This window comes from Ambystoma mexicanum, chromosome 5p (assembly GCF_040938575.1).
Source record: "Ambystoma mexicanum isolate Mex_15411 chromosome 5p, UKY_AmexF1_1, whole genome shotgun sequence".
Taxonomy (NCBI): Eukaryota; Metazoa; Chordata; class Amphibia; order Caudata; family Ambystomatidae; genus Ambystoma; species Ambystoma mexicanum.
The window spans coordinates 27,961,837-28,911,512 of NC_090930.1; the positions used below are offsets into that span (position 1 = coordinate 27,961,837).

The 949,676-nt window shown below is 47.3% G+C and overlaps 2 protein-coding genes and 1 long non-coding RNA gene across 4 annotated transcripts; 2 read left to right on the forward strand and 1 right to left on the reverse strand.

Annotated features, from left to right (window-relative positions):
• The first annotated feature begins 68,439 nt into the window (after window positions 1-68,439).
• LOC138481617 (uncharacterized) lies at window positions 68,440-69,580 on the forward strand. The gene is made up of 2 exons (XR_011274287.1): window positions 68,440-68,551; window positions 68,947-69,580. It is a non-coding gene; the product is annotated as an uncharacterized lncRNA (long non-coding RNA).
• Window positions 69,581-118,238: 48,658 nt separating this feature from the next.
• On the reverse strand, window positions 118,239-744,663 carry LOC138480686 (mitochondrial ornithine transporter 1-like). Its single transcript, XM_069612363.1, has 7 exons — window positions 744,565-744,663; window positions 547,682-547,806; window positions 436,211-436,469; window positions 354,936-355,076; window positions 269,939-270,111; window positions 193,311-193,469; window positions 118,239-119,072 (listed from the first exon to the last, which is right to left on the reverse strand). The coding sequence occupies exons 2-7, from the start codon at window positions 547,749-547,751 to the stop codon at window positions 118,900-118,902; spliced, it is 975 nt and encodes a 324-aa protein (XP_069468464.1). The 5' UTR covers window positions 547,752-547,806; window positions 744,565-744,663; the 3' UTR covers window positions 118,239-118,899.
• An 86-nt stretch (window positions 744,664-744,749) lies between these two features.
• On the forward strand, window positions 744,750-887,316 carry LOC138480687 (uncharacterized). Of its 2 annotated transcripts, none has more exons than XM_069612364.1 (6): window positions 744,750-744,946; window positions 755,857-756,667; window positions 770,687-770,785; window positions 771,460-771,530; window positions 814,033-814,163; window positions 886,152-887,316. In XM_069612364.1, the coding sequence occupies exons 2-6, from the start codon at window positions 756,286-756,288 to the stop codon at window positions 886,390-886,392; spliced, it is 924 nt and encodes a 307-aa protein (XP_069468465.1). In that variant the 5' UTR covers window positions 744,750-744,946; window positions 755,857-756,285; the 3' UTR covers window positions 886,393-887,316. The 2 variants fall into 2 exon arrangements, with proteins under 2 accessions (XP_069468465.1, XP_069468466.1); XM_069612365.1 differs by lacking the exon at window positions 744,750-744,946 and adding an exon at window positions 745,010-745,550.
• The last annotated feature ends 62,360 nt before the right edge of the window (window positions 887,317-949,676 follow it).

A 949,676-nucleotide genomic window follows, 5' to 3' on the forward strand; every position in this document is an offset into this window, starting at 1 on the left:
CGCGACATCTCGACAACCTTTACGAAGCCAACTTCCCTCAGCTCCTCGAAGCCCTCAAGACTGATCTCAAAAAATGGAAACCGTTGACAATCTCCTGGATGGGACGCCTAAACGCAATCAAAATAGTGACCCTCCCACGGTTCCTGTACCCCTTTCAGGTCTTGCCCATCACAATCCCGGAGCATTTCTTCAGACAAGTCAGAAAGGCCATACTAGAATTTTTGTGGAACGATAAGAAACCCAGAATCCCCTACGAGGTTTTAATATTACCAAAGGACCTAGGAGGAGTGGGCCTGCCGGACATAGAATGCTATTATCAGGCCACGCAGCTCAGAATTTTAATCCCGCATCTGCGAGACAGGAAGGACCTCCAATGGGTCCAACTGGACAACAACATTTTCTTCAACGTAACGCTAGCAGAATGGTTATGGGTCCCCAGACAGAAATTATCGAGAAAGTTGCGCAACCACCTGATACTGAGCACACTCTGGAACATATGGAGGAAGGGGAAGGCGATGTTAGGAGTCACCACGTGGCCTTCGCCACTGAGCAATCTCTGGTCCCCCGGGATCAGAGAAGAAATCCCAGAACACGCTAGATACCAATCTTGGTTTGATGCCGGTCTCGAGAGAGTCGGTCAGCTGTGGAGAAAAGGGAAATTCATCTCAATAATGGAACTGGAAGAAGCCCTCCAAATTCACCCGATACCAGTCTTCCGGTAACTCCGATTGAAAGGCGTCATAGCCAGAAAGGAGTGGAAAGCCACCACACAAAGAGAACTCACGCCCTTTGAGACGATCCTGGATACAACTACCGCCTCCAAAGGCCTCATAGCGCGAATGTACAGGGCTCTAATTACCAAAGATGACGCACCAAACCACCGTCTTAAAGCAAGATGGGAACGAGACTTTGCCAGGGAGTTTGATCAGCAGGCCTGGGACAAAATTTGTGAGATGCCATCTAAAATATCAATCGCAGCCCAGTATAAAATACACGCCATAAAATTACTCCACAGATGGCAGTACGATCCATACAGGCTGTCCAAAATGTTCCACACCTCCAACACAAGATGCTGGCGACAATGCGGCATGAATGCCGACTACTGGCACATGTGGTGGGCCTGGCCCAAAGTCCGCATTTACTGGCAAGAAGTCCTGGGATGGATCAAACAGCTGGGCGGCATAGAGAGGGAAATGTCACCCCTCCTGATTCTTTTTGGCCTCGAAGAAGAAGATGACGAAATGGGCAGGGTAAAAGGTCTAACATCCTCCCTTTTAGTCGCAGCGAGAGCAGCCCTCGTGATAAAATGGAAAGCCCCACGCCTTCCTAATGAAAAGGACTGGATACAGATCGCCACGAAAATCTACACAATGGAAAAAAATAACGGCAATACTGCATGACAAAGCCGCACAACAAGAAGAAGCCTGGTATGACTTCACTGTACAATACATCTCGCGTTCAACCACGGATTACCCAACACAGCAAGAAGACTAGCACTTAACCCGCGCCACCGCTGGTGGAAAGCTGAAAGGCCCATTTCCAACAACCCTTGCCTGTCACAGACCATAATGGAGATTTATAACTTTAAGACGATTAATCATGAACGTCACGCAGCCAACTACGATTCAGAGTGGCAATGCCTCGAAGAACGTGGACTTGAAAGTTGGGGGAGTGGGAGGAGGGAGGGGGGGTGGGGCGTTTCTACTTTTTCTTTCTCCCTTTCCCCTGTTTTCTTTTTTCCTACTCTTTTTTTGGGATAATGAACAATAATGTTGATAAATGCTGTTAAGGTGGTCTGGAATACCTTCGCGAAATAACTCGCAATGCATAACATGTACCCACCTGTATGGTCACATCCAATGTTAAAATTAATAAAAGTCAAGTTAAAAAAAAAAATCCATGGTCCAGAGAAAACACTAAGTGGTCAACTGAGATGGTATTAGCAGTAAAAGTTAAAAAAAACTTAGTGGAATTCCCTCACTTATTGGTAATTAATGTATATAATCCACCAAATGGAACTGATGACAAAACAAATATAGCCACTGTGTCCAAAATTTTGCATGAAAATAGCCAAGATATCCCCATACTCTTAGTAGGAGACTTTAATGCTAAGATTCTGCTACCTGACAATCAAATTGCTACTGAATACAGATCTGGACCCATTGCGCATGGAATGTTTAACAGTAGTGGAAGACTATGAGCAAATATGCTTCTAAAACATCAGATGAGGATGCTCAATGGAAACACCGCGTTGTGCTACGCGGGTGGGATATGGTAGTGTTTCTACAATAGACTATGGGCCTCATTACACGGATGGCGGTAAGGGATTACCGGCACCGGTAAGGGCACCGGTGCCGGTAATCCCTTACCGCCCTACTACGAGGTCCCTTTGCTGGTCCCTACCTTAACGGCTGGTTTTACCAGCCGTTAAGGTAGGGACCCGCAAAGGGACCTTGGAGGCAATTACGGTACCGCAATTTGCGGTACCGTAATTGCCGCCTTCCCCATTCGCATTGAGCCCTATGCGGGCTGAAATGGGAATGGGGAAGGGCCAATGGTGAATGGGGAATTACCACCCCACCAATCTTGGAATGGGGCGGTAATTCTGCCATTCAACATGGCGGGATCGGTAAGTTACCGGCGGCAACCATGGTGCTAATAGCGCCATGGTTACCGCCTTCCATGTAATGAGGCCCTATATGTTTGTAAATAAATGTGCTGACACATTGGCTATAGATATGGCTGTAGGGGTAAGAGAGGAAAGCGACCATCTATCACTATCTACTGACGAAATTCCCTAGAAAAGAGAATGTGTACCAACTGAATGGTAATATAGAAATTAATGCAGCGGCAAACAGGATAATCTGGAATCCTACAAAATTAGCAAAAGCGAAGGAGATTGCACAATACGAGTTAGAGAACTTTTTAGAACAACAAGCAACTGAACAACGCCCGAATGAAACTATAAGGGCATTTGAGAAAATTGTTAATAAAATAAAATTAGTTACTGCAAAGAAACGGAAATATGTCAGTGTTGGAGAAAGATGGAACCTTTCACATAACAAAAATAAGACTTTTGACTGTGAAATCCATAAGGCAAAACAAAGGCTCAGACATATTTGCAAAGGTTCTGCTTTTTGAATTAAATGAGTGGATAAATGAAAATAATATACTTTAAAAAAATCAAGCAGGTTTCAGAGCCGAATCCTCTACCACCCATAATGTCATCAACTTAGTGTCCGCTGTGGAATATTCTTGGGAGGTGAGGAAACTACCAGTATATGCAGTCTTCATAGACTTCACTGCAGGATTTGACACCATTATAAGGGAAAATTGATGGTGTAAATTATGGAGGTGGGGGATACCTACTGGTTTGCTATATATGATTCAACAACTTTACCCAGACACGTCGGTACGTATAAAACTTGACGCAGAAGGTAGATTATCTGAACCTATACCTACAGGGATGCACACTTGCAGTGACACTTTTTAATTTATACTTGGCAGACTGTCAGAATGATATATGTGAAGGGAATGCTGATATGATCAAGATTGCTAAATTGCAGCTGTGTTGGTTGGGATATGCAGACGACTTAGTTGTATTGGATTATACTCCCCATGGATTACAAAATAGGCTTAATAGCCTGGTAAAATGTGCAAAAGAAAATGGGCTGGAAATAAATATCAGCAAAACTAAGGTGATGGCCTTTTTAGATAAAAGAAAACAATCTAGATCTAATAGATACAAATAGTATATTGAAAAAACACAAATTGAGCATGTAAACTGCGATAAGTACCTAGGGGTGATTATTGACGATAAACTAAGTTGGAAGCAACATTGGCAAGAGATTAAAATGAAATGTATGAAAATAACTGGAGCCATTAGTGATTTTATCGGCAGACAAGGTGGTTTCTCTGTCAATACAGTTCTATTATTATATTCAACGAAAATTATTTCTTGTCTATGGTGCTGAGATTTGGGGGAAAAAGTTTTGCAATTAAATACGTATGTTTGAAGGAAAGATTTTAAGATGGCTTTTTAGACTTCCTAAAGCTGTTTCTTGTGAATATATTTTACTTGAAGGTAATTTTAGATATGCAAGTGATATTTTAGAATATAAAGTTGCCATGATATTTGTGCAATTATGCACTTTAAATAACCACACTTTTGAAGTTGATCTGATGAAGATGTTTAATGAAGGAGAAAACCCTCAAAGTCTAAAAAGAATCTATTTCCTATTTCCTATATACGACTTACGAAATATGCGAAATGGGCAAAACAAAATGCATATAGCTGGCTATATAATTCTCATGCAAAGGTTAAAAGCCTGTTGAAAGAAACAATATACACCTTAGCAAAGGAAAGAGATATGGTAAATTTAGCTGCCAAATCTAATAGTGGCATGTTCCTTGGGCACTGGAAAACCTAAATATTTATATGCATAGGACCGGAAAACCTAAATATGTATATGCATATCCACGTGCTGATATAGTTAGATCCTACATGCTATTTAAATATAACAAATGTGATACCATGGAAATTATTGGCACTAAATTGGGCATAGCAAGAAATTTAAGACTGTGTAGACTATGTGGCTGTGCAATTATAGAATCTGCTAAACATTTTATATGCGAGTGTGAAAGCTTAAAGAATCTGAGAAATATATACTTGAAACGATATAATAATGCTTATACACTAGCTGAAATGGAAAAAATATGGCAATGCCTACTAGAAGGCAATGATATTAACTTGATCTACCATATGATGACATTTTATAATCTGATTTGAAGGGTTTTAAAACATTTGTCATTAGGAATTTTATATGTTTGAGTGGATATTTTAAATCTTTTTTAAATTGTGTTTAGTGATTCATGGATGTATTGATGTTTTATATATATGTATGTAATATTTAAAGCCAATTGTGCTAAATGCATATTTAAATAAATAAATAAATAAATAAATAAATAAAGAATTGTCCCCTCTGGGTAGGTGCCTAAGTGTAGAGGGAGCTGGTATCTTGAATTGCCCCCCCCGGGAGGCGCCTCAGCGCAGAGGCAGAACGTATCTTGGAATGCCCCCCACACCCCAGGTAAGCGCCTCAGTGTAGAGGGGACAGGTATCTTGAATTCCCATCCCCCCACCGGGTAGGCGCCTCAGTGCAGAGGGAGAAGGTATCTTGAATTGTCCCCCTATGGGTAGGCGCCTCAGTGCTGACGAGGCAGGTATCTTGAATTGCCCCTGCACCCCCTGGGTAAGCGCCTCAGTGCAGAGGGAGCAGGTATCTTCAATTGCCCCCCTGCCCCTCTAGGTAGGTGCCTCAGTGTAGAGGGAACAGGTATCTTGAATTGCCCCCCCCCTGGTTAGGTGCCTCAGTGTGGAGAGAACAGGTATTTTGAATTACCCCCCACTGGGTGGGCGCCTCAGTGCAGAGGCAGCACATATCTTGGATTGCCCCCCCACGCCCTAGGTAAGCGCCTCCGTGCAGAGGGAGCAGGTATCTAGAATTGCCCCCCACACTCCAGGTAAGCACCTCAGTGCATAGAGAGCAGGTATCTTTGTTAGGCAGAATCACATGCAGTACCCTTTGGGAACACTACACACAATTAAGACTACAAGTGTAAGTACAATTTCACCTTTGACACAAGCCTGTACTACACAGTAAAGTGGTAGCGATGGCTGAGCAGCCAGACTTATCTCAAGAGTAAAGGTGAGCAGTACAGGAGGTTACACAAAGGGGCAGGAATTACAGTGGTTCAAACAAACACTTACTCAATGTATCTTGGTAAAAGAATATACATTTATTTACACAGTCAGTTGGAAAACATTTCCATAGTAAGAGCAGCTCAATATCACAATCTAATATACTACAATACATAACCAATCAGTTTCCGAACAAGCTCAGCTCCCCTGAAGTGGGGGGAAAAATGGCACTTAAATTACTTTAAAAAGGGGTAAAAGACAAGGTTAAAAGAATGAAAGCACAAATACTTTCAGAGGTAAGGCACATAGTTTCAGTTCACTACAAACAGCAATTCAATTCAATAGGCCTCGGCCAAAGTCAATGGTTCAGAGTCTTGGATAGGATAGCACAGTTCTGGTAGTAAACAGTTAAGTCTTTGCCACGGTTTTTAGAAGTAGTTGGTCAGACGAAAAGTTATATGTCGGTTTAGAGAAGGACAAGCCTTCAAAGTTGGGAAAGTTTCACAAACTTTCTCCGTGGCAGAAAGGATTTATTAACCGCACTTGCACAGTACCTTTTAAATGAAGAAGAGCTGTAGCTGAGGCAGTTGTTCCTGGCAGTTCCTGCAGATCTCGCTGTTCCTGAGCTTCAGTCGTGGGGACAAGAAGGAGCACGTCGGGAGGTTCCTGCACTGCCCAGGGAAGAGGCCACAAGCTTTGCAAAATGTCGGTTTAAGGTGTAAGTACCTTAAAGACCACAAACTGGTATCCTTCTCACTGGCTATCCGGTTGTCAACAGCACTCTGAAGAAAATTAGACCAGTATAGAGACGGTGTCCAGGTGACTTGCGAGTTGGTTGTTCTCACCAAACTCAAGGGAAAAAGTTAACCTTGAAGGGCTTCTCTGCCGATAGAGTTTCAGGCAATTCGGACCTGCAGCAGGGCTTCCCCGGTGGACCAGGAGTTGCAGCAGTCGTCTTCCTTCAGCTCGTCTTTGGTACTTTGGTAAGGGACCAAATCCGGTTTGGCGTGCTGAGTTAAACACAAGAAGGACCTTTCCTAAAAGAAACAGGGGAAAAAAGTTGACAGGAGTCTATTTTTACAGATAGGTCTTGGGCGCCATATTGAAAAACATGGCTGCCCTGATTTTTAGCTACCGGTGTTCGCGGTCGGGAAAAATCATGGTAGTTTGTTCTAAACCACTGCCACCAGTCATTGCAAGAGGGAAAGGGTAACATTTGACTGTTACATGAGTGTTTAGACTCAGGGGATGCTAGGCACCCCCTCCAGCACTCTATAGGAAGATAGTGTGTGCTGGGTCTGTACATTTCAAAAGACTAGTAAAGTCAATTTAACTTGACATGCTCTCGGAGACGGTAGTCAGTCCCAGAGAAGGTATTTAAACCTTGGGAAGTCTGAAAGACATCCCTGTGCCAATGCACTGAAGGTGCTGTGTGACACACAAGAAAAAGATGATGCCTATGGAGTTGTTTTGAAACTCCATATCCAAAGAACACAAAAGTAAAACACACATCAAAATACATGAAAGAGTGGGAAAAAAGGCCCACACTCTTTCCAGGTAAACATTAAAATCCTAGAAATCCAGCAAAGTTGCTCGGAGTCTCAAAAGGTAAGGGAAATTAGCACATTCTTGAGAATTTTCCCTAACAATTGAATTGCCCCTCCCCTCTGCGTAGATGCCTCAGTGCAGAGGAAGCAGGTACCCTGAATTGCCCCCCCCCGGGTAGGTGCCTCAATGCAGAGAGAGCAGGTATCTTGAATTGCCCCCAACTGGGTAGGCAGCTCAGTGCAGAGGGAGCAGGTATCTTTAATTAGCCCCCCCTGGGTATGCACCTCAGTGCAGCGTGAGCAGGTATCTTGAATTGCACCCCCTGCGTAGGCGTCGCAGTGCAGAGGGAGCAGGTATCTTGATTTGCTCCCCCCTGGGCAGGGAGCCTTAGTGCAGAGGGGGCAGATATCTTGAATTGACCCCCCCGGGTTAAGCGCCTCAGGGCAGAGGGAGCAGGTATCTTGAATTGTGCCCCCTCCGTGTAGGAGCTTCAGCGCAGGCATAGCAGGTATCTTGAATTGGGACCCCCTGCGTAGGTGCCTCAGTGCTGAGGGAGCAGGTAACATGAATTGGGACCCCCTGGGTAGGCGCCTCAGTGCAGAGGGAGCAGGTATCTTGCATCGCCCCCCTGTCCCTTGATAGGCGCCTCAGTGCAGAGGGAGCAGGTATCTTAAATTGGGCCCCCTGGGTAAGTACCACAATGCATAGGGAGCAGGTATCTTGAATTCTCCCCCCCCAACCCCCTTGGGAAGGCGCCTCCGTGCAGAGGGAGCAGGTAACTTCAATTGCCTCCACTGGGTAGGCGCTTCAGTGCAGAGGGAGAAGTTATCTTGAATTGTCCCCCTCTGGGTAGACGCTTCAGTGCAGAGGGAGAAGTTATCTTGAATTGTCCCCCTCTCGGTAGGCGCTTTAGTGCAGAGGGAGAAGTTATCTTGAATTGTCCCCCTCTGGGTAGGCGCCTCAGTGCAGAGGAAGCAGGCATCTTGAATTGCCCCATTGGTTAGACGCCTCAGTTTAGGGGGAGAAGGTATCTTAAATTGGGCCCCCTGGGTAAGTACCACAGTGCGAAGGGAGCAGGTATCTTGAATTGCCTCCCTGGGTAGGCGCCTCAGTGCAGAGGGCACAGGTATCTTGAATTGCCCCCTGGGTAAGTGCCTCAGTGCAGATGGAGCAGGTATCTTGAATTGCCCCCCCCTGGATAGGCGCCTCAGTGAAGAGGGAGCAGGTATCTTGAATTGGCCCCCCTTGGTGGGTGCCTCAGTGCAGAGGGAGCAGGTATCTTGAATTGCCCCACCCCGGGTAGACGTCTCACTTCAGAGGGAGCAGGTATCTTGAATTCCCCTCCACCCCATGGGTAAGCGCCTCAGTGCAGGGAGCTGGTACCTTGAATTGGGCCCCGTGGGTGGGCACCTCAGTGCAGAGGGAGCCGGTATCTTGAATTGGCCCCCCTGGGTGGGCGCCTCAGTGCAGAGGGAGCAGGTATCTTGAATTGACCCACCTCGCCCCCCCGAGTAGGCGTCTCAGTACAGAGGGAGTAGGTATCTTGAATAAGGCCTCCCGGGTAAGCATCTCAATGCAGACGGAGCAGGTATCTTGAATTTCCCCCCCCCCCCCCGGGTTGGCGCCTAAGTGCAGAAGGAGCTGGTACCTTGAATTGGGCCCCCTGGTTAGGCACCTCAGTGCACAACGAGCAGGTATGTTGAACCAGAACCCCTGGGTAGGCCCCTCAGTGCAGTGGGAGCAGAAATCTTGAATTGTACCCTTCCCCCATGTAGGCGCCTCAGTGCAGGGGGAGCAGGTATCTTGAATTGGCCCCCTGAGTAGACGTCTTAGTACAGAGAGAGCAGATATATTGAATTGGTACACCTGTGTAGGCGTCTCAGTGCAGAGGGCACCCTTACCTTGAATAGCCCCGCCTATGTAGGCGCCTCAGTTCAGAGGGAGCGGATACCTTGAATAGGGCCCCCTGGATAGGCGCCTCAGTGTATAAGGAGCAGGTATTTTGAATTGCGATCCCCCTCCCCGCCCTGGGTGGGTGTCTCAGTGCAGAGGGAGCAGGTACCTTGGATTGGGCCCCCACACACTGGGGTAGGCGCCTCAGTGCAGAGGGAGCTGGTACCTTGAATTGGGCCCCCTGGGTTGGCGCCTCCGTGCAGAGGGAGAAGGTATCTTGAAGGTATCTGGGTAGGCACATCAGTGTAATGGGAGCAGGTATCTTGAATTGCCCCCCCCCCGGGTAAACACTTCAGTGCAGAGGGAGCAGGTATCTTGAATTGCCCCCCACACCCTGGGGTAGGGGCCTCAGTGCAGAGGGAGCTGGTACCTTGAATACGGCCCCCTAGCTATGTGCCTTGGTTCACAAGGAGCAGGTACTTTGAATTGGGCCCCCTGAGCGGCACCTCAGTGCATAGGGAGCAGGTATCTTGAATTCTCCCCCGGAGTAGGTGCCTCAGTGTAGAGCAGTGGTCTTCAAACTTTTTGGGCCTCAGCCCTCTCTGAGCAAAACTTGGGCAGCCCGGGACCCGCCAAAATGCCAAATGGGCAGTATATACAAATGGCTATGAACTATTGCACGCCGTCACCGAACCCTACTCCCATCACAGTCGCTGGGCTCCCTCCTCCCACTCCTACCCAGTCCATGGGCTCTGCCCACCCCATCACCCACCCTGGGCTCTCCCCACCCTGCTCATACCACTATCCCATAGTAATCACCCATCCTGCTCCCACCCCAGTCCCTGGGCACCCCCACCCCGTTCCCAACACAGTCTGAGGGCCAGTGGTGGCTGGTGAATTTTTTAAGTGGAGGGGCATAACTATTTCCCCCAAAATTGCCATAGCGACTGTTAGGCAGAATCCTGTGCAGTGCCCTTAGGGACCACTACACACAATTAAGACTACAAGTGGTAATACAAGTTCACCTTTGGTACAAGCCTGTACTACTAAGTTATAGTGGTAGCAGTAGCGGAGCAGCCAGACTTATCTCAAGAGTATATGAGCAGTAGCAGAGATCACACAAAGGACCACAATTACTGTGACTCAAGCAAACACTGACTCAAGGTTTCAGGTAAAAAATATAAGTACATTTATTTTTAAACCGTTTGTTATAAACACAACACTTCTATTCATTCAAAACCACACGTAAAATACACTACAAACAACCAATTCACTTGGTACAGTATAACTCAAGGTAAGTACCCTATGTATTAACGGACCAGTGCTGTGAAACAAAAGACGTTCCCGGGAATACATATGCGATCACTTTTTGACAGTAATGACAGTTCGGTCTTACTAAAGATATGCGTATCCGCGGCAAGAAATGTTACCAGGGCAAAAACACACTTAGCACCTGAGATACCCAGAGTGAGTTGGGGGCAAAAATCATAGGCAATACTTTTGTCAGGGCAGACAGAATCAGAGAACACTCTTAGACAGAAATTCAAAAGTCAATATGCCGGAGCCAGTGTCAAGTGGAACCGGGTTCCTGTTGTCGAGGATCACACAGTTGGACAGTTCAAGATTCAACGTTGTCAGGAGTACTTAGATATTGTCAACGGAGAAAGCAAAAGTTATAAAAAGGAGGGAAGATAAGGGCAAGACTTGGAGGAGGAAAGGGATTCACCCTAGCTCCTCAAAACAGAACACAGTACCTTATTTAAGGAAGAAGCTGGTGCCACGGCAGTTGTTCCTGGTAGTTTCCTGCAGACCCACGGTTCCTGGAGCTTCGCAAGAAGGAGGACGTCTGGAGGGGTCTGCACCACACAGGGAGGAAGCCAGCAGCAGCGACGGTGAATAAAAGGTGCGCTCCTTAAAAACAGGAGAGGCTCTTCAGACGGCTATCCTTACCACTACAGCAGTGTGCAGCGATTTTGACCACGAAGAGGATCCTCTGGCTGTGGAAGATGAGCTGGTTGACCCCACCAGGCTCAAGGGAAGGAGACTCCGGACTGGATCTTCTCTGGTCGTCGAAGGGCAGATAGCTCAGGACAGCAGCAGGGCTTCACCGGGACGGTATAGTTGCAGCAGCCGTCTTCTTCTCCGCTTCTCTTCGGTTCCTTGTAGTTCCAGTGGCGACTCTGACTTCCAGCCCAAGAGTCCTGCCATTTATGCGAAAATCCCCCATTCACACAGCCTGGCTGTCAATCACGCAGCAGGGGGGTTGTCCAGCCCAGACAACCACCTCAGCCAATCATGGCAAAGTGCGACTTGGGTTTCCTAGGATACCCTGTGCAGGGGGTGACTACACCCCTCCCTCACATTCAGCCCACCTAGACACCCAGGCGCCTAGAGGAGGGCTTCTTGGCAGAAGCCCACCAAAAGACAATGAACAAAGAAGGCAAACCTGGTTTGCCGCGCAAACTAAAACACAAAAAGGACTTTAACAAAAAGAAATGGCGAATAAACCCGACCAGAGCCAAAAGAAAAAGTATTTGGTCAAGCAGGTTTATGTTCAAGGCTAATATAACAGCCTAAAACAATACCACGTTTATATAGTATAAACGCGGTAGAAAAGTTAGGGTAGATACCACTGCCACCAGCCAAGTCTAAATGTTAAAAGAGCAAAACAATGCTCTAGGAGGTACAGATAAAAGGGCTAAGAAGTAACCCTTTCCAATACTCCATGTAAGATGGGGTGTACTGGATCTGTGGTTAAATGACTAAGTAAAGTTAATGGCAACTTTACCCTTTTCTGGGGGACAGTAGTCAGCCTCAGAAATGGAGTCAGTGGGAAGTCTAAAAGACAACCCTGTCTCACTTCACTGAAGGTGCTGTGTAACACACAAAAGAAGGGGGCTACCGAAGTGGTGTACTCCAGTGCCCACAACCACAAAAACAGATGAAATACACATGGCAAAACATGGGTAAGAGTGGGGGAAAAGCTCACACTCTTACCAAGTGAAAAACAATAAATCCAGAAATCCAGCAAAGCTGCTGAGGGACTCACTAGGTAAGGGACATTAGCCGTTGAATGAGAATTCTCCCTAACACTCACCCCCCCCCCCCCCAGACTAAGGGACAGGAGGATTTAATCCACTCCTGGATGGTTCTCATGCCTCTAGTCGGTTATAAACATCTTGGAGAGACCATCAGCATTTTGGTGGTGAATTCCTGCTCTGTGTTTAATGGAAAAATCAAATCCTTGCAAGCAGATTGACCATCTGAGTAACTTTGGGTTTTCCCCTTTCATTTGCATCAGCCATCTCAAGGGTTGGTGGTCAGTCTGAATAATGAAGGTAGATCCATAAAGTAAGGTCTAAACCTCTTGAGTAACCACACAATAGCAAAACATTCAAGTTCTATTGTTGCCCACCTTGTCTCAGGATCCTTTAACTTCCTGCTGATGAAACAAATGGGGTGTTCCCTACCTTTCTCATCCAGTTGACTAAGGACTGCACCTATACCTACATTAGAAGCATCAGTTTGTACAATGAAGGGTTGGTGGTAGTCAGGAGCTCTTAGGACTGGAGCTTGACAAAGGGCTTTCCTCAGACCTTCAAAGGCTTGATTGCACTCCTCATTCCACCTGACATTTTTAGGGAATCTGGGAGAGGAGATGACATTCAAGGGAGAAGCTATGGTCCCATAGTTCTCTGTGAAGTTCCTGTAATACCCAGTGAGACCTAAGAAGGCTCTCACTTGGGTTTGAGTAGCAGGGGTAGCCCAGTTTTGTACAGCTTGTACTTTGCTAGGCAATGGCCTTATTTCACCTCCTCCTACCTCATGTCCAAGGTAGACCACTGTCCTCTGACCAATTTGACATTTGCTTGCCTTTATGGTCAGATGGGCCTGTTCCAGAGCCTGCAATACATATCCTAGGTGTTCAATACGTTCTTTCCATGTAGGGCCGAACACTGCAATGTCATCCAAGTATGCCATGCAGCAGTCCTCCATCCCATTCAGAACTTGATTGACCGTCCTCTGAAATGTAGCAGGTGCATTCTTTAGTCCAAAAGGCATTACCTTGAATTGGTAGAGGCCAGCTGGGGTGGAGAATGCAGTTTTCTCCTTGGCATGGTCTGTCAGGGCTATTTGCCAATAGCCTGATGTTAGGCCAAATGTGCTGAGGTACTTGGCTGCACCAAGTTTGTCCACTAGCTCATCTGTCCTAGGCAAAGGATGGGCATCCGTCTTTGTGACTGCAGTTAGAGCTCTATAGTCCACGCAGAATCTCAACTCCTTGGATCCTGCCTTTGGTAAAAGCACAACTGGGCTAGACCATGGGCTAGTAGAGGGCTCTATAACCCCGAGATCAAGCATCTTGTTAACCACATTCCTTATTTGGGTTCTTACATTGTCTGACATTCTGTACCCCCTGCTTTTGACAGGCAAACAGTCACCAGTGAGTATATCATGCTGGCCCCAAGGGGTCAAGCCTGGGGAAAGTGAGAACAGGGAGGCAAACTGATTTAACAGTAATTTGCACTCATCCTGCTGGTCAGATGTGAGACTGGAAGAGAGATTAATTCCTTCCACTTGCTCATATTAAGGTAAGCCTCTGAGGAGGTCGGGCAGAGGTTCACTCTCCTCCTCCTCCTGAGCTGACGCTAGAAGCAAAGCTCCTATGTCAGGTCTCGAGACATAAGCCTTCAAACGGTTGGTGTGAAAGACTCTGGGAGCCTCCTTAGGATTGCCTAAGTCCACCAGATAGTTCACCTCTCCACGTTTACCCACAACTTTGAAGGGTCCTATCCATTTGTCCTGTAAGGCCCTCTGCCTTATGGGGACCATAACAAGAACAAGCTGGTCTTGAGTAAACTCAACCATGTTAGCCTTCTGGTCATGCCAATGTTTGACCAGAGCTTGGCCAGCCTTCAAGTTATCACTTGCCTCTGCCATCATGTGTGACATTCTCCTCCGGAGACCTATCACATAGTCAGTCACTCTGACTGGCTTGGGGGAAGGAGCACTCTCCAACCCCTCATTAATCAGGGCCAATTGACCTCTGACTGGATGGCCATAGAGAAGTTTGAAGGGACTGAATCCTACTCCCTCCTGAGGGACTTCTCTATATGCAAAGAGAAGGCATGGCAGTAGAAGATCCCACTTTCTTCTAAGGGGTTCCTCTAAAGCACCTATCATGCTCTTCATAGTTCTGTTAAACCTCTCCACCAACCTATTGGTTTGGGGATGGTAGGCAGTTGAGAACTTGTAGGTGACTCCACAGGTTTTCCACATAGCTTGCATGTAGTGGGACATAAAATGTGATCCTTTGTCAGATATCACCTCCTTAGGAAAACCTACTCTGGTAAAAATACCAAGTAGGGGCTCAGCCACAGCCAGAGCTGTAACAGTCCTCATAGGTATGGCTTCAGGAAACCTAGTGGCATGATCCACTACAACCAGGATACACCTGTTGCCTGAAGATGTGGGAGGGTCAGGGGACCAACAATGTCAATCCCAACCCTCTCAAAAGGAATTCCCACCACTGGGAGAGGCACCAAGGTTGACACATTCTTGGCTCCACTCTTGCCAGAGGTCTGGCAAGAGTGGCAGCTCCTGCAGAATTTGTCTACTTCTGAACCCACTTTAGGCCAGTAGAAGTAAAGAGAGAGCCTTTCCCTGGTCTTCTTAAAACTTAAGTGACAAGCCAAAGGTATCTTGTGGGCTAACTGTAGGAACTGGAGTCGGTTCACTAGAGGTACTACAAGTTGTTTGCAGTCTCCAGGGGTTGACTCAGTCGGTTCACTGTAGAAGAGGCCATCTTCCCTGTGCAACCTATACTTCCCAGGTTAAGTCCCATTGAGCTGAGAAGCTGCCTGTAGGCGAAGACCTTCAAGGGTAGGACACTCTCTTTGTCCTTTGCTGATATCTGCCCTGTTGGGCCCACCTTCTGCCAGTAAAGACTGCAGCTCAGGATGGTCAACAGGGTCAAGATCTCCTACCAGGGTAAGATCCTCTTCTAGATCGGATTCCTCAGTATCTAGCTGAACCATACAGGGTTGAACCTCACACTCAGCCTCAGCTGGTGGAGGAGTCACAGTTGTGACTTTGGACAGTCTTGGAGATGTCCTTCTGGGCACAGGAGTGCTTGCTGGTTTCTTGCTGGCAGACTTGGGTTTCCCCTTTGTCTCTTTCTGACCTGCAATAGCAGTAAGTAAGTCCTGTGGACTTGGGGTGATAGTTTCCTCTATCATGTCCCCAGGAGAGCCTCTCAAGGGTCTCTCCCTTGCAGACCATGTGAGCTCCTGCTTCCTTCTGCTGGGGAGTCTGGGGGTACTAGACACAAATCCAAGAGTTTTAAGGTCATTACCCAGCAGGACCCTCCCAGGTACGTTATTTTGCACACTTACAGGTATTCTGACAGTCATGTCATTACCCTGGATGAGAGCTGGTAACTGGGGAACCATTTGCATAGGGCCTCCAGCTAACTTGGTTAGGTGTTTGGGTGCCTTAGCAACATCCTCCACCTTGAAAAAACATTCATCAACCACAGTTATGCTTGGTCCAGTGCCTCTGATGTTAGGGGTTTCCTGACCATTCACAAGAACACTATCTTTGTAATAATCTTTAGTATTATCTGGGATTGAGTTATAGACATCCAAGTTCTGTTGTTCCCAAAGACCCAAGGACACTAAAGAAAAACTAGCTGAGACTCTCATGCGCTCATCAGCTAGTAACTGAAAGTTTCCACTGGCTATAGGTATTTAATCCACCTGGGAGAAGGCTAAGGAGACAGTGTGGACCCCTGAAGGTTTACCCTTACATCTGGGATCTCCTTTCACATGGTCAGTTAACACACAAACAAAGCATTGCCCGAATGCTCTCTGGAATGGGGGCTTGTTCTGACATCCATCTGGTTTGGGACCAGATGGTACACTAGCCAGATTTGGTTTCCCTTGGTTATGTTATGTTTGGGGCCCTCTTTTGGATTGGAATTATTGGAATTCTCTTTGTTGTCTTTCTTTGGTTGCTTTCCCTCATCCTTCTTCTGAGTTGCCCCAGAATACTTGTGAGTAGCCCTGTTGGCAACCTACAAGTCAGCAGCCTTAGCTAACTTCTTAGGATCTATCTCCTTTGAATCAGCCAAGTGCTGTCTAAGCTCAGGAGAGCAGACATCAAAAATAGACTCCAACATGACAAGATCCCTCAAACCTTCATAAGTGTTCACTTTGTAACCGTAACCCAACCATCTAAGTTTTTCAAACATTCACACACCCAGGTAGCCCAAGGGGTACCATCATGCTTTTTGAGGGTTCTAAACCTCTTAAAATACTGGGAAGGGTTCTTCCCAAATCTAGCTATTAATGCTAGTTTCACACCCTCATAATCCCGTTTATCCTCCTCCCCCCAACTCCATTACAGCATCACTTGCAACAGGGGGAAGCCTAGAGAAAAGCCATGGAATCAGCTGATTCCCTGAGATACCTTGAATCCCATGATTGTAATCAAACATTGCTAACCAATCCAAAACATCAAGTTTATTCTCATACATACCAATCATTTCCTTTGGCATCCGGGGTCTCTTAGGACTGGAAGACCTAGAAGACTCTGGGAGAGAAGCATTTTCTACAGACAATTTCTTCATTTCTAGTTCATGATTCAGCTCCATTTCTCTGAGCCTTAAATCTTGATGTTTCACGGCACTTCGTGCATCAATACGTTTCACTTCCAATGCAAGTTTCATTTTCTTAAGTGCAATACACTCAGGAGTAAGTGTAGGACCTTTGGGGGTCCCTGTGGACAGAGGTTATGCTTTCTGAGCAGGCAAAGGAGTTGTAGGGTTTCATAACAAGGACTCATCTACTTCTTCTAAATTAACACTCTCATAATCAGAAACATCAGTATCCACATTTGCTGGAGGGGTAGGCCCTTCTGACCCACTCCCCAGACTTTGTTTTCCCATTAACTTTGCAATCAATTCAGATTTCTTTCCTTTACCAGAGAGACTCCTCTCTCTACACATGGTTCTCAAAACCCCAGCAGTCTAGTTTAAGAGACCCTCTTCAGTATATCTTTCCATATTTGACATGATTTCTCAGTTAAATAGAGTTAGTGGTGTTTAGTCTGGTGGTTAGTTGAATCCAAGCAATAGCAGCACTCTAAGTGTAATCACTCTACTTCCAAATCCTCACCGCAGTACACCAGTGTTAGGCAGAATCCTGTGCAGTGCCCTTAGGGACCACTACACACAATTAAGACTACAAGTTGTAATACAAGTTCACCTTTGGTACAAGCCTGTACTACACTGTTAAAGTGGTAGCAGTAGCGGAGCAGCCAAGCTTATCTCAAGAGTATATGAGCAGTAGCAGAGATTACACAAAGGACTACAATTACTGTGACTCAAGCAAACACTGACTCAAGGTTTCAGGTAAAAAATATAAGAACATTTATTTTTAAACCTTTTGTTATAAACACAACACTTCTATTCATTCAAAACCACATGTAAAATACACTACAACCAACCAATTCACTTGGTACAGTATAACTCAAGGTAAGTACCCCATGTTTTAACGGACCGGTGTTGTGAAACAAAAGACGTTACCGGGAATACATATGCTATCACTTTTTGACAGTAATGACAGTAATGACAGCTCGGTCTTACCAAAGATACGCGTATCCGCGTCAAGAAATGTTACCGGGGCAAAAACACACTTAGCACCTGAGTGTCATGCATGCTGGACGCTACGCTCGTAGAACAGCTAGACCGTTCTATTCCAAATGGAGGTTATTCGATACGTTACCGGGAAAACGACGTTTGCACTTTTCACGTCGCTAACTTCACGTGACTTTGCTTCGTCACGTGTACTACGGTATTACGTATTTAAGCAGCGTAGAAACTTCACTCGCTGCTTCTGATCGAATCTATTGGCGTTGTGTAGCTGAACCTCTGATCTGCATCCTGGCAAATTTCTACAGCTACTTTTGGGCCTTCTATAGCGTGTGTTCCACCACACGCTGATTCCTGGAGCTATTCCTTCGCGTGATAATTCACACGCTGTTAGGCAGAAACCTGTGCAGTTCCCTTGGGGAACACTGCAAAAGATTTAAGACTGCAGGTATAGCAGTAAACCCACTTGGTAGCAGTCTGCACCACCCAGATTTACCTGGTAGCTGTGGCTGAGCAGTCAGACCTCCCTCAAGAAGAGTTAGGCAGTATGTAAAGTATACACAATAGGTACTCAAATACAATAGCACAAGCAAACACTGACCAGAGCTTGGTTTCAAAAGTATATAGTTATTTATTTATTAAACACACATAAGTTGAAATCACTCTAGCAAAATATAGTAAAAACACTTCAAACACAGTTATAATGAAAGCAGTTTCAACCCTTACTCCTATCTAGACAACTCTAGGTTAACACCACATAATTCGAACAGAGGTGAGTGCTTAACGTTAGATGACACTCTAGTAGATTCAAGAAAGGGATAAAAAGAAACAGAAATGGGTTAAACACACCACTCTAAGGTCCAGAACCCTTGCAATAGGCTCAAAGAAGTACAAAGTCACAGGTGAGCAAAAGTCACTAGGCAGGGCCCACTCTTAGAGTAGCCGGAGCGAAAATGTGCCCAAGATCACACTGTTATTAGGGATTCAAAGTCTTGCAAAGAGTTAGAAAGAGTTTAGAGTGGCTTAGAAAGTTTAGCCAGGGTGTCCCAGGCACTCCCAGGTTCGAAAGCCGGGGGCTAAATCTACCCCGTACAGTCGGTGGCAAGGGAAGCCAGGCGGAACACGGTACCTTAAGCGGAAAGGATCCTCCAGCGGTGGCAGTTGTTCCAGGCAGTGGCAGCAAGGCTCGACGTCAGTCAGGGGAGAAGAAGTTCTCGCTGAAGAGCAGAAGAAGAAGGTCGTTGCACTGCCCGGGAAGAAACCAGCCGCGGAGTCCTCCGGTTAAAGGGTTGTACCGACTTTCGCGGTTAGGGGTAAAAGTGTGGTATTCCGGTTGCCGGGGTGCTTGGCACGGGCAAGGCGGCCACGAGATACCTCGAGAAGCGGAAAGAAGGTGAAAACTGGTTGTCCCCACCAGTCAAGGGAAGGAGCCACTCCGTTAAGAGTTCTCCTCGGTCGTTGGAAAAAGTGGTGAGACGGTTCAGCAGGGCTCCACCGGGTGGTGTCGTCGAAGCAGGTCGGCTCAGCTCTTCCCTCGTCGGATTCTTGGTCCTGTGGCGACTTCTGAAGTTCCAGTCCCCAAAGCCCTGCTTTTATGCAGCAAACCCCCATTCACCCAGCCTAGCTGTCACTCAAACATGCTAAGTGGTGAGCCGGCCGGCTCACCACTTGGGCCAATCAGGACGGAGTGCGACTTGAGTTACCAAGGTAACTCAGTCCAGGGTGCCTAAATCCCCCTCCACCCCTCCTAAGTACCCCAGACAGAGTGGCACCACTTTGGAGGGCTTCTGTGGAGAAGCCCGCCAAAAGTGGAACAAAGGGCTCCACTTTGGGTCAGAGTTACAGAGGCGAACGCCAACGCCATTTTTGAATCAAGTTTTGGCAAAAAGTCCCAACCGGAGTTATAATAATAAATATATAAACCGGCGGTATGTTTAAGGCTACCGTAAATAAATAATTAAATGTGTTAGCCTAAAACAATGGGAAATCCCATAGGGAAATATTTGCGGTCGAATATAAAAAGTAGTTTCCACTGCCACCAGCCAAAACTCGATCAGGGGGGACGGAGACGTGCCCCCTCGACTAACAGACCCTGGGGCAATCGAATTGCCCCAGCCAGTACGTCCACAATATGATGGTTTGTACTGGTTCTGTTCAGGATTCAAGACTAGCAAAGTCTTTGGTGACTTTACATGCCCTGGGAGACAGTAGTCAGTCCCAGGGTATGGAGTCTATGTTGGGGAGTCCCTAGGACACCCCTGGGTCACGGCACAGAGGGTGCTGTGTAACCCACATCACAAAAATACATCAGGCCCTATGGAGTAAAAGACCCCATAGCCCATTCAACACAAGGTTTAACCAAGAAAACACACTTCAACATGCCCAAGAGTGAGGGTAAAAGAGTCTCACTCTTGGCAGGAGAAAAAAAGAAACCCCAGAAATCCAGCAAAGCTGCTGGGGGACTCACTAGGTAGGGAAATTCAGCCTAAACAGAGAATTCTCCCTAACACTCGCCCCCCCAGACTAAGGGACAGGAGGATTTAATCCACTCCTGGATGAACCTCATACCTCTAGTCGATGATATACATCCTAGAGAGTCCATCAGCATTTTGATGGTGACACCCTGACCTGTGCTCAATGGTGAAATCAAACCCTTGCAGGCAGATGGACCATCTCAATAGTTTTGGATTTTCCCCTTTCATTTGCATTAACCATCTCAAGGGTTGGTGGTCAGTCTGAATAACAAAAGTAGAACCATACAAGTATGGCCTAAACTTCTTCAGCGCCCACACAATAGCAAAGCATTCTCTTTCGATTGTTGCCCACCTTGTCTCAGGATCCTTCAGTTTTCTACTGATGAAGCAAATGGGGTGCTCCCTACCCTTCTCATCCAGTTGGCTTAGAACTGCACCTATACCTACATTGGAAGCATCAGTTTGTACAATGAAAGTTTGGTGGTAGTCAGGAGCTCTCAATACTGGAGCTTGGCAAAGAGCTCTCTTCAGTTTTTCAAAGGCCTGATTGCACTCCTCATTCCATTTTACCTTTTTAGGGAATTTAGGGGAGGAGATTACATTCAGTGGAGAAGCTATGGTCCCATAGTTCTCAATGAAATTCCTGTAATACCCAGTGAGGCCTAGGAAGGCTCTCACTTGGGTTTGAGTAGTTGGTGTTGTCCAACTTTGCACAGCTTCAATCTTGCTGAGCAAAGGCCTTATTTCTCCACCTCCTACCTCATGCCCAAGGTAGACCACTTTACTTTGACCAATCTGGCACTTACTGGCTTTGATTGTCAAATGGGCCTGTTCCAGAGCCTGCAACACATGTCCTAGGTGGTTCACATGTTCCTCCCAGGAGTGGCTGAAGACTGCAATGTCATCCAAGTATGCCATGCAGAAATCTTCCATCCCAGCCAGAACTTGGTTCACCATCCTTTGGAATGTGGCAGGTGCATTTTTTAATCCAAAAGGCATGACCTTAAACTGGTACAAGCCAACTGGGGTTGAAAATGCAGTCTTCTCCTTGGCATGGTCTGTCAGGGCTATTTGCCAATAGCCTGACGTAAGGTCAAATGTGCTGAGGTACTTGGCTGCACCAAGTTTATCCACCAACTCATCTGTCCTGGGCAAAGGGTGGGCATCAGTCTTGGTGACTGCATTTAGAGCTCTATAGTCCACACAGAATCTCAAGTCTTTGGATCCTGCCTTTGGTACCAACACAACTGGGCTAGACCATGGACTAGTAGAGGGTTCTATTACCCCGAGATCAAGCATCTTCTTGACCTCTCCTTTGATGTGGGTTCTGATATGTTCTGACATTCTGTACCCTCTGCTTTTGACTGGCAGACAGTCACCAGTGAGTATCACATGCTGGCCCCAAGGGGTCAAGCCTGGTGACAGTGAGAACAGGGAGGCAAACTGATTTAACATAGATTTGCACTCCTCTTGTTGCTCAGGTGTCAGGTCTGAAGAGAGATTAACTCCTTCGACTTTTTCATCTAAAGGCACCCCTCTGAGGAGATCAGGGAGAGATTCACTCTCTTCCTCCTCTGCAGCTGAAGCTAGAAACAAGGCTCCTACGTCAGGTCTGGAGATGTATGCTTTTAGTCTGTTGGTGTGGAAGACTCTAGGAGCTTCCCTGGGTCTGCCCAGATCCACCAGATAGTTGACCTCTCCAAGCTTTCCTACAATCTTGAAGGGTCCCATCCACTTGTCTTGCAAGGCCCTCTGCCTTGTTGGGAGCATAACTAGAACTAGCTGGTCTTGAGTAAACTCAACCATGTTAGCCTTCTGGTCATGCCAATGTTTGACCAGAGCTTGACCAGCTTTCAAGTTGTCACTTGCTTCTGCCCTCATGTGTGACATTCTCCTCCGGAGACCTATCACATAGTCAGTCACTCTGACTGGCTTGAGGGGAGGAGCACCTTCCAACCCCTCCTTAATCAGGGCCAATGGACCTCTGACCGGATGGCCATAGAGAAGCTCAAAGGGAGAATAACCTACTCCCTCCTGAGGGACTTCTCTATAAGCAAAGAGCAGGCATGGCAGTAGAAGGTCCCATTTTTTCTTAAGGGGTTCCTCTAAAGCACCTATCATGCTCTTCATGGTTCTGTTAAACCTTTCAACCAACCCGTTTGTCTGAGGGTGGTATGCTGTTGAGAACTTGTAAGTAACTCCACAGGTTTTCCACATGGCTTTCATGTAGTGGGACATAAAGTTTGATCCCCTGTCAGAGATTACTTCCTTAGGAAACCCAACCCTGGTGAAAATACCAAGGAGGGCCTTAGCCACAGCCGGAGCTGTAACAGTCCTCATAGGAATTGCCTCAGGGTACCTAGTAGCATGGTCTACTACAACAAGTATAAACCTGTTGCCTGAGGAGGTTGGAGGATCAAGGGGACCAACAATGTCAATCCCTACCCTCTCAAATGGGACTCCCACAACTGGGAGAGGCACTAAAGGTGCCACATTCTTGGAACCAACCTTACCAGAAGTCTGGCAGGTATGGCAGCTCTTACAATATCTATCTACTTCAGCCCCCATCTTTGGCCAATAAAAGTAGAGTGAGAGCCTTTCCTTGGTCTTCTTGAAACTCAAGTGACCAGCCAAAGGTATCTCATGGGCTAGTTGTAAGAACTGTTGTCTGTTCTCTTGTGGGACTACAAGGCGTTTGTAGTCTCCAGGTTCAGACTCAGTGGGTTCACTGTAGAAGAGGCCACCTTCCCAGTGCAACCTATACTTCCCAGGCTCTTGCCCATCAGCTTGAGAAGCTGCCTGGTGGCGGAGACCTTCCAGAGTTGGACATTCTCTTTGCCCCTTACGGAAAGCAGCCCTGCTAGGCCCACCTTCTGCCAGTAAAGACTGCAGCTCAGGATGGTCCTCAGGGTCCAAATCTCCAATAAGGTTTTGGCCTCCCTCTAGCTCTTCCTCAGAGTCTAGCTCAACCACACAGGGTTGTACCTCCCTCTCAGCCTCAGCTGGAGGTGGAGTTACAGGTGTAACTTTGGACAACCTAGGGGAAGTCCTTGTTGGAAGCACTGGAGTGCTTGCTGCTGGCTTTTTCCTAGGAGTCTTGGGTTGCCCCTTTGCTCCTGATCTGGTTGTTACTGCAGTAAGTTGTTCCAGTGGGAGAGGAGTGATTTCTGTCATCATCTCCTGAGATAACCCTCTCAGGGTTTTCTCTCTTGCAGGTTTTGTGAGCTCCTGTAACCTTTTGCTAGGGGGTCTGGGGGTATGAGATACAACTCCAAGAGCTTTGAGGTCATTACCCAACAGAACCCTACCTGGCACTTCACATTGTACACTGACAGGTATTTTTACAGCCATATCATTACATTGGATGAGAACTGGTAACTGGGGACACATCTGCACAGGCCCACCAGCTAACTTGGTGAGGCATTTGGGTGCCTTAGCAACATCCTCTGCCTTGAAAAATGATTCATCCACCACAGTTATGCTGGCCCCAGTGTCCCTAATGGCAGGAGTCTCCTGGCCATTCACCTGGACACTGTCCTTATAATACTCTTTAGTATTATCTGGGATAGAGTTATATACATCTAAATTCTGTTGTTCCCACAACCCCAGAGAGACTAAAGAAACACTAGCTGAGACTCCAGTGGGTTCATCAGCCAGTAATAGAAAGTTTCCACTTGCCATATGTACTTCCTCTTCTGGAGCGAAGGCTAAGGAGGCAAGTTGGACCCCTGAAGGTTTACCCTTACATCTGGGATCTCCTTTCACATGGTCAGTAGCCTTACAAACAAAGCATGAGCCAAAGGCTCGCTGGAATGGAGGCTTGTTCTGACCTCCTTCTGGTCTGGGACCAGAAGGTACACTAGCCTGATTCGGTTTCCCTTGTGGCTTACCCTTATAGTTTTGTTTGGGGCCCTCTTTGGAATTTGTAGTATTTGAATTCTCTTTGGAGTCCTTTTTAGGCTGTCTCTCCCCATCCTTTTTTCTGAGTTACCCCAGAATCCTTGTGAGTGGCCCTGTTGGCAACCCACAAGTCAGCAGCCTTAGCTAGTTTCCGGGAATCTAATTCCTTGGAATCAGCCAAGTGTTGTCTGAGCTCAGGAGAGCAGGCATCATAAATAGTCTCCAACATAAACAAATTCTTCATACCTTCATAAGTGTTCACCTTGTAACCCTTAATCCATCCCTCTAAGTTTTTCAACCCTTCACTCACCCAGGTAGCCCAAGGGGTACCATCATGCTTTTTGAGGCTCCTAAACCTCTTAAGATACTGGGAAGGGGTCTTCCCAAACCTAGCTATCAAAGCTAGTTTCACACATTCATAGTCCTTCTTATCCTCCTCCCCCATCTCCATTACCACATCAGTTGCAACAGGGGGAAGCCTAGAGAACAACCAGGTGAGTAAGTCATTTCCTGTGATGTTCTGGAGCCCATGATTATATTCAAACAGAGACAACCAATCCAACACATCCAACTTAGGCTCATACATACCAACCAATTCTTTAGGCATCCGGGGTCTTTTAGGACTGGAACTTCTAGAGGAGCCAGAGAGAGAAGCATTCTCAACAGATAATTTCTTCATTTCTAGCTCATACTTGAGCTCCATTTCCCTTAGCCTTAGTTCCTTGTCAGTTTGAGCATTCAGTTTCTTATACTCCAATTCTAGTTTCATTTTCTCCAGTTCAAAGTACTGAGGACTAAATGTGGGACCTGGTAAAGGCCCAGTAGGTACAGCAGGTAGAGCAGGCAGAGGCCTAGGGGGGACAGTCACAACAGCCTCACCCTCCTCTTCTGACTCTTCCTCAGAATCATCAACATTTTGCTCCATGTTAATTTCAATACTGTCATCTACAGTTGCTGGAGTGGTAGGTTCCTCTGAACCCTCACCCAGACTTTGGTTAGCTAACAATCTTTCAATCAGCTCCATTTTCTTGCCCTTAGTCAGGAGATCCTTATGTTGACAGAGCACTCTTAAACAATCAGCAGTTTTGGCTGCAAGGGACTCTTGACTATAGCTTTCTATAACTGACATGTTAGAGGATTACTTTTACAGTGCTAAGCTTTGTGGTTAGTTGCACTAAGGTATCTAGAGCACAATAAAATGTATACTCAATACAAATCCCACCGCTGTACACCAGTGTTAGGCAGAAACCTGTGCAGTTCCCTTGGGGAACACTGCAAAAGATTTAAGACTACAGGTATAGCAGTAAACCCACTTGGTAGCAGTCTGCACCACCCAGATTTACCTGGTAGCTGTGGCTGAGCAGTCAGACCTCCCTCAAGAAGAGTTAGGCAGTATGTAAAGTATACACAATATGTACCCAGACACAATAGCACAAGCAAACACTGACCAGAGCTTGGTTTCAAAAGTATATAGTTATTTATTTATTAAACACACATAAGTTGAAATCACTCTAGCAAAATATAGTAAAAACACTTCAAACACAGTTATAATGAAAGCAGTTTCAACCCTTACTCCTATCTAGACAACTCTAGGTTAACACCACATAATTCGAACAGAGGTGAGTGCTTAACGTTAGATGACACTCTAGTAGATTCAAGAAAGGGATAAAAAGAAACAGAAATGGGTTAAACACACCACTCTAAGGTCCAGAACACTTGCAATAGGCTCAAAGAAGTACAAAGTCACAGGTGAGCAAAAGTCACTAGGCAGGGCCCACTCTTAGAGTAGCCGGAGCGAAAATGTGCCCAAGATCACACTGTTATTAGGGATTCAAAGTCTTGCAAAGAGTTAGAAAGAGTTTAGAGTGGCTTAGAAAGTTTAGCCAGGGTGTCCCAGGCACTCCCAGGTTCGAAAGCCGGGGGCTAAATCTACCCCGTACAGTCGGTGGCAAGGGAAGCCAGGCGGAACACGGTACCTTAAGCGGAAAGGATCCTCCAGCGGTGGCAGTTGTTCCAGGCAGTGGCAGCAAAGCTCGACGTCGGTCAGGGGAGAAGAAGTTCTCGCTGAAGAGCAGAAGAAGAAGGTCGTTGCACTGCCCGGGAAGAAACCAGCCGCGGAGTCCTCCGGTTAAAGGGTTGTACCGACTTTCGCGGTTAAGGGTAAAAGTGTGGTATTCCGGTTGCCGGGGTGCTTGGCACGGGCAAGGCAGCCACGAGATACCTCGAGAAGCGGAAAGAAGGTGAAAACTGGTTGTCCCCACCAGTCAAGGGAAGGAGCCACTCCGTTAAGAGTTCTCCTCGGTCGTTGGAAAAAGTGGTGAGACGGTTCAGCAGGGCTCCACCGGGTGGTGTCGTCGAAGCAGGTCGGCTCAGCTCTTCCCTCGTCGGATTCTTGGTCCTGTGGCGACTTCTGAAGTTCCAGTCCCCAAAGCCCTGCTTTTATGCAGCAAACCCCCATTCACCCAGCCTAGCTGTCACTCAAACATGCTAAGTGGTGAGCCGGCCGGCTCACCACTTGGGCCAATCAGGACGGAGTGCGACTTGAGTTACCAAGGTAACTCAGTCCAGGGTGCCTAAATCCCCCTCCACCCCTCCTAAGTACCCCAGACAGAGTGGCTGGCACCACTTTGGAGGGCTTCTGTGGAGAAGCCCGCCAAAAGTGGAACAAAGGGCTCCACTTTGGGTCAGAGTTACAGAGGCGAACGCCAATGCCATTTTTGAATCAAGTTTTGGCAAAAAGTCCCAACCGGAGTTATAATAATAAATATATAAACCGGCGGTATGTTTAAGGCTACCGTAAATAAATAATTAAATGTGTTAGCCTAAAACAATGGGAAATCCCATAGGGAAATATTCGCGGTCGAATATAAAAAGTAGTTTCCACTGCCACCAGCCAAAACTCGATCAGGGGGGACGGAGACGTGCCCCCTCGACTAACAGACCCTGGGGCAATCGAATTGCCCCAGCCAGTACGTCCACAATATGATGGTTTGTACTGGTTCTGTTCAGGATTCAAGACTAGCAAAGTCTTTGGTGACTTTACATGCCCTGGGAGACAGTAGTCAGTCCCAGGGTATGGAGTCTATGTTGGGGAGTCCCTAGGACACCCCTGGGTCACGGCACAGAGGGTGCTGTGTAACCCACATCACAAAAATACATCAGGCCCTATGGAGTAAAAGACCCCTTAGCCCATTCAACACAAGGTTTAACCAAGAAAACACACTTCAACATGCCCAAGAGTGAGGGTAAAAGAGTCTCACTCTTGGCAGGAGAAAAAAAGAAACCCCAGAAATCCAGCAAAGCTGCTGGGGGACTCACTAGGTAGGGAAATTCAGCCTAAACAGAGAATTCTCCCTAACACACGCGTTCTCTGTTTTCAAGCGTGGCTGGCCCAGACTGCGTGAATCCTGCCCGCGTGTAATCCCACACGCGCACGTTGTCTTTAACCGTGGCTGTTCCGGACTGCGGGAACACCGCCCGCGTGTAATTCCACACGCGCACTCTGTCTTCAAGTGCGGCTGGCCAAGACTGCGTAAATCCTGCCCGCGTGTAAAATCCACACGCGCACGTTGTCTTCAAACGCGGCTGGCCCAGACTGCGTAAATCCTGCCCGCGTGTAAAATCCACACGCGCACGTTGTCTTCAAACGCGGCTGGCCCAGACTGCGTGAATCCTGCCCGCGTGTAAAATCCACACGTGCACTCTGTCTTCAAGTGCGGCTGGCCAAGACTGCGTAAATCCTGCCCGCGTGTAAAATCCACACACGCACGTTGTCTTCAAACTCGGCTGGCCCAGACTGCGTGAATCCTGCCCGCGTGTAAAATCCACACGCGCACTCTGTCTTCAAGCGCGGCTGGCCAAGACTGCGTAAATCCTGCCCGCGTGTAAAATCCACACGCGCACGTTGTCTTCAAACGCGGCTGGCCCAGACTGCATGAATCCTGCCCGCGTGTAAAACCACACGCGCACGTTATTTTCTTCGCGGCTGTTTATAACCGCGTGTACGTTGTTTTTCCTTAAAAAAGAGCGCTATTTCCAACTCCTGCATCTGTGAGATTAACAGAAGGATTGATCCCTATATATAGACATTACTTTATGTGGGAAGGAAGCTTTTCAAGGATTATTGGAAGGTGACATTGAACTGAACTTTTGGACGCTATCCTGTGGTGAATTCAACCCGTATCTAGCGTGAGCCTCGTTCCGTTCGGGATAAGTCTCCCTTACCAATTTTCCCTTCCTTGTCGTTTGGTTCTACCTTCAATTTCCTCAAGAGACTTCTGGATTCTTCTACTCTAAACTAAAGGTCAGTGTGAACATTCCTGTCATTATCTATTTCATCATACTCAGGTTGGAGCAGTTATTCATGATACTTTAATTTGTTCTAGGCTGGCTTTCTATACCTTACCCACGCCCTTTCCAGTGATCCATCGCTCTGCCTGTTTTATCAGCCAGAGGGTTGTATCATTTGGAAGGTCTTCTATTGACTTCACAACTATCAAATCGTGTGAACAGGGATCCGGAAGACCCTACCTCCTGTATCCTTTTGAGTATTGTATCCTTTTCAGTTAATACTTTGGTACATTCTGACAGAATCAGAAGCCATGGAGGGTACGGATCCTTTAGCTGTTTTGACACAGTTGATCAGCGATTTGAGAACCGAAATGGTTACGGCACAGGACATGTTACGGCACCGTATGGACGTTATGCAGGACGCCCTGCATGGTAGTCCTCAGGGAGCACAGGTGCCAATGGCTACGGCATCTGGATCTGGGACTACGGCACCCCCACAGGAAACTATTAATGTGGTTATGCCCACTCAGTTTCCCTTGGCCCCTCCGGAACGGTTCACGGGTGATCCCAAAACCTATAGAACCTTTGTAAATCAGTGCCGACTCCATTTCCTTTGCCGTCCTACATCTTTTCCTGATCTAACCACAAAAGCAGCCTTCGTGCTTTCCCATTTAGGGGGCACAGCTGCTGCTTGGGCTAACCCTTTGTTGGAAACAAATAGCCCTTTGTTGTACGATTGTGACGATCTCTTGACTGCTATGAGTAAAGTCTTTGACATGCGTTATTCTACTCAAGCCACAGATTTAGAGTTGCTTAATCTACAACAAGGCAACCAACCCCTTATGTCTTACGTTGCCCGGTTCAATCAACTGACGGCGGAAACCCAATGGCCTGACAGCAAGAAAACGGCTGTTTTCTACAAGGGTCTTTCTGAAGAACTGAAAGATGCCTTATCTACAGTTCCTGTGGTTCCTACGGGTTTTCCAGAGTTGCTCGATTTGGTTCTACAAATCGACGCCCGAAGGAATGCTCGGAAGGGAGAGAAAAAGCCCTTCATGCAAGTCTCGGGGCGTTTAGAGACACCAGCAGTCATCTCTAACGACCCTGAACCCATGCAGATTGGCGCCGTGAGAGGCCGATTGTCCAATGCAGAACGGGAGAACCGAAGAAAAAACCACTTATGTATGTACTGTGGTTCTTCCGAGCATTTATTGGCGACATGTCCTAAAAAAAAAACCCATCAAGCGTTCGGGAAACGCCAAAACTCGACAATAGCAGGAGTCCCTATGTCGAGTGTTTCATCGGACTCCAGTACCATTCCTAAACATGCACCTGTAATAGTTCAGGTGACGTTACGTTGTGATGAGCGAGAAGTGGTTTCCAAGGCCATGGTTGATTCTGGAGCCACCAACAATTACATAGACATCACTTATGCCAAGAACTGTTCCTTACCCCTTGTAAACAAAAAAAGACCTGAAACGGTTAACACCGTGGACGGATCTGTTTTGACTTCTGGTTTGGTAACCCAGGAGACGGTACCTGTTCAGATGACATTATCGAATAATCATTCAGAAGAAATCATCTTCGATGTCATTGCTGCTCCACAGTACGAAATCATACTTGGTCTTGCATGGTTAACCCTTCACAATCCTGCTGTTGACTGGGTTTCAGGATCGCTCCAATATCCTTCGATTCATTGCAATGAACATTGCTTTACCAGTCAGGAGGTGTTAAATAAACAACACATATTGGCCTCTATGGTGGGAGATTCAACTATCAGCGTAGTACATCAATGCGACAATACCATACCATGCGAATACGCTGATTATGCTGATGTCTTTGATAAAGGCCAGGCAGAACAATTACCTCCCCATCGACAGTACGACTGTCCTATCGAACTGATTCCTGGTGCCAAAATTCCTACAGGCCGTGTTTATTCACTAACACCTAAAGAAGATGTTGTGTTAAAAGAATACATTGATAAAGCGCTAGCAATGGGCTTTATACGGCCATCACAATCACCTGCTGCATCTCCTCTATTCTTTGTTCCTAAGAAAGAGGGAGATCTCAGGCCTTGCATCGATTACAGGGCACTTAATGATATCACCATCAAAAACCAATATCCCTTACCACTGATAAACGTTCTATTGGATCAATTAGGCACTTCCAGTTATTTCACCAAATTGGACTTGCGAGGAGCATACAATTTGGTTCGCATTCGTGAAGGCGACGAATGGAAGACCGCTTTTAAGACACGGTATGGTCTTTACGAGTATTTGGTGATGCCTTTTGGTCTGTGCAATGCTCCCGCCACGTTTCAATTCTTCATGAATGATATATTCAGAGACATAATGGACCAATTTGTGGTGATCTATCTGGATGACATTCTGATCTACTCATCATCTTTATCGGAACACGTCAAACATGTTTCTACAGTCCTACAAAGACTCAGGGAGAACCATCTTTATGTGAAAGCTGAAAAATGCGTCTTTCATTCACAAGAAGTGGAATTCCTTGGTTACGACATTACCAATCTAGGTGCTCGAATGAGTCGTTCCAAGGTGAAGGCCGTCTTGAATTGGCCGATTCCGCATAATGTCAAGTCACTACAGTCTTTCTTAGGCTTTGCGAATTTCTATCGCAGATTTATTCATTCCTTCTCTAAAACAGTAGCTCCTTTGACGGCTTTAACTAGTTCTAAAGTTCCTTTCTGTTGGAACCAACATGCCCAAGCAGCATTCGAAAAGCTGAAGGAAGCATTTACCACTGCACCCGTGCTTCAACATCCGGATCCAGATCGCCAGTTTATCGTTGAAGCGGATGCGTCCAGTGTCGCTATTGGTGCAGTACTCTCACAAGTTTGCACAGAAACCAAGGAGGAACACCCAGTGGCTTTCTTCTCTCGCAAACTTACCTCATATGAACGAAACTACACCGTCACTGAGCGGGAACTACTGGCTATCAAGGATGCTTTCCGAGAATGGCGTCATCATCTTCTTGGGGCCAAACATCAGGTGTTGGTGTACTCTGACCATAGAAATCTTCAAGCATTCAAATCCATGAAATGCCTTACGGCCCGTCAGGCCAGATGGCATGTCTTTTTTGCCCAATACGATTTCCAGGTCACCTATCGTCCTGCCCGAGAACATGTTAAGTCGGACGCTTTGTCCCGTATGAGTGAAGAGGCGCAGGAAGAAAAACAAGTACAGATTCAGCTGTTGGCAGAACATGTAATATGTAGTTGTTCTGTTCAACCATCCTTAAAAACCGAAGTACAAGAGTGGGTAAAAAATCATCTACAAATTGTCCAGGATATGAATCTGGACGTACATAACGGTTTACCATTCACACAAGGAGTACTATATCTACCAACACCTTCAATGCGGAATAAAGCCCTCAAATGGAATCATGATTCCTTGATTGCAGCCCATCCTGGACGGAAGAAAACACTGGAGCTGCTCAAAAGGTGGTGCTGGTGCCCATCCATGGCAAAAGATGTTATAGACTATGTATCTTCTTGTTCTGTATGCATCCAATGTAAAAATACTCCTGGTAAACCAGTGGGCTTACTCCAGTCCCTGCCTGTCCCTAACAAACCATGGGACATGATATCTATGGACTTTGTGGTAGAACTTCCCCCGAATCAGGGATATGATACCATATGGGTCGTAGTGGATTATTTCACTAAATTGGCTCTTTTTATCCCCTGTATTGGTTTACCGACAGCTGCTGTTCTGGCTGAACTATTCATCCAACATATATTTCGTTTCTTTGGTCTACCATCAGTAATCATTACAGACAGGGGCTCACAGTTTGCATCACGCTTTTGGCGAGCTTTAACATCTGCATTACTGATTGATGATAGAATGTCCAGTGCTTATCACCCTCAAACTGACGGACAGACTGAAAGGGTCAATTGCACTATGGAACAATATCTGCGGTGTCTGTGTTTGCAATACCAATCGGATTGGCTCACGGTACTGCCGGCGGCTGAATTCGCCTATAACAACTCTTATCATAGTGCCATAGGCACTTCACCGTTCTATGCTCTCTATGGACAACACCCCCGATCAATACCTCTGGATTCCGGTCGATCCTTGGACACGCCTGCCGCAGGCCGTACTTTTCGTGATCTGAAGAGATTACAGAGGAAAGTGAAGCAGCAATTGGAGCAGGCTAAACAACGTGACAAGTTCTATGCCGATGCTCATAGAGTACCCGCACCTGTCTATAAGGCTGGTATGAAAGTCTGGCTGTCCACTAAGAACTTAAGAATTCCAGGCAAAAAGAAATTGTTGCCTAAATACATTGGTCCGTATGTAGTGCTCCAAGTACTTAATCCTGCTGCTGTATGTCTGGCTTTGCCACAACGATGGCGAGTGCATCCTGTATTCCACGTGTCACTCAATAAGCCATTTTCTGAAGCTACTAGACTGCCTGTACGGCCTGTTGCTATTTCTGTGCGGGGTTCAGATGAATACGAGGTACAAGACATACTGGATATGAAACTACGTTCTGGTAGGCCATATTATCTGGTGGATTGGAAGGGCTATGGTCCCGAAGATAGGTCCTGGGAACCTCTTTCTAATATTCATGCTCCTGCTTTATTGAAGCGCTTTCACACAAGAAGGGGAGAGGTTGCCCCTTTGAGGGATGGCACTGTCATGCATGCTGGACGCTACGCTCGTAGAACAGCTAGACCGTTCTATTCCAAATGGAGGTTATTCGATACGTTACCGGGAAAACGACGTTTGCACTTTTCACGTCGCTAACTTCACGTGACTTTGCTTCATCACGTGTACTACGGTATTACGTATTTAAGCAGCGTAGAAACTTCACTCGCTGCTTCTGATCGAATCTATTGGCGTTGTGTAGCTGAACCTCTGATCTGCATCCTGGCAAATTTCTACAGCTACTTTTAGGCCTTCTATAGCGTGTGTTCCGCCACACGCTGATTCCTGGAGCTATTCCTTCGCGTGATAATTCACACGCGTTCTCTGTTTTCAAGCGTGGCTGGCCCAGACTGCGTGAATCCTGCCCGCGTGTAATCCCACACGCGCACATTGTCTTTAACCGCGGCTGTTCCGGACTGCGGGAACACCGCCCGCGTGTAATTCCACACGCGCACTCTGTCTTCAAGTGCGGCTGGCCAAGACTGCGTAAATCCTGCCCGCGTGTAAAATCCACACGCGCATGTTGTCTTCAAACGCGGCTGGCCCAGACTGCGTAAATCCTGCCCGCGTGTAAAATCCACACGCGCACGTTGTCTTCAAACGCGGCTGGCCCAGACTGCGTGAATCCTGCCCGCGTGTAAAATCCACACGCGCACTCTGTCTTCAAGTGCGGCTGGCCAAGACTGCGTAAATCCTGCCCGCGTGTAAAATCCACACACGCACGTTGTCTTCAAACTCGGCTGGCCCAGACTGCGTGAATCCTGCCCGCGTGTAAAATCCACACGCGCACACTGTCTTAGTTTAGTTTAGTTTAGTTTAGTTTATTATTTGTATAGCGCGCCAAACCCTGGAGCAAACAGACAAGGATATGCTCAACTTGGTTGCAGGTACATAGAAATCAGATGAAGGTGCAGAGATGCGCTGAGCTTGGTTACAGATATGCTCGGCTAATTGCAAGTACAGGAAAAGGCAGGAAGTGTAGACATAGACATCAGCAATATTACAGCAAGCAGATATGAACAAGGGGAGATCAAGGACAGGGGAGCAAGGAGCATGCTCCTGTTCGCGTAATATAAAGTTATATACAGTAATGTACAATGTGACATGTGGACTAGTTAGCTGTCGTTAGGGAGAGATCAAGGACAGGGGAGCAAGGAGAGATCAGGACAGGGGAGCGAGGAGCATGCTCCTGTTCACGTAATATATAGTTATATACAGTAATGTACAATGTGACAAGTGGACTAGTTAGCTGTCGTTGGCTCTCAGCCACCTAGTGAGGTTTTGTCTAAATTTTGCGAAAGGCTGAGGTTCTCTGACATCATGCGGGAGGGAGTTCCATAACTGCGCAGCCTTGACCGGGAAGCTATTTCCTCCTATAGTGGCAAGTTTGAAACGCGGGACTTGGAGGCAGTTTGCGTTGGCTATTCTGGTAGGTCTGGAAGAAGTCCTTTTGCGTAATCTATCCATGAGGTAAGGTGGAGCTTTGTTGTTGATACATTTGTGGGTGAGGGAAGCGATTTTGAGATGAATTTTGTCTATGGTGGCGAGCCATTTGTATTCTCTTCTTGTCGAGGATATATGCTCGTTTCTATTAATCTTGAGTGCTGCTCTCAAGGCATTATTCTGGAGCACTTGAATTTTGTGGATGGTCTGTTTATTAGCTCCAATGTAAAGTCCATTACAATAGTCTAATTTGGACAGTATCAAGGCTCTGGCAAGTGTAATGCAACTATCTGTGGAGAGGAATTGTTTGCTCGCTCTGATAAGTTTGCATGTATATGCGGTGGCAGAAGCTAGAGAGTTAACTTGTTTGGTAAAGTTCATGGTGGCGTCTAGGTAGAATCCTAAGGTTTTTACTTCATGAGCTACTTTTATGTTGTTCCCATCAATAATGAAGTTGTCGTAATCGGGGCTGAGTTTGGATATATAGGTAGTGGTGCCCAGGATGATAAGCTCAGTTTTATCATCGTTCAGGCATAGGCCGTGTGTGGCCATCCATGCCTGAACGATGCTATAGATCCTGTTCACTAGGGCCAGGTCCTTGGCGTAGTCTCCTGAGAGCGGGAGGAGGATCTGGGTATCGTCTGCGTAGTTAGTGTAGGCGATACCCAGATGATCCATTTCATCAAAGAGAGGCTTTGTGAAGACATTGTAGAGGGTGGGTGACACACAAGACCCTTGTGGAACACCGCATGTTATAGGGATTGGATCTGCTGAGGCTGATGGAGCGAAGACTCTCGTGGTCCGATTACTCAGGAATGATTTGATCCAAATTATGGCCTCTTTTGAGAAGTGGGCTGCCGAGTCGAGGTGACTACAGAGGACTGTGTGGTCCACTAAGTCGAATGCCGCTGATAGGTCCAGGAGGAGAAGTAGGGCCGCTTGGCCATTGTCTCTGCAATCGTCTATTTGGGCCTTAAGATCTATTAACGCTGTCTCGGTCCCATGTTGCGGGCGGAATCCTGATTGACGGATTCCAAGTAGGTGGTTAGACTCTAGGAAGCTTTGAATTTGCAAGTAAGCCACTTTATCTAAATTTTTTAGGAGAAAGGGCACAGTCGTGATGGGCCTGAAGTTAGTCGGAATGGTAGGGTCAAGGGTTTGCTTCTTTAGTAGTGGCAGTACCCAGGACTCTTTTAGGTTGATCGGTACTGAACCTGAGGTGAAGGAAGAGTTGATTAGTTTGGTTATAAATGGCGACAGTTCTCTCGCAGCATCCTTGATGAGTTGTGCTGGGCATTGGTCGCCTTTGCAGTTAGACGGTTTGAGTCCCAGGATGACCTTTTCTACCTCTATGGGCGATACCTTAGAGAAGCAGAAACGGGTTCCCAACTTGGGCTGTGGCGGTGGCGCTGAGCTCTGAGGGATGTGTGGTGTTAGTGATGCCTTCTTGATGGCAATTTTGGTTTGTAGGTTTGCTACCTTGTTTGTTAAAGCAAGTTGTATGCTAGAGCACCATTTTTTATCCTTGGTGCAGTTTTCTTGGGGTACAATGGGTGTTTCCAATTCTTTCAGAATGCTGCACAGTTCTTTGACACTAGATTTTGAGTTGGATATTCTAGTATTGTAGGTTTCTTGTTTGGCTAATAATATTTCTTTCTTGTATTGGGAGGAGGCTTTGGAGAGGTTGAGTTTATTTTTGATTGATGGGGAAAGTCTCCAAATAGTTTCAAGTTTTCTTTTGGCCAGCCTAAGATTTTTTAGGTGGGGCGTGAACCAAGAATTGAGGTGTTTTTTAGGTTTGCTATTTCTTAGTTTGAGCGGGGCTATGTGATCCAGGGCTGAGGACATGGCTGCATTATAATGTTCGACTAACAGATTGGGGTCCATGCAGTCGGGTAGTGAGTTTAATTTAGGTATTATAACGGGCATTAGATTTTCTACTGTCATTAGTTTTTTATTTCTCGTTGGCAAGGGTGGGGCAAGTGAGGACGGGGCAGTGACCCGGTGGGTTGTCACTGAGAATAATAGCAGGTGGTGGTCAGTCCAGATCTGCGGTACAGAATCCGTAATATTTACTTTGCAATTATGTTCTGCTATCCAATCAAGGATGCGACCTTTGTTGTGGGTGGGTAGTTCAACTTTTTGGATGAATCCCAGCTCTTTCAAGGTCAGAGCAATCGCTGACGATTGGGTGTCCTTATTGTCGTTATAGCCTAGATTAAAGTCTCCTAGCACTATTGTTTGGGATGTATTTTTTAGGTTATTGGACAGGGATGTCGAGATGTCCTCAGAGAAGGTTCCGATAGGACCTGGTGGTCTGTAGATGAGGATGATGTTTAGGGTTTGGGAGTTGGCGATGGTTATTTTGACCGTGAGGCATTCACAGGATTGCATATTGGTAGTAGTGATGATCCTCGTGTCCAGGCTAGTTTTAGCTATGATTGCTAGACCTCCACCTCGGGAGGTAAGTCTGTCCGCACGTAGGATTGTATAGTTGTCTGGGACTGCTAGTGATAAGGCTGGGCCAGCCGCATCATGTAGCCAGGATTCTGAGATGGCCAAAAAGTCTAAGTTGTCTGTAGCAATGATATCTGAGATCTCTGTGGCGTGTGCGACTAGCGACCTGGCGTTTATAAGTGCACCTTTGAGATATGATTTGTGGTCAGCTAAGTTAGGGCTGGTGGTGTTCTGACTACCTTTAGTTGCCTGTTTGGAGTTATTTATTTTGGGTCTGTTGGGCTTAGGCTGTTTCCTAGTAGGTTCCGCAATACCCTTCAAGGGTAACTGTATTTTGTTTCGGGATTTTGATAGTTCAGCCTTCTTGGCTGGTAGCTCATGCAGTTTGGACAGGCGAGCACGTAGTCTAAGGTTTCTGTCTACAGTGTTGCATGGCCTTTGTAGGGTGGTGCTATCTGGATAGTGGGTCATTTTAAGTCCAGTATTGGGTTGTTGTGTGTTGAGCATGAAATGGCAGGTGCAATGGGTGGAATAGGACGTGGTGCAAGGACTCAGAGTGTTAACTTTGGTGCTTATTTTAGGTGGATGTATTCCTAATGTGATGAGGAGGGCGATATACAATGGTAGCCAGGGTGACCTGTAGGCAAGACCCAGGGAGTACATGCTAAGTGACTGGATAATAATCCGATAGGAGTAGTTTCGGTGGCAATTGAGGTGGCTAAGACTAGGCAGGCTAGATGCAGCTATCAGGCTAGGTGCAGTTTCAGTAGCAATTTGAGAAGGCCAAGAACAGGCGGGCTAGATGCAGCTGTCATGCTGGGTACAGTGTCAAGGCACAAGGGCACAATACAAGTCAAGTGTGGTCTATTACCGATCATGGGGCACAATGCAGATCAAATGTGGACAATTAGCGACCATAGGGCACAGTACAGAGCAAATGTGGTCTATTAGCGACCATAGGGTACAATGTAAGTCAAATATGGTGACCATAGGGCACAATGCAAGTCAAATGTGGTCTATTAGCGACCATGGGGCACAATGCAGATAAAATGTGGTCTATTAGCGACCATAAGGCACAGTACAGATCAAGTGTGGTCTATTAGCGACCATGGGGCACAATAGGGCACAGTACAGGGCAAGTGTGGTCTATTAGCGACCATAGGGTACAATGTAAGTCAAATATGGTGACCATAGGGCACAATGCAAGTCAAATGTGGTCTATTAGCGACCATGGGGCACAATGCAGATAAAATGTGGTCTATTAGTGACCATAGGGCACAGTGCAGAGCAGGTGTGGTCTATTAGCGACCAGGGGCACAAAGCAGATCAAATGTGGTCTATTAGCGACCATAAGGCACAGTACAGATCAAGTGTGGTCTATTAGCGACCATGGGGCACAATGCAGATAAAATGTGGTCTATTAGTGACCATAGGGCACAGTACAGAGCAGGTGTGGTCTATTAGCGACCATGGGGCACAATGCAGAGCAGGTGTGGTCTATTAGCGACCAAGGGGCACAATACAGATCAAATGTGGTCTATTAGCGACCATGGTCTATTAGCGACCATAGGGTACAATGTAAGTCAAATATGGCGACCATGGGGCACAATGCAAGTCAAGTGTGGTCTATTAGCGACCATAGGGCACAATGTAGAAGTTGAGATACATGTACTGTTTCTACATGTGGCAATGGTAAACAGGCTGGATGCCGTATGCTAGAGAGGGCCCATATGGGTGCCCAAGCGATCTAGGAAAGAGAAAAAAACAGGCAAGTGGGCTGGCCAAGACTGCGTAAATCCTGCCCGCGTGTAAAATCCACACGCGCACGTTGTCTTCAAACGCGGCTGGCCCAGACTGCATGAATCCTGCCCGCGTGTAAAACCACACGCGCACGTTATTTTCTTCGCGGCTGTTTATAACCGCGTGTACGTTGTTTTTCCTTAAAAAAGAGCGCTATTTCCAACTCCTGCATCTGTGAGATTAACAGAAGGATTGATCCCTATATATAGACATTACTTTATGTGGGAAGGAAGCTTTTCAAGGATTATTGGAAGGTGACATTGAACTGAACTTTTGGACGCTATCCTGTGGTGAATTCAACCCGTATCTAGCGTGAGCCTCGTTCCGTTCGGGATAAGTCTCCCTTACCAATTTTCCCTTCCTTGTCGTTTGGTTCTACCTTCAATTTCCTCAAGAGACTTCTGGATTCTTCTACTCTAAACTAAAGGTCAGTGTGAACATTCCTGTCATTATCTATTTCATCATACTCAGGTTGGAGCAGTTATTCATGATACTTTAATTTGTTCTAGGCTGGCTTTCTATACCTTACCCACGCCCTTTCCAGTGATCCATCGCTCTGCCTGTTTTATCAGCCAGAGGGTTGTATCATTTGGAAGGTCTTCTATTGACTTCACAACTATCAAATCGCGTGAACAGGGATCCGGAAGACCCTACCTCCTGTATCCTTTTGAGTATTGTATCCTTTTCAGTTAATACTTTGGTACATTCTGACACTGAGTTAACTTGAGAGAGTTGGGGGTAAAAATCATAGGCAATACTTTTGTCAGGGCAGACAGAATCAGAGAACACTTGTTGACAGAAATTCAAGAGTCAGTAGGCCGGAGCCAGTGTCAAGTGGAACCGGGTTCCTGTTGTCGAGGATCACACAGTCGGACAGTTCAAGATTCAACATTGCCAGGAGTACTTAGATATTGTCAACCGAGGAAGCAAAAGTTATAAGAAGAAGGGAAGATAAGGGCAAGCCTTGGCGGAGGAAAGGGATTCCCCCTAGCTCCTCGAAACAGAACACAGTACATTATTCAAGGAAGAAGCTGGTGCCACAGCAGTTGTTCCTGGTAGTTTCCTGCAGACCCACGGTTCATGGAGCTACGCAAGAAGGAGGACGTCTGGAGGGGTCTGCACCACACAGGGATGAAGTCGGTCGCAGCGACAGTGAATAAAAGGTGCGCTCCTTAAAAACAGGAGAGGCTCTTCAGATGGCTATCCTTACCACTACAGCAGTGTGCAGCGATTTCGACCACGAAGAGGATCCTCTGGCTGTGGAAGATGAGCTGGTTGACCCCACCAGGCTCAAGGGAAGGAGACTCCGGACTGGATCTTCTCTGGTCGTCGAAGGGCAGATAGCTCAGGACTGCAGCAGGGCTCACCCCTCCCTCACATTCAGCCCACCTAGACACCCAGGCGCCTAGAGGAGGGCTTCTTAGCAGAAGCCCACCAAAAGATAGTGAACAAAGAAGGCAAACCTGATTTGCCGCGCAAAGTAAAACACAAAAAGGACTTTAACAAAAAGAAATGGCGAATAAACCCGACCGGAGCCAAAAGAAAAAGTATTTGGTCAAGTGGGTTTATGTTCGAGGCTACTATAATAGCCTAAAACAATACCACGTTTATATAGTATAAACACGGTATAAAAGTTAGGGTAGATACCACTGCCACCAGCCAAGTCTAAAAGTAAAAGAGCAAAACAATGCTCTAGGAGGTACAGATAAAAAGGGCTAAGAAGTAACCCTTTCCAATGTTCCATGTAAGATAGGGTGTGCTGGATCTGTGGTTAAAGGACTATGTAAAGTTAATGGTAACTTTACCCTTTTCTGGGGGACCGTAGTGAGCCTCAGAAATGGAGTCGGTGGGAAGTCTAAAAGACAACCCTGTGTCACTGCACTGAAGGTGCTGTGTAACTCACAAAAGAAGGGGGCTACTGAAGTGGTGTACTCCAGTGCCCACAATCACAAAAACAGATGAAATACACATGGAAAAACATGGGTAAGAGTGGGGGAATAGCTCACACTCTTACCAAGTGAAAACAAATAACTCCAGAAATCCAGCAAAGCTGCTGAGGGACTCACTAGGTAAGGGAAATTAGCCATTGAATGAGAATTCTCCCTAACAGCGACCGAGCGCAGTGAGGGAGCCGAACCAATCAAGGGGAGTTCAGGGAGTTTTCCTCCCATTAATTTTTTTTTAAATAATGGCTTAAAATGTTGCATTGTAGAGCATAATAAAAAATAAAAAATGGGTAAATAGCCAAACAGTTTGCAATTGGTGCTGGGGGGCTCAGGGGGCAGGCATGACATTTTTTACTGGACATCTAGGATAGATGTCCAGTAAAAAGATACCATCCCTGTCCCCTGGGCCCCACTGGGCCTAACACAATCAACATGATTATGTGTGTATACAAGGCGCTAGGGCGCCAAGGGGGAAAGCATGGTATTCTTGACTGGACATCTATGATAGAAATCCAGTAAACAAAAAATACCATCCCTGTCCCCTGGGCTCCACAGCGCCTCAAAAGGAGAGCTAATTTTGGCAGGTGGGTAGGGGAATTGTGCAACAAAGGCATTTAGGCATTTTTTAAATGCCTTTGCTGTACAACCCTTCTTCCCCCCTCTATCCACCACTTGCCAAAATCAGCTCAATGGACCAAAACAAACTAACACACACACACATTCATACAGCAATCACTCTATCAGTCACACGAGCATCCACCACCATACACTCACTCATAACACAAGCATACACACATCCATACACATAATGTTTAAATAAAAAAACAATTAACATAAACGTACCTTCTGCATTGGCCTGCATGTGGGTGCTGAAATGCCCTGCTCCAGGCTGTTCTGTCCGTATGTGCGAGGAGGCGCAGGAGCTCCCCCTTGCACATACAAACACGCAGTGCCCCAGCCAGCATTTCCAATGAGCTATACAATGCTGGCGAAGCAAAACGCCACAGCACTTGCATGGCTCAGTGAGCATGTGCGGCTGGGGAACTAAACTGAACTGTCAAAGGGAAATAGTGTTTCCCTTTGACAGTTCAGCCAGCCCAGGAACATTCCCTCCGCTGGAAAAAGCAGCTGAGGGAGTGCTCATTGTTTGACTGGGCTGGCTCCTTAGCTCCTCCATAATGGGTGAGGGGGCCACAGCGTGGGCGCCTCCTCGCCATTATGGATGAGCCACCAGGCTCGGACTGGCCTATAGGGCAATGCCTGTACCAAAAATGCAAAATGCTAGTGTGGGCCAGTCAAAATGGGCCACCTTTTTTGGCCAATGTGGGCCAGTTTGATGAGTTACTTCACTATGCAGTTAGTAATTTTGACCATTGTTGCTGAATATTCTTTAAGTACTTACATTTGAACACAAAGCACCCCCTTGGGTACTATTCGAACAGTCTGTGACTAAAGCAATGAATATCCATTTACAACTGTGGGCCACTTTTTCATTGGTGCGCGAGACAGTTCCATGCTTCAGCCCGACCATGTGGTCCGCCCCTGCCCATTTCTTCCAATCTAAAAAATAAATCAAGATCATTTTTTTTAATTACTTTTCATGCTGGGCTCTTACAGCCCCCCAGAGATGCAGCCCCCTGCGGGGGTGCACCCCACAGTTTGAATACCCCTGGTGTAGAGGGAGCAGGTATCTTGAATTGCCCACCACCCCCTGGGTAAGCGCCTCAGTGCAGAAGGAGCAGCTATCTTTTTTTTAAATTTATTTATAGTGCAGTAGCCAAAATTTGACTTTTAACACGTTTGAATACACAGTATATTAACATAAGACAATGAAAACAAAAAATAGTATTAAACAGTTTACAAAATTTGAATAAAACATACATCATGGTAAAAAAAGAAAGAGAATAAAAGAGAATCTAACCAACGTTTGAATACACAGTATATTAACATAAGACAATGAAAACAAAAAATAGTATTAAACAGTTTACAAAATTTGAATAAAACATACATCATGGTAAAAAAAGAAGAAAGAGAATAAAAGAGAATCTAACCAACGCAAATTAACAGAAAATCAGATTGTTACTAACCTCAGTTACTTTAGAACTCTTCCCACCTCAATTGATAAAACCATCTCATTGCCAGAAGATAATCTTGCCCAAAAATCGTTGGTATTCAAATAAGACTCATCATGGACAAATCTACCAAAAAAACTTGCCCTGATGCTCTAGGTCCCAGGACAGTTAGAAAGTAGATACTTAGTGGTCTGGACTTCAGTACTTGAGCACCTATCACATATTGGAACAGTATCCCCTTCTTTATCCCTGATAGCTAATCATTCCAGGGTAGGGAGTAAATTTAAACGAAATCTCAAAAAAGCAGATCTAAACCAAGGACTAGGGGACTTCTTTAAATAAGCCGGTATAAACGATAGACGTTTATCTAACAATGTCAAAGAGGCTGATCTTTTAGTTCTTCGCATATCGTCAATCGCATGAATCCAATCAGCCAATTTCATTTTTTCTTTCACTTTTAGAGGGTTCTGTAAAAGCAACTCAACATCAGAGTCACAGCCAGACAATAATTCCAAACATGTTAGTTCTAGCCTACACAGAAAAACATTATTTCCTTGTTGATGCTCTACAGCAGCTTCCTCAAAGAGTGAGTGTTTGGGGGGATCTAGAATTGGCCTATAAAGAGTAAGCCACTTCCATGCTAGCCATGATCTAAGTGATGACAAGCCAAGCTCGTAGCGTAAGCAAACGATTGGAACACAATCTGGCAGACCCAACGTACGTTTCCAAATCTTGGATTCGATCACATCCCAATCTAATTCGAAAGCTACAAAGTTGTAATCCAAGCCATATAGAATTATGGGAACTACCTTCCCGATATAAAATCTTATAAGGGGGAGGATAGTGAATCTGCCAAACTTAGAGTGGATTTTTTTCATCGGAGCACCCAATTTGATCAATATTAACTCAATAGAGGACAACAAACTATTCTTAGATGGAAAGGATCTTAATTCGGCTCCCAAAGTTAATCCCGAGACAACCTCTACCTGAGAATGATCTAACTTCCAAACTAAATTCTTCACTATTTTATTAGGCCTCCTAAATACGAGAATCTTAGATTTTAAAGGCTTTATTCTTAGTTTATTGATCCTGGCAAAAGATTCTAAGGCGGATAACAGACGCTGCAGCCCCACTTGTGAATAGTCCAGGACTACTACGTCATCATCGTACGCTAGCCAATTGATTTTTGCATTACCAATGGAAGCAGATATTAACCCAATATCCTGTAACCAAACAGCTAGATCTGCCATAAAGAGGATGAAAAGCAAGGGAGCTAATAAACAACCTTGGCGTACCCCTCTAGTTATCCTGATTGGATCAGAAAGCAAACCGGACCTACCAAGTCTAACCCGCATATAGTCATTAGAATGCAGCTCTCTTAGAATAGAAAGTAAGCGAGGAGGAATTCCCCAGGCATCCAATTTTTCCCATAATAGGTTCCTATCAACCATATCAAATTCCTGGGATAGGTCAATCCAGGCTCCAAAGAGAGCAGGGCCACCCTTGGTAAAAGACTTTGCAGCAAGGCAACTCAAGACCAGCCCATTCAGTGAGGTGGAAAGACACTTTCTAAAACCAGATTGCTGCTTCGGAATAATTTCCTTTATTTTTGCTCAAGATTCCAATTCCCCTAGAATAACGCCAGAGAAGATTTTACTATCGGCGTCTAGGAGAGAAATAGGACGATAATTAGAAGGAGCAGCTATCTTGAATTGGCCCATTGGGTATGCGCCTCAGTGCAGAGGGAGCAGGTATCTTGAATTGCCCCCACACTCTGGGTTAGGTGCCTCAGTGCAGTGGGAGCTGGTACCTTGAATAGGGCCCCCTGGTTAGGTGCCTTGGTTCACAAGGAGCAGGTACTTTGAATTGGGCCCCCTGAGCGGCACCTCAGTGCAGAGGGAGCAGGTATCTTGAATTGCTCCCCCCCTGGGTAGGCACATCAGTGCAGAGGGAGCACGTATCTTGAATTGCCCCCATCCCCCTGGGTAGGAACCTCAGTGCAAAGGATGCAGAGTCTTGAATTGCTTCCCGTGGATAGGCTCCTCAGTGCAGAAACAGCAGGTATCTTGAATTGCCCCTCTGTGTAGGCGCCTCAGTGCAGACTGTAAGGAAGGCATGGTATCAAACAGTGAAGACAGACAAGTGATCACAGTTCAAAGGTGTTTATTGAACTTCAATTGGGTCTGTAAAACGCATAATCTAAACCTAAATCTAAGATGGGAGCAATCTACGACCATCAAATAATAACGCAGTCATAGCAGAATCTGGTCAAAATAAAAAGCCTTATACTAATAAACCTATTGTCAATCCTTACTTCTAAATACAAATGGTGTGGGAAACAATGTTACACAAAAGAAAAGTGTTCAAGAAATGAAATGTCAGGATAGTTGAGCCGTTAGCTTCCCTTCTGCATGTTTTCAGCATGGAACAAGGCAGCACCCTCGAGCTTAGCCCATACTCAGGCTTGTACTCTGGCTTTTCATGAGGATGCAGTTCAAAATCTCAGTATCAGGACCTTCTGTGCCAAAGTCTCTTTGACATTTAAAGTCTCTTATTTCAGAGGGCTTGATATGACAAACACACATTCAAAGTTCCTTTCTCCTCAGGATTCTCTGGTGATTCACTGTTCACCCCGGGTCCCCCTCCACCGGGCTCAGACCCACTTTATCACAAAATCTTCAATTGGTCTCCCTCTGCTAGGCTCGGACCAAATATATCTAATTTTCCAAGCTTTCTTTACTTTATCAAAATCGAAGACTTTCGACTGTGAGCAGGATTTTGCTTGGCCCATTGCAGGTCCACTTGGATTAACACTTCTTTGTTCTCGTCTTAATATAAACCTTTAACTTTCACTTCTGCCACTTCTTAGATGGATTAAAACTAAAATAAATGATGGGTGTAAGGTTTCGAATTCATCTGAACCACTGGCATTGCTCTGTGCAACTTTCTACACCACCGTTTTTTAGCCTGTCTGCGCCATTGCAAAAGGGGTGCAGCCAAATGCAAATCAGTCAGGTACTGCCCGGACTGCTAGGCCAGGTCCCCACTGCACGGAAACACAAGCAACCCCAGACATGTTTCGGCCTTGTTGGGTATCCTCAGTGAGGTGCAGCTTGGTTCCCTATGGCGCAGCAAGGGACCCACGTCTGGGCATACCGTCTCTCAAATAGGGAGACATGCTAAAACCAAAAAAGTGATGGGTGGAAGGTTTCGAATTCATCTGAACCACTGGAATTGCTCTGGGCAACCTTCTTCACCACTGTTTTTTAGCCCGTCTGTGCCATTGCAAAAGGGGTCTCAGCTGAATACCTTGCAGAGACCTTCGATTGAGCACCCACGCGAGTCCGGACAACTCTGTCAAAGGTATTGTATTAAAGTCTCTTCAAAGTTCAAACGCTCATCAGCAGTTCAACTTTACTTGCGTATTTTATCACACGCGTTGTAACAAAGTTCGTTCCAGCGATTGCCATACAATGTTGCTGCATGCAACCTAGGCTTCAGCACAGACCGGTCTTGTATCAGTCTCCCCAACTCACCGGCTGTGTTGATTTCACTGACACTGCTTTGTTCTTGGAGTCAAGGATGGTACCACGGCAGCTGCAGCTTCTCCCCGTAATGATTTGTGATGCGGGAGGGCTCCTGGTTTGTCCGACACACAATACAGGATTCTTCTGCCTGGTTTCCTGGTCTTACACTTTCTAATCTCGAAGGCTCTTGAAAGTAATGTTTTTTTGTCGGAAAGGTCAAGGGAGCTTCCCTCCTTGCGATCCTCTCCTGTTTTGCCGTCTTTCTTCTCTCATTCAGCTGCCGTCTCGAAACCGCTGTTTTTCCTTGTGTGCTTTGCCTCGCTCAGAGTGTGCTTTCGTGCTCCGGCTTTTATCCACGTGGGAAAGTTTAATGGGAGTCAGATGTGAGTGTTGGTCAGTGGTCAGTAATTGCCTGACCCCGCCTGACCATTGTATTGGGACGCGTCAGGTATACTGCTTTGGTGTTAGTCTGTTTTTTCCCAGAGCGGGCTGTCTGTGTGAAAGTGTTTGTGTAGGAAAAAGGGGGGTGCGGGGTAGAGTTCCTGCGTATCCTATCTGATAGGATGGGGCAAAGGTGTTACAGGGAAGGGGATACAGCATCTCGCCATCCAGTGTCGCACTCCCACTCCCCGAAGATCCCTCACCCAGGTGATCCTCCCTCACTGGTCCAACCCCAGGAACTGGATCCAAAAGTGATGGTCGTGCACTGGCCACCTGGATGACAGATCCCCGGAGACAAGTTGGTTGGGCACATTCTGGTATCTTGAATTGAGACCCCTGATTAGGCGCCTTGGTGCAGAGAGAGCAGGTATCATGAATTGCCCCCCCACACCCTGGGTAGCCACCTTAGTGCAGAGGGACCTGGTACCTTGAATAGGGCCCCTTGGTTAGGCACCTCAGTGCAAAAGGAGCAGGTACTTTGAATTGGGCCACCTGGGTAGGCGCCTCAGTACAGAGGGAACAGGTAGTTTGAATTGCCCTCCCTGGATGGGCACCTCAGTGCAGAGAGAGAAGGTATCTTGAATTGTCCCCCCCTGGGTAGGTGCCTCAGTGCAGAGGGGGCAGGCTTTTTCCTCTCTGGACCCTCTTCCTGCTCCTTCCTGTGAGGCTAAGAACCTTGGTGTCATCTTCGACTTCACCCTCTCCTTCACGCCTCACATCTCTGACATCTCTAAGAAGTCAAACTATCAGCTGCACCTCCTCAGAGGTTTTCTTCCTTTTCTCACTTTCCCACAGAAGCTCATTGTCTCCAGAGCTCTGGTCCGCTCTAGGCTAGACTATTGCAACAGCCTCTTTCTAAATCTTCCTGCCTCTTTGACCTTTACAACTTACCCAGAACAGGACTGCAAGACTTGTCCTTGGCCTCCAACCCAGGGATCGTACCTCTGCGGCGCTGAAATCTCTTCACTGGCTCCCCATGGCTGCAAGGATCAACTTCAAGACCCTCTGCATTGTCCACAAGGCTTTCTGGGGTCTGGGACCGCTCTGCCTCCAAGATTCTCTTCCAAAACCTCTTCCTTCTCGAGCTCTCCGTTCATCCACCTCCAACTCTCTGAGGGTCAGACGCTTCTCCAAGCAGAGAGTTGGGGGCAGATCTATCTCCTCGGCTGGGGCCTCCCTCTGGAACAGCCTCCCTGCCTCTCTCAAACTTGAGAACCACCACCTCCGGTTACGGAAGCAACTCAAGACCTTCCTTTTCCCTTCCGCTTTCTCTCTTCCTCTCCCCTGCTGATGCACCCGGCTGCTCCGCGCACTGGTGCCCTCTGAACTCGGGCCCAGGCTCCTGCATGTCCAGTTGCCCTGGCACTGCCTCCGGACTCCCCAGCACTTAAGGGTTTGTATCCGCAACCCTACAGTCCCTTCTCTCTGCACTTATGAGCCACCCGCTAGCTGCACTTGTGGGTTAACTGCACTTTCCTGATGCCCTCCCACCTGGCACTTCTCCCCTTCCTTCTTCCCCGTGCTTGTGCAATCTGAATGACAAAAGGCCTAGTAAGAGCGTTATTTTGTTCTCCCTTGTTTCCCCCTTCTTGTCTTGTCGTGCCTAGAAACACTTGTGTACAGGCGTGTTATAAACGCCCCATCATATCATATCATTTCCCCTATCGAGTAGGCGCCTCAGTGCAGAGGGAGCACGTATCTTGAATTGAACCCTATGGGTAGGCACCTTGCATCCTGGGTAGGTGCTTCATGCAGAGGGAGCAGGTATCTTGAATTACCCCCAAACCCTGGGTAGGTGCCTCAGTGCAGTGGGAGCAGGAATCTTGAATTGAACCCTCCCCCCAGGTAGGCGCCTCAGTGCAGAGGGAGCAGGTATCTTGAATTGGGCCCCTTGACTAAGCGCCTCAGTGAAGAGGGATCAGGTATCTTGAATTGGGCCCCCTGGGTAGGCGCCTCAGTGCAGGCAGAGCAGGTATCTTGAATTGGGCCCGCTTACTAGGCGCTTCAGTGCAGACGGAGCAGGTATCTTGAATTGGGCCCCCTAGGTAGGCGCCTCAGTGCAGACGGAGCAGGTACCTTAAATTGGGCCCCCTTACTAGGCGCCTCAGTGCAGACGGAGCAGGTATCTTGAATTGGGCCCCCTGGGTAAGTGCCTCAGGGCAGCAGGAGCAGGTATTTTGAATTTGGTCCCCTTACTAGGTGCCTCAGTGCAGACGGAGAAGGTATCTTGAATTGGGCCCCCTGGGTAGGCGCCTCAGTGCAGGCAGAGCAGGTATCTTGAATTGGGCCCCCCTACTAGGTGCCTCAGTACAGACGGAGCAGGTATCTTGAATTGGGCCCCATGGGTAGGCGCCTCAGTGCAGGCGGAGCAGGTATCCTGAATTGGTCCCCCTTACTAGGCACCTCAGTGCAGACGGACCAGTATCTTGAATTGGGCCCCCTGGGTAGGCGCCTCAGTGAAGAGGGATCAGGTATCTTGATTTGGGCCCCCTGGGTAGGCGCCTCAGTGCAGGCAGAGCAGGTATCTTGAATTGGGCCCCCTTACTAGGCGCCTCAGTGCAGACAGAGCAGGTATCTTGAATTGGGCCCCCTAGGTAGGTGCCTCAGTGCAAACGGAGCAGGTATCTTGAATTGGGCCCCCTTACTAGGCGCCTCAGTGCAGACGGAGAAGATATCTTGAATTGGGCCTTCCGGGTAGGCGCCTCAGTGCAGGCAGAGCAGGTATCTTGAAGTGGGCCTCCTTACTAGGCGCCTCAGTGCAGACAGAGCAGCTATCTTGAATTGGGCCCCCGAGATAGGTGCCTCAGTGCAGACAGAGAGGTATCTTGAATTGGGCCCCCTTACTAGGCGCCTCAGTGCAGACGGAGCAGGTATCTTGAATTGGGCCTTCCGGGTAGGTGCCTCAGTGCAGGCAGAGGAGGTATCTTGAAGTGGGCCTCCTTACTAGGCGCCTCAGTGCAGACAGAGCAGGTATCTTGAATTGGGCCCCCGAGATAGGTGCCTCAGTGCAGACAGAGAGGTATCTTGAATTGGGCCCCCTGGATAGGCACCAAAGAGATACTGACAGCAACCCAAGATGGTGAACCATGAGAAGTGAGAAGGTGTGGCCACATGTTCATTTGCATGACCCCGATATTGCACCTGTGGATTTATGAGGGTGAAAGGATCAACATCTTCGGTTATGTGGTTGCAAATTGTGCAAACCGTGGTAGATCTGCAATGACTAAAGTATACTGTGCAGAGAAAGGAATGTCCATTATTGGTCGGCTTTTACAAGGCGTTTTAAACAGGAGCTTGCATTCAGGTGACGCCCGAGTGCTGTCCACAGGTGTGTCTACTGTGGAGGATGTTGTGTCCCAATTTTCCAGTGTCTTCTTTGGATGATTAGGCTGTATTAATGGTTTTCTGCACAGAATTGCCCTGATAAAGGGTGCTCTATCTATTTCTCATAAATTGCAGATGGTGCGAGTAATTAACCAGCCGAAGCACAGGAAAATGTGCCTAAGATGTGATTGGACCCATTGGCTCTACTGAATGCTGTCCTCAATTTTTGTCACACAATGCCAATGGTAGGTTGTGTCTACCTCTGCAGTTTGGACAAGTGCATCACTATGGACTGTCACAAACTCCAAGTTCTATTCTTATTTAGATATGACTGTAGCTATCATCCACCCTTATGGGGCGTACAAGACCGGTAACAGCCTTGTACACCCCCCCAAGCAACGGTGTTTGCTAGTGTCACCGCAGGGTTCATCCAAGGAGCAGCTGACTTAATTATTTTACTGCAAGTGTTGGCTATGCGCATATTGTGCAAGGCCAATCTCACATAAAAATAAGAGGGCCACCGCCATAGGAAATAGAAAAGGCACAGAGTCCCTTTTCTATTTCTATGGCAGCCACAGGAGGGAACGCCTGGACCAGAGCACAATGCTCTGGTCCAGGAGGTAAGTGGAGAGGGGGAGGGTGCAGAATATCTTGGAAGGGTGGGGGTGTGGGGAAGCAACAGGGAGAGGCACCCTGTTGCCTCCCACAATCAAGATGGCACCACCCAGGGAAGGGTCTTGGATGGCTGGAAAAACAGTGGCAGTTCACTCTGTGTTCGCTCCTGCATTGTCAGCCACCTTATTGGCCGACCACCCCTTCCCCGAGTGTGAATAATGCATACTAGGAAGTACCTTTGTTTACAGATTCTTGTAGCTTAACCGCTTTCCTTGCACCAAATGGATTCTACCAGTTCAAGTGAATGCCATTTGGTCTAGCAAGTGCTTTTTCCATTTCCCAAAAATGTATGTTGAGGGTGTTTAGTGAGTTAACATGTGTCATTGCATTTCAGGATGACGTCCTCATTTATTCCAGGACACAGCTTTATAATATCTTAGCGCATGCCCAAAGTATTTTAAATTTACAAAGAAATAAGTGTTTTGCAAAAAATGAAGTGGAGTACTTGAGGTCCACAGTATCTGGGGAGCGAGTAAGGCCACAGAAAATGTTCATGGACGCCGTATTGACAGCGCAACACGCAGAAAACAAGTAATAACGTATGTCCTTCCTAGTTCTGGTGGAATTCTAGTCCAAATTTGTATCCAATTTTTTAGGAAAGACAGAATATGAAAGCTTCGATAAGTTAGTATCAACATTTTAACTGGTACAATTCTGTTAATTACTATTTTGAGGGGATTAAAAGAGAAATCGTTAATGTCCCAGCACTGGGGCATTTTGGTGTAAAGAAAGAGCGGGCCATTAATGTGGATGGGCCTTTGCTTCGCTTTCCCTGACCACAACACATCTTTTAAACTCTTTCATCCAGCAGGAAACATTGGCATGCTCATGGACAGCTATCCGCTTTCACAAGTTTGTTTGGAACACTTTGCACTCAAAACCTTTGGTGAACGTTGTGGGGTTGTGCAAAGTGAAGAACCACTCCCAAGGCTGGAAAGACATGCAACCAAGCTGTAACCCTACCAGTGCAACATACGTTATGTTACTGGCAAAACCAAAGTGCAACACGTCATCGACTAGAGGGGAGGGTGAAGAGGATGATGTATGTGACATTGCATGGATCGATTACTAGGTGCTACCTATTCAGGATGTAGAGTGGTGGAATGGAAGCGTGATGAATGAAGAAACATTGGTGTCATAACCTGAGAGTTGTGAGGTTTTGCAGCGTGTGCGCCATTTCTGTATTAATGGTTGCCTGTCAAAGAAATCTCTGTCCCCTCCTTTACAAAGCTCCTGGAAGGTAAGAGACGATTTGTTCGTCAGGAATGAGAATTTGTTGTGCAATAACAAGTTCGTTGACCAAGACGATAATGGAAAACAGGCACATTCTCCACTCTGGAATGTCTGCAATGAAGTGAAAATGATATGAGGTTATTTGGTGGCCTGGTATGGACCGTGATGTTGAAGTGCATGTTAGGAATTTCAGTGCATGTGTCCAGAGTGATATTATCTCATGTTCCATTGCCTCCTGTAGAATTTACAGAAAAGCCTTGGTCCAAGATTGTTATGGACATCATTGGCCCATTTGAAACGTTGGAACGCGATGACCGCTATCTGCTTGTAGTTATCGCATGTCCTAGATCACCAGGAGAGATGTTATCCAGTACTTCATAGAAGTCGCGGTTTGATTTGGAAAGTTAACCGACAATTGTGACAGATAATGGCATGCCATTTGGTCCAGGTGAAATGCACAATAAAATAAAAATAAAATAAATGTGGGACTTCCTGGAGGAAAGGGGGGACCAAACATACCCACACCTTATTTTATCATCCCCAGGGCAACAGGTTGTGTGAGCGTTTTAATAGATGATCCAAGACAACGTGAAGATGGCTGTCGCCAATAAATGGGAACGGACGTAAGTCTTGCAGAGAGTATTTATATCGTGTCATGTGACACCTCAACTAGTAACCGGCCGTTCGCAGAGAGGTTAGCTTTTTATGATTTAGTTCCCGTTGGTTGTGGGATAAGGGACAGGATTAAGAGTTTCTATCCCAAAATCAGTGTTGCATGAAGGAAGGTGTAATAAGTAATCAATGAGCTATGAAGTACTATGCTGATTGCAACTGAAAGGTAGCCTAACCTTCAGGGGTACCCCTTAAATATATTGGGTACCACTAATCTCGCTCACACCAGAATGAATGCACCCCTCTTGGGAATTAAGGCCAAGAGTCTATCTTGTAAGGATAACCAACGTTAATCTTTACAGAAAATGAGGCTAGGAGCAAAGAACTCTGCTCCTCAACGGTCTGTTCTGTTCCCCCAACCGCTGCAAGCTCCTGAAGACTGATGCCAAGCAAGGGCCTTATATACTGTTTGACTTGGTCATTGGATACCCACATGGCTCATCAAAAACTGTCCTTCTTGCCTTTCAAGAGATTCTGCAGTCTTCCTTCTTGCCTGGCCGGGTTCCATTTGGGACAGGCTACTTAATGCTAGCCTATACAAAAATATATTGTCGCTACATTTTTCATCATTTTGCTATATTATAAACATTTATATATAAACACTCCTTCCCGCTATACTCCACTCAATATAATTATATTGTATCTGGCCCAGTAATCGCTCCTTAATTTAGTGGCTGGCCATTCCTGTGTGTGATTATTTATGCATGAAAAAAGATTTTTCCGTGCTATATAGTGCTTTAGAAATAAACAACAGAAGTCTTGCCTAATTGTAAAGCGCCTGGGAATGAAGAAAAGGTGCTAGCTCCTTCCCAACACAAGCGGGGAGTGGGGCTGGATAAACAAAATCAAAGTGGGTGAACTTGTGAGAGTGAGGCTTCAGCGCAAGGCCAAGAAGGATGTTGCTGTATGCCAGAGGAATTGGGAATTCGCGATGACAATGTCCCAAATTAGTCAAAGAATAATTATAACCTGAACACAATCTTTATAGCGAGCTCTTAATGTTGGCTGTAGGTCCTATTGGTATGCGTGTCTGTGGCTGCAGGGTAATAATATAATTGAGGTTGCCCAATGGGTGCAAAGTATGAAAAGCGAAAAAAGTATATATTACCTAATGCGCCATCAGACTCAAAGTAATCAAAAGGTATACAAAACAAACAAAAGATTGGACGTTTTTACAAAAAAATGTCTTTATTGATAATTCAATCTTAAAGAAAAAGTAGGACTTTGTTAAGGAGTAACTGTTTGGTTAGGATCCCTAGTGTTAATTCACAGAAGGGAAGAAGTCTCAAATTGGGGATCAGAAAGTTTGGTTGCCCTTAGTGTTGATTTCACAGTAAGGGAAGTAAACCCTAATGTTTATTCACAAAAGGGGAAAAAGGTTTCAAAGTAGGGTTTGAACGTATATGTTGCCCTTAATGTTAGTTGCACGATAAGGGTGTTGTTTGGATCCTTATACATTTCTTATGATGAGTTTTGCGCCACTTGGTTAGGAATGTTTTTCATGATTTCCTTATCCGTTGATATTGTGTGTACACTAAGAGCTTTGTCTTTAAAGTCCATAAGGTCCTGAATAATTTGGATCCATGTACATTTCTTATGGTGAGTTTTGTGCTACTCCGTGGTTTCCACAGTTTGATATCCTTGAGTATTGAACATTTTTGTATATTCTGGGGTCCGTGGTTTGTTTTTCGTAATGAGCTGTGTGGTGTACAAAGTTGGCTTATGTACACTTTCCCTCGACACGTTTCTCCAATATGTTGATATTGGTTCCTCAGGAGGGTTGTCTGTTTGATAGAGCTGTGTAGGATTGGCAAGAGAGAGGTTGAGTTAGTCAGAGTGAGGTTTGGTTGTGTTGTAAAGAGACAATTTGATAAGAGAACAGATTTTACATGCTCATGCTTAGGAGGTCAGGGATGAAAATACATGAGGTTGCTTGAGTTTTTAAACTAGGGTGTTAGCTGGAGAGAGGCTGGTTAATAGTGAGAGAGGATTGAAATACATTACAGATCGTGCTAATGTGCAGTGTTAGTAGCACGATTGTTGTATGACAAATTTGCTAGAAGGGTCAATAGATAAAGCAGTTGCTGGTGTGGCATGCTTTATGGTAGAGGCAGTGATTAAAATTCGAATTGAGCTTTGGGTGCCAGAGTGTGCTAGTGCATGTTTGGGGTATAGGTGGCCCATGTCACGGTCACACACACCTTTAGGGTAACAACAGGGTTAATAATCCTGTTAGCTCGAAAATCTCCTCGGTTTTTATCATTTGGATATTGGTGTGGATGGGGTAATGTAGCTTCTGCTTACGGAAGGGCAAGCGTAAAGCAGGCTGTATAAATATGAAAAAAGAGAAACACCGTAATTAGGTCATTCCTACTAGTAAATACGATACAAGGTGAAGGTCCATAGGCTAATAACAAAGCTTACCTTTAAACTTATTTTCAAGTTGTGCTAGAGTCCAATTTCGTCACGGTGTGATAGCCGAGCACTAGTTAGAATCCGGGATTGGATGGCATTAGACTGAATGAATGGTATATAACGTGATGAAGAGGCAAGGCGTGCCGTGATCACGTGCAGGCTCACTTACTCGTGCGTCGAAGGCATGATTACAGCCATTTTGGAACGGGAAAGGTTTATTTTAGTTGATACAGTTGATTATAGCCGAAAGGCATACTAGTCCTTTGACAGTGTATGGGCTAGCTTATAAATCTGGGCGGATGCATTTTTTGACTTGGTATGATAGCCAAGCATATATATATTTCCAAAGTCCTTGTTATGAGTAAGTGATTCATTGATGTCACGAACTAACGCGAAGGCGTGCCGTGGTCACGTGCAAATTACCTCCCTTTTATGTGGTGGCTGCCATTTTGGAACGGTAAATATTTTATAATTTAAAATATTGTTGCAGTTGAATTAAACTGCAAGGAATCTAACTAATTGGAAGCTGGGTCGACAAACTTCATTCATATGTGGGTTTGTAAGAGAATTTATAGAATTTCTTTTACAAATGTTTAGTTAAACAATAACACCAAACAACAAGATTGTTTTACTGGGAAGATAGGAAGTTATTTTTGAAATTGGAGGGTGCCTTGTGGTTGAAAAATTGGATGGGAATGTATATGTAAGTGGGGATGTGTGGTGGGATTATGGCACAATGTGAGTTTGTGTGTAAAGTGTTGGACATGGAGGCTATGCTCCTTATGTTGACTGCTACTGTGGAGTACATTGGTTGGTTTATAGAAAGTGGGCCATCTCATGGTCAGAGTTGAGCCCTGAGTGGCAGCAGTCCATGAGGCAGATCCATTTAGCCTCTTGTTGCCTCAATAGTGTCATGAACCGCTGATTACGTCCATTCTGGACATCGTGGTCCCTGACCCATAGAGGATTGAATTCCGTGATCCTTCTAACATGGCCGCTTGGTGCGGAACGCAGCTTGCCAGCATTTACGCACTACGTTCAACTTCCTACAAAACAGTGACGCTCCCGCGGCTCTGCACGTCTGAACGCTACCGCTCTGTGTAGTCAGACGTGGGTCGCGGGAGTTCGCTCGAGGCTTCCTTCTGAATCCTGTTTTCCAATTCCTTGAATCCTTCTCCTCTTCTATTCCCTTCCTCGAACTTACCCTCTCAGGCTTTCCTCCTGGATCTTTTCCTGTGCTCGAGTCACAACGTTCCGTGCCCCCGAGTTCGGACATTGTTTCCTTCCTGGTTCCCGGTCCTGGATACCTGAATGCTACTTGGCGTAGGACTGCTATGCTCACGCTAGAATCCGAAGACCTGCACACAGGCCTGTACAAATCCCAGACCGTGCGAAAGAAAACATCCAAGAAAGTCGCAAGCAAGGAGAAACAGATGAGAAGGGGGGAGACTTGTGACAGATTGAGACGCCTTAAAACCGATACAAATTCAGAGATAGAAGCCGCGGTTCAAGACCTCATGCGAGGTATGCAGGAATTAACCACCGAAGTCCAGAACCTTAAGGCAGAGAACGCTGCTTTAAAGCAGCTAGTCTTGTCTCGTGACTCTGCAGCCAAAGAAAGTGTTCGGTTGGGAGGAGTAGTGGACAAATACGATGGCTCTTCAAAGACCCTCCGTGCCTTCCTTGATTCGTGTTTGGTGCATTTTACCTTCAAGCCCTACTACTTTTCCACCCCAAGAGCAAAGGTGGGATTCATGATCTCACACCTCACTGGTAACGCCCTGACTTGGGCAACCCCTCTAATCAATTCGGGCGACGCACTCCTGGATGATTATGATGGGTTCGTGGAAGCCCTAAAAGCCATGTTTGACCGGCCAGAGCTTGTTTACAGCGCCCAAGAAAGACTTCTTGAATTTCAACAAGGATCCCAGGATATGCTTACTTATGTGAACCGCTTTAAACAATTAGTAAAAGAGGCTGATTGGTCCCAAGAAGCCATCTTCACCCTCTTCCAAAGAGGCCTAAATGAAGAAATAAAGGACGAGTTAGCAAGTGTAGCTCTCCCAAGCTCCTTCCAAGCCCTCATGGACCTTTCCCTACAAATCGACTTTCGGATCCAGGAAAGAAAGGCAGAGAAAAGAAAGTCTAAGTCAACATCCCAAAAGGCTGCCACAGACCACCCATACAAACCAGAGCCCGCTGCATCTCCAACCTCGGACCCAGAACCCATGCAACTAGGGGCCTTCCGTGGACCCATTACCCCACAAGAAAGGATGCGTCGAATTCACACTGGACGATGCATGTACTGCGCCTCCGATAAACACCTTGTCAGAGAGTGCCCTATCGCTCCAGCACGGCGTTCGGGAAACGCCAGCTCCCGATCCTAAGTGGGGCACAGTTTCGGGAGAAAGGTGTCTGCTCCTCATCAATTCCTTCCTTGAACTCCCCTGGACAAAATGATCTTGTGATTCTACAGGCATTCCTATCACCCTCTAAGAAAGAATCCTACCCCATCCTGGCATTAGTGGACTGCGGAGCCAGGGGCATATTCATAGATCATGATTGGGTCACTAGTCATAATATTCCCCATGAAACACGAGAGACTATGCAACCTGTTGAAGCCATTGATGGGAGACCCTTATCTTCGGGACCCATAACCCTTCAAACCAAAGAGATTCTTCTTTCAATAAACCACCACCAAGAGAGAATTAAATTTGATATCATAAGATCTGCCCACTATCCAATGGTTCTAGGCATGCCCTGGCTACAGAAGCAATACCCCTACATCAATTGGGCAGCAGGCTCCTTGTTTCATGGTTGAGAACATTGTATGTCCCATTGTTTGTCCCCTACCACCTTACCAAGTTCCTTCGAAGACTCCCAAGAAACCCAGCAATTTCCGATCACGGTCTCTAACATTATCCGGATTCCCCAGGCCTACCAGGCATACTCAGATGTATTCTCAATGGCAATTGTTCAAGCTCTACCACCCCACAGACCTGAGGATTGTGCCTTTGACACTGAGCCTTCAGCAGTGATTCCCTTTGGAAGACATCCTGGAAGCAGTGAGAGGTGCAGTCATCTTCACAAAACTAGATGAGGGGCGTGGCTACGAGGGCCATGTAGGAGGACGCGATCTGGAGGAGCTCCCGAGATCCTGAAATGATCCTGGCGAAATAGTGCATAACAACGTGCCTATGACTGCTGAAACCACACATGCCGGTGTGTGAACGGTCTGACTGCGCTTGGTGAACTTTTGGAAGGCGTGGGAGGAACGGTGGTGGAGTTTTGTGCGAAAAAGATAAGGAGCGCCGGAGACGAAAGACGAAACAAAATGGCCAATCAACGACCGAAACAAAGGAAGGAGCAGGCCGCATGGTGGTTGGGCGATAGAAGCGTACTGTGTGCGCATTTGTAACTTGTGCAGAGCGCAGTTCCTCTGGGTCATGTCTAATAGAACAGTGAGACCGAAGGCGAAGCAGCCCACCTTGGACGACTTCGCCAAGACGTCCCCTGGTCCGGAAAATTCCAAGAGTAAGGATAAGTCGCCTACAGGCGGCATGCCTGCGACGGGTACTAACCAAGAGGTCCTGGCTGCGATTGCAGACTTGAAGGCGACCTGGGAAGCAAAGCTTGAACTGGCCGTAACTGAGCTGAAAATGGCATTGGATCTTAAGGTCGGTGAGGTGCAGGAGGAGGTGAATTTACTCCGGCAGGACGTCAGGTCCTTGGCGGAGCGCACTGAGACCCTCGAGAAAGAGGTGAGCCCGAACACCATGGATTGTGCCTCCCATAAGGCTGAATTGCATGCCCTGGTGCAGAGTGGGCAACTTGAAGAACAGGGCGGAGAAGGCAGAAGGACACGCCCGACGTAACAACATTCGCATCGTGGGCTTGCCAGAAGGATCGGAGGGCCACGATCCTACGGAGTTCATCGAATCTATGCTGTTGCAGGAGATACCCGGAGGAGCCTTATCTCAAGGATTCGCGGTGGAACGTGCGCATAGAGCTCTAACAAGGAGGCCGCCGCCGGGAAACCCGCCTAGGCCAGTAATTGCCAAAATCCTTAATTACCGGGAGAGGATACTAGAACACTTCCGCAAGGGAGGAACGATTACACGAGGAGCGGCAAACATAACGGCCTACCTGGACTATACCCTGACTGTGCAGCGTAGCCGCATGAACTTTGGGACGGTAAAGCGGAGATTGAGAGAGGCGGGCCATAAATACATGTTGCTGTATCCAGCGAAATTGAAAGTTTTTCATAAACACAAAACATTGTTTTTTGAGACTCCGGAGGACGCCATGGGATGGCTCGACGCGCAGGGATGTCCCCAGGAGCCTGACATTCGGGCGGGAAGAGGAGATGGAGGAGATAAGTAGTGCATGAGGAGGGTGCTACAAGATGGCGCGGAATAGATCTCTGGTACTTGATTATAGTCATTTGCGCAGCCTTAGGCAGAGAAGGTCAGACTGCTGCACAAGATATTATGAGCACTGTGACTATTGCTGTATTTAGGGGAGCCTTGCAGAGCGGATCTCTTTACCCCACTTAGTAACTGTAGTTAAGCGGCCATTAGGGCGACTTCACTCTACTGAGCTCTGGGCATGGTTTGGTGCCTGAGTTCCGAGGATGGAGCTGGGCAGCAGTTGGGGTGTGTGGTGTTGGGGAAGGGATGGGTAGAGGGTGGGGAGGGAAGTGGGGAGTTTGGGGTGTGTATAGTTATGGGGAGTTCAAGTTTGTACAAGAGGCTACAAGAAAAAGCCAGAGGGCTGTATCTGTATCGCGTGGGCAGGTGGGATTTGCTGCACGGAAGGGGGGAGGATACTTATGAGCTATGGGGGATCTTAAGATCGTAACGTGGAATGTCAGGGGACTCAATAGTTACCTAAAGAGGAACAAGGTTATGATGTATTTGAAAAGACAGAAGATTGATATTGCACTGTTGCAAGAGACGCATCTGACTCGGCAGAAGTTGGAACTGGTGGGGAAGAAGTGGAGAGGTAATGTAGTGGGCTCTCCGTATTCTGCCTACGCTAGGGGAGTGTTGGTCTGGGTGGCACTGCACGTTCCGCTCCAACTTACACAAGAGGTGGTGGATACGGAGGGGAGGATGGTCATATTGAAGGCACTGGTGGAGAATAGGGAGGTGTGCATTGTAAATACGTATGCCCCCAATCAAAATACGGCGGCATATTTTAGGACTCTGTGTACCAACCTGGGTGCGTGTGTGGGTGGAGTGGTTATTTGGGGAGGGGATTTTAATTGCGTGCTGAACCCCAGGGTAGACAGATCCGATGATAAGATTGATAGGCCCACCCCAGCGGGCAGGGCATTGCAGACACTGCTCGATGACTTCGGGCTGGCAGATGTTTGGAGGCTGAAACATCCTAATGAGGAACAATACTCGCATTACTCAGCCCCGCAACAACTGCATACAAGACTTGATTATTTTTTTGCCACGCCAGATGTGGTGATAGAGACCACCCAAATAGACTACAAAGCGAGGGTCCTGTCAGACCACTCGCCTCTGGTCCTGGGTTGGCAGTACTGCCGCCCCAGAGCGCGGATACCGACGTGGCGCCTCCGGGCTGAGGCACTCAAGGATCTGGTCTTTAGAGAGGATATCAGGGATGAGATCACACATTATTTCGAGGAGAACGCTGGCAGTGTGGATTCGGCGGGCACGCTCTGGGAAGCCTTTAAGCCTGCAGGGTGGGGTCCTAATGGAGCTAGGGGAAGCTGAGGATGAACAGCGGTGTGCAGAACTTTGGGAAAGGCTCTGCAACCTTAACTATAAGAAGTATGTTGAGAGACAGCATGCAGGTGGGGAGAAAACGGGCCGTCTCTTGGCGTGGGTATACAAGAGCGAAACCCCTAGGCCCCCGATTAGGACGATAACCAGAGAGGATGGAGAGGTAGCAGACACCCAAGAAGGAGTCAATGAGGCATTCTTAGACTATTACAGGGCACTATATGAGGACAAAGGGGGTGCAACCTAGAGGAGATAAGAGAAACTTTAAGAGATATGGGATTACCTAAGATTAGTGCTGAAGAAAGAGAGGGGCTGGATGCACCGATTACTTTAGAGGAATTGGAGGAGGTGGTGAAGCAGCTGCCCACCAGTAAAACCCCGGGTGCAGATGGACTCCCTAGCGAATTTTATAAAGCATATAGAGAGGAGGTACTCCCCCCATGCTAGAAATGCTCAATAAATCGTTTGAGGTGGGCCGGCTGCCGGAATCGCTTAGAGAAGCGATAATAATACTGCTCCCTAAGCCCAACAAACCAGGGCATAGCTGCGGATCCTAAAGGCCCTTGTCAATGTTGAACCAGGACGGCAAGATATTGACGGCGGTCCTGGGCAATAGGTTGCGTAGAGTTATTAGTAAATTGATACATCCGGACCAGACAGGTTATGTCCCCAACAGAAATATAACCCACAACCATAGGGGACTCCACCGGGTAATTGAAAGGGGGAGCAAGAACGAGGGTGAAATGGCGGTTGTGCCCCTAGATGCAGTCAAAGCTGAGGTGGCCGGGGTTGCTGGAGGCCCTGAGAGAATACGGGATGGGGGCCGGCTATGTCAGGTGAGCGAAGTTGCTGTACAGTGAGCCGCTGGCTAGGGTACGTACAGGAGCGGTGATATCCGAGAGGTGGCAACTTAGCAGAGGCACCAGACAAGGGTGCCCCTGGTCCCCGATGTTATATATTCTGGCCCTGGAGCCCCTGGCAGTGTACCTTCGACAACAGCATGACATGATAAGCATTGAGGTATGGCGAGAGAAACACCTAATATCCCTGTATGCTGACGATTTGCTATTATATCTGAAATATCCGGAGGAAAATCTTTAATATATTCTGGAGGTAATGGAAAGGTATGCAGAATGGTCTGGCATAGCGGTGAACCCCCAAAAATCGAGCATGTTCCCATTGGGTAGCTACAGAGGAACCCCTCCGGAGCGGTTGCCAGTATTGTCGATACCATGGGCAGTTGGCTCCTTCCGCTACCTCGGAGTAGATGTGTATCACACGGTAGAGGAGGAACATTTGCATAACACTGAGGTGGCTGTGGAAAAAATCCGTATAAGTATGAAGTTTTGGAGAAGTTGCCGTTGGCGATGATGGGACGGGGGGCGATGCTCAAAATGGTGGTCCTACCTAGGCTCTTACATTTTTTCAGCAATATTCCGTACATGATACCTAAGAAGTTTTTTGCCAAGCTGAATAGTATGTGCAGAGACTTCCTATGGCATGGCACTCGGAATGGAGTGGCGCTATGGAAGTTGCAGAATTTCTATGAAAAAGGGGGCATTGAGCTGCCTAATTTTGAGGCCTATTATGTAGCTGGCCAGTTGCAATATGTGGTCAAATGGCTCTCTGATGAGGTAACTCCCGAATCTAGGCTGTTTGGACAGGACTGCACTCCATTTTACCTGAAGGAAATTATTTGGTTGCCTAGGTCTGAAATGAAGGAGCGCCTGGGTATGATGTTGCTTGGGTGGAAGATGTGGCGTAGAGTATGTCGAATGATGGCGGACCCGTACCCGTGTTCCCCGCAGGTGCCGCTAGTGGCCTTGGCACGGGAAGACAAATAACTAAGGATAATAATCAGGACCTATTGGGAGTTGGTCGGGCTGGTTACATTGGGGGATGTCTGGCAAGAGGGGGCCATTAAGGATTTTGAAGGACTAAGGGAAGAGGTGGGCTTGCATAGGGGCCAGTATGTCACATATCTAAGGCTGGTGCAGAATATTCGTAAAATCTGGCCTGAGACTGTATTGGCGGAGGAGCCAGACGCCACTATGGGGACAATATATGACATATCAGAAGGAGGGCATGAGATCTCTAGACTGTATGAGGTGGTGATGGCCCGGGTAGGGAAGGAATTGACACATTTGAGGCTGGATTGGGAAACAGAGGTGGGAGCACAGATGGAAGATGGGATGTGGGAGCGTGCTATGGGATACCACAAGAAGGTGTCCATAATGCCAGATTACAACAAATACAGTTGTACATAACGCACAGAGCTTACATGACCCCGATGAGAATATCGAAGTTTGTAAATGCGGGACGACAAGCGTGCCCAAAATGCGATAAGGAAGATGCTGATATGACACACGTTTTGGTCTTGCCCAGTGATTGAGATTTTCTGGGGAGAAGTGGCGCAAAAACTAGCGGACAAAGGGGTCAAGCTCACTATAGATACGGCCTGCCTCTTGGGGGGGGTTCCCAGACCACGGAAACTTAAACATGTTGGGAAATTGAAGGACTTGGCATATGTGCTCGCAAAACGAATGATTGCCATGGGCTGGAAGCAGTGCCATAAGCCATGGGTGGAGGTATGGTGGCGGGATTTGCAAAAATGGGCGGAGGCTGAAACGGTGGTATGGCAGGAGGCATGTAGCAAGTGTGGGGAAGAAGAAGTGAGTACCCTGCTAGCATGGAGAGTATTAATAGCAGGACTGTTTGGAACAATAACGGATTCTGCAGTCTCAGAAGAAGGTGATACCCTGCCACACGCAGCAGATACGGATTGAGAAGGACAAACAAGCTCTTGAGGGGGGAGGGATTGGGGGAGCAGTGGTCTTGACTAATTGATGTTCATGTGTTTTGTTGCAAATAACGCTGCTAGTTTGGTTTGTATTGTTTGTTTGTTTTAAAAATAATAAAAGCCGTTTAAAAAAAAATAACTAGATCTCTGGGGTGCTTAGCATCTTATTCGGATAAAAGAAGGTGATGAATGGAAAACAACCTTTAGAACACCCTTTGGCCATTTTGAATACTTGGTCATGCCCTTTGGACTTGCTAATGCCCCTGCAATTTTACAACGTTTCATGGATCAGGTTTTTTCTAACATGTAGTTCCTCTTCGTCATTGTATGCCTAGACGACATACTGATTTACTCCAAGGACCATCGGAAACACGAAGAACACGTAAGGGCAGTTTTACAACGTTTACGAGAACATAAGTTCCTGGCCAAATCTGAGAAATGTGTTTTCCATGTATCAACTGTTCACTACCTCGCATTCGTTCTTAGCCCAAAGGGGATCAGAATGGATTCTTCCAAGGTCGACTCCATTCTATCCTGGCCTGTTCCAACCACTGTAAAACAATACAAAGAATTTTGGTGGCCAAGAATGAAGGATGATATAAAGACCCATGTCCAGACTTGTGCAATCTGTAACCAGAATAAACATGATAATAAAAGACCAGCAGGTCTCCTCCACCAACCAGCACTACCATCAAGACCCTGGGAAATCATTGCCACGGATTTTATTGTGGAACTACCTTCTTCCAGAGGCCACGCAACTATAATGGTTCCAATTGATTTATTCACATATATGGCTCATTTTACACCTCTATACAAACTACCATCCTCATCTGAACTTGCTGGAATCTTCCAAGAACACATGTTCCGGCTTCATGGACTACCTTCCAAAATCATTTCTGACAGAGGGCCCCAGTACATATCCCAGTTTTGGAAACAGCTATGTCGGATATTAGGAATTCAATGTGCATTGTCTTCGGGCTATCATCCACAGACCAATGGAGCTACTGAACGAGTAAACCAAACCCTGGAACGGTATCTTCCCTGCATCGCCAGCAAAATCCAGGATGATTGGTCACTCTGGATACCTGTGGCCGAATTTGCATACAACAATTTGGATCATTCTGCTATCAAGACCAGCCCTTTCTTCTGTAGCCAAGGATTTCATCCTTCAGTCCTACCATCCGTTCTTCCACATCCTACCCCAGTTCCTGTGGTTGATTCCTGCATTGAAACACTAATCAATGTACACAAAGAAGCAAAGGAACACCTAGAAAAGGCCCAAAGAGACGTTAAACAATATGAAATAAGGGCTGGTCCTTCCTATTCAATAGGCGATAAGGTCTGGTCCTCAAAACTCCTTCCTCATCACCTATGACCAAATAAATTGGCTCCCAGATATTACGGACCTTTTTCTATAAAAGAAATAGTTAACCCAGTGCCTTTCGACTCCAACTACCAGAATCATTGAAAAGGATTAATCCGGTCTTCCACACTTCTCTGTTAAAACCATATATGCAGCCCTCTCGAACTGCTCCAAGATCTACCCCAGTGATTGTCGGTAACCAACTTGAATATGAGGTCTCTAGAATTCGTGACTCTAGGTACCGGCGTGGTCAACTGCAGTATTTGGTCGAGTGGAAAGGGTATCCTCCCAGTGAGCGCACTTGGGAACCCGTCTCAAACATGAATGCCCCCCGGCTGATACGAAGATATCACCTCATCCACCCAGGCAAACCTGGAGGTGCCGGGTTCCAGAGGAGGTAGACTGTCATGAACTGCTGATTACGTCCATTCTGGACATCGTGGTCCCTGACCCATAGAGGACTGAATTCCGTGATCCTTCCAACATGGCTGTTTGGTGCAGAACGCAGCTTGCCAGCATTTACGTGCTACGTTCAACTTCTCACAAAACAGTCACGCCCCTGCGGCTCTGCGTGTCTCAATGTTACCGCTCTGTGTAGTCAGACGTGTGTCGCCGGAGTTTGCTCGGGGCTTCCTTCTAAGTCCCGTTTTCCAATTCCTTGAATCCACCTCCTCTTCTATTCCCTTCCTCAAACTTACCCTCTCGGGCTTTCCTCCTGGATCTTTTCCTGTGCTCGGGTCACGACTTTCCATGCACCCGAGTTCGGACATTGTTTCCTTCCTGGTTCCCAGTCCTGGATACCTGAACGCTACTTGGCATAGGACTGCTATCCTCACACTGGAATCCGAAGACCTGCACACAGGCCTGTACAAATCCCGGACCATGCGAAAGAAAACGTCCAAGAAAGTCGCAAGCAAGGAGAAACAGGTGAGAAGGGAGGAGACTTGTGACAAATAGGCGCTCCCAGTTCCCCCCTCTCGAGGGTTTATTGATTTTTTCAATACCAAAAAAATTTGATGGAGTCAATTAGTTCTTCTGAATGCATGCTAAAGAAGTGGTGTGCCAGTGGCGAGGTCATGTCTTGATTTTTCACAGCACGAATATATTCTGTTATTCTCTGTTTCAATTTTCTGATAGTGCTTCTGACAAAGTTTCTGGCAAGAACAGGTTATGCCATACACTATAAATTTCGAGTTGCAATTAATGAAGTCATGGATGGTGTGATTTTTGCCATTTGGTAATTTTATGGTTTTCTTGTTATCAGAGGAAAATTGACATATGTTGCATGCCCCACATTTAAAGTTGCCTTTGAGCTTTTCTGTGTTCCAAAGTTGAGGTAGGCCTTGTTCTTTGGTATTTTGTTGAAAATGAGAGGGACAGAGAATGTTCTTCAGGTTGGGTGCTCTCCTGAATGTAAGGTTGGGTTTTTCTGTTAGGTAATATAATAGGTCTTCTTCGGCTTTAAGGATATCCCAATGTCGTGAGAGAATTTTCCTTAGGGAGGCGGCTTCACTACTGAAGGTTGTTATAAATCTTGGCTGAGAGGATTTAGGTTCCTGATTGAATGGCTTGATGAGGAGTAAATTGGGTCTGGATCTGTAGGAGGTTTTGACATGAGCCTTTGAGTAGTTGTTTCTTGAACCTCTTATTTTGAATGTGTGTTCCGCCTCTGAGGCATGTTTAGTGAATTCAGATTCAAGCGTGCAGTTTCTTTTGATTCTGAGAAATTCTCCAAATGGTATATTGTTGATAATGTGTGACGGGTGGTTGCCGTTGGCATGAAGAATGATGTTTCCAGCAGTGGGTTTGACGAATAAGGTTGTATAGATTTGATTGTTTTGTATATAGAGCTCCAAGTCCAAGAATTGAATTTTGGTAGTACTTTCATTCATTGTCAGTTTCAAGTTATAGTTTTTGTTGAGATATTGATGGTATTCCTCCAGTTGATCACGTGTACCATTCCATATTACCAAAATATCGTCAATGTAGCATCCCCAGTATACTACACAATTGTGGTGAGTAAAGAGGTTATGTTTCCAGGCATAGTAGATTTCATAGTGTCCCATGTAGATAATTGCATATAAGTGCAAATTTGGCCCCCATTGCTGTGCCCTGGGTCTGCCTTTAAATTTGATTGTTGAAGGTGAAGATATTGTTATTCAAAGTAAAATTAAGCATTACATTCTGTTGGTGGTATGAGATTGATCTGGTTTTGAGGAAATGAGTTGTTTCCATTCCTTTGTTGTGGAGTATACTGGTGTACAGAGATGTGACATCAAAGGTTACCAAGTGAAAGTTTGGTTCCCAGTTGACTGATGTGAGCTGTTGGATCACAAGTTTTGTGTCTTGGATGAATGATGCCATGCTCTTAGCCAGTGGTTGTAGATGTGTGTCTATGAATGCTGAGATTGGTTCAGTTAGTGAGCCGATTCCATTGATTATAGGCCTGGTTGGTGGTAATTTTTTGAAAGGCTTGTGAATTTTAGGAATAAAGTAGATGGCACCCAGTACTGGAAATGGTGTAGTCATGAACTCATTATCGTCCTCTGTTAGCAGGCCCATCTCTAGCCATTGGTTGTTAAGGGTTTGCCATTCTTTTCCGAGGTCCGGTAGTGGGTTGCTGATTAGTTTTGTGTAACATTGAGTATCTGATAGGTGAATTGATACCATTTGTAAGTAGTCTTCTGTATTGATCAGAACAATTTTGCCCCCTTTGTCTGCTTGTTTGATTGTTATGCCAGGGTTATTTTTTAAATGTCCGATTGCCTTGTTTTCCTTAAGAGACAAGTTCAGGTGTTCTTTGGATGGTCTGAAACCTTGGAAATAGTTCTTTCGGAGGTCATTTGTCACTAGTTGTTGGAAGATATCTATTACATTGTCTGCGGAGAAGAAGGGATTGAATTTTGATTTAGGTTTGAGATGGGTGGGTGGAGTAAGGTACAGTGAAATATTCATTTCTTAAACAAATGTGGGTATGATATGAATATCCTTGGTCTCTTCAATGTTCATGAGACTGATGGTGCTTTCTACAAGTTGTTCTGAAAGTAGTGAGGGTATTTCTTTTACTGGGGTTTCTCGTTTCTTAAATGGTTAATTGAAGTATTTTTTCATTTTAAGCACTCTACACAATTTGTAGAGATGCAGATTGACTTCAAATAAATCCAGTTGGTTAGTCGGGCAAAAGGCAAGTCCTTTGTTCAAGGCTGTGATATGATCATTTAAGAGTAGAATATTACTGAGATTAACCACTAGGTCTTCCTGTTTAAGTTTAAAGGTAATCTTTGTTATTAGCCTATGGACCATCACCTTGTATCGTATTTACTAGTAGAAACGACCTAATTACAGTGTTTCTCTTTTTTCGTATTTATACAGCCTGCGCTACGCTTACCCTTCCGTAAGCAGAAGCTACATTACCCCATCCACACCAATATCCAAATGATAAAAACCAAGGAGATTTTTCAAGCCAACAGGATTATTAACCCTGTTACCCTATAGGTAAGTGTGACCGTGACATGGGCCACCTATAACCGAAACATGAACTAGCACACTCTGGCACCCAAAGCTCAATTTGAATTTTAATCACTGCCTCTACCATAAAGCATGCCACACCAGCAACCGCTTTATCTATTGACCCTTCTAGCAACTTTGTCATACAACTATTGTGCTACTAACACTGCATGTTAGCACTATCTGTAATGTATTTTAATCCTCTCTCACTATTAACCAGCCTCTCTCCAGCTAACACCCTAGTTTAAAAACTCAAGCAACCTCATGTATTTTCATTCCTGACTCACAAGCATGAGTATGTAAAATCTGTTCTCTTATCAAATTGCCTCTTAACAACACAACCAAACCTCACTCTAACAACCTCTCTCTTGCCAATCCTACAGACAAACCTCCTGAGGAACCAATATCAACATATCGGAGAAACACGTGGCGAGGGAAAGTGTACATAAGCCAACTTTGTACACCACACAGCTCATTAAGAAAAACAAACCACGGACCCCAGAATATACACACATTTTCAATACTCAAGGATATCAAACTGTGGAAACCACGAAGTAGCACAAAACTCACCATAAGAAATGTACATGGACCGAAAGGATCCAAATTATTCAGGAACTTATGGACTTTAAAGATGAAGCCCTTAGTGTACAAGCAATACCAAGGGATAAGGAAATCATGAAAAACATTACTAACCAAGTGGCACAAAACTCATCATAAGAAATTTACAGGGACCCAAAGGATCCAAACAACACCCTTATTGTGCAACTAACATAAAGGGCAACTTATACGTTCAAACCCTACTTTGAAACCTTTTTCCCTTCTGTGAATAAACATTAGGGTTCACTTCCCTTACTGTGAAATCAACACTAAGGGCAACCGAACTTTCTAATCCCCAATTTGAGACTTCTTCCCTTCTGTGAATTAACACTGGTGATCCTAACCAAACTGTTACTCCTTAACAAAGTCCTACTTTTTCTTTAATATTGAATTATCAATAAAGACATTTTTTTGTAAGAACTTCCATGCTTTTGTTTTATATACCTTTTGATTACTTTGAGTCTGATGGCGCATTAGGTAATGTCCCAAGTTAGCAGAGTATCTCAGGCCCATCAAAACTCCAGAGTGCACAAACGAAAGACTCAGCCATGTGGTAAAATGTACTGGGCCTCATTACGACCCTGGCGGAAATCGAAAAACGATGGCGGAAATGCAATACCGCCATCGAATAGCGCTCGGTGCGACTATGACCCGTCACCGCAAAGTACGAAGCCATTAGCGACACCGTAGTGAACGCCAACGCTAATTGCACCAAGTACGCGCGCGCGCGCCATGCCAAACCGTAAATACCACCATGGCGCAAGGGTACGCGAATTCCGACCCTAGCGGACATGTACCTAACGCCATCAAGCACGGCGGAAAGTACCATTCCGCCATGGTGAGAAGTACGGCATCGCGAATCAACCGTAAACGGCCCCACTGAGTGCCTGCACACCGCTCCCTGCCCACAAAGTACAACTCCCCGTAGGTGCAATGAAGTCACAATGCAACCAGTGAAATGCACAAGTCACCCATGCATGCCAACGAACAAAAGATACACAAGAGGGGCCAATGGGAGCTGCAGGGCACAGATGGCACGAATACAGAAGCCATTCCAATGGACATGACCACAGTCCCCCCCCCAAGAAACGCACGCAAACACAGGCACCTGTGACCAGCAATATTCCGAAAATCACATCATTCCACCAGTCCACCTGGCTGACCGGCATCTGTCACACAAAACCCAATCCCCCGCCCCTGAGCATGACAACATTCAAACAGTCATATTGGCAGCCCCCATCCCTGACCTCACTGGGCTACGTAGGCAAACGCGCCCAGCACAGTACCACGCAACTAAACTCCGAAGCTGGAACCCAATGCAGGTCTCCTCACAAAACATCGCTCCCCAAATAGGAATATGCCACATCACTCGCAAAGAAGAACGCTACACGGCCCATATCAGAATAGAAATTTAATGCACACCAAAATCACCAAGCCCATACAGCCATTAGGCCATGAACTCCAAAACACATTTCACCATTGTGGGCTGCATCCGCAAGAAATGACCAGCTACTACTTGTGTGACGCCCTGTTCCATCATGGTACACAGAGCCACATTCACGTACGAAAAGGCAACATGGAAGCGCACAGAACCGCAGGGCCGTCCCAATGGGGAGGCACTAGTCCAGCTGAAAGGCCGAAATGTTGCTCCGAGCCACTAGTACTGCGTAAGGGCATGTGGCCCATTGGCGATCGTCCCATAAGATCGTAATGCTGCTCCACTGATTAACACGAAGCAGCAGGTGTCGGGAGTAAAAGCCATCTGCAGGAGTGGCATACAGATGGCAGTGGCAAAAGGGGAGGAGATACCGGTCAACCAAAAGAAAAGAAAAAGAACAGAATGGCCATCAGAACTACATTCCAACAACTCACTCCAATGATCACACTAAATCCACAGCCATATGCATGCTAGCCCACTCCAAAGGATCATCACCACCCCAAAACCACTTGCGACTCATAACCATCTATATCGAGGTGCAAGCACCATCACAAACGAGTGTACCCGTGCATGCGTCTGTTAAAACAGAATCCATCAGATGGGATTGGTAACGTGCATGGACACAAGTGTCTGAAGGCGCGTCGAGACAGGGAGGGCTCAACAAGGCCAGATAGACGATGGTCCCACTATGGCAGCCCTGCATCACATAGCGCAGGGCAGGCGGATAGATTCCAAGAAGCCCTGTACATGGCAAACTCTGTATCAAATCATCTGCCCATGCATCCATTCATCATTCCCTCATCCCGGGATAAAAACGCCTGGATATTTACTCACATAACATTAGACATATCCATTGAGTCTGTGCGTTATGCAGCCTGCAAAATCCACAGTGCCCCAGCCCGTAATTCCAGTGTTGTGAAGTAACATGTATTTGGGAACGTCCGGCCTCATCGCCCACGTCGCTATTGCGCATCCCAAACTATTCATATCAATCATTGCATCCTCGCCATGGCCCCTGTCTCAAGGACATTGAACAATAGAACGTTATATTTGCAGTCAGACCTGTGGGCATCTCCTCGCCGCTAGCTGAAAACCGAAAGCGCCGCCCTTCGAATTCCTCATTTGCAACATCACGTCGAAAAGGCATCTGTGGCCGTTTGAAATCACAAATTAATCCATCTAGTGCGGCTGTGTGTGAAAATGGCAACTGCCTTCACCCACAAATGGGACGCCCCGCCCGTCGTTGCAACTCGGTACAGTGATGCATGAGGGCCCACCGTTACTCGAGTACTACGTTCCACTGACCCTTCACAAGTCTGTTCGCGACTGCAAAGATTGTATGTGAAACAATGGGACCACAGCCGAATGTACATATCAACAAATGTTACACGGCCATCGGGTACAAATACATGATTGCTATAGCAAGATGCCATTACTCGAATTGCAGCGTTGTGTGCGGGACGTGCTCGGCCAAAGGGGAGAGCAGCTTGCACAGGTGGAATGAATCACCACAGGTGGAGGCCATACAGCCTGAAGACACATAAATTGCACACCCAGTCTCCTCCCACAACCACACCCACTCCGAAATGCTACCGGCAGGACTCGCGATGTTGGCCCTGGGGGACCTGATAGCACTGCAAGTACTCCAACTCCAAGAAGAAGACGAACACCAACTACAACCGGCCGCACGGAGGGGACGCAGGAGGAGGAGGAGGCCAAGGCAGGGCCAGCAAGGGCCGCCAGCACAGCCACTACCACCACGCAGGCAGCCCGCAATCCCACGCCTCCGAGCTCATCCGTTCAACCTCACTGATGAGCAGATCCACACCCTCTACCGTTTGGACCGGGACACCATAACCGCCATTGTGGACATGACACAGGCTGACCTTGTCAGCATGATAGATAGCCCAACCGCCATCCCACCCCTACTGAAGGTGGTGTCTGTACTACACTTCCTGGCCACAGGCACCTACCAGCACACAGTCGGACAGTTGCATGGCATTTCTCAGCCACTGTTCTCACGGACACTATTGCAAGTGCTCGATGCCCTCCTGCAGCACGCAGACGACTACATCTCTCTACCACGCTCGGAGCAGGAAATTACCAACACAAAAGTGGGATTCCATGCACTTGCCGGCATACCGGGTTGCATTGGTGCCATCGACTGCACCCATGTGGAATTGGTCGTCCCACATGCCATGGAGGCCCAGTACCGCAACCGAAAACAATTTCATTCCCTGAATGTACAAATGGTGTGTGACTCCAACAGGATCATTACACATTGTTGTGCCCGATTCCCTGGATCAACCCATGATTCTATGGTCTTGAGGAACTCTACAATACCACGCTACATGGAGCGACACGCAGGGAACAGATCCTGGCTAATCGGTGAGTCTCATTACATGCATGATAATGTGGGGTATGTGATTCGGCAATGACCTGGCAGGAAGGGGGTGGGGGGGTGCGTACGTAGCAATGGCATTCCACATCATACGTTTATCGTCCACATACAGGTGATGCTGGATATCCACTGAAGAGATGGCTCCTCACACCAGTCCGGAACCCACGGGACCAGCATGAGGAGGACTACAACCATGCCCACTCACGTACCCGTGTAGTCATTGAACAGGCATTCGGCCTACTGAAGACTTGTTTCCGCTGCCTCAGCAGGTCTGGCGGGGCACTCCTGTACCGCCATGTGAAGGTTGCAAAGATGGTCATGGCATGTGTCATGCTCCACAACATGTGCGTACGTAGAAATGTGCCCATGCCCCCTGACGCAGAACTGCAAGCACCTGATGATGGTCATGATGAGGGTGGGGATGTGGCAGCACCTCAAGGAGTCTGCGAGGCACAGGAGGGCCGTGACATTCGTCAGCATCTCATTGATGCATGCTTCTAGCACTCACGCCTGGTGGCTGATACATGGACACGGTACTCGTGGCACTGTGTGTGTCTGGTACATGCACAATATGGACTGTACGCCTATGATGGCCTACTACACAAAGATAATTGTCCACACATCTCATTGGTTGTTCGTGCACTGTTTATGGCATATGTGATATCATGTTGAACACCCTATCGACCCGCCACCCAAGTGAGCCCAAAACACCCCCTCCACCCTCCTACCTCCCCCCCGAACACCAGTGTCCAGAGATGCTCATTGTCAGTGGGCAGTCGCTATTGCAAGCCCCCTCTGCGGGTATCAGGGGCACCCCTGCCTGTGGAGCGCAGGTTCCTCCCGGATCTACGTTGGGGGCTGCCCTGGACGGAACTTGCAATGGATGATGTCTCTGCCTGCTCACGTCCATGCATGTCCCTAAGGGTTTGTGAGAGCTCAGTGAGCACACGGCGCACTGCGGCAAGTTCGGCACATACGTCTTTGGACGTCGCATGCAGTTCCCCCCTCAGGCTCTCGGTGCTTCTCTCCATTTGGACTCTCAGGCTCTCGGTGCTACTCTCCATTTGGACTCTCAGGCTATCGGTGCTACTCTCCATTTGGACTCTCAGGCTCTCGGTGCTACTCTCCATTTGTGCCCTTAGTGTCTCTGTACTCCTCTCCATTTCTGCCCTAAGTGTCTCAGTTGATGGTTCTATGTCTGCCTTAGTGCCCCCACATTCATCGGCATGGTCCTTGAGGAGCGTGGCCAGTTGCTGCTGTTGCACGATTAACTGGTCGAGGGACTGTTGCCTCTGCTGGGCCATGGCCATTTGCGGGGGTGTCACAGAGGGGCTGGTGACCTCATGTTGCCTTGCCACAGGGCTTGTGGGGGATGGCCAGTCGTCGTCTTGTGGGTGCCCCTGCGTGGTATCCTCATGTTGTACGGGATGGGACAGACAGGGGGATTGGGACAGGTCATGGATGGATCTGACTTCGACATTCCCGTCTTCTGTGTCGGAGCATGCTGCCATCAATGGGGTGTCACCTATGGTGCTGCTGCCACCAGAGGCAGTGCCTTCTGTGGCATCCGTTGGGGGGACCTGTGGTGGTGGTGTTGTGGGCATGCTGGCTGCTGGGGTGCCTGTTGATGTTCCCTCCTCTGTGCTGCCACCTGATTTGTGCTGCTGCCGTGTCTTGATGCGTGCAGCTGAGGTGGAGGGTCTTTGGCCGTTGGTCTTGGCCCTCTTTGCAGGTGTGCTGGTAGGGGTGTCCTGATGCTCGTCGTTTGGATCGGACCCTGTGGTGGAGTAAAGGAGGGCGAGGGTTAATAATGGGTCTGTGGGAATTGGAATGGCATTGTATCACATGCATTGGGGTGGTACCTGAGGGTGATTTGGGTCGGGGCCTTGGAGGTGCTTTCATTTGTGTGTGGAGTGAGGGTGCAGTTGTTTGGCAGCCTGCAGTTAGGGTGTGCCTGCTGCACGTGTAGTGGGTGTTTTAGGGGTTTTTAATTATTTATGTATTTATTGTGAGTTTTAAAGTGCGCTATCAGGCCGATGTGTGTGGACGTTCTCCTGGACATGTGTTTCTGTTGCACTATGTGGACACATGGTACTTCACATGATTGGACATTGTGGATTTAGCATTGTTTTATTTGGCCCACCTACCTGAATCTTCGGATGTCTGCACTCCTTTCTCCATCCCTCCGACTCCCTCTATGGTCTCCATTCCAATGGTGGAGGCACAGATTTCTTCCCAGGGGGTCAACTTGATGGGTGATTCAGGACCTCCCCCGGTGGCTGTGGCAATGTTGCGGTTGGCAGACAGTATGCTACGGACGCGTATCCGCAGGTCGTCCCATCGCTTTCTGCATTGCTGTGGGTTGCGGTCCCCACCGCACTTACCCGCTGTGCCACCAGGGCCCATATGGCCTTCTTGTTCGCAAGTGCCGTCCTGGTCATTTGCGTGGAGAAGACGACGGCAGCATTCTCCTGGAGGGTCTCTGTTAGCACGGTGAGTTCCTCACGGGAGAAGTGGACCCGCCGCTTGCGGTCGCACGCTTTCTTCGCTACTTTTCCCATTTTTCTCGGTTTCGCTAGGGTGGATGACGGGTTGGGGTGTGTCTCGGGGTAGTGTTTTTAGTGGTTGTGTGGATTTTGTGGTTTTATAGGTGTACGGCGGGATGTTTCCCGTTCCGGGCCCATGTTTTTACTTCCGTTTCCGTATATTTACGGTCACCGTACTTTCCGGTTGGCGCTCACTGCGGTGTCCGCTGAGATGGGTGGCGGTATTGCACCTAGGGCGCCGTACGGTGGCGGCCGTTTTGGGGTCATTTCCGCCATCGCGGACTTTGCACTTCCGCCATGGCGTGGTGCTCGTGCCCGATGGGTCGGAATGGGCCGCACTTTGCTCCTTCGTGCAATGGCGGAAACGCTATTTACGCTGTGGCGGTCCGGTCAGTCGCTTTCCGCCAGGGTCGTAATGAGGGCCACTGTCTTTATTTTTCCATCAGTAAGGGATCATATAGGAAAAGACAATTCTTCAGTAACCTCAGCTTCTGAATTTGCATCACACATATTCATGTCTGAGTGACATCACGAAATCCAATCCACCCAAAAACCTATGAGGTATCCCTGTTGGTCAGTTCAGGTCGACCACCTATATATGTGCTATATGCTATTGATCTGATTGCCATTTCAGGTAGCTCCACCTGAGACTATTCCCGAAAATTGCAAACTACATTGTTGTAGGAAGACCATTGGCCGGTGCAACATTTTATACCACCTTACAAATGGAACTTCGGTATTGGCTAGAGCGGGTTATCCCAGGCCTGGGACACTTTCTGGTCACAGAGCCCAGCATACCTTTATAAGGTGTTTGGAGGGCCTGTGGAGTGCTGTGTGCTCCATATTGCTGCTACTGGTCTGATCACCTAGCCTGAGAGAGTGCCTGCAGGTTGCAGTTTTGTTGGGCAACACCTCTATCATTTCATTTTGCTTCGTTGGGAACAGCTTCTCTTCCCACCATGAGTAAATGGGCATTGTCTTGTTCTGCTGGGTCACGCGGGAAGGACCGCAAAACAGAACTCTTCTGTCTGCAATTATGAGGATTTTATGAATTTTTGCAGGTGGCTTGCTGCCTCAGTAACGAGGAATTTTCCACCTGCCCTTGTCCTTGGCTGGGAACACCAGCTTTGCACCTCGTGCTGCAAGGACCGTGTCTCTCCTTCCATGCATACGAGGCCTGTGTTTCCAGACTCATTCACTCCAGTCACCCAATAGATTCCCTATGTGTTTTCATGGCTTCTTATGGTTAGCTGCAATAAAGCATATGCAAGCTTGGCCCACGTAGATTCTGCGTTTTGCAGTTTCGTGTTGGAGAAAGAGAAGAAAGGTTCTTAGCATTATGTGAATGTATCAGTCTTCTACCTACAGGAGTCACAAGCATGTTTTTCATGTCAACAAGCAATAAACTAGTGTATGTCTGTAACTTCATCCACAAGTGCAGATTTTCTTCATGACTAATGCTGCTATAGTGGAATGTCTCTAATGACATCATCAATGCTTGGCTTTTCTGTCAGTCGACCTGGTCCATTGATGAGGCCTCTGCCCCTTCAAAACCATCAACTAGATACGGTTTAAATGGCTGTCTAGAAAATATCTCTCATATCTGTGATACATTGGTGCATTTGATGACTGGCCAAACGAGTTACACCATTCATTCTTCGGGTTGACAGTCGCATGGGGGCATCAGGGCCATTCCCAGGACCCTCTCTTCAATCCCCCCTCTGGTGGACCTGTCGACCACTCCTCCAACCTTGTTCACCTTCAACTTCGGGAGCCATATCTTTGTCACTCCCCCTAGGTGTCCATAGAATCTTGCATGATCATCCAAACTCCATGTCACTTAACTGCAGTCTCTTCCAGGGTTGCACCAAACCCATTTCCCCAATAATCTTTGGTGTCATAGGGATACTCGAACAATACTCCGGCTGGAAACATAGGAGTCTGTTATCTGGGCCCTCAGTGTATCTCGAGCTTTTATTATCTTGTCTTCCGAGTCTATGTCTACCAATACCTTCATCCCTACAGTTGTTTCAGTTGTCTTTCTGCATTGTGTGATGAATATCCTGATGACACAAAGCTGCAGCACTAGTATTAGTATTGCTGACTAACACCTTCAGCCCTTTGGCCATCCATGTTGGTATCCATGAGAAGATGTCAGCCAACTTTCATTCTTTCCTGCAGCAGTTGTATCTGCCTGCATTTTAGCATGCATCTCTGATAACCTGGTAACCGCCTCAGTGAGTGTCCCATTGTCTTCGTCATTTGGTGGAACGAATATACAGCAAGAGGAATCGATCATGGCGCAAACTCCTCTCTCTATTACTGTTTGTAAATCTAAACCATATCTATTCTGTAGCGCCATTAACCTCACTGCTCGGAGCTCTTTTTTGATTGCATTGAACACCTTGATGGTCGAATGTATTGTCTACATCAGCTCCCACCTCGTGATCTGGAGCCATTTTGCATTTGTGCTGGCCTGTACTGCTGGAATGATGGATGCAACAAATATTTCTGTTCTGCTAAACAGTCTCAGGTGGTTTTGCATCCAGTGACTCTTACATTTTCGATGATGCATAATTTCGCCTCTTCACTTTGTTCAGTTCTGCAGACCTCTATTTTCTCCTGCTAGAGTCCATCTTGGGGAATCCATCTACTTTGATAATTCTGGGGTACTACCAGTGCTGGTGTGTTGAGGTGCATCAGTGAGCATGTCCCTCCCCAGTTGGGTGGCAGTTTCACGTATGCCTTTGATCCGCAGGCCCAATATTGATCCAATGCAGCTGTTACAATCTTCATACCTGGAACTTTTACTGTCTGCTTACATTCCTTGTTTTCTCCAACCTTTAATGGACCATCATTCTGGAAACATAATGCTGCTCCTTTGATCGTTATTATGGCCATTGGTCCAGCTTCATTCTCTAGCCATGTCAGTAACTTTGCACTTGCTTCCCTTTCTTTTAGACATTTGTTGTTTTCTTCTTGTACCATTCAACTGGAACTGTTAGGAGCGCATGTGCCTTGCTCCCAATCCACTCCTTATTTCCATCCGTCAGCTGTCTATACTTGTCCATACACCAGCATCTGTGGTCTTTCCCAGCATCCCAATTCTCCCATCTCCACTGATCCTGGGACATCGTAACTCCTTTAGTGTCACTGCCCTTTTTCTACCTTTTGTGGACCTTTGGTTATGTATTCTATGGCCTGATCTTTTTTCCAGTAATCATCCATCATGTCTAGGGTCTTTATATAGTTGTCTTCATATGGAAAAGTATTTTTGGAGATCTATCTTAAGGTAGCTCTTTTCCTTTGAAATCTTCCCCTTGTGCTGCACAACGATAAATACATGAGGCATTGGGCCCTTGCTGCTGGGATTTCAGTTTCCGCCAACGTTCTGGAGGCACTCATGGCGTAGGGGATGAGAGAGCAGACATAACTCTCTCAAGTGGTTTGTTAACTTACTTTGGTCATGTGCTTATACCACATGGTAATAGATACCCGGCCCAAATCAGTTAGATATGACTCAACCCCTCCTAAATCTATGTCTGCACTGTGCATACTTCTTATTACTGGTTTGGCAGCGCTTATTGCCTGACCTGATATGGTGGCCATACCTGCTTGAATTGGGGTTATGTTAGTAGGGGTCAACACTTGTGCATCTACAAAAAATAGTCTCCGTAAAAGAATGTGAGTAAAGAGGTAGAGACAACAGAAGGCACAAAATATCAGGATTACACTTTTAATATTGGTACCCATCACTTACACCTCTTAGGACTGTTGTGTAGCTCCAAAGGTGATGAAGATTGCACCTGAAATTAATCTAAAATGCATAATTACATTGTTAATATAAGTTAGTTCAAGCTCCATGGGTGTAGTATTGTGCGAGTAAATGAAGCACTTCCAAGACAGATGGATTTCCATTACAAAGTCGTGGGTATGTTTGGGACAAATAACAAAAAGCATGAAAAAATAAACTAAGAGGCAGTCTTCTCTCTTGTTCAGACCGTACGATGAATTGGACGAAGTGATCCTGAAAAGTTGAGGGCCTAGGATACTGGGAAATCATGGGACAAAGAAACACCAGTCGCCACTTTCACAATGAATAGCTATGTGTAAGAAAAAAGACAGTGTGCCTAGTCTGGATGTATGGAAAGTCCTTGTCCTATTTCTTTTGCTTTACAGCACATTATTCTTGGTTGAAAGTCTTCTGCCTGGTTTTGTCTTGGTCTGGTATTTTGTTCTTGTTTGAATCACCCCCTTCTTATTCACAGCTGGAAGAGACCTCTACCCGACAGGTTTTCACGTCTCCGATGTAGTTCCAGGCTGTTTCCCCCCTCTGATCTTTACTGCACGATCGTTTTTTTTCTTCAGGGTATAGTGGCTACTAAACATGGTCTTAAACTAGGTACGTGTGAAGTTCCTCAACAGCACAGAATCCCCCGGGTAAAGCTGGGGTGGTTTTAGGCGATCTTCGTTCTTCTTTGACCTCTCATGCCTTGCCTGCAGTTGGCAAGAACTAAAAGACACAATAGCCATCAAAGAAGCTGGATAATCATACATTTCTTTTCCAAGTGCATCAGATACAGGAATGGCATCCGTTGATGCCCTAGTGGGAGGAGCCAGGGGTAGTCGCATGCACCATTTGGCCACCACCTTGTGTGGCATTAAATGGTGGTCGGACCCAGGCTGGTTGCCAAATGCGAATAATGCTAAGGGCAGACAATGTAACCAACTTTTTTTCAACCTTGATTTTATTTTGGCTGCTTTTTCCTTTAGCAGCTTTTTGAGGCTTTCACACAGCCCATTCACTTGTGGGTGATAAGCACAGGAAAACTTCTGCTGGATCCCCAGTAAAGTCGTTATGTGCTGAAATACTTCTTTTACAAAGTGCGGGCCATTGTCAGACCGCAGGACCTCCCACTCGCCCCAGGATTGGAAAACATCCCTAACCAGGAATTTCACTGCTCTAAGGGCATCAGGGTGTTGTAAGGAAGGCATAGTATTAAACAGTTCGAGCTTCACACACACTCAGGCTTTGGCAGAAGGCCACGACACTTATGCTTTGAACTGTATCTTCATGGCAGAGAAGCCAATTTCCCAATAACAGTCTCTTACTGAAGGGGCCCTGTTGTAACAAACAAGCAACAAAATTCCTTTCTTATCAGGATTTTTACATGCACAAGTTCTCACTTCCAGTGTTCACCATGGATCTCCCTCGTTCAGGCGCAGATCCCTTTATCACAATGTTCACAACTCGTTCGGGCTTCGACCAGGGATCTCCCACGTTCGGACTCGCATCCCTTTATCATTCGGGCTCAGACCATGTAATCTCACTTTCTACGTTTTCCTCTCGATATCAAAAATCCAAGACTTTCGAATGTGCGATGGGTTTTGCTTAAACCATTGCAGGACCACTTTAGATTCACTTCAGACAATATTCTTGCCAATCTTCTACTTTCGTTTCTGACAATTCTTGGCTGGATATCATAGGTTATTTATAACGCCTTTCATACCCAGAGGTTTCTAAGCGCAGACCCAGGGATCGAACCGGTGGTACTCCATGTCGTCTTGCTTCCAAGGAGAGCATGTTGCCCCTGAGCTATCCTCCCGAGACAAGATACCTAAAAGATCTTCGATTGAGCAGCCTTGTGGTGCCGGACCACTATCACTGGTATTGTATCTTTCTCCTTTAATGTTCAAACATTCATCAGCAATTAAGCTTTCCTCGTGTCTTTCATCACACGAGTTTCAATCGTCATTCTTGCGCTCTTTATATAATGTGGCTGCTTGAAACCTTGACTTCAACACAGACCGGTCTTTCATCTGTCTCCCCAACTCACCGGCTGTGTTGATCTCTCTGGCACTGCACAGAACCTGAAAAATATCATTCACATGCGTCAGGATTAAAAAGCAGACTCACGCAGAGAGGTTACCCCAGAAAAGCAATCAAAGATGCCAAGAAGAGAGTGGCCAACACCCCACGAAAAATAAGCTTAGAAACAAAAACCACGGAAAATATGGACCGTGTGGTATGTGTAACCACTTTCAGTCCTCTAAGCATCCTAATTCAAAAGACTCAAAAAACATTGGCACCTAGTGAAGCATCCAGGAACTCTGGACAAAATGCCATGTATCGCCATTAAAAAGAATAAGAACTTAAAATAATCTTTGGTGCATACCTTCACAGAACCAGTGGCATCTACCAACATCCTCTGGGGGCTACCTTCTATTCAGGGTCATTTTAAATGTGGCCATTGTGTAGCATGTGACCTTACAGTACAAACACGTACCTTTGAACTCAACAACATTAAGTGGAAATTCTAGGATCACACTAACTGCAACACCAAAATGGTCATCTACATCATTGAGTGCCAATGTGGGTTACTATATGTAGGGAAGACCATGAGAGCAGTGAAAACCAGGATTTCAGAACATTGTTCCTGCATCCGGAACATGGTACCGGATAAACCACTGGTGGACCACTTTACCTTGAAACAACACACTGATATAGACTTAAAATGGTTCGTCATACAAAAACTAAAACCCACCATAAGAGGGGGAGATATGGAACAAGTTACTTACCTGTAACTGTTGTTCTCCAGCATGGGTCTGGCATGGATTCACATGCTCATGAATATCCCCCGTCGTCAGGCGGCTGGGAATCCTCGGTAAAGAAAAATCAGTAGTAGTTTCGTTTCTGATCTGTCTTTCGTAGTAGTAACCAATCACTGATATCTGCGTCATACTGACCACAGCCAATGACTGCCATCTCCCTAAGCCCCGCCTCTGGCAGCCATCTTCAGATTTGGTAGCACGTGAAGTGGCAGTATGACCAAGTGAAGAGCCGCAGAGGGGTAGGCGGGAGGGTTCGCATGTGAATCCATGCCAGACCCATGCTGGAGAACAACAGTTAAAGGTAAGTAACTTGTTCCTTCTCCAGCATGGGGTCTGGCCTGGATTCACATGCTCATGAATAAAAGAATACATAGCAGTACACACATGCACAACCACGGGAGGTGGAAAAGGCTCAACATTAAGCATTACATCCAAAACTCAACATTAAGCATTCTTACCTCCTCACCTTAGGTGAACAGGTTGCGCTGCTTGGCCGACCCTGGACTCCTCCCTGGAATCCCGATCGACGCAGTAGAATTTCGTGAAGGTGTGCGTCGACCTCCACGTAGCAGCCCTGCAGATGTCCAGCAAGGGCAAATCAGATAGGAACGCCGTGGTAGCTGCGATCGCTCTGGTGGAATGGGCTCTCGGACGGCCAGGCAGCGGTCGGTTTGCCAACCGATGACAGTACATGATACAGCCGGAGAGCCATCTGGAAATGGAAGCCTTCGAGAGAGCCTTCCCCTGATTGACAGGTCCAAAGTTCACAAAAAGTTGTGACGTCTTCCGAAAACTCTTTGTGCGGTCCACGTAGAACTTCAGCGCTCTAGCCACATCCAGCGAGTGCAAAGTCCTTTCAGCCGGCGATGAAGGCGACGGGAAGAAAACAGGTAACACCAAGGTTTCGTTGAGGTGGAAGTCGGACGGCACCTTGGGCATTAAGGAGGGGTGCGTCTTGAGCACTACCTTCGTGTTGTGAAAAGTCAAGTACGGGGGCGTGCAGGAAAGGGCCTGGATCTCTCCCACCCATCGTGCGGAGGTGATGGCCACAAGAAACGCTGTTTTTCACGACAAGAACTTCAACGGAGCTGAGTGCAGAGGCTCGAACGGAGGTCCCATGAGCTTGGTCAGCACCACGTTGAGCTCCCACGCCGGGGCCGGGGCCTTCACCGGCGGGAACCATCTGAACAGTCCCTTCATGAATTCTTTCACCAGACGATGAGACCACAAAGACGTCCGTCCCGTGGTTCTGGTATATCGGGAGATCGCAGCAAGATGAATCTTGATGGAAGCGTGCGCCAGCCCAGCCTTGGCCAGCATCAGCAGGTACGGCAGTACTTGAGGAGCCGTAATCCGTAGAGGGTTAATCTTCTGTGCGTGGCACCAGACAGAGAACCTCTTCCATTTGTGTCTGTAGCATTTAAGAGTTGAGGACGCCCTGGCCTTTGCAAGAACCTCTCTGCAGTCGGCCGGTATGTCGTAACCTCCAAACTCTAACGCTGCAGGAGCCAGGCCTGCAAGTTCAGCGACTTCGGGTCGTGGTGGAGGATGGCGCCTCCTTCCCTGGAGAGAAGATCCACGTCCACTGGCAGCTTGATTGGCGGGGACTCTGACAATTCCAGAAGGTCCGGGAACCATATCTGCCTCGGCCACGCAGGTGCGACGAGGATCATCCTGCACCGTGACCTCTTGAGCTGATTTATGAGCCGGATCAGCAGCGGCAATGGAGGGAACGCATATAGGAACAGGCCCTCCCAGGGGAACGAGAAAGCATCGCCCATGCTCCTCGGCTGGGGAAACCTGCTGGCGAACCTCCGGAACTTGGAGTTTGTCGCCGTCGCGAACAGATCGATCTGGGGTGTGCCCCACCGTCGGAAGAGGCGGTCCACTAGATCCTGTCGCAGTTCCCACTCGTGGCACGAGCGCAGGTGTTTTTTTATCCCTGCCAGATGAAACGGCACCAGAAACATCCCTTTGGCGACGGCCCAATGCCACAGATCCTGAGCCTCCTTGGACAGGGCTGGGGATCTGGTATCGCCCTGCTTTCTGATGTAGAACATGGTGGTGGTGTTGTCGGTGAAGATCCTCATCACCTTGCCCTTGAGGGACGGAAGAAAGGACCTGAGGGCCCAAAACACTGCACGGAGTTCCAGGACGTTGATATGGAGGGACTTCTCCGTCAGCAGCCAAAGGCCCCTCGCGTGCAGATTTTCAGTGTGCGCTCCCCACCCTTCCAAGGAGGCATCCGTGGTCACTGTCTTCTGGTGGTCCGGGGTCTGGAAGTCCATGCCCGCCGTCAGATGCGCGCGGGTGACCCACCACCGGATCGCTCGTCAGTAGCTCTCGTCGAGTGTGATCCTGCCCTCAAAGCTGCCCGTCGTCTGGATCCAGCGAGCGTCCAGGAACTCCTTTAACGGGCGCATCCGAAGCCTGCACAGGCAGATGAGATAAATGCAAGAAGACATCATTCCGAGGAGGGACTTGATGGACCTCACCCTGGCCGCGTCCGCAACCAGCATCCGCTGCACCTTGCCCAAGATGGCCCTCGTCCTTTCCTCCGACGGAGAGGCCAGAAGTGCCACTGTGTCGAGCTTCGCTCCCAGAAACAGTGCGTCTTGAGCGGGCACCAGGTGGGACTTGGCGTAGTTTATGGAGAATCCCAGGTCCGTGAGTAGTTGGACGGTCCTCGCCGTGTGCTCCGCGGCGAGCTCCTTTGTCTTTGCTCGGATGAGCCAGTCGTCCAGGTAGGGGTAGACGTGGATCCCCTCCAGGCGCAGCCGCGCCGCCACCGGTGCGAGGCACTTGGTGAACACCCTAGGTGCCGACCTCAATCCGAAGGGAATGGCTCTGAACTGGTAGTGACGCCCTTGGACCACGAATCTGAGAAACTTTCAGTGTCCCTTTGGGATGGGGATATGGAAGTAGGCATCCTCCAAATCCAACGACAGGAAATCGCCCTCCTCCAGTTGACCCAGGACGTGCTGGAGGGTGACCATTTGGAACTTCTGTGCCTTGATGAATTTGTTCAGTCGTCGTAGGTCCAGGATGGGACGCCATCCTCCCGTCGTCTTCTTCACGAGGAAGTATCTTGAGTAAACTCCGGAGCCCCGAAGCCTCTTTGGGACGAGCTCGATTGCGCCTTTCTTGAGCATCGCCTTTACCTCCAAGAGAAGTTGAGGGACGTGATGTTCCTTCCTGGCCACGGGGGGGGGGGGACGTGCGGGCACTTCTTTAGAAACTCGAGCGCATGACCCTGGGCCAGGGCGTCCAGCACCCAACGGTCGGTGGAGATGGACTGCCACACGCTGATGAAGCTCGCCAGCCGGCCTCCCACTGGGGTGCTTCGGTGAGGGCCCGACCCCACGGCCGGTTCAGTCCTGCTTCGACGAGGCTTTGCCGCCTTGTCCTCCTTGGCAACGACGGCAGGGTCTGCCTGACTTGCCTCGTCCCCTGTAGGCTTCCTGTGACGACGAACGGGCCGCTTGACGATAGGTGGAAAATCCGCTGCCGGAACCTTTGGAGGCACCCTGCTTGCCTCCGCCGCTCCGAAAGGGCGGCCGTTGTTGCTGGAGGACACCAAGAGTCCGGGCAGTCTCCGTGTCCATCTTGATGGCTTGTAGGGAATCGTCCACTGTTTTCCCAAACAGGTTGCTCCCGTCGAACGGCATGTCCAAGACTCTGGTCTGCACGTCCTGACAGACGTCAGTTGCCTTGAGCCATCCACGCCGTCTAAGGCACACGCCGTTGCGAAATCCAGTGTCAGCGATGTCCGTCGCTATCGTAATGGCGTGGTCCGACGCCACTTCTCCTTCCTGCAAGATCTCTAGGGCCTCCGCCCTCTTGTCTGGTAGGAAATCCAGCAGGGGGGCGATTTTGTACCACAACTCCCTGTCGAAGAGGGCTACGATAGCCAAGGCATTAGCAGCCTTAATCGCCATCGCTGCCGATGAGATGACTCTGCGTCCCATCGTGTCCAACTTCTTTCCCTCGCCGTCCAGCGGGGAGGTTGACGTAGAGGCCGAGGCCCCCCCCGCTTTCTTCCTGGCCGCCGCGGAGACGACCGAGTCCGGGGTCGGCTGTGCCCGAAGGCACAAGGGGGCCGCGTCCGGGACCCGGTACTTCTTCTCGTACCGATCCCTTCTCGCAGGCGTTGTGGATGGGTTCTTGAGGAGGGCGAGACCCTCATCCCAGATATCGTCCAGTAGAGGTACAGCGAGGACCGTCTTCCTCTTGGTCTCGTGCCGTTGATAAAGCAAACCTTCCTTCTTCTCTTCCGGGCAGAGCTGGAAAAGCTCAGATGCCCTGGCGATCATGGCATGAAACGATCCAATCTCGTCGGGCAGGGAAGCCCGGGGAGGAGGTGACGACAGGAGATCCTCGTCGTAAACCTCGTCGTCTGTGCCCGTCGTGGCCGTGTCAGTCCCCGTATCATCCCCACGGGTCGTGGACGGGGAGGAGGGCTGAGCAGGGCACGATGGTTGAAAAGGATGAATCCTTCTTCTCTTAGGAGGAGGGCTCCCAGAAGGGCCTGGCTCCGGGTCCCCCGTCCGGAGAGGTTCCTCTGTTGGTGGTAACGGCAATCTCGTCCTTATCTCCGAGCATAAGGACTATATAGCCAACAAAATGGCCGCCAAGTTGTCTTGCGGCACTGGTTGAGGTGAGTCCGATGGGCGGTAAGGAGCCCCGTCGGCACCCTCGACGTTCTCGTCGTCTCCTACGTCGGGGTCCCTCCCGACGGGCTGGTCTTCTTCCACACCAATGCCGTGGCTTAAGACTTCGATCAGCTCCTCCTCAGAGGTTGAGGCCGAATCCACGACGACCTCCTGCCCCCCCTTTTTCTTCTCCGTCGGAGGTTTCACGGGGGTCCTGTCGATGGGCATGAAAGGAAATGGGCTCCGCAGTGGCAGGGAGACCCTGGGCCCGGGGGTCACCACCACTGGTGTAGCATCCACAGGCTGAGCCAGGGCCGCCGCGACTGTCTCGATAGAGGCCTTGGCCGGATGGATTAAGGCTTTCACCACCTTAGGTGCGCTCACCGCCTTCTCCTTGGGGGGAGGGTCACCGCCTCGCTCCCCATCCGATGGGGCCTTCGAACTCGACCGGGGTCTCTCCAGGAGCTTCGCCGGGTGCTCGGTCTTCCTCTTGCCCGAGCCAGAGCGTTGGCTCGTGGTTGATGGCACCGGGGAGGATGCGCCCTGCCTGGCGCCCGTAGAGCCCGACCGTTTGGCGCTCCGGGTGCCAGCGGACTGGCGGTGCTTGGCCTTCTGTTGGACCCCTGTCGCCGGGGCACCCTCAAAGGTCTTAGAAGACCGCTCGGACTTCATCGTCTTCTTCTCACCTGACGGGCTCTTCCCTTCCAGCCATTTGGCGAGACGCAGATGGCGGTCCTTCATGATCCGCTCCGACATATTGCCGCAAAACGCACAGTCCTTCTCCACGTGCGTCTTGTCCTCATGCAGGCAGTAGAGGCAAAGGGAGTGTTCGTCCTCCTTAAAGACATTCTGAAGCTGGCATCCAGGGCAGACCCTGAACAGCTTTCCGGGCGTCGAGCTTCCCTTCTCCTGGGCCATGATCGAGATGGGCCTGAGAAACTTCTGGAGTCCTCCAAAAGCGTGGCTCGACGAAGTCTTCACCCTTGAGGGGCGTAGAAGAATCCGACACGGGTCCCCGTTGATCGGATAAAGAAACAGTGGAGCTTGAGGCTCTTTTGACCGAAAAAGAGAACATTTTCCAACACTTGAACGTGCAGTAAAAATCTGAAGATGGCCGCCAGAGGCGGGGTTTAGGGAGATGGCAGTCATTGGCTGTGGTCAGTATGAAGCAGAGATCAGTGATTGGTTACTACTACGAAAGACAGATCAGAAACGAAACTGATACTGATTTTTCTTTACCGAGGATTCCCAGCCGCCTGACGACGGGGAATATTCATGAGCATGTGAATCCATGCCAGACCCAATGCTGGAGAACAACAAAGTCCTAACGCAACTTGAACAAAGATGGGTCCACAAGCTAAATATTGTAAATGAGGGCCTTAATCTCTCTGTTGAATGGAAGTCTTTCCTCTGATTATGTATGCCATACGGAAAATAGCAACGTAGTAATGCTGTCGTGTTGCCTTCTTGCCCCCGTGTGGCCTCGTGTGCACCTGAATCACCAAGTGTGGTTGTTTTGGATTTCGTATGGCAAACGTATAGACACATGTATTTACCTTGGACAACACAGTCACCAAATTGATATGGCTTTGTTCTAAGTATTTAATTGATATGGCATTGTTTAATTCAATCCATATGCATATATATGACTTTGTCCAGATCAATTAAACTCGCTCTAGCATGCATATCATATACATTCATACACGATACACCCTTTGTCTAAGTAGGCACACGTAGACTTCACTGCATAGTAGCAGACAGTAATGCTTCAAGATTAACAATTAAATACAGGAATCAATGGCTTGTCTTTAACAAGCATAGCACTGTGGGAGCATAGATCGGAATGACACAGCATACTCATACAGTGTTTTATAGACACCACTTCCAGAAGACCCGCACCTTAATTGCGGAAATTGAATTTGATGAGACCACCAGCACGCCAACGTACGTGCATTCCATCTTCCATGATCCACAGTCTTGGTTTATTTTACATGCACCATTCATTGGGAGCAATCAAAGGCATACGTTTAGGATTTACCGAGCCTTGTAACCATGGCTTGAACAGTTACCATGGCAACCTTTAATTGAATGTTTGCTTGTATCACAACTTTCTAAGCCACCTTTTATACACCAACTATAATTAGGCAGCCACCATTTTAAAGGCACAGTGAAGAATATTATTGTTCCTTAACAGGATTGTGCCACGTACGCGTCCCAAAATGGCAGACCGATACAAGCGGTCGCCATGACGATTTCCATGCAGCCAGACCGCCGCGTGGCTGAGCCTCCAGTATCACAATGCTATAGGTAAGAGATCGCCCGGGGGGCACGATCTGGGGCTATCATACGATCCACCCACTGTAACACTGCACTGTTGATCGTCCGTTACAGATACCCACAAGATGGGATCCAAATGAGGTTGTAGGACTTTGCTGCCCATAACCGGCGTTCAAGCATGGTGCTGTCCACCTCCTGTAAACACAGATTAGTGTTACCAAGGTAATCACGCTACCATGAAGCTACGCATGGCACTCTTATTGGATTATGTTTGGCACAACTATGATGCATGCACCCTTTTTTAAACTTTTTTAAATACAATAAAAAAAGTTTTAAAATAAAAATAATGTATAAAATATATGTGTGCATGCATAGCTACAGATTACATCCAAACCTTGTGGTGGCTCCCAGATATCTCAAATTAATTCCCTCAAAACTTACAGACACCCTGATTGGGCTCCAGCCCGTTAATCATAGACGGGTCCCCGACCATCAGCGGCAGCAACCAGTGTGGACACACTGCCAAGCCATTGCAGACTCACAAACACGCTGTGGCTTACACAGGTAAGCCTTTTTTGATACACAACATGGTATGGTAAAACTATGACACCATCCGACATAGGCTGTTGATCTTATAGATTGGACTTCAACATTTGAAAGCACGAAGTCCAGCAAAAAGGACATATAATACGCAGTAGATTTCGTCCCCTCCATTTCCAATTCTTGAACCGTGCAGTTATTCATTACAGCACGGTAAGATAAATCAAACATTAATTGATTATAAAAGAAATAATTATACATGATTACCTATTCAACAACTTTGAAATACTGAAACTACCCCTTGTTTTTCATTTTGTAGGCAGCACATACACTGAACAGGCTTTTTCCACAAGTTGTTTCGCCCTGATGAAGGCCCGTGCAAGATAGGCCCATACAGTAGCCTGTGAGGGCCGAAACACACCTGTGTAGACTTTTCATACTCCACCACCTGTGTCATTTGTCAACGTGTCATTTGTCAACACTGTTCACCATTGTTCCAACACCATGTCCAGAAATTGTATTAATTGTTGGGACCCCTGTTGTTGTCTCCTTTTACAACAGTAGGTACCTTATTATTTAATGTCAATATGTACTAAAAATTTGAGTCACCTTTCTCAAATATGTATGTTTTACAACTCCATGCATTTGGTTCATGTTCAGCCATCAATTAAATGCTCTGTGTAAAGTGTGTGCTATTAGACCAGTAGGTCTCCACCTTTTGAATATAAACATTTATTGAAAAATGGTTAGTCTACGATGTCATATTAATGATACACTTGGGATAATCGAATAGGCAAGATTGACCCTGTTCATTTGTTTGACTATAGAGCCCTCCTGGGCAGAATAGGGTCCCAACCAGAGCCCTTGCATGTTTAATTCTTTAGAAGGGAGCAAAGATGCAACACTTAAATATACTTCACAAATGAACACACTCAGTTTCACTAGGTCAATAGATACCCATGTGGGATAGCACACAGACACTTCCTACACCCTGAGGTGACTTAAGTAACTAGGACATTGTGGACACTGATATATCGCTGGCACATTTAGAGCAATAGTGAGGTAGGTGTCAAGAGAAAAGGTTAGAGGCGGAAACAATGGTTAACAAGCTTCTCAAGCAGGTAAGCACTTTTAAACCCCCCAATGCAATGTAGATTAACCCTTTCCCAGCTACACAAGTAATGAATGTGTGACTTTTTGGAGGGGCAGATCAAAACACAAAGTCAGATGTTAGAATAGTATCAGGAAGCCATGACAGCCAATGTCACTTGAGCAAAGTCTAGGGGAGCTGAAAGTCTTCTTGAAGGGAAGTAAAAAGTCTTGCACAACGTTAGAGAGTTTTTGTTGAAAAGAAATCACTCGCGGTTTCAGCGTCTTGTGAATAGCACCACTGCGGTTCTTGGACACAGTGGATGTTCCTTGCTTCTGGGGTCCAGCACTCTGATTAGGTGGCTCAGGCTTGGTTAGTCCTGTTTCACGGGAGTCCGGAATACACTCGATTCTGGTGTTACTCTCCCTGGCACTCGGTTCCTGCAGCAGCAAATGCAAGTACAGCCAGATTCGAGAGGATTTCCAGATAAGTTTGTCTTTGGGTCGATTGGTCCCACCAACCCAAGGGGAGGAGTCTTCCTTTGCAGGTCTCATCTAGTCAAAACGAATTCAGAGCTTCAGTACTGCAGCAGGGCTTCACCGGGCAAACCAATGGTCCAGGAGTTGCAGTAGGTGTTGCGTCCAAGTTCTTCTTCGGATTCCTTTGTCAACTGGTTGACGCTGCCTTCCAAGCAAAAGACCTCGCCTTTTATATAGGTTTCTCCCATTCTTTCGGAGCCTAGCTGTCCATCATACAGCAGGGTGGCTGTCCTCCAAGGACAGCCAGCCAGCCAATCACCTTTGGGTGCATTCCTGTACCCATGGAGACTAAGCACAGGGAGTTTTGGGAACCTCCCTCATTTCCTGCCCTGCCAGACACGCTGGAGCCAGAGGCGGGCTTCACCAGTGAATCCCACCAAAGACAAAACGAACAACGGGTCCAAACCTGGTTTGGCGGGCAGAGTAAATCTCAAGAAGGACCTTTCGAACAAGAAATGGGGGAAAAAAGAAGACCGGAGCCATTTTGGCAAAATGGGCACCCATGGGTGCTTTACTGCAGCTGAAATTGCAGCCCGCAGTAGAAACACAGAATGGTAGCAAAAAGTAAACAACTGCAACCATCCATGAATTGTAGAAAGGGTTACATATGAAATTTTACGTGATAAACTAGACAAAGAGGATACCAAGTAACCCCTCCAGCACCCTATTGTAAGATAGTGTGTGCTGGGTCTAGAAAGTTACAAATGCAAGTAAAGTCAATTTCACTTCACTGCTCTTGGAAACAGTTTAACCAAGGGAAGGTATTTAAACCTTGCGGAAATCTGAAAGACTTCCCTGTGCCACTGCACTGAGGGTGCGGTGTGTCAAAGTGTAAAAAATGATACCTATGGAGTTTGTCAGACTCCAAAAACAAAAGAAACACAGAGTTCAAATTAAACAAAAATGCATGCGAGAGTGGGAAAAAGGTCTCACTCTCTCCAGGATAAAAATGAAAAGTCCTACAGTCCAGCAAAAAGAGCTGGGGGTCTCTAAGGTAGAAGAGAATTAGCACATTTCTGAGAATTCTCCCTACGAAGAGTAAAGTACCCGATACTGCAGATCTCAAAACGAATACACATGGACTAGAACCTGTAGTGTTTGAAACCATACATCTTTACCACGAATAGGATGCTACCATGTCAACAGTGACCCTCTGCAATCCAAATACGACTTAAAGAGTCTGAAGAGGCTACTTGTATGGTAATTGTTAATGACAAAGTTATACAACTTTATTGGGAGCTATGCCATTGCAACATAAGGCAATGATAATTTTAAATGATGGTCTTACAACATTTACTTAAAACTCTTTGGGTCTTAACCTGGTAATGATAATTGAAAAGAACATGCAAGGTACAAGCACCACAGCGGTTTCTTGGGGTTCTTTCTCCTCCAACATACATGCTGTTCTACTACCTTCCAATGAGCCGAAAAGCGTGGTAATATTGAGCCGGACAGTCAGCCTCCACTGTGAAAATTGGTGGTACAGAAAGGTCAATAGATGGCGATCTCAGAAAACAAGAAAACATACACTCTAATCCTTTAGTTGGAAGCAACATAGAACTAGAAGTAAGCCATTCTGGGAAAACTAGAAATGCTGGGTCATCATGAGCAACAGGCCAAGGATAGAACAGAAGGAAAGAACAAACAAATGACCTTTAGAATCAGGGGGCAACCTTAGAGGACTGCACCCATTGGAGCACCTTGAAGAGTGGAGACTACTGTGACCGGACAATCCAGAAGCGGCAGCAGCAAAGGAGAAATCCACCAGGTACACCTGGAAATGTTGAAGGACTGGGGAAAGCTACTCATCCAAAGAAACCAGAAAGACCTCAATGTCCAAAGAAACCAGAAAGACCTCACTGGCCAAAGAAACCAAAAACACCCTAATGTCCAGAGAAACCCTTAAGCTGGGGTGACCCATCATGGTCTCATCAGGTCACCAACCTACCCAGACAAGCAAACTAGGACAAAGCAAGAGCAACCCACCCAGTGAACTCTAGGCTACCTCAGAGCCAAGAAGCTTGGACCGATAGAAGCGAACCAGCGATTGAGGAAAGAAAGTAGACCGGGGATCCCTTAAACCCAAACCAAATCCAGGTGGGCACAGAAATACTCCAGCAGTTTGAAGACTTAGAATCCATTCAATCCTACCAACCATCAAAGGCAGACCTAGAACGATGATTGAGGCAGAAAAAACCTCTCCAGGTCAGCCGCAGTAAAACTCAGACAGGGGTATAAAACATGCAAATTATGGATTCCGAAAAAGCTTCACCCTAGATGCAGATCCCACTTACAGATATCCCAGGAAGACACAATCCTCACTGGGAGGGTACCTCCTAAAACCACTCAACATCAAAAATAAAGATTTCTGATACGTACCTATCAACTGGAGAGCCTAGGGCGATGTGAATATTGAGCCCCATTTCTATCCAAAGCCTGAGGATTCATCAACCTGCATATACATGGAAACAGAGGCACTGCCATTAGGCACAGATTTCCTATGGTTTCATCTCCTGTTCAATCGGACAAGGAAGAGCCGCCAGAGACACACTAAGCTTAGGAGATACTCTTGCAGACATCCAAACCATGTTGTCCTATTCTGTCCTGTGTATTGATGAAAAGAAAAGGGGGAAGCTTCAGAGAAACAGTGAGTATGTGATGGAGTACGTACCTTGGCACTGTCCCAAAGTATCTCCAAACGTCCCCATAGTGAGAAACGGGGCGAAGGGAAGATGGGAAAATATAGAAGTTGGGGATCTTTCTTGGTTAATCCTGGTTATAGTAATACAAGGGGTGCAGTGTGAGATCGCTGTCGATGAGGACTCCAAAGTTGCAAGTCTTGGGGCATCAGGAAGGCAGGTCAGAGGGAAATGAGAGGGGGGACTGGAGAGCAGCAGATAGAGGACTGTAGTCTTTGTGTTGTCCCTTAAGGGCATGTGAAAGCTCCCTGGAGGGAGTATGGAATGCAGAAAATATGTCTACTTACTTTGTGGGTGAGCTAGATCTGCTGTACTGCAGGCCAAAGAGTCCATCATGGGAACAATTCCTGACCGAGATTGCATGGCAGCCAACCTGAAGAAAACTGACTCTAGATTTGCTATGCTGAAAGATTATGGTCCGCGCTGGCAACACTTCTGTTCCTCAAGAAGTTGCAGAGGAAGATAATCCTTTACACTCCATAATGCAAGTATCATGAAAGGAGGAGGATCTCCCTTGCTCTTCCTGGACACCGGCGGTGAATGAACCCGCACCAGCTGCACAGGAGACCTCACCAGTTCTTTTTATTCCTGTGGGAAATGTGCATGACCAAAGGGTGGATGTGCCATTATTGTGGACCTTGGCTAATATGAACAGCATGACCATGTACCGTGTCAGAGGGGTTCAAAGGGATTTTGGTGTGATGTGTCCTTTGGAGGCACCACACTCTGCCACTTGATGCAACATTATCAATTCAAAGAGGGAACATATAAAACAAGCTCTACAGAGATGGAGGTAGTCTTTACCCCCCACAGTACAAAAATGTGAGCAATCGCTGATCCCAGACAGAGGCCTGGTCTGCCGTTGACTGCAAAGAAAGTCGCTCTCTCCTGAAGGGTATTCTCCTTTTAAGCATTTCACGACTTTCTGATGGAAGAAGCTGGCTGGTGATTTCTAAGACCCTGCCTGGTTTCGAAGACCCTACCCTTTAACTTCTGACCCTTTAGTTCATTTCTACCAAGAGAAGGGTCATGAGCCTTATACACAAGTGTTAGGCCGTTCTTCAGTATCCTGATTGGTATGGCGGTCATGGACTGGGCAGCTGTTCCCCTGGCTGGACCTGCAGATTGTGTTGCAAGATAGCAAGAACGCTCAGAATGAGATACCTGCATCCCATGTGTGTGGAAACTGCAAACACAAGCTTGAAGCCAGTCAGGTCTGACTTGGCACTTCATCCAGTGGCGGCTGCTATGATAGGGCGGCCGGGCGCCGCCCCCCCAGAAAAAAAGAGAGAAGCTAAGAGATTCAATCAGAGAACTTCTCTGATTGAATCTCTTTTAGCCTAAGATGCTGCTGCATATCCTTTGCCAACAGTGCGGGGGCGCTGTGGCAAGGAAACAATAGCCACTAGTGTACTATGGCCGGCCCGGCAGCGGGGCGCGTCCCAATTTAGTATAATTTATTTTATAGTAGAGTGCGTGGAGCTCGTAACTCCACGCACTCTACGTAGCCCCTTTTATTAGAAGCCTGGCGGGGCGCTTCAGGGCTGGCCCCGCCAGTATTAAAATGTGCGCAAACAGCGCACTTATATTCCCTCCCCTGCCATAGATACAGTAATGTCATTGGCTGGCAAACAGCCAATGACATTACTGTATCTATGTGTATGACTGGCGGCGCAGGGTGTGTGCGTGCGCCTGCGCCGCCTTCACACCCGTCTTTCTTTCAGCCGGAGTCAACAACACACACGAGTCGACGAGTGCTGCAGCTGCACCAGGCCACCAGCCCAGCGGCGCCACGGTAAGTACCCCAGCATTGTGCGTTGTTTAACTTTCTTCTTGGGCCCGGGGACTCGGGAGTGTTGTTACACTTACTCCCCTCCCCGGGCCCAAACTATGTGGTCCACCACGCGGCCCAGGCCCAGTCAACACTGAACGACGTGTAGGCCAGGGGGCCTACACGTCGTTCAGTGTTGCTGCCGAGCCTGCTGTCAACTTGGGGCGAGCCGCCTTGGCCTGCTTTGTTTAGCCCCGGTCCGTGCTGTGGCCCAAGGGCCTTGCCTTGGGCCACGCCGGACCGGTACGCAAGGCCCAGGGCACTGGCAGGCGTGCGCTGGCGCTGCTAGGCCCATACTGGGCAGCGCTAGCGCACGCCTGCCTGCCAGTGCCCTGGCCTGGGCCTTGAGTACCGTCCGGCGTGGCCCAAGGCAAGACCCTTGGGCCACGGCACGGACCGGGATGTTCATCCTTGCATGAGGATGATGGCTGGAACTAGTAAGCTAGGAAAGTTTTGCGAAATGTCGCAAAGTTGTGTTTTGGAAAATGTTGGTACTGGCGGCAAACGTCTGTCTTGTCTGTGCTCTGAAGGGCTCGTCGTTATTGCTGTGGATTGGCTGCACGGCTCGTTACCGACAAACGTGTAATATAGTGGGGTTGTTTTTCTGAGCAGATGAATTATTCTAAGTACTGGCTTGGTTCTATACAGAATGTTATGGGTGGCACTGTTCTCACAGCTTCATCCATAAGCGGCTTGCTGCAGCAGTTGCCAGATAGTGTGCCATGATTTGGGGTTGGAGTTCCTTGAGACACCCCTGCACGGGCACAGAGGGGTGCCAATTTGCATGGTAACATAACCTTTCCCTCCCCTGTGAAAAGAAATGCCTCTACCAATTAATTAGCAGCATCGACTCATTCCCAGGCGCTCAAGCTGGGAATGTTCACAGACTCTCCTTCTGCGGCAGCATTGTAAGAGGAGTAACATTCTCCTCAAATGTGTGCCGATGCCGAATTCCTGTAGCAGCACAGGCTGGTCAGAGAGTGCTTGGAATATGTCCGTCTGCTCACTGGGAAGTACTGGTGAAACGCAGCCGCGGCCCGCGAGTCCCGACCCTCCCGCATCATGCTAATTGTGCCGTTTTATATTTTCGGCATTTTTTGTCGAAAAATGCCGAAAATATAAAACGGCACAATTAGCATGATGCGGGAGTGGTCGGCCGCGGCTTAGCATCACCATGGTCTCTGAATTAGCATCATTTTCACCGTCAGAGGAATCAAATGAAGGGGAAAGACGAGCTATCTGCAGGGGAGGAGGTGTGACTGGGCTGCCTGAGGTTTCAAAAATGAGATAATTTTCCCCTGAACAGGCGAGCGGAGACCTTTCTTCTCCTTAATACTATTAGCAATAACCTCGGTCACATGTTTTATTTGCAATTTCTTTTTTTTTTCTTAATTAAATTGCTGGTTGCCATAGCACATTTGCTAGCCATTCGGTCAGAACTGCATAATTGATATTTCGTACTTATGGATGGCATTTTGAATGACTTTCAGCAAAAACAAGTAATAGGCATTTACTTGCTGTAGATCGAAAAGGAAAAAGTTCCAGCATCAGGAACAGCTTCCCAATTTAGATTATTTATAAATGAAGGTGCTCCCCCCCTACCACCACCGGCCCCAGCAGACCACAGTAAACCACTTTACTGCCACTTGCCGTGCTAGAATGATGCTAAGTAGTGGTAGTCTGCAGTTCAGTTTAGAAAGGGCTCGCCTCTAACAATAGAAACAATGAAAATCCCTTGTGCCTGGGATGCCGTTATCTCCCCACACTAAACAACTTTACTGAAAGGGATTATAAAGATACAAGCAGTTTTAGCAGCACGGGCCACGTGGTATGGTCTCTATCCAATCTTTCTTCAGTTTGTAAATCAACCAACCACTTTAAGCCAGAAGAATGAAAATATAATAGTGGAGGGGCAGCAGGAACGTACAAAGGTATTCTTACTAGGCTGATCGCAGGGAGCCATTCCATAAATTAGTCTAGGGCCCCATTTGCATCTGAGATATAAGAACACAATACCATCTTTATCCATGTGAGCACCTCCCAAATTAACTTCAGGTATACCATTTGCAGCATCCTTTGTCGGTTCAAATAACTCACCACATGCTTTCGCCCCAAAGGCAATTCAATGTCCATGCTTAGAAACCTCTGGTATTCAGCACTTTATAAATAACCAATTACAATTACGCAGTCTGAAAAACAATATCGCATTATGTTATTAGTGGGGATTTATAGCGAACTTACTGGTCTATTTCGCCCACTCAATGCGCTGGATTCGGGGATCGAACCCATATTGCATTGTTGAATCACTTTTTACACCTGGGAAGACTTGTTTGCTAGGTATCTCTTTGTCTGCTGTTTGGAGCAAGAATGTGGAACACTGGATGGGCCTTTCCATTTATTGGGCAGCTTTAACTTGTAGTCCAATTGGCTGATATGTTTGATTATAACAAAAGGAAATAGGAACCGAGGAGACAACTTTTGGGAGGTTTTATCTATCGATCTATCTTTATGCATACACCATAGTACCAGCTATTCCCAATACAAGCTGCTGTAAAATACACCATCACACTTGCACACGTAAGAATAGTGTACCACCATTAATATGTAAAACCGAATGCTTTTTTCATATTTCGGTGGGTTTTTTGGACAGTAAATTGCACATTTTGTAGGCCATTTTTCCAAACATTTCGCAGGGGGAGAGCCCACCTGCACCCCCCTTGGGGGAGTGGGCTCACGCGCTGCACGCGCTCGCTACTATATTCGCCCGGGGAAATTTACGCCCCACCAGCTTTCAAACTCACCAGCCGCCACTGACTTCATCCTACTGATGTCGATTTAAAATGACAACTTTTAAATTGGGTAATAAAACATACTATTACAGTACTTCAAAGCAGACGGAATATGGCATGATTCAATATATAAAACCATAGTATTATGTGGGGGTGCTACATTTGCCAAGCCATGTGGTTTAAACTGAGAATGATAAAACAGCAGTTTCCACCTGGATGAACAACTCACTGAATTTTAACACAGAAGACAGTTTCTGGTGGTTGGTGGCTCATTCTCACTTTGGGGCCCTTCCTTTTGGCCGCTGGTTTGAGGTTGTACTCTCTAACCCCCTCCTACCCGCCCAAGGTGTCTGGGATTTGGTTTGGATAATTTAGTCCCAAAGATTGAGCAAGTTGCTCCTTTGTGATTTTTTTTCATTAGAGTGTTCAGTCAAATTCTCCCTCATCTGCCCCACTCTTCTTGCAGCTCTGTTGTTGTAGATATTGTCCAATCAGACTGGAACGTCCAAATGGCAACTTGCGGAAGCATATTCAGAATGCAGCTAGATTTGTTACCAACGCCCCCTTGCAGTCTCCCACTGAGCAGGTTTATTGATCCATTCAGTCTGTCGGTCAAACAATATTACACCATTGCTGCTACAAACAGGACCCTTATGTTGCATCATCCCATTTTCTTTGCCTGAAACCTACGATCTGCTAACAGATTTATATGACACTCCCAGAATCTATTTTTCTAATTAAGGTGGTCGAGATTTTTTAACCATCGACACTATGGAATGGAACTCTTCTTCAACTCCAAACCATTAGTGACCATCTCCCACTTCGACAACTCTTGAAACAAAGACCATTTACTATAGGGTTTGAATGAACCCCGCTTTCTTCTCCATATTATGTGCTCAGAGCCAAAAAGTCACATTGTGAAGAACGCTCCTTATGCGATGGAAATAGAAGTGGGGCTGAATTGGCGGCCCAACCTAGGAAGCAAATGAAAAAGAGTAGTATTCTACCCCCAAGACAGAAGGCTGGACAGGGCCAGGAAATGAGAATAGGAGAAGCAGGGCCCAGTCCACTAGAGAATTGCTGGAGGTGCCACCCAGCCAAAAAAGGGGCTATGCAGACAATGTGAGCTTGTGCAGTGACTGGTTATGCAAACCTTTCATCAACAGGGGTACCGGCATGTTGAGATTAGAAAAGCCCAGGACGCATACATACAGTGTGTTCAAGGATAACGATCAAGCTTAAACAGGCCACATTGTAACCAATTTAAATACTACCAAAATCTATGCACAGCATTGCCAGATTATCCCATCTTATTTATTTTTACATTTATATTGCGCACTAAACCCGAAGGCATCTAGGCGCTGTTACACGAACAAGAATACATGGCAGATAGACAGATGTAGAAGGTAATAGATATGGAAGGTAAGGGGGGTTGCTCTAATTAAAGAGCCAAGTTTTCAGCAATTTACAGAAGGTCCAGTATGATTGTTCCGCTCTCAAAGTGGGGAATAGAGTATTCCATAATTTTGCTGCGATGACTGGAAACTGCAATCACCCACTCTGTTCAGTCTAAATGTAGGCATTGATAAGTCGGTTGGCATAGAGGGTTCAGGTCGGTCTTGAATACTGTGCTTTAATGAACTTCTGAGCAAGATTAGAGTGGTGGGTGGGTGTGTTAGAAAGCCATCTGTGTGTGATTTGCATCATTTTTTATGTGATCCGCTCTTGAATAGGGAGCCAGCGAGTCATTCTCCTGGCGTTGGTGATGTGTTCTCGTTCGGGAATGTTCAGAGAACATTGTTCTGGATCACTTGCAGTTTGTGGATAATGCGCTTAATGGTGCCGGCGAACAAAGCGTTGCAGTAATCTAGCCTAGTCCCTCGGCAATGGTGAGGCAACCGTCAGAAGACAGGAAGGTTCTGCAGCCATTGATGAGTTTGACGGTGTGGCCAGCGGTACTAGAAATGACATTGACTTGGTGTATGAGAAAAAGGAAGGCATCTAGGTAGACTCCCAGGGTGTTCACTGACTGAGATAAAGGGATGGCTATTCCGTTGATGGAGAATGAGATGTATTGGTGGTTGAGGTTTTTGAGTACCAATGGCAGGCCGACGAGTAAGAGTTCAGTCTTTTTGTCATTAAGACAAAGCGAGTTAGTGGCCATCCAGGCTTGGATCATCTGGTAAACAGCGTTTAGCTTTTCAGAGTCTCAGAATTAATTGCTAGGGAGGGGGAGAAGGATATGGGCATCATCGGCATAGTTGGTCTAGGATATGCCAATTGAGTCTACGGGGTCGAATAGCAGCTTTGTTAAAATGTAGTAGCGTAGGGGGAATACAAGAACCTTGGGGAACACCACATGAGATGTGTGCGGGGGGGTGGGCGATTGCATTTTCCGCCAAGACTCATAGTTCAGTCCTTCAGGAAGGAGGAGACACAGCTGGATGCTTCTGGTGAGGAACAGGAGAGCTGGTATCCATGCATCCTTAATCTCATCTAGCTGGTTCTTCAGACCAAGCAGGGCTGATTCTGTGCTGTGACGTGGGCAGAATCCCGACTGTCGGCTGCCTAGGATGTGGTTAGTCTCAAGGTAAAGCTGAATTAGGAGGGACGCAGCCCTATCCAGGATCTTTAGGAGGAAGGGGACTGTCGTATTGGATCAGTAGTTTGTGGGGGTCGTAGGGTCCAGTGAAGTTTAGCAATGGCAGTACCCAAGCTTCCTTGAGGCTGGTGGGGACACAGCATGAGGAGGAGGAATTAATGAACTTTGTGATGAAATGGACCAGGGCTTCCGCGCAGTCTTTAATAGTGGCTGGGCAGGCGTCTACTTTACATCTGGAGGGTTTCAAGCCTTTTAGTATAGAGCTGCCCTCGTCTTCAGTGAACGTCTTGAAGCAGAAGGGGTGGTGTGTCCATGATGTGTGCCCCCAAAAATCTCCTCTGCCCATATGCCAAACCTGTAAAAAAGGCATACACAACTACAAGGGAATTTTAGGCTTATTTTCCAGTCTAAGAAATGTGGTTGTTTTGCCAGACTTTTTGTTAATCTATATTCAGGCCAGCCGAGAGTAGCGACTGATCATCTGGAAAAGTGTTGGGTGGATACTGAAAATGTTTTCGTCACTCTTCTTATGACCAAGCACTACTGGTGGTCTCCACTGGCTTTTGTCCTAGAGGGATCACAAAGCATAATTTTCAAAGCAGGCTCTTGGCTGTCTTTCACCAGTACTAACTCTAAAACACTCCATTTATGTTGAAGACAGAGCTCTGTTGATACAGATAGAGAGGTGGAGAATGGGTCCGTTAACACCATGTCAGGTACTATTTCGTAAAGCTTAACCAAAGGGTCCCCCCCTTACCCTCCTCCCGACTGGAAAATTAGTAATACAAGTCTGGCAAAATCTGCTTGACAAAATGGGATCGGGGTGGTGGAGGGTCAACCCCAAGTGGGGTATACACTTTTGCTGGAGCTATATAGTAGCAAGGGGAATGCAGAGATGGCCTGAAAAATGAGGAAGTTGGAGGGGCAATGTGGCGAATGCAGAGGGTATGTTCCCACATGTAAGGCATGCATTGTGTAGACAGCTGGGGGGGGGAGGGAAGAATGAGGGTTTGGGGGGTGAAATTGATATCCCACCAGAAACACAATTACTGAGCAGCGGTTTACAGATGAACCGATTTCAAATGTGTATAGGTTGCTTGCAGGAGTCAATGCCAAAACGCTGGACAAGCTTGGACTAGGATGGGAAAGGGATCTAGGTCCACTGGTTGATGGTGAATGGGACAGTGCATCGAGCTCAGCGCGAGAAATATCCATTAAGGTTAAGCACTGGATGGTACAGTATAAAATCTTAAACTGTTAGGGGGGGGAATCCCATAGGGTCCACCGTAGTGGAAGCTCTACCTTATAATGGGTAATGGAAGATTATATAAACAAGAGGTAGTTAGCTCCTATCAACAGTCACAACCAAAACAGTATAAAATCTTCCATGGGGTCTACTACATCTCCTAGGTGCTGCAGAAAATGGCAAGGAGATGATATCCATTTTAAATGCAAATGTGAGAGGGGAACCTTCATAAACAAAGGTATGCAGTGTGAACATGTACAAAGATATGGGGGGGTCTGCAAAGTTTAGTATCCCTAACAGGAGACGAGATCGAAGCGGACCGAAAGGTATATTTGCTAGGGGTATGGGTACATACTGCCCTTTCATCATGGGACCAAAAGGTAGTTGGCCCGGCGTTTGTCCTTGCAAAGAGGGGCATTGCAAGGGTCTGGATGTCAGAGGAAAACCCTTCAATAGCTGGGCGGGAGCACAGCATCGACGGCAATATGAAAATGGGAAATCTGGTACACAAGAATAGAGTGCGCCCAGGTAAACATGACAAGGTGTGGGGGAAAGGGACACAATGCAGTCAGAATGATTGAGGGACAAAGTGCATCCAATAATGATGGGCTGCAGATGGGGAGGGAAAACTTCATACAGGGTATTAAGGGGGGCAAAAAGGTTAGGGGAACAGGATAGGAAGGGGCTAGGGGATGTTTTGTTCTTGTTTAACATTTGATTTTGAACTGATTGTTAATAAAGATTACAATATGTTATTTAATTGATTTTACAATGATTAAAAAAACACTCAAATTAATTTTAAAAACTAATAAATTAAGCACTACCTTACATAGCCATCACACCTCTCTTCACTTTCATTACCCACCCTCACCTTCCATTTAAGAGATTGGGGTAGATTTGAGAGCACTGAATAATCCATCACATCGACAGCTGAAAGATGAATTGTCAGAGCCCTATGGGCAGGGAAACGAGAAAGTTATTTGCATTGGAGGATCTCTGGCAAGGGGGAGTGGGTGCGAGGATCCAATCTCAAGGTCGCACAAAACTGCACTTACAATGTCCCTCAGGCTAAGGTCTAAAATTAGAAAAGACTGTGGGAATCTACAAGTTACAGCCTTAAAGCACTTTTGATGGACTAAGACTGGGGAGGGTGAGCGAGTCGGACATTCCTCAATTGCTGCCCAACATTCTGATTGGTGATTCAAGATATTGCATAAATGGTATGTTACACAACTACACTTACAAAATGATAACACATCAGACAATGACGAAGGATGTGTGCAGAAGGAGGAGACTTCAGTCATATATAGTTGCCCTGCTCTCAAATATAGATCTTCTGGAAGGCAGTTATTGGTGGGATTAAGGAGATGGCGGAAGTCGCTATATCCTACTTGCTGAAGTTCATCTACTGAATTCTCCCCTTTTAAACAATGATCTCCCTTCAACATCCCCTGTGATGAATTGCCTACTCAACATAGCACAATACGCACAACGAGATAGGAATGGATTTGCAAGGAATTGTACGTCTTTCTGCCATTATTTCAGGCCTGTCATTCCTGCTTAAATTCCCACTGCGAGGAGTGTGTAAGGTGTTGGGAGACTCGCTGCCTGCGATTGAAGCTGTGAAGTCTTTTTTTCATCTTTATTGCTGCTGGATGGGAGGAACACACTCTGCTCCGCTACATATACTTCATTAAAAGTGGAGTGTGAGGAGTGCGTTTAAGGTGTTGGGAGGTTCACCACCTGCGTTTGAAGCTGTGAAGTCTTTTTTTTTCATCTTTATTGCTGCTGGATTGGGGGAGCCTGCTCTGCTTTGCTACATATACTTCATTAAGAGCGGAGGGCGAGGAGTGTAAGGTGTTTGGGGTGAGGTGGGTGTGGTTTGCTTGGCCAGGCAAGTTTGCTTCTTAGGACCGGCTGTGCCTTCGGTTATAATTCTACCCCCGCCCCCTCACCTTATTGACATTGAATCCCGCAAACCACACTAACAGCGAACTCCCTGCCTCCGCTATTTGGAGTCAGTCTAAGTGACTGGAAACTGTAGTGGCAGCTGTGCAGTACGGGAGTCGCCGAGTCTGCACAATATTCTAACATTACACAGTGATTTCTACGTGTATATAATCCTGCGACTGTGGGTTTACAGTTTCTACTTTCTGACGTTGTTTAGAAAGACTTGTTGTGATCACGTGCTTTGTCCCCCTTTAACACTAGTGGTCCTTGGCACACTGTGTATACCTTTGGGACTTTACATTGGGACTTTACATAATAGCGATACAATGCCAGTGGCCCTGCGAAGTAAATCCCAGGTGGCTGATCGCACAAACTGTAGTGATACACAAAATTGCAAATTTGCCAATCAGGGCTTTAGATGACAGCATTAGCCGCTGAAAGCCAATAGTTTATTCAAAGTATGTGCCAAAAATGCTGACAGTAGTCTGTTGTAGCACTTCCATTATGCAGTAGTGAGCTACAAGGAATATGCAGGCCTAGTAGGGGTGATAGGTCACATTATGCATTGTAGATAAACAGGCAGGGCGAAGGCCCCAGCTCTGTAGCTAATAGACATTATTGGAGTGTTTGGAACATTATGGCACCTATATAGCGCTTAGATAGCCAATTTTAAGCGCTATGAACACTAAGCTATGAGTGCATGCCTTTTAGAGCTTGCTCACATGGGGTTAATTCATCTCGGCTTCTCTTAGAATATTCTGCCTTTCTAACTGTAGCCCTGCATGGCTTCGTAAACTAATCTTCCTTTCTCTGGGAAGGCACTGATAAGACATTCCTGAGCTTTCACGCAGATGGGCTCCAAGCAGGGAGGGGCACAGAAAAGGAGCACAGTGGAAATTCACAGAGTTGGGTTTTTCCACGAGCAAGCCTATATTTTGCACAGGGAAAGTTCTGGAACTGTGCGTCATGGACTGACAGCACGAGATTATAAAAATGCATGCCCACATGACTCAGGTGGGAGATCGATCTGTGGACTTGGTTCGAGCAAGATCAAGTGTCTGGAATTTGTGGCTCTGTCGGCACCCTACAGCGCTGTCCTCTGAGCGGGGCTTGTTACAGCTAGCTTATGAGGGCCAGGGTCTCCCAGTGCTGATTGAAGGGGCGTAAGACTGTGTTTCTCTAAGTTCTATGTTTCTCTATATCTTGCATTGCTCTAAGTTTTGTGCTTTGTAATCTTCTCTTACTTGAATCCCAAGATGTTGCTGAAATTCACTGTTTAGAATAAATACTAAAACTTTTTGAAGGTGTCATTTGTCACTAGCATGAGTTCACTGCTCTGCACAATAGAACCTGTATTTTGGGCTGAATTGGGTATTTTTTACTCCCAAGGGCTGGTCCCGAGGAAGATTTGCCCAATATCAAGACATTTGGTGGCAGCGGTGGGATTTGTGCAGGGCAGTGCCTTGCTGTGACAAATTGTGTGAGAGAACACAGTGCAGAGTGATGAGCAGGCTGTCGCATTTCCTTGGTGGTCTCACTGCAGCTCTGAGACACAAAAGACAGCAAAGTTGTGTCGGCTTGCCGTGGCCGATAGCTTGTGTGGTTAAGACTCCCTTCAGTAAATCAGTCGTGGCTGACTTATTGCTTGGGAATGGAGCCAGGGAGCACATGGCGATAAACAAGCGGGAAATGGCTTTGTTTAAAGCGCTCCGATGAATGGTCAAGAAAGATTTATGTTCAATTAGGAAAGAATTTTATCATGCGGTTTCCCCAGTTTAAAGTTGTAATTTGAAATGCAAAGTGAGACAGAGTTCTCAACTCTATTCTGTCATGAGGGCAGGAAAATAGTTGCGAGGATTTGACATGCAAATTGTGAATAGTAATTCAACCATTGATTCAGCCCCAGTGTGCTAGCGAGTGGGGGGTTATAATGTACGGAGGTGAAGGTTCGCTTTTTTAAATGTATGCTTTTGAAGTGTTGACATTCCTGAAGATAGCGTGGGAATGAGCCGTGTTTAGGAGAAAGAGTAACATCTATGTTGAGAGCCTAAAGGGTTTGTTTTTCTTTTGGCAACCTTAAATTCCATGTGCTGGTGGTGCATTCTGTTTAAGGAAAGACACTAAAATGGCTACATTGCATTTTAGCTGTGCCATGCTTACAATGGGTGAGAGACTCAGGAAAAAAGGAAGTGAGTGAATGGTATTTGGATTTTCGATTTTTGTGTATTGATTTGAAATTGCAGAATCAGTTTGTCTTTTCCCCCCAAACCATTGCAATTTATATTTTTCTAAATTGCCCCTGGAGTATTTTTTGACTGTTCCCACGCTATGCCATGGATTTGTACTGTTGCGTTATAAGTGATGTATGTTTTGGAAATAGTGACCTGTTGATTGAGGTACATAGTGAAGAATGTTGTTGACACATTAACAGCCCACAAGCAATATAGAGTGTGGGTTGCTCTTGCAGAGAAAAAAAACGTGCAGGGAACTGCACTACACATGGGATGTTTTAAATGCACTGAAATAAGTGGTTATATTCTGGCAATGGTACAACAGAATGAAAAATCTGTGTGAGATAAGACAGCACAAAGATTTAGTGGGTTGCGGGTTCTTTTTAAAGATCGCACATTGCATTGGAGTGAGTTTGTGAAGCTAAACTACAAGGTTACGAGGAAAAAGAAAAAAAATGTATGCCTTTAAATGGAACATTGATCAGTTCAAAACAGGCTAAAAGACGCTTTGACATTTTGGCAAAATTACATGGAGTAGAATCTGTTGACAAGAAAGTGCCTCTTTTGAAAATAAGAGTCTTGCTGTGTGTGCAGAGCTTGTGCCTTGAAGATAACTTGCAATGTCTTGGGCGAGGTGCGCGAAGAAAAATAAAACTGTTGTAGGAAGGCAGAAAAGCAGAATACTGCGCTCCTGTTCAGTGAAATGGTGTTTACAGAAGCTGGCAGATATGGGAGCTTTTCTGAGTTGCTGAAAACAGTTAATCTGGATGAACTGTCTGAAACAAGTGCCTTCCATTGAAGCCGCCCCAGTTTATGAGTTATAGGCAAAGAGATAAGTTTGCTGCGTGCTCATGGCGCTGCCATGTGCACATGAAAGATAAACAATGACATTCCTGCATTCCATCCCCTGTGAGAGACACCGTCAGTGTGAGCAAAAACTCAGGAGGGGGGTGCAAAGACAGAATGCTGAAACAGAACTGAAGGCAATAATTGCTGTGAGTGAGAAATTGAAAAAAGAGTGCAATCTACCTTACATGTTGATGTACGTATGCTTTCTAACACCGGCATGCAATAACGGAGCTGATCAGAAGTAAAGAATTGGCCCAGTATCAACACTGGAAGGAAAACAAATGCTGCATGCAGGATGCCAGACGGGCACACCACATCTGAATATTTGGGGAACCTGTGGATCTGTGAATGGGCTAAGAAAAGACAGCTGCCCATTTCAAGAGACATTGCCGTGCAAGCTGCATCCCCATGTGATGTGATGTGAAGCGACATTGCCGTGCAAGCTGCATCCCAGTGCTCCATGTGATATGAACTGAAGTAAAGCGCTGTGCACTGGAGAAGAAACCTCTAGGCGCTTTGAGAAGTGAAAATACACAGCTGGCAAAAATGCAAGCTACATTGCCAGGGCTGGAGTAACTGACAAAGACATTATGGCGTTCCAGATGGAAGCAAAACTGACAAAGGTAGCCGTTTTGCAAGAAACAACATGCAGAGCGGGGCTTTGGAGTATAACATGAACACTGCACATTAGCCATGATCCAGAAGCCTCACGGCTTAGTGCAAGAATGAATGATTTGTTGAAGTAACAAAAGGAACTGATTCAGACTATCGCGCTCAAAGGGGTGGCCCAAGAAATCAGCAGACACCCTTTGGGAAAATGACAAGTGGAAAACCAGAGGCTTGAAAGACACTAGCTGTCTGGAGAAAAATAAACAAAGCTGCTTGTGCAACTGCAGGCAGTATGGGACTGAAAGACTTTACCTTTGAAATATGGAGTGATGCAAGCAGGGCAACCTAAATCAAGATCATGAGACACTGGAAGCAAGTTGGCGCCTGGCATTCGTGATCGCTCTGGTGACAAAGAAAAGCATTGATCTATTGAGAAGTGCGACCTGGGTACTTATTATATGGCTTTTGTAAAATCACAGATCAGTCTGAAGTACCATTGACCAACTAGGATCGCATTGCACAAATGAGCTTGTGATTAGGCAATTACACCCCGTATGGTTGAGTGCAAATAAGCCCCCAGTAACATACAGAAGGGTGACAAATAATTGCAGTAGCAATGATAAAAGTGTGTAGTTACCTGATGAGACTTCTGAAGGCGGGGGTGGTGTTAAGGGAAGGGGTGGATAACGCTGATATTGTAATTTTGATGACATCTTAATGTGAAGAACAATGACATTGTACTTTTGATGAAATCCTAACATTTCTGTTTGTATTTTGCCTAGGCAAAAAACCAAGACAGTTGCGTGCCATGATTGGGGTAGATGTGTGCAATTTGCGGGTGACACTGATCAGTCAAGCAGACGCATTCTCAGAGAAAGCGAGTCACTGCGAGATGATATGTGAACTTTGAACCTGTCCTGCACCGCACTCAATGCTGCTAACATGCATGACGTATGAGGACATTTGTTCTGCAATCTGCGAGAAGTGTCCAACAGAGTAATAACTTTTGCTGAACTGGCACGGTGCAGACTTGGCTAGTTATCAAACATTTGATGCTGCACATTCAAATGATTCAGTTGCTGGAAATAACCTGGTTGATATGTTTTGCCTTTCTTGTTTAAAGGACTGTGGACAATGGGTTGTGGACTGTGACATCATGCACCACAAACAGCTGTGTGACACAGCACTTGAATGCTAACACATTGAAAAATGGTTTTTAAATGCATTTTTGAGATGAAACTGAAAAAACGAAATGTTTTGCTCTTCCAACTGAATTGCTTTAACCAGAGATGTTTTGCCTTTTCTAAAACTTCTACGTTGCACGTAGGCAGGAAAATGATTTATGAATTGTTGGGGCAGCAGGATTATGCAAGCAGGAGCGTAATTTATTTTGAGATAAAATGAGTGCACACATCAAAGTCAGCTGTGCGTTGGTTAAGGTCCTTAATTTGAAGTAATGCTGCCAAGTGTGTGAGCTCTAATTTGAGATGGTAACCTTTGAAACACTGGATACTTTTACAGCCAGCCTTAAGGCGGGTAAATGAAACCATGACTGACTTGATGTTTGATTTCATGACACATAGTGTGACACGGTTTTTGTTAAACCAACCAGTTTCATGTTTCTGTGGGGACAGCTGTCTCCAGCACACTAATGCAAAGAGTCATCTTTTGATTGTAGACATTTAGAATAATTCTTTGGAAAAGCGCTACAAATGAGTATCCACATGGAATTGCTAGCGTACTGGCCTGGCACATTGTCGGGCATCTTTTGTCACTAACTCATATGATTGGTGCCTATGAAATCCTAGGCCCAAATGTTTCAGTGAATGGATCCAACAATTTGTTTGTTTTATGTTTTTTCTGACCAAGAACTGCAGCGAGTGTTCTCGCCAAGATTTTATGGTCTATAATTTGACTAAATGTATTTCACACAATGGTGTGATGAAACAGCCACTGCTGGATGGTAGTATGGTGTTTGTAGCTAAAACTAATTTTGTATATGGTAGGCATCCCACTTGGAGAAGGGTATTCTCCAAGCCACACAAGGTAGAAACTGTGAACATGTTAGATTTTCCAGTAGTAAGGCAACAATTAAATTGTAGGCTGGTAATGCACACCTCTATTATTACAGTGATACACTTAGACATAGATTTATCACGAGGCAATGTTTCCTTAGTACTACCAAGCTGCTACAAATGGAGTCCATTTCTATGGCCCATCACCAAGGTGCGCGTAGCTAGGGAGCTAGATTCATTAATTGCGGGTGCAGCGGGGGGTAACAGGAGCTTTATACGCTTTTGACATAGAAACTGTGCGCAATAAGCTAGCCACTATGGGTTCTGATGCCAGCTCTGCTATAAAACTTCTGGCCTAGTGGGGCCCATTGATATGCCCAACACTGCTGCAAGTATTGTCAACCACTGGAGATGGCAGAATTTTAGGTATGAAGACATTTTTTCTGCCATAGGGCAAGTCAACAAGACTGCTAAATACAAACGATGCATTTTATGGTAAACATTGTTAAATCAGCAGGTGTTGGCTTTTCACTCTGAGTGGGGGCGACCATCCTCAACCCACTGGCACACAGAGCTACAGTTACCAGCAAACATATGGATCAAACCGCTTGCTTTTGATTGCATGAATAACACATGCCATGCTTTAATGCAAATTAGTAGAATTGTTTTTATTTTGATAACCTGGTGCCCATGGGTTCACCTTGCTCATGAAATTAGATGTTTTTTGGTTGGGTTCCACATACATGGGGGAAGTGTCTAATCACACAGCCCATAGTCACGTTTGAATGCCCTGGGATCAGGGGGAGGGTAGGCCCTTAGAGTGAAAGGCTGCCAGGTTTAGAATTGGTAACCATACATAAATGCAATAGTGCATTGTAGATTAGACTACACCGGATTGCCTTGACATTCTAACTGCATGCTGCTTTTTAACTGACAATCAGTTATACAATAATTATTTAGGTATTTTTGTGTAGGCCAGGTTTTGGCAAGGGTATATGTCACTGTTCATTTTGTGTACATTTTTGTTTAGGTAGTGTTTTTACTAACCTTGCATGCCACGCTGACTAACCGCTAGAAGATAGTTTGCTTAAACCTCTTGCAAAGCCCCAAGATCTTTATCACTGCACTACATACTATGTTGATGGGTATTAGTCAGCATTGTCGCACACACTTTGAATAGGGGTGGAGTGTAGTGATACACAAAATTGGAAATTTGCCAATCGGGGCTTTAGATGACAGCATTAGCCACTGAAAGCCAATAGTTTATTCAAAGTATGTGCCAAAAATGCTGACAGTAGTCTGTTGTAGCACTTCCATTACGCAGTAGTGAGCTACAAGGAATATGCAGGCCTAGTAGGGGTGGTAGGTCACATTATGCATTGTCGATAAACAGGCAGGGCGAAGGCCCCAGCTCTGTAGCTAATAGACATTATTGGAGTGTTTGGAACATTATGGCACCTATATAGCGCTTAGATAGCCAATCTTAAGCGCTATGAACACTAAGCTACGAGTGCATGCCTTTTAGAGCTTGCTCACATGGGGTTAATTCATCTCGGCTTCTCTTAGAATATTCTGCCTTTCTAACTGTAGCCCTGCATGGCTTCGTAAACTAATCTTCCTTTCTCTGGGAAGGCACTGATAAGACATTCTTGAGCTTTCGCGCAGATGGGCTCCAAGCAGGGAGGGGCACAGAAAAGGAGCACAGTGGAAATTCAAAGAGTTGGGTTTTTCCATGAGCAAGCCTATATTTTGCACAGGGAAAGTTCTGGAACTGTGCGTCATGGACTGACAGCACGAGATTATAAAAATGCATGCCCACATGACTCAGGTGGGAGATCGATCTGTGGACTTGGTTCGAGCAAGATCAAGTGTCCGGAATTTGTGGCTCTGTCGGCACCCTACAGCGCTGTCCTCTGAGCGGGGCTTGTTACAGCTAGTTATGAGGGCCAGGGTCTCCCAGTGCTGATTGAAGGGGCGTAAGACTGTGTTTCTCTATGTTTCTCTAAGTTCTATGTTTTGCATTTCTCTAGGTTTTGTGCTTTGTAATCTTCTCCAACTTGAATCCCAAGATGTTGCTGAAATTCACTGTTTAGAATAAATACTAAAACCTTTTGAAGGTGTCATTTGTCACTAGCATGAGTTCACTGCTCGGCACAATAGAACCTGTATTTTGGGCTGAATTGGGTATTTTTTATCCCAAGGGCTGGTCCCGAGGAAGATTTGCCCAATATCAAGACACAAACCTGGAGAATTTGGGCATTACACTTCTCCCGTTTGAACCGTCATTGATCGATTCAGGTGACACCAGATTCCCTCGGCACAACATCAACGTCACAGCCTGAAATTGGGACACCCAGACATCCCCCGCAACAAAATTCCCTCAATCACTCTCTTCCCCTTGTCTGGAGGATTCTGTTATTTTGGACAAATCATATCCAAGATTATGCCGGGACATGGAAGTTTCCCAAATGGGGATTTGCCTACCCTGTTACCCATTTCTTCAGCGAGGAGTAACCAAGGCCTGGAGCAGGTTGCTTCCCAGGACTGGTCTCATCAGAATGGGAATTTTCAAACGCTAAAGAATATTTACTTGAGTGAACAATCGTATACAACATCTAAGATTAATTTGCTTGCTCCAGTTTCCATTTGAACTTTACATTTGGTCTTAGAATCTTTTCTAAGGCTTTATGATAATATAAAAGACATTGTTGCCGCCAATGCAGACAAGCTTACAGTACTAGATAAACATGTCCCGTCCCTTCTTTCTGTCCCGAAAGCAGAGCTCTTTCCTCAACCTGTTTTTGTGCCTTTAGAGGCGGATATCAGGGCAATTGACAAAAATAATATGGTGATCTTGGAGACAGTACAGAATGAGTCGCAGGACTTTTATCAACAGGGAGAGAGTTTGAGTCCCAAAACACCTACACCTCTTGTTGAATGCATTACACGTTTGAGCGTCTCACCAGCATTATTTGATTCACCTAAAGCTCTTATAAGAATTGAAGACTAATCTGAGAATGTGGAAGAGTCTCTTCTTGCCCAAGACTCTCCCTAAAAAAGAAAATCTAAAAAAACCCCAAAAAAAACACAACTACGTCAATGCCAAGAGGAAGAAAGAAACTAAATCAATCTGACCCACCATCATTGATCTAAATACGGAGCATTCAGCACCAAGGGAGGCGGTGATAGAGAATCTGAAAAGGAGAAGGGGGGAAACTCGAAAGAATGGAAGCATAGCTTCAGATTACATTTTTGGAGCTGCTTATTACTTACCTATTATAAGGCCTACGACTACTGACGTGGGCAGTGATCCTCACATTAATGTTAATTTAATCCAGGATCAGCGCGCTACTATTAGGAAAGAGCACCGTCCTATACATGTTGTTCATTCCTCTTTTAGACAGCTTTCAACCCTATTAAGGGCTCAGCAATCAAAAATAACGTCCTTTCTACATCCCGCCCACAAACAATCCCAACTTGCTACGCCAATTACTACTGATATGCATGTTCAATAGAAGGGGACAAAAAAACAGACCAACTATCGGAGAGACAGGTAATCCAACAGGCGACTTGAATACTGGTCTCCCCAGACAAATAATTTTGGAACAGTCTCCCAGTATGACTCAGACTATTGTATGTCAGCAAAGATTGGAGCAAGTGGAATCCGGTCCCTCAAAGCTTATAGGATGGGAAACATACTGACAAACTCATGGCCTGATAAGACTGAATAGGTCGAAGGTTCTGGACATAATTAAACAGATTCTGCCATTGAGACCTTTACATTCGGAGGATATAGATTTTATCTCATTACCTTAAGAGAATAACAATCGTATGGTATCCCTTTTTAATTCGGAAATCAACCTGCCCTTTCTGCGATAGGATATTTTTAAAGTAAAATAAAAGCCTACACATTCGACTATCTCCAGGGACTTGGGCTCTTTGACTTCCATTGCGCCTAATGTGCAATCCAGTTCCCTTCTCAATGAAGGGCAGGACTGGTCTTGGATAGAGTCTGCTCTCAAAACCTTTACAGCTTTGAGACAGAGCTTGATCCAACCCTAACCTTAGAGTAATCAAGTACTTCTCATGGTATGTGTGCGGGTTTACTAACTTGAAGAGAATGTTGGAGGATTCTATGTATCTGAGGAAGTTTAATATAGTTTCCTGAAAAAGAAGGATGTTAACAGAGTATTGATTTAAGGGGCTATGTAACTTATACCTCACCGCCTACTCGGGCAGATGTGTGCCACCCGAGTGGAGGTCTGGTCATAGCCATTGATATTACACTCATTATACTCTCTGAGCTCTGGTCGGCTGAAGATGGTCTCTTGGCGGTGAGACTTTGCTCTTCTGGAACAAAACATGAATTTTTACTTGTCAATGTATATTGGAACCCAGCAAAGCAGTTTATTACCTCGCATCATCTTGCTTTCAAGAACTTATTTGAGTCCTGGTTACTGGATGCGCATGACCATGCGATAATTGTGGGAGGTGATTTTAAAGCCAACTGTGCTGAAGGCCACAAGCGCAATAATGATACATGCATATCCCATTCCATTTAATCTAGTGATAGGAGGGGTCTCATTTGGGATTCCTTTATGACTAACTGGGATCTGTTCCAACTTATCCATCTGCCTGCAATTCACTTCAAACCTATACATTGCGGAGGGGCATGACTTCATCTTGGATCGACTACTTCTTTGTCTCTCCGCGTTTTAAAATTTGTGAGTGGGAATATGGGGCTTTATGATCCAAGTATGGGGGACCATGCACGGATTTATTTCCATCTTCAAATTAGTCTCTCTTCCCATTGTGTCCAGTTTTGGTTCCAGTAGTTTTGACAAGAAATTGACTACTTGCAGATGGAAATAACTACATGTATAAAAGGTTTTTGAATACTTTGTTGGACAGCGTGGGTCCCCGGCGTGAGCTAGATTACACTGGTGAGATATGCAATATGGGAAGGGGCACTCACGGAGATTTGTTGATCCGCTCGATGGGACTATAGTTAAAAGTATCAGGGGCTTGCTTTCTCAACAAACCACGTTTACTAACAAGATATTTCCACATTACTTTGATGCTAGAGTGGCCCAGTCAAAGCGGGATAAACATAAAAGTATCAGGAATGTAAGAGAAAGGGGGGTCTTCAGTCTGTTGACTATCAAAATGCAAAACAACGTATCTGTCAACACTACAAATAATTTGCGAAATCTATCAAATATGATCAGTTTAGAACAGATAACCAAACAATGCTGAGTCTTCTGATCAATTCCGATTCTAGACAATTTTGGGCCTGCATTAACATCATCTCGGGTTCTATGGTACATAGTAGCGGAGACGTGATACCAGAAACTACGTGGGTCAAATATTTTACTAAGAAAGTTACCCACAGATTTTATTGCTCTCTAGGATCCCTCAAGAGCCCCGATTATTCCAGGTGATTGCCCTTGGAACGTTGTAGATCTTACATGGGCCATTACAAAACTGAAACCATCAAGAGCCGCTGGCCCCACCGGACTCCTCCCTTTTATATTGAAAAAAGACCCCGATATGTGGTCAAGAATATTAAAGCCATATTTTGAGATCTATGAAACTCATTTTGAACTCGGGCTGCAATCATACCAATTTATAAAGAGGGGGACCAAATGGATCCCATTAATTAGAGGCCGATTGCCTTGATTGACTGTGAGCAAGGTCTTTGCTTTACTTCTCTTAGGGGACCTCAATACATTTGCCACCTTCTCAGGCATCTAAGTGGGTTTCAGGAAGAATACGGGCACCCCTCGTAATGCTAGCATTTTAGAACATCTGCTACATAATCTCAAGCACAGTCAAGCTAGCACTATCTACATGGCTTCTTTGGACATGTAGTCAGCTTTTGGAATAAATAACCTCTGTTTCTCCCAAATTGGTACAATTGATAGCACTTCTACATGAGAATGTGACTATACAGATTAGTTTGAATAAGGATGGGGAAGGTTGAGATCTTTTCCCATTAATCTGGGCATAAGACAGGGATGCATCTTGGCCCCAACACTCTTTAATGTCTAGCTCAGTGACACTGAGCATCTGATCCAGGCCAATTACATTTTCCCTGTGCGACTTGGACAGTTGAGGATGCAGTGGCTTGTCTTTGCGGACAATCTTATATTGTTTGATAGGACTCTAACTGGATATCTTATTTTCCTATGCCTTACAGTACAATTTGCAGGCCAATGGAACTAAATCCATTGTCATTTTTTCCAATACTAGGAAGCGTGGTGGTCCCGGTCCCTGAGGGGGAACGGGGGGTGGGAGTTGGCTGCTTTGATGGGCTATCTGGGTTATGATCTTTCTAACAGTGACTCTATTGATGAGGGGAAGATGATTTTGAAAGCATTACGTTCTCCTTTAATATCCCACATGAAAAAACTGTATGGGAAATTATGTAAATTTTCCATCTTATTTATTTTAAAACCTAATCTTTCTAAAATTGAGCAAATTCTACTTTATGGTTTAGACATCTCCTTGGTAGACATTGGTAAGTACCTTGATTCCCTACAGGGACAGATCTGGAAAAAAGTAATGGGACTCGCTCAATCTTTACCCAACTCAATTATTCGGCATGAATTTAATCTATTTTCTCTCCAGTCTCGCTATCACTGGAGACAATTATCAAACTATGCTGAATTCCTCTCTTCCCCCGGATAACTCACTATATATATAGAACTACATATTTTAATGGAAGAGTCCTCACTGAACTTCAAAAACCGGATGGAGAATCTCCTTCAGTGTATTGGCTCGTGTGACGAGGAGTCACTAAATCACCCAAACGCTGTTAACGCCAAATTATTCAGGGAGGATTGGAGACTTATTTTGAAAAATATTTACTCATACTCCTCCTTCTTCAGAAAAAAAAATCTCTTCACATGAAATGTTTTCCATATAACAAACTACGTCCACTAAATCCACTTTTTAGGTTCAATCAACTTTATATGAGAGAAAGGTCTAAAAATTGTGCTACAGATTCAATTAATGAGATTTCTCCTTTATGCAGTTTTTGTCAACTAATGGATGTAACAGAAACCATACACCATTGGGTGTTAGCGTGTCAGGCATTATTTGACATAAGAGCATCCGCTTTCTCTAAATAATTGGACAGCTTCCACTCTGAACACTCAAGGAAGCAGTTCTGGTCTAGATTAATGTGGGGCGAAAACGTGTCTTTAATAATTGCCTTAGCTGTTTTCTTAATAATGTTTTAGCCTTAATCGTTTGAATTTAGGTTTCATTTCCATGTGTATTTATTTAGCATCACGAATTTGACTAACATTGTGTTTAAGTTTTTTTTCATGCTTTTCTTTTTTCGTTTTTGTATTTTTATCTGATTTGGTTAAGGTTTTATGTAAACCGTGTCACAATAAAACAGAAAAAAAATCCCCCTAATATTGGAGGGGGAAAGGAGTATTGATTGGGGGTAAGGAACAAGATGGGTATGGAAGGGAGGAAATTCCCAGCAAAACAAATTGCAACACTGGAACACTGTGGCAGACGCTTTTGCCAGCAATATTACAAAAATAAGTCGGTTTCACATCGAACAATTGGAAAAGCTTACTATACACGGAGATAAAGCTTTACACCTAAAAATATTTTGGTTTTCTTATACATCAGACCCTTCTTTGGCCCTTACACGTGTAGCGATGCATGAAACACCTGCATCTTTCCAAGGGATATCTTTGCGAGTTCCATGCTCTGCGATGGGAAAGTCCCCTTTATAATGTATTTCCACTCGGGGTCCTTTTATTGAGAATGATGACTGCACTTGGCGGGGGCACGAGGGAGGGCATTCAGGTGGTTAATGTAACCCTTCAATCGGAACAGAATAGTGGGAGTCATTTTACGATGTTATTCTGATGACGTTACTATATTAGGGTCATTTGATTTCATTTTCAGAATTACTTGCGGTGCCCATGATGATGAATGATTCAAGTTTTTGCATCTCAAGCTAATGATGTATTTTCCCCTCAGCTCATCACGTGGTCCGTATGCAAGATATATTAATTTCACCATCATACTTGTTGGATCTTCAATTTCGGTACTAATACTTTTAAAGGAGGAATTTTACTTGTGACCTTTCTGTGACACAAAAGTGCCAAAAAACAATGTTTTTTTTAAAAAAGTGTGCAAAACAAAAACAATAGGAATGTTTTATTGTCTGAACAATAATGAAAACATATTTTAAAGGTGCAGAAAATTAACTCCGGTTTCAAAGCCTGTGTCCGAGCTAGAACAGGTTCTCCACACACTGCAATCCCACCTGCATTCAAAAGGAGCACTAACACTTTCCATCCTCCAGCACCACCAGGGGCTCAGAGACACTGTTCGGGACCTTACACTCACTCTCCAATGGCCATTTGCAGACTCCAGTCCCTATGACCATCCCATAGCCATGAAAACCTGCCCGAGTTGCACTGCCTAAAGAGGGCAAAAACACTCCTGTCTACATGCACAGAAGAAAAGAGCCCTACAGAGAGGCCACCGCCGCATTCCTCTGAAACATGAGTGGCACACGGGCAAAGTAAATTGAATCCATGCAGCCAGGCACAGGAAACCCACATAGAAGTCTGCAGTCTTCCAGGTAAAGATGGCATTACTCTGCTGCACTCTTCCAGAGAATCCATCACCATGCTGCTTCTAGTATGAAAACAGACACATGAAATGCTTCTAAAACGAGATGTGAAGGGCACCACCTTGAGTGTCCCTGGTGCTTGGGCAAGGAAAAGTGTATCAGGTTGAAGCATTCTCCAGTGCAGAGGTCCATAATTTCCAGACCCAAGCCCTTCCTCAACGCTTCACTACGGGCTCATTGGGTCCTTCAGACGTCAGAACTGTGCTGGATTTGGTGGCTTGCTTGATTAGTGCTTTCCTGGTCATTTCGTAGGCCAGGAAGAGTGCACCATTGGAAGGAAATGCACGGATCACAGTAGGTGCCAGTCCGCTATAGAGTGCCAGGAAACCTGTAGAAATATGAGGAACAGTGTTAAGCAAAGTAGCACTATATTATAACATCATACAACAGCTGGTAGTTGGCATACCATTAGTGGAGGAGAGCCAATGGCATTCTCAGATAATAGGAAGGACCAACAAGTAAGTCAATGACTACTGGGCCATCTCTTTTCATAGACACAATGGAGACAAGGGTATTGGCTAATCTGTAACAAAGGACTAGGATGTTGAGATCCCAAAATGGTATCAGAAGGGCTCACGAGGCAATCAGAATTGGAGTCAGCCAATGTTAAGGATCTAGGACCCAGTTCCCACAAAATTCATTATAATACCACTGCAACAAAGTGAGGCGCACACAGCTGACAATTCAGCCAGTGAACAGGTACAAGTAGGAGGGCTCATAAAGATCTGTGCTGCAGGTAAGATCTCAGAGCTGAAGGGATCTCACCAAGGTGTTAAAAACGGTGACAGTTTATAGGCAAAACCAAAGGGGTTTATGCATGACTGGATGTCTGGCAGCAGACATTGCACTGGAGCAGGCTCTACTCGGATGCAAATACCAGACCAGGACAAGCAGTCCAATCTAGTCTACTTGCTACAGAATCTATTTGGACTCCATCTCTGTATTACCTCTCATAATAACATGTTCCCGATGGAAAGTGGCTCCGTGCTTTTACCACTCTCCGATGAATCTCGAGAAACCCTCTCAAGTCTTATTGCAAAAACTCCTTGTTCCAGACGACACCCCTTGAAGAAAAGGCTCAGCTTCGATAGGCAGTGTTAAAGTGTATCTCATAACGCTCCTATCACCTGTATTTATATCTCTGCAGCATTCACATGTCATCCTCATCTCTCTTACTCCAGGACTTCTTTGAATGCATTGCTTATATCTCCCCTGTCCTACATGTACATCCCTGCAATATTTCCACATCACATTCTCTACTGTATTTATCCCCCCCACCCTTTTGGATTTTAAATTCTACTCTCATTTCCCTCATTGTACAGACTACGCAGATTTTCTTCTGATCGTTTCAGATGCAGGACTTGTGCTGTGTGTGCAGCTCTTCCACTGTCCCATTCTATAGTTATCCTTTTGGAGATGTAATCTGTAGACTCAGCACACCACAAACCCAAATTCTCCACAGTGTACCCAATGATTCTGGTTAGGAAAGTTTGGTTTGCCACCTCTCATAGCCATTCTGGGACACCACTGGCATGCTTTCTGGCTGTTTTGTGTTCCTAACCTCTTTTGGGGTAATTGAGGCTCTTTCATCCAGACTCGTGACTGAAACTTGTTTCTTTGCCGGTCAAGGCGCTTTGGCTGCGAGTGTAGATAGAACCTCTCTCTCTCTCGATTCCCAACTCTGGGTTGTACTGCAGTTCCTATGGTTACCCATACAGTGGAACCTGTTTGCCAATGTCCCCCGACCCTTCCAACCAAGAGATTTTTCTTTCCCAGGCAGTTTGTTCTAGACAGCCTGGTGGGCACAAACCTTTGACACAGTTCACTACTGTGCCCCTTTATTTTTCCCCATAAGGTTGCCATTTAGTACTATAAGGTTACCTCATTTTAAACCCATATTTTGGAATCACTGGTTTGTTGGCCATCTTCCTTTCATTCTAAAGCAGGAATTGTGGTAATCCCCTGTTGTGGACTCTGTGCATAGCTCAAAAGATATAGGGCCTCATTCCGAGTATGGCGGTAAGGGATAGCGGCCACCGGTAACGAGACCGGTGGCGGTAATCCCTTACCGCCATACTCCGAGTTCCCTTTGCGCCCTCGCCCTTAACGCCTGCTTTGAGCAGGTGTTAAAGTCGAGGGCGCAAAGGGGCCTCCAAGCCAATAACGGTGACCGTAATGAACGGTCACCGTTATTTGCATCTTCCGCATTCCCATTGAGCCCTATGGGGGCTCATTTGGGAATGGGGAAGAGCCTTGGTGAATGGGGAATTACCGCCCCGCCAACCTTGGAATGGGGCGGTAATTCCGCCATCCACCAAGGCGCTGCCGGTCCGGGTACGGCGTCAACCAAGGCGTTAATAGCGCCATTGGTTAGCGCCGAACTCGGAATGAGGCCCATAGTCTGGATAAACTGGAACTGCTTTCAGATGGGTTAAGGATCTTCCAGACACACTTATCGACATCCTTTCTGGAGTGAGGTGTGAGAAACCGGAAGATGTCTCAGCCGATAGTCCCCAGGCATCCAGGTGGCCAGGACACAGTTACTGCTTTTGGATCCAATTCCTGGGGTGGACCAGTGGTCTTCGGGGAGTGGAAGTGGGACACCCGATGGCGAGACGCAGTTTCCCCTTCCCCAACTCATTGACCCCCTCCTACCAGGTAGAATACTTAGGAACTCATACCTCCCTCCCCCCTTCCCAACAGAAACATTTCCTCACAGACTGCTCACTACAAAAGAAAACGAAATAACACAGAGGCGTGTACCCGACATGTCCCAATACAGTGGTCAGGCAATTACTGACCATTACACACAGCTGACTTCATTACACTTCCCCACATGGATAAAAGGCAGAGCAGGAGAGCACACTCTGAGCAAGGCAAAGCACATGAGGAAACAGCAGTTTCAAGATGGCAGTTTAATACAAGGCGGAAGACGGCAAAACCGAAGAGGATTGCAGGGCGGGAAGTGCCCTTGACCTTTTCAACAAAAGGCCATCCCTTTCATGAGCCTTCGAGAATAGGAAACATATGGCCAGGAATCTAGGCTGAAGAATCCTGCATTGTGTCGGAGGTAACCAGGGCTCTCCCGCGTCGATAGACAAGGCGGGGAGAATCGTTTGCCGCTGTGGTACTGTCCTTGGCTCCTACAACAAAGCAGCGCCAGTGAAGTCAGCACAGCCAGTGAGTTGGGGAGACGGATACCAGACTGGTCTGTGTTGAAGCCAAGGTTGCAAGCAGCAACATTGTATAGTGAAAGCTGAAGAGAACAGTGTATGAAGGGTATGTGGCAAGCGACGCAAACACAATCAAAGAGCAGATGAGTGATTTAACTTTGAAGCCAAGGTACTATACCTTAAACAGAGTTGTCCGGCACCACGTGGGTGCTCATTCGAAAGTGTATGTTAGGTATCCAACTGAAAGGTGGCAAATGTGAAGAGTGATAAAGAATTGTGAAATCGAAGTGGTCCTGCAACGGGTCAAGCAAAACCCTGTGCACATTCGAAAGCCTTCGGTAGTAATAACAAAGAAAGTTGATGACAAAGTAGATCAAGTTGGTCCGAGCCCGGCGCAGGGAGATCAGCTGAAAGCTTTTGGTTGAAGCAAGTTTGTGTAAAATTATATTGGAAATTGGAATTAGTCCAAACCCGGCAGAGGGAGAATAATAGAAAAGGATCTAAGCCCGGCTAAGGGGGATCCGGGACCCGAGCCGAGCTGAGGGGGATCCGGGGTGAACCGTGAGTCACCCGACAAATGTCCTACGAGAAATTGGATGCATAAATACATCTCAACACAATGTTCGTAGAGGATCGATGCCCGGCTGAGGGGGATCCGAGGTGAATAGTGAATCGCCTGAGAAATCGAGAACTTGTGAAAATCTGAAAGAGGACAGGGAAGCTAGTATGCCTCCAGGAAGCTACTATCCCTCTAGAGAAAAGAGGAATAATTTCCACAGACTTAGTTTTGATACCCCCCCCCTCCTGGGTATTATACAAGACTGGCCTCAGAATCTGGCCTGGAAGTTCGGTCTAGATGTTCTAGCAGGCGTCATAGATCCCGATCTTCCAGGGAAACAAAGGTTCTCTTACAGAACCATGGCAAAATTCCATTGGAAGTACATAGTGGTGACAAAATTGCACAAGGAATTCTAGAAAAGGCTCCATTTCCTCATTTTAGAGAGTGAATCGGAAGATACTGAGAGGAGTACCTTAGGCTTTGGGGAAACTGATGAACCATCTACCACGGAAGAGAAAAGGGAAGGAGAACTTATCTTTCCTGACGTTGCCTTCACCCAGCGAAATGATCCAGCCCTCGCTGAGGCTTTCTTGCAGGCAATTCCCGAAGGGGAGAGAGTAGAGAAAGGAAGGCCTTTTTTCTTCATAAAGGATTTCTGTATAGAAAGGAAACATCCATAGAAGGCCTAAATAGAACTCAATAAACCCCAAAACCCATCGGAAGATCATCCTAGAGATTACACATTCTCATCTGGCAGGGAGACACGTAGGACAATCTAAGACCCAGGCACACATATGTGGGAAGTTATATTGGCCAGGATCCATGCTGATATAAAAAACTTTATTCAGACATGTGAAATATGTCAAAGTAAGTACTCGCATTCCCTTGCCTGCCCCTCTGAATCCTTTATCAATAATAGAAGTTCCTTTCTCAAGGATTGGGATGGATATCATTGGAGTTTTGGAATCCTCAAGACTGGGTAACAAATATGTCCTTGTTATTGTCCATTATGCGGCCAGATACCCAGAGGCAATCCCAATGCGGAACACCACCACCCAGCAGATTTTAAAACACCTATTACCATATTTTTTCAGGGTTGTCTTTCCTAAGGAAATCCTGAGGGATCAAGAATCCAATTTCATGAGCAACCTCATGGGTCAAGTCAAAGAGCTGCTCCACATTACCACCTTAAGAACTTCAGTTTACCATCTCTAAACAGATGGGTTGGTAGAAAGATTCAATAAAACACTCAAAATGTTATTAAGAAAGTTGGTAGATGAGGTGAGGAAGGACTGGGACCTTATGATCCCCTGGGTAATGTTTGCAGTAAGAAAAACCCCTTAGGCATCCACTGGATTCTCTCCTTTTGAACTAACTTCTTCAAAATCTAGTCTATACTCATATGGAAAAAGCACAAGAGTCAACTTATGACAAAAAAGTAAACCGAAGATTGTTTTCTGTAGGACAAAAAGTATTGGTCCTCTTGCCTACTTCAGAAAACAAACTTGTCTCTAAGTTGCATGGGCCATAGGAACTATTGGAACGAACAGGAACCTGTACTCGGGAGGATAGCTCAGCGGCAACGTGCTCGCCTTGGAAGCAAGACAACACAGAGCAGCACAGGTCCGATCCCCGGGTCCGTGCTTAGAAACCTCTGGGTATTAAGCGCGTTATAAATATCCTATCATATATCTACTTATAAGGTAGCACAACCTGACAGGAAACAAAGGGTCCTTCTATACCACGCAAATCTTTTAAAAGAGTGAAAGGAAAATCCTTCTGCCGCCAATGCCACAATACTATCTTGTTTGGCACCAGAAGAAATAGATAACTTTGAATTCATTCCTCAAGAGTCAGCTAGTAAACAACAAGATTTAAACATTTCCTGATGTATTCTCAGAGAAACCAGGAAGAGTAAAAGATACTCACCACTATATTAGAACACCCAAAGGAAATGTAGTTCATCTGAAGCCATATGGACCACTGGACTGGAAGCCCGTAGACAGATAGTGGTTGAGGGAGTAAATAACATGCTAAGAGCGAATATTATCGAACCCTCTTCAAGCCCTTGGTCCTCCCCTATAGTATTGGTCACAAAACCAGACCATTCCTCGAGGTTTTGCATAGACGTCCGCCAAGTTAAGGCCATATCCGGCTTCGATGCCTATCCCATGCCAGACAAAATTGATTGATAAACTCGGAAATGCCACCTTTCTATCAACCCCAGACTTAACCAAAGGGTACTGGCAGGTCTCAGTTCATGCATCCGATAAGGAAAGACCGCTTTTTCAACACCCCTGGGACTAATCCAGTTCGAAGTCCTCCCTTTTTGACTTACACAGGGCCCACGCCACTTTCCAAGGACTAATGGGCAAAATATTACAGCCCTACTCTGATTTGTGTGGAGCCTATATTGACAATATAGTCATTTATAGTAAAACCTGGGAAGACCATTTCTTCTGGAGTCCTGATGCACTGCCTGCAGCTAAAACCGGGGAAACTCAGTCTCTCTGCAACGATTGACAGAAAACACTCGGCAGTGGTTTGACCATGGGACCAACCAGTCTGGACCACTGAACAAAGATCCTGCTGCCAGAATCCTTCAGAAGTGTCCCAGAACCATCATGCGGGCTGATCAGCATCACCTGTGCTTCAGTCCCCATTCCGAGTTACAACTTGGAACTCTGCAGGCTGATTTGTGGCGGAAGTTCAGTTCTCCAGCAGCTGATGCTCTTCTACATGAAGAGAAGCCTTTCTGGGAGCCAGGTCTTCTTCACCAGGGTTGCCTGCTGCCACCGGATTGTGAGAATCTTCACAGCCGGCCATCTCAGTCTTGTCCTGAGGGTCTCCTGACATTGTGGGACCTGCTATGCTGTGACTGCTATCGTGAGGTGACTGGTCTGTTAAGCTTGTAGACATGTGGAACCATCTCGCCCGAGTGTAACCAAAGTCTAGCTGGACGCAATCCTGAAGCCAAAATCAGTGTCTGCACCCGCAATACCCAGAACCCTTTCCCTGAAACCGGACCAATAACAGAAGTGGGCCTAGCGATTCTGAGGTCCATAGGGGTAGCCCCCAGAAAATCAGAGTTCAGGGTGGGAGCGTTCCACCCCAACTTGCATGAGCGTAATGACCATTCCTGAACTTTCCCTTGCCTGCTATTGATCAATAGTGCTCTGGCCAAGGATCCCATCAAGGTAACCCATTAGTGTAGTAGGATTGGGAAGTGTACCCCATAAACAGATTTTTCCTACCCATGAAGAGTATTTCTTCTAGAACATCTGTGCCGGGAGGATAGCTCTGGGGCAACGTGCTGGTCTTGAAAGCAAGACAACACTGAGCAGCATGGGTTAGATACCCGGTCCTGCGCTCGGAGGTGGAACTCTGGAGATGAAGCACGATTAAAAAAATGTAATAAACTGGGCTTTTAACAGTTAACTTACTTGTTAGCTCTGCCAGTACTTGTTATGTGAATCTTAAGCCACCCAACTACCCCCATGAGCATATTACTTGAACATTTACTCTTTCAGAGGCAATACACCTACTTACCTGACAGTGAAGGACATTTTAGCTGTATGTTCCTGTGTATAGTGCGAAACGCATTGTGTTGCAGGTCGTGCACCACAGCATCCTGCCTCTGTCTCTCTTTATGTTGTTGCCTGCTGTACTTAATATTTTTTGTACAACTTCGCTTTTTTAAATATTAAAAAAAAACATCTGTATCCACTACACGGTGTTGCCTTGTTTTTTTCTGCAATTTTTGGAGCTTGTTATTTGCAATTGGCCCGCGGGAGTGCGGTTTGCCGCCTTCTTTTTCCGGATATATAATGCCGGAGGGCTGTGATAAGCGTTATACCACAGCTTTTTCTATTTTCTGCCTGACATGGAATAACGTTTTTTTCCAATCTGTCGATTTGTCCGTATCAGTGATTGCTTTGTGTGGATTGGACAGGCATTTTGGAGCACTCTTGGAGTGCAGTCCTTGTATCAGTTTAGAGACTTTGAGAGCTATTCAAATGGTATTTTTGTACTCCTGTGTTGCTTGGGTCATTAGAGTACTCTATGTAAGTGTCAATTCCCTGGTTCGTCAACCAGGCTTGCCACTCAAACTGCTCCCACAGGGTCAGTTATGAAAATACATTTTAACACATGGGATTGGATTAAAGTTAGGGTAAGGGCCACAGAGTCTGAAGGGTTGAAGTTAGTCACTTCATGGTCTATTTTTTGGTGTTTTGTATAATGCCACATGCAAGAAAGATGCTTTGGCACACTGAAGGGTTAGGAAAAGCCTAATGATCAGGGTTAGAATGAGGGCTAGGGCTTAGGATGATTGTGGAGGGCTGATGGTTGCCTGGTTTAAGTAGGGGGGTTTGGATCAGCATTAGGGTTACAGCCTAGTACTTTTGTGCATTTAGAAATCGCGCTTTTTGGTGATCTTACCACTGGCAACAATGTCATACTTTATGAATGAGATGACTACATTTTATTAAATACATTTTACTGATGACTTTTTCACATGACATTTTCCAAGCAACATTTTCACATAAAATCACCATAAGTGCGAGTAGGCTCCCCCAGGTCCTCTGACCTACATTGAGTCAAATGGTCTTTGTTTGGACCTGTGGTGCTCGCCTGCATACTTATTTTCGTGCACCCCCTCCAGACTGTTACATTCCTTCCGTGGGTTGAAGTTCTTGCTCTGCAGCCACCTCTCCTCTTGCCTTTTATTGTTGGACATCGGTCTTAAACCCGTCTGTGTGGTCCCAAATCCCTGATCTTGCCATGACGACCTGCAAGTACATACTTACCTATGGTGACACCATAACTGAAAACAAACTATTGTCTTGATCCCATTGTTGGGATGAATTTTCTGTTTAAACCCTTAAAGTAACTTGAAAAATTACTTAACTTTGAACACTGAGGGACCATTGGTAAAGGGAGATTTTAGGATTGGTTGGACTTTTAAGTTTTTGCCTTACATGTGTAGAGCAGCACTGGCACTTAAAATGGTTTTATTCCCCACCTGAAAATGCAACTGTTTAGATAATGGATCCCGTGTTGCTGTAGTTTAAATTAGGTTTTGAGTTCCTGGCCAGCCACTTTGACTGTTTTTGATCTATACTTAAGTACTTACTTACCGCTAGTAGATATAGACTTGCTATGAACATACTTTAAATAGAGTATGAGCTATTATATATATGACTAACATTACATACCAGTAATCGTCTTTGTGTGGCTTGGATATGCTTAGAAACACAGGCTATGCATAGCTGCTGCTTAGTGATGGGTGCAGTGTATTAAATATTTTTTTCAAATTTGAAAGGGGGCGGGGTTTGACAGGGGCTTTATATCCCCTTCTGACGTGTACAAGGACCCATCCCCTTCTGACGTGTACAAGGACCCATGATACTTCTTGCACCAACGCACTTATATTGTATGCTTTTCTGATGATTGGATACTGCATGTGTGTCTGTAGATATGGTTTTGTTTTGCTTGTCTGCTCCCAAGTGGTGAGGATGGGTGGCCACATATGATTCTAAGCAGAAACAAGCCCCAGAAAGACGATTACTGGGTAAGTAATGTTGGTCTTCTGAGTCATGGGAATCTGCTTAGATTCATGTGCTTTGCATAGACTAGCCAGCAGGGCCTGTAGAAGGTGCTGGGTGAGCAGAAGGACCGGAAGTGCTGAAGCATTGGTTTTCCAATATTCCGAGGTAGGAGTCCTTTTTTCCTGCCTGAATACAGTCATGTTAAGTGAACATAGAGCGTATTGGTGCTTAATGCTTATACTCAAAGGCAGGACCCATCAGTCTCCCAATGACTAAATTAAGATACCAACCAAGTGGTAGATGCGCGACTGGTGGATACCTGAGCTTGAAGCTCTCCATAAAAGCTACATAGACCTTCCATCATGATACCTTGTGCCGAGACCTGGTGTATGCTACCCGCTAATGCTGCTGATATTTAAGCGAGTAGTAAGCTAACCCAAAGTCAATAAGAAACAGAAGGTAAGTTAGAATGTCTGCCAGATTGCAGTTGATTGTCATTTGGTGCCCATAGGAAAAGATCAATACAAACTGCTTCCACTGGTTATAGTAGCAGTGTCTAGAGTTAGTTTTTTTTGTTTCAAGCAAGATATCCATGCATAGTGGTGGCAAGTTCAGATGTCCAAACTATCACCTCAGGAGCCAAGCTGCCAATTCCTTAGTGTGTGGACTGGGGCGATGCATTTTCTGTCACTGCTGTATGAGCAGATTGTGTACTGGTTGAATCTTGATGGGTGGGCACATTGATATGATATTTGGCATTTATAACGCACCTATACACAAGTGTTGACAACAGTTGGAGGGGAGGCTACCACGTCTGCATCGCCCACACTGGTGCAATAAGGATTTGGGTCATGTTTTCCCTGCAGCAATTTGTGCATTACCTTGCGAATCGATGGGGTCAGGGGAAAAGTATAGCAAATATCCCACAAGTTCATCCACAGTGTATTGCTTATTGCCCTCACCCGTTGATACTTTGGACACATAGGCTACGCCTTTGGCAAGCTGTGCCGTTTCAAAAAGGTCTATTGGTGGGTACGCCTTACTGTGAAAATATGTTCTAGTATCTTTATGTTGATTTCCCATTCATGTTCTTGCACTAAGGTTCTACTCCAATCATCTGCCAAGCAATTTTGCACTCCCAATACATGTTGAGCCTAGATGAACATGTGTGTGCCGAAGCACCGATGAAAATATGCTCTGCAAGAAGAGACTGTGTTTTTGAATGTGTGCCACCCAGGTTGTATAGCCTGTTTACAAGCAGAAGGTGTGACCGGAAAGATTACAGTGCCATTTTGACTGCAAGCAGTTCCAGAACATGTATGTGCAGAACTGCTCGTTTGGTCCACTTGCCCCGAAAGCTTTGCATTCTTGACAGTGCGCCCCACACGCATCCTGAGAGGGTTTTGTGGTGATAGCGATTCAGATTAGTGTATTGACAAGTTATTCTATTTTAATATATTCTCCTCTGCCTACCACAGTAGTTCTTTTACCACCTTTTGCGACAGCGCCACCAGACCGTCCCAGCGTCAGTTTGTGATCATTGGTTTGCCATCCATTGCTGTTTTGGGCGCATAATGAGACGTGCACAAGGGATTATGAAAATGCATGATGCCATTATTCGTAGCACCTCCATGTCAACCCTGACTTAACGGATGACCAACCTTGTAATGGGCGAGCTGTGCAAACAGGGCTTGCACTCTTTCTTGCGTGAGATAAGGTAGCCCCTTGTCTTAATGTAAAACAGAAATTGTTTGCATGGACTTGTGGACTGGCTAGAGTTTTGCTTGTTGGTTGAAAAACCTATTTGATGAAGAAGGTTTGTGTCTTGGATACTCAGAGTACATTGCGCATTTATCCGTCAGCTGTCCAAATAATGGTATACAGGAATATTCTTGTGGTGCAGATGTGTTGCTACCTCTACAAAAGTTGCTGATGCAATTCCAAAAGGAAGAACCTTGAATTGCTTTTCTTCTTTAAACAGCAGACATTGTCAGTGCCCTGTGTGGCGGGTCATAAGGACGCAGACACATGGAGATTTCAAAGACGGGTTTAATAAAGAATAAGGCCTACCTTTCCCTATTGCTAATGGGCATTACCTACCTATCAAACTAAGGTGCCCGTCAGACATCGGTGATGGTCCCAAGGAATAAGTCCACAGTCCAAAACTAACCCTAACTGACCCTACTGCTATTCTAATAACTAAAGACAAGAGAATGACTCCCTTCTCGTGGGCTTTACTTCTTGCAAATTTCTTGTTCCTGGTTTTTCCTAATAGGTGATTTTTAAATAGTCTGTTGTGACTTCCTTATTCAGTTTGTGTAGCTCAAGATTTTGTTAAGACTTGGGTTCCTTCTCAGGAAGTGGCTTCTTTGATCTTGGACGAATGCTTTGATCCGTATTAATGGGTTTTGTGTAACTTCCATTCCTGGCTGGATTTGACCTTCCGGGTGATTATTATTAATTTCTTGCCTGAATAATCCTTCTCGTCTTCTTCTAACCCTAGGGGTTTCTTTATATTCCAACTCATTGCATTCTCTTTCATTTGCATTCTCCTCTTTCCTTTTCCAATAAAGGGGTACTTCCCCCTTTTCCCGGGGTAGTGATATCCAGACTCTACAATTCTCCCTCTTGGGGTTTTCTTCTCTTCTTAATTCATAGTATTCCTGTCTTTTGACATGTATAGTACTCTGCCTTTCTCCCCAGGCATTTGTCTCTTAGTTTTAGTTTCTCTTTCAATATTTATTGCATTCAGGTTTCTCTTAGCATTATTCCACTTTCTTACTTTTCATGTTATGCTCTTGTTGATTCGACTGGCACGAGTATGAGCAGTTCCCATGATTCCTTGGTGGCCTCCCAGATCTCCTGTTCTCCCTGTTACCTTTGATTCTCTAGGACGTTGTCTCCAGCGCTTCCATTCCCTCTGGGTTCATTGTCTGCTTCGCTTACTCGGCTTGTCTGGTGTCCTGCATCAAATGCTCTCCTTCTGGACGGATTGGCAGTCCTGCGAGTATCCGGATGGTATGCAGTTTTGACTGCTTAGTGGTTTCAGCGTTGTTTTGTGGACCGCCAGTTGCACCTCAAAGTCTCCATGGTCACGCTGCCACCATCAGATTCTCGCTCTCTCCTTCTCGAAGGATGCTGCGTGTCGTGCTCTGCTTTGTTGCTCTAGAGCAGTTTCCAAACTTGCAGACTCTGCAGGTTGCAGAGTCTCCTCCCCTCTCAGGTGTTATGTCACCCTGGGCCTTCCCTGGCTGAAGTGCACGTCTCTCGCTCCTCCAATTGTGGCGGCCTCTCTGCCTGCTCAGCCTCCTCATCCCAGTTAAATGGGGATTTCCATTTAAAGTGATATGCTCTCTCTCTTGTTGGCAATAACATTAGTTGTCTCTTCATACAAACCTCTGTATTGCACATTCTTTTGTAGGCCTATTATTCCCAAGTATGCCACTTCAGGTATTCTTTAGGGAGTCTTTGTCCCCATAGGAGGAGTCTCTTCCGGTGAAGTCCGACTTGCGTCGACACCTAGGAAGGGTGTTACAGAGCAGGCTCACCTACCTAGCCTCACATGGGGGCAAGAAGGGATGAATTCCCTCTATTCATACCACCTGGTAACACACTATTAAAGCATGCATCTTTCATATCCAAGTTTGCCAAGTAATCCCCTTTTTTTAAGAAGTGGAATGACTTCTTGACGTGTTGGCATACTGAACTGTTGCTGTTCTTTATATTATGGCCGTAGGACGAGTATGCGTCTCTTGGTTTTGTTCTTTTTAGAACAAAGAAAATACAGAGAGTAAATCCCTGTGTGTAGCTGGCTTGTTGGTACAGGCTGTATTGGTCCTTTTTGCTGGCGTGCCAGGAGTGGCAGGTGTTCCTGTGACACCTTTATTTCTCTCGATGGCAGATTGTGTGGGGGTTGCCTGTTGTTACAGGCTGTATTGGTCCTTTTTGCTGGCGTTCCAGGAGTGGCAGTTGTTCCTGTGACACCTTTCTTTCTCTCAATTGCCGATTGTGTGGGGTTTGCCTTTTGATACAGGCTGTATTGGTCCTTTTTGCTGGCATGGCAGGTGTTCCTGTGACAACTTTCTTTCTCCCGATGGCAGATTGTGTGGGGTTTGCCTGTTGGTACAGGCTGTATTGGTCCTTTTTGCTGGCATGGCAGGAGTGGCAGGTGTTCCTATGACACCTCTATTTCTCTCGATGGCAGATTTTCTGGGGTTTGCCTGTTGGCACAGGCTGCATTGGTCCTTTTTGCTGGCATGGCAGGAGTGGCAGGTGTTCCTGTGACACCTTTCTTTCTCTCGATGACAGATGGTGGGTCATCGAGAGCACATTGACAGCAGTTCCTCACATTACTGAACACCCACTTGTCAGAGGTGATCCCTCCCATGTATGAGGTTTCCCTACTCGCTACCAGGTGATGTGGCAGGATTGTTATGCGATGCTGTGTTATGCTAGGCATGATGAATTAAAAGCATTGTCCAACCTTTACACTTTAAACTCCAGGCCAGGACAACTTGCCAGGCAAGATAGTCAATTGTCACATTCATCTATTGCGGAGCCACCCTCACTACACACTATGGATGTCTCAACGCCCTCTGCTGCTGCCACCACCCTTATCCCTATGCGCACCTACCCTCAGGCCAAGACCGAGGCTGAACCTATGAGAATTCACACCCCATGAGCTCCACTGACTTATACCATATGGCACAACGTTCCCCACATTGCCCGACAACCCTACTGCTTTCATGGAACATTTGAACATAGTGATTGCCTGTTATGATCCCACCATTGGGGACCTTAAACAATTCCTACGAGCAGTGCTCAGAGACACACTATACAAATAAATGATGGACAAACTACAATCGCTTGACACACTGGTAGAAGGTGAAGCTATTGCTGCTAATATTACAACACTTCCTGCCTGCATCAAAGAGAAATACTCTTGTCAAAGCTGACGGGTCAAAGATCGCCACTTGCAAACAAAACCAGTCGGAATCTCCTGACTACCTGCATAGACTGACTGTTTCACTAAATACTCTGGTATTGCAAACGCCGGGGAACAAGCCAAGCCTGCACTAATTTCTCATTTTGTGAATGGTCTTCCTGAAATTTCAAACAATATTCAAAATGTTCAGATTGGGTGGCAAGCTGAATCTATTGAGAAAGCACTGCAAGCAGCCCAACATTTCTATGACAAACTCAATTACCAGGTGCAAGATGGGGCTACCCGCCTCATGGCTTTGCAGATCCAGCATGCTCAACAAAAGAATGCCTTCCGGGGTCTGGGGTTGCCCGGGTACCTCACGCCAGCCCTATGCCCAACTGTTCTGCCGCCTTTTCACCAGGGACACCAGCCACAACAGACTTTTGAACACCCATTTTTGCCTACCTAGCAACCTTTCTGCATATATTGTAAGCAGACAGGCCATTGCATCCAGCAATGTCTTACCAAACCTGTCAGACTAAGGCAATATGGTCCCATTACTCCACGCAATGATTTCATTCATCCTAATAGTAATTGCTACCCTACAACCCCACCGCCACCCCCTCCTACTCCTAACAGGGGCTACCAGGACATGCACATCTCCAATGGTCCACAAAGATATTGCCAGAGGGACCCTGCCATGCTGTCTTCTGATTTGCTCCCGCTAGACTGGTCTGGTCCCCATCTCAAATGTAACATTCAAGGGAGAAGGGTTAATTGTTTGACACTGGTGTCAGGCGCTCCACGCTGCGAGTGGCTGAATTTCCAAATGTGGATGTCTCAAAGGAAATTGTTAATGCTGTGGAATATCTGCCAATGCTATTTCACAGTGGGTGTCAAATAAATTGTCCGTTTCTATTGGTCACATCACTGAACATCATGCCTTTCTGTTGAGCCCTTGCTCACCTGCAAATTTGTTGGTTATTGCTCTGCTATGAAATATGGATTGTACCATTTATTGTTCTCCTGACAGTATTTATCTAGAGGTTCCACAATCTAGGCACGCTGAATGTTTGTTTCTCCAACAGCCCACTCACCCCAAGCCTCCTACAGAGCCTCCTTCACGCCTCATACCCACACAAGCTACACAGGTACAATACCTTATGGACTCAGTGCCAGTAGCCCTCTGGGCAGCACATGCCAATGAGGTAGGCCACATTCTCTCTGATAAGCCTGTTCGCATCACTCTCAATCCGGAAGTTCCTCTTCCACTTGTGCCTCAGTACAGAATATCGGAAATGGCCCAAAATGTTACCCTCAATTGCGACGTCCGAAATGCCCGACTTCTATTTTTTTTAAACACCCCCTTTACACCACATATATATGTGTGGGGGGTATGGGATACTATAGTAATATGAGGGGTGTTGCAGGGGGTCTCCCACCGCATATTTATGTGGTGTAAAGGGGGTTTAATTAAAAAAGAAAGTCTGCATTTTCAGCAGTCACAATTATATTTGGTCGCAGTGATCACATAGATCCCATAAAATCCACTCGACCAGAGGAAGGCATCACATCTGCCATCTCTTCCCTAACTAATCAGGGCATCCTCTACTACACAACTAGCTCGTGCAATACTCCAGTGCTGCCGATCCGGAGGTCTCTCTCCCACATGTACAGACTATCCCCTCGACAGAGGAAGGTGTCAAGCCTGCCATCTCTTCCCTAACTGATCAGGGCATCCTCTACTACACCACTAGCCCTTGCAATACTCTAGTGCTCCCAACTGAGAAAAAGGGCACAGGCAAATTCAGTTTTGCTCACGATTTGCATGCTCTTATTAAGGCGGTAATACCCTTACGCCCGGTGGTTCCAGATCCCCTGACCATTCTCTCCTGTACCCCGCCCTACAGCCAGCTTTTCACTTGCATTGACCTTGCCTCTTCTTTCCTCTCCGTCCCCGTCCACCATGGCTCAGTATACAAGGGACATCAGCTCACCTACAGGTCCCTTCCAATGGGCTTTATTGACTCCCCATCTGTCTTCTCCCAGATTCTGCAGGAAGACCCTGGGGATGTCACCTTCATGTTGGGCTCCACTATGATCCAATACATACATGGATGACCTACTGTTAGCATCACATTCCTTTCAGGTCTCCCTCACCAACTCCAAAGTGCTCCTCACTGCCCTGGCAGCAAAAGGTCACAAAGTCAACAAAGCAAAATTGCAGCTCTGCCTATCTACAATCTGCTACCTAGGAAGCAACATTTCACAGTGTGCTAGGCGTCTTACCCCCTCTCGAGTGTCCTGCATCGTACAATGTCCCATGGCCACCACGAAAAGGCAGAATCGCTCCTTTTTAGGAATGAGCAATTTTTGTCGCCCCTGCATCCTTGATTATGCCTCTACCGTAGCACCTTTGCAGACGGTGCCCGACAAGCTCACATGGTCTCCTGATGCTTCCACATCTTTTGCCAAGATCAATATTGCACTCTCCATTGCCCCTGCCCTCGCTCTTCCCGACTACTCTAAATCATTCAAACTGTTCTGTGATGAGAGAGGGGTATGCCTTATGTGTACTCACACAGAAGCACATGGACCTAAAACGCCCGGTAGCCTATTTTAGCTCACAGACCCTGTCGCTTCCACATTTCCCAAATGTGTCAGAGCTGTAACTGCCGCTGCTCTTCTCCTTACAAAAGCTGACAAAAATCGCCCTAGCACACCACATAAACTCTGTATTAGCAATCCTCCTCAGGGGTAAAACAACACCCATCTGCTGCACGGCTCACCAAATATGAAAAACTGCTCTCCTCCGTCACCAACTTCACTCTCATCAGATGCGCCCCACTCACCCCTGCCTACATCTGACGATTGCCTTGCTGCAGTTGATGTTGTATCATCACCAAGAACAGACCTCAAGGATATCCCCCTGCCCAATCCAGACCTCATTCTCTGTGTTGATAGGTCTTGTCTTCGAGATTCAACAGAGTATATACAGGCAGGTTTTGCCATTTGCACCTCCTTTGAAGTAGTATTAGAAACTTTTCAGCTCCCATCAGTATGATCAGCACAAGTTGCTGAACTCACTGCCCTGACATGGTCTTGCACAATCGCAGCACAGCCACTATATACACTGATTCACTTTACACTTTTTATCTCACATGACTACGGGACCTTCTGGAAAAAGAGGCTACCTAACTGAACAAAGTACTCCAATTCTCAATGCACCCTATGTTGAAGCCCTGCTTAATTAAATTCTGCTACCTACCGAGTGGGCCATTGTGAAGTGCAAGGCCCACACTAGACTGACAGCACCTTGCAGGGTAACGCGCTGGCTGTTGGCCAATGCAATAAATTAAGCCCTCAATACCCCATGCTCCCAATTATGTGCTGATGTTTCTCCTACCATTTGAGGATCCCCTAGCATTTCTTTCCGTCCTGGGAGACCTCCAAGATGCACCCCCTTAGACCAAGAAACAGGGCTGGAAAAATCACAAATGTGTTTGTTACCCTGATTGCCTATGGCGTGATAACACATACCGATTAGTGCCCCACTAGCTCTCTTACCATATCCCACACGTGTTGCTCACACTATGTCCCATTCAAGCAAGGAACAGATTACCTCAGTGGTCCAGAGATATTGGTTTGCCACCAAGTTTCACTCCATTGCTCAAAAATACTGTGCTCACTGTTCAACATATTTCACGTTCAACCCAGGAAAGCCTGTGAAAACCACTACTGGGGCACACAAAGTCCCTAATTTCCCCTTTGTGAATCTTCAAATAGACTTCATTAGTTTACCAAAGTGCACCTCCTTCGAGTACATCCTGGTCATCATTTGCAATTTCTGTGGATGGACTGAGTCCTAACCCTATAAATATGCCGATTACATTACAGTGGCCAAGAAACTGCTCAAAGAGTTCATCCGACGTTTTGGCCTTGCAGTTTCCAGAAACTCTGACAGAGGCACCCATGACACTGGACAAATAGTAAAGAACATTTGCAGTGCCTTGGGTATCTATCCTCCAGCACATCCACATTATCGCTTCCACCCACAATCGGTAGGGGCAGTGGAACGCCGAAAATTCAACATGATGCTCTGCCATGCCAAGGTCTGTCAGGAAACCGGCCTAAAATGGCCTGACGTCCTCCCTCTTGTCCTTATGGACCTAAGAAACTCTTAATAGAGTACACAGCCTCTCCCCCCCCACGTGATACTCATGGGGGGGGCCCCATGAGAATGCCAGTTACTCCGCCACTTCCCCTGAACTCTGACTTACAGCTGAATGATCTTGTTGTGTCATATTGCAAAAGACTAATGCTCGTGGTCAGTTCTTGTAACGCTCACCTGATTCCCGCAGAGGCGCCGGTCTTGACTGGGCGAATACCGTATCTTCAAAGGTGATGTGTAACACACGGTTGGCTCTTTGGGCTGGACCTCTGTGCACTGTATGTCTGGCTCGAAGAGTAAGATGTCTTAGGTAAGTGAACGCCGAGCTCTCCATCTGCCTCGGGGCAGGGTGCCGTAACCAGTTTCTTCACTGGATAAGGGTGCAGGCCTCTTGACCTCAGAGGACTGCTGTCCGTCGTTTACTGCACGAACGGTGAGTTCCGAGTATTTCAAATGTCTTTAAAAGTCTTTTGTAATGATGTCTCTTGTTTTGCAGGGTTCCGGCGACGGCGGATGACGTGTTGAAGTGAGTTGTGGATGGAACCCGTGTGAGGAATAGAAGCGCCTGGAAGCACGTAAGTAAGCGCTTGTTGCCTGCTTCACGATGCGCACTAACTGTCCTTTTATCTTGCAGGTACAAGTTCGGAGCTGCTAAAGGGTGCCGGAATACCCACTGGGTTTGGCGTGGGAAGGAGTAATGGCACGTGAGTAATAAAGTTACCCAATGTCTTTAAACGCACCTTCTTTTGTCTTTCAGATGCGGGATGCAGCGCCAAAGGCCTCCGGAGCGTGCAAAGAGTTGGTAAGCTTTTGTCTTTCAGATGCCGGAATGCAGTGCGAAGACCTCCGGAGCACGCAAAGAGTAGGTAAGCCTTTGTCTTTCAGATGCCGGAATGCAGCGCGAGGCGTTGGTGACAGCCGATGGACCAGGTAAGAGAAGCGCTGTCACTGAAGACCGTAATGCTAACCTGTTCTTTCTTGTCTTTATAGGTGTTGCTGAAGACTGGATTCAGGATGGTAAGCCTTTTTCCCTTAGGCCCAGGATCAGGTGCAGAAGACACGATGAGCGTTCTGCTGCAGAGGATGCAGAATAACGCAAAGCAAGATTCATCCATCGGGTGTGGTTTAAATAGCCTCCTGTAGTGCTTAGGTGTCTCCTTCCACAGCCTCGCCTAGGTAAGAAAAGAGTTCCTGCTTTCCAGAAGAGTTCCAGTGTTCTGAACCTAGGGAGTGACTCCTGCCCCACCCAACAGGAAAAGTAGTCCCAAACAGAAGAGGATTAGAGGCTCAACTGGCAGGTAAGTAAGCAGCATGGTCTGCTGCAGGTAAGTCCACCCAAGCATTATGAGCCCGGCGCTTCCAGGGCTGGGACTGGGCATATTTATGAGCCTGGTGCCACTGGCGCCAGGACAGGGTCCAAAAGGTCCCAATTGGGACTGGTTGGCACTCGGAACCTGGGTTATGGGTCTGCTTCCAAGGGAGTTGGGTAAGTCCTGACCTTTTGGAAGCAGAGATCATGACAGCTCTCCCTTCCAGCAAATCCAAGAAGCTCTGCCTCGACCGTCGGATACGCTGTGCCACAGCCTCCTGCCGGGGGACTGGTTGGTCCTGAAAATTCATCTGCGAAAATCCTCCCTGCATCCTCACTGGAAAGGTCCTTTCCAGATCCTGCTGACAACCCACACCACAGTATGCTGTAGAGACCATGACTCCTAGGGTCCACGCAAGCCAGTGTGTGAAAACCGCACCTCCACTTGATGACGAAAAACAGCAAGAGATCCAGGACAAAGACAACCCGCCGTCTGCCGGCACCAAAGACAGAGCAAAGCTGCAATCTGCAGGGGTACAGGAGAAAGAGACCCCTCTTCAGCTGCCCACTTTGGCCACAGCAGCTAAATCCCTGGTGACTCCACATCCAGAACACCTCAAAGACGAAGTTCCTCCATCGGTCACGAGGTACAACTTGCAGAGTGCGGCCACCATCTCACCCGACATCAGCAGGTGAACCATCGCTATCAAAACTTTACAACATGTTGTTGTTCCTTACCATGGTGTTTGCTCTGCCTCTCCCTACATCCATCATCCTACACCCAGACACTAACACCTTCCTCAACTTCTCTTGGGCCTACGCTGCCCTAATGAATGCCTCAGATTGCTATATATGCTCCTACACTCCTATGTACGCTATTGGGGGGATTCCCTTCATCCCCGTCACGTTCAATCTTGCTGAATAGTGTTATGATCTCCTGATCAATTAATCTTCTTGTCCCAATATGACCCATTCCTTTCCCCGGGGATTCTTTTATCCCAGCTACGCCAATACTTTACCTCCCAAGATACTGACTGCATTTGTTTCACACGCTATGATCTCTTTCACCGTGATCGGCACGCTGTCTTCTATGGGTAGGACACGAGCAACCGATGCTACTAGTCCACCTGTAACGACACAGCTGTCAGCAATATAGGACAATTTCATAGTAACAGCACCAACATGGCACTCTACACTCACAGAGGGTTACATTTCCTTTGTGGGGATAGCGCCTACCAATTGCTACCAGGACTGGTCAGTGCACCATTGGGTTCATTCACCCAGTAATCCGCCATGTGTCCCTTTTTTCCAGAAGCTCACTACATAACCAGGCAGTCCAAACGCGACGCCTGGACATGGTTCCACGGCCTCATGGGCTCCTTGATCCCCAGCATTGGCACGACCACCAACAGGTCAGTTCTTCATGCCCTGTTACTCTTCCTCGAAAAGGTAGCCAACAACACAGCCTAAGGAATACAGATACTTAAGAGAACAATTTGCACTCCTAGGTACTGGATAACTCCACCCCGGTTGAGGACGTCATAAAACACCTCCAAGGGGTTGGTACCACCTTACATGGTATAAACTAAGGTTATGCCGGCTTACTGTTAACTTGGATTGAAAACACTTTCGGTTCACTGGGCTCTTCCATTTTACATGGTGTTTTTTAAGCATAACTTTTTATTTGTATTTTTTAAACACCACATAGAAATTCAGCCCTGCCTCTCCCGTCCCCTTAGTCCGGCAAATGTCCAAGTTACTTTACATTACCCCTGTTTGAACCGTCTCTCCCTCCACCACAAGGTCATGCCGCCAGTTCCAGCTCCTTTCATCCCCTGGCCCCCCTACATCCTGTTGTGGTAGCTACCAAAGTTCATACCACCCACAATAGGTGCATTCTCTTTGGGCACAATAAGCCTCTGTGCCCCTCCTGTACCTGTTAGAACTCCAGCTTCCTAGACCAGTCTACCTGGAAGCTTTTGTGGTCTCCTTGCAGGGAGTAGGTTAGCCATTTGAGCGGCGCAAAGTTCATATTTTTCCTACCCACTCGTGCTCCATCGGGGGGAGGGGATCCTTGGATTTCCATTTATGTGCCAATGCCAAAGTGGCCGCCATCATCAAGATGACAAACCTTGCACTCCAATTTCGAAGTAAAATTTTCTAGTACCTAGTCTAGTCCCATCAGAGCAAGGCCTCTGATCTCTGGGTTCCATCCCTAGCGTTCTCTGTATTGCGTCCTGAAGCACCCCCCCAGTATTCCTGTATACGCGGGCACTCACACCATTTATGGCTCCATGCTTCCTCCATCCCACATCGCCTCCCGCAATGCTTAGAAGCCCCTGGAGACATTTTATGGAGTCTTACAGGGGTTAAATGCCAATGTATAACCAGTTTAAGCCCCATTTCCTGAATCTGGAGGGATCTGGTCAGCTTCTGAATGTTCGACCATATCTTTGCCCAGTCGGTTTCCTCTATGGACTGGTCCGACGTTGCTTCCCATCGGGTCACGTACCTCCTTTGGGCCGGGTCCTCCCCCATTTTTATGGGCGCGTATATTGCAGCTGCAACTCGCCTTTCTCCCGGGTCTGTAGTTAGATACTTCTCGAAGGGGGTTAATTTGCAGGTTGCTGCCTCTTTCATGAGTGGGCGTTTCGACCCAATGCCTTATTTGTGCATATCGAAACCTTTCTGCTTCTCCCATCCCAAAGTCTGCCTTACACTGGATTAAAGATTTCACCTGCGCCCGTTCAAACATATCTCTGATCCTTTGACACCCTCGCGCCTGCCATTTGTCAAATTGAGAGCCCATCAGGCCGGGGGTGAAATGTGCGTTACCGAATATTGGTGTCAGCGGGGATGGAAAAGAGGTGATGTGGGCGCTTTTAATAGATTTGTCCCAGGATTCTCCTACCAGGGATAGTATTGAGCTGCTATACATCTTAGCCGGTCTCTCTGCTTTGGGCTTCCATAGTAGACCCTGCAGGTTCTCGCCACCACAGCTCGATCCATGGGGTCCAGATCTTGCCTCAATCGTCCTTTTGCCAATCCCTAATCACTCTGATTTGCACTGCCAAATAGGCTTGAAGATCTGGTTTCCCCCAAGCGCCCTCTAGCCCTAGGCATCATCATGACCTTTTTAGCTACCCTCGTTCTTCTATTATTCCAGACAAACCTACTTGTGAGATTTTGAATTGCCCTAAACAGGGATGCAGGTACATACGTTGGAAGAGCCGAGAAATAGTATAACACCTGGGGGGATTATAACCATCTTTAGCACATTTATCCTTCCAAACCAACATACAGTCAGAGGACCCCAGTCGATCAGTTTACTCGTAATCACTTTTAGCAGTGGCGGATAGTTTGCCTCGTACAGCCCTCCTGTTGATTTAGCAAATTTAATACCTAGGTACGCGATAGTGTTCTCAGCCCATTTGTAGCTAGAACCCCTTTTGAGATCCCACACTTCCTCCTAGATTTAATATTTCCGATTTGTGTGGGTTTATTTTTAGCCCGGCCACTTCTCCAAATTGCTGCATCTCTTTCCATTGCTCTCAGGGAAGTCTCAGGGCGAGTCACTGAGAGTATCAGATCGTCCGCAAATGCAGCAATTTTGTGTTCCCTTCCCCCGAACCTCATCCCGCTATACTTTCACAAGCTCTTACCGAGGCCAGAAGAGGCTCCAAGTGTACGGCATAAAGCAGAGGTGACAAAGGGCAGCCTTGCTTTGTACCCTGTTGAACTATGACTGGTTCTGTCAGTTGACAGTTTACGGCTAGTCTGAGCCGAGGGTGTTGATAGTTAGCTTTAACCCTAGTTAGAAACTTGTTCCCATAGACCATCTTTTCCATGGTTGCGAACAGAACCCCCTACTCCACCTGATCAATAGCTTTCTCCGCGTCCAATGCTACGAGGATGGTTGGTATTTCTTTCTTGTTAGCTTTTTCTATGAGATGTGCAGGTCTTGTGGTATTCTTGCTGGTTTGTCAGCCCATAACAAAGCCCGACTGGTCTGTTTGAACCATACGTGGGAGCATAGGGTTGAGTCTGGTTGCCAGTATCTTCGTACAGATCTTGGCATCTACATTAATTAGGGCAATGGGTCGGTATGAGCCACATTCTGTTGGGTCTTTACCCTTTTTGGGAATGAGTACTACCTTTGCTTCTTCCATACACTGTGTAATGGCCCTTCCTGCCCCTATCTGGTTATACAGAGCTGTCAGGTGTGGTATTAATGGTTCCCTGGGCCTCCTATAAAATTCGTTGGTGAACCCGTCAGGCCCTGGGGATTTATTGGCAAGAAGAGCTTTTATCGCGCCTCAAACTTCTCCTCACTGGTTTTTGTCCTGTTCCAGGGAATCCCTCTCTTGTTGGGTAAAGACAGATCGGCTTATGCCTTGTAGGTACCTCTCCTGTGCTTGTGGCAAAAGATTGTTAAATATTACACTGAGCTATATAGCTCAGACAAACTCTTTTGTCATATCTTCTGTGCTAGTGCTAGCTTTGTCCCCTCCGGTTTACATTTTTAATATAGTCGTCCCCTTCTCCTCTCACCTTATCAGTCTGGCCAACAGCCTATCTGACTTATTTGTTTTATATAGTACTTCTGTTTCAGGGATAGTAGGGTGCGCTCTGCCGCTCTAGTCTTATAAGGTCTATTTGCCCCCTTACTGCCCTATACTCCCCCCTGGTCTCCCCCTTGCGCCCATCCCCCTCCTAGTCATCATCTCTTTAAGCTTTGCTTCGAAAGTTTGCTTCCTCTAGTCTCAGTTCCCTGTCCCTCCTAGCCTTGATGGCTCTGATTTTCCCCCTTATTCCTGCCTTAAGCACATCCCACCTTATTTGAGTGTTTGTGTCCTCTGCTTTATGGAGTTAAAAAAAACTCCCCATCTCTTCCGTGTCAATCCCTCGTCCTTGAACAGGAACGCTGTGTATCACCATCTCCATAGACCCGAGGGCCCTCCGATGTCTTGTCAGCGTTACTCTTATGGGGGCACGTTACTCTTATGGGGCGTGATCAGACCGCACCATTGCTCACACAACTATCCCCCCATACGCCCAAGAAGAGCCCTGAGGCCCACACATAGTAGATTGTGGAAAGTGTACGGTGGACGTGAGAATAGAAAGTGTAGTCTTCTCGATCTCCCTCCAACTCTCTCCATACATCTATTAGGGCTAGACTCTGTATTTTCTCCATGAGCTCCTCCGAGGGTTTCCCTTGCATGTTTAGGGCCCTTGTTAGTTCTGTCCCTTGTGGGGTCCAACACTATATTGAAATCCCCCGTTAGAATAATGGGGTCCTTTGCAAACTTTTCTAATCTGCGCAGGGCTTTTTGGATAAACGCATCTTGGCCTGAGTTGGGGGGCATATATCGTGGCAACTGCGTAGCTTTCCCCTTTCCCCCCTCAGGGATATCCTCGGTATCTACCCTGATCATCTCCATCGGTTTCCATGGGAGTAAGATCAAGGTCGTTCCTCAAAGTAATTAGGACCCCCCTGCCCCTTTCTTGCTATTGTGTGTGGAGTGGTAGATTTGATTAAAGAGCCAGAACCTTATCCTGCCTTGGTTCCTGGAGTGAACATGGGTTTCCTGGAGGGCTATTATATCAGGGCGTTCCTCTACCAAAACCTTTTGATTATTTTCTTTTTAACTGGCGAGTTCAGTCTGTCGACGTTAAGAGATAGGAATATGATTTTGTTGTGCCTAGCCATTGTCCCTTGGGAGTTTCCGTGTTTGCTGTTTCCTCGAGGACCCCCGTGCAGAGCCCTTCCCAGCCCCCCCAGGTCTCCTCCCCACACCCAGTCTTTCCCTGCCCCCCTCGTCCCCGTCTGGGTGGCTTCAACTGGCTTCTAGAACCCCCCTCGAATCAGTGTTTCGAGGATTGCACCCCCTTCTTCTCCCAGACCAAGCCACTGCAGGTATCATGGACAAGTACAGTAACCAGAGAGAATCTTCTACAGGAGAAACCCAGGAAGGAAACAAGACTCATCCATACCCTGAAATATTCAAGCCAAAGCTATCAAGTGAAAAGAATTATCAACAAAAACTGGGATTTCATTAAATCGGATCCAAACTTGAACAGATTTCCAAATCCACCAATGCTAGCCTACAAGAGGGGCAACAATTTTAAAGATAGCCTTATTAAGGCAGAAACCTACACAAACACTGAGGAAACAAAAAACAGGCACTTACGCCTGTCTCAATTGCCAACATTGTTCAAACTTGATCAAAGGAGATCATATAAGACATCCCAACAGTGGTAAGAAAATTATGCTAAGAGACTTTGGAACCTGCGAAAGCAAAAATGTAATCTACGCCCTAAAATGTCCATGTGGGAAATACTACATGGGGAAAACAATACGCAAGGTCCGGGAAAGATGGACTGAGCATAAGTCCAATATACGAACAGGAAACATCAAATCCCCAGTGGCAAGACACTTCAAAGAAAATGGACACAACACATCCCAAATACGAATGGTGGTTCTTGAAGTTATTCGAACTGCACCCAGAGGAGGAGACATAGCCAAAAGATTGACTCAAAGAGAGTTATATTGGATACAGAAATTGGATGCCATGACCCCATTGGGTCTAAACGAAGACTTCTACTTGGGACCCTTTCTCTAGAAATCCCATCTGGGACGTAGCTAAATAAAATCTAAACAAAACCAGCCCTTTCTACAATTTACCATCATGGTCATATAGTTTAGGATACAGACACTGAACACTAACCTGGAATATAGTACCAGGTAGATGAACAAGTTACTTTCTTACCTGGTAACGTTCTTTCGACGGGATGTTCCTCCGACGTATTCCTTATCTTTGATATACGTTTCCAGCTTGCTGGCCTCGGAAATCTTTTCTCTGTAGAGGGCGCTGCGCGTCGACGTCCGGCGAGTCGATGTCCCTCGACGGCCACCGTATCGGCGCCGACGTCACCATGCCCATAAATAGACACGCGCTGCGTCCGTTGCTCAGTTCCGTTTTGTAGTATAAGAAAGACATGCCTGAATTGGCTAATAACCTTGAAGGAGCGAAAGGTGCAACCACAAGGGAAGTTATCACTGCGGGATGGATGGGAGGGGCAATAAGGAATACGTCGGAGGAACATCCCGTCGAAAGAACGTTACCAGGTAAGAAAGTAATTTGTTCTTCGAAGGGATTGTGTCCTCCGACGTATTCCTTATCTTTGATAGACTCCCATAGCAGTGGTATGTAATTGGAGGAGGGAGTGATAGTGTTATATATCCCTTTAGGGATGGACCGAGTGTAATACGGCTTTGCCAAATCTGGTCTCTTAAGCAGTGGAGGAATCCAGGTTGTAAAATTTTGTGAATGTATGTGCGGACGACCATGTGGCAGCCACACATGTCCCGCACCGGTACCCCTCTCTGGAGAGCCGAAGAAGCTGCGATACCCCTGGTTGAATGAGCCCTGAGGTTTTGGGGTGGCTCTTTCCCTGCTAGTCTATAACATTCCAGGATGGCCAAGATCATCCACCTGGAGATGGTTTGTTTTGTTATGGGTAGTCCCAACTTGTGACCTGAGTATCCTACAAACAGCTGGTCTGCTTGCCCGATTCTAGCCATTCTGCTGATGTAAGAGCTGAGAGCCCGCCTAGGGTCCAGCCTGTGTAGCCTTTCCTCCTCTTTCCCCGGATGGGGAGGAGGGTAGAATGAAGGCAAGGTAATTTTCTGAGTAATATGGAATTCAGAAACTACCTTTGGGAGAAAATTTGGCTTCACCTGGAGGACAACCTTGTCCTTGTGGAAGATTGCATGTGGGGGTTTACAGGAGAGAGCTTGAAGCTCACTCACCCTTCTAGCCGATGTTAGTGCTACAAGTAGGACAGTTTTAAGTGTGAGAAATCTTAATGCGCAAGAGTGAAGTGGCTCGAATGTAGTGCCCATGAAGAAGTTTAAGACTAAATTTAAGTCCCATAATGGTTTTGGGGGGTAAACATTAGTCAGACCCTTGAGAAATTGTATCACTAGAGGAATTTTGAAATACGATGTTTCCTCTGCAGTGCGCTTGAAGATAGAAAGCGCTGCGAGATAGCCTTTTACAGTGCCAACTTGAAGGCCCAAGTTTGCCAAGTAGAGTAGAAACGATAGTACCGTTGGTGTACCGCATGAAAAAGGGTCGATATTCTCTTCCCTACACCAGCTGCAAAACTTGTTCCAACGGCAGCAGTATAAAGACTTTGTTGCTAGTCTTCTGGCCGAAAGCAACACCTCCATGACATCATCAGGGAGATCCCAATCCTTGTACCTCAACCTTTCAGAAGCCAAGCGTAAAGGTTGAGGGTTCTGATGTCTGGATGGAGAACCTGACCTCCCTTCTGCGAGAGAAGATTCTCTTTGAGTGGAAGACGGATTGGAGGACAGATGGACATATCTAGAAGGTCCGGGTACCACGTTCTCCTGGCCCAGTCCGGGGCAATTAGGATCATGGTTTTCCAGAATCTTCTCAACCTCCTGATCATTTGAGGAATAACAGGGACTGGTGTAAACGCATAGAGGAGTGGAAACTCCCAGTCCACTACGAACGCGTCTCCCAGAGCTCCTCTCGGGGGAAATTCCCTTGAACAGAACAGATCGCACTTCCTGTTGGTGCTTGTGGCGAACAAGCCGGTCAAGTGGCACAGCGAGTAGAGCGCTCGCTTTGACATCCGTGCAGAGCCTGCTAACGCAGGTTCGAATCCCGGCGGGGCCAAACTCAGCCTTTCACTCTTCCGAGGTCGATAAATGAGCACCACACACCGTGGGTAATAATAAGCAGCGCTCAGATACCTGAGGGTTTGTAGCGCTATATAAGTGCCAAATTATTATTATTTATTATTATTATTATCCACCTGAGGGGTTCCCCAAAGGGCGAAGATCTCTTGAAGGACTTCCTGAGCTAGCTCCCATTCGTGGGAGACTGTGCTCTGCCTGCTCAGAGCGTCCGCTGTCAAATTCTTCTCTCCTGCTAGATGGACTGCCGATAGAGAGATTCCTTCCCGAATTGCCCAAAACCAGAGCTGCATTGCCTCTCTGCACAGTGGTAGTGAACCTACGCCTCCTCTTTTGTTGAGGTAGTGCATGGCCACCGTGTTGTCCGTCATTATCAGGACATTTCTCTCCCCTGTTCTGATGGCAGGAAAGCTTTCAGCGCTAGTCTGATCGCTCTCAGCTCTAATAGGTTGATATGTAGTCTGGGCTCCGATGGAGACCAATGACCGCTGATGGTCAAGTCGTTGGCATATGCTCCTCACCCTGTGAGCTAGGCGTCTGTGACTACGGTTATCTCCGGCCATGGTTGCCAAAACAGTTCTCCTTTCAAGATGTTCTCTGAACAGGCCCACCACTGAAGGCCGTGGGCTACCTTGTCCGGAATCCAGAGGAGGTCTGACATTCTCCCTGGGAATTGTGACCACTGACTTCTCAGTGCCCACTGAAGAGATCTCATTCTCAGGCGAGCCTCTGGCACAAGGAAGATGCAGGATGCCATGAGGCCTAGTAACCTCAAAAAGTCGAAGGCTGGGAGACGTTGGGCATTTTGAAACTTGGTGACCATCTGTAGAATATCTTGAGCCCTCACCTCTGGTGGTGAGGCTTTTCCCAGGGAAGTGTCCAGGACCGCTCCAATGAACTGGAGTCTCTGAGATGGTATCATCTGTGACTTCTTTAAATTGAGGGAGAAGCCCAGTCTGTGAAGGAAGAGGCAGAAAATCTAGCTGGGTCCGGGCCTGTTCCGAAGATACGGCCCTGATCAGCCAATCGTCCAGGTAGGGATAGACGTGGATCCCTTCCCTCCTTAGACTCGCCGCCACTACCGACATCAGCTTGGTGAAGACCCTCGGGGCAGAGGTCAGCCCAAATGGCAGAACTCGAAATTGATAATAAGAGTTGCCAATTGCGAACCTCAGGTATTTCCTGTGCTTGAGATGGATTGGCACATGGAAATAAGCATCCTGAAGGTCCAGAGATACCAGCCAGTCCTGGAGCTGGAGGGCCGGAAGGATCTGAGAGAGAGTTACCATCTTGAACTTGTCCTTCCTGAGGAACTTGTTCAATTCTCTTAAGTCCAGGATTGGTCTCAGTCCTCCGTCCTTCTTTGGTATGAGAAAGTAGGGGGGAGTACCAGCCCTTGTTCCTGTATGCTACAGGTACCGGTTCTATGGCACCTTTCTCTAGCAGGTCCATAATTTCCTGCAAGAGGAGCGGATCTGGAACTTTCCGAGAGCTGTTCCCCGGTGGATGACTGAGGGATGTGTAGAAAGGGTAGGCAGTAACCTTGGGCAACTGTCTCCAACGCCCAAGCATCTGACGTTATAGCCTGCCATTCCGTCAGTTGGTGAGTTAACCTGCCCCCTACAGGTGTCTTGTGTGCAAAGGCCTCAGAGTGGTTTGGGGGCGGCTGATGCAGATGCCGAGGGTAAAGAGGCACCTGCTTCTGCTGCGGTCTTAGTACCTTTGACCCGTCCACATCAGGTGGATCTTCTTTGGCCCCTTTGAGCCGGCTGTCCTCTGCCTTTTCCGAATGCGGAATAATAGCGAAAGGACTTTCCTCTCCCAGAGGTTCCTGAGGGGCGAAAAGAAGTTTGGCGGATAGCAGCTCCTAAGGATTTTGCTGCTGCTTTAGAAGTCTGTAACCTTTCCAGACTGTCATCAGCCTTTTTTCCGAATAACGAAGAGCCGTCAAAGGGCATATTCAAAAGCCTGGCCTGTACATCTGGAGCAAAGCCAGACTTTCGCAACCACGCATGCCTGCGGATTGTTGTACTAGCCACCATGGCCCTGCTGATACTGTCAGCGGAATCAATGCCAGTTTGAAGAGACTCGCTCATGGCATCTTTGCCATCTTGAATGATGTTAAGGAAGGCTTCCTTCTCCTCTCCATCGGGTATGCAGTCAGCCACTGATGAAGCACACTCCCATATAATGTGTGACTGAACCTGGCGAGCGTACAGGTGGCGTTGATGGACTTCAACGCCATACTACAGGCAGAGAAGACTTTCTTTGCCATAGAGTCGTACCTCTTGTCATCCCTGTCCTGTGGGTCAGTAGGGTAAGCAGTCCTACTGCTGGATGAAGTTGCTGCTTGAACTACCAGGCTCTCTGGGGTCGGGTGTTTTGACAGGTATTCAGGGTCAGCAGCCGCTACCCTATACTTTGTCGACAGTCTTTTATTGGCTGCTGGGATGACTTCGGGAGTCTCCCAATTGGAAGCAATTTTTCTTTGTAGGGCTGCATGGAAGGGGACCACCGGGTCCTCCTGTGGGCCTTTGTCCAATATATCCGTTAGATCATCCTGTTGGAAAACAGGTGAAGGCGCAGACCAACCCATAAACTCAATTATTCTTGCCATCAGGGTTCTATATGGTGTTTCTGCATGTTCCCCTAGGTCTGGCTTTACAAATTCCACTTCTGGGGATGTGTCAAGTCCACTGGCCTCATGAAATGAGTCCTGTAGTTCCTTCAGCCTCCTTTCTTCAGAGGTGAAATCCTCTGCAGCAGGCAGTGAGGATCTCTGTAAACCAAAAGCTTCTTGGTCAGAGTCTTCTCTTTCTTCATAAATTGAAGAAAGAGCAGGGTATTCTCTCTGAAATGGAGTAAAGCCCATCTCTAGGGCTGAAGGAGCCAAACTCCTCGTTATCGGACGAGAAAATGTCGACGTCGTCGATGCCGATGTAACCGGCCTCGAAGGCGCCGAAAATGGCGTCGAAAAAACTGGAAGGGACCTCGAAGATTTCAAGAGGATCGGGATCCTGCTCGAGGGCATCGACAAGGGTCTCGGCGTCGTGCCGGAGGCCCTTGAAAACACTGTTGGCTATGGAGCCTTGGTCCTCTTTCATCGGCGTCGAGTCGATCGACCGATGCGTCAAGGAACCCTTCTATAACGGCGTTGATGGCGCCGACCCGTGCTTCGAGGGAATCTTCGACGACGGCGTCAAAGGAACCCTTGACGACGAAGACAGTGCCTTCTTACCCGATGGCTCATGGCGCTCTCAGGTTCAATATTTCGCCGGGTGCTGCGACTCGCGGCGTTTTTATTTTTTGGGTTTTTCACCCAGGGTATTACCCTCAGCTGTCTTCGAGGGGGTCGAGGCCGCGTTCTCGAAGACGCTTAACATTTTCTTTCTGAATTCCTCCCACTCGGTTTGAGAACTGTGTTTGGTGGGACAGCAAACTCTTTCTTGGGACACCGAAGACGACGAGGAATGGGACTTCGAAGTCTCTTTTTTGAGTGTCTAGATCTCGACGAATGGTGGGAGCTGCTTCGAGATCTAGAATGGGAGTGTTTGACGGCGAGGAGACGAAGGCCTCAACTCGGCTGACGAAAACCATCGAGGAGGTTTTGGCTGACTTACCTCTCTCGAGCTTCCCCTTTCGCTCCTTCAGGGCTTTCGCCGTCATGGACATACAGTCCTCACACTCCGAACAATGGTGCTCGGACCCCAAGCACCATAAACAGACCCTGTGTGGATCCGTTATTGACATTTTTTTACCGCAGTCTCGACATTTCTTGAATCCGGATCGCGGCGTCGTCGGTTCTGATGAAGAAGCCATCGAGAACGATAAGGAATACTCGTCAAATTGGATATAAACTGACTGAACTGAGCAACGATGTTCCGAGGCCCCACGAAGCGCGGAAAAACGGAACTGAGCAACGGACGCAGCATGTGTCTATTTATGGGCATGGTGACGTCGGCGCCGATACGGTGGCCGTCGAGGGACATGGACTCAGCGGACGTCGATGCGCAGCGCCCTCTACAGAGAAAAAAATTCCGAGGCCAGCAAGCTGGAAACGTATATCAAAGAGAAGGAATACGTCGGAGGACACAATTCCTTCGAAAGCACACCGTATAATTGAATGACAAAACACAAGAATTATAGATCTCTTTGACTATGCATTCTGAATATTGTTATACTTCTATTTTTTGATGATACATTTTAATTTTGTGTGATAGGATGTAATTACTGGACTTTGCTTTGAAATCTAGGACCTAGTAGACTAAGTCTCATTATTGAGAGACAGTATAATAAATAACCATTTACTCTTGAATTCTATTGTGAACTGGACAAAGTTATGCCTCATTGGGGTACCAAATAATACCAATGATCGAACGATCTTACAAATCATACATCTCCTGTATGCATCATGAGGAATACCTGTCCCATTAAGATATTTTATCAACCTAAGCCCTATACATTGCCCACAGTGTCACATAAGTAGGCAAACATTTACTAGTTTGTGTCATCCATCTTAACATTTAGCAAAGGAACGGGTTGATATCTAGAATTCACATGTTTACCCTTTTTTCAATATTCACTGCAATAAGGGACGTTTGGTCATACGACGTTCTCAACATCAGGTTCATGCACTGTTTTTCTTTACGATCGCTTTTTTTTCCCATTAACCATATAACAATGAGAGGTACTTTACCTCCTCTGAACCACATTGTAGATGTGACCATATAAGTATTCTTTACCATTCAGCTACACGCAACCTTAAGAATAGAAATTGGCCCTCTTGTCCGTAATAGTATCTAGATGAGCTTTACCACTTGCTCTAACCCAACAATTATTTATTTTTATTACCTTTTGCGCTAATGCGCGCACCCATGATGTCACCATGTTTACATGAGTGACGTCATGTTACGTTAAAACGTCATGATGTCATAGCGCAGCGCCGCTATTTTAATGGCCATTTTTGTTAGCCATATCCACAGACGGATACGGCGGCAAGAGGATCTCCTACTTTACTCTTCTCCCATAGGTAAGCTACTATCCACTAAGGACTCGGGACTATCACATCATGCCCTTGTTCCATTTGGGTAACAAGTCAATTGTATTTATTAGATTGTGTAACATACTTTTACATACGTTCGCCTTTTAAAAGCTACTATTCTTGATTATCTTAGATGACTATTGACCGAGCGGACAGCTACAGAACACAAGATAATTCTGCCTATTCTATCCGTCATTTCAGACGATCGCTTATGTTTGTTTGTTTGTTTATTTGTATTGCGCGCCAGACCCAAGGGTAACCGGGCGCAGTGAATAGAATATACGAAGCTTACAATGTTGCATATCAATTACAGTGTTACAGCAAAGTACAATGTTGCGTAATTAAAATTTACAATAGTGATAAATCTTTGATGGTACATATATATATTCAGATAAGTAACGTAACGCAAATTAAGTCTTTCAAACCTTACATGTTGTTGTCATTGAAGTGTTTGATAAGATTTGTTCTAAAGTGAGGGAAAGGTTGGTCTGATCCAAGGTTGTGTGGCAGGGCATTCCACCATTTAGCGGCTAGCAAAGGGAAGCTTGTGCCGCCAATTTTGGCAAGTTTAAATCTTGGAATTTCCAGACAGTTGGAGTTGGGAGTTCTTGTAGGTCTGCTAGAGATTTTTCTTCTTATTTTGACCATCAGGTAAGTGGGGGCAGCGTTATTGAGGGCTTTGTGCGTCAAGGAGAGCATTTTTAGGTGAATTTTATTGTCGGTGGAGAGCCATTTGTATTGTTGTCTAGTGGAGGAGATATGTTCCCTTTTGTTTATGCCTAAGGCAGCTCTAAAGGCGTTGTTTTGTAGGATTTGTAGCCTTTTGGTGATAGTTTTGTTAGCGCCACTGTAAAGGGCATTGCAATAATCGAGTCGTGATAGTATTAAGGCTCTTGCTAGGATCATGCAGCTGTTATTAGAGAAGAAAGGTTTACCTGCTCTTATTAATTTGCAGGTATAGGCTGTCAAGGAAGCTAAGGAGTTAACTTGTTTTGCAAAAGACATGGAGTCGAGATAGAAGTCTAGAGTTTTTACTTGACTCGAAACCTTGATGCTATTGCCATCCATGTTAAACGTGGAGTAGTCCTTGCCTAGTTTGTCAATATTGGCCTGCGTGCCCAGAATGATCAGCTCAGTCTTATCATCATTCAAGCAGAGGCCATGTGTTGCCATCCATGCCTGAATAATGAGGTACACCCTATTCACCAGGTACACCCTTGTTGTGATCCCCAGAAAGCGGGAGGAGAATCTGTGTATCATCTGCATAGTTAGTGTAGGTGATACAAAAAAGGTAGCAGGCGCCCCTCTCTCGAAAGAACAAGGCATGATAACCTGTTCAGTGGTTATTAACCACATTGAGAATTCGCAGTCATTGCTTTTTGCTCACTGTACCTTCACAGATGGGAAATATCCATTTGCATATCAGTCTTTGTCCCGCCCACAAGGGCAGTCCAGCACCGAAATGCTATGGCAATTCCTCTCTGAACAAGAGTACCATCAGCGGCCCCATACACGTGTTTCAGCCTTGTTGGGCATCACCAGTGAGGTGAAGCTGAGCCTCTCTAAGCACAGTGAGCAGGGAGTCCACGTCTGGTTGCCCCCAGGTAACCTAGGGTGACCAACCCCAAGTTCCTTTCAAAAATACAAAAAAAGGTAGCAGGCGCCCCTCTCTCGAAAGAACAAGGCATGATAACCTGTTCAGTGGTTATTAACCACATTGAGAGTTCGCAACCATTGCTTTTTGCTCACTGTACCTTCACAGATGGGAAATAACCATTTGCATATCAGTCTTTATCCCGCCCACAAGGGCAGTCCAGCACTCCCGGTCCTTGTTGTGATCCCCAGAAAGCAGGAGGAGAATCTGTGTATCATCTGCATAGTTAGTGTAGGTGATACCTAGAAGGTCCAGATCATCAAAGAGGGGTTCAGTGAATATGCTGTACAGGGTTGGTGAAACACAGGAGCCTTGAGGGACGCCGCACGTGATTGGAAGAGGGTCGGCTGCTGCCGAGGGGAAGAAGACTCATTGTTCTCTCACTCAGAAAGGATTCAATCCATTTGGTGGCATGCGTGGAGAAGTGTGCAGCAGTGTCCAAGTGTTTGCAGAGGACCCTGTGATCCACCAGTTCGAAAGCAGCTGAGAGATCAAGTAAGAGGAGGAGTGCCGTCTTACCTTGATCTCTCAGTTTGTCTATTTGGTTCTTTAGATCAATGAGTGCAGTTTCAGTACCGTGGAGTGGACGGAAACCAGATTGTCTGGCTCCCAGTAGATTGTTTAATTAAAGGTGTCTTTGAATTTGTGTATAGGCAACCTTGTCTAGTATCTTCAGTAGGAAAGGTACGGTAGTGATGGGCCGATAATTAGTGGGGATGAGGGGGGTCAAGAGTCTGTTTCTTGAGAAGTGGGAACACCCATGATTGTTTTAGGTTCACCGGGATATTACCTGTGGCGAAGGAGGTGTTGATCAATTTTGAAATGAACGGTGAAAGGTCGCTGGCAGCATCTTTTATTAGTTGTGCTGGGCAGATGTCACCTTTACAGTTCGACAGTTTGAGGGAAAGGATGATTTTCTCTACCTCTAAGATGGTAGTTTTTGTGAAGGAGAATTTGTTGGTTGGGTCATTAATGGTGTTGTTAAGTGGCGGCTTTATTTGTAAGGTTTAGGGAATCTTTTTTTAGTTGGATTTTGTTTTGCAGTGTGGTGATTTTTTTTGCTAGGGCTGTTTGGATATCTGTGCACCAGGTCTGGTCTTTGATGCAGGTATCAGGTGTGGCAATGGGGGACTCAAGTTCTTTCAAGATGGAGAAGAGTTCCTTCATACTTGAGTTGGCATTGGCAATGCGAACATTGTAGGAATTGCGTTTCGCTAGACAGATTTCATTTTTATACTGCCGAGAGATATTAGTTAAGTTAGCTTTATTCTCTTCGGATGGACATAGTTTCCAGTTGGATTCGCATTTTCTTTTGTTTAGGCGCAAGGCCTTAAGTTCTAGCATGAACCACTTGTTTAAATGTGCCTTGGGTTTGCTTGTTCGCATTTTGAGAGGGGCGACTTTGTCCATAGTGGTGCGCATGATGTTGTTGAATTCGTTGACCAATGCACTAGGGTCGAGGTTGTCTGGCAGTGCATTTAAGGCAGGAAGGATCAGGGGAATAATATCCGCTGTAATATTCTTTTTGTTTCTTGTAGGCATGGCGGAGCTGCCTGTGGGGCAGGGCAGGGTAGTTTGGTGGTTAGTAAATTAAATGACACCAAGGAGTGGTCTGTCCAGGAGAGGGGCGTAATAGAGGATACTGTGGCTGAGCAGTTGGAATCAGCGATCCAGTCACGTATTCTACCCTTTGCATGTGTAGGGGTGCTAACATTTTGGGTGAGTCCCAAGGTGTGAAGGATATTGGCAATAGTGGAAGCATGGGCATCTGCTTGGTCATTGAAGCCAAGGTTAAAGTCCCCTAATATCAGCAATTGGGAAGTAGTTTTGGTGTTGTTGGCCAGGAGGCTGTGCAGGTCCTCCTCCAAGGTTCCAAGTGGGCCCGGTGGTCTGTAAATTAGATGAATTGAAAGAGTTTGGGTGGTGTTTATGGGAATTTTGGCAGTGAGAGTTTCACAGGATTGCATAGTTGTGGTAGGGGCTAGTCGTAGTGATAGGTTTATTTTGGATATAATGGCGATTCCACCTCCTCGGGAGCCTTCTCGGTCCTGCCTAGATATGGTGTAACCGTCAGGAATGGCCAACATGAGCGATGGGCCTGCCGCATTGTGTAGCCAGGTCTCAGTTATAGCAATAAAGTCTAGATTGGCTTCTGTGATTAAGTCAGCTAGGTCGATGGCGTGTGCCACTAGGGATCTTACATTAAGGAGTGCTCCCTTGACGGAGCGTCCTTTAGGGTCCATTTTGGTTATGGCCGAGTTGGATGAGTTGGTATTTGTCTTAAGCATGTTTGTATTCACTGCTGGGGGGGATTTAGTGGGTGCAGTGCATAATCTAATGTGTTGGTCTTTCGTTGTGCGTTTTATAGTGGGGAGGGATCTTCTAAGAGGTTCATAGAGTTTATTAAGTCTGGCGCGTAATTTAAGGTTTCTCTCGTGAGTTGGGGTAGGATGAGAGGTGTAGACTAGTTGGCCTGGCATGGCCTGGTGCGCGGGGCTGATGTGGCCAGGGTAGTTGGGTGTCTTGGGTGTGGTGAGTAAGAGAGGAGGCACGAAAGCTGGCTTGCAAGGGGGAACTTCAGTGTGGCTGTTCTTGGGGGGAGGCGTGCAGTGTGGCAATAATCATTAGAAAGTAAATGTTGAGTGAGCTAGACATAGTGCGAAGCTATTCCTGTTAGCTAGCGATGCAACTTGGTGTGTGTGGGCTAGGATAACTGGTCGTCAAGGTACTAAATGTCGGTGACTATCTGTAAGGCTGTGTGGCTAGATCTGTAAGGTCTAGGCACCATTCACTAGTAGGGGCACAAGTATATGAGGCATGAATGGGCAGTGTCTAGGGTGCATAGCATGGGAGGCACCTAAATACGCCTGTTCCAACAGGGCTAAGATATAGAGACTGAGGGCACCTAGATGTGGCAATCAAACAGTGACTATGATACATAGCATGGTGGGCTAAAATACAGAGGCTAAGGGCACCTAGATAAGGCAATCAAACGGTGACTATAATGCATAGCGTGTGAGGCTAGGACATAGCACAAATCAAAGTGGTCTACTAGCGACCATACGGCACAACACAAATCAGATGTAGTCTTATTGGCGACCCTAGGGCACAACACAAATCAAATGAGGTCTATTAGCGACCATAAGGCACAACACAAATCAAAGTGGTCTACTAGCGACCATAAGGCACAACACAAATCATATGTGGTCTATTAGTGACCATGAGGCACAACACATCAAATGTGGTCTATTGGCGACCCTAAGGCACAACACAGATCAGATGTGGTCTATTAGTGACCATGAGGCACAACACATCAAATGTGGTCTATTGGCGACCCTACGGCACAACACAAATCAATGTGGTCTGATAGCGACCATAAGGCACAACACAGATCATATGTGGTCTATTAGTGACCATGAGGCACAACACATCAAATGTGGTCTATTGACGACCCTACGGCACAACACAAATTAATGTGGTCTGTTAGCGACCATAAGGCACAACACAGATCAGATGTGTTGTATTAGTGACCATGAGGCACAACACTTCAAATGTGGTCTATTGGCGACCGTAGGGCACAACACAAATCAATGTGGTCTGTTATCGACCATAAGGCACAACACAGATCAGATGTGGTCTATTAGTGACCATGAGGCACAACACATCAAATGTGGTCTATTGGCGACCGTGGGCACAACAGTAGGGCATAACTTGAGGAGACAGTATTGTTTGCTATCTTTTGTGGCAAGTGTGGTGATACAGCCGGGAAAAAGTAAGGGAGAGAGCCTGTCAGGTGGGCCGTGAGTAGCAAGTAAATATGGCATCCTAGGTGTATAATAGTAGTGGAGTGCTGATAGAGCGTGAGGAAGGTTCAGTGAGGTGCCATGAGGCGAGTGAAACAGAGTCACAGTTCATACAGGAGAAAAGGATTTTTCTGTTACTCACAGTTCGAATGCCAGATGTCGAATGACTCAGTAGGAGGCAAGGTTCCGTGTTTGCAGCGGGAGAGTGCGAGCAGCGCTCGAGGTGAATAGGGCGCCCGGGCTGCGCAGGGATTTAGGGCCAGGGCTCTGGCAGCCTCTGGTCAGGCTCAGGTCAGGAGCCTTAGTGGGAGCCTTCGATGGGGCCGGCTCACACCTGCCGGATCCCCACGATAGGCTAAGGAGGGTGACTGCCCAATCAGAAGGCAGACTCACGAGCAAATCAGGAAGTGCTCCTGATTCAGAGACAAAATGAAATCCGATCGTAGGCGGGAGGCCATCTTGGAGATGTGCAACCATGCGGTTTTCAGTGCTGCATATTGTAGAGATTGCAACTATAAAGACGAAACTGCTGTGGCAAGGGATGCAGTTTCAAAGAACATTGCTCGATGTAATTGTAGTTGTAGTTGCGGCGGTCAGCGTTGCGTTCGCTGAAAAGAAGGTGCGGGGGTTGATTGAGCCGGATAGCTTACCTCACTATCTTTGGGATGGCAGGGCTGCTCAACGGAGGATGATGCACTGAGGGGGCTCAGGTCAGGAGCCTTAGTGGGAGCCTTCGATGGGGCCGGCTCACGCCTGCCGGATCCCCACGATAGGCTAAGGAGGGTGACTGCCCAATCAGAAGGCAGACTCATGACCATCAATCACCGTCTTGGTGCCTTACTAGCCATCTTAAAGGGTAAGACTCGATACTTACAAACAGACCCCCCCCGTTGTTTTAAAATATAAAGCCATCACTTTAAAGATGTGATTTTATTGAAGAGCAAGGAGCTGTGTGGACAGCAATAATAAGGGCTCTTACCTCCCATACATTTATACCCAATACATCGGGGATACTGAACAGAGACTGAGTTATCATACATCTAATTAAGGACTCTCACAACAATGTACATTCTAGAGCTAGGAGTTTGGAAGCATTCAATTTGGTATAACATAACAGTGACCACATTGCAGTACCCCAAAATCTTCTGCCATACTTGATGACATAGGCCATGGTTAAATGCACATGAAATAGGTGTATACATTGAGGTTACATTGTTTGTTTATTTAGGAAATCTATCCATTATTTTAATTGAGTAAACCAAGGTCCTTAAAAATACTGTAACCTATAAGATTGATATGTCTTACCTTATGAAATATATATATAATTGGGACACGCCACCACATTATGAGTAATTATATGTTTTTCTGTAAACTTTCTTTAGAAGTGATAAACTGAAAAATTGAATATGCCCCTGAAGAGATGTTTTTCTCGAAACGTGTTGGGCCCTTTGCAAAATAAAAACTACACTTGAAGAAATATTCCTTTTTAAAGAAGAATTATTTCCTAAAAATTATGTATTGATGTTTACCATTTATGATCATAATCTGTCTGCTTGAACAAAAAAGACTACATACCTAAAGTATGTTCATTAGTTAACCTTAACTGTTTGGCTCACCTATTGAGCTTGTGAAAGTGTGCAGGGAACGGGAGTTCCTTTATTTAGGAACTTATTTCGTTTTGCATTTATCCCCCATCCCATATGCCAGGGTTGACTGTTATCTCCCTTGCACCTTAAGTTTATTAAAAGCAATCTTTTGCTATTTAAAATCAGAATGTTTTGAAATTCTCGAAATAGGAGTGCATGGTGGACACAACTGTGGATACTGTTGCTCTTGCTCCCACCTTTGTTTGCCCTCCCTAGGCCCCATATGTTCTTGTTCCCCTATACCCTTTATGATGATGATGATCCTCCGGCAGACTTTGCTGGGTCTTTTTCCATCTCTGGCAATTTTCCTGGCCTCAGGCCTTTTAGGTTTGGGTGGCATCCCCCTTCCTGGCGTGTTTAGGTTTCACTGTAGACCACTCCCATGGTTTGCGACTGCTTTGGTGGTCATCCATGGCTCGCCCTGTGTGATGATTTTCCTATTCTATCCCGAGAAGACTTGCGCCCTCTCCGTACGTTGTAATTCTACGTTGTTTGCCCTGCCATCCGAAGGTTAAGCCAAATGGGAACGTCCATATGTAGCGCACATCTTTGCTCTGTAAAACTGATAGGATCTGAGCCATTTGTCTCCTCTTGATGAGGGTCGACTGGGCTAGAGATAGATTTCTACTCCGTTGTAGGTTATCTGCTTTGATTTTCTTGCCTTAAACAGTATGTTTTACTTCACTGTGAAATCATGGATGGCTACCAATACCTCTCTCAGCCTCTCCCCCGGCTCTTGCCTGCAGGGTCCCACCCTGTCAAGCCCATCGAATTTTATGTCCGGGGGTCTTCCATCTCCAGGAGGTCAATGAAAATGCTTTTGACCACTGCTGCGAGTTCCTTATCCTGAACCTCCTCGGGGAGGCATTTGATTTGAATATTGGGCCTTCTGGATCTATTCTGAAGGTCTTCGGCCTGGATTTCTAGATTATGAGTGGCCATTGTCAGACTCTCCAGCAGGATATCACATCTCCTTGCGTCTTCAGTCATCTCCTGGATGGCCCTTTCATTAGTGTTCACCCTTTCTTCAATCTTATTTATGTCCAGCTTTATTTCCAGTAGCCCCTCCGCTAAGTCCTCTCGCAACATGTCCATCTGCTTTTGGACAGTGTTTGCTATCTTGTCGCTGAAGTCGTTCAAGCACTGTCTTAGCAGCTTTTGAGTCACTGGTTGTTCTTGCTTCGCGTGCAGGTGTTCCCCTTCTCCCCCTGGTTGGTCTTCTGCATCTTGAGGGTCTCCTGATGTGCCACTCTCCTTGGCCCAGATCTTAGGGAGTACGCCTTCCTTAGATTTCTTGACGGCCTTCATTAGGGTTGATGATTCCTTCCCCCTAGACCTCCACATGTCTGGGCAGCCGTGCAGGCCTGCTCCTCCGTTTCCTTCGTTAGGCCTTGTCAGGGATGTTATTCGTGGGATTCCGTATTCTGCCTCAGAGTAGAGTTAACCTTCCTTAGGTCTGCTCCGGCCTTCCCCTTTCGGTGGTGGCACTGGGTCCTTTGTTACAGCGTACCCAGTGGGTACCGGCAGCCTACAGGCACAGGGTTATCAGCGGACTCCTCTCATGGAGGTCTCCCTCTGTTGGTGCCCACTTCTCGCGGCCACGTTAGAGGATCCACTGTTGGTGCTAGCAGTGGTTGTAGTGGGCATACCTCACTGGGCGGGTGGGGGGTCTCCTTCCTTTCTCCCCCTTGGTCGGCTCAGGAGTCTGTTGCTCAGTCGGTGCAAACTCACCAGTGCGCCTACAGGATGGGACTCCAGCCTCCTGGCAGCCTCTTCCTGTCACAGCGGCGCCTGGGGAGGGCGTTAGGTGCTGCTTTTCAGCATCTTCATCTGCTACGGTACGTACCAATTGGAATTGCCTTCTACATGGTATTTTAATCGCTGTTTTTATAATTGACACCTTTACAATGATAGCGTTTCTTATTCATTGCCTTCTATCATGCTGTGCTAAACGGGTGTCTCCCTTGACGTCGAGGCCAGGCTGCTGCCACTCGATATAGAGACACCTCTACTTAAGGAGGATGCCTCAAAAGACATCTCCGATGACCAGGAAACGAGAGATCTGTTAGGACATATGTCCGACACCGAATTGTATGAATTTTTGAATTAGGACCTTCGAAACGGATGATCTAGGTCTATGAAGCAGAATCCTTTCTGTGACAATCCCTGTACCTAGCCACCCTATCCCTATATCACTTGTGTACCTGGGCGTCTTTGATTGATGCTATACCACAAACCGGCTCCCTGTTGTCTACACCCCGTCTCAGGGATGACCAAACGGGGGGTTGACGTGGCAGGATTGCTATGCAACGCTATTTGATGCTAGGATTGTTATGCTATTCTATGATATACTACATTAGACTATCATACATTTAGGCCTCAAATCTTCCCTCTGCACGCAGCACCCCGGACATGCCCAAACCCTCCATGTGCAGATGAAAGGTCAGACCTTCTCTTCCACTTATTCTCTAGATATATAGCATTAGCACCATATATGGGAGATAACAGTAGGGTTTCTGCGAATGCCGCTTATCCACCGCTTTGGGCCCATTTTTAAATATTTACTCAGACCCAGCTGCCCGCGTGTAGCCATGTCCCCTCTTCCCCTCTCGACCAGCTTCCCGTGTTTTCACTCCTCCTACCGCCTCCCAACCTGCCCCCCCGTGATTGGCTACCGCCTCACAGCGAGTGTAGGCCAGCCACCAGCCGCCTCGCCATTCTCAGAAATAAAGACCAGGTGAGTGGGAGACCCTGGGACCGCTTTGGGCCCATTTTTAAATATTTACTCAGCCCCAGCTGCCCGCGTGCAGCCTTGTCCCCACCCCCCCGACCAGCTTCCCGTGTTTTCACGCCTCATCCCGCCTCCCAACCCGCCCACCCCCCCTTTGATTGGTCACCGGATGGACAAATCTGAAAACCCCAAGGCAGCCCCCTGGCCGGCAGCCCCTGCGGCGAAGGGCCACAAGTCCAAGGGCGGCTCCGATATTGGTGGCTCCAAGATGTGTCTGCCGGTGTCAGCAGGAGAAGCCAAGGAAGCCAAAAGACGCCAACAGAACTGAGTGTTGCATGGGTGGGGTGTAGAGCAATTACTCTACTCCAGAAAGCCCCCGTCACTATACCTTACCGTCATAGCGTAGACTGCCATAGACTTAACCAATACATACTTAGGAAGACTTGTGACCACTATAAATGGATTGTAAATGTTGCCTTGTGCTGCATATTAACTTACTTGCCAATTTTAGCTAGTGCCACACATGTAAGGAACTGAACTTTAGCTTGCACCGCATATACATAGAAATGTTATCCTCAACATGCACCACACTTCGAACTCTGAACTCTAGCTTGGTCGCATCTAGATAGAAATGTGATTGTTAGCATGTGCCACACTCGTATGGAATCCTGAACTTTAGCTTATGTTGCATCTAGATAGAAATGGGATTCTTAATATGCTCCACACTTAGAATTTTGAACTCTAGCTTGGCCCGCATCTAGATAGAAATGCGATTCTTAATATGCTCCCCACTTAGAATTTGAACTCTAGCTTGCGTCGCAGCTACATAGAAATGTTATCCTTAACATGCACCTCACTTCGAACTCTGAACTCTAGCTTGCGTCGCATCTAGATAGAAATGTGATTGGAAGCATGTGCCACACATGGAATCCTGAACTTTGGCTTGTGTCGCATCTAGATAGAAATGTGATTGTTAGCATGTACCACACTCATATAGAACTCTGAACTCTAGCTTGCGTTGCATCTAGATAGAAATGTGATTATTAGCATGTGCCACACTTAGAATTCTGAACCCTAGCTTGCGTTGCATCTAGATAGAAATGTGATTGTTAGCATGTACCACACTCATATAGAATTCTGAACCCTAGCTTGCGTTGCATCTAGATAGAAATGTGATTGTTAGCATGTACCACACTCATATAGAACTCTGAACTCTAGCTTGCGTCGCATCTAGATAGAAATGTGATTGTAAGCATGTGCCACACATGGAATCCTGAACTTTGGCTTGTGTCGCATCTAGATAGAAATGTGATTATTAGCATGTGCCACACTCGTATGGAGTCCCGAACTTTAGCTTGCGCTGCATCTAGATAGAAGTGTGATTGTCAACACACCAACACACACCAAACTTTTCTGAACTTTAGCTTGTGTCGCATCTAGATAGAAATATGAATGTCAGCATGTACTGCACCTAGATGGAATCCCATAATTGTAATGGACAGCAATGCCAACTAACCAACCAACTAACAATTTCATCCCTCTGCATACACCTCTCAAACTCTAACCAAACACAACTACAACCCTAAAACGCAACAATCTGCACAAACTTCACAACAATGCAACAACAAAACAAACCACACAGACTTGCACAACAGCACACGACGACTACCAACCGTAAAACACACCAAGCCCAGCCAACGGACCCACCGGGCTGAGGCTGCCAACAGCACATCACTGCTCGATTGCACTTTTCCAGCTTATTCCCACTAACCCAACCCCTCTCCTCCCCTTTGTCAGAGCCGCCAGAGCGCCAGGGGACCACTTCGGTGGTGATAGTGAGTGGTACCTATGTCCTTTAACATTAACATAATACAACAGGATGTCCCTGCAAGGCTGAGTCACAAGGTCACAAGTGAGATGTCGACAGTTCTTGCCAAATGTCTGCAATATCATGCCAAGTAACAGCCACCATTGTGAAAGTGCTATAATACATCAGTGATTTGCTTATGATACGCTATATAACCTGCACTCTAGGGGTGGTCCCAAGAGAGCTGTGTGTGCCGACTGCCTGGACACTTGTCCTGCTGTGCGTCCTGCGGATCAGCCTATCACTCTGTATGCTGTGTATTTGCCATCTAATACAAAAAGCTTGGTTTACCACCAGTCTGAGTCTGAGTCTGATCTCCTCATTTGCTGCAAACTGTGGCTGATGCCGATCTTGGCCACCCCACAGGGAAGCACAATGGCGAGATGCACCATTTGGGGTGTCAACGTTGACACAGAGTTGTAGTGTAGTTGAAGGGATGCATGCTTGTTCCTTTGAACCACTACTTCCCGATCTCTGACTGTACTGTCCAATGTTCTGGCTATAAGGCTGGGGACAAGGTACAATGTACATTTTTTCCAGTCATTTTTTCGATGGGTTTTTTGCCGATTTCTTTTCTTTGAAAAAACCCTTCGAAAAACATAGGGGTCTATATAAGGGATGGGGGAATACAGTTACATTATTAGGGGAACAGGGGGCTTGGAGGGGGGAACCCCCCCAAAAAAACCCACTTTCAATGGGATTTCTTGAAAATAATATTCAGGCAAAAACCCAATCAAAAAAACGGCAGCCGAAAAATGAACATTGAACTGTCCACTAAAGGAATAGCGTTTTGAGGCACTGCCCTCCCTGTTGGTATGGCCTACGCATGCTCTCTCCTAGTGCCTTCAATGTATCATGCTCCTTTTTTGCACAGTATTCCCAAAAAGGTTGGTGTTCTCCACAGGCATATCAAACAATTGGCCCGAGTTTCAGGCCTAAACCCTGTGCACCTAAGCCATTCATGTCTTTTGAACATGACTGCTCCTGCTACCAAATGGCCCTCTGTTTCTACCGCTTCATGGGAGATTTTGATTACAGAATTAGCTGCCTGCCTGCCTGCCCGCCCTCCTGTAGTATTTTATATGAAATTAGTTGAAGAGACTCCAAAATGTCTTTTGCTTTGTTTTCCATTTCTTCTCACTGTGCCCCATTATAACGTCTCGTTAAGGCTGTGGCGTTTGCTATACACACAATATATGCTGCAATATATGTAAACTTTTTTACTTTCCCTATTCTGAGGAAGTTCATTGGTGTAAAGGGGTTCATTAGCTCACTTCTGGGCTGTAGTTGCCACCAGAAAGTCAGGAATTAGATGTTCCTGACCATTACAAGGAGTGCACCGTGAGTGCTGTGCTGCTGGCTACTTTGTTGATCCTTCTTCTGGTCCTTGCAATGCTGCGAAATTGCTTTTTTCTTGTCATCTGCTTCGATTTGTCCTTGGAAGTTACTGTTGTGTGCTGTACTTTAAAACTATACTGCTGATTTTAATAATACTGGCAGGCCTGCTGCTTATCACTTAACAGAGAAGACTAACGCCCACTACCACCTGTGCTCTATAAAAACACTGGGCAGCGCGCACAGGTCGAGTGTACTGTGAGTGCTGTTTGGCGGGCCAGCAGTGGAGCACTTGTTGGTGTGAACGTTTAAGGTATTGTGTCTATTCATTACCACCTCAAAGGATAAGAAGAACTACTACCTAATTTTGACTTTTACGTGTCTTCATGATGTCCTATGCTATGCCTACACTTTAAAAACAAAGATGCCAAAGTCATTGCATCAGGGATCGGAATTACTCACCCATCCAAACACCCTCTGCCCCCTCAGGATAAGGGAGTTTTAAAGTCAAAAGCGGGGGTAGCACAGGAATGTAGATCCAGTTTATCAGCAGAAATCCAGGGTTATTGAAAATTCCCCTGCATGACCCATTGACAAATGAGAGTAAAGCAATGAGTCCTGTCCCTCTGTCCAATTTGCACATTGGTGTAAGGGAAGATTTATTGAACCACTGATTGTTTTTAATGACATTCCAGATTCTGCCCTCCTGGAGTGTGCTACATTGGTGGACCGAGGCGTGGGGGAGGGAACTCTCGATCCCTCTGAGCAATTACTCACCGTGGCCGCCCCTGTGATGGAAGCGGGAAGCTCCCTAGAGGCTGGCGAACAGAGGGCGATTGGGCTCATCCCGCCTCAGGTTCCCACCACCCAACGTTGGCCCAGGTTCACTTTGGGAAAGTGAATGTTAATTGCTTTATTCAGTCTAGGAAGGACTCTATTGCTGAGCCTCGACGATTGAATCTGTTTTTGGCAAATGATGTGATCTCACCTGACGTTAATTCCTTTATTTTAGGGAAGACGGGGAATAGCAACTCCCCACACCCAGGCGTGTCTCCTTTGATGGGGAGAAGGAGATGATTTTAGCCCGGGACAAACAGAGGAAGGATTTAAAAGGGACAAAGCAATTACATTTTTCAGGCTTGCGGATACTGTATGTCGAATCATTAGACTCCTCTTCGAGCTCCTAGGTTTCTTTTGTCCATCCAACACCAAGAACGTCCTTTGATTTAACCCCTGAAGTGACCCCTTTGTTGGAGATCACTTTAATGGCCATGAACAACAAGCTATTATCCATGGCTAAATTGTATGAGTCTGACTGATAACATTTCGGACCAAGTGAGCCTGTTAACTTTGTTGAATACTAAGGTATCCTATATTGAGGGCCGTTTAACAACACTGGTGCCTGTAACGTACAACCCTTTAAGCAGACCTTGATGTTAGACTCAATGAGGGATTTTCCCCCTATTATAGATCCTGTTCAGGGTGAGTCGGAAAAACCTTTACTATTTTTTTTCTTCGGAATTACCTCAGCCTGAGGAGTCTTGTAGTGCAGAAACACCTGTGGACCAAGACACAAAGTAGTTTAGACCCTTCCCTTTGCCGTCAAGCCCTGTGTAATGCGTACCTTTGCAGACAGTTTTCACAATATTTAAGGAAAGGGCGATGAAGAATTCTACTAAAAAAGAAGAAAAAAAAATTATTGGCCAGACCATCAAATTCTGGCTCCAGAAAATTCTTACAAGTCTGATCTACTCTCCCCAGAAATCACATCAAAATCAAGGGTAAAGTGAAGAAGCTCATTAAGAAACAACAACAAAAAGAATTCAAAATCTGTAACTATTAGTAGTCCATCTACCTCGCAAGTCAGGTTGTTCCAATCGCCCCAGACAGAGAGGAAACCCCCAGTCTCCTACAGACAGAACGTTTCCACTCATTCCATCATGGACGCAACCACTGGAGCTGACCCTGTTGTATTACAGAGAGAAATCCCACCCGCGAATCATTTTGTATTTGATCATCCCATTTCAATATTTCAATAACGCAGTTCCGGCAACCTACTCAAAGGTTCAATGTAAGTGATAATCAGGCGAGCTCCTAATCGCTGGGGTTTTGAACCTTAGAACATAAGAGACTTGCAGCTAACAAACCAAAATGTTGTTCTTTAGACTATGGGAACATACATTATTTGTCACATCAATCAACTCTGGAGAAAGAATATAGTAAGAGGATGGTAGCCTCATCATATTTTGATTCAAACAAGGCGAGACAAGTGGCAACTTTGGACCCTATAGAAGGAACGAAAACCCATCCTCCTAGTCTATCTTTGTTGGTGGAAATACCAAGGCAGTAAAAGTCCGCGTCATCGGCTACATTCGGTCTCCTTCTAGAAAGGGTTGAATCCGTAGCAGAGTATCTAATTTTGACTAGATCTAATGTTCCAAGTCTTTTTTGTGTCTATTCCATGTTTAAGGGCGATCCATCCAAATGACATATCCCAAATTGAATGTATTAATGACTACGACCTTCATAGAGTGTCTTGAATGTTCCATCCCAATTAGCGCTGGAAGTATTAATCTCGGCAAGAAATCAGTTTTGAGCTCTGGTATATGAAATTGGGGAGGTGAATAGACCCCAGTATCGATTCTGGAAGTCAACCCAAACCACTCCCTGCTTTTAAGGCAAGGTTGTCACCATATTTGCCTCTGAGGGTAACATGTTCCCAGACTAATTCCAAAGGGGCCCGTGAGACAGAATTTGTTAAATCTATCCCTCAGAGGTAAGCAGTGGAGGACTGGTCTTGGCTGCCTGATGCACTTATTCCAGGGGCACAAATCCATAAACTACGCAGAGAATCCACCACCCCAAATTGATGGGGTCGTGGAATACTAGAGGGTTTAAAGATTTATTAACCAAACAAGATGATAATCATCTACCTTCGATGGACACGACCTTCAGGGCTGCCAACTGCCTGTCGTAATGGCCTGGGACTTAGTCTTGAATCTTGGGTAACACCTAACCCGTTTTCGCAACTGACAAAGCTTCACTGGGTAAATATAGAGGGGGGGGGGGACAAGGTCACTTTGCATGGTTCAACCTTTATTCGAACTCGAGCAGAATCCATACACATTTCTTTTTAGAGGGGGTAGCAAATTTACTGAACATGGTTGCTGCGGACTCTAAAACCTTGGCTGTTATCATTACCGGTGATCTGGCTGTAGCGCGTTTACAGTCGCAGGCTCTCCCTTTATCTCAGAGAGCAAAAATGTGGGTGGCATTTGGATGAGAGCGGTTTTTGCATGTTGAATGGGTTTGTAAAGGGGGACATCCCTCCTCGCCCTACTTGGCGCAGAGATGCTCACTTGGTTCAATTGATTATATCTTTGTTTCAAGGGATCTCTTTATGGGGATTGATGATTTGATAGTCGCCCGACAGTTTTGGTAGTGATCACGAACTGTAGAGGGTTAAGTGGAATTTCTCACCTTTGGTCCATAAGAGGGATACGTTCCAAGCAAAGGTGGAACCGTCTGGTGGTCGAAACAGATTTAAGTGGAATGAGTGCTCTTTGCTAAGTTTTCATAATCATTTATCAAAGTAAAAAAACGGGGGCCTTGACTATATATCAGTTCTTAATCTATTAGTTCAGAAATCTACATCATGTAAACGTTATTTTTTTGTTCAAAGGCATATCTTTGATGAAGAGATCAGACTTAGGAAAAAACTATTGGAGGGGGAAGATTCGGAATCTGGGGGCATTAAAGGGGTAAGGAGAGCAAGTGGAACATTTTTGAAGCAGAGGCATAGGAACTGGCTTTGTGGCCGTAAAGTCTTTATTGGCCCAGCGGAATGCTGAATGTATGTTGCCAGCACGGACTTCGAAAAGCGGTTTGGAAATGTGGTCTGTTAGAACTCCATAATACTTTTCACCAATTGGCTCTCCAGGTTAACCCCATTGCAGAAAAATCCTTGGTGACTTATTTTACTGATTTGTCTGCTTTTCCAGCGCATTCAGGGGTTAAAAGGGGACCTATGGGAAATCATGAATGGAGCCTATCCTTCGACCTAGATGATATTCTGAGTTTTTATTTATTTATTTTTTTATTTAAAAGGCTGGCAATTCAAGGGCTCCTGGCCCTGTTGGTTTATCAGACCAGATGTTTAAGCAACACCCGGAGGAGTGGGCTACAATTTTGGAGCCCTTGTTTAAACAAATAGTCAGAATTAAAATTATCCCTACATCTTGGATAAAGTTAGTAGTGATTCCGATCTTTACGAAAGGAGATGGAGGTGTCAGAATTACCGTCCCATAGCTCTCCTGGATGCACCTGGTAAGATATTTGCACGTTCATCATTGATGGACTTACCGAAATGGGTTAAGAAGGTTGTTTCGGGGGGCGCTGTTGCGCTCAGAGAAGATGGCCGCCTGATTCTCAGCTCCGTTCCGTGAGGCGCCTTCCCTCCGAAATTCTCCTGTTTGCCCCGACATTACGAACAACCAACCCATTATTGGGATTGCTGGTGGGGCCGGGCGTCTGCTGTTAGAGTGCCGCCCGCTGAGCCGCTCCTGCTGCGGAGCTACAGCCCATTGCGAACAGGGCGGGAACGGGTGCTTTTCCGGCCCCGCTCTTAGTTCCAAGTGATCACGCCAGTGTCCCGCAGCTTGTGGCCTGCTGTGGGGGAGGGGCGCTCTCCTCGCCCTGCGCTGCAGCGCTCTCCCGCCTTACACCAGAAAGGCTGACATGCGCTGCGGCCTCTTCCTCCGCCTTGTGGGCTGGGACCCACACTGGATTCCAGAGCGACCCGCTCCGCTGCCCCGTCCTGGGCAGTGTGCTGACCACGATCGACACTCCATTGATCCGGCTCCGGGCGGTGGGTTGTCCCGGGCCCCGATCTCCTCTGCGCCCACTTCACTACGGCGGACCCTGTCCTGCGTCTCCCTGATTCCGGAAGCCTTGGGGGATGCTTGGACCCCCCCCGATACACGGTGGGTCCTGTGGTGCCCCACGAGCTGCACTGGGCCCCTGCCCTCGTGGCTGGTTGCGGGCGCTACGCGGAGAACTGGCTGGTCACGGCGACCCTATTCTCTCTCCCCTGGAACCCTCTGGCGCTGGTGTGCCAGCTCGAAGTTGCCCCTCGGTGGGTCTCTCCCCCGGCCACGGCACCAACCAGCTCCTTTTTGACGCCAACGGGGGATCCCCCCCTGGGGCCCTGTAGCCAGTTCCCCCCCCCTAAACCTTCTGGTTGTGGTTGGTGGTTCATCTGCTTTATCAATTGATAAGGGGACAACCTGAGATGTCTACCCTTGCCGAACCACCCATCTGCTTGTCCTTCTGCTATGCCTGTTCCAGGGCTCCGGGCCCCTCCACCTGCCCTTGACGACCTCCACCTACTAGTCTGAGTGCCGACCACCTTACTGCCTCATGCAGTGGTGTACCCCTGCACTACCTCACTACATCAACACCCAAGACTCCGGCTCCTCCTGCCTCTCCTGCTGGACATTGCTTCTTGGGCCCTGACCCCCTACAGAATTTCTTGGGGCCGCTTACTGCTCACTGGCTCCTACACACATTAGTTGGCAGAGGAGGCCCTTTTGTCCCGGGATCTGCAGTCTGGCATTGACTGGTCTCCCCATCTGGAAAGGAGTCGCCATACTCTGTCCTGGTGTTCGGCCCTGCCTCCACTCACACGGCTCCCGAGACGATCCGGGTGCCTTCCCTTGGGGCCCTATCCATTCCCCTGTCTGGTCTTCTAGACTTAAACTCATCCTCTCATCAGCATCATGTCGACGCGAACTGGCAAGAAGCAATCCTCTATCAATATGTTCACAACGCCCTCGGGGGGGCCCTGGGGCGGAGACATCTCCACAGGCACCTTCCACTTCACTGGCGCTGGAACCATCCGATTCCCAGAAAATGATGGAGTACATCCGGGAGGGGTTCACCACAATTCATAGTAAATTGGATGACATGAATGGCACGATATCCTCTATTAAGGCACATATGGAGAGAACTGATGGGCGTGTGGCCGAGATCGAGACGCGGGTGAGCACCGCCGAGGACGGCCTAGGTTCCCTCCGTGCGGAGGTCTCCACACTATCTGCCCGCGTTACTGAGGTGGAGAAGAAAAACGAGGACCTCGAGTCTTGCTTGAGGTGCAACAACCTCCGCATTATCGGGGTACCGGAGGATGGTATACAAGAACCTATGGAGGATTACGTGGAGGGCATGCTACTCCAACTTCTGGACTCCCCAAAACTCTCCCCACAGTTTGCCATCGAGAGAGCCCACCGTGCACTCACAGCAAAGCCCAGACCTGGCACGCCTCCACGTCCTATTATAGCCAGAGACCTGAATTTTCGCGACCGTGATGCCCTCCTCAGGGCGGCGAGAATCAAGGGAGACCTTCTCTTAGGCGCAGCCAGGATCCATCTATATCCGGACTTTTGGGTAGCGGTCCAGCGTGAGCGCAAGACCTTCCTGACGGTGAAGAGGAGACTACGCGAATTCCAGGTTAAATATGCCATGCTATATCCCGCCAAACTGCGAATCGAGCATGCAAATCGAGTGTACTTCTTCACGCTACCTGAGGAGGCCTCCAGGTTCATAGATGAACACTTCCCCGGCTGAACTTCACTCGCAACAAGCACTGTTAGGGTCTTATCCCTTATTGCATCAGTCTACACGATGAGACATTGGCTGGCCACAACATAGACTTATTGTTGAGTGGATGCCGTTGTGACCTGTTCCAGAACTTATCTAGTCTTGTAACATACTGTCATTACTTGTTGCGGCGCCCACGGGGCGTCATGGGCCGAGAGAGTCACCATTCATCCCGACTTGGTCTCATCTGTAACATACAATGTTAATGTCTTTGCTGTTTCTCTCTGTTGTTTTTGGCTACTGACTCACTGACATACCACAATGTGGTCGGGCTGCTGGGCGGTCGATGGTGCGGTCTCTCCCCCATCGATGCGTCCCAGGTACTCGCCACATGCATTCTCTGATCTCTTGATTGCCCGGGAATCCCGGGGAAGCCCCTTGGTCCCAGTGTTGTCTGTTTCTCGCCACTATTATATTGGTTGAGATATTGACGTTACAAGCGATCACCTCTCATTGAGAGACCCTACTGGACAACTATAACCCACTAGCCGATTGTGCACCTTGGAGGCCTCTCCGGGCATCTGCAGTGTACACTCGACAATCTCGTGCTGGGTTGTATGACCTCTTGCTGGGCTCCCCCGCTCGCTTCTGGGCCTTCCTTGGATCTGCCTCCCCTTCCTGATGCTCCTTTGTCATTATGACACTTTCTCAGTATCTGTGGCTGAGCCCATACATCATCTCGATCCAGTTGATCGGGAATTTACTTCCTACAATCCCGTTATATTGGTTCATTATTTGGTGTCCATGCCCGCCCCCCCCCCATGGGACCAGCCCCGGGTGGGAATGGATCTCATTGTCGGGCATCATGCTTATCCTAAAATTGCCTCATGGTTCGGAGCATCGTCGCCAGGCCAGTTCGCAGGCCCCCCAAGCGTTGATGCCATTGTTTTGGATTTGATTGTTTGGCTATGGGGTGTTCATCCCTCTGTTTGGGGGAGGGATGTGGGATGGGGTGGGGGGAATGGGGTTATACATTAAAAAAAGCTTGGTATTCGCAGAAAAGGTAGGGTTCAGGACCCCATGGACCCGATGGCGTTACAGATCTGACTGCATTGGGCACCGTCCATGGGGGGCACATTTCCATCCGTATTCCTCTATGGCTACCTCGGGAGTGTTGAGTGAGGAAACTGACATTTATGAGCTGGAATGTAGGGGGGCTGGGTAACTACAAGAAAATGAGACTACTACAGCTCCAGGCCGAGAGACATGGGACTAAAATCCTGTTCCTTCAGGAGACGCATGCATGCGCTGAGTATTGTGAAAAGTTTGCTAAAATATAGGGTCCTCAAAGATACTTTACCACCTACTCTACCCAGAGCCGTGGGGTTATGACCCTTATTCACAGGAGCCTTAGATTCAACCCCATTGCTACCTCAATTGATCCCCTGGGCAAATATGTGCTACTCCATGGTACCCTCCAGAATAAGGAAATATCTACGGTCCCAACATCGACGATACCGAATTTTATACACACCTTTTGACTCTCTTAGATGGCTTCCCGCTGGTACCGATTCTCTGGGGAGGCGATTTTAATACGATATTCGATGTGGACCTGGACAGATCTGGTTCCAGACCCCGTCAACTCTCCAGAGCTGCATAGACTATACTCTCCTCCCTTCCCCGCTTGTCCTTGATTGACGCATGGAGGCTCCTCTACCCTGACTCCTGCTCTTACTCCTTTTATTCCTCGGTTCACGATTCCTTTTCCCGGATTTACAGATGGCTAGTGTCGGATATACTGATAAGGAGCGTTTCAGGCTTGGCAATCCTCCCTAGGACCCTCTCTGACCACTCGCCAGTGACTGTCACCCTTTGCTGGGGCCCAGACCGTGACCGAACCAGACACTGGAGAATGAAACCGCTCTCCCTCCTCGATCCGGCCTTCAGCTCAGAGATGGAGTCGGCAATCGAGGAGTTCTTCGAGATCAATACCAACTCTGTGTCTTCGCAGGCCACTCTCTGGGAGTCTTTTAAGGCCTACATCAGAGGCATTGCCCTTTCCAAGGAAAACGGTATCCTCAAAACTATTCGTAGGGAGATCGCCGAGAGCGAGGCCACATTATCCGCGTTAGAGGCCCAATATACCCTAGACCAAACCCCTGAAATCCTTGCATTAATTGGCACAGAGTTGGATACCTTCCGCACGCTCGCGGACCGCGAGCTGAGGTTTCTTGATAACCCTGGTCATGCGAGGAAATATGGTGAGGGTGAACGCCCAAGTCGTCTCCTAGCTAGACTTCTCCGCCGTGAGTTTGGTGCCCCTCCCAGACCGGACGGATCCCTGGCCACTTCACCTGGAGATATCAATGCCGAATTCCTCTCCTTCTATCAATCCCTATATGCTCACTCAGACAACGCCACTACGTCAGAAATTGACGCCTATCTCAATAAACTTCCCCTCTCGGTCCCCCCCTCCCCAAACACCATTGGATCTCTTGAGAACCCATTCACTCCTGAGGAGTTCTCGGAGGCCATAGACTCCCTCTCATCAGGCAAATCCCCAGGATCGGACGGTATTCTGGTCGAGTTCTATAAGCATTTCAAATCACTCCTACTCCCTCGTCTAGTTGCTCTCTGGGAGGAGTCGGTGGAGGTAGGCCAGTACCCCCTCCCCCCCCCCCTCGCTCGCTCTGCGAAGCCACCATAACAGTCTTACTAAAACCCAACAAACCCCCCACTCAGTGCGGCTCTTACCGCCCACTCTCATTAATCAATTGTGACGTCAAGATTTATGCAAAATTACTCGCTCTACAACTTGTCCCTTTCATGCCACATATCATCCACCCAGACCAGGCGGGGTTTATCCCGGGACGCTCCACCTCCTTGAATTTGAGACGTCTTTTCAACATTATAAGTAGAGTGAGCCCATGTTACTCACCGGACGGGGAGTATACCAAATCGGTGGCCGGAAGGCGCAGGACTGAACTATTGATTGAAGAGCTAGGTCGGGGCCTCCAACCTAGCCTCCTCTCTGTGAGGGCACAAGACCTTTTTAACGATATGACTCTCTGCTGGGTAGGACCAGGCAGAGAGACTGATCGCTCAAAAGGGCGGGGAGGACATGCCGCCACGAACCCAGCTGTAAAGGAAAAACAAGAGGTGAGCAATTGGGAATAAAGAAAGATCCCTTTCCCTCGATACTTCTTTTTAGTAGTACCTGAACTATGCCCTCCCCTTGTTTCAAGGCAACCGGAAGCCACCTACAAGTAAGAGAGGAGAATGTAACCTGTCCTGACTATAGTTGTCAATTAGCTAAGGAAAATGGATAACTATACAAAAGAAAACCCTTACCACTAATGTGCTGTTGAATCTGTAATGTCCAAAGAGTTCATGACAATGGAAGTGCAAAATAACAAATAGGTGGGTTAGTTAGGGAAACTGAACCCGGGCGGAACGAGGGCCGCACTAGAGTCGGGTAGGTGCACTATCCGCAAAGCGTCCCTGTGCACTACTGAACAATGTCCAATGGAAGTCTGATTGTGGAAAGAGGATGGTAACAGCAACAGCAAAGGACATAATTGAGTTGGAGTGTTGCAGGTGATATAGTTCAGCGACAAGGTACAATGAGTACAGGAGATGTGCTTGTTAGCAAGTGGTGAAAAGAAGAGTCTTACCGATGCCGTGATCACAAGGTTCCAAAAGCAGCAGGCAAAAGCAGTCCATGAAAGAAGAAACAGGTCTGGTACACGGGTAAGTAGTTTTCCAAAAGCGTCAGGCAAAAGCAGTCCGTGAATGAGGAAACAGGTCTGGTACACGGGTAAGTAGTTTTCCGAAAGCGGCAGGCAAAAGCAGTCTGTGAATGAGGAAACAGGTCTGGTACACGGGTAAGTAGTTTTCCAAAAGCGGCAGGCAAAAGCAGTCAGTGAATGAAGAAACGGGTCTGGTACACGAGTAATTAACGTAGGATTGAAGACGGAACTTCTAAATACCGGGATGCAACTTTAATCAGAAGCAGCGTTTCTCCCGGTTCCGAGGTTTAAATCGGGAAGGAGAAGGCGGAACCGGACGAAACCGAGGCTCACGCATCATCGCCTCTGAGCTGACAGCGGGAGGCGGAAAGCTGGGAATTGTAGTCCAAAATTGCAGCGGAGTGCTGCGGAGTGAGCCGAAGCCACTATTCTACAGGGCAGTTGCCAGTGGGTATAGAATGGGTTTGCACAATGACGCATACCCTTACGGAGGGCAATAACCTTCCTGCGGGCCTGCAGAGGCGTAACAGCCCAGGTGTACACGCGGTGGCTGCGACACTTGATATGCAGAAAGCTTTTGACTCAGTCTCGTGGAGGTATCTCTGGCAGGTACTCGACAAATGCAAATTCGGCCCTGCCTTTCTCTCCTGGGTTAGGCTACTCTACTCCAACCCTGTTGCCAGAGTCCGCACTGAGGACCGTTGCTCCCCCCCTCTGCCATATAGCTAGGGGCACTCGACAGGGCTGCCCCTTCTCTCTCTTAATCTTCGCTGTGGCAATGGAGCCGTTTGCGGACATGCTTCGCCAAAACCACGCACAAAGGGGTCTACGTACCGCCGGTTCTTCGGATATAGTCTCCCTGTATGCTGATGATGCTCTCCTCTTCATTCGCTCCCCCGAAATTAACCTGGCTCCAATACTAGAGGATATTGTTCTCTTTGGTTGCATCTCTGGTCTCACGGTGAACTGCTCTAAATCAACCCTTTTTCCGCTCACTCCCAGCACACTCCCCCCCCCCTCCCGATACCATGGGATTCACATGGGCCCAGTCTAAATGTACTTATCTAGGCATAGTGGTGTTGCGTCACACTGAATGGGTCTTGGAGGAGAATTATCAAGCATACCTTACAAACCTTATGATACAAATACAGGGCTGGAACAGACTTCCGATTTCACTGGCGGGTAGGACAAGGGTACTGAAGATGGTGGTGCTTCCCCAACTCTTGTATAGATTTGCTAATGTCCCGCAGTGGCAGGGAGCCGACTTCTTTCAGGCATTGACACGCACCCTTAATACCTTCCTCTGGCACTCGGGTGCGGTCCGTCTTAAGCTCAAGACCCTTGCCGCCCCGATGGAGGTTGGCGGCTTTGGGGCACCTGACTTCCTCAAGTACTGGCTGGCGGCACAACTTCAAAACATTGCGCACTGGTTTAATATATTAGACCCCCCTCCCCATGTCAAACTGGAAAAGCTATCCGTCAGTGACCGCGACATCCGGTCTCTGGTGATCACACCCATGCCGATGGTATTAGCCTCACTGGATCCAGTTACGTGCACGTCCTTGGCTTTATCCAAATCGTGGCAAATATTGTGCACCGCCCAGCCTTTTCATGATAACCTCTCAATCTGGAATTTTCTCCCAGAGGTCCCACAAGTCCCTCCCTCGGTTGTTCATACATGGGCTGAGGCGGGTTATGAATTGCTACTTGACATATTCGAACAGGGTAATTTCATAGAATGGCCTGACCTCCCACTGCCCCTTAGGCGGAGACCCTCCGTTTGGCATCAATATTCATCCCTCCGTAGAGTATTCAAACACAAGTATACGTGCTTCCCAGCACTGCCACCTGATGAGCCTGCAATCACTGAACTATCCTCACCTTCCCCTATGAGGAGCAAAATTTCCAGGCTATACACCTTGCTTCAAACCAGATCACCCCCTGCATTCTCCAAACTAAAGCGCTCCTGGGAGACAGATCCCGGCCTGGAAATGACCGACGATCGTTGGACCCATATGTGCGCACGTATCCAGGGGGTCTCCTTCAACTCCCGATTCAAATTAATTCAATTTAAGTTGCTCCACAGGTACCACTATACCCCGACTAGGCTACATCGCATCTCGAATGACTCCTCCCATAGGTGCCCTAGATGTGACTATGAGGATGCTGACTATATCCACATGATCTGGTCTTGTCCCCGTCTCACTCAATTCTGGAGCGCAGTGTGTTCCACCGGGTCGTCCATCCTCGAATACCCTATCTCCCCATCCCCAATGAAGTGCCTATTTCACGATTTCCCCGAGCTCCACCGTGATTCCAGGAAACTAGCTGGCCTATGTCTGCTGCTAGCTGTGCGTACAATTTTACTTTGCTGGCTTCGGCCTACCACTCATACTCACGCACAGTGGCTCAAGGCAGTTACGTGGGCTTCCGACACCGAAGAATCCTGGGCGATACAACAGCCCGCCCGCTCCAGACCTAGAGATATTTGGTTGAAGTTTTGCTCATTTATGTCCCCCACTGACACCGATTCAGATCCTACATCCCCAGCTCTTTCTCCTCGCTCATCCCCAGTTGGTCCTTGATTTATTTCCCACCTACCCTTGTGCTGACCTATGTGTCCCCCATGTGCATATGATGATCCTTTTTCCCTTATTTATTTCTTTTGTATTTACCATATGAATCTGTGACGTTTCCATTGTTTTGATTCTATATGCCTTGTTACTCACCTGCATGTGTGCTACCAAGCTGAATAAATAAAAGTTAAAAAAAAATTAAAAAAGAAGGTTGTTTCGATCCTGCCCAATTAGGGTTCGTCTCTGGATTCGGCATGTCAATTAAACTGCTTGCCCTCAGTCCAGTAAAGAGGAAAGTAGACAGAACAGCCGGATTAGCTGGCATTTATAGATTTTAAGTTGGCTTTCGACTGTATCGATCATAACATTTTAGTTTAGTTTATTTGCTTATATTTCGTTCCGAACCCAAAGGGATCTGGGCACTTTTGCTTGAGGTTACAACAACAACAAAGAAAAGCAATTATCAGTACATACAAGAAAACGTATAATGAACGTGCAGTGCAGTCCCAACATGGAAGGCAGCTGGACACGAATGGTGAGAAAAAAGTGCAAAAATAGAAGTGGAAGGCAGCTGTCCTGTGTTCCAGATCAGGACGCGTGACTTACGAAAACGTAAATTCTTAAGGGCATTCGGTCTAGTGTTGTTACAGATCTAGGCATAAGTCCTGTTGAAAGCGGTTGAGTAAGCAATCATGCAGAGTCAATAGTGTTGGGGACATTAGATCAGCTGAGAGAATAGCCAGGATTTTACCTTGTTTCTGAAGGACTGGAAAGAAAATTCAATTCTGAGAGTAGGGGGTAGAGAATTCCAGGTCTTGGCTGCCAAAACGGGAAAACTGGATCCGCCGGCTTTGTGCGGTTTGAATTTGGGGATGTTTAGGCAGTGAGAGTAGTTGGTTCTGGTCGGTCTGGAAGATTGTTTTTTAGAGAATCTGTCGACTACGTACTTAGGGGCCAACTTTGCCAGGAACTTGTGGGTGATCACCAGGGTTCTGAAGGTGATCCTATCTTGTATAGGAAACCAGTTGGTATCACGTCTGGCTTGTGAGATATGGTTTGAACGAGGGATGTTTAAGGTCGATCTAAGGGCATTATTTTGCAGCACTTGTAGCTTATTTAGGTTACACTTGCTAGTGCCCAAGTACAGAGTGTTGCAGTTGTCCAATTTAGAAAGTATGAGCGATCTTGCCACTGTGATGCAGCAGCTAGTGGACAAGAGGGTCTGCATTCGTTTATTAGTTTAGCGGTGTAGGCTGTTGCTGAAGCTGGAGCATTCGCCTGTCTGGAGAGGAAGAGGGTGGAATCCAGGTAGACTCCTAATGTTTTGGCGTCCTTGGCAACTTTGATAGTATTCCCAGTAAATGTTGAAGGAGGTGTATTGGGCGTCTGGTTTATTGAGTTGATGCCTGGAGCCGATGAGCAGGAGCTCAGTCTTATCATTGAGACAAAGACTGTTTTTAGCCATATATGCTTGGATTCTAGAGTATATTTAGTTTAAGAGTGCAGTCTTTGTCGTATGAACCTGATAGAGTAAAGAGAATTTGCATATCATCCACATAATTTGTGTAGGATACGCCCAGGTCATCTAGGTGGTCGAAAAGGAGCTTTGTGAAGAGGCTGTAGAGGGTAGGAGAGACACAGGAATCCTGCGGGACTCTGCATGTGATAGGGGAAAGTTCTGCTGAAGCTGATGGAGTATAGACTCTCATGGTTCTATCTGAGACAAAAGAATGGACCCAGGCCACAGCTTTTGTGGAAAAGGAGGCAGATGTGGTTAGATGAGATGTTAAGATGTTTTGATCAACTAAGTCGAAAGCTGCTGATAAGTCGAGCAGGAGGAGTAAGGCCAGATTTCCATTGCCTTTAGCATCATCCATCTGGGTTTTTAAGTCCAAGAGGGCTGTTTCTGTTCCATGCCTGGGTCTGAACAAGGATTGCCGTAGGCCCAGCAGATTATTAGCTTCGAGGTAGTTCTGTATTTGAATGTAGGCTGCTTTGTCTAAGATTTTCAAAAGAAAAGGCATGGTTGTTATAGGTCTGTAGTTGGTGGGAACGCTAGGGTCAAGATTACGTTTTTTGATGAGGCATGACCCAAGCACCTGAGACTTTTAGGGACAGAGCATGAGGCGAATGAAGTGTTAATGAATGAGGTGATAAAAAGAGCAAATTCCTTAGCTCCTTCCTTTATAATAGTGGCAGGGCAGATGTCGCCATGGCATCTAGTTGGGTTAAGGCTTGCTATGATATTTTCTACCTCCTTGATGGTGACTGAGGGGGAAGTTAAATAGGCCGCAAGGTTTTGGAGGAGGGGAGTGGAATTCGCTTTGTTTGGCCAAGGATGCAAGGCTCCTTTTTTTGCTTCTATTTTGGCTTGAAGAAAAGCAATTTTATCTAATGGTGCTTTCTGAATGTTGGCACACCAAAGGGCATCTTTGTTGCAAGAGTTCGGAGGGGATCTAGGAGACTCAAGTTCCTTGAGGATGGTAAAGAGTTCTTTAGAACTGGATTTGGCATTTTGAATTCTGTGATTGAAGGTATTGCTCTGAGTTTTTTTTAATAGCAGTTTTTTAAACAGAGGAGGCAACGTTGAAGCTTTCCTTAGTCTGGACCGAGGGATTTTTTTATCCAACTATTTCTTTATTTTATTTATTTATATTTGTAAAGTGCTCTACAGCCCATGGGCATCGAGGCGCTGAGGAGTAAGAAGGCTTACTTAAAGGGTTACAGTTAAGCCGCCCAGGACACTTGAAAGTTACGGTACATGAATGCTGAGGACTTTGTGGAATAAGAAGGCTACTTAGTGGGTTACAGTTAAGCCGCCCAAGGACACTTGAAAATTACGGTACATGAACATTACACAGATAGATAGATCGATATATAGCCACACACACACATAAGAGTGACTATAGGTAGAGGCAAGTTACACGAACAGGCATGTTTTGATGGCTTTGCGGAAAGAAGCATGGGAGTCAATTAGTCTAATGTGTGGTGGAAGGGCATTCCAAGTGGTGGCAGCCACAGCAGGGAAGCTAGAGCCACCTGCGCGAACTCTACGTCTCCTCGGTACAATTAACGTGTTGGAGTAAGCGAACCTGGAAGGTCTGGCCGCAGAAGGTTTGGAGAACCTGTTGGCAAGGTAGGGGGGAGCTAAGTCATTAAGGTACTTGTGAGTTTAACGGGTAGCCAGTGGACCTGTCTTCTGAGCCCAGATATGTGGTCCCTACAAGATACGCCTGTGGCTGCCCTGGGAGCATTGTTTTGGACCAACTGGAGTTTAGCAAGACTTTTACTGGAGGGGTCTATGAGAAGGGCGTTGCAAAAGTCCAGTTTAGAGCCTATTATTGCTCCGGCGATGGTGAGGCAATTTTGTTGGGATAGGAAGGGTCTTACTGCGTTAAGGAGTTTGGAGTGGTAGGCTGAGGTTGATGCAATGGCATTGACCTGCTTAGTCATGGTAAGATCGGGATCAAGGTAGACAACCAGGGTCTTGACTGCTGTTGAGACAATAATGGGGATGTTGTCTACGATGAATGAGCTGTAGCACTTACCCAGGGTAGAGGGGGATCCAATCAGCAGAAGTTCGGTTTTCTCACTGTTGAGACATAACCAGTTTTCTGCCATCCATGATTGGATCGTAGAGTAGATGGGGCCGAGGGTGTTCAGATCAGACAAGTAATCTCCCGTGAGGGGGATAAGCACTTGGGTGTCATCAGCATAGTTGGTGTATGAGATGCCCAATGCGTCAAGTATTTTGAACAGTGGCCTCGTGAAGAGGTTGTAGAAGGTGGGTGCGATGCACAAACCCTGTGGGACCCCACATTGGATGATGCTTGGGTCAGCTGAGGCAAGATCGGAGAAGACCTTCATTGCTCTTCCTTCCAGGAAGGAGGTGATCCATTAACAAGCACTGGGGGAGAAGTTTGCTGTAGTGGAGAGGTGGTGGCAGAGGGTCTTGTGGTCAACCAGATCAAAGGCAGGGGAGAGGTCTAGAAGGAGAAGTAGTGCCGGTTTGCCAGCATCTCTTATGTCATCCATCTGGTTTTTGAGATCGAGGAGGGCTGTTTCGGTGCCATGCCTTGGGCGGAACCCTGATTGCCGGAGACCCAGAAGGTGGTTGTCCTCAAGGAATTTTTTAACTTGAATGTAAGCTGCCTTATCAAGTATTTTTAGAAGAAATGGGACAGTGGTGATGGGCCTGTAGCTGCCCGGGATGAGGGGGTCTAGGGACAGCTTTTTTTTAGGAGCAGGTGAACCCAGGCTTCCTTAAGGCCAGTAGGCACATGGCCAGATTGGAATGAGGCGTTAATGAAGGCAGTAATGAAGGGGGCAAGGGAGGGGGCACAGTCCTTGATGATCTGAGCTGGGCAGGCGTCCCCTTTGCAGTTGGAAGGTTTAATGGAGTTAAGCAGGGTGGTGACTTCTGCTACAGTCATGTCTTTGAAGTCAAAGATGGGGGAAGGTGAGGTGTTGGTGGGTGAACAGTGATGGTTGTTTGCTATAAGGTTGGATATGGCCCGTTGGTGCGCAAGGCTCTTCCCTTGTAGTGTGTCAAGCTTAGTCAGCATGGCAGATTGAATAGAGTTGCACCAAGCTGTGTCCTTTAATAAGGTGGGCGGTGGGGAGGCAGGAGTCTCTAGTTCTCTGAAAATGGAGAAGATTTCTTTGGTGCAGGACTTAGCATTAATTATTCTGGAGTTGAAGGAGGAGGCTTTGGCTTTGATGATTGCAGTTTTGTATTCAATGGACATGCGCCGAAACTAGTGCCAAAGCTGCATTCAAGGCCATCTTTTAGCTTTCCGTAGGGTCTTAAGTTCTGGTGAAAACCATTTGTTAAGGCCTGCTAGAGGCTTGGCTTTTCTAGATTTAAAGGGAGCTATAGGGTCAAGGGCTTGGAGAATATTCCGGTTGTATGAGTCCACCAGATTGGATGGATCTGTTTCTAAGATCACGGCAGGGTTCGTGATGGGCTGGAGAAGAGGGAGTATATTCTCCAAGGTGATCACCCGGGTTATTTCCTGTTAAGGGGAGCTCTTTGGATGTTAGGAAGAGTTTGGCAAATGTCATGGATCTCGAAAGAGATGACATGGTGATCTGACCAGGCACAAGGCGTGTTTTAGAGGATTTTTATATTGCAATTTAGATCTGCTACCCAGTCTAGGGTTCTGCCTTTGCCATGTGTTGGGTCGGAAATGCAGTGTAAGAAGCCTAGTTCTGAAAGTGAATTTTCTAGGGCTGTGGCATTAACGTCTAATGTGTCATGTAGGCCGGGATTCAGGTCACCCAGTAGCATGATTTGGGAGTGGGTTTGGTATTTAGGGTAAGGATATATGTGACGTCTTCTTCGAACGAGGACATGAGGCCAGGTGGTCTATAGAGTAGGTGGATAAGTGTGCGTGTGGTAGATAGTGGGAGTTGGATATGCAGCGTAGACTGGTCTTAATGGAGGGCCGTGAACCTAGTCTAGTGTTTCTATAGGCTGTGGAGCAAGGTATATTAGGAGTAGGCCTAGTGGCTTACCTCAGTAGCCATTGACTGGGGGTGAGGGAGAGGTCTCTCGTAACGTCTGCAGTGTTAGGTCTAGGTTGTTAGCTAGTAGTGCAATAGGGAAGGTAGTTCAAGGTTGCAATGGAGTAAAGGAGTGGTAGGAACGTAGCCATAATAAGAGAGATAGCTCGCAGGTTGGCCATAAGGTCTGAAGTGGAGGACTGTTTAATGCAAAGGTTCTAATCACCAAGCGTAGGTGTGGGAGATGCTATGATAGGTGGATGGCGGAAGGGACTGGAAACACAATCACAGAACCAGGTCATAAAGCAATAATGCGTGACAAATTGTTAAGACAGGATACAATTAAAAAAGGTACCAAGTGGAAACATTCAACGTTAAGGTCGTTCAGTTGGGGAGTAAATTTAAACTGAAAGCAGGTCTCCTAATGATATAAGGTGACAGAATACAAGTGGGCTAAGCTATAACAGTAGTTTAACAGGTATAATTGCTTATCTTTTGACCTTAAAGGTGATCAGGTAGTAAATGAGACAATATTAATAATCCTAGAAAGTATGCACACGACAGTGGCGATCAGGTAGAGTAGTAGGTTAGCAGTGATACACGGTACACCTTAGGAAGGCAAGACATATCACAATATGGCAGCATGCAGCATTATGACATAGTGGTACGCAAAGTTAGATTTCTTGGGCATATGCGCTCAGGCGTATCACACTATTTCCACAGAGTTTATTGTGATCAGCAGCAGTGTGGGTGGGCTGAACATTCGGTTTATTTCTACTGATAAGCATGCAGTACACCCGCCAGAACGTGGCGGTGCTCAAGGCGAGCAATAAGGATCAGGTGTCAGAGTGGATACGCTGAGAAGACATTATTAGGCTGTAGGCGACCTTGGTGATTAGGAGTCACACTATGTCCGGGAAGGACGCGGGAGGAGAGCACTGGATCGTGCGGTCATGGATGTGATATCCTTCGCATCTGGAGTGATTGTAGGTGAAAAGGGAGGCGTCGGCAGATATTATGATCATGAAGAAGATAGTGTGAAAAAATGAACACTTCTTACCAGAGGGTATGAGCGCAGTAAAAGTGTCAGACTGTCAAAGGCACCAGCAATGTTCGAGCGAAGTGAAGGGAGGGATCATAGGCAGTTCAAAGTTCTATGTTGGCGCAGTACATACAGCAGTCCTCGGGTCCTCCCTGCTCCGACAGGCTCGGGACAGGGTCTTGCACTGGCGGGCCGTATGCGTGGTGGGCCGGCTTCTGCCTGCCAGTTCGGCCTATTGGCTGAAACAGCTGCAACGTAGCTGGTTGCTTAGCAACCCCGTAACAGGTGGTGGCAGCCGACTTAGGATCAGCTGAGATGCCAGCGGTCTGCGTGGCGGTCTCCAGGGCAGAATACCAAGATCCAAACTGCACGAAATTTCGGGAGGTGCAACAAGTTGGATTGTGAGGTATGGCTCTGAGTTGAGGCAAGACCTGGGAGCAATTGAAGAACAATTTGGTAACTTAAACTGGGAATGCCCGTCTATCTCGACTATAATTCATGAACTATATTCTCAGACTTTTATGCAAGTTAGATTAAACCATCAGGGCCTTTTATAGAAAATGATCCCCAGTTTAGGGGGTTAAAGCAGGGGTGTATTTTAGCCCCTGCTTTATTTAACCTTTTTATAGCAGCTTTGGGGTTGCACGTGTCCAAGGTGGCCTCTTTCCCGCCAAAATGAGGCAGTCTACTGGTGCCATGGCTTCTATATACAGATGTTTTGGTCTTCTTAGACCAAACGCTGGTGGGGCTTCAGAGGCTATGGTCTATGTTGGATGATTCTCATTCGCATAAACCTCTAACAATTAACATGACGAAATCGAATGTAATGATTCCAACTTCAAAGACAACTAGAAGAAAAAGCTTCTTTGAGATGGCATTTGTATAAAGCCCCCTTAGCAATTGTGACTGATTATAGGTACTTCAGAGTCTGAATGAACAACAATGCTGTAGAGACCCCTTATAGACAGGAAGTAATGCAAAAGGCCAGGACAGCCACATCCCAGGGGTTGAGGATTAATAAAATGTTTGCAAGGTTTTCATACCTTCCGGGGATAAATTATAAACACAACGTTGTTCCAACCATGGTTTATGGGGCTGAAACTAAACTACTTCATAAAGATTTGTAATGGAGTAGGATAGAGGGCCTTATTTGGAAAAGGATTTTAGCCCTTCCAAATGCAAATAATCTGTTTTGAATTGGGGCTGTTGTCCCTCAAGATTATGGTACAGAGGAGAGCTTTGGCCCCATTGAGAAGGTGTCTTTTAGGCCATAAAACATCTATTATCCCAGCTTTTGGCAATTTGTAGGAGGTTCAGATCGATTGCTCCCACCAAAAACGGAAGGACAATTGTCTGGAATTGCTAACAGCTGTGAATATATTTTTTGGGTTCCCCGTTACTGACCCGGGATAAGGCCAAAAAGAAATGATGGTGGTTTCGATTGGATCAGGACTAATGAACAATGTAAACAATAGCGTGTTCAGATTTTCAAAATGAAATAAAGCCTTTGAATAGTATCACAAACTACCTAAAAAAAAGTTTCCATCTTGTAGATACTGGATGGATTTTTTGCGTTTGCGCTTTAATTTTTGGCTCACAAGGGAAGTAATAGTTGTCTGCTGTGTCCCCCACCCCACCTCCAATGCCCCGTGTTGTCTGCTGTGTCCTCCACTCCCCTACGATGCCCCGTTCAGTGTCCTTGCGCCCCCCACTCCCCTCCGATGCCCTGTGTTGTCTGCTGTGTCCCCCACCTCCCTCTGATGCCCTGTTTTGTCTGATGTGTCCCCCACCCACCACTGATGCCCCGTTCAGTGTCTGTGCCCCCCCCCCTGTTGCCCAGTCTGGTGTCCTTGTGTCCCCCTCCCCCTAAGATGCCCCATGTGGATTTCCGCGCACCCCCCTGCCCTGTGCGGTGTCCCTGCGCCCCTCTGCCCCACTCCAATGCCCCGTGCAGTTTCCTTGTGTCCCCCTGCCCCAAGATACCCCTTGCGGTTTTCCTTGCACTCCCCTGCCCTGTCTGGTGTCCTTTGTCCCCCACCCCCCCTCTGATGCCCCGTGTGGTGTTCTTGCGTCCCCCCACCAACCCCCCTTTGTTGCCCCGTGTGTCCTTTTTTTCCCCCTTCCAATAACTAAATTGCCCACCTCCCTGACCCCTGTGTGTCTGAAAGTTCCTCCCTCCCCCCGCGTGTCTAAGTGGCCCCCTCCCTGTCCCCTTTGCGGCTGAATGTATCCACCTTTCTACCCCCTGTGGGACCGTTATCCCCCCCCCTGCCCCCTTCGGTCTGAATGTTATCTACCCACCCTCCCTACCCCTGCTTGTCTGAGTCCCCCCCTCCCACCTCTTGCTCCCTTTTCGACTGACTTGTTGTCCCCCTTACCTCCCACCTCTGTCCTCATGCATCCCTAACCCCGCCAGTTGTGTCTTGTGCCCCCTTACACAATAGCCATTCATCATTATCCCCCTTACTTCTGCCAGTGTCCATGTCACCCCTCGACCACCCCCTCCATTGTCTTCATGGCCGCCCTACCCAGTCAGTTGTCCATATCCTCCTCCCCCCTGCCCCCACTACCATTCTGTCCATGTCTACAGGTATCCCCCGACACCCCTGTGTGTCCACCTACCTCCCCCTTAACCTCCCTACTTTTTCCTGTCTCACCCCTCACTCCTTATCCCTCAGCTTCATCTCCTTCCCCCCCCCCCTCAATCACTTCCTGCCTTTCTCCTCCACCCCTTCCTCATCTATCAAATTCAGGCACTACTCCAATTGCCGTTCGGCATAGTAAGCCGTAGCCGCCTGTCTTAGCTGCCAGACATGATAACACTCATCAATTGTTGAAAATCAATGATCCTGTAAGGTCGCTGTTCCGATTTTCTTATCACTTGATGTTCTTTGCACCCTGAAGTAAACTGCAATTAAAACAGGCGTGTGTGGCTGGCTGCCATACCCCAGACGTTGGTGGAAGTCGAGAGTTGGTGTGCTGGGACCTTCTGTGCGCTCTCGCCACCTGTCGCCTCACCCTGGCGTGGTGCATTTCGCTGCACTGCATTGCAGTGCAAATATCTCAGAAACCGTGTATCCTAGGGCTTTGAAACGTGGACCTCGTGTTTTGTTCCTCGTGTCAGGACCGGGCCTTCTACGACCACACTGATGCTTTGCCGATTTCAGGCAACCGTCTCATGTGTGAATTCGGGGAAAAGGCTGGGGTATCCAAATGCCATGTAGCCAGTAATGTCCGGAGGGTCCCAACAGGTTACATGCAGAATTTGGTGCAGACTGGTGAAACGGTGTGAAATTGTATAAAGAACAACGCTTCGCCAATGCCACAAACAAATGTGGACTTTTGCTGAAATCCGGGGAAAGCAGCGGGGTGTCCAAATGGCATGTAGCCAATAATGTCTGGAGGATCCTAACAGATTACTATGCAAAATGTGGTACTGTCATGCCACGCTCACCTGTCATGCCTCGCTTACCTTGTTTGGGTGTCAAGAATCCGTATGCTGTTAGATCAGCAGCAAAGCCATTCTACACGAAGTGGACACTCTAACAGACTCCCTGCAAAACGGCATTGATTTCTAGCATCAGGATCACGTGATTTCCTTTGGGTTTTGCCTAAATCACGTGATCTCGGAACGTATTTAGGTGCCTTCCTCTAATCATTTGGTGCTTCTGATTGTTGATTTCCTTATGTTTCTGCTCGCAGTGAGTACCAGTCTTCCTTCAAAGCCCTTCGTGACTCATATTACGAGTCGAGCCCCTGTGGTCTTCGCTTACGTCCAGTTTCCAAACTGTGACGTTCCCGAGAAGGCAGTTACCCGCGAGACCGCCTTGTTCCTCACCACGTCCAGTTCCAAACTGCGGTGTTCCTGAGAAGGCATTAACAGCGGAATCGCCTTGTTCCTCGCCAATTTCCAAACTGTGGCATTTCCTGGAAGCCGTCCATCCTGAGACGCACGGAGGCTTCCTGTTCTCACCAAACCAGGTGAATGTTTCAAATCGCGTCATTGGAGACGCACGTTTTGTTTTCTCCTCAACGGTGATTCGAAATTGTTTATAACAGCCCAGAAGGGAATATCTTAATTTTCCAATAGCATCTCAAATTTAGTCCTTAATTCTGGTGTTAAGAAAGGACTAGTCTAATTATTGAACACACGTCCCAGTATTTCCAGGATCATTTATTGGGTGAAAATAAACCCATTTCTGGGAGAAGAACTTTTGATTATGAACATTTATGAAGATGCCAAAGACATGTTGTGTTTACCTTAGTGCACAGAACTAGAGGACGCCTTCCAGAGTGCACCTACCCGACACTAGTGCGACCCTTGTTCCGTTTGGGTTTAGTTTCCTACTAACTCCCCCTTTCCTTGTCGTTGTGTTCTATTTGGTGATACATACCTGGATTCTATTGAACTTGGAACTTCCTGGAACAACTTCTATTCAGGTTAGTGGGGAAATAACTAGTGAGATAGTTTATGTTAAATGTCATTAGATTGTATAATAGAAACAACCAGGTAAGAACAGAGAGTGTTCTTTATTCACCCTTTCAATTGATTCCTCGCTCTGGCCGTATTTTATAGCGGACAGTGGGTGTAATCCATGGAAAGGGTTTTACCTTGAGGATTCATTATTGAAGTTAGGAAGAAGACATCATCAGGATACTGTATCCTTTTTTGTTGCACCTGTATCCTTTATTGGTATATAAACAAGTTTGTCAAATTTGTCGATCCTTAGGGCGGCATGTCAGGTACAGATTGGTGAAACTGTGTGGAATTGTATAAGGAAGACCGCTTTGCCACAAACAGCCACCCACAAATGTTCACTTTTATAAATATAGATTTAAAATATTTAAATTCATTAATTTGGGTAACTAAATAAAATTGACTAGAATCCACTTAAATTTTAATATTTGATAACATGACACAAAAATCTCTCATGTGATATGCCTTATCTCGTATTATCTAATTGTTTTATATTATATTTGTATGTATTCATTTTTGTCACCCATATCATTCAAATTAATGAAATTACAAGGATCTCTTGGGCATGTTTGCATTTTATTTTATATTCTGGGTTTAATTGCTTTACAAGCCACAGACCTATGCAGTGATGGAAATGAGGTACAATGCCAACTTGTTTTTCTACTTCAAAACGTCCTCAGTGAAGTCAGAGTCTTTGTCAGACTCTTGGGCCTTAATGCTGAATCCGCTTGCAGCTCTCTTTAGCATAGTACCATTGATACGCTCACCTGGTATCCACGGGGACGCCCTTATGCCCTGGTTGCCGGATTCACTCTGAACCCTTCTGGATTTCTGGATGGTGCCTTCATGGAGGTCGGGCCTGAAAACACAGGAGGACTGGACTTGGGAACAGATTTCGTTTCCTCCCACCTGCCCCCTGGACTCGATCTGATAGCTCACTCCTCACCTTGTTGTGATGTCTGGCGTGCTCTCCGTCCTGCCTTCTGTGCAGGGGCGCGTAGTTTTCTGCGGGTTTGAGCGACCGAGTTAACTTCACTGGTGCCAACCCATTCAAGTGTCTTTAAAGAGGCAAGTCTAGTTATAGCAGTCTTAAAATGTCCTTGCTTTCCTTTCTTGTGATTAATGTCTTTTCCTTATTTATTCCCACTTAGGTGCACGGAGGTTCGGTGGATGCGTGACTTGGGTCGGGCTCCTACCAGGATGATGGACGCAGGAGCGTATGACAGATGGTAGGTCAAGCGCGAAGTGCAGCGCGGTAACGTCTTCTTTTGCTAACCTGTATTCTTTATTCCATTTCAGGTCGCAATGGTCTTTATGGGCGTGTGAAGGTTTCCGGAGCGGCGCCGGCCAAGAAATGCCCAGCCAGGTGAGGTTCTCTCGATTACTGCCGTAAATGCCGTGAGGAACCTGTTTTAACGTTGTCCTTCTTTCTTTCTCCGTCCAGGTGCTTCGTTCCGGTGAGTGCGTGGTGTCCCGATGATGCTGCCGACTGGATGGAAGATCGCGAGCAGCAGGAAGACGGACAATCGATGGAAGGAAGGTTGCAGGTAAGCAGCGCCTGCTAATGATGTTCTTTTGTCTCCTCTGCAGGTCTGCTGTTCAAGGATCGCCGGTTTCTGGTCTCTGGGCACGATGAGCGTCACGCTGCTGGCTGCAGAATAATGCAAAGCACGTTCTGTAACTTGGGTGTGCTTTATATAGCCCTCTAGTAAAGTAGTCCAGATAAAGTAGTCTGGGCTACCACACCCAAAACACTGCACCGCACAGCTTGGTTCTAGGAACTAGGCTGTGTGGGTGCCTCCATGTTGGCTGCAGGCCTCCAATGAAAAAGTAATCCCTTCAAGACAGTGTTCGACCCTGAACATGAGCCTGGCGCAAAAGGCTCTCATGGAGAGTCCATGAGGATAGTGCAAGGCCCTTGGGGCCCCTAGTGAACCTTGAGCCTTAACCCCACCTGGCATGTGACCATGCCAGAGGGGTTTTGGATCACGGTCGTGACAACCATATGGTGCAAAATCGTCTTCAACTGGAAAAGATGTTACTGGGGGATCCTCATCGGGGAGGCCATTTTATAGTCCTCAGGGTCGCCCATTCATTCCTCACCAATTTCTCTTCTTGGTCATCATCCAGGTCGCTTGTGTCGCAATAAACCCAGTTATGATACCCAGAAACTGGTTCTGTTTAAATTCTGGCTTCTTAAAAATGTGGGTCTGCCCTTAACGACTCACTCTGCCCCTTGAGATCTGTGCTCGTTTGTCACAATAAACGTCAGGACCTTAACCTCGTGGCATTGTAATCCTCCATATTTAAGATATTCTTGCTCCCAGTTTTAGACTAAGAAACAATGAGGGCTGCCGTGAGAGACCATGACCCCTTCCTCCTAAACCCCCCCCATCTTCTGACTAGAGAATTCAAGTAGGCCTTTATTTTTTTTAAACCGATTGTAGGTCTATTCCCCCCACGTTGTAAGAATTCCCTGGTAATTAGGGTGTTTGTTGGGTGGCTGTCTTCCCTTTTGAATTGTTTTAACCTCTCTTTTGGGTTTCTCATTATTCTTATCAGACCATGGATTTTTGTGTGTTGGAGCCTTGGCATGGATTGCACTCGACCTTTTCGGCATCAACCCAACTGCTCGGCACTCTCTTTAGGGCGGATCCCAAACAGACCTTGCACCGTGTTTTGAGCAGTCCAGTGGGAACCAGTTTCCCCTTACCATAAAAGCTGGAGGCAGATGCAAAGTTTCTCTGACTGGTACCTAATCATCAGTGCTCGTTGTTTTGTCTTGCCCCAATCCGATTCGGTCTGCACTGCATATGCCACTCAGCGCTCATTAAGGGTCTTGGGTTTGAATTTTAGCCACGTCCTACAGCGATACTCAGCATGGTCTCTTGGAAGACAGTTGTTACACACTAGGTGTGTCTTTACAAGGAAACAGAGTAACACGCGACAAAACTTAAAGGGGGTGTCATCCAGGGGAATCAGTGGTAAACTAGCAAGCCCACGTTTTTTCGTGGAGGGGTTAGAGGCATTCTAAAAAAGCCTACTGAATAAAAAAAACACTGACACACTGTTCTGAACGCCTGGATGGCAGATGTCTAGCAGCTTCAATGCTTTCTTCTCCACACTCGTCATTCGTTCAATGTCATGTATTCATTGAAAGTCAGTCTGATGAGGCATCGAAATGGCGAAGACACACATTTTTTTCCACTTTGTGTACTTGTAGCCAACCAATGGTGGAAAAAAGTCCAACACAAGGAGGGTGACCTGTGAAGGATCACAGTTGCAGCACACGCAGGGTAGGGATAGTGTGACAGGAACACCCCTCTTAATGCCCCTTTTTCGAATCCGAAAAAGACAACATGTAACACTCTGAACTAACAGCTAGATGGAGACCTATGAAAAGTGGGTCATTTGACTAAGCAGATTCCCAGCCTCATTAATGTATATATGCATATACACACACACACACACGTTTCAGTATACTGTGTATGCACAATCGTTTGCTTGCCACGTTTGTGCATGTGATCTGTGACTTACACTAGTTCCACATCTCCCATGTGTAAAGTCCAGCTGCTCAGTCATGCTTACGGGAAATACCTGCACAATATTACATTTGGCAACTTTGAAAGCCACACTAGTGGTGTCCAGAAGGAAATAAAAATCTAACAACGCCCATGTTCTCTGAACTCCACCCAGACATGCCCCTGGCTTCCCAAGACCCTTCTCATTGCAATTACTTTCTCTATCAAATCTCATACTCCTACTTAGGTCCTGTCGACCCCAAATGCTTGTTTTTACACTAGATATTAGGTGAACTCTATAGCCCAAATCTAAGAGTGTAACTAAGCAGCCCATCGGATGGTCAAATGGTCTTGCAGGTACTGTGGTTGCATCAATGGTGAATGCTATGCAGCCATGGCCTAATCCCACAGGGCTGTTAATCAATTGACTACCAGGAAGAAGGAGAGGTTAAGGAGAGGGTGCAGAGGAAGGTCAAGTAAAATTATTTAACAGCAGCAACTACAACAAGAAAGGGGTACAAAAAAGAATCTAACATTCAGGGTGAAGGAGCTTTCTGGACGCTGAAGGTGTGTGAAAAAAAGACAATCTTTCTGCGTTCCACCTACCTTCATGTCGGATGATGTGCAGCAAGGTTTGAAAGAATCCCTTCTGCTTTCCTGCCATGGACAGCACCTGGATGCGTGATTTCACAGAGTCAATCGGATACACAGCCAGCCAAAAGCAGCCCCCACCAATGCCACCGCTCACGGTTAAAGGAACAGCACCTAACAAGCAAGAGAACAGCATTAAAGATCTGCAGGGACAAACAGGACCCTAGCCTCAGACGCCCCCCAACTCCCACCTTTATCTCATAGCGTGGTTTCTCGGGTCATCCTCCCCTCCCCTGCATCCACTTCCTTGCTCCGTATCCCTCCCGCCTCTCAGCCGACCCTCCTCCCCTGATTGGCGGTTGATTGAACTGTGTTGTGGCTAGTTGCCTGCTGTGTGCCTCTCGCCATTTCTGGCGTCGTGCAGCGAGGCAAGCATTGCATTTGACCCTCCTGGGCATCATTGTCAAACATTTTTTACGTGCTATACTAGCATCGGCGTAATTTTAGGGGGGGACAGGGGTGTTTGTCCCCCCCCCCCAACTTTCATGGCACACCATTTTGTCCTCATTCATTTGGCTGGGGCACCTTTTCTTCAGATGTTATGTCCCCCCCAATATTTTCAGCAAAGTTACTCCACTGTATACTAGCGCTCTCAGCGTTGTTTCTCTGTTCCCCCTCCCCTCGGCGGCATCCACCTCCTTGCTGCAGATCCCTCCCACCTCCCCCTCCTTCCCTGATTGGTGGTTTTGCTGGCCATCATTCACCTTCCCAGGGCAGTCCCCTGCCCGGCAGCCCCCGCGGCTAAAGGCGTCTCCCTCAGAGGCGGCTCCAGCTTGTGTCTGCAGGTGTCAGCAGGGGAAGCCAGTGGCCAGCAGTCAACCAGAAGCAACTAAGGAAGGTAGGAGTGGGCCGGGTTAGGGATAGAGCCTCTCTCTAACCAACCTAGCCATATAGATTCTCAAACTTAGGTGCGTTTTCTCCTGTTTTTAAAATTGCACTGTGGAAGTATTTACAATTGCATTGTGAAACCTAGGCCTTCAGCAAAGTACTCATCTAGCAAACCTTTCCACCACTATCTAAGCGCCTGTCGTCTTGTTCAATTGTCAACTTTCTCGTCTCCCTATCGGTTTCATCTGCTTGCTACCTGCCATGTGTCCTTCCCTAGTGTTCTCCCCTACCCCTTCGCACTCTTTCCACTTCCTCCCCTCTCGCTACCTACTCTATGGTGCTCTCTGTCTCTCCTATCTTTTCTAACTGCTTTTCTATCGACTATCCTGCTCTCCTCACTAAATCTGGTAGGAAGAAGTTTAAAAAGGACATCCTGGCATCCAACCGAGGCCTCCCTATTGCCGACACCTATACCGGTGCTTTCTCCAAGCAAGCTTTCAATGACATCCTCTGTCGTGACCTCGCCAGACCTATGGACTCTCCATATGGTCTCTGTGCTCTCTCCCTTCTATTCCTCTCCTATTAATGGTGGCACCCGGTGGGAGGCCCTCCAGGCCTCCTTCCACTCCTCCAAGGTCATCATTAATGCTTACTTGAATGGTACCATCTTGGTCCAAGGCCCTCAAGCCAACCTCCTCTTTAATAGACGCTTCGCGTGACTCATCAATTTCCTTTATTCTCCTGCTGTCCCCCCTCTCCCCTCCATGGCTTCCTTGCCTCCCCCTGCTTTCTCCTCCTTGGCTACCTTGCCCTCTCCTCCTTCCTCTTCTGCCTCCCCTCGGGGTTCTTCTACACCTCTACAGGGCGTACCTCTGATTTGTACCCCTCCCCGGAAGTCTTTCAAGGATGGCAACCTTTTCCATATTTCCACTGTAAACTCTCGCTCAGATGTCAAACACTCCTCTAACATCTATCACCTCCTGAAGGAACTTGACCTCAATGTCCTTGACCTCACAGACATGGATCACGGCCAGCTCTGTCATGAGATTTGACACACTCCACCCTGATGGCTACAAGACACTCTCCACGCCCAGATCCAACCGTTCTGGAGGGGGTGTAGCCCTGATCTTCCCTGAGTGGATTCCTGCCTCTGTCATTCCTACGCAGACCTACTCCTCTTTTGAATGCCTCGTCTGCAGGCCCTCTCGCTCTCCTTGCCATTCCCTTACTGTGGCTACCATCTATCGGCCACCTGGTCAGATCTCCTCCTTCCTCTGACTGGGCGGACCTCTCCTCTTCCATCCTGATCTCAACCACTCAACTCCTCCTTCTTGGAGACTTCAACATCCACCAGGATGCTTCCTGTCCTTCCAATGGACTCTTGTGATCTCTGCGACTCTCACTCTCTATTCTCCCCTCTGGCCAGACTCACTCTGCAGGGCACACTCTAGATGTTCTGATCTCTTCAGACCTTCCCCTTTCGATCCCTCTCACCACCACTCTCTCCTGGAGCAATCACTTTCTTCTTTCCTCTCAGCTCACCCACTCTACCCCTCAGGCCAAGTCAACTCCAGCGCTGCCACCTACCGTCTTGGTTATCCGACCCGTGTAGTGTGTGTCAGTTGAGGCTTTTGACGCCACATTCTCACCCCCCACCCTCCCGTGGCTGACTCACATCCTGACACAGCCCTTTCCATGCCCCACTCTGCTATATCTGATACTCTCAATGTTCTTGCCCCTGTCATGAGGATCAGCTTGAAGCCCAAAGCCAAGTGCAACTCTTGGTACGACTCAGACCTCATCACCCTTAAACGCAAGTGCAGGGTGGCTGAGAGGAAATGGCGTGCTTCCCGTACATCCTCTGACAAACTGGCCTGCCGCCTGCTCCAAAGGCAATATCGGCTCTCCGTCTGCACCAAGAAGAGAGCCCACATCCAAGCCTGCAACTCCGCAACATCTAACAACTCAGCTGAACTCCTGCTGCAGTCTCTACCTCTCCTGTCCCCTCCCAGGCCCTCTGCACAGCCATAGCTTCTCATTTCATCTCTAAAACTCAGGACATCCTGTCCTCTCTCTCTTCCTCCCCCCCTCCTTCCTCTACTCCCTGCTCTTCCTCGGGCCCTTCTTCGGACACTTCTCCTCGCTCCTTCCCTGCCTTTCCCCTGTTATCCGCAGATGTTTCTAGACAAGTCCGATCTATGAAAGTCTTGTCGAAACAGGTTCACCTCTGTTCATCCAAAACAATCAAGAACCACATTGGCACCCTGGCTCCTGCTCTGGCTGATTTCTGCAACCACTCCTTCCCCTCCTCCCTCAAGCACTCCCTTGTGCACCCTCTTATAAAAAAAAAATACAAAAATAAAAATAAATCTGCCGAACCTTCCTGCCCGGCTAACTATCGCCCAATCGCCATCACTCCTTTCCTGGGCAAACACCTGGAAAAGCTGGCCATCTCCCAGCTTCATCTTCACTCTGAATCTGTTGGCTGTCTCCATGACCATCAGTCTGGCTTTAGAGCTGCCAGAAGCACGGACACTGCTCTCCTGAACATCCGTGAACACCTGCTCTCCAACCTCGATTCCAACACCCCCTGTGTCTTCATCTTACTCGATCTCTTCTGCCTTGGACATAGTCAACCATGCCATCCTGCTGAACCGTCTGTGATAACCTGGGTACAACCGATCAGGCTCTGGCTTGGCTGACCTCCTTCCTCTCTGATCGACCCTCCATGGTCCAACTTGGGTCCTTCCTCTCCTCTCTCTTGCTCTACCAGTGGTGTTTCCCAGGGGTCTAACCTCTCTCCGTGGCTGTTCAACCAATACCTGGCACTTCTTGCCCACCGCATTGCCGCTCTCTGCCCCACCTTTCAGTGCTATGCGGATGACACACAACTCATTATCAGGCTCCTTTGTGCCACCTCTTCTTCTCTCATCTCCAACTGTCTTTCCGCCATCCAGGAGTGGTGTGCCACCAATGAGCTCTGCCTCAATGCCAGTAAGACCGAGATTCTCCTCATCAGCACACCTGCTCCCTCCTTTCCTGTCACTCTCTGGCCGGCCTCTCTTGGCCCTCTTCCTTCTCCCACCTGTGAGGCTAGAAACCTCAGGGTCATCTTCGACTCCACACTTTCCTTCTCTCCTCACATCTCGGACGTCTCTAAGAAGGCACACTACCAGTTGCACCTCCTCAGAGGTATTCTTCCTTCCCTCTCCTTCCCCCAAAAGCTCACTATCTCCAGAGCTCTGGTTCTCTCCAGGCTGGACTACTGCAGCCGCCTCTTTATAAATCTGCCTGCCTCTACTCTCTGCAACCCATTCAAAACAGGACTCCGAGACTTATCCTTGGCCTCAAGCCCAGGGATCGTTTCTCTCCAGGACTTAAATCTCTGCACTGGCTCCCAGTGGCTGAAAGGATTAAGTTCAAAACCCTCTGCATTGTCCACAAGGCCTTCTGGAGCCTGGGACCTCAATACCTTCAACTCTCTTCCTAAATATCTTCCTTCTCGAGCTCTTCGCTCATCCACCTCCAACTCCCTCAGGGATAGTCGCTTCTCCAAGCAGCGAGTTGGTGGGAGATCTTCCGCTGGGGCCTCCCTCTGGAACAGCCTCTCTGAAACTTGAGGAGAACCATCTCCGGTTCTGGAAGCACCTCAAGACCTTTCTCTTTGTTTCTGCTCTCTCCCCTCCTCTCCCCTGCTGTTCTCTTGGCTGAATCTTTTACTGCACTAGCTACCTGGCTGCCCTCTGATCTGGGGCCCAGGTCCCCTCCCCGCCAGTTGCACACCTGCACTGCCCCCTCTGGCAACCCTTGCACCCGGGGACTGTTCTGTATCCCTACAGCCCTTGCTAGCACTTGACACCCGATGTCTGCACTTACCCTTCCACTTGTCACCAGCTGGCCGTACTTCTATTTATTGCCTTTACTTATTTTACTGTTATCCTTTGTACTGCACTGCCCCCCTTCCCTTTCCCCGCACACTTTCCCCCTCCTCCCCCCTGCCCTGCCCTGCACTTGCACAATCTCAATATCACCTGGCCTAGTAGGATCTTTGTCTCGGTCTTCCTTCTGGTTCGTCTTCCTTCTGTTTCCCCGCCCTTGCCACGTCGCGCCTTGAAACACTTGTGTATAGGCGCGTTATAAATGCCATATCGTAGCTTTCCAAGTGAGACACCAATGCTGTCCTCATTCGTTCTTCCCAGCAGTGCACCATGGTCAACAATACCAACCTACTTGCCATTCTAGCTAGAAGATTGAAACTTCGATGAAAGGTATCAATCAATCAGAGGATTGGGCACAAAGGCCACACCCAGATTCAGCAGATGCTCCGGTTGGTAGCTGGCTTCTCTCTCCCATCTGCTAGACTAAATGGAACAGAGTCTTACCAATGAGACATGAACAGGGGCAGTGGCCAAGATGAACTATCCCATTATTATTAAACCCAGACGGTCAGACATTTGCCAAACAAGCAAGGCAAATTAAGGTTATTCCAAAATTCAACTTGAAAAAGGTATTTGATTAAATTAGTAAAATCATACACCGTGCTCCAGGTAAGATTTTCAAGTGGCAGTTAATTGGAAAATAAGAGAGTATGACATAAGTTCATTATGGCCTCGTTTATAATTGCGATTCACATTGTGCGACTAACCCAACATCAACTCACACCTGAACCTAGTGTTCCGAACTCCCCTCCATGAGGCTGTTGCATAACCCTCAGTCCTGGTGTCTATGACAGGTAATGTCCACAGCTGTGCTGCTCCGGAAAATCTTTGGCGCCTGCGTCCTGCGTCGATAACGTCGATGTGCCGTCCCCGAGGACCACCTCCGACGGCCGACGTCACCCGATGTGATAAGTGGGACGCATGACGCCCATAGCCTCAGTTATAGTTTTTTCCCAGAACGTGTGTCACCAGTTTTCTGCCAGTCAGACACACAAGGCCTTGCAATCGCAAAAGAAATTCTGCAGTGGGGAAGGCAGGGAGGGAGCGATATGGAATACGTCGTCGGACCATCCCATCGAAAGAACGTTACCAGGTAAGAAAGTAACTTGTTCTTCGAGGGGATTGGGTCCTCCGACATATTCCATATCTATGACAGACCCCAAAGCAGTACCAAACAAGGAGGTGGGAAAGAATTTAGAATACAAATTTAGCATGCCCAATCAAATTGCGGAATAGAGAACTGCCTTGCCAAAGGCCAGTTCTTGCCCTCTGATGGAATTGAGGGAGTAGTGACGTACTAAAGTATGTACTGAAGCCCAGGTGGCTGCATCACAGATGTGACGAATAGGAACCCCCCCTCTGCAGGGCAGTAGACGCAGCCACTCCCCTGGTAGAAAGGGCCCGCAAGCCAGCCGGAGGATCCAAGCCAGCCGGAGGATCCTTACCCGCCAAGTGGTAACACTCGGAGATAGCTAAAATAATTCAACGATACAAAGTCTGTTTCGTCACAGCTTGTCCCAAACGCTTTCCAGCGTAACCAATGAAAAGTTGATCTTCCACTCTGACCCGGGACATGCGCGAAATATAAAAGCTCAACGCTCTCCTAGGATGAAGCCTATGGAGCCGCTCCTCTTCCTTACCAGGATGTGGAGGAGGATAGAACGCCGGAAGAACCACCTTCTGGCTCAAATGAAATTCCAAAACCACCTTCGGAAGAAAAGAAGGACGATCTCTAAGGACAACCCTGTCCTTATGAAACACAGTGAAGGGTGGCTTAACTGAAAGTGCCTGTAACTCACTCACTCTGCGAGCGGAAGTAACCACAACCAAAAACACAGTTTTCAGAGTTAACAACCTCAAAGGGCAAGAATGTAAAGGCTCAAACGGAGCACCCATAAGAAACTTAAGAACAAGGTTCAAATCCCAACCGGGCACCAGAAAAGGTGATGGAGGGAACACATTAGTGAGCCCTTTCAAAAACTGTGAAATTAAAGGAATCTTAAAATAGGAACACTCTTCAGACGAGCGCTTAAATATGGACAGCGCCGCCAGGTAACCTTTAATGGACCCCACTTGAAAGCCCCTGTGGGCCAAGGAAAGCAAAAAAGACAGAACCATGGGAATGTCACATTCAAAAGGATCCACATTCTTAACTCTGCACCAGTCGCAATAACTTTCTCCGACGGCAACGGTACAGAGACTTTGTTGCCGGCCGCCTGGCCGAGAGCAACACCTCCATCACGTCTTCAGGGAGGTCCCAATCCTTATACCTCAACCTTTCAGAAGCCAAGCGTGAAGGTTGAGGGATCTGACCTCTGGATGGAGAACCTGACCCCCCTCCCGTGAGAGCAGATCGTCTTGGTAGGGAAGACGACATGGAGGGCAGATGGACAAGTCGAGAAGGTCCGGGTACCACGTCCTCCGGGCCCACGCCGGAGCAATAAGGATCATCCAGGAACCCCGAACCTCCGTAACCTCCGCAGCACTTGCGTTTCCTCCAGTCCCCGTCATCCCGCATACAGCAGTGGGAATGACCACTCCACCACAAACGCGTCTCCTAAGGCTCCTTTTGGAGGAAATTCCCGCGAGCAGAACTTTTCGCACTTCCGGTTGACACTGGAGGCGAAGAGATCCACTTGAGGGGTCCCCCAAAGGGCGAAGATCTCCAGGAGAATCTCCTGAGCCAGCTCCCACTCGTGAGAGATCGTGCTCTGCCTGCTTAGAGCGTCCGCCGTCTCGTTGTCGTCTCCGGCCAGATGAACAGCCTAGATCGAAACTGCAAGCTGGATGGGCCAGAGCTCGAGCTGCATCGCCTCCCTGCCAGCAGAAGTGACCCTGCCCCCCCCTCCCCTTTTTGTTGAGGTAGTGCATGGCCACCGTGTTGTCCGTTAGACTCAGGACACTCTTTCCACACACAGTCGGCAGAAAAACCTTCAGGGTTAGCCTGACGGCCCTCAGCTCCAACAGATTGATATGGAGTCTGGACTCCGACAGACCAACGACCGCTGTCTGTCAACTCATTGGCATGAGCTCCCCATCCCATGGGGGATGCGTCCGTCACGATCGTCACCTCCGGGCAGGGCAGCCAAAATGGGGCCCCCTTCATCAGATTGCCCTCGACGGCCCACCACAGAAGGTCCCGGGCTACTGAGGGCGGCACCTGAACAGGGTCCGACAGCCTGCCGGAGGACTGAGACCACTGGAGCTTGAGTGCCCACTGCAAAGATCTCATCCGCAGACGAGCCTCTGGCACCAGAAGAATGCAGGATGCTATAAGGCCGAGCAGTCTCAAGAACTCGGACGCTGGGAGATCCAGGGGCAAATTGAAACTTGTTCACCATCTGCTGAATGTGAAGAGCCCTCACCTGAGGTAAACACTGCCCCAGGGATGTGTCAATCACTGCTCCGATGTACTGGAGCTGCTGCGTTGATGTCAAATGGGACTTCTTTAAATTGAGGGAGAAGCCCAGCCTGTGAAAGGAGTGGCAGGTGACGGACAGATGATCCAGAACTTGCTCGGGAGATTTCCCCCTGATCAACCAATCTTCCAGGTAGGGGTAGACGTGAATCCCCCCTTTCCTGAGATGCGCTGCCACCACCACCATGAGCTTGGTGAAAACCCTTGGGGCGGAGGTCAATCCGAACGGCAGGACCCGAAACTGAAAGTGCGAGTCGCCAACCGCAAACCTCAGATACTTCTTGTGCTTGGGATGGATCGGCACATGGAAGTAAGCATCCTTGAGGTCGAGAGACACCAACCAGTCCTGAAGTTGAAGGGCCTGGAGGACTTGAGAAAGTCTCCATCTTGAACTTGTCCTTCCTGAGGAGTTTGTTCAAACCGCACAAGTCCATGATGGGTCTCAATTCCCCCATCTTTCTTCGAAATAAAAAAAATAAGGGGAATACCATCCCTTGTTCCTCTCCGCTACAGGCACCAGTTCTATGGCGCCTTTCTCCAGCAGGGCTTGAATTTCCTGCGCAAGGAGCGGATCCGGACACTTCAAAGAGAGGTTCCCTGGTGGATTGTCGTGAGGCCTCTGCCGAATAGGAAGACAGTAGCCGTGGGTTATGATCTCCAGAACCCACACATCCGAAGTAATGGGTTGCCACTCTACAAGATGCTGTGCCAGCCTTCCCCCAACCGGTGAACCATGGGACCTGGCCTCATGACTGAGCGGTAGCGGCTGCGGCGTTGCCTGAGGGCAAAGAGGCAACTGCCCGAGCGGCCTTGGCACCTCGAGTACCTTTGTTTCCACCTCTGGCACTCTTACGATGGCCTCTGACTGCTAGCTCCCCTCGCTTAATGAAGGACGAGTAATAGCGAAAGGAACCTCCCCTCCATCGCTGTCCCCTAGGATGAAAAGGCGGAGGTTGGCGAACTGCAGCGCCCAACGACTTCGCTGCAGCTTTGGAGGTCTGCAACCTCTCAAGGCTCTCGTCAGCCTTGCTGCCAAAAAGGTGTTCACCGTCAAAGGGCATGTTGAGGAGCCGGGACTGCACATCAGGAGCGAACCCAGACTTCCGCAACCACGCAAAACTGCGCATTACGGTGCTCGCCGCCATGGACCGGCTGACACAATCTGCCAAGTCCAAACCCGACTGAACGGCCTCACACATGGCATCCTTGCCATCCTGAACCATAGCAAGGAAACCATCCTGTTCGTCCCTTTCGGAATATGTTCAGCCGCTAATGCAACACAGTTCCACAGAGTGTGTGTGAAACGAGACAAAGTACATATGGAGTTGGCCGCCTGAAGCGCCATACCTCCCCCCCGAAGAAAACACTTTCTTCGCCTAGCCGTCAAAACGTTTGTCGTCCCTATCCGGAGGGATGGTAGGATACAACGCCTGCTTTGCCGGGGCCATAGCCGCCTGCACCACCAAACTCTCCGGAGTGGGGTGCCTGGACAAGTAGCAGGGGTCGCTACTGGCTGGACGGTATTTTCGCGACAAAGACTTGCCCACTGCCGGGAGACTCTCCGGAGCAGTCCAAGCCGCTGCCACCCTTCTCTGCAGAGCCATATGAAACGGCAAAACCGGGTCAGTGGGGGGACCGAGATCAAGGATGTCCGTGAGATCATCCTGAACAAACTCCCCTGGGGGAGCTGACCAACCCAAATACTTGGTGACCCGAGACATAAGGCGCCGATATGAAGAATCGGCATGAGTGCCAGGCTCCGGCCTACAAAACTCCACCTCCTGAGAGGTGTCCAATCCACTGGCCTCATGCAGTGACTGCCTCAGGTCATCAAACTGCTATGGCCCGAGATAAGCTCATCTGGAACCGGAACCAAGCCGACATCAGAGCCTTTATCACCCTCTGAAATGTACTCCAGGCATGGAGAGGAAGACCTCTGGGGACCAAAGCAGTGCCTGACCCTAGCCAGAGCCTTTCTAGGGGCAAACCCCGTGCCACAGGGCCCATCCGACACCACCGCCTCGAAAGGCGTCAAGGGCGCCGAACGAGTCAGCGCCGGCAGAAAAGGCGTCGCCGTCGAGCGAATCGGCGTTGACGTCAGCTGCAGCGCCGCCAGCATCGGCGGCGTCGACACAGGACTTGAAGCCGGTGCTCCAAGCGTGTCTCCCGACGACCTAGGCGCCGAAGACCCCCTCGGAGGCGGAGCCTTGAGAGAAATCGTCGACCTCGGCGCCACAGGCTTCGACGTCTTCTTCGAAGACGGCACAGGATCACACGGTCTCGAGCGCGTCGAGGACCGGGACCTGGAACGGGCATGGCGAGAACGGCTACCCTTGTCCGAGCGGGATCTCTCCCGCGAGCCATGCCTATCACCCGAGCCCGAAGACGTACGAGCGGTGTCTCTCGACCGGTGCCGACCGACCCCACTCGGAGGCACGGACGGACCGGTGCCCTGCGATTCAAGAATCGCTAGCATCTGCTTCCCGAAGGAAGCCCATTCCTCCGTTGTCGCAAGCATGGAGGGATAAGCGACCCGCCGACGGGCGGCGTCCTCGGAAGAGCACGGGGAAGGCGACCTATGCCGGCGCTTCGGGGAATGCCTCGAAGAGGCAGAGGAGTGGTGAGACCGACTCCTGGAAGGAGAACCACTGGACTTCTGACGATGACGCAGAGAGTCGTCCCTCGAGTCATCCGTCGAAAGCCCTGCAGACCTCGACTTCCGGGGCTTAGACACTCGGCCTACCGACAGCTTCTTCTTGCGTTCCTGCAAGGCCTTTGCCGTGAGCAACTGGCAGTCGACACAGTCGTCCGTATCGTGGGCATCCCCGAGGCACCAGAGGCAGGCGTCGTGCGAGTCCGTGACAGACATCTTGGACCCACAGTCCCTGCATTTCTTGAAGCCCGGACGCGGGGGTTGAAGACGAAGTAGACATCGCCACAAACAGGTCTTCACAAAAAACCGAACAGGTTCCACGAACCGAGAATTCGAAAACAGCAAACTCCAACGAGTTGAGGCGTACCGAGATTCACGAAGCGAACACGTTCGTGGAAAAAACGGAACTGAGGCTATGGGCGTCGTGCGTCCTACTTATCACATCGGGTGACGTCAGCCGTTGGAGGAGGTCCTCGGGGACGGCGCATCGACGTCATTGACGCAGGACGCAGACGCCAAAGATTTTCCGGAGCACCACAGCTGTGGACATTACCTGTCATAGATCTGGAATACGTCGGAGGACCCAATCCCCTCGAAATACAGGTTTCCGAGCTTACCAATGAACGGCCATTTTGATGTAACAAGGATCGCCATTTTGTTTTCTAACAATTGCTCATTGCTTTCTGTTCAAATTGCTTCGCAGCACATTTTCTGATTATACTGCTCGACTGTTAACATTGTTGTCTGAACGTAAAAGGACAAGGCCGCAGGGCCGCGAGGCAAATGAGTTCGTTGAAACACAACGTAGGCAGCTCCAGGGAGGAATGCCCGGCTCCCTCCCGAATGTAGCCTTGAAGCAGAGCCGCAGGGCATTTAATCATTATACAGCTGCCAGCCAGTCTCGTTATATGGTAGAATATGTTAGAATAAAGCACCTAAGGCTTAAATTATGCTCTTCTTACGGCCCCTCTTTACCGAGTCCTGTAGAGCGTGTCGGCTCCCAGGACACGAATAGCACCTCATAGATAACAAGGTCTGGAATGTGACTCTTCCCCCGTATGTAGTTTGCTTCCAAGAACAGAAGCACTGTGTTCTGTTCAACAAAGAAAAGATGTCTCCGCACTTGAAAAGTTGTATATAGTTACTAAAATAGACATTTGAAGGTGTCATATTCGTCGAAAGTGTCCATCATCAAACCGAGTTCAAAGAAACCCAATAAAAGGGGGTGTTAAACATGTCACAGCTGATTGTATGATATGCATTTTGTATATATGTAACTGATGTACGTAATTCGCTCTCTTGCGTCCCTCGAGGTCTAGAGTTACACGTTGCAGGGCGTGAGACCGAGTTGGCCAACTGAGACTATTTGCTTTGCAATAAACCCTAGCTTTGGGAATAGAACCTCATGTCTGGCGTATCTATCGTGTGTGGTGACTTGCCTTGTTTTCATAGACGTGAGGGACCCCTAGGGCCCCTTTCAGGACTGGAAGGGGGCATGGCCTCCTGGGACAGATCCGTTGTGAGATCAGCTAGAACGGCACTAGGAATATACACGCAGAGGCAGATATGCCCTGCACCGGGGGAGCCAAGGGTAAATCTATCACAATAGGTCCTTTACTCTTCTTACAGATTACCATTTCGTTAGAATGTTCACTCTGTATTTTTTTATTCAGTGATATTTCTCTACTCAATATATACTACTTGCAGCGTTGTTAATGTATTCTCTGTTTTCTAGTCATTTTTTATTTTTTCGATATTTTTTATTTAGTAAAATCACAAAGATCCCTTTTATTTGAGGTAGGGCAACCCCTCTTCTAGTTAAGAAAAGTTAGGGTTTCTCTTTATTTTCATTACTAATAAAAGTTCATGCCACTTGTGTGTCAGTCTCTCAATCTGCACCCGTACAACAGCGAGATGCTCAGTGATCCCTTCTCCAGATGTGCCCCCAGGATTTGTCTTGTAAAAGGTGCAGTCCCCCTAGTAGTCCAAGAAATAATCCAAAAGTAGTCAAAAATTGAGTATACAAGTTGCAAGAAAAAACAAGTTTGTATTACAAAGAAACAGTTGGGAGAAAGACGGACAGCTCTGTGGAACTGAAATGGAAACCATTTCTCAAAATTGTACTTCGTGCTACACCTTTTTAAAATGGAAAAATCACAACAATTAGTATACTTCTAACAATGTTGATTGGTCGCTCGAAATCAGGCCCCTAAAGAAAGCTATACATTGGCAAATCCAACTGGTGGTTTACTTTCTCATGGCAAATAAACATACCGCCCCTGGAACATTAGCTAATGCAATAGTCCACGCAAAACATGGCACTCTGATTGGTTGGTATAGTTCGTAGCGCAAGTTGATAAAATGCTGGGTGCTGATTGGGCAGTATGTTGGAGACGGCTTCAAACAATAGCATCTCACCGAGAAGGACCAATGACCTTATGAGTGGAAATTAGTGAGGGCACAACTGTGTTGCTTTCCCCAGAACACTGCAATCCCCTAGACCTGATTAGATCCATTAGCCCCTTGCCCCCTTGCACCTGCTTGCTACCCACCTCTCGTGTCACTACACGTGTCGCTACCTGTGGCCCAACTCTGGCCCCAATCTTCTAGTTATTTTTACATAAACCGCTGCATGGAAAATGTGTGTGCTGCGCTGCGGTTACAAATGAATTCCATCTATTTATTCGTTCTACCACACACTTATTTCTGATCCAACTGCCCTGTGGTCAGTTGGGGCGCTGTTGCTTCCACCCTAGTTCTATATTTTGCCAGTGCTGCGATCTGACTGAGCCCTCTTGTGCATCATACTGTGTCCTTTTCGATCACTGTGTATTCATTAGTTTATCATCTGGGAAGGCACCAGCTGTCCGTAGAGAAACTTCATGCCCAGGAGAAAATACTCCCTTGCAACAATTAGGTGGACTCTGTTTGGCACCCATTGCCATCCTGACCTTCACTCCATGAGCTTTTCTGCCCAACAGTAAGAATTAAATTAAACGAAGACCATTGCCTTAAGCTAAACCATAATACTCTGCAACTTTCAACACTGGCTGGCTCTAATATGGGCATCCTCTTGCTTGCTGGAGCAACAATTCGACTTAATACAGTTCAACCTAGATAATAAAACCATGCTCCACCTAACTGTCCTTTCACCTAACAATACAAGTGTGCTAACCAAAGGTCCCTCTAAAAACTACCCCTCTGCACGTGTTTTTTTCTGCAAAAGCCCCAGCCTGACAACTCCCTGATGTGTGGCACAACTATATATATTGCAAGGAACCTGAGGGTGTCTTCACATCCTGCTCCCCAACATCCTCTGCTCAGGTGGCCAGGGAAGGGCCACCACTCTTGGATCCCGACCCTCGGAGTGGATATGCGAGGGAGGATCACCTGGGCAGGTGAGACTTGGGGAATGGGAGGGTGTCGTGATAAGCTTCTAGGCGCTTGCAGTAACCTGCACTTGCACTAACCTACTGAGCTATCTTGAGTATATTAGAGCTTATTCAAAGCGTGGAGGAAAATGCTGAAATCAGCCAGGCCTCTCGAACTGGGTGAGCCCACATGCTTGTAAGGGGTTAACTGCGAAGGCCCTTCATGAAGACAAACATCTAGCTTTTGCAAGAAGCTCTACGCAGCCCTTGGGAGCCAAGCACAGCTTTGCACAGCTATGCTAGTCTTCGCTCTGCGAGTCAGGTGCACTGATAATGCAGAAATGCCAGACCTTCCCCAAAACAACGTGCACGAAGCCTGGGTGCCAAGACTGGCTGTTTCCAGTCTTGTAACTTTACAGGCGAAAACATGTTTACTGCCCGGAAGGATGAGCCCAGAAGCTTCTCGAAAAGCTGGTACGTCATAGTGATTGACGTGCAGCCCCTAATAGGAGAACTATACCTGGGCCATAAGGGGGGGGGGGGGGGGACTCATCCTGGGCTGTTTGGTGAAACGCACGCACAAAGAGGAACAGCGCCTGGACGACCTGCCGCGCACTATCTGGGCCGAGACTCCTAGCATCACATCCCCGCTCTGGTGTAGGACTGTGGGTCATCCCCTCCTCTCTCGAGGAGTGCCGGGCACCTGTAGAGGCGAGTGTCCCGGCTGTGATCTGACCTGATCATCTACATTTTCTAGGAGCGCAAGATAAATAATTGCATATTCAACTGTGACTCATAATTGGCATTATTCAGCTTGCACTTTTATTCCTATATTATTGTAAATTGCTGCTTAGTTCTCACTAAACTTTATAGAAGTAAATGCAAGCATCGTATATTCTGTGTGATTGGGTTTCTTCCAGACGGAGTTCATCGTGCTTCGAATAAACTTACTTGTGTGGGAAGGTGATTAGGAGTGAATATAGCACCAAGGGCTGGCCCCAAGGGAGGGTGCGGGATTCCTCTTTTCACTACATTTGGCATAGTTGATTGCAGGATTTACAAGCATGATGCCTTTCTGGAAAAAACAAGCAAAAGATGAATGCAATGTGGGAGATAGTGCACTCTGTCACATTCCAGGATGGCCGGCATCAAATGCTTGGTCGGGCTCGGCAGACATTTTGCATCGGTACTCCGCACCAAGGGCATGGGACATGCTTGAAAATGATGTTTCCCTGGCGGTAATTAGTGAGTTCTTGGAGAGTTCGCCACTTGGGCAAGACGGGAGCTAAAAGCAGCAGGAAACATGGGCTGGTTATTCCTGCAGGCGCTCAGGAAGTTGCATGAGAATGAATTGCTTAAGGATGCGCAGATTCGAAAATTAACTGATGAGATTTCCCTGCTCCAGGAGCGACAATTATGAGAGAGACCCTTGAATCGTCCGTTAAGGGGGCTGATCAGAGGGAGGTCAGGTGTGCCTCTTTAGCTGTGCGTGTAGCCACGCACAAGCGCAGACAGCGGCGGGGCAATCCGTCAAAGATAAGGATTCGCGTACTAATTAGGAAAGATAACTAGGACCCAAATTTATGGTCGGGTGAAGTCAGTAACAGCGAATCTGAACAAACATTTGACTGGGATGAATCTATTGAAGTCAGGCTTGCAGAGTTAGACTGCTTTGACGAAGAGCAGCTGGAATGTGCTCCAAAGAAATGTGTTTATCCAGCGCGGTCGTTAATCATCAACAAGTCAAAAGGCCAAGATGGCGGTGCAAACATTCAGAATACTAGAATTGTCCGCAATTATACACAGACTGAACTTTTAGATGTTGCCAAATTATTCAGACAGAAGACAGGTGAAGCACTTCTGAAGTGGTATCTTCGTTTGTGGGATACGGGTGCCGATGCGATTTTCTTAACTCCAGAAGAACTGTTAAAAATGGGTTCACTCACTACTAATGTAATGTTAGGGCAGATAGTGCGCGGTGCACTCGAGCAGCAAGGCTTGCATTGTTTAATTGGCTTCAGACGGCCCTATTGAATTTGTATGGGAGTCCGATGGATATGGAAGAGAATTGGGGCATTTGGGGATCAATAACAGAAGCAACAGATCAACTTAGAGAGATGGTTTTACAGTGTCCACTGTACAGTGCAAATTTTGCAGGGCCCGACGGAGTTATTTACAGCTGGAATGCGCACTAGCTTGCTGAGAAACGCTCCGAGCCATATGAAGGGAGCATTGCTTTCATTGCTGGGTCCAGCGCAAGGCAAACCCATTGGTGAAGTGGCACTTCTGTAAGGGCAATTAGAAGGGCTGGATGGGCGCAAAGCGGCGCGCATTGTGGCTGCGAGTAATGACTCAGAGAAAAAGCGTGGCAAAAATGTAAAGTGCAGAGAGAAAACTGATACTATCGAGGTCACACGCAGACAAATGTGGGTGGACCTGCTAAAAGCGGGAATTCCAAGGCAAGAGAGACGGTAAACCCACACCTGTGCTGCTTGAGAGATGGAAGAAATTGAGAAAACAGGGATCAGGAAAAACTAAGCCCTCTGCACCCTCTTAAGAAGAGGTGTTGAAGCCCAAAGTGCGAGCAAAAGGTTACCCTGATTTAGCAAAGGACAAGTGGAAGGTCTCAGACCCCATTTTTGATTGAAGGGCTGGCTCTGTCTTTGAGGTACGGTTAATAAAGAGAACCAGTCCCAGAGACAGACGCCCTTTTGTGCCACTTACATTGTATTTGGATGAGAAAGTAAAACACGCCTTGGCTCTATTAGACACGGGAGCGGAGGTAACCATTTTGAATGGCAATCCCAGTAAATTATCTGGTCCCACAGTTCTAGTCAATGGTTATGGGGGGAGCAGAAACTGTTGCAAAAGCGTTTAATGTAAAAATGTCAATTGGGGAGGGATTGCCTTTCACAGCAAATGTCTTGATTGCAGATATACCGGAATACATCCTTGGCATGGATGTGTTGTTGGGCAAAAGTGTGACTACAGATTTAGGTGAATTTGTTTTTGGCAATCAGAAAATCCATGTGAGAGTTGTTAACCCCCTGGTGGTCGGGCATGCCAAATGGTCCCCCTTGCATTTACCTCCTCCTGCTGAGCCAGTGTGCGTGAAACAGTACAGGTTGCCAGGGGGATATAAAGAGATCGGTGAAACTATTGAATCATTGGTAAAAGCTGGCATAATGAGGCCGGCAGTCAGTCCATTCAACTCGCCTATATGGCCTGTCCGCCGCCCTGATGGGGTGTAGCGTCTGACAATTGATTACCGCATTTTGAATAAGAAGGTGCCGCTCTTAGCTGCGGCGGTGCCAGACATCATTACTCTGATTGAAAACCTTACGAAAGAAGTGGGTGAATGGCATGTGGTCCTTGACCTGGCCAATGCATTTTTCTCCATTGATATTGACACTGAATCACAAGACCAATTTGCTATCACTTGTGGAGACAATTTAACTTTACTAAATTGCCCCAGGGGTATTTGCATAGTCCCACTCTGTGTCATGGCCTGATTGCCAGAGACTTAAAGATGGTGCAGTTGGATGATGTGTATGTTGCTCATTACATTGATGACATCATGCTGACCAGTGCTGAGAAAGAACATGTAGAAAAAGCTGCTGAAAAGTTGATCACACACATGCAAGACCGGGGGTGGGCCATAAATTCCAAAAAGGTACAGGGGCCTGCTCAAGAGGTGACATTTTTAGGTGCAAGCTGGTCTGGGTCAGTAAAGAAAATTCCCAACCCTGTAATTGACATGGTTCAGCAGATGGCTCCACCAGCAGATAAAAAAGTGGTACAAAGATTTATTGGGTTAATGGGTTTTTGGAGAAATCACATACCTCACTGAAGCCTGATACTGAAGCCCATCTACAAAGTCACCAGAAAGAAACATGATTTTACATGGGGCCTAGAGCAACAGTCTGTCTTTCAGCAGGCTAAGGACGCTTTGGAGACTTACATCACACTGGGCCCCATGACAAAAACTGATCCGTTTGAACTGGAAATTCTTGTCTACAATGATATTGCTGTGTGGAGCTTGTGGCAAAAGCAAGGACAGAAAAGAGTGCCGCAAGGTTTCTGGTCAAGAAAGCTCACAGATCCTATGACAAGATACACTCGCTTGAGAAACAAGTTGCTGCAGTGTACTGGGCTCTAGTCGAGACTGAAAGAATCACAGGCGAGCAACCAGTGACAATTTGCACAGAAATTCCAATCATGGGCTGGGTGCGCGACACTGCTGCAAGCGGGAAAAGTGCCAGAGCGCAAGACGCCACTCATGTCAAATGGAAATGGTATTTACAGCAACGTGCAAAAGCTGGCCGCACAGGGGTTTCCAGACTGCAGGAACAAATGCTGGAGGCAGTGAACTTGGAAGCGATGCCTGAACCGAACACCCCGGTGGCACTGCCAGACTCTCCTTTCAAAGCCGCACCCGCCTATGATACATTGACGGAGGAAGAACAAAAGTCTGCATGGTTCACGGTCGGCACCGCAAAATATGATAAAGGGCAAAGACACTGGCAAGCTGTTGCATTCCAGCCCCACCGAGAAACACTGCTAATGAGAGAAGGTGTGGGAAGATCCAGTCAATATGCTGAACTGCAGGCGGTGGCCTCCGTGATTGAACAGGTGAAAGAGACAGACTGCATACATATCCACGGACAGTTGGGCCACGTATCAAGGCCTGATGCATTGGGCACCGACATGGAGAAGAGACAGCTGGCAGATCAAGAACACTCCGATCTGGGGAGGGCCGGACATCTGGGAAGAGATGTGGTGCAAAGGTGAGAGGTGCAAAATCTGCATTGGGCATGTCGATGCACACATGCCCCCCGACACCTCACTGTCCGCCCTGTTCAACAAAAAAGTGGATCAAATGGCAAAGATTCGCCCAGTGACAACACCTGAAAGAAGCTGAAGTATTGCAAGGAATGGCAGACTGGGCACACTAAACCTCAGGGCATCTAGGGCAAACAGGAACATATCAATGGGCTAAAAGGAGACAATTGCCCATTACCATGGATCAAGCCAGACAAGCTGCCTCCCAATGTTCTGTGTGCTGTGAAGTGAAGCACTACCCTCTGGAGAGGAAGCCTCAAGGCCCTTTGAGAAGAGGTGAAAGAGCTGCTAGCGTATGGCAAGTTGACTACATTGGCCCTTTACCGCCGGAGAATGGAAAGCACTATGTGTTGACCATAGTAGACACATACTCTGGACTACTGTTCGCTTATCCAGTCGCCCATGCAGATCAACGGGCTACCTTGCAAGGAATGGAATACCTCATCAGGCACTATGGCATCCCGGATGAAATCCAATCAGACCAAGGCAGCCATTTTGCTGGACACAATGTGCAAGACTGGGCGTTAGAACAAGGCATCAAATGGACACTGCACAACAGCCGGTACCCAGAATCCTCTGCTTTGGTGGAACGCAGCAACGGGCTGCTCAAGCAACAAATCAAGAAGCTGACTAAGACTCACACTCTCAAGGGGTGGTTCAAACACCTGCCACAAGCGCTGTTTGAACTGAACAATCGTCCACTGGGAAACCGCCAGACACCCTTTGTGAGACTGACAAGTGAGAAAGTGGAATCCACAAAGACTCTTGTTGTGTGGAAAACCGACAAAGAAGCAAAGCTGCCTGTGCAAGCCACTGCAGGCAGCACTGGGCTTGATCTATCTATCTGTGAGGATGATGTTATACCAACAGGGCAAACCAAATCCATATCACTGGGTATTGGCATCAAATTGCCGGCTGGCACTTATGGACGCATTGCTGCACGTTCCAGCCTGGTGAAAAAAGGCATGGACATTTTCGGAGGTGTGATTGATCCTGACTATAAAGGGACTGTTTCGGTACTCTTACATAACACTGGTGCATCTGCAGTACCATTAACCAAATTTGACCGAATTGAACAATTGATTTGTGAGCAAGCAGTTGTTCCCCTAGTGGTTGAAAGTAAGCAAGCCCCAGACACTACACTGAGGGGGGGAAGGAGGCTTCAGTAGCACGGGGAAAAAGGTGTGGGTTCACCATCCAAACAAAAAACCTGAGGCTGGGGAAGTGTTAAGTCAAGGTGTTGGAAGTACTTATGTTGTACTTTTGCAAGATTCTGACATGCCTGTTTATATTCACGCTACTAGGCTCACACCACGAACGTAGAGCAGTATGCAGGGGATGAGATTTACCTTGCCGTGGGTCCCCCTGGCCTGCCAAGCAAACGCTTTCTCTGTAAAGAATGGGTTGATGCAAGACGCTACATGGACTCTGAGAATAGCATGCACTACACCTGATGCTCCAGTCCTGCGTGATAACTACAACCGCACCGTAACCTGTGAGAAAAGCGCTACAAATGAGTATCCACATGGAACTGCGAAAGTGATAAATTGGCATATTGTCTGACACCTCTTGTCACTGACTCATATGACTGGTGCTTATGAAATCTTAGGCCCAAACGTTTCAGTGAATGGATCCAATAATTTGTTTGATGTTTGATGTTTCTTCTGTCCAAAGAACAGCAGCGAGTATACTCGCCAAGATTTTTTGGACTATAACTTTTAGCTATAAAGACATTTGTTCTGCCATAGGGCAGGTCACCAAGACTGCTAAAGACAATACTCGCAATACTACAGAGACCTGTATGCGGAGCAGAAGAGGAAATAAGCCGCCCGGAGGAGCCGCCAGCGACCAGTGAGTGAACAAAAGGGAACACTCATACCGGGGCGCTCCTGGGGGTTACTACAGGGTAAAAGTTATTGCTGAATAAACTAAATGAGATGTACAAGCTAATATGAACCCAAAATGAAGGGTTGCAGTGAACAATACAAGCAAGTTGAACTGCAAGTGAAAGAATATGAACTAAGAACTATTGAATACTGAATTAAAAGAAAGCATTGATAAACCTAGGAATGGAATCCAAGCTTGTGTGAAGCACACGTAACATATATTGAAGGGCAAAGAACAAATCTTATGGAATACAATGAAAAGCCAGTAACGAACATTACGGAAGAGTGTAAAAGTAACATGGTGAAGAAAAGAGCACCACGGAGTAGACTGTATGAAAGAGAACATTGTGGCAAACACCCACGAATAGCATGGTACCCGTAAGGAACGACGAGACTGAATCTGATTAACATTGGAAATGGATAGTTGGATTACTAGCCACAAAACTGAATCAAGCATAGATTCAGCCGCTTTGTAATAATCTTCCCTTAACGTTGGCAAGCTGGAACACACAGGGGTTCTCCCATCTCTTGCTTTGTGAGGATCTATCAATTAAGAAACATGATATCTGCTTACAGGAGACCTGGTTGAGGAGCCCGCTAATTATAGAGGGATTTAATGTTCATCTGAATCCGACACTTAAAGGTGCAAAAGGAAGACCCACGTCGGGTCTATTAATTGCAATTAAGAATTGTTTAGGCTTTGAACTTCTCGAATCTACCATCCAAACAACTTTATGCAATCAGGAAGTGGGTGAAAGACAGTGCAGGAAGTGGTGAAAGTGGTCCTTCGTGGTCTACAGTCTATCTACAGTTGCTACTAACGAGGAGGAGCCTGTGGACTGAGCATTCAGCAGTGTGTATTTAATCACCATTACAGCGCAGAGGGCACACGGTGCAGGAAGTGGTGAAAGTGGTCCTTCATGGGCAGGAGTGACTGAGGAGATCAAATCAACCTGTAGCAGCCCGCCCCCAACGCTAAGAAAACGGAGGGCCGACCAAGAAAGGTTAAGCTGACCAAACGCAAATTGTCTAATAAGAGTGAGCGGAAGACTGCGGGGGACTATCCCCTTTGATCCCGCTCTACTGATAGCATATTGACTTAACAGTGAGTGCCGAGTCAGCCGTGAACATTAATTTCTGACTCTGTGCCAACATACCCAAGGTATAACCTGTTAACACCTAGTCTCCCAATTACAAAGAGAGTCGTGCACTAAGAAACCCAGTTGGAGTGGGCGGTAGCACCAGGGGCGGTAATCGGACTTGGGACTAATTGGCAGACAAATATACTGCAAGAAAGTATTGTGTCCTACATATCTAAAACGCAGCACAAGTCGCCAACTTAATAAGTCTAGCAATGCTAAAATATGCCTCTGAAAGTAAAATCACAGACATCTCGATAAGGAAACAACAGTGGCTTCATTAAAGAACAGAGGGGCTAATCCAGCAGAGGTGCCGAATGATAGATGCGATCTTTTGAAATAGTGCCTGGATGGTTCCTCTAAGGACAAAAGTAGCGCCCCTGTTGAAGGAGCACCAACACCTACTCACAATGGTGGTCACCCTCTTGGCATTACGAAATACGGGGTTATTGATAACAATTTCCTTTTGAATCGCTGCCTGTCAATACAGTGATCAATGGTCGCCGTGACAAGCAATGTTGTATCCCAAGAGGGTGAGGCCATTACCGTCGAAGCTCGGATACAATAGCCAGCTGACAGCCCGTTGACAGGGACCGAGTCGGCGCGTTATCAGCATCACCTAATCTACAAATAGATATTGAAGACACTAGACGTACGGAAGAGTCCAGACTGAACGAAGCTTCCCTCTCCAATGCTACAGCAATAGCAGACTTGCAGGCTTCTATGTCATCTTTACACTTTGCTCTGAGGATCCTCTTAAAGCTATGCGGGAGAATTCATGTAAACACTATACTTCATCTTAATTTACCTGACCCGAGGATAGCTCAAGCAGATGAGGAGTTGGCAAATAAACCAATTGAAATTGTGCAAAATGCCCATGAACCTACATCCAAGGAGGAGGATAATCCAGCGACCATTGAAAATTTGGTCACCTTTTTCTCTAGGAAGCAGCGACGGATGGCAAGGAGGGCTGCGGCAAAGAAAATCCCCTCCGTAGTGACCTTTCCACTAGCCGATACGGCCTTCCACCTTTAGAAATCAAAATAAGCACGTAAAAATGCGCTCAGAGCCATAAAACATCAGGAGAAAGGACCAGGAACATTAACAAGCTGGATTATTCCAGTAAAATCTCACGAGATATCATTAGTAAGCAGCGACAGCCAGGACTCGGACCTATCCCAATGCACTAACCAGAAAGAAAATAAAACTCCACACCTTGCAGGAAGGTAAAGGCAGGTGATTGCGAAATAGCCTTCTAGAGTAAGAAACCATAATGTCCCCTAGGGACAGTAAGCCTGTTGAAAACAAAATCTACACTATAAAGAACTTAAATCAAAAAGTGAGAGGCAAAAGGATGGCAAGAACGGCCGTGCTCGCTAAAATGCACTCAATAGCACAATTTCGAGTAATTGTGTCAGAGGACTTTACATTTGTTGAACTCTTACAGACAATGAACCCCAACGTGACGGCGCTGCACTGTAAAGTTCTGGCTATAGCCCAGCTGATCAGGAAACATAAGAGGAGCTTGGCACAAGTTGGACTGGAAGTGGACGCCAATCCAGAGGAAGTAGACCGCACACTGCCAGAAAAGAGCAATTTGCAAAGAAACAACAAGAGCAACAAACCTGATCTACCGTGGGGAAAGACATCCAAATGAGTGACATTCAAAACATGCTAAAGTGGGTAGCAGAATCACTACCACTTGTAATACAGAAACCCTGAGGTTGCTCCTTACTAACATGGAACACCTGGGGATTTAAGCACCTACTATCAGAGACAGGGTCCCTTCCTCTGATTACGAATCACACCTTCCTATTACAAGAGACATGGTTAGTCTCACCAATCATGATAGATGGATATACCATATTCCAATCGTTCGCAAGAAAGGGTCAACGTGGGAGACTATATGGGTGGCTACTTATTGGGGTTGCAATGGCGATGACAGCCAGCAAGATCATCACTGCACTTGAAGATAACATCAATGCTATTGAGGTAATGAACATGGTGAATGAGAACTAGGAAAAATTGTTGTTAGTAAATCTGTGCAACCCACCAGGGGCCCACTCTAGGAGAATTGATTCAGGATGCATTGCATGATTTACTCAGCCAATGGAAGCATGTGGCCAAAAGTAATTATATTATTGTTGCAGGAGACCTTAATTGTCATTGTAAAGGGGGAAGTGGCATTGCCTCCAATGTACAATTGCAACCTCGCAGTTATATGGAACATAATATTGATGATATGGAGGGGGATTGCTGGAGCTCGAAATAATAAATGGGCGTACACATAGTGACTATCCGGGGAAAAACACCTGGAAAGGTGGCTCAGCCCAGAGCACACTGGATTATATCTTTACTAGCCATGTGGCAACCCTCAGTATCTGAAAATGAGTGGAGTGATCATGAGGCATTGATCATGTATTGGATGCCATGAATAATTCTCCCAAGATTGACAAAATGGGTAACCTGCTAGTAAACCATTCACCCACGCAGATAGTATGGTCTGAAAACAACATCTGAAAATCAGGACGGGCTACTAGCGACTTTGATGTGAACAAACTACCCCTGTTTAACTCCATGGCAATAGAGGAAAGAGAATTGGATCCACTCTTTCTCTGGCGAACACGCCACGACTAGATCGTTGTTGCCGATTAAAGATTCACTAACGGAGGGTCCCTTCGATAAAGAAGAACAAGTTACTTTCTTAACTGGTAACGTTCTTTCGATGGGATGGTCCGACGACGTATTCCATATCTATGACAGGTAATGTCCACAGCTGTGCTGCTTCGGAAAATCTCAGCGTCTGCGTCCTGCGTCGATGACGTTGATGCGCCGTCCCCGACGACCTCCGACGACGGCACCCGATGTGATAAGTAGGACGCACGACGCCCATCGTCTCAGTTATAGTTTTTTCCTCGAGAACGTGTGCCACCAGTTTTCTGCCAGTCAGACACACAAGGCCTTGCGGAACGCAAGCTGCAATCGCAAAAGAAATTCTCCAGCGGGAAGGCAGGGAGGGAGTGATATGGAATACGTCGTCGGACCATCCCATCGAAAGAACGTTACCAGGTAAGAAAGTAACTTGTTCTTCGAGGGGATTGGGTCCTCCGACGTATTACATATCAATGACAGACTCCCAAAGCAGTACCAAGCAAGGATGCGGGAAAAGAAGTTAGAACAGAAATTTAGCATGCCCAATCAAATTGCGGAATATAGGACTGCCTTGCCAAAGGCCAGATCCTGCCCTCTGATGGAATCGAGGGAGTAGTGACGTACAAAAGTATGTACTGAAGCCCAGGTGGCTGCATCACAGATGTGAGCAATCGGAAATCCCCTCTGCAGGGCAGTAGATGCAGCCATTCCCCTGGTAGAATGGGCCCGCAAGCCAGCCGGAGGGTCCTTACCCGCCAAGCGGTAACACTCGGAGATAGCTAAAATAATCCAACGAGACAGTCTGTTTCGTCAGAGCTTGCCCCAAACGCTTTCCAGCGTAACCAATGAAAAGTTGATCGTCCACTCTGACCTGGGACATGCGCGAAATATAAAAGCTCAACGCTCTCCTAGGATCAAGCCTATGTAGCCTCTCCTCTTCCTTACCAGGATGTGGAGGATGATAGAACGCCGGAAGAACAACCTTCTGGCTCAAATGAAATTCCGAAACCACCTTCGGAAGAAAAGAAGGACAAACTCTAAGGACAACCCTATCTTTATGAAACACAGTGAAGGGTGGCTTAACTGAAAGTGCCTCTAACTCGCTCACTCTGCGAGCGGAAGTAACCGCAACCAAAAACAGTTTTAAGAGTTAGCAGTCTCAAAGGGCAAGAATGTAAAGGCTCAAACGGAGCACCCAGAAGAAACTTAAGAACAAGGTTCAAATCCCAACCGGGCACCAGAAAAGGTGACGGAGGCAACACATTACTGAGCCCTTTCAGAAACTGAGAAATTAAAGGAATCTTAAAATAGGAACACTTCAGACGAGCGCTTAAATATGGACAGCGCCGCCAGGTAACCTTTTTAATGGTCCCCACTTAAAAGCCCCTGTGGGCCAAAGAAAGCAAAAAAGACAGAATCATGGGAATGTCACATTCAAAAGGATCCACATTCTTAACTCTGCACCAGTCGCAGAACTTTCTCCAATGGCAACGGTACAGAGACTTTGTTGCCGGCCGCCTGGCCGAGAGCAACACCTTCATCACGTCTTCAGGGAGGTCCCAATCCTTATACCTCAACCTTTCAGAAGCCAAGCGTGAAGGTTGAGGGATCTGACCTCTGGATGGAGAACCTGACCCCCCCCCTCTCGTGAGAGCAGATCGTCTCGGTAGGGAAGACGACGTGGAGGGCAGATGGACAAGTCGAGAAGGTCCGGGTACCACGCCCTCCGGGCCAACGCCGGAGCAATGAGGATCATCCGGGAGCCGAATCTCCGTAACCTCTGCAGTACTTGCGGGATGACGGGGACTGGAGGAAACGCGTATAGCAGTGGGAATGACCACTCCACCACAAACGCGTCTCCTAAGGCTCCTTTTGGAGGAAATTCCCACAAGCAAAACCTTTCCCACTTCCAGTTGACATTGGAGGCGAAGAGATCTACTTGAGGGGTCCTCCAAAGGGTGAAGATCTCCAGGAGAATCTCCTGAGCCAGCTCCCACTCGTGAGAGATCGTGCTCTGCCTGCTCAGAGAGTCCGCCGTCTTGTTGTCGTCTCCGGCCAGATGAACAGCTGAGATCGAAACTTCCTGCTGGATGGCCCAGAACTCGAGCTGCATCACCTCCCTGCACAGAGGAAGTGACCCTGCCCCCCCCCCTTTTTGTTGAGGTAGTGCATGGCCACCGTGTTGTCCGTTAGAATCAGGACACTCTTTCCTCGCACAGTCGGCAGAAAAGCCTTCAGGGCAAGCCTGACGGCCCTCAGCTCCAACAGATTGATATGAAGTCTGGAACCCGACGGAGACCAACGACTGCGGACTGTCAACTCGTTGGCATGAGCTCCCCATCCCATGAGGGATGCGTCCGTCATGATCGTCACTTGCGGCCAGGGCAGCCAAACCGGGGCCCCCTTCATCAGATTGCCTTCGACGGCCCACCATAGAAGGTCCTGGGCGCACAAGGGCAGCACCTGAACAGGGTCCGACAGCCTGCCGGAGGACTGAGACCACTGGAGCTTGAGTGCCCACTGCAAACATCTCATCCGCAGACGAGCCTCTGGCACCAGAAGAATGCAGGATGCCATGAGGCCCGAAACTCAGACGCTGGGAGATTCTGGGCAAGTTGAAACTTGTGCACCCTCTGCTGAATGTGAAGAGCACTCACCTGGGAAGGGAAACACTGCCCCAGGGACGTATCGAGCACTGCTCTGATGTACTGGAACCGCTGTGTTGCGGTCAAATGCGACTTCTTTAAATTGAGGGAGAAGCCCAGCTTGTGAAGGGAGTGGCAGGTGACAGACAGATGATCCAGGACTTGCTCGGGAGAGCTCCCCCTAATCAACCAATCGTCCAGGTAGGGGTAGACGTGAATCCCCCCACCCCCTTTCCTGAGATGCGCTGCCACCACCACCATGAGCTTGGTGAAAACCCTCGGGGCAGAGGTCAATCCGAACAGCAGGAACCGAAACTGAAAGTGCGAGTCGCCAACCGCGAACCTCAGGTACTTCTTGTGCTTGGGTTGGAACGGCACAAGGAAGTGAGCATCCTTGTGGTCGAGAGACACCAACCAGTCCTGAAGTTGAAGGGCTTGGAGGACTTGAGAGAGTGTAACCATCTTGAACTTGTCCTTCCTGAGGAGTTTGTTCAAACCGCGCAAGTCCATGATGGTTCTCAATCCCCCGTCTTTCTTCGAAATCAAAAAATAAGGGGAATACCATCCCTTGTCCCTCTCTGCTGCAGGCACCAGTTCTATGGCGCCTTTCTCCAGCAGGGCTTGAATTTCCTGCGCAAGGAGCGGATCCGGACTCTTCAAAGAGAGGTTCCCAGGTGGATTGTCGTGAGGCCTCTGCCGAAAAGGAAGACAGTAGCCGTGGGTTATGATCTCCAGAACCCACACATCTCAAGTAATGGCTCGCCACTCTACAAGATGCTGCGCCCAACCGGCGAACCATAGGACCTGGCCTCATGACTGAGTGGTAGCGGCTGCGGCATTGCCTGAGGGCAAAGAGGCAACTGCCCGAGCGGGCTTGGCACCTCGAGTACCCTTGTTTCCACCTCTGGCACTCTTACGATGGCCTCTTTGACTGCTAGCTCCTCTCGCTTTACTGAAGGACGAGTAATAGCGAAAGGAACCTCCCCTCCATTGCCGTCCCCTAGGACGAAAAGGCGGAGGTTGGCGAACTGCAGCGCCCAACGACTTCGCTGCAGCTTTGGAGATCTGCAACCTCTCAAGGCTCTCGTCAGCCTTGCTGCCAAAAAGGTGTTCACCGTCAAAGGGCATGAGGAGCCGGGACTGCACATCAGGAGCGAACCCAGACTTCCGCAACCACGCAAACCTGCATATTACGGTGCTCGCCGCCATGGACCGGCTGACACAATCTGCCATGTCCAAACCCGACTGAACGGCCTCACACATGGGGTCCTTGCCATCCTGAACCATAGCAAGGAAACCATCCCGTTCGTCCCCTTCGGGAATACGTTCAGCCGCTAATGCAACACAGTTCCACAGAGTGTGTGTGAAACGAGACAAGGCACATATGGAGTTGGCCGCCTGAAGCGCCATACCCCCTGAAGAAAACACTTTCTTCGCCCAGCCGTCAAAACGTTTGTCGTCCCTATCCGGAGGGATGGTAGGATACGACGCCGGCTTCGCAAGGGCCGTAGCCGCCTGCACCACCAAACTCTCCGGAGTGGGGTGCCTGGACAAGTAGCAGGAGTCGCTACTGGCTGGACGGTATTTTCGCAACAAAGACTTGCCCACTGCCGGGAGACTCTCCGGAGCAGTCCAAGCCGCCGCCACCCTTCTCTGCAGAGCCATATGAAACGGCAAAACCGGGTCAGTGGGGGGACCAAGAACAAGAATGTCCGTGAGATCATCCTGAACGAACTCCCCTGGGGGAGCTGACCAACCCAAGTACTCGGTGACCCGAGACATAAGGCGCCGATATGAAGAATCGGCATGAGTGCCAGGCTCCGGCCTACAAAACTCCACCTCCGGAGAGGTGTCCAATCCACTGGCATCATGCAGTGACTGCCTCAGGTCATCAAACTGGCTATGGGCCGAGAAGTTCATCTGGTACCGTAACCGGAACCAAGCCGTCAGAGTCTTCATCACCCTCTGAAATGTACTCGGGGAGAGTAAGACATCTGGGGACCAAAGCAGTGCCTGACCTTAGCCAGAGCCTTTCTAGGGGCTAGCCCCGTGCCATGGGGCCCGTCCGACACCACTGCCTCGAAAGGCGTCGAGGGTGCCGAACGAGTCGGCGCTGGCATCGACAGAAACGGCGTTGAGCGAATCGGCGTCCATGTCAGCTGCAGCGCCGCCAGCATCGACGGCGTCGACACAGGCCTCGAAGCCGGAGCTCCGAGCGTGTCTCGACGACCTAGGTGCCGACAGCGTCGACGACCCCTTCGGAGGCGGAGCCTCGAGAGAAATCATTGACGACCTCGGCGCCACAGGCGTCGACGTCTTCTTCGAAGACGGCACAGGATCACGCGGTCTTGAGCGCGTCGAGGACCGGGACCTGGAACGGGCATGGCGAGAACGGCTACCCTTGTCCGAGCGGGACCTCTCCCGCGAGCCGTGCCGACCACCCGAGCCCGAAGGCGTGCGAGCGGTGTCTCTCGACCAGTGCCGACCGACCCCGCTCGGAGGCGCTGACGGACCGGTGCCCTGCGATTCAAGAATCGCAGAGAACCGCCCCTCGAGTCATCGGCCGAAAGCCCCGCAGACCTCGACTTCCGGGGCTTAGACACCCGACCTACCGACAGCTTCTTGCGTTTCCGCAAGGCCTTTGCCTTGAGCGACTGGCAGTCGACACAGTCGCCCGTATCGTGGGTCTCCCCGAGGCACCAGAGGCAGGCGTTGTGCGAGTCCGTGACCGACATCTTGGAACCACAGACCCTGCATTTCATCGCCACGAACAGTTCTTCACAAAAAAACCGAACAGGTTCAACGAACCGAGAAGAAAACAGCAAACTCCAAAGAGTCGAGTCGTACCGTTCGCGGAAAAAACGGACCTGAGGCTATGGGCGTCGTGCATCCTACTTATCACATCGGGTGATGTCGGCCGTCGGAGGAGGTCCTCGGGGACGGCGCATCGTCGTCATCGACACAGGAGCCAAAGATTTTCCAAAGCAGCACATTACCTGTCATAGATATGGAATACGTCAGAGGACCCAATCCCCTCGAAATCAGAGACACTAAACGCAAGCCATGAAGGGACATCCGTAAAGCCAGAATGACCGGTTGATCATTGATCACAATACACAAAGCCATTAGAAAACTAAAAAAACAAGTACCGCCTTTGGCTAAAAGTACGGAAAATGTCTAAACAATTCGAGTCCTGGCAATGTACGGTTAAAGTACTGTGCACTAGGAACACCCGTAACATTTAGGCCCTGTTGGGGGGAGGCTAGAGGAAGTAGGATAACACCTCTTGTCAATCCCATAAGTGCTCAAGATTGGGTGGAATTCATTGAGAACCGCAATGATCTGAATAAATAGGTCCTGATGGTATTAAACCGATCCAGACATGCACTCCTTCCTTTTGTGGTCACAGTAGAAGACCTACAAAATAAAGTCAGTACCCTAAAAGCATCAAGTGCTACTGGACCTAACGGTCTCTCAAATATAGTCATGGAAAACAATGCATATTTTTGGGCGTTTTTATTAAAAATATTATTTGAGAAGGTAATAATGGAGAGAAGAATCCCTTGCTCATGGCAGACAGCCATTTTAGTACCAGTGTTCAAGAAAGGAAGCAAAACTGATCCTGGAAACTATAGACTGTTGTCTATGGTCGACTCCACAGGAAAGATGTTTGCCGCTCTATTATTACAAGAGCTGCAGTTCTGGGTAGACAAAGCAGAGATATTAGACCGTTTCCAGAGTGGTTTCAGAGCTGGATACTCTACGACCCATAACATACTGGTAATGGACATTTTAAGAAGTAGAGCACAGCAACCCAATAGTTCTCAGTTATATGCCCTCTACATCGAATTTAAGGCGGCATTCGATGTAGTGTGCAGGGAGACACTCTGGCTCAAACTAAATGACCTTGGATTTCCCAAGGGTATACTCTATTACCTACAGCTCCTCCACTGTAACACAACAGTCAAGCTTAAACCTGACAGTAAAGGTACTATGACAAGGCCAATTGGACAAAATAGGGGTGTTAAGCAGGAATACGTCACTGCTCCCTTGCTCTATAATCTTTTTGTCTCCGACATTCCTGATTATATCCAAGGAGCCCATAATTGTCCTAAAAAAATTGGCACCAGGCACTGCTCTGCACTAGCGTATGCAGATGACCTTGTGATCCTTGATCACACATTCAGTGGGTTACTTAGATCAGCCGAGAGGTTATGGGAATATGGTGAAATTAATGGATTGGTAATTAACCGCGATAAGACTCAACCTATCCTTTATAGTAGCGGTAAGATCGCCCGACCTCAAATGTACGCAAGGACATGAAATACAATATGCCCCATCGTATGAGTACCTGGGAGTCGAATTCAACAAAAGGAACAAGTTACTTACCTGTAACTGTTGTTCTCCAGCATGGGTCTGGCATGGATTCACATGCTCATGAATATTCCCCGTCGCCAGGCTGGGAATCCTCGGTAAAGAAAAAACCAGTATCAGTTTCATTTCTGATCTGTCTTTTGTAGTAGTAACCAATCACTGGTCTCTGCGTCATACTGACCACAGCCAATGACTGCCCTCTACCTAAGCCCCGCCTCTGGCAGCCATCTTCAGATTTGGAAGCACGTGAAGTGGCAGGATGACCAAGTGAAGAGCCGCAGAGGGGTAGGCGGGAGGGTTCGCATGTGAATCCATGCCAGACCCATGCTGGAGAACAACAGTTACAGGTAAGTAACTTGTTACTTCTCCAGCATGGGGTCTGGCATGGATTCACATGCTCATGAATAAAGAATACATAGCAGTACACACATGCACAACCACGGGAGGTGGCAAAGGCTCAACATTAAGCATTACATCAAACTCAACATTAAGCAATCTTACCTCCTCACCAGGCTCACCTCAGGCGAACAGGTTGCGCAGCACTGCTTGGCCGACCCTGGACTCCTCCCTGGAATCCCGATCGACGCAGTACAATTTCGTGAAGGTGTGCGTCGACCTCCACGTAGCAGCCCTGCATATGTCCAGCAGGGGCACACCAGATAGGAACGCCGTGGTAGCTGCGATCGCTCTGGTGGAATGGGCTCTCGGACGGCCAGGCAGCGATCGGTTTGCCAACCGATGACAGTACATGATACAGCCGGAGAGACATCTGGAAATGGAAGCCTTTGAGAGAGCCTTCCCCTGAATGACAGGTCCAAAGTTCTCAAAGAGTTGTGACGTCTTCCGAAAACACTTTGTGCGGTCCACGTAGAACTTCAGCGCTCTAGCCACATCCAGCGAGTGCAAAGTCCTCTCAGCCGGCGACGAAGGCGACGGGAAAAACACAGGCAACACCAAGGGTTCGTTGAGGTGCAAGTCCGACGGCACCTTGGGCATGAAGGAGGGGTGCGTCCTGAGCACCACCCTCGTGTCGTGAAAAGTCAAGTATGGTGGCTTGCAAGATAGGGCCTGGATCTCTCCCACTCGTCGTGCGGAGGTGATGGCCACAAGAAACGCTGTTTTCCACGACAGGAACTTCAACGGGGCCGAGTGCAGAGGCTCGAACGGAGGTCCCATGAGCTTGGCCAGCACCATGTTGAACTCCCACACCGGGGCCAGAGCCTTCACCGGCGGGAACGATCTGAACAGTCCCTTCATGAACTCTTTCACCAGGCGATTAGACCACAAGGACGTCCGCCCCGTGGTTCTGGTGTATCGGGAGATCGCAGCAAGATGAATCTTGATGGACGCGTGTGCCAGTCCAGCCTTGGCCAGCGTCAACAGGTACGGCAGTACTTGGGGAGCCGTAATCCTTAGAGGGTTAATCTTCTGTGCGTGGCACCAGACAGAGAACCTCTTCCATTTGTGTCCGTAGCGTTTCAGAGTCGAGGACGCCCGGCCTTTGCAAGAACCTCTCTGCAGTCGGCCGGTATGTCGTATCCTCCAAACTCTAACGCTGCAGGAGCCAGGCCTGTAAGTTCAGTGACTTTGGGTCGTGGTGGAGGAGGATGGCGCCTCCTTCCCTGGAGAGCAGATCCCGGTCCACTGGCAGCTTGATTGACGGGGACGCTGACAAGTCCAGAAGGTCCGGGAACCATATCTGCCTCGGCCACGCAGGTCCGAAGAGGATCATCCTGCACCGTGACCTCTTGAGCTGGTTGATGAGCTGGATCAGCAGTGGCAGTGGAGGGAACGCGTATAGGAACAGGCCTTCCCAGGGGAACGAGAAAGCATCGCCCATTGTAACGCTCACCTGATTCCCGTAGAGGCGCCGGTCTTGACTGGGCGTATACCCTATCTTCAAAGGTGATGTGTAACTCGAAGGGTAAGATGTCTGCAGATTGAAAATATGGGATTAAGGGAACTGGGTTATTGAATGTCTCTCTTCTTCCCTTTCTCATCTCCTGTAGAACCCCAAAGGTTAACGCTCTCACCTTAGGTAAGTGAACGCCGTGCTCTCCATCTGCCTCGGGGCAGGGTGCTGTAACCAGTTTCTTCACTGGATAAGGGGAGCAGGCCTCTTGACTTCAGAGGACTGCTGTCCGTCGTTTACTGCACGAACGGTAAGTTTCGAGTAATTCTAATGTCTTTAAAGTCTTTAGTAATGATGTTTCTTGTTTTGCAGGGTTCCGGCGATGGCGGATGACAGGCTGAAGTGAGTTGAAGATGGAGCCCGTGTGATGAATAGAAGCGCCTGGAAGCACGTAAGTAAGCGCTTGTTGCCTGCTTCACGATGCGCTCTAACTGTCTTTTTATTTTGCAGGTATAAGTTTGGAGCGGCTGCAGGGTGCCGGAATACCCACTGGGTTAGATGTGGAAAGGAGTAATGGCACGTGAGTATTAAAGTTCCCCAATGTCTTTAAACGCACCTTGTTTTGTCTTTCAGATGTGGGATGCAGCGTCAAAGGCCTCCGGAGCGTGCGAAGAGTTGGTAAGCTTTTGTCTTTCAGATGCCGGAATGCAGTGTGAAGACCTCCGGAGCGCACGAAGAGTAGGTAAGCCTTTGTCTTTCAGATGCCGGAATGCAGCGCGAGGCGTTGGTGACAGCCGATGGACCAGGTAAGTGAAGAGCTGTCACTGAAGACCGTAATGCTAACCTGTTCTTTCTTGTCTTTATAGGTGTTGCTGAAGACTGGATTCAGGATGGTAAGCCTTTTTCCTTAGGCCCAGGATCAGATGTAGAAGACACGATGAGCGTTCTGCTGCAGAGGATGCAGAATAACGCAAAGCAAGATTCATCCATCGGGTGTGGTTTAAATAGCCTCCTGTAGTGCTTAGGTGTCTCCTTCCACAGCCACGCCTAGATAAGAAAAGAGTTCCTGCTTTCCAGAAGAGTTCCAGTGTTCTGAATCTAGGGAGTGGCTCCTGCCCCACCCAACAGGAAAAGTAGTTCCAAACAGAAGAGGATCAGAGGCTCAACTGGCAGGCAAGTAAGCAGCATGGTCTGCTGCAGGTAAGTCCACCCAAGCATTATGAGCCCGGCGCTTCCAGTGCTGGGACTGGGCATATTTATGAGCCTGGTGCCACTGGCGCCAGGACTGGGTCCAAAAGGTCCCAATTGGGACTGGTTGGCACTCGGAACCTGGGTTATGGATCTGCTTCCAAGGGAGTTGGGAAAACCCTGACCTTTTGGAAGCAGAGATCATGACACCCATGCTCCTCGGCTGGGGAAACCTGCTGGCGAACCTCCGGCACTTGGAGTTCGTCGCCGTCGCGAACAGGTCGATCTGGGGTGTGCCCCACCGTCGGAAGAGGCGATCCACTAGATCCTGCTGTAGTTCCCACTCGTGGCACGAGCGCAGCTCCCTGCTGAGTGAGTCGGCGATGGTGTTTATCCCCGCCAGATGAAACGGCACCAGAAACATCATTTGGGCGACGGCCCAATGCCACAGGTCCTGCGCCTCCTTGGACAGTGCTGGGGACCTGGTTCTGCCCTGTTTCCTGATGTAAAACACGGTGGTGGTGTTGTCAGTGAAGATCCTCACCACCTTGCCCTTGAGGGACGGAAGGAAGGACCTGAGGGCCCAAAACACTGCACGGAGCTCCAGGACGTTGATATGGAGGGACTTCTCCGTCGGGAGCCAAAGGCCTCTCACGTGCAGATTTTCGGTGTGCGCTCCCCACCCTTCCAGGGAAGCATCTGTGGTCACTGTCTCCTGGTGGCCTGGGGTCTGGAAGTCCATGCCCGCCGTCAGATGCGGGCGGGTGCCCCACCACCAGATCGCTCGTCGGAAACTCTCGTCGAGTGTGATCCTCTCCTCGAAGCTGCCCGTCGTTTGGATCCAGCGCGCGTCCAGGAACTCCTGCAACGGGCGCATCCGGAGCCTGCACATGGGAATGAGGTAGATGCAAGAAGACATCATTCCGAGGAGGGATTTGATGGACCTCACCTTGGCCGCGTCGGCAACCAACATCCGCTGTACCTTGCCCAGGATGGCCCTGGTCCTTTCCTCCAACGGGGAGGCCAGAAGGGACACTGTGTCGAGCTTCGCTCCCAGAAACAGTGCGTCTTGCACGGGTACCAGGTGGGACTTGGCGTAGTTCACGGAGAATCCCAGGTCTGTGAGAAGTTGGACGGTCCTTGCCGTGTGCTCCACGGCAAGCTCCCTCGTCTTGGCTCGGATGAGCCAGTCGTCCAGGTAGGGGTAGACGTGGATCCCCTCTCGGCGCAGCAGCGCCGCCACTGGTGCAAGTCACTTGGTGAATACCCTGGGTGCCGACCGTAGACCGAAGGGAAGGGCTCTGAACTGATAGTGACGCCCTTGGACCACGAACCTGAGAAATTTTCGGTGCCCCTTTAGGATGGGAATATGGAAGTAGGCATCCTCCAAATCCAACGACGACAGGAAGTCGCCCTCCTCCAGCTGACCCAGGACGTGCTGGAGGGTGACCATCCGGAACTTCTGTGCCTTGATGAACTTGTTCAGCCGTCGTAGGTCTAGGATGGGGCGCCATCCTCCTGACTTCTTCTTCACGAGGAAGTATCTTGAGTAAACTCCGGAGCTCCGAAGCCTCTTTGGGACGAGTTCGATGGCGCCCTTCCTGAGCATCGCCTTTACCTCCCAGAGAAGCTGAGGGACGTGAAGCTCTTTCCTAGCCACAGGGGGGACGCGCGGGCACCTTCTTTGAAACTCGAGCGCGTGGCCCTGGGCTAGGGCGTCCAGCACCCAACGGTCGGTGGAGATGGACTCCCACACGCTGACGAAGCTCGCCAGCCGGCCTCCCACCGGGGTGCTTCGGTGGGGGCCCGACCCCACGGCCGGTTCAATCCTGCTTAGACGAGGCTTTGCCGCCTTGACCTCCTTGGCGACGACGGCGGGGTCCGCCTGACTTGCCTCGTCCCCTGTAAGCTTCCTGAGACGACGAACGGGCCGCTTGACGGTAGGTGGAAAATCTGCCGCCGGAACCTTTGGAGGCGCCCTTGCCTCCGCCGCTCCGAAAGGGCGGCCGCCGTTGCTGGAGAACCCCGAGAGCCCGGCCCGTCTCCGTGTCCGCTTTAATGGCTTGAAGGGAATCGTTCACTGTTTTCCCAAACAGGTTGTTCCCATCGAACGGCATGTCCAGGACTCTGGTCTGTACGTCTTGACGGAAGTCAGTAGCCTTGAGCCATCCACGCCGCCTAAGGCACACGCCGTTGCCCAACTGGCGAAATCCAGTGTCGGCGATGTCCGTCGCAATCGTGATGGCGTGGTCCGACGCCACCTCACCTTCCTCTCAAGATCTCCAGGGCATCCGCCCTCTTGTCGCCCGGTAGGAAGTCCAGCAGGGGAGCCAGTTTGTACCACAGCTCCCTCTCGTAGCGGGCTACGATAGCCAAGGCGTTGGCCACCTTAATAGTCGTCGCTGCAGACGAGATGACCCTGCGCCCCATCGTGTCCAATTTCTTTCCCTCGCCGTCCGGCAGGGAAGTCGACGTGGAGGCCGCACCCCCCCTGCTTTCTTCCTGGCCGCCGCGGAGACGACTGAGTCCGGGGTAGGCTGTGCCCGGAGGCTCAAGGGGGCCGCGTCCGGGACCCGGTACTTCTTCTCGTACCGGTCTCTTCTAGCCGGCGTCGTGGATGGGTTCTTGAGGAGGGCGAGGCCCTCATCCCAAATATCGTCCAGTAGAGGTACCGCGAGGACCGTCTTCCTCTTGGCCTTGCGCCGCTGATAAAGGAAACCTTCCTTCTTCTTCTCCTCTGGGCAGAGCTGGAAGAGCTCGGATGCCCTGGCGATCATGGAGTGAAAAGATCCAATCTCGTCGGGCGGGGAAGCCCGGGTGGGAGGAGACGACAGCAGATCCTCGTCGTACACCTCGTCGTCCGTACCCGTCGCGGCCGTGTCAGTCCCCGTATCATCCCCTCGAGTCGTGGACAGGGAGGAGGGCTGAACGGGGCGTGACGGCTGAAAAGGAGGTGGAGGGTGAATCATTTTCTTAGGGGGGGGGGCTGCCCGAAGGGCCTGGTTCCGGGTCCCCCGACGGGAGTGGTTCCTCCACTGGTAACGGCAGTCTCGTCCTTATCTCTGAGCATAAGGACTGTATAGCCAACAAAATGGCCGCCGAGTTGTCTTGCGGCACTGGCAGAGGGGAATCCGACGGGCGGTCAGGGGACCCGTCGGTACCCTCGACGATGTCGTCGTCTCCTGCGTCGGGATCCCTCCCGACGGGCTGGTCTTCTTCCACGCCAACGCCGTGGCTTAAGACCTCGATCAGTTCTTCCTCAGAGGTTGAGGCCGAATCCACGACGACCTCCTGCACCCCCTTTTTCTTCTCCGTCGTGGGTTTCACGGGGGTCCTGTCGATGGGCATAAAAGAGGACTCCCTCCACGGTGGCAGGGAGACTCTGAGCCCCGAGGTCGCCACCACTGGTGTAGCCTCCACAGGCTGAGCCAGGGCCGCCGCGACTGTCTCGATAGAGGCCTTGGCCGGATGGATTAAGGCTTTCACCACCTTAGGTGTGCTCACCGCCTTCTCCTTGAGGGGGGACACTGCCTCGCTCCCCCTCCGCCTTCGAGCTCGACCGGGGTCTCTCCAGGAGCTTCGCCAGGTGCTCGGCCTTCCTCTTACCCGACCCAGAGCTTTGGCTCGTGGTTGATGGTGCCGGGGAGGGTGCGCCCTGCCTGGCGACCGTAGAGCCCGACCGTTCGGCGCTCCCGGTGCCAGCGGACTCCCGGTGCTTGGCCTTATGTTGGACCCCCGTCGCCGGGGCGTCCTCAAAGGTCTTAGAAGACCGCTCGGATTTCTTCCTCTTCTTCTCGCCGGACGGGCTCTTCCCTTCCAGCCAGTTGGCGAGACGTTGATGGCGGTCCTTCATGGTCCGCTCCGACATGTTGCCGCAAAACGCACAGTCCTTCTCCACGTGCGTCTTGTCCTCATGTAGGCAGTAAAGACAAAAGGAGTGTTCGTCTTCCTTAAAGACATTCTGCAGCTGGCATCCAGGGCAGACCCTGAACAGCTTTCCGGGCGTCGAGCTTCCCTTCTCCTGGGCCATGACCGAGATGGGCCTGAGAAACTTCTGGAGTCCTCCAAAAGCGTAGCTCGACGAATCTTCACCCTTGAGGGGCGTTAACGAATCCGACACGGGTCCCTGTTGATCGGATGGAGAGTCGGTGGAGCTTGAGGCTCTTTTGACCGAAAAAAAAAAACGAAGGTTTTGAGAAAAAACGTGAAAAAATAGCACTAACGCTCGAGAGCAATAGCACGAGGATCCCAACACATGAACGTGCGGTAAAAATCTGAAGATGGCTGCCAGAGGCGGGGTTTAGGTAGAGGGCAGTCATTGGCTGTGGTCAGTATGACGCAGAGACCAGTGATTGGTTACTACTACGAAAGACAGATCAGAAACGAAACTGGTTTTTTCTTTACCGAGGATTCCCAGCCTGACGACGGGGAATATTCATGAGCATGTGAATCCATGCCAGACCCCATGCTGGAGAAAGGGGAATTACCATTCCTCTAAGCAAGTGTGCAAAATCAAGGCCGCCCAACTAACAGCCAATACCCATCAATTTATGCGCTATCAAATGGGTAATCCTTGTGGGGGGGCACGCCAATTGTATATTCAGTGCCTGTTCCCAATGATAATTTATGGACTTGAAGCTTTGACCAATATGGATCTTAAGTGGCTCCAGGTGATGGAGGGTAAATATTGGAAGAAGTTGTTGGGTCTCCCCCAATGTATCCCTATGGCAATTTTAAGGCTTGAGCTGGGAATACTTTCACTCAAATCACTGGTTATGAAAGAGAGGGCAGAACTATACATCAAAATTCTTAACAAACACACTAATCCCCTATTGGTATGCATGGGTAAAGATATTCAAGGTAATAAACAACCTAAATTAGTTGTGGATATGAATTCACTGTTTTGAAGAAATAGGTTGGTCGCCGCAATGGGGAGAAGATCATTAATAGCTGAAACATTTCCTGGGTATTGGCAAAATCACTTTGTGCATCTCGAGACCCTAAAAAGCAGTAAGCCTGTGTTATACACATTATATATGTTTAAGTATTTAAACCTATGTCCTTGGAATAATATAAGAAGATTTATTCTGCTGCTACAAATTAACCATCTATCAACATTGGCAGTGATGGGCCAACAAAGGAAATTATCCAAATCCGAAAGATTTGTCAGAATATGTCAAAATAGTCTGTTTGAAATGGCTATGCATATACTAACGCCGTGCCCATTAATGGGTCCCGAGTATATTAAGAATTATGGTAGATTTGTACATCATCTAGATCACATCAAAGATACTGAGTTCTGGTACCAAAGCCTCAACAAGCTCAATGCTATCTGTCCTTGTATAGAGTATGGTGCTCTGCTGAGATCATGAACCCTTAACTAACTACAGGGCAGTAAAAACGAATATAAGTGAACACGGCTCAGTTTTGTGAGCGATATCTAAGGCAGAGATATACAGAGACATTTGAGGGATATTGACATCACCTATGATTTTTTTTGGAGTCAAGTGGTTGTTGATCCATCCTTCTAAGCCAGGTATGCTTTTCCATTTAAGTCCACTTATCCTGGTGATATTGATATATGATTCGATTGGTGAGGTGTAGACCTCATGAAATTAAATGTGAATGGACTGTGTAATTAGAGGAATTGTATCTTATTTAATTTTCTGCTTTTCTTTTTACATGTTTATCAGTTAGCTTTTTGTTTTCTTTTATTCTCATATGAATTTGTATGTATATAGTTCTTGGTTTTATTAATTTGATTGTATTGATTCATGTTTAAGGTTTTTATATAAAAAATGGTATCATATTCAATAAATAATAATGTATGCAATCAGTAGTTGGTAGGATCTCGATGGGGTCCAAACAAAGAATCAAAAATTGTTGCGATCACAAACTTAGATTGAAACCCGGCAATCAAATCACTGAACAATTTATCAGACCAGGTTATGGAATAGGTGGATTATCAGAGAGAAAAATGGGGTGACCCGCATTTAATTCTGTGTGTTCTGAATGCTTATTGTGAGAATAATGATGGATATGGTACAGATGACGACCCTCTCATAACATCAGCACCAAGAACACGGGGCAAGCAATTGAGAAGTGTGGTTGCATCAAGAAGCATCCACATTTTGTTAGATAAAGGCAGCAACACCCCTGGAGTACCCACTTGGAGAGGGGAAAGGGGGGGGAAGGGGAGTTACATCCTGGATTATATTTGTGTATCGCAGAATGTCCTAAATGATTTCACCACAATGACTGTTGAAGAGAAAATTCAAAGTGACCACAATCTACAAAGTATGACCTGGGCATGCCAATTACCGTAATTAACTCAGAAACACTCAATAGATCGCGAGGTGACCCTGGGACTTAATAGGTTGAGAATTAGACAGGCCCAATTAAAAAACTTTGAGAACAGCCTTAAGTCTGCAATAAGGTTAGGATCTGAATCAAAAAGTACAACAGTTGACTTTCCGGCACTCCTAAATGTCTTTGAAACTAAGGAGGGCGGTAAAATAAACCAGGATTCACGCATCGACATACTTTAGATCTGGCCACAAGGGAACAAAAGAAACTCATGAGATACCAAATTTGTATATTAAAGAATGAACCAGCAGTGCAAAGAGCTATTAAAATAAATAAGCTAAAGCAGAAATATAGCAATTGGTGAAAACTTCAACAAAAAAACAATCCTATATCAAGATGCAGCACGAATGTTGCATAACATCAGAATGAAAAACACTGGTGAAATCTGGACTATGATCAATAACATGGATGCTCCGCAGGAGACTCTCAGCCAATTCCATCACATCTGCAAGTTGAACTTCCCATTTTACTAAATGCTTTGACCCAGAGGTCTATGAACCACGTAACGAGAGATACACTCAAGGAACCTGGAATCAGTTGAACATCTCGTTCGAGACATTTGAAGAAGCAATAAACAAACTGAATAATACAAGAGCTCCGGGCCCGGATGGGCTTACAAACGCAATGTTAAAAGTAAATCTGAGTGAATGGGCTAAGATTCTGACAATCTTATTCAACCACATAACTGACAAATAGGTGATCCCAGCGTCCTGGAAGAGTGAAGCGATCATACCAATGTTTAAAAAGGGGCAGAGATCGAATCCAAGTAATTACCACCCCACAGCCTGGCTGGACGCTGTGGAAAAGGGGTTTGCTTCTTTTACCTTTAAAGCACTAGGTAAGTAGAGTGTAGAAACGAACCATCGAGACGAGTGGCAAAGCGGATTCATTAAGGGTGTAGGAACCACCTTAAACATTTTTCTGATAAACATCTTTAAGGCTCAGGTGGACCGAACGAAAGGAAAGAAAATGTAGTTTGCATTCATCGAGCTCACCGAAGCCTTTGATACAGTGAATAGGACTCGATTGTGGTCGAAAATCGAACAGTGGGGCTGTCCAACTGCCACTCGAGAAATCATTTAAGATCTATATTCTGATACCTCCACACTAATAAGGCTGGACAGATCGGACTTGCTTTCAAACTAAATAAAAACAAACAAAGGGCTAAAACAAGGCTGCCAACTAGTGCCAGAGCTTTTCAACCTGTTCACTTCGGACGTTGCCTACGCATTCATCAACATCAGATGCTTTCCACCGACCAGTGGGTGATGTGGTCCTGCTGGACCAAACTCCAGTAGGACTGCAAAAGCAATTGGAGGCCTTACAGAATTACATAGATCGGAACGGTTTAAAGATAAATCTGTTCAAATCAAGGATCATGTCCTTCGGAGCACAAGCAGTCATTAAACGTAAAAAAACAAACCATTGGCAACTAAGTGGACAGAAGATACAAGTCTCTTTGTTCCCATAACTAGGGATGTGCCTCAGCACGAGAAGAGCAGACACCCCTAGACTAGCCCTCCTGAAATAGCCCTCCTGAAATTAAAAGCAAAACATTTGGCAAGCCAGGGCAGATTGCTTCTGAAGAGATGACGGTTACTCACCGAGACCCATTATTCCTTTCTACAGAATAAAAGCACTACCAATTCTGACCTATTTGTATTCTCTTTTCATGCCGAAAACTGGACCCTCATCGAGGGAATATTTTGGAAAAGAGTTCTACAGATGCCGAGGAGCACACCCATGCAAGCACTCAGAATGGAGCTGGGCCTGATGGCCATGAAAACTGTAGTAGTTTGGAAATCACTAGCACTTTATCAGAAATGTCTAGAAACACCTGAAAAAGGTGGTTTTGCAGTGCTTAAAAAAGCCATAGCTCAAAACAGCGAAGTGACTTTGATGGATTGGAAACAAATATGTCAGGCCATTCTTGTGGATTTGGGTGAAGATGACAATTCCAGATAAAATCAAAAGTACACTGTATATGCAGGACTGGACTGAGACACAAGATGAAAGACAGGGCTTGAAAGTATATTGGAAACCGTTTCTGGAGGCAAGAAAACTAAATTCGCTACATAGGCACCTCGCTCAATTTCCAAACTGGTACTTTAGGGATAATCTGATGCGATTCAGATTGAACTTGTTCCGAACAGGTGAGTTACTTAGATGCCAAAAAAAACTTGATTCCAGTTTACCGCAGACTATGTAAGGAAGAGTCCTCTGTTGAGTCACTAAAGCACTTGGTTCTATTTTGCACAACTATGAAGGATGAGAGTAAATTCTTCCATGAGATTGTTTCTAAGAATCATAATTGGAGAACTACTGAGGACTGCTGGCTAGAGCTCCTTAGAGGAAATCTAATCTCGCTTTCTTTAGCGTTGGTGAAGTTACTGCTAAAAAATGTTGAAAAATTAAGCGAGATGAAAATTTGACTGGAAGCAAGAATATACCAAATTATGTGAATTTTCAGTGTTTAATGCAAATAACATGCAATTTTATGAACCATTGTGGCTAAAGGTTTGTTTATATTCTAAACCAAATAAAGCCTAAATAGATAAATATAATTGTGGCAAATACAAGAGACTGGCAAAGAGGAAAACACATTGCGGCAAAGCCAAAAGACTTGCAAGAAGAAAGCAAAAAAATGTGAATCAGAACACAGGTGCAGGGATAGAAGAACCTGTGTGGGCAAAACAGCCTTGGGTTACCAGTTGCGTGACTTGCAATGGGTGGACCGTGTGATTCGACAACTGTGCCTAGACAGAGGATACCCTATCTGTGAGAGTCAAAGAAACATACAGATAAGCAATCTCTTTCATACATGCGGATTACTTAAGTGAAGCAGAAGAAAGCAATCTGCATAAGCGGTCAAAGAAACAGAAGGGGAGTAGTTTCTTACCTGTAACTCCATCTCTCCAGCATTGGTATCTTTCATGGATTCACATGCTGTGAATATTAGCCGTCAGGCTGGGAAACACCAGTTACTTTGACTTAGTAATTTTCCTATGGAAAAACCGACACATTAAGTGTCCCATCAACGTCGTTGTGGGTGCTTTTGGTACCCACCAATGGGATGTCGAGTGTATAGCTCCGCCCCAGCCGCTTCCCCTCAGGTTTTAACCACTCCAGCTGGAGGATATCCATTCAAAAGAGGATGTTTGCCTGTAGGGGGTAGGCTGGAGGGCGCATGTGAATCCATACAGCCAATCGTGGTGGCCGGTAGGCGGAAGCCGGCACAATCCCCCAAAGGCACCATCCACCAAGGCAGTGCACTGTTTGTGCCTGTCCGTGCCGCCGATACCCCGGGCCCAGTTATACTGCTCGCCGCCACCCTTGCTGCTGAAATCACCACAGCATAATCAACAATGCTGAACTGCGACCATCTACATCATAAGTAAGAACGTCTTTCACGCACGCACTGCCGAAAAATACTCGCCATGCATCAGCATCTGCCATTCCAGATACATCCCGCTGTCAGTCCAAACAACATTTGACTTCAGCAACCACCTCCAAAACGCAAACTTTTATCTTTACATGCTATTGTCAGTTCACCGTCACGTACCGTAATTATTGCCTGCCGGATATTGTTCCCCATCTCGATCCCACACTCCTGATTACTAACAGACTGCCTCAACGCTCTGCCAGTGCTAGTGCATCCTGATCAGCGCTAACACATTTTTGTACCTTGCTACACTAATATCACTCAGTTAAAACCAATATGCCGCCCCGAGCACGCCTGCCTTCTAACTGCACTAAAACCCATTACTGTGCTCCACCTATAATGCTCATCACCTACTGTTGCATTTATTCGATATGCATAACAACTGCTGCTTACATTGTGCTGATTTACAGCTGCTTACATATTGTTGCCTTATTTGATCATCGATATTGAAATACCTCACAATTAGCGAGTCAGCTGAACATCGCTTTAGAGTGCCATTGCATTTCACTCTTTGACCATATTCTTGAGCCTTCTCAGCCAGATGTTTGTATTTTGTATTAGTGTACAATACACCGTATCCACCACCACCACCACACTTACCTTGCTATATACCTACTCTATAGGCACTGCACCTTTCCTGCTACTCTTACTCTGCGGCCAGCCTACTACCACCTCCCGCATCATCAAGCAGCCAGACAAGAGAATGACACCTCTTGCCTTGTGGTATTTTACCGCTTTCTGCGCCATACCCCTCCACCACACAATCCTCAGCACGTATTATACCTGCAACCTACCCAGTGAAAGTCATTACATCACCACTTTCACCACTATGCCTAAGCTTATATTCTCTGACAACATAGCTCCAACTCGATTTTTACCAGCCCAGATCCTTCCTAACCTAGGTCATCAGATCACTACAAGTACTATATTGCCAAACCCCATACTCCCCGATAACATAGCCCCAACCTGGTTTCTACCACCCAGCCTTTCTAATCAGCGCAACTTGGCCCACAAACACCCATGCCAACATCTACACACACCACCCAAGCCACATGCGCTCAGTCTGCCCACCACCCTACCTAGCACAACCACAAACAGAAACTGTAGACTAGGCTCTAGGACGCACCAAATTCACACTGCACCGCGGAAACCTAACCACGCCATTCCTTCCACACACACTGCATTATCTCCAGACAACACGCATAACCCCACCCCATCACCACTCAACAGCAAACCACAGCCCATCACCCAAACTATCAAAGGTTAATGCAAGATCCTTAACCGCACATGCTCTCGACATAGCTGACATTATCACATGCAATGACCTTTACTTCATAGCTATCACAGAGACAGGGCTCCACGCTGCATCAGGACCAGCCCTTGCGCTAGCCATCCCTAAGGAATACTCCATATTCCGTCAGGACAGACAAACAACTAAAGGCGGAGGTCTTGCCTTCATAGCTAAGACCTCTCTCAATATCAGACACAGTCAACAAAACATTCCCCTCTGCTGAACTGATAACCATAAAACTAGCCTCAACCAACACAAATACCACCACCATCCATCTCCTCTACAGACCACCTGGTCCCATCTCCTTCAACGACAACATCGCCCTCCTGCTCTCCAACAACACAAAACCCAATTCACAGCTACTCATACTAGGTGACTTCAATCTTGGCTATGACGACAAAGCCAACCTGATCGCCAACACCATCTCAGAATTAGGATTCTCCCATCACATCCTACAACCCACGCACAATAAAGGGAGAACCCTTGACTGGTTAGCAGACCTCAACTATGACACCACCATTCTATCCAACACACCCTGTGCATGGACTGACCACCATTTAATCACATTTACCATTAACAAAAACAAATATGCATCACCACCCATACCTAATGCCCCGCCTCCATTTACTAGAAATAGCAAACATATTACAGCTGAGAAACTAATCCCACTACTCCAACCCATCATTGACACACCAACCATTGCCAACCCCACGGATCTAGTTGATCTTTACAACTCAACTATCCTCAAAGCCATCAACACCATTGCGCCACTCAAATTACGTAAAGCCACACCACGCGCTCACCTTAACCCTTGGTTCACCCATGAATTAAAAATGCTTTGAAAAATCAAGAGACATGCCGAATCAGTATGGAGACACTCCCCCCTCAATCAACAACAAGCTGTCATATACCTCAGCCTCCAACAACTACAAGCAAGCCATCATCCAAACTAAAAATAATATGAACGACGAAAGAATCAGTAAGGCCGAATCTAACACAAAAGAGCTCTTCAATATCCTAAGAGAACTTGAATCACCATCTCCCATACCTGACACATGCACCAAAGATACCTTGTGGTGCACAAATATACAAGAAGCCCTCCTTGGCAAAATTGCTATGCTCCAAGCTAAAATTGAAGTTAAGAAAGCAAGCCTCATGACTGCCAACAACCTCACACCATCCCCTCCCACCAAACAGATTACAGCACCCCTTTCAAATTATCTACCATCACCACCAAAGAGGTCGAAGGCATCATATCCACCCTGAAACCATCCAAATTCCAAGGTGACACCTGCTCAGCCCCAGTAATCAAAGACACGGCCAAACAGTTAGCCCCATTCATTACCTCACTCATAAACTCCTCATTCACTTCAAGCATAGTACCCGACAACCTTAAGGACTTTTGGGTCTTACCACTGATCAAGACACCCATTTGGACCCCAGCATTCCCACCAACTACAGACCCATCACAACAGTGCCTTTTCTCTTAATAATTCTAGACAGAGCAGCCTATTTGCAGATCCAGCGCAACCTAGAGAAAAACAATATACTTGGACTAAGACAATCTGGCTTCCGCCCTAAAACATGGAACAGAGACCGCCCTGATCGACCTCAAGACTCAAACTTGCCCTCCTACTCCTTCTTGACCCATCAGCCGCTTTCGACTTAGTAAATCATGACATTCTATGCAAACACCTAGCCTCTGCAGCCAACTTTTCTGACAAAGCGAACGCCTGGATTCAATCCTTCTTGAATAGATCCATGAGGCTCTTCGCACCCACCGCTGCTGTTGAACCAGCCCCGTTACATGTGGCGTCCGACAGGGATCCTGCGTCTCGTCCACACTATACAACATGTTTACTAAACCCCTATTTGACATACTGGATCATTTGGGTGTCATCTACACAAATTACGCAGATGACACCCAAATACTCATCCCTCTAACAGGCGACTACTCCTCTGACAGTAAAGTCCTCAACAACATCTACTCGAACATCCAAGAATGGATGGCCAAGCATGGACTATGCCTCAATGACGACAAGACCGAGCTTCTTCTCCTAGGTTCCCAATCCAGACTGAACAACATTGACAAACTTTACCAATCATTCACCATCGACGGTAACATCATGTCTGTACCCAACCATGTAAAAACCTTAGGAATATACCTCAACTCTTCCCTTACCCTGACTAGACAAATCAACGCCATCTCATCCTCCACCGCTTACAATTGCAAGCTTATTAACGCCTGCAGACCCTACCTATCCACAGCCAACTGCACAACCCTTGCCAGAGCGTTCGTACTCTCGAAAGTAGACTATTGTAACGCACTCGGCACCAGCCAAAAGAACATTGATAAGCTTCAAGTAGTTGAAAATAACGCTCGCAGAGCAGCCCTGAATATACCTAAATCGGAACAGATCTCAGACGAACCACCCACTGGCCATTGATACCCCAGAGAATCAAGTACAAAACACTGTCTCTCACCCATAAGTGCCTGACCAATGAAGCCCCCAAATGCCTGGCTGACAACTTCACCAGCAACATCTCATCGAGGCCTACCAGCGCAAGTTTCCCAGTCCTTGCCTCGAAACTCTGGAATTCCTTACCACTTGCTCTTAGAACTGAACCCTCCTACCACCGATTCAGACAAAATTCCAAAACCTGGCTCATCGCCAAAGACTAAACCCATACCTTCACTCACCTGAGTCACTTGTACATATATCTATTGACATACCTTGCCAACACAAACCACTTTTTGTAATCATACTATAAATTGTCCTACCTGCCTTTCTCTGTATTGTATATCCATGTTCCTCAAGGGACTGTGCTAATTGTGAATAACATGCACTACCAGAAGTACGAATTGGCAAAATGTCTCCGATGGGTACCCCAGACCAGAGAGATGCCGAGGCAGCCGTCGCTCTAGTGGAGTGCACTCTAGGGGCCTTAGAGTGGCATAAGGAGATTGTGGATGAAACCCATCTTGAAATGCCCAGTATTTATATGGATTTTCCCTTGTTGGATGGACCAAAGGCGATAAACAGCTGCTTAGTCGATTTAAAGATTTTGTGCGAACCAAATAATAGGTCAATGGCTTTTTGAGATCCAGAGAGTACAGGGCCCTCTCTGCTGGTGAAGTGGCATTTTGAAAGAAAGTGGATAGAGTTATGGTAGCATTTATATGAAACTCGGAAGGTACTTTTGGGATGAAATGAGGATTAGTGGAAAGAACCACTTTGTCTCATGAACCGTAGATCCGGAGGGTCTACAACCAAGGCTTGGAGCTCCAAAATGCGTCTAGAAGACCGGCCACTAAAAAAAAGCCACCTTCCAAGTTAGAACTTTTTGTCGACAACCAACATCAAGGTATAATGGAGGCTTCATAAGCCCTGCGAAGACCAGGTTCAGGCTCCATACAGGTGGAATGCTTTTCTTTGGCGGGAAGGTACGAAAAATGCCTTTTAATAAGTGTTCGATTACCCTGTCACTGTAGAGAGGAGAAGATCTTCTTTTCCGTGTAAACCTGGAGATTGCCGAGAAGTGCACTTTGATGGGAGAGATCGCTAGACTCTATGTAGCCAACTTTAGCAGATAAGGAAGGATCTGATGAGGTGTTATAGCTAGCGGCTGCAGGTTAGGCTGCTATGCACACCAAGCACAGAATCATTTCCATTTTTGGCTATAGGAAATGTTGGTAGAAGGAGCTCTAGCTGCTGCTAGAATGCACCGGCAGTCCTGAGGGATATTCCAATGACCGAATGCGGAGTGGTCATGAGCCATGCTGTTAACAAGAGAGCCTGGGTCGTGATGAAAGATCATGCCGTGGTTTTAAAATAGAAGATTAGCATGAGAGCCTAAATGAATTGGATTGTCTGCTTCCAATTGAAGAAGATCCGAGAACCAGGTCTGTCTGGGCCAGTATGGGGCTATCAAAATGATTCTGCAACAACCTTTAAGTATCATCTGTATCGTTTTTGTAACGCTCACCTGATTCCCGCAGAGGCGCCGGTCTTGACTGGGTGAATGCCGTATCTTCAAAGGTGGTGTGTAACACACGGTTGGCTCTTTGGGCTGGACCTCTGTGCACTGTATGTCTGGCTCGAAGAGTAAGATGTCTTAGGTAAGTGAACGCCAAGCTCTCCATCTGCCTCGGGGCAGGGTGCCGTAACCAGTTTCTTCACTGGATAAGGGTGCAGGCCTCTTGACCTCAGAGGACTGCTGTCCGTCGTTAACTGCACGAACGGTAGGTTCTGGGCACTTCAAATGTCTTAAAAGTCTTTTGTAATGATATCATTTGTTTTGCAGGGTTCCGGCGATGGCGGATGGCGGGCTGATGAGAGTTGAGGATCGAACCCGCGTGAGGAATAGAAGCGCCTGGAAGCACGCAAGTAAGCGCTTGTAGCCTGCTTCAAGATGCACACTAACTGTCCCTTTTATCTTGCAGGTACCAGTTCGGAGCTTTAGAGAAGCTGAAGGGTGCTGGAATACCCACTGGATTCGGCGTGGGAAGGAGTAATGGCACGTGAGTAATAAAGTTGCCCAATGTCTTTAAACGCACCTTCTTTTGTCTTTCAGATGCGGGATGCAGCGCCGAAGGCCTCCGGAGCGTGCGAAGAGCTGGTAAGCTTTTGTCTTTCAGATGCCGGAATGCAGTGCGAAGACCTCCAGAGCATGCGAAGAGTAGGTAAGCCTTTGTCTTTCAGATGCCGGAATGCAGCGCGAGGCGTTGGTGACAGCCGATGGACCAGGTAAGAGATGCGCTGCCACTGAAGACCGTAGTGCTAACCTGTTCTTTCTTTGTCTTTACAGGTGCTGCTGAAGACTGGATTCCAGGATGGTAAGCCTTTGTTCCCTTAGGCCCAGGATCAGAAGCACAAGACACGATGAGCGTTCTGCTGCAGAGAATGCAGAATAACACAAAGCAAGATTCATCCATCGGGTGTGGTTTAAATAGCCTCCTGTAGTGCTTAGATGTCTCCTTCCACAGCCACGCCTAGGTAAGAAAAGAGTTCCTGCTTTCCAGAAGTGTTCCAGTGTTCTGAACCTAGGGAGTGGCTCCTGCCCCACCCAACAGGAAAAGTAGTCCCAAACAGAAGAGGATCAGGGGTTCAACTGGCAGGTAAGTAAGCAGCATGGTCTGTTGCAGGTAAGTCCACCCAAGCATTATGAGCCCGGCGCTTCCAGCGCTGGGACTGGGCATCTTTATGAGCCTGGTGCCACTGGCGACAGGACAGGGTCCAAAAGGTCCCAATTGGGACTGGCTGGCACTCGGAACCGGGGTTATGGGTCTGCTTCCAAGGGAGTCAGGCAAGTCCTGATCTTTTGGAAGCAGAGATCATGACAGCACCCCCCCTCAAGGCTCCTCCCAAACCGGGCTTCTCCGGGGGTTTGGGCTTGTTAGGAAATGTTCGATGAAATCTTTTGATTAGACGAGACGCGTGGACATATTCTGCAGGTTCCCAGGATTTTTTTTGGGGACCGTAGCCTTTCCAGTCAATCAGGTAAAATAGTTTAGATTTGGAGATCTTGGAATCCAGGATGCTTTTGACTTCAAACTCGAGTTCTCCATCAACTAGAATAGGTTTTGGAGATGTAGTTAGTCGGGTTTGAGGTTGCATGGGTTTTAATAGAGAGACGTGGAAGACCGGATGTATCTTCATGTGAGGGGGCAAGTCCAACTTGACCGCTACTGGATTTACTATGGTAGTGATGGAATAGGGACCAAGGTATCTTGGGTTGAATGTGCGTGGTCCTTTTAGAGGTAGATATTTGGTGGATAACCAGACTTGATCTCCTACTTGATATTGGGGGCTTCCTTCCGATGTTGGTCTGCTCCTTTCTTGTATTGTTCTTTAGCCCTTTGAAGGTGAGAAACGGCTTCCTTAAAGGCTTGGGTGATTGTAGAATGCAGATGGTCTACTGCTGGTGTTCCAAGATCTTGTAGTGGATCCAACTCCGAGGTTCGAGGGTGACTACCGTATAAAAGAAAAAACGGGGTCTTCCCAGTTCCCGAGTGGACAGAGTTATTGTAGGCATATTCGGCTATCCAAAGGTTATCTTTCCAAGTTTTTTCAGTTTGTTGTAGCACGCAGCGCAAATACTGTTCCAGAGTTTGATTGGTCCTCTCGGTTTGTCCGTCGGTTTGAGGGTGGTGGCTGGTCGAAAGTCTCACATCAATTTGAGCCGACCGACAGCAACTTTGCCAAAAATGAGAAATAAATTGACTACCTCGATCCGAAATTAGAACTGAAGGAAAACCGTGCAGTCGGACGATGTTTTCGAGAAATTCTCGGGCCAGAGTTGCTGCTGTTGGTAAACCTTTGAGTGGAATGAAATGCGCCATCTTGGAGAATAGGTCCACGATTACTAGGATCGTATTGTATCCGGAGCATGGAGGTAGATCAGTGATGAAGTCCATAGAAAGCGTATGCCAAGGGCGAGGCGGGATGTCAATAGGGCATAAGAGGCCGGCTGGTTTTTCCTTTTGACTCTGTTTTGGGCGCATACTCCACAGGACATTATAAAGTCTCTGATATCTTTTTTCCAAGACGGCCACCAGAAGTAGCGCTTGATCTTTTCCGAGGTCTTGGTCATACCGGGATGTCCTTCCATTAAAGAATCGTGATAACAAGAGATTACCTTCTTCTGTAAATCTGTGCTGGGCAGGTATAACCGTTCTTGGAAATATAATAGGTTGTCCTTCACCGTAAAGTCCTTTCCCTGCAGATGCCAATTCTGTATGTCTGCTGGAGTTACCAGTAGCCTGGCTTTATCCTTAACTTCCTCTATGGATTGTGTGGCGATTACACCTAGAATTCTTTGCTCGGGAATGATAGGTACAGGTTTAGGATTGATCAAATGTTCTTCCACTCCCATCCGAGAAAGGGCATCAGCTTTACCGTTTTTTGTACCAGGTCGATAGGTAATTATGAAGTCAAACTCGGCAAAGAATAGTGCCCAACGGAGTTGCCTAGAGGATTGAGCTTTTGCGGTTTTCAAATATTGCAGGTTTCGGTGATCTGTAATCACAGTAACGGTGTGTCGGGCCCCCAGAAGATAATGCCGCCAAGCCTTAAAGGAGGACTTGATAGCTAGAAGTTCCTTATCAGTAATAGTGTAATTGATTTCAGGAGGCGAGAATTTGCGGGACCAAAATGCCACGGGATGCAACTGATTGGTTACTGGGTCCTTTTGTGATAGAACTGCCCCCATTGCAAGGCTCGAAGCATCAGTTTCAACGATGTAGGGGAGTTCTGGGCGAGGATGTTTTAAGATTGGTGCAGAGATAAATCTAGTCTTCAAATTCTGGAAAGCTTGTTCCGCCTCAGTAGACCATTCAAAACGTTTGTTTTTCTTTAACAAGGCGGTGATGGGCTGGACTATTCGAGAGAATTCGGGGATAAACCTGCGGTAAAAGTTAGCGAAGCCTAACATGCTTTGAACACCTTTACGGAGGATGGTGATGGCCATTTGAGAATTGCATCAACCTTCTTTGAATCCATACGCACTCCGCTAGGTGATAATATGAATCCCAAGAATTCAACTTCAGTCACGTTGAAAACACATTTTTCCAATTTAGCGAAAAGTTTGTGTTGACGCAATCTCTCGAGGACCATTTTCACGTGTTTCCGATGTTCAGTTTCCGATGAAGAATAAACGAGGATGTCGTCAATGTAAACAACAACACACACATCTATGAGCTCTCTGAGGACATCGTTCATAAAATATTGAAAGGCGGCCGGGGCATTGCAAAGTCCGAAGGGCATGACCTGATATTCAAATAGCCCATACTTGGTGCGGAAGGCCGTCTTCCATTCATCGCCCTCTTTCACTCGTACCAAGTGGTAGGCTCCTCCAAGATCCAGCTTTGTATATATGCATGCTTTTCTGACTTGGTCCAGGAGTTCAGGGATCAAAGGTTAACGGATATCTATTCTTAACGGTGATCTGGTTCAGGGCGCGATAATCTATACAAGTTCTAAGGTCCCCTTCTTTTTTTTGGAACGAAGAACAAAGCTGAGGAAGCAGGGGACTTGGAAGGACGAATAAACCCATTCGCTAGGTATTGATCCAGATATTGTCGGAGGTGAAGATTCTCAGGCTCGGTGAGGGCATAAATTCTACTACAAGGAGGAGTAGATCCAGGTATCAGGTCTATCTGGCAGTCATAAGACCTATGAGGAGGTAGAGAGTTAGCCTGATCCTTCCGGAAAACACCTTGGAATTCTAGGTATTCAGGAGGTAACTGGGGAGCCTCCGAGGAAATTGCTGCCAGTGCAACACCAGGTCGAGGGTGACAAGTAGAGACACATTCTGGAAACTGAACCGTTCTTGCTCGCCAATCGATCGGAGGATTGTGCTTCTCTAACCAAGGAATTCCTAGAATAATCTGGAACTGAGGGGCCTTGATCACATCGAACACGATCTTCTCATGGTGTCCATCTTGACTTACTAGCGTCACTTCTTGGGTGGTATGCGTTACTGGTCCGGAGGCTATCTCCGTACCATCCACCGTAGTAATGACGTCCTTTACAGCCTTTGGACAAAGTCAGATTCATCCTCAAAACCATTTCATGATCCACATAATTGCCGATGGCACCGCTGTCGACGTAAGCTTCAATCGCATGTAATCGATCCGGATGTTCAGGGCTAATGAGGACCATAGGTATCACGAAATGCGAGGTCACGGAACTGGTTTTAACGCTCGGCAAGAGGACCTCTATTCTTGTCGGGCGAGGTCATTTCCCTGCTCAGAGTTTGTGACCCTGGTAACTGCAGCTCCTACTGCCTTCTTGGCTGGTTTCACCGGACAGTCTCGAAGAAAGTGCCCCGAGTTTCCGCAATAGAGGCATAATTGCAGCTGTTTTCTCCTTTCACGCTCCTTTTGTGTTAGTGGTCCTTTCAGGCCCCCTATTTGCATGGGTTCCCCGGAGTCTACTCCTTTGGTAGGAGTTGGTGGTTTGGAAAATACTCGAGCATCAAACTTGGAACGATCGGCCTTCCTGTTCTGCAGTCTGTGGTCAATTTGAACGACTAAGTCAATATAGTCCGAACAGTCTTGCGGGGGATTCACTACTTGGGCTAACACATCTTTGAGCTCTCCACGTAGACCTCTATAAAACAGCGTAATCCTTTTGTCCTCAGGCCATCGAGTTTCTACTATCAATCTGTTGAAAGACGCAATATAAGCCAAAAGGTCTTGATTACCCTGTCGCAATGAAAGGAGCTCATTGTCCAAGGCCTGCCCCTGTGAATGTCTTGCAAACAGTTTTTCCATACTGAGCTGAAAAGCTTGAAAATCATGGAGAACCGGATCATCTTGATTAACTAGAGGGATCGACCAGTCTGCCGCATTGCCACTAAGGTACGAAAGCACGAAAGCTACCTTAGCTTGATCAGTTGGAAAGGCTGCTGGCCGGCATAAGAAGTGCAACCTGCACTGATTAATAAATACTGCAAACCTCTTTGGGTCACCAGAAAATCGTTCGGGCAGAGCCAGAGGTACATTCCCAGGTAGGTTGATCTGCACTGGGTTCGTAGAGGATGTTGAAGGAAGATTTGCCCCTGATGCGGGTAACGGAGTTTGTCCGGCTTGTGACTGTAGCAATTGTCTAGCGAGATCGTCTGTTCGCTCCTTGGAAATAATCAGTTCCCTTCTTAGAGCATTTGTTTCCTGACGGGCTGCATGCACTTCTGCTCTTAGTTCCCCAAGTAACTGGGCTAGCTGGTCGGTATCCAAGGTTTCCATAGCGCCTGGGTGGGAGTTTTGCGGTAGGCTTTGTGTTCTGTAACGCTCACCTGATTCCCGCAGAGGCGCCGGTCTTGACTGGGTGAATGCCGTATCTTCAAAGGTGGTGTGTAACACACGGTTGGCTCTTTGGGCTGGACCTCTGTGCACTGTATGTCTGACTCGAAGAGTAAGATGTCTTAGGTAAGTGAACGCCGAGCTCTCCATCTGCCTCGGGGCAGGGTGCCGTAACCAGTTTCTTCACTGGATAAGGGTGCAGGCCTCTTGACCTCAGAGGACTGCTGTCCGTCGTTAACTGCACGAACGGTAAGTTCTGGGCACTTCAAAGGTCTTAAAAGTCTTTTGTAATGATATCTCTTGTTTTGCAGGGTTCCGGCGATGGCGGATGGCGGGCTGATGAGAGTTGAGGATCGAACCCGCGTGAGGAATAGAAGCGCCTGGAAGCACGCAAGTAAGCGCTTGTAGCCTGCTTCACGATGCGCACTAACTGTCCCTTTTATCTTGCAGGTACCAGTTTGGAGCTTTAGAGAAGCTGAAGGGTGCTGGAATACCCACTGGATTCGGCGTGGGAAGGAGTAATGGCACGTGAGTAATAAAGTTGCCCAATGTCTTTAAATGCACCTTCTTTTGTCTTTCGGATGCGGGATGCAGCGCCGAAGGCCTCCGGAGCGTGCGAAGAGCTGGTAAGCTTTTGTCTTTCAGATGCCTGAACGCAGTGCGAAGACCTCCGGAGCATGCAAAGAGTAGGTAAGCCTTTGTCTTTCAGATGCCGGAATGCAGCGCGAGGCGTTGGTGACAGCCGATGGACAAGGTAAGAGATGCGCTGCCACTGAAGACCGTAGTGCTAACCTGTTCTTTCTTTGTCTTTACAGGTGCTGCTGAAGACTGGATTCCAGGATGGTAAGCCTTTGTTCCCTTAGGCCCAGGATCAGAAGCAGAAGACACGATGAGCGTTCTGCTGCAGAGAATGCAGAATAACACAAAGCAAGATTCATCCATCGGGTGTGGTTTAAATAGCCTCCTGTAGTGCTTAGGTGTCTCCTTCCACAGCCTCGCCTAGGTAAGAAAAGAGTTCCTGCTTTCCAGAAGAGTTCCAGTGTTCTGAACCTAGGGAGTGGCTCCTGCCCCACCCAACAGGAAAAGTAGTCCCAAACAGAAGAGGATCAGGGGTTCAACTGGCAGGTAAGTAAGCAGCATGGTCTGCTGCAGGTAAGTCCACCCAAGCATTATGAGCCCGGCGCTTCCAGCGCTGGGACTGGGCATCTTTATGAGCCTGGTGCCACTGGCGCCAGGACAGGGTCCAAAAGGTCCCAATTGGGACTGGCTGGCACTCGGAACCGGGGTTATGGGTCTGCTTCCAAGGGAGTCGGGCAAGTCCTGATCTTTTGGAAGCAGAGATCATGACAGTTTTCCTGATGAGAGGAAACGGAGGGAACGTGTAAGCAAACATGCCGTTCCAAGGGAAAGAAAGCGTGCCCCCCCTGAGTGTTGGGATGCTGAATCCTGCTGGCAAAATTCTGGCACAGCTTGTTGGGTCTGGCGAATATGTCTATAGGTGACCTCACCTTGAGAACATTTTGGATATCTGGATGCTGTGCAGTTGCCACTTGTGTGCCTGCAAGGAGTCCCTGCTTAGGGTGTCTGCTTGCTTGTTCTGCATCCCCGGTAAGTGAAGATCTGAAGTAGAATGTTGTGTGGGATGGCCCAATGCCAGATGGTCTGTGCTTCCTGGGAAAAGGCGTTTGATTGCGTTCCGCCTTGCTTCCGTAGATGAAACATTGTGATTGTGCTGTCGGTGAGGACGCACACCACCGAATTCTTGATTAGAGGAAGAAACGATTTTAGAGCCCAGTGCACTGCCTGTAATTCCAGTACATTGATATGTAGGACGGCTTCCTCGGGGAACAAGAGGCCTTTGACTTGGTGCTTGTCCAAATGAATGCCCTATCGCGCCTGGAAGGCATCAGTTACAATGGTAAGATGGTAATTTGGCTACATCAGTGCCATTCCTTTCGCGATGTTGCAGGGGTATGTCCACCATTTCATTGTGTTTGACCGGGAGATGGTTACTTTGTCTGACCAGGAACCCCGGGTATGAGACCATATGGAAGCCAGAAACGTTTCCACTGGTTGCAGTGGGAGAATAAGCAGAATGCAAAAGGACATGGTCCCAAGAAGAGCCATGTATGCGCGGACTGTGACTAGCTTGTTTGGCATGAATACGTTCGCTAGAATTATCAATATTTAGATTATTTTCACAGAAGCCTTGATTGTGGCCTGTAAGGAATTGAGCACCCAGGAAAACCAAACTCCTTCAGGGAACTGTACAAGATTTTGTATAATTGATTGTAAAGCCCAAATGTTGGAGCAGCGTCTGTTTGGTTGAGAGAAGATAAGGCTTGTTGATACGTTGAATATCGAATTAGCCAATCGTCCAAGTATGGGTAGAAGTGGTGGCCTGCTTTCCGGAGGAAGGCCGCTACCGGTGCCAGGCACTTCGCAAATGTTCTTGGTGTCGATTTCAGGCTGAACGGCAGTACCCGAAATTGATAATGGCTTTCACTGGCTATGAATCTGAAGTACTTTTAGTGCCTTGGATGTATTGGCACATGGAAGTATGCATCTTTGAGATCTAAAGGCTGTGATGAATTCCTGGGGGTGAACGGCTTTTATGACCTCCTGGAGCGATAACATTTTGAATTTTTGTTTCTGATGTTCTTGTTTAGTCTTCCTGGATTCCTAGATCCAGAATACAACTTCCCGTCTGGTTCTTTGATGAAGCAGTACCTGGAGTATACTCCCTTTCCTCTTGCTGAGGGAGGAACTTTTTCAATGGCTCGTTTGCTTAGCATTTGATGATCTCATGCTGTAAAACCTGATGATGCGGGAGAGATACCTTTTTATGGGGTATCAGGATTTGTGGGTGCTTGAACTCCAAAAAGTGGCTGTACTGGATTGCATCTAGCACCCACCTGTCATTTGGTGTTGTTCGACACTCGTCGAGATAGAATGCAACATTTCCCCCCCACCTGACTGCCCCTGTTGCAGTCATTGATGCACCCTATTTTGCCTACCTCTCTGGGAGGAGGAAGATCCGCGCTTTCTTGCGCTGAGAGGATTGATAATTCTGATTATAGCCCCGAGAGTAATATCCGGCCCTACCATAGTTCTTGTTGACTCTGGAGGCTGAGACTCTTGCATTGCCCGATGCTCCTCGAAAGGAGCGAAAGGACCTCCTGCTTTGAAGGGCTGTGAGAGACCTAGTCGTGTCCGAGTCAGTCTTCATGGCTGTAAGGGCCTCAACAATTTTGTCTCCAAACAGATTTTCCCCTTCACATAGCATAGCAATGACCTTGTGTTGTACTTCTTAGGAGAAATTAGTGCAACGTAGGCATGCCTGGCGTCTAAGGACCACGCCATTGCTGATCTGCTTGAATCCTGTTTCACCAAGGTCTACAGCGATGTTGATGCTGTGATTCAAGGCTTCCTCTCCTTCGCGCACCAGCATCATGGCCTCTTTTCTCTGCTGTTCCGGAACGTGTTACAATAAAAAGAGCCAGACGGTGCCACATCTCTCGATCATATCAAGCGACTATCGCCAGGGCAGTGGCTGCTTTAACAGTTGTCGCCCCAATGGTGAGAACCTTCTGTCCAAAAGGCATCAATTTTCCGGTTTTCGTGGTCTAGCAGAGGGGCACACTTATGCAGTGTTCGAGCCTTGCGGCTTGCAGCCACTGCGACAACTGACTCTGGAGCAGGCTGCGAAGTGAGGTATTTTGGCATAGTATCTGGAGCCTTAAACTTCTTCTCCAACCTTCCTTTAGCCGCCCGCTCTGTAAATGGATGTTTCATAGTACGCAGGTCCTGCCTGCCACACATGATCCAGAATGGGTATGCAAAAGACTGCCTTCCTGCGTTTACCCATATGGTCGAAGAAGAAACAATCTTTATTCTCCTCATCTGGAATCAGACCAAACTCCTGGAATGCCTTAGACATCATGGAGTGAAATGCCCCCATATCGTCCGGAGGCAAAGGCTGAGCCGGGCTACCTGGTGCATCTTGGTCGAGGAGGCGATGGAACTGTATCCCTCGGACCAGAGTCCTGGTCTGTGTCGATCAATTCCCCTTCTTCTTGGTCTCTATGTGGACTGAATGTATGTGGAGGTGGAGGTCTAGGTGGTGTTTGAATCCTAGGGAGTATGCCCAGGTCTCTACAGAGATAGGTTGGATCCCTTCATTGAGGGGTAACTTAAGGTTCGCCATAAGATTGAATTGCTTGAGCAAGCGGAAGCCTGGCATCAAGCCGACCTAACAGAGTGTAGTTAGGACCTGCAGGGAAAAGCAGGGATTGTCGGTTTATAAGGGGTTATTGTGTCTGCATATCGCCTATTCCTGCAGATGTTGATGGCAGAGTAGGTGTTTCAGACCTTGGAGGTGTGTTTTCCTCTCTAGATGGTCCCTTGAAAGCAGGATCCGAAGTTCCTTCTTCCGGATTGGATTCAAAGACACCTTGACATTCGTATGGCGGAGGCTCAAAATTAGATGTAATCTCATGCTGCAGAATATCTTCTGGTATAATAACTGGGTACTACATAGAAGACATTCCCAGGGGAGCCTGGTCATGCTGCATAGTGGTCCCAGTTGGGTTTTTAATATACCCTTAAGGTACAATATATTGCCTTCTATCGGTAATTCCGAAATCTCTGACGTGGAGGTTGCCGGGAGCGTAGGCTTTTCAGAAGAAGACTTCTTCTTGGTCATCGACTTGGTGGTCGCCGAAGTGGTTGTCGACGAGAGACAAGCCATAGACCCTGACAAAGATGTCGCTGTTGGCGACATTTGGCCGTTGACTGGTGTCTCGATGAAGACTCATGATCGGAGGAGAATCTTCGAGATTGAGACAATGAGCAGTGTTTTATGCCACTCGTCGAGGTAGAGTTTTTCAATGACGAGGAGGATGTAGTAACGGATTTGGCTGTGTTTGTCCGTCGACAGAGGAGATTTCCTGGACAGTTCCACGAATTTTGACTATGGGTGCAAGCTCTTCTCCCTTGGTTTGTCCGGCAGTGACTTCGACAAAGGACCCTTGAAAGAGTGTTTGGACCCGGAATGGGCCTTTTCACCACTAGGCGGTGGTTTCTTTGCAGGTAACGAGTGTTTGGCTTTATCATGCTATGAGGACGATTTTTGCCTCACCTGTCCTTTGCTTCTTTTCCACCAGCTCCTTTTAGACCTGTTTTGACGGTGACCTCCAGTCAGAGGGAGTGGTTACTCTCACACTGTGAAGAGCCAACCTCAGACGCCGGATAGGCTGCTTCATTGAATCAGCAGATTAGGCGTTTGTTCCTGTCATTAAGGGCCTTTTGTGAGAAACCCTGGCAGATGTCGCAGCCGTCAGCGGAATGGTTCGGGTATAGGCAGCAAAGTCACTATGTGCTTGTCCCCCTCAAACGTTTTTTAGGCCGCAGGTGTCGCAGAGCCTAAATAAGGAATCTTAGGTCCTGAAGTTTCCATGGTTGGAACTGGAAAGAAATATATTTTGACTTTGGTTGTAACGTAAGTTGAAATTTGAAGAAAAAGTAAATTTTCGAAGAAATGTAATTTTCTCTCAGGAGAGAAACACGAGGAATCCCAACAGCTCGGAAGACGGTAGAAATCTGAGGGGAAGCTGCTGCGGCAGAGCTATACACTCGACGTTTCATTGGTGGGTACCAAAAGCACCCATCGACGTTGATGGGACACTCAAGGTTTGAAGTTTTGTCCATAGGAAAATTACTAAGTCAAAGTAACCAGGGTTTCCCAGCCTGACAACGGGGAATATTCACAGCATGTGAATCCATTAAAGATCCATTAAAGATCCAATGCAGGAGAAGAGTGTAAAGTTGACCTGGAACTGGTTTTGAATATTAAAATACTGAAATTAAGTGTGAATTGGCAAGCTGAACAAGCTGAAGTCTTGGGGAAGGGAATCCCAAGACCTTGTAAGTTTTGGTGTTGCAGTAGGAAAAGATAACCCAAGGCCTTTACAGAAGAATGTTGCCGCCTTGGGGGAGGGAACCCTGAGGCCATTTTGGAACGGTGTTGTCTTCTAGGGGAACCGAACCCCAAGACTATGTGGAGCTTTTTTGACATCGGGGAAGGGGGGCTGGAAGGCAAGAGAAGATCTGGGAGACGCTCTGAACTTTATTTTGGAATACTATTTGAGTTGTTTGACATCCCTATACATTGTTTAGCTTTAGTTGTGAGGGCAAGTTTTCTTTTTTTGGACACAGACTTAAGTTGAACTCCCCGACTAGCCTTAGCTTCTTTAGGTAGGGAAATCCCACCTTAGCATAGGACAAGTTAGGCCTTCAACCATCCTGACATTTAAGTTAATAAAAACTATTTTGTTTGAATCTGTTGTCTGTGTCTTGCTTCATGATGCCTTCACAATATATATATATATTATAATGATCCTGTGATGTTACAAAACTACATGCCCACTGCATCACTACTCAGGCCTAAGGCCTTGGTAAAATATTTTTTTATAGCCTGTACTTGCGCCCCCCCCCCTTTGGGATACAGGATTTGCACCTTTACAGTCTCCAATCTGATGCCCCAGATCTTGCTCCCATTTTAACATGAGACGGCCCTTAATGGGTGTCAAAATGTTCAAGAAGTTTATAAAGAGTTGCTGCTTTTGCTTTGGGAAGGCCAGAAATATATGCGAGTTCCAGAGCACATATGGCCCTCGTACCCCACCGTTTATTCTCAGGGTTGGAGGCCCATTGGCATAACTGAATAGCTAAACCTTTCGTTTTCATCCAAGGCAAATTCCCTTTTACACTACTGAAACGATTGTGGGCCTCCTCCTACATATAACTGTCAACACTTTGAGGCCACCAAACACCTGTTTATCAAAACCTGGATTGCAAACCGCTGGCATAAAGTCTGGGTTATTAAAAATGGGAGATAGAGATCATAAGCCTGTTACCCCATTTCACAAACAATTTATTCCAACATGATAGCTTGGGTCGCGTTATTGACAGGAGGGGAAAATCATTGGATATTGGATAGCGTTAGGGAGCTAAAGCTGCCCAAGAGAGAGTTGTGATAGATCCTGCTCAATCTGAAGCCATCTGGGGCCCGGAAGCAATTGACCCCATGAGAATAACATGATAGATGCTCTGACAGATAGTAACAATATGTGTCTTGGACTCCCACGCCCCCCACCCCTCCCTGACCTGGGATTCCTCAACAGGACCATCCTCGAGATTCAAGCTCTTCACCCTTCCAAATGAAGGAGCGCATCTTACTCTGGAAGATATGTAAACTGCCAACCCGGACCAGACTACTCCCCATTTTTAAACTTCTAGAGTAATTGTGATTTCAAGGGAGTAAAACATAAAAAGAGTTTTCTCCTTCACAAGAGCATAAAAAGAATGACATTCTGCTGATGCATGCAAAAAGTTAAAGTTATGGAAATCATTATCTTTTGGCAGCTGCCCACATGACAGAAAAGCAGGATTATCTCACAATTAACTAGGTACAGTGTGCAGTAGAACAAAATACCCTTACACAAATGGAACAGATGAGCACTGCAAAGAATAGGTACAACAGCAGCAGAAGCTGTTTATCCCTTCGATCACACAGAACGGAACAGGTCAGCTTGATTAGGAGCCGTTCAGGGGTCCCTCACACAAACAGAAAAGGCGAATCAAGGCAGCAGTAATACAAGCTTTCATCATGAAGAACAGGTGGAGTGGATCAGTGCAAAGTAAAGCAAGGTTAGAAGATACCCACACAGAGAACACATAAGGAATGGTTCTCTGCAGGAGAAGATCCCCCTCTCATAGAACAGACTTCAGGAGTGTACACACCCCTCCTAATATAGAAAAGGAATGTCATGGACTTCAGTAGATCATTCTTTCCTCACATGGAACAGGAATGTAGTGGGTCTCAACAGTAGACTATGACCACAGAGAAGTTGTCGGTAATGGCAGTATAGGTTCTACTTACAGAAGGAACTGCATTGGAACGTTGCAGTGCAAGCACCCCCACACTGAACAGGTAAACGAACGGCCTCAGCAATACAAGCTACACCCACATAGAAAGGTAAGAGCATATGCTTCAGCATTCTATTCCCATCACAAAGAGCATGCACAGCAGGGGGTAAGCTATGCAAGCTCACCCTCTCATAGAATAGGGGTGGCATAACAGCAGTGGGGGCACTACCCACATAGAGCAGGAACTGCAATTGCCTCTGCAGTGCCAGCTCTTCACTTATAGAGCTAATCTAGCATTGATAGCCACTTGTTCAAATATGTAGGCGAACCATGCTTCCAGAGTCCGAAATCTCCACATCATAGAAATTTAGTAAACCATAATTAGAAGGAATTGAACCTTGGAAGAACAAATTATTTGTGTACCGATTCCCAGTCACTCTAAGCATGTTCCAGAAGGGGATGTTGATATTACAGGAGGATAAGTCACTCAATGCACCTTTCATTATTCCAACTGCCTGCACACTTAGACACAAACACACCTGGCAATTACACAGTGACGTAAGCATGATTTATTATACAGGTTTGTTAGAAGAAGTGCGTTTTTATGATTAGCCAAAGTAATTATTCCCTCTAACTAGTACTACATAATTATACGCTAGTGTTATGATACGATAGCGCAGAAAGGCAAGTACTAAATGTTAAAATATATATATAATCTCATGGTCAAAAGTTGGCTGGCCCTAGTTAGCCTTACATCTGTCAGGGATCACTTAACCGACTATCGACTGAGATAACAATAATCGGTGCTTAGAAGCTGGAGGAATCCTTCATGAAGCGCTATATACAATTTTAAATACCTTTGGGGCTTACCACAACAGGGACATGTTTTGCTGACTTTCTATTTCATTTGCAAATGCAACCATTTAATTTAAATTCATTTCGTAACAGTGATTGCGTTGGGTGAAGAGTCAAGTTTTAAATGTTTTCAAGAGTAGTCCTGGAGATTTGAAAGAGGTTGTGACCACTGCCTGCTGTAATCATAACGCTCAGCAAGGGCTCTGCTGTCGCTGGTCTTTTATACCACATGGACTCCAATTTAAGGTGCAATAGTGGTTTAAACTAGACACTGCATACTCATACATGCCCCAGAGAAGGTTTTGAGGTGGGATCATTTTACTCTGTTTTTATACTTACAACATGAATTAAATTGTAAGAGTAAAAATGATTTGCCTCGGCAAGAGTAAAGATTATGCGACAGGCAACCCAAACATGACTAAACTTGAAACTTAATTGAACATGCTATAACCAAAACAGTTGTGAAGCAAAGAGGTTTGGCTTCAAACAATTTATTACTTTTGTGGAAAAGGTTCAGGTTCTCCTACACATTACTGGTTATGAACACACCACTTAGAAGTATAGTGTTAGGGAGAATTCTCATTCTATGGCTAATTTCCCTCACCTGGTGAGTCCCCCAGCAGCTTTGCTGGATTTCTGGAGTTTATTTTTTCCACCTGGTAAGAGTGTGAGCCTTTTTCCACTCTTACATGTGTTTTGCCATGTGTATTTTTACTGTTTGTGTGATTGTGGGCTCTGGAGTACACCACTTCATGAGCCCCACTTTTTATGTGTTACACAGCACCTTCAGTGCAGTGACACAGGGTTGTCTCTAAGACTTCCCACTGACCCCATTTTCTGAGACCGACTAATGTCCCCCAGAAAAGGTAAAGTTGCCATTAACTTTACATAGTCACTTTAACCACAGATCCAGTACACCCCATCTTGTATGGAGTATTGAAAAGGGTTAAATCCTAGCCCTTCTCATCTGTGTCTCCTGGAGCTTTGTTTCGCTCCCTTAACAACGAGACTTGGCTGGTGGCAGTGGTATCTACCTGAACTTTTCTACCGCGATTATATTCCATAACGGGGTAATGTTTTTGGCTATTTTAGTAGCTTCAAACTCTAAACATGCTTGCCCAAATACTTTTTATTTTGGCTCCGGTTGGGTTTAATCGCCATTTCTTTTTGTTAAAGTCCTTCTTGTGTTTTCCTTTGCGGGGCAAACTAGGTTTGTCTTCTTTGTTCACCGTCTTTTGGTTGGCTTCTCCCAAGAAGCGCTCCTTTCAACGCCTGGGTGTCTAGGTGGGCTGAATGTGAGGGAGGGGTGTGGTCACCCCCTGCACAGGGTCTCCTTGGAAACCCAAGTCGCACTTTGGCATGATTGGCTAAGGTGGTTGTCCGGGCCGGACAACCCCCCTGCTGGGTGATTGACAGCCAGGCTGTGTGAATGGGGGATTTTTGCATAAAAGGCAGGACTCTTGGGCTGGAAGTCAAAGTCGCCACTGGAACTGCAAGGAACCAAAGAGAAGCCGAGAAGACGACGGCTGCTGCAACTACCAAGTCCTGGGGAAGCCCTGCTGCAGTCCTGAGCCATCTACCCTTCGACGACAAGAGAAGATCCAGTCCAAAGTCTTCTTCCCTTGAGCTTGGTGGGATTAACCAGCTCATCTTCCACAGGCAGAGGATCCTCTTTTTGGTCGAAATCGCTACACACCTGTAGTGGTCCGGATAGCCATCTGAAGAGCCCCTCCTGTTTTAAAGGAGCGCATCTTTTATTCACCGTTGCTTTTGCTGCTGCTGGCCTCATCCCTGGGTAGTGCAGATCACTCCAGCCGTCCTTGTCCCCACGACTGAAGTCACGGGAACCGTGAGTCTGCAGGAACTACCAGGAACAACTGCCTTGGCACCAGCTCTTCTTCACTTGAACAAGATACTGTTTCCGACCTCGAGGAACTAGGGTGAATCCCCTTTCTCCTCTTGTCAAGGCTTTCAAGGCTTGTCCTCATCTTCCTTAACTCTTATAACTTTTGCTTCCTCTTGTGACAATATCCAAGTACTCCTGGCAACCTTGAATCTTGAACCATCTAACCATGTGATCCTCAACAACAGGAACCCTGTTCCACTTGACACTGGCGCAGGCCTATTGACTTTTATTCACTTGTTGGAAAGTGTTCTCCGATTCTGTCTGCCTTGACAAAAGTATTGTCTATGATTTTTGCCCCCCAACGCTCTTTTGTTAACTCAGGTGCTAAGTGTGTTTTTACTCCAGTAACATTTCTTCCTGCGGGTACGCGTATCTTTAGTAAGACCGAACTGTCATTAATGTCAAAAGTGATTGCATACGTATTCCCGGTAACGCTGTTTGTTTCACAACACCGGTCCGTCAAAGCATAAGGTACTTACCTTGAGTTGTTCTGCACAAAGAATTGGTTGTGTGTAGTGTATTTTACGTGTGGTTTTAATTTAATAGAAGTGAAGTGTTTAGTGAACAGCTGGTTTAAAATAAATGTACTTTTACTTTTCAACCAAAAACCTTGAGTCAGTGTTTGCTTGCGTCATAGTAATTGTGGTCCTTTGTGTAATCTCTGCTACTGCTCATATACTCTTGAGATAAGTCTGGCTGCTCTGCTACTGCTACCACTTTAACATAGTAGTACAGGCTTGTACCAAAGGTAAAACTTGTATTAGCATCTGTAGTCTTAATTGTGTGTAGTGGTCCCCAAGGGCACTGCACAGGATTCTGATTAACACTGATTTATGATTTTATGATGAATAAACACAGGACCACCGAAAAATACTCTTGTGCATTGCATCCATTCACAGAAAAAGCAAACGGATACTTCCACTCTTATTTCTGCCAAGATCTTAATAATGCTAGGAAAATAGACATGCAAGTGTAATGCTCCTCTCCATGAGCATCTAGAGACAAAAAACACAGCCGAAATTGAACAGGAAAAAAAACATCGCACTGTGTTCTGTTTGACAGGCGCAGTGCACACTGAGAAATTTGAAGGCGTCTCCCTATCTATTCGCCGGGGAGCTGTCATCCAGGTGGCCAGCACACTGCCATCGCTATTGGATCCCGTTCCTGGGGGTGGACCAGTGAGGAAGGATATCCTGGGGGGGGGGGGGTCTTTGGGGAGTGGGACACCGACTGGTGAGAGGTTAGGGCAAGTCAGGCAACTGACCAGAATCACACACACCAGTTTAAGAAAAGGAGAACGGCAGCGGGTCCCGAGAGTGTAAGGAGTGAAGTAACCTTGCCCTTTCGGTCCCAAACCCGCAAAGCCTTCGTAAGAGGAAACATAAGACCGCGAACAATAGCCCAAGTGTGTTGCCACAGATGTCAGAGGTACCTGGAGCGTGCCGACGCCGATATGCCAGAGCGAGGGTGACTCCTGCTGCCGTGGTACCGGCCTGGACTCCAGAGACAAGAAAAGCCAGGCGTTTTATCACAGCCGGTGAGTCAAAGGGGAAACCGATAAGAAATCGTACTGTATTGATTGAAACCTGCAAAGTGGCAGCTTGAGAAGTGTTTAAATAACTGAATAGTAAAGGGAAAACCAGCCGCATAGTGGACCAGCACCAAGTGGGTGTTGACTCGAGAAACTCTAGTTGTTTCTGTGTTGAAAAATAACTGATACCAGAAGGCCGTAGGAGAGCCGCCGAAAAAGGTCAAAGTGGTCATAAAGAAGGTCTAGCAAAATCGCTGTACAATCGAAAATCTTTGACTGACAAACTGTTAGGAAAGCAAGGCAAGTGTATCTTGCAACAAAGAGAAAACCTTTGAGAACATAAAGGTGAGTGAATCCGGCTAAAGTGAAAAGTGGCAAGAGTGAACCGGAAGGAGGGATGCCGATAAAGAGGGTTGAAGTCTAAAGTCCCAAGAAACAGTGTGTTAACAAACGTGAACCCGGCAGAGGGATTTCCATGAGAAGAGTTTAAAAGGACATTAGATTGTGTGAAGTAGAGGAAAGCCAAAGTGAACCCAGCGAAGGGAGGCGGCAATTCTAGAAGGGTCTGCACCCGGAAGAGGTGAAGAACCATCATCTCAAGTGCAGTCGGAAAGGAACTTTTTGTTTTGTTTTAAAAAGCTATCAGGTTCTCGGAAGCAGGAGATCGAAGCACCGAAGGTCCTGATATCACGAGAAACTGTTAGTGGATCTGTGCCCGGAAGAGGGGAATCCAGGGGTGAGCCCATCATCTTAAATTCATAGAGGAAAAGGAACTTTGTGGGAAGGGTCTGCGTCTGGAAGTGTGGGACCCAGGGTTGAAGCCATCACCTAAAGTATACGTGGAACAGAACTTTGTTGATTTGTTTAAGACATCAAGCCTCAAAGGCAAGAGACTTTGTGAAAGAGACTTGACCATAGAAGAGCCAGATAGCTGATACCCAACTGTCAGCTCGTGTTGGGGAAAGTGGGGAAAGCCTGAGCATGTGCTGTGCTGAGGTTCTCCACCTTGTCCCGTGCTCAAAACGTGGGTAGGAGACCCCTGGCAATCACATCTTCACATATTATTTGTGAACACTTCCTTCTTTGGAAAACCCTATTCCACGCTCTTTCTATAATTAGTTAAGGATTTGGCCATGTTTATTTTTTAGTATAGGCCATTTTATTTGACACAACGCCACTAGGACTGCCTTATTTTTCATTTGATTGTCGACACTTGCTCTCATCTTAGCGTTTTTCCACCATGCATTCATTGTTCAATAAACAACCTTGAACTGTGATCACTTGCGTCTGTCTTTACTGTTGCCACCATGAGTTCCATACAACACTGTTTTCAGACTACTCATTCGGACCTGCAATGTCACTGTTGCAAATATGAATCAAAAGGTATTTTCTGATTTCTGTCAAGTGACCCCCCCTTTGCTTTCAATTGGTGCATAAATGGTGTGCATAGAAACATAAAAAGTGTTGTATTTACAAGATTTTAATGCGCAACACTTATCTGGAGGCTTAATCATACAAAATTCTGGTTTTGATATCTTTTATTTGACCAAGTGAAAATAGTAAACTGAGATGGTATAGGTTTCAAAGTCCTGTAGACTTTAAATGGTAGTCACAAAGCTAATTAGGATAATAAATGTGTTTTTTAAAAACACATACGCTGGATAAACTTCTTTGGTTGAAGCAAGAGTAGGGAACAAGTTACTTACCTGTAACTATTGTTCTCCAGCATGGGTCTGGCATGGATTCACATGCTCATTAATATTCCCCGACGTCGGCTGGGAATCCTCAGTAAAAGAAAAACAGTTTCACCTTCAAACTGTATTTCTCCCATAAACCAATCACTGTCTTCTGGGTCATACTGCCCCCATCCAATGATAGTCCTCTCCCTAAGCCCTTCCTCTGGGAGCAATTTTTTTTTTTGGTAAGCATGTAAAGTGGCAGTATGACCAAGAAGAGCCGCAGAGGGGACGGAGGGAGGGTTCACATGTGAATCCATGCCAGACCCATGCTGGAGGACAATAGATACAGGTAGGTAAATTGTTCCATCTCAACCATGGGGTCTTGCCTGGATTCACATGCTCATGAATACCAAATACACATAAGTACAACATTACACAACCATGGGATGTGGTAAGGCTCAACAGAAGGAAATACTCTTACCTCTGGAACAGACTCACCTCAAGTGAACAGGTTGCTTAGCACTGCTTGGCCGACTCCGGAATCCTCCCTGGAATCTCTGCCGATGCAGTAGAACTTCGTGAAGGTGTTGGTGGACCTCCACATAGCAGCCCTGCAGATGTCCATCAGGGGCACACCAGCCAGAACACTGTCGTCGCAGCGATCGCTCTGGTGGAGTGGGCTCTCGGTTGTCCAGGCAGCAGTGAGTTCACCAACCGATGACCGTGCATGATGCAGCCGGAGAGCCACCTTGAGATGGAAGCCTTGGACAAGGCCTTCCCATGGATCACAAGACCAAAATTCACAAACAGCTCTTAAGTCTTTCAAAAACCCTTTGTGCGTGCCACGTAAAACTTCAGGGCACGAGCAACGTCTAGCGAGTGCAAGGCCCTTTCAGCCGGCGACGAAGGTTTTGGGAAAAAAAACAGTTTGCATCAAAAGTTCATTGAGGTGACACTCCGACTGAACCTTCGGCATGAAAGAGGGGTGCGACGGCAGCACCACCTTCGATTCGTAGAAAGTCCGGCTGTTTGCAGAATAGGGCCTGTATCTCACCCAGCCTCCTGACAGAGGTGATGGCCACAAGTAAAGCCATTTTCCACGAGAGGAACTGGAGGGGCGGATGCATAGGCTCAAAGGCCCCCCACCCCCAATGAGCCTTGTCAGAATATGAGCCTTGTCAGAACCACGCTGAGTTCCCACGTCGGAGCAGGGGCCTTCACTGGCGAGAAAGATGAAAAAAGTTCTTTGAGGAACTCCTTGACAAGTCAAGACCAAAGTGAAGACCTTCCTGGAGACCTGGTGTAGAGTGAGATAGCCGCCAGATGTACTTTGATCGAGTCGTGCACCAGCCGGCCTTGCCTAAGGTCAGCAAGAACAGATGAGGGGTAATTTTCTGCGACCCGCACCACGTAGCAAAACGCTTCCACTTGTGACCGTAGCACCAAAGTCGGTGACACCCTGGCCTTGGCGAGGTCCTTCCTGCAGTCCTCAGGCCACCGATATCCTCAAACTAGGACTGCAGGAGCCAAGCCCTCAGGTTGAGCGATCATGGGTCTTGATGCAGGATTGCACCTCCTTCTCTGGTGAGAAGATCCGGGACTGCTGGTAGCTTGACCGGAAGCGAGGCTGACAGGCTGAGAAGGTACGGGTACCAAATCTGCCTTGGCCACGCCAGGGCGATGAGTATCTTCCTGCACTGACACTGTCTGAGTGTGTTGACTCATAGCAGGAGAGGCAATGGAGGAAACGCGTACAGAAACATCCCTTCGCACAGGAAGGCGAACGCGTCCGCCAGGCTTCTTGGTTGGTGGAACCTGATACCGAACCTCTGGCATTTGGAGTTCACTGCCGTCGTAAACAGAACGATCAGGGGCCTGCCCCACTTGGAAAAGATGCGGTCCGCCTGGTCCTGCCGAAGTTCCCACTCATGGCAGGAGCGCAATTCCCTGCTGAGGAGTCCAAGATAGTGTTCTTGACTCCCGCTAGGTGAAGTGGGGCGAGGAAAATTTCTTGTACAGCGGCCCAGCCCCACAAGTCCTGCGCTTTCCTGGTGAGCACCGGGGATCGAGTGCCCCCCTGTTTCCTGATGTAGAACATTGTGGTGGTGTTGCCATGAAGATCCTTACCACCTTGCCCTTCAGAGACGGAAGAAATGACTTGAGGGCCCAGAACACTGCCCGTAGCTCCAGGATGTTGATATGGAGATCCTTTTCGTCCGGCAGCCACAGACCTCTGGCGTGCAGATGCCCGATGTGGGCTCCCCAGGCTTCCAGGTAAGCGTCCTTGGTGACGGTTTCCTGGAATGGGGGGGGTTCTGAAATCCTGTGCCCTGGCGATGTTGGAACGGACGCCCCACCACCTTATCGCCCGCCGGAATGCGTCATCCAGAGTGATCTTGTCTGAAAAGTTTCCGGACAGTTGTATCCAGCGAGCGTCCAGGAACTCCTGAAGAGGTTGCATCTGTAACCTGCAGAGCCGCATGAGGTAGATGCAAGACTACATCATGCCGAGCAAGGACTTGATGGTTCACACTGTGGCCGTCTTCGACAACAGCCGCTGAACCTTCACTTGAACGGCCGCTACCCTCTCCTCCGAGGGTGATGCCAGGCAGGACACTATTGAGCCATCTCCCAGGAACAGCGTGTTCTGCAATGGTGTCAAGCAGAACTTTGGATAATGGATGCAGAATCCAAGATCTATCAGTAGCTTGATGGCCGCCTCTGTATGTCAGACGGTAAACTCTTGCGAGCGGGTCCGGATGAACAAGTCACCACCGGTGCCAGGAACTTTGTGAACACTCTGGAGGCCGACTTCAAGCCAGAGCGTAGGACCTTGAACCAGTAGTGCTGTCCCTGCACCCTGAAACATAGAATCTGTTGGCGTTTCCTGTGAATGGGGATGTGGAAGTAGGCGTCCTCCAGGTCTAGCGACTTAAGAAATCCCCCCTTTCCAGTTGGCCGAGCACATGTTGCAACGTGACAAATCCTGAACTTCTGGGACTTGAGGTACTTGTTCAAACATTGTAGGTCTAGAATGGGCCTCCAGCCTCAGTCTTCTTTCTGAGCACGAAATATCTGGAATAGACTCCGGAGCCCTGGAGTCGCTGAGGAACCAGCTCCATCTTCCCTTTTCGTATCATGGCCCGTACCTCCTCTAAAAGCTGAGGGATGTACTGCTCCTGACGTGCCAGCAGAGGGATCCGCGGACACCTGTGCTGAATCCAGGGGATATTTCCTTGGGCGAGAGCATCCAGCACCCATCTGTCGGTGGTGATCTTTTCCCACTCGCTGACGAACCTAGTCAGCCGGCCTCCCACCGGGGTGCACGGGTGGGGGCCTGTGATGTCGGTTCAGGGTTGCTTCAGTGCTGGCCCACTGCCCTGCGGCAATGCTGACTTCCGCTACTGTGGTTCTGGGACCAGCCTCTGTAGGCTTCCCGAGTCGTGGATCTGGAAGGCTAACGGTACAATGAGAAGAACTCTTTCGATGACCTACCCGACTTTCCTATAGAGGAGTGAAAAGAAGAGCAGTGCTGCTGTTGGGTGCCCAAGGAACGGGCCATCTCCGTATCCACCTTAATGGCCTGTAGGGGACACGTCGACGACCTTCCCGAAAAGTTTACCTCCGTCGAAAGGCATGTCCAGTACCTTTGCCTGAACTTCCTGGCGGAGATTCATGGCCTTCATCCAGCCTTGTCGACGAAGGCAGACACTGTTCCCCATGTGCCGGAACCATTGACGAGGACGGGTAAGCCGACAGCTTCTTTGCGGCTGGTGAAACCATTGAATCCGGTGATGGTTGAGACCTCGGGCACTTGGGTGCGGATTTGTCCACCGGGTACTTCTACAGCCTATCCCGTTTGGCTGGAGCTGTGCAAGCCTTCCTCAAGAGGGCCAGTACCTTCGCCCACACATGGTCCAGGAGGTGCACCGCCATGATTGTTTTCTCTTGGCCTCCCGCCTCTGGTACAGGCGATCATGGAATGAAACAACCCCACCTCTTCCGGTGGGGACGCCCTAGGCTGCGGGGACCCACAGCAACAATATCGTCGTGTCTGGGTCTGCTGGGGGAAAGGGGCCCAACTCGGGTGTGGAGGTTGAAATGAGGGTGTCGGATGATGCTACCTCTTCTTGGCTGGCGGCTGATCTGGGGACTGGGGGACCATTGGAACCGGCCTTTGCGGCATCCTCTTCTGGATCTCTGACACCAGGGTGTGGAGGGTCGATATGATGTCCAGACACACATCCCTCGGCAGAGCTGGCGTGATCGGAACACTAGGCCCTGCGCCATCGCCGCTCTCCTCTACCACATCCTCATGGACCATGCCTAAGGTCTCCAGGTCCACGTTGTCTTTGGACAAAATTTCCATGGCTTGGGCCATGGCCTGGGACTGACCCGGGGCCTCCTTGCCCCCTCCCTTTTTTCCCCCCACACTGAGGGGCTGGAACCGGGTTCTTTGACGTTATCCCGTTCTCCGGCGTGGCGGCAGACCTTGTCAAAGTCACTATAGCGGCCTCGGTTCTCAGAGGGAGGGATACCTTCAGCGAAGTAGGGGCTACCTTCTCAGGGTCAGCCCCCTTAGCTGTCGAGAGAGCCGCTGCAACTAACTCCATCGTCAACGATTTATCCTGTGCCGCCAGGTTCTTCTTGGGCGATTCAGCCTTCTCCATCCGCGGCTTCTCAGGCTTCTCCCACAGTTTAGCCGGGTTGGACGATTTCCTCTTAGAGGAGGGGCTCTATTGCCGGCTGGCAATGGCAGCGGAGGGAGATGTTGATCGCGCTCTGCCTGCCGCGGACCCAGACTTGTGGTCATCTTGGGCCCTCACGGATGAGGCGCCCTCACAGGACTTAGAAGACCACTCCTCAGACCGGCTGGCCCTGGGTGAGAAATTACCCTGCTCTGAGCATGGGGCAGAGGCCTTGGCATTCAGCCACGCCGCCAGTCTACTGTGCCTGTCCTTTGTCGTGTTCTTGAAGAAGATGCAGCATATCCCACAATCTCCTTCCTTGTGGTCCAAATGCAGGCAGTAAAGGCATTGCAGGTGCGTGTCCTCCACAAACACATTTGAAGTCCGCATTTGGTGCAGGAATTGGAGAGGGACCTTCCTTCCTTCCTTCTCCTCTGTCATGGTTGGAAGGGCGCGAGGTAGGCCAGATTGGCCTGCTGGAAACTTTGACGATCTTTGCCCTTGAGGGATGCTGAAATTCACAGACAACCGATCCCCGCTGTTGGCAGATGGAGAGAAAAGCACACAGGCTCTTTCGGAACAAAATTAAAACCTTTTTCTGTGAAAAAACACGAAGATACGTAGCTCACAGAGCAAACTTGAGGACTCCCAATGCTGAAGCGTGCAGTAAGAATCTAAAGATGGCTGCCAGAGGAGGGGTTTACGGAGAGGACGGTCATTGGCTGGGGGCAGTATGACCCAGAGGACAGTGATTGGTTTATGGGCGAAATATAGTTTGTAAGTGAAAGGGAAACTTGTTTCTTTCAGCGAGGATTCCCAGCCTGACGACGGGGAATATTGATGAGCATGTGAATGTAGGCCAGAGTATGAAATGCAGGCATTTCATCTGGCTACACAAATACCATTGAAACCAATTAAAAACGCTAGCAGTGCTGAAGATGCTGGAAGTATTCTTTTACATGCAAGCATCGCATATGTCTGACACATTATATGTAAGCCATTATGAAGCTCACCGAGATACAACTGGCCATAGAGAACAGATGGAGTAGGGATCCCACTGTATACAACCAGTAATCTTCAGGAGCTCCATTAAAGTCACTGTACAACCCTGACACTGCATGGAGGCAGCAGAACACATGCTTAGGCCTGGCTCCTAGGGCACAATATGAAATGGACAAGGATCAGTCACTCTGAAACTACTACAGTGATGACTTGGTGCAGTAAGCCAACACAATAGTGTTGCTACGTGCTCTCAAATTTGATTGGACATGGAAGTTGATGCAGGTGGTTTTCTTGGTGGGAAGCCAGGATGATGCAAACCGATATTTTATTAAGCACTGAACGTTAGCTACCGTGATGAGGTAAGTATACCTGTAGAACCTCTTTCGGTTGTGGGGTAGATGAAAGCAGCACAAACGGCTTTAAATTGTTGTTTTAATCCTTACCTTAATTTCAATGTGTTTGAGTAACATGGGTCTTTTTCTGAACTTACTGGATTTCACTTTTGGATTTCCTTTGCCTTATAATGAACATATTTATTACATGCAACCGTGTTGTATGTATAATGTGTGCCTTCTTAAAGTGTGATCCCTAGCACTACTAGAACAGTGACTCTGTTCAATGTGTGCCAACCCAGGCTACATTGCCTACATACTCTTGCTTCATTCATCCAAGAGAGTTTAAAGTAAAAGGCCTCTTTTGCATAAGAGAATTAATTCTCCACTGCACATTTTTTTTTATTTCGTAGAAGCTCTGCGATTGCAATATTTTGAAGTCATTATGGGACTTCAAAAGCGAATGCATACGTATTAAGTCAAGGCTACTAGATTAGAAGTAAATAACAAAGACAACACCTGTCAATTTCACCTACATATAGGAAATGGCCTGGTCTTATACAAGCTTTCTCCACCCCACTTGCTCAAAAGTATCCATACTCCGCTCCTCGGGAAAGGGGCCAAACTTAGACCAGAGGGCAGAGACCATTCACACAAAGTTACAGTACTTACCAAGCAGTCCCTTTTTTACAACTTTGGTCCTCGTGTATTAGCATCACTCTGGCAAGCCATTACTATGGGTCTGAGAGAAGAACTCGCCCTCTGAGAGGATGAGATCTTGTAGCAGGGCAGGAGCGATGCCTGGATCATGCACGTGTCTCTGTGGTACACCGCTTAGTACGAAGGAAAGGTTAACTTGCACGACAGGGCAGACTGCAACGTCCCCCATGGTGCAAGCACATTTAGCAGTGTCTCTTGTGCATAGCGCTTTCCACCCCCCTTCCCTCGTGCATCGCCCCTTCTAGACTTACCAAGGTTTTCTTTTGTTTGGCCAGTTCTGGTGAAGAGGGTCCTGCTCACCTCATATCCTCCGAAAAAGAAGAAATATCCAGGCACCTCTCGCAGCCACGTGCTGGTCATTCCCTGGAAAAAGCCTGGCACGCCTTCACTTTTGAATATCGAACGCACAACAGACCATGTGGAGCTGAAAAGGAAAGCAAAGACTCTATACAATAGCAATTCCAGATGGCCAATTCCAAAAAAGTTACCTCGTGTCATTAGAGAAGGGTGGGCGATGGCCTTTGTTCAAGGGAACCAAATGGAGATTATCTGAAAAAGAAACTACCGCTGTACCTTTCATTGCAAAAAACAAGAAGCTCCATAACCTTTATTAGAAGGGAACGGAGTTCTGGAACTTGTTCTACAAAACAAGCCTGCTCTGCGCCCACCGCCCTGACCTGCCCCTCCCCCGACAAAGATTGGTCTTTCAGAGTCTTTCACTGTACAAGAAGCAAGCTCTGCGACATTCACTGCAAGGGAAGAAGTCTAGATTACTCTTGCTACATGTGAAGCAAGCAATGCAACCTTTGCTGCAAAGGAAGCCTGTACGGGGTCCTGTGCTGAAAGAAAGCAAGCCCTGGGACGGTCATTGCAAGCAGCAGCAGCATTGTAATTATCGCTGCAAGACAAGCAAGCTGTGGGACATTCACTGCAAGGGAAGCAAGCTCTGCGACATTCACTGCAAGGGAAGCAAGCTCTGCGACATTCACTGCAAGGGAAGCAAGCTCTGCGACATTCACTGCAAGGGAAGCAAGCTCTGCGACATTCACTGCAAGGGAAGCAAGCTCTGCGACATTCACTGCAAGGGAAGCAAGCTCTGCGACATTCATTTCAAGGGAAGCAAGCTCTGCGACATTCACTGCAAGGGAAGCAAGCTCTGCGACATTCACTGCAAGGGAAGCAAGCTCTTTCCGACATTCACTGCAAGGGAAGAAAGTGGTTCCATTTCCTATGCAAGTCAAGCAATTTCTGATGCTGTACATGTGAAGCAGGAACCCCTCATATGCATCACAAGGAAAGGATGCATTGTTTGCACATTAGCCTGGATCACACCTTTACTCCCAACATAGAAGGAAATCCAGGGCGACATTAGATGATGTGCCTCATCACTGAGGATGGAGAAGCAATGTGTGTTAAATGTTAGGTTTCTAATGAGAACAACACTGTACTTTTCTATATGGCTTTTATTGTACATTTGAAAACAGAAATAAAGATATAAAAAAAAAGAATGTGTTGTCATTAAGAGTTTTCAATAGGCAGGCGTGTGCCGAGTCTCATCTCATACTACCCTCCCGCTAGCACCCCTTCTGGTCCAATTCATTAGCTTTCTGCGCTATTCCCAAATCTTGGGCTATAACATATGTTCATGGGGAAAGAGGGGTTGGTGCTGTGACCAAGAGAGCAATAACTAAGATGATCATAATCGCCATGAAGGTAATTCTTCCTTACTCCAGCGTTGTGCTCTCCCTCCTACCCAAATGGCAGGGAACCAAATAGCCAGGCTCAAAGCACAGTGAGGAGGTGACAAAAGATGGCAAGCAAATTAAGCAAAAAGATTGTGCAGAACCTCCTAGAAAGCAAATGTTCGTGCGCGTGGTATTAGTACAGTGCATAGCTAGCTAGGAAGCAGCCTAATGCTGTGCAAAGGTAAATACCTGCTTACAAGATTAATGACACATCATGGCAGTCTTCTAGGGAGGACAGTAGGGTGCCTGGCTCTACAAGAGGCACACATCTGAACAGCGGGTCATCAGTCCTGACCTAAACATAAATGAAGATGTTCAGTTTGATGTTCTCGCGAGGCATTGGTGCATAACAGGAGAAGTCTTGCTCCACGGTCTTCGCTTTCTTGCATTTATTAGGAGTATTGAGATGTTGTGGGATCTGGAATCGCATCATGAAAGCTGGCACCAAAAATGACGTAGGGGTCAAGGAAAGAACAATTCTTAGAACCACTTTATCCCTACACAAAAACCGAATGTTCTTTTGAAGAAATTGTTTAGCCCACTAATTCTTCTGGTAACCAGGAAAAGTCATTCCAAGAAGGATTGCATAGGTCACAACCATAGGTGCGAACAGTTTGCATATTACGAGCCTTACAAAAATGATGAGGAAGTTCTCTAATAGGAGGCTACAAATAAAGGCAACAGCTAAAAAGACATTGTATTGCTTCCATCTTCAAAGAAAACATTAATTGCGAATCCAGTAATGCAGTGATCACCCACGAGGGACGTTTGTAAGAATTAAAAGTATTCTTGTGGAGGCCAGATACAACATGAAAGACCAGGTGCTGTGTAAGTGGCAAGGACAATATTGATCTTTCGACCCAAAGTCCAATAACAAAACCAAAGCCGTTTTCCTCACGTGCTCTCAGGTGGATGCTCAATGCCGCACTCATGATTTAGAAATGTTTTCAAAACGCCGCGATGGGAGGAGACCAACTGCCCAGGTGCAAAGCTCTCAAGTTTAGCAACTGAAGAAGGCCACTGTGAGAAACCAAAGGGTGTCTCACCTACTAGTCCCGGGAATCTCACGGCCATATCCTTTGGATCCAGTCCCTGGGGGTGGACCAGTGGGGAGGATCAACTGGGTAAGGGGTCTTCGGGGAGTCGGGGTGAGGCAACCAATGGCGAGACACGGTATTCCCTCTCTTTCCCATACCCATGCCCAATCTATGTTATAGGATTCTCTAATGTCCCAACTCTCCCCCCACCCCCTCCCTTCTGCACAAACACTTGGCCGAGGAAGAGGGTGACAGAGTAAAGAGGCGAACCCTTACATTGCTCATTGGACATGTGCCGCTAATCGGGTCAGGCACTTCACTTTAATCACATGAACGGAGGATAGCATAGGGACAACGCGGTGGTCTTGGAAAGAAGACAACACAGAGCAACAGAGGTTTGAATCCGGGATCCGCGCTTAGAAAAAAAACTGAAATACGATATTAAGCGAGTTATAAAAAAAAAAACAATTAAATTAAATCTGATACTCATTAGCTCTCCCGACAAAAGGGATCAAAGGCGGAACATAGAGATACACTATGAGCAAGGTGGAACACGAGAAAGAGCAGATCTTCTGCTTCTGGGGCAAAGGCGAACCTACTGGAACAGGACGACCAATCGAGGGACTAGAGCAATGGGTAGAGAAACCCTGAAGTTCCCTACAAGAGGTTGTCTCCAGGAAGCCGTGAACGAGACGTGGAGAAAGACAAATAGTCAAGAAGAAACCTGCATTGTGTTTCAAGGACGCCAGCGGCTCTCCCAGGTGACCGACAGAGTTGGGGAGACGAGCTTGTGAATCAAAGCCGCAGAGACAAGAAAGGAACTTGCACAACCGTTGAATTAGTTAAAGACATGAAAGGCCGGTTTGTGTCAAGGAAAGATTGAAGCTGCAACAGTATCTCACAAGTGAAGGTTTCACACATGCTGATGAGACCCGAAACAAAGCTAACCAGTGACTACCTTTGAAGTGGCTGATAACTGTGAAGCCAGTGATACAGAGTAGCAGAGTGGTCCAGCGCAAGGAAGTATCCCACTCGAAAGTTTCTGCAAAATGTGAAATGTTTTGTTATAAAGCGGCAAAGTGAACAAACTCTGAAATGCGTAATGGTCAAGATTAACCACAGCAAAAGAGGAAGTGAGAAGGTGAATGCTTAAGAGAAATATTTCTTTGAACATTTTGTGCTTATGATACTGCACTACCAAGAAGAGACACTGGGGCAAATAACATGAGAGTGTGAGCTGAAGAGAAAGTTGAAGTGATCCTGCGGTGGTCTATAATAAAAGCCTCACACATTTGAATGTCTTAAACATCTGTGAAAGATTCAACCCTGATTGAGGGAGACCAGAAGTGTGATAAGTTAGGGTAAGGGAACCCCTAATGAATGAATTAAGCTTGGGGGAAGGGAACCCCTGCAAGTGCTGTAATTGAGAGGTCCAAGCCCGGCTGAGGGAGACCTAAGTGAACTTTTTGTTGAACTGTGAAAGACATTTTGGAATGCTGGAATAAGTGACTTTAACGTGGAAGGCCAGGAAGGCCTCAATCCACGTTTTGAACTGCCTTTTGTTTTGAGAACCTGAGCCAGAGTGTGTTATCCGGTCTACGGGGGCCGCCTTACTCCGTGCTGTCCAATGTGGGGACCGTTTCCAAAACACAAAGTTCAGGTTGGTCTCTATCAGTCTGGCTCCGACCTTTCAAAGTACAAAGTTCACGTGGATCCCCCTCTGTCGGCCTCATACCTGTCACAGTCCAACAAAACTTGCCGGGGCTCCCTTACCCAAGCTTTTTACACTTCGGGTCTCCCTCAGTCGGGCTCAGACCGCTTTTCGGATGTCGAAGACTTTCGAATGTGCGTGGCTCCTTTACAGACCACCACAGGACCACTTTGATTCAGAATTCAATGTTCAGCTATTCCTCACCCTTCTCTCAGGGTTAACTTTGTTCATTATCACTTTTACAGTTCATTCCCTTTTATCGCCTCAAACAATGCACCTTTCACAGAGACTTTCGAGTGGCCTAATCCTTTTTGTCCGGACCACTCTGCTACTCGGTATCGCCGATTTCATAGCTGTCATTATCGTAAAGTTCATTCCCAGGTCTGCCTTTCCTCGTGTCTCATCCAGACGCCTGCAGCCACCACTTGCGATATATTTTTGCAAACTTCAATCTTACTTAACACACACCGGTCTCGGGTCGCTTGCCAACTCACAAGCTATGTGCATCTTACTTCTTGTTTCTGCAGTTTTTCTCAAGTCAAGATAATACCACAGGCTTGGCCTCACCTCCCAACTCTGCCATTCAACCGTGAGGGTCGCTGGCATCCTTTAAGCACAATTCAGTTTCCTTGTTTTCTCAAGGGGTCTCCCACGATCAGGCTCGGACCCCCTCCTTAAAGCTCACACACTGGTCTCCTTCAGTCAGGTTTGGACCCCTTCAGAAGTGCACAGATGGGTCTCCCTCAGCCGGGCTGGGACACCCTCTTAAAGTTCCCAAAATAAATGTCCTTGGACTTCCAGTCCCAGAATCCTTCATTCCAGTTTTGCTCACACTTCACTAGCTCCCCCTTTTGGCACTCTGGCGGTTATGGGAGCTGCAGAAGTTTATGGGGATTCTTGTTGAAGTCAGGGTCTCGCCATCTAACCCTCAAAGGCCTGAACTTGCCTGTTTTGCCCAGGTATGAGCTCTGGTGTGGGCACCGCCAGGTAACCCCAGCTGCTCCTGGTTTGGCTCCCCGGAGGTGCAGTTCCCTTTCCACACTGCAGCCTCCACTATACTCACAGGTCAAGCAATCAAGTAGTCTTTCTTCCTTCAGGCCTTCCAGGATCTCTCCAGATCAAGTTTTCTCCCTCTGGCTTCTGTGCACCATCCAGCATCCCCAGCTCACTCAGAGTGTGCCTGTCTGCTCTGCCTTTTTTAGTGAGGGGGAGGCTTAATAGGTCTCAGGTGAGACGGATTGTCAAGGGAGGCCAGACCGTGCCTGTCCTTATTATGGGGACAGTCTATTGTTAAAAGGGAAGTGTCTGCCTTCTGTGTCAGAGTGTGTTTCTTCTCAGTGATCTTCTATACAAATACTGAGACGAAGAGAGGAATTGAGAGCATGAAAAGGTGGAGGAGTTGAGAATCATAGTGTTTTCTGGTAATTATGGGAAATTGGGTTCAACATATCCCATGTATACTGAGGGAGTATCAGGTAGGGGTGTGTTGGAAAGGGGGGAATACTGCTTCCCTCCCGAGGGCATTCCTCCCGCAGGTCCCAAGGACTCCCTGAACAGGTGATCCTCCCGCACTGGTCCACTCCCAAGGTCTGGTTGCAAAGGCGATGGCCATGCCCTGGCCACCTGAACAAAAGGTCCTCTGGGTCTATCCGTGAGAATGGGTTTTTTCACATTACCCAACACATAACGAGTGCCATTTCTGACAAACTCTTCATGATACTGGATTAATACAAGGTATTGTGAATTGGTGTACACGTAATTATGTTACCTAACGGAATTATTTATATGAGTAGTCAAGCTGTGTAAATATTTGATGTTACATGTCTGGTGTTCTGAGAACAATTTGTATGTAGGAAAAATTGGTCTGGATTAGTAGAAGTGGCAGAATATTTGGTTTTTGGATAAAATGGTATTCCTTCCATAGTTCACACAAGATGTGGGGATATAATAACTCCCCATTTAAATATGGCTGACTATTCAGGACTTTGCTGTAGTTGAACTAACAGTCTAGTGTTTAATACTATACGGGTGCAGAAGAAGGAGGGTGACGCAAATGTGGCATGTTTTGAGCAAAAGAATTGTATTATTCAAGAAAGCTAGCAACAACCTATCTGCCCCGATTACTAAAAGAAGTTGTCTGTCAACTCAAAAGTGTCCCCCGTCCTGTGTCAAGAAAACCTTACTTCTGTCCCTTACACTAGAAACTAAAGAATAAGGCAGTACTTTTCGGGTCCCAGGAGAATGACTCCCTTATCCTGGGTTATGGTTCATGGTTTGTTGAAATAGTTTCCAAATCTTAGTCATTTTAGGCCCCCACCTTTGATCCAAACACCCCTAACTCACACCGAACACCTGTTTCTAATGTGCCTTTATGTGAAAATCCATGAGAAAAACCACCTAAGAGTAAAAAGTCCAAAGACAACAATAGACTAACTCCCATAACCACCCAGGTACTGAAACGAGGAGGACAAGGGAGTTTGTGCTAAGTGACAGGAGCTCGAAGTACAACATGCAGACTAGTTGTTTTTCCAAGTCTTCAGTGTGTGGGATATTTGAAGATGGAAACCGCACTAGGGAGTCGTGCAGGAGGAGACGTTGCCAGCCATGCCAAGGATCACAAACGTGAGGCACATGGATGGAGCTGGCGAAACTGAGAAGACCGCTGGGACAGGAGGAGAAACGCCATGTGTGATCAGGAAGGGTCGTGGAGATGCCGAGAGCCACCCAGGAGTTCCTGGAGGTTGGGCTGCTCGACAAAACAGTTCTCCAGCCCAGGGCGAGAAAAAAACCTGGCGTGTGACCACATAGCTGCGCAGGATGTTGGAAGCATGTCCGCACACTCCAGCTGGTGAAGGAAACCAGCATCAGTGATGCTGGAAGGTACCAGTCAGTCTGCCAAAAGCAGCTGGGGAACCCGGGTCGTTCCGACAAGCGCGCCAACAAGTGTTTGAGTGGTACGAGATTACTGATGCAGAAAATGTGGCGAGTTTGTTGGAATGCAGTCAAGGCAAAGTACACATTCAGAAGCCAATAAGAAGAAAAAATGCAGACAAGGCAAAGTACAAAGGCAAACCCCAATCATAGATGCAAGAGATGCCAATGTGGGGAATGGTTTGCGTAAATGTTACCATAGATTGTGAAACGCATAAGTCCTGTCAGGCAAGAACACCGGCAGCTGAAATTGTATCAGGATTCCTGGCAGGGGAGTATACCAGAGAACCTGAGAAACCCTAAAGAGAAGTCCTGGCAGATGAGTACACCAGGCAGATGAAATTGTATAAACATTTCTGGCAGGTGAGTATACTAGGTGATCTGCAAAGCTATAAGATTCTCCAGAAATACTATTGCAGTACATTGTGCTTGAACAACAAATTTGTGAAGACACAAAGGAAGGATTAGTTAAAGAGACATTGTTGCGATCCTGTTTAAGAATCATGGCGAAGGGGATCACCCTCTGGATCCTAGAGTCTTTACCTAGGAGAACATTTTCATTGGAGTTTATCTTGTACTTTTGGTTTGGAACAGTTTTTCCCCAACATCAAGTTAAAGACATTTCCTTGCACCCTTTGTTGTTTTGTTTATAGTGTGATGGTCAGGATAGGAAGTTTTGGACACAAGGATGGCTTTTCAGTTACTGACATCCCGACACAGATAGATCCTTAGTTTTAGTTTCTAGGTAGGGAAGTTCCTCTATAGATAGGGCGAGAGAGTTTTCCCAACCCATTTGTGTTTCATAAAATGTCTTATATTGAGAACATGACAACTTTTTGTCGGGCTTTCATTTCTGACCCCTCACAACTGGCCTACTTGGTTCACTTCCCTGCCAAGTACTGCCACAAGGAAAAGGACTAATTACCGTCGGTTTTGGTCCCAGCCCCTAGTTTGGCGCTCAGTGGGTCTATCCCCTTCACTGTTGTGAGGGACTCTTCCCCTCCCAAGTTCTCGTTATGGTACTTAGGCTGCTCAACCGTTCCCTAATGGTCAACAGGCTCTGTTCCACCACTGCGATGAGGAGGAGAACATTTACAGGCTTTCTGCGCCTGCTGCGTCACCCAAGCATTGTGGTTGCAAATGGGCCTAGGGGCAACTGCATGCACCCTCTTGGTATGATGCCCCGAACCCCTTTGGGCCTACCGTGCCACCCTTTAAATTGTTGGAGTTTTCGGCACGTTGCCTGTGCTTTCTGGGATGGTGGGCATTCGGCTTCTCCGGCCTCTTGCTTTCCCTGTGGCTGTGCAATGGCATTCCTGGCTGCCGTCTGTATTCTGGCCTCCTGTCAACACTGCTGGGCACCTGTCTGCTCCTGAAGACCTTCCGATAATCAGTTGCGGTGGACTGTCAGTGACCTTGGCAGTACTCTCCCTCCGGATCAGCGTTGCAGATTTGTATGTTCCGCATTGGGTGCGCAGCACACCTGAAGTCTTCTGCAGTGATATGAGACCAAGTGTTTAGTCCACGGTCGATTTTTATACAATGTTACCAGCAGAGTCTGGGTCTATTGTGTAAGTTCCTCGTCTCTTACACAGGTTTCATCTTCATTGCTCTGTGGGGCCAACTTGTCTTAGAACTTTAATTAACTAGGTTCCTGTTCTTCGTCGTCTCAGTATTTTCAAGGTACTCTACCTTATAACAGTACATAGGTCTACTGTTTACAAAATGGTTAGAATAGGATGGAGAGGCTAGAGAATGTGGGGTTGTGATGTTCGCATGAAGGCTGTACCTTAGATGGTCATCCTTAGCCCCGAGAGGGGAGTCCCTCCCCATGAGATCTTCCCCATTATACCACCCCCATGGGGACTATTGGGTAGCGGCCTCATGAGGAAGGGCTCCCCCTTGGGGCAAAGTGACGACATCTAGTGATTTGTACCATAACATAAGAACCACAATAGAATGCTTTTCAATATATGTTGAAGGCGGATTTACCCACAGTTTTGATCTTGCTGATGTTCAAGTCAGAAGCAGCTTTGGAAGATTTCCTTTGATTTCAGGTCAGCAATGACACATCCAATTGTCCTTTCAAAACTGCTTCACTGGCACGCATATCCATTATAGCCTACAGACTATCTTATGTTTCAGATTTCTTATAAAGTTTGTCCACATTGGAGGATAGAAGGTAGTGTTTTGTTGTAAATCGTTGGGAGATGTGTAGTTTTGTTTAGGTAAATATTAATGCACTTTCTTTTTTTTGTCCATTTTGGATCTTAGTAATGCAATACTGTGGATTGTACATTAAGAAGTGCAAAAGAATTAATTCTACACAACCAAAAAAAAAAAAAAAAGAAAAAAAAGACACTTGAGGGAGGTTGTGGAATCTACCACTGCCAAGGAGGTTAGTAACTTTTCTCTTTTTAAGGATTTCGATTTGAGTTTTTGAAAGTATTATTTTAAAATATTTCTGTTTCATATTGGTTTAGAAATTGCAAGAAGCTAGAACCCGCCACTCCTGAAAAAGGGTATAGGAACGCCAAAATGCATTGAGACTGTACATGAACATAAATGTAAAATTTGAAATTGCGCATATTAGGTTTTGTTACAAACCAGTTTTATAAATGTATATGCCATCTGTAATAGATTGACACCAGATATATGAAGAATAACTTTTTTCGTTAAATAAGTTGGCCATTTGGCACGGAATTTGAAGTTCATTTTTTAGATACTAAAGTGCCAAATGTGTGAATAATTAATAGTTATATTGTGTGGATTCATTTCCTAGTAAAACTGTAGGTGTAACATTTGAGGTGTAACATTTGATTATATTTGAGGGAGGCCCCACTGGGCAAAGATCATTGTAGGCAGATTTGGCAATTAAATGTAACATAAGTGGTTTTGTATAGTACCCTTCTGCCACTTTTGTTTGGCAGATGCAATGCCTGTGGTGTCGGCCGGTGAAGGGTGGAATGACCCTGTTCCTGTGTGCCAGCAGAGTGCACTTTTTTAATGAGGGGTTGTTATGCTTGAGCTAAAACATGACGCTGGTGCGCAGTGCATTCTGGGGGCACTCAGAGCCATAATGGATATTTATTCCATGCCTCAGTGAAAAGCTGTACTTACTTTGCTGAGAGCTGAATTTGCTTTGCTGAAAAAACATGCTTTCCAAACCTGGTATGCAGCCAGTCAAGGACATTCTGCTGGGAAATGTCTTGCTATGAGTTATGGAACTGTTTTCCGTGGCGTTTGTTCTTAGGAGAGGAGGGAAGCGCTTTGTTCCTTGAGGTTACTGTCGGTTGACCCAGCTGGCAACCAACGGTCACTTATCAATGCGCAAGCGCATTGCTAGAAGGTTCGAGAAATTGCCACCCCTGTTTGAGGAGTGCATATATGCGGAACCCCTCAGCGCTCAGACGAGATAAGCACAAAGACCGCAGTCAGAAGGGGGACACCTTTGTCCGACATACCTGTGGGCTGTTGTGCTCTCGGCCTGGCTGTTACCGGGGTCTTCCAGCCGCTTCTGGCGAGATGAGGGATTCAGTTACACCCACGGTGATGTATTTTCTTTTGAATTCTATGGGCCTCATTACAACCTTGGTGCTAAGTGCACCAACTTTACCACCATGGTGTAAACTCCGTTTACACCATGGTGGATGGCGGATTTACCGCCCCATTCCAAGGTGAGTGGGGCGGTAAATCCCCATTTCCCATTCCCCATTCCCATTTTTGCCCCATAGGGCATAATGGGAGTGGGGAAGGCGCTAATTACGCCGCCGTAAATTACGGCGGCGTAATTAGCACCATGGCAGGTAAGCGCCATGGATTTTAACGCCTGCTAAAAGCAGGCGTTAAAATCAGAATCAGGCGTTAAGGGTTAACGGTGGCGTTAACCCTTAACGCCTGAGTTGTAATGAGGCCCTCTGTCTTTTCTGTGATTTATTTCTGTGTTATCACTTGTTGCTTCCAAGCTATGAATAAATCGCCGTGTAAGTGCTTATTATTTCACTAACTGCGTATTTGGCTGCGAGTTATTGCTTCGCCTACCTGCGTTCAAATTATTTTTCTTTGCTCTACACATGTACTGGTGATGAAGTGTCCGTGCACATTTGGAGAGCAAAACAGGGGTGTGGCTCAAAACAAGGCATAGGGCGTTCCCTCCTCCCCCAACTACTCTGGCTGTGTCTCCACACATCAGCCACTCACACCTGGCCTTCTGCCAGGTGTGACCCCCTCCTATCTACTCAGGCTGCGTCAAAACACACATCAGCCACTCACTAGTCGGAAGGCGTCCCCCCTTTCTGCTCAACCTTCATCTCTTCCATCATTCACTGAAATCTCACTCATGCTAGTCCGCAAACTCACCCATGTCCATATGCACCAGTAACCACCCTCACACCAGAGAAGTCCCATACCTTACCATACACACAACGTGTGAAGAGCGCAGTGTCACTCAAAACCACTAACCACCCCTCACAACGCAGGAGAGGTCCCATACTAAAACCATACAAGCATTACATTCTAAAAGTGAGGTGGAACTCCACTAATAGCATCAGGTGCAAACACAGAGCCACTCTGACAGTACATGTCACGCTCACATACCTCTTAGAGAGCCACTCTTATATCTGCCAACTCTTCTCCTCGTCAGGGAGTGCCTGCCCAGTTGATAGGTGAATCCCTGCTCTCTTCCTGGTTGTTGTTACTACCAGTGAATCCGGAGTAGCATTTTTATTTTTTTATTTTTTTTTCATTTGTTACACGCCCAGACCCTGGGGTATCACGGCGTGGTTACAGACATCTTGGTAATTAGTCATACAATTGATGGAAGAGCATATTAGACAATATTTACAAGCAGATAAACAGGCATGGGTAAGCAATGTGTGCAGAGGTAAACATGGATGCGCTAGTGTCCAGACTACAGTGTGCTAGTATTGATTAAACAACCATGTCTTTAGTTGCTTTTTGAATTGGGGGAAGGAAGTCTATAATTTGAGGTTGATGGGGAGGGCGTTCCAATGTTTAGGGGCCAGGACCTGGAAGCTCCTACCCCCTGCTCTGGTATTATTGTAGCGGGGTAACACTAGGAGTTGACTGTCATCAGATCTCAGAGTTCTGACATTTTCTTTTTTCTGAAGGGTGTTATTCAGGTATAGGGGGGCTTTTTTGGCTAGGCACTTGTGCACGATGCATAGCATTTTAAAGATGATTCTGGCTTTAATGGGTAGCCAATGGGCATCCTTTCTAATCTTAGAGATGTGATCGTATTTTCTTATCCCTAATGCTGCCCTAAGGGCTTTATTTTGCAAGAGTTGCATTTTACAGAGGTTGGTGTTGGAGGTCCCTAGTAATAGCACATTGCAATAGTCCAACTTAGAAAATACCAGGCTCTGGCCAAGGTAAGGCAGTTGGTTGGTGTCAGGAATTGTCGACTTAGTGCGATCAATTTGGATGTGTACGCCGTGGATGATGACAGGGAGCTGATATGTTTGGTCAAATTGAGGTTAGCGTCTAGGTAAATGCCTAATGTTTTTACCTGCTTCAATACTGTGATCAGAGAACCATCTATATTGATGGAGTTGTGGTCTGTATGGAGGGTTGCCATTTTAGTTGGTGATCCTACAATGAGGACTTCTGTCTTCTCGTCATTAAGACAGACTGTTTAATGCCATCCAATTCTGGATGATAGCATATATTTTGTTAATGGTAGCGGTATCCTGGGCGTAAATCCCTCTATCCAGGGTTGGAAGCTGTGCTGGAGATATGCCTGGAGAAAATTCAGGGTTGTTCCAGGTGGGAGTTAGGGGACCCAGAGATCCGCGGATGCCCCATTTCCAGGCTGCTGCCTTCTAGCAGCGGACTGTTATCGTTGCCAGTAGGGGGCCGCTGTTTGCTTGTGGTTTTATGGTTGGCAGGTTAGGGAGTGCTGAGGGCGCTACCGGACACCAAGCTTCTTCGAGATGTGTCCATTTCGGTGCGTCTGTCTCTTGAGCCCATGAGAATGCGTGGGACAGTTGCGCTGCTAGGGTGTATCTGGCCAGATCAGGAACTCCCAAACCGCCCTGTGTTATCCCCCTCATCATTATTTGTTTGCCGATGTGAGGTTCTCCCCCCCCCATACGAATTCTTGAATTTTCTTTTGTAGGGCTGCCAGGGCTGGACCCGGGATATGAATTGGTAATGCTGTGCATTGGTACAGCCATCTGGGGATTAGATTCATCTTGATGGCGGTAATCCGACCGAACCAGGAAATGTCCTGGGGCTTCCACCTTTTAAGATAATTTTGGAGCTCTCTAATCAATTGTGGGAAGTTGCTTGAATACAAGCGTAATGGGTCCTTGGGGATATGTACCCCGAGATAATCAATTGCACCTGTCGACCACGGGATCGTCATTAGGGGGCTGAGGGAGTCTTTTTCTTGTTTAGAGAGATTAACTGCTAAAGCCGCGGATTTGGTTAGATTCACCTTGTACCCTGATAGGGCCCCGAATTCTGCGATCTTCTCCCAACAGGGCGCCCAAGGACATTGCCAGGTTTGATGGAGTTATTAGGACATCGTCCGCATATAGCGCTATTTTATATTCGTAGCCTCCCACGGATAACCCACTTATTCTAGTGTTTTGCCTGATTTTTGCTGCGAAAGGCTCCATGGATAGAGCAAAGATTAGGGGTGAGAGTGGACATCCCTGTCTAGTGCCCCTGGATATGTGGATTGTCCCGGACCTGGTGCCATTGACCCGCAGCTGTGTGGTGGGTGATTGATAGTTAACCATTACCCATGTGATAAAATTTGGGCCGAAGCCAAAGTGCTCGAGGACTGCCCGGATATACCCCAGTCGACCAGATCAAAGGCTTTGTGTGCATCTAGATATATAACAGCCATTCCTACCTTCAGTTTGTGAGCGCTTTCAATGTTTATTGTCTTCCTGATATTATCGTGGGTCCCTATCCCTGGGATGAATCCCGTCTGATCATGGTCAATTAGGGTTGGTAGGATCGGACCCAGCCTTCTGGCCAATACTTTGGCAAAAATCTTACCATCATTGTTCAGGAGTGAGATTGGGCGGTAGGAGGCAGCTAGCTTGGGGTCTTTCCCGGGTTCATGCAGCAGTACTGTGAGCGATTCTGCCATTGATCCGGTGACGGACCTTGAAGATAGGAAGGAGTTAAACAGGGCTGCCATTTGGGGAGCTAGGATTCTGGCGTATTTTTTACAAAAGTTTGCGGATAGACCGTCAGGGCCCGGGGCAGCAAGTTTGAGAGTTTTTATAGCTTCCATGATTTCTTCGATAGAGATGGGAGATTCTACGGCTTCCAGCTGGGATGTGCCACGGGATGGTATGGCGCGCAGATAGTCTGGCAGATTGTCTAGTGCAGTGGGTTTTCCGGACATTATAGATTTATGGTGTTTCATCAGTTCTTCGATTTTCTCTGCCTCGGAGTAGTGCAATTTTCCGTCTTCCCCCCTTAGTTTGAGAATATTGTTTCGGCTGCAGATCTTTCAGTTTTTGCGCTAGCACTTTGTTTGCCTAATTCCCTTTACTGTAATAGAACTGCCTTGTGAAGGCTAAGGATTTGGCTGTGCGATCGGCACAATGCATTTCGAGCGCCGTTTTAGCTTTCCTCAGGGGGCTCGCCATTTTTCTGGAGCTTTGTGATTTCAATTCGTCCCCTAACTGCTTTACCTTTTCTTCCAACTTGGCTGACATGATATTCGAGACTCTTCTCTGTTCCGCTACAGCACTAATTAGTGTGCCTCTGCCAACTGCTTTCATGGCGTCCCAGATGATGCTGATGGGGGAATTCTCTGCCGTGTTTTCCTTAAAATAGTTGGAGATTGTTTCTTCGGTTTCCCATCTGATGCATTCATCTAATAGCAATGAGTCATTCATTTGCCAGTGTCTTTGGACAGGATGCTTTTGGCCTGAAATGGCTAGAGTAACAGATACTGGGGCGTGATCAGATGATATGCAGGTGTGGATTTCTGCGTTATTAAGACAGGGGAACAAGACTCCAGATATTAGTATGAGGTCTATTCTTGAGAATCCTTTATGCACACAGGAGTAGTGAGTGTAGCCTCTTGAGGTGCCATTGAATAACCTCCATGCGTCGACAGATTTGGTTTCTCTGAGCAGTTTGGCTATTGATTGTGCTTGTGCAAAGTCTGCGTTTGTGGGGGGCAGAGTTTTATCCAATTGTGGGTTTGGCATGCAATTAAAATCCCCACTCATGATCAGGTGGCCTTTGCGGAAAGGTAGGATGGTTGGTATTAGGTTTGAGATGAAGTTGGCTTGAGACGTGTTGGGGCCATAAATTGAAACAATGGTGATAGGGAGTTGAAAAAGCCCTTTAGAAGGAGGAAGCACCCTTCCGGGTCTCTCTTTAAGGTGATCTTTGACAGTGGGACTATCACTTAGTAGAATTGCCACCACTCATTTCTTCTTTCCGGAGGAGGCGAAGGATGCTCTTTTACACCTGCTGAATCTCACCCGGTGTTCATCTTCTTGCAGTATGAGGTCTCTCGATAATTGTCCCAATCTGTGTTCCTCTGATTTGCGCTTTGGGGGCGAGTTCAGGCCTTGGACATTCCATGTGAGGATTACTATCTCACTCGAGTCTGACATTGTCTTTTTGCTTTTGCGTTAGGTGTGCATCGATCCGTGTCCCCCCACCAGGGCCGAGAGTCAGCTAGAAAAGAGCTTGCTGCAATGGTCTCGTAAAAAACATAGTTGCTGTTGCATCATGCTGCAGTATTGAATGTGAGGCCGGGATCTGGTGGAACCGGTGCTCCCATCTATGGGCTGATCCCACTGTTAATACTTTCGACCCCCCGCCTCACCCCCCCAACTTGAACTGGTAGCACCAAAGTGCTTGATGTTGGCCAACTGGGCCACTGAGATGGAGTATGTTGGAGCTCGAACATTGCTCCCACACTGTTGAAGTGTTTACAAGTAGGATTCTCCGAGGACTTCATCCTTGTGAGGAACTTGAACCATTGTGAGCTGAGTGATGCGCATCACCTTTAGATTGTCGACCAGAGAAGAATGTTAGCCCGGGACTCGAGGGCCAGGACTCTCTAAAGTTGTTGCCGATTGGTAATCCCGGATTGTTGACTTTCTTAGGGGGAGCCCGGAATTTGCACCGCCTGCCAGCTTATGACCACTCTCCTATAGAAGGCTTACCCCGCCGGGCGGGGGAGGGGGGCGTGTTTGGTTCTTCTGATTCCAACTCTCCATCCAATCCTCCGACGCCCATGAATTTCACTGCCTCTTTTGGTGAGTTAATTTGCTTCTGAGCCCCTTCCCACTTGAATCTGACCGAGGTCGGGAATCCCCATTGATATGGGATCTTCCTTTCGCGTAAGCACTCCGTTAATGGTCGCATGGTTTTTCGTTTCTGGAGAATGGAGGTAGCTAAGTCTTGATAGAGCGAAATTGTGGACCCCTGAAAGGTGATCAGGAGCATTTGACTCACCTTGCGCATGATTTCCTCTTTCATTTTGAAAAAGTGGATTCTAACCACGACACCCGGGGGGGGGGGGCGGATTCCCGTCTCGGGGAGGTTCTATGTACCCGGTCCAGCTCCAGGGGCGAGTCGTCCGGGAGTGTGATTATGAATCTGAATAGATCCGAGACATAGCATTTTAGTTCTGCGTCTGTGATGGATGATGGGATCCCTCGTAGGCGGAGGTTATTCCTCAGAGTGATTCTCTGCATCCTCCTGTTTTTCTTCTAGGAGATTGCATCTCGCCTCTAAGGCTGTGATCCTGTCCCTGTCCTGTTCGCCTTCAAATCTTTAGTCACAGACCTCGGATTCAAGTTCGGCAGTTCGGTGTTCTACTTCTCCCACCCGCTTATCCATGAAGTTGATTTTCTTCTTGACCTCTTCTGTGCTTTTTTGGATTTCTTTGGTCAAAGCTGACAGAACATCTTGTAAATCGGCTTTGGTGACCATTTGGGAGGGGCATTGGGCTGATGCGGGTGCCGTGGACATGGGGTATTGGAAGAGTCTTCCGGCGGGTCCCCCTTTCTGGATCTTTCGGCAGATGAGTTAGACATTAAGGAGACGATATCCACTTGTTTGGATGCCTTGCTGCTTTTTGACATTTTGACACTACTGGGTCTCTTTGGCAGAACTTTCTGCGTGGAGTCTCTGGTTTCACTCTGCAAGGGGAGAGCTCAGGAGCCCTCGTTGAGTTCCTGCCCCGCCAGGTTCAGCCCAGGGAGCTCAGCCGTAGGAAGGGGACTGTGGTTATACATTTCTCTGCCCTTAGCTGATTCTCGTGGGCCTCGGCGGATCGTTTGGTGGACCCCGGTGGGAGGGGGAGGTGAGGCGGAGTGCCAGGTGGGTAAGGCTTGGTGGTGCAACTGAGACCGGGGAGGTGGCCCGGTAGCACCCGATGATGTGAGATTCAGAAGCCCATATGGGCCAAGGCCTCAAAACCTGTTGGACTCAAGTGGGCCTCCCCCCGCACCCTCCACTCCTCACCTCAAGGGGCCTGCTCTGGTGTGCTTTCCAGGGGGCGTAGGGACATCAAGCTGCCCCAAGAGACCTCGGATAATTAGGCCCGATGTGTTGAGAGCTGGAGATGCTGAAGATAATGAGTAGGCAGTCCGGTGGGGGTCCCCCATCCCGGCCGCCCCACCGGGACGCAAACCCGGCTGAATTCCTGAGGGGCAATCCGCTCGCAGTTGGCGCTTGGGCGGACCGGCGAACCAGAGCAGCCGGACGGCAGCAGGAGAAGCGAGGCCGGGAAGCCCCCGGCGGGAGCCTGCGATGCGCACCTCCCTCTGCTCACGGCCCCGCCCGGTGGAACAGACCCAGCCAGCCCACCTCCAGGGGGAGCAGCAGATGATCAGACCCCCGCGTGGCCGGGGAAATGGAGGTGCGCGAGGCTCAGGTGGAGAGGCTGGGCCGGAGGGGCCCCCGGAGCTGGAGATCGTCGTCGGCTCTGAAGCAGTCTCAGTCGGAGGCAGCACAGTCCACCGACGCCACACTGCCTCCACTTGTCCACGAATGCCTTATGAGTCGTCGGAGAGAGGCTGCAGGTACTGGCTTCAGGGCGACTTTCCGGGTAAGCTGTGCCAGTGCGGGATGGCGAGCTGGGAGCGTTAGGCAGCTTCGGATGCTTTAACGCAGCTGCCCCTTCCCCTCATGGAGGAACTTCGCCGTATCGTCTCGCGCCTGCCATCTTGATAACGAGCGGGTCCCGGCTTGAAAAACACCCCGAATCATGACAAATTAACAACGGAGCGGGGAACCGCTCGGCCGACAGCTGCAGCGCAGATTCATACACGATACATTTCGGTTGCACTTAATAACGGGGTCTGGAAGCGGCAGTGGTGGTAGCTGCACAATGGGCCATACAGGAGCTCCCAGGAAGCCATGGCACTCGTGGCAGCTCCGAGCCACGCCCCCGCAGCGACAATGTTTTTATCAACTAGGGCCAGTCTTTTGCCAGAGATTTTGTTTTGTAACAGGACAATTTTAGCAGACAGTGCGTCTTGAATGGTAGTGCACCATTCTTTGCTGGGGGTCGTATTTGGGGTGAGACTTTCTAGTTCTGAGAATGGAGAAAAGTTCTTTAGAGTCTGATGAGGCATTGCTGATGCGAGTGTTGAATCCATTGGCTTTATGGGTGATGATGGCCGTTTCATCATTTTTGGTAGCGTCCTTGAACGCTTTAGCGGTTTCGGGAGTAGGATGTTTAGTGTGGGCATGTTCAAGAGAACGTTTAGTTTTTCTTAGGGAGGCTAGTTCTTCATCAAACCAGAAGTGGTTCTTTTTGTCCATTTGGTGCGTTTTAGTTGACAGAGGTGTAACTTCATCTATGGTGAGGGTAAGGCACTTGTGGTAATAGTCTGCAATGATGCTGGGGTCATTGCTGGTGACTAGGTTAGATTCAAGAGTTTTGTTAAGGATTGGGGCAGAATTTTCCACCGTGAGTTTGCAGGTATTTCTGGCTTAAATGGTGTCCATAGTGATGGTCTTGGGAGGAAGGAGTTCCTCGCTCATCACAGTGAATTCTTTGCAGTGGTGGTCAGTCCAATTAAGGGGGATGATCAAGTCGATAATTAGATTTGTCTTAAGTGACAATATCCAATCCAGGGTTCTACCCTTAATATGTGTGGGTCCATTCACCAGTTGGGTGAAGTTCATATCTTTGAGAGCTAGGAGTAGTGAAGCAGCTATATGGTCGTTGTCATCATTGAATCCTAGGTTGAAGTCTCCAAGGATAATACATTTAGTATTGGGTTTAATAAGAGGTGTAAGCAGTAATGGTATGTCTATTTCAGGATGGCTGTTGGACCTAGGTGTTCTGTATATCACTACGAAGTTAATAGTGGTTTGGTCATTCATGGCGAGTTTAACCAGCAAGAGTTCATAGCCTGAGATGTCTTCGATGGAGCTGGGTCTAAGTTGTAGGTGGTTCCGTGCTAGGATAGCAACACCACCTCCTGTAGTGTGGGTTCTGTCTGATATGTTATAATCAGGCAGTATGGCAGGCGCGAGTGGAGGTCCTGAAGCTTGGTGAAGACAAGATTCTGTGATTATCAGTAAATCAAGGTTTTGTTCAATGATCAAATCATGAATTTCAATAGCGTGGGCTCCTAGTGATTGGGTATTGGTAAGGGCTAGTCGGAGGCTTAGAGGTGGCTGTATTGACGCTCTTGGGTGTCTGGGGCGAGTATGTATTTTTATTGTTGATCGGAGGAAAAGGTGGATAATATTTTTTGTTTTGACGTGGGTCGTTGTGAGTGGGTAATTTGGATGTTCTGGGTGTGAGGGAGAGGTGAACATGAAGAGGCTTGGTGCGTGATCAAAGGTGAATAGTTTTGTTGAAATCAGTGATAGGGATAGTATCTGTGAAGAGCTTATTGGTGAGAGTGAGGTCTGTTTGGTTTCAGAGTGTACGCTCACTAGGAGGGGAATATGTGGTAAAGCTGGTGTTATGAGCTAGTTCGAGGCTAGTTGGAAATGGTGGCATGGGAGACAGGAATGGCGTTGGACATGGTATGGGATTGTGTCTGGAGCAGGCCTGTCTAGAGAGACCATTTTTGAAAATCAGAAAGTGGCTACCTGAGCATGGCGTATTATTGGATACAGCGCAAAAGGGGAACACGGCAAGGAGTAGCCACGCTAGCATAGTTGTATACAGAACTCGGTGGGACTGAATAGAGGCATGCCTAGGTTGGGATTAGTAAACTTGTACCAGGAATGGGTCTAATGCTCGGTAGATGGATAGAGAGTGATCTGATCAGAAGCACTAGGCTACGTAAGTGATCTAGGTTAATTGGACTAAGTGCAAGATGTTGCAAGTAACGTTCAGTCAGTGGCATAACAGGGCATGGCAGACAACAGCACAGTGGACCAGATTAAGTCCCAATTGGCTTGGTGTGTGCAAAACAGAATACTTCAGGATGGCTGTGTTAGCGGATGTGTCATGGGCTGCTAGTAACACAGATTAGCTTAAAGTGCTAAATTGCCAATGAGCAGTTATGCCAAATGTGTGAAACTTGAAATACTTAGCAGTAACACAGGGGCATAGTGGGCTAGATGCAGTAGAATGCTAGTATAGCGAGTTGGCTAGGAATGCTAAACTATCAGCGGTACAGTTCTGTTAAGTCAGTTAAGCAGGAGAGCTTTACAGTAGTACTTATCAACAGCATAGGCCAAATATGATGGAATGCTGCTCGCACAGAATAGAATCGTGCACTAATGTGCTGACCACAGCTTAGGCTGTTCTTACATGAGACTGCTAGCAGTGCGACAGTAATGTATACAAATTGTGGAATCCAGAAGCAGGATAAGAATCATAATGCTAGAAACAGCAAAGTTTGCATGTATAGCGAGGCCAAACATTAGTTCATGATCGCAGTCTTACGGTGCGTGCAGATCAACATAAAATCAGTACAAAGAAGGCATTTTAGTAATGTTCGGTATGTGTGACCTGCGATCCATCCATGCGGATGTAGTTGCTGCAAATCGTCAAATGTACGCCTGAAAGTCTGTTGTACACAACGTTGTGTGAGGGCAGATTGAGGGATGTACAGTGCTAGTCTGAATTAAGTTACTGCAGGCTTTATATGTAGCAATGGAATGCTTCACAAGAGTGTACTCACGGAGATGTAAACACAGGGTGCCACTCGGCGTTGTGCAGTCGGTCGCAGACATGCGCAGACAGGCCGTTAAGCTCGCCCTTCGGCTGTCGCCTCACGGTGATGTCGAAGGGTGGGTGAGGCTTACGCCAGCCAATCAGCGGCTGTGGGAGGCTGCTGAAGGAAATGCTGATCCGGCGACGTCGGGCAGGCGGCCATTAACCACATTGGTTATAATGACGTCTGCATGTGTAGGCGATGTGAAAATCAGATTTATCAGAAAGTAAGTTGCACAACCACGATTTCAGTGGGTTTCTGTGTAAATATGGCAAATTGTTGAGGCAAAATCCTGCACGGAGATGTGGGACCCACCTTACTTTTCAAGAGTGCGGGAGCACAGAAGGGTCATCTCTTCTCCGGCAGGCTGCTGGGGGTGGAGGGAAGGCATGGCCCCTGATGTAAAAGGGGTCAGTGGGGGGGAAGGTCGAAACCATTTTTCTACCCTAGGATTTACTGCGCTAGTTAGGGCAGGCATCAAAGAAGGGGCCAACCGCTTTTCGATCGAATTTAACAGAGGAATACCTTGGCTGGCCGGTGGTTTTTCTTTTAGGATGTCCTCCACAAAATCAGCTTCTGGAACAGCTTCCTGGGTAGCAATGTGGAAATGTTCTGCTGCTTTCCTTAATATGGCGTTGAACGCCATTTGGTCGTCAACCGGGGAGGCTTGTCGAGTGGGAGTGGTTGTGGAGGAATCCAAGCACAAGGCGTCAGGTTACGGTGTTGGATTAGGCAACTGCCAAGGCTGAAGATCAACTGGGTCGGGGCTGTCGTCCCCCCCCCAACCCTCTGTGGAGTCCAAATGAACATCCTCAGTGTCAGAAAAGGTATATTCGTCCTGATTGTATAGGTCCACAGGAACCTAATCCTCAGTGAGGTTATATATATACTCTTCTTCCTCTTGAAAAGGAAGAAAGACTTTTTGAAGCTTAGCCACAGGGAGAGGGGGATTCTCCTCTCTAGGCCTTTTGGGCTTGGATTTCTCAGCGTTCTACACATCTCTCTAGCCTCTTCATACATCCCTCAAATTTCTCCCTGGTCCAAATAGATGAACCAGAGGAGTCCAGGGGTGTAAAGGGCTCCTTTAATGGATCTTTCATCGCAAAACATCGAGATTTTTCCTTTACCGTCGAAGAAATCCCTCCAGTGCCTTGCGGAAAGTCCTTTCAGGGGACCGATGGTTGATGCGTGTCCTTCCGTTTGTCCTTCTACCTCTCTGTGGGTTCCGACGAATCCTTGGGTTTGTCTTTGGGTCTCGATGAATCCTTGGACCGTTGCTTCGGACCATCCGCCGAAATAATCCTAGTCGGGAAGTTGTGAAGTTCGGGCCTGCGGTTGCGCAGTTACTTTCGGCAGAACCGGGGCCTTCTCGACCGTGGACGCTTTCTTCCGATATGTCTCGATGGACCCCCGAATATTGGGGACAGCGCCCTTCAATTTAAAGGGCCCAGTCGCAAGGCGCACCTGCAGTTGCGGGGAGGGCTGCCGATCCTGACGTACAGCGGGCACGGCCAAAATTTCCAGTGTGCCCGTTGGCGCTATGGACCGCTTCGACTGCTTCGTCGAAGACATCCCTAGTGTTGTGTTCTTAGTGTGTGAAGCGTGTGCGTCTGTCACCAGGGTGTACAGTCCCCATAGTCTTGCCTAGCGCGCCCGGGGACAGACGACGTGGAGTGGGAATGCTCCGCCGAGAGGTCAATCGCCTCTGAATCGGAGGCCTGTTCGTCACTCAGCCCCTCATTGCAATCAGCGGTTGTTGCATCTGGAGAACTAGACTCTGCCTGCAACATTCCATAGGCCGCCCACCACTTAACATGGCGCTCCTTTAGTGTCTTTCGGACACAGGAGCTTGCAAGTCGCACAAACTGTCTCGTCATGATTAAGGGGCAGACACCGATTACACTTACAGTGTTTATCCTTCCAGGGAAATTTGGCCTTACAAGAAGGTCAAAACCTAAACAGAGTCCTCTCCATAGCTGAGGAAATATATAGTGACGAAATGACCCAGAGGAGAAAGGAAAGGAAAAGGCATTCTTAGAAAAGGAAATGTCCACCCCGACCCTACTCTCCCTACTGTGTAGGCCGGCCAGAAGGGCCGACCAGAAGGCCCGACCACGTGGACGACAGCGCCGACCGGAACACTGTCCGCCGAAGATCAGTGGAACCGGATTCGGCGGAGATCTGGAAACAGCCGTCGATGGAAGCACGGTAGGATAATATTCAATAACTAATAATATACAACTAAAGGTCGAAGGATAACAATAGCAATGTCTCTGGACAAGCTCTGCATAATGCGACCAGTATGCTGGGCGAAAAAATAAATAATTGGAGGGACCTCGACGCGTGAGGGATTTTGGGTACACTACATGTCAGGTAGGGATAGTGTTACAGGCACGCCCATGTCGACGTCTCCTTTCGATTCTCGAAAGACAAGATGCAATTCTCTGCGGTTACCACTGGAAGTCGGACAATATGCACAGCATGTGATCCTAAGCAGATTAACAAGCATCAGAAACATATTTTCTATTTTCATATGGACTGATTGGTCTATTGACTACAGAACACTCCCCATGAATAAATCTAGGACTGAAAACCTGTAATATGTTTTGTAAAGAGGTAGAACTTTCTCCTGAAGAAGGATCTAGGATCCGAAAAGCATTGAGACAAACAATTTGATAGATAAATAGTCTATTGAATCTTCCATCCCTTTTTTAGTTATTTACATAAAAACAAGAAAGTATTATGAATATTGTTCAGATACATATGTTGGATATGTTCTCGAAAAGTACTGTATTACATTTTATTTCTGAATACTAAATAAAAATAATATAAATTAAAAGATTACTGTAATGATTTACGTTTGTTACCAACTTTATTTTGATGGAAAAAAACAGTTTTGAGTAAATTAAATACATTCACTATACAAAGGTTGTGCACGGGAAGTGACCTTTGAAGGTTTCCAAGGCAAAATATTTGTATAGAATTACCACCACTTTCACCACACTGATGATTTATTATGCCCCGTTGCCATAGTGTGAGGAGTGTGTCGTCATATATACCCATGTCTGCTTCATGCCTAGAAACACTTATGTCATTTATAACGTGCCTGTACACATCTCATAATATGAGAGTCAGTATTGTTTAACCTGGGGCAGCAGCCCCTTCCTTCAATTTTATACGGACCGCCCCAGCTCCTTTTAGCAATCCTACATCATAGGGCGCAGTGGCCCACAGTAATTCCGGTACTTTTTCCAAATGATTGCGCAAGTGAGCTGATGTCATGTTCACTATTTGCATCCTCTGGGGGACCTGTCTCTCTTCTATATTTAGTTAACATGGGATGCATATATGAAATACCATTTCCCTCTCCTCTTCGTCCTCTGAAAATAACTGTTTGTCCGTCAAGTCAGTTAGCCTTATTGTCGGGTAAATACAAGGGACCATGCGCCACTCTGTACCCTCTTCATCTGCCCCATACAAAATTACCATGTCCTTCCTTGTGAGTGCTGCTTCTAAATGTATTTTGAGTGTTATTCCTGGTACAATATCTTTGTGGATCGCTGGTCTGAACAGGAATTCTGTGGGCAATCTGAATACCTTGGACGAAGTTTAGCCTGGAAACCTTGCGCTCAAAGAATTAATATTCAAATTCTGGTTTCCAGTGGGTTTCTTTTTTTTATTTGCATACGCACAGGTGGTCAGCCAACACATGTTTTGACCCCTCAGGAGCTTTATCCAGGCTATTGGTGGGTTCTCACTGACCGGTTGGTGGATCTTTACAAGTTAGCATCATTCTGTATAGGGTCTGGTTGGTGGGTTGTCTTCTGTTCTTATTGGCTTACTTGGAAACGAGAATATGAATAGCAATTCTTGGAGCGCAAGGTATCCAGGCTAAACTGCGTCCAAGTCTATGCACGAGTTGGTGGTAACATCTCCTTTTCCCGTGACCTTGCTGCAACAATATATAAACACACCAGAAGTATTTCAGTGATGCACAAGTTGAGTCAAAACATAGTGGCCAACCCAGTCTACTTACAATCGGAATACCTTGCCTTACATTCTGGATGCCCACTTTAACAATAGTTGTACCCCATAAAGGAATACCTCGGGTGGCGTGGTGACTGACGCAACGTGCTGTGCACGCAGAATGCTTGTATAATTGCTCCAACCCACTCATAAAAGATGCAGTGTGGCTAACGTGCTATGCCCTTCTCCAAAAATGAAATGGTCATATTTGACTCCTTATAGTCTCCCCAATGGGATGATGGGCATGGCTTTTGAATAGAACATGGGCACCACTATTTGCTTTGTGCCTATTGTGAGTGGCATTACTTCTGTGATAGGAACCGTAACAGCCCCAGAAAATCTGTGTGTGTGCATTACTTTGTCCAAAAGGGGAAGATACCCTCCTTAAATGCAGGATTTGGTGAAGCTTGTGTCGATCAAAAATGAGTAATCTTTTTGACCAATCTTCACTGCTACCTCGGGTTCCTAGTCAGGGTCTTCAGTTACTGAAAGGATAGGGCACATACGTGTCGTCTGTGGGATGTCCTATTGGGTATTTGGGCCTTGTCCTGGAAATGGGAACAAATTACCTACGAATACGGTCACCCCCGTATAGTGCGATAATGTGCTGTCCTCCTGGGTATATATCTGTGCCTGTAAGGCTTTCTGTGGTACGGTCACCTGCTGTTGTGTAATCGTCTGTAGTAATCTAGGCCACTACGGGACCCGTAGGTTGCATTGCCTGTGCAACAGGCACCTGCTGTGGTGTTATTTGTGCTTGCAGTAGCTACATCTACTGTTCTATAGGTTGCATCTGGGGCTGCATGGGGTCCGCATATACCTGGGATCCCCCTCGGCCATACTGCTGTTGTGCATGTAGGCACATCCATGCAATGAATTCTCTCTGCCCACATAGAAAACATGATCCTCCGAATCTTGGTCCTGCTCCCCCAGATCCCCTCCCTCTCTGAATATCCTCTGCCCTATTGGTAATATTCCACCTGCGAGTAGTAACCCCCATTGTTGGTAATATCCCTGTTAATGATACACTCCCTGTTGGGGAAACCCTCCCTGTTGCTGTGGAAACACTCCTCCCTGTGGCATTACCACTGCAGGAACCCCCTCCCCAACCCCCTCTGTTGGGCGGGGGCTACAGTGAAGGCGTCATGAGTCAGACACAAATAGGTTAAAGTTTTCTTAAACAAGTTTTATTCAACTCAAAAGGCCGGGTGGATGAATGCCTATCTTACTCATTGCTAAGGTGGGATTTCCCTACCTATCAAATATTAAGAATAGTCTATGTCCGGAAGTCCAAACTAAAACAGCTGTCCATGTCCAAAACCTATACATGCCCTCACAACTATCTGCATACAATGTGTAGGGATGTCAACAACCAAAAAGGAATAGTGTTCAAAGTAAAGTTCTGAGCTTTTCCTAGCACTGTTTTGTACTCAGCTTTCCTACCCCAAGTTCGAGATAGTTCAGCAAATACATGGATTCCATTCCCCAAGTTCAAATCCTCTGGCCTTTAAACAGTAACAACCGAGGGAGGTTCCTTTTCCCAAGAGTTCAAATCTTTCAGCTTTGAAAACAACACTTGTCTTAAATAGCATAACAAAGTCTTTGCACAACACAAGCTTCTTGATCAGTGTTTTCAGTGGCATTCAGGGACACCCGGTCTAGGTGCAGTTGTCGGACCACACGGTCCATCCCATTACACGTCATTTAACCGGTACCCTTCCTTGACTGCTTTTCCTCCAACACCAGTCCACTGCTTCTCTTCAGGAGTGAAGTTTGCCTCCGTCACACATATCACACTTTCCTGACACAGTATTGTGGCTTGGGTAACCACCTTGCACTTGTTACATCTCCTTATATTTCCTTGGCTCTTGCCAATGCGCGTTTCTTTATAATACACAACTACAACTTTGCCTCCATTGTATGTGTCGCACTTTCCCGACACTGTATGGTGGCTGGTTTGACCACCTGGCGTTTGCCCCACTTTGTGTTTCCTTGTCAAGGTTTCCTTCCTTAAAATATGCAGTTCTTTGCACCAGTATTGGATTTCTTACATCCTGTATTCAACTCTCCTTGTGCTCTCTTGGCTTTGCTAGTCACTTAATGCAGTTCATTATCTCCATGTGGTTTCAAACTTTTTGTTACACTTCAGACATCCGCGGGCAAATACAACTTCTTTACAGGCTCCTCTATGGTCCAGGTACAAGCTACCATGGCGTCGGTACAAACGTCGATGCACTCCAGGTCACCTGACAAGTCTTGTACGTGGAAGACGTACAGCAAGCCACGCCCCTATTACGACTTTAAAACCACCGTCTTCCAAGGGGCTCGTTGCTGCTAATAAGCGTTACCAGCTACACACGGTTTTTGTACCGTTTCCTCTTTGTGTTTCCCTACACAAATCCTTATCTGAACTCCTGGTTTTGACCTTTTGCCTGACTTTTGGATTGCCTCGTCTCATCCTTTATTCCTGTCGTGCTCATCTGGTTGTTGGACTCGGAACGCTAATGGATACGGCTCTCTTCTTTGGTGGTTCTTCCCAGCTGCCGCTCTGCTCTTCAATTGCCGTCTTCTATCCGGATCTTCTCAACAGCTACTCAGCTATACTCGTGTACTCAGGTACATACCTATTGCCTTCCTTGGATATTGTCTTCTGTTGGATTCTGGGACATAGAGTGACTTTTCTTGTGATTGCTCTTAAGTGCACATGAACGCCCTCCTGAACTGCACCAACCCGGCACTAGTGCGTCCCTCGTGCCGTTCGGGGTTACTTACCTGTACTAACTTCCCTGTTTGTTATTTTCTCCTGTCGTTGTCTTCAGAATCCTGGACTCCTCTTACTCTACTATCTTATTTCAGGTCAGTGGTTATCAATCCTATAGCTATAGTGGGAACCGATACTGAATTAGTTCAATTCCACTCATTTGTGTTATTCTTTATTTAGATCATTCCCGGGGAAATTCAACTCCTCTCCAATATCTATATAGGTAGTTGTCCCATCATTTCATCTGTTCTAATTACTTGCATAATATCAACATTGTCTAATATCTTGGTATTCTTTTGCAGCATTGGTATTGGCGGTGTGTTCTCCCCGCTCTTTTATTCAATCGACATCTCTGTCTGTTCTAACTAAAACAGCAGAGAGGTACATTGTGGAAAAGAGCCCCTCTTTGAGGAAGCCTGAGTCTTGTACTCAGGGGAGCTGGGATGGAAGGCTGAGTTTGGAATCTTATACCACCAACATTTCCAAGGTCATTATCTCTGTATCTTCGGCCTACTCGGAGTGGTCAGTAACACTTTTCTTTCATTAAAGATCCCAGTTTTTCTTTCACTCCTTTCAATATGCTCATGTATTTCCAACTTGCTTTCAATTCGTTCAGTATTCAAAATGTGCTTTTCACTTGTTTTCGGTTCTTTCAGTATTCAAAATGTACTTTAACGTGCTTTGGTCCATTCAACATCACCGTCTGCCAGCCCAGTGTTCCCTTTCTCTCGTTTCACTCAACGGTCAGTGTTACGGCTCCTCGCGAGTCCTTCTGCCACCACGGGTTCCTGGTTCTCCGTGCGGTCGCTTGAATCTTCTCCTGGCGGTCTTCTTGTATTTTTATTTATTTTAATGTATATAGCACTTTAATCCAAAGCGCTTTACACGAGGAACAAGTGAATACAACAAGCAATACATGACAATGAATCTAAACCAGAAAACAGTACAATGAACAATTTACATTTATGATGTGGTTAAGTACTAATAGAGGGACAGACGGTAGGAGGAGAGGGTGGAGGTGGGTTAAGTAGTGAGAGAGGAAACAATGGGTGCTAGGGGGGAGAGTGGAAGAGATAGGATTTTAGAGAAGTGCGAAATAAGGGGTAGGAGGTGATGGAGAGGACGGGAAGAGGAAGGCGGTTCCAGTTGAAAGGAGCAAGAAGTTGGAAGGAGCGAAACGGGAGGGGGCACAGGGGAGAGGTGGAGTAGAGAGAAGGAAGAGATCCGCAGAACGGAGAAAACAAGGAGTATAGAAAGTGAGAAGGGAGGATAGGTAAAGAGGGGCAAGACCAAAGAGGGCTTTGACGACAAGGCAGAGGAAGTTAAATTTGAGGTGGGAGTGAAATGGGAGCCAGCCTAGTGAGTTAAGAGAAGAGGAGATGGAGTTGTGAGGTGAGAGGAGGCAGAGGGAGTGAATGGCAGAGTGGCTTGTGTCCACCTAGCATTGCTTTCACAGCAAAGCAGGGTACGTAGGATCGCTTCCTTCGGTATGACCGGCCTTCTCACGGCTTGCCACCGGCCTCCTGCTTTTTCTGCCACTGCTTCCTGCTGCTTACACGTCACACTGCTTTACAGGCATCCAGCGCTCCTGCCACACTACCTCAGCGGAGAGACTCCCTTCATGCAGCCGACTGTGCTCTCGCAGCTGACCGCATTTGTGACGGGCTTCCAGCTTTTAAAGCTCCTGCCTTCATTTCCATTACAAAAAGGACTAGAAGCTCACCAGCAAAGCGGAAGCCCTGCCTTGCTCTGGTCGTCCTCCTCGTCGTCCCAGTACTTAATTGGGGCTGATAAGTGATTGTGTTTACGAAATGAGGATGTGTTCGTCCATTGTCCTCTACTTCGTCCCAGTATCATATAGATGACATTTTGGGGATACTTTAGGGGAGTCACAATAAAAGGACTGACAAACGCCTATGAAGGCTTGAGGGATGGTGGGTTCATGGTCAAAGGGAAATGGGGGATGCCATGTCTCACCCAAGGATGTCCTCTCCCCACTCCCAAGTCTCCTCCACCCAGGTGACCCTCCCTCGCATATCCACCCCCAGGGTCAGCATCCAAAAGTGATGGCCTTTCTGTGGCCACCTGAGTGGAGGATCTAGTGAGAAAATAAGTGAGGACACCCTCAGCTTCCTCACACTACCTCAAGCTGCCCTGGAACAATATTTGTAAGCACAGCCCCTTCCATAGACATTCTCTAATTTCACCAATTTTTCCTCTGCCTTAACTGCATTGTCTGCTGTGTCCTCCACTCTTTCCAGTTTCCTTTTACAGAAGTGTACTATTGTGGTCTGTATTTCTGGCCAACCCTTCACCTTAAACCAAACCACCTTCTCCAGGGGTGTTTGCACATATGATGGAGGCCCCTGACTAGTATGTGGTAAAATATTGGTATGCTCATGTCCCATAATTATCACGTCTCGAATGTCCACATTTCCTGTATCTGTTGTATGTATTCTGCGGGATCTTCCTCTGGTTTCATTTTGCATGCCAAAATGGCACCCATGTCTGATATGTCTCGGTATATAGTCTAATACTTTCCACACGTGTGTGCAAAAGTTGTTAAAGGGTGCATCGTCTTCCCATATTTTGTCCCCTAGTTCACCCAATATGGTTGCATATCTTCATATCGCCAATCCCTGCTGCCTTTTCCCAAGGGTATATATTCATTTACCTATCCATGCTGCGAGGGATGGCAGGCTATACACCACATTGTCTCTATCCATGCTCTGTCGTGGTATATACTGCGCTCATCCCCTGCCTTTCTGTAATAAAGGCAGCCGTGTTCACGGCACAGCAGTAGCCCCGAGCTTTGCAGTGCCGGCTACCACCATACATCCTGTACTGCTTCAGAGGGTCTGGGACCAGTTTACTGCTCCCCCACTCCATGTCCTCTCTTCCCCGTTCTCCCTTAGGCCTGCTCTCTTCCTCCCTTTCCTTTTCTCCATCTTCGTCCAATTCCCCTTCATCCCACATGCTCCCTTTAGCAAGCCCTGTTCCTCCATCCTCATCAGTGTCCTTGGGGTCCACTTCAGATGCCGCAGAACCCTTCTCCTCCAGAGTGTTTTTATCGAATTTAAAAATAATTGTTGCAGATGACCAGCCACCTGGCGTTCCCAGCGCCCCTTGCTCCTCCTCCTTATTCCAGACCACCTTCTTTATTTTGTCCTCTGCTGCTTTGAACACAGTTTCTAACTGCCGGCACACACTTTATTCTCGGTCAGCTAAGTCTACTTACTTGCTGCTGTTCTCTCTGTAGTAGTGCTTCTAGCCTCTGGCTTTCCCTTCCCTATTTCTGTCTTGTCCCTACTTGGGGACACCTGTCGTGGGTTTGTGTACCCGGCTGCAGGCTTCAGCTTAAAGTACAACCCATAGGGAGGGGGCGGGGCGATGCAGTGGGCGGAACCACCCAGTACCTACCTCTCCTGACCGCCATGGCCGTTTACTCTTTTTCTCTTCATAAGGTTTCCATCGGCCCAAGATATTTTGTCTAATCTTTAATTTGGCGCCTTTATATGTCGCCAATAAATAGGAGAATATGTCCCCTATAGTGTTGTTATTGTTTCTCCTGGACATTCTCAAAAGCACTGCCCTGCAGTCTCCTTCACCCATGGAAAGTGGTATTTTAAAATTGTATCTCGATATTGTGGCAATTTATTACATAAGTGGTCCAGGAGTGTGTCCATAAGCCCACTAAGCCCCATCTTCCTCCCCCCTTCTCACTCCGACTCACTTACCACATTCTAGAGTTCCTCCCTTCTGCAATTTAGCTTCCCTCATATTTGTGTATAAAAAAAGCCAGTCGCAATTGTTTCACTTGTACAAGTCTCAATAAATATTCATAAAACCATAACCATTACACACACCTTGAGGCAATACTTTTAAAAAAAAAGTTTTATTTGGTTTAGTTGCAACGCAACCTTTCAAATATTTATACACGTAAAAAAAACCTCCACCATATATAACATAAAATATGCTTAAGATAAAACAAAATTATCACTCGTACTGATAATAACACTTGGGTACAGATTAACTTCACCGGTTTAGTAACCTAAACTAAACAAATACTAACAATACATAATTACAATATGAAACCTTCCTTCACACATATATACATACCCATCCATCTTAAAAACAATAAAAAAACAAAAAGAATATGACCACGTAAGTAGATACCATCACACGGCATGCGTAACCCTCGACTTAGTCCACATTATAGATGGATAAATACACCACCGATCTATAATATTAGCCTTAGCTCCCAGTGTCTTTTTGGGTTTCTTCTACTCGTGGTAATACCATTTTTTAAACTTGGACTATCGCTATCTGTACCATCGCCCTTGGATTTGAGAACAACATTTGCCATATTTGATCATTTGCAACCTAAGTATGGATAGCAAACACATTATCAAAGTGTCTTGCGCGAACATTCTTTAGAGCACAACATTCCACCAATAAGGGTTGTAGGGTTTCCCTTTGTTCCGCTGCTAAACAGTATCTGCAATAATTTAATTCCATAGGAATCAGTTTCCACCTACACAGGACCTCACGGGTGCCACATAGGTTGAGTTTGAACCTTACGTATTCAGCCCGAATCATGGGCGACAGACATTTCACTAGATAGGGTGCGATCATTCCATGACACTTTACTCCAAAAGACCAGATATTAAAATCTTTACATTGCGTGCACTTAGATAGATTCCTAGCCCAGTCCGCTTGAAAGATTCTCTTTTTCGCACGCTCAGGGTTCGAAATCAGCAATTCAAGGGTCACATCAGCCTCAACCAAATAATCCAACACAATTCAGCCATGACTTAGGGAATGCATTTCTAGATGTTAACAGGTTATGACCAATCACCTCTAAGATGGTTCCACTTTTTACGGCCAGCATTTGCGTAAGAAGATGCATTGTCTCCACAGAGCCTGTGAGTAGAGGGATAGCAACCCAAATTCATAGCGTATAAGCGCGATCGGGACAGTATTGGGTAGGGCTAAAATCTGCTTCCAATACCTTGATTCCAGTGCCTCCCAGCACTAGTGTTTATCGAGCAGCCAGCCCTCGACACCATATAGCATAATCGCCAACACTTTAATTTTATAGAAGGACACAATGTGCTTCAGGGAGAATTTCCCAAATTTGTTCATTAAAATTTGAGACTGGGAAATTAAGTGCTGTAGTTTATTCCGGCCTGATGCAGCCTCATCGCACCTGATTTGTCTATTGGTGATGTCAACCCCCAAATATTTATATTTGGACACCCTTAATAATTTAATATCTTGAAGCGTCCATGATAACGAGGGGAGGAGTCTCCTAGGCCCCAAGGTGACGCTACAACTTATTATTTGGGATTTGGTGCCATTAATCATGAGTTTATTTGCTTGGACATAATCCCCCAACCGTACCAACATACGTTGCAGACCTTGCAGGGTTTGGGATAATAACACAAGGTTGTCCGCATATAGCAGATATGGAATTTGCTGATCACCAATCCTCGGGGCATCACCCTTGCAGTTCACAAATTAGTGTCCCAGATCTATAATTAAAAAAATTGAAAAAAAACACTGCTAATGCACAACCCTGTTTTAGACCACGCTGGGTCTCAATTTTGGGTGATAGCTTCCAGTCTAGACTGATACGCACTCTCATTGATGTTTTTGAGTGGAACAGAATTATTAATGACAGGAGGGAGGCGGGGCAATCATACAATTCAAGTTTTTGGAACAACAAGGCTCTATCAACTGAGTCGAAAGCAGCTCTAAAGTCGATAAACCCCATATACAGGGGTTGCCTTCGTTCAGACTGCTGGGCTTTAATCATATTCAATGTTATTATATTTGGAATAGTTCCCAGGCCCTTTACAAAACCTGTTTGCAGAGGATCTGTTAGTTTTTTACTCTTTACCCATCCCATGTCTAATTTTCTCAAGATTAGCCGACAGTACATTTTCCCAGGTACATCGAGCAGAGAGATGGGCCTATAACTGCTCGGGTCTTGTCTACCTCCCTTCTTATATATTGGGATTTTAATCGCCTGTGTCCATGAACTGGGAAGCGTCTGCGTTGCATTTACCAACAAAAGGATTTTATACAATATAGATGGCCATAATTCAGGATATTTTTTTAAGATCAAAGTTAGAGAGGCCATCGGGGCCCCTCGCCTTTGAGTTACTGGCGGTGTTGATCAGAAATAGGATATCAGCTAGGTCAAAGTCCAAATGAAAAGCCAGCGAGGGGCTGACATTCAGATGTCTCACTGGAGACCGGACGGGCATACAATCGAGTAAAGTAGGCTACCCAAGTCTGTGTTTGCACTGCACTCGCCTGCAGGACAATTAGTGGCACAACAGAATCATTTATAGCAGACCACATTTTCACAATATTCTTGCCCGCTAAGATTTTCAGCGTTAGCTCCAGCCTCTTGCTACAATGCAGCACAATGGCCTCTTACCCAATTTCTATAGGAGGTTCTCAGCCTAGTGGTGAGAGATTTTCTGACATACACAGGTTCTTTTTGAACAGATCTAAGTTCAGCGCGACGTCTCGCTTTCATTTCTTTCACCTCCTTGTCATAAGTATGGAGATGTGGTGTTATTTGATTTCTTTTGCAAGTTTGTTGCTGAAACACCTGGATTAGGTCAGATTGTACATAACTAATATTCCCAACCAGCAAGCCATAATCAGGCAGACGTAGTCTCAACAGTCCCTCCAAATTAATTACTTCTTTCTCGGACCATTAGAGTCTATTCCCTCCGGTATTCACTACACACGCACCTGTCATGTGCATTTGGTCATGTCTGTCTACTGTTGGTCCCACCAGCCATTTTGCTTTCAGAATATTGTGGTCACTTGCATCAGAATTGAACACACAAAAGTTTGTAACTTCCGGCCACAAGGCCTCATTCACATAGAGATAATCAATGGACTATTTACTTTCGCCCTTTTGCCAAGTCGGAGCTGGAGGGATATCTGTTTCGAACGCCCCATTAAGAGCCATCAGAACTCTAGATTTCATTAAAGAGGACCACCTTCTAGATCTTGCTTTATTTTTATTGCCAAGTTCACTCAGGCAATTTAAAATCAGATCACCCGCCACTACTAATGCCCTTACATTTTGATCCAGTACTACCAGATCCAAGGTTGAATTTAGATCATGAAAAAAAGTACCGTCAGACATGGCAATCGGGTTCCAGTAAATATTCAAAATTGTATATCCTTGAACGCCAGCCATTACTTTCAGCAGAAGCATATATTTATTTGGCATAGCCCACAATTCCGAGGTCAGCCCTCTACCCATTTTTATCGCTGTTAAGATCCCTGACATTGGCCGACCTACCACAGGTTTAATTGCAGGATTCAGGTGGAGTTCATGGTTATCGCAAATAGGGACAGCGGTAAGCCACGTTTTTTGAAAAAGAACGATATCGCAATTACTCAGTTCACTATGATCATCGTTTATGAGATGACTAAATCCCCTGGTATTCCAACTTATTAGGGATATCGGATTCGCCCCCACCCCCACCTCACATTACTTCTGCATTCCCACGCTGATACTCATACCAGAAGTAAAACGGGGCTATGATATCTGTTATTTCATAGTTCCCACTACACCACCCCTCTGCATACTCGTGAAATGTCTTGGAGTGGTCGGACTTGGCATTCAGTCTTGCACTGTGATAGAACAAAACCCAGAGCATATAGATCTTCTTTGGTCTGCCAGATTACATTTTGCACAACTCTAGATTTAAACCACAAGTGTACTGAGTTTAGCTGGCCTTTCACAGAGAATTAAACTAATACCATATCAGAAGACACAACATCATGTAATTGTGGGATCTCAGAGAAGATTGCCATCACAGCCCACCTATTTAGATCATATTGTTTACATGATGGCCTCCTACATGCCAGGACTGTTGCTGGCATGCTCCTAGCAGGGAGCTTATGGGATCTTCCTTCATTGTAAAGGATGGTGTCAGCCGGGGCTAAAAGCTCTGTTTGTTGATTGTGTCCTTGCATCTTATTCAGGGCACTCTCGATTAGGGACATAATAGTCCCGAACATATGTGAGAGATCTCCATTATTTCCTTTTTGTAACGGATGATCTTGGGATTGGAGGGGAACACCACAACCCAGAGGTGCTGCGGCACCAGAATCTTCTTGGGCTCCATGGTCCCTTCTCTTACTTGAAGTATTTTATCGGGTGTAATTTTACCCGGGCCCACCATTACCGCCCCCTCCGCTCTCTCTGACAGCGGTCCACTAACGGCCGTATGATGGCTATTTACGCCTCCAATTAACTCATTTGGGGAGGAGGGATTAGTAAGGCTGGAGTCACTTCTGCCATATAAGCATCAACAGCTTTCCGAATTTCAGACCGCTGTACAGCGAGAGTGGAGTCTTTTACCCCGAGATCACAATTCAATTCAGCCGCTGCTTTTACACTTTGGGTCACCTCCATTTGTTCTTTTGCCCGCATCGCTATCTTTTTTTGATAACACCTCCATGAGGTTGTCCAATGGGGGATACTCCAATGCAGGGGCTGGGTGAAAATTCAAGGACTCATTTCTTCTCTCCAGGGCAAGTGCCTGATATTTTTGCTTAATGGCCTGCAAAGCTGCTATGGTGGTACGCTTGGGACTGAAATCACTTTAAAGAACTGTTTTACCGAAGATTTCCCTATATTTTCTGGAATTTGTTGGTTCTTTGGAAGTTTTTTAGAGGTTTATTTCTCAACCACTTTACCTTTTTTTATTTACTTGACTGACAGGGGGCTCTGCCATTACCGCCTTTTTACCATTTACTTTCTCGCATTGCGCCACCTCACTGGCAGAGGGCACTGTTTGCGGTCTATTTTCCCCCGCAGCTGCCAGTCCTAGCCCTCCCATTGAATTTTCATAAATGTCATCAAAACATGGAATTACCGATTTAACCACATTGGCGTTTTTGTTAGCATAGGGGTCATTTCCAAAGATTTGACTGTTAACTACATTACTTTCTGTTTGAGAAGCCACTGAGTTCATAGAGGACTTCAACTCCCTTGTTGACGCACTCTTATCTGATACTTTAACAGTTTGACATGTATTCCTCTCTTGCCACGCCATCATTTTTTCCATGCATTCACTCTGCACATTTAATTTCTGTTCACATGCATTCAGGGATCGGGACATAGAGGCTAACGCAAGATTCATAGACTATAACGCAATCCCCCATACATTATCAGGCTGCTGTATAATCACAGAGGTATTCATACTGTGATTATTCGTTATCGATACAGGGGCATCCTTCACTGTGAGCGAGTCACTTATGCTGCTCTCAGAAAACATTACTGGTGAGGCTGATTGTTTTTTCTGATAATCTGCTTCCTGAAAACCTGTGTCATTAGCATCCAAATCTATTACCAAGAGATCCCCTCCTTCCTCTACCTGTTCCTGGGGCACATCTGAGCCCAGCTGCGGCATCCTCGTTACAGGGACTGAGTCTAGTAGTGCCGTATCTGATATTGAGCACTCCATCGGACAGCCGCCCGTTGTTTTGCTCAAATGTTCTTGGTTTATCAGGGGCGGCATCATGTTTCATTGACACAGGCAATTTTTCCATACCTATCGCTCCCGTCTCACAGCTGCCCTGTGGGGTATTTGCAGCTTGAGCACGGAACGCAGACAGAGAAACATTACAAAGTTTACGAATGTTCGTGTTTCCCGCTGCATTATCCTTTGAACCACCACTTCTTGGAGTGGAGCCTAGGAGGGCAGCCTCACTGGGTTTGGCTGCACGCGGGCATACCTGTTTTCAAAGATAGACGGATCATGTTCTCACAACCGCTTACTTACACCAAACACTTGTTACTGACGCACCTAGACAGCCCGGCAGCCGCGGCAAAGCGGGACTCTCTGGGACTCACTCGGGTGCGCACGCGCACACACCGTGTGCGTGAACCGTTTTAACTGTTTATTGGCAACTCCCACAACGTGAGGCACAAAGCCTAAACAAAGAGAAAAGGGGTATGAATAATCATTAAGTATGATAAATGTCAAACTATTATGTCCTTGTGTTGATCTTCACCTTGTGGGGAACGTAGTCTTTAAATAATTGAAGCGCCCCCGAGACCCACCACCAGCACGCACGCAATGGGGTAGGGACCTAGGCGAGGAAATCGATGACGAGAGATGGACAGAGATGTGTAGACGGGCTAATCGGTCCACATCCTCCCTCCAATATCGCCATCAGGCCCTCAAGATATTACACAGATGGCACTACCCCCCGCAAAGGATAGCTAGAATGCGGCCAGGATATGACCCACACTGTTGGAAATGCAAGACAGAAAGAGGTGACTATATCCACATGTGGTGGGGATGCCCAGTGGTTCAGAAATACTGGGACAAGGTGCGGGCCTGGATTAAAGGGGTGGATGGGATCGAACGAGCTTCCTGCCCTTGGCTCCTCCTTTTCGGGATTAGCAACGGGGAGGACCAGGATAGCACTCAAGACCACATGCTCCAGGTGATGCTGGTAGCAGCTAGATGCTGCCTGGCACAGAAATGGAAACACCCGAAAATGTCGGGGGAAAAAACTTGGGTGACTAAAGTAAGAGCCATCTACGACATGGAGTTCCTCACACACCTGCTTGATGAGTCCAAGTCCAACATCGAGGAAATCTGGCTCCCCTTTTTTGACAAATACGGCCGAGTGGTCTAGGACCTGGTGGCTGAGCTGAGGGATCCCCCTCCTCCCCAAGGACATGGGACCATGGCCCAAGGACCCGGTTGTGAACTGAACCCGTTTGATCCGCATGACTTTGACGTGCCACACGCACAATGCACTGCCGCCTCTATCACTAAAAGAGCCCGTTACGCAAGTAACTACCTATGCTATGAACGCTCGAACTGAAGGGGGGTGGGGGGAGGGAAAAGGAGGGAGGGGTAAGGGGTGTGTTACGTTTGGTTTTTTCTAGATGTTAACTCACATTAATAAATGCAATGTAATAATGTAATCTCGTAATGCACAAAGGAAACCTAATAAAATCGATTTTCAAAAAAAATAATTGAAGCGCTGTGGTCCATGTTTTGTAAACAATCCAGGAACTCCAAAACAGTGTAGCTACGTCTGCGGCAAAGCAGGACTCTCTGGGACTCACTCGGGTGCGCACCAATACTTCACTTCTCCCAAAAACACCCACTATTCATCCCACTTACCTCATACCCACTCCAACGCTCCTCACATTCACACCTTCCATCCACATCAATTGCACAAAAACAAAAACACAATGGCCCTTTACAGGCCCACACAGTTATTTTCATTAAAACATAATAGCCCTCTCCACAGGAGCACACAATTCTATCTACCAACTAATATTGTTTATTATATAACCACTTGGCTGCTCCTCCTGGGACCACCAAACTACTTAAACAATCCCTAAGCAGTACCATTTAAAACACTCTTCCATCAGCCCTTCCACCTCATCAAATGCAATATACCAAATAGTTCTAGTCTACCACACCCCCCAACAATAATCAGCACTTACTTCAATCCAATAAAAATGACGCACCTACACAATCGCCTGCACTACGCATCACTCCATCTAAAGGAAGTCTGCCACCATCTACAGACACACCTCTTCTACTACAGATGTGCCCGCCGCACATCTCCCTACCTGAGGGGTGGAACTTATAACTACGACAGCCAATTGTTGTCTCCCCCTGTAGGATGCATCCTATACACTATTTTTAAAAACGCAGCGTGCGTGCACGCACAGGTTCACTCAAGTGCTCTAGAGATCCAAGAGTCTTCTTGACACCAAGTCTTCCTCCACGGCCTACAACTCACTATTAGCACGTGCTGCACTCGGCACCAGGCAGACCTTTGCAAACTTGCCATCTGCAGGGCCTCCTCGATAGTGCACTTCAAACTAGTCTAAGCCAGCCTGCACCGCGCCTCCAGGAGTGCGGCAGAATACCCTCAGATCGGCGAGGATCTCGCTGGGGCCTCCACAATGTATCAGGGGATCTCAGCCAAAAGGTAACCCCAGGGAAGAAAAAGTAATCCACAAAATGAAGCGTACACCAAGTATGAAGCGACGCAAATTTATTGGATGCAAACAGATTGGAAGCAGGATTCAGAGAGTCCCCTCGAACGGAACTGAATGAAATGAGCCCTCAAAGCCCCCCAATTCGGTTAAACATTTTATACACTAATTACAGAATTATCATACATTTTAGTTACATTTTTATGGCAGGTCACAGGAGCTGATTGGTGGAGCTACGTCAGTCCCTGTCAGGATGCCTACCCCCGTGGACCCAGACCAAGTCCAGCAACCCCGGAAGCAGGCATCAAGTTATCCTAAGCAGGCCCAACAACCCCTACTAGGGGCTATTTGGGTCCATTCCTGGCGCCTATGGCACCATGCTCATATGGAGAGTCAGTCCTGGCGCCATAGGCGCCAGGCTCATAGATTAAAACTAACCTGATGCAGACCATGCTGCAAACTTACCTGATGCAGACGATGCTGCAAGAGCTCCAAGCCAAACGAGGCTTGGAAGGGACTACTTTACTTAGGGACTATTTTTTTGCTGGGGAGGAATACTTACCTGGGACTACTTTGGAAGGCTATTTAAACCACGCCGAAGAGCAGCACACGCTTTGCGTTTTTCTGCATCCAGCAGCGTAACGCTCACCATGCCTGCAAGTCTGCATCCAGCCTTCTGCCACGCCCGCCTCGAGTTTGGAGCTCCTGGAAAAAGGGAGAAAGAAGGAGAAAAGGTTAGAACAAGAGCAATACCTTTGATCCTTACCTGAATTCCAGATCCATCGTGCCTTCAAGCTGGAAGAAAGAAGCTATTTATGCGCGTCGCCTCGCCTGCTGCAGCGCCGCACTGAACTCACCGGCCTTCGCAGCATCTTCACATTCCACTGCATCCTCCTGCATGTTCCTGCCGGACTCCGGCACCTAAGGAGAAGACAGGAACAGCAAGGTGAGCCCAGGGAATACACAGAGGAATATTAGTTACCCCCCATATACTTACCTGATTTTACCACCGGGGGTACTATTCCTCTTCACGGGTTGGCGCAGCTTCCACTGCATCTTTGCCAAACCCCGGCCCCTAAGGGGAAAGAAAAGGACAGCAAGGTGAAACAAAGGGACTAACAAGAGGAACCCTCCTCACCACAATAGACTTACCTGATTTTACCGCCGGAGGTATTATTCCCCGAGACTTCATACTTTCTCTCAGCGCCTGAATAAGGGAGAAAGCAACTGGTTACATATTGACATTATTTTATCGAACTGTGTTGGAAAATACAAATCCTTACCAGAATACTACCGGTTGCCACGAGGAACTCTTCATTAGGGTCAAGCTGCAACCTGCAAGGAATCGGACAAGAGTGAAAGTCAGGCATTTGAACTCTTACGAACTTTATACTTGCAGCGTTTTGCCAGGAATCTCGGAGTCAATATTGTTCTGGAACTCACCAATTCCTTCGAGCCAGTGAAGCAACTGGTTATCAACGTGCCCCTGCGCTCAATGCAGGATGGAGAGCTCATCTTTTCAAACCATCAGGTGAGACTATAAGAGGGGACATTAAAGGTGATCTGTGGGGAGAACAGCGGGGGTGGAGGGATTTACGCTCAACTCCACAGGTGGTTAATTCCCTTTCTCCATTTGCAGAAGAATATTCCTATGGGCCAAGCAAACGAAACTAGGTGGGCGCATCCAAGTGTTGCCAAGTGTGCGGTTTGGCGTTTGGGAGAGACTCTGCCGGACTTGGTACTGGACTCTGCCTGGATTTTCCATTTGCTTCTGAAGGCTGTATGCGCAAGAGGAAGCCTGGATTCTGCAATTGCGGCAAAACGCGGCTATTGGGACTCGTGCTAATGGACTTCTAATCCCACAGTAATTATATTTACAAACAGCGTTTGAGTGGATGTTGTTACGTGTCTGAGGGCTGGGCTGGGCTCTAGTAGTGCTTTTGCAAGGCTGGGCTGGGCTGAAGTCTCCTCCATTGTATTAACTTCCCGCCTGCAAGCCCTTCAGTGCTTAAACACCTGCACTCTGACATGTTTTTTTTTCGTAGATTCACAGCGTGTCATAGACACACCCCCTTCCAGAATCTGCTCCCACAATTCCCTATAAAACTTGAATGCATGCGCATCCTGCGCGCGCATCCAAGTGTTGCCAAGTGTGCTGTTTGGCTGTTCGGGTGGGCGGGTGAGGAGTGGTGAGTCCGACATACATTTTTTTCCCTGTTGTGTGTGCTCCTAGCCCATGCCTTGATAGAGCCACCTTCTAAATTTGGAGGGGTGGCTGGTTGGCGGATTGTTTGTGTGAAGGTAAGGTAGGGCACCGCTTTGGAAAAAAGAAAAGGAAAAGCCAGGGCTGCTACCGTAGTCTGCTACCGGGCTAGTACTTGACATTTTTGTTAACTGATTACTGTGTGCAGAGAGCAGCGACCGCCTGCATTGGGACGATTTCTTGCTGGTTTTTGTTTAATCTCTACTGTCCACAGCGCTTAAGGCTTTAAGTAAGTACTTAAAATGGTGAATGGGCTACGCAGTGGACGTAAGTTACACGATTCCGATGAGGAAATGAGAAATGCTATTGAAAATAACCATTTAACTATGGAAAATTGAGCTTATTGATTAATAATCAAACAAATGTTTCGAATGTTGTAGGTACATCGATATGTGTTGAACTGCAAGGGGGATCGAGTAGGCATGAGGGAGTTTCTTTAAAGGACTCCAACTTTCCAATTTTAAATAACCAAACCCCTGGGCAAATTGACCCAGCAATTGTATTGTGTACCTATAAATTGAAAGAGATGAATCAGGATGAAGGTGTCAGTGCGGGGAGTAGGCAGGGGGAGTTGCCAGTTGGCGAAGATTTGCTAACACAGATGGGGATTACTACAACTGTTCCAAGATTTTTCAGATGCATCGATTATAGCCCCTGCAATAGAGGCATTAGATAAAAGGATGCGTTTCTCGAAAGGACCATCAACCCCTATTAAAGCAAACAGATACGCCATGGAAGATGTGCATGTGCATACTGCTCCAGGGAACTTGATCACTAGCCGCGCTCAGGTATACACATATTTTGAGGAGTGCCCCAACGTTGAGAAGGCCACTAGACAATGTTGAGACCAGCTCCCCTTCCAAAATTAGAAATAGCACTGATTCTGGTGATGGGCAGACTGGGAATGAACCAGAGAATTCCAATATGCCTGTGAAACAACGAGCGACTCTCTATGAATTACAGGAAGAAGTTGAACGTAATTTATTGGGGACCTCGTCTATAGGTGCAGATTTTCCAGTACTGTCTAGAATTTTAAATCTCTTAGACAAAGGTCACGAACATACACATGCACAAATTACTTACTCAGACTATTTTTAATGGAGGTCATATCAAAAGTTAACAGGATTGAAGGGCTTCTATTCACCTGTGATGCGGTGGCTGCTTTAACAGGGGGTAGGCAACATTTTCCAACTCAGATGAGTGATAAAGCTGCCCAAACTCAAGTCGATTCGACATTGGGGATAAAATCGATTCCCACATTTGCCGCAGTCATTGCCAATACTGACAAAAAAGAGGAATCTAATTTATCAGCTAAACAATTGGATCAGTTGATAATGATGGCATCAGCAAATGCGGTAGCTGTTCAACAGATCCTTCTAGGAACTATAACCAATCCCCAAAATGTACAGTCAGCTCAAGAAACACTGCCTGCTGGACAAGATAGGATCGAGCTAGTCCCACATCCAATTGCTGTAGGCATAGAAGAACATCTGGATAGTCCCTCGGCATTAACCAATTTAATTGATCTTGATGACGAATCTCAGAAGATGCATGGTATGACAGGCTTACAGAAGGTAGTGAAAGTGGAGGATCAAGCTTACGAACCAGTTCTAACCAGAAAACAAAAGAGATTCTTGCTAAGAGAAGCAAAACGTAAGGTTCAGCATGCAAAAAACATAAAAATGATGAAAAAAAAAAACAAGTGCAGTCATAGATGCGAAACAGTTGCTTAAAGTTGACGCCAAAAATATGTCAATGGAAGAAGAGAAGATTCATCGCCAACAATTAAACCAAGAGTCCAGAGCGTTATTAAACATAGACGCTAGTCAGGACTTGGCAGGTAAGATGAAAGTGGGCGAGAAACAACTGAATGAGAAACACAAAAGAGAACCACTCCATGATGAAATTAGGGTGGGTGCCAAACAAAAACAATCTGACCTGCTAAATTTCTTCCCTGCCTTGTATATAAAAAAAGCGCTGAAGAAAATTAAAGTAGCTGGGCCGGCCAAACTGCCAAATAATGCTGCTCTTAGTAAAAGCAAACAAGGCAGTCTTAACAACAATGGTCCACAATAACAACCTACCCAGGATGGTGAGCCAACAAAAATAACTTCCCCCAAGCAAAGGCGATTGAATAATAAGAGTAAAGGACCTGAATTACCCTGGCCGAATGATGATGGTGTAATGGGTGATTTACAAGAGAGTATGCCGTGTAAAAAAAGTGTTAGAGAGATCAGTGGATAGATCTATTGTAGAGCCCCAGGTCCGTGTACATAAACTGAATGCAAGTATGTATGAGCTTATGCTATGACTGTAACTGCGGACATTCCAGCTATAATAGGTTGGGAATCCAAAAATTTTACTAGTGGAAAAATGAGTTTGAATCGCTCGGCGATGCTGAAGGCTTTTCAAGCCATACCGGCACTGCGCACTATCAGAAGCGATGATATTGATTGGGTAAGATTATCACATAACAATCCAACACAAATGATTTGTGGCTACCATTCCCATATTATTACGAGATTAATCTGGGAACAACGGGATGATTTGGAATCATTGGGCCTATCTCCATGTCTGTTTCGCTCTGACGAGCTAGCTGAAATTTTTATTGATACCCTCCCAGAACCTCCTGCAATCCCAAATGGGGGTGGAATCCTCCCATTGATGAATGAGGACCTTATGAAACAATTTATGAACTTCGCAGCCTCCTTTTCGGGTATGATGGGTATGGGTGCCACTAATCCAACTGCTGTACCTAAAACAATGGATAGACAGTAGGATCAAACAAAGGCGCTATCGTTTGTGTCATGGAACTCTTGTGGGAATTCAAATTTGAAGGCATGGATTGCATCACTTGACATTTATACCAGGCCAGGGATATGTTTGATCCAGGAAACCATGGCAGTAGGAGTATTGGATTTGGATGGATATTATACCCATCAACAACCAGCTATTAGAGGTGTCTTGGGTCGTCCTGCAGGGGGCCTTGCGCTCCTAATTGATAAAAAGCAGAGGTTAGAGTCCGCGTTAAAGTGGGCTGATGATTCACTCTTGGCAGTGGAATTTAATTACAAGGATGGGTTAGATCAGGTCTTCCTTATAATTAATCTTTATTGGAATCCAGCCAAGTCCTTGTTTGCTACAATTACCACACAACTTGACTTGATCTTGGAACAGGCCTTCTCAGATAATCCAAGTGTAAAGGTCATTATTGGTGGAGATTTCAACTCCTCATGCCTAGGGCTAAATAACGACGGAAAACCTGGGCATAATGACCATAATAAAAAAATCGATAATGAATGGCAAAAAGTGAGCAGAATATCTGTTGACTTGGGATCTTCAAATGGTGCCATTTAAATTAGGAACGCATAACTACACTTGTACTAGAAGTTCATGGTTTTCCTTGATCGATTATGTCTTTGCCTCTTCAATGTGGATGCAGTCCATAGAGCCGATTACGATTATTAATCTATGTAGAAGTGATCATTTAGCATTGAGCTCAAAAATTGGTGTTAAAATAGGTAGTCATGAACTTAATTCTGGACTATCTACCATTGAATTTAATCGTAACCGGTTATCGGTTAAATGGACCTCAAAGAGATGTCAAAAAGTTATAGAGAATATGTAGGATGACCAGTTACTGATACTGGGGACGATTGTAGACCAACAGGCCTGTGTGATTGCTGAGATACTGAATCTAATAAGAATTGCTATACATGTGGCATATATTACTAGTACTCAGGAAACAAATGCTTGCTCAAACCATCGTTACCTTTATAATCAGAGGGTGGTAAACTTGCGTAAAGAGAAACGATACAAACTTCGACAACTTGTCTTGTGTGCATATACAGAAAATGAGTATCGTATCTTGAAAGCACAGATCAATTTGACATATAGAACACAAGTAAAAAGCATGAGATATGAATTGATAAACACTGATAACCAGAATCTTAGTATTATTACTAAAGAACAAAACCAGACAGGTGTGGGGCACTTTGCGGACTTTGATTGGAAGGTCTGAAATCCTCGAAAAACCATCTATTTCCGCAACTACATGGGTTAGTTATATTAAAGCGAAGTATGCTATGCCACAAGGGTTTCAAGCTTCCCTAGATATGAACTGGCCTGAGCCCAGAATCGGTGTCTGTAGTTGGACTAAACAGGATATATGTATGGCGATTGTAAAATCAAATGGTTCAAGAGCAGCTGGCCCTGACGGGATTCCACCATGCTTAATTAAACTTCCTCCAGAGATGTGGGCATCGATTTTTAAGATTAAATTCGATGCTATTCATCTTTTAGGTGAAATTCCGAGGTCTTGGCGCTCTGCAATTATTATCCCAGTATACAAGAAGGGGCCTATGAATGAGCCAGCTAATTTTAGGCCCATCGCTCTAATGGACTTGTCTGCAAAATTTTTTACCAGTTTAATATTGCTATCCATTCAACATCATATTTGTACTAATAATCTCTTGTCTAAATTCCAAATTGGTTTTCGCCGTTATATGGGATGCCAATTAAATGCTACTGTCATTGCCCATGTGTATCAGTTGACTAGGTCCATCTAGTTCGGGGCCGATCTATATGGCAGCACTTGATTTAAGTGCAGCATTTGATTCAGTCATTAGAGGGTTGTTATGGGCAAAGATGATTAAATTTGGATTTGCACCCCAATTGGTTGCTTTAATTGCCGCTTTACACAAACGAATTATAGGATCCGATTAACAAAAGCTGGTGTCTTAACTGATTTCATCCCCACAGAAATAGGCCTTAAGCAAGGCTGCAATCTTGCGGCGGTATTGTTTAATTTGTACTTATTGGACCTAGATGAAGAATGGAAGAGGCTTGTATTTATCCCATAAAAATGGGTAATCTATCACTGAATTGGGTGAGCTTTGCCGATGACTTATTGTTCTTCGATCAGGCACCCTTCGGGCTTCAGACTAAATTGGCGTTATTCTGTGAATTTGCTAATAAGCATAATTTACAGGTTAACCCTGATGAGTCTTATATCGTTGTCTTTACAGGGGGACGCAAAAGGGAGGCGAGATTCACATGGTCCCTTAATGGGATTGCGATTCCCAAGTCATCTTCCATTCGTTATCTGGGTTATCAGTTATCGAGTACATACTCACTGGCAGGCTGGAAAATGCTTTTTGAGAACAAAATGCAATCACTAACGGCTCAGGTGAAATTAATTCATAATAGATTAGGTAAATTTTCTATGCTCCCAATTCTTAAATTTTACCTACAGAAGGTTGAGCCGACTATTCTTTATGCCTTGGATATATGCCTCCACGATATTGAGGGGATACTTGATATAAGCCAAGGCAAAATGTGGAAGAAAGTATTAGGGTTGGCCATGTCAACACCCAATGTAATCATCTGTCATGAGCTAGGCCTACTGCCTTTATCTGTTTAATGGCATTTGAGAACCCTTGTGAATTATGCTAAAATGTTATCACCCCCGAAAAACTCATTATATATTGACTTAGGGTTGATGATTATCCAAGGTTACCCACCTTCGATCCTGAAATTTAGAAATACAATGGAGGGGATACTTGCCTCTACCCTGATTACTCATGAGGATCTAATACTACGACGACCCTTGTGCAAAATGAAATATTGTCGCTACTATGGTGTCTGTTAATAGACAAAATAAACACTTATAAATCGTACTCTGAATATGCAAAATTCCCCAAACAATGGGGTGATTGTCCGCGGTACCAAGGAATTTTTCCATGTAGTTTAGCATGGTCAATATATATGAGATTTCGGATGAATCTATTACCAACAAATGAAAAAATTATAAATTGGAAAAAGTACAAAGATAAGAGTGTGAATGGGCTGTGTCGATTCTGTAATAACAACACTATAGAATCACTTAAACATCTAACGGTATACTTTCAGTACTTTGAATCTAAGAGAAAACTTATGTTGGGTGAGTACCTCTGTTCAGACTTCATCATAAGCAGGGAGAATCTTTGGCAAAGATGTATGTGGGGCAGGTCTCAAAGCCTTATTTTGAGTGTAACCAACTTCGTGATGGTTGTAGAAAGAAAGTTATGTGAAAAGTTAGCACTTATTCCAAGGGATGAGTTGGTGGAATTGACTAAATGATCACGAAAAGATGTATTGTGTTGGTTCTTTGATTGAGAATATGGGTTATCTTGTTTAGTGGAAAAAAAAAAGATTTATTGTTATGTTTATTTTTAGGCGACCGAATATTTGGTGACTATTAAGAGTATTTTAGCTATCAATGTAAAAATTAAAGTTTTATTTGTTAATTGGTCAAATAGTTTGAGGAATTCATGAAATGTGTATATGAATTGGTGAAGTTGTTGTTATGAAATTGATATGTGGTTAGTTAATTGATTTGTTCTTGTTTTGTTAATTGTGAATTTATATGAATTTTTAACTGTAAAGGTTTATTTTTAACCATAAACAATAAAAACAAAACTAGGTGGGCCAGTCCAGTCCGTCATCTCGGCCCTACGCGTCACATTGGTGGAGACCGCAGCTGTCCAGTTCCGATCGACGCCTCTGTGGGAGCCAGGTGAGTAACAGTCCTCCTATAGGCAAAAGTGACCCCGACTGGGTACGTTTCTTGGCCAAAGTCACATACACTCCTCATGATGTCACAAACCTTCCCACACCACAATTACGTGACTGTGCTGATCTGTCAAAGATACTTGCCATTGGTTGGCATTGCCCAATATACAAATTGGGAAACTGCTGCATTCTGTTGGGGAACAACATCTTGAGATTGAAAGGGGCAACACATTCACACCAAGTCTGACCAATGATGTGCCCCGTGGACATTAGCAAGGACACTTTACAATGTTGCACCCTAGGGACACTGAAACCTCTCTTCCCTGATCGGCTCCCTGTCACGCCCATAACCCCTACCCCATTGCTCTGGCCCTGCAGCTCACCTCATGCCTTGCTGCCAAGTATAGTCTGAAAAAACGGTACCACACTGTGGCTGGATTTTAATTAACTGTATTCAAATTTTATTTCGTCAACTCTCCTCGTGAAACCAGGTACCTAGCTCATTGGCCTCAAAAGTATCTTATAGCATCTTCGATGGGACTGCGTTCGCCTGGGAAACTTCAGTCTTGCAACATTTCTGCGCACTGTTTCAGCGGAGTATTGAAAAAGCTTTCCTAATGTGGGCCTACAAGAAAATTGCTCCTCTACTGTTCACATATTGCTCAAAGCCCCCTATGAAGTTACCCCCTAAAACACCCTGCATCCCCCCCACCCTGTGCCAAAAGAGTCTTTCCAAGATGGTCCCTTTTCGCCCCCTTCTTGACCAACTATTTAACTCCTCAGAGTATGGCTGGGCAGACCATTTTCTTCATCTGCAGACTAGCTCTCTACGGCATCACACAAATTGATAAACAATCACATTACCCTTCAAGTGTTGTAAGGCTATTTTCTGGTATTGTATTCATCTTTCCTCAACTTCAGCAGATCGTGCAAGTTATCACAGACACCAAGACCGCTATGTTTGTCAGTTATGTTTGCAAGTTTGTGATGGAGGTTTGATGCCCAGGGCCTGCTGACTATTCATTTGCAATATGAGAGTGCGACGGAAGGACTTATCCACCCACCAGGGCCCCTCGCGCCGGGAGGCGAACTGAACTCTGCAGGCGGCACGGCCTGGCACGGCGAAGCGAACCGGCGCACCCCCAAAGCGATTGCCGCAGGCCCAGTGCGAGGGAACCAAGGGCCCGCACCGAGTTATGCGACGGGGCCGCTTCCACACACAGCTCCCCATCCCTGCCGGTGCAACCCAGCAAGAAAATGTACTGCCGCACTTGAGGACACAGCCCCCCATCGGCACCCCTATCCGGAGCCATATCTGCCGACCCGGACATTCAGGATTCTCAGGAACACGGGCCAAGCTCACCATCCCTGCAGACCTCATTTGATCCAAACTCCTCTGCACCCCTGCGCCGCCCGCTCACGTTGCTCCCCGAATAGACCTACACTGTTGAGGTCACGCTGCAAACCACAGGCCCACAGCTTGTCGCTTACTGTTCAGGCACCTGTTAACCACAGGGATACCAACCAACACAAAGCCGCCTAGACCTTCTCGGTCAAAGATCACACTGCCGAGATCGAAGCAGACCATGACCCGCAAAAAAAGGTGCATGGCGCCCTAACTGCTCCCGGAAAGGAGACGGGCAGGCCGAGCCTGAACCAACTATCATCTTGCACCACGCCGGCTGCCGCTGCTACCAGGACCAGTTCTCACTCCCATAGAGCATGGAACTCATTGCAGAGCGCCCTGGTCCACAAAGGACTGATTCACACATACGGTCCCTCCTGTCCAGCATCAACCTGAACCGGCTGCGCGCTGCCCCCTCCCTGGTAGCAAACCCATTCCAACCAAGAAGACTGCTCCGACCCTAGCACACGATACGGACCCCCCCACACGTTAGTGCTGGACTTGTGGGTTGTTCCGATCGGGTCACCTGAGCCTGTAATATGTAGTGATAAGGGGGGGGCAGAGATAGCACTACATGAACGCTTATACAACCCCACTTGAAGTGTGCAAATGAGACCCCCTATGTGCAACGAGGGAACCGTAGGCTTCTCCATATATTATATCCACTGACAGAGGACCGCAAGCTGGGGTCTGCACCTCCATATATCACTATTGATTGACCTGAGAGACACAACCGCTCCACACTTCATATACCTGTCCAAGGTTAGAATCGGGCGTCGTGTGGGAGCGGCCCCCTCATATTGGCGACCGAAGTGAAGGCAACCTACCCACCCACGACCAAGGGCGGCTCTGCTGAGTACCTACCGCACATCTTCGCACGCATTGCATCACAACGGTGCTGGAACCTGCCCGAAGCCACCGTAACAAAGCAGGCAACCCAAATAAGGATGTCCCCCTCCAAGAACAACCCTAAATCATCCATCATGGACTTCTTCGCAACCGCTAGGCCTAAACAGCAATCACATGAGGCCGCCACAGACGTTGAACCACCCGCCTCTGATGACAATCCCAAGGACACACAAGTACTGCAAGCTATTGCAGCACTTCGAACATTCATTGATACCAAAGTTGAGGAGGTCAAGTCAGACATGCAGCCTATGTGCCAAGATGCTCGAAACCTGGCTGAAAGGGTGACTACGGCGGAGGCTGGCCTACAGGATACTGCCGAGACCGCCTCAGACCTGAAAGCTAGGGTCCAAGAACTGGAGATGAAGGTGGCATGGTTCGAGGCATGATCGGAAGATGCGGAAGGGCATGCCCGCCGCAACCATATATGCATACAAGGAGTTCCGGAAGATATGGAAGGATCAAACCCAAATGAATTTGTGGAGTCCATGCTACAACAGGAAATTGGTGCCAGCAAACTCTCCCAAGGATTCTCAGTGGAATGGGCCCACAGGGCCCTACAAAAAACGGCCCCCCACCAGGGTCATACCCACGCCCGATGATCGCAAAGATTTTAAACTTCCGCGACAGAGAAACAATACTAAAATTCTCGAGAGAACGAGGAGAGATCAAGAGAAATGACTCCAGGTTTACACCCCTGCAGTACAACATGCAAGGAATTCCTTTGTACCAGTGAAAGCGAGGCTACAAAAACTTAACCTCAAATACATGTTGCTCTACCCTTCACGCTTCAAGGTGCTCTACAAAGAAAAAGCAACCCCAGCCGCAGCAAACATGTGGCTAGAACACAACAACCTAGCCGGCGACAAGGATCCAGTAACATGATCTGAAACTAAATGAGAAGACGACAAGGTCCACAAGAAGTGGCAGGAGGCACTGTAAAGACGTAAGACGCTAAACAACTAACAACTAAGGCCGCCCATTGCTGCAATATCATCAGTTGCAACCATGGACCGAAGCCCACGAAACCACACATGCAACTTGCTACCACCCACCCTCTTGGAACTTGTGCAGGCCGGTTGCCAGCATACCACCCGCGTCAAATGACCTGGATGGGCCTTGACGGCGCAGGAGACCCCCAAGAGCTACCTGTTGGAAGCGGATGTTGGGGGCAGTTTAAGGCTGTTCAGTTCTGTTTTCTCGGCCACTAGATCGAAGGTTAATGGAGTTACGATGTCTCCATACTACAATGCTTTGAATCTGGGTGGACTGGGGTGGGTTGGTCGGGCTTGGGTCTCCGGTCGACGAGATATCCCCATTGCCTGTACACTGCTGCGGTTACCCGCGGTGAGATGCAGATAGCTTTGAAACTTCCCCCTAAACTGCTATGGCTACACAAATCAATGTGAAGACATGGAATGTGCGGGGGTTAGGCACTTACCTCCGCAGAAATAGAATTAAATCCTACCTACTCAAGAAGGTCGGTATAGCTTTACTCCAGGAGACCCACTGCACGGGGAGTCCTTAGCCAAATTGCAAGAACACTGGGGTGGACAGGGGTTTGGGGCTGTCTACTCTAGATACGCCAGAGGGGTGTTCACCTGGATCAACCCCCAGCTCTCTTTCCAATGAACAAAGTCCGGAACCGACCCAGAAGGCAGATTTGTGATACTATGGGGCTGTGTTGCGAAAACAGAAATATACATTGTGAACTCATATCTCCCTAATAGCAATATCCCAGCTCACCTGAACTCAATTTACATTAGAATAGCTCAATATAGGAGCAGCCTCTATCTGGGGAGGAGACTTTAATTGCATGATCAACTCAGAAATGGATAGGTCAACACCCCCCCAAATGGTCCGATGATGGCCACATCTGCGCTTAACACCATGGCAGACCGTTTAGACCTCACAGATATCTGGCGGGAACTCAAGCCCTGGAGAAAGGGGATATTCCTACTTCTCATCCCCACACAGCCTTTACACCAGGTTAGATTATATCTTCATTGATAGGGAACACCTACCCCAGATGGGAAAAGCGCAATACTCAGGGAGATCCATCTCAGACCATTCTCCCATGGTAGTTGAGTGGAGCATCTATGGCCCCAGACCCCCTATTCCAATGTGGAGAATGCCCATAGAAGCCCTGAAAGATCCAGCATTCCGAAACGATCTACAAGACTCCCTAGAGAATTATATTGAGGTAAACGTGGGCAGTGTAGACCACATAAGCACAATATGGGACGCCCTGAAAGTGGTGATACGGGGAGAAATCATAGCGAAAGCAGGAGGCATCACAAAGCTACTACAGACAGAACTGGAACACCGGGAGAAAGAAATTGAAAGGCTAGAGTCCACTATTCAGGGCACACAGCAAGGGGAAGACAAACTCAGACTAATTAGAGATGACTGTAAAGAGGCTTGGAACAGGCTTTCTAAATTCGACTACACCACTAGAACCCTTAGGGCACATACGGAAGCAGACAGACCCAGCCGCCTACTAGCTTGGCTCTGCAAGAAAAATCACCCTTATCACCTAACCACTGAATTGAAGGATGAAGATTACAACCTACACCGGTCTCAACAAGACATTAATGACACCTTTAGACATTTCTATGCCCAACTATACTCTCGCGACTCTTTGGTTCCCGCAGAAACTAGGCAAAATAGGGCTACACAGACTATCTCCAGCACACAGAGAAATCCTAGACGCAGACATCAGCACAGAGGACATAACAGAGGCCATCAAATCCCTGGCCACCTCTAAAGCTCCCGGCAGTGACGGGCTACCCCCATAATTCTACAAAGCCTATGAGCTATCTCTGACACCGATCCTACATAAGGTCTTCCAGGAGGCGTATTACCGAGGGGTCTTGCCTGACAGCATGCGAGAAACTCTCGTGGTACCGATGCGTAAACCCAATAAGCCAGCGGACCAATGTGATCCCTACCGCCCTTTCGCAATGCTTAATTATGATGTTAAAATATTAACTACAATCCTAGCCAAGAGGCTCACCAGACTAATAGGCGTGGTAGTACACACGGATCAGTGCGGCTTTGTACCAAGACGCAACACCACCACGAACCTCCGCAGGCTCCAGTACGTCATAGATCAGACTAACCTAAAAGGAGGCTCCTATGCGCTGCTATCCTTAGATGTCATAAAAGGCATTTGATTCCATTTATTGGGAATGGTTGATAGCCGTCCTTGAGCGTTTTGGCTTCGGGCAGAGGTTCGTCAGATGGGTCAAAGTTCTCTAGGCTAGGCCAAGAGCACGAGTGAAGTCCGGGAGGTATATATCTGAAACGTGGGACATACGTAGGGGCACCAGGCAGGGCTGCCCGTTATCTCCCATGCTTTACATATTAGGACTAGAACCAATCGCCATCTACTTTAGGAAACAGTTCTTTGATGCAGACATACAACTGGAAAGGGTAAACCACATAATCTCCCTATATGCAGATGACGTCCTCCTATATGTCAGAGACCCACACCTTAATGTGCCAACCATGCTAGAAGTCCTAGATAATTATGCTAAGGTCTCCGGAATACAGTTCAGCAGGAAAAAGTCCTGCCTGTTCCCATTGGCAGACCTGAGGGGCAAGAATAAGAAAGACTTACACTTGGTGGGAATACAGTGACACCTAACCTCGTTCCAATACCTCTGGGTTAATATAATGCACACCCCGGAATTGATGCACGAATATAATACTAAGGCAGCGCTTCCTGCCCTGCGTAAGTCAATGGGCTTTTGGTCTAGGCTCCCCCTATCAATGATGGGCAGAGCATCAATCATTAAAATGATTGTCCTCCCCAGATTCCTCTATGGGTTCCAAAATATACACTACTATATCAATACTCCCTTTTTCCGCTTGCTCGAGACCTTATTCCGAGAGTGCTTGTGGGGGAAGGGCAGACACAAGATGGCACTATCCACGCTAACCCTTCCATACAGAGTAGGAGGAATCCAACTCCCAAACTTCGAGAAGTACTACTTAGCAGCTCAACTTAGCTTCGTGGCTAAGTGGTTGGCTGGCGAAGTCTCGTCCGAAACTGCTCTGCTCCAACACACGATCGCTCCAATATGACTAAAAGAACTCATCTAGACACCCCAACACCTATTGGGCAGAGCACCCTTACTCGCAACCCTGGGAAGAAGAATATGGCATAGGTCTATGATACTCTTACACTTCGAACATTCATACTCCCCAGAAATTCCATTAGTTTCCGACTTATACAAGACCAACACTGCCCTAGCGACCATCAGGCTCTGGGAAAGGAAGGGAGTTTACACTTGGGGAAACTTATACACAGATGGCACTTTCCGTGAATTCACCTCGTTACAAGCCGAAGATGGCATACCCAACGGTCAATTTTTGTGGTATCAGAAAATTTGCATGGTGGCAAGGGCCAAATGGGGATCCTGGCCCAAAGAACTCGAACCATGCCCCCTACTCACATTGCTATATAATCTAGGGGAGGGTTGGAAACCAGTGTCCCAAATATATGGTCACCCAAGTGACGTGCCTAACCCCTGCAAATCCGAATTGAAATCCAGCTGGGAAAGAGATCTTGGGATAGTAATAACTGATAAGGAGTGGGATAGAGCCCTCGCATTTCCCAAGGAAGTGTCCAGGAACTCTAGGTTCCAACTAATTCAACTAAATGTACTTTAATCGCTCATCTCTAACTCCACACAGGATGGCGAAGTTCAATATACAAACCCGCCCTAATTGTATATGGTGCAACTCTGACAAGGCAGATCTTATACATATGTTCTGGGAATGCACAAAGGCACAACAACCTTGGACAGAAGTTGAACGGATCTGCAGGAGGGCAGGTGTGTCCCGATATGCCTGGTCCCCCATTGAGTGCCTCTTGGGAACTTATCCCAGACTAGCTAAATCCAAACACACAGCGAAACTCATGTACATGCGTCTCTGTTAACCAAAAGGACCATTGCAATGGACTGGAAACAACCTAACGGCCCACAATATAACATGGTACGGAGAGATGGAACGCTGGGTGGATGCCGAAACTAAAGCTTCGGAGGACAGTGTCGCTAAATCTGCAGATGAATCCAGTGTGACACTCAATGCCTGTAAGGAGTTTACATGGAGTAGGTTTCACCCCTCTGATGATAAACCCCCATGAACACAACCGCAAAACTGTTACTGGAACTCATCACCCGCAGTGTCTCCTATAGAGGGGCACCCCTTGAGTCCTAATTGAGGCCTCCCTCCCCCTCTGCTCCACTTCTTGCCCTCTTTTTGCCCATCTCACCTTCCTCTACATGTGAAATGCTCACACCAAATCAACTGACTAAGCACAAGGAGACAGTTAATGTTTTTCTTTCTTTGTTGTATGTTTTTGTCTCTCTTATTCAGCATCTGTAATCTTAGTATCACTGGTAAACCAATTGTCAAATACTACTGATGTAACCTTGAAGAAATGCCAATAAAGACATTTGAAGAAAAAAAACAACAAAAAAAAACAGAGGGGAATAGTCGAGCAGCCAGCCAGGACTGTGTGGACTCATTAATGGAGGCAGCCATAAGCAAAGCGAAGCACTGAGAAATGCAGTCGTCCCAGGATAGGGTTGGAAGAGGATGTGGATGCAGCAGAGGGGGGCAATCAAGTAAGGAAAGGGGTGGGTCAGGGCAAGCATGGGCAATGCACTAAGCCAATGCGAGGGCTCGGAATGCAGCCAATGCCAGTGTGCAAGTTCATCTGGATTTATTATCCAGGTCATTTGGCGTTTCCTGAACTGATGCAGCGAAGGGACTTTAAGGCTGCCTCATAATCACAAATCACAATACAAATGCATGTCTATCCCAGAATCCACTGTGCCTCACTTAGGCAGACTGCATGTCCCATAATGCACCACACAAGGCAAGAATCTATGGGAAAACAGATTAAACAATAACCTTTGCGCTCCTACCTAGAAGGTCAACCGTGCAGATGTTCATTGGATGAAGACATTGGGGTGACGCTAGGTAGAGACACTGCATAGCTACCAAAGAGCTGACTCATTCAGAGGAGGTAGCAGAATTCCATTTTAAAAGGGTCTGATCGTCTTCCTACCTCCACACAGGGACGCATACACACTGGTGACCAGACGTCGCTGAATTGGGTCCTCTGTTCCGCCCCACTGCAACCCCCAGTGTTTAATGGATTTGGGGAAATGGAGGGTGGCAACATGAAATCTATAACAATTATAAACTTCATACAATTATCAGAATTTTGTCAACACTGGATTGTGTACCAGCCACATTCATTAACAGATGTGCCAGAGAGACTGGCTGGGAAACAGGTACCAAGGCCTGTAACATCAATAAGAGCAGAAGCTCCTGTGTTATTAACATGCTTTCATCCCAGGTAAAAAACAGACACAATTTATAAGATCTGTTGGGGGCAGGCAGGGGTTGGAGTGAGGAATTGGGGGCACAGAGGGGAAAGCCCTTTTATGTTGTTGGCCGCCCTGTTTTTTTTGTCTTGAATACTATAGCGCCTTCTGTTGACATCATGGAACTGCTTTTTGGTATAGCAGATCTCCTTGCTTTTCTTCATCTAATACAATAGCTCTAGTTGATTTCAGTCAGATAAACACTGCACCTCGCTCGTGGCATCTACCCCCTCACCACCATTGTATCGCTGATGCAAGAGACATTACTCCGAGGCATCCCTACAGACCCTACCTAGACGACGTCACTGAGGCAGTAAACCTGCAAGCAATGAGGTAACTAGATGAGCTGTAATCATGAAGGAGACAAACAACATCATGGCGTAAGCCAGCACATGTAGGTGCATTAGACATGAAGCACATCCAACACAAAGATACACAAACAGTAGGTCAAATTGCACCTAGACAACAAGAACATCCAATTATGCTAGAAAACATACGTTCTTTTCTATGCTGGAACGCAAGGCACATACGAGTATACATAAAAGCTTGCTTAACGCAGAACGCAACTAAAATGAGTGGTCATGTAAACCAAGATGGATGACGCAGCCAAACCTGAACAATTCAGACAGCAAACACACAGTTTACCAAGGTTATCAGGAAAAGGCAGGTTTGGACCAGTATTCAAAAAGTACAGACGATAAACAGGTGCCAGCGTGAGAGACAATCTTTGCAGGAGAAGCAAAGAAACACATTTTGCTGGAAGGTCAGATTCCCACAGACTCAGACCCAAAATTGAGGGAAAGGTAGCTCAAACAAGTCTCTAGAGGCCGTGAAGGTAATAATACGAATAGTAGAAAGGGCAAAAATCCTCAAATTACTGAGCAGAATAATTCGAAATACAGTCCCTAAACACGTGACTTGCAGCTGGCAGAGAATGCCTACTCATAGCCCAACATGGGTAGACAGAGACCTTCATTCCCATCCACCTCTTTGGGACGAAAGATGCAATACAGTATGAAGTTGAAAGCAAAATATCCTAACTTGAGGCCTAGAAAATCGAAGAATGGTAACCTTACTTGGACAAGGACCACTGTGGGGCCGTTCTCATCACCTTCATTTGTTGCTCATGTGCTGCTAACTGTCCAGGATGCTAAAGCTGAGAAAGCCAGCCCTGACCAATCCCTAACCACCTTTAACACTCACTTCAACCGTGGTGCAGCCACCACTCAAAGTACCCTTGTGACATGATTTCCCCATGTATCTTTCTGTAGATGGGCTCAGGCAGAGCTACCAGATACGACCTGACCAATTAGACTACTAACCCCATATAGAAAACATACTTCGCCACATTACTCACCCAATCCCATCCCCCACCCTAGGTTTGTGCAATGTACCATCTGTTTGTGACACCATATTTGCTTACAACCCAATGGCAAGCCTGCACCAAGCTGAGCGAGATTTGGAAATCAATGTTATATCCATTGGTATCCCCGTTTTATCCATTTTTTGTGAAATAAAACAGTACTTTTTTTATAAGGGGACACTTCGCTCTCCTAACCAATCTGTAGGTTCCCTTATTATATTCAATAATTATGTTGTACTTCTACATGGAACTTAACCCGCAGAATCAGTAATCTGGAGGTTGTAACACTTCAAGGCAAATGAAGTATTGAAAGTAAAAAATCCAGACAGTATTTATTATTTCATTTATAAAGCGCACAGTAGCCCAAAGGCATATTGGCACGGTTACATGCAGAGAAAACAAAACAGGTATATGGTGAACCATGGAACAGTTGCGGGTGATTAAGGGGGTGTGGGGAGCAGGTAGGGATGGAGGGAACCATATCTGGGGGGCTTCAGCTTAATCAAACATCCAAGTTTTGAGGGCTCTGCGGAAGACCCCGTAGGTGGGTTCCACGTTTAGTGAGTATGGGAGGGATTGTCACCGTTTGGCAGCGATGGCGGGGGAGCTAGAGCCTCTGGCTTTAGTGCATCTAACTTTGGGTGGGCAAAGTCAATGTGCATAGGTGGCCCTGGTCTGTCTCAAGGAGGGTGCTTTGGTGATTCTCTTCGAGAGGTATGGGGTATTGGTGTTGGTGTCGGACAAGCATTTATGGGTGATGGCGAGAGTTTTGAAGGTGATTCTTTCGAGGATAGGCAGCCAGTGTACGGCTCTCCTGGCGGCGGAGTTGTGATCCCGCTTGGGGTGCTAGCCACTGCTTGCAGGGCATTATTGTGGATGGTAGTTTCTATAGGTTCTGGGAGGAGAACATTGCAGTAGTAAGGCCTGGAACCGAAGACTGCACGTGGAATGATCAGGCAGTTGTCTTGGGATAAAAAGGGTTTTGAGGCATTTATCAACTTAGTTGTGTATGCAGCAGATGATGCAATAGCGTTTACCTGGCATGTCATTGACAGAGAAGCATCGAGGTAGACACCTAGAGTCTTGACTTAGGTGGAGATGGGGGGGGGGGGGAGGGGAAGGTCAGGCTGTCATCAATTTTGAATGCTGTGTATTGGGGGCTCAGTTTAAGCGTAGCTGGGGCCATACCAGAAGGATTTCGGTTTTGTCCCCTTTGAGGCAGAGGTGGTTGGTAGCTATCCAAGGCTGGATGGTTGTGTAGGCGGTGTCGAGAGTCCTGGAGTCTTCTTTGTAGTTGCTGGAGAGGAGGAGGAGGAGGATTTGTTTGTCATTGGCATAGTTGGTATAGGCTATGCCGAGGGAGTTGAGAATGTCGAAGAGGGGTCTGGTGAAGATGTTGTAGAGGGTGGGGGATATGCAGGAGTCTTGTGGTACCCAGCACCATAGATGCGCTGTAGTTCAAGATTATATTTGTGTTTTTAAACTAAAGCTAATAAGCTCCAGCATCGGAGCACAAAAACCTTAATGACCAGATGAACAAGTTACTTCTTACCTTGTAACGTTCTTTCGACGGGATGTTCCTCCGACGTATTCCTCATCTTAGATATCTCCTTCAAGCTCTGCTGGCCTCGGAAAATTTTTTCTCTCTAGAGGGCGCTGCGCGTCGACGTCCTCCGAGTCAATGTCCCTCGACAGCCGCCGTATCGACGTCATCCTGCCTATAAAGGCCGCGCGCAGCGTCCGTTGCTCAGTTCCGTTTTGTAGCCCACAATAATACTTTCTGGACTAAACTAATCACCCTGAAGGAGCGTAAGCTGCAACAACAAGGGAAGTAGAACTGCGGGGATGGATGGGAGGGTCGATGAGGAATACGTCGGAGGAACATCCCGTCGAAAGAACGTTACAAGGTAAGAAGTAACTTGTTCTTCGAAGGGATTGTCTCCTCCGACGTATTCCTCATCTTAGATAGGCTCCCATAGCAGTATTCTATTAGGGGAGGAGGGAGTACTGACTTCACGCTGTCTTCTATTGATGAATAGAATGCAGTACAGCCCTTCCAAACCTAGTCTCTTGACTGGAGGAGGAATCCAAATTGTAAAAACGTGTAAAGGTATGGACAGACGACCATGTAGCGGCCGCACAGATGTCTTTAAGCGGCACGCCTCTTTTGAGGGCCGATGAAGCTGCAATACCTCTGGTCGAATGAGCCCTAAAGGTTTTGAGGGGGCTCTTTCCCTGCCAGTTTATAACATTCCAGAATGGCTAGAATGATCCATCTGGAAATGGTCTGCTTAGTTATTGGTAACCCCATCTTGTGACCTGCGTAACCCACAAACAGCTGGTCTGCCTGTCTTATCCTGGCTAGTCTACTGATGTAAAAACTTAAAGCCCTCCTAGGGTCTAGCCTGTGTAACCTCTCTTCCTCTTTCCCCGGGTGAGGAGGAGGCTAGAAAGATGGTAGGGTAATCTTCTGAGTGATATGGAATTCAGAAACCACCTTTGGGAGGAAATTAGGCTTCACTTGCAGGACAACTTTGTCTTTGTGAAATATTGTGTGAGGGGGTTTACAAGAAAGAGCTTGTAATTCGCTCACCCTTCTAGCAGATGTAAGTGCTATTAATAAAACAGTTTTAAGGGTAAGGAATCTTAACGAACAAGAATGGAGAGGTTCGAAAGGTGTGCCCATCAGGAAAGTTAGTACTAAGTTTAAATCCCATAGGGGAACTTGGAATGGTCTTGGGGATAAACATTGGTTAACCCCTTTAGAAACTGTATTACCAAGGGTAATTTGAAATAGGATGGTTCTTCCGCAGTACGCTTAAAGATGGATAGCGCTGCGAGATAGCCCTTAATGGTGCCAACTTGAAGGCCTGAATTTGCCAAATATAGTAGGAAGGACAAAACCATTGGTGTACCACATGAAAAAGGGTCGATATTCTGTTCTCTACACCAGCTGCAAAATCTGTTCCAACGGCAGCGGTATAAAGACTTTGTTGCTGGCCTCCTTGCCGAAAGCAACACCTCCATAACATCATCAGGGAGGTCCCAATCTTTGTATCTCAGCCTTTCAGAAGCCAAGCGTGAAGGTTGAGGGTTTTGATGTCTGGATGGAGAACCTGACCTCCCTTCTGTGAGAGTAGGTTCTCTCTGAGTGGAAGTCGAATTGGAGGGCAGATGGACAAGTCTAGAAGGTCCGGGTACCACGTTCTCCTGGCCCAATCCGGGGCAATTAGGATCATGGTTCGCCGGAATCTTCTCAACCTCCTGATCATTTGAGGAATGACAGGGACCGGTGGGAACGCGTACAGAAGCGGAAACTCCCAGTCCACTATGAACGCGTTTCCCAGAGCTCCTCTCGGGGGAAATTCCCTTGAGCAGAACAGGTCGCATTTCCTGTTTAGGCTGGTGGCGAACAGATCTACCTGAGGGGTTCCCCAAAGGGCGAGGATCTCTTGAAGGACTTCCTGAGCTAGCTCCCACTCGTGGGAGATTGTGTTCTGCCTGCTCAGAGCGTCCGCTGTCAAGTTCTTCTCTCCGGCTAGGTGAACTGCCGATAGAGAGATTCCTTCTTGGATTGCCCAAAACCAGAGCTGCATCGCCTCTCTGCACAGGGGTAGTGATCCTACGCCTCCTCTTTTGTTGAGGTAATGCATGGCCACCGTGTTGTCCGTCATTATCAGGACATTCTTCCCTTGTACAGCTGGCAGGAACGCCTTCAGCGCAAGTCTGATGGCTCTCAGCTCTAACAGGTTGATATGTAGTTTGGACTCCGATGGAGACCAACGACCGCTGATGGTCAAGTCGTTGGCGTGGGCTCCCCACCCCGTGAGTGAGGCATCCGTGACTGCTGTTATCTCCGGCCAGGGTTGCCAAAACTGTTCTCCTTTCAGAATGTTCTCCTGACATGCTCACCACTGAAGGTCTCGAGCCACCCTGCCAGGAACCTGAAGAAGATCTGTCATTCTCCCTGAGAATTGTGACCACTGAGTCCTCAGTGCCCACTGGAGGGATCTCATTCTCAGGCGAGCCTCTGGCACTAGGAAAATGCAGGATGCCATGAGGCCTAGCAACCTCAAAAAGTCGAAGTCTGGGAGACGTTGGGCATGTTGGAACTTGGTAACCATCTGTAGAATATCTTGAGCCCTCACCTCTGGTGGCGAGGCTTTTCCCAGGGAAGTGTCCAGGATCGCTCCTATGAACTGGAGTCTCTGCGATGGTATCATTTGTGACTTCTTTAAATTGAGGGAGAAGCCCAGTCTGTGAAGGAAGTGGCACATGTGATTTAGCTGGATCTGAGCTTGTTCCGAAGAAACAGCCCTGATCAACCAATCGTCCAGGTAGGGGTAGACGTGAATCCCTTCCCTCCTTAGACTTGCAGCCACTACCGACATTAACTTGGTGAAGACCCTCGGGGCGGAGGTCAGCCCAAATGGCAGCACTCGAAATTGATAGTGAGAGTTGCCAATTGCGAACCTCAGGTATTTCCTGTGTTTGAGATGGATAGGCACATGGAAATAAGCGTCCTTAAGGTCCAGAGATACCAACCAGTCCTGGAACTGAAGGGCCTGGAGGATCTGAGAAAGAGTGACCACCTTGAATTTGTCTTTTCTGAGGAATTTGTTCAATTCTCGCAAGTCCAAGATGGGTCTCAGTCCTCCGTCTTTCTTTGGAATGAGAAAGTAAGGGGAGTACCAGCCCTTGTTCCTCTCCGCTACAGGTACCAGTTCTATGGCACCTTTCTCTAGCAGGTCCAAAATTTCCTGCAAGAGGAGCGGATCTGGAGCTTTCTGAGAGCTGATCCCCGGTGGATGACTCTGAGGTATACGTAGGAAAGGCAGGCAGTAACCTTGGGCAACTGTTTCCAATGCCCAAGCATCTGACGTGATAGCCTGCCATACCGCCAGATGTTGAGTCAACCTGCCCCCTACAGGTGTCCTGTGAGGGAAGTCCTCAGAGTGGTTTTGGGGCGGCTGATGCAGATGCCGATGGTAAAGAGGCACCTGCTGTTGCTGCGGCTTTTGAATATCTACCCCGTCCACCTCGGGTAGTTCTCCTTTGTCCCCTTTGAGCCGGTCGTCCTCTACCTCTTCCGAATGCGGAGTAGAAGCGAAAGGACTTGCCCCTCGCAGAGGTTCCTGTGGGACGAAAGGGAGTCTGACGGATTGCAGCTCCTAGGGATTTTGCTGCTGCTTTTGAAGTTTGCAGTTTCTCTAAACTGTCATCCGCCTTTTTCCCGAACAAAGAAGAGCCATCGAATGGCATGTTCAAGAGCCTGGCTTGCACATCTGGGGCAAAACCAGACTTTCTCAACCAAGCGAATCTCCTGGTTGATGTACTTGCCGCCATTGCTCTGCTGATACTGTCAGCCGAATCAATGCCCGTCTGGAGGGATTCGCACATAGCGTCTTTACCGTCCTGTATAATATTCAGGAACGCATCCCTTTCTTCTCCCTCCGGGATGCAGTCAGCCGCTGTAGAAGCACACTCCCAAAGTGTATGGCTGAACCGAGCAAGGGTGCAAGTAGCATTAACAGATTTTAACGCCATGCTACATGCTGAAAAGACTTTCTTTGCCATAGCATCATATTTTTTATCGTCCCTGTCCTGTGGGACGGTAGGATAAGCCGTCTTGACATCGGTAGTGGATGCTGCCTGTACCACCAGACTTTCTGGGGATGGGCGTTTAGACAAAAACTCCGGGTCTGTAGAAGATACCCTGTACTTTGTAGACAGTTTTTTATTTACTGCTGGTACGACATCTGGGGTTTCCCAGTTTGTCATGATCTTCCTCTGAAGAGCTTTATGAAAAGGCACCACAGGATCCTCCTGTGGGCCTTTGTCAAGAATATCCGTGAGGTCATCTTGTTGGAAAGATTGTGAAGGTGCAGACCACCCCATGAACTCTGTGATCCTGGCCATTAAGGCTCTATAGGGGGTTTCAGCATGCTCCCCCGGGTCTGGCCTAGCAAACTCCACCTCAGGGGAAGTGTCTAACCCACTTGCCTCATGTAAGGAATCATGAAGATCCTTTAACCTGCGTTCTTCAGAGGAAAATTCCTTCAACTCAAATGTGTCTTCCTGTTCACACAATTCACCCTCTTCCAAAATTGAGGACATAGTTCTCAATTGTTCTGAACTCATAAAGGGAGTAAATCCCATTTCCAAGGCAGAGGGTGCCGAACTTGTCATTATCGGCCTCGAAAACGTCGATGTCGTTGACGCCGAAGGCTTCGAACGTGTCGTCGAAAACAAAGGCGGAGGCCTCGAAGACCTCGACAGAATTGGAATTCTACTCGACAATCTCAAAGCCATCGACGTCGAGGACCTGGGGATAGTCACTGGGTGTGTCGTAACTGTGACTTTTCTTGGCGTCGACGCCGGTGTCGAAGCTGGCGTCGAGGCGACAGACCCGTGTGTCGAAGGTCCCTTCGACAACGGCGTCGAAGACATCGACCTCGGCGTCGACGGAACCCTCGTCGACGGAACCTTCGAGGAAGGTTTGGAGGTCATAGTCCTACTCGAGGGTTCGAGGCGCGCTCGAGAGGTTTCCTTCGCCGGGTACTGCGACTTGCTGCGTTTTTGACCTTCGGGTCTTTCGACCAGAGCATCGCTCTCGGCAGTCTTCGAGGGGGTCGAGGCCGCTTTCTCGAAGACGCTCATCATATTTTTGCGGAATTCCTCCCATTCAGCCCGGGAACTATGTTTCTTGGGGCAAGGGATTCTTTTTGGCGAAACAGAGGAAGAGGAAGACGGAGAAGGGGATCTTCGACGTCTCCTCTTCGAGTGCTTCGATCTCGAGGAGTGATGAGACCCACTCCGAGACCTGGAGCGCGAATGGTGACGAGGAGACGAGTGTCTCGACTTCGTCGACGAAGAAGCTTTAAAAGTCTTAACTTTCTCCAGCTTCCCCCTACGCTCCTTCAGTGCCTTAGCTGTCATGGACATACAGTCCTTGCTTTCCGAACAATGGTGTTCAGCTCCCAAACACCACAGACAAACTCTGTGAGGGTCAGTCAGCGACATCTTTTTCCCACAATCTCGGCATTTTTTGAAGCCGGATCGAGGAGTTGTCGTTTCCGACGAGGAAGCCATAGAGTACGGATCGAATGACTCGAGGTAAATAGGATTAATCTGACAAGAACTGAGCAACGGTATTCCGAGGCACTGAGTAAGCGCGGAAAAACGGAACTGAGCAACGGACGCTGCGCGCGGCCTTTATAGGCAGGATGACGTAGACGTCGATACAGCGGCTGTCGAGGGACATCGACTCGGAGGACGCGCAGCGCCCTCTAGAGAGAAAAAATTTTCCGAGGCCAGCAGAGCTGGAAGGAGATATCTAAGATGAGGAATACGTCGGAGGACACAATCCCTTCGAAACACATTTTCACTACAACTTAAAACTTTCTATATTAGCACAATACATACTCTCAACAACAATGTTTATATCTAAACCAAAGTAATTCACTCATACATCTGAAAAATAGCACAAAAGACCTACATTAACTCATTAAAGCGCGTGCTAATGTTTTGGCCGTCAGGGCGTTATCCAGGTAGTATTTGTATCAGCCCATCAGTGAAACCAAAAAGCAAACCACAGTATTAATACAATCCCATCAAGAAGGAATGATCTTTAGGTTTCTCTGATCGTACATTTCTCAAAATCATACATAGATAGGATTATAAACAATACAGTTGTAGATTGTGCCCTTTCTCAAATCACAGTCCTCTTACGCATATTATATCTAAAGAGAGTGGGAGAAAATAACAAATAGTTTTATGAGAAAGAGAAGGAGAGGGGGTATGCAAACGACATTTTCAGCAATCCACTCCAATTTGAGACAATTGTTAGTATCCATCAAAACTAATTAAATTAGTCTGTAATTAAATACTCATTGGAGGACCCAATCCCACACTACTTCCCTGCCCCCACCCCCAAACAGCTGACACCAGAATTCATTAAAGCTTCAGTTTAAGCTAAATCGCATTAATATTCAAATATAACATATCTCAATGGACACAGTGCTGAACTCCAGCTGTTAGTTCCCACAGTTCCTATGCATCCCTCTTACCTAGCTACCAATTGGTCTTTGGGTGTCTTGAACAGGATCCGGAATAGAGATCCATTCCACTCACTCAATGTGAAACATGGGCTGGGAAGCAAATACTAATTATCCAGAAAACATAAGGAATATCTCTATTAGTAAAGTGTTGCTAGGCTTTGGGTTAAGATTTTTAGTAAGAGTGAACATCGGAGGTTTCCTATAAAGTACCGTCTATAAAACATTTGTGTATACCCAATTGGTATAAAAAGGTATGTACCGGAAGTTAGTCAATTCTTAATGGCATTCTTAATATGTATCATTCAAAACACCAGGTATGATCAGCATCTCCAGTTACCAGGAAATAACATGTTTATATAATGGACTCAATTATTGGACTGAATCACATTGAGCCAATCACATTGAGCCATATAAAGCACAGCATCTCCATAAGCTAAATAATGAATATGATGCACTTCAACAGTTGTGTTGTATAGCAAGAATAGTTATAAAGTACCTTATATCCATTGAGTCATCATAATACTTGTGAATTTGGTTCAGTCATATCTTCATTTTCACTTCTGTGCCAAATATTGGGTATAAAAATAATGTAGACCATCTTTAATGCCCTCAAATAACAATGAAATGGAAAAAATCCAAGATTGGCTGTTCCAAAAAGTATTTACACATGCTGTGACACTCGCCATATTTCAGAACATGGTTTCACAAGAGGTGGCGGCGTCCCGTGTGTAGGATCGCTGGTGCCATCCTGTGAACAATGTTTATAGCGTTGCGGCGTGTTCTAGCGCAGTGAGATCATCCGTTACAGGACGTCACTGCGCCATTACGTTATGCAGCCATTTTAACCATCCCAGCTCATATTGTTTGGCATGAGCAATCGGTCACTACCATATTAAGTAGATAGCCATAATAGTTTTAAGAAGATGACTATCAAATGACCATTTTTAAAATGGTGTATATCAAGGTGTATTGTTATCACCTTGCTTCATCTTATATATGGCCAGGAACAAGACACAGTACAAATAAATGTACATAACAGATCAGTTAGAAGGGTATTAATACCCGATTGTCATCTTGTATGTTGCACAACAGTGCAAATAGTAACAGTTGGTGTTACTTAGAAAAGGAGTGCATATAGAGATACAGCATTGGTTGAGCTTATATTCCCCTTTTTATCTTAAGTGCCTTCATTAAACTCAAATGCATTAAACTCTTTCCTCTGTGCTACGAATTAGACCTCTTCCAGACCTTTTTCTGTAACTATGCAGATGATTTCCAGCTGGTCCTTAACATCACTGGCGATTATGACAAAGATCAATGTGCAGTAAACGCAGCTTATCAACTGATCAAGCAGTGGATGTCCACCAACTGGTTATGTCTGAACGCTACAAAGACAGAGCTCATGATCTTTGGCCCACGCCAGGCACAACTCAAGCTGGGGCAGGAATATACTGGGTTCACGATAGATGGTGGCTTCATCAACACTGTGCAGAAAGTAAAAACCTTGGGCACATACATGGACAGCAGTGTAGACTGCGAAGCACATGTTGCAGCCATTACTGTCAGCACAAATTACCACCTCAAAGTGCTTAGGCAAGTTGCGCCTCTAGTTTCGGTCGACAACCGCATCAAGCTCGTGAGAGCTGTTATCTTGCCTCGTATTGATTACTGCAATGCACTCTTAGGTGGTGCAAGTAAAGCAGAAACCCAAGAGCTACAAAAAATTCAAAATAAAGCTATTCGCATTATTTTTCAAATGAAGCACTCAGAACCTACCACTGCAGCTAGAAAAAAATTGCATTGGCTTCCTGTGGAACGCAGAATTCATTTTAAATTGTTAACTATTTGCCATAAATGTATCTTTGGCAGTGTTCCTGCTTACCTCAAGGACGTCATTGGCATCTACCAGCCCAAGAGAAACCTCAGGTCAGCTGAAGGCCATCTTTTGGTTCAGCACCGAGTTAAACGCTCTCGAGGCTCTGGAAGGGCCTTTTACACCCAGGGAGCTAAGGCATGGAATGCATTGCCCATATCCCTGCGCAAGACAACAGATCTTCTTGCGTTTCGAAAGCAACTGAAAACGCATCTCTTCTATTAGTGTAATCCCCTGCGGTAGTCTCTGTTCTCTGTACTCAGCTCTCTCGGCGCCTGGATGCCTACGGGCTTTGGCGCGGTATAAGCACAATAACATAACATAACATGCAAATGTCTTGTAACTCAGTCTAATCAAAAGGTAAGACAACCTATATTAGCAACCTATTGATTCGGTTTGGCTTAGTCAGGTCACAAACCATCTTAAACACCATATTATTAATGAATCTAATTATTTTACATGTAGTATGTGCGGGGTTATTGTAGGTTACTACCTAACATTACTGATGTTCTTTGGGCGATACATTCTAGCATGTGTCGGGATGAGTCACTCAAGTGACGCAAGTGGAAGCTGCGGAGTATTACAGGACGTCGACAGGGTGTGCCAGCAATACTATCCCTAGCGTGACGTCCACTGTATCCCTGGCCCGTCACGCGTCGAGGTCCCTCAGATTGTTTTGTTTCTGACATGAGGTTGCATGAAGTGGTGCGAGTAGAGGTGTAGTAAAGCGGATATGTATCAGATAAAGCCCAGATAAATATCTATGCACCTTCTACTCCAAGGGGAGGAAGGGTGGGCACATGTGAATCTAAGCAGATACAAGCATCAGAAATATGATTACAGCCAGAAATGTGTTCCTTCTGAGGCTTGTGGAATCTGCTTATATAACATGCTATGCATAGATTAGCGAGCAGTGTTTGGAGAAGGTGATGGGTTGTGAGAAGGTACAGCGGCAAATAGATGTTTTTGAACCACTTGTCCCACCTGGGAATCTGCTTTAGCGTGTGTGTCAATGCAGTAGTGCCGATTGAAAGTACGCACTGAGCTCCATGTAGCTGCTTTGCAAAAGGCGTTCAGCAGGACATTAGCGATAAAAGCCAGAGTAGCTCCTGTACCCCCTGTGGAGTGAGCTCTTGGTGTGAAAGACAGTGTTTTGCTTGATAAACACTAACAGAGCTGTATGCATCCGAGTATCCATCTGGAGATAGCATTTCCAAAAATGCCGTCTCCTTCACTGCCTGGTGCTACAGAGGCTAATAGTTGGTCCGTTTTTCTTAGCGGTCTGGTATGGTCTACATAGTAGGACCGCCCTCCTTACATGGACGTGTATGGAGTTTCCCCTCAGCTGAGCTTGTTGGGTTCTGAAAGAAGGCAGGTAGCTCAATGGATTGGTTTACATGGAATTTTGAAATTAACTTTGGGTGCGTTCTTAATACCAATTTGTCTTTGTGGATAACAAAGAAAGGGTCTTGCACTGACGATGCTTGAAGTTCACTGACTTCTTGTGGAGGTGATAGCCACCAAGAAAGCCGTTTTATATGTGAGGTGTTTAAGGCTCGACTTATGCGTAGGCTCAAAGGGGGTCTCATGAGCTTTACAAGTACCACATTGAGGTCCCAGCCTGGCGGTGGGTTTGATATAGGAAGGTGGAGTCTCTTTCCACCCTCCATGAATGCCTAAATGACAGGAACCTTCCACCATGATACTTTACTGTGAGAGGTGGTGTATGCAGATAGAGCCGCCAGGTGAACCGAGTTAAAGACTAACCCAGAGTCTAATAAGTGGAGCATGTAATGCAGAATGTGAGTTGGAGTACATTCTAGTTGATTTGTAATTTGGTGCCAGTCAAAACAAATAAACCCATCTCCACTTGTCAAAATAACAGTGTCTGGGGTTTGTTTTACGTGCCTCCTTGAGGATATCCATACACCTCTGAGGTAAATTAAGATGTCCAAACTCTATGACCTCTCGAGCCATGCTGCCAAGTTCATTGAGTGAGGTTGAGGGTGTAATGTTGTCCCCCCCGTGCTGGGTCAGCAAGTTGGGCGGGCACGGGAGCTTGATCGGATCACACATCGCCAGTTTGCGCAGATGAGGATACCAGGGTTGTCTCGCCCACATGGGAGCAACTAGGATTACTGTCATGTTTTCCCTGTGAATCTTGTTCACCACTTTGCTCATTATTGGTGCTGGGGGAAAAGCGTAGGCAAATTTCCCTGACCAACTCATCCAAAGGGCGTTCCCCCTTAGAGTCTGGTTGGGGGAACCTGGACGTGAAGTCTGGGAATTGCTTGTTTTCTTTTGTAGCTAACAAGTCTAGTGTGGGTTAGCCCTGCTGGGTGAAGATGTGATCTATGACATTTCTGTTGAGTTGCCAGTTGTGGTCTTCTGGTAGTGGATCTCGGCTTAGCGAGTCCGCTAGGGTGTCGAGTTCCCCTGGAACACATTGGGAAGTCAGGAATATCCCCCGCGAGTCCACAGACCATGAGCTGGGAGATGAAGGTGATGGTGCCCCCCATCCGGAGAGTGACACGTCTGTTGTAACCATCGCTTGCACCGCCAGGTCGTGGAAAGGTTTTCCCCTTCAACAGATTCTCCTTTGTCCTCCAGCGTAGAGCTTGGACTAGTGTTGGCGAAACGACCACTAGATCTTCCCACTGACCGCTTGCCTGAGACCACCGTTTCACCAACCGCTCCTGTATCGGACGCAATGCGCATTTGTGCATGTGTGGGACCAGGTAAATGCAAGATGCCTTCATGCCGAGCAAACACATAGCTTTGTGTATGGTTATCTGGCGACCGGCTTGATACTGAGGTATTTGCAGCAGTAGGTTTTGTATTCTTTGCTTTGACGGAAAGACTAGACCTTCCTCTGTCTTTACGACAGCTCCTAAGAACTGTTCGGTCTTGTTTGGTACAAGGGTTGCCTTTTTCTCATTGATCGAGAAACCCAATTGAAAAACAAATTTGATCGTTCATTGAGTATTTTGCATGCAAATTTGGGGTGTTTCCCCTGTGACCAGCCAGTCGTCCAGGTAAGGGTACACTGGTATTGCTTCCCTGGCAGGTGCACTGCCACCACTGCCAATACCTTGGTGAAAACCCTTGGAGCGGATGCTATGCCGAAGGGTAGCACCTTGAATTGGTAGTGCTGGTTTGCCATCTTGAAACGCAAGAATTGTCTGTGTGCTGGGAACATTGAAATATGAAAATAGGCATCTTTCATATGCAAGTTTGCCATGTAGTCCCCTTGCTTTAGTAGTGGGATTACTTCCTGTTGCATTGTCATGCAGAATTTTTGTGGATGGACATAGGTGTTTGCAGGGCACGGATCTAACACAGGGTGCATTGTTATATCTTTTTTGGGCACAAGGCAGTACGTTTAAAAGATACCCTCCTTTACCTAGTTCGCCGGGACGATTTCAACTGCATCCTTTAACAGCAGCATTTTCACCTCTTCCAGGAGTATGCTCTGTTCTCCCTTTGTGGTGGTTCTTCGTCGCAGAGAATGGTGGGAGGGTCGTTGTAGCACCTCTATGCAATAACCGCCCGCCACTGTTGAAAGCATCCTCTTGTGCCAGGTGATTCCCTCCCATGCGTGGATGAAGTGTGTTATGCATACTCCTACTGGAGTGACACGGGAGGGGACCTGAAGCAGGTGGTCATTGCTTTGGGGGTGTGGATCCACCTCTGGAAGAGGAGGATCTGCCTCCGCCACAAGATTTTCTTTAGAACCCCAGGACAAACCCTGTCCCTTGTTGTATGCAGACCCACTTTGCGAATCTTGGCCCTGAAGCCACGAAATTATAGACTCCCCTTTGCACTGAGGGTTTGGTTTATGAGCTGGCATAGGGATTTTAGAGTATCATACTCTTCTTTTGCAGATTTGAGGACATCCTCTACTGCCGTGCCAAACAGAATATTTGGCTCTATCAGCATGTTGAGAAGAGTCGCTTGTGTTTCCAGCTTAAAGCGCGACTGGCGTGGCGCTTGATAAGAGTGTCCTCACCAATAATTATCCCCGCATTATCAGCTGCATCTAAATATCTAAATTGTTTTTCAGAATGCAGCTTGAAACAGCTTTTCCTTCTGCCACGGTGAGGGAAGAGTTGGGATTTTAATGGTAATGGGGCTGAGGCCATTATTGCGGCTATTTCGTGGCACTTGTTGTATGTTGTATGTATGAAGTGTTGCGTCCCTTTGAGCATTCTCTTCAATCAGTGCTTTAAATGGAGAACAAAAATCAGTGCAGATCTGCTGATATTGACTTTAAAACACATTGGCTACGCCCCTTCTGTGACACTGGTTAGAATTGTGCACGCGCACCAGGCGGAAGTACCTGGGAAGGACCGCTTTGCTGCTTCACTCTCGTCGACCCTGCTGTGAATTTAACCATTATCAATTGATATGCTATGTTTGTGTAATCCCATGCTCTTGTGTAGAGAGACCATGCTAATCTCACTTTAATATAGTAATTAACACAATATTTGTATATTGTTTTACTCAGATCTGCTGATATTCACCTTTAAACACATTGGCTCCACCCCTTCTGTGAGGCCAGCTATAATTGTGAATTCTGCGCGCACTCCATGCAGACGTACCGCTTTGCCGCGCAGTAAGCAGAGAGCGGCGGGTTGCTTCCCTGTACTTGGTGTTTGATTCCGGCAGTAACAGAGACCAGGTTAGTTGTTTGTTCCATCACTAATTTGTACCTTGTTCACTCCCACCCCCAACCTCTGTTACATGCTGACCAACGTGTACAACTTAAAATCTAACATGCCGTTGCATATTGAGTCATTGAAAATAGTTGCAATGCTCAGTCCATCTAACTGTAGGCGGGTCTCTAAGAAAGCGATTGCATTGACACCGGTCTCTCTTCAATCACTTAACTCTGCTACAGCGGATATTCAAAGCTTTAGTTGTGCACCTCTTCCCAGACCACTGGATATTCACAACAACCTGAAAATAACATCAAGCACACAGATTATTGACTTAGTCACGCAAACGGCAGTGGTAGTGGCTTGTGGAATAATGTTCCTTCTTTGGAAATGCAGCATACCGCAAGTCGCTTGCACCAGCCAACTTCAATGAACAACCAGCTGACGAACGCCCCTAGATTCAGTGCCGACTCTATAACAACGATCCGGAATTGAAGTCTATCTTTCCCGTTATACCTACATTGTCAAAAGCATTACAGCAGATTATAACTGATCACACCATAATAGCTACCAGCCAAAACAACATAGCACTAAGCAATGAAAACCAGACACCTGGGAAACAGTCAGCTAACATTCATGATGTTGTCTCACTGCCAGATATATCTTTACATGCTAGTTTCCAAGACTCCGATATTGCTCCAAATCTATCGCAATCCCCAGATTTGTTCAATCATGATCACCTGATATCTCCAATCTGTCTGAATCTTACGTTAAGCCCACTCCACGAAGACCAACCACGCCAACAAAAATAAAACTGTACAATATCGAGCAATATGGTAGAAATGGCTCTAACTGCCATGAACATTGTTAGTCTAACTAAATTATTCGAAATGTTAGATGCTAAAATTACTCAGTCGTCTGACGCAGCAAATAGTGGATTGGATAAATAGCGATCGAAATAAGACATCTAATCAACTCCCATGCAAAGATCAAAGATAAACATCCCGAACATCCTGTTAACTGTATTGAACAGTCTAAACAGGATGTCTTCAAGATTACTGTTTTACCCACCTTTGATAAATGTAATTTGCCCAGACGATATTGAACAAGTTGATTTGTATATAGAGGAGTTTCCCGATTCCCAAACCATCAACTCTGAGTGTAAAAACAAACGAAATCTCCGACATACCGCAGACTTGACATTTTTACTATTAATAAAACGCACACAAAAGAAGTTGCAAAACCAAAACCAAATTAGCCTTCACAACTGACCCACCAGAAAAAGTCAAAACATTTCAAATCATGTCCTTTGAACACAAAAACTAGCTCTAAGGTCCCTGGGTAACAGAAGGCATTAGGTACCGTCAGGTCTCTGGGCAACAGAAGGCATTAGGTGAGACTATAATGGTTTGGTTGGGTTAATTGCATAAAAGATATTTCCTTAATCTAATCATCACTATCCAGCCAACAACCTCTGTCCCAGCTCAAGATGGGCGAGAACCTCCTGGTCAGCAGTGATTGGATAATGACAACTGTGATGCAGTTTGGAACCTAAAGAAAGGTTCTAAACTGCCTTTCATTCAAGATCAGCATGAAAGCGGTCACAGCGAACTAGAGCTCCTGAGAAAAACCGAAGAAACTACATAAAGAAACTTCATTTTTTTCTGAAGATAATTCTATGAAGTGACTGATACAACTTTACAGATAAGTGACAGAGAAAACGTATTGTAAACAATTGTTAAGTTAAAAAGGAACTCCAAGTACAGATTAATCTGAATAAGTATCCGTTTTTTTGAATTTAGAAAGAAGTTGCAGTTTGCTGTTACGTTTCAAGTTCAGTGTTGGAAGGTTTTTACTTGTTCATAGACTTGGATATTTAACGTGCGCGCGAACAGTAAAAGTGTTTATCCAACGTTGTGCCGGCTCACACGTGTTGTTGTTTAGCATTGCAATGCTTGAATAGAACCACTGCTGCTGCGCGCTTAACTTATGCATATTAGAAAACTGGAACGTTAGTGTATGCGTGTTCGTGTCCTTTTGTAAACACTAAAGGAAAGTACCTAAAGGCGTCCTGCGACGTGTCCAGGAAGCACTAACGGTCGTAGCGTAGTTTGTATTTAGTTATGAGGAAAGATTAGTTTAGGGTGAAGACGTGCAGCTGAATTAATCGCGTGTGCGCACGAAAAGATGCTTTAGGGAGAAGACGTGCAGCTGAATCGATCGCGTCGTGTATGCGTGTAATCTTAAATTCAAGTAAGTCGCGTTCTGTCAGCTGAAATTCCAGAAGTATCTATTGCGTGAGCACGAACATTTAACTCAAGAAAGTTGCGCTCCATCAGAAGAAATAAAAGTAAACAGCACCTGACAATCACAAGAAACATTATATTGTGGCAATTCAGTTAAAGAATAAATAGTAAGCAGTTCCTTATCAGTAGTCATTAAATTAGCACAACTCTGGAAACAGTGTTTACATGCAGAAAGTGAGCATTTTAATTTCACAAGAAGAAACTAGTTTCAGAGAAGACCCGAGAGAACTATAATAAAAGATTGTAATATAAGAAGATAAATCCTTCAAGAGTCTCTTAGTAAATAAACAGAGACTTTCAGGTAATTAAGGAGTTTTGGGAAGAATAATTGTATATCCTATAATTGGAAAAAAGTAGTGAAGTTTAACCCAGAGTTTATTGTTATATCATTGCAGGTATCCTGAGTTCCGAGGTGTTTAGCAGTTAAGGACTCCAGTGTTTTCCTGACCATTTATTATTATCTCCAATTTCTCTCTTTCCCCCATTCAGGTCAATCCAATAATTGTTAATCAGATTGTTGGTTATACTGGTTTGAGGGATTGGGTGGGCTATTCATCTGCTCCTGCAGGAGACATCGCTGGGACCTGATAGTTTGTTCGATCTATCATCTCTGCTCAAAAACACACAGCAAATATCTCTTTGGCAATCACTAAGAAATATAAACACCTTCTTAAAGATTTTTTTTTTTTTAAACACAGATTCACAGAGATTGAATGCCTCTACATTATCCACTACTTGACGACTTGATATCAGTGCTAGCTGAACACTCAGCTACAAAGGAGCTGCTTCTACCCAGAAATAAGGAAACTAGGCAAAAGAATAAACTGCCCAAAAACACACCTCCCTTACCAACAGACATTAGGTCTTTAGAACAGCGCTGCACTGAAATAAGAAAGGCAGTAGATGTTTATCCGTCAGGACAAGTCCATCAAAAAACTGACTCCAGTTGTAAAACCTGACATAATATCACTTGCTCCTGAACTAACTATAGCTCGTTGTGACTGCGATAAAAACCATGATAGGCTGCGAATACAAGGCTACTGTCCCAATTTGCATCCACCAACAGCAATGGGAAATAACATGAAAGAATTCTCAATATTGAGCAATAAATCTCCCACTGTCAATATCGATCGCGGGAGCCAGGTGACTACACAAGTCAACAAGCATAAGATGAATCGTCTACACCATTCTTTTATAATGAAATGTCTTCATCCGTATGGATCTTATGATCCAAGTAGATCCAGAATTATGAACATCTTTTGAGACATACCCCTACTAGAAGACCTTACATCTTTAGACCTAGATCAAGTTGATTTATCCATTTTAAGGTTATGGATTCCGTCGGGAGTAGTATTAAACACTCTGGAAAGCAAAAATGGAGCTGTTTACACTTGGCTTTATCATTGTCCAAGATTAGTTCAAGAATGACGGTAAACCAGAATGTCCACTCATGCCACCGGTTACTTGTCTTAAATGCGTTAAAAAACGGAGAGCAGTAAATAAATCTTCAGCCAACTGCCAGAACATAATCAGATAACGCCCACCATACAAAAATTAGTTTAGCCACTTGGAACCCCCGTGGCCACACCCATGTACAAATCTCCAATTATAATCAAATAGGTAGATTCAATATTCTAACATTCCAAGAAACCAAAGGCCTCACAGAAAGGGCGTCCCAGGTCAGGCCTGTTGGTAGCCGTCAAAACCAGTGCAGGTCTAACTATTCAGTCATGGGTGGCCCCAAACATCTATATGCAGCTAGTAAAAATGATAGGACATGACCATGTGATAGCCCTGATAAACGTTTACAGAAATCCAGCTGGTATTAATGACCAACTTTTTTGTAAAGACTTATACCATCTATTAGACATCATTATGTGTGACTCTAGTATAACGAACAACATAATCACTGGTGACCTCAATTTGAGATGTCTACAGGTAAATTGTCACCCCAGCCACCATGCAACAACTAAATAGCTGAACTTGATGAAGGAAAAACAACTTGATATGGCTAATGGATCTCTACCAGGAGATCTCCCTTCTCAAAAGACGTGGTCTAGAGGAACCACATCATCATTAACTACACCTTTATAGACAAAGATGTGTATGCCAATGCTGAATCGTTTACGATAATCAAACAAGATCATAGTGATCATCACATGCTGGCCTTACAGTGGAATTGGGCTGCTCAACGACCTAAAAGTAGCAAATCAATGGCTCAAAACCATGCCATTATTTAACAATACTAAAAACTGATTCAGCTGGAATGATAACAATCTGACATATTTGAATGACTTGATCTTGCAGAATGAACTCACTAATCTTAATCCTTATACAGCATCTCTCATTATTCCACCTACATCTGGAGAATTAGCTTCACATAAAAACACACATTTTGTACCCTGAGATTAAACAGAAAAAACGCCTTTCGTAGATTCAAGAGATTGATAAAACTCCCAATTACAGAAAGAATGACGGCCCTAAAAAAAAGCAAACTGTAAGTACAGAAACTGGCTACGCAGTAGACAGGCTTTAATGTTTCAACATGACGGAGAGATCATGTTTCAAACCATGTTAGGCAAAAACTCTGCCCAAATCTGAACCCTTCGAAATTCGGCTAGTCATGGCACACAATCGATTATACAAATCAACGGGGTACAATGAAACTGTGTGGTTGTTCTTAACACATGGTTTGTACAGGGGAGAGGTGTGAAAGCTAGGTAGGCCATCTGTAAGTGGTGGACATGTGTACATAGCCCCCTAATGTGACCCCTATGTATATGAAGAGAGATCTGGTGTATCTATTAATTCATGCCATAAGGAGGCTATAGATACATACACTTGTAAAAATAAGAAAGTGTGTCTGCATCAAAGGCAATTTGGGCATGAATCAGTCAGGGAGAATCCCCAACATGGCCCTTCTGTCTTGGAGGAAATTGTTCATCCAATCCTTTTTCCAAAGAATCCAATCTATGGATTCACCTGTTCTCCATGTTCAATAATTTATTCTGTATGTTTAGGCCCACTTGTATTTTCTCCAAAACCCACCACAGCATATCGTCGGTTGTTGGTTATGAAATGTGTTACCAAGGGCGCTGTTGTATTTTTACTTCAGATTCTGGACCGATGTTCCGAGATTCGAGTTCCGACATTGCGCATCGTTTGGCCCACATAGAGAGGGCCACATGGGCACTCGATGCAGTAAACCACTTGGCTGCTCTTGCAGTTCGACTGATGTTTAAGAACCCGTTGTTTTTCACCAATTCCAAATATTTAAATTTTCTTTGTGAATTTACACACACAACATGAACCACATGGGTTGTGTGACCTGTGACTTTCCGAAGGTTCCAAAGTCCCGTTCGGGGTGGATCACGAGTGAAGGAAGAATGAACCAGATGCTACATGATATTCCTAGCTCTCTTGAAGGCCAACCTTGGTATCGGTTCATCTGGAAGGTGTAGCCCGACTATAGGCCAGTGTTTTCGAATCGCTTTCTTCAGGTTGAAAGAATTGGGGTCATGAGTGATCACGCAGGTCACCCCATCTTCTTTGGGCTGGGTAGTACTTGCCTGTGGTGTCAAAAGTAGCTCTCAGTTAGAAAAAACCTAGCTCTTGCTTGCAGTGGTCACCAGCCTCTTTGGATAACCGTAGTCTTGTTCCCAATGCGGTCGCATTTTCATAGAAGTCTTCCAGGGAGGAACAATTCCTCCGAACCTTCAAGAATTGACCATATGGAAGATTGTTTGATATGCTGTGGATGGTCGCTTAGATAGTGCAAGAGTGATTAGTTGTTTTCCTAAACAGATTACAGATAAGTTTATCTTCTTGACACAAGATTTGCAGGTGCAGGAAATGTATATGGGTATTGCTGTATTCCAACGTAAACTGGATTTTGTTATTGCATGTATTGAGCCACTCCCAAAACATTTTGAGAGAAGTCTCATCCCCTGCCCAAATGAAAATAATGTCATCAATGTATCGATGCCATTTAAGGATTTTGGAGCTCCACTGGTTAATTTGGCTGTATATGAACTGCTCTTCAAAAGATGCCATAAAGAGGATTGCTAAACTTGGGGCGAACGTGGCACCCATTGCCGTCCCCCTTATTTGCAAGTAAAACTGATTGTCGAATGTAAAGACATTATTACAAAGAGCCAAGCTAGCTAGTTCGATAATAAATTCCGAGGGGACCAGTGGCTGAGCATTCTCACGAGTCAAGTGTTCGTATACGCAGTCTATTGCTGCTTCTTGTAGAATGGATGTATATAACGTTTTAATGTCCATGGTTACTAGGAAGAAATCAATGAAGCAGCCAATGGATTCCAGGATAGACCCGCATCCAGAGATGGGTCTCCCTGGTGGATCCTGCAAGTTTTTATGAATTTTAGGAAGAGCGTATAGACATGGGGTACGATCTTGTGATGTCATAAGGAAAGCAGGTTCCTTTTCAGTGATCCAATTTCTCTCTAAAGCAAAGGTGACCATCTCTGAGATCTCTAATTTGATTTATTTGGTCGAGTCTTATTTGAGAATGCGGTAGCTAGCACCGTCATTAAGTAAAGACATGACCCTATGTATATATTGGTCATTCGTCATTATAACAATGCCGCCCCCTTATCTGCCGGTTTGATTACCAAGTCCCGGTTGTCAGATAAGTCCTTCAGAGCTTTTCTTTCGCCCGTGGTCAAATTCTGATGTATTTTCTTTCTTTTTCTCTCATCTGTTTGATGTCTTTAAGGACACATCTCTCAAAGGTAAGTAAGTCATCAGGGATCGGATTATCTGATGGTGTCAAGGACGGCTGTGGGTGTAGGCCTGTGTCTAGGTCCTCATCTTGTTCATTTTGGTCCATAAAAATATGTGGAGTCGTAAGCCCCGAAAGAAGCGTCGTATCTCAGTTTCCGTTCCATACCAATCTGTGTCGGTTGTTGGCACAAAGGAGAGACCTTTGACCAGAATCGAAATTTGGCATGGTGTTAGGTCAAACTTAGCCAGATTAAAAATTGGCAGCTGATTTGTATCTGATATTACATCTAGCGCCTGCACTGTCTCGGTCGCCTGCATTGTCCCTGATACGGGATGTTCCAAAACGGGGGCCCCCTTCCTCCTCCTTGGCCTCCTCTGCCTAAAAAAGGGAATGCCGGAGGTGGAGGACCTTGGAATTGTGGTTGTCCAAACTGGTAAAATTGATACAGTTGGAAATTATAGTTAGAGCTGTTCCCTGATGAACCTGAGCTACTGGATCCTGAGAAGTTTACCCTCCTCTGTCTGCCACATGTCGTAGAGTGTGATGCGCAGTCCTGTTTCTTCAGAGAGTCGATATACCCTTCAGCTGTATATGGATACATGACTTCAGTTTTGAAGTCTAATATCTTTATTAAGCTTGTTTGTCTTTTTGGTGAGTGTATTAGCTTTAAATACTTCAAATTGTGTGTTTATGTCATTGAGTTTTTCTTGTATTTTAGTAAGTAAAGTATTTGTTTTAAATTTAGATTCTTCTGCCTCCAGCATTTTTTGAAATTCTGTGCTGATACGTTGAGCAGTAGTGATCGTTAAGACCATAAGGTCTCTGCTACACTTTGTTGCAATGAAACTGAAATTGGTGGTATACTCTATCTTCTTACAAGAGACGTGGTGCGTTACGCACTACCAGGCCACTTGGTATAATGCTAGCTTTGAGATATTCTCGGAGAAAATGACCATGGAGCTCATTGCAAAATTTCTTCTTCTTGAGTTTTATTAAGTCATCGGCAGTATTGGATGAAATGGTTGGTTGACTAGGATCTGCAGGGTCAAGAAAAGATGGACCACGGGTCAGCTCTATAGTTTCCTCCTCTGAATAGCTTAGAGTTGCACTTTCAGCCATTTCTATCTTTCTTTTACAAACGGGGTAATGATCGGGTATAGACAATGGAATCCATGTGAGATCACATATAAGGGGAGGACATTGTCAGTAGAGGGGAAGAAAGAAGAAAAGAATTCCTTTCCTGTGAGCCTTAATTTGGCTAGAACTATTAAATCAATAAGCCCTTTATAGTAGGGGGTTCCCAAACCGAACAACCGTGGTTGGAAAAAACTGAATTCACAAAAAGAGGCCACTCTATAATTGCGTTGGTCTGACCATAGGGAAAAGTAACTGTCTGGGGCATGTATATATTGTATCCAAACAAGAAAAGGTGCTGTTACGCAGATGTTTGGTTACTAGGTAAAATTATTCAAACAAAGTTTCGTTACCCAACCTGTATTCAGAGAAATCTGTACATTCACTCACGAGAAAAAAAGAGAAAGAAAACACCATATCAGCCTCCAATGTGAAAAAATATAACATTTTTTTGGAGCAACAAATAATGTTGGAATATTCAATATAATAATCAATGAAGAAAAAACAACATGTGAGGCCCAACTCATAAGGGCACAAATATATATATAAAGATGTATACAATTCGCACAGAAATTTCTTTGAAGAAATGAGTGAAAAGTAATTAATTGAAAAAGATCATAATTACATAAAATACTGAAACATAGTTAGCATCAGACACAGGGAAATAACCGGCTCTAATTATCCGTTATATGTAAAGAACACACATAGCCTGTGATATATGCACACTAAGGCTATTAACCTCCTATTTAATAAGAGAGCTGTCTTAAACCCAGTCACTGTTGTTGGTTAAAAAAAAAAGCTGGTTTTAGGATTAAGAAAGGAAGCAGATCCTTATTAGTGTTGAATATCCATGTTGAATAACATCTATAAGGAGGTCATCAAAACATGCACTATACCCCTGACACGGAAATGTTCGGTCATTGTACCAATTTACAAGAAGGGAGATTGTTCCCTTCCCACCAACTACAGGCCAATAGCCTTGCTAGACGCGCCGGGCAAGATCTTCGTGCGCCTATTGCTCTGCAAATTTAATGACTGGACTGCATCACACCAACAAAGCGATTCTAATCAAATAGGCTTTGTTGCTGGGTTGGGGACGGTCATAAACTTGACAACACTTAAAGCTATTAAAACTCAGGCTGTGGCAACTAAACAACCAATCTACTTCGCATTTGTCGATTTCCATACAGCCTTTGACTAAGTATCAAGGAGTCTCCTCATGAACAAATTACGCAAAGCAGCTTGTCCTTCTACTTTGAATGCAGAGCACCAATTATTTCTATCAAACACCTTGGTACAAATTAAACTGACTAATCAGCCCCTATCCAGACAACTAGAGGCCTAAAGCAAAGCTGTATACTTGCTTTAGCCATCTTTAATTACTTTATTCACCATATCAAACATGTGTTTGCTAACGTCATTGCTGACGCTCCAAAACTTGGCTCCAAAGCTGTTTCTGCATTACTTTATGCAGATGACTTAGTCTTAATCTCCAAGACTCCTATAGGCCTAAAGAAACTAATAGAAGCTCTAGCACAGTACATAACCACAATCAATTTACAAAAAACCAAGATTCGGTCATGCGCGAGTAGGCGACCTCTGTGGAGCAAACCAAGATGGTCTCTGCACAACACCAATATAGAATTAGTCCCCTAGTACACCTATTTGGGCATGATTATAGACAGTCAACCGCATAATAATTCGCACATGTCAATGCTTGAAACTAAACTTGTTACATCTATAACACAAACCAAAATCATCTTAGCCAAATATGGCAAATTTTCCTTAAAACCGCCCATCACCTACTATATGCAAGAAACCTCTCTAGTCCTTATGTACGGTTTAGAAACGCAAGAAATAATATCAGATTGTCTTTAACAAGATGGGGGGTAAATACTGGAGGCAAATACTGAAATTGCCACGGTGCATACCGGTGCCATGGGTTGGATCAAGATGGGATCCATTTTGTTGCATGATTTGTCCAAATAGCATCACTGTGCACTGCTCAGGAAGGGTCTCTGAGCCACGCACTCTAGCACACTGCTCAAAACACCATCTGAATATATGCTTGGCTCAGATGATACATTTGCTAATAAATGTAGAAGAGCAGCCTTTGACATTTTAGGGGGGGCTGATATCGCAATTGAGGTCCTCATCCCAGGCCCCAACAGAGCAAAAACAAACTTTACTTGGCGGACTGGATAGAGACGAGGAGAATATGCACTCGATAAGGATTTCAAAGAGAATCCATTTGAAGAAAAGAAATTACGCACAGTTGAACCATACTTGTTGAAATATCCCTCGCCTCTGCTCAGATCATCAACCTTGCATTTAAGGTTTAATCTGTGGCCCACCAGAGATATCATTGGCTAGACATTCACTGATTGACAAAGAAAGTAATTACTGTCGGTTTTGCCTACTCAAAGAACAGCATGAGACTTTACAACATTTCATCACACAATGTCCAGCGGTGGACTCACTTAGAATTAATCACTTTTTGAAATATCTTGAGTATTTCAAAAATAATTATCCTGAAACTGTATGGCACATAATTCTATGTACTTCAAGTCTCTCGCTCAGAATAGCCACAATTAACTTTTTAACTGTCTTACTAACAGAAACTTAGCACCACTATAAAACATGATCATAGGTGTTCACTTCAATAAATCAGTTCCATGAACATAATAGCAATGTCATTTGATTAAGATTCATTGACTATATGATGAGATCTGTCAACTAATGTACAACAACTGAATAGCTGCAAATGTAATCTCTCATGAACTTTATCTTATGAATTCTTTTTAATTACTTTAATGAGATCAGTGAAACATTTGCAGAACCACTTACATTTTCAATATTGATTTCGATCATTGTTAATTACTGTGATGCTTCCGACTTCATTTGTTAACATATTAGTATTCCTTATAATGCTGTTCAGTTTTGTCTTAAATGTACATTTTGAATGCATCTTTTATCAGAAAGTAACTTGTTTTATCTAAAATGTACTAAGTAGCTGAAGTGAATTTTTAGATTTTTGTTCCATTAGCATTTTGTATGATGATTTATTTGTATAAAAAATATAATTGTAAAGTTGATTTTCTTCACCTATAACAAACAAAAAGAAAAAGTCCACAGCACTCCCTTACCCCGCACAAATCTGTATCTGTATCATGACACAGAGCTTGGGGAATGCTCACCTCTCGGTGTCCATTGAGGCTTTGCCTGTGAGCTTCATCTCATGCAAAGCCTGCATGCGGCATTTCACCAGCTCGGTCGGGCACAGGACCACAGAGGAGAAGATGGAGGAGATGGAGCCCGCGGTGGCTTTTTGCAAGTCACTGAAAAGGAAGAGGGCACATTTCAATGACCATAAGCAAGCATACCTGGACCTTAGCATTCATCAGCAAGTGCATAGAAGCATGGGAGGGACGGATGACTATGGAGTGCTCCCAATCATGCGCTCCTAAATGGTCAACGATACATAAAGTAGAGTAATTAGAGAAGAAAAGGATAGCAGTGCAGGTTATACGTCTGGAAATGATGTACTTACAATCTCCTAAAACACAACTGCTTCTGTGCTCAGTACTTTCAGCCTATCGTGTATATATCCATTTAAATGAAGTCAGTAAAAATCCCGAGATCCTGCCAACTCATCTAAAAATGTGTGAGGCCCCTCAAGCTCAACTGAAGAAGCAGGACCGTCCTCGAACCCCAATGGGGTAGGTAACAGATGTCAGGGCTATTATCTATTCACATCGAAATCTTGAGGCTGTCCGAGTCTGTATGAATGTATAGGATTTATGGTTACAAAGACCTTAATGTTTGGGTGAGTTTTGTGAAAATTTAAAAGGAGCACCAAGCCCAGTGTACATTATGTAGTTGATGGCCACCCTTTCATCAGAAATATGTGACCAAACATTTGGTAATTATTTGCTTTTATACAAAGCAGCAAGGAACTTTTATTGGCACTGTTTGTACCCTTACCCTTTTCTCATAGGGATATTTTGAAAAAGATTACTTTAAGAGTAACAGATTGTCCAACTTGGAATGATAATATCAAGAAGGTGGCAATTCTAGGTTTTGAAAATATGCTTTGCCCAGTAAGACAAATGTAATAATAGGACTACAAACCATTAGAACTGAAGATTGTACACTTTTAATGAGGCGCTGATAATGTTAGGACAATTAAATGTGCTTTTTTGGAGAGCTTCTTTTGCCATGATTACATACCATTTTGTCTCTCAAAATGTTCCTTCTTGGAAAGGTCGCACTCAGATTAATGATTGGTTTCTTCTTGAAGCACAGAGAAATAGTTAATTTCGGGTGCTGGCCCTTGATTGGTTGGTAGCGCTGCTGAACGCGTACATTGGTTACAGTTTGCAAAAGAACACATTAATAAAGAAAATATAAAATAACAATGTGATTGTAGACGCTGGAGGCTGGTTCCATACGAGGTCTTGTAACCACAAAGGAGAGTTAAAAGGCAGTTCCCTCCCGTTAATGCCCATTAATGGCAACACTTAGAAAACAGAAGGCTAAGTAATTATAAAGTTATTCCTATGGCCGAGTCCCTAGCCAGCCATTTAGATGACCTTATCTGTAAATGATCTTGTGCCAAATGGATGTGGGTCCTAGATGGTGCAGCTGGGCCGACTGCAAAGGGTATCGAGATCCTGTCCCTATTCTCTCTAAAACACTTTCCTGGTGTCGAATAAGTGCACACAGAAAGGAGGTCGGTATGTTGCGTTTTAATTTGTCGCCCCCATGGTGCGTGTCTTATTAAAACAAAACAACTATTTCTATGGATTGAAGTCTGGGTTATCAACCAGAACTATTAAACAGTTAGTTTCTATATTGATCATTATTCATAGTAATAGTTGTTAGGATGTCCTGAGTTTTTGAAATGAAGTGAGGCCAGTGTTGTGCAGAGGGCCTGGGAGGGGACAGGAGAGGTAGATACTGCAGCAGGGTTGGCCAGCTCCTTGCAGATTGTAAAGAGTTCGGCCGAATTGTTAGATGCCGCAGAGATGCAAGCTTGGATGAGGGCTCTCTTCTTGGAGAGAACAGAGAACCGGTATTGCCTTTGGAGCAGGCGACAGGCCAGTTTGTCAGAGGATGAACATGAAGCCCGCCATTTCCTCTCTGCCACCCTGCACTTGCGTTTAAGGGTGACGAGATCCGAGTCATACCAGGAGTTGCATTTGGCTTTGGGCTTCATGCGGATTCTCATGACAGGGGCAAGGATATCAAGAGTATCAGATATAGCAGAGTGGAGAGGGCTGTGGCAGGTTGGGAGTCAGCTGAAGGGAGAGGAGGGGGGCGAGAAGGTGGCAGTGAAAGCCTCAACTGAAGGTAGGTGGCAGTGAAGATTGTGGCTTTGCCTGTGGGGTAGGGAGGGTGAGGTGGGAGGATAGGAGAAAGTGATCACTCCAAGAGAGGAGTGGAGAGAGGGACAGAGACTGGAAGGTCAGAGGAAATCAGAGCATCAAGAGTGTGCCCTGCAGAATGAGTCATCCCAGACGGGAGGATAGAAATTGAGAGAGTCGCAGACTTCGCGAAAGAGTCCAGAGGGGGGACAGGACGCATCCAGGTGGATGTTGAAGTCTCCAAGAAGGAGGAGTTGAGTGGTTGAGGACAGGAGTGAGGAGGAGAGGTCCGCCCACTCGGAGAGGAAGGAGGAGATTTGACCAGGTGGCCGATAGATAGTAGCCACAGTAAGGGAATGGCTAGGAGAGAGAGAGAGTCAGCAGACAAGACATTCAAAAGAGGAGTAGATCTGCGTGGGAGTAACAGTGGCAGGAATCCACTCAGGGAAGATAAGGGCCACACCGCCCCCCCCCCGGAGAGGATCTTGTAACCGTCAGGTAAGAGTGTGTCAAAGCTGGTGACAGAGCTGGCCGTGAACCATGTCTCAGTGAGATCGAGCACATCAAGGTCCAGTTCCTCAAGGCGGCGGCAGATATCAGAGGAATGTTTGACAGCAGAGCGAGAATTAAGTGTGGCAATGTGGAGAAGGTTGCCATTTTTGAAGGACTTCCGGGGAGGGGTACTGGTCAGGAGGTACGCCCTGCGGAGGTGAAGAGGGAGAGAGAGAGGGGGGGCAGGGAGGGAGGGTGAAGGCATGGTAGCCGAGGATAGAGGAGGGGGGACAGCAGGAGAGGAAAGGAAGTTGATGAGGCGCGGGAAACGTCTATCAAAGAGGTGAAGGTTGGCCTGAGGGCCTTGGACCAAGACGGTTCCATTAGCATAGACATTAATGATGGCCTTAGAGGAGTGGAAGGAGGCCTAGAGGACATCCCAACGGGTGCCACCATTAATGGGAGAAGAGGAGAAAGGAGAGAGCACAGGGATCATATGAAGGGTCCATAGGTCAGGTGAAGGCACGAAAAAGGGGAGGTCAGTGAGAGTTTCCTTGGGGGAGGCACTAGTGTAGGTGTCGGCGATAGGGAAGCCTGGGCTGGAGACCAGGATCTCCTTTTTAAACTTTTTTTTTTTACCAGATTTAGTGAGGAGAGCAGGATAGTCAATGGAGAAGCAAATGGAGAAGCAGTTAGAAAAGATAGGTGAGATAGAGAGCACCATGGAATAGAAGGGAGTGGGGTGGGAAGACAGGGCAAGGGCAGCGGACAGGACGAGAGCGACAGGCCCTAGTTTACCACAGTTCGGAAACACAAGTGAACACAGTGGAGAGGCCACCTAAGTGTGAAAAACCTGCGAGGGGAGAAAACCCTAGTTTACAATGATTATCAACAATGAGGTATAGACACCCGGCGAGGAGGTGAACGGTACGGGTGGGGGGAGCAGGGGAAGCAGGAGGAGCTCACAGGAAGGAGCAGTGGAAAGGTCGTTCTTGAAACTATTTAAACCACACCTGACTTGGATTACACGCTTTGCGTTACTTTGCAATCTTGCAACGTGACGTTCACAGTGTCCAGCTATACCCACGAACCTCGGAGGAACAGCACCTGTAAAGAGACAAAAGGAACATTGTTAGCAGCAGCTTCTTACCTGCAATTTTCATCGTTAGCTGCCCACAGCTCCTGCGAACAGCTTCCTAGGATCAGCACGTCTCCCGGACCGACAGATCTGAAAAAAGGAAAGAAACAAGGTATTAGAGACATTACAACATTACGAACGGTGCCGAAAGGCTTACCTAGCAGGTCGCCCCTCGACCAGCATCGCTTCGGAATTCCACACCCTGGGTGAACACTGCGACCTATGGGAAAAGAAAAGAAAACAGGTTAGCAAAGGCAAGGCATCACTGTGCTGCGCATAGCGCTTACTTACCGCATCATAGCGCTCATTACATGCCATAATTTACCGGCGAAATCCAATTTAGCCAAGGCACTACACTGGACTTCTGCACATCTAAGGAAGAGACAGACATTATTAAACCAAGAAAGGCATGCTGGAATAACAGCACTATACAACAGCAATAAGACCTACCTGAAAGACTTCAAACGGGCCGGCATCAGTGAAGTAACTAGATCGCATCCGCCCACAAAGGACATCGTGCCCCTGCCAAGAAGGCATGACGTAGAGCACACCTGAATTAACAACAAGGTGAGAAGAGGTCCAGAGGGGCTGCGGGCATACAGGGTGGTGGGAAGCCAATTACCCCAGATGGCCAGTCTTGAACATAGTCATCCTGTATTACAGGCAGAACCTCCCCCACTGGCCACATCTGGGAACCGCAGAGAAGGATACCAGTGTCCATACGGCTGGGTGGCGTCCCCGTGGATACCAGGTGCACTTAACAGTGAGGTTGTGAGCCCTGAGGGGAAGAACATGAGACTGTTGCACTGTGGGAAATTACAGTCCATGTTCTCAATGCCTCTGAAGGAAAAGGTGCACGTTGTGAAATGAGAAACGTGAAAGTCTATTGCATTGTGGGAACTGAAGTCCACATTCCCAGTACCTCTGAAGGAGAGGGTACCAGACCAGAAGCAAGGACAGGTGCAGATTTGAAATCCGCTGCTAGTAAACAAGCCTTCTCGGCCTACACCCCAAGACTATGGAACATACTACCAGTCAGTATCAAACGCGCCCCTGCGCTCCCATAACTTAGAAAAGAACTCCAGACCCACCTCTTCAAGGTGTCTTTCCTCCTCAGCACCTAGGCCATCACGTCGCCCCCTGAACCACCTGACTTGCTAGACGCCAGCCACCCCTCTCCTCCCAGATACATCTGTGCCCTCTATATCCTACACCGCTGTATGTCTGTTCTGTTACCTCTGAAAAGTGCTCCATTATGCATCTGTACTGTTGTACACCCATGTAATTTTTAGCACAAAAAAACGGGTTAAGGAGTACGTTTTTTCACACAAGGTCGCATTCTCATCCGTACTGATATCAGAAAACACACAGGCTGTCCCTCGCAGGAAGCCCACCCTGACCTTGTCCGGGCAAGCTCTCCCTAGGCGGCCGGTGGTGCGCTATCTAATAGGGACAGCGGGAGAAAACTGTCCCTCATCAACAATTATTCACACTCAATGAATCATATTGAATTAAGAATCCAGAGGAACGAGTGTTAAGTCGAGACAGATCGGGGTGGGTGCCCTGATTCTATTAGATCTGGCAGTGGCTTTGACACCGTTGACCACCCAATCTTGCTTGACCGCCTGGTCCAAGTCGGAATTTCGGGCCAGGTTCATACCTGGTTCACCTCATTCCTGGCTGAGGGAACTCAGACACTCACTTCCCCCATTTCTCTCCTCTATGTTTTCACTCCTCTGTGGTGTCCCCCAAAGCTCTGCCTTGTCCCCTATTCTCTTCAACACTTACATCTGTCCTCTTGTGGGTCTCATCTGCTCCTTCAGCGTCAGGTGCTACTCGTATGCCGACGACACTCCGATCCTGATCTGTTTAGATCTTGATCAGGCTGAGATGTCGTTGTGCCTACGGGGGTGGCTGGCGTCCGTGGGAAACTGGATGAACTGCAACTGGCTGAATTTGAACGGGGATAAGACGAGGTGCTGGGGTCTCCTCCCGATGCCTCACTTTGGGTGTCTTCTTTTTGGCCTTCTTTGGGTCCCCTTCCTGTTCCGGCCGACAAGGTGAGGAATTTGGGGGTAACAGCCTCGGCTTCACTTTCTATGGAGTCAAAGGTTGCCGCTGTCTGTAAAGCAGGGCATTCTCATCTTCGAATTCGGAGGAAGGTCCTTACTTTGATACTCCCTCATTTACATTCTCCGATAGTGGCAGCCCTTTTGCTCAGTCGCCTAGACTACTGTAATTCTCTGTCTATCACAACCAAAGGGACTTATACAGCGGCTTCAGCGTCTGCAGAACATGGCTGCTCGGGTCGCCACTGGCTCCCCTTATGGTGCCCATTTATCCCTTGTGCTACGTGCCTTGCAGTGGTTGCCGGTTGCCCAGCGCATGCTCCTTAAAGCCCTTTGCCTGGTGCACCATGCCCTGCATGCCCAAGGTGCTGAATATCTCTGTGATAAGTTCTCCCGCTACCATCCTTCGCGGCCCCCGCATTCTGCTACAGCTGACTTACTTGTTCCTCTGTTTCGACGCTACCGTATTGGTGGGTGTGCTTTTTCTGATGCCGCAGCTTGGCTTTGTAATAGCCTTTTGCTGTTTTTGAGAAACTTGGTAAATCATCTTACCTTTGGAAAGGCACTGAAAAAGCATCTGTTTTAGGATTATGACTGTAGGCAGTGTTGCTCTCTCTCCTTTTTGAGTGCCATGATGCCCTTGGGTGAACGAGTGCTTAACAAATTACCATAACATAACAGATCTTCTTGGATCATGCCTCGTCATCGTTCATAAGAGGCGTGCAGCCCCAAGGAATTTCCTTTAGTCTTTTATTCACCAACTGGGTAGCAAGCTCTAGGCACGTCAATCGTCGCTCCTGGATAGTAAAATAGCCCACAATACAGGGATAGCCTAAAAGAAGTACTCACTAAAGGAGAATATATATGATTTGTTGACATATCCTAGCTTCATTTAGCGAACATCGTCATGATCATGATAGGCCTCATGATCTATAGGGTCGACCGGTTTCGATGACCATAGCTAGTAAGGTCATCTTCAGGACCAATTTATTCTGGGATTGGCATGGCTCCAGCAACTGTCCAATTTTGCGGGTTGGGCAGTCACCTCTGTCCCCTGTAGGGGGACAAATGGGGAAGCAATGGGACACTCCCGACTGCTTAGCACTGTCACCATAGCTATATTAACAAAGTGCAGCCATGTTTATTTCGAGCAAATTAATTGCTAGTGCCTTGTTCCCAAAACATTAAGTATGCCATGTTCTTAGGGCAACAAAGGAGAGGAGGGGTGAGGGGAAGTGAAGAGGGGGGGGTTTGTGTTGGGGAGAAGATCAGAGTGTGTGCAAACTCCCCTTCGGTGCGTGTGAACCGATTTCATCACCTGGACCAATATGGTGTAACCACATCACAGTGAGCCAGTGGGTAACACAAAATGCATAGTCAAAAAACTGCTTGCTTGTACACCTACCTCCACCAGCTGATTGTGAATTCTAAGTGGCTGGGAGATGGCTGTGTTCAAGAGACACGGTCAAGTGGTGCTTGTCCGTGTAGGCGAGATTCCCCCCCCCTCCCCAATCTGGAAAAACTGGGAATATCCTTTATCACGATTACCGCTCCGTTCTGTATCGGTATTGGAGTATACCTCTTAAGGGCTCCATTACTTCTCAAAGCCAGGTCTGTACTCAATAATAACAAAGGCTGTGAATCCTGAAGCAAAGCAAGAGACCATTACACTGTGGGATCTAGCCTCAATGTAGCTCATGCCTCAGAAAGACGTTTGGTACAGTGAAGCAAAGCCAGCAACTGCCCATTGCATTGTGGGAACAGAAGACAAGATTCCCAAAAGCAAAGAGAAAAAAATACATCTCTCATAGAAAGTGTGTGCTGTATATTTGAAGCTTTCAATAGGGCCAACGTGGCTTCACTCTCTGGCCCTGTTGCCTTGCTTCATACATTTATACCTGTATACCCAAATGTAAGGGTATGGTGACAGCTCATGGGGAGGGAAAAGTGGATCTTGTCAAAAAGGGGAAGCAAGAACTAAGATGACCAGAATCACAATGAAGAACATTTTGCTTACACTGGCATTCTGCTCAGACTCCTGAACAGGTTCAGAACCAGACTGCCCATCTCAAAGCCCTGCAAGAGTCTGACAGCACATGGCAGCCAAGTTTGAGAATAACCATTGTGCAGAACATCTTGGCCTAAAGATGCATATTTTCTGGAGGAAGCATTTATTTATTGGTTTATAGCATGCTGTAGCCCACAGGCATCAGGGTGCAACAAAGAACGAGCACAAAACAATATGAGACAATTAATGGGCAACTAATCTAGGCTTCGTCTACCGGTCTGAGAGTTTTCTCTAAGGCTGAATTAACTGGTTCACTTAAATAAGTGAGTCTTCAGCTTTTTTCGGAAGCTGTTGTATTTCCTTTCCCGTCATAGCTCAATTGGGAGTGTGTTCCATATTTGGGCTACTCTGACTGGGAACGCTCTTCCCAAGCTCTGTGAGCATTTGAACAGGGTGCTTTTTATCTGGTTCGTGCCTTCTGATCTTAGGGATCTTAAAGGTGTCTATAGAGTGATCCTTTCGTGGAGGTACCTCGGAGCCTGTCCAAATAAGCACTTGTGTGCCAGTGTCATGCTCTTAAAGATTATTCTTTCGTCCACTGCAAGCCAATGGAGATCCCTTCGGTCTTTTGTAATATGTTCTCTCCATGGCCTCTTTTTTATTATTCTAACCAAATTGTTTAGAATAATTTGGCACTTGGTCAGGCATCTTTTACTAGCGCCAAGCAATAATGCATTTCCATAGTGTAGCCGTGATAGAATAATAGCTCTTGAATTGGTTGCTGTGTTCTCTTGACTTAGGTAAAGTCTAATGGACCGGAGTAAGCGTGTGTAGTATTGGCAATTCTTTTGTAGATACATGACTTGTGCCTCGGCCCCCAGCGATGCTTCCAAGGTCATGCCTATTGTTTTCACTTCCTCTCCGACTGGAATGGCTGAGTCCTTCATGGAAAAAGACTTGTACTGAGGACCGAGTTTATTTCTAGCTTGGGTGGAGCCGAAAATCATCAGCTCTGTCTTCTTCGCATTCAAGCACATCCAGTTCTTCAACATCCACGCCTCAATGGTGTTCTACATGTCTCCTAGCTTGGCGCATTCCCGAATGTAGCTCCCGCTTAGTTCAACTACCACCTGGGTGTTGTCTGCATGGTTGGTAAAATATGATCCTATGCTCTCGAACACAATACAGAGACACCTCAGGTATAAGTTGAACAATAGCGGGGAGAGACTAGCGCCTTGAGGGACACCACATTCGATCGGCGCTTCTGTGGAGAATTTATCTCCCCTGTGGATCTTGGATTTTCTGCCTGAAATGAATGAGATCAGCCATTTGGTGGCTTCCGAGAACAGTTTGCTACCTTTTCTAGGACCCACTCGAGCTGCTCGTGGTCCAGCAAGTCGAATGCGGCACTTAAGTCAAGCAGAACCAGTAGACCCGTTTTGCCTCCGTCCCTGATGTTCAGCATATGGGTCTGCAGGTCTATCATAGCTATTTCTGTGCGGATCTAAGTGATTTTTCCATCGCGGAAAAGTCAGTGACGGAAAAGTTTGCATGAGAAATGTACGCACCACAAACGGTGCGTACATTTCCCATGCAAACATAATTTTAAAAACCCTACAAAACCCACACCCCTGCAGGGTTAAAAAAAATAATAATGTTTAATGCATGCCACCAAACGTTCAAACTTTTGGTGTTCGAACCTTTGGTGGCATGCATTTACGACCTTTGTGCATAGGTTGAACCTTTTTTTTCGGTAATTTCTACCGATTGCTTCTGTGCTATGGGCCGATATGAAACCGGACGGTTTATGCAGGATTTCATTCTCTTCTACACATTTTTGTAACTGGGCTGTCGCAATCTTGTCCATGATCATAAGAATAAAATTAGTTTGTTATTGGCTGCAAGTTATTGTGGTCCTTAGGATCTGGTCCTGTTTTTTTTTTTTTCATCAGGGGGGTGGTATTAACGGTCTTGATCTTCTCAGGAATTATTCCTTCTTTAAACAAGGCATTCACCAGCTTAGTTAGTAATGGTGCAAAAATCTCTTTATTATCCAGGATGATCTTTGGAGAGAGGATGTTCTCTGCACAGTCAGTCAGTTTCATGAGTGTCAGTATTTGAAACATCTCTTACAGACTTATCGGATGGAGATCAAATTTATCCCGGATCTCTGCTGACTTAGTCAAGGTGGGGGACTTCGACTGGGATGATGGTAATGTTTGTGCAATTTGTATACTTTCTCTTGCCTGGTTTATTTTATTGCCAAATAGTTCTTGCACTTTGTCAGTTTTCCTGTGATGGGGCAATAGGTGGGGATTCTGCCTTAGGTTTTTCAATATTTGAAATTGTTTTTTTTAAACTTTATTTATTAAATGATTCACATCTCGTCAACACAGGCCAAACATGGTTACACTGCATTTCGACGTTGAGTATCGGGTGATTGCATCATAGACATTCTTTCTCATCTCCCCCACATTACAATTTGGAGTGTACAGACAGTCGGTAGATCCACAAAGAGACATGCATTGTTTGACATGGGAAACCGGGGGAGTCGGGCTTGTTTCCCCCTGCCCTAACCTCCTCTTACAACCTCCCAGGGTGAATTATTTGTTGTCGACGATCAATCCGGGGAGGATTATCCTGGGATAGTAGGTACGCAGTAAAGGGGTACCATATATTCTTTGGCTGATTCTGTGGCCCGCAGAGATTTGCATATTCTTTATCTGTGTCGTTTAGCCATACCAGATCTTTCAGCCATACTTTCAAACTCGGAGGGGATGCACTCGTCCATTTCATCAGGATACACCTCTTAGGTCGATGGGAGTCTCTGGTACTGTGTTGGACGTCCGGGAAGCCACCCAAACATACAGCACAGCAAATTGCATGGCACCGCCTGCCCCAACATCTCTGTTATAGTTTCAACCACTTGGCCCCAAAATGAGCGCAATTCCGTGGAGGCCCACAACATGTGTGTCAGGTCAGCTGAGTCGATTTTGCATCTCGGGCAGTTAGCTGGTTTGGTTTTGTCACATTGGTGTGTGCGAGCTGGGGAGATATATGCTCTGTGCAGTGTCTTGAGCTGGATTAGTTGTCCCATCGGGGTACATGTCCTCCAGGCGAGTGATGCCTGCTTCCCTCCACTCTTGAATAATAGTTTCATTGCAAGTCGGCGTCAGGGCCTCGATATTCCAGAGTGAGATGCACATGTTGAATGGGTGATCTACCCAGAGTCTTTTCAGAGCTCTCTTCCATGCGTGCATTGTACATGCTACTGTGTCAAATCTACATTTGTCGGCTACCTTGCCTGAGATTAGCACTCCCTGGAAGGAGAACGCGTATATTGAGCACCGCTCTATGCGCACATGAATGAGGGGAGGCACGGGCTCCCGGCATCCAGAACGTTACTTAGAACAATTGTGCTGCCAGAAAATACAACAATGTCTGGTGCACCAACCCTCCCCCCCTTTCTTCCCATGGCAGGGACAACGCTTCCCAGCTAATGCAGGGGTTTTTAGGGCACCAAGCAAGTTGAATCAGCAGGGATCGCACCTCCTTGAAGTAACCAACCCCCGGCCACACTGGGATGTTCTGGAAGATGTAAAGTAGCTTGGGGACCACTATCATTTTGGCGATCGCTATTCTGCACATAAGGGAGAGGGGGAGCCTGCACCACCTATCCACACTAGTCTTCAAGGTCTGCAAGTATTTGATGTGGTTGTCATTTAGCAGTGTATTGGCGTCCCTGCTTACATGCACCGCCAGGTACCTGACTGCTCGCTGTTCGCAACCGTAACCCTCGGTGTTTGGTGGCCGCACTGTACTCTCACTTAGGGGAAATAAAGAGTCCATGGCCTTGTTGATCATGAGACCAGAGGCCTCACCAAACACTGCAACTTTCTGTATCAGTGGGGCTAGTCTATTTGCGGGGGTCCCTGAGGTATATGATCTCATCGCCCGCATAGAGTGACACAAGTTCCCTAACCACCCCCCCATCCCCAATCGCAAGCCACTGTGACCGTGGAGTCTGCACAATCTAGGTTTATGTTTATTGATTTTATATAGCGCTTTACGCCAAAGCGCTTTACAGAATAACAGTACATGAACAGAAGCAAATTTACAAAATTGAAACAAACCAGTGGTACAGTATATGGAACAATTAACTTGGTAGGAGGCGGGGGATAGGGGGGCGGGGCAGTGAGTTCACGGGAGAGTATAACACCCTTAAGTGGTTACAGCTTCCTGTATGAGGTCATCGGGATGAGGAGGGAGGAGGAAGGTGGGAGGGAAAGGGATGGGTAGAGAAGGAGTCAGGGGGGATTGATGAGGAAGGGCTTACATTCAGCATTTGATAAGAGGTCATCGGGATGTAGGGGAAGGAAGGAGGTGAAGGTATGGGAAGGGATAGGGAAGCGGGAGGGAAGGAGGGAAGGAGATTCAGGGGGATAGTGGAGAAGGGCTTTCAGAGAGGAGCAGAAAGATGGGTAGGAGGGGGAGGAGCGGATAGAGAGTTCCAGTGGAGGGGGGGCCAAGAGTTGGAAGGAGCGTAAACATTGCAAAGAGTAAAGGTGTGAGCGGACAACCTTGTCTGGTGCCCCGCCCCAGCTTAAAGATACAAGATCGTGTGCCTTCGATGCTAATCTGGGCGCTGGACCCTGCATACAGGAGTCGCACCACAGATAGGTAGTATTCTGGGACTCCAAACTGGCGCAGCACTTCAAAGAGGTAACTCCACTCCACAGAGTCAAAAGTCTTTTCCATGTACAGCAGCACTGCCACTGCTTGTATATTTGGGTCAATCTGGCCCAATATTGCAAACAAACGGCAAAGGGTTAAGCATGTCGACCTCTCTTGAATGAGCCCAAACTGGTCCATATGAATGATTTGTGAGACATGGGGAAGTAGTCGGTCCGCCAGTACCTTAGCAATTATTTTGGTATCTAGATTCAGCAAAGAGATCGGGCGATATGAAGAACAGTCTAAGGGGTCCTCACCTGCCTTTGGTATTAGTGTTCTCACCGTCTCACGTATTGTGGCGGGGAGGTGGCCCACTGACAACCCTTTTTCCCATACCCCTAGAAGATGCTGTGCCACCAGCGAGCCCCATTCCATGTAGAATTCAGAAGTTATTCCGTCTGTGCCTGGCGCCTTAGAGGGGAGGGCGCGCACAGCACTAAGGATCTCGTCAACCATAAGGGGAGCAGCGAGAGCTTCCCTCGCCTCCTTGCTGAGTTTCGGGAGATTTGCTTCGCTAATATACTCCCCCAGGGATGCCTCCGGCAGTGTCCACCGTGTAGCATACAAGGACTCACAAAAGCAGCGGAATGCATCGGCGATCTCGCTCGGCTTCACCACCACCACCACCACCACCTCCCCCTCTGCCGTTCTCACTGCCGTAATCTCCCTGTAGCCCCTTGCATGTCTCACCATTGCCGCCCAGTCTTCCATCCTCGCCATATGTCCGAGCCAATGCTGGTCGCGGTAGGTATTGGACCTCCTGCTCTGCTAAGACATTGAAGCGGTCCAGCACTCCCCTTCGCTTAGCCAGCCAACCCGGCGTGTCTCCCCCATCCACCGCCCCTTCCCACTTTTTTACCTCATCCTTGCACTCATTTTGTTGCCTCTGAATTAACTTTAACACTCCTAGTTCATGGGACAGACAACCTCCTCGAAGCACCACCTTAAACGCCTCCCATATAGAGCTCATCTTGGATACTGACCCCAGATTCTCCTGAAAGTAATTCTTGACCATATCGTGGACCTCCCTATTAAACACCACATCGTTTAGTGCCACCGGCTTGAGCCTCCAGTGGGGGAGAGGCATCTCCAGTTCTGGGCACAGGGACCACAACACTGGGGAATGGTCAGAGAGTAATCTATCCGGGATGAGGTGTTGTGGGCCCTTGATGGTGAGAGAATTCCCTTCCCTCCAGCCTTAACAACCTCCAAACATCCTCCAGTTCACCCATACCGCTCAGGCCTGCCTCCACTGCTCTGGAGCACCATTTCTCCACCCCGGTTTTATCTTTTTTTGGGTCCTGTGTGACATTGAGGTCCACCGCCCACACAATGTTTGTGTGTGTGTACTTATGGCATATCCTCACCAGGGTGTTAAACTCAGGGTTGTTTGCATTTGAACCGTATATGTTTACCAGTGTGATCAAAGCACCCAGCACCTTGCGACAATGACATATCTCCCGTGGGGGTCGATAACGGCGTCTGTTGTGCGAAATCCTAGCAATTTATGCACCAGTGTCATCACCCCAGCTGAATAAACCGAATATGAGGTGTAATATTTGCAGTCCCACTAGCTCCTGGCGACCCCTGCATTTCCCTTCCCCATCAAGTGTGTCTCTTGTAGCATGATTAATCTGGCCCTGTGTCGCTCACAGTACTGTACTACTTTACAGGCTTTGCGCGGATCATTGGGTCCCCGCACATTCCAGCTTATTACTTTACTCGTCGTGACTGGGATGAGGGCTGTGAAGAAAGGTGATTACACCCCTCTGACCCAACCATTCTGAGGACTGACTTTTGGCCCATTCCTTGAGATGCAAATCTTTTTGAATAAAACGAAACCAACTGCTCCCACAACTACCCGCATCCCCCCTTATCGTGCTAACCAAATTTGACCCATCCTCCCCAACCTGCAGTGACTGGACCCACCCACCCATAACTCTTCAACAACCTCGTTACCATGGGCAAAAGCCCGGGGGGTGCTGGACACTGCCTCCAAAACGACCACTGCCACTTCAGACCTCGAGGGGAGCACCTCGAAGATCATTTACTCACGCAACAGGACCTTTTCATTACATTTTCCTAAAATTGTTTACAAAAACCTTCGGGGATGCCTTGCAGTCTGCATCCTTTTTTCATAGTGACTCAACTGACCATATTTTCCGAAAAAACTCAGGAACATCTCCCCTCCCTCATTTCAAACAGTTAACGTAGGTTGCTGCTGCGGGTCACTTCGGAAGGGATTCGAGGAATTCCTGTATCGCCCCAGGATCTGTGAAGAAGTGGGTCTGTCTCCTGTGCTGGACTCGCAGTTTGAGGGATATTACATTGAGTATTCGGTCACGGAGCACTCTCTTCGTCACCAGAAAGGACAGGGTGGGCTTTCTGGAGTGCTGGGGTGAAGTATGGGTATAAGGACACTCTGGTGTTCTCGTATGTGAGGTCGCCGAGTTCCCTTCCTCTGCGGAGGATGGTATCACGGTCCAGATAATTCAGAACCTGTGCAATTATCGGACAAGGGTTCTGGCCTGGCATAGGAGTGATCTGTGACAACTGGAGCGCCCTTTCCACCAGGAATTGGGCGGACAGTGATGGACCCTGTAGCAGGTCCTTGATAAAGTCCTCCATGAAGACCTCCATGTTTCTTTGCTAAACGGACTCCGGAACTCCTACCACTGGGATAATATTCCTACGTGACCGTGCCTCCAAATCTTCGTTCTTGTCTCTGCGTAGTTCCCAGATCGCTTGTGTCGCCTCAATGCTGGTGTCCTCTAGTGCACTAACCCGGAGCTCGACCTCAGATGTCCTGCCACTTTCCTTGTCGATGGGCTCCTGCATTCTTGCATTCTGAAGACTTTATAAGCCATTCCGTCCAACTTCGTATTAATGGAGACAAAGCCCAATCTCATTTTGGCCAATACCTGTCCTAGCTCTGACATTGTGATGCTTACACGAGGACCCTCCGGTGATTTCGCCTGTGGCTCCGCAGTCGACACATGGGGGGCGGGGGGTGACTTGGGACTCATTATCTGGTTGCCTTCTCTCTGCAGAACTTTTTGGTTAAACGGCAAGCGGGACTGCCGCTGGTTTCCTTTTGCCTTATAGCTTTAGGTAGGGTCTGGGACTGCCACTGGTTTCCTTTTGCCTTATGCTTTAGGTAGGGTCCATCTGTTATCCCCGGTGTTGGGAGCGTGTAACGCGTGGGTGCACCCAGGACAGCCTCCCGTTGTGATGCAGATCTCTCTCTGGAGCCCCCTGGTCAGCTCCCAGACCGTTCTCTGATGTTTGAGGCGTGTGGTTCTGTGCTCGTCTGCTAGCCTGGGGACAGCGTTGGCCCCGGTCTGCTGTCCGTACTTTGGTTGCGTTGCCGCCTCAGGGGCTGTCTTGTGACCCACAGGGAGCCAACCACATGTCTCACTTCCATCTCACCATTTCCAACCCTGCAGGGCTGTGTTTGTTGCCCGCTTTGTGCCTAGAATGAATGGTTTCCTCTGCAGCACTAGTTGGTGACAGCTGGGTTGGCGTTGGGCAGCTCACCCTGCGTGGTGGGAACAACGGCCCCAGCCGCAGTAGCCCACCGGCAGTCCAGAGGATCGTCCCCTCGTCCTACATACTTGCTGCTGTCCGTTTTCTGCCTAAGTAGGTAGGAGGGCGAGCTCGAACATCGCAGAGATTGGCTGTGAAGTCCGGGGGACTGGGGAACGTTGCTCCCCCAGGGCCCTGTGAGACCAAGAGCGTTGCTGTGATATTCCAATCTCAGAGGGGCCCGGGGCAGAGTTGTTTATCGGGGCAGGTACGCCGTCCCCAGCCTCCTGCTGTGTGGCCTCCAGACGTGGAGGCAGGCTGCAGTACTCCTGCTCAGGTTGGGTGTTTCACTGCTGTCCCGTGTTGGATTGGGAGGTGGGGGGGCTGTGTGTGAAGAAGTATTAAGGCGCACCACCAGCTCGCACCAGCCCTACTGCCGGCCTTGGCAATCTCCTCTGTCTCGCCAATGTTCCCTGCGGGGGAATCTCAGCCCCTGAAGCAGGCCTTCCGCGTCCTCACCCCAGCTCCTAAGGGTTGCCCACACCAGTGCACCCAGTGGGTGGGCGAGGGGGGTATCACTGAGGCCAATGGAGCTCACGCGACACCATCCTCATTTTGTCAGCGCAGTGCCATGGGGCTGGGTCCAACACACTCCCTCCGCTCACCTCGGTCACTGAGACACTGTCCCCCACGCCTTGGCTGGATGTCTTGGGTCGGCCACCTTCAGGACCTCCTGGGCTCTGCCGCACACGTCAGGCGTCTTCCTTCTCCTGAGCCGACGCTTTCCGCTGTAGGGTAGCCTTCCCTACAAGGCTATTACGGTGTACCGGGAGTTGCCTCGGTTTTGCCGGCTGTCTGCACAGTGTTAGTGCGGCTCGCTGGGGTTTGCTCGCACACTATTGACCTCCCGCTGGGCTTATTTGTGGGTTGCAGATTCCTTGAGTTGCTCTGTGCTGCGCACAGGCACTCACGTGCAACACGCACTGAGCCATGCACCCGGGCTGGCTGGGGTTCGCTCACACACTCCTGGCCTCACGCCAAGCTCATTTGCAGGTTGCAACTTCCTTGAGTTGCTCCGGGCTGCGCACAGGCACTCACGTGCAACATGCACCGAGCCGTGCACCCAGGCCACCCGCTTCCAGGGCCTAGTTTCTGCAATTCAGTGCTTCCAGTGCACCAAAAGTCACCAAGTTCGGGGCATCTGTTGTCGAACTGCTCCAAAAGCTTTCCTCCGCATATGGGCTCCCATGAACCCCGATGGGTCTCAGATCTTCCTCCCCTCGTTGCGGGTCTGGCACGGAGCTCAAAGAGAGACAGCCATCTTGGCTCCTGGCTCTCTAGCGCCCCCCAATATTTGAACTAGTTTACTAAATGAATTAGAGGCTCAAGAGATCTCTTCTTTAAAGAAATTATTTTTGGCCTCCGTAATGCTGTTTTTATAGTGTCTTTAACTCTTTCCAATTGCCATCATTAGTTTCTGATGGGAATTTGTCAGATGTCTTTCCTCCTTTTTCAACTTCTCTAGTTCTGGGTTAAACCATTTGATTGTTTTTGTTTGCTCTGACCAACTTGTAATAAATAAAGGCCCACATGGCTGTCCCATAGATTTCCACGGCACCGCCTTCGCTCTGGTGGAACGTGTATGAAGTTTGGGATACAGGGAGGCTAGGTGGCTCATACGATTGAGAAACCGGACAGAAAGGTGAGCCAATGCATATGAATGGCTTATCGCGCTTAAAATCAGATTATGGCAAACCTCCTCTGTGAAGGATGTCTCAGGTCTAGGTTGAACAGCCTGACGGGCCATCTCTGTGAAGTTGAAATTCAGATACATATAGTAGATAAAGAAAGGAACCATTCTCAGAAACTATCACTGTGAAAAACCAAGCAAGGTTCTTCAGAGGAATGAGCTTGCAGCACTCCTAGTCTGGTGACTGAGTTTATGGTAACCGGAGGTCATAAGGGGGCCCATAGATTCAAAGAGGCTGTATATTCTGGACCCCAGGGAACACAGAATTTCCCCAGTGAGGATCGGGTTCTCCGATAGGATACGGATGAAGAAGACCATTGAAATGAGGTCTCATTGCTTAATGCTTTAAAGAAAGGGTTTACTCAGTCTTTTCAGGTGTGCTACGGTTATGGAGATTCCTTTCTGCAGAAGGCACGGAAAGGGATTAGCCAAAGACTAGCCACTTTCTCTGAGGTAATTCCGACTCCCCTAGTGGGAAACGTGGCTGGGAACTCCAGGGTCTTGGTCAGGAAAGGAGCAACATCATTATATACATTATAACATATACCAAGGGAATGTCCATACAATATATTCCTCCAGCTATTTGCTGTGTAAAGAAAAGGAAACTCTGTGTGACAGGTAAATAGCTCTGTATAACAGCTTGCCAAATCAAGTTTTCACGGTCAGGTTAAGATGAACTAAGTGATGGGGAGCTGTTGCGGGAGAATGGATGCAAGCACCCGTGTGAGCTCTGGTGGTGCGCTGGGGTTCCCTTGAGCATTCTTAACCAAAATAATGTCCGGTTTTGCACCATAATGCAGACACGGTGATATGAAGTGGCTGGGCTTGAGAAATCGGCCTGGAGAATCCAGAGATGCAGCCCGGTCTGGAAGTGGGCCTGGCCATCTCCCCTGCGTGAAGACACAGAGAAAAGGCGCGAGGGAATCTGCTGCACAGGGACTGCGCAGCCTGGGGGAGACACCCAAGTGAGACCCGATGGTGGCACCGACAGTGCGCCGCCAGATTAGGCTCCTATATTGGGGAGAGCTGCTACTCGTCCCGAGCACTGGGGGGGGAACAAGCAGCCCGCACCGTCACACCGGGGGACCACACGCTCTCCCTAACCTGAGCCTGACACAGAGGAGGCCCCAGCACGCGTCCCGGACGGCGGGAGGGAGGGAGAGGAGAGAGAAGGCACGACCCGGGCCTGGAGCGGGGATCCACCATGCATACAAAGAGGTTGGACCGCCAAGGCCCCGCACATATGTGCCAACCCAGCTGAGGCCACCACAGGGCTCGATATCCAGGAGCACGGACATTAAGCCCAGTGGATCCCATTTCTCGTTGGCTCTGAGCGGACGATACTACAGGGGCAGCACGGATATGGACGGGTATGGATTCGGAGGGCACAGAATCACACAGGCACTGCGTAGAGAAGCACAAATGGAAGTCAGCACGCACTGGGAACGCTCCATAGGACAGACACGTATGGTCTGCCTCACGGTGAGGCCCCCCGCACCCCCAGGCGAGGAAGCATCGCACTGCTGAGCCCGCACATTTCGCCCCCCAGAGTGAGAAGCCTGGTGTTCCCTGACCCACGCGAGTGAGTGCCTGCTCTCTCCCTCCCATAAAGACAGTCTTACAGGGCAGAAGCTCTGCACCGGTCCCCCTGGCAGCCAACCACAATAACATACAACGGCAACAGGAAAGCAGGGGCCAAGTGTGAACCCGAATAAACGCCTGCGTGCCCAAGCAAGACTATTATTGCGCAGGAGCGCGGTAGTTACACTTTAAGGGCAGAACACAGGGGAGAACAGTGAGCAGCGACTGTACACGCTTTGGCAGCGAGGGGAAGGAGACAGCGAGAGGAGACTTGTGGACACATGAACCAGGTGATCAGCATGCCAGGTCGAATCAGGTTTAACCAAAGGTACATCAAAAAGAGAGGGCGTACAGTGTGGGCAATGCTGGAGCGGGACACACTGGCCAACATTGACCACAATCGACGGTGCCACACCCCAACTGGAACCCACAAATATAATCCAGTCCCGACTGCATTACAGAACGTCTGCAGCCACGCACAGTGCATATAATGCCTAAGGGGGCAGCATCCAAGAAGAGCGGCGCAATGGATAATTGAACAGCACGAGCAATGAGAAGAACGACAGTCCGGCACCCATGACATCAACATCACCTTCAACTTCAGGCGCTACAGAATACTGTGATGTGCATGGCTAAAGATTCTGGCACTGTCAAATTAAAGTGCAACGATTTTGAGGCAAGATCACACCAGAATAATATATGTATTATAGGAGTGCCAGGACACGCCTTGAAGGGGCCCATGGAATTAGCCGTTGAGGTGCTGCTTAAAGAACTATTGGGGGACCCAGGCTGGTCTTCACTGTTTTTGGTTGAACGTGCACACAGGCCCCTGGCAGCGAGACACAAGCCGGGTGCCTTCCCCCGCCCGATAATAGCACGGCTTATGAACTATAGAGACAGGGACATGATATTAAGGGCCACGAGGGAGAAACAAGACCTGAAAACAGGATCCAATGTAATCCTCATCTTCCCGGACTACACCCTGGCAGTTCAACGGGAGAGACGAACATTCATCAAAGTGAAGAAACTGCTGAGAGCATAAGAAACCTATGCAATGCTTTATCCAGCCAGGCTACGCATGCAATGTTGCGGACCCCCGAGGTTGGCCCGCAACAAACAAGGATAGGGAGCAGAATGCAGACTTGGTTACTGTAGAGCATTTGGGCAGCGCAGCCACTGCAATGGTCCTAAGTGAATGGCAGGATGCGCCAGACAGGGGCAACTACAACCCTGGGACCCCCAGAACACCACAAGAGTCTTTAATATAGAACGGCTAGTGCTGCTTCCTTAAATAAACTAGTGACTGGACTTTGGCCTATAAACATGCAAGGCGATTACCAGGCAGTGCTGCCAGCAGATATGGAGGAATGGGACAGACTGCAACCGTCATGCAGACCGAAGTAATTCATTATGTGTGTTAGTAATTTTGTAACACGGTCTACACAATGGGCTTCATCACAAGTTGTGCGGGAACGCTGGCGGTATTACAGCCAGCGCTATTCGCCCTACCGCCAAACCCCCCGGCGCTATTAGCAGTTAGTGCCCATTCCCCATTGGGCCCAATAGGGAATTTCCAATTCCCCATTGGGACCAATAGGGAATTTTCGCACTATTCCCACCGGCGGTATTAGCGCCGAAAATCAGCAAAATTGCTGCAGATTTGCCCCCAGCTCACAGCTGGGGGAAATACGCCAAGGCCGTGATTTGGCAGACCGTTAAATGCAGCGGTAATAGCGTTAGCGCCGCATTTAAGGGTTACCGTCAAGCTGGTGATGAGGCCCAATGTCTTTGCGCTTCATTTACTGCAAACTGTTTTTCCGACCTCATTGTAACCGTTCGTCTAACTCTCGCTCTTCATCTTTTCTACTGTTTCTGTAACATTTGTACCATGTTTAAAGCGCCCAGATACCTCAGGGTTAGGTTGCGCTATACAAATAATAAACTAAACTACAGTGTGATGTAGGAAATGCGAGTGCATAGTTTAGTTATAACAGGGAGGGTTGGGGGAACGGGGAAGGGCAAAGGGATATGCATAGTTGAAGTTCTGGGAACCATGAGGGTGGGGGAGGGGGTTAATGAGGGGATCTGGGGTGAAAATGTTTTTTTTTAATAAAACGCACAGATTGACTGCAGCAGGTTATTGCAATGCTGGCAGAATACACAGGATTGTAAAGGCAATACAAAAGCGTATGAGAGACGATGGCTGACAGAGGGTTGACGGGGATAAAGTTGCTTAGCTGGAACGTAAGGGGCCATGGAATGCCTGTGAAGATGAGAAAGGTAATGGCGTATGTGAATAGACAAAGTGCCCAGATATTGTTTCTGCAAGAGAAGCATTTGCTAGACCACCAGGCACGCATGTTTGCCCCCGGTTGGGGGGAAGCATCGTTTCTATACCTCCTACTCTACAAGGGCCAGAGGAGTCATGATCGCGATTCATAGATTGTTATCGTTTACCTTATACACAGCAGAGAGTGACTCCTGCGGTAGGTACGTGGTAGTGCACAAGAAGCTAGGCAGCGCTGAAGTATTACTTATTTTTGTATTTGTAGACCGCTCTACAGCCCGCAGGCATCGAGGCACTGTGAGGGAGCATAAGAAGGCTTAATTCAGGGTTACAAGAATGCGGCCCAACAATAAATCTTAGTACAGGTTACTCAGTGGCATAAACAGACAAATAGAGGAACAAGTGCAGTGTCATACAAAGAGCTTGGTTTTGATGGCTTTCCGGAATGCTGAGTGAGAGTCAATTGCTCTAATGTGAGAAGGGAGGGCATTCCAGAAAGTGGCGGCCTTTGGCAGGAAGCTGGTCCCTCCCGCATGGACTCTGCAGGTTTTAGGTACAGTGATCCTGTTGGTGTAGGCCGCCCTGGTTGCTCTGGCGGGACTAGGGCTGGAAATTATTTGGACCAGGTAGGGTGGGGGAGCCAAGACATGGATGCATTTATGCGTTAGGGCAAGGATTTTTAACACAATCCTTTCCTTAACTGGGAGCCAGTGGACCTGCCTCCTGACTTCTGAGATGTGGTCCCTTTGTTAGATGCCAGTAGCAGCCCTAAGGGCGTTTTGTACTAGTTTGAGTTTGGCAAGATTCTTGCTAGAGGTCCCAACAAAGAGGGCATTACAGTCGTCCAGTCTAGACCCAATTATTGCCCTAGCAATGGTGAAGCAGTTTTGTTGGGATAGGAGCTGCATTGAGAAGTTTAGAGTGGTAGGCTGAGGAAGATGCTATGGCATTAACCTGCCTATTCATCGCCAAGCTCGGATCTAGGTAGACGCCCAAATTCTTAACAGATTAGGAGACAGCTATGGGGACGTGGTCAACAATGAAGGAACTGTATTGTTTGCCCAATTTGCCCAAGGTGGACGGAGATCCAATTAACAGAAGTTTGGTCTTACCGCTGTTGAGACATAGCCAGTTTTCCTGCAATCCAAGATTGGATCGTTGAGTAGATGGAGTTGAGGGGGTTCTGGTCTGCCAGATAATCTCCCGAGAGGGGGGGATGAAACCCTGGGTGTCATCAGCATAGTTGGTGTACGAGATGCCCAGGGCGCCCAGCATTTTGAACAGAAGCCTTGTGGAGAGATTATAGCGGGTGGGAGCTATGCATGAACCCAGTGGGACCACACATTTGATGAGACTAGGGTTAGCACATGAGTCGGAGAAGACCTTCATAGCTCTTTCCTGTAGGAACAAAGTTATCCAGGCACAGGGACTCAGGGAGAAATTAGCAGCAGTAGAGAGGTGATGGCACAGGGTCTTGTGATCCACCAGATCAAAGGCAGCGGATAGATCCAGGAGAAGGAGTGCAGATTTGCCTGCGTCCCTAAGGTCATCATTTGTTTTGTTGAGGTCCAGCAAGGCAATCAGGACTGCCGCAAACCAAGAAGATGATTATCCTCAAGGAATTTATGAACTTGCAGGCAGGCTGCTTTGTCGAGGATTATTAAAAGAAAGGGGACGTTGGTAATAGGCCTGTAGTTCCCTAGAGCCAATGGGGGTCAAGGGAGGGCTTGTTTTAAAGGAGCGGACGTACCCACGCTCCCTTGAGTCCCATAGGGACATATTCAGACTGGAACGAGGAGTTGATGAAGGCAGTGAGGAATGGGGTGAGGGAAGGAGCACAGTGTTCAATAAGCTGGGCAGACACCCCCTTTACAGTTGGAGGGTTTGATGGATTTGAGGAGGGCAGTGACCTCAGGTTCACTCATATCCTTAAAATCAAACATAGGGAATTGGCTTGTGTGAGTATTAGGGGACGGGTTTTTGTCATAGTTAGCTACCAAGTGGGAGAGAGCCTGTTGGTGGGCTAAGATTTTGGTGTGCAAAGTGTCCATCTTATCAAGCATGGCAGATTGAATTTTGTTACACCAGGTCTCGTCCTTCAGGAGGGTAGGAGGAGGTGAGGAAGGGTTTTCCAACTCTCTAAAGATAAAGATTTTTCGTCCCGGATTTTGCATTTTCAATCCTAGTATTGAAGGATGTGGCTTTGGCCTTAATGACGGCTGTTTTGTAATCTTTGAAAATGGCATTGAAAGCTGCTTTAGAGGAATTATTGAGGTTGTTTTTCCAGGTAGCAAGCGCAGCCCTTTTTTTGGAGCCAAACTCCAAGAGCTCCGGGGTGAACCAAGCATTGGAATGCTTAGCTTTCTTGGCTTTCTTGAGGGTAAGTGGAGCAACTTCGTCGACAGCTTGAGCAAAGACCCTTTTGAAAGCGTTCGCCAAGAGCTCAGGATCCTTGGCGAACGGGGGCTGGAGGGCAGGAACAGTTAGATAAAGTTAGATAAGGGTTGATGTTCTCCTTGGTGAGCTTCTGCAAGCTTCTGGAGAGTGCAGCAGGGAGAGGGAAGGTAGGCTTAGGATGGTCTTTAGCAGTGTTGAGGTCAAATTTAATACAATGGTGGTCAGACCAAGGATTGTGAGAAAGCTCAGTGACCAAGAGGGAACAGCTGTGGTGGGACACCCAGTCAAGTGTGCGACCTTGAATGTGGGTGGGCTTAGAAATAGCTTGGGTTAACCCTATGGTGGATAAGGCTTTGTGCAAGGCAGCAGCGTGGGCATCGTTAGGGTAATTTAGCCCTATGTTGAAGTCGCCCAAGAGCATGACTTTGGAAGACGTTTTAATATTGCCTGACAAAGCGTGGATTAAGGCCTCATGGAAATCAATGGTAGGACCAGGAGGGCAGTAAACGAGATGGAGGGCGATGGTTCAATTCGGGGGGAGAGCTTCAATTTAAGCAGAAGGTAGTCTGAGTTCTGACAAAGTTCACCTTGAGTCTTTCTGATGGAGAGGGACGCCCTTGTGATAACAGCCACCCCCCGGCTCAGAGAGGAACAGTCCTGCCTAAATATGGTGTAGCCATCGAGAATGGCGAGGGTGAGGGCAGGGCCAGGGGTCTCATTCAGCCAGGTCTCACTGAGAAATAGTAGGTCAAGGTTGTTTCGGGTGATAAGGTCTTGCACATCTAGGGCATGTGCTGGTAGTGAAAGGGAGTTGACCAGTGCACACTTGAGTCAGGCATCCTGTGAGGAGGACAAGGTAGCAGTATTGAGAGATATAGTATCCAAGGGGTCAGGTGAAGTGGTCATGGGCAGGAGAGGTGCGTCATGGCTGGCATTGGGTGCCGTACCCGCAGTGGTGATAGATGGCAGACCCAGAATTTGGGCAGTGTGCACAGTTGCAGGTACAGTGGTATCGTCATAACATGGCAGTGGTGGCGAGTGGGGGCCAAGCAATGGAGCAGTAGCAGTATAGGTAACACAAGGCAACGGTTGTAAGGTGGCAAGCATAGATGCAGGTACATTAGTATCATTGTCATCACATGGCAGTGGTGGTGAGTGGGGGGCCAAGCAATGAAACGGGAGCAGAAACAATGTTGGTCATACATGGCAGTGGATGTAGGTTGGCGGCAAGCATAGATGCAGGATCAATAGCAGTATTGGTATCACATGGCAGTGGTGGTAAGTGAGCAGCAGGTGTGGATACAGAAGCAGCATTAATAACATATGGCAATAGTGGTGGGTGGGCGGTGGGCAGTAGGCATAGAGACAGGTACAGTAGCATGATAAATATTGGGTGGCAGTTGTGGCATAGGTACAGTAGGGGAGAGCGCACTTACAATACATCGAGGAGATGCTTCCAGTGGCACATGCCTTGCAGCTAGATGGGCAGTGGGCGAGTGCCGATACATGCTCGCAGTTGAGAGTCTAGGTGCGTCGAGGCAGAGCATTTAGGTGCAGGACAAGTTCCGAGGGCCTAGTCAAAGTTTGTGCAGACTGCTTGCTGTTATGATGCGTTGCAGAAGTCCGGGAGTATGCTGCCCCGGATGACATTGTTGCATGGCCATTTGCAGCAGAGGCAAATGGAGGCGGTGCCTTTCCCAACGTAAGGGGCGGTGGCAAAGATGTCGGGCCAAGCAGCGGCACATCAGAGGCCAGTGTGACGGATCTGAGGGCGGTCTGCGGGTCCTCAGTGGGGGAGCGGGACCGAACTCCTTCGAGGGAACGTGGAGGCAAGGTAGGTACCTGTATGGTACAGACGGGAGGTGAGGACGTTGGCTCCGTCGTGAGCGGCGGACAGGAGGGAGGCCGATTTGTGAAGGGGCGCGTATTTCTCATTCCCAGTCGAGCATTTCTGGAGGGCAAGTTGAGAATGATAGTAGTGGAAGGGGAGAACATGGTGTGCGATCAGAGGCGCACGTTTCTATGATGGACTGGGCATGTTGCTGACACTCTTAGGATAAGGGTGTCTGCATGACCCTTACCTTGGGCAAAGGGGCCGCCAGCGACGTCAAGCAGTGGAGAGCCACAGAGAGGGAGCGCAGCCTTTTCTCCCAGCCTTCCCTCATCGGATTCGCCTCCCGGCGCACCTCCCCTCCATTTAAAGCAGGAGGGGAGGGCCGGGCAGGCTGAGCTGACGAATCCTGATGCGGTAGCACCTCCTTGTTGATTGTTGTCACGGCAACCATGGCGACAGCCATTTATTTCATGGCCTGTAATGGTGGCGGGCAGCCCAGTCGGGCACTCCTGTGCCTTCAGAGTTGCTAGATGTGTGTGGGGCATATGAAATCTCCCTCACAGCAGAGCGGGAGTGCAGCCTTTTCTCCTGGCCTTCCCTCAACTGACGTGGCCCCTAGGGGAACTTCGTGAATGGAAACAAGGCACAATCACCACACACGAACTGATACTCCAGACACGAGGTTCAATTCCCAAAATCTAGGATTTATTGCAAAGCAAATAGTCTCAGTCTGCCGACTGGGTCTCACGTCCCGCAACGTATGTCACCCAGAACTCGTGGGACGCAAGAGAGCGAACATTTTACATCAGTTACATATATACAAAATGACCACCATATTATCAGTAGTGACACACTCAAAACCGCCCATAATGTATCTTCCTTTGTAATGGTGCGATGATTGACAATTATGACGAATACGATACCTTCAAAGACAGTTATTCAGCAACAGTTGCAATCTGTGAAAGTGCAGACACGATTCTTTGTTACCATGAACATAGTGCTCTTGTTCTGCAAGCAAGCTGTGTTCGTAGGAGGGACACATTCCAAGCCTTACTATCTTTCTTGGTTTCTATTTGCGAGCTAGAGGTCGGCTCGATCTAATGGGGCCCAGGAAAGGGGGGGCCTTGAAAGGGAGTATAATTCAAGCCATTACCGGTCTATTTCTACAGTTTCTGCCGCTGACACCTGCATAGTGATTAAATGCCTTTCTGCTTACTTCCAAAGACTTGAGGGAGGAAACCGGTGCACTGCTGTCTGGGCTGTCTTTCAACATGTAACTTGAGGCCTTGCTCTGTGCATGTGTAGAACGAAATTGAATTCACTTACAGCAAAGCATTTTGAAATGAAAAGCAAGGAAAGCGAAAATTACTAAAATGGCGAATTCTATTACTACAAGCAAAGAAAAATAGAGTGAAGTTACTCTATTATCACTGGTGCTCTCAGTTGACCCTAAGACGAGGGCTGTACGCTATAGCTATATTGCTTCTGAATGTCCACTGCAATTAAATTTAAATCATCCAATACTTGTTGAATTTCTCCAAAAAATATATTTATTCCATATTTATTGGTTGTACTTCTTTCAAAGAATATTCTATTTCATATTCCATGAGGACAAGCATAAAATACTGGCCGTAATTGTATGTACATAGTGCCAATGCATTTCGGTAATTAAACCTTCGTCAGGGCTTTTTCAACAATTTGAATGTGCCCAATATTACTCTATTACATTTATCAATCAACAATCGAAGAAACAATTTTTCACAGTGGTGTAATACATAAATGTAAATACCGTCAAAATGATCCAGCAATTGCAGTGGTAGAAATGTTGAAAAGACAGAAAAGAAACAAGAATGGAAAACATTGTTTTATGTCAGTAAAGCTAATTTTTCAATCAACTTGTAAACGTCAACCAAATAGTTCAAATGTACCTTCAAATCCAATGAATTACATTCGCAACTGAAGTCTCCAATCTGAATAAATATTCCTGTAAGTATTACGTAAAATCTTGTTACTAAACAGTAATGGGTTCAACCACTAATCACTACAAGCGTGTTTTAATTACCTACCGTTACGCAGCAGAACGGCACTCTGCAGGACATTACTCCGTGCAAGTCAGACGCATTTTGTGAAGCCGCGAACGCGACCCCGAGAAGAAAGGGAGTATTTATCTGTTGTCATGGAAACCCAACGGCGTCGCGTGGATACACATATGCCTTGGGTCCCGCCTCCGCACTCTGGGTTGCCATTTTTTGACATCCCCGTGTCCTGCACCCCTGTGGCAATGAGACCGAGCGTGTACCTGTTCACACACAATATCCCTGGGTCCCATTGACAATTATCTCAACATTGCCGTGTTCCATCAGCTTTGTATTAAAGTATATTGTTTTTGTTTATCTCACACATGTGTTTTACCTGACCATTGAGCATTCAGAGTTGCCATGGTAACATTCCCGCCTTCCGTGCTCGCACGGAGGCCGGACCCAAGGCGTACGTGTATCCACGCGACACCGTTGGGATTCCATGACAACAGATAAATATTACCTTTCTTCTCGGAGTCGCGTTCGCGGCTTCACAAATGCGTCAGACTTGCACGGAGTAATGTCCTGCAGAGCGCCGTTCTGCTGAGTAACGGTAGGTAATTAACACACACTTATAGTGATTAGTGGTTGAAACCATTACTGTTTAGTAACGCGATTTTACGTAATACTTACAGGAATATTTATTCAGATTGGAGACTTCAGTGGCAAATTTAATTCATTGGATTTGAAGGTACATTTGACCTATTTGGTTGACGTTTACATTCAAATATTAGCTTTACTGACATAAAATGAACAATGGTTTTCATTCTCGTTTCTTTTCTGCCTTTTCAACATTTCTACCACTGCAATTGCTGGATCATTTTGACGGTATGTGCATTTACATTTACGTATTGCACCACTGAAAAATTATGTTTCTTCGAATGTTGATTGATAAATGTAATAGAGTAATATATTGGGCACATTCAAATTGTTGTACGGCCCTGACAAAGGTTTAATTACTGAATGCATTGGCACTATGTACATACAATTATGGCCAGTATTTTATGCTTGTCCTCATGGAATATCAAATAGAATATTCTTTGAAAGAAGTACAACCAATAAATATATTTTTTGGAGAAATTCAACAAGTATTGGATGATTTAAATTGAATTGCAGTGGACATTCAGAAGCAATATAGCTATAGTGTACAGCCTTCGTCGTAGGGCCAACTGAGAGCACCAGTCATAATAGAGTAACTTCACTCTATTTTTCTTTGCTTACGATTATTTGATCCTCATGCCAGAGGACCTTTATTGACTGGTAGCTCCAGGCTAAAACTTCATTAATGAATACAAGCTAACTGAGTTTGATCAGTATTAAAGCTACTTCTATTACTACAAAATGGACGCTCTCTGCTAATGCGGATGATTCTGTACTGACGATGCTAGATATATGATGCGGTTGGTTTTAGGCCAACATAATATACCGTCTATGCTATGGAAGGGTATTTTCTAGACTCTCAAACCCTCCTCTTGGCTGTAAGTCAAGCGCATCAGCCATTTATTGCGTCTTCCTCTGACCATGTATCTGATTCTGAACTTTGCATACTGCTACAATCGTCATCATTATCATTGATATTAATAGACATGAATTATTTTACTGTCTTCATTTCGTGATTCGTGTTTGTATTCAATCTGGAGTTCTTTTCTGTGTCACCATGCGTATGCATTCATCACTTACTTCAGTGCAAATTATTGGTAGACAGTGTATGCAACAACATGTTAGGAAAACTCTGAGCAATGCTGCTAGAATTGCAACCAATTTCCATCCCCATGAGCGTAATAATTCCAAAAACCAGGAGCTTATGTCTAATTCCCTACTACCTACTGGGGGATGGAGGTCAGAGCTCAGGACGTGTAACTTTTTTATTGCCTCAAAAATCATAGGGGAGGAGTCACTTATAAGTACGCAACCCGATGACCCCACGATTTTGCAAACTCCTCCACGATCAGCCAAAACTATGTCAAGAGCCATCCTATTTTGAAGTGTCATTAATCTGATTGATTTGTCCTCGAGAGTCATATTATACAATATATCCGTTGTTCCATTAATTGTTTTCTCTAAAATTCTGGACAGTGATCTTATATTATATGAATTTATTGCTTGACCCCAAAATGGTATAAAATGATTTTGCTCCATCTTCTGCGATTAATCCTCCTTCCTCATCTCGTCGCGGCCTTGATCTAGATAATTTTGCTATGTCTGACATTTTTAAAAGAAATACCCCCGGAAATAGAATCCCTAAGTAACAAGTACCTCCCCAATTTCTAGGCAATCGGGGATAAGCTTTTTCCCCACATATGAAATAGACAGGATCACCTACATATAGTGGTTCTTGCTCTCTCTCTCAAGGATTGCAATGTTCATGCACCTAGTGAATGTCCCAACTGAATAGGAGCCTTTCTCCCTCAAACAAAAAGGAACAGCGCAAGGATTGTAATTTATTGTATATGAGGGGGGGGGGCACTGTATCTTTATTCCCTTCTGGGTTCATGTGAAATGGGATTACAGATGATTTATATGGCACATATAATCTATCTTGTAGCATTACTACTGGTGGTATTGTTCTTGCTTTGCGAAATATAGAGCAACCTACAGGTTTCATTACTACCTCTTCAAATTCGTCCATGTTTGTCCCATCTAAATCGACCCGTTTCACTCTTATTCCATTTCCCATAATATAGTGCACTTAAGGACGCGTAACATGCAGAACTTAACGGCAATGGCTGCACATACCAACCTATTCCCTTACCACCATGTTGTGGTATATGGGTACACACGCAACAATTGTTTTTTCTCAGAATTGAGTGCGTCATGTTCATTATCAAAAGTAACGTGTTATTCCCATACCCATCCCTAGGTCTTTCCTCCATCGGGGACAAAGTATAAGAAATTACATGGACCGGGCTTTCGGTGACAAACATTTCTAATGGGCGAAAACACTCCTAATGGATGTATCTCTTCTAAATACCATAATACCAGGACTATTGATATCGGTGCTAGTATACTCATAACGCACATGATTATCGTGATGATTAGTATACATCTTTTACGGCAATTGTTTTTTGGCAATTGTACAGTCTCTATATTCACTACATTATCAGCATTGGTGCAGGAGGAGGCAGAAGCAGGTACAGGCATCTTCTTGATTCTTCTTCTCCAACAATGTTCATCGTGAATAGCTCTCACCGCTGCACTCGTTGAAATACCAGTAAGTTTGGAAATGTTAAAGTGTTTAGCCCAGTTCTCGGCAGCCTGGATTGCTAAACGTTAGGCAAGATAATCGTGCTTCTGCACATTGCTCAACGGACTCCAGAGCAATCATCAATTGCCTTTGTAACATGTGACCCCCGCTCGTTCACACGGGGTAATGAACACATGGATTTTTGTTTTCGAAGGTAGCACCGGGAAGCCGCGTTGCAGAGCTGTCAGATTTGCACAACCCCCACACTTCTCTTCCCTAGGCATCCGATTCCCACTTCATCCGTGATGGGAAATAGAGGCAACAAAGAAAATGTGAAACGAAGATCTGATCACTTCCGATTTTGAGAGCGTAGGTTATACCGTATTGCTCCAGGTACTGAGTGATTGACAAATAGTGCTTGTGCACTTCCAGATTCAGGCTCAGAGTCAGCCTGCGGTGCAGCGAGAGATGGTGGGTGCCAAAGTGATGATGCAGGTTTCGTGTCAACCTGCAGCGATGCAGGTTCTGCTGGGCAATGTTGGGGCACTCTTGGCCCTTTCTCCTTTGTAGCAATCTTTCCAGGCTTTGTCTCGGGCTCAAGCAGAATTGGTGGCAGAGAACTGGCAATGATGTCCTTCGAGTTGGAAGCAGCTGCCTCTTCCTTGTCGTCTGGATCAGGCAGTTCTTTCAATGGCGATGGAATTCTTTTAGTATGAGTGGCATGTATCCATGCCTTTCTACCATCCACACGGACTGCAGTTTGGGTTGCCAGAAGAACTTTATAGGGCCCACGCCATCTTGGTGCAAGCGATGACTTTCTTTCAAAGTTCTTGATCAGGATCGAGTTTCCTGGTTGCAGAGAATGCCCCGGACCAGTATATCTGACAGGAAGAGCCTCCTGCACCTGCTGATGAATCAAACTAAGCTTCTGTATTAAAATGTTACAGTATGTACTAAGCACAGGATATTCTACTTCACTCAACCGCCTTGGTTGTGGCGCACACCAAACATTAGCGGGCCTCCCCATCACGATTTCGTATGGGGAGAGTCCTATCCTTGCTTGCACAGATGTGCGCATGCACAACAAAGCTAAAGGCAATGCATCCGTCCATCTCAACTTGTTCCCTGCGCAAATTTTACTGATCTTACTCTTCAATATGCATTTTTAGCACTCCACAAGACCCACACTTATCGGATGTCTGGCGCAATGGAATAGTTTATCAATCTGAAGACCTGCGCAAATCTGTAATATCACGGCGGTAACAAAATGCGGGCCGTTGTTTGACCATATGACCCGTGGCAGGCTGAATCGGGAAAAATACTCTTTTAGCATCACTTTAGCAGTGCTCATGGCTGTACAATCCTTCAGCGGATATGCTTCCACCCATTTACTGAACGCGCACAATACCACCAGAATGTATTTTAGGTTCTGACACCTTTCCATTTCTATGAAATCAAAATGGATCACCTCAAAAGGCCTAGAGGGGGGGCCAAAACTACCTGTTGGAGTAGCTGTTCCTGTTCCAACATTGTGTTGCAAACAAGTTATACAATTCTGTACTAGTCTTTCCGCATTTTTACTTATGTGCGTGTTCTGCCATACTGTAGCCAAATGTTGAACCATTTTCTTCGCACAAATGTGCGTGGGACTGTGGGCCATGGTGACCATTGCAGTTACATAGGAGTTGGGCAGCATCCATTTTCTACTCTTTTTGTCCACCCAGCAACCTTCCAAGTCTAATTCTGCAGAGCCCTCAGCACACCCTTTTATTTCGTCAGCAGTTGCGTCAGCCTGCATCTCTTTGACTGTAGCAATCCCATTTTCTATCATGCAGGACACTTCCTCTGACTGTACTATCAACATTTTTGTGCTTAAGTCGGTGGCAGTTTGTTTTGCAATTTTGTCTGCAAATGTGTTTCCTTCTCCCACTTTACTCGTTACTTTTTTATGTGCCTCGCATTTCATTATCGGCAGTCGCTTCGGACACGTAAGTGCAGACAGCAATCGCACTATCAAAGGGCCATGTTGGATCCTAGTTCCATGTGATGTTAGGAAACCCCTCTCAGTCCAGAGTCGACCAAAATTATGTACCACCCCAAAGGCATACTGACTGTCAGTATATATGTTTACATTCAAATTTTCAGAAATTTCACATGCTCTTGTTAATGCCATTATCTGCGCTGCTTGTGCGGAATTGTAGGGGATTCCTTTGCTTTCTACTATGTTTTTTAGGGTCGTAATGGCATAGGCAGCCGTTGATGTGCCGTCAGGTAATTTAAAACAACAGGAGGCATAACAAAACAGTTCTCCATCTGGCTCTTTCTGTGGGGTGTCTGTTAAATCAACTCTAACTTTCGTTTCTTCTTCAGTAACCATTAAACAATCATAGGGAGGTGATTCATTCTCACCTATTTGTTCCCTGGGCAGTGGCATTAATTCTGCAGGATTCAAAGCGCAACACCTCAAAACTTGAATGTTTGGTGCGAACAGGACAATTTCATATCTAGTCAATCTAGCGGATGTTAGGTGTTGCGTCTGCGTTCTGTTTAAGAGAACGTCTATTGCATGTGGCACCATCAAAATTAAGGTGTGCCCCAGCACCATTCCTTCAGTTTGTTACACTGACGCAGGAGCCGCAGCAACAGCTCGCAACAACGCGGCAAAGCGCATGCTACAGGGTCCAGCATGGAAGAAAAAAAACTGCATGGCTCATTTCTTCCTCCTTTTTCCGGTGTTAAAACAGCCAGCGCACAGCCTTCATTCTCATGCACAAATAATCTAAAAAGTTTTGATAATTTGGTGTGCCCAGAACTGGGGCGGGGCACAACGCAGTTTTGAGCAGATCAAATGCATTCTGGCATTCCTTACTCCCTGGCAAAGGCAACACAACATCCTTCTTTGTCAATGCCACCATTGACAATCATTACAATCATTGCGAAATTTGCTATTCATTGGCAGCAATAGGAAGCCATGCCAATTATGGCTCTAACTCCTTTCTGCGTTTTTGGAATAGGCATACCAGAGATACTCTCTATCCTTTCCGGTGTCAGTCTTCTCCCCTCTTTGGAAAGTAGGTAGCCCAAATAAGCCATCTCCTTTCGACAATATTGGAATTTTTTCAAACTAGCTTTATGGCCATGTTCTGCTAAATGTGACAACAACAAAACGGTACTCTTTTTACAAATCTCTTCTGTATCAGCAGCAATTAACAGGTCATCTATGTATTGCAATAGTACACAACCCGCTGGTAGTTCTAGCATGTCGAACTGTTCTTTTAATGCTCTGCTGTAAATACTTGGGCTTTGAGTGTAACCTTGTGGAATTCGTGTGAATGTGAATGACCGTCCTCCCAACGTGAAAGCAAATAAGTAGCTGCTATCCTGGTGTACTGGAATGCTAAAAAATGCATTTTTAAAGGTCAACTACACTAAAATATGCAGCCGGAGCAGGTATCATTGTCAAAATTGTAGTGAAGTCTGGGACCAACGGGAACTGGGGATCAACTACTTTATTCAATGCGCGTAAATCAATTATGAAACGGAACAGTATTTCATTACCTCCTTTTTTATAAACTGGGAGAATGGGACTGTTACAAGTACTACCAGTAATCTCTTCAATTACATTTCTTTTAACCAAATCTGAGACAATACATTTTAATGCTTTTTTGCCTTCAACCGAAATCTTATACTGGGGAATACCTAGCAATGTTACTCCTTCTTTCAAAACAATTTTCACCAGCTCTATTTTCAAACACCCAACATCATTATCATTCATTGCACATATACAAGACGGTACTTTACTTAACTCTTTCAGCAGGGGTTTGGACAGGAACTCTGACACTGGTATATTCTGTGGTGATATTGTCAAAAACACTCCATCAGGAGTACAATGGATAATCGCACTTAGTTTTTTCAACAAGTTTAAACCCAATAGATTTTCTCCACAATTCTGGGTCATCAAAAACGGACACTATTCAGTGAATGGCCCTAGTGTTATTGGTACTGATTGGGACTCGGGACTAATTACTGGGGTGCCTGCGAACCCTACTGAAACATTCTTTTGCCCCGACAGTGGTATTCCTGGAACCAAGTGGTGGTCTATTGAGCACTTCTGTGCACCTGTGTCTACGAGAAAACTGTGCTCTCTATTCCCAACTTTCATTTCTATGTAGGTTCCTTTCTGGTCAACAGGAATAGACACTGGTTCCGACCCCTGTCTTGGGCTGTCCTAACGGGGGGAACAATATGTCATCTGATGTATGGTCACCAGAATAGTATGTATTTGGTTGAGTATCAAAAATATTCCCGTCCCCACTTCCATTGTGCTCATTCTGATTTTGGTTCTGATTCTGGTTGCCATTTCCTTGATTATTCTGGTTTTGCTGCGTACTATTATTTCTATCCTGCCCATGTGTTCCCAGGCGACTTCTGTTCAGTCTTCTCTGACCATATCCATTCCCATTTTGCAAGTGTGGACATTGTGCTCGCCAATGACCCTCTCCCCTACAATATGCACACTGGTTTAATCCAAGTGGACCTCCATGCATGTTCGAATTACTTCCTCTCCCTTGTGCATTTCCTCTTCCTCCTTTCACTTCTTTTTCTTTCTCTGTATTCACTCTGTTTTCATAATACTGGGCCATGTGTAATACCTTACTGAGTGATTTTGCCTGCCATGCACTTTCAGATGTCATTATCAAGTTTTGGATTGGAGGTAACAATCCGCTCACATATTTGTCAACGAATAGTCTTTTTCTCGCCTCAGTACTTAAATCTTGCCCACTAAAATCTGTAAACATTTCCTCAAATTTGTTGAAGTAGTCTGTAGCCAACTCATCTTTGCCTTGCACACATGCAGTTAGTTTGTCCCATACAATTCTCTTCTCTGGAACTATAACCTTCAATCTCTATTATCCGTGCTGTTAATTCTGCCATATTTGACATTGGTTTCTCGCCTGCTTTCCTGTCCGGATCCTCTTTTGCTAGATTCTCCCACGCATCACCAAAACTCTCCTGATCATCTACTTTTCTTATTTGTTTCCATATGTCTGCTGGTAGAATTACTGGGAATAGGAGGTCAATATTGTTCATAGTAAAAATGGACGATTTCAAATAGGACTCCATTTCTTTATTGAATCCCGCCGGATTTTTTCTCAAATAAGTGATTGTTTGTTTTATATTATTAACCTCTTGTCTGGAGAAAGGGACATGCACATATTGTGCTGTATAATGTGCTTCCGTCACTTGCGCTGGTGCCCCGTTAACACCAGGAATTTCTATCTTTGGTACAAAAGTGGGTGGAACCTCCCTCATGGGAAATATCGCACTCGCTTTTCCTTCTCCCTCCGTCATATGCAGCACTATTGCCAAATCAAGGGATAAGGCAGTTTCTCCTGTATCTCGTGTGAATGCTCTTATACACTGCCATTAATTCAGATGGACAACTTTGCTCATTATCTACATATTTATCCTGTAAATATTCAACCATCACCTGCAATGCCTTTCTTTGCATTCCTAATGTACATTGATCAAATGTTTCATGCACTTCCATTGTAGGAATGCTAGCATCTGTAATCCATCTAAGCGCCTCTCGTGTGCATATTTTCATTTCTTCACTAGTATGTTTTGACGGCGGAAAAAAATAGCCATTGCACATATGGTAACGGCTCTTGCCTACCTCTCCTTATGTCCTTGTTCCTAAACCCAGGCATAGAAAACATTTCAGCATACAACTCATCAAGTTCATTTTTAAACTCAAAGTCTATCCACATGTTCGTTCATTACTGAATCACTTTCTCTATAACGTGCAAAAGCATTCAAGTCCAACAACTTCTGCGGCGGCACCATTCCAATTAGTTGCTTCCATCTCTCTATAAGATATTCCCCCATGCATTCCAACAGTACTTGTTTTTCACTGAGCTTCCTATAATCGTAGATCGACCCCAGCATTGAGACCTCATAATTTCCTTCGATATAAATTTCTGCCTGTTCTTTCAACTCCTTCCTCCTCTCGTTGCTGACTGCACTACGGGTTATTCTAGCATACACACTTTGTGCCGGACCCGCTCTTCCCATACTGTCTTCTCTGATTACTGTGGATTCAAGTTCGGTAGGTGGAGGGGGGAGTGAGATTGTATGGAGAGGAGGGGTTGGTGCGGATGGTACAACTGAAAGGGGAAGTGGTAGCTGTAATGGAGGCTGGATAACAGGGAAGTGCTGGGCAATGGGCACTAATGCAATTAGGTCAGTCTTACATTTGGGACGTTCTTGCCTTTTTTCATTTAAAATCTTAACTCGTCTGATGAATGCAATTCTTGTTGGGGATATATTTTGTCTATTCCCATCTGGAGACTTCTATCCGCCTTTCTAATTTGATCATCCCATTCTTTTTCTTCCTGATCTAGCGCTTTATCTTCTCTAGATTTGTGCCTACGCACAGGTTTCTCTCCGCTTCTCAAGCAGAGCATAGCTTCCATCCTCCAGTCTCTAATGTCGTCAAATGTTGCAGGTCGTGCTTTCTTGCACAGCAATACTGATTCCAAATAATCTATACGCGTCATCTCATAACTCCCATTTTTAGGCCATTGCAAATCATATTCGTGTCTGGTTTGCCTGTGCCAAATTTCACAAAACATTATTGCCCCTATTCCATACTTCACATACATCTCATACGCTGGCGACCCTACGGGTGGCGCAGCCTGGACAGTTTCCAAAGATGGTCTACCGCAGTGGAAAAATCCCACTAAACAGGAAGACAATTTCCTAGGCATGTTTTAAACTTTTTTATACCTTACCCTGGGCGTTTGTTCTTGCAAGAGCAACACTCAACCAATATCAGGGCTATTAGAATCGGGGGCACGACTCACATGATCAACCAAGTCGTCTTTCAAGACGTAATTCGCCCATATACTGACGCAACCAAGGATTGTCGTGTCTGTGTATTTAGCTCACTCTGCCTCGTTTCGGGACCCTCGCCTTCTTGCTCGCTGGCCGGACACGTCGATCAGGGATCGGTTGTGTATAGATCTGCAAAGGAGTCTCATCACTTTCACAGGGGCGCCCCGAACACCTCTCAATCCAGGCTCGACGGCCTCATCCTCGATTTGTTTTTTTCCCCCTTCTTCAAATTACAAAGTACACGATTGAGCAAGTGGGGGACGGTCCCTATTCGGGCGCCATTTTAACATGGCCCCTAGGGGACCCTCGTGAATGGAAACAAGGCACAATCACCACACACGAACTGATATGCCAGACACAAGGATCAATTCCCAAAATCTAGGGTTTATTGCAAAGCAAATAGTCAGTCGGCCGACTGGGTCCCACGTCCCGCAACGTGCGTCACCCAGACCTCGTGGGATGCAAGAGAGCGAACATTTTACATCAGTTACATATATACAAAATAACCACCATATTAACAGTTGCGACACTCAAAACCACCCATAATGTATCTTCCTTTGTAATGGTTTGATGATTGACAATTATGACGGATATGATGCCTTCAAAGACAGTTATTCAGCAACAGTTGCAATCTGTGAAAGTGCAGACACGATTCTTTGTTACCAAGAACATGGTGCTCTGGGTTGGGTGACGGATACCAAGATACTGCCCAGAACGCATTCAAATCACTCCCCTGTGTCTCTGCTGTTAGGTGTCCCAGAGGGAATTCCACAGAAATCACCTTGGCTGTTCAAAGCTGCAGCACTGCTTGATCCCGTATTTAGAACCAGCCTGTCACAGCATGTTACAGAGTTCTTCGCGAACAAAGAGGGATCAGTGACTCAACAGGCGGCCCTATGGCAACTGTTCAAGGTCTACATTCGGGGTATTGCCATGTCCACAGAGTCAGGAGTACTCCGAGACATACGGGAGGGAAGAAACATTGGTCTGTCTGCAGTTAGAATATGCAAACAACCCAACACCACAGACTAGAGCGGACATTAAAACACAACTAGACAAATTCTGCGTGGCGGCTGACAGTGAGCTTCGTTATTTTGATAGACCAGCAGCTGCACACAGGTACGAGGAGCAAGAGAGGCCAGGGAAGCTTTTGGCACACATGGTACAAAACACAAGGGGAAGCACGTGCATCCAGTGTGTAGCCAGGAGTGATGGGGTGCTAGTCACGAAACAGGAGATCAGTGGGGTATTTTACGACTTCTATGCTAAATCATACTCCCCTCAAAGCTTGGCCACAGAAAGTGAGATTGATGGTTACCTTGCCAAAAAATACCTGCTACGCTCCTGTCTGGGGATGCTTTTGATGTCCTGGATACCCTGATAACGCTGCACGAGATAAATTAAGCTATAAAGAATCTTCCAAGGGGGAAAGCTCTGGGCTCGGACGGGCTGGGTGCAGAGTTTTAGAGAGAGTTTATGGATGTATTGCCCCCCCCCCTATCTCCTCTTAATGTGGACCAAAGTGCTGGACACAACTCGGGAAGCGGTCATCACTACTACTAATCAAGCAGAGCAAGCCGCCAGAGGACTGTGGATCATATCGCCCGTTGTCCCTCAACACTGATGCGAAGATCTTTGCAAAGATACTGGCCACCCGGTTGAACCCACTGATACCGTATATGGTCCATGAGGACCAGGCGGGATTCGTGCAGGGCAGATCCATGGCATCCAACATACGGCGGCGATATAATATATAAGCAAGGATCCCGAAAGACACTATAGGTGCTGCAATTGCCCTGGATATGCAAAAAGCATTTGATACTGTGTACTGGCCCTTCCTTATTTACAGTATTGCACAACTATGGATTTGACCCAAATTTCATCAAATGGGTTTGCATTCTTTATACGCAACCGTACGCGAGGGTTAGTGTCAAGGGGACGCTATCCCCACTACTAGAATTAGCGGGGTCACGAGGCAGGGATTCCCGCTATCCCTATTGCTATTCGCATTGGTAATAGCACCACTGGCTGACCTCCTCGGAGTGTGGCATGCCCGTGCAGGGAAACCAGTAGCTTGGAGAGTGGAATTGATCACTCTACGCAGACAATATCATGCTATACGTGAGGGATCCCAGGAGATACCTGCAGAGAGTACTGGCATCGGTACGAGAATTTGGAGAATATTCTGGACTCAGACTGAACACGAGCAATTCTGAGATATTTACGTGACATTTAAGCCAAGCGATGTGTATGGACTTAAATGGGCACCCCAACGGGTGAAATACCTGGGTGTCAAAATAGCACGCACAGCACAGCTGGTGCGCTCCCTTAATTATGATGTCATGCCAGCAGATGCTCTTTGCGCCAAGATCGACCGCTGGAACCAACTCCCAATCCCTCTCATGGGCCGGCTAGCTTTAGGTAAAATGATTATACTCCCCAAATTGTTCTCTCTGTTCAGCATGGTACTATTGTGGCCGTGAAGAGCCTTCCTCTCGAGAATACAAGGGGGGTGTTCAGTGTTCGTCTGGAAGGGGCAAGCACGAGCGAGCAGGAAGCGTTTAACAATGCCATACGAACAGGGGGCGCCGACGGCTCCCGCCTTTGAACTATACTTCCAGGCCGTGCAGGCTTTTTATGCGGTGAGCTGGGTGGAGGGCGGACCCAGCGCATCTTATGTGGAATTGGAGAAACAGGGGAGAGATTCAGCACACCTCCTACAAAAGCTAGCCGAGGGGAAGTCAAGGAGTGATCATCAAACGGAGCCAGTCCTGGTTACACAGCGGGCATGGAGCAGACTCCATGCCCCCTGGGTCATCCCAGGGACACCATAATGTATAATTCGAACATGCCGTTTTGTGATGGGGCAGGTATGGCGCATCCGAGATGCAGAACTAGCAACACACTGGAGGAGCAAGGGCATATATTACTTCAGAGACCTATTCCGCGAAGACCAGTTTGTTAGCTGGGATTACCATCGCAGAAATTTTAGTTCAGTGAGGTTGTGTTCAGCATTACAGAAAACTTGGGATGGGTTCCCCCGTTAGCCACCCTCGCACACGAGTCTGAGGTACATACTCTCCCTCAGCACAACAAAGAAGAAAGCATCGGTACTGTACAAACGGGTTTATGGTCATAATACCGAAAATATAAATCTCGAAAAAATAAATCTCGAAAAAAAAGGCCGAAAAAAAGTCGCATTTTTTTATGACGTTTTTTATTCAAAATGGGGGGTTTACCCTCCCCCCCCCTTTTTTTTTTAATCCCGGACCCCAAAATAAATATATAATTAAAAAAAGAAATTTGATTATTTTTTTCCCATATTTTGACCGACCACCGGTCAGCTAGAAAGTTGCTAGCACCGGATATTAAAGGGGAGTGGGAAAGGGACATGGGGGATCACTTTTACGGACACACCCTGGACACAATTATGCAGACTGACAAAGCACATATCCTGCAACTCTAGGCACCGCCTAATCCCCTTCAAGATAGTGAACAGAGTGCACCTTACCCGTGCCCGACTTAAGAAAATGTATGGCACAGCAAAAGGGAAGTGCCCTAGATGCGGGTGTGAGATTGCCGATATACTTCATATGTTGTGGTCTTGCGAAGCGCTTTCTGAATACTGGGCTACGGTGTGCAAAGCATTGGAAGAGATGGTAAATCAACCCTTTGTCATGCCGTTTGCAAGGAGATTCCCTTGGAGTCTGAGAAGCCAATGGCAACTCCGCCACCATTGATTGTTCCACTTTTTTCCCCCATTTCCTGTTGCTATGCTCTAGCCTTTTTCCGGCCTCTTCCTGGTTTCGCTCTTAACCACGCCTCTTTGTTTTGCCCGGCGCGTTGCAACTGAAGCTTTTTCGCTCAGTTTCGCTAGCGCTCACTCTCCAGTTTCTTGCCCGCTGCTTGACCGGGTTTTTGCCGGTTATAGTCCCTTTCTGCCTTCTTTCTTGGCTTTTCTCCTTCTGGTGCTCTTTCCCTCCTTGGTCCTTCGCTATTTCCTTCGTCTATCTGCTCTTTGCCTCCTCTCCCGTTTCCCTCTCTCCTCGTCCTGCTTTTCTTTTCCCGCTGCCTCGGTCCTCCTCTTTTTGTGCATACCTTCTTCCGTGCTTACCTGTTTTCCTTTCCCTTTCTTTACGGGTCTATTATTCTTCCTCCGTTCTGACCTCTTACTTTCTCTCTCCTTTTCGGTCTCCGCTTCCATTCTTCGTCTCCCCGGCTTACCGCCGCTCTTCCGGCATTCTTCTCTTACCATTTCCCCTTCCAGCTAGGCATTCACGTGATCCTCTGCGGTCTCTGCGATCCTCTTCAACCCGGAACATCCTCTCCTTCGGATACCTGGAGAAACAGCTTGTCTGGTTAACCTTGCTCCACATCAAGATCGAAATACAAGAGGTTTTTTTTAGCATACGCTTTTTTCCTCTTCTACGGCTTCTGCGGAAAGGGTGTCCCTTGTTTCCCTGGTTTACTAGGGGGAACAGGGTGGCTTCTAACCGCGGAAGACCATATCTCTTCTCAAAAAAGAAATCCACAAGAAAAAAGGGGCGAAGACGCGAGGAGCCTTCTGAAGAATCAGGTGAGGAGGAGTGGGTTCTGCATAAAGACAATTCTGGTTCCGACGAATTGAGTGATCAGCCTGGCATTCATGATACCCTTGGAGCGGGAACAGGGGTCATGCTTGCTGGGCTTTGTATGTAAAACGAACCCTGTTTGGCGCAGGCTATTCAATCTAGGACTACTGCTGGCTAAGCATGCCATTCTGCTCCGTTGGAAGAGCAGGGAACCCTCCTCATTGGAAGAGTGGGTGAGTGATCTGATCTGGGCGAATTATAATGACAAAGTCTATGAGAGGAAGCCAGGACACCGGTCGAAGTCTCAGAGGACCTGTGGAGCCCAGAGCAAGCTGGGGCGTTAAACTGCCACAGGTGTGGGAGCCTCTGTGTTGGAGAGAGAGCAACTGGAGCTGCCAGCAAGGAAGAAAGAAGAAAGGACCCCGTCCGTGTCTGTGCCAAGGTAGCGGTGCCGCCGACGTGTGGACGACAGCATACAGACTGCAAGTGGGGCTCGTAAAGGCTAGCCTGCCGACCTGAAAGGAAGAAGCAAAGCCACCGGAGAGGAATGCCGATGACCAGCGAGTGTTGAGGGAAGTCACTCAACACCGGGGCGCTCCTAGAGGGCTGCACACAAGCAATTAAGTACTGTATGAGCTATATTGAAATGAATGAAAACTTGAAACAAAGCTAATTGAATACTGAACTGAATGAAACTTTGAATCTAAGCTAAAGTAAACTTATTGAATATGGAACTGAATTAAACTTTATGGGCAAAGCTAATGGCGGATGAAAGCCAAAAGGGAAAGTGCCCATTTTGAAAGTAACATATGGAAAAAAGCAAAAAAGTGTGAAAGAATGAAACAGAAAGGTGGAGCATGAAAAAGACCACCACAAAATGAACTTTATGAATGGATGCAGTGCAGCAAGGCCAAAGACTGGCAAGAAGTGTGTAACACGTTATGGCAAAGCCGAGAGGCTTGCTAGGAGAGAGAGTGAAAAGGCACATAAAGCCAATAGGCCGAGAAAGAGAAGTTAAGTGTATGTGAACCTGTACACAGAGGCAAATAGAGTACCTGTGTAGGCTGAAGATCCTGGCGTTCCTGGTTGCGCGATCTGTGATGGGTGGACCGTGCGGTCCGACAACTACACCTAGAGCAGTGAGCCCTAAATTGTGAAAATTGTGAAAATTAAAGACACTGAAATACACCTGATGGTATAAACTACCGTAACCAAAAGGCCTTAGGAAAAGGCAGAAGGGGGTCAAAGTGTTCATACGGGGGTCTTGTAAAATCCTCCGTACAGTCGAAAGTCTTTGACCGGCAGATGATTGTGAAGCTAAAGGAAATGAATCCCCTATGGTGAAATTAGTACATGAACAGTGTTTTGCAAAGGTTGGCAAGAGTGAACCCGGCGGAGGAATGCTAACAAGACGGGACGAAGTCTGAAGTCCCATATACAGTGTGTTGACAGGAGTGAACTCAGCGGAGCGATGTCCACAGTGAATAGTTTGAAGAGACATTAAGATTTGTGGAAGTGGATTATCCCCCTTGGCATTAGGATCCGAGCCAGGCAAAGCGAGATCCAGGCGGTGGAAATTCATCACCCCAACATTCATTTGGAAAGGGACTTTTTGTTTGTTTTATTGAATACATCAGACTCTCAAAGGCAAGAGACCATTATTGAAAAGAGACTAAACCATAGAAGCACCTGATCGCTGGTAGAGAACTGTTGGCTCGTGTTGGGAAAGCTTGAGCGTGTACTGTGCTCAGGAGATCCACCTTGTCCCGTGCTCAACACGTGGGGAAGGAAGACCTCTGGCAATCACATCCTGACATATGATTTGTGAACACTTCTTTCTTTAATGCCACAAGGACTGCCTTATTTTTCATTTGATGGTTGAAGCTTGCTCCCATCTTAGATGTAGGTTTAGGTTCGGTGTTTTCCCACCCTGCATCTGCAGTTTAATAAACACCCTTGAGCTGTGATCACTGGTGTCTGCCTTTACTGTTGCCACCTCTAGTTCCTCACATGTCCCGCCAATGCAGATCAAGTAAGCCCAGAGCTCCTCAGAGTCCCGGCGATCTTAGCTGTAGGTTTCTTTGTAGAAGAATGTTTTAATATATTTTTTATTTAATTTATTATAAAGTAACGGCAGAACATCATACACAGTAGGTGGCCACATAAAAAGCACAGTAAAATCAAGCCATCAACTCTACCACAGTCTAAAAAAGAAAAAGCAAAGAAAGAAAGAATAAATAAAGGGGGGGTAGAGGAGAGAGTTCGCCATATAATTTATTAAAAACCATATATATATATATATATATATATATATCTTCATATTTTACATTTTGTTTTTTAAGCTGGAAAGATACTTTTTCTCTACTGGAGAGAATCAACAGGCTGTCTAGCCATTCATCAACAGTGGGATTAACACGACTCTTCCAGTTTCTCGGAATTTGCTTTTTCGCCACCACAAGAGCTCTATAATCCCAGAACATCGTACCAAATGGCAAGTTTAAAATCAACCGGGAGAAACCCCAATACACATGCGAGGAAAGGGGAAACCTAATACAAGGTCTATACGCTGGGAAGACTTCGCAAAACTAGACTGTTACACAACCAGAACATCTGTAGACTGACCCACCTCCCGTTTACAGTTCCAACAAAGATTGTTTTGACTCAACTTACTGGTCCCCAAAGAAAATGTGGTCCTGCATTTATAACAAAGAAAATATTTTCAAACGGTAGACCACAAACCATACAGGTTACACACCTTGAGTGATTCCATGCTGCTGCCTCTTCATGATTAACAGGGCTGGGGAAGCAGTATATGACATCTTTGAGGGTTTCAGCTGAGCTGTTCTCACCAGGTCAAGGTGAAGGAGTACCACTCACTCAGTGCCCTCTGGTTAGATGAGAAAGCTAGATTCCTCATATCCTAGAAGCGAGTCGCCTTTGTTTTGATCTTGCCAGGTTTCGACGACATGGCTTCCACAGGTCATTCCCTGGTTGAGGTTGCTTCAAGACTCAACAAACAAGGCCACTTACAATTTGGAGGCTACACAATAATGGGAGTCGCCGATGTTTCCTGGCAAACATACAGACCTTGATTTAGCCGGAAATCTCAAACATCCTTTAAAACTACTCTCTAGATATGCGCATGGCTGCTCCTGCCTCAAGAATCCAGAGACAATCTTCAACACCATATATTGGCACATCAGTTTTGTTTCACACCAGGAAACCCAGCTTAGTTGTGGAATGCCTCCTGAAATACTTAAGCAGGGGTGCAACATAGGGAGATCTGTGCAGGAGCCTTATGGCACCTTGGTTAAAGAAACAAAAATCATTGACCAACTGGTCACGTACCAAGCACCCAAGTTTAGCATATGTAGGAAGGAGTGGGGGGTGGAGAATGCAACCACTTTACTGACTGGGTATATCCAGTACTTTTGAAGTTCCAGGATTACCACATGAAAACTGGAGGAGATCTGGAAAACAAAAATCGGACAAATTCAGAATCACAAGAATCAAGCTTGAGTTGTTGGATGGGCAAAACGTCTGTCAAGTCCTCGGAATCATAGGAAATGAAAGAAAGTGTTACGAGTCTTGTTGTCCAGAAAAAGAGCATCTCTGAAGGAGTTGTGGCCCAGACACAGACGAAGCAGTGTGTAATGGGCTCTAGCACTGGGCAAGTAGGTTTGTTGTAAAGGGAGACTACTGTGGGGAAACATCATATGGACTACTGAAGACTTCTGATTATGCATGATTATCAACTCAATAGTGCCTGCTCAGTGCATCAATTGTGAAATTGCTTTGGCCTTGCAAATTAACAGCCGGTCCCAAATCTCCAGCATGAACCTGCAGCAAATGCGGAAAATACTGGCTTGTTTGTTCAGAGAGAACAGAGCTTTCATGTTCTTCTCACTAGGTTCAGATAGGCATTATTTCAACACCAGGAGAAGCAACCTTCAATAATAGAACGAGGAGTTTGTCCAAGGAGCACCCAAGATGAGAGTATGCAAGTATGGACAATGGACTGCCGAGTCGTATTCGGAGGAGTCCTTGTATCTCCAGGTATCTGGTGAAGAGGTGGGTTAATAGTGTCGTGCTTCAATAAATTATTCTGAAAAAACTACAACTGAATTTAGTTAACTAATTCTTGAATGGCCAATAGCATGGACGCATGAAGCCATTCTAAAATCCTTGGCACCGGAAAGCCGCGGTTCGGCGATAACGTAACAGAAAGTTAATGGAAAACAATGTTGGACACTTCATGAGAAAAGGCTTGGAGCATTCAACCTGAGGCTTTAATTGGGGTGGCCATTATCTACGCTTCATCTCGTTTACGTCCATTTTTGGGGCCGCCCCACACAAGCTTGCTCTTCTGCTCGCGGTTCCAACTGGTCCTCACAGAATCCACTAATGCAGGCTTGTGAGTAGTGGGACATAGTTCACAGACTCTCCTCCAACCAAGCTATCCAGGTTCCACTATCCTGTAGCAGTTCCACGATGAAACAGAATGCCAGTGTACACAGCCCTCCTCTTTCTAGACTGAGTCCATCCTGATTGTAATAAACATTTTCGGATAGCATATTTGTGGGTGTTGTGGCGATTCAAAAGGACGCAGACATTCTGAGGACATGTTTCACAGGGCTTTATTAAAGGAAAAATTATAAGTCCTAACTTTCCCTATCACTATGGGGGGCCCCTGCCTAGGTTACTAACTAAGGTGCTCGTCAGTCATTTGTGAATGTCCAAAGGAATAAATCCACAGTGCAAACGAACACAAATGACCCTACCACTACGATCGCTAACTTGGGTCAGGAGAATGGTTCCCCCTTCTCCTGAGGGTACTTCTGGTACCAGTTGTAGGATTCCTTATTAATATATAATCTTCAAATAGTCTCTCGTTATTTCTTGCATCAGTCTAACTCTTCAAGAGGGTTACTAGCTTTTATCTCCTCCTTGTATATAGCCTTAGTGGATATTTTAGAAGATCTGTATTCCTGGTGAAAAGATTCAAAATATTCTTGAAAAATATTATTTCTCTGCTAGGCCTCCTGTCCTAGACAATTATGGTTCACCTTGTTGTGGTCCATTTGATTTTGTATAATGTTCACTGAGACGGTTCATCTGGCTCATACTATTCTCTTTCTCTTATGTTATTCTCTTCTTGTATAGAATACCAGAGCACGTTCCCTTTTTCCCGGGGTACTGTTATGCACTGTTTTTTTCTTTCACACTCACGATTTTCAATACTTCCTTCACACCACAACACTAAGTTAATCAGTTTCACGTTCAACTTTTCCTTGTGAATAGTACTTTGACGAGTTTCTTGCATGGTGCGATTCCTTCTGGTCCTCCCTTTATTCCCGTTCTCCATGTTACTTCTGATGAATCTGATGGTATCATCACTTCTTTCCCAGAGGTAGCCTCTCTCTACGTGGCCTGGGGACGGCAGCCGCTACCTGATCCGGGGGCAGCTATAGGCGGGAGGACCACCTGGGGAGAGGCGACCCCTGTGGAAGAGACATTACATCAGCAGGGAAATACATATATCCCCATTCCCCTTTAGGGATGTTCCCTCCATTCCTCAGGCCTTAATGGTTTATTGCACCACTCATCCTCACAAATGTACTGAATCCAGTATTAATATTCCCTGACACGATAACTAGAGTAATACATTAATTACTGAGATGAAGAGGCAGGGAGCGGTAATGATTACGCCTTAAAGAATTCCATACCAGCTTCATCCATCAACTACTGAGTCAAGGAAGAGATGAACAGTAAAGATCACTAAGGCAGGGTAACCTACGCGGCACTCTAGTCTTTGGAAAGTCTTTAAAATCGGACCGGGAAGTTTAAAACCCGCGCAGCCAACAGCAATGAGAGAGCTGCAGACACTGAGCTGCACGGTTACCTGCACAAGCACCGGCCAGAAAGTTTTGAGAAGACGCCGTGGGAAACGCTAGCGAAGCTAATCTGCCCAACAGGCGATGGAGCTGAAGTGCAGAGAATGCGCTGCCCGAGAAAGAACAGCAGCAGAAACCGAAGCCTGGCACAGCAGAGGCGCAGCGGATGACAAGTCGCACCCCGGTCCCACAATCCGAATAATACAGTAGCAGAGAGGCGAGGGAGACACTTGACGACCCGATAAGCTCAGGGAAGCAGAGAGGGTTACCTGAAAACGTACGCTGCTTCGAAGTAGCTATCTGTAAGCAAAGTGAAATATGTGAAGACACTAATAAATCTAAAAGCTATACCACGATTGAGGAAACTGAAGTATGTGAAGAAGTTAAAAGACCCATAAGCTATTCCACAAATGGATCATTAAACATGTATCTTCAGGAACAGACAGAAAACCGAGGACAGGTGAATGAACTTGAGAGAGGGGCAAAAGCCCAATATATGAAAAAGAACCATTCAAGAAATGAAATGCCAACATTAGGCTGGCATTGTTTCATGGGTAAAAGAGAATTGTAATAAAGATATGATATGAATATCCTGTCAGGAGATTATACCAGGTGAAGATAATTGTAATAACGTATGGCATGAAAGTCCGGGTAGGAGAGTACACTGGGTGCAGTCAATTTATTGTATGGAAGTCGGGGTAGGAGATAATACCAAGTGCAGATAAAGTGTGTAAAATACTGTAAACCAGTCCTGACAGAACAATAGATCAGGCCACATCAAGTCTGTGTTAAGTTATAAGAAAATCTCAAGAAAGATAAATACCTTGAATTTGCACAGTAAATAAGCGTGAAGAACGGCCTGACAGGGGAGTATACCAAGTGACTTGCGAGTATGGGACCTGCATCCAAATTGTAAAGTGAAAGGAGACCCCTTAGGAAGTCACATACCCTAGAATGCTGAACTATTTTTTTTCAAATATGATTATTTGTTTTGAACTAACCTGCAAAAAGGAATCTGGGGAAAGGAACTATTTCCCCGCGAACTGTGTGCGTGCCAAGAGGGAGAAGCCATCCTCTTGGGCTACAAGAAAACTGGCATATTGGGAACGGGAGCCATTCTTTGGAACTGTGAATATTGTCCACTTGAACTTTTTGATTGGAGTTATAACTTTTTGTTGAATTGCAATATTTGTCCATGTTGAGATCCATAGAGAATATCCTTTGCACCCTAGAGTTAATTTTTAGAGTGCGAGGGCTAGAATAGGATTTCGGACATGACGTATTTTTTATTTTGGGCATCTTGACAACGGACAGACCGCTTAGGCTTTGGTTGAGGTAGGGAAATACCTCCTAGGATAGGGATAGTAAGGCTTTTCCCCAACCCTTTTGAATAAATGTTTATAGTCAAAGAGTCCACTGTGTCTGCGTCCCATTCCTGGCTCTTCACACCTCAGACTGAAGGAGAACGTCTCCGGGATTCTGGTTTCTCCGAGAGCTTCCCTCTTGCCCCCTATTGCCGTCGGCTTGCTTTCCCAGCGTCTTAGTATTCTGTCGAGTGACCCGACACCATGTTGCTTTGTGTTTGCGGTAGCAATGGCGAAAGTTTGTGTGCCGGCTGTCTACCACAGATCCTTCGTGGTCACGCCACCTTCTCCCTCGGGGCTCCTGCCCATTCTGCTCCTCACTGTGGAGATTCACTGTATCTCTGGCATCTCCCTGTTCAGTACAGTGCAAACCTGAAACTCGTGGGCTTCACAGCTCATCCCTCCTCCGGGTAAATCGCAGCTGGGGATCGCCCTTGCCTGCATATGCATTCCTCCCCCTCTCTCTCACCCTCTGTTGCTCGTCGAGAACTCTCTATTCAACATACTCGTCCTACTGGATTGGATACTTCCAATTAAAAAGGGACATGTTCGCTTTATGGGTGATAATGACATCTGTTACGTTTTTCTTTCGTCCCAGTCTTGTTTAAATCGCCGCTATCGATTTGGTGGACCATGACAGACTATGCACAGCACTATATAACAACTTCCACCTCTCTACCGAGGCAACCACTTGGGTCAAATCTTTCTTATCTGAACGTACCTCACGAGTAGCCATTGGTGAGGAGGCAGCCAACCCTATACTATTATCAATAGTAGTACCTCAAGGCTCGTGCCTCTCTCCTACTTTATACAATGCTTACACCAAACTCCTTTTTGCAGCACTAGATGGCATGGGAGTCATCTACACAAACTTTGCAGATGATCCTCGGATCCTCATCTCAATCACAGGCGATCTGGAACAAGACACGGCCAATATAAATAAAATCTACTCCCTCATCCTAAACTGGATGGCCATAAACAGCGTATGCCTCAATGGAGAAAAAACTGAGATCCTCATAATAGGATCCCCAGCTCGACTAAAAAGGTTGCACCCTGATTACACCTCTAGAGATTGGAATGGATGTACCGTCTGTTAATAAACAGGTTAAAACATCAGGAATGTACTTGGACTCAAACCTGAATATGAATAAACACATCAACGCACTCGCATCATCTACTGCCTCTATGGCCAAATGTATCGCCCTTAGTAGACCATTCCTCACCCCGACAACACTATTATCCTAGCAAGGGCCCAAATACTTTCAAAGTTAGACTACTGCAACAATATTCTACTATTAGAGGCCACCAAGATGAACATACATAAACTACAACTCCTGCAAAACAAAGCCCTCAGAGCAGCTCTTAGGATAAAAAATAAAAAAAAGACCACATCTCTCAGACTGGCTACCTATCCAAGTTAGCATTATTCATAAAGCCCTCACTATTGCTCACAAATGTATTGCACAAGAAGCACCCACCTACCTCAAGCAAATGTATTGCCTGTAAAATCCCTACTAGGTCACTAAGATCCAGTGCCTGCTCCCAGCTACTCATCCCCCAATTTAGGCAATCTAGAGCAGGGTGGGGGGCTTGCTTTCCTGTTGCAGCATCCAAAATCTGGAATATGCTCCCACAGTACATTAGCAACGAACCATCCCATCCACGTTTTAAGAAATTAATAAAAAAACTTGGCCGTTCAACAAGTTCTAAACAGCCACCACTCAAACATGTTCTATGTCTAAGGAGCATCACTGCTTTGTCCTCCTTGTAAGGCTTTGTTCTAATGTTATTCTAATACGCTCAATGTTCTTTTTGAAGTAAGCTGACTTTCTTGTTGCCATTGATTCTTGTAACCCGTTTTTCCTATGTAATCAGACATGTGACAATGTATTCCGGTAACCTATGCCGTGATACCCTTGGGTTTGGGCCTATAACAAACGCAATAAATAAATAAATAAAAAGCATCCCATGTTAGTCATGGTGTGTGCGCAGCTTTAGGGAGTTTCTCACAGTAACAGATTCCTTGTCCCCTAAGGGGAAGTATCTCCTGGTGAGGTCCCACTTGTCTCAACCCCTTGGGAGAGTGCTGCGGAGCAGGTTTAGTTCCCTAGCCTCAATGGAGTTGGGGGGGCTCCCCCTTGGGGAGAAGGGACGAATTCCCTCAATTCATCACAGGTCTGTCCCCGACTTCCAAGGCCCCTGTCTCTCCAACTATATAATAGAGACTTCCGTTGGTTGGCCCATGGGCTGTAAAGTTACCAGTGCAGGCAGTTAAGGGTGGACTGGGAAACAGGGGGGAGGAGGGCAGCAATATTTACCTTCTCTGCAGCCCACTTTACAGAGCAGGTGGTGGTCACGCCCCTCCACCCCCATTATCTCCCCAGTCCCATCCTCCAGCCTGGAACGATGGGAACTCATCACAGGTTTATGAAGTGGAAGATTCACTGGATTATGTTTCCATAGGGAATAACTCATGCCAGGACTGATTGGTGGGTGGAGGTGTACGATAGGGTTCAAGGACAGCTCTCTCTGCCAATTCACTTATGGAGCAGGCGCTACATCTTTGAAATCCACTTTCAGGCTGCATTCAAATGCAATACCAGAGATTAACCACAGGTATCAGAGCCATGATCGACTCCAATGTACCAAACAAACCAGTACAGACATCTGCTGATTGCATTGCTTCAACCTCAGAGCTTATGGAGTTGAGGTGCTCAAATGGAGTTGCTAAAACAGAACAGGTGAGCAAATGTTAAAAAATCAGGGTCTGTGGCAGGAAGGAAAAAAGGTATAGGGCACATGTAATTCCAGCTATACATGCAAATTACTTCACATCGGACACCAGCAGTGCCTGGGTCGCTGTGACAAAGGAGGTAATAAAGTAGCACGTATAGCACCTGCTGGCTATCAAGGACTCCCAGATCCAGACCCTCCTGATGCTTTATCGACCACTATTGTATTTTGTTGGGGGGGATGGCATGCGTTGCGAACAGAAACACAGAGTACCAAGCAGAGGCTGGGCAGTTCTGAAGTCAGTGGTGCTTCACAAAAAAAGAACGGACATGCATTAGCTGCCTGGCTAAGGAACTGGTGGGGGTGCAATGCATAGGTCGGGGACAGATACAGAGCAGGCCATCTACTCGGTATTACCCAAATTGACCTTTTACAATTGACCTTTTGCACAATTGACCTAATTATAGTGGTCCTAATTGACCTGCATAATTGACCTTTATATTATTTTAGTTATTTTATAGATGTATTGGGTTGTTTTGGATTATAAATGATATAGGGGGACTGGGTGGTGGGTTGCAGGGGGTTTTGGATCGGGTGGAGGGCTTGCGGGGGGTTTCCCCCCGCATACATGTCCTAATTGACCTAAGTTAGGTCAATTCTCTCGAGGTCAATTGTAAAAAGGTCAATTAGTTTCCAACCATCTACTCAGAAGATGTTTGTGCATGTGCACCATGGTAGGTTGCGCAAGGATAACTGACCGGCACAGAGGTGGTGGGGAAGAAGCATGCTCGATTGGTCAATGGGAGCACAGAAGTACAAGGAAGGAGTATCCTATACAATACAAACAACATTACTTAAGGTAATAGTTAGGCAAATCATTCAAGTGTCCGCCTGCAAGGGATTTGAAAAACGAGCCTGGAGTATTTGCAGGGGTCATAACCATATTAGACCAGGTTCTTAATTTAATAAAAGTGACAGAACAGCCAGGCATCACTCTTGGGAGGTTTCAAAGGCAGACGATGAACACAAAACTCAGATTGTAGATTGACCATCTCGCTTTATTTTTCTCACAGTAGATTTGAGTGGGGCAAAAGGATACAGAAGCTCCCCGGGGAAGATAAATGAAAGGTAAGACATACAAGTAAACAGTGCCCAGGTTTTAGGACAACACAAAGTCATCGGTGTAAGGGGTTACAAATGTGAGGTGGACAATTTGAAAAGGTTTTTCACTATTAGCCATTGCATTAACTTGAAAGGGTGTGACAAACGCCTCACTATCTCTAACATAAAGAGGGTTTCACGGTCTATCCAACTAAAACTAAAGGAAAACACTAACAAAAGGAATCTCTCCCTCAGACTTGTGCATTGATACTCCTAAAGGTATGGAAATTCAGATTCATCAAAATAACAGTTTGTTAGGGAGAATTATCTGTTTAGGCTGAATTTCCTAACCTAGTGAGTCCCCCAACAGCTTTGCTGGATTTTTGGGGTTTATTTTTTTCTCCTGCCAAGAGTGAGACTCTTTTACCCTCACTCTTGGGCATGATTTGAGTGTGTTTCTTTGAATCTAGATGTGTTTAATGGGCTATGGGGTCTTTTACCCCATAGGTGTTCGTGTGTTTTTGTGATGTGTGTTACACAGCACCCTCAGTGCAGTAACACAGGGGTGTCATAGTGACCCCCTCAGTATAGACTCCATACCCTGGGACTGACTACTGTCTCCCAGGGCATGTAAAGTCACCATTGACTTTACCAGTCTTAAATTCTGAACAGAACCAGTACAAACCATCATATTGTGGACGTACTGGCTGGGGCAATTCAATTGCCCCGGGGTCTATTAGTCGAGGGGGCTCGTCTCCGTCCCCCCTGATCGAGTTTTGGCTGGTGGCAGTGGTTAGTACTTTTTATATTCAACCGCGAATATTTTCCTATGGGATTTCCCATTGCTTTAGGCTACTATCTTTATTTAACTATTTACGATAGCCTCGAACATACCGCCGGTTTATTTAATTAATATTAATTCTCCAGTTGGTATTTTTTGCCAAAACTTGATTCTAAAATGGCGTTTGTGTTCTCTTCTGTGACTCCAACCCAAGTCGAGCCCTTTGTTCCACTTTTTGGCGGGCTTCTTCACAGAAGCCCTCCAAAGTGGTGCCACTCTGTCTGGGGTACTTAGGAGGGGTGGAGGGGGATTTAGGCACCCTGGACTGAGTTGCCCCAATCAACTCAAGTCACACTCCGTCCTGATTGGCCCAAGTGGTGAGCCGGCCAGCTCACCACTTAGCATGTTTGAGTGACAGCTAGGCTGAGTGAATGGGGGTTCTCTGCATAAAAGCAGGGCTTTGGGGACTGGAACTTCAGAAGTCGCCACAGGACCTAAGAATCCGACGAGGGAGAAGCTGAGCCGACCTGTCACGACGCCACCACCGGTGGAGCCCTGCTGGACCGTCTCATCACTTTTCCCAACGACAGAGGAGATCTCCCGCCGGAGAGTCTTCTTCCTTTGAGTGGTGGGGATAACCAGTTTCACAGTCTTTTCGCCTTCCCGACGTACCTCGTGGCTGCCTTGCCTGTGCCAAGCACCCCGGCAACCGGGATACCACGTTTTACCATGACCGCGATCAAAGGTACCACCTTTAACCGGAAATCTCTGCGGCTGGTTTCTTCCCTGGTAGTGCAACGACCTTCATCTTTCCTCCAAGTCGAGATCTTCTCTTCCCCTGGACGACGACGTGACCTGCACCCACTGCCAGGAACAACTGCCACCGCTGGCGGATCCTTCCCACTTAAGGTACCGTGTCCCGCCTGGCTTCCCTTGCTACCGACTGTACGGGGTAGATTTAGCCCCCGGCTTTCGAACCTGGGTTAGCCTGGGACACCCTGGCTAAACTTTGCTAAAGCCTCTCTAAACTCTTTTTGAACCCTCTGCAAGACTTTCTAAGCCTAGTGTAACTGTGTGATCTTGGGCGCATTTGTGCTGTGCTCTCTCCAAGAGTGGGCCCAGCCTTTGGACTTTGGCTCACCAGTGACTTTTGCTCTTCTGCCTTGCGAACAGTGTTCCTGCATCTTAGAGTGGTGTACCTTTCCATATTCTGTCTTTTTCCCTCCCTTTCTCACAAACTTATTGGAGTGCCATCTAGTTAAGCGCTCACCTCTGTATGAAAATAAGTGGTGTTTTACTGTGACTTATCTGATAAGGAAAAAGTTGTGTATATATTACAATAGTAACTGTGTTTAGAATATTTTACAACAAGAGTGCTGGAGTGTTTCAAACAGTGTGTTTTTAAATAATTATATACTTTGATACCAAAGCTGTGGTCAGTGTTTGCTTGTATTGGTGTGTCTAAGTGCCTATTGTGTATACTTTGCATACTACCTAACTCTTCTTGAGGGAAGTGTGACTGCTCAGCCACAGCTACCAGGTAAATCTGGGTGGTACAGACTGCTACCAAGTGGGTTTACTGCTAACACCTGTCGTCCTAAATCTTTTGCAGTGTCCCTAAGGGAACTGCACAGGTTTCTGCCTAACACAGTTATATTCAAACATAAACCTTATAAACAGGTATCCTTGTAACCAGGGTCAGATCCCCTATCACAGGTTTAAAGCAGGATTTTTCAGTTCAAAGTTTGAAATAAAAGGTTCCTTTTAGTAGGCAAGTTCTTCTCTGAATACAATACAAAGTTCTTCTCACTCCGAAGGTCTGTCACTTGGCCTTTGGCAAAGGTTCCACAGAACGAAAAAGTCTTGCCTTTACACATAAGTAATATTTCAACTTAACTTTTCCTCCTGTAATCACAAACACTTTCACAATTCTTCTTGATCAACAGCAAGGTTTGTCAGGATGATTTTTTCCACAGTTCAAACATATTAGTGGCCTTACCACTTTCTTTCACAACCTTCAACCATAATGTTATGTCAATGTTTAAGATAATGTATACTGCTCACTATCACCACCAGAGTGGTCCCCTGGCGGATTTGAAAAGGAAGACGTGTGGGGTGGGTTAGTAGAGTATAGTGGGAGGAGGTAGAGCGAGAGTTGTGATGTCCTGTTGACAGCTTCAGTTTAGTTTGCACTGTTCGCTGAGCTTGGGTTGCGATTTACGGCTCAGTAGATTCCCATGTGCTGTTGTGCAGGTCTGTGTGTGGTTTGTTTTGTTGTTGCAGTGTAGTGAAGTGCATGCGATTGCTGTGCAGGGACCGGTGTGTGTTTGTTTAGTGTTTGAGAGGTGTATGTGGAACTGGTTTAGGTTGGGATAGTGGACATTTTCTTACCTTGTTTGTTCGGACTTCTGTGCTCAGTGTCTCTGCCCGTGCTGCGTGCTTGTAGCGGTTCTTTCGCCGGGTTATGCGCATGGTGGTGGCTACCCTCTCTGATTATCTAGCTGTCTATGGTCATGAGGTGGTGATGGCCTTCCCCCGTTCCTGGGTGGAGATGGGTATGGTTGAAGTGTTTGCTCTTAGGTTGCCAAGGGTGTGCCTAACTTTGCCCCCCTCCCAAACCCTTGGTGCGGGGCCCTCACCCCCGAGGAAGGCGCTTTAGGGTGCCCGTTAGTTGGGTAAAGCTCCTCCCTCTGCAGCTATAGTGCGCGTCTCTGGGGTGATGTCTGGAGTGGGGGTAATTGCGTGGCAGTGGGTCTTTTTTGGTGTTCCTCCCTGGCTTCTTCCCTCCATGTCTGCTTGCTGAGGTTTGTTCCGTTTCCACGTTGTGTCTTGTCATTTCTACGCGTTCAAGTTTGATTCTAAGGTGAAGAGCCAGGTTTTAAGTAGTTTCCTGAATTTTTGGTGATCCTTCGTATTGCGTATTTCTTTTGGCAGGGTGTTGCAAGATTTTGCTGCCAGGTGGGAGAATGAGGAGTCCCCCCGTGACCAGGTTTTCATCTTGTGCAAGGTTTTGGTTTCAGGTGAATGTCGTTGCTTGATCCGAGTGGTCTTGTCGGTCGGTAGATTGTTGTTTCTGCTCCTTGGCCATGGATTGCTCTGTGCGTTTTGCACATTGTTTTGAATGTAAGCTGTACCTAAATATCTTCTTCCTGGTTCACTAACCCGACAGGACTACCACTAAATCCCTTTCCTGGTATACTCGCCTGCCTGGATAACAACTAACACTACTACAAGTACTATGTGGTGAGGCTTGCTTCAAACGTTTAGAAAAATCGTTGACCAACAACGTTAGGATTCACAACTTCTTCTGTAAGGATAGTATACACATGGGTGCTGTTTATTCTGATTCTGGTTTAGGCAATGCTTTTTGGTATCTTGCCTAACTATTGCCTCTTCACTTTATAATAGTTACACTCTTTCTGCAATATTTTTCTCTTTGCTTATGTTGGTAACAGTACTTCTGAAGTATTGCCCCCTCTTTACTTTGGCAATGCGGGTTATATAGTTTTCCTTCAGCATTGCCCCCTCTTTGCTTTGGCAATGCTTTTGGCTTTGGCAATAATAATTGTAACCTTTATTTTCTTGTCCTCTTTCAAAGTTCTTATAACTCCAATACGACTTTCTTACATTAGTTTGGTATTCAAAATAATGATTAGCAGCCAGCGATCGACTACGGAGCGTTCCGGGCTCATCTAATAAAGGTAAACTCATTGGTCTCTTTATATACAAGTCGATCGATCTGCTGCCGCTGCCAGTTCTGCTCCTTCTGATGCTTTCTGAATGAGCGACTGCATTGGTCATATTCCAGTGGCCCGCACGGATAGGAAAAGGAGCTTTTCTTGCTCCTCGTTCAGTCCAGTGCTCGCCAGCCACCGGGAAAAGGCACACAATAAGGAGAGCCTTTCAAAACAGTGCATCCTGCTGCAAGACCTCTGCACTTCAGGTTGTCAATCTCAAAGACTCTCACGACTGACATCCATTTCAAAGATAGCAGCGACACCAGTGTCTTCGTTTCTCTTCTTCTACTGCTTCACCTTCTTGTTCTAATAGCCTGCACCAGAGGGGGTTTTAAATATGCAAAAGTCACGCTCAGGTGTGGGTCATTAGAACCCACTAGTCTGCATACTACAGTTATGTACGTCTTCGTCCCTCATCCCAGTACTTAGGGCATTGTGGGACTTGACGTCCCCAATGTTCTGGTTCCTTGTGTGAATCAAAGGCCTCCGTTTTACAATAGACCATCAAAACTGTGGGGTCTCTAGGGAAGTTATTTAGAGGGTTGTCCCAATTCTCCTGACCAGAGTCCGCTCTTATGTGATCCTGCCGCAGAACACCACCCCCAGGGCCAGGAAGTGTCTGCCTTTCCCTGGCCACATGAGAATGGTCCCAGGCCAGGGTTCTTGTGATAATCACCCCCGATTCATCACAGGAGGGTTCTCTGCTTGAATCCCTATCCTCATTGGTAGACCAAGGTCCAGAGTCCGCCCCTTGCTCCTGGTCAGGGTGATATCCCCTGATTATGTCATACAAATACACAGTGTCTTGTGATTTAAAATGCTCTAGAACACTGCCCCGGCTCGCAATGATTCTCTGTTCAGGCAAGGCCCTCCTTAGCATACACCGCTACCCGGTGCCATCACCCAGGTAGAGTGTCAGACTGTCAAGGTATTACCATGTTAACCTCCTGCTTACATGTTCACAATTACCCCCGCAGGGGTTTGCCTCTAGGTCAGAGCTTTTCACCACTAGCCTCCAAGGTTTGCCCTCCTCTGGCACAAAGACAGTCTGTACCGTCCCTGGATTACTCTACATTCTACGCTCATCTGCTCCAAGTTTCTTCCCATCTCCTCCAGAACGCGCTCCCTTCGCATGGCAACATATTCCATCTACCAGACAACTTCTCAGTCTCCACTTGACCTTTCACTCCTAGCACACATACATCTGCTGCATCAGTTTGGGGTATCGAGGGCTGTCCACTGGAACTGTTTAAAAATACATTAAGATTTGTAAAAGGAAAATCCATAGTGAACCCGGTGGAGGGAGGCAAAAGGTAACGAGGGGTCTGCGCCCAGAAGAGGGGATCCAGGGGTGAAAACATCAGAACAGAACTTTGTGTTTGTTTTTTTGTTATTTGAAAATCTATCAGGCCCTCAGAACAAGGTAACCCAACCACCAAGGCCCTGATATCGAAAGGAACTATTTTGGGATCCAAGCCCAGAAGAGGGGGACCCAGGGAGGAAGAACCCTCACCCTAAGTAAAAGCAGGAAACTGACTTTCATTTTGTTGAAGGAACATTTGTTTTGTTATTTGAACACATCAGGCCCTCGAAGGCAAGAGACTTTCAAAAGAAATTAAACTTGGCCATCAAGGCTCCTGATAAACTGGAACAGAACTGTCAACTTGTGCTGGGGAAGCTCGAGTGTGTGCTGTGCCCCTAGATCCCACCTTACCCCGTACTCAAAACATGGGGGGGAGGGGGAGACCCAAGCTACTGCATCCCGACATATTTGGAAACACTTTTTTTTCTGGAGTACTATCCCGCACGCTTTTGTATTAGTTTTAAGGTTTGTCAATAGGTTTCTTAGTATAGACCCTTTTTATTTGACAACGCCACTAGTACTGCCTTATTTTCATTTGATGGGCACCTCCAACACTTCTGCATGGTGTACCTCTGGCCGGTACCCTTCCCCGGAAGTCCTTCAAATGTGGCAACCTGTCCACATCGCTCCTCTCAACTCTCGTTCAGCTGTCAAACACACCTCTGACATCTGCCATCTCCTGGAAGAGCTTAATTTGGATTTACTCAGTCTCACAGAGACTTGGTTCACAGCCAGCTCTGTTACGAGTTTCGACACTCTCCTTCCCGATGGCTACAAGAACCTCTCCGAACCCAGAACCAACCATCCCGGTGGGGTTGTAGCCTTGATTTCCCTCAGAGTGGATGCCTGCCTCCATCATTCCAATGCAGCACTACTCCTCCTTTGAATGCCTGGTCTGCAGGCTCTTCATCTCTCCTGCCCACTCTCACTGTGGGCACTATCTACAGGCCAATTGGCCAGGTCGCCCTCTTCCTCTCTAAGTGGGCTGAACTCTCCTCGCCTCTACCTCCCAACTTTTCCTCCTCAGAGACTTGAACATCCACCGGGATGTTACCAGCCCTTCTTCAGGACTCTTTCACAACCTCTGCAATTCTCTTTCTCTCGCTGTTCTTCCCTCTGGCCCGACGCACTATGCAGGGCACACCCTAGATGTTCCGATCTCCCAGCCGACCTCCCATTCTCTAACCCCATCACCACTCCTCTCTTGGAGTGATCACTTTCTCCCCACCTCTCTCTCTTCCCCGCAGGTCAAGCCGACTAGCACTGCTACCTACCTTCTCGGTCATCCGACCCATGAAGCGTGGCTGTTGAGACTTTTGTCGCTAACGCTCTACCTCCAACTTTCTCTTCCAAAACAACTTCCTTCTCGAGCTCCCCGCTCATCCACCTCCAACTTTGAGGGTTAAGACGCTTCTCCAAGCGGAGAGTTGGGGGCAGATCTATCTCCGCGGCTGGGACCTCCCTCAACAGCCTCCCTACCCCTCTCAAATTTGAGCAGAACTACCTCCGGCCCCGGAAGCAACTCAAGATCTTCCCTTTAGTTTTCGCTTTCTCTCTTCCTCTCCCCTGCTGATGCACACGACTGCTCTGTGCACTGGTCACCCTCTGAACTCTGGCCCAGGCTCCTGCATGTCCAGTTGCCCTTGCACTGCCTCCAGGCTCCCTGGCACCCTAAGGGTCAGTATCTGCCACCCTACAGTCCCCATCGGCACTTATGAGCCACCCACTGGCTGCACATGTGAGTTAACTGCACTTCCCCCTGCCCCTTCCCCCCCTGGCACTTCTCCGCTTCCCTCTTCCCCACACTTGCACAATCTGAATAACACAAGGCCTAGCAAGATCGTTGTTTTGTCCTCCCTTGTTTCCCCTCCTTGTCTTTTCGCGCCTAGTAACACTTGTATAAAGGCGCGTTATAAATGCCACATCATATATCATGATCGACCCTTGCTCCATGTTAGATTTAGGTTTAGTTTAGGTGTTTTTCCACCCTGCAAACATTGTTCAATAAACACCCTTGAACTGTGATCACTTGTGTGTCTTTACTGCTGCCACCATGAGTTCCTTACACTCAGGCACATAAATGCGTGATGACGTGGGTTTTCAAAAAGGGCTGCGACGATGAAAGGTGTCCGAATATTCTTTCAGCACATGTCTCCACGATTCCAGCTGTCCCAGTTTGTTACAGAATTTGCAGGACACAATCAAGTTACGCGACCCAGCTCGAATAGTCATTATTTCTCCATACAATAAGATGTTCATTCAGAACTCTGAGAAAAATCTCTATAATAAAACTTTGGAATTTTCATAACTATCTTGGTAAAAAGCACAGTTTTTTTCCTCCACCTAAAATAATACACATGTCATAATTCCAACCCATAGGTTCTGCTAGGAATCACTTTTCCATTTTGAAATGTCATTAACGGAATGAGAGAAAAATAAGAGTATTTGTAACAAATGTATTTAATTTGTACAGCTAGTAAAGGCACCCTGCTAAAGGTAGGCCACTCCGGCATAGTGTTGCAACAAAGGTTTATTGGCACACGTAGAAGTAGAAAGCATTCAAGCCCCCAGCTCACTCTCCTTCCTCCCACCTCCAACTGAGCTTCTCTCGCATTCTCCTCCAACTCCATTCCATAATGGAACTTGGAACAGCATTTAAACATATACAGGTTTATGTACATATTCAAACAAGCAGTGACGCTGCCTCAGAAATAAACAATGCATTCTCAAGGCACCATATAGCACACCTTCCTCAAATGGGCGTGTAGTAGCCCCGGACTACATTAGTCATAAATTTAGAATCCTAGGTAACGTGTCAGACTTTGTCAAGTCTTGAACGCACGAGGCGCCAGGACAAAGAGGAGGGTTGTCTTTTACTGGGAAAGTGTATCATGTTTGTTTTATGAATGTTTAGCTCTAGCTCCTTCTGGAAATTAGATTTTAACAAGATAAGGGCTCTTTGAAAACAAACTGGGGTGTAAGCAGGCACAAGAATGTAGTCTGTATATTCTAGCCAGGGCACACGCAGGGATATTTTTGGAGGAAAGCAGCCAGAGGCAACATAGGCTTAATCTAGATCAGAGATATAAAGGTTGAGAAGCCAGGGAGTTAGGACACAACCCTGACTTAGTCCTCGATGAGTTGGTATTGAAACGGAAAAGGCACCAAATAGTTCAATTTCATGGTTATCATTGTGTTGGAATCAAGATGGATTATTATATTTATCAAACCACTAGGCAAGCCCCAAGAAGCCAATTTGTTAAACAGGCGGCTCGTTTAACCAAATTGAAAGCCGCAGAGAGATCGAAGATGGCCACAAAGATGTCGGGTGATTTCTTTGGCCTAGACCTTTTGGAAACATGATAAGAAGGCCTTATCTAATTGAGTTCCCATAAGACGCCTGAAGCAGGTTTGAAATTTGGGAAGAAGGACAGACGTTACTGCCCATTTTTCTAATTCATCCAATATTATTGAAACAAAGAGCTTACTATCCATTTGAGCAGTAAGTTAGGGGCAGCACTGCATTTCCTTTCTTAAAGATGGGAACAATGTGTGCTTCAGACCAAGTCGGGGGGAAAGTACAGGTATCAAGAATGCAATTGAACAGGTAGAAAAGAAGTCTCCAGCTAGGCATGAGATGAGCTCCTTATGATGGAATTGGGTACTCTGGAGTTGTTGGATCTCATAAGCTTATAAATGATGTCCTTGACTAAGTGCAACATCTATGGTCTGGTGGAAATTAAAACAGAAAAAGTGGTGTCATTACTATGTGAAGGGCCGTAAATCTTAGAAAAATGCTGAACCCCTAGTCATTGTTTGTATAGGGCTGTTTTGATGCATACCAAATATCTTGATGTTAAAATGTGCTTGCTACTTTTATTTAGCATTGTGGTGTGTTTGTACTGTTGTCTTAGTGCCTTAATCTTGGAGGTGTAAATATATATCTACATCAAGCCCCAAATATACATTGAGATGAAATGATTATTGCCACGAGTATTCCATGAGAGAATTTTCACTTGCTCATGTTTAAAGAGAACATGTGCCCGATTGTGTAGGTAGGTAATCGCAGCATAAGGCTGATTATAACCAGGACCAATCCTGCCCAGTCCAGAGTGCCAAGGAGGAGTCCCCTGAAAAGTGGAATGATTCTTTCCAGTTTGCCGAGTTATTACAGGATATTTTAAGGTCACACGAGTTATTTTGTGTAGACGTAATGACTGATTTGTGTACATTAGGTGGTGGATTACAATCAGCAAAGGAAAAATATCATAGCCCATTGATAAAAGTGATTTTGTTTCTTCCAAAAGCAGTTCAACAATTATACAGGATTTAAAGTGCATCCAGAATATAGTGGTTCAACAGTCAATCAACTCAACCCAGTCAATGTCCTAAGAGGCTACATTGCGTGGGCTGGGAATTCTGAAGAGCAAGGATAAACTATTATCTCTATGCAATAGAATTGATTTGGAAGAAGAGAAAGGTGACTCCAAACCCAAGTTGAGTGGAAGAACATACAGAGAAGTTTGTTGTGATCTGAGGGCCAGCAACTTGTTCGAGTAAAGAGTCTGAGGAGAGGAAGAGCAATGCCTGGCAGTTTGGGATGTAGTAGCTGCTAAATCAGGACTTGGGTTTTCAATAGAGATCACAGAAAGGTTTGGCGTTGCCGATGTGAGTGCATTCATTGTGTTCATATTAGAAGATGCCTGATCAAAGTAGAAAGTCATTTTATTTTGATCAGCCAAAGGGTGCGAGTGGATGATTCTTTACATTTTGTGTGCTTGGATTTTTTCTTGTTCTTAGCCAACTGAGCAGAAGGCTCTAGATCATTAGAACAGACCAAGCCTGCAGTTTGCTCATTAGCCTGAGGAGTTTCAACTTGGACTCTTAAGTTCTGTAGGAATTTCCCTTGCTGATCTCGGTTGAGAATTCGGAATTGATTTTCGGTTCTTTGTTTTTTGAGATTTAGATGCCTTCTGCTTCTTGGCCTTGAAAGGTTCACTAATTACTTGATCAGCTGATGGAGTCATATCATACACTGGAGTAAGTTCATCAAGTGCAGTGTCTGTAGCATCTGACGAGATTATCTCTGGAGAGTGAGGAGGATTCTCAATGACAGTCAGAATAACCGAGGCTTAAGTTGCGAACCATGGAAGGATGTACAATGTTGTGAAATGATTTAGACACTGCACTTTCAGATAATTAGTAACATCATCCAGTGTAGTTGTATGGTTCTTTAAATCACAAAATGTGTTCATATAGTTTAAATCAAGATGAAAGTACAAAATTAAGAGCTGAGGTCTTAAGAAACTTGTTTTAACGAGTCAATGAGTGATTCAAGCATTTCACAGAGAAAAATATCCTTTAATGAATGGGCAACAGGATCATGATGAAATATTGTGCGAGAACCAGGCAGTCTTTCATGCTCAGACACGCTAGTTTCAGAGGCATGTCTCATCTGTGGTGCAGAAATATCTGTGAGCTCCACGAGCCGAGTAAGAGAGGGATAAGAGGAACGGGACTCCCACAGCAAGAAAAGTTATTGGAGTTCCCACAGGGAAGAGCCAAGTGATGAGCAGGCATTGATGAGGTTTCCTTCTTCATAGGAGGTCTGGTTGTGGTAGAGATGTTAGAGGAGGAGGGACGATTTCCGTTTGGAAACAAACTGCTATTTTGGTAGTGGTAGTTGGTGGAGGAACTGGAAAGCCAGATGATTTGACCAAAACAATGTCTGAGGCATTAGGGCAGAAGAGGGAGTTTGAGATGGTTAGAGCAATGCTCTCCAATGATGGACATCGAGATGGTACATGCTTGCTTCATAGGCTGTACATGGCATCAAACTTCCATGAGAAGTGAAGACAGTACAAAAGGGAAAAAGGAGGAGCGGGTAATTGAAAGATCTAGAGCTTCTGATGCTCTATGCGTTTGGTCTTGCATGACAAGGAGGAGGATCAAACTGTGTTCCAAAGATGTGAAGAGAATGGAGGATACTTACAAGCATTGTTCCATAGCTTTTAACCTTCTCCCTCCAGACCAATGCCGACCACACTTTCGGCACTGCACTTCCAAGATCCGCACTGGGAGCGGATTAAATTGACCTGGGTGCGTCTCCTCACTCGGCACCTCCAGCAAGTATTCCTTCCACAAGTAAGTTCCACAACGGACCACACTTTCGGCACTGCACTCCTCCATGGCACCACAAGGGTTTATTTGCTTTGTATGAGGATTGTCTGCTTGATCAGCCTTGCCCCAATATTGGATTCATCGTACCTATTACTTTGTCTGTGGCTCCTCAGGCCAAGGTCATACAATAAAGGTCCACTGTTTAGAAGTCAGACGCCTTTTCATGGCAGCTGCTGATTCCACCATGGATCCCTCCTGTGGGTTTTGCGAGAAACCCGAGTGTGTCTCACTGTCTGAACCCTGGTAATCCCTTTCTCAGGTGGCCAGGATACGGTTATCGCCCTTGGATCCAGACACTGGCAGGGACGAATGCGGGAGGATCACCTGAGTAAGGGGTCCTCGGGGAGTAGGATAGGGGCACCAGATAGCGAGACACGGTACACCCTTCCTTAGGACACCTTTTCCCCATCCTACACGTAGGGCATCTAGAAACTCAAGCCACCCACCACCCCCTTCCCAACACGGACACTTTCTCACGGACAGCTCACCGTGAGCAACAACAGCACTAGCCCCTCCTTTCTCGACAATGTTTTTCTGGATTTTCCTAAACTTACTAGTGAAAACTACAATCCCCATAATTCCTCCCCTCTGTTCTTTTCTAAAGCCACTGAGATGAGGAGGAGAGAGATTGGGAGGATGAAGATTACCAACAGGGAACCACAGACACAGAAAACAGACTTTGCCCTTTCTACAGCAGACTGTCCCAGTAATGAGGCCAGCCTAAGTCAGGCCTCCCTCTTTAATTACTCTCACCCGACTCCACTTGTCTCTCCCCAGGCAGCATAAAAGGCAGAGCAGGAGAGCACGCTTTGAGCGAGTCAGGGATGCCAGAGAGAAGGAGAAAGCCCTAGTGAGCTGAAGAAGCCCTGGAAGAGAAAACCACCCAAAACTGGCAGTGCTATTTGAGTGGAGAATGCAGTGTGGAGGAGGGAGCTGTACTTCCATAAGGCAAGACCAGGGGCAGCTGGGGTTGCCTGGTGGTACCTGTAGCAGAACTCCTCCCCTGAGGCCAGACAGGCGAATCCAGGTACATGAGGGGCAGGGGGCAAGACCCTGACCTTGTTGAAACATCCTCCTTCCGTCTCCTACAGCTCCCAAAACATGGAATGCTGTTTTGGGGAGCTGTGAAGTGGGAGCAAAATTATCACAAGTGCATTCTGGGATCGGGAGTCTAAAAACATACTTTTGAAGATTGTGAACTTTGTGAGAGGGGTCCAAGCCCGGCAGAGGGCGGCCCTTGTGAACCTTGTGAGAAGGGTCTGAGCCTGGCAGAGGGAGACCCCTGTGAACTTTGTGGGAGGGGTCCGTGCCCAGTAGAGGGAAACTGAACTTTTGTGAGAGAAACTGGCACCAGAGATAGAGTGGTCCGGCGCCATGTGGGCGCTCATTTGAAGGTCTCTGGCTGGTGCCCCCTCTCTTGAACCAAGAGAAACAACAAGTACCAAGAGGCCTTAGGGAAGGCTGACGTGAGGTGTCAAGGTGGTCATAAGAGGGTCAAACCAGACCCCTTGTATAGTCAAAAGTTTTTGACAAGTTGTGGAGGCAAACGTGAACCCGACTGGGGCATGCCTGCGAACTGGGGTGAACCCTAACACACCCTAGAACATTGTGATGAATGAACTGTGCGAAGCCTGATTGGGGGCTGAGACCCGGACTTAGATAAAGGGAAGAACCTAAGGGGTCTAGAATGTCTTTGTTGAAATGTGAACTGTGGCAAATGTGAACCCCACACAGGGATGCCAAGAGAAAGCTAGGGGAAGGGAACCCCCGCTTTCTGATGAGATTTTAGAAATTGTGAAAAGTCAGAACCCGACTGAGGAGATTGTGAAACTGGTGTTTGCACCCGGCTGAGTGGGAACGGTGAGTGAACTGTGAAACACACACTTGCCATAGAATAACAGAGTAACCCAGCGAGACGTGAGCGCCATTCGGAAGACTCTGTTTAAATTGGAAAGTGCTTTCAGAGGATAATGCTGAACGAAGGATCGGAACCCAGCTGAGTGGGATCCTAGGGTGAAGAGTAATCACCCGACGTGAAGGTTACCAGAAGGAACTGTTTGTTTTGTTGGTTTTGGCATATCATGCCCTCTGAAGCAAGAGACTGTGCATGAGAAGAGACTTGGGCACAGAAGGCCCTGATACAGGGAAAAGGAACTGTAAGCTTGTGCCAGAGAAGCCTAGGAGTGTGCTGTGCTCCAGAGTGCCACCTTGTCCCGTGCTAAAAACATGGGGAAGGGAGACCCTGGCCATAACATCCTGACTTATCCTTTGGTGAACACTTCTTTCTTTTCTTGTGAACATTATCCCACACTCTTTTATAGCATAGCTATAAGGATTGGCAATCGTTTCCTTTAGTATAGGCCCTTTTTATTTGACTAGACTCCACTTGGACTGTATTATTATTTGATGGTCGTAGCTTGCCCCCATCTTAGATTTAGGTTAGGCATTTATCTCACCCATTTTTACAGTAAAATTAACATCCATGAAATGTGATCACTTGTGTCTGTCTCGTTTTGATACCATGCCTGCCTTACAGTTTCCACAATCACGTCATCTGGAGGTTAAAATTACGCATTTTAAAAATGGGGTTGGGGGGCTGCGCCACAGTAATTGGGAATGGTTTGCTGTGCACCCCGCAAACATGCATCTGTCATCTTGTCTTACTTCTGGCTTATATTTGAGGGTGTGGGGCGTTGGCCATGAGCCACAATCATGCTCACCACGAGTAGTCAGTCACGCTGTCCCACGTCTGCCCATGACCTCCCATTCAGGGCTCCCACACAGAAACTGAGAATGGAGAAGAGGCCCCGGAAGTACCTCTATAAATATACTGCAGCAGTGGTTCACAGCTCCCAGGTCTCTAGAGCCCCATATGGGCAGTGGATCACAGCTCCCAGGTCTCTAGAGCCCCATTCCTCAGATGCCCCATAAGGGCAGTGGTTCACAGCTCCCAGATCTCTAGAACCCCATTCCTCAGATAACCCATAAGGGCAGTGGTTCACAGCTCCCACATCTCTAGCACCCCATTCCTCAGATACCCCGTAAGGGCAGTGGTTCACAGCTCCCAGGTCTCTAGAGCCCCATAAGGGCAGTGGATCACAGCTCCCAGGTCTCTAGAGCCCCATTCCTCAGATGCCCCACAAAGGCAGTGGTTCACAGCTCCCAGATCTCTAGAACCCCATTCCTCATATAACCCATAAGGGCAGTGGTTCACAGCTCCCACGTCTAGCACCCCATTCCTCAGATACCCCAGAAGGGCAGTGGGATCACAGCTCCCAGGTCTCTAGAGCCCCATTCCTCAGATGCCCCACAAAGGCAGTGGTTCACAGCTCCCAGATCTCTAGAACCCCATTCCTCATATAACCCATAAGGGCAGTGGTTCACAGCTCCCACGTCTAGCACCCCATTCCTCAGATACCCCAGAAGGGCAGTGGTTCACAGCTCCCAGGTCTCTAGAGCCCCATACCTCAGATACCCCAGAAGGGCAGTGGGATCACAGCTACCAGGTCTCTAGAACCCCATACCTCAGATACCCCATAACGGCAGTAGATCACAGCTCCCAGGTCTCTAGAACCCCATACCTCAGACACCCCAGAAGGGCAGTGCGATCACAGCTCCCAAGTCTCTAGAACCCCATTCCACAGATACCCCATAAGAGGCTCCGGGGGTGTTGATACCAAGTCACAGTTAGTAACAGCTCAGCACACAAAGGTAGATCTGCACAGTAGACATTTTGAAAAATAGGCTTTTATAGGCATTAAGAAATCTAAATTCAAGCAAGTACTTCAAAACAGTTACAAGCATTATAAAGAGTAAATGTCAAAGAATTGTAACCAGTAGCACAATTTTACAGGTAAGGAAAATGCAATTGCTATTTTAGGATACTTGAGAAGCGTCTGACAGTTTGCAAAAGCAAAGAAGTCCTTCCAAAATAGATGGTAAGTAGTTTAAAATCAGAACAGTGTTCCTTAAAAACCCACATGGTCATCTAAACAAATATTTAGTGCACACAAGTAAAATTATTATCCGAAACTTCCAGAAGGTTCGATAAACGGAGACCCGGAGAGGAAGCACTGCAGAAATGGAGTAGATCACCATAGCAGTGTCAGTGAGGGCGAGGGGTTAGGAGGACAGCACGTGAAGCCCATAGCCCCTGGTGAAGAGGACCAGTGATGTTCTGGTGGTTAGAAGCTTTGTGGGAACCTGGCCCAAGGTGTTGGATGAGGTTTAGGAAGCCCACGAGTTATGGATGCAGAGGTCAGTTCTGGCATTGCAATATAGTTTTGGCTGTGGTGCCGGTTCCTATTGTAGGGTCTACAAGCAGAGCCCATTGTGGCAAATCCGTGGATATCGTCCCCTTATCACTAGGGGGAGCCCCTTTGCATGAGAACTCAGTCCCCATTAAAAATACTGGGATGAGGAAGAGTTCAGCTCACTCACTAGCAGTCCTCAAGATCAGTACTGAGATGAGGAGTAAGTGCGAAGGCATGAGGATTACCTGTAGGAACCACGTTGAACGGTCTAGTGGTTGCCAAGTCTTATTGGCCAGAGCCAGTAAAAATAGGGAAGAATACTCGGGAAGTATACGAGAAGCCCTCCCTGGAGGAACAAGGAGCAGGAATGCTGTGCTGAAGTAGAAGCAGAAGAAGCTGTGAACCAGAGGCTCTGTCAGAAGGAGTGGGAACCTTTGCACGCTGGAGGACTGAGGGGATCCCAAGAGAATCCCTTTTCAAAGGATCTGACAGAGAGCCTAACCCTTCCTGAGGGAACCAGGGGAACCACATGCTGCAGGACAGACGTAGCACACTGAAGAAGCTGTGAAGACAGCAGGAGCCCAAAACCAAGACTGACCAAAGACTACTGGGAGAGACCCTTAAGGTACAGGGGTGACTGGGATGGTTGAAATGGGCAGAAGGGAGCAGTGGGATACCCTGACCCAGCTAAATAGGAGAAGAAGGGAATCTCTGGGAAGTAAAGTAACCTTCCTGAGCCCCCAAGAAAGAAACCAAGGAAGACCGGTCTGGGACCCGCACCAATTGAAGATTACCATCAGCCACCTTCATAGTCACAGTACTTGGCATGCTAGTGACACACGCCTGCCACAATATCATGATCTTGGTGACCCTGTGTTGAGGTGAACGCTGCTTGAAAGTCTGTAGAATATGTAGAAACAGGGAAAAAGATGAGTCAGCAAAGCACCTTTTGACTGTATGCCCAAAGTTGGGGCCAGTATACAAACATGCTGTTTGAACATCATCTAAATCTTTGCACATGGCACTTTATAGAATTTGGTTGGAAGCGTCATTGAAATTGTCTAATGAAGGACCTACGCTGAGTTGTTAAATGTTTGAAAGAGATGGCTCTGTTTATGAGAAGATGCACTGAGGGTATGTTTAAGAATATTTATAAAAGATGTTTTAAGATGAATTATGGTTTGTATTTGGCATTTGTATTGGTTTTGTGAGGTTTAGGTTTATATATGTAATTTCTTTTGTACATGTATAATGCCATAGTGATATTTTGTTTTGTTTAGAATGTGAAAGGTTTTAATGAACTAAAACACATTAAATCAATAAATATCACGACAGAACCTTACAGATCCGAGACCCGTACCCCAGAGACTTGAAAGCAAGGCAAAACAAGGTGAGAGAAGAAACCAGGGCAAGGGAAGCATCCTCCCGGGTGTTCTGAAGAAGAGGACAGGAGAAGGTAAGCATCCTCCCTGGTGTTGTGAGCACTGCATGGAAGGCGGCCAGGGAAAGGGAGACATTTCCACTGGTGTTTTTAACCACAGTTAGAAGCCTGAGTGAGACCAAGAGATGGGAGCCATTCTCTTGGCATCAACATTTTGAGTTGGAACTTCGCTTTCTTTTTGAGCCAGAGAATGTTGCTACTGTTGAACTTGGTTTATTTTCTCACCATTTGGAACTTTGTGTTTTGAACTCTGAGAAGAACCTGCTGAGCAGACAATCCTTTGCATTTTATATTTCGTTATTAGTGTGAGGGCGAGAGTTAGGGTACTGACACGAAGGTGAACATACCTTTATTTTGACGCCCTGACAGACACCTTTAAGATTTGTGTTGAGGCAGGGAAACCCCTTTCAGCGTTAGGGCTAGCGAGGCCCTTTCTTAACCTCCATTTCCCCTTAACAAAAGTCTATATGAGCAAACGTGACCTTCCAGTGCCAGTCTCCTATCTCTGCACCCTTACACCATGGAGGTGGCTGGGTTAAGAAAACTGTCAGCAATGTTGAAGTCCCCCTGATGCAAATCGCGGGGTGGCACGACAGTAACAGCGAGGAAGTACAACCTTCAATTCAGATCACAGGCAGCTCTATTGAAGGCAAAAGGCTTCAGGACAGGCTGCAAAGCAGCCATAATGGGTAGAGCAGCTGCAGAGGGCAAGGCCAGGATGTCTCATAAAAGAGCAGGTACCTGAAAGCAGCAGCACAAATGCCACTCCGATTGCAGCATGTGGAAGGGCTTTTCACTTCAGGCCCAGTGAGTAACAAAGGTCCCGGAAGCTTCAGGCACAGAGGATCCAGAGGATCCAGGCCAGATGGAAGACAAGAAAACCTAAAGCAGGATTCCATTGCATGTAGAGTCCCCCCAGAGGAGGAACAGGGGACAGCATTATAGCCAACCTCAAGGACCATCAGGACGTCTCATCTCTACAGCCCCGTCTAGAAAGTTTCAAGAAGGCAGCCTTTCAAGTGACTCTGGGTCTCCCTGGGAACGTACACACAGGACTCCAGCCCTCCAATCAGCATCCGTACATCTTTCAAGGTTTTGGCAACCAACCAATCAGGATTGTTCAGTAAAATGTCATTTGCACACGCACACTAGTCAGACCCTCACACAGTCTAAACCAAATTCCATTCAAACACAGATCGGACAAAGTGGCAGGTCCTCCTGGCAAAAACACACAAAGAAGCAAAGCAAATAAAATGGACAGGTTGTCGGATATAAAAAAGCATTGGTGATCATTTTGCTCTGTTCAGGGAGCAAGAAATTGCCAATATGGTTAGAAGTCAAGAGTAGTGTAGGCAAATATAGTCACAGTTGCCACCAGGTTGCGACCTAACACTTTGTGGGTGAAAAGAAAACTCACCCCAAGACAAAATGGGAATCTTTGCCCTTGCCCAGGGAGCCATGTGGGTACTGAGGGTAACCCCAAAACGCAGTTGGTTTTCAGTGAAACCTCAGTCCCACAGACAGGAAAAAAAAACACAGGGCATAAGACAGCAAAAGGTTTATGGGACTAGGAACACTCGCAAATGAGAGCATAAAATAGGTTGGGGAGCAGTGGCAGAGAAGGGTGGGGGTTGATAAGGTTGATGCCCAAAGGGAATCTGATTAAGACTGGCTTTCCACAGACTTATGAGTGTCTGAGTTCGAATCATTGCTTTTCATACAGCATGGCAGGTAAGCACATGTGGGCGGTATATCAGCTTCGGATTTTGGCAATGAAGGCACCCTTGACATACCCCACACTCCTAAATGTTGACTTGCCTCCCACATGCTAACCAATCAGTAGGCATTCCTGCATCTCGTTTTTTCATTAAACAGTGGCACATGTATACTGCAATGTGGGCCGCTTAGAGTTTCCCTCCAGATAAGGGACCTTTGGCCTCTTATTGTTTGCTCTGTCGTTTGAGGCAGACCTACATCCATTTATTTACTAAAGCAGCGGCACTTGTATACTAAAATTTACGCCGTTGAATTTGGCCTCTTTCTTTTTGTTTGCCTTGCTATCATATATGTTTTTGTATGTGATTCATTCATTGTTCGTATTTATTTACCTGCAAAGTGCACAAATTTGTCTTTTTGTTAGATTCCCTTCTAATCCTAAGTTTTTCCTTCAACTACTTTTTCCTGTTACCTTAAACTGCACTTCTAATTTTTTGTATTCATAATTAAACCTACCCTTTTTGAAAATACAAAATAAACTATTCTGTCTAACTAAGGAATGTTTTCAGAGTACAAATATTGTGGCCAAATAACCTTTGTGACCCCCCTTGGGGGGCGTGGCTAACTGGCCATGGAATAGGACGTGCTGCGTGAGGAGCTCCTAATGATCCGACTCTATTTTTTCCAAATTCACCTGCTGAAACTGCAACGAGCGCCTAGAACTTTGAGGATCAGGTGTCGGAAGCCGCACACTAGGTGAAGTTCGCTGGAGAAGCTCAGTCCCCGAGAATCGTGAGATATACATGGTTTTGTCGGTGCGATTGTGTGGCTGCTTCGACACCAAGATGGCGGCTAACAAAGGAAAGGCCTCCGAGGAGAAACAAAACTGATTCCCGGGACCTGCGGGACACGGCTGCAGTAAATTGCCTGGAGAAGTAACACAATTGGGTGATATGGCAGAGTGGTCGAATCCATGAAAGCGCCCGGCCTGACATAGGCGAATGGAGCCTCGGCGATATGACCGCAAGAGGAAATGACATTGGATGCTTGGGTGATGAGGCCTACGGAAGTTGCATAGGGAGTGGGAGGCTATAGCCCATCCGCAAGACAATTCGAAGTGCCATCTCGAATGGGCGTTAGGCGACCTGGAAGCCGGACCATTGTCGGACCGAGGACAGTGCGACAGCGGCACTAAAGCGGAGGCGTACAGGAGCAGCGGGAAGCGCCATGTCGGCGAAAGGGTTGAGAGTCAAGACCAAACAACCCACGATGGAGACTTTCACGAGAATGCAACAGACCCCCTCAACATCAGTACAGAGCGCGATCGAGACCCCTGTGGAGGATGCCCCTGAAGGGGATAAGCACCAGATCCTAGAAGCTATAACGGGGCTAAGCGCTAAACGGGACTTGGCAATGGCGGATCTACGCACAGCTCTGGAGAATAAGATCGATGCTGTGGGTACAGAACTCACCCTGCTACGTCAAGATGTTAGGGCACTTGCAGAAAGGACCAGCGGTTTGGAAAGTGGGGTGAAGATTAATACCGATGTTAGCACGAGCAATGCGAAGGAGATTCATGTCTTAAAACAACAGGTCGCTAACTTGGAAAATCGTGTGGAAGAGGTGGAAGGAAGGGCGAGGAGAAACAACATTCGCGTGGTTGGCCTTCCGGAGGGAGAAGAAGGCCAAGATCCCACAAACTATGTTGAAAACATGATCCTGCAAGGGATCGGAGCTGGTAATCTTTTGCAGGGATTTACGGTGGACAGGGCGCACCGCGCCCTGATGAAGAAACCCGGGGGCCCCGCCAAGACCGATCATCGCGAGGATCCGGAATTACAGAGATAGAGAAAAGATCCTCGAATACTTTCGTAAGGGCGGCACGATAGAGAGCATCCACCAACATCACAGCATATCCGGACTACACGATGCTGGTACAGAGGCAGAGGTACAGCTACGTAGCCGTCAAAAGGAGGCTGAGGGCAGCAGGAATCAGATATATGCTTCTGTACCCGGCACGATTGAAAGTGCTACATAAGAACAAAGCGCTATTTTTCGATACCCCTGAGGATGTTGTCACATGGCTGGACCTGCAGAGCTGCCCGGAACAAGAAGCGGATCGGGATCGGCAGGATCATACCAAATGAAGATTCAGTAAGAAGAAGGACCCTGATTGTATGGAGAAGCTGTGACTAATGAACTTGGTACACAATCTGAGCCTGGTGCTCGATTCAGACTGGAATATAGTGAGTGTAACTGTAATCGGTAACGGTTTGGCAATTGATTGTGTAATGTTTTTTGAAAGGAGCAACAGAACGCGGACGACCTACCCCAATAGACTATTAGTTTCAGCGGCCATTAGGGCGGCTTTATCCTACTGAGCCCCGAGTAGAAGCTTGCGCTCGGCAGGGCTAGTTGTGGGGGTGCCTGAGATCCAGGAATGGAGCTGGGCAACGGTTGGGGAGGGTATTGTTGGGGGACGGGTGGGTGGGCAGAAAGTTGGGGGATGGGGAGTTGAGTGTGTGTGTGTGGTTATGGGGAGTTTAAGTTTTGTTTCGAGCCTATTTGGGAGAATCAGTTTGTGGTACTTGCGGTGCATGAAGGGACGTAATCGATGGAGGATCGGGTGGGTGCTTATTAACGACCTATGGGGGACCTCAGGATAATAACGTGGAACGTCAGGGGCCTTAACAGCTACCTGAAAAGAAACAAGATCATGATGTATCTGAAAAGGCAGAAAATAGACATTGCATTACTACAAGAAACGTACTTGACGCGGGAGAAGTTGGACCTAGTTAAGAGAAAGTGGAAAGGGACCGTAGTGGGCTCGCCATACTCTGCATATGCCCGGGGGGTGCCAATCTGGGTGGCACCGCATGTCCCGTTCAAATTGACACAAGAGGTGGTTGAAATGGATGGAAGGACGGCTATACTGCGGGGGCTGGTGGAGAGCAGGGAGGTATGCATAGTAAACACTTATGCCCCCAACCAAAACACAGCAGCATATTTCATAGCCCTGTGTACCAATCTTAGTGGGTGTATGGGGAGCGCGGTGATCTGGGGCGGGGACTTCAATTGTGTGTTGGATCCGGTGGTGGACAGGTCAGATGACAGGGTGGGTAAGCCTAGCCCAGCGGCAAGAGCGTTGCGGTCGCTGCTAACAGATTTTGTTTTTACAGATGCGTGGAGGATGAAACATCCCACTGAGAGGCAATACTCACACTATTCAGCCTCGCACCAACTGCACACTAGGCTCGATTACGTCTTTGTCACAGCAGATGCGATGTCCGAGATTACTCAAACCGAATACAAGGCCAGGGTCCTCTCGGATCATTCCCCCCTGATCCTCGGATGGTAATATTGCCCCCCAAGGGCGAAAATCCCTACATGGCGCCTCCGAGCGGAGGCGCTCAAAGATCCAATCTTTAGAGAAGATATAAGAGAGGAGATTACTAACTTTTTTGTGGAAAATACTGGAAGTGTTGACTCTGTGGGCATACTATGGGAAGCTTTTAAGGTCGTGATGCGGGGGGCGGCCATTGCTAAGTCAAGAGGGTTACAGGGTGGGGTCTTGGCTGACCTACAGAGGGCGGAAACTGAGCTAGAAACAACGTTAAAGAGCGAAGATGTAGACACGGAGCTGGTACTCCAACTACAGCACCAAATGTGCAGGGCACTGGGAAAGACTCTGCAATCTTAATTATAAGAAATATGTTGAGAGGCAGCACGCGGGGGGAGACAAGACAGGCCGCCTTTTGGCCAGGCTATACAAAAGAGACCCCTAAGCCTCCAATTAGGACTATTATTAGGGAGGGCGGAGAAGAGGTGGCCACGCAAGAGGGGGTTAACAAAGAATTTGTGGAATATTACAGAGTGCTGTATGGAGATGATGAGATAGGCGACCAGCGCACAATAACCGAAACGTTAGAAGACATAGGGCTGCCCAAGATGAGCGACGAAGAGAGGTCGGAGTTAGATGAGCCAATCACGTTGGAGGAATTAGAAGGAGGTAGTAAAGCAGCTGCCCACTTGTAAGGCCCCAGGGGCAGATGGGTTCCCCAGCAAATTTTATAAGGTATACAAGGAGGAAATCCTCCCCCAATGCTGGACATGTTGAATGAAGCGTTTGAGATAGGACCGTTGCCTGAGTCACTTAGAGAGGCGATTATAATACCGCTGCCCAAGCCCAATAATCCGGAGCACAGATGTGGTTCCTACAGGCCCCTGTCGATGCCCAATCAAGACAGCAAGATTCTCACAGCTGTCCTTGCAAATCGATTGCGGAAAGTGATTGGCAGACTCATACATCCTGATCAGACGGGTTATGTCCCGAGCAGGAACATTACACACAACCATAGGCGACTTCATCGGGTGGTCGAATGGGGTGTTAAGAACGAGGGTGAGATGGCAATAGTGTCTCTAGATGCAGTCAAGGCTTTTGACTCGGTCAAGGGTCATGGCTATTGGCTGCTTTGGAAGGGTATGGAATGGGGCCGTGCTATATCAGGTGGGCCAAGATGTTGTATAGTGAGCCGCTTGCCAGGTTCCGAACTGGAGCACTGATATCCGAAAGATGGCAACTTGGCAGAGGCACCAGACAAGGGTGCCCCTGGTCCCCGATGCTTTACATCTTGGCCCTGGAGCCTTTGGCAATATGCCTTAGGGCACAGTATGAGACGATTGGCATTGATTTGGGAGGGGAACGACACTTGATATCCTTGTACGCGGACGATCTGTTGCTGTACTTGCAATACCCAGAAGAAAATCTCTTATACATACTTGAAGTAATGGAAAGGTATGCAGAGTGTCGGGCATCTCGGTGAACCCCCAAAAGTCTGTCATATTCCCATTAGGTAGTGTGGAGTCATGCCTCTGGTGGTGCCGCGGCGTGCACTCAACCCGCACGGGCCCGGAGACGCTGGACACCCTGGAGGCATGCCCGCCCTTCCCGGTGTATCAAGGAAGGGGGAAGCCGCCGCGGACAGCCGCGTTGCGGACAGCCGCGGCGGGCCCGCGGAACACTCACCTGGGTTCCACTCCGGTCCGGGGAACGGGGAGCCATGCTCGCGGTGGTGCCGGGACGCAGGAGAGCAGCGACCGGATCGCCGCCTCCGTGCTCCTTCTGATAGAGCCGGGACTTCATGTGGCTGGAGAAGGACACCCATCGTCCGGATGCGTCCTTACACCACGCGGCCACGGCTGCATGGCCAACGTGAACCCTCACCACCTCAAGGGGAACGGGAAGGGCGACAGCCCGGGGCGGCAACCTTTAAGGGAGGCGGGACAACGTCCCAGGAACCAATGAGAAGGGGGTTAGCCCAGGCTCCTAGTGATTGGAGGGGGTTTGAACCCTCCTGTTATGATAAAAGGGCGCCAAACCAAACTAATGGGTTGCTCTCATTCCACAGGATACGGAGAAAGGAGAGAGGGGAGAACCAGAGTGGTGGGCCTATCCGGACACCTCAAGATAAGACCAGACCAGGACTAACGTCGTTATATTTTGGAAGGCCAAGACACCGGTGAAGTCGACCGGGAGGACTTGAGAATAATTCCCTTAAACATAACGCTATCCTTCAAACAGTGAATAAAACATTGTTTCAGCATCCACCTGTCTCCGAGCATAATTCCACAGGTAGCTATAAGGGGATCCCTGCAGAAGGACTACCGGTGCTACAGGTACCGTGGGCAACAAGCTCTTTTCGCTATTTGGGCATAGATATATATCACACGGCGCAAGATGAACACAGACACAATACGGAAGTGGCCGTCGAGAAAATCAGAAACAGCATGCAGTTCTGGGCAAGATTGCCCTTGGCGATGATGGGGCGGGGGGCTATGCTCAAGATGGTAGTTCTGCCCAGGCTTTTGCATTACTTTAGTAATATCCAATACATAATACCCAAGAAGTTTTTTAGTAAATTGAACAGCATGTGTAGGGATTTCTTGTGGCACGGTACCCGAAATAGGGTGGCGTTCTAGAAACTGCAGAACTTTTATGAAAAAGGAGGAATTAGACTGCCCCATTTTGAGGTTTATTATTTGGCGGGACAGTTGCAATATGTGGCTAAGTCGCTTTCTGATGATGTGACCCCTATGCACAGGGTGCTTGCGCAGGACTGTGCCCGTTTTATTTGAAAGAAAGGGTCTGGCTGTCCGAAACTGAAATGAGGGGGCGCCCTGCGATGTTGAAGCTTGGGCGGAATATTTGGTGTAGGGCTTGTCGCCTAATGGAGGTCCCATACCCGTGCCTCCCGCAAGTACCGTTGGTTGCTTTGACAGGTGGGGAGGATCAGCTAAGGGCGATTGTTAGGACCTACTGGGAATCGGTGGGGCTGACAACGCTAGCCGATGTATGGCAGGAGGGATCCATTAAGGAGTTTACAGAACTCAACAAAGAGGCGGGGCTACACACACGGCAAAATGTCACATACATTAGATTGGTGTGAATGATTAAGAGCACCTGGCCAGAAACAGTTTTGATAGAAGAACCAGATGCAGTTTTGGAAGCAATGTATGCTATGTCTGAAGGGGGTCATGAGATCGACACTGTACGAGATGGTGATGGCTAAGGTGGGTAAAGATTTGACGCATCTGAGACTGGACTGGGAGATGGAAGTGGGGGCCCCGATGGAGGACGGGATGTGGGAGCGTGTCCTGGGTTACCACAAAAAAGTATCTAGAAATGCCAGATTAAAACAAATTCAGCTCTATGTAACGCATAGGGCATACATGACCCCCTTGAGGATATCCAAGTTCCGAAACGCTGGCATACAAGTGTGTCCTAAATGTAATCTGGAAAACGCTGACATGACACATATGTTTTGGTTGTGCCCGATTATTAGATGCTACTGGAGTGATGTGGCGCAGAAACTGGCCGATAGAGGGGTTACTCTTGTCATAGACACGGCTTGGGCCTGCTTACTGGGCGGGTTCCCTAGGCCACGGAAACTCAAACATATTGAGAAACTAAGAAATCTGGCGTATATACTTGCGAAACGTAGGATCGCCATGGGGTGGAAGAAATGCCACAAACCTAAGGTGGATGTATGGTGGAAGGACTTACAGAAATGGTCGGAGGCTGAAATGGTGGCATGGCAAGATGCGAGTAGCCGGGCTGATGAGGGGGAGGTGGGCACCCTATTGGCCTGGAAAACGCTAATAACAGAATTGTTTGGAGTAATATCAAACCCAAAATACTCCGAAGAGGACGAAACTCGGCCGCATGTGCCAAACACTGAAAGTGATGGACAAATAGGCTCACGGGGGGGGAGGGATAGATAATGGGAGCAGTGACTACGATAACTTGATGTGTAATTGAACCATTATGATTATGCTGCTTGTTTGGTGTTCATGGTTTTGTTTGTATAAAATCAATAAAAGAAATTTAAAAAAAAAAACTTGTGACCCCCTTGCTTTAGGTCACACTACTAACGTAGTTTAAACCAAAAACAATTTGTTTTAAAACTAACTTTTTGTATTTCAGCAGAGGGGATAGATTTGGCTTATAGATATGTCTTACATTAGTCCCAATCCACTTTTTGCTCTAAGGGACGACCTCGATATATCTTTTGTATGAGATTCCTGCCAGCCAGCCTGTTATAACAAATGCTCATAGATCAGCGCAGCACACACCCGGAGAGGGAGGAGATGGAGACAGCCTATACGTCCCACCCCCCCCTGACAGCACTACTCACTTCACCAACCCCATACATCCACTACATGCCATTTCATCAGTAGTAACTCTAGATGGTACTGCAGTCCACAAGTCCATGTGTGCTTTATAAATACCCCAGAACATAATAAAAGGCTAACAGTCCCCTCTGGCAAGGGGCACGTATTCCAGTGATGTCACAGAACAGGCACTAGTTTTACATGTCTTTCCACTACAGCCACTGGGTGGTGGTAATGGGCAGAGGCGGTGTGGGACTAATGAATATATGCTCTACCATCTACCATCAAATGAATCCAGGCATTTGCTAATATCCTGTGAGCACTTACCCGAGGTCTGATGCACCCTTCAGATCAAACAGACGCGTGACCAGCTGCTGGCTGAATCCATAGCATGTGAAGAGGACAGCATTCTCAGCCACGTTGGCTAGTAGTGCTGGTGTGGTACCTTGGTAGAGCCCCCAAATTCCCTCATGGCGGTAAGTGCTGACTGTGCAGTGCATGAAGTTACGGTACATTGTGGGGAACGTCTGCATCTTCACCTTCATGGTGTCAAAGGGCTGACCAGTGACCACACATGCCACGCCACCTATGAAAAAATAAAACCAGGCTTGGTTATTCAACAGGGCCAGGACAGTTGTGTATTGCCTCCATGAGCAGAACACTAGAGTGCTTCACCGCGTGTCTGTAGGGACCTGGCCATGGAGGCAGGTGAAACGAAGGGCATGTCAGGATGAAAAGCATGTGCCGTGTAAGACGTACCCTTTCTGGCACTCTGCCGTCTAGGTATAGTAAGGAATAAAGATTTTCCAGAAAAACTTCCTTAGAAAGTCTTAATTCTATTACAGACACTGAGGCAAGCATTAGGCTTCTCTTTCTTTCTTTATTTCAAATAGAAAGAGCTCAGCAGCAGGTTTTGATGCACCAAAAACCAGATAGCAACATCCATAGCTGACCGCGGTGCAGAAAAACATACAAAAACATATAGTCTTAACAAATGTGAAAACTACAGCCCATAGTGAAAAGTCACAAAACCGGAAAAAATCCATTTCCCAGAAAACTAGGTCCAGGTTCATGAGAAAGGCCACCAACACATGACTCCAATCCTCCAATAGCAGAGGATGGACCCCACCAAATAAGGACCAATAGTATATTTCCCCCTCTTTCGAGGCTGCAAACTTAGAATCCAACCAAGGAGAGGAACATTAAACTGTAGTCGCCGTTAGCGGAAATCCAGCATACGTCAGGTCGGTTTGTCCGAAGTCACTAAGGAGAAAACCAGAAATATCAGGGGTTACGTGATGTATATATTAACCCTATTCGATATACAAGGATGGGAGAGAAAACAGCATACCATTAATGAATTCTTACATGGCATGTAATGAGACCACTCATAAGCTTGATGCGCGCCCTTTATTTCTCTAGTCAGGCGGGATAATGCTGGCCTCCGTGTCTTTAATAGAATTAAGACTTTCTAAGAAAGTTATTCTGGAAAATCTTTATTCTATGTCAAGACCAGAGGCTCACATTATGCTTATTTAAAGCTTACTTACCACTACGGATGCAGGTTGCTCTACCGGCTTCAGGTAGAATTGTTTAAAGATAGCCTTGCCTGCCCAGTCGGCCATTTTCATGATATCTTCTAAGCAAACTCCAACTTAAAGGCTTTGGAGGCCATAGCACCTCTCACAGAGTGAGCGCCAAAAAGATCTGTAGCTATCCCTGCCTGGGAGAGTGTCCAGTGCACCCAGCGTGCCAGAGTTGGCACGGAAACCGCTTTATGTGACTTACGGAGCGCTATCAGAAGTTGCCCTCTGGGAGAGGCTCTGAGTGGTGCAGTTACCTCTTCATAAACCTTCAAGCATCTGACGAGGCAGAGCTTGGGCTGTTCTGTAGAGAAAGGACATGTAATCACTTTCGAATTGCATTTGGTTCTTCTGGATATATGAAAAACGACATCGTCGGGTGAAAAGGACCCGCCTTCTAGATCGAGCGCTCTGACATCTGAGACTCTTCTGCAGGAGACCAAGCATAAAAGCAACGCGAGCTTTCCAGACAGGGCAGTGCGAGATAACTCCTCGTTAGGAGGCCAAGAGAGAAAGATTTAGGACTCTGTTAATGTCCCATAGAGTGTTGTAGCGAGACTGAGGCGGTACCAAGAGACGGATGCCTTTAAGCATCCTGCACACTAGGTGATGTTCGCCTGCTGGTAGCCCTTCCACAAGATTGTGGCCGGCTGAAATTGCGGAGCGTTAGGCGTGAACTGTCCTGTAGGCGAGGCCCTGCTCTACTAATGAAGCCAGAAAGTTCAAAACCTCCTCTATAGGTGCTGAAACCGGATGGAGTTCTCGGTCCAAACACCAGCACTCCAAGAGTTAGAGCATCTCTTGTAGGTGGCGGGGGCCCAGCTTTCCTCAATGAGGCTGACTGTCTTGTGAGAAATACCTAGGACCCTCCATCTTGACCTGAAATCCTCCAAGCCACTAGAGTTAAGGACGCCTGAGGATAAGGGGGTGATGTTGGGGGACGCCGTTGAGCAGCCGTCGGATGTAGTCGTAGTTTCCTGCTGCTCCGACTGGGCTGCCCGAATCCTACATTTATCCTGACTTTTCTGGGGGAAAAGCTGGAGAGATGGTACCAGCGGAGAAGGGAGGGTTCATGCACCATCCCCTCGAAATCCTGGAGAAAATCGGAGACTCCCCGCACCACAATGCAGTCTGGAAATCAGCCGCGGCTTTGTGTGAAAAGAGCCCGCGGCATCTGCGAGGAGAGGAGCTCCACTGGGCCAAGGCAAGCGGGGGAACGGGGCATCCCGCCGGACCGCACCACAGACTTAACACCCGGCTGACGGCCCAGCTGATCCACCCAACAGGTGACAGAGGGGCCGAGGCGGAGCGCGATTGCAAGAAGCGGAATCGGAACGCCGGCCACCCTAACAGGTTGAGCTGGCCTCAAGATACGCAGACGGCCCAGCAGCAGTGGCCAACGGCTATACCTTGCATGGAGCACTGGTGCGTGCTCTGAGCACGACACAACACACGCACAGGACTACCCCTGAGCTGCGGAGGCGCCGCGAGGAGACACCTTCTCCCCCCCCCACCATTCCTGGGCGCAAGTGAAAGAAAGAGAGGACCACACACTGAGACAAGCTCCGTGGACACTGGTGTGCACCTCAGATACATACGGGAAACTGGTGTGTGAACCACCAAACGAACCACGGACCCCTGGCATGAGAACATCCCATACAAGTGAGTGGGGGCTCCTGAGGGTCAAGGGGGGCTACATTGTCTTGGAAAATCACGGCTCAGGAGGCCAAAAACAGTGCTACACCCACCCCCACCCAGCTCTACCTTGCAACACATGTGACCAGAGACCCTGTGTAACCAGCGGGCCTATTCAGGGACCCACACCTCACCAAAGCTGCCCCATGGGACTCCAGATTGCGGGCGAAGAGAGCCACACCACTAATATTCACACAGTAGGGACTCGCGGAATGAAGGGGGAGGGGGATACCGGCATAGTTGCTGGGTGGATCCTGGATACTGTACCGAACTGACTGAAGCGCACCCAAACCCAAGGCCGCGCAGAGGCCACAGGACATACAGTACTGCTCCACCCCTCCTCTCCCCCCAGTGGGCCAGTGCTAGACCGGAGCAACTGCCAACAAGGGATTCAGGACTCCCGACTCCATTAACACCACCCGAGATCCCAGACACCTGCCAGGGCTCCACTGTGCACCAGACCTCAGACAAGTGGGGGTCACAATCCCCCCCCCCCCACCTGCGGACCAACCCGCCAATAGACCCGGATGGGGTGACACATACCCCGCAAGACGCCCGCACAAAAAAGATAGATACACTATGTTTGTCCCAGTGAAGGCCCCTAACGCCGCTGACCAGGCTGGAAAAGATACCCAACCTAACGGCACAGGGCAGATGCTGTCCCTCACGGACATAATGACAGCCATTGGTGACTCCAGGACCTCGGTGGAGACGAAAATCGTTTGCTTAACCTCAGACGTTTCCTTCCGACGCCAAGACCTGCGGAACCTGACATCTCGTGTGGGGGAAACAGAGCAGAGAATCTCTGATGTCGAAGACGCGGCCAAGAGAATGGAGGAACGCTTAGTGCATGTGGAGAAAAAAACTCACCACCCTAGAGGCCTGGGCCGATGACCGCGAGGGCCGATCTCAGCGCAATAACCTCTAATGGCTCCCCAAAAGCTCTCAGTTTTTCTCCATCGAAAGGGCGCATAGGGTCCCAACTGGCAGACCGGTGCCCGGAGCCCCCCACCCCACGCACGGTGGTCGCCAAGCTCATGTACTATCGAGACCGAGACACAATTCTCCATATGGCAAGCTCAAAAGGTTGTCACCTATAACGGGGGCCAGATAGGGTTCTCACCCCCCTCCCCCCCGACTACACGCGTGAGGTCCAAAAGGCCCGCCAGTCCTATGACTCCATCAAACGGAGGCTGGCATCCCTGAGTATCAAATATGCACTTTTCTTCCCTGCCACTCTTAAACTGTACCACAATAACACTGTCCAAGTGTTTCAGAACCCCGAAAGAGGCATGGGACTGGCTCGATACTCAGGTTTTATCCCCCAAGATCTAGAGACCACACATCGAAAAAAAGAGAATGGCCGCAGCGCCCCGGCCCGGGGGCAAACACCCATTCCAACCATGGACAGCACAGAAGACAACTCGCCGGGCAGCGTTGGAAAGACCCGAGAACTAGAACGGCACCAGGCTCAACTGATTGAGCCGCTTTGAAGGAGAGCCCACACTGGTTCTCTTACCCTCCCTTCCCTCTAAGGGTATGGTACGCTTTACTTGTAAAACATTCTTACTCAGAACGGGCATCCCAGAACGGGAAGGAAGCGCAACGGCCTAACCCCTGGGGAGTTCTCCAAATAAGTTTGGGGGGGTAGAGGTCCAGGGTGGGGGGAGTTCATGGGTGTTGGCTACCAAGAGTTACAGAAAGAGAGGTCAAGATACTTGGTATAGTTGGCGCAAGTAACGCAGATGCTTCATCCGTTGGGATTGGGGCACCCGCAATGCCCCGGGTTAAACCACACAGTTATATGGCAGCCCCTAAAAGGGCCTTTGGAAATGGCACATTTGCATACACAGTTTATGCCGCATACCTGCTTGACAGGGGTGAGAGCAACGTGCAGGGAGCACCGATAGAGGATAGGAGGGGAGACGCGCACACACACACACAAGCTGGGGGGCATCTATCTTGATACCCTAATATGCTGCACACGCGTGTAGAATGCATGCTGCTAAACTGTCTCTACTGACCTGGAACGTCAATGGCCTTGGTTCCAGTGTCAAACGTAGACTAATGCTCCAATACCTGAACAGATACTCACCAGATATTGCCCTCCTCACAGAAACCCATTTGATCGGAACCGCCAATAGTTTCTTTAAAAAAAATCCAATTACCTGCACACATACCAGGCTGGGTTCTCAAGAGGCGCCAGGGGCACAATGATACTTATCCACAAACTAGTGCTGCTGCAGGTTAAGAAAGTGTGGGCTGACCCCTGCGGCCGATTCACAGTAGTACTCTGTGACCTATGGGGTGATTGATGGGGCCTCATTGCGGCCTACGCTCTCCCCACGCTCACGAAGGAACTTCTGGGTGAACTACAAAACATTACTAGAGGAACAGGCAGACCAATGGGCTCTGGGAGTGGATTTTAATGAAGTTATGGAGGTCACGGTTGATAGATCGCACAGGGGACCCGGGACTTGGCACACCCAGGCTGCCCTATACACTTTTGCCGAAACACTAGGATTGTCCGACACTTGGAGAACACTACACACCACCGACAACAGGTTCTTGTTCTACTCCAATGCACTCAAGACATTCTCGAGAATTGACTACGCTTTTATCCCCCGCAATATGTCCCACAGGCTCATATCTGCCGAATTTTTGTCGAGGGGTATTTTGGATCACTCCCCTCTATTAATAACCCTGAAAAGCCCACACCATCGACCAGACACCACCTGGCGTCTAAATACCTACTAACTGGGGATGCCCGAGATTGCTGAGGGACTAGAGGAAAAGACCACAGAATACTTTGAAACAAACTAAGGCTCCGTGGACTGCCCGATCACGATGTGGGAGGCATACAAAACAGTCCTCCGTAGGGAAGCCATCTCCTTGGTATTGGCCCATGGTAAACACACTCAGAAGATTGTGGACGCTGAAAGATTGGTGACAGAGTGAGGAAAAATTCCTGATGCAAGGAACCAGGGCCTCACAAGAGGCCCTGATAACGGCTCAAGAGGCCCTCAGCAACATAGCCTTAGACAACGCCCGGACCACTCGCTGGCTGGTACGGAGCCAAATCTACGAGAGGGGATAAGGCAAGCAAGACCCTGGCCTGGCTAGAGGGACGCAAGCAAAGTAAGGGTCAGGTACGGACCATCCGATCGCCTAGACTCCGATTTAGTGGAGGCCTTTGCCACCTACTATGAAAAACTCCATTCCCCTCCCGTGGGGAATACCTCACACGCTAACTAACATTGATGACCAAATAGAGATCCTGAGACTCTCCCCACAGTAGGCAGAGCTCCTAGACACTGATATCACCAAAAATGAAGTACAAGAAGCACTAGCACAGCTCCAAACCAGGAAGGCCTCGGGGCCCAATAGCTTCCCAGTAGAGACCTGGAAACGCTTAGGCAACGCACTAACAGGGCATATCCACTGCATGTTTTTCCGAAGCAAAGAACTGGGCGCACTCCCCCTAGACCTCAGAAGGACACGCATAGTGGTTATTCCCAAACCCGGGAAGCCCCAGAAGAATGTGCCTCCTATCGGCCCATCTCGCTGATCAAGGGAGAGGCTAAAATCCTAGCACGGGTACTCGCTAATAGGCTACTTGGGGTGATAGAATCCCTTGTTCACCCTGACCAATGTTGGTTCATGCCTAACAAGTCCACTCCCATGAACCTACACAGAGTCCAACTTGCCCTCGACAGGGCCCAAGAGATACCGTACCCACTAGCCTTGCTAGCGTCGATTTCAAGAAAGCATTTGACTCGGTCGCTTGGGAGGCTCTAGGGGATATCGTGGGATCTCCTGGGTCAAGCTTCTCTACGCATCCCCGGAAGCATCTGTGAGGGTGAACGGCAAGACGTCCAGATTGTTCCCATTAGGCTGCAGAATCAGGCAGGGCTGCCCCTTCTATTCTTACTAGCTATCGAGCCACTAGCAATGAAACTCCGCACAGATAAAAACTGGTCCGGATTCACCTGGCCAAGGGGAGAGGAGGACCGACTTTCACTATATGCAGACGACCTCCTCATATAACTTAACAACCCAGTGAGCTCCTGCCCAATTGTGACACACACTCTTAGGAAATACCAAAACTTTGCTGGCCTAAAGGTGAACAATCAAAAAACTGTACTTCCCGATTAAGGGTGGCGAAGCCGCAATCCCCGAAATATGTCCCTACCACACCTCCATATGGAACTTTACATACCTGGGCATTCGCATTGGCCCAACATTAGATGATTTCCTTCACCTTAACCTACAACCCGTACTAGACAGATTCAATAGGGACGTCTCCAACTGGCAATCGCTCCCATTATCACTACAAGATGATGACACTCCCGAGACTATTGTACGTTTTACAAAATGCCCCACCCCCCATACCCCTCAAAACCTTTGCACTAATAGACAAGAACCTATGTACACTGCTTTGGGGGGGGGACCATCCAGAATCGCTCTTGCAACACTGCAGCGCTCAGTATGGGAGGGTGGCATTGGGCTACCATGCATTCACACATACTATCAAGCGGCACAGACGGGGGTAGTAAATGAATGGCTACATGGCGATGCTACACTACCACACATTCGCATAGAGACAGCAGCCATGCACCCCATACCTCCCCTCCAGATACTATACGCGGACAATGGACGGGTATAAAAAATAACAAGAATGTCACTGCACATCCGGCAGACCTGGAGAGAGGCACAAACATATTGGGTGGGGAGCAAAACCGACATTAGCTCAATCTTTATGGCACAATACACACCTCCCAGAAATACAAAAAATGGGCTACTTTGAGAACTGGGAAAAGCGAGGGATATGCACACTGGCACATGTGATCCAAGAGGGACGCCTATTATAGTTTGAACTCCTGAACGACAAATTTGGCCTGGCGCCTATGGACCGGTTTAGGCATGCACAACTTGCTCATGCCATGCATACCCAGTTCCCAGACACAACTACCATACCCCGTGCTCCCACCTGGAGACCAACATTCTCCCACAACGTATCGCCTCCAAAGTCACCTCCACGCTTTACCAGGCCCTTAACTCTTTCGGAACCAAGGAACTCCCCAAACTGAACGAAAAGTGGGAAAGGAACCTGGGGGAGCTGGAACCGGAGGATTGGGTAGATGCATTGATGTTCCCCCCGAGAGATGGCCTCAGTTTAGCCTTGATGCCTGATACAACTTAGAATACTTCACTGCTCCTACTATCCTCGAATAGCCCTTGCCAAATGGGCAGGGACAGGGGATGGGACTTGTCTTCGATGTAAACGAGAAACAGGCCCTTCTGCAACATGTCACAGTCCTTCTGGGACGAGTGCATCAGCGAGGTCTCCAACATAATGGGATCAACAATCCCGAAATACCCCAAAATGACACTCTTGGGAATCTGGGGAGAAGTGGACCTCACCAAACATGAAAAATCGTTCCTAGCAGTGGCCCTGGGAGCAGGGAAACGGCTGATCGCTGCAACTTGGGGTTTGGCTGAGTCATTATGCTTGAGCCGATAGATCAATGAAGTAAGCAGATGCGCATCTTTGGAACAACGCATCTACAATGCGAGAGGATGCCCCCAGAAATTCGAGAAGATTTGGGAGAAATGGCTAGATATACACTGAGAAATATCTCCCCCCCCCCTCCCCACCTCCGTCCCTTCTCGATAGACTCAGAACTGCCAACCGCCATGCTCATTTGATATACCCAATGTACCCCCCCCTGACCCTTCTGCCTCTTACTACCATAATTATTAGTTAAATGCCTATGTTCACCGCGTCTTGTTGTATAAACTCAAATAAAAAGTGTTCTAAAAAAGGGGGTGATGTTGGCCAGCTGGACCTGTTAGAAGATCTGGTGACTGGGGTAGAAGGATTGGAAAATCCAAAGAAAGTTCCAGAACAACTGGATACAAGACCTGAGATGTCCAGACTGGAGCTATGAGGACTAGCTCTGCCTGTTCCCAACGTGCCTTCGCCAGGGTCCTCGCTATCATGTTGAAGGGGGGAAAAGGTGTAATGAATTCTGCATGTCCACCGCTGTAGGAATGCGGCTGCTGGGTCCGGTCTCCAGCTGTAAAACTGGCAGCTGGGCATGGAGGCAGGATGCAAACAGATCCCTGGTCATGGGGCCCCACACTCGGAGCTGGTAGAAAATGTCTGTTCAGTCTCCAATCGCTGTAGTCGGAGTGGCGGGAGTGCCAGTCCGCGACTACGTTTGAGACCAGGAAGGTATTCCGCTGTGACGGAAATGTGGTGTCTCAGGCAGAAATGCCAACAATCCTTGGCTAGTTCCGCTAGGGGTCTCAACTTGGTGCCACCCAGATTGATGTATCTTACTGCAGAAATGTTGTCCATTTTCAGTAAGATACAGCAACTGACTCTGCCTCCGGCAAAAGATCGCACGGCAAAGGAGCCTGCTAGAAGCTCTAGGCAATTTATGTGCATCTCCAGTTCGTGGGAGGACCAAGTTCCCCCTGTTGCTACAGTGCCGCATCTGGCTACCCAGCCTGAGCGGCTGGCGTCAGACTATTATGCCCGGGGCGGACCCGAAAATTGCTCTGCCGTTCCAGGGTTCCATGTGAGTGAGCCACCAGATGAGCTCTGTCCTTGCCTGTGGAGAGGATGTTGAGAATAGGAAATGCTGCGTCTGAGATGACTGCCTTTCAGCCTCTGCAATTCTCGGTAGTCGAGGGTACCCAGAAATATTGCCTGTACGGAAGAGGACAATAGGCCCATTAACCTCGCTAACTCCGGAAGGGAGATGACATTCCTCTGCAGAAGCCTGCGAATTTCTGGTGTATTTTGGCGATAGGGAGGCAGAGTTGGGAGTTTGTGTGTCCCCAATAAATCCCAGGAATTCTATACTTTTGGAAGGGCAAAGAACTGATTTCTTTCAATTGATGAGGAAACCGAGGTTGTGTAAGATCTATGGCGAGAAGGGCTTGCTGTTGAACCAAAGCCTGAGATTGAGCCATGAAAATGATGTTGTCTAGATAAATAATTAGTCGGACACCTTTTTCTCTGAGATGAGCCATGACTGGCCGTAGGAGTTTGGTAAATGACCAAGGGGCCGAAGAAAGCCTGAAGGACAGGCTCGTACACTCCCAGTCCTGCTCTCTCCAAGTAAAGCTGAGGAAATGTACGTGTGCCTGATGAATGGGTACTGCCAGATTGGCTGGTTCGCCTAGATCTCAAGGTTGCCCATCACCTGGTCTTGGGAGGTCTCCGAGCATGTGTATCCCTTCCATCTTGAAATGGCGGTATATTATGAAATTGTTCAACGCCTCTAGATTACAGGGCGCCCTTTGTTTTCTGCGAACCAGAAATATAGGGCTGAAAAATCCACCCGGAATCGAGCATGGGCATATGGCCCTCTTCTGGTGAAGCTGAAGTACTTTGCTGTCTAGCGCTGCTGCGTCCTCTTTGGACAGGACGAGCTGCACGGAGCGATAGGCTTGAAGAGGCTGAGCAAAAAACTCTAGGCGCAAACCTCGCACTGTGATTCGAATCCAGGCATCCCCTGATAAGGAGTCCTAGGCTTGTGCAAAGAAAGCTATCCTCCCCCCCCTGCAGCGCTGTCACTGGTATGTTTGCACTGACCTGTAGGCTGTTGGGCAGGATATCTGGCTGCTCTCCTCCAGCCGCATCCTCTCCCTCATCTGCTGGAGGGGAAGACAGCGTCTGAACGTTCTTGCCAAGAGTTGTGTTTTCTTCCATGTTGAGGTCTCCTGTCGAATGAGCATCGGCCGGAGGAGCGACCTCGGACTCGTCCGGCAACATTTTTTGGATGCAAACACCCTTTTAATGGAGGCTTGTGCCTTGTCCAGGGCAGTGAAGCTACCAACAAATTTCGAGATAGTCAAATAAGAGCCCTTGGGCTGCCGTGCCCGACTCTGCTAGCTCTCCTAGTTTAGGGTCAATTTCAGCAGAATGCTCTTTCTGTGTTCTGTAGAAATGGCACAGTTGGCATTTCCTAGCATGCAAAGTACCCTCTGGGACCAACCTGCCAAAATGGTGGGATCAATGGATTGCCCGTGTCAATGGCTTCTTCTGCAATATCCATACTTTTTGCCAGAGGTCCGGCAATGTCAAGGACCTTGTCTTGACAAGAACGCGAGGCTCGATCAATGCCCTTCTTAGGATCCTTAACGTTCTTCCCCAGAAAGGTGATCATTTTGGTATCCAATTCAGGGGTCAAGGCCACCTTGTCCCTTGTTGGGAATCTCTGGCCAGGGCCAATCGAAGCTTGGCTCTGACTTCCTTCTCTAGTTGCTGATGCAGTATGGCCTTAATGTATCCAGTAGCTCTTGATGACGGTTCCCAGTCAGTTGACCTGGGGGTGGATCCAATGTTCCAGGTTGAACATACTCTGGAGAGAGGGATGTTTTCCGGTGTCTGCTTGGGAATTGGGACTGTCATATTCCCAGACATTGAGGGTCTAGACCCTACAGTATGCTCGTCCTCCTCTGAGGCTAGGGGGGGTCTGGTCCTCGTACTGGCGATCCCCCTCTATTTTTTTTAAAAAAAAATGTTATTGCCATTTTGATCATACATAACGTAGCAATTGGTTCCCCCCCTTTTAGTCTTTGCCATTCTTGCGTTTGCAATACATACTTAGTTAACATTATAACAAATATTAAATGTCTTCATGCTTTTAAACAGTTATGGCTTCCTTCATTGCTTGAGAATGCATTGGTTGCGTGTCTGTCCTTCCTTGGCGGTTTGGTTTATTGGTCTCCTTCCGTTGTGCTACACCTGCGTCTTCCCTGTGCATCTCCTCACGGGGGCATGTCGTCAGATGGGAGGAACATGTCTCTTACCACTGCCTTCCATGCTTCGAATATATCGTTGGTGTCCCCCTTTCCCCTGGCGGTCCCCATGCCTCAGCCCTCGGTCTCTGCATCTGTCCATCGTTCCATCTCCCTTTTCCATCATGCGTATTGTGGGCCTCTTTTTGATTTCCATGACATTGCTATCTCTCTTTTTGCCAGTATACACACCATGTCCATCACCCTCACCACATGTTTGATCTTGCTTAGTCTGGGGTACGTGCCCAGGAGACATTCCTTCGGTGTCCAATCATATCTTTTGATTCCACCCTTCTCGCACGTCTGTTCTATGTTTGCCCAGAGGATACTCGCTTTCTCGCATCCCCAGAAAATGTTTATTAGGTCGGCTTCATCACAGTTGCACCATCGGCAATGCGCCTCTGTCTGCCTCCTGAAGCTTGCTATGCTTTTGGAGGTCATATGTCCTGTGTAAGACGTTTGTATTAGTCTGAATCTGGCATTTCTGGAGACTGCCTTCAGGTGTTTCAATGCTCTCTCCCACTCATTGTCTGTAATTTCTTCGCCAATGTCCATTTCCCATTTGGTTTTTAGTGTGGCACTGTGGGGGTTGGGCATAGATCCTTGACACTGGCCTCCACCCGTCACTCAAGTTATACATTTCTGTCACTAGGGGACTTGTTGTTGGTTCATCTGGCCAATCTCTCCACCTCACTTTGGCCTTGTGTTTGAGCTTCTGGTACCACAAGAATTGTCCCATTGGCAGCCCCTCTTAATCGTGCATCGATTTCAACTCCCTAAATTCCCCCTCCTCGTACATGTCGGAGTCCCCCCCCCCCCCCCCCCCCCAAGTGTATATGCCTATTCTCTCCCACTGTCTAATGGTGTTGAGGTCGGCTAATGTTATTCTCATCTCCGCCATAATTGGTATTTCAGGGGAGTAAGGATTATTCAAGTCCTTAATGGTTTTAGCTCTTCCCCATATTTGCCTGGCCAACTTGGCCAGCATCGGTGTTCCGCGGTTATAATCTCTTGGTGTCCATATTATTTCTTTCAGATGTGCAGGTTTGATCAGGTCGCTCAGTCGGCCCGTTTTGTTAGTGACATCATCCGACAACCATCTGGTGACATGACTTAGTTGGGCCGCTAAGTAGTATCTTTCGAGGTCTGGGAGTTGTATGCCCTCTGCCCTGTGTGGTAGGGTCAGTGTGGGCAGTACCAGTTTGTGGCATGCCTTTCCCCATCTGGCGCTCCCCCTCTATATAGTAGTCATTAATGCCCTGCTAGTCTTCATCCGGGGTCTAGCTTCTACCACCCGCATTGTCTTCCTCGAGGTGAGAGGGTATGTTATCGGAAGGGGTTTCCTTCCTGGTAAAAAAGGCTAGGGGCTTCCTTTTCTGGGTTCTTTGTCTTCCCTGTTGAGGCGCCGTCTGAAAATGCTCCTCCACGATGCCTAAACGGTGCTGAATGGGTAACAGCAAATCACAGACCGTTTTCTTTATAGTAGTTTCTACAGAGGATCCTAGAACCCTCTTAAAACTATCTGCCATAGCTACGTTATTAAATTCATAGCCCTCCTCCTCTTCCTCAGACCAGGCTTGATCTACATGTGGGGAGTATTGAGCTGCCATGTTAATCAAATCTTCTTTGCACTCCTCTTTTTTAAATATATAAATATAGTGGGTTAATCTGGTCGCCTTCTCTCAAAATCACTCTTTGGCAATGTTTTTTTTATTTTTATTTTTTTAATATTTTTCCGGCTGAAGAAATGCTGTGAAACGCTGAAATCATCTGATTCTGGCACTCGCAAAATCCATTGTAAATCAACGGAAATACAAGGTGCGAGCGCCAGAATAGAGGAAAGGACCAAGCTCCCTCTTGTGTCCTGTGAGAAACGAGGCCTGCTCGCGGTACGCTCCGCACGGCCTCCGCCTGTCACACGGACCCCTACTGGGGGTAGGGAAGGCGTGCGGAGCGCCAAGGCGAGCAATAAGCTGTGGGAACACAGAGCGAGGCTCCGATTTCAAAGGCCGTCTCCGACGCTGGTTAAAGGTAAACAAACCGGCGTCAGAAAACGAAAGCAGAAATGCTACGCGTCCTCAATAGCAGGGATAATAATGAACACCACGCAGAAAACGTTATCGCGTTGAGAGGAAAAATAAACACAATAATTACAAATTACACAGCCCTAGCTATGATAATAATAATAGTACATAAACAGTAATGAAAGTTTAAATGACAATCTAAATGTTTTATCTAATAAAGGATAATAAAATGCAATGACTTATCTCTTGCTGTGAGCAGCAAAGATATAGGGGAAATATACTATTGTTCCCCATTTGGAGGGGTCTATCCACTACTATTGGAGGATTGGAGTCACATGTTGGTGACCTTTTTCATGAACCTGGACCTAGATTGCTGGGAAATTGAGTATTTCCTGTTTTAAGTGACTTTTCACTATGGACTGTAGTTTTATCACAGACTTTATGTTGTTTATGTATGTTTTTCTGCACCCCGGTCAGCTTTTGATGTTGCCATCTGGTTTTTGGTGCATCAAAACTTGCTGCTGAGCTCTTTCTATGTGAAATAAAGAATGAAGCATAATGTGAGCCTCGGGTCTCGACATACAATTCGTTTTGGAGTGGCCTCCAGACCATGCCAGACATTTGAGTTTAGTGTAAATCTACAGAGTAATCACCATGCTTGTTGTGTGCTTGTACCTAATCTGCATGTTCTTTATTTATTTTTATTTATTTTATTTATTGCATTTGTTACTCGCCCAAACCCTTAGGTACCACGGCGATGTTACAGACAGCTTAGTTAAAACATTTCTTGGAAATTGCCAGTCGGGCGCAGTGCATGTGAATACAAAATAATCATACATGAAAACTTTAAATGCAGGGCTTAAATACAGTGATATTTCCTGAAGCATGGAAGAGGCTTTTAGTCTTGGTTAAATAGCCACGTTTTCAGAGATTTCTTGAAGCCTGCGAACGTTTGCTCATTTTTGATGGGGAGGGGAAGAGTGTTCCAATATGTGGGTGCGAGATATTGGAAACTACTGCCTCCTGCCTTGGTAGTCTTGTATCGGGGGATGGCTAGGAGTAGTTGACTGTTAGATCTGAGGGTTCTCTTTGATACTTTTTTGGTGATGGCGTGGTTGAGGTAGATGGGGACACATGAGTGGATGCATTTGTATGTGACGCACAGGGCTTTGAATGTGACCCTGGCTTTGATGGGGAGCCAGTGATGGTTTCTTCTAATATTTGAGATATGATCTGATTTCCTTATTCCAAGGGCCGCCCGAAGGGCTTTATTCTGAATAAGCTGTAGTTTGTTTAGATTGGCTTTTGAGGTGCCCAGGTAGAGTACGTTGCAGTAGTCGAGTCTGGATAAGATTAAAGCTCTTGCCAGCGTGATACAGTTAGTGGGTGTCAAGAATTGGCGACTGAGAGCAATAAGTTTGGCGGTGTAGGAAGTAGAGGAGGAAAGGGCGTTAATGTGCTTGGTCATGGTGAGGTTGGCATCAAGGTAGACACCTAGTGTTTTGACTTGTTTGAGTACTGATATGTTTGTGCCATCAATGTTGATGGATGAGTAATCAGGGTGTAAGGCTTCTATTTTGGATTGGGAGCCCACAATGAGAACCTCAGTCTTCTCATCATTGAGGCAGAGGCTGTTTAGTGCCATCCAATTTTGGATTATGGCATATATTTTATTGATAGTGTCGGTGTCTTCAGTGTAATCTCCCGATAAAGGGATGAGGATCTGGGTGTCATCTGCAAAGTTGGTGTAGATGACACCCATGTCGTCTAGCGCTGAGAAGAGGAGTTTAGTGTATGCATTGTATAATGTTGGTGAGAGACAGGACCCTTGGGGGACACCAATGGGTACTATGATTGGGTTGGCGGCTTCTTTACCTATGGCGACCCTGGAGGTGCGGTCAGCAAGAAAAGATTTGATCCAGGTAGTAGCTTCGGTGGAGAAGTTAAAGTCTTTCGCTAGTGTGGCACACAGTTTATTATGGTCTACTAAATCAAACGCTGCGGAGAGATCGAGTAGGAGGAGGATGCAGAGTTTTCCTGAGTCTCTGATGGTATCCATCTGGATTTTTAAGTCAAGGAGCGCCGTTTCTGTGCTATGGTTGGGGCGGAAACCTGATTGCCTCGTGCCAAGGAGGTGGTTTTGTTCGAAGTGAGTTTGGACTTGGTTGTATGCTAGTTTGTCCAATATTTTGAGGAGAAATGGGACAGTTGTTATTGGCCTGTAATTAGTGGGCACCGTAGGGTCTAGGGTAGGTTTTTTCAGGAGAGGGGTGACCCAGGCTTCTTTGATGCTAGCTGGTACTAGGTTGGCATTGAAGGAAGCGTTCACGAAGTTGGTGATAATAGGGGTGAGGGTGTGGGCACAGGATTTGACTACTGATGCGGGGACAGAATCGCCTCTGCAATTGGAGGCTTTGAGTTTGGCGATGGTGTCAAACACTACGTTTTGGGATACTGGTGTGAACTGGAATGGGGAGCTGGTGAATTCCTGGTGTGGTCGATTTAGATTAAGGAGGGCAGGTTTATCGGCTAGTGATTGTTTTTTAGATGTGATTTTTATTTGGAGTAGTTCAATTTTGGCTGTTAGTGCGTCTTGAATAGTGGTGCACCATTCCTTGCTGGGGATGGTTGGGTTTATGGCTGGGGTGGGGTTTTCCAATTCTTTTAAAATGGCAAATAATTCCTTGGTGTCTGAGGTGGCATTGTTGATCCTATTGTTGTACGCATTAGATTTATAAGTAATAGTAGCTGTTTTATAGGTTTTGTTTATTTCTTGGTAGGCTTTTTCTGCCTCTGCAGTAGGATGCTTTCTGTAGGTATGTTCACGCGCGCGTTTGGTTCTTCTGAGGGCGATAAGATCCTCATTGAACCAGAAGCTAGATCGCTTGTCTGAGCGTTTTGCCTTGGTGGTGAGCGGTGCTATGGCATTAATGGTTTCAGTGAGGCAGTTGTGATATATGTCAGCTAGGAGACAGGGGTTGTCACTAGTGATCGAGGTGGAATCTAGGATTTTTGAAAGAGGAGGCGTGAGGTTTTCTGGCGTGAGTTTGCGGGCGTTTCTAGTTTCATAGGTAATCATGGTTTTAGGTTTCTTTTGTATGGGTTCGGAGGGATTGATAGTAAATACAATATTATGGTGATCGGACCAAGTGAGAGGGGAGATGGCGTCAATGGTTATGGGTGTATTAAGGGAGAGGATCCAGTCAAGGGTCCTGCCTTTGATATGTGTGGGTGCATTAACTAGTTGGCTGAAACCCATGTCCTTCAGGGCGGAATGAAGTGATTCTGCTTTGGCATCTTGGCTATCATTGAAACCTAGGTTGAGGTCACCCAGGATGATGTATTTCGAGCTAGGTTTTATTAGTGGAGCTAATAGCAACGGAATTTCAGTCTCTGGGTGGTTGTTAGGGCTAGGTGCTCTATAAATTACTATTAAATTAATAGTAGTTTTAGCATTTATGGGAAATTTTACGAGTAGTGTTTCATACCCTTCTATACTTTCGATGGGACATGATCTAAGCTGTAATTTAGTCTTGGCTATAATAGCGACACCTCCTCCTTGTGAGTGGGTCCTATCTGTTCTAAATATGGTGTAGTCGGGTGGGATTGCCAGAGTTAGTAGGGGACCTGATGCTTGATGGAGCCAGGACTCTGTGATTACTAATATGTCGAGCTGTGATTCCATAATGAGGTCGTGCACTTCTATAGCATGTGCCCCTAAGGAGCGGGCATTGATGAGCGCTCCTTTGAAGGTGGATAGTGATTTGTTGGGGGTGTCTGGAGCTGGTTTGGAAGTAGTGTTGGGTTTCTGGCTAGGAGTATGGTTTTGATGAGGGGGAAGAGCTCTGGGCCTAGTTTGTTTGGGAGGTGTGTGTTCATATTTGACTGGGTTGGGGTGGTTGAAGGTACGAGACCTTAATCGGAAGTGTCTTGCTACACCTATCACGGGGTTAGAGAATTTTTCGGTATGGCTGTGGTGAGGTGACTCTGAGATGGGCAATACGTTTATAACCCTGCGCTCATCGAGGAGATTATATCACTGCGTTGTTGGAGTATTACATTTTGAATTGGATTTTTATAGCAAGTTTTAAGCCAAAGCACATTGTTTCAATGGTAGGGGGCCAACAAGGAAAAGGAATGGAAGTGGGCACACAGGGGCAAGGGACAGCAAGAAGAAATGGATTTAGAGCGTACAAAGCGAAGTGGGGGGAGGGCAATAAAAAGCTACACGCGAACAAAGATAGGGCTGTGCCAAATTGTGAAGATATTTGAAAACCGGGCAGTCAACATTAAAAAAGGAGACAAGAGTGTTAAGGAAGCCGACAAGAAAATGTAAGGCAGGAGGAGAGGAGAGAGAAAGTCAGAAATACTGAAGAGCTATAGACCAAATGCACAGGGACAGATGGGAAATAGGGAGACCAAAAAGAAAAGTGGAGCAATAGAAAAGACGAGAATATAATCGATACAAGAAGCTTGGTGGCGTGGCATGAGAGAAAAGGTCTACCTTTTCAGATGTTAAAAACATGAAAACAGCAGGAACGAGCAAGTGAGGAAACCGGAGAGTAGAAAGTAAAGAAGAATCAAAGTATACGTCAAGGTTATTTGCAGATGAAGAGATAGAAAGGGAATTAGGAGGAAACAGAGTTGGGAGGGGAAGGTAGGATAGTAGTAGGAGCAGGAACGAACAGGACCTCAGTCTTCGAGGGATTTAGAAGAAGAAAGTGGTTGGACATCCAAGACTGGATCGCCAGAAGACAGAAGCAGATTGTTTTGCGAATGGTTGAAGTGAAGGCGGAAAAAGAAAGAAAGAACCGACAATCGTCAACCTAAAAGTGATGAGAAAGAACAAAGGAAGAAATGTTAGAAGCAAGAGGAATAGTGTAGAGAGAAAAAAGAATGGACCCAATACCAAGCCCTGGGGTACACAGTGATTAAGAGCAAGGGTAGGTGAGGAATGACCTACTTAGGAAACTGAGTAAGCACGGTTAGAAAGATAAGAACATTACCACTGAAGGATAGAGTTTGTAAAGCCAAGAAAATCAAGGAAAAGTAGTAGAAGGGAGTGATTGACTGTGTCAAAAGCTACCAACAGATCTACGAGTATCAATAGAGCAGAGTGTTTAGAATAGCGAGCTGAGAGAATGGAGTTCGTAACAGAAATAAGAGCAGTCTTGGTGGAGTGGTAAGGTCAAAATCCGATGTAATATGGAAGGAGAGAGATGGAGTTGATATGTGAGTAAACCGAGGGAAACAGTACTGACAGGGTTGGAAAGCGGAGGAGATAAAATACGATACAGGGTCTGAAAGAGGTACAAGGGTGAGAAGAAAGGGAATCCAGGAGATTAGAATAGCATTGTTGTTCACTTGAAATTAGAGCAGTGTCTTAAGTGGCATGACGGGAGGCAAGAAAAGACAAATTCGCAGAGTACTGAGACTTTTGCCAGCAGCGTTAAGCATGGGTGTCATCCAGGGTTGAGGGGGGTTTGTGCGTAGGACAGGGACGTCATTTCACCAACATGCCAGGGATAGCAGAAGTGACATCACATGACCCTTGACCTCTGATGACATCACAAGAAGTTATGTCATTTGACCCCCAACCCGAAGTGACATCCCGGGAAGCGATGGAACACAACCATTTACCCCTTGGCAAAACAGGAAGTGGCATCACATATCATTGTTTAAGTACACTATGAAAAATAGGTTTACAATATTACTGTAACATGATATACATTTCATGCAATGATGGATAACCATATGTATAGGCAGAAAAAACAGGCTATAACTGCAACTTGCGAAAAAGAAGGTAGATAGTCAGAAATGTATGCTTATTCTACTCTGAATACTTTTTGGAGGATTTTGTCTGCATTATGAATTTGAGGTGTTTAACATACTAAATCAGTGACCCAACCCCCCTGAAGTGTGCCTGAAATAAACCTTCAATGAGTCTAGCAATTATTGTATGGAATTCCAGAAAGACAAATGGCTCAAATAGCCACATGGCATTGACAGCAGCCCAAGAGCTTCAATTTGTAAAAACCTTTATTTTTTATTTTTTTTATGGGTAGCAAGGGAGACCATGGGGGTAGCAAGGGAGACCTCATGGGTTACAAGGGAGACCCCTGGCGGCCCCTATATGACGTCTCTGGCGTAGGAGTAAACAGAGCAGTAGGATCAAGAGAATCAAGAATATCAGAGATAGAGGAGAAAGAAGAAAAATCAGAATTCAATGAATTGAATTCATGCAGAGATTGAAGAGAAGAAGAAATATAGTTAAAAACCGAAGAAAAAGTGACTTTACCCTGGTAACGTTCTTTCGACTAGATGTTCCTCCCACGTATTCCTCATCTTTGATATTCGTATCGTCAGCTATGCTGCTTTGGAATTTTATTTTTCACCAGAGGGCGCTGTGCTCGATGTCGCAACGCCGATGTCCCTCAATGGTTGCCGTAGAGCGTCGCCATCAGCAGTACAAATCGCTCGAGCGGCACCCGTTGGCTTCACTTAGTTTTTTTCTTTCCCATCAATTGAGGGATTGAATAGGCATACCCAAAGACCGCAAGCTCAGAAAACGCAAAGTGTAAAGCACGTAATTTGTACGGCGGGGTAGGTTGGTAGGGGCGATGAGGAATACGTGGGAGGAACATCCAGTCGAAAGAAAGTTACCAGGGGTAAGTAACTTGTTCTTCGAATGTATTGTGTCCTCCCACGCATTTCTCATCTTTGATAGACTCCCAAAGCAGTGACAATTTGGAGGAAGGAGTACTAATTAATTTAATCAGGCCATATGAAGAACAGCCTTTGCTTAAAGACCTCCTTGAGACGCGGTTGAATTCAAACAGTAATGCTTTACAAAAGTATGCATAGACGACCAGGTGGCCGCTGCACAGATACAATTTACCGGGACACCCCTTTGCAGAGCCGCAGAAGTTGCCATGCCCCTATTGAATGAGGTCTTAGCCCATCTGGAGGTTCTTTACCTGCCAGTCTAGAACATTCTCCAATTGCTAAAATTATCCATCTGGATATAGTCGGTTTGGTTACTGCCAGGCCCAATTTGTGGCCAGTATAGCCAATGACGAATTGGTCATGTCAGAATTTAGCAAGTCTTGATATATAAAAGCTTAGAGCCCTTTTTGGGTCTAGCCTGTTGAGTCTTTCCTCCTCCTTACCTGCATGAGGGGGGGGGGGAGATAAAAAGTTGGCAGGTTTATTTTATGAGCCAAATGGAAATCAGAGACTACCTTAGGCAGGAATGATGGTTTGACTTTAAGGATGACTTCATCCTTCTGAAAGATGGTGTAAGGAGGTTTACAAGAAAGAGCCTGTAACTCACTCACCCTGCGGGCTGATGTTAGAGCCACTAGTAGGACTGTGTTTAATGTAAGGAACCTTAAAGGACATGAATGTAATGGCTCGAAAGGAATACATGTGAGAAATGTTAATACCACATTTAAATCCCATACAGGGACATGAAATGGGACTGAAGGGTACACATTAGTGAGACCCTTTAGAAACTGCACAATCAATGGTATCTCGAAATAAGAGACCTTATCAGAGGGGTGCTTAAAGATGGAAAGCGCAGCAAGGTAATCTTTTATGGTTCCAACCTGAAGCCCCAGATTGGCTTAATGCAACAGGAAAGAAAACACCATACGTGTGCCACATAGGAATGGATCCACATTCTTAACCTTGCACCAGTTACGGACTTTATTCCAATGACACCGGTACAAGGATTTGGTTGCTGGCCTTCTGACCGAAAGCAAAATCTCCATTAAGTCTTCCGGGAGATTGCAATCCTTATATCTCAGACTCTCAAAAACCATGCGTGAAGGCTGAGTGTCTTGACCTCTGGATGGAGAACTCGACCTTCCTCTTACGAGAGAAGATCCTCTCTTTGTGGAAGACGTATTGGAGGGCAGATGGACATGTCCAGAAGGTCCGTGTACCACGTCCTTCTGGCCCAATCCGGAGCAATTAGGATCATGGTTTTCCTGAACTTTCTCAACCTCCTGATTACCTGAGGAATCGCAGGGACTGGAGGAAACGTATACAGGAGTGGAAATTCCCAGTCCACTACGAACGTGTCTCCTAGAGCTCCTCTTGGAGGAAATTCCCTTGAGCAGTACTGATCTCGCTTCCGATTGACTTCAGTCACGAACAGATCCACTTGAGGGATTCCCCAAAGGGTGAAGATCTCTTGAAGGACTTCCTGAGCTTGTTCCCACTCGTGGGAGACTGTGCTCTGCCTGCTCAGAGCGTCCGTCATGTTCTGCTCTCTGGCTAGGTGAACTGCCGACATAGATTCCTTCTTGTATGGCCCAGAACCAGAGCTGCATTGCCCCTCTGCACAGTGATCGTGACCCTACGCCTCCTCTCTTGTTGAGGTAGTACATGGCCACTGTGTTGTCCGTCATTATCAGGACATTCTTTCCCCATAGAGAGGGCAGGAAGGCCTTCAGCGCTAGTCTGATTGCCCTCAGCTCCAAAAGGTTGATGTGTAGTTTGGACTCTGATGGAGACCAACAACCGCTGATTGTCAGTTTGTTGGTGTGGGCTCCCCACCCCGTGAGTGAGGCGTCCGTCACTACTGTTATCTCCGGCCATGGTTGCCAAAAAGATTCTCCCCTGAGCAACTCTGCTCGGAACTTGCAGACGATCCAACATACCCTGAAAATTGGGACCATCAAGTCCTGAGAGCCCATTGAAGGGATCACATTCTCAATCAGGCCTCTGGGACTAGGAATATGCAGGAAGCCATGAGACCTAGCAACCTAAAAAAAAAAACAAAAACAAAAAAAAAAAAAAAAAAAGACAAAAAAACAAAGTCGGAAGATTTTGGCCATTCTGGAATTTTGTTACCATTTGCTGAATGCGGCCAGTGTTTGGAATGGCATCATATGGGATTTCTTGTAATTGAGGGAGAAGGCCAGCCTGTGTAGGAAGTGGCAGGTGATACCAAAATGTTACTGGGCTTGCTCAGGTGAACAAGCCCTGATCAGCCAGTCGTCCAGGTACGTGAATCCCCCCCTCTCTTGAGACTTGCTGCCTCTACCGCCATCAGTTTGGTGAAAACCCTTGGGGCGGAGGTCAGCCCGAATGGCAGAACTCAAAACGGACAGTGAGAACGTCAATCGCGAACCTCTCTGTGCTGGAGAAGGATTGGCACGTGAAAGTAAGCATCCTGAAGGACCAATGATACCAACCAATCTTGGATTTGGAGAGCCTGAAGGATCTGAGAAAGGGTCATCATCTTGAACTTATCCTTTCTGAGGAATTTGTTCAACTTTCTTAAGTCCAAGATGGGTCTCAATCATCCATCTTTCTTGGGAATGACAAAGTAGGGGGAATACAAACCCTTGTTCCTCACAGGTACATGTTCTATTGCACCTTTCTCTAGCAGGGCTAAAATTTCCTGCACAAGGAGCAGATCTGGAATTTTGACAGAGTTGGGTCCCGGTGGATGATTCCGAGACCTTTTCTGAAAAGGAAGGCAGTAACCCTGGGCTTCTGTTTCCAGTGCCTAAGCATCTGAAGTAATGCCTAGCCATTCATTCATATGCTGAGAGATTCTGCCTCCCACCAAGGTCTTGTGGGTCAAGACCTCAGAGTGGCTTAGAGGCGGCTGCAGCACAGGCTGAGGGTATAGTTGCCGCTACTGGGGTTGATCTAGCAACTCTTCCCCATCCACCACAAGGGAATCTTTTTTGTCCCCTTTCTCCAGCCTGTCCTCTTCCCCTTCCAAATGAGGAATAGAAACAAAAAGGACGACTCCTCCAGGAAGATGAGACTGAATAGGGTTGTCGAGGTTGATGTATGGAGGCGCTAAGTGATTTAGCCGTCGCCTTGGAGGTCTGCAGCTTCTCCAGACTCTCATCCGCCTTGCTGCCGAACAACCTCAAGCCGTCAAAAGGGCATATTGAGTAGTCTACCCTGAACATCCGGTGCAAAGCCTGACTCCCGCAACCAGACAAACCTGCGTAGTACGGTGCTAAAAGCCATGGACCTTCTGATGCGGTCAGCGGTGTCCAGTCCTGATTGGAGACACTCCCCCCCCCATTGCCTCCTTTCCATCCTTCACTATAGCCAGGAAGTCATCTCTTTCCTCGCCTTCTGGAATGTGTTGAGCCACCATGCTAACAGTCCCACAGGGTGCAAGTAAACCTCGAAAGGGTACAGGTAACATTAGCCGACTTCAAGGCCATACTGCCCGAAGAGAAGAGCTTTCCAGCCCAGGCATCAACCCTCTTGTCGTCCCTATCCAGGGGAATAGAGGGTTAAGCAGACTGCCTGGTCGATGTAGCTGCCTGAACCACTAAGCTTTCAGGTGTAGGGTGCTTAGTCAAATAGTCCGGATCAATGCTAGAAGGCCTATATTTTCTGGCAAAGTTCCTGTTTACAGCAGGTCCAGATTCTGGCGTTTCCCAGTTTGACATGACCTTCCTAAAGCTATCCGTCATATAGTCCTGTACATAAGTAGGAGAATTCCTGCTCCAGCCCATGAACTCAATGACTCCATTCATGATACTCCTGGATAGCGAATCTGCATGCTCAGCCGGATCAGGTCTGCCAAATTCTAGCTCTGGCGAAGTGTCTATGCCGCTAGCTGATTGGAGGCAATCATACAGAACAGTTATCTTAGATTCCTGATCAATAAGCTTCTCGGGAGCTTTTTTCATACCATAACGCAAACCAAAAGGTGGGAGTCTTGCTCCGCCTCATAAATTGACGCCATAGACTTGAAAGTCTTTCTTTGGTAAGGGTTTATAAGCCTTCTCCGAACTAGGCAGAACTTTCGAAATGGTCGAAGTGACCTTCGAAGGCGTCAACACTGGCGTTGGTGACGCTAATGGCGTTGATGTTGATGTTGACTTCGACAATGGTGTCGATGGAGCCTTTGACAATGGTGTTGGTGAAACCTTCAACAATGGTGATGAAGGTTTCGATACGAACACAGTTATTCCCGGCGTTGCCTTCGATTTATGCACCGACAGGCTTGACTCTGACAATTTCCTCTTTTTCAGAGGTATCTGAGAAGGAATATTTTCTCTAGACGATACCCTCAATGATTTCTCACCGGACTTCGAGCGACTCACCAATTTTACACTCTGCTTTGCCTTGGTAGTCTTCGACCTCCCTCTGGCATCCGAAGAATCGACAGGGGCATGGTCTTTGTGTGACTCCTTCGAGGGGGTTGAGGCCGCATTCTCGAAGATGCGCAACATCGGTCTTGAAAGCCTCCCATTTTCTGGGCAAATCATTCCTGGTTGGGCTTCGGATAACCCCTATAGAGGAATCAGAGGAAGAAGAATAAGTTCTATGGCGTCTCTTCTTCGTCTTCTTCGACAAAGAAGACGATGGTCTCGGCCGACTCCTCGACCGAGACTTCGATTTTTTGCGCCAGGACGAGTGTCTAGATACCCCAGACTTTTTATCCCTCTTCGAAGAGGCCTTCGAAGCTTCCCTCCCTGCTGCCAATTTACCTTGGCGCTCCCCGAGAGCTTTTCCCAGTCATGGCCGGACAGGACCTGCAATCGTCGGACCGGTATTCGGAACTCAGGCACCACAGAGATGCGGTGGGGATCGGTAATGGACATCTTCGTCCCACAGTCATGGCATTTTTTAAACACAGACTTTTGGGTTGAAGGATCTGAAAAAGACGACGTCTGACGAAACTGAAGCACAATGTTCAACACTTGAAGCAAAAGCTTTCGTAAAAACAGAACTGAAGCCAACAGGCGCGGCTCGAGTTATTTGTATTGCTAATGACGTCGCCGCTCTATGGCAACCATCGAGGAACATCGACGTCATGACATCAAGCACAGCGCACTCTGGTGAAAATATTTTTTTGAAGCAGCAAAGCTGACGATACGAATATCAAAGATGAGTAATACATGGGACGACACAATCCATTTGTAATGCATATCCTGGCGAAGAAAGGTGTGGGAAGGGGTAGGGAAGGAGAATGGAGGAATAATAGATAAAGATAGAAGCGCATGATCTGAGGAGATCAGAAAAAACAAAAAAAAAAGACAGAAATTAGGTCTAAACAAGAGTCAGACGTGCGTGAGAAGGGGGAGGAACAGAGAAAAGATATTAAGGGTCAAGAAGAGATATTAGAGAAAGAAGAATGAGTAGAAGTTAGATGCAGGTTAAAGTCGCCAAGTAAGAGCAATGGGGTGTCGAAGGGGAAGAGGACAGAAGACATCAAGATCTTCACAAAAGGAAGCGGCAGGGGAGAGAGGGGGGATATATCAGATGAAAAGCAATAGGCAACAGCTTAAAGAAGAGAGAATACTGGTATTCAAATGTAGAAAGGTTAGGGAGATTAATGGGAGATGGAGAGAGAGAGTAAATGAAGAGCGGTAAAGCATGCCAATGCCACCCACTCGACGCAACAATCTGGGGGTGAGAAAAAGCAGATTAATTCTGTCAAGGAAGCAGGAATAACAGAATTAGCAGAAGATATCCACATGTCTGTAATGCAACACAAGTGTACATTCAAGCAAAGAAATGTATCAAGAGTGGAATGAGCCTTGTTGTAGGTAGAGCGCACATTCCAGAGAGAATTTAATAGGGGGAGAATGATCAGAAACAGGAGGGTAAGTCAAATTAAGCAGGTTGCGATGTGAGCAGTGCATGGATGGGAAGTATATCACGAAGGGATAGGAAAAGACATAACAAGCGGTAATGTAATAAGTACAAACAGAATAGAATGAGTGGCACGGGAGAGGGAGGAGATAACTGTGCCAAAATGGAGAGATGTTAAAAATCCAGCTGGAATAACAGAGGGAGCAGCAAAGATGACTAAGAGATAACATGGCAAAAAAAGAATGGCTAGAGCCAATAACTGGGGACAGAAAAGGATTCTCCTATTTGCGGACAGCTGCAGACGGCAAGCTGGTGGAGTGCACCTCTCAAGCCCCACCTGGCTTTATCCCGCCAAGCCAGCACTATGGACAACACCGGTACAAAACCCACTCCACTCAAAAAGGTTGCTTTAATGTGACAGGTCTAAGTTTATAATGAATTGCTAACCTGACTCAAAATGTCTTGCAAACTAAACACACAACTAACTCCTGTCTCCACACCTACTTCCGCCCTCTTGAATCACTTGTTCACCCTTTCATAGACTGTCAGCCCAGATGATATTTACCCCTATTACCTGAAGCCTTGACCCCAGAGTGGAAACCCGAATGGTAGTGGCAGCCATGTACTTGAGGGAATTAATTCATTACAGTTTACGCAGGAATACCAGAGTCCTAGAGTTCACTATCGCCAATCATCTGGTCAGACTATGCAGACTCGTAACCAAAGCACTAATAACACTCCTCATGAGCTTGATCAAGGCAATGCAATTTGCACTACGCAATCAGTGCCAGAAGGCACATACCCGTTAATCCTACACATCTGGAAATCCAAGAGCAGAACTAGATACCGGGAGGCCGTCTATCACTTATTTCACATACCAGTGAATGCATTTAGCAAAACTAACTACCAGGAATCTATCTAGTTGAACTACCAACCAAGCACTAATAGCACTTATGAACTTGATCATTGTCCCGCAAATATGCACTACGCTCTCAGTCCAGGAAATGCCCTTGCCTGCTAAAGCTAAAAATCTGGAAATGCCAAAGGAGAACTATATACCGAGGAACGTTCTAGCGCTTATTCTTTGCTAATCCCAACTATCTGGGAATGTCTTAGTAGAACTACCCATCACAGAATCCATTTAGTGGAACTACCAACCTAGGACATCGCTAGCACCTATACAGCAACAACCCTAGTTTTGGGACAGATCTGCCGGTCGCCAACCGTCAATCTTCACCAAAGCGATTTGACCCAACAAGACACAGGGAGGACCTTAGCCTAACAGCCCGAACCCAAAGGTCATACCACCCCCTCAACAGGCACTGGAAGCTCAGCAGGAACAAGGTCCCCCGGGAAAGCACACAGACACTCAAACACATCACTATGCTAACTATTTCCTTTGCACCATCCAACAACCAATTTAATGCAGCTACACCCCTCGATTAATTCGGCCTAGCTGCACACATACTTACACAACTCCACATCCATCTCAACAGTCTTTAGAACGCAGCTACACCCATCACAATCGGCCTAGCTGCACACAGTGTCATTCTCAAAAACCAGCACCGCCAGAATGCAGATACCAAAGTGCATTATTCTTTCTGCATACATTCGACTGATCTCACACAACCACTGCATCACACTTTGGCACTAGCATGCAGCTAGACGCCACTTATTGCACACTGGCTGCACACATACAGAGTGCACCCAAGCACATTTTACTACATTACTCACTGCACTGACATGGACTGCGGTCCCGGAGGGCATTCAAAAGCACTTTGGAATCATACCAAATGGTAAAAGGCGCTATACAAATGCCCAATAACATACCTCACCCATTCAATGGCCAATTCCACGCTCTTTCCCTTTCCAGTGTACCTGTCTTTCCAAGACATTCCTGGAGGGATTCTGCTCTCTCCTACTCCTACCGTTAGACAACTACTGCTTTGCCGGGGTGGCTTCTCTTTCTAACATGACTCCTTAATCCTATCTCCCCTGAAACAAAATCAGAGCAAGCAATAATCTCCCCGCAAGTACAAAACAGGTTAGCTGCCGACATAAACGTTTGAGTGGGCAGATGGGATGCCCTTGTTGGTCCTCTCAAAAACCAATGTCTTTCTGGAACCTTCTCCAAAGCAAAAACCACTGTCCTTGCCTCCATCTTTGACCAATCATTGATCCGCTAAGTAGGAACTTACCAATGCCTATTGACCATGGGACTAAGGACATAAGCTTGTCACTCACCCGGGGCTCCTCTAGATGATGCACTCTAAAATACTGTTAAATGTAATAGTCACTTTAATGTAACAGATAAGTGTATCATTGTTTGCGGGGCTGGTTCAAATTGACTTACAGAATAAGAAGACTTCCAACAAATGCACAATTTTAGCTTCTGTCAGGATCACAGGCATTGAGTGGAGTTATTTATATTGCGCAATCTCCTGGCAGAATAAACTGCATCTGGGTGCAGCTATTACTAGGATATACATGTGTAACCAATGCAATTGGACTAACCTAAGAAGGCCTATATCCGAACCAATGTTTTTAGAGATTTCCGGAATTGTAGTAAACTCACCATGCAGCGGAGCTCCCACCGCAGGGAGTTCCACAATCTTGGCCCATAGACCGAGAAGCGTCCCTCTTCCCTGAATACGTATCTAGAGGGAGAACACACCAGCAGAAGCTTATCCGAGAAGCGGAGAGCACTAGTCGGAACATATATAACTTAATACATTCATATATTTCCTGAAGTAATGTCTCAACAGAACAGTAAAGAAAAAGAGATGGACACTTGGTTCCCGTTCAGCATAACTTTTGTCTGTATTAAAGTGCATACAGGTCAACAATATGCTGCTTTCTGTATTATTTGTTCATACAGATACAAGTTTCTTCAAACAACAAGACAGCCCATTTAATAAGTGTCACATTAATGTAATTTCTTAAAACACATTAAAGCCCATTTTATAAGTCACACAATCTGTACCATGGGTTTTAGAAACTATAAAGAGCACAGTAACATGCCATATTATAAAGAACACAGCGACACAACGACACGCCAACACGTGTTTCGACCCCAAACAATAGGTCTTCTTCAGGGCGTAAGTCTAATTGGTGTAACAGTTATGACTCAAATTTTAATCCAAAAAAAGGAGAGGACGTTCACGCATTTTATCGTTTTCATTTCCTGAAAGTGATTACAACACAATATCATTTCATCAGATATAGTTCCAACACTATATCCTTTCATATGCCTATGAAACAGATGGGGCAGAGAAAAAGGAACGGGGAGGGGAATGGGAAATCAAAACATAAAAACGAAAATCATTAAAAGTGTGACCCTTTTTTTCGGGGATTAATTTAACAGAAAGCTTGTGCGACTGCACCATTTAGAGTTGCCAAGAGTGACTGTTCGAGCAGCATCTAGTTAGTAACTTATATCCAAATTCAAACAATTGGTTTAGCACTGTGAGCACAGCAGGTTTAGGTGTAGGGTAGTTATTATAGTTACCTAAAAGTGGAGCTTATGGGTTACCATCTTCTAGCATTTCAGTTGAAGTATATTCAAAAGGAAAATTCTTGTCTAACACCACAAGTTCACACGTTATTTTACGCATCTGGAAAAATGGAGAGGTTCAATTGGTCACATTAAGCTTCCGCTACTTTTTATATATTTGATTGTAGTGGCAGGAATGATTATTAACTATTTTCAACAGATTATACTAACTTCCATTTACCTGCGCGTTATTTCGCCATCCTTGGTTGTCAGCCGCTCTGCTGATCTGATTCTATGATTACATGAACTGGTTTCCCTCTGACAGATTTATATGGCCGTAATCTATGGTAATAATAAAACAAACAAAATCCTATTCAATATCAAGCACTCCCATGTCTGCTAATTCCTGGAAGAAGCAGTCGTCATGTTAGGGATTGTATTGCACTCACCGGCAAGCATCTGGGAGACGCGTGCTCAATGTTGGACGCCGTCGGGCAGTAGAACTGCATCGGCAAGCACTCTAGGTGTCTAGGCAACGACAAGTGTCCGGTCTTTGAAGAAAAATACATTTTCAATAATATCCCTTACAAACATCACATCATCTCCTGGAAACGGTATATTGACGATGTTTCAGCGATTTGGGAAGGAAGTCAGGAAGACTTCGAATCATTTCTTCTTTACCTCAATGACAATACCTTTGACATTCATTTTACATCACATTTGGATGCTAATGCAATAGTGTTCCTAGATTTAGAATTAAACATTGAGCAGAAAACTATCCAGACTAACACGCACAGAAAGCAAACAGCAGTGAACTCTATTCTACATGCTGCTAGCAGCCATAGACGCAGTGTTATCCAAAATATACCAAGGGGAGAATTTCTCAGATCAAAAAGAAACTGTAGTCAAGAAACAGCATATAACATAGAATGTAAGTCAATTGCCAAAAGATGCCAGGAAAGAGGGTACTCTAAAAAACAAATTAGACAAACTACCGAATCCTTAGAAACGATTGACAGGAATAAACTTTTGGAAGATAAGGCCAAATCGAATAAAATAACTCACCCCAAAAACATGAGCTTTATCACCAAATATTCACAAAACAGTACATTTCTGTATCATATACTTCAAAAGCATTGGCATATATTGCTCTTGGATCCAAATTTGACCAATTACCTTGCAGAGCGACCAAACATTTTTACAAAAGCTACCACTTTAAAGAATCTTCCGAGTCCCTCTTTTCTAAAACCTGATACAATCAGACAGGATAACTGGCTCGCGGCGAGCACCAAGCCGTCAGGATTCTACAAATCTGGCTCTTTTAATTTTTGCCAGTATGCCTTATCACCCACAAAGGAATTTGTCTGCCATGGAGGACTAAAAGTCATAATACGGAATTTCATTAACTGTCGATCGAAATATGTGATCTATGGCATTCAATGTGTGTGCAAGAAAATGTACATTGGGAGTACAATCCGAGAAGTTCGTTTTCGGATACGTGAACACTTGCATCACCTCAACAGTCAAGATACCAGACTACCATTAGCCATGCATTGGGAAAAGTATCACCAGCAGGACAGTGCTAAAGACATCAAATTCATTGGCCTTCTACAGATTCAACCACATTTGAGAGGTGGCGACAGAGAGCTGATGCTACGGCAACAGGAAGCCAGACTAATATGTAAATTACGCTGTCTTTCACTGGGTTTAATTCAGGAACATGAGCTTAATGTTTTTCTATAGATCATAAGAATATCTTCTCTGTAATGCTGGAGCCAACGATTGGATGCATGACATACTGTCTGCAGGTTTTCGTCTGACCGATGGAAAGCATTCAGTGTATATTTATTTCTTTTTTTATCCCCAGCAGCCAAAGAACTATACAGCAGAGCATCTGATCAGACATTTTTTTCATAAGTAAGACTAATAGGGTTTGTACTTCGAGACAGCAGTTGTTTAGCTATAGAAGGTAGACTCTTTTACATCCCGCCCTACCAGGTGCCATTATTATTATGTTAGCAATTCTTTACACTTTAGAAATTCACCCGTATCGAGCGTGCACGACCTCGCATGCAACATTACATTTTAAATAATACGGGTTGTCGTGTAGGACAATGCATTACTTACCGTAAAAGCATTTCTGATGGTTGTATCTGCATAGATTCACATGCGGTGCATAGTCCGACATCCAGTGGTCACTGCGGAGTATTGCATTTTGTTTTTCGTAGTCGAAAAGGGGACGTCGACAAGGCGTGTCTGTAACACTATCCCTATAGTGACGTGCGTTGTACCCACAATCCCTCACGCGTCGAGGTCCCTCTATTTGTACTTTTTCTGCCCTGAGGGAGCCTTCTATACGTGATGGAGTACAGAAAAGAGAGAGATGTAGAAAGGTGTCTATGTTCCTTCCATCCGAGCGGGGAGGAAGGGTGGGCGCATGTGAATCTAAGCAGATACAACCATCAGAAATGCTTTTACGGTAAGTAATACATTGTCTTCTGATGTTTGTTAATCTGCTTAGAATCACATGCTGTGCGTAGACTAGCGAGCAGTACCCGGAGTTGGCGGTGGGTTATGAGAAGGAACAGTAGAGAAAAGATGTCTTCATACTGCCTGTCCCACCTGGGAGTCAAATCTAGAGTGTGCATCTAGACAGTAGTGTTTTGTAAAGGTGTGCACAGAACTCCAGGTTGCCGCTTTGCAGATGGACTCAAGGGGAACATTTGCAATGAATGCTATGGATGCCCCAGTGCCTCGAATAGAATGTGCTCTTGGCTTGAAGGGTAGTTCTCTCTTAGCAAGAGTGTAACAGAGAGTGATGCATTGAATAATCCATCTAGATATAGTGGATTTTGAAACTGCATCTCCTTCTCTTCCTGCTGCCACCGAGACAAAGAACTGATTAGTCTTTCTCAGTGGTCTGGTTCTTTCCATGTAGAACATGACAGCTCTGCGCACAACAAGTGTATGCAGACTTTTTTCTCCCGAATTGGAAGGGTTTTGAAAGAACATTGGTAGTTCTATTGACTGGTTTACATGGAATTTTGAGATGAATTTCAGTGCAAACCTTGGGTGTGTGCGTAGAACCACTTTATCTCTGAAATGTTACAAAGGGGTCTGGAACAGAAAGAGCCTGTAGTTCACTTACTCTCCTAATGGAGGTGATAGCTATTAGGAAAGCGGTCTTAAGAGTGAGGCCCTTAAGAGTTGCTCTGTGCATGGGTTCAAAGGGTGAGCACATGAGTCTGGTAAGTACCACATTCAGGTCCCAGCCGGGAGCTGGGTTTGCTATCGGAGGGTGTATTCCCTTTACTCCCTCCATGAAGGCTTTGATAACTGTGACTTTCCACCACAACACTTTAAGCTGGGAAGTGGTGTATGCAGAAAGTGCCGCTAGGTGGACTTTAATGGAATTGAACACTTGACCTGAGTCCAGTAAATGGGTCAGGTACAGGACAATGTGTGTGGGGGAGCAGTCAACTGGGTTGATGCTTCTTCCTCTACACCAGACGACAAATCTCTTCCATTTGCTAGAATAACAGTGACGAGTGTTAGGCTTTCTAGCCTCCCTGAGGATGTCCATGCATCTCTGCGGGAGTTGTAAGTGTCTGAATTCTATGATCTCAGGAGCCAGGCTGCTAAGTTCATGTTCTGAGGGCATGGATGCAAAGTCCTGCCCTTGTTCTGTGACAGCATGTTGTGCGGGCAGGGAAGTTTCACTGGGGGGGATAGAGACATCTCCATCAAGTGAGCGAACCATGGCTGCCGGGCCCACATAGGGGCCACGAGTATCATGGTAACTTGTTCCTGGTGCATCTTGTGCACAATCTTGTTGAGAAGGAGAGTCGGGGGGGAAAGGCGCAAGCAAATTTCCCTGACCGTGGAATCGATAGACTTTTCCCCTTGGATTGGTTCTGGGGGTACCTGGATGCGTAATCTTGGCATTGTGAGTTCTCCAGAGTTGCGAACAGGTCTATTTCTGGGAATCCCCACTGTGTGAAGATGTCAAAGATGATGTCTTCGTGCAACTGCCATTCGTACTCTGAGGGAAGTCTCTGCTGAGTTTGTCTGCTAGCAGATTGAGTTCCCCTGGTACATGTTGCGACAGTAGGAACATGTTGTGTTTGAGAGCCCACTTCCAGATATTCTGGGACAGCTTGGACGGTCCTGGAGAGTGGGTGCCCCCTTGCTTGTTGAGGTAGTACATGGCTGTGGTGTTGTCCGTAAGGACCATCACTGTCTTCCCTTGTAGGTGTTCCTGGAAGGCGTTTAGTGCCTTGAACACGGCCAGTAGCTCCAGTAGGTTTATGTGCTTGGAGTCCACACTCCGTGAGCAGTCTGATGGAATAGGTGAGCCCCCCATCCTGTGAGGGATGCGTCTGTGGTTAGAGTGGCTTCTACTGCGGGTGTGGCAAAGGGTTTCCCTCTTACCAGGTTTTCCTTTGTCCACCACCGTAGCGAGAGAACCAAGGCTTGCGAGACCACCACTAGATCGTCACATTGTCCGCTGGCCTGACACCACTGGCTGTTGAGCCACTCTTGCATTGGGCGCATGCGCAGGCGCGCGTGAGGTACCAAATAAATACATGACGCCATCATTCCTAGCAAGCGCATCGCTTTGCGCACCGTCACCTCTCGACCTGCCACATATTGGGGGATCTGAAACAGCATGTTTTGGACCCTCTCGTTGGAGGGGGAAGACGAGGCCGTCCTTTGTTCGAATTAGAGCCCCTAGGAATTGCATGGTCTGGCTGGGGTCTAAGCTGGACTTCTTCTCGTTGATGGAGAAGCCCAGTTGGAACAAAAGGTCTACAGTCTTTTGGGTAATGGAGAAGCATGTTTCGTAAGAATACCCTGTTATGAGCCAATCATCGAGGTAAGGGTATACTGGGATGGACAACCTGCGCAGGTGGGCCGCTGCCACTGCCAGTACTTTCGTGAATACCCTCGGTGCAGATGCTATACCGAAGGGTAGCACTCTGAACTGGTAGTGTTTGCCCTCTATCATGAACCTGAGGTATTTTCTGTGCGCCGGCAACATTAAAATATGAGAGTATGCATCTTTCATGTCCAGTGTTGTCATGTAATCCCCCTGTGCTAGCAGTGGGATCACTTCCTGTAAGGTAACCATACGAAACTTTTGGGGCTTGACACACTTGTTCGCTGGGCACAGATCTAATACAGGGCACATGGTTAGATCCTTTTTGGGTACAAGGAAGTACACTGAATAAATACCTTCCATTACCTGAGATAGAGGCACGACCTCTATAGCCCCTTTTTCCAGTAGCTGGTCCCCTTCTTGGAGAAGGATGGCGAGGTGTTCTGGTGTCATGCGTCGTCCCCTCGGGGGTCTGTATGTTGGGGGAACTGTTGAATTCTATATAGTAGCTGCGGGCTATGGTGGATAGTACCCAGCGGTCTGATGTTATTCCCTCCCATGCTGGAAGAAAGGATGTTAACCGGCCCCGGACCGGCGATGCATGGGAGGGGACCTGAATCTTTGCGTCACTTGGTGTTGTTGGTGGCTTGGGAGCCTCTAGGGGTGGAACCACGACCTCTCCCCTTGCCACGGCGTTGACCTCTTTGATTGTACTGGCCACTATTACTTTGGTAGTTGTTGGCAGAATATTGAAGTTGTTGATTCTATTGCTGGCGTTGGCCACGAAAAGAACGCTTGTTGCCAAATCCCCGCCTGTTAGGGGGCTTTGGAGATTTGGTCCAAGGTCTTTATGGTATCAAATTCTTTTTTCGCATTTTCCAGTGTGTCGTCCACTGCCTTTCCAAAGAGGTTAGACTCTTCAATAGGCTTGTTAATGAGCGCCGCTTGCGTTTCCGCCTTAAACCCGGAATTGCGAAGCCAGGCGCTTCAGCAGAATTCCCTGTACCAAAGAGCGGCCAGCTGTTTCTGCTGCATCGAGGGTATTCTTAACAATGCTTTGGTTGACCAGAGACCCTTCATTAACTGTAGCCAGCAATCGAGTTTTTAGGGGTTCAGGGACTTCCTCGATGTCCTGCTTAAGCTTTCCCCATTGCGCATCAGCATAGCTTGCCAGCAATTTGTTATTATTGGCAATCCTAGTTGAGAACACTACCGAGGTGGTAATTCTTTTGGCTAGGGCATAAAGCTTTTTCCCCTCTTTATCCGGGTGTGCCTCGCTGGTAGACAGTGGAACCCCAGCTCTTTTCCTAGTGTTAGTCACCACTAAGGAGTCAGGGATTGGGTGACCCTTAATATATAGTGGGTCTGATTGAGAGGGTGAGAACAATTTTTCGATTCTTGGATTAACCCCTCTTACTAGTGCAGGGGTGGCCAGTGAAGTGTTGATTCGTCTCTTAACAGAGGCGAGTATTGGAATGGTTTGGCTGGTGGGGGGGTTTTCTTTGATAATCCTTTCCACAAAGTCAGTGTCTGGGGTGACCTCCCCAGTTTCGACCTCAAAATGTGCTGCTGCCTTCCTCAGCACCGCATTAAAGGTGGGCTGATCGTCAACAGGCGAAGGGTTCCTGACTGGTGTGGTCTGAGGAGACCTGATGTCTATAATGTCTGGCTCTGTAGACCCTGATGGTGACTGCCAGGGATTTGGGTCTTCCTCGTACCCTTCCTCACCCATGTTAGTGTCCTCATGGAAGCCTTCTCCCTCTTGTTGGTTTTCACCATTAATGAACTCCTCTCCTTCCTGGAAGTGGGTGTCCTCTTCGGTGAGGTCGTAAGAGTTCATATCCTCCTGAAAGGGGTTATAGAACAACTTCAGGTATTTAGCCCTTGGACTTTCTAGGGGTACCTCCTTAGGTCTTTTGGGTGTCCTATTTTCTGGAATGGCCATGAATCTGTCTAACTTGTCCATACACGACTGGAACTTCTCTAAGGTCCACTGTGGTAGGCCAGAGCGGTCTGGGAGTGAAAAAGGAGTTTCTTCTCCTTGTATTTGCGGAGATCTGTCCCATAGTGTCGAAGATAATGTGCCTTCGCCTTCTGAGAAGTGTTCTGGCAGGCTAGGGCTTTCCATCGACGGTGGGAGCTGTCCCAGCCTACTTTCCGGCGCCTTTGGCGTTTCTTTGGCCTTGTGCGCGGTTTTCGGCGTGTCACTTGTCGCCCGTCTCTGGCTGTCCCTAGAAGATATACGCGCGAGGCTTTCGGCGATCATTCTCTCTGCCGAGGGATCGGTCGCCGTCGCGCTAGGTACTGTCGAGTCTTTACTGGCAACGTGCGCACTCTTACGAGGCGCGTCGCCGCCTGAGGGTTTGGGGTTAGCACCCTTATTTCCGGAGTGCCCGGTCGCAGAAGCGAGGTGGGGAGGGCTGGCGACCCTTACGGTCGGCGGAAGACGCCGGTGGGCCCGGCGCCTCCGTTGGCGCTATGACTGCCTTCGCCTTCGACGAATGCGTACCGTGGGGTGTGTGTTTATGAGATTTCTTGTGTGCGTCCTTGTCGCCGGGGTGTTCATCCCCATAAACTGGGCGTGAGCCGGGCTTGTCGGGGTCAGGGACGGATAAAGAGGAGCGAGAACGCTCCCTCGAGAGGTCTACAACCTCCATTACAGGGGCCGTGTAATCACTGTCTTCGTTACATTCGGCGGAGGCGGTAGCGGGCGAGAAATCTGACCTAGACATGGCATAGGCCGCCCACCTTTTGACCCTGCGGTCCTTTATCGTTTTGGGCTTAAGTAACTTACAGGCCGCACAGCCGTCCTCTTTGTGATCGAGGGGCAAGCAACGGTTGCACCGTTTGTGCTTGTCCTTACAGGTATATTTGCCTTTGCAAAGTGGGCAAAACCTAAAGGGCCTCCTCTCCATAGCTGAGGGCAAGAAGTGTGATTACAACCTCGAGAGGGAGGGGAAAGAGAAAGGCATTCTCGGAGTGAAAAGAAAAGATCACACAACCCCACTCTCCCTACTGTGTAAGGCCGGCGAGGCCAGGCCACGTGTTCGGCGACGCCGAAGGATCTCTTCCGCTCGTCCTTCCGTCGAAGATCTTGCTCGGCGGAGAAACAGCTTGCAGCTTCGTCGAGGGAGGGATCTATGTGTTAGATATTAATAATAATAAACGACCAAGGGTCGAAGAAATGATTTCACAATGTCTCTCGAAGAGCTCCGCATAGAGGCGACCAATAACTGGGTGGAAAAAAACAATCTGAGGGACCTCGACGCGCGAGGGATTGTGGGTACAACGCACGTCACTATAGGGATAGTGTTACAGACACTCCTTGTCGACGTCCCCTTTTCGCTTCTTTCATCACATTCTCATAGCCGTTAAACATTAGTGTATCACAATTTCAATACCGGCAATCACATTGCCTCTGCTGTCGCTCATTCACTTTTCGACTACGAAAAACATAATGCAATACTCCACAGTGACCACTGGATGTCGGACTATGCACAGCATGTGATTCTAAGCAGATTAACAAACATCAGAAATAACAATTCTTCGTAAAATATGAGCATCTGTTAAATATGTGGTCCAGAATCATGTGTTACTCAGAGATGCAAATTTGTTTTCTTTAGTTGCCTTCCACACAGACCTTGCGGGTATACCGATCAGTTGCCTAGCAACGGCAATCACGTGACCAGTCACCTGACCGGACACTTGCCGTTGCCTAGACACGTAGAGTGCTTGCCGATGCAGTTCTACTGCCCGACGGCATCCGACATTGAGCACGCGTCTCCCAGATACTTGCCGGTGAGTGCAATACAATTCCTAACATGACTGCTTCTCCCAGGAATTCGCAGACATGGGAGTGCTTGATATTGAATAGGATTTTGTTTGTTTTATTATTACCATAGATTACGGCCATATAAATCTGTCAGAGGGAAACCAGTTCATGTAATCATAGAATCAGCAGAGTGGCTGACAACCAAGGATAGCGAAATAACAACGGTAAATGGAAGTTAGTATCATTTGTTAAAAATAGTTAATAATCATACCTGCCACTACAATCTAATATATAAAATGTAGCGGAAGCTTAATGTGACCAATTGAACCTCTCCATTTTTCCAGATGCGTAAAATAACGTCTGAACTTGGTGTTAGACAAGAATTCTCCTTTTGAATATACTTCAACTGAAATGGTAGAAGATGGTAACCCATAAACTCCACTTTTAGGCAACTATAATAACTACCCTACACCTAAACCTGCTGTGCTCACAGTGCTAAACCAATTGTATGAATTTGGATATAAGTTACTAACTAGATGCTGCTCGAACAGTCACTCTTGGCAACTCTAAATGGTGCAATCGCAAAAGCTTTGTGTTAAATTAATCCCTGAAAAAAAGGGTCACACTTTTAATGGTTTTCGTTTTTATGTTTTGATTTCCCATTCCCCTCCCCGTTCCTTTTTCTCTCCCCCATCTGTTTCATAGGCATATGAAAGGATATAGTGTTGGAACTATATCTGATGAAATGATATTGTGTTGTAATCACTTTCAGGAAATGAAAACGATAAAATGCGTGAACGTCCTCTCCTTTTTTTGGATTAACATTTGAGTCATAACTGTTACACCAATTAGACATACGCCCTGAAGACGACCTATTGTTTGGGGTCGAAACACGTGTTGGCGTGTCGTTGTGTCGCTGTGTTCTTTATAATATGGCATGTTACTGTGCTCTTTATAGCTTCTAAAACCCATGGTACAGATTGTGACACTTATAAAATGGACTATAATGTGTTTTAAGAAATTGCATTATTGTGACACTTATTAAATGGGCTGTCTTGTTGTTTGAAGAAATTTGTAACTGTATGAACAAATAATACAGAAAGCAACATATTGTTGACCTGTATGCACTTTAATACAGACAAAAGTTATGCTAAACGGGAACCAAGTGCCCATCTCTTTTTCTTTACTGTTCTGTTGCGACATTACTTCAGGAAATATATGAATGTATTAAGTTATATGTGAGGAAAGCGCGCAGTCTGTGAGGTCAGTGCTTCTCCCCAAACTTCAATTGTATATAGGCGGTAGTGGAAAATCGCCTAACTCACCCCACGGCTGCAGCCAGCCTTGAACTTACCTGCACACAAGATATTGCGGTCACTCTAAAGCTCAGATGTGCGCACACCCATAAAGGAGATCTCAGGTTTCCACATTCTATAAAGACTATTCAGAACATATCATGTCAATTTATCGGCTAGGTTTTTAGGTGCAAGATTGTGTAAGCACCTAACAACCAGGCATAGAATCTTAAGACCAACTCTCTTACAGACAGACAGACAATGGAGAGATCTGCGTAAGGATGACATTGCAGCAGATTTCGGGGCTTTATGAAAAAGACGTACATACTTCATTCTGAGCGCTCTATAGCCTAGTTGACTGTCTCTTTGGGATACCCGCCAACATACTATTGCCATAATATAGCCTGGAATTAATTAAAGCCCCAACTATAGTGTGTGAAGGACTCAGGAAGTAGACAGACAACACAGTACAGTTCAGGCTACAAACTTTTATTAAAAATCACAAAAGAGGTTGGGGCTAAGGTGGGATTTCTCTACCTAACTAATGGTAGTCTTGTATCAATAAGTATACGTCTGTGTCCAAAACCTATACTTGATTTCCAACCTAAGGGGCTATACAAGTTCCTAGCGAGAGGTAGTTGGCCCAAGTAGGTTGGTGCTGTGTGGTGCTACATCCGGATTCTAATGTTCTTTGGTGTTAGGAAGACCTTATTGGATATGAGAACGTTACCCTGTTCTGCTGTGATTCTTTAGAATGTGAACGTGTCCAGGGACCGAGAGACCGACATAACTCGAATGAACATGTTCTTTAATGCAAGCCTCGGTTAAACACAGACCTGGAGGAATGTAATCTACCAATGTGTATGCTAGCTATAACACAGGAACAAGGATGTAACCACATCACAACACAATCGACAGTCACCCTTGGGTAGAGGGGGGAGATGGCATATTGCCATTTGGTGCCCCCGTGCTACCTCGATGGATTCCTAAGTATTTGCAAGAGGCGGCGCACCACGCAGTTCTTTACTGCTTTGATGCCCCTCCTTCCGCTTCAAATGATCTTAACCTCCCGGGTCTTCTTACACTTTCACTATCTCAGTAGTGAGCGTGGAAATCTTTGCTGCTCCCTAGTGGGCCCCCTCATGCAGACATATACCATAACCAACATATACTATGGTCAATATGTAGGCTGCACTCCAGTCCCTTCACATGCAGTGAGGCCGAGTGGGTGTGCAGCGCCCAAATTGGCCTTGGATAACATTACACCACACGTACCGGACTGGCATGGAAACGAGCCGTTCTTTGACGCTTAGCTCTGGAGACCGTGTTCTCTACTACGATGTTGCTTGACGCTCGAGTCAGGCAATATGTACACGTTGAGCCCGAGCCATCAGATGGACACGGCATAGAGGATTAGATATGAGGATGTAATTAGGACATCATTCTAATTCTTTACGTCTTTGGTTACAAGAATATTCGTATCAGACTACCATGTCCCACACAAAGATGGCGACCGGAGTCGGGACGCCCGTGCGCGCCGTTCCTATGGTTACCATTTATGCCAGACAGACAAGCAGCGAGGCTAGGTGACGGGCTGCTCGACTCCTCTTCCGTATGTGGTTCATAAGGTGGGTAACATCAAGGAGATACATGGGGCCCTGGTGCCTCCATATATACTATAAGCATTTAAGTAATTGGGAGATTCTTTCTTTTGGATTAAGGCGAACAAGCATTCTTGAATGGACGCAACTTGCACGCGTCTTTGACCAATTCGTAACTGGTGATTTGAATCATCTCTGAACAGACAGCTGTGACCATACATCCAATATTATTTTTACCCGAATCCACACTAGCCACATGTGTGTTTATTCCAAAATATATTCACATGTTTTAATTATCTACACAGGGGTAGTTTGTGCCACACGTCCCTATAATCTGGAGCAATGGGTCATGACTTAGACATGGCTCGAGTTCCCTCTACTTTTTCTCTATTCCCAGCTGCCTACTTTGGGAGTCACTGCCCGACACTACATCATTACCCAGGGATAGGAGCTTGCCTTCTGACCGGGTGAGTAGTGAAGCTAGTGCATGAATCACTCAAGTATGAGACTCCACTATAAGTCTTCTTTACAAGGCTTGATACTTACTCTTGGTTTTGCTTTGCATTTACCATGTAGGGAGTAGCCAGTGGCTTCTATTTGCCCTGAAATTAAGGTTAGTGGACTTCCACTGAAACAAAAGCATTTTTTCATGTTTCAATTATATCACATAGATCTAATTAGTGTACTCTTATCCTTTCCAGGAGACTTGTAGGAACTGTAACTGAACACATTGAAACTTAAACACGTCCTGCCCTGAAGATGGATTTAGTATAATCCGAAACACGTTGACACCTATGACCATATAGGAGTGTTTTTAGGATGATTTGAGTAGAGCGAATTATACTGCTCAAAATTGTAAATACGCATGTTGTTATTCAGCCACACCAGTGTGCGGCTGATACTTTGAATGAAGCAATGTTACTCCTTTGTATAACCTGTGGTTAATTTGAGCACTCTTTCAGCTCATTTGTGGTATTGTTTTGAACTGTACCAATACAGGTTTCTTTTGAATCTGTATTCCACACTGTGTCTCAGTGTGGTGTGAATTGATTTTGTTTTCTATAAAAATACTCTACCAGTTCAAACCTGCCTTTTCTCAGTTTGGTGGTTCTTGACTGTATATAAGCAGGCTGACAGGATCATGTAAGGATAGATATGCTCCATTAATTCAATATTGGTGAAGTAACATTTGAAACTAATTATTTTGAAAAATTCACAGCAACTTGCATAGTTCTTTTCCTTACGACTCTTGCAAATGCTTGCTTTTTCTTAACTTTCACAATTCACAGTTGTTTATATTCATTACCAATACTTGATTTCTTCAGTTTCTATGATTCACATTTCCTTTGTATCAGAGAACGCTTTTCACTCATGTGGCATTCACTCATTACTTTCCTTTGATTCGGTATTCAAAATTGCATCTCATTCATATTCAAAGTAACGTAATTGCAAATTCCCAGTTCACTCTCGCGCTGGGAATTTGCACCCTGCTCACAGGCTTCTCATTCACTTTCAAGTTTCCCGCTTTTTCTGGCCCGCTCTGCAGCCTTTTCTACTTTGTTACAGTTCAGTATTCACAAATCGCTTCTTTCATCACATTCTCATAGCCGTTAAACATTAGTGTATCACAATTTCAATACCGGCAATCACATTGCCTCTGCTGTCGCTCGTTCACTTGCGAGTGCCTCAACCTTCTTTCACCACGCAGCTCGCACCACAGCATCCCGGAGTCACTACGCCTCACTTGACTCACCGGGTACGCTGTCATCCTGAGCCCTTCTCAGCTTCAGTCGGTCCTTGACTGCTGCAGCTCTTCCCGGCAAGCCCCTCATCCTGGGCATCCGACAACTCGGGTTACCGGAGCGGGAGGCCTGTTGACTCATGGAGGTCGGCAGCCAAACTCTGCCTCCGGAAACATTCTACTATGCCAGCCACGCTCTTGCTTCCGCTGCAGCGACTCTGTAGCACTTTAGCATCTCAGACACGCGTCTCCCTGCTTTCTCCTCCGACTGCTCCATCTGCAAGCACCTGGCTTCATTCTTCCCAATCTTTCTCCATTAGCCTCACCTGAGCGGGCCACTTATACCGCCACATTGGCTCTAGGTGCAGGCTATTCGTCTTTAGTTCATAACAGTCTTGGTACTCAGCATCCCTCTTCCACGTCCTAGTACCAGAGTGGTGTGTGTGCATGTCGGAGCCAATAAAGCATGAACGTAAGTTCCTGTGCGGTCTCTTCTGCGTCTCAGTACCATAGTGGTATGAATTGGGAGGTGGTATTCTAGCAGAAAAGGGAAGGAGTTGGAAATATCCCATAAAAGCCTGGGGAACATCGGATTCTTGAAGAAAGGGAAATGGGTGATACAGAGTCCCACCCAAGGGTGCCTCACACCCACTCCCCAAGTCTCCTCCTCCCAGGTGATCCTCCCTCGCATGTCCACCCCCAGGTTCAGGATCCAAAAGAGATGGCCTTTCCCTGGCCACCTGAGGGGAGGATATTTTGGGGAACGAAGTAAGGATACCCTCAGATTCCTCACAACTGGAGTGATCCTTCTGAGGAATGAAGAGAAGGGCAAGTCGAATAGATTGCACATTTGGCTCTGAAACAATGTTCACTGCCAAGCATGAGGGGTCATAAATGTGAGTCGGACAACTTTGTGACGATTTTTCAAAAGATGCCATTTTATTCAAAACGTTTAACCACTGCCCTGGTGTACTCTCCTGCCAGGATAGAATAAGACTACCTATAGGAACGTCTGTGGTAAAGGGTAACTTCAAACAGGTTAGCAATGTCTTTTGCTCTACAACATCCATTTTGAGTATTTCTTCAGGGGAAACAAGAACCACGCTGATGCTGTTTGTTACACACTTACAATTACCACACGCAATGCAGGCTATGCCTCACTCGTGCCTGAATGCCTTTTATCAGAAGGGCAGGTCTTCTGCCACTCTTGTTTACCTGCTTCCGCATAAAACAAATGCTGACAAGTCTCTCACTCTATGGAAATGGGAGTTTAAGCCAGTTCCTCTTATGACCTCCTTTACACATGGGGGCAATATATTTTACAAATACTTGAACTCTCAATTGCCCTCCCTCGGCTTTCGCAATGTTTTTATTATATCTTACCATGGTATAATTCTCTTTTGGCTTTGGCAATGTTTGTTTGTATTGGTTTGTCAAATGATTGCCCTTTCTCGATACTGGTCTTTAATCTGAATCTGTGATCACTGCGCCGCCCATAATGTCGACAATTAAATTGCTGACCCCCATTATGGTGCGGCGCAGTGATCACAGATCACTGAGCCCTGCATCCCCCACAACCGCCTCCCCCCTACCCGCCTCCCCCCTACCCACTTTCCTTTTTCGGCAGTACACCCTGAGGTGTGCCGCCGTCTCTCGCCAGTCCCTGCGGCGTCAGTTCTCGCCCACTAATGTGGGTCTGAACTGGCATCGCAGACCTTTTTTCTTTTCTTTTTTTCCTTTATTGTCCCCCGCTCCCATCTAATGGAAGCAGGGGACACCCCCGCAATCCCCAACACACCAACAAAAGGGAGCGGGGAAGACCCCTGCAACCCCCGCTCCCATTAGTCGGTGTAGTGGGGGGCAGTAATGAAATGGTCAAAATATTCGGGGCAATATTTTAGTATTGTTCCTTTAATCTGCCCCACATAGATGCAATCACACCCTTCTGGTCTGAGGGTTACACTCTTTCTGCCACCTGCTTTGTTTTACATCAACTTGGTTTGCAAAAGGGTAATCAGTCTGCTTTATGTCAGTCCGGTATTCAAAACAATGTTCCTTTTCCCACTTAACACGGTTTATCTGCTGTTTGGGCTTACAGCACCTAGACTTGGCCAGTGAGTGGTTACAGAGCACTCTGGTGTCACAATCTACTTGGTCTGGCGTGCGCATCAGTTTGCCTCGCTGCCTCCAGGTCCTCTACTTTTGCTTTCCTGCGCGGCCCGGCCTTCCTTGTCTGCATCCCGCTGACCACGCTTGTCAATAAAAGGAGCTCTCCTTGCTCCCAGAGCTTCCCGGTGCTCGTCTACCACCATAGCCCATCTAACAAACGGAAAAACTTTTAAACTGCGTGTTCTCGCTGCGCAACCTCTGCAGCTGTGGTCCTCCGGGGGAGAGCTGTTACACCTAACGCTTCCCGCTGCGCAACCTCCACAATTAAGGTCTCGAGCCCTAGAGACCCTTCCAGGACCGGCATCCATTCGGTACACAATGGTGGTCCCAGCATCTCTGCTCATCTCCAATTTCTGCTTCTGCTGCCACGTGGAGGTGTCACAACTCCACCTCCTGCTACTGCTCTTCTCCATGGCCTTCACCTGAGGGTGCCTTTTATGCCTCCCAGCCTCCCTCAGGTGTGGGTCATTGACACAAATAGGCTGCAAGACTGCATCCTCTGTAGACCTCTTCCTCATCCCAACACTTTGGGCATTGTGGGACTTGGAGTCCACAATGTCAAAAATCAGCTTTTCTAGTTACTTTCTCTTCTCACGTACATTCCTTACAATAGTATTATAAGGATTAAATGAAGGATTTGGCTTTACAGAGAATTTTCCTGGTCTAAATTGGTAATATTTAAAGACTCATCTCGATTATTCCCCTGGGAGTTATAAGAGCTTTCATCCCTATTCATATCAGCAACTTTAAAGGGAGTTTTACTTACTGCAAATACATAACGGGCTACGATTGTTTTCACCCACACTCCGATAGTTAGCTTGGAACAATAACAGCTCTGACAACAAACCATTACAGATTCTGGTATCAATGATATTGGATTCCTTGCGTAAGACAAATACTGCATCTCACCCAATGGAGTCTTCCTGTTCGCCTGGGGCCCTTCTCCTCCCAGGTGATCCTCCCGGCTAATACCACCCCCAGGGTCAGGAACAGGAAGCGTTTACCTTTCCCTGGCCACCAGGGAGGAAACTTCAGGTAAGGCCTTTGTGAGGACTCCATTAGATTCATCACACAAGGTTCGATTGCCAGATGCACCATAGGTTATTAATTTTAAAAGGCAACTGTGAGAAACCAGAAGGTGTCTCACCTGCTAGTCCCCACAGACCCCTCTCTCTCTGGTGGTCAGTGCACGACCATCGCCTTTGAATCCAGACCCTGGGGGTGGACCACTGCGGGATCACCACCTGGGTGAGGGGTCCTCAAGGAGTGAGAATGGGACACCATATGGCGAGACGCAGTATCCCCCTCTTCCCTGTAACACCTTTACCCCATGGGATATTTAGAAACGCAACCCCCGATACCCCTTTTTCTGCATTAACACTTTTACACAGACAGCCTGCTCTGGGAGAAAACAGACTCACACCCAAGCCGTGTACCTGACATGACCAAATACTATGGTCAGGCAAGGTCAGGCAATTATCGACAAATACTCACACCTGACTAACTTCCCCACACGGAAAAAAGGTAGAGCATGAGAGCACACAAAGCGAGGCAAAACACACAAAGGAATAGCAGTTTCGAATCTGCCGTTGAACAAGGGGAGAAAGACGACCAGGCACGAAAGGTTAGTGAGAGGGACAACACCCTTGACCTTTTTAGCAGGAAGCAGTTACTTTCAAGAAACAAGCAAGGCAGAAAACGTAAGACCAGGAAACCAGGCTGAAGAATCCTGCATTGTGTGTCAGAGATACCGAGGGTACTCCCTCGTATCGTCCTTGGCCCCAAGAAGAAAGAAGCGACAGAGAACAACACAGCCTGGGTGAGTGGGGGTGACCTGTCTGTGTTGAAGTCAAGGTTGCAAGCAACAACATTGTAAAAGAGCGCTGGAACGAACATTGTTAAATGCGTGTGATGAAAGATACGAGTGAAGCTAAATTGCTGGTGAATATTTGAACATTAAAAGGAAAGATACAATACTGTTGAGTGGTCTGGCACTGTGAGTGTGCTCAGTCGAAGGTCTTTGTACGGTATCCTGAAGAAAGAAACGAAAGGAGAAGATTAATGTGAAGTTAAGCAAAACCCAGCGCACATTCGAAAGTCTTCAATTTTGGTATATAAAACAATCTGAGTCCGGGCGAGGGGGACAAAAGTCCGAGCCCGAAAGATGGCGACGAGTCTTGAACTGGTGAAAGTGAAACAGTATATTCAGACCCATGCCATTCCCTTCCCTTCTAGCACCCAAAAGAGCCACTCCCACCACACCAAGTCGAAGGCCTTGACCGCATCTAGGGAGCCAACCCATTATTGCTGTATGATCCATTGACACGTTGGCGGCCTATATAATAGCACCAGTGTAGACTTTTAAACCTCCACTGTCTGTATAACCGTGCCGATCGCTCGCATGCATGCCTCCTTGCTTGTTAAACCCATAGCTTATAGACATTACGGTGGTAAGTCTTTTTTTATTACGATCGACCTTATTTAGTCATTATAGCCGTCAATATTGAAAATTAGCATTGATCTCACTTAGTGACGAACAAGAGTGCTAGCTTTGTAGGCCTCCCAGTCACCTTAATTCTATAATGAGGGGGCGCTGTTGAGCAGCCTCATGATGGCTGCCTAGGCTTTTAACTCTGCGATAAGCCAGCAAAATACTGCCAATAGCGATTTCCTGCATCTTCTGATCCTGGGGAGCAGACTGTTTGCTGGTGAAGGCGTTGGGCAGCAGCAGTCTAACTTCAGAGTGGATTGATCATCGCATTGTAGCGAACAAGCCGACTGCAGCGTTTACGAGGGATGGGACCGGTGGTCGCCTTCCGAGCCACGAGCTGCGTGGCTCTCCTTCCCAGCTGAACGCTTTGGCCCCTGCCATGGCAGCAGACTGGGCCTGCGGGTGTGGCTCGATGACGGCGCCGCTCTGCTCGTAGTGGACGAGAGCTGCTGGAGGACTGTCGCCCAGACGCGGAGTGACCTGCACTGGTTCCCCCAGGCCGGGCCCGTTGGGAGCCCTGGTGTCCTGGTCGGCACCAACACAATCGTGGGTTCGCACCCTGGCCTAGGCGGTGGGCTTGAGGTCCGCCCTCTCTGCCCTGACATTGCTGCTGGTCTGGAGGTGGCAGAGGATACCGTTTGACCCGCTCTGCTGAGGACATCCTGGTGCAACGCTCACCTGGTATCCACGGGGACGTCACTCAGCCTGTTCTGACCTCTTAAAACCTCAAACCCTTCCCTGGAGGCTATTCGACTGGAGACTGGGCCTGAAACACAGGATTGGTAGAGTTTAACTCCCTATTGTCGGTGTGCTTGAACCCCTTCTTCCTCGGGGTCCAACCCTTCCCTTTGATCCACAGCTCACCTTGTTTTCTTGGATAGTGTGCTCTCCGTCCTGCCTTCAGCGCAGGGGCGCGTTGATCGATGCCTAGTTACTTCACTGGCAAGAGTCCGACAGGTAAGTATAATGAGTCTTTTGAACAGTTCTTTAACTTCATTCCTTTCCTTCCTTAGATGATGGCCGGCATGCTGCTGAGATGAGTAGCGCTGAAGGTGAGTGAGAGCGCGATGCACCCCTTTCGTATTTGCATTGAACCGAGTTCTTTTTCTGTGTCTTTTAGGTGCCGCGATGTTTTCAGCGTGGATGCCGGTTATGAAGAACAAATGCGGTGGGTAAGCGTGGTATGCAGCGCCTCTAGAGGTTTCCACGCTAACCTGGAGTGTCTTTTCCCTCTTGCAGATGGATGAGAAGTTAGACAGAGTTCCCCTAGAGCGGCTGGGAGTCAGGTAAGCATTTGAAGCTTGTACAGTATTTAAAAATAAGCGAAGATTTGCAGAATGCTTACTAATGCCTTTTTTCTGTTCTTTTCCCTTAGGAAGTGGCGGATGGGAAGGACACCGCCAAAGATGCCCGCAGAACAGAAGGAGCGATGACTGATGGGCAGAAGCGCCGCAAGGTAAGGCTGTTCCGAACGGTGTTCTTGTTCTTGCAGGAGCTGAGCGCAAATATGCAGGCCTACTGGAGACCGATCCAAACACGGTGAGTGTCACGCTGCAGGTGCAGAAAACGCAAAGCATGTTTCTCAGCCTGGGTGTGGCTTAATTAGTCTCTGGGTATCCCAGGTGCCTCTGGGCTGAACACCCAAAAGACTACACCGCGAATGCAGTTCTGGCAACTGAAATATGTGGGGGCATCCATCTTGTCCCCATCAATGCACTACAAGTCCAATCCCCAATGTTATCCTATGGGAGTGAGCGAGTCTGGTGCCACAAGCGCCAAGTCTGACTCCAAGTGGGTCTTTGGAGGGATGGAGAGGCCCTTGAGGGCCATGCAGGTGATCATGGCCTGGCCCCAGCCTGACATCTTGGAGGGCTGGGTACATGAGGGGCATGAATCATGACACCTGGTGGGGGAGGCAGCTGCCGCCTCTATGGCTTGGAACTGCTGCCGGCTGCGGGGTATCCTCCTCCGCACCACCCGAGATCCTCAGACACTCTTGTGCCTGAGCTGCGCTGCAGGGCTGGTCTGCTGCGGTCCTGCTGGGCTGTGGGGCGGCCTAGCATCAGCTCTGACCCTGTCGCAGCATTCCTGGAACGGCCTCTGTGCTGCGCAGGACCCTGCACCGCTGTCACGGGCGGCGGTTTTGCCTCTCCCTGCCACCACACCATCTGTTCCACACGCCGGCCGTCGGATGAGGACACAATGATCCCATAATTAGTCCTGTGGCTGGTGTGTGGCCTTGGGTCCCTATCCTGGCCCTTTTGCACTAGACTGAGCGTGCTGCTGCAGGGATTTAGCGGCCTCATCTTACGGCCCAGCTCCAGCATACTCCTCTGCTGCCTCCCAGATAGCTCCACCATACCACCAGGGTCACGAGCCGTGCCCCATGCGCAGATCCATACCCAAGGTGCTGCTTGAGACCTTTTTCTACCTGGACCCGGGCTCTCACCATTTCTGCTTGCACTAGCTACCTCTCATTCTAGGACTGCCTACGCCACGGCCAGCTGTGTCTGAGACACACACACTTAGAGGCAGGATAAGGCAGATGTGCTGCCCCTCCCCATCACCGAAACTACTGGAGCTGCATCCATGGGCCTGAGCCAACTACCCCAGACCTCGCTGCATGCGCTGGCCCAACCTGTATATGGGAGCAGCCGTGGCAACCTACCCTCCCCCACCCCTCTCAATGTGATAAATAGCCCTCCCCGGCTGGCTTTAGCCATATTCTAGAAATGCCTCCCAGCTCACCACCCCCCGCCGCTGGTCTCTGTGCCTCGGGTGCACAGGGAGCTCGACTTCTGGGCATAGACTATACAATTTGTAGTGCCTATCCTGTCCCCTGCTCCGAACTCCTCACCTATCGGCCCCTTGGCCCACATGAAGACGCCCTAGCACGCACCTTGCCTTGCGGATTAAGTTCAAAACCCTCTGCATTGTCCACAAGGCTTTCTGGGGCCTGGGGCCGAAATACCTTCAACTCTCTCTTCCCAAATATCTTCCTTCTCGAGCTCTTCACTCATCCGCCTCCAACTCCCTCAGGGTCAGACACTTTTCTAAGCAACGAGTTGGTGGTAGAGCTCCCTCTTCGGCAGGGGCCTCCCTCTGGAACAGCCGTCCTGCCTCCCTGAAACTTGAGGAGAACCACCTCCGGTTCCGGAAGCACCTCAAAAACTTCCTCTTTGCTTCTGCTATCTCTACCCCTCTCCCATGCTGAAGTCCTGGCTGAAACTGCACTGGTTACCTGGCCACCCTTCCTGATCTCGGGCCCAGTCCTTGCCAGTTGCACACCTGCACTGCCTCCCCTGCACCTGGGGAATGTTTTCTGTCTCCCTACCAGCACTTATGTCTGCACTCGCCACCAGCTGAACGTTTTTATTTATTCGATTATCCTATGTACTGCACTTTGCCCTCTCCCTTCCCCCTCGCACTTTTCCCGTCCCCCTTCCCGTGCACTTGCACGCTCTGAATGACACCTGGCCTAGTAAGATCGCGGTCTTACTTTTTCCCCCTCCCTTGCCTCGTCGCACCTTGAAACACTTGTGTATAGGCGCGTTATAAATGCCATGTCATACCTGTGTGGGTTCTCTTTAATCTGCCTGCACTGTACTCGTGCTCAGGGCCTCTGCAGCGATGGACGCCTCTCGGATATGCTGTGTAATCCCGCTATTCTTATAGCGCTGCCTGATCTCCTATGGACGGATGCCTCGTCTGGGGCCGGCTTGACCCGTCCACCTTGTGCAAGACCGCTGGTTCAGTCGCATGATGTCTAACAGGTCCTGTGGAGCAAACAAAGTTGGCGCTATGGACAAATTTGTCAAGGCAGCAGCCAGACCCGAACAGGGTCAACCCGCAACCAGTCAGGAAGAAGGCGCCATGCCAATGGATATCCCTGCGCCAGACTTAACCATTATGATGGAATCCATGGCTAAGAACTTTGCGTCATTTCACGAAAAACTGGACAACATAAATGCCAACGTGGCATTGCTGAAGTTCGAGCTGGACCAGATGCGCACAAGAATCACAGAGGCAGAGAATAGAATTGGCCTAAATGAGGATAACGTACACACGCTACAGGAAACGGTTGCTACCCTGACTCGAGACATGAAGTTCGTCAAGGCAAAGTGATGATTTGGAGTCCAGATCGCGTAGGAATATCCACATCATAGGGGTCCAGGAGAATGCACTCAAGGGACGCATGGAAACAGCAACTGAAAATCTACTCAAGGAACTACTCGACAGTCCCCGAACTGTCACCCCTCTTTGCTGTTGAGGGCACCCACCGCGCACTGGCTTCTCGCCCTAGGCCAGGGGACTTTCCAAGGCCCATAAATGCAAAGATTCTGAGCTACAGGGAACATATACTTCGTCTTCTTGCTCGAGAGAAGGGGCGAACTCAGACTGGACACGCAGGTCATCAGAATCTTTCCAGACTTCTCCACAGGAGTGCAACAGGAAAGACGTCAATTCACAGGGGTAAAGAAAATGCTACGGGAGCGAAATGTCGCTATTGCAATGTTATTCCCAGCACGTCTCAAGTTTACCTTCAGAAACAAGCTGTAATTTTTCACTGTCCCGGAGGCAGCGATGAAATTCATAGAAGCTCATATCCCACTTGCCAACCCCGTGGATGAGTTGATGGAGAATGACTGAGCGCTCATGATACATTTCCGTTGCTACTAGTTCCCACTATAGAGGTCTGTTCGTTGCATTATGGGTTACTGGCATTCCGGGCACTTGGAACACGGCCGCTATATTATATGCTGCAGTGTTGATCTGTGCTGGCTGTCTACATTGCACTGTCTCATGGTCAGCTCCTGTATTCTTTCGTCCACTGCTTATAGGGAGCACATGCACACACCTTCAGCCTGACATGCATTGAGCTATATGCGATATGGGGAAAGGGGTGGGATTCATCCTCTCGGCGCCTCCGGGTTTCGATGCCCTACTCTGCTGATCCATGACGCGATGGGGGAAGCGACAGTCGCCAGAATACATACTACAAGTTGGTATACACCACGGGTCCTAGAAGCTGGATCACGGCAGCAGCACACCCCACTGCGGCTGCAATGGTTATTCTGTTACTTCTCCTAGGAACTTGCCCCGTTTGGGCTCGTGACATGAAGGGGCCAAGTTGGGGGTGGCTCCCTGGAACGCGGGGGGAGTGAACTACACTGCTGGTTTGGGGAGGGCAGTGAGGGTACGTTGGGGAATGTTATATGGAAATTGGCGAGAGCGGGGTGGCGTTGCACATGGCGGGCGAGCTACTTGGTGCAGATGTTTACACAGGTTTGGAAGCATGAAGATGTACAATCTGTGATGTGCCCTGAAGTAGACATGGCCACCAGGATAATGTCGTGGAATGTCCGGGGGATAGGCAACTTTACTATGGCCCGCAGAATCACGGCATATGCTTAGAGGCACGGGGTCAAAATACTCCTACAGGAGACCCATGCTCTGGGTCGGCTTGCATCATGTTTAGCACCATCCTGGGGCCCAATCGGTTCTATACGGCATACTCCACACAATCCAGGGGTGTCTTAACGTTGATCCATAAGTCGGTCAAATTTGTGCTGAAGAATAGCCTTATAGACCCTGAGGGTAGATATTTTGTCCTACACTGTGTAATAGCGAATTGCGAGTACCTGTTGATGAACACATATGGCCCCAATGTGGATACCCCTGAATTCTTTAATACCGTGGTTTCCTTGCTCATGGGATACATTTGGGTTCCAAAAATCTGGGGAGGGGACATGAATCTGATCTTAGACAATGTTCTGGATAGGATGGGGGCAACACTGCGGGCCTTGTCCCGAGCGGCTAGGAGACCACACGCACAAATATTGCTTGGCATGCGGGATGTGTGGAGGACCTTCCACCCCCTTGTGAGGGAGTACACCTATTATTCATCGATGCACGATAGTTCATCCAGGATGGATATTTTTCTTGCAACAGGTGGACTGATGGGCAAAATTGTTGAGGCTCTGATACTTTCCCGCACGCTGTCTGACCATGCTCCGGTGACAGTGTCGGTGAGGCTTGGATCCACCCTCCTCCCCACACTGCCTGGCGCTTCAAGTCAGAGGCGCTGCGCGACAGTCTTTAAAGCAGAAATCCTTTCGGATATTAAAACTTTCTTTGAATGCAATGCACAACAAGACACAAAAGTCGTGGTCCGCTGGGAGGCCTTTAAAGTGTACATTAGGGGTATGTCGATCTCGCGGAAGGTGGGTATATTAAAAATTATACGGACCGATCTACATCGCTCTGAGGCTAGACTGAAAGACCTGCAGCGGGAAAATGTGACAGCAGCTACCCCCACTAAACTGGCACAGATAAGGGAAGAATTGGAGGCATTCGAATCACACGCCCTCCGTGAAATACGGTAGCTCACTTGTCCATGTGCAGCAAGGAAGTACGGGGAGGGCGATAGACCGGGGAGGACGCTTGCTAGGCTAGTCCGGGCAGAGGGTGGTAGAACCCAAATTGAATGTATTAGGGACGCGCATAGCACCCAACACTGGTCAGACAAACAAATACTTGAAATATTCTGCAATTTCTACGCTGATCTATATACACCATCCTGTGAGCATGACGTACGTGACGTTCGTGAACGCCTTGACCAAATTCCCATGACCTATATAGTTCCATCCACCAGAGAACAGCTTGATGCCCCAATCACATTAGACAAAATCGTCAAATCCATCACCGATCTCCCGAAGGGTAAGGCCCCCAGGCCTGACGGACTCACCTCAGAGTTCTACCAGGAACATGTGACGATATTGGCCCAGAGGCTGCTAGAGGTCTGGACCGAATGGCTTCACGAGTCTATCCTTCCTCCCTCCCTGCGTGAGGCAATTAGAACTGTTCTTTTTAAGCCCGGCAAGTCCGGTGAGGAGTGTGGATCCTATAGGCCCATGTGGCTTATGAACATCGAAACCAAGATATTCGCCAAGACCATCGCAAACAGGTTTCACCCTTTCATGGCGCATCTTGTCCATGAAGATCGGAGTGGCTTTGTCCCCAGGTGCTCAACAGCTCTTAACATCAGACGGCTCTAATGTCATCTCCAGAATAGATCAGGGTGCCGAGGCCGTTACGGTCACGCTAGATGCCCAGAAGGCCTTTGATCTGGTCTCCTGGCAATACATGTGGGCGGTCCTGGAGAGAATGGGAGTGGGCCAGAGAATGATCCAATACATTAAACTGTTGTACACGTGCCCCACAGCTAGAGTCCTGGTCAACTCAGTAACCTTGACACCCATTACACTACTACGGGGCACCAGACAAAGATGCCTATTCTCCCCCATCCTATTCGCGCTGGTCATCGAGCCGATGGCAGATCACATCAGGGCGCAACATTCCCACAAGGGCATTCGCCTAACAGATACTCCTGAAATCATATCGCTATACGCAGATGTGCTGTTACACCTCAGGAACCTGGCCACACACCTGGACCCTCTCCTGCGGGATATAACAAGGATAGGCACCTTCTCCGGTTTCACCATGAACTATTAAAAATCTGAGATATTCCCATTGACCACCACTACGCAACAACCAGTGTGCAAATTTCCCCTTCGTTGGGCCCCGGATGGCATGAGATACCTGGGGGTCCAGGTATCACTATCCAGATCAACCTTACTGGCTGACAATTACACCGTGTCGGCACAGTACTTGGAGTCAAAAATAACGAGATGGAGATCTCTTCCACTCTCATTGGCCGGCAAGCTTTCCCTGGTCAAGATGATCCTGGTCCCTAAACTCCCTAAACTCCTTTACATCTTTGCCAATGTCCTGATCTGGCCAGTAAAGTTTTTGTTTGGGATAGTTCACATACAATGAGCACACAATTTCTGTGGCACGCTGGTGCAGTTTGGAAAAAATGGAGTTCATGACTCTGCCCTATGAGAGAGGGGGCTTCACTGCCCCAATCTGACTCTATACTGGATTGCAGCACAGGCCCATTACGCCGCATACTGGTACAGGACCCCGACTACCCCACCCCATGTCAAACTAGAGAAACTGGCAATTGCTGAGGTACATACCATGTCAATTGTCCTTCTTTGCAAGTACAATACAGATGCAGCAGCAGACCCGATTGCATCCGCATTAATGGCGTGGCATCGCCTTCTTAGTCTACCATCGGAATCATGCCCCTACTACAAATGGCTACCCATCTGGGAATTCCCCGGCCTAGAACCAACACATGATAAACTCCTCTCCCGGCGCTGGTTGGAGCTGTGGTATCAGGCTCTGACCGATCTATTTCCTGATGGACAGTTCATTACCCCGCCAAACGTGGCGGCCAGGACACTCCGGATCGGCATTGGAGATGCTGCAATACTATGGATGACTTGCTGCTGTCTGTGATATGTGGCCAACCTAACCTCCAGATACTCCTGAATTACAGTACATAGCCAATTCAGGTAATAGCCGGGGAGTAGTTTCTTCTTTATATAAAATGCTATTGGCAAAGTTGCCTGATCCACCGCACCCCCCCCCCCCCCCGTGTACGTATCGAGTGGAAGAGCGAGCTTCATCTCGAGATTACGGATGACCTGTGGGAGAAGATGTTTTTACATACGTGCAAAGTTTCACTTAATTTTAGCTGTATGCAATATAAATTAATGAACAGGGTGCATTACACTCCGCAAGTCTTGAATAGATTTGCTGGGGACCGAGTGCATGCGTGCCCTAGGTGTCATCTGGAAAGCACAAACCATACTCATATGTTCTGGTCATGCAACATACTAAATAGGAACTGGACAGGGGTCCTAGGTGCTCCAACCGAGATTGGTGCACTGTGGTTGACTATGAGCCGATGGGCCTCCTATTTGGGGTATGGAGAAATGAAGATGTCAGGAAAACGTCTAAATTCATGAATGTGAGTAGCATGGTGGCCAAGAAATGTATACTGCAGTGCTGGAAAGGCTCACCGCGCCCCTCCCCCCGCACCCCTGCCCCCCACCTTTACGATGTGGCTTAATGCACTCACTTGGACACAGCCCTGTGAAGACTGTAAGGACTTAATCCCTCCAACTGTAAAGGGGATCAATGCCCAGCACAACTCATTAAGGATGCCGCGAGAGAACTATTGCCATTTATAACCAAACTCATCAATTCCTCCTTTACCACAGGCACGGTACCAAACAACCCAAAAGAATCCTGGGTACTGCCACTATTAAAGAAACAAACCCTCGACCCTGCCATTCCCACAAACTTTTAGGCCCATCACGACTGTACCCTTTCTTCTAAAAATTCTAGACAAAGTGGCCTACATGCAAATACAAAATTTCCTAGAATTCAACCACCTACTTGGAACTCGCCAATCTGGATTCCGCCCGAAACATGGGACAGAGACTGCTCTAATAGATCTTAAGGCCCAAATAGATGAATGCAGAGACAACGGCCAAGCAGCCCTACTCCTACTCCTTGACCTATCAGCTGCATTTGACTTAGTTGACCATACAGTCCTATGTAGCCACCGTGACTCTGCAGACCAAGTCATTTATGAGTAACTGGACTATGAGAGTCTTCTCTCCATCCGCCTCAGCAGATCCAATCCCTATAACCTGCGGAGTACCACAAGGATCTTGTGTGTCACCTACCCTCTACAATGTTTTCACGAAGCCCCTCTTCGACAAAATGGATCATCTGGGTATCGCCTACACCAACTATGCAGACGATACCCAGATCCTCCTCCTGCTTTCAGGAGTTTACGCCAGGGACCTGGCTCTAGTGAATAGAATCTATAGCATCTTTCAGGCCTGGATGGCCTCCCACGGCCTATGCCTGAACGATGATACAACTGAGCGCATCACCCTAGGCACCTCAACCTATATTTCCAAACTTAGCCTGGACTATGCCAACTTCATTATTGATGGAAGCAACATAAAAGTAGCTAAAGAAGTGAAAACTCTAGGATTCTACCTAGACGCCACCATGAACTTTGCCAAACAAGTTAACTCTCTAGCCTCTGCTACAGCATATACATGCAAACTTATCAGAGCTAGTAAGCAATTCGTTTCCACAGACAGCTGCATGACACTGGCAAGAGCCCTTATACTATCCAAATTAGATTGTAACGGACTCTACATTGGGGCAAATAAACAGACCTTTCACAAAAGTCCTCCAGAACAATGCCCTGAGAGCAGCGCTCAAGATTAACAGAAAGGAGCATATATCCTCTGTAAGAAGAGAATACAAATGGCTATCCACCTTTGATAAAATTCAACTCAAGATCGCCTCCCTCACACACAAGTGCCTCAACAATAAAGCACCACCCTACCTCCTGGACAGGTTATGTAAAAGAACCTCATCCAGACCAACAACAACAGCCAACGCAAACTGCCTTCAAGTCCCGCGCTTCAAACTCTCCACTATAGGAGGTCATAGCTTCCCAGTCAAGGCTGGGCAGCTATGAAACTCTCTCCCCCAAGGCATCAGAGAACCTCAGCCCTTCGCTAACTTCAGACAGACCCTGATCGGGTGGCTGAGAGCTAATGACATCTAACTACTACAACTGGCATAACGCCTAGATGCACTACCCCTGACACAACTGTATATCATAACCCCATGACTATCCAGGACACAGGTACCCGGTTACTTCACTGTTCCTTGACCTGATCCTGTGTATATATCTGATTATTGCAACATTGATGATGTCTGTACTTTCCTACTTATTGTAACATTGATGTCCGTATTTTCCCACTAATTATGTACTTGTAACTAAGTTCAGCATTTTCTTGTCTGTTGCGCCCTGATGCCCCAGGGTATGGTGCACTCTATAAATAAACTAAACTAAGAGGAATACATTGCTTCACTACCCGCGCACTCTTGTCCAAAGAATGTGTGGTCTGCATTCTGTAGTTATCTCAACAAGTGCTCCGAAGATGACCTGTTTCCCCTACGTCTCTGGCCGTGTGTGACTGAACTAAGTTGCTAACAAACCAACCTGTATCAACCAAAAATGTTTGTGTATGCGGTTTATTGTTGTACGTTGGATCGTGTTAAGTAATCCTTCTGTGCCGGCTCACTGTGTGTAACTGCTACTATTCACCAATAAAAAATAAAAGTAAAAATAAAATATTTACTCTATAATGAAACTAAAATACTGCTCAATGTAATCGCTGCCGTTGATGCAATTGCCCTGATCACCCTCTTTGTCCCCAGAAATATTGTACCGCCCCCAAAGCCTTTCTCATCTGAAAACTGCCCTCATGCATTATCGGGCCAGTACCATAGGATTATTAGACTGCTAGTAAAATGCTTGGGTATTACATTGGTTTGTACAGAACACTTGCACTGTACATTCATCAGTCACCCATTTCCAAATAGAAAAGGAAAACTGCCTTACAATTGTTCGACCACTGTCATACTGCTTACCTCAACAACTTGTATGTTAGGCCGAGCCCACTGTATGTAGCTCAGAGTCCGCTCATCTAGTATGTAGGTCATTACAAAGCTATAAATGTATTAGTGTATGATTTGCTAACCACCACCATATGCAAACCCTACTCTCAGCATCCACCAGACAGTATTGACCCTACTCTAGATCGCTTATTAACGCACTAGAAATAATATCGAACAAATGTATCTCAGATGGCAGCCACAACGCTAGGCATGCTGGTAATAGTGCTACTATCCATAAGGACTTCCCAACAACAACCTTACCTCTCTAGCAAACCTACTACAGTCTCAGACACATGCTCACCCACCACCCCCATGGTAAGGCTCACCCACACCGCAGACCCACACATCAGATTCAATATTGTCCTTTCCAAAGAACCCACATCTCCTATTGCACCACCTGCTCTCATACTAGCAAGAAACACTAAGAACCTCACCATCAATAACCTATCACCAATGTTAGACAAATTACTCTATGCTCACCCATTAGTGTAGCGAGATGTTGTTTGGGTTAGTATCATCTATCACAACTGCCTTAAAACAGCCATAGATAAGTTAGCACCTCTCAAACTTAACGCCCCAAGCCTAAACGCAGAAATACATGGTTCAATGATGACCTCATCATACTTAGAAGAAAAAAAAAAAAGAAAAAAAAGCACTTGAACACCCCTACAGGAAAAATGCCACTAATGAATCCAAAGAACAACTCGAGCATATATCTAAAACATATAAAAAGGAAGTATTCATGCAGAAAGCCAACTCACTCAACCTACGTATCTCGTTTACTGGATTGAAAAAAACAGATTGATGCCATCAGAGATTCAAGTAAATTATGCATCCTACTACTTCTAGAGCCTATCCGCAGCCTTCGACTTAGTAGACCACAATAAACTGTCTTATGCTTGCCACCAACGTTTACTTCTCTAAAGAGGCCACTGCTTGGATTAAGTCATTCCTCGCAGACCGCACATCAAGAGTAGCAATAGGCGATGTTGCTGCAGACCCAATCACAGTCCCACTGGGAGTCCCCCAAAGTTCCTGCCTATCCCCAACACTCTACAACGGATACACAAATTACTCTTCACAGCACTAGACGCCATGGGAATAATATATACCAATTTCGCGGACGACACACAACTACTTATCCCCCATCTCTGGTAATCTCGAACAGGACACCATCGCCATAAACAAAATCTATTCCATCATACAGAATTGGATGGTGGCAAATAGCCTCTGTCTCGATGGAGAAAAAATAGATACTGATAGCAGGTTCCCCAGACCAATTAAGTTAATTACATCCACACTACACATCCATAGTCATTTACGGCACACCAATAAACATTTCCAAACACGTCAAAACCCTAGGGGTGTACTTAAACACATAAGTGCGCTCTCATCATCCACGGCTTACACAGCTAAACTCATCTCTCCGAGTAGACCCTTTCTCACACCTCAAAATTGCACCACCCTCGTCAGAGCCCTCATGCTGGCAATAAACGACTATTGCAACATACTCCTACTAGGGACTTCAAAACAACAAAAAAATCCTGAATAAAATGCAACTAATTCAGAACAAAGCCCTCCGAGCAGCACTACGCATATAAAAGAGACCATATTTCTCAACACAGGAGAGAAGCCCACTGGCTTCCCATACAAGCTAGGATCTTACACATTTGTGAGCTATGGTGAGGGTTTTGTGTACCAGGCACAGCACCAAGCTACCTCAACCAATGCCTAACCTGCAAAACCTTATCTAGGGCACTCAGATCTAGCACAGACACATGCCTATGCATCCCCTACTTCATAAATGTGAGAACAGGTAACTCTAGTTTCCCAGTAGCAGCCCCCAGAATTTGGAACTCACTTCCAGCTGCCATCTCCAATGTGGCGTCCCTCCCCAAATTCAAGAAATCCCTGAAAACTTGGCTATTTAACAAATTCCAATAACCACAAACTCTATAGTACAATAACCAAAGCTGAAAGTATATAATATTTGCAAGAATGTAAACCTATACCCTTATAGCTAAGCCCTGCTTGACGCTGCAACACGGTGTAAATGATTTGTAAAAAAAAAAAAAAACAGAACATTTTTAAAAAATTAATAAAGAAGCAACTGTATGCCTACAAATATATTTTCTACAACTATGTTTACCGTGAAGCACTGTTCTTTTACAATTAAGCCATGCTTGACTCGGTGTACACTATGTAAATGAACTGTACATATCGCTAAAAGAAACAAAACTGTATGCCTACAAATATGCTAACCTGTACCAAGTAATCCTGTACCAACAAAGCACCAAGTATTCTTGCAACCTACGCCATGATACCCAAGGGTTTGGGCGTATAACCAAATGTAATAAATAAGTAAACCGCCAACTCTGCCTCGCTTCCCTGTATCCTCTCCATGACAGTGGAGCCACCGGATATCCGTTGTCGTGCTTCGTCCCCATACAAAGCCACACTGGTCCCGGTCCCGGTGGATTAGGCAGGAGGCCTCCCTCAGGAGCCAGGACGCCAACACCTTACCAGTATCTTGGTATCGATATTGAATAATGAGATGGGGCGGTAAGACTAACAATGTAACATGCATAGAAGAGAGTTTGGAATGGTGAGCATTAGAGAGAAGGCTAGAGACATGCTTCAGTGCCATCTCGGTGGGGTGCTTACTCTGGAAGCCAGATTGAAGTGGCCATTATCTTGAAGGTACTTAGTGATCTAATCGAAGGCCACCCGCTCAAGAACATTTGAGAAACTGGGTGATAGTTGGCTAGGAGTCCGAAGAGGGTTTCTTCAATAGGGGTAATACAGTTGCAGATTGGAAGGAGGCAAGAAAGAACCCAGTGGAGACGGTGAAGAGCTCAGAGAGAAGGGCAAGTGATTGAGAGCAGGTTCTTGACCATTTGACAAGCAAAAGTGTCAATGGGAGCGCAAGATGGGTTTCCACTGCCAAAATTTGGTGTTAATTCCATAGGAGTGGAGCAGTCTAGAGTAGAAGAGGTAGGGGGCAAGGTTGTGGACAGAAGAGGGTTGGGGAGGGAGAAAGCAGAGGGCTGTGAGAGTTATGAATGTTAGAGATTTTAGAGGAAAATTAGCACGCAAAGTCATTAGCAGAAAGGGAGGAGGTGATTGATATTGGCTAGGATGAGTGAGGAAAGATTGGAGGGTAGAGGAAAGTTTGCAGGGGTGGTTGCAAAGGGAGGAGATTTGGTTTATGAAGTAGGAGGATTTGGCAGAGGCCAGTGCAGAGGTTAAAGCACCAAGGGAATTTCTGTATGGTAAGAGTAAGGCAGCTGTCCGCAATTTGTGCCAGCATCATAGGTCATGGCACATGTTTGTTTTGAGAGTCTTTTCAGAGGCGATACAAGACAGAGTGGGAAGGCATGAATGTTCAAGCAGGATAGTGTTGGTCAAATGGAGTCACAAGTGCATAGTGAAAGTCAGAATGCACAGTCAACGGAAGCAGCATAAATAGGAGAAACACAGGTCCTCACATCATTAAGGAAAGGGGCAAGAAATTCCTCAAGGTCAAGAGAGTTTCCAGCGCAGTGGGTAGGCTGGCCCTGGAGGGAGTGGTCGGATAGAAGGGAGTTAAATTCAAGGCAGGTGGCAACAGAGGACTTGGGGAGGGTACATTCTCCCAACATGACAATGGGGATGCCGGTAGGAAGTGACTCAAGGAGAAGGGTCAGGTCAGGGAATAAGTATTTCTGAGGACCAGGGACTCGCTAGAGAGCAGGAAGAGTGAGAATAGTAGGAGGGAGTTGAAAAGTGGCAGGGTTGATGTCAGACGAGGTAGCGGGCAGGTGTTGAGGGCCTTTTTGATAAGGAACCACACACTGCCATCCTTCCAAACAGGTCGGGGAGAGTGTGAGAAGGTAACAGTCAGTGTGGAGAGCTGCTTGTGTAGCAGAGTCATGAGGGTAGATCCAGGTTTCTGTGATGGTAAGAAGTGAAAGTTGAGGGTGATAAGAGTCTAAGTGGTCGGTGATGTAGGAAGACATGTTGCAGGGGGTTGTACATGCCATAGGTCAAGTGAGAGTGTGATAGGCGGTGGTTGGAGGGCGGGGGTCGGGTGGAAGAGGTGCTCAGGTGCTATTCGGTCAGTGAGGGTATAGATGATGGTGGAGATCCTGGGAGCATCCATTTAAGGCGTGCAGGGGGGAAAGAGTAAGATGGGGAGGCCAGAGAGTGATGCAAGATGAGGCTGAAGGTTATGAGAAAGGAAGGAGAAGAGCGAGTAGAAAAAGGAATGGAGTGAAGTCAAGATGCTTCATTGCACCTTTCCTTCCATTTCTATGGACCCCCAAACTTTTTGCATCTGACCTGCTCTTTATAGTGCAATGAAGCCCTAAGCTTCGCTACACTGGCTTTTGCTCATCTGTTATGGGGAAACGGACATGTCCTTCAGGCTGTCAGTACTGAGAAAAATGGTTTCCCTTCATCTAGTTACTTTGTTACTGCTTTTAATAACTTGTTATCACTTGTGGTAACTTTTTATCATTGTACAATGCATCTTGCAATGCAGTACAATGGGGTACACATTTTGTTTGGCCCTAGACTAACAAGATTGTTGGTTAATCTAGGGGTGGTAAATGGACAAGCTGATGGCAGCAGTGACTTTTACAATTTTGTGGTGCATTTCGTTTTAGCCTTACCACATTTATCACATTTGGCTACTAACTGTGGCTAGTGGTCAAACATGGCCAACTTCTGCTGCTGCTCTGGTAGGGCCCCGTCCTGTGGAAGATCTCCAGCAGTCCTGCGAAGGAGCTGCGACTCTTGGAGTGGAGGGAACATCCATTCTCGACGTCAGGTCGGAGTCCTACGAGGAAGAGACTTTGGAAGTGCTCCAGGACCACCCTGTGGCTCACCAGCTCCGAGTTTGGGCTTCCATGCTGCAGATGGAACAAGTTACTTACCTGTAACTGTTGTTCTCCAGCATGGGTCCGGCATGGATTCACATGCTCATGAATATTCCCCGTCGTCAGGCTGGGAATCCTCGGTAAAGAAAAAACCAGTATCAGTTTAGTTTCTGATCTGTCTTTCGTAGTAGTAACCAATCACTGGTCTCTGCGTCATACTGACCACAGCCAATGACTGCCCTCTACCTAAGCCCCGCCTCTGGCAGCCATCTTCAGATTTGGAAGCACGTGAAGTGGCAGTATGACCAAGTGAAGAGCCGCAGAGGGGTAGGTGAGAGGGTTCGCATGTGAATCCATGCCAGACCCATGCTGGAGAACAACAGTTACAGGTAAGTAACTTGTTCCTTCTCCAGCATGGGGTCTGGCATGGATTCACATGCTCATGAATAAAGAATACATAGCAGTACACACATGCACAACCACGGGAGGTGGCAAAGGCTCAACATTAAGCATTACATCAAACTCAACATTAAGCAATCTTACCTCCTCACCAGGCTCACCTCAGAAGAACAGGTTGCGCAGCACTGCTTGGCCGACCCCGGACTCCTCCCTGGAATCCCGATCGACGCAGTAGAATTTCGTGAAGGTGTGCGTCGACCTCCACGTAGCAGCCCTGCATATGTCCAGCAGGGGCACACCAGATAGGAACGCCGTGGTAGCTGCGATCGCTCTGGTGGAATGGGCTCTCGGACGGCCAGGCAGCGGTCGGTTTGCCAACCGATGACAGTACATGATACAGCCGGAGAGCCATCTGGAAATGGAAGCCTTCGAGAGAGCCTTCCCCTGATTGACAGGTCCAAAGTTCACAAAGAGTTGTGACGTCTTCCGAAAACACTTTGTGCGGTCCACGTAGAACTTCAGCTCTCTAGCCACATCCAGCGAGTGCAAAGTCCTCTCAGCCGGCGACGGGAAAAACACAGGCAACACCAAGGGTTCGTTGAGGTGGAAGTCCGACGGCACCTTGGGCATGAAGGAGGGGTGCGTCCTGAGCACCACCCTCGTGTCGTGAAAAGTCAAGTATGGTGGCTTGCAAGATAGGGCCTGGATCTCTCCCACTCGTCGTGGGGAGGTGATGGCCACAAGAAATGCTGTTTTCCACGACAGGAACTTCAACGGGGCCGAGTGCAGAGGCTCGAACCGAGGTCCCATGAGCTTGGCCAGCACCACGTTGAGCTCCCACGCCGGGGCCGGAGCCTTCACCGGCAGGAATGATCTGAACAGTCCCTTCATGAACTCTTTCACCAGACGATGAGACCACAAGGACGTCCGCCCCGTGGTTCTGGTGTATCGGGAGATCGCAGCAAGATGAATCTTGATGGGCGCGTGTGCCAGTCCAGCCTTGGCCAGCGTCAACAGGTACGGCAGTACTTGGGGAGCCGTAATCCTTAGAGGGTTAATCTTCTGTGCGTGGCACCAGACAGAGAACCTCTTCCATTTGTGTCCGTAGCATTTCAGAGTCGAGGACGCCCTGGCCTTTGCAAGAACCTCTCTGCAGTCGGCCGGTATGTCGTATCCTCCAAACTCTAGTGCTGCAGGAGCCAGGCCTGCAAGTTCAGCGACTTCGGGTCGTGGTGGAGGATGGCGCCTCCTTCCCTGGAGAGCAGATCCGCGTCCACTGGCAGCTTGATTGACGGGGACGCTGACAAGTCCAGAAGGTCCGGGAACCATATCTGCCTCGGCCACGCAGGTGCGACGAGGATCATCCTGCACCGTGACCTCTTGAGCTGGTTGATGAGCCGGATCAGCAGTGGCAGTGGAGGGAACGCGTATAGGAACAGGCCTTCCCAGGGGAACGAGAAAGCATCGCCCATGCTCCTCGGCTGGGGAAACCTGCTGGCGAACCTCCGGCACTTGGAGTTTGTCGCCGTCGCCAACAGGTCGATCTGGGGTGTGCCCCACCGTCGGAAGAGGCGATCCACTAGATCCTGCGTAGTTCCCACTCGTGGCACGAGCGCAGCTCCCTGCTGAGTGAGTCGCGATGGTGTTTTTTATCCCTGCCAGATGAAACGGCACCAGAAACATCCTTTGGGAGACGGCCCAATGCCACAGGTCCTGCGCCTCCTTGGACAGTGCTGGGGACCTGGTTCCGCCCTGTTTCCTGATGTAAAACATGGTGGTGGTGTTGTCGGTGAAGATCCTCACCACCTTGCCCTTGAGGGACGGAAGGAAGGACCTGAGGGCCCAAAACACTGCACGGAGCTCCAGGACGTTGATATGGAGGGACTTCTCCGTCGGGAGCCAAAGGCCTCTCGCCTGCAGATTTTCGGTGTGCGCTCCCCACCCTTCCAGGGAGGCATCCGTGGTCACGGTCTCCTGGTGGCCTGGGGTCTGGAAGTCCATGCCCGCCGTCAGATGTGCGCGGGTGCCCCACCACCGGATCGCTCGTCGGAAACTCTCGTCGGGTGTGATCCTCTCCTCGAAGCTGCCCGTCGTTTGGATCCAGCACGCGTCCAGGAACTCCGCAACGGGCGCATCCGGAGCCTGCACATGGGAATGAGGTAGATGCAAGAAGACATCATTCCGAGGAGGGATTTGATGGACCTCACCTTGGCCGCGTCGGCAACCAACATCTGCTGTACCTTGCCCAGGATGGCCCTGGTCCTTTCCTCCTACGGGGAGGCCAGAAGGGACACTGTGTCGAGCTTCGCTCCCAGAAACAGTGCGTCTTGCGCGGGTACCAGGTGGGACTTGGCGTAGTTCACGGAGAATCCCAGGTCCGTGAGAAGTTGGACGGTCCTTGCCGTGTGCTCCACGGCGAGCTCCCTCGTCTTGGCTCGGATGAGCCAGTCGTCCAGGTAGGGGTAGACGTGGATCCCCTCTCGGCGCAGCTGCGCCGCCACTGGTGCAAGGCACTTGGTGAATACCCTGGGTGCCGTCCGTAGACCGAAGGGAAGGGCTCTGAACTGATAGTGACGCCCTTGGACCACGAACCTGAGAAATTTTTGGTGCCCCTTTAGGATGGGTATATGGAAGTAGGCATCCTCCAAATCCAACGACGACAGGAAGTCGCCCTCCTCCAGCTGACCCAGGACGTGCTGGAGGGTGACCATCCGGAACTTCTGTGCCTTGATGAACTTGTTCAGCCGTCGTAGGTCTAGGATGGGGCGCCATCCTCCCGACTTCTTCTTCACGAGGAAGTATCTTGAGTAAACTCCGGAGCCCCGAAGCCTCTTTGGAACGAGTTCGATGGCGGCCTTCCTGAGCATCACCTTTACCTCCCGGAGAAGCTGAGGGACGTGAAGCTCTTTCCTGGCCACAGGGGGGACACGCGGGCACCTTCTTTGAAACTCGAGCGCTTGGCCCTGGGGTAGGGCGTCTAGCACCCAACCGTCGGTGGAGATGGACTCCCACACGCTGACGAAGTTCGCCAGCCGGCCTCCCACCGGGGTGCTTCGGTGGGGGCCCGACCCCACGGCCGGTTCAATCCTGCTTAGATGAGGCTTTGCCGCCTTGACCTCCTTGGCGACGACGGCGGGGTCCGCCTGACTTGCCTCGTCCCCTGTAAGCTTCCTGAGACGACGAACGGGCCGCTTTGCGGTAGGTGGAAAATCCGCCGCCGGAACCTTTGGAGGCGCCCTTGCCTCCGCCGCTCCGAAAGGGCGGCCGCCGTTGCTGGAGAACCCCGAGAGCCCGGGCCGTCTCCGTGTCCGCTTTAATGGCTTGAAGGGAATCGTCCACTGTTTTCCCAAACAGGTTGTTCCCATCGAACGGCATGTCCAGGACTCTGGTCTGTACGTCTTGACGGAAGTCAGTAGCCTTGAGCCATCCACGCCGCTTAAGGCACACGCCGTTGCCAAACTGGCGAAATCCAGCATCGGCGATGTCCGTCGCAATCGTGATGGCATGGTCCGACGCCACCTCACCTTCCTGCAAGATCTCCAGGGCATCCACCCTCTTGTCGTCCGGTAGGAAGTCCAGCAGGGGAGCCAGTTTGTACCACAGCTCCCTGTCGTAGCAGGCTACGATAGCCAAGGCGTTGGCCGCCTTAATCGTCGCCGCTGCAGACGAGATGACCCTGCGCCCCATTGTGTCCAATTTCTTTCCCTCGCCGTCCGGCGGGGAAGTCGACGTGGAGGCCGCACCCCCCCCCCCCCCGCTTTCTTCCTGGCTGCTGCGGAGACGACGGAGTCCGGGGTAGGCTGTGCCCGGAGGCACAAGGGGGCCGCGTCCGGGACCCGGTACTTCTTCTCGTACCGGTCTCTTCTAGCCGGCGTCGTGGATGGGTTCTTGAGGAGGGCGAGGCCCTCATCCCAAATATCGTCCAGTAGAGGTACCGCGAGGACCGTCTTCCTCTTGGCCTTGCGCCGCTGATAAAGGAAACCTTCCTTCTTCTTCTCCTCTGGGCAGAGCTAGAAGAGCTCGGATGCCCTAGCGATCATGGAGTGAAAAGATCCAATCTCGTCGGGCGGGGAAGCCCGGGTGGGAGGAGACGACGGCAGATCCTCGTCGTACACCTCGTCGTCCGTACCCGTCGCGGCCGTGTCAGTCCCCGTATCATCCCCTCGAGTCGTGGACGGGGAGGAGGGCTGAACGGGGCGCGACGGCTGAAAAGGAGGTGGAGGGTGAATCCTTTTCTTAGGAGGGGGGCTGCCCGAAGGGCCTGGTTCCGGGTCCCCCGACGGGAGTGGTTCCTCCACTGGTAACGGCAGTCTCGTCCTTATCTCTGAGCATAAGGACTGTATAGCCAACAAAATGGCCGCCGAGTTGTCTTGCGGCACTGGCAGAGGGGAATCCGACGGGCGGTCAGGGGCCCAGTCGGTACCCTCGACGATGTCGTTGTCTCCTGCGTCGGGATCCTTCCCGACGGGCTGGTCTTCTTCCACGCCAACGCCGTGGCTTAAGACCTCGATCAGTTCTTCCTCAAAGGTTGAGGCCGAATCCACGACGACCTCCTGCCCCCCCTTTTTCTTCTCCGTCGGAGGTTTCACGGGGGTCCTGTCGATGGGCATAAAAGAGGACTCCCTTCGCGGTGGCAGGGAGACTCTGAGCCCCGAGGTCGCCACCACTGGTGTAGCCTCCACAGGCTGAGCCAGGGCCGCCGCGACTGTCTCGATAGAGGCCTTGGCCGGATGGATCAAGGCTTTCACGACCTTAGGTGCGCTCACCGCCTTCTCCTTGAGGGGGGGACACTGCCTCGCTCCCCCTCCGCCTTCGAGCTTGACCGGGGCCTCTCCAGGAGCTTTGCCAGGTGCTCGGCCTTCCTCTTACCCGACCCAGAGCGTTGGCTCGTGGTTGATGGTGCCGGGGAGGGTGCGCCCTGCCTGACGCCCGTAGAGCCCGACCGTTCGGCGCTCCCGGTGCCAGCGGACTCGCGGTGCTTGGACCTATGTTGGACCCCCGTCGCCGGGGCGTCCTCAAAGGTCTTAGAAGACCGCTCGGATTTCTTCCTCTTCTTCTCGCCGGATGGGCTCTTCCCTTCCAGCCAGTTGGCGAGACGTTGATGGCGGTCCTTCATGGTCCGCTCCTACATGTTGCCGCAAAACGCACAGTCCTTCTCCACGTGCGTCTTGTCCTCATGTAGGCAGTAAAGACAAAAGGAGTGTTCGTCTTCCTTAAAGACATTCTGCAGCTGGCAACCAGGGCAGACCCTGAACAGCTTTCTGGGCGTCGAGCTTCCCTTCTCCTGGGCCATGACCGAGATGGGCCTGAGAAACTTCTTGAGTCCTCCAAAAGCATAGCTCGATGAATCTTCACCCTTGAGGGGCGTAGACGAATCCGACACGGGTCCCCGTTGATCGGATGGAGAGTCGGTGGAGCTTGAGGCTCTTTTGACCGAAAAAAACAAAGTTGAAAGTTTGAGAAAAAACGTGAAAAAATAGCACTAACGCTCGAGAGCAATAGCACGAGGATCCCAACACATGAACGTGCAGTAAAAATCTGAAGACGGCTGCCAGAGGCGGGGCTTAGGTAGAGGGCAGTCATTGGCTGTGGTCAGTATGACGCAGAGACCAGTGATTGGTTACTACTACGAAAGACAGATCAGAAACGAAACTGATACTGGTTTTTTCTTTACCGAGGATTCCCAGCCTGACGGGGAATATTCGTGAGCATGTGAATCCATGCCAGACCCCATGCTGGAGAAGTTGCCGTTCCGAGTTGAGGCCTGGAACTAGGGGGGGGGGATCTTCAGCTTGTACAAAAAGACGTGGCTCAAGTGAATCCCTTTGGGTTGCCGTGCATCAGTGGTCTTCGTCCGAAACTGCTTACCTGTGTCCATTTCTGTCCTGAGTGGGGCCCTACATCGAGTTCTGCTGCATTCTTCAACTGGGAGATCTTGCACCAGCATTAGACACGGACCGGAGAGGTGCTAGAACTTGCAACCCGTGGGACTCCAGGGCCGAGACTGACAGCAGGAAAAGCGACCTTACATCTTCTTCAATCAACCTGCCAAGTCCTATGAAGAATCGGAGTATGGGGGATGGGTTGTAGCAATACTTACCGGACCCCTAAACTCCCTTTTAAAATGTTGGTAACTTTTATAAAACTTTTCTAACACTTTGGCTTTGCCATTGCTTGTTCACGCAAGCACTCCGAAAGTTGGGAACACGTTTGTTAGCTAGTTTAACTCGTCTCCTGACACTTGGAACTGTGCACTGGACCCCAGAGACCCTACATTCATTTCATTCCAGCTTCACAAAACTGTACAGCATTTTACTCGACTTTTGGGCATAAAGCCCTATACATCTTAGGGATGGACTTCTGAAGTTCGGATTGAATCTCTGTGGACTAGTAGTGCCAATACTAATTTGTAGCTTGCTTTTCAGAGGTTTGATATGCATTTTTCCCCTACTCCAAAATTGTATATATGTATCTAATTTTAGGGTTGTGTGAGTTTTCACTGTTATTTGGCCATAAGAAAATAAGTATTTTTATACTTGTTTGTCCAAGTGTGTTCCTTGACTGCTTCACTCTGTGTACTCATTGTGGACCCCTTACAAGCTCACCACCTCTTGAGACTTAGCCTAGACCATTTGCCTTGCTACCTTCAACTGGTTTGGCTACAGCTCCCAGAGTTGTTCCTGTCACAATATAGGTTGGCCCTCTATACATCTGTCCACCAGAGTAAAGAAAATCAGTCTCAACAATGAAGGAATAGGCAAGTGAAGCCAATGAAAAAGGGTGCAGCCAAAAAAAGGGGATTAGGTAAGTGCGTGGAAAGGGAAGGGGTGGATGTTTGGCTGAGAAAGAAGCCGGTTACGAGTTGAATGGAGCTATAGGTAGCCAAAAGGACAGTTAACAGGCCCAAAACAGCAATGTTCCTTGGGCCTGTGAGGCAACAGAAGCTCTGCGTTGAAAGCATAGTCAATGGTGGCAGGATCCCTATGCATGGAGCATAAGTCAGGTAAGGGGTGAGCTTGGAGAAGTGCAGACTTAAGCAGGGGTTCTGGCCTTAGGCCATTTCCAGCCTAAACGGAGAGCGGCCCTTTACTGCTTTGGGCCTTGCCTGCAGACGCCCAGGGGAGACCGAATAAGGGGTGCAGTGTCACATGTCCCTCTGGATGCTTAGCACGGTGCCCCAGATGGTTTACAGATTTGCAGGCAGAGTACCGGGTGTTGTAGGGCCAGGGAGGTTTGTTTTGCAGGCAGGACCCTCAGATGATGCACAGGGTGTTTTGCTACGTTATATTAACAATGCTTATAGAGCGAACTATCACCCGGGGGTATATTGTCTCTAGAAAATCACAGGGCAGACCAGTTACCACAGGCTAGAAGAGAAAGGTCTTCAAGGAGCGTATACATTACAAATGATTGGTAGCACCTCAGTGGCAGTGGAAAAACATTCCAGAGAACACCCGGACCCCCACTGTGAAGCGCCGAAAAGTGGGAACAGAGAGCAAACGGGCAGACCGCGAGCAAAACTTGCTGCTTGGGATGTAACAGACACATTTGTCCCTAAGATATTCAGCCCTTTGTCCATGGAGTGCACAGTGAACCAGGAAGAAAGATTTAAAGTTTCAGCCAATGTAATGACCATAAAATTGGAGTAGTATGAACTCCATAAGGGAAGCCAGTAGCGACACTAGACCCAAAGTTTTGAAGACGCTCTAGTCATTGAACCAGGTCCCTAGGCTTGGCCAAGTACAGCGCATTGCAGTAGTTCAGGCAGTTAAGAACCAGGGCTGCTACCACCAGAAGTTGTAAATGAAGTGGTATAAGAGGAAGCTCTTCCCGCAGGATCCTCAAATGAAAGTGCCCCGCCTTACAGAATGTCGAGACATGATGGGTCAGAGAGGGTGGAGGAAAGTACTACCCCAAGATTTTTCACAACTAACTGGAGTGGGGAGACATCGCAGTGTAGGTGGCCAGAAGGGGGATACCCAGGGTGACGGAACAGGAGGAGCACCCACCACCAGAACTTCCGTCTTATCTCCATTAAGCTTCAGCCAGTTGTGGTTCATCCACTCTCCCACAGCTACCAGGCAACGAGAAAGGCACGACATCCCAGCCTGATCAAGATCTAACCGGACCAGGATCTGGGTGATGTAGGCGTAAGAATAGCACCCGAGGCCGAAGGAGCAGAGGAGACACAAGCGGCTGAATGTAAATGTGAAAGAGCCTAGGAGACAAGGCAGACCCTTAAGGGACACCACAAGAAAGAGAACAAGAGAGTGAGGAAAAAGAAAAAAGGGAGGCGTAAAAGTACTTGGGCCCCTCTCTGCCAGGAACGAGATGAACCATGCCAATACCGGGCCGGAAAAGCCGGCATGGTCCAGCCGGGTGTGGTGGTCCATGGTATTAAATGCTGCTGATGGGTCCAGCAAAATCAAGGTGCCAACCCCACACCCGTCAACCAACCTGCCCATGCTGTCCAACACTGATACCAGGACACTAACTGTGCCCCGGCAAGGCCGGAATCCTGACTGAAAGTGGTCAAATGATCCTGAGGTTTCCAAAAAGGATGAGAAGCGGTGAGATCAGAGCCTCCAACAGTTTCATAAGAAAAGGCAACAAAGAAATAGCAGCGGAAATTAGAAGGGAGTGAAGGGTCCAAGGTAGTCTTTAATAGCGGGATTACAATGCATTGTTTCAGCTCTCTGGAAATGTGACCCGACTGACAGGACACATTAATGGCCTGGGTAATCCTGGACATTAGCCCGGGGAAATCCTTCAAGACAAACCAAGGCACATGGTCCGAAGGAGCTTCCGATTTGAGATTACTTATTGAGATACTGATCGTCTCCACGGAAAATAAGGGGAATGACAACCATTTAGAAGAATACACAACTGGAGCCGTGGCAGGGACCATGCTGACTGGAGTAGTGACTTATGTAGCCAGCGAAATGTTACACCAAATGGTCTCAATTTTAGTAACAATATCTTGACAAAGTCACAAAGTTCCTGTGTCAGAATAACAGAAGTAGTCAGATTGGTGGCCGAGGACAGCAAACTTACCACTGAGAATAACTCCCTAGGCTTACTGAGGGCATTATCAATTCTCTGTTCGAAGAAGGCCCTTTAGGCTGAGAGGATAGCAGTGTAATAGCTAGAGGCACATTGCTTATAGCACTCTCTATAGCCCCATATGAGCAGCGCCATCTGTGCTCGACCTGCCTAAACTCCAGGCGAGCTGCCTTAAGTTCGACAGAAAACCATGGCTCAGAGTGTCGTCTTCAAAGTTGGATCCACTTGAGGTGGCCGGCCACATCCGCTGCCACTTCCAGCAAGTGAGTCAGAAGAGAAAGGCTGACCTCATGAGATAGACTGCACTTGGTGTTAACTTAAGTAACCAGTGCGAGCGCCAATTACGGCGCAAAACTCTAGGGAGAGTGCTCTTAGGAGGAGGGCCTGGAAGTTTCAAGAAGAAGGGCACTTCTAGTGGTCAGACCACAAAACATGTTCAGCGGGGCAGATGGATAACTCAGACTTACTGGCTAACAAAAGATCCAGTGTGTTCCACAATTCATGGGTGGGTTCCCCAACAAATTGATGGAAGCCTAAGTCGAGAAGGCCATCAAAGAACTGATTCAAAATAGATGCCCGAAGAAGATTCAATTTACTATTAAAATCACCTAGCACAACTAGGTGAGCACATTTCATCTGAAGTTCAGTTAAAATATCCAGGAAGGAGTCAAGGATCCCCGTCTGCAAGGCTGTGGGTCTATAAACGACCAAGAAATGGCACGTGTGGGACGCAGAGACAGTGCTTCCATAAATACTGTATGGATAAGTGGAATCTGAGACACAGCATGCTTCGATTTAAAAATCATGGCCCCCCGCCCCCAGATGCGCTGATAGTAGGTCAAGATGAACAAGTTACTTACCAACTGTAACGTTCTTTTGACTGGATGTTCCTCCAATGTATTCCTCATCTTGTGATAATTCGTTTCGCCGGCTTCGCTGCATCGGAAAAAAAAAAATTCGGCAGAGGCCGCTGTGCTCCAGGTCATTGCGTCGAATGTCCCTCGACAGGCTCGTACCATGTCGACGTCACTGATGGTATAAATGGCTCGAGCTGCGCCCGTTGGCTTCAGTTCTGTTTTTTTGAGGAAATATTCGTGGAACATCTAGGCGTATGCTGTGACTGATAGGCGCAAGAAAATATAAACTATGCTGCGGGGTAGGCTGGGAGGGTCGATGAGGAATACGTGGGAGGAACATCCAGTCGAAAGAAGGTTACAGTTGGTAAGTAACCTGTTCCTCGAATGGATTGTGTCCTCCCACGTATTCCTCATCTTGTGATAGATTCCCATAGCAGTGACCAATTTGGAGGTGGGAGTGCTAGATTTTGTTTTCATGTACAGAGTGAAGTACTGCTCTGGCAAAAAGTCCCTCATTGGAGGATGAGGCATCTAAGCAGTAATGCTTGATGAAGGTATGCATTGATGCCCATGTTGCAGCTGAGCAAATATCTTTTGCAGGGATAAGTATAAGGTAGTGCCCCTATTATATTTGGAATTAATCCCCATAATAAACGAGTTAGATCCCTCTCGTACCAATACAGCAAAATCTCGAGGGGGCACTAGAGGAATTCAAGCCCTGATTTGAAAAAGGTCTCAGGGAGACCGAAACACGTGTCATCACTTAAGGGCACTTTTATTTTCAAACAACCTCTTTGAACATTGGGCGCAGTCTTTTTCTGGGTTATTTATGCCTTATACTTCTACTCAAGGGGTTTTTTTCTTGGCAAAACCCAGAATCCGGTGAGACGCGACCAGTTGCATTTAATGAAGCTTTTTTGAAAAATACTTAATCTCAACAAGGCTAATGTCGCCATGTTAGACCAAACCGCTGCAGCCAAGAGTTTCTGATAAAATATCTTTTGCAGGGACTCCCCTCTTCAAAGCCGCAGAAGTAGCCATTCCCCTTGTGGAGTGAGCATGTAACCCATCCGGTGGGTCTTCCTGCTAATCTGTAGCATTCCAATATAGCTAGAATAATCCAGCAGGATTTGGTTTATTTTGTCACTGCTAACCCCAATTTACGACCCATGTATCCCACAAATAGTTGGTCATCTTGACATAATTTTGACATTCTTGCAATGTAAAAACTGAGAGCCCCCTTGGGGTCCAGCCTATGTAACCTCTCCTCTTCTTTTCCCAAATGAGGAGGAGTATAGAAGGTTGGTAAAACAATTTTCTGCGACAAATGGAAGTCGGAAACTACTTTCAGTAAGAAAGATGGTTTTACTTTTAGAATCACTTTGTCTTTATAAAAAAGTGGTGTATGGAGGTTTACATGAAAGAGCCTGTAGTTCACTAACCCTGCGGGCTGATGTTAATGCCACAAGAAGGTCAGTTTTTAGCGTTAAAAGCCTCAATGGACATGAGTGCAGAGGCTCAAATGGTATACATGTTAGGAATTTGAGAACTAAATACAAATGCCAGGTTGGAACATGAAATGGTATTGGTGGATATACATAAGTCCTTTTAAGAACTGTATTATTAAATGGTATTTTAAAATAAGAAACCTCTTCCGAGGAGCGCTTAAAAATGGACAGCACAGCAAGGTATCCTTTGATTGTTCCGATCTGGAGCCCCAGATTGGCTAGATGTAACAGGAAAGAAAGCACCATTGGTGTGCCACATTGAAAAGGGTCCACATCTCTATCCTTGCACCAGTTACTGAATTTATTCCAACGACATCGGTACAAAGATTTTGTTGCTGGCCTCCTGGCCGAAAGCAAAATTTCCATTATGTCATCCAGAAGGTCCCAATCCTTGTATCTCAACCGCTCAGAAACCATGCATGAAGGTTGAGCGCGTTGACCTCTGGATGGAGAACCCCACCTTCCTCTTGCGAGAGAAGATCCTCTCTTTGTGGAAGACGTATTGGAGGGCAGATGGACATGTCCAGAAGGTCCGGGTACCACGTCCTCCTGGCCCAATCCGGGGAAATTAGGATCATGGTTTTCCTGAACTTTCTCAACCTCCTGATTACTTGAGGAATCACGGGGACTAGGGGAAAATCCCAATCCACTACAAACGCGTCTCCTAGAGCTCCTCGGAGGAAATTCCCTTGAGCAATACTGATTGCACTTTCGGTTTACCGAGGTTTGGAACAGATCCACTTGAGGGGTTCCCCAAAGGGCGAAGATCTCCAGAAGGACTTCCTGAGCTAGCTCCCACTCGTGGGAGACTGCTCTGCCTGCTCAGAGCGTCTGCCGCCGTGTTCTGCTCTCCGGCTAGGTGAACTGCCGATAGAGAGAGATTCCCTCTTGTATCGCCCAGAACCAGAGCTGCATCGCCTCTCTGCACAGAGGTAGTGATCCTACGCCTCCCCTTTTGTTGAGGTAGTACATGGCCACTGAGTTGTCCGTCATTTTCAGGACATTCTTTCTCTGTACGGAGGGCAGGAAGGCCTTCAGAGCTAGTCTGATTGCCCTCAGCTCCAAAAGGTTGATGTGTAGTCTGGACTGATAGAGACCAACGTCTGCCGATTGTCAGATCGTTGGTGTGTGCTCCACACCCTGTGAGTGAGGCGTCATTCACTACGGTTATCTCCGGCCATGGTTGCCAAAAAGATTCTCCCTTGAGGATGTTGTTGCAAGCCCACCATGATAGATCCTGAGCAACTGTGCTAGGGACTTGCAGGAGATCTGACATATTCCCCGAGAATTGGGACCACTCAGTTCTGAGGGCCCATTGGAGGGATCTCATTCTCAATCTGGCCTCTGGCACCAGAAAAATGCAGGATGCCATGAGACCGAGCAACCTCAGGAAATCGAAGGCTGGTAGATGATAGGCTTTTTGAAATGTTGTTAATATCTGCTGGATGTGGAGAACTCTCACCTCGGGCGGCGAGGCTTTCCCCGAGGAAGTGTCCAAGACTTCTCCAATAAATTGGAGTTGTTGGGATGGTACCATGTGGGATTTCTTGAATTGAGGGAGAAGCCCAGGTTGTGGAGGAAGTGGGAGGTGATCGACAGGTGTTCCTGAGCTTGTTATGGAGAACGTGCTCTGATAAGCCAGTCGTCCAGGTAGGGGTATACGTGAAGCCCCCCATCTCCTGAGACTTGCTGCCACTACCGCCATCAGTTTGGCGAAAACCCTCGGGGCGGAGGTCAGCCCAAATGGCAGAACTCGAAACTGATCGGGAGAACTGCCAACTGCAAACCTCAGGTATTTTCTGTGCTTGGGATGGATTGGCACATGAAAATAAGCATCTAGAAGGTCCAATGATACCAACCAGTCTTGGAGTTGGAGAGCCTGAAGGATCTGAGAAAGGGTTACCATCTTGAAATTGTCCTTCCTGAGGAATTTGTTTAATTTTCTCAAGTTCAAGATGGGTCTCAATCCTCCGTCCTTTTTGGGGATGAGAAAATAGGGGGAGTACCAGCCTTTGTTCCTCTCCGCTACAGGTACATGTTCTATTGCACCTTTCTCTAGCAGGGTTATAATCTCCTGCCAAAGGAGCGGATCTGGAATTTTGGTAGAGCTGGCTCCTGGTGGATGATCTTGAGGTATTTTTTATGAAGGGTAGGCAGTAACCTTGAGTTACTGTCTCCAGTGGCCTTGCATCGGAAGTAATGCCTCGCCATTCTTCCAGATGCTAAGACATTCTGCCTCCCACAGGTGTTTAAGACCTCAGAGAGATTTTAGGCGGCTGCCAGAGCAGCTGAGGACATAGATGCCGTTCCTGAAGATGGCTTTGTAGTCTTTGCTCGTCCACCACGGGTGACATTTCTTCTGCCCCTTTGAAAAGCCTGTCCTCTTCCTCTACCAACAGAGGAGTAGTATTGAAAAGGACGACCCCTCCAGGAAGATGAGCCCGAATAGGGTTTCTGAGGCTGTCGCATGGAGGCACCAAGGGACTTTGCTGCCACTTTCGAGGTCTGTAGTTTTTCCAGGCTCTCATCAGCCTTACTACCAAACAGCCTCGAGCCATCAAAGGGCATGTTGAGAAGCCTGGTCTGTACATCTGGTGCAAACCCCGACTCTCTCAACCACGCAAATCTGCGAAGCACTGTGCTTGTTGCCATGGACCTGCTAATACGATCATCAGTATCCAGTCCAGACTGGAGGCATTCCCCCATTGCCACTTTACCGTCATTGACTATATTCAGGAAGCCTTCCCTTTCCTCGCCTTCCGGAATATGCTCAGCCGCCACCGAAATGCATTTCCACAGGGTGTGTGTGAACCTGGCCAGGGTACAGGTGACATTGGTAGATTTCAAGGCCATGCTACCCGACGTAAAAACTTTACGCGCCCAGGCATCAACCTTTTTATCCTCCCTGTCCGGCGGTATGGTTGGGTATGCTGCCTGCCTGGATGTAGTAGCTGCCTGAATAACCAAGCTTTCTGGAGTAGGCCGTCTACTCAGGTATTCTGGGTCAGAAGTGGAAGTTCTGTACTTTTTTGGGAGATTGCCGTCTACTGCAGCAATGCTACCAGTTTTTCTCAACTGTTCTTTGCAATGCCCTATGGAAGGGGAGAACTGGATCTTTCCGGGGTCCTCGGACTATAATATCCGTCATATCATCTTGTTCAAACGTAGGGGAGGCTCTTCCCCAAACCATATATTCAATCACCCTACTCATCAAATTCCTATACCCAAAGTCTGCATGTTCTGCAGTATCAGGTGCAGCAAACTCCAATTTGGTTGATGTGTCCACACCACTAGCAGAATGCAGAGTTTCAGATAGATCTCTCATTTTTGTCTCAGGATTTATCAGTTCCTCTGGAACTTGTCTAGTCCCATACTTTACTCCAAGAGGAGTGACCTCCTCATCATCTGAACCAGATTCCTCAAAAATTGAAGACATGGAACTAAAGAAGTCTGATCTTGGTAAAGGTGTAAACCTTCTCTCTTTTTACTCAATTTGTCGAAGGAATCAGTGTTCTCTTGGAGCGAGTCTTCGAGGGAGTCGAAGGAACCTTCGACACACTCGACGAAGCCTTCGACAAAGGCGTCGAGGATAAATTAGGCTTAGTTATCGGAGCAGTCGGCGCCAAAGGCGTCGATGAAGTTGCACCCCGACTTCGACAATTTTTGTTTCTTATGAGGGATCCAAGAGGCACTCGATCCTTGAGGATCTCTCGACGACTTGTCGACTCGAGATATATGGGTTCTACTAGGCTTAACCGTTGTTGTTCCCGACTTCCCTGCATCGTCCAAAGGAGCAACAGGGGTCTGGATTTTCTGAGGTTTCTTCGAGGGGGTCAAGGCCGCATTCTCAAAGTCCTGCAACATTCTTTTTCTAAAGCTCCCCCACTTTGAAGGGGAATCTGATCTAGTCGGACATAGAACCAATTCTGTCGACGAATCAGACGATGACGACGGAGATCTACGTCTCCTTTTGAACTTTTTGGAGGAAGACGAAGATCGTCTCGACCCGCTACGAGATCGGGATCTCTTCGAGTGCTTTTTATGGCGTTCCGATTCCTTAGAGTCGGATGATTTTTTATGTTTTTTAGATAACGCTTTCGAAGAGCCCTTCAACGCCTCCCGTCCCACCGCTAACTTACTTTTCCTCTCACGGAGGGCCTTCTCCGTCATAGACTTACAGGAGCCACAGTCGCCGGTTCAATGGTCTGAGTCCAGACACTACAAACAGATACGGTGAGGATCCGTGATGGACATCTTCGATCCACAGTCATTACACTTCTTAAACCCAGTTTTGGGAGTCGAAGCGGTCGATGAAGACATTTTCTTGACAGAAAATCTCGAAGCGTGCCGTTCATGAGAGCGAAGCAATCGGAAAAACAGAACTGAAGCCAATGGGCGCGGCTCGAGCCATTTATACCATCGGTGACGTCGACACAGTACGGAGCCAGTCGAGAAACATTCGACGCCACGACCTCGAGCACAGTGCCCTCTGCCAAAAAATGTTTCCGATGCAGCAAAGCTGGCGAAACGAATTATCACAAGATGAGGAATACGTGGGAGGACACAATCCATTCGAAGTATAATTTTATAATCGTCGGGCAAAATCTGAACGAGCACAGGCGTGGATGACTCAGTTAACCACATCTCTGTCAAGCAGACACTATCCAGTGCCCAATTTTGTAAGAGATTTTTAACTGATGCAGCGTGAGCTGACAAGGATCTAGTGTTTAATAGCATAGCATTAAGACCCGAAATACTGGGACGCTCAGCTGGCTCCCACAGGGGCGTCGGTCGGACCTGGACTGCAGCGGCCTCCACCCACGTGATGCGTAATGCAGCGATGACTGACTGGATCTGCCCTCCTAATCTCGTTTGCTTGACACGTAGAAATATTCTCCTACAAGTGGAGAGATGGATTTAGCCACTTGTGGATTCAAGTGATAGCACCCCCACTGTCCTCCCCAATAATCACCTCTGAGGCGCCCTCTCAGCAATCTCACCTTATATTCTTGATGGATGAGACCTCCATCCTGCGAAGCACGCAGGGGCGCGTTGATGACCAGTTACTTCACTGGCCTGAAGATATTGGAAGAGTTGTAGACGAATCCTGACTCCAAAAGGTCCTGGCGAAGAGCCGTAAGTATATAGTTCGTAAGAGTTCAAATTGTCTGGAATTCACTCTAGTCCAATTCCTCTTTTATCTTGCAGCTTTGACCCAATAAGAAGATTGACAGCTGAACGCGCTCCAGTAAAAGTGTTACCCAACACTGTCCGGTAAATAATGCCAAGGGTTAAACTTGCTGCTTTCTCCTTATCTTACAGGTGCGGCATAAGAAGATGTGGCGTGCTGATGAATTATACCTCCGGCGGTAAAATCAGGTAAGCATATGGCGGCTAAAGAGATTGTCTCTGTCTGTTCTCTCTGCTCACCTTGTTGTTTCTTGTCCCCCTTAGGTGCCGGGATTCGGCGATGTAAAGGTGGAGACAGCGCCGGAACGAAGAGATGCTGTGTGGAACGGTGAGTATGGCGCAGCGCTGCTGCTGGCGATGCAACGCGTTTAAAACAAAGTCTTTCCTCAGGTTTGAAGATGCAATGAATCCGGAATTAGGTAAGAAATCAGGTAATACTCTTGTTCTAACCTTTGCTTCTTTCCTTCTTTCTAGGTGCTCCAGGTTCGAGGCGGGCGTGGCAGAAGGCTCGATGCAGCTGCTGGCACGGTGAACGTTACGCTGCTGGATGCAGAATAACGCGAAGTGTGTGCTGCTCTTCGGGCGTGGTTTAAATAGCCTCCAAAGTAGTCCCAGGTAGGTATTCCTCCCCGACCACACCGGAGTAACAAAATAGTCCCTAAGGTAAAGTAGTCCCTTCCAGGCCTCACATGGGCTTGGATCTTCTTGCAGCATGGTCTGCATCAGGTAAGTGTGCACCTATGAGCCTGGCGCCATAGGCGCCAGGACTGATGTCCCATATGAGCCTAGCGCCATAAGCGCCAGGACTGAAACCAGACAGCCCCTAGCAGGGGTTGCTGGGTTTTCTCAAGGCGATATGATGCCTGCTCCTGGGGCTGATGGACGTGGTCTGGATGCCCGGGGGTATGCATCATGACACATACCTTGTGCAGTGAGGGGGAGGGATAGGTCACGGAAAGGCAAGCCCCACCAGGGAGAGAACTTAGTTGTTGCAGGCAGTGCAAGATCGAGTATAGTCTGCCGCATGGTTCGACTTCAGTGATCTCAATCAGGTCTGTCCTTAGCGTGGTATGTCCCTTGAAATGCACATTGTATAACCGTAGACAATCAACTAGCACCTACAAGCCGAGCCTCGGAGTGTGCTAGTATAGCAGAGACTTAAGCAAATACCTTCATGTAGCATCTTGAGTTCCATCACTGTGACAAAGTCAGTAATCCGACCTGGTCACGAGGAGATAACCACATCTCTGTCTTGAGGCCTGCCAGGGTGGAAGCCGTGCCAGTCCTACCCCAGAGGAGGGAGGCAGCAGTTAAGAGGGCACCAATTCCTTTCCTGTCCCCTCCCCAAGTGCCTGCTTATATTTGTGCAGTACAAACTTGCATCACCCCATACCTCTTGAAGAAAATGCTGGCCAGGTTTCCTCTTTCTGTCCTACATCCAGGAGGGAGGCAGACGCAATGTCAAGACACCATCTGCATGACTGCAACCCATCAGCTCCCCACACTACTAGTCTATTGTCATCTTAGTCGCAGAACCAGCTGAAAGAGAGCCACTGAACTAGGAACCGGAGCACTTGCGCAGCTGCCAGAGAAGGAGAAGAGGTTATTTTATGAGTCTACATTTACTTTGGGGGAGACAGCACATCAGCCCCTTAACACGATCTTGGACACCATGCAACACAGGCTGCCATTATTTCAGCATGGCAGACCATGCTGAGAAAAGGGGCAGAGCATACCACACTATTTGTAACCTCCAGTGATTGTAACGCCTCCTGGGAAGGGAAGACAGGACCTGATTGTCTGATTGACTGACTGGGCCAATAATCCAACTTGAGAAGAAAAGGTAGGATATGATGCAAAAGGAAACAGGTAGTTAGTTGTCAGTGAGGTCAAGGGAGCTGGTATCAGACCAAGAAACCAGCAGGAGGAAGGATGGTGGACTGGATTGTGGAGGTAAATCGTAGAAAGGGTGAGGTGTTGTTTAGTGGGTGCAAGTGGTACTATGCAGTGAGTGTGCATGCAAGGTGAGAGAGAGTGTTAGAGGGAGCGCATGGAGTGAGTGAAATGCGACTATCAAGAGTGAAAGGAGGGTGACTGGGGAGGAGGGCTGGAGTGATAGTAGTAGGGTGGAGGAGGGAGTAGTAATATGGATGGTGGGGCAGGTCTGAGCAGGGAGAAAGAAACATTGGAGAAACAGAGGAAGACGACGTGAAGGAGAGAAGGTGGGTAGAGCTCGAGACAGGAGAGTAACGAGAGAATAGCAATCAGGGACCGGGAGAACACTAGGTGTGTCAGGAAGAAGACTGAGCCGGGTAAAGTCTCTGAAAGGCACAACCATATAATCATTTTAGTTACTAACATCGGTAGAGTAGGGACAGTTTTATTAAGTAGCAGAGGTTAGATATAGAAGACTATTGCCATTTGACTATCCCAGACAGCTACCTCGCAATAAGATTGAAGGTGTTATAACCCTTATCTACTAATCCAGGAACTAGGGATGCCTGGGCTCAGCTAGAAAAAGATGCTTTTAGACAAGCGATTGAGGGATGGCCCTAGGGCCCTGCCAAAGAAATAAATAAAAAACCTTGAACTGTCTCTCGGAGGTGGTGCTTTTTGATCCATTTGTGACAATTAATTCTTAATAACTCCTTTGCACACAATCGTATATGATGGCAGAGATAGATCAATGTTTTTCAAACCGTGAAAACACTGATTTGTTACAATTTTTGAGTTACTTAATAAGATCAATGGGAGCTTCGAGTTTACTTTGACTACTTGTGCCGCAAATTAATTTGTCGGATGTTGAAGCATGTACACATTAGCTAGGTCTAAATTGGCAGAATAAATCTTGAACTAGATAATTTTGGTCCGAGGTCCTGAATGACTAATTTACCTTTTAAGCAACTGTTGAGTGTTATGAACAACAATCTATGTGGTTGACATTTAAACATGAGAGTTATCGGCAAGACATGGTATTTGAATAACTTATCTAAGCCTCAATTCTTTCCCAGACTCAATTCTAACAGCCTTGTCCGAAATAGAAACCACCATCTAACTTTCATCTTTTTCTCATCAACACATTTAACAATAGAACTGGCCACTCCTTGCATTAGGCTCACAATAGAAGGTTCTTTTTCTTGATAAACCTGTTTGTACTTGCAGTTGGAACTCAAATATTAAGAACTGGTTAATTAGAGCTCAACCATCTTTTGGGGCCACACAGATTTCTTTATAAACCCCAAAAAGCAACTTTTCCCTGTTTGCAATGTCAGAACTGCAAGTTCTCTGCCTTCCAGACTGTGCCCCATCTTACCTATCCCAAAGGCTCACAAAAACCTGCTCCTCCAGGCTGACTCGGATCAACAAAAGCCACCGCCTCACTGCCCCCAGATTCAAGCGTATCAAAGCAGGGGGGTCCAGTTTCCCTATCATGGCAGCCACGCGTTGGAACAGAATGCCTCCCACCTTAGGAGCAGAACCATCCTACTATGCCTTGAGGAAACATCTGAAGACCCTGCATATTTACACCCCCCTTCCCTTGTGATCTCCCTCCTGCAACCAGTGCCTAGATTTTCACGGGTTAAGTGAGCTTCTACAAATGTAAAATAAAACAACGTTATAAAGGGGTGAGGTTCACAATTTCCTGGATGGGGCGCCTAAATGCAATCAAGATGGTGAGCCTCCCACGCTTCCTATACCCCTTCCAGGTCCTGCCCATCACAATCCCAGACCACTTTTTTAGACAGGTCAAGAAGGTCATACTAGAATTCCTGTGGGACGGAAAAAAAACCTGGATACCGTACGACATCTTGATACTCCCAAAGGAGCTGGGCGGAGTAGGACTACCGTATTTAGAACGATACAACCAGGCAACCCAACTTAGAATCTTGATCCCACACCTCTGCGATAGAAAAGATCTCCAATGGGTCCAGCTGGATAACGACAACTTGGTCCACGTAACACTCGCAGAATGGCTATGGGTCCCCAGGACGAAGCTCACAAGATGCCTGCACGATCACCCAATACTCGGAACTCTGTGGAACATCTGGAAGAAGGGGAAGGGAATGTCTGGAGTCACCACGTGGCGTTCCCCTCTGAGCCATCTCTGGTCCCCCGGGATCCGAGAAGAAATCCCCGAACACGCCAGATACCAAACCTGGTTTGATGCCGGACTAGAGAGAGTTGGCCAGCTGTGGAAAAAAGGGAACTTCATCTCGATCTTGGAACTAGAAGCAGCCCTCCAAATTCACCTGATCCCGATCTTGTACCTGTGCTTAAAAGGGGTGCTGTCGAGGAAAAAATGGAAGGCCACCACACAGAGAACTTACACCCTTTGAGACGATCTTGGACACGACCAACACAACTAAAGGCTTAATAACCCGCATGTACAAGGCCCTAATCACTAAAGACCATACCCTGAGTCTTCATCTCAAAGAGAGATGGGAAAAAGACTTCGACAGAGACTTTGACCAGCGAGCCTGGGACAAAATTTGTGAAACGCCGTTCAAGATATCGATTGCCGCCCAGTACAAACTGCACGCTATAAAATTACTTCACAGGTGGCAATACGATCCACAAAGACTGTCTAAAATGTTTCAAATTTCCAGTCTGAGATGTTGGCGACAATGTGGTATGGATAGCGATTATTGGCATATGTAGTGGAAATGCCCCAAAGTCTGTGTTTATTGGCAAGAGGTCCTGGGATGGATTAAGCAGTTAGACGGCATAGAAAGGGAACTTTCCCCCCTCCTGATTCTTTTTGGTCTTGAAGACGACAAATTCGTAAGGGTAAAGGGACTAGTCTTCCCCCCTGCTACTGGCAGCATGAGCCGGCTTAGTTATCGAGTGGAAATCCCCATGCCTGCCGGACAAAAAGGACTGGTTACAAATTGGCATGAATATATACACAATGGAGAAAATAACGGCAGCCCTGCACAATAAGGCTGCACAGCATGAGGAAGCCTGGAGCGACTTTACGGCATGCCACATCACTGGCCCGGCCACGAGTGACTCACCACACCAATGAAAGCATCAGTTCTGCCCCACCAGAGACTGAGCACCAAATTTCGCAGTGTCTATTAACCATGCCTGTCACAAACTTTACTTTTGACTCATGATACCAGTGAAGACCAGAGATAAACGTCACACCGCCCATTACGGCTTACTATAGCAAACGCCAAAACCCGGATGGAAGCCTTATGAGCAAGGACAAAGGGAGGGAGGGATTTAAAATGTTCGTCCATTAGAATGGGACATGTACTTACTGTTACAATATTGTGCGGGTGGAACGAAATAGTCTTGAGATGTAACTAGGCATGTTTAAATATGCACCCACCCAGATGTTCACTTCTAATGTTAAAATCAAATTAAATTTGAAAAAAAAGGGTGAGGTTCATCTTCCACACAACAATGATTATCATGCACACAATTCTTCTAATGCTATTTATGCAACTTGTTGCCCACATGAAATGTATTATGTAAGGCAAACAAGGAGAAGAACAAGTTACTTACCCCAGGTAACGTTCTTTCGATTGGATTTTTCTCCCATGTATTACCCATCTTTTGATATATCCATAACTAGCTTTAGCAGCTTTGGAAAATATTTCCAGCAGGGGGCGCTGCGCGTCGATACCCGTCGGCTCGATGTCCCTCAAGGGCCTCCATCTCGATGTCTACATCATCACTGGTATATAGCATGTGCAGCAACCGTTGGGTTTAGTTTCGTTTTTATGCCATTTACAATTTTCCTCTTGGGTGTACCTTACGCAAAACAGTTCTCACCCTGAAAGAACGTAAACTGCAATAACAAGGAAATTCTACTGTGGGGTAGGTTGGGAGCGACGATGAGGAATACGTACGAAGAACATCCAAATGAAAGAACGTTACCAGGGGTAAGTAACTTGTTCTTCAAATGGATCGTGTTCTCCCACGTATTCTTCATCTTTTGATAGCCTCACAAAGCAGTGTTGGATTTTTAGAGGAGGGAGTAAGAATTTAGGAGTTCCTTATTGGCTTGTGTGTACCAAAGCAGAGGAAGTAGCCATGTCCCTGGTCGAATGAGCCCAGAGACACTCGGGAATCTTTTTTCCAGTCAACCTGTAGCATTCAGAAATTCCCAGGATGATCCACCTAGATAAGGTTTGTTTTGTGACTCGCATACCCAACTTGTAACCAACGAAAAGTTGATTATCCTACATATGTAGAAGCTAAGTGCAAGTCTTGGGTCAAGCTTTTCTAATCTCTCCTCTTCCTATCCAGGATGAGGTGGAGGATAAAACGACGAAGTATGATTTTTTGTGTTAAATGAATTTCAGACACAATTTTTGGTATAATAGGTTTAACCTAGAGAAAACTGTAAGGAGGCTTTCAAGACAAGGCTTGAAGTTCACTCACCCTACGGGTTGATGTAAGAGCAACTAAAAGAATGGGTTTGAGTGTTCGTAATCTTAAAAGGACACGAATGAATAGGTTCGAAAGGAGCACACATGAGAAATTTCAAAACTAAGTTGAGATAGAGAACACATTTGTCAATCCCTTCAGAAATTGCACCACTAGTGGCCTTTTGAAGAAAGATACATCTTTAGGAGGAGCGCTTAAAAAATAGATAGCACTTGCAGATAACCTTTAATTGTGCCAACCTGGAGCCCCAGATTAGCCAGGTGTAATAAGAAATATAAAACCATAGGTGTGCTGCATGTAAACCTGTTCCAATGGCAACCGTACAAGAATTTTGTTGCTGACCTTCTGGCCAAAAGCCAAATCTCCTTTATGTCGTCCGGGAGGTCCCAATCCTTACATCTCAACCTCTCAGAAACCATGCGTGAAGGTTGAGTGTTTTGAACTCTGGATGGAGAACCCGACCCTCCTCTCGCGAGAGAAGGTTCTCTCTTTGTGGAAGACTTATTGCAGGGCAGATGGACATGTCCAGAAGATCCGGGTACCACGTCCTCCTGGTCCAATCCGGAGCAATTGGGATCATAGATTTCCCCAACTTTCTCAACCTCCTGATCATCATAGGAATGGTGGGGACTAGAGGAAACAAACAAACTAGTCCCCTAGAGCTCCTCTTGGGGGTCATTCCCTGAAGCAGCACAGCTTGCACTTCTGGTTGACGCCAGTCACAAACAATTCCACTTGAGGGGTTCCCCAAAGGGTTAAGATCTCTTGAAGGACTTCCTGAGCTAGTTCCTACTCGTGGGAGGTTGTGCTCTGCTGCCGCTGTGTTCTCTCTGGTTAGGTGAACTGCTGACTCCTTCAACGGCCCAGAACCAGAGCTGCATTGCTTCTCTGCACAGTGGTAGTGACCCTAGACCTGTTCTCTTGTTGAGGTAGTACATGGCCACTGTGTTGTCCGTCATTATCAGGACATAATTTTCCTGTACAGAGGGCAGAAAGGCCTTCAGTGCTAGTCCGATTGCCCTCAGCTCCAAAAGATTGATACATAGTTTGGACTCTGATGGAGACCAACGAGCGCCGATTGTCAGATCGTTGGCTCCCCATCCCGTGAGTGAGGAGTCAGTCACTACTGTTACCTCTGGCCATGGCTGCCAAAAGGATTTTCCCTTCAGAATGTTGTCCTCACAAGCCCACCACAGAGGATCCTGCGCTACTCTGCATGGAACCTGAAGAAGGTCTGACAACCTGCCTGAGAATTGGGACCAGTGTGTCCTGAGAGCCCATTGGAGAGATCTCATTCTCAGGCCGCCCTCTGGCACCAGCAAAATGCAGGATGCCATGAGGCCGAGCAACCACAAAAAGTCAAAGGCCAGAAGACACTGGGCACTCTGAAATCTGGTGAACATCTGCAGAATGTGTTGAGCCCTCACCTTGGGTGGTGCGGCTCCCCCCAACCCCCTGATCAGCCAATCGTCCAGGTAGGGGTAGACGTGAATCCCCCCTCTCCCAAGACTCGCTGTCACCACTGCCATCAACTTTGTGAAAACCCTCGGGCGGAGGTCAGCCCAAAAGCCAGAACTCGAAACTGATAATGAGAACCACCAATGGCGAACCTCGGGTACCTTCGGTGCTTGTGATGGATAGGCACATGAAAGTAAGCATCACGATGGTCCAATGATACCACCCAGTCCTGAAGCTGGAGGGCCTGAAGGATCTGAGAAATGATAACCATCTTAACTTGTCGTTCCTGAGGAACTTGTTCAAGTCTCAATTCCAAGATGGGTCTCAATCCTCCTTCCTTCTAGGGGATTAGGAAGTAAGGAGAGTACTAACCCTTGTTCCTCTCCGCTTCAGGTACTGGTTCTATAGCACCTTTTTCTAGCTGGGTCAAAATTTCCTGCACAAGGAGCGGATCTGGAATCTTGAAAGAGCTGTTCCCCGGTGGATGATCCGGAAGTCTTTTTAGAAAGGGAAGGCAGTAACCCTTGGCTGCTGTTTCCAATGCCCATGCATCTTATTTTTATTTATTGGATACTTAGTTTAATACACAACCTTCAACAAGAAAAGTTAAAATATGTACTCCCTTTACGATCATCCAATGTCCAACCAGTGGCCAAGGGTAATATTATCCATGGAGTATATTAAATTTTAGTTTTTCATATATGTACCTCTTCAGCAGTTATACTGTAGGACCTTTCTGCTCCAAGCATTCCTTTAGGAATTGTAAGTTCCACATTTTCAACTCTCAGGACCAACTACCACCATTGTTCAGCCGATAAGGACGGAGTAGCCTCCACAAACCTTCCAAAGAATTTAGATCTCAGTTACGTCAGCCCGCAGCAGACTGAATAGATGCTGTAGGTTCTCCAAAGAGGATGGGTTATTACAGAACCTACATGATGATTTGGTTGAGTTCCCCTTTGATTTAGCAGCTAGGATCTCCATTGTGAGATACAGATAAAGTCGGACCATCATTATTTGGCTTCTATAAAACGGCAGGGGTGGACTTGCCTATTGAGAACTCTAGAGATTTCCCGTTAGGCCTCTTCACCTATGAGAGAGACCATTGGAAAATAAAATAGGTTGCCGCACAAGAGTGTGGCAACCTATTTTATTTTCATATGTTCTCATAGGAAAAGGGCTGGGCTTCAGGGACATCATTTGGGGGTCGCTTACTACCCTATTTTCTAATATATTTTTTTTTTGCCATGTGGCTCATTGTTTCTGTAGTAGCTGGCTTTCTTGTTCAGGCCGGTTAAAAAAAAAAAAAAAAAAAGAAAAAAAAAAAACAAACCACACAGGGGCTTCTACAAGTTTAAGCAGTGACCCCAAATAAGAAAGAATATAGGAATAACAAATATTTGGTCTTTCTTGAATTATATACAATAATTGCTAAACTAATTAAAGATTTATTTCAGGCACACTTCTGTGGGGTGAGTAACTGATTAAGTCTGTTCTTAAAAACCTCAAATTCCCAATGCAGACAAAAATTTCCAAAAGGCATTTGGAGTAGAATAAGCATCCATTTTGGTCTAGGTATTTTACTTTTCGCAAGTTGCAGTTATAGCATATTTTTTTCTGCCGTTGTCTCTTATGTTCATCACAAGACATTCCATCTCGGTGTACTCAGTCACTTGACAAACTCCTTGTGCCTAAAAGCTTGTGTACAGTGCAGAAATGTTTGACCACAGCACATAAAGTGGCCCTTGATTACATGGAGCAACAATTAATGCTTTATTGTAATGTGCATCTTTCCCCCCCCCATCTCCCTGGCATGCTGTTCAGGATGTTTGTTTGAATGTATGAGGTAACAAGAGCCCAGAGTACGGGATGCTGTTTGAGTGCATGTTTTCTGTGCAGTACTCTAAATTCTTTAATACACAGTCATGAACCCCTGCAATGGTATGTATTTTGCCAACCTCTGAAGCCTGAAAAGTAGATCGACGCAGGCTTGACGTGGCCAACTTTGCACCAGACCTGCAGAGGAACTGGCCTGCTGTTAAATCTCAGTTACCAGTTTAATGGTATCCACTACACTGAGTGTCTGTGCTGTGCGGTTGGAGCTTGTAGGAACTGTGGATCTCTGCGCTAGGTTGTGAGTCTGTGTTCGTGCTTGATATTTGTCCTGGGAGGATAGCTCAGTGGCAACATGCTCGCCTTGGAAGCAAGACGACCCGAAGCAACACAGGTTCGATCCCCGGGTCCGCGCTTATTACAAGATGGCCCTGACCATTGTAGGACCGGTCGAGTCTACTCATCCACGCTTCTGGGCCCCAGTTCACCTGCATTTGCATTCGAAGACCTGGTGACTTGGACTGTTGACTGGGTCTGCCGCTACTTACTCTGGACTCCTACCCATTGCCAAGGGACCAAGATCCTACAGGCCAATCCGGGCCTGGTGCAGCCTTTTGCATGCACTCCCGCTCACTCTCCTGCCCGCTGCCTGAAGTCCCTCTTTTTTGCACGCTCCCCTCACGGACTAGTCTCCCGAAATTCCCACCGTGATTAATGGCTCAGGGGGGGAAAAAAAACAGAGCTCCATCAATATGTTCACTAAGACGCCGTCTAGACAAGCAGAGGAGGACCCGGATCCTGCACCCACTACCTTGATTCCTTCAGACTCCATAGACGCACACAGAAAATGATGGAATATATCTGTGAAGGGTTCACCACTCTCCACTTCAAGTTGGATGATATTAATGGCTTCATATCCTCAATTAAAGCACACATTGAGAAAACTGACAGCCGAGTAGCTGAAATTGAGACGAGGGTTGGGGTCAAGGAAGATGACTTGGGCGCTCTCAGGGCAGAGGTTTCCTCGTTGTCCAGACGGGTGCTGGAGGAAGCCAAAAAGAATGAGGACCTCAAGTCGCGCTCTAGGCACAATAACCTCCAAATAATTGAGGTTCCAGAGGACTGCATCAAAGAGCCTATGGAAGACTACTTGGAGCGCACTCTACTCTTACTGCTTGACTCACCCAGGCTCTCGCCACAGTTCGCAGTAGAAAGAGCCCATCAAGCTTTATCAGCAAAACCCAGACCCGGCAAGCCCCCACACCCCATCATGGCCAGGGTTCTGAACATTCGAGATCGAGACGCCCTTCTCTGGGCTGCGAGAGCCAAAGGAGAGCTTTTACTGGGGTCTTCTAGGATCCACCTTTATCCTAATTTCTCAGTTGCGGTTCAGCAGGAACGCAAAACCTTCCTGGGAGTTAATAAAAGATTACGTGATGTACGGGTCAAATACTCCATGCTATATCCTGCCAAGCTGCAAATTGAACACTCCAACCAGGTTTTCTTTTTTACGATTAAGGAGGAAGCCTCCAAATTCATAGACGAGTACTTCCCTGGTTAACCTCTCATGGCTGCATCACTCAATTGCCGTTTTCTACATGTTTGGACACCTTCATGAGGGATGTACCCTGACCCATGGGTGTAGGAGATCCATCCATCATCTATATGCGCACAGCTTACTCCGACCTTATGATGTTTTGAACTCCCTGTCATATGTCTCAATGTAATCTTCATGTTAATGTTTCCAATGCATCTTGTCAATCCTTATCATGCCTCTAGTCCGGAGCATCGCCGCCAGGCCAGCACACAGGCCCCTGGGCGTTGATGCCACTGGTTTGGATTTGGTTATGGGGTTGACATCCCTCTGATTGGGGAGGGGTGTGGGGGTTGGGATGGGTGTTATGTTAAAAAAGGCTTGATGTTCACAAAGAGGGCAGAGCACAAATCAACGCCAGGTCGGTCACACTCTAAGAGGGAACCTGCATCCTCACCCTGGGCCTTAGGCCCTTGTTTGCAATCCCGCCGAAATCCAAAATCTATCCAGTGCCTCTACTCTAAAATGGCAATGATAATGTAATGTTCATGATGTGGAATGTGCGGGGGCTGGGTAATAAGAAAATGCGGCAGCTACAACTACACGCTGAGCGCTATGGGGTAAAAATCCTATTTCTTCAAGAAACGCATTCATGTGCTGAACACAGAAAAATTTGTCAAGGGTTGGGGTCCCCACAGATGCTATACCAACTATTCTACCCAAAGTCACGGGGTTAAGACCCTGATCCATAGAAGCCTCAAATTCACTTGTGAATCCTCACAGACTGACCCATTGGGTAGATATGTACTACTCCATGGTCTTCTACAAAATAAATAACTGGTGTTGTTGAACGTCTATGGGCCCAATGTAGATGACCCCGATTTTTACCTTCACTTAGCCTCTCTATTAGCCAGCTTCCCGATGGTTCCGATACTGGGGGGTGGGGGAGCGACTTCAACACAATACTAAACGTAGTCCTGGACAGGTCGGGCTCCCGACCCCACCAACTTTCTAGAGCAGCCTACACCATTTTGTCATCCCTCCCTCGGATGGCCATCGTGGATGCATGGCACTGCTATACCCAGAGTCTCGGACATACTCTTTCTACTCCTCAGTTCACAACTCACACTCTAGAATCGACAGGTGGCCGATATCGGACATACTGATAAGAAACGTCTCACAGCTTTCGATCCTTCCGTCGAACCCTTTCCGACCACTCTCCTGTAACCATCTCTCTCCTCTGGGGCCCAGACTAAAGAGCTCAGGGGTGGAAAATGAAACCACATTCTCTACTCGACACAGCCTTTGCCTCAGAACTAGAAACAGATATTGAAGACTTCTTTGAAATCAACACTAATATGGTTCCTACACATTCCACCCTGTGGGACATTTAAAGCTTACATTAGGGGTATTGCAATCTCTAAGGAATGCAGTATTCTTGAAGTGATCTGATGTGATATCCGAAAAAGTGAGTCAACCCTTGCTGCTCCCAATATGCCCTTCTTCAATCCCCTGAGATCCTGGCGTCATTGTGCGCGGAACTCAACACGTTTCGAGCCCACGCGGAACGCGAGGTGACATTTCTCGACAATCCTCAGCTCAAGAGTAAATATGGGGAGGGCGAGCGACAAGGCCGAATTTTAGCCAGACTCATCCGACGGCACTCTAGCCACACTCCCGTAGGATATTAACACCGAGTTCCTGGCCTTTTATGAGGCCCTTTACTCTGAAGAAGAGAGTACTCCTACAGCTGAAATTGACGCCTTCCTGGACAGACTTCCCCTCTCAGTCCTCTCTCATGAGACTAATGGCTCCCTCGAGAGGCCGTCTCAGAGGTGATCGACTCACTGTCATCTGGCAAGTCGACGGGCTCCGACGGCCTCCCAGTAGAATTCTATAAACGCTTTAAGCAGCTCCTAATCTCACACTTGATGACTGTGGGAGGAGGCCTGCAAAGTAATATATAATAACAGTCCTCAAACCTGGCAAGCCCCCTACCCAATGCGGCTCATACCGCCCCCTATCACTAATTAATTGTGACATAAAAATGTTTGCCAAGTTGCTAGCCTCACGCTTAGCCCCCTTCATGCTATATATCATTCACCCCGATCAAGCAGGATTTATTCCAGGATGCTCCACCTCCCTTAACATGAGGCGACTATTCAATATTATCAGTAGAATTAGCCCGAACGTGCAGACAGTGGCAGCTACACTAGATATGCAAAAAGCCTTCGACTGTCATGGAGGTACCTATGGCAGGTCCTCGAAAAATGTAAATTCGGACCCAGGTTTTGCTCTTGGGTTCGATTACTCTACTCCGACCCGGTGGCCAGAGTCCGCACCGAGGACAGATGCTCATCCCTATTCCGAATCGCCATAGGCACAAGGCAGGGCTGCCCCTTCTCTCCCTTAATCTTTGCCATAGCCATGGAGCTGTTTGCTGACAGGATGCACCAATGCCACGCACACAGAGGGCTACATACAGCGGGCCAAGCGGATATCATCTCCTTGTATGCCGATGACGCCCTGCTCTATATTCGATCCCTCCTCTATCAACCTTGCCCTGATACTGGAGGATTTTCACTTTGGGCACATTTATGGGCTCAAGGTGAACTGTTGCAAATCTACCGTGTTCCCGCTTACTGAATGCACGCTTCCCCCACCCTCCAGACCTTATGGGGTTCACTTGATCCCAATCAAACTTTACCTACCTTGGTATAGAAGTGACTCGTCGCCCTGAGACATTGTTTGAGGTGAAGTACCAGAAGTACCTCAACACTCACTGAAAAGGCATCCAGCTGGACTAGACTTTCAATTTCCTTGGCCGGCCGGATCGGGATCCTAAAGATGGTCGTACTCCCCCAACTATCATAAGTTTATCAACATACCCCTATGGCCAGGAGATTGCTTCTTTCAAGCGTTAACTCAAACAATTAGTACCTTTGTGGCACTCTGGGCCAGTCCTACTAAAACTTGCGACTTTGGCCACCCCTATGGAGGGTGGGGGATTCAATGCCCCTGATTTCCTTAAATACTGGCTGGTGGTGCAGGCTCAGTTTGCTTCCTACTGGTTTAACACGTTAGGCTAGAGAGGATGGCAGTCAGTGACCGAGATGTCCGTTCATTGATCCTTTTTCCTCCGCCGACCTTGTTAGAGTCACTGGACGCTGTAGTTAGCACTTCTCTTGCCTTTTCTAAAATATGAAAACTATTAAATGTGCCCCACCCATTCCATGTTGATTGACTTCTATGGAACTTCCTCCCAGGGGTCCCATGATTACCACCATCCATCATACACCGATGGGCCGCAACAGTACACAAAAAAATCCGAGACACCTTCGAAAATGGTAACTTCATCGAGTGGCCTGATCTCCCACCCACCCTTAGACAGAAACCGTCCGCTTGGCTCCAATACTCCTCCCTCCGAAAAGTTCTCAAAGTCTGATACCCTGACTTCCCCACGATACCTCCCGAAGACTCACTTGTTGCGGAGCTATGTAACTTTGACTCCTTCAGGGGAAATGGGTCCAGACTATATGCCTTGTTGCAAGGCAGAACGACCCCCCCTTTCGACAAATTGAAATAGAAATGGGCAAAGGACTTATGTGGAAATGGCTGATGAACGATGGAACCATATGTGCGCACACACTCACAATGTGTCCTTTAACTCAAGATTTAAATTGATCTAGTTCAAAGTCCTGCACAGATGCCATTTCACCCCAATTCTATTACACCACATGTCGAAGGACCATTCCCCCAGTTGTCCCAGGTATGGAACCGACAGCGCCACATATATACAAATGCTCTGGTCCTGTCCTAAACTGGCGCAGTATTGGGAGGAGGTATGTGCCACTATGGCTGCTACTCTAGACTGTGTGATCACCCCGTTCCCACTACTATGTCTTTTCCACGACTTCCCAGACTTGGGTCGAGATTTCAAAAAGCTGGCTGGCCTCTGTATGCTCCTTGCCATCCGCTGCATCTTACAAAGCTGGCTCCGCCCTGGTCCACCTTCACACACGCAATGGCTCAGGGCAGTAACCTGTGCCTCAGACATGATAGAGGCGTGGTCTAACCAACACACTCTAGGCCCAGGAACATCCGGCTGAAGTTTCGCTCCTATATGGCATCCGCTGACACAGACTCTGAAGCTACATCCCTGGCTTCCCACTCTCAAATAGCCACCAGCGACTGAACTCTCATTTGCTCAAGTTTCTCCTGCCCTGCTGCACCTTCTACGCTTAAAACTGTAGAACTAAATTATAATGTTGTGACCTACTGATATGTACTGCAATTTGTCAATGCTTACCCGGTTGGGCCTCTGCATGTGCTCTTGTGTGTTATTAAGCTGAATAAATAAAGGTTTAAAAACAAAAAGGAAAAAAAAATGAATTGCTACACTGCGGACGTGGCGCACAGGGCTCCTACTCCCCAGCCCCTCGCCTGTCAGGGTTCTGCAGACCTGAGCTGAAAGTGTTCGGGGGAGGGGAGCAAGAGAGATACGCACTCCCCTGTATTAGGAGAGGGAACGCATGCTTCAGATTGAGCCTCCTCTTCTTCGACAGGGTTCAGAACTGATCAGGACAAAGCAATTGCTGACGGCAACACAGTAGTTGCCGCAGCCGGGAACTTGACTTACAGTGACAAATGCCTGGTGCCTGCAGCTGGGTACGGGAGATTGCTTCACCTTCTTCCCTCTCCTCCACCCGACATGTATAGACCCCTGCATCATGTTTCAGAGCCTCAGCGGCCCCGTCGCTCAGTCCCAGTGGTAATATAGTGCATTTTGAGACACCAGGGGGGTGCAGAAGCTCGGTCTCCTGAACCGGCGCCTCCTCAACCCAGGTTGTTTCAGTCGATAAATATATATTGCAACTAACTCATCCATTCTACCAACGTTCCTGGTCCTTGAGCCTAGGGGCTCCCCGACGTGGATCTCTTCCTGATTCGGACTCTCCTTTGCCCAGTCTGGGCTCGGATCCTTGGTGCGGCCTCCACAGCTCCAGTCGCAGGCACTTCCCGCCAGCCATCTTCCGCCCACGCCTCCAGTGACTTGGCGGTGCATCTAGCCCCGGCCCTCACGCCGTTGCCGACGCCCACCTCCATCCTATTGCGGGCTCCTTTTCAACTGATCCCAGCCTGGTCCGCACTTCCAGTGGCCTCGCTGCGAAGTGCTCCATCTGGGCCGGCCCCTTACTGCTTTGCCACCGCCCGCCTCCATCCTACGGACTGCTCCTTCTTTAACAGCCCCCGGCCTGGTCCACGCCTCCATTGGCCTCGGTGTAAAGTGTTCCATCACACTCCAGGACCTCTCTGCTAAGCTGCCGCCGCCTGCCTCCTTCCAACTGCGGCCCCCCTTTTCCTCAGAGGCCTGCGCCTCCAGTGGCTTCGGTGTGAGGTGCTCCATCTGGCCCTGGGCCCTCTTTGCTTCGCCGCCCCCATCCTTTTGCGGGCTCATCAGATCCCGAATTGGCCCGTGCCGCCAGTGGCCTTGTGCGTGGTGCTGCAACCTGCCCCGAGACCCTGCAGCCCGCCTCCTTTCAATTGCGGGCTCCTCCTCAGCAGCTCCCGGCTTGGCTACGCTGTCTGACTTTCTTCCTCATTCCTCCCATCTGCAGCGTTGCGGGCGTGTCCTTCGCCTTGGATAAGGTCTCCTTCCATATGGCTGCGGGTGCTGCTGCCTTCCACAGGCCTGTTTACCAACATTTTCAGCAGTCCCGATTCGGATCCGCTGCCGAGCAACCACCTCCTTGTTTCGTGATCCTGTGGTTCCCACTCGGCCCCCACTGCAGCCTCCTCTGCCTCTGTCCCCTGGGTCGATCGCTTACCAGGCCTCCTCCCCCTGGACTGAAGTCCTCACTGCCTCCTGTGACTCCCCGTCTTTGGCATCACTGCGCCCCCCCCTTCACGACTGAGCAAACCTGACTACTGTGGGTCTCTCTTTGGCTGAATCCCAACTGACCCAATCACAGCCTCTTCCTACACAGTTCCTGCGCTGATCTTCAGTCTTCAACCCCCCCCCCTGGAGCCTCTCCCTGTGGAGTCACTCTGGACTTTAATTCCCCGACGGTTCCTCTTCCTACCCGATTCTGTGTTGTGGCTCATGTCCATCAGAGCCTCTTTCTATGCTTCTCATGCGCCAGCACTCTGGTCTTCTGTGCCCAACTGAGCCTCTCCCTCTGCTAATCCTGAACTGACACCTTGAACTTCTATGCCCAGCAGACCCTTTTCCTACACTGTTCCTGTGCTGGCACTCTAGTACTGTGTCCAGTGGTCCCCCTCCCTGTGCTGTCCTGGCGCTCGCACACTGATCTCTAGAGCCCATCCAAGCCTCCTCCTGCGCTTCTCCCGCGTTTGCACTTTGCACTTCAACTCTGTTCCTGTGCTAGAAAGTTGTCTTCAGTGCCCACCAACTCTCCTCATATACTCTCCCCTACCATCAGACGCAGTGCCTCCCCCCTCTCCTCGCCTCGGGCTGTGGTGTTCTTTCCACTACAAGCCCTAGGTAGCCCCTCACCTCCCATCCCTTCAGCCTTCCTCCACAATCCAGCTCTCCAACTTCTGTGTCCTTGCCCTCCTTCCCCTTCACAACCACAACCACAGCATCCTCCCTGCACCTCAAGTTCTCCCCCTGCCTCCTCCACTGACAGATCCACTCTTCGACGTGCACCCTCTGCTGTTCCCAACACAGCCCTTTGCTGTCCCCAGCCCTCCTTTGCCACCAGCTCCTCATCTATCAACTCAGTGCCCCAATCTGCTGCCCAGCTCTTCTGCCTAATCTCTTCCGCCAGCTCCAAGTGCTCCTCCTCACCTGCGCCCCTTCCCTGTCCTCTCTTACCCCACCTCCCCCTTCTACCCCACTCTCGTCCTCCCCGAACAGCACTCACAACTGTCCATTCCACAGAGCGCCCCAGCTCTGCCACCTACTGTGTGTGCTACACTTCAGCTATCCCTACTTTTCCTCCTAGTGAAGCCTCCTGACATCTTCCTACCAGCGCTCCATCTCCTTCCTCCCTGGTCTTCACTGATCTGCCTACACGCAAGTCCAGTCTGGAGTGACCCTACTCTGCCTCTTCCTCCGAGTGCCCCACTTCAGCTAACCCTACTCTGCCTCCCAGTGCACCCTCCATACCACTTACCTTCCAGCCTTATCCACTAGCTCGACCCTCACGGTTCATCCACCTCTATCCCACCCTTCCTCTCCCCCCCCCCCATCGGTTATGCGCTTGACCAAATCTCCCTCCTCATCCTCTTTACCCCCTCCCCCACCCTCACCCCCCGACCTCTTACTCTACTTCTCCCTCCTCTTATTATCGTTTCGCCTCTTTAGCCCCGCCTACCCTTCCTTTACTATGCCCTCCCTCTCCCACCCCCCTAACCTTCTCTACCGCCCCCCACCCCCCTACTATCCAACCCTCATCAACAGATCCCTCTGCAACAAGACTGCAGCAGTTCTTGACATGTTCCTCCGTCTCAACCTTCATTTCCTCTGCCTCACTGAAACCTGGATCCCTCCTCACAACACTTCAGTCCCTGCCTCCCTAACCACCTCTTCATCCTCCTCCTCGCGCCACTGGTCGTGGCAGCGGTATTGGCCTCCTCTTCAACCCCAAATACCTTTCCTCTCCCTCCTCTCCTTCCCTTCCTTCCTTCCTTCCTTCCTTCCTTCCTTCCTTCCTTCCTTCCCCTCGTTCGAGTTTCTTTATAAATCCTTCTCCTCTCCTCACCCCATCTCCTTTCTAATTATATATCGCCCACCTGGCTCTCTCTACACCTTCTACAATGACCTCGATCACCTCCTTTCTCTCATCTCTCCCTCTCCCTCCCCCTTACTTTTCTCAGCGACTTTAATCTTCACTTCCCCTTCTCCCCCTCACTCCTCTCCCCTATTACACATCCTCGATTCCTACCTCCTTTCCCCTCTTCCTTCCTCTCCTACTCACTCCTCTGGCTCCACTCATGACCTTAACTTTAACTCTTCCTACCCCTCCTCTTCTGTCTCTACACTTCCTCTCCACCTCCGATCATGCTTTACTCTCCTTCTCTTACCCCCTTCCTGTTCCTTCTTCCCCTAAACCTTCCCCTTCCATTTTCTCACATCGTGACCTTCGTAACTTTGATCCCTCCCTTTTTTTTTTAAACTTGCTCTTCTTCTCCTCCCTCTCTGCGACTTCTCTTCTCTTTCAGCCAATGATGTACTTTCTGCTCTCTCCTCTTCTATCTCCTCCTCTCTTGATCTCCTCCACCCCATTTCCTTCTTCCGTCCAACCCATAAACCCTCTCAACATTGGCTCTCCCCTCAACTCCTCTCCATGCGACGTCGCCTTCGACGTCTTGAGAAAGACTGGCTCAAATCTCCATCACTTTCCAACCAATCCTCCTACTTCTCTTATCACTCCCTCTATGTCTCCTGTCTCACCTCAGCAAAACGCTCCTACTACTCAAACCTTCCTCATTCCCAAGCTTCCCACCCCGTCATATCTTGCAAACTCTCTCTCGTCTTCTCTCCCCCAACCCCTGATCCCTCTACCCTCTCCCCCTCTGACTTCGCAAACAACTTCTCCTCAAAGATTCTTGCCCTTCGACCAAAAAATTCATTCCTCTTCATTCTTGCCCTCTCCCCCTTCTCCCTCCTCACCCTCTACTTGCATGACTGAATTCTCCCCAGTCTCCTTTTCGGACGTTTCTATCCTCCTCTCCAAAGCCCATCCCTCATCTGCCCCATCTGCCCCTCCCTTCTTATACCTAAGATCTTCCCTCTACTTATTCCCTACCTAACCTTCAATATCTGCTTGCTCAGCCTCCTTCCCCTCTGCTTTCAAGCATACCACTATCATTCAGATTCTGAAGAAACCTACCGCTGATCTCCTGCTCACCTCCAACTTCCGCCCTAGCTCACTTCTCCCTTTCCTCTCTAAACTTCTTGAGCGCCTCGCCTACTCACAGCTCTAATCCTTTGTTACTAATCTCTCTCTCCTTCCATCCTCTCACTCCTGAAACTGCCCTGACTTACATCCTTAACTCCCTCCTCTCTGCACATCACTAAGAAATCCTCTGTCCTTATTCTTCTTGATCTCTCAGCTGCCTTCGACACTGTCGATCATCCCTTTCTTCTCAACACTCCTCCTTTGGTTTCAAAGGCACTGTACTCAACTGGCTTTCCTTACTTCTCCTCCCGCTCTTTTACTGTTTCCTGGGGAGGCCGCTCTTCTCCCTCCCACCCTCTTGAATACGGAGTTCCCCAAGGCTCGGTGCTTGGTCCTTTCCTATTCTCACACTACACCTCCCTCCTTGACCCTGTGATCTCTTTGGCATCTCTCACCATTTCTATGTCGATGACACGCAGCTCTTTCTTTCCTTCTCTGCCTTCTCTCCTGACCTCCACCTTAAACTTTCCTCCTGTCTTACTGCTATTAAAAACTGGATGGCTTCTCACTTTCTTTCCCTTAACTCTGACAAAACTGAAGTAGTTTTCTCCCTTCCAACTCCCTTCCCTCTCCTCCTGCTTTCATTCATTTTCCTACCTCTAATCTTACTTTCTCCCCCCCATGCTCTTAACCTAGGCTTTCACTTTGACTCTTCTCTCACTTTCCCACCATGTCTCACTCACCTCTTGTGCCTGTCGCCATCACCTTTACAATATTCGCAAGGTTCACCCCTCCCTTACTTTTTGTGCTACTAAACTCTTAATCTCCTCCCTTATCTTTTCTCGCCTCTTCTACTGCTCCTCACCACCTTTTGGTCTTCCCACTTCACATCTTGCCCCCCTCAAATCTATCACTCTGCCATCCGTACCCTCTGTCTCCACTCCCCCCCTGCCCCTGAGACTCCATCTCTGCTTCCCTATCCTCCATTGGCTGGCTCCCCTTTCACTCAACTTAAATTTCACTTCCTCTGCCTGGTTTTCATATCTCTCCACGATCTTGCTCCCCCTTAGCCCTCTTCCCTTCTCTTTCTACACTCCTTCTCGTCCCCTTCGTTCTGCTGACCACTTCCTCCTCACTGTTCCTCCCGCCCCTTGTGCCTCCTCCCGTTTCCGCTCCTTCCAACTCCTGGCCCACCCCTCTACTGGAAGTCCTTACCTCTTTCTATCCGCTCTACTCCCAATTTTTCCTCTTTCCGCACGTCCCTCAAATCTCTCCTCCATTCCCTGCCATGACACCCCCTCCTCTCTCCCCCCCCTCGCACCCCTTAACCTCTCCCCCCACTTTCCCCCACCCCATCCTCACCCCACACCCTCCTTTCCCTCCTCCTCCTCCTACCCTCCCCCCCTCCCTCTTCCACCTAGCGCTCCCCCTCCTCTCCCCTCTCCCTCTGAATAATTGCTCTACATACTGTTTTTGGTGACTGATTCATGATTGTAATTTGCTTCTGTTGTTACTGTTTTTGTTATGTTAAATGTACCCTGTTGTAAATGTACAGCGCTTTGGTATAAAGCGCTATATAAGACTAATAAATACAAATATATGCAGAGCGGGCGATATATACCGATCATCAAAAACCGCTAAGCTTGCCGTCTTACCAGGTTCAGTCGGTACATCGGTCAGCATCAGATGTAGCAACTTTTTTTAAATAGTTGAGGCTTTTTGCGCAGAGGTGGCTTTTAATTTTAGCAAGGGATGAGCCACGCTTGGAGAGCCCAGATGTTCCGCACTTCGCAGAGTCCTCCTTCTGTCCGATACTTCTGGGCTCCCTCACATCCCCTGCAGTGCTATCACGTTTCACCAGCTTCCAAGAACCCTTCCGCAGAGGGAGTCTTTGTCCATAGTCACCGAGCTGGCCGCCTTATGCCTCCCAACAGCTGACTGGCAAATGACTTGACTCAACGCAGGCACTCTGTGCCGTGCCTGATAAGATATAGCTTTTGTTAAAGCTATGGCATCACTTTTACACAGGATTGCAGTCAGGAGTCCAAAGCCCATGCATCAGAATTAATACCCTGCCATTCTTGCAGATGCTGCGAGTCTGCCGCCCACCAGGGTTTTGTGGACTAAGGCCTCAGAGGTTTTGAGGCGGCCGATGCAGTGGCTGAGGTTTAAGTAGCCAGTGTCTGGGTGGTCTTAGCACCTCTCCCCCGACCACCATGGGGGAATGTTCGCTGACCTCTTTGACTCGCCAGTCCTCTCCTCTTCCAGCGGAGGAATAATAGCGAAAGGACCGGCCTGCAAGCTGTTCCACTGGGGCGAGCTTGCGGATGTCAGATTGCAGCACCAAGGTATTTTGCTGCCGCTTTGGACGTCTGCAACTTCCCAAGGCTCTTGTCAGCCTTGCTGCCAAATAAATGTGTGCCGTCAAAGGGCTTGTTAAGAAGTCTTGATTACACATCAGGAGCAAATCCTTAACCAGGCAAATCTGCACATTACAATGCTAGCCGTCATAGCTCTGCTGCTATTGTCCGCAGAGTCGAGACCAGTCAGAAGAGATTCTCAAATTGTGTCCTTCCCATCCTTATCAATATATTTTTTTTAAGTATTTCTTCAACTTCGGGTATATGTTCAGGCGCCATGCTATGCATTTCCATAGGGTAAATGTAGCCAGTGCACATGTGGCATTTGTCGACTTCAGGGCCATACTCCAAGCAGAGAAGACCTTCTTTGCTATGGCATCATAGCGTTGGTCTTCTCTGTCTGGGGGAATCATTGGGTATGCAGTCTGTTTTGATGTGGATGTGGCGGCCTGTAACAGACTTTCTGGAGTAGGAGGCTTGCTCAGGTAAAAGGGGTCTCTGCTTCTTGTATTTTACCGCTGGAATTCATTTAGCGCGTTTCCCAGTTGGCATTGATGCGCCTTTGTAAGGCTACATGGAAAGAATAGGGTCCTCCTGGGGTCACTTATCTAAACTGTCAGATTATCCTGCTCGAAATGTGGTGCAGGTCTACTCCATCCTTGATATTCAATAACTCTAGACATTAATTGTCTATACGACTCATGAGCATGGTCTGAGGGATCTGGTCTTCCAAATTCAGGTAGAATCGTCTATCCCACTTGCAGTTTGCAGAGTCTCATATAGATCTTTCATCCTCAACTGCTCAGATAGAGCCTCTGGAACACTGTCCCATATTGCAACCCAAAAGGTTGTGAATCATCAGATGAGGGCTCATGTTCCTCATAAATTGAAGAAAGACTTCAAAAAGAATTTTCTTGGCAATGAGAGAAAAGAATCTCTAGTTTCTTTCCACACCCTTCGAAGATGGTCACATGTGTCAGTGACAGCGTCGAAGTTTGACAACTGTGGCGTCTAAGATTTTTTTAACAAGGATGTCCACTCTTTCGGCCTCTAAGATTATCCTTTTGTAGGAGTTTCTTCTCATTTCGATGGAACCTCCGGAGGTTCGAGGAGTTTTTCCTGGACACCTGGGCTTGAGTGCGCACAGATTTTGTCTTTTGCCCTTTCTTGGTCGGGTTTCCCCTCGACATGAGCAGGACTATTACTCCTCTTCTTCGAGGGGGTTGAGGCCGCAGTCTGAATCTCTCCCATTCAGCCGGTGGGACCGATTTGGTCGGGCAAGTAACCTGTTTAGGGGAGGAACTTGATAATTAAGATGGCGACCTGCAACACCTCTTCTTCCTACATCGTGAAGTGACGCACCCCTAGATCGAGATCATCTTTTAGCTTTCTTCTGACAAGGAGATTGGCCCCGCCACTCGTCGGAAGATCGCTTTTTTGACAGTTGTCAGAAGGGATTTATGTGACCTACCTTCAGCTGACTTCCCTTTATGTTATTTCAGGGCTTTCACGGTCATCGAAAGGCAGGTTTCACACTCCAATGTCTCGTGATCGGATCCGAGACGCAATAGACACACCCGATGGGGGTGCGTGAGGGACAATTTTCCCCCTACAGTCATGGCATTTCTTAAACAGAACTGAAGCCAACGGTCGCTGCGTGCGCTACATACTTGCTTGTGATGAGACATCGAGACGAATGCCCTTGAGGGACATCGAGTCGACAGACATCGACGCACAGAGCCCCATGCTGGAAACATTTTCAAAGTAGCTAAAGCAGGATATGGATATATCAAAACATGAGGAATATATGAGAGGACAATCCGTTTGAAAGATCAACATTTTCATTATTGAAAATAAGTCTCCATTCACGTTATTGAAAATAAAAGTCTCCATTCAAGTAACTGTAAATTTCAACTATTCAGACGTTTCCTAGAAAAAGGGATATTCTTTGTCACAACTACAGTTTCATGTTTTGGAAGCAGCACATCGTCCACATGTACTGGCAGCATTACCTAGAGACGTTTAGAGCTTGTGATGCTTTGAATGATAGACAACAGACCTATGGTCTGAATAAAGAGATTCATTTTACTGTTTTTTTTCTATGAACTTTGCATCAATTTAGTTTGCCTTATTTGTCAATGCTTTAATTTATATGGGTTTTCTTTTCTTTAGTTATTTTGAGTCTGGTAAGTTATATATTTCGTTTTTGGGTTATTGCATATATTATTTCTATTCATATTTTTAACAATTATTTTCTTAGACTCGAGTGTAACCTCCGACAATTATTAGAGAGTTATGGATCAAGCAGATAAAGATGGGTCTGTCAGAAGGGCTTTTAACCATTATTCATTATTAGCCCGGTCTAAGGATGCTCAAGGAAAACCGAGACACTGGGCAATAAGTAGCTTATCAAAGCTTTTTCAATTGAGAGAAGAGTGAGTTAGAGGTACATTCTTACTATTTTTTTATATTTCGCTGATATGGAGCATGTTGGTCCAACAGACAAGCTTTCCCACCTAACCTTGCAGAGAGGGAGATTGGTATCCTCCAGTTTACAGATATAGTCATATTGGACAGGACAAAAAATGGCGTAATTAGAAGAATAAGAGCAGCAACTGAATATTTAGTACATAAGACTAGAACGAAATCAGGAAAAGAGCAGAACAGTAATCTTTGGAGGTTCAGCAAGGTGGTCTGCCCAAGTGAAATATTGATGGGGGAAAGACTATATTGCCAAACTAGATAAAAAGTACTTGTGAGTACCTTTTTCAAAAAACTGGTCCTGGCTCCCAAATATTCAAGTTACAGCAAGCAAGATGAAGGTGAAAGCCAATATTATTCAATTCTCCATTATGTGTGGGGGAAAGGCCTCGACTAGTCCAGGTTTTCAACGCAATGGCTATATGTAACTTTGTAATGTTTAATGTATCTTTTTAAGACTCTTCTCAAGATACAAATTTACATCAGGATTATTTTCTTATGGGCTCCAGAAGACGGCAGATGCTGAAAAGCTTACAGCATAATTCACAATTATCACACGGATCATAGTAATCATATATCGCCTATAAATGTCACTAATGGATGACGCACTGTATTGGTCCTTAGTTGATGGAACTGTCTTTTGGTTCATGTATCCAATCATCTGGCGCTTCGTCGCATGGACTTAAAGATGGCTTGCCAGCATTGTTAGTACAGGGGACTGTTTACTCTGGATTTTCTTTTCAGTAATTTAGTTTGGTTGGACTATTTACATAATGAACAATATCTTCATGGAATGGTTCACGAATACCTTAATTTGTTTTCAGATTTCTTCATTCAACTATGGGATAGGGAGGGATTCCCCCTAAAAGCAAGTGCATTTCCTGTCGGCAATGCTATCGCGTTTGGTTGAAAAACTCTTCTGCACCAATGTAATTTTTAAATGTTTATGATGGAATTAAACTAGTATATTGGATTCACTTTAAAGGGCTTCTTTGTCACTCATAGAATTGTACTCATTTTACTTTATTGGGTTTCAAATTAATGTACACATGTGACCGATATAGGGAAAAGAATTAGATGCAAGTTAGAATTGTGGACTATTATTTATGGTTTAATGTGTATTAATTATGCTGGAAGTGAATTCCTTTTTGTAATGCAATCTTGGTTTTACATGCGTTTTAACAATGTAACATTGCTTGTTTGATATACGTACAAAAGATGCATATTTATAAAACTACACTAATGAAATCGTGTGTCTTTAATTATGGAATCATCTCTTGCTAAACAGATCAGCATTCTTATAAAATTAGGCTACAAAGGGTGTCTCCAGGGGCAACAATGAATACAAAATACAGGTTTAATAGCTCTGCATTGTAGAACCACAAATCTAAACGGTTATAGAAACAATTCTGGTAGCACCTGTGAGGAGCCAGGAATGAGACGCGGACACAGAGGTCATAGTTTTGGCTACAGACTTATTTCAAACAAAAAGGGGCTCGGAAAAAGCCTCACCTTCTCCAAGAGGCATTTCCTTGCCTAAACCAAAATTAAGGGTCTGTCCGATGTCATGATGTCCAAAGCAAAATGTCCTATGTCCAAAAGTCTTTTCAGGCCTCCCATTCCAAAAATAATTCATAAAGGTGAAAAGGGTAATGTCTTGGCCTTGAAGTGTACACAAATGTTCCGAGCTCAAAAGGAAAGGTAATTCCAACACAAAATGTTCCCAATTGGATGACTTTAAGGCTAGGAGCCTTCCTTAGACTTCTCTGTTCAGCATAAATGATTTGTATGGAGAAAAAAAAACGTGCCCATTATTCTTAGTTTCATAGGATACCTGGTGTATTCCCTTGCCAGGTTTCGTCTCCTCTATGTAAAGTAGTTACAACATGGTCTTCGGCTATACCCGATGCTTCCTCCTTTCTCATGGGATCTACTTTACACACTTGCAAACTTGAATCTGCCTGGTCTACTCTCCTGCCAGGGCTTTCGCATGGGCTTCACTTGACACACTTGCAAACGTGACAATATCTTATATTCATTCCGTTATTTATCTTTTGTAAATATCAAGTCTCACAATCTGTCTCGTAGGCTTCATTTATTCTCATTTGCCTTTGGTAGGGTTGCCAAAGTGACTGGTTCTCCAGCAGTAAGCATGCAGCAGTTCTTCAGCATCCCGGTCCTTCTCTCTGGGTTCGGCAACCTCGCTCGGTGGCTTCGGCATCCCTCGCAGCTCCAGTTTGCCTGCTATAGACTTCTCCATGTTTGAGCGGCGTGGATGCTACTCTCCGGTACCCGCGAACACCAGCAAGTCTTCCCGTCTCTTCCTCTCATGGCATCCTAATGGTTGACCGGCTCGTGCAGTCTTCTTCCCTTTGCCTTCTCCATGAGCCGGTTGGCTCCACCGTCTTCCCAGCATCACAGCGGCATCTTGATCACTACCGAGAGGATGGGATTCTCCCAGCCAGCATTGCCCTCCTTTCAGTTGGTTCAGTGTTTTAAATTTCCCAGCACCAATTATGCACTCGCAACCACTAGAGCACAGCTTGTGCTTCTGGCCTTTATCGATCTTCACTACTGCATTCAGGATTCTCGTCACAGTACTTTTACATTCATAGAAAGGGAAGTCAGTTCTTGGTGATAAGCAGAGCATGGGAAGGTATTCTTAGTTGCTTCCGTGGGTGGGTGAAGAGAGTTCTGACAATATGCCATTAGGGAATGGGGAATGAAGCGGGTATACCTAAAAAGGAAAAAGGGGGATACCATGGCTCGTCTGATGATATTGTGCCGCTCCCTTGAGGATTGCCCTCCCACCCCATTTGATCCTCCTGCAATATAGTCACCAGCAGGATCAGGGAAAAGAGTGAGGACACCATCAGATTCATCACAATCCACAGGGGGTGCGCAGATGATTAGACAATGTCCACATAACATTAACAACTCTCCCACTTGCTTTTCTTGCCGCATTAAACTCCAAACTCTGCTGCAAACCATGAACTGAGGTAGACAGGGTTTACATTACAGCTGGGTTGGTGGATTTGGCATAGCATGCAGGGCAATGATCGATAACTGCCAGAGAGTAGCCTGTGGATGGTCTGCAGTACTCTTGAGAGTAGCTTGACAGTGACAGTCAGTGACAAACTGATTAAAATTGCTGCCCATTTTACAGCTTTTTTGTGCCCTATGTGGAGAACCAGAAGCATGAGCCGGACAAGTTACTGACACATTCAAGGGTTTTATTTGAATTAAAAGAAAAAACACCCAACTAGTCCTATAGCTATCAGGGAAGTTCACTATCTAGCAAAATAAAAACTAAGGGTGCGCGTCCAGTCCAAAGTAAAAGTCTTTTGTCCAAATCTTTACCACCAACTGGCCATACCACATTTGAAAAAACCCAACTAAAGGAAAAGTGGAGGCTTGCACAACAGCCTCAGTGTGTACTTCTACCTGCTCAAATTGTAGTAGACTTGCTCAAAGTCTACCTGTTCTTTAGTGTGCAACGGTTTAGATTTCACAATCTTCAGATATAGGCTCTTTGGAGAAATTATGATTGTATGGGGTTTACAGTCCCCCTTTGATTAAATAAAAATAAAAAAATAAAAGGTTCCTTCTTATATTTTTCTCAGGTTTTATTTTCAAATGTCCAAATCCATTCAGGATCACTTAGTAAGACACTTCTCACTCTCCCAGCTTAGGGGTATTGGGATTCCTCAATGTCCTGCGGTTCTCTAGTGGATGTCAGTTTCACAATTGCAATATTCAATAGCCTGATCGACTATTCCAGCCTTGACGTACAATGTTCAGATCCCTTTTACACTGTTTTAGTGGAGCCTTATGCCCATTAGCTTCTCTTTCATTCTCATACTTTTGGCAGCTGTTCCAGCAATGACATACACAGTTCATTTCCCTTTCACACTGTTTTCCGTACCTGCGTCGGTTTCAGTTCTCCGTGAAAGCAACTGTTTTAGGGGTTTCTAATGTCCCCAAATTGACATAGATGGTGTTCTGAACGGTGCCGCTTTCAGCAAAGCAGGTGCTTGTCGGGTGGAGCTCGGCGATCAAGGCTCCTCTCCAGTCTCGGTGTCTGCTGCTGAGCTCCAAGCCCAACACTGATGGTCAGTGGCCGCACCACCAGAGGAGGCTGGTCTTCCCATCGAGTCTCGTTCATTGACCGGAGCCTCTTGCTCAGAAAAGGCAGCCACCATCCAGCCTACAGCTAGCGGTTCTCTCTCCACTCACGCCACTGCTGGCTCTGCGCCTCAACGTGACTCTGCCCCTCTAGGACGAAGTTGCTGCAGAGGGTGCCTCTGCGTAGATGTTGCTCTCCTCCCTCCGTGGGAGTGTTTCCTCCATTCACAGTCCACGCTCTCTTTAAATACATCAGAAACAAGAAATGAGGAGTCTTCCTTGATCATGGCCTTCAGGCGATATTCAGCATTACTTGAAGCCAACAATCGAAGAAAGATCTTGGTTACTAATGGTTGTAAAGGAGAATGCCAAGGTCTTTTCCACATCCATGTATGCAGACATGGTGGTTTGGACTTGGAGTTCCTTATTTAAATGGGAGTCCTTGCCCCAAGAGGGGAGCCACTCCCAGTGAGGTCCCACCTGCCCAGGCCCCTAGAGAGGGTTTTATGTAGCTGGCTCACCTCCCTAGCCTCAAAGGGATGGCTGCCTTATGGGGAGAAGGGTCGAATTGTCCAGATTCGTCACAACCAGCTGGATGTCTGTGGTTGAAAAGAAGTTGTGCATTGTGGACTTTGAGCGTCACAGATATAAGTAGTAGAAGAGTCAAGTGGAAATCACACAAAGATTTCACATGTTGAATGGAGTGAGATACATGAACATGCAGCTTTGTGCCTTGAAGCGTTCTACATCCATGTTGCGCATAGTAAAACCCTAAATAAAGGTTTGAACAGAAAAAGGGAATATACATTTTCTAAAACTCAAAAGGAGTAGTGAAATAAAAAGCGTGGCGTTTGTCAAGAGAGGTGAAGATGAATGCTGATATATGTGGATCTCTGGAGCAAATAAGAACATGAAGAAATGTTGGGAGGATTGTAAGGTTGCTGCTTTCCAGGTACAGGTTTGTGCGGATAGTGGGAATTAACATAATCATAGCATCTCACGCAGAGCGCACCACAATACACTTTTACATCTACCTTTGTGCAGAACCGTCATGAGTAATTCTAGTGGCCTCAAAGACCAGTAAAGTATCTGCCCTGCTGCTAGATTTGCTAAAGTGCTGCGCATGGAAACTGGCATCTGCTGCCAACAAAACGAGAGAAAGCTTGGTGTTTAATGAGGACATCAGAATATGCTACAACTGAATACACAGCAAGACATTAATCTAAAGTGCAGCAATTAAATAACATAGTACTCTAGAACTGTTCAAAATCCCAGTATTCATTTCCTTCAAGAGTGGCTCATACATACCCATGGCTCCCGAAATCATATTAATCACATTTAGCACCGCTGGGCGTACGTGGGGTTCTTCCAAGGACATTGCAGCCGACTGCCACAAAAAGAAACCAGTTGGCAAACCCAGGTGGTAAAAACAACTGGAAAAGAAAAGTGAAAACAGTTATACAGGTCCCAAGAGAGAATAGAGTCTGTGATTCCCCGTGACTCAGACTGGGCAACTGCATTCAGCTGTCTAAGTCTAGAGACGCGATAGAGACGGGCACAGTGTTTTAAGGCCCCTTATGGACAGAACCAAATAACGAGGGCTAGGCAAATCTGTTACAAATCTTAAACTCCACACATTTCAGCAAATTCTTCTGTTTTTTAATAAGCCAAAAATGCCTCCCAGGCAGTGCCTTATTTCGCACTAAGATCTGGAAGTCTGCCCGCGAAGCAGTCAAGCCTTATCCCTACCGCTTACCTTTCCACAAAGAAGATAAAGTGCACATAAGAAGATAAAGTGCACCTATTCATAACTTCCCTTAGTTCATACCTGGTCTCCACCTGCTAGCCTCTATTATGTTAACTGTATCCCTCGTTCTCTTGTGTCACCAGACTTGCAAAGATATGCAAGAGATTTGAATAACAATATTTCAAAATCGTGCTTTCCCCTTTCCATGAAGGTTGTCTGATGCTCCATTCTAATCAGTTTCCCTAACTTGTCCCTCGATCTGTGGGCCCCCTCCACCCTAGCTCCGGCTTCCCTATTCCCAAAGGTAGGAGCCAAAAGTACAGATCTGTAACCCCATCTTTGTCTCCCCTAAGCTTTTGGTGAGGGCCTAAAGGCTGAGGCCTTTTCTATCGTACTCCCTCCAGGACTGTGCAAGGGTATTGTAAGAGGTCAGCAATGTGAGTCGTACAACTGTTTGATATTTGTGCAAAATATGCAATTTTATTATAACAGATATGATATCAAAATGCCTCACTTTCCCTACCTAACCAAACTAAAGGGAAGTCTTATTTATTTACCTGTAACTGTATTTCTCCAGCATTCTGCAGTGCCTCCAGAGTACTGTTGGCTGCCTGGCTGGAGACGCTGCTCCAGATTAATTCCAGCATCTTATTTTGCTTTTCATTTGCGTGTAACAAAGTGGAAGCGTGACCAGCTATTGAAGATATGCCTGGTCCTTTACACTTATAGGACAATGTATTGTATCTATGGACTTAGTATTGGACCCAAAGCCAAAAAGGTCTTCTGTTTTGTTTTTTCCCCCTTCTTCATTCTGAACAGCATGCTCATCTGAAAATACGGCTGAAGCCCCGACCACAAACCGCCAGCACAGTACTTGGGCTTGGGTCGCGCCCATCCCGGAGTGCCTCCAGAGTGATGTTGGCTGTTTGCTGGCTTGTGGCAAGGTGCAAGGGGTTGCTTTGTAGAAAGAGGGTTCGCATTCCGACATCTAATGCTAAAGGTTTAAGTTGCCATCCTGTCCAGAAGGAATAGTTTCTCGGGCAATGGCCCGGCCTATTTCCCCCTCCCTGAAACCAGTCGGTTCTAATTTGGCTCTCTTAAGATAGGAAGGAAATAGCTCCAACATGGAGGTCCCTGTGAAGGGTGCATCAAACAATATCATGCCCAAAGACCCCCATCTGATTCCAGTGGAGGACATAGGGTCGTTGCCTTAACCCATCCAGAATCAGTAATGGGGATAGAAGCGGCAGCAAAGGTGTTGCCTCCAGCTTCGGTTCTCAACATGTCTTTGCTAAAAACTCCTCCCCTGTTTTCAACGGGAGAGATCTCTTTGTTGGCACTATCAGAGCATTTAGAGGAAGTAGGGCAGGGGGAGCTCTCACCCACTTCCGCACAATGGCCAGATAAAGCATCCAAACTAGACGATCAGTGGTGCTGTAATTATAAGGTTATGCAATCCTTGCAAGAGGACATGTTAAAGGAATTGAAAACTCACTCCAAGTGTCTATTAGAAATATCTACCTTACTAGCCTCGCTCATCTACGTGGTTAGGGAGGGAAAAAAAGATGACTCAATCTAGGCCCTGCATTAGTGAATAAAGTGCATTTGTTGGGGTTTCTGTGTCGCAGACAGACCGGATTAACCAAACTAAACCTGTAAATACAATCAAGCCCATATGCCCATGGGATGTTGTGATCCCCACACCTGCAAACAGCAATGGGGCCTGCCCCAACAGAGAGGGAGTCTGCAGCATAATTTCCAAAAAGCAACAAAATAATAAGAAGCACAATAATATTAAACTACTGCCATTTTTTAATATTTCCTCTAGAAAATTTCTGAGACAAGTTGTGCTTTCCGATTTAAAAGATTGTGAGCTTAGAGGAATTAACTGTTGGTGGATGGGGTTGATTCGAATTGCAGAACGGTAGGGGAACTCAACGTTCAAGGGGCCATGGTTATAAAAGAGCCCTGTGATGTTAACAAAAGGTGCAAGGAACTATCGATGCTCCTCCCCACTCTAATAAGAATTCTGAATTGAAATTGATGGACACAATGAAACATAAGGGTAGGAGGAAGGGTATCAACCTACAGTGTTTGATATATTTAATCAGGTCAGACTCAGTCCCCACTGCATGTCGGGGATCCAGGAGGGGGCCCCAATATAGAGGTAGCAAATACGATAAATGAATCTAACCCTTCTTTGCCAAATAGGACTGAAAGTAACTCTGTACGCCTCCAAACTGAAACGTGTATTGATGGGCGGGCTATAGCTAAGACTCTAGAGATGGGATATCACACAGAAATAGGGCTACTGTGCACGGGAAACGGAAATTAGAGAAATTGTGAAAAATATTCTGTGTAAGGAACATCTGTATTTATCCCAACTAAATAATGCTGGTTACCAACACTTGGAAGGGGGTGTAAAGTATTATGCCTCAAGGTCTGTGAATATATTTAAGGTGTTCAGGGAAGTGGTCCTATAATTCAGAATGGGCCGGTGAATGATGGTCGGAGATATATCTATAGACCATCTAAGGAGATTACTAAAACTGATCCTATTGTGTCTACTGATCCATACAAGGGCCTATTAGTCAAAGATCATTTGTTAGACGGATCAAAGCAGTGTCTTTCCGCACCGAACCAGAATGCTGACACTGCAACCACGGCTGATCTTATTTTAAAACCGTGTCAGCAGAGTTGCACTAACCACTCCTTTACAGACAGGGATTTCCCGATGAGAGCTAGCATATCCAGAAGAGCCTAGTATTATTCTTAATTACATGTTTGATAAAGGGGGTCTGAACTCCTTAACTAGATCATATATACTGGCTCTTTCACTGAAATTTCTGCCCTTCGATTTGTCAATTCTAACGACATTAAACTGGTTGATTTTACACACCCAACACATTAGGATTATGTCAGATTGGTCATTCCCTGCCGTACGATATACAAGAGGCAGTGATTCTCCACAGAATGGGTTGTGATGTGATCTCATTTTCTGAGGGTGGCGCACAGTATGATGCGAGGCCAATTATGGGTGATTTAAATGAAGTACATACCGAAGAAGGGGGTAACTTAACCCCCGGAGGTGAATCTAAGGGGAAAAATAATTTACGTTGGCTTGCCCTGTCTCTTCGCAATGCCATCTCTCAACTCAGGAAATAAAAGGACCCTTCAACGATGAGGGTCATTTGGCACTCCTTTCTCGGAATGTTAGAGGCTCTTTGTTGTATAATTACCCCTACCTTTGTAGTAATTTGTGCAAATTTGATGATATATTTCTTCAAGAAATATAGATGTTTGGGTATCTTGTTTTTCACGGCTATCAAATAATAGTAGAACCTGCCAAACAAGGTCCTGCTGACGGGCTCCTAATTGCTATAAAATCTGGGATGGATATTAATACTTTGGAAACCTGGAGACTGTCGAAAGGCTTACTTGCAGGAGCAATTTCAGTGTTTGGGAGAACAGGAATGTATATACTTTTGATCAACTTATATTGGACCCCGTCAGAGAATCTTACTAATACCACTGGGCCGTAAATGCAATATTGGGGATTTCAACTCAGTTTGTCCAACTTGTACTCAGATATTGAACACCTTATTCCTGAAAATCAAAATGTCTTAAATGAAATCGAAGAAGTACTCACCTCTGATGAGTCCCTTGGATCCTGTATTCTGAGTAACAGAAGAGGATACAGGGAGAGAAATGGCGATTATTCCTAGAGGGATGGGGCTTGATAATACTTAATGAGGATCACCATCAGGTTACCGCAGCTTGGTCAAGCTGAAATGCTGCATCAGTCAGACTACATATTTCTTTCCAAACATCTGCATAAATTGGCTTCAAATTTAATTCTGACAACTTTTATAGCGAACATGCTATGCTGAGCTTAAAATTTAATGGCCTTTTCCCCCTATGTTCTAGAGATTGTTTTACGGTTTCTGTTCGGGCCAAAGAAGGTTGTAATCGCCTAACTTGGCATAACAGTAAGATGTAAATATTAAATAAGTTGGTCCTAAAGGACTTTGTGAGTAGTAGTTATGGGGCACAGGATGAATAAATTGCCTTTTTTGTCTCATATTTACGAATATATATATATATATATATATATATATATATATATATATATATATATATATATATTAAAAATGATTCCCATAAATTTGACATTACGGTTAAAAATATGAAAAGAGGGATCAGAAAAGACATGCGTAGCCTCAAGTCTTGATCTTCATCTGAGGAGGACATGGCCAGAGGGGGGAAGAACTGGCTGAAAGGGACGCGGCGGCCATGATGGCAGAGGAGGAATAACTGGCTGAAAGGGACGTGGCGGCCATGATGGCAGCCTTGAAATAATATAACAACTCCACTAACTTCTCCATGAAATGGAGATGAATCAAATGGTCATTCAGACTAATCCCAGGTCTGAATAATCTTGGCAGGACCACTTTGTAAAACTGTACAAATCTATATCTCCTCAGTCTACTATGATGGATAAAATGTTGGTAAATACTAAAACAAGAGAGCTGTAGAACTGGCAATTAATAGGGCAAAACCTTCTAAAGCCTGCGGCCCTAACTCTATTACCAATTTAGCGTTTAAGGAGAATGCAGCCCTATGGTCATCAATATTGGGTCTACTATTTAAGGACAGTAAGTCTACTATGTCTATACCAAACTCTTGGAGAACCTCCTTTGAGTGCCTATATTTAAAAAAGAGCAATACATCTTTCCCCCTTAATTACCGCCCAATTGCCATTATGGACGCAGATGTAAAAGATATTTGGTAGTGATATTAGAGCATATTGAACTGTGGTGTACTACTAATCATATTTTGTCCCATAATCATATCTGATTCCGCAAATTCTTGGGCACTGATTGCAGAGGTATCGTGCTATGCAGTCTTCAGCAGGCAGTATGGTCGGGGAAACTAATATGTATATATTAGTTTCCATGGATCTTTCCATGGCCTTTGATAGGGTAGATCAAACAACCTTGTGGGCAGAATTGCGCCTACCTATACCTTTATAACGAATATGAATACATTTGCATGAGGACTCTTCTATAAAGGTGAGGCTGAACAACCAGGGTCTACTATCTTGTTCCATCCCAATTGAAAACAGTCTTAGGCAGCGTTGCATATTTGTTCCCTGCCTATTTAACATATATGTTGCAGATGTCGCTACTCCCCCATCTAGTGCCTCGTTTGTACCTCCACGAATATGGGGGTAATGTGTCATGGGTAGCATATGCAGACCATTTTTTACTAAATCGATCAAACTCCTATAGGATTACAGCATCTGCTAACAGCCTTTGACTTATATATGAAAGCAAATAATTTAATTGCCAACCCACAGAAATCTGTGATCTTAAAAATAAGCAAAAAGAAACGAGGTATCCCTTTTAAATGGTCTATAGGCAATTGTAGACTGCAAGTTAGACCTGCCATGGTTTATTTAGGTTATCTTATCAAAGCATACTAAGGTGTTTTACAGAAATTACCTGAAAGATCAGATCCGTTTGCTAGCTAGACAGATGAAGATTAGATGGGAAATTTGGAAAATTCTCTACATTGCCAGTGAGGAAGTTCTACCTGACTAAAGTGATTCCCAAACTGTTATGGCTTAGAATTATTTCCAACTTGGATATTACCGGTATTGTGCTCTATGGAAGGTACACTATGCCACTCTGTATTCTATTGCCTCCCTAAGTGTGTGCCTTTCGGTGCCATCAAATATGAAAGGGCCTGCAATCGATACGAAGTATGGTTATTTGGCTTAGATTATCCCTCTTTAGGAAATTCTATAAAAGCCCAGAGAGAAGCCTTTATGCTAAATTGAGTAGCGAGATGTGTGATGGCACATTGAAAAAGGGTTTTATTTACATACATATTGTATAAAGACTTTGGGGGTTATAGCGTTATCACTTGAATCTTTGCCTTGCAATCCAAAGGGAGCAAAAAAATAAATCATCCAAAAAGGTGAGACTGGGTAAATAACATGGAGAAATTGTTGAATTGTCTCTACAGGCACTTGATTTCTTGTCAAAAGGAAGTGGGAACCGCCGAGCCTTAGTTCTGCTGCTTTCCTACTACAAATACAAGAAATAAATTCATGGATTTCAGAATGAATGTTATATTGACACGTGAAATACAACCTATTCAGGACAGCTCTCTAAAATATGATCCTACGTGTCGTTTTTGTGGAAATAGTACTGAGACCGAGACACTAATACATTTGGTATTATATTGCCCAGAGCTAAGAATGCAACGCTTTGCGTTCTTTAGTCAATTAGTCAATGTTGCAGGATGGGTCTTTTTAGAAAACATATGGCTAAAAATACTGCATGGTAGATCGACCGCATTAAAATTGACTGTACTTAGATTGTTAACCGACGTTTGCAAACTGTTTTAAAATTAGAGAAAGGAATAAATGAGAAAGGAAGTAGGTTTTATGGAATTTAGTTGTACTCATTTTAACTTTCATTGGTGAATTAGAATCTTGTTTTAACCAAACTGATGAATTTGAGAGTTTAACCGTAATGAAGTTGAAAGTTTAGTGAAAATTGAAATTGTTTATACAAATTGCATCTGTATTATGCATTCAAATTAGGAAAGTTGAATTGGTTTTATGACGCAATTTATGGCTGTCGGTCGCAAGTGCTGTAATAAGGTCACTATACCCTGCCCCTTGGGTAATATCAACAGCGTCACCTATTACAAATATCTGGGCCATGAGGTGACAGCAGGAAAAACAAGAGCGAATGAGATAATACAGCAAAAGAAGAGTGAAAGTTCTGTCCACCATGGCTGCAATCTTGTCCTTCTCCAAGCGGACTGCTGGATACAGCTTACTTGGTATTCTAAACGTTTATAAACAGAAACTCTCTGCATCCTTCTTGTAAGCATTAAAAACATCCTATTTGGATTGGTCCTCTTGGTCCGATCATATGGAAGGTCTTATTTGGAGAAGGATATTGGGGAATAACCAACTATACCCCAATTGAAGCAATACCACTTCAGATGGGATTGATCTCTCTGGCAGCTATTAAGTACAACAGAGGTAAGGACTAAGCTGTATATAAAGTGAGATATGCTGGAGCTGCTTCTCTTGTTCATCGTCAAATCCTCTTTGGAGATTGGCAAGTGTGCCGCTCTGCAGAAATTTAAAGAAATCAATGAGCAATTTTTGGATAAAATTGGTTGGACACCCAAATGGGAGTTTGGAGAATGTGTAGCGCTTAAATCTCTTAAAAACTGTGTCGAGAAATGGGACTGGGCCAGAAGCTATGAGAAAGTTACTAACCTGAAGTCCCTGAAATCTTTTTCTATGATGTGTTCACATATAAAAAGCTGCAAGTTTATTTCAAACTATTGCCCTCCCTGGCCACACGTAGAATATTTCTTAATATAAAGCTTAACCGCGTTGACAGAGATAAAAGCGGCCTGGATGGGCATGCCATTAGAGGAACGGGCTTGCAGAATATGCCTTGATACTCAAACAGTTGAATCAGCTAGACATGTATTGACTTGCTGTCCGGCTATGAGACTGATATACGAATGTTACTTGAGTAACTATTCTGAAAACATGGAAAGCATCAGTAATGATCTATTCTGGCTGAGGTGTCCGTCTGGCTATAGCCGTGGCCTAACAATTGCCATTACACAGGTATGGAGAAGTGTTAAAAGTATCTTCTGAAATTCGAAGAGGAAGTAAAACTGATATTGGATCTTTAAAACTGTGCTTAGACCTTGAATACCACATTCCACCTGAAAGACTATTAAGGCCACCCAATGATTCTTCCTTTCTTTTGTTATTCATTTGGAAATGTAAAGCTACTTCACCTTTTTATATTGTAATTGGTTGCAGAGGAACTAGGATTCTTAATTGTGAATGAAAAGGTGTCCTTTTATTGATTACTGATATAATTATGTATTCATCATCTTTTTGTGAATATGTAGGTATGTGATTTTAGACATTGCATTAATATATATGAATGGATTATCTAACGTGTATTCTTTCTTTGGTATTGTTTGTATTCTATTTGTGAAAGTATGTGTTTTCTACTTGACTATAAACACAATTAAAAAAATATTTAAAATAATAAAGTGGTAGTAAAAGTTAAGAGATGGCAAGAGTGAACTCAAAGGAGGGATGCCAGAAGGGTGCAGCTATCATCCAAGTACTAGCAGTCAAGAGGGGTCAGAGTCCGACCGAGGGAGATCCAAGGGTGAAGCTTCACCCAAAGTTGTTAGGAACTGTAGAATATTGTGATAAACAATTGAGAAGGGTCAGCGCCCAGAAAGGGGAGAGACCCCAGAGGTGATCCCATCACCCAGCGAACATTGGAAATGAACTTTCCTTTGTTAAAGGAACTTTTGTTTTTGTTATTTGACCACATCATGCCTCGAAAGCAAGACACTTTCACAGGAAACAGGACTTGGCCATCGACTGTCCCGAGAACTGCTATTGGAACTGTCATCTCATGCTGAAGCAGCCCAACACTGCACTGTGCTCCAGGCTCCCATCTAACACAGTGTCTAAAACGTGAGGAAGGGAGACCCAGGCTACAGCATCCTGACATTATTTGAGAACACTTTTTATTCTTGAGAACTATCCCACACCCCAGTTTGTATTAGTTGTGAGGCTTGGCAATAGGTCTCTTAATGGCCCTTTTTATTGTGACACGACGGCACTAGGACTGCCTTCATTTTCATTTGATGGTTGACGCTGGCCCCCCCATCTGGTGGAGCAGTCCTTCATCCAGGCCTGGCATCTACGTCCCTCATTATGTGGTGGAGCGGGGAGGGGGAGAAGCCGGGTTTTGCAGTCTTTTCTTTGCTGCTACGGTAATGACAAGAGTCAGGTTTTGGATGGCCTCAGACATAAAAGGAGCCGAGTCTGGGGCCTTGTACTTTTTCCCCGGTCTAGCTACTAGTGCTGGGGTGGAGAGCGGTGTGGCAAGAATCTTTACCCCTGCATCCCAGATGGTTTGCAAAATAGGAATTGTAGTGATGGTGCGGCACCTTTTGTCCCTGTGTTCATAGATAAACAACCCTTTTTCTTCAGTAGCAACCTGAATCTTGAAAATATCCATGGACTTTGACATGACTGTGTGAAAAGACACCACATCGTCTGGGGCGATGAGCTGCTAGGCAAGATCTTATGTGGGAACCCTGGGGGAAGACTACACCAACCTTGTTCTCTCGGTATTAGGTAAACCACCTATTGGTATGGGTCTGTACTACACAAGTTGGTAGAGTGACTGAGCAGCCAGACCTTCAAGAGGGGTAAATGAAAGCTATAGAGCTATAGCATCGAAATCCACACATGCAAGTATAAAAATAACACTTACACTCAAGGTTTTCTAGTAAAATAGTTATTTAAGGGTCAGTTTTAAATACGCATTCTTTAAAAAGGGCAATGTGCAACAATAAACACACACTTCAAAATACTTTCTCAGAATCAAGCGAAGCAAGTAAATACTCTTTAGAGATGCTTCATAAACAACCTGAGGTCACGTCACTAAATAGGACAGTATCGGCATTTATATATCACTTTTTGTACTTGGTATATTCTGAGAAAAAAGGAAAGGTTAGAGAAAGGAATAAAAGGTTAACAAGTTTTCAGAGCATGTGAGCACTTTCAAAGCCCCCAATAAAGTCTAGATAAAAACCTGGCACAGCAAATATTAGTTCAAGACCAATCTATCACCTATGAGGGACAGTAATAATCAAAGTCAATGGGTTAGAAGAGTCTGCAGGGAGCCAGGACAGCCAAAGTCACTTTGGAGCTGAGGCACTTCTTAGATAACAAAAGTCTTGCACAAAGATAAAGAGTTGTTGTAGAAAATCACTGTTGGGCCACAAGCTGTTAGGCTTGTGAAAGTTAGAGCTGCAAGCAACGCTAGAAAAGCAGCTACTGTAAGTCTCAAGTGAGATGAGAACTACAGGCAAAGTAGTAAGTACTCCTTAGTCAGAATATTACTTTAGGTAAGAAGAGGATCTAGCTGGCTTCTGTCTGGCTTCTGTCCTGGTTGCAGTGTTGCAGATACTGTGTTCCTGGGCCTCCGTCGTGGGGACAAGAGGGAGGATGGCGACAGCTACGGGCTCTTTTCAGTTCAGCCGCACTTAGCGGTTTCAGCTACCGGCCAATAGCACCACCCCGGATCTTGGACACTGGATGGACTTCCTTCGCTCCTTGAGTCCAGCACTCTGGTGAGGTGACACGAGCTTGGGTCGTCAGTCTTCGGGAGAGTCATCAGGATCTTCCTGAAGCTTCGGTCCGGCTTAAAGATGTTGCACTCTACTACGTATTTCTCGACCCGTGGCACTCAGTTCCAGCAGCAGCACAGAAGTACAGCCAGTTACCGAAGGTCCTCCAGCAAAGTTAGTCTTGGGGTTAGTTGGTCCCACCAACCCAAGGGAAGAAGCCGTATTTTCTGGAGCTTCTCTTGTCGATTAGGAAAGGCAGTTTCAGCACAGCAGCAGGATTTCACAGGGCAGTTCAACGATCCAGGAGGATGCAGCAAACTTCTCTTCACAATTCCTTCATCTGATGTTTTGTCCAGTGGTTGAGGGTCTTCAGTCCAAGAAGCCTCGCCTTTTATGCAGGTTTCTCCCATTCATGCACAGCCTAGCTGTCACTCACACAGCAGAGTGGCTGTCCTGCAAGGCCAATCCAGACTGGGTGCATTCATGTAACCAAGGACACTAAGGGTAGGGAAGTTCGGGCACCTCCCTTACTTCCCGCCCTGCCAGACAATGGAGCCAGAGGTGGGTTTCAGTACTGAAGTCCGCCAAAGGCAAAACGACCAAAGGGCTTAAATCTGGTTTGGCGCACAGAGTAAAAACCAAGAAAGACCTCAAAAACAAGAAATGGCGAAAAAAGAAGTCTGGGGCATTTTGACAAAATGGTCACCAATGGGTGCTATACTGCTGCTGGATTCAGCCTGCGGTAAAATCGCACAATGGTAGGAAACTAAACCACTTCCAGTAGCCATTTAAAGTAGTGAGGGTAACATACAAAATGTTACATGAGTAAGTAGGAAAAGGGGCTACTAAGTAACCCCCCCCCCTCAAACACTCCACATAAGATGGTGTGTGCTGGACCTACAAAGATAAAAAGGTAAGTAAAGTCAATTTCACTTTACTAATCTTGGGAACTGTAGTTCATCCAAGAAAAGGTAGTTAAACCTTATGAGAAATCTAAAGGATTTATCTGGGACACTGCACTGAAGGTGCTGTGTCACCATACAAAAAGTAGATGCCTATGGAGTTTGTCAGAGAAAACAGAGTCCAAATCAGATAATAAAATACATGAGCGAGAAAAAGGTCTCGCACTCCAGGGTAGAAACTAAAAGTCCTAAAGTCCAGCAAAAGACCTGGAGGTCTCTAAGGTTGAAGAGAATTAACACAGAGGAACAAGTTACTTACCCCTGGTAACGTTCTTTCGACTGGATGTTCCTCCCACGTATTCCTCATCTTTGAGAGTGCCTGGGGAACAATTCTGTTGGTGACTTTGTACGGTACAAATACCTTTAACATTACATATCTCGCCAGCTTTGCTTCGGAAAAATGTATTCTCGGCAGAAGGCGCTGTACTCCATGCTGTGGCGTTGATGTCCCTTGAGGGTCTCAGTCGAGCGTTAATGTCATTGTTAGTATAAATAGCTTGTGCAGCACCCGTTGGCTTCAGTTCTGTTTTTCCCGTTCTCCTTTATCGAGAAACTAACCAGGTGTACCCCTGATTGCAAGCTCTCAAGGAACGCAGAATAGCAGCATATAAATTGTGCGGCGGTGTAGGCTGGGTGGGGTGATGAGGAATAGGTGGGAGGAACATTCAGTCGAAAGACCGTAACCAGGGGGTAAGTAACTTGTTCTTCGAATGGATTGTGTACTCCCATGTATTCCAAATCTTTGATAGACTCCCAAAGCAGTGACAATATGGATATGGGAGTAACAATTAATGTATTCATGGTCAGAATGGAGAACTGCCTTATCAAATAGTTCTCCTTGAGCGGAGAAGGAGTCCAAGCAGCAATGCTTGACAAAAGTGCCGCTGAACAGATGTCAGTTATTGGGACACCTCTTTGAAGAGCCTCAGAGTTTGCCATGCCCCTTGTGGAATGAGCTTGAAGCCCTTCGAGCTGGTCCTTTCCCGCAAGTTTATAACATTCTCCAATAGCCAGTGTGATCCACCTGGATACGGTTTGTTTAGTGACTGCCAGGCCCATTTTGGGGCCCGTATACCCAATAAAGAGTTGATCATTGTGGCAAAAGGTTCCCATTCTTGCAATGTAAAAGCTTAGAGCCCTTTCTGGGTCTAGCCTATGCAGCCTCTCTTCCCCTTTGCCTGAATGAGGAGGGTAGAAAGTTGGCAGCGTTATCTTCTGTGACAGATGAAAGTCAGACTACTTTTAGGTAGGAATTATTGTTTTACTCGGAGGACATCTTTATCCTTATAGAAAATAGCATGAGGAGGCTTGCATGAAAGAGCCTGCAATTCACTTACCCTGCGGGTTGATGTTAATGCAATAATAGGGCCTTAACGGGCACAAATGTAAAGCTTTGAATGGGATACACATTAGAAATGTTAACACAAGGTTTAAATCCCAAGCAGGGATCTTGAATGGGACTGGGGGATACATTCAGTGAGCACCTTCAGAAATTGAACAATTCAGGGCATTTTGAAATAGGAAACCTCTTCAGAAGAGCGCCTAAAAAATAGAAAGCGCCGCAAGGTATCCTTTTATGGTCCCAATATGGAGCCCCAGAATAGCCAAATGCAACAGAAAAGAAAGCACCATGGAAGTCCAACATTGGAATGGATCCACATTCTTGCCCTTGCACCAGTTAGTGAATGTATTCCAATGGCAGCGTAACAAGGATTTGGTTTCTGGCCTTCTTGCCGAAAGCAGAATCTCCATTACATTATCCGGGAGGTTCCAATTCTTGTATCTCAGCCTCTCAGAAACCAAGCGTGAAGGCCGAGTATCTTGACCTCTGGATAGAGAACTCGACCTTCCTCTTGCGAGAGAAGATCCTCTTTGTGGAAGACATTTTGGAGGGCAAATGGACATGTCCAGAAGGTCCGGGTACCACGTCCTCCTGGCCCAATCAGGATCATGGTTTTCCTGAACATTCTCAACCTCCTGATTATGTGAGGAATGACAGGGATTGGCGGATACGCGCATGGGAGTGGAAATTCCCAGTCCATCACGAATGCGTCTCCCATAGCTCCCCTTGGGGAAATTCCCTCAAGTAATACAGTTCGCAATTCCGGTTGATACCGGTCACAAACCGATCCACTTGAGGGGTTCCCAAAAGGGTGAAGATCTCTTGAAGGACTCCCTGAGCTAGTTCCCAATCGTGGGAGACTGCTCTGCCTGCTCAGAGCAACCGCCACCGGGTTCTGCTCTCCGGCTAGGTGAACTGCTGCTAGAGAGATTCCTTCTTGCATTGCCTAGAACCAGAGCTGCATTGCCTCTCTGCGCAGTGGTAGTGACCCTACACCTCCTCTCTTGTTGAGGTAGTACATGGCCACTGTGTTGTCCGTCATTATCAGGATATTCTTTCCCTGTACAGAGGGCAGAAAGGCCTTTAGCGCTAGTCCGATTGCCCTCGGCTCCAAAAGGTTGAGGTGTAGTTTGTACTCTGGAGACCAACGACCGCCGATTGTCAGTTCGTTGGTATGGGCTCCCTACCCTGTGAGTGAGGCGTCTGTCACTACTTTATCTCTGTCCATGGTTGCCAAAATGATTCTCCCTTAGGAATGTTGTCTTTGCAAGCCCAACATAGAAGGTCCTGAGCAACTCTGCTCGGAACTTGCAGTTGGTCTGACATATTCCCTCAGAATTGGGACCACCGAGTCCTGAGAGCCCACTGAAGGTATTTCATTCTCAACCGGGCCTCTGGCACCAGAAAAATGCAGGATGCCATGGGACCAAGCAACCTCAGAAATTCAAAGGCTGGATAAATGCTGGGCATGTGTTGAGCTCTCACCTTGGGGGTTGGAGGGGGGAGGGGGGCGAGGCTTTCCCCGAGGAGGTATCCAGTACTGCTCCGATGAATTGGAGTCTTTGGAATGGTATCATATGGGATTTCTTGTATTTGAGGGAGAAGCCCAGCCTGTGAAGGGAGTGGCAGGTGATACTGAGACGTTCCTCGGCTTGCTCAGGTGAACGGCCCCTGATCACCCAATCGTCCAGTTAGGGGTAGACATGAATCCCCCCCTCTCCTGAGACTTGCTGCCACTACGGCCATCAACTTGATGAAAACCCTTGGGCAGAGGTCAGCCGAATGGCAGAACTCGAAACTGAATGAGAACCTCCAACCACGAACCTCAGGAACTTTCTGTGCTGGAGCTGGATTGGCACATGAAAGTTAGCATCCTGAAGGTCCAATGATACCAGTGTTGGAGTTGGAGAACCTGAAGGATCTGAGAAAAGGTAACATCTTGAACTGGTCCTTCATGAGGAACTTGTTCAAGTTTCTTAAGTCCAAGATGGGTCTCAATCCATCGTCCTTCTTGGGAATGAGAAAGTAGGGGGAATACCAACCCTTGTTCCTCTCCACTACAGGTACATGTTCTATTGCACCTTTCTCAAGCAGGGTTAAAATTTCCTGCACAAGGAGCGGATCCAGAATTTTGACAGAGTTGTATCCCGGTGGATGATCGAGGCCTTTTTGGAAAAGGAAGGCAGTAACCCCGGGCTACTGTTTCCAGTGCCCAAGCATCTGAAGTAATGCCCAGCCATTCATTCAGATGCTGAGAAATTCTGCCTCCCCCCTGGGGTCTTGTGGATCAGAGAGGCTTAGAGGCGGCTGCAGCAGTGGATGAGGGCAAGGATGCCACTGCTCGGGCTGATTTAGCACCTCTTCCTCATCCACCACGAGGGAATATTTTGTGTTCCCTTTGTACAGCCTGTCCTCTTCCCCTTTCAAATGAGGAATAAAAACGAAAAGGACAACCCCTCCAGGAAGGTGAGCCTGAATAGAATTGTTGTTGAGGTTGTCGAATGGGGGCGCTAAGGGATTTAGCCGCCACCTTGGACATCTGCAGCTTCTCCATACTCTCATCCTCCTTGCTGCCGAACAACCTAGATCTGTTGTAGGGCATATTGAGCAGTCTGGTCTGCATGTCGGTGCAAACCCCGACTTCCTCAACCACGCAAATCTGCGCAGTAAGGTGCTTGCAGCCATGGATCTGCTGATGCCGTCAGCAGTATCCAATCCTGACTGGAGACATTCCCCCATTGCCTCCTTTCCATCCTTTACTATAGCCAGGACGCTGTCTCTTTCTTCGCCTTCCGGGATGTGATCAGCCGCCATGGCAACACAGTCCCACAGGGTATAAGTAAATCGCGACAAAGTACAGGTGACATTGGTAAACCTCAAGGCCATGCTGTCTGATGTGAAGACCTTGAGAGCCCAAACATCTACCTTTTTGTCATCTCTATCCGGGGGGGATAGAGGGATAAGCAGATTACACCTGGTTGTTGTGGCAGCCTGAGCTACCAACCTCTCAGGTCTAGGGTGTTTGGTGAGGTAGTCTGGGTCGCTGCTATAGGTTCTGTACTTCCTAGAGAAGTTTATGTTCACTGCAGGCCCAGATTCTGGAGCTTCCCAATTAGCAATAACCTTCCTCGGAGGGGCCTTGTGGAAGGGCACAATTGGGTCCTTTTGCGGTCCCTGGTCTAGGATGTCTGTCATATCATCCAATACTCTTGGCTTGGGCAATGCTTGCGGTCTCGCAAACTGCAGATACAATTTTAAACACTTGACTTCTTTTAGGAAAAATGCTGGTTTATTTGAATAAAGAGATAACGTTCACTCTTCACTTGGGAAATAAAATTAGGCACATGCGACCACTTTATGAAGTTTAAAGGCTTTAAGTGTTTAACAATGGTCTTTCAGTAGCATTTGCTTTCACGCGAGTAAAAGACAGTTCCATTCACACGCGATTGCTACTTTCCATTGTTCCCTTGCTAACGAATGCAATGAACAACTTCTGCTCGCTTCAACTTCTACACGAGTAAACATTTGACTGGATACTGTTGCCAGCAGTGCTCACACACGGAATCAGAATGGCAGGTTTGACTCACCAGCTTCTGTGGTCTTTGTTCTGCAGGTTGCTCGACTTCCATGGCTTCGGGCAGAACTTCTGCTGCTTCTGGCTTCACAGGGACCCACGCCCTTCCTCCATCTCCTGTCCGGCACCTCATTCAAGGAGCCCCTCTCGCTCCCGAGACCTGCGACTTGCCCACAGCTCCTTGCTTCAGTCTCCGACATGTTTCCTGCACAGCAACCACAGCAATCAGGCTCACATGGGAAAAACAGCCTCTCTGCAAGTCTTCGGCTGCGCAGCCTCTGCACTTCAGAGTTTGGGACAGGACCCACTCAGAACAAGTAGGTGAAATCTGGCGCATCCACGTTCCGGCGTCCCTCTGGTTCTTCCACTTCTGCTTTGTTTGCCAGCTCAGTGCCTTCTTCTTTTGGCTTCTGATACTACTGCACATACCCCAGTCACAGTTCCTTCTAATTACCTGCACCGGAGGGGGTCTTTTTATGCCTCCCGGGATCATTCAGGTGGTGGCTTTTAGGCTCAATTGCCCGACTACTGCTACAAGATGCATCTTCAGGCCTCTTCCCAGTACTCATGGGATTATGGTACATGTAGTCTTCAACAACAGTCAGTGCTTTAAAGTATTTGTTTGACTATAAGGGTAGATGCATTTCCCTTTAGGTCTTTTAAAATATAACCTTTAGAAGAACAAGTTACTTTCTTACCTGGTAACGTTCTTTCGATGGGATGGTCCGACGACGTATTCCATATCTATGACAGACTCCCAAAGCAGTACCAGAGCAAGGAGGAGGGAAAGAATTTAGAATCAAAATTTAGAATAGCCAATCAAATAGCAGAGCAAAGGACCGCCTTGCCAAAGGCCAGATCCTGTCCTCGGATGGAATCGAGGGAATAGTGACGTACAAATGTATGTACTGAAGCCCAAGTGGCTGCATCACAGATGTTGCGAATAGGAACACCCCTCTGCAGGGCAGTAGATGCAGCCATACCCCTGGTAGAATGGGCCCGCAAGCCAGCCGGTGGGTCCTTACCCGCCAAGCAGTAACACTCCGAGATGGCCAAAATAATCCAGCGAGACAAAGTCTGTTTCGTCACAGCTTTCCCCAAACGCTTTCCAGCGTAACCAATAAAGAGTTGATCGTCCACTCTGACCCGGGACATGCGTGAAACATAAAAGCTTAAAGCTCTCCTAGGATCAAGCCTATGGAGCCTCTCCTCTTCCTTACCAGGATGCGGAGGAGGATAGAATGCCGGAAGAACAACCTTCTGAGCCAAATGAAATTCCGTCACAACCTTCGGAAGAAAAGAAGGACGAACTCTAAGGACAACCCTGTCCTTGTGAAATACAGTGAAGGGTGGCTTAACTGAAAGTGCCTGTAACTCGCTCACTCTGCGAGCGGAAGTAACCGCAACTAAACAATTTTCAGAGTTAACAGCCTCAAAGGGCAAGAATGTAAAGGCTCAAACGGAGCACCCATAAGAAACTTAAGAACAAGGTTTAAATACCAACCGGGCACCAGGAAAGGTGACGGAGGGAACACATTAGTGAGCCCTTTCAGAAACTGTGATATTAAAAGGGATTTTAAAGTAAGAACACTCTTCAGACGAGCGCTTAAAGATGGACAGCGCCACCAGGTAACCTTTAATGGTACCCACTTGCAAGCCCCTGTAGGCCAAAGAAAGTAAAAAGGACAGAACCATGGGGATGTCACATGCAAAAGGATCCACATTCTGAACTCTGCACCAGTCGCAGAACTTACGCCAACGGCAACGGTACAGAGACTTTGTTGCTGGCCTTCAGGATGAAAGCAACACCTCCATCACGACTTCAGGGAGGTCCCAATCCTTATACCTCAACCTTTCAGAAGCCAAGCGTGAAGGTTGAGGGATCCGACCTCTGGATGGAGAACCTGACCCCCCTCCCATGAGAGCAGATCGTCTCGGTAGGGAAGACGACGTGGAGTGCAGATGGACAAGTCGAGAAGGTCCGGGTACCACGTCCTCCGAGCCCACGCCGGGGCAATGAGGATCATCCTGGAACCGAACTTCCGTAACCTCTGCAGCACTTGCGGGATGACGGGGACTGGAGGAAACGCGTACAGCAGTGGGAATGACCACTCCACCACAAACGCGTCTCCTAAGGCTCCTTTTAGAGGAAATTCCCACGAACAAAACCTTTCGCACTTCCGGTTGACACTGGAGGCGAAGAGATCCACTTGAGGGGTACCCCAAAGGGCGAAGATCTCCAGGAGAATCTCCTGAGCCAACTCCCACTCGTGAGAGATCGCGCTCTGCCTGCTCAGAGCGTCCGCCGTCACGTTTTCGTCTCCGGCCAGATGAACTGCCGAGATCGAAACTTCCTGCTGGATGGCCCAGAATTCGAGCTGCATCGCCTCCCTGCACAGAGGAAGTGACCCTGCCCCCCCCCTTTTTGTTGAGGTAGTTCATGGCCACTGTGTAGTCCATCAGGATCAGGACACTCTTTCCTCGCACAGTCAGCAGAAAAGCCTTCAGGGCTAGCCGGACGGCTCTCAGCTCCAACAGATTGATATGGAGTCTGGACTCCGACGGAGACACAACGACCGCTGACAGTCAGCCCGTTGGCATGAGCTCCCCATCCCGTGAGGGATGCATCCGTCACGATCGTCACCTCCGGCCAGGGAAGCCAAAATGGAGCCCCCTTCATCAAGTTGCCTTCGACGGCCCACCACAGAAGGTCCCGGGCGACCGAGGGCGGCACCTGAACCGGGTCCGACATCCTGCCGGAGGACTGCGACCATTGCGTCTTGAGTGCCCACTGCAAAGATCTCATCTGTAGGCGAGCCTCTGGCACCAGAAGAATGCAGGATGCCATGAGGCCAAGCAACCTCAAGAACTCGAACGCTGGGAGCGTCTGGGCATGCTGAAACATGTGCACCATCTGCTGAATGTGAAGAGCCCTCACCTGGGGAGGAAAACACTGCCCCAGGGAAGTGTCGAGCACTGCTCCGATGTACTGGAGCCGCTGTGTTGGCGTCAAATGGGACTTCTTTAAATTGAGGGAGAAACCCAGCGTGTGAAGGGAGTGGCAGGTGACGGACAGATGATCCAGGACTTGCTCGGGAGAGCTCCCCCTGATCAACCAATCGTCCAGGTAAGGGTAGACGTGAATCCCCCCCCTTGTCTGAGATGCGCTGCCACCACCACCATGAGCTTGGTGAAAACCCTCGGGGCGGAGGTCAATCCGAACGGCAGGACCCGAAACTGAAAGTGCGAGTCGCCAACCGCGAACCTCAGGTACTTCTTGTGCTTGGGATGGATCGGGACATGGAAGTAAGCATCCTTGAGGTCGAGAGACACCAACCAGTCCTGAAGCTGAAGGGCCTGGAGGACTTGAGAGAGAGTAACCATCTTGAACATGTCCTTCCTGAGGAGTTTGTTCAAACCGCGCAAGTCCATGATGGGTCTGAATCCCCAGTCTTTCTTCGAAATCAAAAAATAAGGGGAATACCATCCCTTGTTCCTTCCGCTACAGGCACCAGTTCTATGGCGCCTTTCTCCAGCAGGGCTTGAATTTCCTGCGCAAGGAGCGGATCCGGACTCTGCAAAGAGAGGTTCCCCGGTGGATTGTCGCGAGGCCTGTGCCGAAAGGGAAGACAGTAGCCGTGGGTTATGATCTCCAGAACCCACACATCTGAAGTAATGGCTTGCTACTCTACAAGATGCTGCACCAGCCTTCCCCCAACCGGCGAACCATGGGACATGGCCTCATGACTGAGTGGGAGCGGCTGCGGCGTTACCTGAGGGCAAAGAGGCAACTGCCCGAGCGGCCTTGGCACCACAGGTACCATGTCGTCCACCTCTGGTACCCCTGCGTTGGCCTCTGACTGCCAGCTCCTCGCGCTTTACTGAAGGACGAGTAATAGCGAAAGGAACCACCCCTCCACTGCTGTCCCCGAAGATGAAAAGGCGGAGGTTGGCGAACTGCAGCGCCCAAGGACTTTACTGCAGCTTTTGAGGTCTGCAACCTCTCAAGGCTCTCGTCAGCCTTGCTGCCAAAAAGGTGTTCACCGTCAAAGGGCATGTTGAGGAGCCGGGACTGCACATCAGGAGCAAACCCCGACTTCCGCAACCACGCAAACCTGCATATCACGGTGCTAGCCGCCATGGACCTACTGACGCATTCAGCTAAGTCCAAACCCGACTGAACGGACTCACACATGGCATCCTTACCATCCTGGACCATAGCAAGGAAACCATCCCGTTCGTCCCCTTCGGGAATATGTTCAGCCGCTAACGAAGCACAGTTCCACAGAGTGTGTGTGAAACGAGACAAGGCACAAATGGAGTTGGACGCCTGAAGCGCCATACCACCAGAAGAAAACACTTTCTTCGCCCAGCCATCAAAATGTTTCTCGTCCCTATCAGGAGGGATGGTAGGGTACGACGCCTGCTTTGCCGGGGCCGTGGCCGCCTGCACCACCAAACTCTCCGTAGTGGGGTGCCTGGTCAAGTAGCAGGGGTCGCTACTGGCTAGACGGTATTTTCGCAACAAGGATCTGCCCACCGCCGGGAGACTCTCCGGAGCAGTCCAAGCCGCCGCCACCCTTCTCTGTAAAGCCATATGGAACGGCAGTACCGGGTCAGTTGGGGGACCAACATCAAGGATGTCTGTCAGATCATCCTGCACAAACTCCCCTGGGGGAGCAGACCATCCGAAGTACTCAGAAACCCTAGCCATAAGGCGCCGGTACGAGGAATCGGCATGAGAGCCAGGCTCAGGCCTACAAAACTCCACCTCCGGAGAGGTGTCCAGTCCACTGGCATCATGCAGTGACTGCCTCAAATCGTCAAACGGACTATGGCCCGAGACAATTTCATCTGGAACCTGACTAGGAACCAGGCCATCAGAATCCTCATCCGCCTCTGAAATATATTCCAGGTGGCGAAAAGAAGGCACCCGAGAGTGCTTGCTCTTAACCAGAGCCTTCCTAGGGGGTTCCCCCGTGCCACGGGGTACCTCCGACACGAAAGGCGTCGATGGCATCGAGCGAATCGGCGCCGACGTCGAGAGAACAGGCATCGGCGCCGAGAGGATCGGCGTCGACGTCAGATGCAGCGCCGCCAGCATCAGCGGCGTCGACACAGCCCTCGAAGCCGGAGCCCCGAGCGTGTCCTTGGACGACCTGAGCGTCGACGACTTCCTCGAAGCCGGAGCCTCGAGAAAGCCTGTCGACACCCTCGACGCCTCAGACGTCGATGTCTTCCTCGAAGACCTCACAGGTGCACACGGTCTCGAACGAGTCGAGGACCGGGACCTGTAACGGGTACGTCGAGAACGAGTCTCCTTGTCCGAACGGGACCTCTCTCGTGCCGAACTCTCTTGCGAGCGGTGTCTCTCGACCTTTCACGACCGACCCCACTCAGGGGGCACGGACGGCTTAGTACCCTGCGACTCAAGAATCGCCAGCATTTTCTTCCCGAAGGAAGCCCATTCCTCCGGCGTCGCACGGCTGGTGGGGTAAGCGACGTGCCGGGCAGAGTCCTTCGAAGAGGACCTGGAAGACGACCGGTGTCAGCGCTTCCGAGAATGCCTCGAAAAGGCTGAGGAGTGGCGAGACCGACTCCTAGAAGGAGACCCACGAGACTTCCGACGATGACGCGGAGAGTCACCCCTCAAATCATCCGTCGAAAGCCCCGCAGACCTCGACTTCCGGGGCTTGGACACCCGACCTACCGACAACTTCTTCTTACGTTCGCGTAAGGCTTTGGACGTGAGCGACTGGCAGTCGATAGTCATCCGTGTCGTGGGCCTCCCCGAGGCACCAGAGGCAGGCGTCGTGAGAGTCCGTCACCGACATCTTGGACCCACACTCCCCGCACTTCTTGAAGCCCGGACGCGGGGTCGAAGACGAAGTAGAAGACATCTTGACACGAAGGATTTTCACAAAAATGAACAGGTTCGAAGAACCGAGAAGAACAGAACTCCAAAGAGTCGAGGCGTTAACCGAGATTCACGAAGCAACACGTTCGCGGAAAAAACGGAACTGAGGCTACAGGCGTCGTGCGTCCTACTTATCACATCGGATGACGTCGGAGGAGGTCCTCGACGACGGCGCATCGACGCAGAAAAATGTTTCTGAAGCAGCACAGCTGTTGTGATTACATGTCAGATATGGAATACGTCGGAGGACCCAATCCCCTTGAATTTGCTGTTACAGGGGAAGACACTTCTATTTAATGCAACATTTCTAGATTCCTTTACATGACACCTTTGGGAGTAAGGATGGTGTTTATCCTGAAATACCTTGAAGGATCTTTCCATTGGTAAGGCTTGCTCTGATTTTAAGATACTTGTCCCCCGAACCACAGATATTATATGTAGGTTACGGACATTGCAATGACAATACGCCATTACCTGTTTTGGGAACTGTCACGGCTAGCTGGCACCGGCGTTCCCTGTGGCAACGCTGGAGATTGCGGGCACTCGCCGCTTTTCCCTCTTCCAAGATGGCCTCTCATCCTCTGGGTTACGGTGCAGTGTTTTCATGTTCGCGAGTCAGATGTCCTCTGACGTCATCGCGTTTTCTCATGGATTCCGGATATGGTCCAGCAGAGCCGAAGCCCAGAGCGTCGCTACTCTCTACAGACGCTACGTGAGTTCGCAACTAGGGAGTTACTATTCTATACCTCATACCTATACTTACCTTTCTTTTCTACTCTTTCCTACAGCCTTACCATTCTGCCTAGCCTTCCCGTTCCGCCGCCCACAGTCCCCATCTTCCAGACAACATAGGTACTTACCCAATCAAGATATTGATTCCTCTTGAACCTAGTTCCTTCTCTCAACTCTCGTTCACTTATTTTCAATCAGGACTTCACCGAGGTACAGTGACCAGACCCGGTTAATCCCGCAATTCGTGAGGAGCTGCAGCTAGCGGAGACGCGACCGATCCAGCTTCTCATCCGTTCCAGCAGGGTTTTTTCCCCAGGAGGGTTTCCCTGGGATCCCTTGCACACCCCTTCGGTTCCCTAATTAGGGAGGAGGGAGGTGTTAGGGTCCTCAGGGGACTCCCCAATTGCCTCGTAAATTGCTGCACGAGACAGGTTAGTGCAAAATCATTACAGCTAGCGACGCCCAAAAAAGAAAAAGAAACAATAATTGAAGAGGAATACCTATATGCACATCATGACAACTTTGCAAGCAGCCTTAGATCAAGTGCAGCAGTTGACGACCGCAGTACAAGGATTGTCCCACGAGGTACAAGCCTTAAAGCATGAAAATGCAATCCTTAAACAGCAAATGCTAAATAAAGCCCCCACTAGTTCAGAAATACCTCCTGGTCCTCTGCCAGGCGGGAAATATGACGGAAACCCGCATTCTTTAAGGGAATTCTTGGATGCTTGTACGGTGCAATTTGCTTTTAAGACGTCATTCTTTCCCTCAGACCGAGATAGAGTGGGATACATGATTACTCATCTCACGGCCCCGCGCTGGCATGGGCCACCCCTATTGTCACTTCCAATAATGCCATATTGGATTCGGTGCCTGCTTTTACGGCAAGTCTAAAAGCTATGTTTTCACGGAGAGAATACAATGTCTCCTCTCAAGAGAAACTCCTAGATTTCAAGCAAGGATCTTTAGGAGTCTTAGAATATGTTACCCGCTTTAAACAAATGGCCCTAGGCACATCCTGGGCCGATGATGCACTTATTACATTATTTAGGAGAGGGGTTAACGAGGAGTAGAAGGATGAATTGGCTCGAGTTCCGAGACCAAACACCTTAGCTGAACTTGTCTCATTGACTATGCAGCTGGACTATAGACTGCAAGAAAGGCACGCAGAGAAGAGGAAAGGGAGAAGCCATCGCCCTGCGCCTGAATTAGTATCCTTCTCCAAAACAGCTAATGCAGACGAACCTATGCAGTTAGGCACCACACGGGGTCCTCTGACTCAAGAGGAACGCGCCCGTAGAAGATCCCGAGGACTCTGTATGTATTGTGGTTCTTCTGACCATATCGTGCACGAGTGCCCAGTCGCTCCTCTCAGAAAACCATTTCGTTCGGGAAACGCCAGACCTCAACCGTAAGGGGACCTATGGTCGGGGTAACTGATACCGGTTCCCAATCTCCTACAAAGTTGTCTCCTTCGCTGGACATGGTAGTCTTGCGCGTAACTTTTTCTTTGCCAGATGAAAACATTGTTTCTGTCCCAGCCTTGGTCGACTGTGGAGCAGCTGGTTTGTTCATGGACGATTTTTGGGCAAGGAAACTGAATATTCCCCGTACTCCCAAAGCTATCGCGATACCAGTTGAGGGCGTAGACGGAACCCCACTAATATCGGGACCTATCCGAGAACAGACTCACACTTTGACGATGCTCCTTGGTTCACATAGGGAGGAAGCCGTATTTGATATAATAAAAGCAGCTCACTACCCCGTCATTCTGGGCTTGCCCTGGTTAAAACTACATAACCCATACATAAATTGGGCAGCCGGTTCCATTTTTTTGGGATCAGAATATTGTACTCGACACTGTCTTACGGAAGGGTCAGTGGGCTTTTGTGCTCCTTCATCGAACTCTGTGGCCTCTCAAAGGATTGTAGACTTGCTTACTCTTGTTCCTCCTGAGTACGAAGAGTTTCAGGACATTTTCTCCTCTTCCCAATTTTCTGAACTTCCACCTCATCGGAGTGATGATTGTTGCATCCGGCTAGACTCCTCTCAACCACTCCCCTTTGGAAAGATGTACATCCTTTCCGAGAAGGAAAAATTAGTCCTACGGCAGTATTTGGATACCCACCTCAGAAACGGTTCGATTACGGAATCGACTTCCCCTGCGGGCGCATCGTTATTCTTCATAGCTAAGAAGGACACGGATGAATTACGTCCCTGCATTGATTATAGGGGACTTAACAAGATCACGATTCCCGATCGATACCCAATGCCATTGATACCGGACATCCTAGAAGCAGTAAAAGGGGCAACTATTTACACAAAGTTGGACCTCAGAGGGGCATATCACCTCATTAGAGTTAAGGAAGGGGATGAGTGGAAGACCGCATTTCGTACCCCTTTTGGACATTTCGAATACCGAGTAATGCCCTTCGGACTCGCGAATGCCCCGGCAGTGTTTCAAAGGTTCATTGATCATATATTCTCAGACCTCCTTCTTCATACGGTAGTGGTGTACCTTGACGACATATTGGTATTTTCCAGGAATCCAAAAGAACATCACCGACATGTATGTCAGGTATTACACCGATTACGGAGTAACCACCTCTATTGCAAGCCTGAAAAGTGTATATTCCATCAGACTACAGTCACTTACCTGGGGTTCGTTTTGTCCCCTACTGGAATATCCATGGATCCTCGTAAGGTGACCGCTATTCTGGAATGGTCCTCCCCTAGTTCTGTCAAGGAACTACAGAGATTTCTGGGGTTTTCGAATTTCTATAGGAAATTTATAGCTGGATTCTCATCAATTGTTCTGCCCCTTACAAGACTACTCAAGAAAGGAAAGCCCTTTTGTTGGACAGAGGACGCCCAGTCAGCCTTTGATACTTTAAAGACACTCTTTACTTCTGCTCCTCTCTTACGAATCCCGGATCAAAACTTACCGTTTATAGTAGAAACTGATGCCTCCCATTTTGCATTGGGTGCGGTGCTTAAACAAGCTTTTACTCAAGGACCAGAATACCCTGTGGCTTTTCTGTCCAAGACTTTTTCTCCCTCTGAGATCAATTACACGGTGTTAGAGAAAGAGTTGCTGGCTATAAAACGGGCCTTGCAGGAATGGAGACATCTCCTGTTGGGTTCCCAACATCCCATTGAGGTCCGCACCGACCATCAGAATCTCAAGAGTTTACAGTACGCGGAGACACGTAACAGCCGGCAAGCAAGATGGGCCCATTTTTTCTCTCCCTACAATATCACTTTCACTATTATTCCTGGTAAAATCAATCTTCAAGCTGATGCTCTATCACGTAGAGATCCTGATTGCAAATCTGGTTTTCAGACCGAGAGATTGTTTCCTCATGCTACGTTCATATCTATGGTTCAGGACTTTCTCCACTCTGTAGCAGCCCAAACTCTAGTCTTAATGGACTCCATTAGAGGTCAGGCAGACAAATGGGGACTAAGTCTCGAAGACGGATGTTTCTACCGGGGTCATCTGGTGTACATTGCCTCACTCCAGCTCCGAACGGAAGTCATGCACATGTGCCACGATTCTATGGTGGCTGGACATCGTGGAATAGCCAGTACCCAAGAACTCATACTGAGACATTTTTGGTGGGAAACCTTAAGAAGGGACGTGACTGATTACGTCTCTTCCTGTGTAGTCTGTTTGCAAGTCAAGGTTCCTCGCAGTAAACCATTGGGAAAGCTGGCTCTAGTCCAAATACCTACTCGTCCTTGGCAATTGATTTCCACAGATTTTATAGTTGACTTACCTGTGTCTAAAGATCATACAACCATTATGGTGACAGTGGATTATTTCACCAAATTGGCTCATTTCCAATCCCTACCCTCAGTACCGACAGCACCACAGATGGCAAGACAGTTCATAGACTCCATCTTTTCCCGGCATGGTCTTCCTGACAGCATAGTGTCAGATCGAGGTTCCCAATATATTTCACGATATTGGCAACAAGTCTGCTCTGCTTTAGGCATAAAGAGAGCCTTGAGTTCGGGATACCATCCTCAAACTAATGGGCAGACTGAACGTTTAAATCAGACTCTGGAGACGTATCTGCGCTGTTTTGTATCAGCGGCACAGGACAATTGGAAGGATTTGTTACCTTTGGCAGAGTTTGCCTACAATAATGCTCCTCATGCGTCTATCAAAACCAGTCCCTTTCATTGTACCTATGGGTACGATCCTTCTTGCTATTCATCGTCTCTTCTCAGAGCTTCGGCCTTTCCAGATGTGGACGCCCTAATGGGCGATATTCAACAGGGACATCTTTTGGCCAGAACAGCATTACTAGAAGCTCAAGAGCATTCTAAACGTTATGCTGACTTGCATCGTTCATCGGCTCCTGTGATTGTTCCGGGGAATTTGGTCTGGCTCTCAGCAAAGTTTCTGCCCAGACATCTGGTTCCCTCTAAATTGTCTCCGAAATATTTTGGACCTTTTACAGTATTAAGAGCAAAAGGTCCTTTGGCTTTCGAGTTGCAGCTCCCACCTTCTTGGTCCAGGATTTACCCAGTTTTTCATGTTTCGCAACTCAAACTTCACAAATCGGATCGTTTTGGCCGATCTACAAGGTCCGACCCGCCTCCAGTAGCTACTACGGAAGGTCCGGAGTTCGAAGTCTCGGGCATTTGTGATTCCCGTTATCATCGCGGTCGACTTCAATATTTGATCCACTGGAAGGGTTACTCGGTGGCCGACCGTACGTGGGAACCAGCTTCATCAGTTCACGCCCCCTTACTGGTTCGCCGTTTTCACAGGTCTCATCCGGGCAAACCAGGAGGTGTTGCCCTCGGAAGGGGGCATACTGTCACGGCTAGCTGGCACCGGCGTTCCCTGTGGCAACGCTGGAGATTGCGGGCACTCGCCGCTTTTCCCTCTTCCAAGATGGCCTCTCATCCTCTGGGTTACGGTGCAGTGTTTTCACGTTCGCGAGTCAGATGTCCTCTGACGTCATCGCGTTTTCTCATGGATTCCGGATATGGTCCAGCAGAGCCGAAGCCCAGAGCGTCGCTACTCTCTACAGACGCTACGTGAGTTCGCAACTAGGGAGTTACTATTCTATACCTCATACCTATACTTACCTTTCTTTTCTACTCTTTCCTACAGCCTTACCATTCTGCCTAGCCTTCCCGTTCCGCCGCCCACAGTCCCCATCTTCCAGACAACATAGGTACTTACCCAATCAAGATATTGATTCCTCTTGAACCTAGTTCCTTCTCTCAACTCTCGTTCACTTATTTTCAATCAGGACTTCACCGAGGTACAGTGACCAGACCCGGTTAATCCCGCAATTCGTGAGGAGCTGCAGCTAGCGGAGACGCGACCGATCCAGCTTCTCATCCGTTCCAGCAGGGTTTTTTCCCCCAGGAGGGTTTCCCTGGGATCCCTTGCACACCCCTTCGGTTCCCTAATTAGGGAGGAGGGAGGTGTTAGGGTCCTCAGGGGACTCCCCAATTGCCTCGTAAATTGCTGCACGAGACAGGTTAGTGCAAAATCATTACAGGAACGCAGAAAGGTTTTCCTTGTCAAAGGGGCCTGGTCCCCTCCCAGGTGATCCTCCAACAGTACACCACCCCCTAGGTCAGGAAGCATCTGCCTTTCACTGGCCACCTGGGAGGAGACCTTAGGCAGAGCTTCAGTGAGCGATCAGTACGATTCATCACAGTATCACATCCTTCCCCAGGATTGTATTGATATGGTTCAAGACTCCGTTTGTTCCTTCAGACTGTCTATCTCTTCTGTGACGAATTCTGGTAATTTGTCTCTGCTCCCCAAGGGGGATTCTCCTGCCCCACTTGAGGCTAGGGAGGTAAGCCCGCTCTGCAACACCCTCCCTAGGGGAGGAGGCAAGTGCAACCTCCTCAGGAGAGACTCTCCCTTAGGGGACAAGGACTCCCGTTCCCGTCAAGAACTCCCTAAAGGAGAGCGCACGGTGGCCTACATGGCATGCTCTCAAATATTGTCAAACAAAGACTGCACCAAAAAAGATGCTAAAGGATATTTTTTTCATGAGAAACTCTAATTCAAATTGACCACTGTAATGAAACGAGTGGACTGAGAGGAAAACACTTGTTACATAAGGAAGGGGAACGAGCTCTGAGAAATAGAGGGCAGTAAGTTTCCATGCAGGGGGAAGTATCCAGCTGACGTAAACCTTGGAAGAGACAGTCATTGCTGTGACGAATTAATTTCCAGGGTATCAGTGGTCCAGGGATGAATATCTGTTTCTAAACCATCAAATCAGCCCCACATCTCTAATACAAACAAATTGGAAACCCAAGTCAACTATAAACCTTATTGTTCAATTTTGGTAAAGTGGGCGGAACGGCAGGCTTAGCTCCAAAAGGTTCTGGATCGTTGGTTAGTTGCAACACAGCAAAACTACAATTTATTACCCAGTGATAAAAGGAACGGCCCAGTCAAGGGTGCATGAAAAAGATCTACTTTATTATTATCACAACAGACAGTTCAAGCACACTACAAAATACAACCCACTCTGTAAAGGAATGCAGAGGACAGTTTCAAAGAATGAAATGGGATGCACTCTGGATACTGACAGGAGGGTAGTCGGTATAGTAATTAATCGGAATAGTTCAAGGATAGTTGGTTTCAACACAAAGGGAGCAATCGGTCGTAAAATGTCACTTGAGGCCTTCAGAAAGGAACTAGGGGGACAGAACCACAAAGTACCTCGTGCTGTAGATGTTCTTGGTGCTCGACAGGGTTGAGCCGGTTTCAGGGCGTTTTGCCGCTTCTGAGACAGAGTTCAAGATGGGAGACAGTTGCGGGTATCAGGCAGCAGGCAGTTCAGCGAGCGAGGCTGGACGGATGACTGCAGGCTGGCCTACACAGCGGTTATGGGTCAGGAATCATTGTTTCAGTGGTGGTACTGAAGAACTGGTCGAGGCGCCTCGGTCGGTCTTAGCAACTGCAGCGTAACAACAGTCAGTGGTGCAGTCGGTTGCAGCTTGAGGGGTTCAACTGGCTCCAAAAATAATTTACCTTAAATGCAGACATCGGTAGATACATGTTGATGCACTCCTCCTAGCTTCTACACTGGACTTGTGTCGTACTTTAAGGCGAAAGCGCAGTGCTGAGGAGAGTGTTGCAGGCAGCTGCCTTGTCCTTGGTTTGGTTCAGAGACTCTCTGGCACTTCCCACCTAGCAAGCTTGATGCAGAGCCTAGCAGGGCATGCTGTATGCTGGCTGTGTACCGGTGCTGGAGCGTCTTCTGGATTCAGTATCTGCCTCTGTTCTCTGGTAAATGGTTAGGGGAGGGATCTCCAGAACCAGCCCCAAAATAAAGGGAGCCTTGATCAACGCCAGATCATTAGTAGCTCACGCTACAGAAATCGCTGACTTGATCCTCAAAGAAGACCTTGACCTCCTTGCCATTACTGAGACCTGGCTACACCCAGCAGCAGGTCCCATGCTTATGTTGGCAGTCCCAGATAATTACTCTATCCTGAGACAAGACCGTCCCAATTCCAGAGGAGGAGGTGTTGCCATCATTCACAAACGTAGTCTCACCATGAGACGAGCAACACCTACCAATATCCTATCATGCGAAACACTCTCCGTTAAAGTCCCACTTACCAACACCCAAACTCTCAACATCCATTTGACCTACCGCCCGCCAGGCCCCATTGGCACCTTTGATGAAGATATTAACACGATCCTCTCCAGCAACCTTACAAGCTCTACCCAAGTTCTCACCCTGGGCGACTTTAATATGGGTTACAATGATCCTGAAGACCATTCCGCCAGCACTATAGTCAACACTCTCTCGGAACTAGGTTTCGTGCAAAGAAGTATGTCACCTACACACTCCAAAGGTAGAACACTCGATTGGGTGGCCGATTACAACTGTCTAACAAACATTACAAATATCTCAGCACTAGCCTGGACTGACCACCACCTGGTCTCATTCCTGCTCACTGACAGACCCCCACCCATTATCAGGGCCCACCCTCACAAGAAACAAGAAGAATATGACAGCTGAAAGACTCATCCCGAACCTACTCCCGACACTCAACACACTCCCAGACAACCTGGACCCAGAGACCCTGGTTGAATATAATAAGATCATGGCCACCTCACTGGACCTAATTGCCCCCCTTAAACTGAGACCAAGCAAACCGAATACGCACCTAAACAAATGGTACACACCATTCCTCAAAAATTGAAGGCAGCAAAAAAGGAACTGTGCGGCCACTTGGAAAAAATCCCCCTCAGCCGCAAATAAACTCAAACTCTCAAAACTAGCTACACTTTACAAAAAAGAAATCTACCTGGCTAAACAAACCTCCTATGACTCTTGCATATCCCATGCAAAATCAAACATGAAGGAATTATTCTCCATCCTTAAAGAAGTAGAAACCCCCATAGTACCTCCTGACACCTGTACCAGAGACAAAAACTGGTTCTCAGAAAACCAAAGCGCCCTAGCAAACAAAATTGCGACCCTCCAAAGTAAAATCGCCCGTAAAAAAGTATCCCTCAATGACACTTTCCCCTCAAAAACACCAGATAAGCCCATGCTTGCAGATCTCACTCGCTTAAACTTCTCTAAAGTCACGATTCTTGAAGTAGAAAAAATCATCCGGTCTCTGAAACCCTCCAACTGTCATGGAAACCTGTGCCCAGCACAGCTCATTAAGGATGCCGCCTGTGACCTCTCCCCCTTCATCACAAAACTGATTAATGCCTCCTTCACCTCTGGCTCCATCCCCACCAATCTGAAACAATCCTGGGTACTTCCACTATTAAAAAAACCCACACTTGACCCAGCCACGCCCACAAATTATAGACCCATAACGACCGTTCCCTTTCTACTAAAAATCCTGGACAAGGTCGCCTATGTACAAATTCAGAAGTACCTGGAAGAACACCATCTACTAGGTTCCAGACAATCAGGGTTCCGCCCTCAACATGGGACCGAAACTGCTCTCATTGGCTTGAAACCTCAGATCGATACACTCAGAGACAACGGCCAAGTTGCCCTACTCCTCCTCCTCGATCTGTCTGCAGCTTTCGACCTGGTCGATCACTCTGTCCTATGCACACATCTCCACACATCAGCTCATTTCTCTGCTGAGGCCATCACCTGGATTACCTCTTTTCTCAATGGTAGAACCATGAGGGTCTTCTCACCTACTGCAGCGGCAGACCCCATACCCATCACTTGTGGTATCCCACAGGGCTCCTGTGTCTCCCCCACATTGTACAACATATTTACCAAGCCCCTTTTTGATGATTTGGATCATCTCGGTATCACCTACACTAACTATGCAGATAATACCCAGATCCTCCTTCCGCTTTCTGGAGATTATGGAAAGGATTTGGCCTTGCTAAATAGGGTGTACATCATCATCCAGGCATGGATGGCCATACATGGACTATGCCTGAATGATAAAACGGAACTTATCATCCTAGGGACTACGTCCAGTTTAAAGAAACTTGGCCCTGCCTACAACTCGTTCATGATTGATGGTAACATCAAGGTTGGACAAGAGGTCAAAACTTTGGGCTTTTACCTGGACTCTAATTTCTCCTTCAGAAGACAGGTAAGCTCCCTGGCTTCCTCCACGGCTTATACGTGTAAATTAATCCGAACAGCTAAACCATTTCTGTCTGACACAAGTTGCCTTACCCTCGCTAGAGCCCTTATACTGTCCCGCCTGGACTATTGTAACGCCCTCTATCTGGGATCCTCCAAGGCCACCACTACCAAACTACAAACTCTTCAGAATAATGCTCACAGAGCGGCCTTGGGCATCTCCAGAAGAGAGCACATCTCAGGACTTAGTCAACAGAACAACTGGCTCTCCAACGACAAAATTCTCTTAAAAACTGCATCGCTCACTCACAAATCCCTCAATAACACTGCCCCTACTTACCTGATCAATAGATTCCATAGACAGTCCTCCCTGAGACCCACCAGAATTGCCTACAAAGACTGCCTCTCTGTCCCTAACTTTAAACGTGCCACCATAGGGGGCAACAGCTTCCCAGTGAAAGCAGCCAAACTGTGGAACTCCTTACCACTCAATCTCAGAATCTCAGAGTGGACTTGCCCTACCAGAACTTCCGATCCACGGTAATTTCATGGCTGAAAACGTAGGCCGTCAAAGATACTCCAGTGCCAGGCTGTCCTCTTTTCATGCTACCCGCACACAATGTAACCACGTGTGCCCACTTGTTTATATGTATATAATATCCATGTACCTCATTGTTGATATGTATATAATATCGGTGTACCTTACTGTCTCTTTGTATACCTTATGACTTCTGTAACCAAGCTTCGCAAATCCTTGTAAAGGCTGCGCCCTGATACCCTCGGGTACGCTCGCGCATTATAAATAATAAACCAATAATAAACAAACAATCTTGCTTCCCTCTTGGAGGTACTGGCCTTCCTTCACTGGTGGAAGATGTTGGGCAGACTGAACCTTCAACCAGGGTGCAATACAGAGTTCTGCTTGTCACTCCATGCAGTCTTCAGATGATCTGCCCAAAAGAGGGCTGTGACCTGCTTTTATAGCAAAATGGACCAGAAGTATTGGTGTAGGTTAAACTTACCTTGGGTCCCCACCAACAATCGCCTGTATGCATGAGGTCCTAGCCAGAGTGCTTTGCAATAGAAAAGATAAAGGTGTGAAAACATGCAAAGCTAAGTCCCACCCACCTTCCTTGTCTGTTGTGGATGGTCAACAGAGCCATCTGTGGTTCCTGATTGAAGTAGCAGGTCTCCCTTGAAGCTGCGTCGGGACCAGACATTCTGGCACCGTCAATCTTCATACCTTCTGAATGGGGTCCCCCTGTGGGGATGACTACTGTAATACAGGTGCTGGATTCAGGTTAACAGTGCATATCAAAGGTTGTTGTGGTTTCCCGTCTCTTTTGTTATCCTCTGCAGCCAGGCCCAATGTGGGCCTGATTGATGTACACTATTTGTATATTAATTATGTTTAATCGTTGCCACCATCTGCAGGGCTAAACAAAAGGACAGGGTGGATCCATGGAGCCTTTCTTAGTTAGGCTGGCCATGGCAGGAGGAGGGTTTTGCCCCTACCCCTTACGAGATGACTCGTGTACTACATCTTTCAGATCCCAACTAAATATGACAAGGGGTACTGAGCCTATAGGCTGAGTCCCACAACCACAAGTCTATGTGTATGTCATGCGGTGAGCATAGGAAAATGTGTGCCGATTAGCTGTACACATTTTCCGGAGGTTGATCGACCATCATTCATATAACATTTCAAAAAGGCACAGGCGAGCGCGCACACACACACCCCGTGTGGATGGTCAATTCCTCACAATCGCAGGGCGCAGAAACTCACGAAATCCAGGCCTGCTGTCGGGCAAGTGAACTAACATTGAACTGTCAGCATACTGAAAAGCTGCAGAGAAAAATCAGTGTTGGCGTGACCCTGGAAGAGTCAAGGTGGTGTGAGGGGTCAGAAATGTGAGGCGGACCACAATGTAAGGTTGTCTCAACAGATGCCATTTTATTATAGTAGAAGGTGGAATGAACGCCTTACTATCCCTACCCCGATGAGGATTTCCCTGCCCAAAATAAACTAAAAGGAAACACTAACAAATTATATCTGTCCCTCACACTTTTACATATAATAAATAAACAAGGAAATGCATGGCAATTCAAAACAATTATTGAATTCACAATATAAGCACAGTCTCTCCTCATAATCTGGGCAAACTCCACTTCCCCAGGTTTAAAAATTATTCTGCTTCACAGTTCAAGAAAATGACAAGCAAATCCTGGCTTGTAACAAAGTTCCAATACAATATGATGATAATTCAACTTTTCAACAGAAAGTTCCAAAACAAGAGATCAGGCTCTTCAAAGTTCTCAGTTCCTCAATATCAACAATGATTATCTTACTCAGGATGATTTGCCACACAGATAACAAAGAAATACAACATCTCTACAACAGCCTTGCATGGCTCTTCCTTTAACAATACAAACAACAAAGTGTCTGTCATGACCACCTTGTAAATCTTCCTTCCACCTGACCTACTTCCATGCCACGTCTACAATCTCCAAAGGTTTGCCATCCGGGTATACTCCCCTGCCCTAACAGCATTTCACACCAAGTGCTTTTGTGGTAAAGATCAACTGACAATAGGTTTACAACAGCTTCACAGCATTCAACATATTGCAGCTTCAAAACGGTCAACAACCTTTCAGGGAAAACAAGATTCACATTGGTGCCTGTAATGAGATGCTGGACCACGGACACGCCTGAACAGAATTCTTGTTTTTATTTTAAAAAAAAAAATCTTAATAAAAGGAAAACTCAAATCCTCAGAAAAAGTCCCTTTTCTTCTGGGTGTTCAAAAAGGAAAATAACAATCAAGGTACTCAAGAGTCTCTTCTGGGAACTTTCAGCATAAGGGTGAACACTCTGGCTCTTCTTCCTCCTAATCCTCGTAAACCCAGCAGGGTTCCGCCGCTTTCCCCTCCGATTCCTAGCGGCTCTGAAAATGCACATGTTAGTCCTTTGGTTTCTGGATTAAATAGGGGCTGGTGGCCGATTACCCAATCAGGATCAAGCATAAAGCATACAATGAAAGTTACAAAAGACCCCCCAAGCCCCGCCCCTTTCTTTTCTCGACTCGTTCCATCGCACTGCCTCACCTTGCGGCTTCTGCGTTAGGAACCAGGCGTCCCCTTGCTCCATTGTACAATCTTCCGGTAGGCTGGTTTGACCCATTACAGGGTTGTGTATTCTCAATGCATGTAGCTTTTACTGGGATAAGTTATTTACGAGTTTCGCGTGTGCGGTTATCATTTCCTCCCGGTAGTGAGCCCCGCGGTCTCCGTCCATTGGGACGGAGCTTTCCCAGCCCACTACGCCATGTCTTTGTGCATCGCCTATGCCCGCTTTCACACCGGGCGGAGCAGTGGCCGTGCTGGTCTCCGGTGCTCCTTGTCCACGTCTTGAACCAGCAGCCGGGTTAGGTTGTGGGGCTTCTTGTTCCCACGTCGGAACTGTGTCTAAGTTAGTTAGCTAATCTCTTGCTTCTTGGCTTCCCAGTGGGACCGCTTCCTCACTTCTCGGAGTGTCGGTCCATACCAGCAGTGCTGTTCCCTCTGACGTCTCACCCACGAGGCTGTCAAGTTGATTATGACGACCCCACCATTCACCCTCGGGTGAATCCTGCTCTCTTGTCCTGTTCGACACACGAGCAGCCCTTACAGTGCCCTTGAAGATTCTTCTGCAAATGATGCTCTTCTCCTGTTGGTTCAAACCAAAGACTGATGGGGATAGAGTCTCTTCCTGCTTCTCCCTGGCTTTGAGACAGTGTGTTTATCCCAGGTAGTACCCTATGTTGTACACAATATGGGCAACTAGTTTCAGAGCTTATGAAACTTGCATTAGCACCCTTATACTGTTGGCAATATTGGCTATTTTGCCAAAAAATGCTGGGTTTTCCACAAACTCACACTTTCAAGGTTACAGTCATTTGGCTTTGATATAATAGGTTATTGCTGCTTTCCCCTAGTCCGGTATAAGAAAGTAATGTGGAAATCACGTCCACTCACACACACGAGTGCTGCTTCTACTGCTTTGCAATAGTTCGGTATTCAAAACCATTCTCTGAACTACTTTTACATCTAAACGAGCATTGCTTACTCACCAAATGGGGACGGAGCGCTCAAGGGTCACTGGTCGCTTATGAACTCACCAGGTAAGATGTGCTCCTCCATTCCCCTCGCACATACAGGACTTCAGCTGCTGTGGCTCCTCACGACCCGGCAAACTGCTTCTGTTAGTCCGCCTTCGCCCACGCCACATACACTTGCAACTCCTCTTGCTCTTGAGGCTCTCTGATGCACAACAGCCACCAGAGACAGCCTTGAGGCCCTTGAGTGCACACCAGCCACGAGACGGCCTGCTGCACTCTTAACGCTGTGCAGCCTCTGCAGACCAGGTCACAAAGGGGGGGGGCAAGCTTTCCTCCTGCATGCATCCCGCTGCACGACTACCGCACTTTAGTTTTCTGGAGACACAGACCCTCTCAGGACCAGCAGCTGATATCTGCCAAACAGTGGTCCCGGCATCCACACTCTCCTGCTTCTGCCTGGGCTGCCAGCACGAACCACACTGCTTCTGGCCCTCTGCTCTTCACCAAGGACGACAACACTAGGGTCTGCCCCCGAGGAGGACTGTTAAGCCTCTCTGTCTCCATCAGGTGTGGGACATTTCCATTAATTAACTGACCACTCCTGCAACATTGTGCCTCTTCAGTACTCTTCTTCATCCCAGTACTTACAGAATTATGGGACTTGAAGTCCCTTAATAGAACAATTAGATTCTTATTTCTGTTTTACAATAAGCCATTAGAAGAGTGGGGCTTCAGGGAAAGTTGAACAAGGGGGGTGCCCCATTATTCCTGACCTGCCCCTCCCCTCTGTGAGCCACCCGCAGAACACCACCCCCATGGTCCAGATCAGAAAGCGTCTGCCTTTCCCTGGCTAAATGAGAAGGGTACCAGGCCAGGTTTTCTGGGGGAATCATTGCCAGACCTGTGCAACACACTGAGCCCATAAGAAGGAAGCTGCTGCAGAAGACGTGGCTCACTGGTGAGATACCGAAGATATTGGAAGTGCGAGGACCAGCCCTACAGAAAAGGGGTGCATCGGCCACTTTTCCTACACAGAAATAGGCAAATGCTCCCCAAAAATTAAAATGGGGAGTAAAAATACTCAACAGAAAATAGCAAACAGACAAATAGAACCTTGTACCCCTGCTTTCACCCACACAGTTCAATGGATTTGTTTGGCCCACTAGTGCACGTAGTACCACAGGAAGAAACTGGTATTACTGAGGTTGCAGAATAAGTAAATGTGTATCTGTTAATGTGTATGAATATTTAGGTGAAAAGAAATAATGATTACAAAAATATTTACATTTTTCAGTTACTTTTTTTATTCACATATATAGAATACTCCCATTGGGAATTGGACTCAAAAAAATAGGGAGTAAAAGACTCCCACTTCCAAATCTTAATTGGAGCCATGGCGAGGGATGCAGAGAATGCCGGCTCGCAAGTACAGCGAAGAGCTGGAACTGCTGCCAGACTCGTAAGAGTCCCAGAACCATTTCCGAAGAAGAGAGAAGGTAATGGAGGACCGTGGAGGTACAAGAAAAATAGTGAGGACAGTAACACAGAACGAATAACTTCTGGTTTAGATATACCAGTGTAAAGACTGGAGGGGGGTATCTGTACTTCTGCCCTCTATATGGCAGAGTAGAGGCGCATAACACCCCAGCAAAGGTTTTCTATATGGTAGCTATGGACGAGCAACCTAGGCTTAAGCTCTCAGGAGGTGATGCAGGCTGGTTCTTAAATACAGCAAGTCCCCAAGTCCGCACAAAGGAGTCCACACATTAGGTTATGTGCTACCACAGCTCTTTATATAAAATTACGGTTCGGATATACATACACAATTCTGTAACACACTCTGGGCTCTGGTAATACTATCATGACAAATTGATACAATGCTGTGTGGTACTTTGATTCCTTTAAAATGCATCAACTGCTGGCAGTTATAATCGAGCATGCAAATCATTCTGTAAGGTGTATCAGCATAGATAATAATGAAGGAAGGCACGTTAAGGTTAAGCAATGTCAGAATGCTTTCTTTGGCGCTAGATGTACAATTCTGAATGAGGATTCCGCCCCTGCCCCCACCTGGGCAACCTGTAATAAACAAATTAACAAACCCAGTCCATACGTGCTCAATAAGCCTGGTTTGTTGGTTAGAAAGTTCAACCACCCCAATGTACCTGAAGTGGAAGAGTTTCTTCAACGGTTCTTCGACACTATCCTTCGAGGATGGGCTCCCTTTGAAGTAGTAGCCACTGGGCGTCGAGATCCTTGAGGAAAAGTAGAACACTTGCAGTTATACAGCAGCTTTGACCTTCGCTGTGCTCTTCGATGATCGATCGGTTCCTCGATGGTGGAAGTCCTGGGAAGGTAAGGCGTGTGGTAGGCCTCGATGCAAACTGTTTGTTGCACAAATATGATATGGCATTTATAATGCACCTGTACACAAGTGTTACTAGGCGCGACATGACAAGGAGGGGGAAACAAGGAGGACAAATATAACAATCTTACTAGGCCCTGTGTTATTCAGATCGTGCAAGTGCAGGGAAGGGGAGAAGTGGCAGGGGGAGGAGAAGGAGGAAGTACAGTTAACTCACACGTGCAACCAGCGGGTGGTTCATAAGTGCAGAGAGAAGAGACTTTAGGGTTGAATGCACAGAACTTTAAGTGCTGGGGAGCCTGGGGGCAGTGCGAGGGCAAGTGGACATGCAGGAGCCTGGGCCAGAGTTTAGAGGGTGACCAGTGCGCGGAGCACACATCCAGGCCTCGTATGTCACTTTTGGTGGTCCTCTGGCCGGTCGGTGCTGCAGCACGTACCTCGAGGTAGCTTTGGGGAACGGGACTCGACCACGGGCTGGACCTCGGATCTTCACTCTGTCTGTGTCCTGCGGACGTCTGTCGGCTTCTGGTGGCAGAAAACCCACCGGCGGACGTTCCTCGGTGGCCGACGTCCTTTGCTTTCTCCAGCGGGATAAAGTGGTCGGCAGTGATGGCAAGTGCACCCTCTTTCAAATGTTCTTTAGGCAAGGTGGATCTTTCTCGTCTCTGCGAGTCTAGCAGCATGGCGTCAAGGTGTCCCCGTTTCTGGCCGATACGATTCGACTTCAGACCCCGGTCGACGCCAATGGACTTATACGACCCTCTATGTCCCGGCACTCTTTTCAGGATTCTCGGCAGACCCCTTCTCCGGACGTCAGACTCACAGAACTGGCTTCCAGGGTGCTTCAATGAAGAGCAGCAGTTTTTGTACAATGGTCCCTCATAGCTCGGGGAGAGGTCTCCTAGTCAGGTCCTCTCTTGGATCAGTCCTCGACAGCTCTCGAACTACATCGAAGGAAATGCAGCCTCAATCTTCTATTCCAGCTGGGCTTCAAGGATCAGTTTCAAGTTTCGACTTCAGCTTCTGAACAAATTGTTAAGTGAGAGGTCCCCAGATATACACATCTGTCCCTCATTTACTGTCTGAGCCAGGCTCAGTCAGCCAATCACACAGAAGGGCATTCATGCAGGCAGGCATCCAATCAGGCTCACAGGCATTCAGGTCATTCACTACCACCCACATACCCATAACAAGGAATTCTGGATTCAGCACACTACGCTGCATTCATGTCAGTTTCAGGCAGGGCTGTCTCATTTATTGTGTCACACACAAACCGGACACTCACAATATGGAATGCACATTGGTCACAGACTCAATTCACACAGGTCCCACCCCAAGGGTGTACCCACAACATACAGTTACTGGGAAGGCTCCTGGACATCCCACAATACCAAATATGGTTCTTCCACCCAACAGCCAGTCAGGGGAAGGGACAGAGTCGGGGCTTCCCAGGACTTTGGGAAAACAAGTTAACAGGCAATAGAAACCAAGAGGCCTGATTGCCTTCTATCAGGAATTCACTTATTCCTATGGCAGAGCCTGGGTATCCCAAAAAGGAGGATACTCAGAGCTCCAGTCACATCAGCATGAAGCTGCCACCAGCCCATACCCTGCTCTGTGGGCAACACACATGTGCCCAAAAACATAGGCTAGGGAACTTAACACATCACGTGCTCCGGGCCCGGACAGCCTTTCAAATGTGATGCTTAAAATGCATCCCGAAGCATGGGCAAAAATCTTACTCCTCTTTTTGCAGGTGATTTATACAGGCCAAATTTCACCATATTTGCAAAAATCCATTTTCGTACCCATTTATAAAAAGGGAGACCGCCAGAGCCTGGAAAATTATAGACCGGTTGCCTTATTCGATGCACCAGGCAAAATCTTTGCACGCAATTCTAAAAGAGTTTAATCATTGGGTAATGGCTACTAATCTTTGTGATCCCTATCAGACGGCATTTGTAGCAGGTTTAGGAACGTCTGTAAACCTTCACGCACTGCATGCAATCAAGGCTCATGAACATGCAAGGAAACAACCACTTTATCTACCGTTTATCAATTTTCGAGCTACGTTCGATTCGATAAAGGGAAAGACATATGCTCATGTTAGCCAAGGCAGCTTGCCCAGTCCACCTGAGACAGTTCCACTCAAAAACTACCATATGTACGCTTATCTTTAGATGGTAGATTATCAGCCCGGATACCAACTCAGAGTGCTCAAGCAGGTATGCCCATTGGCATCAATATCATTTAATTTTTATATAATCTGATAGACAACATCTTTTCCGGGCTACCATCTCTGATTCACCTAAGTTATGTCCATACGCAATCCCCTGGTTGTTTTATGCCGACGACCTAATTTTGTTGGCAAAAACTCCCAGGGGATTGCAGGCTTTATTGCTGCAGTTAGCCAACTACATTGAGGAAAATCTACTGACTGCTAATCTTTCTAAGTATAATGAGAATAGCTACTAGACAGGTGATTAAAAATGGATACTGATTCAAGATGGCCGCCGGCAGCGACTAGACGTGCCGACGGCTGCTCTCGCACCTTGTGGCCTTCGTCCAGGACCCACCACCCCCCGAGGGCACCTTACAGCGGCGGAAGAAGGGTGCAGTATTGGGGAGAACAGGCGGCACGGGTCTTCGGGTGCTGCAGACCCTGAGTTTGACGGCGGTGAAGGCGTGTTCTGGCACCAGCCCGCAGAAGGAGGCGTTCGCGAAGAGGATTCGCGCCGCGAAAGGAACGGCGGGCCGGCCGGTGGCAGATATCCCCAGAGGGGCGGTCCGACTGCCCGAGGCGGAGGGCCATGACAGCGACCAGAGGACGCGGGAGGCGACGGGCTGCCCAGCTTCAGAGCTGCCCCGCCGAAGCGGGTGCTGCAAGAGCCACCGGCGGATCGGCTGTGCTGCGGCGTCCTGAGGAGTCGGAGTGGGCCGCCGGCCTGCGCCAGAGGAGGTGAGGAGCGGACAAGTCTCCATTGGGGGCGAGAACTGGAGGTGACCCCCCAGTCCGATCTGTGTGGAGGAGGCCCCGACCCAGAGCGGGTGTTGGGGGACCCTGGGGAGGCGGCTTGCTTGCTTACCGGGCCCTTCCCCCATCCCAACATTGGTGGAGTCCCCGAGGGGAACGGCGGATACCGCTGGAGTGCGCTGAGCCAGGGATCCCCTGGTTAAAGCGGCCGCAGGGGGGGGGGCCTCCCGGCATTACTTTTGGTGGTTGCCCCCCTCTGCTGGGCCAGAGGTGGAGGGCTGCCTCCCGCAGCCCGAGGTGGAGGAGGGGGGGGCGTGCTGGGAGACGCTCGGGGGTGGGTGGACCCTCCCCCCCCCCCTTATCCCAAACCTTTGGTCTTCTGGGACTTTTTAGGAGTTACCATTTAAAAATGAATAAGGGAAAAAAAAAATTTAAAAAAAAAATAAAAGTTTAATCTTAAACGAGAGACCCAATGCCCTCCAGACCCAGGGGCAGGGCGCCGCAATCCGGACAGAGTGGGAGACCCACTGAGCACCCTCCTTGTGGTCAGCAGCAATGGAAGTCCGGGCACCACAATGTGCTTACGGTGCCCGGAGAGGCCGAGGACCTGGAGCCTTTGACGAGGGGGGACCTTAAGGGCGAGATGCATGCACTAGGAGTACTCTAGCTAAAACCTTCCAGGATCAGTTCCAGTTGTTGAAATCCGATTTAAATGGGGAACTGAAACAGGAGGTAGCTCAGCTAGGTGAAACTGACATACTGGAAAGGGGCCTGCAGGAAGTGGAAAGAGATGGCACGGCCAATGGTGAAGCTATCGATCGCCTGGACCTAGCGATCCGTAATCTAGAAACCCAACTGGAGGACTTGGAAAATAGGTCTAGGCGGGTCAATATCAGAGTGAAACTCCTTCCAGAGTCGGTAACGGATAGGGATTTGTAGGGAGAAGTTCAGAGAATTTTTATGGACTTGCTGGGAGGAGAAGACCCCGAGGCAAGCGAGCTGGACAGGGTGCACAGAGTGGGCCGGCTCCTCCGCGGCCCTGGCGCTAGGCCCCGGGATGTTTTGGCAGCGTTCGCACGGTACGCCCAAAAGGAGGCAGTCCTACAGGCTGCAAGGCTTTGTGAACCGGTGCAATATAAGGGTCAGGAGATCACTCTGTTTCAAGATTTGGCAAACAGCACGTTGGTGAAAAGAAGGGCAATGCACCCTGTTCTCAGAGAACTTGCGAGGAAAAATGTTAAGTACAAGTGGACCTTTCCATTTGGGATGGTGTTTGAATGGGAGGGCGTCCAAAGAAGGGACACTACTGTGCAGGAGGCGGGTATCATCATCCATCTGGACCTTGAGAGCGGGGGGGACTGGGAGAGCCCGGTCTGCTCAAGGAGACGGGGCCAGACGTGGGCATGGTCGACGGTGGGTGACAACACAAGGAAGAAAACAGCTCGGAAGCGTCTACAGGTGGGGAGAGAGTACACTGCTCAGGGAGGGGAGGAGGGAGGGATCCTGGGCCTGGGGGTGATCCTGGTGATACGATTTGGATGGAGTGTTAAAAGGGGGTGGTGGGACGCAGGCTATCAGTGGAATCGGGGAGGGGGCGGAGATGCACTTCTTAGATCACGCAAGGACAAGAGAGTCCGGGGAAAAGTGGGGGGGGATTGCGGTACGCCCTCCAAGTTGGGGTTGGGAGGGCAGAAGGACGGGCAGGGGAGGGGTGCCCGCTGGGGGATATGAGAGGGGGGTTGCAAGGGGGGGGTGAGAGTGCGGGGTGGGTGGTCACAGCACTCAATGTGGAAGCGTCGCCCTGAGGGCCCAGCAAATAGAGAGCTGGCGGGTGTGGAGGAGCGGGGTAGGAATTTGGGCCCCGTATTAGATAGAACGAGGGAAATTTTGACGGTGCGCCTTATTGACACCCCGGAACGCTGGCTGGTAATGGCGCAATGTGTCCAGTCGATACTTTCAAGTGGCAACACATAACGTGAGGGGGCTCAACTCCCCCCTCAAGCGTACAAAGCTGGAGCAATTTGTTAGGTCCCACAAGCCGGACGTGCTGGCCCTGCAGGAGACCCATCTGAGGAAGCGGGATCAAGCCCGGTTGCGGCTTAAGGGTTATCCCCTGATATGTTTCGCGTCTGGTCCCACGAAGAGGGGGGGGTGTGGCCCTTGCCTTTGGTAAGGGTACTGATTTTCAGCTCCATGAGGTTCTCAGGGATAGCAATGGGAGGTACGTGGCGGTAAGGGGGACCATAATGGGTTCCTGTTATACCATTGGGTCTATATACGCGCCGAATGTGGTCCGAGACCAGTTTTTACGGGACGTCTTGAACACCATCGAGAATTTCGCCAGGGATCAAGTGGTACTGATGGGGGACTTTAATCTGGCCTGGGATAGGGTTAGAGACCGTTCCAGAAGTGAAGAGGGGGTGGGGGGCAGGAGCAGTGGCCTCCCCCAGCTGAGGGAGAGATGGACAGGGGCTGGCCTCTGCGATGTTTGGCGGTCTTTGCGGGGGAGCGAGGAGGGCTTCACATTCCTTTCTGATGTTCATTGGACACAATCCCGAATTGACTATATCTGGGTATCCGCCAGTCTAGTAGGAGCGGTAAAGGTGGTGGAGGTGGGCCCCCTGGGAGTGGCCGACCACAGGGTGGTAGAAATGGACCTGAGGCTGGGGAGGCGTAAGCCAGGGGTGTGGGGTTGGAAATTCCCGGGTTAGCTTTTGAGGGACCCCGTGATACGTAGCGAGCTGGAAGATAAGATTATGGGATTTTTTGGGAGGAACACGGCCACGGACACGGGTTTGGGCATTAGGTGGGACGCCTTTAAGGCTACTCTGAGAGGGGACCTCATCGCCTTAAAGGCGCAGAGGAATAAACGGCTGAGGGGTTTGGAGGCCCAGCTTGAGCGGGAGGTGGAGGCAGCTAGAGCCCAACTGCGGGAAACCCCCACGAGGAAGGTCTTTAGGGCGTATAAGCTAGCAGAGGGCCAACTGGGGATTTTGAGAAATAAGAAGGCTGAAGAAGCCACGCTTAAGGCGAGGCAAACCTTTTACGCCAAGGCCAACAAAGTAGGCTCTCTTCTAGCCCGTCTCTTGAGGGGGCAAAGAGAACGGAGGGTAATTACCGCACTTAAAGACCAAGGTGGTAGATGAATGACCCGGGCTGAAGAGATAAGGGAGAGGTTTGTGGAATTCTACGAGGCTCTGTATTCCTCTCAGGGTCCAGCCCCTCATTCACAGGGAGGGTTTCTGGAGAATCTACCCCTTCTGCAGGTTTCTAGGGAAGTGGCAGGAGTTGGGCCGTCCTATTACGGAGGAAGAGGTAAGAGCAATCATTTTGCTCTTCCCCGGAATAAGGCTCCTGGCCCCGATGGCTACCCCGCCTCCTTTTATAAAACATTCTCCCATCTTTTGGTCCCACATCTGACACAGCTATTTAATTTGTTTTGCGTCGAAGGTGGAATTACCCAGACGATGGAGGAGGCTATGATCACCCTTATTCACAAGGCTGGGAAGGATCCGGAGGACTGTACCTCTTATCGCCCTATTGCCCTTATTAATACGGAGGCAAAAATCTTTACAAAGATTCTGGCTAGGCGGCTAGAAGGCTAGAAAAGCATCTTCCCTCTCATATCCACCAAGATCAGTCGGCGGGTTTTGTAGTGGGACGGCAAACAGCTGACAACATTAGGAGGGTGGCCCATCTAGTTGAGAAGTCCCGTAAAACAGACACCCCGGCGATCCTCTTGGCGCTTGACGCCGAGAAGGCGTTCGACCGGGTGGAGTGGTCATTTCTATTCCAGGTAATGGAGAAGATGGGGCTCGGGGAGGGTTTTTTTTATTAACCTGGTAGCCGCCAATTATAAAAATCCCACATCACGCATACTGATCAATGGGGAGGTGTCCAGACCTTTTCGCCCCCCTCTGGAGCCTAAACAGGGGTGTCCCCTCTCCCCTTTACTTTATGCCATTTATTTAGAACCCCTCCTGTTGGCAATAAGTCAGTCGGCGGAAATCAATGGGATCCCATTCGGTGGGGGGCAACATAAAGCAGCGGCCTTCGCCGATGACATGCTGCTTACACTAACCAACCCGAGGGAATCCCTCCTAGCATGCATAACATTATTAACCTCCTTTGGCGAAGTATCGGGCCTGCGGATTAACTTCCAGAAATCGGAACTGATGCATCTTTCCCTGGGGAGGTGGGGGGTAATGGGGGGAGGCGAGGGAGGTCAGGGAAATATCCCCATTCAAGTGGAGCCCCTCTGGGTTGCGGTACCTGGGAGTAAGGATCACCCCCTCTTTAGCTGGTTAGTATGGAGCAAACTATGAGCCAATTCTTTTAGCAATTCAGAAAGATTTACGGAGGTGGGGTGCCCTTCCCATCTCATGGCTGGGTAGGGGGCGGTCCTCAGGTTGGTGATACTACCCCGGGTGCTCTACCTTTTCCAGGCCACCCCGTTGAGGGTTCCGGAGAGCTTCTTTAAGAGGCTGGATAGATTGATCAGGGGCTTTGCCTGCGGGGGGGGGGAAGATCGCGAGTATCCAGGCAGCTGCTCACAGCCTCTAGAGAAAGAGGGGGCCTGGCCTTCCCCGATTTTCGCTGCTATCACGACGCGGCACAGCTCAGGATAATCAAAGAATGGTTTTCAAAAGATTACCTGAAGCATTGGGTGAGGATGGATCGGGTGGTGGCTCAGCATCATTTGGGGGAGGGTCTCTGGCTCCCGCGACGGCTGCGACCCTCACATATCTGTTTGCGCGACATCACGAGAAGTGTAGCTGATAGCTGGGATCGGTCTGCAGTGAGATGGGGACTACGACTTTTCCTTCGCCGTTTACCCCCATCTTCCAGAACGGGGACTTCACTCCAGGGATGGAGAGGGGAGCGTTTTTGGATTGGGAGGAGGGGGGGGGGGTGTAGGACCTTGAGGGACATGTTCATTGGAGAGAGTGAGAACATTTGAGGAATGTAAAAAAGAATTTGGTTTGGTGGAAAGGGAGCGGCTTCGGTATTTTCAAATCAGGCACTGGGTGATGTCTCCGACCATAAGGCGAGCGGCTACTAGAGATCTAACCCACTTTGAAAGGTTCTTAACAACCCATGAGGGCACAAAGGGACTTATCTCAGACCTATATAAACAACTAGAGAGGTAGACTGTGCACTAGTTGGGCCTACATGGCAGATTGGGAGAGGCATTCAGGGGTTCCAATGGAGCAGGCTGATTGGGAGAGACTGTGGGCGCGGATCCCCAAACTTGTCAAGGCTATCCAGGTTCGGGAGGTTTGGTACAAATGCATGGTGGGGTGGCATTATACTCCCGCCCGACTTCATGCAATGAACCCTGGCGTCTCAGGGGAGTGCTGGAGGGGGTGTGGGGAGAGAGGCACGGCCTCACATATCTGGTGGGATTGCCCTGTCATTCAACCCTTCTGGGACGTACTTAAGCGGGCTACCGCTCAGGCTTTGGGAGGGGGCGCCCTTCGGAACCCACGAGAGATCTTGCTGGGGAGGAGTGGGCTGGGGGACGGAGTGGGGGTGGAAGCGGCAGGATGCGGCCGCAGCAAAGCATCAGTGATATTTACCTTGGCGGCCTTGACCCTCATCGCGCAAAGGTTGAAGGGGCGCTCAATCCCGACGGAGCAGGACTGGCTGAGGAAAATGTGGGATAGTGTGTCGTTGGAGTGGGCCTCTTATGCTGCGGATAACAAATTGGAGTCTTTCTACGCAGACTGGGGGGGGATACCCTGGAATACTTAAGGAGACTTCAGAGAACAATGGTGCCCGCAGAGACTTAAACTACTGGACATAAACGGTTAGGAGTATGGTTGGGGGAGGTGGGCGCAGGAGGTGGCCCTTGGGTGCTGTACCACTGGGGGGTGGAGGGTGGAAGGAGTAGGGTTTTAGTTTTATGTTGATGTTGCCGTTAGTGGTGACTCGTACTTGCTGTTTTCTCCCTTTTTTTTTTATTCTGTGATAACGCAATAATGAATAAAAAGAGGTTTAAAAAAAAAATGGATACTTAAGGAGAAACCTTTGGAAATTGTAGAGTACAAGTATTTGGGACTCAACATGAATAATCACCCATCTGACCAACCATATCTCTTCGAGATACAAAAGAAAATAAAGACAGCAGCTGCACAAGCAAGTATTGTGCATGCCAATATATGGTACATTTTCTTTATTGCCCTTGCTTACATTTTATAAGCAAAAAGTGGTCCCTATAATTATATGCGGTGCAAAGTCTCGAACATGGCGACAAGAAAAAGTCTGGCTACAAATAGGTTTGTTCTGGAAAAAAGTCTTGAAGCTGCTGAAATGTGTATCCATGTGTATTTTGAGGTACAAACTTGGTTTACTATACCTGAATAGGAGGCACATGCGGAAGATGTGTCAGTTATATAGGAACTGCATATGGCCAAGTCAACTTGGGTCCCCGCTGAATATTATATAAGGATGCTACAATACACAAAGCAATGAGGATGTAGAAAGCAAAAACACAATGGCTGATGTGTGTGATGAATTATTAAAACTGAATCCTATGAGAGCTAAACTGAAAATGGGGCAATCTGATTGGATCACCATCAGGGAGGAGTGTCGGAAACATCAGCATTTTCAAGATCATAACTGATGAAAAATGTCCAAACTCCGGAAATGTATGAAATGATAGTTTATTTATATAGCGCATAGCGCCTATACACAATGCGTTTCAAAGCGCTTCAAGGCAAGGGAGGGCACAAGGGAATACAATGACATTCTTACAGGCCATGAACAGTAAGGATGTGAAATTAACTATCGGCCTGATGACATTTCAGATAGTGCAAGAACTAAGACATAGATCAGGAAAGAGGGGTGGGGCAGGGGAGACAGACAGGCGACTACCGTACTAGGCCTGACAACATTTCTGGTAGAGCTGGAGAAAAAAAAATAAAAAGGTGAGGGAGAGAGGTGCAGAAAAGGGAGGGGAGGAACAAAACAAGCGACTATCATACTAAGCCTGACGGCATTGCAGATAGTGCTGGAGGTGTGTGGGGGGGAGGACAAGTAAGAAGCGGGGGAGGAGACAGAGGAGGTTGCTATCACACTAGGTCCAGAGACAATTCTGATAGAGCAAGTGCATATAAGAAGGTAAGGTGAGGAGGGGAGGAGGTAGGAAAAGGAAGCAAGGGAGAGGAGGAGAGAGTAGTCAAATTTCCAGACTCAAAATATAGAGACTTGTTCTTGAGATTCCGACTTAATCTGTGGTATACTAAGGATGTGTTGGCAAAATGCAAGATAATCATTAGAGACATGAACACCTGTAGATTGATATCTGAACAATCTGAGAATTTGAAGCATTTGTTTGTTGTCTGTCCTGCGCTTGCAGAGGTTAGGAAACTATTTTTAATCGCTTCTTTGCTAATTATCAAATTGTTAATTCAGAAACCTTATGGAATAACCCATAAAATGGTGGTCGAGTATCTACGAGTTAGGTCATTGTCAATTTTCTGAAAAATGTTGAATTAGATTAGAAGGGGTGTAATTTTATATTTAGAAGATTTAAGCATAGAATCACTAATTGTATGAATAAAATATGCATCGAACACAAACTTAAAAAGGGATAAGATCCAAACATCGAGTGGATGTGAAATGCTGAGAAATTCAGAAATTTGAATATAATTTAAATGATAATTTCGAAAGCGAAGACTTATCTGATTGTATAACTTATAATAATTTGGAAAATTGTTGGATACACCGTTTTCTTTTGTTTTATAGAGATGTATATGAAATATGAATTTTAAATATATGCTATTTAATATTGAAAGGTTTATGTTTCAATAAGAAAAAAAAAGAAAAAAGAAAACTAGGGCTAAAGGGGTGTACCCCCACCCATGGGTGCTATACGGGTATCCCAAGTGTCTCTGTTCACCATAACCAAAAAGACTAGCTACACTGCCAGGGGTCCAAATTGGACTCCTGTGCAGAAAGTAACAGAACGCACAAGGGACTACAGGACAAGGACAGGGAGGACCAGTCACTCCATCGCATTTCCAGCATCACAACCAGATAACATGCTTGCAACTTTGGAAACTTTGACAGCAGGGGTTGCGGTGCATGCATCTTAAATTTGAGGTCCTTCGACGGCTTCCATCCCGCTATCATCACCTGTCAAAGTTGGTATAAATAGCACGCACTGCACTCGTCCCAGTTCAAGGTTTTGGCCTCTTACACACAGCCGTCTTGATGATCAAATAACTACCCAGACTAAAGGAGGAAGATTTAAAATCAACAGAAATTCACTGTAGATGGTGGGGGTTGGGGGGCTAGGAAGGCGATAAGGAATCCATGATAGACTCCCATAGTAGTATGTAAATGGTGGTGGGACTACACAATGTTATCAATTATTAATGCTGTGATGGACAGCTTTTCCAAATCTAGCTTCCTGTCCAGGCATTAATACTTAGTGAAGGTGTACAACGAAGACTAGGTTGCAGCATTACATATGTCCTGCATCGGTACACCTCTTTGAAGGGCTGAAGCGTTACCCCACCCCTCTTGTGGCCTGTACCCTTCATTTTTAAGGGAAATCCTTGCCCGCCAATGTGTAACATTCGGAAATACACTGAATGATCTAACGAGATAAGGTCTGTTTAGTAATAACCTGTCCTAACTGATGCCCAGGATAGCCAATGAAAAGTTGCTCGTCCTGTCTGATGTTAGCCATTCTTTTACTATAGAAGCTTAGTGCTTTTAGGATCTAACCAATGTAACCTCTCTTCATCTGTATAAAGTAGGTAAAACTACTGTTTGCGCCAGGTGAAACTCTGGCACTACTTTGGAAAAGATGGAGGGGTGAACCCTCAAACCGACCTTCTCCTTAAACAATAGAGTGAAGGGCGGTTGGCATGAAAAAGCCTGGAGCTCATGAATGGTCTTCAAGGTCAAAAGTAAGTGGACAAGAATGGAGAGGCTCCAAAGGAGCTCCCATCAGGCAATTCAAAACCAAATTAAGGTCCCAAACCAGAAAAATGAATGGAACTGTAGGGAAGAAATTTGCAAGCCCCTTCAGGAACAACAATAGAGACCTTAAATAAGAGCCCTGTTCAGGCGTGCACTTAAACAGTGAAGCCAGGCAACCTTTAGCAGTAGACACCTAAACCCCTGGTGCAACAGAAAGGACAATACAGTGGGAGCGTCAACATTGAAGGGATCAATATATTTAGCTCTAAACCAGCTGCAAAACCTGTTCCAACGGGAGCGGTTTCTGGCCTCCTAACCTAAAGCAACACCTCCAGAAAGTCTTCCAGGAGATCACAGTCTTTGTATCTTAACCTTTCAGAAACCATGCATGAAAGTTCAGAGTCCTGATTTCTGGATGGAGAAGACTGCCTCCCTCTGGAGAGCAGATCTGCTCTCTGGGGAAGACAGAATGGAGGGCGAATGAACATATCCCGAAGGTCCGGGTACCACATCCTCCTGGCCCAATCCGGAGTGATCAAGATCATGGATTTCCCAAACTTCAGCAACCTCCTGATGACATGAGAAATGAGGTGGGGTGGGGGTGGGAGGGACTGGTGGAAACGCGTACACGAGTGAAATTCCCAGTCCACCATGAATGCATCGCCCGGAGCTCCTCTCTGAGGAAATTCCCTGGAGTAGAACAGGTTGCATTTCCTGTTGATGCTGAATGCAAACAGAGCCACTTGAGGGGTACCCAAAGGGCAAAGATCTTAAGAAGGACTTCCTGAGCTAACTCTGTGCCCTGTTTGTTCAGAGTCTGCTGTTGTGTTTTCCTCTCCTATAGATGAACAGTCGATAGAGAAATTCTGTGCTGAAGAGCCGAAAACCAGAGCTTCACTGCCTCCATGCACAGTGCTAGTTAGTGACCTTAACCCTCCTGTTTTGTTGAGGTAATGCATAGCCACTGTATTGTCCGTCATTATCAGGACATTCTTCCCCTGTATGGACAGCAAAAATGCCATCAGCGCTAAAAGGTGTATGTGTAGTTTGGACTCTGCTGATCGTTAGATTATTCAAGTGAGCTCCCCATCCCATGAGGGAGGAGTCAGTGGCTACTGGCCTCACCGACCATTGTGCCAAAGTGGTTCCCCTTTTAACACATTCTTCCCTGCAGGCCCACCACAGTAGATCCTGTGCGAGTTTGACCACCTTCAGGTTCCCAGCAATCATCCTGCCAGAGAACTGTGACCATTGAGATCAGAGAGCCCACTGGAGAGATCTCCTCAGACAAGTCTCTGGCACCAGGAAAATGCAGGATGGCAAGAGGCTGAGCAACCTCAGTCATTCGAAGGCCGGTAGATGTTGGGCATTCTAAAATCTTTCCACCATCTGCACAATACGCCAAGCCTTGACCTTGGGCAGGGGATGAAGCCTTCCCCAAGAAGAATCCAAGACTGCTCCAATAAACTGAAGCTTTTGAGAAGGTGTCATCTGGGACTTCTTGAAATTGAGGGAGAAGCCCAGTTTGTGGAGAGAGAGTCAGGAGGTGAAAAGATTATCCAAAGCCTGTTTGGGAGTACAAGCTCTGATCAGCCAATCGTCTAGGTAGGGAAAGGAACAAGTTACTTAGCTGGAACTGTTCTCCAGCATTGGTCTGGCATGGATTCACATGCTTATGAATATTCCTTGTCGTCAGGGAATCCTCGGTAAAAGAAAAAAGTTTAACTTTCACTTACAAACTATCTTTCTCCTATAAATCAATCACTGAGTTCTGGGTCATACTGCCCCCAGCCAATGACTGCCCTCTCCCTAAGCCCCTCCTCTGGCAGCCAGCTTCAGACTTGGTAGCACGTAAAGTGGCAGTATTACCGAAGGTTCGAATGTGAATCCATGCCAGACCTATGCTGGAGAATAACAGTTACAGGTAGGTAACTTGTTCCTTCTCCTTCTCCAGCATGGGGTCTAGCATGGATTCACATGCTCATGAATGAAGAATACATAGCAGTAAATACATACACAACCACGGGAGGTAGCAAGGCTCAACAGAAGCAATTACTCTTACCTCCGGACCAGGTTCACCATCAAACTAACAGGTTGCGTAGCACTGCTTGGCCGACCCTGGACTCCTCTCTGGAATCCCTGTTGACGCAGTAGAATTTCGTGGTGTGCATAGACATCCGCGTAGCAGCCCTGCAGATGTCCAGCAGCGGCACACCAGACAGGAACGCAGTCGTCGCAGCGATCGCTCTGGTGCAATGGACTCTCGGGCGACCAGGCAGCGGTCGGTTTGCCAACCGGTGACAGTGAGTGATACAACGGAGAGCCACCTGGAGATGGAAGCCTTGGACAAAGCTTTCCCATGGTTCACAGGACCAAAATTCACAAAGAGGTGCGACGTCTTCCGGAAACTCTTTCGCTTGAGCCACATCCAGCAAGTGCAAAGTCCTTTCAGCCGGCAAAGAAGGTATTTGAAGAAAACACAGGCAACACCAAAGGTTCGTTGAGCTAGAATTCCAACGTTACCTTTAGCATGAAGGAGGGGTGCTTCCGCAGCACCACCCTCGTCTCGTGGAAAGTCTGATCAGGCTGCTTGCAGGACAGGGCCTGGATCTCACCTACCGTCCTGGCAGAGGTGATGGCCATGAGAAAAGCGGTCTTCCACGAAAGGAACATGGTGCATAGGTTTGAAGGAGCCCCCCTAACCCTCCCCATTGAACCTCATCAGCGCCACGCTGAGCTCCTACGCCAGGGCAGGCGCCTTCACCAGTGGGAACGATTGAAAATCTTTTGAGGAACTCCTTGACTAGACGGTGTGACCAAAGCAAAGACCGTCCAGGAGACCTGGTGTACCAGGAGATAGCCACCAGATGCACTTTGAGCCAGCCCCGCCTTAGCCAATGGCAACAAATACGAAGGATCTGAGGGGCCGTGGCCCTCAGAGGGTTGATCTTCTGCGACCAAGACCAAGTCACAAACCGCTTCCACTTGTGCCCGTAGCACTTAAGAGTCGACCATACCCTGGCAAGGACCTCCTTGCAGTCCACCGGTAGCTCGTACCCACCGAACTCTAAGACTGCAGGAGCCAGGCCTTTAGGTTCAGCGATCCTGGGTCATGGTGCCGGATAGTGCCTCCTTCTCTGGCAAGCAGATCCGCGACCACTGGTTGCTTGACTGGAGGGGACGACGACAGGCTGAGAAGGTCCGGGTACCAAATTTGCCTCCGCCACACCGGGACGATGAGGATCATCCTGCACCGGCACCATTTGAGTTGACTGTTAACTCGTAGTAATAGTGATAACGGCGGGAACAGGCCTTCCCATGGGAAGGAGACTGTGTCCTCCATGCTCCCCGGCTGGTGGAACCTGCAGGCGTACCTCTGACACTTGGTGTTCATCGCTGTTGCAAACAGATCGATCTGGGGTCTGCCCCACCTGATGAGGTTGTCCACTTGATCCTGCCGAAGCTCCCACTTGTGGCAACAGCGCAGTTCCCAGAGTCAGCGACAGTGTTCTTGATTCCCACCAAGTGAAAAGAAATGAGAAACATCCCATGGCCGAAGGCCCAGTGCCATAAGTCCTGCCCCTCCCCCCGCTTCCTGATGTAGAACATTGTGATGGTATTGTCCTTGAGGGATGGAAGGAACGACTTGAGGGCCCAAAACACTGCCCGCAGTTCCAGGACATTATATGGAGATCCCTCTCCTCCGGTAGCCACAGGCCACAGCCGTGGAGACGTCTGGTGTGGGCTCCCCAGCCTTCCAGGGAAGCGTCTGTGGTGACATTCTCCTGGTACGGGGGGGGCTCTGGAAGTCTGTGCCACTGGCGATGTTGGAGTGCACACCCCACCATCTCATCGCCTGACGGAACTCCTCGTCAAGAGCAATCCTGTCCTTGAAGCTTCCAAACACCTGTATCCACCGGGTGTCCAGGAATTCCTGGAGGGGTCGCATCCACAACCTACAGAGCCTGATGAGGTAGATGCGCAACGACATCATGCCGAGCAATGATTTGATGGCTCGCACCGTGGCGATCTTCAGCTCCAATAGCCTCTGTACCTTGCCCAAAATGGCTGTGATCCTCTCTTCTGAGGGGGCCGCCAGGCAGGAGACCTTGCTGAGCCTGGCTCCCAGAAACAGAGCGTCTTGCGAAGGAATCAAGCAGGACTTCGGATAATTCACAGAGAATCCCAGATCCATCAGCAGCCGGGCGGTCCTGTCCTTGTGGTCGACGGCGATTTTCCCTTGACCTGGCTCATATGAGCCAGTCAAGGTACGCGTACAGATGTATCCCTTGCAGACGTAGATGGGCAGCCACTGGTGCCAGGCACTTAGCAAATACCCTGGGTGCAGATTTCAGTCCGGAGGGAAGCGCCTTTAATTCATAATGCTTTCCCTGTACGACAAAGCACAGGAACTGCTGATGCTGCTCGTGAATGGGGACGTGGAAGTAAGCGCTCTACAGATCAAGTGACGTTAGGAAGGCGCCTTCCTTCCTTTGGCCGAGCACGTGTTGCAACGTGACCATACTGAATTTTTGGGACTTGAACATGTTTAGTCTCCACAGGTCGAGAATGTGCCTCGAGCCAAAAGCCTTTGAAAGACCCCTGGAGGCCTCCTGGGTTGTGGAACGGAAGGGTTGACGGTAAGAGGACGATCCTCCGCCTAAACCCTTAGACAATCTCCTGGACTTGCCTCCTGAGGCACGAAAGGAAGGGTGGTGTTGTTGCAGTGTGCCTAGGGCCCGGGCCGTCTGTCTTGATGGCTTGCTCGGATTCATCAACATCCTTCACAAAGATTGTCCCCGTCGAACGGCATGTCCAGGACCCTCGTCTGGACTTCCTGCCGAAAGTTGGGGGCTTTCAACCAGCCACGATGACAGAGGCAGACACTTTTCCCCATCTGGCGGCATCCCGCGTCTGGAATGTCCAGGGCCACAGTGATGGCATGGCCCGATGCCACTTTGCCCTCCTGGAGGATCTCCAGCGATTTGACCCGCTTGTTGTCGGGGAGGAATTCCAGCAATGGGGCCATCTTGTACCACAGCTCCCGGTCGTACCTGGCCAGGATCGCAAGAGCATTTGCAGCCTTGACCGTTCTTGCCGCCAAGTATATCAGCTTTCGGCCCATACCGTCCAACTTGTTACCCACGCTGTCCGGGGGAACAGAGGCCAACGACGATGGATTTGAGGGCTTCTTCCTCGCAGCCGCTAAGACAACTGCGTCTGGGGAAGGCTGCGATCGCAGGCACTTGGGTGCAGCACCCAGTACTACTTCTCCAGCTGGTCTCTTTTCGCCGGGACTGAGGCCGGATTCTTCATCACTGCTATCTTGCACTTTTCCAGCTCATTCCCACTAACTCACCCCCCCCACTCTCCCTCTTTCAGAGCCGCCAGAGCGCCAGGGGACCACTCCGGTGGTGATAGTGCACGGTACAAATATCCTTTAACATTAACATCAGCGCCAGGTCCTCATCCCAAACGTCGTCCAGGAGAAGCACTGCCAGAATGGCCTTCCTTTTAGCCTCTCAGTGCTGGTACAGGAACCCTTCCTTTTTGGTCTCTTCTGGCGTCAGCTGAAAGAGATCCGACACATGGGCGACCAGGGAGTGGAACGATCCCACTTCATTCGGTGGAGATGCTCTTGGAGGTGGGGACACGCTGCCGTCATCCACATCCGTCATCGCCATATCCGTCGCCGTATCCCTGGGGTGGGAGGGTATGTGAGGTGGTTGATGAGGTGGCGTGGGGTGCCGCTCCCTTTTCTTTGCCGGTGGTGGGAAAACCCAGAGTTTGCAGTCACACAAATCTTCTAGCAACCGTACTTGCTTGCACAGATCGAGTCACACAATCAGAAGTGTCTAACCCAGATTGCATTGATTTGGCACATAGCATCCTTACCAGTGAGACAATATTATGGAATCCTTCCCTCATTTTGTCACGATCCCTACCCTCGACCCCCACTTGCAAGCCAGCCTGCCAGGTAGGACCAGGTTTCGGGGGTTCCATTATGGCCTTAAAATCTCACCCGAGACTCTATTGGAGTCAGTCCTGGCGCCTTTGACACCAGGCTCATAATCACTATGGAGAACATCTTTAGGTTGGGACCATTTTACTTGGAACTACTTTCTTGGGGGCTTCAGTCAACATGGAGGCACAAACATAGCTCAGTTACCAAGAACTGAGCTATGCGGTATAGTGTTTAGGGTGTGGTTGGCCTGGGACTACATTTCCTGTAGACTATTTAAACCGCACCCAAACAGCAGAACATGTTTCGCGTTATTCTGCTGTTGCAGCATAACGCTCACTGTGTCCAGTTTGGCCTCCAGTATTCTTTGATGCCAGCTATTCTTGGAACTGCGTGCCTGCAGAGAGAAAATGAACATCGTTATTGGAATCTTACCTGCGAGTAGCATTCTGTCTTCAGCCCATCGTCAGCTACTGATTGTGCTTACCTGGAGACAGTCGATCCAGTGAACTCCATCATTGGGCACCGCAGGCTTCCTGGAATGCAGCAACCTGAAAAGGAGAGAGAAGAACAGCATTAGTGAGCGCATACTCACGGTGCCACGCGAACAACGAAAACCACTAGATACTTACCTGGTTAGTCACCTCTTGGTCAGCATCATTCCTGAACATCACTTCAACAGGCGAAGAGCACTGCGACCTACGAAGGAAGGGGAAAGACACAGGTTAGCATATACAAGGCAAAACAGCACGGCGCATCACTTGCCGGACAGCATCATGCACACCGCGCCGTCATTTACCGGCTCGTGCTCAGCTCCAACCCACACGAAAACACCAAAATCTCTTTGCACACCTAAAGAGAAGAAACAAGACATTAATAATAATAATAATAAGAGGAAGGAAGGAAAGAACACAATAGAATACAAAGACTGTAAAGCAGCAAGACCTACCTTAAAGACACTCAAAAGGGCTTGCACCAGTGAAGCAACATGGTCGCTCAAGCCGACACGAGACTACGCACCCCTGCCACGAAGAGCGGGACAGAGAGCACACCTTCTAAAGAATTAAGGTGAGCAGAGGCCCAAGGGAAGGTTTTGAATCCAAGGGAGGTGGGAAGACACCCTACCAGAGACAGTTAAGTCTTGAATCCAGCCCTCCTGTATTTCAGGCTCAACTTCCATCGGAGGCACTACCCAGGGATCGGGGAGAGGGTTTGAGGCACATATCATCCAACCAGGGTGAGTGACATCACCGTGGATACCAGGTGAGCGTAACACATTTCCCCTTCAAGAATGTGCTCTGCGGCTTGAGTCACAACATCCCACAGGGTGAAAGTACTTTTCCAAAGAACACAAAGCATTAATGGCATTCAGATCCATGCTCCCTGCTGACAAAATCCTCTTTCCCAGGTGCGAGACAGAATGGTATCAAGAGAGAAACAGACTGGAAGATAATTGTTCAAAACCTTTTACTAAAGTTCCTGGATTTGTGTCATGCCTGCTGCCTGCTGCCTATGCGTCTCCTCCTCATAGAGGACGTGTAGCTGCACGGAATGAGCGTTATGCCCACAGACCATTTTAAACAAAATGGAAACCGTTTCATACGCTTCGTTAAAGGTAGCAGAGATGGGGTGTTCGGCATTTGATCACGCGATTTGTTTACGTGACTTCGCTGTACGCATATAAACAATATATGGTGCTGACTCTGCGCTTCTGATCATTTGCATCCGCCATAGCAAAGCTCCGGCAATCTTAATCCTTTTCCAGCATTTCCTGCTGTTTGTTTATGTTGGATTTAATTCTCGCTACCTTCCTCCAAGTGGAACGTTTCCGGCGGCACTTCTCTAAGCGGGATGTATCCCGCGGCAAGATCTCCAAGCGGGACTTCCTTCCCCGGCAGCCTTCTGAATTTAATTATCAACATCATTGAGGTTGTATTCATTTATCCAGTTGGACGTTAAAATACAGAGCTTTCTAGGGCCTATTGGAACTGCCTCCTCAGAAGAATGGAGTATTTAATTTCCTCATGAACATTGATTTCGGATACATTGTGCACAGAACTTTGAGACGCTAACGTGACTTCGCTGTACGCATATAAACAATATATGGTGCTGACTCTGCGCTTCTGATCATTTGCATCCGCCATAGCAAAGCTCCGGCAATCTTAATCCTTTTCCAGCATTTCCTGCTGTTTGTTTATGTTGGATTTAATTCTCGCTACCTTCCTCCAAGTGGAACGTTTCCGGCGGCACTTCTCTAAGCGGGATGTATCCCGCGGCAAGATCTCCAAGCGGGACTTCCTTCCCCGGCAGCCTTCTGAATTTAATTATCAACATCATTGAGGTTGTATTCATTTATCCAGTTGGACGTTAAAATACAGAGCTTTCTAGGGCCTATTGGAACTGCCTCCTCAGAAGAATGGAGTATTTAATTTCCTCATGAACATTGATTTCGGATACATTGTGCACAGAACTTTGAGACGCTAACCAGGTGTGCACCAACCCGGCTCTAGTGTGACCCTTGTGTCGTTCGGAGTAGTTTACCTACTAACCTTCCCTCCTCCTAATCGTTGCTTCCGGATTGGATTTATTTTGTTCTACAGTCCCTCCACCACAGGTTAGTATGAGGTATACAGTGGCATATAGTGTACTTCCATCCTTAAACAAATACTTATAGGTCTTTTATTTTACAGGTTGGTGTTTGTTCTCGTTTGGCCCTTTCCATTGATCACTCACTATCTGTATATATATTAGACAAAGTGATTTAGCAATTGGAAGGTCTCTTATTGATCTTCTAGCCGTCTTTCAGGTATTCCTACACAGTGGAACACGGGATACAGCAGGCTCATCACGTATCCTTTATAAAGGTCTGAATTGACCCATCTTTTACGAATATCCTGAGTTTGGTTTATATCGGATTGTTGCCTTGCATAACCCAGACTCCATTTATGACAATTGATGTAATGCATAACTGGCCATAACATTAAGGGGATGGTTCCCTTAACTGCTGTTTCTAAGGGTGGTGGAAGTCCATAGTAATTATTATAAACTTTTATTACAATAAAAATGATAACCTATCTAACCCTAACTGGGTTTCCCAACCTAAACTAAAGAAACATAGGCAAGTGTCAGGAAGTCAGAGAAGTCAAACAAAAGGGCAGTATCCTGGTCAAGGCCCCTATTCTATCCATATTGCTACAATAATCAAAGTCCAAAAAGAACAGTCCTCTTCCGATCCAGGAGAATTACTTCCTTCCCCTTAATGCAAAGTCTTTCAACAAACTGTTCGTTCTTAAAAAAGTTCAAACAAAGTGTTGGCACAAAGTTCTATAGGATATCTAAGGGGCTAGGAGAATGACTCCCTTTTTTCTAGCTGGTTCCCCAAAGTTAGATGTAGACTTTAACCCAGCTGGTATTTTTCTAAACGAGGTTCCAAACTGTTAGGCAGAAACCTGTGCAGTTCCCTCTGGGACCACTGCAAAAGATTTAAGACTACAGGTGTTGGCAGTAAACCCACTTGGTAGCAGTCTGCACCGCACAGATTCACTGTGGTAGCTGTGGCTGAGCAGTCAGACTTCCCTCAAGAAGAGTTAGGCAGTATACAGAGGATACATAATAGGTACAGAGGCACAATAGCACAAGCAAACACTGACCAGAGCTAGGTGTAAAAGTATAAACTTATTTATTAAAGGTACACTCATAAATTACACTAGCACATTAGAAAAGGTAAGAAAGTCAAACACAGTTACTATTTCTCATATGTACATCCCTAATCGTTTGTTGGACAATTCTAAGTTAACACCACTTATTGAGCGCTTAACGTTAGATGGTACTCCAACAAGTATTACCAAAAGGGAGGGAAAAGGCAGAAATAAAGAGAGCAGTAAGGTAAAACACTTTTCACATAAGGTTAGCGAAGACAGTCAATGGAGAAACAAGGGGAATTAGTTCGGGGCCCGCTTTAGAGGGAGCCAGGCGAAAAATGTGCCCAAGATCACACAATGTCACAAGTCTTTGCAGGTGGGTAAAAAGGTTTTACTACGGTTCTGAAAAGTTTAGTTAGTTAGGGTGTCCCAGACGTACCCAGGTTCGAGAGCCAAGGGCTAAATCTACCCCGTACAATCGGTGGCAAGGGAGGCCGGGCGGAACACAGTACCTTTAAAAGTGGAAAGATTCCTCCAGCGGTGGTAGTCGTTCCTGGTAGTGGGTGCAAGTCGCGGCGTCGTCCCGAGGAAGAGGTGATCTCGACGGGGAGGAAGGCTGCAGGTCGTTGCACTACCAGGGATGAGGCCAGCCGTGGAGTTTTCCGGTCACAAAGGATTTGTACCCCTCTTTCGCGGTTGAGGTAAAAAGTGGTATCCCGGTTGCCGGGGTGCTTGGCACAGGCAAGGCGGCCACGAGATGCTTCGGGACGGCGAAAAGAAGGCAGCAACTGGTTGTCCCCACCAGTTAAGGGAAGAAGACTCTCCGGCGGGAGATCTCTGTCGTCGGGAAAAGTGGTGAGACGATTCTGCAGGGCTTCACCGGTGGTGTCGTCTTGGCAGGTCGGCTCGGCTTCTCCCTCTTCGGCTTCTTAGGTCCTGTGGCGACTTCTGAAGAACCAGTCCCAAAAACCCTGCTTTTATGCAGCAAACCCCCATTCATACAGCCTAGCTGTCACTCAAACATGCTAAGTGGTGAGCGGGATGGCTCACCACTTGGGCCAATCACACTAGAGTGCGACATGAGTTGGCAAGGCAACTCAGTCCAGGGTGCCTAAACCCCCTCCCACACCCCCTGTGGTACCCAGACAGAATGGCACCACTTTGGAGGGCTTCTGTGCAGAAGCCCGCCAAAAGTGGAACAAAGGCTCGACTCGGGTTCAGGGTTACTGAAGTGAACCTAGACGCCATTTTGGCGGCGAGTTCCGGCAAAAGATCCCAACCGGTGAATTTATATTAATTAAATAAACCGGCGGTATCTTTAACATTGCACCAAAAAGTGGTGCATCAAAAACAATGGGAAATCCCATTGGGAAATATTCCGGTGGAATATTTCCGTGGTATCGACTGCCACCAGCCAGAACTCGGCGAGGGGGGACGGCACAGTACCCCCTCGACAACAGACCCAGGGGCAATCTAATTGCCCCTACCAGTACTTCCACAGTAAGATGGTTTGTACTGTTTAAGTTCCTAAATTAAGACTAGTAAAGTCAATGGTAACTTTACAGACCCAGGGAGACAGTAGTCAGTCCCAGGGTGTGGAGTCTATGTTTGGGGGTCTCTAAGACACCCCTGTGCTACTGCACTGAGGGTGCTGTGTAACACACATTCAAAAACCAATGATGGCCTATGGGGAAAATTACCCCCTAGCCCATAAGCACATAGCAAGTCACAGAGAACACTCTCAAGTCATGTCCAAGAGTGAGGGTAAAAGAATCTCACTCTTGGCAGGAGAAAAAAATAAACCCCAAAAAATCCAGCAAAGCTGCTGGGGGACTCACTAGGTTAGGAAATTAAGCCTAAACAGAGAATTCTTCCTAACACAAACAATCTTTTCTCATTTAGCTTGGTGGGTCCTACTGGGATGAGGAAGAGGTTCCATGTGTTCCCTTTGACTTAGCAGTATCACACTCTTGTGGAACTGCCTAGGGATCTGTGCAACACAGTGGGTCACAACTTCTTATTCTCTTTACTGTTCATTCCTCCAGAACTTAGACGTATTCCCTTTACCTTCTCTTAGGGAACGCTTCACCGGCTTCACCAGGAGTCGCGGGTCGACTTGCCTTCTTGAAGCTTCTTTTTCTCTCGGCCACCGCCTGGGCTGATCAACCCGTTACTACCGCTTCTCCCAGCCACCGACTGGGCTGGTTACTTATGCGGATGGTTTCTCTCCGTGGCCAATCGCTGGTGGTGGTTTCGGCATAGTTGTCGGACTGCTCGGTCCACCCACGATAGGTCAAGCCACCACGTTTCTTTCTCTCTGCTTCTGCTGAGCTAGCCTTCTGCTGGCTCGCAAAAAGCTTTTCAGGCCTCCTGTTGCTCGTCCCTGCAAGTTTGAAAACTGTCCGAGCTGCAGTCTCCTAGAGCCCAAGTCCAGTCTCACAGGCACCCAGGTTGCCTCCTTGCACACTGGGTTCTCCTTCTGAATGTACGACGGCTCTTACTAGACCGGAACCGCATGGCTCCAAGCCGGACAGGTCAGAGAATGACAGAGAACAGTCTTTCTTTGCTGTTCAGTTTAGTAGTGGCGACGACCCCAGCATAATGTCAGTCCAACGAACTACAGCTGGTCGAGTACTTTTCTTATTTCGCGGTAGTGGCTTTGAATTCTGGTTCACTTCCGCCTTTGTCTCACCAGTATTTTCAAATGTATTACCAGAATACATCATTTCAGATGTAATCCATAATGCAAGAATGTCTTACTCCGATGTGAGCCCACAGGGTGGGAGTTCAAGGAGCTGTATCCCTGGCATGCGTCCTTATCCCCAAGAGGGGGGGGGGGGTGGAGCAGAGGGGGGTTTCTCCCCATGAGGTCCTCCCTCATATAACCACCTCTCTGGGGACTATTGGTTAGCAGCCGCACCTCCCTAGCCTCATGGAAAGGGGCTCCCCCTGGGGCGAGGTGACGCTATCTGAAGGATCGTCATAGGGCTCACACATTGTACAGCAAGATTTGTGCTGAAACTGCTCAGTATGTCTGACCTTAGCATGAACTACAGCAGTCTTTGTTATAACTGCTTTGTGTGAGTAAGGGACGCTTGCTCCGCTGTTGCTGCTGTATGCAGCACAGGCTTCTGTCTCAGCTGGACTAATTGGGCCAGGTGTCACACTTCCAGTCCTTCTGTTAATCACCAGTGGAAGGAAAATTTAAATATATGCATATGAATGTTTAAAGAATGTTGAAGGAAGAACAAGTTACTTCTTACCTGGTAACATTCTTTCGATGGGATGGTCCTCCGACGTATTCCTTATCTTGATAGATTCACTTCCAGCTTGCTGGACTCGGAAAATTTTCTCAGTAGAGGGCGCTGCGCGTCGACGTCCCTCAAGTTGGTGTCCCTAGACAGCCTCTGTATCGGCGCCGTCATCATCATGCGTATAGACTAGCGCAGCGTCCGTTGCTCAGTTCAGTTTTGAAGCTTGAAATTAGTTTTGCATGAATTGGTTATTGACCTTGAAGGAGCGTAAGCTGCAACCACAAGGGAAGTTTTACTGAGCGGATGGATGGGAGGGGCGATAAGGAATACATCGGAGGAACATCCCATCGAAAGAAAGTTACTAGGTAAGAAGTAACTTGTTCTTTGAAGGGATTGTGTCCTCCGACGTATTCCTTATCTTGATAGACTCCATAGCAGTGGTGTGTAAACGAAGGTGGGAGTAAAATTGTCATATTCCCCTTTAAGAATGAACAGAGTGTAACACAGCTTTGCCAAATCTAGTCTCTTGGCTAGAGGAGGAATCCAGATTGTAGAATTTTGTAAAGGTATGTGCGGACGACCATGTGGCAGCCGCACATATGTCTCTAATCGGTACCCCTCTGTGGAGGGCCGAAGAGGCTACGATACCCCTGGTTGAATGAGCCCTAAGATTTTGAGGGGGCTCTTTCCCTGCAGGTTTGTAACATTCTAGGATGACTAAAATAATGCATCTGGAAATGGTCTGTTTTGTGATTGGCAATCCTAATTTGTGCCCTGTGTAACCTATGAACAGTTGGTCTGCTTGCCTAATCCTAGCAAGTCTGCTGATATAAAAACTCAAGGCTCACCTTGGATCCAGCCTATGTAGCCTCTCTTCCTCTTTCCCTGGATGGGGGAGGAGGATAGAATGAGGGTAAGTTTATCTTCTGAGTGATGTGGAATTCCGAAACCACCTTTGGGAGGAAATTAGGCTTCACTTGCAGGACAACTTTGTCTTTGTGAAAAATTGTATGAGGGGGTTTACAAGATAGGGCTTGTAACTCACTCACCCTCCAGGCAGATGTCAAAGCCACTAATAAGACAGTTTTAAGGGTGAGAAATCTTAACGAACAAGAGTGGAGTGGTTCAAAAGGAGTACCCATCAGGAAATTTAACACTAAATTTAAGTCCCATAAGGGAACTTGGAACGGTCTCGGGGGACAGACGTTAGTTAACCCCTACAGAACTTGTATTACTAAGGGTAATTTGAAATATGATGGCTCCTCTGCAGTGCGCTTGAAGATAGATAGCGCTGCAAGGTAGTCCTTGATCGTACCAACTTGAAGACCTGAATTCGCCAAATAGAGTAGAAAGGATAACACCATTTGTGTACCACATGAAAAGGGTTCAATATTCTTTTCTCTACACCAGCTGCAAAATTTGTTCCGATGGCTGCGGTATAAAGTCTTCGTTGCTGGCCTTCTGGCTGAAAGCAACACCTCCATGTCGTCATCTGGGAGGTCCCAATCCTTGTATCTCAACCTTTCAGAAACCAAGCGTGAAGGTTGAGGGTTCTGATGTCTGGATGGAGAACCTGACCGACCTGTGAGAGAAGATCCTCCCTGTGTGGAAGACGAATCGGAGGGCAGATGGACATGTCCGGAAGGTCCAGGTACCACATTCTCCTGGCCAAGTCTGGGGCAATTAAGATCATAGTCTTCCGGAATCTTCTCAACCTCCTGATCGTCTGAGGAATGACAGGGACTGGAGGAAACGCGTACAGAAGTGGAAACTCCCAGTCCACTACGAACGCTTCCCCTAGAGCTCCTCTCGGGGGAAATTCCCCTTGAACAAAACTGATCGCACTTCCTGTTGATACTGGTGGCGAACAGATCCACTTGAGGGGTTCCCCAAAGGGCGAAGATCTCTTGAAGGACTTCCTGAGCTATCTCCCACTCGTGAGAGACCGTGCTCTGCCTGCTCAGAGCGTCCGCGGTCAAGTTCTTCTCTCCGGCTAAGTGAGCTGCTGATAGAGAGATTCCTTCTTGAATTGCCCAAAACCAGGGCGGCATCGCCTCTCTGCACAGTGGCAGTGATCCTACGCCTCTTTTGTTGAGGTAGTGCATGGCCACTGTATTGTCCGTCATTATTAGGACATTTTTCCCCTTGTACAGATGGCAGAAAAGCCTTCAGCGCTAGTCTGATAGCTCTCAGCTCCAACAGGTTGATATGTAGTCTGGATTCTGATGGAGACCAACGACCGCTGATGGTCAAGTTGCTGGCATGGGCTCCCCACCCCGTGAGTGAGGCATCCATGACTGTTATCTCCGGCCATGGTTGCCAAAACAGTTCTCCTTTCAAAATGTTCTCCCAACAGGCCCACCACTGAAGGTCTCAAGCCACTTTGTCCGGAACCTGAAGGAGATCTGTAATTTCTTCCTGAGAATTGCGACCACTGAGTGTTTAGTGCCCACTGGAGAGATCTCATTCTCAGGCGAGCCTCTGGCACAAGGAAGATGCAGGATGCCAGGAGGCCTAGCAACCTCAAAGTCAAAGGCTAGGAGACGTTGGGCATTTTGAAACTTGGTGACCATCTGCAGAATATCTTGAGCCCTCACCTCTGGTGGCGAGGCTTTCCCCAGGGAAGTGTCCAGGACCGCTCTGATGAACTGGAGTCTCTGTGATGGTATCATCTGTGACTTCTTTAAATTGAGGGAGAAGCCCAGCTTGTGAAGGAAGTGGGAGGCAATCTAGTTGGATCTGAGCTTGTTCCGAAGATACTGCTCTGATCAACCAACCGTCTAGGTAGGGGTAGACGTGGATCCCTTCCCTCCTTAGACTTGCAGCCACTACCGACATTAGCTTGGTGAAGACCCTCGGGCGGAGGTCAGTCCAAATGGCAGAACTCGAAATTGATAGTGAGAGTTGCCAATTGCGAATCTCAGGTATTTCCTGTGTTTGCGATGGATTGGCACATGGAAATAAGCATCCTGAAGGTCTAGAGATACTAGCCAGTCCTGAAGCTGGAGGGCCTGAAGGATCTGAGAGAGAGTTACCATCTTGAACTTGTCCTTCCTGAGGAATTTGTTCAATTCTCGAAAGTCCAAGATGGGCCTCAGTCCTCCATCCTTCTTCGGTATCAAGTAGTAGGGGGGGGGGGGGAATACCAACCCTTGTTCCTCTCCGCTACATGTACCGGTTCCATGGCACCTTTCTCCAGCAGGTCTAGAATCTCCTGCAAAAGGAGCGGATCTGGAAACTTCAAAGAGTTGTTCCCCGGTGGATGACTGAGGGATGCGTAGAAAAGGTAGGCAGTAACCTTGGGCAACTGTCTCCAATGCCCAAGCATCTGACGTAATAGCCTGCCATTCCATCAGATGTTGAGTTAACCTACCCCCTACTGGTGTCTTGTGAGGAGTCCTCAGAGTGGTTTAGAGGCGGCTGATGCAGATGCTGAGGGTGAAGAGGCACCTGCTGCTGCTGCGGCTTTTGTACTTTTAACCCATCCACCTCGGGTGCATTTCTTTTGACCTCTTTGAGCCGGCTGTCCTCTGCCTTTTCCGAATGCGGAATAAAAACAAAAGGACCTACCTCTCCAAGAGGTTCCTGAGGGGCGATGGGGGAGTTTGACGGATTGCAGCTATAAGGGATTTTGTTGCTGCCTTGGATGTTTGTAACTTCTCTAGGCTGTCATCAGCCTTCTTACCAAATAAAGAAGAGCCATCAAAGGGCATATTCAAAAGTCTGGCCTGTACATCTGGAGCAAAACCAGACTTTTGCGACCACACAAATCTGCGGATTGTAGTACTTGCCGCCATAGCCCTGCTGATAATGTCAGCCGAATCAATGCCAGTTTGAAGGGAGTCGCACATTGCGTCTTTACCATCTTTAATGATGTTCAGAAAAGCTTCCCTTTCTTCTCCTTCCGGGAGGCAGTCAGCCGCTGATGAAGTACACTCCCAAAGTGTATGGCTGAATCTTGCGAGCGTACAAGTCGCATTTATGGATTCAAGTGCCATGCTACACGCACAAAAGACCTTTTTTGACATTGCGTCAAATCTCTCATCATCCCTGTCTTGTGTAACAGTAGGGTATGCAGATCTACTGTTCGATGAAGTTGCTGCTTGAACAACCAGACTCTCTGGAATTGGATGTTTGGACAAACATTCAGCGTCAGAAGCAGATAACTGCCGGGATAACCTCAGGAGTTTCCCAGTTGGTCGATATTTTCCTCTGTAATGCAGTATGGAATGGAACCACAGGATCTTCCTGTGGGCCTTTAAGATGTCTGTAAGATCATCTTGTTGAAAAGCAGGTAAAGGTATAGACCAACCCATTAATTCTAATATTCTGGCCATTAAATTTCTATAAGGGGTTCTCAGCATGTTCCCCTGGGTCTGGTTTGGCAAATTCTACTTCTGGGGAAGTATCTAACCCACTTGCATCATGCAAGGACTCTTGAAGGTCATTAAACCTATTTTCTTCAGAGATAGATTCCTCTAGTACAGGTGTTGTAGTTCTCTGCAACCCAAAAGGTCTTTCCTGATCAAAATTCTCACCCTCTTCATAAATAGAGGACAAGGCTCTGAAATAATCTGACCTTGGAAAAGGTTTAAAACCCATTTCTAAAGCAGAAGGGGCCAAACTTGTACTAAACGGTTGAGAAAACGTCGACGTTGTCGATGCGGAAGTCAAAGGCTTCGAAGAAACCGAAAAAGGCGTCGAAAAGTTTTGAAGCCATCTCGCAGAACTCGGGAGGATCGGAATCCTACTCGTATTCCTCCATGTTATCGATGACATTCGAGGTCATGGTGGAAGCCCTCGGTATGACTACTGACTGTGAGGTAGTGACAGCTATTGGTTTCTCCTTTATCAGCGTTGAGGACGGCGTCGATTGGACTGATCTATGCGTCGATGGGCCCTTCGATAATGGCGCTGATAACGCAGATTTAGGAGTCGAAGGGGCCTTCGACAAAGGCGTCGATGACGCAGTCTTACTGCCTTTGCTCGAGGGTTCGTGACACTCTCGAGCAGTTTCTTTCGCAGGGTGCAACGACTCGCAGTGTTTCGATTTTTCGGGTCTTTCACCCAGGGTATCACCTTTAGCTGTCTTCGAGGGGGTCGAGGCCGCTTTCTCGAAGATGCTAAGCATCTTTTTACAGAATTCCTCCCACTTAGCTGGAGAGCTGTGTTTTGTGCGGCAGGTGACCCTTTCAGGGGAAACAGAAGACGACGAAGAAGAGGGAGATCTTCAACGCCTCTTTTTCGAATGCTTGGATCTCGAAGAGTGATGGGAACTGCTTCGAGAACTCGAACGAGAATGTTTCCTGTGACGGCGAGAAGACGAATGTCTCGACTCTGCCGAGGAAACTTTCGAAGGAGTAGAAGTTTTAACAGTCTTACCTCTTTTGAGCTTCCCCTTATGCCCCTTCAAGGCTTTCGCCGTCATGGACATGCAGTCCTCGCATTCTGAACAATGGTGCTCCGATCCCAGGCACCACAAACAGATCCTGCGAGGATCCGGCAACGACATTTTCTTTCCACAATCTCGACACTTTTTGAAGCCAGACCCTGGGTACGACGGTTCAGATGAGGAAGCCATCGAAAAGAGTAAGATATACTCGAGGAATAAGTAGAATCTACTTGATTAACGAACTGAGCAACACGATTCCGAGGCCCACGAAGCGCGGAAAAACAGAACTGAGCAATGGACGCTGCGCGAGTATTTATATGCATGATGACGTCGGTGCCGATACGGAGGCTGTCGAGGGACACCAACTCGAGGGACGTCGACGCGCAGCGCCCTCTACTGAAAAATTTCCCGAGGCCAGCAAGCTGGAAGTGAATCTATCAAGATAAGGAATACGTCGGAGGACACAAACCCTTCGAAATGTAATTCTATCTACATTTAAATGCAAGTGTAAAGAGCATGCTGATTTAAGATGAATAGGCCTTCACACTTAACACTGAGCCTACTACAGACGAGGAGAGGAATATATGTTTAAGTGTGTGTCTGTAGGTGGAATACAGAAGAGAAATTTGGCAGCAAACAAAGTATTCACGCACACTTTTGTATTATACTTTCCTAGGAAACTTTGAAATAAGTTTTTGCTGCCAAAAGTAGAAAAAAAGTCAAAGGAATTTCAAATGAATGTTATTAGAATAGTAAAAGGCTTAGTTGTATAAGTGGTTCTCTCCTGAAGATGATCATGGGTGTCTATGGTGCCTGGCTCTAGAGAGTCAGCCATTGTGTTAATTGGGGAGAGACTGAAATCCTCCTTAGTGTCAAACTCACGTGTATGGAATCAGGTTGCCTGGGTAGGCGTATAAACTGCGGTATTCTTGTCAAGATTTCCAGACTAAGGGTCTCCCCTTCCTTTTGAGAGACTGTGCTGCCCATAGGATAAACTGGTAATTCAAATGAAAAAGCAAGGTACAACCGGTACGGCAAGCTGGGAGAAAGAAGAAGAGAAAGACAAAATTATCACAATTGTCAGAAGGGAACAATGATTAACATTAACGAATTTCAAGATAACACTAACCTTGTTCATTTGAAGGCGACAGATTACTGTGCGAAGGAACAGGGAAAGCAGCAGGAATTTTCCGGTGGAAGGGAGCCCGGGGAAGAAGTTTGTGGTTAGTTGGAGTTAGCTCCGATGGAACGAGGGCGCACTAACGCAAAGGTGGCAGTACTTGGTAACTATACTTCATAGCGTCCAAAATCCATACACCAAGTACTTTCGTTTTTGTTGAAATAAGGAAGGATCCTGAAGCTACTTGTAGTAGATAAACTCTTGCCACACAGATGTACCATTAATAACACACAACAAAACAAACTGCCTGGTAGCGAAAACGAAGTTCAATTGCAATCCAAATAGAGCGTGGTCAATTACCTTGCAGGCATAAAAGTACATACTCTAATCCAATGGGAATCCAAGGGAATGCCGTAGTCGTGAACTAACATGTTATCAAGTAAGGAGCCGTCCAGGAGACTACTCGTGCAGCCCGAGGTCAGCAATAGAGGAGCCGGAGGCAGAAGGTCAAATCAGGAAAGCAGTAGCAAAGTCTGAGGTAAAAAACACCGGAAAGTAGAATACCCGAACAAGTAACTTCAGAAGTTGGTATGAAAAGGAACGTGTACAGTTTTAAATCAGAAGCACCGGGAGAGAAACCACAGCGCTTAAATGAAAATTCAATGCCAGCGTTCGACGTGTAACGTCAATGCCATAGTAACGCACAACAGCAGGCGTTCGCTCACGCTCGCCTTCTGCGTCCCTGGTGTTGAGAAGCGCCATGGTAACAGCCAGGAACGATAGTAGAGAAGCGGGATACGTTTGAGATTGCAGGCTTCTGCACACTGACACCTAGTGAGTTCATGTAATCTTGTACTTATTCAATGTACTGAAAAGGAATAAAGACATGGGCGGGGTAACAGTCTTGGATTGCATGGGGGTTTATGTTCTTCGTGTGTATTCACCCTACAGTTCTGCCATTAAAGATATGGCCATCAAACCACATTCGAGATTGGAATCCTAGGACTATTTTCCAAAACAAATGTTGGCACTCTGGCCAAAAGGCACCTCAAGGGAGTTTGGACAAGCCCTATGGCGAAAACCCAGGCCCACCAGAGAAGGTAATACATTTCATCCTATAGCATCTCGCTCAAGGAAGCGTACATGGGTCAGGAAGCCTTTGGAGAACTGAGGTATAAGCCTGTTTTATTCAGAGGTGGGTACAGTGAATAATTTAGATGGTTTATTGTGTCAGTCTATTGGGGTGGGAAGGACAGACATGAGTCTTCCATTTCAAGAATTGTTATTTTTGAATTAAAATAAACTCCTAGTTATCCCTAAACTATGGGTTTTCCGTGCCTAACACAAACTAACTAAGGTGCCCGTCAGTAGTCGGTGAGTCCCAAAGGAAGAACGGTCTTCTATCTGAATAGCTACTCTGTTTCTACCAGTATTCAAAAAGAACTAGAGGCACAGGAGACTGTCTCCCTTCTCCTGTGTTCTGCTTCTCAGCAAAGTCACTTTAGTAGCCGATCGCAATTAGTTCTTGGCAACTACTTTCACTAGTTCATAAATAGGATTCTTTAGCTTTTCTAACATCCCCTTGACACCATGCTTTTGTCAGGTTCCTTCTCTCTTTCTTGCCTTCCTACATGTATTGCTCTTTCCCTGGCTGGGACAGTTAGCAACAGGTTTCTTATTTTGCTTCCACTCTTCTCTTACTGGGAGGTTCCAGTAATGATTCTCACTTGGGTGCTACTCTTCACTCTTACTGGGACGAGTATGATTGTGCCAATAAGGATTATCACTACTTCCACTGTACACTTTTACTAGTATGAGTATTATTTATATGCCTTGTATTAGTTATCCCTCTAGGGTCTCCCGCTGTTCGTTACCTCCTTTCCTTTGGGTTAGCATCACCGGGCCTGTCTGCAGGACAGAAACTCTTCTCGCACTGCCAGGTTGGCTTCGCTCTTCTCTCCTTCTCACGCTCTCCCCTCTACATCAGTTCTGCAATGTGAGAGTGTCCATGGTCTCGGCATTGTTACTGGACAGTCCACTGCATCGTGGTCACGTCACCACTCACTGTTCGGCATCTCTGTGGTTCCCTTTCCCCAACTTCTAGCTGTTCTCCCGTCTCTCACACGCCAGCCGTCTTCCCGGTCTGCAAGCTTCACTTCTCAGCTGCGCTCCTTTTTCGCAGCAACACAGGATTGGAACTCCCAGGTTTCCCTTCCTTCTAGAGCTGCCCTTTTTTCAATATTTTAGCTGGGCCTTACCCAGCAGAGCGGAGTCCTTTCTCTCTGTTGCTAGAGTGTTCTGCATTCCTCGAGCACTCTTTGCCTCAGTATCGGCAAAATAAGCAAGTTTCTTCATAGTGAACTACTAGTCTTATGTCACAATAACAGTAGGTTGTTCGTCTTGGCTATTTTGTGTCATAGCTGTAGTTGGTGGGTTGTGAGCAACTTAGGGAGTTCCTCCTGAAACCGGGAGTCCTTCTCCACAAAGGAGTGGTGAGTCTCCAACGGTGAGGTTCTGCTTACCTCTACACCTAAGGAGGCTATTTTGTAGCTGGCTCACCTCCCATGCCTCACAAGGATTGGCTTACCCCACTCGGGAGAATGGAGTGAATCCTGTGATTCATCACACTATGTTCACTGTTATTCTGGGTCTGTCAGGAAGAGCACTCTTAAACCCTCATCTGGTCTGGGGACAGTTGACTGTCCGTGGTATTAAGCACTTGCATTCATAGGCTATGTTTCGAAAGGGTTATCTTAAGTGTAGGAAGTCATTATTTTTGCAGGAATTATTTTGTTGCGAGACCCACCAGATGTTACAACCAGGAATAGGTTGTTCGCACAGCGCTGAAGACCGACTATACAGTGCCAAAAGAATGACCATGTGAAAGAATGTGTTGTCTGTCCGTCCAGCCGTTCCAAAGTAGATTCATTTGGGTAGTTATAGACCGAATGCTTTCGCATAGGAGGCTTTGGTGAATACTATTTCTTAATCTCGAGTCACCTCAGTTCCGATGTTCTCAGATGTAAACGATAGGGACACTCAAATGAGTTGCCCCAGTTCCAGCTGATTTTGTGAGGGACACAAGAACAGTAGTCACTTTTTAAATGTCTTCTCGTTTATCCTAACAGTGTGGAACTTAGAAGTTTTGCACCTCAAAAGTTAGAATGTTGCGGTGCGTGATTTGGGAACTCATCAGTTGCTGGTTCTTGCAGAGAACAAGGGGTCTCTGAAACAAGCATTGAGGTGATGCTGCATTGTTCATTGAAATCGAATACAACAAAATAAAAAAAGAAGAGTGAAAACAAAGAGTAGAAGAAAGAGGAAGGAGACCTCAAATCGATAGAGGTCCAATGTTCCATGCTCCTTATTATTCTTAACCACATGCCTGGTGAACCCATAATAAAGTTGAAAGACTGAAGGAAGATTTTCTCAAGTACATGTTGGCAGTTTATGGTCCCAATTTCTCAACAGAAAGGAGGGGGGGGGGCTTTATGGTATCATTGCCATGGTTAAGCTGGATAGGAATTATACAAAATGTTGCCGAAACCAAGACGCCCTGACAATGGGAATGTATGAAATGGATTTGAAATTAGTATTGCCAAGTTGCATAAACATTTTTAAGTAAAATTGAATAGGATATTGGATCAATATCATTTTGCCACCAGGTAGCAGGAGAAAGGAGAAACCACACTCTGAGGGGTCTGGCTCAGTCATATGAATTGCATTGTCATGAGGCGCACCTTCGAGATCAAATCTTGATAAAAATGTGCAAATGATACAATATTGGAAGAAGTGTGGAAGGAACAGGATTCTTTACTAGACAGGGCAACTGAGATTGAGAAACATGTGGAATCGTGTATTAAAAGAGTTGTGAAGTGACAACATGAGGGGGGAGCCAATACAACGTCTTGGGTCACCAAGAAGTACAACGTAAAGAACAATTATACAGGAATACGTTGCAAGGGAAGCTGGCAAAACAAGGATTGAGGTAGAGGAAGGCAAGCAGCTGTCAGAAGAGACTCTAGTAGCATTGTAGCAACTAGAAGAGAAGTATTTTAATGTAAATCGATGTTATAGATGTGGGAGCACGCAACATTTAGCCATGGACAAGGAAAGGACGGCTGTGCATATAGAATGCAGAGCGTGGCTAAACAGGTAATTTAGCTAGATGTCGTACATCTGGAAACAGTCGATATGGTGAAGTGAATAAGACTGCCAGTGAAGAATATGCAGATAAAAACAAACTAGGGAGTGGAAAAAAATGGACATAATGCCATGAATGGTGAGAACATAAAGGAACCATGCACTACAATGGCACAGGTATCGATATGCTGGTTGACAGTGGAGCGGATTACACATTAGTGAGTAGCAAGATATCGAAGTCTGAGCTTAAGTGCTGTACATTGAAGAGTCAAAAGATCAGAGCCAACGTCTATGGTGAGGTGCCAATAGACATTATTCAGGAGTTAGAAGCTGAAGTAGATTTACAGAAGAGAACCACGAGAATAAAAAAAAAGGTATATGTAACCAGTAATGGAGGAAATGTATTAGCTTGGGTTGTCAAGCAGAATTGTGGATTCAATTGGATCACAATGCCACTCAGCAAGTATATCCGATAACAGGAGCCACACAGAAGCAAAGCAGAAAATAGAGCAGGAGAGATTGCAAATTGGGTACCAAAGTTTTTGATAGTAAAATAGGATGCCTAAAGGGATTCATACACAGAATTAGGTTGAGAGACAAGGGAAAACCTGTAGTAGCTTAATTAAGGACAGTATCATTAGCTTTTGGGAAGGGGTGGAAGAGGATATAACGAAGGTGCAAAATGAAGGGGTAATAGTACCCACAGATGTCTCGGAATGGGTCAGTCCCATAGTGGTGGTGAAGAAGACTACTGGGGCTGTACTATGAGAACTAAACAAAAATATTGTTTGTCGAAATGTTTCCTCTTCCCCAAAAATGAATTGGTGCTAGACATGTTTTTCCTGTTGGATCTTAAATCAGCGTATCGTCAAATCAAATAACATCCAGATTCCTCAGAACTAACGACGTTCATCACACACTTAGGACTATTCAGGAGTTTGAGAATTCCGTTTGGGCTGCTATCAGCTGCAAGTGTTTTTCAGAAAATAATGCACAAGATACTATGGTTTGAGAGGGGTAAAGTACTACCAAGGTAATATATTGGTTTGAGGAAGAGATGACAAAGGACATGACTGTAGATTGATAGAGCTGTTAGGAAGGTTTGGTAATGCTTGGCTTACTTTGACGTTACAGAAATATAAATTCTGGGAGGCAAATGTAGATTATTTGGGGCACAATGGTAGCTGTATGGGGTTAGCAATGCCCATCCAAAAGAGTAAATCTGTCAAGCAAGACCAAGAATATGAGAAAGCTACCAAGGAAAGGAGTACAGTTTGTCTGTTCACAAGAACATGTGAACATTTCAAGAAATAAAAGAGGACATAGCGGATGCGCCAGTCCTGATAAGTGTTAGGAAGGATTTATAAACCATTGTACATGCAGATGCCAGTGAATCAGGATTAGAAGTGGCTCTAATGCAGCATGTGGAGTGAGAGAAGAAACAGTAGCATTTGCTTCACTTCACGATCATTACACTGTTATTGAACAGGAAGGCCTGCACATAAACCATATCCAGTTTAAATCTTTCTCGTCGGGCAGGCCTTTTGTAGTCAGGACGGACCACAAACCATTGGTGGAGATTTAAAAAAAAAAATGTTAAATATTGGTTGGCCTTTCCAAAGGGACAAAGTGGATCAATAGTTTGCAGTGTTTGGACTTTGAGGGCCAACACAAAGTAGGGAGGAAGAATGTAGTAATGGACGGATTATCAAGGAATCCTGTTAAGGAGTATGACATGAAATAATGATCTGCTTGTGAATGCATTTTTTTTTTTAATGGGGGAAGGTATTAATAAGAATTCATGGGGTAAATCGTGTCAGGAAGTTGGGATGCATCAGAGGCTAAGGAGTTATGTCAAGGTGGAAGTCAGCAGACACGGATATAAAAGACTGAAGCGAGTAGAGAAAGAGTTAGGAGTTCAAGGTTAGTATGTGTGCAGAGGTCCGAGATTGGCAGTACCGGAGGACATGAGATGCAGTGCTGGCTTTGGGTCACAAAGGACACCTGGGGCTTTCAAAGACATAAGTAGTTATCTGCACTGATTTATGGTGTCCAGACATGGATGAGTTATTTGAGAAAGAAGGAAGGGATTGTGAGTAATGTAGAGACAGCTACATCATTTTGAAGACCAGTTTACCGCCCATGGTAATACCTTCCACATCGATGTTTCATGGGAAATGATAGCTGTGGGTTTATTAGGTCCCTCAATCTTAAGGGTACCAGAGATGTGCATGTGCTGATGGTAATGGACTTGTTATCCAAATGGCCGAAGATGTGTGTTTTGAAAGAAGCTACTGCAGTAAACATGATTACATTTTTGGAAACAATCTTTTGGATTGGAAGGAGTTCCTTATAAATTGAGTGACAATGGATCACAGATGATGTTGTGAGAGTTTCAGTGATTTTTTAATGATCATGTATTAAACATGTAGTGATAGCTATCACCTGAAAAGTAATGGGTGTGTGAAACATTTTAATAGGACATCATGGATGGCATAAGGATGTCGGTTAGTGCAGGTTGAGAGTTTACGTATAGAATTACAAACCATAGTATGGCAGGTGCGTCTCCATTTTAGACATTGGTCTTAGTTGTGTCCTGTATAGATAGGAAAATCAAGAATGTTGACACTAAATCTCAAAGAGATAAAGGAATGAACAGGAAAGAGGATAAGTAGACGTTGTAAGTTGCAAGAATGTTATATTCGAACCAGGAATGGAAGATCAAGTTGCCAAGATTGGTAACAAAAAGGTGAGCCAAAATTCTCAATAAGAGTGGTACAAGAACATTGCGCCAATGCTGTGAAGTTGCTAGGGAGGATGAAAAGATTAAGAAAGTGGTTGGTGTAGGAAGTGGATAGTGTAACTCCCTCCATGTGGGTGAGTGTTGTACGATTGTACATGTAGGTAAATTCATTGTAACCAAGTTATATAGGAACATTGTTTTGATTTAGTATTATTGTATAGTTCTAAAACCTAAATAGTAGCTTTGCCTTCATGTCTTCCTGCATTCGTTTAGGTGAGGCACCACACAGGCTGATCTTCAGTGCTTTCAACATGCAGCATCACCAGATGGTTGGTATGATGTGGGAAGGTGTCTCTTGAGGCAACAGTATAGAACGAAGAAGGTTTACACCTCAGAAGAACATCTTAATTATCTCTGGTAATGTTTTTGACTGGATATCCAAGTATTCCTTATCTTTGATATTTCCAATATCCAGCTTTGCCGATTGAGAAAAGAAATTTCAGCAGGGGGCAATGTGTGCCGATGCCCGTCGACTCGATGTCCCTAGGAGGCCTCTGTCTCAATGTCGACGTCACCGCAGGTATATGTAGCACATGCAGCGTCCATTGGCCTCAGTTTTATTTTTATGAGTGAACCACCATCCATCTTGTGTCCGACAGTTACTCCCCCTGAGAGAGCGTAGACTGCAACCGCAAACTAAATTCTAGTGGGGGGTAGGTTGGGAGGGGCGATAAGGAATACGTGGGAGGAACATCCAGTCGAAAAAAACGTTCAGGGATAAGTAATTTTTTCTTTGAATGGATTGTGTCCTCCCACATATTCCTCATCTTTGTTACACTCCCAAAGCAGTTTAAATTATTAGGAATAGGGATAAAAATTTAGTATGACCTACATTTTCAAGGTGGTGCATGCACTGACTGCAACACTGCTTTGCCAAATGCAGATTCCGGACCCAAAGAAGAGTCTAAACTATAGGTACAGACGACTATGTGGGAGCTGCATATATAAACACCTTATTGGAACTCCCTGCTGTAAAGCAGAAGAAGTTGCCATGAATCCTGGTTGAATAAGCTCTTAGGTGTTCTGGAGGATCTCTCCCTGCCAGCTTGTAGCATTCCGATATTGCCAATATAATCCATCTGGACAGAGTTTGTTTGGTAATAGCCAAACCCAATTTGTGACCTGAATAGCCCACAAATAACTGGTCATCCTGTCTTAACCTTGTCATTCTGGAGATGTAAAAGCTCAGTGCATGTTTAGTGTCAAGCCTGTGAAGCCTTTCCTCTTCCTTCCCAGGACGGGTAAGGATTAAAAAGATGGTAACGTCATCTTTTGACTAAGATGAAACTCAGACAATTTTAGGGAAAAAAGTGGGCTTCACTTTCAGTACCACCTTGTCTTTATAAAAGTGAGTATAAGGAGGCTTGCAGGATAAAGCATGTAGCTCACTCACCCTTCGGCCAGAAGTAATTGCTACTAAAAAGATGGTTTTTAGAGTTAATAGCCTCAAAGGACAGGAGTGTAAAGGCTCGAAAGGAGCTCCCATCAAAAACGTTAACACCAAGTTCAGATCCCAAAGTGGGACTTGAAACTGGACTGAAGGGAAAACATTTGTCAGTCATGAACTTGTACATCCAACACAAGCCCTTTAAGACAAGGTAACAATACTTTGAGATGGATGGTGAGGCAGAAAATGCACAAACATCAAAAATCAAACTGATTTAGGAAGTTGGCAAAGTAGATCTGTTTTAATATCAATTATCTAAAACAGGGAGTATAACGAACATCAACTTACTCGCTCTACATTCTCACCAATGCATTTCATAAAAAATGTAGCCTATATACTAAAAACTCGTCATCATTGACGTCAACCTACGTTGCAAACTACAAAAACTTACTTGGGAAAGTGATAGGCTTAGAGGGAACATCTAGGTATATGTTCCATACTTGTCAGGGAAGGTGATTGAGTCTCTAACATCAGGTAGGGCAACTAAACCCTCCTCTAGTGCAAATTTCTACGAACGTCATCACATACACAACGTCCCATTGGTTCTACAAACTATAGGGTTCTTCTATTACGTGGCCCTCTATAATTGGTTGGCACCCTTGCACCCCTCTGTGATATTCCACATACACAAGCAGCACGCAGGCTGTCGTGGTGGGCTAGTCCTAACCAAAGCTTCCCACCAATTAGCCTGTCATCCATCATCACTCTTGCAGTCTGACAGTCAATTAAGGCTTTGAACTCGGCCTTGGAAATGTTCTGTGCCTGAGAATAAGAGGGAGTATAGGCATACTCGTCCCTTGGTTTCGATGCAGCTCGTCTCAGTATCTATTTTCCTCCATCTACATGACTGCAGACCATGTTGTAGAGTCTTTGTGCATTTAAAATACTATGAAATGATGAACCTCTGACATTTTCAATGTTCTCTCTCCTCACCGAAGACACAAGTTTTGTTCTTTTCACATGTCCTGTAACTACTGCACGAACATTCAGGCTCACGGTGGCCTTGTCTTCCTGGTGCTGGGCCAGCCAAATCTTTCTTCGATCCATTTCAGCAATTCAATTGCTTTCTAACTGCGACACACTGAAAAAGCTTTTATGCTCACGGGGTCCAGTTCTGCTAAAATGTGTTGTGGAACCGTCCATACATTCCTATGCATATACGTTGGCGCAATGTATTACCTACATAGCCAGCCTTTACAAATACTTTGTCTACTTGCGTTACTGCATCTGTACAATTATAAAATGACTTGATATCTTCTTCATTATCTTTGCAACATGAGCATCTTCATCTCAAGCCCAAAATGCTGATCATCTTTGACACCTTCTCTTTACTGCCTATCGAATGTCCATAATCTTCATCCTCTTGCTTCTTCCCTAGGTGCGTCGGTTCTGATTTTCATGACATCACTGATCTTCTCTTTTGCCCAGTATCACACTTCTTCCCGGATTTCATTCAAATGCCATCATATTGTCAGGAGTGCATATATGGCTTCCTCAATGGCAACCTTACTTCCAAGATTCTTTTCGGTATAGGTATTTTCACTGATACTGCACATGTCTCACACTCTGGCTCCCAAAATATAGGCAGCAAGGGGGAGGAGGGTACTTGGCTTCACCTCTACAGTCCCTTTAAGAATTGTACTATAAGAGGTATCTTAAAGTAAGTGACTTCCTCTGAGGTGCGCTTAAAAATAGAAAGCGCCGCCAAATATCCCTTGGAGTCCCAGATTTGCCATGTGTAATAAAAAAGGATAACACCATCGGTGTATTACATGTAAAAGGGTCAACATTCTTATCCCTACACCAGCTGCAGAACTTATTCCAGCCGCCGCGGTACAAAGATTTAGTTGCTGGCCTTCTGGCCGAAGGCAAAGTCTCCATTACGTCATCCGGGAGATCCCAATCCTTATATCTCAGCCTCTCATAAACCATGCGTGAAAGCTGAGCGTCCTGATATCTGGATGGAGAACCCCGACCCTCCTCTCGCAGGAGAAGGTCCTCTCTTTGTGGAAGAAGTATTGGAGGGCAGATGGACAAGTTCAGAAGGTCCGGGTACCACGTCCTCCTGGGCCAATCCGGTGAAATTAGGATCATAGATTTCCGGAACTTCTCAACCTCCCGATTACTTGAGGAATCACGAGGACTGGAGGAAACTCATACAGGAGTGGAAATTTGCAGTCCACTACGAACGGGTCTCCTAGAGCTCCTCTTGGGGGAAATTCCTTCAGCAGTACAGTTCGCACTTCCGTTTGCCACCGTCCATGAACAAATCCACGAGAGGTTCCCCAAAGGGTGAAGATCTCTTGAAGGACTTCCGGAGCTAGTTCTCACTCGTGCTTCTCCCACTACAAGAAAGGGAGAAGCAGCCAACCAGAACACAAGACTGAAGCCAGGGATGTTGGAAGGAGACACGGATCCGAACAGAGCAGTCCGCTCCCTGATTCAGGAAAACCAGCAATCTACTTTTTCCCAGGTCGTCTGAACTCAAGTGTTGGAAAACGGGGAGCCAATGGCAGGAAGTCGAGCAGAAGCCTCAATCCCAGTGCAAAGCAACAGATCTGCAAGGGGAAAGAACCCAAATACGGAGATGCCCGTGCAACCGAGATACAGAAAGACCCCAGGAAAAACCGGTCACACGCCTGGAGAATACTGAAGGTAATGGGTAGTGTGCAAGGACCAGTAATGGCTGGAAACAACAAGGGAACAAGCCCCAATGCCAAAATAATGAGTGGGAATATCTTCCTCGTCACAGTACTTGGCCGGCGTGTTTACCAAGTCTGGGAGACGCCGGGCGAAGAGAGATAAGGGCCAACCAAAAAGGGGAAGATAAATGTAATTTTCCTTGTGGCTGTACTTAGGCGAGTAAGGAGACCAAATGGGCTGTACTGGTGAAACCTGGGTCAAGGCTCATACTTGTATATGAGCTGTTGAGCAAGAAGGAAAACCGTGAAACAAGGATCAGAGGAAGGGAGTCATACCTACCCCGCCAGCCCGACTATCGGAGGGTAAAGTGACTGTGAAACCAAGATACCAAGAGAAGGGAGTCATTCTCCTGGTAGTGCTACATTGACAGGAAAAGGCCAAGAAGCCTGGGGAAGGGAGTCATTCACCCAGGTTGGAGAAAAGCCACAGTCAAGAGAAGGGAGTCATTCTCTTGACAATTTAGAGAGCCGAGTATGGAATCTTGAGGCCAGCAGGAAGAGAGTCATTGCGCTGGTAAGACGAACACTATCTTGGGAACAAGTGATACGTCGCAAGGGAGTCATTCTCCCTGGATTGAAGAAACGGTGATCCTTCTGATACAGAGTGTTATAGGATTGGCAGTCCTTTGTTTGTGAAGGGAAGGAGGTCATTCCCCCTAGTTAAGAACTTGCAACCAGAACTGTGCCACACAGTCCAGGAGAAGGGAGTCATTCTCCTGGACCAAGAACATTGACACAACCTTCGAATTTAGTTATAAGCGTATGGGACAGAATTAGAGGTTTTGTCACACAAAGGTGGACTCTAGTTTACAAGGGCATTTTGAGAGACCCCTTTAGTATTTCATTTGAAGCAGCAAAACCCCTCACAGAGATAAGGAAAGTTAGGATTTCTCTTTATTTTGTTGGGAAGGAGCTAGCGCCTTCCTTCACCCCTAAGCACTTTATAATTAGGCGGGACTTCTTTTGACTGCTTCCAGGCACTACAAGAGACCTGGGTGGGTGGGGTTGAGGGGGCACTGAGAAAGCTTTTTCATGCAAATATAATCACGCACATAGAGACATGGGCAGGCACTAAAACAAGGCAGTTATTTAAATATAAGGTGCAAAGAACTATTAGCTGAAAACATTTGTAAATGTTAAAACCTATTTAGTTCTAAAATATCAAAGCACGGTAGATGCAAGCAGGCTCTCTGCAGGGAAGAATGCAGCCTGTGCTAAAATTGGACTACAGGCTTAGCTGTGCTTGCTAGTACGGGTAGAGCACACAAAGTAATTCAGCAGTTGTTTGCGGTCTGTCAAAAAGCCCATGCAGGCTAAGGCTCGATGCACACAATGCAGAAATATGGAAAACTAGGTTTAAAAGAAATTGCAGCACCACATAGAAACATAGAATGAATGAAACATGGAGAGCATGACGGGAAATTGTTTTTTCTATCTAGATGTTCATAGGTAGCAAAATGATGAAAAACATGAGCTAAAGTGTATTTTTGCATAGGCTAGCAATATGTACAGTAGCATGTCCTAACAGAAATCGCTGACAATGAAGAAAGGAACACTGGAGCATCTCTTGTATGGAAAAAGGACGGTTTGTGATGGAGCCATAGCCTATATCCAGTGACCAAGTCAACAGTATATAAGCTCCTGCCTGGCACCAGTTTGCAGGAGAAAGGAATGGTTGAGGGACAGGACCATTCAAGCAGCAGAGTTCTTTGCTCCTATCCTCATTTAATTCATTTGTTATCCTTGCAAGACAGACCCTTGGCCTTACTTCCCTAGAGGGGTGCATTTATTCTGGTGTGAGCGTGATTAGGGGTACCTTTATAATTAGGGATAACCCTGTAAGTTGGGCTACCCTTACAGTGGTGACGTCCGACGTGATCTCAGTCTTTCCACCGTACTTTGAAAAGCCCAGGCCAGTCACCAGGTAAGAGCCATGCCCATCTATAGCGACCTTTCTTTTAAGTTATTAGTAGGAGCCATTTGAATAGAAATCCTCTTAGCTCACTAAAGCGGGGCGTGGCTCCAGAAAGCAAGACAGTCCAGCTTCGTAACTGGAGGAAACTCGAGTGAACAATGCCCATGTGAGTATACTCTTGCAAGTGATAACAAGTGGATATGAATGTATGTATGATAGTATGGGGATGTGGATGAAGTACAAGGTCAATGGAATAGATTGAATAGGATTTCAGGTGATGTGTTAAGGAGTAGATTGGATAGGAGGTGGGTTATGGATTAAAGAATTGTCGTAAATATCAGTTTTTCTACTTTTTATAATTGAAAAGGGAGCCTCTGCGTATAAAAGACTGAGGAAAGGGAGCCTCAGCATACAAGTACTGGGAAGTAAGGGATCCTCAGCCATAATAGGTTGAGAAGGTAGTACCGCGCATTATTCTTTTATGACGATAAACACAATGGGATCCTCAGCATATTAAAAAAGCTGGGAAGGTGGTATTACAAACAATAAGGAAAATAAGTAGTGGCTCGGTATAAGGAATGGGCCTGGATTTTAGTCAATTACTTTTGTATATTTTCTCCTGCTGTCTTTTGTGTTAAATAGGAAGGAAGGCGGAGAAGTCACAGTGTGTGTGTGAGAAATTAAAGTGGAAAAGATGAAGGGGTTGGGGGGAAAAGTGGGTGATCTGTATTTTTGTAATAAGCTGCAGCGTGCGCAGCATAATAGTAAGGTCTAAGTGAAGCATTAGGGACATGCGCAACATTATGGGGGAAGAAACGCCAATTAAACACATGCATGGGGTCTTGCCACTGTATTGTGATAGGATAGATAAATATCACAAACAATGGATAGTAGAAACAAAAGGCAGTGGGGGGGTCCTGCTCCTGGCCAGAGCAGGGCTCTCATAACAGAAACATGCTAGAAAGAAATGTCCATGTTTTTAGCAGCACAATATAAAGGGAAACAAATTCCAAAAAAAGAAAGGATTTTAGATCTCTGCCGATTATGCGAGGATATGGAAGATCAGGAAGGTGAAAAAGAGATACAATGTAAGGGGATATACCTCGTAACGCCTAAACCTGCAGTAGGGTGTACAAACCCACTCTATAAGCCTCCAGTGGTAGAGCGCGTCAACAGGACTACCAGGATTAGCAACCTGGTGGTTGGGGGGGGGGGGACTCCAGAGCTTCTGCACCTCAATATAACCCATTCACAAGTGCTGACTTGCCCATAGCATCAGTGTACTCAGAGGGTCCACAAGTAGACATAGACAAAGAGTTAAGAGCCTTGCAGGAAAGGTTGGTCAAGTTACAAGAACTTGAAGTAGTATCACCAGAAAAAAAGGGTACCGGTGCAGAAAATAGGTGATTGGAGGTCAGGAGATTTTTTGTTTAGATTCAACCCTGGGGCAGTAAGAAATGTTTTTGTTGAAAAAGATGATGGGGAGAGGGTATGGCCGGTCCTGGGACATCAAGTACAAGATGCAAGGGAAACTTAATGGGAATATTAAGGTGGTAGAAATAATAAAGAGGCAGGGAAGATGGAGATCAAGGAGACGAGGCAGCGAGAAACCTGTCCCGCCACAGGAGGCAGTGAGGAGGGACAGACAAAGAAATATACTAGATTTAATCATGGTAGTACAAGAACAGATGAATACTAAAGGGGTAGAAAACAAAATAGAAATGCAGATGCCTCTTATACAAAGGGGTTGGGATAATGCAGTATGTGCCATGGCCTCAAATGGACAAAAATGATTTGATTAAAGCTCTCCCCAGCTTACAGCCGGTGCCAGTAAATGGATTTATGAATTTGAAAAACAAACAGCAGAGGTACCTTTAGCACTAGGAGACCTTAAGAGCTTACTGGTCACCATAGTTGTGGACCAGGCTGGGGACATATGGGTAAGGGCTGGGTACCCTGGGGTAAGTCTTGCAGATAATGAACATGATGGAGCAGCCTTTAATGAGGTAAGGGCAAGGGTATGGGATGCCCTACGAAGGATGTACCCAGATACCCCTGACTAACATTCTTTAATGCAGTGCACAATGGGTGATGAGGACCCAGTTAGGTTTATTCTTAAGTTACAGGAAATGTGGAGAGTTGAGACAGGAGGGCAATGGGACCACTCCGTACCATTTTTTCTATTTTATCGTAAAGAGGGGATTACCGAAAGAGGTTCAGAAGGCACTAGATAAAATTGGGTGAATTGAAGGTGGGTGGGTATACAAAGTATAATAGTCCACCATTGTAAGAGAATCAAGGAGCGGGACAGGGAAGACAGCCCCAAAGCAGCAAACAGACGAGGCAAAACTAGTGGAAAAGAAACTAAATAAAGTTGTCATCCAAGCACCAGTGATCGCACCAGTTCAGGGGGAAAGGACAGGGGACACTCACAAATTCTGTATGCCACAATTGTGGCACTATGGGATGTAGGAGGACAGGGACAATGGGGTAAGGTGAAAGTATCCCAATCCACAGTGGCAGTTTGAAGGGAAACCAAGGGGAAGAGGATGATTTCAAGGAGCAAGAGCAGCAGGCTTTGGGGGTGGAGGGGAATAGGACCCCGGGGAGGAAGATTAGGACATCACAGTGCTGGTATCGCGTGAAAGGGGGGCATTTCGCAAGAGAATGCACAGGCCACGGATGGAATTTCATTATGGGCCATCACCTCCGGGGCAGGGATTCCAGGGCCTCAAGGAATGGGACACCAGTAATTTGGGCGAGGGGGTCAAAATCAGCTCCCTTATGGGGCTGACTGGCAAGGGCAACAACCACAGCAGGGTGAGGGAACACAGTTTAACAGGATGGCAGGGGAACAGGTGCCCCATTCCAAGGAGTTGCAATGGCGGGGGCGGCCTTTTTCTCATTCCCCTGGGACAAATACATATTCCGATTAGGACAACCCACAGAGAGCACTTGTGTGTCCAATCCTATTGACAACCACACACCCTGAAGAGGAGTCCTTGGTGGAGGTGGAAATAGGAAACAAGCAGTTAATATTTATGGTAGATTCAGGTCCAACTAAATCATGCTTCATGGAGGGGAACTTCCCATGCTTAGATACAAGCCCCCTAGTTATATTCAGTTCCCCTGTTAACTTGTTGGGATGTGTGTAGCTTGAGCAATGGTAACCAATACAATGGCAAGGGAGTCATTAGTCCATGGGGTTGCTTTGGTCGAAGACATTTTTGTCCATGGTATCAAGGTATTAGTAAAAGCAGTGCCACAAATTGCAACAAAATGTTGGCGAGTGCCCACAGATTATCTTTTCCGACGCATGGTGCCACCTGAGATGGTGGCATGGACAATATTGTCATTAGATTTGCAAGGACTAGTAGTGTCAGACAAAAGAGTAGTCCTGATTGGAACAGACCAGTATGGGCGCGAGTGGCGCACAGTACTATGTAGATCCAACAGTACAATTGAAGGAAATGACTGATAGTTATTTGAGGCCAGTGAGCAAAATGGGGTGATCATTTTGGAAATCTGCATGTTATGCTCACCTGGTTCCCACAGGGGCGTCGATCGGACCCGGACAGCTGCAGTCTCCACCAACGTGATGCGTAGTGAAGAGATGACAGTCTGGACTGGCCCGCCTAATCTTGTCTGCTGTACTCGTAGAAGTATTCTCCTGCAAGTGGAGGAAGGGATTTAGCCACCAGTGGACTTTAGTGATAGCCCCCCAACAGTTCTCGTTCTCCCCACTAATCACCTCCGATATCCCCTTTTGGTAACCTCACCTTAAGTTTTTAAATGATGAGCTCTCCATCCTGCATGGCATGCAGGGGCGCGTAGATACCAGTTACTTCTCTGGATTGAAGGTACTGGAGGAGTTCCGGAGGAATATTGACTCCAGTGTCTATAAAGTTCAAAGAGTTCAATATGTCCGATGTTCACTCTTGTTCCATTCCCTCGTTGGGTTGCAGCTGGGTCCAAAAGAATATTGCCTGGAGGCTGCTGATGGCGTTCAGGTAAGAGTCTGTATTACCAAACACTGCCCGGTAAAAGTTGCACGAGTTTAACTTGCCGTTTTCTCTCCCTTTATAGGTGCGGCATAGGAAGTTGCGGCGAATTAAAGAATAATACCTCCGGTGGTAAGCAGGTAAGCCTATGGTGGCAAAGAGATTGTCTTTGTCGGTTTTCTCGGCTCACCTTGTTATTCCTTTTGTTTTTCCCCCCCAGGTGCTGGGTTTCGACGAAGAAAATGATGGAGCCAGCGCCGAGTCGAAAGATGCGGTGGACTGGTGCTGAAATAATGTCCTTTCCAGGCTCGGAGATGTGCTGGGTCCGGAATCAGGTAAGGAATCAAATAATGTCTGATCTAACCTCTTCTCCTTTTGTCTAGGAGCTCTGGATTCGAGGCAGGCATGGCAGAAGACTGGATGCTGACTTGCAGACATGGTGAGAGTCACGCTGCTGGATGCAGAATAATGCGAAGCATGGGCTGCTGTTCGGGCGTGGTTTAAATAGCCTGCAAAGTAGTCCCAGGGAAGAAGTTCCCCAGAACCACACCCGAGTGAAAAATAGTCATTTGCAGCATGGTCTGCATAAGGTAAGTAAAGTCTATGAGCCTGGTGCCTATGGCCCAAGGACTGAATCCAAACAGCCCCCAGCCAGGACTGTTAGGGTTTTAATGAGTATCTGGATGCCTGCTCCCGGGGCTGATGGACTCGATCCGGATGCCCGGGGGTAGGCATCATGACAGCATCCCGTGTGATATCATGGTGCAGTATAGGAAGGTACAGTGCCCCCTGATGGCAGTGGTGACCCAGTCTTTATTTTTGAGGAGGAAATGCGATATGTATGAGCACAATTATGGACTATTAATCCACATGATGTTGGATTACTGAGAAATGTGACCCCATAAGTCTGGAGCAGTACTCCAGAGGGTGCGGCAGTACCCATGGTCAAGGGAAGCAGAGGAAGAGATAAAAAAAAGGCACTATTCAGGCTCTATTAGAGCAAGGGATCATTGTGCCATCCACGTGTAACACGGCCATATACCCAGTCAGGAAAGCAACAGGGGTAGTTGGAGGATGATCCAGGATCTATGTCCTCTTAATGACGTGGTGCAGGAGGAGTTTCCGGTAGTCCCAAATCCGGCAACAATCCTACACCGCATTCCCAAGACAGCAACATATTTCACAGTGGTGGATCTGAAGAATGTGTTCTCAATCCCACTGCACCCTGGTTCATGGCATCTCACTGCATTGACGCATGGTCAACAGTGCTTTTTTTCAGCACACAAAATTGCCTCAAGGGTACTTTCAAAGTCCAAGTATTTTCAATAGAGTACTGCATGCCGACTTGGGAAATATTGAGGTGCCTAGCACAATCATCCAATATGTGGATGATCTGCTGGTATGTAGTGAAAATGAACAACAGTGCAGGAGGGATTCTGTTGCATTATTGCATTTGCTGGCTCACAAAGGGTACAAGGCAGATAAAAAGAAGCTACAATACTGCCAACGGGAGGTACTATACTTGGGGATACTTATTTCTGCAAATGGGAAAAAAATATTACCAGATATAGCAGCCGCAGTACGCACCACCCGTAGGCCCAGTAAGGAAATGCAGCAATGTTTGGCTTGTGTAATTATTGTAGGGCATGGATAAAGCATCCTAAACAGGCCCGCTGTTACAAAGTTTCAGAGAAGGACTGAAGAAAAAAAAAAAATGGTAAATTGAAATGGACTGAAGAAATGACCAATTTGACGACTTGAAAGAAGCAATTTGCACAGCCCCGGTTTTAGCAACTCTGGATTATACACAGGAGTTTTATTTATTTTCCCGCTCCGATGGACGTCTCATGACAGCAGTATTGACCCAAAATAGCACAATGGGCCACAAGCCATTGGCTTATTATAGTGGGATGCTCGACTCAGTAATGCATTGACAGTTTGCGTGCGAACAAGCACTTGAAGCAGCTAAATTTGCGCTAGAGAAAAGTTTCACGATTGTCATGGGGTGCTGTATTACCTTGTTTGTGAACATTCACTATTCACCATTTTGGAAAGATCTAAAATCGACTTTGACAACTCAGATCCTCTGCATATGAGATTATAATATCCAAAGCAAGAGGTGTAGGACGGTGAATCCTGCCACATTTTTGACAGAGGCATCCACTGATGATGACCTGAAAATGCATTACTGTGCTACATATGAGGGTGAAGAGGAGGGTAAATCTAAATCTAGAGACAGTTTATTGACAGAAGGAGAGACAATATGTTGATGGGTAATCAACAATTGACCAGGAGACGGGACAGAGGTACACAGAGGTGGCAGTGGTGTGCGGTAAGGGGGGGGCAAGTGGAGGGAGGGTGGAGCATCAAGTTCTGATCATGAAAAAAAGTACCTATGCAATATTCAGCTAAGGCACCAGAACTTGTTGCTATCATTTAGAGCCTCTCAAGGGCAGTGTGTCACCATCTACTCAGACTCTGCATATGTCACGACAACAGTGCATGCGGGTCTGTCTTGGTGGAAGAGGAGAGGGTTTCGGAGGGCAGATTGCTCTGAAGTGCAGCATGCAAGGCTGTTGGAAGAACTGATTGAAGGATTACCATGTCCCTCTGCTGTGGCAGTCGTCAAATGCGCTGCCCATACTAATCCTATGGATGAAATCTCCGAGGGCAACGCAGCTGCAGACCAGGCAGCCAAGTTGGCAGCCTATCTCCCAGATATCAGGTTAACAGAATGTACAGTGACCACCCCTGTAGAAAGCAAAACCACAGTTCAATACACAGCATTGCTTATATCACAGATTATAGAGTTGCAAGGGAAAGCGCCCGAGGAGGAAGAGGAGCTATGGCTGCGGGGGGATGCAAACAGTCTTCCACTAATCTATTGTGGAGACAGGAGAGCTCTGGGAAGGTGGTGACGCCCTAAAAATTACTCTGTGGCATTTGAGCAACTCCATTTCCCCTCCCACAGCTCCAAACAACATACTGTGATAGATAATAAGGAGGACTGGTTTGTGCCAGACCTCCAAGAGAGCATTTAAAAAAAAGGTAATACATTGTCTGACATGGAAAGGTTTCAGCACAGGGATGACATTGTGGACATTAAGAGGTACATTACCTCACCCTATAGGGCCGTTTCGGGAAATGCATATAGATTATGCAGATATGGGGGAAAGGTGAAATTAATATAAGTACTTTATTGTGGTGGGTTGTCCCTTTACAAGGTGGGTAGGGGCAGGACCATGTGCACATCCAGATGGAAAGTGTGCAACACAGTTCCTGGTCAGAGAGGTGTTTCCACGATGGGGGCGAAGTATTGAGATCAGATAATGGCACACACTTCTTTAATGCGCTATTTCAGCATGTTGCAGCGCTATTGTGCATAAAACATTGAAAGTGCTCAATTTACCACCCTCAGGCCAATGGCACTGTGGAGAGGATCAATGGGCTTTTGAAGAGTAAACTGTCAACATTTTGTTACACTTTGAAGAAAAACTGGGTGGACCGTTTTCCATTGGCCTTCTTCAGTTTATGCACACAGCCTAGTAAGGAACACCATTTGACACCACAAGAGAGTCACATGCAGGTGCATGCAGACCCCCATATCCCATGTGAGGAAAGCGTCAGATGCAAATCAAGCAGTGACAGTATTAGGAGAGGAATTTAGGGAATATTTAACAGCATTAACACGTGCTATCAAGAATATCTCTCGACAGATTGCGCCACCCAGGAGCGAAGTCCAGCAACTGCAAATATACCCGCCACAACTGGACCATTATTACCTGGGGAACCAATGTACGTGAAAGGTTTTGTGCGACGATGGAACAATCCAAGATTTCAAGGTCCCTATGAGGTGGTGTTCTGTACGCCTCTCGCCATCCATGTGAAGGGTTAAGATATTGGCTGCATCTCTCAGATGTCTGAAGAGCACCTGAAACAAGGCAAAGCTCAATAAGGACCTAGCAAAAGAAGAATACATTTTAAAAGGATCCATGCCGGGGTGGTATAATAGGGAAGTAGAGACTATGTGTGTGCAAAATACATCACAAGCCTGACATGGATGGCAACAATGGAGAAGCCAGTGTGAATACATACAGACATAGATTATGTACTTTGTTTAAGCAATGAAGGAACAGTTCCTGTTTGCGCGAACACACTGTGCAACCACACTCGTGATCGATATGACGAAAGGTACGGCAGCGGTGATCGATTACTACTGGGTTTGTGGCCGACTGTAACGCTTACCTTAGACTCCTCGGGGACACCACGTGATATTCAGAAACTTCTCAGGGTGCGCAGTTATCTTTTGTTCACTATCCCAACTGGACTCTCAATCTATGCCATAAAAATTACCACACCAAATAACTGAGTGATTCCTGAAGTAGGGGAAAATAAGAACCTTTTCCAAAAAACTGCATAGTTTGGTTACCTTAGTTGGTGATTTAGTTAGCTCTCCATCCTGCTTCTGTGCAGGGGCGCGTGTTCTGAAGAAGGGATGTGAGAAGGAAGGATGAATTGCCCAATATGGAATTTACCTATCAACAGAACTACACTACTGTGACTGGAGAATGAAGGGAACACTACGGAACTCCTAGAAACACCTAAAAGGGTACACTTCCTAACAGTGCTCAGACAGGAATGGAGTCGCTAGCCAACTAATTGCAAGAAACACCCAAATGTGTCTAAAAACTGAAGTGCACAAGATTTTAGATTCCTAAATGTGTAAACTTAGTGTACCTAATGACGACAGAAAACACGAACACTACTGCTCCTAGAAACAATATTCTCCACACAACCCCCTTAGCTCTGAGGCAGATACAACTAGTATGGTTTTAGCATTCACTTGCGCACTAAGAACGAATGTGTGAAGAGCCCCTATGGCACCTTTAGTAATGGAGAAAACTAGATGAGTAAAAATACTTGCTGTGATACAAGGGGCGACAACTGGAACGAGCGCCTCGAAAATTCTCCTCACAAATTACGCCAAAAGGAAAAGCGTATATTGCCAGCTTAACGCTGACGAACGCCAACTTCACACAGGGTTCACAGAAATAGGGACTGCGGACTGGACGGGAAAAGCAATAACCAGGGCACTACTAAAAGGGTATCGATGAAATACTAAGGAAGCTGAGGAATTCCTGTCAGAGGGCTGAACCGCGGTAAGCGTTCGCTGAAACAGCTGAAGACGCGAAGCGCCGTTGAGCAAAGGGGAGGGGATTAAATACTCAGAGTGACAGAAAACTAGACTGCTGGCCCAAACTAGAGGTTGTAACATCAGGCCGCCATGTTGGGTGATGAGGAAGAGTCTAACCTACCTATCCTTAGACCAGCAGGAAATCTTGGAAATTCTTTTGCGAGGGAACCCCGTAATCATGACAGTATTCCCCCCCAAGGCCCCTCCTAAACTGAAATTCCCCCTCCCTGGTTTGGACGGGTGGTTGCGGTGAAAAATTCTGAGTAACCTAGTGGCATGAACATTCTCGCAGGGTTCCCAAGTTCTGTCTTGAGGGCCATAACCCTTCCAATCTACTAAGTAGAATAGCTTGTTACGCACAATCTTGGAATCTAAGATGGCCTTGACCTCATATTCTAGTTGGTCATCATCTACGACCACAGGGGCTGGTGCTTTGGAGATTCGTGTGTTTGGGTTAACAGGCTTCAAAAGAGAGACGTGAAATACTGGATGGATTTTCATGTTTTTTGGAAGGGTTAACTTAATGGCCACGGGATTGATGATTTTTTCAATCGCAAAAGGCCCCAGGAAGCGGGGAAGGAATTTTCTAGACCCCTTCAAGGTCAGATTTCGGGTGGCTAGCCAAACCAAATTCCCCACTTCATATTCTGGTGCCACACTTCTTTTGTTATCCGCAAATTTCTTCTGGGATTCTTTAGCCATGGATAATTGTTCTCGAGCTTGAGCGATGGCAGTGGTGATCTTTTCATGCAGGGATTTTACTGCTGGCATTTCTAACGGTTCAGGTGGATCGTAAACTGAGGTGCGTGGATGTCGACCATGTAAGGTGTAGAAAGGACTCAAACCAGTGGAGGAATGGACAGAATTGTTATATGCATATTCGGTTATCCACAAAACATTTAGCCAGGTGTCTTCCAATTGATGCAACATACACCTGAGGTACTGCTCCAAGGTTTGATTGGTTCGCTCAGTTTGACCGTCAGTTTGGGGGTGATGACTGGTGGACAAACGTACATCGATTTTGGCCAGTTCACAACATCTTCTCCAAAACTTAGCAACAAATTGGCTACCTCGATCAGAGATTATCACCGTAGGAAAGCCATGCAGCCTCACGATATTCTCCAAAAAGGTTTTTGCCAGAACTGCGGCTGATGGCAATCCTTTCAATGCTATAAAATGTGCCATCTTGGAGAACAAGTCCACCACCACCATGATCGTGTCAAACCCTTCACAAGGAGGCAAGTCGGTGATGAAGTCCATGGAGATGGTGTGCCAGGGGGTTGGTGGCACACTTAACGGAAGAAGCAAGCCTGCAGGTTTCCTTTTTTGATTCTTGTTTTGAGCGCAGTTACCACAAGTTTTCAAATGCTGAATGACATCTTTTCTCCAAGTAGGCCACCAATATGATCTCTTAACTTTCTCCATGGTCTTTTTGATTCCGGGGTGACCTTCCAAAAGAGCGTCATGATAGTTGGTAACCACTTTTTCTTGTAGTTGAGGCGTAGGCAAGTATAACCGTTCCTGATAAAAGGGAAGGCCCTCCTGTACTGTAAAGCCTACTCCTCTGGACTCCCAGTTCACCAATTCATCCTGCGTGAGGTGGTTTTGAATTTCTCTTTTTAATTCTTCAAAGGCAGAGTCCGTTGTGTTCATTACTCCCAGGATCTTTTCTCCAGAAATGATCTCCACAGGATTCACTGGCACATAGGCTTCTTCCCCGTTACCCATTCGAGACAAGGCATCAGCCTTACCATTTCGCACTCCTGGTCTGAAGGTGATAACGAAGTCATATTCAGCTAGAAAGAGAGCCCATCGTAACTGTCTTGAAGATTGTGCCCTAGCAGAGCGTAAGTATTGCAAGTTCCGATGGTCGGTGAAGATGGTCACCGTGTGTCGTGCGCCCAGCAAGTGATGCCTCCATTCCTTCAAGGCACAAATTATAGCCAAAAACTCCTTATCTGTAATGGTGTAGTTTAATTCTGCAGCAGAGAACTTCTTTGACCAGAAGGCTACGGGGTGCAGTTCTTGGGTGTCAGGATCACGCTGAGACAACACTGCTCCCATAGCCACGTTTGAAGCATCAGTCTCAATTACAAACGGAAGATCGGGTCTTGGATGTTGTAGAACAGGTGCAGCAGTGAATTGCTCCTTTAATTTCTTAAATGCCTCATCAGCTTCATTAGTCCATTCAAATTTCCTGTTTTTTCGAAGTAGTGAGGTGATAGGATGAACTAGGCGAGAGAAATCAGAAACAAAACGCCTATAGAAATTTGCAAATCCCAGAAAACTCTGAACTCCTTTGACAGAAGTTGGAGCGGGCCAAGACAGGATGGCATCAACCTTTCTGTTGTCCATTTTGATTCCACTTGAAGATAGAATGAACCCCAAGAATTCAATCTCAGGGACATGAAAATGACACTTCTCCAATTTCACATACAGAGAATTGTCTTGGAGCCTTTGAAGCACCGATGTCACGTGCCTTACATGATCCGCCAGGTTTGCAGAGAAAATTAGAATGTCGTCCACATAGACCACCACACAGATGTCCAGTAGTTCTCTAAAGATATCATTCATAAAGGCCTGAAAGGCAGCAGGAGCATTGCAAAGCCCGAAGGGCATGACTTGATATTCGAAGAGCCCGAATCGTGTCCGAAAGACGGTTTTCCACTCCTCGCCTTCCTTAATGCGAATGAGATGATAGGCACCTCTAAGATCGAGCTTGGTGAATATTCGTGCCTGCTTCACCTGATCCAGCAAGGTCGAAATAAGGGGAAGAGGATAGCGGTTCTTCACCGTGATTTGATTCAGTGCCCTGTAATCTATGCAGGTTCGCAAATCCCCTTCCTTCTTGGGCACAAAAAAGAGAGGAGATGCCACCGGTGACTTGGACGGTCTAATAAACCCATTGGCCAGGTATTGATCCAGATAAGTCTTTAGATGAGCATTTTCTTTTTCAGTGAGGGCATAAATTCTGCTGCAAGGAAGCTGAGCCCCTGGAATGAGATCAATTTGACAGTCATAAGGTCTGTGAGGGGGCAAAATTTCCGCCTGTCGTTCTTCTTGAAAAATATCCTGGAATTTTTTGTATTCTACTGGTAATGAACCTATGAGACCCAAGGTGGTGTTGATAGTCATCTCAGACTGCCTGGCATCTTTCGAACCTTCTGCAGAAAAACACATACTCTGACACTTGGAGTCAAACTTCAATGTCCGGGAACACCAATCGATCACAGGGTTATGCTTCTCCAACCAAGGTATTCCCAAGATGATCTGGAATTGAGGAGCTTGAATCAGGTCAAAAGAGATCCTCTCCCTGTGTCCTTCCTGGCAGAGCATTATGAGGGGGTCAGTGCACTGGGTCACGGGACCTGACACCAAAGGTGTGCCATCCACCCCGGAGACATTTTCAGCTTCTAACTTATTCCTCAAAGGGAATCCCAATTTACTAGCCAGATGTTGATCCATGTAGTTGCCAATGGCCCCACAGTCTATGTATGCAACCAATGCATGCCTCTGTGTGGGGTTATTCGGGCAAGAAAGGACGATAGGACACACGAAGTGTGAGGTCGCTGCAACCTTTTCCATGCTTGACAAGCGGACCTCTAAACTTGTCGGGCACTGGAGTTTTCCGCCGTCTGTTCTTTTTTATCCAGATTGATTCCTCCTAAAGGCCTCCGTGAAGGTTTTACTGGACAATCCTTTAAAAAATGACCGGCCTTGCCACAATACAAACACAACTGCAACTGTCGTCTCTTCTCTCTCTCTGCTTGGGAAATAGGGCCTCGAATTCCGCCCAACTGCATGGGTTCATTGGGAACATCTAATCCTGACTTCGACACTGGTTCCCTTGAACGGACTACAAAGGGTCGACTGTCCTGACGAGCTCGATCCGTCCTCCTATCCTGAAGACGATGATCCAACTGGATTGTCAGGTCTATGAATTCTGTGAGACATTCGGGCGGATTGACAACTTGAGCGAGAACATCCTTCAGCTCACTGCGCAGACCACGATAAAACAATGTCACTCTCTTTTCTGTAGGCCAATTAGTTTCTGCCACTAATCGATTAAACGTAGCCACATAAGCGAGCAGCTCCTGATTGCCCTGCTTGAGTGACAGTAACTCATTGTCCAATGCCTGACCTTGTGAATGGCGAGCAAACAATTTCTCTAACTCTCGCTGGAATTCCGAAAAGTTCTGTAACACGGGATCATCCCGATTAACCAAAGGTATGGACCAATCTGCTGCGTGACCACCCAAATAAGACAACACAAAAGCAACCTTTGATTGGTCAGTGGAGAAAACCCCAGGTCTGCACAAAAAATGTAGTCTACACTGATTTAAAAACACTGCAAACTTTTTTGGGTCCCCCGTGAATCTTTCAGGAGGGGCTAAGGGAATATTTCCTGGAATTACCACTTGGACTGGAACTGAGGGCGATGTAGATGAGGAAGCTTGGGCATTGCCTTGGGGAAGGGGAACCTGTCCCGCCTGATTCTGTAATAACTGGCGAGCCAATTCTTCAGTTCGTTCCCTATTGATTCCCAGTTCCCTTCTAAGAGCACCGGTTTCGGACCGGGCTGCATGGACTTCAGCTCTAAGTTCTCCCAGTAGTTGAGCTAACTGATCTACCTCAGAAGTTCCCATGATGCCCAGGCGGAGTATTTTTATGACGGGCTTCGCGTTCTGTAACGCTTACCTTAGACTCCTCGGGGACACCACGTGATATTCGGAAACTTCTCAGGGTGCGCAGTTATCTTTTGTTCACTATCCCAACTGGACTCTCAATCTATGCCATAAAAACAAATTACCACACCAAATAACTGAGTGATTCCTGAAGTAGGGGAAAATAAGAACCTTTTCCAAAAAACTGCATAGTTTGGTTACCTTAGTTGGTGATTTAGTTAGCTCTCCATCCTGCTTCTGTGCAGGGGCGCGTGTTCTGAAGAAGGGATGTGAGAAGGAAGGATGAATTGCCCAATATGGAATTTACCTATCAACAGAACTACACTACTGTGACTGGAGAATGAAGGGAACACTACGGAACTCCTAGAAACACCTAAAAGGGTACACTTCCTAACAGTGCTCAGACAGGAATGGAGTCGCTAGCCAACTAATTGCAAGAAACACCCAAATGTGTCTAAAAACTGAAGTGCACAAGATTTTAGATTCCTAAATGTGTAAACTTAGTGTACCTAATGACGACAGAAAACACGAACACTACTGTTCCTAGAAACAATATTCTCCACACAACCCCCTTAGCTCTGTGAGGCAGATACAACTAGTATGGTTTTAGCATTCACTTGCGCACTAAGAACGAATGTGTGAAGAGCCCCTATGGCACCTTTAGTAATGGAGAAAACTAGATGAGTAAAAATACTTGCTGTGATACAAGGGGCGACAACTGGAACGAGCGCCTCGAAAATTCTCCTCACAAATTACGCCAAAAGGAAAAGCGTATATTGCCAGCTTAACGCTGACGAACGCCAACTTCACACAGGGTTCACAGAAATAGGGACTGCGGACTGGACGGGAAAAGCAATAACCAGGGCACTACTAAAAGGGTATCGATGAAATACTAAGGAAGCTGAGGAATTCCTGTCAGAGGGCTGAACCGCGGTAAGCGTTCGCTGAAACAGCTGAAGACGCGAAGCGCCGTTGAGCAAAGGGGAGGGGATTAAATACTCAGAGTGACAGAAAACTAGACTGCTGGCCCAAACTAGAGGTTGTAACATCAGGCCGCCATGTTGGGTGATGAGGAAGAGTCTAACCTACCTATCCTTAGACCAGCAGGAAATCTTGGAAATTCTTTTGCGAGGGAACCCCGTAATCATGACACCGACAAGCCTACTTGCACCTCCCACCATCCTGGAGGGGCAAGTGTTCACTGGCCACCCTGCACTTAGTGCTACTAGTGATCCTGGAAGAAAACCTGAAGGGAGAAGAAATGCCGGTCGAGGTGCCAACAGCCACTCCAGCACCTAAAGAAGCAAAAAAAACATGCAGCTCACAAGAATTTGATATGCTGCCAGAAAAAGGATGATTTTAACAGCAGGGAAGAAAGAAGATATCAAACTACGACTTAAAGGACTCTTCCACACTGCTCAGAGGAATACCCGAGTAGCGACTATTTTAGCTCAGCAGAGACTTTTTTCATCTTTTTTGGCTCTTAGGGCACAAGCAGCTGCTAACGCCAAGTGGGTTCAGATCGTCCGATGGGAGCCAGTCTAGCTGGCCAATGACACAAATTGGTTAAACGCAAGTAGAGCTCCGTGCAGCGAGACTCATGATCATGCAGAACCTCTAAATGCTAGATTTGCTAACAGCCATAGAAGGAGGAGTGTGCAAAAAGCTGGGAAGCAGCTGATGCACTTTTATATCCCCCAGAGGGTGCCGAGAATGGGTCACTATCCCATGTCATCGAGGCAATGCACAATCTAGGTGTTCAAATGAAGGAAGAAGGTGGAGTTCAGAATACGGATTGGGTCCCGTCATGGCTGGGGGCAGCAGTAAAAATACTGGTGCCTGTTATTGTATTCTTATTGGTTCTCTTCTGCACGTGCCAAATGGGTCTCCGATGTTGTGTCAATATAGTCCCTAATAGTGCAAAAATGATAGTATCAATTGGGGGATCTAAAACACCTTGCCATACAATAAACAGCAAAACCTAAACCAATGTTTCTGGGGTTGTAGATATGTCAGTGGGGATGAGTGTGTTACTGTAGAAGTAACAAAAGGAGGAATGTTGGAAGGAGCTAGTGCCTTCCTTCACCCCCCCCCCCCCCACGTGCTTTAGAATTAGGCAAGACTTCTGACTGCTTCCAGGCACTACAAGAGACCAGGGGGATGAGGGGCACTGAGAAAGCTTTTTCATGCAAATATAATCACACACACAGACATGGGAAGGCACTAAAAGAAGGCAGCTATTATTTAAATATAAGGTGCAAATAACTATTAGTTGAATACATTTGTAAATTTAGTTATAAAATCTCAAAGCACAGAAGAGGCAATCAGGCTCTCTGCTGGGAGGAATGCAGCCTGTGCTAAAATTGGACTACAGGCTTAGCTGTGTTCACTAGCACTGGCAGAGCACACAAAGTAGCTCAGCAGCTGTTTGCTGTCTGTCAAAAAGCCCATGCAGGCTAAGGCTCAATGCACACAATGCAGAATTATGGAGAACTAGGTTTAAAAAAAAATTACAGAACCACAGAAAAACATGAGTAGCATGAATTAAACATGGAGAGCATGACGGGAAATCGTTTTTTATATCCAAATGTTCATAGCTAGTAAAATGCTGAAAAACATGAGCTACTGTGTATTTTTGAATAGGCTAGCAATATGCAAAGTAGCATGCCCTAAAACAAATCGCTGACAATGAAGAAAGGAAGACTGGAGCATCCCTTGTATGGAAGGACCGTTTGTGGTGGTGCCATAGCCCGAATCCAGTGACCAAGTCAAGCACCAGTTTGCTGGAGAAAGTAATGGTTGAGGGGTAGAAGAGAACGTTCACGCAGCAGAGTTCTTTGCTCCTATCCTAATTTCTGTAAAGAGTAAATTTGTTAACCTTGAAAGATAGACTCTTGGCCTTACTTCCCTAGAGGGGTGCATTTATACTGGTGTGAGCGTGATTAGGGGTAGCCTTATAATTATATTATATTAATTATATTAGCTTATATTAAGCTAATAAAGGTCTATAGCAATTACTATGCCACCTGTGTGTCAGTCTCCTCCTTTTGCACCCTTACAAATCGTACAAAGATAGGAACAATAGCACACAGACGAGAACAAGTGATGAGTCAGTTTATGAAGGTAGAGAAAAATAAAAAAGAAAGTGGAACATATACCAGGAACAAAACATACAGAACATGTATATAAGAAAACTGGTGACTTACAAAGATAACATTAACCTCAGGGGGGAAAGTGCTTCAAACTATGTAAATATACCAAATTGCATTAAGCACCACTGGAGGCAGTGATGGGGTCAGGTTGGGAGGATACAGCAGAGGAAGCTCGCTCTTTAGTAAGTAATAATAAAAATATATTTCTTATATAGCGCCACACACCCATAGGTCTCAGAGCGCTGAAATAATAGAATGCATTATCCCACAGAATGGTACTCAATTTATCGACCTCGGAAGGATGAAAGGCCGAGTTGACCCCATCAGCATCCAAACCTGCCACAGCAGGCTGCGCAAATATATTAGGGCTGACCACTTAGCTCACAATGTGCTATCTGACCTGCTAAGTGAAGTTTAAGCCGAGCTTTAAAGAGAAGCACAGTTGGACGGGCTTTGATGATTATTATGACCAGTGGGTTCCAATGAAGCAGGGCAAATAAGGACAAAGAGAGGGCACAGTGCAGGGCATAAGAGCAGTGCAGCTGAGGATCAGAGGGAACGAGATACAATCAGACCGATATGGAGGAGCAAGAACATTGATAGCCTTGTAGACTAGGAGAAGGAACTTGGAAAGAGAGCGGTTGTGCATGGAAGGTAAGACATGGGAGATGATCAGGGCAGGTTGTAGAGAGCACAGGTAGCAAAGTGAAGCACTTGTCTAGAGGGCGAAAGCAGTAGATAGGAAGGCCAAGGAGTAGGCTTAAGCAGTATTCAAATTTGCTGACCAGGAGAGTGGAGATTAGAGTTTTCACAGAGTGGTTAGTAAGAAGAGGAGGACTTCACCAAACATTGAGCAGGTTAATACAGGCATCAGAGGCAGTGGCAATAGTGAATTGTTGCAGTTGAAAGTCTCTATCAAATAGGACCGCAAGGTTGCATGTCTTGGGCGAGGGAACTTCAGGCAGAAAGCAGATAGGAGAGCAGAGGGTAGTGTTGGAATTGGAAGCCAGGAGAAAGACAACTTTAGGTTTTTGAAGAGTTCAGCATGAGCCAGAGGAGAACCATCTAGTGACGAATTGCAGTGAGTTTGTAACCCGTTCTGGAGGTTTCTGGGGGTGAAGGAGGGACATGAGAAAAATATTTACTTGTCATCAGCAAAAAGGTGATAGTAAACGCCAAGACAAGTCTTCCTGGGGAGTAAGTACAGAGGGTGAAGACCAGCAGTCGAAGGATTGATCCTTGGGGGAGAGCAACAGGGAGAAGAGTAGGGTCAGAGGTTTAAGAGATTTTAAGTCATCAACCTTTGAGTTAGGAAGCGATCCAGGGAAGAAAAGACTTGCAAAACCTTAGGTCCTAGAGAGTGAGAAGGACGGAGCAGTGGTCGACCGTGCTGAAACCGGTATCTGGTTATATTTTCGAAAACTTATTTTCAAAATGGCATCTGGTCGAAAACATTTTGGCAAAAAAAAAATGTTTTTTTTATTTTAGTCTCGTTAATTTCGGGGAAGGGGAACCCCCCCCCCCCCATCTAAAAATTAAAAAAAGTAAAATAAAATACATTCGAAAAAATTACATGTCAGCAAAATTGAGTTAAGAAAATGGCATTCGAAAATATGCCATTCGAAAAAAATCACTATAGACTTGAAAGCAGCAGAAAGGTCCAGAAGGAGTAAACAGATCTTCAAGTGGTGGGTTTTTCTGGAAATTGAGAGACAAACGAGTAGGGTCTTGGTGGTGTGTATACTATGGAAGCCTGATCTAATGGTACTTAGTTATCCGGTTGAAGACCACCCACTCAAGGAGCCTTTCAATAACGGAGAAGGAAAGAAACTGGAGAGGGAGAGAACCGTTAAGCGTGACACACATTTTAGAGGAACCGTAGTGGGGGTAAGGGGCGCAATTAGCAGAAAGAGAGGGGGTGATGGATATGGCTTGGAAGGTGTGAGCAATTCTTGGAGGTTAGATGAAAGTTTGCAGGGTGAATAAAGGGAGGAGTAAAGGTTTGAAAAGCAGGAGTATTTGGGAGAGTCCAGTGAAGAGGTGGTGCGGGCAGCAACGGAATGTGTGACTTAGGGCACTAGGCAACCTCTTTTGTAGCTAGGGAGGGTCTGTTTAATGTGTATTGCCTTATACGCTAAGGTTTTGTATGATGTTCCCAATTCCTTTATTTAAAGCATATTAGTTCTCAAATTGATGATTACTTATTTGTTTGCTTTACTATTCTGCAACAGATCTAACTGTATTCTAAAGGTGAAGTGTTGGTGCTCTTAGCAGAGCAGACCAAAGTAAATATAGTAGTAGTGTACATTTTAGCGCATTACTGATCTGTGGTTTTTCATTGCTAGGAGTTTGTCTAAGGCCTACATAAATAACTATTAGTATGCATTCTACCCAGCTTTAATTATTAGGAGTGCTCTGTGTGTGCTGAACTGAACATCATCCTCTTATACTGTTCTGTCACCCCCTTCACCAAATGAAGCTACATGGCGGCACAAGCGTGGCAGACACTGCCCTGACAGGTTTAAATAACATCCTAGGCTGTCGGAAAGGTTCAGGAGCAACCGGACCAAAGTTAAAGGAATGGTTCGCCCAAAAAAAGTTTTATTTCAAAAATAGATAGGCAACATAAAAAAAAAAATAGACTTTTTTTTTTCCGAAGTCCGTATGTTAAATTTTGAGCAATTCAAGCTCAAAAATTGAAAAAGCAAGCACATGGGCGCATCTATTTTTTGTGAAATGGCTGCCCGCCTGTGCTGGCTTTTGCCACACTAATGAAGGAAAAGCCAGCCAGCTGTAGTAAACAAAAGATATCACTGGGTGGCTTTTCCTTCATTGGTGCCGGGACTTGGAGGACACGGACCGGAGATTACAGGCAGAAAAGCTGCAGATGCATCTCGGTAAGTGATATTTATTTCTTTAAAGAAAATAAGCACTAGCTGCGTTTTTTTTTCTAAGTTTTCCGGACTGTAGGAGCCCGGAAAACTTAGAAATAAAACCGCAGCTTTAAAAACATTGTATTTATGTTTGCGGTCGCTCTTGAAGCGACCGCAAACATAAATACAAAGTTATTGTGTTTGAAAACGCTGCGGTTTTTCTTTCCAAGTTTCTCAGGCTCCTCCGGCTCGAAGGAGCCTGAGAAACTCAGGAAGAAAAACCGCAGCGTTCTCAAACACAACCACGCTGTGTTTCTGCCTAAATCGGCTTTCCCATTTGGGGCTTTAGGGCTCTCCACGGGGATCCCTAAGCCCCAAATGGGAAAGCAGATTTAGGCAGAAACAACGGGAGCACCGGAGACCCAAAGTGAAAGCCAAGGCAGGCAGAAACAACGCGGTTGTGTTTGAAAACGCTGCGGTTTTTCTTTCTGAGTTTCTCAGGCTCCTTCGAGCCGGAGGAGCCTGAGAAACTTAGAAAGAAAAACCGCAGCGTTTTCAAACACAATAAAGTTGTATTTATGTTTGCGGTCGCTTCAAAAGCGACCGCAAACATAAATACAACATTTTGAAAGCTGCGGTTTTATTTCTAAGTTTTCCGGGCTCCTCCAGCCCGGAAAACTTAGAAAAAAAAACGCAGCTAGTGTTTATTTTTATTAAAGAAAATAGCACTTACCGAGATGCAGCTGTAGCTTTTCTGCCTGTAGTCTCCGGTCCCCGTCCTCCGCGTACAGCACCAATGAAGGAAAAGCCACCCAGTGGTAGCTTTTGTTTACTACAGCTGGCTGGCTTTTCCTTCATTAGTGCCGCAAAAGCCAAAACGAGCACAGCAGCGGGCATCCGTTTCACAAAATGGATGCCCCCATGTGCTATCTTCGAGCTTGAATTGCTCAAAATTTTACATAGGGACTTCGAAAAAAAAAAACACCAATGTTTTTTTTTTATGTTGCCCATCTATTTTTTAAATACATTTTTTTGGGCAAACCATTCCTTTAAGTCTAAGCGCCTAGATGCCCATGTCATAAGTACACTGTACAAATGTAAAAATAAATACTCCCCAAATCCAAGCCTAGTGGATCCGTCACACTACCCAGATAGAGTTTGGCTAGACATTAGTGCCTTTACCGGTTCACCAGAGCACAATCGCCTCTCAGAATCCATCCACAGGGCGGACCCTTGAAATCCATTTTAACAGGGGAGGGTGAGCTGAAAGGGAAGGGGTGGATGCTTGGTTGAGAAGAAGCAGGTGCCAGTTCTGAGGTGGGCTAGAATGGGGTCATAGGTAACCAAAAGACAGTGAACAGGACAAAAACAGGAATGTTCCTTGCTACTGTGAGGCATCAGAAGCTCCACAGTAAATGAAGATTCAATGGGTGGAGGGATCTCTATGCATGCTAGCAGGAGTCGGGTGAAAGGGGAGCTTGCTGAGGTCCTGGCTTGAGCTGGGGTTTTGGCCTTAGGACCTTTCCAACACCAACACGGCCAGACCGGGAGCAGCCATTTTCTACTTTTGACTCTTGGTTGCAAACGCACAGGTTCGATGCCCAGTGGAGACTGAATAAGAGGCAGTGTGCCACATGAACCTTTGGGAGCCAATCACATTGCTCCTGATGGTTTCCACACTTGCAGGCAAGGTCCTGGATGTTAGGTCCATGGACATTTGTTTTGCAGGCAGGACCCTCATATGGTACAAAGGCTAAATACTGTTGGTACTTTCCGGGTACCACTGTATTAGGGAATCAGAGCACCTGTTAAATCAATGCCTAGAGAAGACTCACATCAAGTGTATTGATTATAACCGTTAAGGGTACAACAAGTGTCCAAAGCCTTTGAGTGGTGCTCTAAAAGTGTGCACATGGTCCCATTAGAGGGTTGGCAGCTCTACAGTGAGATACTGTTCCATTAAAGAACAAGGGTCCTGATGAGAATGCCTATATTCAGTAGCTATTCCCAGTACATGTGTCTCGGCTATCTTTCGTTTAGTTGCCACAAGGTACACCACCATTTCCAATCACAGCTGAAGTGAAAACTTTCCTCAGTTAACAAATTCAATACTGCATTTATACATTTATTTAAACCATTTGTTCTAATACCTCATGGCTTTTTTCCAACTAAAGTGCATTTATCGGAATACCATTCCAAAGGACTATTCTACCTTGGCAGCGTGCCTTTGATCAAAGGTAAAAAAAAATCCAAATCAAATACTAAAATAATTGTTTAAAATCTTGGAGGGAAATGGAAAAGCCCATTCCACCGGTTATTATGACAAGTAAAGATAAAGAATGGTGGGACTCTCCTTCGACCCAATAACCTCCTGGGGCGCCCCAGCCCACTTTCCATCCCGCAGATCTACCCACTCTTGGAAGCAGTCGGCCCTTGAGGCCCCCGAAATTCTCTGCTGTCACAGATTCTTCTCTTATACCTCGAAGGATCTAGGCAGAAGAGCCCCTGCTCTCTAACATCACGTCCCTGCCCCCTACGAAGCAGTGAGTCACCACCTAAGGGGATACCTACGGTCCAACCCAGCGCAGCCCCCTGTCCGGTCTCCTAGACCAGAACTCTAAGCGCCTTGCAATGACGAAGGCTGGGAAGGGTACCAAAAACTCAGACATATCTATGATGCTCCTTGCCACGGACAAGACCAAGAAATCGGACCCTCCGAAGCTCACCCCCCGAAGCTCACCCCGCAGAAGTCCTCGGAGGAAGTGGGAAAGTTGGCAAGAAAAGGAGATATCCAGGCCTTTATGCTGGATATTAAAAAAGAATTTAGGTCTTGCATCGCCGAATTTACAGCGAAACTTGAACACACGGACCAACGACTCACAGAGGCTGAGCAGAGACTGAATGAGGTTGAAGATATGACTCAGAGCCATGATGCATCCATAATAGAGATGCAACAAGCAATTCGGACCCTCCAGAGCAAAGGCGAGATATTGGAATTTAAGCAGGAGGACCTGGAAAACAGGGCCCGAAGAAATCTGCGCATCCGCGGGGTGCCCTCTATCCCAGATAAAGATCTCTCAGAATACATAGGAAATTTCTTTCAATCCCTACTGCCACATTTGGACCAAACCCAATTGATCCTTGACCGGACCCATAGACTACAGCCAAAATGGGGAGTACCCACGGATCCCCCACCCGATGTGATAACAAGGGTCCATTTTTACTCTACTTTCAATAAGGAACTAAGGAAGCTCTGGCAGCGATTAGTCGCACCAAAGATGAATTATCCTTCATGAGCACCCCGCTGCAGATCTACCAGGATCTCTCCCTGATACCTCTACAAAAAAAGAAGAGCGCTGAAACCCCTGACCCAATTCCTGCAGAGCCAGAAAATCCGATACAGATGGCTGTTTCCGACGGCCTTCCACTTCACCTCGGTGGACGTCGACGCGCAGCGCCCTCTACAGAGAAAAAATTTCCAAGGTGAGCAAGCTGGAGACGAATTATCAATTTTTTCTCTGTAGAGGGCGCTGCGCGTCTACGTCCACCGAGTCCATGTCCCTCGAAGGCCACCGTATCGGCGCCGACGTCATCATGCCCATAAATAGCCACGCGTGGCGTCCTTTACTCAGTTCCGTTTTGTAGCATAAGAAAAGTCATGCCTGAATTGGTTATTGACCTTGAAGGAGAGTAAGCTGCAACCACAAGGGAAGTATTACTGCGGGGATGGTTGGGAGGGGCGAAAAGGAATACGTCGGAGGAACATCCCATCGAAAGAACGTTACAAGGTAAGAAGTAACTTGTTCTTCAAAGGGATTGTGTCCTCCGACATATTCCTTATCTTTGATAGACTCCCATAGCAGTGGCATGTAATTGGAGGTGGGAGTAAGAATGTCATGTATCCCTTTAGGGATGAACTGAATGTAATACGGCTTTGCCAAATCTGGTCTCTTTACTAGTGGAGGAATCCAGGTTGGGAAATTTTGTGAATGTATGTGCGGACGACCATGTGGCAGCCACACATGTCTCGGACCGGTACCCCTCTTTGGAAGGCCGAAGAGGCTGCAATACCCCTGGTTGAATGAGCCCTAAGATTTTAGGGTGGCTCTTTCCCTGCCAGTTTGTAACATTCAAGAATGGCCAAAATAATCCACCTGGAAATGGTTTGTTTTGTTATAGGTAATCCCAACTTGTGACCTGAGTATCCTACAAACAGTTGGTCTTCTTGCCTGATCCTAGCCGTTCTGCTGATGTAAAAGCTTAGAGCTCGCCTTGGGTCCAGCCTATGTAGCCTTTCTTCCTCTTTCCCCGGATGGGGGGGGAGGGTAGAACAAAGGTAAGGTAATTTTCAGAGTAATATGAAATTCAGAAACCACCTTTGGGAGGAAATTAGGCTTCACCTGTAGGACAACTTTGTCCTTGTGGAAAATTGTATGTGGGGGTTTACAGGAGAGAGCTTGTAGCTCGCTCACCCTCATAGCAGATGTTAGTGCTACCAATAGGACAGTTTTAAGCGTGAGAAATCTCAGCGAACAAAAGTGAAGTGGTTCGAATGGAGTGCCCATTAGGAAGTTTAAGACTAAATTTAAGTCCCATAAGGGAACTTGGAATGGTTTTGGAGGATAGACATTAGTTAATCCCTTGAGAAATTTTATTATTAGAGGTAGTTTGAAATAAGATGGTTCCTCCGCAGTGCGCTTGAAGATTGAAAGCGCTGCGAGATAGCCTTTTACAGTGCCAACTTGAAGGCCCGAGTTTGCCAAGTAGAGTAGAAACGATAACACCGTTTGTGTACCACATGAAAAAGGGTCGATATTCCCTTCTCTACACCAGCTGCAAAATTTGTTCCAACGGCAGCGGTATAAAGACTTTGTTGCTGGCCTTCTGGCCGAAAGCAACACCTCCATGACGTCATCAGGGAGGTCCCAATCCTTGTACCTCACCCTTTCAGAAGCCAAGCGTGAAGGTTGAGGGTTCTTATGTCTGGATGGAGAACCTGACCTCCCTTCTGCGAGAGAAGATTCTCTTTGATTGGAAGACGGATTGGAGTGCAGATGGACATATCTAGAAGGTCCGGGTACCACGTTCTCCTGGCCCAGTCCGGGCAATTAGGATCATGGTTTTCCGGAATCTTCTCAACCTCCTGATCATTTGAGGAATAACAGGGACTGGTGGAAACGCGTAAAGGAGTGGAAACTCCCAGTCCACTACGAACGTGTCTCCTAGAGCTCCTCTAGGGGGAAATTCCCTTGAACAGAACAGATTGCACTTCCTGTTGGTGCTTGTGGCAAACAGATTCACCTGAGGGGTTCCCCAAAGGGCAAAGATCTCTTGAAGGGCTTCCTGAGCTAGCTCCCACTCGTGGGAGACTGCTCTGCCTGCTCAGAGCGTCCGCTGTCAAGTTCTTCTCTCCGGCTAGGTGGACTGCCGATAGAGAGATTCCTTCCCGAATTGCCCAAAACCAGAGCTGCATTGCTTCTCTGCACAGTGGCAGTGACCCTACGCCTCCTCTTTTGTTGAGGTAGTGCATGGCCACCGTGTTGTCCGTCATTATTGGGACATTTCTCCCCTGTACTTATGGCAGGAAAGCTTTCAGCGCTAGTCTGATCGCTCTCAGCTCCAATAGGTTGATGTGTAGTCTGGACTCCGATGGAGACCAACGACTGCTGATGGTCAAGTCGTTGGCATGGGCTCCCCACTCCGTGAGTGAGTGGGGCGTCTGTGACTACTGTTATCTCCGGCCATGGTTGCCAAAACAGTTCTTTCAAGATGTTCTCTGGATAGGCCCACCATTGAAGGTTGTGGGCTACCTTGTCCGGAATCCAGAGGAGATCTGTCATTCTCCTTGAGAATTGTGACCACTGAGTTCTCAGTGCCCACTGAAGAGATCTCATTCTCAGTCGAGCCTCTGGCACAAGGAAGATGCAGGATGCCATGAGGCCTAGCAACCTCAAAAAGTCGAAGGCTGGGATAGGTTGGGCATTTTGGAACTTGTTGACCATCTGCAGAATATCTTGAGCCCTCACCTCTCCAGGGAAGTGTCCAGGACCGCTCCAATGAACTGGAGTCTCTGTGATGGTATCATCTGTGACTTCTTTAAATTGAGGGAGAAGCCCAGTTTGTGAAGGAAGTGGCAGACATAATCTAGCTGGATCGGAGCTTGTTCCGAAGATACAGCCCTGATCAGCCAATCCTCCAGGTAGGGGTAGACGTGGATCTCTTCTCTCCTTAGACTTGCAGCCACTACCGACATTAGCTTGGTGAAGACCCTAGGGGCGGAGGTCAGCCCAAATGGCAGAACTCAAAATTGATAATGAGAGTCGCCAATTGCGAACCTCAGGTATTTCCTGTGTTTGAGATGGATTGGCACATGGAAATAAGCATTCTGAAGGTCCAGAGATACCAGCCAGTCCTGGAGCTGGAGGGCCTGAAGGATCTGAGAGAGAGTTACCATCTTGAACTTGTCCTTCCTGAGGAACTTGTTCAATTCTCGTAAGTCCAGGATGGGTCTCAGTCCTCCGTCCGTCCTTTGGTATGAGAAAGTAGGGGGGGGGGGGGGGAGACCAGCCCTTGTTCCTGTCCTCTACAGGTACCGGTTCTATGGCACCTTTCTCTAGCAGGTCTATAATTTCCTGCAAGAGGAGCGTATCTGGAACTGTTAGAGAGCTGTGCCCCGGTGGATGACTCTTGAGGGATGTGTAGAAAGGGTAGGCAGTAACCCTGGGCAACTGTCTCCAATGCCCAAGCAGCTGACGTTATAGCCTGCCATTCCGTCAGATGGTGAGTTAACCTGCCCCCTACAGGTGTTGTGTGGAAAGACCTCAGAGTGGTTTGGGGGCGGCTGATGCAGATGCCGAGGGTAAAGGCCTTTTGACCCCTCCACCTCGGGTGGATCTCCTTTGGCCTCTTTGAGCCGGCTGTCCTCTGCTTTTCCCGAATGCGGAATAATAGCGAAAGGACTTTCCTCTTCCAGAGGTTCCTGAGGGTCGAAAAGGAGTTTGGCGGATTGCAGCTCCTAACGATTTTGCCCCTGCTTTAGATGTCTGCAACCTTTCCAGACTGTCATCAGCCTTTTTACCGAATAAAGAAGAGCCATCAAAGGGCATATTCAAAAGTCTGGCCTGTACATCTGGAGCAAAGCCAGACTCGCAACCACGCATGCCTGCGGATTGCTGTACTTGCCGCCATGTCCCTGCTGATACTGTCAGCGGAATCGATGCCAGTTTGAAGTGACTCGCACATGGCATCTTTGCCATCTTTAATAATGTTAAGGAAGGTTTCCTTTCCTCTCCTTCGGGTATGCAGTCAGCCGCTGATGAAGCACACTCCCACAGTGTGTGACTGAACCTGGCGAGCGTACAAATGGCGTTGATGGACTTCAACACCATACTACAAGCAGAAAAGACTTATTTTGCCATAGAATCGTACCTCTTGTCATCTCTATCCTGTGGGACAGTAGGGTAAGCGGTCCTGCTGCTTGGACCACCAGGCTCTCTGGAGTCGGGTGTTTTGATCAGTATTCAGGGTCAGCCGCAGCTACCCTATACTTGGCTGACAATCTTTTATTGACAGCCAGGATAACTTCAGGAGTTTCCCAATTAGATGAAATCTTGCTTTGTAAGGCTGCATGGAAGGGGACCACAGGATCCTCCTGTGGACCTTTGTCTAATATGCCCGTCAGGTCATCCTGTTGAAAAACAGGCGAAGGCGCATACCAACCCATAAATTCAATAATCCTTGCCATCAGGGTTCTATAGGGTGTTTCGGCATGTTCTCCTGGGTCTGGCTTAACAAATTCCACTTCTGGGGAAGTGTCCAGCCCACTTGTCCAGCCCACTTGCCTCATGTAATGACTCCTGTAGGTCTTTCAACCTTCTTTCCTCAGAGGTGAAATCCTCTGAAACAGGTAGTGTGGTCCTCTGCAACCCGAAGGTTTCCTGGTCAGAATCTTCCCCTTCTTCATAAATTGAAGATAATCCAGGGTTCTCCGACCTCTGAAATGGTGTAAAACCCGTTTCTAAGGCAGAAGGAGCCAAACTCGTCATTATTGGGCGAGAAAACGTCGATGCCGATGTGACAGGCTTCGAAGGCGCCGAGAACGGCGTCCAGAAAACTGGAAGAGGCCTCGAAGAACTCGAGAGGATCGGGATCCTACTAGAGGATGTCGACAACGGTCTTAGCGTCGTGCCGGAGGTTCTTGGTATCACCGTTGGCTGTGAAGTAGCCGTGGTTTTCTCGTTCATCGGCGTCGACGATGGCATCGAGTCGATCGACCAATGCGTCGAAGAACCCTTTGACAATGGCGTTGATGGCGCCGATCCATGCGTTGAAGGGATCTTAGATGACGCCGAAGACGGTGCCTTCTTACCCGATGGCCCGTGGCGCTCTCAGGTGGAATGTTTCGCCAAGTGCAGCGACTCGCGGCGTTTCGATTTTTTGGGTTTTTCACCCGGGGTATCACCCTCAGCTGTCTTCGAGGGGGGTCGAGGCCGCTTTCTCGAAGACGCTTAACATTTTCTTCCTGAATTCCTCCCACTCAGCTAGAGAGCTGTGTTTTGTGGGGCAGGAGACCCTTTCTGGGGAAACAGAAGATGACGAGGAAGGGGATCTTCGACGTCTCTTCTTTGAGTGTCTTGATCTCGAAGAATGGTGGGAGCTACTTCGAGATCTAGAATGGGAATGTTTGACGGCGAGGAGATGAATGCCTCGACTCAGCCGAAGAAACTTTTGAGGAGGTTTTGACTGACTTACCTCTCTCAAGCTTCCCCTTGCGCTCCTTCAAGGCTTTCGCCGTCATGGACATGCAGTCCTCACACTCTGAACAATGGTGCTCGGCTCCCAGGCACCACAAGCAGATCCTGTGTGGATCCTTTATCGACATTTTTTTAACCGCAGTCTCGACATTTTTTTAAGCCGGATCGCGGCGTTGACGGTTCCGATGAAGATGCCATCGAGAACAAGTTGGTATACTCGAGTATACTCGAGTAGATGTAGAAGGTTTATCTGACTGAACAATGATGTTCCGAGGCCCCATGAAGCACGGAACTGAGCAACGGACCCCGCTCGTGGCTATTTATGGGCATGGTGACGTCAGCGCCGATACGGTGGACGTCGAGGGACATTGACTCGGCGGACGTCGACATGCAGCGCCCTCTACAGAGAAAAGATTTCCGAGGCCAGCAAGCTGGAGACGAATTATCAAAGATAAGGAATACGTTGGAGGACACAATCCCTTCGAATCTCACTTCTGGGCAGCATAGCGGCGTGTAAGATGAACCTACTCCCGCGTCTCCTTTATGCTTCTCGGCCCTTCCTATTCTGATCCCTAAACCCCCCCGATTGCAACGTCTCCAAAGAAAAATGCTACATTTCATCTGGAAGGGCAAAAAGCCGAGGATTCCACTGAAAACGATGTTGACCAATCAGAATCAAGGAGGCCTGGGAGTCCCGGATCTCCAGAAATATCAGATGGCATTAGCTCAAATCGACAAAGATGGACAGAGATGGAACAATCCTGCCTACCTCTCCCCCTCTGCTTCCTCTTGCACCTACCTCCTGCCTCGAGGAGAGCATGGCCAGCCACTCTATCGTCCACCAGGCTCACCCTGAAAGCCTGGGAATGGACGCGTAAACATAGGGGTATCCCAAGGGACCTGGGCTCATCTGCCCCGGGCTTCCACAATCCGGCGTTCTCACCAGGAGCCCAACCCGCGAACTTCAACAATTGGATCTCAGGCGGCCTTAGCTCCCTAGGCCAGCTTTTTGAAGGGAATCGTCCCCTCAACTTTGAACAATGTAAGAGCGCCTTCAACCTTAGGGAAACAGACAGATTCTCATATGCTCAGCTGAGACACTGGTGCTCCCATCCATCAATTCGCCAGTCAGCTACCCGAGAGTTAGACCCCATGGAGCTGACACTCGCAGATCCCCTCCCCCCCCACATCGAGGGCGAATCTCGACGATATACAAACTATTGCAGTGTAACTCTTATTACCAGACCGTCCTACATGACACAATGGGAAACAGACCTAGGTCATCCGATAGAGGACCGAACATGGATAGACATTTGGTCTCGCACTCGCTCTGCATTCTGCATCACCAATCGAGAGTGCGCCCATAAACTACTCCTAAAAATGGTACTACCCACCACTCCGACTACACCGCATTAATCAATCCTTAGACCCCCCCCAATGTTGCCGCCACTGTGGCCTCCCGGGCTCTTTGTGGTGGTTGTGCCCAGTGGTGGCAAAATTCTGGTCCCAATGCATTCTGGTGATCGCGGACATAAAGATCATGTTGCCTCTAGCTCCAGAATCAATCCTACTGGGAGCTACGATCCCAGGCTTATACCGAAGATCTGGTAGGACTGCAGCTCTCCTGACTCAGCTATTAGCTGCCAAGATCACAGTAGCACGAACATGGAAATCTCCAGATGGCCCACTGATAATCCTGTGGTGGCTGAAACTATGGGATATCTTTATTGCAGAGAAAATCACGGCGATGAATAGAGGCCTACTTCACCGCTTCATGAACATTTGGGCACCACTAGTGGACTATGATGAGAGCTACCCGGTTCTAACATTCAAGCCGCGGGCGATAGCAAACGCCCTGGCAGCTGAGCGCCTGAATCTGGTTCTAAGAGACGAGGAGCAAGAAATGGGTAAAGACTGAAAGCTTGCGAGAGGAGGGTGGAGGGATGACTGAAAGAAAAGAAACTCTTGGGCTTCATGAATGTTTAAGTATTACTGGCTATAATGTATGTTCTGCTGTGTATCGAACAAAAATAAACACGTGTTAAAAAAAAAAAAGAATGGTGTGACTCCATTCAAGAGGCATTGACTCAAAAAATAAAAAAGATCCAGAATGATATTCAGGCGAAACGGGACCTATATGGTAAAATTATCCAGTTAAGATACCCATCCCGAAGGTGAAAAGTGAATGCCCCCCCCCCCTCTTTGAGTTTGTACCAGTCTCTGAAAACTAAATGTTGGTTTTGATAAAACAGCTGCGGCCCACTTTTTGTAAAGTTGAGGTTTGTCCCTCAAGGCTGGTGAAAGAGTGTGCTGCTCAACTGAGTCCCCTCATAACGAAATTTGTGAACCTGTCCTTCAAGGAAGGACTGGGACCAAATTGTATTAAACAGACATGAATTCCACCTTTATTAAAGAATTCCTCCTTGGACTCCCAAATACTGACTAATTATAGGCCCATCTCTAATGTCCCTTTTTTACAATAATTCAGGATTGTGCTGCATACGCACAGGTTCAGATCTATCTGTAGAAGTACCACATCATGAATAAAAGGCAGTCAGGTTTTCGGAAAGCCCATAGTACAGAACTCGCCTTGCTGGACTTCAAGGCAAACATGCTGGAAATTATAGAAGGAAGTGGGACAGCGCGTGCTCTTGCTGCTTATCGATCTTTCTGCAGCTTAGTTGACTATGCAATACTAGTATCCAGGCTCAAACATGGTGCGCACTTCTCTACATCTGCAGATATACGGATCAATGCCTTTTTGTCTCATCGGACGGCAAGAGTCTTTATTGATGCCCATAAAGCAGACGGATTTGAAATGGATTGTGGAGTTCCGTAGGGGTCATGTCTGTCCCCTGCTTTATTTAATCTGTTAACAGCTCCACTCATTAAATTACTCAGTGACAGAAGGATTATTTTCACAAATTACGCTGATGACACTCAGTGCCCAATCCTTCTGTCAGGAAATCATACTGAGGACTCAGACAATCAACAGTGCGTTATCCATAATCCAGACTTGAATGATGGAGAATGGGTTGGCCTTGAATGACGGAAAAACAGAAATTACCATTGTGGGCATAGCGCCTCACCTGAAGAAGCTAGGGCCGGATTTTTGTGAATTCCTCATAGACGGATGTGTTATTCCCACCTTGCAGGACAACCTAGCAACAATCGCAAGGGCAATTATCGGAGCTAAATTAGGTTATGGCTCCAGCCTGTTACATGGTATAGGTAAAGGAGACATGATGCGTCTACAGATCACACAAAATAATGCAGTAAGAGCAGTCATGGGATTGAAAAGGAGTGACCATGTCTCCGATGGTAGGAAAGCATTACACTGGCTTCCTATGGCCACCAGGCTACCGTTTCGACTAATGTGCATTATTCACAAATGTCTTTTTGGATTAAGCCTGGCTTATCTATCTAGCCACAGTTCCCGGCTTCCCGTTCGAAGAACATCGAGATTATTTGGGTCTTCTTCAAACGCCTCGGGCCAAACTTGCCGTAGTGGCAGAGGGATCTTTTCGATACATGGCACCAGAAATCTGGAATGCTCTTCCTCCAGACTTGAGATTGTGCCAATCCTTGGAAGCTTTCAAAGCTGGATTTAAGACACTTCTGTTCTACTAAGGTGGTACTTTCTCTCTGACTTGATGAGAATCTGCTTCTCGGGCTTCTGTGTCTCCCGATTTATGACTTTGATTTGTATATGTTTTTTGTTTTGTATGTTGTTGGCACCACTATGTCTCTGGGCCGGTCTTCTACACTTTATGAATTAATAAATAAAAATAAAATCATCTAGTATCAGTCACTATATAGTCACTAACAAATGTAAAATTCTTCCCTTTCATTTGTAACTCAATTGGTTTCAGCCACATTTCAAGTTTGTTATAATTACTGTTTTTAATCACACAAGCTACTCTGAGACCCTAACGTGATGGGGTTTGGCAGAAGCATGCTGTAATAGCAAAGTCTTGGCCAGAGATGACTAACTGGTGTAGACACAGGAAACCGCTTTTGCCTTGGCCTCGAAACACATTGTGTATAGGCGTATTATAAATACCCTATAAAAAAATAAAACAATTACTGAAGGCATAGGAATACATGTAGGGAACATCAGGTAACTTACATGGGGATAACATCCACTGGGATCCTCGGTCAGTAAACCCGTCTTCCAACTGACACTCACAGAACCATTCAGATCATAACATTCTCTCACACAGCATTCCATGTCGGAACTCCTAGCATTCTATACATACAGGGCAGGGTACAGGGAAAGGCAAGACATCACATCTTCTCCCTTCAACAACACAAGACAAACACCCAGGAAGTAGGAGACATGAATACACACAAAATCCCAACAAATCTACATCCCTCAACTTCCAAAAGAAATCCTTCCAAAACCTTACAAAAGAACACACCCACACAAACCCCATAGCCATCCTTACATAGTGGGACAAATCTGCACCACGCAATGGCTCTCCCTTTTTCTAACCAGTAAGCGATAGACACCAAACAACTGGACAAAGGATACCAGATTCAATCTCAAGCAACGTTATGTTTCCAGCCCCAAACCCCATAACTCAGGCAGAATCATGCCATACAACATGCCAGGTGTACCTCTGACGGCAGAGAACTGATCTCCCAACCTACACCTCCACTACAAACATGCCAGGTGTAATCCATACGGCACAGAGAACTGATCTCCCAACACAAACCCCCCACATACACTTACGGCCTCCATTTGGAGCAACTACATCTCATTAGCCACACCAGAACAGGCGTTCAACACCTCAAACAGAGCACTCAATGCACTCCGGGCAACCAATACCCCACAAGACAGAGTACTCCAAGCACTCTGGGTGTCCAACACCTCTCAAAAGTCATCACCACGCTCCAGTGCACCATACCATGACTCCAAAGCATAAGACCAGCCACAGCTCACACCAAATCCATTCACATCCACTGGACATAGGCAAAACAAAATCACAGACCGCTCTCTAATCTCATAAGAATAAAACGATTGTTACTTTCTTTAAACAATGCGTTGAACTCTGCACTTTCAAAAGTTCATGCCGCAACTAAAGTTGATCACAGAAAGTCCAGCCTGTAACACAAAGGTTAACAAGAACAACTTTGACAGCATGAACATTCTTACTGTTCCAAGGAGTCCATGCCCTAACTAATTTAATTTCAAAGTCCAACCTGTAGAAAGAAAAGGTTAAAAACACAGCTAAAACGTATGCACACTAAACCTCAGCAGAACATTACCATAATACACTTGAAAATCAGACAACACAGAGACCACAACTTTCAACCAGTCACTCATTGCATAATCAAGCACACTCCACAGGCCTCACATGACACTTGAAACCTAACAACTATAACCAACATCAAACTATATGTGAACTCACTGAACCAAATATGCTGAACCATAAAGAATCAGGCTTTTCTCTGCTCAAATGAAATTTCTTTGAAGACATTCGGAAAATCAGGATCCAGTTCCTGCGGGCGGCTACTAAATGACTGTTCCCTGGCACTCTCAGGACTGTACCACACGCGAAGCAAAAACATGAATTAATCTTCATTACGGCCTCACCAATTGCCCTCTGGAACCCAAAAACAGACCTCACAGTACCTCAGGGAGACGGGTCTGCCTCCCTCTCCAGCCCCTTGCTACTTTTGGGACAGACTTCCTCCTCCTTTGTTTTATTAAGGTTGTCCCATTTCACTGGGATCCCACATGAGCCATCAATATCTTCATCTGATCTGCCCCTACTCTTGGAGCGTTTACTTCTATTCTCAGCATCATCGTAGTCAGCCCGCACAGCTTCTTTTTTCCGATCTATCAGACTACTACAGCACTGTGCGACACTGCTGCAAAGATTTTCTTTTCCGATTACTGCACTCAGTAAACGTGGGCACGTTCAGCTGTCTAAACACTTGTTGCGCTCGAGCGGTGAGCATTCTATAACATCATCATTTCACTTCTGATCCTGAAGTGCACAGAGCTCCGTGGCCCGGCAACCCACAGCACTGCCAACCGCCGTACCCACCTCTGCTGCCACCCGCAGCCACCACCAGACTCCACCTATGCAGACCCCCACAACTGACACCTCATAGTGCCCGTCAGCTCCACTGTGTCTTCTCACTAAGACTGGACCCCCACCAGATCTGAGCGCCCCCAGCAGACGCTGCAGTCAGCACAGCAGGGCGAAAACAAAAACGGTAAATCCTGACCCTGCTTACATCTGCAGCGGCTGTCCTCTTGTTGGCCCCTCACAGCCACCACTGGTGCCCATCCCAAAAGTAGATACTCCTCACTGAACATGGACCAGCATCACCGTTACCCAGCTGCTCCTTAAAACCATCTCCATAAGACAAACACTGCACCCAGAGCACTTCCACTCCCAATCTGTTGAAACTTGCAGCAATGGTACTGGCTGCTCCACAACGAGAGCTTGTATGCCGGTTAGCAGCCCCCCAGGTTCTTGTAGACACTGTACTTCACTGCCACACGCAGCACAGTTGGCCGACTGCCTCCTACAGAAATGTCCTTGTTAGCGCTCCGCTGACCCGCACCAGTCACTCTGCTGCCCTTGCAGCACAGCTCAGTCTGCCCCTCACCCTGGCGCTGCTCCTTGCATTAAAAGCTGGCCCTCACACGCCTCACTGGCAGCGATCCTACCTCGAGAGTGGATCTTCTCTGTTTGGGGGGCAGTGGATGTCCCTTGGTGCTGTCCCCCCAGCACAGCAAAAAAAGCATCACTGCAGAGAAAGTTATCCCTGCCATCTTGCCCACCCTCAATGCACTCCTGAAAATCTTGATCCAAGTATCCTAGTTCAGGAATTTAATATTATGCTCACCACATTGGACAAAATAGCTCCTGTCAAAATCAGACCTAGTAAACCATTAGCCTACCTAAACAAATGGTTCACACCTCAACTCAAAGACCTCTGTATCCTAAAGAATAAAAGTGAAACCAAGTGGAGACTATGCCCCTCTAGCGAGAACAAAGCTAAATTAACTTTACTTTCCTCACATTACAAGAAGGAAATCTGTCAGGCAAAACGTAATTCCTACGATGAGCGTATTGCCAACTAACTCTAGTATGAAAGAACTCTTTTCCATACTCAAGGAACTAGAGTCCCCAATTGCTGTGCATGATGTCTGCACCAAGGACAAATCCTGGTGTACAGACATCCAACATGCCCTAGCCAATAAAATTAACACACTCCAAAATATAATTCAACAAAAAAAGGAGGTACTGAACTTACAGCACTCACCTAACACCCATCTGCCTAATGTTTCACCACCGGGCGCACAATAAGACTTTCCACTTCTCTAAAATGTCCACCTTGGAGGTAGAAAAAATGATTCTGTCATTGAAGCCTTCAAATTGCAAAGGTGATATCTGCCCAGCACAATAAATAAAATATGCTGCCAGAGAACTATCACCATTCATTATAAAATTGATAAATGCCTCATTTGCTACAGGCACCATCCCTGCCAACCTTAAACAATCATGGGTGCTCACCCTCCTCAAGAAACAGTCATTAGATCCTCTTATCCCCACTAATTACCGTCCTATCACTACAGTTCCATTTCTACTCAAAATATTGGATAAAGCTGCTTATATCCAAATTCAAAAACACCTTGAACTGCATAAACTTCTAGGTAATAGACAATCTGGTTTCCGGCCACTACACGGTACAGAGACAGCCTTGATTGACCTAAAGTCCCAAATAGACGAGCAGAGAGACAAAGGGAGGACAGTACTCCTGCTCCTACTTGATCTCTCTGCCACATTTGATCTGGTCAATCATAAAGGTCCTATGTCGACACCTTGATTCTGCGGCCCATTTCTCCTCTGAAGCCATCAAATGGATTGAGTCCTTCCTGAGTGAGAGAACCATGAGTCTCTTCTCCCCGTCGGCTGCCGCTGACCCAACACCTACCCTATGTGGTGTCCCTCAAGGCTCCTGCGTTTCGCCAACCCTTTACAATATCTTCACTAAGCCACTGTTTGATGATCTGGACCATCTGCGTATCATCTACACAAATTATGCAGATGATACTCAAGATTCTCCTCCCACTTTCTGGGGATTACATTACGGACACTGGATTAGTGAACAAAGTTTACCTTATCATCCAAGCATGGATGGCTACTCACGGCCTATGCTTGAACGATGATAAGATTGAGCTAATAATTTTGGGCTCTCAGGCAAACATCAAAAAACTAGGCCAAGAATTTTCCTCTTTTAATATTGATGGGAACACCATTAAAGTCTCGAAGGATGTAAAAACCCATGGATTCTACTTGGATTCCACATTATCCTTTGATAAACAGATTAAATCCCTTACTTCCTCTACTGCTTACACTTGCGAGCTACTCAGAGCTGGCAAGCCGCTCCTCTCCGACAACAGCTGTTTGATCCTGGCCAGAGCCCTAATACTCTCTAGAATTGACTACTGTAATGCCCTATACAGTGGTGCTAATAGATCTACCATCCAAAAGCTCCAAACACTACAGAACAATACCCCAAGAGCAGCCCTAGGCATGAATACAAAAAAATCCACATCTCCTCTGTGAGACGCCAGCATAAATGGTTATCTACATCCAATAAAATACAACTAAAAACCCTGTGCTTGACCTACAAAGCCCTCAATAACGCAGTCCCCAGCTACCTTATTGATAATCTCCAGAGATGAACCTCTCTCAGACCTACCAGAACTGTGAATGCTAACTGCCTGACCATACCCAAATACAAGCTTACCACCATCGGCGGTAACAGCTTTACCGTAAAGGCCGCTAAATTCTGGAACTCACGGCCTCAAGATCTGAGAGTTGACCAACCTTACCTACATTTCAGGAAAAATTTTATAAAATTCATCAACGCCACTGACCCCTAGCTCCCTGCACCTGTTGTGAACCACCCTTTCTCTGAAGTGACCTCTTACCTTGCATTAACAGTGTAGTAATACGGTGCCACTTTCAAAGACAGGGTGCTTCCTAGTCTTCCTGTGTGCTATCTAGTCTACATGTGAGCCTAAGTGATACATGAAGGACCTTACTCTTGTAATATATATTTCTGTACAGTGTTTATTTCTGTAATTATTTAGGCCATGTTTAATCGCTGCCACTATTTTTGTACTTTGCGTATATCTTGTAAGCATGTAAATATTGTATCCTGTGCTCATGTCGCAACCTTGTAAGCTTTGCATTTCCATACTGCTGCGCCCCTTTACTTACGAGTCTGGTGCGCTTAACAAATGAATAAACAAACTGCCCACACAGGTTCCTCCAGCTCACCAGTGTAAGAACGAAATCTTAGTCAGAGATGACACAGACTGGCGTAAACACATCTTTACTCAAGTTCCAGTGTCAGGTACGAGGCATAGGTATACATTTAGGGAACATCAGGTAAATTACATGGGGATAACATCCATCGGAACCCTCTCAGTCAACCCATCTTCCAACTGACACTCTCAGAACCATTCAGAACATAACATTCTCACTCACATCATTCCATGTCAGTCACTCAGGGCAGGGTGCAGGGAAAGGCAAGACACAACACATGCCTATTCATGACTCCAGGGACCTGGTGTTGTCATGTCTTACCCGTAGCGGACACAGTAAGCATGCTGTGAGGGGTCAAAAACGAGACGGACACAAAGTTGTAGGGTTCTCAACATTCACCATGTTTAAACAAAAAGGTGGGATGAAGGTATATCCGTCTCTATCCTAATGGGAATATCCCTACCTTTGAAACCAAAACAAGTTGACCGTGTGTACAATTTGTATCGGACCCTCACACCAATATATACACAGGTGTGCAAAGTAAATGTCTCTAGGCACAAACCAACAAAAGAAAGAATGTGAGTTCAAATAGGTGATTCCAATAAAGCAATCCTTGTATTCAGGTGTTGGCTCCCTTCCCCTTTACCAATTCAGGAAGCCTACTGGATGTTGTTCCAACAATGTTCTGTCCAAATGAAATGAAAATGTCTCTTTGGATTAACAAAGCAAAAATGTCTCATTCATAGAATACATTTGTCAGAATAGCCAAACATGTGTCTTTTCTGCAGAACACTTTTTGGAGGAGGGCCAAACCACCAAATGTCTCAGAATACGGTTTTCAGAATGGTAAAACCAAATGTCTTTCATAGAATTCTTCTTTACCTGGTATACTCCCCTGCCAGGAATTACTCAACTTCTTTAACTTAAAATAGCTTATATCCTGGTTTACTCTCCTGTAGGAATATCTTCTTTCTGACATTTATTTACTTGATTTGCAAAGCGTATTGACAAGGACTTTAGGCATAATAGCGCTGGGACATAACAGACAAACAAGAAACAGAGTACAAGATAACTCATGGATCAGGCAAAGGAGAATTACTTGAAAAGAACAGTTTTGAGGTCATGTTTAAATTTCCCAAAACTTAGGCAGGCTCTTAAGTCAGGGGGCAGGTTGTTCCACTGTCTTGGTGCCATGTGCGGGAAGGATCCCTGGGGCACTATAGACATTGTTTTGGGCAGGAGTAAAAAGGTGAGAGTTGTTGGACCGGAGAACTCTGAGCCGGCAACCAGTCTAATCTGTTTGCAAGATAGCTGGACTATTTCCGTAGAGGCACCAATGAGTGATGCAGAGGGTCCGATAGGTCACTCTACTCTCCACCAAGAGTCAGTGCAGGGTCCTTCAAGCATTAGAAATATGATCAGATCTCTTCAGGCCTTCCACAACTCTCACTGCACTGTTTTGGATGACCTGAAGGTGGGCCAGCTCACTCTTATCGGTGCTCTGTAGAAGACTTGCACAGTAATATATACATACCCCAATGATCGACCTGGCAATGGTGTCACAATTGGACAGATTAAGAAAAGGCCTGATTTGTGCTAACAGTTTAAAGTAGTAGGATGAGCTGGAGACAAGACTGTTAATGTGTGATTTCATGGATAGTTCGTGATCCAAGACGATACCCAGGGTTTTTACTTTAGGGAGTGTTGTGATGATACATCCTGAGATGATGGAAGCCTGGTATTCATTGCAGAGTTTCGTTAGTTGGGAGTTGGGAGGCCATGCCCGTGATCATGAGCTCAGTTTTTTTAGTATTAAGCACAAGGCAGTTGTCCATCATCCACGATTCATGCTGTTATAGTTGTTATTTACCGTGATGGTGTATTTAGCATGTTCTCCAGAGTGTGGGGGGGGGGGTGTCGAACACTATGTATCATCTACATAATAAGCGTGCAGGGTCCCTTCTTCCTCCAACATTTCAAAGAAGGGGATTGTATAGATATTAAAAAGCATGGGTGAAATACATTCCCCCTGTGGTACTCCGCATCTGACCAGGTGGTCATTGGCCATGGCATCGAAAAACCCTGGATTGTCATCCAGAAAGAACAAAAGGAATTAATACATTAGGCCGCATCAGGAGAGCAATGTAGTCTGTGCACCTATATATATATATATATATATATATATATATATATATATATATATATACACACACACACACACATTTGAATATAGAACATTGGTGGTGTTCTAGCAGTACTGGGTACACACATTTTAGCAGTCGGCCCGGGCTGGCTCGTCCTACGACTGATCCCGGTTGGCACTTGGGTATCTCCTGAGGGGATTCTATATGTCCTTTGGTCTACAGGTGGCAGACACTACTTTAATATAGTTCTCCTCGCATACATGCACGTACAATAGGTCCCACAGCCATGCTTGAGACGAAGGGGCAGTTTTTGCCTTCCAAGTTTTGAGCAGGTTTCTTTTGGCCACTGCACCCGAAATAGTGAGTTTTAATCGACACATTGCCTCTATCACCCAGTAAATATTTCAAAGGGGTAGCTGGTATATGTATGTCTAATATATCGATCAGGAGTGTGGCGACTTCTTCCCAGTAGTGCCTGATCGGAGGGCATTCCCGGTACATATGTATTGAGTTAGCTGCAGAGCGCTTGTTTTGTAGAGTCAAATTTAGACACTTTACTGGGGGGGGTGATATGTAAATGGAGTATTTCATACTGGATTACTCTAAAGTTGGCACATAGTGAGATGGATGTGGTGTAATAGCAGTGTTTTGCCCATTGTTGGTCTTCTATCAAGGTATTCAAATCGCGTTCCCACTTTAACTTAATCGTATTTTTGGATGGGAGGTGTGATTGCACAGCCTTGCACAACATGGACATATTCCCTGTGTATCCCTCCTGCGACAATGTCAGACAGGAACTGGTGCGTGGTCGGTGCAATCGGGAATGAAGGCCATTTATTTCTGCAGGCTGCCTTTAGTCTGTAATATTGCAATGTTGTGATGAGGCCTGTCCCCACCTTTCCCTGAACCTCTTCCAGAGTCACAAATCTCCCTTCGGGGTATAGATCTCCCAACCGCATTTCTTTTCCAGGCTCTCATTTCCTCTGTAACGCTGTGTCTAGTTGGGGCCGAAGTCTGGATAGTGCCAGAGGGAGGGAGGAAGGGGGGGTTAGGAGGGGTGGGGAGGGGGGCTAGGCAGTATGGCTCCATGCATTTCCTTCTGCGGGATAGGGTTGCCCAAGCTTGTACAGTGGAATTCAGCAGGTCTACCTCGTCCGTGTCTCTTTTTGGCAAATATCACGGATTGCAGTTTTATGGGGGCAGCCGCGAACTTCTCTGCTTGTATGTGGGCGTAGTGTTCTATGGAATCGGTCCAGTATTTTGCAAAGTGCGCTTGCGCAGTGTAATAGAGAAGGAAATCCGAGGCTGCTTATCCGCCCGTTTCATATTTTTCATACATTTTGGGCCAACTAAGTCTCACAGTGCCTCCTCCCCATACGGAGTTATAGGCTAATTTCTGTAATTTGTCAAAAAATTGACACTCAGGCCAAATTGGAATATTGCTAAATGGGTATATCAGTTTAGGTACCAGAACCATTTTTAGTAGCGCTATCCGACCGTATGAAGATATAAGGAGTTTATTCCAGACGCTCAGCTTTAACTTGAGCTGAATTGGGTATGGTTTGTGATTAGTAGACTATAAGGGCGTCTATCTGTTGACACAAATTCCTAGCGTGTTGAATTCAGGGAACAGCGGAATTGGGCAGTGGCTTGCGTTTGCGTTTTGGCCTGTGTGAAAGGGGATCATTTCTTATCTAGTTTGGTTGATTTTATATCCTGAGTACTTTGCGAATACGTTTATCTCTAGCATCACTGGGGGGAGGTTAGTTTCCGGTTCTCTTATGTAGAGCATGGTATCGTCTGCATATAGCAAGATGAATTGAGGGGGTCCCCTGATGTGGATGCCCCTCCATGCGCGTTTGTACCGCAGTCCTGCAGCCATGCCTTCTATGGCGAGTGCAAAGATAAGGGGGGGGGGGGGAATAAAGGACAGCCCTGTTGTGTGCCTCCATAGAGCGTGAACTCGGGCGATAGGGTCTTATTGGTTCCAATTCTGGCCTTATGGTCATTATACAGCAGCCGTATATAGCTCAGGAACCTCGGACCGAATCCCATCGTTTAGTGTGGCATACATAAAACTCCAGAATACGTAGTCGAACGCTTTTTCAGCATCGAGTGCGACTGCCACGGTTTTGGCTTTAGGGTCCAATTGTGAGGTAATGGTAAAAAAAAAATCTAGAGGTTCAAGGCAGTGGATTGTGTAGGGATGAATACGGATTGATCTGGGTGTACTAATTTATTCAGGTAGGTTAGTAAGCGATTGTGGCTACTGCTTTCGCAAATATTTTGGTGCCTACATTTATCAGGGACAAGGGGCCGTAAGATGTGGGTTCATGCAGAGGTTTGTGTGGTTTGAGTAGGACAGTTATTATGGCCTCTCTCTCATGGAGTTTGGAAGTGTCCCGGTCCCCAGGGCTTCCTCCCACACTTCGCAACAATTTGGGGGTGAGGTCCGTGGTGAAGACTTTGTAGAAGTCTGCAGGGATATCGTCGGACCTGGGAGTTTTACCCACTTGCAAGTCCTTAATAGCTTGACCCACCTCTATGTTCAGGGGGAAAACTAGCATCTCCTTATCGACCGGTTCCAATACTGGTAGCGGTAACAAGGTTATGAAATTTCAGGGCTCTTCCGGCGTTACTAGGTCTGCGTTTGCGTAGAGTTTAGTGCAGAACTCCAAGAACACTGCATTCACCTTACGGGTGTCCGTGTGTGCTATGCCGTCCGGGCCAGTTACCACAGTGATCTGCCTTATCCCGATTGGAGGAGGTTAGCCAAGGATCTGCTCGCCTGGTTTCCCTCTCTGTATCTCCTGGCAGTGCCATATATAATACGTCACGTTCCGCCAATGATCTAAATTTGGATAGTCAGTCCTGCAATAGTTGAAGTGTATTGATCACGGTGTGCGTGCCTGAGCGTTTTCTAGGGCCTTTAGTGTGTGCTCGGTTTGGTTCAGTTCTCTCCTTATTTCTCTAAGAGTACTTTGTCTTTGTGAAATCAGATGTCCCCTTAGCCAGACCTTGAAGGTTTCCTAAACCGTGACTACCGATCCCACAGATCCTGTGTTACGGTCACAGAAGTCTACTATGTCTATTCGTAGTAGTTCAATCACTGATTCGTCTTTCAGTAGCGCTGGGGTCATTTGCCAGCTGCATGGACTTTGATCAGTGTCTACCAATTGTAGGCCTCGGAGGACTGGAGAGTGGTCCGACAATGTGCAAGGGAGTACGGCACATTTGCACATGTTTGGGATGTAGTCAGGGGAGCATAGCCAATAATCGAAACAGGAGCTAGATTCATGTACATGTGAATGGAACGTATATTCTTGCTGGTCGGGATGTAGCTCTCGCCATGCATCCGAGAGGGGTAATGTGGACATAGCTTGCAGAATGGTCAGTGCCGACTGTGTGATTTCTGTGGCCTTTGGACGACCTGTCTTTCGATGGATCTAGGATTGTATTCAGGTCGCCCCCCATATTACTCTTGCCTCCCCTACTGGAGAGATTAGCGCCAAGATCTGTAGGTGGAATTCTTGAGTGTCTGTATTTGGGCCATATAGCTCTTGGTTGTGTATTGTCCCCCATATTATTACATATCTCATCCACCTTAGATATTCATCACATAGCCGGTGCGTTGATGTACCAATGTTAGGCCTCCTCTGGCTTGCGTCGAGTAATCTATAGCAATTTGTACTTGGCCCCAATTACGAGCAAATGTTTGTCACTCTTCTGACAGCATGCGTTTCTTGTAGAAGGATATTGGTCGTATGTCTGTTAGCGTAGGCTAGAATGTTCCTGGCTGGGGTTTGCCAGCCCTCTAATGCTCCAGGTTAAGAGTCTAATTCCCTGGGTTATCCTGGCTGTAGCCATTTAGGATTTGTTTCTTGACCTAATGGGTTTGATGGAAACTCTCGTGAGCTGGGTATTCGTCAGTCTTTTTAGATTAACTTTTGTCCACCCCAACATCATAACCCCTCGCCCCCAGTTTCCCCTTCTCCTTTTAGGCAAGCAGCCACTACCATCCCACATGCCCCACCCTCACCACACCCCCCCCCCAACTGGACAGTGTAGCCCCATAACTTAGCTGCAACTTCTGCAACTGTGGGTGGCTCTGTGTGGTCGTCACCACGTAGTTCGAATCGATCCGCTCTTGCGAGCTGCTGCGCTAGTTTCTAGGCGATCGGGGGGTCTGCATTTTGTCATTTTCTGTCGGTTTCTAGTCATGTATTGGATTGAGTCGGCAGGTCTTTGCTGTTTGGGGGGGGGGGGGGGTAGTGGTATGTTCCGTTCTATGTATCCAATGGCTTCCTCAGGCGTCTCGAAGTGCGCTCTTCCGGAGTGTTGTAGACAGAGCTTCGCCGGGAACAGCATTGCATAGGGTATGGACCTTGCTCAGAGTGCCTATTTGAACTGGTTGAATGTTAATGGATATTTGTACCGCGCACTATCAGCACCGGAGTGGGCCCCTGGCACTCTGGCAGCTCTGAAAAAACAGGGAGGGGGTGTGTGCGACAGGCTGCCTGTATTCCGTTGGAGAAATCAGGGTATATGTGGATCTGAGTTGAGTCATATAATATGTCTTTTTCTCGGGAGAGGCGCAGGATCAGGTCCCCGTCTTGGTAATTGAGTATGCGTGCAATGATCTTTCGTGGATGTGCCCCGGGTTTTTGGGGAGGTGGGGGGGGGGGCAAGAGGGATCTGTGGGCCCTCTCGACGAGGAATTGTTTGGAAAAAATGGGCCTCAGTAGCATTGTACATATCGCCTCCTCCAAAAAGATCTCCATTGGTATATTCAGGGGTTTTTCCGCCATGCCTACCACTCTAATAATATTCCGACATGATCTTGATTCAAAGTCGTCTCACTTGGATTGGCCCAGTTTCAAGCTCTTTTTTTTATGTCTTCAATATCCTTGCTTTGTATGGCAGATGTGTCTTCCAGCGCCCCCACTCTAGTCTCTGCCTCAGTGACCCTAGTATTTACTTTCTATTGATCCGCCCTGATTGAGGATATGTTACTACCAATGTCTTCTAGCCTGCTGTTGACAGCCGCAAATCCGGCCTGTAGTGCAGTCATGTAGGGCTCCACGTCGCTCTCCCCTGGTGTCGGGCTCTTAGAGGGACTCAGCTGTGGGGCCCTCGCTCCTTCGCCCATATTTGAACTCGTATGTGTGTCCATGGGGCCGTTCCCGTTTCCTTTGTTGCCTCTTTGTCATGGCAAAGGCACAGTGTTTCTTTTGTGGTTATTTGAATGCTAGTTCCGATTAGTTGTAGGTCCCGCACCCCCGTGGGGCCTGGGTGGGATGTATTTAAGCAGGGTGCTTGTTACATGCGTCTTCCCCCTTCGATGTATGGGCGAGGCACCTCCCTGGATGCTGGTAGCTTTGGGGTGAGGCAGTCTGTTGAGACCTGACTTTTTTTTTTATGGGTCACCCCCTTTGGTTGGGCTCTTTGGTAGGGCTGGGTCATCGTCAGTTGGATTGCTGTCAGATGTTGTCCGTATCTCCAGTATGGCCCAGTATTTCCTTGTGTATACGTTGCTGTGTCCTGGTATCCCTTACACTTGTCCTTTGGGCGTAGGGTTGATCTGTCTGCGCGGATGATTCTACATGCACTGTTGTGTATGTCTTGTTCTCACGTCTACCGAGTGCCTTATGGCTTTCTGACCTGTGTACTCAAGTGTAAGGCTGATCAAACGAGCCTCGTGCGCTATGGGCCTTGGCCTTCCACACGCGCTCAGTGCCTGGGCTCACTCATGCTGTTCGGGAGCACGTCTCCTCGTCAGGGGCTCACCTCAGCTGCCACCAGTATGCCTCCACCTCTTTTTCCCCCCCACCGAAGTGAGTTATAATGGCCCAGCCAGGGCTCAGCTGCCTCTATAGTGAGGCTTTGGGGGTGCAGGCTTGTCTCCTGCCCACCACCACCATGGGGACCGCGTATTGCGGTGCTCGCACGTACCTTTTAACATCAGATTTACATTGTTTTACTGAATGTGTCGTCTCCATCCGATCGTGTCGGGGTACACTGCTCGCACACAGTGATCAGGCGGGGACTCACACGCCGCCACCAGGATATCAGCACGCTCCGGTTTGCGTTGCAACTAGAGGCTCTGCAGGTCGCAGGGTTCTCCTGCTTCGCATCCCAGTTATGTGCCTGGCTTGAGTATTCCCCTCATCCGCTTACCGAATTATGTCATCGGGATTTGCTGAGTGCAACAACCGCATGCTACGGCGGTACATACTCCTGTAGACTAGGTATTGTTGGCGGTATCTGCTCTGTGTTATGGCTGGGGGCTGGGCTCAACGCTGGTATCTCCCGCTTTTCGCCGCACCTCAATGCAGGACGCTGGATGAATTCCCCAGCCGTTTTCCAAGGTTATGCTGCTCAGGGCTGATGTTGTATAGCTCCTCCGGTGCTCCTCTCTTTGTTACCAGAATCTGGTTGGGTATTCTGCCGAGCACGTCCCGTTCTGCAGGATATTTAATTTAGGATTTATGAAGACGCGCATCTCTTCACCTAGGCGGCCATTTTAGTTGCCGTCCAACAGCGCCCCCCCTTGCGCCAATATTTTGTGATCCACCACATCAAAAGCTGAAGACAAGTCAAGTAGCTGCAGTGGGCCCTCCTGAAGCCTGATTGGTTTGTGTCCCAGTATGTTATAAAATTAAAGAAATTCTTGTATCGGTTCAAAAATGGGCTATTAGTGATAGGGCGATAATTCTCTGGAAGGCCTGGGTCCAGGGATTATTTTTATTTTTTTAAGTTAAGGTGAGATCCAAGCCTGTTTGATGAGGCTGGGGACATTGTTTTCCCGGAAAGAGCATTTATGGTCTTGGTGATGTGAGAAACCAGAGGGTTTTCTCCCAGTAAGACCTTGAGAATCCCTTCTTCAGGTGGCCAGGACACAGCCATCGCTGTTGGATCCAGGTCCTGGGGGTGGACCGGGGGTGGACCAGTGGGGGAGGATCACCTGGGTTATTCTAGAGGGAATACCCCAGGTGAGACGCGGTACCATCACAAAGAGGATGGTGAGTTTGTTAATTTATTTAGAGCGCGCGCAAGACTGGGGAGTTATCCGGGAGCGTCTTCAAGAATACTTTAAGCTTACATAATGCAGTTACATGCAGTTACACATTCCAAGTAATTACAAGATACATTGTTAGCAAGGGGGTGACAGTATTCATGGTTATGTACAGTTGCACACAGTTACACATCCCAGGTTACAAGATGCATTGACAGCAAAAGGATGGCAAATTGCATGGTTGTATGCACAGGTGTTTGTACACAGAGGTGTATACACAGTATACGTTGACAGTTAAAAGTGCATGTCCGTGTGCGTTTAGTTTCAGGTTAACAGGTGGGTCAGGCGTGAGTAGTCCTAGTGTTGGTCAGTTATGGGTCATTTTCTTTGAGCCATTTAATGCAGTTGAGTCTGAAGTGTGGCTAGAATTGGTCCGATTTTAAGGAGGATGGGAGGGAGTGGATTATTCCCGCTCATCTCTTCCACCCATTGAATCTTCCTTACCCAAAGGTAAAGCCAACAACCCATTCACATCTGGTAAACTTGTTACGAACCAAAACTCCAACTCCCACTTTTCTTGGTTCTTATCCAGATACTCACGGATATTCTTTTCCACATTGCTCTAGTTATTCTGTCCCGAACACCAACTATACTTGGGTTAAGCACTACCATTCCCATAATCCCAGTTATTTTCGTCTGCTTCAAGAACCCTACCAATCTTGTCCCTCTGTCACTTTCTGAGCTCCCAGGCTGCTTTTACAACTCACTACCATTCCAACAATCCCCCATATTCAGGTCACAATAAGAACTCTGCTCCTTCTCATTTGTCTCAAAAACTCTAAAAAAACCTACCCTATCCTTCCGAGATCACACCAAACCCAAATATGAAAGTCGTGCATGGTTGGGACCCCTGATAGAAGCTCTGACTAATGAACTACCAGTTGAGGAAAAATCTATAAAACGATGCCTTAATCATAAGCCCATGGAACTGTTGTGGACTTATACATCTTTGTTTGTGGTTTAGCAAGTTCACCATGCCAATCGTCCCACAATAATTTTGGTCCAAGAAACAATGTCATCCCGGAACATCTACTTGGAAGGTTATTGTTCTTGCTTTTCTTATGGGCGACCATCGGGAGGCCTAGCAATTTTTCTCAAGAATGATCATTGTACAAATGTGAGGCAAGTATACGCTTCGCCTGAATTGCTTGCAATTTTAATGGCGTCTAGTAATTCTATGAGTGCTCATACTTTAATCATTTGCATATATTGGAATCCTTCTTCTGTTTCAATAGATCACATAATTGAAAAACTAAACCAGTTATTGTTGGATGTCAAAACCCCAAATGTACAAATTATCCTAGGTGGAGATTTTAACTCGAATCTAATGGAAATTAGCATAGGTTTTGAAAGTGCTAAACAGGCTTATGCTGTGTCCTCGTATGAAAGAGGTCAACTATGGGTTGATTTCTTTGAACAATGGGATATGCAAATAGTACCCTTTTTTAATAAAGATCCTGTGTTTACAGGGACTCGGGGCACTAAATTGTCAACGATTGATTATATGGTGGTGTCAGAGAGCTTACTAAAGATGACATCTTTGTGCACTATTTTGAATCTATACCAAAGTGATCACTGCCTTTTGGAGTGTAGCATCGAGGTTAACCTCCCTGTGTTTAAAATCGTTGACACTTCTGTCATTACCTGAAATAGACAGGCATGCTCTCTCCATTAGATGGAACCCTGGTCTATGTTGGCAGTTGAATTTTTTGGTTAACCGAGACATTGTAAAAAGCAATTCCATCCTGATATCCACGGGTGAATAAAAGTCATGCGACTTGGAAAATGATACCATGATTCGTGGGCATTTGGAGGAGCTTTCAGCTAACATTGTTAAAAATCAAAAAATCTTTCCTGGAACATATCTGGTCTCAATTGCTACAACAAAAAAGCAGAAAAACATTGCAATTCTTTATTTGCTAAGGAGTTCCATGGATAGAGGTGCAAAGGCATTCGAGAAAAAAGCAATATTGACTAAATATAAAAATGATATCAAAGTCCTAACGTTTGGTAAATATATTAAAAATAACCAAAAAATGATTACTGATTAAATATATAAACACACCCGGGAAGTGTGAGTGATATTACGCGATCCCTTAATGAAAATTCCCCCGCCCCTGCGTTCTGCAGTGAGTGGGGAAGTATGGGTAGAACTTTTTCGGAATAAATATTTGTGCTCCCTCGACAATTTGGGCACCTTTACACCCAGACTCCTATGGCAGATCCCCCACAATGTTGCCCTTGGGGAGTAGAGGAGATTGAAATAAAAATAAGGAATTTAAAACCCTCCAATGCAGCCTGCCCAGATGACATACCATCATGTGTCCTAAAAGACGATCCAAAGTTATGGGCAGCTGGTTTGAAACGCTGTTTCAAAACGAAAACTGTACCTTCCTCTTGGTTATCTGCAACCATCATTCCCCTGCACAAAAAGGGCTCGCTCTCCGAGCCAGAAAACTTTAGGCCTATTGTACTCATTGACGTGTCTGCAAAGATTTTTGCCGCCCTTATTCTAATTGAATTTGCAGCGCACCATATCCTTTCACGTTTCCAAACAGGATTTTGGAAAGGAATGGGAACTCAATTGAACGCTACCATTCTAGCACACCTCCTTAAGGATGCGCGGCAGAAGGACCATGGGCCAATTTACATGGCCCTTGGAGATCTTTCTGCTGCTTTTGACAGTGTTATTAGAGAGATTTTATGGCAAAGAATGCAATCTCTTCATATTCCTCCCCATCTGATAGCCATGATCGCTCTCTTAACACCAATACAAATTATAGGGTAAGAATAGATCAAACTGGGTTGTTAATGGACCCAATTGCTACCCTCATATGAGTTAAACAAGGGTGTAACCTTACGGCCATATTATTCAATTTGTATTTGTCTGAGATTGATAATTTATGGCCCAATTCCTTCCCTGTAAAACTTGGAGCCTTATGCATTAACTGGTTAGCTTTAGCGGACGACCTGATCTGTTTGACCAAACTCTGTTTGGTCTCCAAAATAAACCGGTACAGCCAGTTGAATTTTGTGATACACACAACTTGAAGCTCAATCCAACAAAATCAAACATTCTTGTATTCACGAATAAAGGAAAGCTCATACATCATCAATGGGCCAATAAGGGGCTGGCAATCCCGCAGGCATTGGAAATACTTTATCTGGGATATAATCTGACGAACACTGACTCCATTGCTAAATGGCAATCAGCATTTGTCATTAAGACTACACCTCTGATCGCACAAATGAAGCTAATATACTCGAAGGTTTGTAGATTCTCCTGAATCCCGTTGATAGAATTTTATACTCTTAAGGTGGAAGCAATCATTTTGTATGGATTAGACTTGTGCATGTTGGCGATTGGTCCAGTTTTTAATGTAATTCAAGGTGGGATATGGAAAAAGGTTTTGCGCCTACCACCATCATTACCGAACTCTTGTCATTATGCACGAATTATGGCTTACATCTCTTGCGGCAAAATGCTTATGGTGTAGACTCGCCAATTATGCTAAAAGGTTGAACCTTCCACCCAATTTGTTATATGAAGATCTGAATACCATGTTAAAGAATGGCAAGCCAAACTTCTTACTATTAGGTGGCAAAGTGTGCATACAGAGTCTTGTACTTATTGCAATGGAGACAGACAATTTGATTAAACGTCCGCAAATTGTGAAAGTTGTATCAATTTGATTGGGCGACTACAGCCGATACGATTGGGACATATACAGCCTATAGTGAATATGCAAAGTTTCGCCACAAACAGAAACCCTGTCTGCCATATATCAGGAAGATATGCCAGAAAGTGCGTATATTATATATGCACTTTAGACTTCACTTACTGGCTACAACAGAGCGTATGAAATCTTGGTGGAACGGGGTTGTCACAAGAGATGAAAGTTGCAGATTCTGCACATACTCTGGAAATGAAACACCTTGTACTATATTGTAATCACTTTGCAAATGAAAGGCAAAAATACATGGGAATGTATGTAAATTCTGCCGTTGATAATGACCTAGAATCATTCTGGATACAATGTTTGTGGGGTTATAGGCAATCATTGATTATCGCACTGTACCATTTTTCTGGTAGTTATGGATTTGAATTTAGTGGAAAAGAAAGATTTGGAATATTGTGACTAGAGAAGTGAGTTTTATAGATCGAAAATGGAATTTGAAGAATGAATTTTGGCGCTTTTTTGGAGTTGTACATAACTATTGTTTTAAAGATTATATCGTTTGAAAATTTCTTTTTTTCTCCTTTACTTTTTGCAAACTTTAATTTTTTTTAACTTTGTGTAATGTTTTAAAGTTGTTTTAAATGTTGTAAAGATGTTCACATCAAAAACAACAATAAAAAATAAAAAAGCCATTATCCAATAGGACACCTCTTTTCCTACCAACCCTGTAAGATACTTTGCCACTCCAACCCCTAACCCCCTATTCTGACAGTAACACCTTTACACACCCAAGACAACAGATTCATGTAAACCCTATCTACTTGTCATGTTCCAACCCCAGCATTAAGCAAAGTCAGGCAATTGACCTGAATCACACACACCCGACGGCCCTTTCCTTTCAGCACAGGGATAAAAGGAGGAGTAAGAGCACAGGAGGAGCAAGGCGAGCACGGCAGATAGCACGACGCCACAGCTACACAGGCATGCAGTTCAAACGAAGGAGAAAGGCGCCAGGAATCGAGAGGGTGGGGAGGAGAGAAGTGCCCTTGCCCTTTTCATCCCAGGCCCACAGAACATTTGTGGAAGAGAGCCTAAGACTGCAAACAATAGCATGAGTGTCATGCAGCAGATGTCAACGGTACACAGGGCAAGCCTACGATGTTAAGCAGGAGCGAGGGAAGCTCCAACGACCGGGGTACTGGCCTTGAAGAGGATAGCCAAGCGGTTCATCACAGCCAGTGAGTCGAGGAGAGAGCTGATAAGAACCAGTCTGTGTTCATTGATAATCGCGAAGTGGCAAGTTTTGAACCAAGTTCGAGGAACTTTGAATTAACCACAAGTTTTGAAGGGGAGACCAGCTGCAGAGGGAGACCAGCAGCACCTCGAGACACTCTGGTCGAGCCCCACATGAGAAACTACAGATACCAGAAGGCCATAAAAGAGCCAGGAGAATAGGTCAAAGTGGTCAAACTGAGGGTCAAGCAAAATCCCTGTACAATCGAAAGACTGATCTATAAACTGTGCGAAAGCAGGGGAAGTGAATCCCGCCATATGAGAAAACGGACATGAATCCTGCAAATACAAGCCAATGTGAAGTTGGTAAGAATCTGACCCCAACGGAGGGCGATCGAAGGGTGAAGCCATCACCCAAAAACTGGCAGTCAAGAGGGATCCGAGCCAGACGGATTGAGATCCATGGGTGAAGCCATCACCAAGTGCTCAGGAGAAAAGAACTGATATGTAAAATTGTGCTAAACAAAGATGGGTCAGCGCCCAGAAGAGGGGGACCCAGGGGTGAACCCACCACCCAGCGAACCTTGGAAAGGAACTTGTTAAAAGGAACTTTGGGTTTGTTAGTTGAATCCCTCGGGTCCTCAAAGGCAAGAGACCTTCAGGGAAACGAGACTTGGCCATCGACGGTCCTGAGAGCTGCCATTAGAGCTGTTGTCTTGTGCGGGAGAAGCCCGAGACTGTACTGTGCTCCTAGCTCCCATCTTACCCCATGTGCAAAATGTGGTCACAAAATGAGCTCCCATCTTACCCCATGTGCAAAAAGACACCACATCCTTTGAGAACACTTCTTTCCTTTCTTGAGAACTATCCCACAACCTTTTTTGTAAGGTTTGCCAATAGGTTTCTTACTATAGGCCCTTTTATTTGATACAATACCACTAGGACTGCCTTTTTTCATTTGATGGTTGACGCTTGCTCCCCATCTTAGATTTAGAATAGGCGTTTTTCCAACCTGCATACAGAATTCATTGTTCAATAAACACCCTTGAACTGTGATCACTTGTGTCTGCCTTACTTGTTGTCACCATGAGTTCCTCACAGTGATTAAAAAGGTAAAAGTTGCGCTGCACAGGCTTTAATAGCCACGACTGGGCATGCATCTCCCTTGCAGGCAGTGGGTTTAAGGCCAATCAGTATTTCAGAGATTTCCGACTCTGTTACTTCCTTAAAGGAAAAGGATGGAGACCAGGGAGGAGGCAGGGTTTTTTGGACAGTGACACTAGTGGAGTCCAGGGCCGTACAATTAGCCCTCACCCTGTCTCTGATTGTGCCAACTTTATTCGTCAAAGCTTCCTGTATGCTGGCAAACCATTTGGAATCTTTGGTAATCTCACTGGAGACCAGGCATGGGGATTCAAGCTCTTTTAGAATTTTAAATAATTCTCTGATGTTGGGTGAGGCCCCATCGATTCTGTTGTCGTATGACAATTTGTTTGCCTCACAACTGGTTTTAGGTTTTTGAATTTCAAATGAAAACCAGTCTTTTGGAGGGTGCTGCATTAGTGAGAATCGTTTTTTCCAGAGATAATGTGTTGAACGCTTTAGTAAGTAGTCTGATATGCTCAGCCAAAGCATTAGTGCTTTTGAGGTTGGGTAAATTATTAAGGGTAGGTGTGAGATGTGGCTCGAACGCAGCTGGAGAGAGCTTACATAGGCTCCTGTATTTTGTCCAACTTCTTGCCACTTAGTTTTTAGTGGGCTGGGCAACGAAGCGCAGGGAAAAGTGCACGAAGAATTGGCCCGACCATGGACAGGATGTCAGCTCAATGTTCTTGAGCTTGACCGTATGTGTGGCCAGCCAATCCAGCATTCGTCCTTGGTTATATCTACTGGTATACCCTCCTCCAGGTATCACTTTCAAAAAAGGATCATTACCTGATACTCATCAGGTCTTTCTTCAATCTTCTTTCCAGTTCAGGTAACACGCAATCCTACTTCTCCAATAACACATTTTATCGACTTCAGTGGTTACTTCAGTCCCACCCGCATTGCAAGCCTGAGATATCGGCGGTGAGAGGGGAGGATGGCCAACCTGTAGCAAGCAACCTGTAGAGGGTGGTGTCAGGCTCTGAGGGCCTACGCATGCACCCCTCTCCTTGCCAGAATACCAAAGACAGCAATCCCCAATCTGGGGAGACCTTTCTCTAGAGAACGCAGCACGCAAGTGATAACTATTGCAAGGCCACGGGCTCCTGCAAAAAGGCAGGAACACAGCAAGAACAATTTGGAACTGCAGAAAAAGAGAAAGAACAGAATGGAATGGAGATCACGCACAGCAGGTGGATAACACCACATTACCCATCCCCCTTAGATTCTCTCCTACCTGGTTCCAAAAGGCAAAGGACAGGTACACCTATCTGCGTTATCGGTCCATAGGTCAGAGTTGGCCGCCCAATGCAGATTTCAGCAGGTGTACATGTCCAGAGAAGACTACGCAGGGACTGACCGAGGCACAATGAGAACGCAGCTAAGGGAATGATGTAAACAATGTCCAGCGAGCAAGCCAAACACAAGGTTCAAAAGTAAAATAACCACAGTTCCAGGTAAACAGCAGGCAAGGGTAACCAACGACGAACGAAAAAGCAGGCAGGGTGTAGTAATCAGTTCCAGGCAAACAGACAAAGAGATCCGAAAGGCAGTCCAGAAAACAGATACCGGGGTTAAGGAAAACTGATCAAAAAAACGTAACGTTGCTCGAAACGTTAAGGTAAGCTGTTGAGGAGCGCCGGCTGTTCAGTAGGAGCTCTTTATGCAGACTTCCTGGTTACATGAGGCGACGTATGTGTGTTTTCATCACACGTGACGCCACTTCTGCTGCTTGGAAATGTAGTGCACGAAATGAGGAGCCGGGAGAAAAGCTGCAGCCTGCACATGAAACGCTGCTTTATGCTGCATGCAACGGCAGAAGGAGTGGCAGGTCGCCCACACCGGCCCGGGCCGCCCAATTCGCCAGACGCCACAGGTGACGCCATGCCAGTGCACAATGCGGGAGAAGACCGCGAAAGGTAAGGTGGAACCTGACAGGTAGTGCCACCAAACAAACCCCTTTCCGTATTAAGGAAATAAAAGATTGTAGTGTGTCCATTTTGACATGCCCTCCTACACAAACATATGGAGGGCTTACAGGTCCAAGATTAACCTGACCGTCCCAGAGGGTGTCGAAGCCAGGAATATTCAAGAATAGAACCCTCCGGGGCACCCCACAATGTCCCACTTGTCATCAGGCCTACAATGGCCACCAACATAGCAGTCCTCTCAGTCCAGTTTCCTGGCAGAGCCGGACTGGGCATGCCAGACTGAACCGGAGGAGATTTCGAATGCGAGTCCCCAGGGATCTGTCATCCAGGTGGCCAGGACACGGCCATCGCTATTCGATCCAGTTCCTGGGAGTGGACCAGTGCGGGGGGGGTCTTCGGGAGTGGAAATGGGACACCCAAGGGTGAGACACAGTATCCCCTCCCTTGTGACACCTTTTCCCTGTCCTGCCCAGTAGGTATATTTAGAAACTCTACCCCACCCCCCTTCCAACACAAGCACTTTCTCACACCGTGCGCAACAACGGACTAAGACCAGAGCAGTTTACCTGACATGTCCCAACAAAAAAGGTCAGGCAGAGTCAGATAATTGCCGACAACTACACACACCGGACTGTCCTTTCCCTTCCCCATAGGGATAGAAGTTGGAGCACAAGAGCACACTCTGAGCAAGGCCGAACGCACAATAAAGCAGCTATTCCAGGGCGACAGTTCAAACAGAGGAAAAAGGCGGCGAAACCTAAAAGGACGTCAAGGAGAGAGTTACCCTTGCCCTTTTCAACCCAGATCTGCAAAGCCTCTGACAAAAGAAACATTAGACCAGGAATCGCAGCTGGCGAATGGTGCGACGGATGTCAGCGGTACATGGAACCCTCCCGCACTGATGGCCAGGGTGGGGAGACGTGGTTGCCATCAGGGTACCGTCCTTGACTCCAGCAGCACAAGAAACGCCAGTGACAGCACAGACTGAGTCGAAGAACCAGATAGTGGGCCGGGCAGCGTTAGGCTCAACGTTGCAGTGGCAACATTAAGAAGATAAAGTTACAAAGAATTTTAATGAACAAACTGGGTACCAGAGATAGAGTGGTCTGGCGCCACGTGGACGCTCTTTCGACAGTCTCTGGCTGTTACCCCTCTCCTGAACAAAGAGAATGTGTTGAGCAAAAAGAGTATTGAAACTACAAGTACCAAGAGGCCATAGGAAAGGCCAGCGTAAGGGGTCAAGGTGGTCATACAAGGGTCAAGCCCCTTGTACAATCGAAACTCCTTGACACATTGCAGAAGTGTTGACGATTGTGAAACAGGCATTTGAGCCCGACTGAGGGGGAACGCCAACTGTGATTTTGTGAAACCCGCACTTGCCATAGGCTAACAGAGTGACCCAGCGAGACAAGATCACCCTTCGGAAGGCTCTGTTTAAATTGGCAAGTGCTCTGGAGGTTGAGGCCGAGAGAAGGACCGGAGGCCAGCTGAGGGGAATCCAAGGGTGAAGGGTAATCACCCAAAGCGAAAATAAGCAGGAACAACTTTTATTTTGTTATTCTGGCATATCAGGCTCTCTGGAGCAAGAGACTTTGCATGGGAAGAGGCTTGGGCACAGAAGGCCAGGATATAGAGAAGAGGAACTGTAAACTGCCTAGAAGTGTGCTGTGGTCAAGGGTCCCGCCTTGTCCCGTGCTAAAAACATGGGGAAGGGAGACCCTGGCCATAACATCCCGACTTATTTTGCGAACACTTCTTTCTTTTCTTGTGAACATTATCCCACACTTTTGTAGCATAGCAGGAAAGATTGGCAATAGTTTGTTTTAATATAGGGCCTTTTTATTTGACTAGACTCCACTAGGACTGGATTATTATTATTTGATGGTCGTAGCTTGCTCCCATTTTAGATTTAGGTTTAGATTAAATGGGTTAGATAAACACCTAAACAATTTAATAAACACCCTTGAACTGTGTTCATCTTACTTTCCACCTCAATTGTGCACCAGCCAATGCCTGTTCCATCAATGCCCACGCATTAGATATTCATGACCTCATCACCAAACACAACTTGTACATCCTTATGGTAACTTAAACCTGGTTACACGCCGCCTCAGGTCCTGCGTTATCCCTGGCCCTCCCCCAGGCAACTCCATCACCAGACAAGACCGCCCATCCAAAGGTGGCAGTGTAGCTCTCATAGCTAGAGACTCCCGCTCCATCAGGAAGATTGTCAAAGATAATACAGCAGCTACCTCCAATTGAAACTCAACCTATTAAACCAGAACACTATTGCCTTACATCTCGTCTACCACCCTCCTGGACCTATAGGGGACTTCCAAGCAGCCCTCACCCACCCAATCCTCTCAGACAATTTTAAAAAAAACATACCAAAGCTAATATACTTGGCGACTTCAATCTAGGCCTTGAAGGAATAATATGCTGAAAAATATTATTGTCCCGAGCGTTCGGGCAAGTGTTTAACACTACGTTGTTCGATTGTACAAACATTTCGTATGCACCTTACCATAGTTTCTCACTTTTACACATGCGAAATCAGGCAGCAGGGTGCATCCATCTTGTGCTAATCTTATCCGTTGCCGCATCACTCTAAGGTGCAGTGCCCTGGCGGCACTAAATCATATCCCCCACCCCTGAAGCTGACATCACTAGACGCGTACACCCCATTTGACAACGCCAATGCACATCTCGTGTCAACGTTCTCTGCGCTCCAGCTAATGACGAGTCTCCATGGAAATGGCAGGATGCCTCTTTCCTCATTAATTATAAACAGACCGTTTCTCAGACAACGTCAGAGTTGCTTTTTCAATCGTTTCACTGTCTTTTGTGTGTATCCTGTGGCTCGTTTCTGCTCAGTTCAGCTATCTTCATTGCTCGTAGCCCATGTGAACGGATACTAGTACTAACAATTTTAATTTTGTCCTACCAGTACGAGCCAGAGTATTCCGAGGCGGAATTAGTTGAAAGAGAAAGATGCGGAAACAATGGGGCTTCAGACGACAGTTGGGAGGACAAATCACTGGATCAAGAGCCTGAGCCTAGTCGCATGGAAGACGTTTACACCTGGTGTACCTGCAATCGGTGCAAGGCCATGCCAACCGAGTAGGAGAACTGCTGCTGCCGAGAAAACTCTGGATGCTTGGCCTACATATCGGACGACGAGACACGGCCGCAATGTGTTACCGAGCTGCATGACTTCAGGGCAGCCTGCCTCACAAGGTCCGCGTTGAGGATTATGATGGTGCTTATGCACGAACTTCAAGCAACAGTTCGCCCTCGCAATCCAAGTAATGAGTAAGAGTACTCGAGATTTGATGACTGAGGCCACTTACATTTCTTGTTTGTCTCCTATATTATCGTAACCTTGATCTATCACCGCCAAATTAATGTAGTCTTGCAATTCTTTACATCACTCGCGATTTGGGGAAATCATACTGGTCATCTTATGTGTCTTTCACGTACAACCAAGAAACTATATTTCTCTGTGCCCCAAACATTACAGAATGCATAGCTATTCACTTTTGTAATGGGTCTACACTTTAAAGCCCAAGTTGATTAATCTATGAAATAACATTTGTACTGGCAACTATGCCATAGGATACAAAATTGCATTTTCAACTAAGGTTTGATACACTTATGTTCATTTAAATACAGTTTGTATGCTTCTCTTCCACAAGTGGCACAGGCTGGTGGCCTATCATGTGTTTACATGGTGGCTTCATGGGAGGATTGGATACTGCGTTCAACGAGTAATACCCGCCTGTGTCGTTGGTGCCATTAGAGCCACATTCCCCAGTGACAGCGGTCAGTACAGAGGATTTTACCCACACTCTGCTGCAACCTGAAGTATATAATGTGTAGTACATTTGCGCCATCAACATCAGCAAAAAAATAAAATACAACTGAACTTTTATGAATGGTTGTTTCAATTTTTCAGTGAATAAAGGACATGCTCACTTGTCCTGGCAGCGCTGACAGGGTGGGAACGGCCGAGGTGCCAAACACCATGTACACTTCAAATGTATCTTACACGCAGGGGCCATTGTACACATGGCCTAGCCAGACCAAGTATATCCATGCATGCACCCCTGAAGCAGACCGCGCCCCTGCAATCCACATAAGTGTGTCTCCATTCAGCAGTTTTCCGGCCCTTACCTGCATGCCTCTTGGCCGTCCATGCCCCCCTACCCTATCAATGGCAGTTTGCACCTGTGTCTGTGCCCTCCAGAGGGGGCTGGTAGGATTGGAAGGGCCAAGGTGCCAAACACCATGTACACTTCAAAAGGTATCTTCTGCACAGCGGACATTGTACACATGGCCTAGCTAGACCCAGTGTCTCCAAGCAGGCTCCCCTGAAGCAGGCCGCACCCCTGCTATCCACAATCATTCACATACACACCCACTTCTCTAATTCTTTATAACCCCCTTGTTATTTATCATGAGAACATCTGGGAGCATTGCAAGTGAACTCATGATCGTTCTACCTGAGAACATCTGTGACCACTGAAAGTCAGCTCGTCATGCTACCTGTGAACATCCGAGCACTGGAAGTCAACTCGTGATCTGTTCTCCTGCTACCAACTACCCTGCTTGATTAATCTAACTGTTTGTTAGTCAAGGTAAGGGCAGATCACCTAATCATTTCTTCTTGAACTCTAAATTTCTATCTATTTCGAACTAATGTACCCAGTAGTGTAATGTTCATTCATCACATTACCATTACCATTGACCATTTAATTTGTTCTGTTCTCGATATATAGCAAATGTCATCAGTGTCAATTGGGATAGAATTGCATCCTTTGCGGACCGTGTCTATAAGCAGGTTTCCTTTTGATGCATGAAAGAACATTCAATGGACGAGTAACACGTTATGATTTGGGTCACATCAATCAATTCTGTATCAATGTTATCCTAGTGCATAGTCGACTACGCTACACAGGTTTTGCTTCTGTGACCAAAATAAACATTGCATAGAAAAATGTACGATATAACTGCATCTTTCTCACGCATTCATGTACAAAAATGTTTTTACTATGTGTACTTTCTTTTTTACAGATTTTTCAACAATGCCCGCTTGTATGGTTTACGTTGCCGTTCTAAGACCCGTACCAAACCTAAGGGAACAATAATGCATACATTCCCGAGGAATATAAATCTAATAAGAGAACGGGTCAGATATTGTGGATTTCGATTCCGCATCTGCAGCCTGCACTTTACCCCGGATATATACGACCAATCGCAGTACACAAAGAAGCACCGACTCAGAACGTCTCGTAAATTGCTTCCAAATGCAATTCCAACTCTTTTCAAGCACACACTGCCTCTGGTGAGTCCCGGTTCATGAATTAGCTGTAGGCCTTGGGGTACTGAACAGGTAATTACATTAACGGATTGGCGCTTTTGGTATAAATGTTTTACTAAACTTTGCGTATTTACCAGATTGTATTGCTTTATAATTATATCCCCGTTTTTCTAGACATCTGTCCCTGGTTTTAGGCGCATCATAGAAAATAATTATGAACGTAGAAAAACTGTGCCATAATGCCCTTCGAAATAATCTTTTCGTAATCGGTTGCTTCACATGTAAATTGTTTTAGGTGAGCATATTGACTGAAGCACAGACTATCAGTAGCGACGACATCACTGACACGTCAAGTAAACCAAAGGTGAGCCATAGACTTGACAGTTCATATTATTGAGAGTTGGATCTTCCCACACATCTAATTTTCCCCATTACCACTTCGTGACAATGCATGAAAATGAAGGAGCAAGATTCTACATCATTTCTTTTCTGGAGTAAACAATGACTTTGAGCGCCTATTAGGTAGTTTTATTTCGCTTTTGATTACGGAAATGTATCATGCATGTAATTTTAGATAATATGAAATAGTTTACGTATCCCGTTGTTTGTTTACATAATGTTTCATTTATATGTACCATTGTCTGCATCAGATTATCTTCTGTGTTACAGGCGGATGCTGGTACTTTGACTACAATTACATCATCCTTTGGAGCTGGTCCAGAGTATGAGGTATGCGTACTGATAGTTCCCTTGAATGAAAGTAAATCCTACATCTGATACTATTAGACAGTGACATCCATATAAACTTGCAGTTTTTCAAACTTTTATAATTTCAGTTCTAACGTTACAATTTCTACTCTAATGCAGAATACAATACAAAATGCTTGAGTGCAACATTACAATCAGTAGGTTTGGCACAGTGATCTCTGTTCGAGTACACTTGCCATCGATCAGGTGAAATTCGAAAAGGTCTATTTTCACTTAATGACATACACCATTTACGAGGGTTTGTATGTTAGCGATGTGTGCGATGAAAGAATTTCATTTCAAACACTATTGACTTTTTTTATGAATACTCTATTCAAGGGATGTATACAAGGTCGGAAATTAGTAGAGGAGGAGGCACATGGATCAGAGTTGGCGGACCAGCTTGCTGGTGCGGTCGTTACAGCGAAGAACACGGTTTCACAGAAAATCAAGAAAACAAGGGTAACATAAAATTTCATTTACGAAAAGTGGTTTGGGCTGGTGTCTTCATAACATGTTTTTTTTTTTAAATCTAAAGTGTTATATACTATATGTTGGATTTACATTGAACATGTTTTTACAACCCATCTCCTAGTGGCCCAGAAGGAAAAGTTAAAGACAGACAACAAATGAAACCAAAGATGCTGCTTGCCAAACAGATTTGAGGCGCAGCGTAGTCCAGTCAATAAGCAGACTCAAGATGCTTATGCCCAATGGCCAGAAAACGAATTGAATGTAACCGGCGAAGCGAGCAGCTATTGGAGAATGTGACTCATGTATCACTATGCACTAACCTGAAAATCCAAGCCACCTTTATCCAGCTTCATGCTACATTTTCATGGTCCGCTCAACCGATGCTGGGTAAAGTGCAAGCTGGAAATCTACTGTGTGCAGCAGCTTTGCTTTTCAGTGGCTCTACTTTTAGTAAGTTGTCCAGTTTCTGTACATTTGTGGGACTTCAGTTGCTCTCTAAAACGCAGTACTACAAATATCAACGAGGATTTCTATTCCCCGCTATTAGTGAAGCCTGGAAAATTGAACAAATGTCAATTGAAAGGACATTCTCTAACAAACGGTTCAGGCTGTCGATTGACAGTGTGAAAGCCCTGATTTTCAGCAAAGTACTGCACATACCACTTTCAGGACATGGAAACAAAAAATAAAATTGAGTTTGGTGGTCGTGCAGGTGTCCGGATGTAAATCCTCAGTGGCCATGGAGAAACATGGTTTAATAAAATCCCTGGAAGATCTCCAATCGAGGGGAATGCAAATAGACCTCATAGCCACTGACAGACAAGTCTCAATAGCCAAGGCCATGCAAGAGCAGTTTCCAAACATTTGCCATCAATTTGATGATTAACACTTTGCCAAACCAATCAATAAAAAACATTTAAAAAAGAAAATCACAGCTGCTGGTAAAATAAAACAAAAAAAAGGATTCTGAACATATTTTACAGTGGTCCCAGTCTTTGAGCAACCATCTTTGGCGGAGCTCCAAAACTTTTGTGGTAGGTCTGTGGAAATTCTACTTGAAAAATGGCGCTCACCACTGTTCCAACTTTTACTCTCGGAGAGAAAAACTACATTTTCACCAATGTGCACATGGACCTTTATCGGAGGAGCAGGAACGCAAGAAGTAGTGGTTGGTTCCATCTTCACCTCCACACAAAGCTCTTGAAAAGATTGTGTTATATAAAATTCTACCAAGAGATCTGAAGGGACTCACAGAATTCTGTCAGACGGGAGATTTGGAGGTGTTCCACAATATGTTCCTAAAGTACAGGCCCAAGAAATTGCATTTCGGCATAGACGGGATGCAATATAGAACATTACTAGCGGTATTAGCGCATAATGAGAACATAGGGAGAGAACAATCAAGGACTGCAGGAAACTTTGGTATGCTTCGTTACACAATGGCCTTTGCGAAAAGAAGCAAATAATGGGTGGTCAAGCCAATATACCAGGAAATGGAATTCGATTTTGTGAAAGATCTCACTTTGACTGTGTTGGATATGCATACTCGTGGAATCGCTCACGATTTTTGTTCCTAGGACACATACATTGCCACAAAACATTGCAAACGTGCCCTGTCAACCGAAAGCAGACCTCGTGGAACAGTTCACTTCCCGGCTCAAATGATTAGCAGCTATTTATTCAACAATGTTGATATATGTTACATGACCAATGAAAATCCATTTCACTTGAATTTCAAAACTATTAAAAGTATGAAATAAAGCATCCAAATTGTCTTTCCATCAATTTATTTTTGCAAGAAGTCCTGTTGGAGGATGCCATACAGTGTAATGCTGTGCTTTCACACTTCCCGCTTTTGTCAAGCTCTTGTGGGTCGTTCACTGATCGGGGGAGGGTCAGATGGATATCAGCATGAAAGCAACTGCAGGTTCTGTGTCCAAATAGCTGAATAAATACGCGTTCCACAAAGGAACGATAGGCTAGATAAGAAACTTGGCACGCAAGAACTATTGACTAAGCAAAACAACGCATGAAAGGGGGCTGTTGTGAAATAGGTGCATTCTGACCTATATTTTTATGAGGGCATGTGTTAGGGGTCGTTGCTAACGGATGGCTTATCAGAGGGGTCCATCTTTGATTTGCAGCTTTTGGAGACTTACAATTTCAAAAGGCAGTAGGGATAAGTGTCAGTATTACCAAAATATAGGACCACTCCTGATTAGGTATATGGGAGGTGAATTTGATGTTGTGCGGGGGTAGGGCCTGGGGACCAGATGCGTTCAAATGGAACAGGGGTCATGGGTTCAGGGGACCGTGGCCTGGCAGGAGGGGTTTGGAGATAGCATGAGTCAGTGAGCAGAGACGGATTGTGCACCAAGGTTGGAGCAGGGCTTGCTCTGACATTCTCGTACAAGCTCATTTTGCCAGGGCTCAAGACTCGCTACTTGCAAAAATGAATAGCTGTATTGCTGTGAGAACAGGAGACAGGCTGAGCCGACAGGTGGTGGGGGCTGGCTGTGCGAGGTGCTGGGAGAGGGAGCAGTTCACCAGAGGGACTCTAAAAATAAGGCATTTGGAAGTAAACAAAATGGGCGTTCAAAGCATACACATTAGCAGAGCGTTAATACACATATGAAACATGGGTGATGCAAATCGGTACAAGAGGGGTGGTGGTGTCTCCCACCTTAGCTTAGACGTAATTTGACCGGTACGAGAATGGTTCGGGGGGGGCGGGATATACCGCCTCTCCTCCAACATTTGTTAGTGCGCGCGAAGTTCAGTGGAGATGGAAGGCCTCTTGTATTTATGACTTGTGAGTGTCTCACATTTTCCACAGAGCACATTCCTCCTCGAAAACAGGGCGCATGCAGATGTGACAATGGGGAGGACACCAACTGTAACCGTTTTCATTAAAAAGTAAATCATTAGAAATTTGGCGCGGCATTGGTGGATGCCAGCAAACAATTTGTTTTTCTAAAATATTTCAAATGGCACGTTGGTCGGCAGGGCTAATTGCTACCATGGGAGTGAAGGTCACCGCGTTTGAATTTTGCTTGTGAGCTGCGCACACCCACGCATCCTACACAGTATAAGGTTCGATTGTTTTTCGTTCTTGGAAGAAAGGGAGGATTCGGAATGGAATGAATGAAGGGAGGTGTGTAATACTGTCAAATATGATAAGGTTCACCATTCCAAAACTGGACAAAGGAACATATTTCATTTTATGAAAATGTGTTGATCTGAACAGACACTATGCGTTACGCTGAGAGAATGGAAATGCTGAATATAAGTTTTAATGTAGACGAGTTTATAGACGAACGAGTCAAGGTTTCATTTTATGACCAAATTGCTGGCTAACATTGAAATGTATTGTTGGCATATTGTAACGACACACTAAAACAACCTGTGTGTACTGGTATTTTCCCGGGCACATGGGCAGTCCAGCACCGAAATGCATGGAGTCCACGTCTGGGTTCCCACAGGACCCACTAACGCCAAATTCTAAACTAATATTCCATCAAAATGCTGTATATGTGCTCTTCGATTTCTTCTGTCAGCTTCCGCATCAGCATTTCATTGCGAGCTACTCCATAGCACCAACCTCTCAAGCACATCGTAGACTCCAATATTCCACAATGTTTTCTCTTTGTTTACATGGTTTACGTTTGTGTTCATCATTAGTTTTCACGCGGTGCAGAATGAATGGTTAAATTGATCAATTAAAATAAAGAATGGCTACTGAGACACATTTATGTTTTCTACACAGCTACATCCTCCCATTCTGCGAATGTCAGTTTCCAGATACCAATTGATGGCTTCTTCAGCAGGCAGTTGCAGATACACCTAAATGGCTGGATTTCAATCATGCTGTTTCGGGACGATCGCCCGTGCCGATATGCCTTTTCGTAGTACCAGCTTTAGGAAGCAACCTAACATCATTTACAGTGGTCTAGCAACAAGCTGATGCGGAAGCCTTGCGATTCACGGTGCGTCCAATGCACTTCTTATAGCCAAAGGAACACTGACTCCCGATAAACATTTGTGGATCGAGAACAAATAAAGAAATGACCAATGTGGTTGAATATGGAAATCAGCAGATATTCTTGGAGCGTTTATTGTGAAATAAAAGCACATTATAAATTGCAAAGTATTGCGGTTTCCTTTAAAAATAATATTTTGTATTCAGAATTGGGACGCGCTGTGCTGAGAGAGGATGTGTGTTGATATTCCGGGTTCTGCGTCAACCGATGTCAAGACGTAGGTGTTGACTGGGCGCGTTTGGCTACGCTGCCTAGTAACGTCATGGAGATAGGTGGAGATATGATTTAATGCTGCCAGGGCAGTTCACCTTAGGGTGATTCGGCAATGGATAAGATTAGCACAAGATGGCCGCACCATACTGCCCAATTTGGCATGTGTAAAAGTGAGGAAAACTACAGTACGGTGCATAGGAAATATTTGTATGATCGATCAAGGTATGCTTAAAAACACATTGTGACAATAACATTTTTGAGCGCACTATTCCTTTAATGACGTCAAGGACCCAGCTGAAAGTCACAACTTAGCCCTTGAGACGCTAGGATTCAACAACGCTGTCACTGACCCTAAACATACACAAGGTCAAACACTTGACTGGATAGCCCATCACAACTGCCCCCTCCTCATCACAGGTAACACCCCCACCCTGTGGTCTGATCATCATTATCATGTTCAGCATCCCTCCTACCATGGGCAACATACACCCCACTCCCCTCCCCTCCCCCCCACCCCTGCACTCTGCAGAAGCTCCCGTCAACTCACTAAGGAAAGGCTCCTACCTTACCTTCAGGCACCAGCTTTCAGGTCTCTATTCTCCACTGACCAAGAGGCCTTTGCGCTATCCTATGACACTGCAATCACATCAGCGGTCAACTCCATGCCGCGCTTAAACCCCGCGAAGCTAAACCTACTAGCTGCACCAATACCTGGTTCACCTCGGACCTCTTCATACTCCGTACTAAATAACGGACAGCCTTATCCACTGGCAAACCACCCATTCTGACACTGACAAACAGGACTTCCTTAATTGCTCAAGAGAGTACAAAAAAGCAATCACTCGCGCCAAAGCCAACTCTTTCACAACCAGGATCTCAGAGGCTAAGTCCAATACGAACAAATTATTCTCCATCTTTAGAGAACTAGAGACGCCTACCCCTCCCCAACAGAACCTCACCAAGGATAAGGCATGGTACAAGGAAATCCAAACTGCCATGCGCAACAAACTGAACACCCTCCAAACGAAAATCCGAAATACCCAACACTCACTAACCAGCACTCCTATCCACGACACCGCTCCATCCACAGACACCGTCGATCCTCAATCGGCCACCCTATTTGCAGTCAAAGCCATTCACGAACAAGACATGATCAACCTCATGAAAACTATAAAGCCATCTAATTGTAAAGGCGACATATGCCCAGCTGCAATCATTAACGACTGTGCCAATACTTTCGCTCCATTCCTGACAGCTTTCGTCAACGCCTCCTTTGCCACTGGGAAGGTTCCGTCCTGCCTAAAGGAAGCTTGGGTTCGCCCTCTCTTAACACTCTAGACCCGACATCACCAAACAACTACAGGCCCATTACCACCGTCCCATTTTTACTGAAGATACTCGACAAAGCAGTTTACCTGCAGGTGCAGCAATACATGGAGGAGAACAAACTCACAGGGCTGGGCCAAATCGGGTTTCCGTCCTGAGCATGGGACAGAAACCACCCTACTGGACCTTAAAAACCAGATGGACGATGCCAGAGACTTCGGTAAACCAGTCTTACTCCTACTTCTCGATCTCTCCACAGCATTTGACCTCATAGACCAAAAATGTCTTATGCCACCAACTTGCTACCACGGCCAAATTCTCCCCCAGCGCTACTGCCTGGATCACCTTCTTACAAGGAAGGACCATGCAAGTATTCTCGGAACTAGCCGCCGCTTCTCCAACCATCATGCTTTGCGGGTGCCCCAAGGCTCCTGCCTCTCACCCACTCTCTAAAACATTTTCACACGTCCCCTCTTCCTCATCCTTGACGCCCCGGGTATCTCCTACACCAATTACGCACACTCACAGGAGACTAGGACACAGACTCTAGAACCCTTAACATATATAACACCATCCAGACTTGGATGGCAGCCATTGGACTGTGCTTAAACTTGTACAAGACTGAACTTCTCCTGGTAGGTTCCACCGACACACTCAAGAACCTTGACACTCAATTCAGCCACTTCACCATTGACAATCCCCGTTTCGGAATCAGTTAAAACATTGGGAGTATTCTTTGACTCTAACATGGCTATCATTAGGCAAGTCAACGCAATTGCCTCCTCAGTAGCGTACCATGGCAAGCTCCTGAATGCAGCTAGAACATTCCTCTCCAAAGAGAACTGCAACAACATAGCAAGAGTCATTACCGGCTCCAGGCTAGAGTATTGCAATGTTCTATTCTTAGGCACTTTGGCAAAAAAACTTTGAGAAGCTGCAAGTCATCCAGAACAATTCACTACGTGCAGCTGCCAGGCAACAAGCCCACTGGCTACCAAGAACATGTAATATTCAAAGCCCTGGCACTGACCCACAAGTGCATCCACCTATCTGCACCTGTCTACTTGTCACAAAGGATTCACCCCGCCACCACAGTAAGACCCATCAGAACGCCCTACTCTAACATGCTCACTGTGCCCTTGGTCAGAGTTGGAGCAGGTGGCTCTAGCTTCCCATACAATGGAATGCCCTCGCTCCACCATTACGTGCGGAGGTATCACACACTGCATTCCGAAAAACACTGAACACTATATGCTCTTCGCTTGAACAGCCCTGTACTAACCTCACTGGTCTTCGCACTTAAAAATCTAGAACCTGAAAATGTAGATTTAAAATCAGTGCCCAACTGTACAAATGTTAAATTCTTTACTTGTATAATAACAGCATAAATGTAACATTTTTTAATATGTATAATCAACCTGTACCATTCCCCGTAACTAAGTGCCCTTTAAGTAACAGGGCCTCGATGCCCAAGGGCTGTTTGTGCACTATACAAATGTAAAAAATAAAATAAATATTAGCATGGGTACGCAACCCGAGCCTGGATCCATGGCCTCGTGAAGGTTTGTGAACCCTCCAAGCTCACGTTGTGCCACATAGGAACTGTAGACTTTGCTCAGAGAGCCAGATGCGAACCCAAGTGGACTAACTCCAAGCAGAAATCGCCTTACGAGCAATGAGGTCCAGAACCGCTGCCACATCTGCCACCCCAGAAGACATTCCAACCAACTGCCAGCTATATCAACCGTTCCTAGAAGTAAGGAGTCTGTGCCTTACATTGGATATAAATGCACAGGGTCTTTACATGATCTCCTAGTTTCCAAAATAAAGGGATGTGCCATCTTGGGTGTGTGGCTAGATTGCTGAAACATGGGGTCAGTTGACCCTTCTCTCACCACTGGCCCTGAGCAGCCCATGCTATCGCAGACCTTTGACACCACTGCTTCATAGGAGTCCCTAGAGAGGGGCAAAAAGGGTCATTTGCCCCCTCCATTCGCTCCTTTGTGTCCCCCCCCTAAATAGTGGTCTGCTTCCACCCCTCTCCCCCACCTCCGCTCTGGCAAATAAAACTTTCCAGGAGTCTTAAAGGTGCCCCTTCGCCCAGCCGTCATTCGCGCGTTTGCAGGCTCTTTGTTTGCTTTCTTCTGGCCTGAAAGGGACACCACGAAAATCAATGGGCCATGAAGATCATTGGGGTGGGGGCATCACTATTGGCTTTCTACAAGCGGGGCACACTATGGATTTCCAAATGTGCAGCTTATACGTAGAAAAAAAAAAAAGCCATTTTCAAACTGAAATATGCTTCTTAAACTTACATTCACTAGAGTTCTTTAAAATGGGTTTCTTTTTTGGTCGGACTACCACACAAATATCCTGTCATTTTTGTGCCCCTTCCTTTGTGTTTTATCACAGGATACATTCCTAAAGATGTGATATGCTCGTCAAACTGCTTAATCACAAAGAAATGTTTTTTGGACGGAGAGCAGTTATTAGGAAATTAAACTGTGGGTTCATGGGCACCAACTTTTTATTTTCCCCACGGGGAAAGAAATTCCCCCACCCCGAATATAAGCTAGCAACCAGCGCAACCCATCCCCTGGAAGAACTTAATTTATAGCACTTTTTTTTAAGGAATTGTCATAAGTCATAAGATTTACAGCCAGTTTTAAATATATAACATTTCAGCAACAGTCACTCAAGGGCAGGTCTATGAATCCCTTAATGTGCTAAAAAGAAAATCACTGCATTACCAACAGTGTAGTTCATGTACATGACTTCAAAGTCAACAGTATTTAATCTCCAGCCACACTGACCCTGTGCATAGATTCATTAAAGGTGTACCGTGGCGTCTCTCCCATTATGGGTGAGGGGCACCGACCAATGGGCACCCTCGTCCATTATGGAAGACCTGAGAAGCTAGCCCAGTGTAAACTCTCAATGCTCCCTCAGCTGCTTTTGTGCAGCTGAGCGAGCGCTCCTAGGCTGGCTTGAACGGTAAAAGGGAAACACGGTTTCCGTTTGACAGTTCTGTTTCCCAGTCGCACATGCCCAATGGGCCATCCAAAGACGTGAGCGGTTTGCTTCCCCAACCTTCCATGGCTCATTTGGAATGCTGGGTGGGGAACTGCATGTTTGAATGTGTGAGGTAGTGCTCCTGCACCTCCCCACATACAAACGGAGCAGTGTGCTTTGTCATCAGCATGCCGGCTTGTGCGTGCAAGGGCAGGAAGAGCTCTTTGCTCCTTGGTTCCCGTTTGTGCAACGTGGGAGTTGAAGCACTGGGAGGGAATTTAAGGACCAGGGTAGAAAGTGGGTTAAATTCAAATGTGTGTGTATGCGTGTATCTTGTGTTTAATGAGCGAGTGTATGATGGTTGCACATGTGAATGAACGAGTGCATGCTGCGTGTGGGTGCATGTGTTTGTGCTGGGCTGTAGAGCTAATTTAGACGGGTGGGGGGGGTTGTTTCCCCCATCTCCCCTTCCCCACTGGCCAAAATCATCTTCCCCTTGCGAGGCACTGGTGCCCAGGGGACCGCTATGGTCTTTTTTTACTAGCCATCTATGAAAATGCCTAGTACAAAATAGCACTGTGAGCGTGCTAGGCGATGGGAGTCTCAGGGGTGCAAGCATGGCATTTTAAGCATGATAAAGCAAACTTGATAAGTGTTACTACACGACTAGACTGGCATGTTGGTGCAGCCAGTCCAGCTATTTTATTTATTGAGCATGTGTTACTGTGGCATAACATTTTGTATAGGGCAACTTGGATAAAGCAAGCATGATCATTATAATGTAGCTAGGCTGGCATTTTGGTGCCGCCTGTCTAGCAATTTCTTACAGTGGCCTAATATTTTGTATGGGGCATCTTTGATAAAGCAAGCACGATAAATGTTATTACGTGGCTTGACAGGCATTTTGATGCAGCCAGTTTAGACAGGTTTTCATATTGTTGCATGGCACTTTTAAATGGTAAAGCCAACTTGAGTTAAGTTCTTACGTAGGGGATACTGCCATATATTGGCAGAATAAACATGGACATGCTTTCTTATCATTACTGCATTATGCACAGAGCAAACAGGAGTATGTTCTTATATGGGAATTCTGGTATATATTGGTGCAGCCAGCATGGAAATGTATGGGCACACACAGCGTATTTATACTGGCATAGATTGTGGGAAAATGCATAATTCTTTTTTAAAACTTTTGATATTTTTGACTGAATATACAACAAAAAGAGACAATGCCGTACCAGCTGCCCGAGTGACCCCTCCACCCACGCCTCTGTAGTCCTCCTCCACCCAACAATGTCACAGGTTTGCTACATTTTGCCATTGTTCGTCATACCAAACAGTCTTATAGAGGGACGTTGGCAGGTTCACCAACATTGAGGCCTGGGGTAGAGTCTCGTGAAGAGTCTAGATCCGGAATGGACATTAGGTAGGAGACATAGGGACCCCAGATATCAGGAGAGAGGGGGCGTGCATGTAGGGGTAGAAGTCTGATGAAGTTCACTTCTATGTCTTGACAATATGCTATGTCCGTCAGCCATAGTTGAATTGTCGGCATCGGTCCCTTCCCCCAGGACACTGCAATTCTTCTTCGGGCAAGTAGTAGTAACAGCCCAGAGGATGGTAGATGTTTGGTGAGACCCAGGAGTGTAATCTTGGGGTTTGGCTCAAGTGGGGTCTCAATAATTGCTGCCGTTTTCTCCAAGATTCCCAGAATTGGTGTATGGCCGGGCATAGCCATGCGAGGTGGAGAAAGTCTGCTAATGGGGCATTGCACGACAGTGGTGTTGTGGGGTGATGTGAATGTAGCCTGGCAGGGGTGTGATATGCCTGATGCACAAATTTTAGGTGCATTCGTTTATTTTGTGTGCTCAGTGATACTTTTTGGGTTTGAGCTAATATATAGTGCCATTCCTCGTTTGGGATTTCCGAATGAAGGGCTTTCTCCCATCTAATTTTCAGGGCTGTAGGTGGTGTGGCCGTGTCCAACAGTAGGTTTTTGTAGATTAATGACACTAGCCTGCCCTCCCCCTGGGACTGGATCACCCAGCGTAGTAGCTGCCATGTCGGAGGCTGTTGTGGAAACGATGGGAACAAGGCCTAGAGAGACCCTGAGACGGAAGTAGATAAATGTGTCAAGGGCAGTAGTGGCTCCACGGGTTCTGGCTTGTTCAGGTGAAAGGAATTTTTGGTGGGAAAAAGCATCATGAAAATGTGTTGGGGCAACTCTCCTGCGCACTGTTGGTGTCATACATCTATTGGATTTTTTCATGAATTACCCTACAAAACCAATTGCAAACGGTTTGGCTTTTTACCCAATTTTTCTATTAAAGTGTGCTGTAAAATGCACTATTTTATGCCATTATTTCAAAATTGTTCAGGGGGCGTGGCCGGCGGCCGACCAAGATGGCCGCTCTTTAGAGGGGCTCCGTGAGTCTGATGTGGAGTGTGCTCCCGACAGACCCCTGAATCCAGGCTCCTTGCCCTCTGACATACCCTTTGCTGTGGCAGGGACCCTGGCAGTCTGCTGGAGCCGGCCGCGGCCTAGAATGCTGCTGGCGACCGGCCGCCGGGCATCGTGAGGGGAGCCGCGTGGCGTGCCGCTGTGGTGAGGAGCAGTGCCCAGGGGACGCTGTGCCCCGCGTCTCTGTGTGAGCGGGTAAATGCCTGAGGTGCTGTAGCGGCAGGTGCTGGCGTTGGCAGAGCTGGCCCCGGCGAACACCGACGGTGCGTGCAGGCTTATGGTACAGGACGGTGGGCAGAGAGCAGCTCCAGGTGATGCGCCAGCAGCTTGGCGGTCCCTGTGGTGTGCCTGGGTGCCGGCACTGGTGCCGATGAGCAGCGCTGGGGGCTGCAGACTACTGGAGCACTCCGACCCCAGATTCCATTGTGGGGGCAGGCTCACCCCCGATTCTGCCCGCAAAGTTGTCCACTGGGGCCCCGCTCTTGGCGGCTGGAGTAGTGGAGCGCACCTGGAGACTTTGGTGCTTCCAGCTGACAAGTTTGCAGTCCTTGCTGACGAGCGGTCTTTGTTGTTCTTTTCTCCCCTATGCCTTGTGGGGACTGAGCTGGTATCCCAAGGCCCCGGAAATATGGAAGATCTGGGCCCACAAACGAGAGTGCAGACCAGGCCCCTCTTCCCCACCCCTAACAGATGTAATTGACACTGCTGGGAAGATGTGGGGGCTTTCCCCGATGTCTGCACAGTATGGATCGATCCTGGACCTCCACGAGGGGCGGAGATGTGTTGGGGACGCATGCCGCCCCGGAGGGCCCAGAAGAAGGAGCGCTCAGTGTCAGCTTTGTGTTCCTCTGCGGCAGGGTCTGGCGGTGCTGGCAGTTCTGCTAAAACGGACTGGGGAAGAGGATGGCGCCGCCCAAGGAAGAGGGCGCTGTGCCTCTGCCCCCGTCCCCACTCAAGTAGACATTTACTGGAATACATGAACACCCTGGAGGAGAAGATTGCCACCTCGGCCAAGAAGGAGATTGATGCTGCAACAGAGAGGCTGCAGAAGTCCTTTGATGGGCTCTCTAGGGACCAGATGCAGAATAACACTAGAATGGGAGATGCAAGAGTCCATGTACTCCCTGCAACAGGATGTCGTACACCTACATGGCGAGCTGGCAAGCAGGGAATTGAGGAACACCTCTCCACTACTGAAGACCTGGAAAATAGACAAAGGCTTAAGAACCTCAGAATCTGGGGTCTGGAAGAAGCCACTGCAGCATCTGACTTGAGGGCATGGGTCCTCTGCTTCTTTAAAGAGACCTTCCCCGATATATCAGTGAATCCCATCATCCTGGACAGGGTTCAGACAGTTGGCCCCCTCAGAAAAACCCTCTGGTCAACCTGGGGATATCCTAATGAAGTTTCACGTACTTACCATCCAATAAGAGATTCTACGGGCATCTAAATCAATGGCTGAGATCACGCATGGTACACAGAAGTTGCTCATATTCAAGGATCAGGCAACTCTCACTTCAGAAACATCTAGCATTCAGGCCAATCACGGGAAACTCAGGCAGGAGCATTTACAGTACAATGGACATTGCTGATCGGCCTGCTCTTTACCTGGGAGGGGAAACAATGGTGCATTACCACACCACATGAGGTAGCCAAGGTCCCGGGGATCTCTCTAGATAGAGCAAGGAGGACCACACTGGCGGACGATGGAGGAGAGCTCAAGGCAGGGGTACGAGAGGAGGCGAATATCCTGCAAAGGTTCCCATGGGGTGACAGTTCAGTGAACTGCGCTGTTTGCCTGCTTCGCTGGTCCCCCCTGATGACTGGCAAGCAAGTGTAAACCCAGATGGTTGGTTGGGGGCATCTTCCACTCAGAAGGTGGGTTTGGGGGGGTGGGGGGGAGTAGCGGCCTTGTCTGTGTTGAAAAATTGATTCCAGGCAAGGCAAAACTGCTTCTACACGCTTGGGTATGATTCTTGAGTCTCATTTCTGTTTAATGTTGTTGGTTTTGGAATGTTGCTGGAAGCACTCAGTTTGTTCACACAGTACTGATATTAGGAGATCTCTATTGGTGACTCCCTGAGGGGTTGGGGGTAAGAGCTGCTGGCAGGATTGGCTTCACCTTAGGGTAACCATGGAATTGCGTTGCCTCAATGTTAGGAGCCTGAACTCCCCCAAGAAAAGGAACATCTTGTTGCATAGGCTGCAGCATCAGCAGATTGATATCGCTTTCATCCAAGAGACACACTTGCAAAGGGTAGATGTGGGCAGGTTACGCCGTAGGGATTCCCACAGCAGTTCTTCTCCACGCACCGCCTTAAGCGAGGAGTGGGCATCCAACTTGTGTGCACATGGGAGCTGGTAAACAAAGCCCCTTCACGCGGTTAGCAACCTGAATTCTGAAAACAAATGCCAGCTGCCACTGGCTAATTCATCTAATCAGCATTGTATTGTTTATTGATTTATTTGTAGAGCGCACCGGGCTGTTAAGCAACTGGGCGCTTGTGAAGTCTTAGGTTACAGTTAAATAAATATCTTACATTTACAGTCAAAGTGTCAGTTACAACTGAGGGTATATTTGCATTTACAAGAACAGCTTGAGGCAGCACTAAGCAGGAGTATGCAGAGTGGAGAGATGTATATGTACAGCACAGGTGAGGTTCCTGATACATATATGACATATGAGGTTTACATTTACAGTTATCATTAACAGAAAGGATTAGAAAAGGTATAGAGAGGAGAGTTAGTGTAAGTGTGTTGATTTCAATGCAAGTGTTTCGGTAGGTGGAAGCTGGTCTGTCAAAGGTAAAGCGTCAGCAGTCGGTGTGTATGATATGATAGTTTATTATTATAGCGCCTATACACAATGTGTTTCAAAGCGCTTCATGGCAAGGGAGGGAACAAGGGAAAAGCCAGAGTTTAACATTGGTTTTGAAAGAGTGGAAGGAAGGTATGGCTCTTAGGGAATCTGGGATAGAGTTCCATAGACGAGCTGCCAGTACAGGGAAGCTTGAGCCTCCAGTTCTTTTCAGATTGAAGTTAGGGATTCTAATACTATTGGCTTGAGCCTTTCTGGTGGGGAGTTGGGATGTATGCTTGGTGAATTTCTGAGGTAAGCAGGTGCTTTGTTATTGAGACAGTTGTGTGTAATGTTCAGGGTTTTTAGTTTGATTCGGTCATTGATGGCCAGGCAATTGGCGGCTCTTCTTTGGTCAGATATGTGTTGTCCTTTGGGAATACCTAATGCATTGTCCCTGCAATAGTAAACACATGTTCTACCAGGATCACTCTTTCCCATAGACATGCTGGCGCCATAGATAGCTGCCGTGAGGAATGGCACATCACCCACTCCAGAGGGAGAGGGTGGATGAGTTTTTACCCTGACCTTATTTGTTTTAAGCTAAAGCCGCTTTGTTTTCCTATGTATGATATACTAAGCAGACATGTTCCCAATTGTCAACGGTCACTGGCTATGTGCCTTCCCTTCTGAATGAGTCACGTAACTTTGTTTGGAAATCTGTATATAAATTGATGAATTTGTGGACTCAGCAGAGAGTTCTTGTGAAGCTTATGTTTGCTAATGCTTGAATAAATGTGTATGAAAAACTGTTACTCTGTGATGGTGTCTCATGCTCGTTTTTATATTACAGGCGGTAAACCCATAGGGTAGAGATATTGCGGTATCTCTCATTTGCGATAAAAGGCAACCATTTATTGTATTTATAACCCTCCGACAGGCCGCAGGCATCAGGGCGCTCAGTTACATGGGTTAAACAGACAGGACAATCAAGTTCCTAAGGGGGCCCAAAGGAGATTTGGGCGATCAAGTTACTTAAGAAATAAGTTGTTAGTGCTCTGCAGAAAGCCCTTGTGTTCTCTTCGTCTTGTCGCTAGTGGGGGTGCATTCCAAGCTTAGCAGCGCTATGAAACCATCTACTTAATGCATTTGTGCGTTTATATCCCAGGCAATTCACCTGTGCAAAGTTAAAGGAGCGTATTGATCTGATAGTAGTATAGCAGGAGACTAAAGTAGGGGGACAGTGCCGATGAGGCAGCGATGTACGAAAAGGTCCCAACTTTAAAGTTAATGCGTTCCCGCACTGGCACCGAGTGGCGATCTCTACTGTGACTGGATATGTGATCTCTTCTTGGAATTCTCTTAATGATGCATACAGCATCATTCTGTAGGATTTGGCATTTCTTTAGGCAGGAATTGTTAGCACCGGTCAGCAGGGCATTACAGTAATCCAGTCTTTTTTTTTTTGATCAAAGACTTTATTGATTTGAAACATAGGAAAACAACTTAACAGTACGTGCATCTCTCTGTGTATCAGGGCTGGGAGCAAGGGAGCAATCATACAATCAACATTTTCAGGAGGGGTTAAGGAAAGGAGAGAGAAGCAGGTAAAAAACTAAAACAACAAAAGAGAGGAAAGAAAAGAGAAAAAACCCTTGGTAACTGGGACTGCCGTCTAGTGGTCCGTCAGACTTTGCCAAAACAGGAGTTATTCGTGGCACGGTCAGTACTTTCCTGGCTCGCTTCATTCGGCATCATGAGACCCTGTGCATTCTTAGCGTCTGCCGTGTCACACCTGACTTCTAGCTGGCGTCTTCCCAGCGGCTCCATATTTTGTTTGCTTTTTGCGGGCAGCCCCTTGCAGCATATACCCGATGTTCCATGTCAGCGCAGATGTCTACATCCACGACCCATTGGTCGTAGTCCGGAGTGCGTTCTGCGCCCCACAGTTGTGCTATATTCCGCCTGAGCATGGCCGTTGCAGTAGAGCAGAGTATCTTTTCATACCGGGACAGGTCGGTTCATTGGAGATCCCCCAGGAGATGTTTTGGGCATCTTTCTATTGTCTTGCCTATAACGCTGGATAGTTTGTCACAGCATTTCTGCCAGAGTTGTTGGATATTATTGCATTCCCATAGGATAGGGAAGAATGTGCCTTCCTTACGCTTGCAGCGCAGGCAGCGTGCGTCTGTCGTCTTCCCCCAGCGGAAAAGGGCGACTCTTGGATAGTAGACGCAGTGCAGGATCTTTAGTTGAACCAGTCTGAGTCTTGCAGAAATGGTTACCTCGCGCGGGTACATTAGGGCCTCCACCCAGTCTTCCGGCTGGAGCGATCCCACGTCCCGTTCCCATTTGGTCTTCAGGCTGGTCAGTTCTGGTGTCGCAAAGGATGTAATCACATTGTACATGGTGGAGGTGACTTTCCGTTCCACCTGGTCCGATACCATATTGCGCTCAAGGGGGGGGAGCTTTCCGGTATGTTCCGTATATTCCGTTGGTGGGTGCTCCACGTATGTTGCAATTGCGTGTGGTGGTATCTTTCTGTGGCTGGGAGGGAAAATTCCTCTTGCAATGTTTCAAATGGTACAAGTTTGTCCTCCCGCAGCACAGCCCCAACGGTGGGGATTCCTCGTTGGACCCATTCGGGCCATCTAGGTAGCTTTAGTATTTCAGGAAGATGGCAATTGTTCCACAGGGGTTGGGCCAATGTCAGTTTCCCATCCCATCCTAGGTGTCGGTGTACCTCTTTCCATATTCTCACAATGTGTGTCGCCATATCTGGTTTCGGTGGGCGACCCAGGCTTCCGTAGAGATGTTCTAATGGTGCTGTTGTGTTGTGGGGGTTAATTGCTTTGATGTGCGGAAGTGTCCCATCCCCATGCAACATGTCATTGTCCACTGTCAGCTGGCCGGCCCAGAAGTATGATTGCAGCCTGGGTAGTCCAATCCCTCCTTCCCATATGGACCTTTGGAGCGTGGAGAGAGCGATCCGCGGGTGCGCCCCTCCCCATAGCAGCTTTCTGAGGATGCAGTCGAGCTTATGGAATTCTTGCTGCGGGATATATAGAGGGGCGTTTTGCAGGATGTACAAGAATTTGGGGAGGGCAATCATTTTGAATAGTGCAGCTCTACCCAACAATGTCAATGGTAATGAGATCCAGTTGCGGGTATCTTCTGCGAATCTTGTTACGAGTGGGGCAAGGTTCAGGGAGGTATAGTCTGCAAGTTGCTGCGTGATGCGTATCCCAAGATATTTGAACTGCTCCATTTCGATCTGGTAGGGGCCGTTCATTAGACTGGTTGCAGGCACACCCCCTATAGGGAATAGGATGGATTTGGCCCAGTTCACTCGTAGGCCGCTGAATGCCCCATATTGCTCCAGTATGCTCGTAACTCTGGAGCAGGAATTGGCTGGGTCCTTCAGGTAGATGAGCAGGTCATCAGCATAGAGTGATACTCTGTCCTCCCAGGTTGCTGACCAGCGGAAGCCTTCCCAGGTAGGTGTGTTTCTCAGGAGAATTGCCAGGGGTTCTATTGTGATCGCAAAAATCATGGCTGACAGTGGGCAGCCCTGCCTCGTTCCTCTCCCCAGCCCAAAGGGATCCGATTGCCATCCATTGATCCTGGTTCTGGCGGTTGGACAGTTGTATAGTAGGCGTACCCAGCTCAAAGTTCTCGCCGAAACCCATACGGTGCATTATGACCCAGATAGCCTCCCATCTCACTGAGTCGAAGGCCTTTTCAAAGTCAATTGCAAGTAAGGCTAGGGGGCCTTGTATGCTGTGGGCTCTTTCCAGGGCTGAATATAGTCTGTAAAGGTTCATGCGTGTTGATCTCTGTGGCATGAAGCCGCACTGGTCCGGGTGTATCAGAGAGGGGATGACCTGTTGGAGGCGGTCTGCTAGTATTTTGGCCAGTATCTTTGTTTCGCTGTTGATAAGTGAGATAGGCCTGTATGAGCTGCAGGTTTCGGGGGGTTTGTCCGGTTTGGGTATCGCTATTATCGTTGCTTCACGCAGGTCAGGTGAGAGAATGCCGTTTTCACATGCATACTGGTACATCCGTAACAAGTGTGGAGCGATCACATTGGTCCCCACCTTCCACCATAGCTCGATCGGGAAGCCATTGGGACCTGGGGATTTGCCGGTTTGGAGGCTGGATATGGCACTTAGAATCTCGTCCTCCGTGACGTCTCTCTCCAGTAGTTCCTGCTGCGCCGCATTTAAGGTAGGGATGACTATTTCCTCCATGATCGAGGCATCCATTTGAGTCCTGGGTGCCCCATAGAGTTCTGCATAATACTCTGCGAAGCCTTGTGTTATGTCCTGGTCTGTTACTCGAGTGTTTTGCTCTCCCGTCTCCAGCCGCCAGACATGGCTACGCCCCTGCTCTTTCCTTTCCAGCAACGCCAGCATCTTCCCAGCTTTGTCTCCCGTTTCATAGATTCTCGCTCGCATCGCAGTATGTGCATGCCTTGCATTATCCATTGCTGTATTTTGGAGCTTCTTTTGTGCTCGAAGCAGGGTGCGATTTGTGTCCGGAGTGTCTTCGCTTATGTGCTTTTCCTCTGCCTGCTTCACTTGCTGTTCTGCTTCAAGTATTTTGCTAAGATGCTTTCTTTTTTTGGCAGTCGTCCATGATATTAGCTCGCCCCTTAGCACTGACTTGTAGGCCTCCCACAGTGTCTCAGGGTTGAAGCAGACTGTGTATTAAGCTCAAAGTATGTGTTTGTGCTCTACTGGAGTTTATCCACTAGCTCGCGGTCCCCCAAGTAGTAGGTATTTAGTTGCCAGCTCGGCGGGGGAATCGGCCTGGATGTTGTGATTTCCAGTTCAAGCGGGGAGTGGTCAGATATGCCCCTAGGAAGCAGGTCTGTTTGCTGTACCTTGTGTAAATCAGAGGCCGGGACGAAAAAAATAGTCCAGCCTAGATAGGGAGGCATGTGCCCCTGAATGGAAAGAGTATTCCCTAGTGTCTGGGTGGAGTTCTCTCCATGTGTCACATAGACCCAGTGCATTGGTGAATGTGGCGAGTCGGGTAGTTGCGTTGGGGTTCCTGTTGCGTAAGTGTGAGCGGTCTAAAGTTACGTTCATGACTTCGTTGAAGTCTCCACCCAGAACCAACAGGTTGGAAGTGTCGTTTGTGATCAGCGGGGCAATATCTGTGAGCAGTTGGTCTAGTTGGGTTGGTGGTGCGCAGATGGCTAACAGTGCGATGGATTGATCCCACAGCGTGCCCGCCACATATACGTATCTGCCGCCAGTGTCCAGGCACACTGTGGTAAATTGGAAAGGGAGGTTTTTGTGTATCAGGACCACGACTCCCCTTGATCCCATTGTAAAGCTTGAGTGGAGTGTCAGCTTGTAGTTTGTGCGTTTGAACAGGGTGCATTCCGTGTCCGCAAGATGGGTCTCAGTCAGAAGCACTATGTCTGGTGCCCGTCTAATAAGGAATTGCCTAACCAGGCGCCGTTTGATTGCGTTGCCGAGGCCATTGACATTCCACGTCATGAGCCGGAGTGTTCTGAGGGCTTTAGCAGTGTTATGTGATGCCATGTCTGCTTATGGAAGTGGATATGTGTGCGGCTGATGACAATGCATCGCGTCTCGCGAGCTTGTGCCCATAAGTTGTGATCGTACTGATTAGTCCCAATATGTTTCGTGTCTGACGTGCCCCGTGTGTAATTAAACTTAAACCCGTTATGCCCCACCCCATACTCCTCCCAACTAGAAGCATCGGTCGCCCGAACCTAGAAAACCACGGGTGTCAACTGGACACCTTACATGCAATAAACTCAACTTGTGTACGTATGCTAGTCCCTGGCGGTGTGCGATCAGGGGTTAGCACCGCTGGGACTACTCTCTGATGTGTCTCGGGGGGGGGGGGGGGGCCCCTCTAACGTGTGGCTGCGAGTCGTCCCTGCGGCCGCTATTTTAGGAAGTGTATTGATTCGTGTCAGCAGGTACGGTTTGTGGATTGTGTTAGGGTAGTGCATTGTGTACTCACTGGTAAACTGCTGGGCGTCGCCAGGAGTGGTGTCAGGGGTCATCCATCGCTATCTTCTGGTAGGTCTTGTTCCGGGGGCAGTCGGGGTGCATGTTGTTGGTCGGAGGGCGGTCTGTTTCTTCCCCTGCTGGCTCGGGGAGTTGACCAGTCCCCCTCTATATGTTGTTCCGCCCAGTGCCATGCTTCCTTCGGATCACTGAAATGGATTGATGTGCCTTTGTGGTAAATCTTAAGCTGTGCTGGTAAAAGTAGGCCATATTTGACCCCCAATGTTTGCAGGTGCTTTTTAAGTTGGTGGAAAGACTGCCTCGCTTTCTGCACCTCTCTCATGTAGTCCGGAAAGAAGGCGATCCTTGAGCCATTAAAGGTGATCGGGCCTTCGGTCCGTGCCAGTTGCAGTAGGGCGTCTCGGTCCCTGTAATTTAAGAATCTCGCAATTACTGTGCGTGGTGGCGCCCCTGGTGTCGGTCTACCTGTGGGTACTCTATGTGCTCGTTCTATAGAGAAAAACTTGAAGGAGCTCAGGTCATATAGGTCTGTTAGCCATTGTTCAAGGAAGAGCTCCATGCAGGCGCCTTCAGCTTTCTCAGGTATGCCAATTATGCGCACGTTATTGCGCCTTGAGCGGCCCTCACCGTTTTCAACTCGGCTTTCCAGCAGTTTGAGATTCGAAGTAACGCTTCTGAGCTGGTGCTGCATGTCACGTACTCCATCTTCTGTAGTCGAGATGCGCTGTTCGACTTCGCCAGTACGTGCCGTCAGCTTTTGGAGATCATGTTTGAGGAGGGACACGTCCAGGCTTATCCCAACCATTTTCTGCTCCATTGACGTGCGGGAATCCGCAATGGCGGCCATGATGTCCCTCAGAGAGATTGCGTTGTCCGGCTGCCCTTCTTCCAGGGTGACCGGATGGTAGTCGGGGACCTGTGTCGAAGGGATTGTATATTGCTCCATTCTGCTCTGTGTCGGGAGTTTCTTAGCTTTATCTTTCCCCATTCTCTCCGATGCGTCCCAAGGCCACTGCAGTAGTTTAGCGTGGTGCGTTGTGGCCGCACACGCTTTATTAGATCGCACAGTTGCGCCAGGGTACAGATAATCTCAGTCGGTGTTTGGCAGCGTCACAGGGCGGTCACTCGGTGTCGGTGTTCTTTGCGGGCTACTGGTGCGCTGTGCGCTGGGCTTTTGGGGAGGTGGGGGGGGGGGGGGGGGAGTACGATCCTGTAGATAGTGCCGCTGTGAACGTATTATGGCTGGAGCCACAGTCTGCTCCGTTGCTACACTGCTTCCACCCCAGGTACGTACGGTATTCTCCCAGGTTCCTCTTCTTCCAGTGGCGTCTCCAGCGGTATTCTGTGGTGAGTCTCCCTCGTCCCCGCAGCGGGCTGTGCTGGCTCGCAGTCCCCGGCGGCGGGCACTGGCTGTCGCCCCGCGCTTGACAATGCGTGCGGAGGGGCGGAAAGTCAAATTGCAGTCAGGTACGAGTCACCGGTTTCAGCGCCATCCTCTCATACCCCGCGAGGGGTGGTTGCAGCTCACTGTGTGGCCCGGCCAGGGCCCAGGAGATACGCGGCGGCCATTTTGATTGCAGCAGCGTTTCAAAACGTGGCCTCAGACCAGAGTCGATGTTTCTCCTCCTCACGTATGCGTTTTGTCCCCAACATTTACCAGGATGTAGAGCAGATCCTCCGCATTCCGTACGTTTGCTTATTCTTGGTCCATCTTGTTGAAATCAGGCAGGATGTTTCAGGATTATGTGGCGGCTCGCGGAGCGGTGCAGATTCACGTCTGCATCGTCTCGTAGCTGGCCACGCCCCCCCACAGTAATCCATTCTTGAAAGAATTGTTGCTCGAGCAATAGTGGCACAGTTCTTTTCAGTAAGAAAAGGCTGGATGTTATTTAGCAGGCGCAGGTAGTAGTTGCAAGTTGCAATTCTGCTGTTTTGGTTAACGTAGGCATCCGCACTCAGGGAAGATTCCAAGAGGATGCCCAAGGTTTTTACCTTACTCTGCACAGGGATAGTACAATTCTCGAATTTTTCCATTTGGAAAGTGCCTGCCAGGATCCAAAAATCAAAAGCTCAGTTTTACTTCCGTTGAGGCCCATCCAATTTGTGTTCATCCATTATTCAATTAGATTATAAGTACAGAGCAGATTGGAGGAGTCTAGAGTGCATGTCACCACTGATTTTCAGGACCAACTGTGTGTCGTCTGAGCAGTTTGTAAAATAATATGCCCAATTCCTCTAGGAGTGAGCAGAGATGTCTTAAATACAGGTTGAACAACACTAGAGACATGCATTATCCGTGGGGTGCGCCACACTTGATTGGGGCTGGGGATAACAAGGCTTCTCCCCAGTGAATTCTGGACACCCGATGGGACAGGAAAGGCCGGATCCATTCTATAGCCTCTTGAGCAATTGCCAGATGTCTGAGTGTTTGAATGAGGCAATCATGGTCGAGCAGGTTGAATGCCGCTGACAGATCAAGTAGGACCAGAATACCCGTTCTTCCCCTATCCATTATAATCATGTCTGTTTAGAGATTGATGAGAGCTGTCTCTGTGCTGTGTACTGGTCTAAACACCAATTGACTGTTATGGACAACATTAATTTCACAAAGACTGGGCGTTGAGAAGTGGCAATTTTGTCAAGTATTAAGAAGAAATTGCAGTTTGTGATGTGTCTAAGGTTGGTTGGGTCTTTGCTTTGGGGTCCAGTCTGGGTTTCTTGAGAAGGGGGGGGGGTATCTGTTACCGCCTCGATCGAGTTAGGGACAAGATTGTCCCGAAACAATTAACCAGGTGGGTAATAAAAAAAAAAAAAAAAAGAAGGTGCAAATAACTCCTTGTGGTCCAGAATCAATTTGGATGGGGGGCTGGGGAGGGGTAGAATGTTTTCTGGGCACGAGGTACGTCGCATAGTGGAGAGCATCCCCCTCATATCGGAGATGGAGATCGTGGACAGTGTAAATTTAGGCTGTTCCTGGATCATAGCAGTGGATCTAAGTGGGTCTCTAATATTTTATCTCTAGCCTTTGCTATTTCCACTTTGAAAGCAGCCTGTACTTCTGTGCAGTCCTGATCTGTGCATGAGTGTGATATCTAGTGCGCTTTGGGTTTCGCCAAAGATTTTAAGATCTCAAAAAGAGTTTTCCTTTACTGTTTGTAGCCACATTGATTTGAGTATTAAAAAGGTTCTTCTTGGTTTACACTATGTTAAGTTTGTATAGTTTTTATTTTCATCAGACGGGCATTTCAGCCACTCGACTTCTAGTTGTCCTTTGGCCCTTTCTGTGCACTAAGCCAAGGCGTGAACCATTTTTGGTGTCCGATGGTGGCCCTAAACGACTTCAGCCGGAGCAGAGCTTTTCCCCCATCTAGCATGTCCACAAGGGTGGTGGAGAAGGAGTTCACAAAGAACTCTGCTGAGTCAGTGTCAGCTGTACGTACCATGAGTGACCCCAGGCAAGCATGTATGTCTGGAGAGAGTACTTTGTTGAAATTCCGTCTGCTGACGTTTTAAATATGGTTAGGAATATTCAGAGAGAGGGCGTGAAACTGGATGTAAAAAGCGACGGTGTAGTGGTTGGACAATATGCACAGGGTAGTGCAGTCAATATGTGCCATGAGATTTCTAGTCACCACCCAATCTAGCATGCTGTTATTTGCAGTGGTGGGCTCATAATTGTGAACTTGGTGATCGATGTTATTGAGGGTCAATTCCAGGTCAATGGCTTCTTTATCCGCAGGGTTTCCCCCGCTAGCGATTTCGCTCCCCGAATAAGAGGGTGGCACAACTAGGCCCACTACATTTGCTCAGTAGCTGAATAATCTCTTCATTGAAACCTGACATTACCGATTGTAGGCAGTAAATCAGGATGAAATTAATACATCTCTGGTTGGTCGGTGTCAGTTTAATGTGAAGGATCTCACAATCTTGGCATTGCGATGTAAAAAATTCAAGTTTGTTTTTTTGCAATAAAGATTAACCTCTACTTCTTACCCCCGCCATGTTCAATATCTATTTTTAAGATAGGGAATAGCCCTCAGGGATGGCCAAATCAATCATAGGACGGCTGGCGTCCGTGATCCATGTTCCTTCGAGACAAATTGGGCCCGATTCATGGAAGTGTTTTATAATGGCGCAATCCCATAAGAAAAAGTTCCATGAATCAGGCCAATTATGTCTAAGTCCCTATCAATAATGTCACAAGCGTGACTGTTAAGGGACCTGGTGTTAAGAAGGGCAATCTTGAATTGCCCACCAGCCCCTGTAAGAGAGAAAGACTTTCTTCCTGCTTCCTTCGTGGGCATGATGGACCGGGGTGCTTGACCTTCACCCGTTGTTATGTAAAGAGGAAAGCCCTGCTTGAAAGGGGGAAGGGACAGTCAGGAAAGGGGCAGGGGGATGAAGCTGTTCTGAGCTTTTAAAGGAGGGTCGACTTCGACTAAATCCAGGAGGCTGTACTCATGTGCCAGAGACTAGGGTTTCTAGCAGTAGAGGAGCCCCTGTAATGGCATGCTGCAAAATCAGTAGTTGAACCTTGTGGCTCGCGATGGGGGTAAGCTGTGTAGCTAAGGTGGTATTCAGCCTGGGGTTGATAAGTCTTTCCGTAAGCATGGGGGTGAAGGGGTGGGGTGGAGTCTTCAGAGTAGTCTAGTTTCATTTGTATGCATTTATTCATAAATGAAGGTGGCTCTCTCGTTGGGCAGCTAACAGCAAGTTAAGATTTTCTGCACAGCCCATGACTCACAGCAGTAAGTCACGACTCGGCCAGTAGTAGAGACCGATAGTGTTCAACTCCTCTGCAGAGGAGGAATACCCGGCCGGGAGAAACGGGGTAGGCAAGAACACAGAGGCCCCAAAGGGGTCACGGGGTCCAAATACAATCAAAAGTAAGGACCCCAATAGCAATACCAGGGGAGGAAAGGCTACCACACAGACGTAGAAGATCTTACCTAGAGGGCAGTAGGGGTAACGCTGGATGCACCCAGGGTTTGTCGAGGACCGGCTTGTCTCGGGTGCGCAGGTGCACCCAGTCACCAGTTACTATTTGCTTAGGGATTATGGGAGATGCAGTCTTTCCCACCAACAAGTGTTTTAAGCCCAAAATTCAGCACAGTATGAGTTCACGGTGTGAGGTGGATTACAGAAGGCTAATCTAGCGATCTGATGCTAAATCAAATCTAGCTGAGCCTATGGAGAAAGCTAAGTGCATGAAGGGACCTCGAAGGTGAATACAAACAAGCTTTGAAATGCGGTTGAGAAACGGTGACTGTTAGGCGATCCCCACAGTCCACTGCACATCAGGACACTTCCACTGCACACCAGAATACTGCTCACATTTCCCCAACACCTCCCTCCAGGGTTCGAGGCTCATGTGATTCGGTTAACCCAAAGGACCGGAAGTTCCGTACCAGATATGGTGTACGGTCTCGATTACAACCTTTCTTGCACTGGCAGTTGCCTTGGCGAGTATACAGAAGGGGCGGCGTTACGTCTTCACGCCGATCACGTGATCCAGAGTTGCGTTGTTCACGTGATCTTGTTGGACGTCACATGACCCAGAGACGTCACATGATCCAGAAACGCACAGTATAAAAGGCTTGAGTGACGGAACACTCTTTGCTTCTCGGCTGTCTTCAGACCCTGTTTGGCGCTACGCTTTTTGGCTCTTTTGGTACTTTGACTTCGGAACTCTATCTTGGACTCTCTTGGATACCCTTTGTATCTTTGCATTGGAACTGTTTACCTGTTGCTGGACTTTGGATACGACCCTGACCTGCCTTTGGATTATCCCTTGTTACCTTGTTGAACTCCTACGCTATTTCCCTCCTGGGATTCAAGTTACGCCTTCAGTTCTACAGGTGGTCCATCCTGCATCCACGCTATACTGAGGTCCCCTGTTTCCAGGGACCGCATCATCTGAGTCTCGAACCTCCCTTCTAGGTTTCCTGGGTTTCCTAAACACCAGTTAGGTAAGACTATTTAGATTCATTGATTACTGTGATATATATATTGTAATTGCCTGGTACTTAACCTCGTTCCTTTTGACAGCAGCATCGGTGTTCCAGAGGTTCCGTAGATCCGGGAAGTAACATCTCCCACCTGTGGCCCCAAAGGTCGCACAGCGGGTTTCTTTTAGTTCCCCTGTGCGTCACTTGAGGACGGATGTTTCAACGGTCTACACGACACTCAAGTCAGAACAGACTGAGAAGCCGCATAGTCGTGTTAGACAATGCAGGGATCCACGGAAGAACCCATAGCTGCTTTAGTCCAAGCGATTACAGTATTAAGGGCAGATATGGCCGCTGCGAATACGGTGATTCACCAAAGATTAGACTCCATACAGAGTGTTCAGCATTCTCTTCCTGCAGACCCTGAATTCGGAGATGCTAACACTTCAACCACACATCCACCTTTGGCAAATACCTCAACCCCAACTCCGGTAATTCTCCCAACCCCTTCTCCCATGGCCGCTCCTGAACGTTATCAGGGTGACCCTAAGAAATTTAGGACTTTCGTCAATCAGTGTAAACTACATTTCTTGTGCAGACCTCTAGCCTTTCCTAGTCCCACTGCTAAAGCCGCCTTTGCCCTTTCTCATTTGGCCGGTACTGCAGCCGCTTGGGCTAATCCTTTATTGGAGAATAACAGCCCGGACCTCTATGATTTTGATTTGTTAATTCTAGAAATGTCCCGAGTCTTTGATACCAGGCCCAAGGCACAATCTAGGGATTTGGAGTTGTTAGAACGAACTCAGGGCAGAGGGACTTTGATAGAGTACATCACCAGGTTCAATCAATTGGTTGCTGAGACATCATGGCCAGAAAGTAAGCGGGCAGTTATCTTTTATAAGGGGTTGAGTGACACAATGAAAGATGCTTTAACAGTGATACCTTCCATGCCCACTCAGTATCAGGAATTAGTGGATCTTGCTCTGCAAGTGGATGCACGGCGATCAGAGCGTAAAGCCGAGTTGGGGGGGTTCTTCCCATCCTACAATCGCCACTTCCCCTGCTTCTAGTACGGAAGAACCTATGCAAGTAGGATGTTTACGTAGTCCTAATACAACATCTGAGACACAACGAGGAAGGGTGGATAATGCATGCTTTTATTGTGGTACCACGGGACATTATGTGAAAGAATGTCCCCGACGTCCCAAGAAAAGTCAGGTTTTTCGGACAGCTCGACCTTAGATCCGGAGAACAGGTCGAGTGTTCAGTCTTCGTCTCCGGATACACCTCTTGCCTTTGGCCGTGTTCAACCTATCTTTGTAAAGGCTACTCTTTGTCCTTCTACTGGTATTTCTCAGGCAGTCACGATCATCATTGACTCAGGTGCTACTGGGAACTACATTGACATTACATTAGCCCATTCCCTCAATCTACCGTTAGTGGTAAAAAACCGACCTGAACCTGTTCAGGCCGTAGATGGTACTGCATTAGTCTCTGGTCCTGTTAGACACCAAACCGCACCTCTATTGTTGAACATACAAGGCATCCACACAGAGACCTTAAGTTTTGATTTGATTTCCACACCCCAATTCGGTATCATATTAGGAATACCATGGTTACGTGAACACAATCCTCTGATTAATTGGCAATCAGGCACGGTACTCTTCGAGTCTGAGACTTGTCAGAACTACTGTCTCCCAGTCCATCAAGTAACCGATTCTCCTTCTCGGGCCTTGGGAACTTTAGCTCAACTCACATTGAATGATGATGGATCAGAGTTTGTGAATTCCCATACCGTTGGGGGGCTGGTGTCGTGGATTCCGCCCGAGTATAAAGCATTCAAATCAGTCTTTGATCGCGGTTCTTCCGAGGTACTTCCTCCACACAGACCCTATGACTGCCCAATTGAATTAATCCCTGATTCCACCATTCCTTCTGGTAGGATATATTCCTTGTCCCCCTCGGAAGAACAAGCATTGAAACAATACGTACAGAACGCTTTACGATTAGGACACATCCGTCCCTCCACTTCACCGGCTGCAAGTCCTATATTTTTTGTACCCAAGAAAGAGGGGGATTTACGTCCTTGTGTGGATTATCGGCGTCTTAATGCCATCACGAAAAAGGACAGACATCCAATCCCGTTAATCACACCCCTTCTGGACCACCTTACACATGCTTCTGTTTTCACCAAGCTGGATCTTCGCGGCGCATACAATCTAGTGTGCGTTCGCGAAGACGATGAGTGGAAAACAGCTTTTTGTACCCGTTACGGTCTATATGAATATCTGGTCATGCCCTTCGGCTTATGTAACGCCCCGGCAACATTCCAGCGTTTTATGAATGACATTTTCAGGGACATTCTGGATGTATATATGGTTGTATACTTGGATGACAATTTTGAGGATCATGTAAAGCATGTCCGGGAGGTGTTATCCCGTCTGAGGAAACATTCATTATTTGCTAAACCCGAGAAATGTCAGTTCCATAAAACGTCTGTTGAATTCCTGGGATTCCACATTACCCCTGGGGCGTTGTCCATGAACGAATCCAAGGTTAAGGCAGTCCTAGATTGGCCAGTTCCTCAAACACTCAAGACCTTGCAGGCCTTTTTGGGCTTCGCCAACTTTTATAGGCGTTTTATTTCATTCTTTTCCACGATTGTTGCCCCACTCACTGCTCTGACCAGCCCTCAGGTACCCTATCGGTGGCAGAGGGAACATCAGGAATCTTTTGACGCCTTGAAAACTGCCTTCACTACCGCACCGGTGCTCCAACACCCCAATCCTGATCTTCCGTTTATAGTTGAGGCGGATGCCTCCTCTTTCACCCTTGGTGCGGTATTGTCTCAGAAATGTTCTACAACAGGCAAACTGCATCCAGTGGCATATCATTCTCGTAGGTTTTCCAATACGGAGACCCATTACACCGTAACGGAGAAAGAACTTTTGGCAGTCATGGATGCTTTTCGTGTATGGCGTCATCATCTTTTGGGAGCTAAGCATCCGATCACAGTATACTCAGATCACCGAAATCTACAGGATCTGGCCTCATTGAAGTGCATCAATAGCAGACAGGTCCGTTGGCATCTTTTCTTTTCTTCTTTTGATTTTCATATCATGCATCGTCCTGGAACCTCACATGGAAAAGCGGACGCTTTGTCACGTTCCCCGGGTGGGATCGAGTTGCCTATCTTCCCTGACACTGTTCTCGGAAAGAGTCATGTGATTTGTCTTTGTACTCCCTCTTTGTCATTGTTAGATTCTGTACGATCTTGGGCTAGCAATCATTCTGATCAATTACGGGATTGGGACCCCGTTTATTCTGATGGTTTGCCTTTCGTGCATGAACGTCTGTTTCTTCCCACACCTGACACTCGTAACTTGGCCCTTGAGTGGTCTCATGATGCTCCCTTCAATGCCCATCCCGGTCAAGAGCGCACTTTGGAACTCTTGAAACGCTGGTGTTGGTGGCCCTCTATGAAGCGCGATGTGGAATGCTATGTTAATTCATGCACTGTTTGTGCTCAGGCCAAACATCGAAGAGGACGACCGGTTGGGCTGCTGCTTCCGCTTCCGGTACCTCCACGACCTTGGCATACACTGACAATGGATTTTGCAACCGATCTCCCCAAGGTACGAGGCTTTGACACCATCTGGGTGGTGGTAGACACGTTCACAAAAATGGCTCGTTTTGTTCCTTGTAAGGTTATCCCTTCGGCTCCGGTCTTGGCAGACTTGTTTTTTCAGCATGTGTTCGTGTTATTTGGACTTCCTTCGGTCATTGTATCCGATCGAGGGTCACAGTTCACTTCTCGTTTTTGGAGGTCTCTGACTAAATTATTGGGCGTCGATACCAGGTATTCTTCGGCTTATCATCCTGAGACCGATGGGCAGACCGAAAGGACGAATCAATCCATAGAGCAATATCTTCGTTGTTTTATATTGCAACAACAGACCTCCTGGTTACCCGTTTTACGGCTTGCTGAGTTCGCATACAACAACGCGGCTCATTCCGCTATTGGCTTTTCTCCATTCTACGCCCTCTACGGTCAACACCCCAAGGTCTTGCCTGTCCCTGTTACTTCTATGTCTTTGAATCCTGCGGCCACGGCTTGTTTTAGGGATCCGTCTGCTGTTCATGCTAGTACTGTGGTCCATCTCACTGAAGCAAAGGCTTCTATGAAGGCTTGTGTTGATGGCAAACGTCTGGTTGCTCCTCCCCTGGTGGTGGGTTCTAGGGTGTGGTTGTCTTCGCGTCACCTTCGCCTAGTGGGTTGCCGAAAACTGCTACCTCGTTTCGTTGGCCCGTTTGTGATCTCTCAGGTTGTGAATTCGGTGGCTTTTTGTCTAGTTCTCCCGAGTTCTTGGCGTATCCATCCTGTGTTTCATGTCTCTCTCCTCAAGCCTTGTCCTGATTCTTCCCGCCTCCGACCCCCTGCTGCTCCGGTGTCCCTGGCCTCTCCTGATGTTTTTGAGGTGTCAGCCATTTTGGGTTCCCGTTGGTTTAGGGGTAGGCTCCAGTACGTAGTGGATTGGAAGGGTTACGGACCGGAGGAACGGTCTTGGGTTTCCGCCCTGGATCTTGATGCCCCTCGGTTGGTAGCTCGCTTCCATAGGGATCATCCGTCCTGCCCACGGGGTTGTGGACCGTTGGGGGGGGCTATGTTAGGCGATCCCCACAGTCCACTGCACATCAGGACACTTCCACTGCACACCAGAATACTGCTCACATTTCCCCAACACCTCCCTCCAGGGTTCGAGGCTCATGTGATTCGGTTAACCCAAAGCACCGGAAGTTCCGTACCAGATATGGTGTACGGTCTTGATTGCAACCTTTCTTGCACTGGCAGTTGCCTTGGAGAGTATACAGAAGGGGCGGCGTTACGTCTTCACGCCGATCACGTGATCCAGAGTTGCGTTCTTCACGTGATCTTGTTGGACGTCACATGATCCAGAAACGCACAGTATAAAAGGCTTGAGTGACGGAACACTCTTTGCTTCTCAGCTGTCTTCAGACCCTGTTTGGCTCTACGCTTTTTGGCTCTTTTGGTACTTTGACTTCGGAACTCTATCTTGGACACTCTTGGATACCCTTTGTATCTTTGCATTGGAACCGTTTACCTGTTGCTGGACTTTGGATATGACCCTGACCTGCCTTTGGATTATCCCTTGTTACCTTGTTGAACTCCTACGCTATTTCCCTCCTGGGATTCAAGTTACGCCTTCAGTTCTACAGGTGGTCCATCCTGCATCCACGCTATACTGAGGTCCCCTGTTTCCAGGGACCGCATCATCTGAGTCTCGAACCTCCCTTCTAGGTTTCATGGGTTTCCTAAACACCAGTTAGGTAAGACTATTTAGATTCATTGATTACTGTGATATATATATTGTAATTGCCTGGTACTTAACCTCGTTCCTTTTGACAGCAGCATCGGTGTTCCAGAGGTTCCGTGGATCCGGGAAGTAACATCTCCCATCTGTGGCCCCAAAGGTCGCACAGCGGGTTTCTTTTAGTTCCCCTGTGCGTCACTTGAGGACGGAGGTTTCAACGGTCTACACGACACTCAAGTCAGAACAGTGACGGACGAAGAGGGCTACGTTTTCCCACAGCCAGTCTGTCTCCGCCAAGTTCCTCGACACATAGCTTCACCTCGACTGTGGTCCCCACCGGAGAACAGCGTATTGCTCCACAGCCGCAAGAGGAGACTAGCTGAGTGGCACGAGAGGACGTCGAGATATCTGGTGAGATTGGTGCTCGTTGGAAAAAATAAGTGGAATGATGATCTGATGTTATGTTACATTAGTTCAGAGAAAACTGCTTTTAGTGAACCTAGACATGTTGTAGCCTTGTGGTCACAAGCATATGCATATGAAATATGGGGAGTGCATACACAAAGATGCAATGTTGTGGTAGAAAGCAGTGGAAGGAGCTTGAGCAACATATTCTGCCCCTCCCGAAGGTTCAATGGGATGGGAGATTGTGAATGACTAAGGGTAGTATTGTTTCTGAAAAAATGGCATAGGTTACTGCAGACAATCCTAATTTACAGGTTCCCGAGCATGGGACCTTTGACTTACAGAAATTGGGAGATCTTAGAGAAAGTTTATCAGGGAAGGGTGCGAAGGAGGTGGATTGCTCCAGTGGGAGACTGAACAGAAATGGGAGGATTATGCCAGGCAAATAGCGATTAGGGAGCAGCAGAAAACCACAATCTGAAAGGAAAAGGGCTAGAACATATGACCAGAAGAAAGCAGTCGGAAACTGGGAGCAGGACGCCCGGGAAATGAACATGCAGCGAGTTAAGGCATATGCAGCATATAGACCAGGGACAGAGGGATCTGCACCCTCTGCCCAGCTGGAGACAGACCCTTTGATGGAGCAACGACCTTCCCCACCTCCATATAATACCAAAATAGAAGATGGTGTAGGGTCAGAGGGAGTGATGACCCATAATAGGGAATCTAATGTAAACAAAGAACAGATTACCGCTTGACTAGACGGATGGATAAAAGTGGGGGTAGATGTTAGGAAAGATTTCATAATTGTATGTAATTTTCCCTCCATGCGTCAACCCCCTAACGTTTTGCAGCTGTTTAAACACCATTGACTGACTTTGCCAGAGAAGCACAGCCCTCAGCTGCACACATCTGGGCTTTCGCTCACTTTTTATGGGGAAACTGACATACCCTTAAGACAGTCAGTACTGGGAGACTTTGTTTCCCTTAGTCCTTTCCTCATGTTGCAACTTTTGTGCAACAGGTAACAAGTGTGCAAAGTATCTTACCATAGAGCACACTTGGATCTCTAGTCATTTCCAAAGGCCCTAGAAACTCTCACTGGACTTTTTATGAACTATGCAGATGGGTCATGAACAGGACTGGTGGCAGCTATCGTTTTCTTATATTTTTAACCCTTTGCCATGTTAACCGCGTTTGGCACGAATAGGTGGCCTGGCTCCAAAATGGCCATGCCACAAGTTTCCTTGTCCTGTCCTTTGGCCATCTTGCAACTTCGCCTTCCCCAGGTGAGTCGACCCAGGTCAGTCCTTATTTGGTCATGCACTTTCCCGCGAAACCCAATGCTTTCGCGGGCTTCTGCATGCCTTGCGTGTGTGCCTCCAGGATGTGGACTGGGATGTCTGTTCCCAATACACATCCTGGGTGCCTGAGTGTCTGGAGTGTCCTGAATGCCTGGGACCACCGTGGTCCATGATTGGTCCACGTATGGAGTGAGTGTTTGTGAGCAGATCTCCCATTGGGTCCTCTCCGTTTTGGCACGAAGGGAACTTTGGCTAAGAGGAGGCTGAAAACACCACTACCAGGTCGATCTCCTGAGCTAACACCGAACAAAGGATAAGGAGCCAAGTATCCTGTAACAAGAAGCTGAGTCAAGGAACCTCTGGTGACCTGCTGGAAGGTTTGGCACCCTAAGCCCGCTGTCGTCCCGTGGGACCCCTCTGCATCTGATCATCCTAGAAGGTCTGCGAAGACGCTTCGACCCATTGGAATAGTGGGATCAACTATTCCCGGCACCTTCATCAAACCCTGCAAGTAAACCTCTTCGGAAGTGTCTCTGGGCCAACCAGTGGGCTGACCAGCTTACACGGGACCTTTGCTCTGTCACTGCCGCTGTTTTGAGGAGGCCCTCGAAACTTGGTATACTGCTAGCTCTTTGTCCACGGCACCCTCACACCGAATTTTGTACACTTGGCATTGCCAGATGTGAAGTGAAACGAGCGTGCCCGGACCGGAGTAAATGCGGTTACCGTGTTGCCCTGCAAAGGCAACGACCTGTGCAAGTTCGCTGCATTTGTGACCCCCTTGCCACTGAAGCCTGCTGCAGTGGAATTGGGCCGATTCCTCCACCCTCAGCGGAGAAATCGCCACTGTCCCGTTTGGGAATCCTCGCTGCAACTCGGGAACTACACAGTGTCGAGACGTCCGATTGTCGCATTCGAACCTGCCAGCGAAGTGGACTGTACTGGTGAAGTTTGGGTCTGCCTGCGGCGGGGACCGGTGAGTAGTCCTTACCCCAACCGGTGGCCCCTAGCGCAGGAGCCCATTTTTATGCACCAGTGGCCCCCGAGGGCCCCTTTCATTTCCACAGCTATTGCGAAATAGCGACTCCATCCCGCACTCTCAAACTGCCTCTGCCCTCAAGTGGAGGTCCTGCTTGAATAGTGGGAACTTGTTCTTCATCGCCTCATCCACCTTCCTGAGCTGCTAGAGACCCTTGAAGAGAACCCATTTGTCCCATTGGCACAAGTGCGTGCATGTACTATTGAGCATAAGGCTCCTCTCTTCGTAGGGCTTGGACTGCCCCTTAGTTAGGTGTATTCTTGATGTGTAACTCGGTCTAAAGATTACTTGCACTGCCTATGTCCCTCCTCATCTAGGTGGTCAACATATTTCGTGCTTTTAACCCCTTAGAACCCATTGGTCTTGAATATATATTGTGCCGATTGTGATGTATTGGTTTAATCTAGTGTTACTGTGATGTTTTACTATGGTCTATGTTACAAAGGCCTTGTAATAAATGTGTCTATATTTTTAATATAACACCTGTCTGGAGTAATTTGTAAGTGTCCTTGCTTTGTGTGCTCATTGAGGTCTTTCAGTCACCCTCACCCCTCCTGAGACTTAGTCTTGACCGCCTGCCAGAGCTACCCAGATTGGTCTGGCTTGTCCAGAGGTTAGCCTGTAGGTTGGCCTTCTGAACCTCTGCCCCTCCAGGTCAGAGTTCAGAAATCCTTAACAGTAGACGGTCCAGAAAAGGCTAAGGAAGTAATTAATGGCCATATCCTGCACACTATTAACCCCTGGTACATGAATTAGCTAGAAGAGTGTGGGAACAACACAAAGAATACAATGGGTCCAAGCAAGGGTCTCCAGTACGGCTACCCTTACCCAATCAGTAGGATTGATATAGATAGAAAAAGTGAGGACTTTGAAACTAGGAGAAAATGGTTGTAATCTGTCCAACCTCAGTCCTCTTCCTCAGCGCTGTACTGTAAAGTAAAGTGAGGCGGAATTATGGGAGTTGTAGTTTCCCATCCAATATGCAGGGATAGGGGTTAGATTGGTTGTGGAAAAAGGGTATACCATGTCTCACCATTGGGTGCTTCTCCCCCACTCCCTGAGGACCCCATACCCAGGTGATCCTCCCTCGCTTGTCCACCCCCAGGCTAGGGGACCGAAAATCGATGGCCTTGCGCTGGCCATCTGAGTACGGGATCCCCAGGGACTAGGTTGTGACACCCTCTGGTTTTTCACACCAGTCACCTGAAATGCTTCACGCAAACTGCTAGCTGCAAAGTACAAAGAAATTCATAAAAAGTCCACTGCATGCAGATTCATATAAACCGCCCTTGTATGTTCCTCGGTGTGCATGTCTAATAAATATTATTTCTCCTTTACCGTGGGTTTTCAGGGCAGGCTCCTTCGCATTTGCATTAAAAACCTCCCCGTCTCTCCGTTTCTATGTACTTCGTAGCACCCCCATGTGTGAAGCGCGTTCATATTTCATTTGGCAGTTTCAGCATTTTATCTTTCTGCGCGTCCGCAAAACTGAAATGTATCAACTTTAAACAAAAAGTAACAGTAAAGTAACATTGCATCCATAATAAAACTACACTGGATTCTTATGAAATTACAACATCGTGCTCAGTTCGCCGCACCCCTGCCCACAAATATGGCGCTCGCAACATAAACCTCTCTTGATCGTGGGGACCTTTCCCCGACTACCCCAACACTAGCAACCGGAATGGACACGGCACAAGCCCAGAATCAGAGAGGGGGTACAGCGGGGAGGTGGCTGCACCGAACCCCGCCCCCTAGCAACCAGCACACAATGTGGAGGTACAATCTTGCCACAATCACTATGGCACTTCACCAATACCTGGACCCCCAGACCCGATGGCTGGGGGCCACAGCCAATGCCGTCCCCTCGATGGTTTTGCCTGCCCAGCAGGGGGCGGAAGAAGGGCATTTGGAGTCATGGCGCCTGGCTCAAATGAGAGCTCCTGCCCCGCAGAGACTTAAGGAGCCACACTCGGAATACGATCAAGCCTCGCCGTCCCGCCTCAGAGTTAAGTACTGAGACAAGTAAGAGGGATGTGGAGGTAATGCAAGCTATGTATGCCAGATGCTATCTTGGTACGGTTCAGATGAAAAACCTGTACTTTAAACATTCATGATATAGCAGCAAATCAAGATCTTTGAGTCAGCGTTTCCTTACCAGTGCCTGAATCCCAGAGAGAAATGCAGGGACTAGATCTACATGCCACACTGCCCCATCTCCAATTTGCCATCTCAGTTGGCTTTGGGATATAAAAGCACTAACGGGGCTGGCATGTTCTTGCCAAAGGGCTGCAATACATGTGGTCCCACCAAGTGAAGCTAAGTCGAACTATGAGAGCAGCACAATCGATCATGTCCTTCAAACCATTAGCATCGATAGATCTAGATACATTGCTGTTCCATCCTGCTGAGGTGTTCACCTCTCATTCCTTTGCACCCATTTCAGTACTAGCCAGTGTAGGTATGTGACCCAATGTCCCTATGTCACAAAACATTGTACCAGGGGGCACTCACTGGTTCAAACTTACCATTAGGGAAGTTTTCCAATTTGGGTGTGGTCATCACGATACACAGGAGCCCACAAGTACAAAGTACTCCACAGATGACATTTCTGCTGAAAGTGTGTGTGGATTTTCTATTTGATCTCCCCTATATTGGAATCAGTCTGTGTTGATTGTTTAGCTGCAAAATGCACATTGTGCACATCCCCGTACAGTAACTGGGCGCAGTAGTTCAAGTGCACGAAAAAAAGCAAGCAACAAAATATATCCACAATGAGTTTTAATTACATTTCATTTTGCACTTAAACCTTTACAACAACAAAAAACACAAATAAAATGCATAAGCATCTGAAATTTGAGTGAAATCAAGTATGCATTAAACAAATCGTTATCCAGCTATTGACATGACTACATCGCAAAAAAAAAAACAAACTATATTATACATTAAAACCAGTATTCCATTTTAAGATGATATTTTAGGATTAGCTGCCATATATGGTACAATTTTATAGTTTACCCCGGAGAAGATTTGAGACCAAAATGTATCACTCTTGATAAATCTGAAATCTGATACAAAAACTTAATATCCTTTCACATAATAAATTTCCAATTTAAAGCAGCATAATGTAAATAAATGTCAAGCGGCCTCAATTAGATCCTGACAAATACGGCAGAGTCCGAGAGCATATGGAATATTTAGCAATGCTCCTCTAGGATCATAAATTGACAATTGTTCAAAGCATAGTCTCGTGATAAACCATCGTACTTTCTGACTTTGCATATATAGTTAAACAGGTTCTAATAGTAAAACCCTGTATTGCATATGTAAAAAAAAGTGGACTTGTTTGAGAGATGTTTAATATCTCTTATCCTGTCCCATTCCTCAGTCTTACCTTTGATTGCTTTAATGTCCAGACCGGTATTAATAGGCACATTTGGATTGGAATAAAACCTATGTCCTGATGGAATTTTTTATATCTTCTAAACACTATCACAACAGGTTCTTTATTTTGTAGAAGTAAGTCACACTCAAAAGTATGGCGATTCTTCCTCATCGCTCTGCTCAAGCATTTGAATATAATGCATGCTACGCCATAGTTTCAGGCGAGTCGGCATAGTAATAATCCCTAATTCTGTACTCATTGCCTCCGGGAGCAGCAGGTGAAATTCCCAGTGCGTTACACCAGAGTTTACCCTCCATCATCTTTACCCAGAGAGGTTCTTTATTGAGTAGTATCTCGAGGTCATACAAGGCACTCCGTACTATGCTTGCACAATATATCTTGATAAGGCCCCCAAGGAGGTAACCGCCCCCAATAGTAATAAATGAACATATAGCATTAACCTTGTAAATTACTTTTATTTTTACTGTGTCAGCCAATAGTAGGATCAAATCAATCAAATGATGGGATACTCAAATATAACTTAACTGCATTAATGTGGGTTCCTTCCATTTGCCATTTGAAGTTATTGAATATACCCCCCCATTATTAATCATCATAATTTTTTCAAGTTAAGCGACAGCTCGTTTTTTTTGTTTGTTCTAGAGTATTCAACTGAGATGAACCACCTTCAATGAAGTCCAACTGGAGTCCCATCAATGATGACCGTCATCAGCGTATGATAGCCAACCAATATTCTGTTGAGCTATTTTAGGGGGGGGGATCTTTTTTTACTTTAAGAAAGGCTGCCTCGAGATCGGCTGTACAACCCTGTTTTTAGGCCAAAATGTGTATTTATTAATCACTCAGTTGGCTATCCATATCAATTCTTACTTGAAAGGCAGTTTGAGAACGCAGACCTGATAAAATCCAATGTGGTTTTATCCAAACCCCCACTGATCTCATTTTTCCCCACAGTTTAGATGTATTGACATTATCGAAAGCCTTGGTGTAGTCCACAAAGCATAAATCTAAGTATTATTTTTTAAAAGATGCTCAACAAATTAAGAGATACCATAAATTAGTGGTAGTGTTGGTTCCTTTGTGAAATCCTCCTGTTGTCTTTTTAAAATCTTTTTTTTTTGTTTAAATCCAATTTTCTTACATACTAGAAGATGTTGGTAATGGAATCAATCATAGCCAATAATCTATAATTCTCAGGGTTTGATCTAGGGAACATTTTATGTATTGGAACTAGTATGGATCTCTTCCAGCTTTCGGGACTACACCAGTTAAAAATTACTGGTCTAAAATGTTTTTCGATAAGGATTTACCCTACATGTGGGTCACGCTTAAAAACAATATGCGCACGATGATGCCTTTAACTTATTAATAACCTCTATATCTTCGACACTAATAATAAACCCATCAGCATTGTACTTGATTTTAAGAATAGCATAATTAAACTGTTTTTCATCTGTCATATATAGTTCCTGCTCATAAGTTACCCAACAAGCAGCAGAAATATGGTTCATTTTGTTTTTTCCATTCATGGGAATTGTGTGTTGCTTACTTACAGGAGTCAGAATGATTGCGTTATTCATAATTTGCAACTGGACAGTGGCCATGGAGCTTTTAATCATTAGAATAAAATGTCTGTAACCGGTGCAAAACATCAATGATTCTCGCTTTTATGTATCGGAAAATTCAGATTTCTTTAGTATACGGATGTTCATTCTTAGTTGTTTTTTCCTATGTACAATTGCCATCTTTTTTTTTGTGATGTAAACCTAACATGGTTTTTTACACAAATACAAAAAGATACATTTTTCAATTTTACATCTCGATTTAAAACTGAAATAAAAAGAAACTTGTTTCCCAAATTGCCATATCATGAATCCTAAATGCAACAAAATTACTCTTTGCTAGCGATCTCATTGATTCAAGTACATTTGCCATTCTTTCATAGTAGATTTGAAAATCAAGGTTTTGCACGTCATGAATATCTGCAAAAATCTCCAATGCATCACTATGTATCAGTATGTATCTTGTTTATATTACGCTGGGACCATATTATTCTGTTGGCAGCTTTGTTAACCACACATGTTACGGTCATTAATTCCTCTTTTTTTTTAACGGACCAATTAAAACATATCTTTAATGCAGCATGGTCACTTGGAGCGTTAAGTCGGAAAACTATGAGGTTATTTAACATACTGTTCTGGACAAAAATGTAATCAATCCACGATCTGCAGACCCCATTGGACCATGTGTACGGGGAGTGCGCACCTATCTTATTGTCTAGATACAGTTGTTTAAGAGCAAAATTATCAATAAAAAAAGACCCATGGAGTCGAAGATGGACGCCGTATAAAGACCATTGAGGCTCCCGAGCTCCCGGACCCGCTCTTACCCTGAACGGGCCAAGGCACGTCTGATGCCGATCTTTGCCTTCCCCGGCACGATTTCTCGCCGTCGACACCCTCCGATACCGGCGTATGGGGACTTCACGGAAGCTCTCCACCACACCAGCCCCCGGGAGGAGATCCAAGCCGCACCGACACTTTGGCGGGCCAGCAGCAGCCAAGGCCGGGCCAAGGCAACGGCAGAGCAAAACCCCGGTGTGGCCCAGCGGGGGAGCCCCCCGCCGGAGACCGCATCAGAAGGGCCCTGAGGGAGTGGCGATACGCGGCACAGCGCGACACCGGGCACCCCCAACAGACGTGGATGTACTGCTCCTGGAAGGGGGGCGGGGGGAGTTTTGTCTTGGGTCTTTTTTTTTTTTTACTTTGTCCTTCTATTTTGATAGGTTATTGTTTAAAGGTAAAATGTTAATAAAAATCAAGTTGAAAAAATAAATAAAAAAGACCCATGGATTAGGTCAATATCTTCCAAATCAAAGTCCAAGAATTCAATTTCATGGCAATTTCTGTTTAACACAACCATTATCCTTGTTCTTATTAGGTTTGGCGGGATATCGCTGAAAGTTAAAATCACCTCCAATGACATAAGCGCAGTGTGGTTGTTATCCAGTCAATAAAAATACATTTGACATAAGGGATAATCTTTAAAGTTTCTACTGCACCTGGGGGGTGTGGGGGGGTCATATACATGAATGACCATCATGTGGGTTCCTAGGTCTGTGGTTATTACACCTGTCAGATGATTCGGTTTAGCGATATCCGGCCTTCACTCTTTAAGCTGTTAAACGAATCTTCACGGGAACGTGAGTTACCTCTGTTTCTTGTAGACCGTGGAGTTGAGGTTGCCAGTATGTCGATGTATGATGGCCGATGAATGGGTAACGCGAGAAATTAGTCCAATCCCCTCCTGGTGAGTAAACACAGGACGGCACTGAACCAACTCCCAACGCCACGGGTGGCACTTCTCAGAATTTGCGTGACGTCGGGACAGTGTTTCCACTGGCTGAGAAGGCTTGATGAAATCACCGATGATAACAGGATGGAACTCAGGAACTCCCAGCAAGTAGCAAGGCACAGGTACCGGCAGGACACAAGGCAGGCAAAGGGAGGCAGGGCCGACAGGAGTTACCCCACTATAACTAGGAACCCGGAGAAAACCTACTCTACCATAAACCAGGGACGGACAAGGTATCAGAATGAAGGAGCAGAAGGAGTAGGAGGACCAGGAAGCAAGACCAGAATAAGGCAATGAGGCAGGATAGGGCAGAAAAGGATAGAACAGGAAACTGGGGAACTGGACAACAAGTACCAGGACTCCAGCAGCGCATACACAGTAACAACCGCGTTGAGACGCGTCGTCCCTGTGTATGCGGTGCCCTTTATGGCTCAGGGTGAAAGCGAGGCTTGGAACGCATGTTCCGACACTGCGCATGCGCGGGACGACGAAACACTGACGATCCGCGCATGCGCAGATCCTCGCAAGATGGCGGCGTCCACGGCGCCCATCTGAACCGCGGGTCGGCGTGAGGAGAGACGCCACCGCGGGTAAAGTCTCCATGAAGGAGGAGACCGCTGCGGCCGTGGACCAGGGACCCCAGGACAAGTAAGTGGCGCCCGCTAGCGAGCGCGCGGTGTGACATAAGCGAGTGAGTATTCTTAACTCCCATACTGAGGCTTCAGGCAGATCGACCATCCTATGTACACGTGCCTTTCTCTGGATGGTGTTAAGCCCATCGAGGCTAAACTCAGCGGGAGGCCAGGTTTCCTGAATAATAACTATTTCGGAATCAGACAATAAAGACTGTCCATACAGGTTTTTTGTAAAGGACTACAATCTCTAGTGTTCCATGACAATAAAGATAATTGCCCCAGTGTAATCTTGCTTGGTCAAACCATATGTCTGATTTTAATTGTTTCTTTAAACCTGTTTTTCTGGGCCAGTGCAGTGGTCTACCCCAAGACCAACGCTAATTTGGCAATAATACTTAGAATTCTTGCAGGAAAAATTGCTTAACCAGTTTCATTCACACATTTAATTGTAAAACCCAAATTCAATAATTCCTCACATTTGGACATTATCAATTCAGAAAAGACAGGCAATCTAAATTGCCCAATTGGTCTCATGAGATGAGCCTGGGATTTACACCCGAGCCGAATCCTTACTGGATGTAAGGGGCAAGTTGCAATATAACGTGAAAAATGTCCAGTTTGTTGGCGATTTAAAAATGCACTATAGGCTGTAGCAAATTGTTCAGTAACTTGTTTTCGTTTACACTGTATGTTTCAGACTCAGCTCATATAGTTTTTATGTTCTAATTTAATGAAGTCGGGTCATATGGTATGGGTTGGACTTGGATGGCAGACAAGCCGTAATTTTAGTCTGCAGTAAACTACATGCTAATACTACCGCCCATGGAATTGTAGCTGCAGTAGAAGAAAGCAGAGAATAAACTGCTCTAAGAACTTAACAAAGCAAAATCACCACTTTTTTTTTTAACCATTAGCATCTAAAGAAGCAGAAATAAATCCAGCAATAGAAGTTGAAGAATCTAACCCACTCACCACGACAGAAATAACAATGTCTGACAAATATTTCATTGTTAAACTTAGTTCTCCGCTTACAAAGTGACTATTGGCGGGTCCACAAACATAAATATAGTGGATAAATTCAGCGAGGCGCTGAATTACTGCAATATAGTTGGCAATATAAATGGCATGACCGCTAGCAATACTGCTAATTTATTCAAGTCTCCTGACTTAGTACAGATTTCTGAAAGTTAATATGCCTCTTCTCCGCAAAATGAAGTGTAAACCTGAATTTCATGTGGGTTTGTTGTGTAAATGGGCCCTGGGTTCGTGTTTTGTTTAAAAAGGGGATCTCACGCTTTCCGTAGTGTGTTGCAGGCGAGATGTCCCAGGGGACTTGGTATGGTCCATTAAGAGGGGAAGCGAGCGTGTGGCTGAGGCGTTGGGGCCATCCTTCTAGCCCTGAAGGATGGCCCCAACAGATCCGCGCCTTGTGGACCGGGCGGATGTTGATATATGGTGCCCCGGTGTGGAGAGGAGCAAAGAAGCTCCTGGGGAACCAGGGAGGGCAGCAAGGCTCTCTGTGCAGTGGCCTTGTTCGCTCAATTTAAACATGGTAGTGACTGAACTGGCAGCCGGATACCAGGGTGGGCCGTTCTCGCAAGAGTTGAAACGGAAGTGAGAAGGGCTCACCGGATTTGAATGGGACTATGTAACACGGGATTGGCAGAGCCACTCTGGAAAGGCTGTTTTTGGGCCAGGCATACTTGTGGCCTGAGCAGAGCTAGGACCGCCCATTAGGATGACTAAGAAAGCGACCATGTGTTTTCCAATAAAATGTCATATGTTTTTCCAAATCAGAAAAGGTCTCCATCTCATGTCTGGACAATGTATATGATGTATTTCTGGGTAGAGGGCCTTGGTATGGGTTAGCCGCGCTATGTGCCCTGTGGTTTCCCCCCCTCAAGTGGAGCACAGGTCTACCTACTATTGCCAACAGTGCTTCTTCAGTAAAAATGCTAGTTCTTTGTGATCAGGGGTACTGCCTTTGAGCATTTTGAGACTGGAGTGGCAAACAAGCAATGAGAAGTGCTGGCAGCTTCCATTATGCCCCAGTTAATGTGCTTTCTAACTGCTTATGAGGAGCAGATCAGATCACATGCCCAATTGCTGAGCACTCAAGGAATCTATTGATTGTCCGGTTTGGCCGATTCCGCTAACTCCCGTTCCTCCCCACTCTCCTCACCTGATTCAAAGTCCTCCGGTTGCAGTTGCCTGTGAGAGAGATAGTCCTCCTCCTTTTTGTGTTGAAAGTATCTGTCTCGAGAGCAAGCCACAGTGAGTGCTAAAGTATAGCAAGCCTGGGACCCCCTTCCCGAGGCGAGACAGTACGAAGGGAAAAAGCCTGTTCAGGCAGAAAAAACCCTCCGAGGAGTGCAGCGGTTTGAGAGGATCTGGAGCAAGCAGATGTAGTTCTTGAGGCAGTAAGCTGGTTGGAGCGAAGCAAAGAAGGTTCCGGAGAGAAAGTTAGCCACCGGAAAGGGTACCAGCAGGGAAAAACAACTCCGGAACAACAGGAACCAGGGCGGCTGAATGACAGCGCAGCCAAAAGGTAAGGCAGAGGAGGCGGGCGTGGAGAACAGCGCACCGTAGAGCTGAGGGAAGGAAGGGAGAGAGAGATAGTCCGGAGAGGGCGGACCGAAAGTACAGAAAGTGACCGAGGAGGTCAAGGCTGGAAAACTAGCGTGTAAACCCAAAGCAGCGAGCTGGCGCAGTGAAGGGGGTTGCAACGCCGCGATCGCTGGGCGAGGAGGAAAGAAATACTACCAGCGACGCCATGTTGGAAAACCACTAGACCGTAGGGTGAGTAACAGAGAAATCACGTAGTGGAACCTCCGCACGCCCTTCCAGCGCGTAATCGCCAACGCGGATACAAACGCCAAACAGGACGGCGAATGACATTGATATAATAGTCCAAAACTAAACAAATAACCTCCAGACTCCTACAAGGTAACAAAATTAACATCGACTACCAAAATATTGAGAAAAATTCCAACTCAGCCAAATGACTTCTTGAGATAATACGTGAACAAGTTGGAGAGATTGGACGTGCAGAGCCCGCAGGACTCGCCCAAAGGAAATGAGGAGTTCAGTGCATGGGTGCCGAGTACACAGGTGCTCCGGGGCAGGGCACCCGCCAGGAGAATGAGTTTGGGGCTGAGCCCCCCTGGGCCTGGATGGAGAGAAGACACGTCTCTCTCTCTGCAGGCCCGGTCCGTCGCACTGGGAGTGTCTACTGTTATGCCCAGCCCCACTAGGCCAGCAAGAACATGTCACATTTCTCACATCGGAGAGCGGTGTATTTCCGAGGTGACAAAACAGGCATTGAAGTGAAGGGATAGGACAAAAGCATGCCGTGGGGGATATCAGTAGTCCCCACATACCCCTATGTTGCAGCTAAAGGCTTAACTGCTGACTCAGCTTTTACATGGCCCATGCTGTCAATTATCAGCATTAACTTTAAAAAAGTGTATTTGTGTGCATGCAGGTATTGTATGTATACATGCATGTATGAATGTAAGCGTGCGTGCGTGCATGCATGGGAGGAAGTGTGTAAGTGCTTGTATGTTAGGTGGTGTCTGCAAGTGCACAGCTATGAATGAATGCAGTGTGAATGGTGTACATAGGTGTGACTGTGCGTGTTAATGAGCGCACAGTCTAAATGTTGCGGGTGCTCGTGTGATTGACAGATCAGCTGTGTGGGTGCATGTGCCCATATCTGAGTGTATGCAAACTACGGCCTGGGGAAGGGCATTGGAGCAGGAACATTTTTGACAAGAGCATGGCATGTTCTACTGCCGTTTTTGGGCAAAGGAAAGCCAACTTGAGTGTTTTTATGTGGTGGTGGGAAATACATTAGTGGGGCTGGCCTGGCTGGGTCTTACTGTGGCATGGAATGTTGTACTTGCATTAAGATCAAAGGCAACATGATGAGTGCTCTTACATGGGAAGGGCACATTTCCTTATTTTGACTTGGGTGTTTATTTTACTGGTTTTAAGGTCAAAGGCAACATAAATATTCTTATATCTGGGGAGTATAACATGAGTGCAACATAAGTGTTCATATGTGGGAGGATTTGTGTGATGATATGCTATTTATATAGCGCTTTCGCCAAAGCGCTGTACAGAGAACATATTTACATAAAATGTATCACCCAGCCGATGTTTGCACTAATTTAATGAGCTTCATTTATTGACAGCACACAAACCCGCAAGTATCACGGCACTGGTACAACTTGATGAGCAGAGAAAACAGTACAGAACAGAGTAAGAGAGATGTAACAAGGTGCAAAAGCAACATACCAGTACAAGGTCCATAGAGGAGGATAGAGATCAGGGAAGTAACTTTGAATAATGAAAGGCTAAATTGGCCCTGCCCGGATTTGAACCTGTGAATCACACTCAGAATACAACAGCATGCGCTGAGCTATCTCACCTGCTAGCCAGCAAGATCATGTTTTCATACTATGGCATTGCAGTTCCTTACAAAGACAAAGGCAACATAAGTAGTCTTACATTGGGGCATTTGTGCAGCATTCAAGGCTATGTTTATTCTACTGTGGAATGACATTGTTTACTGCCGTCAGGGAGCAAATACACCCTTCTTGTATGGGGAGTGGGGGATTTGTGAAGTCAGCAAGGATATCTTTTCTTACTGTGGCACAGCTTTGTTTTACTGGCATTAAGGCAAAGGCAACAGGAGTATGCTCTTACATGGGGATACTGACATGTATTGGGAGAGCTAGCATAAGCATGCTTTGTTATTGTTACTGGCATTATGGAAGAAGCACACGCGAGTATTTTCCTATGTGGGAAATAGTGACATATATAGGTGCACCAGAATAGACGTGTGAGCACAATCGATATGAACATGTTTTTTAACACTTGCAGAGTACTGGCATATAGTGGGCAAAGGCATTATGAAAATGTGTTTGAAAATGCTGCTGTGCATTCTTTATTTCTTACCCAGCAAAACCAATTGCAAACCGTGGGGCTTTTTACATACTGTATCACAGAAAGTGCACTGAAAAATGCACTATTTTAACCTATTATGTAAAAACTTATGTGGACAACCCCCCCTTGATTCTTTTGTCCTCCCTCAGTACTCCCACTACTCTGTCACTCCTGTGCATTTGGCTGGGGGCAGAATAAGTGCCCTTCCTTCTGCGGGCTCTTCTTAGTGTGGGTCCTACTATATGAGCTCCAAGCCCCACTTGTTACAGAATGATGGCTATGCCTCTGGTGAGTTGGGGTGAAAGATGGATGTAATGGGCCAAAGGAAAGCGTAATATTTACTCGGCCTCCTGGGCTTGGGGAGTAGGGTTAAGGGGGTAATGAGTAGGGCAATAGGGAGCAGGGGCAGTGATGGCTTACTGGAATGCAACTGGGAGGGTTAAATCTCCTTACTTGACTATAGTATATGCAGTACACGCTAGCCAATGTTTGACGGTTTGTTATGTACGCCTTACGTCCCGCAAGCGCAGTGATGTAAGGTGTGTCTGAATTAAGTGCCAGCTCTGCCGCAAGGCAGACAGTTCCAGGCACAGGCTACACGAAGCGTGATGTGTCTTGATTTAGCTCTCCAGCCCGGTCCGTATGCAGGCCCAGTCTCTCTCTCCCTCAGCCAGCTGTACAGGCAGGGAGGGACTCAACACTGGAGACGAGGGACAGATGACTCATAGCAGCTTCGTAAGCCACAACGCGCCCCGCAAGCCCACGGCAAGGGCACATTTTTGGAGACACAGTGGGGGACGCATCCCCCACCCAAAAAAAAATTGCCCCCCCCCCCTTTTCTCCTATAAAGCTCTACCATCCACAGAGCACACGCAGAGACAGGGGAGGCAACTGTAATATTTATGGCTGGCCTGTTCATCAAATCATCAAGCTAGATGATACAAGAAGCACCACTACATCACCTGTATCAATGTAGCGGAACCAGCTAGCTCATCACTGCCCCATCAACGAAAGAGATGATAAAGGTGATGAGACCCATCATTCCGATACACCGACCGTAGTAATGCCAGCACCGATACATCATGGTAACTGGCCTTTCCATACCTAGGCCTGGCACACCAAGGATTGCAGCGTCGCCGACACCCACGGCACCGTCCACTCGACCTCATGGTGCAACCACAGCTGTGCTGGGACCTTTCGAGCCCTACACCAACCCATCGTCAGTGGGACCCCGCTGGATGCTGTGGATCCAGAAGTTTGAGATGGCGACATCACAACACCCAGGAAGATGAAGTCGCACCTTCTGCTCAACGAGAGTGACGTCGTCCTACGCATCTTCAACACACTGGTCATCTGCGATGGTGCAGACATCTACCAACTGGCCAAAAACGCTCTCAGAACCCGGACTACGAAGCCTTCATCTTTTGCACTACGATTCAGATGGAGGATGAAACACTCAACGCCTACCACACAAGACTGCGGAAAGAAGGAGGTAAGGTGCTAGATCATCAACGGTGTGCACTCCGTAAAACTGCGCAGAATGGTGTTGGGGCATTCCCTAGCCAGAATCCTCTAATATGAGTGTCAAAGAGATGTCGCACGCGAAGGCAGCACACATGAACATCACATTACAGAAGCTTCAACTGGTGCCGACAGCGGCTGGTGCCGACAGCGGCAATAGCTCAAATCGCCAACCACCGAGGGAGGAATACAACGAGACAATCAATTCACCACAGTGGCAATCGAGTATCCCGGGACCCACCGAGTGTGGAAGGTGCGGAGGGGCACGTCACAGAAGAAACTGCCCAGCACAAGGAACCACGTGTGGGGCATGTGGCCGAAAGGACCACTACACGCATGTCTGCAAATCATCAGGGCAGCCACAATGCCCACAATCCCAACAAGACAAAGGCCTCCCCAAGAAGAAGCAGCAAGCCAACACCCACTGCGTAGAGACCGCCAACTCGTCAACTGACGAATCCGGTGATGACGATCCAGCAACGGATGTGGGAAGTGGACGAGCGAGAAGAAGAAGGATGGTCTACTTGGTCTCGGCACTGGAAGATAGAGGCGGGGTGTTGACGAAGAGACAGAAGACGCAAAAGCCTATTGTCCATACAGGGCCAGGAAACGCAAATGACAATCAACACTGGAGCATCAGTAAACGAACAATGTACTAGACACGCATCCCCATCCTGGCCTCAAGCCAACACACTATTATTTGCCTACGGGTGCAAGACCCCACTACCAGTAGGACGGTTCAGAACGACATTAAGCAGGGGTGACCGAGCCCTCCAGTCAAAGATATACGTAGTTGATGCAGGAATTGAACGCCAACTCAGTGGAGATGCAGCAGAAAACCTAGGATTAATCTGTTTCATTTGTAATGTCATGGACTCAATAGACATCTCTAGCCTCCTGGGGAAGTACCTGGGCATCATCAAGGGCATTGGACGCTTAAAAGGAAAACTAATAAAACTCCACATCAACCAGACAGTACAACCCCAGGCGGTACGCCACAGGAGGACCCCATTCCATATGAGGGACCTGGTCAGAAAGGAACTGCAAGAACTCGAAAAGGCTGGAATCATTAAAGAAGTTACAGGGCCGACGCCTTGGGTGTCACCCATGGTGGCGACAAACAAGCCAAAGCAGCCAGGGAAAGTAAGAATCTGCATTGACATGCACCTACCAAATACGGCAATCAAAAGAGAACGGCACATCAACCCCACGCTGGATGAAATCATTACAGACCTTAAATGCTGGGTACCACCAGTTGAAACTACATCGCGACTCAAGACACATAACTACCTTCACAATGCACCTGGGCCGACGCCGATACAAGAGACTGAGTTTTGGCATCTCCTCCGCGGGCAGAGGTTGTGCAGCAGGCCATTCAGGGCATCCCAGGAGTGCTAAATGTCAGTGATGACATTCTCATCCACGCCAGGCAAGAACACATGCGTCGCCTCGAGATGGTGCTCAGCAGGTTTGACCACCCACCGGGAAAAGTTGAGATTTCCTGAAAGAGGAAATAACATTTTTCGGGTATGTTTTCAACAGCGTGGGAGTGTCTGCGGACACACAAAAAGTTGCGGACGCCCCGACAACACCCACAGAGACACGCAGCTTCTTGGGAATGGCAGCATGTTGCAGGAGGTTCATCCCCAAACTGGCAACGATGTCCGAACCACTCAGGGAACTCACCAGATCGAACACCAAAAGGGACTGGACCCCCGACTGAATTGTATTCCCTTTTCCGTTTTTTACATAAAAAGTGATGTGGTATTGTGGTACGTTTTAGTTTAAGCCATGCTGAGAAAGGGTGTATGGTTGCTACGGCAAAGTGTAAGACACGCGCTGTAACGGCGGGCTTCTTCCATGAGCAGGCGGCCTCCTTGCGGCCCGGAGCTGCTGTCATGAGACTGTTTAAGAGCTCCGGCGCTGTGCTGTGACTCCCAAGGGGGGGGGGCTGCTGGTCCCCTGAGGGCCACTCTGCCGGGGCCCGAGCACTCTCACCCCCCTCTGCCGGGGCCAGAGCACTCTCGCCCCCTGGGTTCTGTGATGCTGGTCCCCTGATGGCCACTCTTCCGGGGCCCGAGCACTCTCGCCCCCTGGGTTCTGTGATGCTGGTCCCCTGAGGGCCACTCTTCCGGGGCCCGAGCACTCTCATCCCCTGGGTTCTGTGATGCTGGTCCCCTGAGGGCCACTCTTCCGGGGCCCGAGCACTCTCATCCCCTGGGTTGTGTGATGCTGGTCCCCTGAGGGCCACTCTGCCGGGGCCAGAGCACTCTCGCCCCCTGGGTTCTGTGATGCTGGTCCCCTGAGGGCCACTCTTCCGGGGCCCGAGCACTCTCGCCCCCTGGGTTCTGTGATGCTGGTCCCCTGAGGGACCCTCTTCCGGGGCCCGAGCACTCTCGCCCCCTGGGTTCTGTGATGCGGGTCCCCTGAGGGCCACTCTGCCGGGGCCCGAGCACTCTCGCCCCCTGGGTTCTGTGATGCGGGTCCCCTGAGGGCCACTCTGCCGGGGCCCGAGCACTCTCACCCCCTGGGTTCTGTGATGCTGGTCCCCTGAGGGCCACTCTAACGGGGCTGGGTTCTGTGATGCTGGTCCCCTGAGGGCCACTCTGCCGGGGCCAGAGCACTCTCGCCCCCTGGGTTCTGTGATGCTGGTCCCCTGAGGGCCACTCTTCCGGGGCCCGAGCACTCTCATCCCCTGGGTTCTGTGATGCTGGTCCCCTGAGGGCCACTCTTCCGGGGCCCGAGCACTCTCATCCCCTGGGTTGTGTGATGCTGGTCCCCTGAGGGCCACTCTTCCGGGGCCCGAGCACTCTCGCCCCCTGGGTTCTGTGATGCTGGTCCCCTGAGGGCCACTCTTCCGGGGCCCGAGCACTCTCGCCCCCTGGGTTCTGTGATGCTGGTCCCCTGAGGGCCACTCTTCCGGGGCCCGAGCACTCTCGCCCCCTGGGTTCTGTGATGCTGGTCCCCTGAGGGCCACTCTTCCGGGGCCCGAGCACTCTCACCCCCTGGGTTCTGTGATGTTGGTCCTCTGAGGGCCACTCTTCCGGGGCCCGAGCACTCTCACCCCCTGGGTTCTGTGATGTTGGTCCTCTGAGGGCCACTCTTCCGGGGCCCGAGCACTCTCACCCCCTGGGTTCTGCGATGTTGGTCCTCTGAGGGCCACTCTGCCGGGGCCCGAGCACTCTCACCCCCTGGGTTCTGCGATGCTGGTCCCCTGAGGGCCACTCTTCCGGGGCCCGAGCACTCTCACCCCCTGGGTTCTGTGATGTTGGTCCTCTGAGGGCCACTCTTCCGGGGCCCGAGCACTCTCACCCCCTGGGTTCTGTGATGTTGGTCCTCTGAGGGCCACTCTTCCGTGGCCCGAGCACTCTCACCCCCTGGGTTCTGCGATGTTGGTCCTCTGAGGGCCACTCTGCCGGGGCCCGAGCACTCTCACCCCCTGGGTTCTGCGATGCTGGTCCCCTGAGGGCCACTCTTCCGGGGCCCGAGCACTCTCACCCCCTGGGTTCTGTGATGTTGGTCCCCTGAGGGCCACTCTTCCGGGGCCCGAGCACTCTCACCCCCTGGGTTCTGCGATGTTGGTCCCCTGAGGGCCACTCTTCCGGGGCCCGAGCACTCTCGCCCCCTGGGTTCTGCGATGCTGGTCCCCTGAGGGCCACTCTTCCGGGGCCCGAGCACTCTCGCCCCCTGGGTTCTGTGATGCTGGTCCCCTGAGGGCCACTCTTCCGGGGCCCGAGCACTCTCACCCCCTGGGTTCTGTGATGTTGGTCCCCTGAGGGCCACTCTTCCGGGGCCCGAGCACTCTCACCCCCTGGGTTCTGCGATGTTGGTCCTCTGAGGGCCACTTATCTGGGCCGCGCGTTCTCCCCAATCCCCATAGATTTTGTACAGCATTACTTACCGCCTCCACCGCTGGGTCACGCCTTCTCCTGACGTCACGCACCCGCGTGCGCTTTTATTGGCAGCGGCCACCGGCACGGCCGACCAATCCGCTACCGCGCGCCGGCCAAGGGGTTGTGTAATAGCAACTCCTGGAGTCACGTGATCGACCTCGGGAGGCGGAACCTGCGTGGGAAAGTGGGCGGGGATACTAGAGTCACTACAAGTGTTGTGGGCGGAGCCGCGAGCAGCATCCGGCCCGGTTTGTCCTTGGAGCCAATGATTCCGCGCGGGCGGATCGTGAGCCCACGCTAGCCACGCCCTCCGGAGCTGCAGCAGCGGCGGCAGCAGCACGCGGCCTAGCCTAGTAACAACAGGAAGGAGCAGGCCGGGCGCGCGGCGAGGTGAGGACATGGAGCAGTGTCATGAATGCGGAGGGGGGCGCGAGGAGAGCGACGCGGGGGTGTAGGAGCTGCGCGCGCGTGCACGCGAGGGACGGGAGAGACCAACCGACCTCGCAAGAGGGAGAGGGAGGGGGGCAAAGATGGGAGCCATGTGTAGGGAGAGTAGGAAGAACCAAAGCAGCCGGGGGAGCTCTGTGGCTCGGCGGGGAGTCACGTTTCTCTTTGCATTGTGGGACTTGTAGTTTTGCCGTGATCCGGTACTACAAGTCCCAGGATGCAACAGAGGAACCGGCACAGGGGGGTTTCTGCCCTCATAACCCGGGCAGTCCTAAATGTGTCGTGGGTTGGTTGCATGTTGGGACTAGAAAGTGTGTGTCCGGCTAACCCCATGTCAGGGCGGCGTGGATTGTTCATCTAGGGGAGTGGCCTAGCGGGCATGCCTCAGCTTTGGTGTGTGCCAGTAGCTGTGCCACAATGCAAACCGGAGGGAAAAAGACAATACAGACTGGGATTATCTCTGCAAGCCTCGATGGAAGGGAGCCTTGTTCATGATATATCCGCCCAGTCAATCCCTGTGCATTATCATTGTGAAGACCAGCTGGAGGTAACGCTATAGATCTATGACTGGTACCTTTTATTTTATTTGTTTTAATATTTGTAATGCGCACCAGACCCGTAGGTATCAGGGTACGCATCAAGCAGATTTTTAGCTTAGGTTACAGTGCTGTGCAGGTACAGATAAATTATGCATTTTACACATATAGGCAGGATACACAACATAATGCAGTGCATACAACCAAACATACCAAAGAGTCCAGTATTTACTCTTGAGCCAGAGGAAGAATTGCATGGTAAAGGTGTGATCAGAAATCATTATCCTTGATCCAGTGGATGAGGTTAGACCTGAAGCGAGGATAGGGAAGGTCTTCCCTTACGAGAGAACCAACTCTGGCTGAGGGTTGTTCCAAAATATCTTCGCAAATGTCCTAATCTAAAACAAGGACCTCCTTCTATGAGGTTTAGTGTTAAATTGCTTCCCACACAAGATGTTTAAGAAATGGTAAACCCCTCTGTTTTTACAAAGAACCAGTTTTGGACTTCCAGTCCCAGAATGCATTGTTGTGTTTTCTGCTCCCGCTTCACAACTCCCCTAAATGGCTTTGGGAGCTGCAGGAGTTTCAGTGGGGATGGGTATTGAGGTCTAGATGTCTTGGCCCCTCTGTTAGTCAAAGCTGACCAACGGGTTTGGGTGGGTCCTCTACAATCATAGTTTTCCTCAATATACGCCACCCATGTCTTTCCACCCTCCTGACATGAATCAGTTTATTATACCCATCGTTAAAAAGGCCTAGTGCACTCCTCAATGCTGCCAGCAAAATCTTTTCTTCTCTTCTTGTACGAGACTTGAATCACCTGCTAGGCATCTGGGGGTGCTAAAGCGTTGCCAGGTCGGGTTCAGAGCAGGCATGTGAACTGTTCTTAGCACTACTATCGTGGAACACCTGCTGGAATCTGTGCAAAGGGGGCCTTGGATTCCATCTACATGGCCTCCTTCGCTTTTGACAGAGTAATTTAGAGCTCTCTTTTGGAATAAGCTGCTCGAAGATATATTCCTCTAAAACTAGTGCAATTATTGGCTGGTCTTCATAGGTTTACGTCTGTTCGGCTTAGGTTGACAAAGCAGGGCTCGGGTGGGTTCAAGACAAGGCTGTGTCCTGGCATCCAGCCTCTTTAACGTCTACATTAGTGATTTAGAAAATCTCTGATCAGATGCAGTCGCATTCCCAGTCAATCTAGGGAATGTGAACCTAAAAGGCTTAATATTTACAGATTACCTACTCATTTTTTGACAAAAATCATATAGGCCTCCATAGAAAACTAAATCTATTCTACACCTACGCCATCAGGAATAATCTTACGGTTAATGGAGAGAAATCTTAAGATTTATTTTTTACAATAAAGCAAAAGCCAAAAGTAATGACATGGAAGGTGGGGGGGGGACAGATTTTGGAGAGGGTAGCTTCATTTCACTATCTAGACTATGACCTTGTGAATACTCGTTCACTGGCAGCAAGTAAGATTTGCAGTAGAGAAAAATCTAAGCCACTAATCTGCCAGATGAAAAGATTGATGTTTAGCCTTTGGAAATGCTCCCTCCTTCCAGTCATCAGATATTACTTGTCCAAAGTGGTGCCATCGATTTTGTATGGGCTAGACTAGACTACCTTAGATCTGAGCCCATTCTTAACTACCATTCAGGGTCTGGTTTGGAAAGAAACGTTGGGTCTGTCCAAGTCTGTTCCTAAAGCATTTGTGGAAGTGCTTTGGTCAAGTGTTTTGGTAGCTGTCTCGCTGTCCGCTCCTACTGGAAATATTGCTGGGACCAGGATTGTCTAATTTACTCACGGAGCGTGAGCCGAGGCTGCTGGGCCTCCCACACTGACATTTGCTGTCAACGGATTGGATGGTACGCGTGTGTCACGCCTGTGCCACTGGCGCACACATTGGCAACCATCATGGACGATATGGTACTCGTTTATCTTCGTTATAACCCCTATACACATTTTGGTCCTTAATTTCCATTTGTACGACACTGGTACGTTCCTATTTAATTCAGCTAACTACATGTACCATAATGCACCTTGCTACAGCTATCAATTCCTTGCCATTCCCATTTGTCAGTATTGGAACCACAATCCCCAGAAGCCCTAGCGATCAGTGCTGCTTCCACCATCTCAGGACCAGAGAGGGAGGAGGCAGATTATCTTCAGGTGTGCTGCTCCAGGTGCTGCCAATTAGCCTGCCTCAGTACAGGGCATCAAGAGTCCTCCCAGCCCCTTTTTGCCTTGTGCTTCGAATTTGTATGCTGTTCCTGTTGTTGCATTTTCCTGCTTTGATCCAGTGCTCTTTCGGGGCTGCTTGCCTTGCAGCCTGCTACACTCTGCTGCCTACAACCCTAGCCTTCTGGGCTCCCTGCCTCACAGCCCTGCTCCTCTGGGCTCCCTGCCTGGCAGCCTGCAACCCTCCGCTGCCTAGAGCCCTGGTCCTCTGGGCTCCCTGCCTTGCAGCCTGTTACACTCCGCTGCCTACAACCCTAGCCTTCTGGGCTCCCTGCCTCACAGCCCTGCTCCTCTGGGCTCCCTTCCTGGCAGCCTGCAACCCTCCGCTGCCTAGAGCCCTGGTCCTCTGGGCTCCCTGCCTTGCAGCCTGTTACACTCCGCTGCCTTCAGCCCAAGCCTTCTGGGCTCCCTGCCTGACAGCCTGCAACCCTCCGCTGCCTAGAGCCCTGGTCCTCTGGGCTCCCTGCCTTGCAGCCTGTTACACTCCGCTGCCGTCAGCCCTAGCCTTCTGGGCTCACAGCCCTGGTCCTCTGGGCTCCCTGCCTTGCAGACTGTTACACTCCGCTGCCTACAGCCCAGGTCCTCTGGGCTCCCTGCCTTGCAGCCTGTTTCTCTCTTCTGCTTTCAGCCTTGACCCTCTGGTCACCCTGTCTCGACGCCCCGTTCCTTTGAGTTTGCTCCTTGCTGCCCTACTCCTCTGGGCTCTCTGTCTGCCGCCTACTACAGCTCTCAGTCCTGCTCCTCTGGACTCTCTGCCTTGCAGCCTACTACAGTCCCCTGCAATCCACTAGTTTTTCGGCACCTTGTGCCATCCGTTGCTGCAGCCCTGCTTCCTTGTTTGCAGCCCCCCTATTTCCTGGCTGCTGCTCCCTTGCTCTCTTCCTTGTTTGCAACCCCTTGTTCTTGATCCCTGTCCTTCTCTTCCTTAAGTCCTCTGTCCTCCCCTTTAGTTTACCCATTTCTATTGTACTGTTTTTTCATTCATTCCCTTCTGCTAGATTTCTCTTACACTTCCTTTTCCCTCGTTATTTCTGTTCTTGTCTCTCGTGTCTTATGTTGATCCTTTGTGCAGAGCTTGACTGTTGGTTTCCGGCAGGCAACCTCTGCCCCTTCCCTTGTCGCGTTTTCAGTGTTAGACACCCACATCTGTTGTTCCCAGCCATGAGCAGACAGAGTGGGCCCCTGTAATAGTAATCTGTGCAGAAGGCTGGAGTTTCCAAAGGTCCGTGGAACACTTTTCCATTTCTGCATACACCCCAAGAGGGAATCCAGTTTGTTTGTATCTTTGTATTTCCTGCCCTTTTCTGTTCACAACAACAGTTGCCTACTTTTCTTTCTTGTCGAGTTTCCTGCTATGTGTGTACTTATCTGTCACCTTACATCATCACAGCCACCCAAACCCTACCTGGGGGCCCTGTGCCACTCTTGACAGAGTGCCATCCTTGACGGCGTGTTTGGACATTGAGGAGGGAATTGCCATTGGCTCCTAGTACTACTATTGGCCACTGTTAGCCATTGAGAACAATTGTATTCATTGTCCCTTTGTTTGTTTTTAGTGCAATCCACGCCCATCTCCCTCGAACTAAACATAAGCACTGCACGTGCGCATTTACGGAAGTGCTTTGGTCAAGTGTTTTGGTAGCTGTCTAGCTATCCAGCGATCCACGAGGCAATGTTTTTTGGCGTATCCATATCTACGTTCATAGTGATACATTTTTATTTTAAGTTGATTCCAATTGTCCACTCTAACTGTGTATCTTATTCTGTCAAATATCACGATGCAATCGAGGCTCCCCTCACTGAAAACTGGGGTGCCTCGAAATTTGCAACCCGGGCGCAATAAATTCCCACAGATCTCCGTCTTACTGATTGCACAGAAGCAACCGGCTTTAACTTTGTGCTCTACGCCGGTTGCTAGCAGAAGTCGTAAATCATAAGTTAGGTTTTAAAGGGCCGCCATTGCCTGACATTCGGCAATTTTACAAAGAGGTTACCAAGGTCCCTATGTCAGATTTCTCGAGGGACCCATCAACTTTCCTTGCTGACCTTTTGCCAGACCCTGTGCATCATCACTGTCTCCCTTTTACCCACATCAAGGAAAAATCCTTGCCTCCTTCTATTAACACAATTATGCCGGCAATGAGTGAAGTAACCTCTCTACTCCTGTTTGTGCTGGTTCTGTGACACGTGTGTCCTTATCTGACAGTATAATGTTGCATATTTTGCCGCCGACAGCCCCGGCCCAGACTGTGGGTGACCCAGCACCTCATGTTCCCACCAATAGTGCCACTATTAACCTGGATTTGAGTGAAGCAGAGTTTTCACAACATTTACTTCCCGAAGGTTCACCTCAGAATTTTTCAGAATCTCCTATTATGTTTTCAGACATTGAACCTAACTGTTCCGCCATTGAAGTCTCGTACCTTGCCCCCACCCCACGATGCTGTGTAGGATCTTCGGCTCTATCTTGTAAACCAGACACAGAAGTGGTGAACAAAAATTGAATCCTATCACGTTATCTGCTATCGGTAGTCCCTCTTATTGAAGGAATCATTCAAAATGGCACAGCCTCCCCTAGTCCTTCTGGCAATCAGCCCCTGTTACCTTGTCTGGCTCTGGGGCAACGCCGTCTGTCCCCTACAAAACTTTTACTGACAAAGCGCAGACAGGTGGTTCCAAAGGTTTCTCAAAGACCATTTGCAAAAAATCAGCAAGCCATAAAGAAGGGCAACTCTTCAAAAACTAAAAGCTGCCTTCGTCATATTCCCCTCCCAAATAAAAATGCTCTCATTGCCTCACTGGCAGTAACAAAAAATATCAGCAAATGGCCTTATTGCGCACTCCGGCAACCCATCAGCTGAGCTCACTAGCCATCCCGCCCTATGCTCCGCTTGATACCCTGGTTGCAGCAGCAGTAGGTCCGAATTCCTCACACTCTGTACCAATGAAGGAGCCATTGATAGGTCCAAAGCCCACAACAGTCAGGGCCATTAGCCCCACAACCGGGTTTCATCAGCAAGAAATTCGCCGGGCGGTTGATGCATACATGTCAGGCCAAGGTATTGTTAATAATACGTTTCTTCCCTCATCTACATTGTCCCAAAGCAAGAACATGTTGGCCCCAGCAGACCAGGGGTTTCATGCTGCGAGCTTTGCTTCGGCTGCTCCTGTTCGGTCTAATACATACAACAACAAGCAAAGTAGTGAAATTCCTCCTGCGCCCCAAGCAATTCCAAGCGTCTTTAAACGATCACCCGTGGCTGAAATTGCCCCTGAACTACTTGAATTATTACAAGTTGCGATGCAAAAAGAGCCTAAATCTTCACCCTCTATGCCATCCGTGCCTACGGTGACTGGAAAGGGTCTTGTTGCTAGTCGATCAGTAAAAAAATGTCCGGCTGGCTTATTGTTAAATTGTAGGCCGTCACCGTGCATCCAATATGTGTTGAACCACAACTCTATTCTGGGCATCTTTGCTGATGTGTCGGAATTAGAAGACATTAGCTCGCAAGATTTAACTTAGTTGGATTTATTTTTGATAAACCGAACTTGCATGCGGTTAGAATTTGGATGCAATCCCGAGTCATCCAGAATGCTATATGGTCTGCAAGAAGGCATTTGTTTGATCTGGGTTTTGAGGTATCTCTAGAAGCAAACACCAATGTTGAAGTCTCACAGCAGCAGCTCTCTTCTATTCCGCCTCACCATGTCACTTATGAAAGCATCACCTATGGTCAAAGAGAGCCCAGAGCTCCAACTGAGAAAAAAGCTCTGCATTAACTAGCTCAGGCTTTGAAGCCAAGTGAATTCACCCTAATAAGCTGGAACTCTAGGAGCCACTCTCACCTGTGGAATAACAATCTCAGTTCTCTAGGCAAATACAGTTTAATCTTGTTACAAGAAACTTGGTTAACATCTGTCCCAATTTGGGATGCGCACAATGTCCTAATAAACGCGGCAGATAAAGGTCTTTGTGGAAGACCTTTTGGTGGGCTACTCACTGCAATTCAAACTAATAGTAATACTAGTATCACACCATGGGCTTCACCCAATGCCTTTATCCAAATGTCGCGGCTGAAATTGGTTGTCACTTCGTATGCCATTATAAATGTATATTGGAACCCGGTGGGGATTACGGATGAATGCTTCCTAAAATCTTTAAGTGATATGATCAATATAATTCTTTTAGACAGTACTGTGCACAAACTTGTGATTGCAGGGGACTTGGCCCTTGATTGTATCTCTAGTAGCAACAAAAACAAATCTAATTCGGACAAAGAAATGGATACATTTTGTGAAGCATTTCAACCTATTCAGGCTTAATGGAGCCTTCAAATCCGATATCCCCCCCCGGGTTCGACGTGGCAGAAGGGTGCATCTGCTTCCATCATGGACTACATGTATGTGAATTTTAGTCTCTTCTCTGATGTCACAGATTTTGAAATTGTAAACTCAAATATGAGTGATCACAATCAATTAACTGCCAAGTGGCTGTTTCGATTTGACCCTAATTTGAAGAGAGATACATTTCATCAATGCCAGCTCACTGTTAATAATGTGGGCAACAAACTCTGATGGACGGGGAAGGCTTTGGATTGTCTCCAAACACGATTTGGATCATGAAGTTAAAAAAACTTGCTCAGACTCTGGTGTTCCCAGGTTCTACATTTTGTACTTGAACCATTAACAAATTAAAAAAAAAATATCTATTACTCTGTTATGATCCAAGGCATCCGTTCATCAGTGCCTGGAGCAATGTCTAAATTCATATATCGATCACCCTCTTTGCACGTTTACGATCCTGAAGTTAGAGATCAAAAGCGTTTATTTAGAGTCCAAAAGAGGGAAGCGATGAAACTGTCTGCTAGCATTCGATATAGTCAGCTTACATACATCAAAACCACATACAGAAACTGGGCTAAATTTAGACGTGTGAAATTATTCCTCACAGATAGCCAATTGTTACTGGCTACCGTTCAAAGTAAAAACATCGCTAATATTTGGTCTCTTCTTAATCAAGCCATTATCGGCCCTCAAGTGGTTATCCAAGCCAATGAAGTTGCAGAATCCATTTGGATTGAGTACTTCTCTGCTTAAAGTACCAGATGGAGGTGTTTCATTAGATACCATCAACTCCACGACTAAGTTTCACCTAAACTTTGACTTGGACGACATTCGCTTCTTTATTAAGAAGGCTAGTCGGTCAGGTGCTTGTGGGCCGGATGGCTTGTCCAATAAAATGCTAAAAGACCACCTGGAAAACTGGGCGCAAATCTTGTTACAAATCTTTACCTTCATTATCAAAACACAAACTCTTCCCCCTTCCTGGACACACTCATTCATTGTCCCCATTTTTAAAAAAGGGGACAGGAAAGAGCCATCTAGCTATAGGCCAATAGCGTTATTAGATGCGCCGGTAAGATCTTCTCCCGCCTAATTTTGAGAGAGTTTCACAAGTGGACTTTGCAAGCCCAACGTAATGATCCCTTTCAAGCGGGCTTTGTGGCTGGAACAGGTACCATCCTTAATATCATTACGGTGAATATGCTTCTCTCTGACCATGCTGCACAAAAAACTGACTTTGTTTTTGGCCTTTGTCGATTTGAAGGTCGCTTTTGGTTCAGTTGATCGATTTCTTTTATATAATAAACTGGTCAAACACAATTGTCCGTCCTCTTTGGTAGCCCTAATAGTATTGCTTCATTCTAATGCCTCTATGCAGGTTAGACTCGCATTGGGGGGGCGACATGACAACGCATAGAGGGTTGAAACAAGGGTGTGTTTTGGCCTCTTCCATATTTAATTTCTTTTATATACGTTCTGGGCGTTGCTGTAAGTCAAATTAGGAGTGATCCTCCTAGCTTGGGCCCACACAAAATCCCCTACCTCTTTTACGCAGATGACCTAATCCTCATCTCGAAAACGCACAGTGGGTTGCAAAAGCTCTTGGATGGTCTGGAGAACTATGTGGACATGAATCGTCTGAAAATAAACACGAATAAAACTCAAACAATGGTCTGTAAATGGCACTCGGCTATTAAAGTTAAACATTTCAAGTGGAACTAACATAATGTTCCCCTTGATAAGGTACCCATTTATAAATATCTGGGCATATCGATTGCTTATACATCTTCAAGTCCAGCGCACGATTCAGAAATTAAGGGCAAATTACAATCCCTGGTTGCTCAAGCAAAAATATTAATGGGCAAATTCGGAAAATTCACAATAAAACGTGTTAACCTGCTATTTGCAGAAGGTTCTTCCAATCCTAACCTACGGGTCCGAAGCTCAAATTCCAAAAAATGCCATATGGTGGGACAAATTAGAATCGTCCTTTTGGAAACAAGTCCTGCATCTACCAACTCCATTACCGTTAATCCGGTTTGAATTGGGCTCCCTCTCAATGTCCTCATATGTCACGTGGAAATATTGTGCATTTTTTTTGTAAATGTCTTTTATCATCTAATCGTACAGACATCCTAGGCAGGGTGGCCTCTCATTTGTTAAATCAAAATCGGGCATTTTCTCGGAAATGGTGCGAATTCACCATGAATGCGTTAGCTGACGCTTCAATCCAGTTGGAGTTATTGTTAACTAATGAAGGTCGTGGGAAAATGAAAATCCAACAACATGATTGATGTGTCAACCAAAACTAAGGCTGTTAATTGTTTATTTTTTCCTTTCTTTTTGTATATGTGTTTTATATGTATGTACTGGACATGGAGGCTGAAATTTTGCCCTTGTTTTATCTGTAAAACTTATATTGATTCTTTTGTCTTTTGTTTTTTGTGTTTCACTTGTTTATGTAATGTTATTATGGAAAGATAATTTTAAGGCTATTTATATTGTGGCTTACATGTTGTGAAATTTGAAAGGTTGATTGTATCAACCAAACTAATTAAAAAAGAAGTTCCTAATGGAATAATCTGAACCAAGCTGGATTTGATTTCCCTCTATGCGACATGATCTCCCCCTCCTAACAACTCTCTATATGAGGATATGGGTGATGGGGGAACTGTTAACAAACCAGTCAGTTCAATCAGTAAGCGCGTTTAAAGTTAACTGCAGGAACATTCTGGAGACAGTTAACTCCTCGGACGTCTTAAAATCCAATATCACAATAAAAATAAAGGTTCGTTTTGGCAGTGGGCTGATTTACTTTGGACTTTCACTGACAAACCTTAGTTAGTTTTGTTAGTAGGGACATTTCGTAGAATGGGGAGAGATGTCCTGCTAGTTTAATAACTATTTAGTGAAATGAGTTGTCTGTGTCCTTCTGACCCGCCACACAACACACATTAGGGAATGTGTCACCGCCCCCAAAGATACAAAGTTGTGCATGTTCCATAGCTGGCCTGGGTGGATTCTCATTTTATTTGATCACATAATCCTACACTTGCAACATAGCTTAAATGCCTTATGAGGCATATTCATGTCCAAACCATTTAAAAATGAGTCTTGAGAAAATACAAATATGATTAACTCCTCGAGCATTGTGTCACCAATATTGTGTGGAACTTGTATCATAAAGCTTTGTTACAAACTAAAGCATTGACTTAACTGATTTTTAGCCCTGCCGGAAGTCTGTTATGCATATGGGAAAAACACATGCTTAACAAATTACGGCCTGCTATTGTGGGACTAAAATTGGATCGTAGAAGCCTCTCATATGAAATGAATGCAATTGTGGTGTATGGAATTGATGCCAGTCCTGGCCTTGGGTTAAGCTGTCTCACTAATTAGGGTGCTCTATTCTGAGGTCCTTATTGGTTGACCTCAAAGCCTATTTGTTTGTGTTACTGGAAGTGAATTAGCCCTGAAATCCTTGTTTACATGTGCAAATGATCCATATATGCTAAGCTCACTTTTGCACAGGGCGCTGCCTTATATTGCATGTTGAATGAGGCAACTGATTCTGCTTATTGATTTTGGGAAAGGATGTGAAAACGTCATGTTCCTACAAGATGTTGATGGGGATGTTTGTTTGAATTACATTTCTTTTGAAAGGGAAGTAGAGTATGGAGGACTGTAGTTACCACAAACTAACCCTGTGACTATTTGTGATTCTAGATGCAGCACAATGGTCTGTGCAACTTATCTTCAGAGAAGCCAGAATGATCGTATTCCCCATTGAAGAACCACCATCAGCTCAAGACCTTGCATGTTCGTGGCCTTACTGTGACTATAGTCCGTGCAGGTGACGTGGTTCCATCGCTGGGTGTGCCCGCTGGAGACTTTTCTCATTGCTGGGTGTGCCCGCTGGAGACTTCTCCCATCGCTGGGTGTGCCCGCTGGAGAATTCTCCCATCGCTGGGTGTGCCCGCTGGAGACTTCTCCCATCGCTGGGTGTGCCCGCTGGAGACTTCTCCCATCGCTGGGTGTGCCCGCTGGAGACGTCTCCCATCGCTGGGTGAGCCCGCTGGAGACTTCTCGTTTGGAGTGGTGAACAAACGGCAGACAAGTGAAGAACTATTAAGACAGGAAATCATATAACCAACTATGGCACCGAGAACCAGTGCCAAAGGCCCCCCAGTGCCGACGGTCAAGCGCAAGGTCGCCGCAGCAAAGCATTCTACTCCAGACTGCAAGAAACCCACGGCAAAGGGAACCCCAATGAAAGCAGATGGGAAGGGAACTGCAGCAAAGAGGGCCCCAGTAAAGACTATGCCTCCTAAAACGCAAGCCAGGAAGGGAAGCAGGGCACCTGCTAAGGACAAGCTGAAAATCGGTGTCGCCACTGGGAAGCGAAAAGCAGACCTGTCTGAAGTGGCGGACAGTGATAGAGGCTCAGGAAAAAAGCAGAAAACTGGGGAGGAGAGCCGGGTGGAGTTTCAGGCATCACTTCCTGTACGCAATAAGAAAGGGGAGCTGGTGTTCGATGGTAAGCGATTCCCTGCCTCCACCACCCAGCAGTGCAGTGGTGCCATGCTCTCCGCATCATTGTGGTTCTTTTGCCTGCCCAGAAGTGGGCTTTAATTGTCCCTCAAATTAGCTGCACTGCACATGTTTTTCACAAGTGGGTTAATTGTTGGGTATAAGAGGTTGATCCTTGGATGCGCATGATGTGAATTGGACCACAGGAGTCCGTTCCTCAGAGCAAGCTATACAGGCCCTGTTAAATAAACGGCACGCGTTGCCTTGTTCACAGGACATGCATTTTCTGCCCTGGGACCGTTTGTCATTCTCTGATCTCCGGCAGTAGCAAGCTACAGCTCTCAGTAGGGGGCTCCTGCTTGACTACTGCGGCTAGAGCAGAGAATTAGAATAACACATTACAGTGTTTCTGCATTCAAAATTGAGGCCTCCAAGTCGGAACTTAGAAGCACATTTCCAGGTAATTTTTCATAAGAACTTTGTTTTTTTTATTAAAAAAAAACAATGTAAATATATATTTTCAACTAGGGCCAATATTTTTAGACAATAACATTTCTAAGTGAACTTCCCTTTTGGTGGGAGGGAATGAAACCAGTGACCGTGACCTTTGGCTTTTCCTAATAATACACTACATCTGATCCCATGTAGGTTATTGGTTTGGCTCTAGAATCGTGTGCTTTTTCTCTCCCCCACTTTGCAACGTCAAGTGATCTGATTCTCTGTCAAATGATCTAAACCTTTGTTGCTGCAGGATACCTACCGGCAGTGTACCGGTGCCTGATACAGGGGCGGGCGGGGGGGGGGGGGCGGGCGGGGGGGGGGGGGGGGGAGAGTACCCTGTGCACTCAAATGGCTTTCCTCCTAGAATACGGGTTTTCTGTATGACAAGAACCGAATTTAATTAAGTTGTTGCTCACAAACCGCCCCTGGTCATGGGGTGACTGACGTACATGGCAGGTATAGAAATATAAACATTTGTTTAGCAAGAAATACAAACCGCTCCTTGGTCTCAGCAAAAAAAGGGAACAGAGCTAATGCGTGGCATGCTGCACGTTAACCTCCATACAAGATGCATAGCAACCTTTCTATACGGACCATCATGCTTTGAATGTTTTCTAGATGTGTCCTAACCCCATTAAACATAATCCCCAAACACACTGAGTCCGTGTCACAAAAATATGTTTCTATGGCTCCAGTAGGCCTCGTAGCTGTCAAGCCAACAAGGCCCCTTTAGGCTACAAGTAGGAGCTAAATAACTCTCAGTAATTTCGAACCTTGCATTTGGGGAGAGAGTTAGGCTGCATACCCAGCAGCCTGTTTCCCTGGTAATGCAAAGGATAGAACCGGATGGAACAGGTGGATGGAAAGGACAGAGTGGATACATCTCTGTATCTCCTACATATGCTATGTGTATATGCTATGTACCTGTATCCCCATGTTATCTGTATGACATGTTGACCTTGTCCATCTTGCCGCTTTATATACGTGTGCCGCTCTCGTGCTTGGTCGCAGGCGCTTTACCGATAACCACCATATCACACCACTACGCTTACTCTCTCCTATACACCATCATTCAACTAGAACACAGCTATACTATGACACGTTTGGCCTAGCTGTTCTCATACTAACATGACCCCATGAACACCTCATCATCCTAATAAAACACAGCTAGCTGAGCACATACTGGCCAGTTTAAGCATCTCCTCAGGCCTAACGCAGCCAGAACTCAGTCTGGGTGTCCACCCTCCAGATTGAACACATCCAACTGATTTCCTCAGCACCACATCTACTGCTAAAAAGCGGCTGTCATGCAACAACCACACCAGCTGCACACCTATCCGGTGCGCCCACGCACCATACGACACTCCTCTCTCTCTACTGACTTGAACTACAGTTCTCAAGGGCGTTCAACTTACCAGCGCTTTGAGGTCATACCAATGATACATAAGGCGGTATATAAATGCCAAGTAACATAACATAACATGTAAAGTGTGTAAAGGCATTGTGAAGCAAGACAGAGACAACCGATTCAAAGTTCAAAATAAAAAGGTTTATTCAATCAAATGTAAGGATGGTAGAATGGTTAACTTACCCTATGCTAAGGTGGGATTTCCCTACCTGAACAAAACTAAGGAACGTCTGAGTCAAAGAGTTCAACTTAGTCTGTCTGTGTCCAAAACCTATCATTGCCCTCACACCTACATCTAAACAATGTGGACCAATGTCAAAAATGAAAGAAATGGTGATCAACACAAAGTTTTGAGCTTCTTCCAGTTCTTAGCTTCCTCGTCGGCTCCCCTTCCCCAAGTTCAAGAAAGTTCCACAAAAGTCTCAATATTACCTTTCCCAAGTTCTGAGCAATATAGTTCCCCACAATCCCCTCCCTTCCCAGGCTCTGCACCGCTTTGGCCTCCCATTTCACGTCAAAAAATCAGGATGTTCTGTCCACACTCTCTGCCACTCACTTTCCCACTCGCCTACCTACCTTCTTTGGCTCCTCTCCTCCCACCCCCACACTCCCCTCCCTCTTGCCCATAGCACCGGATGAGGTCTCTAAAGTGGCCCGCTCTATGAAGATCTCCCCCCAAAAAGGTGCTCCCTTGCTCCTTCAGAACCATTAAGGACAACATCACCTCTTGCTCTGTAACAACTCCTTTGCCACTGACTCTTTCCCTCTATCTGTCAAGCACTTTTCTTGTGCACCATCTCTTAAAGCCATCTGCTGATTCCCTCCTCCCTGGCTAACTATTGCCCTATGTCAGACTCCGGTTCCACCTCCCCTTGCTCCTCACTTGATTCTTCTGAGGAGGGCCACTGGAAGGGAAACTTGGTCCTTGGTAGCTTCTTTTTCTTACTGGATGTCTTGTCCTTGGAGATCCGGACCTTCTTCTCGTGTAGATAAGGTCTATCCCCTCCGGAGGCCACTGTGACAGCTGATGGAACCTGTCTTGGATGCCTCCAGGGGGGCCAGCATCTCAACCAGGGAAAAAGCCAAAGGCAGAAAAAACCCTGGAGATCTTGATTGAGGAGACAAGGTGGACAGTCTTGGGAACTCGGGCAGGGAGTAGGAAACACTTCTCAATAGTTCAACAGCTCGAAGTTGGCACTGAAAGTGGTTGATGTTGTAGAAGGGTGTTGGTATTGGAAATCCGAAGGAAACACCCTGATAAACATAGGGATCTGTAAGTACAGACAGTCTCTCAGTGGACACGAACAGGATATTAGAGAAAAGACTCTCAGAAAGAAAGAAATTAGCTAGTTGCACCCTGGTGGAATAGAGAAAGGCCAGATACTGTGTTGCAGAGATAATAGCCTTAGAGTGAAAGAACCAAGGTGCCGCTTTGCGACTGCCGGAGGAGCCGAAAGGCAGCCCGGAACGCGGACAGCAGATGAGGCGACTAGTTTGAAGCCGCGCACCGAAGAAGGCTGCTGGCGGAACGAATGAAATGGCAGATTGCCGAGCATAAAGAACAGGATGGCGCTGCTTACGGACAGAAGATTGTAAGCAGGAAGCAGAGATGGCCAGACGCCAACACTGGTAAGACGCACAAGGTAAGAGCAAACCGTGAAAACCCAAAGACGGAAGTAAAAGTAACGAAAGTACAGAGAAAGCCGGGAGGCAGCCCTAACGAGGAAAGACAAAGAGAGGAAGCGCCAGTCCAAAACGGACGTAGAAGGCAATAACCCAGACGGTTAAGAAGGCGGCTAAAAGCCAGAAGCAGGAACGAACACACAGAGTAACTGAGCGTTAGTGTTAAGCACACATATACAAAGCAAAGAAATTGGGGGGTGGAGTCACCATTTATAGAGGACGCAGCCATATTGGATGAGGACTAGAGCGTAGCCAAACGCTGCTAATACCTCCACCGGTTCCATAATTTCCACCCGTGATTCCTGACCCCCTATTCCACTACCCTCTTCTGGGTAAACTCTTGGAGAAGCTGGTCCTCCCCCAACTGACCCTCCACACTGATCTGGTTGGTTGCCTTTATGATTATCAATTGGAATTCTGGGCATCCAGAGGCAAGTAAACTGCTCTCCTGAATACCTGTGAAAACATGCTTGTAAATCTTGACTCCAATTCTCCCGCTGGTCTCATTTTCCTCTCTCCCTTCTGCCTTTGACACAGTCCATTCCATCCTCATAAAACGACTGCGTGATACCCCTGGCATCACTGACCGGGCACTGTATTGGTTGACCTTTTTTTCTTACTAACCACTCATCCCAGTTGCAACTGGATCCTTTCACCTCCACCACCCCATTCTCTACCTGTGGTGTCCCCAGGGCTCTATCCTATCACCATGGCTCTTCAATATCTATCTTGACACCTGATTGCCTCCTCTCCTCATTTCCAGCGTTATGCTGATGACACGCAGCTTTCCTTCAAACTTCCCTCTACTACCTCCTTTTCCCCCTCTCTGATCCCTGACTCTCTGCCATTCAGGCATGGTGTGAAGCTAATGATCTCTGCCTTATTGCTAGTAAGACAGTGAAGGCAAGCGTCCCAAACCAGCACGATCCTCCCCGCAATGAGAGACAATGAAGGACTCTCCCAAGTCGGGAATAAAGCCAAGACAGAGTGCGGGTGAGCTTAAATGGGAGTTTATTAATCAGAATAGGGCATGCAAAGAACTCTGCAAACTCCGAGAGCGCTCTGTCTGACAATAGCAAAGACAGGCGTATATATTTACAAAAAACGTCATAAGAACCTACATACTATAGGGGGCACAAGTTCGATGGGATTGGGTGGCGATGACTAGCTATAGGTGCTGCTGTGATGTGGTTGGCCTTGGCTGGAGGACGTCACTGGTCAGCCTCGTGAGTTGGGCTGGGCCTGGCAGGTCAGCTGGGTTCATCCGGGCGGTGTTGTTGTGCCATTGTGGCCAGTGTCAGAGATGAATGTCTTTTCCTGACTTGTTTGCCCTATGCCATGCACACCGCAGTCATTCAGTCATTGCAATATTATCTTCTTTAGTAAATCTTCCAATAGGTTATTCTACAGGTTAATGCAACACAGGAGGAATGCACCTTGTGAGGGGTCTGATGGTCATTCGTCCGGGCCTGGTTACCAGTGTCCTGTTGACCGGAGCCATAGATTGAGGGGCTAAGCTTCAGGGCATGGGACGGACGGTACATGCCTCCCTGTCTTGTTGGATGTGGTTATAAATGTGCCGCTGTGTGTTGCCACAGTGTTGGGTGTCCTGATTGCACAGGGCCATAAGTCTAAGATGATCTGGTGGGTTGTGGGGTTTACGAGGGGGCGCCTTTGGAAGTGTATGCTCAAGCAGAGGTTTACTGCTGTGCTGTAAATTATGCAGGTGGCGGGCCGTGGCCTTGGGTGCTGCGGAGGGGGCTACACATCTTTGAAGTGGCTCCAGTCTGGTTGGGGGAGGTGGAGCAGCGCGGCGCGGGCCTCTCCTCTCATGTTTGGCAGTCTTCGCAGGGTGGGAGGGGGAATGGCCTTGCACATATTCACAAAGGTATCTTCCTCGTGTGTTGCCGGCTTTTAGAGGTGAAAACATCACAATCATTTGAACACTTCATAATATTTGTTTGAATCACTTTAGAAACATACATTTCACTTTGCTGGATGTGTCTCGATTATATCCAGTCTGAGCACATTATTCGTACACTATGTTTTAACAACTACAGTATTTAGTTATATGCATATACAGTTGCAGTAAGTGAGGTAGTAGCAAGGTTGGTGGAGTACATAGAGAATGACCCGCCACCGTACGTGGCGGTGGTGGCACATAAAGGGCTCAGACATACACGCATGACAAGTGCATTTTCGCGCATCCTTCACCTGAGCCCTCTGTGTGGCTACATTCGTCCTCTCGTGTACTCTAGCAGCATTAGTTCAGTTATGGCGCAGAACCATGGAGTGTAAATTTTCCAGTGATACATATAACAAATAGACCCCTGGAACGCTCTTTCATTGTTAGTACCCAACTGCAGTGGTGTGGGCTCTTCATTGCTAATATCATGGACGCATGCTTTCTATCATGGTTATACATTTTACAGGTTTTTGTAATAGAAGAGATTTTGTGGAGAAATGCACACTTTGCACGTGGTCTTGGCATTAATATATGGCAGACTTTCTGCCGTTTGATGACCATTTTCCCGTTCTTTTCATCGCCCAGGCCCGCTGGCCGGGTCATGCTGGGAGCGATGGTACGCTGCGGAAGGTGAAATGTTACAATGTTAGTATCTTACACTAGCTCATGTCCGTCTTGTTCGTGGGAACGGGCTCACAGCGGATCTGCCAGGGTGCTGCGGCAACAGGGATAACTGAAGCTCTCCGAGGGTGGGGGCCACGCTACAGTGCGCTGAGCTCACACCATCTTTATTAGACAAAATGGTTCCTGATGCCTAGCTAAATTCAATGCGTGTGGGCAATGTCTTCAACAGGTGAGCCATCCACCACCTGGGCCCTGGTGGTAAGGAGGGGACGCCCGATGAGCCATGGCCCTCACCTGGGGTGGGGATGTAGGCAAGGGGGGTCTCTTGGACCACTCCTCCCCCACAACAGGTATCCTTCTGATCAGGATACCTGAGCCCTCCTTTCCTCCTACCCTCTAGCCACCCTCTTTGGGTCCTCTTCCCCCACCCCCAACATCCTGTGAGGCCAACCCCCCTGGTTCATCTTCGAATCTGCTCTCCTTCATCCCTCACATCATGGATCTTACTAAGAAGTCCCACTTTCAGCTCCAGCTCCTCAGAGGCATTCTTCATTTCCTCACTTTCCCCAAGAAGCTCAATCTCTCCTAAGCTCTGGTCCTCTCCAGGATGGACTACTGCAACAGCCTCTTCGTCAATCACCCTCTTTCCTCCCTATGCCCCCTCCAGCTAATGCAGAATAGGACTGCGAAACCAATCCTTGGCACAGGGACCGTATCTCTCCAGCCCCAAAATCTCTCCACTGGCTCCTGGTAGCAGCAAGGAGCAAATTCAAGACTCTCTGCATCATCCACAAGGCCTTCTGAGCCTGGGGCCTTGCTATCTCCAACTCTCCCCTACCTAAATACTCCTATGCTAAAGCCCTACGCTCCTCTAACTCCAAATCTTTGACTGTTAAATGCTTCTCCAAGCAGAGATTGGGGGGCAGGTCTCTATCCTCGGCTGATGCCTCCCTTTGGGATGGCCTCCCTGCCCTCTCAGACTTGAGCCGAACCCCCTCAAGTTCCGGAAATTACTTAAAACTCTGCTGTTCTCTCCCTCTTTCCCTTCCCTGCTAATCACCCCATGTTGTTTTTTCCATGTTCCCTTCCCATTTAGTCATATGGCGCTTTGAAACACTATTCAGCTGTGTAAGCGCCTAACCCATGCTCAATAAAATAAACAATACAAATAAATCCTCTAGGTTCCCTTCCCCATTTTCAATGCAACACAGTTCAAACGAAGAGGGGTCTTGAGGTTCCGTACTCAATACAGTTTGCAGTTCCTCAAACGCAGGGTTCCCTTCCCCAAGATGTCAGCGTGGCGGTTTGTGCTGCTTTCAAGCTTTTAAAATTCTGGCACGCCTTACCAGTTCACTCGCAGTGCTCCTCCTTTTTATTTCATGTCTTTGATTTTCAGTTTTGGGCTTGCTGTTCTAGGCGCAATATTGTCGGACTACACGGTCCAACCATCACAGGTCCCACCACCAGGAGCCCTAGGCACTCCAGTCCACACAGGGTCTTCGATACTTGCCCCTGTGGACAGATTCGCAATCGTTTAGCTTCTCCTTGTCGGTCTTTTGGCTCTATGGGCAACTTTACACTATCCTGGTTAGCCCCTTGGCTTTGTCATAACTTGTCACACACCTCTTGCCAGTGTTTGGCCTTGCCACGCTGTATCCATTCAGAAAGTTCACTTTGTGGTTGTCTTGTTCATGCCCCACCTTTCTGTTGCACTCTTTCGCACTTGTGCCCTTTCCAAAGGTTTCTTTCAAATGCACTTTTGTCCTTCATCAGTTATTGGCTTTGCCCATAAAGTTTCCATCAATTCGATATTCAACATGTGTAACTTTGCTTTGTTTCAAGTTTTTATTCAGTTTGGAATTCAATATATACTATATATCACTTTTGTATTCAAAAGCCCCAAGGAGTGCCCCTGGCTTTGAGTGACATTTCTTTCCACTCGCCGGTCTTCGGTGTTCTCCTCCGGCGGCCCCGCACGCACTCCGGTTGCCTCCTGGCACACGCCAGCAGCTCTGCTCTCCTCCATGGACGCAGACAGCTTCCTTTATTCGTTCTCGCAGCTACAGCTGCTTTCTGTGGACCACCGGGGCTCCCACATCTGTGGCAACCTAACAGCTCGACTCGCCTTGGGCTCCACAGGTCTTCGAGGACAACGTCTTGGCTTCCTCTCATGTGCCACCACGGTTGCCTCTTCACAAAACGGGCCCCCTGCTGGTCTCTCCCACACAGGCCTCCCTGTTACTCCCTTTGCTGCTCTTGGGTTCTCTGTTTATACGCCCGCAACCACTTGACAGGTTGCAGGTGTGGATTCTTAATTGGGCTTGCCTGACTATAGTTAAAGGGACAGGCCTGGCCTTTAAAGCACTCTACAGGCATCTCTGTCCCAGTACTAGAGTGGTGAAGTTAGGTTTTCGTGTTCATGATTCCTAGTTGCCTCTTCCTCGTCCCAGTACCGTGAGTTAAAATGTGCGTGAATTAAGGGGAAAGGTTTTACAGTAGCCTATAAAGGCCGGGGGAGGGTTAGGTTGGCCTTCAAAGGGAAAGGGGGGGATACCATGTCTTGCCTGCGGGCACCACATTTCCAATCCCCAAGGACCCTCTGTTAGGGAGAATATTCATTTCTGTGCCAATTCCCTTTAACCTTAGAGACCCCCCCCAACTCTTTTTCTGGATTTGGGGCTTTTTGACTGTTACTCCTGAGTGAGTGGGACTTGTTTCCCTACTCCCTCGTGTGTTTTTCTAACTAGGATTTATGGTTTTTACTGTTTAAGTAAACTCCATAGGCATCTGCTTTTTGCATGGTGACACACAGCACCTTCAGTGCAGTGTCACCGAGAAATCCCTTGGACTCCTCTTAAGTTTAAATACATTTTCTTGGGTGAACTACTGTTCCCAATAATAGTAATATGACTCCTGTCTTACCCTTTCTTTTGTGGGTCCAGCACACACCACGCTATTTGTGGTGCTGGGGGGTTACATAGTAACTCCTTTATCCCACTTCTCATATAACATTCTCTTACACTAACTAACTTGAATGGCTAGTGGCAGTGGTTTCTTTTTTACTACCTTTGTGCCATGTATTTGCAGGGTGATTTCTCAGCTGCAGTACAGCACTCAAGGGTGACAATTCTTCCGAAATGGCCGTCTTCTTTTTTTCGCCATTTCTTGTCAGTTTGTTCTTTCTGGGCTTTTACTCTGTTGTTTGAATTGGATTTGAGCCCTTTGAGGCTCTAGTGTGTCTTGAAGTGAGGAAGGGGCCCAGAACTTATCTATCATTTTGTGTCTTTGTGTGCCTGAGTGAAACCAGTTCTGATTGGCCGGGTGGGTGTCCGTTAGGACAGCCGCCCTAGGGCCGTGAATGAATGGGAACTTGCTGGCAAGGTTTTTGGGACTAGAAGCAGGGTTGACCACTGGAGGTCAACATCCGACGAAGACATGAAGAGACGCCAGCAGCAACCTCCTGGACTGCAAAGTGCCCGGTGAACCCCTGCAACTGTGCGGATTCTGTTTTCGTCTGGGAAGACCCACATGTGACGACTTCCTCCCTTGGGCTGGTGGGACCAACTGGCCTTGAGACATGCTTCATTTGGTGCAACCCCCGACTTGCTATGACTTTCCAGGGCTTACTTTCCAAGGCTGCAGAATCCCAATACCCGGGGACCCCTGACCATGAAGTGCATTGTCTTTAGAAGTGTGAATCCAGCCAAAACCTTGTGGGCTTCCAGAGGACTCTACAGAAGCAAGACCTCTTCACCCAGTCCAGGGCGGAAGGATCAAGTAACTTCCAACCAGAGCTGTTCGTTCTTCTTTGGCGCTGAGAAAAAGGCGCCAAAACCACAAAAGGCTGCTGAATCAAAGGGAATCCATTGCTGCAGAGTCATTCTCTCGAGTGCGGCCTCAGTAGCTCGCCAGACGCCCTCCCTTTCGTCCAGCTAGAACCAAATCTTCAATTACTCACCTACTTTATTGCTTTGTTGAGCTGAATCCTAACATTTATATTAATGTTACTATTAGTTGCTGCTTTTTAAAGATTCTCAAATTATCCTTGTGTGTGTGTATATACAAATAAATGTGCATACTATAACTTAAGAGTGTATTTACTGATTTCATTGTACAGGTCTACAGCTCACATTAGACCTCTTAAGATAAGCCTGGCGGCCCAGTCACTCTACCAACTTGTGTAGTACAGGCCTATATTAAAAGATGGGTTAAGCAATAGAAGTCTTGTAAAGTCCCACACCAATTCTTACCGAACACCCTCCAGGTGATCCTCTCTTCTCCACCTCCAGGGTCAAGATCCAAAAGCAATGGCCTTTCCTTGGCTACCTGATAGAGGATCCAGAGGGAGTAGGTGTGAGGATACCCTCAGGTTTCTCACAAGAGGTTACATGCACCCTGTAGGGAAGGCATGGTATCAACAATAAGACGGACACAAGTGACCAGAGTTCAAGGGTGTTTAGTGAACATCAATTGGGTTTGAAAAAAACGCCTATCTAATCCTAAATCTAAGGATGGGAGCAAGCTACGACCATCAAATAACAGCGCTAGTGGTGCATTGTCAAAATAAAATGGCCAATACTAATAAACGTATTGCCAATCCTTACCTCTAAATACAAATAGTGTGGGAAACAGTGTTATGCAAAAGAAGTGTTCAAGAAATGATGTCTGGATATTCATGCCGTTGGCTTCCCTTCCCCACGTTTTCAGCACGGGACAAAGTGGCACACTCAAGCTTAGCACAGTCTCTGGCTTATCTAGCATAACGGTGCAGTGCGAATCTTCAACATCATGGCCTTCCATGCCAAAGTCTGTATGCTATTCAAAGCCTCTTCTTGAGGGCCTGATGCAACAAACAAGCATTTTTTGTATTTCATATATACACAATTTTCTTAGGTGATATTACTATTCGCCGTCAGGGGTCCCCCCTCCGCCGGGCTCGAATCCACTTGGACACAAAGTCTTTAATAAGTCTCCCTCTGCCGGGCTCAGGCCAACTTTATCTACTTTGTTATAAACTTTCTTGACTGTATTAACATCGAAGACTTTCGTCGCATGTGCGCAGGATTTGACTTGACCTGTCGCCGGACCACTTCAATTCACAATCCTTTGCCACTCTTTAACTTTTGTGAACTCTCAGCTGGATACCTAAAGAGACCTTCGATTGAGAACACATGCAGTGCCGGACTACTCTTGTCAAAGGTATCGTATCTTGGTTTCAAAGTTCAATCTCTCATCTGCAGTTCAACTATACTTGTGTTGGTTATCACATGCGGTTCATACAATGTTGCCGCTTGCAACCTTGGCTTCAACACAGACCGGTCTTGTATCAGTCTCCCCAACTCACCGGCTGTGTTGATTTCACTGAAGCTGCTTTGTTGTTGGAGCCAAGGACAGTACCACGGCAGATTCTCCCCGCCTTGATTATCGATGCAGTGGGGGCCCGGGTACCTCTGACACATAATGCAGGATTCCTCAGCCTGGTTTTTCTGGTCTTATGCTTTCTATTCTCGAGGCTTTTTGAAAGTAATGGTTCCTTGTCGAAAAGGTCAAGGGAACTTCCCCCCCTTGTGATCCCCTTCTGTGTCGCCTCCTTTTTCCTCTTCTTAAACTATCTTGGAACTACTGTTTCCTCGTGTGTTTTGCCTCACTCAAGTGTGCTCTCCTACTTCGCCTTTTATCTGTGTGGGTAAGTGTAATGGAAGTCGGGTGTGTGTGATGGTCAGTAATTGTCTGACCATGCCTGAGTATTGTCGTGGGATACGTCCGGTATACTGCTCAGGTGTTAGTCCATTTTCTGTCATAGCGGGCTGTCTGTGAAAAAGTGTTCATGTTGTAAAAGGGGGCGGGGGCTGAGTTCCTAAATATCTACCTGGTAGGATAGGGTAAAGGTGTTACAGGGAAGGGCATACCATGTCTCACCATCCGGTCTCCCACTCCCCGAAGACCCCTCGCCCAGGTGATCTTCCGCACTGGTCCACCCCCAGGAACTGGATCCAAAAGCGATGGCTGTGGAGGCCACCTGGATGACAGATCCTTGGGAACTAGTGGGTGAGGCACCTTCTGGTTTCTCACAACCCACTCGCGTGCCTAACTGTCGACCTATTGAACCGTTAAGGGAGTGTGCAGTGGGATTTTGTGACGGTAAGCCCATGTTGTAAAGGCGGATCGCTGGATGCATGCAACATTCGAGTAGTTTAAAAGGTTGCGTACACGCTGGGTTGCCACCTGGGTCTACTGGACACACCGGCTTTGGGACTTGTTTGCAGCAGCTGGTCCTTGGACCCAGGGAGAGAGCCTGAAGAGGAATGTGTGGCATGGCGGTTTTTGGTGTGAGGGAAGCAATGATTGCAGAGGTGGTCGATTGCTCAGAGGCCCCTGCCCTATTCCTGGTGGACATTTACCTTCGAATGTCAAGCATCCTTAGAGATGGAGCAGGCAGAGCAACTGATGCCTGCATTGCCATCTGGTAAGGCTCTTCGTTTTATTTCACTATATTATTTTAATATAGTTTCTCTTGTTATAGGCATTTTTATGAATCTGCTTTATACACAGGGTTGTTGTGCGCTGTATGACCCGGCTTGTGCGCTTAGTATTGCTATTCTCTTTTAGCTGCAGTGCTATAAGGATGTATTTTTAACTGACCTTATACCTGGTTAGCAGCTTGCAAATTGAAAATGTTATCCCTGCGTGCATATATTCATGCATGCTTACCTGTACTATTGATCAATTTATTGCAACCTACCATAATAACTTATCACTAGTGTGCCACCGTACAGAGTAGGTGGTAGGGATGGGGGATGTATACAGCATCTGTTCACTGCCCCCCATGCCAAGCACTGTATGCAGCGCCCATCTGAGCTAAGTCTCCTTTCCTTAGGAAGGAGGCCGGGTCTGTCGTTTTCTCCGCATGTTTCAGTGGGTATCCCTTGAATAGCACTCCATTGCTTCCCAGCCAGGTCTTGCACCTCTGGTAGATAACTTAATCCAGCTGTTTAGCCAATCCTGATAGGAAGGTCTAGCTGAGTATTTCCACATTCTTGAAATCGGTGTCTTGGACACAAGTGCCGCGTGTACCCATTTGTCCCCCCAATAAGTGCAGCGTGTACCCATTCGTCCCCCCAGAGGCTGCAGTTTAAGACCTAACAATGGATAGAGTATCATGGAAAGGACATGTGCAGAATTAGATCTATTTGCTGCAGTACTTCCTTCCCATCTATTATCGAACATCTGAATTGTAACGCCACTATCAGTCTTGCATAACTAACCATTATCTGTTGGTAACAGCTTGCAATGCCACACCCTCCATGGTGGCCAATATAGATGGTGTGTTATCCTCTGTGTGTATCATGTCTAGGTCTATATTCCAACAAGATGGTGCAGAACAGATATGAGTCCAGTCTTGGGATTTAATCCATCCCACTCGACTTCCCAGCTGTTTTTGTTTTTCAACAACTGGCAGTTCTCTTTAGGCGCGGGAATAAGTGGATATATTCTAGCAGCTGAGAGAGGTGAATCATGTACATTTGCATTTCAGCGATTCGTCTGGAAGTAGGAGCTTTCTGCCTGGATAGCCTTTAGGGATGATCCCATCGTAGGCCTACTTTGCCTCACTGAAGTCTTTTGAAATAAATTGATTAGTAGTGCAATTTTCCAGATCTCTCTAAGCCCAGGTATCTCCCCAAGGTGGTTAACCTGTAAGATGGGACGTCCTTGGCACTCAGCCATACTAGTGTCTCGAAGATGGCGCCTTGTTACAGGCGGAGAATGTTTTGGATTCCAAATCAAAGGTGATGGATTTTCTTTGCATGTCTGATGGATTCTAGTAAACTTTGTGTTATTTTCAGATTTTCCAAACTTTCGGCCAAACATGACACCAAAGGAGGTATTGCAAGCGGGCAGTTTTGGAGGCACCTACTTTCGACCCATCTATTCTGGGGTGACAAGTGAGTATGGAACTCCCTTTTGGGATGCTTGCTACTTTAGGAGGATCTTTCAGGAAGAGGGATACGTTATTTATTCGGTCTACGTTAGGTTTGCTGAGGCTGAAGCTAACCGTCGGTGGGTTGAATGATAATCTGGTGCATGGTTGATCGAGCCTATCAAATGGGATTCTGGTACACATAGTTTGTCAGACACCGCCTTTTTAGTATCTGGTGAAACAGGTGGGGGTATATATTAGATGGATTCTAGTATATGTAGTTCTGCACAGAACACTGTTAATTGGTATTCTGGCATTTGTCTGGGGGCTGTGGCCAAGGTGTAAAGCTCGTTCTTCATGATTCTAGAGTTCTATTTAGCACACAGACCTGCCACATGGTGGCTGAAAACTCATTTCCTGACTGAGAGGGTTTGCCGCTGTGAAATGAAGATGGATTCCCCATGTAGGTCTCCACTAGTGGAGCTGGGACATAGGGAATAAATCTCTTAACCTCTATAAAGGTAGGAGGGCTCAATATAAGTAGTATCTATTCCAAGAAATGCTGGTGTACAGGTGCGTTATAAATGACTTTAACATATATCATATCAAGGAACATAGGGTCTTTTTGGTGGTGGGGCAGCAAAACGGGCCGTATTTATTCTCTTTTCAAATTCATGGTCGTTCTTCTTTATTTTACAGAACAAAACTATAAGGATGCGTGGAAGGAGCTTCCTAAAGACTGGCTCGAAGACCTGGATCTCCCTAAACAAGTGAGAAAAAAGCTGCTATAGGGTGAATGGGAGTAGGCTTGTTGGAAGACTGTAGATGATGCAAGGGTATGAGCATGCACAGATGGGAAATGATCTAGAGTAAGGGGTTGGAAGGTGGGTGTATGTGTCTTGGGAAGAAAGCCCACGTTTAACACATGTGGTAGCCCCAGCACTTATTTTTGTTACTTTTTGGGTTCCTCACAGCCAAGCTTAATCTCAGGCCTGACTGAAAGTGCAGCTCTGGGGTACACCAAAGGTACCCCTTAGTCTCCAAGAGGATACGCACCCCCTGTTAATTATGTGGCTATGCTGTTGGTGGCTTTTTTACCTGTGTAAAATAGTTCAACTGGTTAGACACCATTTTACCTGACTGCCTTCCTTTGGCCCCATCCATTCATCAAAATGGAGGTTGTAGTTTGTCTCGATGATCTGAGGGGTCACCCACTCTCCCATTTGCTTACAGCTGGTTCTCCGAACCTGCACCCTGGAAGGTCTGTTGCTGGAGGAAGCACTACAGCGGTGCTCCAGCACTCTTTGACACCCCGAACAATCCGACGACAAAGCTCTGCCTCTCCAAAGAAGACCAGAAGCAACCCACAGTAGTGCTCCTTTCCAGGGATCCAGTGCGAAAACCTGGATTACAGCTCCTGCATGAAGGCCTCGTTTCCATGAAGCTCGTGATCGTGCCTGACACAGAAGCGGGTGTCCCTTCGATGCCAGGACAACTAAGACTCGGAGCTGAACTGGCCAGAGAATCTTCAACCCTGAACATCTGGCATGCACTCTGGTTCAGTCTCACCTCAACGTGGGAAGCTTCAGTCTGCGCTGCCTTGAATTCTGTGACCACAACACAGAACTCACTTCCTCCTGTGGCTAGCCCCTTTCTGGTGTGAATTCTTCAACCCTTCTATATTATCATGTCCCTGAGGATGACCTGTCTAGGCGTGCCAAATGTCTCTATTTTGACCTTCTGTTTACCTTCTGAAAATAGGGTACCGTAAGTGTGCCAATCTCTGTGGTGATAGGCTTGTTCATAACCTCCATCTGGATGATAGTTGACGGGGTGCCTGGGAAAGGTCTCAAAGGTAGACTACTTTATGCTTCTTTCAGTAGGATTGGTGACACGGGTGATCGCGTCAGTGCACGTGTAGTACAGCTGATACTTAAAAAGTATCATCTGTGTGATTTCGGGCCATTTGAGCTCTGTAATTATTAATGGAGTTGTACCAGATAGGCAAGTAGGTCTCCTGCACGTTGTTTTAGAGTCTGCATTCCCACTCTGTCCTGCATTGAAGCTAGGCTTTGATGAGGAGGTGGAACTGGCTATAGTCCCCAGTGATGAATCGCAGTGACCCCACAAACCTGGCCTGCAACCCTTCTCATGTGGCCAGGTAAGGGCAGATGCCTCCTGATCCCAGGGATGGTGTTCTGTGGGAGGATCGCATGGGGTGGGAAACGAGTCAGGAAGGCTGGTAAACCCCCTTGTTTAACTTTCCCGGCAATCCCTCACTCCTAATACCTTATTGCCAAGTAGAAGAAATAAGAAAACCTAATTCTGTTGGTTGGGACTAAAAGTCCCATACTCTCTTGTACTGTGACGAGGAAGAGGGCTCAAGAGCAATGTTGCAGGTCTGCTTGTTAAACAAAATAACCCACCCCTGAGGGAAGCAGAGCGGCTTAAAAGGCACCTTTAGGTGCAGGCCATTAGTTGGAGGTGTGGCAGGAATAGTTGCAGCCGTAGCAGCAGCAGAGGAAGTGCACGTTGTCGCCAATCGAAAAGAAGGGACGCCAGGACTTGGACCAAGCAGATTCCAGCTGCCTGTCCTGAGAGAGTCCTGTTCCCCCTAAATTGGAACTACAGAGGTTGCGCAGCAGAAAACATGATGGAAGACTGCTTTCTCCCCATGTGAACCTAATTTCAGATATTGCAAAAAGTGTCGGAGACTGGGGCTGAGAGTTGGAGTACAGCCGAGGGTCTCGGGGGCAAGAGGAGCTCTGTGACTGCATTACGAGGACAAAGGCTCCTTCTTAGAGGAAGGGTGTGTGTCCTAAAGAAGCCATAACCAATACAAATCCTGCAAAACGCAAAGGAAACAAGACGGAAGCCGGCGAGTGTAACCAAGCGCTCTGAGCCCTCGCGCGAATACAGGCAGGCAACTGTAGCCAAGCAGAATAACTGGCGTATGAGTGAAAGCAATAGAATACCGACTGTTGCTTGTCAGACAATGGGACATTACAAAAGTAGCACTCGCGTGAGAGCAAACCTCTTCCCTGGCACTGGCGTACGAGTAAAACGCTTTGAATGAAGCTAATTGAATCTAATAACCCTCTGACACAAATGAAAGCCTAATCATGTGTGCTTTAAAAGGAACTCCTTTTAGTTTTGGATATTCAGGGAAATCCTCTTCAGAGTAAGGAAAGTGAGGCGTTTGATAAAACCTATGATTTAATAAAATTGTATATTTTGAGATCATTCAAAAGTTGTCCACCTCACGTTTCTGCCCCCTCACATCCCCATCTGCCGCTTTCGTAATTACTTTTTCATGCAAGGCTTTAACTAGTTCAACTTTTGTATCAGTTTCTGAACAACTGGATATGTTTGAAACCGGCCCAAGGGACCTTTAATTGTTGGGGGACCGTTCGGAAAGGAGTAGGCCTTACAAAAGGTCAGGATTCGGACTCTGATATTGCACAGGCTCCGACCCCGTTGCATCCCAAACACTCCTTGGTAGGGGTGGGGGGGGGGCAACAAGGTGCACTGAAGAGCGAGTGGTCATTGACTGTCTGGACAGGACCAGGCATCTTCAGACAAGCATGCGTTATAAAAATGGTGGTATCCAGCCTGAGGGCAATGCTCTGCAGTGCAATCTGGTCCAATGTATGCTCAGTCACCAAATTGACTCCCTCCAGACTGGTGCTAGCAGATGACTACCATGTTTACCACAGTCGTTAATGATAAGAGTGGGGTGGTATGGTCCTCATTGTGCATGGATTACCCTTGCTCTCTCCTAAAATGTTAGGAAATATTCGTCTTTACTGCACCTTCCTCATCCTTTATATCGATCCCTAAACTTGTTGCTTTAATTTTTGTATCTGACCTGCTCTTTTTACAGGGAAGGCTTCACTGCACTGGCTTTGGCTCATATGTCATGGGGAAGCGAACATGTCCTTCAGGCTGATGTCAGTACTGGGGAACATTGTTTCCCTCAGTCTTGTTACTTTACTACTTTTAGTAAATTAATATCACTTGTAACCTTGTATCACTGTACATTGCATCTTCCAATGCAGTACGCTTTTTGTTTTGGCCTAACACTCGGCAGGATTTGTAGTTGCACTGTGTGCTAAATTAACAAGCTGGTGGCAGCAGTAACCTTTTTTCCATTTCTGCTGGTGCATTTCGTTTTAGCCTTACTGCGTTTACTGACCACATTTGGCTACTGACTGTGGCTAGTGGTCAAACATTGCCATGCCATGAGATTTTACACTTGTCTTTTGGCCATCTTCTGGCATGTGAGGCCAGGAAAATCCTTATATGGACTTCCAGTACCTGGGAAAGCATCGGCTTTTAGCGGACTACTGGAGGGCTATGTGTGTTTGCTGCCAGGAAGTGGCATGGGACGGTCTGGTCCCAATCCACATACTTGAGCCAGTGTGTCTGGGTGGAATAAATGACATTTTCTGCCAGTGGTCATGATTGGAGCCTTGCTGTGGGCTTAGGGAGGGGTGGGGGGATGCCCCAGATCTGCCTTGGCTAGTGGGGGCAGCTGCTCTTAAGATAGGAAGAGGACCCCTGCACCCACTCTAGAGAGATCCTGGTAGAAACCGAAGGAGCCACGACTCCGGTCCAGCTACAAGACTTGCGAGGAGACCGTGGTCCCGTCGGAAGGAGGCTTGGCAGCCAACTTCTGTTGCTGCTCTGTTAGAGCTCTGTCCTGTGGAAGATCCCCAGTAGTCCTGTGAAGAGCTGTGACCCTTGGAGTGGAGGGAACCACCATTCTCAACGTCAGCTCAGAGTCCTACAAAGAAGAGCCTTCAGAAGTGCCCCAGGACCGCCTTGTGGCTGACCAACCCTGAGTTTGGGCTACCATGCTGCCGGTGTCACTGTTCCGAGTTGCGGCCTATAACTTGGGAGTTCCTCAGCTTGTCCTATAAGACTTACCTCTGTGAAATGTTGTGGTCCTAGTAGCAAGGGGAACTGAGATGGAAGGGAAGGTCTGACCGCGACAAGAGGATCCCTTTTTGTCGCTGTGCATCGGTGGCCGTTGTCTGAAATTGCTTACCTGCGTCCATTCCCGTCCTGAGGGGCCCTGCGTTGAGTTTTGCTGCATTCTTCCACTGAGTCCTTGCATCCGCATCGGGCACGGACCAGAGATCTGCTCGATCCTGCAACCCCTGGCATCAATGGCTGAGACTGACGGCGGGAAAAGCGACCTCGGGTCTTCAACCGACCTGCCAAATCTCATGAAGAATCGGAGTACAGAAGGTGAGTTATAGCGATAATTGCCTGCTCCCTAAACTCTCTTTAAAAGTTTGCTAACTTTTACAAAACCTCTTTGGCTTTGCCATTGCGTGTTCACACAATCACTCCGAAAGTTGGGAATGCGTTTATTAATTGCATTAACTTGTCCCCTGACATTTGCAACGGTTCACTGGACTGTTCATTTTTTCCAGCTTCAAAGAACTGTATGAAAGTTTGCAAGGCCCCATACATTTTATGGATGGACCTCCTGAGGTTAGGATTTATTCTCTGTGGACCTGTAGTGCCAATACTATTCTGTACCTTTTTTTTCTTTTTAGGGGTTTTTGTTTGTTTCTTTATTTGTATTGCGTGCCAGACCCGAGGGTATCGGGGCCAAGAGGTTACGAGGAAATTCACAGCTTGGGTTACAGAGATATATTACATAAGGCAAACAAATATATACAGAGCCAGGCATAGGTAGCAGTTACGAATCTTACAATCGGGAGTGGGCACTTGTGTAGGGGATGCTATATTGGAGCAGAATGGCAGAAACGTAACTGACTAGGTACAGAGTGGTGAAGGAGTCGAGGCCTTCATGACCTGTTGACTTAAGCCAATTGATACAGTTCTGGTATGATTGATCTTCCCGAGTTCCATAGCTGGGCGGCTCTGACGGGAAAGCTACTACCTCCCACCTTAGAAAGTTTGAATCTGGGAATGGAGAGGCAATTCGAGTTGACTAGTCTGGAGGGTCTAATGGATGTCCTTCTGTGGCGTGTCTCAGATACCTGGGAGCAGCATTGTTCAGTGATTTGAGTCAATGATGCTGTTTTAAGCTGGATTTTGTCGTTGGTCGAAAGCCAGTTGTTTTGTCGCCCATTCTCAGATATAGGATCTCTCCTAGCTAGACCGAATGCCGCTCCAAGGGCATTGTTTTGGAGGGTTTGGATTCTCCCGATGATGATGGTTTTATTGGAGCCAATGTAAAGGACGTTGCAATAATCCAAACGGAACAGAATGAGGACTCTGGCCAAAATGATGCAACTGTTGTTGGAAAGAAAAGGTTTGCCGGTTCTGATAAGTGGTTTATGTATTTTGCCTTAAACCAGTATTTTTATTTATGTATTGTTTAGTGTTGTGTGATATTACCTGGCTGTAGTCATTTTTCACTGTATTTTGGCCATAAGTAAAGAAGTATGTTTATACCCGATTGTCTAGGTGTAATCTTTGACTGCTGCACTGTGTGTACTCATTGTGGACCCCTTACAAGCTCACCACCTCTTGAGACTTAGCCTAGACCACTCGCCTAGCTACCTTGATCTAGTTTGGCTCCCTAGAGTTGTCCATGTCACAGTATAGGTTGGCCTAAAATCAGTCCTAACATAAACCACCCGTACAAATCCCAATCCTGAAACACTAAATCACCAGCCCCTTGACACCTTCTACAGCAGGGGTCTGCAATCTCATATGTCATGGACTTCCACTTCCATCAGCCCTGGCTAGCATAGTCCATGGTGAGGGATCATGGAAATTGTAGACCAAAACATCTTGCGAGCCAAAGGTTACAGACGCCTGTTTTACAGTACAAACCTTCTCGCTCATCCACCTGAACCAGTCTTTTCTGAAGTCTTGGATCATTTCTATTGCTCCATACTATTTCAGAATTGGGGGCATAAATCTCTAACTCTTCACCTCTACCGCCCTCTACCCCCCCGCCCCCCCAATCTTTCCGGACTCCCTCTCTAAAAGGTCCGTTATTCTGAACCGCTCACAACTCCACCAGTACTTAACCTAGCGTGCCACAGTGCATCACCCACACTGCCGCCTTATTCCTTTTTTGTCCAGAGTCATTCCTTCAGTAGACTTGCTGAAAACCTACACTCCAGGTGGCAGCACCAACCCTACTGGCGTATTACCCATCTATGCAACCCTAAAGTGTAAACAAATGCCTACAGCCATGCCTTGTTCCACATCTGTAGACCAAAGTGAATCCCTGCCTCGACCCCAAGTATTGCATAGAAGCTACACTAGGCAGAATGAGCATACAAGCATTCTTGAGGTCCACGTCCACATACCAAAGAAATTACACAAACACGTGACTTTGGCAATTTAAGGCACTTTCTATTTGCACAAACTCACCATGTCCTTCAACCCAGCACATGACTTGTACGCTATATTTATGACTTCGCCGACCCCATTTTTGCCCCTCTACAGCAGTCTGTTAGAAGCAAGATGCTATCCTACAAGATCAAAATCACCAATTCGCCTACTAATGGATCATATTCTCGCCATCACGCAAACAAACGGAGAGCCCGGCACTACTACTGCAACAATAAACCTTATGAAAACCTTTTGTACATACTCAAACTCCAAAAAGCTGCCTAGACCCTCAATATCTCCCTTTGTAATGGGACCTACCACATTCAGTCTGTGGAGCTGCATTCCACGACAGCCGTCGTAGTCCAGTGCAGGTCTAAGGAGACGCTGCTTAGTGCTTGCAGGTTGTTCACTATAACATGTATTCTAGATTTCTTATAAAATCTACCTAATCATTCAGGCATGGATGGCAGCCCACGGCCTATGCCTGAATAATAAGACAGAGCTTTTTATACTTGGTACCGTCGCCAACCTGAACAAACTCGGCTCCAAACATGCCCTCTCAATATTGACAGGAATAATATTAATGTTCTTAAGGAGGTATAAATCTTAGGTTTCTAATTAGATTCTGCCTTAACCTTAAGCACACAAGTTAATACTATGGCGCCAGCAACAGCTTACACTTGTAAGCTAATCAGTGCCTGTAGGCCATTCCTCTCCAAAGAAAGTTGCATCATCCTAGCAAACGCCCTCATCCTCTCGAAGTTGGAGTACTGTAATACCTTGTATTCGGGGGCGAGTAAGTACATCGTTAACAAAATCCAAATACTACAGAATGACGCCTTCAAAACTGCATTGAGCATTCCTAACAGAGTTAGGAGTTGAGTCGACGAAACAAATGGCTGTCCATCAACGACAGAATCCTGCTTAAAAGGGCCTCCTTCACTTACAAATGCCTCAACAATGCAGCACCACCGTACTTGGCGGAGAGAATAGTAAAAGAAATTGACATCTTGACACCACTAGAACAGTCCACTCCTGTCTGATGATCCCCATATTCAAACTAAAACAATCTGGAGGAAGTAGCTTCCCGGTTATGGCAGCACAGACTTGGAACACACTCCCATATTCACTGAGAGGGGACCAATCCTTCCACAATTTTAGACGCAATACTTTATATTGGCTTAGAACAAATGACAATTGAACCCTTGCTATTGCCTGCCTGCTTCTTGTACATACTACTGTATCATGTAATTTAGCTCTTATGCCTGCTTTTTCACCACTATTCCTGCTTCCTGTACTCGCCGCTGGTGTGTGTAATGTAGTGTCCCTTTCTATCTTGCCTGTGCAACCGTATTTACAAGCTAATTGTATTGTGTGTATATCCTATGCTGTAATGTCTGTAACCTAAGTTAAAAGCATAACCTGTTGCGCCCACATACCCCTGGGTTCAGCGCGTCTTACAAATAAATAAATAAACAAAGCTTACTCCTACTCGCCCATGATGCTGTGTAATTGTAGTTCCCAACCTTTCCTGCTGAAGAAGGGCACTAAAGATCTGCAGATGCTGCTTGGACTTCTAGTGCCATCCAAATATGGAGGCCGTTCGTTTCACTGCATCATTGGCAGCTTGTCACAACCGCAGGTTCCTGGCGTTTATGGAAGAGGTGGAAATACGGCGGCCGTCCAACCGTGCCGCCACGTTGTGCTCCCAAGCGCTGTTAGCGGTCTAGTCCTTTCCATCATGGCCGCTGCCGAGTGTACTTCCCTGTTTACGCTCGGCGCGTTGCAACTTCTGTATCCTCTTCGTTGCTAGCGCTCCACAGTTCCCTCGCTTGGCGGTGTTCCGCTCCTGTCCTATTTTCCTCTGCTTACCTCTCTCTTACCTCTCTCTTTCCGTTATCTTCTCTTCTCTCTCTTGCCTGCGCCCCGTTGTTTCTCTTGGGCGCTTGGATTGCTGGCATCCCTTCTCCTCTCCTGCCTTGCCTCTTTTGAGTTCTCTCTCTGCCCCCCCCCCTTTGATTTCATTTTTGTGCCGTTCTCAACTCGCCTTTACTTAGCTCTACCCGCCGGCATTCTGGTCTCCCGTATTCCAGCTGATCTTGGTGTATCCTCTCGTTCCGCTGCATCGGATATCTACACTCCGAAGGGGTTTTTGTGCCGTAAGGCTTTTCCCCTTGCCTCACTTGTCTGTCGCGGGGGGGAGTCACCGCCGATTCGTTCCCAAAGGGTTGCGGTGGCTTCCTCCCGAGGCCGACCCTATCTACACAAGGAGAGGAGGACTTTCACTCGTCGATCCCGCGGAAAGAAGTTGGACTTCTCATCTTCATCAGGTGAGGAGGAAGGGGAATTTGCAGACCCCCAGGGTTCGAGTGGGGTGGACAACATAACGGAAAACCCTGTCGATACGCCCACAGCGTCAGGCATTGATGATAGCTTGCAACGCCAAAATACTGACATGGCAACTCCCCAGCAACTTCAAGAATTGGTTGCGGCTGTACAAAACTTAAACCTGGAAGTTCAAGCCCTTAAAACGGCAAATACCGCTCTCCAACAGAGTTACCGTCAGAGAACAGCAAGTCACAGATTTACCGCCTTTGCCTCTGGTGTCAGGCAAATTCGACGGATCAGAGAAAAAAGTTAAAGAATTCTTGGAAGCTTGTAATATCCATTTCGCTTTCAGACAGAACGCCTTTTCCTCCGATCACGCTAAAGTGGGGTTTATGATCACACACCTGACTGGTAATGCCCTAGCGTGGGCTACCCCATTGGTGTCCCAGTCCGACCCAGTGTTACAGAACTTTGTAGCATTCAAGGATCTTCTCAAGCAGACATTTCTTCGCACTGAGAGCGCTCACCTGGCTAGTGAAGACCTGTTGGATGTACGTCAGGGTGGTTCTGACCTACTCACTTACATATCCTCCTTCAAAAGACTAGCTGCAGAAGCTGGCTGGCAAAAAGAGGCTCAATACACCATCTTCAGGAGAGGTTTGCGCGAAGAGCTGAAGGACGAGCTTGCTAGGATCCCTCGCCCCGATTCTTTCTCAGATCTCATAAAGGCTGTTGTACGGATAGATTTTCGGTTGACTGAACGGAGGAATGAAAAGAGAGACCCGTAGCTCCAGCTCTTACCCCGAGACTCACCCATCGACCTCCTCACCTGCCGCTCGTCCATCCACCCGGGAAGAACCTATGCAAATAGGAGCAACCAGAGTGCCCTTGACAGCGGAAGAGAAGAAGAGGAGAAGAGAGGGCAGCCTTTGTCTATACTGTGGCTCCTCCACACACCTCTTGAGAGACTGCCCAGATGTACCCCCCAGACGTCCGGGAAAAGAACGCCCTCGGTAGTTGGCAGGACGGACTACCGAGGGGTTTTTCCCAGTTCCTATGTCACTTTCATTTACTTCTGCCCAACCCTCGGACGACCAACGTCTCATGGTGGTATCCGTCCAGCTTCAGTTCAGAGGAAAGGAAATGGAGACTCTGGCCCTGCTGGATTGTGGAGCAGCCGGGAACTTCCTGGACACACTATGGGCCGACAAGGTAGGCCTTCGCAGGATAGCCAAGAAGGAAGACCAGAAGGTAGAGGGAGTAGATGGTACCCCTCTGTGCTCCGGCCTCATTACCCACACCACAGAGGAGGTACGGGTATCCATTCAACAACATACTGAAGTACTGAGCTTCGATATCATTCGCGCAGCTCATTTCCCAGTCATCTTGGGGATTGGTTGGCTCCGACGACACAACCCTACCATAGATTGGTTGGCCAATCTTCTAAGTTTTCATTCTGCTTACTGCCAGGAGAAGTGTCTTCCAGGACCCTTGTTCGAAAGCGTCAAGATGGGGTGTGCCCCTGAGAGGAGCACGATCCATTGTATCCCAAGCTGTCTTCAGGAGTACGCCACAGTGTTCCAAGACCAACAACCCCTGGAACATCCTCCTCATTGACCTGAGGACTGTAGGATAGACTTAGTCCCTCAGGCTCTGGTTCCGTTTTGTAGGATGTATCCCCTTTCCTTGTCGGAAAAGGAAGTCCTTAGACGCTACTTAGATGACAACTTAGCCAACTGACTTATCCGACCTTCCTGATCATCAGCAGGAGCATCCCTATTCTTCATTCCTAAGAGGGACTCCAAGGACCTAAGACCTTGCATTGATTACCGAGGGCTTAACCAACTTACCATCAAGGACCGCTACCCTATGCCCATAATCTCGGAGATCCTGGAGACCGTCCAAGGCTCAGTAGTTTTTTCTAAACTCGACCTTCGTAATGCTTACCATTTGCTCCGCATCAGGACTGGTGACGAATGGAAGACGGCTTTCCGCACTCCTCATGGGCTGTTCGAATACCAGGTTATGCCCTTCGGACTGGTCAACGCTCCCTCCATCTTCCAAAGGTTTATGGACCGTATATTTTCTGATCTCTTGGGCCAAAACACTGTTGTCTACTTAGACGATATTCTGGTTTACTCCCGTCAGCCCGAAGAGCATACTCGTCATGTGAAGGAAGTATTACACAGGCTGCAGCGACATCATTTATTGGTCAAGCCGGAAAAGTGTGCTTTCGGCAAATCCTCTGTCTCCTATCTGGGGTTTAGTTTGTCCAGCGAGGGTATCGCCATGGATCCCAAGAAAGTCGAAGCTATTCTGGGCTGGCCCTCCCCTTCGTCGGTCAAGGAGGTTCAAAGATTTTTGGGACTGGCCAACTTTTACCGGAAGTTTATTCCTGAATTTTCCAGACTCACTTTGCCTATCACCTCCGTACTCAAGAAAGCCTCCAGGCCCTTTCGATGGTCCAGGGAAGCCGAGGAGAGTTTCATCTGCCTGAAAAGAAGGTTCTGTTCTGCCCCTATTCTGAGACAGCCGGACCAACTGCTTCCCTTTATTCTTGAGACCGACGCCTCCGCGGGTGCGGTTGGCGCCGTTCTCCTACAATCAAATCAGGGCCAAGAACATCCCATCGCCTATTTCTCCAAGACTCTGAACCCTAGTCAGCTAAACTACTCCGTCATAGAAAAGGAGCTCTTAGCTATGAAACTGGCTTGTCTAGGATGGAGGCATCTTCTCCAAGGGAGCTTACATCCGTTCCTGATACGTACTGATCACAAGAACCTACAGATCGTACGTCAACAAGAGTGTTATAACACCAGACAAGCCCGATGGGCGCATTTCTTTGCACAGTTCCATTTTCTCATAACATACATACCTGGTACCCAAAACCAGGTTGCTGACGCCTTATCTCGCAGAGATGAGACCTCTCTGGGATATGAGAAAGAGCTCATGTTTCCCCATATCAAGATCATTTCCGCTGTATCGTCTTTCTTGGAAGAAGTGAGGGAAAGATCTCTTTCCCCAGAAGAAACACTCTTGCAAGTGGGGAGGATTCCGGTGGATCAGAGGGACGGTCTGTACTTCACTCGAGGGAGGCTCATCCTTCCGTCACAGGACCTTAGAATACAGGCTCTCCAGTGGTGTCACAACTCGAAGGTGGCCGGGCATAGAGGCTTACGAGGGACTTTGGAATTACTGCAGAGATCCTTTTACTGGCCCGGTATGCGAGCCGATACTCAGGAATACATCCAGAACTGTCTGACCTGTATGCAAAATAAACATCCTACTCGAAGTCCCCTTGGCCTGCTTCAACAAGACTCGATTCCCTCAGGCCCCTGGAAGCACATATCTACAGATTTCATCGTAGATCTACCGGTTTCCCAGGGCTGTACCTATATCATGGTAACTGCGGACTCCTTCTCGAAGTTGGCTCATTTTTCCCCCTTACCCAGGATACCTTTGGCCTCCCTTATGGCAGAAGTCTTCATGAAAGATGTCTTCAGGTTGCATGGTCTCCCCAAAAAGATTGTGTCTGACCGTGGGAGCCAATACACCTCAAAATTCTGGACTGCCTTGTGCAGACTGTTGGGTATCGAAAGGGCCCTGTCCTCTGGGTTCCACCCACAGACTAACGGGAAGACGGAAAGGCTAAACGGGACCCTTGAGCAGTATTTGAGGTGTTTCATTAACCAACAACAGGATAACTGGGTTTCCCTCTTACCAACAGCTGAGTTCGCTTATAACAATTCTGTACACAGCGCACTTGGGATCAGCCCTTTCTTTTGTAGGTATGGGTACCATCCTAAATCTATAGTACCCACCTTCTGGACTGAGACTCCTATACCATCCTTAGAATCCTCTCTGTCTAGATTAAAGGAAGCCCATAACACCGCCAACCAAAGTCTTCTAAAGGCCAACACCCGTAAAAAACTACAAGCTGATAAACACCGGAGACCTGTACCGGATTGGAACAGAGGATCCAAGGTCATGTTATCCACCAAGTTCTTGCCCCGCTGGGTACGTCCTTCTAAGCTATCACCCCGATTTATTGGTCCCTTCGAAGTCCTATCCAAGATCAATCCAGTAGCTTATCGCCTCAGACTGCCTAAGAATCTTAGTCGCATTCATCCGACCTTTCATACCTCTCAATTACGTCCCTTCGTATCAGGGAACAGAAAACAGAATACCCCCAGACTCCACACTTTGCCTGCTCTACCTCTGAGGAATACGAGGTCTCCCACATCCGGGATTCTCGTTACCACAGAGGTCGCCTTGAATATCTGATTCATTGGAAAGGTTATCCTTCTGAGGATACCTGGGAACCTCGGACCCATGTACATGCTCCCCGTTTGATATGTCAGTTTCACAGATTACATCCCAGCAAGCCGGGGGAAACCTGACTTCGAGGGGGGCATACTGTCACAACCGCAGGTTCCTGGCGTTTATGGAAGAGGTGGAAATACGGCGGCCGTCCAACCGTGCTGCCACGTTGTGCTCCCAAGCGCTGTTAGCGGTCTAGTCCTTTCCATCATGGCTGCTGCCGAGTGTACTTCCCTGATTACGCTCGGCGCGTTGCAACTTCTGTATCCTCTTCGTTGCTAGCGCTCCACAGTTCTCTCGCTTGGCGGTGTTCCGCTCCTGTCCTATTTTCCTCTGCTTACCTCTCTCTTACCTCTCTCTTTCCGTTATCTTCTCTTCTCTCTCTTGCCTGCGCCCCGTTGTTTCTCTTGGGCGCGTGGATTGCTCGCATCCCTTCTCTCCTGCCTTGCCTCTTTTGAGTTCTCTCTCTGCCCCCCCCCCCCTTTGATTTCATTTGTGTGCCGTTCTCTCAACTCGCCTTTACTTAGCCCTACCTATCGGCATTCCGGTCTCCCGTATTCCAGCTGATCTTGGTGTATCCTCTTGTTCCGCTGCATCGGATATCTACACTCTGAAGGGGTTTTTGTGCCGTAAGGCTTTTCCCCTTGCCTCACTTGTCTGCCGTGGGGGGGAGTCACCGCCGATTCGTTCCCAAAGGGTCGCGGTGGCTTCCTCCTGAGGCCGACCCTATCTACACAAGGAGAGGCGGACTTTCACTCGTCGATCCCGCGGAAAGAAGTTGGACTTCTCATCTTCATCAGGTGAGGAGGAAGGGGAATTTGCAGACCCCCAGGGTTCGAGTGGGGTGGACAACATAACGGAAAACCCTGTCGATACGCCCACAGCGTCAGGCATTGATGATACAGCTATACACACAGCAAAAGTCTATTCACATACTGCTCCCACTCCCAAAATAATGATGTGAATAATCAGTTTGTACAACCCCAGATGTGTTTATCACCTAGAATTAGAAGGACAACTGTCCCCTAAAGCTCAACCATCTATGTTGGGCATTTGCCACTCAAACTGAGCTAACGCACCTTACTAGGCCTCATACTAGGAACTTCCCCAGCTGTAACGGACAAGGGAATGTGTCTAGCCCCCCCAACTGCACTGGTTCTCCATTAAATCCATTTCATATGCCCTGTGGTTGGGCGGCCATCGGGCATGACCTAGTGGGGAAACCAATATTATGCAAGCAAACTATACCCCTACAACCACCCACAGGGACCGCTACCAACTCTCGTCACACAAAAATACACCAACAATGGTAGATGGAGTTTCAGAATGTTCTGTTCTCTCAACCCACATTTGGAACGCCTTATCCCTCCCCATCTGTAATAATGTCTGTAAACCAACCTATGTTAAAATTGCCACCTCCCACAAGCCAAGCAAGTATAATGGCTCCTGCCAACCATGGCCACTTCACCAATTGCCAACTGTTTAGGTAGAACATCCTGGTTTCTCTCTTGATGGTGAACGGCTGTGCATTTTCACTGGTTTCTCTTCATCATTGATTTGGTCTTCAGTGGGCCTATTTTGAACAGTGCACTGCAAGCATGAGTCAATGATGTTACCTTGGTCGTCCATAAGGCTATCAGGAGAGAGGTAATTACGAATTTTACTATTTTGTTTTTTTACATTGGTGAGTAAGTCCGACATGCGTGTCTTTATTTGGTTGCAATGCGGTGTTGATTTTTATTTTCATTGGCAGCTGCTTGAGCCCGGAGTATGAGCAAAATGACTACCAAGTGTTTTTTTAGAGCTCTCTGGCCATACAGTTTTCTTTTTGTGTTCTTTTTTTAACAGGTTTCACAGCGATGTTGGGTGGGGGTTTTCTTTAAGCACTGTGGTCAGGGTCTTTCAAGCTCAAGAGGTGCAGTGGGTTCATTCTAGATATCTGGAGAGGCAAAACCTCACTGTCTGATTTGGTGGGGTGTCAAAGTATGTTGATGCAGAGATTGGGTCCTTCTTTGAGCAGTAGACCCTTCAGGTGCAGAGTTCCAGCAGTGGATAAGGGGGTCTGCTTTCATCTCCCTCAGTAGTTAGTAAGTGAACACAGCACTGACGGGCACCACAAATCATTAAAACGGAGGGGTGGGTGGTCAGCCATCACTTGGCAAATGGCTTTCACACAAATAAATACATCCATGCTATCCCAGACGGGCATCTGCATTTTCCAGTCAGAGCTAGTTTCAGGCTTATCACAGCCCCCACTCCTGGGATATAGGCATCTAGGAGCCAAAGATAGCCGCCGCCTCAAACGTACAAGTTGGGGTAGGGGGGGCGGTCATGTGGCCCCCCCTTAGGTCTGCGAGCCAACGAAAGACCACCTCCATTTTGGTGAATGGAGGAGGGGGATCAAAAAGGACCCAACCAGGTAAAATGGATTCCACCATTTGAACCCATTTTACACGTGTGAAAAAACAGACCACCAGTTTAGCTACATAAATAGCAGAGATGCAGTGTCTTCTCTCGAACACCACAGGCTCCCTTTAGGGCAGGGGTGCACAACTGATTTTGACAGAGGGCTGAAAGTACCTTACATGATGGCTATAGAGGGCCGAAAAGTAAATTTGGTGGGTCGGTAGGCGGGGCTGGCGGGAGGCTTTTTCTCCCCCAATTTTTATTAAACACATGGAAAAAGAATGTTTTTGAGGTGTAACTATGTTTATTTGTATTTCAAAGTTAGATTTTGTACTACACATTTTCCATTATCATTTAATTCAATTTAGTTATTGCATATCGTCTATTTAATAAAATTATATATATTTTATTGACCCTTGATTGGACATTCTGTTATTTTGGACTCCTATACTTTGCTGTTTGGGTTGCATACTGTGCCTATTTATTATTGGGGTCACTCTTGGGGTGCGACACTATGCCCCATGGCTCCCACCCCCCAACCAAACACTATGCCCCATGGCCCCCACTCCTCAACCAAGCACTATGCCCCATTGCCCCCACCCCTCAACTAAGCACTATGCCCCATGACACTCTCGCTCACCCAAACACTATGCCCCATGACCCCTAACCCCCAACCAAACACTATGCCCCATGACCAATGTTCCCTCTAAGCTGTGCGCTTGCCCAGCTTCCTTCTGGGTGCTGCTCAGAAATTTTTTAGCAGTGCACACAGACAATTCACACCTATTCAAATAAGATTTAATAAGGCACAAGCCACAGTAATTACCTGAAATATTCCTTCTCAAAATAAGCAACTAGTCTTGATATTCTGCTAATTTGCATTACGGTCACCCTTGCATAGTAGTGTAAACACCTAAAATCCCTAACCGCAAAATACACACATGAGGTTAAAAACTAATATGGAAAAATGGCTCCAATAACAGATGAATCTAACTCAGATATGCCTGCACACATTAACCAAATGTTCCGTTGCCTTCCATGACTCCTAAACTAGACTCTAACACACCTTTACATTCTGACTCTAACTTCTGCCCCAGAACACATTAAGATAATACCAGAACCTTGACACTTCCTGTCTTGGCTCTGCCAAAGTTTAGCATACGTGTACCTACATCTACTTGTTTTATGTTTGTTTTAATATGAATAACGTTCATGCACAAGAATTTGTTACTCATTGTGCCTTACCAAAAGTGTCACCCACACTATACAATCAAACTACTAGCTCAAACATAGGATAATGCCTGCAAGTGAAGGCAAGCGTCCCCAAAAGGCATTACCCTCCCCACAATGAGAGGCAGTAACGGACACACCCCAAGAAAGAGGCCAAGACCAAGTGCGGGTAAATGTAAAAGGTTCTTTATCTAATCAAATAGGGCATGCAAAGGACTCTGCAGGCTCCGATATCGCTCTGTCTGACAATAGCAAAGACAGTCTTATTTATTACAAAATTTCGTCATAAACACCTACACACTATAGGGGGTACATATTCTTGGGGATTGGGTGGCGTCGACTAACTGTAGGTGCAGTTGTGACGAGCAGCTCCATGATTGGTGGACATTAGCGTGGTGCCAACGTGGGGCGGATAGGTCAGCTGGGCTCATCGGGGTGGGGCTGCCAGGCCAGGCCCGGTCAGTGTCGTTGATGGACGGGTGCCCTGACATTCTGCCCTTGTGGCGACACACAACATTAATTTGTTTAGATGATTCCGGTTGTCCTGTTATAGGTTACTCTAAAGGTTAATAAGACAAGAGGAATACGTATAATGTGAGGCTTTACCAATACATCAAGACACTGTTACTTCTGACCTGTAATACTTGAAGCAGGTCCAGCAGAATGGGCGGAGGTGAGGCTATGCTGCTCGCACACCAGCTTGGACTGACGTGTCTTGGTGGGAGGGGAGGGGAGGGGAGTTGGCCTTGGGTGTATGTGTGTGAGCAATGCTCTGTGCTTGGGCTGCACAGTATGTAAAACAAGGAAATGATTAATAAAGTAGTCACGCATTTCTACTGTCTATACATTCGTGTATTATTTTATATTTATCTACAATAATTTGGTAGCATCTCATATCACTAACCATCGAACAACTGTATTTAAGCAATTTCACATGGTAGTAGCTGAATAACACATGAGGTAGCATTGGGTTTGGTGGTGTACTCAGGAGCATAGAAGCAATACATTCAGAGTCGATAATCTTCTCATTCTGGCTTGTACATTTAAACGTGTCCCTCTGTGCAACACACATATGCTTGCAGTAATGCTTTTTCTGCCTTCCTTTGTACTTAGCAGCATTCGTTAATTAGCACTAGGTGGTCTGTACCAATTTCTTTTTATTAAGTAGTCCAGGCACACGGTACCGTGTATGAGCTGAGGCCATGCTTACTTTACCACGACTTATGACGTTCTTCCCATCCCCAAAACATTGCTGTGTATAACTAAATATAATAACCCTTATGAATCATTTGGCTTCAGGGGGTTGTTGAACATCGAGGGGGGTTCATGTGCGAAGGGTGGTGGCACCATATGGTTTACATGTTAGGGGTTAGATGCGGGGTCGAGGCTTGTTCTATTAGGATGGTTTTCTGTTATTTCCCAGACTTGAACCTCGAGTCGGGTCACTTCGGGGACAGTGATGTACTGCGGTAGGTAAATGATAGTGTTTGTTCTGATACTTGTTCGTGTCTGTTTGCTCGTGAGGACGGGCCTTCAGCGGATCTGCCATGGTGTGGAGGCGCCAGGGGAAGGGCATGGCCTTCTGTGAGTGGGGGCCAAGCTGTAGCATGATGCTTCCAAAATGGTGTCAATGGTTCGTTACAGTACAATTCGATCAGTCCCGTGTGTCGATCAGTAGTCACCCCCTCACCTGGGCCCTGGTGAGGGGGACCCCTGACGAGCCACGAACCTCACGTAGGTGGGGCTTGTCGGGGAGGGGGGGGTTCTTCTGGACCTGTCCTCCCATACATTTCCCCCTTTCGTTAAATACTGTAACTCACCCAGCCTTTGGTGCTCTTTTTCATCCGCAACAGCCTCGTCCCATGCTGGTGTATCTTTTATTGGCATCCAGGCTCTACACACCCCTCTCAGGCTTTCCCCTCTCCTAGCATATTCATCTGGTGTGCAGGTCATGTATATACAACCCCCGTCCAGGTCCACCCACACCTCTGTATACCATTCCCTTTCTTGAGGTTCCTTTATTGTGGTGTGATACAATCTATCTACTATGTCCCCATTGTAAGGTAGAGGTACCAATCTGTACTTTGGCCCGGGATCCTCACCTGTTTGTACTTGAGCTTCGTGCATGACCTGTGCCACTCCTCTAGTGTTGCCCATTGTCACCATCATTGCGGCATTAGGCACTGCATTTGCGCAACATCGAAGACCCAGCTGGCACACGCAAAAAATCAAAAGTAAAAATACCACGATGGGCATCTGCATTTTGATCGTCAATCCAAGCCATGATGGTACCCAAGAGAAGAGGTTGTCAAACCAGGTGCTGGCGTCTGCTCCTCCTTCATTTTTCATTCGTTCCCCCAGGTTGTCCACTGCTGCGATGACATGTGACAACGTACCATTATCTGCGTCTTCAGAAGGTACAAATGTGCAACATGCGCTTCCTATTTTTCGGCAAACACTGTCGTCCATTGCTGTTAACGGGTCTAGGACATACCTGTTCTGCATAGTCATTAGCCACAGGGCCCTTAGCTCCACCATGATTACGTTAAACCCTTCTTCAGTGTCATTAGCTAACTGGATCAGCTCCCAACGTGTGATCTAGAGCCATTTTGCATTTGCCCACGCCTGGATGCTTGGAACGAGTGAGGCAAAGAACGTTTCTGCAGAGCTGAACAGTGTATACCTGTCTGGAATCTGCGTCAATAATTCTGAAGATGCTTTGGATATGTAATTGGATGACCTTCTCCTCCTCTAACACCCCTTGCACATTGCCGGAAGACAGGACATACATTTGTGGCTCTTCTGTTGGCGTGGTGTTTTGTTCACGGGGGCATCCTTTTCCCCCAATAATATGACTCTCCGGAATCACCATCAACGCTGAGTGTAGTGTTGCCTAATAACACGTGCCCCTCCAGGACTGTGGGAGGTGCAAGTACGCCTGTTTGCCGCAGACCCAGTAAGTGTCCATGAGTGCTGCTGTTCCTTTTTTCATGTCTGGGATAGTGAGTGTCAGGTTACAGTGCTTGTTCACACCCATTGGGTTCTTCCCTTCCCCATAGAAACATAGATCATAGGATATTTCTGTTTGTAATTTGAACGGATTTTCTATGGCGGTCTCCCAGGTCAGCGTCGTGATGTGCTCTTTCCAGACTGGCGTGCATGTTTTTTTCGACCCACTGTAATTTTTCTGCCGTCAGCCCTCGCAGTGCCTCAGCTTTGCACAATATTTCTTCGTCTTTCCATTTATTGTCCAAAAACAATGTCCCTTTGATCACAAAAAAAGGTTCTTTCAGGCATATCACTCCTTTCACTCTTGAGTAGGAGGTTTTCTCATTCTGCAGCATTTCAAAGGATACTTCGTGTGCCTGAAAGGTATTCTTAATTCTGCACAAGGTGAGATGAAGGAGACATTGGGCATCTGCAAGAGGCAATTCTTTTGGCAACAGAACTTTAGGTGTGCCTGAGACGTGGGGGATCAGGGAACAGACATAACAACTCTCGTTTGTTGTCTGTTTTGCGGTTGGAACTCGGGTCCGCATACCATTTGTTTCACTGGTGTGGATGTCTCGGGTCTTCTATTGTGTCTAGACCCAGGCCAGAGTACTCATATTTTCTCATCCCCACCTCCCTCTTCTCTGACTTTTTATTGATAGGGGAATGGAGCTCACAGATATATAATAACTAAAGCAGATCTCCAAAATTATCCCCAAAATTATCCCCCTAAACAAATAGGAGTTCCCCTCTGTCTACTAGCCATCTTTGACTAGCTACAATCGAGTTCTAATACTCTAATTTTAATCAGTTGCAAAAGAGAGAACACATTTTTTGACATTATACATTTTTTCTTATTTTCAATGTTTTACTCTGTATCCATGTTTAATGTGCATAGTTTTCCTTCCTCCCTATTGTTAATTCTCTGCTGTTGTCTGTACTTACTCTTCTCTTTCCTCTTGGACACTATCATATGCTTTGCGTACGTCAGTTAAATGTATCCAGTATCTCAAGTCCTTTACCTTTACTGCAGTCGGTGTGCAAAATATCACTTCATAAGGGCCATGAAATCTTGGAGCATTCCACCTCCGTACAAAACTTCTGACATAAATCTGTCCCCTGGCATTAATTGCCCTTGTGGGCTTTGCTCAACAAATGTTACTGTCTCATTCCCTTCTTCTCGAGTATATGGTGGTGCGAGCTGCCTTGATATCATGCTAGCTGCTCTTGAGTTTTGTCAGATAATCAGTAAACTCTTCTCCTAGTATCGTGGCACTTATGTGTGCATCTGAATGTCTGCGGAGTGGAGAGTGTGCTGTATACATGCGCCGTCACAATCTCGTGCGGTGACAAATGGTGGTCCTTGCTTGGCTGATTTCTCAGCTCGAACAAGGCCAGAGGCAGGCAATGGACCCAGTTCTTTTTTAGGGAAAAACAATTTTAGGAGGCCGTTGATCTTCTCAATCACGCCATTACTTTGCGGATGATAAATCGAGCATGGCTTATGTTTTATTCCTAACAAGGCTGTTACTTCCTTAAACAGCTCGTTAACAAAATGAGTGCCATTTATCTGAGTGAATCACGTCGCAAATTCCCCAGCGCGGGAATACTTCCCTCACTAAGAACTTTGCAGCGCATTTGGCATCAGGTCACGCACACGGCCCTGCTTCAACCCATCTGGAGAATGGACAGACAGCCACTATCATATACCGTGCCCCATTACACCTTTCCCCCATATCTGCATAGTCAATATGCAGCTCTCTGAAGGGCCCCACTGGTTTTGGTATTGTTCCTTGTAGTGTCCTCAGTATCATTCCTGAATTGTATATTTGACATGTCGTGCATCCCATTGCTAGTTTTGATGTATGTTCCTGGAGGTCTGGCACAAACCAGTTTTCTTGTAGTTCTGCTGCTATGTGTTGTTTAGCATTGTGGGCTGGGAAGTGTAGTTGCTGCTGAAATGCTATTTCTAGGAGTGTGAGGGGCATTACCACCTTCCCTGTATTATTCTGGCGCCACAAGAGATCTGTTGCTGATTGACTACAACCTCTCTTTTCCCACAGCCCTTTTTCCTCCTCACTTGCTCCTTCCTGTAACTCTAGTATTTGTGACACGGGCATGGTGTTGTATCCGTCCGGAAGCTCCTCCACTATCTGTTGGTGTATTAAGTGCTCACCTGTTATTTCTTTTACTAAATAGGACACTTCCTTGGCTGCGGCGTCTGCTGCAGCGTTTCCCAGAGAGATAACGTCCGTGTTGGACGTATGGGCTTGGCACTTCACTATTGCTACCATAGTGGGTTCTTTCAACGCCTCAATAAGTTCTTTCAGGAGCTCAGCATGTTGTACTGGTGACCCATCTGCTCTGTGGAAGCCCCTCCCTCCCCATCTTGCCAACCCTCCGTGTACTGTAGTAATGAATGCTGAATCTGTGTAAATAGTCACTGTACATCCTTTTGCTGCACGTAATGCTTCAATCAGGGCTATATGCTCAGCTGCTTGGGCTGAGTAATGGGAGGGCAGGCAATGCTGTACTATCACTTCGTACTCACCTTCTTCCAATCTTAAGACTGCCACCCCCACGTGCTTTTCCCCTTTATCAGTGTCGATTGATGCTGACCCATCCATGGAGTAAACCTCTCCTTCATTTAGGACATTTTCACTTACCACCGTGCCTTCCCCCTCCTCTCCTCTGTAAGTGGCACAGTCGTGTTCCTGCCTGTCTTCTAATGTGCATGGCTCTGTAATGGATGTTTCTGGGTTTACTGTTTTGCATCTAACTGTGTATGTTTGCACTGGACAGTTATTTCATATACAGTTGCTCCTTGTGTTGTCAGTGTGCTTTTTGATCTTTCTAATATAGCAAATAGGGAGTGTTCTACAAATAATGTCACAGAGCATCCCATCACTATTGTTGCACTTTCTTCAATGGCGAAGGCTGCGAGAGATTGCTCGCAAGCGAAGTGTCCTTACATCACTGCGTCTAATGTGCCACTGTAGTAAGCAAGTGGCTTGTGTCCCAGGGATGTTTTTTGCGTCAGCACTGCTGTCATGAGGCACCCTTTGCAGTGGGAGAACCGGTAAAACTCGCGTTCATAATCTGGGTTCGCGAGTACTGGTGCGCTTGAAATCCATTCCTTGAGTGAGGTAAATGAGTCACTCATTTCTGATGACAATAGGATTTCTGTTCTCCCGCTGAGCCTCTTTGAGTGCCTGCAGTAGTGGCCTTGTGTATTCCACATAATCTAGTATCCATGCTCGGCAGTAGTTACACATACCTAGGAATTTTTGCGTGTCCTTCACTGTGTTCGGTCTCCTCACTGCTGTAATGGCATCTACTCTGTATGGTATTATCTTTTTGCCATCTTTTGATATTGGCTGCCCCAAGTACAACACTTCTGGTTGCTAGTACTGTAGTTTCCCTCTGTCGACCTTGTATCCCTTGTGGGCCAAAAGAGTGACAGAATCTTTTCTGCATTTTTCCTCATTCTGTGCGCAGATGAGCAAATCGTCTACGTATTGAATAATCGTGCTCTCAGCTGTCATGTTTCCTAAATCTTCATGGAGGATGCGGTTGAATATACTGGGGCTCTCACAGTACCCCTGGGGTAACCTACAATGTTCGTATCTCTTTCCCCCCAATGTAAAGGCTGTTAAATACCTGCACTCTTCTTCCAATGGGATGGAGAAGAAGGCATTTTTCAAATCAACCACTGTGAAATGTGAGGCATTGTTGGGATGCTGCACAATATTGATGCAGGATTAGGGACCAAAGGGAACTCTTTTTGAATGACATCATTAAGCAGGCGTAGGTTTTGTATCATCCTCCATGCCCCACCTTTTGCTTTTTTAATTGGATAGATGCAAGTATTGCATGGCAAATTTGAGGGCACTATTATTCCTTGGGCCAGTAATGCACTGATTATTTCTTTTATCCCTTCCTCTGCTTCTCGGGACAGTCGGTATCGCTGTACCCTGGGCAACATGGCCCCAAGTTTAAGTTTTATTTTGACTGAGGTGACTCCATGTAATAATCACACAACATGGGGGGCCGGTAGTCCACAGATTAATGGCCACTAATTTCATATCGCCATCAAAGAAGGAAGGCAGTGCCCCCACCACTGCCATCAGCTGTACTGGCACCTGCAGGGTATTGCTATTTCCATTATTATCTCACCGTCATTTTCAGAGTCTGAGAAAAGATCTTCATCTGACATATCCCGTAATGCAATGTCGGCATTGATGCACAACGCTGTGTGCCATTCGCAGCCGTGTATATCCATTGCAATTACGGCTATTCTCTTGGCTGAGATTTGAACTGCATGTTAATCTAGGGACATCACTGTGCCTGGAACAATCTCTGGGCATGCTATTGGTCGGAAAATGATTTCTGCTGGCACTCGCCATTCCAGCTTTTTCAGCTCGGGTACTACTTGAGCCAGTGTTTTCAATCCTTGAACATATCGGGATCCACCGGTATGCCACACACTTCTGGTGCTGTTGCTCGTGCATGCACTACCAGCATAACGTGCAGAGGACAGATCCCTGGGGTGGAGCAAACTATCCCTCTCTCCGTGAAGGAGATAGTCATATTAAGCTTGCTGAGAAGGTCCCTTCCGAGCAAGTTAATCGGGGCCTGTTCTTAGTATAGTAGGGGTGCTCTCACTGTCTTACCCCCCACTGTGACGTCTAACTCTTCTGTGTAAGGAACTTCGACAACCGCCCCAGAGAACCCCTGCGTCTCCAATTTACGATTTAGGTAGCGGAAACCGTCCTTCATGTAAACATGATTTCTCAGCTCCCGAGTCCACCATAAATATGAACTGTTTATTCCCTATCTGTGTCTCTATCAATGGTTCCTCTGCTGCATTGTAGGTCGTAGATCGAACTGGACACGCAAGTGCTCCCTGTGGGCTGTCCTATGCTGGATGTCTCATGTCCCCCCCTCCCCCCCCTTGACTGAAGACATTCCCTGATACCACCGCCACTCCGCCATATGGGGCAGGTGCACTGTTGGCAGTCGTGGCGAAAGGGGTTACCTTGTGTGTATTGCATGTGGTTGCGGTTTTGTGGATGCTGCTGTACATTGTGAGGGTGTTCTCTTCGCTGTTCTACATACCCCCGCTCTGGCTGCCCTTGTGGTCCTCCCATGGGTAATCCATAAGTAATCCATAGGGGCTCCCCGGGTGAGGATGACCACATTGTTCGATACCTTGATACACATTGTTTGGTCTACTTCTACGTTCTCGTGAGAAATGTCCCCACCTCCCACAATTCCAACAGTTCCCCTGTGCCCCCCTTGGACCTTGTCCTCCATACCCTCCATTTCCCCCGTACCATTGACCACCCCCTCTGCAGCCCCTGTACCCACCTCGTCCTCCGCGGGGGGCCCACTCTTGCGACTGCGGTCCTCCGTATTGCTTCTGTTCATTCCACTGTGGCTGCCCGTTGCCTGCCCATTTGTTGCCATCCTCCCTTGTGTTGCTACCAGCCCATCCTCCTAGTCCCCCTCCCTGTCGTGGGGGAGCGCTGCCACAGCTGCAGCGACCTTCACGAGTTTAGTTTGAACTAGCTTGGCCTCGTCTGCCAACCTTTTTTGAGCAATCTCCTTCTCCCTTTCCTTTATCCTTTTGCAGTGGTGTACTATTATGCTTTGTATTTCCGGCCATCCTTTTGCTTCAATCCCTGCTATTTTGTCAAGTGCTTTTTGCACCTCTTTTGGAAGCCCTCTCTTTATTATGAAGTAAAATAAGGATGTTGACTGAGACCAGGGTGTGCCCGTTTCGGCTCTCCACATCTCCTGCACCCGGAAAATGTAATCCATAGCATCCTCCCCCTCATTCATTGTGCACTGCATCACTGATTGTAAATCTGGCGTGTCTGGAAAGGTTTCTCTTAATGCACGCACCGTGTTAAAAGATGCTCCAGCATGACGATCACAATCCAGTGTCACTCCTGGGAAGCCAGCCTTTGCCCACACTCTATCTGCATGGTCACCCACTGCCGATACTAGCAGACCTTTGACATCTCCTACTGCTAATGGCCCTCCTGCAGTGTGTTTTTCGAATGCATATATCCACTTACTTGCCCCTCCATGATAGCGGGGGCACTGATTTTAACACATTGGCTTTGTCCATCTGAGCTCAGGGTATATAATTTGGTCCCCCACCTCCCCTATGTATCAATGGGAGTTGTAGTCTGCCCTTTGTAGTTTTGCCAGTACTCACCTTCAATCCTTTCCTAACGGTGCCATTCTTCCCATCCTATTCCTTAACCTTCCTGTCCATTCCTCTTCCATTGTTCTTCCCAGAGATGTTCCTTCTCCTCTACCGGACCCTCCTCCCATTGCCACACTCAACCTCCCACTTTCCTGTTCATCGCCCCCAATATCGCACCACAGTTCTTCCATCCTCCCGGTAGCCATTCCCTGATCACCTGTATTTTCATCCATCTCCTGTGGCCCCAATTCTATTATTCTGGTTGGCTCTTCCTGAATTCTGAACAGTATTTCCCCTTTCTTCCATCCCTCTTCAGATGACTTGTCAGGTGCCTGTGCCCTAGGTGTTTGCTCACTTCTAACCACACTGGTTCAATTCTGCTCACATATATTTCTTATTCTAGATAATTCATCTCTTGCCATAGAGAGCCTGGAGTCTAGGTCGTCTGTCAATTTGTCTATATCTACTGCGGGTATGCTTACCTGTCCGCGCTGTCTGGGGCACTCATATGGTGGTGGTGCGATGGGTCGTGGGGTGGCTGTAGGTGCAGCAGGGGGACATATGTGGGGTCACTATACCCTTCTGCTGCCACTGGTTTGTTCAGGAATCGATCCCTCTGTTCCTACCTCTTCCTTTCCAACCTCAGGTAGAAGTAAGGGACTGTCCACTGTGGAGGGCAGGTTAGACACCGACTCCTTCCTTCGTAAGGTAGGCATTTTCTCAAATAGCCTCCACAAGTCTAGTATTTGTCTTCTATGAAATTGTTTTCCTTTGTACTTCATGAATATGCATGTGGCTACCATATCTAGGACACTCTTATCAAATGATCCCCTTCTGGCCATACTTGGGTTAGTCTTTCTCCCTTCAGCTCTGTGACCCACTGATTGTGGTATTTTTTTATACGTTCAGCATACCCAGGTACATTTTTACAGATGTGGGCCATGAGTGTTTCTGTCCCCATATTGTATTTTTGGCTCTTTTTTTAAATTTTTTATCCTGTTGTATTAGTTGTATCTAACGCTGTGTAGTATAAGTGTGTGTGTGTGGCTTCTATTTTAGACAATTCTTGGGCATATACAAAGGAAACGCTTGCTCACACTATTACTACCTTCAGATCAAAAACATTTGCTTACAATATTATTACCTTTTAGATCTTACCGGGCCACACTTACGATGACCATACCATAGGGCTATATAATGTCATTAATTCAACATCATTTCTTTGCAATTCAGTAAAACATTGTTAACTTAACATATGCAACATGGAGCAGACACTTAACAGACTTTTGACATACACCACATAACATTTACCCACCCCCCCCCCTTTTTCTCCTTGCCCTGTGTTTCTCTCCCTGGTAAGGTCCCCTTTCCCTAGATAATCAATTATCCCTACACCTTTTAAGCCTTTCATCTTTTGCTCAACAATAAGGTACCCTGACTAGAGTGGAAAGAGAAAGAAAAAGAAAGTAGCAGTTTCTAACGTATACACTGGGTCTCCCTATTATCAGACACTTTTATTTTGTTCTCCACTTTTTGACTTATTCCCAGTACTAGTTGAGATAGCACTACGCGGCGCCGACGTCTACCCCCTTGCAGAGCTAGGTTCCTGCCTCTTATCTTCTCTTATTTCACCTTTTTATCCTAATGGCCATATGCAGAGAAAGTAAAGTAAATACTAATGGTTGAAAGTACCCCTTTTAAATGACCTTGTGCACTCTGACTCCCTTCCCCTTCTCCCTTTACAATCACTCGCACTTAATACTCACGTGCCCGTCTTGAATCGAGTTTCTCTGGACTGGGTCCATCCAGGCGGCGCTGCCACACTCGATGGCTGCCCCCCCCCGGCTCCGGCGAGTGGTACTCAAAGGGCTTTTTTGGAGCGGGATCCTGTACCCTTTGTTTTATTCTGTGCGCACGTCTAAACGTACCAGTTGCTGTAGGCGGGCAGCTCTCTTGAGCGGGAGCACCGTGTGTCTCCACTGTTGCCCGGAATCTCTCGTGCCAGAGGGGACGATGACGAAATGTTGAAGTCTTGGACTGGTTGATGAGTTTTCTGTAAAATCACAAATGCCATATTTTATTTTCTGCCTATGTGTTTGGAAAACGTGTTGTAAAATTTGTCAAGAATTGCAGTGGCTGGGAAGAGGAAATTTCTTTTCAAACTGTCTTCTGCAATGGTAGTTCACTAAATACACATGCTCACAAAGTGCCTTGCCTCATTAGTCCGTTGCGAACATGGAAAATTACGTGCGCACAACAGCCAACCGTTTCTGCAAGTAGAGAAAAATAATTAGAGGGAACATTGCCCATGACACCCACCCCTCAATTAAGCACTATACCCCATGGCCCCAACCAAACACTAGGCCCCATGGCCCCCCACTCCCCAACCAAACAATATGCCACATGACACCCACCCTTCAACCAAACCACTTGCCTCATGCCACCAAGCATGCACCATGCATACATACCCATACAGACCCCAAACCCCCACTCCCACCCCTGCATACAGACTAACAAGCATATACCATGCACCCATACATGCCCCAACCCCCACCACCAACTCAGCATAGAAACTCGCAAGCATACACCTTGCACCCATACAAACCCGAGCCCCCCAAGTCGGCATACAAACTCACAAGCATACACCAATACATCATGCACCCATACAAACCCGAGCCCCCCAAGTCGGCATACAAACTCACAAGCATACACCAATACACCATGCACCCATACAAACTCGAGCCCCCAACTCAGCATACAAACTCACAAACATACACCAATAGACCTTGCACCCATACAGACACGAACTCCCCCTGCCCCCCCCCCCCCCCCCCCCACCCTCCCATCACAACAAACACAGCACTTCACAAAAACACTCACTCAGGCAGACCCGACACCCCTCCCCACCCCCGAATCTCAACATACACACACACAAACATACAGGCAGGACAAACCCGACACACAAATAAGCAAACAGTGCAACATTGTTTCCCCTATGTTGCTTTCGCAACAGAGCGTCAACCATTACATGAAAAATAAGGCAGTACTAGTGGCTTTGTGTCAAATAAAAAGGGACTATACTAAGAAACCTATTGCCAAACTTTACAACTAATACAAAAAGGGTGTGGGATGGTTCTCAAGAAAAGAAAGAAGTGTTCTCAAATATGCCAGGAGGCGGCAGCCTGGGTCTCCCTTCCACACTTTTTGAGCACGGGGTAAAGTGGTATCTTGGAGCACCGTCGAGTCTCTGGCTTTTCCAGCACGAGACTACAGTTCTAATGGCAGCTTTCAGGACCGACGATGGCCAAGTCTCGTTTCATTCGAAAGTCTCTTGCCTTCGAGGACCGGATGTCTTCACCTAACAAAAACAAGTTCCTTCAACAAATGAAAGTTTGTTCTTAATGTTCACTGGGTGATGGATTCACCCCTGCGTCCCCTTCTTCTGGGCGCTGACCCTACTCAATTGTTTACCACATTTTCACGCAGGGTGATGGCTTCACTCTTGGGTCTCTCTCTTCTGGGTGCTGACCCTTCTCTCTTTAGCGGGATTCACTCCCTTGTTTTCTCAATGTCTTTTCCAACAGTTCATAGATCCCTTTGCTGGGTTTTATGTCTGTCAAAACTCTGTTACTAGGGACTTTAGACTTTGTCCCTGTTGGGATTTGCTTCCCTGGTTTCCTCTCACTTTGGGATACTTCATTTGTGGATCAAAGTCTTTTGATTGTACGGGGATTTTGCTTGACCCTCAGTATGACCACTTTGACCTATTCCGCTGGCTCTCCTATGGCTTGGTGGTATCTTTAGTTTCTCTCAGATGGGGATCGACCAGAGTCTTGAGTTAGCACCCGTGTGGTGCCCGTTTCCCTCTGCAGCTGGTCTTCCCCTTAACACTTTACAGTTCTTTCACAGTTCCTCGCACTTTGTTCATAACTTGCCACTTTGCGATTATCAATGAACACAGCCCGGTTCTTATCGGCTCTCCCCTCGACTCACCTGCTGTGATGAACCGCTTGGCTTTCCTCTTCATTGGAGTCCGGGCCGGTACCACGGTCGCAGGCACTTCCCTTGCTCCTGCTTATCGGCGTGGGCTTGCTCCTTGTACCGTTGACCTCTGGTGCAAGACACTTATGCTATTTTTTTTCGCAGTCTTAGGCTTTCTTTCTTGAAGGTTCTGCGGGTCTGGGGCGAAAAGGGCAAGGTCACTTCTCTTCTCGATGCCCTCTCAATTCCTGCCATCTTACTCCTTCGTTTGAACTGCTGCGCCTTATTAGCCGTCTCGTCGTGCTGTCTGCCGTGCTCGTACTGTGCTCTCTGGCTCCACCTTTAATCCCTGTGGGGAAGGGAAAGGGCCGTCGGGTGTATGTGATTCTGATCAATTGCCTGACTTTGCCTAACCCTTGTATTGGGACATGTCAGGTAAACGGCTCTGGTGTTAGTCCGTTCTATTTGTTGTGCAAAAGTGTTTGTGTTGGAAAAGGGGGGGAAGGGGCAGAGGTTTGGCATGTCCTACTTGAGAGGAAGTTGGGTAGCGCGTCTCACCCGTTGGTCTCCCACGCCCCGTGGATCCCCCCCCCCAAATCTAGGTGATCCTCCCTCACTGGTCCACCCCCAGGAACTGGATCCAATAGCGATGGCCGTGTCCTGGCCTCCTGGATGACAGATCCCCAGGGACTAGCTAGGGAGACACCTTCAGGTTTCTCACAGCTGCCAGCATCCCTTGTTGCCTGGGAGCTCTACTGTGACCTCCTGAAACGTAAAAAGAAGGCAGGGGCCTGATGGGATATGCACTGCAATTGAGTCCTGTGGTTCTCTTAAATACATTGGCAGCCCCAACAGCACCTTGGTGTGGTGGCGTTATTCCTCCAAATCTGCCACAGGATATTGCCTTCTGTTCTTGGGGACTTCTGTTGCCGTCCTTTCTGCTAGGTACCAACACTGACTTTCTAGCTGATGTCATGGCTGAAACCTTGCTCTGGCTCTCCTCTGCAGTGCCTTTTCTGAAGTTTGCCTTCTCTGCAGCTCCCCTTGGAACCTATCACTCCAGCTTCTCTTTCTCATAACCAATCGCTGCATATGGTTTTTGTCCCATTCTAGTCTATAGGAGAAATCTTTAAAGTACAAGGTTTCCCTAAGCCGCTAGTTCGCCTTGAACATGGTGTTACTCTTTCATTTAGAGACACTTTACACTTGTTTCCCGGTTTTTAACATTTAGCTGTTGATTTTGCCCTTCATGCACAACATTTTTATATAAAGGAGTATATTTTGAGTGTTATAAGATCCCTTGCAACAAATCCCAGCTGCCTAAATGCAACCTCTGCACTTAAGATACCTGTGCGTTATTTCACTTGGCAAAACTCAGTGACATTACCCACGTGGGGCATAACCACACATTGAAACCGATGCGTGATGTTACGGAACAGACCTGTGTTTTGTTTCTCTTTTTAGAAACTTTTTTTTCCATTTCCATGGACCCGCTCTCGTCCCCCCCCCCAAACATTTTGTTTTTGAACATGGTCCTGACTTTTACCAGTGAAGTGAAGCCTCCAGCTTCACTCCGCTGCACATTTGCCAACTGTTAAAGAGAAACTGATCGGTCCTTAAGACTGTCGGTTCTGGTAGACTTTGTTCTTTTTCTTTTTTTTGTTATTTTTTGGGCAACATTTTATCATTGCACAGTGCATTTTACAGTGCAGGGTTTCGTTTGTATTACCCTAGACTACACTTAAAGGGATTTATGGGTTACTTTTGGATGTGCCTAAAGACGTGGCAGCAGTTGCAATTTTACTATTTTTGCAATACCTTTCCTTCGCCTCACAGTGTACTGTGTTTGGCTACTAACTGTGGCTAGTGTCCCAACATTGCCATGCCACAAGGGTTTTGCTTGTGCTTTTGGTCATCTTGTTCTGTGGCCTTCCTGCCCTGCCAGCTCAGGAAAATCCTTTTTGTGGTTGTGCATTGCCCGGGAAAACCATGTTTTCGCAAGCTAGTGCAGGGCCATGTGTGTTCCCAGGAAGTGGGCTGAGGCTCTCTGGTCCCAATCCACATACTGGTTTCTGCATGAGTTTCACCATCAGCGGTCCAGATTGTATTTGTATTTCAGTATTTATAGGACTCGGGACAGACTTAACCATATAAAGATGCAGCTTGTATAAAACAGGGTGACAAACTGCTAGGCAACAATTGATGTAGTAACACTGTGTGAGACACTAAACTTGTTGGTATTGGGTAACCCACCTCTTGGTATAGTCCTGTACTACGCAAGTTGGTAGTGTGACTGAGCAGCCAGGCTTATCTCAAGAGGGGTAAATGTAGAGCTGTACAAATGAAATCCATAAATGCAAGTAGCCACGTAACACTTAACACTCAGGTTTCAGTTATAGTTATTTATTTAACATCACTTTTTAAATAAGTATTCTTTAAAACGGGCAAGATATGCAGCAATCAAATATACTTTAAAATCCTTTTCCAGAATCAGTATAGGCTTAGTAAATCCTCTTTAGATGTGCTGTTTACACACTTCTACACCCGGAGGTGACTTCATTCACAAGGACTGTAAGGGCATTTATATATCACTAGTACACTTTGCAGATTCAGAGGTTGCAGAAAGGAAAGGTTAGAGGAAGGAAAAAAGTTAAAAGGGTTCTATTCTAAGGGCATGTGAGTATACTTAAATCTTCCAATGAAGTCTAGACAAAACCAGCAATAACAGTCTAAAACCAAGTTATCACCTCTGAGAGGGACGGAAAATATCAGTCAATGAACTAGAAGAGTCTGCAGGGAGCCAGGACAGCCAAAGTCAATTGGAGCACAGTCTGTGGAGCCGAGGCACTTCTTAGATAGCAATGTCTTGCACAAAGTTGGAGAGTTTGTTGTAGAAAATCACTGCAGGGTCACAAGCTGTACTGTACACTTGTGCACGGTAGAGCTGACCTGAACTCTAACAAAAGTAGCTACTGCAAGTCTCAACTGAGAAGAGCAAAGCAAAAGACACTGTGGTAAGTACCCCAAGTCTGATCAGTACCTCTGGTTGGAAGAAGAGTGGTCCAGCTGGCTTCTGTCCTGTTGCAGTGATGCAGATCCTGGGTTCCTGAACCTCAGTTGTGGGGACATGAGGGAGGACGTCTGGAAGACACCTGCAGCAGCAATTTGAGGTTGGCGGCAGCTATGGGCTCTTTTCGGATCGGCAGCAAACAGCACCACCGTGGATCTTGGATACCAGTTGGGCTTCCTTCACGCCTTGAGTCCTGCACTCTAGTGAGGCGAATTGAGCTCTCGTCGTCCTGCTTCTGGAGGGTCCTTAGACTCCTGGAGCTTCTGGCCCAGTTGCAGACGTTGCACTCGACTAGATTTCCCGACCCCTGGCACTCGGTTCCTGCAGCAGCAAAGTACAAGAAGTCTGGGAAGATGGTCCAGTGGAGTTCGTCTCGGGGTTAGTTGATCCTACAAACCCAAGGGGAGAAGTCGTTCCTTTCCAGAGCTTCTCTTGTCGATCAGAAAAGGAATTTCAGCACAGCAGCAGGGCTTCCCCGGGAAAAGGTCCAGGAGGATGCAGCAAGCTTTGTTCATGGTTTCTTCGTTTGGTGTTTCGCAGTGGTCGACTCTGCCTCTAGTACCAAACACTTAACTTTTTAAGCAGGTTTCTCCCATTCATGCACATCCTAGGTTGTCACTCGAACAGCAGCGTGGCTGTCCTGTAAGGACAGCCAGCCAATCACGACTGGGTGCATTCAGGCATTTCTAGAGACAAAGAACAGGGGAGTTTCAGGAGCCTCCCTCCCTTTCCTGCCCTTCCAGATACACTGGAGCGAGAGGAGGGTTTCAGTACTGAAGCCTGCCAAAGGCACAATGAACAAAGGGCTCAAATCTGGCTTGGCGTGCAGAGTAAAACCCAAGAAGGACCTCGCAAACAGAAAATGGTGACAAAAGAAGGCCAGGGCCATTTTGACAAAATGGTCACCAATGGGTGCTATACTGCAGCTGAGGATTCAGCCTGCGTTAGCAAAGCACAATGGTAGGAAAATTGAACCACTGACACCAGCCATTTAAAGTAGTGAGGGTAACATAAAAAATGTTACATAAGTAGGTAGGATAAGGAGTTACTAGGTAATCCCCCCCTACCCCCCCTCCTAGCCCTTCACATAAGATGGTGTGTGCTGGACCCACAAAGGGAAAAGTTAGGTAAGGTCAATTTCACTTTACTGTTCTTGAGAAAAGTAGTTCACACAAGAAAATGTAATTAAACCTTATGAGAAATCTAAAGCATTTCTCTGTGACACTGCACTGCAGGTGCTGTGTGTCACCATACAAAACGTAGATGCCTATGGAGTTTGTCACACTCCAAAAACCAAGGACACCTGTAATCCAAATCATGTCAAAACAGATGAAAGGGAGAAAAAGGGCACACTTTCTCCAGGGTTAAAATTAAAAAGTTCTTAAGTCCAGCAAAAGAGCTGGGGGTCTCTAAGGTTGAAGGGAATTAGCACAGAGATTAGAGAATTCTCCCTAACACAAACCAAATGGCTAAAAAGGGGTGCACATATTATAATTTACCTAATTAAAAGGGTATCTGGTAATAATATCGGCACATATATGGTCGCCGTAAATAATATCGCCGGGAAAATGTTGTGGCGATATTATTTGGGTGACCATATACATGGCGACAGGGGCAAAAAAAAATGTGTGGGTTGCGGGTTGTCCCCCGCATGTTCCAAGCAATAATGTTGCCACAAAAAACGACCATTTTCCGGCCATATTTTTGCATGGCGATATTTTTGTGGCTACATTATTACATGGAACCATTAAAAGGGAGGAAAGGGTCCACTTATGGCCCCATCTTCAACTATTTAAAAAGGATGGTCTCGAGGGCCTAGCGGAACTGCAAAAGCCTCTCACAGTTCGTGATCTCTATGGGGATACTATTCCAGAGTCTGGGGCAAAAACCTGCAAACATTCTATCTCCTCTGGAAGTGCATACCGATCGAGGAACACTGATCAGCATCTTGTCTTTAGAACGAAGCATTCTAGACAGTTGGTAACAGATTTTATGATTCAAGTAGTCAGGGGCGAAGCCATTTAAATTTGATGTGACCTTCCACTGACAACCAGTGCAATCTTCTGCGCAGAGGGGATACAAGCGACGGGCCAGTCTGGCGGCATAATTTTGGGATTTTTGGAGCCTATGCATTTGTTTGGCCGGAATACCCATCAAAAGACTTTTGCAGTAGTCCAGGTGGGAATTTGTTGAGGCCCCCAACACCACTACACAATTCTAATCAGGAATGCACAGTGAAACTTGGCAAAGTGCACGCAGCAAGTAAAAGACTGCCTGACCCTTTGCGCGGACCTGCACCTCTCTTCTAAAATTGTCTTGCCAAAGGCATCCACAATTTTTGATCTTGGAGGCAACGAAGGATTCTTTAGCAGCCGTAACAGGATGCTTGTGCCCAAACAATATAAGCTTCGTCTTTCATGCATTCAACTGAAGCTGATTTTTAACCATCCACTTGTTTCAACAAACACTGATTAATCTTAGAAAAAGCATCCTTAATATTGCCAATTTTGATGTATATCTTGGTGTCATCGGCATAGAAATGGTGACTCCTCCCGATATCCATCAGAGGACACAGGTTAAAAAGCAGGGGCGACAGTGAAGATCCCTGTGAACTCCACATCCCATCACAATGGGGTCTGAGGTATAACTCCCGAATTTGACCTGCTGTTGTCGATTGGCCAAAACCGATCCAAACTATTTATTGGCACGTTCAGAGACATTACCTACCACTCTCAAGCGGTTAAGCAGAATGTGGTGGTCGACTGTGTCGAAGGCCGCAGATAGGTCTAGCATTACTAAACGTGATAGCCCCCCCCCTTTATCTGCGACCCCCAACAGGTCGTCATGCACAGATAACAGTGCCATCTGGAAGCGGTCCAGTAATGACTTTCTTTTCTACATATGTCTACAACTGGGAGGTAACCACCTTCTCCAGGATTGTCCCAGGCTATGGAAGACCTGCCACAGGACGTTCATTCTTTAAGCTTGCTGTACCCAGGTTATTGTTTTTTGTAATATCATTTTTTTTACTTCCTGGGAACAATCCCCTGGACTAATTATTTATTTTTGAAAGTTGTCATAAAAAGGGTCAGTTCTTGGGCTAGGCATCTGGCTGTGCAAGCAGGCAAGGTAAACACAGAGTCATTGGTGGGTTTAAGGTCTAGAATAAGTGACTGTACTTGGACCCATGTGAATCAAATAAGGCACAATCCTCTTTGGTCTCAGTTTGCAGTGCGCTCAATGGGTGGCTCGATCCCAGGCCCCCAGGCAGGTGGCAGGTTGGTCCCTTCTGTGATTTAGCCATAATACTCTCCTGTCAATTCTAACTCTATTTTTTCCTTGGGGTTTCCAAGGAGCGCATTTGGAGAATATAGCATCCAAAGTCATAGTACCAGTGGTGAAAGATTCCTCCCCAGAAAGTGAAGCATCAATAAAGGCAACATTTCCTTTCACTTCATCTCCTGAAATGTTGGCCAGGTCTTTAAATCTCCGAACACTGGAGGTCTGTCTTTTGTTTCCAATTTTCCTCCCACCGAAAGAGTCGGGGAGAAAAACTGAGCAAAATGATTAGACCACCGGTCATTGGAGCGTCTTCCTCAGGGATGAAGGCTAAGCAGACAGTATGGGTCCCTGAAGGTTTGCCCTTTCATCTAGGATCCCCTTTGACATGGTCACTAGACCCACAAACCACACATTCACCAAAGCCTTTCTCGAATGGGGGTTTCTGGTAACCTCCCTCTGGTTTGGCCCGAGAGGTTTCACAAAACCTGTATGGTTTCCCTTGGTGTTTGCCCTTTTGGTGTTTGTTGCCCCCTTTTTTGGTGGTGGAGGATTAGAATTTTCTTTACTATCTTTATTGTGCTTCTTCCCCACATCCTTTTTCTGAGTTGCCCCTGAATCCTTATGAGTGGCCCTGTTGACTACCCATAAGTCTGCAGCCTGAGCTAGTCTCTTGGGATCAAGTTCCTCGGCGTCTGCCAAGTGCTGTCTCCGCTCAGGGTAGCAGGTATCAATAATAGCCTCCAGTAAAAAAAGACAACTCTCATTCCTTCAAAGGAGTTCACTTTGTAACCCTTAACTCAACCATCTAAGGTTTTCAGGCATTCACACACCCAGGTAGCCCAAGGAATCCCATAATTGTTCTTGTGATCTCTAAATCTTTTTAGGTACCAAGAACGGTCTTCCCAAACCTGGCTACAAGCGCCTGTTTGACTAGTTCATAGTCCAGTCTATCAGTAGCTTTCAATTCCATTACCACATCACAGCCGTTCTGGGGAAGCCTAGACATTATCCATGAAACTAAATAATTCCCTTTTATACCTTACAAACCATACGTGTATTCAAATTACTCAACCAATCCAACACATCAAGGTTAGGAACATACATACTCCTTTCTAGAATACCCTGAAAAGGAAGCGGTGTCAAGAGACCTCTTTTTCATATCGCATTCATGCTGCCTTTCCCTCTTAGTGCTCCCTTGTCCTCAGATTGTACTGTGAGCTTCTTAAATTCTAGTTCCAGTCTCATTTTCTCAAGTGAGAGGTATTCTGGGGTTACATTGTGACCTTGTGGGGTCAGGGTAGGAGGTAACTGAGGTACAGGAGAAGGCTGTGGAGGGGGGGGGGGGATTGGCAGACCCTTGTGAACCCTCTGAACCATTTGGCAGATTATATCTAAGCTCTAAACTTTCATTCTCAGAATCTTCTTCCATATCAATGTTGGTAGTAGGGGGTGTTGGGCTTAGTACCAGAGTTTTTATTATTAAAACGTTTTGTATCCACACCAGTTTTCTGACTTTACAACTCGGGCCCCTTGCTTTACATAAATCATTCAGTTGGTTTACTGTAAATGCAGTAGGGGACTGTGCAATTATCCATAGGCGACATGTTATAAGTTACTGTTTGGTGGAGTCTAGCTTTGTGGATGGTTTTCTTGAACCCAGGTCTAACCAATACTCACTGTAGTCCAATCTACACCAGTCCCCCTGCTGCCACCAGTAGAGTAAGATTTTGTAGAGTCCAGCTGGTGTGGGACTTAACATGACTTATCTGCTTGGTATAAGTGACCCAACTTTTAACATATGCCTGTACTGCGCAAGTCGGTAGAGTGACTGAGCAGCCAGACTTATCTTCGAAGAGGTACTGTGAGCTGTAGAGCAGTACAATGAAATCGGTAATCTCAAGTATTCAAGTGAACACTTGCATCATTTTAATTTAACTTTTATGGGTGTATTTATATATACACAAAACAAAAGAATCTCACTAGGTTATGCAGCAACTAATAGTTACATCAAGTAGCATTTCGGAATCCAGTTATTCAAGTAGCAGTAATGCAGGTAAGAACATTCTTTTTGTACTAAAACATTTCCAGCACATGGGAGTGACATCAATCAAGGTCAGTAGTAGCACTCCTGGTTCACCATACAATACTGAGTTTGGTGGAAAAAGGTGTTAGGGTAGGACAGAACATTAGTACTGTAACAATAGGATTTTCTCCCAGGGCAGTCTTTTATCCCAGCAATAATAGTGTAACACAATTAAAACCTGTAAGGTAACAAGCACTGCCCTAGCCAGTAGGGTTCAGAAGGGAGGCTTTTATGGAGCCAGGACAGCCAAAGTCAATAGGACAATTCTAGTTCTGATGCAATCTTCTTAGAAAAAGTTTGTTAAACAGTCAGTAGTTCAGCGAAGGAAAATCCAGGAGCTCAGGTGAGCCTACCTGGGGTGCACACGCTTTTCTCCTGCATAAGTGAATTGCAGTAATTCAAATCGATAGAAAGGAGCACTCCCCTAAACCAAAGCCCCACAATACCTTGGAATTGAAGCAGATGTTGCAGCTGACTTCCTTCTTGATGCAGCGATGCAGACCCTTGTTCCTGGACCTTGGTCGTGGTGACGAAAGGAAGGCCGTCAGGCAGGCTTCTGCGCCAGCACTCTCGAGAGGGACTCTGCAGCAATGGATTGCACTAGTTTCAGCAGCTGTTTGTGGTTTTGGAGACTTTTTCTCAGCGCCAAAGAGTAACAAATATCCCTGGTTGAAATTTCCTCAGTCCTGAACTCTAATTCGTCCTACGGAAGACGTTACACTCGTCGATGGTCCGGTACCCCGGGTATTGGTAAATTGCAGCCCAGGAAAGTCACAGCGACTAAAGGGGTTGGCCCAGAACGAAGCGGGTCTTGGGGCTGGTTGGTCCCACCAGCCTAATGGAGGAAGGTTGTCCTTGGTGGAGCTTCCCTGTCGATGGGGGGGAAAACTGGGTCAGCACAGCTACAAGGCTTTACCAGTTGTTTTGCTATCCTAGAAGGTGCTGCTGTATTCTCTGTCTTCTTCGGATTTGATGTTCAAGTGGTCAACTCTGGTATAGTCCCAAAATCCTCGCCTTGTATTTTAAATCCCATTAATTCACAGTACTAATATGTCAATCAGACAGAGGGGGGGGGGGTCTTCCTCTAGGACAACCACCTACCCAGTTGGAACTGGTTTCGGCCAGGCATGCCTACAAAGTCCAGTGAAGTTTCGGGCTCCTCCATCACTTCCTGCCTTCTCAGACACAGTGGAGCCTCGGCGGGCTTCAGGGCTCAAGCCCACCAAAGGCAAAACGCACAATGTACTCAAACCTGATCTAAATGGAGTAAAAGCCCAGAAGGAACTAAAAAATGGCAGGGGCCATTTTGGTAAAATGGTCACCCATGGTGTTGTACTGCAGCTGAGAAATCAGCCTGCAGATACATTGCACAGAAGCTAGTAAAAAGAAACCACTGCCACCAGCCATTCAAGTTAGTTAGTGTAACAAAAGGTTACATGAGAAATGGGATAAGAAGTTACTATGTAACACCACTGCACTCCACATAAGGTGGTGTGTGCTGGACCCACAAAGGAAAAAGGTTAGTAAAACAAAAGTTGTCCTACTATTCTTGGGAACTGTAGTTCACAAAAGAAAATGTATTGAGGAGTCCTCAGTGGCACTGTACAAAGGGTGCTGTCACTATCCAAAAAGCAGATGCCTGTGGAGTTTACCAGACTAGAGATGCAACTGACTAGTGCTGGTAAACTGAACAAAGAAAGAGCACTTGGTACCATAGGGGTGGGGGGCACAGGAGGCTGATTTTGAGGGGGGGACAGTTAGTTTTATTTTTTGTTACCAGTGGTTGGGATATCATGTTCACGATTGTTAGAAACGGTGAAGGCGTAGTGTTGTAATGTTCACCTGCAAAACAAAATAAAAATGTAAGGTGCGAAAAACATAAGCAACACAAATTCCTAGATGGAAAAGGCATGAGTGAGGGGCAAAATGGCCCACTCACTCAAGAGGTCAAAATAAAAAAGGCCCCAGATTCCAGCAAATGGCTGGGGGTATGTAAGGTTAAAGGGCATTGGCACAGAAACTAAACATTCTCCCTAGCAATGGTCACCTGTCTCATTTGAGACTGGTCTGTCCATTCTAGGGCTGCAAGATGGTAAACTTGCAATGAATATCTATAGACCATTGTTATACCGCCCCCTCCCGTCCCTACTTGATTTATGAACTGTATACAATGGTCTTCTGGCACTATGTAGTGGAAAGAGGCCTGTGAGCCCTCGGAGAACTAAGTTTCAGTCAATAGGAGCTTGTCTAGGTTATCTGTATCAATGAATTCGTCCACTTCCACAGCATGGGCAACGGAGAAGGTGTTAATTAATGCTGCTGTAATCCCTGGGAAATACTGGGCGTTCAATATAGGTTTAAAAATCCCCAGATTTTGGATTTTATTTAGTGTTCTAAGGGTCAGATTACCCTTCTTATCAAGCATTCTCAAAATTACCCCATCATATATGTGACCCACTGTGATTGGAACACTGCTGGGGTGTTTGTGTGTGAGGGGCAGATCTTCTATTGGGTGAGCTGAGATTCTGGATAGAGTCCTGCAGCCATGCTTTGGAGATCCTGGAGAAATCCTGCAAGGAGCCAAGTATCCTGCCCAGCTGTGTAGACCTGTGGACCCGTCCTAAGGAGGCCTGGCAATTAGCTTTTGCAACAGTCCCTGCAGAGCCCCACATGGCTGGTGATCTTCAGAAGTCCTTCAGTGAAGCTTCGACCCTTGCAGTGGTGGGACCAACCAAACCCGCCGTCGGCACGGTGTCCTGCAAAGAAGAGCCTTCGGAAGTGCCCCTGGACCACCCAGTGGCTGACCAGCTCGAGCTTTGGGGTACCGCGCTGCAGACGTCACTGTCCATGTTTAAGCCAGTAACGTTGGGAACCGCAAGCTTGACCTACAAGAGGCGTCTCAGCAAAATGTCTGCATACCAGCATCCAAGGGACTTGAAATACGAAGTTGACTCTGACCGCGACAACTGTCCCCTCCTGTCACTGTGCAATGACGGCAATCGCCAGAAACTGCTTTCCCGCATCCAGTCATGTGCTCAGAGGAGGCCTGCACCCGAGTGGGCTGCATTCCTCAACCGGAACACGTTGCACCAGCATCGGTGGCCGACCGAAAATTACCTCGAACTTGCAACTCCTGATCACAGAGGTCCGGAGGAAACGGCGGGAAAATTATTTATTATTTTATTTATTTATTTGGATTTATAAAGCGCCCAGCGGCCCTGAGGCATCGTGGCGCTGTTAACAGAATATTCAACTTAGTACAGGTTAGCAGACAGTGGTTCCTGTGACCTCTGAAGACCTGCCAAGTCCTAAAGAGAGATCGGATTATGTGGGATGAGTTACAGTTGTATTTACCTAAATCCCTATTTCCCCCCTTTAAAGGTTTTACAATAGTTTGGCTTTGCCATTGCTTGTTCACACACGCATTCTGAAAGCTGGGGACAGTTGTATTCACTAGAATAGAGGCTGACCTCACTTCTGGGACTGTTTTCCCATCCACAAGACCCTCATCCTAACTTTTCCTGTCTTACAAAATTACTTTGAACTTTCAGGGCACAAGGCCCCAGCCAACCTAGGGTTGGACCACGAAGGTTAGGGTTGTTACTCTTGTGGTCTGCCATTATTAATCTAACCATACCTTTCAGTATTGTGGTATGGGGGTGTTGTGGTTTTATTGCACTGGCTACAGGGGCTGTATATATGTATGTTGGTCGTTTGTGTGATATTATTACACATTAGTATAGTGTTTGTTTAGCCATAAATAGTGTTTTTATAACTACTTGTTTAAGTACTTTCCTTGATTACTTACCTTGTGGACTCATTGTGGACCCTTGACCAGGTTCCTGAGACTTAGCCTTGACCACTCTCCATGCTACCTTGATTGGTTTGGCTACATCTCCCGGAGTTGTCCCTGTGCACTAACTAGGTTGTCCTCCTATACATCTGCCCATCAGGCCAGAGTATAGAAAACCAGTCCTACCAACGTGCCATCGAGGAACTCCACCTCTTATAGTGATCACTACTTTCTTTTCATAGGTGGCGTCGTCGCTCTACAGAGAAGCAGTCAATACTTACAAAGTGAAGTGTGGTGGCAGTTTGGACATGTGGGAGAGCCACGGCTGGATCACGCCTCAAGACCCATATGGCTGGTTCCAGTGGTACTGCAGGTAATGGGATGACTGTTAGTTGACCCCGGGGTGATGCGGAAAATGTGAGACAAAATCCCATTCATTCTTTTGGCCGTCAGCAGGATTGTCGGTAGTCCCTCTGATGTTGACGGGAACCCAAGCTGGTCTTGGCTTCAACGTTATACTCCCGATTCCTTTATGCTCCACCGGGTCCAGGTCACAATCAGATCTTCTCGTAATGTTTTCATAATATGCATATAAAGAGGTTAATGGTGTGTTTGCTTGTTGATCAGTAGGTTACTGCACAGTCCTGTTCTAACTATTTTGTATTTTCTGTTTTTAATTTGTTTTGATTTAAATTTCCGATGTATGTGGCTTAACAAAGAGTATGCTGTTTTAAAGTACTGCCACCTTTTCTTGGTGTGGCTGTCATTGTGGGTGTTTCCATGCCTGCCGTTTGATCTCCGGTCACACTGAGTGCAATGCTTGTGCTGATAGCCCAGAAGTAGAATAAGAGTAGTGCAATGATGAAGGGGATTTTTCAGAAATGACTCCTTTCTCTCCAGCCTGTGACCTGTTCATATGTTGATTATCCTCCGACATCAGCCTTTATAGGGCCTGGTCTTCTCTTATGGCACAGACCTACATTGCAAGAAAATTGCAGCTTGGAGGAGATTTGCTGGGTTTGCCGCTCCAGACGAGGTGGTTTGATTTGCAATTGAGGCTGAGTTTTGTAATGGTGAATGAGCTGCTATGGTAATTTGACTTGCCCTAATGACAGCTGGTCAGATAAAACTATGGCACATTTGTTCCTGTTCCTGCCATTCAATGTTGACATTCGTAGAGTCCTCGTCAAACAGATATTGTGTAATTTAGGCGCACGTCCTGTAAAAGAGGCTTATAGGCTATATTGCCATCTTTGGCCCGACTGCAGCAAACGGTAATAATACCCTTTTTTTTAAAAAAAAAGTATATAAAATGAGGACTGTGGGAAGGGAACAATAACATTGAATTAAAAAATCTGGAGAACATTAAGAACAGCAGGAGAAAACATTGTCCATGTAATTATGAGTAACAATCCACCAAGCTAGTGTTGAGATAGATTTTGAGAATCTGCCTCTGCCCTGTGGACAGATTCTGAACAGAGCCAAACTCTGTCTGGGTGGTGTGGATGAGCGGTAAGGCTTAGACTTAGGAGGGCATGGCAGTGGTGAAGGCTTCAGTTAAGCAGATACAGGGCACTCAAGTTAGGCAGAATGATGCAAAAATAGTTACATTTATTTAGGCCTTAAAGGTCCAAATTCCACTACCTTGCGGGTAGACCAGGTGTGAAGGCATCATGAAGCAAGACGCAGACAAGATTCACCTTTCTCAAGAAAAAAACATTGTATTGGTCTTTATTTGTCAGGATGCCTAACTTGCTCTAAGCTAAGGTGGAATTTCCCTCCCTAAAGAAACCAGGGATATTCTGTGGCATTAAGTTCAACTCAAAAGTCCATCTGTGTCCAAAACCTATACTTGCCCTCACAACTAAAGGTATACAATGTGTAGGGATGTCAGCACCAAAAGAAACCGTGTTTTAAAGTTCTGAGCTTCTTCCAGTTCTGGCTTGTTTTCAGCTGAAGTACAACACAGTTTACAGAAACCTTGGGGTTCCCTTCCTTAAGTGGAACACAATTCACAAAGTCTCCGGGGTCACATCCCCAAGCAGGCAGCTCCTCCACCTGCTGTGAGCCTCTTGACTTGTAAGAATGCTGTTTGTCTAACTGTGTAATCCTCTAGGCTCTTAAACTGGCTCAAACAATAACTTTCACTTGAGTAATTGCCATTTAGCATAGCCATATGATCGTGGCTTTCTTTGGTTCTTCCTGGTCTAAGTGCAGTTGTGGGACCACACGGTCCACCCATTGCGGTTCACGCAACTGATAACCCTTGGCCCTCTTGTGATGCTCTTAGTTTTCGTTGGCCAACACAGGTTTTCTCCCTTGCCCTGTGTCAGTCATTCACATTCATTGAAACTTTCGCAATGGCAGTATCTTAGCATTGCCACAACTTGTATTCAAGCCACTCTGTACTTGGCTTAATGTCCATTCAATTAATTCAACTTGTATTTCACACATGCTTTTCTGCTTAGTTCCGTAGTGCTTATTATGCACTTTCACTTTGTTTATCAAATGCTTCTGAATGGGTTGTAATAGTGTTCATAACTGTATAACATTCGCATTTCACTCAGGCAACATCTTCATCTGAATTCCTTCTCTTTCTCTTCAATTCGATATTCAATAAATCTTGGTGCAGTTTCTTCAGTCTTCAATAAACCTTGTGGCATTTCAAAAAGTGCTTTGTAGTTTGCTCGGTATTCAACATTTCCCTTACGGTTCCAAACCCTACTCTAGGGCGTTTTGGTTGAATCGCATGTACAATTCCTGCCCCTGGAGCGCCCCTGTACGAGTGTTCCCTCTCTCACACTCACCGGTACTTGCCTGCTCCTCCGGGCGTCTCCACAGTCTTCTCCGACTTCGACTTTCCTCCCGGGTAAGCATCGGGAGCTCCAGCAAGCAGCACTCGGGAAAACCTTGTTGCAGTGGTTCATGGCCTTTCGGTGGTCTTTCGTGTTCTCCAGCTGGGAATACGCGGCTCGGGTAGTTGCTGGGGCTCTGGTCCTCTCACGGCCTGCTCGGGTCGCGGCACCCCTCGCACCCCCTGGCAACACACAGCGTCCTCTCTGCCGGCCCTGCTCCTAGCCTCTCGGCTGCCACCTTCTCACCCGACAGGTCATCCCTCACCCCCCTCCCCCCCTGACCACCCCTTGGCCTAGCATTTGAATGCACCTGTAGTCTTTCAATTGGTCGCCGGTGCAAGTATTTTGCCTGACCACAATTATTGTAATTGATGGGTCATGCCTGGCCTTCCATAGTCCTCTTCCTCTTCTCAGTACCATAGTGGTGAAATTGACAAGAAGTGTGCATGACTCCTAATTGCCTCTTCCCAGTTGTAAAGGTATGTGAATGTGGGACAGTAGGTGCAATACCCTACGAAGGCCGGGGAGGGTAGGACTCATTCTCAACAGGGAAAGGGGCATGTTTAGCCTGCAGACATCTTTCCCTGCTCCCCAAAGACCCTCCACCCAGGTGATCCTCCCCCACATCTCCAGCCCCAGGGTCGGGATCCAAGAGCAATGGCCTTTCCCTGGCCACCTGAGGAGGATCCAGGGGGAGTAGATGTAAGGATGCCCTCTGGTTCCTTCCTCACACAGGATTGGACCAATCCCTGTCCTTTGTGTCTTGGCTCAGTTGGAGGGAATCTAAGGTCCATGGTGCAGATACCAATTTCAGGATTTGGGTAAGGCTAGCCAACGGTTCCGCACCCTGGCGAGATGGTTCCTAGGCCTAGCAGAATTTAGAAAGGGCCACCCCTTTGTTGACCAACTCCAATGACCCCCCCCAGGGGCATATTGCAGGTAGAAATTACGCCCACTGGTGGAAGTCTGGTCCTGCGAGGCCCCTCTTCATGCTGGAGAGATGCAACTGCAGGGGGATGGGGGTATTGTTTCACATGTGGAGGGTCTGCAGAGTTTGATGTCCAAACTTTGGCCAACGACCGATGCAGCCAAGTAGCCCAGGAGAAAGCTAGACAAGATGGGGTTGAGCCTGTTTTGTTCCCACTGCTTCATAGGTTGAAGCACCAATGAAGGCCTTCTAGAGACTAGTAAACGAGTAGGGCTTTGTCGGGGCAGGTGAAGAGAACCATGCTGGATGGCGGCAACAACGTGTTCCGGGTCGTCGGCTGGATGCTCCTCTGAGGGTCTTTGCTCCACCGACTATCTGAAGAAAGGCTGCTGTGATTTTCCTTTTACTCTGGGTCTGAGCTGGAGTCCTCCATAAACCCACCAATGGTAAGGATCTGCTTCATTCAAGCTGACAGGGTTTCTTCAATCCTGGACAACCTCCGGCCACAACATCTGCCCAGCAACAGTCACACTTTGGCCAGGATGTAGACTGGGACCAGACAGTCCCAGCTCCAACATCCACCCACAAACCTCCACTCTGTATGGGAAAGGGTTTACCATATATGGACAGTACAGGAAAAAGGCCAATAAACAAGCTGCCCAAAAGACCAGTGGGAATCTTGCGGAACAGCCCTATTAGAGTATATGGTACTCTAAAATGTATTATTTATTTGATGAAAAGTACAGAAGTATTTTTGGCACAAAAATGTGTATACAACTTTTTAACATTAATTTACAGAGTTGAGGACCACTGTCCTTAACAATGGGTGAGAGGATGTGGATACAAAACCAGATTATGCAGGGGAGTTAGAAACCTGGACACGGACAGTATAGCATGATATAGGAACGGGTTGGAGGAGGAAGTATTGGGTTTTAGGATGAAGGGTGAGGTATAAGTGCTGTGAGGTTGTCATAAAGAGGTAGGGGGAGAGGAGAACAGCGAGATGTGTTGGTTATGCAAGGGGTTCTTCAGAAAGGAGAGTGTTTCGAGGGTTGGATTTTAGAAATGAGTGGGAGTGTGGCGAGGGAGAGGGAAGAGAATTTTAGGGTAAGGGAGCGAGGAAAGGAAAGGAGAGGAAACTTGGGGGATTGCAGGAGGCTTGAGTAGTGGCAAGGTGAGCCTGATATTTATTTAATGAAAATTACAAATACAAAAATGTATTATGTGATGAAATGCAAACGTGCATGCGAGAATGTTCAAAAAAACATGGTTGAAAAATATCCACTACTGCCAGCCTGTTTTAGCTACACCCTGCAAGTAACCATAAAACTAAAAGGGCTGTGACGAATCCAGAGATGTCATCCCTTCTCTCGGAGGGTGGTCCCCTTCACTTGAGGCCGGGGAGGTGATGCTGTTACCCGATAGTTCCCTTGGGGGTGGTATTCAGTGGGAGGATCTCCTGGGGAGTGACCTTCGCTATGCAGACCCTCCTCCAGCTCTACTCGCAGCATTGAGCTCAGCCGCTGGGTTCTCTTCACGTACGCGACCAGAGACCGCTGCCCTTCAGCACAACCACATCTCTGTTGGCCCTCCTGCTGTTGCTGGTAGCCCTCCTCCTCTTACTGCTGCTGGTGTTCAGTGGTGCCTGCAGGGTCTCTCCTGATCCCACGCCACACAAGTCTGTAGCTCTTGAAATTGCATAGGGTCTGGCATGGATTCACATGCTCATGAATATTCCCCGACAGGCTGGGAGTCCTCGGTAAAGAAAAAATCAGTTTCAGTTTCACTTCTGAACTGTCTTTCTCCTATAAACCAATCACTGGTCTCTGGGTCATACTGCTCCCAGCCAATGACTGCCCTCTACACAAGCCCCTCCTCTGGCAGCCATCTTCAGATTTTTACCGCACGTTCAAGTGTTGGGAGTCCTCGTGCTATAGCTCTCAATCTTTTACTGCATTTTGCAATTTTTCTAAGAGTTTACTCAATTTATTTCGGTCAATCGAGCCTCAAGCTCCACCGATTTTACCTTCCGATTAACGGGGACCCGTTTTCAGATTCTTCAGCGCCCCTCAAGGGCGGATATTCATTGAGTTCATGTGGATGACGACTGCGTGGCTTGTCGGGAGATGGTGCCGAGCATGCGCGCCGACCAATGCAAGCACCTCAACGAGTGGCTGCAGGCCAAGGCCCCTGCTCTGGGTGAGTCCCGGCAGCATGCCTCCCATGCCCAGAAGAAGAAAGCTGAGCAGTCTTCTAAGACCTTTTGAGGCCGCCCCTCCCGCACGGGTCCAACATAAGGCCAAGCACCGCAAGTCCACTGACTCCGGGAGCACCGTTGCAACAGGCTCCTCGGCGGGCAGGGCAAGTTCAGCGTCTCCAGCACCTTCGACACGAGCCAACGCTCAGGTTCTTCAAAGAGGAGGAGGTCGCACCATCCGAGCAAGAATTTGTAGAAGACCTAGGCCAGACCGATGGAGAAGGCCAAGGTAGAGCGGGGGTCACAACCCTCCCCCTAAGGTGAAGGTCGCGGACGCTGTCAAGACCGCAAAGGCCCAGGTGCATCAGACAAAGAGCACTTCCATCGAAGTAGTAGCGGCGTCCCTCGCGAAGACCACCAGGGCGGATTCGCAGGGCACGTCCCGTAAGGTGAGGGTATCCCTGCCTGCGAGGAGGGAGTCATCGAGAAGACTCCGGAGAAGGTGATGCCCATCATTTCACTGAAACCATCTCCCCTGGTCGCAGAGAAGGGGGTGTGCATGGTAGTCCTCCAGGGCACATACAGTTCCTCAGAGGAAGAGCTCACCAGCCTACCGGTCCTCCAGGAGGGGAGATGTGTCGAGAGCAGGCCCTACAGGGGGATCCCAACGAGGGCGACAACGAGACCGACGAGCAACAGGGCGGTGACGATGGAGCGGATCAGCCTAACTCGCAAATGCCCCGGTTCCCGTCGCCTCCATCCCAGCAGCCACCTGGGGATATCTCCGTGGACATTCTTGCAGCTCTGCATACCCTGTGCTCGGAAATCTGAACAAGGATGCCTCTTGCGCCGGTGGACCCGGCCCGCTGCGCTGAGGCCATCGGAGGAACCACCACCCAAGAGGAGGAGAGTTCAGCCCCCTCTGCCTCTTCACCCCTTGCATCCCTCTCCAGGGATGACACGGAATCGGATACGGCGACGACTGGCACGGATGATGGCGGTGGCCTGGGGAATCTGCCGTCTCCGCTGGCCATTTCTTCACCGCCCGATGAGATTGGCTCATTCCAGGAGAAGAGGGTTTCCTTTACCAGCGCTGAGGCGAAGAGGAAGACGTACTTTCGATCCCGTTATTGGATGACATTTGGGATGGGGGTTTGTCCCTCATGAAGAACCCTTCTTCGGCTCCGGCGAAGAGGGATGGCTACGAGAAGAAAATCAAGAGTGCCGGACTCTGCGCGTGTTAGCGTTGTTAACGGTCCCAGCCGTCTCCAGACTCTGTATTTTTGGCGGCGGCCAAGAAGTCTTCAGGCTCATCCTCATCGGCGGGCTCCTCCCACCCCCCAGGCAGTGAGGGGAAGAAGTTGGATGCCATGGGGCCAAGAGTGATCTCTTCGGCAGCACGACCATCAAGCCCGCTAACGCCCTCGCCATCGTGGCGCGTTACGACAGGGAACTTTGGTTCAAGATGGCCCCCCTCCTGGACTTTCCCGACGACAAGCTGGCTGAGGCATTGCAGATTCTTTAGGAACTCTAGGTGGCTTTGAACCACGCCATTACAGTGGCACGGACATTGCCGACACTGGATTCCGCCAGATGGGCAAAGGTGTTTGTCTTCGGCGAGGTTGGCTGAGGGCCACGAATTTCCACCAAGATGTTCAGTCGAAGGTGTTGGACATGCCCTTCGGGGACAATTTGTTTGGAAAGACTGTGGACGAGTCTCTCCAGGCCATCAAAGCAGACGGCTTGTTCCCTGGGCACGCTTCAGCAACGGCGGCCATCTTTTCGGACTTCAGGAGGGAAATTCAAAGTTCCTCTAAAGGATTTGGAGGTGGTGTCTCGTCCTACGGTCAGGCCCCCCCCCCTGCTCATTGGCCCAGGAGACGCGCCAAGTCTGGTGGCGGACATTGTCACCGGGGCCCCCAAGGCGGCGCTTCGACGTCGAAACAAGATTGAACCGGCTGGTGGGAGGCTGGCTCGCAAGCATCGTCAGCATGTGGAAGACCATCTCCACCAACCGTTGGATGCTGTTGCCCAAAGACGCACCCTAGAGTTCCAACGGAAGTGTCCAAGGATGCCACCAGTGGCCCGTCGGGAAAATCTCGTCCCTCAGCTGCTGCTGGAGGTATGGGCCATGTTAAGAAAGGAGGCATCGAGCTTGTCCCGAAGAAGCTCCGGTGCTCCTGAGTGTACTCTAGTTACTTCCTCGTCAGAAAGAAGACCGGCGGTTGGAGGCTCATTCTGGACCTCCGCCGTCTGAACAAGTATATCAAGTCCCAAAAGTTGTGGATGGTGAGCCTTCATCGCGTGCTAGGACTGCAAGAAGAGGGGGATTTTCTATCATCGCTGGCCTTGGCAGATGCCTATTTTCACACCCCCATACACAAGGGACACCGCAAGTACCTAGGCTTTGTGGTTCAAGGACATTACCAGTTCAAGGCCCTTCCCTTCGGGTTGAAGTCAGCACCACAAGTGTTCACCAAGTGCCTGGCCCCGGTGGCGGCGCAGCTATGTCTACGAGGGATCCATGTGTACCCGGACGACTGGCTCATCCGGGCGAACTCAATGGACATCGCCGTCGACCACACGACGAAGACAGTCCAACTCCTGTCGGAACTGGGGTTCTCGATAAACTTTGCGAAGTCCTGCTTGACTCCATCGCAGGACGCACTGTTTCTAAGAGCCCGACTCAACACAGTGTTGTGCCTGGCGTCTTTGTCGCAGGAGAGGTTCGTGGCCATCTTGGGCAAGGTACAACGGCTGTTGGCCCTGAAGTTCGCAAGGGTAAGATCCATCAAGTCCCTACTCTACATGATATCATGCATTTGCCTCATTCGGCTGTGCAGGCTACGGATGCGTACGCTGCAGGAGTTCCTCGACACACGCTGGATACAAGTGGAGGGGAGCTTCAAGGACAAGATCGCACTCAACGAGAGTTTCCGTCCAGCGATACGGTGGTCGGGGGGGTGCAAGCACATTTGTTCCGCACATCTGTTCGCAGGTGCGGGTTTCCAGATTCCACCTCATCGGGAGACTGTCACAACGGACGCCTCCCTGGAAAGATGAGGGAGCGATTTCCAGAAGTCTTCATGCAAGAGGCCTGTGGCTACCAGAGGAGAGGTCGTTGCACACCAATGTGTTGGAGCTATGGACAGTGTTTTGGGCCCTCATGTCCTTCCTTCCGTCCCTCAAGGTCAAAGTGGTATGGGTCTTCACGGACAACACCACCACAATGTTCTACATCCGGAATCAGGGGGGAACCAGATGCCCAATGCTCTCCAAAGAGGCGCAGGACCTTTGGCACTGGGCCGTAGCCCAGGGGATGTTGTTCCTTCCGTTTCATCTAGCGGGAGTGAAGAACACCATTGCCGACTCTCAGCAGGGAGCTGCGCTCTTGCCATGAGTGGGAACTTCAGGAGGACCAAGTGGATCACCTGTTCTGCATATCGGGCAATCGCCAGATCGATCTGTTTGCGACGGTGACCAACACCCAGTGCCGGAGTCGGGGAGCATTGGGGACGCATTTTCTTTCCCCTGGGGACGGCCGGTTTCTGTATGCGTTCGCTCTGTTCCTTCTTCGACTAGTGGATCAACTCCCGGTGCAGGAAAATCGTCGCACCAGCGTGACCGAGACAGATATAGTAACCGGACCTTCTGGACATGTCAGCGTCCCCTCCAAGCTTCCGGCGGACGCAGATTTCGCCAGGGAAGGAGGCACGATTCTGCACCACGACCCAAGATAACTGAACCTGAAGGCTTGGCTCCTGCAGCACTAAAGTTTGGGGGCTACAATCTCCCAGCGGATTGTAATGAGGTGCTCACCAAGGCCAGAGCTTCATCTACTTTCAAATGCTACGAATACAAGTGGAAGAGGTTCGCTGTTTGGTGCCGTACTCAGAAGATCGACCCTCTACGAGTCACTGCTCCGCAGGTGCCACTGTATTTTGTTGTTGTTGGCCAAGGCAGGCATGGCCTATACTTCCATCAAAGTTAATTTGGCGGCTATCTCCCACTACACCAGATCTCCTGGATGATCATCCTTATGGTCGCATTGTTTAGTCAAGGAGTTTGTCAAAGGACGATTTCGTTCGTTCCCACCGGTGAAGGCTCCGGCCCCGGCGTGGGAGCTCAATGTGGTGCTTACTAGGCTCATGGGTCCCCCGTTCGAGCCTATGCATTCGGCGCCACTGAAGTTTTTGTCGTGGAAAACAGCTTTTCTTGTGGCCATCACCTCCGCACGACGAATGGGAGAGATCCAGGCCCTCTCTTGTAAACCACCTTATTTGACATTCCACGAGACGAGGGTGGTGCTACGGATGCACCCCTCCTTCATGCCCAAGGTGCTGTCGGACTTTCATCTAAATAAGCCCTTGGTGTTAGCTGTATTCTTCCCGACGCCTTTGTCGCCGGCTAAGAGGTCTTTGCACTCGCTGGATGTGGCTAGAGTGCTGAAGTTCTATATGGACCGCACGAGGAGTTTTTGGAAGACGTCGCAACTTTTTGTGAACTTTGGCCCTATGAACCATGGGAAGGCCCTCTCCAAGGCTTTCATTTCCACGTGGCTCGCCGGCCGCATCACCCATTGTCACCGGTTGGAAACCAACCGTTGCTTGGCCGTCCAAGAGCCCGTTTCAACCAGAGCGATCGCTGCAACTACGGCGTTCTTGTCTGGTGTGCCCCTGCTTGACATCTGCAGGGCTGCTACGTGGAGGTCGACTCGCACCTTCACAAGGTTCTACTGTGTCGACAGGGATTCCAGGGAGGAGTCCAGAGTCGGCCAAGCAGTGCTGCGATCTGTTCGCTTGAACGTGAGCCTGGTGAGGTGGTAAGAGATGCTTAATGTCTTTTATTCATGAGCATGTGAATCCATGCCAGACCCCATGCTGGAGAAGGAACAAGTTACTTACCTGTAACTGTTGTTCACCAGCATGGGTCTGGCATGGATTCACATGCAAACCCTCCCACCTACCCCTCTGCGGCTCTTCTCTTGGTCCTACTGCCACTTTGCATGCTACCAAATCTGAAGATGGCTGCCAGAGGGAGGGGCTTGGGTAGAGGGCAGTTATTGGCTGAGGGCAGTATGACCCAGAGACCAGTTATTGGTTGTTAGGAGAAAGACAGTTCAGAAGTGAAACTGATTTTTGTCTTTACCGAGGATTCCCAGCCTGACAACGGGGAATATTCATGAGCATGTGAATCCATGCCAGACCCATGAACACGACGACTGGGACGGATGAAGACGGTGGTGACGACGGGATGGACCTTCCATCACCACCCCTATGGCTTCCGCGCCCGATGAAATTGGCTCCTTTCATGCCATGATCGCCAGGGCGTCCGAGCTCTTCCAGCTCTGCCCCGAGGAACAGAAGGAAGGTTTCCTCTATCAACGGCGAGAGGCCAAGAGAAAGACGGTCCTCACGGTACCGTTACTCGACGATATCTGGGACGAGGGACTTGCGGTCTTGAAGAACCAATCCACGACGCCTGCCAAGAGGGACCGGTACGAGAAGAAGTACCGGGTCCCCGACGTGGCCCCCTTGTGCCTCAGGGCTCACCCGACGCGGGATTCGGTCGTCTCAGCCGCAGCCAAGAAGAAGGCGGCGGGGGCGACTACTTCAACCTCCACTTCCCCACTTGACGGCGAGGGAAAGAAATTGGACGCCATGGTGCGATGTGTCATCTTGGCGGCGGCGGCGACAATTAAAGCAGCCAATGCCTTAGCGATTGTGGCCCATTACGACAGGGAGCTATGGTACAAGATAGCTCCCCTACTGGACTTCCTACCAGACAACAAGAGGGCAGAGGCCCTAGAGATTCTGCAGGAAGGTGAGGTGGCGTCAGACCACGCCATAACGGTGGCAAAGGATATTGACGACATCGGGTTTCGCCAGTTAGGCAACAGTGTTTACTTTCGACGTCGAGGCTGGCTCAAGGCGACAGACTTCCGTCAGGACATGCAGACCAGGGTGTTGGACATGCCGTTCGACGGCAACAACCTGTTTGGGAAAACGGTGGATGAATCGCTGCAGGCCATCAAGGATGACAGACGGCCGAGCCCTGGGCGACGGTCCTTTCAGAGCGCCAGAGGCAGACAGGGGGCCTCCAAGGGATCAGGCGGTGGTCCCTCTACATACCGCCAGTCGGCCCGCTCCTGTCCCAGGAGGCTTACAGAGGTCGCGGCAAACAAGGAGGATTTCGTCATCACCAAGGCGCCAAGGCCGCCTCCAAGCAAGATTGAACCGGCTGTAGCGTCGGGCCCCCACCGAAGCACCCCGGTGAGAGGCCGGCTGGCGAAGTTCGTCAGCGTGTGGGAGTCCATCTCCAACGACCGTTGGGTGCTGGATGCCCTGGCCCACAGGCACACTCTCTAATTCCAAAAGAAGTGTCCCCGCATTCCTCCCGTGGCCAGGAAGGAAAATCGCGTCCCTCAACTGCTGTTGGAGGTAAAGGCGATGCTCAAGAAAGGTGCCATCGAGCTCGTCCCCAAGGGGCTCCGGAGTATACTCAAGATACTTCCTCGTCAGAAAGAAGACTGGCGGTTGGCGCCCCATCCTGGACCTACGTCGGTTGAACAAATACATCAAGGCACAGAAGTTCAGGGTGGTCATTCTCCAGCACGTGCTGGGACAGCTGGAGGAGGGCGACTTCCTATCGTCGTTGGACTTGGAGGATGCTTACTTCCACATCCCCATCCTAAAAGGGCACCGGAAGTTCCTCAGATTCGTAGTTCAAGGACGCCACTACCAATTCAGTGCTCTGCCATTCGGATTGAAGTGGGCAACCAGGGTGTTCACCAAGTGCCTAGCACCAGTGGCGACGCTGCTGCACCTGCAGGGGATCCACGTCTACTCCTACCTAGACTGGCTCATCCGTGCAAGGATAAGAGAACTCGCCGTCGAGCACACAGCGAAGACCGTCCGCTTACTCACAGAGCTGGGTTTCTCCATCTACCTGAAATCCCATCTGGTTCCGTCGCAGGCGGCACTGTTTCTGGGAGCGAAGCTCGATACAGTGGAACGATGGGCGTCTCCGTCGGAGGAAAGGACGAAGGCCATCTTAGGCAAAGTGCAGCGCCTGCTAGCCACGGACGTGGCCAGGTTGAGATCCATCAAGTCCCTCCTTGGAATGATGTCCTCATGCATCTACCTAGTGTGCCTGTGCAGGCAACGGATGCGTCCTCTACAGGAGTTCCTCGACGCCCGCTGGATGCAAGCGGCAGGCCGCTTCGAAGACAAGATCCCGCTCAATGAGGTTTTCCGTCGGGCGATTCAGTGGTGGGGCACCCGTGCACACCTCATGGCAGGCACGGACTTCCAGACCCCGGCACATCAGGAGACTGCGACGACGGACGCATCCCTGGAGGGATGGGATGCGCACACAGGAGATCTCCACGCAAGAGGCCTTTGGCTCCCGGAAGAGAGGTCTCGCCACATCAAAATCTTGGAGCTCTGCGCCGTGTTCTGGGCGCTCAGGTCGTTCCTCCCGTCCCTCAAGTGCAAGGTCATGAGGATCTTCACCGACAACACCACCACAATGTTCTACATCCGGAAGCAGGGTGGCACCAGATCCCCAGCCCTATCCATCTGGCAGGAATAAAAAACACCATCGCCGACTCACTCAGCAGGGAGCTGCGCTCGTGCCACGAGTGGGAACTACGCCAGGATCAAGTGGATCGGCTCTTCCAATGGGGCAAACCACAGATCAACCTGTTCGCGGCGAATTCCAAGTGCCAGAGGTTCGCCAGCAGGTTTACCCAGCCGAGGAGCATGGGCGACGTTCTCGTTCCCCTGGGACGGCCTGTTCCTGTATGCGTTTCCTCCGTTGCCGCTTCGACTCATCAGCCAGCTCAAGAGGTCCCAGTGCAGGATGATCCTCATCGCACCGGCGTGCCCGAGACAGATCTGGTTCCCGGACCTTCTAGACCTCTCAGCGTCCCCACCAGTCAAGCTGTCGACAGACACAGATCTCTCTAGAGAGGGAGGCGCCATTCTTCATCACGACCCAGAGTCGCTGAACTTGCAGGCCTGGCTCCTGCAGCACTAGAATTTGGAGGGTACGATATCCCGGCTGACTGCATAAGAGGTTCTTGCAAAGGCCAGGATGTCTCAAGTGCTATGGACATAAGTGGAAGAGGTTCTCTGTCTGGTGCCGTGCACAGAAGATCAACCCTCTACGGATTACGGCACCTCAAGTGCTACCGCACCTACTGTCGCTAGACAAAGCTGGACTAGCTCACGCTTCATCAAGATACATCTGTCAGCGATCTCCCGATACACCAGAACTACAGGACGGCCGTCCTTGTGGTCTCATCGACTGGTGAAGGAGTTTATGAAGGGACTGTTCCGATCGTTCCCGCCGGTGAAGGCTCCAGCCCCGGCGTGGGAGCTCAGCGTGGTGCTGACCAGGCTCATGGGGCTGTCATTCGAGCCCTTGCATTCAGCTCCGTTGAAGTTCTGTCGTGGAAGACAGCGTTCCTTATGGCCATCACCTCCGCATGATGCGTGGTAGAGATTCAGGCCCTATCCTGCAAGCCTCCATACTTTTCACGATAGGAGGGTGGTGCAGAAGACGCACCCCTCTTTCATGCCCAAGGTGCCGTCGGACTTCCATCTTCACGAGCCCTTGGTGTTGCCAGTTTTCTTTCCGTCGCCGGCCCAGAGGACTTTGCACTCGCTGGATGTAGCCAGAGCGCTGAAGTTCTACATGGACCAAACAAAGAGTTTTCGGAAGACATCACAGCTGTGTTTGAACTTTGGGCATGTGAACCAAGGGAAGGCTCTCTCGAAGGCTTTCATTTCCAGATGGCTCTCCGGCTGCATCATGCACAGTCATCGGTTGGCCAACCGACCGTTGCTCGGCCGTCCGAGAGCCCATTCGACCAGAGCGATCGCTGCTACTACGGCGTTCTTGTCTGGTGTGCCCCTGCTGGACATCTGCAGGGCTGCTACGTGAAGGTCGACGCACACCTTCATGAGATTCTACTGCGTCGACCGGGATTCCAGGGAGGAGTCCATAGTCAGCCAAGCAGTGCTGCGCAACCTGTTCGCCTGAAGGTGGGCCTGGTGATTAAGAGTTGCTTAATGTTGAGTTTATGGTATGCTTAATGTTGAGCCTTTTGCCACCTCCCGTGGTTGTGCATGTGTGTACTGCTATGTATTCTTATATTCATGAGCATGTGAATCCATGCCAGACCCCATGCTGGAGAAGGAACAAGTTACTTACCTGTAACTGTTGTTCTCCAGCATGGGTCTGGCATGGATTCAAATGCGAACCCTCCCTCCTTCCCCTCTGCGGCTCTTCACTTGGTCATACTGCCACTTTACGTGCTACCAAATCTGAAGATGGCTGCCAGAGGAGGGGCTTAGGTAGAGGGCAGTCATTGGCTGGGGGCAGTATGACCCAGAGACCAGTGATTGGTTATTAGTAGAAAGACAGTTCAGAAATGAAACAGAAACTGATTTTTTTCTTTACCGAGGATTCCCAGCCTGACGATGGGGAATATTCATGAGCATGTGAATCCATGCCAGACCCATGCTGGAGAACAACAGTTACAGGTAAGTAACTTGTTCCTTATACCTGATAAAGTAGGGTTTCGATGTGTTTGGAATCCCGAAGTATTGTAAACAATGTTCTCTGACTACCCAAGACCTTTACTTCGGGGATCTTTTATTTGAAACAATTAAAATGTTAGCTTTGGCCCCATTTATGAAGAGTGCATGTAGTTAACTTCCTTTAAGACCCTAATGGAGTAGGATCAAATAAAAACATGTCATCAGCGTACGCCAACTAGTGCAGGCCCAACTTGCCCATCGTACCGACGGGGCCCTTGTCTTGGCCTAAAGTTTATCAATGTTGGAGAGGTATAGTTGAAGAGCATTGGGGCGAAAATGCACCCCTGCCTCAGTCCCAGGGATATTTTGATTAAGTGCTATTCTGCCGAAAGGTGCACCCAAAATTTATGTTTTGAGTGTAATAGTACTACAATGTGTGATGAATCCTATGGAGTGCTTGCGAAAACCCTACCTAAAGTCCCCTCTCAGGGGGCCAGGTAAAGGCAGACGCTTACTGACCCTGGGGGTGGTGTTAGCTGGGAGGATCACCTGGGAGGATCACCTGGGAGGAGAAGGGCCGCAGAGAAACGGGAGGACTTGATGGGATGAGACGCAGTAGTGGTCTACCTCAAGGAAGGGATTATCATTAATGCCACTACATACTGTTGTCAAAGAGAATGGGTACTCCAGGTATATAACTTTCTGATGCTTGTTAATCTGCTTAGAATCACATGCTGTGCATATGGTCCGTCACACGCTGTGGTCCCTCAGATTGTTTTTTTCCACCCAGATAACTGGCCACCCTATAGCGGAGCCCTTGCAATAAGAGACATTGTTTATCCTAAACAGACTTGTCGGTTATTTCCCCTTAAGTCATTTCGATGGCAAGAACAACTTCGACAAAGACTACGGGGGACATGTCTACGGCGGTGGATTTCTGCACCTAAGATCCGGCGGCTGAAGCATCCACGTGGCCGGGCCCTCTGGCCGGCCTTTACAGTAGGCAGAATGGGGTCGAGGTGGCCATATTTCCATTATGTCTTTCCACTTTCCACCTCTTTACCCTATAGGTCTGATCATCTTTCCCTTTTTGCTAAAGAAATTACTTCTTTTAGGTTCTGCCCTAAGTCTGTAGGGGCAGATACCCGTAGAAGGACGAGCACAGGACGTATAACTCCGTAGCAGCGTTTGATGACTGGGCATCCCAAAACAAACAAGGACGTTACACCCAAATTAAGTTTACACGTCGAAGCGTGGAATTTCGACGGTCCCGAAAGGCCCGGTAGGCCCAAAAACTACACTAGGCCTCAAGGTGAAAAACCTACCGCTAGGCCCTCGAACGCCACAGTAGGCAGTAAACCTACCGATAGACCTTCGGAATCACTATCTCACGCCGAGTCAGCGGAAATCGAACACAGTATCGCTAGAATTACTTCGCCAGTTTGGCTTATACCTATTCCGTCGAAAAACATGGGGCAGGCCGCGGACAAATCTATAGATACTCCATGGTGCCTCGATTCTCGTGATGACTACGAGGACAGTCAAGAGCCTCTTCCCTAGTCTTGCTTTTCTATTTCCACCTCTCCCCACCTGCTGTTGATCTATGTTTTATTTTACTGTCTCTAAATGTCTGTTTTGCTCTGCTTCTGTCCCTCACTCCTATTGTGTGTTTGTCCTATTATTAACTCTGTTTCCCTTCTCTCTTTCTTTGTTGCCACATCATGTAGCTCATTGCTCTCTTCCCCGCCACACCTTTGTTCTTCTGTATTGCTTAGGTTCAAAGTTGCTCTTCCTCTCCTGTTTTTCTATTTGTCTTTTAACATGACACCAATAAATATCCAAAAAGTTGAAAATGCCTTTTCTATTGGAAAATCTAGTACAGCCTGTATGCCATTACAAGTACAAGAGCCCATATGGCATGTGTGTTCTGAGCCATTACAGGCATAGCATCCCTGATGACATTTGTGTCTTCTGAATCACTGAACATTAAATAGTTTTTGCTAAGTCCAAAAGTTAAGTAAACTGTTAAAATTGAATATTACCTGCATCTTAAATGCACACCTCTGATGCAGACTCATTAACTCAACTATTGTTAGGCAAGATTTGGAGTAGTACCCTTTGGGTGCACTACAACAACCTTGACCTCCTGGCAATAGGAACCCAACCTTTGGTATAAGTCTGTACTACACATGTTGGTAGCGTGATTGAGCAGCCAGGCTTATCTCAGGAGGGCTCAATGTGAGCAGTAGTGGAGTTACAGAGATTCACAGTGACAAGTATCCAAATGAACCCTTACATCCAAGGGTTCTTGATTAAAGAATTAATTTAACAGTCAGTTTGAGTAAGCCTTCTCCAGAAGGGGCAATATAATAGTAACACACAAATGCACTCCAAAATACACACTCTTTCTCTAAATCAGCAAGTACCCATTTGGGATGGCACACAGACACTTGCTACACCCTCAAGTGACTTCAGTAGCTACGACACTGTGGACATTAATATATCACTGTTGCATTTAGAGCAATACTTAGAAGTATGTCAAAGAAAAGGGTTATAGAATAAAACTAGGGATCACACAAATATTCTGAAGCAGGTAAGTACTTTTTGAACCCCCCAATGCAAAGTAAGTTAACCCCTTCCTGGAAGGAAGACCAAACGCAACGTCCGAGGGAAGATGGGTCATTCAGGGAGCCAGGCCAGGCCAAAGTCAATTGTGCAAAAGTCTAGGTGAACTGAAGCACTTCTTACAGGTAGGTAAAAGTCTTGCACAATGTTTTAGAAGTCTTTGTAGAAAAGAAGAATCAATGTAGGGCCACAAGCTGATTAGGCTTGTGAGGTAAAGAAGCTGTTAGCAACTCTACAAAAGCAACCAAGACAAGACTCAACTGAAATCAAGTAAGGCTACACAAGAAGGAAGTTCTCTTAGACTGTACAGTACCTTTGGTTGGAAGAAATTATTCCAACTAGCTTCTGTTCCTGTGTGGGTCTGCAGATCCTGTTAACTGTGCCTTAGTCGTGGGGACAAGAGAGGACTTCTGGGGACTCCTGCAACAGGATAGTCGGCGACAGAAAAGGACAAACTTCTATTCAGCAGCACTTTGCAGTTTCGGCTCCTCGTGTCTTAGCAAAAAGCACTAACGCGGACTCTCGGATACCACTCTGGACTTTCCTTGCATCTGGGGGCAAGCGCTCTGAGGTGGCTCAGGCTTGGTTAGTCCTGCTTATTAGGAGTCCGGAGGATCTTCCAGCAGCTCGGGTCTGACTTAAGTGATGCACTCCAATCTGGTGTTCCTCTCCCTGGCGCTTCGGTTCCTGCAGCAGCAGCGGAAGTACAGCTAGTGTATTTGTACCACCAACTCAAAGGGAGAAGTCGTCCTCGCAAGGCTTCTCTTGTCTAGGCAAATTCAGAGCTTCAGCACAGCAGCAGGGCTTCACCGGGCAAACCAACGGTCCAGGAGTTGCAGCAGCCGTCTCTTCCAAGTTCTTCTTCAGATTCCTTCGTCCAGTGGTCTACTCTGCCTTTCAAGCCAAAAAGCCATGCTTTTTTATGCAGGTTTCTCCCATTCATTCCAGCATAGCTGCCAGTCCAACAGCAGGGTGGCTGTCCTTGCCGGACAGCGAGCCGGCTAATCACCTGCAGCCCTGTAAGCTAGGGGATTAAGCACAGGGAGTTCCTGCCTCTGCCAGCCACTTTGGAGCCAGAGGTGGCCTTCACTTGTGAATCCCACCAAAGACAAAACGAACAAGGTACCAAACCTGGTTTGACACGCAGAGTAAATCTCAAGAAGGACCTTTCCACAAAGAAATGGCGATAAAAGAAGACTGGGGACATTTTGACAAAATGGTACCCACGGGTGCTTAACTGCAGCTGCGGACGTAGCCTGCGGTAAAAACTCCCAATGGTAGTTCAAAGTAAATCACTGCCAGCAGCCATTAATCTAGAAAGGGTAACCTATAAAAATGTTACATGAGAAACTAGACTATGGGGATACTAAGTAACCCCTCCAGCACCCTATTGTAAGATAGTGTGCGCTGGGTGTAGAAAGTTTGAAATGTAAGTAAAGTCAATTTCACTTTACTGCTCTTGGAAACAGTAGTTACCCAAGAGAAAGGTATTTAAACCTTTGGGAAATCTGAAAGACTTCCCTGTGCCACTTCACTGAAGGTGCTGTGTGTCACAGTGTAAAAAGATGATGGCTATGGAGTTTGACTCCAAAACCAAAAGAAACAGGATTTCAAATCACAGAAAAAATGCATGAGAGAGTGGGGGAAAAAGGGTCTTGCTCTCTCCAGGTTAAAAATGAAAAGGTCCTAGAGTCATGCAAAGTGCTGGGGGTCTCTAAGGTAGAGAGGAATTACCATATTTCTGAGAATTCTCCCTAACACCTATCAACAGGATTTGAACTAACAGGTTACACAATAATCTCTGCCGCAGGATTATTGACTCCCTGAGCTGTCTTTCCCAACAGGCTGTTGACACTGGAAGGCACATAGGGTTAGGGCACTGAATGAAAGGTGCTGTAAATAAATACACCATATACGTTGTGCATACTTGATGGTCAGTATAAAAATCAAAGAAAAAAGGATGGAGTAAAGAAGGTGGTGTGATGGAAGGGGCACATTTATCATTTCAAATGGGTGAGTTTCTCAAAGATAGACAGAGTTTGTACTTCCGTATCGTGGTCAGGAAATGGTGATTTCAAAAATGGTTGTTTTCACATGTTAACAATACTCCATTGTTTTTAACTTCTTGCCATTTAGGAAATATATTAGAAGGTATAATCAATCCTTGTTGTGTTATGATCCCTTTAGTGTTGCTCTAGTGAGGCACGGAATAACCTTTTGGTTAGGTATAAATTGTGCTGGTAATATCTATTTAGTATTTCTAGAAAGTTACCTTGAAATCTCAAGGCTATTCACATTAATACTTAGTAAAAACTGTGGGTTCGCAAGTAAAAGTCTGTGCGCTAGTAATCACTGATTATGTTAAGGATTCTATCAGAAATTGTTAGGTGTCAGCAGCATTACCACCCACGCCAGCCAGACCACCCAGGCTGGTACTGAAAACCGGTAAAAGAAAGGGTGAGGTGGAGATGCGCTAGACACTACAGCAATAAGGCACAATCGAGCGGTCAAATAACAAGGATATTCCCGAAAGCTTTCGGGGATATCCTTGTTATTTGACCGCTCGATTGTACGAGTAATATATTTGTCACGGCCATTACGGCAGGGACTGTTATCTGCATGCGATGCCAGAGTGATTCTCACATCGCTTTGCTTTTTGTGGGATTACCCCTCCACGATTCATCAACATATTTGTTTTGCATATGCCTTGAGAAAGACCAGTCGGAACACGTGTCGGCTGCTCCTGCTACAATTAAAACATAAACTGTATTCTTCGTGTGCCTTATTGCTGTAGTGTCTAGCGCATCTCCACCTCACCCTTTCTTTTATCTATTCACATTAATAGGTCTTACCTTTAGTAGTTAGGATGGGCTCACTCCTTGCTGGATGTGCCAGAATTGATGAATTAGCTTCTCTAATGGCCTGATAACCGACGCTGTGTTGTCTATCCCAGTCAAAATGGCCGTTATGTATACTGCCGCGATGACATTGCATGTTTTTGGTGTACCACGATGACGGCATCACACCTGGCGCCATCTTGAAACGGGACCGTTATTTTGCATTTTCTTAGAAACTTAAGATTGCCTGTTTATGTATTGTGTGTATTAGTTATGTTTTAGTATTTAAGTCCTTGAGTCACTCTGATTAATAGTGCTGGGTAAGTGCACTAGAATGTATTTCAAATGTATGTGTTGGAGATTTATGAGTAGAGAGGGAAAGACAGAAAGCAAACAGGTCTAGGAGGGGACCTTTGGAGTATAGAAGTGGTGAATATTTTAACATGATCAATCTCAGCAGAAATGTTCAATTGTGTGTGAGGTGGCACTCATGGACCGGAAAAGCATATAACCTGGAATGTTAAGCAAAATAAAAGAAATCTATGTACACACATTTCCATGATGCCAACGTTGCACATTGTGTAAAATTATAACACATTAACATTGATAATCACAAAGGGTATATTGAGCAAAATATATTCTAGTGCAAGGGATAATGTGAAAACATAATGTTCCGTGCTATAATGAAGTATAAGTTAGCATGTTTATATGTAATGAAACAGTTTGTTGTCCTTGTTTAAACCGGCATGGCAACAGTCTGCCAAGCATATCCATTTGGCTTCACACTGTCGCAATTTCTTTTCTCTATTTCCTCCTCTGGCCAGTTTGGCAATTCTTTCGATGCCAAAGAACAAATTTCCCTTTAGGTCGTCTTGAGCATGATCTTGGAAAAAGTGGTTGGCGAGTGGGTATCTTAGAGCCTTTTTTTTTCAGTGTTCTTAAGTGTTCCGATATGCGTGTTTTCAAATGTCTTATTGTACTGCCGATGTACGTTTTTTGGCATGTGCATATTATGCCGTATACCACATAGTTTGAGTTGCAATTAATGAAATCTTTTAGGTGGTATTCTTGTCCATTAGGCAGGGTCATGTTTTTTTGGAGTTTACTGAATGATTGCAAACCGAACAAGATCCACACTTGTAGTTGGCTTTTAGTTTGGGCATATTCCAGAGTTGTGGCAACCCTTTATGGTTTGTGTGAAAGTGAGAAGGACATAACATGTTTTTGAGATTACAGGCTCTTCAGTACGTTATACTTGGGTGGTTGTCCAGGTGTGGTCTGAGGTCCTAGTCTGTTGTTAACATTGGCCAATGTTTGAGGAGACTTTTGCGTAGGATGGATGATTCCGAATTGTAAGTTGTATTGAATCTGATATCTTGACTCTTTGTAGATTTGATCGGAAGTTTGTTTTGTAGTAGCTCATTTCTAGATCTGAGCAATGTTTTCTGGTATGCCTTGTTTAGGCTGGAATTGGTGTAGCCTCTGTCAAAAAATTTCTGTTTTGATTGGCTGATGTGTTCCTCAAATTCTGCAGTGGTGGTGCAGTCTCTCTTGATTCTGAGAAATTCCCCGTAGGGGATGTTAGTTATGGTATGATGTGAATGATGGATTGCTCGTTGCGTAAAGCGTGCTGTTGCCTGCAGTTGGTTTCACATAGTGTTGTCTGTATAATGTTGTTTGCAGCATACAATTCAAGATCTAGGAATTGAATCCTCTCCGTGTTTTCTGTCACGGAGTTTCCCCCCTTCTCATCTGATACCGATCCTTGCTGGACTTTGTGGGCGGTGTCTTCTTGCGGACATACCTGGACTTGAATAAGGCTGAGCGAGTCTCTTCCGACTCCAGCGTGCGTTTAAGATTCCGGGATGCAGCAATCCAGGGATCCGGGAAACGAAGAAGATGTGCTGATGTCGCACAAGTCCAGGAAGCAAGAGGAAAAGGGAAAGGGGCAAGAAATGGAAGTAGAAAAGCTAGGAACAAGGAAAGTAGTACTGGGAACTACAGAGCACACGTCTGATCGCTACTTGGCAATAGCATTGAGACGCGCGGAGCTGCGGTGGTGCGGTGTATTAGAATACGTTACGTCCAACGTATAGACCGCGGAAGTCGTGTCACGCTGAACGCCCATATTGGGGAGTGTCAGGGAATGCTAGGCCCGTTGCGATAAGGACCAGGAAGACCAAAAGGGGCGCGTCCTGTGGGTCATGACACTTTCTTGTATATAGTAAGCTTCAGATTGTAAGAGTTGTTGTTAAGGTACTGATGTTAATCTTTGAGTTGCTGTGATGTTCCATTCAAAATCAACAAAATATTGATGTAGCGGCCCCAGAATATGTTATTGTTATGTGTGAAGGCCGGGTGTTGCCATGCATGTTGTAACTCATGATGGCCCATATTAAGGTTCGCATATGAGGGGGCAAATTTAGCCCACATCGCAATTCCTTGTTTCTGTTTATAGGTCTTGGAATTGAAAAGAAAGATGTTGTTGTGTAGCACAAAGTTTAGCATCTCTAGTATCATTGCGTTCTGTAGAAAGTATGAAACGGATCGTGTTTTCAAAAAGTATTGGGTGATCTCAATGCCCTTGATGCGCAATATGCTGGTATATAACGATGATACGTCGAAGGTGACGAATTTGAAATTTCCTTCCGAATTTACTAATGTGAGTTATTGAATGATATGTTTGGTATCTTGTATATAGGAGGATAGACTGGCTGCTAGGGGTTGTAAATGTTTATGGAGGAGTTCCGAGATGGGCTCTGTGAGGGAGCCTATTCCATTTATTATTGGTCTTTTAGATGGCAAGTCTGACACTGTTCTTGCTCTGTACTTTAGCTTGCTGCAGAAAATGCCAACACGTGTTCGTGCTGTCTTAGCAGCAGCTCTGTTAAAAAATTCAGGTGCTGTCCCGAAACATAGCAGTCCTGCATGATGCAATCAGCCCTGCTGTGAATATTTGGTATTGTGCCATGCCATGCGTATAGCCTGAATATATAGCAGTCCTGTTGAGAGGTACCGGTACAATCTGTGCCACTGAAAATATATACAGCACTGCTTCTATCTGTATCCATTATACCTGCTTGCGCTGGGTGGTCAGAAAGGGAGTTAAAGTTCAGATCACATGCCTCGCTATTTGTTGCTCTTTTAGTAACCAAACTAGGTCTAGTGCCATTTCATGCACGCAAACACATGCCATCGTAAGACAAAAAAAAACATCCTCATATACAACTCTCCAACTATGTTCCTTCTCACAAAAGCCAAACAATTGCTTGCTGGGAGGCACTTTTAAAACTTCAAGAGATCAAGAAACACAAGCCATTGAATGCAATTGATGTGCTTCTGTGAGGGAAAGAAAACAAGTATGAAATGCCCATGCTGCTGCAACGTCCGGTAAGATAGCTCAGTGGGTTGAGTGCTCGCTGCTGCGATCTGAGCGTGATCTGCAAGTCGCAGGTTCGAATCCCAGCAAGGCCAACTCAGCCTTTCATCCTTCCGAGGTCGATAAATGAGTACCAATTTCGGTTGGGTGATATTGTATGTAAATATGTGCTCTGTAAAGCGCCTTTGGATTAAGGCGCTATATAAATAACACCATTATCATTAACTGTGGTGCCTCTATTAAAGTGGATGAAGACAGAGGAAAATTAAGCAGAAATTCAGCCCTTGTTTAAGACCATTTTCATTTTACATAATACTACATGTGTCCTGAAGCAACTTGAAAAGCATGTTCATAATTTGTGATGCTTTAATAACGCTCTAACCTACAAAATTGAAGCAGTTGAACAAAGTGAACAAAACACAAATTCCCTTTTACGTTACTCAAAGTATTATTTTGATAGAATGACAGAGGAGAGTGTTATAAAATAATTACAGACCAGGACTCGTCCCATTTTCTTCTTTGGATTGCTAAATAGAGTGGATTTGCTAACTGCTGCTAGCCAGGCTGTCACCAGTGAACTCCATGATTTAGCAGGGTGCTGCCATAAATGGCCTGTGTAAGTGATACGCAAGTAATAATTAAAAGGGCTGTATTGACAAGATTTCTGTGCATAAAAATTCCTGATACGCACCTTATCTGAAGAGCTGCCGATGGCATAAGGAACCTTTTTAAAGGTCCCACCAGAAGGAGGCGATTGTGATCTAGTGGGTACTCGTAACAACCAATCACACAAAGGGCCAGTTGCTGAAAAGGGAACACAAACTACTATTGCCAAAGTCAAAAGGGACACACATTAAGGCAATTAAGAAACACCAAGGTTTGCCAAAGCCAAAAGAAGATAAATTAGCCTTTCCATACGTATGTGAAGAATATTGCCCTGGTGTGAAGAATGTTTTAAACCCACATTGCCACAGAAGTGTGAAGAAGAGGAAGGTTTATTATCAGTATTTGGTTAATAATAGAAAGGTGGAACAAGATTGCCATGAGGGCTGCCCTTCTGATACAAGAGGTTCTGGTGGTTCTGGTGAAAGGTAGCATTGACTGCTTCGAAGGGATTGCGTCCTCGGACGTATTCCACATTTATGACATGCAATGTCCACAGCTGTGCACTTCGGAAACTTTTCAGCAGAGGCCGTCTTGCGTCAATGGCGTCGAGCCGATGTCCCTCGAGAGCCTCCGTCGAAGGTCGACGTCAACTGATATATGTATATATAGGATGCACAGCGCCTAATGCCTCAGTTCTGTTTTTTGCTGACAGCGAACGTGCATAGCTTTGTGAAACTCGGCATGCCTCGTGGATTCTTCGATCTCTTATGATGGCTATTTCTTCGACCCCTCTGACTCCAAGGTCCGGGTTCAAGACTTGCCGGGACTGCAAGTCCAAGATGTCGTTGACCGACCCACACCGTATTTGCTAATGGTGCCTGGGTGAGTCGCACGACACCGTCGACTGCTCTAAATGCCAGTCTCTAACAGCTGAGGCCTTGCGTGAAAGAAAGGGGAAGCTCCATGATGGTAAACCCTCGAAGTCCCGGAAGTCTGGATCGAGGCCTAGGATTTCCACCGACGACTCGAGGGGTGACTCTCCGCATCGGGAGGAAGCTCGAGGTTCTCGGTCCCGGAGTGGTTCCCGCCATTCCTCGTCCTCGCGGCACTCTTGGAAGCGCTGGCACTGGTCTCCTTCCCCGTCATCTTCAGTGGATGGCGCTGTGCATAAGATAGCTTGTCCCACGAAGTCCTCGACTCCAGAGGAGTGGGTGGCTTTTAAAGAACAAATGTTGGCGATTTTCCAGTCGCAAGGCACGGTTCCTGTCGCGCCTTCTCACAAAGCCGGCAGAGAAAGCTCTGGATCCACGGCTCGCACGGCTTTGGGGTTGGACTCGCGCCGCGTCTCGCACCGGGAGCCCTCGAGGTCGCAAGAGACATGCGTCCTGGTCTCGTCCTCATCCCCTGTGAGACCGTTGCAGCCTGCGGAGGCACCGATGCAGGAGTCGACTCGTTCGGCGCCGGCCCAGTCGGACTCGGACAATGCTTTACCGTCCTATCAGCCCACGCCTGTGGCGGCATCACCGCCAAAGGTATAGGCGTCGATGCCCGCTGCGCGGATTCCGGCATCAAAGCCCTTGGCAGTCTGTGTCGATGTTCTCGATGCCTTCCGTGTCGAGGCCTTCGGCGCCCTCAGTGTTTTTTTGACGTAATGTGTCTGAGGAGTTTCATGGGGCTTCCTCTACGTCTGGAAGGCTGGTATTGGGTCCCAGGCCCTCTTCTGTCACTTTGGCTGGGTTTTCTGATCCTTTGCCTGACCCATTTGAAGAGGAGGAAAGGTCGGAGATTGAAGACCCTGCTTCTCAGGATGAGGCTCCAGGATTGTTGGGTGACAGTCCCTTGGAGGAGTTGAAGCAGACCCTCCATGATGCCAGTGGCCTGGATCCTTCTCCGGAAGTTGAGTTTGGTAGGCCTGAGCCGGGGGCTCATGCAGACTCTTCCTACAGGCGGCTCATGTCTAGGGTTGCCGAATTCCTGGGGTGGTCCAGTCCTCCTGAGGATTTTATTCAGGATGACCTTACTGACATCTTGGACCAAGGTCCCCCCTCTGACCCGGTATTGCTCTTCCATCTTTCATTGCAAAAAAGGGTGTCATCGGCTTCCGGCGGTCATTAAGAATTTGTTGAAAAAGTACTGCTCATCTGTTAGCGACCCCAGCTATTTGTCTACTCACCCCACTCCGGAGAGCTTGGCGGTGCAGGTGGCTGCGGCCACCTGGAGGCAGCAGGCGTACCCTACCATCCCTCTGGATAGGAACGACAAGCGCTTCGACGGATATGCTCGGAAGGTCTTTTCTTCAGGGAGCATGGCACTGAAAGCTGTCAACTCCACATGTGTCATGGCAAGATTTACACACACACTGTGGAACTGTGCTTCCTTAGCGGCTGAGCATATTTCCGAGGGGGAGGAAAGGGATGGCTTCCTAACCCTCGTGTGTGAGAGCAAGGATGCTATGTGTGAATCCCTTCAGTCGGGTTTGGACACGGCAGACTCTGTCAGCCGGTCCATGGCTGCGAGCACCGTCCTGTGCAGGTTTGCGTGGTTGCGGAAGTCAGGGTTTGCTCCTGATGTGCAAGCCCGTCTTCTGAACATGCCCTTTGATGGCATTCATTTATTTGGCAGCAAGGCTGACGAGTGCCTTGAGAGGTTGCAGACCTCCAAAGCTGCAGCAAAGTCTTTGAGTGCTGCAGTACGTCAAGCTCTGCCTTTTTGTCATAGGGGACAGCAATGGAGGGGAGGTTCCTTTCATTTCTACTCTTCGTTTGGTAGATCGAGGGGAGCTGCCAATCAAAGGGGCCAACGTAAGGATACCCATGGTGGACGATGTACTCGGGGTGCCAAAGCCGCTCAGGCAGTTGCCTCTTGGCACTACGGCACTGCTGCAGCCGCTCCAGCTCAGTCATGAGGCCATGTCCAATAGTTCGCCGGTTGGGGGCAGACTTGCACAGCATCTTGGAGATTGGCGTGCCATTACTTCAGATGTGTGGGTTCTGGATCTCATAGCCCACGGTTACTGCCGTCCCTTCCTTCAACGGCCTCACGACAATCCACCGGAGAAGCTCTCTTTGAAGCGTCCGGATCCACTCCTTGTGCAGGAAATCCTATGGTATTCCCCTTATTTTTTGATCCCCAAGAAAGACTGGGGGATTGAGACCCATCATGGACTTGCGTTGGTTGAACAAGCTTCTAAGGAAGGACAAGTTCAAGATGGTCACTCTTTCTCAAGTCCTCCAGGCCCTTCAACTTCAGGATTCGTTGGTGTCTCTGGACCTCAAGGATGCTTACTTTCATGTGCCGATTCATCCCAAGCAGATGAAGTACCTTAGGTTCGCGGCTGGCGACTCGCACTTTCAGTTTTGGGTCCTGCCATTCGGATTGACCTCCGGCCTGAGGGTCTTCACCAAGCTGATGGTGGTTGTGGCAGCGTACCTCAGGAGAGGGGGAATTCACGTCTACCTCTACCTGGACGATTGGCTGATCAGGGTGCGTTCTCATGAGCAAGCCCTGGATCATCTATCTGTCACCTACTATTCCTTCACAAGCTGGGTTTCTCCCTAAATTTAAAGAAGCAGCATTTGACACCTTCCCAGTGGCTCCAATACATCGGAGCAGTGCTCGACACATCCCTGGGGCAGTGTTCGCCTCCCCAGGTGAGGGTTCATCACATTCTGCAGATGGTGAACAAGTTTCAACGTGCCCAGAGTCTCCCGCCTTTCGAATTCCTAAGGTTGCTTGGCCTCATGACGTCCTGCATTTTTCTGCTGCCAGAGGCCAGACTGCGGATGAGATCTCTGCAGTGGGCTCTCAAGATGCAGTGGTCGCAGTTTTCCGGCAAGATGTCGGATCCCGTTCAGATTCCGCTCTCGGTCGCCCAGGATCTTCTATGGTGGGCTGACAAAGGAAATCTGATTAAGGGGGCACCGTTTTGTCAACCATGGCTGGAGGTGACAATCGTGACGGATGCCTCCCTCACAGGATGGGGTGCTTATGCCAACGAGTTGATGGCCAGCGGCCGTTGGTGTCTGTCGGAGTCCAGACTCCACATCAATCTGTTAAAACTGAGAGCCATCAGGCTGGCCCTGAAGGCTTTTCTGTCTGTGTGGGGGAAGACTGTCCTGATTATGACAGACAACACAGTGGCCATGCATTACATGAAACAAAAGGGGGGGCAGGGTCACTCCCGTTGTGCAGGGAGGCGATGCAGCTCTGGTTCTGGGTCATCCAACAGGAAATCTCTATCTTGGCAGTTCATCTGGCCGGAGACTAAAACTCGGCGGCAGATGCTCTGAGCAGGCAGAGCACGGTCTCTCACGAGTGGGAGTTGGCTCAGGAAGTCCTTTTGGAGATCTTCGCCCTTTGGGGTAGCCCGCAAGTGGATCTCTTTGCCACCAGTGTCAACCGGAAGTTCGAGAGATTCTGAATGTGGGAATTTCCCCCAAGAGGAACATTAGGGGACGCTTTCGTAGTGGAGTGGTCGTTCCCATTGCTGTACACGTTTCCTCCAGTCCCCGTCATTCCTCAGGTGTTGCGGAGGTTCGGTTCCCGAATGATCCTCATTGCTACGCATTGGGCCAGGAGAGCATGGTACCCGGACTTTTTTGACATGTCCATCTGCCCTCCACGCCATCTTCCCTACCGAGGCGATCTGCTCACACGTGAGAGGGGGTCAGTTTCTCCATCCAGAGGTCAGGTCCCTCAACCTTCATGCTTGGTATCTGAAAGGTTGAGATACAAGGTTTACGACCTCCCGTATGACGTGATGAAGGTGTTGCTTTCGCCAGGCGGCCAGCAACAAAATCCCTGTAACGTAGAGGTTGGCCGAAGTTCTGCGATTGGTGCAGGGGTCAGAATGTAGATCCTTTCCAGTGTTCCATTCCAATGGTGTTGTCTTTTCTGCTTTCTTTAGCCCACTGGGGCCTTCAAGTGGGTACCATTAAGGGTTACCTGGCGGCGCTGTCTATATTTAAGCGCTCGTCTGAAGAGTGTACTTACTTTAAAATTCCTTTGGTTTCACAGTTTCTGAAAGGACTGTCTGTGTTTCCACCGTCCCCTTTCCAGGTGCCGGGTTGGGATTTGAATTTGGTTTTGAAGTTTCTGATGGGAGTTCCGTTTGAGCCCTTACACTCTTGTCCTTTGAGACTGTTGTCTTTTAAAACTGTTTTTAGTTGCGGTTACTTCTGCACGCAGAGTGAGTGAATTGCAGGCACTCTCTGCCAAGCCACCCTTTACTGTTTTCCACAAGGACAGGGTTGTCCTGCAGGTGCAACCTTCGTTTCTTCCGAAGGTTGTGCCTGAATTTAATGTGAGCCAGAATGTGATTCTTCTGCCTTTTTATCCTTCTCCGCATCTTGGTAAGGAAAAGGGGAGGCTCCATAGATTGGATCCTAGGAGAGCTTTGAGCTTTTATCTTTCACGGATGTCCCGGGTCAGAGTGGACGATCAGCTCTTGGTAGGTTATGTTGGACACCGCTTGGGTTAGGCTGTTTCCAAACAGACCTTGTCCAGATGGATTGTTTTGACTATCACTGAGTGCTACCGTTTGGCGGGGAAGGACCCTCTGGTAGGATTACGGGCTCGCTCTAGTAGGGGTGTGGCTGCCCCCACTGCTCTACAAAGGGGTGTTCCTATTCTGAATATTTGAAGCAGCCACATGGGCCTCGGTCCATACGTTTGTAAAACACTATTCCCTCGACTCAATCCATGGGCAGGATTTGGCCTTTGGTAAGGCAGTCCTCTATTCAGCCATTTGTTTGGGTACTCTAAATTTTACAGGCTAAATTTTACAGGCACATACTTGGACACAGACGAAAGTCCTCAAGTGACTCCCCCACTCTCACGTACCGGACGCACCATATCCAGACCGGCAGACGCATCTAGATAGAATTGAGAATATTAGCATGGACGCACCTGGATGGAGTTGTGGACATTGGCCTGCGTCGCATCTAGAGGAAACTTTGAATGCTAGCATGCCCGCCCTTAGATGGAGTTGTGAATATCAGCATGTCTACATTTGGACAGAATTGAGAATGTCCGCCTGCATCGCATCTAGATAGGACCATGAGCGTTGGCATGCCTGCACCTAGGTGAAAGCTGAAGACTAGCCCAGGCCACACCTGGAACTGTGGACATTAGCCTGCGTCGCATCTAGATGGGATTAATTGAAGGATAGCAAGCCTGCGCCTGGATGAAACTTGAGTGTTGGCGTGTGCCAGACTTGGAATTGTGAACACCAGCCAGCGCAGCATCCGGATGGGGTTGCGAATGATAGCATGCCCACACCTGGACAGATTTCAGGACGCTAGCTTGCGCCGCATCTGGAGGGGACTGTGAATTGTTGGCTTGCCCACACCCAGATAGAATTCTGGACATTGGCCCGTGCCGCATCAGAGTTGTGGGGACCAGCTGGCGCCACACTGGGACAGAACTGCAATGCTAGCATGCCAAAGGTCAGGTAACCCACTAACCAATATGAGCTCAAACTCTGCATACTTATCTCACTCAAACTCACACAACCATCTCTCGCACAACAAGCCGCACGCACTTCACAACACTGCAACAACACATAAACAGGACTAACAGCACACGCGGCCTATCACAGACCCGATACCAGCACCAAAGCTCAGCATCTGGTGTATACCGAGTTGAAGCTGCCAACAGAACACCACTCCTCTCACTATCCTACTCCCTCTTCACCTTACTAACCCACCCCACCTTATTAACAGATCCGCCAGAGCGCCTGGGGACCAATTCCGTTGGTGACGGTGCGCGGTACAAATACCTTTTAACATTTAAAATCTTTCCATCCATAGTGTGGTACTGCTTTGGGAGTCTGTCATAGATGTGGAATACGTCGGAGGACACAATCCCTTCGAAGAACAAGTTCGTTACCAAACTGGTAACGTTCTTTCGATGGGATGGATGTTCCTCTGACGTATTCCACATCGCCCTCCCAGCCTGCCCCTCTGGAGAATTTCCTCTGATTACAGCTTCCATTTCCGCAAGGCTGTAGGCTGTTATACTGGCAGGAGACTGGTGTCACACGTTCTGGGGGGGAAAAAACTAAACTGAGGCAACGGGCACCGTGCGTCCTATATATAACATCTGGTGACGTCGACCCTCGACGGAGGCCCTCGAGGGACATCGGCTCGACGCCATCGACGCAAGACGCCCTCTGCTGAAAAGTTTCTGAAGTTCACAGATGTGGACATTACATGTCATAGACGTGGAATACGTCGGAGGAACATCCCATCGAAAGAACGTTACCAGTTTGGTAAGTTACTTGGCATGTGACAAACACTTGGGTGTAATAAATGACACCAGTGTGATTCTTGTATCACTTGAAGAAAATCCTAAACCTAATTATCTGATGCAGAAGACTTTGCTAAAACCTTTGAAGTTGACCCTTACCATAGAAGTACTTGGAGGGTAGCAATTGGGCCTGACAAGGGAGTATACCAGGTATTGGAACTTTGTGCCAAATGCTTCTGTTCGGGCAGGAGAGTATACCCGCACAGAGAACTGCAGTAGTGTCATGATCTCTGCTTCCAAAAGGTCAGGGTTTTCCCAACTCCCTTGGAAGCAGATCCATAACCCAGGTTCCGAGTGCCAACCAGTCCCAATTGGGACCTTTTGGACCCAGTCCTGGCGCCAGTGGCACCAGGCTCATAAATATGCCCAGTCCCAGCGCTGGAAGCGCCGGGCTCATAATGCTTGGGTGGACTTACCTGCAGCAGACCATGCTGCTTACTTGCCTGCCAGTTGAGCCTCTGATCCTCTTCTGTTTGGAACTACTTTTCCTGTTGGGTGGGGCAGGAGCCACTCCCTAGATTCAGAACACTGGAACTCTTCTGGAAAGCAGGAACTCTTTTCTTACCTAGGCGTGGCTGTGGAAGGAGACACCTAAGCACTACAGGAGGCTATTTAAACCACACCCGATGGATGAATCTTGCTTTGCGTTATTCTGCATCCTCTGCAGCAGAACGCTCATCGTGTCTTCTGCATCTGATCCTGGGCCTAAGGAAAAAGGCTTACCATCCTGAATCCAGTCTTCAGCAACACCTATAAAGACAAGAAAGAACAGGTTAGCATTACGGTCTTCAGTGACAGCTCTTCACTTACCTGGTCCATCGGCTGTCACCAACGCCTCGCGCTGCATTCCGGCATCTGAAAGACAAAGGCTTACCTACTCTTCGTGCGCTCCGGAGGTCTTCACACTGCATTCCGGCATCTGAAAGACAAAAGCTTACCAACTCTTCGCACGCTCCGGAGGCCTTCGGCGCTGCATCCCGCATCTGAAAGACAAAACAAGGTGCGTTTAAAGACATTGGGGAACTTTAATACTCACGTGCCATTACTCCTTTCCACATCTAACCCAGTGGGTATTCCGGCACCCTGCAGCCGCTCCGAACTTGTACCTGCAAAATAAAAAGACAGTTAGAGCGCATCGTGAAGCAGGCAACAAGCGCTTACTTACGTGCTTCCAGGCGCTTCTATTCATCACACGGGCTCCATCTTCAACTCACTTCAGCCCGTCATCCGCCATCGCCGGAACCCTGCAAAACAAGAAACATCATTACTAAAGATTTTAAAGACATTAGAATTACTCGAAACTTACCGTTCGTGCAGTAAACGACGGACAGCAGTCCTCTGAAGTCAAGAGGCCTGCTCCCCTTATCCAGTGAAGAAACTGGTTACAGCACCCTGCCCCGAGGCAGATGGAGAGCACGGCGTTCACTTACCTAAGGTGAGAGCGTTAACCTTTGGGGTTCTACAGGAGAAGAGAAAGGGAAGAAGAGAGACATTCAATAACCCAGTTCCTTAATCCCATATTTTCTATCTGCAGACATCTTACCCTTCGAGTCAGACATACAGTGCACAGAGGTCCAGCCCAAAGAGCCAGCCGTGTGTTACACATCACCTTTGAAGATACGGTATACGCCCAGTCAAGACCGGCGCCTCTACGGGAATCAGGTGAGCGTTACAAGTAGTTCATCTTGGCTGGCCGGAGTGTATGTTCAATACAGTTGAAGTCGCAAGGGTTTTCGGATTCTATCTCCTTCCCCATTCTGGTTAACACGTCATGAGCAGAATCAATGATGTCACTTGTAAAATATTTAAACCTTTCGCTTTAGTCCCTACAAATAGCTAAATGTCCCTACACAGAGAAAAGCTCGCTGTCCCTTGAGATGTGATATCCCTAGTGTGGCGCTGGTGTATCGCCTATCTAGGAAAGGTGACAGTGGAGAAAGCACTCCCTAACCTGGCTGACTACTTTCCTAATTCTAAAAATTGCACGCTACTGGGCAGTCAACAATCGTCTTTAATGGCGTTGCTGTCCCTTCGTGTGACTTATCTTAAAATGCGGTGGGGCATCCACCGTCTAATGGGACTGTTCCCACTGAGTTGTGATAAAAAGTTGTGTCCTATATTCAAGCTAACTTTGTGATTATCGAGTCTAGTGTGTCGGATCAGTTGCCTAATCCAACCAGTGTCGATTGGTTTCAGCGGGGTAACTCGTTTGCCGCTTTCTTCAGGACCCTATAATGTGCCCCATGTGTGCACTTGTTTGATCGTAAAAAAAGACAGACACAACGGAGGACTATCTTCTGATTTCTTTTTCTGGCGCGGGCATCTTCCACGTTATTGGGACATTTCATCATTGCGTCCATTCCCTAAAAGGGAAAATATATACAAATATACATATCAGGGAACTGGAATCTACATGACTATTGTTTACTAAACTTCAGTATCCTTAGTGTTTCTTCCCGGAAACTGTGGCCTGTGTAATGTAGGCGTGAATCCGGTCTCTATGGTGCAATTGTTGAACCCCTATGGAATAAGTGACAGCCAGTCAGTTTATATCCTACTGCATTGTCACAAATCTATCTTGAAATCTGTTTGTATAGAGGTTATCGGGGCACTTGCCCTATTTGTTCAACATCGACTACCTCAATGCGTGAGGAGCGTTCGTGTCCTTCATTTGTTAGCAGGCCGTCTTGTGTGGTTAGCAGACTGTGCCTAGAACAATGAGATAATGTCAATCGGAGTGTTTTTTCTAAAGATTGTGTCTCGCAGATCACTGGTACTTAAAACGGGGTTCCATTGTTGGACAATTATTGACAGACTAATTGTTATGGTTGACAAAATCAGATTCAGTAAATGTGAGGTCTTCCCTCATTTGACATGCTAGCCCCTGTTTGTAAGTATCAACATCTAGTTTTGACATTCCAGCGGTGTTGTGCGGCTCCGTGGTTTCTAAATTCTAGATTTCGCAGTTTCAAAGTTTCACGTTGTAAGAATGAACCATGCGTGGGGGTAGGGAACTCAATTTACCTTCTTTCTAGTTGGCGTCTTGTTGTACTCGTCTCCTTCCTTCTGCGTAGTTTACGGTCACCATATTGGGAGAGTTTCCCTTTTATACCAGCCTCAGTATTCTCCAGTTCCTTTTTAGTTTCTATTAGGGACTTCTTGTACTAGTAACGTTCGCATAGTCCACACCACTTGTGCAGAGCCACAATCTGGATATATCAGCATTATTTATACCTCAATTTGCCATGAAAGATGATCTCTATTCGATTTTAATTTGTCATTCAACATTAATGGTTAGTAAGTTTCTTGTTTAAGATCCCAGTTTGATTCTAATCTTTTTACTATTCATGCAATAGTGCTTCTTATAGGTGTAGTGCATTTATATCGTTTTGGCTATACATGCATATTTAACAATTATAATGCATAGCATAAAGCATGGTTATGTCCAGAAATTATGTCATTGATAATTGGAGCCTTATGGATATACCGGGCCATCTTTCTATGTCACCTCCTGTGCATCATATTTTTCTTTCTGTACATGTAGTGTGGTCGCAACGTTTGGTATAATACTAGTCCCTATCGACCCATCTGTTTCGGTTTTCAGCTTGTATTGTGGGTGTCATTGTTTACAAAACCGCTAGGGTTTGCCAACATATTGCTTCATTTAGGCCAGTCCGGTGGCTCTTAAGTCTGAATATCCATGCTTGTTCTCGTTTCAAAATTGCTCCCATATTTCCGCCTCTCATCGTTCTCTGTGTGTTTCATTAGTAAGTAATGCTCAACTAGAGGAGCAGTGGTCCTTCTCATTCTTATGTTCGATCTGTGTTCCCCAATGCACACGTTTATTGGTCTTGTGATCATCCCTATATACATCTTGTTACAGGGGTATTTTTATCAGGTAGACCACATTAGAGGTGTTGTAGTTGGTCAGCACCCTCTGCCCCCCTGGTTTGTTTCATTAAGGGGCAGGCTGAGCACAAGCCACACGGTGTGTGTCCTATTGCAGGCCCCCAGATTAAGGTATTGAGCCCTCCGTGGGCCGTGTTTGTTTTCCTGCCCATTCTTGGGCTGCTGCCATTGTTTTTCCCCGTGTGTTCTCCCCAGCCCCCCTCCCTCCCCTTCCGTGTTTCTCCTTGGTCCCCTCCCTCCCGCCTCCAATCCTCCCAGCTCCCCCCTGATTGGCTGCCGGCCCGTGTGTTGTCTAGGCTAGGCTGCCTGCAGTCCACCGCGCTCGCCACTTCCATCAGGCAGAGCCGGTGACTGCAGGCCCCCAGATAAGGTATTGAGCCCTCCGTGGGCCGTGTGTTTGTTTTCCTGCCCATTCTTGGGCTGCTGCCATTGTTTTTCCCCGTGTGTTCTCCCCAGCCCCCCTCCCTCCCCTTCCGTGTTTCTCCTTGGTCCCCTCCCTCCCGCCCGCCTCCAATCCTCCCAGCTCCCCCATGATTGGCTGCTGGCCCGTGTCTCCTCCTCCTCTTATTTGTGCTACCAGGGCAGCCCCTGCCCGGCAGCCCCAGCGGCTAAGGGCCCCCTTAGGCAAAGGGCGGCTCCCTCCTTTGCGGCTCCCGGTGTGTCTGCAGGTGTCCGCAGGGGACGCCAGGGCCATTCCACTGCTTCATCTTGTGAGCTCCACCTGCTCCCCCGGCCCACCCCACCCCTACCTGTTCACTTCGTCGCAGTGTGGCTACACTTCTTTGTGTTCCGAATTTGTGGTAAACTAGGGTTTTTCTCCCTCTGCAGGATTTTCAAACTTAGGTGGCCTCTCCACTGTGTACCTGATACCCCTTACTGTGTTCACCGTGTTCCGAATTTGTGGTAAACTAGGGTTTTTCTCCCTCTGCAGGATTTTCAAACTTAGGTGGCCTCTGCACTGTGTACCTGATACCCCTTACTGTGTTCACCGTGTTCCGAATTTGTGGTAAACTAGGGTTTTTCTCCCTCTGCAGGATTTTCAAGCTTAGGTGGCCTCTCCACTGTGTACCTGATACCCCTTACTGTGTTCACCGTGTTCCGAATTTGTGGTAAACTAGGGTTTTTCTCCCTCTGCAGGATTTTCAAGCTTAGGTGGCCTCACCACTGTGTACCTGATACCCCTCACTGTGTTCTGAATTTGTGGTAAACGAACGCCTGCCGCTCTCTTCCTATCCACTTGCGCTTGTCCTGTCTTCCCCCACCCACTCCCTCCTATTCTATGGTGCCCTCTATCTCACCAATCTTTTCTAACTGCTTCTCCATTGACTATCCTGCTCTCCTCACTAAATCTGGTAGGAAAAAGTTTAAAAAGGACATCCTGGTCTCCAACCCAGGCCTCCCTATCGCTGACACCTACACTAGTGCCTCCTCCAAGGAAACTCTCACTGACATCCTCTTTTTCGTGCCTTCTCCTGACCTATGGCCCCCTCATATGGTCTCTGTGCTCTCTCCTTTCTCCTCTTTCCCCCATTAATGGTGGCACCCGTTGGATGTCCTCTTGGCTTCCTTCCACTCCTCTAAGCCCATCATTAATGTCTATGCTAATGGGACCGTCTTGGTCCAAGGCCCTCAGGCCAACCTTCACCTCTTCGATAGACGCTTCCCACGCCTCATCAACTTCCTCTCCTCTCCTGCTGTGCCCCCTCCTCTGTCCTCGACTAACTTGCCTCTTCCCTCCCTCCCCACCCCCTCTCATGCTCCTTCTTCACCTCCGCAGGGCGCACCTCTGACCTGTACCTCTGACCTGTACCCCTCCCCGGAAGTCCTTCAAAGATGGCAAACTTCTCCACATTGCCACTCTTAACTCTCGCTCTGTGCCCAGGCCCAACCGTGCGGGGGGAGGTGTGGCCCTCATCTTCCCTGAGTGGATTCCTGCCACTGTTACTCCCATGCAGACCTACTCCTCTTTTGAATGTCTTGTCTGCCGACTCTCTCTCTCTCCTAGCCATTCCCTTACCGTGGCTACTATCTATCGGCCACCTGGTCAAATTTCCTCCTTCCTCTCCGAGTGGGCGGACCTCTCCTCCTCACTCCTGTCCTCAACCACTCAACTCCTCTTTCTTGGAGACTTCAACATCCACCTGGATGCCTCCTGTCCCCCCTCTGGACTCTTTCGCAACCTCTGCGACTCTCTCTCACTCTCTATTCTCCCGTCTGGGCCGACTCATTCTGCAGGGCACACTCTTGATGCTCTGACCTTCCCCTCTCTGTCCCTCTCTCCACTCCTCTCTCCTGGAGTGATCACTTTCTCCTCTCCTCCCACCTCACCCTCCCTACCCCACAGGCAAAGCCACCCCCATCACTGCCACCTTCCTTCTCGGTCATCCGACCCATGAAGCGCGTGTCAGTTGAGGCTTTCGCTGCCACCTTCTTGCCCCCTCCTCCCCCTTCGGCTGACTCCCACCTTGACACAGCCCTCTCCACTCCGCTATATCTGATACTCTTGATATTCTTGCCCCTGTCATGAGAATCCACCTGAAGCCCAAAGCCAAATGTAACTCCTGGTATGACTCGGATCTCGTCACCCTTAAGCGCAAGTGCAGGGTGGCAGAGAGGAAATGGCGTGCTTCATGTTCATCCTCTGACAAACTGGCCTGTCGCCTGCTCCAAAGGCAATACCGGCTCTCCGTTCTCACCAAGAAGAGAGCCCTTATCCAAGCCCGCATCTCTGCGGCATCTAACAATTCGGCCGAACTCTTTAAAATCTGCAAGGAGCTGGCCAACCCTGCTGCAGTCTCTACCTCTCCTGTCCCCTCCCAGGCCCTCTGCACAGCACTGGCCTCTCACTTCATTTCAAAAACTCAGGACATCCTGTCCTCACTCTCCTCCTATAACCTCCCCCCCTCTATTCCCTGCCCTTCCTCTGGCTCTTCTGCAGCCACCCGTCCTCTCTCCTTCTCTTCCTTTCCCCTTTTTTCTGCTGACGAGGTTTCAAGACAAGTCTGATCTATGAAAGTCTCATCAAAACAGGTCCACCCCTGTTCCCCCAAAACTATCAAGGACCACATTGACTCCTTGGCTCCTGCCCTTGCTGACTTCTGCAATCACTCCTTCGCCTCTGGAGTCTTCCCATCCCCTCTCAAGCACTCCCTTGTGCACCCCCTTCTTAAGAAACCCTCTTTCGACCCTTCCTGCCCAGCTAACTATCGCCCAATCTCTATCACTCCCTTCCTGGGCAAGCTTCTGGAGAAACTGGCCATCTCCCAGCTTAATCTCCATGCTGAATGTGTTGGTAGTCTTCATGACCATCAGTCTGGCTTCAGAGCTGCCAGAAGCACGGAAACTGCTCTCCTGAACATCCGTGAGGACCTGCTCTCGAACCTTGACTCTAACATTCCATGTGTTCTCATTTTGCTTGATCTCTCTTCTGCCTTTGATACTGTCAACCATACCATCCTGCTCAACCGTCTCCGTGATAACCTCGGTATCACTGGTCAGGCTCTGACGTGGCTGACCTCTTTCCTCTCAAATCGACCCTCCCAGGTCCAACTGGGGTCTTTCCTCTCTGACATCTTCTTCTCTACCTGTGGTGTCCCCCAGGGATCTAACCTCTCTCCCTGGCTGTTCAACCAGTATCTGGCACTTCTCGCCCACCACATCGCCGCTCTCTGCCCCTACTTTCAGTGCTATGCGGATGATGCCCAACTCATTTTCAGGCTACCCTCGGCCTCCTCCTCCTCTCTGACTGTCTTTCTGCTATCCAGGAATGGTGTGCCGCCAACGACCTCTGCCTTAATGCCAGTAAGACTGAGATTCTACTCATCGGCACTCCCACTCCCTCCTTCCCTGCTGCTCTCTGGCCGGCCTCTCTGGGCCCTCTTCCTACTCCTACTCCTACCTGCAAGGCAAAAAACCTTGGGGTCATCTTCGACTCCACACTCTCCTTCTCTCCTCACATATCCGACGTATCTAAGAAGTCACACTACCAGCTACACCTCCTCAGAGGTATCCTTCCTTTCCTCTCCTTCCCCCAGAAGCTCACTGTCTCTAGAGCCCTGGTCCTCTCTAAGCTGGACTACTGTAACAGCCTCCATCTTAATCTGCCCGCCTCTACTCTCCGCCCTTTGCAACTCATCCAGAACAGGACTGCAAGACTTGTCCTTGGCCTCAAGCCCAGGGACCGTATCTCTCCAGGACTGAAATCACTACACTGGCTCCCAGTGACTGCGAGGATCAAGTTCAAAACCCTCTGCATTGTCCACAAGGCCGTCTGGGGCCTTGGGCCAAAATACCTTCAACTCTCTCTTCCTAAATATCTTCCTTCTCGACCTCTTCGCTCATCCGCCTCCAACTCCCTCAGGGTCAGCCGCTTCTCCAAACAACGAGTTGGGGGCAGATCTCTTTCCACTGCAGGGGCCTCCCTCTGGAACAGCCTTCCTACCTCCCTGAAACTTGAGGAGAACCACCTCCGGTTCCGGAAGCACCTCAAAACCTTCCTCTTTGCCTCCGCTTTCTCTCCCCCTCTCCCCTGCTAATACTACTAAACTGCACTGAATCTGCAACTGGGCCATTCACCGTTCTCGGCCCAGCCACTCTCCCCTGCACTGCCTCCACGGCAACCCCTGCACTACGGGACTGTGTCTGTATCCATACAGCCCCCCTTCCCAGCACTTGTCTGCACTTACCTCGCACTTGCCACCAGCTGGCCCTCGTTATTTATCCTGTATGCTGTATGCTTATAACCCTGTACTGCACTTTCCCCTCTCCCCCTCCCCCATGCACTTTTCCCTTCCCCTCTACCCTTGCACTTGCGCGATCTGAATGACACCTGGCCTAGTAAGATCGTTGTCTGTCTCCCCTTGTTCCCTCCCCCGCCTCGTCGCGCCTTGAAACACTTGTGTATAGGCGCGTTACAAATGCCTTATCATATCATATCATTGCTTTGGGCCGATTGCATAGGGTGGGTTGATTCTGTATCGTCTCTTTTTTCTGTTTGTACCAGACTGTCTCCTATATTCCGTCTTCTCTTGATAGCAAACCTAGGAGTGTTCAGGATGTTATCACCTACATTTAGGATGTGCCAGAGTTTTTTTTACCTCCTTTTTGTTTTGATTAAATATAGGCGAGTGGCTGAATACTGCTGTTATCTGGTTCTCATCTCTCGTTCTTGGGGTGTTGTTCCAGGGTTACTTCCCTAGGGATGTTCCGTGCCCTTTTCTTGGCATGTCTTAGGATTATTTCCAGGTAGTTCCTTTCCCACAGTTTTCTCACCAGTCCCTCTGCTTGTGTGTCTTATTCACTTCGGGTTGAGCAGTTTCGTCGGAATCTAAGAAATTGCCCGAAGGGTAGATTTTCTTTCAGGGATTGCTGGTGAAAGCTGTTATATTCCAATGGGGAGTTGCAGTCAGTTGTTTTTTGGTAGACTGTTGTTTCTATTCTTCTACCTTTCCTCAGTAAGTTTAGATCCAGAAAGGTTGCAGTCTCTTTGCTAATTTCAAATGTGAATTTTAGGAAAGGATTTTGTAAGGTTAGCCATTCCGTGAATTCTTGTAATGTTCTTTCGTCTCCATCGAACAGCATCAATACGTCGTCAATATAACGGCGCCAACTCAAGATGTTTGAGAAGGCGTTGGATGGATGGTAGATCGTCTGTTCCTCGAAGTCTCCGACATATAAATTTGCTAGGGAAGGGGCAAACGTTGCCCCCATCGCTGTTCCTGAGATCTGTTCAAAAAATCTGTCCTCTAGTATAAAGTAGTTTTTGATTAAGGCTAATTCTGCTAATTGCATAATGAAGCAGATGGGTATCTTAATCTCTGGCTTTTTAGCCCGTAGTGTTTTGTGTTTCTCCCTGGGGTATCTTAGAATACAATTATTCTATATTCATGGTAACGATATAGGTATTATCGGTTCCATGTGATAATATCGCCACAAAATGTTCGCTATATTTTTGCGGCGATATTACCCCATGGAACCTGCGGGGGACACCCCCGCAACCCCCATCCATTTACCCCATCGCCAATGGCTGTTCCCGACGACCATATGTACGGCGATATTTTTGTTGGGTATATTATTAACTGATACCGTATTATCATTGTCTAGCGTTAAGTTCTCCAGGTGCGTGAGGACCGCAGTGGTGTCCTTGGTGTATGATCTCATATTGGTCACCTCGTCCTTCAGAGAGAAGTCCACAAATTAGGACAATGGTTCCAATATAGAGCCTATGCCTGATACTATAGGGCGTCCAGGAATGGGCATGGTGCCCTTATGTATCTTCGGTAGAGCGTAGAACGCCGGACATCTGGGATGTTTCGGGGAGAGAAATTCTGCCTCTTTTTGACTGATATAACCCTCTGTGAGTGCCTCCTCGATGATGGGGTCAATTCATTGTTTTAGGGCCTCTGTTGGATCTCGACCAAGTCTCCTGTATGTGGTGTTGTCATTCACCAGGGTGTCTGGCCGGAGAGTATACCGGACCAAGAACATTTATAACCAGTGCTTCTGTTCTGGCAATAGTATCCTGGAGCAGAGTGTTGTAGAAGTAGCAAGCCTGGCATGAGAGTAAACCAGATGGAAACTCATAAAGTACTCTGGTGGGGTAAAGCTTATGAAGTTGAAGACTAAGACATTTCTTTTGAAGCTAATGAAGTTCTGAAATATTTATTGTTGTCTGAAGACCTTGAATACAAGTGCAATGAGAAAAGCTTTATCAAACAATTGTGAACCATCCTTGAAATCCAAGTTGGAGCTTTGTGTTGGATAAGAAAGAAAACTGGAGTGAAACATTTTGTTACAATACATGATTTCCTTATCCTTTTTGAATATTTAAAGAAAGACCTGCTTGAATGTGGGGAAGGGAGGCTCACCCAGGATATCGGAAGAAGCAGCTATTGTGGTGTGACTTATATTGTTCTAGTTGTTGGTGTTAAATTGCCATATACTTCCTTGTTTATTTATTGTGTATACAAGTGTGAGGATGGAAACATTTTTTGTTAGCGTTTTCCTTTAGTTTATTTTAGGCAGGGAGATTCTCGTCCGGGTAGGGAAGGGATAGTGGGGTGTTTATGCAACCTTTTGAGTTAATAAAATGGCATCTGTTGAAAGCCTTTCACAAAGTTGCCTGCCTCGTATTTCTGACTTTCTTCTCAGAAGTCCCTGGACCCTAACTAACTTTAAAGTGAACTACTTACTTGTTTGAACAGTCTTCCACAGGAACGACTTTTGTCTGCAACAGAACCCTATTCTCACCCTTCCTCCAGCTGACTCCTAGACCACTCAGGTCCCGCTTCTGCCTCTGAGTGAACTCATGCAATAGATTAGGGAAGGACTGTATAAGTAAAGGATTCTGTCTGGAAAAGTATAACAAGTGTTTAAAAGTACTTACTTGTGAAAGTGTTCATTGGTAACTGTAACAGAGTGAGCAGTTACCAAAGTTCTTACTTACCTTGAATGTATGTTGTGCCATTTTAAAAAGTGTATATATAAGGTTATTTTACTCACCTGTGAATTGGTTGTGCCACTTCCCCAAAAGTAATGCTGTTGGCTTTACGTTACAATTCCTGATAGTATATAAATATGAGTGCCCAAATTGGGTCTTGCTTCTATCTAAAATAAGTCTGCCTCAGTTTATACTGTAGCTGGGGCCTTAACAAAGCCCCGGGGGCATTACCGTGGGCGGTATTGGCCCGCCGCCTTGCGTCTCTTGGTATGCAAAATATGTGTCTTTGTCATACATCATTCGACATGTTTCATAACTAGGTTTTTGCCACTTTGCTTTTTTTACATTACTTCGGTATTCAAAAGACTGCCTGTGAGTCTGCGGGCAGTTACGGAGCGCTCTCGGGGTTACAACACACAAGTGAACTCACAGGGTTTGCTCTGCCTGTCTGCTTGCCTGGCTGCTCTTGGGTCCGTGGCTTATTCTACTCCGGGCATCGGGGAAAACAACCTTGCTTGGTCTTCCGTGGCCTGGCTGAACAAAACGGGAGCGTCCTGTGCTCCCACCGCTCTCTGGTGCTTGCCTGCCACTGGAATCTGCCTTTCTGGATGAAGGCTTCTTGGTGTCACTCTTCCTGCCAAGCTACCTCTGCAGCCACCAGCCACCTCTTAATGAGGGGGGGCCGGGCGGAGTCTGTAACGACCACACTTCCCACTGCATGACCTCTGCATCTCAGGTTTCTGAAGGAAAATGCCCTCTCAGAACCGGCATCCACACTCTGAGGCATGGTGGTTACGGTACTTCTGCATCCCCTGTACTATGGAGTTCCTGCAATCACTCCACCTTGCACTGCTACCATGCTCTATGGCCTACACTTTAGGGGCCCTTTTATGCCTCCCAACCTTCTTCAGGTGTGGGTCGTTACCACTAATAGGCTACAACTTGCAGTCTCGAGCCTCTGCAGCCCTGTCGCAGTACTTTGGGAATTATGGGCCTTGGAGTCCATAATGTAAAAATCAGCCTTTCTAATGGCAATATCAACACCAAGTTCATTTCTGTCCATATTTATATTCCCCAAATAAATATTATAAGGATTTGAGGCAGGATTTGACTCTACAGAGGAATGAGGTTCTTCAAGGCCGAAATTGCAGAGTGTCTGGAGTGTTTCCTGCGTGGAGCCCGTTGGTAGCTCACTTTGCTTTCTTACCCAGTTTACTGCAGAAGTCTGCTCTCAGTTTGCTGCGAGTTCTTGGAAAAGGAGTGTCCAAGCTAATCACTCCACGACGCAGCGTCTGGGGTATTTTCGGTGTTCCGGCGGTTGAACAGGGAGACCTGTTCGAACATGAAAAAACAATCACTCCTGACCGAATGGAGGCACCAGAACTCTAATTGAGGCGGCCAACCCAACCCTTGCTATCAATGGCACCTTTCGAGGATTCAAACGACAGAAGAATCCTTATTTAACAGATAAGTGAAAGCAGAAGAGGTAAACAGGTGTCATTTTGCTTCCTCTGTTTCTGCTTACACTCATTTGCAAAGCACTGTACAAGATGATATTTTGCCTCATGGACCACAGGGTATGCCCTTAGGGAGTGAGGACACCGGCATAGATAAGGACTCAATATCGTGTCCTTCTTACCCCGCTAGCCCTGCCTCATCCAGCCAACCGCAGCAAAGTTCTAGCTGAGCCAATGAGTGCTGCAAAAATTACAATTTCCCCACTTTTGGTGCTGGCTGGCCGCGCCGTGAGGACAGCTAAACTGTACGCGAACCATGAACAGCTGTCAAATAATCGTCAGTTTCTAACAGACTTTAAAGAAGGGATGTTCACCCAGATAAACTCGCCTACATTAAGAGCCCAAGATGATTGGCTAAGCGCTCAACGTTTCTTTAGTGTGAAAATCAGAAAACCGGCGAGAATAATAATTGCGCCCAGGACGCACAGAACACTTCAGTGGTCAGGATAAAATTACGTGCCACAGGCATTATGTCCTGCAACAGTACCAACAAAGTATACTTGGAACAAGGAACAGGCGTTAAATTATTACCTTGGTCACGACAACAAAACGGAGCAGAGGCCAAGTGCTTTAATAGAATTAAGAACTGCAGTTGCCAAGCTTATCCATCCAATGGCACGGCCCGAATTGGCGCAATTAGCAAGCAGTGCCTCTTCTAGTCAAAAAATAGCTCTCATTTTACAAATGGCCATGATTGGATTTGTGAAAACAGAACCTCTCCCAATATACGGCCACGCATTGTTGAAAAAGATCCATAATTGAAAAGGAAGTCGTACATTCTCGAAGAAACTCTCTGGCTGTGGCTGACAAACTACTGCACGACTTAACAAAAATAAGTTCACAAATGGAAGTCAATAAAGTGGACAAACTAAGATCCTTTGGCCAAGGTGAAACAATCACAACCAATGAACTTGGTGTGACGATCAGGGGAAACAAACGTAGGAGAGTTGACACATGCTCTCCACCAAGTGTCAGCTGTTCGCAATCTAAATTAAACTCGATCACTCATTCAAAAGCCATATCGCTAAATGTTGAGATAACAGATTTAAAAAAACAATTACGCATCGGGATCTGACATCAGAAGATTCATCATCTGATTCCTCGTTCATACAGCGAGACTTCCAAAGGTGAGAAGACTGGCAGTAGAAAACATGGTGTCAAACCTGAAGATCAAGTCCCAAAAAGACAATTCAGCAAGTTATACAAGAATTGAATCCAAATATCATGTCTGCATTAACTATTGCACTAGCGCCATTCCTAAAGATGTATGAACACAATGAAAATCCTAAAGACCAGAGCACATTAACAGCCATGATGGACTCCAAGCTTCTAAACATTAAAACATTTATGCTTGTACTTAAATCCAATGCAACTGAGGACTCGGAGAGAACTGACACGACTCAAAAAGCGCTCACAGATCAGTTGAAAGTCAACGGCGAGGATACAAAATTGCTGGCAGAAGTTTCTCGTGAGGCTCCGACGTCATTAAAAATGTCTAAAAATACATACAACACCAAACCAGAGAAAGGAGCACACAGTGTCACCTATTTGTATTTAATTTATTTGTATAGCGCAAACCAGGCCCGGAGGCTACCGGGCGCATATCTTTAAACAGTGGTTACATAACAGTATGACATTACAAATAACATTAGAGTGAGCAGTGGAGTGCGCTTACATTACAGGTTAGGCTAGCAGTACAAAGTAATCGGGTTATCAGAGTGTCAATTAGTCGGCTGAGGTGACTAGCCAAAGTTTGGCTTTGTGTTTGAATAAGTTCAGGGAGGGCAGGTTTCTGATAGTGAGAGGCACAGAGTTCCACAGTTTGGCTGCCAGAACTGGGAAGCTAACTCCTCCGGCTGTTTGGAGCTTGTATCTAGGGATCAGTATGCTCTGGCAAGTGGCAGACCTTAGTGACCGAGGTGGAATATATTGAGTAAACCGTGAGGAGAGGTAAATAGGTGCCTGGTTATTCATGCATTTATAGGTCAGGGGAAGAGATTTTAGTGATATCCTTTGGGAGACTGACAACCAATGCAGATTCTTCCTAGTTTCAGAGATGTGAGCTGATCTAGGGATGTTGAGGGCTGCTCTGATGGCGTTATTTTGTATGATCTGGAGTTTGTCAAGGTTACATTGGTTAGTGCCTTGGTACAGTGCGTTGCAGTAGTCAAGTTTGGACATGACCAAGGTCCTAGCAAGGGTTATGCAATTTTGAGTAGAGAGGAAAGGGCGACATGTGTAGGCAGAGGCGGCTGCAACTGCATTCGTTTGTCTGTGAAGGGAGAGCGTGGAATCAAGGTAGATTCCAGGGGTTTTAGTATCTTTGGAGACTTTTATGGAGTTTCCGTCGATATTGAAGGAGCTGAACATGGGGTTCAGCTTGTTAAGTCTTTGCTGTGTGCCTAGGATGAGGAGCTCTGTCTTGTCATTAAGACAGAGCTCATGTTGTGCCATCGTGGCTTGAATGACATGGTAGATGTCATTTAGGGATTTTGAGTCTACTATGTAATCACCCGTAATGAGGATGAGTATCTGGGTGTCATCGGCATAATTAGTGTAGGTGACACCCAGATAGTCAAGCACATCAAACAAAGGTTTTGTGAAAACATTGTAGAGGGTAGGGGATCCTTGAGGGACCCCGCAAAGGACTTGCGAAGGGTCGGCTGAGGAAGTTGGGGAGAATACTCTCATATGTCTGTTGCCCAGGAATGATTTAATCCAATTAGTGGCATTGTCAGAGAAGTGGGCTGCATTTTTCAGATGATGACAGAGGATTTGGTGGTTGACCAAGTCGAAGGCAGCAGATGGGTCTAGTAGTAGTAGCAGGACTAGTTTACCTTTGTCTTTAAGATCCTCAATTTGGGTTTTGAGGTCTCAGAGAGCTGTCTCCGTGCCATGCTTGCGTCTGAAGCTGGATTGTCTAGTGCCTAGAAGATTGCTGGTTTCCAAATAGTTCTGTATCTGCAAGTACGCTTCTCTGTCTAAGATTTTTAGGAGAAACGGGACAGTGGTGATGGGCCTATGGTTGGTTGGGACCTCAGTATCTAGGGTTGGTTTTTTTAGAAGAGGGATGACCCAAGCATCCTTCAAATTGTTAGGCACCACTCCCAATTTGAAATGAGGAGTTGATAAAGGTTGTTATGAAGGGAGCGAGGTCGTGGGCCGATTCCTTAATGATCGGAGCAGGACAGAGTCCCCTTGGCAATTGGAAGGTTTTAAGTTACAGATGATTTTTTCAACCTCAAGGGTGGTGAGCGGCGTGAAGCTGAAAGGCAAAGGAGAGTCTAAATCTACACATTGGCAAAAGAACAATTTAGGTACTCAAATGGAGATATTGACAATAATAATTGATGAAGCAGATCTAGTAAGCACCCATGCCCTCCACAGATTCACCAAGTAATAGCGAAGACATTGTGTTATCCACTTGTACAACACCTAATGCCCCGAATCAAAATGGCAAGACCTTGTCAATAACAGAAGACGTGGGCATATCCATGAGGCCATCTACTTTCGCAAATGCGGAGGGCATACTGGGAAACACAAGAGGAGTCTAGCGGACCAATAGAATCATCAAAGAAACCAGATACTTGCCTCTATCCGATCTTCAAGTCCCCCACAACAAGACCCTTAAAGGAAAAGGAATCAAAAAGTGCGTTGACTAAAAAGGCTAAAAACCAAACTAATGGAACACAGCCCAAATCTAATAGCTCACGGAAAATCTTACGCAACCTTAAATCTTTTTCAGCAGACGAGGAAATAAAAAAGGTGGCTACAAAGGCCAAAGCATCCACAACCTCAAGTATAAATGAACAAAAACTTAAAACGCCAGAAAATAATAGACTTCAGTGTTTATCAAACATGTCCAGTGACGACATGTCACTATTGATGAACTTAACAAAACACGACAGAGAGGAGGAATTGAAACCTCTCAAATTCAAGATGACTCACTTACACCAACACAAGACTCTGAAATTGAAGACTATCAAGAGCAAGGTGAGTCGATTGTAGTGGATGCACGGTTACCTTTGCAAACCGAAGAACACAAACAACATGAAGGAGTGAACAGATGGGTAGTGTGCGCAAATAAATGTAAAGCTCTCCCCATGGCTTCTTTCAGCACCCTCTCAGAAAAAAGGAAAAAGGTCACTGGAATGCCTTGTGAAGAACGGTCCCAGAACTCAACTAGACATATTGATCAAAAGAATTGCGACCTGATTGATCATGAAGCATTGGCACTCGAACTAGAACAGTTAGGATGAAAGCGAGCAGTTCAAGAGCCTCTACCTCCTAGTCGCAATGACTTCAATAAGGACACGCATAACATGAACACAAAAGACCCGAATCTGACAAAAAACGAATTACAATCACCTTACACTGCAACGTATTTCGTACATAAACAATGGATTGATACTAAACCGCCAAAATGTCCTTCAGCTACTCCACCACTTTCCAGCTCTGGGAGCAATCGAATCTGAAGATATTGCCATAGTGGAATTCTTGGAATAACGACCACACCATTGTGGACGGCTACACATCCACTTTAGGTTGATGCATGATTTAATGCTCTGTGCCACTTCCTCGCTACTCCCTCTAGGCTTTGATATCATGGAAAATCGACAGGAGACCAATCGAAACAAAATGACAAAAAAGCCTAACAGAAATGTAGAAGAGGGGGGAAACCGAACATCGAACAGAAGAGCTTCAAAGGACACAGACTTTATCCATCTTCAAAAGTGCCGGCCCAAATGCCAAAACAGCAGCTACCCATACACAATGGAAATGAGTAATTAACACCACGAAGAGCAACAGCGGTGAACGATGCAACACACCCTTGAAAATCCCATTTATGTTCCCTAACCCTGGAACAAAGAAAAATAACAAAGTAAATCCAGAAGTTCGAGCCTTTGACAAATAAACTTGGAGTTGGCTAGCAGAAGCGCTTTGCTCTGAAAACAGCTAATGCCTAGAACCTCAACCAGTGTCTACATACTTAATTGGATCCTGGAACACCCCCAAGATTTACACATTTATACTCCAAAGAGGTGTGTAACCTAGAGCGATTTTGACATTTTATGTCTGCAAGAAACCTGGCTGGCCTCACTTCCAATCACAGAAGGCTTTGACATAGTAATGAATCCGGGAATAAAAGGTAAGAAAGGTCGGCCTTTGGCAGGCCTCACCCTAATAAAAAAGAAAGCTGGATTTTGTGTTATCAAATCGGTAAATCCAAGCCCCTACATTCAACTCACATTGATGGAACCAGCCAAAACATCTCAAGCACCGGACACCAGAATTCCGATACTGATCCTATATTGGCTACTGGAACCATCAATTTTATAGACCAAATAACCACCTTGATTGACCATCTAAAATCCTCAGACGAGAATCCAATCATATTGTTGTGCGGCGAACTAAATATCAATTGTTTAACACCAGATAAGGATGGAACAAACAGTCACCCACAGATCCAAGACCGGGATAAGCACGGCTAACACATGGATGAGAGAAATGGATATCTGTGACATGTCCGTGTTGAATGGTCACATACAGGGTGACATACCAGCGCGGGCAACATGGAAAAGAGGAATCCAAGAATCTACGCTGGATTATTTCTTTGTATCAGAAAGAGCAACACAGAGCAGGGTCTCGATGCAAGTTATACCAATGAAACAGAGTGACCACAATTTACTTGAACTAACTTGTCATCTGCAGCAAATTCTACGAAATACCTGGGGATGTGAATCATCTCAAATATCAACGATTCCTGTGGATGACCAGCATCAAGTAAAAAAAAAAAGCAACTTACAGCGCAAGGAATCTCGATTTACAAAAATATTTGCAAAATCTCGCTAATACTGATAACAACATTCTATAAACAGAAAGTTGTTCCTGCTCTAATCCACGGAGCCGATTGCGCTCTAGGCTGCGTTGGAATACATGGTCATCTTTGGAGAGCAAATTCTGGCAAACAGTACTTCATCTTCTGAAAAGCGTGCCTACAGTCATCATAAGATTCGACACAGTCCCACAGTTTGACATTTTGCGTTCAAACTCTAACCAACACGAATTAATTGATCTTCAAAGAGTGGACGGATCGATGTCAAAATATTAGCAGACATTAACACGTCCTTGATTACATTGCAGACAAATCCCGACGCAGTGAAAAGGAATCTTTGGTACCGTGACTGGACTGATACAATCAACCAAAGGCATAAATACAAACTATTCCAAAACGTTTTCGATGCAACTAAATCCATGAACACTTTGCCAAAATATCTACAAAAGTTTCCAAATATACATCATTGAAACTTGTTCAAGAGATTTCGGTTTAACCTAGTCCCCACCAAAGACATCCTTGAAAGTCGAAAAATGATCGCATTTACAGATAACAAATGCAGCCTTTGTCAAGGCCCAACAGAAACATTGAAACATCTAGCTCTGTTCTGTCCAGCAATAACATTGAGAACGAGACTTCTCTGAGTGCTTATTGCAGAGAGCCCACTGTTAAGTGGAGCAGAATGGTGGCAGACCTTCTGCAAAGGACTACACACAAAATTAACCTATGCTTTGTCTACTTATTTGGATCAAATAGCCAAACTTTTGTCATCAACTATGGAGAGCACATAAATGCAAATGGGTACAAAATCAAGTTCAATCAAGTGCAACTGGTTGGACATTGAGGCGTCAACCATAGCTCATAAGACACTTGGACAGTGAAAAATCCGTACTAAAGCAATTGACACCCAGAGCTTCCTTTTTATTTTTTTAAGTTTGTAACAAACTAAAAGTATTTTTATTTTAAATGCAAAAACATATTTTTTTAAAGCCTTCTCTTCATTATTCCTCTGGGAGTCCTAGGAGCCATCATCTTTTAAAATGCCATTGTCTTTAAAAGGGGTTTCCTTACTCTGAATATATAACTGGTTATGATTGTTTTCACGCACATTCAGATAGTTTTTTTGGGAAAGTAAACTCTGACAGCACGCCATTACATATTCTAGTATCCATGATATTTCCTTCCTTGAGGAAGACAAATAGCACGTCCCGTTCATCGGAGCCCTCCTGGTTCCCCTAGGACCCTACTCCTCCCAGGTGATCCTTCGGTTAATACCACCCCCAGGGTTAGGATCCGGAAGCGTCTGCCTTTCCCTGGTCACCTGGGCAGAAACTTTAGGCAGGGTTTTTGTGAGGACTCCGTAGCATTCATCACAAAGTGCTCCAGGACGTCTGGCCTGTGCAATTGGATGGCTCAATATCGTACCATTTCAAAGTGGTTCCAAAGTCCTTACGGAAGCCCACTTGGCATTTCGATAGTTTTAATTTTGGGACTTTACTGGGGGGACATCGCAAAGTTGATTGGCTCCTGCTAATTACCACCCATTCTGTTGTCCTTTATTTAAATATGTATGATCTATGCTTCATGCCAGGTCGGAGGCAATACAAAACAAAATGATTGATAAAAGCAGTGGAGGGAAAAGGAGGAACATTCGGGGGCAAGACACTCTGGGGGAAGCTAAACACTCAGCATGTCCAAAAGCAAGGGGAAAGTGCAAACGTTGGGTCAGAAAAACCTGCAAAGATATCGGGACAATCGCATAAAAAAACTGTGGCCCTGAGACATAAGCCACAGACCGCCGAAGGTGTGGAGGATTAGGGTGACCACCGACAGACTGACTATGGACCTAGCAACATGGCAATGCGGAAGGAAGATTTCCAACTGTTTTAAGGAGTTCCAGAACCAGTTTATGGCAACAGTTTATGGCAACATTTCAGTCGCAATTTACACAACTGAAGACTGAACTGAAACAATCGTTGCAGGAAGTTAAGGTGGAGGTTGCGAAATTGGAGGAGAGGGTGGATGTCTCTGAAAGAGCGTTACAAGACATGGCAGAGGACTAGAGCAAGAACGACGAGGTGCACCTGTCTCGCCTCTCACACAACCTGGAACTCAAGTGCAAGGATTTACAAAACCGCTCCCGTAGGTCTAATATATGGATTAAGAACCTGTCTGAGTCAGTCCACGACAAAACACTGAAACCCACAGTGCAGCATCTATTCTCAGACATCCTCTTGGAGGAAACCGAAGAGGCGGGCTGCATTGAAGTTGGCACGCGGCGAGTAGATCCCGGCTCACAGCCTCGGGATGTGCTAGCGGCAATCACTTCCTACGCCCAGAAAGAGTTGGTTCTGAAAGCATCAAGAAACTCGAGACCGTTGAGTGGCAATCGAGGTCAAGTACAGCTATTTCAAGATTTGATGCAGTCAACATTGCAGAAGAGGAGAGCAATGGGCCCGGTTTTACAGTTCCTGGCACAAAAGCAAGTCATATATAAATGGATGTTCCCTTTTGGACTGCTCTTAACGCGGGAGGAGATGCAACACCGTATCGCGACCTATGACTAGGGCCTACATATCCTAAACATGGAGGACGGGGAGGTCCCAGACAACAGCAGGAAAGCCGAGCGATTGGAAAGGAGCGGCCAAAAACCATGTGAGTGGAAGATGGCGAAGAGGAGCGACCATGGGAAATGACATGGTCACCGTGAGCCCTAATGCTCTCAACTCCACCGGCGAAACTGAGCGATCAGTAAACTGGACTGGTAAGGAGTAGACCTGCACCGCCCACAGGGACTTCATAGCCCGTCCGTAACTAAATTGGTACACAGTGGCAAATTAGGCGGCGACCTACGGGATCCACGAAGGATTGGCCGGTTGGTTGGAATCCTAGAGTGAGGTTTAGCACTCCCCAAAACATATCTCTGGGTGTTTTTGGGAGCCAATTGCGACGGGCACTTTGCCCAGGTGATCCCTGGGACTTTGTCCCCCCTCAGGGAATTGGGAAAGGGGGTTCGGGGGAGGGGGAGAGGGTTGTTACTGTTTGGATATGTTGGGTTGGTTGAGAGGGGGGGATTGAGAGGGGGGAGGGACAGGACTACCTGGGGGCGGGGGGTACCGTGATTAGCAATTGTCGGTCTTGGGAAGTGCATTGGGATTTGGGACCCATATGGTGACAATTCAAATATTGACTCATAATGTTAGGGGCAGTAATTACCCCATAAAGAGGAAGAAAATAGAGGACTTTTTGAGAGAGGTGAAGCCAGACATACTGATGTATCAGGAAACACATATTAGAAAAAAGGGACACAGGGGTTCCTCAGGATAAACGGCTACTTCCAGATATATCATGCCAACGCAGGGGATAAGACAGCAGAGGTGCTCATTGACCTAAACGACAGGTTGGCGGACAGGGTTTTAGACTCCTAACCAGATTGTTTCTTAATGTAATATTGGGGTCTCACACGTACACATTAGCGACAGTATACGTTACCAATGGGGAACAGGACTGTTTTTTGAGGGAGACACTGTCACTGCTGGAGGACTACGCCAATGTAGAGATTATTTTAGCAGGCTATTTCAATATGGCATGCGTTCCCCAAGTGTATAGGAGCACAAGGACCCCACACCACATAATGGCACCATCCGCTGCACTTAAACAGAAAACCGCCACACTGGCCCTTCATGAAATATGGCAAACTGTCAAGGGTCAGACGAAGGGCTTCACATATTTCTCCCACGTCTGCTCCCCCCGATTACGGATTGACTACATTTGGGTCTCCACCCGTTCAGTGGGGCGGATACAGGGGATTGACTTGGCAACGATCTCACTCTCCGATCATGCCCCTCTATCAATGCAATTGAAGATTTGGAATGCTCTGGGAGGCATCTGTATGTGGCATTTCCCGCTGGAATTGCTGCAAGCAAGAGTCGGTCTCTGATAACTTGGTTAAGGATAAATCAAAACTTATTTTGTAGAGAATGAGGCCCCTGATGTAGCTCCGGAGACATTGTGGGATGCTTTTAAGGCGGTCCTGAGAGGACATTTAATAGTCCAGAAAGCGGAACGGGACAAGCAAAGGTGGTTATGGGAGGAGGAACTTGAGGGCAAGCTACGGGACATACAGGCGGAGATGGCAAAGGACCCATACCGGAAGTTGCAAAGGACAATGAAACGCGTCCAAGGACAGTTGGATCTCCACTGCACAACAAGCACAGCAAAAACATTATTATTTATGAAACAATACTATTATGTAAAAGCTAACAAAGCTGCTGGCCAGAAAATAAATTAAAAGATAAAACCCAGGCTAGGATAATCTTGCACCTAGAAAATCGGGGGCTGGTGTTAAGACCACCAATGAGGGGATTCTGGGGCTATTTCAGGATTTCTATGCAAAGCTATATGCCTCCGACAACCCAGTGGGAGAAAGACAAAATGCTTTCTTGCCTAAGGTCCCTTTGCCGAGAATTACGCTGGAGGAACAGGAGGGGCTACAGGGAAACATTCAGGAAGGGGAGGTGAGAAAGGTGATTCAATCACTACTTAAGAACAAGGCGCCTGTACCCGATGGTTACCCTGCCTATTTTTATAAACAATACATCGACATACTAGCGCCCCGTCTTACTAAGTTATTAAACTCCTTTAGGTCAAAGGGCACAGTCACAGAACCGATGAACGCCATCTCATGGTGTTTCCAAAAGCAGGCAAAGATCTGCTGCCCCCCAGGTCATACAGACAGATGGCACTGATTAATATGTACACGAAAATATACACTAACATTTTAGCCAATTGTTTGTCAGAGCTACTGCCGAAATTGATGGGACTGGATCAATCTGGGTTTATTCTGCAGAGGCAGACCCACGATAACATCCGTAGAGTTTGTCATCTGTTTGGAAAAAACAGCCATAACGCAGACTCCAGCAATCTTGGTATCGTTGAACGTTAAAAAGGTGCTCGACGGAGTCGAGTGTTCTTTTCTATTTCAGGTAATTGAATGTATGGGCTCTGGGCCAGGGTTTCTTCAAATGGTGCGAGCCAGCTTTCATTCACCAAAGTTTCGATTGGCAATAAATGGGGCCATTTCCGACAATATGGCCATAAAGCGGGGCACCAAGCAGGGATGCCCCTTGTCCCCTCTGTTTTACGCCATCTATTTCCGTGGCTCTGATCAGATTTGTGGCATTGATATGGCTGGCGAAGAACATAAATCAATGGTATTCACAGATGGTATGCTGATTGCGCTTTTGACCAGGTCTCGTGGCTAGAAGTAAATAAATCCAAATCGGAAATACTGAATTTATCGGTCAGCCTTGCTATCTTGGAAGGACTGCGGCTCCCACCTCTGCTGCCTATGGCAGAGAAGGGTATCCAATAATTGGGAGTGGTGCTGACGAAATCACCCAAGCTACTGTATGGGATGAATTATCCACTACTGCTCGCCAAGGTGAGAAGTGACTTGCAAAACTGGAACCCCCTCGCAATATCCTGCCTGGGAAGTATGGTGGTGGGGAAAAATGGTGCTCTTGCCCAGAATACTGTACTACTTCCAGGCGCTCCCACTCCATGTACTCAAGTCTTTGTTTAGTGCCCTCACAAAACCTATCTTAAGGAACAAATTGTATGATCTACTCCCAACCGGGCACTGAGATTTGATGATCACTGTACCTACTCACAAACAAGCAACATGGCTAGGCAGGGCCTTTCCTGTGCCGGTGGCAAAATAATGGAACAGCCTCCCTCTAGCCATGAGACTAGAACCCAGTTATCCAGCCTTCAGAGAAAGCATAAAAACATATCTCTTAAAGTAAGGGGCCTCCCCTTCTGAAAGGCTATCCAAGACAGTCCGGTTGTCCTGTATTTTATATGTTGTAACTCTGTCTTTTGTTTTATGCGCCTCCCTGCTCGCAGGCTTGTACGCTTTATAAGCACATAAATAAAAATAAAACCTATATCCACATTCATCTGGCAAAACAAGCCCTCCAGAATTTCGAGGACCATCCTGACGGCCCTGTGACACCGGGGAGGGCTGGCACTCCCTCATTTTTGGAGACATTATGAAGCACCACAACTGCGGGTAATAGAGATATGGGAGTGGCATGATGGGGCGGTCGCGGGCACACCTCTAGCGGGGCTTGTGGGATTGGTCGTTGATGTGTGGGACAAGGGTCCCGGTCCACTTCCTCGCCCCCATTCCTCCTGATGTTTTATAACCCAGAGTTTCCTCTGGGGATGGAAACTGGGGTTTTTAGTACTTGGAAGGTAGCGGGATGCCTAAAGATACGGGACATGTACCAGGGTCAAGCGATCAGCATTCGAGGACCGCAAAAACATGGGAGTGGGAGAAGACAGATTCTGCTTTAACCAACTAAGACATTGGCCCTCATTAAGAGCATGGCGGTCTGGGAAGTACGGTACCAGTAAGCATGCCGGTACCGTACTTCCCGGACTGCCATACCACGGGCTCTGCTCGCGGGAACCGTTTCACTCGCCAGGTTTTTCCTGGCGGATGTAACGGCACCCGTGAGCAGAGCACGTCGGGTGCACCGGCACAACTCTGAATGTGGCGGTGCATCCGACGTCCCCATCCCCATCCAGCCCTATGGGGCAGAATGGGGATTGGGAGGCCCTTGATTACGGCACCCGAAAATGGGTAATTACCTGGTCCGCCAAACTCGACATGACCCGGTTCTTGCCCATTCACGGGTGCCGGAAAAAATGCAACTCTGGTGCCGTTTTTAACGACACGGCTCCCGCAGAGTTGTAATGTGGGACATTGGCTTACTTAAGACTGCGGCCACGAGACCCCCAATGCCTTTCGAAGTGTACACATTATGACACATACGGGATCGAGACACTTAATTTTGAAGTTGTATACTTGATTGAACGACGGGACAACTCAAGTACAGTGGAATTTCATTAAAAAGTGGGACATAACACTTGGGAATACCAGTAAGGATACAGGAGAGGATATGAGCCAAGAAATACTGGAAACAATAGAGGATGTGGGGCTGCCCACCTTGGATGACGTAGAACGCGCAGATCTGGACGTCCCCATCACTGTAGACGAACTGGAGGCAGTGATCCAACACCTCCCCACATGTAAGGCGCCCGGGTCAGATGTGTTACCCAGCAAATTCTATAAAACATACAAGCAGGGGCTACTCCAGCCGCTGCTGGCTATGTTCAATGAACCCTATGAGCAGGGGAAACTGCCGGCGTCCCTCCGCGAGGTGGTGATCGTCCCGCTCCTGAAACCAGGTAAGCCGGATACGGAATGCGGGTCCTATAGTCCCTTGTCCATGCTTAACCAGGATAGCAAAATACTCACAGCAGTGATAGCCAATAGATTAAAGAGGGTTATCTGCAAGCTGGTATGTCCCAGGTAGAAACATCACAGATAACCACAGGAGACTGCATCATATTATTGACCAAACTAAGGAAGACTCAGGAGAGATGGCCATCGTGTCGCTGGACGCAGTGAAAGCTTGTGAATCAGTAAGGTGACCGTGGCTAAAGGCAACCCTGAAAGGGTACGGACTGGGAGAGTTAAGACTGGCCCCACAATTTCAGACAAGTGGCAACTCAGCAGGGGGACCAGACAGGGTTGCCCCTGGTCACCCATGTTATACATCCTGGCATTAGAACCGCTAGCAATATTCTTGCGGCAACAATACGGGGAGGTCGGGATCTGCACGACGGGGGGGGGGCACACACCTGATATCATTGTATGCAGACGATGTGCTTCTCTACCTGCGTTACCCAGAAGAAAACCTGCAATATATGCTGGAGGTGATGGACCGCTATGCCACCCTTTCGGGCATATCGGTGAACCCAGGGAAGTCTAGCTTGTTCCCCTTGGGAAGGTATAGGAGCACCCCACCAGCAGGGCTACCTGTCCTGCAGATACCCTGGCAGACCGTGACATTCAAGTATCTGGGGGTGAACATTTATCATAAGACGGAGATGGAGCATAGACATAATACTGAGAAGGCGATTGAGGGTATTAAGAACAGTATGGTGTTCTGGTCTAGGTTACCCCTGGCCATGATGGAGAGAGCAGATCTGCTCAAGATGGTGGTTCTGCCCAGACTCTTGCACTTTTTTTGGGAATGTCCCATACTTGATCCCCAGACACTTTTGTGAGACTCCATAGCAGGGGCTTTATATGGGGCAACTCCAGGAATAGGGTCGCCCTGTGGAAGCTGCAGAATACCTGTGATAAGGGGGGCATTAACCTACCAAACTTTGAATTGTACTATTTGGCGGGACAGCTGTTGTATGTGGCTGTCTACGGAGGACTTGGTGGAAGCTAGGCTCTTGTGGGGTGACTCAGTCCCATATTTTCTTAGAGACAGTGTGGATGCATAAAACTAAGATGACGGGGAGGGGGAGATTATTGGAGTTGGGCTGGGAAGTTTGGCGCAAAGCATGGAAAACGGTGGGCGACCCAGACCCGCTCTCTCTGCAGGTCCCGCTGGTGGCCCTATGTGGTGATGATCCCCAATTGTTTGAAGCAGTCCGCAGATACTGGGAACCGGTGGGTCTAGCCACCCTCAAAGATATATTGCAGGAAGGGGAGGTATTGGAATTCCAAAGGTTGCATGAGGAGACAGGGGTGCATAGCGGCCAATATATTACATACATCAGGCTCTTGAAACGGGTGAGGGGGAGGTGGCCTGAGACGGCGCTGGCGGAAGAACCTGATGCCTCCCTGGAAATGATGTATGATGTCTCAGAGGGAGGACACGAAATATCTAGGATATATGAGCTCTTAAGAGCAAAGGCAGAGAGGGAGCTACTCCAGCTGAGGCATGATTGGGAGGAGGAGATTTGAGAATCCATGACCGATGGACAATGGGACACATCACAGAGGTACCACAAAAAGGTGTCTCGGAATGCAAGACTCCAGCAGATCCAGCTATATGTCACCCACAGAGCCTATTTGACCCCTGGAAGAATAGCCAGGTTTGGAGGCTCAGCCATACCGAAATGCCCCGGAGGAGGAGGAGGATCAGGAGGAGGATCATCTGGGCTTGCCCAGAGGTGCATAGATTCTGGCATGAAATAAAGACGAAAATGACCAGCCGGGGTGGTGGTGCTGGACGTGAGGTCTGCTGGGGCATGCATGCTTGGGAATTTCCCCAGGCCACATATTCTAAAGCATATAAACAAAATGAAGGACCTGGCATATGTCCTGGCCAAGCGCAGGATAGCAATGGGTTGGAAGGCAGCTCATAGGCCTAGAGTGGAGACCTGGTGGGCGGACCTCTTGAGATGGGCAGAAGCTGAAACTGCAGTCTGGTTTGAAGCGGCCACCAAGGGGGGGGGGGGGGAGAAGAGTAAGTGGGCCCCCTGATGGCCTGGAGGCAGTTGGTGACCTCGATGGCTACACCTCACCAGGTCAGACATGCAACAGAAGACTCAGATGAGTCAATAAGCACTGAGATTCCTGAAAACGCTCACGAATATGACACTGATGTTAGGGCTCGAGTTTGTGGGGAGGGAGGGGGGGGTGGGAAATGTATAACGTGTTGGGTTTGTCATTGATTAGGAACGTCCTCAAAGTTGTAATGTTTGGCATGTTGTTTTAAAAATAAAAACAAATTTAAAAAAAAAAAACACTTGGGGATACCATATCTAGAGAACATTAGAAACGCCTGTGGAGGGCTATCCCCAAACTCCCTTGCTCTATCCAGACGAGGGAAATGTGGTGCAAAATAATGCTCCTATGGTACTAAGCCCTCGAGAGACTTCACACGATGTACCAGGCAGTCTCTGCTTCCTGCTTAAGGGGCTGTGCATCCGGGGGTGGGAGGGGAGGTGGGGGATTGGAAACCTATCTGGTGGTTCTGCCCAGTTATAAGATAATTCTGGGAGGAGGTGCAGGAACACATGGACAAGATATTTCCTGAGATCGGCTCAATAGGGACGGGGTTATGGCTATGTAGACTGTGGGAGCCGCAAACTGAGAAACGCAGCTTTATGAACCTTCTAGTAGCTGGTTGGTTGACGGTGGCACAGAACTGGAAATCAATGCAGGCACCACCTAGCCATGAGCGGCTTCTGAAAGTGTGGAACTTTGTCCTGCTGGAATGGGCTACTCATATAGTCCAAGGGGACCAAGCTTCCTTTAAGCGGCACTGGGAGGATGTGCTCGGTTATCTCCAGAGTGACTATATGCTCCAATGGTGCCTGCACAGAATACAGATTTGAGACATTCTGGGATAGACTCTAGGAACAAGACTGCTTGCAATCTGTCCATGTAGCCCTTCTGACAGATAGGGTGGGTGGTGAGGGGGGGGCCTGTTGGGGTATTGTTACAATGTACCTTATGTTAAGAAACCGAATAAACATTTTCAAAATATTAACTATATGGTTGTGCCTCCCTTGAACCTGCTTAGACCATTTACAAAATAGTCCAGGATTCGAAATTGAGGGGAGCTGGGAGCTATTTAGCTCCTGCTTCTAGCATAGCAGAGCCTGGTTAGCTTGAAAGCAACAGCTACCAGCAGCTACATTTGGCTCCTAGGTTCAACTGTTGCTTTCCAAACGTGTAAATGTGACATTAACTTTGAGTACTTGAGAATGTTAATAAAGAAGAATTAAAACACATCCAATATACATTTAAATACAATGGTTCATATGAAACGGAAATAAAGTTGCTTAAGGCCCCTCCAGAAAGTATGAGTTGTTTTTCCTAGTTCTCAACTGAGTTCTAAAAAGTAATGTTGCGAGATGTATACTGGGGTGGTTCATTATGTGATTTCATACCTGAGTATCCCTGCATTACTGACTGGGTCTACTACCCTTGAAATGCTGATGGTATTCATAAAGTATATCTAACCTGGTCTTATTCCCCAAGAATAGTAAATTACTATCCTGAATGTATAACCTTAGGTTTGACTTGCTTCTTGCTCCTCTAAGGGTGTACCTTGGTTTGCATACCCTAGGTATTGAGTTGGTTTTTATGATTGTGTTTATATGATGTTATAGTACTTACTTACCCCAGGATTTATCTGGGCCTACTTGTATTTAAATATACCATTTATTTTTTACAATACAAAGTGTTTCAGTGTTTCTTGGACCATATGTATGATACAATTTCATTGTACCAAGCAAGATAAGCCTGGCTGCTCTGTCAATGCTACCCCAACATTCTCAGTTGGTACAGCCTTGTACTAAGTGGAGCTTGTGTACTGTCTCAGATGTATGGTTTTATGAAGCCCTTAGTTGGACTTGGAAATTCTGTCCCAACAGAGCCTTCTGTGAATCCCTGAACACTTTTAACTAACTCTAAAGCTAATGTTTACTTGTTGATGACGATCTCCTCTGTAACTCTTAACTTTACTGCATCTGAACCCTATTCTGACCTGACTCCTATACGAACAACTTCAGGTCAGCACCATTCCCCTTGCCTGAGCGATTCCCGTTTTGTTTGAATTTTACAGAAATTCATTTTTGTTCTGTGTGAACGTGGTTTTTGGTTGAAGTGAAGGTTTAGCTACTGGTTGCTTGGTTTCCATTCCTCTTCCTTTGCTTTCTGGCCGCCTCCTCGTCGTCCTCCCCCTCCCATCCCGCCTCCTCGCCCGGCCGCCGATTGGCTTTGTGCGGACCACCTGTAAACAATCAACATTACCCCGCCTCCCCCCAACCCCCCCCCCCGCCCATTAACCGTCTCCCCCAAGTTCGGATCAGTCTTCTTAACTATATTGCGTAAATTCCACTCAAACTTCTCTCTTCCTCGCTATCCCTTTCTCATTACCAGGGCATGTCCTTGCTGCTTCTGCGGGGTGAGCCTCACACCAGACCTAGTAGTTGCACCTTCCTTGGGCACCAAGCCTTCCTGTGGTCCATCATTAGGAATCACAGGACTAAGTCCCGTTCTGCGAAGAATTTATCATGCTTCCGCCCTTATCTCATAAGTAGTGAAGTTCCACAATTTTGCCACCCTTTCATGTTCAGAAGGCAGATCTTTAGCTTAGAACATTAAAATGAAGTGGCTGAATGGATCTTATGAAACTGAAATTCAGGGGAAAACAAAGACCCGTACGGGTCAATAAAATGCCTGCTGTTCTAGATAGAAGAGAGAATCGATAAAAGAAAGGACAAGAGCCAGTAACAGGAAAGAAGGAAAAGAAAGAGAAAGAAATGGGACACTGAGAATAAAAATGTCACTCACCTGAATATCCTCTATATAAGTCCTTTTGCCATCAATCTTTGAGGATCCGGGTCAAAGACATATCCTTTTACCTAAAAGAGAAGAAAGAGAAAAGTTTGTGTTAATAGAGGGTTGGGAAGCAATCTAATCCCAAGAAACTTACTCCCCTGTCTCTGTGCTTTTACTATAAAGCTCAAGTGAAAACATTACAGGGGGGCAGCCTCTTCAGGACCCCACCGGTCTGGCTCGTTACCCTAGCTCCTCTTTCCCTCTGTGCAGCTTCTTTATAGGCCTGCTGGCACTGGTGGCTCGCTCTCTAGGGGCCTCTTCTGCCCTGATACATTCCTCAGATCCGTCTCCTCTGGCAGCCGTTCCCATGCGCCAGCCACCTGATTATGGCTACCACGTTGCTCGGCTCAACTTCTCCCACCGATCCGTGCCTTGGGAAGGGGATTCGGCTTCCGCATTACTGCATTTCGCAGAGGGGGATGCAGAGCACGCTGGTTTAACGTGTCTCCACCACGATGGCCATCTTGGTTCTCCCCTACGGTTGCGTTTTTGGACTTAAAACCTGCTGTGCAAAGAAACCCTCTCCAGAACTGTCAACCAAGCTAATGTTACACTAACTATTTTCCTCCCTTAAAGTAACTTTACTATGTGTTTGCAGAGTAAATGTATTACCGTATAAACTGTTAGAAACCACAGGTGCACGTAATAACCGATAATAGGGTAACATTGTCTTTTCCCTTTCTAACATTGCTAAAAATGTAACTGCAAACAAACACGAAAGTGTCCTTTTGAAGTATTCCAAAGTGTTCTAGTGTAAACGTCTAAAGTATTGATGCTGGTGTATATATATAATTTGATATGCTTTATACGTGTAAGAGTTTCTTTGGTGTGCATGTCTAACTAAGATTCAGTGTAATTACCTACAGCTCACATCTTCCTCTTAAGATGAGCCTGACTGCTCTGCCACTCTACCAAGATCCTGAGCTAGTACAGACTGATACTAAGAGTTGGACATCTACAAACCACTGGGATAGCATATTAAAGTCTTACTGACAGTGGGACTTTAGGAAAACTCCCCTAACAGTTAGAATACGTGCTGTTGCCCAAACAAAGAAATGGTGCCTTTTTCTGACCCCACCGCAATGTCTTTATCAAACAACATGGGGCTCCTTGCCACATTGTAAAGTTCCAGTCATGATACCAAGTTTCTCTTATGCAACTCCACCCCCCTTTCCGTTGGTATTGAGTCTCTCTTGTTAAAGTGTTGGTGAATCCCAAGGAAACAATTGTGTCTCATATCTGCTGTATTGGAAGCCGGGCATCCAGAAACAATGTGCACTCCGTTCCCTGAATTCACATGATCTGGCCAAAGATTTGTATGTTGAGGCAAATTCCAATTTTGTTATCGTAGGTATTTTTGTAGCTCCTTCTGGGCCCCAACATAAACTATGCTTCAATAGTCTAGTCCAGACCGTACCAAAGACTAGGCAAGTTCTTTATAATGCTTAGTTTTTGTAGGTGGGAGAACCCTGGGGTGGATATTGGTCACCTAGCTTTGGTATATTGAGAAAAATAAATCTTACATCATATTAGACTCTGAGGAGGAGACTGGGTGTCTCCTAATTACTGAGACCATGAGACTGGATTTGTTGCTAACGCTTACAATCTCACGTCTCCATTAAGGCATAGGGCGCTTTCCTTCATTTAATGATAGACGTGCCTTTGGCATTCTGCCATCCTGTGTACGAGTCTTGGGCTTTTGTGAAGAACAACATGGGGTTGTGTGTTATCCGCGTACATCTAGAAATGAACCGGTTGGTAGGCATGTATGGTTATTTAACAGTAGCAGCGAGGAGACAGTGGGGTGTGGGGGGGCCTTAAAGTAACTTTTTAGATAGATGAAGGGGTGAAGAAAAGTCAGAGTTATTGACTGTTATCACTGCTGCAGGTTTAAGCTGAGGAAATCTGATACATTTCCATTATGATTTCCTGTTTTCAGTGTTTATTTTGTTTTAATTCTACTGTCGGGTGCTTAAAAAGAACCTCTTCTATTTATCAGTGTTTTCCCCTCCAAAAAAAAATCATAGACAGCTGTTTATTCAATGTATACAAAAAGTTGGTTTTATTGCTGCATTATTGACGTGCTGACGCAGCAAAGTCACAGGTGTACAGAAACAGGTGCACAACAACTGCCTATATATCAGTGCATCAGAATTTGAGATCCTATTCATAGGTTTTGATGTCCAATTCCCCTAAGCCTTTTGATCATCCCCCATCTTTTGTTCCTCTCCTTGCCCCACAACAAAATGCCTGTAGCCTGCATTTGCCCTTTGATGCAGGCTTGACTTTCGAACCTCAAGACTTTCGAACCTCAAGTGAACGAAGATCCCAAATTGGCATTTTTTCAACTTCTTCAAAAGCTCCTTTTATCCCCACATCGGAAAGCGCTCGTCATGCCAGTAGATGGCCCTGAGATACCCGGTGACCCCATCACCCTGGCCCACGCTGAGGGAACGAAGATGCAGAGCGACCCTTGCTGGCCAGCAAGCTCACTGGCGGTGACTGGGCTGGAGCCCAGGGCAGCGCTGCACCCTTTGCAGACAAACATCCTTGGACCTAGTGGGGAGCGATGCCCGGCAGCTCCACAGGCGTTTGGGGCTGAGGCAAAAGTCTGAGTTGCTGTGACTCTGCAGCCCACTAGAGGAAAGGCCCAGAGTACACCAGGGCTTCAGGTGGGAGGTGCGGTAGGAGTCAGGATGCGGCTCCAATCTTCCCGAGTGATCGCAGCCCGCAGTGATTCTGGAGGCGATGCTGCCCCACAGCATTATGGTGTAGGGGCGGGTGACCTGTCCCGAGCACCTGGAGTAAAATGCAGAGGAGTAAGGACCCCTTTTTCAGTGGAGTTTGTACGCTGCTGCTGAAACCACGCTCACAAACCTGGTGTCTGTTGATGAAGGATTGATGTACACACCTCACCCTGTAAACCCTGGCGAGACTGCGCTGACCCAAGAAGCAATTATTGCTGTAAAGGAGTAACCCTTACATTGGAGGGCTTATTGCCAAACACCATCTCATCCAATGCCAGGAAGAAATCCAAATCTAAAAAGATTGATTAATACAACTTGTCATCTGATTTGGCTGGACAGGCGAGCCAGTTATCACTTTGAACTCCAAGTTGCCACAACAATGCAACCGCAAGAAGTGCCATAACTAAGCAATCACCAGTTATGCCTTGTGACTGGTGATGTCATTTTCCTCGTATTTTGGAGAAGGTTTCATCCCACATGAGTCTCCTCCTGCTACCATTGCTGGAGCAGCGCAACACACCCTTTCGGGTACCTGTGTCATGTTGTGCACCTGATTCGTCTGCGCCTGTCATGCTGCTAGACCGCCTGGTGAGTTCATTGTGTTTTGTGCAGTTTCTCTGTCTCTCTCCCCCTTCCGCGTCCCTCCCCCCTCTCTCCATGGTGCTCTCAATTTCCACTATATAATTGAACTGCTACTCTATCGCCTATCCTACCTCTTTCGAAGTCTGGAAGGAAAAAGTTCAAGAAAGATCTCCTGGTTTCCAACCTAGTCCTGCCCATCGCTGACACCTACGTCAATGCTTCTTCCAGACAGTGTCACGGACCTCCTCTTTGTCGCTCCCTCTCCAGACCTATGGACTCTCACATGATCTTGCTCCTCTTCCCTTTCTCTCCGTCACCCATTAATGGTGGCACCAGATGGGAAGTACTCTTGGCATGCTTGTTATCCTCTAGATGCATCATTAATGTCTATCAGAATGGCACTGTCATGGCCCAGGGCTCTCAGCCAAGCCTCCTCCTCCTCCTCCTCCTCTTTGATGGGCGTCTTTTGTCTCTCATCAACTCCCTCCTTTCTCCTGCCAATCCTTTGTCTGCCACCCCTCTTGCCCCTTCTCAACCACTGACGGGCGTACCACATCCCTGTACCCCTCCCTGGAAGACCTTCAAAGGTGGCAACTAGCTTCACCTAGCTACCCTCAACTCTCGCTATGCTGTAAAACACTCCTCTGATATCGGTCTGCTACTTGAAGACTTTCACCTTGACGTTCTCCCTCCCCCTGAGACGTGGTTCACTGCCAGCACTGTCACTGCTTTTGACACACTCCTCCCTGAGGGCTACAAGATCCACTCTAAGCCCAGGACTAACCGGCCTGGAGGCGGAGTGGCCTTGATCTTCCCTGAATGGCACCCTGCTACTATTATTCCCACTCAGACCTACTCTTTCTTCGAATGCCTTGTCTGCAAGCTTAGTGTCTCTCCAACCCTCTCGTTGACTCTTGCCACCATGTACAAGACCCCTGGTCTGGTCTCCCTCTTCCTCTCGGAGTGGTCCGACCTCACTTCTTCTCTTCTTGCCTCCACCTCCAAGCTTCTCCTCCTCGGAGACTTCCATATTCACCTTGCCCCTTCTGTTTCGGCCACTGGACTTTTGTGCAGCCTCTGACTTTTTTTACCCTCACCAGTCATCCCTCCGCTCCGACACACTCAGTTGGACATACCTTGGATGCTCTCATCTCAGCAGACATCCCCATCTCCAACCATCTCACTCCACCGCTCTCCTGGTCTGACCATGTTCTCCGGTCCTCTCACCTGGATCTCTTAGGTCCCCTGGCTAAGCCTCCGCCTGCACAGCCAGCCTCCTTCTCCGTCATTCGTCTGACGAAGCGAGTGTCAGTTGCTGCTTTTGCCGCCACTTTCATTCCCACTGCCCATCCCACTCCTCCCACAGACTCCCACATTGACTCTTCCTTTGCTTATCTTCACCTCTCCATTACCAACACCCTGGGCATCCTTGCCCCTGTCATGAGGGTCCGCTTGAAGCCTGCCTCCAAGCGTGACACCTGGTATGAATCCGATCTAGCTTCCCTGAAGTGCAAGTGCAGAGTTGCTGAGCGGAAGTGGCAGTCATCTGGCACATCCTCTGACAGACTGGCCTGCCGCCTGTTCCAAAGGCAATACAGACTCTCCATTCGCTCGAAGAAGAGGGCCCATATCCAAGCCCACGTCTCTGGGGCCACTAACAACATGGGCGAACTGTTTAAAATCTGCAAGGAACTCTCCAATTCTACTGCATTCTACACTTCTCCCCTGCCATCCCTGACCCTCTGTACCTCACTGGCCTCCCACTTAACCAGAACTCAGGACATCCTGTCTTCCCTCTCCTCTACCTCCCGCCTTCCTCCCTCCACAGCTCTCAGGCCTCCCTTGGCCCCCCTCTACCCATCCCTCCTACTCTCCTCTTTCTCGCCCCTAACACCGAATGAGGTCTCTAGACCAGTCCTCTCTAAAAGTCTCCTTCAAACAGGTCATTCCCTGCTCCTCCAGAACTATCAAGGACAAAATGGCCTCCCTTGTGCCAGGCTTTGACTGATTTTCTTGTGCATCCTCTCCTCACAAAGCCCTCTGCCGACCCCTCCTTCCCGGTTAACTACCACCCTATGTCCATTACCCCCTTCGTGGGCAATCTCCTGGAGAAGCTGCTGATCTCCCAACTGATCCAACACACAATCTGTTAGTTGTCTCCATGACCATCAGTCTGTCTTCAGAGTAGCCAGAGGCGTGGAAACAGCTCTTTTGAACATCTGTGAAGATCTGCTTTCTAACCTTGACTCCAGCTCTCCTGCTGTCCTCATCCTCCTTTTCTGCCTTTTGATACGGTCAATCACGCCATCCTGATTTCTATTCTGCGAGAACCTGGGCATCACGGATCAGGTTCTGGTGTGGCAGACCTCCTTCCTCTTGGACCGACCCTCCCAGGTCCAACTTGGGTCCTTTCTCTCACCCTTCGCTCTCTTCACTTGTGTTGTCCCTCATGGCTCTATCCTCTCACCCTGGCTTTTCAATGTCTATCTGGCCCCTTTGGCCCACCTGATTTCCACTTTCTCGTCCAACTTCCAGTATTATGCGGATGACCTACAACTTTCAGGCTTCCCTCAGCCTCCTCTTTCCTTGCTCATTCCTGACCGTCTGCGATTCCGGAATTGTGCGCTTCCAACGATCTCTGCCTCAACGCCAGTAAGACTAGATTTTTCTAGTTGGAACCCCTACTCCTACTTCCCTTCTTGCACTCGGGCTGCCCTTCTTGGGCCCTCTTTACCCTCACCCTCCTCGGAGGCTAAAAACCTTAGGGTCATCTTCGATCCACCCTCTCCTGACATCATGGCCTCTTTCTCAATTTGCCTAACTCCACTCTTCGCCCTCTTTAACTAATCCAGAACAGGACTGCAAGACTTATCCTTGGCCTCAAGCCCATGAACTGCATCTCTCCAGCCCTGAAATCTCTGCACTATATCCAACTCGCTCTGTGCCTAAATACCTTCCCTCTAGAGCCCTTCGCTCAGCTACCTCAAACGGAGGGTCAGACGCTTCTCCAAGCAGAGTGGGGGTAGATCTTTCCTCTGCAGGTGCCTCCCTCTGGAACTGCCTCCCTGCCCCTGTCAAACTTGAGCAGGACCGCCTGAAACTCGTAAGCTGCTCAAGGCCTTCCCTTTTCCCCTCTGCCTTCCCTCTCCCTTGCTAACCTTCCTGTCTCCCTGCCCTGATTGGTTGCTGAGTACCCTCGGAGTCCCACAGGGTACCAGGCCCCTCCATGACCAGTCTTCCTGCACTGCCTTTGGCCCCACCGTGCACTTGGGGGCTGTAACTTTAACCCCACCCCCTTGCCTTCCTGCGCTTCCCCAGAGCCATGGTGCCCTGACCGCACTTTACCCTACCCTCTCCCCTGCACTTACCCCTCTCCTTTTCCCCCTTGCAATTTTGTTGTTGCACCTGCACGATCAGAACGACACAAGGCCTAGTAGGATCGTTTGTCCTGTATTCCCACTGTCTCGCCGTTCCTTGTTTTATGGCGCCTAGAAACACTTGTGTACAGGCGCATTATAAATACCAAATCATATCATATCCTCACTTCCAGTGTTATGCAGACGACAGGCAGCTCTCCGTCAAGCTTCCCTCTACTGCCTCCTCTTCCTCCTTCCTCATCCCTGACTTTCTGACTGCTAATTGGGCATGGTGTGCTGCCAATGATCTCTGCCTTAAAGCCAGTAGGACTGGGATCCTTCTCATTGGGAGACCAGCACCCTCCTTTCCTCTCTCTCCCTCTGGCCGCCTATTATGGGTCCCCTCCCCTCACCCTCTTGTGAGGCAACACATCTTCGCATCATCTTTGACTCCTCTCATTCTCTCCTCTCATTGTGCACCTCGCCAAGAAGGTCCACTATCATCTGCACCTCCTCAGAGGCATTCTCCCTTTCCTGACCTTCCCCCAGAAACTCAATGTCTCCAGAGCTCTGGTCCTCCCTTCCTCAATATTCCTTTATCCTCCCATCGCCCCCTTCAACTAATACAGAATAGGACTGCCAGACTTATCCTTGGCCTCAAGCCCAGGGACTGCATTTCTACAGCCCTAAAACCTCTCCACTGACTGATGCCAGGATCAAGTTCAAGACCCAGTGCATCATCCAGAGGGCTTTCTTGGGCCTGGGACCTCCCTACATCCAACTCTGCCTAAATACCTCCCTGCTAGAGCCCTTCGGTCTTGTAGCTCCAAATCTTTGTAGAGTGGGGGCAGATCTCTTTCCGCTGCAGGAGCCTCCCTCTGGAATGGACTCCCTGCCCCTCTCAGGCTTGAGCTGACCGCCTAAAGTACTGGAAGCTCCTCGAGACCCTCCTTCTCTCTTCTTTCTTCCCTCTCCCCGTCCCCTGCTAACGCCCCCATGCTGCTACAGTGACTGGCTTCCTGGTTCCCTATGAGTTGTACAGGCCACCAGCCCCCCCCACCTCCATTGCATCCCCTCTTCGCACTTTGCATGTGGACCTTCACCCCATGCAATCCCTGGCACTTACCCTCCTGGCCTCCCTATAGCACTCGCCTGGCCCCTGGGCCCCTCCCCCCATTACTTGCACTCTCTCCTCTTTACACTACATATCCCATCACACCCTAGCACTTTGAGTTTCGCACAGACAGGCACTCTTCTCTCACCTCCACCACCACACCCCTCTTTTTTTTCACCTCCCCCTGCACTTCTTGTTACTGCACTTGCACGATCCGAATGTTACAAGGCCTAGTAGAACCGTTATTGTTATAATTCTCTATTGTCATCCACCCGCTGTCCAACCACACGTCACCCCTTTTTGTCTTGGGGCGCCTTGAAACACCATTTGTTGTATAGGCACCTTACAAATATCCAATAAATAAAATATCCCCTAGACTGTGGCTCCGTCTGTCAGATAAATCCATACACAACCTTCGGAGGGCCCAAAACCATGCAGTTCATCTCACATATGGCCTAGAAGGCTGGATCACATCTATGCAGCCATGGCATCCGTGCATTCGCTTCAAGCCAAACAACGTCTTGACTTCAAGGCGCTCTGCTGCCCTGCCCTTCATTCTCGAAGTAGAGGAAAGTGTAGAATTCCGGAACCTACTGGCATGGCATCCGAGCAGATGCAAACATTTTGGGACCAGAACCCTCTATACGCAAGGCTCCATGCTCTGGAACTCTCCATCTGTCTTCGAATTGAACCAGTATCTGCTTAAGACTTTACAGGTGACCTTGACCTGCAGACTATGTGTTAAACCTGTCTTTCCTTTTCTTTCACCCTCCCTCCCCTTTTAGCAAGCACTCTGAAGTAGCCTTCTATGCAGCTTGGAACCTATGTCAAACCCTGTAAATGCATACAAAATTATCACGTCATGGTAGCCAATTACTTCATGCTTACAATAAAAGTGCCAAAAAGATGGGAGACAATCCTCCTTTTTATGTTTACACTAACATGACACAAATATCACACTTCCCCTTTTGGATCTATTTTAAGAAGGATCAGGAAGATTGTGCTGTGAAATGCTTGAACCTCCTGCATGTCAGTTCTGCACAAACTCATCAGTAACTTGAGCTGAACTCTAAACTGGGAGATTGGTTAGCAAAAAAGGCATTCAGGTAGATAATGGGACGCTTGGTTTTGCTTTCCGGAGAGTTTCGTGGAACTGAAAAACAACTTGCATTGTGTGCACTGAATTACAGCATTTCATCAGAAGCATTTCTGTAATCGAACAAATTGCTAATAACGTGGAACAAAACCACTCTTCCCTAGGAGCCTAGATGAGTTGCAGGTGTGACGTTGAATGATGAAACGCAGAATTCCTTTTACTTGACTCATCCTCATGTATCTTGCTCTTCGTTACAGATTCTATCAAGGACGCCGCACTCTTGATGACCTGCGGCAGATTGGCCGTTGGGACCGCTGCACAGGCAAGACTGGAAGATGGAGGGGAAACCTGATCTCCAAGATTGTGCAATCCGGCTGCGCATATGATAACAAAGCTGTCTCCCCAGTGGTCCGGCAGACATTGCAGCACTGGGGCTACCGGTTGACTCCAGAGGACTTCGAGCAGGGTGCTAAGAAGGCAAGGAAGAGGCTGAAATAGGACGCCTGGGAGCTGTACCACGTCCATCTCTGTAGGGGTAGCGGAAGAACAAAACAGACTTGTGCATGACCTGAATTGCGTGATAGCCCAAGGAGTCATGGTTGGGTGAAGTTTACATAGAATCCGACATCGCATAATAACTGCTGGGCCTTATTTCATTGCTTATGACCACACCCCTTTCCATGCTTTCCCGCACAAGGAAAATGTGTATTAAACATTTTTTTTTTATCCAATTACCCCTCATTGAAGGACCTGCCCACATTGTACAGCTGCAGAACACAAATTCCCAGTCTTACTTGACGCACACATGCATATTGTCAATGGGATTCTTAATATACGTTCTGATTAATGGATTTAATATCCCAGCACCCACTCCTCTCTGGATGCACTTTGCTTAATTAACAAGGGCCTATGCTCCATCACTAGGTTAATCTCATTAAAACTAGGACTTTGTGATGTGGACTGGGCCCACCATATGCCAAGCATCACATGACTCTTTTTTTTCTTCTTTATAGGTTACAAATCGCATTAACTGATGCAGTTAGTTTTAACTGACCCTAGAGTGCATTTGCACATGGGGTAGCGATGCAGCTAGTGTACATATTTTTTTCCGATTAGACAAAGCTGATGCTGACCCCAATTGGCGGGGCATTTTATATTATCTGAGTGGTAGCACCCTCTACTGTACCGGACAGCTTTGGTTTTCCTATAACAGACACCAGGCAGTAACTAAAGAATGAGAACAAAAACTGAGCTTGGGACCAGACAAGTGGCCAGGTAGATGGGCTAAGAGGATGGGCCTGGAATTCTTTATCTGTCATGCATGGGTCTGTGCCTTCTCTTCTATAGGGTGTATTTTATACATGAATTGATGTTTTCATGCTGTAATAAAAGACATCCCACCAGAGGGACATTTTTCAAAGAGTGTGACTATCTGTATATGTGTACATCCAGTATTTATGCATCATTTTATGAATTTGGAAAGATTTATTGTAATTTTAACAGCGATCATAGCATACGTTACAAAACCAATGCCAAGTCCCTCACAGAGGGAGAAGAGGCATGTTAAAATAAGGATGGACCTGTTGAGGTAAAGCACTAGGCTGCAGGTACACATCGGAGCCACAATATCATATGAAAAACTAAGTGGATATTAGAAGAGAGTCCACATTTACAATATTCAGGAAATAGGGGTGAGGCCCTGTTAAATAGTGTCAGATAAGTGAAGCAACTAATTGTTTAATATAAGAGACGAAGAAATATGGGTTTAACTCTAAGGGCACTCAAGATAGTGTAGTTATGGTCGAGTGGAATCCCAGTGCATACCATGTAGAGAAGGTAATATGATTTCTGATGCTTGTTAATCTGCTTAGAATCACATGCTGTGCATGTAGTTCGACATCTAGTGGTAATCGCAGAGTATTGCATCTTTGTTTTGAGGGTGGAAAGGGGACGTTGACATGGGCGTGCCTGTAACACTATCCCTAGCGTGACGTGTAGTGTATCCAAAATGCCTCACGCGTCGAGGTCCCTCAGATTTATTTTTTTTCCCCGCCCAAGTAGTTGGTCGCCATATGCGAAGCTCGAAAGAGATATATTACAAATCGTTTGTCCCACGACCGATGGTAGTCTATTCTTTCGTTTTCAACTTCTGCTACTTCGTGGATCCCAACGCCAAATATGTCTACTGCTTTCAGCGACTGTTGCATCGGCCGACGCTGTCGGCTGCATGGCCTTGGCCCTCTGGCCAGGCCTATACAGGAGTGTAGCCCCAGGGTTTGATTCTCTGAGAATGCATTTCCTTTTCCCCTCTTCTCTCTTCTGGTCTGGCTGCCGCCCTTTACCTCTGCTATGGAGACTACTCCATTTAAGTTCTGTCCGTCTTGCAACGGTTTAGTACCCTTGGAAGGACACCCATCGCAAGTTTAACTCGTGACCACAACGAGCAATACTGCAAGTCCTGCCAACTTTTTCGTTTAAAGATGTTAAAAGATAGGCAGATGAAACGGTGGGCGGCCTACGCTATGCAGGCCGAGAGTGGTTCCCCCGTCAGTGCCGTCGCTTCGAGTGACAAGGAGTCTAGTGGCAGCCATGGCCCCGATGTGGAGGCCATAAACCTTTTTGCGGAACCGTCCGGTTCCCAGGTGCCCGGCCCCGACAGGCAGGCCACAAGTACAACTATGGGGAGATCTGTCGAAGCCTCAGATGCCAACAGGTGCCTACCGATCCTCACGATCGCCCGCCCTCCCCGCATCCGACGTCTCCTCATGCTTCCCGGCATTCAACCCATAAAGGCGACTCTTCTAACAAACACACGAGGGCTGACAGGCCGTCTAAGAGCGTGACAGCTCCAAAGGTTTCGGCAGAGCTGAAAACCACAACGACCTCTCACAAGCGACAAAGCTACGCGAGAGCCTCGCAGCTATTATGTCGGTGGATGAAAGGCCAAAAAACACCCCCTCTTGTCGAGGGGGGTATTCTGAAGGGACCAAGCCCCTATCTAAGGCTTTACCTGATAAAAACCAGCATCCTAGGGACTCTTTCCCTCCGAGGGAGCCCTTCCCACCTCCAGAACCCTCTGGTTCATCTCTGTTGACCAGAGTAAGATTTGAAAACTATTTGGACAAATTGTCAGTTTGTAGACTTTTCAGAAAAGTGTATTACCCCTAAAAGACCTAGGGAGGAGGATCCCTACCCTATTTTACCAAAGGTGCACAAGCTTTCAAGCCAAGCTCTAACTCAACAAGAAGTTGTCTTTTGAGTTCTCGGAACCTGAAGAGGCATACAAGGTTCCCTATGCTCAGGAAGGCAATCCATTTGGGCAGGACATAACTGACCAGTGCCCAGAATGGGGTCAAGATCAACCTACAGAGGGAGCACCTGGGCTTTCACCCACTCCAACTCCTGACCCAGACGGCAGCTGACCACTTCCAGATTGCCACGCAAGAAGCGGCTCAAGACACTGATTTTGTGGAGGACATTCTGAAGGAAAAAACCCCTACAAGTCAGGCTATCCCCCTACTAAATTTGATTAAGAAACGCCTCACGCCTTCTTTACTGTCCCCTTCCCTTGCAAGAGCTGTTGACCCTCGGCTTGAAACAGGATCTCACCATGCGTCCTGTGTTAGACTTGCGCCCAGCGAACAATTTTGTCAAGCCGCAAAAGTTCAGAATGACAACATTGCAGGAAGTAATCCCACTCACACAGTGGGGGTTACATGGCAACATTGGATATGAAAGATGCATACTTTCATATTTCAATGTTGCCAGTACACGGGAAGTACTTAAGGTTCATGATAGAGGACAAGCACTATCAGTTCAAGGTCCTTCCCTTCGGCGTTGCCTCAGCCCCAAGGGTGTTTATGAAAGTACTGGTGGTAGATGCTGGTCACCTGCGCAGGCAGTCCATTCCAGTCTATCCTTACCTCAACGACAGGGGATTCGTACGTAACATGCCTATCAAGTACCCAGAAGTCATTCTATCTTCAGTCTGGGTTGCTTGATCAATGAGAAAAAGTCCAGCCTAGACCCCAGCCAAGTCAAGCCATTTCTGGGGGCTCTAATTCAGAAAAGACAGGCTCGTCTTCCCCTCCAAGGAGAGGGTCCAAAACATGCTGTTCCAGATACCTCACTATGTGGCCAATCACAAGGTGACCGTACGCAAAGCCATGCGACTGTTAGGGATGATGGCCTCCTGCATTTATCTAGTCCCACATGCACTTCTGCGCATGCGTCCCATGCAAGAGTAGCTCTCGAGCCAATAGTGTCAGGCCAGCGCCCAGTGGGACGATCTAGTGGTTGTCTTGGAAGCCCTTGTTCTCTCTGCAGTGGTGGTCAAGGGAAAATCTCTTGCAAGGGAAGGCCTTCACCACCCCCGCATCTCTGACTGGGTGGGGAGGGGCTCACCTCCTTCATCAAATGGCGCACAGCGTTTGGTCCCCAGCAGTAGTATCCAATCATATGATCCTGTTGGAACTGCTAGCCGTATTCAAGGCCCTGAAGGCTTTTCAAACAGACCTCAAGGGGACGACGGGTCTAGTCCTCATCAATAGTACCACGGCCATGTTTAACCGGAACAAGCAAGGGGGCACTAAGTCTCCAGGGTTATCCACACTGTCTCAGAACACATGGAAATTAGCTCTCAAACACAAGATGCGCCTCCTGTCACAGCACGTTCCAGGGGAACTCAATCTTCTGGCAGACGTGCTCAGCAGAGACTTACCTCTACACGTAGAGTACAAGTGGCGATTTCACGAAGACATTGTTCTCAACGTCTTCGCAGACTGGGGCTTCCCATAGATCGACTTGTTTGTGACACTGGAGAACACACAATGCCCAGATTACACCTGGTCAGGAAAATGTGTCAACGTTCCCTCCCCACTTTCCCACCCACCGCCCCCTCAACCCCATCACCCCTACTCCCCTAGTCAACAAGATAGTGCACCAGTCACAATGATTCGGGTGGCCCGCCAACCTTGGTTCTCTCATTTTATGGCAATGTCGGTTTTCCCTGCGAGGAAGCTACCATGCCTGTACAACATGCTTTCACAAGACAAGGGGGAAACACTTCATCTATGCCCTCAAACTCTCAGTTTAGCAGCCTGGCTCCTGAAGTCATAGAGTTTGTACACCTCCAACTCCCTCAAAGATGTATGGACATACTTAAGCACAAAAACACCAGATGTTGCTACTTCAGCAAATGGAAACGCTTTGTCATCTGGTGCAATGCCAAGAGCATCAATCCTATTGAATGCTCACCAGCACACATTGTCCTGTACCAAACTCGCCTACTAGATTCAGGCCTGGTTTTTATTTCCTCAAAAGTCCACTTAGCTGCACTTTCAGCCTGCACCACGTCCCAGAAAAAGGTTTTGTGGTGGAAAATTCCAGTAATCAAGGCTTTTATTGAAGGAGTTAAAAGACTTCATCCCCCAAACTCCAACCCAGCTCCCGGATGGGACCTGACTGTTGTTCTTACTAGACTAATGGGACCTCCCTTTGAACCTATGCTTAAGGCTAGCCTTAAAGCACTCACTTAGAAGACCACCTTCCTGGTGACAGTTGCATCAATAAGATGAGTTGGTGAACTGCAGGCCCTTTCAGTTCAGGACCCATTTGTCTCGATGCACAAGGATAAGGTGGTCCTGCGCACTCACCCACGATTTGCGCCTACATTTATTTCAAAGTTCCATGTGAACCAATCAATAGAACTACCCACCTTTTTCCAGAACCCCTCTAACATGGCAGAAAGAAGCCTCCACACTGCGAAGCAGGTGAGTGTGTGTTTTAAAAAACTTGTCCTGCGCCATTTGGTGAGCACTTTTCTTTGGGCCTGTATCCTGTTTGCTGCCTCTGCCGTCCCGATCCTCTCCGCACCTACTTCCCTGTTCTCCCTCATCCCGCCTCCCATCCCAGCCCGCCCACACCTGTCCTGATTGGTGCCTCCACCAGCCATAGGGTAGCCTGTGCAGCCCTTGCGGCTAAGGACCCCAGGTAAAGGGCGGCTCCTTCAGAGGAGGCTCCAGATCGTGTCAGCAGGAGAAGCCAGTGGCCAGCCGTCAACCAGCAACGACCCACAAGGCAAGTGTAGCCGAGATGGTTCGCTCCTTACAAACCGTACACTCCCATTACATGTTAGTCTACGTCAAACTTTATTATTATTTTTTTAAAAATGTTTTTATTGGTTTCCAACAAACAGAATACAGTGCACCTAACATGGCGTACAAAACAAAAAGAAACCCCTCCAACTGCCCACCCACCCCAAGAGTCTCGCCATCTGCAATCATACTTAGTTCTCAGGCGATCAGTTGTAGCCAAACCGTCAGCGTTTCCTCCTCCTCCTCCTCCCGCTCCTCCTCCTGGTCCTCCTCCTCCTCCTAACCCCCTTCTCTCCAGGCAGCCGTCTCAGCATCCGCCCATTTCAATAGATCCCTCCACCATGCCTCTGCGCTTGGTCTCGCCTGCGCCTTCCAGCCCATGGCTATTCTGCGCTTCACTAGAATATATGCCAGATCCTTGAGCCTGCTAACATGCTTACGTTTATGGGGTCTCGGGCATCCCCCCACCATACATGCCCATAGGGAATCCACCTTCAACTTTATCCCTTTGCTGCTCAACCGGTCTGCTATTTCATCCCAATATCTACCTATTTCAGGACAGGCCCAGAACATATGCACCATCCCAGCATTCTCCTCCCGAAATTTTGCGCAATATTGTGTAGCTGCATTTGTAAACTTTGTGATTTTCATGGGGGTTAGGTACGCTCTATGGGTAATGGTAATATATCTGGACTTGCTGTAGTCTAACATTCCTTGAGACCTTCTTATGATATCTCTGCATCCTTTCCCATAATCCGTCACTAATAATCTCTCCGCTTTCCTCCTCCCAGTCCCGTCTCAGTTGGGCTGGCTCCTTCCCCACCTTAAACATCAGTATTTCATATATCCTGGAGATCTCATGGCCCCCCTCCTAGACTGTATGGTTCATTTATATGGCTTCATCGGGTTGTTGGGCTAAGTCTATCTCTGACCACGTCCTCTTTACTAGTTTCTGCAGCTGCACATATGTAATAAACTGGTCCCCATGCAAGCCTGTCTCTTCCACTAGTGTTTCAAACTCTATCCTGCCCTCTTCCGTCCACATATCCCCCAGGGTTGTCACTCGCACGGGTTCCCAGTGTTCCCTGATCACACTTCTCAGCTGATCGTCCACCCCTTTCAGGGTCACCAAGGGGACATGCCGGGGACATGGCGACAGACACCCTATCGTTCTACATGCTCTGGGCCAAATCTCCCTGCCCAGGACCAGCAACGCTGGTTTCCTCCCCTTAGTTTGGGTCGGGTACCCGCATCCACTCATTTAAAAGGTAGGGTCTGCAATCCGCCCTCAATAGCCTGGCCTCTGGCGTGACCTCTTCAGATAGCCATCTTGCTACATATTGAAGTTGGGCTGCTAAATAATACACTTCAAAGTTAAGAAGCCTAATTCTAGCTCGGTCATATTGATTCTGCAATTTCCATAGGGCCACTCTATTTCTAGAATTATGCCAAATAAACCCCCCGCATATGCTATGTAACTTAGAGAAAAAACGTTTAGGTATATTATATGGGACATTTGCGAAGTTGTGCAACAGCCTCGGGAGTGCCACCATCTTGAGCAATGCCGCCCTCCCCATCATGGTCAGGGGCAGCTGTGTCCAAAATGCCATGTTCAGTTCTAGGCCTCAAACTGCCTCTTCTGTGTTGTTCTTATGTTCCTCCTTCGCCATGTGGTACATCTTAACCCCCAAATATCGAAATGTGTCCACGGCCCCCCCCAATCTGCAACACCGGCAACGCATCCAGGGGCACCCCTTTGTATCTACCCAGGGGGAATATGGTGGATTTCTTGGGGTTCATCGTTATACCCGACAGTATAGCGTAGCACTCTAGAACTTCCAGAATGTATTGCAAATTTTCTTCTGGGTATTGCAGATATAGCAACATATCCGCATACAACAAGATCAAGTATTTCCCTCCCGTTAGTTTCAATGCCCACTTCCCTATATTGATATCTAAGATACGCTGCCAGCGGTTCTAGCGCTAGAATGAATAGCAATGGGGACCAGGGGCATCCATGTCTGGTACCGCTACTTAACGTCCATCTGTGTGAGATTACCGATCCCGTCCGGACCCTGCCCCTTAGGTTCACTGTATAGTAACGTGACCCATCTCAAATACGCCGGTCCCATCCCATAATTTTCCAAGACCCCAAGCAGCCATGACCACCTGACTGAGTCAAATGCCTTGACTGAGTCGAGAGATATCACTGCTATTTCTTGCGAGCTTTCAGCCGTTTGGTCAATGATATGGTGTAGTCTACGGAGGTTGTCGGAAATACGCCTCCCGGTTCAATTCTGATGTATCAGGGTATTAATTATTGGCTTCAGTCTATTTGCCATCACTGCGGTGAGGATCTTACTATCCTGATTTAACACCGAGAGCGGTCTGTAGGATCCAGTCTATATCTGGTTTACGGGCCTTGAGAAGCGGAACTGTTATTGCTTCCCTCAGAGATTCCGGTAGCCTGCCAATTTCGAACGCTTCATTAAGCATGGCCAGTAGAGGGGGGAGAGTAGTTCGACCATATGTCTTGTAAAATCGCTTGGGTAACCCATCTGCGCCTGGAGCTTTATTCGTAGGTAGGGCTCGGATCACATTTTCTAGTACCTCTAGCGTGAGCAGTGTATCTAACCTCTTTCTGTCTGGCCCTTCTAGTTTAGGTAGGGCAATCTCTTGTAATGTTTCTCTAATGTCTGTCTCTTCGTCACCTGGCCTGTCCCGAGTATAGGTTTTGATAGTATCCATAGTATTCACTCCTTCTTGGGTATCCGCCATTGTGCCGTCTGACTTGCCTATCTCCTGTATCGTCTGGCTGGGCGTTTCATTCTTATACAGCCAGGCCAGTAGTCTGCCAGGCTTATCTCCCTCTGCATGCTGTCTTTCTATACATTTCCTATAGCTCAGATTACTCACCCTTTCCCAGTGGACCCTGCACTTCTCTTGTAGTTGGACTGTCTTTTCTGGAGATTCTCCTCCGTCTTTCATTTTAGCTTCGATCTCCTTCTCTGTATCTTGCAATTCCATTAGGATACCCCCTTGTAGCCCCTTTGACTTCGAGATCGCCTGCCCTCTCATTACTACTTTAAATGCTTCCCAAAGCGTCCCTGTTGACTGGACGCTTCCCGTATTTAATTCAAAATAGTCCTATATGGCCTCCCTAAGGTCTTCCCTGAATGTGGAGTCTTTGAGTGCTTCTGCTCTCGGCCTCCACGTCGGTATCCTTGGTCTGGGGGTGTGGTCTGCCACGTTACTACCAGGGAGCGTGGTCCGAAAGGACCGCTGCCTTGTATTCCGCCGTGCTAACATCTGTCATCAGTGAATTGGCCACAGACACATAGTCCAGCCTGGTGTCCAAGTCATGCGGGGATGAATAATGAGAGTAACCTCTCTGTTGTGAGTGCAGTTCCCTCCATATATCAATTAGCTGAACATATTGTATCAATGTGGCCAGGGCATTCGCTGCCGGGTTGGGTCTGGTCATTTTATCATCTGATCTGCCCAGCCTGGGGTCTGTCGTGCAATTAAAATCTCCCCCCATGATCACCAATCCATCTATATATGGGCTCAGTGTGGTATACATATTCCTGAGGTACATTGCTGTTTGGGGCATACACGTTAATGAAATTGACTTCTTTGTTACCCATTAATCCCTTCAACATTCCTATTCTGCCGTCTGCTTCCGCCTTGTGTTGTAACAATTTGAATGGGACATGGGGTGCTATCCAAGTGAGGACCCCTCTGGCATAGGCCGAGTATGGGGCTCCCACTGTAGTTCCTTTCCATTTTATCTCTATCGCCTTCATTTCGTCTCTGGTTGGGTGGGTCTCTTGTAACATAGCTATGTCAATTTTCTGTCGCCTCGGGTACATTATAATTTTATTCCGTTTAATATAGTTATTCAGCCCTCGTACATTCCATGCCACACTCCTTAAGTCTCCCATTTTAACCATACCCCTCTCCCCCCTGTTCCAATTCTTTCTCCTTCCTGTTCCAACCTCATTGTGATGGTAGACTCTTATTGTTACTGAAAAGCGGCTCTGCCCTGCCCTGCCCTGCCCTCTCCCTTCCCAACTCCCCCTCACCCCCCCCTCCGCCCCCAACTTCTCCCAACTGTTGCTCAGCTCCATCCCTGGATCTCAGGCTCCCCCACTTCTCAACCACTGCTCAGCTGCGCTTATGCAGAGGTTGCAGCAGATGGATACTTACTACTGTATCCTACTGTAGCTACCTACTGGGGTTGAGGTTGCGCTCCTGTACTGCAATATCAGTGCGTATCCCTTATTATTTGGTTTCTTCCCAGCCATATTTACCCGTAGAGTCCCTCAAACTCTGTCCCCACAACTGTTCGCAAATGCTTAGGTCATAGCTGATCTCTCCCCCCAGGCCCGTCTAACTATAAGGAGGAAACAGCCGTTCACTTATCCTGTTCCTCCAGTTTCCGCCCCTTCGTGTCCTCTGGGCAGCTCATCCTGTTCATCCACGCCATGGCATCTTCCGGTGTTTCAAAAAAGAAAGCCTTGTCGTCCCATAAGACCTTGAGTTTCGCTAGGTAAAGCAGTCTGTACTTCAGGCCTGCCTCTCGTAGTCTCCTCTTGACCATCACAAAGCTCAAGCGCTGCTTTTGTACCAGGAAGGTGTAGTCTGGGTAGGCAATGATAGTCGCTGACGCCCTGGTATTTGTTCCTCTTTTCCGAAAGTACTCTAGTATCTTTTCGTGGTTTCTGTAATGGAGTTTCTGATGTTTGTTAATCTTCTTATATTCACATGCTGTGCATAGGTCCGACATCCAGTGGTCACTACGGAGTATTGCATTTTGTTTTTCGTAGTCGAAAAAGGGGACGTCGACAAGGCATGTCTGTAACACTATCCCTATAGTGACGTGCGTTGTACCCACAATCCCTCACGCGTCGAGGTCCCTCAGATTGTTTTTTTCCGCGCAGCTTCTGGTCGCCTTACGCGGAGCTCCTAGAGAGACATTGCAAATACTTACTACGGACCTCGGTCCTTAATTATACTTATTATATTGTTAAAGATCCCTCCCCTCGACGTTAGCTGTGAAGCTGTTTCTCCGCCGAGCAAGTTTTCGACGGAGGGGAAGAGACGGAGGAGATCCTTCGGCGCTGCCGAACACATGGCCTGGCCTCGCCGGCCAACATACAGTAGGGAGAGTGGGGGTTCGAACTTTTATCTTCTCTTTGAGAATGTCTTTCTTTCTCCCCTATCTTTCCTTTGGGGTTGTTATCACCAGTTATTATTGCCTCAGCTATGGAGAGGACACCTTTTAAGTTTTGCCCACGCTGTAGGGGCAAGTACACTTGGAAGGACAAACACAAGCTCTGTAATCGTTGCTTGCCCCTCGATCATAAGGACAGCTGCGCGGCCTGTAAGCTCTTGAAACCAAGAACTCTTAAAGAACGCAAAGTTAAGAGGTGGGCGGACTACGCTATGCCAAAGTCAGTTTCCTCACCCGCCGCCGCTGTTACAGAAAGTGACGAGGAGGGTGATAACTCTATGTCCGTTACGGAAGTCTTAACCCCCAGAAGGAGCGCTTGTGCTCCTCGACGTCCGTCCCCGGCCCCGACGGTCTCGGCTCACGCCCTGCTTATGGGGATGAACACCCCGGCGACAAGGACGCACATAGACCCCATAGGCCTAAGCACACAACCCACGGCTCTTCTTCGTCGAAGACGAAGGATCCATCAGCGCCGAAGGGGACGCAGGGCACTCTGGCGTCTACCTCAGACCGTAAGGGTCTGAAGCCCCACCCACAAACGCAGCCGCGACCAGCGATTGGGCTTTCATCAAACACGGGCGCTACCTCAAAATAATACGACGTAACGCTCCATAGAGCGGCCGTCAAGGAACAACGCGTAACGCAGGCAACGTCGACACCAGAGCCCTCTACTGACAAACTCGTTGTCGAGAGCCTGGCGAGAATTGTTTCTAAAGACAAACTTAAGCGGACGACGAAACAAACGTCGAATACCGCACAAAAAGCTATCGAAACGCCGAAAAAGCACAAGAGTAGCCAGGAACTGCCCCCTTCATCTAAGGGCACTTCTGAACTACCGGAGGGCTTTTCAGAGGGCGACAGGAAACCTCTCTTTGACGTTGTGGGAGCGTTCTAAGCGTTTTGAAGGTGAAGACACTGATTTCCCCCCTCTACAGGGGTCCCCCATGAGACCCTTGAAAGACTCCATTCTTGTATGGAGAAAATGGAAAGGTTTTTGGGAAGCCAAAACCCACCCACACCCAAAAGACCAAGAGAATGGCCCCAGGATGACCCTGTTTCCCCCTTCTACAGACGCATATGACCTCACTGAAGAGGAGCAATACCTCCAGGAAGATGAGTGTTTGGGTGGAGAGGAAGAACATGAGGAAGAGGGGTTTGAAGAAGATCCTTACACTAGTGCAGGAGCTTTTGAAGAAGATACAGCTACCTCGCAGCCCTGGCAATTCCCATCAGTGCAGCCTTGGCAATCCCCATCAGTGCACTCAGACCCTGATGTCTTTCACCCTTCTCCTCCCAAGGATTCACCTATTGGAAACACCTCTCCCATAGATGACCAACCTTCACTTAATGCACTATTGCGCAAAGCAGCAGCGCATTTTGAAATAGACACAGGGGAGACTCTTCCTGACATAGACTTTGTAGAGAAAGTTATTAAAGAAAAAGCCCCTGTTAGTCAGTCTATTCCGCTCCTGGCTTCTATAAAGAGAAGAATAACTCCTTCCCTTTCCCAGAGGACATTCTATTCCGGACTCCCTCGTAGTTACTAATACAAGAAAAAGAGCGGGGGTACCACTATCCACTAGTGAGGCACCACCTGACAAAGAGGGCAAGAAGCTCTATGCACTTGGGAAGAGAATCACGACCTCCGCCGCCTTCTCAACTAGGATTGCAAATAACAATTCCCTACTAGCTAGCTACGCAGATGCACAGTGGAGCAAGCTGCGCAGCGAAGCAGAGGACGCACCAGAACCCCTGCGTTCACGCCTGTTAGCTATAATCTCAGAGGGAACTCTTGTAAACCAGGGCATCGTAAAGAACTCCTTAGATGCCGCAGAGACGGCTGGCCGTTCCCTGGTTCAGGGAATACTTCTCAAACGCCATGTCTGGCTGCGCAATTCGGGATTTAAGCCGGAAACCCAGGCTTCCCTGATAAATAAACCCATAGAACAAACACATCTGTTTGGGAAAGCAGTTGATGAGGCCCTAGAACATGCGAAGGAGTTTGATACCATCAAGACTCTTGACCAAATTTCTAGGCCCCCTAACAGACGCAGCTATGGCAATAGACGCTCCTTTCGTGGCCAACGCCAGCAGCAAAACCAACAGCAATTTCACTCTGCTACCAACTGGCCCTCTAACCAGGGTAACAACACCCAGTTCAGTCAAAGAGGCCAACGTCGTGGCAAAGGAAGAGGTCGCGGCTCCAGCCCCAAAGGTTCCACGCCCAATACCAACAAATGACCCGAAGATTCGGGTCCCCTCCCATGCATCACCGGTCGGGGGCCGGCTAACATCGTTCCTTTCAGCATGGGACGGAATTCTGTCAGACCGCTGGGTATTATCCACCATAGCCCACGGATACTGCATCGAATTCAACGGTTCCCCGAAGTACAGACCCCCACGGAACCGACGCATGACACCGGAACACCTCACTATTCTTCTTCAAGAAGTAGAAGAGTTACTGAAAAAAGGAGCTATAGAGGCTGTCCCCCTATCTCAGGTAACAGAAGGTATTTATTCAGTGTACTTCCTTGTACCCAAAAAGGACTTAACCATGCGCCCTGTATTAGATCTGCACCCAGCGAACAAGTTTGTCAAACCCCAAAAGTTTCGTATGGTCACCTTGCAGGAAGTAATCCCACTGTTATCACAGGGGGATTACATGACAACACTAGACATGAAAGATGCATACTTTCATATTTTAATGTTGCCAGCGCACAAAAAATACCTCAGGTTCAAGATAGAAAACAAACACTACCAGTTCAGAGTACTACCCTTCGGGATAGCATCTGCACCAAGGGTATTCACGAAAGTACTGGCAGTGGCAGCGGCCCACCTGCGCAGGTTATCCATCCCGGTATACCCTTACCTCGACGACTGGCTCATAACGGGGGATTCTTACGAAACATGCTTCTCCAATACCCAAAAGACCGTAGACCTTTTGTCCCAACTGGGCTTCTCCATCAACGAAAAGAAGTCCAGCTTAGACCCCAGCCAAATCAAACAGTTCCTAGGGGCTCTAATTCGAACAAAGGACGGCCTCGTCTTCCCCTCGAACGCGAGGGTCCAAAACATGCTGTTTCAGATCCCCAATTATGTGGCAGGTCGAGAGGTGACGGTACACAAAGCAATGCGCTTGCTAGGGATGATGGCGTCATGTATTTATTTGGTACCTCACGCGCGCCTGCGCATGCGCCCAATGCAAGAGTGGCTCTACAGCCAGTGGTGTCAGGCCAGCGGACAATGGGACGATCTAGTGGTGGTCTCGCAGGCCTTGGTTATCTCGCTACGGTGGTGGACAAAAGAAAACCTGTTATTAGGGAAAATTTTGCCACACCCGCAGTGGAAGCCACTCTAACCACAGACGCATCCCTTACAGGATGGGGGGGCTCACCTATCCCATCAGACTGCTCACGGAGTGTGGACTCCGAGCTTAGCATCCAAGCATATAAACCTGCTGGAACTACTAGCGGTGTTCAAAGCACTGAAAGCCTTTCAGGAACACTTACAAGGAAAGACAGTGATGGTCCTCACAGACAGCACCACAGCCATGTACTACCTCAACAAGCAAGGGGGCACTCACTCTCCAGGACTGTCCAAGCTGTCCCAGAATATATGGAAGTGGGCTCTCAAACACATGTTCCTACTATCACAACATGTACCAGGGGAACTCAATCTGCTAGCAGACAAACTCAGCAGAGACTTCCCCCTGCCCAAAGAGTATGAATGGCAATTGCACGAAGACATCGTCTTAGACGTCTTCACGCAATGGGGATTCCCGGAAATAGACCTGTTCGCAACTCTGGAGAACTCACAATGCCAAAGTTACGCCTCCAGGTACCCCCAGAACCAGTCCAAGGGGAATGGTCTGTCGATTCAATGGTCAGGGAAATTTGTTTACGCCTTTCCCCCGACACCCCTTCTCAACAAAGTGGTGCACAAGATGCACCAGGAGCAGGTTACCATGATACTAGTGGCCCCAATGTGGGCCCGGCAGCCATGGTTCGCTCACTTGATGGAGATGTCCCTATTTCCCCCAGTGAAGCGTCCCTGCCCGTACAACATGCTGTCACAGGACAAGGGCAGGACACTGCATCCATGCCCTCAGACCATGAACTTAGCAGCCTGGCTCCTGAGATCATAGAATTTGGACATTTACAACTCCCGCAGAGATGTATGGACATCCTCAGGGAAGCCAGAAAACCTAATACTCGCCACTGCTATTCTAGCAAGTGGAAAAGATTTGTCATCTGGTGTAGAGGTAAGAGCATCAACCCGGTTGACTGCTCTCCCACTAACATTATTCTGTACTTGACCCATTTACTGGATTCAGGTCTAGTGTTTCAATTCCATTAAAGTCCACCTAGCGGCACTTTCTGCATACACCACTTCCCAACTTAGTGTCGTGGTGGAAGATACCAGTTATCAAGGCCTTCATGGAGGGGTAAAGAGAATACACCCTCCAATAGCTAACCCAGCTCCCGGATGGGACTTAAATGTGGTACTTTCTAGACTCATGGGCCCTCCTTTCGAACCCATGCACAAGGCAACTCTTAAAGACCTCACTCTTAAGACTGCTTTCCTAATAGCTATCACCTCCATTAGGAGAGTAAGTGAACTACAGGCTCTTTCTGTACTAGCCCCCTTCGTAACAGTTCACAAGGATAAGGTGGTTCTACGCACACACCCAAGGTTTGCACCAAAATTCATATCGAAATTTCATGTAAACCAGTCAATAGAACTACCAATGTTCTTTCAAAACCCTTCCAGCTTGGGAGAAAAAAGTCTGCATACACTAGATGTACGCAGAGCTGTCATGTTCTACATGGAAAGAACCAGACCACTGAGAAAGACTAATCAGTTCTTTGTCTCTGTGGCAGCAGGAAGAGAAGGAGATGCAGTTTCAAAGTCCACTATATCTAGATGGATTGTTCAATGCATCACTCTCTGTTACACTCTTGCTAAGAGAGAACTACCCTTCAAGCCAAGAGCACATTCCACTCGAGGCACTGGGGCTTCCATAGCGTTCATTGCAAATGTTCCCCTTGAGTCCATCTGCAAAGCGGCTACCTGGAGTTCTGTGCACACCTTTACAAAACACTACTGTCTAGATGCACACTCTAGATCTGACTCCCAGGTGGGACAGGCAGTATTAAGACATCTTTTCTCTACTGTTCCTTCTCATAACCCACCGCCAACTCTGGGTACTGCTTGCTAGTCTATGCACAGCATGTGATTCTAAGCAGATTAACAAACATTAGAAGACAATGCATTACTTACCGTAAAAGCATTTCTGATGGTTGTATCTGCTTAGATTCACATGCGCCCACCCTTCCTCCCCGCTCGGATGGAAGGAACATAGACATCCTTTTCTATATTTCTCTCTTTTCTGTACTCACTCACGTCTAGAAGGCTCCCTCAGGGCAGAAAAATACAAACAGAGGGACCTCGACGCGTGAGGGATTGTGGGTACAACGCACGTCACTATAGGGATAGTGTTACAGACACGCCTTGTCGACGTCCCCTTTTTCGACTACGAAAAACAAAATGCAATACTCCGCAGTGACCACTGGATGTCGGACCTATGCACAGCATGTGAATCTAAGCAGATACAACCATCAGAAATGCTTTTACGGTAAGTAATGCATTGTCATCTTTGCTATTATCGGGTGAGGCGGGTCCCTGGTGGGGGTTTTCTGCTTAGGGCTCTGTGCCCTTTCTACCGTGAATCCCTGGGAGAGTGACTCTGCTCCAATTTCCTGCAATATCATGGTCTCAATGTAATAGTTGGATCTGGGGTCTCTTCCCCTTCCGGAAGTCCGATGGTGTGGACGTTATTTCTTCTCGCCCTTTCTTCCGCCTCTTCGGCACGACTCTCAAGGTTGTCCACTTTCTGTTGCAGTATGTGTATTATTTTACTGTACACCTTGCTAGTGTCGGCATTGTCTTTCACTTCTTTCTCCAGCATTCCCGTCCGCTCGGCCATGGCTCGAACATCCTGCCTGAGGAGATTGACATCAATACTGACTGTGTCGATCTTTGCCTCCAAGGAGCTTTTCAGTTCGCCTATAGCGGCTTCAAGTTTTGATTCCCATGCAAGTTGCAACGCGGCGATGGCTTCTAAGATTTGTTAGTCTCCTCGGGGTGAGTCCTCTCTACTTGGCGTGGTCGGCCTCTCTGGGCACGCTCCTTCCTTGGTTTGACTGGATTTTGTGAAAATGTCGAACAAGGTCTGTTTCCCCTTTGTCTTCCCTGTTTTTGCCGCTATTTTGTGTCCTTGCCGACGGCACAGGCCTTCGCAGTTTGCTTTCTGGGTTGGAGGCCCTCTTCAGGTCTTGCCTCGTGTATCTCTGGGGCGATTGATTCCTCTGGGGTACCGGCCTCTACTCGCCCCTATGCTTGTTCTCTAGGCGTGTCTTAGTTGGTCTCTCCCCTCCGTGGTGTATGACTAGATATTTGCAGTGGCGTCTGTTGCTTCTGTGCATCGCTTCCCTTGGTCCCTGTTGGCAGGGCTTCGGCATAAGACTCCGTAGTTGGTGTGCGACCTCCTATGGTGTGGGGGGTAGTGTTGCCTCCCACGCCCCTGTATGTCCCCTCGGTATCCACCACCGGCGATTGCCACTATAGATGCCCTCCATCATGCCATCATTCGTGACCTCTGTCACATGATCATGTGTGGCCAGCAGGCCCCTTGGTTGCTGGCTGTGGTTCGCTTTACAGGCTCTCCTCCCCTCCCTGCGCAGCTGTACCCCAGTCTTCGCTCTACAACATGCCTCCGGCACACACGAGCCTGCAGGGGTCTGTGGGCTGCCTACTCTCCTCCTCTATTCCGCGGGCTATATGCTAGCCCCTCAGTCGTGGCATGGATCTCCCATACCTCTGGCCTCTTCCGTTGTTCCCTGTCTCTTAGTTCGCAAGTGTGCAGGCCTGGTGCTACCCTGGCCTGTGCCGAGTCCTCCTCTGCTTATGGCTTGCCCTGATGTTCGCACTGTTGTGGGGGCTGATTACAGCATTCATATGTTGCACAGCTTGCTGTCGTACGCTCCTGGGCTCGTGTATCCTCCGCAGCGTGCAACTTTGTTCTTGCCTGCTGTCTCCACTCGTTCCTGAAGCCGCTATAGTGTTGCCTTCCCCGAAGTCAGCTTCAAACGCAGCCCGCCGGTCTGTCGCACGCGAGTGCGCTTCGCTCACCTTGGCTCCTTCGATCGCGCACTTGCATGTTCTGCGAGGTTCGGAGGGTCCTCCTAAGGCAGGCAAGCATGAAGGGCTTCAGTCCCCCGTCGATCTTCATTCCTAGGATTGCCATAATGTATCCACGTCTAGTCACCACCCACGAAGGACGTTACTGTTGCTTGGAGTTCGTCCATCTACAAAGTCCATCGGCCGCAGCTGCAGTTCGTTCTGTCCCATTTACCGAGGGCTGACGGGGCTCGTGTCCCAGCTCCACAGGCTGGGAGCCCTGTTTCACCTCGGCGATTTCCTGGTGGGCACCCTTGAGCGGCAAACTGCTCTTCCTACGCCAACAGTCCCTTTGTGAATGTCTGTTGCTAGTGTTATATTGTGCGTGCAGCTGGCCTCAGGCGCCCTAGGCTTATTCCTTTGTTGCGGGGTCTGCCATTTTAGAGCCGCACGACCCCGACTTCTCCCGACTTCAGATGCTCAGTCTTCGTCCTGTCTCGTTGTGCGGATGTCTAGGCACTTTTCTTGGTGCCTCGGGGGTTCATATCCGCAATCCTAATTTCTGGGCCATCAAGTTCCATTACAGATGCACTTTTGTTACGGATTATTGTCAGATAGACTGGAACTCCTCCGGGAGCACTTCCTCTTCACATGGCTTCCAGGCCACGCCCCTCTCTACATCAAACCTTGATGAACATTTCTGACCTACCTGTGTTAAAAAGTATATACCATAGACTCCTAGACCTTGCCCTCTTGGCGCGATTCGCACCTAGATTGTGTGCTCAAAGATTACTGTGTTGTATTCTGCCCTTATAGCCTGCCTCGCATCTAGATTGTGTGCTCAAATATTACTGCATTGTACTCTGTCCTCTTAGCCTGCCTCAGATCTAGATTGTGCGCTCAAAGATTATAGTTGTACTCTATCCTCTTAGCCTGCCTCGGATGTAGATTGTGCGCTCAAAAATTACTGTGTTGTATTCTGCCCTCTTAGCCTGCCTCACATCTAGATTGTGCGCTCAAATATTTGTGTTGTATTCTACCAGTCTACCCCCCTTTCCTGTTCCACAGATAGATTTTGAATCCGAGAGATTACTGCGTTTTCTACCCCTCACTCACAATTAGAACTGTTGGTCCTTAGCTACTTCTGTTATATTCTGCTGTTCGACAATACTCACAAACCTTTCCTGTAAGCATCTCCCGCATCTAGGCAGTGCACCAAGAGATCTGTGGTGTTCTCGGCCAGCCAAAACTGCTCCTATTAGCCTATCCCACTTTCTGATTAGAAGATTTAGAGCCCATCTACCACCACTAGCTCATCAATCCCAGCTTCACAACACCAAATGGAGACCCCAGCTCGCAAGAATTCCCCTCTCGCTCCTGTCTTGACTCCCAGAATCCCCGCTCCCTCCCCCCTCCCCCCTTTACCCATCCCCCTCAGCCCCTGACCTGCGCTCCAGCACCCACCTTCTCAAACCCTTGCACTATTCCCGCCCTGAGCACAACCCTTGAATCCCGCCTGCACCCTTCACTGCAACGCTACCCGCCCACTACCACCCTGCATCCAACTCTAAAATCAAAGGTGCACTCTGGCGCGCCAAGCACCTCCCTCTGCAGAAGCCTATTCCCTTCGACCCTTCCCACACAAACTCATCTCCCCAATCCTCCCTCTTACCGCCATTGAGAAGTCCCTAATACCCCACGCCATGACACCTCGCCCCCCTATTAAACTCCCAAACCAGAGGAGCCCGCTGGCGCTCCAACCAGCTCAAACCCTCATCCTCCTTCACTCTTTCCTTGCACCCCTCATTAAACATCCCTCCCTTTCACCCTGCATTACCCCCAGGTGCCTCTACCCTAACCACCCACAGAACTGTCCCTCCTTTCCTTCCCCGCCCTCCACCAACCTCAACTTCCACCTGACCCCCATCTCCTCTAACGCACCTCAGAGCTACCCACCCTCGACCCCTGCCAACAACTGCCCGCTTCATATCCCTTCGCATCTCTAAAAGCAGCACCTCTCGCCCTGGCAAGAACAGTAGCTTCTTCTCCATCACCCTTTGATACCCCCCCACACCCTCTCTCACACCCCCATTGCACCAAAACCAGTGAAAAGTAGAAAACAAGCCCATCCGTGACTGTTTACTCCTCACCACTTATGCCTCAACCCAACCTCTCCATCGCCTACCCCATCACAATCCCCCCAGCCCTCGCCCTGCTTCCACCCACTCTCTCTTCACTTCTCTCCCTGCACACCTGGCCCCCGACACCTTTGAGGCTCACACCAATTCCTAAAGCCCGAATTCACCTCACACCCACATGCCATCTGCCCACCTGCCCGCCCGCCCCTCCTCGGCTCTACCCACACCCCTCGAATATCCTCCTCCGCCCGCCTACTTTTCACAGCCTCCACTGATGTAACCAATCCAACCCCATGGACAACCACTCAATCTGCTGACACCCTTTCCCCTCACTAACCCTCCTTTGCCAGTCTTAACTTCCCTGAAGGTCTCACGGTCCCACCGTTCCCCCTCCACACCTCCAACCCCCCAAGCGCCTCCCGCTCCCTTGCCAATGACCTCCTCCATGACCACAACCCAAGCCACAGTCAACTGCATCCTTTGGCCTCTCTGTAGCGAAAATCAGATGGCATCTTCAACCTCCTCTCCTCTGACAAACTAGACCTAGTCTTTATCACTGAAACCTGGTAAAAAAGAACAGGTCAGATACAAAACCAAAAAGTTTGGGGGTCCATAAAAATGGAAGGAAAGGTGCAGTAAAGACCAATCTTTCCCAACAGCTCGGAAAACCCAAACCCTCTTCTTCTTCGTTTTACATAGGGCACTTTGGACACCAGAAAAAAATATTATGGGAGGATAAAAATACAATATTTAAGTTCTCTGAAAATTGGAAACCTCTGGAGAATTTAATCAGCGAGGTCATTCCCAACTCTGCACCAAACAGTCGATACCTCGAAGCACGCAAGCCGCTGTAAATCAAACCGAGTAATATAAATGGCTATACACACACCCTTGACATCCCCAAATAGCTTCATATTTTCAAGGGCATAGGTTAACACTTCACCACTCCTGGCCGCCCCACCCCCACCCCACCACCCGTTAGTCATGGATATTTGGGTCTACCTTAAAAGCAAATGCAAAATAGCCACTTTATAAACATAATGCACACCCATTTTGCATTTGTTCCTCTGAGTGATAGTAGCAGTGCCATGCTGTAGATGACTCAAAATAGATTCCCTCTGCCTCCTTTTCACCCTCGCTTAGCTTCCCATCAGCGGTAACATTACAGGTTACAGATGACATGCATTACTTATCATAATAGCATGTCTGATGATTGAAGGTGCTTAGATTCACATGCTGTGCCGATAGTCCGACATCTAGTGGTAATCGTGGAGTATTGTATATTTCTTTCGAGGACCGAAAGGGGACGTTGACATGGCCGTGCCTGTAACACTATCCCCAACGTGACGTATAGTGTACCTAAAATCGCTCACATGTCGAGGTCCCTCTGATTGTTTTTTTCTGCCATGAGGGAGCATATGGGGGGAGAGGAGAGGGAGAGAGAGAGAGAGATTTCTTTCTTTGAAAGCCTTTCAGGTGCAACTGCAAGGGAAGACTGTGCTGATTCTAACGGACAGCACTACAGCTATGTATTACCTGAACAAACAGGGGGGCACTCGCTCTCCAGGGCTATCCAAGCTGTCCCAGAACATTTGGATATGGGCTCTCAGACACAAGATGTTTCTGTTGTCCCAACATGTTCCAGGGGAACTCAATCTTCTAGCAGATGTACTCAGCAGAGATTTCCCTCTGCCCGAAGAATACGAATGGCGCCTGCATGAAGACATTGTGTCCAACGTCTTCGCAGAATGGGGTTTCCCAGAGATCGACCTGTTGGCTACTCAGGAGAATGCCCAATGCCAAGACTACGCCGCCAGGTACCTCCAGAACTGATCGAAGGGGAAGGGTCTCTGGATAACATGGTCGGGGAAATTTGTTTTTGCTCCCCCCATGCCCCCCTGACTCCCCTTCTCAACAAGATAGTGCACAAGATGCACCAGGAACCAGTTACCATGATACTGGTAGCTCCCATGTGGGCCCGCCAACCTTGGTTCGCTCACCTGATGGAAATGTCCCTCTCCCCACCAGTCAAGCTTCCCTTCCCGTACAACATGTTGTCTCAGGACAGGGGGGGGGGAGACCCTACACCCATGCCCACAAACTCTGACTTTAGCAGCCTGGCTCCTGAGATCATAGAGTTTGGACACCTGCAACTCCCTCAGGTGCATGGACATACACAAGGAAGCGAGAAAACCTAATACCCGTTATTGCAATGCCAGCAAATGGAAACGTTTTGTCATCTGGTGCAATTGGGCGTCAATCCATCGATTGCTCACCCTCACACATTGTGCTGTATCTAACCCACCTGTTGGACAATGGGTTAAGTCTTCAATTCCCTAAAGGTTCATCTGGCTGCTCTGTCAGCCTACACCACATCACAAAAAAGGTATTGTGGTGGAAAATAACAGTGATTAAAGCCTTTATGGAAGGGGTTAAGAGGATCTATCCTCCCATTTCTCACCCAGACCCTGGATGGGATCTTAATGTGGGTTTGACCAGGCTCATGGGAGCTCCCTTTGAGCCTATGCATAAAGCAAGTCTGAAAGACCTGACCTATAAGACCGCCTTCCTAGTGGCTTTCACTTCTATCAGAAGGGTTAGCGAACTACAGGCTCTTTCTGTTCTAGACCCCTTTGTTACAGTCCACAAAGATAAGGTAGTTCTCCGCACACATCCCAGGTTTGCGCCTAAATTCATCTCAAAGTTCCATGTGAACCCATCAATCGAACTACCCACTTTCTTCCAGAACCCTACTAACAAGGCCGAAAGAAGCCTTCACACACTAGACGTCTGCAGGGCAGTCATGTTTTACCTGGAAAGAACTAAACCACTAAGGAAGACTAAACAATTCTTCTTTTCAGTGGCAGATGGTAGAGAAGCGGATCCTGTCTCTAAATCAGCTATCTCAAGGTGGATTGTCATATGCATCACACTAAGTTTCACTTTTGCTAAGAGAGAACTGCCCTTCAAGCCTAGAGCACATTCTACTCGAGGCACTGGGGCATTCATCGCAAATGTTCCTCTTGAGTCGATTTGCAAAGCAGCAACCTGGAGTTCTGTACACCTTTACAAAACACTATTGCCTAGACACTCATTCTAGGTTTGCTTTTCAGGTGGGACAAGCAGTACTAAGACATCTTTTCTCTACTGTTCCCTCTCACAACCCACCTCCAACTCCGGGTACTGCTCGCTAGTCTATGCACAGCATGTGATTCTAAGCAGATTAACAAACATCAGAAGACAATGCATTACTTACCGTAAAAGCATTTCTGATGGTTGTATTTGCTTAGATTCACATGCGCCCTCCCTACCTCCCCGCTCGGGGTGGAAGAAACATAGACGTCTTGCTACTTTCTCTCTTTAAGTACTCACTCACTATAGCCTTGGGCTCCCTCATAGCAGAAAAAATACAATCGGAGGGACCTCGGCGCGTGAGGGAATTTGGGTACACCACACGTCACAATAGGGATAGTGTTAGACGCGCCTATGCCGACGTCCCCTTTCGGTCCCGAAAGACAAGATGCAATACTCTGCGGTTACCACTGGATGTCGGACCATATGCACAGCATGTGAATCTAAGCAGATACAATCATCAGAAATGCTATTACGGTAAGTAATGCATGTCGTTTGTTTCCAGGACTGTCTGGTCCCAATCCACAAACTGGTCACAATGTGTCTGAGTTGTATGCATGAGTTTTGCCGCCAGTGGTCCTGACTTGCGAGGAGACTGTGGACCCGTCGCAAGAAGGCTTGGCAATCAACTTCTGCTGCTGCCCTTGTAGAGGCCTGTCCTGTGGAAGATATACAGCAGTCCTGTGAAGGAGCTGCGACCCTTGGAGTTAAGAGAACATACATTCTTGACGTCTGCTCTGAGTCCTGCAAAGAGCCTTCGGAAGTGCCCCAGGTCCATCCTGTGCCTGGCCAGCTCTCAGTTTGGGCTACTGTGCTGCAGATGTCTCCCTTCCGAGTTAAGGCCAGGAACTTGGGGGATATTCAGCTTGTGCAACAAGACTTGCCTCTGCGCAATTTCCTGGTCCTAGCATCAAGGGGACCCGAAATAGGAAGGAAAGTCTGACTGCGGCAAGTGAATCCCTTTGCGTCGCCGCGCATTGGTGGCCATCGTCCGAAACTGCTTACCTGTGGCCATTCCTATCCTGAGAGGGGCCCTACATAGAGTTCTGCTGCATTCTTCAACTGGGAGACCTTGCACCAGCATTAGACACCGACTGGAGAGCCAGTCGAACCTGCAACCCCCTGGGGAATCAAAGGCTGATGGTGGGCAAAGCAACCTTGGACCTTCTTGAACCGACCTGCCAAGTCTCATGAAGAATCATCAGAGTACGGGGTGAGTTATACCGATACTTACCTGCACGCCTGATTCCCTTTTAAAAGTTTGATAACTTTTATAAAATGCATCTAACACTTTGGCTTTGCCATGTTATGGATGGACTTCTGAAGTTAGGGTGACACCTCTGTGGACTTGTAGTGCTAATACTAATCTGTACCTTTCTTTTCATGGTTTGATCTGTATTTTGCTCTATTGCAGTAATTGTATATATATGTATCTAATTTTTAGTATTACGTGATACTACCTGTTAGTAGTCATTTTTCACTGTGTTATTTGGCCATAAGTAAAGAAGTATTTTTATACTGTTTCTCTTAAGTGTGTTCCTTGACTATTTGTGTGCGCGCTCATTGTGTCCCCTTACAAGCTCACCACCTCTTGACAATTAGCCTAGACCACTCACCTTGCTACCTTGAACTGGTTTGGCTACAGCTCCGAGAGTTGTCCCTGTCACAATATAGGTTGCCCTTCTGTCCACCAGGCCAGAGTACAGAAAATCAGTCCCAACACTAGCTGATCTTGATACTTTCCCTATCCTTTTGTGTATTTGTTGCCATTAGTTTGGCTCCAAATTAATGTCTAAAGCATATTCCCATTTCTTGGTGGTTTCAGAGTTGAGTCAGATAGTTGTTAGAAATGTTTTTTTGTAAATTGCACTGGCCTTGTAAGAGTGATGTCTATTGCAATATTATGTGTGCTGTGCGGATGCACCGGCTGGGCATTTGTTTTGTACTTGATAATCATTTTAGATAGCCTCAAGTAGTTACCAAACTCATTAGTGGGAACCCCAAATTTGTCTTGGAGGATTGCAAAGGTGAGAGAGTTCTGTTCCCAAACTTGGTGCACCTAGAAGATTTTTCTATCTATTCAGGAGTCCCAATGTAGAGATTGTTTTATTGATTAGAGTGGGGTTGTATCGAAGTGAGGCACACTGGAAGACCATATGTTTTATGCCAGATGATTCATTAAACATTCTAAATATTTTAACTGTGAAGAACAACCTAGGGTAGGTTTTGTGCTCTTTTGAGATACTCCTGCTGAGTCTACATACTAATGGGAATGGGTACGATATGGCTTCCTCTAATTCTCACCACTTAGGGGAATACCATTTGTCATGTGGAGATGGTACACAATTTGGTTTATTTGGGTTAGTATAAAGGCATGGTGGCATGCCGGAAAGTTGGAAATTTGGTCCCACCTTGTTCTTTATCGGCCTGGAGTTTCTTAATGGAAATTTGAGGTTTCCCCTTAAATAAATTTGGAGAGGACAGAGTTCACCTCTTTGTAGAACTTATTATTAAAGGGGATTGGAATTGTTGCAAGAGGATAGAGTATTATCGGTGCAATCATCATTTTAATTGTTTCTAATCTGCCCCTCCAGAATAAACGGGAGCGACCAGGTTTCGTTTTTTTTTGTTTTTTAATCTTTAATATGGAATTTTGGGTTTTGGTTATGGTTGCGTCTGTAATGGAGAATTCTCAGAAATGTGTTAATTCCCTTCTACTTTAGAGACCCCCGGCTCTTTTGCTGGACGTTAGTACTTTAGGACTGCATGCATTTTTATTGTTTTGAACACTGTGTTTCCTTTGCTTTTGGAGTCTGACCAACTCCATAAGCATCATCGTTTTACATTGTGACACACAGCACCTTCAACTATTGTTTCCAAGAGTAGTAAAGTGAAATTGAGTACTTTTTTAACTTTGTAGACCCAGCACACACTATCATACAATAGAGTGCTTGGAGGGGTTACTTAGTATCCCCTTTGCCTATCCTCTCTTGTAACATTTTCATGTTACCCTTTCTACAATTAATGGCTGGTGGCAGTGGTTTAGTTGTTCCTACCATTGTGTGGTTTTACCGCGGACTGCGTTCGCAGCTGCAGTATAGCACCCATGGGTGCCCCTTTTATCAAAATGTCCCCACTCTTCTTTTTTCGCTTTCTTGTTGGAAAAGTCCTTCCTGAGATTTACTCTGCGCGCCAAACCAGGTTTGGTCCCTTAGTTCGCTTTGTCTTTGGCAGGTTTCACTGCTGAAGCCCACCTCTGCCTCCAGCGTGTCTGGCAGGGCAGGAAGCGAGGTGAGTGGGGGGGTTCCAGAAACTCCCTGTGCTTACTCTCCTTGGTTACAGGAATGTACCCAAAGGTGATTGGCTGTCTGGCTGTATAGCTGGGAAAGGGTTAATCTACATTGGATTGGGGGTTCAAAAGTGCTTACCTGTTTGAGAAATTAGTTCACAATTGTTTCCTTCCTGGGGGGTGGGGTGACTACATGGCCACGGAATAGGGCGTGGTTCCCCAGAGCCCCCTGCTGATCCTCCGATCTTGTTGAAAAGAGATGCTCAGTCAACTGGGACATATGAAACTGCAATTACAGAAGCATGAAGGTATTGAGCACACCACGCACTAAACTCCGGTGTGAATTGCAATACGAGATGCAAACTAGGAGCGGAAGAAGTTTGCCGTGTACAAGCTGTGGAATAAACACAATGGTGACAGGTGCCGAACAAAGGGATTAGCTGCGAGTCAGCAGCTTCTAAAGAAAAGGAGGAGAGCAATGGCCCAACGAGAATGGACCCCCGAAAGCCGGGTACTGGAGGATTGGACAGAAAATAAATGGGACAGCGACTTCGCATTAAGCTGCCCTCCGCAAGAGTCCTAGCAGAGGCGGTGTAGAAAGCAGCCCGGGCGCTACAAGGTAGCGGTGCGCACACAAGAGGTCAGAGAGATCAGGACAGTGGAAGGATCAGACACGGTGCTCGGTGCATGTAAACAAAAGGAGTACTGCTAAAGGGGCGCGTACCTACACAGAATCACTCGTGGAAGTTACTTGATCGCAAAGCTGCAGGGATGCCACTGAATGCGATAACGAACCCGGAATAGGCAGAGACTGGTGCATAAAAATAAGGAAGCGTCCAACTGTACCAGCTGATGTACAGCTCAGGCACACAGCCCGAAGAGAGATCCGGCAGCCGAGGAAGGGAACATTGTAACGAAGGCAGCGACCGGCGACATTGTAGAAAGCACAGGAAGGCAGTTGCCAGGCCCTCTAAAAGCGAAACTGACACAAATTAAAAAAGACACCAATGCTCACATATAGCGGATGGAGAGTGGCTGCACAATATGGCACAAGGACTGTCTTAATGTGTTACCAAGCGTGTGGGAAAGATGCCGAATGCTAGCTGGAGGGCATGGTCCCCAAAGTGCTAACGCAGCGCATACAGAAAGTACACAGACGCTGGATTAAAGTACGCAACAAAGCGAGTCCGGGGGAATATGGAAGCCCAACACAAGTGAAGCAGGGACTGTCAACGAGGCAATCTGAGTACAGGAAAATAATCGCTGTACGGTCCTGCATAGTGTAAACCATACGGAGGGTGAAGGAGGATAGGGGCAGTCAGAAACTGGCGCTGACTAGAGGAATTGTCAGTGGAAGGATGTAAGAATGCAGAGGGCCTCAGTCGAACACAAAGCTGTAAATAGTACAGTTGGATTGCAGATACCACAGCACAAGCTCTGCAGGGACTGAACCAACAAGGGCGTGATAACAGCTCAAATAATACCCATAGAGCGGCCAGCTGATGCAGAGACCTGGAACAACCATATCAACAGGCGAATGGATATACTGGCGGATGCAGAATTTCCAGGGTGTTGGTGGGCACAGTGACCTGTGTGAAACGGAGTTGGGCCACAAGAGGAGGTGTGTGAATTTGGAGCAGTCAGCTAAGCACAGGCCTCCCTTGGAGTAGGCTGGGCCAGATCCGGGGGGCGCAAATCGAGCAGGGTCAACACAGAAGGCCGGATGAATGCAGGGACAAACGCTGAGGCCACACTGAATACACAGTGGAAACCAGGAAGACACACCCACACGGGGGCTTGGGCATCAAGAACTTTACTGGCAGTCGTTCTAGGACCGCAGGCAGCGTCTATTCAGAGGCAATATTCGACATGAAGGATCAGGCGACGGACAACAGGTTGACAACACCTCAAGCAGAGTAATGGTGCGCAGCATATAAGCCCATAACTGGAGATTAAGACCAATATTTTGGACAGGGCGCGGCTGAGAATACAGAATACCTGCGGGACATGCTTTGCCAGCGGCTGTCCCCATTGCTTGATACGAGCTGTCCGGAAGGGCCAAGCACAATACTGAAGAAGGGATGTGGGTCCAAGATCAGCAAGGCTAAAGGGAAGCAACCCACACTGGACATCTTCGCTAAACCGACCCAGTCACCAGATGCGTCCACGCCTGCTGGGGGAGATGCACGAGGTACAACCACTCCATCACGTAGCGATCAACAGATCCTGGAGGCCATAGCAGACCTGAAATCCTCGTGGGAGATCAAACTCGACCTAGCCATGACGGAACTAAAAACCACACTGGAATTCAAAATTGATGCGGTCAGTGTGGACGCCAACCTACTGAGACAGGACATGCACGAGTGGTCTAGAAAGTAAAGTGAAGATCAACACTAGCACAACCAATGCTAAGGTGGTCATACACTGCAACAACAAGTGCGCGGAGAGCCAAGCAGAGGAGGCAGATGGGCGGGCATGACGCAATAACATACGTTTGGTGAGGCTACCGGAAGGAGTGGACCCGACGAACTACGTGGAGAACATGATGATGCAAGAGATAGGCGTGGGAGCGCTACCCAAGGGTTCACTCTGTGGAGGGTGCACAGAGCCCAAGCCAAGAGACCCCAGCCGGGGGCCCCTCCTCGGGCGATCATTGCCAAGATACTAAACTATAAAGACAGGAAGAAGATTCTTGAACATTTCCGCAAAAGTGGGACGATAACCAGGGCTTCAGTGACTGTTAGCGTATCCATACTACACCTCGGGGGTACAGAGACCACGCCTACACTACGTAGCGGTTAAGAGCCGGCTGCAGGAATCTGGCTTCAAATACATGTTGTTGTACCCAACAAAGCTGAAAGTCTTGCATAAGAACAAGGCGTTTTTCTTTGAGACACCCGAGGAGGCGGTGAGCTGGCTAGACCCGCTGGGTTGTCCGGTGGCTGCAGAGGGCCAGAGCGAGCAGGATAAGTGATCCAGATTTTCTCCCGTACTGCACTATAAACTGATATGGTTGGTTAGTTGGTGTCTGCAATACTAATATGGACACGGAATAGTAGCAAAATCCTATAAAATATATATATTTATAGTGCAGGAGCTCCCATCTATATTGTCAGTTTTAGGTGCAAATTTGCTCAAGTGTAAAGATCTGAAATCTCTTGAGCAATGGGCATTCAGTTATTAGGTGTTTTACCGTTTCGGACTGTAGTGAGCAGTGCCTACAAACAGCGGCCTTTACATTATCAATGTGTCTCATTGCCATCATTTGTTTCAAAAGAAGCCATCCCGATGGTGTCTGGACGGAAATTGTTGTAGATAATTAGGCATTCTATCTACTTTGTTCATTGTGGTGCCCAGCTCTAAAGCTGTGGGTAACTTTCCGTACTTATCAAGATTTCCGGTCCATGACCATTCTTTCAGTTTTTTCCTCGCTATTTGCATTGAAATGTTGGCTGTTTGCATATATCCTTTCACTTTATCAGCCCAGGACAGACGTAGACCTTCATACTGGTGATTGTCAGGAGGAGCAAGTATTTTAAACGCTGATTCTGGATTTGGCATTTGCATCTTTCTCAGCAATGCCATCGACTTCCATATCACCACTCCATGTAAGCCCTCCAGGGTTAACTCGCGGCGTATTATAGTCATGGATAAGTAATTCGGTATTCTCAAAACGCGCAGCCAAAATATTCCTTCCAATTGAGGCCCTATCTTGTGGTCGATGTTCCAGCCTGCTTCTACCCCCAAAAGTTATTGCAGGAACTACTTTCTGCAAGTAGAACGTGCGGATCGGTATTAGCGTGAATTTACCAAAAAGGGTGTGAATTCTGGCTCCGTGCAAAGCCAGGGTTCGAGTCCGCTGGTATAGATCTTTCACCCAGCTCCATTATTCGTAACAAAGTGTTCAGCATTATCCCCAAGGATCGAATCTCTGACTTCCTCGACCTTTTCCTTATATAGTTGCCACTTGGAGTTGTTATTTCTACTGCCTTTAGAGGGACCAAACTTCATTATTTTTGTGTTTTTCACATTTATCCTTAGGTCATTTTCCGCCATGTAAATTTCTCGTTTTGTCAGAAGCAGCTGTAGCCCTATTGGGTCAAATCCATCAGGGACCAAGTCATCCGCATATGTTGCGCAACTTATATGCTTTCCATTGACTTTTGGGGGGAAGCAGTTCACGTTAGCTAAAGCAGTTGGTACATCGGAAATATATAGTTTAAACAGTGCTGCTGCCAAAGGACAGCCCTGTTTCACCCCTCTATTTGCATCAATGGCTTCTGACAGATCTCCCTTTTCGTTCAGCCTGACTCTAATTGAGGTTTTTGAGTACAGTGCCTTTATTGGCTACAGCAGTGTACTTGGGCATTTCCATTTTTCCAATTTCTGCCACAACTTTTCCCGGTTTATGGTATCAAATGCTTGTTGCATATCAATAAAGGCCAAAAATAGGTTGTCCTTCTTCCTCCGGGCTTCTAGCTTTAACAGGTTTACTAGAGTGAGGTTGACCTCCGTGCCAACGCCCTTGGTAAACCCTGTTTACCTTTCGTCCGATATGTCACTTTTCAAAGCCCAAGCTGACAACTTTTTTTTGCAGAAATGACACAAACACCTTTCCGATCGTGTCCAGAAGGGCAATCGGGCGATAGTTGGCAGGATCGTCCCGACTGCCCTTCTTGAATATTGATACTATTATCGCCTCATTCCACGAGGCTGGAATTTACCTTCGTTCAGCTATAACCGAAAACAACTGTTCCATGAATATGGCCCACTCATGTTTATATTCCTTCAACATCACATTTGAAATGCCATCAGGCCCTGCCGCTCTTGAGTTCTTGCTTCACGATGGCGTCGCAGATATCTTCAGTTGACTCTATCATGTCCCAACCAGACTCATTATGTACCGTTTCATGAGGCTGGTTGATTTACGAACCCTTTATTTAAGATGTTCCAAATCTCTCTTGTATTGTTCGTTTTAATTAAGGCTAACATCTCCTCCCCACGTCTTGATCTCTCTGGTAGGCGAAGGCTTTCAGCTAGTTTCTGTATCTTTGCTTTCTCTGTTTAATTAAACTGGCGGCGGCACAGGGGTCACTACATGATTTCATGTCCCGTATATCTTTCTTTAATTGCGTCTTTTCTTTCTTTACCCTCTGGCTCCAAGTATGCTCGTGGTCGATATCGTTTCAATGTTTTTGAGTGTTTCCAAGGTTCAAGTTTGGCAACAGAGCGGAATAATTTGTCGGATCAGAGTTCTTTGCAGTCTGCAGCTCTGAAGTCAATTTGGATATTTGTTTTGCTTTTAGCCTCAGTCTATTTCGCCCATAATTCACTTCCAGAGCTTGACTTGCATTGCCAGGCAAAGATTTGCAACTTAACGGCCACAACATTACCAAAATGTCATGGTCGCTGTTTTCGGTTGGAACAATGCACAGTTTGGTGATTTTGGTCAGCACATTTCTCGACGACCAAATATAGTCTAAGATCTTATGGTGCCCCATATTATGCCAAGTATAGTTTGGTGGTGTCACCAATTACATTTCCATTTACCATACTGCAGTCAGAGCAGTGACGATGTGCATCTGTGGATTGATCTTCTATTAACTCCTTATTTTGGTCGAACCAGGAGATGTCACCAAATACAATAATCGCTAGATCCTGATAAGTCCTTTGATTTTTATCCTCATCACAGACTATATAAATGCACTAGCAGAGATCTTTGCTGGATTCCAGTACACATTGATCAATAGCAGATTTGCTTTTTGAGTTTTGTGCCAATGGAATGTTGGAACAAGGTCGATTTGAACGTGACTGTTTGGGTTATTTTCTTCAATTACTTCCCAGTTTGTTCCTGAATTCACCATTGTTATTAAGCCGGAAAACGGTCTACCTCATGTATTTTTCTCCGCCGGATTTATCATTATTCGTTATCCATCTTTTACTGGAGGTGAGCGCATCCAAGTTTCTTGTAAGCAAATTGCGAAATTATCAGTCAGGTCTACTGGGAAGTCATTGTATAGATGGGTAAAACCTCGGGTATTCCAGAAAATCAGTGATACTGGCACCTCCTGTTCGGCTTTCTCTAGCTAATGCTTCTCCATCTCGTGATTGGCGTTTCCATTTAGCGACTGTGGAAATGATTCGATGTTCAGTTGCTTCCGTATTTCCTCTCGACGCTCTTCAATGGCACCTCTGGGACCAAAATTCTGCTTTGCCCCAGCTGCAATTTGACTTCTAGACCACTCCTGTTCAGCGATCTCGAAGCCCAGGCATAATAGATCTTCCTTTGCAGCTATCAAGATCTTACAGGCTGCTTGTGAGGTTGTGTAGTAGGACACAATCCACACGTTCTTCCAATGTATATTCAACTATACGTATGTCTTCTGACCTAATGGTCCTTAATACCGGCACCGAGTGCAACAGACGCATGACGTTTCGTCGATTCAAGTTAACGTCGTTCTCATCACTAAACACATTTTCAATCATTTTCCGTGTTGAAAGTTTCAGCTCTCCTCGGCGTCTCTCTTCAGGTGGGTTGACTTTTTTCAGTTGTTGTGCTGGTGTTTGTTTCGGTTTCAGTGATGCTAACGCATTCTTTTTTCCCCTCGGCTACGGTGTTCGTTTGCCGTACAATTGTTTTCTTTTGCGGGACAGCGGCACATTTGAAGATCTTTCCTCTTCCAAGTCTCTTTTAGATTATTATGCGATAGAGTTTTTGCAGCTAACTGGTCCTCGTGTATTCTCTGTGGTGGTCTTGCTTGCGTACACCTGAGGTCATTATGTGACACAACTTGGGAACCCAAACTATAATCATTTGCATCGTCTGCAGAGTACATGGACAAATTGCATAGGTCCTCAATTAAGTTCACTGTGGTTTCGGAACTCTGATCCAAATCAATTCTTATTCGTTTCTTTGGATTGCTTATAGGTGCTTTAGTGGATTTTCCAATATCTTTGTCTGAGCTTTCCACTGTGTTGTTTTCCTTAGATATATTTGGATTTTCTTTCACAAATAACTTTGGTTTGACTGGCGCAGTTAGATTTCTTATAAATTTCCTCGAGTTACTAGTCTATTTTGTTGATGTCGAAATGTTTCTTTTTTTCCAGTTTTTTCTTTGTTTGTCCAGTTGATGCTGCTTGAGATTTTATTGTATTCTGCATGCTTGAGAGATTTTTGGCAGGGCCACTGAATATGCCATACGTAACTTTTGATGAAGAGCAAGGTGGGATTTCCGCTGACTTTTCCGTGGGAATTCACTGGCCCTATATTTAATATTTGTGGGCACACCTCATTGCTTCTTTCTAATTGTGTCCTGCTTTGAGTTTTCTCATCACTTCTAAATTGTATATTATTTTCTGGGGTATCAGCAATCATGTTGTTACTTATGCATGGTAGTTGCTGAAGCTCTGCCACTGTAGTTTTGGTGGCAGTCCCGCCATTTTCTCCGTCCGTAGAGCATTGTGTGGCAGCATGTATTCCACATGGTACCTTGCTCGATGTTATAGTTGGTGGCGAGATGGTGTTCACAATCTTCTGATTCAAGTGGCCGAGCATTGCCTCCATTAACCTATTTTTTTCTCTGTTATCCGTCAAGGTTAACTCGTACAGCCTGCTGGACCGCTCTTCAGACCTGACTACCTTCAGTTTCCTGGCGTGGGAGAGCAGCCAAGATTTGAGTTTCCATTTTAGCTATTTTTTTTCATTTAGATGGCCCATTATTGCTCTGTTATTTTGAATGGCTTCATTTAAATTTTCATATAGTTGTATAAACGGAATTGGGGCCAAAGAGGTGGCAGCCAACACGTTTATCTGTATCGCCGCCGCAGCGGACAGATTCGATTTGATGTCCGAGTCTTTTCCAACAGGACTGCTTGTGTTTTCGTTACCATTGTTTCTCTGATCAGGGTCTCCATAAGGAGTGGATTTATCAGCGTTTGCCGTTGTTGCTCCGCCACACCCCTTGAACCCAAATTCATGGGAGTGGAGCACTTTGACATCCTCTTTTCCCTATGACCGCATTCATCCATTTTTTTTCGTCGAGGCTTCTCATTTCGCTCCAATGGTAAGCCCACTTCGATTTCATGGCGGTTTGCATAGTTCCGCAGCCCTTCTTGGGCTTCTTTCCGAATGTCTTTGTACTGTCAGTTGGGTTTGGCAATTCTGTGAGGAGTCTCCCACTCTCACCTCCGGTGTAAGGTTTATCTCGGTGCTAGGGGCTATATTTATGCATTTGCTGTTTCCATGTTTTGATTTATTTAAGCTTTCTGACAATGTTGCTTTCATCTTTTCGAAATCTGCTTGAAGTCTTTCAGTCAGTCTTGCCTCCTGCCCAGCTAGATCAATCACTTTGTGACCTATGCCAGTCACATAACTTGACTGCGGGGAACCGGGAGGAGCGGTGATCTTGCCGCCAGTCCCTGCATCGGCACCTGGTTGCTTTTTCAATTTAGTTTCTCTACTATGCATGTTTATTTTCTAGTTGGATATACCGACATCGTTGTCTCCGCATACCGCCCTCTATATCAATTGGCTCGTAATCGCAACATTTGAGTTTCTTCCAATTGATTGCGGAAAGGTGAATGTAAGTAGGTTTGTGTTGAGGGGCAAGCGTGGCACATCCAATTCGAGCAGCTCAGTGTCTGTCACATCAAAGGGCGCTTGAAATGCTCTAGCATTTACTTCAATCACCTCTGAGCCATCAGCATGTGTAACGGACCCGTTTGGGATTGTGTCAGATGAATTTACATCTCCGACGTTTCCAGCAATGGCGCCAGGGCTGGTTCCATCATCCGGACTGGCGACTCTTGTGGCAGGCGGTTCATTATGGAGCTCTTTTTCACTGCTAGGTTTAGCTGTGAGATCACACGCCTCAGCTGGGAGCACACGCTCTTCCACATTTTTTGTCAGCCAAACGTTTTCGTTGAGGCGAGCATGGCGTTGGAATCAATGATGGTAGTGTCACAGCACTGTCTGCCATGTTAGAGTTTGCTTTCACCACTACATCAGAATTGTATATCCTGGCCTCAGTGTTCAGTGTCAATGATTTGTCCGTTGCTATTTGTTTTAATGTTGGACATAGAACTCGTGCAACAGCTGATGGGGGCAACAGTTCCTCGCGAGAGAGGCTCAGACTCATTTCCCCTCGGCTCACATAATTCATCAGGCATCACCCCTCCCATTTCATTCTGAATTTCCATGTGCATTGTGTTGTCAGGCATAGTACAGGAGAGAGATGACAGGGCTTGTTTTTGATTTCAAACGCGTCAACGGCCCATTGTCCGCCATAACTTTCCTCTTACCTGCTGTCAGCTGCGGACTGCTGCAGACTGAACTCAGCACGAACTCCGTGCGTTCTCTGAGCTTTCCAGGAGTTTTTAAAGGAAGTGTGGGTTGATTTTCTTAAAGCCACTCCACACCAACCAAAGAACAAAACAAAGTTTGCACACCGTAGCTGCAGCTCCTCTCACCAGCGCTCACTGCTGCATACTGAACTCAGCACGAACTCCTCCATTAATGTTGGCTGTCCTGGCTCCCTGCAGACTCTTCTTAACCCCTGACTTTTTGTTTAACTGTCCCTCCAAAAAGTCATACATACCTTACTTGTATAGCTGGGAAGGGGTTAACCTACATTGCATTGGGGGAATCTAAAGTGCTTACCTGTTTGAGAAACTTGTAAACCATTGTTTCCTTCCCTAACCTTTTCCTTTTTGCCACAACTTCCTATTACAGTTAAAGGGTAATAATTGATATATTAATGTCCACAGTGTCCTAGCAATTGAAGTCACCTGAGAGTGTAGGAAGTGCCTGTGTACCAATCCAAAAGGGCATATTCTTACTTTATTGAACTGAAGGAGTATATTTTGAAGTGTTTTTGTTTATGAAGGCTTATTTTAAAACTGACTGTTAAATTAATAAATAATGATTTAATCTAGAAACCTTGAGTATAGGTGTTATTTGAATACTTGTCACTGTGAAACTGTTGCAACCCTACACCGCACATTGCCCCTCTTCAGATAAGCCTGGCTGCTCAGCCACTCTACCAACTTGTGTAGTACAGGCCAATACTAAAGGCTGGGTTACCTATTGCCAAGAGGACAAGGCTGGTGTAGTCTCCCACAGGGTCACTACATACATTCTTGCTTAACAGTGTCGATGTTGGGGGAGAATTCAATAACCAGGTATTTGATGTGGTCTGTTTTCCAGCATAAGCCAAAATCATCAAGGTCACTCTTAATACAGGATACACAGTGGGACGAGCTCAGTTTTATCTGTATTTAATGTGTACCCTAAAACTTTCCAATATGTAACCATGTTTTACTAACTGTGGTTTTGGGGTTTGAGAAGAATGATATAAAATTGTCTGCATGTGCACGGGTTGCAATATTGGGAGCCAGCACATTCTATGCAAGTGCCTGGTTTTACCCTTCCATGGCATGTCTGGTTTTGACAATGCTAAACTTAGAGACACCAGGATAAGAAATTGAGAGGGTCGAACCTGGAACTAAACGCAATATATGGAACAAGAAGCCCGAACAGCTGTGCACTATGTGGCTAGTAACTACTTCCATACTCACAGGGAACCGTGTACATATCTCTATTAACATTCAATATCAATTTATCTACATTGAAATGATCCTTTAGCGAGAGAAGCAATTCATACAAAATATGTGTATTAACGCTCAGTTGTGATGAAAAACACATGTATAAAAAATATAGTTTGTAAAATGTCCAAAAGAATTTATCGCTGCAAAGTAACTCGTGCAACCAATAAAAGTGACTTGTGCAATATTGTTTCACAAATATATACAGTACTCAAAAGATTATAGTTAAAAAGAAGAGCCTTTGCCCAAAACTGACTGCTACCCAGCACAAGTTTTCAGACACGTATGTCGTGTCAATCTATTTAGGTTTTTACAGTACCAAAACCAATATTATGTAGCTCACAAAAACATTCAATGTGTGATTGCTACGTCTGCTCTACAAATGCAGTACGAACATGCCCAACATGTTTAGTTCGTCCTTGTGTATTCGCACTGTTGGTGGAACTCTTCTTAACATTAGCCTCTTGTAAAACACTCTCTGGGATCAAGAAATTCTTAATGATACTCAATGGAGCTACATTCCTTACTCCTAATGTGTAAAGCCACCTGAAACACTGTGCAGAAACGGCTTTAATTAGTGCTGCTCTTTAAGTCGAATACACATTGGCCCAACCCAACTAATGTGAGGAGTGCTTACCACTGGAAACCTGACTGTTCGTTAGTGATAGGTCAAGCGTCTAGAACTGGACTATTACCTGTACATGTGAGCAACAATGTAAACGGTGTGCTGACACCAACCTGCATATTCAACAAGACAATATATAACTGTCCATAGAACCCAACTGGGTTTCTCTAGCTCCACTTACTTGGACTAGAATGTGATGACTCCAATACTTCACTCAAATCAGAATAAAGGCAATTACAATATCCAACTCGATTAATCCTGCATAGATGCACCTTTCTGTAGAAATGGTTTGTGACCAGCAGCAAAGGAGAGAGGGAAAACGCACATTCTCTAATCAGTATGGGTGTTAAGCCACAGAGTGATAAGAAAACGAACACAACACATGTGTGCTCAATATTCGTAATGCTGTGTACTTACTAATGGTGTTAGTGTAGTAGTCGTAGGCGGGATGAGGGAACACATTAATTGTTGGGTCTTTAGGACCAGAATGAGCTGAGAATAGAATGCATCTTGGCAGGTGCCCGTTTGGATTTTGCTGTGCCAGCACAATTAGTTAGAAAATGCTTTCACCTACCAAATTATATTAAACGCACACTGATAAGTTACCTATTTGCTGCCGTTGCCAAAGAAATTTCAAAGCTTAATTTTATTCACTGCTCACAGGTGCATGATTAACTTACTTAGCCCACGCTTTTGACCTTGAGGTACCTTGGATTGTCTCGTTTTTCTGAGAAGAGTATTGTTTTAGTCGCAGAGGTGTACACCTTCCACTGACATCCTGGTAATATCCCACTCTCTTGCACTGAAACTTAATTGAGAACGAAAATATAAATGTTAGTGTGAGAGGGTGGGAGGGCTCATCTAAAGCCCCATATATCTATCAGAGAGCATTATGACTAAGCCAACCAGCAAGTACCTTCGCTCTTCCGCTGCCACAGTACTTGTTCAACCAAGATCTAGACTTGTTAAGTTGTGAGGCACCAGCTTTGATTCTCAGGGCCCTTTGCTCTGGAACTTACTCCTTGCTGCTATACGCCAAATACAGAGCTATCCTCTTTTCCATAAGGCCATAAAGACTAGTGCTTCTGCATCCTTACTTTAATGTTTGTTTTATGTTCTGTTCTTGTTTTGGGTTTGCCCTGAGGCCTACGGGCATGTGGCGCGGTACAAAAATTTAAATATATAAATAAATTAAAAATAAACTGGACAGGGTTTCTCTGTCTCTCCTTTTGTTCTCTTCTATGGCATTGTGTGTTAAACAATTTTCACAAACTAACCTTATTCCAAAAATCAGTCTCGGGCTTTGTTTTCCACTAACAAAGCTATTTGCATGGCAGTGAACTTCAGTTTGAGTCGCAAGGAAACTGTTGGTCTGAGTGACAGCCATGCGATTACATTAATTTATTGATTATTCATAAGGTGCACTATACAGCAAAATGGTGTTTCCAGGCTCTACAAGACAAAATCGGGTGAGGCGGACAGGGGAGATGAGAACAATAATGGTCCTACTAGGCCTTTTGACATTCGGAACGTTCAAGGGCATTAACAAGAAGTGCAAGAGGGGCGTTGATTGGGGAGGGGGAATAAGTGACAGTCAAGGGAGGGGCATAAAAATGCAGAGGGGGAGGGGAAGAAATGAAGGGCTCAGGGGCTAGGCAAGTGATGGGGGCACCCAGGGGTGCAAGTGCCAATGGATGCTGGGGGCAGACCTCCCTCTAAGTGCGAGGATGGGGGTGGACCAGAATCAGGAGGAATGCCCAACCCACCAGACTAGCCGGGGGAGAGGGGAGGTGCTAGTATAGACTGGTGCCCTGTAAGACTTATAAGGGACCAGGCTGCCAGTTACAGAAACAGAACTGGGCATTAGCAAGGGAGGGAAGGAAGTAGAGAAAAGCAGGGTCTCGAGGAGGTGCTGGAATTTAAGGAGGTCTGGCTCAAGTCTGAGAGGCCCATTCCAGAGGGAGGCATCTGCTGAAGAGAGAGATCTCCTCCTCTTGCCCCTCTCTACCTGGAAAAATGTCTGATCTGCAGAGAGTTGGAGCTAGAGGACTGAAGGGCTCTAGCAGGGAAGTATGTAGTAAGAGAGTTGGATGTAATTGGGTCCCAGGCCCCAGAAAGCCGCCTTGTGGGTGATGCAGAGGGTCTTGAATTTGATCATTGTAACCACCAGGAGCCAGTGGGGAGATCTTAGGGGTGGAGAGATGTGGTACCTGGGCTTAAGGCCAAGGGTAAGTCTCGCAGTCCGATTCTGGATTAGTTGAAGGGGGCGAAGAGAGGAAAGAGGCAGAGTGAGGAAGAGGCTGTTGCAGTAGTCCAGCCTAGAGGGATACAGAGCTCTGGAGAAGTTGACTTTCTCGGGGAAGGAAAGGAAGGAGAGAATGCCTCTGAAGAGGTGAAGCTAAAAGTGGGCCTTCTTGGTAAGGTCAGTGATGTGAGAGGAGAAGGAGAAAAAGAGAGAATCTTAAGATGACACTGAGGTTTTTGGCCTCGCAAGATGGTGAGGGGAGGGGTCCCGAGGAGGGCGGCCAGAGAGTGGGGAGGGGAGCAGGGGTCCCAATGAGAAGGATCTCAGTTTTACTGGCATTGACCGAGATCATTAACCGTGCACTTGCCTGCATAGCATTCAGTCAGGAATGAGAGAGGAAGAAGAGGTAGTAGATGGAATCTTGAAGGAAAGTTGTGTCATCAGCAAAACACTGGAAATGTGGAGAAAAGGAGATAAAGTGGGCCAGAGGGGCAAGGTAGATGTTGGAGAGCCATGGCAACAGGATAGAGCGCTGGGGGATGCTGCAGGTAGAGAGTGAGAGGAAAAGGCCCAGTTGCACCTGGGAAGGTTGATTAGATAGGAAGGTCAACCAATCCAGTGTCAGATCAGTGATGCCAAAGGAATCACGGAGCCGCTCTGTGAGGATGGCATGATTGACCGTGTCAAAGGCAGAGGACAAATCAAGGAGGATGAGAGTTGGAATCAAGGTCTGAGAGCAAGTCTTCATGGGTGTTCAGGAGAGCAGTTTCTGTGCCTCTGGATGCTGTGAAGCCAGACTGGTGGTCATGTAGACAACCAAAAGATACAGTGTGGTGGGTCAGTTGGGAGATGACCCACTTCTCCAAGAGTTTGCCCAGGAAGGGAGTAGTGGAGGTAGGGCGGTAGTTGGCTGGACAGGAGGGTTCAGTAGACAGCTTTCTTTCAGGAGAGGATGCACAAGGGAGTGCTTGAGGGATAGTGGGAAGGAGCCATTGGCGAAGGAGTAGTTGCAAAAATTGGGCAGGGCATGAGCGAGAGAGGAAATGTTATCCTTGATAGTTCAGGAGGAGCAGGGGAACAACTGAATGGAGGAGACTTGCATAGAGCGGACAGCTTTAGAGACCTCGTCCAATGCTGTGGATGAGGAGGAGAGTATAGGGGAAGAAGAGGGGGGGGCGAGGGAGGCTTTAAGAGTAGGTTGGGGAGTGGGGTAGAGGAGGAGGAGGAGGACAAGATTCCCTGGCTTTTGTTTATGAAATGGGAGGTCAGTACAGAGGGACTGGGATGGAAGAGAAGTGGAACTGCAGTAGGATTGCTGAGTTACTTAGATTTTGAACAGTTCAGCCGTATTGTTGGTGGACACGGAGATGCAGGCTTGGATATGGGCCCCCTACTTAGAGCGGATGGAAGGACGGTATTGCCTTTGGAGCAGGGGACAGGCCAGTTTGTCAGTGGATGTGCCTTTTAGTACATTCACAATCCTTCTCCCCAGTCACCCCCACATGCAGTGTGCATTCCCACTGCTTGTGATTCCAGGGAGAGTTTGACTGGGTAGTCTGCAAGGGTTTGCCGCAACCTTTCTTCAGTCCCAATCAAAGGGCCCAATTGGCACCCTATCTCGGACGGCATCCCAGGAACAGATGTGACAGGATGGCTGCGGCATCATGCGTGCCGCAAGCACAGCGTGTCCCACTCTTCCCAGAACGCAGTGTGCCCTCCACACCTGCTGCTATGCACAGCATAACATGCAGAGTGGAAAGAAGATGGAGCAGAGCCGCACCAGAGCACGGAGTAAGGCATGGGTAAGGAGCAGCACCGCCACAGAGCCTGCGCACTCATGCCAAGGCTGCCTGGGTGCAGCGCTTAATTAACCAGACTGAATGAAGCCTGGAATGCTGAGAAATGGTGCATACGTTGAACTATCACAGTGGCAAAGTTTGATATCCTCTAGTCCCATTCTCACAGAAGCACCTGCAACACAGTGCCTGCCTTTCATATGTGCATGGCGGCTTCCCATTAGGTCTCATCTGCAACAGTGTAATTTAAGGCTGAAGTCCTCCTGCACCGTCCCTGCAAGCTCGAGGTACTCCCACGACTCTGTGGATGTTGGCAATCGGCATTTGCATTTTAAGTGAAGGCCCCCAATGGCCTGAACCTTTCAGCCAGAGGAAACCTGCCTTGCTACTTATGGCACTAGGGGTTGAAGCGCCACCACTTGTCTACGCTCAAGCCTGCGGTGATGCAGGCAGTTGGTTCTACTCTTGCATCCCATATGAAGAAGCTTTGGCGCACAATAGACTGCCATTTTCTACAGCCTTGAATGATTTATCAAGCGTGTGTGCGTTTGGTGCCGTCTCTGACCCACAGATCAGTTGATGATGAATGGGATTGAGTCGAATGTTCAGGAGGAATTGTGGGTGGACAATAATCATTTGCTGCAGTAGACCATCACTGTTGACAAAACAGTAGAAAACACCATTCGATGCATGAAAAAAAAATCCACGAAATAAACTACGACTGAGGAAGTGGCACCATAGAACACAAGGACGCAGATGGCCAAAGACGTCCCAGTAGAAGGGCTAAACCACATGCCAAGGTTGAACGCTCCATCTCCTTGTATACCACTTTATTGTAATTCATGAAAATGCTTCAGATGCAGCAGTCAGACCCATCTTGCCATAGATGACATCCAAGAAGGAATTCAACTGCATGACATTTTGCACCTTTGTCCCTTTGTGAGGGGAAGCACGCGCACAAGTGCAGTGCTGGAGTGCCACTCAGAGGAGTGACATCTTGAACAGACTTGCGGTCTGTGTTTCTGACCAAACACTACCATATTGCATGGTGGTGGCCAATGATTTCAACTGAAGCGCTAAGCAGACTCGGACCACACCAATATTCATGAACTATGCGTAATGTGCCTGTGATCAAGGGGCAAGGACCCCCCCCCCAGTACTGCCTGTAGTGGGGTGGAGGAGGAGAAAAGCCATTGGTCTCCTCTTTTCTCTTCAATGGCGACAGTGTCTCATTAAAACTATACAACTCCCCTCCTGGGCAAGCAAGAGTCTGTCGCTATTAGACTTGACCCATGTTCATCTGAACACATTTTTCAGGGTTTTTTTTACCTTTTTAAGACATCCTTCATAAACACTCCTCAGTGTTCTGGGAAGATCAAGGTCTGCTCAAACACTATTCACATGAAATAAACCTCAATTTGAGATCTCTTACCTTCATACATAAGGTGTGCCTGGAAGCCCTCACAGCACACAAGGAACTGCCGGAACTCCTCGTTACCCTGCAGAAGAACAGAATCACTGAACACGCTGAGGCCACAGAATGGCTAGGCCCAGTCATACTAACGGAAAATCAGATGGTAAGGGACTGATCCCCTGTGCAACCTATGCAGTTTAAGTTTTTTGTGCCAATATTATCTCTGACATTACTGAATTGTTACCAAATTGGTTCATCTCCTCACCAATGAAAAAGTCGTCCACGAATGTGGTCACTCCAATGCCAATCGCCAAGTGCTGCACCGCTGTGACACGGTCATGGGTATGACAAGGAGGGTGGTAGGGTAGCGTGGTGGGGGAGGCTCGAGGTGGGCCCTCTGCCCAGCTCCCTGGTATGCATGGAGCCATGTATGCACATTGGTGCACCTTCCTCTGACCCAATGCCTATTAACCTCTGTCTCCGCCATGTCTCTTTCTCTTCCAAGTGGTTCTCAAGAGTCAGCAGTAACCAGAATGCACCAGACTCCTCAGACCCTAGACGGATAATAGGTCCTGGGAAGCAGCACCATTCAGAGAAAACATGCACCTGGGCCCAACAGACACCACCCAGCCTGGAACATGAGGCACAAACTGCTTGCTCAAACAGAAATGAACTAGGCTTCCCCATTCACGAGCCAAATGTATGAAGAAACACCTGCCCCACAAACCGCAGCCTGTCTACAATGGCAGTAGCTGCAGCAGAACAGGAACTAGCAAGAGACTACTCAAGAATAAGGGAGACCTAGGAATACTCCACAAACCATATTGGACCTCTTACTGAGTGAAGGGGTGACTGAGAACAAATGACCACAGTGACTGCATGGCAAAGATGGAAGGTGAAAATGGGGTGGGGTAAAGTTTCTTGTGCAGACTTCCAGGTCCGGTCCCGTCCCACAAGGGGATAGGTCAGACAGAGATTGGGCCAGGTAAGTCGCTGACTCTGGTAACCAATGGGAGCGGAGTGAAGCTTCTAGGCAGGAAGGGGAGGGCAGAGTTGGTTGCCAGTCAGAATTGTGTTTGGGTGAGGTCAGCAGTAGCAGGTTGATCCTGACTTGGAGGAGACTTTTAAATAGAGTGAAGGTAAGATGTTGAGACTGAGGAGGTTTGTATGTGAGTGATAGAAGGTGATCTTGGAGGGTGATTAGGAAAGGGGGTTGTGAGTAAGAGTGTTTGAGTAAGGGAAAGGAGAGGCTGGTGGGTAGATGAGAGCAGTGGTGAGGGTAGTGTTGAGAGGAGTGTGATTTGAAGGAGAGCAGATAAGGTCAGGGAGCAACTGGAGAAGGTGGGAGAGCAACAGGACCAGGAGATGAGTGTTCAGAGACCAGGAGAGGGGGAAAGAGACAGAGTGATAGAGAGAGAAGAGGGTGGACATGAGAGGAGACGGGCAATTCTGCAAAAGGGTGAAAGTCTGTCATCTGGAGGAAAAAGACTACCCAGCTTGGTGTCCTATGAACCTCCCAGAGGGAGACGGCGAGATAAGGCCATGTAGGGCAGGGATAGGTCAGAGTATCCCGGTTCTGCTGGAGTAGGGAGCCTGGGCTAGGGAAGTGGGTGCCCCCTCAAAGGAGGAGGGAAATGCTCAACGGAACCCCACCTGGACTACAAGCCAAATTGCCTGTATTTGGGGAAAATGGGCTGTTTCAGTACTTATCTGATGGGCTGTTTCAGTATGCTAGGATGCAGTTTAGCCTTCCTTCGGGTGACTGTTCTTTCAATGATTAATCACTCACTTTCTACACAGTATATCCAACTCCAAAGATGACCCGGAGGGCGCACAATCCCACGCTGGACGCAGTCCTCTCTAGGGCTGAATCCAATGGCATGACATTTGGCGAAGACACATGGAGCAAAAGATGGACTATCTAGGGTATGCACGCTTTGTGACTGGCGTCTTCCCTGGTTGCCGCCATTAAGCATGCACCTGAGCCCCTTACTGAAGAACAGCCTTGTTTGGTTTTGGGCATCGCCGAATACTATGTGAAGTTCATTTAAAAATGTTCTTCAAAGACATGACTGATGAAGGCAAACCTAAAGAAAGACATTGCTTTCCACTGGAGCTCTGATTGTCAAGCTTCCTTTGACACCATAAAGAGTGCTTGCTTCATGTAAAACCATTTCCCCTTGTAGCTCTTGCCGCCTTTGATGCAAGTACATATGGCTTTGGTGTCATCCTGATGCAATGTTAGAATACTGACACTTGCGTTGTTGCTTCTGCTTCTTGCTCACTCTCCAAACACAAAAGGAACTTCACTGCCATTGTGTGATAAATGTTAGCTTTCGCTTGAGCACGCAGACATTTTTCTTCAAGTAAATGGGGATGCAGGTCTTGCCTACACAATGACCACAAACCCCTAGGCCACATTCTGGTGCCAGGGGGGCACATCTTGCAGCCAAACTACAGAAATTCAATTTCCAAATAGAACACTCCAGGTTGGAGGCCAACTGCCTTTTGGGGATGCCCATTGCCAGGTCTGACTCTGTAGGTTGTGACATGCACACATGTCTTGTGGCTACCATCAGGACGCCTGTATGTTTGATCTCACCATGTAGCCCCACTAATTAAATAACTGGATTACAATTTCTGATCACATTTTCGCAGCAGTGTCGAAATTCATGGTTCAAAGGTTGCAGACAGAAAAGAACTTACCATTCGCATTACAATCATTCTGAAGGACTAATGAAGAACTTCCAGAGGAAACTGGCTTAATTGTGCAAGTCAACAACCCACTCCCCCACTTCTGTTGCATAATAACCTGACTGCTTAAGGATATGAAATTCACCTGGAAGACACCCTTACTGAACGCAGACGACCGGACAAGGTTCGGTGACTCAAAATGGACAGGCATGTTGAGACTTACATCCTCGCATGAAAAATGCCGAATACCACACACCCCATTGATGACGAGCGTGGAATGGACAGGATTGGTCTGGAAAAAGCTGGACATCAATGTCATTGGACAAACTGAGAACATGTCGCTGTCCCAGAAATACGTCCTCACTGATTACATTTCCAAGTGGATTGCAGCACGGTTTCTCTCCAATATCACCACCGCCACAACAATTTCATACCTATGTGACCTCTTTGGTGTGAAAGATAACCCGCCAACCCCCACATAATTGGTCTGGGATAACTGATTCCAATTTAGATTTATTTATTATTTGTATAGCACCAAATAAACAAGCCCGGACGCCTCAGAGCACTCACCAATAAATATGCACGCATGGACAAAAACAAAAAGCAACCTACTGCAGTTCAAGATCGCATATGAATTGGTATTAATTACCAGGAGCTGATCAACCAAAAAGGTGAGTTTTCAAGGCTCGCTTGAAAAGGGCCAAGGAGCAACAACCCTGCAAATCAGGTGGCAGTGTATTCCAGAGCATCGGAGCTACAAAATCAAAGGCACACTCCAATCCAGCACTAAAGAATTGTTCACCATCCTTAAAGAGCTGGAGACTCCCATCCCGGCCCCAGACACCTGCAAAAAAGACAAACAATGGTGCACCAGCATCCAAAATGCCCTATCCAATAAAGTCTCAGGCCTCCAAATCAAAATTAACAAGAAGAAAGAGACCCTATCCAAGGCCAAACCTAACAACACCCCCCACACGGACCATCCCTCAACACCCTCCCCCCAAACCCCCACTCGCTTCAGTTTCTCCAAAATCTCCACGCTAGAAGTGGAAAAAATCATACTCGGCCTCAAGCCTTCTAATTGCCAAGGCGACCTATGCCCACCTCAAATCATCAAAGACACGGCCAGAGCCCTATCTCCATTTATCACCAAACTCATCAACGCCTCCTTCTCCTCTGGTACCATCCCCAACAACCTCAAAGAATCCTGGGTCCTCCCCCTACTAAAAAAAAACACACTCGACCCAGCCATACCCACTAACTACAGACCAATCACCACCGTCCCCTTCCTACTAAAAATCCTTCACAAGATAGCCTACCTTCAAATTAAAAAATTCCTTGAACAAAACCACCTCCTAGGAGTCCGGCAATCAGGATTTAGACCCCAACATGGCACAGAAACCGCACTCATCGACCTCAAGGCTCAAATTGACACTCTGAGAGATAATGGGAAAACTGCCTTATTGCTCCTCTCAGACCTCTTGGCAGCCTTTGATCTTGTTGATCATAAAATCCTATGTAGCCACTTAAACTCGTCGGCCCACTTTTCCCAAGAAGCTATAGGCTGGATCACATCATTCCTGAGCAGCAGATCCATGCGCGTCTTCTCCACCACGGCCTCCGCTGACCCCATTCCCATCACATGCGGGGTCCCTCAGGGGTCATGTGTCTCCCCCACACTGTACAACGTGTTCACTAAGCCCCTGTTTGATGATCTCGACGGTTTGGGTATCACCTACACTAACTATGCTGATGATACCCAAATCCTCATCCCGCTGACGGGAGATTACAACACGGATTTGGCCTTGGGGAACAAGGTGTACCTCATCATCCAGGCATGGATGGCCTCCCATAGTCTATGCCTGAATGATGACAAGACTGAACTCCTCATCCTGGGATCAGCCACGAACCTAAACAAACTGGACCTCAACTACTCCAGCTTCACCATTGACGGCAACCCTATAAAGGTAGCTAAGGAAGTGAAAACCCTTGGCATCTATCTCGATTCCACCCTCTCCTTCCATAAACAGGTCAGCTCCATGGCATCCACTACAGCCTACACATGCAAGCTTATACGCTCTGCCAAACCCTTCCTCTCCACCCAAAGTTGCATTACTCTAGCCAGAGCTCTCATACTATCTAAACTGGACTATTGTAACTCACTCTATGTAGGTGCCAACAAACAGATCACCAATAAAATCCAGATCCTACAGAACAATGCCCTTAGAGCAGCGCTTAGCTTCCCTAAAAGAGAACACATCTCGAATACTAGGAGAACCCACAACTGGCTCACTACCTCGGACAAAATTCTGCTTAAGGTAGCCTCCCTCACCCACAAATGCCTTAACAACGCAGCTCCCCGTTATCTCTCAGACGGAATAACCAGATACACGCCCAACAGACACCAGAAATAGCAATGCTAACCTGCTCGCTGTTCCCAGATTCAAGTGCACGAAAATGGGCGGCAACAGCTTCCAGGTAAAAGCAGCCCAACACTGGAACACACTACCACCCTCCGTCAGAGCACCTCAAACCTACCACCAATTTAGGCGTAACTACTTACAGTGGCTTAAGAACAAAGACCAATAATGACAGCCAATAATGACAACCTACAACTACTACACATTTGTTCAACTTGTAACTATGTCGTAATGTTACTCTGTATCCTTGTAACTGTTTCTACTCACTGTAACTGCATCTACTCACTATGCATAATAATGTAAATAATGTACAGTATTGTAACTAAGTTGAGAATATTCTTGTATTGCGTGCGCCCTCATACCTTCTGGTCCGGTGCGCCATATAAATAAATAAACAAACACACTCACTGTCCACCTGAAATCAGATTAGCTCTGGGCACAATCAACAAGTTGGTGAAGTTAGACCTTAATGTTCTCCGTGCAGGTAGCCATGAGATCCTTTCTGATAAGTAAGCATTTGTGCGTGAGGGTGAGAAGTCGGAAGGTTATCCAAGCATCCACTGGTAACCAATGAGATACGAGCCTGACGTGAGAGATCTGATCTCTCCTTCCTAGACTTTCAACCACTTGAACTGCACTATTCCGTATTACTTGCAGTTTAGCTATGCTGCTCTTGCTTATTCCGTAAAACAGTCTGCCACAGTAGCCGAGTTTAGCTCCAATAATTGCTCGATGCAGATGGGAAGATTTTTGCAGCTGCAGTGCCCTGAAATTTGGGCACCTGGTAGAGGAGGAGAATATTCTATGCAAGGCGGAAACAGGCCTTTGTAAGGGTCACTCTACTACCCTTAATAGGTTGATAAATGTTGATGAGTGCTGAAACATCTGTGGATAAAGATGGCCATATTCTATATGGTGCTTGGCTTGATTTATCAAGGGAGTTTGATACAATTAGTAGGGAACGTCTTTGGTCCAAGCTCCTCCTTTGGGGGATTCCGAAGGGTCTACTTGCCATAATAGTGGCGTTACATCAGGGTTTGTCTCTGTCTGTGTTCGGCTGAACGCAGGAGGAGAACTATCACCTGAAGCTTCAACTGAATGAGGTGTGAGGCAGGGGTGCAGGTTATCCCTCTGCCTCTTTAACCTGTACTTGGCAGACTTGACCGGGCACTGGCAGGTCACTCATTGGTAAGACCAAAACTTGGAAAGAACACTATCTCTTGGATAGCCTATGCGGTCGATATTGTCCTGCTGGACTATACTCTAGAGGACTGCAAAACCTATTGACCGCTTTCGGACACTATCCCGACCTGAATGAGCTGCAGGTTAACCCTGCGAAATCTAAGATTGTAGTCTTCAATAATCTGCGTAAGGCCAGACCCAGCTACAAATGGTTGCTATATGGCCAGGCCATCCCTGTGGTAACCCCCTACTTGGGGCTATGAACGGGAGCATTCCAAACAAACAGTGCTTTGGAAATAGATCTGAATATAAAATTGATTCCACTAATTGCTCAAATGAAGACAATTAACAATACTTGTTGTACATTTTCAATCCGTACATTGATAGTTTTATAAAGCTAAGGTCATTCCATCTCTGCTCTATGGATTGGAAGTACTATATCATTCTCAAACAATGAACTGGGCTCTCATAGAGGGCAAAATATGGAAACAGGTTTTGCATTTACCTATGAGCTGCCCCTTAGCTAGTTTGAGATACGAGCTGGGGTGAGGTGTTTTGCATTGGAAAATTCTAACACTGTTTAGAGCGATACTGACGCTGTGTAAGAACTCCATGTATGAAGACCTTTTGATAGACTTAAAATGCGATTGCAGTTTGGTTCTTTCAAAATTGAAGAGATATGGGGTCTCTCTCTTTCGGAAAACTATGATTGCTTCATTCAGGAATTGGTGGATAATCAGACTGAAGCTAAGCAGTCATTGGCTCGAGCTGATTGGATTCTAACCATTGCGCAAAAGTGAGCCTTGACGATTGCTGGCTCCTTATCAGTTTTTGATAAACCAAAGGACTTTCTGCCAAATTACCTGACCTGTTCTAACCAAATAATGAGATTGGAATTTTTGAGACCGAGGCTGAATTTGATTAAAACTGAGGAGATCCAATTGATTCAAGATAAAACTATAGCGAAAACCCCTAGATGCGCCATCTGTGGGGAGGAAGTTGTACAAACTTTGCATCACCTCCTAATTGTTTGCAGGGGTAGAAGAACCCTGCCTGTTGAATCCTTGGGCATGTTTGCGTCCACCTTGGATTGACTATTTACTGATTCTTTTTGGGAACATCTAATTGGGGGCCATGAAAGACCTTACTATTGAACTTTTAAAGGTTTTTACGTACTTTGGGTTTTATCAAATTTAAATAAGTTTTATATAATCCTTTAATCTTATTTTTGTAATAAGATTGGTTCAATGTTTGTTGTTATATATTCGTGTTTTTCTATTGATCGTTTTTCTTGTATTAGGAATGAATGGTGTTGGTTTTGTTTTCTTTCTTAAACATTTTTTCTTTTTGTGAAAGTCGAATTAAGTCGGCTACAACACAATAAATATATATTTATTTTAAATAATTGCTCTCGCCAAAGTAGTACAGTTATCCTTGGATAAAAAGGGTCTGATTTGACTCAATAATTTAAGCTGGTAGTCTGCTGTAGATACAATATTGTTAAAATGAGCCTCCAGAGAGATGACTTCATTCCTTTCCAATTGTGGCATCAGTCAAACTCATGCATCACTTTATCACCAAAGTGGTAACAGCCGATTGGAGAGGGTGAATAGGTTCCTGAAGGAGTCATTGCATTAAGCGGAGCATTCAGGTGGCATTTGCCAAGAGGAAGTACAAATGGCTATAGTGAATAACACCTCACTCCACCACCGGTGTGACCCCATTCTCCCTGATGCGAGATTGTCAGAAAATAATACACCAGACCTGGCCTGGGTGTATGAAAAATGCTCTTTTGTCCATACCTGCTCCAAAGGTCAAAGCCAGTGTGACCAATACTCAACACAAATGCAATGCTGATTTTAATGTCCACCATGCCACCGCTCCCAATTCCTTCAACAGGGGCCACTTTTAAAGGTAAGGTTGGAAAGCCATAGAGACCCTTTCCATGTTCAGATAGCTTGTTCTTGTTAATTATTATAATAATTATAATTGTTCTTTTTTAGCAGGCGTAATACCAACTAGTGGTTTCTAAGCGTGGGATCGTGATCCTAACCTGTGTTGCGCTGCGTTGTCTTAATTCCAAGACCAACGTGTTGCCCCTGAGCTATCCTTCCTCCGCAGTTCAAGTAAGAGGATTGTGCAACATTGTGGTACAAGGAGAAAAGTTGTGGAATCTGCCCAGTTATGCTCTCTACAAGATCGGCACAATCATTCACACCAACAACAACCATCACTGACAGCAAAGTCAAAAGGACGCCCATTTCCATAGTTGACAAGCCATTCTCACCCAATCAAAACTCCTTCCCTTTGGCTAACCTGAACAGGTCACTCCAGCTCACTAGACCACACCAAAATGAAACATCTACACCCCCTGGACTCTGGGTATACCACAGTTGCCTTACCACTCCAATGCCTTGGATTCACCAGCATCAGAGAATATACTCAACAGCCCCCATCAGCAACTCTGGTGGCCAGTCTCCAAAACTTAACTCCATACAACACCAAACCAGCCAGGAGTAACTGGGGAAGAACCACACTCCTCGTCCTTACCCATCCTCCTTTTCAGGCATCAGCTCAGACTTGACTATGAGCCCCTGGGATTCAGACCAAAAACTGACCCCATTTCCTGTGAGCCACTGGCCTACAGAAATCGCTGTACAGGTTAAGGCCTTTGTACCATCAATGCAGGTAGGTGGCTCACACCTTCCCCCCCGTCTAACTCCACATCCACAATTTGCTGTCACCAGTGGGCTATTGCATGATCCCAGTTGAGCACTCCTCTCACTGCCATGGGACCCTTACCACATAGGTCTGCAGGCAGACTACGAACTTCCCAGTAAGTCAACTGTTGGACCTTCCCTCCCGCCAGGCAGCAGAGTTGATCCCCAGCAGAGCACTCCCAAGAGACACACTGTACAGTTCCACCTCGCATCTTCTCAGGCTCCCTCTCCAAAATCAAATGGCGCTTTCAATCTGTCTATCCCGGATAGCTGAGCCGTCCATCTGCTCCATTCTTTTGCTGGCCACACCAGCAACGTTACCTATTGCTGAATAGTACAATGTCTGCTGTTATCTCTGTGTCCCAAGCTTGATAATGGGTGCCAACCATTTGCACTTAGATACAGATTCATTGTCGATGTCCTATGTCCTCACCAATTTGGGGCCTGATTACAGAAGGTTGGCACTGGTGCAAATATTTTCGAATATGGCCAAATGTTTTTTGCCCTACTTGGTGATAGGTGGTATTGGTGGGGTGCCTTTGAAGTTGGCAACAGTGTGTCATAAAGCCTAAGTCTAGGTTGAGACCTATATCTTTTAGGTTAAGCACTCGTGTGCCCACATTCTTCTGTGCGAGTTATTCACGGTCACCTTTCAAAACCACAGATCCTACAGTACTTTCCCAAGCGCCGACCCACTGGTGCCTCCATTTAGTGACTCGAGATGTATCTTTATAGGTACAACCCTCCACCCTGTTCTTCGCAGGTCTCACTGACACACTTTGTTTGCAGGCATGTTTTGCATTGGATAATGTTGTGTATGCACCTTGCATCTATTATGTTTAGTTCTATGGGGTTATGGCAAATTCAGCACAGATGGGATGACACGTTTTGCATCTCCAAAAGCTGCATGGGAATGTCCCTTCTCGTCTTTGTTGACAGACTAGTAATGCACTTGTGGTCGGAGGCTGTGCTAGGTTCCTTGGTTGCTTGTATTCAATTAAGGGAGCCTCTTTGACTCTGCCTCTCAGCTCATAATCCCTGCTAAGTATTAGTTGTAGGTCTAACAATCGTATTCAGTTGTGTTAGAGCTGGATGATAGGGGGACAACCCAGTGGTATTCCCATTGTCTCTATATTGTAGCAGATTCTGTGTAGGTATTTCAGTGCACAATACCAAGGTGATTGTCCCTGCTCTTCCAATTGGAACATATGCACTGGTACCAGATGGGCTGGCCATAGGCAACAGACCACTTTGTGTGGCTTTGCAGGAAACTTGCCTGTGCAGGTATTTCTTTTCTTGTATATAGCTGTTTCTAGGAGGACATTCGTTCCTACAGTTGTATCCAGGAAGTGTATGCTCTTCTTGGACTATTCCATGGTGAATTGAATGCATTGGTGGAAGCCACTTGATTTGTGGAACTTTTTGAAACTCTTTATCCTCTATGCAAATCAATGTATCCTATGTATGTGGTTTCTGAAATAACACATTAATTGCTCTGGTAAATTCAATATCAAAAGATGTCACAAAAGAAAGAAGCTTGAAGTTTTGTCTTCCAGCAATTCTTCACAGCTCAGGGTTCCCTTCCCCCAAGCCTTATGTGCATCAATATTAGGTTTGCTTTTGATAAAATAGTAGGTTTCCTTGTTAGCAAATAGCGGTTCTCTGGTCTTGGCGCAGTAGTCGGACCTCCCAGACCACCCATTACAGGTCATACAACCAGGAATCTTGAGTTCCCTCTGAGCAGTTTAATATTCAGCAAACCAGTGGTTTCTCAAAGGCACCTTTAAATCCAAACAGTTTCTCAAACTTGACTTCAACTCTGCAGTTAGAGTTCTTCATTCACTTTTAGTTTCCTATTTTCTTTCAGTACACGATTAAATATCAGCTCAATATTAGCAGGTTTGCTAGTTTCAGTTCGTTATTCAAGATCAGATTTTTTTAATTTTAATTCAGTTCAGCATTCAGTATTAGCAGTTTTGCTGTTTGCATTCGATTCAGTATTAAATATTAGCAGTTTTGCTGGTTTTCGCGCCACTTATCTTTCTTTCATTCATCTGACTCATAGTCCCATTCATAACTGAATTATACACTGCCGCTGCGCTGTTTCCAACATTTGTAGCCCGCCCGGAGAGTCCAGGTCTCTGTTACTTCACCAGCACTCACCAGTTGTAGGCGTCTTCCTCCCGCGGTCCTTGCCGCTTTTCTTCCTCCTTCTGGTTGCTGATTCCACGAGCCTCACTTGCGTGGGAATAGGAGCTCGTCGGCGTAGGCGGCTTCAATGCCTCTGCAAGGCTGTGCACAGCGTCCTTGGTGTTTGCGCCTCGCTGCAGCTCCTTTTGCACCCACTTTACACAGAGACTTGATTCTGCATACAGGAGGCTTCCCTTATTTTGGGGGTGTTGGCCAGCATCCCGGCTGCCACTGGATTCCCTGGGTTTTACTGTGATCTCTGTCCAAGTTCCCCAGGTGTCTCTCTTCTCCTCCCTCATGACTTTGCCTTTTATACACCTGTGGTCTTTCAATGGGCTGCAGGTGTATTCCATCATTCAATTCTGCCGGTGTCTGAGTAAGAGGCCATGCCTGACCTTCATACCTTTCCTGCATCTTCTTTGTCCCAGTACCTAAGTGGTGAAAGTGACTGGTATTCATTAATCCTAGTTGCTTCTTCCTCGTCTCAGTACTAGAGTAGTGAGAGTATGTGGTGTTAATTACTTTCAGCTGTCTCTGCCTCATCTCATTATTAGAGTGTGAAGCTGTCTCTTCCTCGTCTCAGTACTAGAGTGGGGAGAGTGGATGGTATTCGTCACTCAGCTGTCTCTTCCTCATCTCAGCACTGTCAGGTGTCCCGAGAGACCAAAGAAGGGGAGTTGGCATCAAAGGCTGCTTCTGGGGAAACGGCTCGCCCAGAAGGCTCCCCCTCACCACGGGGAAGAATTTGCATCGACGGTCATCTGCAGGTAAGCCACTTGGGCTGTCCACTGTGTGGGGTGCGCACATGCGGAATTTGGGCACTAATAGAATATATTTTTCTTGACAATCCACTTCAATTTAGTGCTATTGCAAAACGAGTGCCAGCATTTATTTGCATCTTGGACACTTGAATACAGGTACCAAGATCTATTGCACGTTCCGTGACTGCTCTAATGTGGCCACCTCCACTGAGCACCTTAGTGCTTTGGTGGGCTTGACTCCTTGAGGGCATGTGATAGGCCGAGCCCAGCACATCAGGGCCAACCAGGGTCACCTGCCTGTCCGGGTCGCGCATGTATTATGTATGCCAAAGCATGTGTGTTTATAATGACAATACTCACTGTAGAATAACTGTTGAAATCAATTGAAATACAATTGTTTTGTTTTTGCTTTTGGTTCGTAGTTCTGAGTTTTCCTCCCGTGGGGTGTCCCGTTTGGGTTTGACCTATTTAGTTGGTAGTCAAGAGGTCACAGGACTTTTTTGTACAAATAATTGTTGGTAGAGGGACTCAGTCCTGTCCTCTTTTTGATAAAAAAATCCCCAGTCCTTTTTGAATATTTAGGTGAACTTTCTCACCACCTCCTCCATTAACAACTCTGAATCAAACTGTGCCTTCCTTTCCTTTCCTCACCTAATCTACTTCCTCACACATTGCATTTTGTGCTCCTTTTTTTGAAATTCGAATTTAGGTGTGTGTTTAACATCTTCGCACCCCATTTGGCCATTGCATTGTGTGTCCTCTTGCAACTGCTAGGCTGCCTGGTGAGTTTGTGCTAGAACTGTGCTATGCAGCCACTCCTCTTTCCTTCAACTAGCCTCTGCCGCCCCTATGGCAGTCACCATCGCTCTATCTTCTCTAACTGCTACACTATCACCTATCCTCCTTCTCTCACGAAATATGGAAGAAAAAAGCATAAAAAAAGACATTCCGACCACAAATCCTGGCCTGCCCCTCGCAGACACCTATGTCAGTGCAATTTCCAGACAGGTCTTCACTGATTTTCTCTTCTCTGTCCCCTCCCCAGATCTTTGGACTCCTCATCTCTACACTCATGCCTTACACATCCTCTCCCATTAATGGTGGCACCAAATAGGAAGTCCTCTTGGCGGGCTTTGCATCATCCAGGTGTATCATTAATGTCTATCACACTGGCACTATCTTGGTTCAGGGTCCTCAACCCAACCTCCTTCTCTTTGACCAGCGCCTGACGTTCCTCATCAACTTCCTTCCAACATCTGCTACTCCTTCCTCCACTCTCTCTGCCCCCCCCCTCCTCTGACTGGTGTACCACACTCCTGTACCCTTCCTCGGAAAACCTGCAAAGGTGGAGACCGCTTGCATCTTGCCACGCTTAATGCTCTTTCAGCCATCTAACACTCTGCCGATATCTGCCTCTTTCTTGAAGACATTTGCCTCGATACCCTTGCTCTTACCGAGACTTGGTTCAATGCCAGCCCAGTCACTGCTTTTGACTCCCTTCCCCCTGATGGCTATAAGATATCTCCAAGCCTCGCCCTAAACGTGCTGGTGGTGGAGTGGCTTGGATCTTCCCTGAGTAGCCCCTTTCTTCCCTCATACCCACCAAACCTCTCTTCCTCTGAGAGCCTGGTCTGCAAGCTGGTCATCTCTCCTTCCTCCTCTTTGATCATTGCCACTATCTATAGGCCTCCTGGCTCAACCACCCTGTTCCTCTCTGAATGGGCTCATTTCTCCTCTCTCCTCGCAACCACTTCTAAACTCCTTCTTGTGGGCAATTTCAACATCCACCTTGACTGCTCAATCATGGCATCCACTATCTTCCGTGACCTTTGCACCTCGCTCTCCCTCTCCATCCTCCCTTCTGGTCCCACCCACTCGTCTGGACACACTCTTGATGCCTTCGTCCACACTGATTTTTCATTCTCCTCCCCACTGACCACCCCACTTTCCTGGTCAGACCACTCTCTCCTCTCCTCCCCCCTGGGTCCTCTCGGCCCTCTGACCGCTCCTCCACCAGCCCTGCCAACCTCGTACATGAAAATCCGTTCTATGAAACGAGTGTCAGCTGCTGCCTTCACATCTACCTTCATCCCTCCCTCTCCCCCAACTACTGACTCAACCTCTGCTCTCAGCAACCTCCACCTTGCCATTACCAATACCCTCGACACTCTTGCCCCTGTCATGAGTATCTGTCTAAAACATGGCTCCATCGTAACACCTGGTACGACTCCGAACTTGCAGCCTTGAAACGCAAGTGCAGAGTTGCGGAACAGAAGTAGCAGAACTCAGGCTCACCCTCTGACAAACTGGCCTGTCGCCTGCTCCAAAGGCAATACAGACTTTCCATCTGCACCAAGAAAAGAGCCCACGTTCATGCTTGTGTCTCTGGTACAAACCCTTCTGCGGTATCCTCCTCACCTCTTCTCTCCCAGGCCCTCTGCAACAAACTGGACACTCACTTCACCGCAAAGCCTATGGACATCTTGAGCACCCTTGCTTCCCTCTTCCCCTCCGCCCACCCCTCTGCCTCGTACTGCTCCCCTTCCGTCCTGTCTCTCCTCTTTCCCTTCTGTCACACCTGATGAGGTTACTAGAGTTGTCGGCTCCATGAAGGTTTCCTCCAAACAGGTTTCCCCCTGCTCTTTCAGAACCATTAAGAACAATATTGTCTCTATTGCCCCTGCGCTTGCTGAACTCTGCAACCACTCTTTTGCTTCTGGATCTTCCCCTCCTCCCTTGAGCACGCCCTTGTGCGCCCACTCATGAAAAGACCCTCTGCAGACCCGTCTTATCCAGCCAACTACCGCCCCATATCTATCACCCCCTTCCTGGGGAAACTCTTGGAGAAGCTTGTCCTCCCCCAACTGACCGAGCACACTGAACTTGTTGGTTGGCTACATGACCATCAATCTGGATTCCGAGCATCCAGAGGCACGGAAACTGCTCTTCTGAACACCTGTGGGGAACTGCTTGCATCTCTTGATTCCAACTCTCCAGCTGTTCTCATTCTACTCGATCTCTCTTCTGCATTCGATACGGTCAACCACTCCATCCTCATAAAACAGCTCCACCATACCCTAGGTATCTCAGAGAGGGCACTGGACTGGCTTACCTCCTTTCTCAATGACTGTCCGTCCCAGGTTATTCTGGGCTCTTTCTCCTCCCCCACCTCTATCTCCACCTGCAGCGTCCCCCAGGGCTCAACCCTTTCTCCTTGGCTCTTTAACAACTATCTTGCCTCTCTTGCACACCTAATTTCCAACTTCTCCCCTAACCTCTAGTGTTTTGCAGATGACACACAAATCTTCTTCAAACATCCCTCTGATCCCCCTTCTCACTTCATCTATCATTCCTGACTCTCTATCTGCCATCCAGTCCTGGTGTATCTTCCAATGACCTCTGCCTCAACGCCAGTAAGACTGGGATCCTTCCTATTGGGACTCCTGGTCCCTCTTTCACTCTGGCCATCTTCTATGGGCTCGCCGCCTTATCCCTCATCTGAAGCAAGAAACCTTGGAGTCATCTTCGAATCCTCTCTCTCCTTCATCCCCACATTCAGAACCTTGCCAAGAAGTCCCACTTTCAACTCCACCTCCTCAAAGGAGTTTTTTCTTTCCTCACTTTCCCCCACAAGCACAATGTCTCTAGAGCTCTGGTATTCTCTAGGCTAGACTACTGCAAAAGCCTCTTCCTTAATTTATCTTCTTCCTCCCTTAGACTGCTCCAGCTAATCCAGAATAGAACTGCGGGACTTGTTGTTGGCCTCAAGCCCAAGGACCATATCTCTTCAGTACTAAAAACTCTCCACTGGCTCCGGGTTGCTGCAAGGATCAAATTCAAATCCCTCTGCATCATCCACAAGGCTGTCTGGTGCCTGGGACCATGCTATCTACAACTTGCTCTCACTAAATACTCTCCCTCCAGATCTTTACGTTCCTCCGGCACCCACTCTGTGTGTTAAACTCTTCGCTAAACAGCAAGCTGATGGGCAATGTCTTTCCTCAGCAGGCTCCCTCCTATGGAACTGGCTCCCCTTCCTCTTCATCTTGAGGTGGATCTCCTCAAATTCCAGAAGCTCCTCAAGACTCTCCTTTTCACCTACTCCTTCCCTTCCTCCCTCCTCTGCTAAACCCCAAAGCTGCTGAGATTGGTGACCAGGGCCCTTATGGGTCCTCCTGGTTCCAGGCCTCCCACACCCAATCGCCTACTGCCTCCGTCCCTCCTAATACTTTGCCTTGCACCCACTGGCTTGTGCCACCGCAGGACTGGACTTAACAATTTATTGGTGGTTGTCCACTCCACCTAGGCACTTACAACTGCTCACTCCCTAGCACTTCCCACCCGATATACCTAGCACTCACCCCCTACTCCCCCAACCCTTCTCTCTCTGCACTTGCATGTTCTGAATGCTCACACGGCCTAGTAGGTTCACCTTTATCTTACAATGTTATATCTAATTACTCCCATGTTTCCTCCCAGTTGCCCTGTAGGCACTTTGAATCACAATTTACTTGTTGTATAAGCGCCTTACAAAAGCGCAATAAATAAATGTCTCGCCTGAAGGCATCCCACTTACAATCCCCAAGGACCCTCAATCAGGTGATCCTCCCTCGCTTGTCCACCCTCAGGGTCAGGATCCAACAGCGATGGCCTTTCCATGGCCACCTGCATAGACAATCCCAGGGGAGTAAGGGTGAGAAAACCCTCAGGATTCTCACAGAGGGCACAAGCCATTAGAAGTGTTGTAAGAGCTTGTCAAAGATCTGCCATGACAAGGTTCGCATACTTCCATTGAAGCACAAATTGTATGCAAGTATGAATCTTATGAGAGCAGTGATGGCCATGGTTGGGGTGTCTACCCTGGTGTTCACTTTGTTTTTCATGAATATCTGGCATGCAGCAATTCCACCTTCATGTTGCACGTTGGAATAAAGTGAGGTAACCTCAAATGTGGCCAGGAGAGTATCCACCTATTCAATCCTCCGTAGAAAGCATGGTGTGTCCTGTGATAAGGTTCCGGTGTACATATCATATCATATCATATTGCCAGAGCTTTTAGGGTGGGTTCAATATATCCAGATATGCCTTTGATTCATGTATTTACTCGGAGGATAATTCGGCATCCCATATTTCTTGGTTTGTGGATCTTTGAGAAAATCTAGATATTCCAAGGAGTTGGATTGTTTGGTATCAGATCCTGGCGATGTTCAATACTGCTCGCCATGGATTTGATGATTTGTTCCAGGGTTTTTTGTACTCCATATTGGGGTCATCACTAGGTTCTGAATAATAATGTGTGCTTCCCCTTTTTGCATTTCTGTGTATACAGTACCACAAACGCACCACCTTTTGTTAGCTGGTTTTATTATGATTGCCTTCTTTGCTTGGAGAGTTCTTATTGTGCGACTACCTGGCCCGGCTTGCCTGAAACACTTCCTCCTGGCGTCTCTTTGAGTTTGCTTTATCAAGCAGTAACATCAGACTTCAGCCTGCCAGTGTTTTTTCTAAGTAGTCTGTTGGGTTGTTGTTTTAATTAAGTTGTATATGGCTACTGGTGTAATAAAAAAAGGTCTAAACCAAGTGGGTCTTCAGCCACTTCATTCATACTTCTCCTTTGCACTGAAGTCCTGTTAAATACAAGCAATGCCAAAGTCAACCACTTTGGCTTGAGGCATTAGCCAGATGCTGAAATCGTATGCATAGGTAAGCTGCTCCATTCCCACACCTACACAAATGCCTATCCCACACCTACACAAATGCCTATCCCACACCTACACAAATGCCTATCCCACACCTACACAAATGCCTATCCCACACCTACACACATGCCTATCCCACACCTACACACATGCCTATCCCACACCTACACACATGCCTATCCCACACCTACACACATGCCTATCCCACACCTACACACATGCCTATCCCACACCTACACACATGCCTATCCCACACCTACACACATGCCTATCCCACACCTACACACATGCCTATCCCACACCTACACACATGCCTATCCCACACCTACACACATGCCTATCCCACACCTACACACATGCCTATCCCACACCTACACACATGCCTATCCCACACCTACACACATGCTTATCCCATACCTACACAAATGCCTATCCCATACCTACACCCATGCCCCACACCTACACACATGCCTATCCCACACCTACACACATGCCTATCCCACACCTACACACATGCCTATCCCACACCTACACACATGCCTATCCCACACCTACACACATGCCTATCCCACACCTACACACATGCCTATCCCACACCTACACCCATGCCTATCCCACACCTACACACATGCCTATCCCACACCTACACACATGCCTATCCCACACCTACACACATGCCTATCCCATACCTACACACATGCCTATCCCATACCTACACAAATGCCTATCCCATACCTACACAAATGCCTAAACTGTTGACTTTGCTAATGATCTAATATGGCATTTATAACGCGCCTATACACAAGTTTTTCAAGGCGCGATGAGGCATGGGAGGGGTAACGGAGGGAGACAAAGACAACGATCCTACTAGGCCAGGTGAAATGGAGATTGCGCAAGTGCGGGAGAGGGGGAAGGGGAAACGTGCAGAGGGAAAGGGGAGGGGATAGTGCATTACATAGGATAACAGGAAGACAAATAGTAAGATAAATAAATAAAGACAATAAATAAATAGTGCGGCCAGCAGGTGGCAAGTGCTAGGCGGGGTTGTAGGGATACAGAACAGTCCCTGAGTGCAAGGGGTGCCAGGGGCAGTGCACTTGAGCAACTGGTGGGGAGGGACATGGGCCCGAGATCAGAGGGTGGCCAGGTAACCAGTCAGGAGATCAGCAGGAGAGAGGAAGAGAGAAAGAAGCAAAGAGGAAGGTCTTGAGGTACTTCTGTAACCGGAGGTGGTTCTCAAGTTTCAGGGGGGCCGGGAGGCTGTTCCAGAGAGAGTCCTGTAGTGATACACAAAATGTGACACAGTGTGTGACACGGTTTTTGTTAAACCAACCAGTTTCATGTTTTTGTGGGGACAGCTGTCTCCAGCACACTAATGCAAAGAGTCACCTTTTGATTGTAGACATTAAGAATAATTCCTTGGAACAGCGCTACAAATGAGTATCTACATGGAATTGCTAGCGTACTGGCCTGGCACATTGTCGGGCATCTTTTGTCACTGACTCATATGACTGGTGTTTATGAAATCCTCAGCCCAAATGTTTCAGTGAATGGATCCAACGATTTGTTTTTCTGAACCAAGAACTGCAGCTAGTGTTCTCGCCAAGATTTTATGGACTATAACTTGACTAAATGCATTTCACACAATGGTGTGATGAAACAGCCACTGCCGGATGGTAGTATGGTGTTTGTAGCTAAAACTAATATGGTATATGGTAGGCATCCCACTTGGAGAAGGGTATTCTCCAAGTCACACAAGGTAGAAACTGTGAACATGTTAGATTTTCCAGTAGTAAGGCAACATTTAAATTGTAGGCTGGTAATGCACACCTCCATTATTACAGTGATACACTTAGACATAGATTTATCACGAGGCAATGTTTCCTTAGTACTACCAAGCTGCTACAAATGGAGTCAATTTCTATGGCCCATCACCAAGGTGCGCGTAGCTAGGGAGCTAGATTCATTAATTGCGGGAGCAGCGGGGAGTAACAGGAGCTTTATACGCTTTTGACATAGAAACTGTGCGCAATAAGCTAGCCACCATGGGTTCTGATGCCAGCTCTGCTATAAAACTTCTGGCCTAGTCGGGCCCATTGATAAGCCCAACACTGCTGCAAGTATTGGCAACCACTGGAGATGGCAATACTTTAGTTATGAAGACACTTTTTCTGCCATAGGGCAGGTCAACAAGACTGCTAAATACACACGATGCATTTTATGGTAAACATTGTTAAATCAACAGGTGTTGGCTTTTCGCTCCGAGTGGGGGCGACCATCCTCAACACACTGGCACACAGAGCTACAGTTACCAGCAAACATATGGATCAAATTGCTTGCTTTTGATTGCATGAACACATGCCAT

Excerpts from the sequence above, each read along its gene's own strand:
- LOC138480686 (XM_069612363.1), bottom strand. The coding sequence starts at position 547,751 with ATGTCCTTGGAAGAACCCCACGTACGCCCAGCGGTGCTAAATGTGATT. Across the intron at positions 193,470-269,938 it reads CCAAACAAAAGAAAACCTTG|GTGCTGTTCCTTTAACCGTG; the intron begins GTAAGTCTAGAA and ends CTTGCTTGTTAG. Across the intron at positions 119,073-193,310 it reads GCACATCATCCGACATGAAG|GTTTCCTGGCACTCTATAGC; the intron begins GTAGGTGGAACG and ends ATATTTCTACAG.
- LOC138480687 (XM_069612364.1), top strand. The coding sequence starts at position 756,286 with ATGGCACCGAGAACCAGTGCCAAAGGCCCCCCAGTGCCGACGGTCAAG. Across the intron at positions 771,531-814,032 it reads ACCTGGATCTCCCTAAACAA|GTGGCGTCGTCGCTCTACAG; the intron begins GTGAGAAAAAAG and ends TTCTTTTCATAG. Across the intron at positions 814,164-886,151 it reads TGGTTCCAGTGGTACTGCAG|ATTCTATCAAGGACGCCGCA; the intron begins GTAATGGGATGA and ends TCTTCGTTACAG.